This window comes from Lasioglossum baleicum, chromosome 7, assembly GCF_051020765.1.
Source record: "Lasioglossum baleicum chromosome 7, iyLasBale1, whole genome shotgun sequence".
In the NCBI taxonomy this organism is placed as follows: domain Eukaryota; kingdom Metazoa; phylum Arthropoda; class Insecta; order Hymenoptera; family Halictidae; genus Lasioglossum; species Lasioglossum baleicum.
This window is the reverse complement of record NC_134935.1, coordinates 7,797,953-8,875,885: the sequence shown is the minus strand read 5'-3', so window position 1 is coordinate 8,875,885 and position 1,077,933 is coordinate 7,797,953. Positions and strand designations below refer to the sequence as shown.

Sequence of the window (1,077,933 nt, the reverse complement as noted above, 5' to 3'; positions counted from 1 at the left end):
AATCTTTAAAATTTAACCATCGAATGTCATCTTCAAATCGGGCACGAACTTATGCAATCATCTAATATTTCTTCTTTTATTTTGCATAAAGATCCGGAGTCTATTTATGACGAAATCGAGAACATGCAAAATGACTTGCGATCGTTTACTTTTGAAAATAAGGTCGCTGGTTCCTTTTTCGTTGAGGTTGATCGTAAAATTTCCGTCCAGCTAGCAGTTCGAAACATCGCACCATGGCGCCGGTTAAAGCGTGAACCGTTCGGGACAAGCACCGGTAATCGAAGCTTTTCGTATTCATTCGTAGATCGGTGTGGCAAATTAGTAGCGTGATATTGGTTCACTTTAAATTTCCCGCAAGTCCCTTTCACGAGCGACAATGGGTTGGTTAATGGCGTCCTTTGAATTGTTCGGCTGATCTCTCTGAAGCGCGGCGTGGCGCGGCAGTAAATATTATCGGGTGGCGGGTGGCCACCGCGCCACCGGCCACGGATGTGTGTCGAGTGTCGGTGAATTGATGAGATTGCCGTGAAGTTTCTTCGTTCGTTTTGCCGTCCCTTCTTCTTCATTTCTTTACCCACTTCCCAGTTTTTTCCCGTGGAGGAACGCTTTCTTCGAGGAACGCCATCCACCCCCGCGCCTCTGACAAATCTTCGAACGGGGAAGGGAGAGATGCATGGGACCCCGTAACTGTAACCGATCGAACGAATTCTCCGTGACGACCGAGTCATTGTATCTGTTTACCAGCCAACCGATTTCCACGGGGTTTTCAACATTTGCCGCGAATGCCGCCCGCTTTACTGTAAAAATTAACGAATTTTTCGGGAGGTTAACTATTTCGGATCACTTGGAAACGTGGGAAAAATGTTGTTCTGCTAGAATTATTTTTGGGAACGTTGGGAAAGCAATCATAAAAACAGACAGCTTTCACCGAGAAGTCTCAACGGTGAAAACTGTACGAATTTCTGAGTTCAATTTTACACTGTATACGCGTGTACACGCAAGCAAGACAACGAGGGGCTAAATCGAGGGAAATTTTTGCTGAATCGAAGGTAAGACCCTTTATGAAGGCATCGCCAAGGGATTTCGGCCTCTTGGATTCCTACAGATCCTTTATTAAACGGTTCTGTGTACTTTGGAGAGGGTGAGTCTTAGGCACGCGACCATCGTAGTTGGTCAAGAGGGAGAAGTCTTCAATTTTGAGTCACTAACTCTCCATTCTTCAGTCAAAACGCACGATTTTTATCTAATTTGCTAAACTCAGTGAATCAATCGACGAGTGAATACATCGGTATCCGCGAGTCAATGAAACAATTAATGAATCGTCGAGTCAATGAATCCATCGACGAGTCAATAAATCAGTACCCGAGTCAATTAAACAATTAATCAAATAGTCGAGTGAATAACTCGACGAGTCAATGGACCAAATAATTGAATTTTGCATTAGATACGCGAAACGAGTTTCAGAGGACTGAGAGAACATATTGATCCGAAAAAATATTCCAAAAATCACTGACAAGGAGCGCGAAGCAAAGGAATATTGCTGCAAAATTATGGAAAAAGAAATCTAGAAAAATGTCATTCTCTCGAGTAGACTATGAATTCCATTTTGTTTTCGTCACAGGATAGAAACAACTAGTAAATTGTGCAAGTTTTTATCGACGCTGGGATCTTTTGCTGGAAAGAGAGGCGTCCGTGAAAAAGCGAGATAGCCTACGTAAAAGTTTAATGTCCTTTGTGCGAGCGTCACCCGTTACAACGCAACGTTCCTTTGCCCGGTAAAAGTCGAAATGAAGGAAGTTCTCCTCTGAATTCTATTTCCTTCGTCAAGCGGTTTGCACCTTGACTATCTCTTCGCTCTTCTTCTCCCGTCGACCCGCCCACACTGCTCTTCTCTTTTCATTTCTCCTCTCCGCTCTTCAGCCCTTGCCTGGGAAATATGACCACCTTCCAGCAACGAATTAAGTCGTTTTCACTCATAATTGCCGTCCAGCGTAACAACCTTGCGGCCCAACAGCCCGCAACAAGCATAATCGTGTAGAGTGTAAGTACACCTTGATCAAAAGTGACCTCGATTCATCCAATTCTATCCTGAGAAACCATTAACTTTTTAATCCTATCGAGCTGGGTACATTTGACGATTCTATGAGAGCCAATCTTTGCCAACAACAGAATCTACTTTTACATATTTTCCGATTTGTCAGATGATTGCACAAGCTTGTGCCCGATTTTCATGAATGTCGAAAACTGTGCTGCATGACAGGACTGTAAAACAATTATATAGTTCCTATTCTTGTCTAATTGCTGAAAAGAACGGTGACTATATAATTGATTAATAACGCTGTACTCTTTAAAATTGAACCACTGAATTTTATTATTGAACTGATGCAATCGTCTAACACTCCTTTGAGATCAACATTCGTTCGTTTATTTATTATACTTGATAGAATTCAAGCGATAATTAGTGTTGCAGTTGCTGGCGAATTTGTCCAAGTTGTTCTGTTTCGTTGTAGCCCGTCGCGCGTCGTTTCCGAGTTCCGAGACGGATGAATTAAACGAGAAGCGAATCGTGCGTGCGGGGAAGGATCGCGGTAGTAAATCGGCGAGGAAATCCCTGCACCCCGTTACCCTTTTTCCACCCCCGCGTACGCCCCCGCGTTTCCTCGAGACACTCAGCCCATTCAGGCAGCCGGGGCGGCGTTTTCCGCGAGACAATTGTCGGGCGCAACGCAATAATTGCATAATTCCCGCCACACTTGGCACTCGCCGGAGGTGGTCGGTGGGCACGAAGTGGTTCAGCCGCGAAAGGGTGGTAGCCACCGAATTGCAGGTTGTAAGTTGTGTGGCTACAAGAAGAGGCCACCTTTATTCGACCTAGGGCGAGGCACGACCACCCCCGGCAAGAGGATGAAACTCGCGGCTCACGCGTTAACGCTACGAATCGAACCATTTGTATTAGATGATTGCGTAAGTTCGTGCCCGATTTTAGAAAAAATTATATAGTTACCATTCTTTTCTAATTGTAGGAAAGAATTCTTTAAAATTATTCTTTAAAATTCATTAAAAGTATTCTTTAAAATTTAACCATTGAATTTTATTTTCAAATCGGTCACGAACTTATGCAATCATCAAGTACACAATTTCCATTGTTTGTGTACGGTACACACAGAGCTCGAAAATAATTTAATATTACCATACTATATGTATATGTTTTATAAAAATGAGACAACAGTGAATTTATTTGAATTTCTTGCAATTTTTATGACGATACGTACTTGAATGAAGAAATTGATTTAATAATATCTGATGGAATTATCCTTGCAACTTCAATGATTATATACTAAAAAAATATACAAAAAAATTTTTTTAAGAACCACGCTTATATTAAAATGTACTAAAAAGGAGAAAATAATTTTTTTAGACATTAGTGACTATAAATAAAAGTGTGGAGCGCTTACGACGATCACGTCAATATAGTTTAGCGCTTCACAATTCGGCAAGCTAATATAAGCGTTTTAATCGCGCTTCCTCAAGAAATCAACTTCTTACAATCATCGAACGAATACAGAACTTTTTATATCACTTCTACGTTTAACAATCGATGCAGACAATTTTTATTTTGCGTAAAGATCCGCGGTCTATTCATCGGCGTTGTATATATGCGCGTATTTTGTCCGAACACGAGGTAGACGTGCGCGGATCCACGTCGAACAATGCCTTTATGATTGAGCGCCGCAGAGTTAGGCTATTGTCGATGACTCCGGCTACTAAATAGAATGACTTACTGTTTGCGGTGTCTTGGGTTTAGGGGGCAGCCGAGACTTAATCGCAGAGCACAGACTCCGATTTAGCGGACGCAAATGAACTTTTGCGAATAGGGGCTGAGATAATGCGTGGTTATTAATAGGCCGAGGATGTTTACGCGTCGACAAATTTATTGCAATCTTTAAAGATATTTAAAGATGAATTCATCGGCATGATTTCTAATCGAAACGATTCTAGTTCCAGGTTTATTGCAATCTTTAAAGATGATTCTACTTGGCGAAATTTCATTTTCGAAGATGGAAGAAACGATTAGGCTGTAGATATTATATGTACATTAGGTTGTAACGTCTGGTTATGTTCGGTATCTTCGTTCATTAACGTAGTACAGTTTTCAACTAATTGGACGAATCGTTTTTCTTCTCGATAGAATTTATAATTTATAGTTACGATTTTAGTTCCAGGTTGTATCGCATCGGGAACAATGAATTATAGGACGATCCATGGACAGACGATGATTAGGTTTTCGGTTTCCATGTCGGGGGTACTAATTGTGTGCCGTGGGACGCCGTTATGACTAAATTAGTATCTGGGAAATCGTCTGCAGTATCGGGTAAATTATTCCCAAGGCTTTCGTCATCGTGGAGAGCAAGGAAACCGTATTGGAAGATCGTTGGACTGAATAGATCACGATTATTCCGCTCGATCGACGAGATGTTGAGTTACGCCGACACCAGACAATTATTCTCGATAGAACCCGCAAACTTCCGTGCCAGGCTAAATAAGCTGACGAGTTCGATGAATTCTTTCGTTCACAAGCCCGATTTTTCCTATGCGCAAGCAATCTCGATCGAAACCCAATACGCTTTATACAGTGTGTCCCACGAACTCTGTCCATTTGAATATCTTGGTTATTTCAAACGATACGAGAAAATGTTACTTACAGAAGTTGTAGGGTTTAAGAAACTACACATATGTAGTATGTTATATATGGTGTTCTTGCAAGTAGTGGCGTACGGAAGATCTAGAGGTCGCCTTTGTATTTTTAAATGTCCAATTTTTTGGACATTCGAACAGTGTCACTTTACAGTTAATTGCGGCATTCGTGATATCATTGTATAGAGCCTAGTCGAATCTACTTCTATAAATATTCTTCTGAACGATCAAATATGTTTGTACCATGTCAATGAAAATTTTATAATTTTCTTAAAATCGTTATTGCGAGAATACTGCATTTATTAGTTATGAATACGGTACACAGTCGGTGGACAATAAAATATATAAAAAAAACCTTTCACAAACCACGCTAATTTTTTTCCTGGTTCTCCATAAAATAGTTTTAAGCAATTACTTCAAAATTTCTTCTGTTATAAAATTAGTGTCGGAATAGATACAAAAATTTCATATAAATTTAAATAAAATCATGACATTAGTGACTATAAATAAAAGCGTGGAGTGCCCACGAAGATTACGTCAATATAGTTTAGCGCTCCACGGTTTCATTTTTATAGTCACTAATGTCATGACTATATTTAAATTTATATTCAATTTTTCTATCTATCTCGACACTAATTTTATGACAGAAGAAAATTTGAACTAATTGCTTAAAATTTTGGGGAAAAATTAATCATTTCACTGGATTCGGTATTTTATGGAGAACCAGGAAAAAAATTATTTTCTCCTTTTTAGTACATTTTAACATAAGCGTGGTTTTTAAAAAGTTTTTTTTATATATTTTATTTTCTACTTTTATTGTCATCGGAGGCAAGTGTGTATACAAAATTTCAGCAAGATTGGACTATGGGAAGAGGTTTAAAATTCGATTACAAGATTTGACACATACATACAACAACAAGGCAAGTTAATATAAGCGTGGTAAAAATAAGCGAGCACCCTTCAAAAGCTTTGGAACGAACGAAATATGTGACTAATCGAATAACGGACGATTACGTATCGAAGAAAATTTAATTCGAACATTGCCGAAGACTGAATCGGCCAGACACGGCAACCACGATCGTTTCCTCACGGTTTTGTGAACGGGAGAGTTATAGACACCGGCCGACCTCTCCTTCCGAGAGCTAATTAATTTTTATAACCCCAGCCAGGTCCGTCCCGTACATTCCTTGGCCCGATCCTACGCGAGGAATATTAATGGGCCCAGGCTCTCGTTTGCTTTGCGCAAAGGATTTCGGTCTTGGTCCTGGTCCCTTGCTCTATTTGCGAATAATCCTCCCTTCAACTCGCCACTGACCATTTCATCGTTCCTGGAGACCCGTAGCCGTGGACAAATTGAACAAAACCGAAGAATAGGCTCGAGTTGAATGGAGTCTACCACTAGAACAGCCTGGCTATGCACGTCAAAGGACACTGGACTTAAACGTTAAACGATTCGCAAACTGACCATGAAAATCGTGAAACAACCTGACCGGTTGCATTTTAATGAGACCCTGTATCAACCCCCGAAAGGACTCGCGGGAGGTCTCGCGAAATTAGCAGTTGCACAATTTACATACTGCTCCTCTCGATTAGAACATTTCTTTAAACCTTAGCACTTGAGTGGTGGCTCAGGGTCCCAACAAACATTGCTGCACTATTATTCAAAACATTGTTTACGTTATTAATAGACAGCGGATTATATGCATTCATGACAGAAATGTGTAATTTGAAACAGTAAAAATATTAGGAGAATTCAAAAATACAGTTAATATATTATTTTCAACCTATTAAAAATATTAAGAAAGAAAATAAATTAATGTGTGGAAATGGATAAAAAATTTTTATTTTGCACAAAGATCCGTTGTCTAGTTATTAAGTATGTCGGTAAGTATTGTATGAGCTACTATATCAATTTTATATCCATAAAATGAAAAAATCATATAGAATGGAGTTATTCTAGATCGGAAGAAATATTTAATTTTCGAGTTAACACTTTCAATGCGTTTTTGGCGATTTAAAACTCGCCCCAACGCGGTTTTTTTTTTTAATTTTATCTTTTTTGTGAATTCTAAATGTTACCTCTCTGGAAATCACTTATATGGAATAAATACATTTTTGTCCAAAAATTTTGAGTGCAAATCGCTAGGTCCGTTTGTCAGTTCCAGAACTGACCCGCATTGATCGTGTTAAAATAGTTCCGAGTGCAAAGGGTTAATTCTCCTGTCAACAGCCAAAACTTTCTAGGACGTTCTATCGAGCTGGGACGACAGTTCGTAGCGTTTTTAAAACGTAAAACAATTATTATTAGGAGACGAGTACGTTTAGGTGACATTATTTGCTCGAAGCGACTTATCGAAGTCATGGTAGTCACCGTAAGGGTATCCTTATCGCAATAAATCGATGACAATCGAATTAGAAAGGACCTAAAGCAGATCTGTCGGTAACAAACAACAAAAGAAATGAATTTTGACCACCATGCGACGTCGACAGCCCTCGTCCGAACCCTTCCACCTTTCATTTGCGAAGCGGATGCACCTTAAGCTGTTTACAGCCACTGTTTCACCGTTTATAACCGGCTCCTTTAACGCGCCGCCGCAGCTAATTGTCGTGTACCTGCGCTTTATGGTTGCTGCGCAGGCTGAGCTCTATTCCTAAAGAGCTTCGCGACAATAAAAGAATCTCTTCCTCAATGGCATCGAGCGTTAATCATCGCTGTTTTATAGCCGCTTCAGTTTTAGTGGTTAGACCACCCTATTTCTCGGTCAATTTTTATGGGAAACCACTCGATGGTTGCAGTGGTCACTTTAGACAGCTTTGTGCCGGTTCCTCTTCAGGTGCTGCCGGCTGCTCTTTCGCCAGGTCCGCGTTTGGTCGTCGCAAACATTCCGGAAACCTGATGCAGTGGCGGCTGCATCTGTCGTTGCAACTAGGGCTGTTACTTTTCCGAAGCTTCGAAGATTCGAAGGATTCGAAGGAACAGAGGTGCTATTATATCATATATTATTACTATTATGTATTGCGTTGGCAAGAAAGTAATTTCAGTACTTTCAGGTGAAATTTAAACCAATTTTTTTATTCAGGCAATGAACTTTCACTAATGATGCCGATAAGGACCAGGAGTTTTATGAGCGCGGAATTGTGATGAAAAGGACGTCGAATAAAAAAAATTGGGTATTATGACACCCTTAAAATATCGAAATTACTTTCTTGCCAACCCAATATATCGGAAGAAGTCTCAGATCATTGTTTACAAACATGACACGCGTTATACACTGAGTAAAATAAGTACACCCTTTAAAACAGAATAACTCCTTTATAATTACACCAAATGACTTGATGTTTTGTAAGCAATTAGAAGCATTGGTTTACTGAATGATGTGCAAGAAATATTTTCTAAAAATCACAATTTACAAGGTTGCATGTAAAAATAAAAAAGGCACTTTCTAAAACTTCTTTATTTGGGCCCTTAATAAAAATTTAAATTATATGTTTTGTAGATCTAATAGTAGTTACACAGCTGCTGAAAATTTCATCGAAATCGATTGACATACACACAAGCTACAAGCGGTTAAAAATGGTGAAAATCGTAGTTTAACTTTTGATCAGTTTCTGCTTACAATCCACAGAATCGTAAATCTTTCGATGCGTGTCGTTTTTTCCTGCGTCAACCGATTTCGATGAAATCTTCAGCACGTGTATAACTAACATAGATCTACAAAACATATTTTTTAAATTGCTTTATAAAAATGCTTTATTTATTTTTGCATGTAACCTGATCAATTGTAATTTTTGGGAAATCTTTTTTGCACATCATCTAGTAAACCAATGCTGCTAATTGCTTACAAATAATCAGATCGTTTGGTTCAATCCTAAAAAAGTTATTCTGCTTTAAAGGGTATACGGAGACTTATTTCACTGAGTGTACATACGTACGCATCGGATTTTCAAACTCGATTTTCTCGAAAACTAAGCCTTAAATGAAAAAAATTTATTCTACATTTTGTTCTTATCTTTTCATAGAGAATCACCTGGTGCCCGCTTGTACATGTTATTCCGCCGCAGCCTGTATGTACGACATGTTTGTTTGGCGATACGGAACCGAAAAAACCTAAACAAGAGCAACATCTGGTTGAATTTATAAAATCTAAAATGCACGGAGTTAATTTTTGGAAGTGTGGAAGAAATGCTACTTCATGGGTGCAGGTCCTACACTGTAGGACGACGGTGACCAGCTAGGAAGGACGAAGGACAGTCCAGAGTCCAGAGTGCAAAGCGATCTGGGTTACCCGTTGCAAAACGGATTTTACGAGTCGGTTCGGGTTAGGGAGTTCTTTATGGCACTCGGGAGCGTGCACGCGGAGGTGGCTCGTCCTCCACGGACCTTCGAGGGTCGAACAATCGAGTGGGCCGGGAACTACCTACTCGTTTACGGACTCTCACCTCCCCTACAGCACCCCTCTCTTTCTCCCTTCTACGAGTCATAACCACAAGGAGTACAATGGGTGGAAACCACCGGCGGCTTTTCACCGGCACTTCTTCGTCCCGCCAATTAATTTCCGTGGCGGTGATCCCGGTCGAGGAGGCCACTCGAGGGCTGCCGATGGACCAGCACAAGTCTCCAAGTAGAATACCATTCTACAAGCAATTCCTAAGGGTTGCATGCTGGGCCCGCTTCTATATCTTTTACACACTTCGGATTTACCTAAGCGTCGATCGTCAAAGCTCGTCGAGACTTTTGTTACGCCTGCCACGATTCACTGGAATTTTCTCGAGGAACATTTGAAAACGGAACCAGGTCGTTTAGGATGTCCCGACACATTGGAATCTTATCATTTTTATTAGCGATAACTCTTTAACACTCAACTACAATAAGTTATAAAGGCATCGGTAATAAAACCTGGCTTTACGGAGATCAAAGGTCCAGTTCTTTGTAATTCGTATTATTCGGGTGAAATTACGTATGATGATTAATTCGTGTTCAAGCCAATTCAGTGTTTTTTTTTAGGTGTACACAGAAGTCTTAGTCTTCTTTTCAATTTGCTTGTGCTACCAGTCCATGTTGAAGTTGTTTATTTAGACAAATTGTAGTTTCAACAACATTTCATTTCTTTTCAAGGACCTCTCTTAGTCTTTTTTTCAATTTTCTTATATTTGCACGCTACGCGCAAGGTATGTTGCCAGTCTATGTTGAAGTTGCTTATTTAGACAAATTATATTGCCAACAACATTTTATTTCTTTTCAACGAACTCTTATGTCAGTCTTCCTTTCAATTTTCTTATATCCGCACGCGACATGCAAGGTACGTTACCAGTCCATGTTAAAGTTGTCTATTTAGACAAATTGCATTGCCAACAACATTTCATTTCCTTCGAACGAACTCTAGAACCGCGTTAAAGTCTAAACGAGGTATTCCGCATCATTGACCGACCGTTCTTTCAGGTCCAAGGTGGAATATATCATCGGCGGCAGTGCACCGGAAGCCAAGGGGACCAAGCACAGTTAGGGGATGGCATCTATTCCAGCCGGGAAACGTCGAGGATTCTATGGAGTCTAGTCGGTGGAAAAATTGAAGAGCCTAGAATCTAGAGAGAGAAAGAGAAAACCGTGCTAATTCGCGCGACAATGCTTCTTCCCGTTGCACACCGGCGCGGTGCGACGAGAGGCTCGGCTCGGCGACGAAAGTTTATCGCGCGGCTCGCGAAAAACGACCTTTGGCTGGCCGCCAATCGCGGCACGATCTTCCGGGGGCTCATGGCCAATCACGGGGAACGCTCGCGTCGCGTCGCACGGACTTGCATAATTTATTATCGACGAACGTTTTCGCCGGCTCCGACGTCCGACACCGTCACCGTCACCAGAAATTCTAGCTCTGGCCGCGGCAACGAATGCTGACCTTGCATCACGCGATCATCGTCATTCGACTCCGAGTCCGGTTGTCGGCCGATGATCCCGACGCAGGCCCCCGGAAACTACATATGTATCGGGTTATTGCAAATGTCTTGACACGTTTCTAACGGATGGTGTTATGCCTGCAACAGTGGGATTGCTTCGAACAAATGGTATACAGGTTGTCTCAAAAATGTGTATTTACTTTAAACGAATAATTCCTCAGGTGAGTAACTTTTTCTTTTGCGAAAATCTCCGCGGTTTCGTTAAGGAGTTACTCGCGAAATACACAGAGCGAACCAATCAAAGCGCGGCTACAGCTGGTTTTCAGAATACGTATTATACAACTGATACAGATCTACGGAACGTATTTTTTAAGTTTCCAATATAGGTCCACATAAAGAAGTTATGAACAAAAACTGTTAGTATTTTCTCTGTAATTTGCCATGTAGCAGAGCTGTGCTAATTCAATTACATTGTAATTCAATTACACAATTGAATTGGAGGCCACCTAAATATATCTTTTATTTTTAATGGCACAAAACATATTCATGGCATAATTTAAATGGTATCGAAGGAGGAATATCATAGAAGAACAATTTTTATTTGTCCGGTTATGTTTTCACAGTTTTTTCAAGATCATCGTTACTTTTTATCGGGAAAAAGTACGTTTGAATATGCTTAAATCATTAACAAGATGGAATAAAAAAATATAAGTTTCCCCGATAAAAAATAACGATGATCTTGAAAAAACTGTGAAAAAATAACCGGACAAAGAAAGATTGTTCTTCTGTGATGAAATTCCTCCTTCGATACCATTTAAATTTTGCCATAAATATTTTTTTTGTGCCATTAAAAATAAAGGAGATATTTAGGTGGCCTCCTTCAGCTGAGACACCCTGTATAGTAACCCAACTACGGCGTAACTGAATTACATAATTCAAACCTTTCAATTAATTCAATTTCTAAGTGTATTTTAATCAGATCTGTAATTGAAATGTAATTAAAATACAGCTCTCCAAATTATAGCCCAGAACTTTGGAGAAGTGCGATATATTTTTAGGTTTTTCTTTCATATACTTTTTTGCTATCTATGCGGCGTAGTTTCTATTCCTCGTCGTCGTTCATAATACGTAACGCTATTTTATACGTCGTAATTTAATTACAAAGTACTTCATAATTGTACTCCAATTGCAATTACGAATTACATTGTAATTTAATTGAATGAAGATCTAAATTATAAATTACAACATGACTGTATTAGATCATGTAATTCAAAATTACTTTGTAATATTATAATTCCTGGAGTAATTCAATGGTAATTCTGCACAACTCCGTCACGTAGTAAACTCAATGTAGCATTTTTAAATTTCCACAATATAGGTCCTGTATAAAAAGGTTATGATCTTAGTGTTTTCTCTGTAATTCGGACGAGTTGCAATATTTTACAAACATTTTTCGCGTCATGTAGTAAACTAATTGTTCTAATTTCTCAAAAAATACCAAGTCGTATGGTCCAATATTAAAAAGTAACGGTCCTTTTAAAAAGTGTGCCAATATTATTTTGATTCGCCGTTGCTGGACATTGTGGATGTGGAGTTTCGAGAAATGTCGAGGCATTATTGTTCTTCTATCGATTCCGAACAGCTAAATCCCGATTCGGGACCACCGTGGTTCGTCGCCGGCGCGGCGCGGTGTTCACGGACCTCGAAGAATCACAGATCTCGTTGTCTGTGTCTCGTCGTGACGGTCGGTGATGGATGCACCGGCATTTACCAAAGTCGTGTCGCGGGAGAGTCGCCTAGACGATAGAAGGATCAGGGGTAAAAAAACCAGTGACTGCGGAGCAAGGACAAAGGAGCGTACTGCGACGGCCGACGACGACCACGACTACGTCGACGACGGTGACGGTAGCGGTAACGGCGACGACGACGACGACGACGAGAAAAGAGGGGTAGACACGCGAGATCCAAAGACGACTCGCGGATCGCCGGGAAAAGGGGTAGGAGGGTTCGTAGAAAGAGAAATGGGGGGTGAAAAAGGAAGAGAAAGACGCTCGCGGAATTCAGAACCGGGAAAAGGGATGAAAAAGTGTGAGGGAGGGTGCACTGGCAAAAGAGAAAGAGGGAAACGTTGCTGAAGAGCGAGGAGGGTGCACCAGCGAAAAAGAAAGAAAGAAAGATTCTAAAAGAAGGAAAGAAACGTTGCGAATGGGGAAAAGAGACAAGAGAGGGAAACGCTGCTAAAGAGCGAGGAGGGTGCATCAGCGAAAAAGAAAGAAAGATTCTAAAAGAAGGAAAGAAACGTTGCGGATGGGGAAAAGAGAGAAGAGAGGGGGCCCGAAGTAGGAGAAAGAAGAAGAAGGAACCATCCGGGATTAGATCTCAGGGTGAGTGGGTAGGATTGGATTTGGCAGAGGCGGCGGTAGTCGGTGGTAGGTAGAAGGTGTAGAAGGAGGATAGGGGAGGCAGAGACTTTGGTTGGTGTCCGAACGGTGGTGGGGTTCGGATGGGAAACGTAGAGCGAGGGAACACAGCGGCAGAGAAGGAGACCCAAGTGACAGAATAGAGGCGGCGGGTGTAGGTGAACTGGACAACCACCAGAACGATCTCCCTCTCTCTCTCTTTCGTATAGACTATCTCCTGTTTTCTCCCTCTTGCTCTCCATCTCTCTCCTCCTCGCTCTCACTCTCTCTCTCTCTCTCTCGCCGGTATTTAAGGGAGAGTCGCGAGCGTAGCGCGCCAGTTACTACGGCCGATTGCCTCCACGAGGTGTTCGCCGGTGGAGCAAAACGCGCACACGGAAAACCCGCGCGGGATCTCTGTTCCCGCCTTCCCCGTGCCACGTGGACCACACAGACAGCCAGTTTTCGCGATACTTCTCACCCTGAAAATCGCACAGACTATCGCAACGCTATCCTCCCGAGCCTCCTTTGCTTCTTGTTCGTTGCGTCTTGTTGGATCGTTTCGGAGGTGTCCAGAACCGAGTTTGACAGTCGAGAAACTTTGTTCTCGAGTTTGACAGTCGAAAGATCTCGCTTTCAAGTCTGATTTTCCGACGGATTTTTCCTTGGCCGTGTTCTCTCCGGGTTTGTTTGTTCGACTGCAAGTGCGGGGACAGTTCTCGTGGTCACTCGAATATGAACGAATGCGCGCTCCCTGAACTCGGGGCTGAACGACGAGGTTCACGGATGAGCTTGCACCAGATTTATGGAAGAGCTTGAACCGCCGGTGACTGGCTCGGGTTTTCGCTCGCGGATGAGATGCTGATCGACGTGTTGCCGAGGTACCGTATTCCCATCTTTCGCAGCCCTCGGATAATTCATTCTTTAAGCGGCGCTTTCGCCGACGGGTCTATCTTTATATTAGCTTGTCCCAAAAGGTTCTCTCGGAATTTGTACGTTTGATATTGTTAAATAACACGAGCATATGCAAACAACGTGGATATGTTTCTTAATATTTTATTATTTCCTATGCTTCCTCTTAATTAACGATGCAATTTGGGGTCTTGTAACACCATGTTGAATTCGCATTGTGCACATTAATAGTCAACTAAAGAAACATTTGGTACAACCTAACAGTTAGCATAGTTTCGGACAAAGTAGAATTGCGATAGGTTGTAGCTTTGTCATCATTAGACTGCGAATCTTTATGCAAAATAAGAAATGTTCGCATTGATTGTTGGGCACAAGAGCCAATCAGAAATTGTGTTCTTCTTTTAATGATTCTATTAAGCTGATACTAGCACATTGATGTCCTTAAATATTTTTAACACGTCCATTGTTTTAAATTGTACTCTCCCATTTCTGTCATAAATGCATCAAATCCGCAGTCTGGTCATCATCATCGAGTGGTAGTTCTCAATGCAGCGAGCAGTCCGACGCCGAACCGATAACCCTTTGCAATTTATACCAAAGAATCTTGTTAACCCTTTGCCCTACGATTTACCTTACGGTTTCAATGATTAGAACTTTTTTGTAGTTCGTAATTTCATAAAAAAGGAGAAAACTTGTGTCTATTGTATGCCTATGTTCTCCAATGCTGTAAAGCTGCGATGCAAAGCTGTACATTAACAAAACCAAAATAGAATTTTATTTATAGGTAAACTGCGGAGCTTTATGCAAAATAAAAATTGTTTGCATCGATTGCAAGGAATAGAAACTGAATTAAATATTATTCCTTCCCTTAACAATTTTAACGGAAAAGTCATATGGAGAAAATGGAGAAATTACTGACAAATATTTTTATGAGAATCTGTTCAGAATATTCATTAGACACGATATTGTAAGGCAAGGGGTTAAGCGTCGAGCAAACGTTAACGCAAAAATCGGAAAGAATTTATTTCTATTCCGCGAACGCGATTAGGATCGCACGCAGAAAAATACGATCGTCAAAGATCCGGCTTGAGAAACGATACAGATACGCGGCGGTCGTTATCTCCTCGTTCTCCTGAATTACGCGAGTGTGTCGGCGCATGAGGTGACTCCGACACCATAATTTTTTCGCGAAGAATTGCACGAGCTTACGATGCTGCGATTACCGCTCGAGGATTAGACGGAATGTTTTCACGGTATCGTAAATCCCGCACGAGCGCTCCCGCTGTTCCAAACAATCATCGATAATAAATCTTTAAATGTTTTCGGCGCTATGGTTCGATCTTAAAGATCGAAGAAAGAAAAGATCGAACCGTATAGTGCCGAAAACATTTAAAGATTTATTATCAACAAATACGATCGATAGGAAAAAAGCATATTAATCATCGATAATTTCGAGAAAAGCTACTTCTTTCCTTATGGAACGCGAAATTCATCAATTTTCCTTTCATTCGCTTCTTCTCGTTCCTTTCGCCTCATTTGAATACGCTATTGTATTAGGTTGTCCCAAAAGTTTCTTTCGGAACGTGTTCCTTTAATGTTGTTAAATAAATATAAACAAAATCAAATTTTATCCAAATCTTTATTTAATTATTTGGCTTTTATTTCAGAATGTCAAAACGCGATTTTTGCATTATTTCTTTCTATGAGTTCAAACTAGGCCGAAGTGCCGCTCAAGCGACTCGGAATATCAACGATGTATAGGGCAAAGGTAATAGTTTGAACTCGTAGAAAATAATAATGCGAAAATTGCGTTTTGACATCCTGAAATAAAATATAATTTCATAAAAATTTGAATAAAATTAAATATCAAAAGCATGATTAAATAGATTATAAAACAAGGTTTAAAATGATATATAACTCATTAAATGAAGGTAAATATTTATTGGTATAAAATTGCAATTAAAACAAAAGAACAAAAATCCTGCATTTCTTTCTTTACAACCTAACATTTAATTAACCTATCAAACGTATAAATATAGAAATTGCTTCGTCTCTAAACTACTTCCAATTCGCGCGGAAGAGAGTTACGTAGAAAGATGATTGATAAACCAAATTTCGACAGTTTATTTCGGTATCGATGTTGTATCGTATGTTGTTTGCTCGTCGTATCGCGAGTTCTGCCGATTGATAATGCGATTCCCGAGCTTTGATCTGCGGATATACACTCGGGGACAAAATTAAGTGGGCGCGCCTTATCGTTCTTATTAGTACAGATAAAAATGTGAGAAAAATCGTGACGTTCGCTTATCTTATCTATGCAATTTCGATCAATGACTTATGAAAATGTTGAGAAAAGGCAAGAATATCAAATTCGATAGAATTTTATGCAATCTTCATTTGTTTCGGATCTACAAAGGCTGTTCCCATTAAAAATACGATTTTATTTCATTCCACGTTCTTAAAATTTATCGACAAAAATTGTAATAGTAATTCTTTCAAGTCTTTCAAGTCGTCTGGCTTGAAATTTTTAAATGTTTTAAAATTACTTTTAAGTAATTGGTATTTAAAGGGTAGTCCAGTGAATTTTGTCCTCGACTGTATATCATATATGTGCTAATTACGTAAGAGCCGAGGGGATATACGGAGGCGCGGCTTCTTTTTATCATGTCGATGAAAAGAAGATGATTAAGCGGCCGATGGCGGACTGCCAAACAGTGGCATGGCAGTGGCCCCGGCGAAACGGCGAAAAGAAGACGTCCGCGGTTCTGGTATCGGCGTGCGGGACCCCTGTCGAACCCACGTCCCTTTAATTTCTTTAAATCGCTACAAAAATGCCGGGGAATTGATATCCGCGTTACAACCAGTCCGTCTAGCGATGCACACGATTCCGCATTGACGTATCGGATTCAAATTAGCACGGGTTTCCGATGAAATCCGCTAGACCGAATAGAAAATTCAATGTACATACATAGATACGTATTACACAGATCTCAACAATGCGGGAAGTCCACAAGAAATTGATCGAAAGTGGTAAAAATGGCAGTTGTAGACCGAAGAAAAATTTCAATTTTTATCACCTTTGATCGTTTATAATATATTACGTTATATTACGTAGATCGTTTATATTACAAAACACATCTTTGTAATTTTCATTATTGGCCCAGCCAAAAAAGTTGTAAAAATCAATTTTTGCTATTGTTTTTCACAATTCCTACCAAATGCAATTTTTCAACATATTTATTAGAGGTCATTTACTAAACTAATTCTTCTAGCCTTACAGAGAAATTCAAGTCGTTTGGTCCATTCATGAAAAAGTTATTCTCATTTGAAGTGTCTGTGATCAGTAGACTGCGGATCTTTATGCATTTATGGCTTAAGAAAATGTTCAAAAAAGGCTAGAATATAAAATTCTATAGAATTTTGTAGAATTTTTATTTGTTTTAGATCTCTACAAGGGCTGTTCCCATTAAAATATGAATTTATATTTCATTCCACTTTCTTAAAATTTGTCTATAAAAATTGGAATATGCATAAACATCCGCAGTCTAGTGATCAGTTATGCTCCTAACTGTATACACCTTCAATTTAAAAGATCTTCCTACAGTTTGAATTTCATTTACACAATTTTCCTGTAAATGCATAAAGATCCGCAGTCTACTAATGACTTTGCCGATTACTGATCTAGGCGATGATCCGACGAGATGATGAATATTGTCTGTCCAGGGAAGGAACGCGAATCGTTTGCACCCGGTGCCCAATGCTGCTGGGCCTGTTGGTGCTGTTGGTGTTGTCGGACGCCGGAGCTCTTGTTCGACGATCGGACTCTCTTCCCGTACAGTCGTACGGGAATTCCTCGGTGGAAACGTCCAGACACGGGACCAGCCGCGGTATTTCGGTCACCAGGATCCTCGAAGATGGCGAGCTCGAGCGTGTAATCCGTTGGCGCGGGATCTGCGCCAAGGAGACCGTCGTCAATTGGGGGTAAACAAACTTTTCCTCCTCTCCGAACCCCGAACCCTTCCGACATCCTTCATCCCTTTAACCGGACTTCGCTCTCCTCGGCTTTCCAACAACCGTGTCCTTTCAGCTACTGACTCGATCTTTTGCAAAACTTGCCCACATCTCCCCTGACTTCTCGATCTTCCGACCTACCTCTTATCTCTCCTTTCACGCATACAACGCTCTCGAGAAATTCTAATTCTCCATTCCCACATTTTCAAACGTATCGTCTATTCATTTTTCGAGCAAAAATCTTTAGTTAACGAGTCAAACACGCCGCGCAGTTTGTTTTTTTTTTTAATTTAACATTAACCGTACTGCGACCATCAAATGATCGCTTTCACATTGTTCATTTTTTAATTACTGAAATTATAAAAATGCTTCCATTAGAAATCATTCAATTTTCTTTATTTCAGAGCACGTATTGTTATAAAAATTGTGACAAATCTCAATAAGTTCAGTTTTGTCTTTTTTATAAAACAATATATATCCGATACATTTTGTACCCGGTACGGTTAATGTTAAGCATTTCAAATCTCAACTAAGACCTATTTAATATTTCCAAATTTAAGGGTACTCGAAACTTAATTTTGATGATTGATTTAAGTTGATGAATTAACTTAGATCGCTACGAATCGAAGAGGAAACACTGCCAAACAATATGATTGATATCCTGACTACCATGCTCGCACTCGCACTTCACTAATAGGGTAAAGTGTCCAAATATGAACCACTTTTTATTGATGTAATTTTTTGATTATTTTAGAATGCCCTTTTTCGTCCAAAAAATTACCAGTTGTAGATGCATTTTCTCCCTACAAGATTCTGGGGTCAAGTTTGTTCAAAAATTAATGCAGCTTGGGAAAAAATATTTTTTTTGTGGTGTGCCATTTGCAGGTTCCAGCGAAAGGGGTTCTTAATATGGTACACCTTGAGTCCCTAATATGACACCTAGTGCCATATTCGGCACCCACTCCAAGAATGTCAACAACAACTACACCCGTATTAGGGAACCCTTGGTAATGCCATATTGGGAACTCCACGTGGACTGATAATATTAGCTACTGACAAAGAGAAAATGAATGTCAGCCCAAACCAACAGTTGGCAAACATTAATATAAATAAACTGAAACTACAGATATGTTAAAACATTTCAAAATCACTTACCTTTCTTGAAAAAGATACTATCGGAAATCTAACTACAAAAATATTCAACACGTGGAGACACAACTGGCGGAGGATCGATACTAAAATCTATAGAATGGTCCAATTGCATTGCACACTGTTGAGTAAACATGGTAAACTATTGTTTGAGGATTTTCTCACTAGAGTGCGACTTCTCCTTTACAAGATAGGTCGTGCCATAATAGGCGACTATACCATATTTGGGCACTTTACCCTAATTCCTACACGAAATGAAGACACTTTGAGGCTACAATGATCGGCTCTGCACCGATTAATGGTTACAATTAATTCTAATGCGATTTAAATTTTCAATTTTCTCACGCCTCGTTGACTTTTCTCAGCCAACAAATCAATATGTATAACATTTAAAAAATTCAAACCGTGTTCGACGTATTGACATACACGGAACAAAACTGCTACTGAGGAATTTATCCGAGAAAACGCGCTACCGTTCGTTGACGTTAACAAGCCGTTGTCAGGGCTTCTTGATCAGGGATTTTGTGAGCGTCCGGTGTTTTTTCGGCAGCGCGCGGCGAGTACCAACAACGAGGCCCCTCGATCCTCTCCGTTAGAATAACATTTTCCCTGAGCAGAAGCAAATCTCCTTCGGCCGACCCTGCGGAGGAGTCGAGGAAGTCCAGCTTCCTATGAACGAAGCGTGAAAACAATGCCCGCCTTTCACCGTTGCCAATACAACGCGAGGAGGGTTGCGTTTAGCATCGGTTACACCTCTTTGAATAACGCCACGCCACACTGCACCACCGTCACCGAACACGGTGGAAAACTGGCGTCGCGACGCTACGATATACGAGGATACGTCGTCGCTCGTGTCCCGTCTTTGTCAGCCTTTGTCGGAAAGCTCATAGAATAGCAGCTCGCGCTAAATCGACTCGCTCACCTTGTTTCTTTCGAGGAAGCCGGGGAAAAAGGGACAAACAGCGACGACCATCGGTTTCCACGTTTCGCGCGTCGCACGATGTGTTCACAATGGACAAAAATCAAAAAATCAACTTTCACGTTGGCATTTAACCGTGCCGAGCCATTTTTGCTCGACGATTACCTTCTCTTGGTGGAAATATATTCTACAGTGTTAAACTTGTTATAAAATATATGTTTTTAGCGCATTAAATGAATATGTCAGCGTGTACCACCAGTGGTAGACTTTACACTTGGAGCTATTTTAACTCGAAAACAGTGACCATAACTGTTATAACCAAAAAAAAGAAAAGTCATAGAATAACAAGTATTTCATCGACTAAAATCGTATTGGTTACAGATAAGGATTACAAGTAACCGAAAATTTGTTCTCTTGTTGGTAAATGTTATCGTTGAGAGAAATTCATTTCGATCACTTATAACAGTTATCAATGAGAGAAGTTTATTTCTATCGCTTATAACAGTTATCGATGGGAGAAGTTTATTTCGGTCGCTCATAACAGTTGTCGATGAGAGAAATTTATTTCGTTCGTTCATAACAGTTATCGATAAGAGAAATTTATTTGGATCGCTCATAACAGTTATTGATGAAGGAAATTTGTAATAGTTATTATTAAATAGTACAACTTTCAAATGGTAGACAATCAATTATTTCGTAAATTTTTTATTCGTAAAATTAATTGCAACAATCCTAATTTAATGTGACAATTAAACAGATTTTGTGTTGTCCTTATGGTCTGTTGATTCGTCTTATTGTACGGAATCTTCTTCATGAATTTCACAGGCTTGGTCCACCCGAAGAAGAGTAACCGAATAACTCAATAATATATCAGTAATAGTAACTCAATAATTAAATAAGCAACCAAAATGAATTTTCTCATCAATAATTATTATGAACAAGTAAAAAGAAAATTATCGATAATTGTAATGAGCGATCGAAACAAATTTCTCTCATCGATAATTGTTATGAGTGATCGAAATGAAATGCTCTCATCGATAACTGCTATGAGCAATCGAAACAGTTTTACTTCGTCGATAACAGTTATCGAGGGGGATCCAATTTTTTGAACACTAATAACTGTTAATTGTAACAAACAAGTATAAAAATTGATATTTTTCAATCATTCTGTTCTTCGAATTTGTTTCTTTATATTTTGTGTACATTATCTTAAATTTCAGTAATAATCTACTTTTTATTAATTTTTTCTATCGTAGAAAATTTTAGAATAACTGTCATTTTTGGTCCCTGCTCAAAAATTAAATATTTCTTCCGACCTAGAATAATTCCATCGTCTATGACTTTTTTGATTTTATGGATATGAAATTGATATAATACCACATACAATACTTAAATATTTAGCAATTGATTAGATATCCACACATTTAATATTGTAAACAATATTTAGAATAATGGTACAGCAATTTTTGGTGGTGGCTCTAAGCCACCATTCGAATGCTAAAGGTTAACATGTACCATCGGTGGTATACGTGGCACGGAACGTGCTAAAACCATCATAGTAAATTTAGTTAGTTAGTTAGATAGTAACCTTCATAATTTTTTATTCAAATTTTCAATAATCAAAAATACATATTTTTTACATAGTTTCCACTAAATATTTCAATTCAACATTTTCCAGACGCGTCACTTGCATTTTTCGGGTGACAGAATTTTGTCCAGAAAACAGGCTTTCCAACGCACCGTGCGTCGCGACGCGACACGTCCTCCAACGAGAATTTCACGGGGGTGGGTGAGCCGAAGCGGTTTGGCGATTCGATTTTGCGGTCCGAGTCTCAGACCGCACCTGTGAATGCGATAAATTCTCTGATAAGCACTCTGTTCGGTCCTCTCAAAAGTTCGTGCACTGTTTTTGGCATCCCCGACGCGACGCGTTTGATAAACAGAGCGATAAACAAACTGCAAATCTATACGCAAAATACAACAATTTCTACCATTGTTGCGAAAAACTAAAATGGATTGGTTTTAATCGATTTCGATTCGATATAAGAAATGTGCGAGGGACGTTGTTAGTTCGACGGACCAGTTCGGTCAATGTAATCTTAGCGGCGATTATTCGACTATTCCGTGTGGTAAGGGATTCGTTTTGATCGGCGGCCATCGAGGGGCTTGTTTTTCGTGTCGGAGGGGTTGGTCCCTCGCGGAAACTCGGATCGAAAAACAATTTATCACGGCCCGGCCGTGGACAGCGACCGCTGAGCCAACCGTGGTCTTAAGCCGAAAAGCGGCAAGCTAAGTAAGCAAGGATTAGGCGACGTGCGAGAGACCCCGAGTCCCTGAGTTCCGAGTCCTGAGTCCTGGAGGACGCTGGCGCTGGCCCGGAGCGGCGACGCGAAGGTTCTAACTCATCTGCTGATGCTCTCACGAGGATACCAGAGAATTCCACGACCGCGAAACGTCGCCTTGCACTTAAACGGAGAGGGGAAAGCTCTTTTCCTGTAACAAGAAAAGCACGAGTTGTCCGTTCTCATGATTCCGGGCCATGGGGGCATGGGGGACGATCAATTTTTGATCGGGTAACGGGTGTAAAGGACAGGCAGGTACCGCGCGACACCACGAGCTCCTTTCCGTCGAGGAACAATTCGTCAAACCTTCCGATAGACTACCCTCTGTACTGTGTACCGCAACATCACCTCTCCTAGCCCTATCCTCTTAACTACACCTGAGAATCGAACGTTGGACAGGTTCCTGACCCTATTTCGATACATCTCTGCCACGATTGCACAGTTACTTCTGCGATTCCCTTTTCTGTAGCGGGTGTTCTACTACAGGTGGGAGAAAATTGAAAAGGTAGCTCTCTATAACAATGTATGATGAAAATGAAGAATAAAAATATTGCGATTTCAGTTTTGTCTTCTAGTTATTTACCATTAAAATCCGCCTGGAATGCGGCAATCCGACCAACAGAGACGTACGTTAGTCTTTGCGTGCATGAAACACCTCTGTCGGTCGGGTTGCCGCATTTTAGGCGGATTTTAATTGCTGATGACTAACAAGGGAAGGACCCCAAGTGTCTGTCTTCGATTTTGATAATTTTTTGTGAGACGATGGTATATGGATCCCTAATAATGTCTGCAAAATATTAGGTGTAGTTACTCAGTTGTTTTAAAGACATAATCAATTAAACTTTCAAGTTTTCGAAGTTCCATTAGCCGCGTAAGCAGGTTGCGTGAAAGTTCAATTGTTTATATCTTTCAAACTATTGAGTAACTACACCTAATATTTTGCAGACATCATTAGGGATCCATATACCATCGTCTCACAAAAGATTATCAAAACCGAAGTCGAACACTTGGGGTCCTACCCTTGTAAGAGACGAAACTGAAACCGCAATTTTTTTTCTTCATATTCATCTTATATTATATTATCATGGAGAACCACCCCTTAAATGTTCTCCCACCTGTAGTCGAACACACTGTATACGCTATAATTAGTAAACTAATAATATTAACAGTATTATATATAATATTAATTAGCAAACTACTAAATAATAATATAATTAGTAAAAAAAATTGTTTAAAATAAGTAGGAGCCGAGGAACTGTCCTTCGAAGTAAAAATGAAACACTTATAATAGTACGGAGTTGTCGGCAACAAAATTGAGAAATAAATCGGAGTGCGAAGGGTTAAAATTTCAAGTGTCCCTCATCATTCTTATTCTGATTCTCTCGGCGCCTGTCCGCGTTTTACGAGTCGCGCAGATTCAGTATCGCCTCGACTCGAAATGCCATACTCGAGAGCAGCCCTGTAACAGCTCCGACCGTAAAACTTGCGTTAACTTTCGTTTCGAGGGATGGGGGCGAGGGCGTTATCGGGATCGTGCGACAACAATGGAGGAGACAAAAAAAAATAGCGATTCGTAACTGGAAACGTGAAGGGAGGGGGAGTGGGAGGCGAGCACGGGGATCGGATCCAAAAAATCGGCGAGCGTGACGCGTGAGTAACGCGGGAGAAGTTCACGGTAGATTGGCTGTGCACGCGTTGCTGGATGCGAGCAGTGATTAACGTGCACCTATGATTGATGCACCCCGCCTTATTTTCGACGCGCGGATAACCATCTTCCTCGGCGTCATTAAATTTGTTCCGGCGTTGCTGACGCCGTCGATGCTCGATCCTGTTGGATCGTTGGTCGGGACCTCGAGGAGGATCGTGATGGTCGGTGACCGTCTTCTTCATTGATCGTTAAATTCACCTTTTCACAGATCCAAATTCATTACAAATGAAAAAATAAAAGTGTGAATAATACCTGCGACAAACAGGTCGCTGTAATTATACTGATCTACCAAAAATCGATGCAAGGTAGACTCTGTTTCTCATGATTAGATTGCGGGTCTCTATGCAAAATATTCTGCATTGATTGTGGGGGAAGCAGGAATAAAATAAAAATTCATTTCATCCCTTAATGACTTTGTTACGTTAAAAACAATATTTCACCCAACTAATTTACTTGTTAATTTAATACAATTGTGAAGAACGTAACGATCGGTCTTCTTCATTGACCGGCATACGATCGCGATCGATACAGATGCTGGACTCCAAAAACCTTTGCATAGATCAAATTCACCTTTTTGCAGATTCAATTCAATTTTCAGACCAAATTCATCTTTGTACAAATGAAAAAAGTGAATTTGATTTGGAAAAGTGTGATAATACCTGCGACAAACAGGTCGCTCTAACTGGTTCTACCAGAAATCTCAGTAGATTCAGTAGACTCTGTTTCTCACGATAGAGATACGGACGTAGCACTGAGGCAAGTCTGGCTGCAGGAGACCGGTAGAAAGTTGCAACTGATATACGAGGGAGGCACGCTGACCGACTGCGTCGACGAGGAGCTCGTCGACGGGGACGACAGCTCCTGCTCGTCGAGTACGCACTCCGGCAACGATTACGATCACGATCACGATGACGATCACAATGACGAGGCCTCGATCGAGGTGTTCGACGTCGACGAGAAGCACGAGGACGCCTCGAGAATCCCGCAGGACCTCTCCTGGCTCTCGTCGACGTCCGAGCTGCGACGTCGGTGCGCTCGCGTCAGGACCAGGCCGAAGAATCAGCTCGTTCGACAACATCGTCGCAGGTAAACACACCAACGCACCATCTAATCAAAAATCATATCAAATAACATTCGAATCTATACAAGTTTACACTCCTGAACAAAATGACAATACACGTGTACGAGTCTACCCCCTTAAGCAAACAATTGTCCTGTTTCCGTGACGAATATACTCGTCAAGATCCTTAATGGATGAATTTACAGGAAAATGCTTGAGGAATTATTCGAAGACTATCATGAAACAAATATACACACAAAAAAAACCTTTTAAAATATTAAAATGTACTAAAAACGAGAAAATAATTTTTTTCCTAGTTCAACATAAAATACCGAATCCAGTTAAGTGATTAATAATATTTTTCCCCAAAATTTTAAGCAATTAATTCAAATTTCTTCTGTTATAAAATTAGTGTCGGAATAGATAGAAAAATTTAATATAAATTTAAATAAAATCACATGACACATTAGTGACTATAAAAATAAAAGCGTAAGGGTGCAGTTATAATGGAGCGGTGAGCATCGATGATAGCGGCGCGGTGAAAACAAACCAACATTCGTGACAACATTTCGACACATACTAAAGAAAAAGTACATATGTATTTTCTTTGTTTTTCTTTTTTTTCACCGCACAGTTCACCTCGCTGCTCCACTATACCTTTACACTTAAGCGCCCACGAAGATTACGTCAGTATAGTTTAGCACTCCACGCTTTTATTTATAGTCACCAATGTCATGATTTTATTTAAATTTCATAACAGAAGAAATTTTGAACTAATTCCTTAAAATGTTGTGGAAAAATATTATTAATCATTTAACTGGATTGGGTATTTTATGGAGAACCAGTGAAAAAATTATTTTCTCCAGTGCATTTTAATATAAGCGTGGTTTTTCTATGTTTATTGTTATCGGAAGCAAGTGTGTATACAAAATTTCAGCAAGATTAGACTATGGGAAGAGGTTCAAAATTCGATTACAAGATTTGACGCATACAACGGCAAGTTAATATAAGCATGGTAAAAATGAGCGGGATATGTTTAGGATGGTCGAGTTAGGCGGAACACGTAAGAGTTTCTAGAGAGGCAGAAGCTGACCGCGATATTTTCGATGCAGGAAGTACGCGAAGCTGGAGAACGCGACGAGCAACAACAGCCGCAAGCAAAGAAGAGGCAGAAGTCGGTCCCGGAGGGACTTGTTGATGATCCCTGGGACGCAGTGGTGCGGCCGAGGCCATCGTGCCACAAAATACACGAATCTCGGTGGTTTTGGTACCGCAGACGCTTGTTGCCGTCGACACGACACCGCCTGTCCTTTCTTCATACCGGCTTTCGAAACGCGTTACGGCCTCTTCAACTGGGGCATTTCGAGCATGATGCACTGCGCCTGTGACGAACGGTACCGGGATCGATATTTTCCCTAAAATTACCATTCGACTCAAAATCGAGTACACAGCACAGGCTGTAAATGTTTGGTCTTGGTTGCCATGAGCGTATTCTATTGGATTGTGTAATAAATTTCCGCGTTTTTTGTATTTTATTTTTTTCCTGTGATTTTTGGTTTTATTTGGTGAAGTATATACAGGGTGTCTCAGCTGAAGGAGGCTACCTAAATATCTATATATATATATATATATATATATATATATATATATATATATATATACTTTACCTAATGAAACACAAAATTACGGGAAAAAATAAAATACAAAAAACGCGGAAATTTATTACACAACCCAATACGGCAACTTTTTTTACAGATCTACAGCGATCCGAAGATGTAGAATACGCCTATGGCAGTCAAGACCAAACATTTTGTTAAATTTACGAAACTGTTGGTTTGGGAAGAAAGTAATTATTTCGGTATTTCAAGGTGAAATGATGATGACCTGAAATCGCACTTGGATCAGTTTTTTACCGATTATTATAAGCTAGCAGTAAGATGGCAAAAGATCATCGAGCAAAATGGAAAATATAGAATATATTAAAATTCATTGAGTAAAAAAATTGGGTTTTCTATTTCACATTAATATACCGAAATTACTTTCTTGCCAGCCAACAATATTTTTCGTTTACGTTGAAAATATTGAAATGTCCGTTTGTTTCTTCAGTTTCCGCACGTGTTTGAAAATGGCCGGGACCTCGTCGGCGAACTTCATCGGCAAGATCTTCTTCGACGTGCTGCGCACCAAGTGTTTCATCCTGAAGCCCCAAAAAGTATGCGCGAAATGGTCCTGGATGGGCAAATGCCAGCGACACGAGTACCGGAAGCAGGCTCACGTTCGCGACAATGTTCCTTATTAATTCGAACAAATAGAATCGAGCCTAAAACGATAAGAAGATTAAAAAGAGCGAGTGTGAAAGAAATAGAGATAGAGATACATAGATAGATAGATAGATAGAAAGAGAGAGAGAGTGAGATTGCGAATATTCTTCTTCTAGAGATGTCAATACCAATTCTCAGGGATGCAATATTTTATTGAGTATTTAACCGTGGCAAAGGATCATTGGAAATGATCGGTTTCTTGTCGAGCAATCGTCGTCTGAGTTCACGAATGACAATACAATGGAGATGATAGTAGGAGACTCACGAAACTGTAAAATCGTCGATTAAACTTCGCATTATTCTAGACGCCATTTAATGGCCGGATTTTCATTTCCAATCGATCATAGAAAGTTTCTCGATGTAAATCGTAAGGAACAGTTAACTAACAAACCTGAAATACAGTGGCCCACAAAAGCATTTTTATAATTGTACCAAACGACCTGATGTTTTGTAAGCAATTATAAGCATTGGTATACTAAATTATGTGCAAAAAACTTTTCCAAAAATTATAATTTACAAGGTTACGTGCAAAAATGAAAAAGGCATTTTTTTAAACTTTTTTATTTGGGCCCTTAATGAAAATTTAAAATATACGTTCTGTAGATCTATGTTAGTTATACACATACTGAAAATTTCATCGAAATCGATTGACACAGATAAAAAAGACACGCATCGAAAGTAGAACGATTCTGTGGATTTTAAGCAGAAACTAATCGAAAGTCGTGATTTTCACCAGTTTTAACCGCTTGTAGCTCGTGTGTATCTCAATTGATTTCGATGGAATTTTCAGCATATGTATAACTTATAACATAGATCTACAAAAACATATATTTTAAATTTTCATTAGAGCCCAAATAAAAAAGTTTAAAAAAAATGCCTTTTTCATTTCTTTTTGCATGTAACCTTGTAAATTATAATTTTGGAAAATTTTTTTTAGCACATCATTTAGTACAATTATAAAAGCGTTATTCTGTTTTAAAGGGCGTACGAACACTTTTGTGGGCCGCTGCCCACATAATTGCATTGTATCAACATTCATCATTGTTTTCCATCGTAGAATTGAATTTCCTCCAGACGGAAAACGATCTGGTAATCGGAACGCGGCAGCAATGAAATCAGTTTGAAACGTTTCGAGATAGACAGGGTATCGTTTGTATATTAACTATTATACGCTAGCTGTGTAGTCGCTATCGTCCTAGAAGAGGCCAAATTAATTATTCTGTAGATAAAACAAACTATACATATCAAAGTAGCATAATTTTTCAAGCATGAGAAAACTAGAGGAGAATCGATGTTAAGGTTTAGCCTAATTTATGGTGCGGTAACGAGATTTTCTTTGATAAACGTTTCGTTGATTGCATTACGTATTCGGTATGTCTGTATTTATGTGTGAGTGTGAGTACGGTGCTGTGTATGTATGAAATCGTTCATGCTATTCTAATGTTACGCTAATAATTTTATTTAATGGCGCAAGTGGAGCGGAGTAGGAAACTATACAGCTGTCGCAAAAATCTTTTACTTCCTTGAAAGAAGTGATTTTCTCTTCTGCGAAAATCTTTTCCGCAGTTTCGTTAAGGAGTTTCTGTTGTATTGAGGAAATCTCATTCGAGATTTATTACAACATTAGGTACAAACTGAAAATAAGAGTATACCACTTTTTTCCCTTTGTGTTTTTCGTTATTAACGAAGCAGCGGAGAATATTTTCACAAAGAAAAAAGAGACTTCGAATCCTTGACGAATCACTTCTTTGAAGGAAGTGAAATATCCTTGGGACACATTGTAGAAAGAGGCAACAGGTATTTAATTATTAGACTGCGGATTTTTATGCAAAATAAACATTTTCTTCGTCGATCGTAAGAAACTTAATTGTAATTATACGGCAGATCTCTGTGCGTCCGTAGCTCGTAAAAATCTGAAGAAATCGATAAATATTTAGTACAGTTCTAGATTATTCGTAAAGTAACAATTTTCTTTCACTTCTATTTCGCAAAATTCCTGTAAAAGTGTAAACTTGTATAAACATCGACAATCTAGTTATAATAAAGTCTTGTGAGGAATCGTGAAGACTTTCTGTGTTGTTTCTCCTCTCGGTTCAATTTCTATTTGAATTCACCGCGTCGGTGGTCGCGCGGGTTATTGGACGGGTTGTTTTCGCGCATGCGCTACAATTTTAGCATCGGTCAAGTAAAAGCTCCGAAATTCGAATCTACGAGGAAGTTTCAAAATCTTTGACCTTCGAAGAAAAGTAACAGCCCTGTGCATCAGTGCCGCCTGATCGGAGAAGTCGAGGGGAATACATTTTACCCTCTCTCTGATAACCATACTAATATGTGACCAGTCTACGGCCTATATACAATTAGTGTGGGATATTGGAGTTTTGCCGCTGAATGAAATGGCGCTGTACGGATGTTTAGGAAGAGCAAATAATTCGTGCCGGAATTAACATTGCGTCTTATGGGAAAAGCAGCACGAATCATTTGCTGCTGTAATGGATATCCAATATATTTCATTTCGCATGAATAAATTATCTTTATTGTACACTACAGACACAGAGGATTCTCCAGTATACACTCACCAATCTGTTTAGCCTTTGAATAACAATTTCATTGAACCATACACGGTCACCTGTCAATAACGCGTGTTCCTCGTGGCTCCGATGCACATGGATTGACGTGGATGCACGTCAATGCACCGAATGCACGTGGATGTATTTACGAGGCCTGTGCACGTTGCGATAAACATTAAAGGATTGCTTATCTCGTTTTAATTGTTAAACATTCTACGTCACGGATGTTTGCTGTCAAATATTAAATGCTGCCAGGTAAAAGTGAATAGCAAATGTTGTTTCAAAAGTGTTTCGCGATCGAACATCGAGATGCTTGAAAATGAAGCGAGGTCGAAGCAGGGAAAGATCTCTTGCCCGCGGGAACAGTTGGATTTGGGAGTCACTTTAAAAGGAGGACAGAGTTTTAGGTGAACAGTTTCGAAATTTTTTTATTTATGTAACATAACCAAATTAGACTAGATTTTCCTTAGTCCCCTAGTTATGCCCTTTTTTTCTCTTCTTCCTCTCAACTTCTCAAGCAATGCTTTCACATTTCTATCTTACGTATCTACCTGTAAGTAAAATTGCATATTCTGCTTTTCAACGTTAAATAATCAAGTACGATACATTTTAGATGGGTTGCAGAGAACGACGGGTACAGAGGAGTGTTCAATGGATGTGTCTGGATGCTCAAGCAAGATGACACGCATTTGTTTTACGTTGTCCAAGGTCCGCTAGATGACTCCAAAAATTACAATGATATTTTACATCGATACTTTCGACTAGATGTGTCGTTGCCAGCCCTCTGCAAAGAATGGTGTGCGATAGACAAACATTTTCAAAAGTCGCTGGATAAAGTAAACGGCGTGAGAATATTGAATCAAGAAGTTGTCGAAAATGTCTTCTCCTTTATATGTAGTTCAAATAACAATATACAAAGGTATACGCAACTTGTTATCGCAAGCAATATACAAATGAAACTAATACGTAATCTTTCTAGGATATCGATGATGGTAGAAAAATTGTGCTCCTTGTTCGGCGAGAGAATCTGTTCAATCGAGGGTAAAGATTATTATAGTTTTCCATCCGTAGAGGCACTAGCGAATCGAGCTACCGAAGAACAATTGAGGAATGAGAAATTTGGATACCGTTCGAAATTTATAACGAGTACTGCAAAACGTTTAATGGAATTCGGTGGGAGAGACTGGCTCCTCGGTTTACACAAAGATAATAATGTATCTTATAGTAACGCTAAGAAAGAATTGATTGTTTTTCCCGGAGTTGGCCCAAAAGTTGCGGATTGTATATGTTTAATGTCTCTGGGTCATTTAGAAGCTGTCCCGGTAGATGTACACATACAAAAGATCGCGATGGCGACTTATTTCTCGAAGAAACAGGAAAAGATTAGCAACGACGAAGTGGGCAATCGTTTGCGCAAATTATGGGGCCCGTACGCCGGATGGGCGCAGGCTGTAATATTCTGCGTCGAGTTGAATGCGGACCGTAAAGTGCCTTCGAAACGTAACGTACAAGAACTTGATGTAGCATGTAAAACGCATCCAAAGAAAGCAAATCAAAGGAGAAAGAATTGCGCATAGAATTTTCGTACATACTACAATTATGAGCGATAACATATCACTAGATAGCAGATTTTATGCATCTATGACAAAAATGAGTAGGTGTAATTTAAAACTGTAAAGACATTAGAAGAATTTCAAAATACTGTTACATTATCTTCAACCTATTAACCATCTTAAATTTTTATTTTGCACAAATATCCGCTGTCTACATATCACGCTTTATCAGCATGATAAAGTATTACTTATCAATGTGATAAACTGTGTATTAAACACGACCAGAACATGCAAGTGTCGTTCTGTACAAAAGACTTCGGTAAACTTTATTGCAACAGTTACAACTTGAATAAGCCCGTTTTCAGTATTTCCATATATTACATGTGTATAGTCGAAACATATTAAACGTTGTATCATTTCCTTGATTAAAGCTTCCTCTTCTTTTTTCCACCGATACCTACCAGGGCAAAGTCGAAATCGTCGAAGATCATGTACTCCCTGAGAAACTTCAGATCATCATCCCCGTCGTCGTCGTCATTGTCTGAAAAAAATTACAGTATTCGTCACAATTATAATATATCGTTAAAAATATCGTTTTGTACAACATATCCAAAAATCATCGAAATCAGAGGGTACATAGCTGTTCTGCAAGTTCGAAAAACTCGTAAATCCGAAAAATAATAAGAGCTCTAGTACAAAGAATTTTATTTGCAGGTTTTACATTCCAAGTTCACCCTTTCGCAGATTGGTGAAAAAGGAGAATACGATCTATATGAAAGGATTAATTTGGAGTGTAAAACCTGTATCAATAGGCAAATGATTTTCTTACTTAACTTTGGTTTCAATATCCTTGTAAATATGCTCTGGGAGAGATAACGCAATCCAGGGACCGTTTCGAATAAAAGCTTCATTTGAGATGGTTTTAACAAAGATAAACATTCCATCTGTAACGATGCGGGTACAGAACTGCAATGAGATAGTCTCATCTTACTCTCCACAGCTGTAGAGCACACTATGGGGTACAACATTGTGTTCCTTAATCCAAAGAAAGCGATACCTAGAACATGCTATCGCAGTTATAGCGATTGTAGTAGTCAGTAATCATTGAATCTCGAAGCATGTACATACCAAGGGATTTTCTATTCAGGAAAAACTCTAAAGTACCCTTCCACATATTCAAGTATACCCCGACTAAGCTGCCCTGACCAAAGCTACATCCGTATTTCTTCTTTTCACCGTCGTACTGTATATACCCTTGATAAGAAAAGCCAAAAGACTCCTGATCTATCCCAAGAAACGAACAAAATAGTTCCCTTTTACTGTTCATATGCACTTTACTCGTACCAACACCGACCATCTGAAAATAAGAAGAAAAGAAATGCCTTCCGAGCAACGTTGAGAATGTTGAACGTCTGTTAAACACACTTACAAGATCTGTTCCATATGGAGGAGTGAGTATTTTAACTTCCCAATAATGATGTCTTCCTTTTTCCAACAATTTAGTTCCTCTGACTGCAGATGTACCTGTACTGTATTCATTGTGAAACAGAACAGTTAAATTTCCTTCCGATAAAACAACTGGAGGCGCTACGTGATCTTTGTCCCACTCCCACTCGAACTCTGCATGTAAACAATAATTATAATTTACAATAAAGCTTGTAACATTTGATCAATGCATGCTGCACGATCGTAGGATGCTAATTGAAAGAAGCAAGCTTAGCGTTACTTGGAATGTAATAGAATGTAAGAATGACATAGTTGCGGAGTGAATGTTGTGATCGTGATCGTTCAAAGTAAACAATGTCTTGATCGAAAACAACAAAGTAGAATGCCTTTTACCATTGTCTTCTCCGCAACGACAATTCCCAGAACCACAGTCACAAAATCTTGGGTGATCAACGGTTTGAGCTTCCAACCATTGAGGAAGTTCAGTATTCATGACAGCGGCACTTTTCACGATAAATTATCGTGTACTCTGATTTACAATGATGGTCATTTCGGTTATTCGTTTGTAACACGAACTTTATAAAATCTAGAAAATATAATTTATTTTTAAATATTAAAATAATTCAAATCCAGTATTCAAATTCTGATCCATGCCACAGCCACAGATGAACAATGACGTGGGTTCTGTTCCATGCTAAAGATGATGATGTTCTAAGGATCCACCAATAGCGAGCGCGCATAAATGAATTCCATGAAAAGAGGGCATTCGGTAACACACACCATACGAAAGAAAGAGACAGCTCGCTGTCTCAAGCATGACAAGTGCCGCTATTGGCCATCGCAAATATCTCGAAAACTAGGTCGTTAGACTAAAATCGTAATTCTACATTTTCGTGTTAGACCGACTCAATAGCAGCTCGTAGAATCACGAATCACTTGGTGAAACAATCTACCATGCGTAACGAAACCACCCTTATCGTATTCCATGCGAAGTTGTCCCGTATTGGCGAAACAGGGTTGGCGAACTACACATTTAGCGGGGTTTTCCTTCGATGGCGGCGTTGTTGCTCTGTGTGGACCCCTACGGAGCTGGCTACGGGGCAGTCAAATGTCTCGTAAAGGAGCTCCCTCCGTCTGCAAGTCAAAACAAATCCCTCGAATATTTCGTAATCGGCGTGGCTTGTGTTCGGCACGCGGTGGTTGGCCTCACGGCGAGGTCGGCGTCGCGGGTGTTTCGTCGATAGGTTACGGTGACTTCAGTCTTTTAGTTGCGCCGGACGAGGACAAAAGAGAGGAGGAGGAGACAGCGGCGGCGAATAAAAAAGGAAAACACAAAGAATCAAGAGAGGACGAAGACGACGAGGAGGAAGCGTCTTCGACGGCTGTTCGTTTCCGTGAAAAGGTTTGGATAATCGAGAGCAACCAGGTTGTCGGGGATCGTTCGATTGTCGCCGAACCGCCGTCGATCGGTAAAACCGCCGATGTCGAGACTGTAGCCGACATCGAGAAATGGTTGAAAACGCGCACGGAGTCCGTGTCGAGCATGGATCTCGACGCGATCAAGTCCGGGGTCGAGGAGGGCGTCGACCGGTACCTGGGCGAGGAACTGCAGCACGCTTTTCTGGGAAAGGACCCTGACGGCTTGTCCATCGACATCGACCTGTCTGACAAGAAGCTTAACCTCGCTTACGATCCGTTGCTGCAGGAACTCCAGAACGAGAAGCTGCTCGATGCCTGCGAGAAAGATGGTTTCATCCTACCGGAGTTCCAGCTGGACCATCTGGATCCGCTGGCGCTCTCTCCGGATGACATGATGGTGGCCGGAGAGATTCTCCCTTCGACCAGCACTCAGCCAACTCTTGTCCCCAATGGAGATGTCGGAGAGATTTGCTCCGAACCGGAGCAGAATTCTCTAATTAGGAAGAGTATCGTCTCAGACAACCAAGAGTCCCATAAGTCTACGGTCGTAATCGACGATACGAGTATCATAGAGACCGTAAACAAAGAGGACTGTGATAAGAGAAAAGAATCGGAGCTAACGGACAGTACGAATTTGTATATAGAGGATCTAGAGGTAGAGAACGCGGTACACGAACTTCAGAGCGAAAAGTTGGAGGATGAGAACGCTGTAATAGATCGATCAAAGAATAGAACTAAAGTCAAATTGGAGCCTAGGATCATTAAGAGACGCAGGAGGATATCGGGGACTGAGAAGAAGTTGGATAACGAAATTAAAATCTCGGGAGAGAATTTCATAGATACTGAGGATGGCGTAATGGCTGTCGTGGCTATCTCCACGGATAAGATTTCGAATATGACTCAGATTGTGATTAATACTGGAACGGAGGAGCAGATTTACCAGGGAAAGACATCGGAGTTGATCGAAGCTACCGGGAATTTTCCAAAATTACCAAAGCTAGATTCTTCGGCTTCCTGGAGCAGCAGTATGGAGCAGAACGATAATCCTAATAACCACGAGATGGTAATATCCAACGCGCTGGAGGAACTAGGTATTACTGATGATAATTTGCAGCCGGTGTCCGTCACTGAGCATGGGAAAGTGTGGGCTTGTCCACGGGACGATTGTTGTAGACAATTTAGCAAGCTTTACGCCTTGAAGGGCCATTTGTTAGCTCACTACGGAGTGAGACCGTTTAAGGTAGATATGATATTTTTTTGTTTGTTTCAAACACTGGATGAATTTACGTATCTTGCAGCCTTTTCTAATCAATTTTATAATTTTAGTGCGACTTCGAGGGCTGCGCTTGGGCCTTTTACTCTGAGTTCAAGCTGAAGCGGCACAAGGAGACGCACCTGAAGCGCAAGGACTACGTGTGCGAGGTGGAGGGTTGCAACCGTCGCTTTACAACGATTTACAACTTATGGAGTCACGCGAAGCTGCATAGTCGACCAAACAGGATAGTATGCCAGGTCCCGGACTGCCAGGAGAAGTTTCAAACGAAACGGGCCTTGGAGCTGCACATGAAGTCCCACGACCAGAGTCACGCGCCATACGTCTGCAAGCACGAAGGCTGTGGGAAGCGGTACTACAGTAGCAACGCGTTGACCTCGCACCAGAGATGCCATAGTTACAAGGAAGTGGACGTGAAATGCTCGTGGCCAGGCTGCGGGAAGGTGTTCGACAAGCCATGCAGGCTGAAGGCACACACGCGTTCCCACACTGGCTGCAAGCCTTATCTGTGCACGTTTCAGGGCTGCCAGTGGGCCTTCTCGTCGTCCAGCAAGCTGAAGAGGCACCAGAAGAAGCACACGAACGAGCGAAAATTCGTGTGCGACGTCCCCTCGTGCGGAAAAGCTTTCATGAGGTCCGAGCACCTCAAGGAGCACAGACTGACCCACAAGGAGGGCAGATACTTCCAGTGCTTCCTGTGCAACGCGAAGTTCTCTGCCAAGAGCAGCTTGTACGTTCACATCAAGAAGCATCAGGTCAAAGAGGAGACCGACGGCGGTCCACGGGACACCATGAACGGGCAAAAGCGCGGCAAGCTCAAGGACACGCAGTGCTCTAGAGTGAACCCGGTGATGAAGTCGAGGAGGAAATCCTCGACAGAACTGAACGCGGCTACAGCTAGTATAAACCTTTCCACCGGTGAGAACCTCGAGCCGGTCGACGATGGTTCAACGAACAACAACGAGAATCGGATCAAGGTCGAGCCAGTACCTCGGCAGGATCAGCCGAAGACTCTATACCACTGTCCGGTGGAGACCTGCACGAGGTCGTACACCACGAAAGCCACGCTGAGGGCGCACATGTTGAAAGTCCATGGGACCCCGGTCGAAGAATGTGATAAATCGTCGAACGCCGTGGCCGGGAGCCCGGTCTGCAACATGGACTACATTCTGTACACCGCGCCCTCGGTCTCGGAGCCCGCGGATCAAATGATCATGGTCGCACCCTGCGACGCAGTGATCCTCGGTGCATCTGGCGAAGCAGATCGCTCTCTACCGGAACCGGAACCACCGCCTCTCGCCACGACGACGAAGACTGTCGCCGAGCCATCCGTAAACGTTGCAAGCCAGTTGGCCCAACAAGTGAGAAAGGATCAGGGCTCGGCGAGGACTGACTTAACGTTTTCGGACGTGTGGAAGCTGAAGGCAAACGGCGCTGTCTTGGACTCCGTGGTCGGAGCGTCCGACGTCGTATTAGGCGCCAGTGATTTCGAGGAAGGCTTGTTGCTTACAGAGGAGTTGCCTTCTATGTATTATCAGGACGACGTGGTGGGCACGGAGTACCAGGTACTACTACTCGACTCGGTGCCGCCTGAAAGTACTATAAACCTCCGGGGACTCGAATAAAATGGACACGACACCCCTAGTGTCCCTCGTCTGGTTGCGGATCACGCGCCGGAAACCGATCATTGTTATTTTTTAACGTAGGATATAAGTTTTAATATGGTCTGTGATCGAAAGGCTCGTTTATTAGCCTTTTACTATTCATTTATACAGCAGTCCATAATTGCTTAAAATCGTTATTTTATTAATAAATCGTTGCTATTTTTCCAGAATGTTTGTCCACTGTTCCTCTACTGTATATAGTGCTCCTGAAACCTTGTGTATATATACAGTAAACGGTACCGTAAACGAGGAGAGAAAGAGAGAGAGAGAGAGAGAGAGAGAGAGAGAGAGAGAGAGAGAGAGAGAGAGAGAGAGAGAGAGAGAGAGAGAGAACGAAGTCTCGATACATTTTGTAAATAGTTTTACAATGCTTGTACATTCGGAACGCATTCATATAAATCTTAGTTTGATTCGAGTTATCCATTTTTGTATTCGTCACAATGGGATTTATTGTTATAGAAAAGGAGTTTTTTCTAAATGTTTTTATAACATTGATATAAAATGCGATGAGTAAAAAAAACATGATGGACTGAAATTAAATGTTTCCATACCTACAAACGCGTATAAGCTACCACAGCGTGCGTCGGAAAACATTCTCAATCTTAATACATTACTACTTGTTCGTTTATAACGGATCACTTCCACATTGATCGCTAATATTTACGCTAATGGGAACTATGAACCACAGTGCCTTATACCACGTTCTCTAGCTGTCTAGAATACACACCGTTCGCTCTCCGATTCGTATCCTCCGCGTTGTTTTATTTCGCGTGTCGCGTTGCCCGCAACGTTTGAATTTGAATGAGAACCGCTATCGCGCGTGCGCGCCGCCGCTGCCGCGAATCCATTCGCGCGCAGATTACCATTTAAATTGCGATTCCGACGATTATCATCGGAACGACGAAAGGTCATCGAATGAGCATGAAACCGGGAACCACGCTTCCCTCGACTAGGCCCTATTCAGAAGTGCTCCACCATAGAAAAGAACAAAACCGACTAAGACAATAAAATAAGCTACGATACTCCGATCTTCAGTCTTGAACGCGTTCCATGCCCCATTCTAAACTTTCCGCTCGGGTGCTCGGTGTTGCAAAGGTATACTAATATATCTAATTGATCTTCCATCGTACTATGCGATAGGGCCTACCTCCTACCACCATTATTGGTAGGTAAGTAACCGAAATTCGCCCCCGCTATTACCCCCATTATTGGTACATTGGTGGGATAATTCTCTGTGACGTGATATACATATTTCTAGGAGGGATTTTTTGAGGAACCTCCCCGCTATACAGGGTGAGTCACCTAATGTTGCCACCTCAAATATCTTTGTTGTTTTTAAAGCCTAAGTATGAAGTCTACAAATAAGAGGCTTCGAAAATTAGTGAGTGATTAACGAGTAGACTGCGAATTTTTAATGGTTAATGCAAAATAATAATGTTCTGTCTGTTATATGGACTAGGAGCTACTTAGAAAGTTTACACGTGCATGGGTAATTATAGTCACTGAATTCCTAATGAAGGGGACTATCATTGTAGGTGTTTAAAAAAGGGTGCTTCCATTTAAAAAAATGAAGGTGACCTTGATATACGTAAAACAAAAATATTTTTGGTGTCATGTGAGCCCCACTGAAACATTCAACTTTGTCCTTCAGACATTTGACGTATCTTTTGAAAACGACGAAGATATTTAAGGTGGCAACGTCAGGTGACTCACCCTGTACATATTAAATACTTTCATATATAAGACGCTTATGTATATATATAAAATATCGTGACACGCGCCGCAAGCAAAGCTAGCAAATTTGAAGAACGCAAGATTCGTAAGAACCACATGGCTCGAACACGGCGAGGTAACCGAAAATCGATCCAGCATGGAACGCGTTAATACTTCTTCTCGGGGACCGAGCTGCTGTAGAACATTAACCTACAGGTCGCTAAATCTCATACAACTTGATCCTGCTTCACACGGCCAGGTAACTGCGACGCGTCAAACTGTTTTCCGCCGATTTTCATGTACACTTGATACTTGGCTCTTTCCAGGCAGCAAAACACGCAGTGTATCACGCCGACGAACAACGCCTCGGCTATACAGAGCAGTATGGTCGGCAGCGGTTTCTTCCAGTCGAGTATCTTATAAATGAAATGGTTCCCGTACCTGTCCAAACCGCCGGCCAGATAATAAATTAACGTGAACACGATGTAGAGGAGCACTAACGTAAAACACCACCAAAAGTTCCTCAGTCTGAACGGGATGCTGGTCACGCAGAAGTCGATCAGCATTAGGACACTGTTGCAGGCGTGTTGCATCATGTTTAGTGGATCTGGATTGTGAATCCTGGTGTCGTAGATGCAGCACCAATAGGTAATCGTCACGCAGATAGCTGTATTGGTGGCTATCACGAACATGAACCAGAAAATCTTCTCGATGGATCCTAGGGTTATATTTTGGGGATCGAAGTCCAACTTTTTCTGTTCCTTCCATCTTCTTGTGGTTAGCAACAAACCGATGAACGCTTGAATCAGACCTAACATTATGCCCCAGTTGGTTAGGTAGATCGGCCATTTCTCGTACATCATCCAAGGCTTCCAGCTGCCGAACTCGAAGAACGCGCACACGATGATGGCCAGCCAGCTAGCGAAGATCAGCCCTCGGTAGATCAGGAACCAGGTGGCCACATGCCTCTGTATCACCGGTTCGGTGAAGCAGCGGCCATGCGGAGGATCCTGCTTCTTTTTGAACCATTTTTGGACCACGTCGTAGCACCAGAGTTTGTTCACCATCGCTCGACGATCTGCGAATAATTATTCGATCGTTAAAAAGGTTCAGTTATGAACAGATTCGAATAAGTATGTATATCTTATTATAATAGACTGCGGATCTTTATGCAAAATAAAAATTGTCTGTATCGATTGCAAGAAATACAAACAAAATTGAATGTTATTTCTTTCCTTAATGATTTTAATAGAGGAGATATACTGACATCTTCACAATTTTTAAAATTTTCCAACAATTTTGAATTTCATCTACTCAATTTTGCTATAAATGCATAAAGATCCGCCCACGCACAGTCTAGTTATTAATTTCCTTATTTAAACCGTAATAAAATTTTAGTTCCTGTTTTAGGGAATTACGACCTACAAAAAAGTTCTGATCACTGATACCGTAAGCAATCGCGGCGCACAGTGCGCTATTTCTACAGTGTCCCGGAAAAAGTGCAAGGAAAAGAAACCGGTGATTCCACAGGTCGTTTGAAGTTGTTGAAACGTCCAAAAGGAATCTGCCAATCAGGAGTGTGAGAGTACAATTCATACGCTTCCCCCTCCACTATCAGAGTTCTCTTTGAGACTCTTTGCAAGAGAGAGAAAGAGAGAGAGACAGAGAGACGCGCTAGAGTGAACGATACGTTGATAAAAACAATTTTATCAGTATCAATGGCTAAAGCTACACGTTTTATCGTAACTGTTGTTATTGTGATCAGGGCGCCAAGGACACGAAGGATTCGAAGAAAAGTAAACAGTATCTGCAAACATTGTTACGGCTATTCGGATAATGAGAATATGGAAAGTTCTTATGTCACTTATGTAAACACTACTCCTCCATCCGACGCCGTTAGCATTGAACGTAGAAAAGGATAGTGGGTAAGATAAACATCGACGGCGGCCGCGTATCGGTGAGACAACACAATCCAATAAAGAAATTTCCTTATATTCAATGATCAAGAAACTGTTACCAGGAAATTTGTGAAAATTTTCCGATTGGAATGACACCAAACACGATACACTTCAGAGCATATTCACGTGCTCTACAATTATTTTAATCCATTAGAAACGATGAGAATCAGGAGTTTATTACGTAAGCAGAAATCCTGCGAATTATGCCGTATGGAGACTCGTTTCAATCGGGAAAAATTGCAGAAATATGTTGATAAAGAAGGAGAAGTAAAAATAAAACGGTTTCGTAATTGGATTTCTTTTTTTTAAACTGTATGTTGATTTTCATAATTGCCGAGTATTTGAATGCTGATCTCTCTGTTTTTCTTTTTTAATTTACTGTCTTTGTCAGAATGTTATTAAACCGCGGGTTTACGCATTTATAACAGAAATGAGTAGACAAAATTAAAAACAGTAAAATCATTTGAAGAGTTGAGTAATTGTATTTTTTCAACTTACTAAAATCATCGAGAGGACAAATAAAATAACGCAACCGATGTTCATTTTGCTGTTCATTAAAAACATTAAAAACATTGAACGAATTTAAAAAATACTTTTATATTATTTTCAGCCTATTAAATATACTAAAAGAGAATATAAATTTCTATGGCACTCCGGTTTGTTGCAATTCAGGTAGAAAATGCTTATTTTCCATCAAGATTCGCTGTCTAGTTATTAGTTTTTAAAGTGTGCCATCTAATTTTCAACTGTATATGTATATCTGATTCTAAATCGTGTTAAGCTTCTCTGCAAACGAGATTGTGTGTTTTTGAAGAAGTACATCGCACAACAGCAGGGACAAACAGCTCACAAAAAACGGTGCACATTTTCCGCACAAGTATCGAGACATTACCGTGATTGACAATACTGGAACACACCGCACTGGAGATTATTTTGCGAAGAGTAGTTTCCCGATACTGAACTAAAAGCAGGAAGCTCGGAAAACGAATTACCGAGGCACGTCTCCGCGCCAGACATAATGCTACACCGTTCCCGTCAGATATTCGTACGAGCAACAATTATTCGGTTAATTACTGAAATTCGAATTCTGTAACGCCTTAATTCGGTACACATGCGTGGTCGGCGTACTTATTTCCGGCGGGAATGTCCCGGTTCGAAATCGTTCGAGAATCGAGAACGTCCGGATCGACAGACTATTTTTCATCGAATAAATTGTCTGTCGCGTGACCACCGGTATTATGTTGTTTCAAGTATTTAACAGTAATGAATAGGTATTTCGTGGCGGATACGATAACGAGCTAGTAGGCGAATCATTTCGAGAAATGGCTTAATCGTTCGACACTTACAGGACAAGCATTGTAACAGCAGATAGAAGACACGTTTCGGAATCGATAAACTCCTGAGGATTGACGTAGACACCATCTTCGGTGCGGGAAAGCCTCGATGAAGCCCGATAAGTGAAATATAATACTGTCAGCACGAAAGCAGAAACCTAACCTCTACACTGTCTGTAGTTACACTGCCGTGGACGCAGCCATATTGATTCCGTCGAAACGGTTTTGCTTGCAGCGCGAAATAAAGCGCTCGTTTGAATCCGCGTTTCAGGAAATTTGTTCGAACTAACCCGGAGAAGACCGTCGAGACTGTCCCGTTCTTCTCCCAGCCATTTCACCATGTTATTTTACATCCTGGCGGCTATCTTTACGCGAGGATCGCATGTTTTTTAATCTTCGTATTTTTTTCATTGACAGGCAATTTATAGTGCGTTCGATCGCTATCGTCGATATTGGCTGTTACGATAAGAAATAAATTATAATTATTACACTGCGCGGATCTTTATTCATTTATATATGGCTCATGAAAATGTTCAAAAAAGGCTAGAATATAGTATTCGATAGAATTTTGTACCATTTTAATTTCACTTGAGTTTACAATGGCTGCTCCCATTAAAAATAAGACTTTATTTCATTCCACTTACTTAAAATTTGTCTACAAAAATTGGAAAATGCATAAACATCCGCAGTCTAATAATTATATTTATACATCGTATGCAATATACAATATATTTGTTTTTTTTTTAAAATTTTATTTAACACTAACCGAGCCTTAAAAGTAACTGGTACATGTTTCTTTATAAAAATGACAAGATTTTAGTTAGACTTTGTGCGACCCCTATTGTAATACGTGCTCTACTAAAGATGTCTATACAAGCATTCCTTGTGAAATCATTTTTATTATTTCAATAATTGTAAAATAAAAAATCTGGAACCGGTCCTCTATAGTGGGGTCTATACAGCTGGACGTAATTTATTATACAAATCCGTTTATATGTATACTGTAATCGTTAGACTGCGGATTTTATGCATTTATGACAAAAGTGGGTAAAACAGTAAAAACATTAATACGATTTTAGGAGATCCATATGTCATTTTCAATTTATTACAATTGTTAAAAACAGGAATAAATTTTTATATGGTTCCTGGATTTTTTGTACGTGACGAAGAAAATTTTTATTTTGCATGAAGCTCCGCAGTCTTGTAATCGTATTCGGGAGAATGTACAGAATTGTTTCATACAGAAAATATTTCTATTGTGTGTAGGATCAATGTAGAAAAAGTTGTTGAAGTTGGAAATGTTCGAGAAAATTGGTGACTCGTGTAAAGATATTTCGTTCTCTTCAAACATGTTTTAAACGTGTGAAAATCATCACAACCTTGTAAAAAGAGTATCACCCTAATTGCAAGAGTCTAGAGACTCTTTCTAGAGGAAAAACATTCGTCCATCCGATATGGTTAAGCGGAAAAAAATTGCCGAAGTTAAAAATTCGACCAATTCCATAGATTTCTTCATTAAAATGAATTCTCGAAAAACTGAGCATGGTAGAGACAAATGGGAGTATAAAAATCTGTAAACATCGCCTACTAATTTTCTAAAGAAAAATTGGACGTCAGCGACGAAAACGTAGATTTCGGTAGCAAACAGGATAGTAAGAAGATGAAACGACCGCTGCGATCGACGAGATCTTTGGTGTAACGGCCGCGTTAGATCTTGGATCGCATTCCCCCGGCGGCGCGCGGCGCGGCACCGGCGCAGATGTAGGCAAGTTGGAGGCTAGTTTGAGCTAATTAACCCTGTTGGCCCGGGGCGGACAGGTTCGCACGGACAGCGACGCGAGCGCACGCACCGCGCTGCCATACGCGCGCAAAGGTCGCGACAGCATGGTCAATCGGCCAATACCAATTATCCGTTAATTTATTACAATCTGCTATCATTACCCATTTTGATCACGTGGCGCAGGTAGCGAACGCGTGAGAAATCTGTATTACATTCCTTCATTTCGTAATTATACTTTCCACGGAACAATCCGTTTTGCCAATCATGTTCACACGGGGCGCCACGCAAGGGTCACGCTGTTCGTCGTCTATTTTCGAAATCGCGTTTTCTTAGCGATTAATAAATGTTTTCAATACAATCTTTTCGGAGGCGGCGCGAAATTGAAAATTTTCGACACTAGAAATTACGAAAATCCTTAAATTCTTCTACATGCTTTCACGTATTAATGTATTCTTTTCCCACCTATACTGATTTCCAAGTCCACCATATTCCAATGAAATTGTGATCAGCAACATCTGTTATTTGGGAAATTTTCCATTTTGCGCCGCCTCCGAGAAGATTGTATTGTATTTACGTTCGTGTGTATTCACATAAATTAAATGGAAATTATTTTATACTTTTTAGTGCGTTTTTTCGAAGGCGGTTTAATTTCTTTTTTATAAAATTTTTTTATTTCACACTTTTTAGTGGTACGAGCAGAATTTATAGAACACCGTTGGATGGTTTTCCGGTCTTATTGGTTATTTGCAATAAAAACCGCGAAGAATGAAAAAATGCACAATTTTTTTCACGGGACCACCCCGGGGACATATTCTACAAAATGCAAAGGGTTTCGTTCCGATTGGTCCATCCATCTCGGCGTAATCGGTGAACATACATAGAAAAAAAAGTGAAAAAAGGCACATACAGATCGAATTGAGTAACATCCTTCTTTTTCGAAGTCGGTTAAAAATGGCTCTGGCTTCTGTTTGATCGTAAGCATTTGCAACGAATCGTAACTAAATCGTTACGGTTATTTATTAAATTAATTAAACGGTTCCTGAAGTATTTCCGGCGTCTATTTATAGACAGTGGATCTTTATGATCAGATAGATCAGACTTTTTACCTGAATTGCAACGAACCGGAGTGAAATAAAAATTCATTTTCTTTCTTCGTGTCTTTAATAGATTAAACAGTATTTTTAAATTCTTCTAATGTTGCTACTGTTTTAAATTACTCCTACTCAGTTTTGTCATAAATGCATCAAATCCGCTGTCTAGCTATTTTCAATCGATTAAAATTATTGAAAGTAGAAATCGTAGCTCCTGTATGTCGCAATAAATACTGACGATTTTCATTTTCATTTTCAAATCCCGATTAAAAGGTACCGAAACTTTCTTCGAGATACCGATAAGAATGATACCGAGACTTTCTTCTTTCAATAATTGAAAATTATAGCCGGTTTGTATTCAATTGATGCAGGAGGGGTTAACGTCAATTACAAATTATCTACAGTCGGTGTACAAAGTATTCGTACACCTTTTAAAAACGAATAAATTTTTCAAAATTGGTCTCAGTAGTTTGAGTTTTTTTTGAGACGTTAGAAGGATTAGTTTACTAGCTAATGTGTAAATAATTTTTTTGTAATTGTTATTGGTCGCAATTACGAAGGGAACAGTAACGACCACGATTTTTTACATTTTATATCTGTGCCCGTAATGAAAATTTAAAACATGTATTTTGTAAGTCTAAGTAAGTTATATATATGTACAACGTTTCATTGAAATTGGTTGACGGATAAAAAAGCTATGGGCATTGTAAGATTCATTTAAATCGCAGATTCTTACGATTTTTGCTATTTTCAATCAATTATATTTCGTAACATCCTTGATCGATTTCGATGAAACTTTGTACAAGTATATAACTTACTTATTGTTGGAACTACCAAAGGCGTCTTCTAAATTTTCATTAAAGGTACAGATAAAAAATTTAAAAATCGTGACCTTTATTATTTCCTTCGCAATTGCAGGAAGCGCAACAATTTTTAAAAAATTGTTTACACATTAGCTAGTAAACTAATCCTTCTAACGTCTGAAAAAAACTCAAGCTGTTGGGTCCAATTTTTAAAAACTAATTCGATTTTTTAATGTGTACGAATACTTCGTACACCGACTGTATCTTCGCTATCGTAGAAATACAATAATGAATATCGATCGATGGAAGGGGTGATAATTCGACTTTGATAGTTGCTAGTACTTACAAGATATTCGTGCAACGAGGTGTTCCGATTATGTTATCTCCAGTGAAACAAGTACTTGAATAAAAATTGAATAAAGACGCGTGCGAAGTCCGACTAATTTCCATTCACTGTCGACGAGCGTGGTCGACGAGCGTGGCCAACACGGTAACAAACGACACCTATGTATTTCGTCGTACGAGCCCCTTATCACGTTGCAGTTGGCTTATCGCTAATCTTACACTCTTCAGCGATTTCGCATTGCGTCTACCAGATAATATCAACGAGAACTAACAACACAAACAGTATCTAATTGTTAGTCAAGTTCGCACGTTCCTTTCAGATCGAAAGTAGACACATCGACTTGCATAATCGATTGCTAGGTTTCAGATTTGATGCATTTTGAAACTGGTACATTATTTCCAACCTGTTAAGAGCACAAATTTTTGTGCAACTCTCTTTTCTTGCAATCGATGCATAAAATTTTGAATTTTGCATAAAAAGACTGCAGAGTATTTATCAGAAAAACGAGAAACATAAACTGTGCGAACATTGGACGAATTAAAGATTGTTACTGTATTATTCTAGTCTTACGAAATCATCATAAGTAGAAATACATTCTCATTTAATTTTCCTTCCCACGACTGTCTTCGAAAGTTTTTATTTTGCATGAAGATCCGCAGTAAAATCAGTATGTAATTGCAGTCAATAATTCCTCCGACTATTGGCGATTAATTTCCTTTAATCGATGATCGACACTTAGTTCCGTTAAACGATTGAATCGATCGCCAATTTTTCAACGATTAATTTCAACAATCGAATGAATCGTTTATCGATTTTTTGAGATTAATTAATTTCAGCAATCTATTTCAGCATCGTTCGATACTCGACTAACCGTTGAGCGTTAAAGCTTGACGATAAGGTCTATTTATTCTGGGGATGATGAATGAAACATTATAGGTATTAGTCAGGAGCTTATCAACACCAGCTAGCTAAATGTAAATATGTACGGTATTACTTCTGGGCAAACTTGATAAATCGAAATGTACTCGGAAAACGAAAGCAGTTCTTAGAAAGAAAGGATAGCTAATCTCGAAAACGAAAAGGGTATGAAACGGTGGAACCGAACATGTCCTGTCGCTATATTTCTCAGGATGTTTCTAATAGAAAATTGATTTCGTAAAAATTCAATAAATAAATGCTCAAGTGTTCCGTGATCGCTTTTCAATAAACACATGAATAATGAAGTTCTGGAAAATGGTTTCATCGGTTCAATTTTGTTCCTTGCTGTATATTTCTGTTGGTTTTATAAAATAATTTAAAACAGTGAATTGTAGTAGAACTGTCTAGTGTGAAAGAGCGTTAGAATAATTCGATTATCCGCTGTATGTAACACATAATATTTGTCTATACGTACAGTGACCCAAATTAATATTCGGACACTCTAAAAAAGACGATAACTATTTTAATATTATACTACACGATTTGAACTTTTTTGGGAAACTAGAGCAATTAGTTTACTACTGGATGTGAAAAGAAATTTTTTCAAAAATTGCAATTGGTCGGAATTGTAGAGAAAATACTAAAAGTTGTTATTTTACAACTTTTTTATGCGGGCCTATATTGAAAATTTATAAAATACGTTTTGTAGATCTGTGTCGTTTATATGCATTGTAAAAGTTTCACCGAAATCGGATGATACGGGCAGAAACGACAGCCATTGAAAGATATGAAAATCCTTAAATTTATTGCAGTTTGAGGCCGAAAATTTTGAAAAATCTGCAATCTTTACCATCTTTAAACGTTTGTAAGTCATTGCAACAATGTTAAATTGATGCAGATCTACAAAACGTATTTTTTAAATTTTCGATATAGGGCCACACAAAAAAGTTGTAAAATACCACATTTAGTATTTTTTCTATAGTTCCGACCAATTGCAATTTTTGAAAAAATTTCTTTTAATTAGCTTCCAAAAAAGTTCAAATCGTATAGTACAATATTTAAAAAGTTACCGTCTTTTTTAGAGCGTTCGAATATTAATTCGGGTCACTGTATGTGTAGTGTATAATATAAGTCACCGCCTGAATGTATATAAGAACTAGGTAACTTGAAATTTGATCATTTTGAGTTATCTACTTCGCATTAGAGAAGAAATCAAGTAGAATTTGATGTAAAAACTAGGTAACCTATCGAAGTAATCTACGATATCTAGTGAGCAGTGTTCAAAGTAGATAAAAAAATAAATACAGATTTCTATTTATGTTATAAATGGGCAACTCGACTTTTAAGAAATTTTTTTTAATCCAAAATGTTGTTCTTTCATGTATTGTTCCACTTAAAATAAAGAAATATAAGCAGATATTGGCATTATGTTTAAAATAACGGTCTCCCTACCGTAATCTTAAAACATTAAAATACTGTTTCATCAATTTCTCTAAAATAAGAAATTGTAAGTTACCGAGTTCTTACATTCAGGCGGCGAAATATGAAACGAAGGTTTTCCAAACAAGAGAAAAAACAACGACCGATTAAACAATCGATTGGCTAAAGTTATTAGGATAATGGCTAACAGCGCGGTCGGGTAGCGAGTGTAGCGACTCGTTACGCGATCGATGAAGAGAAGGAGGGTCGTTTGTTGATCACTAACCAAATCCTTGATGGCAGAGGCACACGATGCGATGGGAACGGCAACGGCAACCCGCACGATAGCTCGCCTGACCCGTCACTGACCAGTTCCCTGGCCAAGTCTGGTCAAAACCCTACACACCATGACTGAAATCAATCGAATCCCCGTACGTTACCCTTTCCCTCCTCCTCTCGTCACCCTTTCACTGACTATCCATTTAGACAGCCCCCCAAGAACTGCCTTACCGCCTTGTACTTTTGTTAGCGATAGTCCACCTTCACGGATCACGCGTCGTACACATACTTACATACACAGTGACTCCCACAAGTATTTGGACACACTGTTCAAAAGACGATCTCTTTTTTAATATTGGACCATATGATTTGAACTTTTTTCAGAAGTAAGAACGATTAGCTTGCTACACAACGTGAAAAAATTTTGTATACTTCGCAACTTTTCTAGGTGTGCTTAATTCTATAAGGTCGGAAAGGAAGTACTTACGGTTTTACATTTGAATTTAATAGTTAAAAACCGCAAGAACATTCTTTCCAACCTAATATATATTGTATAATAATAATTTAATAAAACATTGTGGAAATTTTGTCAAAATCGGTTCACGTTGCAATGAGTTACAAACGTTTAAAGATGGTAAAAATTGCAGTTTCTCACCATTTTCGGCCTCTAACTGCAATAAGTCTAAGGATCTTACTAATCTAAGGATTTCGATGAGAATTTCACAGGGCATATGTATAATTGTCACAGATCTACAAAATGTTTTCTAAATTTTCCATATAGGTCCATACAAAAAAGTTGTAATATGCAACTTTCAGTATTTTCTCTGCAATTCCAACCAATTGCTATTTTTGAAAAAATATCTCTTCACATCATGAAGTAAACTAATTGCTCTAACTTCTGAAAAAAGTTCGAATCGTATAGTCCAATGTTAAAACAGTTTTCATTGTTTTTATAGCGTCCGAATATTAATGGGAGTCACTGTACATATGTATGTGTTTCGTTGACACGAACAGAGGCGATTAGAAGCTCTCCCCTGTCGTTCTACGTCCACGGCATCCTACAAAGCCCCTCGGAAGCCTGCTAGGTTGATTTTCGAGAGAAGAAAAGGGAGAGATTATTGCCAACACGCTTGGTCGATCTAGTTCGAGCGAGACAGAAAATAATTCTTTGAAATAGCCAATTCTTTCGAGCATTTTGTGATCTTTTTTGTAGATAGTATAGCTAAGGTGATCTCGTTCTGTATGAAATTTCAGTAGATTGTCTTCAAACAATCTTTTACTAAGTAAATTTATTTGGTCAAATCGAATAGAGAATAATCTGACTATAATAATTAAATGTTTTAAGCAATTTATTATTTTTCTTTTGTAGATTGTCAAGATAACGTTATTATGTATGAAATTGAATTAATTTATCTCGGAATCGAATTGAACCAAATCATCTGTGAATTACATTGAATCAATATTTCGATTTTAAATATTTTTCACACTTTAATAGATGCTAATTAGAAGGAGCAATTTTTGTCCGAGAATTTTTGTCGCGACAGAATACCAGCAACTTGGTAACTTAACAATGCTTGGTTCTATAGGAAAAAGTGTAGTCAGCAGCGAAGCAAGTCTTCCGGTCAGTTGAACACCGAAAAACAGCTGAACGAGGTACACTTTGCAGCGTAGGATTACCGATTCGACATACCACGCACCTTTTTCTCCCAAAGGAATTTGCTTTTTGCAACGCGCATAGGTATTCTACCGTGTCAAGCTTGCGGAAGGTTTTCTCAGTATTCGAATAAGTAACTGTTTCGGTAGGGACAAAAGCAGCGACGGGGTCAAGTGTATCGAGATGAAGAACTTTGAGTTATCGATGGGGACCTCCACCAATTCTATTCAAAGTTTTTTGTCCTCGAGATAATCGCACGAAGGAAGATACACAGTGTCTATGAAAGTTAAAACTTTTAGAATTAGACTTAGAACAACCGAGGTTCTTCAACGGTCGAAATAAATTCGGTAAGCCTCGAGATAATCGCACGAACGAAGATAAAGTCTCTATGAAGATTGAGACTTGTGGAATTGGAGTTAGAACGACGGAGGTCCTTCAACAGTCGAACTAGATTCGGTAATACAAAACAATTAGTCGAAAAATTAGTAAAAATTCCGAGAATCGATAGAAGCTCCAAGATTACAAGGATGAAGCCTCGAGATAATCGCACCAAGGAAGATAAAGTGTCTATGAAAATTAAAACTTGTAGAATTAGACCGAGAACGACCAAGGTTCTTCAACGGTAGAAATAGATTATAATAATACAATCCAGTATATACAAAATAATTAGTTGAAAAATTAGTAGAAACTCCGAGAATCGATAGAAGCTCCAAGAGTACAAGGATGAAGCCTTCTAATGCTCGCACTTTTAATTATCGCATCACTTTCTGGAAAAGGACCTTCCTTCGGCGGAGGTCTACCTACAGAGGACACCAGCCACTGAGAGAGAGAGAGAGAGAGAAATCATTTCCAAATACAGAGCCAGAAAGAGAAGACGTATGTCAAGAGCACGTGTACCGAATCCCGGCGCAGAATCACAAGTTGCGCCTCGTTCGCGTCGACCGGCATCACAACAAACAAACAGACATCAAATCATTGTACAATTTCTCGTATCAACAGAGTACTATCGACACTTTGTGCGGCGCGAGGAGGAAAAGAGGAGGAAAGAGAAGTGTATGAGGATTGTAACCCTGATGGGAACTAATAAACTTATTATACATATACATACATATCGACATATTATTTTGTATACGTCTAGTTACGATTTTGTGTACGTCTAGCCACGATTTCCTTATCGAATTTTTACGGATATTCTCGTAAATATCTAATCCGAAGCAATGAACACTATACAATGAACCACAGAATTTCACGTGTGCAAGGTCACGATTTCCTTATCGCATCACTGCAGAAAGTCCGGTATCGAACGAATACTACATATCAGCAATTTATGGACCATAGAATTTGATATAGGTTAGTCATGATTTTCTTATCGAATCATTGCAGAATTTCTCGTACCGAACCGTGTACTTAAGCAACGAGCACTATACGGGCCACAGGATTTCGCGTGTTCCGTCTCGAACGCTCGGTGTTGCGTCGCGAAAACTGTTTCATCGCTTCAGTGTCTCGCGATAATCACACGCTGAATCACCTTGCGCGAATAAAGCTAGTGGACTGTATGTATCTCTCGAGCGGTAAGAAAATCCTGCGTATAATTCTGTTGTCAGGAAGAACGCCGCATGTCAAATACACTGTACTTTCACTTTCAAGGTATCAAAGTTTAGAATTTTGATCACTTTTGATCACTGATTTGACTGATTTGAAATTGCATTGTTTTTTTCAGGCTTTCGAATTTATTTTCACGACTTTTTTTCTGGTAAATATGTTTATGCTATACTATGCGGCGTTTTTCCTGACCATCACAGAGTTACGTATGCGTATCGTGCGAGTACGAGGCGTTCTCTTTTTTAACACTAGGTTTACGGAGCTCTAAAATAACTAATTCACATTATTTTATAAACATAACAAACACGTGTCTATCCAAGTTGTTGGCCATTTCTCCAATAAACCTAGTGTTAAACAGTGGATTTCTGGCGAGGATCAGGCACGATCGAACGATTCACAACACTCGACGAACGAAAAACGGAGATAGACGCACGCGTTCGGAAAAAAAGTGTTTATAATATGAAACACGCACCGCATAGCGAGGTGTTAGCCGCGAACCGCAGGTGGTCCTTGATCCTGCTGTCGATGCAAGGTATCTTCTCCGGCATGACACGGTCCTCGATTTCTTCGGAGTCGGGAGGCATTTGAGGTCTGGCCTCCTGTTCGATGTGAGCCTGGCCTGTGACTGCCCGGCAACACCGGCTCTCCGCGTGCTCCGAATCAATATCAATCCCTATAGACACCAGCTGTTCCCCACCGAGGAGTTCTACACTGTTTCCGTGAGAACACCTTTTCGACACGTACCGTACGGTGATAATCTGCCGGTTTTTGTTTTACACCGTTTTATACTGACCGCCGCGCCCTGTTCGCGGTAGGGGAAGTCCCCCCAACGCCGCCTGACAGTAGATCAATTGAACGGATCAAACGGTTTTTGCCAGAACGTCATTATTTATGTGTTTATTGAAACTCGATCACGAAACACTCGAATAGTTACTTATTGAATTTTTACGAAATCAATTTTCTATTAGAAGCATCCTGTGAAGTATAGCGGCAGGACATGTTCGGTTCCACCGTTTCATACCCTTTTCGCTTTCGAGATTAGCTATCCTTCCTTTCTAAGAATTGCTTTAGATTTCCGAGTACATTTGGATTTATCAAGTTTACCCAAATGTACTAACGTACTTATACTGTATATATTTATCTACCTCGTGTTGATACATTTCAGGCTGCCGACTAATATGTACCTGTAATGTTTCATTCATAATTCCCAGAATAGATAAACCTTATGGTCAAGCTTTATCACTCAACGGTTAGTCGAGTATCGAACAATGCTGAAATAGATTGCTGATATTAATTGATCTCGAAAAATCGGCGATCGACTCAATTGTTTAACGGAACTAAGTGTAGATCATCGATTAAAGGAAATTAATCGCCAATAGTCGGAGAAATGATTAACTGTGATTACATATTGAGTTTACTGCTGATCTTCATGCAAAATAAAAACTTTCGAAGACAATCGTGGGAACGAAAATTACATGAAAATGTATTCCTGCTTATGATGATTTCATAAGGCTTCTTTTACATTTATTTACATACATAACAATTATTACTTCTATAAGATTCTTTTACATTTAAGAGGCAGTTTTTTACATTTTAATTCATTTATATTCCATTTACTAGTAGTTTATTCCTGATTCGATTTTACATCTATACAAAATGCTAACCAAGAAATGCGTTTAATATTTTATTGAAAAATCTTTGACTGCCCTGATAAACGTAAATTGTTTTGGCATACTTGTTACTAGACTTTTAGAAAAAATTGTTAAACGGAACCACGAACAGTCCTAAACAGTCGCAACCATCGCGAACGGGTACACTAAAGGTGTGAAGTTTAATTTTAATTCATTTATATTCCAATTACTAGTAGCTTATTCCTGATTCGATTTTACATCTATACAAAATGCTAACCAAGAAATGCGTTTAATATTTTATTGAAAAATCTTTGACTGCCCTGATAAACGTAAATTATTTTGGCATACTTGTTACTAGACTTTTAGAAAAAATTGTTAAACGGAACCACGAACAGTCCTAAACAGTCCCAAACATCGCGAACAGTGTACCAAAGGTGTGAAGTTTCACACGCAGGAAGTCGTTCATTGGATTTAAGTGTCGATTAAGACGACGAAGACGACGAATAGTATGCTCCATTATAAAATCGATCATCCGACCAGCTCGGTTAATTGTCTATTAGTCGATCGTATTGGTTGAAGTCCATTACCACATTGTCCTTCTTGCGTGAATGAATGTTTACCAATACTGTGTATTTTTTTATGAAATGAGGAGTTCGTGTCCTACATTTATCAGAGAAACCCTGAAAGAAAATCGATTGATAATAGTCGATTGACGCGTTTTTTTTTATCTGGCCGTGCGACCAATAGGAATACTCGCAATTCGAGGGAATATGCGTTATTTTTATCGCACGATAATTGCACGTACGCACGCCACGAATTACACCATGGTCCCCGACGTTCGACTACGTGGTCCGCCCTCGTGAAAACCGACGCGAACCATGATTGACTCATAGTGTGTCACGCGTTGCCTCGATCATTAGGAGCAATCCTCAGGAATAACTCTTTAAGTTCGCCGATTTCCTTTAACCCTACATATACTGTGCCGGAGTCTATTTACACCGGGAACATCCAAATTGTCATTTAAGTACTCAACTTGTGGCAATTAAACTAATTGATTCGCTGTTTCATTGAGGATATCGGATAGACTAATGCGTCTACACGAGATATCATGAAAAGTAAATTGTTAAAAATTGTTAGAATGAGTTGTGAACGTTCCTAAGTATTGCCAATTACATATATAGCGATAAAAATCGTCCGATGGTTAAACAGAAGAAACTATTCAACTTGTTGAATTTCCAAAAAAAGTTTTTAGTCGACCTGGTCCGAAAATCGATTTCTCTTCTTCGTCGTTCTATGATCTGTGAAATAAAAGAGGAAAGTGTTTATTCTCAAACCCTCTTCTTGCAATCCTAAATAGACTTTGATTAACGTTCGACTCCGCAATCGTCTGAATAAATTACAAAGTTTTAGCCAGGGACCAAAAATAACAGTTATTATAAAATTTTCTACGATGAAAATCATTAATAAAAAATTGATTATTATGAAATTTAAGATAATGTATACACAAAATATAAAGACCAATATTCGAAGAAGAAAATGATTGAAAATATCGATTTTTATACTTTCGGTTATAAATAACAGTTATTAGTGTCCAAAAAATTGGATCCTCCTCGATAACTGTTATCGATAAATAAAAACTGTTTTGATTGCTCAAAGCAGTTATTTATTGATGAGAGAAGTTCATTTCGATCACTCATAACAGTTATCAATGAGAGAAATTAATTTCTATCGCTCATAACAGTTATCGATAATCGAATTTCTTGTTCATGATAATTATTGGATGGAGCAAGCCTGTGAAATTCATTGAAAAGGTTTCGTACCACAAGACGAATCAACAACCATAACAACAACACAAAATCTGTTTGTTTGTCACATTAAATTTTGATTGTAGCAATTAATTTTACGAATAAAAAATGTACGAAATAATTGATTGTCTACCATTTGAAAGTTGTACTATTTAATAATAACTATTACAAATTTCCTTCATCAATAACTGTTATAAATGATCGAAATGAATTTCTTTCAAGGATAACATTTATCAACAAGAGAAAGAATTGTCGGTTACTTATAATCCTTATTTGTAACCAATACGATTTTAGTCGATGAAATACTTGTTATTTTATGACTTTTTTCTTTTTGGTTATAACAGTTATGGTCCCTGGTTTTAGCAAATCCGAACTCTTCAAAGATTCCTGCAAAAAAATTGCTAAACAACTTATCACCCTCTACAGAACCATCGATAAATAAACGATACACCGAGTGAGCACCAAAGAACCATGATTTACGTCAATTGACTATTGTGTTAGCAAGCATGCTCGATGAATAGCGAAATAAAATCCATAGTGAGTAATAGCGTAAAGTATTTACAACCCGTTGGCTTTTTGTACAACTACCTAAAATATGCAAACGGCATCAATCTCGTGCGACTATTAACGCGTCACGGATCATTCAGTTCAATCCTCTGTGAACAAATTACCTTTTTTTTACGAGGCATTTTCAGAAAGATCGTTTAAGGTTTGCACGGTTCAAAGCCGTTCTATGGAATAATCACTCGAGCAACAAAAAACTGCCATTCATTTTCGCGTCTTTCGGACTGCAGTTTCTTTTCGAGATCAAAGGAAGTTTTTCTGGAAGCGCATTATTCGAGAGACTGTCGAGCAATTTGCGGCGGTGATTTGCGAACTGGAAGAGCGGATTCGCATTCGGATTCGTTACGAGTTCCTCGAAGCCGATCAATCGGTTTGCCGATTTCGAAACGGGTCGTAAAAGATCCGAACCGATTGCCTAACGAAAAGTTCGATTGTCGAGCGCGAGGAATCGGCAAAATTTTCAAATGACTTTCCTAAAGGGTGAAGAGAACTCTTCACAATCTATCCAACGAAAACCAGTTTGCACTTGCAATGTATCGAAACCTGGAAAATTATGCAGCCGAACAGATTACAGAAATGTATTCTTATGAATTGTGGTTCTACCTCGGACCTTGGAACCTCCTCGTGATGTACGTAATGTACAAACTCTGCCCTTGCAACTTCCTCGTGGTGTACAACATTGCGTAACGCTAATGTCGGCGGAACACGAACTTTTAAAATTGATAACTCCATAATCACCAATGCAAAATACTTTTTTACGTAGTGTTTTTAGAACACCCGAATAACAGCTATAAGCAACTACGAAGAAATATGTTCGGTTCGAATTAGAAGTTTCGACGAGATCTTTACAGGACATCCCAATGTTGCACCAAGGTCAAATAATTGCGGTTGTAAGGTGGATGATGAGACTCTGAACCATGTTTTATGGCAATGTAATTTGTATAATGATGAAAGACTAAAATTAATTGAAAAGCTTCGTATAATCAATTTTCTCATTCAATCAATTCTCAGACAATCAATTTTCAAGGATTGCCTTTACATGTTGTCATTTTTTAAAAGCTGCGGTAGTATATTATATATATTATATATTACATAATAAGTGTCCCCATATAGTTTCTCATATAAAATATAAAGTATGAACGGCTGGAACGTGTATGTACACTGTGTCCAGTGTCCAGTATACATGTTCATGAATTAGTGTTTACGTATATGTATATTCTTATTCTGTAAAACAAACGACGTGCGGAAATTGCACGTTTCTGTCGCGTGAACGAAGCCATTAAAATCATTCGACTGTTAGCGTTCTTGTAAAAATATTATAAAAGATTACTTATTTAAAAATATTATAAAAGATTACTTATTTAAAAATATTACAAAAGATTACTTATTTAAAAAATTGTTCAAATAAAGAATAATAATAGATAATAGTTTAATAATACATAATAATACAAATTTTTGTAATTATTTGTTCAAAATGTTGATTTGTATAACATTATAAAAAATCATCGAAATCATCAGAACCATAGCCGAAACCGAAATCCACAACCGAAATATATATATATTGTATATTTCGTCTTATAAAACCGAGTACATAATTTAGGACCGCATTAGTGCGAATTACGAATCGTATGTTTAATCACGAGTATAAAAAGATCGCGTCCGAGTTTGGCTAATCTCTGTAATAATGTAATCCGAATGTCTCCGGCTATCCGTGACGATCAAGCATCCGACGCGATCAAGCTACCCGATGCGATCAAGCTACCCGATGCGATCAAGCTACTCGAACATTCAGATGTCTCGAGTACTCGCTCGAGCTCGCTCGACTTTCTCCGGCTCGACTCGACTGTCGGGTTCCCGTAAATTTCGGGAACCCGCGCACTCCTAGTTCTCACATACAGTGACTCCCACTAATATTCGGATACTCTTGAAAACACCATAACTTTTTTAATATTGGAATATACGGCTTGAAATTTTTGGAGAAGTTAGAATAATTGGTTCGCTAAACAACGTGAGAATTTTTAAATTTCAATATAGGAGGGGGGGGGGGGGTCCGCATAAAAAAGTTGTAAAATTCAACTTTTAGTATTTTCTCTTCAATTCCGACCAAATGCAATATTTGAGAAAATTTCTTTTCGCATCCTGTAGTAAACTAATTGCTCTAACTTCCCAAAACAGTTCAAATCGCATAGTCCAATATTAATGAAGTTATGGTGTTTTTAAGAGCGTCCGAATATTAATTTAAGTAACTGTAAGTATATGAACGGTTGGAACGTCTACACTGTGTCCAGTATACATACAGTGTATATGTATACATATATTTGCATATTCTTATTCTGTAAAAATTGTCTCATGTTTGTAATCCTTATATTGAATTCTGTATTATGTTAAAAAAAAAAAATTACATACAATTACACAATGTGTATGGTGTCCGAAAATGTCGTATATCATTGAAAAGGGTGATTCCTAAAGGCATTTGAAACAACTGTTTCCTGTGCGTGAACGTTCTCCGTGGCATCGTTAAGGAGTTCTTAACGAAAAATACAGACCGCCCAGGAACCGGAAGTCGCGTTTCGATTTCGAATCGCACGAGCCCTCTCGGGTAATCGCATGGTTTAGTGTTGTCAACGGCTTTTGAACGGCCGCGGTCGACGCTCGTCGAGGGAGTGTTGGATTACGAATCAAGAGCAGAACAGCAGAAATGCGAGAGGTGGCGAGATAAGATTTCGCGGACTGTTCGAAAACTCCGCCACGCGCGGGGCGGTTTCTTCTTCGTCTGCAACGTTGCGTAATGTCTAAAACACGCGTTCGCTTCTACTTCTCTACTCTACTGTACTATAGTAGTCTTCTCGACCGCTCTATTAACGAATCGGTGTGGCGTCCAGCGGTCGCGGAGCCCCGGAGATTGTATACACAGTTAGGAACATAACTGATCACTAGACTGCGGATTTTATGCATTTATAAGAAAAATGGGCACGTACATTTTCAAAAAGTGGACGTGTTAAAAATATTTAAGGACATAGATGTATTGGTTTCAGCTTAATAGAATAATTAAAAGAAGAATACAATTTTCATTTGACTCCTGTGTCCTGCAATCGATACAGACAATTTATTTTGCATAAAGATTCGCAGTCTACTGATCACACACACTTTAAATGAGAATAACTTTTTTATGAATGGACCAAACGACTTCAATTTCTCTGTAAGGCTAGAAGAATTAGTTTAGTAAATGACGTCTACTAAATATGTCGAAAAAATGCATTTCAGCGGGATTATGAAGAACAAAGATGTGTTTTCTAAACTCTTGTAAAATTGGTTAATTGTTTACGAATTATAAAGATCGAAAATGGTAAAAATGGCAGTTATAGTCCGAAAATCATGAAAGATTGCAATTTTCACCACTTTTGATCGTTTATAATTCGTAATAAACTGCGTAAATAACAACTTCTCTTCGAATCGCTTTCTGACAAGTCGAAACGAACGTGAAAGTATCCTCTGGATTTTTTAACATCGGATCCATCGACGAACGCAAAGGAATTGTTTATTTCGACCCGTTACACTCGATAATTAACACGAAAATTAAACATTTCTTCTGACCTAGAATATTTCCGCCCCCTATGAATTTTGATATTATATGAATATGAAATTGGTATAATACCTCATACAATACCTAAATGTTTAGTAACTGGTTAGTAGACACGGGATCTTCATGCAAAATAAAAATTTTCTATGTGAATTGAAACAATTTGGAGTGAAATAAAAATTTCTATTTTAATATGTTTAATTGGTTGAAAGTAATGCAACACTATTTTTAAATTCCTCATAATCAATAAATGCATAAAATCCGCTGTCTATTGATTAGATACCGATATATTTAATAATGTAAACAATATTTTCAATAATGGTGCAGCAATTTTCAATGGTGCCTCAGAGTCACCATTTACGTTCTAATGGTTAAAGAAGTCTACCTATGACTTTCTTCATTTCGGAGATAAAACGACCATGGTGCTCGATGTGTTCCGTGTTGCGTAAGAAGCGGAAAGAAGGTGGGAAGCCATGGGGGAAAAGTGGCGTTTTCCGACGAATGCGAGCACGGTGGTATGGCGTCGCGTTCGAGCAGAGGGCCGGAGATTTTATAAATACACAGGACCACGCGAAAGAAACGGCGGCGCGCCGTTCCTGTACCAAAAATAATCGGGACATCTCGCCGGCCCCGTGGAAAACCAGCCACGAAAACGCCAGTCTTCGAAGCTAAGGTGAAACGTGCTCTGTGCTGTGCCGGTTTCCCGACGAGGAAATATCATTATGAGAAGACGATGCAACGAATTCTGCCTCGGTGCTGGCAAATAGATTGCTATCGCCAAAAATGCGACCGAAAATCTATCGGTGCCTCATCTTCCTCGCTCTCTGCTTCCATTATGCCGGCTGCTTCGGCAGGGATAGGCGAATGTGAGTTCAATTTTACGTATACGGTGTTAATATTAACCTCTTGTCGTACAATAAACGGTCAGACTCGCGGATATTCATTCAATAATACTGGAGTTAGCCAGATTACAGTGTGAGATAACTAATAATTGCTAATAATAGCGCTTCTATGAATGAAAGACTGTACTACTCATGAAAGTATGGACACATGAAAATTAAGAGAAAAAATAAGAACAGAAATTGGTACGGAAGTTAAAGATGGTGTTGACATTTTTTTCTTTAACCTTCATCCGTCCCTCGTGTCAATTTAACACAGTTTTCCCGAAATAAGTGATACTGTTCTGTTATTTGTACGTTTTGTCCGAAAATCGGTGACTTTTATTCTTTTAATGCGAAACTAACTTATTAACTCATCGATTTGAATAAAAAGAACACCGAAAAGTAACTGTTTACCTTGTTATTTTATCGATTTCTTATCATTGTGTCAATTTGACACCGAGGGACATATGAGGGTTAACTATTCTGCACTGACACATTTACTTTTGCATAAAGGTATAATTATTACTAGAAGGATAATTACAATTATCAATAGAACGATAATAGATTATAATTATTAATAGAACGATTATTTTAATTTGTGTGAAATGCATCGAACGCGCTTGGCAGTGCTAAATCGAATAGCATCGTAAAATAAAAAAGTATTGTGAACGATACGACTCGAAAAAAGAAATTCTCTAACACGTCGACAACGTTATTAAGCTAGAACACAGTGATTTCGGTGTTAATTGTAGGACAAAGAATAATCGTGGTCCACGGACCCGCGACGCTTCTATGAGCCTAAATCACGGCTCCGCGATAAATCGCAACCGGTATGATAACAGAAGCTGTTGTTGTTTACTCGTCCAGCGGAAGACAGAGTTTGCTTTCTCCGAATTTAGTCTGTACTGGATCGTCGCCAATTTCTGGATACCGCGTGGCGATTCTTCGCGATTCTTCGGCGATGTGAATCCGTATCAGCGAGGTCGAAGATCCATTCAGCTCCGTGTATTCATCAGAAATAGCTAATAATGCGAATTTATCGTTAACAAATTCGAATTTCGAGGAAATTCGAGAAATGCAAAATTGAAAAAGATGAATGTAGTACTGCAGGATAAACGCGGTTCGTGCAATTCTTGTAGAATTGAGCGGTTATTCCCGGCATTCTCGAAGAGTCGATCGCGAATGTGACGGAGATCGTGACTGAAATTGTTGTCATTCAATTATTTGCAGCGTGATACGGTGGGCAGAGACCTTGGGCGCCGAATTGTGGGAACTGACGGAAAAGGTGGCGCGACCAGAAGAACTGTTCAGCGTGAGTTTCTTAACTATTATTCCTTCTACTCTTCTCTCCGAAGATTCTTAAATGATTCCTGCCGCTTCGAATGGCTCGGACCAATGAACGAGGCGGCAGCAATCATTTCGGTTGCATGGGTAGGTCGAGGAACGTACGATGATCGCGCCACATACTTACTGTCCTTCTCTCTTTTCCACCTTTCTCCTTCCCGTTAATTCTATCAGTATCGGCTGATCGCAGCAACTATTTTCGTTACGCCTTCGTGCACGCGATTACTGTCACTTAACGGGCGGGGCAGGGGGATTGACAATGGGAGAATGAACTGGAGAAAAGGGGAATTAACACCTAGACGGGGGATTGAGTCATCATCGGTGGCTTCTGCGGATTTGCAGAAAGGTTCGTGCAATGTAGCACACTTTCGAATTCATTTTTCGAAATTAACCCCTTGCCTTACGATTTATTTTACTGTTTCAGTGATTGGAACTTTCTTTGTAGTTCGTAATTAAATAAAAAAGGAGAAAATTTATATCTATTGTATGCCTACATGTTCTCCAATAACTATACATTAACGAAATCAGAATAGAATTTCATCTTGGTTTACAGGAAATTAATAGTATACATATTTATTAACCCTTTGCACTCCAGCCTAGTGACACATATGTATAGTAAACCAACAACTCGAGCACTATATTAGTTACAAGTGTATATTTTGTTTCATTGCAGCAAAAATACTATAAATAACTATAAATAAAACAAAACTTTAAATCAGAATAACTTTCTTCGCAATTTCGACTAAATGCATTTTTTCAAAATATTTTTTAGACGTTATTTACTAGACTAATTCTAGTCTTACAGAGAAATTGAAGTCGTTTGGTCCATTCATAAAAAAGTTATTCTGATTTAAAGTGTGTTGAATCAGTTATGCTCGTTAGTGTACATTCAGAGTTGGGCAAAAATTTTATTGTAATAAAAATTTCGAATAAAGTGCGTTTAACACCCGCTTGAAAAAAATCCACTCCATTCGAAATTATTTAGATAAAATTTTTGCCAAACTCTGGCTACATTATATAAAACACGTTCAAGTTTATAAATCTTCAACAAAATGAAGATTTCATGTTTTGTGTTCATATGTATTTCAAATGTCGCATTATCGGCGACAACGGCGTGCAAAGGATTAAACTCTGTTCAGGATCTTCATCACAAGTCTGACAAGATATTATAAGGAAAGGGGTTAATATAATAGATTTCATATTTTCTGCAAAACCCATAAAAATTCAAGTTTCAACAGACCTTGAATTTCTGTGTGCACCCTGGTAAAAAAAGAAGATTGATTGATACCTACGATGGACGTGGTCGATAAAGAACCGGGAAAAACTTTGTAAAGGAGGAAAAGTCTCGCGATAGAGGGTCACTCGTCGCCACATATCGACTCAAGATAAATCGCCTGGCCTAATGATCGTCCCAACGATAATAATAGCGTCATTGATAAGTTTTTACCGTCGAATAATTCATCGACGACAGGAGACGATTAGAGTGAAAATATATTTTTCTATATTGAAACGATTTATCTCTCGGGGGATCGTAAATTCGTCGGTGATCCACACTGGGAAACCGAGTTGGAGCTTTTAAGCGTAGCTTCGGTGCACAGATGCCGCCTGCGACATGTTTCAGCCATCCTAATCGCCGCCGTTACCACTAAAATCTCGATTTTGTTCGTCCCGTTCGTTTAAATCATTTAACTTTTATTCTACAAAATTGAGATCTCGATTTGTTTTCTTAATTTTATATTTTATAGCGAATTTAATAGAGACGATTATTACCAACCATGCAACTACGATGCATCGCTATGGCAATACCGCATGCCACGTGGGTGTCGTTATTAATAGATGCAGCCGCGATTTGTAATACAATAGGCTGCCACATATGTTCCAAATCGAGCACGCAAAACATGTCGATTTTCAAAATTTGTACACGATTCAGGATTTATCTGCATCAAGTGTTAGAATTAATTAATTAGAATTAATTACAGTGGCGTAAAGCAGAATTCTCGAAAACTTTTTGAAAAATCCCTGTGCCGGCGCGGCGTCGCGGGATGACAGTGCATCTAGTCCCGATTGCTCGAAAACTTTTTCCCCGCGGTTTATTGTTCGGGGGACAATGCGGGCGCGAAAGATGAGCGGCCATTGTGGCTTGGCAGGGGTGGGAAAGATGGAAGGGTTTCGCCGCAAGAAATTAATAATACGTTTCGCGGCGCGGCGCGGCAAAAGAAAAACCGCTGGAATCCGGGTCAGAGAACGGGGATGAAGGTGTATATTATACAGGATGTCCCATTTCAAGTTTCGCACGCAATTATTTTCCGAACTGTAGCTCGTTGGAACCAAATTATATTATTTCGGAATGACCTTGAATCACCTTGGAGTACCAAAGTGGTGTTGAATTCATCTATGTATATATAGGGACAGGTCACTTCAAGTTTTCAAGTTCGACAAATAATGCTTCAAGCTTAACCAATTCACCCCCTGCCGTAACTTTGACGAGCCAGACTCGTGATGAAGGTTTTGAACAAAGTCTAACAAATATAAATGTAACGCGTTTCATTTTAGATGAAATAAAATTTGATTCGTTTGTGATCAATATCTAAGCATTAAAATAAATGTAGCCGTACAAAAAATATACATTTTCTTCTGCCTTCTACGACATTTTTGTACATAAAGACGTTCTAATCACTGTAACCGTAAGAGAAAAGGTACGGCAAGGGGTTAACTGCGTTCAACGTGTATACACATCAATCCATCTGTTGCGGTGCCGTTGACGTGAATACTCGTCGTGTAAAACACAAAAGTTACCATTCACTATAAAAACTCGAAATTTCAATGAAATGTAATAAGAATATTATTTGGCGGTATATACTTTACACCAGCTACACCAGCTCTCGGATTTACTTACTCGCGACGGCCGAGTTTCGAAGGCTACGCCTCCTCGACCCGGCCGCGCGTCTCGCTCCCCTTGGCGGCCCTAGTTCTCTTAGGCACCACCACAGTGCATTATTGTAGAGGTGTTCAGACTTCTCTCGGAAAGGTGTGATATTTAGAGGTTAGTTCTCTGGTCGCCACCAGATGGAATACTAGTCATCCTCACAGTTTTCATGTACGTATGTGAATGAGATTGCGTGTAGCAGCGTGTCCATGTAGCCCGTGCTAAGGTATGTACGGCACATACCTTAGCACGGGCTACATGGACACGCTACTACACAGAATCTCATTCACACACGTACATGAAAACTGTGAGGATGCCCGATATGCCATCTAGCGACGAACTAACCTCTATCTATCACAAAACGTCAATCTTACAGAGGTGCTTAGTCGTAACACCTCTATAATACACCGTGGGCGCCACGAATAGCGAGTATGGAGTATGGAACGCCCTGAGGAGCTCCGAACTATGACCGCCACGGGGAGCGAGACGCGCGGCTGGGTCGAGGGGGCGTAGCCTTCGAAACTCGGCCGTCGCGAGTAAGTAAATCCGGAGCGCTAAGCTACACCATCAAAAGCAAATCCACTTCGAAGATGTGTCGTCTGCTCAAGAAATGGAATACGTAAGGAGACCTGCGAAATGCCACTTTGTGTTATACCTTGCTTTGAAAAATACCACACCGGTATCAATTGAATTTCTTAAAAAATCACCATTTTTCTTTAATTTTTCTCGTTTATGAATTTTATTATCTTTTGACAATTCTTAAGTTCTTAATAACAATAACCTCTTCAAGGATGAATTGTTAATTTTCTATCAAATAGAAGTGTAATCCTCCCTCGTTTTTTGTAAAATTTTTTATAATAGGATTGCTCTGCGTTCGACGTGTATACTTGTCATTGCTTGACTTTAAATTTCGCAGTTAAGAGGTTAAAAAAAGTAGAACATTTTTGGACCACCCTGTATACCGTTCAATGCAATCCCACTGTTACAGGAATTTACAGGACCTGTTAGAAACGTATAAAGACTTTTGCAATCACCCAATGTTTAGTCGCGACGAGTTACACTTTCGGAGACAATTGCGTGCGAAATTTCGAATGGAACACCCTGTATGCGAAGAGAGGATGAACGCGGGGAATACACCGGTGAATCGCGTAACTATACCAACAGTCTATAGAGAAAGAGAGATAGCGATAGTCCTCCGATGAATTGCAGAAATACAAGGCGATGAATACGCGAGTGGAGGATAAGTCCGGGGAGGAATTAGTGAGCATAATCAGCGAGAACGTCGGCAGGATGCTGCGACGGAAGATGGATGCGGTGACCTGCATCCGTGCGAAGGCTGAGGAGAGCGCCGAGAACTGGCTACCCGAAGAGAACGACGGGAATTTCACCTATGTTTCCGGGAAATACAGCCCCGTGGTCAAACAGAAGGCACCGAAGCTTCCGGAGAACATGGAGAAGAACTACGAAGTCTACAGGTGCTACAGAAATCTTTATATAATATGTATTTCTTTTATGATACACTGTTCTCTCCGTAACTGACGACAAGATCTCTACCGTAATTGTCGAAATGTCGGGCGTGTAGAAATTTTGGACATTGTTCGGTTCGGTTTCCACGAGACACTCGTTTGCGCGACGTCGAGTGGAATTAGGCTGAGAAGCTTCGGATGTCTTCGGCATCGATTCCTAGAACGATTGACCTGCGAACTAGGTCTAGCGTTCTCTTCTGCTCTGAATTCCCTTCTGTTTGAAGATGTTAAAGCCGAACGAGTAACGGCGTTAAGGGCTCTTCAGACATTTATACAAGTATCGTACACTTTCATCACATTGCCTAGCTCAAACGTGAATTCTCGAACACAAATTCATATTCGACAAAATTCGATCATTGAGATTGTATATTATTCTTTGTACTTTTATTGTATATTATATGTGTTAAAGAAACAGTTTTCTAATCGGTATTGTTTCCGAGCTACTTTGTGAGAGGTAGAAACACTTCAGAGGGTAGCTTCACCCCTTAAACTTGAATCATTGCTGCTCAAAAAGTACGTATCCAATATTTTTGGCTGTACTCCAAGCCTGCCAAGCTTCATAGCAATTGGAGACGCATAGTACCCTAAATAGGATTAGTTTTGGGTTCTTAAGAGGTCTCAAGATATTATTGCTGCATGGTTCTAGTTAGGTTTACGGTTTTCGCAGAGGATCCTAAGATATTACGGGGATAGACTCTGGTTTTCAGGATTGCAAGAGTGCGGATGCGCTCTCTCATTTCTCGATAACGATAAGGTCTTTCAGTAGTCAAGGCGCTAGATAAAAGATCAATTTAGGCCGTGATCGCCCTCGAATTTAATATTTGGAATATGAATACGATGTAATTTGAATATTTGGAAATTGGAGGGCTTACAGATTTAAATATTGAAAAATTTGAATATTTGAAAATTGGGGGCCTAGAGATTTAAATATTTGAATATTCAAAAATTGAAGGGTCTAGAGATTTAAATATTAAAAAATTTGAATATTGGGAAATTGGAGGGCCAAGAGATTTAAATATTAAAAATTTTGAATATTTGAAAACTGGAGGGCTAAGAGATTTAAGTATTGAGAATTTCTAATATTTGAAAATTGAAGGGCTTAGAGATTTAAATATTGAAAAATATGCGTCTTCTCATTCCTTGATAATGCAAAGGGTTTTTCAGAAGTCAAAGGCGCCAGATAAAAGATTCATCTAGGCGGCGATCGTCCTCAAAAGTCCTATTTTTACGTTTACATTATTATCTTTGCATTATTGAGAAATAACAAGCAGTTTTTTGCAAAAGACCCCAACTCATTTTTGTCATGAATGCATAAAATCCGCAGTTTAGTGATGAGAATCGAAGTTCGCTTCGTTCCTTCGAATCCTTCGAATAGTCGAAGCTTCGGAAAAGTAACAGCCCTAGTACCTACTCGAAATGATTTTTCTATATCAAAATTGACAGTTTCATTCGACTGTTGATTTTAACAGTGAATTCGATATCTGACAAATGACTCGTTGACAGGGAGATAGAGCTGACACCGGACTCGCATTTCTACAACATCCCAGTGAACACAAGCTTCTCCTCGGTGCACATACCGACGAATGTGTACGACCTGTCGCCACCGGTTGCCGAGGACATCAAGAAGACAGAGGATCTCGACGCTGTCTTCCGTCAGAACTACGAATCGGACCCGGCTCTCTCGTGGCAGTATTTCGGCACTGTCAACGGCATGCTACGACAGTATCCTGCCATGGAGTGGAAGATGGATATTACGGCGGAGAGCGCCGGCAGCGACGGGGATGGGGATGATGAAGAAGAAGAGGAAGCCGACATCTACGATTGCAGGGTGCGCAGCTGGTTCATTGAGGCAGCCACCTGCAGCAAGGACATGGTGATCCTGATGGACACGAGTGGCAGCATGACGGGCATGGGGAAAACCATCGGTAACTAGCTCCCATGATTCTTCATTTCATGAATTTTGACGTGCGACCGTATCGAATCACCGTGTACAGTAATTACTAGATTCTACAGGGTGTAAACAAATGTTTGATCTTGGCTGCCATAGGTGTATTCTACATCTTCGGATTGATGAAGGCCTGTAAGAAAAAGTTGTTGCAAATCGTGCTTGACATTGCATTGTATTCTACGTATCATGGGGATCAGAGTAGAATGCAATGAAATTCAAGGTCAAGGACAATTTTGCGGTAACTTTTTCTTACAGATCTCCATCGATCCGAAGATGTAGAATACATCTATGGCCGCCAAGGCTAAACATTTAAGAGATATGAGCAGGATATTTGTGAGGAATATTTACTCGCTCGATCCACAAACGCTCGTATTCCACGATCGCCTAATCGCGTCATTCTACATTGTCGAGGTTTAATATTGTGGATTAAACGAGTAAACATGATCCAAACAGTGCCGTGTTTCGGCTCATTTTAATCGGAAAAATGTGACGAATGTGTTGACAAGGAATAGAGTTGTGTCAAAGGCGTAGATACTGTTTGCATCGATTAAGAAGCTAACTTTTGGTAGTTGTAACGGTGAAGGATGGTGTTGTTGATTGTCTTGTGACAATCTTCGTGTACAAATCGATTCGCATGCGAAGTCGGTAACTTCTGTTGCTCTATTCGGTGTATCCCAGGCAGCTGTGTCAGAATCGCGACTGGAATACGCTTGCGGTCGCCGTCTGTTAGCCGTGTAATGCATACTTGGAGTGCACCGCAAACCTGAGGTTACGCGTGCATTGTTTAGGGGAGGATAGTATGCAGACGCGATTGCACCTTCGCACGGATATCGCGGATCCTATGGTCGTTACCGTAATATCCTCGGTAAAACCATTAAACACCAGAGAAATTCGATCTTGTAGTACATTAAATACATCTCCATCGTTATCGTCATTCTGTTCTATATACAACAGAGGCAGAAACAATCTCTCCTCTTTCAAGGTCCTCTTCTTACGAGGTTTCGAGGTCGGTCTTCTCGAGTGCATCTTTTTAAGTGGAAACCTATGGGTTTTCCGATACTCTCTCCGAGAGTATAAGTACGATAAAAATTTTTATCCAAATACGTAAGACATGAAATGTCGAATGATGGGAAATATTCTTTATTCGAAACGTACCTAATTTGTATATGTTGAAAGAAATTGCAATCCTAAAAAGAAGAGAGGTTGTCCAGAATGATGACCTTGACGAGATATTTAAAAAGGTGATCGAAATCGGTGAGGAGGGGTAACTTCTAAATAATTATGAAAATTGTTCTCGTTTCCAGCGAAGGCGACCATAAACGCGATCCTGGACACCCTGTCGAACAACGACTTCGTGACAGTGTTGAGCTACACGAACGGAACAACGGACGTGGTGGACTGTTTTAAGGACATACTGATCCAGGCCACGCCGGAGAACGTGGAGACTTTTAAGAACGCGATCACCACTGTGAAAACCGAGGGCCAGGCGAATTTGACCGAGGCCTTCGGCAAAGCGTTCGAGCTGCTCAGCAATTACAGGGAGACGCGTGGGTGCGGGGCAGACACGCCGTGCAATCAGCTAATCATGCTCGTCACCGATGGTGTTCCTGGAAATCTGACCGAGGTATTCCTTTTATCCCGCCGACCAGACCCTTTCGTGTCCCCGATTCAACGAAACGAAATGATCCCTGCAAAAAATATTTATCCACGACGCAGCAGAACCTTTTTCTTTTCATGAAGTATTTGAACTCTCGAATGAGATTCGTTTCTACAGCACTAAGTACAATGTATGTATACGAGATTTACCAAAAATGTTGTACTTTTTTTACCACGCTTATATTAACTTGCCGTGTTGTTGTTGTATGCGTCAAGTCTTGTAATCGAATTTTAAACCTCTTCCCATAGTCCAATCTTGCTGAAATTTGGTATACGCACTTGCTTCCGATGGCAATAAAAGTGAAAAATAAAATATATAAAAAAAACTTTTTAAAAAACACAACATATTAATCCGGGTTTGATTCAGAAAATTGCGAACCGGAGCGCGCGGCACAGCCAGTCGCGGCCGTCATTTTCGGTGAACCAGATGGAAGGTTGCTCGTAAAGCCGCACTAAAATTAAGTGGCTCTCCCGCGAATTTTCCCTAGCCGGAGGGAAAAGGTCGCGTTTCCACGTTTCCAGTTCTATCCTCGCGACGAGTAGCTCTTCACTTTTATGAGAGCCCACTCGCGTACAGCCGAGGATCGTGGTGGTCTCTGTCTTTCTGGTCGCTCTGTCCCTCTGCCTCTATCCCTCGGATACTCGCTCTTTCTTCCCTCTTTCCCGCCATCTCTATTCCTTCCACCGCGGGTCGCAGTGCTACCTGCTTTCGCTGATCTCTCTCGTCTTCTCCTCGTAGCTCCCCCTTTCTGCCTTACTTTCACTGTGCTATCTTATTTCTATTCATATCATTTCCCGCTTTCTCTCTTCTCCGTTGCTCCACGTCTCGCTCTTCTCGCTATTAATTTCTTTACTACTTTCTGTTTGGCATTGTCCTTCAATTCATTTTTCTTTTCTGAATTGCTTCTTTTCTGTCGTTTGCTCTGCTCTTCCCTGGCTCCTCCTTTCGGTATTCCTTCTTTCTCTGGTACGAACAGTGTCCTTATCTTTTCCCTCCAGGCCCAAACGCATCAAATACGATAACGCGCCACACGTGGCTCGATTAGACGGTGGTGAAACTGCCACGGAAACCGGGATTTTGGCTTTGGAAATGGGATAATGAGTAGAATAGGGATCGGATAACTAGGAGATTGCAGCCGAAACTCGTTTAACGCGTGAAACGCGTTTTAAAGTATGTTTGTTCCACAGCTATATGTATAGCCAATGGCTAGGCGGTTCTCCGTTTGTCATAAATAAACTGCGGAGCTTGATGCATTTATAGTACGTGTGAATTTATCAAATACAAACAAATCAGAAGGAAACTAACGAGTCACACTCGTGATGAAGATTTTAAACAAAGTTTAACAAATACGAATGTTGTGCCGTTCTTATTACCCTCATACGTTCCTCAGGGTGAAAATTCATCAAGTTACTATTCTTACACACTGTAAAATAATTCATCTATTTCTGTTTGTCTTGCGAGATGTACTTCTTTAAAGTGTGACGCTAGAAACGAAACATAATTTGTTGTTTTAAAGCGTAAAATAAAAATAGGTGAAATATTATTCTAGACTTTGATATGCAACTATTTTTGCGAAACGTATGAGGGTTAAATGAAATAAAATTTGATTCGTTTGTGATCAATATTTAAGTATTAAAATAAATGTGGCCATTCAAAAGATATAAACTTCTTTTCCCTTCTACGACATTTTTGGGGATAAAGACGTTTTAATCACTGTAACTGTAAATTTAAGAATGATACGGCAAGGGGTTAAAGTTTCTCAGAGAAATAGGAATTTGCACGAAGATCTAATCGCGAAACAACAGCTGAGATAATTTCTGAATCTTGTCTGTTCAGGTGTTTAAAACCTGGAACTGGCATGACAACAACACCCACATCCCAGTCAGAGTGTTCACCTATCTCCTGGGCAAAGAGGTGACGAAAGTCCGTGAAATTCAGTGGATGGCGTGTCTGAATCGCGGTTATTACACGCACGTTCATACGCAAGAGGAAGTCCGTGAACAGGTGTTGAAGTACATACCTGTCGTAGCGAGGCCTATGGTTCTTCAGGACACGGTTCATCCTGTCGTCTGGACTCATGCTTACGCCGACATCACGGTAAGCTCTCCTAATCATTCAACGTAATCGAATATACATCGCAAATTCTCATTCTTTTCGTGGATGGAATATTTCAACTACAGTCTAATTTTATTGGGTTCGCAAGAAAGCAATTTCGGTATTTTCAGGTGAAATAAAACCGAATTTCTTTATTCCAGCGATGAACCTTAATCAATAAAATATTTTCTTATTTATTCTTTTTGGCGAAAGATCATCGAACAAAAGGGAAAATCTCTTATTCATTAACCTTCGCAAGGTAATGTGGGGTCCCAAAGACCCCAACTTCGGATTTTTTAAAAGAATTTTCATACGAATAAAATTAGATCTGTTTGTTTACCTTTTATCCTGTGTTATACTTTATCTCAAAATTAAAAAGGAGGCCATTTATGAAATTTATTTGCCGGGGTCTAAAAGAACCCACCTTACTATTTATGTGTTATTAGACCTTACCTTGCGGGGGTTAAAGTTCGTTGAATAAAACAATTGGGCTCTATTTCACCTTCAAATACCGAAACTACTTTCTTGCCAACCCAATATAATACGAACAAAAATATTTCAACGTGTGACGTTGATTGCTAACGAAACTCTAGGTCATATTAATGTATACTAATGTCAAGATTTGTCAAGGACAACGAAGACCAAACCACACGAAGTTAATCTAGCATTTTCCAGTATCCACAAAACATGATCCGCTTGGCGAGCAGATTCGAATCGGGTTACATATCCGCGAGAAACGAACTGGCGAGAAACGATTCGCTTGAAACGTTGTAACACGATCAGCTGAAGGAGCTTGATAAAAAAAATCCCCAGCTTCGTTTCGAATAGAAGTAATTCTCGAGACAATTTCGTACGGTGACATTTTCTATTCCCGTTCTTATAATTTTAATATTACATATCGAGTGATTGGAGTAAAATAGTGATTTCAGACAAAAGCAAAAATACATCAAAGTTATTTTGACGTTGTTCCGGGCTAAAAATTCTGCGAAGGACTGGTTGGATAAACGTCTTCGTTTAATAAGACGGCGACTATACGGTTTCTTTGAGGAATGTTTCAAAGGTTGTTTTCAATGGGGTAGTTGACGAATATCTCTGGTTCTGTAAATGTTCTACTTGCAATTCCATTAGAACCCAGCACTCGCCACTTGGCTGTGGATAGTGATGCAGCACGAGGAGCAACAGTCCCGGCTTCAGAAACACCTGAAAGGGAAACGTCTGGGCGTGCGAATGAATGAGGACGAAATCTACATACAACAGGTTGAACACAAGCAAAACCAACCAACAGCCAAACCTTCTCTTGTAGTTGCTTCAAACCTGTTTTCTGTCCTCTTTTGTTACCCCTTTTCCCTTAGCAATTTAGATGGCTGCGGTGTTGCGTGTCCTATTGACGAACTTAGGCGAATCCTGCAAATAATAATCGTAGACACGTCCCTCTAGAATGAAATTCAACTTCCCCTAGAACCGTAGAATATATCCGTAGAATCCTAGTTAGAGTTATCGGTGCCAGTGGTTTCTATAGAGCATGCTAGAAAACCATTTTTGCCACTCGTAGATATACCAAAAGTTGTCGCTGGTACACGTACAGATTCAGAATTGCTAGCCAAACGCGGTAGGAAAGTTTTCGGTGGTTCTCTTAGACTTTGTAATATCCTCGCTGCATTATTAATGGCGAATATCATTGTCCTGTTTTAACGCGCGTGTGACTTAACACCGGTCCAACGGCATTCAGAATGTACTTTGGGAAACGCCATGTTTTGTACAGTGTTCGCCTCTTTTCTTTTTTTGTACCATTAACACGATTACAGTTCCCTTGTTGAGGGAGTGGACTCGTTCTTCCAGGGATGCCTTCTCGATTCTCAATAATGCAAAGATGGGGTTTTTCAGTAGTTAAAAGTGCTAGATAAAAGATCAATCTAGGCCGCGAACGCCCTCAAAAGTTCTATTGTTACGTTTACGAGCCGTAATTTGCATTAATCAGCTTCGAAATAATGCAAATTACGCCTCGTAAACGTAAAAATAAGACTTTCGAGGACGATTACCACCTAGATGAATCTTTTATCTAACGCCTTTGACTTCTGAAAAATCCTTTGCATTATCGAGAATTTTTCAATATTTAAATCCCTAAGCCCTCCAATTTTGAAATATTAGAAATTTTCAATATTTAAATCTCCAGGCCCCCAATTTTCAAATATTAGACATTTTCAATATTTAAATCTCTAGGCCCCCCAATTTTTAAATATTCAAATTTTTTAATATTTAAATCTCTAGGCCCTTCAATTTTCAAATATTCAAATTTTGCAATATTTAGATCTGTAAGCCCTCCAATTTCCAAATATTCAAATTAGGCCTTTAAATAGGACTTTTGAGGGCGATGTCGGCATCGATTGATGTTTTATCTAGCGCCTTTGACTACTGAAAAATCCTTTGCATTATCAAGAAATGAGAACGCGCATCCCGGACTCCTGCAATCCTGGAAACGAGTCTACCCCCTTAATCGAATAAATTGTTGTTTGGCTGTGTTACCGAGGTTTCGTTGAAATTGTGTAGCTCCACAAGGACGAGGATGTTCGGCAGGATGCTTCGATGCTAAACACGACACGCTGGCAGGAGTACAGGCTACTGACGTCTGTCAGCACGCCAGTGTTCAATCGGAAAGGCAATAATAGAAACAACAGGACCAGGATACCGAGTCTGTTAGGCGTGGCGGGCACCGATGTGCCGATCGACGATATACGAAAGCTCACGTTGCCGTACAAGCTCGGTGTAAATGGGTACGCCTTCATCGTGTCCAACAACGGATACGTGATACTGCATCCGGACCTCAGGCCTGTCTTCAAAGGCAAGCTCAAGCTCAACTACAACAGCATCGATTTAACCGAGGTCGAGATCCTCAACGATGGCCGTGAACCAAGGTAATTAAGAGAGAAATGCAATCAGCAGAACCGTGTCATTAGTAGACTGCGGATTTTATGCATTTATGAGAAAAATGGGTACATGTAATTTAAAGCAGTGGACATGTTAAACATATTTAAAGACATCAATGTATTAGTTCAAGCTGAATAGGACAATTAAAAGAAGAATACAATTTTTTGTGGCATCTGTGTCCTGCAATCGATGCAAACATTTCTTATTTTCCATAAAGATTCGCAGTCTAGTCACTAGACAGATTTTAAAAAATGGTGTAATTTAAAACGGTAATAACATTTATATTAGGGTTAAAAATACGGTGATATTGTTTTATATTATTTCTTATTTCGATTTCAAATTAAATTCGCCCAGATCTGGTAGGGTCCATAGAAATTTTCCCATTGTCCATCCGCCCTATAATTCGATAAGGATGCCGACGCGACGCGACGCCTTCATTCTCAAGGCATTCCCACAACGGCCGTTGGCAATCAAACTTTTCTCCCGCGATAAATTCCTGCAGCAGCGGAATAGAGCTGCGACCAAGGATATTGCTTCTCGCGTCGTCGTGGGAGAACGATTTCTTATTTTTTCATTAAAAACGAGCGCAGGAACCCGGGGCCGGAGGTTCTGGAGCTAAGGGCTGCGCTGGTGGACCACAAAAATGGCAGCATGAAAGGAGTCCCGGTGAAATTGCATTACGACGACAACCGTCGTGTCACCCTCGAAAGACGCGACTATTTTTACGCGCCACTGCCGGGCACGCCTTTCGGCCTCGCGGTTGCCATACCCAACTATGGCACCACGTGGATCAAGGTAATTTTCTAAATTGTTCGATCCATCATCGAGCTGTCTACTATTTTTGCAGTTTCTCCGAATAAACCCTTCAACAGAGTTTGAAACGATCCAGCGAGCCCCCATCCTGTTCAAATTTGCGTTTAGCAGGATAAGCATGGTCCAGCGGCCCCACTCAAAATTTTTATTGATATTGTGCGGAGAACAATGGCTTTAGGTTGAAAGATAACCCCCTAAAATTTTTGAGTAGTCAAAGGCGTTAGATACAAGATTAATCTAGGCGCCGATGGCCCTCAAAAATCCTATTTTTACGTTTACAAGACGTAATTTGGATTATTCGGTAGCATAAAGCTGTGCATGAGGCTATTTATTAAAAGTAAGACTTTTGAGAGCGATAGCGGCCTAGATTGATCTTTTATCTAGCGCTATCCACTACTGAAACCCCCACTCTTTGCATTATCGAGAAATGAGAAGGCGCATCCCGCACCCTTGCAATCCTGGAAACAAGTCTACCCTCTTAAGATTAATCCTGGTATCAATTTTCGCGACTTCCTCAAGGTTGGGGACGAAATCCGTAGGAACCAGAATATGGGCATCGACATCTCGCAGTTCTTCGTCGGCAGCAACTGGAAAGTTCACCCCGGCTGGGTCTACTGTCGCTATCACTATCTCGAAGGCCACGAGTTCGACAATCCCGAAGAAGAATTAATACACTTCCTAGATCTGATGAACCGTCCAGGTTGGCGATGGTCGGAACAATACGAGGCTTATTCGATAGAAGACGATGAATCAACGAATATCAACGACACTATTAATTGTGGCACCAGAACGCTCTCTCAGGGTGACTATTATTGCAACAAAGAGTTATTGCAGCTGCTAGTTTTCGACGCGAAGGCTACCAACAGTAGCTTCAACGAAAAGTTTGTACTCGAAGAGCCTCGAGCTAGAAATCTCACCAAGTACTATGGGATTTTCTTGAGATTCGTTGCTACACAGAGCGGTTTGACTAGGTGGCATTATTTGAACAAGAGTAAGATGCCTGGGGAAGACGATGGGATCGTTTTTGGAGATCTTCATCGCAGGGCTGTTAACGAGCCTTGGTACAAGGGCGCCATTTTCCAGAATATCGTGGACCCTAACAGCATCTCCGTGACCGGTATGTTGTCCTCAAAAATTTATTTTGTATCTTGCCTGATCGAGAAATGAATTGACAAGAAGATAACGATTGCAGTTCCATGGGAGGCAGGCGCGGATGCCATAGTGACAGTCTCCATAGGAATATTTCCAAAGGATGGTGGTAAAACTGCGCCAGCAGCGGTTGTTGGCTTTCAAATGCCCATGACGGATCTTTATAACAGATTCATCAATTTGACTTCGGGACCGGTTAACTCGACCATGAACTGCTCCCACCAGTGGATCGATTGCTATTTGCTCGATCAGAACGGTTACGTGGTGATCTCAGATGCGCACAACGACACCGGTCAATTTATGGGGACGCAGGAAGGCGCCGTCATGAACTCCATGGTGGGCCAGGGTCTCTACAATCCGATCGAGATTTACGACTATCAGGCCTGGTGCGAGGAAGTCGTAAGTGATATCGCTATCGAAATAACAGTTGTCCAAAGTTTCATTTTATCGGTGGGCTGCGGACCTTTATGCTATTACCTTTGAATTTTTGTAGATTTAAAATGTGAGAACCCGCCATTTCGTGAACCATTTGCACTCGGTTGCCTTCTCTGGAGAGAAGCACCACTAAAAATTGCTGTACCATTATTCAAAATATTGTATACACTATTAAATATATCGGTATCTAATCAATTACTAAAAATTTAGGTATTGTATGAGGTATCATACCAATTTCATATCCACAAAATTTCAAAAAAATCATAGGGAATGGAAATATTCTAGATCGGAAGAAAGTTTTCATTTTCCAGTTAAAATAGCTCCGAGTGCAAAGGGATAAAATGTTTAAAAAAGTGTCGTGTTATCGGTAGGCCGCGGACCTTTATGAAATTTCTCATTTTCACAGTTTACCTTTGAACACTTTTGAACATTTCAACGAAACGGCGGGTTCCAATATTTTAAATCTACAAGGAAAGCGCTGAATTATCCGAATTATGTTGAAACATTTATTCACAAGTTATCTAATATCCCAGAGTTTCTAGAAAAAAAAGGATAGCCCGCGGCGCGCCGAGAGCCGAGAGGAAGTTTCGCGCGCGTCGCGGCGTTTTCGCAAACAAAGTGCGAAACTCGGCCATAGACTGGCCAGCTTGTCCTCTCGGCCCCCCGGGGCGGGGCGGGGGTGTAAAAACATTTTCCCACAGGCTAACGAAACTGCTCTCCGTTCTCTGTTACTCGTGCAGCGGATCGAGGCTGCGGCAGGCACTCTGATGGACCCGCTGATGCACCTCTGGAAACTGTTGCTCTGGTTTCTGTTGCGTGTCGCATGGTTCGCGACCCAGTTCGGCAACTTGCCGATCGGGCTGGCCAAAGTACACGCCGACGAGGATGCACCGGACCCGCCGCCACCCCCGAAACCATACCTCTATCACTATCCTTGCGATCAGAAGAGGACGTTGTACATGATGAACTACACGGTCGCCGGCCAGGGCGTCTCCAATCACGACGACTACTGTTCTAGACCATTTTATGCACGCAGGGTAAGTTGTTTTATGAAAACTCTTCATCGTATAATAATATAATTCCGCGTGACATCTCTCTTATGAGGTGGTCCCAAACTTTTGGCCGGCAGTGTATATTCAAAATAGAATTGCGCTTGAAACGGTAATGACTAGACTGCGGATCTTTATGCGTTTATAGTAAAATTGGGTAGACAAAAATTTTAACAACTGAAGATGTCGATACATGATTTCTCCTCTATTAAAATCATTATGGAGGTAAATTCGTTACCAGAATTGCAAGGGTGCCAGATGCGCCTTCTCATTTCTCGATAATGCAAAGATGGGATTTTTCAGTAGTCAAAAGATAAAAGATCAATCTAGGCCGCGATCGCCCTCAAAAGTCCTATTTTCACGTTTACGAGGCGTAATTTGCATTATGCGGCACCGCAATTTGCATTATTCGGAAGCATACAGCTGTGCACGTAGCTATTTTCATAAAGCTGCGACAGCTACATGGTGCCGAATAATGCAAATAATGCCTCGTAAACGCGAAAATAGGACTTTTGAGGGCGATCGGGGCCTCAATTGATCTTTTATCTAGCTCTTTTGACTACTGAAAAGCCCCATCTTTACATTATCGAGAAATGGGCAGGCGCATATTTTTCAATATTTACATCTCTATGCTCTCCGATCTTGTAATATTCAAAATGTTCAATATTTAAATCTCTAAGCCGTCCAATTTCCCAATATTCAAATTTTTCAATATTTAAATCTCTAAGTCCTCCAATTTCCAAATGTTCAAGTTACGCCTCGTAAACGATATAGGACATAAATAAGACTTTTGAGGGCGACTGCGGCCTAGATTGATCTTTTATCTAGCCCTTGACTACTGAAAATCCCATCTTTGCATTATCGGGAAATGAGAACGCGCATCCCTAGCAATTCTAGAAACGAGTCTACCTCCTTAAACTACGTTTTGTAGAGAAAAATTAAGTGTCCGGATACTTTTGAGCGGTAGTGTATATACATATACTCAGAATAGGATAAACTAAATGAACTGCTTAATTGTTTTTACAGGTGCCGCACACAAACCTGCTCCTGGTGGTAGTAGACGCGATGTACGCCACCTGCTATAAAAGATTAGAAGTGACTCCGGTGATCATTTCGCCGTCGGAGTATATGAACAGCACTGAAAGCGCGCCCTGCCATAAAATGCCGTTAAATGATCTAAAAAGACGGCGCCTGGAAGGCTGTTTCACCGAGCATCCCCTAGAGTACGAGATCGACGATTGCGGAGGCGCTGCTGGACTGACCGTATCTTTGTTGTTGTTCTCCACTATTGTCGCCAGAATTTTATGTACATCTGTGTGAGATCACTCTCTGTCCAAAAAATCAGTGCGATTCTCACTTTCTTCCGTAATTAAGAGTGACTGGACTTTGTACATATGTCATTATAGAATACGAATTTTTCTGGCTTGTTTTGTAAACATTGGAACGAAGGAAAAACGAATATTGTTAACTAGAATATTAGGCCGAGTTATAAATCATTTCTACTTCGTAGAAAACCGCTAGGACAACATGTCTCAGCCATTGTTCGAAATCCACAGAGAAGTTGAACAAGAAATTTGGAGAGTGTCCAGGAAACATTTGGACAGAGCATTCTACCTCTTTCATTCCCTAGTGGCGATCTGTTATGTTACGAATTGGTATCCTAGATTGTTTTCGCCTAATCATCGACACCGGCGATCTACCACCTGTAAAGTTGCTGAACGAATAAACGAAGACTATTGTATTTAGAAACGTTATCAGATCATAGACGCATCAAGTAGTCATACATGTGTATTGTGCAAAATTGCAGTCTGTAAGCTACGTGTACGCTATAAAAACAATTTTATAATAAAAATGACCGTTTTGTTAATTCGCCTTGGTGGATGAAAGCACCACGCATCCTGCAATCCAGTTTGGTGGAGTCTTATAGCGAATCTCGAGAACTTCTGGACAGATTTTGTTTATGGATCCAAAGTTTTCCTACTTCCATACTATAAGACAAGTCCCATTCCGGTGACAAGCCTCCATTCTTTCACGGGGCATTGTTCTGATAACGTTGGCAGTTCCAACTACAAGTTTTCAGCCCTAGGGGATCCATAGACAGCGGCGTTACTTCGAAACGAAAAAATTAAATCACCCTGACGAAGTTTTAACCCTCCAGGCAAGGTAAGCTGGACAAATTCGTGTCTCTGTTAATTATGATTAATTACTTCACTTTTATCGTCGAACTTCCGAGCAATATTTGAGAAATTTAATAAAAGGCCCAATTTCTAAGAAATCATTGATTTTCCTCCGACTGTACACCTAAAAAAAAAAAGACTTTGATGTAACTATCATAATGATTGCATAAGTTCGTACCCGAGATTTGAAAATAAAATATTAAAATCTTTTTTTTCTTCTGAACTCACAATTTTTTTTTTAATTTGTTTTTTAATATTGCATTGTCATCCAGTTCTGAGCTATGTTTCAAGTTTCAAGTGTCTAGCTCATCGGGAAGTGGTTTAAAATTCGATTACAAGATTTGACAACAACGACAACTCGGCAAGCTAATATAAGCGTGGTAATGAAGACATTTGAAAGAATGAAAGTGCCAAAAGAATTTAATACCGGTGTATAATTTCTCGTTTATTCAAGAGAAAGTGGTTTCTGTTTTTCGCAATTGACGTAGAGAATTTTCACGTAAAGATTCACAATCTCCCGATGAGATCGGATGATAGTAACGGTCCAATCTGTCGTCGAGTTTAATATGTATCGCTAAGGACCGACCTAGCAGCGCGACGTTTTACGAGAGGAACTCTGTTCTTTATTGCGGGACAGGGACAAAGGCTGGGGGAGGAATTCGCATCGAAGGAAAGATGGATATAAAGCCTGACGAAACGTCCTTCCATCGATGCGAGATACGATTCCGTGGCGTCGCCAGGTCTGTTGATGGGACGAGTGGGCTCTCTTGCCCTAGAAAATATACCCTGCCACCCCTCTGCTCGATTTCGAGTCTTCTGCCCGTTTCATGTACCCATTGGTCTCGCGAGAAACCTATTTATTTTGTTATTTTATTTACACACAGAACAGTTACAAAAAGTTTGAAAAAGTTTCAACGAAACTTCATGTTCTTCCACGTTGAAGTTTCTACGAAATATTGTATCAACATGTTGATCCAACATTTACAAAAATTCCATTAATTACAAGATACTGGAGCTACATAGACATTTTGCTATTTCTTTTCTGTGAATCATTTTAGTAAATATAATTCTGTCATTCTGATCTTAATAGTGGACGAATTAATAAAACTTCTAGATTCTACACCCCGTCTACTTAGCTCTTTATGAAAGTAAGCTCGTTCTACTTACTATACGACCCTAATTTCGAAACTGGAAAGACAAGGGAACATGGCCAGAGAATTAATTCGTTCCTGACCCCCATGTAATTGGATCCCTTATTTCCTCGGCAAGAAATTCAGGAAGACCTTGCGTTCTTGAAGGAAAGAAAATCTTTAGTGGACGTTCGCTCGTAAGCAACGTACTATGTATAATAATATAAGTAGGAACTTTTTTCTGAAACGCCGTTAGCCGTCTTCTCTCCTTCTCGAATTGAAACTTTATCGATCCCGGGACAATTGAAACTGTTATCCAACCGTCTTACAGGCTGTCTCATAATCTGTGTAACCTAGTTCAGAGACCATTCAACACTTCGAAACTGCGTGTGCCGAAACACAGACGTGCTCTACTTATCTTGTTCCAGACTTTAAACCAAAATTTATGATAGAAGGTACTCGCGTATTAGATGTTCTGTGACCTTTCAAATTCTGAAAAGGACAGAAACTTGAAAGGAAATTGGAAGCAGAAATATCAATTGAAATATGATAAAAAAATATTTTTAATTTTCATTATAGTGAGATTATAAGATGAAAATACACAATCTATATATGAGCATTGCAGGAAATCATAAATTATTGGAGAATCTAAAGGAGAAGAGAAAGAATATTGTCCGACTGTTTGTTAGATAATGAAAATTTCAGGGTGCTGTTCAGTGGACGTGTTAGGTTAAGGGTTGCATGTTTGAATACCGCTGCCGTAGATTTCGCGAAAACATGTTCGCGGAGGAGCCAACGGACCAGATAAACGTTGGAACTCGAGGAAAACAGTGGCAGAGGAACGGGGCATGGTCTGACATTCGATGGAAAACATTACTATCAATTTCCAGAGGACGCCGAAGCCGAACGGTTAGGAGCGACGCGGCGTCGCGGCGTCTGGTCGCAGATGACGCGCGACAGTGTTCGGACTCTTATGGGACTCAGAAAATTACCAACTTCTATTTAATCCGTTTTCGACTCAATACTTTTTCAAACATCGCAAGAAAGGTAAAAAAGAAAGAATAAAGATCATCAAGAGTGGATGAACACTTTTTACACTGATTGTACATTGAACCAAATCGGTAGATCATAGTTCGCGACGTCCAAAGTCACCGACTTCGTTGACGAATATTTATTTACTAGGAGCTCGGAACAGATTTTATCGAAGAAAGTAAACAAGAGTCGATTCCAGAACCGTTTCGGTACCGACACGGAAAACGGTTGCGACAATCCTTCAACCGATCTGGCAATCAAAACAGAAACCGTAACCGAAACGAACGGCGCTTGGACGTCGCGTGACGTTGCCACGACTTACATATAGCAATTTGAAAGTAATGGAAAACGCAGTCCTTCGCTATTAACCCCTTGCCGTATTTTAATGAGCCACACTCGTCACGAAGATATTGAGCAAAGTCTAACAAATATAAATGTTACGCCTATCTTTTAACCAAAATAAAATTTGATGCGTTTGTAATTAATATTTAAAAATAGATATTTTCTTCTCCCTTCTGCGACATTTTTGGGGATGAAAACGTTTCAATCACTGTAACAGTAAAGAAAATGGTACGGCAAGGGGTTGATCGATGTATACGTACAATAACAAAAAGGTTGTAGAAGCGTTTTGAAAAATCTCGTCATAGGTATATCAGCTGGTAAATTAACGTGTAGCACTATCGATAGATTGTTTAATACGTTTGTTGTTTGCGGAAAGAATTAATGTCCACGATGCTCGGTCGAAAGGGGTATTTTGCCGCGTTTAGGCGGTTTCGTCAACGACGGAAAATTGAAGCGTATCGGTGCGCAAGTTCGGCTCCGCTCAGGTCCGCTCTGTTCCGTCGCGCGTCGCGTCGGCGCGGATCGATAAGCTCTGGAAAACGGTGTCCCCCGTGTTCGGGAACGGTGCGCGCACTGCATGGCGACGTCGACGTCGACGACGACAAAGACGACGACGAACACGGCCGGCCGAGAGCATCCTTAATGTCAGACGCGAGCCGCCTCTCGGCCTCAGTTTTGTTTACCGTGTCCTCGCGTAAACAGCGGAGAGCCGACGACCGAAGACACGCCAGTGATGAGGCTCCGTTGTCTGCCTGCTATCGTCATCCTGATCCTGATCGAGGCACCCGACCCTGGTGACGGTATCATCTCCTACAGCACGTAAGTTGTCGTCCGCACCAAATCGTTATCAATTAATCGGCGTTCATCGATTTATTCGATTGGTTCGTTTAATCGCCTCTACGCTGGGATCGTGTGTTTTCCACGCGAATTCGCTGGACTCCCTCGCTCGTTGTCCAAGTCGCACGCGCCACCCCTGGATCGCCAACAACGTGGGCGACGTGCTTCCCCTTGACACGCTGACTTGTTACCCATATTTCGAGCATTGCTTTTGTCGACGTTTCACAATTGCATGTATTTTTTTCATTTGCTTACGGTCTGTAAAGTACAAAGTGCGAGAGGTTGTGGAGAGTAATGCATCGTCGCAGTTTTTCGTTTGATGATCGTCCACGTCGAGAATCGTCGATTTTATTCGTCGAATTCGCTGGCTTCCCTCGCTCGCGAAGCGAATTGTGTCCCCTGGATACGTTGATTGTACTTTCATCTCTTTTTTTGATCAACGAATTGGTTATGGATGTTCGAAAATTAATTACTTTAATCATAGATTCTTTGTTGACCGTCTACGTCGCGATTCGTCGTCCACCTCTCGAAATTCGCTGGTTTCCCTCGCTCGTAGCACAACACGCTTTCGACACGCGTCCCTCCAGTTGTGAAAACGTGGGCAACGTGCTTTCGCTTTCTATTGACATTACCCTGTCGCCCACATTTGAACGGTGGCATCGCTTATGGAGGTTTGGAAATTCATTTCAACGATGGTAGATCGAGTTCATCAGGTGGAATTGTTATGGGGGATGATTATGGTCGGTACAGCGTGCTCCGACTTTGTTTTGCTTTGAAAGTACATACTCGTTATCTTTTTGTTCAAGTTGAATCCTCGTTCGCTTTCCTTTGGCTCCGGCGATTTTATATTTTGAAGTATTTAATTGGAGTATATTTGATCGAACATTATAAAACAACTCGCGTTTGTTAAACTTTAATTTAGTTCACAGAAATCAACGACTACCTTTTGTTGGTGATTATGGGAACGTTTGAGCACTTTCGCGAGTTGTATTTCAATGCCGCGCTGTATTTCAATTATTAAATCGTATAGAGACCGACGTTTGTTAAAATTTTATTTACCGCGAAGCAATTACCCTCTGTTGACGAGCACAAGAACGTTTTAATTCCAATTTACACAGTTTATTTTATACGAACTGGAACCAGAGAATAATGGATTCTACCAACTAAATTATTCCTATCTCACTGCTATGCAGAAGTCGTCAATTAATATCAAATCATTCACTCTCTTTCTAATTACATTCTACCGATAAGAAATGTCGAGGTCAGCCTAGCAGCATTCAAAGTATCAATCTGCAATACATAAAATTACAGTATCGATACCAGCCAAATTGCGCGCAATACATATAAAGCAAACTTGGGAAATAGTTCAGTGGAGCATGATGCAAGAATTGGCGCCTACTCGTCGCGGGGATGAATCGAAATTCAATAACGATGGCGTGTTGCCAACGAAAAATCCACGTTCGTTTCATCCATAGTTATAATAACTGATATAACTCTCTTAAAAGTTCCTAATAAATTAGGATCAATTATTCCCTCGGTGAAACAATATTAATTTAGCGATATAACCTTTTTGTTTCCAACCATTCTTTTTTGTGGAACCTTTATCTACGTATTCGTGACATTTCTCCGGTTAAGATGAGGCCAAACATAAGCTAGCTAATAAAATATAATAAGTATCAGAAACGATTAAAGAGAACAAAGTGTAGTTAACTTAATGAGCCCCCGTACGATCCCGAGCTTCGAGACTGAGAACAATTCTGACCAAAGTGGGATTAGCAATAGTATTTATCAGTGAAGGCATTCGGCGAATCGGTCAGCCAACAACGCGAAGGATTTCCTCAAAGTTTCGCGAGAGTGGCTACTCCCCGAAGATCGCCGGAATTCAATCTAGAGTTTTGATGGAAGTTGTCTGGTGTTCTCAGGGCGAAGACATGGGCGCACAAATTGGGTTTCGAGCTGTCGCAGTTGGGAAAGTACGTGACCAACGTGGAGAAGTTCCACGAGAGCTACAAACAGGCGGAGGTGAAGCCACGTGATGGTAACGCGCTGGTCCATGAGATCGCGAAGGACATCAGGGCCATGATGGAGTCCAAGATCTCTGCCATCAAGGTAACGCCTCTAGAGTTCCTCGGAAAAAGCAGCTCCTGAAGTGTACCGGCTACTTATTTAAAAATGTATAAGAACAAACTACTTAATCGCAACCTTGCTCCACCAGAGGATCATGGACGTCGCGGAGACGTCAGCGTTATCAGCCCCAGACGCGGATCCACCCGACAGCTTCCTCTATATCAACGCCAAGAATAACACCACAGACTTGAAGCACAGTTACCACTTCGGCGGCCAGGTGAATCTGAACATGTCAGCGGTCCATGTACCAACGAATGTCTACGACAGAGCTTCGGACGTGATCAGAGCGATCAAATGGTCCGAGGAGCTCGACAAAACCTTCGTCAACAACTACGATCAAGATCCCTCGCTGTCGTGGCAGTATTTTGGCAGCGCGACAGGTTTCATGAGACAATACCCAGCGACCAGCTGGTTCATGGAACCGGTGGACCTCTTCGACTGCAGAACCAGGAGTTGGTACATCGAAGCTGCCACCAGCCCCAAGGATGTCGTCATACTGATTGATACGTCCGGCAGCATGACTGGAATACGCAGGGAAATCGCCAGACACGTGGTCAATAATATTCTCGACACACTAGGGAACAATGATTTTGTGAACATCATCACGTTCTCCAATATTACCAAAGAGGTACAATAGTTTAGCAACGTTAGCAAAGTGAAACTCCTTTTATTAAAGAGTGTTTCTGTGTTTAATCCTTTTTAATACTCCTATTCGAAAGAAAAAGATAATTGTAATTATCTAATCAAAATCCCATTATAGGTGGTGCCCTGTTTCAACGACACCCTGGTCCAGGCGAATTTGGCGAACGTGAGGGAGTTGAAGAGGGCGATTTCGAACTTGGACACTGAGAAAATAGCGAATTTTTCGCTGGCCTTGTCCACCGCGTTCGAGCTACTCGAATCCTATCGATACGACAGGGAGGGGGCCAGGTGCAACCAAGCGATCATGCTGATAACGGACGGCGTGCCCTACAACTACAAGGATATCTTCGAGACCTACAATTGGAAGGACAATCAAGACGAGCCGTTCAAGGCCGACATGCCGGTCAGAATGTTCACTTATCTGATCGGTAGAGAGGTGGCGGATGTTAGGGAGGTGCAGTGGATGGCCTGCGCGAATCGGGGATACTTTGTGCATCTGTGCACTTTGGCTGAAGTCAGGGAACAGGTGCGATTCTCAGCGTATTATTATTCGCCGAAATTCATCATTAGACTGCGGATCATTATGCAAAATGAAAATTGTCTGCGTCGATTGCAAGAAATAGAAACTAAATTCAATATTATTTTTTCCCTTAACGATTTTAATAGAGGAGATACATATATTGACATCTTCAATTTGAAAAATGTTTCAACAATTTTGAATTTCATTCAGTCTATTAATCATATTTCTGTTAATTATTATTTTATAAAAGAACCCACATAATTTGGGATCTCCTTTTTAGCCAATTGAAAATTGACGAGCTCTCATCATTTCCAGGTGCTGAAGTACGTTCCAGTGATGGCTCGACCCCTGGTCCTAGGTCGCAACGATCATCCAACCATCTGGACGCCTGTCTACGCTGACATCACTGACCCTAAGATGACAGACTGGCTGTGGGAGCAACGCGAAAGCGAGGAACAAAAGGAACGATTCCTCAGGCTCCACAGGCGAAAGAAGCTGTTCAACGCTGAAGAAAGAGATCGCAGGTTCGTGAAGAAACAGAAGAAGATCCACGATCAGTCAAACGACTTGCAGGAGTACAGGCTGATGACCTCGGTCAGCATGCCGGTGTTCGATCGACGCGAAAACGCGGTAAGCTATGTTTGAAATAAATAAACGAACCGTAACACCTCACACAGGACCGTCGACTCTTCTGATCCTCGAAAAATCGGGTACGCTAGGCGATTCCCCAAATTCTTCCTAGTTTAGTATCGTCCCCGCCAGAATGGCGAGCGTTCGACTCGTCAACGATCGCTCGAAAAATCATCTCGCCAGCGAAACGAGAGAAATTGAGTGTCGGCCTGAGGTGTTGTATCTCGATAAAAACGTGACACGAGCTTTGTCATCGAGAATAGATTACCGTCCTCCCCATCATCGTGAACCGTTAACCCCGTTCTATTAATAATTATCGCAACAATGCGCACTCACGTGTGCGATCGCAACGCTGTTATCTGATCGACGACCACCTGTCACTGCGATACAACGGATTTATCATTAATCCTCCGTTAATCTTCCCGTGACCTTGGGTTACCTTGAAAAGCAATTCTAATGTCAAAGGAAATAAGAAATTTTAACCTAAACTAAAAATCGAGACGTTGAGAGACTTTGCACGACATTGAGAAGCTTCGCACAACCTTGAACGTCTTGGGGGGCAATTTCGACCAGACAGCAGCGTCCAATCGACAACTGTAATCGCAATTCAGAGCGAACGTCCTCGAATCGATACTTCCGCCGTTATCGCCATTCCACGTTACCCTCATTCGATTATCAAAAGTTAACACCCCGTTTCTTTTATCACTGTTTTTCCAAGCGTCTCGAGCCAACCCCTCCGTTAAAAGGGCGGGTTCGAGAACGCCGCGCCGCGCGGAATCAGACCGATTTTCCTTTGGTTTTAAGTTCCTCTTTGTCCACAGAACATCACAAGGCAGGTGCTGGTGAACGAGGCGTACTGGGTGACAGAGACTAGAGAGGTTGGCAGCAACACACAAACAAAACACAAGCAACGTTGTTTCAATGCATAGAGCCCCGTAACCCTTTCGCCTTTTATACTTCGCGCGCGGCCAACGCGACCGCGCCTCCGGGATCGATCATCGAAATGATCACGACAGTTTACCTTTAAATACTCGGAATATTATTTTCTTTTAATACCATCATGCATGGGAATGTCTGCGGAATGATTCTAAGAACGATCGTGTATCTTTTACGATTGAGGCAGAAAAAATTCGCAAAGATCGACTTCATTTAAAGTCGAACGATCGAACTGCGCAGGGGGGGGCGAGTATTTTTAAAGGTTCGTGGCGATTGTAAACATTGTTCGAAAAATGCGACAAAAAATCAGATAACGATTCGAAGTCCCAAAGGCGCAAGAAGATGGCCGCGCGGCGATCTTTTGTTTCATTTAGGTCCACGTTCGTCTCTCTGGTATCTTACTTTGGTCTAACACTAGTTCTGGACTTAGTTTAATCATTAGGTAGGTTTAGGTACTTTAGTCTACCCTGTGCCCTGTTCGAGACGAGTAGAAACACGGATAATCCTGCCCGCCTGTTGGATTGCGAACGGCGAATACCTCCTGTTGACATTATTATTATCATTCTTATTATCATTATCGTTATTATTGTTAACATCATTATTATTATTATCATTCTCTAGTAGTACTCTGGTTCTGGGGTAACTACGCACATTATGCGGAAATGTATTAGTACGAGAGAATTGAATAATTTTGGTTTTGGGTTAGAAACAAGCAAAACGAGTGCACGAGTCAGACGTTATATAATTGCTCTTTATATTGTGTATCGTTCTCTTTATTATTACCATGATTCTTTTCTCGATTATTATTCGATTTGTTGATTATCGTTTCCATTCGTTTCGTTTCTTATTGAGATACCGTAGTTGAGCTAGTTTTATTATACATATCCAGCCGTACGTCAGAGATGATTGTTTCTTTAGTAAATATCGTTACTTTTCATACTAGTACAGTGTGTCTTTAGAGGAATTATCATTGTGATAGCGTTTATTGGAGAAGGTAGATACGCTTATGGTTATGCGACTTGGGATGATGATGACTCGTAATTCATTTTTCGATACACCGAATTCCACGGGGCGCATGGAGAATGAGAGTTTGTCTGAAACGATACGGTGTTTCTTTGCGCAGACACGGATCGCCGATCTCCTCGGTGTCGCTGGCACGGATGTTCCCATAGAAGAGATACAGAAACTTATGATGCCGCATCGGGTGAGCACTGTTTTACATTATTTCTAATCAAATCCCAAAGGATTTAAATCTAGAATCTTTCACGAAGAAACATGCAGAATTGACGAACTGGTGTGATTTAAAAGAGATCCATAAGCGACAACGAATTCGTTCTTTAGTCCGTAATCCGATAATTAACGCAGTGTTAATACAATCAGTGAATATTGATGAGATTAATTAAATGTTTCTTTATTCTGTTCGAAACAGCTCGGCGTCAATGGATACGCGTTCATCGTGACCAATAACGGTTTCATCCTGATTCATCCTGACCTCCGTCCAGTGGTAACGATCCTGATCTAAAAGATTCTTAATAACTTCCACTTCTTCGTTTCAAATAAATACATTATACATAATAGAATTTTAGCTGTTCTTTTCATGTTCGACAACGTTTTTAATTAATCGACGATGCAATTACAGTTCCAGGGAATCCTGAAGCCAGCCTACAACAGCGTCGACATGGCGGAGGTTGAGTTGATGGATCAGGATAGAGGACCAAGGGAGTTCGACGAAGGAATTCTTATGGTAAATCTCTAGAATGACATAAATATAATTTTAGAAAAAAAAGGTAGCTATACAGTGTATCCGTAACACGATAACTTCTGATTACAGCTTCGAAATGACGTGGTCAATCAGGAGAACGGTAGCGTGACGCTTCACACGAAGTACCATTACGACGACATGGTAATTAATTCCATAATTAACGATGAACGGTATATTAGAGCGGAAAATGTTGCTCGACGCTGAGCTTCGGTTTATTAATCGTTTGCTTATCAAAAGTCACTAACAGAGATCACTCGTAAGAATTGAATCGTCGCCATTGCGAATTTGATTATTGCTATACAAATCTATTACGTAGTTCCTGCAAGAAAAGAAAATATTCTCGAGTCACGGTAAAGCGTAGATTATCGACAATGGCGGCTCAATCAAGTGGAGGCTCCAAACGGTAAAAATTTTGGTCTTTTACATAAAAAAGCAAATTTTTGTCTTTAACATAATAATAATTCACAATTGAAACTTGAAAATTGAAGAAGCTGTTTTAATTTTTCTTTTTTTTTTTATTGAATTTTTTGTAAGGAAAATGAATGCTGCGAAATTCAGGTCCCCGCGCAGCCGTTTAGTCCGCTTACAGTTAAAACTCTGCCACAACTAGACTACTAAGTAAATAAAAACTGTAACGATTGCAAAAGGCAAAAGATTTACAGCTGTATTTCTGAATATTTTTGCAGAAACGGGTCGGCAGAGTGAAGAGGAAGTACGATTACACTGGTATACCGAACACACCGTTCACGGTGGTGGTCAGTTTGCCGGAACATGATCACGCCGGAAGCAATCGCGTGCACGCAACCGAGGAGATACACCGTACGCACGTTAGTGGTGCGTACATTCGTAGAAACCAATTGCAATCATCGGATCACGACCAGTTTGTGGACGTAGCTTTAGCTATAGCTACCGTTTTGCCAGTTACTCTAGCCAGCTTTTCTTTCCTTTTTCAGGCAAGAACGTGTCGGATTATTTCACTGGTACTAACTGGCGGGTACATCCTGACTGGCTGTACTGCAAGTAAGTCTCTTGATGAAATCGTCTCACATGATCGGTAGACTGCGCATCGTTATGCTAAATTTTCTCCATGGCGTAGAACAATTTTTCTTTGGGAATAATAACTTTGCACCGGATATTTCTTCGTTAACCCTTCGACGGCTGTGCCTGAGTCTATTTTCACCGGGAATATTCAAATTGTCATTTAAGTACTCAATTTGCGGCAATTAACGCGTTCGCTACCAGCATTTGTTTCGTTGCTTACCTTCCTTGTTCGAAAGTTTTATTAAATGCAACGTACCCAATCTTGAATTATTAAAACAGTTTAGCAGAAGAAAGTCACAGATTCTCTGAAAATTATGCGCTCTACTATGACTTTAAACAACGAAATGCATAAAATTAATTTGACTGTTTTTAAGTGAACTTGAAAGAGAGAATGATAACAAAAAAATTTTTGTTTTTATGTAACTTTTTTAGAGATATGAAGGTCACCTTGATTTTTTAAAATGGAATGTCCTATTTTTTATTCTGAGTAAAAATTGTTGACCTTCATATGTCCTAAACCGAATAGTTAACGAGATATTATCCAAAGAAGAAAGAAAATTGTTTTGATATCTCGTTCACTAATATTATTATAGATTTAGAACATATGGAGGTCAATGCATTTTTACTCAGAATTGGTATAAAAAGAGGATATTCCATTTTAAAAAATGAAGGAGACCTTCATATCTCTAAAAAAAATTACATAAAAACAAAAATCTTTTTGGTATCGTATGAGCCCCATTTTACCATTCAACTTTGTCCTCAGACATTTGACGTATCTTTAAAAACAACAAAGATATTTGAGGTGGCAACGTTAGGTGACTCACACTGTATAGCTATAAAAATCTGCTTAGAAAGACTCACAGTCTACCGATCACAGATCGGTTTCCAGCAAGTATCGAAAGAGTTACGGGACTGCTCGATAAGAAAGCACGACGCGATGTTCGAGGAATTGCCCGAGGTAAAATAGATTGATAGTATTTGAAATTTCTTGATCCAGGTATCACTACGAGGACGAACGACCGTTCAATACGTCCGAGGCTCAGCTCCTGCACTTCCTGGAGCGTATCCGCCAGCCAGCCTGGAGGTGGAAAGACATGAAACAACCATCCCAGCCGCCGGAATACTCGGCCACGAGTTCCGGTAACGACACTCATCATAAATCGAAACGTATGCATCCTCACGGCACAATTATCTCTACCATGGCGCACTGTTCAGGAAATTTCGAGATTCATACATACGTCTCGTAATTAATGGCGCAAACTTTCGATCAGAATAACTTTTCTACATATAAATGGACGTTTACTAGATACGTAATGAAAATTTTGGGAAAATTCCGTTTAGTCCGAATAATGAACAAGCTACCAGAAGTTGCTGTTAGAACTTTTTATTAAATATGCAAAATTGCTATGACGATTCAAAGCGATAATGTTGTGTAACGATAATATACCGTGTTTGTTAAACAGCCACGGCTTACAAAGCGGACAAAGACTTGTACTACTGTGACAGGGATCTTCTTCTGAGCCTGGTGTTCGACGCAAAGGTAACCGAATGGTTTGCGAACCCCAGCACCACACGCGAAGAAAAAGGGTGAGCATCATAGTAACCTGTGTATTGCATGAGACACGTTCCGAACTAACTACACGAGAACTAACATAGCAACCGAATAGATAGACGTCCTTTGAAAGCCTAATTTTGCCTACAATTTCACATACCTTATGTCAGTCTAAGAAAGAATCAATGGTAGGAAACGAAACTTCGAAAACAGCTAAAGTCTAACAAGTTGGATAAATCTAAAGACTAAACCTAATGTCGATATCCAGGTACCAGACACCTTCTCCCAATTTGTTTTCAAATCTTTTCGAACGTTCTTGTTGTAATTACTATGAGTTTCTACTATCTGGGAGAATGAAAAATTGATTTATACCTGAACAACGTATACCTTAACGTCGTGAAAAATGTTGGGCATTCGCATAAGGTTAAATAGGCTTTTTGATTGAAGTACATATCGGTTAGATTGAGAATAGAAGAATAGTAGGCTTCTTCAAAGATAGATAGCAGAAGAAAACCAACAATAAAAGAAAAGCGTTTATTAAAGACAGCGAAACCGTTCCCCCCGTATGTGTGTGTATGTTTCCGTTCTTTGCACAATTCTTTCACTCTCTCTCTCTCTCTCTCTGGTTCCGTTCTCTTATTATTTCTTCTGTCAGGATAACGAAAATAAACGCGCCCGTTCTTTTTTACTAATACTGACCACTTTGACGCCATGCAGACCTTTAGCTAGGCTGATGAATCTGCTGCCCAGGTAACGTCCACCACAAAAAACCACCTTACGTTTTCTTTTAGAGGCTAAACGATATCTGTCCGTAACGATATCTGTGTTCGTTGTTATCGCTTCTTTTGCGTCCGCTTCCCTCTCTTTCTTTCTTTCTTTCTCTCTTCGACACCACAGTTCTGTTCGATGTTTTCAACATTTCTCAAGCGATTTTCATTTTGGTATTCACCAGCAATTTACGTGTTACTGTTTCGTTCCTTCTGCGGTTATCTAATCGCCGCCGGTTTGGATCGCGAGGATCTTTCAGGCCTGGAGAAAAATCAAGAAGAAGCAACTTGTGGATCTCGGAACCGGAAGATCGATGTTCAGCAGTTTGAAGTGTACATTGTAGATGAGAGACGCGCTTGGAGACTCGCTCGCAAAGCTGTTGTTACCTGAAAAAGTACTTTTATAAATTCATTTTCAAAGCATTCAAAATAAATTTGGACTAAGCGACACTTTAATTAATATAGTCAATTATTGCAATGCAAACGAGTCTCGAAGAAGCTCCGCCGTATCGCGCTAGCGTTTGTACAATATTAGAAAAGACCGGACGTCTGTTTCTTTGAAGGACTGATTCAGACCGGAAGCGTGACGTTCATCTTCTTGTAGGAAAGAGTTCCAACAACGTTTCGGCGTGACGCTCGCGTTCATGGCCACTCACAGTGGTCTGACAAGATGGCAGGACTTCCTGTCGGATGAAGAAGGCAATATCCCTGATGATCACTTCGGCAAGATGTATTCGAAAGCTATAGACGAAGTATGGTACAAAAGAGCCGTGGAGCAGAACTACGTCCAGCCTGAGAGCTTCGTCTTTTCTGTGCCAATCGACGAGGAGGGTGCTGATAACACCACCCTCGTCACAGCCAGTCGTGCCATTTTTATTGGTAAAACAAGTTAGCATTGTTTAATTCTTTAACAACTTACATCATCGCATTTTCAATATCACTCCTTGGTTTATTCATTCTATTCTCGTGAATGGGAATGTTCAAGGTGTAAACTACTTGATACTTCTTTAGAAAGCCAAGCTACGAAGGCGCCAGCAGCAGTGGTTGGCTTCCAATTCCAACACACTGCTCTACAAGGACTCTTCCAAAATATTACCGCCAGCTGCGAGGGTCTGGGGAATTGCGTTACGCATTGCGGTGCGGAGAATTGGGCTTGCTACCTTGTCGACAACAACGGCTACGTGATCGCAGCCGAGGACGAGGCCGATGCCGGAAAATTCTTCGGCGAACTTAGAGGACCGATTATGGCCAATCTTGTCAAGGAGGGTGTTTTCGAGAGGATCAGGATATTCGACTACCAAGCTGTATGCTTCAAGAGCACACAGACTTCTAACGTTGGCAGTATCTTGCTCACGGTAACGTCTTTTCGCGGACACCTCACTGTTATATTAGTTTTAATTTCGAAACTTCGAAACTTGTGCGAAAGTGCTTTTTATTGGCCATTGTCCTAATTGAATGGACGAAAACAGTCCTCAATGACGGGGGTAGAAAACATATTTATTGTCTTTTCGTGTTTCGTCGAAAATATTAAAAATTTGAATTTTCTACAATTTTTCTTACTAATTTGATACGAAAAAGTTGAGTGCTACATATTTATATGTGCTAGAGCTAGAGTTAACCCTTTGCACTCCTTTGTCGAGGGTTGAACGTGTTTTTATATGTATTTCGTTCTTCCTCTATTTATGTAAGTCGTACTTCTTATTTAAAAACAAATATAAGTTCGACAAATATAAATTACAACAAAGTTAGAGAGCTATATATTTAATATAATTATTGCATTGATTGTGAGAAGCAGGAATGACGTAAAAATTGATTTCATCACTTAACGAATTTGTTACATTAAAAGCAACATTACAACATTCTTGAATTATTTAAATCTTTTACTGTTTTATCGCCCAACCAGTTTCTTCGCAAATGCACAAAGATCCGCGGTCTAATAATTAGTAAACAAAATTGTTTAAAATAAGTAGGAGTCAAGAAACTGTCCGAAGTAAATATCGAATGAAACGCTTAAAATAGTAGGGAGTTGTTGGCAACAAAATTGAAAAGTAATGCGGAGTGCAAAGGGTCAAATGCAATGAAATCAAACAATGACTAACAGAAGTCTAACGGGAATAAACAACCCCGTCTAAATATGACAGGGTTATTATAGGTTATATCTTGGTTCAGGTTCGGGTGAGATCCTTTGGTAGGCAAATCTTTAAAGTTCTAATTCCAGTGAAAGTAGAAAAAAATATATTCGTACGTACCGAAGCCGGATGATGAAACACGCCGTTCTTTTCAGCCATGGAAGAATATGCAGAAAATAATCACCTGGTTCCTGGGTCAAGCAGCGTGGGCCTGGGCCAAAGCAGGAATGTGGGAATCCGAGTACGCTGAAGCGTTTGCTTATCCGAATGAAGACGAAGGCATGCAGAGGGACTATCAGGAAAACGAGGATAAGTCGCCGGTCGACGCGAAGGACGAGAAAATGTTCGATCAGAAGGTCCTGATCAATCGAACGCGACCGGAAGCATGCGATCAAGAGGTATAATTCCTAATCAATCTATGTACACTTATGAACTCGCTAATTTCATGTCTTTGCTAATACTACACAAACTTCGGAGCGGACACAAGCGAGGAATGACCTCTGGGAAACCGAAAGGTTCTTTTTATCCAACGTTCCCCTTAACAAAAAGAGAGTATTATTACCCACACGCTTGCTCTAGAACATTCTATTACTTATTTTACGAACAATTCATTACTCGCGAACAATATTTCTTCTTACACTACTGCTTTTTAGTATTTAAACACAAAGGATTCGAACACTGGCAACTGACAACGATCCCGCGTTTCACTCTAATCGATTTCTAATGCGCATGCGTCAGGAGGTTCTTTGTGAACATGGCGGCATAGGAGTGCGCATGCGTACACGAGTTTGCAAGCTTCGGGAACATTTATTTGAATGTATAGCGGTTGATTTGGATTGTTTAACCGTTTTCAGTTTTATGTAGAGTACAATTATTATCGGTTAACACTAACCGTACCGCGATCATATCAGATAATTATTGAAATTATAACTATTCAATAAATTTCTTTATTCGAGCACGTATTATTATAAAAATTGTGACAAATCTAAATCAATTCAGTCTTGTAATTTTTATAAAACAATATATACTCGATACATTTTGTACCCGGTACGGTTAGTGTTAAGAATAAATAAGTACACTTAAGATATTCGCTTTCGCAATGAAAGGCAACATTTAGGTGGTTGAAACGGAGGAAATCCATACAGGGTATCCTGAAAATGTTGCACCTCCTTAAAAGGAGTGATTCCTTTCCTGGGTTCATTCGAAGTAACTTCGTTTCTTTGCGAAAATGTTTTGAAGCAGCCATCAATCTTTGAATCCTCTGGCCAACAGGTGTACCTGTACCTGCGTAACGTGTCGTTCGAGTCGTTCGACGTCGAGATGGACATAAACGACAACTGCATGAGGTCGTACATCGTGCAACCGGTAGCGTTCAGTAACATGTTGCTGCTGGTCGTGAACACGGACTGCACGGACACGGTGTCGCCGCCGTTGAGCGTACTACCAGAGGAGGTGATGTACGAGAACAACTCGCTGGTGTGCCAGAAGGCGATCAGCACGTTGAGAAGGAAGAAGCCTCAGTCCTGCATCCGCACGCATCCAAGGGAGAGCGAGATCAAGGACCTGTGCGGGCTGGCTGTGAACGTGGCGCCGAATATCTACCTCCTTGCACTGTTATCGACCGTCTGTGTCCTCGTTAGACGGGTCGTCTTCAATCACGATTAATTTAACCCGACTCCGGAGACCTTCATCGTCGCGTGGGGTCCGAGAAAACCAACGATACCAGACGGGGAGGTGTCTCTCGACGGTTCTCCTTTTCGCAGACGGGTCCTACGTCCTTCATGGCCATCATAGAACGCGTTAGCGGCGCTCTCGAGCGACGAGATTACACTTGCCAATCGTCATTCAGCTTCTGAACGAGAGAAAGTACAATTCGGGCCGATTCGTTGCGAAGCAGTCGATGTTCTTTTCTTTTCTCTGGTTTTTCATAGTTACCGCAGTTTCGAGGTACTCTAGTATCCACGGTACTCGCTCCGAGAGTGATCGAACCCCGGGGCTGAAGACGAATCATCTTATTTACATTATCGCTCTAACTAATGTCTTCAGCCAATAGCCTATATAATATAATATAATAAATATAATTATATTGCCAATATAATAAAGATTGCTATTGGCTGAAGACGTTGTTTAGAGTGAACGCGTAAACACTTCGCCCAGCCATCATCTGGCGGACAAACGATACGTTGTTTATAGTTTGCTGAAGGTTCAACCCTTGTCGGACGTGTATGTCTCCTCCCATGTTACATTCTACTTTTTCATGTTGCGGACGATTGTTACTTGTTGCGCGACATAGCAAACTTTATCGGCCAAGTATCTGACGTCCGATAAGGGTTAAAAGGGTCTCTTGTTCCTTTTTTGTAGCGTGTACGGCCCCGTTTCGATCACAAATGGTGGATCACGTTGATGAAGATTTCGGGAAGGAATAACTACACAAGTAATAAACTTTTATCTTACTTAGTATTGTCTTGATAATTAGTATTGTCTCTAATAATGAGTACAAATAATTTGTTTACTCCCAGAGTAGGACGTTCGATCATTCTCGGGGCGAGTACTATACTGTATAAATAGCGACGCTGTACTAGCGGAGACAGGCTTCTGGTGCTGTCTGTTGTACTCTCCGAGGGTCGGTTCACGGTTCAGGCTATTTTGTGCATAGAATTCTCGGCAGACGATGACCGTCATCGTCGTCTTCACGGCGCGGCAACCAAGAACCTGAAGAGGACGTCCGCGACTCGGTGCCGAACACTAGTTCTAACGAAACAAACGACCTTACTGCCCGAAATGCAACGCGTTGTCTGCCACGCGCGTGGGTGTCTCTGCTCTGCCCCTCGTTGTCGTTACTTCAGCCCAAATCCGACAAAGACGGGCAAGATTTTTATCGAACCACGAATCGAACGGATTCAAGTGATTTGACCGCGCTAGCTGTGGCTGAACAAAAGTTTTGCCCTTCTCTGGTATACGTTAGAGTTCGACGTTGATACTAGCTCGCTGTGTTCTCGGGATATCGAGCGATATTCCCTCGTGACCAATGGCGGATTAAGTCCACTTTGTTCTGCTTTTAGAATAAAGACACCTGAGACGCGGCCATTAAAAGTGTAATGGACAGCTATGACGACTGCGAACATATTTCAAGTGTCTTTCGAAAATAGATCATACCTAGGGTACTCGATCGAAAATCTTACACCGACAGAATGAGGGAACAACGGGGGAAGACAGTTCCTCGTCAACTAAATGTGTTCTGCAAGATTTAGACCCCCACCCCATCGTAATCCTAGTTTAGTTATTCTTTCATTCAATTTTTAATGGGGAATCATACTCAGGTTCGTTGTTGATCGCGAGGTCGTAACTCAAGCTGGGGCTGTAAGTTCGAACATTCGGTTGATTTACAAATAATTCCAAGTCCAAGATGCTCCTTTTCTTTTCAGAACTCTCTGCAACACGTAATTCAATTAAATTCCCGTATGCAGCTTCACTAACCTATATGTAGAACAGTTGAGAAATACTATAATTGTGGCATTATCGGTATTGTCATCAGCACCGTCCCCAATTCTTTTCAGATTTTTCGGTCTGGTACGTCGTAGTTAAAAAAAATAAAATAATTCTTGATGAGAATTCTTGTGGCTCTGGTTGAAACGCGCACGATCATGGTCGCGTTATATCGCGTTGAGCGTAAGTTCGCAGCTTGCTTTGGGCTCGGCGTGGGATTAGGCGACTTCCGGTGGCCGTAACACATATCCCTCGCTTAAAGAGCCGAGCTGAGAACGAGGAAGTCAATTCGGGGCTCGTAGGTAGCACGTATCTACGTTTCGCGCGATGTAATCGCCGAACGGAGCCGTCTCGATGATGAAATCGCATTTGACTTGCCCGGTTATAATTCGCTTGCGCCAGCGTAATTTCCCAGAGCGACGAAATAAGTAGTTAGGGTCTGATTAGGGGTATGCTACTCCGGGGCAGGGGCGAGGGCAGGGCCGTGACGCGTGCCCGCGGACACCGACAATATATGGGACACATTTCACAACAGATTTTTGCGCTTTGTACATTAACCGAACGTAAGACGGTGTCGTCGTTTGATATTTATACAGATTACGGATATTAATTTTGTATATTACTGTATTATACAAAGACGTTACAAGAATGCGTGCCTTTGGACACGCGCGGTTCGAGAGCAAAACAATTACCAAAGAGAAGATAATCTTGTTGTATGTTTTTCAAAATAAAGAAAACAACTGAACTCTCTACTAACGCCGGCTCTCTGCTTCCTCGAGCGGGATCTGGCGCTCTGTTCGCGGCCAGGTACAAAACAAAACAAACAAAAGTGGCGAGTTTCGATGCCGAAAGACGAATGAATGTTACTTGTATTACACAGAGTTTATTACCGATTTGCTATGTACAATGGCTTGCCTATGTAAAATGAAGTCGTTTCTTATCAAAATCTCTCGCCGAACGTTTGAATGATAAATCAACCCTCTCCTTCGCAACGCCGCCGCGCCTGCTTCAACTCGTTCTCCGTCCTCTGCACTATCTCCAGCAAGATCTTTTGCTGCATATCCTGCTGGAGCTTGTCCTCCAGCTCATCCAACGCTTGACCGCCCTTCATGAATGTCTTCAACGAGTGCGTCGTGCCGTTTGCTATTCTATGATCCGTCACACGGTCTTGATTGTAATTGTACGTCCTGATCTTCTCGTTCCTGGACTTCATTCCTATTTGCTTCTTGCGCAACCTGCTGATGAACGAGGTTTGCTTCTCAGACTGCTGATCGTACAGTATACTCCTCAGTTTCATCAGCGCCCACTTTTTGTTCTGATGCTGCGACTTGCCGATCTGGCAATTCACGCTTATGCCGGTCGGCAAATGGGTTATCCTGATTGCCGAGTCCGTGGTGTTCACGTGCTGGCCACCCGCGCCGGACGCTCTTTTCGTTTCTATCTTCAAATCTTTCTCCTCCAGCTCAATTTCTATGTTTTTAGGCTCCGGCAATACAACCACCGTAGCCGTGCTCGTGTGCAATCGTCCAGATCTCTCTGTCGCCGGTATTCTTTGCACCCTGTGCACTCCACCCTCGTACTTCAATTTCCTAAACCCCTCTGGACTTGTTACCGCCATAACGGCTTTCCTTATACCACCCAACTCGTTTTCATCCAAGTCTATCATGTCATATTCCAATCCAAAGTAATCTAAATGTCCAGTGTACATATCCAATAGGTCCTTGGCAAACAGCATTGCCTCCTGTCCTCCCACACCTGGTAGAATCTCCACGATAACATTGTCGTAATTCTCTGTGCTCAGATTCTCTAAAATTACTTCCAATATTTTGCTGTCTATATCCCGAAGCTGCTGCTCGTAAATCACTTCCTCTTCTTTAGCCAGTTTCTTCATCTCTTCATTCTCGCGAGCTGGAAAACAATTTATTTATTATATTGATAAGAGCGCTTTAAACTTGTAGACAAAGTAATGGAACCATGCTGTTTCTTATAGTACTTACTAAAAGGAGAATCCAGTACTCTATAGAGTGCTCTATATTTTTTAGTACATACAGCGTATTCGAGAAACTCTCAACCTGATTATTTATATGGCAGCAACTGTTACAAAGTTTTTAGATTTCTCCAGGATACCAATCGAGAAACTTCTTGTACCGTGCGCATCTTTAAAGGCTGAGTTATAGTTAAAAACTGGAGCTCGCATCGTCTCCCGTCCTGTAATCTTCTTTGGCCAATGAAGAAGCAACGAAGTACAAAATAGTATACATTTTATCTACGCAACCTTTCTAGATTCCCTAAAACGAAAAATTTCTACAGAAACGGTTCCATTACTTTGCGACCCGATCTTTCGAGAACTCACCAAGTTCCTCCAAGCTCTTCAAACTCTCTATTATGCTGAGCTTTTCGTTTAACAAGGCTGGCACAGCTCGTATTTTCAAAATCTCGCCTATACCTTCGCTTTTCACGTTTCCATTCTGATGTGCGTTCACCAGATGATTCAAATACTCTTTAACAGTCGCATCTTCCGCGAGCGACTTCGTCGCCGTATAGAACGAGTTGCCACAAAGTGAAGGGATTCCAATTTTGAGGTTAGGTAACAGCGGAACCCGGGATTCGAGAGCCTTGATTTTGCCCACAGCATTGAACACGCATCTTCGTAAGAGAAACATATTCCGGGGCTGATCGTGCGATCGAAAATGCCTGTTACACGATCATAAAAATACTTTCAAGAGAAATTGCATCCCCTCGACGTGCATTGGTGTTTTCAACCATTTTCAACTATGTAAAACGAGCGACGCGCGTCGTCTGCTAGCAGTATGGAAAACTTCGAAAAAGCAGAAAACAGTTGAACTATTTGTGTCGTATTTACATATTTTTCCGAACACATGTGCTGAAAATTAAACAGCGTGGAACGAATAATTCGTCTATTTTTCTACGATGAAAAACGCATTCTCGTTTCAATCAAGAACAACAAAATATAAAACGATCGACTATTTGTAACTCCTTGACTTTCCTCTATTGGTAATAGCAGGTTGCACACCATTTCAATAGTTTTTACAATCTCGATTCAATTAAGTTTATCCTGCTGGGATGCTACTGAAGAAAAAACACGATACAAGAGCACAGCGATCTTTTGTAGAATTTCGATTTCGACAGCGATCCGAAGCTCGTCTCACGAGTTCTGATTATATATCTTACGACTATATGTTTTAGTTAAATCTTTGCGAAACATAAAGGCTGTAGAACAGCAACTGAACAGCAACGGTTTCGTTGTTATTTCATTTATATATGTACATATATTGTGTATTAAAGAGCACAAAGGTGCGTGAGAGACGCGCGTGCGGAAGTGAAACGAAAAGCGTGTTCCACCGATTGTATCGATTTTCTAACGAGTACACACGATTCGCTGCTAATATATACATATTTCTGTCTCGTCTTTGTAACATATTATAGATATGCAACATCGTTCTACAATGTATGACACAATTAAAGGTACGCGTGTACACGAGTCACCACAAACGGATAACTCGTGCATCGAATCAGTGTACCACAGATTTTCATAGTGTATTTACGTATTGTTCGTTGCGAAAGACACGTGTTCAGGATACGAAGGTAGGAATTTTTCTCGATCACAGAATTGATTTGCTGCTAGCTTGTTACATACGGTTGCTCTGCGTTTAGTAAAAACGATTGTTCCGTGTGCAAACGAGTTTGGTTCATTTCTGATAACGTAAAAAATCGTAGATTCATTACTCGATCCATCTGTTTGTACTAAAAACGTCTTCGGGAATTACGATAAGAAATATAAATAATATCGCGATACTTATCTCTCTTCGGTTTGAAATTCCTCGATCGTTACCGATCCACTATCTCGAGCATCGTTAGATTGCGGAGCTTTATGCAAATTATTCTTTTCATAGATTATTTTCGAGAATGCAATATTATAGAGGGCTAATTTATTTTAGCGAATAAAGATTCTTATTCATGGTGAACGTGAAGTTGAAACGTCACTCTATTTATTGAGAACGTATATCTAATATACATGTATTTAGATTCATTGTTAGGTATACTTATATTGTAATAAATTAATATTTATTATATTTCGGATCGTATTTTTTACAGATTTTTCGTACCATACTTTTCACTCTTTCCGACGATAATTCATTAGAATTATTGCTGTATATGTATTATGTATAGAAAGTTTCTTTTTTATTTACGATAACAGCAAACGTATAATGATTAGCATTTCATACATTTATAGCAAAAATATATACGTAAGTGAAATACAGAACAGTGAAGGTATTGAAAAAATTTAAGAATATTGAAGAAGAAATACATTTTGCACTAACTCCTGTTTCCTACAATTAATACAGAACATTTTTATTTTACGTAAATATCCGCAGTCTAGTAATGATGTTTGTCTTCATACAAGATGTACAAAACTAAGAAATCTTGTTCTTTATGTATCGTTCGAATAATTCCTTGTACAACCATATATTTATATATTTTCGAGCAGGGGTGGTGTTTAACCCCTCGCCAAATAATATTCTTTCGCAGCTACACTGCTTAGAACTTTTTTGTTCTGAATAAATTACTACATACATAGGAGACTGACTTGATATTATTTGGTAGGGGGTTAATACGTTACACGTAAAAAGTTGCAGCGAGAACAATCGCGAAAGATATGTTGCACGCGGTGAACAAAAGGTACGGTGAGCATGACTTTCTGAAAAGAAGGTTGACGATTTGAAAGGGTTAAAGCGTTTGCACATGGAACGATGGAGGGCAGCAGTCGTTTCATGAAATAACGCTGAAGGTAATTCAAAATGTTGCTCAATTCGAAGTAGGTAGCTCTGATATTTGGGACAAGTTTGCCAAGCACGAGAGAGGCGGGTAACGACAAGCAAAAAAAGAGAGAGAGAGGGAAAGCGGGAGAGAGAGAGAGAAGAGAGTGAGAGAGACAGTAAGACACGCACGGTAGACCAGTATAGAGCGGCACGGGCAGCTACGATCGACGATATTATTTTTCATTAAAACAAGCACCACGGGATTTTCGAAAAATACGTACGTTACGCGACAAGGTAGGTCGTAGAATAATTCGCGATACGTCGAACGCATTCGACAGCGACAGATAACACGTTTGTTTTATTGTTGATTAACCGAGAGAATCGGGATTCATTCGAATTGTATTTATGTGCAGGCTTTATAATATATTACATACATATAACGATATCATGGAACCTCGCGAGGGCTGCACGCAAGAGAAAGTGCAAGAAGGAGGTAAATCGAATTAATCATTCTTTCCTAGATTAATTTCGCACTCATGATTCGCGCTATTTTTATTATATAACAGCGACGTTTGTTTGCGGTAAAATCCACCGTTTCTATTATCCCGTAACCTTCCAAGTTTTTGAACACGGCTCGCTGACTATTCGTCGGGGATTCCATTGTGATAATGTTTAACGAGCTTTTAACTTACGTTTCCTATTAATGTTACCTTTACTTATGATTATTTATCAAACTTAAATGATCCGTTTTAGCTCGTCAACGTTATAATATTCACGAATCGATGCTGTTCACTTTTATAATCTCGTTTAATTAACATAACTTTAAAATCTATCACACAAGATATCTTTCTTTTTCTAATCTACTCCCACCTGTATTGTCACGTTTAAATTAAAATAATTTTAATAGAAAATATAAATTCGGAGAAATTATTTGTTTATACGAAATACATTATAATCGTAAATATTTATTTTTCGTTCTATATCAATTGTATATTTTAATTTATATTAAAAATGAAAATTCATGTTGTAGAATATGGATTCTTCTGGCAAGATTACCTTGATGCCACAGAAAGCGTTGAGGTGCCACAAATTATGTTCCCACACGTGGAACTTACGCTGCAGAGTGGCATCGAAATTGGCATGTCGCTTGAGGTACCACTTTCAAAAACCGCAGACGAGGAGAATTTGAAATTTTGGGTAGCTTCGATCGTGATGGCGTGCGGACCTCTGCTGCGCTTGAGATATTTTGGTGGGGATGACAGATCCTTGGAATTCTGGTTCAACCTCACCAAAGAAGCTGCCCACGAGCTTGGCTGGTGTGTGAAGAATAATAAAAAATTAGAACCTCCTGATATCGTAATTCAGAGGTCTCCGGACTGTGTGGAAAAATTGACAGAATTTTTAACAACAGCCCGGACTGTTCCACCTGAAATGTTATCAGGGGTAAGTTGCAAACTAATAATATCATTCTGTAACTTCAGATTTCTGAGGCTACTCTTCCACTGTTAACTCACCATTGTCTATAGGATGGTCTCAGCATGACAGAGAGAATTAAACAAGGCATGAAAGTTGAAGTCGGCGACACTCTGCATCCCTACAAATTATGGGTGGCCACGGTAAGCAGCAATGTATAAATTTTCGTTTACTATTATCATCTTTTCCTTACCTATTCATTGATTTCAGATCATAGAGAACATAGGAGGACGTTTACTATTAAGATACGACACACCTGGTTCGTCGCGCAAAGATTTCTGGATATTCTGCACATCGGAACACCTTCATCCATATGGATTCGCTTCCAAATCGGATTCGACTTGGTTTTTAGAGCCTCCCAGTTGTATAGTAGACATGCATACATACGAGCAATGGAAAGATTTGTTAGAAACCATACCAAAAGATGGTGATCTACAAGAGGAATTGTTTAACAACAGCATAGAGCATCGGAAGCATGGATTCAAAGTTGGCATGAAGTTGGAGGCTCTCAGTCCAAATGATCACATGAAAATATGTCCAGCTACCATCATTAAAGTACTCGATGATACTTACTTTCTTGTACATATTGATACTTATGAAGAGTCTTCGAAGGCGATAGACACAGAGACGTTTATGTATAATAGTACTCAAAAGAACACATGGTTGTGCACTGCTGAACATCCGTATATATTCCCAGTTGGTTGGGCTAAGAAACAGGACATTAAGTAAGCATGCTATACTTTAACCCTTTGTACTATAACTAAACGGAGTAAGTTTTATTTGAAGTACTTTTTACACCGAGGTACATTTCGGGAAATAATTGCGTGTGAAACTTCAAATGGGACACTCTGTATAGGAATACCCAAAGAAACAACTAGTACTAACTCTAAAATTTCATTCTAAATTATCAGAATCACATTGCCGCAAGGTTGGGTCCCAAAAGAAGAAGAGTTCGACTGGGACGCGTATTTAAACGAGACTCAAGGAACTATAGCAGAGGAAGGACTGTTTTCTGAGAGACAAAGTGCAGTCGATGCAGGTTTCGAAATTGGAATGCGATTGGAAGCAGTAGATCCGGGAAACGAGAACATCATATGCGCCGCGCACATTACAAAAATCGTGGACAATCTCTTGTGGCTGAAATTAGATAATTATGATAACACATGGCCGGAGCATATAGTCGACATGCACAGCCTGCAAATATTCCCTGTCGGATGGTGCGAGTCCAATCACTATCCACTGAAACCTCCGAAGGACTACGTAGAAGTATGTAAAAAGTTGCAAACGCCAGCAAAAGAAGAGAAGAAGAACAACGTTCTGGATATACCGATATCCGAGCCACGCTCTTCCTTATGGTGCCCGAAAATATATTTTAATTACCGTTGTTTCACGGGGCCTATGATCTCGAAAGGGAAATTGGCAACTTTACCAAAAGCCGTTGGACCTGGTCCCGTGATTTTGGTCATGAGGGAAGTTTTATCGATGATCGTGTCCGTCGGATACAGAAGCGCACGTATATTAAAAGTGCTGCAATGCGATTCGAAACCGGATCCCGGTTACCACTTAGAGGTTCTGAAGGCGAAGCATAAAAACAACACTTATCGCGCTAGCGTCGCTGTGGTCACGTCGGGAGACATGGTGACTGACTTTTGTAGGAATATTTGTAAAAAGTTGATGGTGTGCCCAAATCTCTTCGGGCCATTACATGTACCTGAAAATGAGTGTCCGGATAGGTGTCACAAAACGTCTAAAGCCAAGTTCAGTGAGTATCATATTTTATTAAACTGTTTCCTCTTTAGGAGTGAACGCTAAGTTTACGGGATGCATTCTAATATTTTGAATTCACCATTATAGAGATTGCAAAGATAAGAAATTATCTTGTATGCATAATAAATTGTTGAAAATTTGGATAGACACGCACACTCGTTATTTTTATGAAGTAACGTATTCGGTACACAAATAAATTCGGTACCCTTTTTAGTGATTTTATTTGTAAAGAAAGTAAAAAAATCATTTTGTAGTACTTTTTCTTATCTAGTTGGTAGATTATATGATATTCTTATATTATATTATATAGATTATATTATATTCTTGGAAAAAAGACGGTTTCCTGGTTCTGAAGTGATCGATGCATTTTGTGGCCTCTTCAATGGATTTGTAATGCTCGATCCTAGTGTAAACTAATGTGAATTATCGTTTTCTTTCAGCTGCATCGGTAGGAACCGGAAAAAGAGGAAAGCCAAAAGGTTATACCAGCATCATGGTGCAGAAACCAAGGCCATGGGGTGGTAGAAAGAAAAGGAGACGAGGCAGATGGGCGAACAGGGAAAAAGAAACGCACGATGATTTCGATCACGAGGACGAGATGCCATTCATGTCACTGGACTTGGCGAAACACGTGTCGAGCATCGAGGAGTCTTTCGAGGATACGGAAAGGCCGCAGCTCTCCGAGATAGATATAATGATTCAGAAGGGTTTGGAGAAGGTGGAGAAGTCGGACGACTTCAAAACCGAACCACCCTCGAGCAACGCCTCAGAAGACTCCGGAAGCTCGTTCAACGACAGAAAGACGAAAGACAGAGGAAGTCCCAACAACTTGAGCAATAAACAACATTCGTCGAAATGTAGCCAAAGCAGTACAGTCACTAGAGCGAGCAAAAGGGAACGGGATTGGGATACAAGCATCGAATCTGATTGCTCGGAGGCGGATGCAGAGTATGTTAGGATGCAGAAGAAACAGAGACGACCTAAAACGCGAAAGCTGGATTCCAATCCCCTGTTCTGGACCGTCGACGATGTGTTCCGATATCTGAGGAAAACGAACGATTGTAAAGATATCGCGTACAGAGTCAAGCAAGAGGTATTGTATGCAAGATGATCTAACACTAGATTTACTTTTAAAGAGAATAGTCAAGTTTGAGTAGTACTGAGTAGTATTGAGTAGGCTATACAGATTTATTGAATTTTGCAGGAAATCGACGGACTAGCGTTTCTATTGTTAAATCTGCCGTCTCTGACACAGCACATGAAGTTGCGGACGAGTCTAGCCATGAAACTTTGCCGCCACGTGGAGCAAGTCAAAGTCACATTCTTTCTACGCCATATAAACGAAGTAGAACCAGAACAGTATCAAGTAGTATAACTCAATTAACTAGGCAATTCAATTAATTTTAATTATTTATACAGTGTAACATATAATATGTCGCCGGGGACGCGGTGACCCCAGATGTGTTTAATTGTATAGTGTCGGACAGAGTGATTTTTAGTTTATGCGAATGCAAGACTGCGTTACTTTTTAGATAGGGGTTACAATGCGTTTAACCGTAGCACTGATCTACTTAAATTATCTTCGTCATTACAACTCTATTTCTATTTTTATCAAATGATGTAACATTGGAAGAATACTCGAAGCCACGGAAGACAACGTTCATTCTGACGCTGTATAAAATTGTACAAAATTGTCGATTATTATTTCGTTACGTAGCTAGCCGTATATCGGTATTCATCATAGTACAAAGTATTCGATCTTTTATTTTGTAAATTGTCAATAAAATATGATGTATTCATAGTCACAACGTCATCTGAATTTCGATAAGTGTGTGTCGACCCAAAATGTTCGCAGGTTAGTCGTTTTCACGCGGCTAAATCTAAACTCGCAACAATGTTCTCTCGCGTGCCATGTACCCAGTTTCTGGCTTTTTGAAACTTCGCCAGATTCTGTGCACTGCGTTTCGAACGTGAACGACGAATGCATTGAACGGGATCCGTGAAATTTCTCGTTCGTTATTTCTTAGAAGAAAAACAAATTGATATCCACTGGATGCCTATGTATTTTATTAGGTAAATGAACTTTTATTATGGTTTAAGAGAAATTAGTAACGCACAGAGTCAGTAGACTGTGTTATCGTGGAAGGGGATAAGAGTGACATTTTCCGCAATTCTTGAAATTTTATTATACACAGAAGAATGGAACGAAAGGGAGAACGTTCACTGTGAACGTGTACATATTTAGCATCGTGCGTGTCGCACGAGACGCATTCCGTTTTGTGCACGTCCCATCAATCGTCGCCAAAAGAAATGGCGCGACTAGGTGCTTCGTAAGCAACGCTCGTTACTCCACGTCTCCACGGTGTGTGGTCCGACAAACTATCGCCAAATATGCTTACGCGCGTAATTGTTGCCATAATTTCTGAGCCGATACCATTTTGGAAGGTCCCCGGTATCGAGAAAATCGGTTGATTTTACTGAATACGCAGTCATAGGCATCGCTTGACCTACATCTTTTTTTCAGGTTCTCGATCGAACGTTTAAATTTACGCAGACGTACTGCTTATCGCCAGACAGACTCGCCATTGGCTCCTTTCGATGGTATGCCGAAGCTATCTTGTTACAATATATGCGTTAAAGAGTTGCCGGCTGCGTATATTTCCACGAGAGACGATATTCTCGGCGAGAGAGTGCGGAACAGTGCGGAATGCACTGTTCAATTAACACTCGCATGCCGATGCTTTCTTGCATCTGCCGTTACGTCACGGGAACCGTTTTAAACCCGTTCGCTATTTTTACAGAGGTTATCGACAATTGGCGGGAACCTCCCGATAACTTCCGGTATTGTTCATTGAGACGAAGCAGAAATATTGGTAAATATTTGCAGTGTGCCATAACTAAATCCTTGAATTATTGAATTATACACGCCCCGTTTCACAATTATGAAAACAGTACAGCTGTTTTCACTGGGAATAAATTAATTAATTTATTGGTTGCTTTACAATCTGATTCTAAATATATGTATCGATGGGGAATAAAATAATTTTCAATTATGAATTAGTCGTGTTGAGAAGTCAATTTTGTTGTTGGCTGCTGAGAAGTTCCATTTTGAAACATCAGTTGTTATTTATATTTTATAACGTTCTGTCGGAGTCGAATTCTAGGTTTATTGATTTTTCGAAGTCACGCTAGAACTGGGATTTTCAACGGGAATTGTATTCGCACGTTCGATGAATAGATCTCACAGGTCGAATAAGGGCGCGTCAGTTACCCCCATGTAACACAACGTCATATTTAAAAACGTATCGTTTCCCCTGTTCGGAAAGTATACGCAGCTGCACTTTAGAAATCCTATACATAGGAGCATCGTTTACTCAGAGGGCGCGCCTTTTTCGAATCTGGCGCGACAGATATCTTCGATCTACCTCGACCGTTATTGGCCAACGGATACCTCACTCCTGTAAGAGTTCGTTCACACCGGATGTTCGATCGATGATCTTCGCCTACGGATTCTACACCTCTGAACCTTCACGCGAACCATGCTTACAATTCATTTCATTATTGTTCGTCGTATCGAAGCGATGCATTCATACATTTTATATTATTTTCTCGTCTTATTCAAACTATTACAAGATGTATTCCATTATCATAGAATTTCTGTTCCTTCCAGTTGACTTCGAACATTTTTATTTTGCATAAAGATCTGCTGTCTGTTAGCAACAAATGTGATACGAGACGAAAATATGCAGTCTAAATAGTTATTAGATTGTGCAAAGAGGGAACAAAAAGTTGTAAAAAATTTTGTTTTAATTTCATCCTTCCTGTATAATAACTAGACTGATCTTTATGCAAAATAAAAATTGTTTGCAATGATTGCGAGAAATAGCGACTAAGCAGAATATCCTTTCGTTCTCTAACATAATTTCAACCAATTACAAAGAATATAAATTTTTCTGTCATTTTAAGTTTAATTTATCCAATTTTGTCGCACATGCATAAAATCTAAAAATATAAAAATTCTTTTCCTTCGAGAAGACAATTAAAGAAGTTCTAAATATATTTGCACCTAGACACAAAATGGTACAACAAGAGATTAAACGTAACTTATTAATCACTAATCAAGTGGTTCGCGATTAGCATGTAAAACAGGCCGAAAGGTGGTTAATCGTTTCGTAAACATAAACAGCTTATCGTGATAACATCTATATAGAGGGGTCCAGGTTGTGAAAGCTGCCTAAAGTGTGGCGTTAAAGGCGCATCGGTGTGAATCAGTGTGTCAGCGAGTCGGCTAGGGTGGGGGATCGAGTCTGCAATACATGAAACGTGCACATCTATAGGCGGTACAGTATGGTACAGTACCGTACGGTGCGTTACTTGTGCGAGTCAGTGGTTTTTCAATGATGCCTTGGTAATGACGGGATTCTAACGTTCGATCGCTTCCGAAAACGTTGAGATAGGTGAGAGCTTTGATCGCGTGCGTCGATGTGTTCATAGTGTGTTCGATCGAGGTATCGTTTGTGGGGAACCCCGTTGAAACGAACGGAATAGCGTCAGCGATCAATGTTGGTTCGCGGGTGTGCCCGTTCGTATGCCCAGCCCAGTGTGTGTTCCCTTTTTTTCTTTTTCGGTTAACCGTATCGTGGAAATCCGCTTTTCCGACCAAACTACGGATTGTTACGTTCGACATCCGATTCAACGACTCGAGGAGGACCTACGGTGAAAAATCGGTGTTCGTTTCCCGGGCGCGATGTTGTGATCTCGAAGGACGGCTCTGGTGAGATCATCGTGACACCATCACCTGTTCCCGACGACGATCGTGCCGCGACCCGAGAGACCACCGAATCCGGTTTACATTGTGCTCTCTCGGCTCGTTCCCTTTTTTTTTGCTTTTTACCAGGCTCACACTTCCGACATTGCCACCCTGTGCGAAACCGTTTGATTCGGATTAGCCGGGCACGCTGACACATGTCCAATCTATACGTCGCTTTTTCTGCTGCTCGACAGAACAGAGCACGCCCATTTTTCACGTCTCCATTGGCAACACGCAGTCCTCGAATGTTTCCTAAGGATTCGAAAATTCTAACTCGACCGCGAATCGAAACGTTCGTTGATCAGATTACGGGAAAGTGAAATCGAAACGGAATATCGTCGGCCTCATATGAAAATTGCCCAAAAAAGTAAAGTTTACAGGAGGCGAATAAAACGATTTATGTAGAGCGAAACTATTTTGCTTCACACATAGATTTTTTCAAACTACATATGTTTGAATTACCCTCGAACCGCAGAAATTGAAGTACCTAACAAGGCGAAGCTGAAAACTCAATTTTTATAGAAAATGGACTTAGACAGTTTTCATATGAGGGCGACGATATATTTTTCTATTACTTCGAAGAGTTAGGATACTGTCGAATATCTCTGTATTCGGAAATGCGGTTTCTGTGAATTATATGTTGTTTCAAACGCTTCCGGAAGATCCTAAGTTTTCGTAGGAACTGGTTTTCGAATTAGAGGGTCGATTGTCACCCAAAGTATCAAAATTATCGATTACTTGATGCTTGTCAATTTTTCAAATTACACAGATGTTGTGCAAGAAGTAGCATCAAAAATATGTTGCACAAAATTGCTGAATAAGACTGTAAATGGTCTCGAGCATCGTCAATAGTACAATTATAAAAATGATCCACCGTAACGAGGGTTAAATAATACATATATTTGAATACGGTGCACAAGATTTTTCGAGCACTGTTTACCTTTATCTAATCGTTCTGACATTTCAGAGTTATCTTCATTGCAGTATTATTTCGGCGATCGATCGTTTTATTTTCATTCTACCAAATTTCACCATCGCGTGTGTTATTAAAAGATGTTTCGGTCAAATCGTTAGTTGAAAATATTCTGAAGAACAGCGTCGAAAAAAGTGAATGAATATGAATCGACTAAATGACGTGAATCGAATGAATGTCGAAAAACAAATAAAAACAGTGATAAATAAGTTGAAATAAAAATGTTGCTGAGCTAGAATCGCATGTACTAAAACGGACTACCACTGCGGCCTGTAATGATAGGCGCGAAGTGGTTCGAAACGGTCCGCTCGGTGTCATTCGAATTGAAAAAAGAAAATCAACTATGTATTATGAATGGAGCATAGTAGAGAGTGAAGCTGTGCCGATGATTTCATTCGATAAATTCGGTTTGAATGGTGCAGATTGAATGGATGAATTTCCGGTTTCTGTGTCTCGTAGTATTTTCGAACTGGCGAAACGAATTTGGAAATTTTATTCGCGTCGATACACGACCTCTCGGCTGTCTTCGTTCCGCGATCGATTCGAATCGATTAAACTTTTTAATTTGATTTATGCTTTTGATTAAAGAGCTCGATACCATTAAAAATCAAAGTTGAATCAATGGTTCGATAAAATTGATAGTCGATCATTGGTTATAAATAGACTGCGGATCTTTATGCAATTATCACTTTCGAGAATTTTCAAAAAATGCTAGGATATAAAATATGACAGAATTTAATACGATTTTAATTTATTTCAGATCTAAAGAGGCTACTTCCATGGAAAATAAGATTATTCCACTTTCTTAAAATTCGTCTACAAAAATTGAAAATTGCATAAACATCCGCAGTCTAGTTATAAATATTAATCGACGATTGATTCATTCGAAATCTGACAATTAAATATTTATTTTGATTAAAATTGACAATGAAATTTTTCAATTGTGATCGTCGTTTGTTAATCGATATTATATATGTTGTCCAACGTTGGACGCATTATTGTTAAATTGGGGATGTTTATTTTTTGTATTTTATAGATAAAGAAAATACTGGTCGATCATGAAGCTAATCGTGTGCATCATCTCGACGCTGGTACTGCAGGCATCGGCAATAAGTGAGTATAATTCTGTCAATTTGTTTTGTGTCGCAATGATAAATTTTGATGTAACACTTGCCGATGTCGATCTATTATGATAACAGTCTCTGATTTTTAATTATAGTTCGTATCCTGGACATTATAGGAGGTGAAGGAATTGTAGAGTTTATTCGAGAGAGATTTGCTTATCACAAATCTAGTTTTTCATAACGAACCGCATTGTTACTGTACATACAAAATGCTTTATAGGCATATTGAAGTATAGAGAATTATCGCTACGTGTTTCAGGAATTTCAGAGATATAGTTTTGTTGCTTTTACTTGCTTTAGTAGCACTGGTTTTGCTACGTGAATTTTTCTTTTTACATTATGACGCTATGTTACATTAAAAGCTTGTTTCCATTATTTTCATTCGATCGGATGTCACTTATCGTTGCATTCCTTTCCATACGTTGTGTCTCGATCGTTTAAATAGTTATCAATGATTTTCTTTTTTATTATTTTGTCGATTAATTTTCTGTTCATTTCATATATAATTGCTTAGCGTTTATTTAATCGAGAAGTTCAACTTATTGTTGTATAGCAAAAGCAGAACATACTTCCATGGTGTATCAATCATGCATGTTTGTCATTTCTCCCTTTCATTAGCTCAATCTCCACCACGGATATCCAAACAACCCCCGACAGATGAGCAGCTGTTTCAAGTGGCTCAAGCAAAGGTTAACGAGAACGACAAACCATTTCTAATAGAGTGTGAAGCAGAAGGAGAACCTGCTCCAAGGTGACGTACATGTTACTTAAAAGTGCTTTTCTCGTAACACTTTATCTACCGGAAGCTTTAGAGTTGTTGGTTTATAATTGAAGTTTCTGTTGTGGTCAGAGGATCTATTAAAAATAGACTTCCAAAAATGATGGAATAGTCGCTGGTAGATAATGTGTTAGTTGATTAAGACACTATGTATATTTCGTGTAAAGTACATTTCAGTATTGTAAAGTATTTAAAAAGGTCTAATCAAATTTTTATCTTCTTAGGAACACAGAATCTCTGAAGGAAGGAGTATATGTTTATTTCATTTGCACTTTTTATACATTGGTCTACAAGTATATTTGCATATTTGCGCAAAGATCCATAGTCTACTAATAATAATAAAATTGATTAAGATGCACTAGTAATCGTGCACGTGTTTACTGAAAGAATGCAATGATTCAGTAGGAAGTAGCAATTACACGATAGTGCAACAATAAGTTCATAATTTCCAAGAAGATTCCATTCATGCACAGTAGTTTCGTTGCACTCGTACTCAAGTGCAATATCTCTGTTCCGTAAAGAAGCCAGAGTAACTGGTCTTAATTACCAAGATGACCTCATAGCTTTAGGGGGGTATAAAGTTACAAGTACCGATAAAGATACCTTACTCGTGGTGTAAATTCTCCAAGCATGGGAGTGGTCGTTATTGCGATACCAGAAGTAAATAAACAACTAAATATAACACGATTTATTTTAGTTTCTCTTTTATTCGTATTTACAAGAGATAAAATGTACTTTTTCACCGGATTCGTTTGTTTTTAGCAATCATTGTACCAAACAATTATCTGAATATCAATTGTACAAGTCATACACATTTTGTTTCGAAATATTTAGACTTTCGCATTTGAATATGTTCAAAATATTTTTCCATTAAGAAACAAAAAGTTTGGTAAAACATGTGATGCTGTAACATGAAATTTATATTGTAGTACAATTCGTTTAAATATTAATTCGTAGACAGCGGGTCTTTATGCAAAATAAAAATGTTCTACCTGAATTGCGACAAACTGGAGTGAAATAAACATTTATTTTCTTTCTTAACCCTGTGCACTTGGAGATATTTGAATTCGAAAATTAAACATTTCTTTCAACGTAGAATATCTCCATTCCCTATGATTTTTTAAATTTTATGAATATGTGGTTGGTATAATACCTAAACGTTTAGTAATTGATTAGATACCGATATATTTAATAAGCTAAACAATATTTTGAATAATGGTACAGCAATCTTCAGTGACGCCTCAGAGTCACCATCCGAGTGCTAAGTACTTTGAAATTCTTCTAATGTTTTTACTGTTTTAAACGACACCTACTCATCATTGCCATAAATGTATAATATAACGCTGTCTATTAATTAGATACCGATGGATCAAAAATGGAAAGGATTTCGAGTGGCCAGCCTATGACGATCGCATTTCTCAGCAACCAGGCAGAGGAACATTGGTGATCTCAAGGCCCCGTGACGAAGATCTTGGCCAGTACCAGTGCTTCGCGGAGAACGAATGGGGTATAGCCACGTCGAACTCGGTTTTCGTCAGGAAAGCTGAGCTGAACTCCTTCAAAGATCAAAATCCGATAAGCTTGGACGCCAACGAGGGACAACCGTTCAAGCTGACGTGTCAGCCACCGGACGGTTGGCCAAAACCGAACGTCTACTGGCTGATCCAGGACACCGCTGGAGGTATCAAGTCCATCAACAACTCTCGAATGACCTTGGACCCGGAGGGTAACCTTTGGTTCAGCAACGTTTCCCGAAACGACGCCTCCGACGACTTTTACTACGCCTGCGCTGCAACTTCTCTGTTCAGGAGCGAATATAAATTAGGAAACAGAGTTCTATTACACGTTATCTCCTCGGGCGTGTCTGCCAGCCAGAACAAACACGAGCCTGAGAAACAGTACGTCAGCAGGAAAAATGAAGTTGCCTTACGCGGTAAGAAGATCGAATTATATTGCATATACGGCGGAACGCCGCTGCCACAGATCGTATGGAGCAAGAACGGCGAAGTTCTCAGGACGAACGATAGGATAACGCACGGGAATTATGGGAAATCGTTGATAATAAAGCATGTCAATTTCGAAGACGAGGGCTCGTACACTTGTGAAGCGTCTAACGGAGTGGGAGATGCTAAATCCTACTCGATAAACTTGCAAGTGATGGCTGTGCCGTACTTCACCGACGAACCGGAAATAATCAATGCGGCGGAGGACGAGACGGTCGAGTTCAAATGCGCCGCCGAAGGTGTACCTGTCCCGGAAATCAAATGGATACACAATGGAAAGCCGATTTCAGAGGCGCCACCGAATCCGCGCAGGAAAGTCTCGGTGAACTCCATCGTTATCGAGAAACTGACGAAGAAAGACACAGGAAACTACGGCTGCAACGCGACCAACTCGCTGGGCTACGTGTACAAAGATGTTTATGTAAATGTGTTGGCTCTGGAGCCTGAAATCACGGATGCGCCCCCGGATATTTCTACCGTTGATGGTAAGACGGTGAGGATTACTTGTCGAGTGTTCGGAGCACCTAAGCCTGCCGTTAAATGGATCCGCAACGATCAAGAGTTGACTGGTGGTCGGTACAAAACTCTGGAATCTGGGGACTTGGAGATCGAGAATGTAATTTTCTTGGATGCGGGCACTTACACTTGTCATGCTTCCAATAAGTTCGGTCAGGTTAAGGCCACTGGTACATTGATGGTCAAGGAGCACACCAGGATCACCGATGAACCAGAGGACTACGAGGTCACTGCGGGATCTACCGCTACCTTTAGGTAATTGTTGGATCGATGAATATACTTGTTATTAGCAGTCCGATCGAAAATGTTTCTATGAAATGTAGCATGATGTCAAGAGAGCTTTCATGTGATTATAGCAAACTTTTTGTCAACTCTTTTCTTTCATGATTTTTCAACGTCTCATAAAAAGATTTTCGTTCGGACTGCTAATAAAAGAGTAATCTCTACTGGTCACGATTCGTGGTTCACACTGTATATACAAATTTTGTGTTGCGGTAAAAAGTAGGAGGTTATTATAGAATCTTAATCTACGCAAACTGAATTGATCTTTCGTCGTACCATTTGATAGTCTCCCAAAAAAACCCTCTGTGGCAAGTTTCAAGTCGGTATCCCCGCTACAAGGGTAGTTATAGGGTAAGCACGGTTTAACGAATTATGCTCATTTCTTCTGTTCTTCTTAACAAAAAATTACGAAAAAATTCATGAACATTCTGACTAATATAGCATACGCGACTGTGAATTTTTTCAGAATTTTTGACTGTAAAATCGTTTGAAGCTTGCCACACAGGGTTTAGTTTGGAGCAGGAACTTATACCGGTACGTAAAATACAGGTATGATATCGGTTATCACTGATAATTTCTGTTTCCTATTTAGATGCAACGCGGTAACCGATCCGAGCCTCCCTTTGACAATCGACTGGTTGAGCAACGGCGAGCCCATAGACTTCGAGATGGAGCCGCGATTCATTCGCAGCACCGATTACTCGTTGATGATCACGAAGACAACCGAGCTGGATTCTGGTACTTACACGTGCATCGCTCGTACTGAGCTGGACGACGCTAAGGCACAAGCGACGCTGACTGTTCAGGATGTACCAAATGCGCCGAAATTACTCGACGTACGTTGTATGGCGAGCGAAGCTTCCGTCCATTGGACCCCCATGGGTGACAACAGGGCGCCAATTTTAAGATACACCATTCAGCACAATACTACCTTCACGCCAGACACGTGGGAAGTGGCCAGGGACAATGTACCGGCCACTGAACAAACATACGTCGTCCCCATGACGCCCTGGGCTAACTACACGTACCGTGTGCTGGCTTGGAACAAAATAGGTGAGATTCGAAGACCAAATTCTGCGGAAATGAACAATATTTATATTTTTAGTGACAGTGATATCGCTATTCCACGATTTGAATTTTTGGAAGTTTGGACAAATTTTCGCAAAGACATCTTAATCATAAATATGTTTTGGAGAAATCGTGTATAGATACGTTATGTGAAGAAGCAGAAATATCTTTACGTGTTAATATTATCATATCTCCTATATCTGTACGCTTTGTACTCATAAAGAAGGTTTTGTGTAATAGGTCCTGTTTCCATAAATGTGCTCAATTCGTGTTAACGGTTTCCACAGGACCATCACTGCCCTCGCCGCACAGCGACGTATGCACCACGCTGCCGGATGTCCCTTACAAGAACCCCGACAATGTCGAGGGCAAGGGAACCACTCCACAAAACTTAGTGATATTTTGGACGGTGATGCCGCAGATAGAGCACAACGCTCCCAAGTTCATGTACAGGGTGTACTACAAGCGAGACATACCTGGCGAGAAGTGGACCATAGAGGATATACACGATTGGAAGAAAAACAATCTGGTAGTAGAGAATCAACCCACTTACCAGAGATACAAGATCAAAGTTGTGGCCATCAACGAGAGGGGAGAGTGCAGAATCGCGCCCAGTGAAATATCCGGATTTTCTGGAGAAGATGGTTCGTGCACTTACACTCTGTTCGACGAGAGTTACATTCTGTAAACGATTTCGCTAAAATTGATTGTAACGTTACAGTGCCGCTGCAAGCGCCTAGCAACTTCACGCTGATTCATGTGAATTCGAGCACTAGCGCACAGTTCTCGTGGAATCCAGTTCCCGAGGACTCTGTGCGAGGTGAACTACAGGGATACAAGATTCAAACGTGGACAGAGAAAGACGGCGAGAAGGGGATGCGGGAGATTGATATAAGAGGTGGCAAGAGGACCCACGCTCTCGTGAACAAATTCGTCCCGTTCAGCAAGAACTACGTCCGGATACTGGCGTACAACGGACGGTAATTAGAATTGAAATAATCGTTTTTAACGAGATTTCTTTCTTTCCAATATTTATTTTTTCCCATTAACCCTTTGCACTCCTCTGTCGAGCGTGACTCGACATCATATCAGGTCATTAAGTATGAAACTTGACAATTAAACATAACACACATTTCAACTTTCAAAAATTTACTTTTTAGTTACAAACAAATATAAGTTCCACAAATATAAATTACAGCAAAGTTTGAGAGCTATGTTTAATATAATTAGTAAACAAAATTGTTTAAAATAAGCGGCAGTCAAGGAACTGTCCTTTGAAATAAATAAAGCCCTGAAAATAGTAGGAAGTTGTTTTGGCAATAAAATTGAAAAATAATTCGGAGTGCAAAGGGTTAATGCTTTAAACATTCGACGTTCCAACGTCTCTGTGTTTTAGGCTGCCGTATTGGCATCCAAAAGCGATGGTAAACAAATTATTTGTTTCAGGTACGCGGGGCCGCATTCCGAGACGCTGAGCTTCGACACACCGGAAGGAGTACCAGGGACGATTCTCAGCCTAGAGGCGTATCCCATGGGGTCCAGCGCACTGTTCCTGGTGTGGTCGAAGCCTATAGAGCCGAATGGTAAACTAACGGGATACAGAGTTTACTACGAGTCCATAACTGGTACTAGAATGGGACCATTGTTGGAAAGGAAGCCGCACGTAATGGATCCAGAAGCTAGCAGTGCGAAGTTAGGGGATCTGGCGCCTGATACGAAATACCGTATACATATTCGGGCGACGACGAAGATGGGCGAAGGGAACGAGTATGTTTTTTAATTTAAGTCCTTCCCATCGAATTCCGGGAATATCCAACGCGTTTGATTCAAAGTTACGTTTTAACACTAATCGTACCACGACCGGTCAAATGACCGGTTTCATATTTTTTATTTTTCAATTATTGAAATTATGAAGATGTGCTCCCATTAGAAATGATTGCATAAAATTTATTCAAGCACATATTGTTATCAAAATTGTGATAAATCTAAATAAGTTCAGTCTTGTAATTTTTACAAAACAATGTATATCAGTCACCCTTTGTACTCGGTACGGTTAGTGTTAAATATACATATATACGACTCGAATCATGGACCCTTAGTTTGCTAGACCAGTCGGTCAATTCCATAACCCTCCGACGGCAGTGTCCGGGTCTATTTCGACTTATCCTACACAAATATTTGCTAATTTGGAATTCGGAAATATGTTGAAGAAATTGATAGATAAAGTTGTCCGAAGGTTAACTAAAAGCAACCGCGTGCCTCCAGCGGCGAGCATATAATGGCATATATTTTTTTAAATTAATGAACCGTTCTTTGCTCGATCAGCTACTTCATCGAGCAAATGACACGGAAGTCGCAGCCTCCGGACACGCCTCGGTTCACGTGGGAGGCAATTCCGAAAGAGAACGGCTACTCGAACGTGAGGGTGATCTGGCAGCTGAATCTGAACGGAAATCCGGGCAGCCATTTCTTCGTAAAGTACAAGCTGAAGGGCGAGACGATATTCCTCGAGTCGGATCCGGAATATCTATTAAACACGATCGAAATCCGTGGCCTCCAAAGCGGCGAGGTATACGTAATGTCCATCGTCGCCGTGGACGGAGACTACATGACCGAGAGCGAACAACAGGAAGTCGAAACCAGCAGCGAAGGCCCCATCATTCAGCCGAAGGAGAACGTCGCGACCGCTGGCTGGTTCATTGGAATGATGCTAGCAATCGCGTTCCTTTTATTGGTACTTATAATCGTCTGCGTGATCAAGCGCAACAGAGGCGGCAAGTACGCGGTCCACGAAAGAGAATTAGCTGCTGGTCGAGGCGATTACCCTGAAGAGGGTGGTTTCCATGAATACTCACAGCCTTTAGATACAAAATCGGCGGGCGGACGAACGTCTTTGGCGTCGTCCTCTCACCAAGATGGAAAGCATCCGGAATCTGACACAGATTCCATGGCGGAGTACGGGGAGGGCGACACAGGTCAGTTTATAATCGAATAAAGGTCAATTTATATTAACGAAGTAATGAGGCAATTCAGGTAAGGGTATTTTTAGTACTGCACCGCTAGCGCACCAATTCCCACATGTGTACGCTACGTGCAGCCGGAAGTGTGATCAGAGATATTTCTGTTCAAAGGGTCTTCAGTCTTCAGTTTTCTTTCGTACACAGGGTGGGGCAACAATCTTTGTCCAGCTTGAATATTTCCGTTACTTGTAATAATAAGAAAAAAATTATACATACAAAAGTTGCATGGTATAGAGAGTAAACACTAAAAAGTATTTACATCACAATATTTCCCCCTCTATATAATTTTTTCATATTACATATTACAAGTAACGGATATATTCAAGTGGACAAAATAATCGCCCTACCCTGTATAGAACAATTATGTTCGTAGGAAATATATGCATAGGGTGGAGCATTTGAAACAGGTCACTCGAATAGCATCTCAAAAAAGCTCAAGTCGTTTGGTCCAATTTTAAAAACGATATTAGTCTTTAAAGGGAGTCCACTTATTTTTGTCCCCGACTGTATAAAACTGACCAGTTTTAAATAACCCACCCTGTACGTTGAACGGTATTATACATGTTCATAGTATTGATTGTAGTATTATTTTCAACTTATTGGTTTTTCTTTCTAGTCAGTATGTTATGTTATATTTTGTTTTTCATTTGGTGTTTTGCTTTGTTGCTTGACTTTATGTAGAAGGCATGAACGAAGACGGATCATTCATTGGCCAATATGGTCGACAACATCGTAAACAAGAGCCAAACTCACAAGCATTTGCCACATTAGTGTAAGGTAGGTCAACCGACGCTTCGAAGACGAATCGCGTTATTAATGGATTGCAGATTCTTGTAACAAAAGTAGATTGCAACAAAAATGGAAAGATGAAATGAAAAATTTTAAAGGATATATTTTGGTTTTTCAGTTTTGAAAAAAGAATTTTTCTGTTTTTGCATTTTCTTTAAGTATTAACCCTTCGCACTCGAAAATTAAACATTTCTCCCGACCTAGAATAATTCGATTCTATCATTTTTTCTCTTTTATCGATATTTAATTGATAAAATACCTCGTACAATGCTTAAATGTTTAGTAATTGATTAGAGATACCAACATATTTAATAATCTAAACAATATCTTGTTTAATGTTAATCCGAAATTGCAGGGGGTTGATGGAAATTATGTTCGTTTTCAGGACGTTTCACGGAGGATGGTTCTTTCATCGGACAATACGGGCCCAAGGGTAGACCAGAGGAAACGCCACCCATTCCAAGCGGCACTATGGCCACATACGTGTAACCTCTGCCATTATCTTTATCGAAGCCGCATAAAAGGAAAAAAACATTGTTTTCTTGTCATGAGAGCAAGGAGTCTCTTATCCTCGTCGGCCGCAGCAGCTCTGCTATGCACCTTGCGCTGGGCGCAATGTCCAACACTATACTGCCAATTAGACTTTTGGTTTTGGGTTTTATAGTTTACATAGAAGAATAGCTAAATGTTTCTAATAACGGAGCCGGTACGTAAGAGATCCCATAAGTCATGCACAACATTTGTACATTTTTGTGTCATCCGAAGACGTAAAAATTCCTCTTGAATGTTTCATACGTAACAATTTTAGGGTCACGTTGCTCTCTTTTTAAACAATTTCGAGGAACAACGTTCATCCGACGAGATTATTTCACCGCCAAGAAAAATAATTTGTTGGTCGGGCGGATGGGGCCGAAATTAGTTGCGCGCGAGTTCGTTGAAGATCTTTGACTAATTATAAAACCCAAAGACGATAGGTGTCTCATAGCGTTGCAAGCTATTTATGGACATAATATAGTAGAAAGTACTGTAGCATCGACCGTAAAAACGGGTCCGTTCTACTTGACTGGGCCTTCTTCGACAATGTTTACATCGACACTATTTTCCCAATGTTTTCATTTCGTTTCGAATATACATACTCGTGTGTACGACGATGAAAACATATAATTGGGACATATTGTTGACGCGAACATTGTCGAGGAAATCGCCGTCGGTAAAGTAGAACGGGCCCCGTAAAAACATTTTTCGACAAGGCCAGATTGGTACGGACACTAACCGCTTATCACAGGGTATACGAGTTACGTTTATGTATATTGTTCGAAGTATGTACTGCACAAAAGAGTGATGCACTTTTGAAGCTGCATATGAGGAAGAGAGAGAGAGAAAGATAGAAAAGATAATCAGTACCTATAATTCGTGTTATACAAAATTAGTTAGACTGGTGTTACTTGTATGCACTCTTGGAAGAAGAGAAAAGAACGAAAAAACAGAGAAAGGGACTGATGTCAAGGATAATTGTGTCGCAATCTGGCCTCGACTGATTCTAATTTTTAAACTAAAAAAAGAGAGAGAGATTGTTCTAAGTATCTTTAGATGCAATCGATTTTTACTCTGCCGACAGAGGGCCAAATATTAAACGAATCAGTGACTATCTTAAAACAAGTATTGTGCACTCGCACTTTCATTAACGATACACGAACGACAAAAACAAAAAGTATATGAAAGATATTATTATTAATGCTATCATATATTAAAAGAAACATTGTACATGCACTATAGTAGTTAAAGAAACAAAAAAAATATTTCACATGGCCTCTAATTGTTGCTTTTTGTATGTGAAACGTGCTTTAGCTGAGACAAATGAGAAGTCCTTTTATTTTTATGAATGTTTACTTTTCCTTTTTTTTCTTTTTGTAATTTTATTGTAATCCAATGAATATAGGGTATTTGATTATTTAATATATAAAATATTAAATATATATATATATAGAGACATATATTGATTATTAATTAATGCTTAGATTCTTAATGAAAGAGAAGAAGAAGAAAAAATAATGAATGCGATCACACAGGAGCAACTATTATTACGTTTTAGTATATAAAATGTTATGGGATCACGGATGATGATCAGAGTTGATTTCTACGAGAATAAATGTACGTTTTTTATTTACCACATTAAGTTTAGCATATACAATGCAATGTACAGGTTGTCTGCAAAAGTGTCGCGAGCAAATATGTCAGGTACAAAAATAAGAAAAGGTACAAAGTATAGACTTACAATACATGTGCGCGTAAAGTTCGTAAAAATCTATATGATACTTCCAACGAAAGAAATAAACACGCTTCTCAGCTTTCGCTTTCTGATTTGCTTTGTGGAACATTTTTCGTATTGGGCGTCGCTGTCGAAAAGACAACAAAAATAATGCATTTCCTTTGTGGCGACGAGCGTCGATGAGTCTCGATTGATATTTGTCAGGGTCTTTTTTGCCGATTATCCTGTACAAATATACAAAACTAAATGGCTTGGACGTCACGTAATTTTTACGAACTCTATACATATATGCATACGTATATAGAGGCGCCCGCGAGCCGTGGAGGATGTATTGTAAATTAATAAAGAGAAAAGAAGAAAACAATAATTTATTGTAAAGATACCGAAGTATATGATGGTGGAAGGAAAGAAGTAAGAAAGAAAGAAAAGTAAAAGCGCAGAGGCATATATATGTAATATATTAGAGCGTCATTTATTGTAACACATATGTATTTAAATTATATTTGCAAGGATAGGCATTGACGTCCAAGTCAGTTACAAAACGTACGCGATTACGTTCTCTCTATGTATTCTCTCCTAATCATACTATCTTTTGTATATTTTCGAAAATCGTCGAAAAACACTCATACACATATACACACAAAACATATACACACATACATTTAGCGTTCTCTGAATCTCCGGCCGGACGAAACACGTAGTATGCACTTATGTGAACTTCCAAACAAACGTTTCGTACGCGTAAGTGGCGTTTTGATACTTTTTAATATATTTTGATACTTTTTTTTCCTTTATCGTATTGTTTCATCGACTGTTATTATACACGACGAAACCGTTTTCTTCTTCTTTTATATTCTTCACGGTAGGGACGTAAGGAAGCGATTTTTTTCTCTCAAAATGAATCTCGTATGTTGGATCTGACATCTAGTTTTATCGACTTATTAACAAGTTTTATTTATATCGTTGCGCAACAGAGGCACCGTGCCACAGCGCAGAATTTACATTTAACAAAAAGGAAGAAAGAGAAACAAAGAAATACGACTGTACCACTGTTCGCTGAACAGTGCTCATTAAACGACGACAGGAGAGCACATGTTACGTACAATACATCCCGGAAGGAACAAACGGAGGCAAAAACAAATACCGTAGCGCAAACAAAAATAGAAATTTAATTTTAAACAAAAACATGTGTGCGCCTATCGTGCTAATCTTTTATTGTACATTGTCTTATTACTATTAAGATACCGATGCGTTTACCGGCAGGAAGATGCACGATTAGGAGACCCGAGAATCCCGGTGCATGTTTCTGACGGTGCCACCACACCGTTTCAATATTTTTTCTACGGCGTAGAAACTGACAGAGTTTAGCAACCTGGTTGAATAAAGTTCGTTTCATCTGTTCGCGGCGCGACGACGCGACGACGACGCGACGACGATGCGCCGCAATTATTATGTTACAACCGTTATGTATAAAAAACAAAGAAAATTTAATCGATCCGTCTTTTAGTTCTGACCGTTTATCAGCGATCACGATAACGCGCATTCCAACGCCTATGTAACATCCCCCATGTCAATAAAAAGATGATGAGTAAAATAAAGCGAAATCAACAAACGACAATATACGATTATCGAAGCTGTTTCTCGTTGTTAACGACTCTACTATGATCTTCAGTTTGTACGTACAGTGGTTGTACAAAGTATTCGTACATGTTTTAAAGAGGATAACTTTTTCAAAATTGGACGCAAGCTTGAGTTTTTTTATGGAGACGTTAGAAGTATTAGTTTACTAGGTAATGTGTAATCATTTTTTTTAATTGTTATTTGTCGCAATTACGAAGTAAAACGTAAAGGTGACGATTTTTTTAATTTTCATGTGTTATAAGTAAGTTATATACATATACAAAGTTTCATCGAAATCGATCAAGGTTGTTATATATATGTATATGAAATATATAATTGATTGACAATAGAAAAAATTGTAAGAATCTGCGATTTAAATGAATCGCAAAATCAAAATTCAATGATTTTTACGATTAAGATTATTTTTTTGCGTCAACCGATTTCAATGAAACTTTTGACATAATATATAACTTTCTTAGATTTACAAAATACATATGTTTTTAATTTTTATTACAGACACAGACAAAAAATTTTAAAATCGTCACCTTTACTTTTTTCTTCGCAATTGCAACCAATAACAATTTTAAAAAAAAATTATTTACACATTAGCTAATAGTAAACTAATCCTTCTAAAAAGAACTCGTGCTGTTTCGAATGGGATATCCGAGTATATACTTGGACTCGAATGGGATATCCGAGTACTTGGACTCGAATGGGATGTCCGAGTATGTACTTGGATTCGAATGGGATATCCGAGTGCTTCGCGAGATGACTCGTTCGAATTTTCGATCCGGATCGAAGCTCCGGGGAAAGATCGAGCGAAGAGGGCAAGTATGGGGACCCCCTGCGGTTCCCATGGGGCCGGGGCCCCCGTAGCATTGTCTTCGAGGACGGCAGCCCCCTCTGTCCACGGGAGCACGTTCGGACAGGCGAGCGAGACAATCGCGCGGACAGAAGTCGAACGAGATGTGACCGATAATGTAATTATGCGGGACAGGTTTTTTGTGCCGGTACTCTAACTTGATCTCTCGTGAGCCACCCCTCCTCCTCCTACCTGCTATACCTGTCTCGCTTTATTCTCCGTTCTCCTTCTCTCTTTCTGCAGCGAAGCGAACAGCGTGATACTTCGACAATATAGAAACTGAATTTCGATAATCATTCAAGTGCACAGACTTTTAGAACGATTTGCTGGTCGCGTATATGAAAGTCTGCTGTATGTTAACGAGCGTCGGTAAACGTATCTTTAATGTCGGGGAATTTTTATTAAATAATCGTGTATATGAAATAAATTCCAACACGAATAAATTGAAAAGGAAAACAAATGTACCCGCGTTTCATCGGTCGATCGCGGTCCGGCAATAAGACGCAACACACGACGATAAACAGCTACACAAGTATTAGGTCTAGGTCATCCCATAAGTTCGTGCCGACTTTTGTGTATACATTTCACGCGTCGATTTATAAACATACAGCTGTTCGGGAACAGTCTTGTGAAGGTTTTCGTAGGTATAAGATCCTGAAATAGTGAACACAGTGATTCCTAGTGAAAAATCATGAACGAAATGCGTATCCAGTTCCGACAACTCATGTTGTATGAATTTCGGAAAGGATGTTCAGCAACAATCGTCACGAACAACATATGTGCTGCTTACGAAGAAAGTGCGCTTTCATCTCGTACCTGTAGAAAGTGGTTTCAACGTTTCAAAGGTGGGAATTTTTGTTTAGAAGACGAGGAACGTTCCGGCCGTCCTCCTCAGACAGATGAAGATAAAATTCGAGACCTTGTACAGAAATCACGAAGTTTATCCGTTGAGAAGATGTCAGATGTTCTGAATATACCTAAAACAAACTTAAAGGTATGTACGTTTACAAAATTAACATATACAACCATTCGAAAAACGGCACGACCTTATGGGATGACCTAATACTTATCACTGCACGATTCTTACCGTGCAAGATACTCGCGTTCAATGATCGTGCGCGCGTGCACGGCTCGCATACCCGATCTTTTTCCATCGTGCGAGTCGACCTTACCTCCTCTTCTCCTTCGGGACACAGAGCAGAGAGGCAAACGCACGCACACAAGCCTATCAGCTCATGTTCGAACACAAGGAACAGTCTCGTGAAGAGCGTTCGGTTCAGGCCGGACTTGAACGGCAGGCGCTAACGTAGATGCATGTAGCTGACGGCGCGGCCCGATCCCGGCCCGGGTATACATATACATTTCTGCGTTGTCTGCTCTCCGCTTCCCCTGTTTTGCCCTTTTTCTTTTTCTTCACCGTACCGTTTCTCGCGACTCGACACGACCGGGGGTGAGAGAGAAATGCTGGTAACACGGTGGAGGTGGGGGTACGCGTCGAACGATGGGCCGGATCGAAGGGGACCGATGAAAGTGGGAAAACTGGAGAAGAGAAATGGCGGGAGAGCTTCTACACCCGGAATAGGTATAGGATATTTATAGGATTCAGTGTTCTCCAAGATAATGGAGTATTCACAAGATCATTCAAAATGGTCGATAGCGATGTAAAAGCGACATAATTATATGTTTATGACAGCTAACTTCAAGTTGTACACGTCACTACAGTCAACAAAAAATAATTCACAAGTTAACTTAGGCCACTATCGAAATAAACGGCTCATATATGTACAAGTACAGTAGGACCTCGATTAACCGGCTTGATCGAGAGACAAACAGCTCGGATAAATTAAGGCCCGATGGATAATCGAGATCCGAGGGAAATAATTAAAATGTACATTATAATAAATTTTCTATTTTTTAAAATTTATTTCCCTTCATAATATGATCATATTTAAACGCATATTTGTTTATAATCGGGATCCGGTTAATCGAGGTCCCACTGTGTATCTTAAATGAAACTATTGGATGACGTTATTGAGGGTGACTTATTAGTTCACAATGAAAATTGCTGTTGCTATTGAAGGTTCCATTAAAAGGTGTTTAGCCGTGTACCATAGATTTTTCAAAATTATGCAATAATCACCGGTCGGTAGTGTGTTAAAATGATGTACGTATAAATGAACCTGTAGATTGTACAAGTATTTCTGGATGAAACTCTTCATATGCAACAACCTAATAGATGTAACTTATAGAAGTATGAAGCGAATTGGAGCATAGGCTTTATTGTACAGTGTACAGTATACGCGGTTCTCCCGGCGAAAGGGTGACGCGGACGCGCAGAAAAATGGCGTTTCAGACGGATGGTGTTCCATTGTGAGTCTAGATTTGATCAGGGTTGCAAAAAGGGCCTTGTCGACGGGGCCCCGGCAAGAAACGGGGACGGATCCGGCGGCGCGGCGTTGAGAAACGAATTTTGTGGGTACAAAGTATCCGTTGCGATTAAGCGGCGGAACGAATCACCGCGCGGCGGCCCGATCCCATTCCTCGTGCACGATGATCACGGATCTTGGGGGACCGTGTTGATACGGGTTCAAACGGGCCGGCTCTGGATCGACATTTAAAAAGCGCCGGAGCACGGTACGTGATTTTGCGTAATGCCCGCCATAATACGGCTCTCGGCCGTCGATCGTAGCGAATCCAATTAGGTTTGCGACGGTCGGGCAAAAACATTCGATCGGGAATAAAACCGGCACCGGCCGCGCTCGTCCGGAGACGAGACCCTTCTTCTTCTTCTTCTCGAAGAGGAGGACTCGAGGAACAACTCTCCCGTTCGTTCGCGAGCCCTGTGAAGAGTGGATATTATTATTATCCACTCTTCGGATCAATTGTACCTTGCCTTGTCGGACCAGGGTGCCTTTTATCTGCCTGCTGTAATATATAGCGTCGCGTTTACCGAATATCCTCTAATTTCGCTCGGCTATCAGAGGACACCCGTCGGCGTCCTAACCAAGAAAAATTGATTATCCCACTGCCGACTTCGATACCCGTGAAATCGATTATCCCGAGACCCACCCGGTTCGACCGCTCCACACTTGCCGCCAGTAGACTGCGGATTTTATGCATTCATGATAAAAATCGGTACGCACTATTTAAAGCAGGGGTCGTATTAAAAAGATTCAAGGACATCAATGTATTAATTTCAGTTTAAACAACCACATAAAAATTTATAAAAACAACTGACTAACAAATTAAAGAAAAAATATATTCTAACATGTATTATTAGAAAGGGATTATTTGATAATATTTTTTAGTTCAAACCTCGTCTCAATATCACAAATGGTTCAACAGTTATACACAAATATCCATAAATTCTTCGATCCGGCTCACTGTGCGCCGCGCCGGCCTAGCGTGGCGTGCACACGCGGGTAAATCACGAACCGGCGAAACGATCTCACGTTCGGGGCTATTATTACGCCGTTTCGCCGATTGAAAAATACACGCGAGTTATGCCCGCTCGTAATCGACAGCCATAAATACCATTCCTCCTTCCCGGGCGGTTCGGATCGACCGACACCTACCGTGAAACACCGCTACACCACGCCTCGACGATTCGATGTTAACCCTTTGCACTAGGGAACTATTTCAACTCGAAAATTAAACATTTCTTCCGACCCAGAATATTTCCATTCCCTATAATTTTTGAAATTTTATGGGAATGAAATTGATATATGTATAACACCTCGTACAATACTTAAGTATTTATATGTATAGTAATTGAATAGATACCGACACATATTTACTAACCTAAACAATATTTAGAATAATGGTACAGCAATTTTTAATATGCTACTTTGAAAATCTTCAACTTTAAATGTTCATAGTAATTAAAATATTTATTGTATTTCATTAATTATTTCCATTTTCGAGGTCTGTAGACACTTGTAAAGCTATGCAAAGTTATTAGTTGTCAATTTCGAAAACTCAACATTTTTTTTGGTGAAATGTCCCTAAATTCTTCGATCCGGCCCACTGTGCGGCGCAGAGTTTCGTGCAGCTATAGCGTGGAAGAAGGACACAACGGGAAGAAGGATAGCAGGCACGCAGGGGCAACAGGAAAAATCGAAAGGCCGTAACAGATAACAATGGGCCATTTGTTAGATGGGGCCCGTCCCACGACACGCGGCCTACAATGGACACTATTATCAACTATTCATTGAGGGCTCTGTTAAACCTGTTACCCGACGGAACCAGAACAGCCCCCGCCGCCTCCCACTCCGCACCGTAGCCTTCGGCAAGCCGGCGCGATTCTGACCTTTCGAAATGAAGATATCCCCACGAACCTTTGAACATCCTGACTTTTCGCGCCCTAAAACCCCTGAAAGGACATCTCACGCTCTAATCGCCGTCGTCTCCCAACCCGTTGCCGTATCGTCTATACATATCTATTTTAGCAGTACATAAATTGATTGGGACTCCTTTCAAAATCTTTTTCATATAAACACGCAACATCCAAGACACTTGCAAATATTTTTTGTCTTTAATATAAATGTCTACGGATAAATTATTCTGAATAAAAAGCGTCCATTCTTCTTCTTCTTGTTGATCATTTTTTATGGTTTACTATAATCACTAGAGTCTACTAGACAGCGGATCTTTATGCAAAATAAAAATTTTCTACCTGAATTCCGACAAACTGGAGTAAAATGGAAATTTATTTTCTATCTCAATAAGTTGAAAATAACATAACAGTATTTTTAAATCCTTCCAATGTATCTATTGTTTTAAATTACACCCACTAATTTTTCTCATAAATGCATAAAATCCGCTGTCTAATAAATCACAATGTAAATATTCAGACGTTCATTCAAGAAAACCAATTTAATATTAATTTGTATTAAGTTATATACATATATGAAATATATAACTGCATATGTATAGGATATATTGTATATACAGCATGTATATAGCATATCGGAAACGCGAATACCGTTTATCGGGAAGTAACCCGAACGTTGAACAGCGTTAAATTAAGTACAGCTCTCTTATCCGTGAGTTAAGGAGATCTCTCGTGGAAGACAGTTCACCGTTGACGAGCTCGAGCCGCAGCTCGAGCGGCCCGTCTATCGCGCATCATGCATTATTCATTGCTTCAGGACCATTCGAGCCCTGTGTTCGGAAATAGTAATGCAGTCCACGACCGTCCCATTATATTCGCCTGTTCGTTACTTTCGCGTCGATTTCGGTACGCTGGGGATCGACGAAAAACTTCCTTGATCCAAGAACACTCGAGAATTCTGAAAAATGTCTACGGATTTAATATAAGCTATCTGAAGGCCCCCTTAAAAATTGTCTTTCCCCATTTCGTCACCTAAAAGCACTTCTTAAAATCGTCTTTCCTCATTTTATTATTTAAAGTTCTTTTAAAAATTTTCTCCGTTTATTCGATTGCCACTTCTAAAAATTCGCTTCCTTTATTTTGGCATCATAAATTCTTATTAACATTCCCTTCTCTTGTCATAATATTCTAAAAGCTGCTAAAAGCTTCCTTGATCCTAGAACAGTCGAGAAATCTGAAAAATGTCTACGAAATTAAAAGAAGCTATCTGAAGGCCCCCTTAAAAATTCTCTTTCCCAGCTTCATTACCTATAAGCACTTTTTAAAATCGTCTTTCCTCATTTTATCATTTACAAGCTCTTTTAAAAATTGTCTCCGTTTATTCGATTGCCACTTCTAAAAATTCTCTTCCTTTATTTTAGCATCATAAATTCTTATTAACATTTTCTTTCCTTGTCATATCTTCTAGAAGTTGCTAGAAGCATCCTTCTCAATAATAACATAGCGTCTTTGAAGAAGAAAAGTGTCTTAATAAAGTCCACTGCTACAACTCTTACTCAGTTGCGAACACAGAGATTGGCAGACACTGGGAAGTTTATTACGACTTGCAGAGCACCCTGTACATCCGATGGGACTCGTATACGTACTCCCGGTTGTCGACGGTTGTTTATAGAAAGTCCCACGTGATCATCGACGTGATCTCCTCTGGAAGATCCATCGGCGTCTCGCGAGAGAACTGTCTTCTCCGGCAGCTTCGACGCGGCGAAGGAGGCGCGAAAAATCTTTGCGGGCTGAACCGACCACAAGCGGCAGAGTGTAAAATCGTGCGTGTCCTATACACCGGGGGGCACCTAACAAGCCGGCCTTTGTAACGGATTACAAAACGACCACGGAAATTCGAGAGAGAGAGAGAAAGAGAGAGAGAGAGAGAACATTGTACGGGAAGAATACCCGCGCCAGGAACCGATCACGCGAACAACCATGTAACACCGTGTACTTCAAGTTTATTAACCCTCTCGAAGATTCGAGAGTCTTTCACCGGACCTAATCGTTTCTTCGTTTCGTCAGGTGATGGACGACCTGCCGAGGACAATCATCCCGAGCGAGCCGAATGCTTTTGTCCATTTCTAAATCCATTTAAACCTCTATCAATAATTCCCTTCCATATATTTTCATCTCTTGTTCGACCTAACACTACTAGCCAACAATAATTGAATCCTCAACTGGAATATCTACTTTATCGTCAATGGCTAATACTTTTTACAACTTTCAATATGGCACTGTAGTGGTATCGTACTTCGTAGTTTCAATGCTGATTTTTAATCCTCGAATATGATACATGATTCACACTAACCCCTACCGGGTACAAAATGTATCGGATATGTGTATTGTTTTATAAAAATGACAAGACTATATTTATCTAGATTTCCCATAATTTTTTTATAATAATGCGTGTTCGAGTAAAGAAACTTGCGATATGAAGTTTCATGTAACCAGTTACGTAGAAAATGGAGTGCGAGTAACCGAAGGTTAACAGGTGCTCTTAGACGACGAAAGATGAGAGGACAATTTTTAAAATAATTTGCATGTGAAGACATACTGGAAGATGATTAAATTAATTTTAGACAATATAAAGTAAATTACTCGACCAGTATTTACGGTCTAAAATAGAAAGAAAGATCGTAAGAATTGGTGTCGGGTTAAAAATGAAATGAGAAACGTTAGTTAAAAGAAAATATTCGCGTGGACTGACGCTAAAAGCAGTCGGATGTAGTTTGTAGGAGGATCGGCGACAGAATTGGCGTCGATTTGGTAGCAATTAGCGTGCGTACGGGCTCCCCGCTTGGATTCCTTCTGTTCCACGGGATACGGATGATTTTATTAAAGACAGACACGCTTCGGTCCCGATAAACATCTGGCGGATATATCTTCTGGTAAATCGGAGGCGGATCCGTCGACATATTTTACGGTCGGAGAGCCGGCCGATACCGATCTGCCGGTGGACTCGAATATAGTACACGCGGATATATGGAAATCAGAATTCGGATTAGCAAATAAGGTGAAAAGAAAGATCGGTGGAAGGAACCAGTTTTTAAACGTCTTTGGCCGGGGTCCTCCTCCTCGTTCCTTCTTCCATTCTCTTTCGTACTTCGTCTTCTAGTCCCCTCTTCTTCCTCCTCGGCCATTCTACTCTCTCTCTCTCCCTCCCTCCCCCAGTTGTCTGTCTTTGCATTCGGCAAAGAGAATTCACGGTTGCAGTTTGGACTTTGTTCTGGAACTTGACACACCACCGCCGAGTTGCCATTAAACTCGTCTGCTGTCCCCGAGTCGAGAGAACTCGGAAGAACCGCATAGAACCTTCCTCGACTTCAATGGGCGAGGTTCGCCAAGTCCGTATGACTCGACAATCTTCTCGGATCCCTCTTCTTCGTTCTTTCGATCATGGATCATCCCACCGAGCTGGCGTCGATTTTTCAAGCGTAACGTTGCGTTTAGAATCATCGACACCCGCAGTTGCGATTAATCATTCGCTCACCGACCCCGGTCTGCCTTCTCTCCGCTCTCGGTTCTTCTTCCTCGAGAACATTGCTACTCGCTCGATTCAATTGATAACTCTATAATTCATTTTGAAACTGCTCTATGCGTAGTCATCGCCGGATCGAGGACCTTAAAGGGCACCTGTCTAATTAGGGGTTAATTTGGTCACTGCTTACAATCGGTCTCGTAACAGGATCGACAAGGATCCCTTTTAAAATTGTCTTCCTTTATTTCATTATCGAAAAGCGTTCTTCAACACGATCCCGCATCTCATTGCCTAAAAGCGCTTGTCAACCTCCTCATTTTATGATCTAAAAGCTCTTCTAGTTCGTGCTGTTTTCCTCGGGTCTATGATAGTCTATATGACCCGAGATGAAGTTTACGTTATCATAAGTACTATGCTTTTAAATATTGTTTCATCATTACATATGTATATTATACAAATTATATACAGGGTGTTTCTGTAACGCGACGCACGATTTTTCACCCACTTGCAGCCATCTGACAGAAAAAAAGTTTACAACAAGAGTTTCAGGGTATGGAGTGCACAAGAGATATCAGTAAAAAAATTTCGAAAACAGTTTGTTTTCATGGCGAAATCGAGGTCACCTTGGCTACAACAAATAAGAGCACATATTTTCTCTTTTCCCATATTTAGAGGACATCGAGACGAATTCAAAACACACATTGATATTTTTACTAACATATTACTCGATTTACAGTAGTGGAAATGTGAAATATTTACCTTTAAAGAATCGAATACGACAAAAAACTAAATATTGCAACACCCTGTATACATGTACCCTATAAGGTTCATAAACAGTCACACTTTTATTCATCGGTTTACTGTGACCCAAACGGATACGAAAGTGCAGTGTAAGTGAGGAGGACAACAGGGTTAAAAATGATTTTCCCCGATTCGATCGAGTATCGTTGTGCACGAACCCTTATCCCGTCGTGTATCGGGACCCCTTAAAGAAGATAAAGATCTCGCTCGCGGTCTCACGGGCTTGGTAGGACTTGCCCACTACCGCGGCGGCTGCTGCTGGTTCGGCTGGCGGACCTTTTCTCATTGAGTCAGTCAGTCAGTCAGTCAGTTTGCCGCAGCGACGCGGTCCGTACGCACGTGTGTACGTGTTCTCTCGGTGTTCCGAGGAAGTCCGCCCCCGTCCCGTCGCCGTTATCCAGCCGTTTCGGCGTGATCTGTATTACCGACGGAGTCTGAGCGAGAAGAAACGAGTGAGTGCGAAGGAGAGAAAGAGAGAGACGACTATATTGGTCGTCGGTCAACCGGTCGGTCGGTGTCGGTCGGTCGGTTCCCGTCGTCCGGTCGTGTTCGATCGGGAGTGCGATCCCCACCGGCCCCTCGGCTCTCTCGACTCGGGGCCCGACACTACTCCTCTCCCTTGTTGGGTCGTCGTGTCAGCTCGTTAGATTGCGTGCGTGAGAACGTGCCCGTTCGTCTCGAGCTTCTTGCCGTGAAATCCCGAATTTCACGCGTCGAATCGCGGCGTGTTCCTCCTCTGGTCTCTCCTCTCTCTCTCTCCCCCTCTCTTTCTCTAAGTCTCTCTTCCCTTCCTCCGAATCCAGAGAGAAAAATAAAACAGAGAAGAGAGGGAGAGGGGGCAAAAGGGACAGAGAGAGAGAGAGAGAAAAAAGTAACACAGACAAACCGAGGCAGCGCCCGGGGCCCGTGGCCGCGGGAGAAAGACAGATAGACCTGTTCGCGTAGGCCACAAAAGGGGGGCTAGTCATAAACCGTGCAACACCTGGCGGCACGTCGTTAATTATGCAGTGGGCCGCAGCCGCCCTGGCCTCGGCGGTGATCGCTCTGCTCCTGGACACGGCGGCCGCGAGGCATCACCATCGCTCCGGCAATGGACACAAACCGTCCGGTGACATCTCTCTCTGGATCGACCAGCAACAGATTAAAATGTTCAGCGGTGAGTGTGCGGGATTCGTGATGCCGACCGGCACCGAGAACCTTCCCAGTGACTAAACGATATTCTATACTGTATTATACGATTTTCGGGATCGAGGACCGATCGAGAACCGACCGTCGAACGCGTCCCCTGCGTGCGCGTGTGTCGCCGTTCGCACTTCCCCTCTCCCCTCCCGGATTTTGCGATGTAAGCTCCGTGGTTGTCAGGAAGAACGCCACATGTCACGTAAATACTTACACTTTCGAGATAGTGGCGTTTCAAGTTTTCATCGGTAATGCTTTGATATATGTATAGGACATCGGGTAAATTGTATTAATTTTTTGAGCCTTTCGAATTTGTTTTTGTGACTTTTTTTCTGGTAAATACTATATCTATAAAGTTCTGAAATTTTTTTGAAACTACAGACTTGATGTTGACGTTTTCAGCAAGTGCCATGCAATGTATCATAATATACAGTGGATCTGCGTGTATTATGGGGTGATTTACCTCATTGACAGGTGGGAAACCTGTCTCACAGTGTTTCGTCGACGTCCTGCCGGATTAATTGTTTCTGAAACAACTCCTATTTCGATCGACAGCTTCTTCAAATTAAAAATTGCATCTCTATTATGTTGAACGATGAGAATTAAATCCCTCTGATGTTTATAATCTTTCCATGTCGATTTGAATTGCATGAAATTAAACGCGATGTAGCAATTGCCACGTTGATGAGAGAACGATCGAAACCGATATCCTTTCTGTCACGTTTAGGTCTCGAAATGGAAATATTCGCGATCACCGAGGGCAGGGTGTTATCGTACCTTCTGGATCCTGAATTCGAGAGCAAATTGCCGATCATCCCGAGCGAGGTAACGTATGTGAACTTCACATGGAAATCCGGCGTGAAAAAGTATTACTACAATTTCTATCGGCTGAAATCGTTCGACGAGTCGATCCTGAAAACGCCGTCGATCACGATCAAAACGCAAGGAAGAGTCCCGAAGAGACCGAAGGGTAAGTATCGCAACTTCTGTCGCTATTGCATAATATAATCGGAGAGGGCCGCGTTGTAAACATCTTCACGAATCTCACAATGTATAATCAAACATACAATTTTTTGAAAATTACACGATTCACAACTTGTATATCATGATAATTGGATTGTGAATTTCTATGCGAAATGAAGATCGTTTGCGTCAACTGCGAGAGACAAATTTATTTCTTCTCTCAGTAATTGTGATGAATTGAAAATAATATATCAGTGTTCTTACAAATTTATATTTTATTATTAAATGCCGAACAATTAAAGAATTTAAGCAAGCACGTTAATCGAAAGCGGTGCAGACCAAAAAAAAAAGAACAAGTCATACATGAAAATTTATTATCTGCACGATCGACACGGTTAGATTAATCAAAAATCAAGATTTCGATATGACGTGACAAATGGCTCGAGCTACTGTACGTATTGTCGAGCACCGCCATAAGTGGCAGTAAGTAGAGACTCGAAGATGTTTACGACGTTTATATGTGGCCCTCCGTTGCAAGTTCCCGACCGGGAAAGAACTGAAATAAATTGATAAATGTATTTCCGTCGCAGAATTCAGCGTGATGTTGCCATGTTCCGGTAATAACTCGGGCATAGCGCAATTGGGCATCGGTCTGATGATCGAGACACGCAAGGGGAAACCTTTAAACGGGACACCCCTTCGTCTGAACCTGAGGAAAGAATGCACCGTGCGCGGTGAGTGCGTCAATCGCGCCCACGATCACCATCTCTCCACTCACACATACAGTTCTGTATCTGCAATAATTCATCTCGCCTGATTTGCTGCATGCCACTATCGAAAACGATCGAAATTGTTCGCTCTCTGCTTCTCTCGCGACTTAAAACTATCCCGAAAACACCTGCTATACAATCAAAACCGTTACTCTAAGGAAACTGTGACGAGTAGCCTGCGAATTCTGTGCAAGACAAGTCTTAAGGGGTCTTTGTTATTGTCAAATTATAAGTAAACTGTGGATTATGTAAAAAACAAATTTTTCAACCGAATCGCCTCAAACTCGAGTGAAATAGAAATGTATATATTCTTTCTTGTTATTAGACTGCGGATCGTTGTGCAAAATAAAAATTGTGTGCATCGACTACAAGACACAGTGGCCATTCAGAAGCTTCTTTCTATCTCGAATGAATAATAATCTTGGAAAATTGAAAATGGTACATCGGCATTCTTAGATTCTTTTAACCTCGTAACTGTTTTAAATTACACCAACACATTTTTATTAATAAACGCATAAAATCCGTAGTCTATTTATAAGTCACCGAGTTTCTAAAATTCACGCGACAGTTCTCTGGAATAATGACGATATACTACGCTTCAAGAACGAAAATCGATTGTCTTCGAGTTCTGGTTTCCAACGACCAAGCGCTGCAACAGCGAGTCTTCCAAATTTCTTTCAAAGGTTAACTGCTTGAACGTTTGAAACGCTATAGCGACCAGACAGGTCCTTGATCGCGAACGCCCCCGCGTACCGTAATTGCCTAACTGGCTGTTTTCGACCGGATGAATGCACGGCTGTATTCTGTCCCCGTCTCCGAGATATCCCGAAATGTACACGTTAACGAAGGTATCTTAAGTGGCCGGGGCGTTCCTTAAACGGCCGGTCGGTGCATGCAATTTACGCTTATCTGCTTGGATTCGAGTGGGCGTTGCGGAAAATAATCGTTGAATGCCTCCTGTGTTTCCTCCTCGCGATAAAACCGTCCGGCCGGTTGCTGCTCGGTCGCCGATGAAGATGAAGATCAATGGAATATTGATTGGCCGCGTTCGCATGGTATCGGCCGGTAAAACGCATGAGGTTTTAATGTTTCGGTAGCGTGCATGGGATTGCGTCGTTACAAAACATTTATGGTTACACATATTTGTCTCGGACCATTTCCTGTTCCGGTGTACTCTCATACGCAAATAACAATTGTATTTATTACAGAACCGAATCCGGGACCCTGTCCAGACGGTTATCTGGGACCACCCCATTGCAAGAAGGCGCTGTGTTACCCTAATTGCATGAACGGCGGTAATTGTACGGCTCCTGGCATCTGCTCCTGTCCTCCGGGTTTCCAGGGACCGTATTGCGAAGGAGGTATAGAAAAATCAATTTACAGTACACAAGAGAAAATCTATTATATTCTACATACCGATGAAGAAACTACGAACTATGCTAACAGACTATATCACTTTAGATATCGATATGGCCGTCTTGCAGCCAAACTTGATCACGTTGGTTAGAGCCTCGTAGAACGGCGCCTGTTCAGCACCGTGGTCTATACCCGTGTCGTGATGTTCTTGCTCCTCGTCCCTGAACTTTTTGATGGTCTCTAGCAGTTCTTCGTCGACGGTTTCACCGGTTTCCATTAAAGCGCGCAACTGGTTGTTGTAATGGTCCGTGATCACTGTTTCGACAGCCACGGTGCAGGCCATGGCCGCTTTTTCCCCCATGAGCGCCGTTCCAGCACCCAAAGCGAACCCAGCTATGTTCCAAACCGGCGTCAGAACAGTCGGTCTCACGCGGTACTTTCTAATTAACTCTTCGAACTTCGCCCGATGCCGTTTTTCTTGGTCCCACATGTGTTGAATCGTTGGACCAACCGCGGTCTTACCTGTCTCGCGCACGCAGAATATGTTTAAATGTGTGTTTAGAACGGGTCGCTATCCTGATAGTCTTTAAAGCTAGTTTATACCTAGAACGGCCATCTGCCCGGCGTATATTCTATCCGCTCCTAATTCTCCAGCATGATCTACTCTTATAATCGAATCTAATAGTTTGTCTGACTTTGTCGTACACGACGCTGCAGACGTGCTGCTGCTGCTGTAGCGAACTCCAAGCTGCCTTAGGCGCAACATTCTTTCCTACAAACTTCAAAGAGAACTGTCGATGTAATTTATTTTTTTAAAAGTTCGTCGTTTCGTTACATGTACGCTGTGGACTTTCTGTGCAAACTTTGCATATCGAATAACGCGAAACGAATCCAAATGACATGCAAACTAGATTCAGAATTTATCTGAAATATTATTATACGATACGATAGAGTGCAATGTACGATAAATGAGCTTCTAATGCACCGTTTTCCTATGTTTACAACTAGATTTCTTTGAAAAATAATATTTTTTTCACAAGTATCTATAAAAATATAAATGCAAAAGAATTTGTGCACTGACCTATTATTTGCATAAACATCCGCAGTCTATCTATCATTGGTAGACAGCGGATCTTTAAGCAAAATAAAATGTTTATACATCGTTTGCAAGGGAATGGAGCTAAATGAAAAATTTATTTCTTATGTAAATAATTTTAATTGTTCTTGTAAACAATGCACCAAATATGCTGTCTAATCTTTATCTTGATCGGAATTTTATGAATTCCAGGTATCTGCACGGAGAAGTGTTTAAACGGTGGGAAATGTGTACAGAAAGACACCTGTGAATGTCCTAAAGGATATTTTGGGTTACGGTGCGAATTCTGTAAGTTGCAATTTGTAGATTCCAGGGAAGAACATGATTTTTAAAGAAATATCTGCTTTTTCTGTCCTCAGCTAAATGCGTAATACCCTGTTTGAATGGAGGAAAATGCAAAGGCAACAATGTCTGCAGATGTCCCGCAGGTTTCAAAGGGGATCATTGCGAAATTGGTAGAAGATCTCCGCAGCGTTCAGCTTGCACAAGAGCTTGTAGAAACGGGACATGTCAACCAGACAATACGTGTCTTTGCGAACATGGATGGTATGGAAAATTGTGTAATAAAAATAAGCCATGGGCTTGAGAGTAGACACATTTCTTTCATTGTGGTAATCGTGCCTGTAACCAATTGGATTAACGCGTTAACATGCATTACCTAACTGTGTTGTAAACCTTTGAACCTTCTACAGACTGCAATTTACATAAGACGCGTCTTCCAACCACGCATCTACTTTTTCCTGAAGTTGTATCTACTCAAAACAACTTGCATTTGGAATGTTCTGAAAAAGTATTATCTGAATCGAGGAAGTAAAAAGAATATTATTGAAAATCCAATTGGTCGATACCACTCAAGCTAACGTGTATAGTTAGTAATTTACCCCACCCCAGATGTGATATGTAAAGCTGCTTTACAACATTTTATACTATTAAATATTATTTTTAATAATATACTTTTATATTGTTAGATTTATTATAAAGATTGTAAAAAAAAGAAATAAAGCGTATTTTGTCCCTTACTAGTCTCGACGTGTTTTCGTATTATGAACAGAATTATAGAAAGATCAATGTTTGCAATCGGTAATTAATTTCATCGATCGATTGATCTAATCAATTTAAAAAAAAAAACGTTGATCGATCGATGGTCAACGGTGTAACAACAAACGCGTAACTAAACGAAGAAAATCAAGGTTCGCGAAGAATCGAAATTGAATGAGATTGGGAAATTAGTGGTCATACCGAGTAACCTGGTCAGCAGTGGAAACGTCAAAACAACATGCGGGTAGACGGCTGTGGTTCGCGGGCAGGTTTTCAGGCGACGATGGGCGATGGTTTGTTAGGTTAGGCTGAGACAGGGCAACATCGTTCCAGGCCCGCGGCGGAACAGTAGTCACGTGTTTCAGGGACCAATCGGATCGTCGTTCGAGCGGGCGCCATGACGCGTACCCCGGACGCGCCGACCAATCACGTTATTCCAGACTCGTATACATGTATATGGTGTTCGTGTTTCCGTGGACGGTGGTAGAATTTAGCAGATTCTCACGGGAAATCGTTGAGTGGCGAAAAGTTCTCCGCTTGTTATTAGCAGGTAAGCGTGGGTTAAGGGGCCGGACGATGCACGGGCGTCGCTGGTACGCGAAATAAGGGCAATTTCGCATCGTCTGCTTGGAGTGCACCGCGCAGGCTCGCTCAAAATGGCCGCCTCGCCTGCCGCGTTTGTTTGTGGTGGAGATGGAGGGCCGCGGTAGCCGATCGATACGGCGACTGGTCGCCCGCACGAGGAACTGCCGATGGTGTCTATGGCGGCTGTTGTGCGTGTTGCGGCGCGGCGCGACCTGCACGCGATTTACGCCCGGTGAGATCGAACGCGGTCGCGTGGCTAACGGGCTCTCGCACTCGGTGCAAGTGGTGTGCGGGTTCAGAGAGCGAGCGAGCAAGCGAACGGGTGCTTTGACACGGCACGGCCGGCCGAGACGATGACGACCGCGAGACGCGAGCGCGAACGTAGGGCGTGGTGAGAGAGCGTAGCCGACGGCGCGGCGGCCTCCCCGCAGACGCGAAACCCTGAGCCCTCCCTGATCGGGTGACCACTCAGAGGGACACACAAGGTGCGTACGCAACTCGCGATTTTCACTGGGCCTGCTCCATGGCTCAACCGCGGTACCACCGCGGTCATGAGCTTTGCGGCCCCGGAGGTGGTCTCTTTTGCGTGTGCCCTGCGCATTTTCATTGCCCCCCCAAACGTATCGCCGTCGCCGAACAAACGCGCATCCTCTCTCTCTTCCATCGAGTCACCGCGCTTCTTCTCATCAACCGGCCTTCTTTAAACTCATCGTCCCGCTCTCTGTGTTTTATCACTCTTCTCTTCTTCTCTCTCCTCTCCTATCCCACTTCCCTACTTTTTTTCCATCATGCTGTGCTACACGCCGATACGAAACCTTCCCCTAAAAGCGTTACATCGAGATCCTCGATCGTCTTCACGATCACGCCGACCAAGATATTCTTCCTCTCCCTCCCTCTTACCGCGTGCTTCTCACGCACGAGGACGCGTGTGCTCGCTTCCAGATCTTACGCGCGGGAAACGCTCCCGAATGGATTCCCATGTTGTCGATCTTTCAAAAAGTATATCTCCGATGCTTTCTTTCTTACTATGCCGTGATCGTTTTTTCTTTTTTCGCTAGTCATCCTGTGGAATATACTGTACCCCTCGATTCGGCTTCCGATATCATACGTTCTCTGTGATTATCGCCGTATTATTTTCAATTACTGTACTCGTTACCTTGAATTTTTAAACATTTTTCGTTTGAATTGGTAATTTCACACTTTGCATTCATCGCTGAAACATTCGGTTTCAGATAGGGTACACTCTATGATTTATTCTATGTTTACTATCTTTTTGTTTATAATCATTATACTATGTATACTCATTAGCTCGAGTTTTCAAACGTTATCAGTTTGAATTGGTAATTTTCGGCATATTTATTGCATTGAAAGCTGAGTAGCCCCAGCTGCTACCCACCTAATTTTGTAATGATAGGGGAACACTGTGATATGGTAAATGGGGCAGATGCTAAAGGTTCTAAGTGTGACTCAGTTATGTTATCTTATTAGTATGTATATCTAGATCACTAATGTTACTCAAATTCAAAGGGCTTTTAGACCATAGAGTGGCACATATGGTTCGGATTAAAACTTTTAGTACTTAGCCATGCGAGTATGTATAGAATACTCATCCAATTACAGAATAGAGACTTGCTATCTTCTTGTACACAAGTGGATTAAATTCTGTATACATATACTAGTAAATGCTCTAATGCAAAGGGTTTAAAACAAAATTTTACTAGCGGTATATAGGTTGATATATAGTTTGTTCAATAAGCGAATATATGTCCAATAAAATTTAAGATGGATATGTTACCTCGCTGTACAATAATGAGAAAAATCTGTGTATATGCGTTGCTTTGACAAAATCCACACTATGCAAAACAGTATGTAGTCCTCTGCGATTGCAGCTGCTTAGAATAATCCACGGCGAAAGGATTAATTGATGACTATTTTAGGTTTTGTTAGTTACTTATTTTCAGCTTACATTGTTGCGAAGAATCACTCGACAAGATCTTTTTGTTGTGTATTGTTTCCAACGAAAATTTTGGGTTTTCCATTTAGGTGAAGGTGATGTAGAGAAGAAACTGAAACAATCCAAGACCAACATCCGCATTGGGACACTGCAATATATCGGAGGATAACACGGGCGACGACGATAAGAAGATGGTATCTCTGCCAAACACAGAGTCTGGCACAATGGACAGAATTTCAGACGATGACGATGACGAGCCGAGTAGCGGATCCGAGACGTACGAGGAAGGCGACCTCCTCACGGCTGCCATGGACGATGACGTTACGGCCCAGCTAGCAGCTGCAGGTTGGCAAATCAAACACGCTAATGGTGATTTCCATTTTTTTGCTTTTCACCTTTTGAGTTATTTCTGTTCTAATTATTCTCATTTGCAAGTAAAAAGAAAAGAGTAACATGCAGGGTGCACCAATGATGTTAAATGAATTGATTCGTTCGAACTAAGAGGGGAAAGCTTACTGGAGAAGCCTGTAAATTCTATCACGATGTTGCTGGTACAATCATATATTCGATTAGCTGTGTGATTAATCAAATCTCATATTCGTTCATAGTCCATCCATACGAAGTAATAGGTACTTGTGTATCGTAGAATTCTTTGTAATTGATTAGCTGAAATTGTTAGAGGGAAAGTCTGTATATATAGAATTGGAGTTGTTGATTTTCTGCTTAACGGAAAAATACAGAAGCGGATACTGCCTGCCAATGATACATCCAATCTGGTAATTATCGATGATCTGGAAAAATTGAACAGGATTGAACTCTCTAATATTATTATCATTTTTTCTACCTTATATATTACTTTACATCTCTGCAGAAGTTTGTTATTTGTTTCTCTATTTATGTCATTGACAGCGCAGCATGAATTTATTATTTTTTTCTCACAATTTTCATTCGATTCTTTGATGTTGTAGTTGTAACGCAGAATAGATGCATACATACCATAAAGACGCTATCGCCGAATGCATTTTACATTGTTTGTGTGCTGTATTATTATTTGCTTATGTTATTATCTTATTCACATGGAAACACTGTTTTTATTTTGTCAATATTTGTATGCGATTATCGTTTGCATTGATTTGTTTAATATCGTTTTCTGTTGTGTGTACTTTAACATTTGTTGGAACTTCTTCGTCTCAGATTCGGTTCATCGCCCAAGTTTCTGTTTCATTATTTTATTTATTTATCGTTTTAGAAACGATACAATAGTTAGTAGATATTCATTTTCACCTAGTCCAACAGAGTAACCAAGAGTATATATATTTTCTCTATCATACTTCATGTAATTGTACATATACATTTGGGTACCGAGCACGTTTCATATCACTACCGCTTTCGCATCTCATATGTTTTTGTATGTACGTACTACAGATGTATACTGGTGTCAGCAGAATGTACGTAAACACATACTTTTAAACAAGCCTTTCGAACTTTAACGAAACTTTCTTCGGTTCATTCTGCTGACACAATTCGGTGTGGGACTGGAAAACCGAAAAACATATAATTAATAATTTGCACATTTAGGCCCTGTTGGCGTAGCCGCAGCCGCCGCCATTGTGTCTGCGAAAAAGAGGAAACGACCTCATAGTTTCGAAACGAATCCTAGCATCAGGAAGAGACAACAAAATAGACTTCTGAGAAAACTCAGAGTAAGTACATCATTAGGAATCTTCATCTAACCTGAAGAGCGACATCTTTCCATTGAAAAGTTGAATTTACAATAGAACCTTGATTATCCGGGTCTCTGATGTTCGAATTCTTTATCGTCTGAATACTTTCCACAAAGAATTAGTTTGCGTTAAACCAACCCGTACGCTACACACTTTACTGCACACTTCAATAAGGATTAAATTTAGCACTGAAATTATGTAATTGTTGTATTATCCGAACAATCATGTTCCACTAATTAGTACGGATAATCGAAGTTCTGTTGTAATTAATTGTTGATTTTAATTAAATCTGAAATGTTGTTGTTGCAGCAAACAATAGACGAATTCGCAACGCGAGTTGGACAGCAGGCAGTGGTGTTGGTAGCCACGCCTGGAAAGCCAAACAGTAGCTATAAAGTATTCGGAGCGAAACCGTTAGAAGATGTAGTCAAGAATTTAAGGAATGTTATTATGGAAGAGCTTGAAAGCGCACTGGCGCAACAAGCGCCACCTCCAGTACAGGACGATCCATCTTTATATGAATTACCACCCCTCATCATAGATGGTATACCAACCCCCGTGGAGAAGATGACTCAAGCTCAGCTCAGGGCATTCATCCCCTTGATGCTGAAGTACTCCACGGGTAGGGGTAAACCTGGCTGGGGAAGGGATAGTACACGGCCACCCTGGTGGCCCAAAGAGCTGCCATGGGCAAACGTTCGGATGGATGCGAGGTCAGAGGATGAGAAACAAAAGGTACGTGAGCCTTGTTTCTTTAAACCGCCTACAGACGATATACGATTATCTGCCTGTAATGCACGATTACACGATTCTTATAGAGGTTTTTGCGTTGATTCCGAATCTGCCCTTAATTTTTCCTCTAGATGCACAGAGTTTTTGAGAAATTTGATTTTGAAAAAAAGACATATTTTACAACTTTGAACAAATATTGTGATGTTATTATAAAAGATTCTGAATTGTTCTTTATAGCAAACGATTCTGTAGACTTTCCCGAATCCAGTGATATCCAATATCAATATATTATGAACGTTTAAACATGTTTAAACAATCGTTAAAGATGGAGAGACACCACTTTTGCACCAATTTTTGAGAATATTTTTCAGTTTATCTTAAAAAATAAGGGTCCAGCGTAAAATCGGATTATATCACACGGTAGAGCAAATTTTTATCTTGAGAAACCTCCCTTTGAAGTTTGGAATCGACGTTTTTTCGAATCAGAAAGCAAAATATCTTCATCCGACATGAGTTGCCGTCAGTGGCGCTCACCTCTAGCGCGATTGATCGACGGGATACGGAGCGAAATGTTTTTTGGCTGTTGTACAGTGTTATTGTACGATAAATCGTATCGTCTGTAAGCCGTCTTACAGTAAAGTCGCGATCTAGCTCCCATCGCCTGGTCCGAGCAGAGACAGAGATCGTATAGGGAAATTATTTTTTTATGACTGCGTCGATCGCGCCGACCGCGCCGGAAGTACAAAGGTTGTTTCATTTGTTTCAGATCTCATGGACGCACGCGTTAAGGCAAATTGTAATCAACTGTTACAAATTTCACGGAAGAGAAGATCTTCTGCCTGCGTTCAGCGAAGAAGACGACAAGTCGAACGTGTTGATTCAACAATCGACTCCTCACTCCTCGTCGCATCCGTCACACTCGTCTACCCAGGGCCAAGGTGGACAATCACAACAACAGACGGTGGGAGTTGTTCGCCTGAGCAGCACGGATTCATCTAAGGGAAACTCTTCGCCAGCACAAATCATTGCCGCGTCTCCTACAACTCTTGCCACTGCCACTCAGGTGGGAGTGGGTAGAGTACTTAAAAAGAACGAAGGAATTGAACGAAGCAACATGATCGATAGCTGTGCGATCCAACTAGTTTCGCATGCCTAATCTTCCCACTTCGATCTAAAGTTAAAATAGGTGTTTGGTAGCCAGCTATGTAGTCATGGTGTTTCTTCAAATCCCCAAGTAGAGAAATATTAGAAATCGTATTCTTTTGAACATAATTCGTATTTATGTTCATGTGTTTGGTTTCCCTTATTTGAGTTTGATCTGTATTTTATTTCCATTGTTATTACTAGACTGTGTTTTATGCATTTATGAAAAAAATGAACAGCCGCAATTTTGAAGGAAGCAATCCATTTTTATTTGACTCCAGAATCTTGTAATCGATGATGGAAAGTTTTATTTCGCATAAAAATCCGCAGTCTGGTTATTACATATCGTACGCGACCATGTATCATACGTTTTTTGTTCAGTTATGTCTCTTGAAATTTTTATACTTTCTTCGTTCGTGTTTAGTACCATTTTATTTTCTACGCGTCTAACGGGAGTCGTTTACGAACGTTCTTTTTAATTATGCTTTTCTTACTGTAGATGACGACCCAATATCCAGCAGTTTTGCAGACGATAACGAATCCCGATGGTACTGTGTCTATCATCCAAGTGGATCCCAACAACCCAATTATCACGTTACCAGATGGTACAACGGCACAAGTGCAAGGCGTTGCTACCGTAAGTTATTAGACTTAGGGAGTAGACATTTGCGGACGTTTTTATCATAAAGTTTTTGAGCGAATTTTTAGGAATTTTTCGCTGTAACTATAGAAGTAATAATAATCAAAATTATTATTATTAACAACTGCTTAACAAAACCGTGGAGAGTATTTTCATAAAAAAAAGTTACTTTAAATCAGGGATTCATACCGGTATAATACCGGTATACAAAATAACGGTATTATACCGGTATTACCCCAATAACCTTTATAGAAACCGAAATACCGGTATGACACCATACCGGTAAATGGAAATACCGGTATATTTCAAGAACTTATACCGGTATTTTCGCTTGTACGTTGTACCGAAATACCGGTATGATACTATTTGAAAGTACCGATATATTTTCTAATATTTGCCGGTAATTTTTTTAATTTTCTTATTTTATTTAACAACAACAGACGTCTTGCGACAACGAACAAGCGATACCGTGACGACGCACGGAGACCGCCGCGCTGCGGAGCGCGGAAGGCGGAAATAATTGAATACGCGGCAAGGCCAAAGGCACGTAGGATTTTTGTTTTAATAAAGCAATCTTTCATTTCGTCATTAGCCATCACGAACGACATACGTTTTTCGAGTAAACGAAAGGGACATTCGTTGCTAGGCCCGACCAAGCTCGAGGCACGCACACGATCATGTTCTGTCTCATCGACACGGACGTGTGGACTGTAGTAGACTTTTGTCTATATGTATAATTCTACACAATCAAATTTTGTAAGAACTTTAGCAGCTCATATCTCAATAACTATTTGTTTGCGACATGTGGCTCCTTTCAAACATTTTCTCTTCTCGATGAGTAGAAGGCGTTGATGTAAAAAAAACTTTATCAACAATTTTCTTTGTTATAAACAATTTTGCGGCAAGTTTCTCTTACAAATGTCCACCGATCCAGAGGTGTAGATTCACCCCTAGGACGGATGACCATTACTTTTTATTCACCATGTAGAGTATTCCAATTTTCAGCCATAATAAAGAAGTCGGGATGCAGTGTATAAATACGACTGGGAGTAACTGCATTTACGACTACTTACTGTAATTTCGTGACCACACTCATTAATTATGCATGTCGATTTATTTTGCGATGAATTATACTCGAAGTATTCAAAAACAGCATTTATCTTCCTTCGATCCATTTCATACACTGACACTGACTCTATAATTGTACTAAGATTAATGCTAGAAAAACTAAAAACGAACTAAAATAACGCACTAATGAACTATAATGAATAAGAAATATTCTAATATCAACTAAAAAGTAAGTATAAAGTATTAAATATATACAATAACGGATAACGTTCCGATATCGAAAAAGTGGTATATACGGAGGAAAAATGGAGGTGGTGAGGGGTCTGAGAAAACGTATGTCGTTCGTGATGGCTAATGACAAAATGAAAGATTGCTTTATTAAAACAAAAATCCTACGTGCCTTTGGCCTTGCCGCGTATTCAATTATTTCCGCCTTCCGCGCTCCGCAGCGCGGCGGTCTCCGTGCGTCGTCACGGTATCGCTTGTTCGTTGTCGCAAGACGTCTGTTGCTGTTAAATAAAATAAGAAAATTAAAAAAATTACCGGCAAATATGAGAAAATATATCGGTACTTTCAAATAGTATCATACCGGTATTTCGGTACAACGTACAACCGAAAATACCGGTATAAGTTCTTGAAATATACCGGTATTTCCATTTACCGGTATGGTGTCATACCGGTATTTCGGTTTCTATAAAGGTTATTGGGGTAATACCGGTATAATACCGTTATTTTGTATACCGGTATTATACCGGTATGAATCCCTGCTTTAAATAACCTTAGGAATCACTCCTCTCGGGGAAATAAAACATTTTTGGGACTCCCAGTATAGCAGCAATGTGTTACGCAAAATTGCCAAGTTTATTCTCAAAAAAATTCTGATTCTCTAAACTTTAAAGGTTAACCCTTTGCACTCGGAGTTACTTTAACTGGAAAATTAAAGATTTCTTCCGACCCGGAATATTTCCATTCTCAATGATTTTTTAAATTTGGTGGATATGAAATTGATATATTATCTCATACAATACTTAAACGTGTAGTAATTGATTAGTAGACTGCGGATCTTTATGCAATTATGACTTTTGAAAATTTTTAAAAAATGTTAGGATATGAAATACGACAGAACTTGGTACGATTTTCATTTATTTTACATCTATAAAGGCTACTACCACGCAAAATAAGATTTTACTTGATTCGAGTTTCTCTCTTAAAATTCGCCTACAAAAATTGAAAATTGCATAAACATCCGCAGTTTATTGATTAGATACTAAATAGTGATAGAGCAATCTTTAGTGGCGCCAATCTTAGTGGCTATGGGTTAAAAAATATGTATTCGGGAGAGTTTACAGAATGTGGAAGTAAGCAAGAAACAGTATATAGCGTTTACGACGAAGATGGAAAAAATTGACGACGTTGAAGCAGTGTACAGGCAAGAAATGACTTGATGTTTGTTTGGTGCAGATTCACACGAGTCAAGGGGAAGTTCAAGCTCTCGCCGAAGTGGCAGGTAGCGCGGAGGGTACTAGCGTCGCTGTCGACCTGAACAGTGTCACAGAAGCGACACTAGGCCAAGACGGTCAGATCATTCTCACCGGAGAAGACGGACACGGTAAAACAGTTTTCTATAGGCTCTGCACCGTCGCCGGCCAGGAGCTACTTGAGCAGTGAATTCGTTTTTACACTGGCCCAGGATCCTTTGTTGTTTTGCATGCTGTCTGCTACGCTCCGTTCAAGAAACTACCTACCGTTCTACTACCTTGTGCAACGAGAGTAGAATTGTCGAATTAGTTTAATCACTCTTTTTCTTTTTTTTGGTACTGTACATAACACGGCAATTTCACGCCTCGAGGAGCTATGCACAGCTTTGTCTTAATTTCATTATTCTTTAAGAATCCATGATATACACCGCGGGCGCGCGCACACAACGGTTTAACCATTGTCTTTTCAGAGGAGCATTCAAAATATACGAGAGAGAAAAAAAATATTCTCTTGTTTTTTTCTTCTTTTTTACGAAGCACGTTAAGCGGACCCTACACGGTCAATCGGAATGACAGTCACGTCGAAGATTGACATTCGGATTGATCGTGAAAGATTAATACTGACGGACTGATGAAATGGACTGACGGATTTCCAGATATTTGGAAATATTCCTTCGTGATTGAAGTAAGGATTGACAGTCTGACTGTTCAATCAGACTGTCATTCCTGATTGACCGTGTAGGGTCCGCTTTAGAAAACACGTCGCATAAAACAGAAAAAAAAACAGAACAGTCCCATGGACCAGTATATAGATTGCTCTCGATAGAGTGTATTGTCTTTTTTGTATGTGTTTCTGTACGTCAGACTATTCTCTCTTTCCTAGATGCTGCTTTTTTATACTCTTAAAATAGATAAAATGATTCAGTGTGTATGAACCGAAGAGATAAATTATATATATATATATATATATATATTGTTTTTTAAATGTTTCAGTTAATTTACTCGAGACCATGATATATATAAGCATCGGTACATTTGTTAGTAAACATTTGTACATCGGTGCGTTACATGTGTATAGTTTGTACTCCTCTGGAAGTATATATGTATACAATACATATACATAAAAAAAGAATGATCGTAAACGTCGTGACATTTTGGGATGTGTAAATTGTTAACGATAACAATCGAATTGCAGTTCACATGGATTCTTAAGATTTTTTTTAATTTAACGAGAAAATAAAGAGGAAGGTATATCACTTCACGAATCGCGACAAAAACCTGTCCCCGTTCTATGAAACACCACTTACCACTTATTACCGAAGATTTGGTGATTTACTTTAATTAAAAAAAAAGAAACAAAGAGAAATAAAACTGCTGTACATAGAGTATTTTTTGTTGATGTTTTATTATTTTATAGTTGTAGTCTGCAGCTTTTGTTTAAGCTACTCTCGTGATCGGCGTGTTTAATTTTATTTCGACTAAAAAGAAAAGAGAGAGAGACGAACACGATTCAATGTACGTATTTGTAAAACCGGGTTCACAGACATTCATCGATTCTCAAATCTCACAAAATGGCTTAAACATTTGTTGCTTTTTAATTAATGCCTTATTTTTCGCGAGCCTTAGACGCGGATTATGTTTTTGTTTCGCGCATTTAACGATGTTATCTGCTGAAAGGCTGCGCCCGGGGAAAACAATCGAGTATCTATTTTGTTTAAGTAGTAAGCTGACTGCTGATCTTTATACATTCCAAAATTGTTGAATAATAAATGCAAACAATTTTTAGTTTGCTTAAAGATCCGCAGTATAGTAATAAGTGTATCCTGTACACGTATCGAATACGTTCACGTTTTTCCTTGGCGCAGCCTGTTGGTACATAGAATATTTGTTTATTTTTCACGGTTTTTCATACTGAACGTCTTGAGCAAGGTGAATGCACCTAAGTTGTAGACCAATATCCTTTACGCTGCTGTATCGTAAACTGGTAGCATCGGTAGCCGACGGTAGCACGCAAGTCCGGACAAGACAACGGGATGTACCAGTACATTCTTTCAAGACAGATTTGTAATTGTCGACCACACGAAAACCAACTACACGCGACTTTGTGGTTCACGCGTTCACGCTGCGCTCTCGTCAAGTAATTCCCAGTTTGCTATACAGAACGAGCAGGGCATGAAAACTGTTATAATTTCGATTTCGGTTCTTAAAACAGTCGCGAAGAACCCTAATCTCGAATCATTCTTACGTATCACCGAAACTTCCATGGTGATTCAGTGCGAACAGAGCTTAAGGATTACATCTTTACTTGATTTGATGACATTTTTAGAATGTATGTAAATTTTCAATATATACAGATCCACGTAATAAAAAGTTGTGAGAAAAAACTTTTCATATTTTTTCTCTGCGATTCCAACCGATTGCAATTTTGGAAAAATTTCTTTTCCACGCTATGTGGTAAACTAACTGTTCAAACTTCTCGAAAAGGAATCCAAAACGTACAGTTCAACGTTAAAAAAAGTCTGTTTAAAAGTGTTCAAAAGAACTAATTGTTCGCAACGGGGAAACAAGAAGCGTAATCGAAACGTGTATTGGCTGGAAGAAATTTCGGTTGTCCGTAACAATGATTCGAGATAAAAGTTCTTCGTAATTGTTTGGATCGGAACCTTTGTACAGTAATGTCCGACTGTAAGTCGTTTTTGGGTTGTATTGTGACCTAGATATGAGCAGGACACTATTTGTGGCTTCAAAGATCGCGCCGAACGTAGAACAGAATAGCGAAGCTCAAGAGGCCTCGGTTGCCGAGAAGTGTAAATATAACTAATCCAATAACAAAACTTCTTTATTCTTCATTATTTTTTAATGGGACTTTGACCAACATATTATCTGTGGCATTTTATCGTGTCAGACTCGTGTTGAAAATTTTGAACACAGTCTAATAAATATGTATGTTATTGATCTCTTTTAAACCGAGATGAAATTCTAATTTGGTTTTGTTAATGTATAGTTATTGAAGAACATGTAATGGGCAGCGTAAGGGACATGCAGTCAAGCTTTCAGCAAGACTCACAGTCGGACATTACTAGACTGCGGATCTTTATGCGTTTATAGCAAAATTGAGTGAATGAAATTGAAAGTTGTTGAAACATTTTAGGAATTGAGGATGTCGATATATGATTTCTCCTGTATTAAAATCATTAAGGGAAGAAATAACATTCAATTTGGTTTCTATTTTTTGCAGTCGATGCAGACAATTTTTATTTTGCATAAAGATCCGCAGTCTAGACATTACTGTATAACAGTTTTGAACAGTTATTTTCGGAATCGTTGAAAGCCCTGAGAAAAACAAGCGCCTGGTGAACAGGGCAGAACACAGGACAGTTGTCTCTCTGTTTCAGGCTATCCTGTCTCGGTGTCGGGAGTAATTACGGTACCGGTATCTGCTAGTATGTATCAGACAATGGTCGCCAATATACAGAGTGACGGTACGATGCAGGTAGTCACGCCGATGGTCCAAGTACCGAAAGTCGAGCCGGGGAACGGAGAGACTAGCATCGAGGCCGTCACTATACAAGGTCATCCTATGACAATGATTAACGCAGCCGGCGAGCATCAAGTACTGCAAGTGATATCATTGAAGGATGCCAATGTCCTCACCAAAGCCATGCAGGCTGAAGTAGTGAAGGACGAGGACAGTCAGCAACAACAAACCGTCTCTAGTCCAGAATAAACGCGTTTTACATAGTTAATAAACGAACAAACAAAAAGAGAACAGAATAATACAACGGAAGCAAAGGAGAGCGAAAGAGAAAGAGTACGTTTTAGTGGTATTTAACAGAAAATATGAAAAACAATAAAGAGAGAGAGAAAGAGAAAAGAAAGAGTGAGAGTATTAGATATGTGTTATTAATATTAAGGAAAAAATGATTGTGTCTTTTTTGAATCATTGTGTAGTGTGTCCTGCTGTTGAGAACACAGTGAACGGATTAGCGGAGTCTGTCTGTCTGTTTGTCGGTCTGTCTGTCTGGGAACGAGGATGACTGAATTCTGTTCGACTCGTCGGACCTGGATGTAATCATATTTGTATTCAAGATTCATTGTAGACACTTAGAGTATTCACACTTGTAATTCGATTTCTCGAAGATAGTACTAATTTTTAGGGGCTGCTAATCAAGCTCTCCGATGAACCATCGCGAGACTCGAACGGTGTCCGCGCGGACCGGAAGTTTAAAAACTATACAATTCAGTCCAACGATCACGGACGCGGGAAACACGTTCGTCTAGTGTGTCGTGTCCAGAAGAGTGATCGATGTACCAAAGAAAATCTCGGATTTTATGTCAAATTATTTTGCCGGTGGAACCGATACTACAATATAAAAGTATTTCTTTTTTTTTTAACTGTATGCGCATTCGATTGTTATCGGAAAAGAATGATTTTACATATAAAACAAGATATCGATACCGTTGGTTCGTACACGAAGTTACAGAGGTGATTGATCAAGGTCACCTCAATTTTTTCATCAAGATGGATTGTAGTATGAATTGTGTACGAATTAGTGTGTTTGTAATACTTATTGAAACTGAATAATTTCAAAAGTGAAAGTTACTCGGTTTGTATAAATATCTAGAAGTTTTCCTCCATTTCAGAAAATTGAATTGACCTTGAAATCACCCCTGCAACTTTATAAACAAACTATCACAGTGTTCTCTCCAACGTGATTCGAGATATTTCTGCGCGTACAGTTGTAAAAAAAAAGACAATATAAATTAATTTCGTGAAATTGATTATCCGATGTGAATTCTTTTCTGAGCGAATCGGTGCTTGTGAACTTAATGTAATTCACTAGGAACAAGACGATGCTACTCTTATACTATTAATATTTTAAATTTAAAGAAAAAGGAGGTTTTTTTTAAACTGACGAGTAATCGAATTTCGCGGTTATCGGGATTCTGATCTGAATGTTTTTATATAGGTTGACAAATGAATTTGGCTGACAAGCTTAGTCTCGAAAGGAAAAAGCACCTTGCCTATTTTTCTGACGAATTCAGGTATAAAAGAAGAAGAAAAAAAATGTTTAGATCATTTCCCAGCGGTAGCGACGTGTATCAATACATATTACTGATAGTAGCGGTAAATGGAGATGAGAAAAAAAATGAAGAAATTTAAGCATTTCTGACGGGTACAAATAGGCTATAAGATTATCGTTTCTCTTTTTGGAAAATAAGAACGTACGGATTTGAAGTCTCAATGCACACCCATGAAAAAAACAACGTGATTAATTTTATGGCAGTTTTATTTAGACAATTACTTCTATATCTGTAAAGAACACTATATAATTCTCACGAAACAAAGACTGTAAGTCTTTCCATTCCGTTTTTTCTTTAACCGACGTTTTGCAAAAGAAAAGAAGAAAAAATAACTGATGTGAAAAACTCGAAGAATCATGTATTGTTCTTTATCTTGATTTGCAGATAAAGAAACGAGAATGTATTTATTTTTGTTATCGACGAAAGAAAAGAAACAAAAAAAAGGGAAGGATCGAGAACGTTTCCATGCATTTAAATGCCAACTCACTTTTATACTGTATCTAAAGTTAGGAAAAGCGTTATTTTTTCTGTGCAATCTTGTTTCAATGTTGCGGTTTCCGGTTTCGCCAGGAATGCGTGATTGACCGTGTCAGAATGTTGAATACATAATTTGATTTCGCTCGGCGATATATATATACGTATACACATACTTTATATATACGTATACAATTATCGTTCCTCTTATTGTTTATTTTACACATTTCTTTTTTTAGTACTTTTTACATACTAACTCGCGTGGACTGATGTATACGTGTACACGTACGAACTGGTATATTTATATTATTTTCTCTCGATCGATTCTCTAATACAATTCGTTTTTGTGATACTTACACTTAATTTATGTTTATCTCGGTACGCGTGTCTATATCCGTGAATGAAGTTCCTGAATAGGTGTGTAACAGTCTCTCTTCTACTCGTGGACACTGCGCCACGGGGAAAAGTCGTAACATTGAAACAACAAACTGCCCCGAACACCAAGTACGAACGATACCAAAAAATGAAAAAAGGTTTTTATAACATTATAGAAGAAAGTAGTCGAATTTACTAATTGTCGGTAGAACAGATATCACAAATGACTAGAAATCAATTGCTACATCGTATATTGTTTCTTTTTAATTCTTTCTCTCAATTTCTTTCTGTTCTATCCGAAATCGTGGCTATCACGTTGCAAAAAAGGAATATGTAATATATTAAAAAATACTCTCCCGATGTAAGAGGATCATGTTATATATATTATTTCTTTGGTTCTCGTTTGTAACGAAGCACACAGAACGTAAATTAAGTTGGATGTCGTTCGAAAGGAGAACAAGAAGTGTAATACCATTTTAGATAATTATAGATGTACGTGTACATGACTTTATCGCTGTGTATCTTACAAAATGTAATTTGTACATACGTCGTCGTTGTGTCACCTTTCCGCTTTGTTTACTTTTGATGTAAAAAGGACGAGAACTGGTAAAAATTGAAAAATATTAAGAGTTTAGAAGCAACTCAAAGAACCAATGGAAGTTGCTATTAAAATATAATACATACATATCATTTCGTTTTGTTAATTCGAAGAAAAAAAAGAACGCGAATCTTTTCCTCGCTCGACGATCGGTATGCTTTGAGTATGGAAAAGGCATGACACGAAATAACGATTATTGTTTTTATTAAAATCAGCTTTCGGTAACATGTATGTACAGATGTACCTTTTTTTCCTGGTTTCGACGGTTATCTTTTTTTCTCGTTTTCGAATGATCGTATGAAAGGCATCTTTCTATACATAAACACTAGATTTATATTTAAATATATTATCTAAATACAGGTTCAGCCGTACATTTCGTATACCGACTGAAGCGCTAACTCAGGTTTGTCGTAGCCGAGTTCTTCCGGTGTATTTACACCCAGTTCGTCCAGCGTAGGTCTGATCTCTTGTAAAATGTAGGGATAGATTTCGTTCAGTCTTGGTCCACACTTGTCCCTTATGACTTCCAAGAACCTAATAGCCAGCGCGTAGTCATTCACTTTCCTGCAGGCCTTTAGTGCTGCGCAGATGATTGTAGGCTCGGGTATGAGATCCATTCCTGGAAAAAAGCATTGGTAAGTGAGAAAGGAAGCAACTGTAATATACTAATATTAGTACTAGTACAGAAGTTTTATATTTCATGACTATGAAGGCCATCGAAAAGAAATTACACTTTTTTCACTGAAAATAGAAGACATTCTTTGCTCGTGAAAATTGTGAACAAGATTCGTTGCTTTAAGAATTCATACTATTCGACTTGAGAACATTTCGAGTACGAAAACGGAGCAGATAAATTTCCGAAATTCGTGAACATTTTCTAGAATCATTTAGTAGAACTCTGAGGTAATGTGAATTGAAATCTGATCGTTACTATCGAAGTCGGATACGATTTAGAGCAATGTACGTGTTCACTGCTAAACGTGACATCGAGTACTACGGTATTTTTTTCGAGAAAGAGGTAAACGAATATTCGATTACTGACCAGCTAATGCGTTCATAACTTGACGAATTTCCCAGCCATCAATATCTGGACGACTCAAGTATGTCGTGTATCTTTTATTGAAGTCCTCCTCGTTCTCCTCCGGACCATCATGCGAAGCACGGACATTCTGGACTCCGACAGCAGCGGTGCGTGGCACTATCGTGTTCCGCACGATCGACTGGACACGACCTCCCATAAAACGCAACATTTTGCGTTTGGTTTCACTGAAACAAATCAGAGAATTCGACAAGAGGTGAACGGCTGCAGTCGATTGCGTAAACCTGCTGATAGAAGACGAAAATTCGCCCAGAGCACAGACGATTCTTACTCTTATAGAGACGAAACTGGACGAAACTACGGTGCTCTTTAGAAGAAACAAATTCCAGTGCGCATGCGTCCACAAAATTGTACCTGTGAACCACTGTGAACGTATTTTCCAGTATTTTCGGAACTACGTTTTTTGCTACTGGAACGCTTTCATATCTATGTAAAGTAAATGTAAAATTCGTCTGAAGTGTGTGTGTGTGTGAATACAAATACTTTTTAACCATACAAATAACTTTTGAATAATATTCAGTTCATCAAATTATCTATATTTGTTAACACCGATTTTTAGAATATTACGTTTCAAATATCGCGCGCTTTCCAACGTTTCCAAATCAAAAAGATTCCGTGTTCAACAAGAGTTTCGCCTCTAGTATACTCTATGCTCTGTGCACAGACCGTTCGCACGTTATCGAGCCGAGCATTTATAAATATGAAATAAATTTGCACATTATATCACCTTTGTACCCTTGATAAGTAAAGCTGTCCTTACTAAAAAGTCGCGAAAAATCTGCAATTATATCTTTTCAAATAATTGCAAAAATCCTGTTGTATTTACGTACAGTAGAATTATTTTTTTCACCAACACTGAATTAAATGCTATAAAAAATAATTGGAAAAGAGACATCGATTTATATCGATAAATCTCGTTGATAAGATTGTTGTAACGCGGGAAAGATAATTTTACAGGCTGTACTTTTTCTTTAAAAGTTACAAGCGTTGCTTTATTCTTAAAATTATAACTCGTCAAAATCCTTGCCAATTAACCATGTACATAAGAAATATATTTAAACATCGAGAACGCTTGCTTCACATATCGATGTATCAATACATAAAATATAAATTTGTCAATTGTTTCTCTGTAACGAATCAACAACCGGACCCGTTTTTATCGTTGCGTGAGTATTAAATTCTATTTATTTAATCTCTTCAATGTTATTATTGAGTTAGAAATCTTTTATTTATTTGTGAGGGTTGGATAAGGCTGTTATCTATACTTAAACATGTTTCCCGAACAGCCCGCAACCGGGTGTGATTTAAATTTCTTTTTTCCAATGCACAAAAAGTATTTTGAGCTGTTTTAATTTCAACGATACAACAATCCGTTCTTTTATAAACAACAATTATTGTATCGAATATTTCAATCGACGCTACATAGAAAACTTGCTGCAGATCAATACGCGTGTTCGCGAGATATATACAACAACCCCTATTTCTCGACAAACGCGGACTTATGTATTCGGAACAGTACAAGGTTGATCTAACTTTAGAAATTTATTTTGCATCTAAATAGCGCCACCAGGAAGTAGTTAATTCTTAAACATCCAAAACTAATACTTTATGGTAACAACAGGAATAATTGGAATCCTATGATAGTTGATAAGAAAGTTGTTAAATATTCTTGAGAAGTTATTCATAAGTAGCATTTGCAGCATTGGCTCGATCAAAAAAAGGAATAATGAGTTCTGTTCGATTGTTGTCCGGATACGATATGCCCACCGTAGGCTTGGGCACATGGCAGGTGATTTACTATTAAATAATAACAAGAACTAGTTTAAAAGAGGCGATAAACTATATAGGAACTATGTACCACAGGCCAAACCCGAAGAAATTGAAAACGCTGTTACGACTGCTTTAGATGTTGGCTATAGACACATTGATACCGCATTTAATTACAACAATGAAGATGCAATTGGAACGGTATTAAAAAAGTGGTTCGCAAATGGTGGGAAACGAGAGAATCTCTTTATCACTACAAAGGTGATATCTATTAAATGGCAGAGACATTGATTGAGTATACGTTAAGGAAAATGATTAATTTTCATTTTCAGTTACCCCACTATGGTAATCGGCCATCGGAAGTAGAGAAATATATTCAGTTATCGTTGGAGAAACTTGGATTAGAATATCTGGACATGTACTTAATCCACATGCCTTTCGCTTTCAAAAAGGACAAGTCTACTTATGCACCGGCTACTCAGGAAGATGGAAGTTATGTCCTAGATCTCGACACGGATCCTGTTTTAGTGTGGAAGGTCTGGTATTGAAGAAAAATTACTGAACAGTATGTATATACAGGGTGAACCACGTTAGCAGTCCAACCGAAAATATTTTTATCAGATATAGCATGGTGTCAAGAGAGATTTTTTGTTATGTTATGAATAGACAGCAGATCTCTATGCAAAATAAAAACTTTCTACCTGATTTGCAGCAAATTGGAGTGAAGTAGATATTTATTTACCTTCTTGATATGTTTAATAGGTTGAAAATTATGTAACAGCATTTTTTAATTCTTATAATGTTTTAATCTTTGTTATAAATGCATAAAATCTGCTATCTAGTTATGATGCTTACTGAATTTATCTTGAAATCCTCTAACTGTTAGAATGTAACAGATAGGCGTAAAACATCGTAGGTGTATTTGAAAAAACGGAGTTGACTATATCTGATAAAAACATTTTCGATCGGACTGTTAATAACAGAGTAATTTCTACTGATCACCGTTCGTGGTTCACCCTGTATGTAAATATTTGCAAAGTAATTTCACGGACATATTCCATAAGCTTTTAACGCTCGTAGGAAATGGAAGAGCAAGTGATAAAAGGTCGTACAAGATCCATAGGTTTAAGTAACTTCAGCGAGAAACAAGTGTTAAGTATATGGGAAAATGCACAAATCAAGCCAAGCAACTTACAAGTAAGTATTTAAACGGAACGAACGCTGAGAGACAGATTACTGACACGTGATTCTGCGATTATTATCAGATAGAACTACATGCCTATTTGCAACAAACTTCGCTCAGAGAATTTTGCAAATCGCACAACATTATCGTAACAGCCTACAGTCCGCTCGCGTCGCCAGGAGCCAAAGTGCACTTCAAAACGAAATACAATGTTAGCGTCGAGAGCTATCCAGATATTTTGGGACATCCTGTGGTCGAAAAGCTGAGCGCAGAATACAAACGGATACCGGCACAAATATTACTGCGTTACTTGCTACAATTGGGTGTCGTTGTAATTCCAAAAAGCGCGTCCCCCGAAAGGATAAAAAAGAACATCGAACTATTCGATTTTGCATTGAATGAAGACGACATGAAACTGTTGGGTACTTTAGACAAGGGTGTACGAGGAAGAATCTTCAACTTCCTGTTCTTTAAAGGGTGAGCAGCTTGTTATAAAACCTATACAACAAAAACAACGTTTAAAATAACGTTTCGTATAATGATTCTTTCAGAGTCGAGAACCATCCGTTGTATCCTTTCAAAGATGAACTGACATCGTAACTGAAAAGAAATCGATATAAGTATGTAGTTTGTGTTTATATTTATGTATATTTATACAATTGGAAACTGACGAAATACAGTACAAAATAGAAAAACATTGCATGGAGGCACAATATATCATTATGTTAAAATAAGGACAACAGTAAGTGAAATAAAAAGAAAAAGAATATTGTTACATTTCAATGGAGTCTGTACAACATTTTACGTTGCATACGATGTTGGACTTCGCCGCGACGTATCATTGTGTGTATAACTTTATAGACAGCACGTTCCGGATATGCTTGTTTTACGAAATCTTTTACAATGTTCTGCTCAGACACTTGATTTCCAATAGGAAATCTACGTTTCAACTGTTTCTCGATGCGAGACAACATCTCGTGATCTTCGTCCGAGGTAAACCCTTCCGCTCCTGTTCAGACATTTATGTTTAGAAATTAGAATAATGAGGCTCGATATACGAGATCTGTCCGCTCACGGTACGCGCTATTAAGTGGGTATTCTGATTTTTCAAAAAATGGATTTCTAATGTAGTTATTTGAACAATGCAACTTGCGTCACAAGATATTCACAGTAAAATCTTTAAACGCGCTTTTTTTGAACCAGTTTCCACGATATCTCTAATTCAAATTTTAAGAGAATCTAATTTGTATCGTGCTGAATTTGACTTCGAAATGCCGTCATTTCGTAAATAATAAAAATTTTTTATTTTCTTTAATAATTAACAACTTCATTTTTCTGTTTCCGATCAGTAGAAAGACTGGAATCATAGCACAATCGTCGACATACTCTAAAAAAATATATAACTCAGGTAATTTTGATCAGTTTAACTTGAGAAAATTCAGTCGCGTACACCAAATGTCGATAAATATGTGTACAAAATCCCAATACCAAAGGTTTAGTAGTTTTCCTGAAAAAATTCCTAAAAATTTGCACCAAAACGGCCTAAAACATGAGAATACGCTCTTAAGCAATAAAATATGTAACCAGAACGAGAATAGAATGTGGGTGGACTGATAGCGCGCACCAAGTCTTAGGACAAGTATGTACATCCTAGTTGTTTAATTCTAGATTACCAGCTAGCGATCCGGACAGCGCGGCATCCATAGTTGAGACTTGAAACAGCCTGAGAGCTTCGTTGACGTGGACTTCAGTGGCAAAGGCCTGTAATTGCATTTTTGCTAACGATTCTGAGATTCTTATGACGGCTTCCAACTGACGCACTGTTATAGGAATAGATATTCTCTTCTCGGTATCCTTCTCGTGTTCCCGCGTGCTGGCTCGCATTACTACGTAACGATTTTTCAGTTTTTCACCCGCTTCTTTACTAAGTCTTGGACCACAGCGTCTGTGGAAGGCACGCACAAATCGATTCAGAATGGAGAACGTAATTGTTTCATGTTTGAAAGTACAAATAGGGTCTTACGTTCTGCAATAGTAGATATATTTTTTTAGTATGTGCAGCGGCAACTCCCCTTCCGCTGTCTGTTCCGTAACTTGGCCGGCATTGGTATGAAGACTCATCACGTGTTTTGCCATCGTTATATCCCTGTTCTGCTCGTGCTCATCTTTAACAATAAAAATCATATCGAAACGTGACAATATAGTTGGCATGAAATCTATATTCTCTTCCCCCTTTATGTCATCCCAACGACCAAATATGGAATTCGCTGCCGCCAGAACGGAACACCGTGTGTTCAATGTTGTAGTAATTCCTGCTTTCGCAATCGATATCGTTTGCTGTTCCATAGCTTCGTGTATTGCGACTCTGTCGTCTTCTTTCATTTTATCAAATTCATCTATACAAACAACACCGCCGTCCGCGAGAACCATAGCACCTCCTTCCATAACAAAGTTTCTCTGTAAGGTTTATAAAAACGATTTACTGTGGCGAAGACAAGTGTCACAATACAAATTTGAATTTGAATCGATTTTTCAGGAATACTAAACGTTAAACTGTATTTATTAAGCTTTCTTGTCTTTAACCAATGAACGAATCTCAAAGAATTGTTTGATATCTTAAGAATTGTTGATTTTACAGACGTGTAAAAAAACGTGTCATCCTTTTTTCATTAAATCATAAGTCTAGAACTATCAACCCGATGAAAATGTGTTTTTGGGAGCTTATAGAGAAAACCTAAGAGTATCTACTAAAAATGTTACCATTTGAAAAAAAATTTTTTCTCCATTTATTTCGCAATTGTTTTAAACAAGTGCCGTGTTTTCAATGCGGGCCACTTTTTAAAAAATTGGACTCTTTTTAAAAGGATGGACATTTGCATTAAAATTCATTAAAAAATTATTCTTATCCACTGATAATCATCGTAATAAATATAAATTGTTTGTAATCATTTTTAATTGTTAAAATCTGTTGTCCCAAAATAAAATTTAAAATCGTCCATTTGTTACTTATTTAGTAGTTTTAAGATAACTTTAATCACCGATGACTTTGGTTATAAATTTCTCTGTATATCTTGACATTTATTCTTCATATTATGAATATTTCATGAAATAATGAGTGTTTATCAGTATCTCTGAAAAATTGATTCAAATTCAAGCTTCTGCTATTAGATTAAAATAAATCGATGACTTCACATTTCCCTATTGATGTGCTTGCCATTGTACATCCGAGCATATAACTTAACGATGTAAATATATAATAATAGTTTACCGTAACCGGATCTCGCAAGACCGATGCTGTTAAACCAGCAGCCGAGCTTCCTTTTCCCGACGTGTAAACCGCAACCGGTGCTACCCTCTCGACAAATTTCAACAATTGCGATTTGGCTGTACCAGGATCACCTAACATTAAAATATTTATGTCTCCTCTTCTGCAGAGACCATCGGGCATTCTTTTCCTGGCTCCGCCAAATAATAAACAAGCTATGGCTTTCTTCATATCCAATGCACCAAAGATACTCGGAGCTATGCTCTTCGCAATCCTCTCGTATATATTAGTATCCGCTGCAATACGCCTGAACAAATCTTCTTCTTCGTTTGTAATACTTGGTTGGGTACCTGCGATCGTACACATTAGAATAGACAGTTTTCAGGGAAGTATTCTTGTTACTAACATACCACTGCCATTATTTTCTCCGTCTACAGAAATTCCAATAACTCGAATATATGGAGCCCGAACACCGACCAATGCTTTCTCTTTTGCTGCACCTCTACCACCAGTTCTCGCAACCTTTTTGATAGAATATATTCCCAAAATGAGAACTCTATTGCCCGGTACAACTCTGTCGCACAAATAACGGTCGCAATACACTTGCAAGTGTCGTGGCATTTCACCGTGCGGAATATGATCAGGCAGTTCTTGCAATTTCAGAACTTGAAAGTCAACGCAATGACATTTGTCCGGCATTATGAAGAACGGATCCAGTGGGCAGTTTGGTCGACCCGCTTGTTCTCTGTTGTAAATTGTTTATAGATGTTTTCAATATTTTTAGTATGTTATATTTATGAAGTTATTCAAATATATTGTTGGTGATTATTAGACAACGGATCTTTATGCAAAATAAAAATTATCTACCTGAATTGCAACAAGCTGGAGTGAAGTGGAAGTTTATTTTCTTTCTTAATATGTTTAATAAATTGAAAATAATGTAACAGTATCTTTAAGTTTCGCTAATGATTTTTTTTACTTTTTTAAATTACACCTACTCATTTTTGTCATAAATGCATAAAATCCACTGTCCAGTGATTATACTGTAGATTTTATGCGTTTACAACAAAAAATAGGAAGTATTAGGTTGGAACGAAAGTTCGTAGCGTTTTTAAATCAAAATTCAAAGATAAAAACAAGATATTTATTCATAGGTTTATTGAATAACATGATAAGTCACCTAAAAAATGGCAAAAAGTAATAGAAGATAATGGGAAATATGTATATTGAACAAATCTATGTATAAATACCCTAATTTTAACTTTGAGATTTTATTTAAAAACGCTACGAACCAATCTAATAATTAAAGAATTTAAGTTTGGCTTGTTATAATCGATATTGACAATTTTGATTTTGCATAAAAATCTGCAGTCTAGCCAAGATGCTTACGTTGTACATTTCCTGGGTAAAACGTATCCCTCTAAACCAGGTTTAATGTAAATGTTGGTCTGCATGCTTCTGCAAGAGCGACATTGTATGGCAATCTTTGTGGCTTTCGCTCTAATTCCAGATGCGGAAATAACAATACCTGGTATTTTAATCAGCTTAGACACTGCGTCGGGCTAATCAAATATGAATAAACAAATGTAACTATTGTATTCGCTATCATTCATCGAGGAAGAATTTTGTAAGTGTTCTTACTTTCATGCCCCTCAAGGAACTTGGATGCGCATCCGAAGACAATAACACTTGTATATCCTCGACCTTTTCTTCCCCTTCGGGTCTGGGAGCGGTAAGTTCATCGGCCAAATCTCTCGCAGCTTCCTCCAAAATTGGCAAATATTCTGTCGGATGTTTATAAACTTTCTCCGCCAAGGATTCATCGAAAGCTGCTAGATCTTCCAAATTAACTTCTACCCAATACTGGCCAAGATTATAATTCCGCTTCAAAGTATCTCTAAATAATGATTACGATAAAGAACATAGTATATAAATAACAATACAATAGTATATAATTTTACATACCTGTATTTGTAATTGAAGTTTCCCTCGTGAAACTGTCTAATAAATTCCATAAACTTCTTTTTAAAGAATTGAAGATTAGTCTGCGACTGAGCTTCGTTAGTGTCGCGTACCGAAAAATTATCGGAAAAGAATATTCCTGGGTCGTCGAATCCTTCCATTTCTCTCCGTTAATTTCTGTTAATTTTCAACTGTAAATGTAAACTATTCTCACTTGGGACATTGGCGGGAAATACTTGAAGAACTTTTAATATCTTGGGCATAGAATAAGAGTCACTAAGACTCAATGATGAGTAGGAATTGGTAGGAATCTTTATGTTGAGCATAGAATATACATCAATACATGAATATACAATAGAGTGTTGAGTGGAAATTTTGTATAATTTCTAATGATTTCTAATGGTTAGACTGCGGATCTTTATACATTTATTGACATTTATGAAGAAATTGCTTGGGTGAAATATAAAATGGGAAAAGATTTTAAAAATTCAAGAATGCTGTAATGTCGTTCTTAAAAAGTTCAAAATAAATTTTTATATTATTTTTGCTTTCCAGAATCAATGCAAAACATTTTTATTTTGCCTAAAGATTCGTAGTCTACTATATATATATAATGGTAATTTTATTATTATGTCACTTGAAATTAGTCGAAAGTTGTAAACCAATAGAACAGACGCATTTTGAGCCGCAATCGTGAAACTTTTCGATTCGATATATTTCGATATACTCTAGTAGACGACCGATTATATAATATTACTTCATGTTGGATGTCGAAATTGTTGGACTTGTCAGCAACAATTTTCAACCGTATCTCGTTTTATAGATAAAAAGAGGTAGGTACCGTTTCAAACTGTTTTTTTAATCGCCAATATAATTTATTTATGCTGGAGCAAGATTAACGTAGAGAAATTAATATTTTAGTATAATTCACGTATCTATTCAAATTCAATAAAATACGGATCCATTCATCATGAACGTAAATATGTAACTTAGAAAATCGATTCTAATTAATAAATATAATAGATATGTTTATACAAGACACAAATTCCTATTATTTTATTATGTATGTTTGTGTAATTCAATTCAGAAAATTGGTTTATGAAAGAAATATTGACTATTCACGTTGTAAATGTTTTTGTAATGAGAATATAAATTCTACGTATGCATATTTATTCATGCCTGTTGTTATTTAATCTACAGCGTGCTTGTTAACTGCGAAGTATAACAATTAAATGATTTTTAGCCATGGCTGATGCATCGAAAAGCGAGATCAACTCCCGGCGTATGAAATATCCATACACGCTTTCTGCGAAAATAGCTCAGTTTCCGGCCAAATATTATTTCAATAACCCGAACTCCTGGGTGTTCAAATACTGGGTGTTTGGTACACTTATATGCTTACCTATCTTCTATCAGATACAAAAACTTAGTAAGTATTTCACGTTAATAATAATTCAATAGTACATAATCTTTGCAAGGATAGTTCTTTATCATTTCTCCATTTTTATCGCAGGTTTCAGTCCAGAAAATGTAAAGAAATGGGACGAAGTCCACAGGAAGGAATTCTCAGGTGAAGCTCATCATTAAGCAATACCTCTACCGCTACTTTAGTATACATAATGTGTAACAGAAGTGTATGAAGGAAATACAGAAAGCCTTTGGAAATTAGGATTTCGAATTAGTAATGATTTTAAACATATACGTCATTCTACCTGTAACTTTCCACACATTGTGTTACAAAACAAATATTCAATATAAATCTCTATTTTAAAAATTTATTACCAAATGAATTGTATAAAACGTACATGATTACAAAAAGCTGTACCTATCACTGCTGTACAATATAGAGAATAATAATAATTTGTACCATAGGTCTTTTTGTGTAGGGCCAGCCTAAAATTTGTATTTTATTTTTCTAAAAACAAAAAAGAGGCTGATATAGAAAGAGAATTTAAAAAACGTAAGTACCATTTAACATGTTCAACAAATATTCTATATCTCCGATACAAGTGTGCAATATTGTGACATTGTTTATGTACTAATCTCCGATTAAAATCTTTCTTTAAAATAAATATAAATGTAAAACATAGGAATTTGGAACTCTGGACGAATATTTCTCACAGTAAAAATGTCGTCAGTCGTTTATCACGTTTTCGCACGAACGAGGCATGGATTTTTAAATATATTGGGTTGGAAAGAAAGTTCGTAGCGTTTTCAAATTAAGAATCGAAGATAAAATTAAGGTGTTTATTCAATAACGCGAGAAGTTACCTCGGAAATGGCAAAAAGTAATAGAACAGAACGGAAAATATGTTATTGAATGAATCTACGAATAAATATCTGAATTTTAGCTTTCAATGTTAATTTACAAACGCTACGAACTTTCGTTCCAGCCCAATGCTATATAAAAGGAAGGCAATGAATAACACGTTATATAAATGTGTGGACTTGCGTGTAAGTAAAGTGTCGAGAAATCTCTAATACATTTAGGGGGGATCCCGTGAATTATTTGCAAAGAGAACAGAATAAGATCGTATAAGATAATAATGGCTAAAGTAATAAATTAATTATTATAGTGTAAAAGGAGTTGTCCGATAACAAAAATTTATTCTTTCTTCGTCATAATACTAAATGAAAAAGACTTGTACTGGCTAGAGCAGACGACAGTTCATCGCTTGCACGTGTTTGCTTGCTTTTACTCGCTTCCAAAGAAAATGTGCTCTGCGTTAGTATTGGGTTGGTAAGAAAGTAATTTCGGTATTTTAAGGTGAAATAAAAAACTGAATTTCGTTATTCAAGCGATGAACTTTAATCTCAATCAAATATTTTATTATTTATTCTTTTTGGTAAAAGATCATCGAACAAAAGAGAAAATATCTCATTCATTAAAGTTCATTGCTTGAGTAAAAAAATTGGGCTCTATTTCACCTTAAAATACCGAAATTACTTTCTTGCCAACCCAATAAAACTTTTATGTGTACCCGAGAGCAACTGTTACCATGCGTAAAATTCTACGAATAATACTGTGCATGTGTTTTTCTTGGTTTTATTTTAGCAAGCCTAAGAAAATAATTCAGGGTATGATCGCTAAATAACGCTGAAAGAGAGAGAGTGAGAGAGAAACACTTTGAATGCGTATGTGAAGCCTGCAATTATACATATATAACTATAGTATTCTTCTAAACCTTAGCAAATGAAGAAGTCTTTTCGGTAATATATAATTTACAGAACATCTTCCGCATGAACACGAATTTGTACACACTGTCCTTGACAAAAGTGTAAAAATCCGCACGCAATCTCAAGGTACATCCAATTTACGTATCGGGAATAAAAAAAGTAGTACCCAATAAATATATTATTGGAATATATACTCCGTTTCTATCTTGTCTTTTGTAGTTCTTCTGTTTCTTCGTCCTCGCTACTATCGACACCGTTCTCTTCCAATCTTTGTTTCTTCGCCACCGACGGCCCCACCGAATCCTCGTCGTAATTCAGACCGAGCTCTTTGCACCGTTTTTCCAAGTATTTCAATAACCTCATACCTGCTCTGTATACGTAACTATTTTTAAAATAACATAGACACACTCTTAGATGTTACACTAGCTTGGGTGTTCGGAGGCCAAAGATTTTGATCGTACTTGCCATGATCACTGCTTACGTTTATACCGCAACGACGATTTCTGTTACGAGTTATGACTGCTACGATTCATTTTCCATATTATAGTGTAGCTTCTTTGTCATTCACAGCTTATTATTGTTAAACAACATATTTAAACAGAACGTGCATATCTAAAAAGAACTTCTCTTCGACTCACTTATCAGACCATTATTATCAATTATGGCAAAAATAACAAAGATGACAAAGAATTTAAAAGTATCGATGCATTTCTTACAACTTAGTAAAAAAATATTTAGAAAGGGAATAAATTTTTATTCGGAATTCCTACATTTTGCAATTCATGCGACCGATTTTTATTTTGCAGATAGAGCCGCAGTCTCTAATTGTTAGATAAAAAACAGCAGAAGCAGTATAAACGGAGCATCTCAATGTTATTAGCTTATCTCGCTATCTCTGGCATCCGAACTATCCACATTAAAATACAGTAGGGCCCGCTATAATGTGCAACATATTAAATTCATCCCAGTTTGAACATTTCTACATATACATACACAGTTGTATAAGATATGTTTCTTTCGGTATTATTTATTCTATATTGTCATGTTATACAAGGCCCTACTGCACTTACATTGTTCATACTTACTTGTATACTGCGCTGTGCTCTTCATTATAAGCTCGACAATTATTGAATATTAAATGACAATCGCTAAAGAATTGTTCCAACGTTTCGTACACCCCGTTGCTGAGTTTGGATTTGATTGTACCGAAATCCATGGGATTGGAAATGATATCATGATAGTCTGGAACTTCGTCTTTCGTAACAGGTGATAGGAAAGGCCACGAGTCCTTGTGGTGCACCACATCGGTAAGTAAATCTTGCAGTCTTGTCATACATCCTTTAATCGATCCCTTATCTTCGAACTGTTCTGTTACAGCTGCCCTCTTCGCAGCTCGTCTGGTCTGTCTTGGTTCTGTGTCTTCAGAATTGCTGCTATCTGTATAATAAATTGACTCTCGTTAGATTCTAATCGTCACGAATCAAGAGAAACATAATTAATGGCACAGGCAAAGCATTACCAAAGTACATGAAAAATAAATTACTCGATTACGCGACGAACGAACAAAAGTGGTCCCGCTTCAATCTTTATTCGTAATACTCATCTAGATAGTTGAAACATACAAACTCGAAGATTAAAACGGGACACTCTGTAAGATAAGTATACGAAAAGACAGCACCTTTCGTTATACTTTTTGCTGATGGATAACCTTGAATAAGAATTATTAAAGGTCTCAGGTTTCTATACATGGTGTACGGGAAACACCTAAATTGAGCACATTAAATGTTTTGCTTATTTCTGGCGATAGAAAGAAAATGCCAAAAGTGGTCAAAAGTGATCGGTTCAAGGAGGCAAATATTGTAATAGATAGACTGCGGGATCTTTATGCAAAATAAAAATTGTCTGCATCTATTGCAAGAAATAGAAATCAAATTCTTCCCTTAATGATTTTAATAGAGGAGAAATCATATATCGGCATTTTCAATTTTTTCAATTTTCCAACAATTTTGAATTTCATCTACTCAACTTTGCTATAAATGCATAAAGATCCGCAGTCTAGTAATAGACAACAAAAAGTTGTGTAAACTGTACATTTTCTAGAATTTCTGTTACACCTTAGAAAAATTACAACAGAAGTTACTTCACTGTTTGTATAGATTTGCCCAACTTCCAAGGTCACGCGGAGGTCGTTGGATTTGTCTTGACCTCAACTATCATACCGTGATGACGAAACTATACAATTCCATTAAAAGAAAAAAGAGAAACGTTCGGTGACCCTGATATTTCGAAAAATTGACCTTGAGAACATTCTTTTTGTCCATTACAATATTTGTCCCCTTGAGCCGAACACTTTCGTTCGCTTTTCACATTAAGTTCTATCAATGAAAATAAGGAAATCCATCTACGAAATACATCTACACCAGGGGTGTAGAATCGCGCTATAATGTCTGCGACATATAATTTTGTGACACCTTGTACAAGGAAGTTTCTACGAACTCGCTCACATCATGTAAGATGGGAAACATAAATCGAACGAGGGCTTTACCTTCAGAATAAAATGAGGACCTTCTGCAAACACATGCAACGAAAGTATTACCTATTCGCTGTTAACAGCTAAACTGTACTAATGAATAATGGATGAATATGTAAAGCGATGCACAGTCTATTTGATATTAGTGCACTTCTAGACAACAGAAAAATGTGAATTGAAATAAAGTAGAAGATAGAGTCTCGATACAGACCGTCCCAGTCTGTAGATTCTGTAGTGAGGAGGCTCTTGGCAAAACCATGGATGCGAGAGCGTGCGGCTGCTGCGCACAGTCTCTCCTTGTCCCTTTCCCTTTCGCGCCCCCTCACTAACAACACAATACAAACTAAGAAACTCATTCATTATGCATCTCTGGAAAAAAGTATTCGATCGAATAACTCGGCCGTCCGTCGCTATAACTAGACAGCGGATCTTTTTGCGAAATACAAATTTTCGAAACTGATAAAAATGTATGTAAACAATTTCCTTTAAACCGAAATAAAATTCTATTTTGGTTTTGTTAACATACAGCTAGTGGAGAACATATAGGTATACACAACTTATATCAATATTTTCTCCTTTTCTAGGAAATTACGATCTACAAAAAAGTTTTAATCATTGAAACCGTCGAACAAATCGTAGGGCAAGGGGTTAAGGCGGTAGACCGTTTCCAAAATTGCAGGGGTTTGCGATGCGCCTTCTCATTTCTCGATAATGCAAAGATGGGGTTTTTCAGTAGTCAAAAGCGCTAGATAAAAAATCAATCTAGGCCGCGATCGCCTTCGAAAGTCCTATATTTACGTTTACGAGGCGTAATTTGCAATTATTAGGCAGCATGAAGCTGTCACAGCTTTATGGAAATAGCTACATACGCACGCTTCCGAATAAAAAAATCTCTTAAACGAAAAAATAGGACTTTTGAGGGCAATAGTGGATGGGGAAAACCCCATCTTTGTATTATCGAGAAATAAGAATGCGCATTCTGCACCCTTGCAATCCCTGAAAAACGAGTCTACCCCCTTAACCCTTATGTAGTCAACCAAAATGTATAGATTATTTAAAACTAGAACGTTTCGTATTTAGCATATTTGCACAAATTCTGATTTTAATACTATACATGAACATATTAGCGAGCAAAGAATGGACATTCAGAGAAATTTTGTAATATTTTTAGAGGAACATTAACAAATTGTTGAAAGAAATATAGTAAATAGATTGACTACACAAGGGTTAATAACTGTAATAATTTTAATACACCTAAACAATTTATATCCACGATTTCGATCGAATATTTTCTGTCAGGGGTAGTACCAACATTTAACATTAATATAATACCATCAAATACTTGAACGCTCTCGGCACTTACTGCTAGTGTTCCCTACCGCCATTACGTATCTATGTTATAGTTTCTATGATTTACCAGGTTTTATGTTAGACCTCTTATCCTTTTTGTCCTTGCAATCCGAACAGGTCCATCTACCGCGAGGAGGTCGTGCTATGGGGGGTTCTATACATTCCATGTGATAACAGTTCGAACATAAATCACAATTGATCAGCTTCCCACCGCTTCTGCACGCACTGCATACATTTATTTGACTATTTCTGAAATAGAATAGTTCATAAACGACTGGCACGATAATCACTAAACTGCGGATCTTTATGCAAAATAAAAATGTCTGCGTCGACTCCAAGACACAGAGGCTAAATAAAAATTTCTTCCTTGTTTTAATTATTTTATTAAACTGAAACTCTAATACGTTGACGTTCTTAAATTTTTTAAATATGTCCACTGCTTTAAACTTTACGTATCAATTTTTGTTGTAAATGCATAAAATCCGCAGCCTAATAATCAAAAAAGCTTTTTAAAAAAATTCTTACATATTCCCATAATTCTCGTCTTCAAAGTCTTCGTCTTCGTGGAATTCTTCCTCACTCTCGAAAATTCGCTTGGCTCGATTATGACGGGTCTCTTTGGTCAATGTATCTTCCTCTTCCAATTCATCTTCGAATTTCTTTCGTTTCTTAAGCCTCGACTTTGATTTGGTCGGCGGTTTACACATTTTGCAATACCAATCACCATCTGGTACAGCCTGTAAATATACCGCACGTTAATCATGGCATTTTACGGAGGGATTCTTGTGTGAACGGGAAAAAAGAACTAATTTAATAAATATTCGCTTCTTTTCCCCGTATACACGGAAAAGACGTATCCCTTGAAAGAGCTGCACACTCGAAAGAAAGGAAATAATTACAACGAGTTTTGGTTTTAAACAGTACAAATGGTGGCCGTTGTTGCATCCATCGCAGAGTAACATTTTCTCGGCGTCTCGACGTCGTCTGCATATATAACATTGAGCATTTAAGACGCTCTTAGCCCACGAGATGCTGTTCTCTAAGGTATTTAGATGCAAGAACAACTGAGACCAGCTTGTGGACGCTAGGAGAGACTGTTCCCATCTTGCTCTGTGATCGTCGCCAGGATGTTTCTTATCCTTTTCGTTAACTAGAGGTTCACCTAAGTACTTTTGATCGATGGCATGATACAATTGTGAAATAGCATTAGCCAAATCTTTGATGATTACAATTTGCTTATTGTCAACAACTGGTTCTGTTTCATTCGTCAAACCTGAGACTTTCCTCGAACTCTTGTTCATTGTATCCATTGTATTCGCTTCAGAGTCTGACTCTCCTTTCACTTTATCCATTGCTACGTTGAAAGCGCTATCTCCGTCTACCTCGTTTGTATCGTACACTAATTTATCACATTGTTGGTCAGTCAGCCTATTACGAACCATACGCCTCCAGGCATCGCGACTATTCACTTTCAAACTTCCCAAACAGCCTGCCTTTATCTTGTCTTCGAGCTCTAAAATAAAGTCCCTCAGAGTAAACTCGAAAACTTCCTCGATAGGCACGTCGGGAGGATAATTTAAGTTAGCGTTCTCGTATTTATTCTTCTTGATGGTCTTGTTCGAAGGTTCCTTGATCGGCCCTGAAAACTATATCAAAAGTTCGTTCGTAGTTTTTAATCGTATTTCAAAGACACACACCGCACAACATAATTAACCGCTCAAAAGTATCCGAGAGAGAATACTTCCTTTTTCTCTACAAAACGTAGTTTAAGTTAGTAGGAAAAATATTTAGAAGAATGTAGTCACTATTTTAGATGCTTAAGCAACTTTCACGCGTTGCTATTACACATTTCGCAAGTGTCCGAATACTTTTGAGCGGTAATGTACATTTGAAGATATACTTACCACTTCCGGATTAAGCTTATGCCTCGGGCATTCTTCGATGATAGATATTAAACTCGTCATCTCTTGCACGATATTATTTCGGAGCTCGCCTTCCCTAATTCCTCGGCTATTTAAACTATCGATCAGAGCTTCTATGTCCCCCTGTGTTCCAAAGAAACTCCACTGCGGTTCCGGTCTCTGCCGGTGAACCGGACACTCGTTGTCTCCTGTGCAAGCCATCAAATTCTTCCTTACGTCGAAGAACTCCTGTTTCATTTCTTTCCTAGCTAGCACATCTTTTCTCGGTGATGATTTCAGTCCGTTTTTGTCGGTGAACTCCTGTTTTATTTCTTTCCTCGGAGATTTCAGACCGTTCTTGTCAGAGAACGTTACTTTCTTCGGGGACTTCTTCGCCTTTTTAAAACTGTTTTCCTTGTCGCTGAACTCATCCTCGAATTTGTTTCTTAGATACTCGTACGTAGATTCTCTGTCTTGCAGTCCGGGTTGATAAGGAGTACCTTCAGGTAGGCAAGTACCCACGCCAGTCCCATCGTTCTCCACGAATATTCCTGGATACGAAAAAGTGATTTATTCAATTGTTCAATCCCTATAATAAACGGAGAAACGCGCGATTACCTGGTATCGACAAAAGCCTCCAATATCTACGATAAGCTCTGTCGGAGCCCAAGTAAAGCATCATTTGATCGTCTTTAGACGCTTGTTGTAGTTCTTTCAATTTAGTCTCATACTCTTCCTTCTTCTTCTCCTCCTCGCAATTACCACGCGTTATCTTCTTCGGTACAGTTTTCGGCTCTTTATCCTTCTCTCGCTCCCGCATTTTTTCTTTCTCCTCTTTCTCCCTCTTCTGCTCCGCCAACACGAACGACCTCAGCTCTTTCTTCGCTAAATGAACCTTCTCGTGTCTCTCCTCGATCACGTCTCGCACCGAGGCAAAAGTGAGTAACTGATTGATCAGGCACGCGGCTATTTTCAATTTGTCGTCGAAATTAAACTCGTGAACGCTGCAGTTGCTTAACTGTCTCAAAATGTGTGCCTCCTTCGTTTTCATTAAGAATGCAGGGTCGTCCTCGTTTGTGTAACCGCCTGAAAAAAATGTAGATGATTACAAAACTGTTGTAACATCGGTTTCGATTCTTAAAACAATTACAGTAATATCCGACTGTAAGACGTGCTGAAAGCATAACTGTATGTCGCTACACTGCCCATTCCACTGGGGGGCATACCCCACGAGGGGCCAAGAAGTTTGAGCTGCCTCAGTTTATCGGTGTTAATTACTCTAATTCAATTACAAAAATTCTTTATTTTTCAGTATTTTTTGGTGGGATTTTGACCAACATATTCGTGGCATTTTTCTAATAAAAGTGATGCCAAATATGATATAATTCCGATGATATTTACTTGTGTAAGAAGAACAGCGTATGGGAAATTCTTTGAACTGTGCCAGCGCGCCGCGATTCTCCGCATCTCTTCCTTTCCCATACGCTGTCCTTCTTTGCGTCGAAAACTTTCATCACAGAAGTAAATATAATTGGAATTATATAATATTTGGTATGATTTTCATTCTAAAAATGCCACGAATATGTTGGTCAAAGTCCAATAAAAAAATAATGAAAAATAAAGAAGTTTAGTTATTGGATTAGTTATGTTTACACTTCTCGACGATTGAGGCCTTCTGAGTTTCGCTGTCCTTTTTTACGTTCGGCGCGGTCTTTGAAGCCACAAAAAAAACTTACAGTCGGACATTACTGTACGATGAACAGTTATTTTCGAAACCGTTTCAAGCCCCGTTAGAAGCTTCCGAATTTCATCGAAGACTACCTCTTTGAGAATATCTCCATTTCGAAGCAGCTTCACCTATTCGCTCGCCAGAACTTAACAAGTGCTGCCTCAAAATCTCGCTTAGAGTTGTGTGGTCCAACGTTAGCTCGGATAATTTGCACCCGTGATACGTTGCTAATCCTTTCGTCAGCGATGAAACTCCCTCGTTGGCAGTATTATCGTTCGCTACTGTATCCGATGCTCGAATCTCGTCTTCCTCGTCCGATTGAAATTTGAAGATACTCGACAATAGCAGCTGTAACAGATCACTCCAAGGCCCGGACGCTTCCTTCGCTAGCAACGCCTTCTCTAACAGATCCAAAGTGAAACCGCCCGAAAAATATGAATTGACTTCCAACTCTTCATTGAAAAATTCGAGAAACTCCAGGATCATACAACAGTCGCCGAACTTGTCGTTCGATACAATTGTTTTAACTGGTACAGGTTGCGGAATCGGAGCGAGATTCTCGCATTCGAGATCTTCTCTCGGTTTGTTCCACTGCTTCACGTACGCAGCCAGAGCAGCTAACTTCAGTTTTTGCTCCTTCCTCAGTTCTCTATTCTCCTCTTTCAGTTTCGCTTTCTCTTCGAGCGCTTTCGCTTTAAGCTCTTCTTTGAACTTCCCGTTCATTCTGTTGACAAACTATAGCATTAATATAATCCGTCAAAAGTTCAGACTTTGGCTGTAACCTTCAAAAACTCCCATGCTCCGAATTCGCTGAGATTTTGTTAATTAATTGTTACCGACACAGTTCTAGCCGCGATTTATAAAATATGTATGCTCTACACACACAAATTAATAAAATATTCCTAAAAACCTAATCCAAGCTTGTAACTTCGATCATTGTAATGTTCGTCAACAGAGGAATGTTTTCTATTCCATTTTTAGATGCCGCGAGTATTCAAAGCGCTATGATTATTTAAAAATAATAATAATATGTAAAACAAAATTTTCGAGATGTCGAAAAAAAAGTTATTTACACAAAAATTCAGCCAATTCGGTATGGGGTTTTTTGGAAGTTTAACCCAAACTTTTATTAGGATCGCATTACTTACCTTGGTTTCCGAGACTTTTTTATATCCACTCCCGCCTGATTTACCTTCTTCAAGGGGTCCGGCTTCTTCTCCGTTTTCGGTTTTGAAATATTTGCGGTAAGAAATTTTTCTATCGACTCCTGCTTGTGTTTTATGGGCTTTTTAACGCGCGATGTGTAATCAGGCGGAGGACCGGTAAATATTGTATCAAAACGTACTTTACTAATTCCATACTTCTGTAAAACGCTATCCTGAAATCACACGATACAGGCTTCATTAATATAATTCGCATAGTATTCATTCCTTTGCACTCGGAAGCTGTTTTAATACCAAAATCAAGACATTTCTTCCAACATTAATTCCCTTTACGCATATACAGTCTATTACTCATATTCGAAACATTGAAATTTTTCGTAATTTCCTAGATACAAGTGTAATAATGCTGTTGTAAATAATAAAATGGTGATTTTTAATGACGCTTTAGAGTCGTCGTTCGAGTGCAAAGGTTAATACATTTCAGCAACGAAACCTACTAACTTTAACAATCCAAATACCAGTCTCGTTCTGCTCGCATAACTGACGCAAAAATATTTTGTTACGTTCTCTGCTGTATTGTTGCTTTTTTCTTCTGACTTGTGCCGCTTCTACTATCATAAGTTGACTAACATCCGAATCACCACAGTCCAACTGCTCCACTTCGTAACGAAACAATTTTGCTGATGGATGGTAGTGTTGTTCTTGTGGACTTTCAACAGAATATACATATATAGAGATATACACACATATATATACATAATAGATATACATATACGATATGTCTATACCTATTTTCTTTCATATACGCTTTTATTTGTTGCTCGGAAGGTGCAATAACTTGAAGAACATGACATTCGCACCAAGAATCTTCTGTGAAACTCGCTTCCACCATTTCTCCGACAAAATAACGATCCTTCGCGAACAGAAACACATCTTCCGCCATCTCGTTGAAAGAAGATCTGTTTGTTTTACTGGCAAGGTATAATATAGGAATTCGTAACTGGAACATAATATACACGTTAGAATTCAAATAAACATTGTAATCAATTTCTCAGATGCAAAATATAATACCTCCATGGGGAACTCTTTCAGACTTCTCTTCGCGTTCTCCTCGCACTGCAGAGCTTCTTCATACGTCATGTTGCTTCTTCCAGTGATACAGCACGACCATATCAGCGAATTGCACAGGATAATTCTCTCGCAGAACTCACTATAGTTGCAAAAGAGACGAAAGAAATGAAGTAGCAGATACGGTAGAGGAGGTTCTCGCTCATTGTTCTCTTATATGATCAATTGGACATTTCGTTCATTGTATGAGCTAGTACTATAGGCCGATGAGATGCTGGCAGACTTTCTACAAACTAGAGAGTTGTAGATGTATCTCGTTCTACTGTGTTTCAACTCGTTCACATTCTTTGTTACGATCAAGTCGCTCTACCAATATCCATTGCGTAACAAAGAAAGTTAGCAAAACAAACCGCTGTAGAATGAGATACAGCTATCCCTCTGTAGCTTGTAGGAAGTCTGCCAATATCTGATCATTCTACAGTACCTACTGTAGTCACTGGTGATAAAAAGTAAGAAAGAAATATCGGGGAAAAAAACAAGAAACTGAAAAACCAAGGAAACATCATTGAAAACCGAAACAGGCTTGTCCGCAGTACACGTGCACCTCTAAACGATAGTTTCACTGTGAGCTATGGCAATGGCAACGTACGCGAACAATCGGTCGCATTGCACAGCAAAATTCGTAGCTGTACGCAAACGACAACGTTCGAGCTCGACGTGTTTATAACATGTATTTCCTCGAGACGAGACCACCGGAACAGTAAGCGATCGAAAGAAAACGAAACAGTCGTGTTTAACGTGTCGGATCGGCAAGATCGCGAAACACGTCTCGACGCTGTCCGGGCTGTCATGGTCTTACTTGTAGTCCTTGAAGATTTCGTTGGTAACCTGGCAGTGGAACACTTCGTCGTCATCTTTGAAGTCCGAGGAGACGTGAAGTCGTTGGAACGGCTGTTTGCGGAGCAACGGCATGTCAACGTGTTCGCGGTGCTTGGTCGAGCGTGTGCTTTTCTGTCCGGTTTTCTCAAGGCGCTCGTGGGAAATTAATTCTCACGTCGAAGACAGTACTACGCTTTTCCCGGGACACCGTAGGCACATGCGACGCACGCGAATAAACTATTTGATCAAGGAGATCGTCGATCTTGTACGTCTCGTAAAACTCTTCGTCACGATTCACTGACGAACACTCGAGTTTCCGCAGCTCGAACCGTTCACGCGTCGCAAACGTGAAGCCTCGGTAATATTTCGCGAAACATTTCGAGTGCAACACAAAAGCACAATTTTAACGGTGCTCGTGGAAGCGCACATTCACATCTGGCACTCTGAAGCCGGAAACCAATAAAAAAGTATCACTACCAACCTGATCGAACTGCGGTTCAAAACGCGGGAAACGAACGCGTCCTCTTTTACTCGATACTTTGTATCGGCTCGTTCGCGGTTACGTCTACTTTGAACGTTCACGGGTTTCCGTTGTTCAGTATCTCGAGGGAACGTTCGCGATACAACGCATTACCGCGAACGAATAACAGAAAAATTAACATGATATTTTTTCCCGCTGTTGGTAGCAGGTGTCCGGATCGTAGACAGTTCGCTGAATTTGGCGGGAACAAATGATCACGAACGGCTCTGTTTGACCTTATTTTTCGAGATTTGAATTTCGATATTGTATGATTACAGGGCAATTGCATAATGTATGTTCTGAATAAAACAAATATAAAATATCTGATAAGCGTTTCATTGTTACACACTAGAAAAAAAGAATCGTTTTAGACATGCTTTTGCGTATGTAATATACTTGCGAGAACGTATCAACGTTTCAATGTCATATGCACATAAACAATGGGAACGGTGCGCTAAGAAATCGATCTTTTATTCGAAATGTACTTTTATTAAAAAACATTACTCCAACCATTCCGTTATGTATTGGCATTTCGTAGGCGTGATGTCGCCTATGTCGCAACAATTTTTTCTTACCTATGCGAAAATATCGTTATTGTATTATTAAACGTCGTAATTGAAAGAAAAACAGCAGTCGTAGACTCTCGTTTTCAGGATTGCAATAGTACGGGATGCGCTCGATAATGCAAAGATGGGGTTTATCAGTAGTCAAAAGCGCTAGATCAAAAATCAATCTATAGGCTGCAATCGCCCTCAAAAGTCCTATTTTTACATTTACGAGACGTAAATAAATAATTTGCATTATTCGGTAGCATATAGCTGTCGCAGCTTTATGAAAATAGCTACATGCTCAGCTGTATGCTTCCGAATAATGCAAATTACGACTCGTAAACGTAAAAATAGGACTTTTGAGGACAATTGCGGCCTAGATTAATCTTTTATCTAGCGCTTTTGACTACTGAAAACCCCATCTTTGAATTATCGAGAAATGAGAAGGTGCAGCCTAGTAATCAACCACCCTTGTAATCCTAAAAACGAGTCTACCCCCTTAAATATTTCGGAATACTTACAGGGCAAACACCGCAAGTGGATTTAATTAATCCAGGTGCATGCAGTAAAGGTTCTACCGCTCTGTACAAATTGTTTCCGTCGTCCGAGAGAATGCGTTCTACTTTTCCGTCGTAGACCAACGTGTTTAATATCATCTCTAAATCTTCGACCGATAATTTTACCTACAATCGTCGATTGAATTAATAATGAACTATTCAGATTTTCTTATATCATTTTCATATTGCTACACGAAAGTAAAGAACCTTGCTTATGCCTAGATCAGAAATGAATTTCCACACGTCTTTGGACGAAGCGAAGGTAACATTCCTAGCTGCGATCGGACCGCCTCTGCATGAATTTATTTGCTCTTTTTTTTTCTCTAAATATCTATAACATTGTTGATTGAGAACATCCACAAATTCAGCTTCGAAATCTTGGTCTTGATACCAAGCACCGCCGGTCACGGATGTGTCCGGTTCCAAATTGTACAGCATATATACTTTCTTCTTGCTCGCGGCTACGGACTTAACAGCTTTAATGAATTTCTTAGTCTCTAAGCTTTTCAGGATCTTGTTCAACTGCGTTGGCATTAAATTAGACTTGAATCTTATGTCTCGTATCCAAATCCCTTTGTTCCCTGCTTCTTCTATTATAGTATATACAATCTTCTCTTCATTGTCAGCCCCTTTAGCTACTTTCGCTTTGGATGGATCTTTCAAACGATACAACAAAGAGCCACCTTGTTTAAATAAATCGAAATGACCCTGTGTCAAAAGTTTATTTATAATTTGTGCTCTCTGAGCAGGTTGCAGATCTGGCATCTCAGCTGTCAAATCTTTGTCGGATATGCCTTTGGGCCTGGTCTGAGCCAACTCGATGATTCTGAAAATTTTAATGATACTGATTCAATTTGTTCAGAAATATGAGTCTTTATCAGACGAATAAAATGATTATGTCATTCTTTCGAACGAACATTCAACATTCTCGCATTCGTAACAAACAATGGTGCACATAACCTATTTGTCATGTAAATAATTACGAAGGTAATATTTCATAAAAATCGTGAAAAAATTTACTTTTGTTCAAGCGCTTCCAACAAATTAGCATTTGCAACATTTCCGTCTTGTTCCTTCGAAGTGCTCGGTTCTGATTCCATTGAATTTTTCAGATCTAATCGATTCTGCTATTTAACCGATTAAATACTTTCCAAGGTTAATAGGTTACACCGTCGTACAGTTTCGTTATTTATAAATAAGAATAGCCAATAGAAATAAATACTGAACGATTTCTATATGCAACGAGATTTTCGATTAATATGGACGAATCTATAGACATCGCTACCAAGGACTGGAATAGAGTTATAAACACTGCTAAGAAGGTATTGTTTACATGCAATTAACAACGTTCTAATCGTATACATATACATAAATAGTTTTATTTTATTATTTTTCAAGGTCGGTTACAAAGAAGGAATAGAGAGCGGATCAGACTCCGTCTTCCAAGAAGGTTTTGATAAAGGGTACGAAGATGGTTTCAGAACTGCTTTCAATCTAGGAAAGCTCAAAAGTTTATTACACACCGTAGCACAAGATACAAAGCATCCTCAGGATATAAAGGAAATTCTTGACACAACTAGAAGGGGCGCGTGTCATATCTGCTCGATAGCATCTCAAAATCCAAACTACGAGACTGATAAACCGTTCTCGCAAGTGATCGATGAACAAAGAAAACATTCTAGAAAAATAATGCAAAGATTGTGCCAACATTTTCACTTGAACGTGAAAGATTTCGATATTAACGAAAGCAATTAATTCATTGATCGAAATATAGTGTATTTTATATGTTTTTATTAGTATCTGTAACACATGATGATTGGACTGTAAGCCAAGAATAGTGGTATTTTTATAAATACAATCCTTCGGGTGAACCCTCCTTTTTACGATATAAAACACTTTCCTTAGACTTTTTGAAATCGTCGCTGGTAACTTTCATACGGCGTTCGCGCAGTGCCATTAATCCAGCTTCGGTACATATAGCCTGTGAACGAGAAATTCATTTCGTAGTCGTACGAATACTTCTTGCCAGCAAATGTATTACTTAAAATGTGCCTCACCTTTATGTCTGCACCCGAAAGATCATCTTTCGCCATAATCAACTCTGCTAAATTAACATCAGGCGCTAAAGTCATTCTGTTGGTATGGATGCTGAAGATTCGTCGTTTTGTTTTCTCATCGGGCAGGGGGAATTCGATTTTTCTGTCGATACGACCTGGTCGGATCAATGCTGGATCTAAAGTTTCAATTCTATTCGTTGCCATTACGACCTTCACATCTCCTCTACTATCAAAGCCTAAAGTGAACGAAAAAAACAATTATACAAAGCTTGTAGAGTTTTATAAATCGTATCGAGAGTCAATTTATTATGTACCATCAAGCTGATTCAGAAGTTCAAGCATAGTTCTTTGAATTTCACGTTCCCCTCCACTGTTACTATCGTATCGTTTCGTGCCTACAGCGTCTATTTCGTCTATGAATACAATCGACGGAGCATGTTCCTCTGCGACTCTAAATAATTCTCTTACAAGCTTCGGCCCGTCACCCAAATACTTTTGTATCAGTTCGGAACCGACAACTCTCAAGAAAGTGGCCGAGGTTTGATTCGCTACTGCTTTAGCTAATAATGTCTTTCCAGTTCCTGGAGGTCCATAAAGTATCACTCCCTTTGGCGGTTTGATACCCATTTCTTCGTAATACTCTGGATGAGTCAGTGGCAATTCCACGGATTCCTTGATTTCTTGAATTTGGGTGTCCAGCCCTGAACATTGAACAGTATATTATAGTTGTATTCTTAGAGGGTTTACATTGCATATGAAAGTTCTCAGGAATTACATTTTTTAGTATTCCAAAAAAACTTAGTGCACATCTACAAATTCCTTTGTTGCAAGTTATCGCAAGACTTTGGTATAAAAAAGGAACTTGATGTTCAGTTCAGATCGATACTTACCACCAATATCGGCATAAGTTTCTTGCGGAGCTTTCTCAAGCTTCATTACAGTAACCATAGGATCTGTGTCGTCGCCTAAAACTCCAACGACTGCGTGAACTTTATGATTCAATAAGACGGAACAGCCAGGTTCCAACTGATCTTTGTCTACGAACGATAAGATAGACACGTAATGTTCCGAACCAACCGAAGTTGAAACTATCGCATGATTATCGTCGATTATTTCTTCTAATGTCCCAACAGACATCGGTGTCCCTCTCAGATCGTCGACCTTGGACCTTTCCTCTTCGTTCTTTTCTTCCTGAGGCTTCAGCCTTTCTTGATTCCTAATGAACTCTTCCTCCATCAATAAATAATCTTTTATGCGGTCTAGCTTCAATAGCTTCAGTTTGCAACGAGTATGAGGAGTGACTTGCGGCAATTTCAAAGCAGCATCGGGCCCCTTTATACGTCTCTTCTTTTTGCCCACTCTCGTTGGAATCGGAGGCTCGTACTTCTTCTTCTTGTCTTTGTCATCCTTCCTGTCACCCCCAGTGCCACCAGTACCAGATTGATTCTGTCCCTGTTTCAATTAACGCAATGTGAGAAACTAAATTCCAGTTCAAGCATTTGTCCTACAATATCGAGTCGGACTCGTGACGAAGATTTCAAACAAAATTCTATTTCTCCGTTATCGATATTTAACCATTAAAGAAAATGTCGGAAAATTTTCGTTTTCTTTCAGGAGATTATAAACGACAAATAAGTTCTAACCATTGTAGCTGCAATGAAAATGCTAGTACAATGGATTAAATATGCCGTTTGACACAAAAGAGCTGATGCTACACACGAAACTAACCTAAAATGTCAAACAAAAACGAAATTTATGTTTACAAGAGGTAAATTTGTTCAAATATTCAGTATCGTAATATTTTGTTCGGCCAATTAAATATCGTATTAATCGATTGGCCGATATTTAATTGAAAAAGTTTGTAAATATTACCATTTCACGATCACTGTTTGACCAAACGAAACGGCGAAGTCATTCCCAGTGTACGAGCAGAATCGATAGTCGATATACTTTTCTCTCTTCGAGGTATCGAATACATAATGCGATACACTCAAACGACTATCTTTTACCGAAATTTTGAAATCATGGTGAAAGTAATCGTGTCGTTCGATACCAATTAAAAATATATTTAATGAATAATAATTCGAAAACTGGTGAAGTAAGAAATTTTGAACGGTGTTTTACGATCGAGTAATTTGCGGCGGACTGATTTAGTATTGTTGTCTTCTTCTTTTTTTATTTAATAACAATAATTTACACGGTCGATTCCGACAATAGTTTACGATCAAATATTTATCTCGCTAGAAAATCTTCGATTAATATCATGCGTGCAGAAAATGTAAAAATGATTTTCTATTTAGTAGTTGCTTTTTCTTTTTGTTTTCAACAACGTTGACAAAATACAGATTCGTGACATTTTATTTCAATTATTTTGATACATTATTCCCTGCAATGAAGTATCCTCTAACTTTTTTACTAACATTTCTTTGTTCCGACTAACATTTCGCTGATCAAAGTCGTCCGAATAAAAATACATTTTGTTAAAAAACAACGAAATGATTATGTTTCGCCTCACGGCTGATGTTAATCCCATTCTTGACGAATGTAAGCACACGTATCTCGCGATCTCTGCATCACGTATTTGTAAAACTGTCGTAACAAAAACGTATTGTCCAGCAATATAAACAAGACCAATATACTTAAAGAAGAAAAGGCAAACTTTCGTAAGACGAAAAATTGAATTTCAAACACGTCCGGTCAAACGAAAATTTCTTAATATATTATGCTCTCATTTTGTTATTGCAGTTCAAAGGTATTTAATCTCGTATCTCGTTTCTTCTTTGTCTTGTAATTCTTAAACAGTGTATACTAAATTTGAGCCACAAGAATGTTAAAATACACATTTGGTTTTTCATACCAATGCGATTCATTTGCATACGCGCTGCTCTCGGAGCGGAGTAGCCTCAACGAAAGAACAATCTCATCGGTTTAATCGCGTCGCATAACACTTGAATACTGAACTATGAACTGACTGAGATGGTTACTTTGGTAATACGGTAAAAGTTATTTAAGTAAAAACGTTTCTGATGTTGGTTTCGTAGTCGTGTGATATTTTCCTTTATACTTTCGCTTATCACAATGGGTTGGTAAGTGTGTTTCAGGAGTACCTTCGGTTTGTAAGTAAAAGCCTAGATGAACAGAATATAATACAACGTGTTCAAAAATGTTTTAGAAGTGACGAGAGGCGTATTCGAGAAGCGATCCAATGAAAATGTTGTACGGTGCTTAAAGGCCAGCTAAGATAATTCTGGGATCTTCCACGGCGTCTTTGATCTTCCTCAAGAACAGTACAGCTTCGCGTCCATCGATCAATCGGTGGTCATACGTCAAAGCTACGTACATCATTGGACGAATTTTGATCTAGAAAGTAACCCGGTATTAACGACAACAGTTTTTCAAAGAAAAAGAACCGATTTGAAAAGTATGAAATTATTCATTACCTCGCCCTTCACTGCAACAGGTCTGTCGAAGACACCGTGCATTCCAAGAATCGCACTTTGTGGTGGATTAATGATAGGCATTCCCATGAGAGAACCGAAAACACCTCCATTACTTATTGTGAACGTTCCGCCATCCATGTCCTCCACCGATATTTTACCTTTCCTTGCCTTATCGCCAATGGCTGCCAGAGCGATTTCAATCTCGGCAAAGTTTTTGCTGTCTACGCTACGAAGCACCGGTACGACGAGACCTTTCGGCGTTGCGACCGCAACACTGATGTCGACGTAGTCTCTATAAACTATTTCAGTGCCGTCTATCACAGCGTTCACTACCGGTTGGTCTTTTAAAGCATAGGCACTTGCTGCAATAAATGGACTCATAAATCCAAGCTTCAAACCGTATTTTTTGGTGAAGGCTTCTTGATTCGTTTTACGGAATTCCATGAGTCGACTGTAAAGACAATATACATTGATTAGATAATAGGAACAACAGAGAACAAAATAAATCACAACGGTAGATGTGTGAGAACGCGAAAATGTCCGTCCGGTCGAGAATTTTATTCTCGGACACCCGGCATCGTCAGGTTCTCGGACACCTCTACTCGCAACAATTATAATACAACCTCATATCGATCTCATTAAACGTCGTTAACATAGCGTTTGTATTTTGAGCTTCTTTTAATCGTTCTGCAATACGCAGTCGCATTCTATTCATTTTAACACGCTGCTCTGTCCTTGTGCCAGTTATTTCCCGTGTGTAATCAGCAGGTGGTAATTGAACTTTGGCACCTTCCAGAGACTGAAGAAGATTGCGAATTTTTATAAAGTCAAGAATAAAATAATGGTTGATTTTTATACTCAATTATACGAGGCGTTCGGTTTACCTGTGCATGTTTAATCGCAGCGACCGGCATTGAGGCTGCAGGTGCTTGCGGTGGAGGAGGTTTGGCAGCTGGAGGCGGTGGTGGCGGTGGCGGTGGTGGTGGTGGAGCAGCTCCTATGGATGGAGGAGGAGGTGGAGGAGGAGGCGGAGGTGGAGCTGCAGCAGCAGTAGGCTTTGGAGCTTCTGCTGCTGGTGCAGCTCCACCGGAAGCACCAATGTCGATGGTACATAATTTCTGGCCAGGCTTTACAGTGTCACCATCTTTGGAAAATATTTCTTTAATTACACCCCCACCAGGTGACGGTACAGGAACTGAGGTCTACGAAAGAACGATCATATTACTTATAAGGCTGAACGTGTTCGTTTCTTACCGCTACATGTTTAATTAATAAAACCCCAACTAGAGGTTTTGAAACAAGACAAAACACCGTTTGAATTGTGGCATGGTAAACAAGTATTTGAGAACTTTTGGTAAAGAATTTTACCTTATCCGTTTCAATTTCACACAGAACATCGTCTTCTTTCACTTGGTCGCCAACTTTCTTTTCCCATCTGACATCTCCCTCGCTTACACTTTCCGCGAATGCTGGTACCACAACTTCCTTTATTTCCCCTGTCGCGATCAAACAGAATATTATAATGGCATGATGCTATTTATAGTTTAGTTTCTAAACGCTCCTAGAAACGCCGACTTACATAACGAAGCTGTCGAATGAACATGTCTCGCCCGGTCTGTCCAACATGGTAATTTCTTATATTTTGTACACCTGAATGGTCGACCATGAAATCAAAATAAAGTTATGTTTTCAAATGTTCTTTAAAGAACCTGGTACATCTACGACACGGTTTCCTACTTACAATTGAGAATTCTTGTTGACCACATGTTCGGTGTGGATAAATAGTATGCGCCCTACAAAAATGATTTGATACAATTAGTAGTTTATGTTCATGGTTATCTCCAACGTTGCTATGCCTCTCTATAAAGACAATGTTTAGATTTTCAACATATCTCACCACGTTCCTTATCGTACTATCTTCGATAACACAATTAGTCTTACCTTGACTACTAAACGACCTCACAATCTGAAAAAAAAGAACAAAACAATTTATGTTTTAACCGCAATCCAACCGGACTAATTTACGACTAGAATACAACATAAATCAAATATCCAAGATATCGCATAGTACGTTTGCGATGTGTTTCCAGTTTAATGGCTCGATGGTGCGGTGCGCGAGAAGAGAGAAACATGACTGAAAAGCGATCGACCGTTAATCAGTTGACGTTACTTGGTTATTTATACGATTCGACTTGTCCCCGCCGACTGCGAGCTATTAATCATTTTTTTCATTGACAGATTGTACGGATGGACCAAGACGAGGAAACGATAACTGTTCGAATGTAAATGTATTATGTAATCGATGCGACAGGTAAGGGTAGTATTGCAACAACTTTGTTGGCAAATTCTACCTGAGAAGGGCGTTCGGTGCTTCTTACCTAATGTACGTGTCACAGATGTTTTAAGATTAATAGGGAACGACATTTAACGATTAGAAGAAATCAACTCACCTTCGTTCGCGATATACTAATTCGTGTTATTGCACGAGGCACAAGCCGCGAACAGTTGGACAGCATCGCGGCCATCCTCAGGCGGAAAATTCTATTCAGGTGTTCGTTCACGACTTTCGTGACGGTGAGGAAGCAGCGTGAAGCAGCGCAGGGCTGTGCCAGTGCGCTCTGCGGTGGGGCTGCAATCTACACACTGCCGAACACAATTATTACCTTCCCCCACCTCTACTTGCCGAAAACATCGCGAAAATCCGTACAACTATCTACATATCTCGTGATTTTCTATGACGGGGATTACGGCGCGCGAATCACAGACCGTTCTCGCTGGTTCTCGCTAAAGTCAAACGGTCGGAAATAAATAATAAATAATAATAATACTATTTCAAATAATAAACACTATAGTCGTATATACGTGCACTTTTGAAAGTAAATAAATAAATTTCTTTTATAAAAACGTACACTTTTGTTGTTTATAAATTTTCAAGAGTTAAATTGCAAAAAAGGGCTCTGTATGAAGATGCGGAATAATACAGAGAATATTTCAACACAAAAATTATCAAAAAATATTGCTTCTTCGCTTCACGCCCAAGTAGCCACGTACGTCCCTAAAACGTACGGTTCACGTCCAAACGTCCTACGTCCATTCTGCGTACGTTTTAGGGACGTACGAGGCTACTGGTGGCTACTTGGGAAGTTGTAAGTTCATCGAAAAATCAAGCTGCTTCGTATATTCTTTCTCTTTTTTATTATTTCTGAAAATATTAATGTACAGGGTGAATAAGAAGTAACAATAAAGTCTCTGGTCGTAACAAAAAGTCCATGCAAAAATGTGTCCTTGCCATAACATAGTCTGACAGAGCCTACCACCGGACCCAGCCAGCAGAGCCCCTGACCTACAGGTTACAGGCAAACAAAACGCTTGGAGCTGCGTCGAGACCCAGACAGGCCGATTTAGCCGGGCCCCTGTGCGCGCGATGGCGCGAATTTCACCTGCAGGGGGATCGAGCCCAGGGCCTGCCGGCCGGGCCGGAATTCAGCCTGTTTTTGAGAGGGCAGCACGGTCACACTAATGTGGCCAATCAGTGCTTCGATTGAGCCTGATTGAGCCTGATCAAGCCTGATTGAGCCCAACTTTTCTCGCGCATGCACGACACAGGGCGGTCGCATCAATGTGGCAGTAATGTACTACTGTGCAAATGCGTAGCAGTCTCCCTTTTTACCGACAAAAGTATAATAAGTTAATAAATAAGACCTTTGAGGGCGATTGCTGCCTAGATTGATCTTTTATCTGGCGTTTTTGACTACTGAAAAAACCCGTGTTTGTATTAATTATCACGAAATGAGAACGCGAATCCCGCACCCTTGCAATCTTGCAAATCGGCCGAACACTGGCCCGGCCGGCAGGCCCTGGGCTCGAGCCCCCTACAGGTGAAATTCGCGCCATCGCGCGCACAGGGGCCCGGCTAAAATCGAGCCGATGTGCTATCTGGGTGACCTTGATTTTCAAGGTCACATTTCTTTTCGTTGCATGCGTTGCAAATGAACTGCAATGAACTGTTCTGTTGAAAAAACGATTTAAAGTTTCCTATACTATTTTATTCGATATGTTTACGGGATGTTCCAGTAAGTATATTTGCGGAAGAATGAAGACGTTGCGCAAACAAACTGGAAACGTTGAAAAGCGCGGCAGCATTTGAAACGTGATGTAGTAGAAATCGAATTTCGAAATTAATTCAAATGTTGTTTAAAAGATTTTTTTTATCGTAGTACATATTATATGTGACTGAATGCTCTTATACTGTCTTATACGTTCAATTTTACACGTTTGAACAGCAAAACAGAAACGGTGAAAGATTACTTGTAGACGCATGCGCACTGAAAATGAATTACCGAAAAGACCGGGAGTTTCGCCTCTGTAAGAATCCATTGTAATGTTTAGCGCATGTGTTGCTGTATGTATACATATACGTGTATATACATACACTCAGTGAAATTTGCTTTTGGGGGTTCAGAAAGTGTACAAATTCATTCGCCGCGAATTTAGTTGAGAAAAGCGAGAGCGAAATTTGTTTATCAAATAATTAATCTCTGCACATCCTATATAAGCAAACGAGATAAAACAAATTCGGTGTTTTCGTGTATTACGCGTATTTAAAATGTAAAGATAGAACAAGTATGAAATGCGATTTATTTTGAATTACATTTCTGACGTTTATGTTAAATTCAGAGAAACAGAAGCTAAAGTCGATGATATAATTTTCTATATCAGACACATTCAGATGTTATTTAAACTATACGACACAGATATAATCGTTTCAACGAATGCGAATATATAATAGAGACTAATTTATCAATCGAATCGATGTAAATGTCGATGAAAGATTGTTGCCGTCCGAACCGAATTGAAATGTAATCATAATGTAATATAGCATATGTAACAGCTGATAGCGATGATCTTGTCACTGTAAGGTTACTTCTGGGACTATTCTTTAAGCAGATTACCAACTCGCACCATGCGATCGTGAAAATACAGATTTCATTTAAAAATAGACTGCCGATCAATTATTTTCAATTATTTTACACCTGATTCTACGGTAAATCGATCGGTTTAGTTGGTAAGGGATTCTATATGAACACTTTCGATCAAGGAATTAGCTCAGAGAGAACGCTATGATCGAAAGTGTAACGAACGATCTCCACTAGGTTCATGAGTTCGTGACCAAGTTTAGGTTTTTAAACGTGTGAATAGCGAACATCTAATTGAATGGGAATCGAGTACGCTGCAGTGGTTGTGTATTGGAACGGATTTGTTATGAACGGAACACGCACGATACTGTTTGATCGTTAATTATCGTATGAAGATCGAGCCGTTCAGGAGACATTTTTTTCGTAGAACTTGATCGTTTGACAGCAAACTGTGCGTTGTTTATCGAGGTTGACGAGATCTATTGTGCAACATGGCGATTATATTTGAATGATAAGTGCACGTCGTTTTGTTATTATTTCACTCGTATCCGAAAGATCACATATATTCGTATAGGATAGAATGCGAATTCTATATACACACTGACCGTGATACATGTCATTGCGTGTGAAATTCCCAATAATCAAGTAATCTTGCCCGAAAAAAAGGTTAATTATATTATTCATATAAATTATAAATAGAGCATACATTACCACATTGATATTAATTCTCGCACGATAACAAAAAACATTATTTATACTCAACTGTAATTACTGGAATGGTTGTGGCCTTAGCTGTGAAAACTCTTTAGAATGTGCATTATCGCAGAGATCCAAATGTCTGGTAACAGGCTTTTTCTATGGGACAATCAGATCCTAACAGAATAAACTATGCGGCATGTAAACATTTGCACAAGCAAGTTAGTGCGTTTCAAGGGTCTTATGACTGTTAAAAGAACTGTAGGCTCAAATGTGCTATAATAATTAGAGTATCATAATCGACAGTGTGATGAGCGCCAATGGATTCAGAGGAAGAGGCTTTAGACCACGGGGTGCGCGTACAAAGGGTCCCTCTAACGGTTTTAGCGGACCCCGGTTTCCACATCCTACTTTTAATCGCGCACGGCCACCGCTGCACAGATTATCCGGATCTGAGAAATGGACGGACAGTCCAAATTTTCCACCGTGGCAACAGAACAAAAATTTTATCCCACGGCCACAGTTCCGGGGGAAACTACCGTTTCGGCCAAATGGTAGAGGTAGAGCGGTTAATGGCCGGGGAATAGTAAGGTTTTCCGGGCCTGGTAGACCACCAGGTCCTCAATTTTGCATGGGTTTTACGAGAAATTCTGCACCCAGAGTACCAGTGCCTCTAGAAGAACAAATAGTTGTAGAAGAAGATAAATCTGTGCAGCTGCCGCAGACTCCTCTGCTCGGATCCGAAGAAGAACGTCAGCAGAAGATCACGGAGACAGCTGACAAATTAAAACAGAAATTATCTTCCATAACGGAGGAGGATCTTACCAACTTCTGGGAAGATGATTTGTCCTTTTTACCAAATAGTAATTCCGAGGATGGAATTGCCTTGAAGAAAGGAATTCCTGAACTCAGACACGGACCACCTGAGCTTGATTTAACGTTTACCGACTTCAGAGATATAGGGAGAGTGGGCTGTAATAATTCAAAGTTTGATAACGCCGACGACGATATTATAATTGCCTTCGAAAGCGAGGATGCAAATAAAATTACAACTGAAAACAATGATATTACTATTATAAATGAAAATCAGGAGGATCCGCTGAACATCTTGGAATTGGTGCACAGCAACGATAGTTTGAATCGATCGTGCGTATTGTTAGAAGATGACGGATGCCAGGAACAGATGTTCCACGAGTTATCTACCGCCGATTGTAATTTGGAGAGTTTACATTTGCAATGTGATAATGTTTCGGAAGATTTACAGTCTTCTAATACAAGTACCGATGTGAATGTAACTTTAGATGAAAACGTGAGAAGGGTTGCATCGATACAACCTGTGAACGATCTGCCGAATGAAAATCCTTTAGTATTCAATGATATAGAAACAGTTCCTGAAACGATTTTAAATGATCAGGATGCATTGCCAGCAAACTGTTTGGAGAATCAGAGTACAATACAGGATGTGGTTACGGATATAGTTGCTACGCAAGACACGTGCGTAGATACAAATGGAGATGATCATTCAAAAACAAGTGCAAACCAGCAGGACAATGTACATACGAACGTATCTCAACAGGAAGTTTGTCAGACATCTGCGAACACACCCGATTCTACTCAAACCAATTTGGCAACTCCTCCACCATCTAACGAAGAAACTCCTGTAAATTCTATCTGTGATTCGAAATCTCCAACATGTTCGCCTTACGAGGAAGTACAGAAATTGTGTAATCCGCCTGCTTTTCAGCCAAGATTATTCAACGTACCACCGAGATTTGCGCCAAGAATTCCTCCTGGACCCAGATGCAGGTGGACGTTCCAACCGAATGGGAAAAATGTATTTTTCAGGGGACCACAAAGAATACCGTTTCATGGGAATCGAATGCCTCCGCCGAGACTCATTGCGCCGTATAAACCACCTGACATAGGTCCGGTTACGTATGGTCCGCGCGCACCACCGCCATTTACACACAATGTACCTGTTTCAAGCCATGAATCTCAGCACCATACGTTAGTGCCATTTCCTTCGAGTGATTTGCCTCCCGCATTCGATCCGAGCGAACCTCCGCCAAACATATGGTCGATATCAGTGACTGAATCATCTAATAGACAAGAGATAGCGCAGTCTAGGTCTCCCTTAAATTCGAGAAATCAAGTAACGAGTGTTCCTCCGACTAACATGGACATCATACATCCACCACCATCTTTTGATCCTAGGGGGCCACCACCAGAATTCAATCCTCAGCAACCGCCACCAAAGATTCACGAACGTGACAAGCTTCTGCAACCACCGCCGATCTTCGATCCACGGCTCTCTTCGCAGGAACGCTCCAAGCTGATCGCACCGCGGAACTCTGCAGGATCCCACATAATGGGTATGAATTGTGGCTTTTACTATTCAGATAAATTCATTCTTTTGAAATTCTTATTCTAAAATACTTATTTAAGGTAGACTCTCGTTTCCAGGATTGCAAGAGTGCGGGATGCGCCTTCTCATTTCTTGATAATGCAAAGATGGGACCTTTCAGTAGTCAAAAGCGCTAGATAAAAGATTAATTTAGGCCGCGATCGCCTTCAAAATGCCTATTTTTACGTTTACAAGGCGTAATTTGCATTATCCGGCAGCATGTAGCTGTCACAGCTTTATGAGAATAGTTGTATACATGGGCAGCTGTATGCTTCCGAATAATGCAAATTACGCCTTGTAAACGTAAAAATAGGAATTTTCAGGGCGATCGCGGCCTAGATTGATCTTTTATCTAGCGTTTTTAACTATTGAAGAACCCCATCTTTGCAATCCTGGAAACGAGTCTACCTCCTTAAATCCGGATTTCGAGTTGTAACGAGTAATCCGAATACTCGAATTACACAAAATTTCAGATTTTAATGTGTGAATACTGTTGCAGCACATTTCTCGCAACCGCCGCCCTTTATGTCGAATCTACCGATGAACTTTCAACCCGTTCTACCGCAAACGAATAACGGGCAAGCGATGGTGCAGGACTTTGTATTGCCTCTGCCACCGATAAACATCGCTGATGTTCCTCCACCTCCGTCGCAGCAGGCTTCGTTAGAGAAGAATTTCGTTAACCAGCCGGGCCTAAGTATGGACGATGGATTGGAGGACATGCAAGAAGCAATGGAGTTCGCGAAACAAATAATGAACATGTCCGAGAAAATGAAGGGCAATCAAGGCACGCCGTCAGTATTATCGGAAGCACAATGTACACAATCGGAAATTCCCGTACCGAAAGAGGATGTATCGTGTACTTCATCGGCTACTCGATCATTTGTAAATAGCGGTAAGAAATGGAAGAAGAAAAAGAGTAAAACGAAAAAGGATAAACAGGCAACAAGTTGCGAGACGAAACAGGCTGAAAAACCAGAGGGAACTGAAACGTTAGACGAGAAACAGTGTGTAGAAAACAAAAGTACCGAGGACGCGCCGTTGACGAGCGATCAGATACGACCGAAAGTGATATTTAATTTAAGCTCGAAAACGAAAGTGTTGCAGAAGCAGGAAGAGTGGCATAGACCTGCAAACATCTCTGACACGAGAGAAGTACCTCAGCCGGTTACGACACAAATATTCCAGAAGGAAAGGAGGCCGTCGAAAAGGTACACGTCGGAACAGAAGAGAAACAATCAAATCAAGACTCATCAGAAGGAACACAGCTCTAAGGTGAATTTGATACGGTGCGCGGATATTGCGAAGACTCCTATCCCTGAAAAATCAAACGACTCGTACAATAAGGATCACAACAGTGACTCGGAGAAACCTAATGCACAATCGTTGGCGGTAACGATACCGAATAATATTAGCGCACAGAAGAGTCAAAAATCAAAGAAGGAGAACAGAAAATCGGAAGCTCCCACTTCCGAGTCGTCGTGGAAGAACCGAGTAATCAGCCGGTTCTTGAAGATGAGCAAGAACGATATCTGTAATATGGTTAACAACTCGAGCCTCCGGAAGTTCGACATTGCGATGAAACACCTGGTGAAGGAGCGAAGATCCTCGCTGTCCCTGAAGATGAGAAACACCGAGGACGAGAAGATGAAAGAGTACGACAGAGAAGAGTTCATGAACCAGTTGAACGCGATGCTGGACCCGAGTGCTGTAGTAGGCATCACGGACTTGCCCACAGAGTTCATCCATCATTTAAGCGAAGTTCTACAATTGGACCCGATGCCGTCCGAGCTCGAGTTATCCGAGCAACAGAAGACGAACGTTGACGAAGTTAAAACCGCAAACAAGAACGATAATCCGAGGATATGTAGCTCTGAGTGTTTCGACGAGGAGGAGAGTATAGATGTTCAACCATTGGATTATCAAGAGCTGCACGTGGACTCATACTTGGAACAAGCGGAAGACAATGAACCTTTACACCGTTCCTTGAATACAGAACTGGCTGGGAACCTCTCGCGTGAAGACACCAGCTCGTCGAAGAAGTCGCTTCTGAACAAATCGAATCTCGAGGTAGAAACTTTGTACAAAAGGCAGCAGCCGTTGTTCAACGAGGCTGATCTGGACGACATCTTGTATGAAGTGACCGAGAGGACGAGAAGCTTGCCGAACGTGGCTTCGAGGATATACACGGAGGTGCAGAAAGTTCCTTTTCAGCCAGTGGCGGAGACCTTCGAGCGCAACACGTTCGCACAGATCTCGAACGCAACTGCGGCTGACCTCGACGACATATTCTCGGCAGGAATCGCGAGAGCGAAGTCGTTGAGCAAAAACTCGGAATTAGACATCTCGAGAGCGCGGAAATCGAGCTCCGAGGACCGAAATACGTTTAGAAGCGAGCGATACGAGAGATGGAGCCGAAAGGAGCGAGAGGATCCGGATTCGTTCAGGAATCTGACCAAGGAAGAATGGGAAGCTAAGTATGGGACGATGAACGTTTCTGCGGTATCGGATAACATGTGGAGGGATACGTTCAGCAGTGCGGAAAACTTGTCGAGGAGTAGCAAAAGCAACCGAAGGTATTGTTCATCGGACTCGCCTATGAGGAATTTGAGCATCAGTCCTTTGGCGCACGAGCTGTCTGCGTATAATCAGGAGAGGTACGAGGACCGTTATAGCGAGATAGAGGAACCCAGGACGTTGGAACGATCGGAGAGCAGCAACGATCACAGCACGAGCAGTTCGAGCGAAACCGACGAGGAGACCGTCTCTAACGTGACGAAACTGTTGAAGGTGATCAAGGAGAAGGAGAAGATCGCGAAGAAGAGGACGCTGAACGAGACCATCAGAGACGAAGTGACCGCCGAGATCGAGAAGAAGCGGAAGGAGAAGAGCAAGTACAAGGAGCGAAAGTTGCGGAAACGTGAAAAACGGAAAAATGGCAAACGAGAGAAGCGGAAGCGGGACAAGAAAAGGAAGAGAAAGCGGAATTCGCATTCGAACACGTCGAGGTCCAGCGAGTACTCCGAAGAATACAGGTTGTTGACGGAGGAGGAGATTAAGAAAGAGGTGATCGTTAAGGAAGAGCCGTTGAGCACGTTCGAGGACAGCATTTCTGAAGAATTAAATAACGAGTGTAACAATAGTCATGTTGAACCTGCTGCCGGTAATAAAACGGTGGGGGCGAGTTTGTGGGTCAAATCACAGTGTTCGCAGGCTGAGAAGCAACAAATTCCAACGATCGCCTGCGACAAGGTATCGTTACAGCCGAAAAAGATGCCAACGATCATATCTATGACCATGCAACCAAAGACTAAGGCGCAACTGAAGCAGATGCCGTCCCCCATTCAATCCGAACAAAACCAAATTGTAGAGAAACCAGCGGAAACAGAAAGAACTGTTAGTACTAGTAGCTATACTAGTAGTAATAGTGAGAAGGCGAATGAGAACATGGAGGAAGCTATAGCTAGCGAAGTAACCGAAGCTAACAACGAGCGTACGGAGATCCCTTCTTGTACAAACGATGCTGTACCTCAAACCAGTGCACCTTTGAACATTGTAGAACAGTCGTGCACAGAAGCTGTTAGCAACGTTAACACTGCTAACGTTCCTGGTAACTGTACGCATCCTCTTGCAGAAACGCATACGGCTAATCAGACCACCGAACAGAAAGCAACGAGTACCGGTTCAAACGAGACTAGAAGCGGATACAAGAAGATAGATATCAAGGTGTACAAGGAGCGTGCTCTACAGAGGCGTTTGCAAGAGGAAGCTAAACTGAAAGAGAAATGTGGAAGTCCTGTTCCTGCGTCTCAAGAGTCGCCGCAGTCTGCATTACCAATGAACAAGGTCGAAAGCGAAACTGACGAAGCAGAAAAGGAAGCGAAATCGATAGAGGTTGGAAACAATGTTCCTCTGAAGGATCCACGGTTAACCAAGGCAATGTCGAGTCAATCGGTAAGTTCTTCTTGCGTATCTCCTCAAAAAGAGGTTAGAGAGAAAGCTAATTTCGAGGAAGACCATCAGTATATAGATACTTTCCAAAAGAATAAAGAACTGTTCGCTTCCGCCCAATCGAAGAATGAATCTCCGAAGACTAGGGTAAAGATAAAGAGTATTACTCAATTGAATTCGAAATTGAATATTTTGAAAGATCCTCTTCAGGCAAAGAACTGCAAAAACGATGATAAACCATCCTCGCAAGAGAGAGCTAAGCGGGAATCGGATAATCTGAAAGAAAAAGTTGGATTTAAAGGAGAATCGGACGAGAAGAAATCGAAGAAATTGACCACGGCCGAGCGTAATAAGTTTAAAAACATCCGGTCGGAAGGAAGCAAAGAGTTGAAACTGAAGAAGGAGAAGAAATTGACGAAGAAGAAATCAGCGAAATCAAAGTCTTCGACGAGAGAGAAAAACTCGAAACATCCACAGAAAGCTGAAGAGCTACAAAAATCGATGACTGTAAACGCGAACAACGCTGTTCAAGCCGAAGCGGAGAAGATAAATAGTACCGACACTTCTGAATCGCTGCAAAGCAGAGAATCGACAACGTCCGTTGAAAATTTAACGCAGGAGAGCAGTAGTACATTCGCGATTAATAAAGAAGAAGTCAGCACTGATTTCACGATGGAAGAAGGCAACGACAATCTTCTGGATAATAATAAAGACGTGGTAGATATAGTTAATCCTACAGATGAAGAAGGTAAAGAGGTCGAAAATAGTCAGAGTTTGTTAATCTCGGAAATCGAACAAAATAGCGAGAAAACTTCGGAAGCAAATGCGATACAATGTGAATCGAATGAAGAATTGGAGAGAGAGGATGTTGTTGAAGCAGCAGCAGTGATAGCTGAAAATGTGTCATTAGCTGAGCATCGTCACGATCAACAATCACAATCGTTGGATGAAGATAAATGCTTAAATAATAAAGATGATTTAAAAAACGCTGAGAACAACAGTGAAAATTTGGAGACTGAAGCAAAGGATGGCAGTCGAGATGAGAGCGAACCGATTATTCAGGCAGTGAAAGATGTGTGGTCATTAAAGAGTTGCGTTCAAACTGTAGCAGATGAATTAAAATCTCCTGATAGCTCCGGTAGTCCCTTCAAAGGTTTTTTTCTGGAGTCTATTGAAGACGATATTCCACAAGAATCTGCATTGTGCGAAATACAAATAATGATTGGAGACGAGAAGGAAAATGTAACGCAGAACTGTACGGAGTGGATGGAAGCTGGTACGGAAAATCAACCAAATGGAAAAGACGATAGTTTCGAAACCGTCGAGGAAGCAAAGGATTCCAATGGAGTAATGTCAACCCGATCATCGATAGAAGAGCCGCCAGGTACTGTCAATGTTAACATCGTTAGCGAAACAGTCTCTGATCATTTGAATGTTGTAGATTCAGTAACAGACGATATGAAAAATTTGAGATCGGAAGACGAGGTTACGATAAAGGGACCTGAAACCGATGTTACAGACACGCAGCATACTAATTTTTCGCCTATTCATGATTTAGTTAGTCGCGATTCGTTCAACGAAGATGGGGAACCGTTTATCGTATTGGACGAGTACATAGACGACACAGAAGGTAGATCCCTTGAGAAACTGAATCATTTCGACATAGATCTGGAAGAGTGTATAGCCAGGGATACGGACAAGTTTGTCAGTGCGCCTAAGCAGTGCGAACAAGATCTGAACCTATCCCAGACCTTCAACTCGATAGACTTCAAAGAACTGTCGGTGAACCTTGACAAAAATAACGAGAAAATTGAAATCAATTTAAACGTAACCACGTCGGAGAGTAACGAGAAAGATAGCGTTGTTACAGATGTTTCTTCCGGTTTAAGCGTGTCATCAGAGAAATTGAAATTAGAAGTTCCAATAGATATAGAAGATCTAACATGCTCGCAAAAAGTTGCCACCGATGCTCACGATATTCCTCGGCAATCTCCGATTCAGGAACTAGCGTGCGTAAAAGCGGGAAAGACTGAACACAATTCTGAATCCTCTACGAGTTCCAAAGAGTCAGGAAAGTTAAGCGTTCCGGCGAGATCTGTCTCAGCGACGAAGGAGATCTCATCCGAAAGAGAACCGTCCGAATTCAATAAAAAGCAGACCGGAGGTAAGATAGTTTCAATTTCTTCCGATGCTCCGGAGATATTTGTTAATCGGGATGTACAATTAGAACAAGAGAAACAACAGCAGGAGGTACGCGAGACGTTTCAGACGAGGGACACGAGCAAAACGAATAAGGAAGAGGAAAATAAAGTGTTGCACAAAGTGAAAGACAAGCCTAAGATGAAGTCGAAGCAGCCGAAGAAACGCAACGTTTCGAAAAATCAGATCAAAAAAGCTGTGGCGGCTGATACGGTGAAGCCTGTGTATCCAAGCACGAAGGAAGCGATTATGGCCAGAATGATAGAGATCGACGTTGAGATTCACAAGTTGATGACCGAGAAAATGACTTTGTACCAAAAGCTTACGAGCGACGCACTGCCGACGGACAATGATTTCGAACAGAACGACACCGTGCACGAGCATAAGGACACCGAGACATCGTTGGTCAGACCGCGAACTCCATCCGCGCTGATGTCACAGTTAATTCAGAACATAGATCCTAAACCTGTAGCCAATCAATGTGCTAAAACGACTGTGGAGACTGTGCTATTGAAAGACAGCACAGCGAGTTCTGTTAGGCTTGGTAAGTCGAAGACATCGAGATGCGAGCAACATTCTGAGAAGAAGGCCAACACCGTTAGCACCTGTAGCTCGGAGAACGAAGAAGCTGTGCATCGCACTGGGGACATTAAATCTCCGCCTTCTAAGAGAAGAAGGAAACAAAAAGGGTCTGAGAGAGCGGTGAAATGGGACAACAAGCCTGAATGTATCAAAGATACACCGCACGTCGACGTCGAAGACAAGCAAACCAGCAACGCGATAAAACCGATATTGAAGAAGGTCGGTTCGAGCGAAGTCAAACCTCGAGAAAATTGCGACGACGCGTCTGCCGATAAGTTGTGTACACCCGACGTCGAGGAAAGCGAGAAAGCTGTCGAGCAGACAGAATCTCGAGATGCCACCGAAGAGTTTGACAAGACGAAATCGACGGAACAGGCTGATAACAAGCTGTCGGTAAACGATGCGGACGGTCTGAGTTCTATTCTAAAAATGCAAGAGAATAGGACACCGGAGAGATCGTCCATATACTCGGACGACAGCACCTGGGACTCGCTTGTTCAGGTAGCGAGCGATGACCAAAGAAAGCCTACCACTGGTCTCGCGCTTCTGGAGGAGACTTACAAGAAGGAGATGGCGAAGACGCGGAGGATAAAGGCTGAAACGCGGAAGAAAAAGAAAAAAGCTCCCTTGACCCCTGAAGAAGAGGAGCTACCGTTATCTACGTTGTACACTAACAAGCTACACGCGACGAAGATACTGAATTTCGTTGATGAGGAAGAGGAGAAAGGAAGCGACGACCAACAAGTTTGGAAAAACGTGGTCGAAGTAATAAACGCTGTAGCAGAGAACAGATTGGAAGATCTTTACACAGGAACACCGGTGGAACAGCTGGGTAAAAATAGTCACATTAATGTACCTGATGCGAATGATACGTTAACGAGCAAAGAACAAGTTAGCGGTCGAAAGCCAAGCCCGGAGCCGAAGCTGTTGGCAGAAGAGACGAAAGAGATAGTAGTCTCTGTTCCGCTAACTAGTATCGAAGACACTTGCACTCAACACTCTAGGACTTCTTCCGACGACAAGGTCGACGTATATAACAATGAACAGTTAATGCCGTCGCTAAATAAAATTCTACCAAATAGCGAGGAACAAGCTGACAGAAATTTCATCGACACAGAAACGCGAGAGATTGCGTTCGAGACACCGACGAGCATCGAGAGGGACATGGAGCTTGTACAGCAAACCGCGGAGAATTTAGTCATTAGCCAGGTCGCTTCGGTAGAGCCAGGTGCTAACGATGTAGACGATAATCAAGCTGTTTTAAATACTTCTGAAGCTAATGTAAATACCGAGAACACGGAGGAGACGAACGCGGAGAAAAATGGTAAAGAGGAGGCCGTTGACATTGATAGGACGATGTCTGTAAATCCCGAAGAAACGATAGCGATACCTGACGCATCCAATAGAAACGAAGACGACACAACTGAGGCTAACGATGGCATTTTTATGACTCGGACCGTTGCGTACTATCCGAATAAGGACTCCAGCTATGAAACAGAACACGCGAACGAGGAATCGTCCAAGGGCTCCTCGGCAAACCAGGAAACCCGATGCGAGAAGGAGTACGGGGTTGATGATCCCGAGGGATCGAGCGACCACTTTATAAGCTTGAAGGATCACAAAGCGTTGAAGAAAAGAAGAGAGTCCGAACGGTCGAACAAATCCTCCAGTGAGGAGAACAATAACCGCAATAGAACGCCCGTTCCTGTTTTCGTGGACACTGCGGAAGCGTGTAAGAGCGACGAAGCGTCAAGTAAGAAGCCTAAACGCAAGAGAGGAAGCAGCAGAACCCCTCTGAGGAGGAGTTCGCGATACACGGAAGAGGTGACGAAACGGATAAAGTTGGACACCGATGGGATACAATCCTCGGAGCAAGAATCTCTGGAGAAGAACATTCACATTCAATTCCCAAGCGTTTCGCCCACGTCGTCCTCGTACGACGACGACACTGAAAGCATATCGTCGAACGGCAAGAGGAGTCGTAGTCAGAAAACCAATGTGAACAGGAAACGCAGCACGCAGTCGGAACTTGAGATTCTATCGAGCTCTACCTCGCCCACGAATGAGGATTTCAAAGATATCAAACGATGCAAGCACACGATGCCAGAGATGATGAATTGCAAGGTGAGATTGGTGGATAGCAAACATACGATTCTGAAGCCAAACGTGGATCCCAATGTGCTGCGGAAGTATGGGATTTCGACGATCAATTCGCTCACACAATCTGCTCCCGAATACTTGGACCAACCCTGTTTGATTCCGGAGTTGATGTCCAAAGACTCGAGACAGGGTTCGAAGTTGATCAGAAAGGCGGATGACGCAACGAGATTTATTAATCATCTGGTCAGCTTGGACAAAGCGAATAGAGGACCGAAATCCATGAAAGCGAATCTCTTTGCGAACGACAAGGAAGTCACTGCGACGAGCTTAACCGATGATCCTAATGTTGAGGTCGCGTCGAAGGAGCAGGTCCTTGTAAATATTTCTCAGGAGAATCGTGACAAGCCGGACATCGAAATTGTAGAGGAGAAGACGATAGTTACCAAGAATCAGCATCAGAATGATTCCGGGTCAATGTTGACTGTGATAGAGACAAAGGACGATAAGGAGATACCAAGGACGCAATATACGGTCCACAAAGGTCCTATTTTAGATATTAAGGTAAAGGGCCGACGGTGTCGTAGCAGAAGAAAAAGACGTTAATGCAGTGCATGATTGTTCTTGATATATTAAAAAAAAATTTTTTGTTTTTTTTTCGTTCAAACGAATTTTTCAAGATATCGGTGATTTTAATCTTATTACCAGTAACGTTAGTAATATAATACGCATACGTATTTTGATGCGAAAAAGACATTGTGTACTAAACAAATTTTTTTGAAAACATTTTTTTTTAAATATTTTTTTACTGTCAGGATTATACTCCATGTGGTATCGTTTTACTTTTTTTTTTTATTTAATGCAAGTGTACAAATACATAGGAGTAGTATTAATAAAACCACCAAAGTTTCTAGTTTCGAAGCTTCTCACTTATTATTCTCCTTCACCTCGGCTTCAATTTATAAGTGTCTCCGGATTCCTCAGTACAGCTTTTTATTGTTTTTATTCTTTTGTTGTTGTTCCGTTCGTTGATACCGCACACACACAACTCGAATACACGAGAAACGATAATTTTGTACATCGGTGGGCTTGAAGTTTTCGACGTTTCGCTATAGATTAATTATAGATACTAAATGTCTTTTAGGTATTCGAGAATTCGTTTCTAGCTGCGAGCGAAGACGGCAGAATATATAGATACAGCCAAGCTTCGAATGGAATATTAAATATCTATAAAGGCCATAAAGCAGCTGTAACTTGTTTGTACGTGTATAATCCGAATAGTACGGACGTTAACAAAGAGTGGATGTTCTCCGGTTCGTTGGATGGAACTTTGAGATGTTACAATATAACGGTAAGTAACATGTATACGTGTTATTCAGTGGACTGCGGATGTTTGTGCAAGATCAACATTTTCTACAAAATAGAAAACAAGTAGAAAATACTTCTTTCTTTCGATAATCTTGAATAAGCTGAATGCACCTACATATTATATTTTTTTAATAAATCCATAAAATCCGCAGTCCAGTTATGAGATATGTCATCGCGTATTGCTATTATATATCACAAATGAAATTTTATTAGACTGGAGTTCAATTGAGAGATACTGCGGACATAGGTAGTCCGATACAATGCATGGACGAAGCATGGGGGATAATTTTCATAGGTACTAAATCCGGCCACGTATCTCGTTATCATATAAAGGTTTGTTGAAACATGTTCAAGCTGCTATGCGAATATCCTTACAGAAAATTGTAAACAGTAAAAGTTGCTTTTATAACATGCGTTTCGCAGATTCATTTATAGATTCGTTTATAAAAGTGTTATTCTGATTTAAAGCGTGTACCATCAATTACAGTGAAAGCATGTGATCGATACATTATAAAAGAAAATATTATTATTATTATTTCAGTCAGGTGTTATAAAAGGAAATAGCATACAATTCTCGGATAAGTCTGTATTAGCTTTAAAAGCAACCAACGAGGGTCCACGAAGAGTTCTTATTGTAGCATCTCGTAGTCAACCGATAACGATACGTGATGCACAGAACGGCCTATTTCTTCGCACTATTTGTGGTCAGAAAAGTCACACGGTGTACAGTTTGATGCGTGATCATAATCTAATTTATTGTGGCACCAGTACCACGTCCATACTTGTCTTTGATTTCACGGTTTGTAATGAAACATTATCGAATCATTTTTATACAACGTCACAGTGTAAACAGTATTCTTCATTGATGCTTCTGTGTTGTAGAACGGCGAACAGATTACGCAGTACGATGCTGGAGTTGGAATCGTATGTATGCGACTGTATAAACAATTATTATTTGCTGGATGTTACGATGGAAATATTTATATATTTGACACAAAGGTCAGTTCTGGTTTAGAATCGATTCAAGGTGGCTGTCTCGTGTAGAAAAGCATGTTTTTGTTAAGCATAATATTTTCAAGTTTCTATACCTAAAAAATTGCAATAGGAAATCGGTTTTTCGACTCGTTTACACGAGACTGTCCCCTTAGAGAGCTGATAGTAATGACTAGACTGCTGATTTTATTCACTTATAATAAAAATGATAAGCTGCAATTTAACACTAGGTTTACGGAGCTCTAGAAATATCTATTTCACATTATTTTATAAACATAACAAGTATATGTCTATCCAAATTTTTGGCCATTTTTCCAATAATATCACTAAACCTACCACTACCAGTCAAATGACCGGTTTTATTATATAAATTGCTTACATGTGGGAATTGATTCGATAAATTTCTTTATCCAAGCACATATTGTAATAAAAATTGCATAAAATCTAAATAAAATAGAGCCTTGTCATTTTTTTAAGCTAAAACATTTTAATCGCTCTTAGTGGTCGGTAGGTTTAGTGATATATACCCAAATAAATAAATTTGGTAAATAATTCCTCGGGGAAGTATCTTTACAATCTTAATAATCGCAAATTAAAAATATTAGAACCGGTCATTTTGACGGGTCCCGTAAACCTAGTGTTAAAAGAGAGCGTCGATATACTATTTTCAACTTATTAAAATGCTCGAAGAAAGGAGAAACTTTTGATCCGGCTCCTGTTCTTTACAATTGATGCGGACAATTTTTATTTCACATATAAATTTGCGGTCTAGCAATAACGATGAATTGACAATACGAATCGCTTGCAGGATCATCGACTCGTATGCAGCATACCTGGACCTGGAAACATGCTTTTAAGTATGGAAGTCATAGACAATAAGGTATTGAAATAACTATTGTGGCTATATTTTTTTTTGCTTTGTCGTTTGTCGAAGCCACGCTTTGTTTAATAGATCATGAATGTGTTCCAGATTATAGCTGGTAGCAAAGATAAACGTTTGCAATCATGGCAAATGTCACGTCAAGTACGAGCTTTACTATAAAGTTTAGAGTCCAAACATTGGAGAACCAGGCTTGAACTGATTATATCCTAGTCTAGTCGTACTCCTAAGAAAGATTAATGATTAACTTACGGAGTACATACTGCAATTGAACTTCTATCTAATGACTGTACAGAATTCAGAGAGGACATGACGTGTAATATATATAAATATATTAAATATTATATGTATATGCGTATATTATACGTAAAACAGGTATGTGTATAGATACGCATATATACATAGATTCTTATTTACGAAGAAAAAAATGCACATATACAGTATAAATACATTTGTACAGAGAATAGGTAAATTAAACTATTGGTATTGCGGAAAGATTATAATATTTACAGTACACTCAAGGATCGTGTTAGAGTCTTGTCTGTACAAAATAAAAAAAATGGTAGAGAGGTCTTTATTCCATTTTATCGACTCGCGCTACCGAGGGCAAACCTCCTGTGCCTTGTGCGCGTTGCAAAATATTTTTCAGTTGGAACTGTTTTTAATAAAAAGAAATGGAAAAAAAAGGAAACACACGAACAACGTAAGCGCAACTTCAGACAAAAGTGCACCCATCGTCGTAAGGATGAACAAACAACTCTTGAACCTTTGCACTTATTCTTTCCTCTGTACTTGCATACATGTCAGACTGTGAATTACTATATGTTGTTGTAATACTATATATACATATTCTAAGTTTAGTAAACAATGTGAGGGTATTTGTCAGTAGTAAGTTATTAATTGTTTATTTATAGCGCAAACTCGCAAGTGGCTCAATTCCCATGGTTTGCTTCGATGAGTGCAAAGGATTAAGAACGATCGATTGCCAACTAATATAGAAACATTTTCTTTTTATCGCGCGAATAATATGATTCTTGATTTCATCGAGAGAAGTTTTATTTTTCCAAGTAGGGATTGTAACGAGTTCATAAATCTCACGATTTCCTTTCTATTGTTTTCTTATTACAACCCATTGATTTCCTATTTATTGATTGTTCGTTTTTTTTACATCATATACATATGTTAGATTTATATTTGTTGCTTCGAAATATTTAAATAAATTATTTCTATTCCTGCAGAGTTCGCGAAATTAAGCGTTCCTTAAGTGGAGGACTTCTCAATTGTTGACATTCTTTATCTTCTTGATTTGTTAGTTTAAAGAAAAAGGAAGATGCGTTTCTACCGATGTTGTAAGGTGATTGCGATGAAATGTATATGTTCGGATAACAACGGTCTACATCTTTATTAAGTTGCGAGTAATTTTAAAAAAATATATATCAGATGTAGACAGATGAGAGAATTGTGAAAGAATGATTCGATATTTTCCTGGGTGGTTCACTTCTAACATATACCATTGCATCCAATACACATTGTACTTATAAAATTATACAATCATTTACGATTCGAACCAATGATCACACTACGTTGTAGTTTGTATAAGTTCATTGTGTATCTAGTATTTGTTACGTGTAACAATAAAACATTGTTCCCACATTTGTGACAAAGTTTAAAGCATTTATTCTTAGAAAAGGTATTTTCAATGTAAACTAGTGATAGCGATGTACATGATTTTTCAATTTTGTATATTAAATTGTACGAAAGTGTTACGAAAAGTTTTATAAAGAACCTACACCGTAAAATTGTTACGACCTTTGTTTTTATTTTTTTTTTATTAAAGAATTTACGAGAATCTTGTGATGTTTTCTTTTCGTTTTACTCAATGAAAATTTATAGATTTTTTTCATCGCGTCCGTTTCGAACGAAATAGAACGGACAAAATCGTGTGCATGTTCCTCCGAGAAACATATCTGTTAAATCAATAAGCCTTATATGCGTGCAGATTAAAGTATATATATATATATATGTAGTCGCGATGTATAACGAAAGTGTCGAACAAATGAGATGCGTTAAGAATCTTTAAGAATATAAAGTATTTTTGAACGTAATAAACATTGCATTATGTGTCTATGCATTGGCCCTGCCAAATCTGGCAAAACCTTTCTAATGAAACGTTTACAAGGCGACGAAATGGACGATGCAACGCAGACTGTTAACACTAATGGCATAAATCTTTTCACAATAAAAAACAGCACTGGTGAGTTTGATATAATCGTGAAAGAAATCGGTGGTGCTATGGCTCCGATATGGAAGTATTATTTCGACAAGGTAAATGTTAATAGGAAAAAAAGAAAATAATTTCATATCGATTACGTATTTCGCGCGTCCTGATAACGAAGTCTGTCAACTTTTAGATACGAAAAATCATTTATGTGGTGGACACTAGCAATCTGTGTCAAATAAGTGCGGCAGGAGTGCTATTTTACTCTCTGTTAGTTGAGCCCAGACTGCGAAATATAAAAATCGCATTGACTCTCAACAAAATGGATCTCTCTTATCGTCAGATGCGCAACGAAGCCTTGTTAATGCTTCAATTTTCACGCTTGCAGAAAGAAGTAACGCAGGAACTCACCATATTCGAAACCAGCGGCATGACTGGTCAAGGTGTAGAAGAATTAAGAAACTGGTTGTTCGATCCGGCCACGCTGAAGGCGGCAATTAACGCGAACAAGTAAAATTCCCACGAGAATGATATCAGTTTCCTTTGATATATTATAATGTATTCCTTACACTCAATCTTACAAACATACAAACGTTCTACGAATATATTTTCCTCTTTTTCTTTAAACTAATACCGTCCTTAAATAACTCTTTACCGATCTTGTCTGTCGAATCATTGAGTTTGTTTACAACAAAAAGAATTGTCATTCAACGACTTGGATGTACAAACCTCGAACACGCTCTCGTGGCGCTCCTCAAACGAGGGAAAGCAATTATGTTAACGCCTAAGAAGATTTCTTTTTCAATTTATTTCAAGTAAGTACTATTACGCGATTATTATTCAGTACCATAAAAAATACATTACATCCATATGGATCTGGAAATACTTGTAGAAGAACTAGATTGTAAATTTGTATAAAGAATGCACTCTTAATATATGTTTACAAACTTTTCCGAAACAACTTCCGTGTTCGCATATCGAAATTAACTGAAGCAAGTCGTCATTGCTATGCAATATGAATTAGAGTACAAGAGCGCAGGTGTACGCGAATTAAAAAATCGTTTTTCACTGGAAAAGAAACGAGGAAACGCACCTTTTTTCGCTTTCTTGTACTATCAGTGATAAATAGGTAATAGTATGTACTTTTTTTTCTTCTCATTTGTTTCTCAAATAATTACGAGCGTCCTTATCAACCTAGTTATCTATAAACTTCTCAAAATATAATAAACTATACAAATCGGAGAGATATAAATTGTTTTAATGTATTCTTGTCAGATCTTCTACTATTTTTACAAGGTCGTCTACCGACGCTTCTTTTTTCATACCGTTACCGTCGTCGATCTGTAAAAGTGAAAAAATCCAGTCAATCATACGGAACAATGTACATGTACATGTACATATACACTACTGTCCAAAAGTTTGGAATAACTTGCTGATTTTTGTAAAAATCGAATATATTAATAAATTTTGAAATGATCCATTGTTATAATATCAAATATTAACTAGTCGAATAATATTATATATTTTAACAGATTTCAACATTTTTTTATGTCCATAATGCTCTTGTATAGTTTATAAACCCAGTGTAAGACAATGTTCGGAATGTACTTTTTTAAAGGGACACTTTGGCAACTTCTACAAGAAGCATGGAAAAATATCAAATTAGAAACATTCGAAAAACTAATTGCCACAATGCCCTGAATATGTCAGGCTGTTATTAAAAATAAAAGCGGTTTTTTAATGAAAGAGCAATTTGAAGAAAAACACGCATTCCTCGATAAAAACAAAATAATACAAAATGTGAAACATACTGCTCGTAAGTTTTTTGACAAGTTAATCGTCCTTAATAAACCTTCTGTTTCTCTGAATTTACGCCGTGATTCCAAACTTTAGCCGGTAGTGTATATACATGTATTATAAATAAAAAAATGGACGTTATCTACCAAAAGCCCAATTGCAACTTCCGCCATTTTATCCGGACTCAAATCGAGAAAGCTTTCAATTAGATCTCCGTCTATGAAACCTTCGCATTGTTCGATCTTCAACTCGGTATTGAAACTTCTCCAAAAGTTGTGTTCTATTTTACCGACGCTCTTTATCACGCTGGTTAATCTGTCCTCGATATTTCGTAGGAATTCATAAAATGTGAACGGGATTTGCGTGACTAAACCAATCGCACCGCTAACAGTTCCGAACAGCACACAACCCTGCGTGGGTGTGCTTGATTCTCCCAAATTCTGCATCACCAATGATCCGTGTCGGAAAACATTGACCATATCGCCTAAATGGAATTGTCCAACCTCCTGCATTTGTTGTCTTTCGTCTTCCGAAGTCGCGGCGCTACGAAAAAATATCATTTACTTAGTGTAAAATACTAAGTCTACTGTACGCGTATTTGAATATTTACCTATCCTTTTGGCAAACGAACAGATTAAAACAATTCTCAGCTCCTAGGAAAGTGTCGTCGTCTAAAATTTCAATAGCTGTCATCCAGTTTGGATTATAATCCCTCGCTATCTCTTCGAAGCTGCCTTCCATAGTCTTATACTGCAGTAACGTAAAGGACCTCATTAGATCGCCGACCAAAACAAAGTCCCCTTTCGTTTTCAGATAGAGCGCAATGATATTATTGAAATGGCTGCATTCCAGCCTTAGCTCTTTCTCTGTTGTCCACTCGAATAGGCGAACGGTGCTGTTAATACTGGCTAGAAGCTTCCCGTTGAACTCGACCAAGGAGTAACAGGAACCTTTGATTTCTTTTTCAGCGACTTGTATAAGTTTTCCGTCGTTCCAATGATACAAAAGTATTCTACCCATTTTGGGCTCGGTTTCATCCGGATTGATCAGCGCAGTTCCGACTACATAGTAGGACGTTGGATCCTCGCCCAATTTAGTCGATATCAACGACAACGCGTATTCGGTGGGCATTAACATGTGACCATGTAAAATCTCGAAGGTATGCTGATCTATGATAAGCAAATTATGTACTTCCATTTCCTGTCCGATCTCACCAGACGTGTATCCCGTAGGTTTAATATGCGACGCGATTAAACTGCTGCTGGAAGTCGTTTCCGCGGACGTTGAAGCTGCTTGAGTGGATGCGGAGGGTCTTACGATGCATAGACCGATGTTGTCTTGCACATCGACTCTCATCGTGATCACACCGAACGTTTGGGAGCTTTCTTGATAAGCGATACGTCTTGGTGATTCGCCAAGCGGAACCGTTCGGATGTGTAATTTCTGTATCTCGTCGATCGTTCCTATTGTCACGGTACTGTCGGTCGCTAAAGCTAAACTGTCTGGATATGATTCTGCGTTTAAAGAACACATGTGATTTACTTCCTTTAAGTTAACATTACTAAATACAAGCTTATGATTCGACGAATAAATTACGGTCGGTCTGTCCGAACATGCAAATACATTGGTGGTGGAGAGCGATCGGAAAGTTCGGAGAACTGTCGGCTGTGTGCCCAGGGTGACTTTTTTCTTGTCAGAAAGTATACCGTTTTGTTTGTGTAAAGTAAAGTAATACATACTACCGTCTCCGAGCGCGCAAAGCAGATACGTGTTACCTTCGAAACAGGTCATTAGAATGGATCTCGGTATGATTTCACCTCCGAGTAATTCTTTATTGATCTCTTTTAGATCGGGCAAAGTTAATATGCGAACGGAAATGTCCGTCCATAATCCTACCGCGGCAATCTTCGCGTCGGTATTGCCGTCTAATGGGGATATATCTAAGCACGCCACCTCGTACTGCAATGTAGCAAACCCTTTCAGTACAATCTGTCCATCTGCAATTTCCATATAAAATAAGTCATTACCGGTCGCACAGAGCACTTGCGTTCCGTTGCAAGCGACTACGCTAATTGTTCTTTTGTTCTCTGGTTCCCATTCGGAAACGATGGTTTTCGTTTCGTGAGAAATCAATCGGGCAGACTTCGGTGTTATTTGAATGAACAGATCGTTCGTAACGTTCCCTGTATGGAACGTCTGCTCGTCGGCAACGAAGCCTGCGATATCCGTTTCTTCGACTTCTTCGCCGTTTAATGTCAAGATTCTAGTTTGCCCAACAAAAGATAAGACTAGAGTATTGTCAAAATTTCCACCGCCAACTTTCAGTGCCCACATACCCTTGATGCCTGGTAAATCTATGCTTGCGTGTTCTTCAATACCTATTCCATTTCTAATAATCCTAAGGGAACCCTCTTTAAATGCTCCCGAGCATGTAACCATCTGTCCTTGACCTTGTCTCTCGAGATCAACCACAGCCATGTCAACTATCGGTGCTAAATTAATGAACGTCTCCATCGGCACGCAGTAAGAACCGTTCTCATCCGCTTTTGTGATCAACTTGATCAACTGCGAATCACCGAGACGACTACCAACAAATATCACACCGTTGTCCAAATACGTGATGCATTCTGGTATACTAATCTCCCCTAGAAGCTCGACCTTCAAATCTTTCACTACTTGAGTTCCATCCGGTTTCTTTTCTTGCTCCAAGAATAACATAAACAAATGCCCAGCCATATCACCCAATAAATATCTCAGTCCTTGATTATCAACTTTAGCGTAACACGTAATTGTACTGTGTTTAATGATCGGCGGTACAACAGCCACATATGTGGTACCGTCGTGGTATAATATACTCTCTTGGCCTATTATAATCGCACCGCAAATCGGGGAAGGAACCGGAATAACCATCATAGCTTCGCGTTCCACATTGTCTTGCCGCCATGGTGTCTTCACAAATTCTTTATCTCTCAAGGAAATCTCGTGTGTTTTAACGTGTCTGCCGTTAATATCTTGATGGATTAAGATTAACGTTGGATTAGCGCATCCATGAAGAAAATTCACATCTTGTACTTGTTGCTCGTCCATACGTATAGATGATGCTTTCAATTCCGGATTATCTTTGTCGAGCGGAATGATTTTGAAAAGACCGTCGTATAATCGAAGACCGATCACACGTGCTTTAGGATCGATCACAGCTTTAATACCTGTTTCTGAAGCTTTACCGATACGGTCTGCCACGTTCCCGTGTGCCTTTGTTATAATTTCTATATCTTCGCCTTCGCCGACGCATTCCAAAATCATAGCGTTGTAGCGGGTGGTCAACAAAAACAATAGATCTTTTTTCTCATGCTGCGGAGATAATGTAATTAATTTACGTATTACTTTGTACAGCTTCGCTAGCAGTATTACGCGGCAAGATTCGATAACGACAACCAACTAGCAGAAGACTATATTTGAATAAACATGAAGGAAAGTTAAGAATTTCGAGGTATAGACGAGACTTAAGAGTGCTGATATAACCTTACCGGCGGTCTAAAAAATTTGACGACTGCGATCTTCCCATAAATCCCAACATCTTTCAACGGTCTCAAACCTTCCGGCGTGACCAGATAGATTTCTAATCGAACATTCTTTGCCAAGATCAGATTCAAATCCGTGGGCGACGTGAAATTACCTTGATTGGTAAAAATAAGATAATGGTTTATTATCGTATATTCGCTCGCACTTCAGCGAGAAACTGCCTCGTTACTCACCTGTCACACACGCGGTGACAGCCGTAGGCTTGTGTGCCGTCACAACATAATGATGAGACATTGCTTTCATACTATTTTATCCGACAACAACTTTTCTATATTTGTTAACAATTTACGGGGCAGATCAATACACACGACAAAACGTTGGCCTTGCGTGCTTTTCACTTTGACGCGCCACGAAGTTGGCAACGTTCTGCACGGAACTAACCTTAGTTCACGCAACGGCCACCATTATTTATAGCTGTAAGCGCTTGCGAAAATCATCACGGTGTTCAGCAACAGTTGGGAAAATCATTCAAGGAGGCGTCACAGTCGGATGAATGTACTAAAACCCGCGACATTGACTAAAATTTGAAGTTTGTTATAAGTAGACAGCGGATCTTTATGCAAAATAAAAATTTTATACCTGAATTGCAACAAACTAAAGTGAGGTAGAAATTTATTTTCTTTGTTAATACGTTTAATAGGTGGAAGATAATATAACAGTATTTTTAAATTCTTCTAATGTTTTCACTGTTTTAAATTACACCTTCTCATTTTTAATTAAATTTGAAATTTTCTCCCACCTGTTGCCGCACGTCCTCTACAAAACAAGGCGTATTCCAACGAAACAAGGTTGACGAACAAAACTTATTGTTAATGAAATAACTGCCGAAGGCAGACCAAAAGATCAATATGATAGCACGGTGCTCGGAGAAATCAGAATAGATGTTTAAACAATTGAAGTACGCGCGAATGTCGTGTTTGCTTCCGGCGCTGTTGTCGGCGGGAAAAATGGCTGGACCCGGCACATTTTTGAATTGTTCCTTAAGTATGGTTCCTGCTTAACGAGAAACTTATAAACAATTATTCTATATTGTGGAAAATATAGGGATCGGCAATTTTGACAATTTTAAAATTGTACTCGCTGAATATCTTTAATTGTGTCCTATACCCGTGAACGATTTGCAAAGAAACTGAGAAGCAGAAAATTGAATGTTACATGAAATTCACAATGTTTGAAGACGTTTTTATCACTTTTAAAGTATTATGTTTTCTTAGTACTTGGGGGATTTCACATGTAAACGTATTCTCGCATAGTGGAAATTTTTTCAATGCACTCCGTTCGATTTGTACGTTTCAGGAAAAAATAATCGTAATAGAAGAAAGAAAAACTTGGAATTTATTAAAAATTTAAACTGTGAAATACTTTAATACATTGTACATTCAGACCATCAACTAAGACCTAATCTTACATTATAAATCTATACAATTGTACAATAATATTTAATACCTTATAACATAAATTATATCATTTTCATAAATTGTAGCTGCACACGCACACAAGGTCGGCAATACATTTATGCAAATAATAACGAGCTGAATAAATTTATAGTGATACCAGGCATCACTCTTGTACGAATAAAGTATTTAACCAATAGTATATCGTATTGATATAATTTCATTGATATCAAATACAAAAATATTTAATGTTTTTATCAAGATAACTAAATAAATTATAACATAATACTAAATGTCAATTATATTGTAGCCTTAAACACGATTAAATTAATGAGGCGTGCAAATAAGCCCGATGGTCTTTTTATTCGATGCTCAATAATTTCGGGTTGAATTTGAATTTTCTCCCGCCCTCGGTGGTATTTTAAAGTGCCAAACTTCAGGGTAAAAAAACCCCCATACTCGTGGCAGCACCATCAACTAAACCAGAAACCGCGAAATCAGTTGCAAACACGATGGCGTGCAATAAACATCGCATTTGCATCTCTCATGAAGCGAATGAAGAAAATAAAAGACGCAAAATTGATAAAGCGGTGTGTTTGCTTTCGGAGAATGTTGATCATACAAAATTATAGTAAGCGATGAAAACTGGTATGACGAAACGACGAAAATCGTGGGCAAAGCCCTGGAAACCTTTCACGTCAACGGCCATATGATTTGGTGGGTTTCGTAGGGTTTTTAAAAGCTAAACATCGCTAAAACAAGGCACTGAAATTATTTACACACCTACTAAATATACATATGTTAAAAGTGCTAAGGGTTGAAAGACAATATCAGAGACAAGCTCGACGAGAGAAAGGATAGAAAAATGTTTCTGAGTAGAAATTTCATAACACTGCCGGAGATGTTAGAAGAGTATCTAACGACGAAGCTACCAACAAAATTTAAAAGAGCTGCAGCACAAATAAAAGTAGCAGGAAAACTGGAATGGAGAACGAAGAGTTCCTATAGGACAGTGTAAAGCAAAGATGTATACAAGCTATGCAAAAGAGAAAAATGATAAACGATCGAGAGTATGGTTAAAAGTCTATCCGATATTTGATGGATGCAGACTATGGAAACATATAAACACATTAACACAAACCAGGCTGGTTAACACAGAAGGCTGAAGAAGATCTAAAGATACCATATTATTTTCTGAAAAGAGTATTGAAGACTAGATATCTCTGTGCCTAGAATTACAGACTGATATGTAAACGCTTACAACCAAAGAAGGCTTTCTATATTATATTTTGTACTTTAGATCTCTGTGCCTTGAACTATAGACTGATATGCACTTACAACCTAAGAATACTTCTTTGAAATTACATTCAAATATTTTCATTCGAATCATTCAACTGTAGAAAATAGTGTAAGAAAGTTTCAATTTAGAATGGTATTAAGTATTAATCTATACACATGTACGATTGTAATCAATATTTTACGATTCGTTAGCTGATGGTCTGCAAAACACAAAAATTTATACATTTCTCTATACTCTTAAATGGCAGTTTTAAAAGAATGGGAATATATCTAAGAGAAAGTGTAATCCCACCGCTTTGTAATTAGTACAAAACGAAGTAATATTAAGCAACGTTATACAATATTATACTACAAATGTGCAACCATTGCAAATTTCATTAAGCAAGTAATAGAGCCTGCACAGACAGAAATTTTATCCTTCTATGTATTCTTGCATCTTCTTTTTACACAAAACAGTCTTAAAAGATATATATTGTATGTGTATATACATATATGTATGTATGGGAAGTAAAGAGCACAATCGATGTTAGCCTAAGATTGTGTAATCGATATCAGGAAGAGGGACAGCTTGTTGCTGAAATGCAACTGAATCGATTCGAACCAGTCTTGTTAGATTGGTAGGATTAAAAAAGAAATATTCAGGACAAGAATGACATATTTAACATGACTTGTACATTAATTTTTTGAAACATTGAATAGACTTTTAATATAAAAACAGCTCTTTATAATTTACAGGGAGGAATCGTAACTATATCATAAATATGATCATTTAATTATGTACCTCTCGTACAAGGTACCTGCCGAATTGTTTTTCTCTAATCTAAATCCCGGTTCCGCGTGTTCCGAGGAACAACTAGAACTCGAACTGGAAACAGTGCAATCACATCTGCTTTTATTTCCGTTACTTGTACTGTCACTGTCGCTTTCGCTATCGACACTCGAAACCGGACTACCGTGTCTTTGAGCTCTCAACGATTCGTTTTCTCGTTTTAGCTGTTCGTTTTGCTGTGTCAAATCGTCGATTCGTTGCTGACAGAGCTTCAATTTCTTTGTGGATTCCGAGTCTGTACTACTACTCTGTGTCTCTAAGTCTTTCTCTTCGGGTTGATGGAAATTTTTGCCACGTAATCGTTTTGTCAGTAAGTCTACTTTGGCCTCTAATTGCAGGTATTCCTGTATCAATTCTGTTTTACTTAACGTATTCAACCTTTCAGCGTGAAGATCTTCGTATGCTGTCGAGAACTCCTTTGTTAAAAATTCTTCCTCGTCTTCGGGAGACGAGTAGAAATAATCCTCGTCGGAGTCTATGCTAAAACTAGAGTCTCTAGTACGAGGTGGAGCTGACGGCTTCTGAAAGGTAGCAGAAGTGTCTGTCGAAGCAGCTTCCGAAAGCTTTTGATCGAGGTCTGGAAGATCACTATGATCATCCATAAGAAATTGAGTGGTATTATACGGCGCTGTTGGTTGTCTACCCGTTTTTTCTAATCGACCTCTGGTTCTATATCGTCTTTGTTGCTGATAGTACAATTGCTGTTTTGAATATGGCTTTAATTTTCTATACTTAGGTTTACCTCTACGAGTCTTTCTCTTTTTAGCTGCAATATCTTTTCCATCCTCATGCTGACATCCTTCTTGATCTCCACTACCACTCCCGCTCTCAAATTTTCCCGTATTGTTTATTATCGTTTTGGGGCACTGAAACACATTTTTAAAAAAACAAACATTATCACATAGATATGTCATTTTACAAATAGTTTCCGAAAAAGTCCGTTGAATCGTGCGCGCGAATTATCGGTTCGAAAAAGTACCCTTCATTGCCCCGATTCGAGATTATTTATTTCCTGTGTAATCGACTTCGAAGTAGGCTAATAAATAATTGCCGAAGATAAATTCGTAAAATCACGGGACGATTTAATATTTAAAGAATTCGCGTCGTTCTCGTGAAAATATTTTTCAAATGGAGTAGCATATATATCTTACAGTTCGCCCGTTGAAGTACGCGGTCTCGTTGATGTTTTCACCAGTAGAGTGCGAGCCTTGTTTCGAGGCTGGCAACGATGACGCCGCAGGCGTCGGCTCCGCTTTTACGCCCTTCACGTCATGTACCCCATCGACACCGCCGATCGACACTTTCTCCACGAGCGTCGTGTCATTTTGATCATCCATGTTCGTGATGTTGACTAAAATCCGTCGGTTTACAGTGGTACAAGTGCACATTACCGTTAAAAAACACTGTCTGAGCCACCGTTATTCATCCACTCCCGTTCCACGAACCGTACGCCTCTACCGCAAACAGCGACTGAATCGCCATGTTTGATTTGTCCGTGATTCTGTGCGATAGCGAAGCGCGACGTGCTAAAGTTTCAGAGAAGTGGGGGAAGATTCGTTGGAAGTGGTGGGGGAAAACGTACAACATGTCGCCCGACGCGACGTGCTCCTTCCCCTACCCCTACCATCGTTCCTCACTGTTCCTCACTCATCCTTCGACTCCCTCAGAGACCATGGCGACTCGTCTCTCTGCACGCTGCACCCTTACACCGTTAATTTAACGTTTATTGCGTAAAAAGAGAGAGAGAGAGAACGAAGGGAACGATAACCAATGTAACCATACACCGAGAACCACTCGGGAATCTCGGGATTTTCGTTCGGTTTGATACGCAACGTCTCGTCTTAATCGATACGATTCAACTGTAAAATAGTTGACGGACGGTGATCGATAATCAGTAGACTCTCTCTGCGGATCTTTATGCAAAATTAAAAATGTTTGCATTGATCGCAAGACACAGGAGCCAAATAGAAACTTTCTTCTTTTTTTAATTGTCTTGTTAAGCTGAAATCGATGCACCGATGTCTTGAAATCTTTTTAATTCGTCGACTGCTTTATATTGTACGTGCCGATTTTTGTCATAAATGCATCAAATCCGCTGTCTAATAATCAGATTTGTCGTATTAACGATTGCAGTACATATATATGTATATGTAAACGTGACAAGTCATAAACGTGACATATAGATTTTAAGTGTCGAGATGATGTAAATACATTATACATACGCCGTTCTCGAGACAATACTTGTTCGACTTTATTACATACTCGTGTTCTCGATCCACGAGTCTATTACGTTTACTCTGTCTTGTTCGTTTTTCAATTTATTTTCGTTCAGACAATTTATGTTCGATCGAATCCGGTAAACCTGACCTGTAAATCGTAAATAGAAAGTGGTTGTCTTTCCACGGAGCTACTGGTATTTAATTAGAAGTAACGTTTCTGCTGGTTTCGTGTGAACACACATACAACAGAGACCAGCGTCATTGCAGATTGTATTCCACCGTTGATACTTTCGTATATAGCACATTCGAGAAAAATATAAGTATACATGTACTCTTTTTTTCCGACGCTGTATACGTTCAACGTTGTTTAGAACTTTCTAATTAAGGACTGTCGACGATAATCTGATATTTATTGCAAACAACCGCGTACAAGATTTATAAGTTGTCATTTTGTATTAACGTTGAACGTCGACAAACCACGGCGAGCGTTGTTTATCTTCGTCGAGGTAAAAGCTGAGAATTTATTAAAGGAAACAGATGAACGTGAAAGTTCACGAACTACGGAAACGGGGTTTAGGTAAAAGTATATAACGTACCGCGAAGTCAAAGTGATGCAGCTAAATTGTTTGCTAATCCGAAACGCTGTGTTTGGTGCGACACATACATGACCATACGCGTCGACCTACTTTGCAACGCAGTTACACATATAATTATATTATGGCTTATTACATGCATTCAATTTCGCATTTGCAATAGGATAGGTACCAGGCGAGATTTCCTTTCACGTTTACCGAGGGAACAATATACATATATCTTTCTTGCTTGCTTGCCAGCTTGTTTACATTAGCATAATGTAAATAGAATAAGAGTATCGCGTTCGAGGATATACACTTTGTCGTCAGGGGAAGTTTAATGAAATTTTGGTGTATTGATTACGAAGAAATCCCAGCAGGTAGCTCGGTAGTCGTTGTATATTCCTCACATAAAAGTTCTCTGTCGGAAACAGCGTTCTACGGTCATGTACAGGTTTCTACACCGTTCTAGTGGACTCCGAGTATCTGTGAGAGTGCTCGACACAACATTGCTGCAGGTTACACGCTGATATTAGGAACGGTGGAGCAATGGATAGCAAAGTATCAAGCGTGAAAATGCACAGTGATAGAAAGAAAAAAACTGTACGTACACCGCTCGATCACAGTTACTTTAATACTAATAAAATAATAACTATACATAGGAAAATCCTACGACAAAAATTTTGCAATAAAAGGCCACAGATAGGCAACGTAAAAATTCGACGAGACATTCGCTCAAGTCGAGCAGGTTATAGTTATTACCACACTGCGGATTTTTATGCAAAATAAAAATTGTCTGCATCGATTGCAATAAACAGAAACTTAATTGAATATTATTTCTTCCCTTAATGACTTTAATAGAGGAGAAATCACATGTTGACATCTACAATTTTGAATTTCATGTACTCAAAATTTTTCTATAAACGCATAAAGATCTGCAGTCCATGTAATTACACTTCAGTCTCCGCTCGACGTGAAACAACAAACAGGATTTCTCATGTATTTCGGGAGGAAAATAACCGAATGCTTACGAAGGATTTCCTTGGCTCGCTCGATGCACGTATTATCGATCGTGTACGTGCACGGGCACACACATATATGCCCGCGTGCACACTTGCCGCCGTGCAATTCGGAATAATGAGCTTTTATGCTTTAAAAGTTGAAACGACGGGGAATGATTACGAACGATTTGCCGATGCCGCTGTTTAATAGAAATATCGATTATAACTGATACGTTTCTATTACGTAATTGAAAACACCGAGCTTGCGTACACAGGCCGATGAACGGTATCCTCCATTTCTTTTTTTTTTTGTATTTTCCCTTTTATGCAAATATTGATTCTAGTTGAATATCAATCAACCGTGAATACGATCCGATTCTGTGTATGCTTCGAAATAAATAGAATACCACAGTTCACGTTCTGGCAAAACATTATTCATTTTTCTGATCAATTCACTTGATAACAGGTGAAAATATTCGTACCGCAAGAACGTGGAATTTTTATTTCTTATTATCTTTTAATAGTTATTTAGTAAGAATTTTTTAGTAAGAATAATCTTTTTTTTTAATAAATATTTATTACGAATTATCACTTCAAAATTCAGTATGCATTTATACGTGTGTCGTGTCCTATATTTGTGCGTACAAACAAGTCATACACGACACCTACAGTCAGTGTGAAAAGTGTTTGTGTGGACACTTTTAAAAAGACGCTAACTCTTTTACAAGTGTACCAAACGACCTGACTTTTTGTGAGAAATTAGAAGCATTTGTTTACTAAATAACGTGCCAAAGAATTTTTAAACTTTTTTCTTATTTGGGCCTGTAATACATATTGAAACACATACTGAAAATTTCATCGAAATCGTGAGCTACAAGTGGTTAAAAGTGGTGAAAATCGTGTAGTTTCTGCTCAAAATCCACAAATTCATACATCTCGCGATGTGTGTTGTTCTTTTCTGTGTCAACCGATTTCGATGAAATTTTTAGCATGCGTATAACTAGCACAGATCTACAAAACTCATATTTAAAATTTTTTTATTTCTTCGTGTAATTCCTACGGATTGCAATTTTTTCAAAAATTTCTTCTACGTCACTTAGTAAACCAATGTTCCTAATTCCTCGCAAAAGATCAAATCGTTTGGTACAATTGTAAAAAGGTTATCGTCTTTTTAAGACTGTCGAAACACTTTTTACACTGACTGTATATGTTTCGCACACGTACGGGACCAGTTCAAACACGAAGAAGTTACATTCTAAGAAAAATGTCCTAGGAAGGTGGCACAGGAGTCTCCTACATAGAGAACGTATTTATAGTTGCGCTAGTCACGTACGAGTCTTGTTCCATCTTTGAATAGGTGTAACACACCATTGTGTTACAAACGGTCTATCGCATAATATCTATAATTTATTGCTGCTATCAGAATTAATGATTAGACCTCGGGCGTATATGGATCTGTAGCATGCGCGAGTCCGGATATGTTGGTAAACCGAAGATTTCAATGTAACACACAAGAAGAGTTTTTATGCATTAAGGTCAAAGTTGTAATGTTGACAATAACATCGAAGAATTAACGTAAAAACAATACCACAAATGTTGAATATATAAAAAGTGGAATTTTCACTTTCGTCAATCCTGTTTACGAGTGGTGTTTGTATAAGCTCGAATGTTTTCTTTACATTAAGAACGAGACCTTGAAAAAATCGTGGAAGACGATAATGAATGAAACAGATAAGAAAATGCGTGAGATATTATGTTGCATGGTGCAATTTACGTGGTAGCTACTTCTCCAGAGTGGATTGGTTATACATATACATAAATGCGCCTCCTCTTCCAAGCGCTATCTTCGTTTCGAACCTACTTTCCGTAGAGCTCTCTCGATGTAAATACATTCTAGTGGGAGCGCGGAGGCAGCCGTTTCATAGCTAATCATCAAAAGTCGCGTGTCACAGATCCGAAACCTAAACGAAATGCATACCGTTCTTGCTTTTCCATTGTACACAGAAAACCATCCCCTCTATGGTCCTACGCTTCGTAACGTAATTCCGGATTACGTAAATCGTAATTGCAAGAAGACCCGTGCACGACACGAATTTTTATCTGCGATTCGGTCGAATGCATACTGTACAATCAGAAATGTTAAAAACTCTTATTTCTCCGATTATCACGATTATCTGTTTTCTCATAAACGTACAAGCGCGCAATTATACGAAGTATTTTTCTGTCGGGGGTAGCAGAAAATCGCAATATCAATGCAGAGTTTATTCTAAAAGTATGTACTTTGAGTCTTTTCAAAATATGGGGATTTATAAACCTGGCTATATATTTTGTTTCTTATATAATGTACGCGCGCACGGTAGTCTAACTTGTAATAGGTCAACAACCAGTTAGTTGAAGAACGATAATGAATTATAGCTAAGCACGTTAATGTAAGCGTTACGACGCCGCGGTTTCTTGCGTGACACATTACATACCTACGGCACGAACACACGTTTCCGTATTTTTTGCAATTACAGGTTTTGATTGAATTCGCCTGCATAATCGTGCAAGTCGGTTCAGGAAGTTGAAACAATATCGAGGTAATGACGTGAAATAATGTTTTTTAGATTACGGCCGATGGCTTCATAATATGACTTTAGTTAACGAGCGATATGTGATATCCTATGACAAGGTTTGCTTAATCGCTGGTAACATATATACGTAACATGTGCCGTAACCTAAACAAGTATTTCGATTTGACTAACACCCGTCGTAGAAATGTTGTATACCTTGTCCGCAACATTCGTTGCTGCAACGTCCACCTATAGACAGATTCGGTTTAGATATTGCATCGGGGCAGGGACAAATGGTGGAACTTAGACCCAATAATTGGGATTTATGAGAAAATATGTATAGGACACGGAGGTCTGTGTAAAACCTATAAACGTACAGCTTGTGTAGATGAAATCGATATGATTACACAGTCGAAGGCATACGCATGCACATATACGAAACATATATGTAGCATTATCATATGTACATACACATACCAATCAGAGACAAATATATATATGTACTTTGGATATGAATATTCGGTAATTTTCGAATATCAATAGGAAACACGTGACGGTACGTATTGGACAGCAATATGTTAGAAGTGAAATGGAATTCTTTTTTAAATAAAAAGTGAAAATGCAGATGGTATCGCTACCTATAGGGGAAAAATGGAACTTTGTCGTCAGGTAACTGACCAGGTATTTACAATGTGGAAAGTAAAGGCATCATTTTGTATTGCGACAATTGTTTTATATTAAATTATAATATTACAAGTACAAAGCTACCAAAACGTTAAAAATGACCTATCATTTTAATATTACTATATTAGTACTTCAAATTCTGAATGCATATATAATATATATGTTATGCGAGTTAATCTTATTGTAGTTTTGTACTTAGCAAAAATATAGAGAGTCTAAAGTATATACTAATATTGTCTATTGTAAAATTTAAAGTAAAATGTAACAAACAGCTTTAGTACACATACATAATATGTAGGAAACGAAACGGGCGTAACACGGCGTTGCGCGTTTCCACATAAAAATAAATATCCATTCATACGTTCTTTAGAAATTTATACACTAATATAAAAACTATATGCATATAATATATATATATATATAACTACTCGAAAATATGTAGTTATGTACGTCTAAAAATATTAAAGGCTATCAATATAAAATATAACTAAGATATAAACTTACTTTCTTCTGAGACTTTTGTTACTCCACTACCAGCTCGAACTGGTCTATTTCGCTAAAAGCTTTATTAATATCCTCGGCCCATTTACTTATTTTATGATCTTGTCCATTCTTCGCTCTGTCTACCTTCTTGCGTTTCGTTTTAACTTCTACTTGCTCCTTTTCCACTTCTTCGACCTCTTCGTCGGAAAAGCTGAATTTTACATTTCGTTTCCGCTTGTAGGAATACCTTGGAGGCTGCAAAAAACATATAAATATTTATGTAAGATCAATGTTATCAATCACTTAAATTTAACACGAATTATCGAATCGTATACCTCTTTAAAATGAGATGGCTCCAGATCATAGAACAATGGAATTTCAGATGTATTCGTTCCTGGAGTTTCGTCATTTTCAGGTTGCACATCGAACGTGTCAGAAAAGTTTGCGATATCGACGAGAACATCCTGCTTTGGTTTGGCAGGTACTTCCTCTATTTTTGCAACCTCGTTTGTCGTATTCATTAAAGGTTGAATACTCATTTTTGGTTTCTTACTTAAAAATTGATTTTTTATTTGACCGATCGATATCCTTGCAAATGGTTTCTTATTTTCATAGTTTGTAACTTTTTGTTTAACAGGCGATATATCCTGCCTGGAATCATCGTCACAAAAGCCAAATGCATTTTTCAACTCTGAATTAGATATTTTGGGCTTCTTCGCCGATTTACTAATCGGCGTCGACGATATATCGTCAAAAATTCCATGAGGAGTTTGGACCATTGTACTTTCTGGCATATCCGGAATATTTAAAAAATTGTTCAAGCTTGTCTGCAGCAGTACACCTCTCCGCTTGCCAAGAACTCTGCCTTTTTGCATGCCAGATGGGCCAGGTTGAGGATCTAAATTTTCCTTTTGGACACACGCGTGCGCCTGCATGCTTTCAATGATCTTCTGCGGGCTTTGAATGTGGCTTGCTTCTATCTTAAAGTTCTTTTTAGGCGTATGGGCATTGCTGGCGTTATGTACACTATTTTCTGTGCTATGAAGTACAGAATAGTTATTAACACTAGAATTAATCCTATTGCTTAATTGAATGCTGGATTGCATATTCTCGACCTCCATCGATAGCCTCCCGCTTATTTCTTCCCCCATATTAGACTGTACAGAATGATCTATATTTGTAATTTCTGTGCCGAACTTTCTTGATATCGTAGAATTTTTCTTCCTCGAATGATTTGTGCTTATATATCCTGGACTCACGTTCTCGTTGTTTTCCAAAAAACTACTCTTTCTTTTCACAGCATTCTCGTAATTCTTAGATTCGTTTGTTATCGTTTTCAAAGACCGTTTGCTAGAAATTTCCTGCTTCATATTTTGTGGTGTACTTTGAAATAAGTTTCTCACTTGAGAGAATGTACGTATTGGCGGGCTTCTCCAGGGGCTGCTTAGTTCAGTATTTTCATATAGTTTAGTTATCGGTGATAACGATTTTTCAAATAATGAACTATTCAACGCATTTCTTTGCTGAATCAGAAACTTATTGTTGAAAATGTTTGTAGGTCTGAACGGCCTAAAATCATCCGATTTAGATATTTGTGAATTGTTTGTAGTGACCACTTTATTGTTAAAAACTTGCACTGATCGTATCGAAACTTTGGGCTTTTCAGTTATATTTTCAGCAAGCAATTTTGTGCTTGCAGTTTCTGCTAAAGATGATTGCACTAATGGTTCTTTACTTAGTTCTACATTATTCGGCTCATTCTTCTCTGCATTTGCTGGCAATTGATTTTCATTTATAGGTTTCATACAGTTACCAGTTTGCAGAAGCTCTTCATCGGTACTCTTCTTCTCGGTTTCCTTTGATGCAACATCAGTACAGTTAACATTGTTTTCGAATGTAACTGCGGGAGATTTAACAATAGTATTTTTAAACTCAACATTGTCTTCCTGCATTATAACTCTGGTAGACTTGACATTATTTTCTTTAGGTGCTACAAGTGGAACATTATTTGCTTCTGCTTCCTTGTTTACAACTTTCTTAACAGCTTGTTTCCTGGACGTAATCTTTTTCTGCTTCTTGTTTACCAGAGTCTTTTTAGCAGCAATTTTTCGTCTTCTCTTTTTCGTCAACCGTTCCTTCGAGTCATTAATGTCAAAATTGAAGTCGTAAACTTCGCTTCCGTTATGCGCAGAATGTTCAGGTAAAGAGCGTTTGTAGATTGGTACTTTTTCTTTCTTAGTACTCAGTCTTTTTACCAATACAATGCTTTTCCGACTTCTAGGCGATAGATGGTTTGTTAATAACATGCGATCCTTCTCAGGTGACTTCATCTTTCGACGCGGACGTAACAATCTCTTCGGTTGATCCATCTCCCATCGATGTCTGTCTTGGTTTTGGTCTGTCTCAAATGGTCTCAAACTGAATAGATATAGTTTTGTTTGCCCTGTTGATAATGATTGATAATATAATGCTCTCTTTCCCACTCTTTCCTGCCGTCCTGGCTGGTCCTGGCCTGGCTCTTCTGGCTCCTGGCGCCTGGCACTCCTGGCCCATAGACTTATAGAGATAGACTTGGATAGACTGCGTAACTCCGTGACTGCGACTGCGACTTCGCGGTGCTGCGCGGCCTGTACGAAGCGTTGAAGCGAGTTGAAGCCTGCCATGGCGGCTGGTCGTATATCTATCTCACTCGCACACCGATAGTTGGTGGGGGCGCAGCGAGCCAGATACAACACACACACACACACACACAACTCTTATTTCCTACGCACTCTCCACTTTTATTGGGCGAATCTCTCCCCACCAACTCGTCAATTAGAAAGAGAGCGCCTTACGACCACAACAGGCTCTCTCTCTCTCACTCTTTATACCCCGGCTGCCATGGCAGGCTATAACTGCTATAAGTTTATGTCACGTTTATGTCCTGGTCACACCAGCACCGGCACCTGGTGAGTTATTGTGCAAGATTTCTCGTGCTGGACCTTAGGCCTTAGACCATGTATACCCCAGATAGCACACAGGCTCGATTTTATTAGCCGGGCCCCTGTGCGCGCGATGGCGCGAATTTCACCTGCAGGGGGCTCGAGCCCAGGGCCTGCCGGCCGGGCCGGTGTTCGGCCGATTTGGAAGATTGCAAGGGTGCGGGATTCGCGTTCTCATTTCGTGATAATACAAACACGGGTTTTTTCAGTAGTCAAAAACGCCAGATAAAAGATCAATCTAGGCAGCAATCGCCCTCAAAGATCTTATCTATTAACTTATTATACTTTTGTCGGTAAAAAGGGAGACTGCTACGCATTTGCACAGTACTGCCACATTGATGCGACCCGCCCTGTGTCGTGCATGCGCGAGAAAAGTTGGGCTCAATCGAAGCACTGATTGGCCACATTAGTGTGACCGTGCTGCCCTCTCAAAAACAGGCTGAATTCCAGCCCGGCCGGCAGGCCCTGGGCTCGAGCTGGCTCGAGCCCCCTGCAGGTGATATTCGCGCTATTGTGCGCACAGGGGCCTGGCTGAATCGGCCTGTCTGGGTCTCGACGCAGCTCCAAGCGTTTTGTTTGCCCGTAACCTGTAGGTCAGGGGCTCTGCTGGCTGGGTCCGGTGGTAGGCTCTGTCAGACTGTGTTATCTGGATACCTTACACCATGAAACCTTGTTTCATAGATAAGAGCATGAATGACAAAAGCAAGGTGAACGGTGAAGTTCAATTCAGTCGTGGATTGTTACAGATTGTTAGTTCGTTTGTTCGTACGTGGTTCGTATTCCTTATATCTCGACGGTGGTACTGGTTCGTACTTAGCGATGTATATATAAGTATTGTTATTTGTTTGCATTGATAACGAAAGGATAGAATTTCAATGTCAACAATACTGGTCTATTGTCCGTGAAAACGTCAAATAACTCACGTCAGTAACGTGTAAGTTCCGTTTTATACTACTCGAAGATACGAGAGAGAATTGTCTATATAACGAGATTCTGGACGAGCGCGGAAAATACGAGAATTGAAGTGCGAATCTGGAATTGTGTCTACGATTACTATGAATAATATACAGGTTGTGTATATGTTTTATTTTTATTTCGAATAAACGTTAATCGAATTCGATTTCTCTAATAAGAGAATGGTGTTCGACAGTATCAGGACAATATGTTAGCAAATTAGTGACACTTGTGGATTTACAATTTTCTTGTTACACCAATTTTACAAATGATACATTGCCAGTTCTTTTCCAGGGCTCAAATGTTGGCGATACAGAGACAGAATTATTCAATGCAAGTATATTGGAACGATTGCCAGTTTCCCAGATTGAGGGTTTCTTAATTAGACCTTTGAAATCTGGTGATTACGACAGGGGTAAATAAATTTGAAAATATTAGGCGATTGCATAAGTTTGTGGCCGATTTGAAAATAAAATTCAATGATTAAATTTTAAAAAATACAGCTTTGTTAATGAATTATATATACAGTCACTATTCTTTTCTAATTGTAGAAATTTTTTTTTACACTCCACTGTGCAGTACAGTTTGCAACATCTATTAAAATCAGGCACAAACATATGCAATCGTCTAATATCTCAATATAAAAAATGTTCGATTGAAATTGTTCATTTTATTTCGTTGGATCAACAGGTTTCCTTCTACTGTTATCTCAATTAACTGAAGTTGGAATGATTAGCAAAGACCAGTTTCTAAGTAAGTACCTTGGAATTCAACTCTTAATGTTAAGTCAACTGTAATGTTGTTTTTATGTGCGCAGAACGTTTTCATACGATGAAAAGTACCGGTACCTATTACATAGTCGTGGTAGAAGATTTGAGCACTGGAAAAGTAGTAGCTAGCGCGACATTGGTTGTGGAACTAAAGTTTATTCACAACTGTGGTTTGGTACGTTTAATGTGGTTTTTTATTATTTTCTTTTGTATAACTATTTAAATGTTACAGAGGGGATCTCTGCAAGATGTAGTGGTGAATAACAAATATCGAGGTAAGCACCTAGGGAAGTTAATAGTAACAATAATAGTGCGCTTAGCACGTTACTTGCGATGTTACAAAATATCGTTGGAATGTAAAGATCAGCTGATACCGTTTTACGAGAGTCTAGATTTCAAATGTGAGCCTAATAATGCCAACAGTCTCAACTTGAGATTCTCTAATGAAACAGCTGCAGAACAATCTCACTTATGACGATAAGCGAAATCTTGGAAAATGTTATTGCGACTTAAAAGATTTGCATATACTAATGTAAAGAAAGAAACAAGCTTCTATTATTTTTATAAAATGTTGGAATTAGTTTCGAATCTTGTTTCGATCGCTTCCAACGAGTATTTATATTCTCTTGTATAAGAATGATGAATGAAACAGGTTGTAAAAATAATATGTGATTATATTTTATTGAAAGGATGTATAATATGTTTCAAGAACTTACAATAAATAATGTTGCAAAAACAATTCAGAATTGTTAATTGTTAATAAGAAAGAAACTAATCTCACTTTCATCGTATTTAAGTCCCTAATTAAAATCTTGCTCCATGTTACTTGAATTGCGGTTCAAGAATTATGGCATTTTTAGATTAGATCCTCTTCGCAGTGAGACTGGTTCTTAATTTCACTGCTCTCTTCGCTTCCATTTGCCTTTGTCTGGCTAGTTTTCGTTCTTCTCGTTTCCTTCTAGCTTCTTCTAATTTATTATTTCCGCTAAGCGCGTTTTCGGCGTTTCCTTGTCGTGAGAAAAGAATTATATTAAATCATCGCAAGCATACATCAAATTGTAATTTGCCGGTACTGTTATACCTGGTTGTTCTAGCGGTTGAAAATCGTCCAATGGTTGGAATTCCGAGTCTTCCCAAACTACCTCGGAAGATTCATTCTTGTCTTCTATAGCTTGCGCCGCTTCTTCCTCCTAAAAATAACAGTCGAGTTTTATTCCTTTACGAAAGTGGAAAGAATGCATATCTAAAGAGGACAAACCGGTTCCTCCTCTAGGTTCGTCCACTGATCGTTCGCTTTAGGTGAATGCGACGACGGTGAAGAATTGTGTGTGCCGAGCGTGGAGATTGTAGAAGGTTGTTGCTCCATGTCACCCCAGTTGTCGGCATCCGAACAGTCCCAGTCGCAGTCTGAATTAGTATTCGCAGCATTTTGTAGATCATGCTCGTGATCGTGGTCCAATGACGTTATACTTGTCGCGCTACTTGTTGTGGCAGTTGTGCTAGCACTGCTCTGGGAACTGCTGGCTTGCTCTATAAATTCATTCGTGCGTTACGATAATGTCTACAAATCGAGTACACCGCGCAAAGAAATTCTAAATGATAATAAATACCCAGAGACGCTGGTTTATTTAATAAGATTCTCGATGTATTATGAGGATTCGATGATTTTGGCGTGTCCGATTGACTGCGATAAAATTTCGCCGTGACTGCTGTTACAGCCCATCCTGCCCACGTGGCTGCCGCATTACTGAGACTAGGTGTTGCCGTATTTACGTCCGCCTCTAAAATACAATTATTTCGTATCGATTAGACATCAATGATTCTATTCGTACAGGGTATACAGTATTCCTTCAGGTGATGTGACTTTCGTCTATGGGGATGATGTTATGAATCGCGCTACAAAGAAACACGATCCGAGTTCGGATGCCGGTGAGGCAATACTAATGCAATGATGGAACTTTCTTAATTTTAGTTATTCGATCGCAAAGAAGAACAGCATGTGAAAAGAAAGAGACGCGCAGAGTCGTAGCAGTCGACATTGATCAGAAGTTCAGCGGTCAAAATTCGCTTCCGGGACTCAGCTAGTGAGCTGTTTAAATTTAAAAACCCGAATTCGCTTCCAAGCCTCGCATTATGTGAGCCGTTTGAAGAACCGATCACTGAACACGCCGTTGTTAGTTTCACTAATAATTTCTTCATTTTTAGTTCTACTTTGTTGTTTGTGAGATTTCCCTGGTTGAAAAAGACCAAACTCGACAGAGTTTCATTCATATTTACCGATATCACACTTTAAATCAGTAAATATGGTCCGAATTATGCCGTATTTAGACTCATTTTAATTAGAAAAACCTCACAAATACGTTGGTAAATGTTCTGTAAGAAAAGAATGAAAAATAGAGAACTTTCCTATTTGCATTGACATTGTAATCGATACGCAGCCTTTTCAACTGTGCCGGCTGCCTCGACGCTCAGTCCCTCTTTGTCGTATACGCGCTGTCCTTCTCTATGTTCGGCACACGTAAAAAAAAATAGTACCTCATCATTCGAAGGAATACCGTAGCCGGATAATAAAACCAAATTGATCTTTCTCATCTTTCGTATCGAACGGTTGTACGAGGAAGTATCAATTTGGTTTGGGATCATATTTCAAGATCATCATATAAAGTACCCATAGACTCCCGCAGCCCAGGATCCTCCGATACTCTTTCGAGCTTCGACAGAAATCCTCGAATGGTTCTAAACGCGTTATCTCTCACCCCCTTGTCCACGTCCGTGGTGAGTGGACACAAAGCTGGTAAAATACGATTCGCAACTTCTTGTAGCAAAAAGTATTGTTGAGTCGCTGCCAATGCTAGAATGCCCGCGGTTCTAGCCGGTGGAAACGAGTCTCTTGTACCTCTTATAAATGCGCCGATCAATACCTGTAATCCTACGTCGATCAGATTGGTTCGCGACACATCGATCAAACTTTAGTACCTTTTGTCTAATTTGAGGATGAAGATGTTGAGCAATTTTCCCTAAACACACTGTAGTATTGGTACGTATGCCGCCATGTTCATCTTTGGATTGAAGTTTAGCAAAATATCTTAACGTTTCCACGTTAAGATTGTTATAGTCTAGTTTCGGTGCTAAATGTACAACGGATTTGATCGTTTGTTCCCGAATCGCAGGGTTCATATCTAAAAAACCTCTGGCTACCTGTAATTGTTAATATCGGAATGAGTTTCTAGTGTCTTGTATTTTTTCGTAATAAAAGATACTAGCCTGTGGAAAGATGGCTTCGTTAACAGTTGCTGGTTGTAAATGGTCAACGAATCTCTCCAACTGCTGTAACAATCTCAGTCTCGTTGCCCTCTCGTTCGATGCGAACAGTTTTACTACGCATGGTACAACTCTTTTCTGATACTCTGCGTCAGGTAGCTGACAACCGAGTTGTAAGAGAGGTGGTAACACAGCGCTTCCGGCATCGCCAAACTCAAAGGCAGCCAGCAACTGCGGTAAAATTTTGTATCTACCAACGCCGTCCGGAAACGATTCTAACCGAGCAGCAAGCTGAGAAAAGAAACGACCCTTCTCTCCGCTCTCTTTCATTTGAATTTCTTCTAGAAATAGAAGCGCATCTACAAGGTTATTCTTAAAAAATCCTCCATTGCTGCGACAACGTGCTATCACATCGGCAGGATTCGGTCTTCCTTCTCCGTTGCTACTAGTCAATTCCCGATACACTATTTGCAATTGTTTCGGAATCTAAAATCGAAGTTTACGTTTATATCTGTATGGTCCAGGCTTCGATTAACGGTTTCCTTTTTAATTTCTTACTTTATCCGTGTTTTTAAGTTGTGTACTCGTATTCAGTGAACCATTATATGTCTCCCAGATCAGGCATCCGAGTCCCCACACGTCAACCGAGCTGTTTTTTTATTTATTCATCAGTTTCATAGCGTTAAGAATAAACCTAAATGTTTACATATAGAGAGGCTAGTATCGTAATGTAAATTTCGATAGGAAGACAACTATTTTTCATTATTTACCAAACAAGAGAATTTACATTGTCAATGTTTTTTATACGTTAAATACGTTGCAGCTACAAACAAAAATAATTTAGTTCTACTGAAACTTAGATTAATTTCCCGAGATAAATAATCTTTACCATTTAGTGGCTGGCTTAACGTTTTCTATAGCGTCGGGAGGGTAATACGCTTGGAACGTTGATGGCAAGGTACTATAAACAGCGTCTATCGTTGTCATATATTCAACACCTCCTAGTTTCCATTCTCCACTCTCCTCGTTTACAAAAACTGTCCATAAATTGACATTGTTATGTCTCAAATTACCGTCATTGTTTAAGAAGTTTAATGCCCTCTGTCAACAAAATTAATTCTGTACTTTGTGCCATCCAGATAACTACTCTATCCTTCCGAACACATACCGTAATTTGAAATATTCCCCAAGAAAAATACAACTCCCTTTTCGATTCTTCGTCGCTTTCCGGTTTTCTAGTTAAACGGTTATACAGAGGCTGTACTCGTTCGGTTGCTAAATATACCATTTTATCAGTCTGGAATAAAATAAAACTATTAACGCATCTATTAAACGTGGAATAGCATTCTTATATTCTATGATTGTACCTCAAGGCTGTCTAGATATGCGAGTATACTAGGATGTCGAAGAGTCTTCAATCTTTTCACTGCTGCACGTGCCAAGCTTAGGAGATGCTCGTTACCATTCTTAGACTCGAAGACGAACACGGAAACATCTTCGCCGCCTGTCGAACCCTGTGTGAAACATTTCGAATTAGAGAAAATACATTTTACACAACTGGCAGAATATGCGGTTAAGGAAATTTTTATTTAAGATCAATGTGAAAAAAATTGTTTTGTTAATGTGTTCCTCTAAAAATATTACAAAATTTCTCTGAATGTCCATTCTTTGCTCGCTAATATATTCATGTACAGTATATAAGAATTTGTGCAAATGTGCTAAATACAAAAGGTTTTAGATAATCTATACATTTTGGTTGGCTACATAAGGGTTAAACAATTGCTGTATTGAATGCAGCAAGTAAATTTATTTAATGAAGCCAGTGTTTCACTGGGTCGAAATGCTTGTAGGCGGTACAAGATCCGCAATATAATAGTTAGACTCGGGATTTTATGCATTTATAACAAAAATGAGTAGATGCAATTTAAAACGGTGAACAGATTAAAAAACTTTAATAGTATTAATATATTATTTTAAAAATATAAATTGATATATAGCTCCTGTGTCTTGCAACCGGTGCACAAATTTTTTTATTCTGCATAAAAATCCGGAGTCTAGTGATAGTAATTGAATATTTTACCGCGTCGTCAGGTTATAATACCTTTTTTTTCGCTCTGTACAGTGTCCAAATGTTTTTGTCATCCAAACCGGGAACTTGTTCGCCGATTTCATACGGAAAGTCTTTGGTAGGGTCTCGCGCAAAGAAGGACCACATTTTCGCGGTTTAACTACTTGTTGAAGTATAAATCAGGATCATCCTTCGACTAATAGCACATCGTGATGTCATTGACAGCTACGCATCAACCTATGTATCTGCAACTGCAACTATAACCAAGTTGATGTTTTGCGAACGATTCGTGCTTGCGTCGATTGTTGTACGTGTATTTACCGATGTTATGTAAATCACTGTGAATTTCAAAAAGTAAACTCGTTTCTTTTATTTCATTCGAGAACCTTGCTTGTTATCTGTCTGCCACGTTGTTGTTATTAAAAAACTCCCATTGTATCGAATCTGATCGAACCTCTACGTTAGACCTAACCAACAAATAATAGCGACTGATAGCGACTTGATAACGAGCAATAACGAGTAAGGTTAGGTAAAGTTAAGTTGAAACCATGGTTGAAACCAGTTGAAACCATGTTGAAACATGGTTGAAAGCTTAGACCATATATACCAAGGTATATATACTCTATCCAAGGAGAGAACAGTACCGTGTGAAGACCAGTTTTCGTTCGTCGCTGCGCATCTTCGCCCTAATTGGTTCAAGAAAGTGGGGAGTGAGAGATGATAGGCTCGCTGCGCCCCACCATCTTCCAAGCTGCGCGCAACGGTACTGTTCTTTCGTTGGATATACAATATATATGGTCTAAGATTGAGCCCAACCTTTTTGATACTATGGATGGCCGCTAGAGGCGCTGCGCGGAAAAACAGTAACGTATCTACTATTGGGTAGATGAAATGGGGTTCCTTGAGCACCCCGCAGAATTTTAAAAAATTTATATGATTTGATTCTGAAAAATGAATGTATAACAAGTGTATTTGTGTATATTTTGTAACTCGTAGGACACGTCCTGGAGTCTTTTTGTCCGGTAAGATTATTTCGATACATTCCCGCCAATATAACTGCCTCAGGGCTCTGGCCGCTCTGCTACCCAATAGTAGATACGTTACTGTTTTTCCGCGCAGCGCCTCTAGCGGCCATCCATCGTATCAAAAAGGTTGGGCTCAATCGAAGCACTGGTTCAAAGTACCAAAATAGTGATAGGCAGATATTTCGTAGAAAAATATGTATCCTTTTTGATAACGTTCTTTCTTTCGACACTCCGGCACTGATTGCCGCATTGGTAATGCTCGATTTGAAGTATGAATGAAGTTGGTCCGTCGTTAGTGACAACTTACGCGTTCAAAAACGGTAGAGAATACATTGTCAAGACGAAAGTGACAGCTTTCAAAGGATGCCAGAAAAATTTGGAGCTCACTGTCACCGATAAACACACCGGCGAAAATTGGCAGTCCTCTTACGATGCTGCATGTTTGTTAATCAAGTCTCTTGTGGTTTATATAAAACACTTTGTTGTTTTGAGGTTATGAATTTTCTTTAATTTTCAAGATATCGAAAATCTGACGCACAAAACCGGCAATTACAAGCATTTTGATGTGTTTATCGCTATGCTGCAGTCTGGATTGTTGAAAGTAAAAGTTACAAAATAATTGTTTACCCTTTAAAGGGCCGGAGTGGCCAGGTACACACTTGGAAATATCCTTTTGCACTCGGAGCTATTTTAAAACTGTAATAAATAGTCTGCGGATCTTTATGCAAAATAAAAAATGTTTGCATTGATTGTATGATACAGGAGCAAAATAAAAATATCTTTCTTCTTTTAATTATCTGATTAAGCTGAAACCTGTACATTTTTGTCGTAAATGCATAGAATCCGCAGTCTGGTAATAAATGTTTAGTAATTGATTAGATACCAATATATTTAATAATGTAAACAATATTTTGAATAATGGTGCAGTAACTTTTAGTGGCACCAGAGTCACTGTTCGAGTGCTAAGGGATATATGCACATAAATTGTTCATAAACAAAATTTAAGTGGTCGATTGAAAAGTGCCGGCCCTTAAAGGTTACGCAAAGCGAACAAAGCTCAAAAAGAACTGAATTGCAGACTAGCGAATCTATAACCTTGGATCTCCTCACATTCGAAGATCTAGAACTCTTACGTATGCGTAGACTCGAACGTAATTCCTGCTCAAGTTTCAGTAACGCGACAAACAATCGTCGGTATCTTATATTAACTTACACGGTGGAGTTCGACCGGTATGTATTGCTTTTGCAGATTTGATGAAATCTCTTTAAGTGCGTTATTTCACGAAACCTGTCATTTTTCAAGAATTCATTATCCGTTACCTTTGGAATACTGTGGTTTACCTGATCCCATAATACTGCAAGCTACTATTAAGAGATTACAAGTTGAAATTGAAAAATTACAGCACACAGGAGCAAACAAACATCTCCAGAAACGTATTGAACATCTTACGATTGCGAATCAAAAACTTGTTCAAGAGAATCAAAGACTTTTGAACGGAGGTAATTGAACGTACGTTAATTCTCTGCAAACGAATCATTCATATTTTTAATGTTCAGGAAAAGGTTTAAAGCGCATATTAGGGTCGATCAAGTCTTTAGAAAATAGCGTGGCGAAAGAACGTGCGTCTTTTCGAATACAAATTCAGAAACTCAAGGCTGAGAATGCAGCCCTGCTATTGAAAGTACAACAACTCACTGCATCTGTTGGTAGAAAACCTGGAGATGGTAGCCCTGCACTGAAACGTCATAGTCGATCTTCTTCTATACGATCAAATTATACAAATTCTAGACAAAGCAGGAGTCGTTCTTCTTCGATATCTAGTCATGTTAAAACATCTAGATCTAGTTTGTCATCAGGTATCGACGAACATGAAAATATTTTTATTTAAAGAAAGAATTTCGTGTTTGAAACGTTAATGTGTGTAGGCAGTTCAATGGAATCACTTAGAATTCGCAGTTCTCCTTCTCGTAATGCGAAAGCACGTAGTAGGACGAAGGATTCAAGTTAGTATTAACGACTCCAATTTCCTCTTCATAGAATAAAAAGAATTTCCTTGTAGAAACGGATTTTGAAAGCTTGGAGTCAAGAATTCACACGTTGCAAAAAATGTTGAAGGAAGGAATAAATTTGCATTGAAAGATTGCTGCGAACGTACACAGTACCAAGTATTAAAACACATTGTTGCTACTATCAACATTATTATTGTACTTTATAAATATATATATATATAAGAGATGAGACTTTAAGTAAAGTGGCAGAGCTATAAATAAAATATCATAAGTAGATGACTGTTTTAAATAACACAACTTTAGATCGTTTTGCCTATTGTTTTTCTAAAAAAATATATTCAGTTTCAAATATTGTCGACAATAACAAAAGAAGTCGCGTATGTAAAAATGTAAGTAGAAAATATTAAAGATTTTCTGAACCTGTCAAGACTGTGCCTTCAATTATATACAAAATCTTTTGCTATATGTACTATGGAAAATATTTTTTTATGTACACTACTGCAGCGATACGAATGTATTTGTTATTTGTTGCTTTTGTTATATTATCCTACACTATCACATTTCTTAACAAAGTTATAAAATTATAGTTACTTGAGTTTGTCTGCTCTTACATTGTTCTGATAATATACTATAGCTTTCTCGACTAACGATTGTTCACTGTTCTGCGTTATCATACTTGTGTTTGTATTTTGTATCCCATTCAACTGATTGGTCGAATTGCTGGTTTCTGGTATTACGGGTTTCGGTGGTAGTTTGTGTTTTGTATAGTTCGATAAAGATTTGATAGCTTCTTGTAGATACTGTATCTCGGCTTTTTGTTGAGACGTGATTGTATTCAATTTTTCAATATCATCTGTAAATTTTTGTATTTGTTCGAGACGTGCTTCCTCTCTTTTCGCTTCTTTGGTTGCTTGACGATTATACTCTAATACTAAACAACCACCAGCAACGCTGAAGATGATTACTTCGCCCATCAGATTCGCTCCTAATTCTATTGCCATAGCTTCGTTCAGCTTGGCAACCTTCGTGGGTTTACCAAGATTCATTACATACATTTTAGCTTTTACTTCGGCCCAGTGGTAAACTGTAATTGAGTAAAAATTAGACAATGTTTGGCAATACGATTACGAACCGCTTAATAACTATTTTTGACAATGACATCAACATAGATCGATTACATCACGATAAAAATGATATGCATTTTCTTAAAAAACATTGTTACTTACACTGTGCTGGAGGTATGATAAAATACGTTCTAAATACGGGATGATTTTTCGCTTGACTAACAAGAAATTTCGCTATTGGTTTACTAATTTGTCTAACAAACAACACTCCCAATTTGAGAGCCGGAAAAACACCCACTACCATTTTCACTGAATATCTTTACCACCTCTGTTTCAAAATCGCACGTGTCACATTCGAAATAATCTGAAATATGATTACGTGCACATAAACAGGTATTAAAGTAGTGTTTGTGTACTATTCAGTGATAAGTATACATTAATTGTTTTCGTTGCACGTTTCATTGAAATTTATCTATAAAATACAACGAATCCAATATTATTACAAGGGGTTGTGTACGCGGTGGATGCAGGTGGATGTCACCAGGGATAATCTCGATTTCATGCTGTATTCTCTATTTGAAATCCAATACCTCACCTCTGAAATTACTTCAGAGTGTAGTAGTCGGCCATCATGACACGATAGAGAGGTCATGTTGTCTATTTACGTGAACTACATTATTGTTATTCTACATGAAAAAAGAGATCAATGGCATAAACCTTTCCGCAGCTTTCTGTTTGCTTATCGCAACTTATATGAAACAAATCGAACGTTATACAGAATTTCTCATGATAAGATCGACCAACTGTATCAGTGTGTTCGAAATTGTATTGTATCATTGTATGTGCACATACTGGCACATACCTAAAAATATATAATACAATGTATAATGCATCGTTTTCGAGAAACGTGAATTTTCCACGTCACGAAATATACGCGCAATTAAATTAAGTATTGAAATCAATTGAAATACGCGACGCGTCTATTCATAAGTTCCCGTTTCTTCGAATTTTTGAAAAACGAAGCCGCGCACGAAGCCGTTTTCAGCTTATTTAGTAACTTTTCTAGTTGTATCTTTCATAGCAAAACATCCTGGATGTACAAACATTACATAAACGAGTACCGACAACCAACTGCAACCAACTTCACGCGTCTTGATAGCAGAGAGGATAGAGCACATTGATTTTTTTGAAAAATAATCGTAAATCATTATCTTGATCGTCTACATAATGATCAACAATTATGCATTTATAACATGGGGCTTCCTGATGCATTTAATTATTCTATGGGGTGTACTCGACGTGAATTTCCATTCGCCTATTGTACAAGACTTACCGAGCGTAGAGGTTTTGGAAAATCCGCCGGCCAAGAGATTAGTTTTATTTGTGGCGGATGGTTTAAGGTTCAGAACATTCATCGAGGCTCCGCCAAACTTCCTCAAGTGATTCATTTTCATAAATTGAACGTTTAAAAACCGTATATTAATTCGAATTTACATAATCATTTTAATTACAGATACGTGATGGTAAATAAAGGTGTTTGGGGTGTATCTCACACACGTATGCCCACGGAATCGAGGCCAGGTATTGTCGCAATTTGTGCTGGATTATACGAAGATCCGAGCGCTATATTTAAAGGTTGGAAAGAGAATCCTGTTGACTTCGACTCTGTTTTTAATCGGAGCCGTCTTTCATGGGCTTGGGGAAGTCCCGACGTCGTACCTATCTTTACAAAAGGTTGTTATTATTATTTGTTTTACGTCGCATCAACTGCTATGGTCATTAGTAGACTGTGAATCTTTATGCATTTGTATCTTTTAAAAATTTTCAAAAAATGCTCCAGTATGAAAATTGACAGAATGTAATATGATTTTTATTTACTTCCAATCTGCGAAGGCTACTACCCCTGAAAATAAGTTTATTTGATTCCACTTTCTTGAAAATTGGCTACAAATATTGCAAATTGCATAAACATCCGCAGTCTAGTCATTAGCGATGGGAGGTCTACTCTAATAGGTTGTAGTATCATATTATTGTATTCCAAGCTTCACGCATAGCAAAATCTCTATTTAGTTTATCGAAAGCAGGTGCGAAGGAAAACATACACGGTGAGAGCTATCCACCCGAGTGGGAGGATTTTGACATAATGAAGGGTCAAGTTTGGCGTTTAGATGCCTGGGTGTTCGATAAATACATGGACTGGCTTCGGGGAGAAGCTGACAAAGTGAAACATTCCAATCATATTATTCTCTTTCTACATCTTCTCGGTTGCGACACCATGGGTCACGCAGCGAAACCTCACTCTAGGTATCTAGACGTAGATTTTGGGTGCAGATTAGTATTGTATAAGTTCAATGGAAAAATGATATTTTGTAATTTCATTAGTTTGGAATTCAATTTGAACGCAGAGAGTACACCGACAACATGAACTACGTTGATCGTAGAATAGAAGAAGTTGTACAAATGACGGAGAGTGTTTTTAAGGATAACGCTACGGCATACATTTTCACAGCTGATCATGGAATGACTGATTGGGGATCACACGGAAGCGGTTCCACGGATGAAACGGAAACTCCGTTGGTAGCTTGGGGTGCTGGAATTGATCATTCTAATTCCACATGGGATGTAGAGCAAATAGATATCACGCCGTTGATATCTAGTTTGATCGGTGCACCTGTTCCCACTAACAGCGAAGTGTGTATAGCATTGAATCAATTGTGATATTACTGTTGTCGAAATATTTTTCTATGCTCGTATCGTGTACATGTTTCCAGGGTGTTTTGCCATGGAAATATCTAAACGCCTCAAATCTGGAATATACGAACGATGCTTTGTTAAGTAATTTAAAACAATTGACTCACCAAGTAAAAGCGAATCGTGAGATTATCTGCGAAGATAGCAAATTCATGGATCAGAGAATAACGCAACTGTACAACAAATTGTCTGCTTTAGAGGAGCGTCTTGAAATAGATAATTTAAGAAAAAGGTTTGATGAAACAATCGAAACCATTAAGCTAGCTAAAGAATCGTTATTATATTTCCGTCAATACCAAAGATCACGGTTATTAATATATTTGTCCACAATGTGGTTAGGGTGGATAGTGCTATTGTTTTTTAAAATAGCTGGAACTGAACGGTCTGTTATCAATCGTGTTATTTTATTAGTCGCAGATATTGCACTTGTGTGCATTCTAGTCATCTTATTTGTTCTGTATAAAGGTACAATATCCATTTACTACATATAAATAATTATTTGTAACGACCACGAATCTTCACAAGATTTAAATAGTTTCAGATTGCAGAAACTGGAGGCCACCATGTTACGCAACTATAGCTATAACATCCTTTTGGTTAGCTATTAGAAGCATAATTCGGTATTCGATAAATTTAAGAATTGAGAATGGTGCCCGTTTGTGGTGGGAGATTACAGGAATAGTATTATTATTAGCAACAATGCTCGTGGGATTAACGTACAGGTCCGTTTTAAGTATAGGAATGATATGCACTGCGGCTATACAGAAAATCTTGATGGAAGACGCTCCATATTTATTTTGGACCGCTCTATCTCTAGCAGCTTTTCCATTGTTACCTGTCGTAGAACCCCATCCCCGAGTTTACATTGTGTAAGTATTAACAAGTGTTACAATATTGTCTTTTTTTTAGCGAACTTAACGTACATTTCTCATTTTTCAGACTTTCCAGTATGTGCATTATGAGCATTCTGGTGATTTTCAAAGTCGAGTCGCGTTCGAGGAAAGCAACAGAAATTTTCCGATTAGTAATCACTGGTTTGATATACTTGGAATTCATAGATGGCAGGAGTTGGATATCGTGGCTGCTTTTATTCATAACGCCGTTACGTATTTGCACTTCTACCATGGAATTGAAAACGAGAATGCACGAAGTAATCATAGGCCTTTTCTGCCCGCTTGTTTTATTATCAGCATCTTACGAACCCCTGTTCTTCATACTGCTCGGAGTGCATTTGTCCAATTGGCCACAAAGTAATAAATATTCTAGCCAGTATCACCGAAGAACCGATTCATCTATAACGGTGGAAGAATTACTGAAAGCTGCGATCGTTGTATCCTTTTCTTGAACCGAAGAGAAACGATTTAATTATTGTCTTGCTATTGTACATCCTGAACTACTTGCTACAGATGTTATATACATTATTGAGCTTCTTTGGGACTGGTAACATGGCGAGTATCAGCTCGTTCAACCCATCCTGGACCCGTCATTTCGTCACACTGTTTTCGCCGTTCGTGATGTTCTCGTTAATACTTTTCAAGATCAGCGTACCTTTGATGTTGGTTGGATCCGCCAGTCACATAATGGGATCGTCAAACATTTTCTTAGCAGTGCTCCTGCTAGGAGATTGCCTTTCGTTACCGCTCGTATACTGTGTTACTCCTCAGGGAAGTTGGTTGGATATTGGTAGCGCTATCAGTAGATTCACAATCGCGATATCTCTCCCATGCCTTTTATTGTTGCTGTATTATTTATCGTATCCACTTATGACATTTTCCTTATATAAATTTACACCTTCCGTGCTCTCAGAGAAAAAGCATATTGTATAAAAAAATGAAAAATGTATACAGATGTTCCAACGTTTTGCTATTTTTTAATAAAAACTATTTGAACGACATCCGGTATCTTCCTGAGTTACTTAACTGTACAACATGTACAACTCGTAACCTATTCGTTGCATAACAAAAAGTTTCGGACAAAAGTTCCTATATAATTAATAAGACATGGAATGTGATCGTTAGTTTTTTTTATGTCTTGATATTTCATCGAGATATAAAGGTGAGTTTTTATATTATACGCGAAACTCTCTTTCGCCAACATGTTCGTGACGGTTTTCTGATTAAAATGATACCTAACACGATATTACACGTTATCAAACAAAAACTCAAGATCACCTTCGTATCTCGATAAAAAGGTGAAGTATAAAAAACTAATTATCACATTAGGTAGAAACATTTTTTCGTGCAACAAGTAGGTTACCAGTAAATTTAGGTGGTACAATTAAGTGACCAGTACATTACGTTCAGGTGTAAAGAAAATTTAACGTTAAATTAAGTTCCTTCTCTCCATCGAGTAAACGTTTACTCTCACTTTTATTCTCATAGTGCGCGTATTTGATAAATTTAAAATTTAAATTCTTTATACTTCTTAGAAGCTTTCGAGTCTTGGCCTTGTTGCCGTTTGCGTTTGCTCTGGAAACAAGATTATTTACATTAATATCATCGACTTCATGCAATTTCAGCATACAATTTCGTACACTTACTTTCTGTCGTTGCACATGATCCTGAAGCATGTCCGATAAGTCTTCTCTCCTCAAATGAGCCTGTCGCGACCTCATAGTCTCTTCATACCGAGAGGCCATCGCTTCTGAGTCTAGATCCAGTTCGCTCGGATCCAAAGCCAATTCAACAGCCCCATCTTTCTCTGTTCTTCCATCAGACGTAGTTCCACTGACTCCACGACGTGCAGCGATTACAGAAGGTGGTGCTTGACCTCCTGCTGCACCAGTCATATCGTATACATGCGTGCTACCCATCATGCTAGCTCCTAGACCCTCTGTTCGTCGTTCTTGCAGAACTGTGTACAAAGCAGGCGTGTCTCCTCCTTCCATTTCGCTCTCGATCTTCTTCTTCCTCAACTCTATCGTTTCCGGTGTCTCCAGACCCGCAGGGATCGACGTAATTCCACTAGGCGTGATCAAGCCTTCCGCACCAGGTGTAACCAATCCGCTAGCATCTCCATCCGCGTCTTTTCCTTCTCCTTCACCTTCTCCACCTTCCTCCGCGTCCTCGTCTTCGTCCTCGTCTCCGGAGGATTCTGATTCAGGCTCGCCCCACATGCCTCTGTCGATCTCCTCGTCCATGGCGTCCCCACCTGGTGCTCGGGAGATCCCGAACACGTCTCCGTACAAAGGCCGACCTGTTTCGTCTACTGGAGGTTTTCCCCAGCCTCCGGCGTGGTACCCGAACGCGCATCCTTCCGGTATTGGCGCATTCAAACCTGGTATTTTTAAGTTAGGATAACTCGGTGGGGGACCGTAACGTTGCATGGCGATCAACCACGGCGGTGGCACTTTATGGCAATTCGGCCCCACCGGCATACCAAGTGCGGTACGCAATTCGTCGGATAGCTCTCCAGGTTTCTTCTCCTTCAAGCGGGTTTCGAATTCTTTGCCCTCGTAGTATAAATCACCGTGAATAGTCATGCGAGGCTTCGTTTGCCACTTGAAGAACGCGTCGTGCAGCTTCTGGTAGTCGATGTCGATTTTACCAAGCTTCGGCCTCGCTCTCTCCCTCATTTTAGCTTTCAGCGTACGCGTGTCGTCTCGTTCTTGAAGACTCGCTCTCATCTCTGTGATACCTGTACGCTTTATGAAGTCTGGCAAGTCGAAAGGAGGCTTCTCGATACCACGTTTACCCTGAAGGTATTTTCGTTTAAAACACCAGTGTCTCGGCACAGGTACAGTGTTACGATGGGCTTTCAATTGTACAAGAAGTTTCGGGTCCCTAGCTGTAACGTCGTGCATCTCGACTACATCAGGACGTCCCACCAGTTGCTTCAGTTCCGCCACGCTCAAACGCGTTAGCCTCTTCAATTTTCTTTTGGAGAGTCGTGGTGCACCGTTCTCTCCTGTTCCCTGCTGCTGTTGCTGTTGATTCGCATCATCGTCGAAATCATCCAATGGTGGCACTTTACTTGGTATGGTTACTGTTGTTTGTAAATTCGTTACAGGAGGATACTGTCCTATCGGCTCGCCCTTGTCCGCTTCCGCAGATTTTGGTTCAGGCTCAGTTAGCTTAAACGCTTCGAAAATTCTAGCAAATTGACGGTACATTGGCTCCAAATCATTGATACTCGGAATCTCTTGGATGTACTCGATCTCTGGCATATTGTCTTTGGGCTTGGAGTTTTCTATATCGTCTTTCTTGTTTTCGGACTCTTTGTTCAAATTGTGCTTCTTCCTTTTTTTCTTCTTCTTCTTTTTAGTCTTGTTAGCCTTTGAGTCTGTTTTTTCTGTGGTCGATTCGGATTCAATTATTACATCATCTAACTGTGTCACCTCTTCCCCTACAGTTTCGTGATTAGATGACTTTTCCAATGAAACTATATCATTAGGATCTGCCCCTACCTCTTTAGCTCTCTCGGTTTTGAAAGCAAGAGCCTGTTCCAAAGCCGCAGGCAATTTCATCGAATCGCCATCCCCTTCTCTTCCTCCGTCGTCCACTGAATTTTGATTTTGTAACTCGTTGGGTGGACTGACTATCAATGTTAATAAACCAGGTACCATTCTAGGCGGCTTCCTCCCTGGAGGAACTCCGTGGTTACTCCGCATTTGTTGATTCTGCGTTTCAATATCGACAAACAAACATTACCGATTTGGACGTAACTTTACACAATTTATAGGAAACGTTATTTATTCACTGTGTTGACAATGTATTTCAGAGTTAAGTGTAAATAACGTTTTGTATCCTCAAACGAAAACAATACTAACCTCACTTCCTGGTATATTTTCCATCGTAGAATTTACTGTTTCGGACAATCAACTACAATGCTTGAATCTTGAATCGTCAAGTCAAGGGGGCGTAGCATAGCCTTCGAAAATGCCTCGGATCGAGCCTTAGACCATAGAATAGTCTAATAAGGGTGTAGACCAGTAGACCTGGCTCGAGCGAGAGTGTGGTGCATAGACACTGTATACGTACACCAGATTGCAAGGGTCCGGCGCCAGATGGTATCCGTCTCGCTAATGCACATTTGGGGCCCCTACGTAGTCACAATCGCTAGATAAAAGATCAATCTAGCGCGTGAGCTCGCCCAAGTGGCCTACTTTTGCGTTTTCAAGGCGTAATTTACATTATTCGAGGCTCTGTAGCTTCTGGGCGATAAGCACACGCACGCAAAAACTGCAGCGATACCAACGCCGCTTATGTCCCGGGTGGTCCCGGGGCCGAAACATAGTGGTTGAATTATTTCCATTTCAGCTTATGCCCCCTGGTTTCCATTCTCTTCAAGTAGCCGTAGCCGCAGACATTGGCGACATTGGCGTCACCGTCCGTCACCGACGATTCGTAAGCCTCAGCCTCAAGAAACTTGATGAGATTATCAAGCCTAACATTTCACCGAAATTCGTTGAAACATAAATGAAGAACGTACGTTGTGCGTACACAACGATACGTCGTTCTCTGTTCGTTCGGTTATATAACAGAGACAGACAACACGAAAATGATATCGATACGGCTTAACATTTGTAAATATTTATGACAACTGTCGAGCACCGGAAAAGTTCGAAGACGATTTGCTCTGAGCCGGAATGATTCGCGAGAAAACAGGCGCGAAAATGGCGATTCGTGTCTCGAAGAAGTACCATATCGAATGATCGAAATTCAAAGTGATCCAGTGTGTTTTGCGACGTTCGAACGGATATGAGGTACTGATAGGAGAGCAATGTAATTGAAGTTTTCCGACAGGCGTATGAATTTATTTCGTTTATATCTTTACCAAGGAAAGATTCGTTTTGGTGTCTGGTATCATTTCTTTCGGTGAGTCTAGTTCTATAACTAGTTAACGCAATATTTTCTAATCATACTTTAACAATTACATTACACTTTGCAGAAACAATGGAGCCTGAAAGCACTGTCATGCTGGAATCATGCGGAGAGGATTCAATCTTGATGCAAACCGTGAAGAACATGGTGACGGAGAATGTGCGCGCGGATTTAGAAAGCGAGGAAGAAGGGTTTTTCGTTGTGACCGACGTGGAAGACCCGCAACAGAATGTAATGGAAGTGAGCAATGAAGAGTCGGCTATAACCGAGAGTGAGGAACGAGTATCATGGTTGAATTTGTGCAGAGTCTGTGCCAATACCAATGATCATTTGATTCCGATATTCGAAGGAGAAGGTTTACAGCACGATCTGTGTAGTAAAATACACAAATATTTACCTATACATGTATGTTTCTCTGTAACCTTGCAACTGGATTAGACTGAATTATAATGTAAAGTGTCGTTCTTGATCCGTTAACGTTTTGTTATAGATATCTGAAACAGATGTGCTTCCGTTGCAGTTGTGTTATCACTGTGCTGCTACCTTGTTAGCATGGCACGAGCTTCTAGAAGGATGTTTAACGGCGGAAAGAAGGTTGTTAGAGATGCAGGAAACTCTGCAGGAGAAGCAGGTATATGCACGGAAGGAAATCTTGCTGTTTAAAATATTTCTGATGGAAATAATTCGTTTTCAACGTTTCCAATAATTTTACAGAGCTCAGAAGGCCTAGAAGTATCGGTAGACACTAGTATGTCTAATATAACAGAATCTTTGGTAGGTGGAACAATATTTCACACAATATTAATATTATTAGATCGTTGGGTGTGAAATGTTCGATTGTAGGATACAAATGTGTTTTTCGTTAATAACTCGGTAACAGAGCCGCAGTCCTCTTTCAAGAAAATACATTTTGGGACATCCTGTACGATGTTACAGATATTAATGAGGGGTCATACCCCCAATTTTGATTCGGTTATCTAATTTCACTTTTAAATAAAGTTTATTTCAATGTTAATCGATGCGATTGTCGTGCACTCTTTTTATGCGAGCGTAAAAATAACATATTGACAATAGCAGTGAGCATTGTGCGATATTTGGTCAAAATGTATCGACTAATTGATACGCTGTTCGTCGATGGTAAACATAAAGAAGACTACAAAATAGAGATGACTATATTGCGGATGTTTATGCAATTAAAAATTTTTAAAGACAAATTTTAAGAAAGTGTTACCAAATAAAATTCTATTTTAATTGGTAATAGCTAGACTACTAAATTCTGTTAAATTTAGTACTCCGGTATTTTTTTTAAAAGTTTTATAAGCCATAAATGCATAAAGATCCGCAGTCTAGATGTGGCAACATATATAAAATCAAGAGACTTGTAGTTCATTGATCGAACATGTCGATTATGTTTGTTCCACGTTACTGTTAAAAATCGGACGTTTCACACGCAACAACCTAACATTACGCGCGGAATCGTGCCGTTGTTTAAACGAAGAACACGATTCGCCTTAATAGCGTAACAATGCTTTTGATTGTAGCATCAAGAGCAGGAAACTGTAAAGGTCGAAGATTGTGGGGAAGTGGCTGATAATGAAATGAACAGGTAATAACTCTCTTTATTTAACGAAAAACACAGAAAACCAATAATAATATACATTGGAACTAAAAAATACGTGCAACCGAACGTGCAGAACATATGCCCTGCGTGAATCGATCGACACCGATAGATGTACAAAACTGTTACCGCGGCTAATCGTACACAATAGAGCACAGCTTTCGAGAGCCAAACACTTTACACGTTGATTGTCCATATTCGAGATATGGACGATTTTACCTATTCGAAATACGAAATATGGAACAAGACAAAGATAAAAACAAAATAAAAAATGCGGAACTCTGTATGATGGGTTTCAAACGAGAACAATCATCTGCATTGTTGTCTCGCCACACACAGCTGCAAAGTCTGGAGTCAAGTTCTGACTGTTTTGCAGGTCCAGTAGTATGCGGACACCATTTAAGGTGTTCTTAGACATGCAGAATGTATTTCGGAAGCCAAACAGAATAAAATACCAACTGCGAGAAAGAAAGCCTGCGGACAGCGGGGATTGCGATTCGGTGTGGATCAGCGTCGTGAATTCGCCGCTCGATCAGTCCGCGATCACAGAGCAACTGCAAAATAACGATGCCGACGCGAAGGAAGAGGCTGTGTCCCGGCTGTACGACGCAAACGGTTTAGAGAAACTCAATTCGGAAGACGAGAGCAAATCAATCGGCGCTCAGAATGAGAGGAACGCCGAGAGAAGGATTAGGGGGAATTGCAAGTTATGCGACGTTCGAAACACCGGAGAAGCTTGCGAGCACGCGAGACAAAGAAATACCGTCGATGTTCAGGAGTCGTATCAATGCGTCGAGTGCAGCAAATGCTTTAAACTGAAGGATTCCTATCTAAGGCACATGAGAATCCACAGGGACGAGAGACCGTTCACTTGCCACGTATGCGGAAAACAATTTCGCGACTCGGGCGGCCTGTCCAGGCACCTGAAAGACGTCCACGCGAAACTGAAAAACTTTACCTGCGATATCTGCGGGAAATCGTTCGCCTCGAAGGCCACCAGAGAGGATCATCGCAGAACGCACACAGGAGAAAGACCGTACATCTGCGACTCCTGTGGAAAGACCTTCAAATCGAAGGCTTCTCTTTACATTCACAGTAAACTGCACACGAACGAATTTCCACATCCGTGTTCTTATTGCAACAAAAAGTTCCGCCGCAGACAGGAGATGCTGGCCCACGTGACCACACACACCGGCGAGAAGAACTACGGTTGCGACGTCTGTTCGAAACGGTTCCGGGTGAAATCGGAACTCGTTAGGCACAAGCTGATCCACTCCGAAAACAAGCCGTTCGTTTGCGTGAAATGCGGCCTAACTTTCCGACAGAAACGATATCTGAACAATCACGTTAAAAGCAGACACGTTGAAACACTGCGAGCATGCTAGAAAACAACAAAATGCGTCTTAAAATATCCTACACAGATATAGACCACAATCGCGCCGAGCCGTTCGAAACAATCAAATCTGGTACATGTATTATTTTTCCAGGTTTGGTCTACCTCGGAAGAAATCCCTCGCAGCATACTGCTCGTGGCATATGACAGCGACGCGCTCGAATAATATTATTCAAAATAACAAATGTACAGCTCCGCAGAGACTCGTCGAGGCTGGACGCGCGACAAAACAAACTCGCGAAGAGGAGGAGAGTACAGACTCGTCCAGCGATTCCGATAGTTCGGACGAACCTAACGCGACACCCATGCTTCCTTCCAAAGTCGTAGAACACAACGGTCCTCACAGGTGCACCACATGCCAGAGAAGTTTCAAAAGAGAGTGTCACTTGGCCCGACACGCGGCCAAATGTTCGAACAGCGTAGACAGTATCGAAGATCGCGGAAGTATATCAAAGGACTCCGAGAACGAGGTCGAGGCCAAGATGAACGACGAAAGAGAAGATTGGACATCGTACAAGAAGTGCAAGAGGAAGCGTCACGAGACGCACCCGTGCATGTACTGCGATTATGTCTCCAAGAAGAAGAAGCTGCTGGAGGTGCACTTGGCGGAGTCTCATTCGGAATTCGTCGGCAAGAAAAACCGGAAACTGAGATGCGTTGACAGAGAGCTGGTGACACGTGCCAGAATGGAAATCGACGGTAAAGTGTACTACCATTGCGACCAATGCGGGAAAAATCTATACTCGCCGTACACGTTCTTTTGGCACGTGCGAATACACACTGGCGAACGGTCCTATACGTGCCACCTGTGCGGAAAACAGTTCCGAGTGAACCAGGGCCTGGCTAGACATCTCAAGGACACCCACGCTGGGATAAAAAACTTCCCCTGTGACATCTGCGGCCGGATGTTCTCCACGAAACGCAACGCGGAGGATCACAGACGTATACACACCGGCGAACGGCCGTACGTCTGCAACGTCTGCGGGAAATCGTTTAAACAAAAGGCCTCGCTGTTCGTGCATAATCGGACGCACACGGACGTGTTCCCGTTCAAGTGCAACTACTGCGGACAAAGCTTCCGCACGAGGCCACCGCTCGCGGTTCACATAACGAAACACACCGGCGAGAAACCGCACGCGTGCGACATTTGCGGCCGACGGTTCCGCATCAAGTACGAGCTCAAGCGACACCGGTTGATACACTTCGATGAGAAACCGTGGCAGTGCAACGAGTGCGACCTCTCGTTCCGACAGAAACGATACTTGGTTAATCATAAGAGGATTAATCACTGCTCGAGTTGATTCGCCGCTGACGTCGGGCAGAGTTGGGCAATATCCGCTGCGGTTCGAGCACTTTATCGCACCGAACAACGCCGAGTAGGCGTTCCGATAATTAGTAAACGAGTCTTGTACATTTTGACACGCCAAACACAGTTGAGAAACGGTGTAGCCAGATAAGATTGTAAAATGTGTCCCCATACTAAATTGATCTTCCGCCGCACCGTTCGATAGGGCTTCTAAAGAAAATCCTCTGTGGCGACTTTCAAGTCGGTATCCCTGCCACAAGGGTACTTATATTGTGAATATGTTTCTAGTGAGTTACGCTCTATTTTTTCAGTTCCGCTTAACAAAAATTACAAAAAAAGTTTTGATCCGGATTGATAATTTCGGTATAAAATTAGCAATTTTAAGTTTTCCAGAAATTCGGAAAAAATTCCGAGTATTTGAAACGTGTTTACCCGTGCTTTAAACATGCATACTGCATACCCTACGACTACCCTTGTGGAAGGGATACCGTAGAAAGGAAAGGGTAGGGTGGCAGACAAGTGTTAATCTGGCGACATTGTTTGCCACGAAGGGTTTGCTTTAGAGAATTCTATCGGATGGTATGAAAAAAGATTAATTATATAATCAGTGGAACTAGAAATTTGAATCGATGAATGCCCAGCTCTGCTGTCGAGTAACAGGGACAATCTATTTTCAGGTGTAAAGATCGACCGCGAGCGGTATCGAACGCCAGTTTGGGGGGTCGCACCCGTGAATCGAAAAAGACTCAATCGAGTCGAAAGAGACGCACGGTGGAGGAGAGAGAGGAACTGGCACGCTCGGAAATTAGGAAGAACGGGGTGACGTGTTACAGATGCGACGATTGTGGGAAAACGTTGTCCACGGCTTACAACTTGATGGCCCATCGATTCACTCATACCGGGGAGAAACCGTACGCGTGTCGGGTCTGCCGGAAGAGCTTCTGCACGACGTCCGGTTTGAACAGGCACTCTCGCGACGTCCATGGTGGAATTAAGCGATTTTCCTGCGACATATGTGGCCGTTGCTTGGCCTCGAAAGTCGCACGAGACGAGCACAGACGTACGCACACCGGGGAAAGACCGCACGTTTGCGAGACCTGCGGGAAATCGTTTAAACAGAAGGCATCTCTGCACGTTCACAAACTGTTCCATTCGAAACTGCCCCGGCACCGATGCCCCTTGTGCGACCGTTGCTTTCCGCGAAAGCAGGACTTAGATAAGCACGTTCACGGCCACGGTCGGGTCGATCAGAGGCCATACGGCTGCGAGGTCTGCGGCAAACGGTTCCTAAGCACAGGCTGCCTGAACCGCCATAAAAAGGTCCACGAGGGCCGCGAGAAGCCGTACGTTTGTCCCGTGTGCGACGCGAGATTCGGCCAGGAGCGTTACCTGAAGAGCCACGCGAAGAACTACCACCAGTCCCCATCGGTTTCGCTGGAATGATGTCGGACTATGTTTGTTTTACAGGTGGAAGAACCAGCCCGAAGACCGTACACGATTATCGTCCGTCGAAAACGAAATCAACGAAACGAACGTCGAGGAGGTAGAGTATGTTCAGTGCACGCAGTGCGACGTCGTCTTCGTCAGCATGAAATACTTCGTAGAGCACATGAACGCCGTGCACCAGACCGAGGTGCATTACTGCCAGTACTGCAAGCTGATGTACCACGGTCAGGACAAAGACTTCAACGAGCATATGCTGATACACGACAGCTACGAGGATTCGTCTAACATCGTTGTTGTAGACGAACCGTTGGACCCGCTGAAAAACGAGATCTTGCGCGACATTGAACCCGCGGAGGTCTGTTTCACTTGCAACCTGTGCGATAGGAGCTTCGCGAAGAAATCCGAGTTGAAGAAGCATATAAATAGACATTCCGACCCGAACTGGATCCAGAACCCGGACGAGACCGAGCTGGTGAACAGCGCGAAGATGGTAATCAACGATCGAGTCACATACAAGTGTCACACCTGCGGCAAAGCGATATTCACGAAACGGGGCTTTCTAAGACATATACGCGTGCATTCGGATAAACGACCGTGCAGATGCGACCAGTGCGGAAAGTCGTATCGCATCGAGCAAGACCTGGCTAGGCACGTCAGGGACGTTCACGAAGGTCTGAAGAAGTACGCCTGCGACATTTGCGGCCGCGCGTTCGCCAACAAAGGGGCCAAGGACGACCATCGAAGGATCCACACCGGCGAAAGACCCTATGCCTGCGAACACTGCCCGAAAATGTTCCGCACCCTGAACTCCATCTACATTCACAATCGCGTGCACACAGACTACAAGCCGCACAAATGCTCCTACTGCGGCAAACACTTCAGGAGCAAACAGAGGCTGACGCATCACGAGACAACGCACACGGGCATCAAAGCATTCGCCTGCGAAATCTGCGGGAAAACGTTCTCCGTTAAAGGGGAGGTCGTCAGACACCGCGCGATACACAACGAGGAGAAACCGTTCGACTGCAAGTGCGGCATGAAATTCGGACAGAAACGATACCTGAGGAACCATATAAAACAGCATCACAAAGAGGCGTCCTCTTGGCTGCTGGAGGAACTCTTAGGAAGTAACTGAAACACGGGTCGTTGAAAGAAAAGTTACAAAGTGGGTAATCATTTTATAAAACTGGAGAAGCGAATTGTTGCATCGTGCGATCCTCTTGACTGTATGCAGCTTTTATATGAAATGCTTCTTCATACAGACGATAATGTAATTTTAAACCGTCAAGCTGGGAGAACTTACTTTGAGAATTATACAATAAATTTTCTTTTTCTATAATATAGGGAGTCCTAAAACGCCCGTTTTATTAAATTGTTTGACAGATTACCTTGAACACCCTGTATACGAAACAAAGCGTACAATACAGTCGAATATGCGCATTCTAACTAATTAAATCGAAATAATTATACATCGAAAATTAATAAAATTGCGTTGTATCGGTGTGTTGCTTCGTACAACCTCAACAATCTTGTTCTACCAAAAAATGTGATATTTACTTTGAGTTTTTTAACGACAGTATGTGTAACAGATGTACATAGTTTGAATAAATATTGAGCAAATTTCGTACAAAATTATTGTAATTTAAATAACACCATCATTCACGATTACAAATAATCATGTTCGTCTCATTTGTCCATACCTCACTTAAACATACATTAAAAAACGGGTTGAATATAGTTATGAATATACTGCGGATCTTTATGAATTTATGGCATATAAAAATTTTCAAAACAAGCTGGAATATAAAATTCGACAGAATTTTCCAAGATTTTTATCTATTTCGGATCTACAAATACTATTAATATTAAAGATAGGATTTTATTTCATGCCGGTTCCTTAAAATTCGTCAATAAAAATAAAAAATTGCATCATAAGTACTTATTTAGTTTTGCAGAACAAATATATAAACATAACATCATTTGGTTCTTCATAATTCTTCCGAGAACCGGAACCATATCAAAAACAGTTATTTCCAGAACCGTTTCAACCCAATGTATATCTATTAGGTTGTCCCAAAAGTTTCTTTCGGAATTTGTTCTTTTAATGTTGCTAAATTTAACAAACTAAAAGCTATTTGTTAATACGAACAATGCGATAACTTTTGGGACAATCTAATATTTCTTACTCTAGTCAACTAATTACTAAATCTATTATGGAATTCAATTAACAATGAAAATGGTATGTTATGTGCGATACACATATAAAACTAATATTTGACTTTTAACTTCATACAGTGCAACACTAATTCCTTGAGCTTCTGTGTCAACATCTGTAAATTGATTGTATTATTATTTTGAAGTAATTATTTTTTTCAAATGTATAAAATGATCATCAATTACCCCTTCTGCAAGCTGCGATATGTATTTATATTCCTGGAATTTATTAATTTCACTAATGCGTAGTTTACTGATATCAATACTTTCCAATAGAGTATCAAAGTTCTCCAGAGACATTGCATTAAGATTTCTAACCAGTTGCGAAACACTCGTGTACTCTTTCAAGGGATTATGTTTCTGAAAATAAGAGGTAATATTAATTCACTCCGGCACTTAATATATTAGCGACTAAGAACAGATGATACTAACAAAAGAAACTTTCTCTTGTAGTTTGAATTCAGTTTCCTTCCCGAGAGATTTTAGCCTTTTGCGTTCAGCTAATTTGAACTCTTTTCTTTGTGTTTTAGAACCTCCTGATTTGCAACGTATTATATTCCTTGTAAATGTACTCTTCCAAGGATCGTATGTTTCTACATCTTCCTAAATACATATTAAACAATATTACTAATATTTATATATTCAAAACAATGAAATATATTAGAACATTTGCCAAACCTCTTTCCAGTTTTTCATGGTGGGCACGATTAGTTTATTAACTTCTTCTAGAGGCACTATGCCCAACAGTCTCTGTGGTTCTAAATCATGTAAAAAATTTTTTACATTTCCCACACTTGGGCATTCATCAATATGACTCTGAAATTTTGTTTTTTCTTAATATTCTTACACATTTATAATTAGAAAATTCCACTGTATTTTTGTCTAATGACCAAACTGCGGATTTTATAAAGAAATCTTTAAATATCGATGTATTACTTCAAGATTATTGAAGTCGTTAGAAAGAGAATGAAATTTCAGTTGTTCCCGTTTTTCGCAACCGATAAAGACAATTTTTATTTTCCATGAAAATCCTCAGTCTGCTAACAACTGACACATTCAGACAAAATAATATGAAATTTTCAAGAAAAAACTTGTCTGATGAAATCGCAATCGGTCCGATTAAATTAAATAGTTTAAAATACCTCGAAATGTTCCTTGTCAATAATATGAAACGCATTGAAGGGGCAGCATACTTTCGAATCATTCTTTGACCTATTGTTGTTCAACTTGCAACGTGTAAGGTGATACGGTAATTTGCTTCTGCGAACTTGATGCGTTTCATCATAAGGGCACAAAACCATTGTATCCATCGTTGTTATGCTTACACGATCTAAATTAATCTGTAAACGATACGATAAGATCACGATTAATTTGCAGAATATTTCCGTTCGTCGATTCAAACTGATTCAAATAGCAAAAATTTACCACGTAAATATGAACAATAGTTGCAAATAGTCGCGCGAGGAGAACCACGTGTTGCTCAGTGTTGCTGCTTAGGATCTAAATACATAGTGGGATCTACTGGTAGCGTAGGCAAGCGTCTATAAATCAAGGACACTCTTTCACGAGCGATTCTAAACTCTCCGGTAGGGGGATCCTTGAATTATCGGGGGAAAAAACAAGACACTAATGAAAATACTCCTTGAAAACAATAAATTTTCTATTTCCTTTTGCAGTCCATTCCTGTGATAAATTTTGGAAAATTAAAAAAGTAACATTACAATCGACTAATGTTTATATACAAGACAAACAAAAAATGTCTCTTCCATGTGTACATACATATAATGCGTATATCTTTTTCGCATCAGGGTGAAATGTGTTTTTATGGGCGCCGCGAGCACTGTAAACTGTAAACAGGCGTTCGGAGTTCGGAGGAGGAAATCGTCCATTTAGAAATTTATTTTTACTTGATCCGCTCAAATCCATGAGCTTTGTTCTGTTCCGAGTTCCGAGAGCTGTATCAGTAACTCATTTCATTGGTTCGCTACCGTTTGTTTTCACTATTCGCTCTAATAATAAAGAGTCCGCGAATAGCCTATATAAAATTTCTGTTTGCGTGCAATGGAAATATCATTGTTCCGAAATTTCCGCATTTGAAACGACGGAACATGTAGCTATGCCATGAAGAAACATATATATATGTATATATATATAGATATACGTAAATGTAAAATGACACGTGAGAATTCGTGAACACAGGGATTTTATTCAAACGCTTTTTTTCGTTTTTCTTCTCCGAAGAGAAACAGGAGTATATCGAGTCTGGATAAGTGGTTTTCGCGTATTTCGAGATCGAAACAGCACATCTGTAGCCGAGACAACCTTGCACGTGCACGTAATACATCGAAAACTATTTATAAGCGAAACATCGTCGCCGTATTATTGCCCGAAATAAGTTTGCTTGACGTTGACGCAGCGACGATGGTGTTACACGATTTAAAATATCATTTATGTGACAGTCATCTTTTATTCCCTCGTTATTGAATTACCTTCGAGATGCTAACGAGCTGACACGAATATTGCAACCACCTGCGCCAACGACTGCAATATTTCAGCTTATTAGACTTTTTCTTTCAGCTAGTCCAGAATTGATTATATACTAATTTAATTATATTTCATTTGTATCGTTCTCGAGATTATCGATGTAATGATTTCGTAATTTGTCTCCACGATTAGATCGTATACAGTATATGACCCGGGTTCGATTCCTTTGTACGATGGTCGATCGTGGAGACAATTTACGAAACCACTACTTCATGTATAGGTAAGTTCGTTTGATCGTTTATATAATTGTAGAAAAGGCAATTCATACTATAATTACAACAATTGTTCGGTAATTCGAGGCTTATGTATGATTATACAAAAAATTAATTTTTGAGACAATACTATAATGCAGTAACTATAAATTGTGGGATGGTAAGAAACGTACTACAAAAAAATGTTATTTTCATATTTTTCACAAGAATAAACTTTTTTTTAATAAATCAGTAGATTGCGGATGTTCATGCATTTATGGCTTCTGAAAATTTTCAAAAAATATGGTAGAATTGTAAAATTTTCACAGAATTTAGTACGATTTTTATTTATTTCAGAACTACAAAACTTACTATGTACATTGAAAATAAGATTTTATGTGATTCTACTTTCTCTTAAACATCCGCAGTCTATAAATCAGATATATGTTTGAAAACTTTACGAATGACCATTTTAGAAAAGAACTTAATTTATAATCTATAAAGGTCACATATGTCAGTGAAATAAAGAACTGTCTTCTCAAATGAGAAACGTATGGTCACTGTATTAACGATATCATTTCGTTTGACGCTGTAAATATAGTAAATATAGTATAAAATAATAATTGCTTCAAAATCAATATATTGAAGCAATTGAAGAAATTGGTTCGGTGAAATGTAAAACAGTAAAAGATTTTAAAAATTCAAGAACGTTGTAATGTTTCTTTTAATTAATGCAACAATGTCGTTAAGCGATGAAATCAATTTTTACGTTATTCCTACTTCCCACAATCAATGCAAAACATTTTTATTTTCCATAAAGATCCGCAGTACATTATAGTTTATAATTGAAAGTTAAAAATAATTTTTGGCGAACTTTTGAGATGTGGTTTGAAGAGCCCGCGAGGAAAACTATTTAGACGAAAAATCGGTAAATTTTTGATTTTGCTTCTCCATAAACATGCCCGGTATACTAAATAAGCATTGGCAGGATGGTGGAAGGGAAGGTCGATGGAAACGAGACGGACTAATATATCAGTGTGGTCGTGGTCCCACAGTCCCACGCAATTTTCGAGCAAGTAGCTGACCGAAGACAACTCGAGGAACAGTCATGGGAGTTTTCGTCCGAGAAGTCGGGTGTTTGTTGAAAGTATTCCGTCCTAGTGCACGACAATAAGGCTCCACGTGTTTCGCGACATCGTGCCAGAATCTTCGTGCTAATTAATCGATTAAACCCAGTGTACCAAAACCAGTTAGTAATTCCCAGACACTAATAAATAGACTGCGGATTTTGATGCATTTATGAAGAAATTAACTGCAGGAAATATAAAACAGTGAAAATATAAAAAATCTAAGAATATGTTGTTTTTAAGGTAAAAATACTATTATTATCCAAGCATATATTGTCATAAAAATTGCAGAAAATCTAAATAAATAGAACCTCGTCATTTTTGCAAACTAAAACATATATGTTAATCGCTTTCAGTGCTCGTAGGTTTATTTAGTGTTAACTGCATTCCACAATCGATGCAGAATATTTTTATTTTGCATAAAGATCCGCAATCTACTAATAAACTATTCGATCATCGTTGACGCCACGTTTTTTTCAAGGATCGTCGAGAATTGGTGAAATGATCAACTGAACTGAGTCGAGTCGATTCGAAGTTTTAGTGTCAGTCATGCAGCGGGTCCTCAGCTTTCAAATGGCTCGCGGACTGAATGAGTCGAGCGAGTTCGTGACGAAACGTATGTGCTTCTCGTTCCTCTTCTCCGTCGGGTTTCTGTGTCTTTTGTGCGGTTTTCTGCTTGGCCGTTTCTCCATGCAGAGGGCCCTCGAATTTCGCGCCGAAAAGAAACGCCTCGAATTAGCGGGAAACGGTTTGGACAGCAACGAGTATCTTCAGCGTTTCATGCTCGAACTGTTGGAAACGGCGCCTCTCGATGCTGATTTCGAAGTGTATGTTCGCCCCGAATTTTTCGAGGAGGCTGTCTCGAGCAAATGCGTTAAAATTCAAATTCTCTTTCACAATATTATGCTCCTATTCATTGAAATGACAAAGCTACGACTACAAGACGCCGGCTTTAACACTAACACTAAACCTAAATACATATATATTTGGTACATATAAATATGTACCAAGTGCCAACACCGGTCAAAATGATCAGTTCCAAGTTTTTTATTTTACAATTAGAAAAATAATAAAACTGATTTCATAAGAAACTATTGTATAGATATGTTTAGTAGTGCACGTATTACAATAGGAGCTACACAAAGTCTACATAAATAAAATCAATCTTGTCATTTTTATATATAAGGGAACATGTATCAGTTACTTTTAAGGCTCGGTAGGTTTAGTGTTAAAAAGAATTATAACGTAAAAAATTGATATAAATCCATCAATTTTTCAGCGTTTACACGAGACAAGCCCCTTAACCGAATCAGAGTTGGTACGATTAATAAAAAACACTGTACACCAAAGTTACTTAATCCTTGTATAGTCAACCAAAATGTATAGATTATTAAAAATCTTTCTGTATTTAACATGTTATCACAAATTCTCACATTATAAGACTATAAATTAATATTACATATTAGTAGACTTCATGCAAAATAAAAATTTTCCACTTGAATTGCAACAAGCTGGAGTGAAATGAAAATTTATTCTCTTTCGTAATGTTTAACAGATTGAAAATATAGCAGTATTTTCAAATTCTTCTAATGTTTTTACTGTGTTTCAAATTGCACCTACTCATTTTCATTATAAATGCATAAAATCTGCTGTCTATATATTAGCGAGTAAAGAATGGACATTCAGAGAAATTTTGTAAGTATTGTTTTGAAAGAAAGATAGTAAATGGGTACCAGGTTGACTACACAAAGGTTAAACATAGTCTGATTCTGATTCGTGCACCAAGAATTGCATTCAATTGCTTTCATTTCCAAAACAGGACCTGGAAATCATTTGGTTTGTGGCAGGCTAATGGGATCCTGTCCAATTTGTCGCTCGTTGACAGAGTCATTGAGCATCAATCGTACATCGTTGCTTCCGTTCGGGGGTCCAGAGAACCTGGTGATTAACACTCTACAGTTGGGCAATGCTGCCTCGTGGAACAGAGATTTCTCCTATTTCTCCTCTTCTCGAGTCAGTCCCCACAACGTCTACTTCGATTATTCCTTCAGCACGATCTCCACGATGCTGCACCAGCAGCCACATCTGTTCCACAAGCCAGCATTGTCAAGGCTTGCTCTACACTTTGGTAATTAGTCACCTGAAATATAATGTCTCATTTCGCGTTTGATGTTCAGACAGGTATGTGGTTCTGTCTGCTAGCGACCAAGGTGTAGGCATTGCTTTGAAACTGGCAAAAAGTTTTAACGATGTTCAGAGGCAACATGGCTGGAAACCACGCAGATCGATTATCTTTTGCCTATTCTTTGGGCCTGTGGACCCATGTCCCGAAACTATATTCAGTTTCACAAAGCACAGAGTTCTCGCTTACATTGTGATTCACCATCAAGGGCTGCAAGGTTTGGTAACGTTGTTGTCGTGAGATAAGAGCGGCTCAGTAATTACAATTGGTTGTAGGTAGAGGTCCCTTGATTGTGTCGGGAACAGACGTAGTGCAATCTGTTGTCTTAGAAGCCGGAGAATTCGTGAGGGATTCATACTCGTATAACAATCAATTCGTAACTGTGGATAGTATGCATTACAACTCCACGATTTCTCGCTTAGCTGTAGATGTACCTCATGCAGTATTATCATTTGTGGTATGTAATACAAACGAGTAGCAATGTTATTGCAGTAGATAATTTTTATATTATTCTGTGTAACGACAGAACAGCGATTTAACAGTCAACGACAGTGATCGAAACGAGTCACGTAAAGTAATGCTAGCACAAATTCTTAGCCGTGCTATATGGAGATTATCCGAGTGTTTAATTGTGAAATGGAATCCAAGTTACTTCAACGAAACTGTCTACAGGGCATTGGAGTCTATAAATAGTACTGAATTTGTAGAAGTCAAAGGTATTGTGGGATATTTAGAGAACATAGGTTTACCACAAATCTTCAATAAAATTGTATATTTTCTTTTAGAAAAAATACAGGAAACTTCAGTCACATTGTTAAATAATATTGATACTTTAAATGGAAGGATCGACACTGTTGATAGTACCAAGTACGTAACTCTTAAGAGTTTCATACAGCTACTGCAGCTTTTTAAAAATATTAATGCTGCAGAAGCACCAAGAATTTGTTCCCTCTTTTTATGTTCCAGTACCCTCGATACCAGAATATTAAATGATTTGATGATGGACTTTGAAAGAGCTCTTCTCTGCCCTGATGTAAAATCTCGATCCAAAACCAGTTGGGCAGAATTTCTTAGTCTAAATCACAATTCTTTTAACATAAGCTTAATATACCTTAAGGAGATGGTGAAGTGTTATGAAGCTGCGATTCAGTTATTACAAAATAGATAATTAAAATGCAATAGTAAACGGAATCTAGATGTAAAATGTTTCTTTTTAAGTGACTGTGGCGATTTTGGATTACCACGAAAATCTGTGGCACACAGATATATCACTTTCAACACCTTCCCTATATGCCTAGCCTAATTTTACATTTCAAGAGTTTTTATTTTCTATACGAGAAAGTATAACACTTGTATTAAGTCATGCTGTAAGCGATGTCGATTACTTATTATGAAATTTTACATCTGAATCATCAAAAAACATGACTTACGGGATGTCTTACTGTTAAGCCGTTCGTGATAAGTAACACCATTAGGAAAATTAACGTACGCTTCCTATACCATACCGTATTTCTCTCTCAAACTGTGAAGCATCGAGAGTTCCGTCGATCGGTTTACATTGTGGATTAAAAACTGAGTACGGGCTGAGTTCGCCTGGCTTTTTTGGCCTCGAGTGAGTGTTCATACAAATAAATATTAACGTGGTCACAATGAAATATATAGCTCCGAATTGAAGTTCAATTGCAATTATGTATAAGACAGCCCACAGGAGGAAGCAAAGTAGGTATACCGCTTTTCTCAGCAATGTGGTCTGAGACTGTCTCTGAATTTCTATCTCTGGGTCTACGTAGACAACGTTCTCTTCCGAAGAGCTGCTTTCCGTGTCCTGAGGATCCTGTAAGCTTTTGATTCTTAGTCTCGCCAATCATTTCGGTACATTCTATGATAAACATTGCTTCGATTTCAGCATCGCACACAACGCATGTTCCATAGATACACTGAAAACGTGTGGCCAGACTGCTATTACTACAGTAAGGGATAGAAAGATAGGTAATATCATTTTACCAGCCATTCAACAACAGCTTAGAAATGGACACTACGCATAATCTTTTCCGTATAGATATTTACGGCTACATGTACGGTATAATTGATTTACTAATTAAGTACATGTTCTTCCAGTATCATATGGTAACACATAAAAAGAAAACGTAGGTCCTGTCCTATCTTTTTGCCCCTAGGACTGTATGTAAATATTATTTAGTACAACTTGAAGAGGTGGTCCGGTACAAATGAACATAACCTTACCTGGATGTTCATCGGCGGCGGTGGCAGGAGCGGATCTTCAACGGTGGAGCTCTGGCTCCACGGTAAAACATTTTGTATAGCACTTTTAATAGACTCCGTCATCTCGGTCCTGCGTCTCTGACGTCTATATACATCGAGCCTTTCTCTTATACTATTCTCGGTCATAACAGACGCGGACGTTGACGTTGACGTTGACCAACGTTGACTGTAGTCTGTCACGTCTGTCACCCGCTGTCACCTAAATAGGTCCACTTAGGTTAATCTCAACATTCTCAACCCGACTAATTGACTCGCTCCTGGTCGCGCTGCTGTACTTATACTTATATGTAATATGTGTTTGCTTTCAGTCGCTTGTCGCACGTTCTCATTAATATGTACTTACTCTGAATTATCTGAATCCAACCCAAACATGCCATTTCAAAGAATCGAGGACATTATCAAGCAAATATATCTGTGGTTGCCAGGAAAAACGCCGCCTATCACAATTTCAAGAAATTTGAGTTTGTTGAACCTTAGTCTATCTGCTTATATCAGTCTATCTGAAAAAGCCCATCTTTGCATTATCCACAACCACAAGTAGAAACAGCGTATATAAAAAGTATTTGGATAATATCGACGATGTGCCTCGATATTATCGATGACATTTATCGATAACTTTGTCGATAGCCGGAAATTTGAAAAATTGTCAAATAGAGAGGCGCGTGCTGCAGCATTAACCAAACAGTCGTTTCGATTGACTAGACGTTAATTCGAATACTATAAATGAAGTATAGTAGTTATGAAATAACTGGAAAATGTCTGGAGGATTATCGCGCGAAGGATGAAGCCAAGAAAAATTCGCGTGATCAGTGACGATTTCACGATCAAACCCGCGTTGGACGGACAATGCGTTGAAATCAGTTTGGCAGCCGATTTCGGTGCTTCCTTCTTTATCTCCGGAATGCTGTCGATCGTGTTCAAAACGTTAACCGCACCGATAGAGAGAATTAAACTAATTCTACAGACTCAGGCGAGCAGCCGTCAAATCGGACTTTCGGAGAGGTCCGCTTATTCGGGGTTTTTGGACGCGATGATTCGAATACCTCGGGAACAAGGCTTGCTGTCTTTGTGGCGCGGTAACAATCTGAATCTATGTCGGTACTTTCCGGCTCAGGCGATTAATTTTTCTTTCTACGATTTGTACTACGAGGCTTACCGACGTGTACGTATCAGATTCTATTAACATTACCGAACATTTTCAGTATAACTTTTCATAGGAAGGTTAACCTTTTGGGGATGACGTCTGCAGACGTACATGTACAGGGTATAACGAAATGTTTGGTCTTGGCTTCAGATCGATGTAGATCTGCTAAAAAAAGTTGTCGCAAAATTGTCCTTGCTTCGAATACAATGCAATAAAAAAATTTGTTGATCTTTTGACCTTGAAATTCAAGATAAAACTTAATGTTGCGGTACCTTTCTTACATCATTTCCGCCAAACCGAGGGTGTCTGGTGGAATTGCAAAATTGTCCTTGACCGTGAATTTCAAGGTCAAATTTTTGTTTAATTGCATGGTGCTTAGAATACAATGCAATAAAAAATTTTGACCTTAAAAATCAAGGTCAAACATTCCATCTTTACACCCTGTACACCGTACTCACGCTAATTTCAAGATATGGCTATAAAAACTACCGAAAGGTCTAGCAAATGATGGTATATTTAATGTTTGTGACATAATGCAATTGGCAGCCGTACGTCCCTGAAGGATTAACGTCTAAAGATGTCCGCGATCGATTTATGATTTTATATTTCATATACGGAAATGAAAGGAAAGTTTATTAGTGAAACTACTTGAAAATAGACTTTGTTGTAAGAATAGAACAGTGTTTTATAGATATTTGAACCGAAGACGACTTCGGAGCGTAATCTGATAGCGTTTCTGTCGGGCGGAAGCGTTGGTGTCACTTCCTGCGTGATTCTATATCCACTGTCGTTCTGCATCACTCGAATATCGGTGGATGTTGGTGACGATATGAAGGTGAAGAGGGAGTTTGTTAGTTTCAAGGATTGCGTGCGGAAAATCTACAAAACCGACGGCTACAGGGGCTTTTATCAGGGAATGCTCTGCTCGGCTGGCGGGATGTTCTTGTACAGGTGGTCATAGTCAGCCATTTTGGAATCGCTGGTTCCGTTTCCGGTTGCAGAGAGAACTGGCGCCTGAACAAAGAGATACTAAGATCACCCAGATTTTAAGGAGAGAGACTCGACTAAACAAAATCACTAAAAATAACATTATTTTTAAGAAATTTTTGCTTATAAGAAATTCACGAGCATTACAATATTTGTTATAACTAGACAGCGGATTTTATGCATTTATGACAAAAACGAGTAGATATCGTTTAAAACAGTAAAAAGGATTAGAAGTATTTAAAAATGCGATTATATTATTTTCAACGTATTAAAAAGACAAAATAAATTTATGTTGCATTGCAGTTTGTTGCAATTCAGATAGAACATTTTTATTTTGTATAAAGATCCGCTATGCAGGTATAACATTTTCTTAAAAATCTTCTTTTACACAATGATCTCCATATTTCTACGAATGGAATACGTTTTTTAGAGTCAGGAATTGAGTCTCTCTCCTTAATTCGGATTCGGGAAGCGGAATAAGCTGTTCATGAAATTAACCCTGATGAAACTAGATCCATTTATTTCGGAGCATACACGGTCAGCAAGGATTGGTACTTGAGCCAAGGCAAAGATGATTTTCGAACTGTGCCGGTGCTGATGTCCTTGTTGTTTGCTCATGTATCAGGCTGCACAGCGACCGTTGTTTCCTATCCTTTCGACACGATATCCAGACAGAAAATGCTCAACAGTGGACGTGGACCGAATGGCTACGAGTCGTCGCGAAAAGTGGTTGGTGAAGAGATTGAGAACAATATTAACGCATTCCAGCTGGCTTGATCAGGAGGTCGAAAGCACACCGTTGAAGCCAGCTACAATGCTTGCGGTACATTGGAGCAGTGTCGCCAGATTTTATTTAATTTACAGAATTTATATAATTACCTCCTCTCTGATAACCAGATTAATACGTGAAACCAGTCTACGGTTTTAATGGGGGATGTTGGAGTATGCTCATGGTGGTGGAATGGGATAGTGGAAGGGGAGAAGGCGGAGTGTGAAAATCGACCGTGTTTGGTCGATTCTGGCGACACTGCATTGGAGAAATGATTCCTCTAGAGCAGGGAGTTCCAACTTATTCCCATCCGAGAACCGCAAGGTCCTCGCAGGAAACTGCTCTAGGGGACACGGCTCATCTGAAAGTGAGAACTGTCTGATACCTCTGTTCACGCATTTCGTTGACATTGTATGCTCATCAGATTGCTAGGATCCTATCAAACGACGGCGTGGTCGGCTTCTACAAGGGCGTTTTCGCGAACTTGTTGGCTACAGTCTGCGGATCCTTCCTTCTAGTCACGTACGATTTAATGATAGCACGGTACGAGAAGTTCATAGCACGAAGGTACACCGTACTCGAGTTCACGGTATTCTCTCTTCTGGCGATATCTCACCGTTACGATTTCTTTTTTAGGTCTTCTCGGAAGTTGGAGGAAACGGAGAAGTCAGACGTCCGGTGAACGATAATAGATGCGCTGATTCCAGGGACAATAACGTTCTGCGAAAGATAATCTCACCGGGAGATAGAGAGAAAGAGATTAATAAAGGGATTCTTAGGAATTACACGATCGGGAAAGTCTCGTTCTTGTTGGCTAGTTATAATTAGATCGTGGATTTTATGCATTTATGAGAAACACGAATAGGTGAAATAGAAAGCTGTGCGGTGTAAGAGTGTTGATTTATTATTATTTAAGAGAACAACTATACTTTCATTTTTTGTATTGCATAAGGATCCGTGGTCTGGCCATAGCGATGACAGCGAGGCGTGTATGCTTAAAGGATCATTCTAAAAACATTAAAGTTTTTTTCATTTTTTTAAAAGTCTACGTTTCGGATTTTTTATCCGCGCGTAAGTGAATCCACGATCGGATCGCCACGGAATAGAAAGTTAATCTGCGTCGTTTTTAAAACATTGTCCCGTCGACACACTTGTGAATTATTCGAGGAAATCTAATCTAACGCTTGACCCCGGTTGGCCTCTAACGATTCACCTTGAAACAAGAGAGAAACACCGAGATTTCTCAGTGCCACCGATTCGCTCATGTTTCGAGTTGAGACTTAATCGTCTTCTCGAGTGTATCAATCCGTTGCGTGGTACGTAAACAGTTTGATACTCATTGTAACACACAGCTGTCGATAGCTATCAATATTCTATAGCGTTTAATTATCGTTTAGTTGTGAGTGCGAGCTCTGGCGCTAGGCCTTCTTTTCAATACACCTATTTATATATAAAAATCGTCGATGTATAGTTCTCGTGTTAGCTTTTATTATTAATTTTACTGCGACTTCTGATTTCTATATTAACGCGTCCGCTTACAGCGTTCGTATTACTGACACTTTTCATAATCTCAATATACTATTGTGCAACGATGTGCATGTAATGGTTAACGCTGATAGTGAATATGTTAATAATTATAAGTAAGAGATTGAGGATCTTTATGCGAATGTAAATCTTTGTGAACAAATTTATAGAAAAAGGAGTTTGACAAAGTGTTTGTAATATTATTCGAATATTTTTGACTTCACGATATTCTAGCTGGCTTCGAGACGAATTCAACGACCTACATTTATCACAACTGTAAACCTTGAAATACCGTTGAAAGTAATTTTGGTCACGAAAAATGTTTTTTCATTCCACTGTTTCATGCAAAAATGGTAGGAAGCACCGAATCGTTCTAATGCCAGCCAGTATACGTCATTGGTTCAGCTGTTAGCTTGAGGCCCGGTGACTGTCATCGGTCCGCGTACACAACGCACGTGTGCGTCACAGTAGGAAGTAAACGTGCGCGTCGATCGTTGAGCAGACACGGTTGACCGAAAGAAATTGCATAATACATCTCGTTGCCAACAGATTGCTCGCTGCGATAAGATTCCGCGTCTAACACACGAGGAGTAGTAGTTTGTCACCGGCTACCTACAAGCATGGCGACCGATAAGCCTCCACGGACTGTCGTAGGCGAAAGTGACTTGAGGCATCTGAGGAATCACAGTTCCGATCATCTGGGCACAGAGAGCGTCCCCGATGGCCGAGTTTTGGTCATTTACACTGGGGGAACCATCGGCATGACCAGGAACGATGTCGGAGGTAAACACGTGTTCCACTTGGAGACTCTTACTTTTCTACCACTTTCCTTATTTGTGCTTCGCTCTTATACATTTCAGCTGGCCGTTGCAGATCCACAATTCTATTTATTTGGCATTTAAATTTATTGGTTTATTCACTGTCGAAGATTTCTTTCACTTTTTTGTTAAACTTGCTGTTCTCAGATTTACAGGGTAGATCGTTTTGATTTTTTTTATTAAGCCCACCTCATAATTTCGCAATTGTCCTGGGGACATGTTTCCCATTTCAGTGCTCGTACCCAAGGCGAATGCGATCGTGAAGAACCTCCGGAAGTACCCTCACATGCACGATGAGGAGTATGCGACTGCACGGTTCGGGTCTATGGGACCGCTGGTGCTTCCGTAAGTGTTGTCATCGTTTACGGCAATCGCTGCCATCAATTTCGGAAAAACCTGTTATTTTTCGCACTTTAAACATTGTCGCGACATTTTAACAAGAGAAAATTTTAATTTAGCTTGACTGCGACCGACAGCAGGCGGGTCGTATATAATGTGCTGGAGTACTCGCCGCTGTGCGATTCCAGCAACATGACGATGGACGATTGGATTCGCATTGCCAACGACATTAAGGTGAGGCCAGCGATGCCGGTAGAGTCGCCAGATCAGGGTAGTTGACTCGAATTCAGCAGAAAAAGCTACCCTCTACGAGACAAGTTATTGCTGGCGATATTGCTCGCTGAAATGCTTTCTGAAATGTTGATCATTAGACTGCGGATCTTTGTGCAAAATCAAAATGTTTTCCATCGATTGTGTGAAGCAGGAATAACATAAAAATTGATTTCATCCCTTAATAACTTCGTTACATTAAAAGCAACATTATATACAACGTTCTTGAATTATTCAAATCTTTTACTGTTTTATATTTCGCCCAACTAATTTCTTCATAAATGCATAAAGATCCGCAGTCTAGTGATCATTAATCTTTGATGATAGAGGCTCTATCGTATGGCACGTTGAATTGGACAGAGAAAATACAACACGTTGAATTCTTTGATTCCAGCAAGCGTACGAGCACTTCGACGGTTTCGTGGTTCTCCATGGAACAGACACCCTAAGTTACACGGCGTCGGCTCTGTCATTCATGCTGGAGAACCTCGGCAAGATAGTTATCATAACCGGGTCCCAGGTGCCGATTTTCGACACGAGAAGCGACGGCCTGGACAATTTCCTCTCCTCCCTAATCATAGCCGCGAATTACAATATACCGGAAGTATGCGTTTACTTCGGGACGAACCTGATGAGAGGGAACAGGACAAGCAAGATTTCAGCGACCGCGTTCAACGCGTTCGACTCGCCCAACTTTCCGCCCCTGGCTAAGGCCAATATCAAGATCGAAGGTCTGTGTCATGATAGGGTAATAGATGATCTGTTACATATGTATTACGTCACAAATTATTGTCAATTGTCGCCGTGCTGTTTTGTTTAACATTATGTACATGGACTGTACTCATAACAGCATGAACAAAATTGTTGTTTGCGTTACAGTGGACTATCGAGTGATATTCCGGTCGTGTTCGCTGACGAAGTTCCATGTTCATGCCAGCTTGAACAGGAACGTGGGTTTGCTGCGGATATTCCCGAGCATCACCACGCACCTGGTAAAGGCGTTTTTACAGCCGCCTATCGAGGGCGTTGTGTTGCAGACCTATGGGGCTGGGAACGTCCCATTGAATCGGGAGGACATGATCAACGAGTTCAACGAGGCGTCGAAACGCGGAATTATCATAGTCAACATTACGCAATGCGCGACTGGATGCGTTTCAGGGATGTACGAGCCTGGAAAGCAGCTGGAAGAAGCTGGTACGAACGTGGGATGTTTATCTTTCGTTATACTTTCGTTATAGAATGGTATGATGAAAGATCAATTTGCGATGTGGGCACATTTGAATCACCTTATCCGACTATACCCTTTCATTTTAATCAGCATGCTACACTTAAGGGGGTAGACTCGTTTTTAGGATTGCAAGGGTGGTTGATTACTAGGCTGCACCTTCTCATTTCTCGATAATTCAAAGATGGGGTTCTTCAGTGTAGTCGAAAGCGCTAGGTAGATAAAGATCAATCTAACGTTTTCGAGGCGTAATTTGCATTATTCGGAAGCATATAGCTGTCGCAGCTTTATGAAAATAGATACACGCGCAGCTGTATGCTGCCGAATAATGCAAATTACACCTCGTAAACGTAAAAATAGAATTTTTGAGAGCGATCGTGGCCTAGATTGATGTTTTATCTGGCATTTGTGACTACTGAAACCCAACTATCTTTGCATTACCGAGAAATGAAAAGGCGCATCTCGCACCCTTGCAATCCTGGAAAAACGGGTCTACCCTCTTAAGCTATGTCCGATTGTCAGCAAAAGATTCTGTAGGAACGTCTGAACCGCAGGTGTGATATCAGGCTTCGATATGACCCCGGAGGCAGCGTTGACTAAACTGGCCTATGTGTTGTCGAAGAAAGAGTGGGACACGGAAACCAAGCGGAAGATAATGCAGACTAACTTACGGGGTGAACTGACCAGCGGAAGACCGCCTTTTCTCCAGGATTTGGACCTCGTGGAGGCGGTTGCGAGGTCTTTGAGGATCTCGTCGACCACCGAGATCGTGGAGTTGGGCACGATCCTATTCCCAGCGATGTTGAACGCCGCCGTTATCGCCAGGGACGTCGTGAAACTCGAAATGTTGAGGGGATACGTAAGTCGACACGGTTCGCTCTCCACACAGCTACCAAGCATTAAAAGTATCGGTAAATGTCGCTGTTTAGAAATGGCAATTCAAAATCTATTCCATTGATCTCCATAAATGAATTTTTATCATTTCAATACAGTATTCCCCACCGAGACTGTGGGGATCCCTTGAAACCAGTGATCGAGTCAGCGAGCGATCGAGTATTTCGAGATTACCCTCTCGTTAAAAAAGAAAAGAAAAAGTTATGGAGAAAACACTGTATTTGCAAAATGTTCTAGGGCGCGGATATCTCACAGAGAAACACGGATGGCCGCACCGCGTTGCACATCGCCTGCTGCGAAGGAGATTTGAATGTCGTCCAGTGTCTCTTGAGGATGGGGGCTAGCGTGCATATCAAAGACCGATTTGACCGTACACCGCTCATCGATGCTGTGGAATACGATCATTACGACGTAATACTTTGCTACTTTCCTTGTTTTATTTTCAGTTGAGCTCTTACTTGAAACTGAATGTTTCATGTTGCAGATCATCAAAGTCCTGATGCAGTGCGGCGCTCACCTTCACGGCAGCGGCTACCTGATAGGCGAGAAGATGTGCGCTGCAGCCGCCGTAGGGAACCTGAAACGTCTCAAGTCCTATGATTACGCGAATGCCGATCTCAGTCAGATAGAGTTCTCGGGTCGAACGCCGCTGCACTGCGCGGCATTGCACAACAAAACGCAGGCGATCAAGTTCCTGTTGAAGCACGGGGTTTCCGCCGACTGCAAGGACAAGATAGGTCAAACCCCGTTGGATCTAGCGAAGGCGGCTGGTTCCACGGAAGCGGTGTCGTTGCTCTCGGAGCTAGAGCCGACCAAGAACTCAGTGAAAACGGCCAGATGAAAGTGAAACGGGGGTTTGTCCGCGGTAGAACATAATGTAACGCTACGGTCCTCCGATGGTCACGCGGGACAAAACATATTAAGGAGAGAAAATAAAACGTTTACTCATGCACCGCCTAACGAGCGACTGTCCTTGCATTGCGGCGCTGAACAGCCTAACAACCGTTCTCGCGTTTTAACGATCAGCCACGGATAGGGGAGCCAAGTAAACGCCGTCATTTGTCTCCGGAGGTGTCGTTCGAATTACGAACAAACGCGAAAAGTGAAAGTGTCGGAACGATTGTCGTGCTCAGACCACGTGACAACATTTTGCGCCTCACGCGTTCGAACGACGGTTCCGTGAACGGTTTGTAGTCAAAGAGAAATTCCAGCCATTGTAGAAAAATATATGTTGATTCGAAACTGTACAAAGCATTGTAGATAGTTTACAGCGCATTCGTCACACTATACCGAGCTCGCTCATCATCGTCGTCAGCAGCGCCGGCGTGATCAGGCAGTCCTTGTATATGCGCGCGCAATCATGGCCACCCCTTCGACCGATCTTCACCGCGTCCTCGAACATTGTTCCGTTCGTGACGTCTTTGAACCACTTGTGACTGTTCGAAATGGAACGTTATTAATAGACAGCGGATCTTTCTGTGGTTGTAAGGAAAAACGTCGCATGTCACAATTTCAAAAAACTTGTGTTTATGCATTAATTGAGCTTTAGAGTATAGGATTTACGTATTTACCAGGAAAAAAGTCATGAAAACAATCTCGAAAGGCTCAGAAAACAATGCAATTTAACCAATGTCCTATGTCGAAGAATTAGTAATCAAAACTTTACAGTGAAAGTATTCTTCCTTACAACCACAGCTTTATGTTAAATAAAAATTGTCCACCTAAATTGCAACAAACTGCAGTGAAATAGAAATTTACTTTCTTTCTTAAAAATGCATACAAATCCGCTGTCTAGTTATTAATATGTAATAATTGACACGAACGGCAACGTATTCTCACTGTACCTGGATAATCCGTCGATGATTTTATCGGTGCTGGTAGGACTATCCGAGTGCGCGGCCACCGAGACGATCGAGCATACGACGCGTTGCATACACGGCGCCACATAATTATTACCGAAAATTATGTCGTTGATCGTGTTCCCCATTTCCAACCACTGAGAATTGTCCTCCGACCCTGAATAAGTCATCGTAGTGAAACGAAAACGGCAAATAAATGTATATAACGACAATGTGGGGATGTTACTCGCTTACGATAGTTCATGTGCGGACGGTCCTTTGAGAACAGAGGCGGTACCACGGTGAGCAGAGTGATCAACACACCTATTATCCCTATGCCCTTTGTGTTCACGTTTAACAAGGAGGGGATTTGGCCGTGCTCGCCAATTTTTTGATCGATCGGAATCGAGATGAACGGAATGTCCAGGGACCAATCCAGCTGGAGAATTAATGAGATGAAGCGTAGGATATTTTGTTTGTTGTTCAACATTTCTTCACTGTGCACGGCCTGCTGTTTACAGGTGTACACCCATAATTGTAATTAGACTGCTAGCTTTTATGTGAAATCAAAGTTGATCGAAGCAATTACAAGGAACAGGGTACAGGTAAATAAGCTGCCTGCCTTAGAAATTTTAATAAATCACGAATCGAACAGTAACGCTCCAAACTTCTTCAGTTTCCGTAATTCTCTGTTTTGAGCCCATGGATTAACAATTATTAATTGAAGACTTTAGATTTCGCATAAAGATTCACAGTCTAACGATTGAATAAATATTGTACAGATGGTAACGTTGGTGTTAGGCCAATTTTGAGTAGCATAATGGAACTCACGCGAATTTTTTCGTTATCAGAATCGAAGGAAATCAGTCCTCCGTTCGGTCGGTGATGATGATATATCTTGTTTTGCGCTCTGGTCGCCTTTGTGGTAGCTTCAGCATTGTTCTCCGTAGCCGAGAGACTCGAGATCATGCAAACAGTCAGTATAGTAGATATCGTCGAGGTCTTCATGGTTCCCGATGGAGTTTTAATGCGAGATCCGTAGATTAAGAATGATTTGCACTTTTCTAAGGTTCGTCGATTTATTTCGGACGAGGATAGAGACACTTGTGGCGGGTTCTTGATCCTGTCAGCAGTTTTTGTACCAGGGACCGGCCTACCCTCGTCACTCAGGAAAGTGCCACCGAATTAACGAACCTAAAAGCGATTTCTGGACAAATTACTGGCGCATTGAGGGCTTCGTTACGCCGGCCACCGTCACGGCTGCAAATTTTCGTGGATCCGTGCGTGGAATTCCACGTTTCGTAACCGCATCGCCATTTTCACCGGGAAGAGAGCCGTTCTGTTCCCATTTCAGTACAAATTTCCGTACACTTCACCCTCGAGCAAGACGAGACAACTCGATCTTTGTACTCTATTACTTATCTCTCATAAGTATATTAGTACTACTTAAATTATACTACGAAATTAATTTAAGAGTATATTTAAGAGATTATCTTAAATTAATTTAAGAGTATCAATACATTTCGTACAACTTAATAGAACTACTGAAAAAAGGAACAAATTCTTATCCGGTTTCTATGTCTTGCAATTCGTGCAAACGATTTTTAATTTTGCGATTTTTAATTTAAAGGTGACAGTAAAGATGAATAAAACATCTCGAAAGTTCAAAATGCCTTTGAACATTGTATTCATTGCGAGCGATTTTGAACATACGTGTGCATTCGCTTGCGAAGTTTGTTAGTGCACGCATACGGGGTCCGACTTTCATGAATTTTCCGGGGCAACCTGCAGAACGAATTTCTCGTCTCGAAATCGGGCGAGGACAAAGTGTCGAGAAGCGTACTCCGTTTTCCGTGGAAAAAGACATGCAACCATTCCCTTTCCGACTCGTTCAATCACTTATAATTGGATTGCGGATTTGATGCATTTATGACGGAAACGAGTTGGGGCAATTTAAAACAGCAACAACATTTAGAAAATTTAAGGAAGACGAATTTTAGTATTAAAATAGTTCCGAGAGTGCAAAGGGCTAATATTAATTACCAAGTTGAACAACTAAATATGGTTTACAGCGCCCAATTCAGACGGTCGTGATCTAAGTGGAAACTTTATGCATTTATGACGGAAACGAGTTGGGGCAATGTACAACAACAAAAACATTAAAAAAATCTTAAGGGTTAATATTAATTACCGAGCTAAACAATTAAATATGATTTACAGCGACCAACTCAGACGGCCGTGATCATCCCCCACGTGGAAACAACAGCTATCAGAAGAAATAAATTGTATGTACATTAGATGCAAACTTTGTTCAAATCGAAAAGACCAGCAATAGCGAAGACAGTGACGCAAGCTGGATGTAAGGACATTCGGAGATAAGGATGAATGTTTAGCAAATGTTCAGCTTTCGGTTTCCTCTAGGAAGAGACCCGAGGGACCCGTTAATGGCCTCGTTGTCACTCTTGCGAAAGATAGATTAGTTCGAGCTGGAGATGTTGGGTACAACAATGCCGGGTGACAATGGAGGTCCTCCTGGAGAGACGTCCGAGTCACGCACCGTGATAGCGTCCCATGAAAATCTGACAACGAAAGCGAAACCGCCAGGGCCAATTATCCTCATGGCTGGTGGGCTCGTGACCACCTGGAGCATCAGGTGAACGGCTATATATTCCAGGAGTCGCCTTCGTGTCCTCCAGTTGGCCGGACAGACACGCGACCATCGGATTCCATCATCTTCTTGCGCTCCTTCAAGGTATACTCCGCCACACAAACCCCATCATCACAAAAATAACGAGCATGTGTCTATCTAGATTCTTAGCCATTGTTTCTTTATAATATACCCAAAGAAATTATCGAACAATTCCCCATAGCTGCATCTTTACAATCTCAATAATCGTGAATTAAAAATATTAGAACGCGTCATTGCCGATATCTTCCGTAAATCTATGTGGTACATTTAAAATAATACGAATACTTTTCTTCCAGATGACATTGAACACTCAAATCCTGATCATCCTGGTAATGTCTTCGACGGTGTTCGTCAACGGTAACCCGAAATACGACGATGGAGGGTAAGAAAAAATTTATACTTGCAGAAGATGCGAACAAGAAAAATCAAATAATTAAATAATGAAAGCAACTATCCGAAAAACAACAGGTTCGTACCGAGCTCCATGATCTTCTTGGAAAGGGATCCAAAAGCTCAGGATCAGATTGCTATGCCTTCGCAAGTAGATCCACGGAGTGAAACATCCACGAAACGCAGTGAATCGAACGCAAATGAGATCACGGATCGCAGTCAGGAACCCAGATTCGGTTTTACGAATGTTGGGACCACGGGGACCGTAAGCGACTTTGATAAATAATTTTGATTAACAAAAGTTGTTTGTTGGAACAAGATTTTCTGAAATGGCCGTAGGGTTACGGAGTGTCCTCGTATGCTCCTGCGAAGATAGACCTGGGTGGGCTGCTTTTGGGCGCCATAATAGGGGTGGGATCCATCCTAATCATCCCCAAACTGCTCTACGTGCTATCCGGCACCTACGGCCAGTATGCGAGAAGTAAGATACAATTGTTTATTTTTATATGATATGCGATATGCTCACCATAAGAAACATGAAAATCGAAAGTTCTTTTTACACAAGTGATAGAATGATATGTAGACAGCGCATCTTCATGCAGAATAAACATTTTTTAATAGGTTGGAAATAACATAACAGTACTGTTACATTCTTCTAATGGTTTTACTGTTTTAAATTACACCTGGTCGTTAAAATCCGCTGTCTGATGATATGATGTCGATTTAATTAAAATGGATATATTGAATGGGACCAGGTAAAAGTGTTCTGAATTGATGAATGACGCAATAAATTGATTGCAGGTGAGGAGAGCGGTGTTTCGCAGATAGTGACGAAGCTAGACGATATAATGGCGCGACACGGGATAGACACAACATCCTGCATGCAGCGAGCCGTGTGCACTTACTCGCAACAGGCTGCAACGTCCATGAGAGAGGCGAACAAGTTGAACGAAGAGGAGCAGGTATCATCGTTCGATCGCATGATCGAGACGATAACGACGAACCAGATTTTCCGGACTGCCATGGAAGGAACCGCGATCCAGGAAGCGGTGGAAGCTGGGAGATCCGGTCGCAATTGTCCACGAGTGTATCCCCATTGCGGGTTTTCCATGGAGACTATGTTATCTCTGCTATCAAACGTGATCACAGCGGCTACTAGCGCTCATACACAGCCCACGACAGCACCTAGCGGACCTGGACCGGTCTAACTAGCAAGTACACAGGATAAACAAGTAGAAAATCGAGAAACCACAGCGGAACTTGAAGGTTGCAAATTACTTTTTGACTACTGAAAACCCCCATCTTTGCATGATCGAGAAATGAGAAGACGCATCCCGCACCCTTGCAATCCTGGAAACGAGTCTACCCCCTTAAAGGGAGTAACTGTACTTGAAAAAAAGAAATTTAATTGATTTTATGATTGGAGCGTCCCCTCCGAGCGATTACCGTCTTTCTTCCTGTAATTGTTTCTTGTGAAAAGATCCACCGTGTACGATAAACGCCATAGGACGAAGCTAAGAATGTTGTTTATGGTTCCATTCGAACAAATGGTAGATAGGAATTGATCAGTTCCTAATGGGATCATCTAGTTTTAGGATCGTAGGTATATAGTTGCAGGCAACTCGACAATTCAAACGCTAGATTCACAATGTATATCTTCCTATGTTCTCTTTTATTTCGTTTGTTACACGCGCCTATTCCAGTGGAATTGTTGAGCTGTTACCACGCCGTGACAATTTTCTCTTAACGTGGACCATTTGCTGATCGAGGCACAGAAGAGATTTTATAAATAGACTGTGGACAGAAACGTATCAAATGCACACAGTTTAATAATGATTATAATTTTCTCGTCTGTGCGCTCGGTACAGACGACAACAGAGATATACATATTATATAGTAACTAGAGCCTTTCACCGAAAGTCTAGCGTTCCTCTTTCCGTCCGCGACGATGTCGCGTTGAACATTGTAGGCACATTCTAGATTAACGTCGCTACTACCCTGGACTTCGGGTACCGATCACAATTATTCGAACGACTCGAGAAATGGAATGTTATGTTTGACAAATAACAATAGTTCAATTGTACACGGTTATTACTAGACTCTGGATTTGATGCATTTTATAAGAAAAATGAGCAAGTGTAACTTAAAACAGTGAAAAAATATTAAAAGACTAAGAATATGAATCTATTATATTGACCACATTAAGATTATTAATAAAGAATATAAATTTATATGTAGCTCAAATTTTTCATTTTGCATAAACATCCGGAGTCTAGTTATTACTATGACAAATACACAATATATAAGATTAACAATACGTGAATGCTACTATATATAATTTAAATCGCACTGCAATGTAATTGTCTCATAGATAAACCCACCCTCTAGTTTGGTCATTGTCCCGACGAAATTAACTAAAACATTTTTATGAATATTCTTAAGATTTAGATTTTTAGAGTTTCCGTCGTTCTGATAATTGTCAGTGGTGCCCTAGACGGACACAACAATCTTTACGAACGTATAGAAATATATATATATATACATATTATGTATCCACGTGCGAGGTGTCCATTCCTAGAGAAATGAAACGAATACCGTAAGATTCCTAATGAACTGACGTTCGATCCGTAACTGAAATCTCAATAGTCCTCGACCAGCGAACGGGTATTCCGATCGTAAAGCTTCATGGTGTTACATGGAAAAATAGTGAATACTCTCTATACACGTGTATCCTAGAAGTTCTTTGGTCCTTAGCGAGATACTTCCAACAGATTGTTAAACGATATCAAATCAAGTGTAACGTTGATAAACTTAGAAAACGCAACAAGCACTTCTCAGCGAATCTTACATCCATATCACGTATCTTAACGATCAACGTATATCTGAATCGCCGTAACATGTACCGAACGGTTTCTATCTATACGCTTTTTGGCGGACGCTAAACCCTTCAATAATTGCTAGATAGAGTCATAGATAACACTGTCCAGCAAGTTTACGTCTGGACAAACAGCGGGCAATTTTTCACAAATATTTCTGTCAGCCTCGTCTCGTGAATAATCAAAATAGCTTCGCTAAAACGAAAGTTATTCGTGACTCGATCGAATAATCTTGTCGTTAAATTCAGATTGCTCTCAAAGTGTATTTATAATAGCCTCTGCCCCAGCTTTACGCAAACGTTATTCGAGTTTTATAAGAATAAGATCTCTGGTATCTACAACGTACATTCGATGTACAATTCGCTCCCCAGCACCAACAATTCTAAACACACTTGCACCCGTTTCTTAAGATTGGCAACGCTATTTCATGTATTGTCGCTTCGGCAGAAGCAGAACCACCCCTATCGCGACGCACACATGCCACAGGCTGTGAATAATATAGTAATTCCGTCGTGTCTGCAGAAATGCGTAACAGACCAGGCCGAGGGACACCAGCAGCAGCCCAGCCGGAAAATAAATACTTCTGCGAATCCGAGAAAACAATATTATCGATATGAATCAGCTGTGCACGCTCTGTTCACTCCCCAGATAGCATCTGGACATCCTACGGATGCCACAGGGACGTTCGCAACGGACGTAGGACTCGTGAACGTAAACTGGACATAAAACAGACATCCTACGTACGTACGGTGCTATCTGGGTCATGATTAGACTGCGGATCTTTGTATAAAATAAAAATTGTCCAAGCCCATTGTAGAAAAAAAACAAAAGTTAAACGAAAATGTATTTAATAACATATAACAACATGATTGAAGTCGTCCAACATCTTTACAATATTATATTGAACCAGGTAATTTTTATTATAACTTCACAAAATCCGCAGTTAGGGAGAGAATACTCTACAGACATTGAAGAAATAGCAACATACCTGTAAGGGCGAGAAGGGTATCGCACAGTTCCCCTTCTCTTGCACCTGGAGCCCCAGGACAGGCCAATGAGAGCCGAACCAGTGATAGCAGGCAAAAGAAATACCCAGAGAGCCGTGCGATCCATCTCAGCACTCATTGCTAGGATAACAGCTCCAGCAACCTGACAGAAAGCAGTGAGCTTTGGCCCGAACGAGGCTATAGCCACCAAGGTCACCCAGATCGATAATAGAGCGTTGAAGAAGTCGCAGAACTGGAGGACGCCGAGCCTCATGATGCACACGCTGTAAACATCCTCCCCAGCCTCGCATGCATGGTAAAACGTCGAGAAGAACATCACCGCCGCGTAGACAATCGCCTCCGTGAAGTATTCCCTGGTCACTGCCACGTAAATCGACGCTATGAACGTCAGGTTGCTGCAGGTCAACAACAACACGCGGATGATCACGTCGCTGTTGCTGAGGACGTAGGTGTCGTCGGCGCAGTCGAATCCCCGGTATGCACCTGCCAGAAATTTATAGTGCGCTCTGTTAAATTCCATTTATTGGCAATTGCAACTTTTTTGTTTCTCTTACATGAAAATTCTGATTACTTTTACACCATAAAAATCACGCTCGTACATCGAATGCCAACGAACACGCGTGTAAAATCGCAATGCAAAAGGTTCGATACTTTTTCTTTAAAAAATACGCGTTAAGGGTTTTTCAGTAGTCAAAAAGGCTAGATAAAAGATTAATCTAGGCTGCGATCGCTCTCCAAAATCCTATTTTTACGTTTACAAGGCGTAATTTGCATTATTCTGAAGCTTGCAGCTGCGCATGTAGCTATTTTCATAAAGTAAACGTAAAGATAGGACATCTCCAAGAAAAATAGAAAAGGTCCATCTTTGCATTATCGAGAAATGAGAAGGCGCATCCCGCACCCTTGCAATCCTAGAAACGAGTCTAGTTCCTTAAAGAAACGTTCAACGCCAACACACCTGAACAATGACACGCAGCAAACACGAAGCCGCCGCTCATGTAGTGCATGCACTTCCCGCGGGAGTTGCAACGACCCTCGATACAGGGTAAAGACGAGATACGGCTGACCACTCTGGCGTCGCAGGGGATCATGCAATCGCATTCTTCGCAGACGGTGCCGTTCAAACAGGTGGGCGCGCATTGGCAATTCTCTTCGACGCAGAAAGACTTTAAGCTGACGTGCCAGGTGCCTGGCTCAGGGTAGGGAATGTGTAAGCTGGCCGGCGTGGTAGAGTTTACATAAATGTCTGCTGCTGTGATGTTGTCGAGTCGTGCGCACGCTCCGCCGGCAGTGATATTTGAATAGTAACCTGGCAAAATAGAAACCGGCCAATCAGTACAAAATTAACATGCCAACAGTGTTGTCTGGAACACTGCTGTTAGACAGTGTCATCGCTTGACTGCGGATTCTATAGATTTTATGCAATTTGAAATCTTCCGATTATCTAGTTCTTACAATCCGTAAAATGAAACCTGACACGAAGGGGACCTGTTACAGACCTAAGGAAATGCAAGCCGCGACGACGACGTTCCTCTTGTCCTTCTCCTCGTCGTCGATCAGCTTTAGGCCCAAGGTCAAGGTGCCACCTACGTCGTAGATCCGGCCGATTCGGAAGCTGAGAACGGACATGGCGTCGGCGGAGATGTTGAAGGCCGACGGCTTGGTGCCGTTCGCCAGCAGATGCTCGTAGTCGAACAGGAAGAAGTCTGGCAGCGATTTCCTCATCAAGTCAACCGATTTCACCTGGCTGGAGTTTGTCGGAGTGGTATCGAGCAGTTGTAAAGACACGTTCGAAGCATCGCCAGAGAGTAGGCGAAGGGTCACGTAATGGAACACGTCCGAGTACGGCCTGAAGAGTAGAGTGCTGTTGGTGGTGTTAACGATCGTCGCTGCCAGATGATCGTCCGCGGTTATGTGAACGGCCACACGACATTCTTCGCCACAGGAAGACCTCAAGGAGAGGCTGGACTCGACGTAATTGTCGGGCACCAGCAGCTGCATCATCGCCGAATCGGCGCTCTCGTTCATGTGCACCTCGTACTCCAGCTTCGAATCCATCAGAGACACCAGGGACGCAGACTCGAGCAGCAATTCTGCGTTCAGCACAGTGTCGCAGGAGGCTCCCAGACCTGAGAAACAGGATGTGTCAGTATTCGGTCGTCCCTGTTGCTAGGGCATCCGCAAATCCGGAAAAACAGACAGTCGGTGTACACAAAGTATTCCTTTTAAAAACGAATCACTTTTTCAAAACTGGACCCGACAGCTTGAGCTTTTTGCAGACTCGGTAGGGGTCGACACGTTTTTGGACACATTATTGCAAGGGTGCGGAATGCGCGTCTCATTCTCTCGATAATGCAAAGATAGGGTTTTTCGGTAGTCAAAAGCTCTAGATAAAAGATCGTAATATGCGTGTGTAGCTATTTTCATAAAGCTGCGACAGCTGCATGCTGCCGCATAACGCAAATTACGCCTCGTAAACGTAAAAATACGACTTTTCAGAGCGATCGCAGCCTAGATTGATCTTTTACCTAACGCTTTTGACTACTGAAAAACCACATCGTTGCATTATCGAGAAATGAGAAGACAAATCTCGCACCCTTGCAATCCTGGAAACGAATCTGCCCCCTTAAGCTGGTGATTGCTACAACGAAAGGGATGATTTTCATGTTCCTAGCAGCAATCAATACCCTGTTGAGTGATCTTTCCGTTGTCCGGATCGCTCCACGATCGAAACGCTATGGCATACCAATCGCCCGGCGCTGGAGCGTCTATCTTAATCACATACTCGTCTTCGTTGCTCTCCATGTTCAAAGCATAATACCGGCGTCTTCCTTTCATCACTTTCGCTGCTATTTTTGAGCCATCGGGCCTCACGAAAGGCAAGCTACCCGACTTCAGGAACAGCGAGACGTTCCTTGGCGAGCATCTACCTATTCCGCCAGTTTTCACTTCTTCTACAGTGAACCTGTAAACAATTATCATCGGCTGTCAGAGCAGAACTACGCCCAACTCTTGTGTTTTTAAAATAACACAGTGATGGTCACTCATTTCACGAACTGAATCTGCACCTCAGTGTCAAATTGACACAATGGTAAAAGATCGATGTAATAACAAGGTGAACAGTTATTTTTCGATGTTTTTTCATTTAAATTGATGAGTTAACACCTACATCTTAGATTTTTCGGTTATGTGTTACTCATTAAAAAATTTACCTACAAATAACAGAACAGTACAACTTATTTCAGGAAAACTGTGTCGTATTGACACGAGGGACGGATAAGTGTTAAAACAAGTAGTACAATAATAATAATCCTGGTTTCTTCGAATGACCTCAGGAATCATCCGTTTCAGGGAAGCACAGATTTTGTGAGGACAGTACGTTTACCTGAACGCTGCAGCGACCGTGCAGTCTGGCACGTTGAAGTGGATGATCGAGATGTGGCGGTAAGCGTAATAATCGTCGAGAACGACGTTCGGACGATGAGCGACCCGCTCGAGCTTGCCGCATAGTCCTCGTTGTGTCGCAAGAATCCATGCCAATGAGAAGATTAGCACGATGTTTCGCATATTATAGTTCCTGCGATCCGCCACATAACAGGGTGCCTCCGCGGCCCGCTAGAGAAACTCTTCCGCTTTGCTATCCTGCAAAGCATAATCGCACATTATCAGCACAAATATAGATAAGAGTTTCTGGAAGGAATGTGGATCTGAAGGCTTGCCAGCAGATTTCGAATTGGAAAAAATACAAAAAAAGAATTGGTTTGAGTAACTTAAGATGTGTTTTAAACAGTGCTTCAATTCGATTTTATATTCGAGAAAAAAATGGTTTAATTTTATTGATGTTTTTAGGCCAGTTACCGCGACCGTGCTCCTTGGAAGGTCTCTTGCTAAGTTTCCGGTAGCTGACAATGAATATTTTAGCCAAATATGGGGATGGCAGCTACTCGAAGACGGGGGTTTTCAGTCTGCAGAATAGAAGCGATACGTGCTTATAAAGCTGTTATCAGAATTGTCGGTTCGCCGTAATACAACGCCTCTTCGCATGTAATTGGTCCCAAGATAAGGGGAACGGTGGAGACGACAACGACAATGAGGAAGTATTCCAATTTACGGTAATTCGCGGCCAGGAAATTAGGGAAGAGAAGCCCACACCTTCGTGCTACGTCTACACCGGTCCGGTATGAGACATGCAAGAAGATTAAAACGATCTGCATGTCGAAGTAGGTCAGATTCCACCGCCAATTTGCGCTTCCTGCACTTGGAAGAACGATAGCTTATCTGACCGCGACCTGCAAGATGCATCGTTCGTATTCTTGCATCCGACAGCGTTTTGGATTGTTACTGCTAATCTTAAATAGCCTATTATAAAACATATTTCTGAAGATTCATACTTTTAACAAATTTTTTCTTGTACATATATCAATTGGTAACTCTTTCAAACACAAAATTCGACAAAATTCAGACATTCAAGGTGGAACTATTTTAACACTAACTGTACCGCGTACAAAATGTATCGGATATATATTGTTTTATAAAAATTACAAGGCTAAATTTATTTAGATTACTCACAATTAAATTTTTGAAACAACACGTGCTCGAATAAAGAAATTTATTGAACAATTTCTAATTTCGAAAGCGCTCATTTGGCCGGTCGCGGTACGATTAGTGTTAACAGAAAAAGCAAACAGTAATCCGGGTACTTATCTAAGACTGATAAGTGAAAAATGTTCAATGATAAGAGTACGAATCTAACAATTAGTAATGTTCGATAATTCAAGTTCGTACTCGAACTACTCCAGCATTTCAGTTTCTTCAGTTCGAATTTAGAGTGGAAGATTTAAATTAGCAACCTCTCGACACACGGTCAAAATACTAAATAATGCGCAGAGGATCGATTTTCTATAAAAAGTCGGGAAAGCCAATGATATTTGAATAGTTAATTGAACGAACGATCGCAAAGCGACTTTCTATAAATGCTAACATATTCGAAGTGGTTGTTATATCGAGTACTGTATAATCAACGAGAATCTGTGTCAGCGCGAACAATACGAGAATTGTATTTTAATTAGCAACAATCGGCTTAACCCAACAGCTGAATCAATTCACAGACAATGTGGCATCGATTTAACACTAAACCTACCACGAGAGGTGAAATGACCCATTTTAGATTTTTTATTTGACAATTATTGAAATTGTAAAGGTGTTTTCATGGGAATTTATTGAATATATTTTTTTGGTAGTAAATATCTTTTGATAGTAAAAATCGTACAAAGTATAAATAAATTTGATCTTGTTATTTTTATAATACTACATATATACACATCAGTCATTTTTGATGGTCGGTAGGTCTGGAGGGAAATGCGGGAAATTTAAAATACTATAGATTTGAATACAAGAATGTTGGTTGCCTACGGTAGAGGCGCGCCACCGATTACCGACCAGCTTCGAATATCGGTCGGTAATTGAAGATTATCACGGTGATTTATGGTGCCCCCTGTTAACTCTGCCTCTATTGACACGCGGATGCACGTGGTTACGCTCGATTAACTTACGTCTGTGACTGTCACACGAACAAACCGCAGATTATGTTTCAGGAGGGTCGGCGCGATGACTTCTCGAAACCTGAGACGGGCCGAACTGTTCAAGATAATCTTGAATATTTCTCCAGCAACAAGTGTTCCGCGCTACTTTCCCAGCCGATCGAAGTTCCCGCGGAAATAAACTGGGCTGAATATTTGCCACAATGTTCATCGAATCTCGAATCCGATTTGAGAGAAGGTGCTTTAATTTGCACTGCTGCCATTTTATTTTACCAATTTCACCGTTTTGCAAATCAATTCAACCTCATGCAAATCAATTTTACCTTTTCGTAAATCATTTTCACCCTTTTGCAAATCAATTTAACCTCATGCAAATCAATTTCACCTTTTTGTAAATCATTTTCACCCTTTTGCAAATCATTTTCACCCTTTCGCACTCCAATTTCACAATTTTGTAATTTAGTAAATGACGTCTAATAAATATGTTGAAAAAATACATTCGGTTGGAATTGTGAAAAACAATAGTTGAAAATTGATTTTTAACTTTTGTAGCTGGGCCAATAACGAAAATTTAAAAGATGTGTTTTGTAAATTCGTATAAATTATATACGTTCTGAAAATTTAATTGAAATTGGTTAATTGGTTTACGAATTATCAACGATCAAAAGTGGTAAAAATGGCAGTTATATTTTTTACCACATTTGATAGTTTATAATTCTATATAATAATGACCATTTAGAAGAATACTTCATTTGTAAAAGGTAGAATTAGATTTGCAAAAGGGTGAATTTGGAGTGCAAGACCTGTATTATAAATTAACCCTTCGAACATTTTATTTATTTTCGAAAATCTGCACTTAGAAAACAGATTTATTCAGGTTCCGCAGAATTTTTATTTCAATGCGTCTTGCTATCTCGCACTGCTGTAACATCGAGTCAGACTCGTGACGAACACTTCGAACAGAAGTTACTCTAAATATGTACGTCATTAATTTCGTAACAATGAAAGAAATTCGAATCACTGCAACCGTAAAATAAATCGTAGTGCAAGGAAAATTTAAACAACGAAAATCTAAAAATGTCACGTACGTGTATAACTTCAATTATATAGCTAAAGGAAAAATTAGAACGAGCATGCTCGACAAAAGCAAAATATACGATAAAATTGTTACTACTTCTTCGTAACTCTTTCGCGCAGGATTATCGTTCTTCCGGTTCTCCCACAAACACGAAGACACCTTACAGATAACACTTATTCTCAGTGTCGCCAGACTGAGAAAATCGAGGGGAATCAAGTACCCCCTCTCTGATGACCAGTCCAGTCTACGGCACGGGCACCGTGGTCTACGGTCTTAGTGGGGGAAGTTGGAGTGTACGCTTGGTGCTGGAATAGGATACTGGAAGGGGAAAAGGAGGAGAATGTGTGAGAACCATTTGGCTCTCAACTGGCGACACTGCTCATTCGAGAACTCGTATGAAACAGTGTGCTATCTAAATCTGTTTGTCGCAGTAGCGGAACGGTTCGATCGTCGATAACCCCGTTATGTGACTCGGGGCAAACACTGCAGTGGAGAATCTAATTTATCCATTCACCAAAAAAAATACAGAAAAAATCGATTCCCCTACATTTATCCTATTTAAAGTAATTGATGCGTATCTGCAATCATCCCCTCCCTTATCTGGTCTGGTGAACCAGCTGTTATTCGGAAGAATGAATCTCTATGCTCGTGATTGCGTGTAACGATTTCGTAGCAACAATACGAAACGGTGGGCATACTTACTATTGACTCGAGCGAGCAATAGAACGTTAATTCCCTCGTTACTAACAATCCTGCGTGATACGGCATCGAGCATCTGGCCGTTTATCCGCAGCGTGAACGGCGTCGATTATGTTTCCCTTATGAGACTGCAAACTTCTTGTCTCCTGTTCTCTCTCCTCGGTTAGGGTACACTGGTTTTCAACTGATGCACGCGGAGACACGTATACACCGGGAACTTGTAGGCACACGTGGTCAATTTGACAGCTATTCCTGATCTCACGTGAGAAACGGAGAGAAAGAAAGAGAGAGAGAGCACACGTTCGTGGTTGCACAGCAGACTGAGGAATCCCCGGGAGGTATTTATCGATCGGTGGTTTCCACACCGAAGTGTTATTCGCGCGACGATTCGCCAAGCGAGTGAGCTCCGTCGAGTCAAGAGGATTGAATATATTCGCCCACCGTCGTATACGTGTGTCTATACGGTTAACGAGGAAGAAAGAGAGGCAGAAGAGCAGCGGAGACCCGCAGCTGTGATTCAAGGCTTCCTCTTCAACTGGACACTTTTGTTATATCGAATCCAACCCGAAGCGCCGCCGCTGTGCTGACGAGGCGCAGTCCAGCACGTGGGTCGATCAGCTGAGCGGACCACGCTCCCCGACAAGCCTTTTAAAGCGTACCGGTCTTGCGCGAGCCGCCAGTTACACTTTCGGCCTACTCACCGGTATGTTTCCATTACCAACGCACTCGCAATTATACTTGTTGGAAGCTGTTAGGGTACGCGCGCCTTACTTCGGCCTCTACACAGCAGTCGGGCTTCCTGACAATAAATTGATTATAAATAAGACAGAGGACTAATCCCCTTCCAGTGTCTCGTGTACTAGATTTTTGTAGTAGCAAGAAAAATGTTCATTTTTTCTGAATTCTTCGGGACTTTCGTTTCTTTTACACGTGTCTGCCCGATACGAAAAACCTGAGAAAAATACATACTAAGAATAATAAACTATAAACGTATTCATCATCTGATAACTTCAATATAAAATATGAAATTTGCACGAAAAAATTCACAGACGTGTATGCTATTAGGTAGAATGTTCGTGAATTTTTTCGTGCTTTTTTGCTCACAAGAACGGAAGAGTTAGAGCATAATTCATTAAATTAATTCGTTTAACCTGTTGCGATTTCGTAAGAAAGTCACACAGGAAAGAGGTAAGACTTAGAGTAATTGCAATTCGGAAAATATATTATATTTGTAAAAGTATAAAAAGTTTGTTCGTATTTACAATTCTTGTGTGTTCCCCAAATTCTGACATCTTCGACGCAGATCTTGTATTTTTTTGTTTGAACTTAAATTAAACTAAAATTAACTCTGCGTTTAACGTGTTAATTGTCTCGAAATCTGCTAAAATTCCCAAGTGTCCATCCACCTTAAATTATGCATTGAACTTTCGGGGTCTTGCGCGGATGGTCCGACCATGCCGTACGCCAATGGTGAGAACAAGTAGAAACTGAAACAACGATACAAGTATACTTAATCATTCTGTTATTCTATTAGTAATAACTAAACTGCGGATTTTTACGCAAAATAAAAATGATCCGCATTAATTTCCAAGTACAGAAGTTACAACAGTATCTTTAATTCTTTAAATGTTGTAAGTTCTAGTAACAAATTGTTTCTTTAGAACTGGCTTACCTATACGTGGTACTCGAAACAACAACAGCTAATGTTGTATGATAAACCACGCGTCCAATTCTGCTCGGAAGCAGAATGAGTAAAGTGTCGATTATGTAATTCAGAGTTGTTCCAGTCAGCATCGAGCTGTACAATAAAGCAGGGAAGTAGTGATGATAATATAAAACTCTACTCATGGCCCAGAATGGCGCGTAGTGCAATATCCAGCCGAGAAACAACCATTTTCCAGCATTTAGGATTTTATTTCGTTGATCGAGTATAGCGGGCTGGTCTGTGCAACCGCGTTGCTCTCGTACGCAAGCGTGAACGTACAGAACGATGAACAGTATCAAAAATGCTATATTGCTCCACCATATGACTGGGTTTCCGAGCAAATATATTCGCAGATTGTTTCCCGAGAAGAATTGTCCCTGGAAAGACCACAGTTAAAATAAGTAGACTGCGGATTTTATACATTTATAACAAAAGCGAATTGATGCGATTTAACAGTCTAGAAGTAAACTAAAGACTCACTCTATAATTAATGGGCCATTGCCATGGCCGTGACGATACCTCTCCCTCTTTTACTTTTAAATCTGAGTTTCCTTGCAGCATCACCGCGTGCGATTCGAAAAATCTGGTCAGAAATCCTGGCGCGTAAACTTGGAAACTAACGTTCGGCACTGTGCAAAGGGGAAGACGTTAAATAAACGTTATCGCTCATTCATACACGAGCACTTACGTTTTGCATAATTGTTATCTTCGATATTCCACAACGCGTTCTTGTCTCTCATGTTTGGATTGCAAGAGACCTCCTGTTGACTGTATGCCCTGTACATCGCACAGAAAAATGATAAAATCTTTTAAAACATCTCTTCTTAAAAATGTTCATCTTTTTACAAATTTGACTGACCATTTCGGCAATGTCTTCCCGCTGCACGTTAAAACACAGTGGTGTAGATAATGTACGAACTTCAATTTACTCGTTACCGTTTCTATCACATCGTCCTCTCTGCCGTTTGCTATTAATACTTTCCATACATCGTTGGCATCTCCGGTACCATTCTAGAAAACCACGTATAAATATAAATCTATGATAAAATACAGCGATGACCACTTAACTGTTGCATAGCGGACAGTTCTAAACAAAAGTTTCAACTCACTTCGCCGTATCCTGTAACTTGATAGTGTTTCTTCGACAACGGTGCGTACTCTTTGTGAGAATGTAAATTTCGGCGTGTGATCACGTGCTCTAATCGCACGAGATCGCCATGTTTGACAAGTATCGGTTCATCTGGAATATCATCGGTGTCCAGTCTTTTCACTAACCATAGATTGTTATCGTCTTTATGCGAATACGTAGTAATCTAAATAACATTGAAACGTTAATATCTTTTCGAAGTGTGTTGCCAATGTTATATACATATATTAGTATATTAGTACTTGTTGTTGTCTAGCTCCGACACCTTCTGGATAAAGGTGCCAATGAGAATGCAAGTATCCTCCTCCTGTACGGTGATTCTTCAAGGTGATGGTTGCTCCGTAAGCTAATTGCCTTGGCATTGTAGCATTGTACAAAGAATTTCCTTCTAACAAGGATTGAAATTCGGAGCTGTAGAATCCGTCTCCGCTTCCACTAGAACAATTCAGATTTTACTGTTTTTATAAATACATTTATTTAAGATTATCGTCTTACCTTTTATTTAGAACGGAAAGATGAATGTAGAAAAATAACATGTACAATAGTATGGGCAACATGATCAGACAGATACATCGCGCCAACAAAAGTTTGCCCACATAAAGCTGTAAACCATAAGCAATGTTGTAGACGTACACGTATTTAACTTAACATGTTCGCTACCACAGTTTACTCAAAGATAGTCAAATCGTAATACATGGTATATTATTTAGGGACTCCATTGCTTATTTTTTCATTAACAGCATAGGTAAGCAGCGAAACAAATGGTGGTAGCAAACGTGTTGAAACTAATGAGTAGATTGCGGATCTTTATGCAACATAAAAATATTCTAAGTTAATTACGAGAAACATAAATGAACAAACTCTTCCTAATTAATACTTTGAATGAAATTAATGACCCCACAATTATAAATGTATAAGATCTGCAGCCTAGTAATTAAATACAAAGGAGAACTTACGATAGGTTTTGCAAGATCTCCTAATTCTCTCCACAATTCGAAAGCTGTGTAAAGCCCAACTAAAAGAACAACGAACAAACCAACAAATTTCACGCTAATCGTGCAAGCGAGTGAAACTCCTGTGAAAGAGAGCCATCCCCACCATTTCCATGTGAACGGCTCGTTGTGTAGGGCTCCCATGCGAGCCATGCTCCATGTTGTGCACATCATGAAACATAATAGTATGGGATCCAACAATATGTATTGATTCAATGTCAGTAAGCCCACATCTGCAATACATTGATATTAATCGTCAAAAATCATTCATTATTTATTCATTAAAATGATTAAAAGTATGCATACCAAAGAGGATAAGTAATGCAGAAAATGCAGCTGCTTGAATAGATTTTGTCAAATCCCATACTGTTAGGTATGACAGAGGAACTATAGTTGCACCTAGAAATGTACAAAACTGAAACATACAATGCACCTAATTTAGATTTCCTGACCAATAATACAGCATAGTTGCGCTAATTTAATTACACCAACTATACATCAAACTACACTCTTCAATTAATTCAATTGTATTATAATTCAATTAGATTATAATTCTCCACAACTGTGACACTCGATCGCTGTGGTTCTAGTATGCGTACTTACGATTCTCATGCCAATGTATTTAACATTTTCATATTTATCCCCTGGCTTCTCGAAAGCGAACGTTCCATCGTAACCAGTCAAGTAACCAGATAAACCTATTAACATCTGGAAACTAACAATGTAGAATCTTAATGAATACACAATAATCATATTAACCCCTTGCCCTACAATATCAAGTTAGCCGTTAGCAAATATAGGTATAGGAATACAGTCATGCGTTGCTTAACAACGATTTGGTTAACAACTATCATTATTAGGCACCTTAAAAATCTTCCGGGTTGTCTGTTGTTAAGTGATACATGACTGTACAATCGATATATGTTTTCTTTTCCCTCTAAGAAATTATAAATTAAATCCGATCAATGTAGATGCAAAGAAAATTATAGTGCAAGGGGTTAACGTAATAATTACCTTTCCAAGGGGTGGGTGAACGTCGAAGAAGAACGTCCTGTTTATGTACCAACTCCCCATTTTACCAAAATGAGTTTCGTCCCAGCTAAAAATGAACATAAATAAATTACTTTGGAATTTACAAATCTGAAACGTTTGGACACTTACCAAACGTGCTGAGGTTCTGTTACTTTATAGAATCTCGTTCCTGCCGTGAGTATCACAATAAGTCCAAACAGCAGCCACCAATAACTATAAGGAATATATTTAAAAATACTTTGAATCTATACGTGTATAACAGTATGATTTATACGTACGTATCCGTCGCAGACTTTTTTTCACACGAAGACAGATCATGTGAAGACGAATTTTTTAATTTGTGCGCGCTTCCTAAATTACTGCTTGCGTTCTTCATCTTACACGACGACAGATCATGCGAAGATGAACTTTTTAATTTCTGCGCGTTTTGTGAATTACCACTTGCGTTCTTCATCTTACCACGAGTCTTCAACCGCTATAATTATTTACAAGTTACATACGCTTCATTAATAATGAAAAAAGAAACAGGAAAGTTAGTAAAACGATACAGGAATTTCGAGTTCATGACACACACAACGTCGCGCGCTTCTGATACCTGTTGAATTTCCCGTTCCCCAGTTCTTCATCATAAATCGAGAAAGTACCGCTATTGTGTCGCAGTAACGTATCCCCTAATAGGAGAGCCCGGTTTACGATTTTAAGAATTCGTCTTTTTTCCACTATCGCCGACGGAATTGAAACATTCGTTGAAAAAGTTTTTAAGATGTCTTTCAAAATTGATGAATTTCCTACATACACTTTTTTCGAGATTTTTAGCGTCATCAATAACGTGGTAGGTACGCAAGAATTTAAAAAATCGTTGGTTGTGTTTCAGCTAAAAATTAAAAGATACGAAATTCCCGCCATTTTTATTTTAAATGTTCAATAATATATTTTCAAAGTTTCAAAAAAAGACAGCTTCACAGTTTTTAAAAAGAAATTTCAAAAACCACTGTATTTCTGACGTACATCATTGCAATGCAATGAATCATATATATGTCTCTATATATTCTATACATTATGTACAGAGAGGATATATGTATATCTCGCCACACAGTTACACGTACGCATTCGATAGTCGATAGAGGTCACGCTCGATAATCATCACGTACAATCGATATGTTTATATAATCATTCAGAGAAGTTTCGATTGTTGCGATTGGATAGTTTGAACAAGTTTGAATCAGCAAGAAACACAAACACACCGCATGCCGCACGCGGTTATAATCGCGAATTGTCGCAACGGTGTATTGTTTATCGTCATTGTGGAAGATTGACCGATTCATGATAAACGTGGTTACATATTTAAATAGCTAATCTCTGAGTAGATATAAATTGATTTGTATGAAATATCACAAAGTTGTTCCATAAAATAGCAGAAAATGGATGTGCTGGATATATTCAGCGCAAAAGGAACATTCCAACGACAAGTGTTACCGGGACCATCCAGTCGAAAGCACTTACCAAAGGACATGTCTTTGCTGGATGCAGAATTAAACGCAACGATCAGGAGTCTGGAAAGTGGAAAAGACTATGTGACTGAATATGTAAAAAAAGAGGAGGAGGAGCTGTTAGAGGTATATTAATTATTCGAAAGTAATTTTTTCATCCCGTTTGATTTATCCTCGTTTCCAGTCGACCAAGAATTACAACACAAACGATGAAAACAACTTCGATCTTGTATCACATGGAACAGAGGCTGCACAGGATTTATGCAATAACGAGGACACATTGAAAATATATAGAACATATGATTTTGCGCACCAGCTTAAGAATAATTTATCGATCACTTCCAAGAAGGATAAAATTATTTCCATGATCGAAACGAATTCCGTACTGGTGATTCGAGGACCCACCGGTTGTGGTAAAACCACTCAAGTACCGCAGTTCATTCTCGACTCCTGTTATAAGAAAAAACTTCATTGCAATATCATAGGTAATTTCGTTTGGTTGTTCAAACTTTTAGTATCGATCTTTCGATAGTCACTTTCTTGCCTACCCTATATACATTACGTCATCCCAAAAGTTTTAGTACCAAGCACGTTTTATTTAGCCAAGCCATTTGTTTTTCTAAAACACAACCCTGAATTTTCATCGCATGTATTAAAGTAATTGTTTGTTCGCCTCGTAGTTACACAGCCGAGACGTATTGCCGCCATAAGCATAGCGAAGCGTGTCAGCGAAGAGCGAGATTGGCCTGTAGGCACTCTCGTCGGATATCAAGTTGGACTGATAAATCACACATGCAGCGAGACTCGTTTAACGTACTGCACAACAGCTGTGCTCTTAAATAAACTGATAAATTCCAAAACCTTGCTGGATTACACTCATATTATACTGGACGAAGTTCACGAAAGGGACCAAGACATGGACTTTCTTCTCCTTGTTATACGCAAACTGTTGCGTACCAATTCACGGATGGTTAAAGTGGTACTGATGTCCGCGACATTCCAAGTAGAGGCATTCGCTAAATACTTCTCCTCGCCTGTGGGAGATAAGCTGGTTCAAGCCCCTATCATAGATATATCGAAAAGAAGTTACTTCAACATCGGAATATACTATTTGTGCCAGATGACTCAGCTGGGTCCGGTAAATAAATTGTATTCGTATAATTTAGTATAGAACACATTGTACTTACGAACTGTAACAATTACGCTTTTTCTAGTATCCTGAAGTTTCCATGACAGAGCCAAAAGTGACGAAGAAGATGATGGAATTCTGCACGAATCTGATAAAAATTCTGGACGACGTGGACATAAAAGCTGACGACGCGTCCTACGATCAAGAAACGAAGCTCCACGAGAGACACGTGATCCTGGTGTTCCTACCGGGAATCAACGAGATCGAGGAAATGCACAGTTTGTTGTCAATGCCGAAACACGAGCAAGCTAAATGGGACATAGTGGTGTTGCACTCGTCGATAACGAACGAAGAGCAACAACGAATCTTCCACAAACCGCCTCTTGGATACCGTCGCGTCATTCTGTCTACAAACATAGCCGAGAGTAGTATCACAGTACCTGACGTAAAATACGTGATCGATTTTTGTTTAACGAAGCAGCTTGTAATCGACCCGAAGACAAACTTCCAGTGTTTGGAGCTGACATGGGCGAGCAAGGCGAACTGCGAGCAAAGAGCTGGTCGTACGGGTCGTGTGATGGACGGACGAGCATACAGACTGGTTCCGCAAGAGTTCTACGAATCCATTCTGCCGAAGGAATCGCCTCCAGAAATATTGCGGGCGCCTCTAGCGAACGTGGTGTTGAAATCAAAGTTGTTAGACATGGGTGAGCCGAAAGCTATCTTGGCGCTTTCTCTGGACCCTCCGGACCTCGGAAATGTAGAGAGAACGATTCTGTTGTTGAAAGAGGCTGGTGCACTGATCGACAAGCCGAACGAGTTCAAACACTTCGACGGAGAGCTGACGGATCTCGGTCGAGTGATGGCCCACCTTCCGGTGGACATACACGTCGCGAAACTTATAATGTTAGGACACGTTTACAGCATTTTAAAAGACACGATCGTGATCGCGGCTAGTTTAGCCGTGAAAGATATGTTCAACAGCCCGTTCCAGCAGAAGATGTTGGCTTACAATGTTCGGCTACAATGGGCGTCCAGTTCTTGCAGCGATTGCATAGCGTTCATGAACGTATACAACGTATGGATCCGCGAGAAAGCGAGTCGCCGAATAAGCGACGATGCCTCTGAGAAGAGATGGGCGACGAGGAATTTTGTACAGATTAGGGTACTGCGAGAGGTGAAAGCGTTGATCACAGAATTGACGAGGAGACTGGAGCGTCTCGGGATAAAAGAGAGCGAGGGTGTGAACAAAGTAATCTGGAAGGAAGACGAACGGCCGATCGTTTTGAAGTTCGTGATCGCTGGCGCGTTCTATCCGAATTATTTTGTCAAGCATGTACTGGATACGGAGATGAACGAGCACGCGGGAATCAAATTGTTGAACGGATTGGACCCTGCCACGACTGTGTACGTGCAAGGATGGCCTATGAGGCAACCTGGACTTCTTTACGCTAAGAGAATCCAAGAGATCTTCGCGCAACAAATGACGTCTCCCAGCGTCAAAGTGAGAGTCTCCTTTGACAATTCCTCGAGGATTTATGTACAATTTATGAAGGATGAGTTACGCGGAAGTAGTAATAAGAATAATGTTAATACCACGAAGAAAATTTCACAATCTGTTTATAAAGCCATTAGAATGAGGCAAATCCGTATACCGCTGGAAATACCGATTTTGAGGGAGGACGTTGCCATCGAAAGGGCGGAGACAGAGAATCTAAAAAGAAAGCAGTTCTTTACTCGCGGTAGCGATAATGAGAATCACATGAGACCGCGATTGCCAGGTTTACGGTCGTCCCGTATTCCCATAGTCGTATATCACGTACGTATTATTTGTAAATTGTTAGTTTAATAACTAGACTGCGGATCTTTGTGGAAAATAAAAGTTGTTTGGATTAATTGCAAAATATAAGAGCCAAGTAGAAATTGGTTTCTCTCTTTAGTGATTTTATTAAGTTGCAAGAAACGCGCTGATTGTCTTATAAACTGTTTTAATCTCTACACTGTTTGAAATTACACCCACCCATTTTGGCAAAAATAAAGATTTTTATGTATACAATCGGTAACTACCACGTGGCATTGTACGAATTAACTAACAAAGATTCTTGTTCGGATATGTGCATGGACAACTTCAATATTTGTCTCTCATGCGTGTAGTTTCTTCAAACTTTAATGAGAGCGTGAAATGGCTCGACTAACAACCTAAATTTTCAGGTTGAAAGTCCTGGTCGATTCTGGATACAAATCCGCGACTCCAGAGTGAAGAAGGAGATCGACAGGATACAATTCGCTATCGAGAGGAATATAAGACTTCTCAAATTATTCAGCACACCTCCAGAAACCGGTACAGTCGTGGTCGCTCCGTACGAAAATAACAATTGCAGATCGCATTTCCGGGCGATAGTGGAGGGTTACGTGACATCGCCGGAAGTCCTGGTGCAGGTGTCCTTCATCGATTACGGTTACTCGAGCGAGTGTCGCCTATGCGATTTAAGGCGCATAGACATGCCCGATATCGCCAATGTTCCTGCGTTAGCCATCGAATGCCACCTAGCAAGAATGCAATCGTCGTCAACGGATGACTTGGAGAATTGGTCGGAGGCGGCGTACGACTTTTTCTGGATGCTGGTGCATAAATCGGGCCAGCTGCACGGCGACATTTATTCGATCGTGAACGGCGTGATGGCGTTGGAAGTGGTGCTGAAGACCGACGAAGAAGAGATCAGTGTGAATCAGTCACTGATTGACAAGGGATTCGCAATTGAAAAAGAGGAGGGCTATTTTTCACGGTTTAATCACGACTTACGGATGAAACAGGAGGACATGTCCAACGAACAGTGTTTCCATTACGAACAGTTACAATACAATCAGGATTACATGCTGGACAATTATCCGGATCCTCCGAAAGACTCGGAGTGTCACGCAACGGCAAATCTGAAGGGACCATTCTCACCTCTTGAGATCAGATTGAAACATCTCACTATAGCCGGCAGGGACAAGGAGGTCAATATAGGCATGAATTCTGTGAACGCTGTTCTGCTCGACACCGATCCGGAAGATCCTTCTCAGAGGCTTCTCGTAGCTGGCTCTGTGTCGCAAAGCGCTTATAGCAGCAATCTAACGTTGTACAACACAACGTTGATGCCACGAATCTCTGGTCTGACAGCGTTGATCGTGCTCATCTTCGCACCGACGATGGAACTGCGCCGCGATATATACGGCACTCATTATATAGGCGCCCTGTGCGGACTTGGCTTTGATCCTCGAACCAAGAAAAGTCTGTTCCCAGAGCACGACATACAACTTCAATTCGACACTGAGATTACCGTAGATGACCTGCAATATGTAAGCAATTGCTTGACATTTTTACTTCACTTTAAACTACATTAGGGCCTCCTGCAACGTAGGAACGTCACGGGCCACCTTGGCTAAATCAGATGAAATGATTTTAATGAAACTTTGTACAAGTCTTCGTTGAATCTACAGTCACTCGCAATAATATTCGGTATTTTTAATAGTGGACCGTACGACCTGAATTTGTTTTTCTTGAGAAGTTAGAGCGCTTAGTTTATTGCGTGACACGAAAAAAACATTTAAAAAGAATTGAAATTGGCCGAAACTGCGGAGGAAATACTAATAGTTGTTTTTAAAAATTTTTTAATTCATTTTCTAGATCTATGTGAAATCTGCTTGAAAAATGACCTCAAGGAAAATTCGTACTTTCCACTTATTTCGTTCATTCGCCAGATAAACAGATTGCGGCATTGAATATTGCGTGACGCGAAAAGAAATTTTTAAAAAATACATTTTCTAGATCTGTGTGAAATCTCCTTGAAAAATGACCTTCAGAAAAATTCGTACTTTCTAATTATTGGGTTGGCAAGAAAGTAATTTCAGTATTTTAAGGTGAAATATAGAGCCCAATTTTTTTATTCAAGCAATGAATTCTAATGAATAACATATTCTCCCTTTTATTCAATGATCTTTTGCCAAAAAGTATGAATAAGAAAATATTTTATTGATTAAAAGTCATCGCTTGAATAAAGAAATTCGGTTTTATTTCACCTTAAAATACCGAAATTACTTTCTTGCCAACCCAATATTTTGTTGATTCATCAGATAAACAGATTGCGGCACTGGATGAACATTGGAATGCATATCAGCCACGAATTCACGAGCAGTGACAACATGGAGGAGACAATCATTTGTCAGAACAGAATAAAGGACGCGCTGTTCAAATTGATAGACAAAACACGAAAGCCCCAGTCTTTCGAAATGATCAATAATTTCGACACGTGGTGTTTATACGATGATTCGTTGTATCTACGGCCCAATAGAGAGTCGATGATCGTGAATAATATATATAAGTTACACAATGCATTGGAATTAGAAGAAACCAATCAGTTGCAGGAGCTCATAGAGCATGTGAAAAAGTTGAGGGCGTTGACAATCGAGTAAGTAACGAATTAGCAAAAATGTATTTTACAAGGAATAATCTCGAACCTGGAAATTCGAGAAATTATGAATTTCCGAGTTCAGGATCACTCCTTGATAGTTCAGGTATGAAATATATTAACATGTGTTCCACTTGAATGTGACAGAGATCCGAGGAAACCCGGAACCACTGACATTCTCTGCAAAGTGTGCCAAGAGGTACTGGCCGATGTTTACGACCTCCGCAGTCACTTGTTCACTAACAATCACAGAGAGAAAGAGAGACAACTGGGCATACAGCTTTAATCTTATAAAATGAAATAACGAAAACACATTGGATGACAAAGAAAGTGTTATTATTAATTATTTTGTTAGTTTAAGTTTTTGACGAGCACTGTAAAAAGTCAAGATTATGTTGAATTTATTTTCGCGTGAAATAGCTTCTGTTATAAGAATGAGACGCTTGTACTTTATTAGTATGACGTACGTAAAAGTAGAACGTAGTTGTAAATTTCGTTTCAAATGTTCAATATCTGTATTTGAATAATATTATAGTACGGAAAAAAGACATATATAAATAAAAACATTTTTACAATGATGATGCTGACAAATATACAGATGCGTTGGAATATCTTTTTGATGCAAGCAAACGCCTATACCCTAAACTTCTCTCTGAAGATATCTTGCGCCCGGCTGAGTGTATAGCAATCGGCCGGGAACGTTAGCGCCGGATGCGCTAACATAAGTTCCGGGTGGAGGGGGTGGATATGGAGCGGGTGGTGGTTGTGGAGCTCTCACTGGATATCCAGACGTAATTCCTCCTGTCTTCGCACCCTAAATCAAAAGAAAAGGTACTGTACACTGTTTCGATTGTGTAATATAATACTTGGAAGTGCAAGGAATACCTGCGGTGGTTGTTGAATTGGAATAGCTCCACCGTGAACGGTAACGTGGCTGCTTGGTCGCAAGTAGAATTTATCCTCCGCGTAGGCACCTTTGTGATCCAACGAATGTAAGCTTGTTACGTATGCTAACAAATGAAAACACGTTTCAATGTTTCGTTAACTTACGTGGCTCAATTCCAGGAACTTAATACCAGTCAAGTTTTCGTACCAGTATTATGCCAAGAGAAATGGATGAAACCCGAAATCGTTAAAATACCGGTTTCGGTGTAACCGATATTCTGCCGAAATCAAAAGTATCGGTATTTTCTCGGTTTTTCCAATCCGAAGGATGCCCCAAATAAAAAGGAACTGCGTACCACTTACCCCGGAACCGACAAGAAGCAGTCACCTAAATTAGTTAAGTATACACAATATAAATACGTTCCGTCGTAAAACCCTCCGTACGAAAGAACAAGCGCGAGTCCGAATTCAGGTAAACTATCCACCGACGACGTATCTCCATGGCCGTCATAAAGCGTTAAGCCGAAGATCTTCCAGATGTACCTCCTTTTTCTATCTCGTGTTATCTTGACCGTGGTAACGAAGCGGTTAAGTGATTTTTAAACATATTTATAATATATAAAATTTACTAAAATTTGTATCAACATTAATTATTAATAAGACGTGTGAGTCGCGGAATACCTCGTTTATGATCGTGAAGCAGTTAATGTATCCCATACATTGGAAAAACCGAAGTTATTACCGGTAAGTATATACAAATACACCGGTATTTTCATATACCGGTATTCCGATATTTCGTTTTCTATAACGGTTAGGTAAAAATAACCGAAAAATACCGGTATAAGACCCTGCTCAATTATAACAAAATACAGGACGAGATAACAACTTGCTGCTATTGGCGAAAATATCACGTTTCATGTGTTATTTGATATAAAGGGACTTCTGCTGAAAACCTTTTGTTATTTTGTATGTTACAGATGTTTCTATACCCGTTTGATGTGTCGATAGAGTTCCTCTGTTCCCAGAAAGGTACACAGACTTGGCAGGCTCAGGTTCTCGAGACGGTTGCGTGGTAGGCGCCGAATAACTGTAGACACTTTGACCAGTAGGAGTGGAATAAAAGCTGGAGGCGGAGTACTGATTGTTCTCTGGAAGACGAGAGAAAAGGGGACGGTTAACAGCGAGATAATGCAAACGATCCTATTGATGGTTGTTTAAAAAAAAATAAAAAAAAGAACATGGAAATTAAAGAAGGTGTATTCACTCACTGTTCCAGAGAACAGCTCGGGAATCGCCAGATCTCCTAGCAGCTTCCTCAGATTCTATAGAGGCACAAATATCTACGTTTAATACTGTCTCTCTTTACTCTTTGTAAATATATATATATATATATACATATCTTTTAGCACCAAGATAGAAACGATATACATGCGTATACTTACTAGTGGGTGGAGGATTGTAACTTGGAATTGATGGTGCTGGTTTGTATCCATAACCAGCATGATATGGTGATGCTGTTGGTGGCGGTGATGGACTGTGCGTTCTCTTTAACGGTCCCTATAGATGCAATAATATGAAAACTGTTACCAATGGAAATATAAAAATAATATGCACTTACACTTGGCAATAAAGTATGCGTCGGCGTGCCGACGGTAACTTTATAAAGAGGACTACTGCTTTGCGGTAAAGGAAGGAACACTTGCGGATGAACTACCCTAGGACTAGCTCCTGGATATCCTCCCACCGCTGTTAACACTTCAGGGCAGACACTGCGGAACAATGACATTCGATTACAAAGCATCAAAAAACAGTCTCGACTCTGTAACAAATAAATACAGACTTTGCTTCTTTGATCAACTGCCTCCTTCTATTGTCGTCTTCGTTCAGAACTTTCTTCAATTGTAGAAACAATTGATGCTTCTCGTCCTTCAACTGAGAAAGCTCGTTCTCCAGGGTGGATATCTGTTCCCTGGTCTCACCAAGAGTCATTACATCCTGCTTCTGCTGGCGTTCCCTTTCTTTCCTTAATCGTTCTTCCTCTGCATCTGCTTCTTGCTCTGCGTATTCGTAACACACATACACTAGTTGTGTATTTATCTATGCAGGCAATAAACTTTCTCTTTTTTTATTTCATAGGAATTATTCGACAAACTTATTTCTTTGGGTATATATTATAAAAAGAAAGGCTGAAAATTTGGATAGACACGTTCTCGTCGTTTTTATAAAGTGAAATAGTCGTTTTTGGTGCTCCGTGAACCTAGTGTTAATGAACACCCTGTATTTAGATACGAATGTAAGTTCGAAATGACAGAATATTATAGGAGGTTAGACGATCAAAATCGAACAGTGGTTTCTTATTTGTCACAAAGCTGGGAAACAATAGGATTTTGTAGATACAAATGACTTTTACAGGATTTAATGCGCGAGTTAGGTTACCTTGTTTCTTCCGCTGTCTTTCTCTAGTGATGTGTGTTTTTAGCGCTTGCCACATCTGTTCGCTTCGCTGAGGTGGGCCCACGATCACTGCCGGCATTTTTGATCGATTGTTCCTTCACTTCAACGCGATATAATTCTGTCACAATTTGATGACAAGTCGTTCCCTGCATTTCCAGATGTATTTTTTGTATACATCTTCGTGTTGACATATATATACTGATACACACACTAGTGCACACTAGCGAAGGAGAACTATCGATGGTACGGTCGATAAGTATCGATGATCGAGAATCTTCGATGGTGCTGCTATCGGAAATTATCGAATGTACTTGAAAAATCGTGAAAAGAAGCTTCTGAATTCTTCCGGTACATTCCTGCCAGTTAAATTAAAAAATTAATCTAATAATTTAATTTTTATATAAAATTGAGGGAAAAAGTTTAAAATAAGAAATAGTTTCCCACTACTTTCCCCACAAAGACGTATGGGACCATATGGGCAGTGATGGTAGGTAAGGCGCTTTTTTCGCGCATGCGCGACTATTCTAACCTCAGATGGCCTCAGTCATGTACGAAGATCGGGTACCTTGGCCACCTCGCTAATTTCGCATAATTTCATTATGTTATAGCTGGCGTCAAGACGAATCCAACGACCTACTTTTTTATGACCCTAAGCCCATAAATAACGCTGCAATATTTTATACCCGTTTTTCGGCCCATTGTGACAGCGGCGCGGCGCGGCGTAGGACGGTCCTGACGAAACTCGCGCATGCGCGAAAAAAGCGCCTTACCTACCATCACAACTGATATTATCAGTGACCATCACTGATTTAGATTTTAGATACTGGTCGCGCACAGTTGCGCACAGTCGCGCAAGCGCGTGAAACGTGAAGTGGAACCCGTACCCGTACAATATCCATACCACGGTGCATTATACAGGTGTGCCGACTTCCCTCAAAAAACTGAGGCAGATGAGTCGTAATTCTCTGGCCGTCGCCAGACGGCGCATGGTCCCAGGTACTGTACATGTGCGAATGAGATTGCGCTGCTGAATACACACAATCACACTCATTCGCACACGTACGGTACCTGGAACCATGCGCCGTCTGGCGGCGGCCAGAGAATTACGACTCATCTGCCTCCAAATTTCAGCATTACAGAGATGCTAAGTCGGCACACCTGTATAATGCACCGTGAGCCATACAATATCTTGATGCCTCGAACAACAAACGAACAATCTACAAACAGTGAAAAAACTGAATTGCATTTCTCAATCTTGAAGGTGTTATCGAGTGGTTTTTACGTCGTATAATTTGCCTGATTTCTGCCAAACAGTATTACGAGTAACTAAACAAAACTCGGTAAGTAACATCTTCCTTTTTTGTTAACTAATCGTATTGTTTGCGGCGGCGTAGGTTATGTTGACACTCGAGTGGGCTGTATATTTCCGTATTTACGAACGTGCATGCGTTATTTATTGATAGTTTGACGTTGATTTATTAATTTCTTATATCCAGACCTTATCAAATATTTTCTATTGTTTACTTTACTTGATTGTTATAACATATATGTACACTGTACACAACAATGGCCAACGAAAGTGTTCATACGCACAAGTACAAAGTCTATTTATGTTTTATTAGCTTTAATTAATAATTAAAGTTTTATTGAAAATCAATGAAATTGTGTGAAATTCTGTTGCGTCTACAAATTTAATTTTAATAGAATTTCCTTTTCCAGATTGCGACCATAATAGAAAAGAAACGTGAATTATTGTTGAACGTTTTCAAATAAAACCAAAATATGGCACACTACAAAGGAGCAGCCAGCGAAGCTGGCCGAGCGATGCAGTTGATGAAGAAGCGAGAAATCGCTCAACAGGAAATAGAGTTAAGGAAAAAGAAAATAGAAGATGACCTGAAAATTCACAATATAGAGAACAAATTTGCAACGCATTACAATGCTGTCGAACAGCAGCTAAAAACATCTACCATTGGTTTGGTCACATTGAACGAAATGAAAGCGAAACAGGAGAACATAGTGAAGGAACGCGAAAGGAAGCTTGCCCAGAAAGAGCGCGAGAAAGAACAGGAAAAAGAGAGAGCTCTGGCCGCGAAACAAGCTGAGAAAAATAAACAGAAAAAACAGATACAAGCTTTGTCGTTTAATTTGGAAGAGGACGAAGCGGAAGTGTCGGATGAAGAGCCAGAAGAGAAATTAGAAAAGATGAGAGACAGCGACGACGATAAACCAATGATAAAAAAGATAAAGAAAAATCCGGACGTGGACACAAGTTTTCTACCTGACAGAGAGAGAGAAGAGGAAGAAAACAGATTGAGGGAAGAATTGAGGCAAGAATGGGCGAGAAAACAGAATGCATTGAAAGAGGAGGAGATCGAGATCACTTTCAGTTATTGGGACGGTTCCGGGCATAGACGTAGTGTTATCATGAAGAAAGGTAAAGGTCTATGCGTTTATCAAATTTTACGAGAATATAAATTCGTCTACTAAATAATTAGATACTAATTGTTACTAGTTCGCACTGTTGGCAGGTAATTCCATCTACCAACTACTTCAAAGATGCCTGGAGGTTTTAAGACGTGAATTCAGTGAACTGAAAACGGTCATGGCTGACCAGTTAATGTATGTGAAAGAGGATCTCATTTTACCGCATCATTATACATTCTATGACTTCATTGTGACGAAGGTAAATGCATGAATGAGATCGTTTCTATAAAATAGTAACCGTGAGACAGTTTCTTGTTTTTAGTCCCCTTGTGCAAAGGATTAAACAATAATGTTATTCTAGGCACGAGGCAAGAGCGGACCACTTTTTACATTCGATGTTCATGACGACATTCGTGTCATGCACGACGCTTCTGTTGAAACGGAAGAGTCTCATGCGGGGAAAGTATTACTCAGGTGAATCGAATTGTTTAGGTTGAATAATTTTGGTCCAATCTTACGGATAGTGTCTGGATATTACTGCGACGGACTGTAAATGTGTCGTGCTAATATATTTCTATTTTACTGATTCATCGGTCGTTCGCAGATCATGGTACGAAAGGAACAAGCACATATTTCCTGCCAGCAGATGGGAGCCCTTCGATCCAACAAAAAGCTATGACAAGTATACGGTGTCCGACAAAAATAGGAAAAAGGATAAAATTTAATGTACATAGTATAGAAAATGATTGTACGTGAGATCGACGATGCGTATTGTGTTCAATAGGAGACCGTAAGTTGAATATATATAAATATATATATTGCCGCAGGTATATTAAACATTCGGGGCGTGTATTAATATATATTTAATTATAGTCATTTGAAATTTACAATGTCCTTAATCGATAAGGATAGTGAGTAGGCACTGCTTAAACTAGAAGCCAAAATGTCATTGCGTATTTTGTACATTGAAAATAATGCATAAAAATTCCATTAAGCTATTTCTTAGAAAAATATTTCATATATATATCATTTACATATATCGTTAATAATATTTTCAGAGATGTTTGTCTTTAACGGTGATCTCATTTGTTGTTTTAGCATTTCATTTTGATTTTGTTAAAAGACCTGACAATACTAGGAGAAACTCGATAACTGTTTCGAAGAAAATTACATTATGTATGAGATGAATTACAGAATTTTAGAAAAAGTACATCTGCCTCGTATGTCTGAACTTTGACGACATTTCAAATTGACGATGGATCAGTGATACCGGCCTCCTTGATCACTTCAGCCAGAAGATCTTTATCAACGCCTCTCAAGCTCTCCATTGTCGGCACACTGTCTATCGTGGAAACCATAGTACTTCTATCGGACATGTTATCGGGCGTCCGTGAAAACCGGCCACGATCATTGCGGAACTCCTTTTGATAGACCTGTTCATTTAAAAATGTCAAACAGCATTTACGTTAATGAGCTGTTCCACGAACGGTCTCGTTCACTCACAGAAAGTTTCTTCTCTGCTTCTAAGAGTATATTCTTCGCTTCATCATCCATAACGTACGGATTTCTATCAAAATCTAACGAGTCAGCCATTACTTTCTCAACGTCGCTCGACGTACTAGTTGTCTCCCATTGCTCGTTCAGCAATCCCAGATCGTTCGACTAACAAAACGCGATGGATCGTAACGCTATAAACTTCCGAAGCTTTCAAGGAAAGATGATTGGATACTTACTGAATCTTCGTTTCTAAATGCTTGCAGCTTAAGATCGTATGCCTCGAGCGATATGTTTGATACGTTATCAGTGTGTGACTCTGCTTTTGCAGCGGTTGTATAATTTTTGTCATATTTCAAATGCAATTCTTTAGTATTTGTTTCTTTTTCTTCTTTTTTTTAAAATTTTTTTAATTATGTAAATAAATAGAGTATTAGACATTTATATACATGCATGTACGTATGTATGCACACACACACATATATATATATGTATATATACATATATACATATATATGCATTCACAACGTATGCTATCTTATGTAACAGCCGATGGATAGTGTTCTCACAGTTTCGCAAACTGACACGGAAAAAATACATTAGTTCTTCGTTTTTCGTTCTTATTGTCATACCTGCACTAAGTGTTATATATGTCGGACACAATCGAAGAAACAGCCGGGTGTTCTCGGCCAGCTTCCCGTTCTCTGACGAACCGGCAGCTGACAAAATGTTTCTCAGCCTTCCCCGATTTTCCCGTTGGCAAATCGATGTTTCTTCTCTTGCTTTCTGCGGTATGATTTACACGGTACGCGTGTGCGTGTATGCGTGAGTGTGTGTTTCACAAAAAAGTTTGTTCTAATAACAACGTAAAGGATATTCACCTTGACTCGGCCATTCATTCTCCGTATAAGATTATCAAGAGTTTTCACCTCTAAGATCTCTTTCTCTATACACTCGCCGTCTGTCGCGTACGTCCATTTATCCGAACAATCGGTAGCGTTCTCGCTGTCGTTATCGAACGATTCCTCGGTGAGGCATTCCTCTAGGGATCCCGTGTCTAATTCAGCTAACTCCTTCAATGCGACCATCGTGTCGTTTATATCTGCACCTTTTTTCCGCACGTTATTCGCCGTTCTAATCATATACACTGCTGTGTAAAAGAAAGAAGCACCCGGTTATATTTAATAGAAAAGCGTAAAAAATCAAATAAGGACACAGTAAGTTTTGAAAAAGGATTTAATTGAACTGTTTAATTGAGTAGTTCTGAGAATATATATGTGTTATTGCGGATTATCTAATACTTTAAATGCAATAAATCGATCATTGTACAATACAATTTCCACATAAAGATATTGTGTGTGTCATTATATCTTATAATTATACTGGGTGCTTCTTTCTTTTGCACAGTAGTGTACATACTCAATAACACAGCGATACACAGGATGTCTCAAACACGTTTGTTCCACTTTGGACATCCTGCGTATGAAGAAACGTGTACACAACGGAAATCGATCGGATATGTGTACACCAGGGACTGGAAAGCTTCTGAAAATCCACCTAAACGTAGCCACCTAAATATCTCCTTTATTTGTGATGACTAGACAGCGGATTTTATGCATTTACAACAAAAATGACTATGGGTGTAATTTCAAACAGTCTAGTTAATACATTAAGAAAGAAAATCAATTTCTACTTCATTCCAATTTGTCAGCCATGTGCCGCTTACTTTTTAAGTTATCCTGAAGTGTTCAAAATGATGTCCTCCCACAGATATCCATTGTCTAAAACGATCGATGGCAGAGATTGTAATAATGATCTTTCGATGCAAGTCAGAGTTTACTTCAAGGTCGTGTTATTGATATCTCTGAATGCGTTTTCATGTGAACTAGAATATGAAAGGAGAACAAATATACGTTTACAAGAAAAAAAATATTGATCACCTTGAGAACTCCGGAAAAAATGACCTTGAGGAAACAAATAACATTTGCAAAGTGTTCACCTTTGATCAGACTGTTTTCAATCCCTGATGTACACGATTAAGTATAGCACTTTCCTCCATAGCGTCATGTCTCGGCGACCTCCTCTATATCCCTACTATATCATGGAACGACCAATCGCGAGGCAGCGGCGAGCACGAAGACAAAATAATTGTCGCCGCTCCCGAACGTCGTGCGCGACCTTACAGAGGAAACGCTGTGTAACACATTCGCACCGGATCACACGCGTATACGAGTTATTTAGATTTGCTCGCTCTTCCGTCCGTAAAATAAATGGTTCAATCTCTCTTTCGATATGTTTAGAATAGGTATTTTTAGCAGCTACACATATATGTATATATTAATTGTTTAACAATGTACAGTGGTTTTATTCTTTTTAACATAACGTGTGTAACTTTTCAGAAAACGACCCGGCGCGAATGCGTGATATTCCCGCGGAAAATGCTGTGATGTGCAGAAGCGAGATCGAATCAAACATTTAAAGGACTATTCTTCGACTAACAATTTACACAAGTACATAAGAGAAATATTTCTCGCACGACAAGGAAAAGCCGTGGTTCTCGAACGAGCGTGTACTCTCTTGTAAGAATGTACAGATTAGGTCGCACCTTAAGTTCGTGCTGCCGCTTCAATATGCCCGTCTGTCGATTTCAAAAAATTTTGGATTCTAAGGACCGACAGAACGATGGAAATTATCGTGTCACAGTATTCGAATGTGTATCTGTACATCATCAACTCACATAATCGTCTGTTAAAACGTTCTGGACATTTAGTTGCTAAATTTTCAGTGGACCCATGACACTTCGCACGACATTTTACTTCGCTGATTATCACTTTTCGTAGTATAAAATTGATTCCTAGGTAAAAAATTGGAAAGTGTCGACGTTAGAAGAATATACAGCGGGGGAGAATAAAAATATCCACGCACCGATCGCGGTTTACCAAAACTATTCGATTACGAACGCCGAGCTAAAGATTACGGTCAGACTATGCTTTAATAAAAAATTATATTCTCACAAAATAAACCGATAGAATCTTTAATTTAGCGTCGCGATAGAAACTGGTCGGTGTATGAATATTTTACCGGTCCACCAACGGAAACCCTAATTAGTTCTATGGTTACGTTACAACGATTACATTGAAATAAATAGGAAAGAAATGCGTGTAACGGTGGAGAGAGCGCGTTCGTATTGTATACACCGATATAATACATGCAAACGTTGGAGTAGAAACCGTCACGAATTTATGGCACGACCTAATGATAACGACGATGAATTATCTCAGCGTTAATCAGCATTCATCGGCCTCTTCTTAGGCATTATTACTAGAACTAGGTAATACGAATGTACCTCTTTTTGTTTTCCACGATATTTTCGTGTCGTCTATCTCGTCCCATTCGGTGGACGAATTTGTGGTTTGGGTGTTGGTTTGTGTTTTAGGTACTTTTGCTGTTTGTCCTTCTGTGTTGTTGCTCTTCGCGATACCGATGGAACAGGTTGTTTTCCCTTTGGTTTCGGCGGAGGTAACGTGCGACGACTGATGGCTGTTCGTTTTACGACGCATCGTCGATTGTGTTGTGCACTCTTCCTCGTCGCTGCTCCCCTCCGTGTACAGTTCCTCCCCCGATATCCATAGCTCTTCTTCCTCTTCCTACAAAAATATAGGCTGTACAATGTGCAACCATGTTATTATTAACACTAGATGATGATCGATTCAGCAAATTATGAAATAAATTTAGTTTTACGCGGAGTACAATATAAGCATCTTTTAAATTAATGAAATCTAATCTTGTGTTGCAATGGCAAGGGTGCATCCAGGAAAACTTACCACATTAATTTTTCAATGTAAAACAGTAGAAAATGCGCAATTTGAATTTTAAAATGCCAAACAAAAATTAGTGAAATCTAATCTTGTGTTGAGATAGAAATGACCAAACAGAGAGATTTTTGCATGTAGAGCAATTAAAAAAAGTAAATGCCCAATACAAATTGTCAGGTGAAGTTACACAGAAGGGCACTACCTCTAGGAATTCAGGTCCATTGAACAGTTTAGAGAAATAATGTTTTAAGCCACTTTCGAAGGAAGTAGAAGGCCTACCTACCTCTTTCATTATTCTGGCAAGTTGCGACTGTACCGCGGCCTTCATCAGCTGCTCCTGCGATGTTATGTTGGTTGTCATATTTCGCTGGCCAGCCTAGTCCTAAATAGAACAGAGAGAACACACGAATGAATAACTTATTCGTGGTGCACGTTGCAAGAGTGTTGCGTGAAGAACGATCAAGTGCATTCGACATTGCAGGACCGTCGGCGCGGTGCGGTGTGCAGAAAGTCGGCTCAAAGAGCTCACCGAGCCGTGTAATCGCAAGTCTATATGTATATATATTGCCTTTAGTGAACTTTCGACCGATCGTGGAGTCTTTGCAAAACTCTTCCGAAATAGACGGAACGATCAACAAGAGAAAATTGATTGTTGTGTTCACAGGATTTTCCGAACTTTCCATTTCCTTTCTCTCTCTCTCTCTCTTTCCCTTTCATGCAATTCGATCGATCCGAAACACTGTACCGAGAGAGTCCTTGAACTAGGAAAATCTAGAGCAAGGGCGACACGGGTCAGGGTTATGCGTCACGGTAACAATGCATGGTGTTCGGATTCAGGGTCACCAGAGGTTCACTATTATCCAAAACGTCCCACACAAAATTTTCCTTTAAAAATTCACGAATTTTCCACGGGTTCTCGTCGAACGCAGAAAAAAGAAATTTGGAAATTGAGTAATTTTCAGTCACTAAGGAAAATCATATTTATTTGCACAAAGCTCCGCTGTCTAGTCGCCGCTACTTGAAGGATATTTTAGTCGACGTGATGCATTCGTATAATAAATTTGTTTGGTGTCGATGTTAGGGGTTGTTATGTTACACCGTCGAATATCGTGTTCCACGCGAGACCAGACAAGCGTGAAAAATCTCGATGTCAACAGACATTGGTTGAGATTCTTACGGAGCATTCACTTTTTCACGATATTCGACGTATTTACGATGAAACTTGAAGAATGCACGATGAGAGAGAACACGGACTGATCTCTATGACTTCTTTACCTTGATCCTGCGGGCCGCAGACCGTCGGTGGAACACCTGGTTCGCGTGGTAGCTGCGATCGTTGACAGCCCGACAATTTCTTTGCCGATAAATGACAGGTGTTATCGGGCAATGTTTCTACAGATCTGATCGAACGGTTTTATCGATTCGAAAACGTTGTCTACGACATGTTTAAAGGCTGGCTGGCTGGTACGACGCGTGTATTCACGTGACGTCCCCGTTCCAGTTAATTGACAAATAGATCGAACGAAAACAAAGAGGTCCTGCCGTTTCTTTTTCTCGCGTTTCCTGTCGCACGGTTTTACCGAGCAGTTGAAAGCTCCACGAGATACTCCATACTGGCTTTGTAATCGCGATAGCAGCGGCGCCTATGGCCAGATGCAGCTCGATATATAAATAAATGTATTAGCTCGCTTGCGCGGTGGACCGTTTGTGTTTTCCCACTGTGATCTCGTTCCTCTTCATCTTTTTTTTAAATACATCTATATTCGCTTTGCAATTTCAATTCAAAAGAAGGGAGCGGTAACGGCGAAAATATCATTTTATATTTATATCAAGAATAATCCTTATCGCGCAAGCATGGTCCAGCCTCGGTAACTGGAAAGTAGAGATCCCTTTTTGATTTCACGTGTATATAAATGCACGTGGTACGTGAACCGTGTAGAGTGTAGAGACTCGTTTCTAGGATTGCGAGGGTGCTGGATGTGCCTATTCATTTCTGGATAATGCGAAGATGGGGATTTTCAGTAGTCAAAAGCACTAGATAAAAGATCAATCTAGATCTAATTTGCATTATTCGGCAGCATGAAGCATAAAGCTGTCGCAGCATAGATTGATCTTTTATCTAGCGCTTTTCACTACTGAAAAACCCCACTTTTGCATTATCGAGAAATGAGTAGTCTTAGAAACAGACTTGCAGTCTTAGAAACGAGACAACCCCCTGAAATTCATACTAAACGATTCACGTACCACGTGTACACGATCAAAACCGCGATCTCTACTTGAAAGTCACTGCGATCAGTTCAATTGCAAATCCGAGATTTTAGTTACCGAGGCTCGAGCGACGTTGCGTAATACTTATGTCACATAATACTGAATTACAATGTAGGTTCTATAGACGCAGGGTCCATGTATGTTATGTTTTCTGGAAAGTGGTCCATGATGATGAATCTCTTCTCACTAGACTCAGCTAGGGTGTCCACAAATCCAAACCAGTAGATCACTAGTCCTGGACCGAATCTGTTCCAATAGCTTAGAAATTGTTCTTTTATGTACTTGTGGTGGATCTCCATGTTACCGAATCTTGCCTTCGACTCTATCCAATTGATTATGAAACCATTCACAGCGATCGGTACCTCCAGCTTGAAATCTGGTGTTTTGTCGTATCCTCTCGATCTCAAGTATTCCTCATTGCGGAACGCCAGACTCCGCTCTACTAAATAGTTCTGCAGCTTCAACTCGTATTCCTGACCGACAGACCTAAAGGTTTGGTTCGCGAGGAATAAAGCGTTTTAAAAGATGGTCTATATAACCCTTTGCACTCGACTGGTAAATTTGTATTCAGCAAAATTACTGAACGTATTGTATTTAACCCATGTGTAGCTAACTGGATACCTGGGTATCCATTTACTGCATTTTTCTCAACAATTTGTTAATGTTCCACTAAAAAATATTACAAAATTTCTCTGAATACTCATTCTTTGTTTGCTAATATACTAATTTAAAGTCTCAAAATGATAATTTTTGCAAATATGTTAAATACAAAAGGTTTTAAATAATCTATTACATTTTGGTTGGCTACATAAGGGTTAATATTTTAATAAACTACTGAAAGTATTGTACGAGGTGTTACAAGAAAATCATATAAAGTGGAAATACTTCAGGCTGTAAGAAACATTCAGTTTTTCAATTAGAATAACTCGGAGTGCAAAGGGCTAACTATTAAAAAGGAAAAAGAATAGTTACACTCCAGTGGCATCTGCTATGGGTCCATACACGTTGTCGTACAAAACACACTGTGAAAGAAAGTTATTTGGTGAGTCGGAGATAGATGGTTTGATTTGTTGAATTTATAAAAAGTCTTATTATCGTTACCAAGTAAACTTCGTACGCGAGATCTTTATTCTGAATCAGCGTGGTGTCCTTGAATAATTTACCAACTTCGAATCTAGAAGCTGAAAATAGATTTTTTAAGATAGTAAAATAATTGAGTTTTCTAAAGAGATTTAAATTGAAGAAAAATTACCGCTAGGATCATGTTTTTCGCAGTGCTTTTCGAGAACGTTCTTAGCTAATAACGCAGGTGGTACGCTAAGATTTTTAGCCAGTCTTAATAATATGCCTACCGGTTCTCCTTTTTGCACAGCTTCCATGTAACTTGTTTAAACAGTATTATATAATAATATATATAATCCTTGATATAATAAAATACACAATGTAATTTGTGCTTACGTAGCGTAATAGTTCTTGTTATTGGCAAATAATTTGCTATGACTTATTTTCATTTTATGTTGTACATCTAAGGATAGTATTCCATATAGCGTGCTTGCTGGAATGCTAAATAAAAAGAGTATGTATTCAGGTACAGTAAACAATCGTATTGTTATTGAATAGAGATAAAATCTTACTCTTTGTATTTCTGTTTCAATACATCGCGGCAATCCTTTGGTAAACCTCGAAAATCTCGAATTGTATTCACAATATCGTTGTACACATCGAGCTTCATGTTTAATTATTATATTTGAAACTTCTAACAATAAATTCGTTGTATTAGTAAATCCTTTGTAATATTGACAATGATTTAATTGAAAGTCGACAATTGGCCAGCGGGTGACTAGATTTTTCTTGTCAATTACAATTATTTGTTTCTTGAATTCGCACGAAATTGAAACGGTTTCTTAAAAAATCATAACATCCTGCATGTTTGTTGCACGGTTGCATGCTGTTCAACAGACTCTGTTGTACCATCTAGTGACCGAAAAAGTGTTAGTAGTTTGCCGGTGTTCTCTGTAGATGACGCCATTTGGTTTTTCCTTCGCCATTTCATGCAGCGGCGAAACACTCAAACTGTTAGCCAAATGTTACCGACAGAGGTTCAAGTCGGTAACCGCGCCATCTAGCTGTAGATTTGGAACTAAATTTGGCTAACAGTTTCAGCGTTTTGCCGCTGCATGAAATGGCGCTGTATGGACGTATAGGAAGAGCAAATAATTCGTGCCGGAATTAACATCGAGTCTTATGTGAAAAGCGGCACGAATCATTTGCTGCTGTAATGAATATCCAATATTTTTCATTTTGCATGAATAAATTATCTTTATTGTACAGTGCAGACACAGAGGATTCTCCAGTATACACCCACCAATTTTTTTAGCCCTTGAATAACAATTTCATTGAATATTTAACCATCCACAGTCACCTATTACATAATAACGCGTGCAGTACTGCAGTGCCGTGTGCCGTAGTCAGTACTAGTCAGTAAATACTAGTACTACTAGTCAGTCCAGTCAGTCCAAAGAAGTCCGTCAGCCGTCAGCCGTCAGTCTGTCAGTGACTGCGCAATGCGCAAAGAACTGCAAGTGACTGCAAATCACTGACTATGAATGATCACCACTGTATGTGATAATGTGATCATCACGGTGGTGTGATCACATACGACATACGGACAGGAACAGCAAATGAAAAGTCAAATTCCGGATCATTACGTTTTATTCTGAATAATTCAATTCGAAGACAATTTTATAATGCGAAAATACGTATGCTTGTAGATACATACAATCGATGCATTTTAATATTATTCAAATATGTATTTAACTTCTAAGAAGGCTGCGCAATACTCGGTCCCATAACAACTGGCGAAACGGCAACCATATAAATACGAAACAAACGTACCAATTCTCATTTCGACCGTCACACACCCCCGCACAGTTGTCAAACGTCCGAGTAACGACCATAATGTACTCGGCTATAATAAAATAGATGTACACAGCAATGATTTTATTTATAATAAATGCAGTAAGCTGACTAGTAAATTTTACAAATCACAGGTAGGAAGGGAGTGTTGCTCGCGCAACACAGAGGTAATGTTATTAACAATTTCTTTCGTTTTCGCTCCCTTTTATGTACATCGGCTAATTTTTCACGGTCTTGAACAGATTTGTCTGTCACCTCTCGATTCGTCATTTTCTTGTTTCTTTTTTGTTCATATATCCTTGTTTTCTTTTTTTCGTTTTCTCTCCCTGCGATCTCCCAAAAATGTCCTTCTCTACTTTGCTTTCCTTTAAAATGAATTCGTGACTGACTGCCGGTCTGGAAACGGTCTGAAAAATACCGACACCACGAAAAAAGCTATTGTTTACAATACCAGCTGATGATCTGCAAAGTTTTACAAGCGGCTGCGCTCGGAACGATTTTAACTTACTGCATAAAAGAAAAACAATAAAGGCAACTCGATTGTTATGCGTCGATGCACACCAGTGTCCTAATCGCCAATACATTTCATCATTACGGCAAAAATAATAACCGAATTCTTCCATATTGACATTTACAAATAATATTGCCAATGAATCCTTTTGTTATACATGCAGGTTCTCACATCAAATATCTTTGTTTGAAATGTCTTGAAGATAAAATTAAATGGTAAAATGGGGCTCACACGATACCAAAAAAAATTTTTTTTTTTATGTAATTTTTTTTTAGAGATGTCAAGGCCACCTTCATTTTTTAAATGGAACCACCCTTTTTAAACACCTACAATGATAGCCCCTTTCATTGGGAATTCAGTGACTATAATTACTCGAGGTCGATTTCGAACATTTATGAAATACAGGTATTCTGCTTCCATATTTTAGTTTTATACGTTTTTTCTTTCCGTGACCTTGAATGACCTTGACTAATTATAGTCACTGAATCGCAATGAAAGGGAGTTTCATTATAGGTGTTTAAAAAAGGGTGGTTCCATTTTTAAAGAAATGAAGGTGACCTTGATACATCTAAAAAAATTACATTAAAACATAAATTTTCTTGGTATCGTGTGAGCCCCCCATTGTACCATTCAACCTTGTCCTGAAGACATTAAATGTATCTTGGAAAACAACAAAGATATTTGAGGTGACTCATCCTGTATATCGCTCGCAATTTTAAAGCTTGTTTATTAGAGCAAATTTTGGACACGAATTGTGGCACATGCGAAACTTTACAATGTTTACAATGTAAAAGAACAGTTTTGCCACAAGAAATTCTCCAAATGGTCAAACGAATTTTCTCTTATTCTTTTTTATTTTCAATATTGTAATCACCACTGTTCCGAATTGAACGGCTCGCATGACGAAAGGACACAATCACAGAAGGCTTCTCCCTCGCATAACAGGGTTGCAAATACTCAAGCACAACGATAATGCACATCGTAAAGACATAACTTCGTGTTCGCGGCACATTCAAAGCTACACTTAATTCTTGCACTATCCTCGGACCTGCTTAAACGTAACAAGTTGTTAGATTCGCAACTTGGACAGCTTTTAGTCGTCGTTCTCTTTTTTAGATCATGGTCCGCATCGTCGATTAGGCATTATTGACGTACACTTGCTTCGTTCGATTCGCATCTTCGCGTGCATTCTACAATATGTCCGCTCTAATTGCATGAAAAATCAATTTAATATTATCCCATTAATTATTGCAGACACGACAATTAAATCGTAGCAAAGGACAAACTTCTTCACAAAGACAATATCATTTTCATGTTACCAATCTGAAAGATACAGAAGCGAAATTTCATTTTCTGGGAGCTGAATATATTTTTAAAAATTGTTTCACAATAAATTTGATTGTTTAAGAGCTGAATATATTTTTGAAAATTGTTTCACGATAAATTGAACGATCTATGGAACATAATTGATCTTACAAAGTGTGCAGAAACCTGACACTAGTATCTTCTACATTCTACACACATTAACGATAAAAAATAAATTCGTCTTTGCTGAAAAGTTCGGCCCTTCTATATAACAATGTTCTTACATTTCTAATATGATTTAAACAATCGGTTTTTTACACAATTAGTGTGGATATACTGTTGAGAAGATCGGTTGCGTAATAATATCGCAAACAAAGACAGAAGAGAAATTTCAAACAAATAAGGAAGCAGTCTAAAGCAATTTCAAAGTGCCTGTTTTCACTAATAACTCGCATTAATTGTTATCTGGTGAAATGAATACAGTACAATCGACTCTCTTCGACAGAAATAATCGTCTTAAACGGTAACAACTATACTTGTGCATCCCTGCACGCCTCAGTCACTAAAAAACAGTGTCCTATTGGAAACGAAATCGGTCCGCGTTTTTATAAAAAGATACGTTTTAGGACAGACAACGGAAAGAAGATATGTTTTATAAAAGAATGGCAGTACGTATTTTTTACGCGTGATCATCTTAATTTAAGACGGTCAAGCCACTTAGACATCTATAATGGACGCAAATCTGTTGATGGAATCGATATGCTTTGTCGTTTTTCAAAGAAATCGTTTCGTTCAATCTGTATCCGTCGAAACAAGACGCTGATGCAAAAAGCTGATCATGACAATGTCCTATGAATTATGCGAATCCTCCTACCCATAGTAAACATAATAAAATCATATTTTAAACTACACTACTAATAACAGAATATATTACTGAACGTATACGTAGACAAACAAAATAATAATTAATGTTCAATGAAAGAGAGATATGATCGATAAGCTTGTAGTACCATACTCTTTAAGACTAATCGTTGTATAGTTCCCTCTGCATATGGATTCGAGCAGGAAATAGACGTTTTCTAGTGCTATACTGAACTGACTTCAACGTGTCGCGCTATCAATATAGCAACGTTAATTGCCGGGCTACGGTTGTTCCTGCATTGACAAGACATTGCTGCAAGAAATATTGTACAAGATCATAAAGCGATGTAAACTAGTCACTCTTTTGCTTCCTAAGAATTACGAAAGAGAGAAAGAAATGTTGACTCCAAAATTATAAATAGAGTAATTAATAAACAGCCGATCTTGATGCAAAATAAAAATTTTCTATCTGCATTATAACAAAGTTGAGCGAATTAGAAATTGATTTTCTTCTAAAATATGTTTAATCGGTTCAAAAGAATATAACAGTTTATATCCTTATAAACATTATATTCTTATAACAGGTTATAAAAGAATATGTCGTATCGAATGCGTCTGTATTCTATAAGTTGTAAAATGCTTAACTGTTTTATGAGAAACCAGGTTCTCAGAATAAAAATGATCTGGATTGTAAGAAATGTCTTGATTTTCAAATTAAAATTGCTTCGAGTCCGAAAGATTAAAATCTTCTAACGTTCAGACTATTTTAATTTACACCTACTCACACACTTTTGCCTTAAATGCATAAAATCCGCTGTCTATTGATTCACTATAAATGACTTGCTCGGGAAAGCCGTGGTAATGCACGAGCATCCGCAAGCCCATTAACAACAACAAACATTCACGGGTGAATGAATGCAAAGTATCTCTTTGTGCCTATCAAAGGATAACGTTAGAACCGTTCTCGCTCGTCCCCGGTGTGAGATCAACTCACCGTGCGACACAACGTGTAAATATATTGAACAATCTTGCGATAGAACTGATCGATTACTCGCGGCGACGCATGCACATCCGCGTTATCACAGCAAACCGGCTGAAGAATAATCTGTTGTTCGCCAATGGTTTCCAGATTCGACCTTGAGCAAACAGAAAGGGTTTACGACTGTTTCGACAATGGTTGTTTTACAAAGCCCGCAAAAAACGCGACATAAATGTACAATTGTTCTTTTCTTGGTTGTATTCTCCTGGAAGTAAAAGCTGCGCATCCTCGTTATTAAATACTGACGGCATTGTATGGATGGATACGATCTATGGTAATTTTAATGCTAACGGATTGGTACCTGCCAACCGTACCGACAAACGTTCCCCAATGCACGGTGCAATTCTGTAACGTGTTTTCTGTACCCATCGCGCGTGAATCGTTGCGCGAGCTGGTGTACCAGAGCAATTAGACTGCGAGTGTTTATGCAATTTGCAATTTTTGTACAGGAATTTTAAGAATCTCGGATATCAAGTGAAATCTTATTTTCTGTGGTAGCAGAATTTTTAAATCTGAGATCAATTAAAATCGCACTAAATTCTGTCATATTTTATATTCTAGCGTTTTCTTGAGAATTTTCAAACGCGATAATTGCATAAAGCTCCGCAGTCTATCGTCACACGCATTGAATCCGACAACAATTCTCCGACCTCGTCGCACTCGGTTATTGCACTTGAAAGGATTGATCTCGCAGAAATTCTTAACCTGATTTTTAACATCGCTACAATGTGCTCGCAATAATTCAAATTCGTTGAATGTTCGTGTGTAAATCGTTCATTAGCGTCTATATAATCTTACATGCCTAACTACGGTATTTGTTCGTGGACGAATTCAGTGTCTCAGACTGTTGTTAAATAATACATATATGTATACATATATAATTTGATAGAGTAACAAATAACTCGCGGTACACGATCGAATTTACACGGGCCTTTGCCTCTTAAGCTGACTAGACGAGGAAAGGCTTCCGACGAAACTTCGAAATCGATAAATATAAAAAAAACAGAGAAACGCTCTCGCGTCTCAAGCAAATAAAAAATATAGCTTAACTAGGAACATGAATGATAAACATTACCGAATACAGTAGACTGTAGACGATGCTACTAATCTGCCTCTGAAACTGCTGGTTCTTAATAAATAATGTAATTAAAACTATAATACACGACACCGATCAGTGCAAGCTAGAGCTCTGGAGTATTCGAACACGAATACTCAAATACCCCAATCAAGGATCAAAGTACTCAATTTTTGGTACGAGCCCTAGAATCCGTGTCTTGCACAGAGTAATCTAGAGATTTTGCTAAATAAAAAGACGAACAATAAAAATGAAAAACGACGGTGAAAATTCAAGACGCAAGCACAGAATTCTAAGAATGAAAGATCGATGACCAACTAGTTAGGTCGACGCGATACGTCGTCGTGAAACTCGAATAATCGATACGTGAACTGTTTTACCCTACGAATGTTTCAATTTCAATTGGCCACCCGTTCCGTACGATAAAACTCGAGAAATCATACTTCCATTTGCAGTCAGTCTCATAATTGGTGGTCTCATATCAAAAGTCCATTTTGTTTATGAAAATTGGGCTTGCAGCTTCGTCTTGTTAGGTACTTCAATTTCTACGGATTGAGGGTAATTTTTTTTGTTAACTGCTTTAACACTATGTTTATAATTTGAAAGAATCTCCGTGTAAAGCAAAATAGTTTCGCTTTACATCGTTTTTTTCGCCTTCTGTAAAATTTAGTTTCTTGGACTCAGGTAATTTTCATATGAGGCCGACGTTATGCGATCAATAGACTGCGGAAAATGTTCGAAAAATGCTAGAATATAAAATTCCACCGAATTTGATACGTTTTTGATTTATTTCGGGCCTATAAAGGCTACTATCACTGAAGATAAGATTATACTTGAAAAATTAAAAATTGCATAAACATCCACAGTCTGGTGATCAATTATGCAACCGACTGTGATTCCTCGAGGAATCATTGATACTGAAGACTAGCCTCCGAAGGTGAAACCGTTGTTCGTAAACCGCGCCGAAAAATGTTCGACGAGCGTATTTTTTCGTTGAAGTATCGTGTAATGAACTTCTGTTTAGCTTAATAAATATACAAGCGAATGTTAAAGCGCTGTCAAAGCGTACCGAAAATATTAGATTCTGTGACGATATTTCTTGTTAGATTTTTTCCGTTTTTCTCTCTTTCCTTTTCCCTGTTCTTCTCTGTGCAATATTCGAATGGGGGGAAACAGTTACGATTTACGCGTGGATGATTGTCCACTGGTACTGGGAGGTCCTAGGCAGCCGCACTTAAATATATACTATATGTGAATATAATATATATTTATCTTAACGAGCAAACGGTGGCGGCTATAAACGGGTATTCACGAGTCGCGCAGCTATGTGCGCGGCGCTTTCGTAGGCCTTGTTGTGGACTGGTTACATTTACATTGCTCGCTGTTCGCGGCGTTCGAGTACACGCGAGACGTGATGTGCGGCAGGGAGCCTAATAAATTAGGTCCTGGTAGGCTACCTGCGAATCCGCTTCGACCCAAAAAGCTGTGGGCGCACTTGTACAGTCTCGTTTGGAGGATCAGGATGTCGTCCAGGTCCTCTTCGCTGTTCACAAACAAATATTTTGATTAATGAAAAGAACTTCATTTTATTCGAAGCAGAATTTAACTGTGAACGTTGATTCGTACGGAAAGACATTCTGGCCAAAATTAATAGAAAGAACTTCATTTTATTCGTTTCAATTTAACGAAGAAGAGTTTAGCTGTGAAGAACCAACTGTTCTGGCCAACCTAATATAATCTTATATAATCTCGTTTAATGATCTTTCAATGCCTGAAAAATTCAGTGAAAATTCAATTTTACTTGGCTGCGGCGAGAAATTTCTGAAACAACCGGTTTGGAACGGTTCGAGGACGGTCCACGGTGTCCGCGTATAGATCTGTTTCCCGATTGTAAAGATGCAGAAAGTCTGATAGCTGTTTGGCGGTAATGGCAGCACGGTCCTTGTCGCTGAGTTTGCTGCTTGGTAACTGTAAGAGAAAAGTAATATGATTATTGTAAGAGAAGATGTAATATGATTTCCCATGCATTCTGAAAGACTTACCGTGAAGAAGAAGGGCGTCCTTAGATTAGTGGCAGACTGTTGGAGAAATTTCATCACTAGATCGCAACACGCTGGATCCGCATTTTGCTGAGATATCTTGCGCAATATGTGGCCTAGGTATAAACCGAAGGCTTTCCTAGCTTCTCCAGGACTGGAAAGAGTACAACTCTGTTGTGATATAAATTCTTATATTCTACTTTAATATATCTTCTTGTATTCGATCATCTACCTAAGTTTATTTCCATCGTGCATGGCCTGCAGCACTTGGCTCTTGTATTTGTGCTTGTCGATGTCCATGTTCTCTTTACTGTCGCCACGGTCTAGGCTCTGTTTGTGTCCTTTCACTAATGCTCTCTCGTACCTTTCGTATCTGCAATCAGTCATTGAGATTGTAGGATGATGGAGAGATCAGATGAGGCGTTGAGTAGTGTATCATCATCAAAATAAATAGAAATATATCTCTTTCTTTTTTTCTTTAATAATTCTTTGTCACAAATGTATCAAATCGAGAGTCTAATCGAACTGGCCAATATTTTTGCCAACGTACCTAGACAGTCTGTCCAGCGTAACTTCAGGAATGATGAAGCCAGTCGTGCGACTGGCAGCAGGGAATAGTTGCTCGTGCAGCATCAGATTATGGTTGGTGTTCACGTGCTGGGCTCTGCCCGGTCCTAGAGGGTCCGACACAACCGGTATCCCTGTCGTTGGATCTACAAATACAGTATTCCTCGTAAAACTCAATGAACCACAACACCATATATATACTTTTACACACCGAGATACTGCGAGTACATCTCCCACGACTTCGGGCTAGGAAATATGCGAACGAATCCTCCTCTTCTTTCGAACTGTGCTTTCGCCGAGGCCACTATACGCTGCTGTTCACTGGTCAATCCTGATTTGTTGATGTTACTTTTACTGACGTTCTTCTTCCTTTGCGACAGTGTTTCCGCCGAGTGGACCCTTCGACACTGTATTGAAAGAAATTGTTAAACTATTGGGTTGAACGGAAAGTTCACGCACCTAAACTTCATGTACTTGATAACCGATAGGATGATCGACTTACGCTGGCTGTTCTCTTGGTAGAGATGACTGTGGACCGGTTCATATGAGTGGTTTGAGGCCGCAACACTGGGTCCACTGCCGAGACACCGACTAGGGTAAGCAGATCTGCTATCAACGCGGATTTCAGTCTGACATCGAGCGGCGAGTCGCATCCTAGCGACGGAGTTAGATTCACTTCCAGCAGCCAGGGTTTCAAGGTGTCGTCGATCAAGATGTCGAAGCCGAACAGTTCTGAAAGTGGACATAGAACGTTGTTAAGATTCCTATAGCAGAGAGGATCAATTTATGTATCTGTTAATCGTTAAATTACCGAAACAAGTCTCCGGGTGTTTGACGAATTGCTTAATGCCGCTGACGATGCCTGAGGCAGTTGCAAGGATCGATTTAATTATAATGTCTTCGACGCGCTGCATCAGCAGTTCCGTGTCCTGTCCTATGGAGCGCAGGTGTCTCAGTAATGCTGATAGGGTCCACTTGTGACCTACGTCCTCGGCGTCTGGGTCTTCGCTCCTGCACGATTTCAAATAACCAATGAGAAAGCCAGACTTTCTAGTTACAATCCTCTGGCGTCAAAAGTCATATAACTCAATTGTTCGCTAATAAATAGAATCTCCAAGTTGTTGGAAAGATAACGCAAAAAAACTGTGAAATTTCAGGGAATTCTTACTTCACGTAGTCCACGTGGAACTTGTTGATGCTGTAATTGCACAGATGCATGCAGGGGTTCCAGACGTATTGGTTGCCTCCGTCGTATTTCACCGTGGCGAATCTAACCAGACCCTCCTCGTAGAGGTATATCAACAACGGGTCGTAATTCGTCACAGCGACGTAAAGACGTAGGTCGCATTTGTGCCCGTCGACGAGGAGCGGATTGTTTATGTATTGTGCGACGATCACCGACTCGTCCGTCAGGATCTTCTCGGGCTGCAAGCGGAACGTTTCATTTCGTGAATCGGCTATTTGGAAACAGGAAAATGGTCAACATTCAAAAGTGACTTGTTGTTGGTTTGCTCAGGCGAGTACTGTACGCTTTAACAATTTCATTTTATCGGTTCGTCTCTCTGATATTTTTCTTAATACGAAGCGATGGTAAGAGAACATATAAATTTTCTTTGAGAGAAACAGCTGATTCAATACCATCGTTTCTGACCGATCCAATTTTGAGAAAGCAAACGAAGATTATACAGAGACAGTAGCGCGTTATAACTAGTTGGGGCCTTGGGCAGAGTAGAATTTCGGAGCTCGGAGCAGAAAAACGTTGAATTTGGATCTTGGTTTGTGTTCGGGCCCCATTTTGCTTTGAGGCATTTGCCCAGGCCACGTACTCTAAACTAATACCTAGAAATGATTATGCTCACACTGTTAACGATATAAATGCCACGTCCGCGGGAACTGGCTTTGGGTTTGACAATCCAGGGCCCGCGATACCTGAAATGCGCTGTTAGCAGTTCTCTGGACTCGCTAGGCAGCAGAAACGTTTGGGGTATGAAGTCCAGGTTCCGCAGACCCTTGCTGCGCTGCATCGCTTCGATGTTTTTGTATAGCCTGTCTTTTCGCGTGATCTCGTACGACCTTGAACAAAGAACGTGTACAGTATAAATCGGGTGAACGGAGAAAATGATGGGTATAGAAGAACAAGGACAAAATTATGTATGCGGAACAAAGTGCAGTGAGCATTCCTCTCGGGCTGAATGCTTTTGTTTACCTGGGGAAATGATTGACTTTCTGGTGGGGCATCAGGTTCCGGAGAATGTCTGGTTTTGGGTGATTGCCCATCCAGAGGATGTTGAACTCTGACTCGTTCATAGGCACCTGCAACAAAAATGAAAAAAATTTTGAAATTCATTTACACGTAAGTGGGTCGGAAGCAAAAGTTGTATTGGGCGTAGAAAAATGTTTCTATCCATCCTGTACCGTCTGAATCATCAAACAATGAACAAAGCGCTGTCTGTTTATTAAAATGTCTTGATATACGCGGTATCTAACAACAAGTGAACCGCATGCACCGTAAACACTGCAGTAGCTTGGAATTCTTGCTAAAATGAATTCCGTTTCATTGTCCGACTATGTTAGAACTTTACAAAGACATCTTCATGAACTTACCAACTGAATAATAAATAAAGGAAGGCGAGTCCAAGGCGAGTAATTTTAACACCGGGTTTAGAGACCACCAAAACCGACTGTTTCGCGTTACTTTATAAAAATAACAGTTCGATTTTTTTAGTAATTTCCTTTTTACAATAGTATACACGAAGAAATAATATAATCGTAGATTAAAAATATTGGAACGACGCAACCGAATCGGTAAAATATGAAAACATGGAAAATTTAAGAGCACTATTAGAGAAAGTATATTTTCATTGAAATTCTTCTTTCTGGCAAGCGACGTGGAGAAATGTTTATTTTGCATAAAGATCCTCAGTCTAATGATCATTTTACCAGAAGATGGAAGCGTTTCCATCGCTTCGCGCTTCTTAGTATTCCAGGTGCATTGACGTTCACGTGTATCGCCTCCGTCGACCTTGCGGTCAGTTTTCGTCGGGACAATATCTGAATGTACACGAGCGGACTGTTAATCGTTCGGATGGACACGCTTTTGTGCGATAACAGGCGCGAACATTGTGACGCACGCAAGTCCTTAAGACTTCCTTTTCTTGTCGGCCTTTGACGCGCTGACTGCCGAATCAGCACCCATAAAAATCCCATAAAATTAAAGGCTGAGTTTTCTCCTCAAGCTTCAAGGTTCCGCTGTTTTCTTAACCGAGACGCTCCAGCGCCATTTTTCACCTTAAGAAAAGACATATTTATGGTGCTGCTCTATTTCTTTCGTAGCTATCATCATTTTATCGTCGTAAACATGTTTTTACTTTCTGTGTATCAGGGACCAAAAATAACAGTTATTCTAAAATTTTCTACTATAAAAAAATCATCAATAAAAAGTTGATTATTATTGGAATTTAAGATAATGTACACAAAATATAAAGAAAACAATTCGAAGACAAGTGAAAATTAAAAGAAAATGTGTTTATCAATTATTTCACAGCACATTATTTTAAACTAAATTAATTCAATGTAATTTTACGATATTGTGAAAAATGAACCGTTAGATAGTGCTTCTTGTTTCAACATTATATGAAATTCATTTAGTATTAATATCAGGGACCAAAAATAACAGTTATTATCAAATCTTCTACAATAAAAAAATCATTAATAAAAAGTTGATTGTTATTTAAATTTAAGATAATGTACACAAAATATACAGAAAACAATTCGATGAACGGAATGATTAAAAAATATCGATTTTCATACTTTTTGGTTACAAATGACAGTTATTAGTGTCCAAAAAATTGGATCCTCCTCGATAACTGTTATCGATGAAGAAAAACTGTTTCGATTGCTCAAAGCAGTCATCGATGAGATAAGTTCATTTCGATCGCTCATAACAGTTATCGATGATCGAATTTCTTTTCACTTGTTCATGATAATAATTATTGATGAGAAAATTCATTTTGGTTGCTTATTTATTGATTTGTCTATTATTTTTCGGATGGGGCAAGCCTGTGAAATTCATTGAGAAGGTTTCGTACAACAAGACGAATCAACAGATCATAAGAACAACACAAAATCTGTTTGTTTGTCACATTAAATTTTGCAATTAATTTTACGAATAGAAAATTCATGAAATAATTGTCTAGCATTTGAAAGTTGTACCATTTAATAATAACTATTACAATTTTCCTTCATCAATAACTGTTATGAGCGATCGAAATGAATTTCTCTCAACAATAACATTTACCAATAATATACGAATATAATCCTTATTTGTAAGCAATACGATTTTAGTCGATGAAATACTTGTTATTCTATAACTTTTTTTCTTTCTGGTTATAACAGTTATGGTCCCTGCTGCGTATAGTGGGTGTACAAAATATTTGTACACCTTTTAAAAACAAAAATATAGGTTTAAGCATCGGAACGACTCCGATAAATTCGAAAGAATAGCGAAGGATGGTACATCAAGTGCATTGAAGTCTCACATTGGCAAGATCCAACCGCGCTGTTAACTCGTTCCAAACATATCCGTATCTCCCAGCATTCGAGATAATCCGCTGTTGACGGCGCGGCGTGGCGCGTGCGCGTCGCATACTATGATGCAAAATGCTCGTAACATCTCCGCATCTAATTAGCAATTATCACGGTATACACGGGAATATATGTATGTACATACATATTATTCCCGAGTAACGCGGCAATTATCATGCTCGAGCATCGTCTAATTCGCTCGGCTTTAATTGCGATATCGGAGCCTCACGTCTGTTGATCCGCCTCGTCCTCCGATTGTCATAATTAGAACCGACCGGTTAATTAATCCGATCCACCGCTGCTCGCTCCAAATCTCGTTACCGCAAACACCGCCCGCGTGAAATCGTGCTCGCGTGCGTGCTAGACAGAGTAATTAAACGCTCGGATTAATTAACCCTCGCACGCTACCAAGCAGTTTTTCAAGGGAGGAATCCCTACAAGCGGCTTGCTATTCAACTTTACGAATTCTTCGCAAATAGACCAATGGGCTGCTCTTTACTTTACCGGATTCAAAATTTGTGCCTTTCTCCTATGAATTATGATGTATTTGGTATGTAATCCAGTAGATTTGTACCCGGGACGGGTGCAGATCTAACTTTGATCCTGTAGGATCAATGGTTCAGGAGTTATGCTCGCTTAAAGTTGAGCAATCTACAGTGTTTTTGACAGGTAAGGGAGCCGCCATATTGATTTGTAGTGACGGTCGCACGTCGCTTACTGAGTTGGTTGGGATTAGGTTGGGGGGGGGGGGTGGCAAGGTAACCGGCTCGCGGTCGTCACTACAAACCAATATGGCAGCGCCCTAACCTGTCAAAAATGCTCAACTTTAAGCGACCATAGATCCTCAACTATTGATCCTAGAGGTTCGAAACTTCGATCTGCAACCGCGCCGGGTACAAATCTACTGGATTACGTACCAAATACACCATAATTCGTAGCAGAAAGGTACTAATATTTTGAGTTCGGTAATGTAAAGTTTACCGGACCAATGTGCTAATCCTTTCGGAAATTTAAGGCTACCTTCTGGATGAAATTGTCAGCATGTCTGCTACTACCATAGACCTACAAAACCTAACATTTAAAATTTTCTTTAAGAGCCCATACAAAAAAGTTTTAAAAAATGCCTTTTTTATTTCTTTGGAAAATCTTTTCTGCATATGATTTCGTAAACCGATGTTTTTAATTGATTATAAAAAATCAGGTCGTTTGGTAGAATCATAAAAAAGTTATTCTATTTTAAAGGGCGTACGAATACATTTTACACTCACTATATATAATAACAAACGAGTATTTTATACACCCACCGTGCATAGAAAGTAAAAACATGTCTACGACGATAAAAATAATGAGAAAAGAAATAGAGCAGCATCATAAATATGTTTTTTTTTTTTTAATCTACACACAGTTTTACACACAAAATATAAATGTTCTGCATTGATTGTGGGGGGGGGGGGGGAAGCAGGGATAAATTAAAAACTGATTTCATCTCTTAACGACTTTATCGCATTAAAAACGACATTACGATATTCTTTAATTTTTCTAATCCTTTACTGTTTTATACAATTTTATCCAAACAATTTCTTCATGAATGCATAAAGATCCGCAGTCGAGTACTTTGAAATAAGTATTTGATGGACATACTATTTATACATACATCTTTGCAGTAAATAAAACTGAATTAAAAATACTCTGTTTGTAAGAGGTTGAATTTAGCGTGCAAAACTATTACGATGTTCTTGAACAAAAGGTATTTCTCGATCCGGAGTCGACGTACTCGCTGCCATCAACAGACACTCGGTAATCCAGCATTATTGCAGTGGATCGTAAAAGAGGCATCCTCGGGGACTACTGGGGACTACCGGCGTGACTCACGTGTAGTCGCGCATCTATCGTAGATTTATGGTCGTTATTATTGCGCTATTTACGAACCAGTGAGAAACGATCGCAGCGGACGTTCGACGCGCCGCGTCGCCTCGCGTCGTTACCATTTAACACGTTGACCTCCACGTGACGAATTCACTTTAGTCGCCACGTTTCCACGGTATTCAAATTGCTGTTTACTTCCTGGTTATTATCATCGATCTGGTTTCTTAAATGGAACCTCATTGTACGTGGAAACAGGCATTTTTACGCGTCATTTGGAAAATCGGCTGGAAAAACCTGCGACCCCTTCTTGTGGATTTTCTTTTAATTTTTTTGCACGGATTGGTGCGATTTATTTGGACCTTTCAACACTTGCACAAGAACACTGAATTTATATAAATTTCTTGCAATTTTTATAACAATATGTACTTGAATGAAGAAATTCATTTAATCATTTCTAATGGAAGCATCTTTCCTAAATTTCTTGCAATTTTTATAACAATATATGCTTGAATGAGAAAATTCATTTAATAATTTCTAACGGAAGCATCTTGATAATTTCGGTAATTACAAAATAAAAAATGTAAAACCGAAATTAATAAATTGTTTGTACGAGTTGCAAGAAACAACAACCACGCAGAAGCTTCTTTCTTTCTATAAGGACCTTAACAGGTCAGAAATAATACATTGACCTTCTTAAATTCTTTGAATCTTTGACCTATTTTAATTTGCACCATCTCATTTTTGTCATAAATGTATAAAATCGGTAATCGATCAATAGCCTATTAGTTCCGCTTTTGTTTTTCCGTAAAAATAAGGACAATTGTGAAATAGAGATGTAGATTTTATAAAGCTTGACGGATCGAAGAATGGTTTTCAATTACCGTCGTCTGTTCATCGTCGTCATTTTATCAAAAAGATTGATGACAGCGAAAGTTTCGCTGGCGTTTGCATAGCCGGACAGCGATCCAGACGCCTCGTGTATTTGCGATTGTCGACCTAAGGCCCGATAACAGTCGCGACATAGATCGTCCACGTGATCCACGGCGAACGTAGATCGTACGAATTGACTCCGATGAAGATCGACCTCGTCGTAATTCTATGCCGCTCGGTCTGATATACGGCCAAGACGATTCCAGAGATTTTAATCGAATTTTACTAAAAACCTAATAAAAAGGTATTCGCAACATTTTTTCGAAATTTGAACGTTATAGTCTTCGACTGTTAGGTTGTTGCATATGGAATGTCCGATTTTTAGCAACGACATTAAACGAACGCAATTTTATATACTCAAATTTCATGTTTCTTGATTGTATCACCGTAAAATACGTAATACAAAATCGTGGTACGTTTAGTAACAATAAACTTATAGACCATAATTAGGGATGGGATCAAGTACCTCGCAAACAACAAACTCGCAATTCGAACTCTCTATAAGTACTTCGAAAAACAGAAATAGTACTCCTAAGTATACTCGAACCTATGCTAGTTTCGAACCTTTTACAAGTACTTTGGTAAACGGAAATAATACTAGCAAGTATATGTATATTCGAATCTTGGTCGAACAGATTCGAAACTTTTCTGAATATCGTACCGGAAATTCTCTAATTTTTCTAATTACTATTTTTTTTTACCTTTAAAATCAATTATGTTGTCGTCTAATGCTTAATTCAATTCAACATGTATAACTATAATTTCATAATCTATCGGAAATATTATTCTTAAATAGTTACGAATTTAATAAAGAAAGTGCTTAGAACCTGCTATGCAGTTCTGATTTCCAAGATTCGAGTACTACTTATGAAAGATTCGATTCCGTTTAACATCGAAGTACTTATAATTATCTTTTCGAAACTTGTAAGTACTTATTCCGAGGTTCGATATCAGTTTGTATAAAATGAATACTTTCCAAATGTAATCATTGAAACATTATTGCTTTTAAGTAGTAATCGAGACTCGGATTCGTGAGTACATACATATTGAACTTGATCTCATCCCTAACTATAACAGCATTTACTGATCGAAACGTTTTAGATGAGTTGCATTCTAAAATCTGACATTTCAAATGCAACAACCTAATAGATACTCGAAAGGATTTTTGTAAATTTTCGCAAGATTGTTCATGCAACCTGATTCAATGCGACATTCAAAAAGTCGAACGGAATAAGATTGGGTAGAAAATTTTTGTTCAATTAATTCTGAGATGAAAGCCAGGTACAAAAGGAACTCGACTGATAAGAACGGAGTAACTGAAACAAAGGAAACGTTTCAATGGCGAATCCCCATGAGCTACGTGACCATGGTCATGTTTCTCCGGCCATGCTCATTGACTTTTCATTTACCGATGCTGGATTCGCAGCTCTCTGTCTATCCGCGCGATTTAATGAATTCGCTTTTGCGTCACGAGCGCGTGCGAGCCCGAGAAAACAGGATCATTAAACGATCGATCGCGTCGCATGCGAACTACGCGAGAGCGCCAGCGATCCACGCGATCGATCTTCCCTGAACTGTTGTCCCCTTCGGGATCATTCGGATCATTCAGAGGATACGACACCCGAATTACTTATACATAGATCGTCTTCGCTCGAGCGAGACACGCTCGTGCCGTTGACCTAACCGCGCCATTAACACTTCTCTCTGACAAGAATAAAGCGAGACTATCAACAGGGACGTACGAAAAATGGCGATGCTGCTGTGTTATATTTCCCGCTGTTGTTTACGACTATACAGCGGGTCTTTATGTGAAATAAAAATCTTCTAGCCGAATTGCAACAATCTGGCGTGAAATAGAAATTTATCTTCATTCTTAATATGTTCGATAGGTCGAAAATAATAAAATAGTATTTTTAAATTCTTCTTCGAAATAAAAATTTTCTGGCCGAATTGCTAAAATCTGGAGAGAAATAGAAATTTATCTTGTTTCTTAATATGTTCGATAGGTTGTTTTAATATTATTAAATTCGTCTGTATTCTATAAATTGTAAAATGCTCAACCGTTGTGTGTGATGTGCGCAATGTAAAAAAGATTACGTACAATAAAAATGATCTGGATTGAAAAATGTCTTGATTTTGGAATTAAAATTGCTTCTAGTCCAAAGGAATAAATTCTTCTAATATTTTTGCTATTCTAAATTACACCTACTCATTTTTGTCGTAAATGCATAAAATCCGCTGTCTATTTATGACTTCGAATCTCACCTATCCAATTTTAAAGATTGATATCCAATGTGTTAATTATTGTATTATACAATTTCATAGTACAAATTCACAAAATGATCCAGCCGTCCCCATACTTTCGAGCAACAGCGTAGATAAAGAGTGGAACACCATGAAGGACAGACCCCCAGGCTACGGCGAGCTCGAGCGATGCTAGAAATAATTATCATGAATTGTCCTGAGCAATAAAGTAACTGCGACATAGAAATTAACGAGCGGAAATTATCGCTGACAACTTTCATGTAGATTTTTTTCGTACATTAACTAAACTTTGTACATCGAACGAATGATCGATACCTTGGCTTACATGGTCACGGATTATGGATTCAGCCATAAATGTTTCTGTACACTTCCGTCCATAAGTATCCAGACATTTACAAATTTCATATAAATATCTTCGGCCTTTAGGTCCTTTTTCATAGGCTTATAATGTTGCCTTGATCATTTTACTCTTGTGAGTAATATAATCATACAATAATAATGAGTAGACTGCGGATTTTATGCATTTATTATAAAAATGGATAAGTCCAATTCAAAAAAGATTAGGGGCAAAGAGAATTTAGAAACACCAGTGTATTCATTTCAACTTACTAAAATTGTTAAAGAAGGAAAGAACTTTTTTCCCTGGCCTGTGCTTTTTAAAATTAATGCAGAAAATCTTTATTTTGCATAAACATCCGCAGTCTAGTAATGATACATGATTTTATTCATTCAGCAATTTTAATAGATTCATTCAATTTTTCTTTTGTTTCAAAATTTCTGTTTCGTCTATAAATTTCAAGATTTCGTGTGCTTCTGACGCGCATTCCTATTTTTAGATACAAATATAAGAGCGAAATAAAATGAAATAAAATATGAGAACCATTGTGATCATTTCAGAATCAACTTCTCCCTTCCATTTTTTATTGATAAAGACTTTTGACACTGACATCACACGGATGAGCTGATTAAGGGAAAAGGGGAAAAACGTGTAAGGTACTAAAAGAGTCAACGATGTAAAACGCACGATAAAACACGATCGTAATTTTACAACTGTGAGTTTGCCAGATAGAGATGATGGCGGACACCATGGCGAGGACACTGACAACCATAAGCTGGCCAGGTGGGATAAGGTTTGAGGGTCATACGCTCGGTAAGGTCCGTGACTGAAAAGCTAACCGGTCCTCGTAGCATAGACGGTAGCCATTGCCTTTGCGAGTGACTCGCAGAAAACGCAACAGAATCTGTACCATGGCCGGCCATCAGATTTCCCCTTCGATTTCCGCGTTGACCGACCACGGTTAGGTTGTTCGTTTCCTTCCGATCATGGATCGTCGATCGTCGATCCTCGACACCGATCGGGAACTACGTATAGTGACGGGGCCAGAGACCTTCGAATCGAGCTAGGTCCTTGAGTATCTGCCATTCTCGATGAACGGTGGCTTACCTGTTGTTACTCCTTTCAATCAACGATACTCTTTACATGTATGTGTCTGTAATTATGAAAGTGGTTTAAAGTCATAAATTGAAAAGAACGAGTTTATCAGCTATTTCACGGTACATTATTTTGAACTGAATTAAAATTCAATGTAATTTTTACGATATTGTGAAAAATGAACCGTTAGACCACTTTCATAATTGTTATGGACACATATTGAAATCTAAACTCAAATTCAACTTCCAATTGTTATATTTAAATCTAAAGTCAAATTCAACCCTCAGCGACCCAATTTAAATCGAAATTCTTCTTTCAATCATTATATTTAAATCTAAATTCAAATTCAATTCTCAGCGACCCAATTTAAATTGAGAAATACTGCTTTCAATCATTATATTTAAATCTAAATTCAAATTCAACCCTCAGCGACCCAATTTAAATCGAAATTCTACCTTCAGTCGTTATATTTATATCTAAATTCAAATTCAACTCTCAGCTACCCTATTTAAATCGAAATTCTACTTCCAATCATTATATTTAAATCTCAATTCAACTTCAACTTTCAATTATTATGTTTAAATCTCAATTCAACTTCGACATTCAATCATATTTAAATCTAATTTCAACTTCAACTTTCAATCATTATATGTGCTCATAATTATGAAAGTTATTATAATTATGGACACATATGTTCATTCTCTTGCATCTTACTTGACAGACACTGTTGTTTACTAGAGTGAAAATATTTTTCGGCAATTCTTCTAAATCGTCCGTCTATCGTTCTCTTCATTTTTACACTGTTTTCGTTTGCATTGTCTTGGATAAATTCAATAATGAAGGAAAACGACTAATAAAGATTTCGTCGAGTGCTACGCGATTCCAACGGCAGGTTTCTCTCATTACACAATTCTGATAATTACCGACCTATCGGTGCACCTGATATTCCGAGGAACGTGTTTCCTGCGTTTTCCTAGTCTCAATGGGACGCCCAAGGAGATCGCGTCACTGTTCCGTGTTCTGCTCACTTTTTGCGCAGAGATCTATGCATGTACATCACTAGAGTGCGATCTATCCCAGAATCCCCGGCTGACAAATTGCACAAACGCGTGGAAAATGCGTCCAACGTACAGAATCTAAATACGAGTGTTGCACATAAATTTATCGGAAAATTTTTCTACATTTCAGTTTGACTACGATATTCGAAAAATTACTGAATTCTTGCCGTACGATTTTCTTCCCATCTATAATGATCAAAACATTTCTGTCCTTACTGCTAAAATTTTCAAGATATTCCGAATATTCGAAGTTTTTAATTTAAAATTTTTGTAAATATGTATCTCTAGGCAATCTATTCAATACGTTTATTCCTTGCACATTCAGTTTTATGTATTAGGTTGTTACATATGAAGTGTCCGATTTTAGAATGCGACGAGAATGTCTTCTAAAACATTTCGATCAAGAAATGCTGTTACAGTCTATAGGTTTATTATATGAATAGACAGCGGATTTTATGCATTTATGACGAAAATGAGTAGGTGTAATCTAAAACAGTGAAAACATTAGAAAAATTTAATAATACTGTGTTATATTATTTTGAATCTATCAAACATATTAAGAAAGAAGATTTTCTATTTTACTCCAGATTATTGCAATTCAGCTGGTTTTGTGGTACAAAACTAATCCTAATTCTAGGTTCTAGATTTTTATTTCACAATTAATGAAATTATGAAGACGCTTTCATAAGAAACAATTTAATAAATATCTTTATTAGAGCACGTATTATAATAAGAAACGCGCAAGGTCTAAATGAATTAATTCTTGCCATTTTTATAAGGCAACCATATGCCTATTGCTATTATAGCTTGGTACGTTAAGTGTTAATATCCCATGTCCAGTTTTAATTTAGATGTGTAATTTTACTTTTAAATAAAGTTTATTCCAACGTCAACCAACGTGACTGTCGCGTATTCCTTTTATATGTCTGGAAAAATAATCATTGATGGTAAAAAGAAACTACAAAATCAAGATAACAATCTTGTAAATGATAAAAGATGAATTACCATAATATCTTATTTTTACCGTAATACAATCAAGAAATTCGAAATTTCCAGATAGAATACATCGAGTACAAAATTGTGATTGTTTAATGTCATTTCTAAACATCGGACATTTCATATGCAACAGCCTAATATAACAATTGCGCAGAATCTGCAGACAACAGATGAATTTTACTTTGAATGAAATGATCGTACGATTTTATTGATCGTTGCAGCGTATTTCCACAGAACCGAAAGATAGCGATCAGTTTGGGCGATAACGATCGATTCACAGCCGCGAAGTCGATGATTGGAGGTACTATCGGAATGATCAGAGGAAGATGTCGATGGCATGGATGAGGGAAACGTGATCCGCGAATCGTTTGCGCCTCTGCTCGTCGCTTTTACGTGAGACACATATTGCGTTACCGATCAAGGATAACGAGCTCCGACCGTCTCTTCCTATCTTTCTCCATCTGCCATGCGCGTCTGCGAACGTCCACCTGACTGGGAGGCGGTAATTAGGCTCGTTCGAACAGTCTTCTAGATTTTACCATGCGCGTGATATTTAATCAGATTTTTAATTAGAACCTGCGTGCACTCGTCATTCGACATTTTAACTCTGGGTAACAGTGATCTAGAAACAGTACGAAATGGTTAACATCGACCTACGAAAAGTATGATATTTCAGGAATGCAGGGGTGGACTTATACATATTTGCGAGTGCAATGATATTTATTCATGGAATACAAGATTGAATGTTCATTTCGGGTATTATTTTAAGCTCAATTAATTCAATGTAATTTTTACGATATTGTGAAAAATTGAACCGTTAGATAATGCTTGTTATTTCAACATTATGTGGAATTCATTTAGAGTTAATATCCTTTTTCTTTAAATATGTGGGTAACAGTGATCTAGAAACAGTACGAAATGGATAACATCGACCTACGAAAAGTATGACATTTCAGGAATGCAGGGGTGGATTTATACATATTTGCGAGTGCGATGATATTTATTCATAGAATACAAGATTGAATGTTCATTTCGGGTCATGGGGACCCGTGGAGCAGCAGGGATAACCCTCGACTGCTGAGGAGTCTCGTGGACTCCATGGAATTTCTGAAACCAATGACAAGTTCACTATACATATTTATCACAAACAATCATCGCGATACTTAATTAATAATGTACACAACAAATTTCGTATATAAGATAGAGGTCTCCGAAAAGATTCGGCAAGTTCTTCACAGTGTATGTAAGGAGAAGAAAGTGTATTCAAATCTTCAGCAGTCAAGGGTTGCAATATAAGAGGGGGTTCGTAAAAATTAAGAGAAATTCAAATGAAAAGAAAAATTGCCTTCGTCCTATCGAGGGTTCCCTGACATGAAATCCATACTTTTCTGATGGTACGCGTTCTAACCATTCCAGAGCACGATATTTTTCTGCATCGGAGTATTTGACTATTTTAAAAAATCAAACAACCTCCTGAAACCTCGATAAACACGTCGTCGCGTGAACTTGTTCGTTAAAATGATTAGAAACGGCTGGAATCTCGAGCTTTCTGACGAAACAACAAGCATCCGAAAGCGTGACCCTTGTCGAACGGAAATAGCACCGAAGGCATCCGTGCGAGCGCGCGCGCATGAAAGAGAGAGAGACAGAGACCTTGCTACCAGATCCCGAAATAGTCGAATAAGTTTCCCGGAGGCTTTCGAACCCTGGACCAGGAAATAGGCCAATGGCGATGCGGTGGTACTCCGAGTCCAGGCAATTTCGAAAGCCGCGGGGCAAGCTTCCCGTCGTGCTTTTGAACCTGATCTTCGAGAACGAGAGGTCTCGATAGACCTTGCGCGCCCGCGATGAATGACAGCTTGCGAGCCAATCACGGCCGAGCAACGAGCCCGAGGCTGTTCGAGCGTGTAAGAACGAGGCTCTCAAAGCGCAGGCCAATTTTAGATATTCCGTGATACATCGACGGTGCCGAAAACAGTGACATAACATCTCCAAACACCTACGAAGGCCCGTGCGAATTGTACGGGGTGTATAAACAGTAATGGTCATCCGTTCTAGGGGTGCAACTGCACCTGTGGATCGGTGGACGTTCGTAAGAGAAACTTGCCGCAAAATTGTTTATAACAAAGAAAGTTGTTAGAATTGTTTTTTTACATCAACACCTTCCACTCATCCAGAAAAGAAAAAGTTTGGAAGAAGCCACGTGTCGCAAATAAATAGTTATTGAGATATCAGCTGTTAAAGTTTTTGCAAAATTTGATTGTGTGTAAAGCCTGCTACTACAGTCCACACGACCGTGTCGATGAGACGGAACATAATCGTGTGCCTGTCTCAAGCCAAACGAAATTTGTAGTGTCATTCGTCGCTAAAGTATATCCCAGGACAGAGTAACCCCGTTTCGCGCAGCTTAGAAGATGGTGGGGACGCAGCGAGCCTATCATCTCTCACTCCACTACCCACTCCCCACTTTCTTGAACCAATTAGGGCGAAGATGCGTAAAGACGAACGAAAACTGGTCTTTCCGCGGGGTTACTCTCTCGTAAGATATACTTTAGGCCCATTCGAATCATTTTGAAGTTGCAACATGTGAAAGAATACCTTATATCCATTGTTACACAGAAGAATATTAATCCTACATTATAAAATACTAACGTCAAGTATAGGTACTTACAAATTTGTCAGAAATCTTCTGTTTTTCCGTCGAATCAAGTGGACACTACCATTTTCGCGAATACGTTTTATTAACGATGAAGCACAAAACACCACACTTCTACACAATCACTAGTCACTACACAACACACCGAAATTGTGACAACGAACGGGAAGAAATTACTCCGACCACACGGCCAAAATAGTACTGAGGTTGTCACCTCGGTTTTTCATGAATGGTTAAGGGTGGATTTAGGCGGGGAAACGTAGCGTTCGTTAATTGGACGGGGGTGTGTCGGAAGGACTTTAAGTTGAGAAGTGGGGATACTGTCAAAGAAATTCCTTTTGGCATTGTCTTCAGTCATCAATGACGTGATTTATGAGGGTAGACCGCTCGTCGCTTCGGTGGGCCCGTAGCACGTGTCCATCTGTCGGGGTCGAAGATTCGCAATTTTATAATGTCCTTTACAGGCATATCACCTAAACCGCTGGAGGAACGGTGAGGTGCGGTAACATTTCATAATACAGGAATAATAACTTATAACAATGGATGTAATAAGGTATTCTTTCATATTTTGCAACTTCAAATTTATGATCCGAGCAATCCGAACCCCGACAGAACGACAACACGTGCGACGGACCCATCGAAGCGACGAGCGGACTACCCTCATAAATCACGTCATTGATGACTGAAGACAATGCCAAAAGGAATTTCTTTGACAGTTCTCCACTTCTCAACCTGAAGTCCTTCCGACATACCCCCGTCCAATTAGCAAACGCAACATTTCCCCACCCTTAATCATTCATGAAAAACCGAGGCGACAACCTCAGTACTATTTTGACCGTGGTCGGAGTAATTTCTTCCCGTTCGTTGTCACGATTTTGGAAAGTGTGTTGTGTAGTGACAAGTGATTGTGTAGAAGTGTGGTGTTTTGTGCTTCATCGTTAATAAAACGTATTCGCGAAAATGGCAGTGTCCACTTGATTCGACGGACGAACAGAAGATTCTGACAAATTTGTAAGTACCTATACTTGACGTTAGTATTTTATAATGTAGGATTAATATCCTTCTGTGTAACAATGGATATAAGGTATTCTTTCACATTTTGAAACTTCAAATTTATGATTCGAATGGGCAGGGACATGATGACGTCGTACGGGCCTAGCGACGAATGTTTGTCTCGAGGCACGCACACGATTATGTTCTGTAGTATGTAGTAGGCTTTTGTCTATACGTATAATGCTACACAAATCAATTTTTGCAAGAACTTCAACAGCTTATATCTCGATAACTATTTGTTTGCGACACGTGGCTTCTTTCAAACTTTTTCTTTTCTGAATGAATGGAAGATATTGATGTAACATCAAACTTTAACAATAATTTTATTTCTTATAAATAATTTTGCGGCAAATTTCTTCTACAAATGTCCACCGATCCAGAGGTGTAAATTCACCCCTACGACGGATGACCATTACTTTCTATACACCCTGTATCTTTGCGAGTCGCAAAACACGCTTGGCGAAATTTCCATAATTCCATTGAAAATTTCACGTGTTTTTGTTACTGACACCGATCGGAATCTTTGTTGGGTTGGAACGATGTTATATTTGTGGTTGTGTCAGGAAGAACGCCGCATGTCACATAATTTCACTTTCGAAATATAGCCGTTTAAAGTTTGAATCACTGATGCTTCGATATGGGATATCAGTTAAATTGCATTATTTTTTTCAGCCGTCTTCATTATTTTCATGACTTTTTTTCTGGTAAATACTTAAATCCTGTACTATTGAGCTCAATTAATGTATAAACTCTAATTTTTTGAAATTGTGACATGCGGCGTTTTTCCTTGCAACCACAGATATTAGGTAAAGGGAAAATGAAAGCCAATTTTTCACCATTTAGAATAAGTTTTATGACATTTTGTTCTATGATCTGTTGCGATCTTTCAAAAAACTTGAAGATTCCATGCTCGTAGAATTTCTGTTTTTTTGATTGACAAACAATTGAGTTATTTGACTTTTTACGACTTTACTTGAAATGAAATGTGCGCCGCATAAAAATTGTTGAAAAAAGCGAAAACATGGTACACCCTCTCCTTAAACAGCACACAACTTTGTTAATGGTGATGGAAATGCGTACTTCGATTTTGCATTTTTGACGCGACGACAAAAGAATACTTGAACGGTTAGAAACCACTACATACACGGCACGAAATGACGTCCGAAATGTCAGCTGTCAAGATATACCACGAGTTTGCGATTTAAAATAAGGTTAAGCAATAACTAGATCGCGAAACTTTATGCAAAAAAAATCATTTGTATCGTCCGCAACGAACAAGGGCCAAGTAATAATGTCTTTCATTCTTCAATAATGTTCGTAAGCTGCAACTGATACATCAATGTTCATAAACTATTTAAATCTGTCCACTGTTTTAAATTGCAACTACCCATTTTTGTTATAAACGCATAAAATCCGCAGTCTAGTAATAACAAATCTAAGTAATACCATCGCTACACGAAAAACGAAATTACTTTTCGAACGACCTAATATTTAGACAGATGCAAAATGCTAAAACGTAGAAATGTTTTGTTGTGATAATCATCGTTCTCAATTTGAAAAATGTCAAAGAGTTGCTTCATACGAGTTCCTCGTCTATAATAAAATATTCATGAAAAATATTCCGTCTTGTACATTCACGTGGATTATAAACTTCTGTATGTTGCCAACGTTCAGTGTGCTACTTATGGACACGTAATTAACGCAATAAATCAAGATAAACTTAGCGGTGCCATATGGCTTCAGAGATAGCCGGTTCTAATCGTTGGGAACTCGCGAAAAATTGAAAGACCGTGCTCGCGATTCGCGATATTGCTACGAAGTACAAGATCCGAGTCTGTCTAATTGGACTTCTTTCAAGAGATTGAAAACAGCTTGAGGATTCTTCGAAGATTGTTCTTCGGTCTATGTAGAATGTAGACATTGTAGACGACTGATTCCGAACGGCTCGTTCACAATTGGTAATTATGCAGTGTATGGAGAGTTAGGTTCAATAACGGCGTTGTTTAAAACGCGACGCAGATCTTGCCCGTTGTTCATTATTATTAGACGATTCTTTACGGGTGTAAATATTGTTTCCTTTTGTTCTGCGATTTGTTTTGAAGTCGCGGGAGAGCCTGGAGCCTTGGAACAATTGTAGTTTTTCTTCTTTTAGTATTCGTCCTATTAAAAGAAACATATTTCTACTTGAACAGTATAGTATAAAAATATCGAAAGAATTGCTGGTAAGAAGTTCTTCTAATAACAAAAATTGTATAGTTGTAGTTATTCGTTTAGGATTCTAATCGCACAGATTTTTTCGAGACAAATCTCCAGAAATCAAAAAGATTGCTCCTGTGATCCTGACGCGCAGTTTTAAATGATTAAATTCTTCTGTGTTCTAGAAATTCAGATGTCGTGTGAGAAAACAGGTTCAATTTCATGTGAATAGTGCGAAGAAGATTATATAGAATAAAAAAATCTAGGTTTCAACCTAGATATCTTTCAAGATGTCTTGATTTCGGAATTAAAATTGCTTCGAGTCCGAAGGGTTAACATGTGGCTTCCTTGCTCTCAATTTTGAAGGAGCCAAGACAGTGGCTCAGAGGGCCATTTATGTTTACGATCCGGGCCAGTGGTCGGCAAACTCATTACTAAAAAGAGCCAAATATCGGCAGTACAACGACTTAGTTTCCTTTCGAGAGCCTTTCTTTACACAAGAACCCTTCTTTTAATAATTAAACTTGTATTTTCAATTCAACTAGACAATAGAGCCTCGAATAATGTCATTTTTTACGTAACTGTGCCTAAAGCGACGTTAAAGCTCCTATTTCCCAAAAGATCTAGAAACTCTGAAGATTTTGAAAACAACATTTAGGACCGCTTGAATGCCCCAAGTGGGCGTGGCTGCGTCGCTCCTGGATTCGACGGAGTCGGGGCTGTGCCCCAGAGAGCAATCTATCCTCTTGTCTGCAATTTCGCGGTGGAATACAAATTTCCCAAACATTCCCTGTGACTCATTGATTCAGAAGATCGAGCGACTGACTAATTTCACGACACCCTTTAGTTAGCCAGGGCCCGGGACTCGTAGACGCGTGGCGCCATGGCGATGCGAGGCTCTGGTGGCCAAACCTCGGAGCTTGTCCCGAAGAGCGGAGGTCGCGAGCCGACTCGAGCCGAGCGGGCCGAGCCGGGCTCGGGATTCTCGCGGATCAGCGTGCGAATTTCCACGGCGACGCCGACCGTAGTCTAGCACGAGCCGCCGCTCAGGAGACACCCGTAGGGGACTTGCTTGTTTCAAGGTAGGCAACGCGACACACAGACATCTCTCACACGCATACCTATTGCCCACCTGTCCACGCTTCTTCTTCTTTTTCTTTGGTAACCTGACCACTCAATCTTCCTGAAACCTCTTCCCCTCCGTTTTTTTCACAAAAAGAAAACACACGATTCACTCTCGTCCGACATCCTCTCACTTCAGCCACCTGATGCTTCCCTGCTAATTGATCTTTCTTGCATTTCTCCTGCACTAATTAGCCCGCGGCTCTTCCTGATAGATCGATCGGTACCTGTTGCTTCGCGCAGACTATATTCGCGGTCTAGCCTGATGCTAATCGCTAGATTGCGGATCTTTATGCGAAATAAAAATGTTTTGCATTGTGAGAAGCGGGAATAACATGAAATTTGATTTCATTCCTTAGCGACTTTGTTACGTTAAAAGCAACATTACAACATTCTTGAATTGTTAAAATCTTTTACTGTTTTATATTTCGCCCAACCAATTTCTTCATAAATGCATACAGATCCGCAGTCTACTAATCGCTGGATTGGCGAGTACCCGAAAATTTCGTGTGTTTTATAAGAAACTTATCAAATCCAGTCTGTTTTATAATTGATGTGGATTCGTGATTATTAAACTAGATCATATTTTATGTGGATTCGTGATTATTAAACTGTATTATATTTTATGTGGATTCGTGATTATTGAACTAGATTATATTTTATGTGGATTCGTGATTATTAAACTGGATTATATTTGATGTGGAGATTCGCGATTATTAAACTGGATTATATTTTATGTGGATTCGCGATTATTAAACTAAAGTGAAACTGTATTCGATGTTGCCGAACTGTGTTCACTTCTGTTTTAATCATTGTAGCCGTAAAATTAATTGTTACGGGTTAGTGTCTAATGATTTACGCGTACTGAAAATGAAGGTCCACAGTCTAAACCACTTGTTACAACCACTCATCCACCATTTCTACCACTTCGAATTCTTTTCTCGTCTCCTTCAGCAATTCTCGCGGATAGTTGTCCTGCGAGCTGCGAGATCAGCCTAGTCACGCGCGTCAACGCTTCTCGAGAGTGTCTCAACGATGCAAGTTGCGATGCAACTTGCATCCAAGACGTTGCTCTCTCTCTCTCTCTCTCTCTCTCTCTCTCTCTCTCCCTCGCTGCGTATCCGACATCTATGAGATACGACACACCGTTCGAGAGCGTTTATCGCCGAGAAAACTCATTTGACCACGACATGAAATAGAGGTTGATTAGATCCTGAAGGGTTAATCGCGCCGGCGATCATGATCCCCGTGGAAAAAACCGAGTCCCGTCGCGATAAACGATCAGGAAGTTTCCCAACGTCATACACGTGTAGAGAACGAAAGAACGACCGTTATGGCCAGTTATAGTAATTCAAAATGATAGTAGAACTTATTACTTAAACTTACCATTACTCTACATTACCATTAGTAGAGAATAAGAAATGCTTCAGAATTTAATCGTACTTTTATCTCATATCGCGTTATTTTAAACGAAATTAATTCAATGTCATTTTTACGACATTGTGAACAATGAACCGTTAGATAGTGCTTGTTATTTGAACATTATATGGATGATATATTTCCCTTTAAATATCTCGAAACAAGAAATATATCACTTTCATAATTGTGCGCACAATTGTAATTCGCGAATGAAGCTAATTTATCATTGATTATCATTTATCATCGATGAATATGAAATCGATCGAAGCCGTTCGTTTATTGTTCATAAAGATCCGCAGTTTATTTTTCGATCAGTTCAAACACTCTTGTTTGTTTTATTAGAGCACATTCCTCGGATATTGGCACACGAAGATTGTGTCCGTTTTTTTTTTTATATAGAATCTGCAGTTTTATTTGCACACGTCCGAACGACTAATATTGACGGAGAATATGATGAACTTTTTTTGCGCTTATCACCGCGAAATCTTAGCAGCATGATTCGCCTCGAATTACGTCTTCCTCGGTGTTTACACTCCGAAACACCCGGTTTCACTCGCAACCTGCCACCTTCCTCGTTTGCGAATTACGTTTGTTTTCCCGCTACTTCTGCTCTGATATTTCTCAGATCTTCTGTGATTATAGTTCGACTGTTCGTTTACGATCTTCTGTGGGCGAATTTGCGGAAATCGGAGATAAATAGATTTTGATCGCGTGCTATATTCGCGAATATGGTTTCTCGGAAATTCAGAATTGAAGGAGATTGCGCTTAACTCCATCGAAGCTTGTGTTTTAGAATTGTTTTGATATTTTTCTCTCGGTCATTTTCCGAAGAACAAAGATTTCCTAATGTTTCGAGCGTTCCGCGTTTCCTCCGACTACTTCGGAGCGACGTAAAAAATTTCTTGAGGTTTCTGGCAGACAATTAACAGTTCGTAGGCTTCTGCTATGATCGAAAGATCGCCTAATCGCTCGAAGCAACGTAGAAAACGCGTGGCGCGTCGCGTCGGGTGCGTTTAAATACCGTTACTAGAAAGTAGCGTCGATTCGCATCGCGAGCGGAATGAAACGTCGAAAAGGGAAAAAGAAAAAAAATAAAATAAAGGAAAAATGGTCCAGTGAAAGTGTCGCGACAGTGTATCGGATTCGGTTGTGCTCGCTTTTATGTAACCGGGGACGGGGACGTGTGAACGACAATGTCAATGATTTCGTGGACGGTGGACTATCATAGGATCTTCAAAGGCTCGCCTAATCGCCTTGAAACCTCCTTGAATCAATTCAATTCATTGTAATCCATTTGTATCAGCCGGTTATTTTAAAAATTGAATCTTTATGTTGATACGGAAACTGTAGGTGTGCGTATTAACAAAAATTCATCACTTTACCAATACATATTCACTACGAGGCATCTTCTGCACGAGGAATTTTTCCCCTCTACAAATTTTTGTATCCAGATTCCACAATCTTTTTATGCATTTTATAAAGCTCGATTTAATGAGATAAAATTATGCACTAAACTGATGAATTCTGTGTCAAAGAGCTTTCGATAGAAATGAGATAGAGCGATGATTTATTTTTAGATTAAAGTTGAAATATTCTTCTCGCAGAAATCGACTTTTTCCTAAATCCTGAGACAGCAGACAAATTTCGCGAACTCTACAATTTTTGCAAATGTATAGCATGTAAAGGAAAGAATCTAATCGTACGTAACATAATTAAACAAAACGTTCGTTCCATAATCTCTCTATTTTTCCCATATTCTATCTGATTTCTGTCGAAAGTTCTATGATTTTGACACAGAATTCATCACAGTCTGGCCGACCGTGCGGTGTTGCGAGAGTGACAGAAAGGTGGCATCGATGCAATTGCGAAAAGTTTACAGAGAACGGTGTCCAAGCCGCGCCGCGGCGGCACGGTCTCTCTCGCGACCTTTCGTTAATTAACGAACGCCTCGCACTCTAATGTAATTTCGCGAGATAGCCATCTGTGCACATGAACGGGATCAACGACGACGGCAACGTAACGCTGAACTCATGCTGCGCCGACTTGAACGACAACGAGGCAACACGCCGAATTCGTCAATTTTAATTCACAACTTTACAACGATCACGCCACACGAGAATATCTTCTCTCTAAATAATTCCTTTCGTCTGTCTTTTGTTCATGCGAAGAAGGGAAAACAATGTTCCACCAGACTTGAAAGAAACATTAACCATTTTGCGGAATGAATCTTCGTTGATTGGTTTCCTGTTAGTCACGGAGACTTTTTCGATGGTAGGCCACGAATGCTAATTTATTGCACGACGTGGTCGTCGCTGTTAATGTCGCGTGTTGCGTAAAACGAGTGGTAATTGACTGAATTGTTCCCTGTCCATAATTCATCGGATACTTTGTTTCTCGTTGCATCGACGACTAAATATGCAGCTATTTATGTACTATTTCTTTTACATATTCTTTTTTTTTGTCGTTCCCGCGTGGATTCGAAATGGCCGTTCGTCCTTCGACACGCGAATCAGTATAAATAGATCGACGATGATTCCAGCGATTTCCGTACTCGAGGCACGCGGTATCTAAATTGATCCTCAGCCGGAGAATCGGTAGCAATCACTGTGCAATTTTTCTCAATAATTCCCTGTCGCTATTGTTATCTATAGGACACGAGCACCGGCAAAGTATTTCCGCAAACGTCAGCGGCGATAGACAATTATATCGAAGTGTTTCTTAACCGTTACTATAAAGTCGCGAACCAAACTCTCGGGAAACCGATTTAAATCGAAATTCAAATTCAACTCTCGGCGACCCAATTCGAATCTGAATTCCACTTTCAATCGTTATATTTGAATCTAAATTCAAATTCAACTTTCAATCATTATACAGTGAGTGTAAAAAGTATTCGTACGCCCTTTAAAATAGAATAACTTTTTTATGATTGTACCAAACGACCTGATTTCTTATAATCAATTAGAAGCATTGAGAATGATTTTCCAAAAATTATAATTTACAAGGTGACATGCAAAAATAAAAAAGGCACGTTTTTTAACACGTTTTTATTTGGGCCCTTAAAGAAAATTTAAAATATATGTTTTGTAGATTGCAACCTTGTAAATTGTAATTTTTTGAAAATCTTTTTTGCACATCACTTCGTAAACCAATGCATCTAATTGATCATGAAAAATCAGGTCGTTTGGTACAATTATAAAAAAGTTATTCTATTTTAAAGGGTGTACGAACACTTTTTACACTGTATGTATAATTATGGGCACATTTATGCTGATTATTAGATCAGTGCCTTGGACTGCACCAACACAAACAGCAGTAAGAAATAAAACGCAAAATAAAATGTCTCGAACTTTCTTAACATCTCGACAAGAACTATAAACTTTTCAAGAATTATCTTTAATACAATCAAGACCAAGAATCACTTTATAAAAATGAGTCTACAGAAAGTTTTTCTTCGCCGATCAAATACTGTGTCAGGATAAAAATGACATGAAATTATTTGTAATTTTTGTTCACGCATATGATTCGATGTTTACAGCACCAATCATGTTTTCGTTTCCTAGTTTCCCCGAGTGAAATATCGCGACGCATAAACTCGCGAAGGAGAGACGAGCACGTGCACACAGAGCTCGCGTATACGAGCATTGCGAAAGAACGTAAGCGCCGAACCTTGGTCGCGACCGATATCGACGTCTCGAGTCAATCAATTTCTTTTCTGTTCCGCGCGGAACACTATAAATAATGTGTCCCGCTGATTTATGCTGTTACCCGAGCTCTGACAGTCGCGAGGAGACTCAATGAAAATCGTGTCAAGCGCCGTGCTTAGAGCCCTTACATTTCATTTCTGCCTTTGCAACTCGGATTTATTGCCATACTTGATCTAGACTGCGAGTCTCATACCGATTTACATTTTTCTCGGTCGCTTTTAGAAATATTAAATCAAACACGTTCTTCTTTTCTGTGAGAGAAACAGTCTGATTCTGTGCTGACTAAATCACGCGACATTAAACACCGCTAAATGTTGCTATATCAGTAATGTAAAATAATTGTCACGTTATTAAATTATTTTATTTTTAATATGTATAAAATGAACAAAATCATGTATTTATAGAATATTCTAGGTCAGAAAAAATGTTTAGTTTCCGTGTTAAAATAGTTATTTTCACAAATAGAATGTTATTTACAGTGGTAGTAGTTTTTGCAGGTCTGAAATGAATAAAAATCGTGCTAAATTCTGTTGAATTTAATACTCCAGCATTTCTTGAACATTTCCAGAAGCCACAAACGCATAAACATCCACGGTCTACTTACTCATTACAGTCCAATTGAAAGTAAAATTCGTGAATAATTATCTCACACGACGTTGTGTCACGCGTGTTGTAATCCACGTTCGCAGCCCATCAATTTAAGCGGAAGTTCTCGAATTCTCGTCGGATTAATTAAACAAAAAACAGCGGCTACCAGCGAGAGAGAAACTCGACTCTACTAATTGTCGCGAGCACCGACACCGAAAGCGTCGTCCAGCTGGCAAAGCGAAAACATTCGAGGCATAAATTTGCATTTTAAGTTAAATGTCAAGGTGTTGGTTTCGTTGTCTCATTGAAAAATCAACTATAATGCCAGCCGGCGAGTTTCACGCGCACCGGCAACTGGTTTTTAACCTGTTAACCGGGAAAGACGAGTTAACTCGTCCTTCCTTACGCGCAAAAGTACATCGCGATACTTTCGTTCGCGTGACCGCGGAGTTCCTCGCATAATTTCGTCGTTATATCAACGACACAGTTTATTGCATCGTGTTAACACAATATAAGCGAACCATTCATAAACTGCCTTTTAACGCTAAACCTACCACGAGGGGACAAATGACTCATTTCAGAATTTTTATTTGACAATTATTGAGATTGTAAAGGTGTTTTCATGAGAATTGATTGAATACATTTTTTGATTCCAGTATATGTTATAGCAAAAATCGCACAAAACATAAATAAAACTCTTGTTATTTTTAGAATACCACCATACACATTAGTCACTTTTGATGGTCGGTAGGTTTAGTGTTAAACCCCTGTTAGCGGTGGCTGGGTCTCCTCAGACCTGAATTTTTAACCCCTCGCCCTATGATTTATTTTACGGTTTCAGTGATTAAAATAAATTTAAAAGAGGAAAAAATTTATATCTATTGCATGCCTACATTATTCTCCAATAGGTGTATATCGACAAAACCATAATAAAATTTTAGTTTGGTTTAAAAGAGAGAAATTATTAACATAAATTATTAGAATCTGTTAAGAATCTTCATCACGAGTCAGACACGATATTGTAAGGCAAAGGATTAAAGGTCTTACTTGAATGTTTGATACGCATTTATTTAATTAAATTGATAATTAAGCGGCCACGAATTAAGTACTGTAAAATATTCTATATTGTTCTAAATATTTATTCGGATTTAACAATAGCGATCAACATTCTTTGCGTAGTGTGAAATCGAAAACAATTCGCCAGCTGACGCGTTTTCGTCTGTCCTTTTCGAATGAACGAATACCAAAATTCAGAAAACCATGTCATACGATTAGCAGAGTATTTTCGTTTAATAAGAGAATGGAAGAAATTGATAGTGAAAATTGTCGACCAAGAATGGTAATTTTACTGGACAATGCTGCTAACGGTCTGAGGAAAAGCGTCGACGCGCACGGTTCGCTTAGGTCTACTCGGCTGGTAGCAACAGTTTTCCACAGCTGATAATTACGTACGAAAATTGTTTCTATCGCTTCTCTCAATTAACACTGTCCCGATAACATGTCCACGACGTTCGTCGTAGATACTGGGGATGGAAACCTCTGTACATTTTGTGTTTTCCAAAGCACATAACCTCAACTTAGTTCTACTAACGTGGCTTTGACCAACTATTACGCATGCACAATTTCGAATATCGCTTGGTTCGTCACACTAAAAATTCTTTGCACGTTCTCGCATATATTATTCTTCATTAAGTGACACAATCCTGAACGAATCTGTTTTGCATTGATAATTAACAAATACAAATTATTGCAGTGAATGAACAAGAGAAGATGCCTGGCCACCGTCAGCCTAACTCCCTAGAGGGGCTTAGTTTGGGACGTGTGTGTCAACAACTCGACGGGACGTGCCGACGGCTGCAGGTGCTTTCGCAGGAATCGTCTGTGGCGCAAGTCCTGGCTTATGCGAAGCACACTATCAGGCCCTATTACATAAATGCTTTGCCAGCACGTTTGCGGTCCCAAGTCATCGAGGAGACTTCCAAGATGCTGTACGGACCTGCATCGGATGGATCAACTTTGTTCTCCGGGCCAGCTCCTCTGTATCTACTAGCCCTGCTTCTGGGACACGACATAAAGCAGTTGAAAGTGTATCTGTGTTGCTACTACGGATGCAGTCATCAGACGTCGTTACTGAAGCTGCTCGCTACCGAAGGAATCGGGCTGGAATCTTTGAAGTTGGCTCGCTCTGCTTTGCTCAGATTCGATTGCAAATTATTGAAATCAGCTCTGATGAATATGAAAAATCTAATAAGTCTGTCTCTTCGCAATATAGCCAGCGACGCTGTGCTCCAAGTAGTGGGAAAAGCCTGTCCGAAGCTGGTTGTTTTAGATGTTGCTTGTTCCAGACAAGTCACAGACGTAGGACTGAAGCAATTGCTGTTACAAGTAGAGCTCAGAGACAAAGTACCTCACACCACTACGCAAGAACCCACCAGTTGGTCCAGATTAAAAATACTGCTGTCCAAATTGAAGATGCGGAACTGTAAGTCGGAGAAGAAGGAGAAGCAAGGGGTACTACTCGAGTACTACGAAAGTAGAAACTCTCTCTGCGATACGCTCAGAGTACTTAATGTCGCGAACACTGCGGTGACCAGCGCAGGTGTATTGTTGGCCTTAGTGCATGTGCCAAGACTAGAATCCTTGGCAGAGTACTGTCATATGGGAAGAGTCGTGGAAATTATGAATAAAGGGCTCATCGGATTCAAAACTCCGTTCAGTTTGACCCAAGCGAGAAGCTGCAGAACCACACCGGTACGTTTGGAGCTTTTGGCACAGGCATGTCCAAAAGTCGAAAAACTACACATCTCGGAGCCCCACCATCCCCCTGAAGCGTTACGACTGTTTCCCTACGTTACATCTTTAAGCGTACGCAATATTCCATCCCAAGGAGAATGGTTGCAAGGATTCTACAACTACCTCCGTACAAACGGCCATAATCTACACGAGCTCAATCTCAGAATCACTCAAGACGAAAATCCTATTCAGGTGGACTTGAAAGAAATTTTCAACAGCTGTTGCAATCTCAGAATATTCACCAGCGACGGCTCCAACATAACGTGGTCGGAGGGATCCGATCCTCCTCCTCTCAAGTATTTGAAAAGAATCAAATTGGGACGCATAGTGAGTGCCGTAGCCATCACGAAAATCCTTTTATTGGCGCCCGAATTAACGGCGTTGCACGTTCACAGTTGTTTCGATCTCACGAACGAACATTTAGAGAAATTGTTGGGTGTATCCGCGAAACCGAAAATTCCCCGAAAGTCTGACAAATGTGAAAACAGCCTAGTGCAGAACTTAACGTGCTTTTACATATACGAAGCTAGCAAAGTGTCCGCGTCCACCGTGCTGAACATGTTTCAACATTGCAAGAGACTTAGAAAAATCGGAAATCTGGCGAACTGGGGGTTGGATTGCGAAGGTATTAGAATGTTAAGAACAACACTGATCCGGACCAATTTGGACGTGGATCTGTGTCCGGGGGAGCATTGGTTTTGGAGCAATTGCATCCAGTGATATTTACTGCACATTTTGTACCGATATGTAAGTTAGTCAGAAAATATCGAGTCCATGACAATAGGCTGCTATTTCATTTGAATCTACTACGCTCCGATAGACTGTAAATTTGTCAGTATTAAAAGTTATCTTAATAAATGTAAGGCGATCTGTATTCGGAAAAATGCGAGGAAAGTTCATTGCATTGGACGTAGAGACAAGCTAGCGACAGTAATTGGTCATTATATTATTCACATTTAATTGTAAGTACTGAATATGCGATAATAATGTACTGAATACAATGTGAGAAAGGAGGAGTATATTTTCATGCCATGTGGTAGTAACTAACTAGCTGAACAGTGGGGCTCTTGCAATTGGTTCTACGGAACTCGAATACTTGGATACATACTTAATTTAGATATGACTGCTAAGGTACTCAATGTGGTTACGCGTACACGGCTGTCAAAACAAAGTACTCGGATACACAGTAGGAGGTCTACGGTAATACTGTACTTTTGTACTGAAAATTGCTTATTCATCTAACCGAACGCCAGTAACTAGCAGACTTTGAACTTGTAAATTATTGCGACTATTTCATAATTGTATAGCTAAGTACTTAAAGGTTCAACTCGAGGAGGAACGTTCATTTGTATTATAACAAACGATTAACAGCAATGCGAATTTTATATATATATATATATATATATATATATATATATAAAAAATACACTGCTGTGCAAAAGAAGGAAGCACCCGGCCATATTTAATAGAAAAGCTTAAAAAATCAAATAAGAACACAGTAAGTTTTGAAAAAGAATTCCGGTGTTTAATTGAATAGTTTTGAGAATATGTGTTATTGCGGATTATCTAATACTTTAAATGCAATAAATCAATCATTGTACAATAGAATTTCTACATAAAGATATAGTTTGTAATTATATCTTACAATTATACTGGGTGCTTTTTTCTTTTGCACAGTAGTGTATATTCATATTGAATTTAAAGATCGTGCGACACGGACATGTATATCGTGACTTTGGATTGCAATAAAGAATCCTTTTTCGAAGAATCCGGTGGTTCGTTTAATTTACGATATAAATCAGGCGAGTGACTTACCTCGATTAAGCCGTGAGATTGCAGCAACAGATTGATGAGCTTCGTGTCCGTCTGGAAAATCTTGTACGTCATGTGCAACTGCTTTGCAGGTGGTTCTTCCGGAGGAGTGGCCAAGGCGGAGCATCTGTAAAACAATAAACGAATTACAATGTGTCGCGTAGATTAGAGGACAAAGAGAAACGATCCTATCTTTCGGCAGCTTACCTGAAGCGTAAAATGGATGTTTTGTTTCCGGTCGGTCCGTTCAACAGCCATTCGTTGTGAGGCGGAGTTTTATCCTTCGTTGTGCTGCAAAAATCACACGAACCATTACGCGCCACATTTTCACGGAAGAGCTCGCGGTAAATTTGAAACATCGCACGTCGAGGAAGGGAGACATCTACGAAACTTTCGTTCTGGATCGTAGCGCCATCGCGCGGTTATCCGCCATCGGTAAAGCGGAGATCAGTAGTATCTCTGAATTTGAAATAAAATTGAAAATATGCAAAATTGAATCTATCAGTTATTTAAACCTGCGTTGATGTGTATTATAATAACGAGGAGTCATTTTAACGGAGCAGAGAAAAATTGAACGATCTTGAACTCGTCCAATGTAAAAAGTACATATGGCGGGAATTTTAAAAGTGGTTACACAAAACAATGAAACAAAATTCAATCTATCAGTTATTTAATGCAGCTTTCTATTATATCAATTCAGATGTCTATTATAGTAACGAGGAGTCATTTTAATGGAGCAGAGAGAAATTGAGCGGTTTTTAACTCGTCCAATGCAAAACAGTGTATGTGGCGGGAATTTTAAAAAGTGATTATACAAAAAAATGAAACAAAATTGAATCTATCGGTTATTTAAAACAATGCAGCTTTCTGTTATACCAATTCAGATGTCTATAGTAATAACGAGGAGTCATTTTAATGGAACAGAGGGAAATTGAACGATCTTGAACTCATCCAATGTAAAACAGCGTATGTGACGGGAATTTTAAAAGTGGTTACACAAAAAATTAAACAAAATTGAATCTATCAGTTATTTTATTGTAGATTGCTGTGTGTAATGTGACCGAGGGGCCATTTTAATAGAGCAGAGAGAAATTGAACGACCTTTAACTCGTCCAATGGAAAAAGTATACGTGGCGTAACTATAAAAGTGGTTACACAAAATAATGAAGCAAAATTGAATCTATCAGTTATTTAAATCTGAATTGATGTGTATTATAATAACGAGGGGCCATTTTAATGGAGCAGAGAAAAATTTAACGATCTTGAACTTGTCCAATGTAAAAGCATGTATATGGCGGTAATTTTAAATGTGGTTACACAAAACAGTGAATTATTTTATTGTAGATTGATGTGTGAAATGACACCAAGGGGCCATTTTAGTGGAAGACAGGAAGACAGACGGATCTTTGGCTCGTTTAAAGAAAAAAACATGCAGTTTGCATCGCTTTCATAATGGCACGAAATTGAATTTCACTTTTCCGCGATTCTTATTACGATGATTCGGAAGAGCGATAAAGGAAAAGCGAGCAGGTGGAAGAGATAAAGTGAAACTCAGGAATTCGCCACGGTGAGTTGAGTCATAACTCGATTGCGGATTGAATGCAATTATCCTGAACCGAACAGCTGGTGAGTCATAATAAAATAAATAGCATGACTATCGTTAGAGCGGTCCGCGTTCTATTTTCAGCTTAATGGCACCGGAACAATGAATTTTTATTCAAATCCTACTGTGGCGAACTGGTCTAGAAAGTTTCGGTAATTGCATAAACTTCCGTGAAGTTGTTCTAACTGTTGCATCGCGCGAACACGTGGCTTTCGACGATTGTTTGCAACCGTGCGTTCGGTGGTAATTTCTCTCAATTAGTTCGGGCACTAGTCGGTGAATGTAATTGGACGGTTCATGTATTAATTGGATCATTTTTTAGATCGTTTTTAATGGTAGCATGCAAGACCGTAAACGCCGGAGAATAAACATCGTCCAAAATAGTCAGACCAACGTTGTAATCTAATTTTTGAAAAATGGTTTTTAGCCAACAGCAAATTTTTTGACGTCCCGTTGAGACCGGAGTTGTTGGTTGAAAAGAGAGAAATTTTCAGAAAAATCCGCGCTTTCATGAAAAATAAACAATACCGAGCGTGACCCAGATTTGCTGAGGAGACGGTGTCAGCGTATTTTACGAGTAAAAAATTAACCGAACCGTAAAGTTATATAATACGCGTATCAAAAAGTTAAGAGAGGAATTGGAAATGATTTAGCGGTTTACGATGCAGTTTAGAATTGACGATGTCGGTATAACAGATTGACGATATTTATCTAATCTGTTTACATAAGCCGTGCTTGCTAATTGAGGTCATAGTATGCTGTGTTTACCGACTTTACTAACTTTAAAGGAAATGTTTCGTACCAAGGATCAATACACACAGCGTTCACGAGCAACTTAACACTGCGCTAAAAACAACGTGAAAGAAAATTTGTGACATGAAGTTCCAACTTTTTATAAATATCCTTTAAAAAAAATATTCGATCAAGAATTTCCATGAAGACCTGAATGAAACATTTATTTTTATTTCGACTCGCGATAAAAATAAGAATTGTATTCTAATAATCTATAAACTAACTTACAGCCCTAACATCAACGTCTATTTTCATCCCTGGAAATGGAAATGAATGGCGGTCGCTGAAAAAATCCGTAATTTAGCAACCCCTTCGAGTAAACAATAATATAAGTTTCTAAGCGTAGTTTTCAACGAGTAATTGTTTAATCGTGTAAACAAGAAGACTTGGACTGCGTCTCCATTGAGAAATGACGCAAAGCCACCGGTAAATAGGTCATTCGGACTAACTGTAAAGTTTAGCATGAAGATCGTCTAATTAAGCGTGGACAGTGGGTCCCAGTGAAAGTTTTCGAACAGTTTGTTAATCGAAAGGCTCTCCGGAAACTTTCATTCAACATACCTCTCTGATGTTTCCGATTTGTGCGGCTTATGTACAAGAGGCTCCAGAGTCTCCTCGCTGCTGTTCGACAGTTGCGACATCCCGGAAAGACTGGAGGACGACATCAGGTCCTTCGGTCGCTTCCCTTCCAGTTTTCCGACGGTGTTGGTTTTCATCTGGGACAGCATAATTTATCTGAAACAGACAATTCTCATTCGTATCTCTCCGTTCAACAAAAACGGCCACGACTGTGTCTTACGACAAATCCGTAGTATCAATTCAATACACTTTGGGAATTTATTTCCGAAAATAAATGGGAAGTGTCCAATCGTACGCTCTTTGCAAGGTTCCACATAAATATCTTATTTTCACGCAGACAGAGAGCTCTCGAGTTCTAAAGGCGAGATATTTGCACGGTAACAACAAATTAGAGAAGAATACTATTGCGTGGAGAGAAGCTTCTCAGTTACCGACAAAGACGGATAACGTCAGCCTGGCTAGTGACACGCGAGAAGATAACAGGTTCAGCGTAACGAGCGAGCATTAGCGTCGCGGTTTTCTTCATTGTTCCGCTCGTGGAACGTGTCGTCGTCGGTTTCGACAGAAACGTCGATAATCTCGCGAGCGAAAATCGGCCGGGCAAACTTTTAGCACCGCGCCATCGCATCGGTGGTTGATGCACTGTCGTGTCTCTTTTATCGTTTGAAACGCGCGTTTTGCGAGGACGGTGCACAGCGCGCGTTTCTACAGATGCAGTTGACAAAAGTAAACGTTTTCTGTGTCTAATATCTTGTCTGTCGAACCAACAGCCTGAAAAATGATCTACGTGTTCGTAAGATAAGTATGCAACGTTATTTCGACGTGAGACTGTTCAGTACAGCCGTGACTTTTCTTCAGGCTCGTAATTATAGACAGCATCGATTCTTCGCGGCTGCACACGGTCGCGGCGTTTGATTTTACAATGTTGGAATGTTCAATGGAAAGTGCATATAACCGAGCTGTAGATCCACCTTGACTCCCACTGGTGGTCTTGCGAAGTTTATGTGGGTAATCGGATCAAGGTGTATGCTGCGAAGGGGAAATCGAACGCGAAATCAATTTCTAAACTTTTCGTCACGGACGATTCAAATTTGCGCCGCAGGAACTGCGAAACTTTCGGTAGATTTCGAGGTTCACTGGAAGGTCTGCGGATCTTTGAGGCGCTTCGAGGTTGCTCGGGATTGTTACGGTGGCTAGGTACTATCATTAGGGTGTTTCAAAGATTTTAAACGAGTATAGACGCCTTTTGAGTGGCAGATGGAAGTGTTCAGGAAACTCTAGAATCTAGAAGATCTTGGAGAACTCCAAAGATTCTCGAAAGATTTTTCGCGAAGCTAATTTACAATATCGTAAAATTTGTGAGATACAATAGCATCGAACTCTTTCGTATTTAATGTCTAAGGTTTGCAGATTTCCCGAAAAGTTATTCACGGAAGAAATGCCCAGTAGAACTGCATTTATATAATACGCATAAAAGCATAAGCGAATCGTAACAAGCTCTTTTCCCGATCCATCCCACAGTGTCTATAATTAAAACGATCGTTGCCAACGAAAAAACATCATAAGAACATTCGTCATTCTCGTATTCGCCTCTGAAATTAGCATCGTCGGTTCAGGATCGTCAGCCGACCACCGTATAGTATACTTCTCTCTTCTCCGGGGAGGCTATCTGAATGATTGAATGCATTACGCTCAAGAGCAGAAGACGCTGCACCGGTGCACACGCCGCGACGCCCACGTTGACCCGGTGCAAATATTAGAACGGCTCTTTTCGATCGATGCGATTGATCCTTCGTCAAATATAAAATACGGTCGCCATTTCATAAATGGTGCTCATAGATTATTCAACCTAGCTGGGCGGCATTCTATGCATCGCATTTCTCTCGGATACGCGTTCGCGTGATCGCTGCGAACGCATCTTTCTTTTCCGATCGTTCTGCAAAGTAACATTTTTCAAACTAAACAGCTACTTTAATAATCGAAAAATACATTTATACTCGTTTGGGACAGACTTGTGTTGAATTATTTTACGAATTATAATTACTAGACAGCGGATCGTCGTGCAAACTAAAATGTTTATACAAGATTTGCTCGTAAACGGAGCTAAATACAGATTTATTTCTTATATACCTAATTTGAATTGATCGGAAATAACGTCTCCATATTTCTACATTTTTCAAATGTAAATGTCTACTATTTTAAGATTCTTCTTTTAAGATTACTGTGTAATAATTACAAAGTAATTCAATTACAGTGTACTTAAATTAGCACAACTCTGGTTTGAGAAAATATATAGTTAATGTAATTTGCAATTGGAATAGCACGAGTGTAATGATTAGACTGCGGATTTTTATGCAAAATAAAAATGTTCTGCATTGATTGTGGGAAGCAGTGGTTAAATAAAAATTCGTTCTATCCCTTATATAATTGTCTTTTCACGTTGGAAACAACATAACAATATTCTTAGATTTTTCATCGTTTTATAGTTCACCCAGTTAATTTCTTCATAAATGCATAAAGATCCGCATTTAATAAAGATCGCCATTTGTACACATTTTGCATTGGCGGAACGCCTGGCAATGATAAGCACGCACGAGCACGAGCTCCTTGCCAAAAAAAGGAGAATTCATCGTGGTGATACGGGACCCCGTGCCATTAACGGGAATGGTAACCATGTGTAGTTACGAATGGCCGACACATGAGTCACTATCGTGATTTCCGTGATCGGAGTGGTTCCCATAAAAGAGGGAAGGTAGTGAATGCTGTGGGGGTCACCAGTGAACGATGCTATCGGATCGCTTCAATCAGCGATCGAAAGGTGAATCATGCGTCGAAGACAAATTTCGCAGTGCTGGATATGGTCAGCTGTAGCCGGAAAGAGACATTTTTATTTCGGAGTTAGTTCCAGGGTCGCTCGCGCGATTTAACTCTACATGTCGGGAGAGAAGAAAAGAGAAAAAAAGGTGGAATAGCGTGAGAGAAAAGAATTGTAAAGGGAACGGGATCCCTTCGTAACCCGTAAGGGAACAAATAAATAAATATACATACATACTACTCTACATTAGGGCTGTTACTTTCCTTTGAAGGTCGAAGATTTTGAAACTTCGAATTTCAGAACTTCGATTTCAGAAGATTTTATGCATTTATGACAAAAATGGGTACATATAATTTAAAGCAGTGGACATGCTAAAAATATTTAAGGACACCAATGTATCAGTTTCAGTTTAATAGGTAGATGTAGGCCGAAAATCATGAGAAAATTGCACTCTTTACCATTTGGTCCATTACCGTCTGGTCCATTCATAAAAAAGTTATTCTCGTTTAAAGTATGTGTGACCAGTTATGCTCTTCACTGTACATTTTTTGTTAAATTGCATAAAACCGCTTAAACTTTACGATCGCTTCGCGACTCACGATTTTCGTTCGATCCAAATCGGCTTTTGGTAAATCCCTTGAGAGGCCGCGCGACGGTCCTTTATCGTCTCTATCCTCGGTCACAGAGGGCGCGTGTATTCTTCAAAATATTTGCGGAAAGTGACGTTCGCGGTGTCACAGCCTACAAACACGAAATGTCAACAGCTTCGATAATATATCGTTCGATCCCGGACAAAAACAAAAGTCGCGGAACGGTGATTATACTCGTGTAACGTCAAAATTCCCAGTCTCGTCGTTTAAACGTGGTAACCCTAAAATCTTGCGAACGTCACAACAGACGAAAAGATAAAGGTAGCAAATAAATAGCGAGAAGGAAAGCGGAGAAAGAAACAAAGGTTTGGCTTGTTAACAGCCCCCGGTAAATCGGCCGACTATGTGAGAGAAGACCGCGCGCGTACCGACGCCGCCGGAAATGGAAACGCGACGAGGATGGACGAGCAATACGAGCATGCGATTACTCGAGTGCCCATTAGGAAGTATGCCAGAATCTGTAACAAGTGTGACAACCAGCCTTTGGATTTGTCGGCGTATCGGCCGTCCTCGTGGATCGCGAAACTCCCGGTCGAAATCATCCTCGAGATACTCTCCTATCTCAGCAACGATGATCTCCGCGCTGTCAGACGTGTGTCCGTCTTATTCAACAAAATCACCAGCGATCCGATCCTCTGGCGAACTTACGAGGTAACTTGACGGGACGCTTGCCATCCTTTGATTGCATATTTCATGGGGTAGACTCGTTTTATCCAGGATTGCGAGGGTGCGGATCATTCATGCGCCTTCTCATGTCTCCATAATGCAAAGATGGGGTTTTTCAGCAGTCAAAACCGCTAGATAAAAGACATTTTCATGTCTCGATAATGCAAAGATGGGCTTTTTTCAGTAGTCAAAAGCGCTAGAGAAAAGATCAATCTAGTCTCAAATTTCAAATTTAATTAATTTAGTCATTTGCATTATTCGGAAGCATAAAGCTGCGGCAGCTACATGATGCCGAACAATGCAAATTACGCTTATGGGGGTAGACTCGTTTTTATTCAATGAAATAACTACTTTAATGCAAAATGAATATTTGCTAGTGCGGTCGACACCTTTGTGTAAGCTTTGATTCATTAAATTTCATGCTTTCAGATTATAAATACTACATACAAGCGAGTAATTAAACGTTAAAGGGGTACACTCGGTTCTAGGATTGTCATTTCTCGATAATGCAAAGATGGGTTTTTTTCAGTAGTCAAAAGTGCTAGAGAAAAGATCAACCTAGGCCGCAGTTGCCCCCAAATTTCAAATTTAATTAATTTAGTCATTTGCATTATTCGAAAGCATACCGCTGCGCACGTAGCTATTTTCATAAAGCTGCGGCAGCTACATGCTGACGCATAATGCAAATTACGCCTCGTACCCGTAAAAATAGGAGTTTTGAGAGCGATCGCAGCCTAGATTGATCTTTTATCTAGCGCTTCTGACTACTGAAAAACCCCATTTTGCATTATCGAGAAATGGGAAGGCGCATTCCGCACCCTTGCAATCCTGGAAACGAGTCCAGACCCGCAGGGCCGTGCCGTGCCATAATAGTGTAAGGGGACACCGTGAGATGGCGGCATAAGCAACTAAACCGAAATACAATTTGAACCATTCAATAGTTAAACATCTTTACGCGATTTTTTTCTACAGGGTGAACCACGAATCGTGATCGGTAGAGATTACTCTGTTATTGGCACTCCGATCGAAAATGATTTTACTCGATCTAGCATGGTTTCAACGTTTCAAGAGAGCTTTCACGTGATTATAGTAAATTTTTTGTCAACTCTTTTTACTACGCATATATTAGCTTGCCGTGTCGTCGTTGTTGTCGTTGTTGTCGTTGTTGTAAGCGTCAAATCTTGTAATCGAATTTTGAACCACTTCCCGATGAGCTAGACTTGAGCTCAGGACTGGATGACAATGCAATATTAAAAAACAAATTTTTAAAAAACTATGCGTCTAGGATAAAAGAAATTTTAATATTAACTGTCATACCTCGCCGCGCGACGCTCGGTAGTACGTCATCGCGTTCAGCGATCCCCACTCCGCGCGCCAGCGCTCCCTACTCCACTACGCGTTCCCACTCCAACTCATCCCCACTCCACTGACCCACTTCGCACCAAAGGAGCTGAATGTAATGTTCCGTTCATTCAGTTCCATTTCGTAGAATTTCGAACTCCATAAAGAGACGACGTCTCTCGGAGTCGTCCCCTCATTCTATCTTGCGTTTCTATATATATCTTACTATTTCGTACCAGTATTACTATGTCTTGCGTTCCATTTAAAAAAGACTAGAAAGTAGAAAATAAAAAATATATAAAAAAAACTTTTTAAAACCACGCTTATATTAAGATGCACTAAAAAGGAGAAAATAATTTTATTCCTGGTTCTCGCAAAAATTTAATATTTTAAATGAAATCATGACATTAGTGACTATAAAAATAAAAGCGTGGAACGCCCACGAAAATTACGTCAATATAGTTTAGCGCTCCACGCTTTTATTTTTATTATTATTAAATTTTTTGGAGAACCAGGAATATAAAATTTTTCTCCTTTTTAGTGCACTTTAATACGAGCGTGGTTTTTAAAAAGTTTCTTTTTTCATGATTTTTCGCGGTCACCTTCAATTTTTTAGAAATACACCTACCATTTTTTACGTCTATTTGTTAGAGGATTTTTAAAAATATTGCTTTTAAACATTTTTCCCCAAAAAATGTGCTATAATCACGTGAAAAACATTTTCGATCGGACTGCTGATAACGGAATAATCTCTACGTTATTCCCGTATTGATGCATACGATGTCAATCGAAGGTTATTTTAAAGAAAAAACATTTAAGAGGTGACATCTCGAAGACTCGCATCGTACTGAGAAAGTCTACCTCGCGAATTTGATGGAATGATCAAAGGCCACATTAATCCCGCTAGGGCCTCGGCAATATCTCGATTCGAATGGAAATATGTATAATCGTTAGTTAAACGATTACGCAAATTAAACGATGTTCCATCGATCGGCGTGCCCGATGCAATTGACTCGTGAAAGCTAACGCTAACGTTGTTCCCCAGGTGACGTGCAGAAAACAGACCACGGGGCAAGTGCTGATGGAGCTGAAGCGGATGTCGTTTCTGAAGAAGTTCAGCGTAACCATGCGACCGGACTGCGACGATATCCTGCGGCAGCTCTCGATGACGAACAGGAGCCTGGAGGAGCTATACGTCACAAATTGCACAGGTATCCTTTCGTCATCGTCTTCGGCTTCTCTAATTAAATCTTCACTAACGGGGATTGGTATCGACAAAAGCTTTGAGAGAGAAAGAGAGAGAGGCCTTTGGCTCGGGTTCAAAAAACTCGACAGAATTCTTTTCAACCCCCATCCAGCCTCCATCTCTCTTTCCTCTCGGGCCTGGTCGGGCTCGCACTACCCGTTGTCGCTTAGAAACGGCAAAAATGATGAAAGAGAGAGAAAATAGAATAACAGAGCAGCAGGCGGCTAGCCGGCTAGGAGTTAGAGGGTGGGTTTTGGCTACGTGTCAAATGCGTGAAAGAACGTTGCTGTAGTTACCATCCCTTAATGGCGCATCGGACCTCGCCTTTCGCGCTTTTAGACTGTTCGACGGATGCGATACCGTCTGTAGAACCGGCACAGCGACTCGCAAAGTGCTGTGTCACTGGACCGAGGCACCACAAGTTGTATTTCAGGGGTGGACGAGGGCTGGGGAGCTTTTAGAGTCATTGGGAATGCGTTAATTGGGAAGTTCTGGGGGAATCAGGATTGGAGAAGACACTGTTTGGTGATTTGGAGTCTAGACTGACTTTATATTTGTGGTTGTTCCATATGAAATGTCCGATCTTAGAATGCGATTCTTATAAAACGTTTTAATCAAGAAGTGCTGTTACAGTCTGTAGGTACATTACATAAAACTTTGAGGTCCAAAGCTAATCCTTAATATCCTATGTTCAATTTTAATTTAGATTAGAATTTTACTTTTAAATCGAGTTTACTTCGACGTCAACTAACGTGACTGTCCTGCATTCCTTTTATACTAGTCGTTGATGGTGAAAAAGAGCTACAAAAATTAAGGTAACAGTCTTGTAAATGAAAAACGTGAATGACCATAATATCTTACTTTCACCGTAAGACAATCAAGAAACTTGAAATTTGTGGATAGAATACATTGGGTATATAAACTTGTGTTTGTTTAATGTCGTTGCTGAAAATCGGACGTTTCACATGCAACAACCTAATAGATCGTGGTTGGAAAATTGGGGAGGAAACTCCTCGAGAAAATCTATACTCGCGTGGTCGAAAGGTCTCGGATGATCGAACACACAGGAATTTTCTCTGCAGCTCAGGATCGTATATGGAGATGTATGCAGAGTGCAAGCCAGCGTTCGTTAGTCATTGGACAGGCATGCAAATGCGACGGATGGTTTTCCTGCGTTCACGGTGTTGCTCGCGAATTTGTCGGCGTTGTATCGATCAAAGGGGCGCCGGTCGTTTGACAAACTGTCCGGGACACACTTCTGTGTCTTGTCCAACGAGCGGATTTATTCGGGCATAGTGAAAACGCGGCCGAAGAATGCGAGAACGTCGCGTGACACCCTATCGGCCCGACCCGGCCCGCTCGGCACAGCCCTCGCTCCCCCGAAGAATGCAACTCGCGGACGAATGGAACACACTGAGCACACTGTTATCTCGATGTTAATTAGCCCCGAACGAAAACGCGGCGAATACGGTTGCCAGGTGAAACGGTGCATCGTGTTTCGTGAATCATAAGCGGGAACACCCTACGAGAATCAATACCCGTACGAATTTTCAACCCTCCACAAACCACAGCCAACTGGAAACCTGGTTCTCCCAGCCAAAATTGAATCTTTCGAGTTTCATTCCGAACATAAAAACAATAATAACTTTTTTAATGCATGTTCCCTTGTAAAAATGACAAGATTGATTTTATTTAGATTTTAGATTTTAGATTTTATTTATATCTATACAATCTTTTCTTATGAAATTATTTTTATTATATCAATAATCGTAAAATGAAAAATCTGGAACCAGTCATTTTGATCGGTGATCGGTTAGTGTTAATATTGGATTTTAAGATTTGACCTTTTTTGGGAAGGTGGAATGATTAGTTTACTACATGATGTGAAGAGATATTTTTTACAAAATTGCAATTGGTTAGAATTGTAGAGAGAATACTAAAAGTTGTGTTTTACAACTATTTTATGTGGGCCTATATTAATCTGTCAGTTATGTGCACTGTGAAAGTTTCATCGAAATCGGTTGATGCGGAGAAAAACGACAGACATTGAAAGATCTAAGCATTCTTAGATTGATTGCTGTTAGATTTACTGCAATTTTTACCGTCTTCGAACGTTTGTAGCTCGTTGCAATGCCGATCGATTTGCATTAAATTTTCGGAATATGTTTAATCGATACGATTAAAATTAAAATTAAAATACAACTTTTAGTATTTTCTCTACAGTTTCGTAAAATGTTGTTCGCAAAAATGCTGTTACTTTCCATCCAAGGTCGAAAATTTTGGAGCTTCGATTTCAGAAACCTCGAAATTCGAACCTCCGTAGTAAATTATTAGGGGATTAAAAGAAACGGAGTTTCGAAGCTTTGAACTTCGAAATTTCGCTGCTAAAAGTTATATTTGATACCATTACAGACACTCCTACATTTCGTAAAAAATACGCCACCACAGGTAAAAGATTGATAAAGTTACAAGTTCATACGAACTTTGAAACTTCGTGCATTTCGAAGACTTCGAAACTTTAGACACTTCGAAGTTCCCTTCGTTCCTTCGAAGAGTTGAAGCTTCGGAAAAGTAACAGCCCTAATAGCAAACCGATTGTGTTCCAACTTCTCAAAAAATTAACACTTTACCTACCGGAATCCTATTAATAGGATTTTCAATAATTGTGCTGTACCAAAAGAAAGCATAGAAATGTTCTTTTACATTGCAATCTTAAATGAAACTCTTATATGACATTATTGAGGGTGATTTGTTAGCTCATAATGAGAATTGCTGTTGCTATTGAAGGTTCCATTAAAAAGTGTTCAGCCATGTGCCATAGATTTTTCAAAATTATGCAACAATCACCGGTCGGTAATGTGTAGACTGCGGATTTTATGCATTTATTATAAAAATGGGTAAGTGCAATTTAAAAAATGATTAGGCGCGAAGAGAATTTAGAAACACCATATATTAATTTCAACTTAGGCTAAAGTGCCCAAATATGAACCACTTTTTGTTGATGTCATTTTTTGATTATTTTAGAATGCTCTTTTTCGACCAAAAAATTACCAGTTGTAGATGCATTTCCTCTCTACAAGATTCTGGGGTCAAGTTTGTTCAAAAATCAATACAGCTTGGGATAAATATTTTTTTGTAGTGTATCATTTGCAGGTTCCAGCGAAAGGGGTTCTTAATATGGTACACCTTGAGTCCCTAATATGACACCTAGTGCCATATTCGGCACCCACACATAGAATGTCAATAGATATACCCATATTAGGGAAGCCTTGGTAGTGCTATATTGGGAACTCCACGTGGACTGATAATACTAGCTACTGACAAAGAGAAAATGAATTTCAGCCCAAACCAACAGTTGGCAAACATTAATATAAATAAACTGAAACTACAGGTATGTTCAAAGATTTTAAAATCACTTACCTTCCTCGAAAAAGATACAATCGAAAATGTAACCTCAGAAATATTCAACACGTGGAGACACAACTGGCGGAGGATCGATACTAAAATCTATAGATTGGTGCGATTGCACTGCACACTGTTCAGTAAACATGGTAAAGTATTGTTTGAGGATTTTCTCACTGGAATGCGACTTCTCAATTAGATATAAGGTAGTGCCATAATAAGCGACTATACCATATTTGGGCACTTTACCCTACTAAAATTTATTAAAGAAGGAAAGAACTTTTTCCTTGGCCTGTGTTTCTTAAAATTTTTATTTTGCATCAACATCTGCAATCTAGTAATGTGTTGAGAGTGTTCGAATGTCAGTGACTCAATTTATCGTATAAATGATATACTGAATGAATGCGAATTTCCTGTCGTAGGCATGACGTCCAAGCTGTTCCTCCGGTCGAGCCACCTGATCAGCATACTGGAGAGGTGCCGTAAACTGCACACGATCAATATAAGCGGCAGCAGGTTTCGCGGTTTGAAGTTCTACCGATTGTTAGGAGCCATAGGACCACGAGTTAGATCCGTGTGCGTGTGCGCCACGAGGATGCAATTCTTCGCGTTCATCATGGACAACGAGCAGATCGACGTGGCAGATCGCGAGAAGATCTGTCGGATGTGCATGAGCGCGAAAAATTGTGCGCCTTTTTACTACTGCGTCACGAAGAAAGCGGACCGCGTGTGCACCGTTCTGATCAACTACCTGGACAAGCAAGTGATGCTGGTCAACGATGATCGATCCACTTCCAAGCTCACCATCGCCAAGGTGGTCACTAGGTGGACCTACTGACGATCGAGATTAAGAGATACTGTGGCAATCGTGGCGGGTCTTTTCGAAAATGATGCTGTCTCTCGATATTCACTTTCAGCGAGAAGTGACTGCGCCAAACGAAACGTTGTCTTCGGGTGCTAATTTCTAATCGGAACGAAATGTTACCTGTGGATGTTAACTTCCAGTGAAAAACACTGGGTCGGACGAAATGTCTTCACGACGCGAATATTCGCTGAGAAATTCTGAACATGACTGAATCTTTCCTTCGGAGGTTAATTTATTGCGAGAAATTTATTGATAACTAATAGTTCATTCTTTGATAATGTTCATAAACTGCAACTAATACATTGTTTTAAATTGAAGCTACCCATTTCTGTCATAAATGCGTCAAATCCGCAGTCTATTCATAAGCGATAGTTAAGAAAATTGTCTACAATGGTGTCATCGTAAAGCAAAAAAACGTGATTACCTCATTTAGAGTTGGAGACTAATTTAATCAGACTCTTCTGGAATTTTTGTTAGAAATATAATTAAGAGGGCGTGTGGAACAATAAATTTAAGTAAGCGTTCCTGGGAACTACTCGTCCCATGTATGGTGCAGTTCGATTCGTGCATATTCATAAGTTCAAGTATGACATTTTATTTTCTTATTTGACATGCTGCACTATATATGGTACGGCCTATCTTTCGTTGACGTTTAGATTGCGTTCCTTATAAGTTGTCAAAAGTATGATCGTTTTCATTCGTCCGAACATTGTCCAATCCCAAAAATGAATTTTTATGGTGATGTATACTAGTGTACCAAATTTGGTTAAAAGGTTAGAGTATGCGTGATGGTAGATGGTAGAAATAGCGATCGCTAAACTGCGGATGTTCATGCAAATGTTCGGTTTCATAGCTACTATCATAAAACCGAGCTAACAGTGAATTTCATGTCCCGTATCAATTGATCAATTGGACTCAAAATGCTGTAAAAACGAATGCAGTCTTAAGAAAATCTCGGCCACGCATTATTGTAAATTCTGAACCCGCTTCGGTTTACCCGATGTCGGTAAATATTAGCAATTCACGCTGAAAGTTAACGTTAACCCCTTCCCCTACAATATCGTGTCCGACTCGTGACGAAGATTCTGAACAGAGTCTAATGAATATGTATTCTACTAATTTCCTTTAATAGGAAATAAAATTCTACTTTGGTTTTGTTAATATACAGCTATGGAAACACACAATCGATATCTTCTCCTTTTTTAGGAAATTGAAACCGTGAAATAAATCATAGGTCAAGGGGTTAAAAGCAACATTGCCTTCGAGAAGACCCAGCACACGTTTCGTGAAAAGTACAAAAATTGCATTTGTATATTCCCCGCTATTATTCTAAGACTTCACTCGTCATTTTTACGACCGATCCACTATTCCGGAGGATCATTCGCATTTACGATTGTATATTTTGTAGATCTTGGAAGAACCATGTGTCGTTTCATTTCCCACGTTGATCCCCGAACGTGTACTTTCTGTTCTGTCGTAGAAATATATACATACACGTGTTTCTAAAACCGACTCAATTCCATCCGATCGTTCCCCCGATCTAGGCTAAAAGCAATCTCAGCGGTGATCTACGCGGCGATCGATCCGCGCGAAAACGCAGGGCCGACACGAGGGCGCTCTTTCGCATTATCGAAAAGGGTTAAGGGTCATTCTACGGGAAATCGATTTGAGTTTCTTCACCTTCCGAATCGGTCAACTTCGAAACGAATGAAACAGGAATGTCTTTAGGTTTGTATTTTATAAGAAAATTAAAAGTCGGCGAAGCGATGACTTATTTCCCCTTCAGTTTTCATATTCTACGTCACAGTGGTGGTTTACCAAAATCCCTGACCACCGCAGAATTCTGCATTTTCACATTTCACGTCAAACCGGAGCAGAAAAGTTGAACCCAAGATTCTAGTAAAAAAAACCAATGGTATTAGGTTGTTGCATACAAAATGTCCGATTTTAGAAATACTATTACAGTTGACAGGTTCATTGTACGTCACTTTGAGGTACAAAGCTCTTACGATTCTATCCAGGGACCGTAACTGTTATAACCAAAAAGAAAAAAGTCATAGAACAACAAGTATTTCATCGACTAAAATCGTATTGGTTACAAATAAGGATTATAAATAACCGAAAATTTTTTCTCTTGTTGGTAAATGTTATCGATGTGAGAGAAATGCATTTCGATCACTTATAACAGCTATCGATGAGAGAAGTTTATTTTCATCGCTCATAAGAGTTATCGATGAGAGAAATTTATTTCAATCGCTCATAACAGTTATGTATCTATGAGAAAAATTTATTTCTGTCGCTCATAACAGTTATTGATGAAGGAAATTTGTAATAGTTATTATTAAATAGTACAACTTCCAAATGGTAGACAATCAATTATTTCATAAATCTTTTATTCGTAAAATTAATTACTACAATCAAAATTTAATGTGACAAAGAAACAGATTTTGTGTTGCTCTTAATGGTCTGGTGATTCGTCTTGTTGTACGAAACCTTCTCAATGAATTTCACAGGCTCGCTCCATCCGAAAAAGAGAAGACAACTCAATAATTAAATAAGCAACCAAAATGAATTTTCACATCAATAATTATTATGAACAAGTGAAAAGAAATTCGATCATCGATAACTGTTATGATCGATCGAAATAAATTTCTCTCATAGATAACTGTTATGAACGATCGAAATGAACTTCTCTCATCGATAACTGCATTGAGCAATAGAAACAGTTTTCCTTCATCGATAACAGTTATCGACGAGGATCCAGTTTTTTGAACACTAATAATAACTGTTATTTGTAACAAAAAAGTATAAAAATTGATATTTTTTAATCATTCCGTTCTTCGAATTTTTTTCTTTATATTTTGTGTACATTATCTTAAATTTCAAGAATAATCAACTTTTTATGAATGATCTCTATCATGGAAAATTTCAGAATAACTGTTATTTTTGGTCCCTGATTCTATCAATTTTAATTTACACATACAAATTTCCTTTGATATAAAGATGTCGCATCATAATGCAAAATAAAATCACATATGATATTTGGTGAAAATGTTTTCTTGTTTGAAAATTTTGTATGGGAAAATGAAAACATGTATGGGAAAAATTAGTGGGTGCAATTTAAAACAATAAAAAGGTGACAATGATTTAAGAGTGCTAATCTCTGTATTCTCCTCAGCTTGTTCAAATTATTAAAGCAAAAGTAAACTATTTATGTGGCAATTAACAAGGCACTATTCGTTGATAGTAAAAATAACTACAAACTAGAAATAGATGACAATCTTGTAAATGAAGCATGTGGGTGACCAAAAAAATGCAATTTCTTGCATAATACAATCAAGAAACGTGTGATCCTTCGATCAATAAAAAATAGTTGCGGTTACACAATCGGACATTTCATATGCAACGACTTAATCATTTTTGTTTGCAACCGAAATTTTCGTGGAAGCAGCACGCGCTGTCCGAAGCACATCGGACCCGACTAGGTGTTCCGCTAATAATTACACGACCGGTTTAACTCGGACCAATTACGGTGCAAACGTGCCGTGGAAATTGGAGCGCGCCCGGAGAGAAGAGAGCCCTCCGAGCGTAAAAGCTCGGATTATGTTTCTTCACGCGACAGTGAAAGCTCGTCGCGATCGAGACACACCATCGTGTAGGGAAAGTGATTTTGATCGCTGCAGTTTTATATATTTCCAACAAACGCCTTCCACTTTCTCGCGCGAACAACCCAAAAATTGGTCGTCTTTCTGAATTTATTGCACGGAAACCAAATAACATAGAAACGAAAAACCTTTGGCAGAGCGTTCGTACATGATTCTATGTATAGTATCGACAAATTTTTATTCTGCACTTCATTCGATAGTTTTTATTCGAGACGCGAGAAACGCACGACTCTTCGTAACAGTGTTTGAACTCGACTGAACATTGAAACTATTAATTTTAATTATTTCAAATAGTGAGATGACCACCACGAGAAGACGCAAAGAAGCTTCGCAACTTAATTTCGCGTCGAGATCTTGATTATGTCAGCGTGCCCATCTTTCGCCGACGAACTTTCTTCGTGTGCATCAAGTTCAAGGAAGTTTCTGCGAAGCTCGCGTAGTTTTTCGGCCGGAAACGGTATCGGTTGGCCTGGTTGGCGAACGGGCGTGCATGTTTACGCCGCGGTTGAAGGAACGGCTATCGAGTTGGGCAGATTTGAAAATTGCACGTGAAATATCGGTCGCGGCGTATTATGGAAATCGTTGGTACATCGGGGCAGGTACATATGCTCGTCCGATAAACCGTGACTATTACGACAGGCGTGTATAGGGTATATCCACGCGTGTCCCTCTACGCGCCTGTGTGTACATGTGTGTGTGCACGAGTGTCGTGTATCGTGGCCAGCCTATGCAAATGATCATGGGAAACAGGAAACGACGGGGTCGACGAACCGGCGGGCATTTCACCGAAACTAGTTACCCGTTCGCGCAATGAAAATCGATCGGGGATTGTTGCCCGAGAGAATCGCGTGTCCCGGCCATCGGGCAAACTTTCGTTTTAATTGCCCGTCGAAAACCGAGTGTAACGGCTCCCATTAATCGACCTCCTTGCGCCGCTAACAATTCACTTAATTGAATAGACCGGTATCAGACTGCACGAGAACTTGCGCCACGTTTTTTACCCGCGCCGCGCCGACCGGAGACCTGATCCTAAACTCGTTTGCGGGACGGAAAATCGCGACAAAGAACCACCGCTGCTCGGAAAAATTCATAAAACTGTTTCGGTTCGTGGTAAACGTTTTTTACTTGCGCGGAAACCTCTATAAGTTGGAAAATTGGTGCCATTTCTACCCTTGCGTTCCGTAGCTGCAGTGAAAATGAAATTCGAAGAGTCACCAATGCTCAAAAAATGCATAAACCTGTTTCAGTTCCTGGTAAATATTTTTTACATGCGTGGAAACCTCGATAAGTTGGAAAATTGGTGGCATTTTTACCCTTGCGCTGCGCGGTTGCAGTGAAAATGAAACTCAAAGAATCACCGGGCAAAAAAAATGCATAAAAATGTTTCGGTTCGTGGAAAATATTTTTTACTTGCGTGGAAACCTCTCGATAAGTTGGAAAATTGGTGCCATTTTTACCCTTCGGCTGCGCGGTTGCAGCGAAAATTAAATTCGAAAAGTCGACGGTGCTCAAAAAATGCATAAAATTATCGCTACTAATTATTCTGGATTAGTAAGTTAGTTTCGGGACTTTTGACCGGCTAGATTTGCTATCAGCCCCACTATACGGCTACTCGCGAAAATAATCGTCGAGTATACTCGTCATCCCAGGTAAATGGGGAAATGGGTCGCGAATGGCCCTGATTCGGTCGGCGAAGTTCATCGACGGAAACCCTTTATACACCCGGTACACGTGATTCCCGAATACATTCGATTACGGGACGCCGAATTGGCTGGCGAGGAGACTGCGACGAGTCTTAGCCCGCAGTGTTTCCCTCGTACGGAGACCCCGAACAAGAGACGTATCGATCGGGAGCTGGTTTTCGATTTCCGGCGTGTGCACACCACCACGGACGACTGTGTTCCCTCACGCGTGTATCGATGCCATAAGCGCCAGTAAGTTGTCGCATAGCGTCATTTTCCAACGATTTACCCGGGCCCACCCTCAAACTGTCGAAAATTCTCTTCTGATTAGTCTGACTTGCATTAGAAACGATAATTAGACGGCGGGTCTTCACGCAAAGTACAAATTTTCTACCTGAATTGCAACGAGCTGGAAGTAAAATCGAAATTTATTTTCTTTCTTAATATGTTTAACCCTTTGGACTCGAAGAAATTTTTATTCCAAAATCAAGATATTTCTTTTATATAACCCAAATAATTTCTATTCTATGTAATCTTCTTTACACTGTGACAAATTGAACCTTTTCTTCTCATACAACAGTTAAGCTGGCTGCTCTTTACTTTACCGGACTCAAAATTTGTGCCTTTCTCCAATAGATTATGATGTGTTTGGTATGTAATCCAGTAGATTTGTCCCCGGGGCGGCTGCAGATCGAAGTTTCGATCCAGTAGGGTCAACGGTTCAGGAGTTATGTCTGCTTAAAGTTGAGCAATTTGCAGCGCTCTTACCTGTCAAGAACACTGCAAATTGCTCAACTTTAAGTAAGCATAACTCCTGAACCATTGATCCTGCAGGATCGAAACTTCGATCTGCAGCCGCCCTGGGGACAAATCTACTGGATTACATACCAAATACATCATAATTTATAGGAGAAAGGCACGAATTTTGAGTCTGGTGAAGTGAAGTTTACCCGTAAAGCTTTTTAGAATTTATATAATACATAATTTACATAATAATTTAATAATGTTAAAATTGTTTTGCATAATCGCATGGCAATTTTTGCTGGCGCCTCAGAGTCAACATTCTAATGAAAATAATATAACAGTATGTTTAAATTCTTCGAATGTTTTTACTCTTTTAGATCACACCTGCTCATTTTTATCACAAATGCATAAAATCCGCTGTCTAATTATACTACAAAAAGTTCCTGGGAAAAAATATTCCTAAAAATTGCAGTGCAAAGGATTGTTATATTATATGTACATAGAGAAAACGAGAAGTATATGTAATTCAAGCTGGACCAACAGGATCCCTATTTGGGGTTCTGAATGTTTTCAGGACGCTCGTTAACTTTCCAGCTTTCTATGGGCTCATATAGTTCGCATCGCGCTCCAATAAGTTAACGAAGATTTCGCGCGCGACGCCTTTCCGGGGGTGAAAATAAATAAGGGAGGCTGAAACGTAGGTCGAGCGTGGCGTAGCATGGCGTGGGATCGATCGAGGCGTGACCCAAAAATTTATTCCCCAAGAAGGTAGTCGGCTAACGCGTGTTTAAACAGCGACGAGTAGCGTAATTAGCGACCCGACCGTTGCACACTGGTTTAACATGCGATCCTAACTGGGCGAAACTATCCCTGTTTCTGCCTATTTATGGTTGCTTATCAGTCGATTCTCCTGGGAACTCTGTTAGCCCTCGTAACCCCCTCATGCTTTCCCATTTCATGTAATCTTGGTAAGAATAGTAGAAAATCAATTTGATCTTCTATAAGAAAAATCAATTGTATTCGGTCATTTCCCAGGATCTTTACAATTTCTATAATTGTAAGATACAGTCTACATGGTGTCCCAAAGATGTTGTACGTCCTTAACCCTTTGGACTCGAAGCAATTTTAATTCTAAAATCAAGACGTTTCTTCCAACCCAGATCATTTTATTATCAATTTATAGAATACAGACGAATTTAGTAATATTAAAACTGTTTTGAATAATGGTTCTAATGGTGGTTAGCTTTTGTTGACATGGATTCCAGAGTCGAAACAGCTTCGAGTGCAGAGGGTTGATCTTTTTTAACGGTTGGTCAGACAGGGCTATTTACAGAAATGTATTTGAAGGCGTTTTCGAGCGACTAATGAATCCGCATCGCGTAATTAAACGTCGTAGGTCAGGAAGGGGGTGGACGTTGAATAAGGGCGACGGGGAAAGTCCAGCTTTTCCTTCAGACTGGAAAACTTGCGTCATTTCGCTGCGCCACGCGAGGTAAACACTTTCAAGCCGGTCGCCGCGATGATGTTTTCTGGAGCGTGCAATATTCTTTGGAGATGCGTTCGCCTGGCTTGGTTGCTTGGTTGCTTGCTCGAGGAGCGTCTAACGAGAGAAGGTCGAGTTATCTGATGGCGTTTTCCTGGGACGAATCGGCGTAAGGTCCGTCGAGGAGCTTTTAACGAGAGAAAATTTTCGGGAAACGAGAATTTCTCGGGTCGAATGCGTTCTCGAGGGCGACTTTAACGAGACAGCAGATTGGCCTGGTGGCGAAACGATCAAAGATCATCGTCGAAGAGAAGGCTTCGAAATTCATTTCCAAGCTGCCAGTATGCAACCTGGATCAATCATTCGGAAGCATACGATCAAACGGACGCAATCACACCGAAAACACTCGAGCAAATGGATTGCCAGTAGCCTGATGCTCGAAGAGGCCACAGGTGCTCCTTGATAGCAATATCAATCAAGCTAGCAATCGCCTGGACGCGCTATTAAATCAACGTTACAGAGCATCAGCCTCTTCAAAACGAACCAGCCGACCGAGACTGCGATTTGCGATTCGTCCGATCAAACGGTCGATCATTTCCGGCCATGTGTATGGACACATACACTAGTACACTTCCTATTAACATATGATTAACATGGATCCAATAGACATCTCGTATTTGTTCATCTGTTCTATACTTCCTTGTATTTTCTAATTATTCTAATCTGATCCCATCGATTTTCTTATAAATAGAGTCCCAGCGAAAAAGCTCGACGCTTTCCTTCCATCGAAATTGGAGAACCGATTGAAAACTCGTTCCGGAAGGATGAAGACATTACGGAGTAGTCAGCCGTCCAAATCTACTAACTAGGTTCGTGCTCGCCGATGTAAATTCGACGTTTTACATTTCAATCGACGAATTACCAACCGATCCGCCGCCACGAGGATCCGTCTTCGAATTATGCAGATTCCCCGGCGATCGACGACGTTCCGGAGCAATTTCTCTTTTTTTCTGTTCACTCGCTGACAACTCGGGGATCCATCGATCACGAGTAAGATCGCGCGAGAAACGATTTGTATGCAAACGCGAGGAAGATTCTTCCCACGCGGAATAAAACGACACACATTGTCGGGAATTCGGTGGAAAGATCCTTCTAGCAAAGTCAAAATCAAACCTCTTGAGTCATTCTCTACCAGCAATACCACAAATACATCTCTGAATGAAACAACACTCAAACACTAAATTTCAGTCATAGACAGACCTTTATGCAATATAAAAATTTTCCACCTGAACTGCGACAAGCCGGAGTGACGCAATGCCTGCAAAAGTGACCGAAAATCAAAACAACTGATTCTTAAGAAGAACAAACCTCTTCAATCTTTCACTACCAGCAATACCAGAAATACATCTCTGAATGAAACAACACTCAAACACTAAATTTCAGTCATAAATAGACAGATCTTTATTCAATATAAAAATTTTCCACCTGGACTGCGACAAGCCGGAGTGACATAGAAATTGATTGTCTCTCTTAATACGTTCAATAGGTTGAAAGTAATATAACAGTATTTTGGAATTTGTCTAGTGTTTTCAATATTTTAAATTACACCTACTTATCAAATACGAAATCACCTTTATAACAATTTGCGAAACACAGTGACAATACATCTTCGTTATTAACGACTGCTTCAGAATCATCAAATACGAAATCACCATTACAACAATTTGCGAAACACAGTGACAATACATCTTAATTACACCTATTCATTCTTGTCATACATGCATAAAATCCGCTGTCTAGTTATAAAACACTTTCGAACCGGGATCGAACAGGCTATCGGGCACGTTTATCATCGGGAATCGCCGATAAGGATAATCTGAATGATCTCGATGACACGTTGTCTCTTACCTTGACTCGGTTCCAGCGTGTTCCTCCGTAACTCGGTTGGGTTCACGAAACTATCGATCAGAGGCGGTCCCGGAATCGGGCTTTCGCGAGCTATCTATGCAAATGCGGCGCGGCGGGTATCCTGACCGCGGTCGCGACGATCACGCCGATATAGTAATCGCCGGAGATATAGTCATCGAATCTCCTCCCACTCGTTCAGCCCGCCAACAGGTATTTCCGATAGCTCCTTCGTCGAATAACAAAGCACCTGAGGCGAACGGCGTGCAAACAACCTTTTGCTCGATAGAGAAAACCCACCTCTATCCTTTTATGCGTATGTGTCACGTGTGTATGTCGCCGGTGGCCCGGAAGTGGACAACGGTAACCGTTTCGTTGCATCATCGGATGTAGATTCGTCGAACGATGCTTCTCACGGTGGTCAATTAACTGTTGTGACCGAACGTGTTCAATCGGACACCGGTTCATTTCCGATTTCGGAGCCGCGAGACACTCCTGCTGATATACACGGTGTAGAAAAAATACTGCGTACGACTAATGTGCCTATTACTTTTCCCAATGGGATTAAAGGTTCGAAGATGTTCGTAAACGAATAACTGTACGGGGTGAACTACGAATCGCGATCAGTAGAGATTATTCTGTTATTAGCAGTCCGATCGATAATGTTTTTATGTTTGCTTGGAATGTTTCAACAGAGTTTTCACAAATTTTTTGTCAATTCTTTTTTTTCATGATTTTTATTATGATTTCTGTTAGAGGATTTCAAGACGAATCCGGTAAGCATCATAACTAGACACGGCGGATCTTTATGCAAAATATAAATGTTTTGCATTGATTGTGGGAAATAGGAATAACATAGAAATTGATTACATCCCTCAACGATTTTGTTACATTGAAAGCAACATTCTTGAATTTTTTAAATCTTTTACTGTTATTATATTTCACCCAACCAATCTCTTCATAAATGCATAAAGATCCACAGTCTAATCGTAAGCAGTCTTTTCCAAAAAATTTGCTATATGATCGCGTGAAAGCTCTCTTGGAGCCATGCTACGTCTGATAAAAACATTTTCGAGTAATCTCTACCGATCACGATTCGTTGGTTCACCCTGTATAAATACTGAAGAAAATGAAATGAATAAATCCAGCTGTAACCCTCTGTATACTGTGCCGGAGTCCATTTTGACCGGGAACATCCAAATTGTCATTTACAGTAAGGAGAGCATAACTGATTTCACACACTTTAAATCAGAACAACTTTTTTATGAATGGACCAAACGACTTCAATTTCTCTGTAAGGCTAGAAAAATGAGTTTAACAAATGATGTGTAAAAAATATGTTGAAAAAATGCATTTGGACGGAATTGTGAAAAGCAATAGTAAAAATTGATTTTTACAACTTTTTTAGCTGGACCAATAACGAACATTCAAAAGATGTGTCTGGTCAACTGGCATTAGTTATATACGCTCTGAAAATTTCATTGAAATTAGTTAATTGGTTTGCGAATTATAAACGATCAAAAGTGTTAAAAATTGCTATTTTTCAAGATTTTCGGCCTTTTCACCACTTTTGATCGTTTGTAATTCGTAAACCAATTAACTAATTTCAATGAAATTTTCAGAGCGTATATAATATATACCAGTTGACACACATTTTTTAAATTTTCGTTATTGGGCCAGCTAAAAAAGTTGTAAAAATCAATTTTTAGTATTGTTTTTCACAATTCCGATCAAATGCATTTTTTCAACTTATTTATTAGACGTCATTTACTAAACTAATTCTTCTAGCCTTACAGAGAAATTGAAGTCGTTTGGTTCATTCATATAAAAGTTATTCTGATTTAAAGTGTGTGGAATCAGTTATGCTCCTTACTGTATCTATAAAAATCGTCTGTTGTTCGAGGGTGAAAAGTGTTAAAACGTTCGACGGTAGAGTGGAAGCTCGAAGTAACAGAAAAGACCGCACTAAAATCGTAAATTGATTTCATAAGGCGGCAGCCTTGCGATCTCCCTCGGGAATAAGCTCGATAACGACGATAGAACTAGACCATAACGTTTAAGAGAAGCTGAACCGGCAATATGCAATTTTTACGAAGCCCGTCAATACTATTGTAGCATTGTCTGTCTAAGGGACAAGGTCGTCGAATATTACCGGTTTGCCAGTGCACGAATCGATTTAATTAAATAATATCAACCGTTTCGATTAAAGAGACACAGTCTATGTGTCTATATGTATTCGGGACGATAATTACCTTCGATCATCTGGCTTCCAATTAGGCGGCGCGCAAACGAGCTGACACACGCTGATTAAAACTGATCAACTTCGCCGCGCTGGCAGAGCTAAATCACAGTATTACTACTTAGGTTCGCGTTACGAACAGAATAGCAAGAGATCATCGAGGTGCTTAGTAACCCTCGGCTATCTCCGTTCCATTATTGAAATTCTGTTTACATCAGCTAGGTGGAACGCGTTACGCCACTCGCCGCCGCTCTTGCATGCCGTGATCAAGAGAAATCATGTTTTCCTGCCGCTCTCGCCATTAGCGTATTCAACGGACGCCTTCTATGTTTCAACAAATTTTTGTCTTCCGTTTCGTCGTCGATGGGCGCTCATATCCGCGTGTGCGCTGATTTTAAGATTTCTTTTCAGTGTTCGCCCCTTGTCCTGCAATATTGTGTCAAGCTCGTGACAAAGATTTTAAACAGAGTCTAATAAATATGTATGTTATTAATAGACTGCGGATTTTATGCACTTATCTCGAAAATGTACACGTCAAATACCAAACTGAGAAGGCATTAGAAGGATTTAGTTATATTGTTAAATTATTTCAGAATTGTTGAGGTCATTAAAACAGAAAATGTAATTTTATTGAACTTCAGTCTCTTACAATCAACTTGGACAAACTTTATTACCACGGTTATATTAGCTTGCCGAGTTGTCGATGTTATCGTTGTATGTGTTCTAAACCTCTTCCCGATAAGCTAGGGACTTGAAACTTTAAACATGGCTCAGAACGAGATGACAATGCAATATTAAAAAACAAATTTAATTATTCTCGCCACATTCGTCGACTCAACACAAAACCATTTCCGACAAAAAAGGTGTATGTTATTAATAAACTGCGGATCTTTATGCAAAATAAAAACTTTCTACCGGAATCGCAACAGGTTGGGCTGAAATGAATATTTAATTTCTTGTTGAATATGTTTAACAGGTTGGAAGTAATATACTGGGGTACATTTAAATTCTTCAAATTATTTTACTGTCAAAATTTGGAGCTACACATTTTTATCATAAATGCATAAAATCCGCAGTCTAATTATTAATTTCCTTTAAACCGAAATAAAATTCCTTTTCGGTTTCGTCAATCTGCAGCTATTTGTGAACATGGAGGTATACAATAGATATTAAAATTTTCTCCTATTTTAGGAAAATTAAATTACGATGTACAAGAAAGTTCTAATCACTGAAACCGTAAAATGAATCGTAGGAGAAGGGGTTAATTACGCATTTTCCCGAACGTTTTGATAAAAGCGCCCTAAAACCGATGATCTCTCGCTATTCGTCGCCCCTGAAGGTCCGCCAAGCATATCTGTGACCTTTCGTTGCTTTCGGCGAACATTGTTTCCCAACGGGAATAAAAAGCCGCGCGTAGGACGTGAATTATGGCCGCGGTGGCCGCGTGTTTTACGTGCACGCGCGCGGTTGACGATTCGATCCGCGCGCGCCATGCCACGGAGAAAGGTCAACGTGCTTAGGGACTTTTTCACGGTGAAAGAAAGGAGGAAAGAAAGCTCTCCGGTGGTCGCTTGAATTTTCTGGCGAAGGCGAACGAGGTCTCCGATAGCCCCAGGGTGGAGGTGCTTTTGTTATAGGAACCTTCAAGAGAAGACTGTGCGTCCGGAAGCTGGTAGCTCTCGAGGGATTCGGTCTCGAGGACTTCGAGATCGCTTAGACGCTGCAATAAGAGGGGAATTTATTAAAAAGTCCCCAGAATAGACTATTTTTGCCCTCTAGCACACGGTCGCTGCTGAAGTAACCCTTTCCGGTCCGAATTTCCCCCTTTTACCACGCTTATATTAACTTGCCGTGTTGTTGTATGCGTCAAACCTTGTAATCGAATTTTAAACCTCTCCCCATAGTCCAATCTTGCTTTGTATACACACTTGCATCCGCGATGACAATAAAAGTAGAAAATAAAATATATAAAAAAATCTTTTTAAAATCCACGCTTACATTAAAATGTACTGAAAAGGAGAAAATCATTTTCTCCTGATTCTCCATAAAATACCGAATCCAGTTAAATGATTAATAATATTTTTCCCCAAAATTTTAAGCAATTAGTTAAAAATTTCTTCTGTTATAAAATTAGTGTCCGAATAGATAGAAAAATTTAATATAAATTTAAATAAAATTGTGACATTAGTGACTATATGTATAACATGAAAGCGTGGAGCGCTAAACTATATTGACGTAATCTTCGTGTGCGCTCCACGCTTTTATTTAATAAGTCACTAATGTCATGATTTTATTTAATTTTATATTAAATTTTTCTAGCTATTCTGACACTAATTTTATAACAGAAGAAATTTTGAACTAATTGCTTAAAATTTTAGGGAAAAATATTATTAATCCTTTAACAAGGAAAAAAATTACTTTCTCCTTCTTAGTGCATTTTAATACTAAAAAGTTTTTTAATATATTTTTTATCTTCGAAGTTGCTTCAACATCGAATAATTCAATTACATTTCCGGATGTATTATAGCGCGCGTGTTGCTAGATTAGAGAAATAGAAATTTTGAATCAATCCTTCGAATTAACAGTTCTTATTTGTCGCAATATTAAATTTCTATTCGATAAATTACTAAACGTATTCAATATAAATAAACTGCTAAAAGTGTTGTATTACATCAGTTTTATATCGGTAAAATTAAGAAAATCATATAAAATAGAAATATTTCAGGTCGGAAGAAAAATTCGGTCTTGCGAATTAGAATAGCTCCGAGTGCAAAGGTTAAAGTGGCCAAACATCTAAACTATGCGAATATAGCAGACTGCAGCAGCTCCCTGTATAGCAAAGTTTACCTTTTCCCGAGAACGAGCACGTGATTTATGAACGGAAGTGCATGGATCCCGCATGGATCAGACCGTTGAAGAATTTAGCCTCGCGATAAAACAAGTTAAAGGATCGGCACGATTCTTCAGCTTAGTCATTGCATTTCCATAGATAAACAGGCAACGAGAGATTAGGGTACGAAATTCGCTCAGTGTCACGGATGAAAAGGATACAATCTACGTGCACAAGAGAGCACGATGCACCCGCGGTGATATGTACTTGTATGAAACAAGCTTTGCCAGATCCGATGCGGATAAAAACTGAGCGTAACTATATCGTATACCGCGCGTTACTGAAAATGGACCATTATCTCGCGAAATATAGTAGATACGAGGAAAGAGATTGAATGAAAGTTATGTGGTATGAAAATGCTCGTATTACTATAGACAGGCACTAGGCTGCGGATTTTATGCATTCATAACTACAAACCCGCTGTATTTCATAGAGTATGCGGTGAAATAGGATATATGAAATCGATATAAAATTGTTTTATCTGTGTCCGGTCTTTGAACCAGTCACGATCTTTGATGCACGATGAACGATCTGTGAAATAGTTTTGTGCAAGACACTAGGACAATGTATGCACATGATTATGAATCAACAAGCATTATCTAACAGTTCGTTTTTCGCAACAATCACGATTTTCTTGTTAGATCACTTTCATCATTACGGGCGTTTCGTTTATCTGATAACGGAAATATCGTGACGCACTGAAGTTACGAAAAACATTTGTTTACAAAAATTGTTCGGTATGAAGGCTACAATCATATAGTCTAATTTTTTTGAGGACTAGAATGGTGGGGAAATTACATTTTTCTATATTATTACAAATATCTTGTTAACTATTAGGTTTAGGACATATAAAGATCAACACTTTTATACTCAGAATTTGATATTCTATCGATCTATGGTATAAGAAATAGGACATTCCATTTAAAAAACTTAATTTGACTTTGAAATCCCCCCTCCCCACCATTCTAGTCCTCAAAAATATTAGACTATGATTGTACCCTTCATACCGAACAATTTTTGTAAACAAATTTTTTTTATAACTTCAGTGCGTCACAAGATATTTCCGTTATCAGATAAATGAAACGCCCTGTATAATGATTGAAAGTTGAATTTGAATTTAGATTTAAATATAATGATTGAAAGTTGAATTTCGATTCAAATTGGGTTGCTGAGAGTTGAATTTGAATTTAGATTTAAATATAATAATTTAAAGTAATATTTTGATTTAAATTGGGTTGCTGAGAGTTGAATCTGAATTTAGATTTAAATAAAATGATTGGAAGTTGAATTTAGATTCACTTACGAAACTTTACGAAACAATGCCGAACATTTGTGGTGAAACATCTAGCAAATTAAAAAGTTGAAAACTCCACTTTTATCTTGATATTAGATATTGTTCAATATTTACAACGTTGCTCATTTCGTACAATACGTCCTGCAGAATTCCCATTAGTTTCTTTGGATTTCGCAACAAACTTTAGCCATGTAGATCGCGATACGCGGATAAGGTCCGAATCATAATCAAATCGCGCGACGCAGATCGTTCCGTGACGCTTCAGTTCAATTAGAATCGATTAACCGCACGAACGGATTGCTGTCTTTCCGTGTGCGGGACGTCTTCGCCCGGAGCATTTGCTATGAATTGGCCTAAGGGGTTCAGCACCGAAAGCAGAAAGAGAAAGACAAACTAAAGAAGGTAGAGGGAAGAGAACGAGGATATACCGTTTGTCGTTTAAATCGCGCCACGTAACACGTTTTCGCGAGGGGTTTCTTCACGTGACCCGCGAAACATTTTGCGTTAGTCGGTAATTCGTTTTACGAGGCACGAGCGAACGGTGAATTCGGCCAACTGCATTTCACCTGTAACTGGCAACTCGAGGCCCAACAGTGTTCCTTTTTCTCTCCTGTTCTGTCCTGTTCTGTTCTGGTAACGCGACCGGCACCGGTTTCTCTTTTAACCGACGGCTACGGCCGCTCGTCACGATAGAAATCGCGCCCAGTATAATTGGAGGTAATGATACTCTGTGCGGTAGACAGTAAGCCCAACGGCTCCTGTAAATAAAGGTTTCAACCCGGTTGACAAAGAATACCGTCGGAAAAAACAAATTCTCCCCATTTTTGTTCCGCAAAACAGCCCAAAAACAATCCTACATCAATATCCACGTTGTCGCTGTAAAAACGAATGGTAAATTTTATCAGGGAAACATTTGTTTAATGTTTTCACAAAAGTTTCAATCTGCATTGCATGGAGATATTATTCGGGCAGAAACGAGACTACAGTTTCCCACCCATTACATCGTGTAAAAAATTGTGGGGAAAAAATGAACAACGAAGTATAAAATTAGAAACTTCAAGCTTCAAAATGAGCCTGGGCTCATTATTGTACTATGCTTTTCTACGGAGTTATTGAAAATTTAGTATACTCAAACAATCCGTTACTGAAATTCTTTGTTAATATTGTTTGCGAACGTTCGAAGTTCCGTTCGACGGGTACCTGCATAAAATGGCCCTAGTTTTATCTCCAAGTATGCACAACAGTAATCGCGTTTCCTGCGAAGCTCGAGAAAAATGCGATTATCGATGCAGTGCGGCGTAGGGTACAACTTCTTTGGAACAATAGCGATAAGGAACGCGCTATAGCTATGAACGCCACGTTAGAACGTTAGAACAGCAAAGTGACGTCCACACATAATCTTTTTCGAATAAAGAACATTTTCAATTCCTAATTTGTAAGTAGTACAGTTATTAACAGACTGTGGATTTTTATGTTATTTATACAGATTGTGAATTCTATTATATATTTTTATTTTTATACAGGGTATTTCACCTAACTTGACCACCTTAAATATCTTTGTTGTTTTTAAAGATACCTCAAATGTCTGAAGGACAAAGTTGAATGGTAAAATGGGGCTCATACGATACCAAAAAATGTTCGTTTTTATGTAATTTTTTTTAGAGATATGAAGGTCACCTTCATTTTTTTAAATGGAATGAAGTATTTTTTAATACATCAATCGATGCAGCTGGACATTCGTTATAAAAACGTACTAACCTATGTATGTCGAAAAGTTAATAGTTCAGGAGATATTGCAATTTAAATAACTCTAAAATACCATTACTGTCATACTAAGACGTTAATGTTTACTCTTACTAGTGTAACATCTTACAATTAGTACGACAGTAATGGTATTTTAGAGTTATTTAAATTGAAATATCTCCTGAACTACTAACTTTTCGACATACATAGGTTAGTACTTTTTCATAACGATTGATGTATTAAAAAATACCTCATTCCATCTAAAAAAATTAAGGTGACCTTTGTATCTCTAAAAAAATTACATAAAAACAAACATTTTTTGGTATCGTATGAGCCTCATTTTACCATTGAACTTTGTCCTTCAGACATTTGACGTATCTTTAAAAACAACAAAGATATTTAAGGTGGTCAAGTTAGGTGAAATACCCTGTATAATAGGTCGAACATTTTACCCATCGGTAAAGCAGATAAAATAAATAGTAATTATATTTTAATGAATTCTGTATTCGCCGTTATTTCAAATAAATATCGGGTAGCTCGAGTATAGCAAGCTCTATTAGGATAATAAATGCATCATTACTGGATTGCGGATTTCATGCATTGATGATAAAAATGAAGTGAGTGAAATACGAAGAAAATCTGAGCATATTAGAACAATTTCAACATACACCTACATCGTTTCTGTTTGGACTGAAAATTTCGTTGCACGTTCGATGAAGGACTCTGGTGCAACGCGGTGCAGCCCAGAGCCGCGCATGCAACGAGTTTACCCCGGCTGACTGCGTTATCGTCTAGGACATCGGTTTTAATTGGCCTCGTTGCGAAATTCAGGAAAGTATCTTCGGGTAAAGAAAGATAGCAAGCCAATACTGGCGCGTCGTTTTGTTTCATTTCACCCCATCGCGTCGGGTTCCCAATCAGGTCGCTGCTGACCACGACAGGCTTGAACCGATTTATCCGAGGGTGAATTAATTCATTGGTCTTTGTCAAACTTGCCAACAGAAAGTCCTGTGCGCCGAGTCCATCAACAAAGTTCCAACACGGAGTTGTAACTCGATTGAACTATTTCGGGCTTCTGGTTGCGCGAAATAATTTGCAACCTCCACAAAAGAAACATATTGAAGCGTTAATGCAAGAAGAAATTTCCTTCTTTCATTATTTTACAGAAATCCTATAGAAATAATATTTCTATAAATTATATCACAAACTAACGAAAGCTCTCTAACTTGCAAACGTCAATGGGGTTCCTATGGGATTCTTCCGGAGGTTGAGAACCTCCCATCAAATACAACCTAAAATTAGCTGAATCTTCAGAGATTAATTTCACCCCAATTTCATCCGTCACACGTGCGCCTACGCCTATGTGTTACTATTAGGTATATTAGATACGGTTATTACTCCCATTAAACGTTTTTGAGAAATCAGTGAACGATTAGTTCACTACACGATGTGAGAAGAAATGTTTGGTCGGAATTGTAGAGAAAATATTAAAAGCTGCATTTTTTATGTAGGCCAATATCGAAAATTTAAAAAATACGTTTTGTAGATCTGTGTCAATTATATGCATTTTGAAAGTTTCATCGAAATCGGTTCATGCGGTAAAAAAAGACAGACATTGAAAGATGTAGAAATCTTAAACCAATTCATCTCGAAGCAATTTTGACCATCTTTAAACTTTGTGGCTCGTTGCAACGTCGACCGATTTTTATGAAATTTCCAGGATATGTTTAATTGATACTTCCAATTTTTGTCAAAAATTTTGTTCACGTTGTATAGCACGAACCAGCAACAATTGTATAATGTCTATGAATGTATGCACTACACATCCCCAAAGTTCCACAATCCTCCGAATTCTCTTATCCCCGATCTTCCACCTTGAAGTAACACGTGAAAAATGCTGGAACGCGGGCGAATGACAGGCAGGAGCCCCGTCTCGGTGCTGCATCTCGTGTTTGTATACAAACACGTGTCTCGGCCCTAATTGTCGAGATTAGGTCGTGAGTACTGTGTTTTAAGAAACATTTCCGCCTCGAAAATGGTCGAGATGGTGTTTCGGTTTAACGAGGGAATCGGAGGATTGGTATAGCCGCTCGAGGAGCATTCGGCATGGCATGGCGAGCGGAAAATTCGTGACAGGATCGCGTCGTCGTTGTTTCTCTAACGTTTCGGAAAACTGTTAGAAGAAACCCATGTGCCAGGACAGGAATAGAACGCGTAAAAATAAGCGATGCTTTTCGGGGCCCGAGTACGTCGGATGCGGGGAAGCAGACATCGCTGCCAGACTTCGATCAAAATGAATTAAACAAAATCGCGAAAAGCAGGATGGTGCCCTTCGAAAATCCCAAGATGTCCAAAGTAAAAAATTTACCCGTGAAAATGCGGAAAACGGTTCCGCATCGAAAGAATAATTATCAGAAAGTAACATCACTGAGCGTGTGTATTAATTTTTAAGAAATTTTTATGCAAATTCGAGGGAGGAAGAGAAACGATCTAAACTATAAACGGTCCATCCAGCCAGCTGAGAGGAAAAAGGATGATGCTTGTCAACCTGGCAGACGACGTGCTGCCCGCGTGCTCGACGGCACACACACCAAGATACCGATGTATTTAATCATGTTTTTTGACAGTACTCACCAGCATGCGATAGCGCGAGCAGCTTTTGTCGGGCCGGCGGACGAGTGAAACATCACTATCAATGATTCGCTTTAATTTATAGCGGGATAAGGAGAAAACTTGCGACGAACCGCAGCCATACCGTATGGCAGCACGACGAAGACTGCCTCTATCAACCGAAAGACGAACTAACGTAAGTACATGTCCGAACAAAAGTGCTGACCTTGCCTGTGGAGACCGTAGCGTAGCCCCGCCTTTTATTGTCTGTATGTACTATGCTGGCCGGCTTGCGCGATGAAAGCCGCGCGCCGAGACAATTTATTGCCGATATGTACCCTAATACGATTTATTGCACTACCTGTCCACTGTTAACTCCTTCCAAACCGCCTACGGCCTACAATGTATGTAGTACGAATTTTTCTATACGGTGAACATGGCGGGGAATTTAAACAAATAGCCGATTAAAAATGATATACAATATATATTTCTTAATGTACACACCTGTCCGCTATTATGTAATTCGAAATGTCTACAAAATGTTACACAATGTACATATATTTCCGAAGATACGTTAAAAATAATAGTACAATCAGTCGGGAAAAAATTACTTCATCTTCTTTGCATACTTGTCCTCCAACTCGTGCAACTTCGTGTCCAGTTCTGCCATCGAATAGGTCTGAAATTGATTTGTTACACGTTGAAGCTTTGCAAATAAAATTGGAGTTTTAGCCAAGAGTGTACTCACCCTTTTACGGACTGGTTTGAAGGTTCCTTTAAGACTGTTAATGTCATCCGCCTTCTGCAAATGAAGAATATTGAAAAAATAAATATTTTAAAGAAAAATAGAATCTTATATACATATTATTCAAGCTCCTTCAAGAAATATAGCATATTTCAGCAATGTACGAGCTTTTTAAACAGTTTTCCAAATCCGAAGTATTACCCAGAAGTCTTTATATTCTGGGGAAGTGCTTTCCAGGTACAGTATCCGATCCTCGATATTTTTTAGTCTTTCGTACACGTCTTTCGGTACAGGTCGATTTATGCCAAGTATTCTTTCGGTAGTCGATATCCTATCGTTCAACACAGTGGAATAACTATTGCTCGTTTGACTCGTTCCTGAGACTGTAGCCTTACGTAAAATGGATTGGTCAACTGTCTGTGGTCCCCATGCATTCAGTACTCTGTGCACTAAAACAATGTAAGATAAAACGCAACTGTGCATACGCATTTAAATGTTAATATTTCCACCCACCTTTAACATGGCTTTTCGAGTCTTTTCTTCTAATAAGAATTGCGTCTACTCTCGCGCAAGAATCCTCGTGTTCCTCGTCTTGATCTCTGCACAAAACGTTCATGTCTTTGTAATTATTTTTTTAAAAAACACAGCACCCATTTGAATATATTTACATACTCGATACTCTCGATGCTTTCAGCAATAATGATGAACCAACCTGTGGTAGCAAAATTCTTGAACATTCACCATATTTACTTGCTGCCGCTTTCTCTCAATGAAAGACGCTATTCTATGGTTCAGTTCCTCGTTGGTCGCACGAATTTGTACAAGACTCGGATCTATTTCGACGTTAAACGCATTTTCCTCTTCTTCTTCTTCGTCTTCCTCTTCTTGTACATCGATGCTTTCTATCACGGTTTCTTCAGGCTCGTTTAACACTGCAATCGCATCTTCCGATACTTAAAAATGGTGAAAACGCAACACAAATAAGCATGTTAATACACAACGGGTAAATGGTAATACAGTTATGAAGGTTTCATCAACGGTTTATTAAACTTTCTATAAACTTAATATAAAATTTCTCTAGCAAAAATACCTAACTGTGTTAATACATTTATGTCAATGTAACACCAACTCAATCTCAAAATGTAAGTAACAAAGAAAAGTCTTATTTACAGTTGGACCAGGCACATTCTCGATTCTCCTTCCATTGAGTTTCATGCGTGTCGTACACTTCTTTCTTCCATATTGGCACAGAAGCTTTCAGCGTATTGATAGCATATTCTACGGCTCTTAACGATTCCTCTCTGTGGGGAGATGAAATTGCGATTACCACGCTCGCTTTAGATACCGGTACCTCTCCTAGACGATGATATATCACCACATGGTGAACGTTCCACTGGGAACGAATTTTTGTGCAAATACTTTTCATTTCTTTCAGTGCCATTGGTTCGTAGGCCTCGTACTCTAGTTTTAATACCTACAAAAATATAATTTACAATTACATTTAACATTTTTTAATATATTGGGTGTTTAGAAGGATGTGGGAGAAAATTTAAGGGGCATTTTTGCCACGCAAAAAACAGAGCTGACTCAAGTCTATTTTGCTTGATTTTGCAGTCTATGACCGGTCCATAGAGTCCTGCGCAGTATAAATGGAAACTCTAGGGACTAAATAACTTGAAAAGGAAGGTGACATCGTGTTCGGTTCGCTTCCTTAGACTTTCTCCCACTTGTTGCGACTCTTATCGTACGTTTTTATTCTCGAAATTATCTCTGGTAATGCCAATAAAATTAGATATGGCTCCGCAGTTTGGAGACACCGCTAAATTGATTATTTCTCCGATATTCAACTCCTCGTGTTGGAGCTTCACAATGTCGTCTGGGACCCCCATGTTAACCTACGACAATCGCCAAATATAAATATTGTATTTACGAACAATTATACGTACATAGTTTATACATTTTTCATCATGCTTGTACAAAGGATATAACAAACCTCCACTGAGCGGCGGAATGATAGCGATCTCGTCCTTTTCGGCGAGAGTTAAAGCAGCGTCCGCAGGTACAAACTCTTCGTTCACTGCCAGAATCAAAGTGTCACGTATACTTCCTAGGTTAAATTGTTGAATTACTTTATCCACTAAATCGTTGTACGTCAATCTCCGTGGTACGGTGATCCTACATTCTCTTTTACCCGTTATTTCCCTGGCCTTAGCAAAAAATAAGATCTTCACCTGCGTTTCAACGTCATCCATTACAGAGAGTATGGTCGCGGCAACTATGCGAATCGGCGATATACGTAGACATCTTTATCACGAACATTACTAGAATCACGATTACAAAGGGATCCGTTATATAATTATGTTATTAAGCGCAGATAAGTAGGTACTTTATCGAAAACACGAAATATGGTTATGTTCTCCACGGACTCGCATGGTCAAAGCAGCGTCTACTGACGTCTACGTGGTAGACTGGTAGACCAACGAGAACACTTGGCGATTATTTTATCGAGAAATGAAACATAACGCGTAAAAGTAATAACAATTAAATAATCCGTATGCGTAAAGTTCGTTGACGATTAAATTTGTTATTAGTATATTTGATACGCGAGGTAGATACATATATATATATGTGTATGCAATATGTAAATCATTCACGTTTACGCAGCTGGGGTATAAAATAATTAGACAGCTTATAATTGCTGGGGAAAAATACAGAAAATACTTTATTGAAATTATGTTATCTTTCGCAGGCGTGTACATACAGGATAATAAGATTGACGCGAGAAATAGGTTCCCGAAAAGCTGATAGGTGTTATATAGATCGACTTGGAGTACCTTGTGTGATATTAAGGTCAAACGCGAAATGGGGTCAACGTAGCAAGGAATCGTACTGTTCTGCTTGCATAATATTCAATGCACGAAAACTAATATATTTCTTGAATCGCATTGCGCAATTAGTATTCGAGTAAACATGCTCGAGCACGTTTTGCCCACAAAATCGTTATTCTCTAACGGTAAACATGCAGTTGTATACATGCACTGCGTACATGTATACACCGTATCGTCCCATGACACAATAATATCGTTGGTCTGTTAGCTGAAATGAAATTCGAATAGAAATTAGAGGCGAGAAACACACCGCTTGTTGTTGACCCACGATTTTCTCTGATCGTTGCACTAGGCGAGCAGTATGTCGATGTGTCAGTACTGCGACGGCCTTGGAGAAGCATTTAAATGTATGCATCGTGCGTGCAGCACAATATGCGCTCACGCTTAAGTATAGATGGACAGCCTGCTAACCCGGAGTCTAAAAGAGTGCAAGGGATCTAGCTCGTTCACTCGAGTTGGTGTGGGACAAGGACAATACACACGTTAAAGGAACTTATATTCCTTTAGCGGTTAGGTAACACACGCTCCTGAGATAGAAAGAGAGAGAAAGAACCTATGTATCACAATCGGAAATCACACGATAAACCGGTTGGGAACAGAGTTCTCTATACATATATATTTATGTATTTAGAGGCTACCTCATCCTAGCGCACTGGACACGTGTCGCAATAAGGGAACAAAATTCCAAGATCGTTACACAATCGCCACAGGCGGTCTCAAAAGCCGTTCCTCGACTTTGTGCTTTTGAGCGTATCGCGTGAAGCGATAAGGGAACAAAATTCCAAGATCGTTACTCGATTGCCTTAAAAGCCTCGGTGGATTTTGTACTTTTGAGCGCATCGCGTGACGCAAATATCCAAAGTCTCTCGGCGAAATTTGAGCTAACGTTCTCGAAGAAAAAATGTCGAGATCGTTGCTGGACTGCTGGGAGGTTCAAAAGTCGAAAGTTCTCGTGGTGGATTTCGAGTTTGCGCTCTCTCGAACAAAGAGGGGAAGATAGGAAGATCGTTAGGTGGCGATCCCGAAAAGTCGGAGTAAATAGAGAACGAGTGGCCAAAGAGGAGTAACGGTTCCGGGCAGGAATAAAGGAATGCCGAAGTTCGAGACGAGCGTGATCGTAGTCGAAGCACGGTGCACGTCATACGGGAGAGAAGTGCAATCGAGCGAGGTCGCGCGGTGATTATATACCGAGCAACGCCGCTAGCTCCCATCGCTCGAAAAATTCATGACAGCCCGTGTGTAGACGTGTTCCGTGCACCTACACCGATAGATCCGGGGAGACAACCGTGAGAGATTCCGTTGCACAGAAACGAGGAGGAGGCGACGACGGTGGTGAAGCGTCGGTTCGTGCGTTTGCGCCTCCAGTTCGAGCAAACACGAGGGCCTGAACGGGAAGCGATCTCTCGCGGGATGGACAAATTGGTTCGTGCAGGTGAGAGACGAAGACCATCCATGAAAACGGCGGGCAACGCGCACGCACGTGTGTCTCTCCGGGAGCTCGCGCGTCCGTTCTCTCTCTCTCTCTCTCTTTCTCTCCCCTTCGTTTGTGTAGTTATCGGGCGAACACGCCGTTTAATAGCACTCAGGAGCCACCTCGTGGCTCAAAGACAACCTTTCGATAGGGAAGAGCCCGCGCGAATTCGCCAATCGTCGCTCTGTTGTTGGCTTTCGACGAGAGGAGACGACGTTGCACACACACGGGAACCACGTTCGAGTATAACAGCATTGCGACACGCGACTGTTGACTGAACGCTTTTCTCTGTGTGCGTGTGTAACGTAGCTTAGGATTTTCTACGACTATTTGTAATGCGAAATACAACTTTTTTTCTTGTGTCTTTCTATCATTCATTCTCTCTCTGTGTGTGTGTGTGTTTTTGTCTCTCTTACACACTGCGCAATTACGTATCGCCCAGCGCTGCTGCAACTTCGGACTTTACACCGGTCGATAGCGGATCGGTCGCAATGTTTCCGAAGAAAAACCGTACAGCATGTTATATTTTTGGAAAGTATAGATTCTCTCGTGATTTCGTAATCCACGATTCTCACCTCCCCCTCTCTCCAGGGTTACATCTCTGTAACACTCGTGTACGGACGGTTGTAATCGATATTTGAAAACAATAGCCGCCTGGTTCGTCGTCTAGCACTAGCATATTGTTTCTGCCCGTTGCAAAATAAAAACATCCATTGTGCTGTAACGGAGGCATAACTTGATGGTGCGCGCCGATAACGCGGTAATTATTGCCAATCTTCTCCGTTTGAGCCGCCTCGGTTGTATATCCACGGCGATTTGTAACCTTGCCGAGAGAAAAATCGGAAAACACACGATGCCCCTCGGCATTTTTCAAACATCGCGTCGTCATCGATTTAGTTTTGGAGAGAATTGCATTTTGAAAAACGCGCGATTCATTGAAAATTATCTACGCGCGGCTACCTCGGATAAGACTTTTAAAAATACTTCATTCGTTGGTAATTCGACGCTCAAATATTCATAACGGTCGCGGTCAACGCGATTGTCACTTTCAAAGAAAAATTACTATGCTTGCCCCTCCGCCCTCTTCCCCCTCGCCACAACCGTTAGATAGATAACGAATTGTGGTAATCTCGTAATTTACGGTTAACCGATACATACATATTTCGAAGATATTACTAATGCTGCGCTTACGAACGGAACTTCGTCACGACAGCGGACAGTTACTCATCTATGCGAGGAGAGTAGCGAAGCAAGTCAACAACGCGGTACAAGTTGCCATAACGCGTAACCATGCGGGCCGATAAAAACCGATCGACAGAAATCGAGAGCCCGGAGATAAGCGTGTCCCCCAATTGTTCGAAAATTCGTGTGGTCGTCGTGGCCGCCTAGGAAAATCAAAAACGTTCTCTCTAAATATTTCTCCCTCTCTCTCTCGATCCGTTTACACACGAACCATGATGTCATACCGCAGTGCGCACCAAACGGCAACGAGATTAACGTCCTTGGTGGGGAAAATAGTTTTTACAGCATAGACGGTCTTGTAGAAATACCGTCGGGCCTCTTAAGCAAACTCGAAAACGCTTCCGAAAAACTTGCGACCGTGCGTGTCCACCGACGTAAATGCGTTGAATCGTTTATGCGCAGTACGCCACGGTAATTCGCGGGCGCAACCGTGTGCGGACAGTTAAGCGGGCGAAATCAATCGATAGACTATACAATTCATCGATCCAACATTTCCTTCCATTCCGACGTGCAACTGAAAATCCGATCGAGCGTGACACACACGATACATCGTGAATCGTCTAACACCGAAAACGAGAGGAGAGAAAGAGAGGGAGATAAAAAAAAAGACGCACGCATCTATCGGTTGGGCAAGCTTACGACATCGAAGCTGAATACTAATAAATTATGTAATACGGGAAACATTGGATTCTGTGAATCGCTTGGTGGACCGTGAGATCAGTCGATTGGTCTCGATCGATATCGAGAACGGTTTAAACGACGCGTCTGGTCGTCTAGGCGGTCGATCGCGGCAAGGAAACGTTTCGAACATGAAAAGAAAACTGGGGGGCAAAAAAAATCCGGATGGGAATCGATGCGTGCGCTCTCGAGTGCCAAGGTAAGACGCCCCTGGTGCAGGTCGAACGTTACGTCCCTGGTGCACGGAGCCCGCGAGGGCTGGTGGGAAAAGGAGAGGTGGACTCTGCCGATCGGGACCAATAGGGGAGCGAGCGAGACGGAGCGAAACGAAGTGGGACGGAGATAGACGAAGAACGCGAGGGCCGAGGCAGAGCGCGCACACCATCGAGTATCAACCAGCTGGTTGGCAAGGGAGCCGCGAGCAGTCGCCAGTGAGACGCGGCACCCCGCGAGAGACAGCGTCCGTCGTTTGTTCGTCCGTACGTACGTACGTACGTCCGTGGTCGGTCTCCCTTCCTTCCGCCTGAAAACCAGCAATCGTGGTCGTGCGTACGTTCGTTCGTTCGGTCCGTGAGTGGTGCGTCTCCTCCGCCTTGCCTCTTGTTTCTTCGGACGACACTCGCCCCCGGTCGCGGCCATCGTCTCTCTCTCTGTGGTGTCGACCGAGCATATACATATATACATACATACATACGTATCTCTCTCTCACTCTCTCACTACTTCTCCCTCTTTCTATTTCTCTCTCCCCCGTTTAACACTCGTTGGCTGTGTGTGTGTGCGCGAGAACGAACGAGCCAAGATGGCTGCCGACTCAGGAATGGAGACGTGTCCCTCCCCGGAGATTGCAGACTCCAGGAAGCGGCCGCTCGATTGCGACACAGAAAATGGCGCGACGAAGAGGTCACATTACGGATCAGGTATTTCGATCGCCTGTTGTCAAACGCTTTGCTCCGTTCTGTCCACAAGAAACAAACCTCTCCTCTGCGTGTGCTGCTGCCTTCCGTCAATCGTTCTATCCCCACCTTTCCCCTCTCTCCCCCTCTATATTATATATACACCCTATATATATATACATCCGAACCGATAAAATATACATGCACAATCATTTTTGTTCGTCCCCTTCGATCCTTTTACCATTACATACATTCGTCCTACTCTCTCTCTCTCTCTCTGATTCTCTGTTTCTGAATTTCCCGTAACATCGCGCTCTTTGCTCTCTCCCTCTCTCTCTCGCTCTTTCACTCTAGCGCGCGCCTTTGACAATCTTGTCTTGCTGGTGCTGCTGCTGTTGACACAGCGAGCGAACGAGCGATCGCTCGCCAGCCAGCCAGCTAGGCAGGCAGGCAAGGCAGCCGTTCCCTTTCGTTTCCCACTTCTCGAACGGCTGGCGAACGCGAACACGGTGCACCGCACAGCGGTTCGCGCATCCTCTTGTGCCACGTCTCCTTCTCTCTTTTTCCTCCTCTCGCATACATCTCCCCATTTTTTTCTTCCTTCCCTCGATATCTCTGTTCGCGAGAAAGAAGCCCGCATTATCTAGTGACCGCGAACTTTTTCTATAATCTTCGACTAAAGTAACGAGGTGCGTGTTGTCTTTTATTCTCTGTCTACCTATCTCTCTCTCTCCCTCATTTCCACGATTGACGTTCACGCTTCCACGGTTCCCGTCAACGTCATCGTTGTCATCGTCGCGTTCCCTCTCCCCTCCCCTCTGCTCCCCTCCCCACCCGTTCACGATCCCGTGTCATCGTCATCATCAACATTCGTCCTCTTTTCTTCTTCTTCCTCTTCTCTTCCTTCTCGTCGTTTTTCCCCGTGACAAAACCGTTCGCTGTCATCGTGGCCCGAACGTCGCCGTTCTGTCGTGGTTGATTCCTGCGTGGGCGGTCGTGCCTCTGTGGACATCGTTAATGGAGAATCGCTACCGTGGCGGTGGCTGTCGATCACGCTCAGTGACTCTGCAATTTTCCCGTACCCGCCGACCTCGCGGCGAGTACCTGCCCGGGAGGAACGGTTCCGCGGTCCCGTCCCGTATCGTGCGTAACCTGTTCGTTGTCGCACCGTCCTCGTCGTCGTCGTCGTCGTCATCGTCATCGTACAACATCGTCGCGGTGTTGTCGTGTCACGCGACAGTGCAGTGCCGTCATCGACGATCTCCTAGTAGACGCGAAACCATCGTCGTCGTCGACGCGAGACCATTCGCACGAGGAAACGCGGCACAAGTAGCCGCCACCCGTTTCGAGCAACGGTTACTAGGATGTGGCGTATCGGTGAGTTGTCAGGCAGCCGAGCACACCGTTCCGCTGGCGAGGTTGCGGGTCAAGGTCGCCGCGAAGCGAGCCGAGCGAGCGCACAGGGCTTCCATCTGTCAAACAGCTGTTCGCCCTCGACGCAGAGCAGCGAAACTTCGCGACCGCGCGCGCGTCACATTCTCGCGTTATCCTACGCTCACGGCAATTACGCGACAACTCGAACCGTGATCATGGCGCTTCCCCGTTGTCGTCGGCACGCGTGCCCCGTCACCAACCAACACACACACTATTTCTCTCTCTCTTTCTTTCTTCGAATGTACCGTTCGCGCGGACCATGTGGACCCAATGTACTATTCATGTTCTATGGCTGTTCTCTGTTGTCACTAGTCTCTCTCAGCAGAGATCCTTTCGGTTTCACCCTTCGCTGTCCAACAAGTTCCCATTATTTTACTTTAAAACTTGATAAGGAATGATGTAGTCTATTAACATGCTCCGTGCCATGTGTACCACTGCTGGTATAACAAGTTTAAGACTCTTCCTTTCTCAGCCTGCCCGATCTCCGTGCCTTCTAATGTACCGTTCGTGTACCATGTCATCCCGAAGTACTCTTCACTGTGCCTCCACTCAACAGGAATGTCTGCACACATTTTATGACTGTTCTCTGTTGTTACTTGTCTCTCTCTGCAGAGATCCTTTTGATTTCACCCTTCGCAGTCCAACAAGTTCCCTCTCTTTTACTTCAAAACTTGCTATGGAATTACGTAGTCTATTAACATGTTCCGTGACACGTGCACCACTGGTGGTATAACAAGTTTAAGACAGTAAAATATATTTCCACCAAAAGAAGCTGGCATTATAAAAATTGTAGGACAGAACGAATTACATAAGTTTATTTAATTGTCGAGCAAAAACAGCTCGGCACGGAACATGTTAACCTGTTTGGAGCAGATGAGAAATGTTGCAATTTTAATCACATATTATGTGATTGTAATATCATCAATGAATTTAGTGGAACAAAGCAAAAGTTAATGCCAAGTCTGGCTTGACATAGGACTGCGAAGGGTTGACACTTTGGTCACTGGAATTGGTATTCGGTGGCCATAACGAGCTCCCGGAGTGCAAAGAAAATCGTATTGTGACCCTTAGAGAATAATATATAAATCCTGCAGACGTCGTGTTAACTGTCTTTGTGATTAAGGTTCCTCAAGGTGTGAATGCGCTAGAAATTTGTGACTGATCTTGCAAAAATAACTCTTGCGAAAGTGTAGAGGCCTCTATGATAGCGGCAAGCAAGTTGAACTTGTTTGCAACAGTTGCACTCGGCGAGCGAGATAATATATATGTAATATTTGGAAACCAGTGTACTTGCTTCTGCATATTGCATCTCTCTCAAAAGGGGTCGCAAGAGACTGTAATTCTGAGGCCTCGTGGGTCTTTGTGCTCGTCGGTAGAAAACTGTGACAGAGATTGTAACTACCCACTGTACTCTCCGTGCCTCACAAGAAGTCCCAAAGGGGGTCCTTGCTCGCTGCCAATGGTTAGACTGTGACGTCACACACTTTAGCCAATAATTCGGCTAGAACCTAAAGTGCCAGACGAATGACCCAATTGGACAGCTTGCTGTCGCATTCCTTTCGAATTCCTACCAGGAGACTTCTTGTGAGGCACAAAGAGTAGTTGCTAGAGAGATCCAAGGGACATTAGAATATCTTTGTTTTCAATATACCTTAGAAGCCTTCATAATAGAGGTAGCGTTAACTTTGGAAAAGGGCTGCAAGCCAACAAGAAAATCTTAGGAACAAACATTTGCATAAACCCAATATACGTTGTGCTTGTTCCCCATTGACAACTTGAAGGTGTGCTCAGACGTTTCGTATGATATCGAAGCAGGTGATTTAACAATCTCTGTGTGGATTTGCTTACAGGAGGAGATGGGTCGTATCACCTCAAAGTACTGGTCCCCAGTGTGGCCGCAGGAGCTATTATTGGAAAGGGTGGAGACACAATCGCCCAGTTACAGAAAGATACAGAAGCCAGGGTCAAAATGTCCAAGTCTCATGACTTCTATCCAGGTATATTCAAGAGAATCTAAGACTGTGCTTATTGCTTTTTTCTTTTTGTATGGAACATAGATACAATGTAGATACTCTGGTTTTCAGGAACCACGGAAAGGGTATGTCTGATAACAGGCAGTTTGGAAGCTATAATGGCAGTTATGGACTTCATCATGGATAAAATTCGTGAAAAACCAGACCTCACATTGAAAACAACTGTTGACTTTGAATCTGGAAAAACCACAGCGGAGAGAGACAAGCAGGTACTGATAAAGCTTATCTCTGTTTTTGCATATGCACCTGATATAAACCGGATAACAATTGTCTCCTCTGTAACAGTAAAAAATAAGGATCACCTTATATAATATGAATATTAGTGATGTGCGGGTTACTTGATCATCAAACATCTCGTCTGACCGATTTCACGTTTCAGGTAAAAATTCTAGTGCCTAACAGCACCGCGGGCATGATAATAGGTAAAGCCGGGAACTACATCAAGCAAATCAAAGAGGAGTCCGGCTCATACGTTCAGATCAGTCAGAAGGCGAAGGACGTCTCTCTGCAAGAGAGGTGTATAACGGTGATCGGCGAGAAGGAGAACAATCGTAGCGCGTTAATGATGATATTAGCAAAAGTGGCTGGTGATCCACTGAGCGGTACATGCCCCAACGTTAGTTACGCTGACGTAAGTGGTCCCGTAGCTAATTACAATCCCACAGGCAGTCCCTATGCTCAAGCTCCGACAACCACTCCCACGTATACGTCTACAGCCGGCATCAACACAGGTAAGGTCTCAAACGGTTCACGATCGGAAGAAAAATCGCGTCTTTCAGCGGATAGGTTTATTATCACGTGGTCGCTAATGTTGGTTCACAGTGAGCCTTTTGAACGGTGCTGGCCTCAATTTGAACTTGGACTTGGAGGCTGCGATCACAGCGGGCACCGCACCAGTAAGAACGCAGCTGTTGGAACACATAAAGTTAAATTTACGGACTATGGGTTTTGTGGAACCCGCAGCCACGGAGATTCTGTCAGCCTTCGCGACACTGGCCAAGTACAACATCCTCGGGATGACGATCGGGATGCCATCCAGCATGAGTTACCTTGGGAACCCGATGGACAGCACCACAACGGCGAACGGTTCGAACAACAACGGCGGTGTGTTCGGGCCAATCGGAACGGTTCCAGCACTTGGATCAACGTCACCGACACCGCGCAACACGCTGGACAGATACGAGCCGTTCGATCCGTTCCGACAAAACAACACAGCGGCCAGCGCGATTCATCTGAACAACAATTCGTTCGGGCTGGGCACGAACCAGTTGTCACTTGTAAGTAAGAGTCCTACACAGGTAGACGCCAACAGCAAGGAAACCAAGAAAGTAGACATGGAAATTGCAGAGGTTATAGTCGGAGCTATTCTGGGACCCGGTGGTCGTGCCCTCATTGAGATTCAGCACCTAAGTGGCGCCAACATACAAATCTCTAAGAAGGGCATGTTCGCTCCTGGTACCAGGAACCGCATAGTGACTATCACGGGTTATCCGAACGCGATCGACACTGCTCAATATTTGATTGAGCAGAGGATCAGCGAAGAGGAGGCGAAACGTGCACGCCAGAATGCCCTCGCCAGTATGATCCATTGATTTCAAGTACACAACTTCTGTTCATCCCCATTATTGAGCTCCGTCATTCACCTATTCGCGTCGTCTTGAGACGATGACGACGACGACGATGCCGCGGTAGCTCTCTTTTTTCTCCCTTCTTTGAAACACTCGCCCGACAACAACAGAAAAAAAAATATTACCACTACCACCTACCACCCGTTCTCATCTAATCGCTACATCACTATAGCGCTTGCATTCGTCACATCACCGTTTCATGCATCCATCATGGCTCGTCAGAAAACATTTATCTATCTTTTAAGATTATTACGGTATATGAATATTATATGTTATATATATATATACATATATATGTATATATATGTATATATAATAACTACTACAATTGTTCTGTGATACACCACGTTACGGGGCTTTATCACGAATAACACAAACACGTACCACATCAGAGTCACATAATATATCTAGTTATATGGTATAGCATATTGAAGAAGAGATACGACGGCATGAGAGAAAAACAAAAATCTATTGTTACGTTAGAGATCATTATGGCGCGATCTCGGCCATAATATTATTGTTCTTGGATGATCGAGTCGGAGATGTGTTAGACATTGGGTGTAATTGTTTCGTTTTTTGTGGAGGAGAAAAGAAAAATCTATATTACTCGTACATATACTTACATATGTATATATTAGATGTACATATATATTTTTCTTTTCGACATGCATGAAAGCATAATCTAACTCGAGACACACTCTCTTAGTTTACAAAGGTCATACAGAACTCACAATTGAACGACTTGAAATATATCCGGAAGAATTAGCATCCCGTGTATGTCTACTTAAAACATTCGTTTTTATAAAGTGAAAACAGAAAAATAAGGATTCCGCGAACACGTTATTGTATTGAACTGTTCCTTGAACTATGAAATGATTAGACTGTTTAGGAGCGGCCTTTACTCTTGTTGGTTGGAACGTACATGTTTCGAACAACGCTTCTTAAAGTACCGGAGAGAGCAAACACCTTGGCAAAACCAAAGATCTTACATTTAACGAATGCAGAAGAAATAACTTGGCTGGAAAGATGAATATACATATAAAGGGAGATCTATTCTGCGTATATAAACATATATTTATATATTTACGATGCTGGCTGGTCCAGCGAGATATGAGTAACATAATACCTTATATTGCCAAGTTTTTATTCTCGATCCCAAAGTCTTTTGTTTTCTCAAAAGTAATCTTCTTCATCCCATCTATATCTTTAATAGCGTTTAGATTATTCACACGTACACGGAGAAATGTGTTAGCGTTCGAGTCTCGTTCACTTTTCTTATCGTACGCCTTAGGAAACGGAAACGTTTTCAATTCTGGTTTAGGATTGCTAGGAGGACAAGGAAAAAAAGAGTAAAAACCGTACACATTCGATTTCATCATTCGAAGGAGACGTTCTCTAGCGAGAATAGTGTTTTCCATTATTAACAGAACGTCACACTACACCAGACACACTTCGTACACGAAAAACCATAATTTCGTCTAATTATTTTTAGTTTCAAGGTACATCAGTTGAATACAATTCGAAGTTTCATACACACAGAGAGTTTTACACAGATTCGTCGACGGTTTTGCTGATCGCAAAACGCTGCGACATAGGACCTTGTTTTTTTCGTCATTCCCTTATGTTATAGTTGCACGGATACAAGTTTTTATCGTCACTGTTGAGAGAATATTTATATTTATATATTATACATACGTGTTTTGCAAATAGAGTTTATTAATCATCGAGTGTCTTTCTTCCCAAGTAACACATTCGTTTCTCGTTTTTCCAAAACGTTTTACCATAATCTTTTTTTTCTTTCTTTCTGTTTTTTTTTTATTTTAAAGTAATATATAGATATTTATCGATGCGAACACAGGAAAACTGAAAATTTTTATCGCAACATCGACAAAACGTTTCATTGTTTTCGGTGCGCAATGATTAAGTACCTTAAGTGAAGCTTGAAGATTGAGATTATTTTATTACACGCGTTTACTCTTGCATGAAGTGTCCGCCATGGATCAGCAGTCGTGTCATACATCCTTGGGTTCTGTATGATGCTGCTTTATACATACATACACACACATATATATATATAGTATATATATATGGGATTCTATTTAAGCCAACCGAATCGTTAAACGATCGCACCTTGACATTGAATCAAATCATTAGGTAGAGGATGAACTTTTTAGATAGCGAAGAGAAAAAAAAACAACTTTCTTGTTTCCGTTGATGATAATCGTCGATAATAAGTACAGCTTCTAACTCCATTTGCAAGGCGAGAGAGAGAGAGAGAGAGAAAGAGAGGAGGAGGAGGAGGAGAAGGATGATTTACCATCTATTCGAATAACAACAAAACAAAAAAAACAACATAACTAAATAACGATTTCGGATCATTATTTTCGTTCTTTGGGGGGTAGGTATATTAGGAAGGGGTGATATATAAGGGATAGGCGGTAATCAATAATGGGTTTAGTTAAAATAAATTGTAAAAGAACGTTAGCTGTAGCGTCAAATGAAATATATAAGTGTACAATGAGTACAATTCATATAAGCTGGGGGCGCTGGCTCACCGCTCTTTAAAATAATAACTTGTATATTTATAAATATCGCATAACATGAGTAATAATATATTACAGAGAGAAAGAGAGAGAGAGAGAGAGAGAGAGCGAGCGAGCGAGAAGAGTAAATATATATATATACATATATATATATGTTATGTATATATTACAGCTATAAAAAATATACAAATATATATGTATATAAAGAAGCATATATATATATACATATATATATATATATATCTGTGTATCTACACACACAAATGGTTTGAAGATTACAATATCGTGAAAAAAAGGAATTCGTACGTCTGAATTGCAAGCATATGTATACATGTATTATACATATATGTATGAGCCTGTATATGTATATATATATATATATATATATGTATACACATGGAATGGAATGATATTATAAACATTGTTGACAAAATATTTTTGCGTCCGCGAACGTGAAACATGGTTTTAAGTTTATCCATAAATTCTATGTGAACTATTATCGATGGAACTTCACTGTGTGTTTTGCCGAGAGGCAATCGGGAAGTCACAGATTTAACGATAAAGATGCAAACTATTGTTAGGTTGCTGTAGATAGATCTATTCGAGGAATTTTAATAGAACATGTTACGAGCGTCGCATATTATATATAAATATATAATATAATTAACTTAATTTATATAAATTGATTTATCTCGATATAGCCGTCGCGCTATTTAACACTCTAATGGCAGCATAATATTTCTCTTACCTTGATTGAAGGTACAATGATTTCTTCGTTAGTTAACTCGCATCATCACATTAAATCTATGATCCATTGGGTATCGTCGATCTTGTTATCTTATTGCCGCTTTCTTTCTATTTCTACCTTTTGCAAAAGAAAACTCGCACGGGCCCGACTAGAAATCGGTCACGTGTGCTGCACCGAATGATTTTTCCCAGACATGCGAAGACTTATCAAAAGATTTTATATCTTTGTTCATTCAGTGCGTCGTTTCATATAAGCTCTTTGTCGTTCGTCACGCTCATCGATACTTGGCGTACCGAAAATTTATACATTACGGAGTAGATCAAAACGAAAGGAGAACTTGCATTATATTCGCTTCAACTCTCGACAATTTTTATGTTTTCTGCTTTGTCGCTAGACAAAGAGAAACCAAACATTCGATCTTATTGCACCGCTTCAAAGGAGACGACTAGATTTTTATCTCGTATCACATATTTTCTTCCCTTAAATCTCTCCTCTTCTTCTTTTGCTTCTTTACAAGCAGCAAAACATTCTCGTTTCATTCGATGTAAAGAGTCCTAGGTTAGTAGATTAACATTTCTCGCGTCCCATCATTTAATACCCACGATATCTCTAATATTGTCAGCCTCATCGTAAGAATTATTTTCACTGCGAAACATTTGTTTTCTTTCTTCTTCTTCTTTATTTTCTTTTTGTTATAATTGTTATCTCATTTCCTTTATTATTGAAATCGAAGCCATTCTCTTCATTCGATTAGGGTATATTGTACGAATATATCAAATCGTAACGTGCACATTGATAAAGAAAACGAAAAAAAGAAACACGCTATATCTTGCAAAGTAAATCTCTATGCCAAACAACTTGTAGGTAGCACACGATAATTAGACTAGGTTACGGTTTTCTCAGTAAACACATTCCTTAGTAGAACAGATTACTTATATAAGACTAGCTGTGATGGAGTCGAGGGAGAGGGATACGTTCGTCAGCTGCCAGTACGTGAACAAAAAAAAAAATGCCACGATACATTGATATAGTGTGTAAAATTCGAGAATTTATTTGCGCAGGAGAAGTGACACGATGACGTACGATAATTCACCGGAGACGCAAGGAGACGCAGCAAGATTCGAGTAACGACGGATGCATTCGTTATGCAAAAATCACAAACGATATTGGGACACGCGTTACACCTGGAACGCGCCTACAGTCTCCTTGTGGTTTATGGCAAGAACTAAGAAGATACATGTACAAGCCATAGCGATCAGCTAACATAAGTATATTTCCTTTTAGCAGTTTATACAATGTCTGTACAATGTTTAGTATCTCGAAAGATCTTTAACAATACATATTATAAGTGTTCATTCGTTGCAAAAGTGAATGCTGATTAGAAGAATGTTTGTCGCTCGTACGCCGGATCAGAAAATTGAAAAAAACCAGCAAGATCCACCCTTTTGAGTCTCTTCATAGAGTCATTCGGGGTTTCGACAGAATTGCTCGTCGAACGATTATATCAGAGAGAAAAGAATCTAACAAGCGGAAGACGAGGAAGAGGAACAAGAAAAAGAGAGAGAGAAAGGATACACAAAATACCTCTATGCAAGTGGCAAAACAGTATTGGTTGGCCAGTCAATGTTACCTACGAGTTGTTTAACGAGAGGATATACCACACGCTGTTAGTCTAATTAAGCCAGGGCAGTCGCCAAGGAAACACAATGCTTAGAGAGAAGGATCTTGTTTCATACGACGCTTTTGTTTTTTTTTGTACAGTTTCGAGGATACGTTTTCTTTCATTCGCTCATTTTTCTCTTTAAGGAGTATAAGACGAAACGAAAAGGCTAAAGTGAAAGAGGGAGAAAAACGGTCACATGCGAGGCAGGAGAGATAGAGAAAGTGGTGTTCGCGGCCGCGGGTTAGGTGTACACGATTAAAAATAGGTGTAGATGTGTAGATAGTGTCTTAAATCTCTTATTAACGGTTAAACGAAAAAAAAGTCGTCATTACAGGTTCAACATTTTAATCCAATTAATCGAATCGACAGAGAGAGAGAGAGAGAGAGAGAGAAAGAAAGAAAGATATTCACTGCGAGGAGAGACATGAGTGAAGAAGGAGAATCAATTACACACTTCTCGCGCGTGGAGATGCAGATTGTTTTGCTATATGTATATGTATAATATACATGTATATTATATATCCTACACGCGCAGGGTGAGAACTGGAACCGCTTCGATTACTACGCGAGCAATAGCTTCGCTGAAAAATACTTTGGACAAGAGTTGGCGTAACTCTGAATGATTTAACGCTCGCAGAGCAAAAATTGTAACTATCCGACTCTTGTCGGAAGAATTTCTCTGTAGAATAAATTCTGTAGGTAGGGATGGAAGTAGTTCCGTCCTGTTGTACGTGTATTGTAAAGATCAGGGAAAGAGGGGGGAAGCAGAATATATAAGAAATAAGGAAGAGGGAAGAAGAAAGAACTGCAGGAATTGCATTGACTCGCCTCGATTCTAATATGACTATTGTTAAACAGTAACTGTAATTGAATTTTTGGCACGCGCGTCGCCACGTGGCGTGGCGGTCCGCGTGCCGCGTTACTTGGCTGTGTGTGCTAGGCTACATCGTATAATTCATGTTCCATCATCCATTCACTCCACTTCGCATAGACTCCATTTTACCTGTATAGCGCGCGAATTACACAAAAATTATATTTCGGGGTTTAGAGGGTAGACACGCGGTTGAAGAGAGAGAGAGAGGGGGGATAAAACCACACACGGGGAAACGAGTGACACGACAGAATTTATCATTAACGTAATTAAGTATTTGGGGGAGGGGGTGGTGAAGAGAGTTGAATAGAAAGAGAGAGATACTATTTCGTTGGGAAGAGAGCAATTATTGGGAAATAACGAGGAGGGGGGGGGGGAATAATTAATTGTTTTTGTTTTCGTACTACATTCACACGACACACAAACTCCACCCGATCACTTTAGTGCCATATTGATAATCCATCAGCCACACTTGTTGACGTTTTTGATGGTAGAAACGTGTTGTTAAAGATGTGTATATTCTGCGATACGATGCAGGTTGTTTTGTCGGATAACGTCGGAGTATATACGTTTTATTTTACATTACATATATATTAATGGAAATATATATGTCTGGAACCTGGAATCGAGTGTATGAAGTCTTACTTTTCTAATATTAGGGAGTAAAAAAATTAATATATACATGTATATACATATATATATACATTATTTTATTACTTAAAAGTGAAAATGTGTATCGAATATTGTTGGTTTATGAAATAAAGAATAAATTGGACTGGATATGATTTTTATATTATTAAGAAATATAAACGACTTCGAGTGAAATCAATTTTGTCGTGGGAAAGAGTGGAGAGATTCGATGTGAAAGTGACGCAAAATTTTCTTTTCTTTTCGAAAGTGGATTTAATACACTCTGAGGTCCAGATATGTATGCAGGGTGTCCCGCCTAACTTGACTTCACCCTAATTATCTCATTTGTTATTGACAATAGCAACAAATTTCGGAGGAAACGATTATTGAATTCGAAGGGGTCAAACAATACGTTATAAACGAACAAGTTGTAGTAAACAAACAATTTTTACGATGGTCACATTTCTCAAGATTTCAAGCTCATCGATAGTTCGTTTTTACCTTCGTTTGATCTTGAATACCAAAAACAAATAAAAATCGACATAATTAAGAAACAACTGGTAGACCAAAAAAATCGTTAACAAAAGGTGCTTCTATCGTAAGGAATGCTCATCACGATGTCCATTAATTCCTATAATGAATGTTCTGACCTGTTTATACTTTTTTAAAAATTAATATCTACACGTGCAGTTCTCACATTATTTATAATACTCGAGGTCACACGAAGGTCACTGAATTCGTGTAGTTCCGTTAAAGAAAATATCCATGACCTTGAAATCACAAAAACCATGACCTTGAGAGAAATATTTTACTTGCCACAATATTTGCCCCTCGGAGCATAATAATGTTTTCTCTCGAACATTTTCAATCGACGGAGTTGACAGGAAGTGAGAAATTGAAGATTTAGTTCGATTGGGACACCCGGTACACAGAATCGTTACGAAGTATTATGAGAACGTACACACCACCTGTATATTGCTTATTTAGGTTTTTTCTCGCCAGTGTACAAAGAATTGTTTTCACATCTGCAGAGGAATTTAAGGGAAACGAAAGGGAAAACGAGAGATATATATATATAATACATATATACGCGTAGATGATAATGACTATAACAACCACCCACAACTAAAAGAAAGCAAGAAAAAAAGGAAAAATCGCTCTAGGTTCTCTCGAGCTGAACTTCTTCTTTACGGAACGCACGATCGATGGGATTCTCTGTGAAACAAGGACGAAATCGATGATACAAGGGCGACTTCTTGATCACTATAGCGATAGAAGGATCTGTGCTTGCTCTTTTTCTCTTGAAGTCGAACCGCTGGTTTCGCAACCGTGTTGCTTGCTCCCTGCAACAGTGCGATTCGCCCACGATAATCGAATAGGATTCAAAAAGAAAAACGAATTTAATTCACCTATTAATTGTAGAACTAGATTGTCTCCAAATCAATCGTAACACGTTGAAAACGAACCAAATTGGATTTTTTCTCTCAATAATTTCAACAATTTCTTGCAACGTCTTCAGAGTTTCGCAGTTCCCCGACTCAATCTAATCGCGAATCCATCAAACCCACAATGCAATTATTTTGTAATTCAATTCACCATCAATTGTAACATTAGACTTGTCGATCTTTATGCATAATAGAAATTCTCTAAATCAATCGTAACACGTCGAAATCGAACGAAATTGGATTTTTTCTCTCAATAATTTCAACAATTTCTTGCAACGTCTTCAGAGTTTCGCAGTTCCCCGACTCAATCTAATCGCGAATCCATCAAACCCGCAATGCAATTATTTTGTAATCATTTCCCGAGAAAATTGCAAGAAGTTCAATCAAATTCCATGCAACTCTTGATTATCTTGTTCCCAGAAGAATTATTTCTGCAGGAAGTGGAATTCTAAAAATGAGAATTTGTATAAACATTCGCAGTCTAATATATTCCTTTCCTTTATCGTTGTACACGCGTTATTCATTAAACAGTACATCTTGTGAAAGAATTGTTACATTTTGATATGAAAGTTAAGAAACTAATTTGGACTATTTGATCTGGTATTCGTAAAAATCGTGATTTCTGGGTCACTGTTGCAGCAAACGAGCAATCCATCAGTCAGGAACGGGACAAAGGCGAAGAATGATAAAAGCAATGGCTGTGTTCAAGGCCTATAAACGATCAAACGTCTTCGACACGCTTTTCTTTCGAAGATTCTCGAGACGCGGACACCTGTTCAGTCGCTTCACGAATTCTCGAGCGATTCCTTTCGTTACTGCCACTCTTCGCAAATCGTTCGCTTCATAATCAAACTGTCTAGAAAAAATTCCTAGGAAAGAAAAGAAAAAGGGATTCACGAGGAAACAAAAAAATCGTTGACGTTCTATTCTTTAAGAAGCATTAATACGTTAAGAGAATAACCGAAATAGATAACGCCGCGGAGGAGAGAAATATTGTAACACAGACGGAAACGGAGTAACCATAGTGATCGATCGCGTCGAATCGACAATAGAACAGAATTTAATAACTATACGTAGAGAGAGAGAGAGAGACAAGGGAGACAGAAAGAGAGGGAAGAGTGGAATATGAGAGAAGGAGCAGAGCAGAAGGCTTTTGTTGCGGGGAAAAAAGCAAACAAATCGTCTTAATCACTGAACTTGCTCGCCGGATGTTTCCATTGATAACACGCGCGTGCATGCCGCAGTTTTGTGCGTTGCCATTTTGCATACTGTTCACAGACTCTGAAAATCAAATTTCTCCTGTTGATACTTCAGCTACCCGTTCGTCATTCCATTTAGAAGATGCTCAATAACTTCGTTGTTGAACGATAACACAAACAGAAATTGTTAGGTCACATTTTCTCAAACGACGCGTTGATTCGTGAATTAAATTGCTCTTTCTCGAAAAATGAAATCTCTTCGCTTTTAAAGGTCTAAACTTCGAATTCAACTTATTCATTTAAAAGGTGCTCAATAACTTCATTGTTGAACGACAACACAAACAGAAATCGTTATATCACATTTTCTCAAACAACTCGTTGATCCATGAATTAAATTGCTTCACTTGTAAAGGTCATTTACAAACTTCGAATTCAACTCGTCCATTTAAAAGATGCTCAATAACTTCATTGTTGAACGATAACTCGAACAACTCATTGGTTCGTGAATTAAATGTTACTTTTAAAGGTTATTTAGAAACTTCGAATTCAACTGTCTCGGATGACAGACTACAATAATCGTTTCTGTTAGCTGAAGCATCAACTATACAGGGTGTACCAACCAAATGAACCACTAAAAACATCCGAAAAGAGCGTTCGCAGCTCACTTCGCCTTAGAAAACTGGAAATCCGTGTCGGAGGAACCGTGATTTGCAAAGCCCCTGAGAGAATGAGCACAAAAACCAAGCGAACAGGGACGAAACACTTGGCTGTAAATATTTTTTGTATAACAGAGAAAGAGAGAGAGAGAGAGAGAACTATATAAGGCGAAAGACAAACAGAGAGACAGAAATTTATCTATCGTAGAGACGAAGCGTGAAACGAGAAGAAACTTTTATTTTTGTCTAAGAGAGAGAGACAGAGAGAGAGAGGATATATCCTGACTTTGCTCGATTCCAGCGCATAGTGTGTTCACCGAGGAAGTATTATCGCCGATTTAGGCGCGAACAGGTCCGCTGTAAGTTGCATAAGAAAATATTTGGGAAATATTTGCGCACGTGAAACCAGGAGAGCGAGAAACGTGTGGAACGCGTATACAAAATAGCAATGCATAGAGACGTCGAGAGAAAAATCGAGGAGATTTTGGAGTACGGATAAGAGAAACAAAGAGATAGAGAGAGAGAGAACACGTTCGATCGACTTGGGATAAATTAAGAGGGTTGTACAAAAAACTGTGCGTAACAACGTTATTTTATTGGAAGTGAGACTTCTAGAGTTTAGACTGTTAATAACACGCGGTATATTATTTTGGGTAAGCGTATATAATGTATAGATTGAGAAATCGCTATAAAGAAGTAACAAAACAAACAAACAAAAAAAGATGATAATGAAAACGGATAAACAAATAAAAGTAAAGTAAACAAGTTGAACGGAGAATAATTTAACGAGGATCGTTGTTGTTCAAGAGACGGATAGAAAAAGTAGCAGCGTAGAGCAGCTCGGGGATTCACTGGAGGGGGAAAGAGTGGAAAGAAAACTATTAAGTACCTTGTTGAGTATAAGTAGACTAATAAATCGCTAAGTCGCGAAACTTACGAGCGAGAGAGAGAGAGAGAGAGAGAGAGAGAGAGAGAGAGAGAGAGAAAGAGTTATTATCGTGCGGTCACACATTGGTGAGCGTACATTTTGTGCACATTCATGTTCATTCGACTCGGCTCGGCATCATCACACACGCGCACACATTGTTACACGAAACAACACACACAGAAACCCGGGGGATAAAAGAAAACACCACATTACACAGTTGTATAACGCGAAATGTTGCATGCCTATTACACGCAAATGAAAACAAAATCACAAAAAAAAAAAATAAAGAAAATGATACGATAAGGAAGAATTTAAAAAGATACGATTCGAAGGAGTTTCTCACCGCGAAACGCAGTGCCGCGCGTTGTGCTTTACCTTCGTTAATTAAGCCCCTCCCCCGGCCTCGATTAATTGATGCCCGGGGAGACGCGGATGAATAGCATTATCTTCCACGAATATTTCGAATTATCGAGAGCAGCTGGCTGCGAGAAGAATAAAAGTGAAACACAGTGTTTAGGGGACAGTGACAGGAAACTGAGAGAAAGAGATAGGTACCACGTATATTACGGGAGGGCTCGTTCGTCGCTGATGATGGGAATATACGATCAAGTATTGTACCTTACATTCCTTTGGCTATAAAGTAAAATAATGATAAGAAGAGGTGCACGAGAGACGACCGTGCGCGCGCGTACCGCGTTGTTCCCGTTTTTCGTTTCCTCGGCTATTTCTCCGTTTGAATTTCCCGCCGAGCGACGCTCCGCGGGGGTTGCGTCACGCGTGGCCTTGAAACGCTGACACGCTCTCGCTCCTCCAAGCTATAGCGCGCTATAGTTGCGCAACACGGCCGCGCCGCATAGTCTGCTGTCGTTGGAGCAAAATCTGGCACCGTTCGTTTCGGCACGACGAGATCAAATAGAACAGTATTTTCATCCCAACGCGTTCACGGTCCCATGACTCAGATATAGGTCGCGAGGATCTTTTATAAATACTCCATAAATTGGCGTAATCGATGGGGTGACACAGCCAGTTTCGTTGGCTTGCGCTGAAACTCGTCGACGGGACTTTGTTTTCTTTTCTCTGTACTCAAAATTTACCGTTTTTACTTCGCTTCTTCTTCTTACGAACACTCGGAAACCGTTTTCACAACAAATCAAAATTTTCCTCGATTCGTTTATCGGGTTGGAACGAAAGTTCGTAGAGTTTTTAAATTAAAATTCAATGATAAAATTGAGAGAGATTCATTCAATAACGCATTTTCCATTCTGTTATTGCTTGCCTGTGAATAAATATCTGAATTTCATCTTGGAATTTCAATTCGTAAACGCTACGAAGTTTCGTTCCGACCCAATAGTTGTGCGCGAACAACGAGCTCAGGGCCACACGATTTTGCTCCAATTATTAACCCTTTCGTTCCGACAGTCAACCTCCAAGCTACACAACTATTTTCTTATATTTTGAGTCTGCTAAATGAACCCCTTGCTTTACGATTTGTTTTACGGTTTTAGTGATCAGAACTGAGAAAAAAATTGATGTCTACTATATGCCTACGTGTTCTCCAATAGCTAGACGTCAATAAAACCAAAATAGAATTTCATCTCGGCTTAAAGGAAATTAATAACGTACATTAGACTCTGTTCTGAACGTTCATCGCGAGTCTGTCACGATATTGTAGGGCGGCGTTCGGATTTACTTTTACTCGCAACGGTTTCACGCGCATGCGCGACCAAATGCAGGAAACAAAAACCGAAATGCTTCAAAACATCGTTAAACCATGCCGAACAACTGTAATTGCTCTTCCCCCAAAAAAACCCTGCGCATCTGGGACCTTTCCATAAAAAAGAAATTTTGCGAAATTATGCGGGGTGACCAAGGTACCCCAACTTTGTACTTCACTGGCGCTAGAATCCTCGCGCATGCGCGTCAACCCGCCCAATATCCCAACACTGCTAGGGCCGCCACGGGGAGTGAGACGCGTGGCCGGATCGAGGGGGCGTAGCCTTCGAAGCTCGGCCGTTGCGAGTAAGTAAATCCGAGCGCTGTGTAGGGCAAGGGGTTAATATATAGACAGCGACAACGATGAGTAGGTATAATTAAAAATAGCGAAAACATTGAAAGAATTTAAATACACCTATTAAACATATTAAAAAAGAAAATATATTTACATTTTGTGTCAAATTGACATCCGCTGTCTATTAACCCTTGCCGTACCATTTTCTTTACAGTTACAGGAATTAAATCCTCTTTATGCACAAAAATAGAAGAGAAGAGAAAATGTATACTTTTCGTATGGCTACATTTATTTGAATGCTTACACATTGATTACGAACAAATCAAATTTTATTTCATCTAAAATGAAACGCGTGACATTCATATTTGTTAGACTTTGTTAAAGACCTTCATAACGAGTCTGGCTCGTGAAAATACGGCAAGGGGTTAATATATTACGACCAAAATTACAAAGAAACACGCTTTCTAACTGTTCGATTCGAGTATTTAACACGGCTGAACATCTTTACCGCAAGCATTGAACATTAGACGACTATAATTCGTTTATGGGATACAGTTGATGCTGCACTTCAAGAGTGGCTATAGTTGCAAAGCTACTTGCAAATCGTTCACCAACGATTAAGAACATCATTTTCTATAGTCACTAAATGATTACGGACACGTTCGATACACGGTGAACGCTGGACGTTGAACGACTAGAAGCTTTTGAGTACAGTGAACGCTGGACGTTGAATGACTATAACCACCTTGCGATACAGCGAACACTGAACACCAGGTGATCATAGTCAGCTCCGAGACACAGGGAACGCTGGACGTTTGTCGACTATGATTAACCTTCGGTGAACGCTGAGTTCAAGTGACTATAGTTGCTCGTTAGATGGAACGCTGAACAAATTATAGTCGATCGAAGGAACGAAAGGGTTCAAGGTTTAAATGTCGACTAAATCGAATTGTCCGACAAACGAGCGCGTGGTCAGGATCGCGGTGAAAATAACAAAATTCTCCGACGTCGCTCGACGGTGGAATTCCGTTGTTCCGCGTGATTATCCCATGGTTCACACGAGAGAGAACAAATGAAAAAAAAGAAGCCCGAGCCAATCGTAGACGCGCGTTTGCGGGACACGGTCGGATCGATCTGTTTTTCTGTTATTCGTTTCGTCAGGATATAAACAATTAAACCGGGGTATAAAGTCGAACGGTGCATAAAAAGAGCAGCGAGCAAAATTGTATTTTTTAATATATACATAGATTCTATATATATAGAGAGAAAAGAGAGATATAATATATTCCGAGGGGTCTCGCCTCCGAAAAGGGTATTGCGATTCAGCATTCGAGAACGGTTCAACAAGGAATTTTAGATTTAATTGAGACTCTATATATATAAATATATATATTTGATTAATCGTTAAGTTGAGTACAGCAAACGGGAGGGAGTAGCGCATTGTTCTTTCGAGAGATGAGAGAGAGAGATATATATGTATATATATACATATAAAACAAAAAAAATGATTATATATATGTATATATAGACAGACACACACGAACGAAAGATATACATTAACTATCATTAAATACCATACACACATTCTAGACGAGTAAGGATTCTCTCGACGGAGATAACGATTCACTGTCGTGCGGCTCTGTTAATTGTTCGGAGGATTCATCCCGCGCGCGATTTTAGCAATCATCCCGTAAGGAACACGAATCATGTCCCTTTATAATCGTCGTCCGTGTTTGCATGTCGCGATTATAGATTCGCCGGAAATGAGAGAAATTGCTCTGTGTCGCTCGAGAGAGAAAGAGAGAGAGAGAGAGTAAGGAATCCCAAGCGGCAGCGAACGCTTAGCAAAAAAAAATCGACAAGAGAAAACTATGATAATCTGGGGATCTTTATGCAAAATAAAAATTGTCTGCATCGATTGCAAGAAGTAAATTGATAGTTATTTCTTCCCTTGATGATTTCAACGGAATCATGTTATCGACATCTTGAATTTTGGAAATTATTCGACAATTTTGAACCTCGTCTACTCGATTTTGCTACAGATGCGTAAAGATCCGCAGTCCAATGATAACACAGTTACAGAGAACTATATCCTCTGTCCCTCTATTCTCACGATTTCCTTCGGCGAACTGCGTTGTTCTATTGTAAATCGAGGCGCGGAACGCTGCGTTATACTCTCGTTTTCTGTTCAACAGCGAACCCGCACCTCGCCCCCTAATTCCCCGGTTGCGTCACCGCGAGAACGATGATCATTAACCCTTTGCACTCGGAGCTATTCCAACTGGAAAATCAAACATTCGTTCGACATAGAATATTTCCATTCTCTATGATCTTTTTTGAATTTGATGGGTATGACATTGATATAACGACTCGTACAATACTTGAATGTTTAGTAATTGATTAGATAGAAATACATATATTTCATAGCTAGACTGCGGATCTTTATGGATTTATGGTTTACAAAAGTGTTCAAGAAACGCTAGAGTGTCAAATTCGACAGAGTTTGGCACGATCTTTATATATTTTCGACCACTTTCCTCAAATTTCTCTACAAACATTGAAAATTGCATAAACATCCGCAGTCTATCCATAACCTAATCGTATAGCAGTTTCTAGTGGCGACTCTGAGGCACCATCCGAGTGCTAAGGGTTAAATTCTTAACGCATTCGTCGGTCGTCCCAACCGATCGACTAAAGCCACGATTCCCTCGAATATCTGCGAGACAGTGAACAGGATTTGTTTAACTTTGCGAACTCCGGGCAGCGAATGCGTTAACAATGCTTCCCGACGCATGTGTACGCGTGTGTATAGTAGGTCATCCCATAAAATCACGGCGAACTTCGACCTGGTCGCTCATTCACACCTGCTGGCCTAACTCGGAGGACTGAGCAGCTTCTTGCTGTCCCAACTCGAAGAACCTTGTATTCTGTTCAGTAAGAGCGAAGCTTTCTCTTTGAATCGTGTGTGCCCGTAATTCGGAAAGTGGTCCAAGTCATATATATTTCTTGTCTCGAGACATTTCAAGGATTTTTCATTTCCAACATAACTGCTCATTTCTGTTCAATTTTGACTTAGATCGCTTTCCTGATTACAGGCACGCGTTTGTGACTGTCAGGAAGAACGCCGCATCTCACATACTTTCACTTTCGAGATTTATTATAAGTAGACTCCGGATTTGATGCGTTCAAAAATGAGCAAGTGCAATTTAAAACAGTGGAAATATTGGAAGACTTCGAGAGTGTTAATATATGATTCTCATCACATATAAATTATTAATGAAGAACATTTTATATTTAATACCTGTGTCTTGCAATTGATGCGCGAACTTTTTATTTTGCATAAACATCCGGAGTCTAATTATAAGTGGAATTGCGTTATACGTCAATCCTATACTGTGAAGCTCGTTTGCGGTGTTTTTCCTTGCAACCGCGGACATATTTACGAAACGTATGTTCGCAGAAAGTTGCTCAGTCCGGTACGACCGAGTTCGCTTAATTTCACAGCGACTAAGATCACTCGAAAAGAAGTTGCAAGGTATGAATGGGTGGATCAAGTCTGTCATCGAACTTGCAGGGACGAGCGTTCGCTCGTCGTGCCCGGTCAACAGGTTAAAAATCAGTCGAATCGAATAGTAAAACCGGCGACTACAAAACTAGTCGTGGGGAGAGGATTCTTCCATTTCGTTTCTTTTTCAACCGTTCTCTCGACTAAGCCACGCTTCTCGAACACTGTTTCTCGGAGAAGGCAAAACAAAAGAAAAAAAAAGAAGAAGATAAAACGTCGACGCTGAACTCTGCTCAAATAAACGTATTATCTAGTTGAATTCGCTGTTGTATAATCTGTGTCTTTAAAAAGAAAAAAAAAACGTCGTCGGGACTTCGTCGTTCTCGCGACGATAAATCTTTATAAATCACGTTCCACATTCGACCAGAAAAAAACAAAACAACAAAAAAAAGCAGTATTGAACATTCTCCCCCCCCCCCACTCATCAGCCATGTTGCATACCGCACATTTCTATTGATTCACCATCGCCATATATAATCGATATATATTAATACATATATATATATATGTATATTCGAAGCAAACGGTTACGCTTATTTACCGGGCTGCAAGCCAAAAAACATGAAACGTTACTGTGATCGTCACTAAAACAGGATTAAGGAGACACTCGTGTACAAAGACGTGAAAATCGTTCGGAAAAATTATGGGACGACCTAATACGCAGCGAAAGCGAGAGAGAGAGAGAGAGAGAGAGAGAGAGAGAGAGAGAGAGAGAGAAATGTGTTTGTTCGCAGAGACCCTCTTGCTTTCGATCGACGATACGATCTTCGCTCTTATCGTTAAGTTATAAATAATCTGTACCAGCGTTGTGAAAAATCGCGGCAGGTCTGTGCGAAACGATTGAACAGCTCGCTGTTGCATGGTTCATGATGAAAACGTGCTTGCGTGCAGAAGAACGAAGAGATCTAACCCCTTGCCTCGCATCTAACAAGTTGCCTGCGAAACTAGCAGCCTGAAAATGTTATTAACAAAATGTCGCCACCTTTCTAATCTCTTCAGAAAGTGCCAACTTTTAACACTAGGTTTACGGGACCCGTGAAAATGACGGGTTCTAACATTCTTAATTTGCCTAACCTACCAAAATGTTTTAGCTTTAGAAAAATTACAAGGCTCTATTTATTTCGATTCTGCGCGATTTCTATCACAATATGTGCTCGAGTAAAAAAATCTATTCGAATCAATTTTTATGTAACGAACTTCATAGTTTCAATAATTGTGAAATGAGAAATATGAAATATTTATCTATCCCACGAGAGAACGGACTTGTGTAACGACCAGTTTTCGTTCTTCCCTGAATTATTTACCAAATTTATTTCTTCGGGTATATATCATTGGAAAAATGGCCAAAAATTTGCATAGACACGCGTTCTTGTTGTGTTTATGAAATAATGTGAAACAGTTATCTCTGGAGCTCCGTAAACCTAGCGTTAATCGAATTTGATCACAAAAGAAGCTGTGGCTAGATTGTGGAATTTCTAAACAGCAAAACCATTTGACTACAGCTCGACGTACAAACACGTCTCCTATGTTTTCTCTGATAAATGAAGAAGATTGCAAGGCGGGGGTTTGATTTCGTGGACCACAGCGAGCCGCACCGAGTGATCGGCGAGAAAGAAAAGAAAAAGGAAGAGAGACGTTCCGCGATTCGAAATCGAGTCGGCACGGAGAACTGTGTGGAAAAGCGTGCGATCATTCCCGTTCCGTGTCGACGCGATGGACAATCACGAAACCACGAAGATCTGTACAAAATTGATCGTGTTCTGCTTTGATTGATTGGTCTACTTGATCGTGAAACAATTTTTAAAGACCCGCTCTCGCTTTTCTTTCTCTTCTCCCCGCATTTTTCTTCTTCTTTTCCTTTCGAGTTGGTTCGGGTTCGCTTTTGTCAAACCGTTTCGAGCCCTTTGCACTCGACGCCATTTCGATTTCAGAATCTACTTAGACACTTCATTCTCGCGTATATCTTCTAAGTTAGGACAAATAAAATTCAGCGCATTTACTCATACCACCAGTTTTTAAACCATTCATTAACCCTCAAATGGTATAAATGTTTCCTCATCTAACATCTTCCTAGAAACCCGCCGAGATGCTTCGGAGTGATTCAAACAATCCGCGAAAATGTTTCAAATTGTCATTTGAAGTCGGACTATTTTGATTTCACGGAAAAATCCACAGTCCAGTTACGAACGTTTTGAATAGGCAGCGGATTGTATGCGTTTATTTATTATATTATGCATTGAAAATGGTACTCATTAATTTTTTCGAACGTAGAGAACGTGTAAATCGAATCTGACCAAAATATCCTGTGTTTTCTAATGTTTTAAATTTAAATGGGGCAATTGTTTTCCAATTTGGCTGCTGGAATTGTCCATAATCATCCCACGATTTCTCAATCTCTTTTTTCCAACATTTATTCAAATATTATCAAACAATCAAATCAAGCTGGCAGCTTGTATTCTAATTTTGTTGAAGATATGATGTAAAAACATTCGACGAATTGACAAACACTGTTAAAATATTTCCAACCCATTAAACACATTAAGAAGGAAAATATATTTTCATTTCGCTTCAGTTTGTCGCAAACCAAATAGAAAATGTTCATTTCGCATAAAGATCCGCTGTTTACTTACGAATGGACTGCGGATGTGTAAGCAATTTTCAATTATTCTAGGAAATAAAAAAAGTAAAAGTAGTAGTCTTTGTAAATAGAATTTCACAGGATTTTCTAGTATTTTTTGCAAATTTTTGGAAGCCATAAATGCACAAAGATCCGCAGTCTAGTTATCAGAATCAAGTATAAGAAAACAAGTCGTTCGGTCTAAAAAAGACTTATCCAAAAAATGCTGTTACCGTATTATGATCGAATCGCTCGAAATCCTACAACTTTAATTTCAAATATTTTCGCATTTTGTTGAGAACGACGAAGACATTTCAGGTGGCCACGAAGAAGCTAAAGAAACCTCGTGTTCGCATAAATCAGTGCCACGGGGTGAACTGTTCGAGGGTTAAAACAAAATTCGCTGATATAAAACAATAATATGGTATAATTTTTAGCGACGCGTTTAGCAGCGACCATTCGAGTGCAAAAGGTTGAAACCGACTGCAAAAAGACCGATTTTTCGCAGAGACACGTTTCGGAATAGGGTCACACACACACGCACGCCCCTCCCCCCACCCCTGCCCTGACCGAGTGACCTCCTTGGGCACTATTAATACATATATGTATACATATATACCGCTATCGATGAGGCGTATGCATGTATATATACTGCGGGAGAATTAGTTTGTCGGAGGAGCATTTTTGTCAATTTGTTTTCTCGTTTTTTTTGTTCGTTCGTTCCCGAAGAATTTCGAGAATTCCGGGGACTCGTGTAAAAAGTAACGATTAGGAGTTTCGAAAAGAAGAAAGAAAGGGAAAACGAACACGATAAGAGCACAGAGAAAACACTAAGTTAAACTAAAGATTACGGTGGAGACGCGGTTTTACTTTTCACACTCTCTGAACCACGTTTAGTTGCATCCCGCATTCTCGAATTGTTAATTCTTATTCATCGTCAAAGATTATTCCATTTCAATGTTAAATAATTATAAACGACACGGAGAGGAGGATTAAGAAAAAACACACATACACATACACACACGTACACACTCTTATTATACGAGGGGAAAAAATATATGAAAAAAGTAAAACGATAAACGGAAAAAGTTTGACGGAGAGAAACAGTCGTTTAAATAAGGACAAACAGAATACTAAACAGAGATAAGCAGAGAAAAAGAAAAAAGAATACAAAACAGAACATAATATATTAACTATTTTCACTCATGAGAAAGCATCGTTACCTGTATGACAAGTGACCATAAGAGCATAATAAACAATCGCTCATTAAATGCATTCTGTTGTTCTTCATTTCATGACCTGGCCACACCACACGAAACTCCATCCATCTGGTCCATCGATCCATCCATTTGTCCATTTCAGTGTCGCTGTATATGATCATCGTACGCATATGTCTGTCTGTCTGTCTGTCTGTCTGACTGTCTGTCTGCCTCTCTTTCTCTATCTTGTACTGTCTTTTTCTCCTCTGTCCATCTTCTATTGTCTCTGGCAACAAGTATTATATTCGAGATCGAATCATTTGCCTGCTTTATTCGAGCATTCTTCCGAATCATTTGTTCAATATTTTTATTCAATTCAGCATCATAGTATCGATTCTGCTTTTATAATATTTGTAACAGATTGAAAATGATCATTGTGTTTTATGATTCTTCAAAAATATAAGAAAAGAATCTTCGACATTGAAAATCTGCTCTTGTGATGTTTATAAAGGATTGAAAAAATGATCATTGTGCTTTATGATTCTTCAAAAGTGTTGTAAAAATTGCATCATAGTATCGAATCTGCTCTTGTAATATTTCTAACGGATTGAAAATGATCATTGTATTTTAATTCTTCAAAAATGTATTAAAAATTGCATCATAGTATCGAATCTGCTCTTGTAATATTTCTAACAGATTGAAATTGATCATTGTATTTTTATGATTCTTCAAAAATGTGGTAAAAAATGAATCTTCGAAATAATAGAATTTTTGGTCTGTATTAGGTCATCGTAGTATCAAATCTGCTCTTGTAATATTTCTAACGGATTGAAAATATTCATTGTATTTTATGATTCTCCAAAAATGTGGTAAACAATGAATCTCCAACATAAACTTCATATTTCTAACGGATTGAAAATGATCATTGTATTTTACGATTCTTCAGCAACGTGGTAAAAAATGAATCTCCAACATGATAGAATTTTTGATGCTCGATATACATTGAAATCATTCTTTCAACGATATACGCTTTCCACAATTTTGGTCGAATATTTACTGTGCCAGGGGCGTATCTCTTTCAATCTTCTTTTTTCCACCTCTACCTATATCTCTGTCTCTCATTCGCTGTGATATATAATTTCTTATAGAATCTCATCGAGATTCCCACATATCCTCTCGATTCGCGAGAGCAACTTCCTCTCTTTCTCTATCTATCTATCTACCTCACTCTCCGTCTAGAAGCATCCGATGGATCTTATGCAATTGCAATTTCGTTCGGAAATTGTGACAGCCACATTTCCGAATTTCGTTCGAGAAAAAGAGTTTGACCGACAAAGCTGAGTGGACGTGCTTCAACCTGCCAACCGGGGTATAATAGACGTATACAAAACTCGTCTCCGAAGACAGTATTGTTTTAATCGTTATCCCACGTTTTCATTTTCTCAAAGATTCCCGGAATCGAATCTTACCATTCTGTGCATTTGCATTCTCGATTAACACGTTCGTTGCCATTATTTCTGTCAGTCTTCATTGGTACACGTTCTTTTTTTAATGCACGATTTTTGTAAAATATTTAGATAGAGAGAACCTCCTCGATTTAGGCGCGTTTCCTCCCCCGTAATGTCGCGATGCTCGTTGGTAAGAAGCGTGACGTTACGGAGGAAATACAGTAAAGTCGCGATCTAGGTCCCTGAGGATCTCCACGATCGTTGTCCCTTTGCCTACCCCTTTCACTGGGGGGCGTCCCCGCGAGGGGCCAAGAGCTCGAGCAGCGTAATCTGATACCTTTTATAAAAAATAGTTTCCCTGCACGATCTCTGTCCCTGCTCGGAACAGGCGATGGGTCCTAGATCGCGACTTTACTGCATATCTTTGCAAGCTCGTTGCTAAGAAACGCGACGTTACGGAGGAAATACTGCGAATTGCGATTTTAACCTTCTGTCGAGCGCGATGTGTAAAAAGAAAATGATAAAACACAAATTGAATGCGAAAGTACTAACAACAAGCTAACCATCGGCATTTCTCTTAGCTTATTGAATTTTTTTAATCTTCTAATTAGACTGCGGATCTTTATGCAAAATAAAAATTGTCTTCATCAATTGCACGACACAGAAGTCATAAAATTTTCTTTCTGTTTCCAACAATTTTAATAAATCGAGGATAACATATTCTTAGTAACTTGTCTTAATGTTTTTACGTTTTACTGTTTTAAATTACGTCCACCGATTTCTGTCAGAAATGCATAAAATCTGCAGTCTACTTACAACGATATCATGCTCTTTGCATTCTGAAAGCAGTATGTACAGGGAGTTTCAAAATCTGTTACAAAATTGATCGCAAAATTGACCTTAACATTCTGTTCAAACTCAAATTTCTCGGAACGGAGGAGACAAACGAAAAGAATTTTTTCTGCATTTTCTCACGTAGAAAATCATCACCTCCACGTTTACACGATCTTGGGACACCCTGTAGACGTTTGAAATAAAATAATTTGCGAAACTTTAGAGTCGTTCTCTAGGAGAACGATTCACATAAGGCACGTGGCTCCTTTGAGACTTGTGAAAGACTATTTTGTCCATTTTTGTAACGAATCTCCACCAATCTAGAGACACCCTGTACAAGATTTTTCATTGAAAAAAGACGATATGTTACGCTGTTTTCTATGACTGTTGCACTATTTATAATCGACTACAAGAACGTTTAAGACTCAAGGCGTTATAACATTAAGAAATGATGTGCAGTTGCGCTCGACGGAAGGTTAAACAACGTTTTGACAATTCTTTGAATTTTTTATACTCGAAGTCCGCGGAACGGCACAGGTATAAATTGTACTTGCACGCCCGGGTGGACAGGTGAGAGCGTCCCTGTCTGTGTACCTGTAAATATACGAAAAGCTGCGACGATTCTGTTTAGTTTGTAAGTCGTTTTATAAATAAATAAACCTGCGTACGTATAGAAAAAGAGAGAGAGAGAGAGAGAGAGAGAGAGAGAGAGAGAGAGAGAGAGAGAGAGAGAGAACGGATAAGAGCGACAAAAAGAAACGAGGATGCGTTTTGTATGCGATACGGACGAGGTGTATCCTGTTTCCCTCGTTTATCTCTATTGTCAACGAGCTGAACGTCGCGAGCGCAGTCTCTCGTAAACTGCAATATTTCCGAAAATACAAACATACAAAAGACAAAGCTGAGTAATGGAACGCGGTGGTCCGATTAGAATTCTAATAATTCAATATTGGAGGTGTGCAGATATTCGAACCTCGGATCGGATCGGAATCCAGAAAGTTTATAAAGTTTGAGCACCCGAAAAGTTCGAATGCAACATTGGATTGTAACTGTGTGATATTATTAGATTGCGGATCTTTATGCATTCATGGCTGATAAACATATTCAGAAAATGCTGAGGTGTTAAATTCGACGGAATTTAGTACGATTTTTATTTATTATAAATATAAATGCTATTACAAATGAAAATAGGATTTTAAACATCCGCAGTATAGTGATTAGTAGACAGCGGATTTGATGAATTTGTGACAAAAATGTGCAATTCAAACCAGTAAAATCGTTGTAAGAATTTACAAAAAATGCTGGAGTATTAAATTCAACAGGATTCAGTACGATTTTTATTTATTTTTAAAAGTAGAATTTTATTTGGTTACGCTTTCTTAAAATTTGTCTCTGAAAATAAAAAATTGCATAAACATCCGCAGACTGGTGATTAGTAGACAGCGGGTTTGGTGCATTTGTGACAAAAATGTGCGATTTAAATTAATTTAAACTGTTGGGAGAACATTTACAAGCAATTCCGGTGGAAAATGTTTATTTTGCATACAGATCCGCTGTCCAGCGATTAGAAGCTTTCGGGATCCCGATCCGAGTCCGAGACGTCCTGTACCCACACTCCCCCGTGAAATATGGCCGCCGTTGAATTGTACTCGCGTATCGAGTACTTCCGACGACGAGAATCCGTCTCGGACACGTTTGTAGCGGTCCTCGGCGACTTGCCCGTTGTTATTGTTGTTGTTGTTGTTGATCGTTGTTGCGTGTACCCCGCGTTTCAAAGTATAGTATATGTATAAAATAGCATATCATCCGAGATATCCGCGGTTCGTTTTCGCGTGCATTCCATCTGTGTACGAGTATTATTCTGCGGCACAGAGAACGAATGGAAAGAAAGAAAGAAAGAAAGAGAACAGTTTCGAAGATGAGGAAACAAGGTGCTTGTCTAACTAGTCAGTATAGGACGATCAGGGAATGTATTTTTTTACACGATGGATTTGTAATAAAGACAATTGAGAAACGAAACAAGGATCGAGTTCAAACGGACGGAACGAAAACTTTTGTTCATTCAATTGCTTCGTTCGCCTTTTTGTAAATGTACAGAGGATACGATGGTTTTTTTTTTTCTTTACACTATATCGATGGGAAACGTTGCCACCGGCTGAACACCTGTCTTACAGTTTGAATTTCGCGCGTTCGAACGCCTGGAAACGCCGCCGAGCGCGTACCGAACTTCTCTTGCCGGGTAAGTTGTTCATTCTATTTCAGTTTTACGCTTATTTTCATTATATTTTATATTTTATTCCTCTCTATGCTCGTCCACCCACGTTTCCGGTGCCGGCAGCGCGTGTTCATGCAGCCTTGAATGCTTGAAATCCTTCGCTACTTCCGGAAAAAGAAACGGTTCTCATCGAACTGACAATATGGCGGCTCTAGCTTATGTTACATATGTAGAGTTACGTATGTATCTCGGTAATTTATCATCTTCTCCATTTCCGCTTGACTACTGATTTTATCAATGTTCTCTCTGGTGAAATCGAATTTTCGAAATAACATTATTTTCTTATTTTAACATGTTTTTCTTCGGCTTTCTCAAATTCTTATTAGTCCTCGAGAATATCGAATAAGTATTGAAACCGCTACAGACAGGTATCAAAGAATTGTTTACGCTGGTTAATTAATACCTCTGAATGGTTCGCATTGACACAGATCTACGAAACGTATTTTAAAAATTTTTTTAAAAGTTGTAAAATGCAACATTTAGTTTTTTTCTACAATTCTGATCAATAGCAATACTCGAAAAAATGTCTTCACATCCTGCAGTAAAGTAATTGCTCTAGCTTCCCGAAAAAATCGTACAGTACAATATTTAAAAAGTTATCGTCTTTTTTAGATCATCCGAATATTAATATGCGAGTCACTGTACTTCAATTTCATCGAAATCCGAGAGGAAGTAACGTTTCGTCAAGTTTCCCAAAAAGCGCCTCGAAAGAACGCATTTCAAGTATTCATTGTGCCTCGCCGCTCGGTTGAAACCGGTTACGATTCTGTTGATAACAACCGGCACTGCCACTGTCGAGGCGATAAGCTGCGCATTTACATAAACACACGCCCGATAGCCGTTGGCACCGTGCTCATGCTCGTGTCCCGTCCGATGTAAAATGAAACGAATATACACATTCTAGTACCACCATCTAATACACTATGACACAGAATTTATTATTCCTCGTAAGCAGCGAACGTACATAATTCAAAATTTGTTTCACTTACAAAATATCTATGCGTATTCGAATACCGTAACTCCGGTGTCTCTGTGTGTGTGCTTCTTTTTTCTATTTCCGCCGATGTGTCTCGTCCGAAGTATCGTTTCCTTTTTTTACTGTTTAATTATAATACATATGCTCGGATAACCTCGCTCCTACGCCACGCATGATTTTACAAACGGTACGCGCGCCACTACCTAACTAAACTCTACTTAGGACCGTCGTCAAAACGAACTTTCTAACAAATGGTTGTCCACTGTCGACCATAAATCTGTCCCGGACCTATGCAGGAAATCAATGGTCGCCTCTATTCTTTTGTTCTCGATACGGTTGCCGCAATACCTAAATCATCGCTTTACCAACAGAATGGGACACCTAACCAGCAACACCTAAATGCTCACGCTAATCCCACCTCGAACAAACAGAAACCTCTAAAGCACTCCGCTTTCGTTTTGTCAGCAAAGGTTTAACGCGTTTACTACACACTGTGGAGCTTCGAATAAAAATCCTCCGCATCTATCACACCGAGTTAAACAAGTATTAATTTCGTCGCTTAACGATTTCGATAAATTGTTGAACTTAACGCAAGTCTACCCTGCAAATCTTCGTTCACTGAATTGCTCAATATAACACAAGTACGTTCAAGCCTGTTTCTGATTTTGAAACTGCGTTAAGTACATATTCCCAGTGGCGCACTCAGGGGGGAGCCAGGGGGCCAAGTCCCCCACCAAGACAAAAATGTTCAGCTTCCAAAATTAAAATTGCGGAATAGCCCTGGGTACCGATGATAGATATTTTGGCTTAAAAAAAAAGGTCGTCACGCAAAACCTAGGACTGGTTTCAACTCGGCCCCCCCCCCCCCCAAGATTACATCCTGGGTGCGCCACTGCATATTCCAATAACAATAAGATTTTCCATGAAACAGTTACTGGCAGTAACACGATCTAATTGTATCTTTTAGAATGAGCATTTAAAAGAATACTTTCCAAGCGTCTTCGTGATGCAAAACGTTCACTGAACCGTTAAGTACATTACCCATTAAGAATAATAAGAATTTTAACGAAAACATTCTAATCTAATATCTTTTCGAATGCGTATTCAAAAGATCGTTTCCGAGCTTGAAGCTCCCTAAAAATAAACCCTATTTAATAGGATTAATAAAAGTATAAAAAAATTAATCTAGAACAAAGTCAGTTAGGTGTTCTCACTTATGTGTCCCACCCTATACACTCAGGGATGACGATACAGCGAGATAGAAAGCTGGCAGGACCATAAACAGAGTCGTTATCAATCCAGTTTCATTTCTGGACAGTCCCCAGAACATTTTTGAAACTGTTCGAAATAAGCACTTTAAAAAAACTTCAAGAATTGACAAGCCCTCTTCGAAAAACGTTGATTTACCCACTGAATTCGACCTAAACCCCTTTATGGTCTCGTTCGGCTGCCTCGTTGTACAGCCACCCCCACTTTCTTGTGTACGAAATAAAGCTGTCGGTTCTCCATCGAAAAGAAAACGCACCACGTGCAGAGAAATGGAGAATTTGTCTTGGTCGCGACCGCGTCCTCTGCCCCCGCGAGCTTAAAGTCTCCTTAGTGTCGCTCCCTTGAACCGGTAAATCGTTCCCTGAGAATTATCCATTTCTCATCTGCTCGGTACTATTAAGATAGTAACAAATATATATATATATATGTATCACGTGACCTCGGAAGAAACCGGAGAGCGAGAAAAAAGAATTTTCCCTCCCTACGGTCGTGTGTCGTCGAACGGTCTCCTTTGGATCGCGTCGACCGGTTGTAACGCTTCACGTGAACGAACCTCCTTTGTGCGATTACGATCGAAGGGTGTCACTTGTTTGCATCCCTTTCTTGCGTCCCCTATTTAAACTCTATCGTACGGCTTTCCCCCTGTAGCGTCGCGCTCTATGAAGTACAATGATCGTCTCTGAATATGTTCCGGATAAGATTTAATGAGTCTCCATTGAAATCATAAATCGCATGGCTTTCGCTTGAAGATTCAAGTCCTTGTTTCTCCACGTTTTCCTCGTTAGCGTCGCGCTGTGTTCTACGAACGTTACTTCTTGTTACTCGGTAATTTCTACACAGCGGATATTATGCATTTACGACAAAAATGAGTAGGTGTAATTTCAAACAGTAAATAAATTAGAAGAATTTAAATATACTGTGTGTTATATTATTTTCAACCTATTAAACATATCAATTTTTATTTCGCTTCAGATTGTTGCAGTTCAGGTAGAACATTTTTATTTTGCATAAAGATCCGCTGTCTAGTAATCTCTCATGGTCAAAGAGAGTATTGGTGAACGCGTCATGACAATTTTTCAGTTGATAATCTCAGAACCGATTTATCGCTTTCGAGAGATAATCATTGTACATACTGTACAACTGTCTTTCCCCTTTAACGTCGCGCGAGACGCTTCGGAACATCGAAAGCTATTTGGTGTCGCCTCGTCACTGATCTGACAAACGTTTCACAGTGCGATGGTTTTAGCAGAGACGCGACGCTACGGAGGGAACGTTCGATGTATGACGTGCGAGATGCTGTTGTCGAAGTAGTAGTTTTACGGGCGGCCTTGGCCCGTGTTCTCTCTGCATGCAACACATTCGTTCGAACGTCTTGTATAAAAATTATATATACATTATTATCTAGTCGCCCACTTGTACGATGCACACACGTCTACGTATGAAATGTATAACTCTCTGTGATTTTTTTCCTCGTCGTTATAGTATATAGTATAAATTATAACAATTCCTAGCCGCCTAGTCGAAGAAGCATGCAAACAAATACCCCTCCGCCCACCTATCATCTATTTACTACGGTACGGTATTTCTTAAGTAATTTGTAAACGGAATGTCAAGGAGAACACGATTACAAAAAACGAGCTCTACACGAAGAAACTGCTCGATTAAGCTAGCACGGTGTTTGTTCACCTGTTAACCGGCGAACACTCTACCATTCCCATACTCTATTGTCTATTACCGTCCTACCATTTCTAGACTGTGGATTTTGTAAAATGGATATTGTAAAACTCCAAAATTATTTTACCGAAATCCGAGGCAGTTCTCGTTCACATTATTGTCGTGGTAATGAGAATGATTAAAACAGTCGGTGAGTTAGTTTACAAAAATATCGGTTCACAGAAGCATCCGCAGTCTAGCGATTGGTATCTACGCCGAGTTTTTACGAAGTTACAGTTGACGACAAAAATCTATGTAATTATAATGAAATAATTTTAAACTGCCGGTTAACAGGTTGACGGGATCGACGAGCCAAATGTTGAGATTCGCGGGAAGTAATGGCAATGAGGAACCCGGCGATAAGGAACAATGTCAATAAATCGGATCATTGACAATTGTTTGGTACCGTAATTCAGTCGTCTTTGTCGCGCATAAAACGTATTCATTCCGTGTATAAAACTACAAAATATATAGACGTTATACAATTACAGGCGATACGATCGAGAATGTATCTTTATATAAGATTATGTCTCGCAAATAATACAGCGGAAAGTACTCAAAGTGTGCTCAAGATTGAAAGACGAATATAATTCGAAAAACTTTTCGAGTACGAGCTTCAATCGTAGCTTCCCTCACCCCATTCATTTTTTAATCGTATAGTAGAATGCTTCTGAAGATTTATTGCATCGAAAATGTTAACCGGAGTTCGAATATTTCGATTGAAAACGAAAATGTTCGTGGAAAAAGTGGAATGGCAAAAACGATCAGCCGGTTAACAGATTACGACGCGAGTTTTGAGATCGTGTCGAGTATCAACGTCGAGCACACCTTCACTATCTTCTCAAGCTAAAAAATACTCGTGAAATCGAAAGTTATACTGTATCCTGTATCTAGTATCCCTAGTAACGCTTACTCGTGGACTCGACATGATTTCTCAGGAAGAAATGAAATGTACCGAACGGATATAGAAGCTTTAGAAAAAGGAATTTCATTTGTACTTTTCATTCCTCAGTATTCTTGTATGGAGTTTTGAGCAGATTGCGTTCCCTTATTTGCACGTTTCCTTCTTTCTTTCATTTTTTTTTGTTTGTTTCGCGATGTTCAAATCTGCTACGTTATACACTCGGCAATGAATGTCCAGTTATTATCTAATATTATTTAATAGCAACACTTCTCCTTAGTCTATGTAAGCTAAAAGTAATCGAAAAATTATATTATCGTAAGTATAAAAAGTAAACTTTTGATTTCAGACAACAGAACCTATTTAGAATAGGTCGATACACTTTACAAAAGTAATGCGTAAGTACTGTACGAAGACGAATTTCTCGGTAAATTTTGATTGTGCGTACGAACCAATGGAAAAACATAACAAAAAATTAAAAATAGGCCAACATTCCTATCATCTGAGTAAGTACCGGAAATGGCGGAGCGTCTCTTCATAATTGAAAGTTCATTGTAGAGTCGTGTAAAGTACTCTACTGCACGCTGTCCGCCATTTCGGTACCTAAATGTAGTTCGCAAGTGATAAAAGGTGAATACTCGTTCCATAAAATGAACACACACAGACAATCCAGTGAAACAATTACATTGATCGTCCGAATGGTGGAATGCGGTTGTTCAAAAGTTGCATCTGAATTTACCAAAAAATGTTGATACCAGTTAAGGATGTGCGAGAACCCGTCCTGTCCCGACATTTTCGGGTTCTCGCACATCTCCAATAAAACACCAGTCATCATCAACCTCCAACAAATGCTGTGCTATTACTTCCGATAAAAATAAAGTTGCACCACCTTTTGTCACTATGGAACTACCAAATTAGGACCACCGCCCTTCCTACTTCTAAAATAATTAGAAGAGGAAGAGAGTGGTCTGCCTTGCTTGCTACTTGGTCGCCTCTGGAGGACAGTCAGGCTGATTATTTGGGTGAGCAGCGGTGAAGGCTGGATGGTTCTCTAAGTGACGATCTACCCTCAAAATTGTCGGGAAGGGTCTCAGATCGACGAGAAACCTCCTCGCGTTAAATATTTGTGGTATCAAACAGCAATCCGCCAATGTGATTTCATCTCCCACGCAATACTTTCCTGCGCTCGACGACAGTAATTTTTCTACGGCTGAAGGAGAGGAAGAAAATTAGTAATTACAGAGCTACCATATAGTTACGACTAGACTGTGGACTTTAAAAATATTTAAGGACAACAAAGTATTCGTTTCACCTTAATAGGATAATTAAAAGAAGAATACAATTTTTATTTTGCATAAAGATCCGCAGTCTAGCTACCACTATACGTTTATATTCTTTACCCGTTAATCCTCTTGTAATCCAGTGTTGCGCCCATTCCTTTTTCCGTTCTTCCCCAACGTAGATCAGCACAACCAAATTCTGCAGTGGCTGGATTCCACTGGCTATCACTTCGCAAATCTCTCTGACTCTAGCTCTTTTCACTGGATCCGCTGGCATCAGAGGTCGGTGTGGCCTGGTCTCTTCCAGATATTGCAAGATATTCAACTGCAACCAAGACGAAAAGATGTTATAAACCAGGGAGGAACTTGTTCTCCTGCTGTACGGAAGTATAATTGAGGTATTATTAATATATCAAAGATATTTTCATTCGTTCTTCACATACATCAGTCCTTTTTTCAAATTTGCTTCAATTTCAAATTTACAAACATTCGTTTCAACAACCTTGCGCATGGTATTACCGGTATAACTTACAGACTCTATAAGGGTATGATTGTCGATGTGAAGTGCAGGCACCTGCTCCATCGGATTGATCTCGCGGAACTCATTGGAATGTTGTTCTCCTCCGCTCTTGATCAAGCTCACTGGCTTTATGTCATACGGAATCTCTTTCAAATTGAGCGCTATGTAAAAATACCACATTGAGTCACCATTAAGTGAATTTACATGATATAATTTACAATTTACCCATCGGGCACAGACTAAAGTAGCAGTTTTGCTATCCTTCGACAAGTTTACAAGATAATTGACCCTTAGCACTTGGGCAGTCACTCTGAGCATCTCAAATATTATTTATGCTACTAAATACATTGGTATCTAATCGATTGGTAAACATTTAAGTATCGCATGAGTTATTATATCCATTTCATACCCGTGAAATTTAAAAAATCACATAGAACGGAAATATTGTAGCTAGGAAGAAATGTTTCATTTTCAAGCTCCACAAATATAAATTACAACAAAGTTTGAGAGCTATATTTAAGACAATTAGTAAACAAAATTGTTAAAAAATAAGTAACATTCAAGGAGTTGTTCTTCAAAGTAAATTTCAAGTAAACAACTTAAAACAGTAGGGAGTTGTTGGCAAGAAAATTGAAGAATAATTCGGAATGCAAAGGGTTCAAACAGCTCCGAGTGCAAAGGGTTAAGAAACAAAAACACGTACATACTATTTATGTAAGTGAAAAAATTACGAACATAATTTTGCACTTACCGATTCGCACTCTCCAAGAACAGGAACTCCGCCAGTAGGAGTAAAGAACCGGCTATGAACGAGAAATAAGCAAGTAAATAATCCGGCAGAAATTATGTTTACCGGCTTCGGTGGTTCAAGAAAGCAGTGGCTGAGCGAAGCTGAATTCGATACCGGGAAGAGAAACGATTATCAAAAACGATAAACAGGTAGTTTATATGAATGTATAATAATCTAATAAATCGCGATAGAAATACGAGAATTCCGATCGAACGAGAATGGTTTTGGTAGTCGGTAGGGGACCAACAATAAAAAGCGATATCTCCCGGCTTCGGATGTGTCGGCATCGGACGTTTAACCGTATCAATTGATTTCATACCTTTCCCATCACGGACATCTCGTCAAGCCTTCACGGACGGACTCGCCTGCTCGATTCTGTCCTCGATCAATCGGCCACAACCAAGCTGTGCAACTCTTCGCGAGTCTCTTCGAAATTATTCGGAATCCGTTCAACGCGCGAAATCACTCCTCCCTCCCCTTTTATTCGATTGCCAGACGTCCAGTTCCGATGCCTCATTCTACTCGGAACCCGCGCAACCAATCACCGTTCACTTTCCGATAGAAGCCAGTGCTGTACGATACGAAGAATCTTGTCTGTTTATCCGCTCGACAATTTTTTCCTAATCCCTAGAGCTGGACGCTGGACACGAGAACGCCGCGTTTCCAACCCTTACGGCAAACTACGGATCTCTTTGAACAAAAAGTACAAATCATCTATGTAGTTTCTTCTTAATAATCATAATCATAATTATAATTTCTTCTTAATAATTATTAATTCTCATATCATTCTCATCTTATATATATTATATATTATTACTCATTTTTGCCAATTCTCTTACGCGCTGCGTTTCTGGACTATAGAACGTTTAGACTTTCGATGAAGTTACAAATTTTTGATATACTGCATGTTTTCTCTAGCCACATAATGCCACGGATATTTCGAAAAATATGATGTTTCAACCATATTATCTGAATTGCATGATTTCATATATATATATATATATATATATATATATATATATATATATATATATACATATTTAATTTGAGGTTACCAAATTCAATTGAAGGAGTTAATAAATTGCCTTATTCGCGAATTTTCCTTAATTTTGCAGAACAGCAAACGATAATAAAATAATAACAGGGTTGATAAAACGTGTTATTCTTATTTATCGTGCAGAAACGAGATATTTTATTTTTGTTTGACCACGCATAGCGTTCCGTATTTTTCCTCTTCGATGGCAATGGAGTTATGCGACGATTGGAAATTATAATTAATCTGTTACACAACGTGTTGTTTTGCTCCGATATTCATATATTAACTGGTGTGTAAAACTGGAAACGTGCTCTGGAAAGTGCTCTATTTGGGAAAGAATGTGGTGTACAATCAGTGTACAATGTATAATAAACATTTTTTAATTTTAGTGTATTTATAGTATAACTATTAATTTTAGTACAATAATATATATAATCTGAAATAATCATATAATAATGTATACATATAGGAATATGTATTTGCATCACCGACGAGATATATCTATATCTCGTCTGTGTTTGCATTCTGACTGATGTCGTGAAGCTAATTTTCAATGTCTGATCAAATAGTCAAATTCTACTAGAATTTGGCTAACAGTTTCATCGTTTTGCCGCTGCATAAGATGGCGCTGTACGGACGTTCAGCAAATAATTCGCGCCCGAATTAAAAGTTCACCAAAGTCTTTTGTACAGAACGACACTTGCATGTTTTGGTGCTGCTGTAATGAATATTCAATATTTTTCATTTTGCATGAATAAATTATCTTTATTGTACAGACACAGAGGTTTCTCCAGTATACACCCTCCAATTCTTTTAGCCCTTGCATAACAATTTAATTGAATATTTAATCATTCGCGGTCACCTTAGTCACCTAACGAATTAGCCAAATTCGAATATTTTACTGCAGATGGCATCGCTATGCACTTTTAGCAAAAGTTCATATTCGAATAATTATTTAGGGTGCGTTCCAGTGCGTTCCGTTTCACGCTTCAAGCGCATACACTGTATTTTGATAAAAAACATCTTTACACAATGAGACTGTGTATGTAGGTCCACTATAAGAAATGATAAGAACTTCCCCAGACAGCCAAAATCCTTGATTGTGTCCAGGCCACAAATGCGCGTGTGGGCTCGTAGTGTTCCCCTGGACACAATCTTGGCACATGATGTCGTTGCCACAATCCGGGATATCGTGCCCAGATTAACGATCGGGCCGTTGTAAGATGGCAGCACATAGCCGCACTAACTCTTCCTTTTTACTTATTTTGTACGCATTCGAGGCGGGAAAATTAAATGATAGATTTTGTTTATTGTAGTATTTGTAGTAGTTTTCCTAGACTGCGGATCTTTATGCAAAATAAAAATTGTCTGCATCGATTGCAAGAGATAGAAACTAAATTGAATGTGACTCAGGGGAACGACCCACGGCCCACGAATATACCATCACTGGTCCCAAGTCCCAAACAGTCCCAAACCTTCGCGGAAAAAACCGTTACGTTTATTACTCAGGTATAGATCGTGGGGGAGAAGTAAAAGAACGACTGGCGACGAGAGCCCTTGACGAAGGCTAAATAGGCAATAGGCATAGTGGCTCTGGAAGTCAATGCGAGCAGATCGAACTGCACAGCGTAGAACAGCTTAGTACCGAGTGGACTTTTCTTTTCGATATAGTTAGTTTAGGTTAGCTTAGTATCGTTAGATCTTAAATAAAGTATATTTAATTTTACGTTATCTTACCCTTGCAATCCTGGAAAAAGGAGATACTGGAACTGCAGTTACTCGAATTAATATTCGGACGTTCTAAAACAGACGAGAACTTTTTTAATATTGTACTAAACGATTTGAACTTTTTGGGGAGCTAGAGCAATTAGTTTACTACAGGATGTGAAAAGAAATTTTTTCAAAAATTGCAATTGATCGGAATTGTATGGAAAAATACTAAGAGTTGCATTTTACAACTTTTTTATGTGGGCCCATATTGAAAAATTGAAAAATACGCTTCGTAGATCTGTGTCGACTAAACATATTTTGAAAATTTCGTCAAAATCGGTTAACGTTGCAATGAGCTACGTTTAAAACGTTTAAAAATGGTAAAAATCGCAGATTTTCAGCCTATATCGAAGAATTCTTACATCTTTCAAGGCCTGTCGTGTTTTTCCCGCATCAACCGATTTCGATGAAACTTTCACAGTGCATATTATTTACGCAGGCCTAGAAAACGTACTTTTTAAATTTTCAATATAGGCCCGCACGAAAAAGTTGTAAAATGTAAGATTTCGTATTTTCTCTGCAATTCCGACCAAATGCAATTTTTGAAAAAATTTCTTTCCACATGATGTAGTAAACTAATTGCTCTAGCTCCCCAAAAAAGTTCGAATCGTATAGTACAATATTAAAAAAGTTATCATCTTTTTTAGATCGTCCGAATATTAATTCGTGTAACTGTACGTATTAGGGGATAATTAATGTATTACTAGTTTATTGATTTATGTGTAGGTTTACTCTTAATGTAACTGTAAAGATAATGGAACGGCGAGGGGGGAAGAAGTAACATAAGGAAGAGATAACAAAAAGGAAGAGAGTGCCCTGTATAACTCACGGCATTCGGCACATTAGTGCGACTGTGCTGTGCTAACAAATAAGATTGTCACGCCTTCCTTTTTAAATGAAATAAAATTTGATTCGTTTCTAATGAATATTTATGTGAGCATTATAAAATAAATGTAGCTTTTATATGACGAGAATTTTTTTTTGCATAAAAAAGTAACATTCAATTTAGTTTCTATCTCTTGCAATCGATGCAGACAATTTTTATTTTGCATAAAGATCCGCAGTCTAGGAAAACTACTACAAATACTACGATAAATAAAATCTATCATTTAATTTTCCCGCCTCGAATGCGTACAAAATAAGTAAAAAGGAAGAGTTAGTGCGGCTATGTGCTGCCATCTTACAACGGCCCGATCGTTAATCTGGGCACGATATCCCGGATTGTGGCAACGACATCATGTGCCAAGATTGTGTCCAGGGGAACACTACGAGCCCACTGGCCCACACGCGCATTTGTGGCTTCGACCCGCTTGGTTGTCTGGGTCGTTTTGGATCAAGCACGTTACGTAACCATAACCTCAAAGTGTGTGATAATGGTCGGTCTATTTAACGTCGCCATTGTTTAACATTTTCATTTAATATTTTCTCGCATACGAAACTGTATTTAATTGGCTGCACTTTATATATACGTGTGTCAGTGATCAATTGAGTTTGCCATTCAACGTGTTGAATCTGGTTGAATCTCATTCATTCTATTTAGTCACAGAGAAGAATTGAAACATATTCTATTCAAGTTTTTATTAATGATTTGAATTTGCATAAACAAAGTCGTTAACATGCTTTTGCAAAGATGCTGGAAATGGATGATGGCGAAAAGATTACCAAACACCCCGAAGACTAGAAAATACATCTCCCTGATTTACGGCGCTATTGTTTGGAACCTTTGTATCTTGACTTATATTTATAATTTTAAGAAGCATGGATTTGGATCCACGGAAGCGCAAAGTACGCAACTTTCATATTAACGTTGTTTCCCAAGTTTTAAATAAAATAATTAAATCGTTCGCTTCACAGAGGCTGCCTTATTGAACTACCATAAACACGACACTGTTCGTTCGATAACCATTGACGGACTGACCATGCGGGAGGACACAGTAATACCACCGAGCATAAAGGATCAACAGGAAGACGAGGCGGCGCAGTAAAATAGACTGGTAAAAGATAAGCTAGTTTATTGAATGATAATTTATAAAATAGATTAAAAAAAATAAAATCTCGCTAAGTTTATGCTAATCGTAGATATAATTGTAACGATATCCTGGTCAATCTCTTCCGCTTACGTTGCAGGAACTCTTGAATACTTAGAATGCTCCCTGTTAAGTTTCACGGAAGAGATTGTCGTAGTGCAATCGCTCCAGACGAGGAACTACAGATTTCAGGGTTCAAGTCTTTTAGTCTTTGTTCCATTTCGCACAATAAGGCTGACCTGAACGAATAACGATTAGAGAATACTATGCTTTGCCGATGAATTGTAAAGTAACAGTTTCGAACAAACCTGTACTCCTCGTAGCGCATAACAACTTCTTCCAGCTCTTGTTTATACAATCTCGTAAGCATGGCATTAAAACAGTCGAGCTCGGGTAAACGAAACAGTTCCCACCTTAGTTTACGGTCTAGAGCCACCGATGCTCTACTATATACATACAACCAGTGAGGAATCTCTTCGTTCAAGTACGGATTGGCTGGGACCAGGACACTGTGGGAATGAAACTGCGTATGGCGTGGCGGTGAGACCACGCGAACTGCTTGTATCTCATGAGGGTAACAGGGGTGCTCGTATTGCGCCTGCCGCGTGATATGACTGAAAATAACCGATATACCTCGTCCATAGTTCATTTGAACCTCCTACTTACGGTAGGGCCCTTACTATTGTTCCAATATCCATTCCATTTATATTCAAATTCTGTATTTTCAAACAGCGAATCGATTCGAATACACTGTGTTACCAGGGACATCTCCTTACGAGGAAACAACGGAGTATATTCACGTTTACAAAACAATACTGTTTTTCAATACTGCCAAAACTGTTTATCGAAAGTATTCCGAGTAGTAAGAGCTCTAATCGAGACACAAGTTTTTCACGGGTTCTTCCAACATTGTACTTACTTCACGTAATAAACACCGTACTCGGGCGACTCTATTCTTTCCCAACCAGTGGGCAAACCTTCTTTCTCGAGAGGGTGAGACCAATGTGTGGTTTTCGTGTTATGATCTATGTAATACTTTCTACCCCTGAGAGTAAAGTCGACGGACCATCCCGGTGGCAGAGGAAGTTCTTCCTGCTGATCGTTCCTAGAACTTGACCTCTCCGAGTGGCATCTACTATATCTTAAAAATACAGTAAAACAACTACATATATATTTTATCATTGTAAATCATCCGAGTACGCTATCATCGTTATACCCAGTATTCTGTCTGTACACAGAGTGATTGTATTCCTCGTAGCCAGAGTCAATGTCCAGCGACTTATAAGGCATCTGCGGTGTTTGAACTCTGTCTAAATGATACTCGGATCCTGCGTACTGGTTCACATATGTATGCGACATAGCAGGGGAGAGTCCAGAGTGATACATTGGAGTTGCTGTGCGAGACGGTAGCCCATCCCTTGTACTCGTATTAACGGACAGACTTGCGAATCTAGATGTTCACGACATTAGAAGTTTCTTTTTGATGCCGAAGAGTGATACTGCTCGTGGTACAAGCTAATATGTAAACTACCTCTGAGCCAGGTCCGGAACAGAACTGTTCGGCGTGTACTTTCCCTCATGACTGCCTAAACCTACCGCGCTCATGGTGGTTTTAGTGTTCCCAAACTTTTGTATCATAATGGGTTGTTGCGGGATGGACTATAGAAAAATTAATTGAATGTTTACTTCCCCGAGGAAAATCTCACGCGCACGATTATGTTTAGACTGCGGGTTGTTTTTATGCATTTATAGGAAAATTGAGTATAGGAACTTCTTCCATAAGACTTAGAAAATTTTCAAAATTGAAGAGTCAATATGTGATTTCTCCTCTGTTCAAATCATTAAAGGAATAAATAACATTCAATTTAACTTCTATTTCTTGCAATCGATGCAGACAATTTTTATTTTGCATAAAGATGCGCAGTCTAATTATGTTATTTACCATAGACGTGGGGATAGTTGGATGATTGTTACGATTCCTGGATCGTCTGTTGGGCTCTGTGGTCCATACGTTAATAACTAAAAGCACGAGACAGCTTATGGAAGTTGGAAATTGCGACACGGTCTGTTGACGATCATTCGAAGAAAGAAAACAACTTACTTGGCATCTCGGGCGGCGTTTCCTTCTTCACGTATTTCCCGACGACTCCTTCCTTGATCGTCCTAAGATCCTTATTCTTTCGCGACAACATTACGACAAGCAGGATCGAACGTCAAAATCGATGGATCTAAATATGTATTTACGATGTTCCTCGAAGGTAACCTATATGGCTGCGATTTTTAGCAACGTCGCATCGGTTTCTGTTGAACGCTCTTTGCAGCGAATCGTTAGCTTTTACATTATTATAATATAAAAATTATTTTTATAATATATTTTTATAATAATGACAACATTACGACAGGCAGGATCGAACGTCAAAATCGATGGATCTATTTATACGGCTGCGATTTTTAGCAACGTCGCATCGGTTTCTGTTGAACGTTCTTTGTATAAAAATTATTTTTATAATATGTTTTTATAATAATGACAACATCTCACGACAGGCGGATCGAACGTCAAATCAATGGTTCTAAATATTTATGATTGTTCCCCGAAAGTTTAACCTATACGGCTGCGATTTTTAGCAACGTCGCATTAGTATCTGTTGAACGTTCTTTGCAGAGAATCGTTTAACTTTTACATTTTTATAAAGTCTCTTTTGCGGACCATCCGGAACGACGTCAGCTTTTCTTCAAATTGAACACAGAAGGCACATATCTTTCTTCGCTTATTGCGAACACTCGCGAAACATGGGTACTGCCCATGAGTAATCGCGCGTTTGGTATGTCGAAGATTTAAAGCACAAAAACGTCGAAAATGATTTTCTAATTTATTCGAGTCTGTTAAATCGGTTCACCTCCAGACCGTGTACATCGTTACTCGTCAATTATGTACGAGTAAAACTGACTCGATGTATATATCGCTCGTAATTTATTATCTAGATTAATATCGATATGACGTGATTGATATAATGAAAAGATCGCGATAAGATAATAAACGAAAAGAACGATTCAATTTGTCGACAGATGAAGATCTTCATTGATCTATTTACATATTTAAGAATTATTTTTTGAAAAGCATAACCTTATCTGCGTAATTATTTATGTAGTCCAACTATTTATATGGGCGTGATTAAATACGAGTTTAGATAATATTATGGATGTGTACAAATCCAAAAGCTTTACACTTGTCATAATATTTTTGAATTGTTCAAACTCGTTTTTTAATACATTATAGTTGATGTTGTGACATACCTAAAGGCACAGTAATTATATCTCATGAAAGAATTATATACAGGAGTCTTGAAATTCTTGTAATGAATGATAAATAATTGTTGTTAATTTCTTTTAAAGCTGCTCTCTGTACAAATGTTGTACTGAAATCTCTTTTATTTTGTCTACATATTGTATATATTGCTTCGTCTATTTTTATTTGTAAATCATAACCTACCTCAAGGATTAGTATTACGCTATGAAATGAAATAGATCAGTGCGTATATATTCGTTTGTTTATAGAATTGATGCACAAGGTTCGTATTATTATTATATTAACGGTGCTGCATTTGTAACAATAATGCGCGTGAAATGGAAGGATAGTAAATTTTCGTAAAAATCCAAACGTGGAGAAAGTTTATGAATTCGAATGATTTATAGAGAGATCCATAGAAAAAGGTACCTCGAACGATCGTCTGAATCGATTTCCTTCTCGTAGAAATGTCGATCACCTGTGAGTAGTAATTGTTTTAATATATATTAAAATATATATAATTCCTCTTAATTTATTAAGGATTAATTTAAACTTAAAATTTACCTCGATTTAAATCTTAAATTAATTTTCTATAAAAATTAACTGATAAATTTATTATAAAAATTTATTTTATAAGTTAATTCTTAAGTTAAATAACTTAAGTTAAATTTAATTTCACTTTAGTTAAATTAACTAATAAATTTAACATTTACATTGCGAGAAATTTTAAGTTTAAATTAATATTTAAAAAACTAAGAGGAATTATACATACACACACACATATATATACATTAAAACAATTACAACAATATATATATATGTATATAAATAAAGAATGACTAATCTTACGTAATTACTGCACTTAAATTTATTATACGAATAGCTAGCCACTCTTACGCTTAATATGACAAGGATAAATTAATCAACTTTCATTTATGTTACTCTTTTTTACATTCTAAAATCAACTGTACAACTGTTTTGTTTTTCCTTTCTAACAGTGATTAATACGAGTATCTGAAGTATATATCTATTAAATCTATATATACAATGAAATCATATTCGTCACCATAATTCGTACTAATTGTAAATGTTGTGAGGTTTGCTTGGGTCGTAATTTGCATAAAGGGATACGGGTTGTTGGGAGGGCTGGGGGGTGAAAAGAAATCTAATTATAATAATCGCTAATGATTGCGTTTTTAACGATAAATACGTACGATAGACTATCACAGTGTAGCTCGCGTTTGTATTCGTAGAGTCTCTATTGTTCTAGTCTTTTGATTATAATTCCCATTTCTTTTTTTTTACTCCGCAAACTGTGTGGGAGTATATACTTCGTTTGCAAAAAACACGTGTCGTTCTTCCTCTTTTTTTATCCGATTCTTGTAGTCATGCTGTGGTACAAATGCGGTTGTCACAATGTATATAAAAAAATACTAATATATTATCAAGAATCCCTTATTATAGTACACTTGAAAAGCACTAAAAGCCTATGTTAGCCCAGAACGTAATAATTATCAAAAATGCTCTATATCATACCAGACGTATGAGAAAGGGAGGAGAAGGGATTTTTTGTCTTTGCGAAAACCTAAAGAAAAACAAAAAAAATTGAAAAAATAGGCCACGACAAACAGTTCTAGCTATCTACTGATGTTCGACTAAGCAAAGTGTTTTCGAAACAGACAGAGAGAAAGATAGACAGACAGACAGATAGAGAGAGAGAGAGAGAGAGAGAGAGAGAGACAGAGAGAGAGAGAGAGAGAAAAAAATAGAACAAAAAACCACAGTCACAAAAGAAAAGAAACAACCAGAGAGTAGAAATAAATTAGACGTTCGTTTAATAAAGTGTCTATTTATGCGTATAGAACTCTTATGAATTTTTATCTATGTTGTTCTTCTCGAGTCACATTACAGCATTTACAATAATTATATACTTCGATTTACCTTTGAACTAATTTTCATGAAGTGGAGATAAACAGTGTGTACATTTCAGTAAACAAAGTGTACTCTATGAATTAACGAGGTAAACATATATAATCCGACACAAGAGCAGAGAAAACAAAGGATGGAAAGAAAAAAAATAAAAATGTAACAAGGTTCTCGTCTCGGCTACTTCATGAAAATATGAGCAAGCACTCACTCATTTTGTTAACCACCTATTTTATTAAGAGCTACTATTGTTTATTATTTATTATGCAATGGTAAGAAACTTTAAAAACGATCCCACGTCTCTGCGGTGGCCTGTGGGAGCACAGCTCCGAATAAATCTTATGCATTGTATCTCTATTATTTATTATATTTATAAGCAATGGATATTTTGGTACAATTAAATTTTTTTTTCTTTATTGTATACTTGCCCCTTCTCGCTTCTTTTATTTTTTTGTATTATTTATAGCTTTTTTTATTTAAAAAACAACATATATTTTTACGTTTTTTTTTGTTTGTTTCTCTCGTTTCAATGAATCAAACCTTATCGTTCAATAATATTATTCTTTTCTTATCGTTTCATTTCTCTTCGTTCATTTTTTTTTTCGATATGCACTGTAGCATATCAGTCACGGCTCTCACCTTTTCCAATGAAAAAAACCTTTATTTTTCCATTTTGTTGCTGCGGGCATAATTGTTAGTACTTTTTTTTGTTGTTTTTGTTTTGTAGCACATCGGTCTGTACGTTACACGTGTTAAACCACAGTTTTCGGTGTAATTCGTGTGTTTCGTGTGTGTGTGAATGGTGTGACTTGTCGTATCATCAATATTACTATATTTTTATAATATATCGTATCATATATATATATATATATTGTTGATGTATATATATATATGTATATATATATATATATATATATTTATATTTACCTAATTTTATTATGTTTTTTTGTTATAGTTATCGTTATCATTAATATGAATATATGATACATTTCAAACAACGCCCCCGCTGGCTCCGGTCGGAGGCTAGAATCAGAAGTAAGGTGGGTTCTCAGTCGTGATTAGGACACTCTCATCTCAGCCGTTTTCTTAACCGAAGCGCGAATGTCACATGCAAAAAGAAAAATTAACATTTAATAACGATATACTTCATCTATACTCGAATTTACACCTTGATCATCTCCTCCTACCGAGCACAGCTGAACCTTACGGGTTAAGAAGGGACTAACATCCTAGTATTATGTGCTGACACTGAGTACATTATACAACTGAAATCATTGCTGTCAAAGAAAAAAGGAAAAAAAAAGAAAAAGAAACGTGGAAAATTAATGTACACAATAAAAACGTATTCTCGAACTCATCAATCATCATCATCATATCATCATCATCATCATTATCATCATCATCATCATCGGTATCTCGTATCATCGTTATCAACGAACAATTATATCGTGCATTCATTGCTTCTTTCGCAGAAGATTTTTTTTTCTTTCTTTCTTCTTCGCTCGCGCCCCTGTATATGTATATATGTGTGTGTATGTGTGTGTGTGTGTGTACGCGCGTGTGTGTGTGTTTCTTTTTTTTTCTCTGGGCGTTAACTAATTAAAAAGGAATTACATATCACGTCAAGAATGCCATTTTGTGGGACACTTTGCTTTGCTAACAACAGTAATTTTTTTTGCATGTAGTATATGGACAATCGACGTAAACTAAGGACTAATGAACGGGCAGCGTGGTAGTGTACTTCCACCTGCAATGAAAAATAATTATCGTACTTGTAACTTATTTATTATGCTCGTTGGAAAAACATTTACAATTCTTTTTTTATCGTCTCTCTCTTTTTTCCTGTTCTTTTATTTCTTTTTTTTAATTATTTTGTCTCTCTTGATACTTCTCGAGCGCCAGACACGTTTTTCTGTTTCTCTTTTATTTATTTATTTATTCATTATTACTACAGATACCGGGAGTCTCACAGGAAAATTAGTCGACGAGAGGCGGCTGTGTTACTCACCAGCTCAGGGGCGGGCTTGTGTCGCGGGTGCTGTGGTGGCAGGAACTGGAGTGTTGGAGGAACTGGAGGTCGCTGTAAGAGCATTACGTTGTACTACCTCCAATTCGTTCAGTTTCTTCCACATTTCGTCCCTCTCCTTTTCTCTCTTCCTTTCTCTGACATTAGAAAAACATTTCTATAGATAACGCGGCAACCGCTATCGCCTTGTCAATTACTCCACCGTGCGTACACTACTTACTTTTGCCTTTCAGACTTATAGCTGGCAGTAAGTTCATCGAAGAGCCTACTATTCATTTCCATAAATGTTTTAAGAACATTATAAACAAGGGCTACGATCGTAGGATTCCAGTGTTCCTTGCTAATTCTATACAATGCCGGGAACATGATTCCCATTATAACGTGATTGTTTTCCTCGATCAGAGACATTATGTACTCGTTATTCCAAAAGTATAATGCTCTTTCGGCAACCTGTAACAACAATTTTCATAGTTATTCGAGATTAATCGAACCACTTTGTAGAGTTGAAGTATGAATGGTGTATGTATGTATTTGTGTAAATTAACAGCCAACCCTATATATACACACTTCGAGTATAAAAAGTTCAAAAAATCGTCAAAACGTTATTTAACCTTCTGTCCAGCGCAACTGCTCATCATTTCTTAATGTTAAACCTCTTAAACGTTCTTGTAGTCGATTCTGAATAGTACAACAATCATAGAAAACAGTGTAACAAATCAGCGCAGCTTGTTATTTTCTGTATTCTTGTACATACTGCCTTCAGAATGCGAAGAGCACGATATTGTTATAAGATTAAAAAATTCAAGAAGTTAAGAGAAATAGAATGCCGATGGTTGGCTTATTGTTAGTACTGTCGCATCCAATTTGTATTTTATCATTTTCTTTTTACGCATTGCGCTCGACAGAAGGTTAAAATCGCAATTCACAGTATTTCCTCCGTAACGTCGCGTTTCTTACCAACGAGCTTGCTAACAATAAGATATACAGTAAAGTCGCGATCTAGCTCCCATCGCCTGTTCCGAGCAGGGACAGAGATCATGTAGGGAAACTATTTTTTTATGACTGCGCGATAGGTCGAGCTTCTTGGGCCCTCGCGAGAACGCCCCCCAGTGCAAGGGGTAAGCAAAGGGACAGCAGTCGTGGAGATCCTCAAGGACCTAGATCGCGACTTTACTGTATAGCCAAATTAATAAAAATAGAAAATAAGAAATAGCAGAAGAGTTGTAAAATTACGATCGCCAACAGATTGCAAAAAAACTTCTGGTTATCCGTGTGCCCAATTTTCTTAATAAATCCGTTTTTCCTTACAACATCGTACTTGCAATTATTAAAGAGACAAACCTGAAAGTGCGGTGAAGACACGCAACGTGCAATTTGCCTGAACAAAGGTTCTTGTATTTTAATAAATTGGCCAGGTTCTATGACGTCCAAGATTTCTTCGATTTCACCAAGGAACATAACCTCCTTCTGGCTACACGTTTTAGGCCAGAACTTGAGGAGGCCTCGTATAACTGGTTCCGTTAAAGTAGCGTCCTTTTCAAGAAACTGTACCACACAATAAGCTAATTGTGCATGATATAATGATAAGCACTTCACTTTATGTAGTGGCAGCAGCACCTGTGCAATAGTCAACGATTATTCAATCTTTAAGATGCAACCATGTTTGGCATATCAGCTTCCAACGCAAATAATTCTTACCTTAACCAAAAATTGCTTGTGCTCAACTTTCAAAGGAAGAGCAAATCCATTTATAATACTACCCAGAATTTCAAGAAGTTCCCCGACACCATTGAAATGCTCCGTTTCATACACAAACCTGGAATGGTAAATAAAAAACATGAACAAAGACTCGTTAGATAGATAAATCTATAGTTGCATGAATACATACACATACCTCAAAAAGATGTTGTTGATTTGTTTGCGTATGAAGGCTCTAAGGCCAAGGAACTTTCCATAGATACGGTGCAACACTGTTTTCAGCAGATCCCTTTCCCTAGGATCCTCAGAATCGAACAACTCCAATAACTGAAAGATAGACTGCGATTAGAATCGATATTACCAAGACATGATATCGTATAAAAATCTGATCGCTACCTGTAGAACAAATTTTTGCTCGATAGCTCTTTTGCCAACTGTAGGTTGGAAATCTGAAGATTCAAGAAAACGTAGAAAGAATTCGTAAACTAGCTGAAGGTGGGGCCAACTCGCCTCCAGTGTCGGGTCGTCCTCTTCCGGATCGAAATCCGGATTTTCACTAGGTGGTAATGTGCGAAACAGATTTGCAGAAATCTGTGGATCAGAGAAACATTGTTCTATAATAAAACTGTTCTTGACATACTGTTCTCGAGGTGAGAGATAGAAAGAGTAGTAGTAGTTCCAAAGTATGCTTACCATTGTAATGATTTCTGGGTAGGCAGGCTCGGTGAGGACTCCCCGGCCAGCTGTGATGTATTCGACCAGTTCGTTAAGTGTACTACGTTTAATTTCTTTACCTTTAAGATCTGCTGTCGCGTCCATGAAATCGAATGTTACGCAGCATTGTCGGAGCTTTAAGATAAACAATGGTTCTTGCTCTGACGGTGGGACATCTGTAAAATAAGAACAGTCTCTTATAAAATCAGTCTAGCGATCGGTTCGATGGTTCTTTGCTATGTATTACTAGTAGACTGCGGATCTTTATGCAAAATCAAAATTTTCTGCCTGAATTGCAGCAAACTGGAACGACATAGAAATTAATTTCCTTTCTTAATCTGTTTAATAGGTGAATTTCTCTCCTAATATGTTTAATATATGTTTATTTTCTTTCCTAATTAATTTTTGTCATAAATGCATAAAATCAACTGTCCAATTATAAGATAGTTGCAGACATTTCTATCGAAAGGAGATAAAAGCATTCACACCTTTGCGCACAGGTGAATGCATTTATATTTGAGCTACGTGGAACAATGTGTACGAGTTGACATTGGTCTAGTGTCGTTCACGATGCTGTTAAGCGTGCGACAGCTTTAAAATTGTTAATCTGCTGTGGGAACGTTATTCACCGATTAGTGCCGTGATTATATACCGTTCATGATATTAATCACCAGTTGTGCCACCTACGAAGCGCGTCAATCCCGGTATAGTATGATCACCAGCCTGCGGAGAGTTATTTTTGGGTTTGCCTATGGACTGCAGTAGAAAATCCTGAGGATCGACTGTGAACACTCGGGCCGCCAGATAGAAATCGGGACACCGGTACTGAGACCTTCTACTACACGCCATTATCAAACGGATCGACGTGACCGATAATGTAGCCGATGCACCGCGTTCCGCATATTAACCCTTTGCACTCGGAGCTATTTTAACTCGAAAATTAAACATTTCTTCCGACTTAGATTAATTCCAGTAATTGATTAATAGACTGCGAATTTGATGCATTTATGACAAAAATGGTTATATGTAATTTAAAGCATTGGACATGTTAAAAATATTTAAGGACATCAATGTATTAATTTCAGCTTAATAGGATAATTAAGAGAAGAATAGAATTTTTATTTGGCTCCTGTGTCCTGCAATCAATGCAAACATTTTTTATTTTGCATAAAATCTAAACTCTATTGATTAGATACCAACATATTTAATAGTGTAAACAATATTTAATAATGAACAATACTTTGGATAATGGTACAGCAATTTTTAGGGGTGACTCTGAGTCACCACTCGAGTGCTATGGGTTAATAATCACGTACTACGTAGCTCGTGAAACGTAAAAAATTACAAATATTTTTATAATTATATTTTTTAATTACAAATATTACGTGACAAGAATATGAACTTTTCGTTCAACCCAATATTTCCTGTATTAAACTTTCCTGTATAAAACTTCTGAGGAGTTCAAATTAAGCTCTGGAAATTTTGCTATTTTATTATTTTGTAACTTGCAAAATGTGAGAGATTATCTGTACCGTTTTGAACGAAATGAAAAGTTCCAACGTTTGTCGCCGATCACGATTTAATTTCAACGTGGAAAAATGATCGAAGTATTAATAAATCCTTCGATTTAATTGAAAATATTTCTGCTTCCTATATTAAGCCTAAACAATATTATAATCCAAGGATGGTGCATACTTGGATGCACGTATAAAGGTAGGAGACACCCACGTGCATTTCATGCCTCCTACATAATCGTGGTTGTATTTTCGGTTGCTCGAGAGTATGTAATAAGAATTTCATTCCTCGCGTTTCGAAATTTAGTTTTATTTTCGATCGAGTCTTAGTAAGTACTGCATGTCTCTGACGAATTCACGGACTCGTATGTTCATAATCCGCTGTTAAACATTTTCAAACTATATATACATCGAACGAGTTAAACAATTCGAACGATCGTTCAAATTGAATTCGATTTTCTGGAACATAAATCGCATCGTTTAAAAATCTATAAGACGATTCGTGAATATATTCGGCCTAATTTAAGCGTCACTGGATGATGACTCTTATCTTGGCACAATTTCACGCGAATACAAGAATAATATAGTTGTAGGTTGTTAAGCAATGGCGTAGATTGTGGAAAACTATTTTATTTCATTTTTACAAGTTGCTTTTTAAGCTAATTCTATTGAAGCAACAGTAAATAAATATGATTAATTGAAACAAATACGAGTAGATCGTTCCTTTCCGAATGCGTTAGTAGAATATATGTAATCTGAGAAATGTGTGTACAAATGCGAGCGTATGATCACGGAAATTTCATAATGTTTTGATGCTACGCCGCGCCGGTAACATATATCTAAATACGAACCCCTTTTGAGGTTATGTCGGGTGAGGTTATGAATCAAGCGGCACAAGCGCCATGCGGGTATACGCGTAATCGACCATTGGCAATGTCATAAGTGCAATAAGTTCCTTTTATTACTATACTTCTTATTAAAACCTCCTGGTTCCTTGAGCACATCGGGAGAAAAATACCAAATTTTTCATTCTGAATGTCGAATCATTATTAGAGAATCTACGCATTAATGCAACAATGCATAATGCATTAGTTTAATTGCTTCGGAACGTTTCATATTTGATCAAGAATCCGCAGACAATAATCGTTAACAACGATCAATAAATAATTTTTATTCTGAAAATTGATATTGCAGATCAACTGCAGTTTATTTTCGTTTAGTAAACAGATCGATAAACTGTGGCTGTTGTATAACTTTGCGCGCTAAAAAATAATGAATGAAAACCGAAATGGAAAGTTTGTCGCGTCAATGAAACGAAGAAGAATATTCTGAGCACTTTGAACCCTTCTGGGTTTATATCGCTTTACAGGAATAACTACAAGTGAATAGAGTTTTAAGTTTTAATTATTACTGTTATGTGATATGTTAATATGTTCATGTATTAACACTAAATGTGCAGATTACAATCTCTGTACAAAGAATGAATACAAAGCCAAGCTTCAACATATGGTAAGAAGAATATGTATTACATCCAAGTTCAACAATGGTATAATTTTAATTTTGTCGTAAACACATCGTCATTCCTGAATGATTAACTCCGTCGAGCGAAGTTCAAGACCGAAATTCTGTTTCTCGAACAGCACTCCAGTCGTCTATTTACCTCGGGGATTAGTATGCGTGTGAGCACGTTGGCAACCATTAACCGAAATGTACGGAATTCATAGAAATAACTTTGGCGCATCGAAACGCACTGCCATAGTTTTGACCTAATTTACGAGCCGACTGAAACCCACGGGTGAATGCAAATCGATAGTTAAATAAAACGGGAGAACCGAGTGTTACCGGTCGGTGAGAAAGAAGCCGACGATAAGAGAAACCATAGTGGCACGCGCGAGAGAAATGGCACAGTTCTTCGTCGAACGACGAGCTATCGTGAGAACGTGACAAAACCGTTTATCAGAGAGAGAGAGCGAAGTCGGCGACATCTCATCTCGCGTTTGCTTTATTGAGAAAATTTCTTTTCATTTTTTCATCTTCCCTTTTCACGAGAAAATAACCCGCGCGCCGCCGCGATATAAATTACGGGGGCCTCTATTAGCGTGTCTACTTCAGGGGTTGATCGTTTTCCCATTCGATGAAGTTTTCATTCACGCTGCGGAGGCCGTCGTGAAGAGGAGAAAGAGAGAGAGAGAGAGAGAGAGAGAGACGACAAGGACAGAAAAGACACGGAACAAGACTCCCTTTCTCGTTTTATTTCCTCTCGCTCTTTCCTTTCCCTTCCATTCGTTCCAACCTGCTCTCTCTCGCCTCTCTTTCATTTCTCGGTTTCTATCTCTTTTTGCTCGTGGCGTATTGATTTACCAGCCGGTGAACTTTAAACTCGCATCTCGGGGCTCATACCCTCATTCATCTTAAGCCTTTGATGAAAGTGCGATGAAAATGGGATTCGCTGCGACCGAGATTAGCTAAATTAATCTGTTAACCCGGACAGCCTAACTCGACCTGGTCCACTTCTACTTTTATATTTACTTTTTAGTTAATGTTGTTCGTTGCAACCCTTGTCTGCCGATTGCCGGGTCCGTAACTGACCCGTATAATCTCCGTGCCTCACAAAAAATAGCATGTACATACATGAACATAAAAGAAACTGTTTGCACTTTTATACGATTTAAATGAATATCATTGAAGAATTAATTTTTTTCTTTTTTAAATACTGAAAAATAACGGAAAAGAAAATTGAATATTTTTTATTTTTATCATTAAACGAAGTACTTTTTTACGTCATTATGCAGAAGTTTTTGTGCAAATTCTAATTGATGTATTTAAATAAAAAAAAGAACTAATTCAACATGAAGAATTAGGATGACAGTGAGCAAGTTCACTCTAGATTAAAAATACATAGACGGCGGATCTTCATGCAAGATCAAAATAATCCACCTTCAAATTCGTCTAACGTTTCGAATGCTTCAAATTACTCTTCCTCATTGTTCCCATAAATGCATAAAATCCGCTGTCTAGCGAGTTGTACATCAAGGATGATGAAGAAGCCGAACAGGTTGTTTTTCCGTTAGCTGTACTACCGGAACAAGAAAAATTCGTGTAGATAAGCACAGGGATCGATAAAAGTGTAAATTTCTTCTGTCGCTGTAGATTTTGATTCTTCGGGTTTCCGCCGGCTCGCTGATCCGTATCGAGTTAGGGGATACGACACGGATCGGACAGTTCTATCGCGTCGATAATCAGAATTCGATGATCGTATCTTTGCTGTGGCACAAATACGTTCCTCGGCGAGCTTTTGAATCGTAGATTGCGCTATCTGACAAGATAATTAACGTGGAAGGCCGTCATGCTGGAACCAATGTCGCTATTTGCTCGTTAAAGCGAACTTCCGCGATTTGCCACTCTCTGCTCCTCCTCCTTCCCCCACCCCTCTGTTACAATATAGAATCTTGATCCGCGCGAAACAGCGAAAACGAACAACCGGGGCACAGATAATAATTAATTTGCTCACGCTGCTACGCGTCTATTAACTAATTATTACCCCTCGCTCTTCTCCCCTTCTTCCCTACCACCCCCGAAGGAAACAGTCGAGCGTGTACAATAATAATGAACAGTTGGACCGACAGATAGCGACCGCAACGCTTGATTGGTCGATTCACGATACGACACGTATCGAGTCGCTCGACATAACCTCAAAGATAACGAACATTTTTGCGCTTTGGAGCTTTATGTAAATTCCGCAGATATTCGCGTGGAATGGATGTGCGAATGAAAGTCTATGATCGAATCAAGTTTTATTTGTTGTTTAAGAACTCGAGACGTCGCACGTTCTCGCGTGCATCGAGCTCTATTTACACGATAAACACAACTGTATCGACCGTGTGTATATGTTTGCGTAGAATAGCGATACTTCGCGCGACGATATTGAATGTTTTCTGTAATTGTTTCCGCAAGTTCGGAAGGTCTTGCAGGGGTTGACTAACAATTTGTCGATTTGATTTTAGTTCATTTACTTCCTATTTACGGTTTCAATATTTGTTCTCTTTGTACCGATATCGTCGGCCTCATATGAAAATTGCCTACGTCCAAAAACGTAAATTTTACAGGAGGTGTAAACAACGATTTAACGAGAAACTATCTTGCTTTACACGGAGATATTTTCAAACTAACAACTTATCGCTGAACTATTACCCTCAAACCGTAGAAATTGAAGTACCCTAACAAGGCGAAGCTGAAACTTAGGCGGTTTCCATATGAGGCCGTAGATATATGAAGTTGTTTCGATTAAATCAGATATAAAAATAAATAACGATACACGCGCGGTGTCCAGGAACGGTTGTGCACGTGAAGTCAAAGACAAGATCACCCATCTTGCATCCAAGATATACAAATTTATATTTCAGTGAATTACGTCATCAGGAGCAATTGACAATAGTACGTGCGCGATGTATGTAAGAAAATCGAAACTGTCCTCGCATGTTTGTAGGCCATCTCACGGATGAACTGACAAACACGAAGTACGAAGTGTGGAAATGTGTTAAGAACATCGATGATCGTCGTTCAAACTCGATTTTAAAATGTTTGTCAACATCATCGCGATTCTATTAGCTGGTGTAGGTTCATTAACTGTCGAAAATCAGTGGACGGCGTCAAGAATGGCCACGGCAGATTCAATTACAAAATGCGCCGTTCAGTGCAAAGAATTGCCTGAATTGCCTGTTCCAGTTTCCTTTCATTCGACAATCCTTCCACTTACGATCCTTATCGGACCCGCGGTAATTGAAAATAGTCCCGAGTGTCCAGGCTGGGACTATCAATAATAATGTTCGAACTGTTCGATGGCTATTTTATCGGCCTATTAGAGGGGGTAGATGTGTTTGTTATTAAAAATCAAAATGTTGCAAGTTTTTTCAACTGTTTTGCATCAAACATGGCCGCTGGATCTAGGTTAGGCACTCCTCGATTAGACCAAAATATTCAAATACTAAAAATCGAAATTCTACTTTCAATCATTATATTTAAATCTGAATTCAAATTCAACTTTCAATCCATTTCAATTCATTTGTTATATATAAATCTATATTAATCACATAATATTATATCTCAATAAATCATAATTATGGGCACAAATGATTTGTTACGAGCTTCTCGAACTGTTCCGAGTTTGATTGATTCCTATCCGACTGTATCCGATCGTACAGATTTTTTGTTGAAGCATTTCAACGTGTTTGAAATTGGACGTGTTGAACGATTAAATTTTTAGCGAACTAATTCAGAGTCAGAGTGGGGTTAGCGTGAACCTTCGACCGTTGGTAAAATGGGAAAAAAATGTGGCCACTTTGACACTGGAAAAACACGGAGAAAGAGATCAAGAGGAAGTGAAAAGTAAAGAGAGAAGGAGAGAGAACGCGAAGAGTAAGCGAAACGGGAACGGAACCTTGACGACTGTTAAGGTTGAAAGGATGCTCGCGGATGTAAATGCGGGGAATGACGAAAGTTACACACGACTCGTAGAGGTTAGGTTTGTTGCGTTACAACTGTGCGAGAGAGTGCGCGTGCACGCGTGAATGGCAACGCCGCGCAGTGTAACATGGTAGCGGGAATCATTAAAATGTTCTCTCGTCAGAGATCGCTTTAATCGTTCATCGGATACTTTGCGCGGCAATTATTCGGTCGCTTGAACCTGTTCACCGGATCATTTTATGATTATAGTTATTCCTGCAGCTGTAGTCGAAGATAATGAGCATTAAGCACGGATATAATCGTAATAAACGTTAACATTATGTCATTTATATTAATTCAGAAGCTGCGATGCACTGTATATATTGTTTTTAATCGCATCGAGCTCTTGCGAAACATTTAAATGAATATTCAGTACGGATGGAATACAGATCGACGTTAATATCATATCATTTATGTTAATTCAAAAGCTAGGATGCTTTTTACATATCCTTTTTAACCAGATTGAAATACTTTTAGTTCGGAAAAAACAATTCGGATAAAACATTTTTTCATATTCCTGCTGGTTTCGGTAATAATTGACTGTCTCAAGATAAATGGACCACCCTGTATTTTTGTAATCTGTTGCAGTCGAGCGATATACATAGCCGTAGACATTAAAAAATTGAAAGGTCACTTTGGGAGGTTTTGCGAGAAGTGCAAAGGCTGTTATATCCCATGTTAGAACGTTTTTGTTTTTTAAATAGGAGGTGATCAATTTTTCTCTGATCCTAGGTAACAAAGTGTTCACTGAACAAATTATACTAACACAAGATAAATCAAAATACTTCCTTCGCTTTGTTTTACAGTAAACATTGTCCTGTTTCGTTAATGTCTATTTGCATAGTTGCATAATAACGATCAATTTGCGGGATAAATGCAATAACGTAAACCAGACGAGCATGAATGGGAAATTGGACAAGAGCAGCCTCGGCCAGATAAACAAAAACATGAAAGGTCACTGGGAAGGTAACATCGTAGCAAACAGAAGGTGACACGTCTTCCCTGAACCGTATGAATAAAACAAGCGAAGTTATTAGTGTAATAGTTTGAAGTATCGTCGCGTTATCACGATAATTGCCGCGAAGTCATGCGTTGGATGCGATCTCTAACGAGGTTGCCATTTTCTGCATGTCTCTTCACCGATTGACCATATTATGTTTCATAATAACTTACATTCTCTGCTGGGATTAGGTACGTTATTAGAAAATGAAGTATTTTACAATGACGAACAAACACTATTTCATGAAAAACCTCCATAAAAGATAACAGTCACGAATAAAAATAATATTTACGTTCATTAGGCTCGGTACGAAGTCTTCTTGACTAATTGGAGTGGACGTTGAAGGGATAAAAAAAAAAGAAGAAAAGAAGCGGAAAAAAGCGAAGCGTTAGGTTTATTCATGGGCTGATTGTGAGACGCAACCTCGGCAATTTCGTGTATTTCCAACCGCGAGCACGGCCTCCGATTATTTCGCTTCATTTATTTTCGGCCCCGCTGAACGCGTCGTTCTACTGGCCGACATTCCCGTGGTAATTAAAAAAGAAGAAAATAAAAAGTACGAGTGGGAGGAGGAGGAGGAAGAAGGAAAAAGAAGAAGAAGAGGAAGAAGAAAAAGAAGACGGTGAAAAAACGACGAACTTTTGTAGACCGGCGACGTCGCGTCGAAAACAATCGAGAGAGCTCGACTTGCTAGAGCGTCGATGGTCGATTAAATTGGTTTCACTTTATCGATGCATCGTCGACGCATAATAATCATCCTCGGGGAATGGACCGTCCTATCCCGAAGTAACTTTGCTTTCTGCGAGCCTGCACCGCGCGGCCTCAATGAATTTATCGAATTATATCCTCCCTCTCTCTCTCTCTCGTCCTCTGACATTCTCTCTCTCTCTCTCTCTCTCTCTCTCTGTCTCTCTCTGTGTCGCTACACGAAGTAACAGACTCTCAGAAATACAGAGAGAGCTGCATTCCTCTCGCTGCAGCACGTTAACCAACAACGTTAAAATCGAGAGCTTCCATTAAACTGTGTCTCGCCACGTCCAATGACCTGTTAATGATCTATGGACACAGCGGATCTTTATGAATTTATGAAGAAATTGGTTTATAAATAAGTTTCAGAAAATCGTGACGTTGTTTTTAATGTAACACAGTCATTAACCCTTTGCACTGCGAATTATTTTTCTATCTTATTGCCAACAACACTCCCCGCTATTTGAAGTGTTTTATTTGAAATTTACTTGAAAGGACAGTTCCTTGACTGCCACTTATTTCAAACAATTTTTGTTTACTAATTATTAGACTGCGGATCTCCATGGATAAAAAATGTTTGCCACAATTTTTCTCATAAATCCATATTAAATGTAGCTCTCAAACGTTGTTGTAATTTATATCTGTTTTTAACTAAGAAATAAGAAATTAAATAAATAAAGGAAGAACCAAGTACATACATAGAAAAACCCGTTTCATTTGGATTTTTCTTTCTCCGATGTCGAGTCACACTCGACGAAGGAGTGCAAAGAGTTAAGGGATGAAATCAATTTTCATTTCAATGAGTGATGCAATACACAAACGTACCATATAATTGAAACATATCGAATAATTGAATAACAATTATTTTACGTTACTGATACAGCAATATTTAGCGGTGCTCGCCACTCGAGGGCTAAGGGTTGAAAACCATAACAAGGGAAGGACTCCAACTTCGATTTTGATCATCTTTTGTGAGACGATGGTATATGGATCCCTAATGATGTCTGCAAAATATTAGCTGCAGTTACTCAATAGTTTTAAAGATATAAACAATTGAACTTCGAAAACTTGAACTGCAAATCATAGTACATCAACAAGGTATGAAAGTTTAATTGTTCATATCTTTAAAACTATTTAGTAACTACACCTAATATTTTGCAGACATCATTACGGATCCATACACCATCGTCTCACAAAAAATTATCAAAATCGAAGTGAGACACTTGGGGTCCTTTCCTTGTAAGTTGCATGGTTGCGTCGAGGTTCTAAATAGGTTCCCGTCTGCCATATTTCGCAGACAAGACAACGCGTCTAGGCGACTGCAAGGAAATAGAAGAGAGAGAGAGAGAGAGAGAAAATGGATGATATCGTCTGGCAAAAGACGAGGGCACCGGCAACAGAAACGGGACACGGGGTAAGAAGGGTAATCGATTGTCACGATCGAGCGTCATTCTCGGATGACGACAGTCGCAGCACGGGAATTGACATCGTGCCCGGAATGAGTAGTTGCGACTCGTCCAAAACATAATTAGAATTTCGCCAGCGCCACGTTGGCTGCGGCATGCGTCGTCGTCGTCGCATGTCGGAAGCGTGATTTTATTTTATTATCTGTTAGCCGAGACCTACTGCCGAATTCGAAGGATACCGATCGGGTCAGACGTGAGACCAGTTCTACTTAACCCATTACGTATTTACCGTGATCCCCATTCGGGATCGTACGCATGGATTGCTATAAGGACTGCCATGAAAGGAACTAAATGCATTCCATGCGACGCAGACGTTTTACCTGAAATGAACCTTCTTGTATCGATGTCTAATGAATGAACATTGAAGAATGAATTGAAGGAAATGAAGAAATTAGTTCAATTTAACACTAAACCTACTAAACCTAGTGTGGTCAAATAACCGGTTTTAGATTTTTAATTTTATAATTATTGAAACGATGACGTTGCTTACATGGAAATTGATTCGACAAATTTATTTATCCAAGCACGTCTTGCAATAAAAATTGCACAAAATCTAAATAAATAGAGCCTTGTTATTTTCATCAGATGAAACATTTTAATCGCTTTCAGTGCTCGGTAGGTTTAGCTTTCCTGTAATTAATCAATATTGTAATTGGATATTTGAGGAATAGTATTATTCACGACAAAAATTGCTTTCATGACAAAAAATCTTCTACTATGAATTGACGAAGTCCTTTCTATTTAAGAGAGTATATCTTTCAAGTTTAGCAGAGTTTAGCTTTCTAACGAATTGGAATATTTTTAGCTCACCTTCCTTTCAATAATTCCACAAGAATCATTTCCCGCCGCTAACCACTTTGTAAGTTGTGAATGATTATTGGTTGGAGAAATTTGGTAATTCTTGAACCATGAGAGATAAATTTGCACTAAAATTAACCAATAAATATTGTTTAACAAATGCGAAAAATACTTCATTACCTACAGTTAGGGATGACCATTTTTCAAATAATTTTGGTGAAAATTTCATTGCGGTATCTCTAATGGTTAGGTTAGGTTATAACCAGACTGCAGATCTTTATGGAAAATAAAAATGTTTTGAGTTGATTGTGGGAAGCAGGAGTAACATAAAATTTATATTAAAAGCAACAATACAACATTCTTGAATTTTCTAAATCTTCTATTGTTTTATATTTCTTCCAATCAATTTCTTCATAACATAGTTATAACAAAATGTCACTGAATGTCTCGATCCGGAATTCACCCCTAATTTCTTTCTTTCCAATATTTATTTTTTCCTATTAATCCTTTAAACGTTTGACGTTCCAGCAATTGTACAGGGTGTCACAAAAATGTTGTACTTCGAACAAATGTTTGATTTCGAAGTTAGATTGGCATCGAGTGGACATAGTTAAGGGTTGGTCTCACCCTCTGAACCGCGGACGACAGCATCGTATTTTTGGCTGTTCTATAAGCGTGCGATGTACCTATATCATTCAAATCAGATCCGGACCGTTCGCAATCTTTCCTTATAGGTTATGCAACTTACGACCGTTCGAACGATAATCGTAACTGCGTCTGTCGTACGGCCGACATCATGTTTAATCGCGGCACGCAACAACCCTGTCGTAAAATCTGTCGAATAGCTCGTTGGATTTTACGTCGAATTGAAACGCGCGCGATGGTCGATCATTCAGGAAAAGATTTCCGCCTCTTCGAACGGGCGAGACAGCCTCCATATACAGGGTGGTCCACTGTATACATATATCAGCATATCATTATCTCTGCTGTTTTTGAAAATATGGGAAAACTTTAGTAACCGAAGTTGTTCAGTATAAAGAGCGCTAACAATATGGTAATAACAGTTCTGTTTTTCTAGGTGAAATAGTCAAGGGGAATTCAAGGTCACCTTCATACTTTCAAATAGAAATACAACATTTTTCGATGCAACACCCTCTACATATACAGTGCTGTGAATAATTATAAACTCACAGTTATATTCTGTATTTTTTCGTTATTATTTCTAAGAATCCATTAAGTAAGTTTTACTACATTTAGGATGAGTTAGTACGACCTTTTCTATGTTAATAGTTTCTTGTTATCTCTTCTTCGTGCAATGTACAGTAGCTGAATGTTTCAAAACAAGGAGAGATTTGAGCTATGAATATTTATAAACTAAGTCACTGTTCATACCTCATTCAGAACGTTTCTGAAGTTTCGTCAGATTTTCTTAGCGATAGTAATATCACAGCAAGTCTCTAAAAGTATATTTTTAAGGATCTCTGAAACAATTCTGTACCGTACACGATATACATAGGATAGCAACGAATAATCGATTTGAAGAGCTGTGGGAAAAGTCAACGACTAATTGTGATTATAATTAATAAAATCCCAAAGTGCAGTTAAACATTTCTTGAAACTTGCTATTGAAAATTGCGGGAATATCAAGCGATTGGGACGACCCACACGATTTTCGTCAACTGTAAAACGCGCAGTTTTAAGGGAGATATCGAAAACTGGAACTTCCTCGTCTAAAATTGTGAGGCGATTTAACTTGAACTGTGATTCCAGTCTTGTAAGAAAGTGGGTTGCGCATTTTGGAAGGTTTAAATATCAGAAATGTTTGTGCGAAAACCGTCATTACAAAAGCCTCATATTCACACTACACTAAATTCACTACACTAAAATTTACCGAAATATTCATGCAAAAAAAGAGCATGTGGAGACATGTGATCTGGAGCGATGAGGAAAGTTTAATCTCGACGGACCTGATGGGTTCAATTATTATTGGCAAGATTTGAGGAAGGAAGGAAAGATCATGTCGCGAAAAGCTCAGCGAGGTGGATCAGTCATGGTTTGGGCTGCCTTTAAAAACAATTTTAAAAGTGAAATAGCTTTTGTAAACTGTGTAATAAATGCTGCTAGTTGTCAACAGGTGTTACACGACTATTTGTTGCCTTTTATAACATTAACAGAAGACGATAAAACGATTTTCCAGCAAGATAATGCTCCCATTCACACAGCATCCTCTACAAAAAAGTGGTTTCAAGAGTTCATTGAGAACCTATGGGGTATCCTTGCGAGGAAAGTTTATGATCAGGAGAAGCCACCAATAGAAAGTATTGTCGATCTTAAATAAAGAATAAAATCTGCTTGGGCAGATATTCCAAATGACATCTTAAATATAAGCTAAATATAATTTAGTAGTGTTCGGCTCTTACATGTAATAAAATATAAAAAGGAAAATGTACTAAATACTAAATGAAAGATATTCAAATTAATAATGAGTCTATGCTTATTCACAGGTTAAGCCACAAGTTTATGAACAAATGCCATTTTTTCCAGATTTCTGAGGAACAGAACTAATATTTTTTGTTGTTCACTTTTGTTTTGTATTAGAATAGAAAAATGTATAAACCGTTTCGTCAATTTTTGTTTCAGTACTATGAAAAACATAAAAATATGGTCGAGTTTATAACTATTCACAGCACTGTATTGTTTTAGTATGACAGGCACTAGAAATTTAATCCTATTCCGAATATTTTCGCATTCACACTTCTGGATGAATGTCTTCCATCACATCGATCCAAAGACATTCGGCTGGAATCCAATTTGCGAAAGACAATCCTATCGCGGACCTGTTAATCGGACAAGCTGATTTTTCTATTCACACCTCGTGCAAATTTCTAGACCACCACAGAACTATTAATTAGGAAATTCACAGCGTTTAAAACCGTTCTTAACAATTGCTCGTAAAAATATTGGGTCTTTCGGAAAGTGATTTCGTTTTCTAAAGGGACAATGAAAGCCAATTTTTTACCATTTAGAATAAGTTTTATGATATTTTGTTATATGATCTCTCGCGATTTTTCCGACAACTTAAAGATCCCATATGCCGGAGGATTTCTGTTTTTCATTAGCAAAATATTGAGTTATATGACTTTTCTTGTTTGCACGGCATAAAAAATGTTGAAAAAAGCGAAAAAAATAGTAATCGATGTTACTTCCTCTCCTTAAACAGCGCACAAATTTTTCTTTTGTGCACTGCATTTTTATCCTTGCGATGATAAAAAAGCAAAAGGTGATGGAAATGCGTACTTTGATTTTGCATATTTGATGCGATGATAAAAACATACTTGTAAGATTAGAAAGCACTGCAAGGTAGGAAGTAATGTAATTTCTGCACGAAAAACGAAATGACTTTCCGAGCAAAAATTGATTGTGAAAATAGCTCCTGAAAATTGCTTGTAAAAATGGTTCCCAAAAAATACTCGTAAGAATCGCTCGCAAAAATCGTTGATACAAATTGCTTGTACAAACCGTTCTCAAAAATCGTACATAAAAATTGAGAGAAGGAACACGCAAAAAATTCGAACAGCTTTCCCGGACATTTTCCGCGGCAGGTAAATTCCATCCTGTCGAACTATGCCTGCATAAATTGCTGCGCAGACGTCCGAAGACCGCAGTTCCTGGTTTTTCAATCCCACCCGTGCGAGCTGGAGGTGTCTAGGGTAGCAGATAGGATCGAATACCTTCGTAGCGTCGCGGTAAAGAGCAAGAAACTTGAACGCAACGTGCACCGACGCCGAATAATCGTGAAACGCGACGTGTTCGCGCAGCAAGGCCGCGGGAACGTTATACTACGGCCGGTCACGATTACGTGAAAGTACCGGTGGTCGCGTTATGAATGGAATTATAAATACGTGGCATGCTAGATGATCATTCACGTGCCACACGGCCTCCTAACTCTATTTTCGGAATAGTTCGCGAGCCGGTTCCGGTTCCGGTTCCACTAGTCTTCCTTCGATAGGACTATTTCGACGCAGACTCTAACATTTCGCCTAGTCGATGAACCGCGGTTGCTTGATTAGGATCGTTCCTCGTATGCTTCTCCGCTTTAAGAGTGAAACCACCTTTTTCTGGGCTGGTTTTACCCTAGTGCAGCGGTTTCCAACCTGGGAGGTGCGGACCACTGTTTTAATTTGTAGTTTTCAGCTTTTATTAGCAAAGTTCTAAAACGTGTCTATATTATTATATCTACTAATAAATAAAATGGTTGGGAAGCGCAGACTATTGCCAGGGGAGGCGTCAGAATTTTTTAATAAAAAATTAATTCGTAGCTTTCAGTTTTTATTATCTGAAATGTGCCTATATTATTACATATATTAAAAAATCAAAGGTTAAGAGGCGTGACTATAGCTTAGGGAGGCGCCAAAATTTTTGAATAAAAATTAATTTGTAATTCTCAGTTTTTATTACCTAAAATACGTCCATATTATTATATCTATTAAAAAATAAAAGGTTGGGAGGCGCCAAAATATTTTTATAAAAAATTAATTTGTAGTTTACAGTTTTTATTATCTAAAACGTGTCTGTATCATTACATCTATTAAAAAATCAAAGGTTGGAAGATGCGACTATTGCCAGGGGAGGCGCCAAAATTTTTTCATAAAAAATTAATTTGTAGTTCTCAGTTTTTATTACCTACAATGTATCCATATCTATTAGTCCATTATATCTATTAGAAAAACGAAAGGCATAGTAGCATAAAGGTTGGAAACCGCTGCCTCAATGTTCTGCCTAAATTTATTAACCAAGACTGTAAACAAAAAGGTATATCGTCCTGTTGAAAAATAGCAATTGGTACAATATTTAATGAGAAATTGTTTGCTATTTCTCAGATGTTGAAGTCAGAGATTCACGGTTGACCTGCGAGTGCAGGGGGGTGTTTTTCACGGTGAATGAAACGGTTGACGCACCGGTACGTCATCCGTCACGAATGGGTTAACAGGTTAAGACCGTCGATAAACGAAGAAGAATGAAGGGGAAGAGATGAAGAAGTCGCAACGCAGAGCAGCGTCACGTAATCCGAGCCTTTTTCCTGGTTAAACTTCGCCGGCGTACCGACTCGCAAAGTTTAACAAGCGGGAACAACAAAAATGATCTCTCCCGGTTGGCTCGCCGCAACGTGGGCCGACAAAACAACCAGCAGAAACTTCGTCAACTGTTGGGGACACGAACTGTTTACCGGATATCTTCGCTTCAGTGTTTCGAAAACGTTCTCCACCGCCTCTGATATAATTGGTAATAATTATCCGTAGACTGTGGATCTTCATAGAAACTCCGTTTCTTATAGACTCCGGATATAAAAAAAAAAATTGGTAGACGTAATTTAACGCTATTTTGTACCGGATACAAAATGTGTCGGATATGTATTGTTTTATAAAAATTACAGGACTAAATTTATTTTTTTATAATAATACCTGCTCGAATAAAGAAATTTATTGAATAAAGTTGGAAGCATTTTTACGGTAAAGTGCCCAAATATGGTATAGTCGCCTATTATGACACTACCTTATATTTTGTAAAGGAGAAGTCTCACTCTAGTGAGAAAATCCTCGAACAATAGTTTACCATGTTTACTCAACAGTGCGCAATGCAATCGCTCCATATCTATAGATTTTAGTATCGATCCTCCACCAGTTGTGTCTCCACGTGTTGCAGTGATTAGTAGTTTATTAGTAGTAAGTGATTTTGAAATGTTTGAACATATCTGTAGTTTCAGTTCATTTATATTAATGTTTGGCAACTGTTGGTTTCGGCTGAAATACATTTTCTCTTTGTAAGTAGCTAGTATTATCAGTCCACGTGGAGTTCCCAATATGGCACTACCAAGAGTTCCCTAATATGGGTATAGCTATTTACATTCTTGGTGGGGGTGCCAAATATGGCACTAGGTGTCATATTAGAGATGAGAGACTCAAGGTGTACCATATTAAGAACCCCTTTCACTGGAACATGCAAATGACACACCACGAAAAAAAAATATTTTTCCCAAGCTGTATTAATTTTTGAACGAACTCGACCCCAGAATCTCATAGGGAGGAAATGCATCTACAACTCGTAATTTTTTGGACGAAAAAGAGCATTCTGAAATAATCAAAAACTGACATCAACAAATGTTGGTTCATATTTGGGCACTTTACCCTATAATTTCAATAAATGAAAAATAAACAATGTGAAAGCGATCATTTGATCAATCAAACGATTAGTGTTAAAAAACGGTCCAGAGCTGATAAGGATATCGAGATGAGGGTCGACGGGGACCCGGGCATCGCAGGCAACGGCCACAGATCAATAATCAAAGCCGAGTAGCGAATGCTGGTTCCTAATGCAGATTAAACTGCGTCAGACCGTGAGGGAGTACATCTAAGGACCATTTCATTCATTCCTAAGTGAAGTCGCCTCGAACTTTGCAACTTCTGACCCGTTCGATCTACGGTATAGTCACGTGGTCGAGCTACGGAAGCTACTTCAGCGACCGGTGAAAGTCAAGAAACCCTCTATTCAGCTCGGAAGACAAAGCCCGAGCGCGAGAAAGGGAGAAACATAGTTCAAGATGGAAGGAGAAACACACTGGAGAGCAGGTGACAGTGAAAAGCGTAGCCCCACCCCTTCCGTTGAAAGGCCTCTCCGAAATAACTGTTTAAAACTTTTATGCAAAGGTCCTGATGAAAAATGTACCGACGAACTTCTCGGAGGAATGATTCTCCTTTGAAGACAGACGGAGAAAACAGTTTAATACTCCGCGTATTGTAATAGGATAGTAATTAGACAGCGGATCTTTATGCGTTTATAAAGAAATTGGTTGGGCAAAGTATAAAACGGGAGAAGATTAACAACATTGGAGAATGTCGCAATGTTGCTTTCAATGTAACAAAGTTGTTAACCCTTGTATTTCTTTCAATAATTTGTTAATGTTTCTCTGAAAAATATTACAAAATTTCTGTGAATGTCCGTTCTTTACTCGCTAATATATTAATATATAGTCTTATAATGAGAATTTCTGAAAACATGTTAAATACACAAAGGTTTTAAATTTTGGTTGACTACACAAGGGTTAAGAGATTAAATAAATTTTTATGTAACTCTTGCTTCTTACAATCAATGCAAAATATTTTTGTTTTGCATAAAGATCCGCAGTCTAAAGATAATGGTGTAATTTAAATGGTGTAATACTTTTCTAAGCAATTTCTACCAGCTATTTCATTAATGTAGTATTGCTTTGAATTTCAGGGATTATATCAGCGATTATAACTTCTGACCGAATTCGAATTACTTCCCGATTCTGGTGCCATCTGGAAGAGCGTTCTTTTAGTTTTATGAGGAGTCATGATGAGCACTCTAAAAGTTTCGAGTCCTATGCAACAATTTCAAGCAATACGACGTGCGAGAAGCATCATTTGCGTCACTACTTAACTCTTTGCATTCCAGCTTAGGAAATCAGCTGTTGAAGCTACTGGAATGGTTTGTGCGGCACTGGGAGGGAACGCTGTATCTTACAGAACATGCAGAAAGTGGTACCAAAGATTTAAAGCCGGTTATTTTAATTTGGAAGACGACGATCGTTCAGGTGCACCGGGATAGTTCGATGACGGGGAGTTAGAGGAATTGCTCAACGAAAATCCGATCCAGACGCAAGAAGAATTGGCAGGAAGATGTTATGTACGTAAAATGTAATAAAATCTTGAATTTGGAAAAAAAGGGAGAGAAATAATTTGCACACCTAATGCTTTCACTTTCGAGATATTGCCGTTTAAAGTTTCCATCGCTGATGCTTTGACACAGGACATCGGTTAAATTGCACTATTTCTTCCAGCCTTCCGAATTTATTTTCATCACTTTTTTCAGGTAAATACATAAATCCTATGAAGCTCAATTAACGCATGAACTGAAATTTTTTGAAATTGTGACATGCCGCGTTTTTCCTGACATCCACAGAAATAAGTGCACGCGTTTGATGTCGTCGATGCGCCACCTTTCATCCCCGAAGGATCAAAACTCCGTGGAACCCCCAACCCATATACTCTCCCACTGAAAAGTGTGAATGCCTCGCATCGAATAAATCGGCGCGAAGTTGAATCACACCCACCAGATTCCGTCGAAACGGTGTACCCGCCGGCTTCCGGGTGTTTGTGCGAGCTTAAAGGACACTTTGGTAGTCAAAGGGTAGCGACGATCAGGATCAACAAGAAAGACAAACATACACGTAGACCAGCTAAAGATAGAGAGGACGACGGGCGAGAAAGGGAGAGAGAGAGGCGTGTGCAACGAAACAGGGAGCAATATCTCGGTTTCGTTTTAATATTCTCCTATAGGGGATGATAGCAAAGAGAGAGAGAGAGAGAGAGAATGAGACAGGGAGCGGGGGTGGTTAGCGGGGGTGTGGCGGCAGGAAGCGTGAAGCTCGCGGAGGATGATCGTAGGTTTCGGATCCGAAGGACTAGGGCCGAAGGGGTAAACGAGCAATTCGTGGTTTAGTTAGGGTGTTCGTCTGCGCCGGGGGTGGGAAACATGGAAACACGGAGGATGAGAGTTTCGAGGCTTTAGGGGGTTGTTGAGGAGAGAGAGAGAGAGAGAGAGAGAGAGAGAGACAGCGGAAGAGAAGGTAAAGGAGTAGCAGAGAGAGTTCCAGGCAAGCGGTCGCCGGCATTCCGGATCAATACTCCCACCCCTGGAGGTTCGTCGGGTGTCCCGGCTCTTTCTCTTTCTATCCTGCTCTCCTTTCGACCTCTACACCCCCACCCACCCTTCATCTCCTCTCCTCTCTCTCTCTCCTTCTCTTCTACTCTCCGTTTCTTTTCCCCGTGAACGCGTACACGTCGCGAGAGCCCGTCTTCTCTCGTCCCATCCGTCTTCCCTTTTCTCGCGTGCCATCTTTTCCGGGCTATCTTACCGTCCAATTTCGCGTTCGAGGCACTGCTGATCGATATACCCGGTGACCGGATACTAGAGGACTTGTTTGGATGGTGGTCGAAATTTGGGGATGCGGCTGAGGGTGGTTTTTAATAGTTTTAACGGCTTTTAATGTGAATAGTTAACTCTTAGCATAAGTGGCGCGTTACCCTGTGGGCAACTTGGGCAAATGCCCGGGGCCCCGAACACAAACCAAGATCCAAGAACGAAATTCTACGTTTTTGTCATAATGTTATTTAGTTGGGGTTAGGGGCCCCGAAATTCCACTTTGCCCAAGGTCCCAACTAGTTATAACGTTATAACGCGCTACTGCTTAGCACTCGAGTGATGACACAGAGTCAAACGTCTACCAGAGTAGGGCAATAATCAACTAATATTTAAAAATGACTAATAGTCTTCTTGAATATTAGTCATAGCAAAATAGTCATTAGTGAAAACTTTTTGATTAGTTAGTGATAACTAAATGGCAAATAATTAGTCACAGCTCTAAGTAATCGTTAGCTATTGCTTATTAGTGAATCAGTAGTTGATGATCAGTAGACTGCGGATTTTATGCATTTACGACGAAAATGAATACATATAATTTCCTGCTGTGGACATGTTAAAAACATTTAAGGATATCAATGTATTAGTTTCAGCTTAATAGGATAATTAAAAGAAGAATACAATTTTTATTTGGCTCCTGTGTCCTGCAATCGATGCAAACATTTTTTATTTTGCATAGAGAACCGCAGTCTAATGATCAGTCATCAGTCACTATTGTTATTATTAATTAGTTATCACCAACTAATCAAAAAGTTTTGACTAATGACTATTTTGCTATGACTAACATTCAAAAAGACTATTAGTCATTTTTAAGTATTAGTTGATTATTGCCCTACTCTGACGTCTACTATTGTAATCAATATTTTGAATAGTGGCACAATGGTTTTTAGTGGTAACTCTGTGAGGTGTTATATCATACAGAATGGAATAATTCTAGCTAGGAAGAAACGTTTCATTTTCGAGTTAAGATAGCTCTGAGCGCAAAGGGTTAAAATTGTCAAAAACTGAGAATGTCTAACAAGGAAACGACTTAACCCTTATGTAGTCAATGAAAATGTATAGAATATTTAAAACAATGTTTTTAACATGTTTGCAGAAATTCTCATTATAAGACTACAAATTAATAGATTAGCGAGGGACGAACGGACATTCAGAGAAATTTTGTAATATTCTTTAAAGGAACATTAACAAATTCTTGAAAGAAATACAGTAAATGGGTACCCGGTTAACTACACAAGGGTGAAAACGACTCATTAACACTAAAACTATCGAGCACTAAAAGCGATTAAAATGTTCTACCTCACAAAAATGACAAGGCTCTATTTACATTAGATTTTGTGCAATTTTTATTAAAATATCTGCTTGGATAAAAAAGTTTATCGAATGAATTTCCATGTAAGCAACTTCATAATGTCAATAATCCTAAGATGAAAAATATAAAACCGGTCATTTGACCGGCAGTGGTAGGTTTAGTGTTAAAAATCGTCGACGGAAAGCAACGCACAGTGCGCCATTGTGTCCAATGCAAAAAGAGAAGCCTAAAGGCCGGTGGTGTGGAACCAGTTCGCATAATTTTGAAGGTGTCTCCCTCGGGAATTCGATCCTCTCCGTGCCGACTGCAGCGTGTCGAGGGAATGCATGATCAGACGGAGTCCACGCGTGCCGTTACGTAATTCTCATTAGCAGAACGAGAGAGTCGAGCATCGACAGAGCAACGACGTCGTCTACGAAGAGGAAGACGTCGTTAAAAAATCCACTTGTACTTCAAGGCTACCTGTTTCTGTGCCGAACAGGTCTTGGTCTCATAATGTGTCCAATAATAGTCCTTAAACATTCTTAACCCTTAGCGCTCGAGTGGTGATTACTAAAAATTGCTGTACCAGTATTCAAAATATTGTCTACATTATTAAATATGTTGCTGTCTAATCCATTACTAAACATTTAAGTAATGTATGAGGCATTACATGAATTTCATATCCATAAAACGAAAAAAAAATCATGTGGAATGGAATTGTTCTAGCCAGGACGAAATGTTTCATTTTCGTGTGCAAGGGGTTAATAATTATGCAAAATAAAATTGTCCTTATCAGGTTCAAGTTACAGGAGCTACATGTACATTAATTATTTTATCAGTTTTCTGTTACAAGAAGAGCTAGATATATAAATCATATAAATAGAATGGAATTATTCTAGCCAGGAAGAAATGTTTCATTTTCGAGTGCAAAGGGTTAATAATGATGCAGAATAAAAATTTTCTGCGTTAGGTTCAAGTTACAGGAGCTACGTGGACATTAATTTTGATCAGTTTTCTGTTATAAGAAGTGCTACGAGGGATTAGAAAGGAAGGAGAGGTGCCATCGACGTTTTCAGTTGGCTTTGGTGCTTGTAGAATTAATCCTTTGATCGTTAGTTTCGCCGCCAGACGGGAAACAAGCGAGAACATTGGTTTTTCAATGACAAAAATGACAGTAAATTTTTCGATTACGACCGTAGCGCTGCGAGGCCGAGGAAGGTCGACGTTCCGATGATGTCACCGTACCGGTGCAAGTTCTTTCTCGTCTGTCCCCCTCCGTGTTCATCGCACACGCTGCATGCTGCACACCGTCGATCGATTCCGCGATTCAACCCTCTCCGCTCTCTCGGATCTGGGTTTACCGGCTTTATTGCCTCGGCACAGTTAACTCCGCTCTGGCGACCGAGCCGGCACGCTATAAACCTTCTCTCGCCGCGATACTATTTTTCCATTCCACCGTTTTCACCCGTTTCCATCTCGGATCCGTTTTGCTAATTACTTCACGAAAAGATTGTGCTCCCTGCGATCTCGAGGATATCTTCACGCTTCTCGTATAGTTTCTTTTAAATCAAAAATCTCACCACGGAATTTATCAATGGATTGCACAAAACAACAGCAGTTTCATTCATATCCAACGAACTTAAACGCAGCTTTCAAACATTGTAGAAAAAGTTGAAGAAAGTGGCGTGTCTAATGAGATGCTTTTACAAAAATCCGTTTCCATCGCAGTTAACCTTTGGCGATCTTGAACGACCTTGAACCGTAGGTCACTGTACACGTGTTAAAACAACTTTAAATTATCAGTGGACTGCGGATCTTTATGCGAAATAGAAATGTTTTGCGAAACGTTCTTGAATTTTTCAAATGTTTTACTGTGTTTTATATTTCACTGCGTAGACTGCGGATCTTGATGCATTTGTGCCTTCTGAAAATTTAAAAAGATGGATGGAGTATAAAATTCGACGGAATTTAGTACAATTTTTATTTTGTTGAGATCTGCAAGGGATACTACCGCTGGAAATAAGATTGTGTTTTATTCCATTTTCTTAAAGTTTGTCTACAAAAATTGATAATTGCATAAACATCCGCAGTCTAGTCATCAATATTGATGAGCTAAATGTAGTAAATGAAACGAAGCGTTTAATAAAAATTCGTGCGACATTTTTCAAGGATCAGAATTATTCCACTTTCTTAAAAATCGTCTACAAAAATTGATATTGCATAAACATCCGCAGTCTAGTCATCAATATTGATGAGCTAAATGTAGTAAATGAAACGAAGCGTTTAATAAAAATTCGTGCGACATTTTTCAAGGGTCAGAGTTATTCCACTTTCTTAAAAATCGTCTACAAAAATTGATAATTGCATAAACATCCGCAGGCTATTCCTCAGTATGTATTTTCGAGCTACATGTAGTAAATAAAATAAAGGTGTTGCGTTCAGTAAAAATTTGTCCGACATTTCTCAAGGGTCAGAGTTTCTTTAAGAATTGTTCTTGCAGTGGCAGAACGGGAAAATTGATTAACTGTCAGCAGCAGCAGCAGCAGCAGCAGCTATATGAAAAGATGACAGCATCGAATTGCAACGTCTAGAAATATTGTTTGAATATTGTTTATGCCATACAGAGGAAAAAAGGCGCGTGCATCGTTATCAATTAGGGAAATCGCGGAAAAGGAAACGGCATTTGGCGAACGTAGAAGACAGAGTTGGCTGCGTGTGGATGTGTATATGTATGTGTGCGAAACAAGTTAGCGTTTTCCCCTCTTCCGCGAGTAGCCTAGCACAGCCAGGGAGCACAGGGAATCCCTGACCTTCTTCAATTAGGTAAGCAACGACAAAGTTAACGGGCGAGAATTAACGATCCCTGGCCGCGACCACTGAGGAACGCGACGCGAGACCAGCCTGTGGATGACTCTATTAAGATCTTCGCCTATCAGCGTTCTACTCCTCCCTTCCACTCTTCTTCCCCCACCCCCTCTCTCTCGCTCTCCGGTAGAGATGGGATTAAGTTCAACATGCGCGTTACTTGTTCATTTTTGACGTAAATGCGTAATCTTGTATCATAATTATTGGAGAGTGGATTTGATGCGTTTACGACAAAAATGGGTAGGTGCAATTTAAGACAATAAAACCATTAGAAGAATTTAAGAATATTGTTATACATTCATCTCTGTCTCTGCCCATCTTTCTTTGGTAGGGATGGGATCAAGTTCAACATGCGGGTTACTTGTTCATTTTTGACGTAAATGCGAAATCTTGTATCATAATTATTAGAGAGTGGGGGATTTCATGCTTTTATGACAAAAATGGGTAGGTATAATTTAAAACAATAAAACGATTACAAGAATTTAAGAATATTGTTATATACTCATCTCTCTCTGTCCATCTTTCTCTGGTGGCGATGGGATCAAGTTCCACATGCTTGTAATTTGTTCTATTTTAAGTAACTGCGCAATCTTGTATCATAATTGCGTTTACGACAAAAATGGTTAGGTGTAATTTAAAACAATAAAACCATTAGAAGAATTTAGGAATATTGTTATATATTCATCTCTCTCTGTCCGTCTTTCTCTAGTAGTGATGGGATCAAGTTCCACATGCGTTTTACTTGTTCATTTTTTACGTAAATCTTCGAACATAATTATTGGACAGTGGTTTTTATGGGTAGATGTGAAACAATAAGACCATTAGAAGAATGTAAAAATATGATAGAAACGAGATCAATACGTATATTATTAATAGACTGCGCATTCTTACGCATTTATGAAGAAACGAACTGTGTGAAAAATATAAAACAGTGAAAGACAGAGAAATCTACGAATATTGTTATTATCAACGTAAAAATGCTATCAAAGGATGAAATACATTTTCATTCAACTACTGCCTCCTACAATCGATGCAGAATATTTTTCATTCGCATAAATATCCGCAATTTCAATAACCCAATTCCATTTTGTGGAATTCGATTCCCGATCAAAGTGTCATCGAGTGTGTTCGTTGTAATGCGATCGTTAGACTGCATATCTTTATGCAAACTAGAAATTTTGTATGTTGATTTGAAGAAACGGAAGTTAAATCATTATGCGTACCTTTTGTCTTTCATGGAATGGTCTGATATTTTCCAATTGATTTGTGCATTTTGATGAACCATGAACCGCGAGATGTTCGAAGCCATCGCTACTCTCTAGGAGACAATTAACCATCGTCCGCGGCCGCAAACACGCCGCGTAATTCTTCGTAACAATCGAACACGAAGAGCGCAGAGAGCGGACTCTGATCCGCTACCGATAATCGTTGGCACACGATGTTATCGCGAAACGAGGAACGTCGCCGTTCTCACCTCGATTCCCGTTAACGAGTCGCCCGATGATACAGAGTAACAGAGAAAGATAGAGAGTATAACAAAGAGAAAGAGAGAGAGAGAGAAAGGGATTGTCGACCGCTCTCGTCCCCGAGTTATACTGTATTAATTTCAATGAAACGTTGCTCCGTCGCTTAATTAATTCGCGGCGGATCGAATTTCGGATACAGTCGGCTGGATAGAAACGTATACACTGCCGTGTAAACGGAGCCGATGTGCACGCTTCATCCCGGGCAACATCGGTAAAAATCGTGTTGCTCCGGTGCATACTGTTTTCAGAACCTCGCTGCATAATTTGCCAAGCTAATCGGAACGCTCGTAAAAAAAGACGCGCGCGTGCGGTGTTATGCTTATGAGATGACGTTGTTTCTTTTTTGTTGACGAGCAGACGACCGCCGCTTCATCGTCGCGAAGCATGTTCACATCCTTGTCTGATTCTGTCTCAGTTCGTTAGAGTTTCTTCAAGATATTTTTGTAGAAGTATTTTATTAAATTGCTGTTCTTCCAACAAGGATTGAATTCTCTGAAAATTGTCTTCCTCTGAAGAAATCGATTTGACTCGAGATCAATCAGCTTGACCACACACGCGCGCCGGCATCGCCCGACCACGGCCAACGAAATCTCTATCTTCCTACGTTTACCTCTATTTTCCGCTATATTTTCCTTCCATTATTCCTCTATGTTCCGTTTACATTTCATTTATATCTCATCGGTGCATCTCATTCTTGCAACCGAGCAAACATTCGTATCACCGTCCATCTTTCTTAGGAAACAGCGGACGTTCGGAACAGGGTTGGAATGACGTGCCCAGGACCTTGGACTCGAAGCAATTTTAATTTCGAAATCAAGAGGTTTCTTTCAATATGGAATTCATTTGGTGTTAATATCCTTGTCCTTGGAATATCTCGAAACAAGAAATGTATCTACTTGAAAGTTAATCAATTTTATTTTAGTTTAATAGTATTTTAATACAATCGTCAATCAGTCAGTGTGTTATACCTACATTCAATTAAAGAGCAATTTGTACTCCATTTTTATCAGATAAGATTATTATAAAGTATGATACATATCTAGTTTTATTCAGAGTATGTACCTATAGTTTTAACCGACTCTTCTAAAAACAGGGGTCTTGTAAAGAAATTTGGCTCTCAAAAGAAATCTACATTTGAGTAGACAGCTGATGTTTATGCAAACTAGAATCTTTGGCTGCTCTTTACTTTACCTGACTCAAAATTTGTGCCTTTCTCCTACGAATTATGATGTATTTGGTATGTAATCCAGTAGATTTGTACTCGCCGCGGATGCAGATCGAAGTTTCGAACCTCTGGGATCAATAGTTGAGGAGTTATGGTCGCTTAAAGTTGAGCATATTTCCAGTTTCTTGACAGGTAAGGGCGCTGTCATATTGGTTTGTAGTGACGGTCGCACACCGCTTACTGACTGAGTTGGTTAGGATTAGGTCGAGGGGGGCGGCAAGGTAAGCGGCTCGCGGTCGTCACTACAAACCAATATGGCGGCGCCCTTACCAGTAAAGAATGCTCAACTTTAAGCGACCATAGCTCCTCAACTAATGATCCTAGAGGATCGAAACTTCGATCTGCATCCGCGACGGGTACAAATCTACTGGATTACATACCAAATACATCAAAATTCGTAGGAGAAAGGTACTAATCTTGAGTCCGGTAAAGTACAGTTTACCCAAATCTTTATGTACATCAATTGCAAAATCTACAGAAGCTAAGAAAAATTTATTTTGCTCATTAATATTTTTGATATGGTCAAAATAATATTTCGACACTGTTAAACACTTTTAATCTTTTTACTGTTTTGAATTACACCTACTCATTTTTGTCACAAATGCATAAAATCCGCAGTCTACTAAGGAGTTCGCCGACCAGTTTCATAATTATGGGCGCAAGTATACTGCCATAAGTTTTACGGCGTCGTTATTTGAGAGGTACAGTGAACCGTTTGCTGGTAGCTTTTTTGGAGAACCGTGACTGGATTTCCAGAATACCATGTTCGATTAAAATCTGTGGTGAACGTATGGATAAGAGGAGCTGCGGGGGGCAGCAGTGTCTTAACAATGACAAGCACGTCACGAAAGCAAAAGGGACTTCCTTTCTGTGGGGAGTCCAGTCCCCTTGTTCTGTTTGCGACGATCGTGTTGAGCGGAATGGAGAGGAGAGGAGAGAGGACGTTACACCTCTCCGCGATTATACAGCGCGTAACGCGAACACGATTATCGCGGTTGACCGTCCTTCGGGGAACAACACGGCCGCAGGGGTACGGAAACATACGGGGTGGGCTATCTCGAAACCGATTTCCTGCTTTCGAGAGTTCCGCGAAGTGTTTCACGTGTAGTCTCGAAGGTATATGGAGTACGAGTCGTTTAGAACCAGTACCGCAACGATATTCCATTTCAAGGTCGTACACTTCAATTGACAATTACTGATTTTTATCAAACTTTTGGCGAACGTTGTTTCAATGAATTATTATTATTATTATTATTATTATTATTATATGAACTATCTTCCAAGGTCATACACTTTCAAGTTACTATTGTCGATTTTGACGAAATTTTTTCTGGACAATATTTGTTGAATAATGCACGAGAGTCTACTTCACCCGGTAAAGTTAAAATACTTGATAAATACAGTGTAACGAGAACGCTGCTTTGTATGAACAGTCTATCAGCAAGTTACTCAAGACAAATAGGATTATCGATGCTGATTTTATCGACAAAACTCCGATGGTTTTCGAGACAACTGCACGAGGAAATGTCGTACCTTGTAATATTCTACGAGTTGTGCCTTACAATTTTTACAGAAGCAATAAATAATGAAATCAATTGATTGAAAATGTTGCTTCGGTTATCAAACCGGCATTTTTTTTGTATTCAGTGCCACAAGTAGGGAAAAAAGTATTCATTAATCCTCCGAGTGCTGTGCAGGAGTCATTTTTGACCGGGAACATCCAAATTGTCATTTAAGTACTCAATTCGTGGCAATTAACACTAGAACTACCGGATGAGTCAAAATGACTTGCTCCTGATTTCTCCTATCAGAAATATTAAAATTATAAATATGTTTTTCTGAGAAATTTTTTTAGTCGACTTCTCTATTAAGCACACATATTTAAACAAAACTGGTACAAAATCTAAACAAATGCAATTTTATCATTATTATAAAAGAACCTCTAAGCACTGTTACTTCGCTATTTTTTGGAGCTGTTGCATCTACCATGGCTTAAATTATTCCCTGAACTCTAAATTAAAGGAAAATTTAAAACAATCGATTTTTTCCAATCTTGGGGTGGCGTAACCCCGTATGTACGCAATTTGTGGCAATTGAACTAACTAAATAGCTGTTTCATTGAGGATATCGGAAAGACTAATGCCTCTACACGAGATATGATCAAAAGTAAATTTTTAAAAATTATTCATTAGAGCTGTGAACGGTCCTAAGCATTGCCAATAATATAGCTATAAAAATCGTCCGAGGGTAAAACTGAGAACCGAGAAACAAGTTCACGGAAACACACCTCCTAGCATAAATGTCTAACAAGGGAAGGACCCCAACTGTCCGACTTCGATTTTGATAATCTTTTGTGAGATGATGGTATATGGATCCCTAATTATGTATGCAAAATATTAGGTGTAATTACGAAATATTTTAAAGATATAAACAATTAAAGTTTCATATCTGTGAACCACCCAACCTGCTTACACGGCTAATGGAACTTCGAAAACTTAATTGTTTATATCTTTAAAACTATTGAGTAACTACACCTAATATTTTGCATACATAATTAGGGATCCATACACCATCATCTAACAAAAAATTATCAAAATCGAAGTCGGACACTTGGAGTCCTTCCCTTGTAAGAGTGCTTACAGCGATTACGTTTCGGTGCTCCGGGTCCTATCATAACCTCGCCTGGCAGTGGATCGCCGTTAATGGGATCGGTGGCGTGAGACCAGCCGGAAAATGATCAAGCATGTTTAGAATTTTCGCGGCTGGAGCAGAGGTAACCGAGCGAAAAGCTCGGCCACGGAATCCACGAATCTCGATCCGTCGGACGTTCTCTTTCGCTAGCGCGTTAATTTGTGGATCGCGGGATGAACGCCGGGGATCGTTGATCCAGCGAAGCTCTGGTCACATGCAAAGTATTTCTTAACCCTTTGCGAACGTTCCACCCGCCCCATTAACGACACCCAATTAATATTGATCATTCGCGATGTTCTTTTGCACTTGAAATGCATTTTATGCAATAAATTTAGAATTTTAAAAACATTAGAAGAATCCAAATGCTCTGTGCTGTAAACCTGACCGACAATTGATGCAATACTGCATCCCATTGAGCACCGTCTTCCGTTGCGGATGACGCACTTCTGCGCCACAGAATACTTTATCAGAATTCGGGGAAACATATTCAATTGTCTCACTCATAATCATCTCATAAAATTGTCTAATAAAAAAGAAAAACGAAGCGATCGCTGAGTAAAAGAAAACTGTTTTCTCCGCGTTACCAAACAAAAGTATGACAATAATGAATCGTGGATAATAGCTAATCCTAGATACCGCGTACTCATCGCTATCAGTTGTTATCAAGCAGAGAATGCGAGGGAGATTCATTTCCCGAGGAAGGTGCTCGTTCTCCTGTCTACAGTATACTGATTAATCTAGCTCGGTAGAAAAATTGAAGTAGTTTGGTCCATTCGTGAAAATGTTATTCTGATTGTGCCATCAATTGTGAGACCGACTGTACAGTGGTCGTGGAGAAAGGAAAGAGTAGATTGCTGTGTGCAAACCATGATCTTCGGGTCTAGGTCAGGACGACGGTATATGTAGTGTCTTCTGTATCGGGTTGCGGAAGTAGACAGTAAAATGACTGCAGGGCCGGGTTGCACTGATGGGCTCAGATAATCCATTTAACTATAAAATACCCCGGAGAAAACCTTCTTCCAATAGGAAGTCCTCCTTCCAACGACGGAGGCTGGAAGAACTGATTAAATATCCACGATGCAATTTCGGCGGACACGTACATATCTTTAGCGGAGCTCCTTAGGTTCTGCTTTTATATTGAATGCGTGGGTCGCTGTTTCGTAGCAGTCTACTTATCTTTCAGATCACTATTGAACTGCAAACGACAGCTGATTAATATTGAGAACCTTCATTCTTAGCACTCAGGGAAAAGTAGCAGTTTGGGTACCATTTTTTGGTGCATTAAACTAGGATTTATAACAACTGAATTGTGCCCATCATTATGAAAAACTGGTCTAAGTGATATATTCCTTGTTTCGACATATTTGAAGGAAAAGGGTATTAACTCTGAATGAATTCCACATAATGTTGAAACAACTAGCTGAAACACAAGCCACAATTTAGGTATAGTTTGGGTAAACTTCGAGATGCTATTCAATCCTAAACAATGATCAATTAACATTATTACCCCACAATCTTCTTACTGAATGCATAGATAAGGGGAAGGATATTAACTCTGAATGAATTCCATATAATGTTGAAACAACTAGCTAAAACACAAGCCACAATTTAGGTATAGTTTGGGTAAACTTCGAGATGCTATTCAATCCTAAACAACGATCAATCAACATTACTACCCTACAATCTTCTTACTAAAAGCATAGATAATAATCGTCGTATCTCTCTCGTTGCTATTCAACCATAAACAAGCAATGCTGTTGCACGAACTTGACTTGAGTGCACCAAACTTCATGATAGGTCCCAGAAGTTAGGACATAGATCATCATCTTCGAAGATCGTTCTTCGAGACTTCCAATTTGTTTTTCGAAAGGGGTACGCTAGGAGCGATCGTAAAGTGACCCAGACAGCTATTGTAACTATCAGTGCATCCGAAAGTTACTCTCCCAACAACCAAACCGCAGTATAAATAACCAACGCGTCTCATCGATCAATCTATCCCGAGCGGAGCACCTAAATAGCTTCCAAATCTTCCTCAAACTGAATCTCCAACTTCCAACGGAATCCCAGCGAATCGTTTCAACATTAACAGAACGCTTAAAAATTACTTCAACGGGTAGAGCTTTTTATAAAAGTGGTTTATGAAATGTGCGTGTAGCTCGGTTTACAGTCAGCGAGGTACTTAATATGCCTTGTGTTGAATGCTTGGCGACAGCCATAAATTATGAACTATTACAATTCGGCCATATATTATACATTTTTGAAAATTTTCAAAAAATGCCAGAATACATCCGTAGAATATAAGTGCGTAGTAGTTGACACTTTGTACAATATCCTATCAAAATGATAATTTTCAAGCAAAATTAGAATCCTACATAATACTAATTCATCAGTAATAACTGTGGCAAGAGTTTGATACCAAGAGCGTTAAGTTTTTACATACCAGACTGAAAATACATCAGTTTAAAGTCGAACTTTGCAAAAACTAGGGCGCGCTTACCCAACTCTACCTTACTCATTTTTGTTATAAATACATAAAATCCGGAGTCTAGTTACAATTAACATCATCGGTGCAGCACAATCAGATGCTACAGATATTATAGCTAATTACCACTGCATTGCCTATTACGTTTCAAGGGTGGCTCGTCCCGTTTCCGTTTCCAAATTTCGCAACAACGATCATTCAACGGTGTTCCTCTGTTCCTCGTTACACGATTATCATCGAGATCCTTGACCCCGTGTTGCTCGGCCAATACGCTTGGCCGGGATCCAATCTGCGATCGAGGGGAGAGGGTACAAGTCTAGATCTCCTCTTCTAGATCCGCGGATGGACCGTTTCAAACGCGTGGGGGGAGGAGACAAACGCTCGCGGCTACAATGGGGCGTGATTGCGGAAGAAACGAACCGGATTCGCGACACACCGCGGCCGATTTCATGTATCGAAGAATTTCCCGACGTTTTCTTTTTTTACTCGTAAGCAGACTGCGGATTTTATGCATCTATAACTAAAGGGTCTTCCATTAACTCTCGCCCGTCCCTCGTGCCAATTTCACAGTCTATGTATCTTTCAGATCACTATTGAACTGCAAATAATAGTTGATCAATGAACAGCGGATTTGACGCATTTATAACAAACAATGAGTAGATGTAATTTACAACATGAAAATATTAGACGAATTTTAAAATATTGTTATATTATTTTCAGCCCTTAGAACATATTTTAAAAAAGTCGTAGAAGAAAAGAGAAAATTTATATTTTTTAAATATTTATTTTAATGCTTAAATATTGATTGCATACAATGAAACGCGTAACATTCATATATATTTGTTAGATGTTGTTAAAAACCATTGTCACTGGCACGTCAAAATACGGCAAGGGGTTAAGAGATGCAATAAATTACAATGTCACTCCAGTTGGTTGAAAGTCAGGTAGAACATTTTTATTTTGCATAAAGTCTATTGATTAATATTGAGAACCTTCAGTTTCAGCATCGAGGGAAAAGTAGCAGTTTGGGTACCATTTTTTCGTACATTAAATTCATAACAACTACCAAACAATATTCGTACTAAAGCACAGATAATAATAGTTGTATTTCTCTCGTTGCTATTCAACCATTTCACACAATTTTCCCGAAATAAGCTATACCGTTCTGTTGATCGTATATAGGTAAATTTTCCCAAAACTTTGAGACCTTCATTTTTTTAACCCTCGTGTAGTCAACCGGGTACCCATTTACTGTATTTCTTTCAACAATTTGTTGGTGTTCCTCTAAAAAATATTACAAAATTTCTCCTAATGTCAATTTTCTTTTTATTCTTTACTCTTACTAATGTCCTTTCTTTAATTTTGAAAAATCTATGGTAAGTGGCTAAACACTTTTTAATGGAACCTTCAATAGCAACAGCAATTTTCATTGTGAACTAACAAAGTCACCCTCAATGACGTTATCTAATAGTTCCATTTAAGATTGCAATGTAAAAGAAAGTTTCTACGCTTTCTTTTGGTACAGCACAATTATTGAAAGTCCTATTTTTAATAGGCTTCCGGTAGATAAAGTGCATTCTAAAATCGGGCATTTTATATGCAACAACCTAATAGGATTCAGCTTTCTCGGCAGAATGCCGGTAAATTGTTTGATCGGGGACCAGGGTATGTCTGTTTAGTGTTGCGATCGCGACACCGTGCTCCAGTTTTTCGGCTCTGTGAGCCAGTTCGAGGAAAGCCGAGCTGCGCGACGTCGACGAGGAAAAGCGGGGGCGGATGTACCGGGTCGCAAGCTTTGACGCGTTAATTGCGATCGCTCGCTCGAGTGGAAGAAATTGGGCGGCGAGGAGGATCGATCGAACGACACGTTCTCTTTTTTGCACAACCAACGCCACCCCTCCCCTGAATCATGTCCGGAAATTCAGTGAGAAGTTGCGAAAATTTCGAGAATTCAGGCATTTAGCCATATAGGCTCTAATTACCGGAGATAAACGACTGATCAGCGGTCTCGTGTTTGATTTCGTGTAATTGGCCGGCTGTTTGCGCCAATTCTCATTTCAACAGACGTTCTTCTTGACAATCGAATCAGTCGAGTCAGTGGAATTTGATTTCACGTGTGATCCAATTGATCGTTTCGGTTTCGATCGATGAAACAAGTTGCTCGCAGGTGGATCGTCGAGTTTCTCGGGCTATTTAAAGCGTGTGATAATTTTTTCGAATTCGCCAGCAGTGAGTTTTGACAAGCTCCTTTCTGCTTGAAAATAAAATTCGCGCTGTTTTGTCTAAAAATATACGTTTGTGTAAAATTCTACGGTCTTATCTTTCTTTTCTGTTTCTCCGCTCCTGGATGAAAATACGAATTTGCGGAGATTCAGCTGGAATAATCGTCTCCGTTTTATTTCGTTAGATTCTGGTCGAAAAATGTGAATTTCTTCGTTTACATTGTCATTTAAAAATACAGTATTTTATCGATAAAAGTCCCCAACACGGGTCTGCCCAGGGTGTTCATATGCCAGGGATACTATTCTTTGAGTTTTGCCGAACGTAGAGAAGGACAGCCGAGCTCGAGAGGCCTCGGTCGCCGAAAATTGTAAACATAACTAATCCGATGACAAACTTCATTATTTTTCATTATTTTTTTATGGAACTTTCACCAACATATTCGTGGCATTTTTCTAATGCTAAATGATACCAAACACGATATAATTTCAACTGTATTTAGTGGTTGAATTGATGATGAAAGTTTCGGGCGCAAGGAGGGACAGCGTATGGGAAACAAAGAGACGCGGAGAGTCGCAGTCACCGGCACAGTTCAAAGAACTTCTCATACGCTGTTCCTCCTTGCGTTCGAAACTTTCATCGTCCATTACACAGGTAAATTTCATTGGAATTATATCATATTTCTCGCGCATGCGCGACGATTTTAGCCTCTGACGGCCTCAGTCAAGTACGAAGATCGGGTATCTTGGCCGCCCCTCTAATTTTTGGCCCCTGCCGTAGGGTAGCGCCAAAGCCACCACCAGTTCCCCTCAAACTTCGGACGTAGATACGTTCCTGACGAAACTCGCGCATGCGCGAAAAAAGCGCCTTACGTACCATCATATGGAATGGGATAGTGGAAGGGGAAAATGAGGAGAGGAAAGAGATATCCATTTGGATAACTTCTGGCGACACTGAGGACATTTACCGGCCAGACATTTGAGACATTTATGGATAAAATACTGTACATATACAATTCCACAGTCGCTGTTTAAGAGTGTCTCGAATTCTATCGATCCTTTTCTCGGTTCCGAATTTTCTGGATGATGTATGCATTAAAATTCGCTGTCGAATTATAATATAAATATAATTAATGCATGCCCGATGAAAATAACATTCGGTCCACGGTCTAATTACAATTTTGTTGCATTCTATCGTATTTTATTCTGTCTGGTCCGAATTTCATGGATGATATATGCATGAAAATTCGCTGTCAAATTAGAATTCGACTATAATTTATGTGGACCTGTTGAAAATCGCATCCTGCTCACAATTTATTTCGGATTGCATTACAGGCTGATAACGTTTATTTTCTTTGTTCTCAAAATTTTCATTCAGCATGAAACAATCATTTTCTCCAACAAAATTTTTCGATCATGTTCCCGTCCCTTTTTTCAGCTTTTTTGTCAAATAAACAATACTTTGAAGACATCAATAAAAGTGGTATACCCTTACTTTTAGTTTGTAGAGGTTACTTGCTCTGTATATGTACTTTGGTTCTGTTTGTACCCAACGCTGTAATAAATATCTTACGAGATTTTCTTTATAGAAAAAAAATATCAGGAATAAGGTTCGCGGTGTAGGTTTAGGCATGCACGTTTTGCGAAACACTTTCGCTTCAGCAACCAATTGCCAGAATCGGTAAAACAACAACTGCGGCGACGACGCCGTCGGCTAACGGAATATGCGAACTCGCAGCCGTGGTTCTGAATATACTAGAGAGTAAACCGTTGGTCGATCTATTGCGCCGACCTCCGTCTATTATCCGGCGCGTTAATACGGTTTCAGATGCAGAACAGTTTATTGTCTACTCGACGACGAAGCCCGTGCTTAATCCTCGGACAGAGGCGGAGGGGGATTAATTGCTTAAACCCGGCGATTCGAGTTGCCGCGAGATTTATTCCTCAACTTCGTGACCGATTGCGAGCGATCGATGCTGACGTGCCGGGACAAGCTGGATAAAGGAGTTCGAACACTGGATACGGGAGTCGATCAGGCTTATCCATTAGGCGCTTTTCGAATAGCCTCTCCTAGAATCTTCCAACCTGGCCTAACTTGTTTAGCTGCAGAAATTGGTGGACATTGCGGAGACAAAAATGATGCGACCTTGACATGACAGTTTGGATAAGAGTTTCAGAGATGTATAAACAAAAATGTTAGGTTGGAGGGAAAATTCTGTCATATATTAAAAATACATTTGAATGAATTTATAAAAATATATGTTTATCCTAGGGTTGTCAGATCTTCTATATTTGATATGAGTCTTCTATATTTGAACTTAATCTTTACGTACCTATAGGAATTTTCAAAAATCTTTGTTTGAATAAAAAAGTTTAAAATGTGCTGTGTACCTCTTTTACTTGAACTCCTATATTTTGAGCCTATCTCGTATATATATATAATTACAGTTTTCACTACTTCTTCTATATTTGGATAAAACATTTCTGGCAACCCTAGTTTATCCCTTTGCACAATTATTTTTCAATTTTGTTGCCAACAACTCCGTACAATTTTAAGTGTTTCATTTGAGATTTACTTCGAAGGACAGTACCTTGACTGCTACTCATTTTAAACAATTTTGTTTACTAATTATTATTATTTAGTCGATTGCAAGAAATAGACACCAAACAGAATGTTCTTTCTTCCCTTAGTAATTTTAATAGATGAGAAATCATTTTTAATTTTCCTACAATCTTGAATTTCATCTACTCAATTTTGCTATAAATGCGTGAAGATCCGCAGTCTACTAATTGTACTAAATATAGCTCTCAAGCTTGGTTGTAATTTATAGAAAAATATATGGAACTTATACTTGTTTTTAACTAAAAAACACGACTTAAATCAATAAAGGAAGAATTCATTTACATTTTCCTTTCTCCGACGACGAGTCACACGAGACAAATATTATTCAACGATATAATTTCCATTATATGTAACAACTTGTTGCCGTCTTTCAGATAATCTGTCAATTCCTGTTTCCCTTATTTCAAATGCTGCAAATATCTGCCTATTTCAAATACGACAGAACTTTTTCCCTTCAACCTAATAATTACACAGAGTTGGGCATTGTAATCAATTAAAATTTTGATCAAGATTGGTTGATTAATGTGTACGATTAAAAAAGGTAATCATTGGAAAATGGACGATTGATTCAATCGCCAATCGTTGATTAAATTTTTGCCCAACTCTGCCGGAGACACGGAACATGGCGAATCACCTGTTAATCACGGAAATGCGACAATCGACGTACCTACGTATGTAGAACTTACGCGTCTGTCGTCACGCGACGAAACAGCTCGCCAGATGTTTAATTGCCTTTTGCATAGCCGACGCGGACTATGCACCGGCTGCTTCGGAAACGTTTTGGCATTAGCGGCCTTAAACCTATTGTTCAGCAGAAATTCGAGCCTTTCACGGACCCCGGCATTGTACGGTTATCGCTGGACTCACGGGCCTTTGTGCGTTCAGACTTCACCTGACAACGAGTATGAACAAACTCGATGAAATACAAAAGTCAATCCGATTTACCCTGCTCGTGGATTATTCTGATCCTTCCAAACACGGCAAACAATATTTTCTCTGCCTCCCGATTATTCACAGCTACACTGACAATGTTTATGCAATTCTCAATTTCTGTAGACGAATCTCAAGGAAGTGGTACCAAATAAAATCCTATTTTCATTGGTCATAACCAGAGTAGGGCAATAATCAACTAATATTTAAAAATGACCAATAGTCTTTTCAAATGTTAGTCATAGCAAAATTAGTTAAAACTTTTTGATCAGTTAGTGATAACTAATTAATAATATTAATGTATGTTAATCGCACAATAGTGACTGATGACTAAAGATTGATGACTGATCATCAACTACTAATTCATTAATAAGCAATAGCTAACGATTACTTAGAGCTGTGATTAACTATTTGCCATTTAGTTATCACTAATTAATCAAAAAGTTTTGACTAATGGCTATTTTTCTATGGCTAACATTCAAAAAGACATTTTTAAATATTAGTTGAATATTACCCTACTCTGGTCATAACTAGACTGCGGACTTTATGCATTAATGAGAAAAGTGGGTATGTAGTATGTAGTTGCAATTTAAAACGGTGGACACATTTAAATAATTTAAGAACATCGATGTATTAGTTGTAGCTTATGAACATTATTGAAGAATGAAAGATATTATTACTTTGCCCTTGTTCGTTGCATAAAGTCTTTATTAACACTAAACCCATCACTGCCAGTCAAATGACCGGTTTTATATTTTTCATTTCACAGTTATTGAAATTATGAAGTTGCTTGCATGGAAGTTAATTTTCGATACATCGAATTTGGATTTTGTCTTGCAGATTAGAAAAGGACTTTTTTTCTGTGACACCTACTTGATAATTGATGAAATTTCAACAAAAATTGATGAAATCCCAGCAAAAACATCCTGTAAACAGGAGCCAAGTTCCTATGGCCGTAAAAAGTTGTGAGATCAAACAAAATACGGCCAAGTTCGTTAGCTTAGAAATACCTCTTGCAATACTTAAAAAACCGTTCGTAAAAATTAGTTTAAAAGAACGCTATTTAATTTTTAAAGAGTTACATGGAGGGCTAAATTATTCAAACTTGGCCGTTACTTTTTAAACCAATGACCATAAAAGATGTTACGTAGCGGTCTAGCAGTCTAGTAATAACATTTGTAGGTCCAAAGTAAGTAAAAATCGTACTGAATTCCGTCGAATTTCACAGCCTTTTTTGAACATTTTTATAAACTGTAGATGCATAATGCTCACCCCGAGCGATGTCGCCAGCCAATCATCCAAAGCCACCCGGCCTCAACCGGAAGTCCTCTTGAGCATCGAAGCCTGGCATCACCCAATAAGAAGTCACCGATTCGACAGCGAGTAGCGAAAGTTGAGCAACAATCCGGCGTATCAGCTTTCAGCGCGGTCTGAACGATAAACTGTTATCTGTCCGAAGTTTGTTCACAACGATCTACAAGAGGAGATCGAGCAACGATCTCCCTTGGACACGAGGACGTCGAGAAGAGAATCTGCTCGCAGTGGTCGTAGCTGCACTCGACCCGACCAACAACTAACTGTTGGCTATCGGGTTGACCTCGACAATGACTCACGGGTCACCGGTGCTGATCGTTTCTCTTTCACCTAGCCAGGACTACCCTGAGAGGCGAGGAGAGGATCGCGAAAGATCGATCGATCACAAAATAGAGAGAGAGAGAGAGAGAGAGAGGAGGAGGAGGAGGAGGGAGGGAGTTGATATTCGCCTTGTTCGGTTCTTTGCCAGAGAGGACTTCCGAGCCAGTGGCTCGCCACTAATTTTCACCGGTTTTTATCGCGGGGCGATCTACTACGCGCGTCCCACTACACTATTATCCTATACCATGCAGCCCCCGCCACTTGAAACGCTCTGGGTTGGCCAACTCGGGAAACGGACCAACCAAACACCAGCTGAGACTCGCGCCATCGAGAACTCTGAATCATCGCGATTGTGTTTGCTTTTCCAGCTATAAATGCTGCTACGCATCGCACGACTCGGTTTCCATTTGGTTTCCCGAACAGTTTGGTTCCTCGGAGACGTCAGCGTCGTTGACGATCTACTTTGCCATTTTAGCGTTAACAGCGAGGCTGCCAGCGATGGTCGGTCCGAAAATATAGGGATGCTTTCATCGGTTTCCCGAATCGCCAGCAACGTCGTTCATGATCTCCACTTCGCTGCTCTAGCTAGGATTGACAAAAATTCTGCTGGATATACAACGGAATGTTGCTTGAAGAAGAATATGAAGTACACTTTGTTCTTTGGTAACGCGTATAGGAAACAGTTGTTCGCAATTACGCCCCAAACAACGTATTTCGAGGTCAAGGAATTTCTTTGTTTTTCGTAAATGTCCGATTCGGAAATGTAAGATTAGGATTTACCGTCTACCGTTCATATTAACTTAATAACGATATACAGTCCGTTCAACAAGAGCGTGTTGTTCCTAATTTTGTCACTAAACGACGCATCCGTTTACTCCAATTGTTTGAACAGTTGGCTAGAATACCTTCAGGTTAAATCAGTAACGTGGGCTGTTATCCATACCTTTTTGTTAAACAGATGAGATAGTCCATGTTTTAAGCTATCCCGGAGCGCAATATAAGGGTGTCTCAGCTGAAGGAGGCCACCTAAATATCTCCTTTATTATTAATGACACAAAAAAATATTCATGGCATAATTTAAATGGTATCGAAAGAGGAATATCATAGAAGAACAATTTTTATTTGTCCGGTTATTCTTTCATAATTCTTTCGAGGTCATCGTTATTTTTTTATCGGGAAAACTTATTTTTTTTTCCATCTTATAGCGGCTGAAAAGAAACATTTAAATATGAGTTTAAGTCATTGACAAGATGGAATAAAAAAAATAAGTTTTCCTGATAAAAAAAATAACGATGACCTTGAAAAAACTGAAAAAATAACCGGACAAAAGAGATTGTTCTTCTATGATATTCCTCCTTCGATACCATTTAAATTATGCCATAAATATCTTTTATGCCATTAAAAATAAAGGAGGTATTTAGGTGGCCTCCTTCAGCTGAGACACCCTGTATACTTCGACTACTTCATAATAGCATGTATTTCGACTGTAGTTTGTGGGACTCGCATCAGTGAGTACGGTCTACGTTTTGAACCGTCCAATGGTTCAGAGTTCCTGTATCTTTGATCTAGCATGCATTTTATATATCACACAATAATACAAATTGTAAGTACCCTGTGTGTGTCTACATGCGATGTTATCCATACTTTTATGGTTATAATGAATTTACATTCAGTGATTTACATCCCCCGCGTTCAGATTCGGCTACTTATCTCTCACAAGGGAAGCACCCCCCAAGTGTCCGACTGCGATTTTGATAATCTTGTAGGATCTCAGGAAAAATGAGGGCACCGCCGCCGCGGGAATCGAACCCCGGCCTCATTGGTGGTAGCCGATCGACTAACGCGCTCACCCACGGAACCCTCCCACCATTCTTCCCAATCTCCTACAGTATACTTGACCTGGGGGTCCTGATCCCACAATCTTTTGTGAGACGATGGAATATGGATCCCTAATGATGCCTGCAAAATATTAGCTGTAGTTACTCAATAGTTTTAAAGATATAAACAATTAAACTTTCATACCTTTACCATTAGCCGTATAAGCAGGTTGCGCGAAAGTTCAATTGTTTATATCTTTTAAACTATTGAGTAACTACGCCCAATATTTTGCAGACATCATTAGGGATCCATATACCATCGTATCACAAAAAATTATCAAAATCGAAGTCGGACACTTGAGGTCCTTTCCTTGTCAGTTTTCTGTTTATTAGGACGGAATTGACGTATCACCTTATTCGGACCAATCGAAGATTTGCTAGGTTCGCATCACTTGCAGATTCGTATGCGTCGATCAGAAAGTAAACGGTGCCAGACTATAATCGACAATGATGGCGACTGGACAACATATTAAATAAATGCATTTAATTATAAACAATTCCTTACTTTTTAGAAAATACGACCAACGGGCTCTTGTGGAACAAAGTGTATACTTCATTATTATTTGTAAAGTGTTATACTAATGTATGCTATACAAACCAAACATGGTTCACGGCATTAATAAATAAATAAATGTCCGATTCAGCAGTCGGCGCAAGAGTGCCGCATTTCTCACGCGAAAATCTCGCGAAACCGAATCAAGTTCGCAGACTATGTGGACGTTAGACGACATTTGACGGGCGTCGAGCATATATGATTTGCGTCATCTTTGTCGATGAGCGCACCTTGTCCAAGGTTCCGCGGGTAATTATGTTAATGGCCAGCTCTGCGAGCGGTTTTCGATAGTAAACAAACGCGTTCGACGATTCTGCCATTGACATTGACACGCCAGCCATTGAGGGAGATGCTCCGCTAATAACAGACAAAGAGAAAGAGGGAGGGAGAGAGTGGGAGAGCATCCACGACGAGAGAGATGTGCATCGACAGAAAACGCTGGTGAATAGCACCGCGCGGCGAATGGCGTCGCGGCGCTCGGTGTTTCGCTAATTGGGCTCGATTTTCGCATTCCTCGTTCTCCCATTCTCTTCGACGGTAGCCGACAAAATCCACGGTTGCGAAAGAATCGGGGCGAGAATGCCGGTGGCCGCGTCTTGGCGCGATGAAATAATTCACGGCGTTCAAAGCGGCGCTTCTACAGGGGGATGTGGATCATGGAAATTCAAAGCGGTCCCTGGGAAACTTGAAAGACTCCATGTTCACGCTACCTCCGGAAGCTTATCGCCCTTCCCTCCGCCCCCCGGACACGATAACGCGACCTTCGCTCCCTTATCGCAACCACGTTCTTCAGGGTTTTTCTGTTTGTACTCGTAGTCGCTTGACGAAGTCTAGACACGTTCAAAAAATTTCCAAAAAGATCTTGGACGTTTTGTGCACGTTGGGACGAACGTGGAATCTACACTCCGGGACAAAAAGATAGCACATTTTAAAATTAACGTAATATTTATTTATTTAACATTCTCCTCCTTTTCCCCTTCCACTATCCCATTTCACCAAGCGCACACTCCAAAACGTCCCCCACTAACAATAAGACCGTAGACTGTAGACCACGGTGCCCGTGCCGTTAACTGGACTGGTCATCAGAGAGGGGATACTTAATTCCCCTCGACTTCCTCAGTCTGGCGACACTGATTTACTGTACAGCTTGTAAAATCTAGCTGTGCGGCAGAATGTCCCCCGCAAGGGGAAATTTTTGTATTTGTTTGCCCATTCCTATGTTTTTGTCAGCCGCACAGCTAGATTTGACAAGCTGTACCTCGTAATCTCTGTTTATTGATACGATTCTGAGATCATTCATTCATTTTTGACAGCGAACAATAAGTTCATTGTGCTGGTAACTTATTGACAATCCAACAATTTCAATGTATGATCCGTGTACTTGAATACACGGGCACTTGAATACATGTGTACCAGTATATTCAAGTTCACAGTTATATGTACACGTATTATCCGTATATTTTGATACACATGAACACGTGTATTTCAGTACACGTATATCGGTGTATTAAATAGTATGCGGACTTCTGCACGGGTTATATTAATTACACGTGTACACGTGTTTTTTTAATACACGTGAAATGGGTATCTCTAGTCTGAACACGTGGAGGTGCTGCTAAAATTCCGGGACATCGCGGAACCGCGAAAGCAAGCTATCGGAAGATCGATCATTCCGAGACGTCGAGCGGTTTTCGCGTCGTCGAGTCTCGACGTCCCCGCGCGTGCACGCGTTTCCCCCATGTTCCATTCTAATGGGAAAGAGCCGCGCAAACAATAGCCGCATCGCTGCATCTTTCACTGTTCGTCGCGCGTTATCTCCCTGCGTTTATGAACAAGGACAACCGGGTTGCTGCGGAGCCCTCTCCCCAGAGCACGCGGCCAAATCGGAAGTGGAAAAAAAATAACAAAACACCACCCGGGAGAACGCACTACACGTACAGTAGAGGCTCTGGTCCTTATTTTTCGGCTTCTGATTTTTTCGGGTAGAGTTTCTCGTGTAACGATGTCGGAACCAAGTGATTTTTAAGAGTTCGTTCTAGAATAGCTATTGCATACAACACTCCGGCTCAAGGGCAATCAAGCCACGCCCACTCGCGTCGTTGAACGCAACAACAATTTAATTCAATGCGAATCTAGCGTCACAGCTCGATCCAATAATCATTGATAACTTACGAAGTGGTCAGCCTTGTGCGATTATTTAAAGGAAGGTGTGCTAAAAATATTCCGATTTGTTAGAAAGCTATATTCTCTCGAATAGAAAGAACTTCGCGAATTTTTCTTACTGCATTGAGTGTTATTTTTTTTTAATAGAGTATTTACATTATTTAGTCCAACTATAATATTGATCAAATTGTACTAATTTCCTCATTTCCGAGGTCCATGGAAATTTCGGAAGTACATTGATTAGTAGACAGCGGATCTTTATGCTTTGATAAAGAAATTTTGCATGAGCGAATTATAAAACAGCAAACGATTAGAAAAATGTAAGAATACCGTGATGTCGTTTTCAATGTAACTCAATTTTCATTTTATTCCTGCTTCCTACCATAAATGCAGAACATTTTTATTTTGATTATTTTATACCGATACGAGAAAGTTCATTCTCTCATTCTCTGTTCGCTTGTTCTCGTCGTCGCCCGGAAAACTGCGCTATCATCCTTTCTGCACCGCCGATGATCTTGACAGTGACCGTGACGATCAATGGCGCCGTCAATTAGGCGAACCACAGAGGCTTACGCTCGGCTCCACCACCGGGCCCGGGAAAAATTGATCAACCGTTCTTCGGCAAACACGCTGAGCCAAACAAAAATGATCACGCACGCCGACAACCGTGCTTGCTTGTTGACTTTTGTCCACGGTCGAGCGCGGTACATAAACACGTGACACGAGAGAGGCGTCTCCCTTCCTATTCTCTTCCTCTCTCTCCTCTTAGCTCAACCCTCTCTCTCTTTTACGTTCGTGATCCAGATTTCAACCCCCTCCGTCGCCACTCGCGATAGTCGTTCGAAACGGTGCTCATTGTCTTCGTTATTTCGCTTCACCTCATTCATTCGCTAATTAATGTCTTTTTCCTATTCGCTCTCGTGCTCGTTGTGCACCGCGTTTACTTTATGCTTATTTCGCTGGCACTCGTTAGTTCGCTCTACAGACACCGAGAATCTTTCGATTTTCCTATGCAACTTCGAAGCGTGTAATTGCAAATTTTTTAGAGGAGATTCTACGAATTCTCAATCGAAATATTACAACAAAGAATTCAGAAATTCAGTACGACAAAGAAGACGTTCATCCAAATCTGACAGTGCAACAAGTGAAACAAGATCTTAATGTCATTCGCGCATTCCATGAATTAAAAAACCGTTTACGTGCTCACGTTAATATGCCACGATCCGAATACTAGGATTATGGTCACGTGTTCAGGCCGGAAACGTCCATTTAAAAGTATAACATTAATATTAATCGGACGATACAGTTTGCTCAACTAACAAGACACTGTTTTGCCTCGTGGCTTCCTCGCACCATTAATTGAGCCAAGCCGAGAAACAAGTCGGCGATAAATGCACGTGCACAACTCTGAAAACGGAAGTACGTTCACTGTGAACTGGCCTTTCGATTTTGAAACAGGAAAACCGTCTACTCGAATAATGAATGAAGAAATAAAACGATCGCTCTGAATCATTTTGAGGGAACAGGCTGATACTGTATCTACTCCGTAACTGTCGCAGAGGTGTCTACGGTAACTGTGCAAATTGTATCCCCACCGCTGCGCTGGGGATTAGTCAAGCGGTAAACACACTCGACGACCGAGCCAGCTAAGGGTCGAGTACCGGCGAGACTCGCACTAACGCAAGCGAAGCAAAAGATTGCGACTTTTCCAAGGTTTGATTTTTTTTAAAATGATACTAGTCTTTCTCTCGAAACCATTGAAAGGTTAATAAATCCGTGCGATGTGCAATTAAAATTTAATTTCATCAAAGTAGTGTAACCAAGTAGAAGCTGTATAAACTAGTTTTAAGTTAAGTTAAGTTGATACATAAACCATACTTGGTTTAAACCATTAAATAAATAATAACGATAATAAATCTCTGCGAAACATCGCTGTTCACACATCGATTAAAACAATTGAACGAAGTTCTTTCAACCAATAAGATCCTCCACCATTTCGAAGTCGCTTCGAAAAATAAAATGCTGGTCGAAGGTCTGCCTCGGCAGGGGAGTCATCGAGCGCGATATTCTTTCAAACGAATTATTAGCTGATTACAGGCGGGGATTGTTTATTCTGTTGAAAATAGCCGCAACCGGCGTGGCAGCCCTTGCGCAACATTGTGCGAATTACATAATGGCAATATTTCCGTTCGATTATTACGCAACGAAGACGACAGACAATAAATATCAGCAGGTAGCGGAACGGGCAGGTGAAAATATTTGCTCGCGATGCGTTACGATATCGGCACGGTTCCGCTAATGTATGCTCCGTGTGTCCCTGTAGTATTCTCGAAGCCCAGCTCTGCTCGCAGTTTGTTCCGCTTCTCGCGTAATAATGTTAATGCATCCGCGAATTGCATTTTCTTTCGCCTACGCGTGTCGCGGCCTTGAGGCGCACGACCGGAAGCCGGCCTTAGGCGAAAGTTACGGCAGAACCGTCGGGGATGATGCTCCGTCGAACTATCGAAATCCTATCCATATTAAAATTAAATCGAGATTAAAAAAACGATACACCGAGTGTACAAAAATAAGAAAATATGTCCTCAACACCTCCACTACGAAGAAACTTTTGTTTGAAACATTCGCCGAAGCACGTTTACGTCTTCGATAATAATTGGACTGCGGATTCTTATGCAAAATGAAATTTGTCGTCAACTGCAAGACACAGGAGCTACGTAGACGTTCATTTCTTCTCTTCAAAGTGCTAAACATATGAAAATAATCTATTAACACGTTCCTCGATGAGTATCTAAACCCGACATAAAGATTGAAGGAGTTAAGTATGTTATCGACAGCATTGTCCTCGTATCTGTGAATCGTGGGTTCCGAAGAGCATTTCCTCGGTGAAGAAAGGGACCTTTTAAGCTGAATCCACACGGGGCGGGAGGGGGCCGCGTGAGAACCCTACAGGAAACCGGAAGTGTACGAAATTAGTCTAATTTCGTGCGCGACAAGTGGAAAAACGCTCGCCGGTGGCGACTCCGTATCGCTCGAGGGCATACGCGTGCCGCATCACGACTCCGCTCGTGTTCGCTGCTTAAAATTAGGCGAATCAGCACCGCGAAGGGCCTGACATAATCGTTCTACACGTTCACTATAACGGTTGCGCCGTTTACCCTGCGTAACACGATCTTTTTAAGTGTTTGCATTGCTGGGTCTCGTTATTTTTCGCTAGTTCTTCGATGCGAGAGGGTTTTAGAGTGAAATGGCATGAAAGGAAGCGTTGTTGGCCAACAGAGCCCCGTCCGAAACGCAAGTTCCGTTTGAGCATCGCGTGGCCCGGCCCGAGACGTTTTCCCCGCGGTGATAAATCCGAGACTTTTTATCTGTCCGCGGAACGATTATCGCGATTAGGTGGTGTGACCACTGCGATATGACACGAACAGCGCACACGGACACACAATCATAATTGCGAACACAGAGGCAAGTTTCGCCGAAATCCTGGTCCTGAACATTGTCGATTATCATTATCATTTTTATTCGTTAACCTTCGATTACTTGCACTCCACTTTCTACATAACTGTTCACAAGGAACTGTTGATATGACTCCAACATAAATAAATTTCTATCGAATAAAATAACTACTTCAATGCAAAATAAATATTTTCTTGTGTAGACGGCTCCTTCGTCTATGCTTGAAACACTAAATTTAAAGTTTCCAGACTGTAAGTACCGTGTGCGAGTAATTAAAAGTTAGTAGAAAAACGGTGGATCTTGGCAAGCTTCTGAAGCTTCTTGGAAAAAATTCTCCAATCATGTCCATCCTCGGCAAAAGGGACGACACACTGATACAGTATCATGGTCCACAGTTAAAGCGTACCACGTTAACGTTCCGGATCGATAGCCGCCAGAAAGATTTTAATTGGTCAGCTGAACAATTACGAACGCCTCGACAGCGAAAACTATCAAGCCAAGCCAAGCCGCGGGAGCCTCAAATCTCTGATCGACGCACAGTCGCCTGGAAACCCGATCTTTTTCTGGACAAAATTGTTTTAGCGTTGTTTCAAGGTTTAACCGTCAGAGTAGACTCTAAAAATTGACTGTACCATTATTCAAAATATTGTTCAAATTATTATTAAATGTTGGTATCTCATCAATTACTAAACATTCAAGTGTTGTATGAGGTGTTATGTACATCAATTTCAGAATGGAATTATTCCTGCCACTAAAAATTGCTGTACCATTATTTAAAATATTCTTCAGATTATTAAATGTTGGTATCTCATCAATTACTAAACATTTATGTGTTGTACGAGGTGATACATCAATTTCAAACTGGAATTATTCTACCCACTAAAAATTGCTGTACCATTACATATTCAAAATATTGTTCAGATTATTAAATATGTTGGTATATAATCAATTACTAAACATGTAAGTTTTGTACGAGGTGATATATCAATTTCAGAAGGGAATCATTCTAGGTCGAAAGAAATGTTTAATTCTCGAGTTAAAATAGCTCCGAGTGCAAAGGGTTAAGGTCGTTGGATTCGTCTCGACACCAGCTAGAAATAATATTCAAGTCCCCAGAGTGAAACCTCTGCCTACAATTATTTAAAATATTAAAAATTTTGAAGCTTCTTCGTTGAAAACAAGTTCCCAGCTCACTACGCGACTTTCTCTCTCTCGAAACAACGAAACATCCTGTAAACTGTAAACGATCGTGAGTTTAGTTCTTAGCTTCCGTCTCGCAGCAACGATCAGAGGAAGCTCTGAAGGGGAAAGTCGGGTTTCCACTAGCCGAATCCGATTCAATTTAGACGAGTTTCGATCGAGGATGCAGCACAACTTCAGAACTTAGGCTGCTGGTTGTTGGAACGTAGGCAGATGCCGGTTGTACACCTACGTGTTTCTAAATAAGTCTTATTCGTAGGACGCACGGGAGCCGATCCTCTAAGACCGGTCAGCGAGGCGAATCGTTATCCGAATGAATCATTGCGATCTTTCGTGCAAATCGAACGGAGAACAGAGATTCCTTTACTGCGAATCGGAAACAGCAATTTACCAAAAATATTTTTGGTCGAGAGGGCCGTGTTTGTCAATTATGAGAATTAGCTGGCTGTTTGCGCCAATTCTCATTTCAACAGACGCTCTACCCGACAATCGAATCAGGCGAGTCAGCGGAATTTTATTTCACGTGTGATCCAATTGATCGTTTCGATCGATGATCAAAACAAACAAATCAGAGGATCGACAATGTGTTCCGATGTTGGCTGAATCAAAAGAACAGCGGTGCTACGACAGTTTTGGAATTGTTCATATATGTACATAATGTGTTGACTAACACAAAATATTCATTAAACTTTCACCACGGCCGGTAATGAGGCCTCACTGACGAAAATGAGACCAAACGTGATGTTATTCGAACTACTTTCAGCTCCAGTAATACATATATGTCTCATTCGCTGAACAGGCGGCGCTCGTGTTAGAATTTTAATTTAAAATTGTTCGAATAATGGTGCGTTTGACCTCATTCTCATCGGGGAGGCCTCACTTTACCCGGTGATCAAAGTTTTATAAACATAAGCGTGGGAAAAACAAGCCAATTTTTTTCAACAAATCATTTCTTCCTCCCATTAATATTTGGAAACTCCTGGAAAGACGATAACTTATTTAATATCGGACCATACGATTTTAACTTCCTTGAAAAATTAGAACAAGTGGTTTGCTACACGATGTGAAAAAAATTTTTGACAAAAATTCCAGAGAAAGTAAATCGAAACATCACTCGGTTAATCATTTAACATTTCTTTGAACTGTGGGAACGTTAAAAGAAAATTCGCGAATAAAGTGATCACGCGGGTCCAGCCGGCGCCATTTCGTCCCGAGGGAGCGAGCCGGATAGAAAGGAAGGATTTAAAATTCGAATCAGTTTGAAACGATTCGGAACGTCACTGTAAACGGTTCCGGGTAGCCGGTAGGAGTTCTAGGTATACGTCCGCAGCGGAATGTTCAGCGACTACTGCCCCGGCTGGATGCCATCTTTCTGAAAATCCTCTCAAGCACCGCAATCGCCTGTATCTATAGTCTCCCCCAAGTACCTAACCGGTCCGAAACACATTTCCCTGCCATGGTCTTGTGCCGCAGACTCTATGCAACGCATAAATCCCGCATGAGACCTCGGCTTACCTACGTGAGCGACCCTACGCTACCAGGTGGCATTACGACCCACCACGTAGCACACAACTTCTGCCACAACACGTATGATTTTCAATTCATAAAAAGGACAAACGAACGTACAACAATCGAAACCGTCCCAAAACTGTTCGGAACGGTTACGAAGTTCCAGGTATTATTTGTAGACAGCGGATTATATGCACTTATTACAAAAATTCGTAGGTGTAACTTAAAACAATGAAAATATAAGGATATAAAAATGCTGTTATGTGTTATTAGGTTGGCAACTAAATTCGCGACCTTTTGTTTCGTAATTCTATTATTGTACATATGTATCATTAACCACCATGGGTGACCATTCTTTTTGAACTGTACGTCATCGGAAAGCTCTGAATTTTTCGATTAATTTGATATAAAATACTCGTGCTTAAAAAATATATATAAACGACTTTTTTGAACATTTTTATTTTGCACAAAGATCCGCGGCCTAATTGTTTGTTTTAGTTACGTGTTTCCCACTTTGGCTTCCATGTCGGTTTTATAACCTCTTGTTTATTTTCTGCGTTTCAGTTTATTTTGGGCGCTCGTCAATGAAGCCAGACATCATAAATGATACTCTAAATATTAAATCTTTTCTAAATACATACATAGTTTATGGGCGTTCTATTTATTCACTGTTTGAATCTTCACTGACTCTTGATCATGAGATATTTCATGAAGATTTTTCGTTATATGATTTATCGGAACTATTGTATATACAAAGAAAATCACGTTTACACGAATCGTAGAAACGAACTGTTGAATTCCTTGACGTTACAGCGCGGGAAATTTGAATATCTTGAACGCCCCTCCTTCGGATAATCGGCAATTGTTCTTGGGAATGAATTCGACTTGTTTGTTCAATCTTGTGGACCGAAAATATTGGTTACTAATAATTCTGCACTCAACTATCATCTGTCGTCGACGCAATTGCTAAAGGAAAACACCGATTCAATCCCACTTTCTAGTAAAAAAAATGAAAATGTTCCTCATTCTGCGATCACTGTAATAAATAGATAGCGGATGCAAAATAAAAATGTTAGAAGTGGAAGTTTATTTACTTTCTTAATATGTTTAATAGATTGAAAATAATGTAACAGTATTTCTAAATTTTGCTAATGGTTTTACTTTTCTAGATTGCACCTCCTCATTTTTGTCATAAATGCATAAAATCCGCTGTCTAGTGATAAATCACGATTAGTGATACACAACCATGTTCTCCCGTGTTTACAAAAGCGTGTCCGACGAAGAAATCAACGAGTAAACAAATTAACGTAATATTTACCCGGCTGGCGAAACGCGTGGCATGTCGATAGGTGAAACGCGTGCACGACACTCTCGATGAAAACACGTGCGTATAGGTTATGTATGCAACGACGTACGAGAAAGAGACGTCCGAGAGACTGAACGTCTGAACGTAGAAGTGAGGAGACGGGAAATAAGTGTGAGGGGAGAAGGAGAGAGAGAAAGAGGGCGAGTGAGAGAGAGTTGGGGGAGAGACAGTAAGCGAACGAAGTACATAGAGGGAGAGAGAGAGAGAAAGAGAGAGAGAGAGAGAGACTAAGGACTACTGCTGTTTTATTGGCAGAGGTGAACGACACTGCCTACTGCAAGGTGGATGCCTGTATATTTCGCATAACCGCTGCTCGTTGGAACGCACCGCAAGTTTATGGGTCACTGTATACTGTTTTCAAGTATATCCTCTCGCGTGAAAATAGTGCGGCTTCCCTACGGGTTGCCTCCTAGCTGACGAAGCTAACCGAGGTTACGCTGTTGAATTAACCCACGCTCAGCCAATGCCGGGACACTTTTGATCATGTGTGTTTATACACAGACGACTGACTCGACGCAGTATTGCATACCGCCGAACTCCGAAACAATTTTCTCTCCCCTAATCCCTTCCCATACCGTTTTCTTCGTGGTTACCATGATTATAACACTCCCTTTCCTCCAAAATATTTTTTTTTAGACAAAAGCAATTGATATTACAGTGACACTCTTTAATACACAGCGGATCTTTATGCAAAATAAAATATTTCTACCTGAATTGCAACAAACTGGAGTGAAGCTTTTTTAAATTCTTCTAATGTTTTTACTGTTTTAAATTACACCTACTCGTTTTTGTCATAGATACATAAAATCCGTGTCTACTCATTAATATTCGGGCACTCCTAATAAAAAGACGATAACTATTTACTATTTAAATTGTATCGTCTATGTAAATTGTAATTTTTGGAAAATCGTTTTTGCACACCATTTAGTAAACCAATGCTTCTAATAGCTTACAAAACATCAGGTTCGTTTGGTGCAATTTCAAGTTGTCGGAATTGCAGAGGAAATACTAAAAGTGGCATTTTCCAACTTCTTTATGGGGGCTTATATGGAAAATCTAGAAAACACGTTTCGCAAATCTGCATCAATTAAACACATTCTGAAACTTTCAAAATTGCAGTGAGCTACAAACGTTCAAAGATGCTAAAAATCGCAGTAAATCTAGCTGCAATAAATCTAAGGATTCTTACATTTTTCAATATACGTCGTATTTTAAACTTTTATAATGCATATAATTGACACAGTCAATTAAAATACAACTTTTAGTATTTTCTCTACAATTCCGACCAATAGCAAATTTTGAAAAAATTTCTTTGAACATCCTGTAGTAAACTAATCGATCTACCTTAAAAAGATATCGTTTTCTTTTAGAGCGTCCGAATCATTTTTACGTGTCTGATTTCAGCTACAGCATTTGCAGACGACAGTGTAATTTTTCCGTTTCGAAATCGCGGTCCGGACAGCATGTGCAAGCCGAGTAGTTTTTGTAGATCAACAGTCTATGCCGTATGTACGTGACGTCCAACTGTAAAAGCTAATAAGCTTGTACAGGTTATGTAAGAGCGATCCGAAGGACGAGCAGCAGGGGAACGGCCTAATCAACAAGAGCAGAATCAGAATTCGCAGCTAATCTGATTTTCTAGCTAACTGGACGGTGGTCCCGTCATCGTGCAGGGTTTACAGAATTGACAAACAGAATCCCCGAGGCGAGCGATAAAAATACGTGACGTAAGGTGACTCGCACATGGCGCGACGGAAATTTGCAAGCGACGAAATGTAGATTTTCTGTCTTCGCGAATTATGCGATGTTGCCGTGCACCGAGCGACGACTATCTTTCTCGAATGCAAATTTTTACAGGGATGAAATACTTGTAGCGCGATTTCCTTTTGAAATTGTTCGAACGGACGAATATGAAAATCGTCGGGAACCGTTCGAAAATGTCTATCGAAGGGAAAATCGGTCGAGTAACACGAACTGACCTCTGCTTTACTGCTCCTCATCGATTTTCAGAACGTACGTCAATACGAACGTACACCGAACCATGTTCGCAAAGCGGAAAGTTACCGCTTAAAACGCCGAACGAATCGAGTTTTCTACGCGTATTTGTTTGCCATTACACCGTCCAAACAGAAATACGAAACAAACTTTCGGTTTCAGTATGGACGGGTGTACACCTTTGCCCCGAAAATTTTGAGGTTAGCTTCGGCTGATTCCGAGCATACGCCGTACCGAGCAATCTAATGTATCAGCTACAACAATATCAGATCGGTATTATCTACGCGTATCGCTCGATATTACGTAACGAAGATTACTATTAAAAACTTCAGGAACCCGACACACTCTTCAAACATGTCTTGAAGCATAATCCTACCGAACAAACTACAATCAGAAATTATACAGCTGATTCTACGGTTGCTAGAGTAAATGATCTTGTCATGATCTCGTTGCATGATTGCCTAATGATGCAATTACTCGAAATGGTTGCAACTGCATTGAGAAAAATCAGAGTGGAATGCATCTTAAGGAATGTACGTGTTGAAATCGATAACATCGGGTGGTGACACTGTCTACTGTCGAGATGTAATTCTGCTCTATCTATATATCGTAATTACTTAATATTAGAACAGCAGATGCATTGCCAATTGTCGTAGAGGTTCAAGGATATGTGCACTTTAGTAAAATGCTGTTTATCTTTAACCATAGCGATCTATACGATAAAACTAGAGTAACGCTATGGAAACAGAGGCTACATTCCCATGTAGTTCACGTAACGTGGATACAGCAATATTGATGCGACCTATACATTTGTGTACAAAAGTTTAAGGATCTACCAGACATTGAATAGACATGGTAGAGACATTAAGTACATTGCTGTATCCATGTTAATACAGGCAAAATGATAAGATGTTGACGGTGACTAACCTTTGAGCAGCGGTAACTGCTGTAGTTCAACATCTTGGGAGTTACGGTAACGGGATGACCCCTGGGACTTCTTGGACTTCTTCTTGTGACATTTCATGTTGAAGGGATCTATCATATCCACAAGGTTGACAGTCGCCATGTTGGCGTTGGCGTTGGCAGAGGCACCGTGAGAGCCGGATGGAGGTTGAACGCTGGATATACGTTCGAGCCTCTGCTGGCCTTTACCGGCGCTGGACGCGACTAAAGAGGATTGCATCCACTCCGAGGAAGCCGCATTCCGCGTAGAAGAGGATGAACTCACTATAGTCACAACGAGGGCAAATACGGTACTTCACAGGGATATTTTTTGGTTTTTCGTGAACCAAGGGGTTCGGTGTAGTATGTGGTATCCCTGGACACGGTAAACCTACTGTTCAGACGTTCCTGGGCCGGAGAGGGGTGAGACTTAATGGTCGTGCGTGCATAGCACGAGGAGGATTATTTATCCGTGTTTAACAACGGGGAACAACGTGTCGTGTTAGTCGTACTGTCGAGAGGGGGTTCGGTGACTTGCTCAATCGACGAGATCCATCGAGTGTCACGACGACTCCGAGAACGACAAAATATTCGTATGGTTAATCGGCCGGCACACGTCGTTGTGTATATCGGGCCAGTAAGAGCAAAGGGGCGCGATCGCTTGTTAGGCGTTGTCACACGCGAACGCACGCCCCGTCGTCGTACGTCGAATGCTCCCACCTACACCGTGTAGAGCTCGCAGAGAAGCGGTTGTACACCGTCACCGTGTCTCCTCTCCTTGCTGGTTCGTACGGTGGATTATACGCGTCACCTGAAACCGAGACCGGTGATGATACGTCGAAACCCGCCTCGGTCCCTCGGACTTTTTTGTTACGGGTATTATTCGATTCACGGGCGGCGTACAGTAGAAAACGGCTTGTGTGTAGAGCAGGCTTACCGTGTCGTGCCTGCTGCCTGCTTTACTGCTCGCTCGCTCGCTCGCTTGCTTGTCTGCCTTCTTGCCTGCCTGCCTGCGTGTCGGGTTCAGAGGAGCCGCGCGAGAGAAGAAGCACCGTTACGAAATACCTCGGTAGACCCGTCTAAGGAGGCGGTCCTCTCGCCGCGCAAAATCTATCTTCCCACAGGATTATCTTTTTCTTGTAGCGCACGCGGTAGCCGCACTTCGTACGCGCAGACCGAACGCACACACTCACTTAAACGCCGTGATGGGGGACGACACAGAGGCTCGAACAGCACTCGGCCGCCATCAGCTGCTCGGACCGACGAGCTTCTTTCATTTTTGCCGGAACCGACCGACAGACTGTTACGCGTCAACTCGCCGCCGTATCCCCGAGATCATCGTACGGTTTTTTATCGCGTGCGCACCCACGACCCACTACAATTTCAACATCCACCGCATCGAGGATTTCAATGGAAAAAGGAAAAAAACCAGGTCCCTTGCACCGTCGCCCTCTTCACTTATTGAAAACCCGTCAAGAGGTGCCTTGTGTGCCTGAAAATAGTAATGTGCGCTCGGCAATCCTCGGCCGGAGATTGCCGATCGAACACGAGCAAACACGAACCGTCCAGGGCGCGCCACTTTACGAATCTTTACTGCGGCCGCCATCTTGCACCGTCGCTTTTTTCACTAGAATCGTTGATCCGTCTCGATACTATCGAACTACTATCGATCTTTCACGATGTTCGTTTATATCGAGGCGCGTACGATAGAGCGAGTATACTAGAAATGCGATTATCGATATGGTTATCGAAATGTTGGATATTTAAATCTGCAAGTAATTGCAGCAATATATACCAAACACTTGCACTATAATTTATTCTAGAGAATTGCCCTTTGCTTTGCTAATGCGGTATTTTTTTGTTATTACACCGCGGACCTTCGTGCAGAATGAAAATTCATCTGTTGCAAAACACAGGGAGCACATGGGAATTTTTCTAACGATTTTAGTAGATCGAAAGTAATGTATCGATATATACTTCACAATAAGTCCAACAATGAAAGTTTCGAATAACTAACATAGATTCCGGATAGTCCAGTCTCGAAAACTGGATAAACCGAATTTTTAAAGTCGATGTCAAACGAACATATTTTCATATCCTGAAATCTTTCAACGCACTAACATAAAAATAAAGTAACATAAAAATTCCGTGAAACGTGATTGCATAAAAGCAAAAATATCGATCCACCACCAATAATGTACCTTCAATTCTAATTAGAATTTCGCGTAATAACACATTTCCTTCTCTTTCAATTTTCTTAGTATCACAACAAATAATAATTAACGCAACGCTAGATATTTCAGCGATCTACGATTTATCTATTTATTACTTGTGTATCCAATCGTAATATGACGTCGCACACTTCGTTACAATTGACAACTCGTTTATTAAAACAATCTGCGAAACTTTGAAAGTAACACGTTCCCGTGAACTGTAGTCTGTCCGAAAAAATATAGCCGAATTTATAATGTAAACGTTTGCGAGATCATGTCAAGCTTCTCTGTTTATTATTCTTCGAGTCTAACCTCAAACTATTTTTATTGACGTTTGAAATAATTATAAATACAAGCGTGATAGTCACGATACTTATAAACATTTCGCTGTTTATAAGTTTCCATGTGTTCAGTACCAAAAGCGAGTGTCTTGAATGCATGCCCTGGATTGTATTGCGGAAGAGAACTATTGCCCGATGGAAACTGGACAGATTGTGGTGCGTGCCCTAAAGGATTCAGGGTAAACGCATCTTCGATCTGTGTACCATGCAACGACGAGCCTATATTCTACGATTGGCTGTACCTAGGGTTTATGGCGTTACTGCCATTAGTGTTACATTGGTTCTGCATTGATAGTACATCTCTGCGGCACAATATACCCAAGGAAGTGATCATGTTGCACCTGTCTGCATTAATCGAGGTTGTCGCAGCTTCTATCATTACGGTGCAACTGTCCGAACCCATAGGTACTTTCAAGATCACATCGTGTAGAACGACCAAGCTTTCAGACTGGTACACGTTGTTCCACAATCCTAGTCCGAATTATGAAGATTCTCTACATTGTACACAAGAAGCTGTTTATCCCTTGTCAGTACGCAAAGAATCGTCGAATGATATTTTCTCTTTGTACAGATTTATGAATGATTTCATTTTCAGGTATACTATGGTCTTCATCTGTTACGCCTTAGGAATAGCTATCATGTTGTTGATAAGGCCATTTATCGCTATGAAATTTTTACCAGTCAACGGGAAATTTTCTATTTATGCCGCCCTATACTGCTATCCAGTTCTAGCATTGTTGCATGCGATTGGCGCTGGCCTAATATGTGAGTTAATTAATTTATTTTTAGCACTTAATCCAAGAAAATGTAATTTTCTGTACATTTGTGATTTTTTTGCAGATTACTCATTTCCATACATAACAATAACGTTGTCGATATTATCTAATGCAGCTCACTTCGCGTTTAAATTGAATCAGGTAAGGCCTTTGTTTACCGATAAAGGTCTGAATTATAAAATTTATTGTGTTCGTATTTTTCCAGAAAATGAGGTCGTTGTTGTTGAGCTCCATAACAAATATGAAGAACGTGATAGTTATCCTAGGCCATTGGCTATTACACGCGTACGGTATCGTCGCCGTTGCAACACAGTGTGGCATCAACGTACATCCGGCGATGCTCGCGTTAGTTCCTTTACCCGCGCTGTTTTATATTCTTACAGTTAGGCTTACGAGTCCGCAAAGATTTACACGAAATTAACGAAATACAAAAAAATACTTTCCTTAGAAAAATAATATTTTCTCTGCCCCCTACTATGATAACACGGTCCACTTCGTTTTCGTCTCGAATTCTTTACAAATTTGTAACGCTAAACTTAAGGAGGAACTCGGATTTCCAGCTTCGATACATCGATCGTTTGTACATACATATCATTAAATATTTTTCAATTAAACGAACTTATCCTTCGAAGACGAGATCAAATCATTGAAGATTTAATAGAGAGATCTTTAACAATGCCCCTAATTTTAGCGTCCTGAACTGGGCTTCCCTCGTAAGTTAGATTAATTTTGTATTGATTAATATAAGCTAATAAAAAATCGTATTTTTCTTAATGACTGATAATTGATCAGGTGTTTCTTCATCATGGGGGGGGGGGATACGTAAATTGTGACAACGTACGTTCTTGCTACATTCACATTTAATTACACACTTGCAATTGGCGAAACGAATACATAATTGAATTCTACAATTGCTGTTACACGAGAATAATAAGCAAACGATTATGCTTGATAAATACAGTGTGATTCATTGGGCGATAATGAACTTAATTCTTTGGCACGAACGTTAAAACAACGGTGCTCTTCCCGGATATAGGAACCTTGTTAGAAGACAACTTTGTTCTGAAATCAAAGAAAATCGTTTTATAAAACAAAACTTGAAAATTAATGAAGGCTGCAAAACAATTTACCTTATTGTATCACCGTCCTGCACATAATTAGGACTGTGTGCTACAACACTAACTTCGCTGGAAACCTGCGGCAACGTGGACACGTCCACAACAGTTGGTTCTTCTGCTGATTGGTATGCTACCAAGTAACCAGGGTTTCCGCTCTTCAACCTAAGTGTTTCATTACGATTGTAACATTTAATCAACATTTATTCAGAAACGAAGAAAGCTGATACGAGCAACTACATAAATTAATATACTGTTTAAATTAAATATTATTATTTAGTTATTTCTACAGAACATAAATTACATGCAATATGTTAGTAAATCAGGACTCACCAGCTCCTGTGGTGTATAGAAGATAGCGTGAAACAAGGTAAATTAATGGTTAGTCAATTACAAAATATATACTGTTAGTTCTAATTTCAATTATATTGATACACATATCCCCAGAATTACGCGAAATAAATGAAATTAATTATTCTGTAACTCTCTGCTTTTCTTTTTCAATTTACACGGTTTTTTATGATATTCTGAGAAATAGGCGTATTAATAAACCATGTAATAATGTGATTAGTAAATTGTACACTACGTTCGTGTAGGATGTGTGTTACTTGAGGTGCATGGTATTAAACGATAATTCAAACGATTCATAGCAATTGAAATTTAGATTGATACCGATTTCAATTCGTCACTGCTACCCTTCGAAAGCATTCAATGCTACCCACGGTGATTTAATTCGTGTTACGTGTTGTTATTACGTTACAAAGGAAATGTAGTGTACGAATGCCGAGTAGATGTAATTATATTACCTTGTGTACACGAACACAGTTCCGTTAACAGTTCGCAGCATCGTGTCACCGTTAAGGAATGTTGCGCTCTCGCGAGCTCTAGATAAAGTTGCAAATGCATCCTTCGCGGATAGGGTATCGTTTAACGTGAGGATTGGAGTGCCAGGTAAAAGTAAAGTCATCAGCGTTAAGCTGTCCGCTATGTCTGCAGGCATCCTCTGCCTCAAAGTGCTCTTTTTACCATTGAGCTGAAACGTGCACACAATATTACAGATCGAACGAAAATTTTCTTAAAATTTTGAAAAAATGGTTCGTCAATCTTCGATAATTAACTGCTGAAACTCACATCCCAAGCAGGCCACGAAGTGAAGTTCAGCCATTGCGAGATACCTTTTCGCAAAGTCGTGGAATTGATGCTACTGTTAGCTGTTATAAGGAACTGAGAGTTTTGCGGGATATCGATCAGTCTTTTCTTCTCGTTGTAAACTTGTAGGATATCGGTGCCGATGTCGTCTTGAAGGGCGAACAATCTGCAAGCGATAATAGTTTGTGAGTCACCAGAAAACGTGCAACAAGTGATCGTTATTAAAACACTCTCGCTGACCCCTTGTTTTCCGTTTCATTGTACACTCGTTTTTGCCACTTCGAAAGAATAGCAGCGTTTTCCGGACGATCTCTAGTATGTGCGTGTACTAAGGAGTCGTAGGTATCTGTTTCGGTGGGAATGGTGCTCCTAAATTCGTCGTGAAGTTCTGGTTGTACGGTCAAGTACTGAGTGTTGGCCAATCGGAAACCACTGATTCCCAACTTCAACCAGTGACTCAGCACGTCCTACAATTAAAAAATATACATTAATTTCTGTTACGTGAGGTATATATCAAATAAAGGAGAGAATGAACGTACAGCAAATTCAGTAACTACGGTTGGATTGTTGTAATTCAATTCGGGTTGGCTGCTGTTGAACTGATGCAGATAATACTGTCCTCTTTGCTCGTTCCATTCCCATGCGGATCCTCCGAATACGCTCAACTAAAATTCGAATATATTCTCAAGAGATTGCATACGATTTTTTATTACAAATTCTAACACAAAAATATAACTAACCCAGTTGTTAGGTGGATTACGTCTCCCATCCGACGTAGTCTTTGCATCCGCCCAAATATAGTAGGATGTGAATGGATCTTCCTTTGCAATGGAGCTCTTAAACCACGGATGTTCAGTAGACGTGTGTGTAGGATCTATTTCCAAAATGATATACTGATTCTTTTCTTTAGCAGCCTTGGTGAGAGCTTCCAGGTCGCTGGCAGTTCCCAAGTCTGGATTAATGTCCATCAGATCTTCCGATCCAGCTGTAATTTGAAGCACACCATGCGTTAATCTCCTTTAATTATGTACACATATGGACGGATGCAAGGGACATACTTGTTGCACTTCCTTTAACCACCGATGCAAGAGAAATCGCATCAATATTTTGTGCTTTCAAGGTATCCAACAGAGTTTCCACTCCTTTCAAGTTATGCGAGCTAGTTTCGGCTGGATCTAACTGAACGATAGGACTCTTCTCCCACCATTCTTTGGGCTTGGGTGCTGAACATTTTGGAGCCATTACCACAATGGCTATCGCGCCCACCAACATCGCAGCCCACAGTAACCAGAACGTAATGAACAAGAACCATCTCAGTCGCACCCAGAATGGATCGTTGGCGAATTTCATCAGCTCTTCTTTGCCCATTCCGGACAGGACTTGCTTGACCGTGTCGATGTCGATCTTGGTGTCTCCATTTTCAGAGACGAATTTCACCTGTGCGCAAAAGAAAAACGAGTTGTATACAAGTACATGACCATAAAGGGTTTCATCTGTTTCGTATTACGTTCGAATAATAAATTGCTAATATTTTCAACTGGAATATACATATACATCAACGCATCAAAGGTCTTCCCCGTTTCTCGAAGGATGACGCAACAGCAGGAAACTGTTGCCTGCAAGCAGCATACTTAAAATCCATATAACAAAAGAACTAAATAAATAGAAAGTAATTCGAAACGGTATCGATCGCGTGTTGTCGTGCGACCGGTTAATCAGTGGAACGGGAGCAAAGTACTCTCGAAACAAAAGAAATTCTGCGATGAAGCCGGCGGGAACAAACGAATTAAAAATAATTCCAAACCGAGTCTTGTGCACAGATTGTTCAACTTATTTTTCTATTTCCGTGCAATCATTTATTTCCGTCTGGTCTTGTCATGAAAATGATCCGTATTAAATAGTTTCGACTGCATTCGGATAACAATGGAGTACGTGTTTTATGGTTCAGAAAATTTCTGGGAATTAGGAAATGGAACCAGCAATAATTCTATCTTATTTTATGGGAAAATTGTTGCGGTTAGAGTCACGCTGTTAGAACGGGCGTGTCGCAGCGATGCTGGATAATTTTCTTTGAATATTATGTTTCAGGAAATATTAGTTCGACCGTGCGTCGGCCATGAATCGCGTGCTAGATTTTTTCTTACCACTTCGGCGGTGTCTTTGGTCGTGGACACCTTGTTCTCCTCCTTGAGCATCTTTTCATGGGCCCCATCGTTGATCTCGTTCTCGTTGTTCGGCTTTCCCATGGTGGTCTCTTTGCTCTCTTTCGGCGGCTCACACTTGTCCTCGTCCGGAAGCGCCTTGTACGTGGCAACAACTGCCGTTTCTTTCGCGACGCCGTTCGACTCGGCACTATCTAAGTCCAACCTCCCACTCTCCATTGCTATAGCTTTTCCAAGGACGTATTCAAAAGCGGTGCACGTTCCACGCAACACGGGGTGGCTAGAAGAAAATCTCCTTTCTCTTTCGTGATGAAGAAGATTTCTCACAGATTTCTTCCGGTGAAGTTCGAACACCCGAACCCCTTGTACCTTATACCACCGTTTCCCAGCGTTCCAGCAACAAGAATGACCAAGCCAACGCGTTTTAACCCTCCGAGATAGCTGGTTGGCTCCCTCGGCCCCCTTTTGTGTCCTGGACCTATGTGTTTACTTTTACCAATACATGCACACCGAACGAGATCGCTATCAGGGCCGACCCTTGTCCCTAAAAGTTTCCGCGGCTCCCAGGGCCCAGATAAAATCACATTTTTGTGATCTCAGTCAGTATTTGTACGGTTGAGAGCAGCTCATTTTTCAATATCAACGCTTTATCTGCTGGGAGCTTGTTAACATTAACCGTATCACGACCGGTCGAATGACCGCTTTTATATTATTTATTTTTTAATTATTGGAATTATATAAAGATGCTTCCATTAGAAATTATTGAATAAATTTCTTTATTCGAGCATGTAATATTATAAAAATTGTGAAGAATCTAAATACATTCAATCTTGTAATTTTTATAAAATAATACATATCTAATACATTTTGTACCCGGTACGTTCAATAACTGTGCAACACCAAGAGGGAGTTTATTAATCACTTTTTACAGAATAATTCCAAGAGAAGTTATTAGCTCACGTTACCGAGAGCGAGTTGTTGGTCGACGATAGAAAATTACTGTTGATGGATCTAGTAAAAGGTTCTTAGCCGTAAACTTTTAAAAATTAGACTTTTAAAATAGAGGTTTTAGAATAGAGGGAACGCTCGTATTTAAATAAAAAAATGTTAATTCATCAACAATATGAAGATAGTGTCGGGCAGGGTTCCGCAGTGCAATGGTCCAGAACTGACATTGCTCTGATTTCGGTTGAATCGATTCAAACGACGAATGGGTTGGATGCATTGAGCGGACACATCAGCGAAAAATATTTCTTCAACTATCGAGCGCTTCCACATTTACTTACTATCTACTTGTTTCTTTTTCATTTATTATGTAAAGATCTATATTAGAAAATCTTCTCTATGAAATAGAAACATGAGAAATGAAAATTCGATTTTAAAGAACAGATATCGTCTCTCGATCGTTGCACTTTATTTATTAATGATCAGTTCGTTGTTAGTTTAAGATGTGCGGAAATTACGAATGTTTCTTGTTTTATTTCGAATTTCTTTTTCTCCGAGACGAGTATATTAGTCATTCAACAACGAAGTGTCGTCATCAATTCATGACGAGTATATTCGTCATCAAAAATTTGTCACCCGTTCAAAATAAATGTACTTGTTATTAAACGAAAAATTGCAAACTTTTCTCGACGAATATACTCGACAGAAACAAATAATACTTAACATAACGTCCGAGACAACGCCTAATCTCGATGGAAGAAAAAGGGCGTGACTTCGTTGAAGTGTAACGGACAAAGTAAACTCGATATACGAACCTTAAATTGCTAGAGAAATACCGATCGTATCTGCCACGGTGATTAGAATTTCAAGTGTATTGAACCAAGCTTCACTATACTCAATAATCAATTTAGACACAGTGCCACGTTGAACTGTTTTTCATTTCACCAGACGCATTTTTCATACTAAGTAAGCAGTTTGACGAGGATGCACGTCCGATGTCAGAAACTGCAAGTTTGACAATGCAGATTTCGCGCGAATATTTGAAATCGATGCGCTGGTCAATGATCACTGGACAGCGGATTTTTATGCGAAATAAACATTTTCTACCTGAATCGCAACACAAACCGGAGTGCAATTAATATGTGTAATAGGTTTAAAATAATATGACAGTATTTTTAAATTCTTCTAATTTTTTACTGTTTAAAATGACAACTACCCATTTTTGTCATTGATGCATAAAATCCGCTGTCCAATGATCATCGATCTCCAAAATTAGTTTTTCTTGTTTTTTCATTTATTTCCTTATAAAATAAATTACAGTACATTCACTTCTGCAAACTACACTATTCGATCTTACATAATCACTATGTATATTTATATTAAGTGTACAAAAATAACGTTTTACATTGTCTTAATTTACTCGTATCTAGCTTCTTGTATTTGCGTTGCATATTAATGGGCGCAAGCATGAGATCGGTAGCTAATCTCGTGCTGTGCTGATAGCACGTAAACATACGTTATCGTACATGTACACTTTGGAAGTGTAGATTCGTATGATACGATTCGAGACGGTGTCAGGAACGCTTACTGTAAAATCGCGATTCAATTAAACATACATTTCGTGTTTGATACTCGAGTTTACGCGTGCTTCGCGCTCTCATTTGTCAATTCTACTTACTATGCTTGTCGCGTTCAACAGAAATATTCCTTCTGGCCTCGTGCACTTCAGGGGCAAGAGACAACAGTAAGATAGCACCGATGCGACGAGCACTATTATCAGCATGGCCCATAAAAACCAGAACACGAACAGTCGAACGTTCATCCACGCGGGATCGACAGCGAGGATTCGAAAATCGTCGTTCATCGATTCTGAAATCAGCAAACGGTTCACTGAAAGCTTTTACGCACAAAAACCATCGAATCAACAATCGAAATCAATGAATACAAACACAAGGTGGTTTGTTTACGAACATTAATGGCACAGTAAACTGAATTGCGAAGAGAAGGTTAAGCGTACAGGTTAGTACAAATTTTTATGACGGACTATAAATGCGAGATTGATCGAGTGATCCAGTGATCGATCATCTCTCTCTGATCGATTTTTTTCCGCTATCTATTGGCCCGTTCCACAACTATAAACAAATACTCAGGGCGCACGGACTGTGCGCAGATGGTCAGACAACGACCCGCGATTGGTCAGATTCAAATGCGAGAATTTGACAGTGTTTAGTATTCGAGAATTTGACAGTGTTTAGTATTCAAGAATTTGACTAGGGATGCCGGGAACTGCTGCTTTTGGATCACTCGTGGCTCGATCACGTTCGATCGTAATCACCGTAATTTTTCACAGTGAGTAGTGATTTTCGTGATTGCTTCTTATAAACTGTATGTTTTATATTAATCCCAAGTAGCCACAAGTAGCCACGTACGTCCCTAAAACGTACGCAGAATGGACATAGGACGTTTGGACGTGAACCGTACGTTTTAGGGACGTACGTGGCTACTTGGGATGATATCAGAACGAAATTGCAGGTTATGTCGTATAAAGTAAAGTAATAATTAGACTGCGGATTTTATGCTTTCATGGTAGACACGAATCGGTAAAATATGAAACAATAGAAGGATTAAAGGAATTTAATAGTGTCGTTATATTATCATCAACTTATTCAAATTATTGAAGGAAGAAATACATTTTTATTTGGTTCCAGTACCTTGCAATTAATGCACACAATTTTTATTTTGCATAAAGATCCGCAGTCTAGTAATAATAGAGGGATAATGAGGAATAATGGATAAAGTCATTCAAAATTAGGATGACAGCAAATTCGCTCTAGATTACAAAATCACAATCATTTTGCACGCCATTATTAGCGGTGACTAGACTGCGGATCTTTATGCAAATTAAGAAATGCTTGCATTGACTGCAAGACACAGGAGCCAAATAAAAAATGTATTCTTCTTTTATTTATGCTATTAAGCTGTGACTTATAGATTGATGTCCTTAAATATTTTCAACACGTCTACTGTTTTAAATTTTACGTGGCCATTTTTGTCATAAATGCATAAAATCTGCAGTCTAGTTATAATGAATGACTAAAAGAGTTTAAAAAAATAAAAAATGTTTGCATTAATTGCAGGACACAAGAGCTAAATAAAAATTGTACTCTTCTTTTAATTATTCTATCAAGCTGAAACGAATACGTTGATGTCCTTAAATATTTCTAACACGTCCACTGTTTTAGATTGTACGAACTGATTTTTGTCATAAATGCATAAAATCTGCAGTCCAGTTATAACGAATGACTTAGAGTTTTAAAAAATGGTTGCATTAATTGCAGGGACACAAGAGCCAAATAAAAATTGTATTCATCTTTTAATTATCCTATCAAGCTGGGACTAATACGTTGATGTTCTTAAATATTTCTAACACGTCCATTGTTTTAAATTGTACCGACTGATGTTTGTCATAAATGCATAAAATCCGCAGTCTAGTGATGACAGTGCACAAACCTGCGTCCCATTGTTGTTTTGGTCCGTTGATCCTGATGGCGTCTAGGCTGTGTTTTCCATAAAAAAGTCGAGTGGTCTCTTTAGGCTCCATGGCTTTCGCATACTCTTCAGACTGATTCGCTATCGAATGGCCGACTAGTGGATTTTCTCGAATCGTTCTTTCCGTCGCTTCGTTCCCGTTTGCTCCCTGATACGACGATTGGCGACTGTGTACTCGTTATGTTTACGAAAGCCGAGCCTTCGGGCCTGCGACCATCGGCGATCAGCCTCGCAGGATAGAACAATGAAGGCAAACGCGTACGCATCCGATAAATACACGCGCCGAATAGATACCGTTTTGACGGCGAAATTGTGTTCGCTACCCTTATTGTTGTTTTTACGACGCGACTGTCTTATCACGCCGGCAGATATACGTTAGACTCGATTCAGTTGGTATTTATACGTGCTCGTTCTGCAGATCGCCGTCGACTCAATTAGACCACTCTCCGGCTCGTAGTAGATTATTTTAACCCTCGTTTCAAACCGATAGCGCTCGGCGATCTTGACCTATGCTTCAACACTCTCGGCTGGTCTTTCCTGTTTTGTCACTGAACGCGTGTTGTCTCCGGCTGCTGTTGATTCAAACGGTTTTGAAAGTCATTCTGTTTACTACAATTTATGTCAGACTCTCAACAAATGCACCTATTCTTCTTTTGTCGAATATACTCTCGTCCGCACCTCGAAAACAATTAGCCCAGTCAACGAAAAGTTGTAGAGGGAATTGGTAGGAACACAATTTTTAACTTTGGGTCTTTGTTTGGACTAGTTAGAAGGTAAACATACTAAAACTCCTCACTCCTAGGAGGTGAGCGGGGCGCAGGGGGGCACGTAGAAGGTCCCCTTTTTCGGTTTTCCGCTTATATCTCGGAAACTTTGCGTCCTAGCGATAAGACCATTCTATACAAAATTAAAGCTGACAAAATGTGCTACAAGACTGATTGGATTCAGTTTTTCGCTATCCGCGCTCAAAGTTCACTAATTGTGCTGAAGAGTTAGCTAGTCAAATAAGGCAAAAAACATGAAGCAAAAATTTCTTTTTCACAATTATACATCCACAGTTATACTGAGAACTTAATAAAACAACATTCAACATTCGTAGACGCACCTCGAAATAAATAATCAGGCAGACCGGTGTACATTTTCAAAATTAAATGAAACACTTAAAGGATTAATAATTATACTGCGAATTTGACAAAAAAAAAAACATTCAACACGCACGTAAGCCAGAAACGGTAGAAATATATAGAAAAAACTATAAAATACTTACATATTGTCTCATTTTCAACGAATTAAGGTCATTGAGAGAAGAAATGCAGTTCTTGCAGTTAATACAGACAACTTCCTAGCTGCAATATGTTCGTTTAGAAAAAAACTGATAATACACTCTTATCTGCAAGGCTCGGGTATCTGTACTGACCGAAACACCGGCATCCGTTCTGTTATGTTGATATATTATATTCAACTGGCTTTTGAATGACATGTGCTAACAAGCGAGGCTATGACACTTAAAGCGACATGAGTCATTCCTCGCGTTCGGTTACCGTCTGTATATAGAATCTTGAGCAGTAAGACTATTTGTGTAGTCATTAATATAAATTGTAGAGGCAATAACGACTTTGAAAAGCAACACCTGAGGCCAATGTTTCTCTTTTTTTTTATCAAAATAGACTTATCAGCTACAGATCAAATAACAGGTGTTGCACACGTGGATAAACGTCATTTCCTCATTAATACGAGGAAGTACTTTGGCCATTATTAGTCTGATTCGTACACAAGGAGAATCTTGAGGTGTAGAAGTGGTTAATATACATATACAGGGTGGTACAACTCGTAAAAATAAGATGAAAAAAAGGAATAACATTTTTTTGTTTGACACTTCGTTTTCGAAAAGATCGAGATTGAAAATGCAGCGAATACGCGTGCTATTGCATAGGAATCGTCTGATGCGTCTGACCATGATCAACCAATTCTACTTTGTGCTTATACTACATAAAACTAAAGTACGTGAATCTGGCGGAACTTAAAGGTCGCTGCACACTAGACCGCACCACACCATCGCCGACCAGCGTTTTCAGTGGCGCTCACCGCTATAACGGTCTGGGTTGGGTCGTTCGACGGGTTACGGGCGCGTGATGAGCGCCAGTGAAAACGCTGGTGCGGTGCAGGTGTGGTGCGGTCTAGTGGGCAACGACCTCTAAACTCCATTTTCTCGAAAACGAAGCGTAAAACGAAAAAATGTAATACCTTTCTTTCGACTTATTTTTACACGTAGTATCACCCCCTGCTCGGTTGTACCACCCGTCCGGCCACACCTTGTATAACGTCAGGCCCACTATAAGCACACTTTCCGACAAAATCGGCCGTACTGGCACCAACACATGCCTCTCGAGGGGCACGAAACGCTCGTCTGTGTGGACCGTTGTCGGACGCCGGACGAAAACGGATTCACTGTACGCGCACCCTAATAGATGAACAGAGTTGGTTCTGAGGATGTATTTATTATTAACCCTTAGCACTCGAGTGGTGTGCGACTCAGAATCACCACTAAAAATTGCTGTACCATTATTTAAAATATTGTTTATACATTATTAAATATATTGGCATCTAATCAAATACTAAACATTTACACATACACAGTAGGGTGGACCTTGGCTATACCTGGTAAAATTTCTTTTGCGAGATTTTTTCACGCCTCCCCCATCCCTAAAATTGTGCCATTGGGTAAGAGTACATTTACATCTAACAATAAGAGTACATTGACATCTAAGTACATTTAGAGTTTGCATTAACACTGAACTAAATGAAACAATTATTGAAATTATCAAGTTGCTTATATGTACATAAATTGATTCGACAAATTTCTTTGTCCAAGCACATATTGTGATAAAAATTGCACAAAATCTAAATAAATAGAGCCTTGTCATTTTTGTAAGCTAAAACATTTTAATCGCTTTTAGTGCTTGGTAGGTTTAGTGTTAATATTGTGTACTAGAATGTAAGACGTGCTAGTCGTAAGAACAATTGAAAGATTTTCAATGAAGATCTTCCAAATTAATATCTATGATCAGAACGAGTATGAAAATATCTAACAATATTTTTATTCAAGGATACAAATATTTACGATTGTGTGAAAATTCGAAGATTATTATTAGTCAATTGTTGCAACAAGTAGAGTTATCAGATGTAATCGACGGTACTGTATCATGGTCATTCTCCATTACCACTCGCAGGGCAGTGAACAAGGAGAACGCGTTCGAAACATACTGAAAAATCGAAGAAACAATAGAAATTACTATGCGATGATACGGGAGAAGAATCGTTTCGATACGAGTGACGAAATCCTACCGAGCAATAGTAGTTCAAGGAAAGTGCTGCCATCACGAATCTCAAGCTAATCACTATCGGCTTTTGCGGTATCAACATTTGCAGCACAGTCTTTTGCACCCTTAAGTTTTGATCGTACCATTTCGCTTCGTATACGCCATGCACAGCGGTCTCGCTCTGATTTTGAACGATTAACAATCAATTATAATTCAGAAACACTACTAGCAGCAGAACACACTGCAAAACTATACCGTCACAACCACTTGCTTCAATTTTCTACAAGATCACACATTTTCGCAAATTTGCAAAGAAAAATTGGATATTAAAACTAAAAGCAGAGAAGATATTCTTTCCGACGACCAAACTATACTATCTGAAACGGTAGCATGGTTCTTTGTCCGCCAAAATCACTCACCAGTTCCATCAGAGCATCAACCGGCCACGCGCACATGTATACCTCGATGAGTGCTGACCCGGCCAGAAAAATGAATTGAACTTTTACCATAATTGGTTGCCGCTGTACAAACAAAAGCATTGTTCTCCCGGTATCACAGTGATCTGTAGATGGAACGGCTACACTCCTCTGAGAGTACTTACTCCGATGATGTTCAGCCCGCTAAGCACGAGGTTCCCACTGCTAATGATTAACGTGATTATGGTTATGTATTCGACACCGTGGACAACATCTTGCGCGAATCTGCAAGAAAATCATTTCGACCTTCCATCTCAATGTTGTCTTCTGTTTCGTTGATTTATAGCGCTTTAAAACATTGTTCTCGTCGATCATGAACCTTCAGTTACTCGCACTCCATTTCCTACGTTTACATGGAATTTTACACGACTCCAACATAAATAAAGTGTTATTCAATCAAATAACTACTTCATTGCAAAATAAATATTTCCTAGATTGTAAGTATTAGATGCGAGTAATTAAAAGTTAATAATGAACTTTTCTCGAGGTTGTTGTTTACAGGAAAATGGCTTAGTCTTTTGAAAAGTAGCACAACGATTAAAAGAAGTCTTGAATGGTAAATGGCCCCAGTTTGTCACGGTTGATACAGAACATTTGTATTTCGCATAAAGATCCAGCGTTCATCTTACTTTCTGATGACGTAGCACTGCTCAATACAGTTCCTCAAGTCGTCGATGCTGCTAGCAGCCCGTACATCAATCATCAAAATCTCGAACCTCCCCGCTGCGAACAGAATCAGTATCGCGGCCATCATGTTCGAGTTCAGAGTGCACATACACTGCACGCAAACGTAAGAGTGCTGCAGGTATATTGTGGACCTAACTATTTCATGATCGACTGGGAACGGGTATTCCGCCGCCATTGGGAATGGTTGTCCCGTGACGAAAGGCCCGATCATCACGAAGAACGCTGATAACGCGTTCCAACCGGTAGACACCCCGTAAAACGGCGAATACTTTCTCATGTAGCGTTGGTACACCTCCCTTTCGTACGGCTTCATGTTCCGGAAGTAATCCATCATCTCCTCGACTAGGTACTGGAACGGTTTATCGAAGTTCTTGGTGAACATCTTAAATTTATCTTGAATCTAAATTCAAATTCAACTCTCTCAGCAACCCAATATAAAGCTAAGTTCAAATTCAACTCTCAGAAACACAATTTAGATCTAAATTCAAATTCAACTTTCAATCATTAAAAAAGTAATGATATTTGGTCCCCTCAGGGTTTCAAATCCAATCGGCAGTTCTCCCCTTCTTCCACTCTCACTATCGCCTAATTTCAGCCTGCTTCAGCCTAATTTTCAGCCGGACCTACTGTTTATTGCGGTGGGTTCCGAACCACACACACCTTTTTTATTATATTATATTATTATTTTTATTATATTATATTTATTATACAGGGTGTCCCAAAATTCCTTCAACAGCCGGAAATGGGAGGTTCCTGAGATCATTTGAAGCAACATTTTCCTTTGCAAAAATGTTATCCGCGGCTTTGTTTAGGAGTTATTAAGGAAAAACACGGACCAATCAGAGCGCGACCTAGACGACAGTTGGCAACCGTCGGCCAATAGACAGTTGGCGCGCCGGGCAGACTGTGCCAACTCGCCATTTCCGGTTGTTGAAGGAATTTTGAGACACCCTGTATTATATCTGTGGTTGCAAGGAAAAACGCCGCATGTCACAATTTCAAAAAATTTGAGTTTATGCATTCATTGAGCTTCGTAGTATAGGATTGACGTATTTACCAGAAAAAAATCATGAAAACAAATTCGAAAGGCTCGAAAAAATAATACAGTGTTCCCGCGATTGATGTGACTTTCGGGTATGCGGATGATGTGTGACTTTTTTATCCCCTCTACTAGGGGGTTCCCCCTCGGGCGGTCGCGGTCGATCGCGCTACGAAGAAATTAAGGTATTAGGGTGTTTAAATTGGGATTTTATGATACTTGATGTATCATTCTCAGGTACGGAATAGCATTAGTACAATACAACAATTTCCCGCTTAGCACCGTTGTTTACCCAGGATCGTCGTTTACACTTGGAAGTTATCCAAGAAATCTATGTTCGGCACACATACGTAAAAAAACGTAGTACCATTTCTTTTCCTGAGACTCGATACCCCCGAGGTTCTCACAACAATCGCGGGAACATTGTAGAATTTAGTGGGCGCCCAGAACTCTTCTTTTTCCCGTAATTTTCAGGATTTTTTAACAAGCTCATAATAACTTTTCAGCATCTATTTATAATTTTTGATATTTGTGTAATTCAATCTTGTTCTTCCCTTAACCCGGCGTTGGTAAGGTGGGGTCTCAAAGACCCCCTGAAATAATATATTGTATTATAGAAATATAAATACCTTTTTCATAAATATAAGATTAGGTATTGCTTAAGCGGCTTGTAATTTATCAGAGTAAAAACGCAGATCCACGAAATTAAATTTTTATTATTCAAAAATACTTAACAACTGTCACGCGTTGTTACAATGTTACGATCAATCTAAAATCTCTGGGGTCTGTGAGACCTCACCTAACTAACGCCGGATTAACTTCAACATCGAATGTACTTCACATACACTTAGTTTTTTTAACGCTTTAGTATGTTGTTTTATTAAATAAGCACGGAAGAAACTAGTACCCAGTTTATCAATTCCGTTTTGCAACGAATGTTTGCTCTTCAGTAACTTCTACACAACTGACAAATGTAAAACTGCTATTTCTGCTATCATTTTGTCCCGCTTGTGCCCCCCCCCCCAATATTAACGTTTTCATTTCGAAAATTCTATTGAAGTATTGTGGATGATATTCAGTATATTGTACGTACAGCCATGTCAGAATATGTTGACATATTAAAATATTCATTTTCTACAGTTTAATGTACCAAATGAGGAAAAATAGACGATTTTTGTCCTGGAGTGTATTAAAATCTCAGCCACCCAATTGAAATTGAAATTCGACTTTCAATCATTATATTTAAATCACATTATTTGAAACAAAATTAATTCAATGTAATGTTTACGATACTGTCAAAAATGAACCATTTGTTAGTGCTCGTTATTTCCACTTTCCACATTATATATAATACATTTAGTGTTAATATTCTTTTCCTTTAAAAGAAATAAATCACTTGGACCACTTTCAAAATTATGGGTACATATCACCTGGATGAAGGGTAATCATCTTCCGAACGAACTGGACATCCATGTTAGAGAAGATGTCTGAAGAAGAAAGTTCCTCAAGACCAATGAACTAAAAATAATGAATGTTCAATGAAAAATGAATAGTTTATTGGAAATTGACCTGTAGCTGATCGTGTTGAAAGAAGCTGACTGCGGCCTGTCCCATGACATGGATGGAAGCGAGCGTCATGCAGGCTGCCTTGGAGAAGTGGGTGTAGTCGTTGCGTTTCAGATTTAAGTAGACAGAGTACAACAACGGTAGAAACACCGCGATCGTGCAGAGCAAGCTGAGGGCTTTTAGAATATTGTGTAGAACCCTCCAAAATTTGTTGGTGGTTGGCTCGAGGGGCCAGTACATGTTCAAACACACGGCAAGCCGTGTAAAGTTGACTGCCTTCTCCGGCGTTGCTTTATCGAACATAACGACAGCGTTCCTCTTGCCTCAGCTGAACGTGAAATTAATTGTTGCGCAGCTCCGGGAATCGCAGGAACATTGTACATTTTGCAAACGAGACCAGGAAGCAATGCGTTTTTCATAGGCCCCTTGGATAGCCGTGAAACGCTAATCGATATTTAGCCGGCGAAGAAAACGTAGACGCGATGAATTAATCAAGGGTAAACCAGCAAACCCCTAATAATATGTTACACCGCCGAGATCCACCGCTGAAGGGTGAATTTATAAGTTAGTTACGACCGTTACACCTATAATCACCGACAACTCTTTAATTTTCTTCTTCTCGTCGTCGACAACTGTGGTTTATGTCTCGCTATTAGACTCTTCGAGATTGCTCTGCACTTTCGAGCTTTCATACGGCTGTGGACGACGTTAGGGAACGTGTAAAAACAGAACGAGGTCCTCGTCTTCTATAGAATTTTTATTGTTGCACGTAATTACAGTTGGTGAAGTTGTAAGAAGAACAGAGGAAAATTGTCGGTGTGTTATATTTCTGACTTTTAACGTGTTGCAGTCGTGATATACAATTTCAGCAACACTCGTTTCGGGATTTCGACGGTGAAATTGCAAACGAAATGAACGAAGAGAGTAAAGAGAAATCTGTTTGACGAGTTGGCTTAACGCAATGAAATAATAATGAATTCTCCGGAAGCAATCGTCGCAGCAAATGTTTGATTCACAGCTACCGTGCAGGTGGTAATACTATGTTACCAGTTGGCAATACAGGAGGGTGAATTCATAATTTGTTACGACTGTTGCACTACAATTACGCCTACAGTGAGAATGAACCTTATAATTATAAACTATCGCTTTATTCTTCGCATCCATGTAGAATCGTGCAACTAAAAATTGGTTTGATAGCTGTGCGAATATTTTTATTCGAGATTGTACACGACCGAAGTGTTGAGGATTAATATTGGGACAGCATTATCGCCACGACAGTGCTGATTGTTAATTGTAACATTGCCATCGAGTTGCCAGCAGAATTGTGTCCTGGCGTCTTCGTGGTTGTCGGCGTTCCTGTTGCCACCTCTATCTCCTTAACTTTCAACACGTACGCTGCGTTCGCGCTGAGGATCAGTTTGTCTGTGGGGATTGCTCTCCTAAACAGCGAATCAGTCATGTTAATTAAAAGTTGCAATATATATGTATGTATAAGATATATCGACAATTTTTCGTAGGAAGATGCTTCGAGTCATAATAGCTGTCTACTCCACTCCTATGATTTTACATTTACAGTATACGAGCGGGGTGGACATCTATTATGAATTCGCGTGTCTACTTATCGAATTTATACTTGAAAATTTGTTTCGATGAAATTGATACCGACCTATTCGTGACACTTTTCTGATTTACCCTTTGCACTCGGAGCTATTCTAATTCGGAAACCGAATTTTTCTTCTGACCCGAAATATTTCTATTTTATATGATTTTCTTAATTTTATCAATATAAAACTGATATATTAGGTTGGAAAGAAAGTTCTTGCGGTTTTTATTGTAAAATCAAAATAACAAAAACCGTAAGAACTTTCTTTCCGATCTAATAATACCTCATACAATACTTTTAGTAGTTTATTAAAATAGTAAATACGTTTATATAGTAATTTATTGAATATAAATTTAACAATGCAACAAGTCACCACTCGAGTGCAAAGGGTTAATTACTAAATTTCATTTTATATTATTAAAAGTCGAGTTAGACTACTACCCGGTCCCAACCCTACATTAATTAAAAATTGCAGGCTGCTTCTACGAGATAATTCTATGATCGAAAGATCGACAATTTTTCGGAGGAAGATGTTCGAGTCATAATAGATGTCCACCCCACTCCTATATTTTACATTTACAGTATACGAGTGGGGTGGACATCTATTATGACTTCGCGTGTCGAGTTATTGAATTTATACTTGAAAATTTGTTTCAACGAACTGACACTTTTCTGGTTAACGTCATGAACATGTCAGTAAGCAAATCTGTTGCTTTTTCTCATGAACACATAAAATGCGCAACAAGCATCAAACAGAGAGTGCAACTAACGTGATTGGAACAGCATTGCTGGAAGCAACAACAATATCCATGGATGCTTCAATGTTTGGATACAACGTTCTCAAATTAACATTCTCCTCGCGCAGTCCTACGTTGACAACGACAATATACAAAGGCTGGCCCATCAGAAATCTATGAACAGAATTAAACATGAAAATTGGAATTGTCTCTTCAGGCATTGGTTTGAATCATACCATCATAGTTTACGCACCTTTTCAGGACAAACACGCGATCATTGTTCAAGGTAGCTAATTCGTAGCCCCCATGGGTGAACACTTTGTTTTTCCTAAGTGCAGAGAGCTGTTTGTAAATGTTTAAATTACTCTGTCGTTCTTGCAGTTGCGATTCCACGTTTATGGTTCTGTATTCTTGGTGAATTGGTAGGTAGGTGCTGGTGTTGTTCGAGAATCCTGCTGATGTGTGAATGCTCCACTGCATTGGTGTTCTAGCAGGATCTCTGGAGTATTTGTGATACGTTTCTTTGGTTTTTGATCTTCCCATCGGATCAATCGTTTCGGCCCATGATAGCTCTCTGTCTAACATTGCTATCTCATCCCCGTAATAGGTGAACGCTTGTCCGGGTAATAGTAAACTCAGCATGTGGAGACCGTCCACGCGATTTAGGCCAATTCTGGACGCTGCTCGCGAGTTGTCGTGATTGGAAAGCTAGAAGTGCACGATCAAATTGTTTAACAATATGTTGTTACTAGGGGTGCGCGAGAACCCGATGGTCGGAACGAGTCGGGTTTCTCGAAAATTTTGAGATATTGCGAAGGAATCAAGTTTCCCGAAGATTTCGAGAATATGACAATGACCAGGAATGTGCGAGAACTCGAAATATTGAGTCGGGAACACGAAATTTTTTTGGGATACGGACGGGTACCTGAAAATTTCGAGATTCTCGAATATTGGGTTTCCAGAAGATTTCGAGATTCTCGAATTTTGGGATTCCCGAAAATTTCAAGATTCTTGAATATTGGGTTTTCCGAAAATTTCGAGATTCTCGAATTTTGGGATTCCCGAAAATTTCAAGATTCTCGAATATTGGGTTTTCCGAAAATTTCGGGAATATTGTATACAACATTCTTTCAATGGAAATAATTTTGTATAATAATTAAATATTTATATTATATTAAATACATAAAGAATAAATTATTTCGAGAATCCTGACTCTTCCGAGAATCCCTACTTCTTCGTCAATCCCGATAAACTCGAGAATCTCGAATATATTTCATTCTCATATTTCTCCAATATTTCATTTTATAATTTAATATTAACAAAATATTACTACAGCATGGTCTTACCACCCAGTTCGTGCTCGCATCATCGGGAATGATGTCCAACCAATTTTGCAGAACATTTTTAATCTGTTCAGCTGTGCTGGAGTTCTGGATGGAAGATATGAAACGGAAATTGAATGGGGGAACACCATCGTTGGTACTGTTGCCATAAAGCGCTATCAGTTTGTCGTCGGAATCGTAGGATTCTAAGATCAGCAATCTATAAGTAAACAATTAAGTTAGTTTAGCATTAACACGTCGACTTTCTATATAAGAAGAACTGATAAATAAACGACATTGTTGTGTTTACTTTGGGGTTGATTTTTTCGTCAATATCCAATTATTGATGTAGGAGCGAAATTTGTATACAAGATCTGTGTTTTCAGGTAATCCGCTGGTGTAATCTCCGTTTCCAACGACAGGCTCGTCTCTTAGAGCCTCGTCTTCGAATAAGTATGATACAGCGCCAATCCGGAAGCCATCGACTCCTTTATCTAACCAGAAGCCGATGACATTCTGTGGAATTGAGGATATAACAATATTAGGTGGTAACGTAAGTACCTTATTATGTTACAACTCATACGAATTTATATTACAACTCTTATACCACTAATTCTTTCAACACATGTTCATTTCTCAAGTTGAGGTCAGGTTGACATTCGTGGAATTTATGGTAATACCACTGTCGTCTTCTCCTCTCCCATTTCCATGCTGATCCAGGTTCATTGCTATAGGTGCTCACCTAAATATAAAAGCAGAGAGCACAATATTACACCTTCTAGAATTATACTGATCAACGAAACTAGCTCGTTGATAGACGAATTGAATTAAATTCGCGGTGACCAAAAATAAAAACGCATTAAAAAATGCACTAAAAAGTATGAAATAATTTCCATTTAACTTATGTGAATACACACGATCTTAAATACAATACAATCTTTTCGGAGGCGACGGAAATTACGAGAATCCTTAAATTCTTCTACATGCTTTCACATATTAATGTATCTTCTCTTCCCACCTACTGATTTCCAAGTCCTCCATATTCCAATGAAATCATAATTACCAACATCTGTCATTTGGAAAATTTTCGGAAACGTTTTCGACATTGGAAATTACGAAATCCTTAAATTCTTCTACATACTTTCACATATTAATGTATCTTCTCTTGCCACCTACTGATTTCCAAGTCCTCCATATTCCAATGACATCATAATCAGCAACATCTGTCATTTGGAAAATTTTCAATTTCGCGCCGCCTCCGAAAAGATTATATTGTATTTAAGTTCGTGTGTATTCACATTAATTAAATGGAAATTATTTCATACTTTTTAGTGCACTTTTTCAGTGCCTTTTTTGTCGGTTCAATTTTTTTTATAAGATTTTTTTATTTCACGCTTTTCAGTGGAACGAGCAGAATTTGTAGAACACCGATGGTTTTTCGGTCTTATTGGTTATTTGCAATAAAAACCGCAAAGAATGAGAAAATGCAGAATTTGTTTTCAAGGGACCAATCGGGAGACATACTCTACAAGATGCAAAAGGTTTCGTTCCGATTGGTCCATCCATCTCGGCGTAATCGGTGAACATACATAGGAAAAAAGCGAAAAAAGGCACATACAGATCGAATTGAGTAACCTCCTCCTTTTTAGAAGTCGGTTAAAAATACCTTTCGTTTTCTAAATTCAATTGTTTGTCTCAGAAAACTCATATAGCGAATCGGTTTCAATATTCTTTACGGAAAACATTCACTTACCCAATTATTAGGAGGCACGCGACTGCCATTTTTATGGATAGAACCGTCTGCCCATATGTAGTAATCACTATATTCTCTGGTACGCCGCACAGATGATATGAACCATTCGTGTTGGTCACTGGAATGATTCGGTACTAGATCCAAAATCACTTTTATATCTGGAACCGCGATTGTTATGATAAGAAATTTTTGGAAGTATATTATTAAAATAATACTCGTACTTACCACGATCATGTGCTCCCTTGACGAGTAAATCGAAGTCGTCGAAATTACCGAATATTGGATGTATAGAATCATATTTAACAACGTCGAATCCAGAGTCGACCATAGGCGACAGATAAATAGGATTCAGCCAAATAGCATCGACGTTAAGATCCTGGATGTAATCAAGACGGTTGATGATGCCTGCACACGAGATCCATATTTTTCAAATTCAATTTACAGAGCAAGGAGACACGATAATTCTTTTTGCACATCATCACTATACTGCGGATTGTGGGAAGCAGGAATAAAATAAAAATTGACTTCATCCCTTAATGACTTTGTTACGTTAAAAACAACATTACAATAATCTTGAATTTTTCTAATCCATTATTATTTTATATCTCGCCCAACTAATTTCTTTATAAATGCATAAAGATCCGCAGTCTAATCATTAGTAAAAGCTCGAATTATTTATTTCAATAATTAATTCCATGATAGATCCCTAATCCGCAGCCATAGATCGAATTTCAAAAATTCAATGTACATATTCCCTCCGCTCGTAATTTTCCAATGGTAAATCATGCTCCGACGATAACAGACATTCTTGTTCCAGGAAAACCAGTTCACATCGAACGGTATCATGGCTGTGCTACATTACCTACCGACTGTGAATCTTTATTTCCAAATTTCCATTTTCATAGAGGATTATAGAAAAATCGGAATAAAATAAAACACCTTTTCCTACGCTTTACACTGTTGCATACGTCAGAAATGCACAAATTCAAATGCTTAACTTCAATTGGTACTACAACCAGCCAACGATAAATTAGATCTCGCGCAGTAACTACGTTTTTCTCGCAGCTCGGCTGATATTAAAGAAACGGGCAAAATTTAAATTTCCCCGCCGCGCCGCGACGCGCGCCGTTGCAATTGCATCGTTTGTTATGCAGGTAATTATAGGGGCAAGTAGCCTGATTTGGGTCAGCAAGTATCAGATAAATTTCTCTAATGTTGTTAATAATATCGATAGACAATCAATTTTGCTTCGTGTCTCTTGCAGCAAAGAATATGCTGCACGGTATTTGTCAGGAAATATTCACGCTTTTTAACTTGAAAGACAGATTTTGAGGCTTGATTAAAATTGGGAACAGATGAAATGAAAAGCAAATAAGTCATTAACAATTAGGTTGTAAAGAAAGAAATGCAGGATTTTTGTTCCTTTGTTTTAATTGCAATTTTATACCAATAAATATTAACCTTAATTTAATGAGTTATATGTCATTTTAAAGTTTGTTTTATGCTCTATTTAAATATGCTTCTGATATTTAATTTGATTCAAATTTTTATTGAATTATTTGGCTTTTATTTCAGGATGTCAAAACGCATTTTTTTTCTACGAGTTTAAAGTGAAGTATAAATGTAATGCGAAAATCGCGTTTAGACATCTTGAAATAAAAGCCAAATAATTTAGTAAAAATTTGAATAAAATTAAATATCACATCACAAATATCATAATCAAATAGAGCGTAAAACAAGCTTTAAAATTACATGAAACTCATTAAATTAAGATAAATATTTATTGGTATAAAATTGCAATTAAAACAGGAACAAAAATCCTGCATTTCTTTTTTTACAACCCAATATTTTTTAAGAAGGATTTTAACATTTACCACTGCCGTTCAATAAAACCGGTCGTAGATTTTTAATTTTACAATTATTGAAACGATGACGTTGCTTACGTGGAAATTGATTCGATGAATTTATTTATCCAAGCACGTATTGCAATAAAAATTGCACAAAATATAAATAAATAGAGCCTTGTTATTTTTATCAGATGAAACATTTCAATCGCTTTCAGTGCTCGGTAGATTTAGTGTTAAGAGAGAGAAGGTGGAATCAAATAAAATCTTATTTTCAGTGGTAGTAGCCTTTGCAGGTGTGAAATGAATAAAAACGGTATTAAATTCTGTCAAACTTTATACTCTGGCACTTTTTGAATATTTTCAGAAACCATAAATGCCTAAAGATTAACAAGTTAGCTTAATGGCACAGTAATTCGGACAAGTAGCAGTAAGTACGTACCTCTAAGATCTCCTTCACCGTCCCCATTGCTGTCCTGGAATCCTCTCGGCCATATCTGATAGACCAACGCGGTTTCCCACCATTCTTTGTCGATGAGATTTTCCGCGCAATGTACACTGGTGCAGAGGAACGCCAGAAAAATGAACAAACGTCCGCGAAACTTGGCCATGACTGGTGCCACACGCGTGCCGAAAAGAAAAGTTCGCGGCGACTCGCGTCTTCGTCCTGTTATATATTTCCGGCGGTGACCGATTTATCGAGGTTTATCTCCATTATCATGGTGACTCTTGCGTCCTTATCAAGCCTGTTCCTTGTACCCGATTCCCCAATGGAACCACGCCATTGTTTACGCTCGACGAGAGCAACAGCAAAGGCTCTCCCTTCCATCCTTTTCGTTGTACAATGCCGGATTATCAACTTCGTTTTAGTCGAAACTGTTTCAGCCAAATACTGTGTTTTAAATAATCCTTAAAATATTATTTTCACCCTTGGACAGGGGACCATTCTTACGGCTGTATAATTAATAACTAGACTGCGGATCTTCACGCAATTATGGATTTCGAAAATTTTCAAAGAACGCTACGATATAAAATACGACAGAATTTAATATGATTTTCATTGATTTCAGATCTAAACAGTAGCTGAAAATTCGTCTACAAAAATTGCAAATTGCATAGACATCCGCAGTCTATTAATAACTAGATTGTGGATCTGTATGCGTTTATGGCTTCTGAACATTTTCAAAAATGCTAGAATATAAAATTCCACCCTGTGGACAAGTTGAAATTGGTTCTTCGGAGAAACAAAATGGAACGTTCGCGTCTAAGAAACCTGTATAAATATTTTCCACGTAATAGCAACTAAAATGGACATTTCGCTGGCTACCTTTGGAGATAGCAACTGGCATTTGGCAAGCCGGTGAGATAACAGGATGATGAACGGTATTAGAGGGAATATCGCTGGGTAGTAGATGAACTAACCGGGTTAGGATAGACGAAAAGAAATGGTCAAATAGACTCAGCCTTGTTGGTGCGAGACTTACGTTGGAAGTGTGCAGTGTTCTTGGAACATTTCTGTTGATATGTACTTCGAGTCGGCCAGATTTATTTCAGGCTTTGCTTCCTTATCTGAAGAAGTTCTCGAACTTCCGCGGTCTTTTGTCTCGAGCACCTATCGACGTAATGGTCAAGAGGTATCGGATGTATCACATCGTGGAATGCGGGAGAGAGAGAGAGAGAGAGCCGCGGACTGCAACGATTCTTGCCAACGAACTGATATTTACCTCCCTTGGCATTGTGGATCTTGGCGCCTATCCGAAGTAGTTTGGACGTGGGCTCGGGATATCGGGCAGCATCTCTCGATATCAAACCTCATCAGACGGATACAAACACGTACAGAGCCGCTCAACTTTTCTATGAAACTGTTATTGTTCGATCGATCTGCTCCTCGTTCAGGTATCGTGCTTTTAATCGGCGATCTAATTGACCCGCCCGAACGTACAAGTTGCAATAGTTTGAAGGTAGATAGACATTCATTTCTTAACCGTTAGCACTCCAGTGGTGAATCAGAGTCGCCACTAAAAATTGCTGTGCCGTTATTGAAAATATTGTTGACATTACTAAATATGTTGGCATCTAATCAATTACTAAACATTCAAGTGTTGTATGAGGTACTATCACCGACGAGATATAGGAATAGACCTGACACCCAATGCATTTTGGTGTCCGTCGGTATTGGGTTCCTAGCACCCCATTTCCTATATCTCGTCTGTGCTAACACCCCGTTACCATTCAGTGTCAACACCTCTATACATAGAATTAGAGAGATGTATTATTATTATTTCTAGGGGCACAATATTTATAGCCGGGTTAATAGCAAATTATGGATATAATTTAAAGAAAGTTATTGCTATCACTGGCATTTTAAGGTGTCGGTAATAAGGTGTCAGGTCTATTCTTATATCTCGTCTGTGGTACTATATCAATTCCATATTTATAGAAACAAAAGAATCATATACATGGATTTATTCTAGCTAAGAAGAAATGTTTCATTTTCAGCTAGGTAGAAATGTTTTTCTCGCCACTAAAAATTGCTGTGCCATTATTCAAATGACTGTTTAGATGATTAAAAACATCGATATAAAATTAGTTACTAAACATTCAAGTATTGTACGAGGTACTATATCAATTCCATATTTATAGAAAGAAAGAGAATGGAATTATTCTAGGTCGGAAGAAACGTTTCATTTTCGAGTTGAAATCCGAGTGTGAAGAGTTAATAATTCTGCAAAGTAAAAATTGTCTGCAGTAGGTTCAAATTACAGGAGCTACGTGGACATTTATTTTATTAGTTTTCTGTTCTAAGAAGTGCTATGAGATTACAAAGGACGGAGAGGTCCCATCGACTTTCTTCACTCGGCTTTGGTGCTTCTAGAATTAATTCTTTGTTCGTTAGTCTCGCCGCCATTTCTTTTCGAGAGAGCCACTTGGTCTCGAGCGACAGACGGGAAATAAGCGAGAAGAATCGACCGACTTGCAGCGGGTCATCGTTATCTGCCGGCAGACTATGTAAATGGCACACGTCGTTATTTTTCCTCTGGTTGTTCGTTAAGAGACGAACGATAACTGCGACGTCCGAGCGATGTCCACCACGTGTGCGTCGAGTGCTACAGCTCTCGATGGACGTAGAGTGTAGAGGATCCTCCTGACCAAAGAGCTAGTCAACGTCTCGAATCGTGTGGTTCAATTACAGTAAAGTCACGATCTAGCTCCCATCGCCTGTTCCGAGCAGGGGCAGAGATCGCGTAGGGAAACTATTTTTTTATGACTGCGTCGACCGCACCGAAAGTACAAAGGATGCCGAACGTAGAAAAGGACAGCATGTAAACACGGACCGCGCGACAGCTCCTCAGGGAGCTGGATCGCTGACTTTACTGTATAGCTAAGTTTAAAAAATAGAAAATGAGGAATAACAGAAGGGATATAGTGATCGTGGACATCCTCAGGCAGCTGGATCGCGACTTTACTGTATAGCTAGATTTAGAAAAATAGGAAATCAGGAATAATAGAAGGGACAGTGATCGCGGAGATCCTCGGAGAGCTGGATTGCGACTTCTTCTGAACCGGTTTTTGTGAACCAAGGTATAAACTTTTGAAGAAACCACCGACGAACAAAAGAAGGAGAGCCGATCGGAGATCGGAGGAGACGAGTTAACTCGTCCAGGAGGTTATTGGCCGGGTTCGTTTTTCCACCGTCTAGCGTCTGGGGGCTAAACGCGGAATCCCGCGAGCTTCGTAATTAATTCCTCGAGCCTTCGGTTGATTAAAATTCCCCGGTACTCGTAAAAACAAGGCGGCACCATCCGATCGGCGAGGCGCGGTTCGGTTTCGTTTTTGTTTCGCATTTTGCGCTGAAACCCGACCCGAAAATAATTAATGGCCTCGGGGGTTAACCGTTTGCTCGCGGTCCAAGATGGTGTCCCGTCCTCGGAATACTTGAACGCGTTCGCGTAATTCATCGCGAAACCTCTTCCTAAGCGATACACGGGTCCCGCGAACGTTGTTCCGTTTTGTTTATTGCAAATTGGAGGGCGACACGGTGTCGCTCGTATCTCGCCGGGGATCATTGCATCGCGTCGGGACAGCCAGTATTTTCCGGCGAATGCTCGGCTTATCGTTTATTATAGTTTCGCGTTCGCGATCGATAGCGTAACGCGTTTACCTCGGCCGGACGTGATTTTTTTGTCGGAACAGCGACAAGGCAACGAGGCGCGAGCTCTACTCGCGCGTACGCGCTCGGTTAATGCCGATTTATTTGTTTATTTGTCTGCGGGAACGAGCATGCTCCACGCGACGATGATTCCGCGTTTCACGTCCGGGGAACACTCGCGGGATTCCTCCTCGTCGCTACCGAACCGCGAATGTTTATGCAAATTATACCATTTTCGATTCTACCACATTCTGATCCGTTCCTTTGATCTCCAAGTAATTTTGTAAAATATTCGGGTAAACTTTACTTTACCGGACTCAAAATTAGTACCTTTCTCCTACGAATTTATGATGTATTTGGTATGTAATCCAGTAGATTTGTACTCGGCACGGATGCAGATCGAAGTTTTGATCCTCTATGATCAACAGTTGAGGAGCTATGGTCGCTTAAAGTTGAGCATTTTTGACAGGTAAGGGCGTCGCCATATTGGTTTGTAGTGACGACCGCGAGCCGCTTATCTGTCAAAAATGTTCAACTTTAAGCGACCATAGCTCCTCAAGTATTGATCCTACAGGATCGAAACTTCGATCTGCATCCGCGCCATGTACAAACCTACTGGATTACATACCAAATACATCATAATTCGTAGGAAAAAGGTACCAATTTTGAGTCCGGTAAAGCAAAGTTTACCCCAGTCATTTCCTATGAAGGCGTTTTTATAATTTCAATAACTCTGACATAGAGAAAACCGGCCAATTTGACGGATAAACCGAAGATCGTATCAAGACTTTTGCAATGACGCCAATGACCTGATAGTTCAGCGACGATACTTGCAATTAGTTGATCGTTTGCCGGAGAATCGCGTCATTCAGCTGCGCAGTCTTCTTCTTTTAGGGTTGTTCATTAAAAAAAGCAAATTGGCCGACTTGTTTGGATTGGAGCGGTCCGATGGAGAAAACATTGTTCGAGGCCGCGAGAAATTGCACGGTTGCTGCGAGAGAGAGAGAGAACGAGAGAGAGTATGCTACCCGTTGATATTAACTTCGTTAGCCGCGGTGAACCATTAACGGACGCGTTGCCGTCGCGTCGGGGGCGTAATGAAAGTCAATTTAGTATTTGTACACCGGAACCAATGAAAACCAGTTCGTTTTCGCCGCGGCTTTTCGCAAACAATTGTCGCCGGTCTTCGACGATCGCGAGCAAACACCAATCCTCTCTCGCAATTAAATCGAAGGGGTGAGGGGTGAGGGGAAATGTTGTTGCAGTCCGTATTTCGATCTGATCGGTCGCGAGGAACAAAATCGGGAAAATGGAAGCAGAACCGGTTCTCGCGGAAATGTTTCTAAAAAAAATATATTAAAGTCGTTTGCCGAATCTCTAAAAAATCTTTTCAAAGTAGTTACTGTACACGCGTATCTTTTTGTTCGACCGAATAGGAAAAGCGTTTGCCGTGAAGTCTGTTGAAACAACGGTTTGATCACGTGACACCGGAGCGTATAGTAGCAATCCTTTAACATTAGAGTGACGAAGCTCTAGAAATAACTATTTTACATTATTTTATAAACACAACAAGAATGTGTCTATCCAAATTTTTGGCAATTTTTCCAATACATAGAGAGCCGAACATAGAAAAGGACAGAATGAAATACGGATCGCGTGGCCGAAGCATGTCGCCGTCGCCGGCACAGTTTAAAGAGCCGCGTGTTCTCACAATATATCGTAATACCGATTAAAAATGCTTTATTTTTCATTACATATTTTTTTATGGGACTTTCACTAACTTATTTCTGGCATTTTTCTGATTAAAATAGGACCAAACACGATATAATTTCAACTGTATTTAGTGGTTTAATCGACGATGAAAGTTACGGTCGCAAGGAAGGACAGCGTATGGGAAAGAAAGAGACGCAGACAGTTCAAAGATGTCCCATACGCTGTTTATCGTTGCGTTCGAAACTTTTATCGTCGATTAAACCACTAAATACAATTGAAATTACATCGTGTCTGGTGTCATTTTAATCAGAAAAATGCCAGAAATAAGTTAGCGAAAGTCTCATAAAAAAATAATGACAATTAAGAAGTTTGAACATTCGATTTATGATGTGAATGTAGTGGTGTTCACACCGATATACCCGAGCCGAGATCAATCATCGCCGCCCTGCGGCGCAACGGCAGTGGAATGGGTAGGCACTGGACAGCGTTCGCACAGGCGACCCCGGACAGCGATTGAGGATTTACTGTATTCACAAATTAAGAATATTAGAGTCCGTCGTGTTGACGGGTTCCGTAAACCTAGTGTTAGAAGCAGAACTGTTACTTGGTGCTACGAAAGGAACCGTCGTTCGAGCGAATATTTCGAAGCTCGTAGACGAACATTGAAGAAATAAACAATCAGTAACGGCAACGGCGATGGCTCTCCGGTTGGAATTCTATAAAAATCGGTAGATCGGCTTCGTGTAGCACTCCAGTATCATCCGATTGTTTTTATTTCTCGTTTCGGGACTCCGAAAGTGATCGGGATCTCCCGAAAGCCGGATCTCGCGGGATGATTTACCGCGGGACGAAAACAATGGAAGCCGAGAAGCTGCGGATGAATGTTCCGGGCCGGAAACGAGCTCGCCCGATCGGATTAAGCGTGAATAATTCTCCCGGCGTGGTGTCGGCTTATCGTTTTATTTATTTATAATACAACTTATCGCGAGTTATCGCACGGCGGAATCGACCGGGAGGCGACATACTTTTCCGCCGATTTCTCAGTAAAAACGGAATTGCTCGAACGCCGATCGAATGAACGATATCTGGGCCCTGTGCAACATAGGAAACTACTTAACGATAATAGACTGGCATTCTTAGTTACCTCTCTTGTTGTAATAATGTCTTTTGATACATGGGAGAGAGATGAGAACGATTTTTCGGAAGAATTCAGACCCATTACTCGTCGCGAAGATTGTATAACGTGATAAGGAAAATTAGTCTTGCAATAATTGGGACCGCGCACGAGTTTCGATATCGTTTGTGTTTTTTCTTTTCACCACGCTTGTACGTATTAACTTGCCGCGTTGTTGTTGTATGCGTAAAATCTTCCATAGTCCAATCTTGCCGAAATTTTGTTTACACACTTGCTTCCGATGACAATGAAAGTAGAAAATAAAATATATAAAGAAAACTTTTTAAAAACCACGCTTATAATAAAATGCACTGAAAAGGAGAAAATAATATTTTCCTTGGTTCTACATAAAATACCGAATTCAGTTAAATGATTTAAAAAAATTTCAGCAATTAGTTCAAAATTTCTTCTGCTATAAAATTAGTGTCGGAATAGATGAAAAATTTCATATATTTAAATAAAATCGTGTCATTAGTGACGGTAAAAATAAGTAGGCGGTCCACGCTTTTAAACGAACGCTTTAAAAACCACGCTTTAAATACGAAGATTACGTCAATATAGTTTAGCGCTCCACGCTTTTATTTTTATAGTTACTAATGCCATGATTTTATTTAAATTTATATTAAATTTTTCTATCTATTCCGACACTAATTTTATAACAAGAAATTTTGAACTAATTGCTTAAAATTTAGGGGAAAAATATTATTAATCATTTAACCGGATTTGGTATTTTATGGAGAATCAGGAAAGAAATTATTTTCTCCTTTTTAGTGCATTTTAATATACGTGTGGTTTTTAAGAAGTTTTCTTTATATATTTTTTATTTTACTTAACCTTCACAAGGTACTGTGGGCTCTCAGAGACCCCAGCTTCAGATTTTTTAAAAGAATTTTTATAGGAATAAAATTAAATCTGTTTATTTATATAAAATTGTTCTAAAAATTTTTCTCTACAAACACAGTTTATATTCGATTCCCACAGTTCAAGAAACCCCGAAATACCAATTTTGATTTTAAAACATCCTTAAAGTTGGGAGATGAAAGTTTTAAGGGTAGTAAAAGGATGTCGGTGGTGTTCTTCAAATAAATAATTAATTAATGTACTTAATTGCTGATCTCTGTGACTGTATATCAACTGAGATCTATCTCTGCTGCACTAAGTAAGATAAAGTACATACACAGCCTACATTAAATCAAGTTAAATTCGTAGCTTACAGTTTTTCAGAAATTAACACTGAATCTACCACGAGGGGTGAAATGACCCATTTTAGATGTATTATTTGATAATTATTGAAATTGTAAAGGTGTTTTCATGATAATTTATTGAATATATTTTTTTACCTCAGTATACATATATTATAGTAAAATTCGGACAAAATATAAATAAAAATCTTGTTGTTTTTATAATACTGTACACATCAGTCACTTTTGATGATCGGTAGGTTCAGTATTAAAAATGAGCAAACAAGCTGCAATATTAGGTCGGATATCGTTTCTGTTTTCAGTAAAAAGTCTCGAGGACAGAATTCAACTGCAAATTTTTCAATAACGTTATTTCAGATAATGCTAATCCAATGATAAAAAACCTTTTGTTTTTTATTATTTTATTATGACACATTTCGGATGACGTTTGCCTGATTAAAATTCGAACAATTTCACAATTGCAATATCGAAAGCAGTTCTCAAAAGTTGTTCCCAGAGATTCCCTGGGGAACTCAATTGTCTCAGACTGTCGAAGAGGTTTCTAAGTAACAATACAGATGTTTGTCTAGCCAAATGTCATAGGAGGAGGTCTCGAATCCGCAGTTCAGCTGTCCGAAGTTTGGCAAAGTTGTGTCGATTTAGGCGAACGTTTGATCCCGCTTCTATTCCGACACGTTCGCCATCATGCTGCATATTATATCGTGGCGGTGCAGCGATCCAGAGTTGCATTGTTCCACGAGTACAATGGGGCCATTTCGACGCCAATCAAACCGTTCTGAAAAACAATTAGCGTCCTCGCCGCGACATATCAGCCGGCTAATTCGCAAGTTGTCTTCGAGCGCCACCGACTAGAATCGCTGGAACGATTATTATTGTTCAAACATATCTATGGCTTCGAGGTAGGACAAAAGAAACCTTGAGACCAACGGGACAATCGTTTCGATCGATCCTTAGCTGCAGGCTCGATTCGTTAGTGGGTCTAACTTTGTGGGAGCTATGGTAACTGGTTCGTCTGTGATGAAAGATTTTTAAAATGGCTCACTCGACGATTCACTGGATTTCCATGGATTCGGTATGAACTGGATTAGATTGTACATGGTGACGTGGTGGTGCGTCATGCGACTGCGATGATTCGTAAATTTGTTCGGAGAAAGCTGACATACTTAATTCTACTTAATTGGATATTCAGTTGCTAATTTTATGGTGCCATTAAGACAAATGAACAGATAGAGAAACTTGAAAGCAAGCGGCAATAGAGATCAGCAAATAAGATAATCTTGGTAATGGCTTTGATTTGAAATGTCGCTACGGAAATACAAGAAAGAACTCTACCTAAATTATCATTTTTGTTAAGAATTCTAGCTTGTCGATTTTTATAGTTGGACCATGGGGATCTATTGGAAGATTGAGGTAGGGCTTTTGTCAGGAGACCTAAAACTCTAGCTAGCTCTCTAGCTAAATTGTTATTTATGTAAAGAATTGTATCTTGTAAATTTTTGTAGTTGGACCATGGAGATGTACTGGGACATTGGGTAGGGCTTTCGCCAAGAACTCTACCTAAATCACCATTCATGTTAAGAATTGTATCTTGTCAATTTTTATAGCTGGACCATGGAAATGTACTGGGAGATTGAGGTAGGGCTTTCACCAAGAACTGTACCTACATTATCATTTTTGTTAAGAATTTTTTATAGCTAAATCCTGTAAATGTTCTGGGAGATTGAGGTAGGGCTTTCATCAAGAACTCTACCTACATTATCATTGTCGTTAAGAATTCCATTTTCTAGCTGAATCCTGTAAATGTACTGGGAGATCGAGGTAGAGCTTTCGACAGGAGACCCAAAACTCCAGCTAGGGCTTCCATCGGGAAAGGGTAGGGCTTTCGCCAAAGGCATTATCCAGGACTCCGGGAACGAGGCAGTGGTTTGCAATAAAAAGCTCGCCGGTGTAATAACATTTAATTGTCTGTATATTTTGCACTTTCGACTCAATTACAACGAATTGATTCTTACGGTCGGTCGCTCGTTACGTTTCTCACTGGCACACGCGGCCTCCTGCGACCGAGCAACGTCCTCGGAGGAACCTCTAGAAACGATTGAGAAACGGTTCACGGAGCAATGGAACCTGTTAAAATATCTTTTACATTTTGATCGTGGACTCTCTGCTCCGATCATACACACGCATCAACGATGTGTATATATTTTCCTGAGTTCTCCGTTCCGTTGCGTCGGTGGCAAGCGGCCGCCAAATCATTGTTATCGAATCATCGCTCTCGCCAGGAGCTTCCCTCGGCTCTAGATTTTTAGGGGTTCTCAACGAGATCGTACATCAACAATTAACACGTGTCGCTTGTCCATTGGTCATCCGCTAGCTGTTCGAATTCTTTCGTCCCTTCTTTTCGTAGTCGAACAGGGAAGCTGTTCTTTCGTTTATTCTCTCTCTCTCTTTCGGATCGAAGCGGTTCGAAGTTAACGAACGACCAACGGACCGCGTAATAATGCCAATAATAATGAGCATAGGCATAAAACGGCTTAACGTCTTACAACGATTTTAGGGGGAACCCCAACGGGGTCCACCCACGCTCTCCTGTACAATAGGAATTATACATAGAAGACGGAAGATAAAGCTTTGTCGGTCCGCAGAAAGAAGAACGGTCCAGGAAGATCGATATACTCTCGCGTGATCGAGCTTGAACGAATCGGAAGACCCAAATGATCTTTGCACATGGCTAGGCATCTCGCGAACCAGATCTTACATCTTTCTCAAAAAACTGTCTCAAACACGATGCTAAAAATTTCGTTAACAAAACAATCAAATACATAGGCAATAGAGGTTACTCTGTTATTAACAGTTCAAATTTTTCGAAAACTCTTTTTTTTCATGAATTTTCAAGGTCACCTACAACTTTTTTTTGCAAATGCTATAATTTTTCCACGCCTATTTGTTAGAGGATTTCACGGCGAATTCGGTAAATATCATAACATAAAAAAAATTGCTTTTATATAATTTTTTTTACAAAAAATAAAAATCAAAACCATGCTATACCTGATAAAAACATTTTCGATCGGACAGGTGGTACAGGTGGTTCACTCTGTATGTTGATATTCCTAACTTCTGTTAATCAAAATATTAAATCAATTTATTCAATCAATTTAAAATAAAAAATCCGCAGTCACAGAAGGGAAGTTGGTAGGGAAAGCAAGAGTTTGAGGGGCCCTACCACGCCCACCCCTGTTGTAGATCGTATAGTCTGGTCGCATCATCACTGAGTCAAAGTGCATCGTCGAGTAGTGTTATCGGTATCGATAAGACCGGCAAGATAAGCCGATCAGTTGATAATTCTCGACCTTCCCGGGCCGGGCTGTCTCTGGGTTAGTTAAACAGTGTTTCCCGGTGATGCGAGCGATACAGGGAGTATCGTGCGAACGCTTTCACACCGGCGCAACGTAAAACGTAATCGCGTTTCGTTGTATGGCGCGAATGTCGCTGATAACGGAAGTTCGTGCGTGACGTGTATCGAAATGCGGGCCGGACCGAGAAACGGAAACGTTTTCGGGCGCACGAGGTACACGGAGAAGCGAACACCTTGCCTTACAATTGTCAATCTCGTCCCATTGTTTCACCATTATCTTCCATAGAACAGAAAACTTTGACCAGACACCGCTAGACTGACTTCTAAAATTGAAGCGACGAGAGCACAATATAAACAATGTGCAATAAAAGTGAATTATTAGAGACAGACTTCGTAGAGACATAAAATAGCTTAAGGAAACACAAAATATATTTAGAGACAGACTTGTTAGAATATTTTTATAACAACATTATTCTAGAACATGTTCTACAATGTTTATTTAAGTACACTACCGTTCATGAATTGCTGGACAAAATGGTAATCAAAGAATACAAGCTACCAGCTTGATTTGATCGTTTTATCTTGATTAGATATAGCAAAATTAAATGTTTACATATACTATTTGAATGAATGTTGGGTAAAAGAGATTGAGAAATTATGGGACCATTATGGACAGCTCTAGAAGCCAAATTGGAAAACAATTACCCCACTTAATTTTAAAAATTAGAAGATGTAAGAATAATAATGAAAATTTGGAAAATGTAAGATATTTTGGTCTGGTCTGATTTAAGTTTTCTACATTCAAAAAAATTAGTAAGTACCATTTTTATTTAATAATATGGGTATAGGTCCTTCAACCCTTAACTCCCGAATGGTGAGTCTGAGTGGAAAAAAGTGGAAAAAAGTCGATTTCTAAATTTTTGCGTATGTCATAAAATTTTTGTTGTTCGTTATAGTTAAAGGTCTGAAGGCTTTAATGTTGTTTTTTCTATTTGTACACCCGTGAAGTTTAAGTTTGCGTTCTTAAACAGTGTCTAAAGCAGCGTCCGTTCACTGGCGATTTTCAAGTGGTTTAAGGAAAATTGTGTAAATTCTTTTATTACAAAAGTTTTTCAGGTGGGTGTACAGAGCACTTTCGCACAGATTTCATTTTGTTATCATCTAAATTAGTATAGTTATTAATATTTGAACATTACCAATAATTCTGTAAGTTTTTTACGGTTACAAAACTTTATTGACGATTTTGGTATAGTTCTGTGTGAGTCTGAATGCTCTTTTTGGTCTGATTACATTCGGTAAAGATTTGTGATTATAAGCCAACAAAATTTGATTCCGACTATGTCCGAATTGAAATGTTGTAGCTAATTTAGTTTTAAGCGTTTCGCAGCGTTTCGAATGTAGAAGAAACTAATGTTTCTTAGGAAGTTTCCGAGGAAGAAATTTCTGATGTATTCTCGGATGAAAATTAATGGTAATAATTTTAAAATGTTCTTATAATATATACCGGGTGAGACATTTAAAGTGAAACAGACGTATATCTCGGAAATGAAGTATTTTGGAGAAAAATGTTTCAGACAACAGTTGTATGGTTTCAAGGGGAACATAAAATGGTGTCATTGATTTGACCTTGAATAGTCGTTTGAAAATCACATGAAGGTCATCTTCAATTTCTTAAATAGAATTCCCTATTTTTTATTGCATATTCTTGTAGCTTGTTTTGAGAGATTTCCAAAACACGATACTAAAATATTTTTTCCTTAAATATTTTTCAAGTTATAAGGCTTGAAAGCGACAGTTAAAATATTCCACTATCGCCACGCTTTTTCATGGGTTCTCGATAATTTGAGGAAAACATGTTTCGAACAAAAGTGGGAACAGTATTCAGACGTCTACAAATTTTAATATAAGAAAGTTGGAGAAAGATTTTTTTCTACAAAAAATTGAGGCGATTTGATTGTTTAAATGTTAAAATCTATTTTGGATTTCATAATGTCGTAGCTGATCTTAAGACGAATCCAACGATATATAATATTATAACCTTGAGCCGCTTTTTCCACTTTTTCTGGCCAAATAGGAGAAGAAATGTTTAATTTCTGATAACAGAAAATCCTCTGCATCCAAATTTGAATAAATGTTCGGTGACTTGTGGAAGGGAGTGTGTAAAGATCGTCCACAAATCATTCAATTTCCGATGACCAAACAAATCGAACAACCGTTCCATTACGATGAAGATGACTGACTATAACCATGAAAAGAGACGATAATCGACAGAATTGCAAGGCGAGGTGTGAACAAAGGCATCTCGAGGTTGGTTCGAGAGTTCGCGAAAGAAATTCGCCTAGTAATTGGGACAGTGTAAAGAACAATAAATACCGTGAAGTATTCAACGGACAGCGTTCCCGTATTTCTGCGGTGTAGTATTTTCGCCACTGGATCGTCTTCGTTCGACGTTCTGCGCGTGTGTGTATGTGTGTGTGTGTGTGTGTCTCCTCTAACGAAGTTACATTGAAACTCGTCGATTTACCTTGGCTAGGACTTACGTTCTATCGGAATTCCTTAGTGACTAATCGGGACCTGGTGTCCACCGTGGATCTTAGCAATCGATCGAACAGCGAGAATTATTCGAGGCCTGTGAACGACCTGCGAAGAAACGGTCAACGAAACGACGAATTTTTCGGCGCCGTCCGTTAGAAATCCCGCGAAACAATTTCCCACCGAAACAGTTTCGCTTGATTGGAAATATTCTTCGAAACCGGCGCAGCAATTTCAATCTCGAACTACTCCGGCTCGCTTTAGCTTGATTAAAAATCGTTCGCTCGAGATTCGTCGCTTCCGCGAGGTTTCTCACGGACGGGGCGTTGGTATATCATAAAATCAGCGATTTTCATCATCTATTTACAACAGGACTATTTATATCGTAATCTACAATCATCCTAATCACCGGACAGACGCTCCTGATGGCGAGGAAGAAGAAGGGAGTCGAACCGTGAAAAGATCTCTCGCGAAAAACTTGCGAATTCGGAAATTCTTGACGAGAGACGACTCCGCGGCTTCTCTCTTCGCGATAACGAATACCTATCGTTAACTTTAGGCAATAACGCAACAATACAATATATATATATATTTTTTTTTTACGTATATATACACGCGTGTATATTCTATCTACTGGCGAGCAGAACTTGTGGTATGTTTCGCTTCACGGTACAAAACTCAGATTCAATGTGCAACATCCGTTCTCGTCTCCTCTCGTTCGTTTTTCACCATTTCGCGTGACTGAGCGCCTTTCTCCGAAGGGCTAGTCCCTTCCCACACTTTTCCTATATATATATATGCTATATTTTATACTTTACAAAGTTCTCTATCTTACAGTGTAAACTTTTAGTCTCGCGGCGACGACGCCGACGTCCCTGAAAAACAAACGCGGCGACCGGACCCGGCTTCTTTACTTCGAGCTTCCCACTCACCTCTTCGTCCGATGAAACTTTCATAATCCAATTGGCCACTGCGCCGCCGCGAATCACGGAATGGACAAAGCAGCCAAGGATAATTGTTCCGGCCGGTCTCGGGGTAATTCAGTTCGGGACACTGCGGTGGCTACTTCTGAAAATCGGCAACTTCTTCCTTTGATTTCGGGAGACGTTGCTCTCCAGCACTCGGGATCGAGATCCCCGTTTCACGTGTACGTAAATACACGTGTAGCTAACGAATCCGGATCTCGATCCGTGTAATGATTAATACTGGAGATCGTGATTTTGAACGTGTTTTTACATACATGTACTTTAGTGCGTGGCATTTCACGTGCATTAATACATCCTCGTTAAAATTTGTATCATTTTTAGAACACTGGTATTCATTTACGTGTCGAGACTACGGTAAATGCTCGTTTTAATTTGTGTAATTTTTAGAACACTGATATTCATTTACGTATCGAGACTATGGTTTCATTTCTGTGGTTGTTGGTAGAACAATAAATTTCGACATCTGCGAATTGTAGAGACGGTAAGGAAATATTTATACATATCAGTTGCTTCGGAATGGTGTTCTCCAACAGCTAAGAATGTTGTTCTTATCGTCATAACATTGAAACATAGCAGATTGATGCTCGTTTTAATTTGTGTAATTTTTAGAACACTGATATTCATTCGTATCGAGACTACGGTTTCATAAATTTCGTGGTTGTTGGTAGAACAATAAATTTAACGATCTGAGAATTGTAGAATCGACAAGGAAACATCTAAACATATTAGCAATAGTAATTGCTCCGGAATGGTGTTTTCCAACAGCTAAGAATGTTGTTCTTATCATCAGAACATTAAAACATACAGATTCTTCTTTGACAAACCAGAGAGCCAGCTGATTACATGTTTTTAATGGGACTGGTTTCCAAATTAATTTTTCTATCAATTTATAACTGTATCCTAAAAATTGATACGCATTAAAATGTGGATAAGCTAATACACGTGTACTAAAAATGACACGTACTCAAGTGCATACATTAAATACACGTTAAAAACCGCGGTTTCTACTATCCACTAGAAACAAATCGTCACTCTCGAAAACCACTCTGTCCTCGCTATTATTGCTTATCTCCGCGAGAGAGCGACAATTTTTCTCCACGAGAGAGCAACATCGTCCCTCCGTCTCTCTTTCTGCGTATCCTGCCGATTTCCAGGCTCCGAGTGTCTCAGAGTCTCCCCGGGCAAAGGTTTCTTTCGATTGCGTATCAGAGAGTCGCCAGATTAATTCGATAATGGCGTAGAGAGAGAGGGTAAACCGCATTTCCCCTGAATCCGAGTAAACTCCCCTGATCTGGCGACTCCGATCGGAACGCGTTTCGCACCGGTCGCCGGGCGCGGGCGTTTCGCAGACGCCGTCGCCGTCGCATCGATTCGCGAGCGGGAGACTGCGCGCGAAATTTCGGAATGGTCCTACGTGTTTACTGCGACGCGTCTCCGCCCCGTTTTCTACGAGTGTATCGTGCAAATAGTCTCGGCCGGCTTGTTGCCGAGACAAAGGACTAGAACGATAGATCAAAGAGTTAGAGAGTAGTAGGTATTACGTTTCGCTGGTATTAGGTGCTAGAGATAGGGATACGTGATTCATTAGTTAACCGTGGGTGTACACAGTTCGAGAAAGAGAGAATAGAGACAAAGTGCGAATTCGCGTATGTATTTGTATTTTAGGTGTATATATGTATGTATATATATATGTATAGATAGGAAGGATCCTTTGGTAAAATCGAATAGAAACCTCGATACGTTCTCCGAGCTGATTAATATTTACAGAAGAACGTGGCCAGCCCCGTGCTCGATTTATTAGTCTTCGAGGGAAAACGATCGTCCGACATAACCGCCGAAACAGAAATCGCTCCTCTCCGTTTCTTTGTTCTCCTACCTTTTTTTTTTTTATTTTCGATTGTTTTCCTTTTTTCTGTTTCATCGCGAATGTTCTCGTTGGTCCGGATTCGAAGATTTTTCGCACTAACGTCTGTTCGTTCGTTATTTGGTCGTTTCGCGTATACAGTTCGACTAATTCGTGCTCGACCTTTTTGTAGTAGGTACGTTGAACTTATTCGCATGACAGGCTACTCGTTTTAAATGTTTGTCATTGTATTTTTTTTTTCGCTGGTCCAAGCTGTGCGTATAGGTAGATCGTTTGCAGAGCTTTGTTTAGCTTTTGTTCCCACTGAAATCAACTCGACCGAACTTTCTAAATGAAATCTCGAAGTTTTCTCTGTTGAGTCTGCCACTTCTGTCTTGTTTTTTTTGTCTGGTTTTGGTAAATCATCGTAATGATAACCAAACGGACCGTGACGTGGTAGTTCTGAGAATAGAATTCGTAAGGTGTAATTGGTTAGTCGGAATTGATAGTTTGATTGTCCTTAAAAAGGTAACTGAACTACGCTTAAAGGTAAGACTGAACGGGAGAACGAATAATTATTCGTTTGGTAAAGTGGCAAGTATACTGAATTTGGTCGGGAAAATACTCGACTTAAAGTCTTCTAATTTTCGAGACTGATATTCTGCGTCTACCTTGATATTGGTTCGGTTCGTCCTGCTCCGCAACAACGAAACCCTAAATTCGAAGTTGCACCTTTCCACCTTGCAACACTCGCCGTTAGACTGCGGTTTTCCGACAAAAATCTTTGATAATTAATAGGACTCCGGATTTTATGCACTTATAACAAAAATGAGCAAGTGGAATTTAACACAGTGAAAATATTAAAATAGACTTTACGAGTATTATATATTATTTTCACCACATTAACATTATTAATGAAGAACATAAAGTATTTAGCTCCTGCGTCTTGCAATTGATGCACAAACTTTTCATTTTTATGTAATTATGAGGAAACTAGTTGGGTGAAATACAAAACAGTAATAGATTACAAAAATTCAAGAATCTTGTTAATTTTTAACAAAGTCATTAAGGGATGAAATTAATTTTTATTTTGCTCCTGCTTCCCACGAACGGTGCAGAATATTTTTATTTTGCATGAATTGCAAGAAATCGAATTGCAAGAATCTTGTGATGTTGTTTTTAATGTAACAAAGTCATTAAGGGATGAAATTAATTTTTATTTTGCTCCTGCTTCCCGAAAACAAAGCAGCATATTTTTATTTTCGTGAATTGCAAGACATAGGAACCGGGTTGGAATTTGTTTCTCTCTTCAGTGGTTTTATTAAGCTGTAAGAATTGTATTGATACTGTTACATTCTCGTAATCTCCTCATTGTTTAAAAATACACTCACCCATTTTTGTCATAAATGCATAAAATCCGCAGTGTAGTGATAACGTTTAAGGAACCCAAAAATTCCACCACACTGCCTCGAGCTGATTCAAATAATTCAACAAAGAAATAAATGTCTATGCAGTGCAGACAACGTTTCTTTCGCATGAAGATCCGCAGTCTTCTCATCGCGAACCATCAGCCGAAAGGTGCAACAATTCGGTACCGATCTAGAATGGCCAATTCCTAAACTAAAACCCTAAACTGTTCTACGAGACGGCTCATAGAAAACATACAAAACGTATATAAATTACGGAATGCAATCGATCCACGTTCGCTAGTCGGACGCGCTCGCTAATTTGAAGTGTGAATTTGGCAATCGGTGTTCTCAGCAATGAAATAGTATACAGAATGATCCAAAAACGTAGTACATCCTTGAAAAGGATTCCTCACATAATTTCAAACAACTTTTCCCTTTACGAAAATCTTCTCCGTGGCTTCGTTAAGGAGTTATTCACGAAAAACGTCGGACCAATCACAGTACTGGTACAGCGGACGCTGCCGCTGATTGGTCCGGCGTTTTTCGCGAATAACTCCTTAACGAAGCCACGGAGAAGATTTTCGCAAAGGGAAAAGTTGTTTGAAATGTTCTGAGGAATCGCCAGTTTCAAGGAAGCACTTCTTGGACACCCTGTGTATACCGTGTCTCGTGTTTCGCTTGCTCGCGATCGACTCTACACTACTCGGATCAATTCGATGTCGATCGAATAGCGATTGATGAGGGGCTGGCCACGCGGAAACACGTCCTTAGGGCAAACAGAATCTCCATCGAAGGGCAACACGACGCTCTTCGCAGTTTCCGTTCTACCTGGCTACGTTTACATTTAGTCTATATGGTTCGATGGAACGCTCGCGCTCATGCGAATGTTGGCACTGCCGTTTCGCTGATTGACGGCGAGCCCAGGAGCTTTGAGTGCCAATATGTATGGAGCTTTTCAATTTACAAAATTCCAATGATTTTGTAGCTCGCAGAATTTAGGCAATCGACTGATTCTGGGCAAACGGCGATGCTTTCTGCATTTATGGATGCATTGGATATGCACCGTTCTAATAATCGTTCTTGTTTGGATTCTCTTATAAATAAGTCTTACTTGAAATTTTCCTTTCAAATATTCGAGGTTTAGCAAGCGTATAGACTATGTCTATTATATGAATGACCATGGAGCTCTTCAATTTACAAAATTCCAATGATTTTATAGCTCGCAGAATTTAGTAACTAACTGATTCATTGTATATGCAACGTTCTAATAATCGTTCCTGTTTGTATTCTCTATAAACAAATCTTATTTGAAATTTTCCTTTCAAACATTCGACGTTCAGCAAGTGTATAGACCTCTACGGCTGACTCTATAGCTTGTTCAGTGAATCGAATCGTATATCTCTGCTACTCTATTATATGAATGACCATCGCATCGGTGCTCTCATTCAGAGTTCTAAGTAATTGTGTATACAGTTTGCTCGATGAGACAAGCCCTCATTTAGCGGATTAATTAATCATGAAACTGTATCGTTTGCTCAATGAATCGAGTTCCTGCTTCGAATAATCATTCCTAGACTGCGGCTGATCATTACTAAACTGCGAAAAAGACCAAATTATAATTCTTTCAAATATCTGATTAGTTTTCAACACTGATATTACTCTCAACAGCGAAAACAGGCGAGGGATGAATCATAAAAAATCATTAAGGGATGAAATCAATGTTTATTTTACTCCTGCTGCCCGAAATTAATGCAGAACATTTTTATTTTACATAATAAGCTCCGCAGTCTAATCAATACTCTTTTACCTACATACAATAACGATTGTTCAGATCGTTCACCGAATTAATTCTTTCAAATATCTGATTAGTTTTCAACACTGATATTATTCTCAACAGCGAAAACAGGCGAGGGATGAATCTTAAAAAATCATTAAGGGATGAAATTGACTTAAAAACTTGAAGTATAAAAGCATTTGATAAACAAAGCTATTGGCATTACATCTGCAATTGAAGTAGATGCACATATTAGTGTGTATTCACGAGCTCATCTCGTCGAGCGAACTACATCTGATTAATTCGTCAGGGGATTGGCGCAGCCGCTTCTTGAATTTTTCAAATTTTAATAGAGCCCACGGCAGTAATTGTAGTTCAGGGTTTCCCGGCGATCCCAGAAGTACCTAGTCGATTAGCTTGCGCCATTAGGAGATAAGTAGGGCTCTCGCGCAACCAGAGGCGCACACCCTTATCCACTAATCACTTCAACCAAACTACTTTAAACATTAACTCTCGACCCTTGGCCTCAAGTAAATACTCGGAATTTTTCTCATGGGCGCGAGCTAAACGAATCTTTCGAACCCATCAGCGAAATCGTGCTCGTTAAAACCATTACAGTTATTTAACAAGATCGTGGTGCTGATCTGATAGCAGTGTAACGTTGGTTAGCGTCCATCATCGGATGGTATAGTCCTGAAGAGTGACAGTGTCTCGTCCAATGGAAAAAAGTCGGACAATCAAAGTGTAAATGTTCATAACAAAATGTAGTTTCTAAAACTACCCTCGATTTTAACTGAATAAATTTATTATTCAAATTGAGGCTGAATTACTGTCGAAATTCAGAAGGACATTACTGTTGAATTCCGTGCATTTTTTCAAACATGAGTCCCTCGTAAGGTTTTTTAATTTGAGTTTTACGCGGTGTGTTTAATATTACAAGACCTTCCAAAAAAATTTTGTTGAAATAATTGCAATTTGTCCTAATTATTTATGTTCAACATTTACCAACTTTGATTCGAGTTTTAAAAAAGGTACCAAAATGTTCTTCGTGAATTTGTTTACATTAATTGGTGGTATATTAAACTTGGCATATGAAATTCAAAATTGCTGGAAAATTTCCGAAACTGAAGATGTCAATAACATATTACATTGGATTGGAACGAAAGTTCGTAGCGTTTTCATAGATTTATTAAATAACACGGTAAGTCACCTAAAAAATGGCAAAAAATAATAGAGAAAAGTAGAAGCGAATAGAAAATATGTTATTTAACAAAAACTATGTCTAAATATCCTAATTTTATCTTTGAATTTTACTTTGGAAACGCTACGAACTTTCGTTCCAACCCAATATGATTTCTCCTCTATTATAATTAGACTGCGGATTTTATGCATTTATGACAATAATAGGCGGATGTAATTTAAACAGTAAAAACATTAAGACAAGTTAAGAATATATGTTATTTTTAATTTGTTAAAATTATATACAAAAATGTTTGTATAGTTTCTGTGTGTTGTAGTTAACGAAGAAAATGTTTATATTGCATAAAGATCCGCAGTGTAATTATAATCATTAAGCGAAGAAATAATATTCAATTTAGTTTCTATTTTCGATGATTTTGTACACACGGTGCGTCCCAGTGAATTTTCAAAAAGATCCATACGAACAGGAAGTTCTTCTAAGGGCATCGATGATTTCCACGACCCTCGAATGCTTCATCGAATCAGAATTCGATCCGTCACCGGCGACCGTCACACAGTAAAAACAAGCTCGAACGATTTTCTCGAATGGAACATCAAAGAATCTTTCTGCAACGAACGTGCAGAGCAAACAGGAGAGTGGAGCGTTCCATCGATTCGCGGCTGCAGTTCTTAATTCTAGCGAGTGAAAATATTTTCCCACGGGCTGTTAGGCGTGTGTGGAATCTCTATTCGAAACGGGGGAGCAGCGGTGGAGCGAAAGGGGTAGAAAGGAAAACAGAGAGACGTGAAAACGTGAAAGGAAAGCGTGAAAAGAGAGAAAGAGAACGAAACGGAACGAAAGGGAAAATCGAACTCGTTTGTTTCGATTCTCGCGCGAGGGGCGTTGGTCGAGCGAAAATTCGCTCGGTCTCTCGCGCACAGACATATACGCGTGTATAGATGCACATAGAGATGGGAATACACATCGAGAAGGCAAGGGACAGGGAGATGGGAAAAACCGACGAGGGACGCGACGCCAAGCGAAATAAAACGAGCGTTCGCCGAGATATTTTGCAAGATTCCTCGCGCATGTGCGGCGATTTTAACCTCAGTAAAGTAAAATTATCGATAAAATGGGGTACCTTGAATGCCCCGTAAAATATCGGTCCTTTCCCGCCAATATAACTGGCCCAGGGCTCCACTACCTCCTCATCATTATCAGTGGCGCGTTACCCTATGGGCAAGTTGCCCTATGCTCAAGTTGAGCAAATTCGGGGCCCCAAGCAAAAGGGGGCCCCGAACACAAACCAAGATCCAAATTGTACGTTTTTCTCATAAAGTTATTTAGTCGGGATTGGGGGCCCTGAAATTCTACTGTGCCCAAGGTCCCAACTAGTTATAACGTGCTACTGATCATTATATAGATACGTTACTGTTTTAGACGCGCATGCGCGAGAAATGTTGTGCAATACAGTAAATATTCGATGGACGCAAGGGCCTCGGGGAGGTTCGTTGCATAGTTTGTAGAGAGACACTATCTTTTGTGCTTCAAAGACCGAGCCGAACGTAGGAAAGGACAGCGCGGGTAAATAGAGACCGCGCAGAAAATAGCGTACCAATGAGACCGCTTCGCGCAATTAATGAAACTTGTTTGTTTTTACTGTTGGATTAGTAGTGGTTCACACCGATATACCCGACCCGGGATCCAATGTCGCCAGATCGAGGAAATCGAGGGGAGTACAGTTTACCCCCTCTCTGATTACCAGATTAATACGTGACCAGTTTTAGTGGGGTGTTGGAGTATGCTCATGGTGTTGGAATGGGTTAGTGGAAGGGGAAAAGGAGGAGAGGAAAAATCGACCAGTTTTGGTCGATTCTGGCGACATTGGACCGAGGCAGCTCGAGCTTCGTGGCTCCTGCGGCGTTGCCCCGCAGCGGAGGGGATATTTTTTTGCATCCAACGTGTAGCACCTTCTTGCGTCCATAGAATATTTATTGTATCTCTCCACTGCCTCGGACCGGTTCGGTTCTGATCGGTTCCGTTCGTCTCTCGACTCAATCGCATTCGGTGCAGTTCGAACTGGTTCGTCTCTTGGCTCGGTTCAGATCGGCTGGCATCGGCCACGCTTGTTTTTCTCGCGAAACTCGCGCCTCGGCGGAATTGAAAGGACGCGCACGGCCGGATCAACAGTAAGTGGAGTAAATGCACGAAGAAGAGAGATCGTCCGCTCCCAGAGATTCCCGGCGATTACGCCGCTGGACATACCGATCGTCGTGGATCGCGATTCGACAAATTTTCTTCTCTCTCTTTGGTTTATCTGGTTTTCCATTCCGCTAGTTTTGCGAAGCATGTTTGCCAGTTGATTGGGATTGATTGACGTCTGCGCAACGACGTGGATTGAGAACCGACGCGATTCAGGGGCTGCGACCTGCTAACCGGATGAGTTTTGACGAGCGAGTTGTTGCACGAGTGAAATCGGGATGTTACAATATTTTAGGAATTGATGGAGACGTGTAGACGATTCTTCTGGGGATTAGATCAATCCGTGAATTCAACTACACTTCAGAATACTCGGCTTCGTAATTTTTAGAGGAAATTTTAGTTATTCGGACATTCTGAGTCTCCATTTAGGAATCCTTGGAGTAATTCAGTAGGACCTCGATTAAATATGATTATATTATAAAGGGAAATAAATTTTTGAAGATAAAAAATTTGTTTTGGAATATAATGTATTATACATTTTAATTATCTCCTCGGGTCTCGATTATTTATCCATCGGGCTCTTAATTTATCCGGGCTGTTTGTCTCCCGATCAAGCCGGTTAACCGAGGTCCTACTGTACTTTTATTAGAAATGAGACCAATTCAGCCGAAAATCGAGAAATACACTGTGGTAATTTTTATAGGAACTCCACTCTTGGACGGCGGTGCTCGGGTCCATTTTGACCCATAGGTGAGAGCTCTAGAAGCCAAATTGGAAAACAATTGCCCCACTCAAATTTGAAAAATTAGAAAATATAAGAATAACAATTAAAATTTAGAAATATAGAATTTACATGTTCCCCACTTTCGAAAAAATTAGTAAGTACCATTTTTATTTTATATAATGCGGGTCCTTTAACCCTTAACACTCCAATGGCGACTCTGAGGCGCCACTAAAAATTGCTGCTGCATTATTCAAAATATTGTTTATATTATTGAATATATTGGTATCTAATCAATTACTACACATTTAGATATTATATGAGGTACTTATACCAATTTCATATCCATAAAATTTCAAAAATCATAGGGAATATTCTAAAACGAAACAAATGTTTAATTTTCGAGTTAAAATAGCTCGGAGTGCAAAGGGTTAATAAACTAATAGTTTTTCCATAAAGAGTGTGGTTTTTATATACCCGGAATCCAGCAGAAATCGAATGCAAATGAATTGGTTCAGCCGGTGAACAGGTCGATAATCAAGCGAAAAAACGATCAGCAGGATCGCGATCGAGGAACGATCACGTGCATCGATGTAGCGCGTTCGATGCACTGGAGGGCCGCGTTGCAGATTGCATTTCGATGAATGGAATCAGGTACTCGGTAGCAGAACGTATCATTCTTGGACTATGCTGTCCGAAGCGGTCCGTTTTGTTTTCTCTTTTTCATGAAAAGGAAGCTCTGAGCTTTGGATCGCGTCGGTTCTACGAGGTATTGCGTTGATTTCATCGATCTTCATCGATCTTCATCGATCTCTTGTCGATCAGGACGACGATCGTTCGGCTAGCGACGAACCACGGGAACTCGGCAACGTTTCGGATCCCATTTACGGTTTTTATCACTTCAACGCTTTGCTATTGAGTGTCGTCTATATACGTCCTACTATTAGTACATTATACATATATATATGTATTCGTGTGTGTGTGTATAAGATATATATATATGTATACAGTAAATCTCTTTTTGAACGATTCTCTTATTAAAATATCTATGTCGTGTGTGTGTACGTACACTATGCATACACTTCTTTTCGCTCCGATTTATAAATACATACGTATGGGTGTACTGTCCGTCGGAAAAGTTTGCACGTGCCACACGAACTCTGAATGCTTGACACAGAGAATATAAATTTTAATCGAAACACAGAACAAATTAATAACATTACGATCTTAATGTTAGTTCAAGTTGGATGGACTCTGGAGATTATACTTGTTAATAAGAATAAAATAAAATAGATTTGTTATCGTTAGACTGCGGACTTTTACGTGGTTTTTCAATAAAAATGGGCAAATAAATCAAATTATTGAACGAAGATACAAGTCTCTAAGATCCGCAGTTATAATTGTAGTATTCTTTTCGATGTATATAGGGTATAGCAGACAATAATACGTAAAGCAACTTGGTTGACTCAGATGTATATTTGGTTGCTGTTGTATGCGCTGTTGTTGCCGTAGATCGTTAAAAATTCAAGTGGTACGACTTGAGCAACCTTACCCTATGTTTCTCTTGTTAGTATATTTACATTTAATTTTGTAAACAAGTCGAAAACGAATTTCAAGTGAATTGAGCTCTTGCATAAGTGAATATTTACGAGTTGAAGTTCTTTCTGTTGCAAGTATCCAAAATTTGGTAGCTGTAACAGAACTTTTGCGACCGACTGTAGCTTTCAGTGATGTTCGGCTGGCGTCACAGCGACGTCGTCGTCTCCCCGATGATTCCACTGCTTTTCCCATCCATTCCCTCCTTTTACATTACCTTTTCCCTACTGTTATAGTCTGTTTTTCGAGGAGAGACCCCCCAGATACCATTTGTCGTCGTAATAACTGTCCACTTCGATTCTGTTGGCCATGTGTAGACTAGAACTTTCGAGTAATTGAAGTGGGGAGGGCATCTATTACGAACGTTGTACTGTGCAGAGATGGGAAGGTGGTTATCGAATAAACTGCTGCCATGATTGGTTACCGGAACATTGGCACGAGCAATTTCCTACGAACTGACCAGAACAATCAGCATATTCATTACGAATACAATCGTTACACCTATAATTTAAAATTTAAAATAATTAGATCGGCATATCCATTACTGATACAATTGTTACACCTATAATTTAAAATGTAAAATAATTAGATCGGCATATCCATTACTGATACAATCGTTACACCTATAATTTAAAATTAAAAATAATTAGATCAGCATATCCATTACTGATACAATCATTACATCTATAATTTAACACATTAAAAATAATAAAAAATTTATTCCATAATTTATGAAATCTAATAAATGAATTAAATTAATAGACATAAATCATGGCTCTAAATAATCACCAATACAGCGATTTAACGAACGAATAAACAAGAAACGTTATTATATCAATCAAGCCGTAGCATTAACCGATCGTAAACAGAAATAAATAATAATCCTACAGTTCACACACACACACAATCAAGCAATCAAATTCCCTATAATCCCACAACCAATCCTCTCGACTCTGCACAGTACACTATAATTCACAATAAACCTCCACTCGACTCCAATTACTAGACTGCGGATCTTCTTGCAAGGTAAAAATAGTTTGGATCAATTGCGAGAACCAGAAGACAGATCAACATTTCTTTTTCCTTCTAAGGATCTTCATAAATTAAAGATAATAACATAATACATCGACGTGTCCAGACTGTTTTAAATTGCACGAATGCATAAAATCCGCAGTCTACCAAAAATTCGCTAAACATTTATGCTGTTAATTGTGCCCATAATGAATTGTGTCAAAATTTTAAAAAATTACTTATTACATTATTTGAAACTAAATGAATTCGATGTAACTTTTACGATATTGTGTAAAATTATACGGAATTCATTTAGTGTTAATATTCTCTTCGTTGAAATATCTCGAAACGAGGAATGTAATTATGGACACGGTTATTTCGATTGAAATGAAATTCTATTTTATCGTAGACCATTTTAAAGAACACGTGGGCATATTAATCTTTGTTTCATACTGGTGGTCAAACTGATTTCTGCACCCGCTATTTCGAAAAACCGACCACGGAGGATGGTATCTACCGATCGCATCGTTTGCAGGCAGTTTGCACGGCGTGTGTCCCCGATATCTCGCTCCATTTCCCTTTGATTTCGGTCGCCGAATTTTTGCGCGCATCCACGCTAATTAAATGCACCTCCCACGCGTGCCGGATCAAAGGGGAACCGACTCCGTTTAATTAGCGCGACGCGCAGTGGGCTGTTACCATAAAATAGATCGGATTAATTCACAAAATAGTCATCTCTCGAAATAGGTGGAAACAACTTTCAACTGTCTTCAAAATGAACTCTTCACGGAAGACTTATTTCACTGTTACGGTTCTTATTGGAATTAATATTTTTTCCTCACGGTTCCAATTTATCTTTGACGAAATGAGTACGTTGCGAGATGATTCACCGGTTTTTCTTTTCTCCGACGGATTGATGGATCCACGTTAATTTCCCGGAGGATCGCTGCTATAGACTCGGGGGATTCTTTTATGCGGAAAATTCGCTTTCTTTTGTGAGCTGTGTATGCCGCGACGTTTGTCATCGATGCTCCGATCTGGAGCGATTGATGGATCTTCCGATGGATTGGTTTGCGTCTTTGAATCGAGATTTGTATACGCCATTGTGTCGGGAATAAATGGCCAGTTTGAGTTGTTATTTATTGTGGCCAAGGTTCGCTCTGCGAATTTTGCGTTTTGTAGTATCTGTTTCATTGTATTATACAGGGTGTCTCAGCTAAGGCCACCTAAATATCTCCTTTATTTTTAATGGCACAAAAATATATTTTTGGCATAATTTTGATGAAAGAATATCATAGAAGAACAATTTTTTTGTCCGGTTATTTTTTCATAGTTTTTTCAAGATCATAGTTATTTTTTATCCGGAAACCTTATTTTTTTTTATTCCATCTTGTTAACGACTTAAGCATATTCGAATGTATTTTTTCATCCGCTATAAGATGGAATAAAAAAATATAAGTTTTCCCGATAAATTCTTCGATACCGTCTAAATTACAGCAAAGTCGCGTGTACTGTCCGCGATCGGGTACGCGATCACTGTCCAGTGCAGAACACAGGCTGTTGGACAGTAAACGCGATTTTACTGTATGCCATAAATATTCTTTCTGTCATTAAAAATAAAGGAGATATTTAGCTGGCCTCCTTCAGCCGAGAAACCCTGTATGTCTATTTAATATACTGTTTCTGTTATTTTGTCGTGCGACATTCTGGAAAACATTTTCTTATATTTTCATTGGAATATCTTGATGCGGCGATTGAAACGTATCGAAGTCCGTGGCATAAATTGTATCGAAAAATGGGAAAATATCCGACAGCCTACGGGGAAATTGAAAACCGTCGGATCAAGTGTGCGGAAATTAAAAACTGCCGAATACAATGTACACGCGATTAAAACCTGTCCAATTAACCGTAGGCGAATGAGAAACTCCCGAATAAAAAGCATAGAAGATCGAAAAGTGTCCAATGAACTGTACGCGAATTAAAAAAGCTGTCGATTAAAGTACACGAGAGGCTGAAAGCTATTTCGGTAAACATACAAGCCCGAAACAATACAAAACAAGAAAACATTGCCGAGGAAAACATAAAAATTGAAAGCGAGAATTAAAAATTGTCCAAGAAAGAACGAGCACGAATTAAAACCGTCGACACGACTGCTCAAAAGTTAAATCCAAACGAGAGGAGGCAGCCCATCGAGGAAAACGTCGAAAAAAGAAAGATCCATGAAAGGAGATGAAGATCTCGGACTCCTTCGGGACAAGAATGAAACCTAACCGAGTACGAGATGAGAAAAAAGGAGCAAGAGGTTTTCGAGGCGAATGATTCGGGTCAGTTCGACGTTGGAGTCTCACAAAGGGGGTAGACGGGCGTCTGAACCGGAAATCCGGATGGCGGGTTCTGGTAGCCGACGTCCCGGGACATCCCACGACATTCGGACATCCGGAGGACTCCTGTCCAGTCGTTTCTCGCTTTGGGTATCACGCGAGTGACCCGCAGTTATTCCTTCTATCCTTCTTCTCCCCTTCTCCTTTCCTTCTTTTGCTCTCTTTTCATTTATTTTCTTTCCTTCCCGTTCGTTTCGCCTGCCTGCAAACGATTCTGGAGGTCGCGCGCGATTGATTCGTTCCCCGTGAAATACGGTACCCGTACACATGTATGTATGTACCTTCTCGTGTCTCCCTCGAGGATTTCCTCTCGACTTCAATTCCCTCTTCGCGGCATCCACCGACTTTCTACTAGCTCTCTCACTACGTACTGATTCTCTGTCTTTCGTTCTATGTATTTCTGTACGGCGAGATCGCTCTTTGAGATCGATGTACCTCGCGCGTGTCTTCGCTACGATTAGGACGATGAGGCGAAGCTGCGAGCAGCTGTAAATAACATCCTTCCGGAACGCTTTTCTCTGGCGATAAACTTTACTTTACCGGACTGAAAATTAGTACCTTTCTCCTATAAATTATGATGTATTTGGTATGTAATTCAGTAGATTTGTACCTGGCGCGGATGCAGTTCTAAGTTTCGATCCTCTAGGATCAATAGTTGAGGAGTTATGCTCGCTTAAAGTTGAGCATTTTTGACAGGTAAGGGCGTCGCCATATTGCGTCGCCGCCCTTCCGCTCTCGACCCCTCGATCTAATCCTAATCAACTCAGTAAGCGGCGTGCGACTGGCACTACAAACCAATATGGCGGCGCCCTTACCTGTCAAAAATGCTCAACTTTAAGCGACCATAACATACAATATAATAAATACAGTTAAACAAGTTTCTTTGATGAAAAGACAAAACGAATGAAGATGGCATAAAACAGAAAAATATGTAGACCAAAGGAAAGGAAACAATGGGCAAGAGAGAATAAAAGAAAAAAATCTGAGAGAAAATGGAAACAGAACGGGTGAGAGAAAAAGTGAAAGAATAAAAGTTGACGAGCACGAACGAACGAAACGGAATTCCTCGACTAGAATCGATTTTGTTTCGGTCGCCACGTGACGGACACAAAGGAATGCCACATCCTTTTTACACCGAAACTAGATCCAGGAAGCTTAGAACAGACCTAACATCGTTCGGGACACTTTCAGCTGAAAGTCATGTTACATCCTCTTCGCATCTGTCTCCTTTCATCCTTCCTTTCTTTGAATTTTGACGCTTTTCGTTCACGGATCTTCAGAAAGAATTTTCGATTGTTGTTCCTCATTCGTGAAATTAAATAAAAATTTTATGTTTCTCCCAATTCTGATGATTGTGTTCTGTTGTTATTAATCTTGCATATTTTCTCCTGCTGTCCTCAATCTTTAAAATGTTATCTTAACAATTTCATTGCATCATTATGGATCTGTAATACTAATTTTGATCTTGAATATTTGATTACGTTACTATTAATCCTGAAAATTTGATGTTGTTCTGAAATGTTGCTGTTCTCGAGTTTAAGATATTACACTGTTGTTAGAAATTCGCAAAATTATTATCAACTCTCTACACTTCATTGTGTAATCATCAAAATTAGAAAATTATTATCAACTCTCTACACTTCATTGTGCAGTCATCGATCTGTAATCTTCAGGTTTTTATGCTGTTGTTAGAAATTCACAAAATTATTATCAAGTCTCTACGCTTCATTGTGTAATCATAAAAATTAATCATCAAAATTAGTAACATTATTATCAACTCTCTACACTTCATTGTGTAATCATCAAAATTAGAAAATTATTATCAACTCTCTACACTTCATTGTGCAGTCATCGATCTATAATCTTCAGATTTTTATGCTGTTGTTAGAAATTCGCAAAATTATGATCAAGTCTCTATGCTTCATTGTGTAGTCATCGATCTGTAATCTTCAGGTTTTTATGCTGTTGTTAGAAATTCACAAAATTATTATCAAGTCTCTATGCTTCATTGTGTAATCATAAAAATGAATCATCAAAATTAGTAACATTATTATCAACTCTCTACACTTCATTGTGTAATCATCAAAATTAGCAAAATTATTATGAACTCTACGCTTCATTGTGCAGTCATCGATCTATAATCTTCAGATTTTTATGCTGTTGTTAGAAATTCGCAAAATTATGATCAAGTCTCTATGCTTCATTGTGTAGTCATCGATCTATAATCTTCAGATTTTTACACTGTTCTTGTCGATGTAGGAAACGAAGTCGAGAGCAAATCCATCAAAGTCGCGAAATCCTCCGTGCGTTCGCGAAGACATTTCACCCCTCCCAGTAACCCCCACCCCAGCAATCTGAGCAGTGTCATTGCGGTCTCCGCAAAGTCAACAACATCTTTGACCGCGCAGCAAAGCCTGGAATCCAGGATAATCTTCCCAAGATGCCTTGAACAGTGGTTGTGCTCTCACTGTGAGAACATTTCGCACAGGCAAAGAGAGAGAGTAAGAGCATGACTTCGAATATCGATTCGCGATGATTCTCGTTTAGTTCTCTCATTGTCACGTTTTGCTGTAGTCAGGCTAGATATAGTCTCGGCCGCTGAAGATATCCTCTATAGTTCTCCATAGTCTTCCAACAATCATTTCACAGAAAAAGAAAAAATGAGATTGCAACTTCTAATTAGTTTCTCTATATTTATGATTGAACTTGCCAAGATTCAACAGTGCATTCAATGTATAATATATTCAAATATTCAATATTTGGTACGTTCAACAAATTGCAAAAAATAATGTACATTTATTGGTTGATTAGCGTTTTTTCTTGCGAATGGAAATTCAGATCTAGAGCGGCCGGAGCACGTTGTTTTAAGGGTGAAAATTAGACTGCGGATGTTTATGCAATTTGCAGTTTTTATTCCTATTAACTCTAGAGGATTATATTAATTTCTAGAGGAATTTTAAGAGAAGGGGAAATCAAACAAAATATTATTCTGAGTGATAGTAGCCTTCGTAGAGCTGAAATAAATCAAAATCGTACTAAATTCTATCGAATTTCATACTCCAGGATTTTTTGAAAATTTTTGTAAATTATGAATGCATGAAGATTCGCAGTCCAATAACAACACAGGTTTTCTGACGAGTAATCGCTCGTGTCGCAATTCTTCCCGACGACTTTGTCGACATTGTATCCTGAACGCGTCGCATTCGATAAGCGACCCTCGATCAAAGGCAGTGAACACCAACGAGAGAACCTAGACGTTCGAGCGAAGGCCGCCATTTGTGTTATAGGTTTTTGCGAGCCGCGGTAATTAATCTCGTAATTAATCGTTATGCTCCTTCGGGCTACCTAACGATCTTTAACAAACAACAAACGCGCCCGAAATCGTCGCATAGCTGGCGATCGGGTCGACGACGATCGAGCCATTGTCTAGATCCATTTCGAGGATCTTTCACCGATCACAGTTGTGCGGAATCATTGTTTAATTACTCCAACGATTATAATTACATATTACGAATACGTTGTATCGTTTAATTGTTGAATCACTGAGTCATCGAGTCATTGAAATTGACACATACGAAGCTAATGAAACATTTATGTCCCTGTTAGAACAAAGTAAAATGTCTCAGTACGTCTTTTCTTAACAAAATATTGTGTTCTAAGATAAATTCGTTGCAGAATATAAATGAATTCTAATCTGTGAAGCTAATAAAACATTTACGTCCCTGATAGCTTGCACAATAACACTCTTAGAACAAAGTAAAATGAGTTTTTTTTCTATCTTGTACAGAATAGTTTTCGAACAATCTTTGCAAGCAATACAAAAATTGTCTAAAATTCGCGCGCCCGACAATGTCTCAGTATATTTTTTCTGAACAAAATATTGTGTTGTAAGACAAATTCGTTGCGGAATATAAATGAATTCCATTTCGAACAATTCGATTGTGGCTGCTTCGCGATCGAAACACAAGATTTTCTATTCCCCACAACTCTTCCATGAAAAAATCGAGAAATAAATACATCGTACGATTTTTCTTTGTGAAATAAGTTAGTAAAATATCCGGAGAGCACATCGGTGCGCTATTTCCCCGGTATAAAACGATGACACAAAGCCCCATAAAATTTAGTGGGCCAATACTTTGCACAGCTCCGCGACCCATTGTACAGGGAAACGAGGTTTCCTCGCAGTAGAGTAACTTGAAAGCGGTTCGAATCCTCGCGGGACTGATTTTTACGATCTCCGGTCTATCTATTCCGCGGATACCTTTTCTCCGCGAATTTCTCTGTGAAAAAATTCCCGCATTCATTGTACATTCCCCTGCTTTGGCTCGCGTCGTCGACCCGATATTCTCTCGGAGCTTGCGACTCGGACGTTTGCGATGCAAATCGATCTGATCCGATCCGCCGCGCCGGCTTCTTTAGCGATCTATCACGAACCTGACAATCCCATGTACCATTGTGAATTCCTCTGTGACTTGAACTTCCAAGATAATCCCTGTATTCATTTATTGATGCTGGAACTGTCGGGAAAGTCGATTTATTCTATTCGTTAAGAAAACAGTCTTTCGCGGGAATTTGTGACGGAACTTGCTGGAGTTTTGATAAATGATTTTTCGAATTTACGTGGAGGAGTGTTCTTGTTTGTTTCAGGCTAAATTCCCCATAGACAGATCATTACGATTTCAACTTTTAATGAATCACATTCTCGATTAATTGAATAAATTAAACACTTTGGCAGTTCCAGCAGTAAATAAATGTTGAATTCTCTCGGTTGAGATGGGATCCAGACGATGGATCTTCGGAAGAGGCTCGGCTGATCGGAGCTCGGTCGATCTCTATCGTTAATAATACACTTGAATAGAAAATTAGCGACACCGGTTCCTCTCGAAATAGGTGTCGCAAGTTCCGCTACTAAAATACCATAGAAACCTGTGTTCCTCGGAGGATTAAATAAATACGCTATTTACTGTATCCGTGTGACTGCTTCTGTGTAACATATTCACCATAGCACGTCTGTTTGCGAATGTGTTCGTATATTGCATCGAGGCTTGAAACTGATCTGACAATAATTTTTTATTCCGAATTACCCAGTTGAAAACCAGCAAAATTTCCAAATGGTATCTGCATCGAACATGGTTACTATTTTTGCTTCTCAACCGAAAATTTCTATTTCGCTGCAGCTGGTTGCAATCCAAGTAGAAAAGTCTTATTTTGCTCGATTATTTTGATCGATATTAAAACAGTTTTCTCAACCCCCAATATCTATGTATTCGTGTATGTATGTATCTATTTATGTATGTACTTCTGTACGTATTTATGTGTGTACCCATGCATGTAAGTATATATGTATATGTGTACTGATGTATGTATTCTATGTACGTGTGTATACATAATTCTATTCATTAATTCGACGGCCGTGAACGTACGAGGCACGGCTTCAGACTAGATCGCGCTTTAATATCGTCTTACCTATTGTAATCCTCTGGTGACTGGTATCCGTTAAATTATGTTAAGGCAAACTCACTGTACTCTTCGCACGCTTCTTTCTCATTCGTCATTCGTCGTCTCTCTCTCTCTCTGATTATTCATCATCTTCTTCTTCTTTTCATTCGTCGTCCCAACGCAGCAGCAGTGTTTTCGTCTTCTCAGAACGTTTATTTATTACTTTTTCTTTATTTTTTTTTTCTTCTTTTCACACGCACCAGTGGTTCTCGGTAGTTCTCACATTCGTTCAACCCGACGCATTCCGGAAGTGTTCCCATGTATACTCTTTCATTTATTTTTGTTAATTCACGCACTCGCACACTGTGACGTCACGCGGTCTCGTTCGTTGTTAAATCGTCCCGGATCGAGGGAATAGGGTGGAAGCTTAGCCGGTCGCAGGTGTTCACCGGCAAGGTGAGTTCGTTCGCCCAGCGAAATCGCACACCTTCGATTCCACTTCCCTTCTGTCCTGGAAACAGAACGATAAATCGATCAGAGAACTGCCCTTTTTCTATCGGATCCCCGAGTCCAGCTCGTTTCCCGCGTTTTTCAGCTTTTCTGCGCAGAGAATCGCTTCTCATTCCGGTCAGACAGAGTGCAACCCTTGGTAAAATACACCGGAACCTTTTTATCCGTAATTATTTCTTTGGGAAACTTTTATTTACGCGTTCGCGACATTTTTCTGATTAATATAAACCCAAACATGACGCAGTTCGATACATATCTGTGTGTTTGATACACAAGTTAGTAGAGCCTCCATTTTCCGAACCGTCGACTTTTCAATTTTTAGTAATTTTTTCACGTAACACGCCGATTTTAATGAAATGTTGGACTACATCATAATGTAGAACTTAAAGAAATAGACGAAAATTTCAAAAATCCAATTTGTGCGTCCTTGAATGACGAATCTTTTAGTCTAAACTGGTTAAAAAAATCATTTGTTTAAGAAGTATATTAAAAATTAATTTAAAAGTAACCTAACCCAAAATGAACCAAGTTAGTTAATTTTTTAGAGAAGTTATGCTTGAGTTTGCATTAAGCTCGGTACAGAAAATACAATGCTAGACTTTATCAAACGAAGTATTGTTAAAAGAATTGTAAATTGATTTTTAAAAAAATAATTTGTTTAAAAAGTATAATAAAAATTAATTTAAAACTAACCAAACTCAAAATGAACCAAGTTAGTTAATTTTTTAGAGAAGTTATGCTTGAGTTTGCATTAAGCTCGGCACAGAAAATACAATGCTAGACTGTATCAAACGAAGTATTGTTAAAAGAATTGTAAATTGATCTTTAAAAAAATAATTTGTTTAAAAAGTATATTAAAAATTAATTTAAAACTAACTTAACCCAAAATGAACCAAGTTAGTTAATTTTTTAGAGAAGTTATGCTTGAGTTTGCATTGAGCTCGGCACAGAAAATACAATGCTAGACTTTATCAAACGAAGTATTGTTAAAAGAATTGTAAATTGATTTTTAAAAAAATAATTTGTTTAAAAAGTATAATAAAAATTAATTTAAAACTAACCTAACTCAAAATGAACGAACTTAGTTAATTTTTTAGAGAAGTTATGCTTGAGTTTGCATTAAGCTCGGCACAGAAAATACAATGCTAGACTGTATCAAACGAAGTATTGTCAAAAGAGTAGAATCATAAGAAGATATCCCCCGACTTCCGTCTGTGAAGTATGTAGCATGTTCCAGAGAATTTCTGAGCGCACGGGGCCAAATCTAAATTTAAATTCTGTGCAGGAGACAACCACGAATAGCAGACTAAATTTTCGGTGCTCGTTAACGGCGTGCCACGTATAAAATCCGTAGGCCCGAATATGCCTGCTGTTACATTCTCGTAACTTAGCTGCGAAAATAGCAACGCGAATGTAGGGCTTCTCGTTCGCTTGTGTACGTAGCCCGTCTACAGGGTCTATTAACTCGGAAACTCCAAAGAGAGGCCATTATCCGAACCCGCGAGCCAGAAAACTTTGAATAAGAGCCACTTCTCTTGCGTAGAACCTTCTGAAAAGATTGCTTATTTGTTTTCAGGCACGGGAAAGAGCGAAGACTGTTCCTTTTGGTGTTGTTCGAGCGGTTGACAACTGAAGTTCTTTGGCCTGCGGCGACGAATGTCTACGAGACTACGAGTTTATGGTTGGAGGATCTCTTGAGAAGCTTTGTTTTCTCGAAGAAGTAGATACAAAAATTTAGCAATGGCCACTACGAATAGGTAACCCTTTGTCGTTATTTGTAACAGTTTTGAAATGATTAAATTCTCCTGTATTCTCGAAATTGCTAGAAATTCAAATGTCGCATGAGAATAAAAATAAGATTATATGGAATAAAAATCTTCTAGGTTGAACGATGCACTACCGGTCACACGTATGCGGACACACTTCCTTTTTTCTCTACAAAACGTAGTTTAAGTTAGTAGGAAAAATATTTAGAAGAATTTCGTCACTCGTAATTATTATTATTATGTATGTATATTATGGTATCATAGCACAATAGAATTTATTTTTATGTACAAATTATATATAATGTGAAAATGCAATAATATATAATAATTTCTATCCACAAATACGAAATCTAGTGGAACGGTCTCGGTGCTTGAAAGGATTTCAAGTTTCACTGTGTTTCATTTCTAAGGTGCAGAGCGAATTCAGAGAATTTTTCGATACAAATACTAATAACAAAATACTATAATAATAGAATAAAAAACTAATAGAAAGATTGCTGCGATTACTGCAAGCGATAATTTCTAATCGCGGTGGATACGTCGCCACGACGAATCTCGTATTTAATCTTACTCTAATATTGGTAAGTTTCCACGTAGGTAGTTTTTAACTTAAAACGTTAGATATTCCATAACAAAGTAATAAAGATCGATTTTAGTCAATATATTAGATGCTTAACACTAATCCCACCGAGCCTTAAAAGTAACTGGTAAATGTTTCCTTATAAAAATGACAAGATTGATTTTATCTAGACTTTGTGCGGCTCCTATTATAATACATCATCTACTACAGATATTTATACAATCAATTCTTATAAAGTCATTTTTATTATTTCAATAATTGTAAAATAATAAATCTGGAACCGGTCATTTTGACCGGTGGTGGTAGGTTTAGTCTTAAGTAAGTTAGATGCGTTGCTTTTACACATTTCGCAAGTGTCCGGATACTTTTGAGCGGTAGTGTACGTCTTGATTTCGGAATTAAAATTGCTTCGAGTCCGAAGGATTGACAGTGGTGATTGTTTGAGGATTAGACGTGTCATACTTGCCGAGAGAACGTTTCGTTGAGCACACGCCTTGGCGGACGCAAGAGTTTAAGTTAAGATACGCGCAGCAGTGGGTAGGCCGACGTTTTCGCGTGACTCTCGAGCTGTTTAGAAGCCCTCGATCACGCCGTAGGCCTCCAGGGTCGACATGACGAGGTAGAACACCCACAGGCAAAAAAGGCAGACGGATGTGACCACCTTCGGTACAAAAGGCCCGCCCAGTTCGCCGCCGATACTCTTCGTCCGCCTCAGGAGCAGAACCATGATCACCAGACACGCTTCCGTGCAGAACAACGTCACGGAGAACGCCAAGCTGCGACAAAACATCGTACAATTTTTACAGAAATATCAAAAATTCAATACAGATCAAAATCGAATAGTTTAACACGTTCGCTATCAGCATTTGTTTCGTTGCTTACCTTCCTTGTTCGAAAGTTTTATTAAATGCAACGTATCCAATTTTGTATTATCAAGACAGTTTAGCAGACGAAAGTCACGGATTCTCTGAAAGTTATGCATTCTACTATGAATTTAAACAACGAAAAGTGCATAAAATTAATTTCACTGTTTTTAAGTGAACTGTCAGATTATCGGATGTCGGATGTCGCTAGATAAAAGATTAATCTAGGCCGCAATCGCCCTCAAAAGTCCTATTTTTACGTTTACGAGGAGTAATTTGCATTATTCGGCAGCATGTGCCTTCTCATTTCACGATAATGCAAAGATGGGTTTTTTTTCTGTAATCAAAAGCGCTAGATAAGAGATCAATTTAGGCCGCAATCGCCCTCAAAAGTCTTATTTTTACGTTTATGAGGCGTAATTTGCATTATTCGGCAGCATGTGCCCTCTCATTTCGCAATAATGCAAAGAGATGGGGGTTTCCAGTAGTCAAAAGCGCTAGATAAGAGATCAATCTATGCCGCAGTTGCCCCCGAATTTCCTGTTTTTACGTTTATGAGGCGTAATTTGCATTATTCGGACGTATAAAGTAAAACTAAAGTAAACTATTTGCATAAAGCTAATAATGAATAATGCAAATTACGCCTCGCAAACGTAAACATAGGACTCTGGACTATTGAAAACCCCCATCTTTGCATTATCGAGAAATGAGAAGGCGCATCCGGCGCCCTTGTAATCCTATAAACGAGTCTACCCCCTTAAAGTCTAAAGAGATAGAATTGCGCGCCGATTTGCAGGTTGATTCCGCAAATTCTTGCGGACGATTTCCGGATGGCAGCGATATAAACGGATCAATGACAGATCCATGTCAGTCCGATCGAAATACAATACAATACAATACAACATATCCGGCGCAAACGATCGGGGACAGGGCTGCGCCATCTGCGTCATCGTTGCGCAACTACGATCGCTTGTCCGCATCTGTTGCAACCCTGCAATGATGTACGAGCTTTCCGACGGACATCAACGTCGGACAATACCGTGCCGGGGATCAATCACGTCAACAGCTGACGCGCCGCTCTCTTTTTTACAAATTAACAGCCTTCGGACTACTTTATTCCTAATCGCAATCCCATTCCGCTTGAAAATCGTCCGGCGACCATCGTTTTTGGATTAATCGCTTTTTCGGCAACTGCGCGTTCGAAAATTTCGGTCACTAACCATTCAAAATTGTGGCGCTGTCGATCAAAGTCGACACGGACGTTGGAAAAATTATATTTATTCAGCGATCAAGGGTTGGTCGGCGTGGATACGAGATCCCAGGATCGTTAGGAAACTCGTGAAATTCACGCGAAGCAGGGACCGGGCCAACGAAACCGCCAACGGAGTGAACGGAGAAAATTGAGCTCGACCCGTGGATCGTGGAAACGCGTTCTCTCTTGCATAGGAAATGCCTGATTACCGGGTTGAGCTACGATTCCCGTGGCTAGAACCGTGTGCAGTCTGCGCCGCGTAAATATTCATTACCGAATCGCGAATCTCCTTCCAGTTTTCGCGGGGAAACACCCGACCACGTTCGATACGCGTTGTCCGTACCAATTGGACCCGTTCATGATCCAAACCGAGTTACCGTTTCCCTCGATCAAGCGATTTTACCGATTTCTTGAATGGACATTCAGAGAAATTTTGTAATATTTTTAGAGGAACACAGTGCCGTAACGAGGGTGTGCCGAAAGTGGCGCCCTCCACCGGCGCAACTGGGTTTGGGGCGCAAACCAAAGAATAACGCTGTTTTATGTTTTTATTATATTATTCTAACATATACCCCTACACAGTGACTCCCATTAATATTCGGACACTTTATTCTATACGATTCAATCTTTTTCCGGAAGCTAGGGCACTTAGTTCACTACAGGATGTGAAAAGAAATTTTTTCGGAAATTGCAATTGGTCGGAATTGTAGAGAAAATACTAAAAGATCCATTTTACAACTTTTTTATGTGGGCCTATATTGAAAATTTAAAAAATACATTTTGTAGATCTGTTTCAATTAAACATATCCTGAAAATTTCGTCAAAATCGGTCGACGTTGCAATGAGCTACAAGCGTTTAAAGATGGTAAAAATTGCAGATTTTCACGATTTTCGGCCTATAACAACAGTAAATCTAAGAATTCTTACATCTTTCAATGACTGTCATTTTTCCCCGCATCAACCGATTTCGATGAAACTTTCACAATGCATATAACCCACACAGATCTACAAAACATATTTTTCAAAATTTCAATATAGGCCCGCATAAAAAAGTTGTAAAATGCAACATTTAGTATTTCCTGTACAATTCCGGTCAAATGCAATTTTTGAAAAAATTCCTTTTCACATCCTGTAGTAAATTAGTTGTTCTAGCTTTCCAAAAAAGTGCAAATCGCATAGTCCAATATATGAAAAGTTACGGTGTTTTTAAGAGTGTCCGAATATTAGTGGGAGTTACTGTATGTTTTGTATTTCTTTTATTTTGTCGTCATTGAATATGAATAAAAATTTGTTCGTATTTAGGTTGTAGATTATTTATTCATACAAATACCTTGACAAATACGTTATTGTATATACAGGCAACTCATTTTGAGACGAGGTTATAATAGTATTTAATATATTGCATTTAGTAAAATTTAACTTGTTACATTAAAATTGTTTATTTTTTTGTCATTATTGGGTTATGAGGAGGCGCAAGTTGGACACTTGCCACAGGCGCTTCATACCCTCGTTACGGCACTGGAGGAACACTAACAAATTGTTGCAAGAAATACAGCAAATGGGTATTCGGGTAGCCGGTTGACTACACAAGGGTTAAATAAATAAAGGAAGAACTAAACACATATAAGAACCGGTTTTATATACATTTTTCTCTCTCTGATGTCGAATCACACTCGACCAAGGAGTGCAATGGGTTGATATAAAAGAAATCGCGGTGGTGTACGCTGCATGGACAAAAGGTGTTTGTGGTACATAAAAAAAGAAACAGAATAGAATAGCATAAAGTAAAACATTATTGAAACACACTAGAGACAAACGCTTGAAGTATACAGGGTGTCTCAGATGAAGGAGGCCACCTAAATACCTCCTGTATTTTTAATGGTACAAAAAAAATATTTATGGCATAATTTTAATGGTATCGAGGAGAAATATCATAGAAGAACAATTTTTTTTGTCTGGTTCAAATGTAATCTTAATACTATCCGACAATTTTATCACATTATTTGATACTCAAGGTCACCTGAAGGTAATGACTTAAGCATATTCAAATGTATTTTTTCAGCCGCTACAAGATGGAATGAAAAAAATAAGATGACCTTGGAAAAAGTATGAAAAAATAACCAGACAAAAAAGATTGTTCTTCTATGATATTCCTCGTTCGATATCATTTAAATTGTGCCATAAATATTTTTGTGCCATTCAAAATAAAGGACATATTTAGGTGGCCTCCTTCAGCTGACACACCCTGTATAGCGCATCAACTTCGAAGAACGTGTCATGCTCTCAGGTAGGAACGAGGGTCAAATCTGAATCCTGAGCGAAGAGTAAAAGCTGTCGCCGATATTGGACAGGATATCGACACTATACTAGGTGCAGGGAAGTCTTGCTGCCAATACGGTCGTGGATAACAGTGAACCAGCCAGGAGACACTGTCATCGTCACTGGCCAGGTTTCAACGGGAGTATCGTCGGGCCAAATTTCTTCGGGGAGTTTGTTCGAGCGTGAACGAACACATCGAACGAGACATGACGGCCGGTTATCGAGGCCATGTTATCTCTCTCTCTCTCTCTCTCTTGATCCACCCGATATTGTTTCGTCCTTATCCGTCGCCTTATCCGATTCCGAGTCGCGTCGAGTCGAGGCATCACGCCACGGATAAGCATCTTGCCCCTTAAATCCGCTTTCCAATGTTCTCTTCATTCCACCCGGAGATCTCTCGACGGATCGTGAAACCGAGATTTGTCACCCTGTTCTTCTCTCCTAGTTGTTACTATTGGCTTATTGTTGCTTTTCGGTTCGCAGTTACACCACGCGAAATGCTTTTTGATCCTTGGGAAATGAAGCAACCGAGCTTTCTTTTAACACATCCCGTCCACTCTGTTCTATACTGCTTTGTTCGCAATCCCTCCATCTTTTGGTGGAATTATATTCTACATTCTACAGTGTTAAGCTTGTTGTAAAATACATGTTCTTAGTGGTGGTACCACTTAGAAATTTCTTTCTTTGTAGTTCGTAATTTCCTAAAAAAGGAGAAAATTTATATCTATTGTACGCCGACATGTTCTCTAATAACTATACATTAACGAAACCAAAATATATAATAATTTCATCTCGGTTTAAAAGAAATTAATAACGTATTGATAAATTATATATTCATAAATTATAATATATACATATTCATAAATTAACACATATTTATTCAAATTTGTTCACAATCTTCATCATGAGTCTGACACGATATTGTAGGGCATTGATGCGCTAAACACATATATTTCATAACTTTAACACTGCAGAACATATTTCCACCAAAACAATGAGACACGAACAAGGCGGTACAGAACTGTAGGAAAAATAAATATAGAGTCTAGATTTGTTTCTATAAATCAAATTATACAGGGTGGTCCACCTAAATGTAGCCACCTAAATATCTCTTTTCTTATAAGCAGCACTTCTTGATACTCCAAACGCTCACCAGAGTCCGACGCATTCACACAAATCAACACAGACTGCCAAAGACAAATGTATAAGAAACTAGCTGTACCCGCGACTTTGTCCACGTGCAATAACAAATCCAAAAGTTATAAGCAGAAACGTGCCCAAAAGAGGGCGAAAAAGTCGTCTTTGGTCACTATTGACGTCACAACTTTTGAACAAATGGATTTTTTCGAATGCGGATTTCTTCTAAACCTTCCCGAAGAAACACTGCGTCTAATGGCTCAAACCCCAATGTTCTACGTTCAGCCGTTCTCAGTTGATGCTGTCACAAACAGACAGACAGACACGATTTTATTATACAGGGTGTAATAAATATAAATCGAATATTTCGAAAAGTATGAAAGATATTAAAAAAGTGTAAAATACGTGTTCAAGGATTTCGAGGGGGAAAGAGGGAGGCAGTATCGGTTTTTTTTATTTGGGGGCGTTTTTAAGGTAATTTGAAGGTCAACTTTGTTTTTTCAAATGGAAACCTATATTTTTTTATTATGGGATCTTATTGTATGTAAAAAGATCAGCAATTTTCGTAGGATACTTTTTTATCCGCAGGTTTCCATTTGAAAAAACAAAAAGTTGACCTCCAAATGACCTTGAAAACGCCACCCAAATAAAAAACTGATATTGCCCCCCCCCCCTGTTTACCCCTCGAAATCCTAGGACACGTGTTTTACACTTGTTTAATATCTTTCATACTTTCCGAGGTATTCGGCTGGGAAGTTTTCAACTGAACACCCTGTATATTTTATTATACATATATAGAGATAGAGATGTTACACACTTTCCAACAAGAACAAAGCACAAAAGTTTGTTTAATTATCGAGCAAAAGCGACTCGGAACGTGTTAATAAGATGATCGTTAAATTTTTCACGAAATTTCGATCGATTGGTACTTTTATATCTGGACACTGTTTGTTCAACGTCCGTAGCAAACAATATGTCAAGAATTTATACCCCTGGGTATAATAATTGAAGCTCGCAATTTTCTCATTTACAGACTCTCGCTCCCCCAAGAATTCGAGGGCAAGCTGAGAATGTATTATGTGCTTTCCACGTGGAATTTTAATTTTAATCGGTATGTAGGGTCTAATAGACGAGCCTCCGGTCCTTTGAATCCCTTATCGATCGCGGTGAACAGCTTTAGAAGCGTGCAATATCGTTAGGATAAACCTGGGATACTGTGTCGAACACGCTCTTTTTCCGGGGACTTTCTCCAGGAAAATCTCCCGCGCATAGAAAGTGTAGAAAGAGTTAACGACAAGCGTCGATTTCCTCGCTCGGAGTTCGAGGAGATGGGTCCTCTGTGGAAGTTTTCTCGTTTTCGTATCAGGTCCACTGTGAAAATCGACTTTCGAGGATCGAGCCTACGTCGCCGGCAACTCTATCTCTTTACGTTCGAATGAAAGAAAGTGTCTTTGAAAGTTTAAATTACGTTGTGAGGGCATACAGGTCGGTTCAAAGGCGTGGCATCCGCAATGGGCGGGGCCAAGTTAAACTCCGCCCACAGGGGGTAGGAGAAACAAGCTAAACAAAAAATCAAAGATCTTTTTTTTAAGATTAAAGATCTTAAATCTTAATTTTGTTTTTTTACCTCGTTTTTCACGTTCAGGGTCAATTTTTCGGGGGTTCCTTATGTCATCCTCGACTAAATCGGGGGTGTAGAATCGCGTGGTGGGGTCTGCGACATATATTGGGTTGGCAACAAAGTAATTTCGGTATTTTAAGGTGAGATAAAACCGAATTTCTTTATTGAAACAAAGAACTTTAATCTATAAAATATTTTTTTATTTATTCTTTTTTGCAAACGATCATCGAACAAAAGGGAAAATATCTAATTCATTAAAGTTTATTGCTCTGTTTATTGCTATTTCACCTTAAAATACCGAAATTACTTTCTTGCCAACCCAATAATTTTGTGACACACCGTAGGATAAAGTGCCCAAATATGGTATAGTCCCCTATTATGGCACTACCTTATATCTTGTACAGGAGAAGTCGCACTCTAGTCAGAAAATCCTCAAACAATAATTTACCATGTTTACTCAACAGCGTGCAGTTCAATCGCACCATTCTATAGATTTTAGTATCGATCCTCCGCCAGTTGTGTCTCCACGTGTTGAATATTTTTGTGGTTAGATTTTCGCTTGTATCTTTTTCGAGGAAGGTAAGTGATTTTTGAAATGTTTGAACATATCTGTAGCTTCAGTTTATTTATATTAATGTTTGCCAACTGTTGGTTTGAGCTGAAATTTATCATCTCTTTGTCAGTAGCTAGTATTATCAACCCATATGGGTATAGCTATGGACATTCTTAGTGTGGGTGCCGAATATGGCACTAGGTGTCATATTAGGGACTCAAGGTGTACCATATTAAGAACCCCTTTCGCTGGAACCTGCAAATGACACACCACAAAAAAAATATTTTTTCCAAGCTGTATTAATTTTTAAACAAACTTGTCCCCAGAATCTTATAGGGAGGAAATGCATCCACAACTGGTAACTTTATGGTCGAAAAAGAGCATTCTAAAATAATCAAGAAATGACATCAACGAAAAATGGTTCATATTTGGACACTTTACCCTACTTTCGGCGCGGTCGATGCATTCATAAAAAGATAGTTTCCCTACACTATCTGTGTCCCTGCTCGGAACAGACAACGGGAGCTAGATCGCGACTTTCTCAAAAGAAGAGCTTGAAAAGGACAAGGAAGGGCCTAGAGAAAAATGTGTTATACTGGAAAGGGGCGGAGTCAGATGAGAAGCTGCTTTGGGAAATGTGATGTAAAGGATTGCTCGAAGGGTTTACTGTTGAATCGGTACTGACTTGCCGGGTTCCACTTCGAACTTTTCGCCGTGGCAGGCATGGTAAATGGCTGCGATGCTCCACGCGATGCCGATCCCCAGGAAGACGTTCACCGCGTTACTTCCGGTCACGTTCCCAACGCTCGCGTCGGCGTACTTGTCCTGGCAGGCGGCCACCTTGCTCGCGAACGTGTCTGCAATAAAATCACATGCTCAGATTTTCTTTGCCTACCACTCGGCGAGTGTTTGCTTTCGTTTTGTCAAACGGTCGCCAAGCTTTGTGCATCGATTCCTATCGCTGCCCTTTCGATCTCGTTACGACGTATATCCTGTCAATCTGAACAAGGAGTTAGACTGACATTAATTCGATCTCGTTACAATGTAGAGAGTGGGCGTACAAAGTATTCGTGCACCTTTTAAAAACGAAGAACTTTTTCAAAATTGGACCCAACAGCTCGAGTTTTCTTTTTGCGACGTTAGAAGGATTAGTTTACTAGCTAATTTGTAAATAATTTTTTTTAGAAATTGTTATTCGTTAACTCAAGCTGTTCGGTCCAATTTTGAAAAAGGTATTCGTTTCTAAAAGGTGTACGAATACTTTGCACACCCACTGTATACCTCAACTTTCTATCATCTGAAATCAACAAGGAGTTAGACTGACAGGATGTCATACTCGACGAAATTGATACAGCCAATCGCCTTCTCCAAGTTCACGGAACCACCGTAACAAACAATATGTTCATTAGGATTGTTCAGCATCCCCGCAGCACTCTGTTGAGTCCATACTCCCTTATCAGGCAGTAAATTACCGTCCATTAATTTCGCGGCTGAGCCCCCTCCAATTCGGCGTTTCTCCCGCGCGATGCCCTGCTGGCCCGCTCTCAATCATTCGTCCGGGAAGCGGTACAATCGAACGCAATTACGTTTCTAATACAACCACGCGAGAAGAAGCTCGCACATGGTCGCCGAAACATCGTTCGTCAATATTGAATGTCGCCTAACCCTGCTAACTCGGTGCCGCTGGTTGTATGTACAGTCGAGGTACACAGAGTTGGGCAAAAATTTTATGTAAGTAAAAATTTCGAACAGAGTGGGTTTTTTTCCAAGTGGGTGTTAAACCCATTCATTCGAAATTTTTATTTAAATACAATTTTTACTCATTTTTCTCATTTTTGTTATAAACGCATAAAATCCTACCTGTCTATCCGCAACTTAGTTGGATAAAAAAATATGCAAATGAAGCTAAAATGTTGCTTAACGCTCGACCTACTACCACCGGTCAAAATGACCGGTCCCAGACTTATTATTTTACAATGATTGAAATAATAAAAATGATTTTATAAGAATTGATTGCATAAATATCTCTAGTAGAGCACGTATTATAATAGGAAAATTATAACAATAATTTTTATGCATGAGTATTGTTCATTTTTCTTTCGACTCATTCATTTTATTGTTAAATTTCATATTTCCATTGATACATTCATTTTTCTTGTGATTCATTCATTTTATTGTTAAATTTAATTCTTCTTTTGATTCATATCTTTGTTTGAATCATATTTAAACGCACATTTATTTATGTTAATCGAGGTCCTACTGTAATACCTTAATACGCAAAAGAATGTTATATTTACTCGGTTTTATTAGGCGTAGAGCGGAATGAACAGGCGCCTATGAAGCAGTATAAGAAAACGTCGTTCCTTCAGGCTAATAAAACCTGGACCAGAGAGGGAGGGAGAGAGAGAGAAAGAGAGGAGGGGGAGAGGTAGGGATCCTAAACTGGACGATTTCCCGGCATCCTCGTTTATTGGCGTCCCGGGAGTAGGTTGAATGGCGGCTTTGATTGGGAACGGTCGAAAGTTCGTGGCCGTTGGCATAGTTGCCCCGAAGAAAATTGATCGTAGAGCGCGGTGCATCGGGTCGAATAACTTCTTCCGTGGGGTTGCAGAGGCAAGGTTGTCAAGGGGTGACGGACATTCTTGGCCAGACAATATTGGACCGGCCGGTTTCCGCATCGGCGGGCCACGAGCACGGTAGCCGCCATTGTTCGGCCGCAACACAAAGCCCCCAGAGTAATAAATTATCACCCGTGGTCGACAAGCATATTACCGCCTCCCTCGACTTACACGGCCGAAAATCCGGCTAGAATGCGGTACCGAACCCCGCGATTCCTTGATAAATTCGCGACACCGGAGCGTTAATCGGGTGACCGTAATTCGCGGACGCGTTCCGGACCGCTGCACAATGTGCACTGTGCACAAACCTAGGATATCTCGATACTCTTTTATACTAGCTGTGGACGGACGGGTGATACAACCGAGCGGGGGGTGATACTACATGTAAAATTAGTCGACAAAAAGGAATAACATTTTTTTGTTTGACGCTTCGTCTTCGAGCAAATCGAGTTTGAAAATGTAGGGAATACACGTGCTATTGCATAGGAATCGTCTGACGCGTCTGACCATGATCAACCAATTCTACTTTGTCTATTACATACTAAGCACGCGAACCTGGCTTTTCGATTTTCTCGAAAACGAAGCGTCAAATGAAAAAATTCTATTCCTTCTTTTCGACTTATTTTTACATGTAGCATCACCCTCTGCTCGGTTGTTCCACCAACATTCATTTATTTCATTGTTAAATTTCATTTTTCTTTTGATTCATTCATTTTATTGTTAAATTTCATTTTTCTTTTGATTCATTCATTTTATTGTTAAATTTCATTTCTCTTTTGATTCACTCATTTCATTGTTAAATTTCATTTCTCTTTAGATTCATTCATTTTATTGATAAATTTCATTTTTCTTTTGATTCATTCATTTTATTGTTAAATTTCATTTTTCTTTTGATTCATTGATTTCATTGTGAAATTTCATTTTTTCTTTTGATTCACTCATTTCATTGTTAAATTTCATTTCTCTTTAGATTCATTCATTTTATTGTTAAATTTCATTTTTATTTTGATTCATTCATTTTATTGTTAAATTTCATTTTTCTTTTGATTCATTGATTTCATTGTGAAATTTCATTTTTTCTTTTGATTCATTCATTTTATTGTTAAATTTCATTTTTCTTTTGATTCATTCATTTTATTGTTAAATTTCATTTTTCTTTTGATTCATTGATTTCATTGTGAAATTTCATTTTTTCTTTTGATTCATTGATTTCATTGTTTTTCATTTTTTCTTTTGATTCATTCATTTTATTGTGAAATTTCATTTTTTCTTTTGATTCATTGATTTCATTGTTTTTATTCTTTTGACTCATTCATCTTATTGTTAAATTTCATTTCTCTTTTGATTCATTCATTTCATTGTTAAATTTCATTTCTCTTTTGATTCATTCATTTCATTGTTAAATTTCATTTCTCTTTTGATTCATTCATTTTATTGTTAAATTCCATTTTTCCTGAATAATTACCGTTGCATATACATTACTCGACAATCAAATATGGGATAGGCATTATTGCGATGCATCAAGATTTGTATGAATCTGATGTATCACCATCACCATATCCCCCGTAAAATCGTCGAAAGCACGCGTCTTACGAGGTTATATCTTTGTACCTGCTCAGCAACTTACAATTTCTCAGTGGTCATGAAAAATTTATGAAAGTTGTACGGCTCGTTAGAATTGTAGATTCCGCGGAAGATCTCCGTTCTGTCATTTTGCGGCCCTATTTCACAGAGAATTCGCCCCCTCGGTAATTGAATCGTAAGAAGCGGCGAAAATTTTCGACGACCCCATTACCGGGACGCTTTTACGGCCGCGTCGATACTAAAAAGTGTTGAAGACTTCTCCGGTTGATCACGGGAGGAGAAGCGCGAGGGGCGAGGTAAGGGTCACGCGCTTCTGGGGGTTGAAAATTCCGGGGGCAATAGCGAGGGCGAGTCGTAAACGCTCTCTCTCTCTCTCTCTCTCTCTCTCTCTCTCTCTCTCTCTGTGTGTGTGTTTGGGTGAAATCGCGAGAGAGGGTGCGGTATCGACGGAAGACGAAATCCGCGGTGCAAATAAATAACGCGATGCGAGCTGCCTCGTCGGGGGGATCTTTTATTGGCGGAGTTCTCGTGAGTTTACTGCCGTAATTTTGGAAGCTCGCATTTACGGCCAGTCTCGGACGAAAGTAACGTAATTAACCGCGGCTGATTTACCACCGGCGATAGCGTGTATCGCGAGCCTGTTCGTGGAGCGTGTTCTTCTTCCGAAAAATAAATGTATAAATCTTCCTCATTAAAACAAAAGAAGAGACATGAGTAGACTGCGGATCTTTATGCAAAATAAAAAATGTTTGCCTCGATTGCAAGACACAGGAGTGAAATAAAAATTTCTTTCTTCTTTTAATTATCTGATTAAGCAGAAACCAATACGCTGTCTTTAAATCTTTTTAATATGTGCACTGCTTTAAATTGTGCTTACCCATTTTTGTCATAAATGCATCAAATCCGCAGTCTAGTCATGAGAATAGGATAAGTGATTTTCGAGATATAACAATTTAAAGTGCAGGTACTTTCGTGGTGACACAGAACGATCGTATTGTTCAACGGTCTGTATTTTATTAACTATCGACGGTTTTTATTAACTATCGCGTACATTATACATGTGTAATAGTATACATTTCGAACCACATCGGACTGATGGATCTGTGCGGAACAATGAATTTTCGTGGCATCCCCAGAGTTCCCAAATAATAGTTGCTTCATGAAGTTTCGAAGCTCTACACTCTACGCTTTCTAGACAAATTGAAAACCAGCGAAATCATGACATAAATCCTCCCTAATTTCGCGGACACTGTACCATAGTATATTTCGGACTACGTCAAACTGACATGGAACAATAAGTTTACCTAAAACGCGCATTCCCGAACGCAGACGTAATGAGAATTGTTTCGAGAAATTCAAAGCCTCCTGTACTTCATAAACAAATTGAAGACCATCAAAGTCATCACTAGACAGCGGATCTTTATGCATTGATAGCAAAGTTGAGAAAATGAAATTCAACATTGTTGAAAAATTTTAACAATTGAAAGTGTCAATATACAGGGTGAGTCACCTAACCTCGAATATCTTTGTTGTTTTTAAGGATTCGTCAAATGTCTGAAGGACAAAGTTGAATGGTTTAGTGGGGCTCACATGATACCAAAAATATCTTTGTTTTTATGTAATTTTTTTCAGAGATATCAAAGTCACCTTAATTTTTTTAAATGGCACTTGGTATCTTGGACTTAACAGTATTATAGCCCGTATCAAGACGAATTCAACGACCTAGTATACCATGACCTTCGGATGACCTTGAAGAACCATTGAAAAAAATGAAGGTGGCCTTTTCAGTTACTTGCGATAATCTGACAAAAAAATATTTTAAACGTAAGTCGATCAGCTCTCGATTGGCTATACATTGCAATAAAAAAAGTTCGAAAATTTTTATGTTTAAACAACAAAGATATTTGAGATGGCAACATTAGGTGACTCATCCTGTATAATTTCTCCTGGAAAACAATTTTTATTTTGCATGAAGATCCGCAGTCTAGTCACTTAAACATCTAGAGACCTAACTTCAAACTAAAACTCCTTAACGAGCCAACCTCGAAAACTGATTCGATCTGACCTGGCGCGACCCAATTCAATTTCTCAACAATTTCCACGCAGAAGCTTGCGGGATAGGTTTGGATCCGGCGAAGTGTCCGGGGGGTAAAAAACGGGGGAAGAAGCGGAAAGAGATATTCCGCAGGCCGTTTAATTCGGTTTTCCGGTTCATTTGAACTGAAACGATCCGACTATCCCGCCGCGCCGCACCAGTTTCCGGTGTAATCGCGCGGCGCGCCGGACTCCGATAACGGTTATTAAAAGCCGTCGGCGAAATAATATCGCGGTTCTGTGCCCGGCGGCTCGTTTCGACAACTTTTATCCGCCTGTCCGTAATTTATAGACGTCCTTGATCGCGCACACCATTAACCAAAACGGATCCGCACCATCCGAAACCGGGTTATCCAATCTTATGCGGCTATGGATCCGGGGGGACGGGACACGCCTACCTAATGATTCGCGAAGTGCGATCAATCGCGCTCTGGCCGACCGTCATCGTCTTTTTATACTGAGCCCACGGGGAGCTGTACAAGACTTTCGCATTTCCATTAGTATCGCGAAGCTGGGGAGCCGACATCTTTTCAAATCATGCGACGTCTTCTGCTTATTGCCGACTCATGAAGGAAAATTCGAGGAAAGAAAAATTGTTCGTTATAAAGCAGACATTGCTTAAGCGAATGCAGGAAGTTTCGTTAAAATATCTTTCGTCGTTCTCCCCCCAAAAAAATCCGAAAGACTTAGTATCGCGCAGCTGGGGATGCAACATCTTTGCGAATTATGTGACGTCTTCTGCTTATTGCCGTACTCATGAAGGAAAATTCGATGAAACAAAAATTGGTCGTTATAAAGCAGACATTGCTTAACCGAATGCAGGAAGTTTCGTTAAAATATCTTTCGTCGTTCTCCCATAAAAAAAAATCCAAAAGACTATCTTTACGCTCATCCGTACTGCAAAATCAGTCTTCAATTAAACACACTGTAGCTTGCACTCGAACTTCACAAGGCCTGATAAGAAAATGTTAAACTAAAGTTCAAACACTGAAGAATCGACCGCGAAAAAGCTAATTTCAAAATATTTGTCGTTCCTCCCACAAGAAATTCCCAAACGCACCCCTAAGAATGCGTACACGATAAAACCAACTGTTAAATAAAACACGCCAAAGATTTCACTTTACTCCCAGCGAAACGGTGCAGAAAAATTTCGCGACGTCTCTCAAAGCTGTCCCCGAAGTGTACTCACAGATACGGTCTCGACTGTCCGTGTAAGGAGCGTTACAAACGCGACGTATATCTCGACTTAAATCGCGAGAGTCGAGTCGCTCCACAATCGAGCGTATAAATCTGAAATTGCTTGTGCCGGGCTGTAACTCACGGAATCCGGTGGCGAGGAACCGAGACGTTTCGTCATAACAATCCGGCAAAAGTTTCCGGAAGTCGTCTTGGCCGCGATATATCGATAGGAGGCTGGTCGAAGTCGACGGACAATACGAGAAGATCGAGAGAGAGAGAGAGAGAGAGAGAGGGAGATCGCGAGCAGCCGACGCGACGGGAAAAGCCGATACTATCGTTGGAATCTTGGCTGGAACGTGGACCGCATAAATATTGATGAGATCGTGCCGTAGGAAGTTTCGGCGGCCTCTGCGATAAAACCATAGGAAAGCAATTCCTTAAATAATGCCGGCCGAGCCCGTGAATTATACAAATTCGCCCCGATATCGAATCATGAGAACGGAGGCAACGGCAAACGCGCGATTGATTCGAACGATCGGGACACCCCAATCTGCATGATACGACGGCTGATTGCCTTCTCCGGGTTTACCGTTTCGTTAATACTGCTTTCACTGCACGATCGACTTTGGGATGATCGAGTGGCTCGTTCGTTTGGTATGCTCATTTACACGGGGCGAGTCTCACCTAGCGTTTGTACAGGGTGTTTCAAAATTATACAGCGTGAGTCACCTAACGTTGCCACCTCAAATATCTTTGTTGTTCTTAAAGATACGTCAAATGTCTGAAGGACAAAGTTGAATGGTAAAATGCGGCTCATATACGATATCAAAAAATTTTTGTTTTTATGTAATTTTTTTAGAGATATGACGGTCACCTTCATTTTTTAAAATGGAATCTCCTATTTTTATTTACCACGTTTTTATTAGCTCGCTTTCTTGTTTGTTTGTCTGTTTGTCTGTTTGTTCGGTGGCAAATTTTGCAATTGATTTTAAACTAACTTCCTGATGAGCTAGAGGCTTGAAATTTTAAACATAGCTCAGAACTGGATGACAATGCATTATTCAAAAAAAAATTGTTTAAAAAGTCTATTTATACCATAGATCGATGGAATATCAAATTCTGAGTATAAAAGTGTTGACCTTCATATATCTTAAACCTAATAGTTAACGAGATAATATCCAAAGAGGAAAGAAAATTGTTTGAATAATATCTCTATTATCTAATAGTAAACTATTCGATTTTGGACATGTGGAGGTCAATACATTTTTACTCAGAATTCTACAGTCTATCGATTCATGATACACAAAGCAGGTGTTTCCAGTTAAAAAAATCAAGGTGACCTTCATATCTCCTCTATGCCTCCACCCAAGCAGAAAATGTTTGTCACAATATGCCCCCCTCTATACCAACTTCCACGATTTTCGGCCTCTATAACTGCAATAAATTTAAAGATTCTTACATCTTTCAATGCCTATCGTTTTTTCCCGCATCAACCGATTTCGATGAAACTTTCGCAATGCATACAATTCACACAAACCTGCAAAACGGATTTTTTAAATTTTCAATATAGGCGTACATAAAAAAGTTTTAAAATGCAACTTTTAGTATTTTTTCTAGAATTCCGATCAATTGCAATTTTTGAAAACATTTTTTTTCACATCCTTTAGTAAACTAATTGCTCTAGCTTCCCGAAAAAATTCAAATCGTATAGTGCAATATTAATAAAGTTATCGTCTCTTTTAAAGCGTCCGCATATAACCATGTCGATGAAAACATAGTGTCGGTCAAATCATGTCACGATGAAGACATTTCTCGATGAAAATATAGTATCGACGAAAGTTAGTGTCGGTCAAATAGCGTCGATGAAAACAGTGTCGGTGAAATGAGTTGTCGACGAACCCAGGGTAACCCCCGGAATTCATGTTCACAGGAAACTCGAAAAAGACCCAAAACTACTTCCAAACTTCCGTCCCAGTATTCCCAGTGGCGCGCTCCATCGATTATTCCCGCGATGTGTTACCTCTCTCACAGGTGGCAACTTTATTATCAATATCGCTAAAAACATGCGTCCGCACGAACCCGGCTCCAATCGAGCCACACACGTACACACCGACTATACCATACGTTCGCGCAGAGTGTGGTAGGGAAAAAGACAGACAGATAGGGAGGTGGGGCGTTTTCGGTTGACGAACGATGGTTTGATCAGCTGCGCAATCGGTAGAGAGCCGCCTAACGAATTTACGCTGGGCGGATTACACGTTCGTCGCACGTTCGGCGCATCATTATTCCGGCTGGGCTCGTCGCAGCTCGCCAGTCGACCGGGCTTTATGTCGCCTGGTGAACGCAGGGCAGCACCGACACAGGCCCACTGACCGTAAACTGTGAACCGGTGTACGAACGACGACGCTACGTGTCCGAGCTATGCCAAGGCGTTCCCGCAAATCGCGGTGCGCCGCAAACTTTAGTGCACTCGAAACTGCACTATAACACACTCCAGCACGCTGCCATTCCACGAAAATCCCCCCCTTTGCTGCTCAGCAAGAAGCTACGAAAAAATGCGAGAACGTTCTACCTAAAACGGCCCCTAGACGATGAATATTATCGTCAACTAGCTTTTGCCCGCGGCTTCGCTCGCATAGAAAACTGTTTAATGCCCGCGGAAATTGATATTGTTTCTCCATAAAACCTTTTAACCCCCCATTCACCCGTATAGAGTTTTAATTTTATGTCACGCCGCCATCTTAGACTTCAAACCCCCTTTTCACCCCCTTAGGGGATCAATTTTTTAAAATGCCGAAACAGGTGTTTGATTAATTATATCAAAGAGCATTAAGACCAAGTATGAAGTAAATCCGACCACGAACAAAATATTCCTCATACAAACGTTGCAACCCCTTTTCACCCCCTTGGGGGTTGAATTTCGAAATATCCTTTCTTATCCCTTGTATAGATCATAAAGGAAACCTCTGTGCAAAATTTCAGCTTTCTAGGTCCAAGGGTTTAGCCTGGGCGTTAGTCGGTGAGTGAGTGAGTCAGGATTGTCTTTTCATATACGTATATAGATATATGGCACAATATATTGCAAAATAAGACTGCTTTTTACTTTACCGGACTCAAAATTTGTGCCTTTCTCCTATAAATTATGATGTATTTGGTATGCAATCCAGTAGATTTGTACCTGGTTCGGTTGCAGATCGAAGTTTCGATCCTGTAGGATCAATGGTTCAGGAGTTATGCTTGCTTAAAGTTGAGCAATCTGCAGCGCCCTTACCAGTCAAAAACACTGCAAATTGCTCAACTTTAAGCAAGCATAACTCCTGAACCGTTGATTCTACATTCTACAGGATCGAAACTTCGATCTGCAACCGCCCCGGGTACAAATCTACTGGATTACATACCGAATACACCATAATTTATAGGAGAGAGGCACAAATTTTGAGTCCCGTAAAGTAAAGTTTACCCCACAATAATATTGCACAATAATATCGCTGGCTCACCCACACGAGACAATATTATTGCCTAATAAGTTAGTGCACGACTGATAACGCTGCAGTTAACATGTGGAATAAAAAGGAAGCAAGTTGTATGGCTATTGCATTAGTTATAGCTTTAAAAAAGAAGCGCACGTGGATGAAGGAATGGTTTAAAGAAGAAATGAGTACACTCACGAAATTTTGTTAAGTGATCTAAGAATAAGTGAACCAACTGATGTTCGAAACTTCCTGCGGCTATATGGTATATTATTTGATCAATTTTTCAGAATGATTATACCTGAAATTCAAAAAAGAAATACCATAATGCGAGATGCTATTCCTCCAGGTCGACACATTCTATAATAAAATGAATTTAAAATTAATCTTTTTCCTTCGTAGCCACACTTGAAAATTGAATGTTCACTTTGCGACTATGAAGATAGAACTGAGCCAACATTGCGCAATATTACCCACAGACGAAGCAATATTTACGAGATTGTACAATCAAAATCAAACTCTTTTTGATTGACTTTTTGAAATGTAAGACTGGTCATTTGACCGGCAATGGTAGGTTTCGTGTTAAAGGGACATTCGTCGCCGCTGGGGTCGTACAACGTCAGTGTCTCCCTGCCCATTCAGATCATTTTGAAGTTGCAAAATATGAAAGAATACCTTATTATATCCATTGTTAAAGGAATATTAATCCCGTATTATGAGATGTTACCGCACCTCGCCGTTCCTGCAGCGGTTTAGGGTATATACCTGTAAAGGACGTTATAAAATGGCGAATCTTCGACCCCGACAGATGGACACTGATGGTCATTGATGACCGTAAACAATGCCAAAACGGATTTCTTTGATAGTTTCCCCACTTCACAACCTAAGGTCCTTCCGACACACCCCTGTCCAATTAACAAACGCAACATTTCCCACCCTTAACCATTCATGAAAAATCGAGCTGACAACCGCAGTATTATTTTGACCGTGGTTGGAGTGACTTCTTCCCGTTCGCTGTCACGATTTCGGAAAGTGTGTTGTGTAGTGTCCAGTGATTGTGTAGAAGTGTGGTGTTTTGTGCCTCATCGTTAAAAAGACGTAATCGCAAAAATGGCAGTGTCCACTTGATCCGACGGAGGAACAGAAGATTCGGAAAAATTTGTAAGTACCTATGATTACCTTTTTTAATCGTACACATTAATCAATCAGTCTTGGTTAAAATTTTAATTAATTAATGCCCAACTCTGGCATGATGTGATATTTTGTGAAAATGCGTTGACTAATCAATAGACCGCGGATTTTATGCATTTACGGCAAAAATGAGCGGGTGCAATTTAAAACGGTAGAAAGGTTACAATGATTTAAGAGTGCTAATCTATGTATTTTTCTCGGCTTGTTAAAATTATTAAAGCAAGAATTAAACTATTTATATGGCTCCAGTCACTTGCAATTGGTGCAAGCAATTTTTATTTTGCATAAAGACCCGCAGTCTACTTACTAATTAACGCACCATTTGTTAGTAGTAAAAAAACAAAATAGAGATGACGATCTTGTAAATGAAGCAATGTCTACCATAATACAATTCAGAAACGTGTGATTCTTTGATCAATAAGAAATAGTTGCGGTTGTTCAACGTTACTGTTCAAAATCGGACATTTCATATGTAACGACCTAAGAATTATAATTATTAAAGAAGCGACGAGTCCTGGTCACGTGGTGATTTATAATGCCGAATTTGATGAATTGTGGGATTCTTGGTTCTGCAGTGCAGCACGTAACGGAATCCAGAAACCTTCCAAAAAAGTTATTGCCTCTTAACCCTCATCCGTCCCTCGTGTCAATTTAACACAGTTTTCCTGAAATAAGTTATACTGTTCCGTTATTTCCAGGTAAATTTTCCCGAAACTTCGTGTCTTTTATTTGTTTAATGCGAAACACGTAACCGAAAATCCTATGGTATAAATATTAACTCATCAATTTGAATAAAGAAACATCGAAAAATAACTGTTTACATACCTTGTTATTTCATCGATCTTTTATCACTGTGTCAATTTGACACCAAGGGACAGATTCAGTTCGTGAAATGAGGGACGAATGAGGGTTAAGAATGTTCGGACTTCCTCACCGACTAATTTTCTGAATAAATAACTCCTCGCGATTAGGGCTGTAACTTTCCTTCGAAGGTCGAAGATTTCGAAGCTTCGATTTCAGAAACTTCGAAGTTCGAAGCTTCGAAGCTTCGAAATCTTCGACCTTCGAAGGAAAGTTACAGTCCTACTGAATACGTGAGTTTTGTCAAGCGCCAAGCCTGTCTTGCCTTTCTTTTCATTTAGTCCGCGATATCCGATTTCACCGAATTTAATAAAACTCATTAAAATTTTGTTTGCAAAGTATTATTTTTTAAGTACATTCGTGATATGACCCCGAAATTTATTAATAGAATGCACTCTTTTAAATTTAATTTAATTACGAAAAATCAAAACGGAAAGTTCAGTGTCAGTCACCGGTGACTGAAAGTTAATATTTTTATTTATCAAAAATCGTGACATGGTATGGAACTCATAAGTTACAACTTCATACGTTTCGAAGACTTTGAAATTTCGAGCACTTGGAAGACTTCGAAGCTTCGGAACTTCAAAGCTTCGGAACTTCGAAGCTTCGAAGCTTCGAAACTTCGAAACTTCGGAAAAGTTACAGCCCTACTCGCGATTTTTATTAAAATTGTGAAACGTTACGCAGCCCAAAAAGCTCCGTCTCTTTTTTTTGGAGATATATACTGCACCGTGTCACGGCCAGTAGTCCGACCATTCCCAGCGAAAACACAGTCAGAGGACTCGTGTCCAGGTCCGCATCAGCGTCCCAGGATCTTTTTGCTCGTCGTGTTCAGTTGATAGGGATTTTTCAAGCGCGAGCCCGCCCCGATGATAAACGACCCCACATAATTCTGCTCTCGATGAATATTATGGAGTTGGCCCGTGGCGGCTAGGCAATCATATTTCGTTTTTATCGCACGTACTTAGGTACATCGTTGCTGACCGAAAGCGTGGCACTGAGGCCCGGTGATTCATGAAGGAGAACAGTACGATTTGATAAGCGAGTAATAAAACCTCCTTTGTGATTCATTTGTGGTCTTCCGCCCTGCATCCCGTTACAAAACAATTGTTAAAATGATTCTCGGTCCTTTCTGGATGGTATCGGATGTACAGACTAACACTAAACCCCTACCGAGCACTAAAAGCGACTAAAATGTCTTAGCTTTACAAAAATTACAAGGCTCTATTTATTTAGATTCCGTGCAATTTTTATTACATATCTGCCCGAGTAAAAGAATCTATGGAATCACAATTTTCATGTAACCAACTTCATAGTTTCAATAATTGTGAAATTAAAAATATGAAACCGGTCATTTGACCGACAGTAGTAGGTTTAGTGTTAATTCGTAGCCCTCTCCTCGTAAATTAATCGACTATTCTTTATTAACACATTACCGACCGGTCATTGTTGCATAATTTTGAAAAATCTATGCTTTTTAAGGGAACCTTCAATAGCAACAGCAATTTTCATTATGAACTAACATTCACTCTCAATAACGTCATCTAATAATTTCATTTAAGATTGCAATGTAAAAGAAAATTTCTATGCTTTCTTTTGGTACAGCACAATTATTGAAAATCTTAATATAAATAATATTAATAGAAATATTAATAGGCGCATTTGATGCTATATTAAAATAGTATACACATTAGAAGAATTTAAGAATACCGTTACATTATTTTCATCCCATTAAACATATTAAGAAATTGAAAATAAATTTCCATTTCGCTCTGTCATTGTTGGGCAAATTTTATTTTAAATAATAAATAATAAATAAACGTGTGATTCTAATTGCAAATTATAACTAAACTTTTTATATTCAAATAGAAGTATAATTTAAACAATTCCAAAAGTGATCTATTTACTATTTCTTGAAAATAAAAGATTATTTTATTACTTGGATTGAGGTGGAAATAAAATAAATAGTTTTTGGTCTGCTCTTCTTGTATTTTGTATATGTATACAATGAACACGTGCGCGTTTTTTATCTGCTATGGCAACCTTACCAGGCATACCGCCAGTGGTCGGGTCCGTCCGGAGGGCCTATCTCTGTCCATACAAAAATACAATTTTATCTATTATTTGTCAATACAAATAATAATTGAAATTGTGTTGGTAAATAACAATTAAATTTGTCATTTTAAATAATTCATTTAGACTTGCTCAAATAATAGATAATTATTTTTGCTTTTTATTTGAATATCCAAATAACAAATAACATTGTTATTTAAATTTTTATTGAAATAATTATGTATTTAAATGTTGCCCAACACTGACTTTGGTTTGTTGCAATTCTGGTAGAACATTGTTAGTTTGCATAAAGATCTACTGATAACTTTACCGGACCCTTTCTGTAATTTTTTTTTAATAAATCCGATAAAAACATTTAATTATTATTCAGCGGTAAAGAGAGAGATCGACTCGTACCACCGTTATAGTTGAACCACGAACGATCCGAGTTGCTCGCAATTTAAAAATTCCTCGAATTCCCAGTCGGCTAATCTCGCGTTGGAAAAATCGGTGATCTGCCGGTTAGAAAAATTTGCATTTCCCATGGCCATATGTTTCAGCAAAAAAATGCACGCACGCGTTTCAGTGCATAGAGGCGACGCAGCGCCGTTCGTTTCAACATGGAGCAGCCGGCTTTAATTGCGCTAGGGCACGACAGTGCGTTCTTTTTCTTTTTAAAAGCCGGACAGTTTAAATGAACACTCCGAAGCAATCAAGCGGCCGTAATTGATCACGATAGTGCACGGCCACGGTCCCGTGGCGCGCGTTCGACCGAAATGCAATAAGTAACGCGTTCCATTGCGGCATGGCAGGGGTCTCGCGCTTGTTGTTGTTCCTACGCGTTTCTTCCTTAATTAAAGCTGTATTAGTCGGCGATACGGCGAACGCGCCTCCTCTCCGAGCTGAATTTAATCGCGCGGCGGAACAATACGAGCTGGATTATCGGCCGGATTTGCATATTCCGTGACCTCGGGGACCGCTATCGGCCGCATCGTTTTCCTCGGTACACGGTCGTAAAAATTCATGGGAAATATGTGGCCGTGGTTTCCCCGCTTTTCCCGCGACGCCACACACTGGGCCCGATTGAAGAAGCACGCGACATGTTTGAATAACTCTTAAACTATTAAAAATATTGCAATGAAATTTCAACTGGAGATATTTAAAAAAAAAAATTCCTTCTCAATGATTTGTAACCAGAGTTGTGCTAATTCAATTACGCAATTGAATTACATTGTATTTCAATTATACAGTAATTCAATTACGTCGTAACTGAATTACGTAATTCAAACCTTTCAATTAATTCAATTAGTAAGTATTTTAATCAGATGTATAATTGAAATACAACATAATTGAAAAACAATATACATAATTGAAATACAACATAATTGAAAAACAATATAATTGAAATACAATATAATTAAAATACAGCTCTCCAAATTATAGCCAAGAACTATGAAGAAGTGCGATATATTTTTACCACGCTTATATTAGCTTGCCGAGTTGTCGTTGTCGTTGTCTTGTAATCGAATTTTAAACCACTTTCCGATGAGCTAGAGACTTGAAACTTTAAACATAGCTCATAACTGGATGACAATGCAATATTAAAAAACAAATTTTAAAAAAAACTGCGTTCTGGAGAAAAAAAATGGTAATATTATCCGTCACACCTCGCCGCGCGACGCTTGGTAGTATGTGATCGCGTTCAGCGATCCCCACTTCGCGCGGCAGCGCTCCCTACTCCACTACGCGTTCCCACTCTGACTCATCCCCACTCCACTGACCTATTTCGCACCGAAGGAGATCAGTCAGTGTGGTGTTCCGTTCATTCAGTTGTATTTTGGACGATTTCGTACTTCGTCAAGAGACATCGTATCTCGGAGTCATCCCCTCATTCTATCTCGCGTATTTCCATATCTTGCGTTTCTATATATGTATATCTTACTATTTCATACCAGTATTACTATATCTTGTGTTCCATTTAAAAAAGACGTAAAAAATAGAAAATTCTTCAATCAGGCCCAGTCTGCGCCGATCCATTTCTCTTCCGCGAGAAACGCTTTTCTTCGCTCATCGATTAAGCGTTCAAAGTTCCAGCGTTATAAATTGTTTCGCGTTTGGCTCACGAAATTGTTACAACTTTTAAGACGCTCATCATGTCGGTGAAGCTCCACAGAATCAATTGTTATCTTTTTACTCGAGTTGGCGGATGGAAACGGTACGAATTTGTTTAAAAATCTGGAACTGCTATAAAGATTCGCAGTGTGGTTATAACCCGAGCGAACGGTTTGCTGCATAAAAATTGAAACGAGGTCCGCGGTAAATTTAATTACAACATCCTTTTTAATCTATTCCGCTCCATCGCGCCTGCTATAAATGTATAAGATCCATGGACTATTCATTCGCTCTGACCTTTCATTGAAATTTCGCGGGATTCAGTTATTTTCGCTATCCTGCCCCTCTCTCTTTCTGCCTTTCGCAATCTGCATCGAAAACTTTCCTCTCACTTTTTCTCCTCTCCCTTATCTTCTTTCCGGCTTTCGTATATGCGCACATAATTATGAAAGTGGTTTAAATCATATATTTCTTGATTCGAGATATTTCAATGAAAAAGATGTTAACACTGAACGAATTCTCCATACAATGTTGAAATCACAACGGTTCATTTTTCACAATATCGTAAACGTTACATCGAATTAATTTAGTTTAAAATAATTGATAAACTCTTTTTTTTAAATATTTTGTCTTAACGCGCCCAGAGTTGGGCAAAAATTTTATTTAAATCAAAATTTCGAATAAAGTGGGGTTTTTCCAAGTGGGTTTTAATAATGTAAAATATAATGAAATATATAAAATTAAATATTAATATAAAATTTATATTAAATTATGAAATGCTTAAAATGTAAAAGTTTTGCCCAACTCTGCTTACACCACTTTCACCTTCATCATATTATTCATATATTATTTTTATTTTTTTATTTATATTATTTCTTATTATTTTCTGTCTACTGGATTTGTTAGAGATTTTTATAATCATTCGAGAACACACAGTACAGTCTACTGTATTCATAAGCAATTTTCATTTTGCTTTAGTTATGAAAATCATTAAAGCCGGGAAGACATCTTTATTCGAGGCTCCTGTGTGCTTCGTGTAATTAATGTAGAGAGTTCTTATTTTACGTGAAGATCCACATTATACTAATTAATAATGCACAGCAGTTACTTTCCGCTCGCAGTTTTCCCAACGGTGCGCCATGAGAAATGAATCGGTGCACACGTGGCTCAAGCTTAATCCGAGGGTACACGTGGGTGCATGATGCAGTGGGCTGCAGTAGGATGCAGTAGGATCTGCTGCACGCCTTCGGCCATTTCCGTCACCTGGCTCTCGCCCCTGTACAAAGCCAGTTCCCGGCACAATAGCCAATAAAGAGAACTTGCCCTAGGCTGTTTACTTCGATCCAGTTGCATTATGCTACCGATTAAACTTCGGTGCGAACGTATCGACACTTTTAGCGAGCACGATTAACCCACTGTGAATTCTCGTGCGTTTATGACACATGCGAAGTTCCCAAATGCTAGATTCAACATCCAGAACGACGGTCCTACGAAAAACAAGATCCCCATTTTCTCAAATTTCTCAAATTTTCTCAAATACTGAGATAATTAAAAGACTGCGAACATATTTTCAATCCATTCGGATTACTAAACACTCAACCGACCACTGCCGGTTAAATGACCGGTTACATATTTTTCATTTCACGATTATTGAAACTATGAAGTTGGTTACATGAAAATTGATTCCATAGATTTTTTTACTCGGGCACATATTGTAATAAAAATTGTACAGAATCTAAATATATAGATCCTTGTATTTTTTGTAAAGCTAACAAGGGAAGAACGCCAAGTGTCCGACTTCGATTTTGACAATCTTTTGTGACACGATGGTATATGGATCCCTAATGACGTCTGCAAAATATTAGGTGTAGTTACTCAATAGTTTTAACGATATAAACAATTGAACTTCGAAAACTTGAGCTGCAAACCATGTTATATCAACAAGGTATGAAAGTTTAATTGTTTATATCTTTAAAACTATTGAGTAGGTTTAGTGTTAAAGGAAGAAAGAATTTGGATTAAACGTTTCAGTCAAGTAGCTATCAGTAGACCGCGGATCTTTGTGCAAAATAGAAAATGTTTGCATTGGTTGCAAGACACAGCTGCGAAACAAAAATTTCCTCTTCTTTTAATTATCTTACTAAAACTAATACACTGATCTCCTTAAATCTTTTTAATACGTCCACTGCTTTAATTTGTACGTAGCCATTTTTCTCATAAATGCATAAAATCCGCAATCTAGCCATCAGTACCGGTGAGCTGAAAATAAATAAAAAGCAGAAACAACGTGTAATTCCCAAAGGAAAATATCCTGTACGAGGGAACGAACAGAGGAAACATGACAAGAGGATAACGTAATTAACAACAGAAAGTAAGGAACAAGAAAGAAAGAAGGAAAGAGTTCGACGCAAGCGAAAAGCTCGGCTATTAAATGAACGTAAGGCGATTCCGTTCAATACGAAAGTAGAATCTCGCTCGAAAGAAAAGGCTACGTACTGCCGACACAGATGACAAATTATAGAAGTCAGAGTGGAGTGGGCAACGTTAAGCCGAAGTTGCCTCTCTCCGCGGAGAGGGAGAGACAAACAAAACCCAAGTGCCATTTTCAAAGTTCGGGAAGAAGTTTCTTTCCGTAAATCTGAAAGTTGTTCGCGTCGCTCGCAATTTATTTCGCGGGCAAACAGTTCTTCCGACCGGAACTACGATTGTTTCTTCTTGCGATAGTCTCGAACTTCCGCCATTGTCCCGTATGCGCGAAACGATACGCTTCTCGGTACGTCGAATTCTTTTGGTATCGGTTCGGACGGCTACCAAAGCAGTTTAAAAACATTATTGTCTCGCAAACCAGTCGTTCGATGGATTTAGCGTTAACGAATCCGTTGCGAAGGCAACAGCGAAAGTCAAAGTACCTTACCGTTCCTCCAGCGGATTAGGCAAAATCCCTGGGAAGGATGTTTCAAAAAGCACATCCGGATCGGCGTACGAATATTTTGTACACCTCACTGTCTTTGTTGTTCTCGAAGATACGTTAACCCTTTGCAGTCGGAATTATTTTTCAATTTTATTGCCAACAACTCGCTACTAAAGGGTGCCTCAAAATGACCTGACATTTTAATTTATTAATAAAACGTATTATTTATTTGAAAAGTACGAACGTAATTAAAGTATCGTGTAATTCTCCATGACTAAACTTCAATACTTTCTGATGCCAGTTGTCAAAGATCAGTGCTCTATGTTCGCCACAAAAAAATGGCGCGCAATTGAAAATGTCGGGTCATTTTGAGACACCCTTTGTTTTAAGTTTTTTATTTGAAATTTACTTCAAAGGACAGTTCCCTGACTGCTACTTATTTTAAACAATTTTTTGTTTACTAATTCTATTAAATATAGCTCTCTCAAACTTTGTTGTAATTTATATTTGATTTTAACTAAAACACGTTTTATTTACGTTTTATTTATCGAGTCACACTCGACAAAGGGGTGCAAAGGGTTAAATGTCTCGAGGACAAGGTGAAATGGGGCTCAGGCGATACCAAAAAATGTTTTCTAGAGACGTCGAGGTCACTTTCATTGTTTAAAATGGAACCACCCTTTTTTATATTATTAATTATATTGTTGTATATGTATATTATTGGAAAAATGGCCAAAAATTTGAATAGACGCATGCTTGTTATGTTTACACAATAAGGCCAGAGATGGGCGAAAATTTTATATAAATAAAAATTTCGAATAAAGTAGGTTTAAAACACACTTGGAAGAAACCCCATTTTATTTGAAATTTTTATTTAAATAAAATTTTCGCCCAACTCTGTCTAGACTTCCGTAAACCTAGTGTTAAACACCTACAATGGCAGTCCCTTTCGTCGCGAATTCAGTGACAATAATATTAATCAAGGTCATTCAAGGTCGCGGACAAAGAATCAGAGATTGAACACTATCCAATTCCATAGAAAAACCCAACAGTATTGCTCCTCGAAGGTGCAACAACGCGATCCGAAGCTATAATGCATCGAGTATAGTTCAACGCGTGCACCGAGAGATTGTCTCAATAGCTCTCGAGGCAAGAATCGTTCAAGAGCCCGGAGCGAGAGGGTGAAACGCGCCCAGACGCACAATACCGAAATCGCTTTCCCCTCTAAGAACGGGGTAAACACGCAAGAATTTAGAAGCCTCGCGTAAAAAGATCCGCGGTTCGACGAAAGAAAGTTTCAAGGGGCATCAACAAACGGGGCGGTTCGACACGGGCGGCTAGTAAAATGGAGGCCGGTGAAAAGAGTGAGGCGGGACGTTTCAAAAGAGCTGGAAAATACGTCGAGCTATCGTACGATAACTTGATACTTGATTCGGTGAAAAGCTGGACGATGAAAGGCCGTCTTGACCGAGCTGGTTACAAATCCTCGGCTCTTTCAAGATGTCCGGGTAAACGCGTCCGGTGAATAGCTACCCTAGTGAAGCGGGCTGCTGCTGCTGCTGCTCGACCAGCTTAACGTAATAATGTTTAATTAAAAAATCCTCCCGGAATTATACCTGCGATTCAACTCGCTTCGTTTCGGCTACCCGAATAGAACCCTTGCTGCGGTTACTCGCGGGCACGAAATCCGAGTGCCTTTGCTGGAGGAGATGTGTAATATCAACCGTGTAGTTTCGAGGATAGCCGCGCAGAAAAATTTGCGGCGGTAACTTAATCGTATGCAAATTAGCCTGCGAAGTTTTAGAAGAATTGGTTGTTCGGTTTGTGAATGGAAAATTGTGAAAGTGGACTTGTGGGGGATGAAGTTAGATTCTTTTTACTGCATTGTTAAAGATAACGGTTTATGAAAATTCGTGGATATAGTTTAAACATGTACCAACGCACTTCTAAATTTTCAGAGCGGCGTTTCGCATACTTTCGGCAATAAAAATTCTCAAAATGTGCAGACATTTTCAGGAGAAGCTAACTCTGATTGTCGGGGTGAATATGTAGCTGTCCATCAGCGCAGACAACTAGCAACTTGTTAAAGATAACGATTTATAAAAATTCACGAATATAGTTTAAACTTGTACGAACGCACCTCTAAATTCCCAGAGCGACGTCTCGCATACTTTCGTCAAAAATAATTCTCAAAATGTACAGACATTTTCAGGAGAGTTAACTCTGATTGTCGGGGTAACTACGTAGCTGTCCATTAGCGCAGACTGTCAGCGCGTACATGTAACTGTATGTAATTTGTATTTCGCGCTATACTTGTTATGTTTTCTGGTCACCTGAGCTCGCTGTATTTAAATGTATATGTCGATCTATATCTTGTATGTTCTCTCTCTGTCTGTATTGTCCTCAGTCGAGGCAGTATAGTTCGCAACGTCAAAATAAACGGATCTGTCCTCGGGTAACCAGTACGTTTCTTTGTCTGTTCACCTCGTATAAAAGACAATCGTTAACCTCTATCTCCTTATCACAATCGGGCTTCAAGATTAAAATATTAAACCAATCGCTCTCAACACAGACAACTAGCAACTTGTTGGAGATACCGATTTATAAAAATTCTTGGATATAGTTTAAACACGTACACACATACCTCTAAAGTTTCAAAACAACGTCTTGCATACTTTCGTAAAAAAAAAAATGTTCAAAATGTACAGAAATTTCCAGGAGAGCTAACTCTGACGGTCGGGGTTCCTACATAGTTCTCCATTAGCGTAGACAACTAGCAACTTGTTAAAGATAACGATTTATAAAAATTCATGGATATAGTTTAAACACGTACACACACACCTCTAAAGTTTCGAAACAACGTCTTGCATACTTTCGTAAAAAAAAAATGTTCAAAATGTACAGAAATTTCCAGGAGAGCTAACTCTGACGGTCGGGGTTACTACATAGTTCTCCATTAGCGTAGACAACTAGCAACTTGTTAAAGATAACGATTCATAAAAATTCATGAATATAGTTTGAACATGTACACACGCACCTCTAAATTTCCAGAGCGACGTCTCGCATACTTTCGTCAATAAAAATTCTCAAAATGTACAAATATTTCCAGGAGACGGAGCTGACTCTGTTTGTCGGGGTAACTACATCTGTCCATCAGCGCAGACAACTAGCAACTTATTAAAGGTAACGATTTATAAAAATTCATGGATATAGTTTAAACATGTACACACGCACCTCTAAAGTTTCAAAACAACGTCTCGCATACTTTCGTCAATAAAAATTCTCAAAATGTACAAATATCTCCAGGAAACGGAGCTAACTCTGTTTGTCGGGGTAACTACATCTGTCCATCAGCGCAGACAACTAGCAACTTATTAAAAGTAACGATTTATAAAAATTCATGGATATAGTTTAAACATGTACACACGCACCTCTAAATTTCCAGAGCGACGTCTCGCATACTTTCGTCAATAAAAATTCTCAAAATGTACAAATATTTCCAGGAGACGGAGCTAACAAGTCTGACTGTCGGGGTAACTACATCTGTCCATCAGCGCAGACAACTAGCAACTTGTCGGTGGCGACTTTGACGACGGACCGTGCTCGTCTAAACACAGGTAATAGTGCAGTTTCATTTATGTATAAGTGTGCGATCCGCTATCCGGCGGATCGAGTTAATTCACTCGTTAATCCAGAGGCCGGGTACGGAATGGGGTAATTTCAGTGACAGGATAGAACGTGTTGCGGTCCAGAGTTTGTAATAATTATTATTGTCATGACGTCTTTAATCCCTCGGCGACGCGACGGGCTGCGCGTGTCGCCCGGGCTCGCGTTTGTTGACGCATGGTCGCGCTGGTACATCGCGAAAATTCTCGCTGGTTGGTCAAAAACATGGCAGATCGTTGAAGCATTGCTGGTGACTATGTGTTACGGATTTCCCGACGATTTTCCGGGGCACGGAACAATTAACCGTTTGATATCGAGTTTAAAATCGGCACCGAGACACGAATAGTTCCACTGGAAGTTCAAATAATAGCATATGGTAATGAAGTTGTCGACGCTGCGCTGTTGCAGCGACAGATGCAATTAGAAACGACGATGCCGGTGATGAGAAGCAAACAACGTTGCAGCGAGGCTTTGTCTGTCCACCGACGAGCTATTATTCGGGACAAGGACTAACGTTTATTGATAGTTAGCAATTTGTTAGGTATTTAACGGTGGGCTTGCGCGAACATTACTGTTTCGATTGACGAATTTTGAATTATAGGAATCTTTTTAAACGAGAGCCAGACTCGTGATGTAGGTTTTTAACAAAGTCTAATAAATATGAATGTTAAGCGTTTCATTTTAGATGAAATGAAATTTGATTCGTTTGTGATCAATATTTAAGCATTAAAATAAATGGAGCCGTACAAAAAATATACATTTTCTTTTCCCTTCTACGACATTTCTGTAACTGTAAATGAAAATGTACGGCAAGACGTTAACATTTAACACTAAACCTACCACGGTCAGATTGACCGGTTTTCTATACCATGGTTATTGAAATTATAATATAAAAACGCTTTCATAGGAAATGACTGAATTGTCTTCTTCATTTAAGCACGTATTATAATGAAAACCGTACAAAGTAAATCCAATCTTCTCATTTCTATACGGTGTTTCACTTTTATATATTTTGGGCTTGGTAGGATTAAACATTTCGAATTTTCATTTGCGGCCCCGTACAATGAACTTCCCTGTGGTTATTTTCTTCCGGTTAGTTTTTTTGATAAATTGCTGTAATTGTTAACTAGCTCGCCGTGCCTCCAGCAGATCGTATTAAAGTGATTTATGAAAACAGCTGAATAAATTTTCCGCGCAGTATGCAAATCACTCGCGACCACGCTAGGTGAATAGCGAGAGCGCAATAATTTTTCACGATTAACATACATTACACCTCCCTTGTTAATCCACACAACCAGATCCAGATCGCACAGCCTCCAGTTACGCGATAGTGCACCGTCTGACCTAGTTCGCAATAATTATTACCGTCATGACCTCATTAAGGAAGCGTCCCGTTTCAAAATTCCACTTTGGAAATTCTGATGTCTTGCTGAAACCTTGCACACTCGTTTAGGAACATTTCGGCTGTACGTGTGAATTTTTATACGTCACTGTTGTCAAAGTTCCGATGATTATTCAACGAGAAAGTTATAGATTTTGGGAGAATGGAGTTTTTGTACACGATGTAAGTGACATTTCAGTCCGAAATTTTGCCACACATATTGAAGCGTTACTTTAATTCGCGTCCCGGCAGTTTCGCTCAGCGAGAAGTCGTGATCGAGCGGAAGTGGGCCGTTGGGAAACCACGTGGACCACGTAAAATCCTCGACAGTGACGGGATCTGCTGCAAGATTTATCTCGTCCAGTGGTTGCTCGGTTCCCAACCCGTTCCTCGTGGACCCGGGATAAGAAACGGCTCGGAAAAAGGCCGAACTTCCGGTGGAGTGGTCCTCGGATGATAAATGCGCCTCCGGGAGACCGTCGCGTCGCGCCGACACCTTTTGTCGCCGTCATTAAGGAACTTTTCGGATCGACGACCACTGAGAAATTAAATCTTGCCGTCTTTTGTTCGAGACCGACGCTTCCGAAGAAATTGCGAACGTTTTAACGCTCGAGCCGCACCGAAAGAATTTCTACCACTCTCCTACAGTATTCCTGAACTAATACTACCCAGACAATCGTTTGCAAATCGTGCCGATTAGCCGACAAGAATCTAAATGGCCACAATAAATGTTGCCTACAAGTAACACGTCGAACATCTCCATCGAGGTTCAAACATTATCCTCGGCATCGAAATCAATCGGGATTCGAAGACTTAAAGTCTTCGCTATGCAACGACACCGTAAAAATTGATGGGCGATATTTTCCCACTATTTTATCGCACTTTGAATGGACAAATGTGTTGCTGACATTAAACGGACGGGGCACGGTTTTCACTCAGATTGCAATAAAACCGTGTGAAAAAATCGCACATCCATTTTTATGGGCTCGTCATGTGCGGGACACTTTGATATTCGAACCTGCGAGCATTAATGGCGTTCACGAATTTTTTAAACTTTGCACGAACGTTTTCGAAGTACATATCATCTTTAAAAATTTGGATTACTTCGTACAATGTTAAAGAAAGTACGCTATATGTCCAACAAATTCGTAGAAATTGATAAAAAAAACTAGCTTGTACGGACTTTGAGCGGCAAGACGCGACGTTGTTGGGCACGCACGCACTTAATTAGCGCTAATTGTTCCCGTTGCTTTCTCATTATTTGTTTGCCGGCTGCGTTGTTCATTGAGTGCGGTGAACTTATCGTTGAACGGTGTCGGGGAAATTTTATCGCGCGTAAAACACAGTGGTTCTGCCAGTCTCGCTCACCTGTAAATTACACGCGTCTCTGCGGCGTTTAGGAGCTGCGCTCGAGGACTTACCGGGAATGCTGGTGCCGAGTGCAACGAATGCCACTGCGGTCACGGAATCCTTGATTCCCAGAGTGCATCCGAAGTAGGATGCCACGTCCCCGATTACCGCCGTCACCACGCCGATACCGCATATGCTCACGACGAAGCACAGGTAACCGCCGGCGATGTCTGAAATCATACCAATTACGTTTCTCACAAGTTCCAAAAGATCACAGCTATGCGGCTTTTATTTCGTTTAATTAATCGTCATCGTCGACGTTCCTGCTGGAAATTACTGTGATAAATATTCGTCGATTCTGCGAGGCCTGTCCTGCAGAATTAGTGGTTTCAAAAGTTGTACAAATTTAATATTTCAAGGTACAGCGACGATAATTAACACTAAACCTACCGACCATCAAAAGTGACCAATGTGTATACTATTATAAAAATAACCAGATTAAATTTATTTATATTTATATTTAGATTTATCAAAACGTATATTCAGTAAATTCCCATAAAAACACTTTACAATTTCAATAATTGTTAAATAAAAAATCTAAAATGGGTCAGTTGACCCCTCGCGGTAGGTTTGGTGTTAATATTCGAACGCTCTTAGAAAGACGGTCACTTTTTTAATATTGTACTATACGGTTTGGACTTTTTTGAGAAGGTAAAGCAATTGGTTTACTACACGATGTGGAAAAATTCTTCTTTACAACTTTTTTACGTGGGCCTATATTGAAAATTTAAGAAATTCGTTTTGTAGATTTTTAGTATCGTAGATACGTTCTCGTAGCTTGCAATTTTTTTCAAAAATTTTGGTCTCGTTGCGTAGCAAACCAATTGTTCTAACTTCTCAAAGAATGATCGTCTTTTTAAGTATCCGAATATTAGTGGGAGTCACTGCAAGTGTTCAATCTTGAATTTAACATTGTTCTGATCGAAAAAACAACCAATCGATTTTTTCAAGCAATCCCTTCAAATTGACGCTTAAAAATTTTGCGATTCCATCGACATTTTAGAAAAATAGAACCAGAGCTGGGAAAAAATTGTATCTGGATAAAAATTTTGCCCAACTCTGAGTAGAACCGATGTAAGTTTCCGGGCCGAGTAATTTCGAAAATTGCTAGATCGGCACAGTACTGAACGGTGATTTCGCGGGTGAACAAAGACTAACGAGACCAGAATCGGTCGTTTATTAAAAATAAAAATAAAAATAGGATCGCAGGCAACTAGCTCGCATATAGCTCGCGTTTCATAATTCGCAGTATCAACATCGCGCGGGAACCGGTGCGCGCCGGGTAAAAGGAGACAGAGATTAATTGTGAGCGGCTTAATTACCTCTGAAGCGCGTAGTTAACCAAAACACAAGAGGCCCCCGGGAAAAAAAAGGTACGGCTCTGCCGCGCCCGGGGGAGCTTAATTAACGCTTTAACCTGCGCCGGTGTGTAGGCGCGTTACGCGAACAAACATCAACACGATACTGGAACAGCTTTGTTCCTCTGCCTCGTCACGGTGATATCGCTGATAAAGACCTGCCGTTCTACTCGAAACATCCAAACAACCTGCGAGGAAGAAGCTCTCTCAAGTTTCCTGGTTAAATCAGTATAATTTTATGCTACTATATTTTTACTCTTTTCTCCTAAAGGATTGCAATAATTAGGTTGTGATTTTTAGCCCAGAAATTTGTAGCATAAGTTTTCATTTTATTTTGTTCCATTGGGACTGGTTCTCTTTTTCAATTTATTTCTTTAAATTCAACACACACAACGTGTGTCAGATCGACGAGCTCTTAAATCAATTATTAACAGCATAGAACAACTTTGAAAATTGAATTTGTTTTCTATGCGAGCAGTAGACTTCCAATATTTCTGCAATTTTCAATTTCTACAGACAAATTTTAAGTTAAGTGGCATGAAATAAAATTCTATTTATAATGGGAACAGCTTTATGGATCCAAAACAAATAGAAATCTTACTAAATTCTATCGAACTTCGTATTCTAGCATTTTTTAGAAATTTCCATGAGCCGTAAATGATCGAAACAGAGTTGTTCTATGCTGTTAATAATTGATTTAGGAACTCGCCGACCTAAAAAATTCCACAAAATCAACATTGTGTGTGTCCCATAATTCTATATGGAGAGACAGATGCAAGAAATCAGACAGGAAATAAATTTGGATCAGTAATCAAAATGAATTAGATGGTTTTGAATGGGTTCATTAGGAGAACCCATGGACCCGTTCAAGCGTTCCTGGGACGGTTATCGGAGAACGGATCTCCTCGATTCTCCCGTTCACTGATCGCGTTGAATTATTCGTTGCCAGCATTCCTGGCGTAGTCGTGTAGCCTTGACAGTCAGCACAGATCGATATACACAGACGGATTCGAACAGAGCTCGCAAATGGAAGCGACGTGTTCCTCGCGCGCAATTTGCATTCCATAAACCTATTCTCGACTCCTTTCTCCCTGGGAATCAATCCGTCGAACATCGAATCGATTGTTTTCTCTCGAGAACGTGTCGGGCGTTCGAACTGGTCCATCCATTTCCCAATGTTTAGGCTATCAGGAAACAATAGGGGACGAATCTGTTGCTATCGTCGTCTCTAGACTGCGACTTTTATGCATTCGCGAGGAAAACGAACTGGTAGAATTTCAAACAGTGGAATAGATAAAAGAATATTTTTTTTTCGACTTATTCAGATTGTGTTAAAGAACGACAGAATCGTATATATATTTGATAAACAAAATGCTGTTTCTCAGAAGAAGAAGACAATTTATATGCCGATTGTATTCGTATATTTTTACTATGCAATTTTATTTCAAACAGTGGAATAAATAAAAGTATATTTTGTTCAGCTTATTGAGATTATTAAGGAACGACAGAACCGTAAAATTTATGCACCCATTGTATTCGTATATTTTTACTATACGATTTTATATCACTTCAAACTTTTATTTCAAACAGTGAAAAAGATAAGAGTATATTTTATTCAACTTATTAAAAATTGTCAAAGAGAACGACAGAATTGTATACGTATATTTGAAAAACAAAGAGCAGTTTCTCAGAAGAAAAAAGAGAATTTATTAGTTCAAGGGAAATCAAAGACACAGCGAACGTAAAGATTTGCAGTCCGTTTGGATAGAGTGTTACGATCGCTCGAGCATGTTACAGGAACTTGTTAGAGTAACTGGATGTTCGAGTAACTGCGAACTGTTACGTGTGCTTGAATATCGCGAAATTATCCGGTGTTTGACACGACGCGACGCGAGCCAGGGGGCTCAACATCATTCTCAGGCGTCGAGATAACGAGCAGTCCTTAATGCTGCTCGCGTTGACTTAGCCCGAACTCCGGGGAGCTTATGCTGATTAGCAAACAGCGCCTGAGTTTGTAGTGCGCTGATCAAAACCCGACGAATCGTGCCCCCGTATAATGCCTGGGCCGAGGATTCGTTAATGCGTCGCACGCATCGACATTTCTGCAACGAATTCGTTCATCTATGTATTAGGTTGGCAACTCTAAATTCGCAAACTTTTGTTTCGCAATTCTTTTATTGTATCATTAATACCTGATTCAGTGACCACTTAGTTGCCAATTTAACATACAGTGGCCGAAATTTCTATAAAGTCACTGTGTTTTGTGCCCGTGCGAAATCAATACGGGCCGGTTTATGTACTTCTTTAAGGATGTTCTGGAGGTATATAAAAACGCAACAAAATTTTTGAAAATTTGACAATGTATAATTCTTACTAAATTAATGCAATTACCAAAGTTTGGGTTCGATTCACTGCACCGTTTAAGAATTATAGCAACTTCAAGTTTGCACATTTTAACACGTCTTCTTATGGAGAATTCATGAAATTCCACTTCAAACCCTATTTATAAACCTTGAAAAAACGCAACTAGAAACTCCAGTTTTTTTGTATATGTAGTAAAAATTATGTAATTAATTATGTGCAATATTTATTAGGATTCACTAAACAGTTACAGAGTAAAAAAGTTATTAACTGCTGTAAAACGTCAAATTTATCGTGTTGTCTCACACTAGCGTGGAAACGCGACAAGCGTAGACCACTGAATATAGCTACAGAGGGTACAGTATTCGCAAAAGTTTAATGCAAAATATACTCATGAATGGCTTTCATTGCCATGTATTGATGGATTTCGTATTTCTTGTACTTTTGTCTCCCATTGTACCTCCAGAACATCCTCAAGGCCTGGTTTACGTTGTATTTTTGTCCAGAAGAATTTAAAAGTTGTTGCACACGTCTTGTTGTTACTGGGAGCTCCAATTCAGCTCGAAATTGTGCTGCATTTTTCCTTTCCTTAGCTGCAGACCTCATTAATATTGAATGTTGTCTCTTTGACTATTTTTTATTACTACCTTTTAGATGATTTTTCCCGTAATTTTCACGTAAATTGATATAATTATGAATCACAGTATATGACCGATTAGTTTTCTTAGCAACTGCGCGATTGGAGCAGCCCATATCTTTATAAGCATCGTTTGATGCTTTTTCTTCACTTGTTAGTACTTTTCCTCTCGGCATTCTCATACACGTGGATCAAATTACATAACAAACAGGATTTCTGTGAGTTCAGAGAAACACTAAGTGACTTTTTATAGAAACTTCGCACTTGTGTGTTCTGCACCACACAGAAAAAAATCAAAACAAACGTAAATAGTAAACATAGCGGTCCAGAGTACGCAGTCCCTCTATCCGAGTGTCTACAAGGCACAAGACCAGATATGATAAATCAACAAAAATGGTGATATTTTTAAAATATCTATGAAAAAGAAGATGACTTTATACTGTAGTATGTCGATTCTGCGGAGTTTCCCTTAGAAAATGAGAGCTTTGAAAAGATTCAGTGATTTTGGCTAGCCGAGGAAAAAACTAAAGGTTCCGTGCCGAGTCGTTTTTGCTCGACAATTAAGCAAACTTATGTGCTTTCTTCTATACTGCATTTTTTATAATGGTGGAGACATATTCTACAGTCTTAAACTTGTTATAAAACAGTTTTAGCGCATTAAATAAATATGTCAGCGTGTTTCAGCTTCAATTTAAGAAGAGTTTCACCGCTCGATATGAATTATATGAGGAACAGCGGTCGTATGAAAATGCAGCGAGTGGCTTAGGTTTTTATTTTGTTTTCACTCTAAAAGCGCTGTCAATCGTGGGGGCGAAAGGAGGACTACATCCATAATCTCTCCGAACGTTGGCTATTCATATAATTACGATCGAACTTCATGTACAAGTAAGTTCGTTTGATCGTTTAATTACATGTATCGAGAGTTGTGCGACTTTGTGACGAAAGTGGCCGAATGATTCCTGAATTTGTATACGCTGTCTGATCCTCCCGAAGATCCTTTAGATCCGGCCGGTCACGGACAGACAAGTTTCTTGCGGGATTTGGAAAGTTCGTTGTTCGTAACGATCGTAGTTCCCGGCGACCACGCGAGAAAACGCCCACGCCCGAACAGTTCGACGGAACAATTGCTGTTTCCTCGAGGAAGCGGGACTCGAGGTTTGGATAAATCATACTTCCGAGATTGTTGGAGGCGAGAGCTCGATGCAGGCTTTGCGACACCGACGTGGCTCTTCTTCTGGTTTCTCAGCGGTTTCTTCAGATTTGCCATGTCTGCACTCTTTCATTTTTCTTTGTCTCTGTTAGATTATTCCGCTTATTCATGATAGGGCTGTCTGAAGATACGCTACCGGCCAAAAGTTTGGAATCACAATTTGATATTTTTCCTCATGCTTCTTGTAGGAGTTGCCAAAGATGTCCCTGTAGAAAAGTGCGTTCCGAGCATTGTTTTGCACTGTGTGTATATACTGTACAAGAGCTTGATGGACATAAGAAAATGCTGAAATCCGTTTAGAAATAGATGATTGCATAAGTTCGTGCCCGATGTGCAAATAAACTTCAATGGTTAAATGTTGAAGATTTGGTGAAAGATTGGTGACATTAAAATTAAAGAATGGTTAAATTTTCTACAATTAGAAAAGAATGGCGTATAATTGATTAGTAAAATTGTATTCTTTAAAATTTAACCATTGAATTTTATTTTCAAATCGGGCACGAACTTACGCAATCATCTAATATTATTCAACCAGTTAATATTTGATATAATAACGTTGGATCATTTCAAAATTTCATAGATATATTCGATTTTTACAAAAATCTGCAAGTAATTCCAAACTTTTAGCCGGTAGTGTAAATCGTAGTTTCACTTTCTCCTGTTCACAAAACGTTCGAGTTGCATGAAGCTTCGCAAGTTCGACATAGTCGGAACATCTTCCAAAACAAATAGCACAGTTTCGACCGAAAACAGTAGACAATTTGGTCGAAGCGCAGGATCACGGGACCTCGTACACCTCTCTTTGCCAATCGAATGAAGGTCCAGAGAACGTGTTCTCCGTCAGAGCGTGAAACGTACATAATCCAGGTTCTCGTTTCGTTCCTCCACGTCGAGTGACTCTCGCAATCTGTAATTCCGTCGTTTCGTGGACTTTCGGATGCAAATAACCAGAAAGTGGGAAATCAGATTGTTGGCCGTCTCGCTGCGACACTCTCCGCCGCCTCTCGAGGCTCTCTATCGAGTAGAAAGAGAAAGGGTTGACTTCGACCCTCGTTAAAGCGTTAACTTCCGTCCGAGCGAGTTCCATTGAATTTTTCTTGATTCTGGCATGCGAAGCGGAAACTCGTCTCGTCGAGACTCAATATCCGCCCGCAAGAAACAGCATTGTGTATCGGGAACTAGCCTGGTCGGCCGTGCGTCTGACACCACGTGGACCTACACTACTGCCGCGATCACTATAACTGGAAGACACGTTCCCTTTGTTCCACTATTATCATATCTAGGTACTAGACGGTTTAAATGGCTCGAAATGAAATGTTCCAGATGAAATTGTTTGAAGTGTATTGCGAGTGTCAGTCTCGCCACCACCGAAACACAAAATTCGACGCGCCCTTCCAGTACAAACGTCACCAAGATCGTCCACATTTTCGATTTTCCCGAGTTTAATGCAGGGCGATGATAGGTAGACTGCGGATCTTTATGCAAAATAAAAATTGTCTTCGTCAATTACAAGATGCATGAAGCATATAAAAATCTCTGTACGTCATTAATAATTTTGATAACTTGATAACTACATATGGACCTTATTAAATCGTCTTAGTGTTTTTTCTGTTTTCATTTAGAACCACCCATTTCTGTCATAAATGTATAAAATCCGCAGTCTGATGACAGGCATTTTCAATTTTTAAAATTTTTTAACAATTTCAAATTTCATCTACTTAATTTTCGTATAAGTGCATAAAGATCCGCAGTCTAATGACAGGGCTTGATTGGGATACTGTTTTCTTGCCGAATTCTGTGGGAAATTAGGGGGTGTTTGTTTACGAAAAATAAAAATTGTTGGGATCTATTGCAAGAAATAGAAACCAAATTGAATGTTATTTCTTCTTTTAATGATTCCAGTAGAGGAGAAATCATATAGTGGCATTTTCAATTTTTCAAATTTTCCAACAATTTTTAATTTCATCTACCCAATTTTTCCATAAATGCATAAAGATCCGCAGTCTACTCACCAGTTTGCGGATTTCTAATTTGTTTCGTACAATTTTGATACGCTGCTGCGTCCATTTATTACTTGGACGACAAAAAATGACGAAGCTATCATGTGCGAAATTCCTTTTCTCCCTGAAAGTCAGAACTATCCGTGTTCAACGTCCGCCGCGGACTTATCGAATATTTAATGCCGTCGGACACGGCATCGATATTCTCCACTGAAATATGCAAAGAGGTAGGAACCGCTTAATAACCGTGGATCGAAGAGAAGCCGGATCGAGGGGATGGCAGTTCGAGTGAAGCTCGAGCCAGGAAAAGCTAGAAAGAGACGGGGCGATATCTTGGAGAAGCTTGCTCCGTGAACCGGAAACGACGACGCGCCCCGAGGCCCGAGGGAATCGCGAAACCGGTGTGCACCACGTGAAATGGCGCACGTGTGTCCGTCGCTGCTGGTGTAATTTGAATAATAAGAACAATGTCGCCTTTGATGTGCGGCGGCGGAACGTTTGCGACGACGACGGCGAGCAAGTACTTTAGAGAACGATCAAATAAGAATGCCAGCACGGGAGCGCGGAGGATGCGAGAGGCAGGGAAATGAAGAAGTTAAGTTAAGTTTAGTTTGTTTGTAGACACGACACGTTAACGAACGAACTAGAATAATGCGCTTTGAAGAGCATGTCGTGCACGAAACGGGGAGGCAAAATGATTAAACAAATTTGTTAAACTTTGTTGGGAAGGAAACGTGAAATATGGGCGTTGATATAAAGTAAAAATTCTGAAAAAATTCTGATAGATTCTAGACACTGAAATGCATAACAGAATTTTTTCAAAATTTTTGGTCGACAAGCCTAGTTGTACAAAATGAACAATGTGTAATCTGTACCTCGAAACGTTGCGGTGGTTAGGGGATGAAAAATGCCTTTGCAGGTGGCAAGATACGCGTTCCAGAATTTTTCTCGATTTTTTACCACGCTTATATTAGCCTGCCGAGTTGTCGTTGTATGCGTTGTATCGAATTTTAAATCACTTCCCGAGGATCTGGAGACTTGAAACTTTAAACATAGCTCAGAACTGGATGACAACGCAATATTAAAAAACAAATTTTAAAAAAACTGTGCGTCTAGGAGAAAAAAAATTTTAATATTAACCGTCGCACCTCGCCGCGCGACGCTCGGTAGTACGTCATCGCGTTCAGCGATCCCCACTCCACGCACCAGCGCTCCCTACTCCACTACGTGTTCCCACTCCGACTCATCCTCACTCGACTGACCAATTTCTCCGTTCATCCAGTTCCATTTTGGACAATTTCGGACTCCATCAAGAGACGTCGTCTCTCGGAGTCATCCCCTCATTCTTTCTCGCGTATTTCCATATATCTTGCTTTTCTATATATATATATATATCTTACTATTTCATATCAGAATTACTGCATCTTGCGTTCCATTTAAAAAAGACTAAAAGTATCAAATAAAAGAATATATAAAAAAAAACTTTTTAGAAACCACACACGCTTATATTAAAATGCACTAAAAAAAGAGAAAATAATTTTTTTAAGCATCAGTGACTATAAATAAAAGCGTGGAGCGCCCACGAAGATTACGTCAATATAGTTTGGCGCTCCACGCTTTTATTTATAGTCACTAATGTCTAAAAAAATGATTTTCTCCTTTTTAGTGCAATTTAATATAAGCGTGGTTTTTGAAAAGATTTTTTTTTATATATTTTTTTATTCGTCCACAGCTCCGGCTGTAAAAATGAAAACTCTGAAAATCTATTTAAAAATTTAGAGTTTCGGTGAACTGGAGGCCACGAGAAGTCTTCCAATTAGCTGACAAAGTTGCCGAACCTGAATGTAGAGTGTCCAAATCGTTTTTCCACTCGGAAACTCTCCAATTTGATACGCGGACGGGTGCGAACGTCGCAGAAAGCTCGAAAATAGCGGAGGACAGCGTGTACAGATTATTCTCGGGTACACAAACGGGGGTGAATTTCGTGTCGTCCGACCCCCGGGGGTGAATTTAATCAGGGTCGCGGGTTATCTGACTGGCCCCTACCCCTAGTTTTCCCCAGCAAGAGTTTATGATCCACCGGTTTATCATAAGCCGACCCCGGAATGGCTAATGAAGTCCGGCACGAGAGGCGAATAACGAGCAGTTAGCCGGCTCGCAATTTACTGCTTCAGAAACCGGAAATTCGCGAGCACGGAACGACGAGACTCGTTCGAGACGATCTTTCGTCTTTTTCCCAACGCGTTGTACCGCGTTTTCTGACAAAATAAAACAGCTGCCCGAGGACTGCACGTCACGGTGATTTTACTCGGGGAAGAAACAGATGCAGTCGGAAGATCCATCATCGTAAACAGTTTGAACGACGCTCGCGCGTCTCGTAACAACTTTCTTCAGTCTATTAATATTCCTTCGCGCTGCGTTTCATGCATATTCACCTTGCTAAACTCCTCGCCCGTTATTAGAGACCTTTCCGGCTTCCATTATGGCAGTTTCTGCTCTCGAAAGCCGATCTTTCCACGCGAATTTTCCGCCTGCCTCCGTCGGAATATGAATCGGCGTTATGAAAGGCTTCTCGCTATTTTAATTATCCATCTTTTACTTTCAGTAGTTCAAGAATTCGCGATTGCCGATTTAAAATTTCCTTAGGAAATACAAATGAAATTTTAATGATATTTCTCGCGATTTTCTTTCGTGTCCCTGTAAAAACTTTATTTTTCACATTATGAATTCTGGAAGGAGTGTAGCGATTTTCCACGTGATGCATAGTTTTCGTAATTGATATTTAGGTAGTCGAAGAGACGCGAATAAATGTTTCGGATTTTCTTCAGAGGAAACATTGCACAGCATCGTGAAATACGAGGGATGAGTAACGTGTCGGATCTGACAGGGTGTTATCGCGAATCTTTCCGAGCGCCGCGTCGGGAAAGATCGGATAGCGTTTTCCGTGTTGTAGAGCCACCGAAAAATGGGACAGACACACGATACCGTGACAAGTGGGATCCCTTTTCCCAGATTCCCGCGATAACAGCATGAACACGGAGTGATACATCGAGATAGACGCCTTTCACAGATTTCGAAATCTTCGAATTACTCGTACATATTTCCTTCTCCGGGAACTACAATATTTATTTAATATGACCATCGAGTGGCGAATTTTTATATCCACGCACATTTTGAAATAGTCGAATTACAGTAATGTCTCGACGTGTAAAATAATAACTCAGAATTTTATTATTTCAATCATTCGTTTGTGAAACGAGTTCGTGACATTTTTCGGATTAAGACGAGTCCGAACACTAATTATTAGAGACAAAAAATTTGTGCTATCAATACGCGACACGCTTTCTGTTATTTATTAGATAACCTGGATCGGATGAAATCGATCAAATAACGAATTTGGATAACATTCGCAGCTTCTGGGGTGCGAATGGGTTCGGAAGCAAAGAGTAGGGTGAATTGTCGATCGGACGAAAGTTTAGAGGTTCGTAGTGATTGATGACACCGATGATCTAGCGGGCCGCGCACGGTTGATCTCATTTACGGTGTTCTCAGGTCAGTTCGCGGCTATCGATCTTGAACTCCCTGTGAATATTGGTCGTGTCGAGTCGAGTTGATGGCCAGGCTGCTGCTGCGGCTTGATTTATCGCAGGCGAAACCCGTGTCCTGATCACCGCACGTGGGCCACCGAATTTGTCCTCCGAGGACTCGGCCTCGTCAATTACGCCTGTTTTACCGGGAGCAACAAAGTAGGATCGATGGCCGTGCTTGGAAAATCGTGCGAACTTTCTCGGTGTCAAAGTGGGACCGTGTTCGGTCACTTAACACTTTATTAACTTGTTAATAGGCTTTTCAATAATTGTGCGGTACCAAATGGAAGCTTAAAGATCCTGTTTTACACAGTAATCTCGAAGGAAATTATTGGACTTTGTTGTGGAGGGGTGAGTTGTTAGTTTATGATTAAAATTGTTGTTGCTGTTGAATGACATATAACTAATTAAATTAAGATAAATATTTATTGGTATAAAATCGCAATTAGAACAAAGGAACAAAAATTTCTTTCTTTACAACCTAATAATACCTATCTGCATCGGTTGCATAAAATAGAAACGAAATTGAATGTTATTCCTTCCCTTCATGATTTTAATACAGGAGAAATCTTATATGGACATCTTCAATTTTTAAAATTTTCCAACAATTTTGAATTTTATCTACTCAATTTTCCTGCAAATGCGTAAAGATCCAATAATTGATATTCAAGAAAATAGAAATAGAAACTGAATTGAATGTTATTTCTTCCCTTAATGATTTTAATAGAACAGAAATCTTATATTGACATCTTCAATTTTTTAAATTTCCCAACAATTTCGAATTTGATCTACTCAACTTTGCTATAAATGCACGAAGTTCCGCAGTCCACGAAAATAACTTGAAGTTCGAACTGTTCGAACAATAAAAACAATTTCAAAGAATCGAAAATACCATGTTCAAGCGCCACCCGTCCGAACGAGCAAGTTCCCCTAGAACAGTTCGAAGCAAGTGTCAAAGGTGAAGTTGAAAGCGTTGAAGGGACCGCGCCGTCGGCGCGCGTGCAATTCAGAAACGCGTGCAAGGCCCCGGATAATTCGCAAAGTTGATTTCACACTCGCTAAACAGCCGGCACGGTGTGCATACGTACCCGGCTAACCAACTATTGACCGAGGCCTGCTAAACAGCTCGTCACGTCTGCAAACTAGCCGTAGCGCGAATAGCCGCGTGTTAAAGCTTTCAGCTCTCCATCTCTCTCACTGAACATCAGCTTTAATCAAGCCCATTGTCGCGAATCACCGGCTAATTCGAAAAACAGGTATCGTCCTACGTTTGCTTCGTTAGCCGCCGCCGCCGCCGCGACCGGGAATGGCTAATTGCCCTGGCGCGTGGAAATAATTTAAGATCTCGATGGTTCTGGCTAGGCAACTTCCTGCCGAATCCTCGGATACAAACTACGGCTGGTAGAGAGACGGAGGTGAGACAGGCAGACAGAGAAAGGAAGAGACAGAGAGAGAGAGAGACACTTCATCTATTGTGTACCATGCAATTAGCCCGGCGTTTACGTCGCTGTTCAGGATTCTGTACAATCCGCGCGAACACCTCTGTGTATCGCTGGACACCGGGTTCCGCAGACCATCTCCGACATACCATTCCATCCGGGCACTATTGCTGTTGCGTCTGCTACCGCCACTAGAACTATTATCTCACAACTCCCTGTTATCCGAGGGATATCGCCTATCAGCTTAGACCACCGTCTCCCACGGCTGACAACCGGACTAACAGCTGCCGAGACTATTGTTGCTCCACGACTGGGTACTTGCTCTTTCGAAAATGTGTAAAAAGAGAATAACGCTGTAGAATGTGTTTTAATTGTTCGTAATTATTAGACTGCGGATTTGATGCGTTTATGAGAAAAATGGGCACGTGCAATTTAAAGCAGTGGACGTGCTAAAAATGTTTGAGGACGTCAATGCATTAGTTCCAGCTTGATAGGACAATTAACAGAAGTATACAATTTTGATTTGGCTCCTGTGTCCTACAATCGATGCGAAATAAAAATGTTTTGCATTGGTTGTGAGAAGCAGGGATAACATAGAAATTGATTTCATCCCTTAACGACTTTGTTACATTGAAAGCAACATTACAGCATTTTCCTGAATCTTTTAAGTCTTTTACTGGTTCATATTTCATCCAATCAATTTCTTCATAAATGCATAAAGATTCGCAGTCTAGTAATTATCAATAGACTGTGGATCTTTATGCGACATAAAAATGTTTCGCATTGATTGTGGGAAGCAGGAATAACGTAAAAATTGATTTCATCCCTTAACGACTTTGTTACATCAAAAGCAACATTAGTAGATTCATGAATTTTTTAAAGTCTTTTAGTGGTTTATATTTTATGCAATCAATTTCTTCATAAATAGATAAAGACCCGCAGTCTAATTATCAAATTACCGAGGAAACTGGATCAATGTCGAGTCCTGTACAACAAGTGCCAGAAATTGTTAAAATTCATCGGTGAATTTTAGATGAAGCGTTCTCAAATGAATGACTTATTGCTGCCGGAATGTTTGTGCGTGTGTTTCCGTTCAAAGCTACGCGCAGCCTCGTGTTCATCGACGACATTGTTGGAATTCCAGTCCAATTCCAAGATAAAAATCTTATGAAATCTGAATGAATTAGAATCCTGTCATTATCACAGAGAACATCAGTCGCGTTCAGAGCTCGGTAGTTGTAGTCAGTAGCGCGTCATAACTAGTTGGGGCCTTGGGCAAAGTAGCGGCCCCTAATCCCAACTAAATGACTTTATGAGAAAAACGGAGAATTTGGATCTTGGTTTGTGTTCGGGGCCCCCCTTTGCTTGGGGCCTCCTTTAGCTTGCGGCCTCTGACATTTGCCCAAGTTGCCCACAGCGTAACGCGCCACTGTTTGTAGTGTTTTTTTTTTACCACGTTTTTATTAGCTCGCTTTCTTCACTTATTTATTAAGGTCGCGTCAACAGCTAGGTTATTAGCGACCACGAAGGGCTGACACACTTTATAGCGCAGTGGATTACATATTACGAATAATATAAGTGTGAAAGGCGTAATTTTCCTATTTATCGGTTAACACATGTGAGGTACTGAGGTTAGATTTTGTTATAAAAGTCAGTTGCTTTGCTTTGCAATATGCAGCAAGGTCTACAATGACCGGTTTTAGGAGGAAATTGTAGCAGTAAATCTGAGCTCGCATCGAGCTCGATGACAAGGGCAAGGTAAAGGCTCGCCTAGGCGTTAATAGTCGGCTACCTTCGTCGGCCGGTTCACGCCCAGTTAGGCCACTTGCCGATCGTAATCGCTAAGCAAGCAGGATATCCAGCAGGCCTTATAAATCGTAGGCCGACGCTCGATTTACCTAAAGCTCTGTCGCGTGACGGCGACGAACCAGTCGGCTGTTGCGTTGGCTGTCTCGCGAATTACACGATATTATCCGTAGTAAACTTGCTCGAGCGTGACAAGGATAGCTCCAGGTGGATTTCGAAGGGATCTAGGATCCATGGAAATCCTCCTTCGCGCCCACTTTCCTCGACATGCCTCTGTTTTACTACGGTGTGAACAATCTTCGATTTAACGAGGTTGGAACACAGATGTTCCAACTTGAATTTGTTACAGTAAAGTCGCGATATTTGTTAACGACCGCGTACGCAATAGTTGTCAGGTGCCTATCCACTTCACTGCCGGCCAACGCCGCAGGGCGGCAATGATCAATCACTCGGCTCGGTTCTATATCTTTCATTACTTTTTTATGGGACTTTCATCAATTTATTTCTGGCATTTTTATGATTAAAATAACGCCAAACACGATATAATTTCAACTGTATTTAGTGGTTCAATCGACGATGACAGTTTGGGGCGCCAGGTTGCACAGCGTATGGGAAAGAAAGTGACAGGGACAGTCGCCGTCGCCGGCACTGTTCAAAGGCCCGCGTGTTCGCGTGTCCTTCCTCGCGCCCGAAACTTTCATCGTCGATTAAACCACTAAATACAGTTGAAATTACATCGTGTTTGGTGTTATTTTAACCAGAAAAATGCCAGAAGTAAGTTGGTGAAAGTTGTACATTCGATTAGTAGTGGTTCACACCGATACGCTTCGGCCACGCGATCCGTATTTCATGCTGTCCTTCACTACGTTCGGCTTTCGTTTGAACTCTCGTTCAAACGGCTAATAGTCGGAGCGGTCATAAAAAACTAATGTCGGTATGCGATAGTTGTCCGTGCAGAACACAGGTATTTCGTGCAGGAAGAGATGATATGTAAATTTCTAGCTACACGAAAACGTCGAAAAATAGAAGCTACTAGAAGTTGCTATTTTATTAGCGGTCCCGGTCCGTGCTTCATTATAACAGTGGAAAGTTCAGGCGACTTCGGCCGACTACTGTGTACACGCCAAGGGTACATATGTTCATGGTTCACGTTCGGAATAATGGTTCAGCAAGCGAATATACGGTTAGCAGGTGCCGTCTCGTTCCTCTCGTTCGACGAACGTGACCCGATTGCATCGTATAAATTATACCGGGTACACGTGACAGCCATCCTAACCGGTGTTATACGGTTTCGCTGATACCGTGTATCCGGACGACCCGATCGCGTCCTGCAGCGTCGCGTCGGACGTACCGTCGTCTCCGACCCGTCGATGTATATGCAAACAGATTTCTCTGGATTATACCATCAGCCACCGTGTCTCGCTCTTCAACACAATTCCATTCATTCTTTACCGCATCCGCGATATCAACTTTAACTATTCAACCACAAATTTTACACGTTTCTATCAAAAAAGGACATTGTTACAGTATTTTAGCCTTTGCACTGTGTTATCAGCATGCTTTCTTTTCTTTCCATGTTCTCTCAATTTTACACTCGCCGTACCGGGTGTAAAATGTGTCGGATATACTTTTTTCTTTTGTAAAAATTACACGACTGAAGTTATTTAGATGCTTCACAATTTTTATAATAATACGCGATTAAATAAAGAAATTTATTGAATAATTTCTGATGGAAGCACTTTTATAATTTCAATAATTGAAAAATGTGAAACCTAATATAATTAGACTGCGGATCTTTATGCATTTATAGGACAATTAAGCAGACGAAATTCGAAATTGTTGGAAAATTTAAAAAATTGAAGATGTCAATATATGAATTCTCCTCTATTAAAATCATTAAGGGAAGAAACAACATTCAATTTAGTTTCTATTTCCTGCAATCGATGCAGACAATTTTTATTTTGCATAAAGATATCAACACTAAGCCTACCAAGCACTAAAATCGATTAAAATGTTTTACCTCACAAAAATGATAAAAACTGTATTTACTTGGATTGTGTACAATTTTTAGGATAGTATGTGCTGGAATAAAGAAATTTATTAAAACACTTCCCATGAAAGTAGTTGTACAATTTGAATAATTGTAAAATAAAAAATATGGTAGGTTTGGCGTTAACGTTCCACATAAAATAATCAATAAATTCATGCTTCACACTTATTTCCTCAATTTTATGATAGTTAATGCTACTCCGGACGATTTTACTTCCTCGGTTAACAGTGTTACGTTTTACGAGACGCTTCTTCCCATCCAAAACAGTAATTTCTCCAAACAATTTATTATGTATATACAAGGTCGAAAAGCGTGTAATTCAGGTATTAAGAATGGCAAACACCATCCGCAATCCCAGAAGCCAACCTCAAAGCACAGATTCTAGACGGGAGACAAGACGCTGGATCTCGCTCAGAAATTCGCTTCTGAAATTCCTCGCGTTCGAGGGTCACCAGGCTTCGCACCGCAGTTACGTTTTCCGTAAGCGGATTTCGCGCCGGGTTTTCGTCACGGCTCGGCTGAATTATTGCGGCGATTTCGTTGCGGTCTCGTCCCCGCTGACGAAATGGTAAACACCAGCGAAGTGTCTGCAAACACGCGCGGCCGCGGTTCCACGGCAAACAGCCTCCTCGTGTTTAATGAGATCGATTTGCCAGGCTGCAGGCGCAAAACTGCACAGCCTTGGCTCGATCGTGTTCCTCGAAAAAAATTAGATTCTAATTACGTTCAAACTCGGACCTGGGCTTGAACATATTATATGGAACACTTCAGACGAATCAGACTTGAACTTTCCATCTGGAACATTTCAGACAATTCGATCTTGGATTTGTTATCTTAAACATTTTAGAGACAATTTAATGTTGAACATATTATAGTGAACACTTCAGACAATTTAGATTTGAACTTTTCAACTAGAACATTTCAGGCAATTCGATCTTGGACTTATTATCTTAAGCACTTGAGCCAATTTAATGTTGAACCCATTATATTGAACACTTCAGACAATTCAGACTTGAACTTTCAACCTGGAACATTTCAGGGAATTCAATCTTGGACTTATTATATTAACACTTGAGCCAATTTAATGTTGAATCCATTATATTGAACACTTCAGACAATTCAGACTTGAACTTTCCACCTGGAACATTTCAGGGAATTCAATCTTGGACTTATTATATTAACACTTGAGCCAATTTAATGTTGAATCCATTATATTGAACACTTCAGACAATTCAGACTTGAACTTTCAACGTGGAACATTTCAGGGAATTCAATCTTGGGCTTATTATATTAACACTTGAGCCAATTTAATGTTGAACCCATTATATTGAACGGTTGGCAGGCGAACATATTATATTGAACACTTCAGACAATTTAGACTTGAACTTTCCAACTAGAACATTTCAAACAATTCAATCTTGGACTTACTATCTTAAAGACTTGAGACAATTTAAAAAGTTGAACCCATTATATTGAACACTTCAGACTTGAACTTTCCAACTAGAACATTTCAAACAATTCAATCTTGGACTTACTATCTTAAACACTTGAGACAATTTAAAAAGTTGAACCCATTATATTGAACACTTCAGACTTGAACTTTCCAACTAGAACATTTCAAACAATTCAATCTTGGACTTACTATCTTAAACACTTGAGACAATTTATAAGTTGAACCCATTATATTGAACACTTCAGACAATTCATACTTGAACTTTCCATGTGGAAAATTTCAGGTAATTCAAACCCATTATGATGAACAATCCAATGAGCATGTCTTTTACAAGCAACGTTGTATTTCGAGCATACTTGAAGTGGAAGGTCTAAGACCGTAGAATTGATTGGTAAATCGAGGAGATTCGAAGAAAATGACTCGCCGCTATCTAAATCGAAAATCGCGAGCACCATGTCGCATAGCACCGATAAACAAGCGTATTTCACGGAGACCGTGTAACTTCCGCGAAAGTTTAATACGTTTTCTTGCGGTAGCGTTACATCAGCCACCGGTGCATTAACTTCGATCCCCCGATGAGATTGAATTTGCATGTTCCGCGAGGTTTCTCTTCTCTTCCTCTCTCTCCAAGCCCAATCTTCCTCTCTCGGTTTCCTTCTTTCTGCATGACCCCCCCAGCAATAAATCTTCCGTATGAAAATTACTCGAAAAAGAGTCGACAGAGAGCGCGTAATAAATCTCGGTGAAATTTCGGGGTAGACGCGTTCATCGCGGCAAAACCTCCGGGTATCTTTATGCGTTCCGTACAATATGAGACACGGAATTGGACTGGCGCGGCGCGGCGAAGAGATTCGGGGTACCTGGTTGCCTCCACTGTCTCTTCGGAGCATTTCGAGACCTCGTTGAAAGAGTGCCGGAGCTGTTTTATCTCGTTGATGGAATTCCTAATGCTGCGGGAATCTGTTTTCCTTCGATTTTTACGACGGCCGTGAAAGGTTTAATTCAGACACTCTGAATTAAACACAATTTAAGACACAATCTGAGCGCACTAAATTTATTTAAAATAACGATTGTTCTTCTGAAAGAATTGTTCTTCTCAAATCCGTGATACCTCCCATCGCCTGTTCCGAGCAGGGACAGAGATCGTGTAGGGAAATGATTTTTTTATGGCTGCGCCGTCCGCGCCGAAAGTACAAAGGATGCCGAACGTAGGAAAGGACAGCACGTAAACACGGACCGTGTGGCAGCTCGAGCTTCTTGGCCCTCGCGGGGATGCCTCGCAGTAGCAGGCGAAGGGACAGTGGTTGTAGAAATACCCAGGGAGTTAAATTTCGGTATTTTAACGTGCAATAGAGAGCACAATTCTTTTTTATCCAAGCAATGAACCTTAATGAACAAGATATTTTCCATTTAGTTCGATGATCTTTTGCCAAAAGGAATAAACGAGAAAATATTTTATTGATTAAAGATCATCGCTTGAATAAAAATAAATTGGTTTTTCAACCGAATAGATCGCGACTTTACTGTAATTTGGATCCCCGAGAAAATTTTAGAACGTCGCCAGACCCGGTTGAACATCGACAATTTTCGAAAGCAAGCTACCATCGGATATATTCCGAAACGAAACAGTTGTTGTTCTCTGTGGAGATCAGAAGAGAAAATTCTACTCGTAACAATTTCGAGCGGAGAGACGACGAGAACGTTTTAAGCCGGTGTAGGACGGGGTTTGGTGAATAATACATTGTCTGCCAGCCGAAGAATCCCCTAGGACCCCGAGACGTCGGTATGAGAAAAGCGGGGCAAAAGAAGGGAAAAGAGACGCCGACGAAAAAAGAAGCGAAGAGGAGACCTCGCGGGGGCGTAGAATGCCGCGCTTTATTTCGCCGGGCACAATCGGACAACGGCGCGAAAGCCTGCTGAACTGGCAAAAGCCCTCGAAAGCACTGTATCAAACTGCCGGAGCTTTACTTTGTTTATTCCTCCCCCGTTCTTTAGACCCGGGCCCCGGGCTCTTCTATAAATCAACGTCGCGACGGTGAATGCCGCCGCGCGTGATGCACCCTGCACTTCACCCTCGCTTGCAGTCTCGAATCGAAACGAAAATGCGGCCGGCCTTGTTCAGACGTTGGTCAAGATCGTATGTGTGCCACTCGTTTGCAGAAACGAGGTTTAAGTTGCTCTTTTTCAAGAATATCAGCACCGAAGGTAATTAACCCCTTGCCGTATCATTTTCTTTACAGCGATTAAAACGTCTTCGTCCCCAGAAATGTAGAAAATAAAAGAAAATTTATATTTTTTGTATGGCTACATTTATATTAATTCTCAAATATCGATTGCAGACGATTCAAATTTGATTTCATTTGAAAAGAAAGGGGTAGCATTCATATTTATTAGGTATTCGTATATGTGCCACTCGTTTGCAGAAGAGGTTAAAGTTGCTCTTTTTCAAGAATGTGACTATTGTATTTCTTCTTTGTTAGGATTCAAAAATGATTACTATTAGTCGCATTAGACTTCTGTTTTAACTCGTCCAACAGGTCTTTATGCAAAATAAAAATTATTTGAATCGATTGCAAGGAGCAGAAACTAAATTGAATGTTTACTTCTTCCCTCAATAATTATTTTAAAGATGATTGACATCTCTCTCTTCAGTTCTAAAAATTATCCAACAATTTCGAATTCCATCTACACAGTTTTTCTATAAATGCATAAAGATCCTCCGTCTAAGCATTGCAACGATGTGAAAGCAGTTAATGAATAGCAGACAGCTGATCGATCGACAAGCGCACGATTCGTTGAATAAACCGTGGTTGCAGGAGGTGGGTGGCCCGTAATCTTTCGGATATTTTTCTCAATTAAAAGTGTAATTCCCCGGGCAGGACTCGCGCAAAAATGAGCGCCGGCTCCTCGGGAAAATGGCGATCGATCGCGTACCACCCGGCGCGGCGCGGCGTGGCTCCAGTTGCTGGGATTGCGGCCCGCGCGGAAATTACCTGCGGAAATTTCATTTCGTCGGGTTAGGCTCTCTAATACCGGTCGAGAGCTATTGCTGTATACTGGATCGTAATAGGAAGATACGATGGACCTACTCTACGGATTATTACTACTTATCGTCCTCCGGAACGCTGCGAATTTCCTGATTCCGAATGGCTACTGCGGGATCCACCCAATCGTTCACGCTCTCGATCCTCGATCATGTGATCTTTGTTTTTCTAATCGCGTCCCATCAACACGTGGACCAACCTGTGTCCAGCGAAGATTTTTAGCTTTTTTTTCAGACCCGATTGTGCGGGTTTGTCTGAAACTAATACACCGTGATGTCCTTAAATCTTTTTAATATGACCACTGCTTTAAATTGTGCGTAGCCATTTTTATCATAAATGCATAAAATCCGCAGTCTAGAACTAGAAATGACTTGTCGCTGATTTGTTCTTTTAGAGATATTAAAGTTATAAATATGGTTTGCCGAGACATTTCCTTAGTGAACTTGTCTATTGAAGTACATATTTCAACAAAACTGGTACGAAATCTAAATAAATGCAAATTTGTCATTATTTCTGGTGGTTTCTAGTGTTAATAGGATTTTCAATAATTGTGCTGCACCAAAAGAAAGCATCGATATTTTCTCTCACATTACAATCTTAAATGAAACTATTAGATGACGTTATCGAGGGTGACTTGTTAGTTCACAATGAAAATTGCTACTGAAGGTTCCATTAAAAAGTGTTTAGCTATGTATCATAGATTTTTCATTGTTATGCTATCACCGGTTGATGATGTATGAATAAGACATCAAAGACTTTTAAGATTTCTTATTTATTTGAGTCGTTCTTTTTTGTTAGGATGTCGTTTGTCAGGATTTCTGATTTAATTAAGTATAATTGGACGAGAATGGAAAGTTTGATTGAAAAAATTTACAATTTGTTGGAAAATGAGTGTACACTTCAAAAATGTGAAAGTGAAGTAAATATATGATGTACACGAAGAGCGTAAAGCGCAGAGAAATTGAAACAACGGGATGAAGGGTGAAAGAGCGCATGAAAAGGGTAATGAACGCAAAAGCTATAACTGTGTAGGAAGCATAAAATATAAAAGTAATATGAACAACGCCGGTATAAAAATCTTTTTTATTTAACTCGTTCCTTGTGATTACACCATGGTTTCTGTGCAAAGTGAAGTTGTCCGAGGTAATTGGACGAGAATGTAGCTAATAAGTAGACAGCGGATTTTATGCATTTATGAAAAAAATGAGTATGTGTAACATAAAATATTAAAAACTATTGTAGAATTAAAAAATATTTTTATATTATTTCTAGCCTATTACATTAAGAGAGAAAATCAATTTCTATTTCACTCCAGTTTGTTGCAATTCAGGTAGTAAATTTTTATTTTGCATAAAGGTCCGCCGTCTACAAATAAGTATGCAGGCCGTGATCAAAAAAACTTCTTTTCGTTTAATTCGCAATTTTAGAATTTGTTGGAAAAGTGCAAACTTCAACAATGTGAAAGTGAAATTAATATATTATGTACAAGAAAATTTATATTTTTCGTATGTCTACGTTTATTTTAATGCTTAAATATTTATTACAAACGATTCAAATTTGATTTCATGTAAGGTCCACTGTCTACAAATAAGTATGCAGGCCGTGATCAGAAAAACTTCTTTTCGTTTAATTCACAATTTTAAAATTTGTTGGAAAAGTGTAAACATCAACAATGTGAAAGTGAAATAAATATATATTATGTATTCGAAGAGAGAGCGAAAAGCGAAGAGAAATTGAAACAACGGAATGAAGGGTAAAAGAGCGCATGAAAAGAGTAATGAACGCAAAAGCTACAAACTGTGTAGAAAGCACAAGATACAAAAGTAATATGAACAACACCGGTATAAAAAGGGGAAACGAACAACGCGCGGCTAGATTTAATAATGCAACCTCTCTGCCCCGTTTATTTTCGTTGACGGACCATGGGTAGTAGTTTTAAGCTTTGTGTCCGATGATCGGGCACGGTTTACAGCGTGCGTTTAAAATTCGCTTTGCGCGTTCCGGTCGGGAAAATGCGGGATCGGTTCCGCCGAGCAACGTTTGGATAATTGTGCATATTGATTTGTGCACGAGCTGTAAAAACGTGCACCGGAAAAGGTCCGCGTGTCGATGGAGCCGACGAGTGGAAACGAAAATTGGAATGTAAACGCGAATTCGAATTTTTTGATTATTTGCGGTTCAGTTCCGTTTTTGACAGGGAAACCAACAAATTCACCTCGTTAACTATTTACAGAGTGAACAGCGTGAAACGCGTTTTGTTTGCGTGTATATAATCGATGAATAAATGATTTAAATATAAAGGTAAACAACGTTCTTAGAGGTTCGCTTGAAATATTTTCGACGAATAATCTTCCGGCATCTTAAATTCATTGTTTCATCAACATAAAATCGTGCTACCAGTAAAACGAAACTGTGTGCTCTCGCATTTTCATCTGCAACACAAACCATCCCCTGCACCGTGCTGGACAAAAATGTGCCAGCCGTGCAATTCATTTCAATAATCACCGGCTCCGTTTTAATTTCACCGTCTCCTCCGATCATAATTACCAGTGTACACGTTCGCTAAAGATATTTGCATCGCGAATTATTCCCGGCAGCATCGCAGAAGCATTCCAGAGCCAAATGGGGATCTGTAATTTGCTTTTCGCCGATGGAAATTAGAATTTCATTGCTCGCAAAAAGCTGTGCGACGAGATTCGCGTATCTGCGCGAATTCTATGTTATTCATTGCGAACGGAACTGCCCCCTCCGAATTTTTGGGGTCGTTGGATCTGACCATTGTGTCCCTTATTTGTTAGGATTCTCTCTTTTAGCTTGTCCAATAACTTTCTTTTATTTATTACTAGACTGCGGATCTTTAAAATTATCTGCATCGATTGCAAGATACTAAATTGAATGTTATTTCTTCCTTTAATGATTTTAATAGAGGAAGAATCATACATTGACATGTTCAATTAAAAAAAATTTTCAACAATTTTGAATTTCGTCTGTTCAATTTTCCTATAAATTATGAATGCATAAAATCCGCGTCTAATGATAGGGTTTGATTGGTATACTGTTTTCTTGCCGATGTCGAGGGTTTTTGGGAAAATTGATTGTGAGGGGGTGAACTCTGTGGGAAATTGGGGGGTGTTCATTTGTGCAAAATAAAAATTGTCTGCATCGATTGCATAAATAGAAACCAAATTGAATGTTATTTTACATAATAGAGGAGAAATTATATATTGACATCTTCAGAATTTTTTAAATTTTCCAACAATTTTGAATTTCATTTAGTCAATTTTTCTATAAATGCATAAAGATCCGCGCTCCATTTATTACAAAATAACCAATCCAATTATTTAATCATTTATTTAATTCTTATTTGGACTAACTTCTGAAAATTGTAGTATGATATACATAGATCGTTGAGTTTTCTATTTTCGCACATCCATACGAATTTCTTGGAATGCAAATTCTGGATGGCATTCGCATAATTCGCGACGCACACACCGCCCCGCTCTTTATCTGGTTCTCAAGCAGGTCTCGTCCACCTTTCGCAGTCTATAATTCTCATTTCTGCAGGTTTTTCCACCGGAACTTCCACGCCGTTGACTGTCTTATCTCCACGGTGCTTTTCCGCGTGCTTTTCCCGCCGGTTCCGCGGGAAAATTGCTCGAATAAAGTTCCTTTTCAGCGGAACGGTGCCGCGAGGACGGTCCTCGACGCCTCGAGAGCCATTTATCGATCGAGATGTCGAGGATCTTTGCTCGGATAAGCGTTTTCGGCTCGGGAGAAACTCGTCGCGTGAAAATCTACGGGAAAACTGTCGGGGAAACAGCGCGGACGAGACTGGAAGCCGACGTGCTCGAAAAATATTGGGATTTTCGACGCGAGCGTTCCTTTATCAGTTTTGACAGTCTCGATTCGTTAAACAATAAATGCATTTCATACAAAAATGTTTTTACATATTCCGTGAAGTCCACTGAATTTTCTAAGCTCCACATTCGTACATTCTAGAATATTTTCGGGGAAGAACGAACTAAGAAAGACGAATAAAAAAGCCGAAGCTAATTAGCTGGACAAAACTCATCAAGTAATTCCTTAAGTCGGTAGACTTGTTTCCAGGATTGCAAGGATGTTGATGGAATTTTGAGACACCCTGTATAACAGTAGTTTTAAATTCCTCTAAGCTATTTACTGTTTTAAATTACAACTATTAATTTTTTCCATAGATGCATAAAGATCCGCAGTCTAGTAATCATAGACTGCGAATCTTTATGCAAAATTTAAAATGTCTGCATTGATTGCAAGACAGAGGAGCGAAATAAAAATTTCTTTCTTCTTTTAATTGTCTAATAAAGCTGAAACCAATACACATTGATGTCTTGAAATCTTTTTAATATGTTCACTGCTGTAAATTGTGTCAGCCATTTTTGTGATACATAACTGCGTAAAGATCCATAGTCTAGTAATCACAAAGAAGGTTTTGTCCATCTAACACCTCGAGTCGCAGTACTGTGCAACGGTTGAAAATGTTCGCCACCAGCTTTAAGAATCGAGCTCCATGACCAAGAGGTTAAGAGCGCACATAATTTTCCCAGGGGCACCTAATACACAGAGCATGGTCCAGACTCGAATGAATAGACCCAGCTTGGGACAGCGTTAATAGACCGGTCGATCTCTCCTGCGAAAAAAAAAATACGAGGCTCCGATTGAAACGATAAATCAGATGGGGGATGAAGACGTACACCGGCAAGGTCGCTCGATATCGGAGGCGAGGAGATCCGCCCCCGCACTCGCCCGACCGATGACTCGCCAGGGAAAAATGATACAGTAACTGTACCTCGTGATTAACGTGATAGATCACGTTGCGGCTATCAATCACTGCGTCCTATGTACACGGGAAAAGTAAGCGAGTGAAAGATACCCATGGAAAGAGTTGTTTTTTATAATTAATATCTGTCTGTTGATGTTCTTTTTCCACGTGTCAAACATTCAGCTGTATAGGGCAAACATTTAGCTGTTATTCGCTGTTTAATTCGTTCAGATAGCTTGTACGGAACTCGAGAAACAACAATTAATATTTCACGAGAAAAATAAACTGAGAGAGATACTTTTAGAAAGTGTTGTTTTTTGTAATTAATATCTGTCTGTTATTGTACTTTCTCTACGTGTCAAACATTCAGCTGTATAGGGCAAACATTTAGCTGTTATTCGCTGTTTAATTCGTTCAGATAGCTTGTACGGAACTCGAGAAACAACAATTAATATTTCACGAGAAAAATAAACTGAGAGAGATACTTTTAGAAAGTGTTGTTTTTTGTAATTAATATCTGTCTGTTATTGTACTTTCTCTACGTGTCAAACATTCAGCTGTATAGGGCAAACATTTAGCTGTTATTCGCTGTTTAATTCGTTCAGATAGCTTGTACGGAACTCGAGAAACAACAATTAATATTTCACGAGAAAAATAAACTGAGAGAGAGATACCTTTAGAAAGTGTGGTTTTTTATAATTAATATTTGTCTGTTATTGTGTTCTTTTTCTACATTTTACAAGCGACAGAAGGAAACGAAAACATTCACCAATATACAAAACAAACATTTAGCTATTATTCACTATTTAATTCGTTCAGATATCTTGTGCAGAACTCGAGAGACAACAATTAATATTTCACGAGAAAATGAACTGAGAGAGAGATACCTTTAGAAAGTGTTTTTTGTAATTAATATCTGTCTGTTAATGTTCTTTTTATACATTTCAGAAGCGACAGAAGAAAACGGAAACATTCAGTAATATATACATATATATAAATATATATATATATATATATATATATATATATATATATATATATATATATATATATATAGAGAGAGAGAGAGAGAGAGAGAGCAGACATTTATTAATAATTCACCTTTTAATTCGACCATTTTACAGATCCCAGCTGCTGCACCAAGCGTGCCTAATTTATTATACAATTTGGTAGAGAATTTCCGACAGTTTCGAGGTGTTTTACAAGTCTGAAGCCTGTAATTACCTGTTGAGAAATATTTGTGAATCAAGCGATGCCCGTGTCAGCAAAGACCGCTCCCAAAGGAAATAAACAGGAAATTTGATGCGCGTAGGTGCGTGGCCGGACGCGTAAGTTCGCGCGCAAATTATTACCTCGAGGGCGTGTCGGGAACACACTTCACTCTGCTCGAGCTTTCATCGAGTGGCTGTCGACCTCGGCGCGATCGATTCTCAATCGAAAACCCACCTACGAATCCGCATAATCCGGTGGATGGAGGAAAAACCACTTTATACCTCGAAACCACTAGATTTCGATGGAGGACTCCTTGCCCGGAGCCAGCTTTGCTCTATCGTTCCGATTTATCGCGATCTTCGATCCCCATCGATCTGCATATTATGATTTGGAATCGTTGCGCTCGTATTCGCGAACATTGAAACTTTTCATATCCATCAAACGAGATCTCTAGCACGAACCTTTTTAGTTTAGTGTACAAATTATCTTGATTTAATTTCTACCATAAAAAAAGCTTTTTAAAAACCACGTTTATGTTAAAATGCACTAAAAAGGAGAAAATAATTTTTTTAGACATTAGTCACTATAGATAAAAGCGTGGAGCGCTGAACTATATTGACGTAATCTTCGTTCGGCCAGTGGAGTGGGGTGAGTCGGAGTGGGAACACGTAGTGAAGTAGGGAGGGCTGGCGCGTGGAGTGGGGATCGCTGAACGCGATGACGTAGTACTGAGCGTCGCGCGACCAGGTGTGACGGTTAATATTAACATTTTTTTTTCTCCTGAAACGCTCGGTTTTTTTAAAAATTTGTTTTTTAATATTGCATTGTCATCCAGTTCTGAGCTACGTTTAAAGTTTCAAGTCTCTAGCTCATCCGGAAGTGGTTTAAAATTCGATTACAAGATTTGACGCAAACAACGACGACAACTCGGCAAGCTAATATTTATAAGCGTGGTAAAAATTGCTCAGTCAGTAAGAGAAATTTTGTTCCTGATTTTCGTTTTTATGAAAATCGTTTTTATAAAATTCGAGAAAACAGGGACTTTTATAACGATCCACTGGCTCTGATAATTGCGAGTACAAATGAAACTTATTTTGTAAAGAAATTCGATGCGAAATTCCTAAGGGTTCCTGTTAAAAAATGCCGAGTGTTTTTATTGCTCCGCGTAACCCAATATTTCGAGGATTAAATTCGATGAGGGCGGGCGTTCAATTAGGGGGAAAAGCTTGTTTGTAACTCGATTATGTATGAACCGGCGGTATTGAATTAATTTATGTATTTCTGTAACATCGGTTATTATTGGAAACGAAATGTTTTGTTTCTGGATTAAATTTACCCGGCTGGAGCTCACTGCTGGTAAATTGTTTTCGCTAATCATATGTCTGTTTCCCTCGCTAATTGGCGGCTCATTAGCGCACATTCCCTCGTTTTTCATTAATTCTGTCGTCTTTTTTTTCAAATGCGCAAAGTTATAATTCAGTTTATTTCATGGTTTCCGCTGTTTAACTGCATACGTACACAGTCTCCGCAACAAAGGCAAATAAAAATATTAATGATGTACATTTTTCACGAGGACTCTCGCGGAAATAGAGCAATAGACTCCTTGAGAATATTGGAAAAAGTTTCGTTCGAACCCACGGCAGTTTTAATCTCGAGAATTATTTAATTGATCCCCCGTACTGGTGACGCAAAAGTTGCAGGATTTATGGGTCGAGAATGGTCCTTCGAAGCTTATGCAATTTTTATTATATCTCGTGGGATTTTTATCTCAGTCTTTCGCGATAAGAGTAGAACCAAGCTGCAATTTCTTCGCTTCGAGATATGAAATAAACACGTAAACATAAATAACTTGGTAGAAACAAAGTTTATGCAAAATTCATGCAATGAATATCTTCTGTGTCGGGGATGTAGATTCATCGTCTGCTGCCATAACAATAATTCTTCCGCACTTTATGCGACATTGTTAATATTTTATCCGCGTGTGTACCGAAGGAAAGTTTTGAAAGATCAAACTTTCGAGCTCGATGATTTATCGCGCTCGAACTGTAAAGATTATAAATAGACTGCGGATCCTCATGAATTTATAGGAGAATTGAGTAGATGAAATTCGAAAATGTTGGAAAATTTCCAAAATTTATGTCACACACACTTTAAATCAGAATAACTATTTTATGAATGGACCAAACGACTTCAATTTGGAGCTTTATGCATGTATAGGAAAATTGAGTAGACGAAATTCGAAATTGTTGGAAAATTTTCGAAATTTAAGATGTCACACACACTTTACATTAGAATAACTTTTTTATGAATGGACCAAACGACTTCAATTTCTCAGTAAGGCCAGATGAATTAGTTTAGTAAACGACGTCTAATAAAAATGTTGAAAAAATGCATTTGGTCGGAATTGTGAAAAACAATAGCAAAAATTGATTTTCACAACTTTTTTTAGCTGTGCCAATAACGAAAATTTCAAAGATGTGTTTTGTAATCTCGTATGAATTATATACGTTCTGAAAATTTCATTGAAATTGGTTTTGAAATTGAACGATCAAAGGTGGTAAAAATAGCAATTTTTCTTCGGTCTACAACTACCAGTTTTACCCACTCTTGATCGTTTATAATTCGTAAACCCGTTAACCAATTTCAATGAAATTTTCAGCATGTGTATAACTAACATAGATCTACAAAACATATATTTTAAATTTTCATCAAGGAACATTTTAAGCAATGCCTTTTTCTATTTTTGCGTGTGACCTTGTAAATTATAATTTTTGGAAAATCTTTTTTTCACATCATTTCAGCTTCTAATTGATTATAAAAAATCAGGTCGTTTGGTACAATTATAAAGAAAAGTTATTAGTTTTTAAAAGGTGTACGAATACTTTGTACACCCATTGTACTTATTTCCCGTAGGAAAAAATCCTACAAACCTTCCGGAACACTACAATATAACGTGCTCAGACCTCCAGCGGTAACTTTTTAATCGACCAAACAATTTCTCGCAAACAGTCTTTACAGCGCACCCCGAGCATCAGCACAGTCAATTCGCCCCCGTGGCCACGATCATTAATTCTTTTACACCCGTTACAACGACCCCCATCAGATCACTATCTCCGAGCTGGAAGGTTCCGCCAGGATTCTTGGGGTAAGGTGTCCCCGAGCGTGGATTCAGCAAGCTTGTAAAGAGAAATTTCTCTGCTCTCTTTTTCTCTTCAGGGGTGGCCTTTACCGTCGGAATTGCCGAGGCCGGGACGTTAATTTTACGGCCGGCCGTTCGTCCCTCTACATCGGAAGATGTAAAACATCTCTTATGCTATCCCCGTGCAAGCCTCATCTATCTCGTCGTTATTCCACCCCCCATTTTACGCGAGTCGTCAACTGGATGGCGATTTAAAAAGCTTCGCGCGGAAACCATTTCTCCGTCGCGCCACGTACAAAAAAGAAGAGAATCGACTGGAAAATTGATTAGAATCCGCGATGAAAAATTGATCGACAAGTCCACGCTTGGTCCGTGGGAATGCCGTTGAATCTCGTTTCGTTTTCGCGTCGCATGCGAACCGGCCGCTTTCGCCAATTAATTACTCATCCCGCTCCGTCCGTGTCGCGTTCCTTTGTTGTCTCTTTTTTGTTCAGCTTACGCCAGGGAACACGAACGCTGTGAATAGTTTATCGCTGTCCCATCGGGATGCTCGTTAGATTGGTTTTATGATTATCGAGTGTCCTGCAAAAAGATAATATTTCGAAGACGTGTGCCGCACAGTGGGACAAACCGATGAATTCTGTGTTAAAATCGGGGACCGAAAATAACAGTTATTATACAATTTTTTGATAGATAATGTACACAAAATATATGTATAATATCAAGGAAAAAATTCGAAGAGCAAAGTGATTAAAAAATATCGATTTTTATACTTTTTGGTTACAAATAACAGTTATTAGTGTGCAAAAAATTGGATCCTCCTAACTAATTAGGATCCCCGATAACTGTTATCGATGAAGGAAAACTGTTTCGATTGCTCAAAGCAGTTATCGATAAGAGACGTTCATTTCGATCGCTCATAACAGTTATCGACGAGAGAAATTTATTTCAATCGCTCATAACAGTTATCGATGATCGAATTTCTTTTCACTTGTTCATAATAATTATTCAACAAGAGTTGTCAACTCTTTTTCGGATGGATTAAGCCCGTTGAAATTCATTGAGAAGGTTTCGTACAACAAGACGAATCAACAGACGATAGGAGCAACACAAAATCTGTTTGTTTGTCACACTAAATTTTGATTGTAGCAATTAATTTTACGAATCAAAAATTTATGAAATAATTGATTGTCTACCATTTGAAAGTTGTACTATTTAATAATAATTATTACAAATTTCCTTCATCAGTAACTGTTATGAGCGATTGAAATGAATTTCTCTCATTGAATAACTGTTATGAGTGATCGAAATGAATTTCTCTCAACGATAACATTTACCAACAAGAGACGAAATTTTCGGTTACTTATAATCCTTATTTGTGACCAATACGATTTTAGTCGATGAAATACTTGTTATTTTGTGACGTTTTTCGTTTTGGTTGTAACATTTATGATTCTTGGTTAAAATCAAAGAACATTTGATAGAAATGAGATGGAGCAATGATTTTTTTTTTAAATTAAATCTGAAATATTGCAGAAATGGGAAAAATAGAGAGATCGTGGTACGAACGCGTTTTTTAACCTTGAAAATCTGTGTTAAACTTGCAGAATTTCAAGAAAATTGTGGTTTATCTAATACCATGTGCGGATAAATTTTTTCTTGACTATACATCATTCCCTGTAGATTTCGTCGCGCTGATTTCAAATCTGACTGACTTCAAAATTTTTGGAAAAATCTAGAAAGGTAGAGGGAATGTCCAGCTATCGTTCACTTTTTCATTCGTTTGAATAACTTGTATAGTACTCGAGAAATGCAATTATGTTTCACAGTTACCGTGCCGAACGCGCCTACTGTAGAGTTTTGTTTGGACTTGCACAGTTTCGCGATAGTTTGCCGAGCTTTCGCGGAAGTTCACTGTGTCAAAGGAAAAACGAACGATCCGCCTGTAAGATGTTTACGAGCGTCCGATATCGAAAAGCCGGAAGAAAATGGCTGTTTACCGTTCCTGAGAGAAGCGAACGCAGCCAAGCGTTTCTGTCGACGCGAATCAGACCCCATTGCCCGGAAAATATAGAGACATTCGCGAAATGAATTCTGGCTGACTGAATCGGCACGCTTTGACGACTCGAGGACTTCTGTGGATTGGGGAAAATGCACTCTGCCGGTGTACATACACTGTACTGATTTTTCCCGATCGAATGACGACGCTTCAAGCTCGCAAACGTTGGGTCTACATTGACCCAGAATTTAGAGCCGTTCGGAGGACTCTCAAGTTACTCGTTTGGCTAAAAGAATGATCAATAGACTGCGGATCTTGATGCGGTTATGGCGAAATTGTGCAGATGAAGCACAAAATTGTTGGAAAATTTTAAAAATTGAACATTTAGTTTCCATTTCTTGCAATCGATGCAGACAATTTTTAATTTCCAGAAGGACTGCGGATCTTTTTGCATTTATGGCTTATGAAAATTTTCAAAAAAGGCTAGACTATAAGATTCGATAGAATTTGGTACAATTTTTATTTGTTTTGGATCTACAAATGCTGTAAAAATAACATTTCATTTCATTCTACTTTCTTAAAATTTGCCTATAAAAATTGGAAAATGCATGAACAGTCTACTAATGATCAATAAGCCTCTATTTGACTTATTTGTTTCACATGTTGATAAAATCCAAATTGCATCGTGTTTCGACTTATTTTAGTCGGGAAAGCGCCACGAATATAATAGTGTTATTATACATATAGATATAATATAACAGCGGAGCGTGCGCAGGAATACGATAAATTCAATACAGTATTCGCGATAGTTTTTTGCAAATATCTCGAAAACTAAAAGCGACCCCCCCCCCCTATATTGGAAAAGGAGAAAGTTGTTCAAAATGTCAATATCTATAACATATTTAAATTTTATCAAAATCGGAGTGGGCAGTACTTTTCTGTATAATTACCATAATCGTAACTGAGAACTACATGTTGTATGGCACCACACTGAAGCCATGTGAACGTTAAGACTGAACCACGCAAAATACAGAGGCACGATGTATATCAACGTTCAAAATGAATGATCGAAAAGGATCCATATCCGCATCGAAACGTTGAGAATGATTTAAAAATTTGCAAAATTGCTTGTCGGTTAAAATTTGATCGAATCCATGCGCCGGAAACATTAATGAAAAGTTAGTTACCGAAATGTTTGCAGGGGGTTGGATCCGCGACAGACACCCTGTAGATAGTCTGAGGGGGTGAGTTTCGCGCGCGATCTTTCATTGTCTCGCGTAAGAATCTGCAGAGCGAGGGGTAAGTACCGTAAGCAGACATTCCTCTCACGGAAAAGAGGTTCCCGCGGGTTTTACTGCGGACAGGTAGCGAGTTACCGGGACGTGCGGGGGGTTGGGGGTGGCCCCAAGAGCACCGACAAGCCTCGAGGAATTTTATCACGAGGAGGACTCTCCCGGGGAATGGATATCGAGGATACCCCTCACCTTTCCACTGGTGTTTGTCCTCGAAATTCGGCTCTCGAGCCGCGCCCCTACTTTCCGCCCCCGTGCACGCCTAATTCCGGTCTGTTTCGCCAACTCCAAATGTTTGAATAAAATTGTGTGGCACTTGAACCAACCCCTCTATCGTGCTTCAAACAGTAATCAATAGACAGCGGATTTTACGCATTTATGACAAAAATGAGTAGCTGTAATTTAAAAAATAAAAACCATTAGGAAAATTAACACTAAACCTACCACCATCAAATGTGACTAATGTGTATGGTATCATAAAAATAACATATAATATACAGGGTGTTTTTACCCTACGTAACACTTTTCACGATTTTTTTCCAAGTACTTGCGATAAGCTGACAAAACAATTTTTTAAACTTTTTAAAGTTGATCAGTTTTCGATTGGTTATACATTGCAATAAAAAAAAGTTCGAAGAAAATTTGTTTTATTGTCAAGGCCACCTTCAATTTTTTAAATGGCACTTCAAGGTCATCCGTAGGTCATGGTATACTAGGTCGTTGAATTCGTTTGACACGGGCTATAATACTGTTAAGTCAAAAATACAAAGTGTCATTTAAAAAATGAAGGTAACCGTGACAATACTAGAAAAAAATTTTGAACTTTTTTTTATTGCAATGTATAAACAATCGAAAACTGATCAGCTTCGTTTAAAATATTTTTTTGCTGGATTATTGCAAGTACTTGAAAAATCGTGTGAAAAGTGTTACGTAGGCCACCGTGTATATTGGAGCCAAAAATGTATTCAATCAATTCCCATGAAAACACCTTTACAATCTCAATAAATGTCAAATAAAAAATCTAAATTAGGTCATTTGGTCATCGGTTCATATTAAGAACGAAAATAAACTTCCACTTCACTCCAGTTCGTTAAAATTGAAGTAGAAAATTTCGATTTTGCCTAAACATCCGCTGTCTATTAATCAGTAAATCTGTCTCCTAAAGATACATTTCCAGCAGCTTCGATTATTTTGAAAACAGAAAAATGAAATTGTGAGTTGGAAGATGATACACCGTCAAAAAATAACACAACTTTTTAAATACCAATTAAAATCACCGATTCCCCAACAGATTTCGTCCGACACATCGTCAATCACAATCTCCCAGAATTCCTTCCCGAAAAATGCATCGCAGTAAATATGAAAAAAAAACATCCCCGAAGGCCATCTCTCAAAACGCGATTACAGCAAACTAAAAATGGCGGGTACGAACGACGGGTTTGAAAAAGATAAATCGTCGTGAACAAAACAAAACAAAACAAAACAAAAAAAAACACGGAGGATCGTTCTTTTTATCGCGTTCCCAAAAATTCGATTAGAGTCTCGGGGAGAGCGAGATATTTCCGTGGCTGCGAGTTTTCCCGAGGAATAAATGTCAGCCATCCAGCGAGCGTGAACAAACATAACTCACGCATGCCAGATCCAGGCATAGCATATGGAACCATCCCGCCATCTCTCTGCACGGTCTGTGTGTGTCCTGTCTCGAGTCGTGGAAAGAGTCTATTCGTTTCGGTAAGAGTGGCATCGCGTTGGATAGAGAGGAGAGGATAGAGAGGAGAGGATAGAGAGAAGGTTAGGTAAGGCTAGGTTTGGATTGCATCGACTTACCCGTCGGCGGGACAAAGGCGAACAACACCTTCCAGAATATCGTGACGGAGTGCATGAGATAGTCCATGGTGGATGGGGCTGCTGCCTCACCTGCACCCTCGCCCTCTTCCTCGTCGCCGCCGCTCACGGTCAACGCCTCCGTGAACTGCTCTCGCCAGGAACTGGTGCCTGAAATGCAAGAAAATATTTTCGTTAGTTTCGCATTTTCCCCGGGATTCGTCTGCAGCGGGGCTGTGATTTTTTCCGGAATTTTTAGAGCGTATGAAAATAGATATTCAGAATAGAACGTAGTATTGTGTACGCGACAGGTCAACCCTTGACACTCCGCATTCCGAATCTTCGTTTCATCTTGAGGATCTTCATTTTGCATCGAGCTAATCAAATTCGGAGCACGATCGAGCCGAAACGAACAAGCGTAATTAATTCAGCAAACTCGTCGAGAAGCTTTACATTGAGAGGATGAGTGGTCGCTCAATGTGCCACAACTTTCTAATCATGGGAACCGCAACGACTTGCCAACGATCGCAGAATTCGGTAGCTCGTCGACAACAAAAACCTGAACCCCTGGTCTGTGTCGATGAACTTCCAAGGTTTTTTGCCGATGCGAACCGTTCTCCACCGAGTCGCCGCCGTCTGCCGCGATGGTTTTTGCTGCGAGCAATAAATCAGCTCCACACCGCCTGGGAATGCAAATGCGTCGCCAACTTTGCTACTTTTCGGATATATTCGACCCGATTCCCCCTTCCAGCGGGGAGGAATATAGCACAGCGAATACTCGTACCATCGCTTGCGAACATGTTCAAAACTTTGAATTTTTCGATCAGATCGAATACAATAATGAATGGGATTTGAAGAACGCAAGCCAGTTATTCAGCAATTATTTTATTTTGTGTCTCAGCTGTGCTATTTAACGAACTGTTTCATTCTACATGATTCACTCCGCTCCTCCTGTTTTGCTTTTTATATATTTCGTGTACTCTTTCCATTTATTCCAGCGGGGAGGAATATAGCACAGCAAATACTCGTACTATAGTTTGCGAACATGTCCAAAAAACTTTGAACTTTTGTTACAATTTTTAATAGAATCTTTGATACGAAAAGATCGAATACAATAATTCAGCAAATGAAATAACAAATACTTGTATTATAGCTTGCGAACACATCCGAAAAACTTTGAACTTTTGTTACAATTTTTAATAAAATCTTTGATACGAAAAGATCGAATACAATAATTCAGCAAATGAAACAGCAAATACTCGTACTATAGTTTGCGAACATGTCCAAGATATTTTGATCTTTTATTATAATACAATTTTTAATAAAATCTTTGATATGAAAAGATCGAATACAATAATTTAGCAAATGAAACAGCAAATACTCGTACTATAGCTTGTGAACATGTCCAAAAAACTTTGAACTTTTATTATAGTACAATTTTTAATAGAATCTTTGATACCATTTTGGAATACAATAATGAATGAGATTTGAAGAACGCAAGCCAGTTATTCAGTGGTTATTTTATTTTGTGTTTCAGCTGAGCTGTTTAACGAACTGTTTCATTCTACACTGCACGACCTTGTTTTGCTTTTTATATTGTGCGCGCTCTTTTCATTTATACCCTATGAACAGTTTTGTTTTCCGCTGTAGCTTTTCATTCCGACCGATCTTGACAACGAACAAAGCTTCCCTCGATCCTCTGTCACATAGTATGGATCAGGGCTTATCCAGCTGGCAAGGGACGTGTCGAGATTGCCGGGAAAGTCACCGACAGCTTGAATGCTGGGAAATCGGAAAAGGGTTGGCTCACCGTTCAATTCCGTCGAATCTATCGAATCTCCAGACAGATGATGTTTATCCCGAAACACGAGCACGTCGAGGGCGAGTGTGTTTTACCAATCTCAAGCTTTTGCATATATATTTTCAACACAGTACAGAATTGACACTCCTATTTTCCTATGCCTCGGAATATTTCCCAACACTAATAATCTCTTGCCACTTGTTGTAAATCAATATATTGCATGGTGACATATTCGTGGCATTTTTCTGATTAAAACGAGTCCAAACACGACATCCTTCCGACCATATTCACCTGTGCAATTCACGAAACAGTAGAATCTCGATTATGCGAACCGACGCTATCAGAGTCCTCCATTATCTTCATCGAGAGTAAACATGATCCGAATTGTGTCGTGTTTGGGCTCATTTTAACCAGAAAAATGTCACGAATGCACTGGTAGAAGTTTCATTGAAAAATAATTATGAACAACAATTAGGCAACATTTATTTTAACATTCTGCTTAAGTACAACTGTCGAAACCACTATTTCTATGGATCCTACTACTCGGAGCATAATATGCGAGCTGGAAAACTCTTTTCAGATCCCTTAAAACGAACTGACGAAGCACAATAGACCAGGCTTTCAAGATTCGTAAAGTTGAATGGGAATCCGATTCGAAGAAACTCGGTCAGCGAATGTTATCGAACAGTATCGTCGACACAGCATCCTATCGGTGCGTCTACTTGTATAATGATCTTAGTACATGCAAATTTATTCAAGATCTCCGTAAACAAGGTTGAGAGAGCGATTGTAGTCCTAAAACCGGAGGTACCCCGAACTCTTTTCATCGGGCAAGAGCTACTCCGCTCAAGTGCTCATACTGCGCTTGTTGAGCGGCCGCTGATGCACCACTGGAACGTTTCGAGCATCCCCTAACCGCTTATTACCGAGAAGCTTCTCCTATGGAATCGGCTCGAAAGATAACTCTGCTCCGGGAACAAATTAACGGGGAAAGATGAAGACAAAGAGAGGAGAGTTTTAGAAGTTGAATAGTTTTACGAACGCGTGCAGTCGCGAAACTTTTACAACGTTGCTTCTTACTTTCGTGACTGAACTTTCCACGGTTGCACGATTGAACGGTAGTTGGGCATTAATCAATTAAAATTATAACCAACATTGAGTGATTAATGATAATCATTGGAAAATGGACGATTGATTCGATCGATTGATGAAGTTAATCGTCAATCGTTGATTAAAAGAAGAAATCATCGAAAAATCGGAGACTGATTTAATCAATCGTTCAAGTTAATCGCCACACGGTCTATCCATAAATTGTAATAAGGAGAGAGAGAGAGAGAGAGAGAGAGAGAGAGAGAGAGAGAGAGAGAGAGAGAGAGAGAGAGAGAGAGAGAGAGAGAGAGAGACAAAGAGCGGAGATGGAGAATTGACAGAAATACATCTCAACAAAAACTCGGATTACATTTTTTTCAGTATGCATACAATTTTGATTCCGTATTTAATTTCGAAAATGCAGAAGTTAATCATTAATAAATTATCCGATTGACGGTTACAATTGAAAAGAATGTAATTTTTAACCGCAATTTACTTTAAGGAGTTTAATTGTTAATTGGGATTAACGATTGAAGTAGAAATTTATTTGTCAATCGTTCATTAAACTTTCGCCCAACTCCGATCTGAGGTTTACAAGGTTTAATAAAGAAATACGCGGAATTTGCTAACCGTATATTCGCTTGCTGAACCATTATTCCGAATGCGAACGAATGGACTGAGACCGGTAATAAAATAGCAACTTCTAGTATCTTCTATTTTTCGACGGTTTCGTAGTTAGAATTTTACATATCATCTCTTCCTGCACGAAATAACAAATTCAAATTAGAACATCCGTATTCCAACCTCGTTAAATCGTGTGAAATCGACTTTACTGGAATAATAGACGTTTAAGGCAAAAATGAGCGGGCGTAATTTGAAACAGTAGAAAGGTTACAATGATTGAAGAGTGCTAATCTATTTTTCTCAGCTGGTTAAAATGATTACAGTAAGAATAAACTGTTTATATGGCTCCAGTCCAATAATCAGCGCACTATTCGTTGACAGTAAAAAGAACTAGAAGTAAAAGATGACAATCTTGTTAATGAATCTTGTAAGTGACGAAAAAATTCAATTTCTACCATAATACAATCAAGAAACGTGTGATTCTTTAATAAAAAAGAAATAGTTGCGGTTAATTACCGTAACTAATACATTACTACGTTAGTAGTAGTCTACTAGTACACCGATCGAATGGAGCACCCATCCGCCTCGAAAGTCAACGAAACGCTTCAACTCGAGCGAATGTCAACAGTCAAAAATTGTCCCCGTCCAATCAGAACTTCGTTAGCGGAGGATTAAATTAACGAGGCGCTGCAGGTACTTCGCGCGAGTTCGGATGTTGCGATAAAGTCGGATTAAAGAATGTTTCGAGCGAACAAACGAAAAAGCGGCACAGCTCGGCGGACATGGATAAACACGACTTCGTCTCCGACGTTAAACAGATTAAAACTCGGTCGAACTAATTTCCAAGAGAGAGAGAGAGAGAGAGAGAGTGAGAGAGAGAGAAGAAGAAGAAGGATAGCAAGGACGCGGCAAAATAATGCGATAAAGCAGCGTTGATAATTCCGTTTCCGGGGTCGTGCCTTCGGGGACGTCGATGCACCCCTGTTCGAACTTACGTCGACGTCCCTTTGAAGAGTTTCCTCCTCTCCGTTCTCCACGATCTACCACGAATACGATCAAAGTGTCTAGATGAAGGCGCGCAATAAATAAAAATCTCCCTTTTCCTTCTGGAAAGCTCGTAAGAAAGAAGTGTCATACGTTTTTTCGGGAGCCAGCTTGCCAATTAAAGGAATCCCTAAATCTTTCCCGGGGACAAGATCCTATCGGTCCGGCAAGAAATACCGAGCCACATGCGGGGTGATCTTGTAGGAGATCCTTTCCTCGTGCTTCTATGCTCGAACATCTCGCCTTCTTGCTCCGGAACTCGTCAGCAACGTCTAATCCCATCGTGGATATCCTTTCTTACCTAGCGACATCTTTTTCTCTTAATTCGCGAGGCAATTCCGTTGCTCGAGCGAGCACAATTGTCGTCTGCCCTGCACCATACTGTCCTAGAACCAGCCATTTTATTTTATCTTAGCGTTCTTCATTCTCCTTTTCACTTCGAAGTCGAACCGCACTGTCGCAACCATCTTCTCTCCCTTTTTTTCGACAGCTACTTTCTCGTTCGGGAGAATAACGTCGCGAACAGCAGATTTCCAGGGAGAACGGTTGATCGACCGTCGAATCTTCAGCGCCACTATCGCCGGAACAGTTTCCCCGGGAGGAACACAAGATTCCCTGGGATTTACATCCGAATCGCGAATTCTCTATCTCGGTATCGTTCACGTGCACGACACAGACACAACACGGTGAATCGCAATCGTTAACGCAGCCGAAGTTTGCTAGTGCGATTTCCACGTTGATCTCGACCCAGACAGCATCTCCTATCTGCTCTCTATCTTAAAACGGTGGCTTGTATCGAGCTTGTCGTTAATGCGATTGCAGCTCCCATCGGAGCAACGTAATTTGCCCTGTGACTCGCCTGAGAATCGTTATGCGAATTCAGTCCGAATTATAATATGGATACAATCAGTTTTGATGATGGAAAAACTTTATCGTCACTTTTTAAGCCTTCCGAGCCGATGGACGTACGACGTACGTCCTCACGATCTATCGTATGCGGACGAACGAGGTACGGTGTACGTCCTGATGAATTTTCGTCTTTTTATGACTCTATGATGCATATTCTGAATAAAAAAGGTATCATTATTATTAGACTGCGGATCTTTATGCAAAATAAAAATTGCCTGCATCGATTGCAAGAAAGAGAAACCAAATTGAGTGTTGTTTCTTCCCTTAATGATGTCAATAGAGGAGAAATCATATATTGAGACCTTGAATTTTTTTAATTTTCCAACAATTTTGAATTTCATCCACTCAATTTTTCTATAAATGCATAGAGATCCGCAGTCTAATTATTATTAACGGTATTATTTACGATAATATCTTACTTAATCGTTTCTTGATTTTTATTTATAAATCTTTATTTTATTTATGAATATAAATACTGAACTGTAGTTTCTATGAAATTGAATTGAACTGTACTTTTATTTTATTTTTTTTTATTTTATTTATGAGTATAAATACTGAACTGTAGTTTCTATGAAATTGAATTGAACTGTACTTTCCATGAAATTGAATCGAACTGTACTTTCCATGAAATTGAATCGAACTGTACTTTCCATGAAATTGAATCGAACTGTACTTTTCATGAAATTGAATCGAACTGTAGTTTCTATGAACTTTAATCGACCTGTAGTTTCTATGAAATTGAATCGACCTGTACTTTCTATGAAATTGAATCGACCTGTACTTTCTATGAAATTGAATCGACCTGTACTTTCTATGAAATTGAATCGAACTGTACTTTTCATGAAATTGAATCGAACTGTAGTTTCTATGAAATTGAATCGACCTGTAGTTTCTATGAAATTGAATCGACCTGTACTTTCTATGAAATTGAATCGACCTGTACTTTCTATGAAATTGAATCGACCTGTACTTTCTATGAAATTGAATCGAACTGTACTTTCCATGAGAATTAATCGACCTGTACTTTTCATGAAATTGAATCGAACTGTAGTTTCTATGAACGATAAAATCGGTGTTCTCCACCGATTGCCCAGAACAGCGTGAAAACGGAGCCCTATAAGGAGGCGGCAGGAAAGGAAGAATAAAAAAAAGCGAAGCAAATTCCCAAAGGGGACGAGAATATTCAACAGGATCGAAAGTTTGGCGAAACTCGGGTGAATCGGCAGCCGGTCCTCCGGTTTTGGCAAGAAGTCGCTCTATTACGTCGCCGGTGCTTTTGTTCGCCGGCCCGTTTTGCATTTCACGTTTCGCCCCGGCTTTTGTGCTGCGAAATCAGCTCCCCCCCGGTTTTCTCTCTTCCATCCACGCCTCCATTTTCCCCATGCGGCTTCCTCATGGTCCGTGGGACACGCCTTCTTCGCGCCGCTTCGATAAACTCCGTTTCCCGTGAATTTTCAGCTCGACGAGTCGAGATAGGCGGTTTTCCTCGATCCTCCTGGGCTCCGATACCAAGGATACGAGATGTATACGAAGGAAACTTTGCTCTCTCTTTCCCTCCAGAGACGAAATCGGATCGATATCCTCCGGAGGAGTGTTAACGATAACGCGACAACGGTTGGACAGCTTCGAGATCGATTTATCAAATGGATCCGCGACGTCTTCGTTAACGTCGACATCCCTTTTCTGAGAAATGTTCAAATCGGTTCAAATCAGTTAGGACCACTCCAAATTTTCAGCATTTTTCATGTTTTCAAAATTTAAAAGATGTGTTTGGTTATCTTGTATAAATTATACATATACTTTCCGTAAATTTCATTGAAATTGGTTAATTGGTTTACGAGTTATAAACGATCAAAAGTGGTAAAAATTGCAATTTTTCAAGATTGTCTGCAATCAAACACATCTTCTAAATTTTCGTTATTGGCCCAGCTAAAAAAAGTCGTAAAAATCAATTTTTACTATTGTTTCTCACAATTCCGACCAAATGCATTTTTCTAGCCTTACAGAGAAATTGAAGTCGTTTGTTCCATTCATAAAAAAGTTATTCCGATTTACAAGTGTGTGTGATCCGTTTTGCTCCTAACTGTATGCTTTATACCTTCGTTATTTTCCCAAGTATCTGTAATTTTTGTTTTCAACTCAGAGAATGTGGTGAATTGGTGAGTTGTAAACAAGTCTTTTGATTAAGCTCCAGACATTTTCTATGGCATTCAAGTCGGGAGAATTGCCTGGTCATGGGAGCACAGGGATGTTTTTCGATGAAAACATATACAGGGTGAGTCACCTAACGTGGCCACCTCAAATATCTATGTTGTTTTTTAAGCCTAAGTATGAAGCCTACACATAAGGGGTTTCGAAAATTAGTGAGTGATTAACGAGTATACTGCGAATTTTTAATGGTTAATGCAAAATAATAATGTTCTGTGTCTGTTATATGGACTAGGAGCTACTTAGAAAGTTTATACGTGCATGGGTAATTATAGTCACTGAATTCTCCTAATGAAAGGGACTATCATTGTAGCAGTTTAAAAAAGGGTGCTTCCATTTAAAAAAATTAAGGTGACCTTGATATCTCTAAAACAAATCACATGAAAACAAAAATATTTTTGGTATAATGTGAGCCTCGCTGAACCATTCAACTTTGTCCTTCAGACATTTGACGCGTATCTTTAAAAACAACAAAGATATTTGAGGTGGCAACGTTAGGTGACTCACCCTGTATGTATAAACACGTCTAGGACGTGTAAAACGGAAGGAGTTTACGATATAACCATATTATTATAAAAATAAGAAGTTTGTGCATCAATTGCAAGATATCAGGAGATAAATATAAATTTATATTTTTTCATATTAATAATTTCAATGTGATGGAAATAATATATTAATACTTTTTCACTGTTTCAAATTGCACTTGTTCATTTTTGTTATAAATGCATCAAATCCGGAGTCTGCAAGATATCAAGAGCTAAATATAAATTTATATTTTTCATTAATAATTTCAATGTGATGAAAATAATATATTAATACTTTTTCACTGTTTCAAATTGCACTTGTTCATTTTTGTTATAAATTTATCAAATCCGGAATCTGCAAGATATCAGGAGCTAAATATAAATTTATATTCTTCATTAATAATTTCAATGTGAAAATAATATATTAATACTTTTTCACTGTTTCAAATCGCACTTGTTCATTTTTGTTATAAATGCATCAAATCTGGAGTTTGCAAGATATCAGGAGCTAAATATAAATTTATATTCTTCATTAATAATTTCAATGTGATGGAAATAATATATTAATACTTTTTCACTGTTTCAAATTGCACTTGTTCATTTTTGTTATAAATGCATCAAATCTGGAGTCTGCAAGATATCAGGAGCTAAATATAAATTTATATTCTTCATTAATAATTTCAATGTGGAAATAATATATTAATACTTTTTCACTGTTTCAAATTGCACTTGTTCATTTTTGTTATAAATTTATCAAATCCGGAATCTGCAAGATATCAGGAGCTAAATATAAATTTATATTCTTCATTAATAATTTCAATGTGAAAATAATATATTAATACTTTTTCACTGTTTCAAATTGCACTTGTTCATTTTTGTTATAAATGCATCAAATCTGGAGTCTGCAAGATATCAGGAGCTAAATATAAATTTATATTCTTCATTAATAATTTCAATGTGGAAATAATATATTAATTCTTTTTCACTGTTTCAAATTGCACTTGTTCATTTTTGTTATAAATTTATCAAATCCGGAATCTGCAAGATATCAGGAGCTAAATATAAATTTATATTCTTCATTAATAATTTCAATGTGAAAATAATATATTAATACTTTTTCACTGTTTCAAATTGCACTTGTTCATTTTTGTTATAAATTTATCAAATCCGGAATCTGCAAGATATCAGGAGCTAAATATAAATTTATATTCTTCATTAATAATTTCAATGTGAAAATAATATATTAATACTTTTTCACTGTTTCAAATTGCACTTGTTCATTTTTGTTATAAATGCATCAAACCCGGAGTCTAATTACAACTACAAAAGTAAAATTTTTGTACGTGGTCCTAATTCGATGACCAGGGACTGTATTATACTAGAAAACTAATGCATAGAACAAGAAGTTGTCAAGTGACGGTCACGGGTGACCGTCGCGGCAAGGTGTGTTAATGGAGCACCAGTCCAATTTCGTGACCGGAATCGTGCTCGACATCGTGACCGAGTTCCAAGTCCACCGATGTAATAGCCACTCGTTACGGTTCTCTAAACGAGTTCGCGTTTCCTCGGCGCACATTGTAACAACGTAACATTGTAACGTTGTAACGCTGTAACGCAGTAGAGTTAATTTCTCCAGCCGCCGCGCCGGAAATATTAATAGAAATGCGGAGCGAAGCTTTTACGCTTCGGTTACGTTAATGTATTCCAACAAATTCTCTGGATGCGGCGCGGCATGTATTTACATAATCGCGTGTAACTTTTCCGTGCCGCTGTTACATGCCACGCGCGTGCATTGTTATGAATTTGTTATGCGAGGACGCGCCTGACGGGGACGCGAAATGCAATAGCTAGTTATAAGACGCGAAATATGATATCCGTAAGACATGTACGTGCTGGAGAAAATAATTGTATTTTCAAAATTTTTTGGATTTTTAACATGAAACATTTAGTATTCTCCAAAAATTTTTGTTTCACGTCATGCAGCGATAACGAGACAGCCGATCTGTATGCAAAATAAAAATTTTCTAGCTGAATCGCAACAATCTGGAGTAAAATAGAAATTTATCTTCTTTCTTAATATGTATATGTTTGATAGATTGATGACAATAAAAACTAGACAGCCGATCTGTATGCAAAATAAAAATTTTCTAGCTGAATCGCAACAATCTGGAGTAAAATAGAAATTTATCTTCTTTCTTAATATGTATATGTTTCATAGGTTGAAGATAATAAAAACTAGACAGCCGATCTGTATGCAAAATAAAAATTTTCTAGCTGAATTGCAACAAATCTTAATATGTCTGATCAGTTAAAAATAATATAACAATATTATTAAGTTCTTCCAACGTTTCGACTGTTTCAAACTACACCTACTCATTTTTCTCATAAATGCATAAAATCCGCTGTCCAGTGATAACAAACCAAGATTTCGGAATTTCGGGCAACAAAAGCGACCTACTGTACCTTCTCTCGGCAAAACGAACGAGATTCCCTTCGTTGTAATTTACAGAGAACGGCCCCCACCTTCAATCCACTAATGTGTAATTAGTTTACATTCTGCCGGGAGTTTGAATTGAAATTTAAACGAAGATTTGATTGCGAGGCTCCGAGTGGAACGAGGGTCGACGGTGGTCGGACCTCCGTCGACTTCTTTCGACGAAGAATCAGGCTGAAGAGAGACAAACTGCAAAGAGACTCTCTCTCTCTCTCTCGTTTGACAAGAGAGAAGAGGCAACACGATGCGTTCAAATAGAGATTATCCTCCTCAGCCGCAACAATTCGCGGAAGAGGAAACGCGGAAGACCGGTTGAAACAGACACGATCTCGCACAAAGCACGACTTTTTCCCTTTCTAATTGTTTTTCAGCGAGCGCGTTTCCGTTTGCTCGGTTCTCCGGCGGAAAAGCGCGACTAGGTCAGTGGTTTCCACGAGTGTCCCGCTTTAATCAGGCCCCATTCACGGCCGAATTTATGCTCGAGCGACCAAACGAGATCTTCGAGTCGCATCTGCATGCTCGGAAAACAAGAACCCAGCCAGTTCTTCCAGATATTTTGCCTCCGCGAACCTAAGTTCCACGGACTTGCCTGTACGGTGACGTATTCAATGAATGGACACTTAAGCTCAAACTGTTATTCGAAAATTCAGCCTCCTAAATTCTAAATTACAAATTCCAAATTCCAAATTCCAAATTCTAATATCTTTGATTTTTCGGTAATGAAACTTTTACCGTCGCAGTCGTTTCGTCTTTCTAATTAAAGTGACATCAAACACGATACACTTACGATCATAATTATTAGATTGTTGCATATGAAATGTTCGATTTCATTGTAAGTCGCTTTGAGGTGCAAAGCTTACGATCCTATTTTCGATTTTAATTTACATTTGTGTGTTGCGATGGTCGGTGGTTTAATGTTAATCAATAAGAAATAATTGCGGTTAATTGTGACGTTACTGTTCAAAATCGGGCATTTCATGTGCAAGTTAAGAATTCGCGCACCTCTACCGTAAATGTGAATTGCTTGTCACACAAGCAATTATGATCGTAACTGTATCGCGTTAGGTATCATTTTCATCAGAAAAACGAGACGAATCCGATGGTGGAATAATAAGAAAGATTCGTTTGAAGCTTGAAAGGTTTGGGTATTTTTTCGATCCAGTAACTAAGATAACAAGAATAAGAGGCAGTTGAACGGATGAGGAAAGATCGGAGCTGATGGGATGCCGGTCGATTTGCAGTACAGGAAAGTCGGTGACAGGCTTTAATTCGAGTCCACGCGTCCCGCAGACCTTGTGCTCGGCCTGGCACGAGCGTCGTTCTTCAATTACGAGCGGGTAATCGAATTTGCGACGTGCTGTCGCGTAACGAGCTCGTCTGGGATTCTTTCATCGACGAGACCGAGTTCCGGCAACGCAACATCATATCTCCTCTCTCTCTCCCTCTTTCTCACTCAATATTTTCAACGAGGAATCGCTCGATTCCTCCCTTTCCGTCTTTCTCCTTTCAATGGACGACCCTCACGCCTCTGCATCCAGTATGGAAGGATTTAGCCAAGGATCAAATTTGAATTTGAATTTATATTCAAATGAAGCAGCACGGTCGCGCGTTTAAACACCGTGCCGCATCCTGTCGCTTTTATCTCGCAGTCAGCCGGCGTTTTACGACCGGGTTACAGTCCTGTTTATACGCCCGTCGAGACGTTCACTTAATTTTCTCATTTTTTTTCTTTTGATAGCACGCGTTTCACGTATTCCAGTTGGTACAGGTGATTTTTGAAATTATTGTGACACGTGGAGACGATAGCATACACGTTTAAAGACCTTTCCATCAAAACGAATCATCAATGTACCATCGGATTTCGGCATGTTTTATGCGATGCAAGTTGCATTGCAAATAAAGTCGTAGAGAATCGTATAACTCAATTTTTGGGTAAACTTTACTTTACCGGACTCAAAATTTGTGCCTTTCTCCTATAAATTATGATGTATTTGGTATGTAATCCTGTAGATTTATATTTTTAATTTATTGTTTAATGTTATCTAGCTTTTTGATAATAAATGTTGCGTTCTACATTTATTTTCTTTTGCTACTATTATTATGGGACAAATTAAATTATTATGGGACAGAGGGAGTACCATTTAGAATAAGTTTTGTGACAATTTGTCGTACGATCTGTTGCGATTTCTCAGGCAACTTAAAGATCCCATGCTCGTAGAGTTTCTGTTTTTTATTAGCAAAAAATTATGCTGCTCTTTACTTTACCGGACTCAATATTTGTGCTTTTCTCCTATAAATTATGATGTATTTGGTATGTAATCCTGTAGATTTGTACCTGGGACGGCTGCAGATCGAAGTTTCGATCCTGTAGGATCAATGGTTCAGGAGTTATGCCTGCTTAAAGTTGAGCAATCTGCAGCGCCCTTACCTGTCAAAAACACTGCAAATTGCTCAACTTTAAGCAAGCATAACTCCTGAACCATTGATCCTGCAGGATCGAAACTTCGATCTGCAGCCGCCTCGGGTACAAATCCACTGGATTACATACCAAATACATCATAATTTATAGGAGAAAAGCACAAATATTGAGTCCGGTAAAGTAAAGAGCAGCATAATTTTTTGCTAATAAAAAACAGAAACTCTACGAGCATGGGATCTTTAAGTTGCCTGAGAAATCGCAACAGATCGTACGACAAATTGTCACGAAACTTATTCTAAATGGTACTCCCTCTGTCCCATAATAATTTAATTTGTCCCATAATAATAGTAGCAAAAGAAGATAAATGTAGAACGCAACATTTATTATCAAAAAGCTAGATAACATTAAACAATAAATTAAAAATATATTACTCCTAATTTTTATTTTGAGTGTTCAGATAGTTTCTGGATTTTTCAATAATTTCGTTAGTGAATTTTAAACTTGTAGGTAGGATCCCTTGGCTACGAAGCCTTGCTTTCCCTATATGCGTGAGCTTAAAATTATTGGAGGCATTGTTCTTCAATGCTTCCAGCACAAATTGTTTTTCTTTCATCTTATTTTCACAATGGATTGATATTCAACTGAAATGAAACAATTGATTTCGATCAGCTGATGAAATTCGAAAAATAGTTATAATTCGTAGTAATTAGGTTAACCTAAAAATTGAAAAAGATGTGTCAAAACAAATGACAGATATCATGAAACATTGATTTTGATTGAAGGCCACACAATTTTGCGCTACAACATAACTTACAGCTGCATTCGCCAATAATTCCCGTTTAAATATTCACTTGCTACTATTATTATGGGACAGAGGGAGTAAAAAATTGTCTTTCATTTTCCGAACGACCTAATAGTTTTATTAGAGTAGTTTTCTCCGCGATTTCAACGGTAATTTTGAATTTATTTGTTTCACACCGTACCTAGTGGAGTAATCCTAAGATCTAGAAGACGCTCAAAACATTTCGTCCAATTTGAAGTAATCGTTGATTTGAACGAGCGACTTTTAATATGAGAAAGTCGAGCCCATTCCGAGGCATATTATCAAAGACGAAGAGGGTGTTCCGGGAATTTTCTGGAGCAGGGAAGTTGCAAACGGAAGAAGGGCCCTCTGCGAGGCGAGTGCGTGAGAGGATTGCAAAGTGGCTGTTTAAGAAGTCGTCGAGAGAGAGAGAGAGAGAGGGAGAAACGATTCCTCGGGTAGATCTGCTGAGAAGTCTGATCAAAGTGGGGAAGAGAGGAGAGAAAGAGGAAGAGTGTACTCACCGAGCAGTATCGAGGCGTTCGCCCTTTGGACCAGCTTGTCCACGGTGTTCTTGAACTCTTTCGACTCTTTGATCCTGATCTGCCCCCGGGACACCTCGCCCAGCTTCGGTTTTCCCAGCAACGCCATCTTTTCTTCGGCGGTCCTCTCTTCCGGTTGCTTCATTTCCGCCGCGACTGCGATCCCTGCCTCGGCTGAAAACAAACGGGAAGACCTTACTAACAAATCGATGGATTTTTTGTTCTTCGGTGCTGGGACGGCGTATGGTCAAAAGTTAGTGTAACAGGAACATGAATATGTACAAACATTCAATCTATGGCAGAATGGTTAAAAAAGTGAAACGTCGGAATTTTATCTTGGGCATATCTACATTGTTGTTCGATTGAAAATTAAACTACAGTGGGTGTACAAAGTATTCGTACACCTTTTAAAAACCAATAACTTGTTTGTAATTGTACCAAACGACCTGATCTTTTATAATCAGTTAGAAGCATTGGTTTACAAAATGACATGCAAAAAAGATTTTTCAAAAAGTCATTTTTTAAACCTTCTTTAATTTAATGAAAATTTAAAATAATATGTTTTGTAGATCTATGATTATTTATACACATGTTGAGAATTTCGTCGAAATCGATTGCTCGAAAGATGTACGATTCTGTGGATTTTCAGCAGAAACTGATCGAAAGTCGTGTAAAACTACGATTTTCACCATTTTTAACCGCTCGTAACTCGCGTGTATGTTAATCGATTTCGATGAAATTTTCAGCATGTGTATAACTAACGTAGATCTACAAAACGTATATTTTAAATTTTCATTGAGGACCCAAATAAAAAAGTTTTAAAAAATGCCCCTTTTATTTTTGCATGTAACCTTGTAAATTATAACTTTTGGAGAATCTTTTTTGCATATCCTTTCGTAAACCAATGCTTCTAATTGATTATAAAAAATCAGGTCGTTGGGTACAATTATAAAAAAGTTATTAGTTTTTATCGAATTTTTGGGGTGCGAATGTTTTCGAAATTGTGCTCAAACACCGAAATTCTGATTCTACACGAAGAAAACGAATTAAACTGTGTAACAACATTCTTTTGCGCGCGGCTCCGTTTCTGAGATAATCGTGTTTAAAAGCTAGTTCGGCGCGTTACTGCATTAAGTAGAAATGGTCGCCCATAGTCAGCCGCAAGCGGCGCTCGACTAATTTTCAAACTTGATGATTTCGTAAACGAAGCGTCTTATCAAAAATATGTATTGTACATGTTCGACTCATCTTTTTCACGTAGAATCTTCTAATCTGCTGAAAATGAAGGAGTGACAACTGAGAAGTCAAAATGGGAAATTATTGGGTCAGCAAGAAAGTAATTTCGGTATTTTAAGGTGAAATAGAGCCCAATTTTTTTATTCAAGCAATGAACTCTAACGAATAAGATATTTTCCCTTCTGTTCGATGATCTTTTGCCAAAAAGAATAAATAAGAAAATATTTTATTGATTAACGCGTTCGCTACCAACATTTGTTTCGTTGCTTTCTTTCCTTGTACGAAAGTTTTATTAGATGCAACGTACCCAATTTTTAACTATTAAAACAGTTTAGCAGAAGAAAATCACAGATTTTCTGAAAATTATGCAGCCTACTATGGATTTAAACAACGAAGTGCTTAAAATGAATTTTACTGTTTTTAAGTGAGCTGTCAGATTATGGATGTCACATATTTGCGACGGTGGTAGCGAACAGATTAAAGTTCGTCGCTTGAATAAAGAAATTCGGTTTTATTTCACCTTAAAATACCGAAATTGCTATCTTGCCAACCCAATAAAAATTGAGAACAGAAGATTGAGACGATCGAGACCTTAAGATTCGGGATGAAGAAGCGATAACGAAGTGTGGATTGAGGCTTAAAAATGGAGGAGTAGAAAATACGGACCGAAGATTAAAAACTGATGAAAGATTAAAAATTCATTGCAAGGACATAGACGGTAAAAAGTTGAAAATTAAAGTGCAGATTGGAATTGAAAAATTGAGGAGTGCAAACGGCAAATTGGAGACTGGACAATTCAGACTGATAGACAAAAATTAAAAAGCATAAGATAAAATGTTAGATTGCCAACTAAATTCGTGACCTTTTTATTTTTTACTTTTTCTTTTACTGTATCATTATAACCAGATTCAGTGGCCATTCCTTTTGAACTGTGTATCATTGAAAAGCTCTGAATTCTGCGCTGAATTCTGAATTCTGAAATACTCGTGCTTAAAAAACATATACAGTGGGTGTACAAAGTATTCGTAGACCTTTTAAAAGCTAATAACTATTTTATAATTGTACCAAACGACCTGATTTTTTAGAATAAATTAGAAAAAACGACACGCATCGAAAGATGCGTACGATTCTGTGGATTTTAAGCAGGAACTGATCGAAAGTCGTGTAAAACTACGATTGCCACCATTTTAAACTGCTCGTAGCTCGTGTGTATGTTAATCGATTTCGATGAAATTTTCAGCATGTGTATAGCTAACATAGATCAACAAAACAAATATTTTACAAAATACAAAAGTTTTAAAAAATGCCCTTTTTATTTTTGGATATCATTTCCTAAGCCAATGCTTCTAATTGATTATAAAAAATCAGGTCGTTTGGTACAATTAGAAAAAGTTATTAGTTTTTAGAAGGTGTACGAATACTTTGTACACCCACTGTATAAATGACTTTGTTTGGGGAAATGTGGAGGTCGCGAAATTAGTTAGTTGCCAACCTAATAGCATAAATATTTTAAGGGTTGACAAACCAACGAAACTGAGCACCGCCTAAAGGTGATGGATCAATCAATGTCACGATCCGGGTAATACGACCAAGCATCGATCCCGTTTATGCATTATACCCGTGTAACGTGCCGCCGAACGTTTATGCTAATTCCGTGCGCCGACGTCTGACCATACACCGGCTATTACCACTGCAGCGGCATTTCCTTTGCAGAGAAGTGGCTTTGCACACATATATGCATAGCTGGGAGGTACACACACAATCGTAGCAGGCTAGGACTGCAGCAATTTTACCGATGAAACCGGAGAGCGGGTGTACACTGGTGCTTACCAGGGGGTTTTCCCTGCTACATTGTTTCAACTGCTACTTGCCAGGATTTACTACCCAATGCTACGTTCAATTTCCTAACGGCGCGGCGCTTTACCCGGCGAACTTTTACTCGGTGTTTCATTCCCTCTCATTCGTTTTCTAATTAATTTATGCTTCCCTCCGCTTGCCCCGTTTTTCACTGCTGCATTGTGCGAACGCTGCCCGATCCGTTCGACTTCGCAATTGTTCCTGTCAGTTTTATACCGGTTCATTCGAGTCTTTGTTTAAGCATCTGTTCGCGCTTTTGGCACAATCTTTTAGTGAAGTTGCACGATGCAACATTTAAGCTTTTGTGAAGAAAAAAAACAGCTGCGTTGCACATAAACGATTTAAAATAAGGTTAAAATCATATGAAATGTGATTACATGTTTACAAGCTTTAACCCCTGTGCGATAATTACTTCTTTAATTTGGTTCGACCATGTGGACGTCGAGTTGATACAACGGTGAAACATTAATGCGGTGGGGTGAGACAACATTAATAAATGAATGTGTAGACGTATAAGTTGTTCATATGCAGAGGAAAAGGATTAGAAGATTGAATATTCTTTCAGAGATTTAAAAGTCAATACAATAAAATGATATAAAGCTTCCGCGAGCTGGTACAATTTCACAGAGTCAAAAGGTTTTGTTTGACGCGTTGTGTCGCATGCAGCGATTTATCAGTTTGATTGATTTGGATCGGTTTTGTTCAAGGTGCGATCCAGTGGCGATGAAAACATTGCAAATGGAAATCGGAGGGACATTTTTATCCAATTTAGAAAACTTTTCAAGATCGACAGAAACTTCGGAGATGCATTCTTATTGAGCACAATAAGAAGGTTTGTGACTAATTCATTCAATTTAGCCATTTAGCACAAATTAGACGCCATTCAAATGGGAGATAAAGACCCAAAACAGCGGTCAGAAGACCGTGTTGAGCGACCATGGTTAGAGAACAGCGTCGTACATACAGTACATCAGGATAGAATAATCAAGTAGTTCACAGTCAGTGCAGTTCCGAAATACAGGGAAAGGATTGAGAAAACATCAGAAAACATACAGGCACTGTTGAATCCTTTCCAATTTGTCATTTGGCAACACGTGCAATATTTCAAAAGTCTTGAACAACTTTACTGAAACATTTTTGATAACGAGCTCCTCGTCAAGACAGTCTTCAACTGCGATACATCTAACTAGACTTCGCTCCGTGAAAAGTAATCGCGTTTTTCAAAGCCATATAATACAGCGTCAGTCAACGGTTTACGAGATTGCGACGCGTACCACTTGAATTTTATCTGTCCTTGATCATTTTACCTCCGATATCGTGTTGCTATCGATCTTATATAAAGAAATACTTCACACGAATCGAATCTGTACAGCAACAGTTGTCGATCCGGGAACGTGAACGTCTCTATCTGTAAGTGCAAGTGATTTTTTGTTTGAAAATACAAACGGTTTCATCCCATTACTTTTCTAAATAGTTTTCTGAACTCCTTGCTGTATATTTCTTTTCGCCGTTATAGTGGTTAGAACATTGCATGGAAGAGACAAGAATTATATTCACTTCAATGCTTAAATATTGATAAAGAAACGGATAATTATTAACTTAATTATTTCCTCGGATCTCTCGATTATTCATCGGGCCTTAATTTATACGGGCTGTTTGTCTCCTGATCAAGCCGGTTAATCGAGGTCCTACTGTACTTTTCACTTTTTATTATTTCAAATGGGACCTGCTTACCCAGCAAGCAGTTTGCTATCGATTCGCTACCAAAACTTGTCGACAAATTCCGATTTCGACCCATCCGTTACCGCTTTAGCTTCGGTATTTTAGTGCAAACTTTGCAGTCGCAAATCCATGCCAAACCTTGCCCTCGTGAAAAGCGGCATGTCCGTGTTTTTCCTCAATAACTCGTCAATAAAGTCGCGGAGAAGTCTTCAAATGACCTCAGGGATCACCAGTTTCAAGAAAGTACAATATTTTTGGGACAGCCTGTATATTATAGTCAGGAGTGTGCGAGAACCCGAAATGTCGGGTCGGGTCGGGTACCCGAAAATTTCGAGATTCTCGAATTTATTTGGATTCCCGAAAAAGTAGGGATTCTCGAAAGAGTCGGGATTCTCGAAATAATTTATTCTTTATATACTTATATAAATATATTATATGTGAATTTAATATAATATTTAATATTTATTATTTAATATTTATTATTATTTTTATTATACATTTATTATGTATTTAATATTTAATGTAATATTTAATTATTATACAAAATTCTTTTCATTGAAAGAATGTTGTCCACTACGAATTTTTTTCAAAAGTGTCATATGTCATTCTCGAAATTTCCGGGAATCTGGCCCAACCCGACTTGTCCCGGCCATCGGGTTCCCGATATTTCGGGTTATCGCACACCTCTAATTATAGATGATATAAAATTTTGTGGTCTGGTTGGGAATGACGATTAATAGAAAATTCTGTGTTTCAGAAGTTCGAAATGACGTGGGCGTGCGGACTTGTCTTGGTGCTGTTGTTTCCACAGTTTCCATCAATCCGAGAGATCGATTTTAGCGGAACAATCGACATTGATATTGAGAATGGGTTGTTGCCGAGGGATCCGGGCAAACAGTGCGGCAAAGAGGACGCCGTCAACTTGCCGAATTTAGATTTATTGACGATTCCGACACACGTGATCAAGAGCGATAAAATTCGACACGTTGATTTGTCATTCAACAGAATATCGAAGATACCTACCAGTTTCTTTCTTGACGTTCCGAACATAGAGTGTCTGAACCTGACGAGGAACGCGTATTCACCGAAAATCGTCTTCCAAGGTAGCAATTCAAGCAGCTTGAAGACATTGGTTCTGGATCGCATGGGATATAATAGCTACGATGGGTGTACGATGACAGGATACTTTCCGAACCTGGAAAGTCTCCACCTGAGCGATATCGGAGGATGTACCATAGACGCGTCTATCGAGGCTAAACTCCCTCGGCTTGCTACGCTATATCTGATGAACTACGGCACTAACGTAGGGTCCAGTTTATGGCGATTACCAACTTCTTTGCGACACTTGCATTTAGAAAAAACCAGGTTCAATAATTTTCCCTTGAATGCAGTCACTAACCTCCATTCTTTGTACCTCGACAGGTATAATTACAACAGCAACTTCTATATTCCCTCTGAAATCGTCAACCTACAAGTTGTGTCGTGCAGGAATTGTTCTTTGCGCTCGACTGAAATAGAAACATTCTTCAATAGTCCCCGAAACGCTTTAAGGCTATTGGATTTGTCGCACAACTCTCTCAATTATCTGCCTGACAACATGTTCCAGCAAACGAGTAACCTGGAGAGCTTGCTTTTGAGTAACAACATGATTCCGACAATGCCGAACGTGCAAGCTCTGTCGCGGCTACGCGGTTTAGTGTTGAACCACAACCGTATCAATGTGGTCGCGGACAGAAACTCGGATTCCTTGAAAATGTTGAGTCTTCGCGGCAATGCTATCTCCCAAATCAATGCCACCACGTTCCAGGGATACCCTGTGCTCGAGATACTAGACCTGTCGGAAAATAAATTGTCCACCTTGCCAATTGGCTGGGCAAATAGTTTGGAAAAGCTCCTGATCTTGAACCTCAAGTCGAACTCGTTCGCGAGATTCACGGACACATCTTTGACGACGGTCAACAGCGATCTAATGCACCTGCTCATGAGTGTACACCCGATCGAGAGGTTCGACGAACAAGACTTCATACTTCTCCCGGACAATTGCACGATCCACTTCATGTTACGCGGTTAAAATTTCGCACAGGATGAAACATATCAGGGTCCACCAGGTTACTAGACATGGTACCTTTATATACTAATAATTTAATTCGAAGCTTTGTAAATTTAATTGATGATTTTTTGCGACCAAAGGAACCAGAGGGTCTCTTCAGCAATATTGCTGTGTCAATTTCTCGCACGTTCAGTTACAGATTAATCAATCATAAACAACTTCCCGAAGACGTGTTCTAAGGCGATCTAAAATTTCAGTTCTACAGGGTCCCGATAAATACTTGATTTCGAAGCCTTTTCAATTTCATTAGTAATTGTTTGCGACTAAAGGAATCACAGTGTAAATGTATTCGGTAACATTACTGTAGCTGGAGTCCATCAACATGGCACCGATATGATTGCGGCGATAACTTTCCGAATCTAATCACCACGGAGTTGCAGCTCCGCTACTTGGAATTTTGCTGCGAAGAATTTTATCTGTCGAATAACAAATCTTTCTGTTAGGCTTACTTACGAGATTATTATTGTAATTATATCAAGCTCACAAACAACAAAGTCAACCACTGCAATCTCAACGTGCGAATTCTTTACCTAGCAAATTTCATGAAGTTGTAACTGAAGCGTTGCGAACAGTAATACATAAATCTTATATTGCAAAACAGTAAATGGGTTTATCCGCTTTTTCCTGAATACCGAGAGGAACATGAAAATGTACATGGTGAACGAATAACTATGAATATTTCCTTGTATCCTGCGAGCTGTTTTCTCACCACACGTCTTCGATTCGCTACGAAAGCTCCTTCCCAATAATCGACAAATTCCTCTACAGCTGACAGATCGAATATCCCGTGTCTACATTTTCTTCTCACTAATTCGTCTCACCGTCCAACAAATTTCAGCCTTTCCTTTGCGCTTCGACGCGACGCGGTCTTTCCAAACTTTGATGCGCCCCGGCCAATTCTTCAAATCTAAGAATTTGTTCTGCTCCAACTGCGACAGCTATTCGATTAGCTATTTGGGCTTTGGAATTTTCAATTGCTCGCACTTTCTACATAACTGGTTACATGGAACTATACATCACTTCAGGATAAATCAATTTTCATTCCAAGAAATAACTACTTTAATGCAAAATAGATATTTGCTAGTGCGGGCGACGACACCTTTGTTTAAGCTTGAAACATTAAATTTCACGTTTTCAGATCGTAAATACTACATGCGAGTAATTGAAAGTTAAAGGGGTAGACTCGGTTCTAGGATTCTCATTCCTCGATTACGCAAAGATGGTTCAGAGCTCAAAAGTCCTATTTTTACGTTTACGAAGCATAATTTGCATTGTTCGACAGCGTGTAGCTGTCGCATCTTTATGAAAATAGCTACATTCGCAGCTTTATGTTTCCGAATGATGCAAATCACGCCTCGTAAACGTAAAAATAGGAGTTTTGAGGGTGATTGCAGCCTATACTATGCAGATGTACAATAAGTTGTTCATAAACAGAGGACAATGTGTCAAATTAACAGGGCGAACGATGAGGGTTGAATTAGAGGATTGAGTATTCTGTCAGAGATTTAAAAGTCAATACAATAAAGTCTGTACAATAAAATGATATAAAGCTTCCGCGAGCTGGAACTATTTCACAGAGTTAAAAATCGATTTTTTAGCCGGCATCGATCGACAGTCAGGCTTTATTCAGAGACCGTGCGGAGTTTCGTGCGTCCTCCGTTTATCCATTTGACGGCGATTCACCGCGAGAACAGTTTTCTGTATCGCGTGTCGAGCAATATCGACGGCTGCGGGCCCTCTCGAAGCTGAAACATTTACGAGCGCCGTAAATATTCCGAGGCGATGTCGTTCCCGAATCGAGAAAAAACGTTTTTTGCGAAATCGACGTGCGCCCGTGGGTTCGTTTTCCTTTCTCGCCGTGCGTTCCATTCTCTTTTGTCTCTTAATTCGATCTGATATCCGGAGAACCAGAGACTTGCCAGGATGCAGTCAATTATCATCCGTGACATCGATGGCTGCGAATATCCTGGCGATTTTTCATCTGATTTTATTTAGTCTAACTTATTGTTAGACGCGCTGTGTCACGTGTAGCAATTTGTCAGTTTGTTTGATCTGTATCGGTTTTATTCAAGGTGCGATCCAGTGGCGATAAAAACATTGCAAATGGAATTCGTAGGATTCGTTGTACAGAAGAAACTTTTCAAAATTGAAAGAAACTTCGGAACCGAAGATGGTAATTGAAAATTGGAAGTGGAGAATCGATAATCGAAAATTGAAGCGCGGAGATCGAGAATTAAAATGGGAAAATCGAGGATCGAGAATGGAAGGGTGAAGTTTTAAAGATAGAACTGGAAAATCGAAGATTGAATATTAAAGACTGAAGATTGAAAATTCAAGATTGAAAAGTGACAACTAGAAGACTGAAAAGGTGTATACTATCGACTCGGTGATCGTATAAGTTTCAGTGAGATGCACAACAGTGTCAACCGCATAAAAAACTGCACACGATAAAGTTGCGAACACCGAGCGAGCAGTTTCAATGGGCCGGGAATCAAGGGCGAGTTCGGAAAAAGAGCGTGCGGAGCGATAATACGCTCCAGGTCTTCGTGTAGATATGTATGATGGATTAGGTTGGATTAAAATAGACTATCCCGTTCGCGACAAACCGTGGAAGCTTTAAATCGAGCATCAACTCCGCGACGCGGTTCTCGTTTCGTTGAACGAGTCGGAATATTTCATGCGTTCTCTAATATTGACGCATCGGAGGTCGTGTCCTTCGAACGATAAATATAATCGTCCCTTCAAGAAGGATCAAGAGCCATCCTCCCGTTTAATCCAAGGTCGAACGCTTTTAGATCCTACACGGAACGATCTGGCCAATATAAATACCGAAGTCACATTCTCCATTTACAGTGGCGTGCAAAAGTTCCCGGCCAGATGATTTTTCCGATTTTTCTTCCATAAGAAAAGGTGTTAAGATATTTTTATCAGTGTCATTAATAAATGGGCATGTCACGTGAAACGGTACTACAAAAAGAATCAATGCTATTTATTTTTCTTACGTATTTATTCGAAGAATAAGTAAATTAACGTGTTCGAAAGTTCCCGGCCAGATGATTTTTCCGATTTTTCTTCCATAAGAAAAGCGTTAAGATATTTTTATCAGTGTCATTAATAAATGGGCATGTCACGTGAAACGGTACTACAAAAGGAATCAATGCTATTTATTTTTCTTACGTATTTATTCGAAGAATAAGTAAATTAACGTGTTCGAAAGTTCCCGGCCAGATGATTTTTCCGATTTTTCTTCCATAAGAAAAGGTATTAAGATATTTTTATCAGTGTCATTAATAAATGGGCATGTCACGTAAAACGGTACTACAAAAAGAATCAATGCTATTTATTTTTCTTACGTATTTATTCGAAGAATAAGTAAATTAACGTGTTCGAAAGTTCCCGGCCAGATGATTTTTCCGATTTTTCTTCCATAAGAAAAGCGTGAAGATATTTTTATCAGTATCATTTATTAGGGCATGTCTTACGTATTTATTCGGGGAATAAATACCAGTATACAAAAGAATTATGTTTGTTTTTGATTGTGTAAGATAATTAATATTTCGTAGCGATGCCGTTCGCAGCAATAACAGCAGCACAGCGACGAGGCATCGATTCAATTAACCGAGTAATGTAGTCGTGTGGCGTTTCATTCCATTCTTCCACTAAATTTTGAAAAAATTCTGTCTTATTAGAACTGCTATGATTTTTTATTCGGTGTTTCATCTCTCCCCACAGCTGCCCGATTCGATTTACGTCCGCAGATTGAGAAGGCCAGTCTAAAACCTGTACTTCATTTGTAGACAACCACGTTTTTACTATTTTCGTTGCATGTTCGGGGTCGTTATCATGCTGAGAGAACCAATTTTCTGGCATTTTTCTTTCAGCGTATGGTAGCTGAATAATCAAGCTGGATAATCAAAATTTCTTGACGCTTTTCTTTTGGAAGAAAAATCGCAAAAACCATCTGGCCGGGAACTTTTGCACGCCACTGTATAGATATACGACATTACTCGCATTATTTATTTATCAGGACAAGGAGTTCCGATCAAAATACGGCTAACAGCAACATTTCACAATTTTTCCTCAATCGTTTACAAACCTCTAAGCAACATAAACAAAACAACGTGGAATAAATGATTCCCTGCTTCGAACAAACAAACCTGCATCGCCATCAAACAAATCGAATCATGTGAAATGTACACTGCTGTCGAGGGTCCCAAAGGACCCAGCCACGGTCCAACAAGGGTTAACCATTGTAAAAGCATCGAGGTTCCAGGGAATTGAATTTCTCCTACGGAAAGAACGCTGTGACTGGCAGGAAATCGATGGACCTGTTCTGGAACGTCAGCGGGATGGCAGCGCGAGTCGTTAACTACCGTGTCGCGTTAGATGACGAGACAACAGGGAAAGAGCAGCGAAGGGTCCCGTCGAAATCGCTGGATCCGATGATCGATGGAAATAACAATGCGGAGGATATGTTCCTAGATAGATAGAGGGAGAGAGAGAGAAGAAGAAGAGACTAGAACTCGGAAACTTGTGAGTCACTGCTCGAGGAATCGTATCAGCAGAAACATAACACCGGTCCACGCGAATTATCCCCGGGGAGACTCGCATACTTCCTATCGATTTTCCCATAAACCGCTTACAACGGGAACGAAGCGTCCTCTTCTCTGTTTCTCATCCTCTCCTCCCAACCGCGAAGAATTATCGCTTGCCAGCCACGGACGCCATTTTTCTGATTCTACGCTCGCGAGAATCGCTCTCTTTTGTATCTTAGCAGACGATTTTTATCATTTTCGGCGATGGTTTGCCTGAGGAATTCAATTTTTTAAACAGTCGCATCTTCCAGTTCGAGGATTTTTGCACTGTTCTCACGGTAATTAGGCATTTACAGGAAAATTGAGTAGATGAAATTCAAAATTGTTGGAAAGTGTAAAAAATTGTAGGTATCAATATATGATTTCTCCTCTATTAAAATCATTAAGGGAAGAAATAACATTCAATTCAGTTTCTATTTCTATTTTCTTGAATATCAATTATTGAATCTTTATGCATTCACAGGAAAATTGAGTAGATGATATTCAAAATTGTTGGAAAATTCTTAAAATTCATGACGTCAATATATGATTTCACCTGTATGGAAATCATTAAGGGAAGAAGTAACATTCAATTCAGTCCCTATTTCTATTTTCTTGAATATCATATTGGATTTCACCTCTATTAAAATCCATTAAAGGAAGAAATAACATTCAATTCAGTTTCTATTTCTATTTTCTTGAATATCAATTATTGGACCTTTATGGATTTACAGGAAAATGCAGCAGATGATATTCAAAATTGTTGGAAAATTTTAAAAATTGAAGGTGTCAGTTTATGATTTCTCTAGTATTAAAATCATTAAGGGAAGAAATAACATTCAATTTAGTTTCTATTTCTTGCAATCGATGCAGACAATTTTTATTCTGCATAGAGATCCGCAGTCTAGTAATTAGTCGAACGTGAATTATAAATTAGGTCTAACCTAGATCCACAATATGTTCGGTAGAACAATTTCTACATGTGTGAGTGTGAGATTTACTAGACTAACGATAAATAATACTTATGCTCGTTCACTTCGCGTCCGTGCAAACATGATTTTACACCGATCCCGCAGCAACCTGCGCTATCTCTAATTCCGACCGTTCATCTCGTTCTCCATCCAAGAACATTAATTCCATCTTCATTAGATCGGTCCAATTTGCCCAGCATTTGTTCAAACATCTTTATACACTAATTTCATTAAATACGATCAAACTCGGTTGTTCCAGCCTCTCTAACTCTCTCTCTTTCTCTCTGTCTCTCTCCTAGCCATTCATTTTCGTTGGTTTTCTTCCTACTCAGCCTTCTGCCGTCCCAGAATCGCGGCTAGATAATGAAGAACATATTTACTGCGAAAGCAGAAGAGCTCCGGGATCTCTCGCGAAAACTCGAGAGCCTTCAGTCTGTTGAAGCTCGAGGAGACGCGATTCAACTAACTGGGATCTTGAATCTATCGTCGGAAGACACTCGGAGGTAAGAACTATCTTTGGAGTAATTCACTAATTATTTAGAAACAGTTAATCGCTGTTGCAAATAGTTTCTAACCCTCGGCAAAATTCATAAGTATAAATAATTATCAATTAAGTACTTGGGTAGATCTAGTCGATCTACTTATTTTAAAAAATTCACAAAGAACTTCTCAATGGCAATTTATAATTATTAGACTACGGATGTTTATGCAATTTGTCTTTTTTGTAGACGAATTTTAAGAAAAACTCGAATATCAAATGAAATCTTATTTTCCGTGGCAGTAGCACTTTTAGATCTGAAATAAATGAAATCGTACTAAATCCTATCGCAATTTTTGTCCTAGCAGTTTTTGAAAATTTTATCAACTAATAATCATCAATTAAAGAAAGTCCCACCAATCGTTATAACCGGTCAAGGAGACCTAGAATAGCAGAATTCGCATGAAACGAAATTTGAACCAAGAGCTTCTTGTTTACTCACTTTACAAAATTCACAAAGAACTCCTCAGAGGCAATTCATATGTATTTATCAATTAAAGAATGCCCCACCAGTCGTTATAACCAGGGACCATAACTGTTATAACCAAAAAGAAAACAAGTCATAGAATAACAAGGATTTCATCGACTAAAATCGTATTGGTTACAGACAAGGATTATAAATATCCTAAAATTCTTTCTCTTGTTGGTAAATGTTATCGTTGAGAGAAATTTATTTCGGTCACGTATAACAGTTATCAATGAGACAAATTTATTTCGATCGCTCATAACAGTTATTGACGAAGGAAATTTGTAACAGTTATTATTAAATGGTACAACTTTCATCGATAACTGCTTTGAGCGATCGAAAACAGTTTTTCTTCATCGATAACAGTTATCGAGGAGGATCCAATTTTTTGGGACACTAATAACTGTTACTTTTAATAATTTTGTTCTTCGAATTTTTTTCTTTATATTTTGTGTACATTATCTTATATTTCAATAATATAATCAACTTTTTATTAATGATTTGTATCGTAGAAAATTTTAGAATATCTGTTATTTTTGGTCCCTGGTCACGAACCGAAATTTGCACCAAGAGCTTCTTGTTTACTCATTTTACAAAATTCACAAAGAACTTCTCAGTGGCAATTCGCTTTAAAGAAAGGCTGTTGAAGCGAGGAGAGCTAAGGGCGAGGCAGTAAAAGGGGGGCGTAAAAACGATAATTTCCTAAATTTTTCAGGGACGCGGAAGGTAAGCTCGAGGCTCGATGGTGCAGAAGAGTTCCAAGGCCTCTTCGGAAAGCATCCTCGGGGCACGTTACCCCGGCTCTCGAGCAGTAGCTGCAGCCACGTGAAAGATGCATCGTCTTCAGGTGAGATATCGGTCTGTTTGCACCGACTTTCGACTCTGCTCGTGTTACCCGTTGCCGTCTAGCCCGCGGAAAGCTTCTTATCCCCGTGGCAAGCACGTATCGTCCACGGAAAAACCTCTTCCCCCCAGAAAATCCGATATATCACAGATCCCCGGGTCCCGGCTTCGTCTCGCCTTCACATTCGCTCCGATTCAATTGCTTTTCATACCGCGTCCCCGAGTGTTTTCCCTGTTTCCCCGTAAAAATGGCCGCTACCCTCGATATTGCTTCTCCAGATTCTGTCTCGCTTCTCGAAACTACAACGAAACTTTTCTACTTTGAACTAAACTCGAAAGAGCGAGAGAGATCGTCCACTTACTCATAAATCCCCGTTTCATTTCCTTGATCGATCACAGGTTGCTAGAACTTGTTTCTTGCTCTTGGGGATTTATTGCAAGTCAACCGCCTCCTCGCGGTTTAACAATATTTTCGTGCGATTGCCAATGAAAAATTGATTAAACAATTCCCATGGGTTCGAAGATCCAGTTCCCGGACTTTGCATTTATGGCAGACATCCTTCGATCAATTTTCACAAAACTACATAACCTCAAACATCCCCAATCTTTCATGTCAAAGAGTGACCAATCTTCTCACTCTGATCATCCTTCTATCGATAATGGCACTCCATTGTTTTTTTTTTAAATTTCATTAAACAATTTTCATTGGTTCGAAAATTAAGACTTCAGTCTTTGTATTTTTGGCAATTTTTCTCAATTTATGGCAGACATCCTTCGATCAATTTTCACAAAACTAAATAACCTCAAACATCCCCAATCTTTCATGTCTAACAAGTGAAGGTCCCCAAGTGTCCGACTTCGCTTTTGATAATTTTTTGTGAGGCGATGGTATATGGATTCCTAATTATGTATGCGAAATATTAGGTGTAGTTACTCAATAGTTTTAAAGATGTAAACAATTAAAGTTTCATGCTTGTAAATCACGCAACCTGCTTACACGGCTAATGGAACTTGGAAAACTACTATGAGTATGAAACTTTAATTGTTTATATCTTTAAAACTATTCAGTAAGTACACCTAATATTTTGCATATATAATTAGGAATCCATATACCATCATCTCACAAAAAATTATCAAAATCGAAGTTGGGGTCCTTCCTTTGTAAGAGTCACCAATCTTCTCACTCTGATCATCCTTCTATCGATAATGGCACCCAGTGTTTTTTCTTAATTTGATTAAACAATTTTCATGGGTTCGAAGATTCAGACCTCAGTCTTTGTATTCATAGCAATTTTTCCAATTGGGAAATTTATCTCCGATAGGGACTACATAATCTCAAACATCCCCAATCTTTCATGTCAAAGAGTCGCCAATCTTCGCACTCTGATCATCCTTCTATCGATAATGGCACCCCAGTGTTTTTTCTTAATTTGATTAAACAATTTTCATGGGTTCGAAGATTCAGACCTCAGTCTTTGTATTCATAGCAATTTTTCCAATTGGGAAATTTATCTCCGATAGGGACTACATAATCTCAAACATCCCCAATCTTTCATGTCAAAGAGTCGCCAATCTTCGCACTCTGATCATCCTTCTATCGATAATGGCACCCCAGTGTTTTTTCTTAATTTGATTAAACAATTTTCATGGGTTCGAAGATTCAGACCTCAGTCTTTGTATTCATAGCAATTTTTCCAATTGGGAAATTTATCTCCGATAGGGACTACATAATCTCAAACATCCCCAATCTTTCATGTCAAAGAGTCGCCAATCTTCTCACTCTGATCATCCTTCTATCGATAATGGCACCCCAGTGTTTTTTCTTAATTTGATTAAACAATTTTCATGGGTTCGAAGATTCAGACCTCAGTCTTTGTATTCATAGCAATTTTTCCAATTGGGAAATTTATCTCCGATAGGGACTACATAATCTCAAACATCTCCAATCTTTCATGTCAAAGAGTCGCCAATCTTCTCACTCTGATCATCCTTCTATCAATAATGGCACCCCAGTGTTTTTTCTTAATTTGATTAAACAATTTTCATGGGTTCGAAGATTCACCTAATCGCAACGAGCCTGCAAACTTTGATCTACCCTCGCATTTTATCCATGAATGGGATACACATCGACGGCGAAAAGTTTGAATTTGTTGCAGGTTCGTTGGAGTATTTTGTTGCTGGCGGCGCCGGGATGTTTAATTAACGCTTTGACGTGTAACGCGTCGAGGAGGGTGGTAGGGTCGATTCTTATTGAGCTTGGTTCGAATATCGGTGATGCTCGAAAGAGGGTGGTTTATTAAGGGCTTCTGACAGATTGGACGCGCGTTAGGCGACGCGTGCACGTCCTCGGAGGAGAGAGGTCCCGCGAGCACGACGCTTGGCATTTCATCGGCTTTGTGCTGAGGCCCGATGCTCTTTTCATGGACGACCATTCCTGGCCTTCCCGACAAACCTGACAACCTCTATCTCTCTATCGATCAACGCCAGGACCCGTGGCATTTCCGTCCCTCGTGCGCAATAATGCGAATCCTAAACGAATCTGTCCAAAAGAGCAGCCTAGTTTCGTTCGGATCGCGACACAACAGTGTTAGGCAATCGTGGGTCTATAGACTTCAGTCTTTATATTTATGGCAATTTTTCCAATTGGAAAATTTATGTCCGAAAAGGACAGTTCAGACTTCCTCCGATCAATTTTCGCAAAACTACATGATCTCAAACATCCCCAATCTTTTATATCAAAAAGCCACCATCTTCTCACTCTGATCATCGTTCTGTCCATAATTGCACCATAGTGGACCCTCGAGAAACTTCCAATTGGAAAATTTGTCTCCGAAGAAAACACTTCAGACATCCTCTGATTAATTTTCACAAAACTGCATAACCTCAAACGTCCCCAATCTTTCACGGTTCTGTCGATAATTGCACCGCGGTGGACCCTCAAAAAACTTCCAATTGGAAAACTTATCTCCGAAAAAAACACGTCAGACATCCTCCGATTATTGTTCAGAAAACTACATGTAGAAATATGTTTTGAGAAACAAAATTGATCTATTTTGCCACACAAGGAACGATCGATTCAATTTCAGAGTTTACTTCAGTTTGTTTATAAAACCGTTGGTTGTTTGTTCGTCGTATAGTTCAATTTTCTAGCCCGAGTGATCTTTTGTGCTTTTCTCCTTATTAAATAAATTCTGTTGAGTCGATTTACACAAAGTGTGCGGTTTATTTAATTACGCAATCTAATACTACGTAATTTAAAACATCCCCAATCGTTCATATGAAAGAGTCTCACCATCTTCTCACTCTGATGACCGTTCTGACGATAATTACACCCCGGTGGACCGTCAAAAAATAAACTTGGACACTCGACTGAGAATTACACAATTCCCATCGCGCAACAAGCTCGCTAAAACAACCCAACAACGGTTAATTAACATCGCAAACGTCAAGCGCCACGACCGAAACGACCAGGGTCTCCATTCCGGGACTCATAAACCCACGAAAATCGCGCTGTGTAATTAGCGTGAAGCAACGCAATCAGTTCCAATGAATCGTCGGCGTTTTTCATTTCCCCCCCCCCCCCCGCCTCCAATGGTTCAGTTTCAAGTCCCGTCTCCATCCCCGGTTCGTTCCATTTACAGGGAATCATCGACGCGATGCGGTTTTCGCGTTCGAAAACGAGCGATCCCCACGCGGCCGACTGTAATTACAGTTAATTATAGTTCCGTGAAATCGGCCCTTTTTCCGATAGCACCGACGCGACCGGATTCCTGGAGAGACGGATACCGACCGGTTTTATTGCGAACGATCGATACCGCCCCTGGACAAAACCGGATACCAAGTGCATCCACGGTGAAATTAAATTGCGAGCGACGGACAAATGATTGCGAGCCGATACAGACAAGATCGCACGATTCGTTTCCACATCTAGACACGCTGCATGCTATTAGAATTGCTCGAGTGTTCGGTCGCAAGGGACCGTCCACCAGAGTGGTATCGCTTACTTCTCTCCTTCTGTCTCTATCTCTCTCCACCCGAAGACTGCTCGAGTCAGCCGTGGAGGATGACGAATCATCAAGGGTGTGTTGAGCGGGACATGCAGCGTTCGGCAATACCCAATCAACACATTGCCTTGGGGTCAAATCGATCACTTTGCACCATCGTCGATTTTGTTCTAAATAAAATATGTTATAGTCTATGTAAAATTAGGGGGGGTTTAAGTCATCATTTTGTCGGTTTTGAATTTTTTTAGAAATGGCAGGCTCTCGAAAATTTCCATTTTTCCCACTTTGGCGAAAACGGGCCTCACTTATGAATTTTTATCTCAGGAACTGTTTGTTTCTTAATAAATTTGTTTGTATTTCGTTAATAAATTTTTATCACTATGATTATAAAGGTGACTACCTCATTAAGTAACATTTGTTTCTTTATCAAAGATATATTAGATTGAAGTACTAAATAGCCTGTACAGGGTGTAAAGAAATTTTCTCAGGAACTCTTTCTTAATGAATTTGTTATTTAGTTAATAAATTTGTATCACTATGATTAAAGGTGACTACCTCATTAAGTAACATTTGTTTCTTTATCAAAGATATATTAGATTGAAGTACTAAATAGCCTGCACAGGGTGTAAAGAAATTTTCTCAGGAACTCTTTCTTAATAAATTTGTTTGTATTTCGTTAATAAATTTTTATCCCTATGATTAAAGGTGACTACCTCATCAAGTAACATTTGTTTCTTTATCAAAGATATATTAGATTGAAGAACTAAATAGCCTGTACAGGGTGTAAAGAAATTTTCTCAGGAACTCTTTCTTCATAAATTTGTTTGTATTTCGTTAATAAATTTTTATCACTATGATTAAAGGTGACTACCTCATCAAGTAACATTTGTTTCTTTATTAAAGATATATTAGAAGAACTAAATAGCCTGTACAGGGTGTAAAGAAATTTTCTCAGGAACTCTTTCTTAATAAATTTGTTTGTATTTCATTAATAAATTTTCCTCACTATGATTAAAGGTGACTAACTCATTAAGTAACATTTGTTTCTTTATCAAAGATATATTAAATTGAAGAACTAAATAGCCTGTACAAGGTGTAAAGAAATTTTCTCAGGAACTCTTTCTTAATAAATTTGTTTGTATTTCGTTAATAAATTTTCCTCACTATGATTAAAGGTAACTAACTCATTAAGTAACATTTGTTTCTTTATCAAAGATATATTAAATTGAAGAACTAAATAGCCTGTACAGGGTGTAAAGAAATGTTTGTTTGTTGAAAACATCTGATCGATGAAGATCTTCAAAAAAAAAGTTGCCGCAAAATAGTCTATTTGGACGAAACTCGACGTTGATTGTTAAGGTAAAAATTTTTATTGCACAGTATACTAAGCACCATGAAATTAAAACAAAATTTTCACGGTGAAATTCATGGTCACGGACAATTTTGCAATTCCACCAGACGCCCTTAATCTTGAATTTCAAAGTCAGAAGGTGAACAAATTTTTTTACTGCATTGGCTTCTAAGCATCGCGCAATAAAACAAATTGACCTTAAAATCTAAGATCAAAGACAATCTTGCGGCAACATTGTTTTACAGATCAACATCGACCTGAAGACGTAGAATACGCCTATGGCAGTCAAGACCAAGAACTTCGTTACACCCTGTACATATCTTGTGTTTCGTGTTAAAGCCTGAGAGGATGAGCCGTGAATTTTTCCAGGGAACTACGCGAAAATTCTAGTTTGGCCGAACCTGGTCGAAAACCGTCTGCCACAGTAGGCGGTAATAAAAGTTTTCCCGGTATAAATCGCGAAGAGGATGGCCGGGTGCGGCTTCAAAGCCGCGATCTCTTGCCTGAAGGCTGCCGAGGCTTGCCTAAATAGAAAGATCAGTCTGAATTTCGCGTTAAATCTCGTAAGCCACTTAGGCGCGGGGCTGTTCAAAGGCCGGCTAACACGGTAACCCTTTAAACGGCTCAAAGGGCCACGCGAGGAAACCGTGCGTATTCACAAAAGGCTTTGCCGAAGAGAGCTCAGCCTCCCAGCGAATTTTCCCTGAGGTGCTTTCGCTGCTTCAAAGGCGATAAATCTCCGTCTCGATCGCTAATCGATTTCCTTCGACTTCGGACCTCTCTGTTATAGCAATCTATCTATCGTCCGATCCATCTCTAGCCTCGAGGACCGTCGATTTAATACTCGTCGCTGATTTCGTTGATCTGTATCACTGAGATCGAGTTTAACTGCGAGTCTTGCAATTTCTATCAATTTTCTTTTCATTCGAATGATTCATTATCGTTGATTAATATGTTCTCTGTCGACGAAGCTATTGGCATAGCGATCGTAAGAAGGTGTAACAATCGTCCGATCATTTATTATACGAACTTAATATGCCGGTTGTTCTATAATGACCCGGCTTCAGAATCGTGAATGCAATTAACAGAATAACTTTCCCCTGCGCCGTCACTCTGAACACCATTACTCACCAGGCAAAAGCTTCCGAGGGCTGAGGGTCCAAATTGGTACCCTGGGCACGCTGAGTCATTAAGTATTAGGGTTAGGGTCAAAGTTATCCTCCCTGTGGCACGTTATTAGATTATACTAGGTGTCCGTAACACGCGGGACCCACTTCAGGGATCGCTTCGGAACTTGGTATTAATCAAACATTTTCATATAGACGATCTGAGAGTTCGGCGACTTCCAGCGGTCATTACCGAACGGTATAATCGATACCTAGTTAGTATGCATTAGAAAAGCAATTCAAGCTTTCATGATTCAAGGCACCTGGTGAGAAAAATACGCTACACACAAATTCTACAGAAACGTGTCCATAAACAATTTTTGTTTTACCATTTGATCGGAAAGATTTTTGCAAATTTTAACCAAGATTGATTGATCAATGTGTACGATTAAAAAAGGTAATCATTGAAAAATGGACGATTCATTCAATCGATTGATGAAGTTAATCGTGAATCGTTGATTAAAAAAAGAGATCATCGAAAAATCGGAGACCGATTTAATCGATTGTTGCAGTTAATCGCCACACATCTCGAGACAGAGAGCGGTGATGGAGAATCGACAGAAATATATCTCAACAAAAACTCAGTTTACATATTTTTCAGTATGCATACAGTTTTGTTTTCGTGTTTCATTTCGAAATTTCAGCAGTTAATCATTAATCAATTATCCGAACGACTAAAGTATGAGTTTAATTGTAAATTGCGATCAACGATTGAAGTAGAGATTTATTCGTCAATCGTTGATTAAATTTAAAAATTGGCCTCGGGACTTCAAGGGAAATTGCGGTTCTCGCGAATCGAACGGAACATCTGCACAAAACGTTCGCCACAATGGATCGTGTTGGACTGTGATTCGCGGTTCCACGAGTGGAGGATGTAGAGAGGGAGGGGTGAGAGAGAGAGAAGCATTCGAATAGCGAGAAGCACGCTATACAATCGTCGTTACATGCACAAAGCAGTCGTGACGCGTATAATCGCGTTAGAAATGCTAACAGCCTAACATCAACCCTCAACGCGACCCAGAAACGCTTCTATTTGTTACCCTCTTGTATCCGAGCGCTGCCTCGTCCCTTCTCTCAGGTAACAACGACCATGATACTCCCTACCTTCGGTTGCTAATCGAACGTGCGGCTCGAGGGACTCCTAGGCGCGCTAATACCACGAGAAAAAGACCGTTTTTGGTTCCAAGGTTTCATCGAGTAGGCTCGTTTTCATCGTAACCGAGGTTACGACCGCTATTTTTCCTGATATCGACGATTTTGTCGGTGTGCTCGTTATAAACCGACCCTAAGCGTACACTGTTTGGACAAGATACGCAACGCTCTGAGAAATGTCACGGTAGATTTCTGTACCATTATTCAAAATATTGTTTAGATTATTATAAATATGGTATCTAATCAATCACTAAACTTTTAATTATTGTATGAGGTATTATATCAAATTTATATTCATACAAGGGTCATTCCATGCCGAATCGATCACTTTTTGCAGGCACCATCGCCGATTTTGTTCTAACTGAAATATGTTGTAGTCCATGCGAAATTAGGTGGGGGGGGGGGGGTTTAAGTCATCATTTTGCCGGTTTCGAATGTTTTTAGAAATGGCAGGCCTTCAAAGTTTTCAATTTTTGCCCATTTCGGCGAAAACGGGCCTCACTTACGAATTTTTATCTCAAGAACGGTTGGTCCGATTGAGCTAAATTTTTTGTTTTGTTTTATTCGGAAAGGATTGGGCTATTACAAAATAATTTTTTCAACCTCGACAATCAACTTTATAATGTCGAAAAATTTAAACAAATTCTTCTTTTGCGTTTTTTTCGATGATGGGGCGGAGTGATGTAAATTTTGAAAAAAATATGGTTATATTCCTTGAAGTTTCCCCTTCAAAATGAGTCCTCGAACAAGATGGTATCTTTACAATTGGCGTCACAATGAGCTGGTAAAGGACGCCGTGTACCTCCGCTTCTGGTAGAGGCGAGTCGAGCGCATGGCTATTATGGTCCGTTGTCTATATCGCTGGTCTCAAGAAAATGCCAGCAGACTGTATACGACTAAATAACCCTATTTATACCTCGAGAATAATATTAGTAACCACTCTTGGTTACAATAACAAACATGCTGATTGTTTACAAGCTCGCTTTGCAACGACATTACCAATTAGAAGCACTAGAAGCTTCTATAGCTTAACCCCATTATCGAATAAAGAACTGCTAATGAACAAAAATTATATAGAATAGAATTATTCTAGGTCGGTAAAAATGTTTAATTTTCGAGTTAAAACCAAAACCTACGAACAATGTTTATTAAAGAAATTCTGTTCGTCTCTAACACGAATGAGGAACGTTAAATAAATTGCATTTTCTTCTGGAATCAATCAGGAACATAAAGCACATTCTATTTTCTCAGAAATAGATTTGCATTTGACGAATTCAATTTTTATCGGGAATAGTTTTGAACAAATTTCAATCTGTAGGAGACACGATGTCGAGCAAACCGTAGCACGGTCCCTCTGAAACTCGTGTCAGAGTTTAAGCAGGAAGCACAGATAGGCGGCATTCGCGGTTCCCCGCGGTTCGCAATTAACCGTTTTCTCCGTACAGTTCGAATTTCCGCAACCAACGTGCAACGAGCAGCGAGCAACGAGCGACTGGCAACAAGCAAAGTATAAGGGCGCGTGCTCCCGTAAACGCATTAGCTGCGTCGCGTCGCGAAACCTATCTGCTACCGCAGGTAATTAGTTGCAACAACGCGACGGTGGGAAACGGGAGCCCTCCTCGTTGCTTCCACCCTCGTTCCTTTCAATTAAACCGGAAACCCGAAACACGATCAACTTTTTACTATTATTGTTACCGCCGCGCCGCCGTCCCCTTTTCATTCACCTTTCCGCTCTTTGTTCCGCGTAATTTGCCCGCCTGCGAACTGATGCGAACATTTTCCTTCGTTTCTGTCAAAATCCAGCAGCGTATTAAACGGCACCTACACGATCAATATTATCGTCAATATATGGCGCGCAATATACACGGTGGCAAGAAATAACGGAGTTAATCATTTCTTATTATAATTCTGTCAAATTGACGAATTTTGAAAAACCAAATAATAACAACCATAACATGGACCTTTAGTATTCATACATTTAAGAAGCTTCGAAATGGCCACCCTTTGCGCCGATACAGAGGCTCAAACGTGTCTTGAAATTTTCGGCAATGGGCCCGCAGCTCTTCTGGCGTCATTCGGTTCCACTCCTGGTACAGAGATTTTTTCAATGACTCCAAATTTTTATGGGGCCGAGCACAGGCCCTGGCCTCCAAAATCGACCACACGCTGTAGTCCATCGGGTTGAGATTCGGTGAGTACGGCGGCCATTCCACAGACGTGATGAAACCTGGAAAATGGGCTTTGCACTAGGGATGTCGATTTTTAATCGATTATTTAAAAAATCGATTATTTTCATGAAATAAATCGATTTTTCGAATCGATTCTTCAATATCCGATTTTTACAAATAATCGATTCTAAAATTGTAAAAATAATCGATTTTTATGGCAAATTGTATGACTGTACGTGGAGACCGTGGAGTGTTTACTGTGGAGACTGTATAAAGAGATCTAATTAGCATCAAAAGTAACTATATAAATTTTCCTAAAACGCGACAATTCTACTCCGCATAATGATTCCAACGGAACTCGTTCGTTGGCTAATTCCCTACTCGTACTCGGCCGACCACGCGACCATTGGCTGACGCGCAACAACATGCGCGAAACAAGTACGTAATAAATCTTTCAACTTCTTCGATTTTCATATACTCAATTTTGCTATAAGTGCATAAAGATCCGCAGTCTAATAATCATTATTACTTTATTTCTTTAATAAAAGAGTCCAACAAAATTTTGATCTTCGTTTTTTTATCATTTCTAGACATTTCTAAAATAAAATCGATTATTTTGGAAACGATTTTTTAGTGGATCGATTCTTGAAGCTTCGATTATAATCGATTCAGAAAAATCGATCTTTTTGAAAATAATCGGCATCCCTACTTTGCACCACTCCTGAGTCGTTTTCGCCCTGTGGGCCGGCGCGGAATCCTGCTGTAACGTCCATTCCGGATCGCCGCGGTGCTGTTGGGCCCACAGAAGTACGACGGCTTCGAGAATGTCCCGTCGATACACTTCTTGGTTGAGTTTGACCCCTTGATCCACGAAAACCGTAGCAAATCCCATTTTTCAGGTTTCATCGCATCTGCGGAATGACCGCCGTACTCACCGTATCTCAACTCTATGAACTCCAGCGTTTGGTCGATTTTGGAGGCCAGGGCCTGTGCTCAGCCCCATAAAAGTTTCGAGTCGCTGAAAAAATCTCTGCGTCGGGTGTGGGACCGAATGACGCCAGAAGTGCTGCGGCCGATAGCCGAAAATTTCAAAACACGTTTGAGCCTCTGAATCGGCTCAAAGGGTGGCCACTTCGAAACTTCTTAAATATATAAATACTAAAGGTCTATGTTATATGGTTGTTATCATTTGGTTTTTCAAAATTCGTCGATTTGACAGAATTATAATAAGAAATGTTTAACTCCGTTATTTCTTGTCAACCTGTATTGCACATTAAGGCTGCTCTTTACTTTACCGGACTCAAAAGTGCCTTTCTCCTATAAATTATGATGTATTTGGCATGTAATCCAGTAGATTTGTTCAGGAGATATGCTCGCTTAAAGTTGAGCAATCTGCGGCGCCCTTGCCTGTCAAAAACACTGCACATTGTTCAACTTTAAGCAAGCATAACTCCTGAACCATTGATGCTACAGGATCGAAACTAGTGCAATATATTGACGATAATATTGCTCGTCTAGGTGCCGCTTCAGAACGATTAAGGAATGAAAACAATGTCTGCGCAGCTCCTATGGCTTGCAGTGAAAGCAGACAATTTTTATTTAGCACGAAGCTCTCCGCAGTTTAATTGCAATTGTTTTTGTTAGAAACACAAAAGCGTCAAGACGTTAGCAAAGCTTAGTTAGTCGTAAACCAGAAGATGAAAAATTCATACCAGAGTCGTCGGGAGTCTTCGTCGATCCTAGAACCAGAAAATCAGTTTGAGAAAGGTGTGAATGATTTCGCGACTCGTTGTGAGAATGATAAAACAGTCTGGTTTCTGTTAAGCTCCGGGAATAAAAGTAGCTAAGGTGAAACGACTTCGCAGGTGGATTTGTGGGACGATAAACGGCTCTACTCGCAGAAGCTCGATCGACGGGCGATAAAGAAAATGGGAACGATCGTCGTCGGGCCGTCGTCGCGTCGTAACGACGAGCAACGCCTCGGACAAGTCCTGTCCGCAGGATTGTCAGCGAGGAATTATTCCCGACGACGGGCCACGATAAATCCTAGCCGTCGAACCAACCCCCTCGTATACGGTGATAAAAGGAGCCTCTAACGTTTTGTAGCTCCGTAATAATCCGTCGTGGAAGGAAAAAAAAATTAAAAATCCTTATGGATTCTGTGGACGCTCAGCACGTTGCCCGAGACTTTACGAGCTTCCAATATTCAGCCCGAAAGAATAAAAAGCGGAATTATTGATATTAACGAGGTCTCGGGCGTCGTTAAGTATTTTATACGATGATGATGCTCGGTGAAACGGATAGGAAAATGCTCGCGGAATATTTAACACGTTTTTAATTTCCTTGAAGGCTTTATGGAGTTTCAATATTCGTTCAGCAGAGCCGAGAATGAAATAATCAATGTTACAGACGTCTCGGACGTCGTCGGAACGTTTACACGGCGACAGGAATTTACGAGAAGAATAGAAAATTGACTGTCAATGTTTGAGAGCTTTCAGATACTGTCAGGCTACCGTACAGAATAATAATTAGACTGCGGATCTTTATGCATTTTTATGGCTCCTGAAAATTTTCGAAAAATGCTGGAATATAAATTTCGACGAAGTTCAGCACGATCTTTATTTACTTCAGATCTACAAAGGCCAGTACCACTGAAAACAAGATTTTATTTAATATATTCCACTTTTTTTAAATTCGTCTACAAAAATTGCATAAACGCAGTGTAATAATTAGACTGCAGATTTTATGCATTTATGACAATAATGGGTAAGCACAATTTAAAACGGTAGACATATTAAAAAGATTTAAAGACATCAGTGTATTGGCTTCAACTGAGTCAGATAATTAAAAGAAGAAACTATTATTTCGCTCCTCTGTCTTGCCATCAATGCAAACATTTTTTTATTTTGCATAAAGATCCGCAGTCTAATAATAAATAATATTCAGCAGAAGAGATAGGAGATGCTCTGCAGATATTGAAGACATTATTTAAAGGCTTGAGCTTCCTGCATTCACTCATAAAAATGATCAAAAACTACATGTCGCAACCTGGCAAGAACAGTAACACAACTAAAAAAAATAACGATTTCGAAGTTGGAACAGTGATCGATGCATTTAGTTGGCCTCTACGTGCTAGAAAAACGTCGTATCTCTAACTCCTAATTGAACTGCTGTAGAACAGTTATGTCAGATTTCTTTCTGAGCCTGTTCATATTTGTAGTGGCATCCATAACATCATTTTATCCAGCCAAATTGAATTGACTTCCAAAAATATTTTTCTGAAAGTTTAAAAATGTCAGTACAATAAATCCTCTACAGTCGCAAAAGCCTCGGGGATATTCGTTCGTGTTTTTCGTAGACGGACACTATTCTTAAGCTTCAAAGACCGAGGCGAACGTACGACTCTCCGCGTCTTTTTCTTTCCCGTACGCTGTCCTTCCTCGCGCCCGAAACGTTCATCGTCGATTTAACCACTAAATACAGTTGAAATTATATCGTGTGTTCGGTCTTATTTCGATCAGAAAAATGCCACAAATATATTGACGAAAGTTTCATAAAAAAATAAGTAGTAATAAAAAAGATTAAATATTGGTGTTACATTGTGAGGACCGATATACCCGAGCCGAGATCAGATTACTACAGTAGAGGGGATATTTTCTTTGCGTTTATAGAGGATTTACTATTTCGATGGAAATTTTATAATTTTCTTCAAATCGTTATTGTGAGAATACTGGATTTTTAGTGATGTCGCTATTTTTGCGGGGGTGCGATGTGTACGAGGAACAGCTCGCAGCCAAAGCAGAAAATTGATAACCCGATGCACCTGTATAGTTTCACTTGCAGGGGGGATTCGCAAGTTTGATGCTCTAGAATCGAGTGCCATTTCTCGAACATCGATACGGCAAGGCCTCGACACCTCTGAGGGGCCGTTTCCTGGACTCGTTCGTCTTCATTTTTCCGGGCGTCTGGTCGTCGAATATTTATCGATGCCGTTCGGAAGACGTATCGGGGTTGTCCGCGTGAGATACTTTCGACTCGTGGCTATCCGGGTTAACGGGGTAGACTCGTTTTTCCAGGATTGCTGGGGCTCGGTATGCGCCTTCTCATTTCTCGATAATGTAATGTAAAGTAACATACAGGGTGATATCCAGCCAGCTCGATCACCTCGAATCATTTTTAAATTATACGTTTCAGAAAAAAGTTATTTCCACAGAATGGTTCACATGGTATCAAGGAATATGCATTACACGAATGATGTTATTCGAGTGATCGAGTTCGGTGCTTGATCCTGTATTTTACGGGGATCGTTGCAGATACTATACATAGTGATACTATACAGGTAGAAGGTTCTGAACACAATCGCTGTAGTATAGGACACCGAACAATTAAGGACGCGGGCACAATTGCGAGGCAGTGCGGTGGTCGTTGAAACTTTCGGACCGCGGAGAATCCTTTCGGAAACTGTTTTCGAAGTTTCTCCGAGGGATTTCGACGGGATAACCGGTTGGCTGGGGCTTCTGATAGTTGTCTAGCCGGTGGACCACAAATATTGAACCATCCGAACTGCGTAGTTACTGTGCAAGCGGAGGTAGATCGAGAATTCTGATCAAATTCAGTGCTGCATTTTAAACTGATTACTTATTGATTGCTTCAAACCAACCAGCTCATTGAAATTAAATTTTAATTGAGCATATTTCAATGAAATCCGGACGGTTACGAAATTTTTATGTATATCCGCGAATCAGCGGAAAGAAGAGTTCGGAAATGATGTATTAAAATCGTTAAGAGAAAAAGTTAGCCTCCGAGGATCACTTTCCGGTAATGAAGGCGGAACATTTTTATTAACCTGTTTACAGAGTTGGTTTCACGAGTCTCTTTCGCAGTCGGAATATTAATTTGAAAGTTTCTGTCCTTCTCATAAGTTGCAGCGATGTTTCGGAGACGTAAATTCAACAGGAGAATCTCCTTTGGCAAGTAAAGTCGACTTGGCAAAGTTCTTCGGCAAGTGAAATGTCTTTTCCAAAGCCCTTCGCCAAGTAAATTTTCCGTACCAAGGTTCCCCAAGGTTCTTTAGCAAGTAAAATCCTTGCGGAGATACTTGTTTCGTAAGTTCCTGAAATATATAAGCCAAGTGCTTCTATATTTTTTGGAAGTTCCGCTTTCGTTCCCCAAGCTGTTTGCACGAAGTGGGAAGATCTCCGTAAAACTGAACGCCTCGCAATTCTGTAATTAATGAACAACATCAGCGTTTTTCCGTGTGCCTTTTCAGGACACCCGGTATGGAAGCGTGGATGTAGAGGCAGAGGCACAGTGCCAAGGCGACACTATACTCGAGCGCTCAAACAGAAAGGGATTCCGAGAGAGATTGAAACAGTCCTCCGACTCTCGCCCAAGTTATTTCATGGAATTATCGTATTCCGGAGACAATAACGCGATTCTTCCGACGTTCGTGGCACGCCGTGTTAACTTCGGATCACAGCTGCACTTGCCTCCTATTGTTTAATCGACTGTCTGCTCCATTGTCCTCGCTACATGCGCCGGATAAACGAATCGTCAAAGACTTTCCCTCTCCGGGAGTTCACGGTTCTTCGCCATCGATGCCTCTTCACTTTTCGCGCGCATCTTCTGTATCGCCGGGATTATCTTCGAGATGTATAAGAAAGGGAATGAAGTAGGGTAAACTGCCCAAATATGAACCACTTTTTGTTGATGTCATTTTTTGATTATTTTAGAATGCTCTTTCTCGTCCAAAGAATTACCAATTGTAGATGCACTTCCTCCCTATAAGATTCTGGGGTCAAGTTTGTTCAGAAATTAATACAGCTTGGGAAAAATATCTTTTTGTGGTGTGTCATTTGCAGGTTCCAGCGGAAGGGGTTCTTAATATGGTATGGAATATGACACCTAGTGCCATATTCGGCACTCACACCAAGAATGTCAATATATAGCTATACCCATATTAGGGAACCCTTGGTAGTGCCATATTGGGAACTCCACGAAGACTGATAATACTAGCTACTGACAAAGAGAAAATAAATTTCAGCCCAAACCAACAGCTGGCAAACATTAATATAAATAAACTGAAACTACAGATATGTTCAAACATTTCAAAATCACTTGCCTTCCTCGAAAAAGATACAATCGAAAATCTAACCACAAAAATATTCAACACGTAGAGACACAACTGGCGGAGGATCGATACTAAAATCTATGGAATGGTGCAATTGCACTGCACACTGTTGGATTTTCTCACTAGATTATTTTCTCACTTTTCTCCTTTACAAGATATAAGGTAGTGCCATAATAGGCGACTATACCATATTTGGGCACTTTACCCTAATTTATCTCCTCAATTATTTGATCAACGGCAAAGTTTCTTAGAAAAGTAATTGGAATCGTTAAAGTGATACAGCTCCGAAGAAAGGCCGTGCGCAACGTGATTTCACGAAGAGAGGAAACGGTTTCGCGGGGTTTCTGGGAGCACATTTACAGTGCTGCGCTTTATTGAAACGGTTCGAAAGCCACGGCAGACATTAAATAGACATTTGTTGGCGGAGAGACCGGCGCCCGGCCAATAACAGGAAGTCATGTGGAAGAAAACTCGCCGCAACATCCAGGATTCGATCATCGGAGAGAGGGCGATCGGTTCTTTTGTGCCGGCTCAAAGGGGAATTCAATAAAATGCTAATAAAAACAATTCCATCGGGAACACGCTCTCTACTCCCACACCACTTTCTCTCTATTACCTTATCCTGCGATTTATGTATGTGCTGACTTTGCCTGGAGATCTCTGGCGACTATAAACTATTTACAATGAAAGTCAATTTCCCTTGGTTCCGTTTTGGTTCAAATATTATGAATGTCAATTATTAATTTACCGTAACATCTACATGCTATATGCATATTGTCATATAAGTGGCTTTGGTGGACCGGCATAATTCATAATTGCCACCAAATATTGATTTGAAAACTCATCGATCTCTGTGTTCTGATTGGCTATCGTTCGATATGCGTCGTTCCTTTGTTCTGACGTTTGGTTCTTCCTTAACGGCCACATGGTTTCAGTTTAACGTCTACCGGCATGGAGTTAATTAGTTTTCTCAAAAGTGTTCCATCAGTAAATTTATATAATTCATTTACACTTAGCAAGTATGTGAAAGTATTATTGGTATAAACCGGTTTTGTTGAACAATTACTATAGCTTACAGTATTTTACAGACGCAAAACTTCTCTTGAAAATGGTCCACATTTGGATCGAAACGTCGAGAACAATTTAAATTGCTTAGTGAGTAACATTTGATCGGACATAAAGTCTACGATCTGTCTACGATCGACATAAAGGAAAATTCGTAGACCATTTTATTCGAAGTGTAAAGATCCGCTGTCTGGTTATGGTTACGCGAAATCATCGACCAGCTTTCCCTTTTGATCCATCCGCGGAACGAGAGCCTGGAAAACGCACACAAAAAAAAACCCCGGATGCGAATAGTTATTCATCCCCGGTGCAAACCATGGCGCGAATGATACAACCTCGATTCCGGATTATCCGTTTCGCCTTTGACCACGATGGAACTCCGCTACCTTTCAGAATCCTCTTTTGCCAACGATTTCGCACAGCTGTGGTCTTGCAAATGAACTTTCATATCTCTCGCCACGCGGCCATTCGCATTTTCTACGGTTCTTTCGAACGAATATTCGATCGATCCTCTACTAGACCTATCATACTAAGTTCTTCATCTTCCACATTTTCTTGACTGTGTCGAGAAATCGATGAAATTGATATGTTTGAAAGCATCGGTGTTCCAAAGCGAAACAGATGTTTTATTGCATGAAAAACATCTAGATGGCGGACCTCGATCTATCCTAAGTCTGCCACTGAGTTGGGCATTAATCGATTTAAATGTTAATCAAGATTGATCGATTAATGTTTACGATTAAAAAAGGAATCATCGAAAAATCGGAGACTGATTCAATCAATTGATGAAGTTAATCGTCAATCGTTGATTTAAAAAAGAAATCATCGAGAAATGGGAGACTGATTCAATCGATTGATGAAGTTAATCGTCAATCGTTGATTAAAAAAGGAAATCATCGAAAAAAAACATTCAACAACGAATTCAACGACCTGCTATACGATGACTTTCAGATGACGCTGAAAGAAAATATCGCCATGAAAAAGAATACCGATCATCAATCGATTGATGAAGTTAATCGTCAATCGTTGATTAAAAAAGGAAATCATCGAAAAAAAACATTCAACAACGAATTCAACGACCTGCTATACAGTGACTTTCAGCTGACCCTGAAAGAAAATATCGCCATGAAAAAGAATACCGCCAGAAAATAATTTGAAATGAACGTAAACATTGTTTCACAACTTGACTCACAGAAAACCAAATTTATACGGAGCCAAATTGAAAACACAAATGTTAAACATGTACATGTAATTAATTAATAATTAAATTAAATTTTCGAACTGCATCCCATCTTGTGTAACGCAAAGTTCTGCTCTTTGTAACAAAGTCTTATGTGTAGCTTCCATTAGAGATCTTCTTTTTACATTTTCTTTTTTTTCCCGTCGAATTATTTCAAATATGGCGCCCGATATTTTCTTTCGAGATCATCTGAAAGTCATCGTGTAGCAGGTCGTTGAATTCGTCTCCACGTCGCCTACAATATTATGAAGTTAAAAATACCGAGTTCCATTTAAAGATATGACAACGACCTTGATTTTCTGTTGAAAATCGATGTTTTTTTAATTCAAAAAATTGCAATGTAAGAAACACTTCTCCGTCCGACCATTCAAAGAGGCTGAAAAATCGTCGGGACTAATTGTGCCGCACCCTGTGTAATTCATAGTTACACTGAACTTTGTAATTGAATTACCATTTGTAATTTAATCGAACGGAGCGACTGAATTTCGAACAACGAAATAATCGAATACAATGTGATTGCGTTGTAATTCAACAAAACTCTGTCCGGAATACAGCTGCGCGAATGCAGGGTAAAACTCGCAAAATTCCGTCGTCGGTGGTCGTCGCCTGAAATATTGAGAGCCAGCACGCCGCACGATCGTTGGGAACGTTTATACCAGCTTATTCCAGTCTCCATGTTTCACCCGGACGACTCTTATCGTTCGGGAGATTTAATAAATAATATCGCGGTCGAAAGTAGCCCGGCCCGATGCAGTTGAAACACTCGATGGACATTTTACAAGGTGACCCGGGCGCAGTTTCTCCCGGCGGCCTCTTCCCGTTGCGTGCACGTGTGCTAGTGTAAAGTACGTGTGAGAGAAAGAGCCCAGGCACGAAATCATTCCCGGATCCAATTTACCCAATTTCTGCCCGCCGGAAAATGCAGTCCCCGCACGAGCAATTACGCGCCGAGCAATATTTATACAGGCCGCCTCTGTCCCCGCCCATTTTCAATTCTCGCCTTTCATTTCACCGGCAGCCGATCGGATTAAACGGGGGATGCTAACGCGATTCCGTGGCCGAGTTACCCCCCTCTCGGTGCAGCACATAATATAGCAGAGACGCTCCGAAAAATGACTGTGCGAGAGAACTGACTCTTGAATTTATGCGATTTTTAAAAGCTCGGTCGAAGAGTGAAATTGATCGGGATTGAAAAATTGCAATTTTCATCTGCCCCCCCTGAAAAGCAATCTGCACTTACAAACTTTTTATCTCGGTAACCAGTTGTAATGAACTTTTGAGTAAAGCCCACGGAGATGGTAAGTGATACACCAACAAAATTGCGGGAAAAGAATAAAATAGAAAAATCGCGGGAATTTATTACACACACACACCAATAATTTTCTAGCATTTAGAAAAAAAATCGAATGTCCAAAGCTGAATCACGATAAACGTTGAATCACGCACCGCCATTTTGTTAATATCATGTTAGCATTCGTACGAAAAATCCTGCACGTTCTACACACTACCAGCAATGATCCCAGAAGAGGAAAAGTTCCCATTCCGTTCGGTTTCCCCGCAATTAATTCAAGAAGAAACTTCGATTGCCGAGCGCAGCGGTTCGACCGACAATACCATTTCGTCCCGAAGCATCCTCGGAAACAAAGTTATTCGAATGAGAATACTTCTTGAAGAGTGGCACGCGACCTTGGCAAGAAAACCCAGGGAAAGCCCTGTTACACCCTCGGATCCCAGAATAATCGTCTAGAAACCGATCGATCTCTCTCTCTGTCTCTCTCGGTTCCTCGGGAGTTCCTCTCGCAAGGACAAGCGAGAGGATGATCGATCGGATGCGGGTCACGGAGCCAGGATCCCGACCGACAACCTTCGGACCACCTCATTGGTCGAAGAAGAACCTGTCCCCACCCGATTTGCCCCGTTTTCTGTGTTTCTCTCCTGTGAAATGCAACGGTGCGCCGGGAAAGCCTCGGGGAAAATACGGCGCACGTGCTGCACACGTTCGAACCTTAATTCCTCGAGACCCGCGGAAATCGTTCCGAGGGAAAAGAAAGTGCAGAGGTACGCGTGCACCGAGACCAATCTCACTGAACAACGAAATTTTTCCCACAGCTTCGCTAAATCTGTGTTAAAAACCTTTATAGAATACGTTCGCTTTTAGTAAGTGTACCATACTTTTAATAATTTCTTTATGTAACATTTATCAACGTGTTCGTGGTGTTTTTCCGATTAAAACGAGTCCAAACACGACACTGATCGGCGCATATTTGCTCGTTTAATTCACGATTTTGTAAAACCCTAATGATCCACTGATTTCAGTTCGCATAATCGAGGTTACACTAAATCGTGGATTAAACGAGCACGCTTGCTTCGAACTGTGTCGTGTTTGGGCTCGTTTTAATCAGAAAATTGCCGCGGATATGTTGGTAAGAGTTTCATAGAAAAATTATTAGGAAGAATTACTATTTTTAACTTCCCGATTTTATAGGGAAGTTATTGTAATGACCCCGAAAATCGAAAATCGATTTTTTAGCAGATCTTCACGTTTCATGGTCATTGCAGTCATTCTAGACTATTTTAAGCAAAATGTTCGTATGTGTGTGTGTGTGTGTGTGTGTGTGTGCGTATGTCTGTTTCTATGGTATCAAATTTTTCGTTAACGTTTTCTGAAAAAGTAACAACGCGATCAGAATGATGAATGATGCAATCGATGTGCCCCGTCGTAACTTAGAGCTGATTAGATTTTGGTCCATATTGGTCAAGTAGTTTTTTAGATTTTTAGTTTTTTTCGAACGGAGTTGATTCTACAATGCAATTTATACGAGAGAATGGAAAGTTTCCACCGAAGAAACAAACGTAATTACACAAAAAAATTTTTTTTTCATTTTTCTTAAATTAAAAAAAATTTTTTTAATTTAAAAAAAAATTTTTTTTTTGTACCTTACGCTAATGTTTCCGCTTACAATAATCGAAAATTATCCCAATGCAAGAGTGAGTTAATCATCTCTACTCCCGAGAATACATTTTCAAAGAATATCGATGAAAGTACAAAAAAAATTTATATTACAATCTTTAAAAAAACAATCAGTTCAAAACGAATTATTAACTGAGATTAAATTGAAAATTAATATAAACAATATGATAATTATTAATAACATTAATGTTGAAAACGGATTGGTTAATGGAGCACACATGCGGAATATTAAAATTTATTACTTTTCAAGAAAATACTAAAATTCCGTCTATATTGTGGTTAGATTTTCAATTGGCCAGAGTAGGAGTGAAAGTAAGAACTCGTTATCGTGATTATATGAAAAATGCAAATATTCATCAAAATTTGCCACCAATAATAAAAATATCGAATCAAGTAAATATGTCGAGTGAGGAAAAATATCAAATCACACGTAGTCAATTTCCAGTGGTTCCTGCTGAAGCGATTACGATTCATAAAAGTCAGGGACAAACATACGAGAAAAGTATGTTTGAATTTTAAAACATCAGAAAAACGAACTTTACACATGTTGTATGTAGCACTGAGCAGAGTTTCAAAATTGAGCGGTTTATATATTTTGGGACAATTTAAATTAACAGTATCGAAGAAAACCAAGGTCAATACTGCTAACCCGGATAATGAGGAGTCGTATCGTTTGCGAAAAACTATAATAATTAAGACAATTTATTTTGCAACATCAGTACGCTATAACAAGGAACCAAGCGAGCAACGAGTCTACGATGTTCGTTTAAGGCGACGCCATATAGCAAACATCTTGATAAGTAGAAAACTATTGAATTTCCCTGAAAACGTATAATCTTCTTAAAACGTACTAAAAATAATGATAATAATATACTGCAACTAACGAATCGGGAAGTTCTTTGTGTGGCTCGTGGAGAGTCACACACCAAATCAAAAAAACATTAATAGCTATAGGTACTACTAGCCATGCGTACCACTAACCCTTTCGCAAGAGCAGTCCTATCCGCGAGCTCGCGAAGCGAGCGAGCAAAAACAACCCTACTCGCGAGCGAGCGAAGCGAGCGAGCAACAATAACCCTCTAGTTATCGAATTAATGGTTGTGTTAATTGTTTGCTAGCTACTTTGCCGACATTTCAGCGATATTTTACGAAGGAGTACCGTCTATATCGACTGTGAAAATCAACAGAGTGAATGGTAAGATATTCGAAGATGAACTCGAACGGTTCAGAAGAATGGGGATAGGTAAAACGGATCGACGAGAGACAAAGGCTCCGTTTAATCGTCCAAGAGGCTGCACTTCGGCTCGTCCCGGGCTTTATACGGTTAAAAATAGGAGTTCCAGTTCGCCAGTTCCAGATACGGGATACCAGATGCGTCTTATGGTCCTTTGAGAACTATTTTACGGTCCTGGTGTTTTCGGTGGGGATCTGATGGGAAGTTCTGCGGGTTTCGATGCGGCCAGATGACTCTTATCTCTAATTAAGAACGGTAGAGTCGTGCGCTATCGTGGGAAACCTTGCGAGACTACTACGGTCCGTTAAGACCATAACGCCGATCTCACACTGGTCCGTAGAATGTATTAGTTCGCTGCATACGAAATGTCCGATTTCTAGCAGTGACATTACACAAACGCAAATTTGTAAAAATAAGATATTATGGTCATCCACGTGTTTCATTTACAAAATTCTAATCTTGATTTTCTAGTTGTTTGTAGTCCCATAAAAAAATAATGAAAAATAAAGAAGTTTTTATACATTCGATTAGTAGTATTAGTAGAGGTTCACACCGATATGCTTCGGACACGCGATACTTACTTCATGCTGCCCTTCTCTACGTTCGGTTTTCTTTTGAACTCTCGGCGCGGTAGACGCAGTCATAAAAAAATAATGTCGGTATGCGATCACTCTCCGTGCAGAACACGGCTGTTGGACAGTAAACGCGACTTTACTGTAGTACTAAATTGTACCAAATGCTGTCGAATTTTATGTTCCACCTTTTTTTGGAAATTTTTAAAAGCCATAAAATGTATCAAATCCGCTGTCCAGTGATGACACAACAAATGTTCTTGATGCACTGTAAATGGTAATAAGTAGACTGCGAATCTCATGCAAAATAAAAAATGTATGCATTGATTGCAAGGCACAGGAGCCAAATAGAAATTTCTTTCTTCTTTTAAATTGCCTTATTAAGCTGAAACGAGTACACTGATGTTCTTAAATCTTCGTAATTCGTCCGCTCCTTTAAATTGTACGTGCCGATTTTTGTCACAAATGCATAAAAGCATCCTACTGGTGACATAAAACCCCCCTAATTTCGCATGCACAACCCCACGGCACGCTCCAAACGACGTGAAGCTCGTCGATATCACGAGAACCGAGCTTTTTAAAATTCGCGTCCTTGGTACGCAGCTTCCGCGAAGTATCGACGTTTTGATCGTTCTCGCGTGGGCTGGGGACCTTCGAAAAACTGGAGCGAGGGTTGAGGGTGCAGGGGCGAAGGGGTGGGTTGTTCTGCAGGAAGGACGAGTGTCTCTCGTTGCTCGCTATAATTACCGAGAGTTAGGAACGGAGTGAGAAAGAGCCTAAGCGCGCCGCGGAGTGCAACGCGTCGGCGGTGACGACGGGGGAATTAGTTTCGTTTCGAGGGCGAGCTTTGTGGCCCCGCCGCGTCCCTCGGATTCTTTCGAGAGAATGGATCGTCTGTTCAAATGTTCCCCTGCACCCCTGCCCACCCCTTGGCGACCCACATTTTAGCGATGCACGCTTTTATGGAGACGCACTCGCGATCCCGGTCGACAAGGTCGCGAACGAAAGCCCTGCGTTTAATGGAGAAATTCTCGGGAACTGCCTCTTATCTGGATTACGAGCGACTCTCTTTCTATCTCCTTCTCTTGAATTCTAACAGTCTGATGCTTCTTCACTCCCCTAACCTTGCTAGATAGCCTCCAAGATAATCCGCATCTCGCAATCTACTTGACGGTCGGCGATCGGGGTTTACGAGCGCCTTGACGCGGACTTTACTTCAGACACAATCGAGATCCTGAAGATCGCTGTCCATCCTGCCGCTCGTGCTCTGTTGGGTTTATTGTGCTCTACGATGGGCGAGGTCTGTGGCCCGAATATTTTAACGCGCTCCGTGCCACGTGTACCACGTGGTACATACACGTTAAACTATACATTCAACTGCTGGTACACGTTGACATATTCATCTTTTTTTTTATTTCAGGTATTTTGCAATATAAGACGACGAGAAGAGGATCGTGCGACACGGATACAATTATTTACTATACAAATCGACAACATTGAACAACGTTGAAGCGTTGTTAATGCACAATAAAAAATATATTGAACATGGTAGTTTGTTTATTAAATCCTACTACGTTTTAAGTTTGTTAGTTTTAATTTTAAGCATGTCTTCTTCATTTTTAATGTATTGTACTTATAGAAGTATGCAATAAACTTTTGTACAACCACTATTTTGGAGTAGCAAAGTTATTTTCCTTTACACACCCTTATTACCCTTACCTTGAACACTTTTGTTCCAGTCACTTTTGACTGATTTTCGACAATTTTCGACTGTCTGACTTGTCGTTGAGTTGAACTACTGAAATTCGAATACCTCCTTCGACATCATGTTGTCCTAATACTTTCTCGAATTTCGAGATTTTCAAAAATTTTCACCAGTTTTCGACCGTCTGACTTGTCGTTGAGTTATACTACTGAATTTCCGAAAATTTTCCAGCGTCTGACTTATCGTTGACTTGTTCTACTGTCTCAATTTTCGACATTCTCGACAATTTTTGACCGTCTGACTTGTCGTTGAGTTGTACTACTGAATTTCCGAAAATTTTCCAGCGTCCGACTTATCGTTGACTTGTTCTACTGTCTCAATTTTCGACATTCTCGACAATTTTTGACCGTCTGACTTGTCGTTGAGTTATACTACTGAATTTCCGAAAATTTTCCAGCGTCCGACTTATCGTTGACTTGTTCTACTGTCTCAATTTTCGACATTCTCGACAATTTTTGACCGTCTGACTTGTCGTTGAGTTGTACTACTGAATTTTTTAAAATTTTCGACCGTCCGACTTGTCGTTGAGTTATACTACTGAATTTCCGAAAATTTTCCAGCGTCCGACTTATCGTTGACTTGTTCTACTGTCTCAATTTTCGACATTCTCGACAATTTTTGACCGTCTGACTTGTCGTTGAGTTGTACTACTGAATTTTTTAAAATTTTCGTCCGTCCGACTTGTCGTTGAGTTATACTACTGAATTTCCGAAAATTTTCCAGCGTCTGACTTATCGTTGACTTGTTCTACTGTCTCAATTTTCGACTTTTTTGACCATTTTCGAGCGTCTGACTTGTCGTTGAATTGTACTACTGAATTTTCGAAAATTTTCGACCGTCTGACTTGTCGTTGAGTTATACTACTGAATTTTCGAAAAATTTTCGACCGTCTGACTTGTCGTTGAGTTATACTACTGAATTTTCGAAAAATTTTCGCCCGTCTGACTAGTCGTTGAGTTATACTACTGAATCTTCGAAAATTCAGTAGTACAACTCAACGACAAGTCAGACGGCCGAAAATTGGCGAAAGTTTTCGAAAATTGAGAAAGTAGTACAAGTCAACGATAAGTCAGACGCACGAAAAATTTTCGAAATTCAGTAGTACAACTCAACGACAAGTCAGACGGCCGAAAATTGGCGAAAGTTTTCGAAAATTGAGAAAGTAGTACAAGTCAACGATAAGTCAGACGCACGAAAAATTTTCGAAAATTCAGTAGTACAACTCAACGACAAGTCAGACGGCCGAAAATTTTTAAAAATCTCGAAATTTGACTTTTGTATTAGGAGAACACAATATCGAAGGAGGTGTTTTCAGAATTTTCACTATTTTCATTTCTGAAATTTCGCCAACTTAATAGTAGGGTAGGGGTTGAAATAAATAGTCCATGGTGTTGGTATATAGATAGATATTTATTCTATATTAAAAGTGTACAAAAAAGCTCTCTTACATAATAAATCGCAGTAAAGAATTGTTAGTTACACACTGTTCGACAGAGTTTGCGTTAATGAATTAGTTAGGGATGATTTTTTAAACTGTTGTTCATTTCTTGATCTTCGTGCAAATGATTCTTGCCGTAAATGCCATAAGGCTTAAGAGCTCTTCAAATCCTTAAATGTCTGCAGGTCCTTAAAGGTCCATTTCGCTTTACAATTTGTTGTTACAATACCACAAAAAAGAAGAAAGAGCAACCTTTTTACAAGTGGAGCCTTATAATATAATACAATATAAATAACACAATATTATGATACAATATTTAATATAATACAATATAATAAATACATTATAGGTTGCGCGATAAATATGTCCACTCTTAGGGGTAGTTGGTAGCCCTTCGTACATGGAGATTTCCCGAGTTTGTGCCTCTGTCCGGACACATTTATTTAATGCGCGAAACACATATTTCAGAACATATTCAACACTGTAGAATATATTTACTCCAAAAGGATGAGTCATTATAAAAAATGCAATACAGAACAAAGCATACAAGTTGTGTTTAATTTTCCAGCAAAAACTACTCGCCACGGAACGTGTTGAATACCATTTTAATCAAGGAACCATTTTAATCGTAGATGTTGCACTCAGAAACGGGACAGTTAGAGAATAGGTGTTGTTAATTTTGTAAAAGCGACTCGATATTGCAACGTTCGAATAACAAACACTTCGCCATAGCCTGAACAGAAGGCTTAACAGCAGAAGCAGGTGGAGAAGTATTCCGCCGATTGAGAGATAAACGGGGAAACGCGGTGAAACTCGGAAAATCCTGAATCTCCCTTGGCCCAGCAAAGAAGGGAAGGAGGAGTAGGGGAAAATGGGAAAAAAAGGAACAGGCCAACCAATCACAGCGTCCGATCTGGCCAGGTAATTACCGGGAGCTTCCGGGACGGAAGGATGATTTTCTGCAGAAAACTTTCCCCGAGTTTCGATAAGCACGGTTTAATTAAAGAACCGGGGAAAGTTCGCCCCAAGGCGGCCAGCAGTTTTTTTTCACGGGACACGATCAACGCCAGCCGCGTCGAAATTCCTCGTTTTTTCCCACCGAGGTACAATTTTCCGGCAACGCGACACGCTGTCCCTCCAAAAAAAAAAAAGAAAAAAATAAACATCGAACGCGAGCGATATTTTTCGTACGACCCCAAACAAATTTTTGGGGCAGACTGATTCGAGCTCGGAGCTCGTTAGCGACCCCCTATTGCGAATAACGTTTTCAAAATTCGTTTACCTCTGCGCTGGGTAGACTGGACACAGTGTTTTAGTATGAAACAGTTTTTATACCGTCGATTCGAGCCTGTCCGCGGCGATATATCGCGACTAACGATTTCAATTTGTTTATCTTGATACCCGTTGAAGTCGCGCGTTTATATTCCGATATTCCACTCAAGAAGAAACAACAGATTGTAGGTTATTGAAATTATCGTCTTGATACAATAGTAGGAAACAATAGATTTTGTCAGAATTTTTTTCCATTTCAAAAAAGAACAGCAGCGAACTTGAAAAGTCAAAAATACGCGTCCGTCGCAAAAAATAATCCATAAAGTGAACCACGGTGCTTCAATGCACGAATTTTTCTGTTTTCTCTTGTGCGGCGCAATGCTTGTAACACAACCGAACATTGGGAAATTCTACGCGAAAAGCTGAACCGAAAATGTGGAATAACATTTTTTCATACGACGCTTGGTTTTCGAAAAAACAAGCCTGAAAATTTGGAACACACACGAGCGCGTTTTTATCTGTCGCGCGGAACAATAAAGCGATTGTAAACTGTTCATAATGCTTTCATTGCTACGTGCAAGATATGTTGGGCAGAGTTGGGCATCAATCGATTAAAATTTTAATCAAGATTGATTGATTAATGTGTACGTTTGAAAAAATCATTGAAAAATCGGCGATTGAATCATAACACTAATGTCATGATTTTATTTAAATTTATATTAAATTTTTCTATCTATTCCGACACTAAGTTTATCAGCGAAGAAATTTTGAACTAATTGCTTAAAATTTTGGGGAAAAATATTATTGATCATTTAACTAGATTCGGTATTTTATGGAGAACCAGCAAAAAGATTATTTTCTCCTTTTTAGTGCATTTTAAAATAAGCGTGGTTTCTAAAAAGTATTTTTTTGTACATTTTATTTAGTATTCATACAGTTTTGATTCCGTATTTCATTCCGAAGTTTCAGCAGTTAATCATTAATCAATTATCCGATTGACGATTACAATTGAAAAGAATGTAATCGTTGATCGCAATTAACGACTAAAGTAGAAATTTAACCGTTATTCCCAATTAACGATTAATAAGTATTTAATCGTTAACCGCAATTTTTTGACGATTTATAAGAATTTAATCGGTAACCGCAATTAACGATTTACAAGAATTTAATCGTTAACCGCAATTAACGATTTACAAGAATTTAATCGTTAACCGCAATTAACGATTTACAAGAATTTAATCGTTAACCGCAATTAACGATTTACAAGAATTCAATCGTTATCCGCAATTAAAAACTAAACTAGGAGATTAATTGTTAATTGCGATTAACGATTGAAGTAGAAATTTATTCGTCAATCGTTAATTAAATTTCTGCCCAACTCTGATATCGGGTTGGCAAGAAAGTAATTTCGGTATTTTAAGGTGAAATAGGGCCCAATTTTTTTTATCCAAGCAAAGAACTTTAATGAATAAGATATTTTCTTATATTTGTATAAGATAAATAAGAAAATATTTCATTGATTAAAGTTCATCGTGTGAATAAAGAAATTCGGTTTTGTTTCAGCTTAGAATACCGAAATTACTTTTCTTGCCAACCGAATAGAAATGAACTCGTGCTTTCGTAATATTCAAATTCGATTTTGTGCCTCGTATGAAAAATGTCGTTCTCTATTTTTTGTTCAGTTTTACACGCAGAAACAGCTAGTTATTGTTGGCAATGTAAATACCGAGTGGTTGTAGGTCTAGTGGAGGTTTAATCTATCGGTCGCCGAGTGGATGATTTCACTTTCGCGCGTCTCCAGCGGCGTTCCATTAACGCCGACCTACAACTTCCGTTCCACGTGGGACGTTAATGACGCGATCGATCGCGTCATTCTGTCCCGGTATTATTAACATTGCGAGAGATCGACGCTGCCCTCGACACAAACTCAGTCGTCCCTTCAACTGAGAAAACTGGTTTATTAATAATTCCGAAGCGATTCGTAAAGCGAGACAGTTTCAGTCGCGTTCCGTGTGTCTCTCGGTCTTAATTAACAACCCACGCCCACGCGAAACAAGAATGCTGAATGAAAGCTCTTTACGCTCTCGACATTGAGAATATACTTGGCGGAATCGAACCAGAAATAATTCAACGCTCGATTTCCACGAGTTTCAGCTCCCTCTATTGATTCCTCCACTTCTAAACTACTTGTTGGCTGAGTGAATGATCTTTTAGCCGTCTGCTCTTTCAAGTTTCGCTTATAATTTGATGGATTTTCATAATAAACCTATTTATTAAGTTGTGTTGTTCCATTGCGTTGGGATATACGATAACTTTTTAAATATTGGACTGTACGATTAGAACTTTTTTGGGAAGCTACAGCAATTATTCAGCTCCCTATTGATTCCGTCACTTCTAAACTACTTGGTGGCTGAGTGGATGATCTTTTAGCCGTCTGCTCTTTCGAGTTTCGCTTATAATTTGATGGATTTTCATAATGAACATGTCATTAACAATTAGTTGTGTTGTGTCATTGCATTGGGACATACAGGGACTCCCATTAATATTGGACAATACGATTTGAACTTTTTTGGGGAAACTATAGCAATTAGTTTACTACAGGATTACTAAGTATCCTTAGATTTATTGCAGTTAGATTTACCGCAATTTTGACCATCTTTAAACGTTTGTAGCTCATTGCAACGTCGACCGATTTTGATGAAGTTTTCAGAATATGTTTAATTAACACAGATCCACAAATCGTATTTCTTAAATTTTCCATATAAGTCCATATAAAAAAATTGGAAAATACAACTTTCAGTATTTTCTCTGCAATCCCGACAACTTGAAATTTTTCTCAAAAATTTTTTTCACATTGTGTAGCACGAACCAATTGTTCTAACATCTTAAACAGATTCAAATCGTATGGTCCAATATTAAGAAAGTTATCGCTTTTTTAAGAGTGTCCGATTATTAGCGGGATAAAAATATTTGATACTCAAGAAAATAGAAATTGAAACTGAATTGAATGTTATTTCTTCCTGTAATGATTTCAATAAAGGAGAAATCATATATGGACAACTTGAAGTTTAAAAATTTTCCAACAATTTTGAATTTCATTTTCTCAATTTTCCTGTAAATGCATAAAGATTCAATAATTGCTATTCAAGAAAATAGAAATAGAAAATGGAATTGAATATTATTTCTTCCTCTAATGATTTCAATAGAGGAGGAATCATATAGTGACATCTTGAATTTTTTTAATTTTCCAGCAATTTTGAATTTCATTTTCTCAATCTTCCTGTAAATGCGTAAAGATCCAATAATTGATATTCAAGAAAATGGAAATAGAAACTGAATTGAAAGTTATTTCTTCCTTCAATAATTTCAATAAAGGAGAAATCATATATTGACATCTTGAATTTTAAAAATTTTCCAACAATTTTGAATTTCATTTTCTCAATTTTCCTGTAAGTGCATAAAGATTCAATAATTGCTATTCAAGAAAATAGAAATAGAAAATGGAATTGAATATTATTTCTTCCTCTAATGATTTCAATAGAGGAGGAATCATATAATGACATCTTGAATTTTTTAAATTTTCCAGCAATTTTGAATTTCATTTTCTCAATTTTCCTGTAAATGCATAAAGATCCAATAATTGATATTCAAGAAAATGGAAATAGAAACTGAATTGAAAGTTATTTCTTCCTGTAATGATTTCAATAAAGGAGAAATCATATATTGACATCTTGAATTTTTTAATTTTTCCAACAATTTTGAATTTCATCTACTCAATTTTCCTATAAATGCATAACGGTCCGCAGTCTATTCATCATTCTTCAATAATATACATATTTATCAGTCCAATAAGTATCGGTCTAAAAAAGAGAAGACCTGTGTATCTAGAATCTATTATTTTGATCAGCAGCACGAGTTCCGGCGAAAATGAAAACCCTCGCTCTCCAGATAAGCTCGAACCACAGCATCCGCAGGCTATTAATCATTATTTACAAAACACTCCGTTATCGATCATCCGCCTGCTGCAATTTCGGCGAGATAAACTCATTCACAAGCTCAGCAAACTCGACTGAAAAATCCGTCGGATAAATCAGCTTCCGCTTGCAACTTTATCACAGTGGAATGTGCACGTTATCGGTCAGACGTCTCGTTCATTGATTCCAGTTGCTCTCGTCGGAGTCATCACACTCGAGATAAAGAGGAAAAATAATGGAAGTACGGTCGCGTGTCTGGCACGCGCGTTCGCCCACGATTATTATATTTACAAGCTGTTTACAAGATAACGATAGCGCCGCTTGTTCAAGCTCTCCAGAGATAAGTAGAAATCGAAGAAGCGCCGTTAATTACGCTGCTTATCGGAGGCGATTAATTATCGAGATCGACCCTCAATTAAACCGGGGCAGGAGATATCGCCGGGAACTTATTTCCGGAGTTCGATGGCACTGCCAATGCCACGAGATTATCTACGGGTTCTTGATCTCTGATAGCATTATCTTTCACGATTTTATACGCTCACAGAGTGCGCTACCGTTCCGAATAAACTAACGGAATGAGGAAAGAAACCAGCATAGTCTACCAACATATTTAATTTAATTAACAAACTGCATATTTTGTGAATTTTCACAAAAATGCATAGATGCAGACTCAAGAACACTGTTACATTATTTTCGATATCTCTCATAATTCATTCAGAAACTAAAACAGAAAGAAAATAAAATTTTCATACATCAATTGCAATTTATAAAAGTTAACTAAACATTTACTTTGAACCTTAACAATTTTGATATGGTGAAAATATTAGGTTGGCAACTAAGTTCGCGACCTCCAGATTTTCTCAAACTAAGTAATTTGTATATATTTTTTAAGCACGAGTATTTTATGCCAAATTAATCGAAAAGTCGAAGAAAAATCGAAGAGCTTTCCATTGATATACAGTTCGAAAGGAATGGTCACTGAATGAGGTTATAATGGTACAATAAAAAAATTATATACAAAAAAAATGATAGTACATATATCGACACTGTTCAACTCTTTTAATCTTCTTATTGTTTAGAATTGCACCTACTCGTTTTTGTCAACTAGACAACGGATGATTATGCAAAATCAAAATTTTGTAGCTGAATGTAAACGAATGGCAGTGACCTAAAAATTTATTTTCTCTCTTAATATGTTCAACAGGTTGACAATAATATAAAAGCATTTTTAAATTCGTTTAATATCTCGAATGTTATAAATAGACAGCGGATCTTTATGCAAAATAAAATTTGTCTACCTAATTTACAACAAACCGGAGTCAAATAGAAATTTATTCTCTTTCGTAATATGTTTAACAGATTGAAAATAATATAACAGTATTTTAAAAAATTCTTCTAATATTTTTACTATTTAAAAATTACACCTACTCATTGTCATAATTTTGACAGATCCGCTGTCTAGTTATAAATTACACCCACTCGTTTTTGTCATAAATGCATAAAATCCGCAGTCTGTAATGTAAACAAATTGGAGTGGCGTAAAAATTTATTTTCTCTCTTAATATGTTCAACAGGTTGACAATAATATAAAAGCATTTTTAAACTCGTTTTGCATGTTATAAATAGACAGCGGATCTTTATGCGAAATAAAAATTTTCTACCTGATTTGCAACAAACTGGAGTGAAATAGAAATTAATTTCCTTCTTAATACGTTTAACAGATTGAAAATAATATATAACACAGTATATTTTAAAATTCTTCGAATACTTTTACTGTTTTAAATTACACCTACTCATTCTTGTCATAAATGCATCAAATCCGCTGTCTAGTTATAACTTACACCTACTCGTTTTTTCATAAATGCATAAAATCTGCTGTCTACTTATAACCAAACCAGTACAACCAAAAATTCGACTATCGATTTCCTGCTGGACCACAGACCTAACACAACCATGTCCAACATGAACCGGACTTATGGGCTCAGTATAGCACGGTCCAGTCCTAGGACAGGTTCTTAGAGGATCCAGGGACTGAACGTGACTGTATAGAACCCGTCGCGATCCGAATCATTGAACATTGATCCCTCGGAGATCAGGCAGGTCCTTAAGACTAGCTCTTAAGCTCGCTACTAAATTCCTCCCTTTTTGCTACCTCTTCTTCAGAACCCAGGATCTCTCTCTCTCACACACACCCTCCTCTCACTCTCCTTTGTCTGTTTAATCCCTCGATCCACTATACAGGGGTCTAAGCCTCGCGAGGGGAGAGCGTTTTTACGAGCCTTTGACAGATTGCGCCGCTTGACAAATTGATTGCCCACTATCTGAAAGCTGATGGCTAATTGCCAACCAGATAACAGTGCGCGGCAATGTTGCACTCTGTTTGTTGCTGTGAGTAAACGCTACCGGTAGGTCTTTCCGATGATTCAGTCGTTTGTAAAAACATGGCGCATACGTGTCCAGAGAAATTGAACAATCCGTAAATTGAAGAATTCGGAATCAGTAATTTTGACACGGTTCCAATGCTGATGACTTCGATGTTTTTGAGTCTCTTTGTTGCAAATTCTTTTGTATTCGTACATCTTGGTTGCAGCGTGACACGCAATTACTGCAGAAATTTGTCTTTATCAGAGAAAGTAGAACAGGAACAGCTAGTGTGTTGTTCAATCTTTCCTAGACATTCAATAACAGGGTAAACGCTACCGGTAGATCTTGTCCGATGATTCAGTCGTTTGTAAAAACATGGCGCATCCATCTCCAGAGAAATGTTATTGAACAATCCGTAAATTGAAGAATTCGGAATCAGTAATTTTGACGCGGTTCCAATGCTGATGACTTCGATGTTTTTGGGTCTCTGTGTTGCAAATTCTTTTGTATTCTTACATCTTGGTTGCAGCGTGACACGCAATTACTGCAGAAATTTGTCTTTATCAGAGAAAGTAGAACAGGAACAGCTAGTGTGTTGTTCAATCTTTCCTAGACATTCAATAACAGGGTAAACGCTACCGGTAGATCTTGTCCGATGATTCAGTCGTTTGTAAAAACATGGCGCATCCATCTCCAGAGAAATGTTATTGAACAATCCGTAAATTGAAGAATTCGGAATCAGTAATTTTGACGCAGTTCCAATGCTGATGACTTCGATGTTTTTGGGTCTCTGTGTCCTGTGTTGCAAATTCTTTTGTATTCTTACATCTTGGTTGCAGCGTGACACGCAATTTCTGCAAAAATTTGTCTTTATCAGAGAAAGTAGAACAGGAACAGCTAGTGTGTTGTTCAATCTTTCCTGGTCTTTCAATAACAGGGTAAACGCTACCGGTAGATCTTGTCAGACGATTCAGTCGTTTGTAAAAACATGGCGCATACGTGTCTAGAGAAATTTTATTGAACAATCCGTAAATTGAAGAATTCGGAATCAGTAATTTTGACGCGGTTCCAATGCTGATGACTTCGATGTTTTTGGGTCTCTTTGTTGCAAATTCTTTTGTATTCTTACATCTTGGTTGCAGCGTGACACGCAATTTCTGCAAAAATTTATCTTTATCAGAGAAAGTAGAACAGGAACAGCTACTTTTGGCACGCTTCAGCCTCGCTACTATGCTGTTCAATTTTTCCTAAAGTCTTTCTATAACAGCTACTTGCATTTTTGTTTCAAATCAGCGTCACGAATTCGATGAAGTTTCAGGGAGAAATCATTTTCATTCAATTTCTGTTTCTTTGTAGGTCTGATACTCTTATTTCTGTGGTTGTCAGGAAGAACGCCGATGTCTCGTACTTTCACTTTCGCGATATTGCCGTTTAAAGTTTTGATCACTAATGCTTTTTTGAGCCTTTCGAATTTACTTTCATGACTCTTCTTCTGGTTGTTAGAGTTTAGTGATTTCTATATTAAGAGGCGTTCAATATACAGAATGAGTCGCGAGGAGCGGACCAAACTCCAGGAGTGTTCTTATCCGATTTCCATTTGTTTTCAGTTTATAGCGTGATCACTAGACTGCGGATCTGTATGCATTTATAGCAGAATTGAGTAGATGAAATTGAAAGTTGTAGGAAAATTTTAAAAATTCAAGATGTCAATATATGATTTCTCATCTATTAAAATTATTGAGAGAAGAAATAACATTCGGTGTGGTTTCTATTCCCTGCAATCGATACAGACAATTTTTATTTTGCATAAAGATCCGCAGTCTAGTGATTACAATTAAACAAAATCTCATACATTCAACATTTCGGTTATCATAGTCTTATTTTAATAAATGTTCGAAAATACCGCCATTGGCCTCTAAACATTTTCGGCTTCGTCTACGAACGGCGGCCGAAATGTTAATGTATGAAATTTTGTTTAATTATAATCACGCTATAAAATGAAAACAAATGAAAATCAGATAAGAACGTATGAGTTTTTTTGTATTATTTTCGAGTGTACAATCCACTCGTGGAGTTTGGTCCGTTCCTCCCGACTATACATATAAGCAGAAGTGCGCCTTTACTAGTATTAGAATTAGACTTTAGATTTTTTTACTGAAATACGTCTTGACTACACGAGGTTCACAAAGAGAAGAACGAAGCCACGCACAGCGGCGACACGCGCACCTCGGTAAGGCACGCACACATATAAAGTCGAGCGCCATCGTACTGGGGACGCACGGTACAAACAACTTATACAATTGAATACAGAGATGTCGCGATTAGTACAACGTGGTTACTCGTGTTCCAGCACTGATAAATACGTAAATCCTATACTTCTCTCTCTTACTTGGTTTTCTTCCATAACGAGCGATTCCGCATTGACGCGTGACGGCGTAAATCCTATACTATAAAGTTCAATCAATGCATGAACTCGAATTTTTTGAGGTTGTGACATGCGGCGTTTGGTCTGACAACCACAGATTTGTAGTCTAACGATCGTATTTGCGGTAGTAATTGGCGAGTTTGTCGCCTGAGGCTGGTTTCCATGTACGATCGGCTGGTTTGCGACCTTTCCCTCGCGAAGTCCCTGGAAAACTTGGACGCTGCGTCAGGCTTCCAGCGCGACGCGTGATCCGCGAAACTCGATTTGTTTTCACTGGCGTGGGCGGTGGTTCTTCCGTCGTGGTAATCGCGTTTACCAATGGCCGTTCAGTCGCTGCCATCCATCGTCTAGCAACCCGTGCTTTTGCGAACTTTCGGACACTGTCGTGCCCGCGGTTACTGAACTCTGCATTCTTCCCACGAGCTTCTTTATACTGGGTGCCCCGCAACGTCATCTCATTTATAATCCTAATCAAATCTATTGGATTGGCAAGAAAGTAATTTCGGTATTTTAACTTTAATCAATAAAATATTTTCTTATTTATTCTTTTTGGCAGAAGATCATCAGAAGGGAAATATCTTATTCATTAAAGTTCATTGGTTGAATAAAAAAATTGGGCTCTCTATTTCACCTTAAAATACAAGAAAATGCTTTCTTGCCAACCCAATACATTCTAAACATTTTTTTAATGAATCAACTTCTACCGATATATTCCTCGCGATGTTCTAATTAAGATGAGTCCAAACACGACGCAATTACGATCACATTTACTTCTTTAATCCACGACGAAAGTAGAACCTCGGTTAACCGAACTTATCAGTGGCCATTGTCCACATCGAAAATATACCTCGAAAAATTTAGCATAAAATAGAATACTAGTTTCTGACGACACACCCGGTATACATAGTTCCCGAGCATTGCGGTCGAACTGGAAACTTCAACCGGTTACCAACACATAGAACGCCCGCGTTCTCGCAACTTTGACAAGATGCATCTCTTTCCTCGTTGCCATAAGAAGCGACCAACTTCGGCGAAAATTTCGGTTGCTTCGGGGAAACTTTATTCGCGCCGTTGCACGTGCGCATCGTGCAACTGTAGACGATTTTTTAATGCTTGTGCACCGCTAGAGTTTGTTCCTATCGAAAAGAAATCATGGTCTTTAGATTGCCAAAATTTATGCAGTGTACAAAAATCTTTTGTACAAAATGAACATATGACTAAAGGAAAAATTGTAAAAACGTGCAAAATCAAGTGACAATAAAATTAATTAACAAATTGACAATCACTAGACTGTGGATCTTTATGCAAAATAAAAATATTCTGCATTTATTGTGGAAGGCAGGAATAAAATACAAATTGACTTCATCCCTTAATGACTTTGTTTCGTTAAAAACAACAATATTCATATCATTCATTCATTTATCAAAAGCAATATTTCACAATAATCTTGGATTTTTCTAATCTGTTACTGTTTTATAATTCACCCAAATAATTTCTTCAGAAATGCATAAGGATCCTCAAGTGACAAAATGATTAACAAATTGTCAATCGCTAGACTGGGGATCTTTATGCAAAATAAAAATATTCTGCATTGATTGTGGAAAGCAGGAATAAATTAAAAATTGACTTCATGCCTTAACGACTTTGTTACGTTAAAAACAACAATATTCATATCATTCATTCATTTATCAAAAGCAATATTTCACAATAATCGTGAATTTTTCTAATCTATTACTGTTTTATATTTCAACCAACTAATTTCACCATAAATGCGTAAAGATCCGCTTTCTATTAATCACTTTCAGTTTCTTCGAATTCTTCCACAGAAACATAAATTCATTCAAACAGATTCACAGACATCCACAGACGCTATTGATCGATCGAACGAATCGAGCATAATAAAACGACGTCGTAATCAGTGCATCGATAAAAGATACTCGATATAATTGCATAATCCGTATTTCGCGCACAAGTTTGTTTACTGTAGATATAATAATTCGCAGCAGAAGATTCGTCTGTCACCGTGGATTCCATCGTGACGATTGAATCAGCATGATCCGATGGATCACAGCAGTTGGAGCAGTCGGGGTCGCGTGGGAAGATAAGAGGCAGTGCGAAGTTCTCGCGTTACGGGGAACGATAAAGCGAGTTCCGCGCGGCGGGAATCGGCAATCGCGATGATAACAGCGCCGGTAATTGACCGCCTCTGGCTACGACGGCTACGGTTAATTAACCATCGCGTGGGGCGAGCGTCGCGACCTCTGAACGCGCGCTTTCCGATAAACGCTTTCGATGCGGAGCGACTGCATCGAACGGTATTGCGCTTTTTCTCGCCGGTGCATCGCTATGTCGAGGTTTCCGCTCAAACTTAATTATACCAGGGCTTAATGTATGCGAAATTATGGGGGGTTTATGTCATCGCTTCGACGCTTTTTCAGTTGTTTGAAAGATACAAGCCTTTGAATTCTTTTCACTTTTGTTTCACTATTTAACCCTTGTCGTATCTTTTTAGATGAAATAAAATTTGATTCGTTTGTAATCAATGTTTAAGCAATAAAATAAATGTAGCCATAAAAAAATATTTTTCTTTTCTCTGCAGTGCTTCAGAATTTTTATCTCGGCAACCATTTGTCTCATCGACTTGAACATTGTTTCATTTTGTTGAGAAAGGTTCAATCTACTATAGCGAATTTTTTCCATTCGCTAACTGGTCCAACAATATTGAAGATTTTCAAAATTCCTCCCCATTCTCTGAAAAACTGACAATCAGTCAGTTTTGCGTGTTAGTTGTGCTCCTAAATTTTTATCTCGGCAACCATTTGTCTCATCGACTTGAACATTGTTTCATTTTGTTGAGAAAGGTTCAATCTACTATAGCGAATTTTTTCCATTCGCTAACTGGTCCAACAATATTGAAGATTTTCAAAATTCCTCCCCATTCTCTGAAAGACTGACAATCAGTCAGTTTTGCGTGTTAGTTGTGCTCCTGAATTTTTATCTCGGCAACCATTTGTCTCATCGACTTGAACATTGTTTCATTTTGTTCAGAAAGGTTCAATCTACTATAGCGAATTTTTTCCATTCGCTAACTGGTCCAACAATATTGAAGATTTTCAAAATTCCTCCCCATTCTCTGAAAGACTGACAATCAGTCAGTTTTGCGTGTTAGTTGTGCTCCTGAATTTTTATCTCGGCAACCATTTGTCTCATCGACTTGAACATTGTTTCATTTTGTTCAGAAAGGTTCAATCTACTATAGCGAATTTTTTCCATTCGCTAACTGGTCCAACAATATTGAAGATTTTCAAAATTCCTCCCCATTCTCTGAAAGACTGACAATCAGTCAGTTTTGCGTGTTAGTTGTGCTCCTGAATTTTTATCTCGGCAACCATTTGTCTCATCGACTTGAACATTGTTTCATTTTGTTCAGAAAGGTTCAATCTACTATAGCGAATTTTTTCCATTCGCTAACTAGTCCAACAATATTGAAGATTTTCAAAATTCCTCCCCATTCTCTAAACAACTGACTGATTCCTCGAATGATTCATCTGGAGTTGCCCTAATCACAAAGGTCGCCGAGCCGCATCCGCATTCCAGCGGCAAATGATCAGCAGCGTCAGACAGGAATACATTACATGACGATATCGAGTCTCTGAACTCTTCTCGGAACGTAAACGACCGCAAGATGAAAAAGAATCGCGGATAACGCGGGCACAGCCTCCGCGCCGCGATAAAAGATAACAGAGCACAAGGTCAGCTAGAAGAAACCGCTCTTCTCGTTCACGAACAGCCGAGTGAACGATGAGTTCACTTGCCGAGGCTGCGAGTTTCACGAGGAGAGTTTCCGAGCCGAGTTTCACTATTTAATGAGCCCTCGCGTAGGTTGTGTGCCACTTCTCGAGCACGCGAGTACCTCCTCCGCTGCCTAATGCTACGATCATTGTCAGTGTTGCCGTGTTTCCCTGTCTAAGACAATTCCGGATCACGTGGCTGCGATTATGTTTGCGATAGTTCGGGCAGATCGCTCCGGGAATTCCCAGTAATTCGGTTTATTTGCGAAATCAGCTCTTCTCCCCTCTGAAAATCTTTTCCTTTCAGTCCCTGTTTGTAGGATCTACAGTGAGAGTAAAAAGTATTCGTACGCCCTTTAAAATAGAATAACTTTCTTATAATTGTACCAAACGACCTGATTTTTTATAATACAACAATACAACCATAAAAAAGTTATTCTGTTTTAAAGGGCGTTCGAATACTTTTTACACTCACTGTATATTCTCGTTTATTGTACTGTATTATTTACGAAATTCCTTTTTTGAATATTTTTGGATTTTCTTGGAATATCACATACCCTATGAAAAAACATAATCTTCTCTCGCTTAAACCGTTCGCTAAAAAGCAGATTTTATTCGCAGCTGACAAAACCGCAGAATTTCCAATAAAAATGTAAATCGATTTAAAAATAATTCTCGTGAAATTTCAGGAGACAATTATATCCACGAAAATAAAAATTCGTGTAAATATTCGCGGTGTCTCTGTCTGAAAGATATTTAAACTGGTCCCGAAGAACAATTGATTTTTAAGGAAAACTATATATACATACATCAAATATATTATTATATATACAAATGTACAGCATACTACGATACGGATTTGACAAATAAGTGTACACTGGCAAGCAGCTTACTCGCTGTAATCGATCAATCGAAATTGAGACTTACGTCCAGCCGCATCGGGTCCGGTTGCGCGAAGTCGCATGAAGCAGTTGCGTAAATAAAATCAGTCGTCGCAACAGTGATGAAACAGCACGCATAAAGATAAAGAAGCCAAAACTTAATGTTCGTGTTATTAGTATAAAAATGTAAATACAATTAAAGTGGATATGAAAAAATTGTTTTAAAGCATCCTTGGCCCGGTTGCTCGGCAAAAACAATTTGCCGAGTGCTTTTGTCGCAGCCAGGGAATTATCCTGGACGATTGGCCTAATTTCCCGACGATCTTTCCTGCATAAACGAGCCGGTAAACGATTCGTCCATGTCGCATCGTCGATCGCCATTCATCCATCGGATCGTCGCGCTCATTAAGCTGGGGATTCCGCGCAATTAGGCAACGCGAGAGAGGCTCGCCGACGATCGCTAATTTCTGGATCGATCGGCGAGCGATTTATGCGAGAGCGCGATGCGTCGAGAGGTCGTCGAGGATAGAATTTTCTGGAGTGCTAGTCGCATTCTGTTCGCGAGAGGACGAGAAACGATTGAACATTATTCGAAAGAGAGCCAATGGAACGTGGACTTTACGCAAAATCAAAATTTTCTACCTAAATTCCAACAAACTCGAGTGAAATAGAAATTAATTTTTTCTCTTAATACGTTTAATAAGTTGAACATAATATAACAATATTCTCTTAAGTTCTTCGAGTATATTTTCAACGTTTTAAAAATTACATCTACTCATTTTCTGTACTAATAAAACATTTATCGATGTAATTTAAAATTTTCCCTGAATTTTAAATCTAAAATTAATTTTAATATTATTCCCCTCGGTGATATTTTTATATAAAATTATTTTTTATAATTGCCTTCAAGAAAGCTTCCTCATTTTTTCATTATTTAAATTTATTATCAAATTTTTAATTTTAAAGAATACAACATTACAGTCACCATTCTTTTCTAATTGTAGAAAATTTAACCATTTTCTAATTTTAATTTAACCAATCTTTAAAATTTAACCATTGAATAAGACCGTTTGTGGTCAGAGGCGTTGCTCGCCGGACAAGTCTCAATTTATGGAATCAAAAAACAAAATTAATTGGATATTATTAAATGCATCTTTCTAACGTGGTCTAATCTGAACAAGTGGAAAAGACCGTTTGTGGTCAGACACGTTGTTCTCCGTACAAGTCTCAATTTATGGAATCCAAATTAGTTGAACATTATTATTAAATGCATCTTTCTCTAACGTGAACTGATGAGAGCAAGTCGAAAAGACCTTTCGTGGTCAGAAACCGTTTGTGGCTCTCCAGACAAGTCTCAATTTATGGAATCAAAAAACAAAATTAATTGGATATTATTAAATGCATCTTTCTAACGTGGACTGATCAGAGCAAGTGGAAAAGACCGTTTGTGGTCAGACACGTTGTTCTCCGGACAACTCAATTTTTTTATGGAATCAAAAAAAAAAATTAGTTTGACATTATTATTAAATGTATCTTTCTCTAACGTGAACTGATGAGAGCAAGTCGAAAAGACCTTTCGTGGTCAGAAACCGTTTGTGGCTCTCCAGACAAGTCTCAATTTATGCAATCAAATTAATTGGACATTATTATATTTTGCAGCTTACGATTTTTCACAATTTTTCTAGAGTTTTGAATACTACAAATTACAAATTGTTCGATTGTAGTTTATACCACCGGCAGCAGAAGATAATTTACCAGCAATCAAACTTGATCAGAGCTAATGAAAATTGAGTAGTTTCGCTAAGGGCACAAGAATTGGCCAAATTGCAGATCTTCGAAATTGCCAGCTGCTTTCCGGTCCCGTTTGAACGCGAAATCGGCTGCAGGCAACCGACGTTTGTTCCACTCAAACGGCTGCAAAGGTCCGCGAGCTTTCGTATTTTTCTTTTTTCACATTTTTCTCCCTTTTTCGTATCGGCGATGGCCGAGCACTGACGCTTAATATTCACCGTTTCAAACGGCCAAAACGATTAATACTCCATCATCCAGCAATTCCGGTGATCAAAGGAGGCAAGCCCATTTCGAGAAGCAACGCGTTTTAGCTCTGTGTCTCTCTCTGTCTCTCTTGGTTCCTCTTGTCAACTAGTTTATTATCTCGTCTTCGGTGGCTTGCCATTGTTCCTACGCAACGGCAAAGCTTCGCGAATATTAGCTTTTTCAAGGCACCGAGAACGATACAATATTCATCTTCACTTTCAGTTAATCTCGCGATAAACGGACATGCATTATCCAATGTGCTTTTTACCTGACTGCATTATTTCGAATATTTTTGATACTGCGAAAAATATGTGTGTTAATGCTGCTAACATATTCATTCTAATTCGAGGCCCTTAGTTTTCTATTAAAATTTAGATGTTTTAGAATAAGTCGTAGATTTCTTGTTTCGAGATATTTAAAGAAAAAGGATATTAACCAGGGACCATAACTGTTATAACCAAAAAGAAAGAAAGTCATAGAATAACAAGTATTTCATCGACTAAAATCGTATTGGTTACAAATAAGGATTATAAGTAACCGACAATATTTTCTCTTGTTGGTAAATGTTGAGAGAAATTCATTTCGATCACTTATAACAGTTATCAATGAAAGAAATTCATTTCGATCGCTCATAACAGTTATTGACGAAAGAAATTTGTAACAGTTATTATTAAATAGTACAACTTTCAATGGTAGACAATCAATTATTTCATAAATTTTTTATTTGTAAAATTAATTGCTAATATCAAAATTTAATGTGACAAACAAACAGATTTTGTGTTGTTCTTATGGTCTGTTGATTCGTCTTGTTGTACGAAACCTTCTCAATGAATTTCACAGGCTTGCTCCATCAGAAAAAAAGAGTAGACAACCAATAATTATTATTTCTCACCAATCATTATTATGAACACGTGAAAAGAAATTTCTCTCACTGATAACTGTTATGAGCGATCGAAATCAACTTCTCTCATCGATAACTGCTTTGAGTATTCAAAATAGTTTTTCTTCATCGATAACAGTTATCGAGGAGGATCCAATTTTTCGGACACTAATAACTGTTATTTGCAACCAAAAAGTACAAAAATCGATATTTTTTAATCATTTTGTTCTTCGAATTTTTTTCGTTATATTATCTTAAATTTCAATAATAAACAACCTTTTATTAATGATTTTTATCGTAGAAGATTTTATAATAACTGTTGTTTTTGGTCCCTGATATTAACACTAAATGAGTGCCATATAATGTTGAAACAAGAAGCACTATCTAACGGTTCATTTTTCACAATATCGTAAAATTACATTGAATTGATTTAGTTTAAAATGATGTGAAGTGAAATATGTAATTGATAAACACATTTTTTTTTTATTTGCACTCAGACCACTTTCATAATTATGAGCACATGTGTAAAATATTTAATTTGAAAAATTCAATTGGATCGGAATTTGGAAACTCGATAATGAAATGTTTCATTCAGAAGGCTGAAAGAATCAAAAATGGTGGTTTTACTATTCATTATTATTTTTGAGGTAGAAAATAATTATGTTTGATTGTTTCAGATCGTAGTGATCGAAGGATTACCTCCAGAAAAGTGAAAATCATCGTAAGCTAGAAAATTCTATCCCCTCTCTCTTCTTTCCACGACCATTTTTAGAGTGTTACCATCGGATTTCCATAACCATACTTTGCTTTGGCTTCTTCACCCTTAGCACGGAGAGACTGTAACCACCAGGAAGATCTGCCTAAAGATTCTGCACATCCTCCTCTGTATTTACAGCTTGCAATTTACCCTAATTTTCTCTCTCCGTGCTAGGAAATGGACGAAAACGACCAAGGACGAAATCGCATCGGCTTCTTTCTTATCTGGCATTACACTGTGAGCCGAGGTAATGAAAAATCTTCTAATTCAATTATTACATCGTATTTTGTCAACATTTGACAGTCTGAATATTCATTGGTGTACCACTGTACGTCTAAAAGAAGTATTTCTGATTTGTTCTCGTGAGATTTCCATTTTCAGTTCACAGAGTAAGATTTGATATGACGTAACGAGAAATTAGGATACCGAGTACTCACCACCTTGCAGCTGAGGCTCGCCTAACTCCACGTAGAACAGTGCGTCTTTCTCGTACGAGTCCTCTTCGATGATCGATAAATTGATCACCTTTCTGCAACAGAAAAATCACAAAATCACGCTCTGAACCGATTTGAAGATCAAAAATGATAGTCGAGTCCGTGAAACAATTAACCCTTTGCGCTCGGAGCTATTTTATCTCGAAAATTAAACACTTCTTTCGACCTAGAAGAATTTTTTCATATAATAGCTCATACAATTCTTAAATGTTTAGTAATTGAATAGTAGACTGCGGATTTTATGCATTTATGACAATAATGTGGAGGTGTAATTGAAGATAGCAAAAATATTAGGAAAATTTAGACATATTATTATATTATTTTCAACCTACTAAACATGACAGGGAAGAAAATTTCTATTTCACACACCAGTTTGTTGCAATTCAGGTAATAAATTTTTATTTTGCATAAAGATCCGCAGTCTATTGATTATATTTTAATAATGCTGCAGTAATTATTAATGGTGACTCTCCGAGTCGCCACTCAAGTGCTGAGGGTTAAAATCTCGAAGAAAATTCATTAGTTAGAAATTGATATAGTTGATACAATAGAAATTCATATAATAACTAGGGGTGTGCGAGATCCCGTCGGGATGGGTATTTCTCGCGGGATCGGGACGGAAGCCAGAAATTTTCTCGAGAACTTTCTTGGGAATTTTCGGGATTCCCGGATATTTTCGAGATTCCGTCCCGATCCCGCGAGAAATACCCGTCCCGACGGGATTTCGCACACCCTTAATAATAACACATGCCATATTGAAATGTTTAGTAATTGATTAGATGCCAACATATTTAATAATGTAAACAATATTTTTAATAATGTGATTCAGAGAGTCACCACTGGAGTGCTAAGGGTTAAATCTCGAAGAAAATTCATTAGTTATAAATTGATATAGTTGATATAATAGAAATAGATATACAGTTAGGAGCAAAACTGATCACACACACTTTGAATCAGAATATCTTTTATATGAATGGAACAAACGACTTCAATTTCTCTGTAAGGCTAGAAGAATTGGTTTAGTACCTATATGACGCCTAAAAAATATGTTGAAAAAATGCATTTGGTCGGAATTGTGAAAAACAATAGTAAAAATTGATTTTTACGACATTTTTAGCTGGTCCAATAACGAAAATTTAAAACATGTGTCTGGTCAAATTTCATTGGAATTGGTTAATTGGTTTACGAGTTATAAACGATCAAAAGTAGAAAGGCTGAAAATCTTGAAAAATTGCCATTTTTACCACTTTTGATCGTTTATAACTCGTAAATCAATTAACCAATTTCAATGAAATTTTCGGAGCGAATATTTTTTATACAAGTTGACGAAACACATCTTTTAAATTTTCGTCATTGGCACAGCTAAAAAAGTCGTAAAAATCAAGTATTTACTATTGTTTCCCACAATTCCGACCAAGTGCATTTTTCCAACATATTTTTTAGACGTCATTCACTAAAGTAATTCTTCTAGCCTTACAGACAAATTGAATTTCCATTCATGATAAAGTTATTCTGATTTAAAGTGTGTGTGATCAGTTTTGCTCCTAATTGTAATAGCTCATACAATGCTGAAAAGTTTAGTAATTGATTAGATACCAACATATTTAATAACGTAAACAATATTTCGAATATTGGTAACGAGGTATTACCTTATTCGGTTATCGGGACGGATATTGATAGCAATGGATAACGGCATCGGGCCGGCATAACTAGGAGCACGGTGTCGAGCGTGTCGCATAGCAAGTCGCCGACTCGAGAAACTCATCGAGAAAATTGAGAGGAAAGTTTCGCGGATGAACACCGTGGTGGCTGACTCCGTGAACTTTCCTATCCCAAGACACGTTAATCCCGTCTCCCGGCGCGGCGTAATATTCCGTGGAACTTCTTGGCAAAAGTGTCTCTCTTTACAACTTCACCGGGGACAGGGGCCCCGGTGTACTTTGGCAACATCCCAGGCCCGCGAACCAAGATCGTCCGGCGACGATGTGGTAATTAGTAATCATTATTACCGCGACTTTATTACACGCTGCACGCTCGAAATACGGGATCAAGTGCGACATTGTGGTCGTGGATAAATTCATTTAGAGATCCTGTGGAATAAATCAAACATTCGTAGGGAATATTGAAGTAATAGATTTGTTACGGATAGAGAACAGATTCCGTTCGACTTTCTCACAGGAATCTCTTCAAGATCGTCTCCAGCAGGAAGCGTGCTAGAGAAACTTTTTTGGGAAGCTACATTTTGCTTCAAATAATCTCAGGTACCTCCCATTTCCGGATGCTGAAGGAATTTTGAGACACCCTGTATACATTCCTGTTGAAAAATCTCAAAATTGCTACAGATTTCTACTCTCCCCTGTATAATTATATGATATAATGTAAACCAACTTGTAATTAGTCGGTTTGCATTCGAGGTATGCAAATACGGATTGAAGCTGCGAAGTGCAATGTTATCGGAGGTCTCGGAAAATTTTTGGAACCAACAACTTGGCCAGGAAGCGTCTCATGTTCGCAAAACGGATCGTTAACCCTGCCAAGAGTTGTTCCCGTGAAAACAGGATGGTTTCCATCCTGGGAAACAGCTCGGGAAACGAGAAACACCGTGCAAAGGACGGCGCAACTACCAAGAACCCCAATTTACATCGAGGAAACCGGTGTTCACAACTTTTCCGGCGACGAAACTGCGCCCCTCGTGTGTTTACAGTTCGTGAGCCGTGCGGCCTGCCGAAAGAACGAATTTCTCTCTCTCTCTCTCTCTCTCTCTGTCTCTCCCTTCATCCCTTAATTACCCGCGCCCCTTTCCAACGAGTTTGTAACGTTGCGTGTGTTACTGTTGTCCTGACAGTTGTTTCGGAATGAAGGTTGCTATTGTGGTTAAGGGGAAGATGATGATACAGAGGAAATTGGGTGGAAATCGTTTGCGGATTGCGAATTTGATTATTGGGGCGGAAGTGACGGTTTTGTCTAAGCAAGAAATCTCAGATTAAATTTCCTTTGTTCACTACTGCGTGTATTTTCCGTTCCATTCGTTGTATATTCTCTGCATTTTATAACCTGTGCATTTCACGCCCCCCGTGCATTCTATTATATATTCTAGGCATTCTATATTCTATGCATTCATCTTTGTTTTTGCATTCAACGTAGTCTATGCATTCTACAGTGGCCGAAATTTCTATAAAGTCACTGTGTCTTGTGCCCGTGCGAAATCAATACGGGCCGGTTTATGTACTTCTTTAAGGCCTGGTTTACGTTGTATTTTTGTCCAGAAGAATTTAAAAGTTGTTGCACACGTCTTGTTGTTACTGGGAGCTCCAATTCAGCTCGAAATTGTGCTGCATTTTTCCTTTCCTTAGCTGCAGACCTCATTAATATTGAATGTTGTCTCTTTGACTATTTTTTATTACTACCTTTAAGATGATTTTTTCCGTAATTTTCACGTAAATTGATATAATTATTAATCACAGTATATGACCGATTAGTTTTCTTAGCAATTGCGCGATTAGAGCAGCCCATATCTTTATAAGCATCGATTAATGCTTTTTCTTCACTTGTTAGTACTTTTCCTCTCGGCATTCTCATACACGTGAATCAAATTATGACAAACAGGATTTCTGTGAGTTCTAAAACTAATACTTTTAGAATATTCGCAGTTTTCCGTAGTTCTCTGCTCAGAATACAGAGAAACACTAAGTGACTTTATAGAAACTTCGCACTTCGACTTTAAAGAAAAAACGTATTTTTCAACTTTATTCAAATATTGTGATGTTATTATAAAAGATATCGAATTGTTCTTTGCAGCAAAAGATTCTGTAGACTCTCCCGAATACAGTGATAGATTTGCAAACTGACAATGAGATAAAAGAAGCGCGTGCATCCACATCCAGTGCGACATTGACAGAAACTACTATGAATATGATAAACAGAAATCAGAAATGCATTCTCGCTAATGTGGTCTTATCGATACAACATACTAGTAAATACAGTATTACGAAATGATAAATATATTTCTCAGATATTATATATTTTACAGATAAAAAATTAAAAAAATCGTGACCTTTACTATTTCCTTCGCAACCGCGATCAATAACAATTTTTAAGAAAGTTATTTACACATTAGCTAGTAAACTGATCCTTCTAACGTCTGAAAAGAAACTCAAGCTGTTGGGTCCAATTTTGAAAAAGTAATTCGTTTTTTTAATGTGTACGAATACTTTGTACACCGACTGTAAACGCTCGAAGATTCGCAGTGTAATAATAATACAATAATAAGAACAAGCTTAACTGAAATAATAATTTTTCTCATTTCTGTCACATTCGAAGAACGTTGGAAATCGTTCGAGAGAAAACAAAATACAGTTGGAATATATATTCTTTTATTTCCGCGAGAGAGCCGCGCCCCACGGCTGTCACTCGGCAACCTGACAACTAGCGGAATAAAATTCCGAATGATAACTTTTATTACCGTGGACATTTTCGAGGCAGCCCGGACGCCGAAGCTGACGCAACATTTCCAGGCAGGTTTCGAGCGGACGTCGTTACGCGCGGAAAATGTTCAGCGCCGCGCCGTTTTCCGAGGCTTGTCTGCCGCACGCAAAAACTCGCATAAATCTACCCGTAGCCGGCGTTCACCAGCGACAGGGTAGAATTGCGTCGCGACTACAATTTCCGCTGGAAAGTGGAAAAACCGTTTCCACCATTGTGCGTTGCAAACAATCGAATCGGCGTAACCAGAGAGACGTCGAACAAAAGATGTAGAGAGCGACACAAATCGACCAGACGATACCAATTAAATGTGCAAACAATTTGATTTATTATCATCTTCTCGAGATTACTTTCGGCAACGTATTCGTGACGCTCTTCCGATTAGAATGAGCCCAAACACGATATGATTTCGATCGTGTTTAGTTGTTTAATCCACGATACAGTGGAGCCTCTGTTATCCGAACACTCCTGTCCCACGGATTCATTATCTGATTAGCAATTACCTACCTGCAGTGATAATTAGAGACTGCGGATTTTATGCCCTTATGACATATTTAAGGACATCAATGTGTTAGTTTCAGCTTAATAGAATAATTCAAAGAAGAATACCATTTTTATTTAGCTCCTGTATGTTGCAATCGATGCAAACATTTATTTTGGATAAAGATCCACAGTCTAGTGATAATACACCGATTGCTTTCGAATGAATTATTTCGAGGTTCTACCAAATGGTGGATTAACCCTTATTTCAATCATTGTCGACTTTTACGTTCCCGGATGATCAGAGAATTCATTTACATTTTCCGCATAAAAAACTATGCATTGAAACTATAAATTGCAACGTCATTGAATATTGCAGAAAATTTTGGTCATTGACATAAGGATTAACACTATCCGTACCGCGACCGGTCAAATGACCGCTTTCACATTGTTTATTTTTTAATTATTGAGATTATACAAAGATGCTTCGAGCACGTATTATTATATAAAAATTGTGAAAAATCCAAATAAGTTCAACAATATATATCCGATCCATTTTGTAGCCGGCACGGTTAGTGTTAAGTGTTGAACAAGCATACTCCGAATGAAGGCACATGTGTGGACTCGTTTCAATCAGAAAAATGTCACGAATGTGCTAATAACAATTTCGTAATAAAATAGTTAAAAATATGAGTCGTTTATCATTGTCATGCTATAAACAGATGAATAAATACATTAATGAATATAGGGATAAAGAGAGAGAGAGAGAAAGGGAGAGGGTTGGAAGGGGGAGAGTGTGCTCAATGGGGCAACAATTCGTGAGAAATCTCGGAATTTGTATTCAACCGGCGGCGAGCATATTTCTACGGCTCGTAACGACTGGTAACGGCGTGGCGTTTCCCGTGATGTATCGCAGCGTGTGCGTGGCTCACGGGTCCGACCCACATAGCGCCTCGAATATTATTAAAACATCGCGGGCTCGGAGAATAAACGGGCCACGCCACCAAGTCGAGAAATATTGTCGTCGTTACTCGCAAATGTAGCAGAAATTCGAGATACGGAAAGCACCGTGTCCGATTCCTCCTGCACGTTTCCTTTCTCGAACTCCCCGGGCGTATTGATTAGTCGTTTACCTGGCGGACACGTGCTCAGAGTCCTCGCAAGGGAACGCACCACACCCAAACATACACATTCTTAAACGTGAATGAATGTTTCAAACTCGAGGAATGTTTCAATGTCCAAGTCAGGAACGCTTCAATATCCAAATGTGAAATCTTTTAATGTTGAATGTTGGAATATAGAATGTTCAAGTTCGAATCTGGAGACACAGATTCGACGTGAATACATGAACTACATCCGAACATACACATTCTCAGACGTGAATGAATGTTTCAAACACGAGGAATGGTTCAATGTCCAAGTCAGGAACGCTTCAATATTCAAATGTGAAATGTGAAATGTTTTAATGTTAAATGTTGGAATGTAGAATGTTCAAATTCGAATCTGGAATCGTATATTTGACGTAAGAATATTTTAATGAAATGTGTGTGCTAGAATCGTCAAAGTTTTGAAAGAAATGAGGTGAACAAACGTGGGTGTGTTGAGTAGAATGTTGAAACGTGGAATGTAGAATGTTCAAGTTTGAATCTGGAGACGCATATTTGACGTAAAAATATTTTAATGACACATGTGTACAAGAGTCACCAAAGTTTTGGAAGAAATGCGATTTAATTGGAATTGTGGAATGTGGAATGTGGAATGTGGAATGCGAAATATGGAATGTTACCACATGGGTATATTGAATAGAAATATTGAAATATTCAAGCATGGAATATTGGAATGTGGAATATGAAATGTGTGGAAGGTGGAATATGAAATATGGAATGTGGAATACGAAATGTGGAATGTGAAATGTTATAACACACACGAAGTAGAAATATTGAAATGTCGAAACGTGAAGTGTCGAAATATTGACAAAGCTCTACCGTCAGAATCTTTGAATCTATGAACATGTCAATTATGCTATACCCAATTGTAAACCATATATTCGCTACTTTCCTCGCTGTTGATGCGACCAGGTTAAACTAAACCGTAAACAAATAAACAAATAAATAACTACCATCAGAATTCCTCGTACCACATTCTACTTCCCTGGCATTCCCATTCTCATCGGTAAACCTAGTGAGCCGTAGAAGATCCGCAAAACAAAGGTCAAATCGAGGAAGCCCCTGATGCATGCCGCATAGTTGGTCGTGGTCGGTCTCTCGTCGGGGTGTTTATAAGTAGCGACGGTTCGCGACGAGGTCGTTCAGAACGCGCGTCGACGTTGTCGGAGCCAGATGGCTTGCCAAATTGATTCGGCAGCTCGTCCTCCGGTTCGATTTGAAATTCAAATTCGAGCGTCTAATTTACCGAAAGGCTGCCGCGACGGTCGTTCAACCTGCTCGACCCGTCACTCGATTACCGTCTCGCACGGGTACACGCACCCTTGCTTTTCAGAAAAATCACCTAACTCCTATCTTCCTTTTCCATGCCCTCTCTGTTCAACTCGTGTTCAACTCATCCACATCTTTCCTCGGGGCGAGCACCACTGAATTTCGAAGCTCGTTTTCATATATATTGCTCGGGCTGTATATTACCGCAATCTCTCGCCTCCTTGAAATCCGTTCCTCCGGCTTCTGCACTGGTAAGCAACGTTCGCATAACGTTCTCGCTGTAAACCGCTGTTTAACCATCACTGAAATATTAGCTGCGGGAACAGCTTCTTTTCTGGCAACTTCGTGTAAACGGTGCAGCTATTCGAAGGGAAATTTACTTCCGCTTTTTTACACCCTTCTGGAACGCGACGCGACGTTCGTCCATTGCAATGATTTTAAAAAGCTGTGTTAACACGATGCCTACCGACCATAAAAAATGACCGATGTGTATAGTATCATAAAAATAACCAGATTAAATTTATTTATATTTTGTGCGATCTTTACTATAATATGTACTGGAGTCAACAAATATATTCAATAAATTCCCATGGAAACACCTTTACAATTCCAATAATTGCCAAATAAAAAATCTAAAATGGGTCATTTTACCCCTCGTGGTAGATTTAATGTTAAACATATGCAATATTGTTTTTCATATGGGTTTCCGGTTTCCGAGATTAATCGAGCTAGATAGTAGGAAAAGCCACGGACACAAAAATTCTGACAATATGTCCAATTTTATTTATTTATTAGGTTGGCAACTAAGTTCGCTACCTCCAAATTTTCTCAAACAAGTGCGACGTAAAATAACAAAAAAAACAGTCATTTATATATGTATTTTTTAAGCACGAGTATTTTGCATCAAATTAATCGCAAAATTCGATTTATAATGAATGAGGTCATAATCATACAATCAAAGAATTACGAAACAAAAGGACGCGAATTTAGTTGCCAACCTAATACTTCCGCTGTTTTACACCCTTCTGAAATGCGACGCGATGTTCGTGCATTGCAATGATTTCAAAAAGCTGTGTCAGACATACGCAGTATTATTTCTTCATACGGGTCTCCGGTTTCCGAGATTAATCGAGCTAGAAAGTAGGAAAAGCCACGGACAGAAAAATTCTGACAATATGTCCAATAAATATTCGACCAGCATTTCAAAGGAATGGCCGTCTGCTTCCCTGAATTATTTCCGCCGCAGTACTATCTTTGGCCCGTCTATTACCGTTCAATGTTTTACAATGTTGCACGATGTTATGCCCACCATTATACACCTGTTGTACGTCCGTCTTGCATCTTTAAGGCGCTCACTGTCGAAGGTTATGCATAATGACAGCGACAGTTTGCCGACGTAAATGTGCTGCCGCTTTACACTTATTAACTCGACGATGCTGGAACTTCAACGTATAGCTGCAGTTTCGAGCCTAGGATGGCATTTCAGTAATATTCACGGTCGCTCGAGTCATCGATATGCCGCACAGTGGGCTAAACCGATGAAATCTGTGTCAAAATCAAAGAACTTTCGATAGAGCGATGAAATTTTTTTAAAATAAAAGCTTTAACTTTGCAGAATATGGGATAATTATGGAGATTGTGGTACGGACGTTTTTTAACGTTGAGAAAATTCGATAAACTTGCACAATTTCGAGAAAATTGTGGTTTTTCCAATACCACACGCGGAAAAAGTTTTTTTTGAACATACTGTACTTCATTTCCCGTAGATTTTTTCACGCTGATTTCAAATCTGGTCTCAAAAGTTTTCTACGAGACCTCAGGATATTGCAAAATTGATTTCTTGAAATTCTACATACTTAACGAATTTTCTCAAGGTTAAAAAACGTTCGTACCATAATCTCCCTATTTTTCCCATATTCTGCAAAGCTGCTTTAATTTAAATTAAACTTTAATTTAATTTAGTAACTTTAGTAACTTTAATTTAAAAAAAAATTTCATCGCTCTACCTCATTTCTATCGAAAGTTCTTTGATTTTGTATCGTCTGGTCCAAATTTTCCACTGTGCGCCGACGCGACGAACAATGGGCCAAACCGACAAAATCTGTGTCAAAATCAAAGAACTTTCGATAGAAATGAGATAGAGCGATGAAATTTTTTTTAAATTAAAGCTGAAACTTTGCAGAATATGGGAACAATAGGGAGATTATGGTACGAACGTTTTTTAACCTTGAGAGAATTCGTTAAACATGTAGAATTTGAAGAAATCGATTTTGCAATATCCTGAGGTCGTAGAAAAATTTTGAGACCAGATTTGAAATCGGCGTGAAAAAATCTAGGAGAAATGATGTGTCGCATGTTAAAAAAAAAATTTTCCGCGCGAGATATTGGAAAACCCAAAATTTTCTTGAAATTGTGCAAGTTTAACGAATTCTTTCAAGGGTAAAATACGTTCGCACCACAATCTCCATAATTATCCCATATTCTGCAAAGTTTCAGCTTTTATTTTAAAAAAATTTCATCGCTCTATCTCATTTCTATCGAAAGTTCTTTGATTTTGACACAGATTTCGTCGGTTTAGCCCACTGTGTGCCGTTGACGCGTTAATCATCACTAGACTGCGGATCTTTATGCATTGGTAGTAAAATTGAGGAGATAAAATTCAAAATTGTTGAGAAACTTAAAAATGGAAAATGTCAATATATGATTTCGCCTCTATTAAAATCGTTAAGGGGCGAAATAGCGTTCAATTTAGTTTCTGTTTCTTGCAATCGATGCAGACAATTTTTATTTTGCATAAAGATCCGCGGTCTAATCATCACCGATGCACTAATAAAACTTTTGGAGCAGGTTAAAATTTGTCTAATTATTTCCTAATTTTCACATTTCATCTAGGGACAGGATTTATTCGATTTCTTCGAGCGTCTACCGACACGATGATCCTGAAATAGCTGTGACCTTAGACTTGAAGCCACGTCGCGACGATTATCAGCTCAATGTATACAGAGAGAGAGAGAGAGGGAGAGAGCTCTTCATACGACGAACTAAAGTATACATCGATCGATATCGAGTTCAGAGGCTAGCTGTCGGTTTTCAAAAATCGAGCATTAAGCAAAATTCATCTCGAGCAGGTGCTTACAACAGAAAAGTCTCCATGGAAATCTGCAGTCTAGGTTTAACACTAACCGTACCGAGCACAACATGCGACTGCCACACATTGTTTTACAAAAATGACTACACTGAATCTATTTATAATAAATTTCTTTTTAATTCTTTTAACAACACGTGCTTGAATGAAGAAAAATTTATTTAATAAATTCTAATGGAATTATCCTTGCAACAGCAACGATTACAATTTGACCGGTCGTAGTACGGTTAGTGTTAAGAGTTCAAAGTATATAATTCGTTTGTTAATCTCTCTATGACGTCAAAGTTTCAAGTATCCTAGTTAGTTAGTCTCTCTATAACATTATGATTAGACTGCGGATGTTTACGCGATTTGCAATTTTTGTAGACGAATTTTAAGAAAGTTGAATCATGTGAAATCTTATTTTCAATGGTAGTAGTCTTGGTACTTCTGAAACAAATAAAAATCGCTCTAAATTCTGTGGAATTTTATATTTCAACAATTTCTGAAAATTTTTGGAAGCCGTAAATGCATGAAGATCCGCAATCTAATTATGATCTATTTCCTACGAAAGCATCTGTACAATTTCAACAATCGTAAAATGAAAAGTCTAGTTTAGTGTTGAACGATCTCACGCTGCACTTTCTCAGCATATCCTAGTTCAGACCAAGCCCATGGAGAAGCACGGTTGAACAAACAGACCGAGAGCCATAACGTAGCGTTCAGGTGAGCTTCCGGTCTACCTTCGTGAAGATTATCGGCAGCCGGCTCATAGAAAGCGAGCTCGAACTTCGTAATTTCGTTGATCGGCTCCCGTTCGGACGGCGTGGGAAAGCTCTTCCGGCTAATCCGTCGGGATAAATATTGGTGTAATATTGTTAGCGGGAAATTGAGGCCGTAAATTGCGCGGAATTGCGTTCGCTTGTTGGGGAAACTAGGGAGAAGAGACTTCGCCGTTGCGGCGAATGCGTTCGCTCCTTTGACGAAACAGTTTCCGTCAGGCTTCTTTGGAACTTCCACCAAAGGGAGAGGAGTTTAGGGTCTCTCTTCGTAGATGTACATACGTATATAGATTGTCTTTGGCTCTCTCGAAGTTAGAATGGACCGTCTGTGGACTGTGGACTGGTTCATGCGATCTAGATTAGGGACTATCCGCTGCCGTGATGAGTCTCGGGAGTTGTTAGCGATGTGGAATTTGGGTTTGATTGTTTTCCGAAAGTTCTTAGTATGGTAAAAGTATTACAGTGACTCCCAACTAATATTCGGACACTCTTTAGAAGACGAGGACTTTTTTCAGAAGTTAGAACTATTGATTTGCCACGCAACGTGACAAAAATTTTTGAAGAAAATTGCAAGGTGTTGGAATTGCAGAGAAAATACTGAAAGATGTGTTTTGCAACTTTTTTTATGTGGGCTTACGTGAAAAATTTAGAAAACATATTCAGGCCCACATAAAGAAGTTGTAAAATTCTGCTTTTAGTATTCTCTCTACAATTCCAATAGACTGCAATTTTTGGGAAAAATTTCTTTTCACATCGCGTAGTAAACCAATTGCTCTAACTTCTAAAAAAAGTCCAAATCATATAGACCAATATTCAAAAAGTTATCGGTTTTTTTTAGAGCGTCCGAATATTAACACTGAACCTGCCGAACCTTAAAAGTAACTGGTACATGTTGCTTTATAAAAATGATAAGATTGATTTTATTTAGATTTTGTGCAGCTCCATTGTAACGTGTGCTCCACTAAAGTTATCTATACAATCATTTCTTGTGAAATTATTTTTATTATATCAATAATTGTGAAATAAAAAATCTGCAATCGGTCATTTTGACCGGTGATGGTAGGTTTAGTGTTAATGGGAGTCTGTGTATAACTCTCCACCCTTATGGAAGTAGACTCGTTTCAAGGATTGCAAGGTTGCGGAATGCGTCTTCTCACTTCTCAATAATGCGAAGATGGGGTTTTCCAGTGGCCAAAAGATCAATCCAGGCCAACAGACGCCACTCCAATGCCTCCAAATTCAACAAACGAGTCACCACAAAAAAATCCGAAATTCTTTTCAACTTCTCCGGGCATTTCAAGCGTCCCAGACATGTGTAAAATTCAGTGACCACCAGTGGTCGGGTTCGGTATCGTTTGGGAGTCCGTCGAAACACACTCGAACCAGAAATTGGTGACAGCGGTCAGAAGGCCGCGGTTTCCGGCGAGAAAATGCGACTGGTGGTTTTCGAATCGATTCCCACAGATATCGTTGAAAAGGCCCATGGTAGACAGTCGGTAGGGTTTGAAATTCAATCATCTTTTGATTACAGACATCGAATAGGCGAGGATTATTCGAACTATCCCCTCGTCCACCTCTCTCCGTTCGAATAACGTTCGAGCGATTTCGATGCTCGAAACCTTAGTCGGGAATAACGTTCGACAGAACGAGAGACGAACGGCATCGTAAACAGAGAGCTAACTGGGTTAATGCGCATCTGCATTAAGCCCGCGGCCGGACGGCCGACGCATTGAATAACATTTGAATGCATTATGATCGGATAACGATGACGCTGCTCCCCGCCCGCGCCCGGGGAACAGTGCGAATTAGACGACGACGGGCCAGGGACCGAATTGGCTCGGACAAAGTGTCATTGTTTGCTCCGTTGTTGTATTGCTATGCCGTCGTGCTTAGGCCAGTCCTCGGATCTATCGCTGCTGCTGCTGCGATGAACGTATCTACATGTGTTTCGGTAGTCTGATCTTCGATGGCAGTTGACGTTTCGAATGGCTCGGAGCGGGACTCCAATTTGGTTGCGTTTCTGTTGTATTAACTTCCAATTACTCGCATATCCAGAACTTTAACACCAAACCTACTACTGCCGATCAAATGACCGCTTTTATATTTTTCGTCTTACAATTAAGATGGAGTGGGGTATTTTCAGTCTGATATACAAAAACTTAACGCTGTTGGTAACACACTCTTGCCACAGTTATTTCTGATGAATTAGTATTATGTAGGATTCTAATTTTGCTTGAAAATTATCATTGTGATAGGGTATTGTACAAAGTGTCAACTAGGACGTACTTGCCCCAAAAATGTACGTCTCTGAGAGTTAAACATGTTCTCGAACCTTGTTTCAAGTGCTACGGGGCAAGAAACGAATGATTAACAAGCTTGTTATAAAATGCTTCTTATTGTATTAAATTATATTGTTTAGTTTTATAGTTACCCATAAAGAGTACCCACTTACCCCACCGTGATAGTACCCCGTGTAATAATATTTACGGGGCAAGTTTTTCTCAATAAATTTTTAAAAATACAATAGAAACGGTTTATTTAATGTAAACCTACATCAATTTGTGATGTACTTACCTAAAATAACAGCACAGAATATATTAATAACTTGTAAACTATTGCACGCTCAGGGTAACCTCAAAGTTGTACGTGTACCGCGCACGTGACTGTTTGGCATTGGTTGATTTAAGCGAGGAAAACACCTTTATTCTTGGGCGACATCTATGTTGAATAGTTCATACTAACTTATACTACATTAATAAATACAAGTTAGAGAAATTTCGTTTGTATTATAACAAAAATAACCAATTAACGCACTTGCCCCGTTGACACACTTACCCCACTCCACCTTATTGAAATTACGAAGCTGCTTACATGGAAATTGATTCGAGAAATTTCTTTATCCAAGCACATATTGTAATTAAAGTTGCACAAAATCTAAATGAATAGAGCCTTGTCATTTTTGTAAGCTAAAACATTTTAATCGCTTTTGGTACTCGATAGGTTCAGTGTTAAAAATGTTTCAAGCATTAGCACAGGTGTGGACCGCACTAGCAAATATTTATTTCGCATTAAAGTAGTTGTTGCATTGAATAAAAGTTTATTTATGCTGAAGTGATGTGAAGTTCCATGTATGTACCCAGTTACGTAGAAACTGGAGTGCGAGTAATGGAAAATCCCAGAGCCCAAAGCAGTCCCCCCAGCAGAAGAACATCTGCCTAAACATTTTAGGGGATTAAGGTCGAAGAGAGGACCGAACAGAGAGACAGATAGAGGCTCCAGGTCCCAAGAGTCGTGTCGAAAGCTTCGTTCCCAATTGACACGACAGGCTCGTCATTTTTTGATCATGCTTAAACGATTCACTAATACAGGAACGGTGTCGGTGACAGGCCAAGGCCGATGTCAGGGTGCAGCCTTGACCAGACTCGAGGTGGGAAGAGAATCGAGGCAGGAAAATTAAATCCTTGCAGAATCCGATCGAGCTTAGACGCGAATTGCAATCCGCCCCGCTCGTAAACCAACGGCGTAACTGCCTCTACTTATTTCCACGAGTGGAACGAACAATCTCTATCCACCTAGCATCTCTGTCTTCCTACTCTGGGAACATCTTGACGAATGGCGAATCACGGGATTCCCGCTGGCAGATATTTCTTTGCCGCGATTCATCCTCCGCGGAGTTTCATCAAGGCCCGTTTCGATTAGTTCCGCTGCGATTGCTGCTTCGAAATCCGTGCAATCCTTGGATCATCCGAGAATCGCAAGTTTTAAATGATCGTTGCGCTCGCAAGTATGGATGTGATCAAGTACCTCGCAAACAGGTTCGAACTTTGATTGATTGAATTCGTGCTCTTTATAAGTACTTCGAAAAACAGAAATAGTACTCCTAAGTATACTCGAACCTATGCCAGTTTCGAACCTTTTACAAGTACTTTGGTAAACGGAAATAATACTTGCAAGTATATTCAAATCTTGGTCGAACAGATTCGAAACTTTCATGAATATCGTATCGGAAATTCTCTGGATAAACCTAGCTCATCGTATGCTGTGTTAGAAGTGCATAATTATCTAAAATCACAATATTTAGAACGCAAAGATGACCCGTTATTATTTTGGCGTGAAAATTCAATGAAGTACCCCATTTTATAAAAAATTACACGTGATTTGCATAATCTTTGGATAATGGTCACTTCTGTAACTTCAGAAAGAGTGTTTTCAAAAACAGGAAATATCATGGATAAAAAAGAAATAGGATAAAACCGAATATTATTCTTAAATAGTTACTAATTTAATAAAGAAAGTGCTTAAAATCTATTATGCTGTTCCGATTTCCAAGATTCGAGTACTACATGTGAAAGATTCGATTCCTTTCAACATCGAAGTACTTATGAGTATCTTTTCGAAACTGGTGAGTACCCATTCCGAGGTTCGATATCAGTTTGTATAAAATGAATACTTTTCAAATATAATCATTGAAACATTATTGTTTTTAAGTAGTAATCGGAACCCATGAAATGAAACTTGGTTGTTGAAATTGACTCGGATTCGTGAGTACATATTGAACTTGATCCCTTCCCTACTTGCAAGCGGATCAAGAAAATCGAAGTTTTCGCGTCAGTTGATGTAAGAAACGTAGAAGAATCGTCAACGCTCTGAAAGGAATGCGATTTTTGTGGAATTATGGAATGTGGAAATGTGGAACGCGGCAATATGAGATACAGGAATGTGGAAATTGTATAAATATGGAAATGCAGAATGTTCGTCTTAGTCTCGCTGCTGTGTCGAAACTGTCTGGAAAAATTCCACGCTCTCGCAGGAGAAGATAGTCGAACGTTCTCGTCACGGGTCGCACGCAATTAGCATACGCATTCGCATTTTACGCGTCTCGCCCTAAAGGCCCGCACTCCTCGAAGCTGACGCAATCTCGGAAATGGAGAAGCGTGCGCTCGTGTCGCGGACACCCACCGTCGGGAATTTACGGTGGCACGAAAGTGACTCTCGACCGTGAAAACCTCGGGCACGCTCTTGTTAAGTTAAGAGGCCTCGACTAACAAACGAAAAAAAAAAAAACAGAAAAAATAGGCAGTTCTGCGTTGAACGCATCGCATCGGAGCGAGCCGCGAATAAACGTCAACCGGTGCTGTGCCGGAGATTTTGTCCTTGGCGATTGCACTGTTAAAAATATAGAAAAAAAGAGGACGGAATTAGGTCTGGGTTTTAGAAAATCGGAGAAATAAAGTGCGCGAGTTGCGACCACTTTTTCGAGTGCCGTTTCGCGAGCTTTTTCCACGGATTTGGAGGTCCCGCAATTTTTGCTGAAATGGAAATCGTTGTTGCTGCATGTTCGAAAGACATTCAGACGAGTAATTTTGACTTTCCGGTAATTCTAACGTTAACCCCTTCCCAGTAGAACTTTTTTTGTGGATCATAATTTCCTGAAAAAGGAGAAAATTTATATCTATTGTATGCCTTTACGTTCTTCAGCTGTTCATTAACAAAAGCAAAATAGAATTTTATTTTGGTTTAAAGGAAATTATTAACACTTTACCTACCAAAAGCCTATTAACCCCTTACCTTACAATATCTGACTCGTGATGAAGATTCTGAACAGATTCTGATAAAAATGTATGTTAATAATTTCCTTTAAACATAAGTGTTGGAGAACATATAGGAATACAATTTATATCAATTTTCTCCTTATTTAGGAAATTACGATCTACAAAAGAGTTCTAATCACTGAAAACGGAAAATAAATCGTAGGGTAGAGGTTAATAGGATTTTCAATAATTGTGGTGTACCAAAAGAAAGCATAGAAATTTTCTTTTACATTACAATCTTAAACGAAGCTATTAGATGTCGTTATTGAGGGTGACTTGTTAGTTCACAATGAAAATTGCTGTTGCTATTGAAGGTTCCACGAAAAAGTGTTTAGCCATGTACCATACATTTTTCAAAATTATGCAATAATGCGTTAAGATACATTTTTATCAAAATCTGTTCAGAATCTTCATCACGAGTCATTCACGATGTTGCAAGGCAAGAGGTTAATAAATCGAAGAAAGCGACAAAAAAGACGCAGACTTATTTTACAAGCTAACAGTCGAATCCAGGAACACGCGAGAAACTCATTTATTCGACACAAAGTGAATTCCCAGCAGATCGCAGACCCGATGCATAGAACAAGATCGTATTACTCGTCTTTGATTTCTTCTTTCTCGTAGAATCCGAGATTGGCCTCGCCATTTCTCCAGCTGGTGGAACATTCAAGCGTAGAATAAGATCTCGAGAACCGGTGTCCGATGCATTTGCGTATTCCGATTGAGCGCGCGGTAGAAGCATCCACTGCCTCTATCCGAGAATACAGTTTCAGCAATAAATTATTGACGAAACGTCGAGGAGCTAGAGATATCTCTGCGAACGTCGGTGAAGCTCTAAGTTGTTATAAAAGGAATAATTACGAGTAAACGCGCGGCTCATTAAACCGGCTCTGACTTGGTAAACGCCTCTGAAGTGGCTCGCGGACGATTAAACGCTCCCCTTTAGACGAACGTGTATCTTAATCGGGGCTTCGATAATGCTGCAGTAGGAGAGATAACGCGAGATAACACGACGCAGCTGTGCTCGACGTAATTCAAGGTGCAACCGAGTTCGTTCGAGGTGCAACCGTCGAATTCTAGTCGCGAAGATGCACGCAATCAGGATAACGCTGACGAATACACTTCCCTGTTAAGTATACTAACACTTCGAGTATTGTCCCAAGATTTTCCTTCGCACTGTGCACGTTTAACCCTTACTGTATTTCTTTGAACCATTTTGTTAACGTTCCTCTAAAAATGTTACAAAATTTCTCTGAATGTCCATTCTTTACTGGTGAATATATTAATTTATAGTCTTATAATGAGAATTTGTGCAAACACATGTTAAATACAGAAAGGTTTTTAATAATCTATACATTTTGATTGACTACATAAGTTGTTGTCCAACTTGGACGAAGACTATTAAAGTTAATATTATTATTATTATTATTATCACAAACGTGAAGTTCGAATAAGAAAACGTGGAATGTAGATCGTTGAAGCATGGAACTGCAGGAACGTAGAAATGTAAAAATGTGGAATGTAGAATATGCGACTAGAATTTGTGAAGAACACGTGCACGAGAAAGCCCCTACCAACTTGAATGGAGACTATTAAATCCTACAAATCTGTAAAAATCCCAGGACTATGCTGCTCGTATATCTTCTTAAACCACGCTCCTTCTTCTTCTTCTTCTTCCTCTGCACCTTACCAGTATCCAATTTCAAGGTACACGCTTAGTGGATCGTCTTTCGCGTAACCAGCAAGCTCGATCCCGTGGTCTTGTTCAGTGGTGACACAATAGACCTCGAGTAGAACACGGTTCAGAAAGGAGACCGAGGTAATCACGGTCGCGTGCACCTTTGCGGCGAATCGAAGGATCACTGTCGAACCACGAACCTAGATTCGAATTATGACGACCGTGGTCCGCGTGTATTATTACTCGTGGCTTCGGGTCACCGAGAGTTTTGTCAGCCATTTCGCACCGACGATCACACTGACGATACTCTCAGTAATCATACTAAACGTCTGTTGTTTCGCGACGTTCTTCTATATACTTCTGGCCTGGATACGTTGAAAGTTGAAAGGCATACAATTTGTTATTACCAGACTGCGGATTTTATGCATTTATGGCAAAAATTGGGTACGTAGAATTTAAAACAGTGGAGGTATTAGAAAGATTTAAGGCCACCAGTGTATTGGTTTCACCTTAATCAGATAATTAAAAGAAGAATGAATTTGTTATTTGACTCCTGCGTCTTGCAATCAATGCAAACGTTTTTTATTTTGCATAAAGATCCGCAATCTAGTTATTACATAATACTGTCCAACTATAACACTGTCCAACAAATTTCAACTTTTTTTTGACGTTTCGATTCTTACTATGCGGTCCTTGTAGAGTTTTCTGCGCTGATTCCGAATCAGCAGAAACATCCATGTTTAAACAATCATAATGGAAACATTAACATTAATATTATAATTAAATATAATATATTATATTAATATTTTTTAAATTTATTATATTATATTAATATTTAAATTTATTATAATATATTAATATTAAATTTATATTAATATTAACATTAAATTTATATTAATATTAACATTGAATTTATATTAATATTAATATTAATATCCAAATATATAGAGAAATATTAATATTAAAATAGAAGACATTAATATTGGATATCACTGGATTCGGGAAAGTCTACAGAATCTTTGGCTCTAAAGAAAAATTCAATATCTTTTATAATAACATCACAATATTTGTTTAAAGTTGAAAAGTATGTCTTTTTACCACGTTTTTATTAGCTCGCTTTCTTGTTTATCTGTTTGTCTGTTCGATGGAAAATTTTGCAATTGATTTTATTTTCAATCTCAAATTTCTCAAAACCTGTGCGTCTAGGAGAAAAATCAAAGGCAGATTCGGAATCAGCGCGAAAAACTCAATAAGAATCGCATAGTGAGAATCGGAACGTTTCTTGGCTGTTTGACGGTGTAATTAGACTGCGGATTTTTGTGCATTTCTCATAGAAATTCTCAAAAAATGGCAGAATATTAAATTCGATAGGATTCAGTACGATTTTTATTTGTTTCAGATGTGCAAAGGCTGTTCCCATTAAAAAAAAGAATTTTATTTCATTCCACTTTCTAAATATTTGTCTATAAAAATTGGAAATTGCATAAACATCCGCAATCTAATCCTAATTATTTGCCATTTCCAATTACCGTAGCTCGTTTGCTAATGAACGTACAACATCCGTAGTCTAATGATCAGGATAATCGAGAGCACCGGGTATCGGAAAATCGTCCAAGGATCGTAGATTCGATTTCTCGGGGGAGGAAGTTTGGTGCGGTCTAAATAGATCAGGAAGTTAGGGTCGGACACATCCATTTGGGGGCTCTGAAAACACTTCCTCTGCTAGCCTCAGAGCACACCGCGATAGGAAATTTACCTTGGCGGCTGTCGTTGTTGTATTTACACCGCGGTCGCTAATTAATAAAGCGACCCCGACCGAAAGAGTCTGTTATGTCACTGGCCCGCGGAGGCAGGATCGAATTTATGCAAATTTCGTACGATGTTTATAGTAACGTGCACTTCACTAATGAAATGTATCATTAGGTCGTTCGGAATGTAATTTCGTTTCTCCATTTGTTATTACTAGACTGAGGATTTTATGCATTTATGATAAAAATGGGCAAGACTAATTTATGACAATAAACACAAAATTTATAGAATTTAAATATACTACACTATATCATTTTTAACCTGTTCAACATATTCAGCAAGAAATTAAATATTTATTTCATCCCAGTCTGTTGCAATTTTAACGACCTAATAAAACAGTGTAGATATGTCAGTATCGTTATAGAAAATTATTCCGAACGCTCACAGCGTAATAACACATCAATAAAACACAGCCTCAATGGCAGCTAAAATAACAATTTCACAAAAACTTGCAAGACCAGCTTGTAAATGACAATAAACAAAATTTGTGGAATTTAAACATACTACTATATCATTTTTAACCTGTTAATCATATTCAGCAAGAAATTAAATATTTAATCCTCCCAGCTTGTCGCAATTCTAACGACCTAATAAAACAGTGTAGATATATCAGTATCGTTATAGAAAATTATTCCGTACGCTCCCAGCGTAATATGTAACTAAATAGCGGATATTTATGTACAATAAAAAGTTTCTACCTAAATTGCAACAAACTGGAGTGAAGCAGAAATTTATGTTCCATCTTAATACGTTTAATATGTTGAAAATAATATAATATTATAGTATTTTAAAATTCTTCTAATGTTTTTACTATTTTAAATTGCACTTACTCATTTTTGTCATAAATGCATAAAACTCGCTGTCTAGTAATAACAGATGAATAAAACACAGCCTCAATGGAAACTAGAAGAACAATTTTACAAAAACATGCAAGATCGGCTTGTAAAAACGATTGTTTCCATCCTTGAAGCACGGTGCACGTTTTCGGAAATATGTTTGTCGTTGTTGGAGCGTTTCCCAAGGTGAACGAATTGCAAGGTGGATTTCCGGATCCGGGAACGCCCATGGCGAGCTTCCACGGTATAACGGTGTCTCGTGATTCATGAAGATTAATGCGCTCGCATTGTCTACCCGGTTTTAATCAGCGCGCGGCGACACGCGTACTAGGATCTTGTGCGTCTCCCGTCGCTGGAATAAATTCCTCCTAGAATTACGCCAGCCGCGATCCATCAGGATCCTCTTCTGTGCGTGGACCATCGATCACCCCATGAATTTTGATCCGCGAGTCTTCTCGCGATTGCTGTGCCAATGAAAACACAACTGTCCAGATAAAGAGGAATATTTTGCGATTCGCAGAGATGCCGATCAAATCGAAACGAATTAAATCTGTTCAAAATTGATTGTATTGGGTTGGCGAGAAAGTAATTTCGGTATTTTAAGGCGAAATAAAACCCAATTTTTCTATTCAAGCAATGAACTTTAATCAGAACTTTTTAATCAGTAATATCTAATATTTTCCATTTTGTTCGAAGATATTTCCCATCTTTCTGGTATGAAACTTAAAAATTTTCCCAAAATTGGATTTTATTACACCTTAAAATACCGAAATTACTTTCTTGCCAACCCAATACATTGTCGCACTTCGCATTTGCTAATGGTGTGTTCAAATCTACCACTGTGCGTTATGCATTCAGGTTGTTCAGGGGGTAAGGCTCGTTTATCCGAGCTGGACTCGACTTATTCGGTTTAATTAAGCCACGAAATCTTGCCCATGCGCGCAAGTCAACTTCGCAGCCTCGTAAATATTCCTGGAGGACGGGAACGCCACGCCCCGGATGACCGAAATACCTCGAAACAAATCCCTGTTCCTCGGGACACATTCCTGCACCACCTCGGACCATAATCCTGTCTCATTCTTCGAGCGTGGATTTGATTCATCAACTTTCTAACGCCGGACGTGTGACTTGTACATATCTGTCAAATATGTACAGGGTGTTACATATAATAACATTAGCAACCCCCTGCAAACTTGACTTTAAACATGAAGAACAAGCTTTTAATTTTGTTCTACTGATCATGAGCACCAACTTCTTTGCAACATCCTTACGGTCATATTATATAGAATTATACAAAATTGTATAAGAGCGAATTCATAATAAATAGACTGCGGACCTTTATGCATTTATGAAGAAATTGGTTGGACGAAATATAAAACAATAGAAGATTTTTAAAAACTCAAGAATGTTGTAATGTTGCTTTTAATGTAACAAAGTCGTTAAGGGATGAAATCAATTTTTATGTTATTCCTGCTTCTCCCACAATCAACGCAAAACATGTTTATTTTGCATAAAAATCCGCAGTCTAATAAATAAACGAATAAAATACTAACAGAACAAGTATATAATAGGTCGATTCATAAAAAAGTTATTCTGATTAATGTGTGTGTGATCAGTAGACTGCGGATGTCTATGCAATTTTCAATTTTTGTAGACGAATTTTAAGAGAAAGTAGAATAAAATACAATCTTATTTCCAGTGATATAGTAGCCTTGCAGATCTTAAAAAAATAAAAATTATACTAAACTCTGTCGAATTTTATGTTACACCCTTTTTTGAAAATTTCCATAAGCCATACATGCATAAAGATCCGCAGTCTAGTGATCAGTAAGTTGCGGATGTTGATGCATTTTCCAATTTTTGTAGACAAATTTGAAGAAAGTGGAATGAAATAAAATCCTATTTTTAATGGGAACAGCGTTTGTAGATCTAAAACACATAAAAATTGTACAAAATCCTATCAAATTTTATAGTCTAGCTTATTCTGAAAATTTCCATAAACCACAAATGATCCGCAGTCTAGTGATCAGTTATGCTCCTAACCGTGAACCGATTACGAATCGAGGAAAACAGAAAGTTGGCCGCAAGTTTGGGCTCGAGAGAAGGAAGACGAAGTTAGTCCCGACAGTGTCAGGATGAAATTCCCCGGGCGTAAAACATCTTGCTCCTAAAGACAGCTCTGTCTGGCGGCGTGTTCCGTTTAATAAAAGCAGCGAGATGGTCCCCGACAGCGGGAAACCGCGTCATCTCCACGACAGGATTCCGCAGCTTGGCGTGACCAGCATGTTCCAAGACGTACGGTAAAGTCTCTATCTCCGTTCATCCCCTATACTAGCAGCGTTCCATCCCCCCCCCCCGTCTCTATTCTCGCAGCTGCGAAACGGGCGGCGGCATGGCAGCGCGTTCTGCTCGGGTGCAGCTTGTCCATCACGATGCAGAGGCTTTCGAGTCTCCGGAAGTGCACACGATCCTGCATAATACAGGATCGTGACGCGGACCCTAGTTTCCCGCTCGAATGCGCCGCGCGTATTTCACGCGGTTATGCCCGAAACCCACCCTTTTTCGCGAGGTTCTCCAGCGAGAAACTTGCGGAGGAACCTGCGGTCTTCGCTGCCGCCGCACTGTGGGACAAACCCATGAATTCTCTGTGTCAAAATCGAAGAATCTTTGATAGAAATCAGATAGAGTGATGTTTCTTACCACGCTTATAGTAACTTGCTGTGTTGCTGTTGTTGTTGTATGCGTCAGATCTTGTAATCGAATTTTAAACCTCTTCCCATAGCCCAGTCTTGCTGAAATTTTGTATACACACTTGCTTCCGATAACAATAAAAGTAGAAAATAAAATGTATAAAAGAAACTTCTTAAAAACCACGCTTATATTAAAATGCACTGAAAGGGATCAGTTCAAAATTTCTTTCGTTATAAATTTAGTGTCGCAATAAATAGAAAAATTTAATATAAATTTAAATAAAATCATAACATTAGTGTCATGACACGCTTTTATTTATAGTCCCTAATGTCATGATTTTATTTAAATTTATATTAAATTTTTTTCTATCTATTCCGACACTAATTTTATAACAGACGAAATGTTGAACTAATTGCTTAAAATTTTGGGGGAAAAATATTATCAATCATTTAACTGGATTCGGTATTTTATGGAGAACCAGGAAAAAAATTATTTCCTCCTTTTCAGTGCATTTTAATATAAGCGTGGTTTTTAGAAAGTTTTCTTATATATTTTTCTCCTTTAAATTAAAGCTGAAATATATTGCAGAATATGGGAAATATAGAGAGAGAATGGTACGAAGGTTTTTTAACCTTGAAAATCTGTGTTGAACTTGCAGAATTTCAAGAGAATTGTGGTTTATCCAATACCATGTCCGAATAGATTTTTTTCTTGGCATGCTACAGATATCTATTTTCCATTTTTCATTTATACAGAGGAAGTAAGGTAAGTATTTAATCTTTTTAACTTACTTCTCATCAACTAAAGGTATCAGCAGAAGTTAAAAACTCGTTGATGACTTCCTTACTTCCTGTGTAAATGAAAATATAATTATGAAAAATAGAGATCTGATTTAAATGGCATTACAGCCACACACAGTCTACAAGGAGTGCCAGTGACAATGGCAGCGATACGTCAAGTAATCACGAGATTTGAAGCTTCATACTTCGTAAGTATACAACTCTAAACGTTCAGATACTTCATTATGTTTATTTTTATTGTGTTTTATATATGAGAATACAATATACCTTCAAATTAGTGCGTCATCAAATCATTTCAACGAAAAAATGATTTCATTAGCTTTTATTTTAATAAAACCAATGAAATTTATTTTAATAAAAATCGATTTTTTGCAAAAACCTGAGGTCAAGAAAAAAATCTACTCGGACATGGTATTGGATAAACCACAATTTTCTTGAAATTCTGCAAGTTTCACGCAGATTTTCAAGGTTAAAAAACGTTTGTACATAGCGCCTGGACTGCGGATTTGATGTGTTTGTGTCACAAATTGGAGATTTGAAACAGTGAAAACACTGCATTAAAATTATTAGCTAAACAAACTTTTCGTTTCCCATAAAGATCCGGTGTCCAGCAAGGTATAATAAAGTAGTCACTTTTACTGGGACTCCCTGTATATCATTTACGAGGCGAGCCATCCAATGGCCGACAAAATTTGTCACGGCGAATCGACGATCCTCCAGACAAATTCCAGCCGGCCAACGGAGTTCAGCCGTTTAACAATACCATGATCCCGTCCAATACTAGGCGAGGGGTGCGGCCCGAAGAGGTTAATTAATCGGAGAATATTCCGGGACATTGAGATCTCGTGGCAAGTTTCCTGGTTCCCGGGACTCTCCTCGGATATTAACGAGATCTCTCTCTCTCTCTCTCCGTTCTGTCTCTCCTTCACTCTCCTTTTATATATCTGTCTTACTCTGTTCGTATAGTTCGGTGACACGGATCAGCCGCTCGCAACGACGATAGACCGCGAATCGAATTGCTCCAGTTTCCAAAGGATCCACTTCCTGATTTTCAAATTTTCGCAGGATCTCGACCGACAAGACAAATCCCTCGTTGGAATTATTCAGTAAATTTGCATCTGCCGCGACCAACCCAGACTAACGAGATTCTACGGCGGCCAGGATATTTTTATTTGAAATATTTGCAGCAGTGTATTTTCATGTACGAGGTGTGTTAAAAAAAATAACGGGAATTTTCATTTTTCGGAAAAAATGTTTAAAATAGTCTCCCCATTAGGTACATACCTGCTTTCGAGCATGCATTTTCATCGAACTTTTCCTATTTCGTTCTCCTCTATGTGATTTCGCTGTCCGGTCAGTATTTTTATTTGTTTCGTTTCGAATGTTCCAAAGAATGGTACTTCAATTTCTAGTGGTGTTAAATGTTTGTACCCTCTGAACCTTCGACAAGGAAAAAGAACAACTCAGAGAGGTGAACAAGTTGTTATAAAACCGTACCAAAATATGGCCCATCGCTAGGCTGCGAATCTTTATGCATTTACACTCAGTAAAATTTCATCGATTTCGATGAAATTCTCAGCAGGTGTGTAACTGCTATAGATCTACAAAAAAAATTTTTTAAATTTTTATTAAGGGCCCAAATAAAAATAGTTTTAAAAAGTGCCTTTTTCATTTTGCTTCTTTTAATGCTTCTAATTGCTTACAAAACGTCATTTGGTATAATTATAAAAAAGTTATTCTGTTTTAAAGGGTGTACGGAGACTCATTTTACCGAGTGTACAGAAAATTTTTCAGATTGAAGATGTCAATATATGATTTCTTCTGCAATTTTTATTTTGCATAAAGATCCACGCACTACCCATCACGTTTCAAGGTGTCGTTGCAAAGCGGAGACATTATTCTTTCAATTGATGGTGTCGCGAGCAAAATATTTCAAGTCCCATAGAGACGTTCGCACGTGAAATCCCGCGAGTTCGGATTTTTTGCAGGTTCGATCCCTCTTGTAGATCGCCCCCTAAAAAGAGGAGATTACGAGGAACGCGACGATTCCCGAACTTGCCGAAGATTAATCGATGAACAGACCCACGCCCACGCTTCTCCCCATCCTGCAGCCCCGTTTTCACCACCGGCAGACACCCTCGCACATCCACAGACACCCATACACCCAACAGATACCACCCTGCGACCCGCCATTTGATTGCGCATCCGAAATTTACGAGCGGGACTTTCGCCCGGGTCATAATTTTCCTCGGTTTTGGGAATGAATTCGAACATTCGTGGACGGGATCTTCCGCGTGACACCGGGGCCACGAATAAATCCTCGATCACAGCCCTCGTAAATCCTCGATCCGCTGGCAGATTCGTTCTGCGAAACCTGGAGAGGTCGACGCCCATTTCTACGCATTTCTGCTCTCGGACGCTTCTTCCTCTTCTTCTTCGAAGATTCAACGGTTAGGCGAACCCACTGGCTCAATTCTCCAGGATCAAGTTGCAGTAGAAGAAACTCACGGAGCAGAAGCCCAAAGAAGCCGAGCGTACTGTCCAGTGTTGCTAGATCAAGAGAATTGACTGGAATCGAAGGGACAGAGCTACCCCCTCCAGTACCGGATTAGTCACGTGACATAGTAGAAAGGGAACGGCAGAGTGGGAGCACTAAATTAGACATGAAAGTGAAACTTGGAACCTAAAATAAATAGGTAATTTGAAAGAGTATAATTAATTGGAGAAATTAGAAAATACGTTATTTTCAACCTATTGCAAATATTAAGAAAGAATATAAATTTCTATTCCACTGCAGTTCGTAGGAATTCGGATGGAAAATTTTGATTTTGCATAAAGATCCGTCGTCTAATAATAATGAGATCAAAATCATCTGAAAAATTCTTTCGCATTTTCTCGAACAGCATTCGAAAAGAAAAATGATCGAAGCTGGAATTTTCCGAGGGCCGCTATCACCTCGCGGCGCATTTATTCATTCGAACGGAAACATTTATCGAAACATTTATTCGCGTTTGTCGCAGCGAAACATAATCGAAGAGAAGAATATCCCGATAAAATCGCCGCGCGATTTAATATATTATGACGAGAATAACGCGACTTTCGTTGAACGACGTTTATGGTCCTCGAGAGCGCGGAACACAATGGTTTGGTCGCAGGCCGATTTTAATTGTCGATCTTGAAAACCCGGGATATTTCTGCATCGGTGGATTTTCCGAGAGCGAGTGCGAAATCGCGAAAAGCCGGCGGGAAATTCGCGCGGAAACAATTCTCGTCCCCGTTGGGGAAATAATTGGTTATCCGTCGGCAAACAATTCTACTTATAAATGCGTTTCGGAATAATTGCTTCGCTAATGGACGCCGGCAGAACGGAGGAAGGGTTATGGTACTTAGCGAGGAATGGTTGCGACTTTAGAGGCAATTTTAGGGTAATTTACTCTGTATCGAAGCTTGACAATTTTCATCTTATTTCTTTTTTCTTTGGAAATGGATTTTATCTAGCTATAATTTCGAACGCACATCAAATTTCTGTGTGAATAAAATCTGCGATTATTGCGGATTTGGTGCGTCGCAGTTGGCGAATCTCGTGGCTGACCTCATTGTGGAGAGAATCACGTGGCACGGGCATACATACTAATCGGTAAACAATTCGAATGCAGAGTACTCGTGGGCATCGTGAAAACCTCGGGGAATCTGTTAGTGGACGGTCGACGTGGCTGCCGATCGCTTGTACGGATTGATAAATCCATACTGCCAGAGAACGGCTCTCTTTGGCAACGGGGACAGATTTACTATTGCTAGATGTCGATGCTTCATGTTAATCACTTCCACTGATCAGTATGCTATCGGTCCTGCAGCGGTGGTTTCAATTACGGCAGACCAAAGCGATATTAACGCCAGATCGAAATCACGGAGTTCTAATATTTCGAATTTATACAAACATCGAGATTGCAAAGATGCATCCATAAGGATATTATAAAAAAACATGCACATATTCTTGTTATTTTTGTAAAGTAACGTAATAGACAGCGAATGTATATGCGACGTTCAATTTTTGTGGACGAATTTCAAGAAAGTGGAATAAAATAAAATCTTGTTTTCCTTTTTAGATCTGAAATCAATGGAAATCGCACTAAATTATGTCGTATTTGATATCCCAGCATTTTTTGAAAATTTTTGAAAGCCATAATTAGACAGCGAATCTTTATGCAAAATAAAAAATGTTCGCAGTGATTGCAGGAGACGCAGGAGCTAAATAAAAATTTTATTCGTCTTTTCGTCATCCTGTTAAGCTGAAACTAATATACAGGGTGGTCCACCCAACTTGCACACCTATGTAACTTCCAAAGTATGCGTTGCACGAAAAAGTTTTGTATACAAAAGTTGCATGGTCTAAAGGGGTACATTATTTAGTGTATTTATTTTTTTTACAGGTGGAAGCGTTTCGGAGATTTGAAGGTTGATTTTGTTTTTTTTTAATGGAATACTATATTTTTTATACCAAAATATGGAAGAATGTCGAATTCTGAGCAAGAAAGTATTGACCTTCATTAGCCCTAATACTAACAATTAACGAGTAAAAAATTTTCCGGAAATAAATTGAAATTACTCGTTAATTGTTAGATTTAGGGCTAGTGAAGGTCAATATTTTTTTACTCAGAATTCGACATTCTTCCATATTTTGGTATAAAAAATATAGTATTCCATTAAAAAAAATAAAGTCGACCTTCAAATCTCCGAAACGCTTCCACCTGTAAAAAAAATAAATACACTAAATAATGTACCCCTTTAGACCATGCAACTTTTGTATACAAAACTTTTTCGTGCAACGCATACTTTGGAAGTTACATAGGTGTGTGCAAGTTGCGTGGACCACCCTGTATATTAATGTCCTTAAATATTTTTCACGAGTCCACTGCTTTGAATTGTACGTGGTCATTTTTGTCAAAGACGCATAAAATCCGCAGTCTAGTCATAATTGTACAATAATCACTTTCAGGCAAACATTTGGCTCCGGCTTCGATCAGAATCGGCGAGTCAGATTTTTCTTTTGCAGAAAGCTCGGCAGAGGAGGTCTCGCGATCAGTATGCAACGGATTTGCCGAGGACCCAGGGTCGTTTCCGACAGAATTTCAAAGCTGTAGGCTCGCGTGTCGCACACAGGGTAGGTTTTGCTCCCCTCTAACACGTTCCCTATTTAGCATACCGGTTGTTCTTCACCCATAAACTCTTCGAAGCTCACCGGAGCTCGACCATAAGCTTCTTGAAAACAACCGGCACGTCACTGATCGATCGACCTCGACTTTAATACCGGACTTTAGCGCCGGAGGTGTCGTCTGCCACGCTCATTTGCAGATCAAATGAATAGTATGCCTCTGCTGGCTGAGCTGACCGACGAAAGTCAAGATTTTTATGTAGCTCCGCCGAAAAGTCTCAACACAGTACTTGTCTGATTGCAAACGCAGATATTTTACGTTTAAACATTGATTTTATGAGATTGTTAACACATTACTTACCGGGGTGATTATCGCATACTTGTTGAAAGTCTATGGTCCATGGATGAGGATTTTTTAAAGGAATCCTTAAATATCAATAGCAACTTTAATCATAATAATTTCCGCCGGGATTATTGTGTTACAGAAGATTTTTACCACGCTTATATTAGCTTGCCGTATTGTGTTGTAATCGAATTTTAAACCACTTCCCGATGAGCTAGAGACTTGAAACTTTAAACATAGCTCAGAACTGGATGACAATGCAATATTAAAAAACAAATTTTTTAAAAAAACTGTGCGTCAAGCAGAAAAATAATTTTATATTAACCGTCACACCTCGCCGCGCGACACTCATTGTCAGTAGTACGCCATCGCGTTCAGCGATCCCCACTCCGCGCGCCAGCGCTCCCTACTCCAGTACGCGTTCCCACTCCGACTCATCCCCACTCCACTGGCCCACTTCGCAGCGAAGGAGCTCAGTGTGGTGTTCCGTTCATTCAGTTCCATTTCGGACAATTTCGGACTCCATCAAGAGACATCATCTGTCGGAGTCATCCCGTCATTCTATCTCGCGTATTTTCATATCTTGCGTTTCTATATATCTTACTGTTTCATACCAGTATTACTATATCTTACGTTCTATTTTTTAAAAAGTAGTAAATAGAAAAACATATAAAAAAACTTTTTAAAAACCGCGTTTATGTTAAAATGCACTAAAAAGGAGAAAATAATTTTTTAGACATTAGTGACTATAAATAAAAGCGTGGAGCTCTAAACTATATTGACGTAATCTTCGTGGGCGCTAAAATTTTCTCCTTTTCAGTACATTTTAATATAAGCGTGGTTTTTGAAAAGTTTTTTTATATATATTTTTTTAAGCTTCCATTTGGTACAGCACAATTATTGAAAAGCCTATGAATAGTCTACCGGTAGATAAAGTGTTAAGATTGCTGGATTGGCAATCATAGTGTTGAAATAGCATTTCATGTAACACAAAGAGCGATGAAAGATTTCCTCAATTTGATTGTACACAAGTTTGTGAAGATTTTTCTAGATGATACACCGTCGATCTTCTTCGACTAATGCAACCGATAAAATCAGCTTACCTTAACGTGATTGGTTTGACCCGAAGGAGGGGAATAGTTTCTGTCATCCAGAAATTCGAATGAATGAGAGAGATACAGTATCCTCCTCGCAGCAAATCCGATTTCAAGACCCTCTCGATCTCGTAAATCGTTCATCGCGCGATTAACAATCGCCATTTATGGTTCTCGCGAATATTGAGAATCGCAGGCACGAGTTACACGAAGCAAATTGCCTCCGTACAGATTGAACGCCCTCCATTAATTAACGAGGAATCGAGTTAGCAGCGTTGGAGATCGTTTACGCCCTTGCCCTTTGCTCTCGGGATTTAGTAGGATCCTCCCGCCTAGCTATAGATCTTTATACATTCATAGTATTAACGAATGCCTGAAATACAGGAGAACATTCGTTCGTTAACAAACATTTACGATACTTTCCTTTCGATTCGGTTAGACGAGTAATTTATTCCTGGAACGGATTAGACACGGAGATGTTCGTATTACAGGGGCTAATTAAAGTCCGGGTAACAGGATATCGTATTAATTAATTAAACCTATCAATTAATCGCGGTTGGGGGACGGGACGACAATTACTTTTCGGGGGCGGTTATCCGCCGCGGACGTTTCCAAGTGCATCACCGACAACACGAGTTCGTTAGCGTCATTCGACGCGGCGAGACTGATTAATTAGGCGAGCGGTGGGGGGAGGAGGCTCGGGAGCTTATTTAAACGGGAAATTAATTATCGTCGCGGCTGCTGGGCGATAGAGGAGAGCCAGTCTGCGGATAAATAATAGATCCACGTGCTAGCGTGTGCATTGTTTGACTAATCACCGCTCGGATCGCGACATTGTGCTCCGTTCGCAACGAGGCGCCCTCTTCAGTTCGATTATCTTTATTGGAACGATGAAAATTTTTCAGGAATTTCCATGGAGCGTGACAGTGTCGTGGGAAGGAGGGGGAGCATGATTAACCCCTTGCCGTACCATTTTCTTTACCATTTTCTTTTGCATGGCTACATTTATTTTAACCAGTTAGCTGTGATTGAAGAGTATACTCGTTGTGGAGAAATGGCAGTATTTTGTGTATTTGTTTGTAAACAGAATTGGCAGTTAAATGCGAAAAGTTTAATTATCATTGTCTATTTAAATTGCAATTTTAGCGAAAACTAAAATATATTGGTAAATTTCAATATGTTTAGAATATTTGGAGGTCAAGACGAGATAAAATGAACAAATAAAAAGTACAAATAATTTAAGATGAATTCATGCTTCCCTGTATGCACTGACGTCATCGTTTGATCTTCGCGACACATATACAGGTGCGCGCTCTGAAAAGAGGTCGCCACTGTTAACTGGTTAATGCTCAAGTATTAATTCGAAACGAATCAAATTTTATTTCATCCAAAAAGAAACGCGTAACATTCATACTTGTTAGACTTTGTTAAGATCTCCGTGACCAGTCTGACTAGTTAAAATACGGCAAGGGGTTAATCCGAAACGGATAAGCAACAACGTAAACCGAAAAGAGTTACATAAATTATTCGAATACTTGCTGATCCAGACGAAATGTTAACAACATTGGTACAATGCAATTTGCGAGTAATCGTCTTGCGAAGCGGTACAAGGTCTCTCAGGTTACCGTCCCCGCGGAAGCGAGAACGGCAGCCGGAAGCAATACGTTACAGAGTGTTTCACCCGATTTTGACATCTTGATTTTCTCGCTATTGTTAACTCGTAACAAAAATTGTTTCAGTGGAGGCTTGAACGGTACCGAGTGGAGCATAGTGATTCCATTAGTTTTTTCGTGAGTGGACACGTAAAGGTCATATAAAGGTCAACTTTGTTTTTTTAAATGGAATGAGGTATTTTTTGATATTGGGTTGGCAAATAAGTTCGTTCGGTCTTTTTGATTTATTCCACTCTAAAAAGCCGAACGAGCTTATTTGCCAACCCAATACATCAATCGATGCAGCTGGACATTCGTTATGAAAAGGTACTAACCTATGTATGTCGAAAAGTTAGTTGTTCAGGAGATATTTCAATTTAAATAATTCTAAAACACCATTATGTAGGAGTACGGATTTCTTTGGAAGCAAAGTGGCGACACTGACAAAAGTGCACAAGGGTTGACATGACGAGAGGCTGACCGTGAAACAGACTTCTCTTACGGGTACAGGATCGAGGTTGGGGTAGTTGGAGAGTAAACCATCGAGGTCCAACAACTCTTCAGTAGCCGAGAGTTGACTTCGCGACGGGGGTTCACGTTGCATGTAAATTACGCGAATTAGCGCGTCGAAAGGTGAAGTGTCGAGTTGCTCGACTACACAAAAGGAAGAAGAGAGAGAGAGAGAGAGAGAGAGAGAGAGAGCCGCGTGACGAAGCGGTAAGAAAGACAGCTCTCTCTTCCTGCGTGGAAAAGTTCTAGTTCGGACGAGACTCTTCAAGCCGGCTTCGAACTTTCGACCTCCGAACACTTTGAGCCATTCGACAGAGAAGTTTCCGCGCCATCGACGTTCCCGAGGAACTTCCCGACGGCCGACTAATGAGCGCCACCGCGCGGACGTCGTTAAAACGCTTCGAAGCAGCTTTAAAGCCGCTTTCGAGCCGCTTCTGAACGTTTTAGAAGCATGCTGCGAGTGTATCGCGACATTTCCATGTTAACGATCTTGTGAAGATCGTTGGGAACGTTTAGTGGAACTACTAGATCGTCTCGGTACTCGCTCACTTAGGGAACTTCGTCTCAAAGCCGCTTCAAAGTGCTCCGAGGTAACGTTGCAAGGAAATTTACTTTTGAAGATCATGGAGGATTATGTGGCGAGGAGAATGCAGAATCGTTTAGATACTTGTTCGTTTGTGAACTTCGTCTCAAAGCTGCTTTAAAGCTGCTTTAAAGCCGCTTCAAAGCCGCTCCAGAGCAGCTTTAGAGCCGATTCAGGCAGATCCTTTACCCACAATTTTTCCAGATCGCTAGGAAGACCTGTTTGTAAGAGAACTATGATATTTTGTGGATAGTTTTCTGAGGAATTTTGCTCTAAAGCCGCTTCAGAGCAGCTTTGGAGCCGATTCAGGCAGATCCTTTACCCACAATTTTTCCAGATCGTTAAGCAGATCTGTTTGTAAGAGAACTATGATATTTTGTGGATACTTTTCTGAGGAATTTTGCTTCAAAGCCGCTCCAGAGCAGCTTTAGAGCCGATTCAGGCAGCTCCTATACCCAAAATTTTTCCAGATCGCTAGGAAGATCTGTTTGTAAGAGACTATGATATTTTTTGCCGCTTTAAAGCTATTTCAGAGCGCTCCAAGGTGACCTTGCAAGAAAATTTCCTTTTGAAAGATCACGCAGATGTGAACTAACTCTTATGAACTATGATTTGAAGTAACAATTTTACTAGATTGTTTCGTACAACGCAATTTCGCTAGAAAACGTGTTTGCCCGGATTCTGCAGCAGTCTCTTCAATCTCGGGGACAAACGAGTATGTTTGGCTGTTTTTAAGTTTACAGAGAGGGAGAGCCGGCGAGATACAAGGGTGTTTAGCACTCGAGAAGTAAACGGGGTTGCTCGGCGTGGCAAGGGGGTGCAAAGGGAGAGGCGAACTGCAGAGCGCAGAGGTGTAACAATGCATTCTACAGGCTTCCCACCCCCTATTGGCCCATTTACGAGCTCGTGCATTCTTTTTTTTTTTGTTCGCTCGAGACGACTCTCGATAGCCTGTGTGTTCTAGGCGTGTTACAGCTGTTACACACCTGCCCTGCCAGCGCGAATTGCGTTCCAAGATTTATGCCGGATAAATGTAATTCATCACACGAATCGATGCGGAGAACAATGAAGCACAAGCATACCTAACTGGTGCCTTTTTTTAAATCAATAACACACGAACCAATTTGCACAAATCTGTGTACCGTGCACTGTACAAACCTGGCATTACCGTTCTATCATTTGTCAAGAGTTTGCCGACCGTTTTTCTTCTATCGACAATGTTGAAAGAGATTTCTGGTGTCTTTTAGAAGCCACAATTTATACTGTGCTTATATCCAGTGCATTTTAAAGGTCACAATTTACATGGTATTAACACAGACAATGTTTATTTTGCATAAAAATCCGGAGTCTACTAATCATATTGCTCGCCCTAATAGAATAGAATAAATAAATAATACAGTATATAAATAAATTTATACTGCACTCATATCTAGTGCATTTTAAAGATCACAATTTACACGGTATTAACACAGCAATGTTTATTTTGCATAAAAATCGAGAGTCTACTAATCATATTGCTCGCCCTAATAGAATAGAATAAATAAATAATACAATATATAAATAAATTTATACTGTACTCATATCTAGTGCATTTTAAAGATCACAATTTACACGGTATTGACACAGCAATGTTTATTTTGCATAAAAATCCGGAGTCTACTAATCATATTGCTCGCCCTAAGAGAATAGAATAAATAAATAATACAGTATATGTATAAATAAATTTATACTGTACTCATATCTAGTGCATTTTAAAGATCACAATTTACATGGTATTAACACAGACGATGTTTATTTTGCATAAAAATCCGGAGTCTATTAATCATATTGCTCGCCCTAATAGAATACAATAAATCGGTTTTAAGATTTGGAAGGAATGGAAATTCCTGGAAATAATTGGATTTGCAGAGACCGTAGACTCGTACTTCGCCCAGGTCTATAAACGTCGAAGTATTTACTTCGGGCGAGTAGCCATCAGTCTACAGACTCGTGTACTTCGCGGCAGCACTTCGTGGCTATACTTCGCCGACTTCACTGGCTACGCTTGGCTGGGGGAAGCAGAAGAAGCTTTCGAGCCGGAACGCTGATCGAAAGCAACGAGGGAAGCTTGGGCTAATGGGGTCGTAAAGGGTAAGATCGCACGTGCAGACTCGCGAACGCGAACACCATTATCGTTGCCTACTGCCCTCGATTCCGTCCTGTTTTCCCTTGCTACGTTACAACCAACTCTTTCGGAACACCGGCTCGCGAAACGTAATTTCCGCGCGACTCGCTCCTAATCGCGCGATTATCGCCTAGCTAATTGTTTGCGCGGACTGTTTCTCGATCCTTTAACTCGTTAAATTTGTACTTTTCTCAACTCATACACCAGCGACACGAAGTACAATTTATTTTTTATTTGTGTATGTAATTGCTCTGTTCAACGGCGGTTTCGCATGCAATTTTATTGTATCAAACCAGAGTAGGGAAAAATTAAATAAAAATTTTGAATAAAGTGGTTTTTTTCCAAGTGGGTTGTAAAACCACTTTATTCGAAATTTTTATTTAAAATTTTTACCCAACTCTGTATCAAACTCACCCTTTTGCAAGGCAATTTATGCATTTGTGACAAAAATAGGTAGATGCGATTTTAAGCAGTGGGCAGATTTAACAAATTTTAAAGCTTCAATCTGTTTGTTGCTGCTGACGAACGTTGTTGAAGCATGAACGAAATTTGTAAAAATATTTTACTTGTGAAAGGTTGAAATCGATTTGCAAAAGGGTGAATTTGGAGTGCGAAACCTGTACCATCGCAACCCTTATGTAGTCAACGAAAATGTATAGATTATTTAAAATCTTTTGTACTTAACATATTTGCACAAATTCTCATTTTAAGATTCGAAATTAATATATTAGCGAGCAAAGAATGGACATTCAAAGAAATTTTGTAATATTTTTAGAGGAACCTTAACAAGTTGACTACACGAGGGTTAAATGGTAGAAAGTTTCAAAGAATTGAGAGGAGTATCGATATTGTTACTTTCAAATATCCGAATGCGTTTCTATTCGGTTGGCAAGAAAGTAATTTCGGTACTTTAAGGTGAAATGATGATGACCTGCAATCGCACAAAAAGACGATTGATTTTTTATAATCAATTAGAAGCATTGGTTTACGAAATGATCTGCAAACAAATTTTCCAAAAATTATAATTTACAAGATTACATGCAAATATAAAAAAGCATTTTCGAAAACTTTTTTATTTGGGCCCTCAATGTGGGAATTCAAAATATATGTTTTATAGATCTATGTTAGTTATACACATGCTGAAAATTTCATCGAAATCGATTAACATACACACGAGCTACAATCGGTTAAAAATGGTAAAAATCGTAGTTTTGCACCACTTTTGATCAGTTTCTGCTTAAAAAATCCACAGAATCGTACATCTTTCGATGCGTGTCATATTTTCCTGCGTCCACCGATTTCGATGAAATTTTAAGCATGTGTGTAACTAACATAAATCTACAAAACATATCTTTTAAATTTTCATTGAGGGCTCGAATAAAAAAGTTTTAAAAAATCCCTTTTTTATTTTTGCATGTAAACTCGTAAATTATAATTTTTGGAAAATCTTTTTTGCATATCATTTCGTAAATCAATGCTTGTAATTGATTATAAAAAATCAGGTCGTTTGACACAATTATAAAAAAGTTATTCTATTTTAAATGGTGTACGAATACTTTGTACACCCACTATAAACTGCTATAAAGTTCTAGCTGTCCCTCGTCAACATTAACCTCTTCACAAATAACATGTAAGATATGATATATTCGATTGTAAAATATGTGGTCACTAATGACCTCGGCGTTAATGCGACCACATTAAAATAAACCATAATTAAATAATAATACTATTAAATGTACGCATTGCGAAAGAAACTTTTGGGACAACCTGATACATTAAAGTATATATTGCTCGAATAAAAAAATTGGGTTCTATATCAGGTTAAAATACCGAAATTACTTTCTTGCCAACCCCATGTAATGTGTCTCTAAAATAAACCTGCGAACCTGCGCAGGATTGTTTTCCATAGAGAACAGGTTCATTGTTCAGCGATCCAGCGGCGTGGATGTTGTTTTAGCGGAGCGGTGCGGCGAGGCTTTCACTTTTCCCGTTCAGTCCGACCTTCGATCGATCTCGGTAGAAATCAGACCTCGTGATTCACGGTGTAGAAACGGTGAATCGATCTCGGTTGTAACGCGAGAAAAAAAGACCGTCCGCGAATAGATTCAAGGGTGGTGGTGGCGGTGGTGCGCCAATGGAGAAGAAAAATGACGAAGGGAGAGGAGGGAGAGAAAGGAAGCAAAATAATACGCGATCACGGTCTTAGGTTGGAAAACACGAGGCGCGAGCAAATTAGCTAGAAAATCACGCGACGAGAGAGTGCGCCAGGAATCGAAAGCTGCACCCTCGCTTTTCCACCCCTTTCCCTATTCGCCGAGCCATTATTGATAAAACAATTAATGTACCCCGTCCTGTGAATCGAGATTTTTCACTCGTCGACCGGCCCGGTAACGAAATTGCGATCCACTCGGTAATAAATAAATGGAGAAACGCACGACAGAGGCAGCGCGAGCAATAAAAAACGGAACAAAAAAGCCAACCCAGGACAAAAAATATATTGTTGATAAACGACGAGCGCCTGGCCGTTACTGGAATTTTTTAATTAAATTTAATGCGAGGCCGTTTCGCCTTTGCGAGGTTGTTTATCGAATGGTCGCGATCGCGCGGAACAACGCGAAATCACGTTTCAAAGAACCCGCAGAGTTACCTTTTCGATCGTTTTTTGCACGGATCTAGTTGCCGTTGTTTACAACCGCGGGCTTTCTTGCAACGAAGCTTCGGAATTTTTCAGGATTGTTTGCTTGTAACGACAACGCGGAATTTTTATTTCTACACCCGCAAAAGTTTGCACGAAGAAAAAAAATTTTACGGCGGTGAACAATTCGTTGTGAAACGGCACCAAAAAATGGTACATCAACCTTCATGATGTCGTTGGAAAGGGGAGACTTGGCTCTTTCAATTCGTGGTGGTTTTATCGGTGAAAAAAATGTTGGAAGCTGTGCAGAAGCGTTTGTGACGTCAAAACAATTTAAAGGGTTGATAAATCTGCTATGAAACGAACCAAAAAATGTTACGCCGATTTTTATGAGAACGATGTAACGGAAACTCATCAATTCTGCATTCCGTGGTGGTTGGATTGGTGAAAAAAATTTGTCAAGCTTCCCATAGGCGTTTGAGCCCGCAGAGTCGACGATGGAAAAAACGAATTTAGGAGAGCGAAAAATGTGTTTGAAAAAAAGGTATCGAAAAGTGGTTCATCAATGTTTGTGGGACTGTTATAAAAAGGAGACTTCATTTCTCGCAACCATTGCAAGGTTTATCTTAAAAAAAAATTCCGGACACCGATGACACAAAATTAAACCTTGAATAAACCACCTGTTTCAAATAAAACACATGACATTGAAGAAAAGCGTAGAGTACAGAGCATTAATAAAATGTATAAAAAAAAACTTTTTAAAAACCACGCTTATATTAAAATGCACGAAAAAGGTGAAAATAATTTTTTTCCTGGTTCTCCATAAAATACCGAGAATCCAGTTAAACGTTTAATAATATTTTTCCCCAAGATTTTGAGCAATTAGTTCAAAATTTCTTGTGCTATAAAATTAGTGTCAGAATAGATAGAAAAAATTAATATAAATTTAAATAAAATCATGACAATGGTGACTATAAAAATAAAATCATGGTGCGCTAAACTGTATTGACGTAATCTTCGTGGGCGGTCTACACTTTTATTTTTATAGTCACTAATGTCACGATTTCATTTAAATTTATATTGAATTTTTCTATCTATTCCGACACTAATTTTCTAACAGAAGAAATTTTGAACTAATTGCTTAAAATTTTGGGGAAAAGTATTATTAATCATTTAACTGGATTCGGTATTTTATGGAGAACCAGGGAAAAAATTATTTCCTCCTTTTCAGTGCATTTTAATATAAGCGTGGTTATTAAAAATTTTTTTATATATTTTATTTTCTACTTTTATTGTCATCGGGAGCAAGTGTGTATACAAAATTTCAGCAAGATTGGACTATGGGAAGAGGTTTAAAATTCGAGTACAAGATTTGACGCATACAACAACACGGCAAATTAGTTAATATAAGCGTGGTAAAAGGTACAATTCTAATCTCCAATAAGGCCACAAAAATGTGCGTGCGAATATTGAAGGAGGACGAACGCGCTGACAGAGTCCCAGAAAAAAGTCGAAGGGAGTAAACGATTTAATAAATTGCAATAGCAACTGCACCGTGGATCGTACGTGAGTGTAACAAAAATGAGCGAATACAAAACAGAACAATAAATATTACTTTTCAGTTACATAAATGATGAAAAGAAGTAGCAAGCGTATTCTGTTGCGTCTGATCCGCAATTTCTAAGTAGAAAAGGCGCTCGTTGGTCGGACACTCGACTGCCAAACACGATTCGCGCGGGTGTTCATCAAATTCCCGGCAATATTCCGGTCGCGTGATGATCCACGATTTCCCCGGCTGGATTTCGAGGCTCCGGGGATCCCTGGATCGCGTGATCAGCCGCGATTTCTCGTGATTCCACGACGAGCGACGCGTTCCATTACGCGCGAGCATCGAGCACCGTTTCACGGTCTAATTACTCAGCTCGAGGATTGATAAGCATCGATCGCGACGCGATAACGAACGATTGCCCTTCCATGCTCGTTGAAACGGGCCACATTTAAATTCCATTAACCCCACGACGCCGGACGCGACTCGGACAACTGCGACGATCTACAAAAATGCGCGACTGCGTCGTCATTCTCGCCTTCGTTCACGAATTTTTCTCGGACACCTCTTCAAAGACTTCTCCATTAGGTTCGACATTAACACTTTACACTCCTTTGTCGAGTGGGAAGAAAAATTCGGTGAAAAAATCGGTGAAAGAAAAATATTTTTTAGTTAAAAACAAGTACAAGTACCACAAATGTAAATTACAATAAAGTTTGAGAGCTATATTTATAATATAACTAGTCAACAATATTGTTTAAAACAAGTCTGCATTCAAGCAACTGTCCTTTGAAGTAAATTGAAAGCTGCTCTGTCAAAAACACTGCAAATTGCTCAACTTTAAGCAACCATAACTCCTGAACCATTGATCTTACAGGATCGAAACTCCGATCTGCAGCCGCCCCGCGTGCAAATCTACTGGATTACATACCAAACACATCATAATTTACAGGAGAAAGGCACACATTTTGAATCCGGTTTACCAAAATTGAAAAATAATTCAAAGTGCAAAGTGTTGAATCATTTTCTCTTTCATTCTCACAGCTAACTATTGTTGGATTGACAATTTCAATTTTGATTAGCAGATTTAATGTTGCATCATCTTCGACTAATTGGAATAATTGAGAAGAGAAATGAATTTCTTCGTATCTGCCGTATCCTGTGATTAATCCCCGCGTTTATGCGATTGCCGGCGCGTTCGCAACACGTCTGCGACTAATTAATCACTCGACTTTAGTTCGCGGGGCGAAATAAATATTAGAACGCCCGGTGAACGCGGAAAGGAGTTCTGCCGGTTATTGAAAGTGTTGAATTAATAATGCTAATTGCAGTTTCCGCTGCTCGTACAATTCACGCGCGTGCAAACTGTCGAGTGATTAAAATGTTCGACGCGATGACAGCCTTTGTTCTCTATCGCGTTTGTTGTATCGGGTCGGAAATATGTTGAGATTTTATTTAGATTATCCGATGTTCGCTTTGTTCGCGAAGTTGGAACGTTTTTAGTGAACGATGCACATTATATAACTGATTAGAAAACGCTGCGTGCACTCGTTTACGTAACGAGAAATTGCGATAGGAAATCGATTATCGGATGTATAGTTAGCCGAGACTAGACCATGCGTCGTTTCTGTATCAACGTTGTGACACGCGGATTAGCAATTTTGTGGGAGACAACGTATTCTGCTGCAACGCTGCCTGAAATGTGTTCAGATTTCTTGTAATCAGAGCATTTTTATTTTTCTTAAATGATCTGATAATTCTACAAGTCAGGTGAATCACAATTCTGCCTATGACAGTGTGAAACTTCCATAAGAGTCCACTTGTTTCACTAATATCAAATAAAACTACAATATTTCTTTTGCTAACTGCTTCAATTAGTGTCTAAATCTAAACACAGTTTGAAAAAATCTCCGCGTGAAGCAAAAAAGTTTCGCTTTAAATCGTTCTTTTCGCCTCCTGTAAAATTAACTTTTTTGGGCTTAGGGCAAAAAATTTTTTTTTTTAATTTAATCAACGATTGACGAATTTTCTACTTCAATCGTTAATCGCAATTAACAATTAAACTCCTTCTTTAGTCGTTAATTGCGGTTGAATTACATTCTTTTCAATGGGATTCTCGTCAATCGCCGAGATAATTGCTGAGATTTCGAAATGAAATACGAAATCAAAACTGTATGCATTTACAGCGATCTAAGCTAATTCATCAACTGCGTAAAATTTAAACTAAAGGTAAACAGTTACCCTTTAAGCTTAGAAATATTAGTTGCCCGACCCAATATTAAAAAGCTTGTTTTCTCATTTTTAATTTCTTAAAAAACTGCAAACTACGAATTTAATTTGATTGAATGTAAACTTTGTATGTATGAATATATACATATACTGCAATTTACTTCAGTGCAGCAGAAATAGATCTCAGTTGAGATCTAAAATGCTTAAAATATAAAAAAAACTGTATGCATACTGAAAAAAATGTGAACTGAGTTTTTGTTGAGATATATTTCGGTGAATTCTCCATCTCCGCTCTCTGTCTCTCTTTCCCTCCTCACTACAATTTATTGATGGACCGTGTGGCGATTAACTTCAACAATTGATTAAAACAGTCCCCGATGTTTCGATGATTTCTTTTTTTAATCAACGATTGACGATTAACTTCATCAATCGATTAAATCAATCGTTTCAATGACTACCTTTTTTAATCGTACACATTAATCAATCAATCTTGGGTAACATGTTAATTGATTAACGCCCAACTCTGATGTTACACGATGTCACGTGACTGATCCAGTACTGGCAGAGAGGAGTTAATAACTGTGTTCTCCTCAATTCGAGTGAATTCCCCTGATCTGACAACTCTGCTCCGGGAGCATAATGTCGCAGCCGTTGTAGAAATGATGCAGTTTGCATGAAACATGGTCGTTCAAGGGAACAGCTCTGCTCGAAAATAAAACGCTCGGTGCCGGAGGGTTCTGTTTGTCGGCTAATAGGTTTTCCGCGTCCTGACGCGTGTCGAATGCGGGACACAATTTGCTCTGGGTGCTTGTTCGTCGAACAGAGAACGGATCCGTTGGCAACTCATACTACCCACCTATCTTCGATAAGCATCGCTTATCGTGGCTCCGCCCTGTTTCTGCCCGTTCCGAATCACCTAATTGCACACCTCTCAAATCGAGATTGCTGTATCGCGTTCTGAAAACACAGAAACACGGGGACTCGAACTACGCGACTGGGTCGCCAACAATGGAAATATTTAACAATCGATTTCTTTCATGCGAACAACCATCATTCCACACGTTTACTCTATTATATTCTGGTATATTCTAGTATCTTCTGGTATATTAGAGTACAATGATACCTCGGTATACGTCTGCTTTGGAGTACGTCCAATTCGGAATACTTCCTGGTTGGACGTGACAAATTTTGCTGGGTATACGACTTCTGTTCGGTATACGACATAAATTTTTTGTGTGAATTTTGCGTCATTTTTAAATAATTATCTCAGAGGAAAAATTAAATTAATATCAATTATATTTGGAGTTGATGTAATTATTAACTGACTGATCATACAAGTAAGGATCAGTAATGGAATTACTGATGAGATCGGCGTATGATCGCGAAGCCCGCGAAGACGCAACACGGAGAGATGAAAGAAAATGATCAGTCGATCGAGTGTATCGGTATCAACGGCTTGATACAGATGGCGAGTATGTCTGGTGCGATGACAGATGCTGTGATATAAATATAAAGACGGGGATTGGAAAATCTATAATAAAATTTCAATTTTTATTTATGTGTTTGAACAGTGTTTAAATTACTTTACAACCCCATTAATGTAGATATAATATCAGTAGGAGTTTTTTTGACATGAGAACGGATTAACTCCTTGCCCTGCAATATCGTGTCAGACTCGTGTTGAAGATTTTGAACACACTCTAATAAATATGTATGTTATTAATATCCTTTAAACCGAGATGAAATTCTATTTTGGTTTTGTTAATGTATAGTTATTGAAGGACATTTAGGCATGGTTTTTAGGAAATCACGAACTACGAAGAAAGTTCTAATCATTGAAACCGTAAAGTAAATCGTAGGGCAAGGGATTAAGGTCGTATACCGAGATACCACTGTATATTCTGGTATATTCGAGGATCTTCTTATATCTTCTTGTATATTAGAGTATTTTCTGGTATATTCTAGTACATTCTGGTATAATCTAGTATCTTCTTATATCTTCTTATATCTTGTTGTATATTCTGGTATATTCTAGTATATTCTGGCATATTCTGGTATGTTCTGGTATATTCTGGTATATTCTAGTATATTCTAGTATATTCTAGTATATTCTAGTATATTCTTGTATATTCTTATATATTCTGGTATATTTTGGTATATTCTAGTATATTCTGGTATATTCTGGTATATTCTGGTACATCCTGGTATATTCTGGTATATTCTGGTATATTCTTATATCTTCTTGTACATTAGAGTATATTCTGGTATATTTAACTGCGTTCTAATATATTCTGTATATATTCTTGTCTATTCTACTATTATGTACTATTCTACTTAAGTTAAACAGTCAATTTTATCGACTGAAATTCGACAACGACTGTTTCGACGACAGTCGAACAATATTTAACAAGTTCTTAACAAGCCAGCACCAGCGATATCGCTTCCAACTTCTTGGACCACGTTATGTCATTGTATTAGTCACGTGTACGCTAGCTATTTGGGTAACCTGCGCTTGGAGTTTCGCCAAAATTTGAATACTTGCTTGTTTACTATCCCTTTCTCATCGCTGCCGAGTATTCTGTAGACCTCCGTCGCCACGTTGCATTTATCACGAGATAGTGTTACTGCTATTTGCAAACGTTACAATGTAACCCCCATTGGAATAAATTAAGTGTTGCGACACGAGCGTTGGAAATCGTCCTAGAATATCCTACGGTTTCATACTTGAATCGGGATAGAATATTGTTATCACTACGCTGAATATTGGCATGGATTCATTCAAAACAACAATTACAGCCTACAAACTTTATACAAAGTGCGAAAACATTAAACGATGATAAATATTGCCCAGCTTTCAGTGAAGAAATTGGTCTAATTTTGTGAAATCTCCCAGAGCGATTTCCTGCCCATTTCTTTCTCTGCTGTTACGACTTCAAGGTTTGCTTTAAAGAAATGGGATTTAGACGATTCGAATTTGTAAAACCGAACACGGACGAATTGCGATTGTGGATTTCTGAAACTGCAGGGGAGGATTTTTCACGCAACGAAGACCGTGGCCGGTCGGGATTTATCGGCGACCTTAATTGGTTTCTTAGCTGCTAACGCCGCTTCCTAAAGAGCTTCGGATTAGGTAATTCGGCTTCGATGCCTGGTCATAGAGCATAGTTTCCCCGTTGAAATTTATTGTGCCGTTCCTCGACGAAGTCTAGAGCTCGATTTCCTTATCAATGGATTGCAAAGTTCCCCATGATCCCCATGCTTAACAATGATTTTTATAACGGAAAACACTATGAAAATGAACCGAAACCTCTTTCCAATGATCTTGTACATATTATACAAAGGGTGTCCCAAAATATTATACTTCCTTAACACTAACCGTACCGAGTACAAAAGGTGACTAATATATATTGTTTTGTAAAAATCACAAGACTGAAGTTATCTAGATTTCTCATAAATTTTGATAAGAATATGTGCCTGAGTAAATATAAATGTATGTAATAATTTCTAATGGAAACACATCTTTATAATTCCAATAATTGAAAAATAAAAAATATGAAACCGGCCATTTTTAGGTTAGTGTTAAAAAGTATGATTCCTTTAGTGTTTACAGATCGATCACTGCCACATATCAAGACTTTTACAATGACGCAATGTTTCGTAATTTTCTGGTGTCGCACTTACTCTGTCTGGTTGTCCTCGAAGGTGAGCGAACCCTCGGTGTGCAAATACTGTTTGCCAGGCTTCGCAGTTCCTTCTACGGTGCGATATGGGACAACCACGCGTCCCCTGGCGCCGCTGTATCTCACCACCCGCAGAGAAAACTGTCCCACGCTCTCCACCAGCTCCACGTCCCTCTCGGGAAAGCCGAACACGCCGCTGTGATCATCATCGAGGATCATCACCGTCGCCAGACTAGGCGAGACCAGCATGGCCGGCTGCGTAGCGTTGCTCAGCCTGCAAACATAATGTTCCTTCGATTAGCTTCTTCGAAGACTAGACAAGAGTTGAAAGAGAACAAATTGATTGTACAATCAGACACAGCACTGCAAACATAACTTTTCGTTCCTTCGATTAGCTTCTTCGAAGACTAGACAAGAGTTGGAAGAGAAACAAATTGATTGAACATTCAGACACAGAAATCTAGACAAGAATTGAAAGAGAAACGAATTGATTGAACAATCAGACACAATCCTTCAAACATAATTTTTTGCTTCTTCGATTAGCTTCTTCAAAGACTAGACAAGAGTTGACAGAAAAACAGATTGATTGAACATTCAGACACAGCCAGATAGGATATAAAATTGTGGAACATAGATTTACGCGATCGATCGTTTAAACAATTCAGAAGGGTCAGTCTTGATGAAACCCAGGAAATCCAGGGAGCGTATTTCACTGGGACAGTGTGAAAGAGTGAGAACGAAAAAGAGAAAGAGAAGAAGACAGAGAGAGCGAGAGAGAGAGAGAGAGGTAGAGAATGCAAACTGACAATCTAGAAAGCGATTGCACAGGATTACGGATGAAAAACCGTGCAGCGCGTTTCGCTGGCTGATGCGCGAATAAAGTAAGCTCTGTCGCGAATGTTGTTCGTCGCCGGTGCGGCGGGGGTGTGGGGCGCCTTTAAAATTGCACGAGGAAAAATAAGAAGGCGAGAGCGCCCGGAGACTCGACAGGAAATTCCCGGTGCCTCGATTAGCATGCTTTTTAATTAGATCGGCGGACAGGCTGAGCGAGAAACTGGGACGTTGTCTCCGTTCGACGACTTCGGACAACTCGTGGAAGCTGTTAGACCAGCGAGGAACTTTCTAACGCGTTGTCATCTTGCTACCGGAAGGGTCGACGTCGTTACGGAAAATGACGCTGTTCGATCAATTGCTATGTTACGGTATAATCGAACGTTTATCGGCGACAATATGGATCTTTATGCGAAACAAAAATAGCGTAAGTTAATTGCAAGAACAGGAACATTTTCTACCGAGCACAAAATGCGACAGTAGTGTACATTCTTTTATAAAATTTACAAGAACGATTTTTCTTTTAATTCCCGCAATTTTTACAACACATGCTTGAACGAAGAAATTTATTGAATAATTTGTAATGGAATCATCCTTGCAACTTAAGTGACATTCTCAATTTCTTTCGGCAAAAATTTCGAAAGAAGACCTACGAAATGACGCTCTAGATCAGAAATGCCCGTTAATCTTCGTTCGGAGATGGAGATCGGCCCGTGATCTTGAACAAGGATCGACTAGACACGATGGTCGATCAATCGACAGCAATAATCGTCCGCGACGTGTACGTCGGCGTCGACGGAGCCGCGAATAAGTGGAGTGTCCCTTTGTGCGACGAGTTTATTCGGTAATGAAATTGCGCCGCGCGCCATCCGGCCAGAGTTAATTGAGAGACGCCGCTCTCTCACTCTCTGTCTCTCTTTCTCTATTCCCGACGATTATCAATTTATTATCGTAGCGAGCCGGTTAAACGGCGAACGCCCTCAGGAGCCTCGGATCGAATCGAATCCGCTTCCTGTTTGCGTCGCGGAACTGGGTCGATCTGGGTTAGGTCCTCTTCCGTCAATGGATGTCAGTAATACCGACGATTACAATTAGACAGAGGATTCGTGTAAGGAGAACGAAATTCTGCGAGAGAGTTCTCATCTTATTGAATTTTAAAGTCGTCGAAAGGTAAGTGTGTATGAAAATGTGCTTTCTAGTAGGCACCGTTCCAGTAGGTTAAGGAGGATGTCTAATTTTACGAGAGTTCTCATTTTATTGTTAACCCCTTGACCTGTAATGTCGTTTCAGACTCGTGATGAAGATTCTGAACAGAATCTAATAAATACGTATGTTATTAATTTCCTTCAAGCCGAGATGAAATTCTATTTCGATTTCGTTATGTACAGCGTTCCCGCTATTGATGCGATTTTCGGGTATGCGGATAATGTGACTTTTTTATTCCCACTACTAGGCGGTTCCCCCTTGAGCGGTCGATCGCGCTACAAAGAAATTGAGGTGTGTATTAGGGTGTTTAAATTGGGGTTTTATGATACACTTGATGTATCATTCTGAGGTATGGAATAGCATTAGTACAATACAACAATTTCCCGCTTAGCACTGTTGTTTACCCTGTACTAAGTTGGGGGGATATTCTTGGTCGCATCTATCGTATAGAAATTGTTGCGCCTATAGAGACGATTTACTGTAGTAGCCTTTATAGATCTCAAATAAATAAATCTGTAGCTGCCAGGAAGAACGCCGCATGTCACATACTTTCACTTTCGCGATATTGCCGTTTAAAGGCGTAAGTGTGTATGAAACTGTGTTTTCCACTAGACACTAAATAGACAGAGGATTCGTGTAAGGAGAACGAAATTCTGTGAGAGAGTTCTCATCTTATTGAATTTTAAACTCGTCGAAAGGTAAGTGTGTATGAAAATGTGCTTTCTGGTAGGCACAGTTCCAGTAGTCTAAGGAGGATGTCAAATTGTACGAGAGTTCTCATTTTATTGTTAATTAACATCGTTCAAGGACACGAATAAATACAATGTTTTCTATTCGCTGTTTCAGCAAGCTATAAAAATGGAAAAAGAATGGAATACTCTTGAATCCTGTGTCTCGTCAATTTTTAAAGTTGTTGAAAGATGTACTTGTGTGAAAATCGAACAGGGATAATGACAATGTAAAAATCTCTGGTAAATCATACCGAACGAAATATTTCTATTTAACAGTGCACTCTCTCGTTACGCCTCAGTTCGTCATTACCGGAGGTCGTTAATTTTAATATTATCGTAAACGCAGCATAATGCATTATGTAATACAGTTCAAGTATGCATTAGTCTTCGTTATGGATCTGCTCGTACGGAGCATATATCCTCATTACTCTATAATCATTATGAACAATGTATAGTAAAGCTGAAAGTTGATAAATCTGTAGCCTTCGCAAAGTTCACAGCGTTTTCAAATGAGAAAATTCAAAGATCAAATTAAGATTCATAGGTTTATTCATATATGATAACTAGACTGCGGATCTTTATGCATTTATAGCAAAATTGAGTTTATTCAATAAATTCAATAGCAAAATTCAAAATTGTTGGAAGATTTTAAAAATTGAAGACGTCAATATATAATTTCTCCTCTATTAAAATCATTAAGGGAAGAAATAACATTGAATTTGGTTTTTATTTCTTGCAATCAAAGCAGACAATTTTTATTTTGCATAAAGATCCGCAGTCTACTTATAACCCAGGATTAATATTCTTGTGTATAAAAATGGATATAAGATATTCCTCCATATTTTGTTACTTCATAATCCGAATGGACAGGGGGACGATCACTTGGTACGGGCCTAGCGACGAATGTCCCTTTAACCCTTTGCCCTACGATTTATTTTACGATTTCAGTGGTTACAACTTTTTTTGTAGTTCGTAGTTTCCTGAAAAAGGAGAAAATTTATATGTATTGTATGCCTACATGTTCTCCAATACATTACCAAAACCAAAATAGAATTTCATCTCGGTTTAAAGGAAATTGATAACTGTACACATTCATTAGAATCTGTGCAAAATCTTCATCACGAGTTTGACACGATATTGTAGGGCAAGGGGTTGAACTTCGTTCGTCTCGAGGCACGCACACGATTATGTTCTATCAGATTCTATCTCATCGACAGGGTCGTGTGGATCGTAGTATAGTAGGCTTTTGTCTATACGTATAATTCTACACAATCAAATTTTGCAAGAACTTTAACAGCTTATATCTCAATAACTATTTGTTTGCGACATGTGGCTCCTTTCAAGCTCTTTCTCTTCTTGATCAGTAGAAGGCGTTGATGTAAAAACAGACTTTAACAACAATTTTCTTTGTTATAAATAGACTCCGGATCACCAACAATGTGTTGCATTGCAATTGCTTTTTTGTTTTTGTTAAAATAATCTTTTGACTTCACACGCCACAATTCCGGATAATCACGATATGCCGCTATAAGCAGGGTTATGAAATCCCGATCCCGAACGGGACCCTGATCACTAGAAGGGGAGCTCGATGGGTCAGCCATGTTCTCATTTTGCGATCTCATAAGCAATTGATATTGAAGGAAATATTGACAATAAACCTCCTAGACGTTCAAACGATTCTTCAATATTGACAGTTAATATAATTTTCTATCAATATCCTTCAATATTTCCATCAATATGGTCCTCCGTCAATATTGAAGCGAATATTGACAATATTATTGATCGTCTAGGGGCCATTTTTCAAATGTCCACCGATCCAGAGGTGTAGATTCACCCCCACGACGGATGACCATTACTTTTTATACGCCCTGTACAATGGTTATAAAGTTTCTCCTTTCCAAGGGAATTAAGAATTACAAAAAAATTTTTAATCACTGAAATCGTAAATCAGATCGTAAGGCAAGGGGTTAAATGTAAAAACGTTTTGCAGATTTTTATCGTAACTGCAACGGTGAGTGGTATCGATAGTGACGTCCTCGCGATTCGTCGTTCCCGCGAAACACGTCGGACCTTGAAACAGGGCTGAGTCTCGTCTATGAATTGGAACGCACGGGAAAAACGGAAAAAGTGACGGAGGCCGATGAGAAAGGGGTGTTGCGGTGAGAAAGGAACGCAAAATGTTTCATTGTTTCGCGAAACGGATTGGACCCCGACGAAAAACGTTCCCACAACGAGTGAGAAAAAGAGAGAGAGAGCAGAACTCGGTCGAGGTCGGCGAACAATATCTGCTTGCCACCGAGATAAATAAAAAATGAAAAGGATCGTTCGGAAGCGTTTTAACGATCATCAGAGCCGCTGACGAGGAGCGCTTCGCTGCGACAATGGCGGCCAATTTTCTATCACGTCGGATTCCACTCTCGTCCCGAACAAGATACCGCTCCACACGAATTTGTAAAACATTAACGAGCAATCCGCGAGAACGTAGCGCGTCTGGCGAAATTTTGTTTTCCACTTGTCTCGAGCATTTGCAATCTTTATGCATTTATGACGAGAACTATTAGGCGTAATTTCAAACGGTGAAAACATTACATGAGTTTAAAAATACTGTTACATATTACTTTGAACCTGTTAAATATATTAAGACAGAAAATCAATTTCTATTTCGTTCCAGCATATTGCAATTTAGGTAGAACATTTTTATTTTGCATAAAGATCCGCTGTCTGGTAATTATTATATCTCCCCACTCTATTGTCCCAATGTCACGTGACCGATCCGGTGGTACTGACAGAGAGAGAGAGAGAGAGAGGGTAACTTTTCCTCTTCAAAAAAGTGTAGACCTTTGTGCATTCATAACACGATCAAATCTTGAAAATACGAAAGGTTCGGTTTTCCAAGAATTTCATCTTCGCTGAAGCAAAATAATTTCCCCGATACCAGAGTTGGGCAAAAATTTTATTTAAATAAAAATTTCGACTAAAATTAGTTTTTTCCAAGTGGCTTCTAGACTTTTTATTTGAATAAAATTTTTGCCCAACTCTGCCCGATACTAATTTCGCGGCGAAGAGCAATAGTCATTTTTTCGGACCGCTTCCGACGATGGAAGGAGATGTTGGTCGAGTTGAAATTGGTTCGACAGTATTAATTTAGGATCTAGAAAAACGAGAATGATTTTTCGGAATATTTCAATAACGAATCTGACAGTTTTGGCAAGTGAACGATCGCGCGAGGTAGCACAGGAAATCGGCGTGTACCGGCGACGCGCGACGGTCAGCGTCCCCGAGGACGGTCATCGAATCGAATTTGGCACTCGGTCATCCCCAGTCGGTTCTGGGTCACGGGGAACCCACCCCCGCTCGGGGAATATCGTGGTCGAGCGATTGCAGCGACGGGTGTGCAACGATGACACCGCAGAATCCAGTTTGGGGGCTGTTCTGGTTTCAGCATTTCCAGAAAATCGATTTTTCTTCTGTTCCAGGTTTCTAGATACCGATATTTTTAACGGCCGATATTTAAAGCGGCGCAGTTTCGCGGAGACAAATCGTGCAACAACGAACTTTGCTTCATTTTAAATTGTATATTTTTGAAAAATTTACTCGCTCTAGGATACTGATGAAGGAAAATGATGATCTTCAATTTTCAGAGACTGTGGAGTTTCGAAATTTTTTTTGAATGTGACGATTGGCACCTCCCCCGTTAACCCCTTGCCATATCATTTACATTACAATTACAGTGATTAAAACGCCTCTATCCCAAAAATGTCGCAGAAGAGAAAAGAAAATTTATATTCTCTGTATGGTTACATATTTATTTTAATGCTGAAATATTGATTACGAGCGAATCAAATTTGATTTCATTTAAAAAGAAACGCGTAACATTCATACTTGTTAGATTTTTAAAATCTTCATGACGAGTGTGACTCGTTAAAATACGGCAAGGGGTTAATTTCCAATCTATTTGAAATTTCATCCACCGGATTTCGTCATGAATGCATAGAATCCTCAGCCTGGCATTCATTAACCAGGCAAGTCACCTTGTTCGACCTCTAAGCGGTCTAATTCGGCACTGCCTCGCCTCGAAAATCCCCTAACAAGACCGCTCCTCACCTGACGTAGAAATGCTCGTCCTCCTCGAAGAGCTCGTCATCGATAACCGACAGCTTGATGGTCTTCTTGGTCTCGCCGGGATCGAAGGTCAGCGTGCCCTTGGCACTGATATAATCGGAGCCAGCCTCGGCGGAGCCATCCTCGGTGCAATAATCAACCGAACATGCTTTGGTCAGGTCTCCGCCAGCCCTGGTGACACCGACCTCGAATGTCCCGACGTTCTCCATCACGGTGTAATGTCCTGGCTCAAAGAAGATCCTCATGGCGTTGACATTCTCGATGTCGATGCTCTCGGCTTCCTGCCGTTGTAGCTCGGCCTTGACCTCGCTCAGATCACTCTGCGCCCTCTCGCTGATCTTCTTGCTGAGATTCCCGGCGCCGACCATCTTCCTGGTAGCCTGGACCCTGTAGAAGGCCCTGCTCTTGGGTCCTTTACCCAAAACTTCCTCGTGAGCCATCACCTCTAGCTGCTCGAGCGGCTGAGTAGGGAACTTCTTGCGCAGATCTCTCAGGGTCTTGATGTAGTCCCTGCGAGTCTGCTCGAACTCCTTGGCCTCGGGCGTGTCGCCGTCCATCATGTTGTGGAAACCGTCCTGCTGGGGCTTGATCTCGAGCTCCACCCCGCCGTCGGAGTCCCCGGCCTCGGCTTGCACGATCACGCCCCTCTTGTTCATTCGGTACCCCTTATGCAGGTATTTGTAGATCAACAATCTCCTATCGGCCACGTACGCGGTGAGAACGGTAGCCGGGAAAAAGGTGAAGGTCAACACTCCTTCCCAGACCTCGAGGACACCGGGACTCACCACCGCCAGTATCAGATACAGCCAAACATAAGCGAAGATGCTCCATGTGGCGGTGACGAAGAAGACTCTCAGATGCTTGATCTTCCTGGTCTCGCCGTTCGGTATCACGAACACGCACAGCGCGATGATCACAAACAGATTATACGCGGCTGATCCGACGATCGTACCAGGGCCCAGCTCTCCGGCTTGGAAATTCTTCGCCCAGATCTCGATGATCGACAGCAGGATCTCGGGCGCGCTGCTGCCGAGCGCCATCAGCGTCAGGTTCGCCACCGTCTCGTTCCACACCCGCACCACCACGATCTGCGGCTCCTTGCCTTGCCGGCGTACCACCAGCTCCTTCTCTTTAGACGTGATCACCTCGATCGCCGCCATAAACCGGTCGCTGATGATCGACACCCCGATGAACAGATATAACAGCAGCAGGAAGTACACCACCCCGCGGATGATCAAGTCCGAGAGGTTCAGGTTCTCCACGGGATTCCACAAAGGCACCACCAGGCCCGGCTCGCACCGGACGGAATAATTGCCGGACATCTTCGAGGTGTCTGCACCCGGAACCAACGAAACAGAGAGATATCCCTCTCTCTTATCCTCGACACCACGGAAAACAAAAAACGATTTTCACCCCTTCTGGTAAACGCTAGAGAGAAAGAGAGCACCGCACACTTGCCCACTGCTAATTCGTTCCCGTTGTCGCGCACCTAGAAGTTTTGTCGAGCACCTCGAAGAGTCTCGCCGGACGGACCGGGTCGGAGAACACCATGGGAGAGAAGAAACACGGAAGAGGAGAGAACGCGGACACCGGGCGAGTCGCCGCGCGTATCTTTATCACCCTACGTCGAGGCCAACGAACATCCGGCCGATCGGCTATCGGGGGCTGTCGCCGACACCAACGCGGCAGCAGCGAGCACCCATCACGAACAGGATCCTTGCTCGCACACGGGGCGACAGAACCGTACCGGGCCGTGTTCGAACGAACACTGAAAGAGGAGAAGAGAGAAACCGTGCGAGCTAGAGGAGCGAGCGAGGCGGCCGGGTGGAGGGGAGGTAACCAGCGCCGAGAGTCTCCCGAGCCGGCTAGACGCGCCCCTCCCCCTCCTCTCTCGCGCAAACCCTCACCCCACCCCTCGCGATACCACCGACGATAGACGCTGTCTCGCTCGAGCCCCCGGTGTCGCACCCCGCGGCCCCGGGACGCGTCTTTATCGGTCTAGCGACCATCCCTCCAGCGCGTTCTCCCTTTTTCTACGGCTCTATACGCCTCTCTCTCGCTCTCTCTCTCTCTGTTATTGGATCTTTGTTTTCAACCCCTTCCGACAACCGAGGTCCGACACCGTCCTCCTCGCACTTTGGCTACCACCCTCTACCAGCGCCACCGTTCAAGGAAGCGCATGCGTTTCGTCAAACCTATTCGTCCACCCTCTTCCCACCCCGCCAACGACACCACCACCAACGCCACAGCTATACTCTTCTTCTCACTGTCCGACTGTCTGTTTGTCTTCTTGGGATACGGGCTGACTTCTAGTACACCGTCGACCCTGAGCATCGCCACCCGCACCCATGGTTGATGACGATGATGATACTGTGGACAGCTTGATGATTATGCGGACGAGATGCGGGACTCTTCGAAGGTTTGGATTACCTTCCGTGTTGGAGAGGTCATTGATAGAGAACCTTCTGCATCATTCTGCGTTCTGCAACATTTTTGAAAATTTTCGTGAATGCTATAATATAAAATTCCCACAGAATTTTCGACACAATTTCAACAAACATTAAGTTTATGCATTAAGCAAGCTCTGTTCAACAATTGATTAAATCAGTCTCTCCGATTTTTCGATGACTTCTCCTTTTAATCAACGATTGACGATTAACTTCATCAATCGATTGAATCAATCGTCCATTTTTTAATGATTACCTTTTTTAATCGTACACGTTAATCGTTCAATCTTGGTTAAAATTTCAATTGATTAATGCCCAACTCTGATGTCAAAGCGTTAGTGATCAAAACTTCAAACGGCAATATCTCGAAAGTGAAAGTATGCGACATGCGGCGTTCTTCCTGGCAACCACAGATTTATTTATTTGAGATCTATAAAGGCTAACTACCACTAAAAGTAAGATTACATTTGTTTCCGCTTTCTTAAAATTTGCATAGAGAAATTAAAATTTCCATAAACATCCGTAGTTTACTGATAATAAATTATAAATTATAATATTTCTGGCATCTTTTTTATTAACCTTCCGTCGGGCGTAATATCTGGTCCGCCGAGTTCGGGCGCAATGTGCTTGACGGGCCCACATTCAAAAAACATGATAAACACCTAATTAAGTTCATTTATACAATTGCTATTAGGGAAATAGTGCACTTGGTGAGGTCTATACTCGTAGGGCCGCCCTTTTGGGCCATCCCCAAGGGTGTGGGTGACTGTTTTCGAGGTACCAAAGAGGTACCTAAATGATCGCGCTGTGCCCCTCAGATCAGTTGCGCCCAACGGAAGGTTAAAGATGCTTAATCTCCTCTTTCTGCAATATTCAACATGTACATTTTCGTCACTTTTTTCCGTACCTTAATTCCGCGTAAAAAAAAACTCGACTGTACAGGGTGTAAAGAAATTATACATATGTCGCGGCCATCATAGGATGATTTTATACCCTCGATTTGATTGAAATTGAACTAAGGTCTCCAAATTGACCTTGACCTTGAATTTTAAGGTCAAAAGGTCAACAATTTTCTTTTAATTGCATCGTATTTTACTCATCGCAGTTGAGTTGCGACCCATGGTTCCTTTTGCACTTTTGACCTTCACGACGAGTAAAATATGATGCAATTAAAAAAATAGTTGACCTTTTGAACTTAAAATTCAAAATCAAGGTAATTTTGCGGCAACTTCCTTAGTTCAATTTCAACCAAATCGAGAGTGTAGAATGATCTTACGGTAGACACTGCATATAATTTCTGTACACCCTGTACTTTCTTTATGAAAGCGAACTAAATATCGATGAAGAAACCGAATGTATTTGCACGCCTAATAACAACGTTATTCGCAGAACAGCGTGCGTTAGGCTATCCAGAGTTCAGGTTCTCATTCGACCGAGCGAAAACAACATGGCTGCCGGTTCCTCAGGGTCCTTTGTCAGCCGTGGCGAGACACATTACGCGGAGAGCACTCTAGGCGGAAGCCGGGGTCAGCAAAAACGAAAGGAATGTTGTGCACTTAGGAGCTATTCGCTCGATGGGATATCAACGGGAGCGTCCCTTTCATCCACCCCTGAGAGCGATCCCCTGTTTTTCCGCTGGCTCCGCTGCAATCCGTTTCCGCGGACCAAACGAAAACTATATTTTTTTGTTTGTCCTGACATGACGCCTCGCCACCACGCAAAAACCTTGAAACTGGATCGAGCAACTCGCCGGACGTTCCCCCGCGACTGCAGAAAGGAGTTGGAAAGTTTACCGGTTTTCGGGGATCGCAGTTTCTTCCGGCTGGCACTTGCCACGTTTCACGATGGCGAACCCCGAGGAGCCATAAACGGAGGACAGTTAGGGCCTGCGGGCACAGCATCATCGCCTTTCAAAATCATCCCGGAACTGTCCGGAAACAGCCTAATTCGAGACGCGATTTCAACTTCGGCGAGTTTAGCTGTGAAACGCGCGGAACGTCAACCGTGCCGGTAATTGTGAAAGTGGTCTAATTGTAAGTCATACATACAGACACCTGAATTAATATTCGGACTTAGGCTGTTTTTTTTAGAAGTTAGAACAAATAATTCACACTACGTGAAGTGATAGAGAGATTTGGAACGATTGCAATTGGTCGGAATCGCAGGGAAGATAAAAGTTGTTCTTTACAACTCTTTTGACGTGGCTCTATGTTGAAAATGTAAAAATACTGTAATGTAAAAATATTGTATTACTAGATTGGGGGTCTTCATGCATTTATGGCTTTATGGCGTCTGAAAATTTCAAAAATAGCTGGAATGTAAAATTCGATAAAATCTGACACGATTTTTATTTATTCCAGATCTACAAACGCTATAAACTATGAAGAACTATGAAGCCACTGAAACTTTGTCTATAAAAATTTGTTAAAAATACTGTATTAGGGTAAGGTTGTTTAGGAATCTAAGTTAAATTTAAAAAGTAAACATAACCTAACTGAATAAAATTCATACGATTTCGTTTCGACCAAACGATTATGTAAATTCTACTGAATTTATATTTAATAAGGAACATAATTTTATCAATAATTTACTTGCAAGACTAACTACCAAACATATGCAGAAAATTATAAGAAAATTGAAATAAACTTACTTGATGACAGGATTTGTAATGAGGCTGGTTTATGACAGACAATAATACGTAAAGCAACTTGGTTGACTCGGATGTATATTTGGTTGCCGTTGTATGTGCTGTTGTCGCCATAGTTCGTTCAAAATTTAATACGACTTGAGCAACCTTACTAAATCTTACCCTACTAGACCGCGATTTATGGCGTCTGAAAATTCTCAAAAAAAGCGGGAATGTAAAATTCGAAAGAATTTGACACGATTTTTATTTATTCCAGATCTACAAACACCATCATTGAAACTTTCTCTACAAAAATTAAAATAATGTTATCTTGAAAGGGCGATTCTCTCGAGGTCCTTTGAACTTCAAAGTTTGCGAAAATATTCTCCGTGGCTTTGTTGAGGAGTTATTAACGATAAACACGGACCAATCAGAACGCGGCTATAGCGGGCAGATTCCAGCTCGATGACAGGCCCCGCTGAGTGTGGCGTTTTCATTGGTCGGGATCTGTTTCATAATCGCGTTGCCATCTAGATGCGAAGGAAAGAGTTACGTTGATGCGTGCACAGATGTGAAATGAATCGGGGAACCCCGACAGAGGATGCTCCCCAGATTCTAGAAACAGGGACTTCCCCGCCTAGAGATATTTCAAATGCAAAATTCAAATGTTTCTACGCAGACATTATAAGAATGTATTTTTATTCAGGAAGATTGTGTTTCTATAAGAAAATTAGAATACCTTAATTTTATCCAAAATAAATTGGATGAAAGTATTTCTGTAAAAAGTTATAAGAATTGTATTTTTGTGGAATTATTATTCATGATTCACTTTTATGATTTTATCGTCAGTTTACAATTCGTTAGTTCCAGCGTCGAACAAATTACTCGAAAGCTGAACGAACAGATTCTACAAGATTGTTTTCATTTTTTGTATAAAAAATATTCAGTTATATACAAAGCTGAGGACGATCGATACGATAAATGTGAGGAACGTGACAGAAAATTTCAATTCTAATCAATTTCCAGCACGGAATGAGGACTGCTGCTTCAGAATCGATCAGGGTATAATGAGGCTAGATCAGCTAATATATCACGGTCGTGGTTGCTGATTCAAGGTGAACGGGGCTGGTAACAATTCTCAAGGGGAATATTACCGCCTTGGTCAGCCATGAAACGCGATACGCGTGTCTAGCAGAAGATTTTGTATAGCATGCAATGTTGCATATTCAAATTATGCAAGCGGACTTCGACGAAGATTTAATCAGAGCTAGTTTTTAGAAGAATGTGCAGGTCGCGCGTTTTATTTATACGTCGCCTCCCACTTTCGAAGAGAAATAGCAGTGCAGACTTCTGAAACATTCCGTGCCAAAATAATCTATTAATTACTGAAATTGTTTCAACGATCAAGGTCTGAAGGGATTAGCAAAAATAATTCACAATGTGTCTCGTGAGAAGCAATATTTATTTTAGCAGAGTTCTGTATACAAAAAATCGCCGGTATAAAAGCTGTTCTGTTAGTATAGCGTGCTTTAAACAAAATAATGTAATAGTATTTTAAGTAACGTTCTCTCAATCAGTATAAACGAAGTGTCCTCGTCGATTCTACCAACTGCTGTCCGGTTGTTGCGTCGTATTTTCCTGGAACATTAAGAGAAAAAGCATTTTGAAAACTATTATCATCCTGAATAATGAATAATTCAAGACAATTCTTATAGAACTTTTTTCGCTTCTAATATACATTTTTGTAAAACATCATCCTAGAAACGAGTCTACCCCCTAAATATGGGTGGGAAAGAAAGTTCGTAGCGTTTTCAAATTAAGAATCCAAGATGAAATCAAGTGATATTTATTCATATGTTTGTTCAATAACACGAGAAGTTATCTCGAAAATGGCAAGAAGTAATAGAACAGAACGGAAAATATGTTATTGAATAAATCCATGAATAAATATCTGAATTTAGCTTCCAATTTTAAGTTACAAAAAGTTACGAACTTCCGTTCCAACCCAACACTTGGAAAAATCCTCGTTCGCAAAGGGCTAGCTTCGTCCGAGGAATGACAGAGAAATCTACCCGTTGCTAGTACATAGTCGTTGTTGGTCGTATCCGACTCATCTACCTTCTCACAGTACTGGTCAGCCTTGCCCTCGACCGGCTGGTCCTTCAACATAATCTGAAGGTATGGCAGGATGCGCCAGTCGATCCATTTCGTATGGATGGAGAGCAGTGGGTTGTCCTGCAGATGCAATTCCCGCAGATTGCTCCACTCCTTGGCGAGGTTCTGCAGGGTGTTGATCTGGCTTCTCCTGATGAACAGCTGCTGCAGGGACGTGGAGTTGATCAGATAACTGGGCACGGTGGTCAACAGGTTGCCGGACAAATCGAGCATGCGCAGTTTGATGAATTTTCTGAAAGCGGCGCCGTCTACTTCGAAAATAAGATTGTCGTTCAGGAAGAGAGATTGCAGCTGAGTAAGAGTCCCGCAAATGTCTTCGTCGGTCAGGGAGAAGATTGAATTTCCGCTGAGATCGAGTCGCTGGAGATTACGTAGTTCGCAGAGTTTCGGGACCGAGGTCAGATTGTTCTTGGCAAGGTATAGCTCCTTTATCTGCTGGGACCACCAGCCCCAGAGAGTTTCGGGCAGCTTGCTGATCTTGTTTCTGGACAGGTCGAGGACGGTCAGGTCCGTCAGCCACTGGAACGCGTCCGCCTGGACGGTGACAATCGCGTTGCGCGACGCGTTCAGCTTCCTCAAGCTGCCCAGTTTGCGAAGAGACAGCGAGGATTCCTCACAGCTCTCGCTGCACAACTCCTTGATCCTGTTTCCGGCTACCGTCAGCTCGAGCAGGCTGATCGCCAGCGAGAATCTGATCTCGGATATCTCGTTCTCGCTCAGGTCCAGGTACTTCAGAGTCTTCGGCACGTCCTTCAGAAAGTCGCTCGACTCAATCTTGTTCCCGGACAAACTCAGCCGGCCCAGATTCGGTGCGAACTCAGTCAAAGACACGCTGAAAACCGCGATAAACGACCGTCTCAACGACAACTCCCACAGGTTCGGCAGAGAGTTGAGGAACGTCTTTAACTCAGAGTTCTCGGGGTCCTGATACTTGTTGTCGTCCACGATCAACCGGCTCAGCCTTTTGTGCTCCCCAAAGTACAACAACCGGTCGGTCCTGATGTTGTTCAACGACAGGTTCAACGTGTCTAGATTGGGAGTCTTGTTGAACGCACCAGAGGACACTTCCGTGATCTCGTTGTCGTCCAGGTGCAGCTCCCTCACCAGCCAACTGTTCACCACATTGTCACCGACGACACGGATACCTACCCGCGACAAACGCAGCACCACGTCGGCGGAACAGATTTCAGGTTTTGGCGTATTGGTCCAGGTATATGGTTTAGGAGTTTTAATCACAGTGGGCGGCGTGGATGACGGATGTCGAAACTTTCCAGGGGTACTATGATCCCAGTCGATAAAACTCGGCTTTTCCGGATCTCCCATTGCCGGCTGCAGCGTCAACAGCAACACAGCTAACAGCTCCCAACGACGATCCGTCGCCATCTGTAATAGCAGAGTTGTGTTACTTGAAATACATTATGATTGTATTACGTAATTGAATTACATTGTATCTGACTTTCACATAGTAATTGAACTAACACTCTAGTCGCATTACATTATTCTAACGAACTATCGGTCGAGTCGGAAAGTAAATCGACGATTGGTGATATACAAAATGAATATGATAATTGTGTAAGTGAATAAACAGATACGCCAGTGAAACATATATTATCGTTTTTGAAGATTAAAGATCGTTGGCACTCGAATGGTGACTCCGAGGCGTCACTAAAAGTTGCTGTAGCATTATTCAAAATATTGTTTACATTATCAAATATGTCGATGATGTAACCAATTACTAAACATTTAGGTATCGTGTGAGGTGTTATACCAATTTTTTATCCATAAAATTGAAGAAATCATAGGGAAATGGAAATATTCTAGCTAGGAGGAAATTACTCGTCCAGTAAGCAATGTTGCTATGCATTTGCCACCAAAGAGAATAACCGGACTTCTCGAGTTATTTTGAGAAATGGTAGCAATGTGTCACAGTAAAGTAAATGAACTATTACTCGTTAACTGGAGCTATCGGAATGTCGCACGTTCCTTAATCAGAAATACATATCTACTTTAAATTAATTAATCGAAAGAGAAAATAGTTCGCTTTTCAGATACGTTTGCAGTCAACTTAATATGACAGAGATAATTTGATCGCACTTGTTTTTTTTAAATTGAATTAAAATTCAACTATGGAAAGAATAACTTACGGTTGAAGACAGTTGATTTTTCACGATGCAAACCCTCGCCTCGATCCGGAACCTTCGAACGACTCGGCACGTTGTGTCCTGCGAACTGTTTGATGAGGCCTCTTATAAAGTAGCGATAATACCGAAGAAATTTAACCCCGACTCGTCCCAGGGCCGTGAGACCCGCCAGCGATGCCTGTACCGTTTTCTCACCCCACATCCTCGAAAGCTCCTTCCACCAACGAGTCCCAATAATCGACAAATTCCTCACAGCTGGCAGATCGAACACCCCGTGTCTATTCTTCACACTAATCCATCGTCTCCAACAAATTTGAGCCTTTCCTTTGCGCTTTGACGACGCGATCTTTCGAAACTTTGATGCTCCCCGATCAAATCTTCAAATCTAAGAATTAATTCTGCTCCAACTGCAAGAGCTATTCGAACGATTCTTATCTAGGACGATTCTGTACACTCTCCCACGTACAACGATATATTTTTTTGATAGCATAACATCGTTTGAAGGGACACGCTTTTAACGCACCAATTCTGTCGAACATTTTTCCATGTACTATATGAAAATAAAGGACCCTGTTTTGATTATATTGGTTAATCTATCACGGGGGCCCAGGGCCATTCGATTGATTCGGCCCTTGCCGGCTATAGTTGCTGAGAAAGAGTATCGTTCCAGAAAGACTATCTCTCCGAGCTCAAGTTTGCAGAGGTATCGCGATCACCGCGATCTTATCTAGTCCGAAATGTTTCATTGCAATAAACGACCGGCCCACTGTCTTCAAGACAATGCTGAAAAGTCCAATTATCGCAGTATAAAATGTAAAAGATTCTTCCTCGTAAAACATTGGTAATATAATGTAGTTTGTAATGACACCCAGGATACATTTTGACTAAATATGATTTGTCATATATCAAAAATTAATTTTTTATAAAAAAAAATTAAACAGACTTCGAAAAAATGCACTAAAAAGTATGAAATAATTTCCATTTAATTTATGTGAATACACACGAACTTAAATACAATACAATCTTTTCGGAGGCGGCACAAAAATTAAAAATTTTCCAAATGACAGATGTTGCTGATTATGATTTCATTGGAATATGATGGACTTGGAAATCAATAGGTGGGAAGAGAAGATACATTAATATGTGTGAAAGCATGTAGAAGAATTTAAGGATTTTAGTAATTTCCAGTGTCGAAAATTTTCAATTTTGCACCGCCTGCGAAAAGATTGTATTGTATTTACATAAGTTCGTGTGTACTCACATCAATTAAATGGAAATTATTTCATACTTTCTAGTGCGTTTTTTAGTGCGTTTTTTCGAAGTCGGTTTAATTTTTTTATAAAATTTTTTATTTCACACTTTTTAGTGGAACGAGCAGAGTTTGTAGAACACCGTAGGATGGTTTTTCGGTCTTACTGGTTATTTGCAATAAAAACCGCAAAGAATAAAAAAATGCAAAATTTGTTTTCAAGGGACCAATTGGGAGACATACCCTACAAAATGCAGAAGGTTTCGTCCTGATTGGTCCATCCATCTCGAAGTAATCGGTGAAATAATTCATTTTTCGCAAATAAAATCGTAAGGAATAAGAAATGCAAAATTTTTTCAGCGTAAACAGTCTCGGCATAAACAGTAAACATACATAGAGAAAAAAAAGCGAAAAAAGGCACATACAGATCGAATTGAGTAACCTACTCCTTTTTCGAAGTCGGTTAAAAACGCCTAAAATTGCAATCAACTCATTGGTGCAGCTAACGTAGTTAAAGTAAAACGGTTATTAGAATATTGTCCGATACCACGTAATTTTCGAAGTACATAGCTATTTTCATAAAGCTGCGTCAGCTACATGCTGTCGAATAATGTAAATTATGCCTCGTAAACGTAAGAAAAGGACTTTTGAGCTTTACACCATCTTTGCATTATCGGGGAATGAGAATCCTAGAACTGAGTCTACCCCTTTAACTTTAAATTACTCGCGTGTAGTATTTACGATCTGAAAACATGAAATTTAATGTTTCAAGCTTCAACAAAGGTGCCGCCCGCACTAGCAGTTATTTCATTGAATAAAAATTGATTTATCCTGAAGTGATGTAAAGTTCCATGTACCCAGTTATGTAGAAAGTGCGAGCAATTGAAAATTCCAAAGCCCAAATAGCTATTCGAATAGTTGTCGCAGTTGGAGCAGAACGAATTCTTAGATTTAAAGATTTGACCGGGGTGCATCCAGTTTGGAAAGACCGCGTCGCGTCGAAGCGCAAAGGAAAGGCTGAAATTTGTTGGACGGTGAGACGAATTAGTGTGAAGAAAATGTAGACATGGGATATTCGATCTGCCAGCTGTAGAGTAATTTGTCGATTACTGGGAAGAAGCTTTCGTAGCGAATTGAAGACGCGTGGTGAAAAAACAGATCGCAGGGGATACAAGGAAATATTCATAGTTATTCATTCACCCTGTATATTTTCTATGTTCCTCTCGGTACTCAGGAAAAAACGAATATACGCATTTACAGTATTGCAATACAAGATGTATTTATTACTGTTCGCAACGCTTCAGTTACAACTTCATGAAATTTGCTAGGTACAGAATTCGCACGTTGAGATTGCAGTGGTTGACTTTGTTGCTTGTGAGCTTGATATAGTTACAATAATAATCTCGTAAGTAAACCTAACAGAAAGATATGTTATTCGACAGATAAAATTCTTCGCAGCAAAATTCCAAGTAGCGGAGCTGCAACTCCGTGGAGATTAGATTCGAAAAGTTATCGCCGCAACCATATCGGTGCCATGTTGATGAACTCCAGCTATAGTAATGTTACCGAATACATTTACACTGTGATTCCTTTAGTCGCAAACAATTACTAATGAAATTGAAAAGGCTTCGATATCAAGCATTTATCGGGACCCTGTAGAACTGAAATTTTAGATCGCCTTAGAACACGTCTTCGGAAAGTTGTTTATGATTGATTAATCTGTAACTGAACATGCGAGAAATTGACATAGCAATGTTGCTGATGATACACTCTGGTTCCTTTGGTCGCAAAAGATCATCAATTAAATTTACAAAGCCTTGAAATAAATTATATATAGGTGCCAAAGTGGATCGTGCAATTGTCCGGGAGAAGTTTGAAGTCTTGTTCATCGAACCTCTCGATCTGGTATACAGTCATGAACAGGTGCCTTAGATCGCTGTTGGCCGTCGTCAGAGATGTGTCAGAGAACCTCGCGAACGAGTTCGACTTGAGGTTCAAGGTCAGGAGGTGCTCCAAACTATGTGCCCAGCCAATTGGCAAGGAGGCCAATTTATTCTCCGACAGGTCTAGTATCTCGAGCACAGGGTATCCCTGAAACGTGGTGGCATTGATGTGGGAAATGCCATTGCCCCGAAGACACAATATTTTCAAGGAATCCGACTTTCTCTCCGCGACCTCATTGATACGGTTGTGGTTCAACACTAAACCGCGTAACCGCGACAGAACTTGCACGTCCGGCATTATCGAGAACATGTTGTTACTCAAAAGCAAGCTCTCCAAGTTACTCGTGTACTGGAACATGTTGTCAGGCAGATAATAGAGAGAGTTTTGCGACAAATCCAATGCCCTTAAAGCGTTTCGAGGACTATCGAAGAATGTTTCTATTTCAGTCGTGCGCAAAGAACAATTCCTGCACGACACAACTTCTAGGTTGACGATCTCAGAGGGAATATGGAAGTCATTGTTGTAATTATACCTGTCGAGGTACAAAGACTGGAGGTTACTGACTGCATTCAAGGGAAATTCATTGAACCTGGTTCCCTCTAAATGCAAGTGCCGTAAAGTAGTTGGTAATCGCCATAATCTGGATCCCAAGCTAGAGCCGTAGCCCATCAGATATAGCGTAGCAAGACCTGGGAGTTTGGCCTCGATAGACGCGTCTATGGAACATCTTTCGATATCGCTCAGGTGAAGAGTTTCCAGGTTCGGAAAGTGTCCTGTCATCGTACACCTGTCGTAATTATCGTACCCATTAGAACTGATGCGATCCAGAACCAATGTCTTCAAGCTGTATGAACTGCTATCATGGAAGACGTCCTTCGCTGGATACGCGTTCGCCGTCAAGTTCAGGCACTCTATGTTCGGAACGTCAAGAAAGAAACTGTTAGGTATATCCGATATTTTGTTGAATGACAAATCAACGTGTCGAATTTTATCGCTCCTGATCACGTGTGTCGGAATCATCGATAAATCTAAATTCTGCAAGTTGACGGCGTCTTCTTCGCCGCACTGTTTGCCCGGAGCCCTCGGCAACAACTCATTCTCAACATCAATGTCGGTGGTCCCGCTAAAATCGATCTCTCGGATTGATGGAAACTGTGGAAACAACAGCACCAAGACGAGCCCGCACGCCCACGTCATTTCGAACATCTGAAACAGAGAATTTTCAACTATAATTAGGGGCGTGCAATAACCCGAAATATGTATCGGAAACCCGATGGTCGGGACGAGTCGGGTTGGGTCAGATTCCTGATAATTTCGAGAATGACATGACACTCTTGAAAAAAATTCGTAGTGGACAACATTCTTGCAATGAAAAGAATTTTGTATAATAATTAAATAGTATATTAGATTAAATATACATATAATATATTTACACACAAATATATAAAGAATCAATTATTTCGAGAATCCCTACTTTTTCGGGAATCCAGATAAATTCGAGAATCTCGAAATTTTCGGGTACCCGTCCCGATCCCGAAAAAATTCCGTTTTCCCGACCCGATCCGATATTTAGGGTTCTCGCACACAACCCTGACTATAATATACATATACAGGCGATCCCAAAAATGTTGTACTTCCTTGAAACGGGTGATTCCAGAGGTCATTTGGAGACTTCTCCGCGACTTTATTTGCGAGTTATTGATGAAAAACACGGACCTGCCCCTTTTTCACGAGGGCAAGGTTTGGCATGGATTTGCGACTGCAAAGTTTGCACTAAAATACCGAAGCTAACGCGGTAACAGATGGGTCGAAATCGGAATTTGTCGACAAGTTTTGGTAGCAAATCGATAGCAAATTGCTTGCTTGGTAAGCAGGTCCCATTTGAAATAATAAAAAGTGAAAAGTACAGTAGGACCTCGATTAACCGGCTTTGATCGGGAGACAAACAGCCCGGATGAATTAAGGCCCGATGGATAATCGAGACCCGAGGAAATAATTAAGTTAATAATTATCCGTTTCTTTATCAATATTGAAGCATTGAAGTGAATATAATTCTTGTTTCTTCCATGCAATGTTCTAACCACTATAACGGCGAAAAGAAATATACAGCAAGAAGTTTAGAAAACTATTTAGAAAAGTCAGTAATGGGATGAAACCTTTTGTATTTTTAAACAAAAAATCACTTGCACTTACAGATAGAGACGTATACGTTTCCGGATCGACAACTGTTGCTGCATAGATTCGATTCGCATAAAGCAATTCTTTATATAAGACCGATAGCAACACGATATCAGAGCTAACTCGATCGACACTAAAATTATCAAGGACAGATAATTCAAATGGTACGAGTCGCAGTCTCGTAAACAGTTGACTAACGCTCTATATGGTTTTGAAAAACGCGATTGCTTCTCACGAAGTCTACAATTCTTTCGTGCTCCGCACCAGTGGCGCACCCAGGATGCAATCTTGGGGGGGGGCAGTTGAACCCAGCCCTCGGTTTTGCGTGATTACCTTTTTTTTACCCAACATATCTGTCGAGAGCTATTCCGCGATTTTATTTTTGGAAACTAAACATTTTTTCTTGGGGTGGACTTGGCCCCCTGCCCCCCCCCCCCCGTAGGTGCGCCACTGCTCCGCACAGTACTACAAGTGAGTTTCTCTATAATGTGAACGCAACTGAGTCAACCTCTGCAACAGTTTTCTACGAAGGCACATTTATACCTCAATAAACAATGGAATGTTAATTGCATTAATCGATTCAGTCCTTGATTCAATCCCATTATTTCGTCTCTGACAGTGAGCATTAATCAATTTGTCCTAGTGAACATTTTAATTAATGTTTCGCATTCGACACGCAAATCTTGTTAACTTATTATTGTCCGTGAAAATTTATAAATTCGAATTTATTATAAGTCTGCATTGTTCACAACAAACCAATCGGTTAATAGTAAAATGTAAGTAGTTCTAATTAGCTCGTACGCTCCACCATCTTGTCTTCGTTCAACTTCTGCGAGGTTTCTTCCGTCGCTGTCGTTTTAGCGACTGGCACTGACCGACGACGCTGGTAACGCACTTCCTGCGGTTGATCGTTGTATCGATCCTTTATGTCTTCCCAGAATCTCTGCAAAAAAGAACAGACGTTCAAATAAATTTATCCAATGTTCTCTTATAATCTTTCACCGGAATTCTTTCCCCTCAATTCGAGTCAATTCCCCTGTTCGGGCGACAAGCTGGCAATAAGCTTGCCAGCAAAATAATTGGAGACATAAATGAACGACATACTCCTTTGTTGATCCATTCGAAGATGCTCTCAGTCGCCGAATCGAAAGCCCTCTCGAAGAACATCGAGGAAATGACAACACCGAGGACAAAAGTGGACGTCCGCTTGAAAACGTATCGATAAAGAAACTTCGAAGCCATCGCCGTCGAACTTAATTAAACTATTTCAGCTACCGTTAAACTATTACACTTATCGACGCGAAGTTATCCGTGAAAGTTCGATTCCGGAATCGAATAAACGCGAATAATAAACGGCGCAATGTTTCCTCCTTTTAGTTAGTTTTCTCCACTGCTCCCAAACGTCTCGCAAGGTAATCAAGGCTGTTCGCAATACACCATTGTATTACGATGTAACATTATTTCAATAATTTTAATAACTTGTAAAAAATTTGTATTTACATTGATTGAAATAAAAATTACACTTACACGTGTACGGAAAATTCTAAGGACATTCGATGGCGGTGTCGCAGGTACGAGGCACTCACTCACTCTATTGGATGAAAATTGTCTGTTTCGCAAAACGTACGAAAACTGCAAATCGGTCAACTTGTTTCCTTTATAGTTTCCAAATAGGTGTGCAGTAGCTAACGCGTCAAGTGTTATCTAATAAGCTGCAACACTATCGAAGAGAACAGCAAAAACACCGCACTCTTGGCTAGCATCGCAGCTCCGTTGTACTCTAAGTAACAAGTGGACCGTTTCAGCAAATGGTAGTTAGGAAGTTAAGCCCGAAACGTTAGTCTTTCCCGGCGACGATGCCGAGGTTCCGCATTTCGGAAACCGGTTCTTGCAACACTTTACGCGACAATCTGATCTGCCCGCTGACCGGATCTCGTCCAAAATATTTCACTTGTATCTCATGGCCGACTTGGAAACCGAGCACGCTGGGATGATGGACCCTGCGCCGGTCTAGCTGCGAGTTCGGCAGCAACGTCGGATTCATGGTGGGATACAATGTGATCATCAGCCCGATGTCCCGAACTTCGGTGATCTTCGCCGTGTAAATGTCGCCGAACGTCAGTTCCGGCTCGCTCTCCTTCGTCAGGATTTGATCGATCATCTCTTTGGCTTCAGTCATCGCGTTTTTGTTAGGCGCGAATAAGGAGTACATGTTCTCGCCTTGTGAGTTTATCTGCGAAAGCGAATATCGGTGATCATCGAGCTCGTTCGAATCAGTTCGAGCAAGGCCGGGGTCGCACGAGCGTTGAAATGACGGACGTTGCAACATGCGTTAAAGTGTTTCGCGTGGGATCGATCACACGAGCAACATTTTCTTATGTATGTATGTATGTATGTATGTATGTATGTATGTATGTATGTATGTATGTATGTATGTATGTATTAGAGATCGCGATTTTGAACGTGTACTAAAATACACGTGTACACGTGGTACGTGAATCGTGTAGTACGAATTTAAGAATCCGTGATATGCGAATACGGATTCATTCGGCACGTTCAAGTTTAATGCGTTATTGTTTTTCGATCGAATTCTTTTCGACTGGTACCCGTGTATTTTAATTTCACAAATATTCGTGTATTTTAATATATGGCGATATAACGTCGAACAATTTACCGCGACTTTATTATTGTCTCACTTCTAACGTCAACAGTCGAAAAGAATTCGATCGAAAAACAATAACACATCAGTTGTCGGACTCGAACGTGTGCCGAACGGATCCTTAAAGCCTTACTACACGACTTGTGGTTCACGTACCACATGTATTTATATACACGTGAAATAGGGATCTCTAGTATGTATGTATCGTCTGTCGCGTCGGCGCTCGTGCGGCCCCGGCCTAACGAGAGATTCGATTGCCGTACATTTACACCAGTTTCGGCAAAGATTTTCTTCATGTTATAGCCTCCAACTCCAAGGAACTTCGCGCGTTGATGCACGGGCACCTCGATGGTTTCGTACAGCGGCTGATTATCCGCCTTGCACTCCCGCGGGGACATTATCACAGCGTTCATGATTTGAAGTATCTTCTGTTTCGCCATGGTTGCCTTCTGTATACTCTCCATTACCACTTTTGTAGGCAGACCCGGCACTTTCACGTCCAATTGCACAGAGGTGAATCCTTTCTTCGAGCCAGCTGCCTTGAAATCCATATCCCCTAAATAGTCTTCTATACCCTGTAACCGAAGCAATGAGACGTTAATCTCGTTCCGCCTTCTTCCTGCTGGAATTTCAATGGAAACGTAGTTACTAATATGTCCGTTAGTATATGGTACTGGTCTGTCTGCTTCGAGTTACTGTCGTCAAAGTTCGAAACCAATCCAATAGCTACGCCAGCGACTTGAGCCGATATCGGCACGCCTGCATCCATTAACGCCATACTGCCACCGCACACAGATGCCATCGACGAGGAACCTGCATGTACAGCATCAGAAAACACCGAGCAAAATATTTGTCCGTCGTTGCACGCGCCAGCAACTTACCGTTTGACTCTAGCACTTCGCTTGTCAGCCTTATAGAGAAAGGATAATTTTTTGGTATCACTGCTCTCAAACCTTTCTCCGCTAACGCCCCGTGACCTATCTCTCTACGGTTGGTTCCAGTAACCTTTCCGATCTCGTTAGTCGCGTACGGTGGAAAGTCGTAATGGAGGAAGAAATTCTTGTCTTTGATTCCGCTGAAAGTTCATGCAGAAAAAGCATTTTAATCTCCTTTAATCTATCTCCTATTTTACTATAAACGCATAAAATCCACAATCTAGTTATAAAAAAACTGTTACGCAGATTACCTGATCAGCGATGTAATACTGTCCATCCTGAGGGCGTTCTCTATGGAATCGAGAGTGACAGTGCACATAACTTGGGTCTGTCCTCTTTGGAAAAATGCAGAACCATGAAGCGGTTTGAACAAACCTACTTGACACTTTATATCTCTCAGATCACCGAACTCACGACCATCGCATCTGAAATTTATCGAGTTACTTACATGCGCGATTGATCACACTGTCCGACACCAATTCATCTTGATGTTGGACAATGTTATTACTAGACTGCAGATCTTTATGCAAAATAAAATTTTTATACATCAATTGCAAGCTATAGGAGCTAAGTAAAAATTTATTTTCCTCATTAATGATTTTTATATGTTAAAGATAGTATATCGGCATTGTTAAACTCTTTCAATCTTTTTCCTGTTTTGAATTACACCTACTCATTTTTGTCATAAACGCATAAAATCTGCAGGCTAGTTATTATGTACCATTTCACATTACCTTTTATGTGTTTCGAATATCAACGACCTAAAGGTCTTTTTAACAAGTGTATCGAAAGCTGTTTTTACAGCTTCTGGATTATCTTCCTTGAAACGTTCTAACAGTCTCATTCTTAGATCGTTAATGGCATTGTCACGTGAAATCTTATCGTGAGTATAACACGTGAAAACCTTACGTATTTCTCGTTCCGAAAATTCCCTCACAGGCCCCGACATGTCTTTAATGTTTTGTTCGGGGATTTGAGTCTTTGGTTTACCTATACGATCTCTCAATTGCGTTATAGACGACACGATCAACTGACATTCTTTGACGGCCATTCGTATTGCTTTCCTGAGGTCTGGCTCCGAGACATCATTAGCCGAACCTTCGATCATGATAACACAACTTTTCGACGTACATGTTACAATGAGGTCTAAATCGCTGTGTTGAAGATCGCGTCTCGAAGGATTGATTACAATCTGATTATCGATCATGCCAATTCTGACGGCTCCTACAGGTCCGTTCCATGGAATGTCTGAGACGCTTAAAGCTGCTGAGACCGCATTGATGGACAACACTTCAGGATCATTAACTCCATCGACAGCCAACAAATTGCATACTACTTGGGTTTCGTAACAATACTTTTTGTGGAACAACGGCCGTACAGACCTGTCTATCAACCTGCTCGCAAGAATCTCGTGTTCTGTGTGTCCTAACTCTCTGCGAAAATAATTCGACGGTATACGTCCAATCGCAGCGGCTTTCTGCCGATAATCCACCGTCAATGGAATTATGTGACCATGCACTGGCTCGTTCTTTCGAACCGCAGTGGTCATAACCGAGGTTTCGCCGCATTTTGCAATCACGTTTCCGCTAGTGAATCGAGCGTACTTGCCGGTTAACAAACTAATCGTTTTCCTACAAGAATACAGAACGATTATAATTGAAAAACAAATACGTGGGATAAAGTTCTTCTCGAACGTTCACTGTACAGTGTACACTAACCGGATTTAGGTTAAACGAACACGTGACATTCTTACCCGTCCGATAATTTGATCTCCTCGATCTGTTCCGTGGATTCTGTTGGATTCGCATTACTATGGATATTTCCATTCTTGCTGTGATTCCTCGATCGTAGAAAAAGTAAACTTCTCTTATTAAACAATCCACTGCGCCTCAATAATACCATCTTCACGTGAAACAGAAATTTGATTTTAACATGCCATGATGACCATCGAACAGGAAGGAAAAGTCCTGTCGCTGACAGGCTGACAACGGTGATTTCGACTTCGTGACCATTCGTGACGTGACTGCTGGTGACTGCCCACGTGACTGCCGTGGACTGCCGTGACTGTTCGTGACTGTTCGTGACTTCGAACTGCTTCAAACACTTCGACAGCATTCGACAGCTACGGATTATAGTTATATATATGTTATATCTCGTCGGTGGTTATATATTGTATATTGCCCACATTCGTCATCTGGTATATATAGATGAAGTAATCTTGGATCTACACGGTCAATCAGGAATGACAGTCTGATTGAACAGTCAGACTGTCAATCCTGTCAATCCTTACTTCAATCACGAAGGAATATTTCCGAATATCTGGAAATCCGTCAGTCCATTTCATCAGTCCGTCAGTATTAATCTTTCACGATCAATCCGAATGTCAATCTTCGACGTGACTGTCATTCCGATTGACCGTGTAGGGTCTGCTATACTGTCTTATACCGACGGCCCACTTTGGTGGGGTCACGTAACTCCATTACCATTTTCATTTCGCCTATTTGCATGCAAATGAAGCGATCCACCGCGCGAAACAATCAGAAACAATGATTCAGAACAGAAATAGACTTATTTATTTATTTGTGACACGAAGATTCTGGCATAAACTCGTCTAAATCGTGTGAAATGAAAATGGTAATAGGGTTACCCGCAAAGGTGGGCCGCAAAAATACATTGGATGATAGATCTATCCCTATACCTAGTCGGTGCTTATACCTATGCCGGTTCTATAAACATAAGTATATATGGTTTTTATTTATAATAGAGGTACTGAGAGGTACTAACAGAAGTAATATGTGCCGACATATACAATAAGTATATACTTATTATACATACTTTATATAGTATTAGTCGCCTCGAAGCAAGCCTTCAAGTGTCTATCACATATACGTAAACAGGAATGCGATACTACTTGTCAGTGTCATAATTAATGCTCATGAAGTTTTCTCGTATGAATCAAAGAAATATTATATTTCCTTAAATTCCTATTACTTCACGATCCATGAAGTCTTTTAATAAACAATACTGACATGTAACATTTAAAAGTGATACACAAGCTAGGTTAAGATTGCATTCATTCGTTATGTATTTAAATAGTTTGTATGTATATATGTGTACTGGTTTAAATCTAAGCTTCTGAATTTTTACAATTGCTTTTAACTGTTGTTGACAGTTTTGTTTGGTATAAAACAACAACTAGATTTATATCGATAAATGTACAATAATGAGGACTCGAAAAACATTTGCGATACTTGGTGCAGGCCTAATATTGGCCTGTTGCGTGATGATCTATTTAATGATGGATCTAGCACTTTTTCCACCCGGACAAGGACCTAAACTTTCTGTGAATGATGTAAGCTTATAATAAATATAATACGTATGTATAATATAACGTACAATTAAATTCTAAAAATATAATCTCATTGTTTTATATTTTCAGAATCAGTGGTTACATTTCGAAAATAGATTAGCCAAGTTAGAGAAAGACTTCAACAAGCATCACGAGGTGATGAACGCTTTGCGAGAAGTAGCTGAAGCGAAGAATTTTGTCCCTATAGCACATTCCGTAAATCGGTATAATCAATCCTTATCTTCGAATTCCTCGCGTTTAGAAAAAGTACTTACATGTAACTTTAATATACAGAAAGTACCGAACGTAGATATACAAATGTTAGAAATGTATAGAGAACTCGAATTTGATAATATCGATGGCGGAGTATGGAAGCAAGGATGGGAGATTAGCTACGACGATAAACAATGGCATCCGAACAGAAAGTTGAAAGTCTTTGTGGTTCCGCATTCTCATAATGACCCCGGATGGCTCAGCACTTTCGAGAAATATTATACGCTGCAAACTCGAAATATCTTGAACAATATGGTGCCGAAGTTAGTGGAAGACAGAAGGCGTAAATTCATTTGGGCAGAAATATCGTTTTTCCAGCTTTGGTGGGAGGATCAATCGAAACAAACTCGTAATTTGGTTCGACGTTTGCTTCACGATGGTCAATTGGAAATTGTATCGGGTGGGTGGGTCATGCCGGATGAATCTGTATCTCATTGGATGGCTCAGCTGGTGCAGCTTACCGAAGGTCATCAATGGTTAAAACATAATTTAGATTACACGCCGAATTCAGGCTGGACTATCGATCCGTTCGGTCTTTCTCCGACAATGCCGTACCTCTTGAAGAATGCCGGACTAGAGAATGTATTGATACAAAGAGTACACTACTCGGTTAAAAAGAAGTTAGCCAGAGGAAAGAATTTAGAATTCCGTTGGAGACAATTGTGGGACAATAATGGGTCAACAGAAATGTTCACTCATGTCATGCCGTTTTATAGTTACGACGTGCCGCATACTTGTGGCCCAGACCCGAAAGTATGCTGTCAATTTGACTTCTTTCGACTTCAAAGTTTCGGTCTGACCTGTCCATGGAAAATAGCTCCACGCGCTATAACCAAAGCAAATGTTGCGGAAAGAGCTGCTCTGTTACTAGACCAATATAGAAAGAAAGCTCAACTTTTTAAGACTGACGTGGTGTTAGCACCATTAGGAGATGATTTTAGATACACTCATTTTACCGAATGGGACGCTCAATATACGAACTATCAGAAGCTTTTCGATTATATGAATAAGAACGAGCAGCTGAACGTTCAAATTCAATTTGGAACGTTAAGCGATTATTTTGACGCGGTCAAGGAGAAGCACAATCTCAGTGAATTTCCTACTTTGTCTGGAGACTTTTTTACATACTCCGACAGAGATGATCATTATTGGAGTGGATACTACACTTCAAGGTATATATAAAAATATCCTTAAATATTATTATATGACTGTATGTATATGTATAAATATTTTAGACCTTTCCATAAACGATTAGACCGTGTTCTATTGAGTTTATTACGAGCATCGGAGGTATTGAATACTATAGCTTGGACTAAAGGCAACGATAAATTAGTGGAAGGAACTCTTGCCCAACGTCTGAGCAAAGCAAGAATGTGGCATTCTTTGTTTCAACATCATGATGGTATCACTGGAACTGCTAGGGACGAAGTAGTCATAGATTACGCCAAGAAGATGATAACGGCTTTAAACAATTCTGCTCATGTGCTTCAACAATCTGTAATACATTTGTTAAAAACTCCTCCAGAATCTACAATAGACGTAGACGCTGTGCACATGACGCTCGACGAGTCTAGGTACGAAGAATACTTTCATGCGCGTTACTATTAATGTATAAAATATTTACTTCTTTCTTTTCTTTTGTCAGATTACGTCATACCAGTGCCGGAGACAAACAAGTACTTTTATTAGGGGACGAAAGTCCTTTGAAGAAAGTTATCTTGTACAATTCTCTTCCGAGACAAAGGACCAAAGTGCAAACCTTGATTGTCTCGACTCCGTACGTCAAAGTCACAGATCGTATGGGTCAACCAGTCCAATGTCAAATTTCACCGATCTGGATCGGTCCTGCCGCTTTAACTACGGCTAGATACGAGTTATCGTTCTTAGTAACGGTGCCTGGATTTGGTATTACGACCTATATAATTCATGCTCTACCTAAAACGTCGTTTCCATCGTAAGATACTTTTTTCCTTAAATGTCTTCTTATCCGATTTATATATTTATTTATTCGTACTGGTCTTTTTCGTTGCGTACAGAGAGGTGCATGTCGCTAACGTGACTATCTACAATACGGATATCAATCTTCGTAAAATACCAGGTTTCGATCAGATTCAAGTAGTACCGAGTGCCCAAGAATTCTCAATTACTCAGAGGCCCGGTTTCTCGGCATCGTTCGGTATATCTGGTCTTCTGAAAGCTTTAAAAGTTGGCAATACTACGTTTCCTGCTCACATGGAATTTGTCAAGTACGGAACCAGGGGTTCCGGTAAAGATAAAAGCGGAGCTTATTTATTCTTACCTGACAAACCAGAACCAGATTTGGTATTTATGGATAATAAGGGTATCATACACTTAATAACTGGACCCATCGTCTCTAAAGTATTTGTAGAGTTAGCCCATGTACGTCATACATGTATATTGTATAATTCTCCTGGTAGCGATGGGCTTGGACTACATATACTCAACGAGGTTGATATATCGGAGACTCAAAATTATGAGCTTGCTATGAGATTGAAGACAGACATAGCTTCGGGAGATCAATTCTTCACTGATTTAAACGGGCTCAATGTAAGCATTTATGGCAAACCTGTATTGTATTTCATTAAACACAAGAATTACTAACAATCGTAAATCGTGTTTGTTTAGATGATCAAGCGGCAAAGGTTTCCGAAACTTCCTACTCAAGGAAATTACTATCCAATGGCGTCGAGTGCGTACATAGAGGATAAAAAAGCTAGACTAACGGTAGCAACAGCGCAACCATTAGGTGTAAGCTCAATGGAATCGGGACAAATTGAAGTATGTACTTCCTATTCATTTATTTTGCATAAAGATCCGCAGTCTAGACATAAGTGAAAATAGAGTGGTTTATAAATGGCTAATATATTGGAATATAGATTATGCAAGACAGAAGACTACTTCAAGACGATAACAGAGGATTAGGTCAGGGTGTGACCGACAACCTTTTAACAAATCACTGGTTCATGTTTGTCCTCGAGAAAAAGAAATCTCCGTGTCCGTCTCCATCACCATCGACCAATCATCCAGCAGGAGCATTATCGCTGTATGGTCATTTAGCTTCAGAAGAACTGCTACATCCAATAATTGCGATGCATCCTCAGAATATTGTAGGATTTGATTTAAACGCGTCCTTTTCGCCACTTCGCTATGATCTTCCGGTAGATTTAAGTGTCGTGAGTTTTCGAGTGTTTCCAATACCTGACGGAGCCGGTAAAGGTATCGGAATGGTTTTACATCAAGTAGCTCTAGACATGTGTTGGAACGATAACTCTTATCAACGATACTTCAACGTCTCCGAATCTGGAGAAGTCGATTTAACGAAGTTCTTGAATTACATAGACGATTGGGTTATTAGTCAAGCACCTCTTACATTCCATAACGTAGGGCCATCTTTGAAATCACCGATCGTTAATTTATGTCCACACCAAATATTACCAATTTTGTTCCATAAGACACAATCGTAAATTTAAAGAGAAGTTAAGTCCTTTATTTTTGTATAGTTCGATACAAAACTAATTTTTCTTCTTCGTCACTGATCCACTGTCAACGGCCTTACTTACGATAACATAGTGCAACAGATCGGATACAGGTGGACTGGTTTTATCCAGCTTATACCTACGACATAAACACAACTACTTAAGCATAGGCTGAATAGCTTGCGATATGCTTTGTACAGTAAACTAGCATAATTCCAAAATTTTTACTGCCTAACAGTGATCTATAATATTTATCGAATTATGTACATGTAAGTAGTTCCAAATTCTAGCGTTCCTTCGGTGACACTGTGCTATTTTAATGAATGTTTTCATAATTATTTGGCTTTGCTTTTTGTTTTTAAAAAACAAGCATTTAAATTACTAAAGAAAAATTCTTTCTCGAAGAACTAAAAGTGTCTTTACGAAAAGATTTTCCTTTACTATAACAAGCGAACATTGTTCCTCGTAAAAAGCATTTACATAAGATTTCGGCACAGTGGCATTAAGCGTAGAATTTTAGTTACAAGGTAAAAATACACTTTCATACTAGTCGTACCGATATCTAAAGACAAAAAAAAACGTGGTAAAAATGTAATTTTTTTACATTTGCAGTGTATATAAATTGTATTACAAAACATTAAAAAATCTTGTCATAAAATTGGAGCAAATCAACTATATTCTTACCATACCTACAAAATGTTTATAGTTGAAAAGAAATATGATTACCCAAGAGAATAGAAGAACTGCATAGCTGAAAGATTATGCTTGAACACAGTTAAAACTACTTTTTGCATTTTATTCTTCAATGCCATAGATTCAAGGATGGACATCATGAATTGACCAAGTCCCTTTCTTCTTACTGCTACTTCCAATTGTATTTCGTAACTGCGTATAACAAACAAATTTCGTTTAATTTTCTTGTAGCTTTACATAAAAGTATGTGTCGAGGTCTACTTACCAATAGAGTACTTCTTCCCTATGATCTATATCAAATCGAAAATGAGAGAACCCAAGAAATTTGTTATTCGAAGAAGCTACTAAATACCAAGCTGCTGGCTCCGTTAATTCCTGTTTCTTTGCAATTGGATCCCAACCCCAGTCGCATTGCTCGTACATAGTTTTCATATTACGCTCCATAACATCGAATATCCAAGATACGCATTCAGGAGTTGCATCTTGGGCTCTCATACAGGAAATATCAATGATCTGACTGTCTCTAGTTTCGTACTTGTGAAAAGAAGTTAGAGATTCTAAAGGATTTATCGCAGCATTCGCTTTGTCAACTAATTGTTTTGCGGTAGCTTCTTTCTCTGCCAGAAGCTGACGTCTTGTTTTTCTTTTCTTTAGAAAAATACATACATGTTAAAGATATCAATCGTTATAACATCGGAGATGAACATTTACAATACCTTCATTGTATTTATATTTCCCGCTTATTTTCAAAGAACCGTATTTCTAGGTTATACTCTTCTCTCGAACGATCTTTCCGATCTATGAAAAGTGAAACCGTTCGAATTAATTTTGTATCTAAAGCTCATATCTCTTTCGATCGCAATGATTCATTCTTAAACTCTTGTTCGTATACCTGTAATAATGAAAATCATTTTATAAATTACCGTAAACAAACACTTACTTCTCGATTATAAAAAAGGAGATCATGTCTCCGACCAATAATTATGAACGAAATTTTAATGTATATATACGTACGGAAGAAGCGAACATAAATAAATAGATTTAAAAAAACATATTCTATTACTGTGGAAACTTATTGTACGATTCAACAGTGCGATGAGCCTTTTGCGTATGCGTTTCGCATTGAACCGTCTTATTAAAAGTATGTATACGTATGACACGCAATGCAACAGTGTTGTTTCTGTGTACATATTCTAACTTATATACTTTTGGAGCATTAATATGTGTATATAACTATAGTGTAATAAATTTATGCTAAAAATTTCAGGAACGATCCAGTTTATTCGATAAAATACTTGTCACGTAAAAAGTTAGTGTATTGTTAGAAGTGTCGCAAGAATCCGGACGATGACTAAATAATATAACAATTGGTTGGCTGCAGATGCATTTTCCGCTTTATCGTTAGTGTTCCTGAAAAAATGCTTTTTCTTTCGATTTATTACACGATCAGAATTGACCATACATTTTTTATCCGTTAGTTTCCAATGTGTTCGTTTATTTTCTTTTCGCTGATATAGGTTAAGTAACTTACTCTCGTATGTATTTAAATATGTATTTATTACGTATTTTTTCTATTTTTTTTTGTATTAATCGTCAACATCAATATGTAACATATGTTGGGTAAGGATGAGTTATTTAGCGATCGGTAAATAACGATAACTTCGATAAAAGAATTTTTCGAATTATAAAATGTATTGTACAAATTCATCTTATTTATTGTTGTAACATTTTTATAGATACACGCATATGTCGTTATAAGAAGTGGCATTCGTAACAACAGCTATTTTTATTTCATTTCAGATATTGTAATTAAAGATTGAGGAATGGCTGAAAATGCTTCTTCGTCGAACGTAGAGGAAAAGACTATCTCCTCGGCTATGACACAGTGTTACGAGAATTATATCATAGTCGACGTTGGTGCCAACCTCACGAATAAAAAGTATAGCAGAGATTTAGATAGTGTTATTCAAAGAGCAAAAGATGCTGGTGTACAGAAAATCATGGTAACCGGTGCGAGTATTCGATCTAGTAAAGAAGCATTGCGATTAACTAGAATATATCCTGGTACTCTGTATTCTACTGCTGGTGTGCATCCTCACGACGCTAAATCATGGGAAAATCCAGACACTTTGCAAGAACTCGAAAGTATAGCTAGCAATCCGGAATGCGTAGCGATAGGAGAATGCGGTTTAGATTATAGTCGTGACTTTTCCGATCCTGAAACTCAACGCGCTGTGTTTCATAAACAAGTAGAACTTGCCAGTCAATTAAATAAACCGCTGATAATACACGAAAGAGGAGCTCAAACGGATGTTTTAGAAGTCTTGAACCAACATAAGAATTGTTTACCGCCGATTTTAATTCATTCCTTTATCGGAACCGCAGAAGAAGCTCAAGTCTATTTAGATCGTGGCTTTTATTTAGGAATTACTGGGTATTTGTGTAAAGATAAATCGGATAGCGGAATAAGACAATTACTGGAAAGGGGACGCGCACCTTTAGAAAGAATATTAGTAGAAACAGATGCTCCATTCATGTACCCTAATACTAGAGCTAGCAAGCTACCCGCACACGTTAAAGACGCTCTCACAGAACGGTCTATGACATTTCTTCATCGTTATTGTACTTTTCAACGTAACGAACCATGTGCCTTACCAGCAATAGTGGAAATGGTAGCAGCATTTATGCAAATTACTCCAGAGGAAGTTGCTTTAGCCACTGCTTTCAATGCTTTGAAATTGTTCGGCTTGAATCAGTAACATTGAAAATTCATTTTTATCCGAAGATGGTGCTATTTGGTGCTATTTAATGTTTTAATTATTCAATTAAGAATATACTGTCTCTTTTCATGATTAAAACCATCATTTGTGTGTCTGTATGTACAAGCATACCTCTTTACAATAACAGTAACACGCATTAATATTGGTATAAAATAGCAATTGCAGCAGGTAGTTCGTATAAAATTTTTATCTTATTTATATGTTAATAGATTTTGCCTTTTATATATATGTTATTCATATGTTCATGTAACAATACTCGATTACTTATTCAAATTATTACCACGCATACGAAACACTTCGATTATGGTAAAATAGATATTTTTTAAGAATACGTATGAGCTATACATAAAAAACCGAAATCATACAACTTTATTGTTGATGTTATATTTTCGTATAAATAAATTGTTACAACGATGTACGATTTGTAACAGATTTATTTTACTCTTCCAATCCCACTGTTCCAATAGTTTAGAAAAATGTGCATCGACACAAACATTAATTTCATATATAATAAATAAAAATGTTTCTATTATTTTTATTTTTATTTCACATTTTACATTTTGATTGGCTCATCGTTACACGATCGTGTAATATTAAACGGTTTAAGTGATTCCTGCAGGTACAATTTTCTGTTTCCCTTACTTATCGTGAACCACTTATGTAAATTTATAGAGACAACGCTACACCCTGTTAACGCCCTTAACGAGGCGACAGTTGTTTGCCATGTACTGTGCTCTCTCAGCGTATACCTACAACTTAACGATACTGGCACAGCTAGAATTAATATTCTGTAAAAAGATAAATATTATTTGTAAGACGTACAATACTTTTACAAAAATTTTGTCGACATGTTTATACCTGCAACATTCTACTGGAACTACTATATCTTCGACATAGGCACTATTATTATAATCATCAGCAACCAAGGGAGTGCCATCCGGTTGTAATATAATAACGTGATCTGAAATAATAAAATTAGTTACGTTTTTGAAACTTCTTTTGTTTATCCATAAAAATTTCTTATTTTCTTACCAACAGTGTGTCCAAGTTTTGTTTTCATATTATGTCTTATGTACTTATTACCTCCTACTACTTCTTTTAAATATCTTTTCAAGGGAAAAATGTTATCCGTTTCCGTGTGTTTTATAATATCATCAATTGCATCCTGACCTAATGTACTTCCTTGATACTCTGGATGCAGAGTTTTAACATACTGATGCATTTGTAAAATATAAAACATTATCTTCCTGTCTAGAATATTATGGTATCTGCTGTTGTATAAGGAAAAAACATGGTCAAGCAGTTCCTCATTATAAAAGTTCAATGAAAGTAAATGGAAAGTGATCGCTGCTGTATAACTAAATGTAGAATTTGTGTTCATGGTATATTTCAATATCAGCGGCGCTATTGTATCCCAGTATTTTGTTTTATAAGAAGATATGTTCATGCCTTCCACGAAATTAACCATCTCGTTGGGTAGGCAATTAGTTAGCGTCTTTGGATCTTCGATGCATTTTTCTGTTATATAGTCTATAAGAAATCTGTTTCCGCATCGCATCGTATTCAGTACCGTCAAAATTTCTATGTCTTTACGAAACGTTCCATTTTTCTTCATAACGGCTTCACATAATACATTTATCAGCTGTTCAAAATAAAAATCCTTCGCTGTACTAAAAAGACAAAACTAACAATCAATTAATGAACTCATAAAAGTCATGTATAATTAAATTATAGAATACTTACTTCATTTCTAAAATTTTACTAATTCGATGAAGTAAAAATTGTATTGTACTATACTCTAACGACTTCCAATCATCTATTATTACATTGTTCACTTTAGTTAAAAGATCTTTGCGAGATTTATCCAGTTCTGGCGTGCAACTTAACGCATAAAAGATTGATACAGCGTCATATACATTTATGTTTTCATTACTTCTACACAATACATTCATAATGTATGTAATTGAACTTTCATCGTTTATATTATGCGCAAACTTAAGCGCACGCACCACAGTACTAAGATCTGTCATATCAAGTTCAATTTGTATTCGATTGTTAAAGACTACCTTCAAAGCTATCAACAGAGCCTTTGTCAGTTCTGTTTTGTTTTGAGTTTGTAACATATTATACAATAGTATTATTTGCAAAGTTGTTAAATGATTTATAGAACATTTTAGTAACTGAAGTAATGTTACAATTAACACAGTGTCGTTCGGAGTATTTAAAGAAAATAGGAATCGCAGTACTTTTATAATATCGTGTGTACTTAAACTTTTCGCATTTCTTTGTATCATTGTACATATTTGTAAAAATTGTTTAGAATCCTTTATATCATCGTAATTTATTTTCTCGTTTGCAAATAGACGAAATTCATTCATATATTGAAACAGTTCGGTATTTTGTGCATTTTCATCATTTTTTTGTATAGATCTTGTAACACTTTCAGTGTATCCTGTTAAAACATCCTTTTGATCTTCGAATTTTTTGTATGCTGAAATATTTCGAAAGCGCATGTATTATAAAGAATCGGTGAAATTAAACATTAATTCATTTTTACCTTGTACAAAATTTTCAGAACTTTGTACTGTACAAAATTTAGCTACATAATTTGATAATTTTGTCCAATTGTGTAACTTTAATGAATTATTTATTGATCGTATTACAATTTTATCTATCATATTGTTTTTTCAGATTTTATAAAATAAAATACATTAATACAGATTTTATGACTGTGTAGGTTAGAAAAATGTTTATAAATCTTCGATATGTATATATTTATTTAGTGTCCGATATTGCTGGATATTGCTCACCATCACTATCGATAATTATCGATAGTTGACACCATCGATAGTTTCCGATAATTGCGGACTATCAAGAATCGATAGTTGTCAATAATTATTAGAATAAAAGTATTATTAGGAGTAAAATATATAAATATATATATTAGATTATCGATACTGTAAAATTGTGTATTCGAGAAAAAAAGATAGAACGTAAAAAACCGCGATTTCTACTTTCCGTTCAAGTTATTAACAATTAAAATCGGCCAATAGCAACGCATAAAACAATTCTGTGTCTTTGTCTTTCGTACAGTACACCTTCCTTTCAATCTGGTTTTACTGCGTCAATTATTCATAATTGAAAAATGCAGTTAAACTTGCACTTTTTTCATTCTTGATTTTCATCATACGTTATTCTGAACAATCAAAAAAAGACGATCATTGAGAAAAGTCAATCATGCGTAATGTAATAATCGAATGAAACAAAAGTGGCGCGAAATGCGGCTTTATGCGAATAAAGACCATACTCTTGCATTGGTTAACCTAAGAATATATTTAATTCCTAATTATTTGAAAAAAAATTGGCCAATTCTTTAAGACCGTAACTGTAACTACTAATCAATTATCATCTTAAAGAAATTGGCCGCGAATAAAATAAAGATACGTATAAAGTAAATATTCACTTTGCGAATGCTGAATGAAAATTCATTGTGGGCGTTCAATGTTGTTATCTATTATGATGTTGACGTATGGTTAAAAGAATGCGTGCATTATTTACTTCTTTATGCTATGACAATTAATTTTTCGAAACATGTCAGAATTCGCGGAGGTGTTCGAAATAAATAAATGTGTCTTATCGAAATTGTGGTACACTTCTCTTGTCCTTTATCAGGAAACTAACAGCGATAAATATCTTTGCTGTCAAAGTGATACCGTAGACTTCGTTAAATCGGAATCGTTAACCGAGAATTCAATGTGAGTATAATAAGCAGTAAGTTAATCAACTAGTCAATTAATACTAAGCAAAATATTTCATTGTTGTTTATTACATTTTTTCAGTTCTGCTCGAAATAAAAGTCAACAATGGATCATTCAAATATTATTGCAAAAACTTATTGGCAATGTCACGTCAGACATAAGAAACGTAAAGAATTATCACGATTATATGCAAATGCTGCAGGCTTTGCAGTTATGTCAAAATATGACAGTATGCATACAACAGGTATTTGAATAACCAATTCATTCATTATAGTTTTGCTCTCAAGTATTAAGGGGTAGTCTCGTTTCTCGATAACGCAAAGCGGTGGTTTGTCAGTAGTCAAAAGTGCTAGGTAAAAGATCGATCTAGGCCGTAGTCATCCTCAAAAGTAATATTTTTACGTGTAGGATAAAATATAAAGCTGCAACAGCTACATGCTGCCAAATAATGCAAATTATGTCTCGTAAACATAAATATAGGACTTTTGAGGACGACTGCAGCCTAGATTGATCTTTTATTCAATTCCCCTTGCAATCCTGGAAATGAGTCTATCCCTCAATATAATTGTTATTACACCATTAATACATTTTCTTTTACGTTTTGTAGAAATTATTGACAATATACGAAAGTGATTTAAAACAAGCAGACTCGGAAGTACTTAAAATACTGTACGAAGAATGCTTTACATTTTTTAAACAGAATATTTACAATAATCCAACCATTGTATGTTGGATCATTAACAAATTATTATCATTATATTTTGATGTATCGTCCACTATTTTTCATAATTTGCAAGACTTTTATGTGTCGCTTGTGAATGAATTATTAGGAAGTGAGTTAACAAAACAACAATCAATTGATAATCTTCTCGGATGCGCATTATGTATTCTATCAAGAATGAACATAAGCGAATCTAACAGAATCGAATGGTTCAAATTATGTTTTCCTACACTGTTGAAAGCATGTAATATCCAAGATATCGAACTTGCGTTATATTCGAGAATAGAAAGGAAACCTTTTAACGCATGGCGTACATTTTTCAATGAAACGTGTGCACATTCTAGAATTATTAAGAATTTGGATGATGCGTTAAAAATTCAAGAAGTATTGTTCGATTATACTTCTACCGTTGTACCAGCTGTAAATAAAAATAATCTTGTGGAAAGAGTAATTAATACGAAACTCCATTGGGCAACGGACATTCTGGTAGGTAATAAATAGACTCTGGATTTTTATGGAAAATAAAAAATTTGTGTATCAATTGCAAGGTACAGGAGCTATATTTATATTTTTCATTAATATTTTTAATGTAGTGAAAATAATATATTAATACTCTTAAAGTTTTTTAATCTGTTCACTGTTTTAAATTGCATCTACTCATTATTGTTATAAATGCATAAAATTCGAAGTCTAGTAATAAAGAAATGAATATTGTACTACTTTTGCATCTAACATTATATTTTTTTTCAGGATATTTGTTATATTTTAATGACCAATAGAAAGTACGATAACGTCTCGTCGATATTAAGCTCGAAAATATTTCAGAATTTCTGGCCTGTTCTGTTATTCAAAGCTTTAAACAATTGTGAAAACGAAGAGATTATTTCAAACGGAAGTCGAGAACACGAGATAATTAAATATTTAAGATTGAAATGTGATCCTGATAGATTTTACGATTCGATTTTACAAGAATGCAATGTTGCACTGAAAAAATGTAATACAGTTGTGGAATACATTATGAATCAGAGGAACGATGTTTGCGGCATAAATAATGATAATCAGAATATAGAGCCAGTTAAACAAAGAATTTCTGTACAGCAGATATTTAAGCTTTTATTGCATTTTAATAGTTTGTCAGTATTGAAGATGACAACAAATATTCACGAGCAACAATATAATGCAATAGAAAACTTGTTGAAAGATCTTTCCGAACCTGAAGATACTTTGTATGCATACTGTAGCATGCTCAGTGCTCTGAAAGCACTTTTATTATGCGATACTTACGATATAAACCAGAGTGTTATTACGAGTCACTTTACGGACATGAAATATTACGTACAAATTGTATATCCGCTTAATCTACGAATAGATGTAATAAAGAATATATTTTCTTTACTGTTCTTGAGACACGAGCACTTCGACTATTCGCAAAAGAATTATGATAACAGTAATACAAGTACCTCGAACGGACAAACAAATTTTGGGAATAAACAATCGGAAGAAAGTTCCACAGGGTTTCTTTGTAATAAATATGCTATAAGAGATATGCTATTTCATTTGAAAGAGATTCTGTCGGCCATGGAAATTGAATTGACAAAAATGAAAAATGAAAACAGATGCGCAGAAACAGATCAAGTTCAAAAAGATATCTCGTCTATCGACGCAGCAATCATGGATGCTAAATGGAGATTAGAACTTTATACAAATTCACAGTTTGTCGAAAGCATTGATATATATAAAGATGCGAACAGACATGTTCACGTTAAACACAAAGTTCTAATGGATGGAAAACTGATTTTGAATCGTTTCAAAGAGATTGTATTTTCTTATCAAAAAGGCAGTACATCCGATGATAGAAGAATTCGATCCGATAGTAGCTCCGAATCAGAACCCATACACAATAGTACTAGAAGGAAAAAACGAAAGAACACGCTACAAGCGATAGATGAAACAACAAACAAGGATACAGCGCACAAACCATCGTTTGTAAATTTTATGTTGGCAACTAAAGAAAGTCTAGTTGTTCAGTGTTTGTGGGAGAGCGATTATATCAAAGCGAACGATATTATAGAGGTAAATCATTTACGTAGACGATATTTATATATTTCTTATCTCAGACTCAAACCGTTCAAATGCGTCTTCTTCGAATTCAGTAGGTTCGTAGGTAATAAATTCTTGTGTTTTCTCCTTTTTCTTCACTTCTTTAGCTAAAGTACCAGGAGGATTAACTGCATAATATTGTTTTGCTAATAAAATCCTTTTGTTCGGAAAGCAAAACTTGCAACGAAAACAGCAACAACACCAACCTGTAGATTAATATATTACTTATATAAATTTTCATTATTACGTTGAAAGTGATCCTGTAAATTACCTTTTTGACACCAACAAGGAATCGCAAGACATACATATATTAGGAACCAAACCTTGATAATTAACCATACTTTCTGTACAGATTTTTTTATTTTAGGTGGTTCATGCTCATAGTTATATATCAAACAGTCGACAGCTTTTATACCATACTTCTTTGATGTTTCTGTACAATTTTTGAAATCAAGCAAGTTTTTTATTGTCTCTTCAGGTGATTTTTCCGAGTGTTCTTCATCGGTATTATTTAATAGTAAACTAACAGTTGTATATTTCCCCATTCGTTCGTCGTATTCTCTTTTAAAGTCTTCATAGTCATATACGTATTCTTCTTCGATTGGTTCTTTTTCTTTAGTTTGCTGCGTAATAGCTTTTATTTCAACAGGTGAATATTTTTCAGGGCTATCTGCAGTTTCTACATCGTCATCAGCGTTAGGAATACTTTTTGTTGTTACCAATAAAGATAGGTCGATAGGTTTCATCTGAAAGAAGTCATCTTTCTCCACAGGAGTAGTTTGATCATCCTTACGCTTCGCTCTAACTAATTTCTCAAGCGAATTTATTATCTTTGATAATCTGAAAGTAGATATACATTAGAAGGACACTTTAATCGCTTTGGAATTTTCATTGATTAATTTTTAAACACTTTATCCAAGTCTTCTTTGAAACCAGCGACAAACGCTTCATTCTTGCTTTCAATAGCAGAATCTTCCCGTACGATCGGTTCAAATTGATTAAGCACGTTAGTGACCTGTGCTTTATTTACACTGTTACGTTTATTATAGTTCTCCACTAAAGAATGCAGCGGTTTGTATCTACTTTCGTCTTCCATGTAAAGTTTCAGGATCGCAAGATCTACAGGTTGAATCATTTCGTTCTCATTTTGTTCGTTGTAATCTTTAGTATCAGATGCAATCTCGAATACGTTTGTGTCCTGGAAAATAGTCTGACTGGTTAATTATAATGTATCTACATGAGTTAATGTATATAAGAAATCGATGATAATTAAGGAAATAGCATTATTTATCAATACTCAGCTTTATATAATGATAATAAATTAACATGAATAAATAAAAGTAATAATGCAATTAAAATTTCTCGAAATAACATGTTTTCTCTTTATATCGTAGGCATCCGACATGAAGAATACTCAGCTATCCGGTGAACTGCAATTTTCGAAAGCGTTGTGTATGTTTAGAGAAAACGTATGTAAACAAGCAAACTCGTTACAGGATAAAGATTCGTTTAAAGAGAACTTACAATCTTCTACGTTGGAGGTATATTCCATAAATTAGCTTATATTACTATAATAAGAGATGTACTTAGAAATTCTATTTTTACAGAACTTAAGACAGGTAGCGCAAGAAGGAATACTCTCTTCCAGGCAAACTAGTCAACTCGAAACTTTCCTAGCATCTCAAGAAATGAATTTACGATTGTTGAGCATGGATATCCTTAGCAGCAACGAAATCTTTGCAATATGCGCGTTAGATATGGCTTTAACTATGAGTCAGACTTATTCTGTTTCAAGCAATCTTTGCGATGTTGCGATGAAATATTTGAGATTGTGTAAAACATTTGACAATACAGAATACGAGTATTTCTTTCCGAAAATTTATCAATTGCTACATGAAAAAAAAGAAGAGCTCTCTGTAGAGAATATACTCTGTGACGCGAAAATCTTATTGAGTATGAAAGAGTCCAAAGCAAGAGAGGACATCTGGACCGATATTGCAATGAAACATCAAAAGCTCAAAGAATCACAGACAAACAAACATACAATTAATAAAATTCTGAAAGATAGCAACTACTTGCCGGGTTTAAAAATTCTGAGCGAGGCGGCTGTGATCCCTAATGATACTGAAAAATATATACAAATTATTTATTCTCATATAAAACTGTTGCACACAATTATTCCAACCGATCATCAAATACTCACAGTTTCTGAGTTGTTAAAGACTCCGTTGCATTATTACTTCGGTTATCAAATTTTCGATTGTCGAATAGAACCAGATAAACTCGAAAGGATTGCATATAGTTTGCGAGTTAATTTAGTATACAGCATTCTTACGAACGCTTGCCCCATAGTTTTGCACGAGCAAAGTATTAAAAAACCTATGAAAAATAAAGGAAATGGATGTATCATCTTGAACAAAGAATTAAGTCAATCGGTAGGTAGGAATTAAAATAATATTCGATGATATTTAATAAACAAACTCTTTCGTTATTTCAGGATTTAAATCGTAATATACAAGGTCCGAACGAATGTGTTTCAGAGATACTAACAGAGCTCTTGGAAATCTTACAAAGTATGAATGTGGATCAGTTTTCCTTGAGCGATGACGTTTGTGAAACGATTTCGAAGCATCCAGACATTCGAAATGTGTTAAGTAAAACGTCTCGCCTTGCGAGACTAGATTTAAGTGAACTATCTATGGGAGATGAAACGTTGACCTTTCTTTTGAATACATGGAATCTTATGTTTCTTCATGCAAGTTTAATCATCTGGGCGGATCATCCTGCATTCAATAATTTACAACAGGCGGTCTCATCGATGTCGATTGGTTATTTAATCGGTGATCTGGGTTTAGTAACACTTGCCGCGCTTAGATCGAAATTACTCAACAATATTATGTTGAGTAATAAATTTTTCATGGAACTCGAAGAACTTAATGAACCAATATGGCAAGATCTAGACATTACCCACGATCCAAAAGTGATTTTTATAATGGCCAGCGAATTTTATGGGACACCTCGTATCCGAGTAAGTTCTCCTTTTATTGTTTATTTCTATTCTATTACATAATATTATATTATATTATATTGCTAGGTTTGCGATCCAAAATCGATAAATGAAAGCTTGAAAGAGGCTTTCCAGGAATATCTTTATTATTACTCGTCGAGATTCGAGGAATCAGAGGAGAACACCGAAAAGAAAATAATCTTGTTACCTGATATTGTACAGCAATATCAAAATTTACAGGACATAGATGATAGCGAAGATGTGTTATCGATCGATGATTATTTTAAGCATTCTGGAAAGAACGTAATAATTCAATACATACCGCCTTCGAATTCGTACAACGTGATATTGAAGTATAAAAGTTTATCCTATACGCATAATGAGAAGGAACCTAATTTGGATAAGAGCATGCAGAAATCTGATAATATACGACCAAGTTTGCTGCAATATTTAGAAAGTTATTGTTGGGTTGTATCTTATCTTCTGCAAAGAATATATAATGAGAATCCAACGATTTTAGAAAACAGTTGTGACAATTTAAAACGCACAGCTTGTCTCGAGAACTTGCTAAGCTCGTCTTGGGTGAAAGATATGAAATCTCTTTTCGAAAATAATGAAACTCTAGCGGCTATTCTTGAAATAATACCGAGACAAAAATTATGGTCGCATTTCGAAGAGACATTAAAAGAAAATGAATGGCACGATTGTTTGAAGGTTTTGAACGCTTTACCAGACAATCTGATCGCAAGTACGGAACTACAATACTTTAAAGATAAAATTCTCAGTTACATCGTTTCCAAAGAAGATACCAAAATATTGCAATACGTATATCAAATTAAAGATATTTATATTTTAAGCCAAACAGTATTATACAATGTGAAGAAATGGAACGTGAACGTTTCTGTAAACGCTTTACTCCATTCGGTGCATCACGTAGATACTTACAAGTTGCCTGCACCCTGTAAATTGCAATTAAAAGAAATCCTACATCGAGTGCTCATATTTCACAGAATGCTTCCGTATTGTACGGTCCATTTAGACAGCATTTTTTACAATGTTGCTTATTGTACAGACGAGATCGATCAATTTCATGTTATCCGATCGTTAATAAGCGCGGATAAATTCGAATTATGTTTAGAATGGCTAGAAAGTCAAGCATTCTCTTTGGAAATAGATTTTTCCGTAGAGCAAGACTTTTTGATAGGCCTCCTAAGAAGTGAATCTCAACCTTTCAAGCAAACATCGAAGGTAAAATAAAATCAAAGCGTTGCGAGTTATGTTATCTAATTTGATTAATGCTGTTCTTATTTTTCAGTTTCTTCGATCGTTACCCTTAAATCAGTCGGTTAAACTATGCGGAACGGTATTGAAAAAACTGAACTCGATCGATTCGATGCAATTCATTTGTAATTATTTGTTAGAGCATTGCAAAGCAACCAAGACCGTCGAATACAGGAAAACCCTGATAGGAATTGAAATTTTACACATGCTAGAGATCGAAGAGAGACCGTTACATATTCATCTTATAAAAGAGCCATTGTTGATGTTAGAACAGTTGTTAATGAATTGTAAATTCGAAAGTGTTCAGAAGATACTGAATAAGATTACGGACCGATTGGCGCAAGTGGACATTTCGAGAGACGATTTCGATAAGATTATAAGATTTTACGCTCAGAAATCGTTAGATTGTCGCGTGTCTTTGCAATGCGATACTGTTGACAGCAAATCGAAACGTGTACAGTATTTGGAAACAGAAAGCAACGAATTTGTTATGCCTATTGTAGTTCCTACTAAAGAGGAATGGGTGCCTAACGATAAGGTATACAATGAAAGTCGCCTTGCGTACTTATAATACATAACGATCAATCTTTTAATTCTTAATTTTTGTTAACAGGCTAGAAAATGCAGTTGTTGCAAAACTGTTATATTTTCCATGTTCAACAGACGACATCATTGTCGCAGATGCGGACGTGTTATATGCGCTCAATGTTCTCAACATCGCATGCAGGTATCCGGTTATCCACCTTCCGTACTGGTGCGAGTATGCGATGATTGCAAACGACTGACAGTACTACAAACGCGAGCATTACAAGGGACACCATCCAGTGCCAGTAGCGAAACGTTCGACTGCTGGAAATTGACGAGAGACGAGAAGCATAACGAATCTATCAGAGAAGAATTTTCATTCGAGTACGCGCCAAACATTTCCTTGTGTCTGGCCATACTTAACTTACATTCCGATCATGAAACGTACACCAGGTAATTGTTGTATTTATATATTATTGTTATCATTATCAGTTCCTTACATAACACGACATTTTTTACATGGCTTTCTAATAACGCTTACAAGGAAACGTAACTTCGATCGAAAGTAATTCTTATAAAAAGGATAATTTTTTGTCCCCTGTATAATATCCTCGATAACTTCTAAAACATGTATCACGACTAGACTGCGGATCTTTATGCATTTATAGCAAAATTAAGCAGATGAAATACAAAATTGTTGAAAAATTTTAAAAACTGAAGATGTCAATATATGATTTCTCCTCTATCAAAATCATTAAGGGAAGAAACAACATTGAATTTAGTTTCTATGTCTTGCAATCGATGCAGACAATTTTTATTTTGCATAAAGATCTGCAGTCCAATCATGACTGTTGGGGACAGAAAAATATACACAATATACAGTTTTCAAGAATTATATTCCACCAAAGTTGCGTAGACATTGAAAGTGATTGTAATACTACAATTATCATTACAGCTTCCTACTAGACCGTTGTGACGAGATGAAACGTCTTTTACAACCTGTTACCGGAGGAAATGTAAATCCAGAAGTAGATCATATAGTGATCATCAGAATGATACGTTCTCTGTTGGTTGCGGCGAAAGTGAAATGTGCCAAACTTGGTTTCAATGCTGGATTGGTACACTGCGATCGTTTTCTGTCGCAAATAGACTTGATCGCCAGTTTAGTTAATTTCGACTGTTTGCATTACATACCTTCGGATAATTTGGATGGGAAAGCCTTGAAAAAACTAAGGGATCTACTGATCGAGAAAGAACAATGGATCCTCGCACTGGATGTTAGTACTAAAGCAGGATTGGATACTCAAGGCGTGTGGGTAACTTGGGGTAAAACATGTTTGAAAGTAGGATACTTTGACGAAGCTAGAGAGAAGTTTTCCCATTGTCTCGATAAAATCCAACACGAAGAATTTGACGATTGGGTGTTCCTATCGTATCCGAAAGATTCAATGACTGAAATCAGAAGAGACCAGAGGTCGATAAGTGAAAATAAAATTAACGAGGGCATAGAGATTACAATGGACGAGTTAAGCGTAAGAAAAACGGAGATCTCGAAAAACCGTCCGTTAAAAGATCCACCGTTACTCACAGAGATTCAACAAATATTAGAGAATTTGAGTACATACAAACAATACGTACAATATCCGCATCAGTGCAAGTCTAACGCTGCGCAAGAGATATCGATCGTCTTCGGATATCTTAAAGTGGCAAATCAGGGGCAAACAACTCTTAAAAATGTATTTCTATCCATGCAACAAATTTACTATTACGAGACTCTTTATTATCTGTTAATGTACGGAAGTTTGAATTCGATTATCGAATTTTTCTTGAAACACGATCAATTCGACGAGTGCTTAACGTTTACCTTAGAAAACGATCTAGAGCCCGACTTATTTTTCAATGGAATTTATCTATACTGTTTGAAGAATGGGAACACCGAGAAACTCCACGAAGCGATGAAAAATAAAGATTCCATCCTGCTGATTTGGAAAAAATATTTGATACACGTCTGTTACAGTTTAGAAAGGCGACAATACCTACATATTCTATACCAATTGCAGCTGTTCATGAAAGATTTTATACGAGCTGCGATGACATGCATTCGGTTTTATCGCAACGACATAAGCAATTATTCAGATTTATGCGCTAAAGGACATTATTTGCTCGACGCCCGAGAACACTTGGAGTCCGAGTTGCAAATCGAAAATCTAAACAGAAAAAGGAAGAAGAGTACGAGCTCCATGCACAGCAATCACGGAATTCTAACAATGGAAATGGAACCTCCCGAAATAGATAAACATATAAACACCATCTCCAGACAAATGGAAATCGCAAAGTTCTTGGCAACTTGCGAGAAAGAGGGAAGAACACCCGTTCAGTTTTTGAATTTGTTTCCGGGCAAGGATTCTGACAATGACAAAGCTACCGAAGTACCAACTTTATTCGGCAATCAGCAGCAGAAAATAGATTTGGCCGTTCTAGCCATTCTCTGCGGGTGCAACATCGAAGAAGGATTTGGGATCGCATTCAGAATAATTCAAGGTGTACCAACAATTACAATTACACACTATATAAATACCTTTTGATATACTATAGTATATTCATTCATATTAGTGATATCGATATATATATCCGTAATATGATAAATACATGTCTATATATTATTTCAGATTACAATCTACCACAACAGAAAGTGTATTCTTTAGCTGGTCATATTTTGACACTGAAATGCGATATTCCTGGAATAGAGCAATTGATTAAATGTTGTCATTCCTCTGGAATATCAAATTCATACATCATTGCAGACTATGTTCTAACGCATTGTGTACAATTATTATTGAATCGGTCGCACGGTGGGGCAGAAGCAGCTGTTAAAAATGATGTACACAGTCTGATCAAACTGATAACCGATATAGAACTTAAAGTAAGATTACTTAGTTACGACATTTTAATCCTGTAAGATTTATCACCGTGGCTTTCTTAGTTATTCGGTAAATTTCATGATTTATAGATCAATGCGTATATCGAGTGTAAGCACTTGAAGACTGCGTACTTGTTAGCTGTTAATCATTCAAGAGCACAGGATATAAGAAAGATTTTGAAAGAATCCGATAGACTTGGACAAACAGCGATTAAAGCAATATGCATAAAATGGCTTCAGCAAGAATCGAAATCATGATGCTAAACTATTTTATAAAAGTAAGTAATATATTTTATGTTCCTCTATTTTTAAAAGATATATGTATAATTGTGTTCGAAGTAATTCCAAGTATCGAATAAGAAAAGTCTCAATGCATTCCGTAAATATTTGTATAATGTAATGTACAAAGCGAACTCATCTTTTCATAGCTTTACACTTTTTAAAAATGGTAATTTATATATATATATAAGCAAAACTTCAAGAGTTTATACAACTAGACAATTGTGTGTGTGTGTAAAGTAATTGTAGCATAGAAAGTGCGATAACTGCAGTGTTTATAAACAATTTATTTAAGTATATGTATAATAATAAATAACATTGGAATAATTAATAAAATATGTCTATTTTCATAAGCAGAATAAATACATCTTTCTAACGATCTGTAATTATAGTGCTTACAAAAATATGCTTGAGGATGTCCGTTTTCCTTGCTCCCATTTGTGCAAGTGTTTGACTACTAAGAAAGTAGTATTATAAAACAATGCTGGAATGTATGTGTTCGTATTAGAGATTCTACATTATAAAAATGATGTATGAACAATTTCTATTACCCTTTACGATAAGTCGCACGAAAGTTCAAAGTAGCTGCAATGATATTTAATAAAAATAAGAAAATGTAAAATATATTTTACAACACGACAAGAGTACCAATTATTCCGCAATGTTTATTTATGATTTTTTATCTTCACTCACTAGAGACGACAGTTTCTCTTCGTATTTCTCTGCAAACACAGGGTCTGTATTTTTAATCGATGAAATTAAAGAATCCTTTTCTTGTTGGGACCAGTTAGTGCTCCATTCCCGGAACAGTTTTATCCGACATTGAAATATGCTTGGAGGTCTATCCGATCCTTCGGCACATCCTAGAGTTTCCATTCTAGGAACTAATCCGTTCACAAGACCAGCAGGCCCGCATTGTTCCAGGAGTATGCTCATAAAGTCACTTCTCTGCATTTCCGACCACTCTTGGAACCATTCTATTACATAGCGTAATTGAGCTTCGTTCGATAGCAGAGCAGACATACTTTATCTTTAAAAAAAAAAAGAAAAACAATAGTAGTTAACTAATTAGCTATATTTGACAGTTATTACAAAATTTATAAGATCAAAGACTAGCTGATAAAAAAAATAAATATAAAGGTATTATTGAAAAGTTGTAAACATAAAAGAATTTTTCGATAATTAGTAAATATGATATGAACATTTTTCATTTTCATTATCGTTATACATCGTCAGAAATATGGGATATAAGAAATTCATGTTTACCGGTCACGTTTGTCTTTTACCGGTGATGTAACTTTCGTTCCCTTATGATCGATTTATCGCTTTTCAGCATCACAAAACTTTCAGGGCAAGATACTTGTCAACACGGTTGCAACGACAAATCCATCTGATCGTACGAAAACGAGCAACGTATTATTTTCGAGTGCCATACGAAAAAGTCTACAATAACAAATGTAACAAGTAATTACGGTACACTGTTAATCGATCAATTTGCATTTCTTAGGGTTAACTTCGATCTCCTCTTCAAAATCCGACTCGCTCTCCGATGTTAGCCGATCTAAAATTGATAAAAATTTATTAGTTTTTCTCGACCTATGGAGGAAATAATTTCAATGAATATTGTTAATTTCCAGATTTATTTACTTGCAGCACTGACGTCTTGCTTTTCGATTAAGCTAGTCAAGAAATTATTAATTTTAATTTGACTTTGCTTCATACACGAAATTAAGCCGCTTAAATTATTTTCGTTTAACGTGACACTGCTATTATCTTCGTAAATACACCCATTATTTTCACTAATTTTTACATTCACTATCGTATCGGTCATTGCGATATCTATACTTTCTATTTATAATTTTGTATTTGTTCGTAAAAATATTTGCATTGATAAGCATGCTATGTACTTTTTCAGCTATTTGTAAAGAGCATGTGAACTGTTTTTTTCAATAATAATAAGTTTTGAATAATTAAAGTTAAATCCGGCATATCGTTAAAGTTTCCTTAATAGAAAGATAATGTATTTCATGGATTTTTATCAGTTTAGTCAAATTTTGTAATTATATATATATATATATTATTTATACATACATATATAGATAAATGTGTGGAAAAATTCTTCGATACATGCGAATGCGCCATAAAATTTTGCCACATAATATTCTATATATATATATATATATGTATATATATATAATTGCGTATATAAATAGTATATAGGCCAATAGCGACAATGCGTGAGATGGTAGGGGATCACTATTGGCCGAAGAATTGTCTTAGAATTAGAACTTATTATTATATAAATGTTTTGAACATTGAATATACAATCCTATTTACATACGCATGCGCACTAAAAATTGGTCCCTGATACACGCCGAAGTTTCGCATGTATATATTGTATACATCTGGTCGAGTCTTTTATGTTGTAAAGAAGGCATATGTCAGGGTTAGCAAAATGGTTCTGCTGGAAAATGATGCGGTAATTTTTCGAATCCGAAACGCTATTTTCCATACATTCTATATTAATTATAATTTTAGTTTCTAGTCGAGTTAACACGACTGTTCGACAAATCTCGTCTGTCTGGTTCAGTAGTGCTCACTATTAAACGGTGTAAGTATGTGCATATTAATACTATTCCAAACAGCTTTAATATTGGATATTTTCATAATTTAGTTAATGGACACAATAAACCGATACCCAGGGAAGGTAGACCACCTTTGCCAACGCCAAGCGAATTTCTTTGTTTAGTAAGAGCTACGTTAAGATCCAAAAAAATAACTACCGTTGTACGTGTCGTTATTCTCAATGAATTGTTATATCATTTAGAACATACGAAGCTTTATGTGCTTTATTTTTCAGATTCATTCCAAGGATGTAAATAAGTTTCAACAAGCGTATTGGAATTTATTAAAATCGAATGTCAATGGTCTGAGGAAGTTGAAGAAAGTGAAATCAGCAAAGCCTAAAGTCCACTGACATTGCCACACAGACTGTTATAATATATAAATAAATATACACTGAACCCTCCTGTAACACGGATAATTTGTTCCGTGCTGAGCAAAACTTAGAAATAATACAAATCCGAGGAACGAGTTCTATATGTTACATATAGAAACCGGTGTTATAAGATACGAAGTCGTATAAAACCTAAGGTATCGTTCTATAACACAACTTTACATATATTTAAAGGAAAAACTAAATTTGTTCCGAGTATTTTTATTAATTTTAAGAGTTTATATACATTTAAAATAAACAAAAATACAACATTTTAGTAAAATGAAAAAATATAAACTGTAGCAATACAAACGTTTTCTGTTAGTATAACTCATTCTCTTTTAGCAGGTGAAAACTTCTCATCACATTTTATACCTTCGTTATTAAGTTCAACTGACTTCTGACTTTGTAATTGAGCCAAAAGTTTGTGGTAAGGATCTAAGCAGCTTTGCAGTTCTCTTTTAAATTTTCCGCTACGGATTATCGAAGGATCTTTCTCGATGAAGTAGTGTTCTAATGTTTTGGCCAAATCTATTCCCCTTTGGACATCGTTTAAACTTAAATTCGGAACCGATTCGTTATTCGTGTTTTCAAAGTTATCGTCTATTGACGCATTCGAGATGGGCTTGTCTATAAATTCCTGCTCTCCTTGGAATTTGACGTTGCGTAAGGAAAATCGTTTTTTCAACTTATCGAACCAGCCTTTACTTGCAGTGAACGATTGGCTTGGTTGTTCTGCGGAAGAGTGGCCAATCTTCTTCAAACGTTTGTAGATTCTAAGAGCTTGTTGCCTAACAACATTTCCACTCAAGGGGATCTTTTTATCTATACAATCTTCGAACCAAATCATAAGAACATGTTCCATTCTAATCATGTCGATATCTCGTACGCGGGCCACACGTTTCGCATCTAACGAGCATCCATCCACAACACTTTTCCTTATTTTATTCTCATTTTTCTTTATTGTCCGGATTGTAGCTTCGTTTAAGCTCAATGATTTCCCAATAGACGAGGGTCTTTCGCCATCGTTTAATCGATTTAAAATTTGGATTTTATCTTCGAGCGAAATAAACTTCCTTCTTAACTGTTTTCTCTTATTTTCATCAGGCATTGTGAAAATCTAGGGGCGGCTAAAAATGATTTCCACATAAACATTGGAATTTGAGTAATCAAGAATACATGCGCTACTAAAAAAAAAGAAAACAAAGTCTTTTTATTTAACAAATTACACTCAACCCTTTTATTACGGTACTATGAGAACACTTGAAAATACGTCTGCATTTATGAACGAGAAACCGCCTACTGAATGAGTTATGTCTGGGAATTCCCTGTTTCAAGTAAGATCTCTATTATTCTCTCTCGTTTAGTCCAACCTCTGTTATATGTGGTTATATGCAGTGCAAGTGAGTGCAAGGATAACTTCCCAGCACTTCCCAGACAGCACAGTCTGACAGAGCCTACCACCGGACCCAGCCAGCAGAGCCCCTGACCTACAGGTTACAGGCAAACACAACGCTTGGGCCGATTCAGCCGGGCACCTGTGTACAAAATGGCGCGAATATCACCTGCAAGGGGCTCGAGCCCAGGGCCTGCCGGCCGGGCTGGGATTCAGCCTGTTTTTGAGAGGGCAGCACGCTATCACACTAATGTGGCCAATCAGTGCTTCGATTGAGCCCAACTTTTCTCGCGCATGCGCGACACAGGGCGGGTCGCATCAATGTGGCAGTACTGTGCAAATGCGTAGCAGTCTCCCTTTTTACCGACAAAAGTATAATAAGTTAATAAATAAGACCTTTGAGGGCGATTGCTGCCTAGATTGACCTTTATCTGGCGTTTTTGACTACTGAAAAAACCCGTGTTTGTATTATCACGAAATGAGAACGCGAATCCCGCACCCTTGCAATCTTGCAAATCGGCCGAACACCGGCCCGGCCGGCAGGCCCTGGGCTCGAGCCCCCTGCAGGTGAAATTCGCGCCATTTTGTGCACAGGGGCCCGGCTAAAATCGAGCCGGTGTGCTGTCTCTGGGTTCTCATCTCATACCAATTTGTATATAGACAGTGAGCTATAGTTTAGGCCTTAGCATTAGACCATATATATATACATATGTGAACGTGTTACAAAACTTTTGGAACACCTTGTAGAAAATATATAAACGCGTCAATTTACCAATCATTGATTGACGAACAATGAGAAATTTCCTGTTTGTCCTGCAACTTTTAATTTTCCAAAAGTTTCGCAAATCTCTGAAAAATTAATTTTTCGCCCACTCCAATTGTGAAACAATTTATATATATACATAGCAATACATGGTAACTTTACCAACGGTAGTCCGCTGACCGTTATATATATATATATTTAGAGGCATTGTGGGAGTAACAAAATTCTTGTAGCAAATTTATATTGAAAATATAAGTTCATCGAGAAAGCGATGTTTAATCATGCGGCATATTTTTAATCGAATTAATCAGCTTGCTGCATGAAATGCATTGGACAAAAAGGCAGGCGTGCCCCTTGACGTAGGCCATTTTGTAACTTTTGGAACACCTTGTAGAAAATATATAAACGCGACGATTTACCAATCATCGATTGACGAGTAATGAGAGATTTACTGTTGATCTTGCAACTTTTAATTTCCCAAAAGTTTCGCAAATCTCTGAAAAATTAATTTTTCGCCCACTTAGTATCCAATTGCAAAACAATTTATATATTTGAATAACTCTAACAACAGTAGTCCGCTGACCGTTATATATTCTAAATTCTAAAGTAACTACATTCTTGCAGTTAATAAAAACAACAGCAAATTTATTTTGAAAATACAAGTTCATCGAGAAAGCGATGTTCAATTACGCGACATATTTTTAATAGAATTAATCGGCTTGCTGCATGAAACGCATTGGACAAAAAAGCAGAAGGCGTGCCCCTTGACGTAGGCCATTTTGTTGTGCGTTCAGGCTTACAGGGATTATCCCTCCAGGGGCAATTGGAAGTGATCGAGACAAGTTTCAAATACTGGTGTAAAAGTGACACTGGATTGTCGAAAGCAGTGATCGTAGTTTTGCTCTTCTCGTAAAGTGAATAATGTTTTCTTAAAGAAATAATTGTTCACCTGGGAACATAGTTGTCATACATGCATTGTAATTGATGTACATGCCTCGTGATTTCGAACTGTGATTATACGAGTAACGTTTGTCTCTCGAAAAGTCGGACAATCCCTTGTTGTCCTTAATTTGTAAAGAACGAGAACGATGGAAGAAGTAATGGGTATTTAAACTTCTTTTCAAATTGAAAAATCTTCTATCTCGCGAATAACATGTACAATAGCGTGCTACAGATTGTATAATTTTTGTTATAGAAATTGTGAAAGTTGAAGATATGTTACCAATTAAAGACACATCTTCGATAGAGAATTTGTTTGGTAAAGCTTTTGTACTGCATATTATTTATCTGCTCGTAATAATAGTCTCGATATTCATTTTTGTTTATTACAGTTGCAGAAAATATAGAAGAGGGTATTTTAATATCAAATGAGGCAGAATCTAATATGAAAGGTATACACGAACGGACACACATTGTTTCTTAGCGACACGTAGAAGGAATGCTTTTATGTTATTCGCTTCTTTTATTTTATTTATCACAGTATTTTTTTTTATTATACTTTTACAGTTATTACTGACGGCGATCAAATTATACAAATTATAACGGATTATGAATGTGTAACATGCCGCAGAGTCTTTAGGTCTCAGGATGTAAGCTTTATGTATTTCATTTGATAGAATATATATATGTGAATTCGTTATTTCTATCTGTTACAATGCTACGTAAGCGTGCGCGTTCTATACAACATTTCTAAAAAAGTTTCCAATCAATTTTGTAGATGCTGACAGAACATTTAGACACGTGCAGGGAAGAGGATGATTCTATGACCCTTATAGAACTCAGAAATGTAGATCAGTACGATTCGGAAGAAGATAAGGATGATGACAATTCAGAATATGTTGATGATATCAATAACGAGGGTATATTATACGATATAAACTTCTTCCTTAAGTGCATCGGCGTTCTTGTTTATTATATAAATTCTTCTTTATAGATTCAAATTTAAATAGCCATAAAAATAATAACCACAGACCGGTAATTGTGCCTGTACCTGAAACCCAATGCCATTGTTGCGCGGAAGACTTGAGTACTGCTCACAATGGCGGTGAACACAAGTGTTCCGAATGTGACCTTTCGTTCAGGAAAAAATCATCTTTGGCCAGACACACCGTAGTTATTCACTGGCATTACGATAGTTGCATCTGTAAGGAGTGTGGACAGTCATTTAAAAATAAGAAAGCGTTGAGTAAACATCGTTACACTACTCATGGAGATGATAAGATTTTTAGGTAAGTCTATAGATCTGTATTAGAAATTCTAACGAGGGTAACAATTAATTCTATGGAATTATTCTAGATGCGAACGTTGCGACACTTATTTCTCACGAAGCTACCATTTGAATCGGCATTTGATGCAGTCTGGTTGTCACGGTAACATTCTAAACACGTTTAATTGTCAAGTGAGCTTTTTTATTTGTGTTCCAAAGTATAAAAGAGGTATTCGATTCGTGCGATATTAATTACGTCTACTTCAATAGGTTTGTCAGAAAGGTTTTACACGTAAAGATAATTTACGCGAACATTTACGCACACACGTGGGAGAACTTCAAAGGCCGAAGAAGTCATGTAAATATTGCCCTAAGGAATTTCATACTACTCAACAATTAGTAATTCATGAACGTGTGCATACAGGAGAACGACCAGTCCAATGCGATTTATGTCCGAAGACGTTTTTGTCGACGCTTGCATTAAGAAAACATAGACGCGTGCATACAGGAGAAAAACCATTCGAATGCCATTACGTAAGTATTATCTCCGCGAATGGAAGACTAACATTTACAAGAGATAATTTATTTCTTCTATAAGGGATCGACATTAGTTTTTAAATCTGTAAGTAATAATTCTCTTGCGTAATTTTCTTGCAAGCAAACCTTACGGACAGAGAAGACTGCGTAAGTTTGAGCAGTTTCACAATATTGAATACTTTTAACTTTACTACTAAATACTACCAGTACTACTACTATTGGATTGGAACGAAAGTTCGTAGCGTTTGTAAATTAAAATTGAAAACTAAAATTCAGATACTTATTAACAGATTTATTCAATAACATATTTTCCATTCTGTTCTATTACATTTTTGGGGTAACTTCTGAATAAATACCTTAATTTTATCTTCGATTCTTAATTTGAAAACGCTATGAACTTTCTTTCCAACCCGATACCGGAAACTATAATTCTAATATTTACAATATACTATAGAATGTTTATTTAATCACTTTAGTGTCAAAAGAAGTTTGCCGCTCGCGAGACCTTGAATCGTCACGAGAGAACCCACACCGGCGAGAAGCCTCATGTTTGTCAGTATTGCAACAAGTCGTTCATTCAAGCTGCTCAGTTGAGGGCACATATATTCCATCATACCGGTGAAAATGGTTTTTATTGCAACGTATGTGGGAAAGCGTTCAATCGGAAGGCTCGATTGAATGTCCACAAAAAGTTTGTTCATGAAGGGGCAACACCGTTCACGTGCGAAGTTTGCGAGAAAAGATTTATAAGAAGGGAAGATCTTGTTAAACACTCGTTGCTTCATACAGGCATTAAACGTAAGCTGCAAATATCTTAAACCTTGATATTACCATCTTAAAACAACATGGAAAATAATTTGATTATTTCTTTAACACAGCATTCAAATGTGACAAATGTGACAAAGCATTTTCCACTAAATCCTCTTTACACGCTCACTCAAATACTCACAGAAGAGAACCACCTCAGTCTTGCCTCGAATGCAATAGGGTTTTCATTCGACAAGATTGTTTAATGAGGCATATCAAATCGAAGCATCGTGAACTGTTGGAGGATGTGATGAATGAAGTGGAGAAGAAACATTTACAAACACAATTATACAATATTGCTACGCTTGCTGCTGAAAAGACGAAAAATGGAGAATCCAAAGAACTTTCTACTGATGAACTATTAACAGCTATATCGGATCTGTTAAAGATATTGATCGACGATGAAACTCTGCAGGTATACATTGCGACAAATAATTTTGGATCGTAATAAAATATAGGATATAATAATATTTAATGCATCTTGTGATGTTTCAGCTGTTCGGTTGGCCTGAAGCTCCCATACAAGATATTCTAGAGGCTGTGATTAGGAGGTGCGGACATTCGCCAGTAACATCGGATACAAATTTCTACTTCACCGAGCGACTGAGGGAAAACATAAAACTTTTATTCAGCGTTGTTATAGAGGATGATTCAGTAAGATCACTTTTAACAACGAAAACGGTAGATGATGTTATTCTACACGTTTTACAACTGTCGAAACAATACATGACAGATTCGTAATTTCATTGAAAGAAATAGAAAACGTTTTTCTATTATTATGAAAAAAAATTCAGTTCTTCAACAAAGAGATTCCATCGAGTGTGAAAGAGAAAATGATACCAATAGAATTTGAATATACACTACTGTGCAAAAGAAAGAAGCATCCAGTATAATTATAAGATATAATGACAAATAATATCTTTATGTAGAAATTGTATTGTACAATGATTGATTCATTGCATTTATAGTATTAGATAAACCGCAATAAAACACATATTCTCAGAACTATTCAATTAAACAGCGAAATCCTTTTTCAAAACTTACTGTGTTCTTCTTTGATTTTTTACGGTTTTCTATTAAATATGGCCGGGTGTTTCTTTCTTTTGCACAATAGTGTACATAAATAGTATATTTTACTCCATATTGCTGTTACGTTGTACTATATAATGTTATGATTATTGAAAGATTGCAAATATTTTGGATATTTGCTTGATGTATTTTTTATAAGAGCAAAGGTATTTTTTACCATTTTTGAAGTCTTGAAGTACGGCTCACATCATAGTTAATTTGCTAAGGCATTTGATATCAGAGTAATCTATTTTCACAGCTATTTAAATGGTATGTAAGTGATATTTGAATTTCTGTTTGTATATTCAATTATGTCAGTTTTCATTGTCAATAAATGTGCTTGAAATATTATAAATCATGGGGTACCTCTATGACCAAGGTAATAGGGAAAATTTCCAACAGTGTCGATAATATACTGAACTAGTTGCGTATAACTAGACTGCGGATTTTATGCATTTATGATGAAATGGGCAGGTCTAATTTTTGACAGTAAAAAAATTTGAGGACTTTAAATGTACTACTAAATTATTTTCAACCTGTTGAACATATTCAGCAAGAGATTGAATATTTTTTTCACACCAGCTTGTTGCGATTTAGGTAAAAAGTTTTTATTTCGCATAAAGATCCGTAGTCTACGTATAACAGTTTGAAAATATTTACATTTACAGGAAAAAGAGACCTTACAGAACAATGTAACGTATAAAATCATAAAATACTGTAACAGTAAAAAGAAGTATAATTTTCATTAAGTATATATACATATAATGATTTCGCCGAACAGTTCGTGTTCAGAGAGATAATGCAACGATACACTACGCTTCCTCCTCGGGTTGCTCTTTTTGTTTTTTCCATCTTAAAATTCTTGCTTCTGGATATTTTTCCACGTGAAAGCTGCAAATATCTCCATACTCGGCTCTCAATCTAATTCGTACATTATCATGGTCTCTTTTTCGTTCCATCTTACGCAGATATATCTGGTAAGAGGGTAGTTTTGTGTAAAACGGCGGAGGAGCTGCCTTTTTCAGGACCATTCTTCCATCCATGATGTATTCCTTGAAATCTAAGATTTCGTTCTTTTTGATATCTGATTCTGTTCTTGGTGTTTCCGGCGATGCAATTACTTTGGGAAAGTAATCATGCTCTTTCTTTAATTCGACTAGATGCAATTGTTTCTCGTCTGCTAATTGTTGATACGTTTTCTGAAAGTATTTTTATTTACTATGTGTTCATTTGCTAATCAACGGTGGTAATAATACGAGATCATTTTTACACAAATGTATACCTGTCTTAACAAACCGATGAAAAAAGCTTTTATTATGTATTGAACATTTAAAGATCCTTCGATTTTAGCGTGTATATCTTTTATACCGACTGCCTCGCAGATCGCCCTAATCACTCTGTGAGCCTTGAGTCCGTAGCCCTCAGGCTTTTGCGAAACGAATATTTTCGTCTTGTGAAATTGTGTATAGAAATCGTGAAGTACTGAAACATAAAAATAATTTTTAATCTTTTAAAAATAATATCAGTTATCATATGGAAATATTACTTACCGGTATGATTATTATATCTTTCGAAGTAGCATAATCTTTGTCCAGCTCTGTTCTTAGCTCGTTTAATGACTGTTTTAGCATCGTTCCCTGTTACCGACGAGAAACCAACGAGCCCATTTCCATTTCCAGTTACAACCGTAGCCCGGCATTGCTTCATACGGCCAAAATGACTAGTCATAGTGGTTGCATTCTTGAACGCTAATATACAACTTTGAAAACCTTCAAAAGGTTCTGAAACAATAAGGATATAACGCTATCAGCAAATACATACAACTGATATTTACATAGAAATAGGTACATAGTTATCATGCAACTATAAACCTTCGTCAACAGGATCCGGAGGTCCGATCTTTCTGCCTGCTATGCTGGCGCTAGTCCAACCACGTTCCAAAGGGTGAAGCTTATATCGTCTTTTACTGCTATATTGATTTTGCATTTCAATTAATTTTTTCTCTCTTTCTGGATCGTCGGGGAGTCGTTCCCGTGTAACCTTTAATGCACCTTTAACAACTGGAGCATTCAGACCCGGAAATACCATTCCAATCTTCCCAACTCCAATTTTCTGCCCTCTGTTTAGGTTTTTAATCCTTGGTAAACCTTTTCCTCTTCCACGTCGTTTTCCTGCGTTACTAACACTGGTAACAGACTTCCATAACAACGATGCTGGTTCTAAATGAAACAAATATTATTATATTAAGAAGAATTCGATCTTAGTTTTATCAACAAAGTTTAAAGTAGTAATAAGTATACGTTACTTTTGTTGAAGAAGTTGGTGTTTTCCCTGGCAATTTGCACCAACGGGATATTTGTTTTTAGCAGACCAAGAGCTGAAACTGTAAACAATTTAATACAAGAATACAATAATGAATAAACCTTTGGAACGTTTTAAGGTAATCAACAAGTAATAAGATCAATTTATACAGATGTTATCGTTTTACCATTGGTTTTAAGGTTATTAATCTTTATGGAATTCGAGATTAATCCGCAAATACGAATCATACGGCTCGCCATTTTCGAGGTATGTTTATTCGAATCAACAAAGTTCAATTATAGTGATCATCCCTCCGTATCCCTTGATAATACAAAGTAGATTTAGATTATGAGAGTACTACAGCTTGAAATGATTCTTGTTTCGTGCAAAGAATAATCGTAAGATATTTATGTCTACTGTGCGCAGTCTGCGCATTGCGCATACGCACGTCTCTGAGACAGTGCTGTGCACATGTGCGACGATTTCTGAAATTTGAATCGATCGATGGTAATATAGTTCTCAGCATCTTCTTATATCAGAGTAATCTATTTCCACAGCTATGCAAGTGATGTATTAATTTCTGTTTGTATTCAGTTATATTTCACAGTTTTTATTGTCAATAAATGTGCTTGAAATATTACAATTTCCAACAGTGTCGATAATACATAACAATTCGAAAATATTTACATCTACAAGAAAAAGGGACCTAAAGGACAATGTAAAAAATTTGACTGATTTTCGGAAGTTTATCCGAAAACACAAACAAGGTATCCTCAAAAATTGAATCGATCGATGATAATATAGTTCTCACTGTTCTCAGCATCTTCTTCGACGAGTTGGTGTAGAAGAGTGTCCTACAGAGGGTCTCCTCGCTGGGGGCCGCCATCTTCTTCTTCGGTTCTGCGTTTTACATTCCAGAGATTGCTTCGAGGGCAAGATGTCGTCCGCGAGTGGTGACGAGAGCGAGATTGCTTTAATCGAACCTGGTAAGGCGATGATCATATTCTAAAAAGACCTTGTTCGATGTTCCGCGGCTGTGGTTCACATTCGTGTTAATGGCGCGGCCGTACGAACACCGTAAAAATGGTGACGACGCACCCGGCGAAGTTCGCCGAAGGCTTGCGACCCGCCATTAAAATGAATGGCGTCCCGTACACGCGTGTTAACGTGTAAATATTCCGAGCCCGCCGCGGCTTAGAACTGATTTTCTCCTTTTTCTTTCTATGTTCTTTCGTCCGACGTCCAGTGCGACGCACGAGGTCCGGCCGTACACGTAAAGCCGCCGTCGTGGCAAAGAAGTCACCCGTTAAGAAACTTCTTGCTAGAGCAACACGTTCGCCCAAAAAAGTCCAGGAAATCGTGGAGGTCGAAGTACGTATGTCCGACGACAATCCCATCAATACAGCGATCGCTCGATACAAGCGAAAAATTCACCAACGAAATGTCATACGTCATCTATAAACATTGCTCCTTGATCTCTCGCCGCTAGTGTCGAACTTCGAAAAACATAGCCAGTACATATATACACCGACGTGTCGGTGGGGCAATACTAATTCGATGACAAACCTAATTTCTTTTCGATTATTTGGTCCCATGAAACTTTTACTCGTATACTCCTAACATTTAGCCGATTAACGAACAGGATGTAATTTACATCACATTGTTCAACTTTCTTCATTCATCAGACTGATGGTGAAGCACTACTGATTCAATGGCAAAACTAATCTGTTTCTGATTATTTATTCTTGTGAAACTTTTACTCATCAAAGTAACATCGAACAAGATGTAATTTACATCACGTTGTTCAATGTTTTTAATTCATCTGTGGGTAACAAGTTGCTACTAGTAGTGCAACTTTTTTTCAATTTATTAAAATCATTCAAGGAAAAAAAGATACTTTAACACTAAAACCTACCGACCATCAAAAGTGACTGATGTGTATAGTATTATAAAAATAACAAGATTAAATTTATTTATATTTTGTGCGATTTTTACTATAATATATACTGGAATCAAAAAATATATTCAATACATTACCATGAAAATACCTTTACAATTTCAATAATTGTCAAATAAAAAATCTAAAATGGATCATTTGACTCCTCGTGGCAGATTTAATGTTAACCTGTGTTCTGCTCCTTGCAATTATTTGGAACAATGTTTTTCTCGCTTATAGATCCGCGACGTGTTATTACACGAGTCTTGTTTCTTTCAAACGTCTTTAAATGCTATGTTTCTATGTTTCTAGGAGGAGGGACCTGTTTACCATAGCGAAGTGATTATGGAAAGCATTCCAGAAAATGGAGTGCAAAGATTCAGCGACATAATCCAGCAGCATCATGAAGACGAATCGTCTATGCTACATTTGGAGCTGGAGGATTCGACTGACACAGCTGTTCACGAAATCAATATGAATCAGAGCGTACAGATCGAGGAGGATCAAGAAAATGTACCTGATTCGGAAACGTCAGAGTCGCAAATTGTAAGTGGCAAAACAAATCGTTTACATACATGAAATGATAACAATTCTTTAAATAAATAATTCAATGGATTTCTTGTTACAACTGTGAAGAGTAAAAAAATCAGCCAAAATAGTCGATATTAATATATAAATTTGTTTACCAGGACCAGGCTACCGTGGTGTCGGAACACATGATCATAGAGGAGGGTAGTATGGACAAAGTGGACATGTTACACGACCAAGAACAAATTGACATGGAGGGACAAGATACAAGTAATGACGACACAAATCAACGTGTGTTAATAGACTTCCAAGAGGTGATAACTGACGACGGGGAGCATATAACGCAAGTGACCGAGATTCTAGAGTCGGAGGAAATCGAATCCGAACATGTTTTAACCGAAGATCCCGGTATCGAAGTGATGGAAGTGGACGATTCTCAGCAAGAAGTACCGGAAGTGATGGAGAACGTTACCGAAACATTGCCGGAGCAAATAGAGACAACGGAGATATCAGAGATCGCTGAGGTGATGGAGACCACCAGCGCAGAGTGCTCGCCTCAGAGTACTATGAAGAAGACGGAACCGGACACGGAAGCTGTGTCCGAGGATGAATTGCCAACTGAAGCTGCGGCAAAGGTATATTGTAATAATTTATCACTGATGAATATGCGCAACACCTTTGAGTCTCCGAATTAGTTGTCGCTTTGCACACTTGGGATGCTCAGGATTCGTAGACTTGTTTCCAGGATTGCAAGGGTGTGGGATGCGCCTTCTCAATTCTCGATAATGCAAAGATAGGGGGTTTTCAGAAGTCAAAAGCACCAGATAAAAGATCAATCTAGGCCCGCGATCGTCTTCAAAAGTCCTATTTTTATGTTTACGAGACGTAATTTGCATTATTCGGCAGCATGTAGCTATCGCAGCTTTATGAAAATAGCTACGTGCAGCTGTATGCTTCTGAATAATGCAAACTACGCTTTTGCGGGCGATTGCGGCCTAGATTGATCTTTTATCTAGCGCTTTCGACCGCTGAAAAACCCTATCCTTGCATTATCGTAGTATTTACTCCATCTTGCAATCTTAGGAACGAGTTAACCCTGAACTGTGACCCGCGTAACTTCGACAACCGGTTACTATAACTAGAGTCCGAATGTTTATGCAAAATAAAAAGTTTGTGCATCAATTGCAAGACGCAGGAGCTAAATATAAATTTACATTCTTCATTAATATTTTTAATGTGGTGAAAATATATATAATATATTCATACTCTTAAAGTCTTTTAATATTTTCACTGTTTTAATTTGCACTTGCTCATTTTTGTTATAAATGCATAAAATCCGGAGTCTACTAATAACGAAAATGTCTTTGAGCAGTTTCTAATTTGCGATGTTGGGTTTACAGGAGCCGGAGACAGAAGCAGTGTCCGACGAAGAATTGCCAGCTGCAGCTCCCGCAGATTTGGGAGAAACGGAGTCGGTCTCGGAGGACGAGTTGCCTCCGGATGGCGAGAAAAAGAAGAAGAGCGGGATAAAGGCGATGAGCAAGACTCCAGAAAAGAAAAACAAAGTTGAAGGTGGAAGTAAGTACTACAGAAACTTGCGTACGATATACAGAGATATCTTCTGTGTGCTAATAGTGCTTTTGTTTGTTAGGTAAACGTAAATTGAACGCGGAAGGAGAGTATGATCCTAGTTCACCAACATCCGAAAATAACGACGAGACGCCGGCCAAGAAGGTGGCGCTTTCGACGGAGGCGGATGCAGCAGACTGTAAGCAAGAAACTAAGCCAGCATCACCAAAGAAAAAAACTTTACCCGAGCTAGAAAAGTATTGGAAAGCTGTGAACGAAGATCCGTCCGATTTTACCGGGTGGACGTATCTTTTGCAGTACGTTGATCAAGAAGTAAGCGAACACGAATTATCCCGGTTATATTAAGTTTACAAACATGTCCTGAATGGTTTCAAAGTAAAATATTTTTTGTTCTTTTAACCCTTGTGTAGCCAACCAGGTACCCTTTTACTGCGTTTCTTTCAACAATTTGTTAACGTTACTCTAAAAATTTTACAAAATTTCTCTGAATGTCCATTCTTTGCTCGCTAATATATTCACTTATAGTAACGGTTTCACTTTCTTCGATGGTCAAAGATTTTGAAGCTTCGAAGCTGCGATTTCAGAAACTTCGAAGGTTATGAAAACCGAAGTTTCGAAGCTTTGAACTCCGAAATTTCGCTGTTATGTTATATTTGATACAATTACAGTGATTGTAAAAAGTGATTCGACGCTCCTACATTTTGAAAGAATACGCTACCACAGCTAAAAGGTTGAAGTCGGACATTTTAAACAAATACAATATTTTATGACACGTAATGTTTATATCAGTACAACTGCATACGAAGAGTCGAAGCTTCGGAAAAGTAACAGCCCTAATTTATAGTCTCAAAATGAGAATTTATGCAAACATGTTAAATACGAAAGGTTTGAAATAATCTATACATTTTGGTTGGCTACATAAGGGTTAATCAATTGAAAAGATGGTGCTTGCAGCAAATTGTAAGGGTGTGTGTGTTGCTGTTTTAGAATGATGCAGAAGCAGCCCGCGAAGCTTATACGAAATTTTTGGAGCGTTATCCATATTGCTACGGTTACTGGAGAAAGTTCGCCGATTACGAGAAGAAGAAGGGCAACCCCGAAAATGTCCAAAGGGTGAGTCGACTCGTTTACCACAGTTATTAGGCTACCTTTCATTATGATATATATCATTTAATTAACGCAATCTAATGAAAATAGCTCGAGTTAGGAAGACGCGTGGGCAGTGTGCACGCACGTAAATATGGTTTTCCCTTCCAACAGCCTAGCACGTCTTGCGGCACCTATACGACTCTCTCCGTTTACCAATTAGCTAGATACTTAATTATTCTGCGATATCTACAAATATTATTGCGAACATTAATGTCGTCATAATACCGTTTATACCGATATTCTACATACAAATACGTAAGTCAAGCGAAAAAGGCTAGTCGTTTCAATTTATAGTGATACTATACACTTTACCGTGCAAGAAACAAAACAAAACAAATGATATGTGTGTGTGTAATATTTACTGTAAGCATTTGTACACATAGCTTACTACATAAAGTATTGTAACTTAAGCATAAGATGCGGTATACCTTACTTAATGTAAGTAAGATTGGGTTGGGTGTTAAATCAAAGTCAGAAACAAAGACTTAGGACGTGAACGTGCCAGAGAGGGAGCAAGAAAAAGTGGCGGAAGACACAGAGGCACCCAGATCGGAACACTCCTTGACTTTAAGGTGAATGCACAATGCTCTGCAATCTCTGTGTTAATTAAATACTTTTATTTACAGTACGCGTACGATATGTGAGTATACGTTGCTAAAAAAAACAAAACAAAAACCGTAATGCTTAACGAAAGCTATAAAAAAAGAAAGAAATAGGTATAAGTCTACCCGCCACCAGCCCAATCAGTTGTAAACTGTTCTAAATGTGTTTGCAAATCGTTACCACAGGTATTCGACCAAGGTTTGAAAGCTATTTCGCTCAGTGTCGACCTTTGGCTGCATTACATCAACCACTGCAAAACCGTCTACGAAAAGGACGAAGAAAAGCTACGCGAACAATACGAAAGAGCCATTCAAGCGTGTGGTCTTGAGTTTAGGTACGTGTTCTATCCGTCGTTTTATTACTTATTATTAGACTGCAGATTTTATGCATTTATGACAAAAAAAAGCAGTGGACGAATTACGAAGATTTAAGGACATCAGTGTACTCATTTCAGCTTAACAAAAAAGACGATTTTAATCGTCTCGAAGAAAGAAATGTCTATTTGGCTCCTGTGTCTTGCAATCAATGCGAACATTTTTTATTTTGCATAAACATCCGCAGTCTACTTATTACCATTCATATTGCATTAAAAACATTTGTCGTGTCATCGCTAGACAGCAGATTTTATGCATTTATGGCTTTTGAGAATGTTCGAAAACTGCTAAAATATAAAACTCGACAGAATCTAGTACGATTTGTATTTATTTCAGATCTACAAAGGCTACGACCACTGAAAATGCGATTTTATTTGATTTCCTGTACATATAGATGTCACATGTACTCCTTTATTTATTTGTGATGACCAGACTGCGGATGTTTATGCAATTTTCATAAAGAATTATAAGGAACTGACATAAAATAAAATCGCATTTCCAGTGGTAGTAGCCTTTGTAGATGTGAAATAAATACAAATCGTACTAGATTCTGTCGAATTTGATATTTCAGTATTTTGAAATACGTGCATATGTATTGTACTGTATGCATAAAATACAGTGAAAAAGGAATAAGTCAGTTATTCCTTTTTATTTTATCTTCAGATCCGATCGTCTCTGGGAAAGTTACATAAAGTGGGAGCTCGAAGGCAAACGTCTCAGCAGAGTGACTGCCTTGTACGACAGATTGCTATGCACACCCACGCTCGGTTATATCTCTCATTTCGACGCGTTCCAAGAGTTCGTCTCCTCGAACCTACCGAATCGCATTTTGAGCGTCGACGATTTCCTCGCGCTCCGCGCCGAGGTCAAGGCACTGTTGAAGTCCGATGACAACAGTACCACTTCCGCAACAGACGATGCACCACCCGGCGAGGAACCTCCGCCGCACGAGCTTCCGCCAACGGACGAGGAGACTCGTGCTATCAGAGAGAAAATTATCAGCAGTAGACGCAAAATGCACAAAGCCAATATCAATGCTGTCGCTGCTAGATGGTCGTTCGAGGAGGGAGTGAGTATAACCCTTACATACTGTTACTACCTCGGGGGTATGGAGACTCAGGAAACATAGAGGTACAGTAAAGTCTCAATCTAAGCCGATTCTCAGATCTGTGCTGTGACATAGATCGGGACCGGATACTATTCTTTTCTACGTCCGGCGCGGTCGAAGCAGCCACAAAAATATAGTATCCTTTCACGATCTCTGTCACAATACAGAACCGAGGATCGGCTTAGATCGCGGGATTACTGTACACAGGGTGTTCCCTCTAACGCGGCGCATGATTTTTCACCCACTTGCAGTCATCTGACTAGTGAAAATGTGAAATATTTAGCTTATCGTCGTATTTGCCTTTCAGACAGTGTGAACATTATTTGATATTAATCTCGTTGAGTTCGTCGAATTCGTCTCGATGTCCTCTAAATATGGTAAAAAAAGTATATTATGTTCCTATTTGTAAAATTCAAGGTGATCTCGATTTCGCCATAAAAACAAACTGTTTTCGAAATGTTTGTTACCGACATCTATTGTGCACTCCATACCCTGCAACTCCTTTTGTAAACTTTTTTTGACAGATGGCTGCAAGTGGGTGAAAAATCGTGCGTCGCGTTAGAGGGAACACTGTATACATTAAGAAAATTCAATAGTAAAAAATAAGAGGCTTCCTTGGCGTAGCAATTTTAACCGTCGATGTTTCTCGATAGATCAAAAGGCCATATTTCCACGTGAAACCTCTGGAACGGTGTCAGTTGAAAAATTGGAAAGAGTATCTGGACTTCGAGATCGAACAGAAGGATCAGAACCGAATAATCATCCTGTTCGAGAGGTGCTTAATAGCGTGCGCTCTGTACGACGAGTTCTGGATGCGGGTAAGCTCTTTTTTCTATATTTTCCTCTCTAGATTTATTCGAAATAACTAGACAGCGGATCTTTATGCAGAATAGAAATTTTGTACCTGAATTGCAACAAAGTGGAGTGAAACAGGAGTTTATTTTCTTTCTTGTGATACGTTTAATAGGTTGAAAAGAATATAATAATATTTTTAAATTTATGTGTTTTAACCCTTATGTAATCAAGCAAAATGTATAGATAATTTAAAACCTATCTGTATTTAACATGTTTTCACAAATTCTCATTATAAGACTATAAATTAATATATTAGCGAGTAAAGAATGGACATTCAACGAAATTTTGTAATATTTTTTAGAGGAACATTAACAAATTGTTGAAAGAAATACACATTTTTGTCACAAATGCCTAAAATCCGCTCTCTAGAAATAACTTTTGCGGAACACTGTTGTAACCGCAACATGTATCTGTTTGCAGTTCGTCCGTTACTTGGAATCGTTGAAGGGCGACAACGTGGAGAAAATACGGGACGTGTACTCGAGAGCCTGTATGGTCCATCATCCGAAGAAGCCTAATCTGCATTTGCAGTGGGCTACGTTCGAAGAGGGTCAGGGTAATTTCGAGAAAGCCGCGAACATATTGGAGAACATCGACAACGCGTTGCCGAATATGTTGCAAGTGGCGTACCGGCGAATAAACTTGGAACGCAGGAGGGCGGATCTGGACAAGGCTTGTACATTGTATGAAAATTACATTAGCAACAGTAAGAACAGAACGATCGCGAACAACATCGCGGTGAAGTACGCACGGTTTCTGTGTAAAGTGAAAAACGACGTGGACAAGGCGATTAAAGTATTACTGAAGGCCACGGAGAAAGACAAGGACAATCCGAGGCTCTACTTGCAACTGATCGATCTGGGGATGCAGAGGACACCCGTCGACACGCAGGAGATCGTTGGTTACATGGACATGTTCATAGAACGCGAGCACGCCGATCTTGAACAACGGGTACTATTCGCGCAACGGAAAGTAGAGTTCCTCGAGGACTTCAGCCCGGACATACGGCAGGTGCTGAAGGCGCACGAGCAATTCCAGAAATGCATTAAACAGGCGAAGGAGCGGAAGAAGACGAAAAGCGACGACACGAAAGCGTAAGCATTCCCTGTCTTTCTAGAACATGAAATCTAAAAGCATCGTCGCAACCGTTTCTTCTTAGAGACGTTCAGATGTAATCAGTATTTTTCTAGGTCGTCTAGAGGACATTCGAAGGTCGAATTTGTTTTTTGCAAATTGAAAATCAGTCGTACAGCTTGCATTAGTTGGAAACACGTTGCAGTGTTTTCTCGATTAACCCTTTGCACTTTGTTGCATCATTAAATTTCTATTCAATTAATTACTAAACGTATCTGATATTTTAATAAACTACTCGTTTCACCTAATTAATATCATTAGAGAAAAAATTACATTTCTATTTGGCTCCTATGTTGTACAATTTATGAAGACAATTCTCATTTTGCATAAAGATCCGTAGTCTACTAATAACAAAGTATATCAGGACAGAAGAAAAATTCAGTTCTCGAATTAGAATAGCTCTGAGTGCAAAGGGTTAGTGATTTCATCTTGTATATCGGAGACAGCATAACCGACATGGCAATGATCATTTCATAGGGATACTTCTCCACCAAAGAAAGTTAAAACTGGTGATCAGTCGAGCATACCACCCCCGCCGTCTGTCAGCTCGCAGTCGTCGTATCAGTACAGCAGCGGGCCAAGTGGACCGTACCAGTCCCAGCAACAGTTCCAGAGCAGTCAGTACGGCGGTCAAGGCGGCTACCAGCAAGGCTATCAACAGTATCCGCCGCCGTCGGACCCGAATTATGCCAATTACAATTGGCAATATGGACAAGGTGGACCTCAAGCGTACGGACCATATAATCAGTGGGGATCGTACAATTATTACTAGTGTAATACAATACGATGTTTTATCTGTACCAGCTTTTCATTATGTTACCGTGTCTACTTGTACATTTTATCATCCTTGTGCTTCTGTCGTCCGAAAGACGAACGGGAAGGTGGGGGTAAAACGAAATTCTTTAAAGTTCCGATGACACATCAGAGAATGACCTGACACGAATCATATAAAAACGTTACACGCTCTCGTACCGAAGCCTCCATTTTTCGATACAACCAAAACAAATTCTTTTGCATGAATTTCGCTGTCGTGAAGAAACGAAAAAAAAGAACGTATTTCTAAGTAAATATATCCAGTTAAATATATATATAGAAATACCAAAATGGACTTACGACTATTGACGATAATAACGTTCTATATCATTACGACTTGTGACACGATAACATGTAGTAAAAACAAGAGAAAGAGTAAGAAAGGAAACAGAAAAAGAATACCATAAGAAATAATAACGATGAATGAAGTAGACTACGTTCGATGCTATCGGAGCTCATGCGTGCGCTGTTATAAGAGACAAGGGAAACAAATATTTTGTATCTGCATCGGATTCGCACGGTACAAACGGATCCCCTCCGATGCTTTGGTGTTTTATTCCGTGACGTTGTGTGTTACTTTTTTCTCTCGACAAGGATATGTAGTAATTTTCACGAATTGTTGACTCCCCTTCCCCCTTGATTTGTAACGAGCATTCTTTGCGCGCGTATCTAATTTATGATTACGGTTAGATTCTAATGTGCGTTAAACGTACCGCTTTGAACAACTCTTTAAAAGTATATATATATAAATAAATATATATGCATATATAAATATAAATGGGAGAGTAGATGCTCGAATACCCTAGGAAACTCCACGTAAGCGCACTTTACAGCATATTCACGGAATAAATATTGTTCAAACGTTTGTCGATACAATTTTTATAAACGAGCAAATCGAGAGAACACGATCGAGGTTCGCTAGAACGTAAATTCTGTGTTACAGCCGCATTCTACGTATACGTTGTAAGCGTGCGCACTTTGTAACCGGGATTTTAAATTTAGGTCCGAAAATAAAGAACCGCGCGAAGTATATAGGTCACATACATTGAATACAATTGTTTCCGTATGTGAATTTTTATAATTTGCAATAAACGAAACTTTCAAATAACGCATCGATCAATTCTGGTGGTAAATACAGCGAATTGTTTGAAATCAGTCGGAAGTGAAAACGAAAGAGGCGAAGGTAATATATTTGTGATTATCGAAAGAATATAATTTTAAATTTGCGAACGATGTTTTACTTCGTATTATCCGCTAATAAAATGATTAACGACTGTTTTTAGCACCACGTTCGGATTGTCCGACTCTTGTAATTAGACTGCAGATTTTGTTGCACTGCAAACGTCGAAGAAATTAAAAGACACTTATTCCATTACTTTCTATGTGTCACGAAATTGATTTCTTTATTTCTCGCTTTCCGCTTCACGCTAGATTTGCGAGACGCGTTCTAATATTTTTCATTTACAATCGTTGAGATTGTAAAGTAATACATACATTGCTAAAAAATGACTAAAAGTTTGGATGGACACGTTTTCGATATCTTTATAAAGTAATGTAAAATAGTTGGCTAAACTCTCGAAAACCCCCACGTTCCAAATTGACTAAAATTTTGTAAATAGATTTTCTTTTTGTTTGACAAAAACGATGACTGCGAGAAAGATTTTCGGCGTTTCGAAAACAAAATTGTTTAACATTTCGGTGTCGTTTCCTACCTTACCGAGATAGCTTAGTGTAATGGGCAAATCTTAAAAATGGAATATAAATCATTCCCCAGGTGACAGGAATTACAATGAGCCCAGTTACAAGCTTAGATTAGATTTTTAGGAATATTTTATTCATTTGTAGAATATACATGATCGTCTGTCAGCATTTACCCTTAGTCCATGATTCATCGTCCTTCCGGAGACCCACAATTCTATACGCCGAAGAATTCAAAATACAGTAAAGTCTTGATCTAAGAAAACGGGAGCTTTAGGATCTAATAAAATTGTTTAATTATAAAGTGTAAACATGAACAACTACTAATCCAATTATAAAACTTCTTTACTTTTAATTATCTTTTTTATGGAATTTTGCCAACTTATTTGTGGCATTTTTCTTATTAAAATGCCACTGAACATGATATAATTTGAACTGTATTTAGTAGTTTAATTGACTACTACACGAATTACGTTCGAGGTCACACGAAAATAGAACTATACGATCTAAGAAACAGTACGGAACTGAGGGTTTTTCGTAGATCAAAACTTTACTGTACATATAATGCCAACCGTTTCTTACGAATCGTAAGCATAATGGAAAAGAAGCTTGTGTGCCTGCATATTTTGAATTAATTATTTAAGATTTTGTGTCGAGAATGTAATAATTGTTAATTGATTAGTTTGGAAGTGATGATTATGTAAACATAGCGTCTAAAGGTACGTGTGAATATAAAGAAAACTATTAAATAGTTAAATATTTATATTAGTTTTTATTTCTTTACAAGGGAACCTCGGTGACCTCGGTCAAAAGAACTGAAAATTGCTCCATTTATAACTTTTGAACCACTGATCTTCTAGGATCGAAACTTGGCCTTTCGGCATTTTCTCACCCAAATGTACTGCATGACGTAAGAAGAAGGCAAACATTTTTGGTTACACAAGGAAAAGAGCGGCCTTCCTTCTGGCTCCTTTTCTTCAAAAGATGTGAATCGAAGAAGAAGTCTTCAATCGACGGTGTATCAAAGGCGAATCAGGCAGAATAAACGACACAGAGAGTATTGTAACAAGTATCTTCTTTTGTTTTATTACGAAAGCATTGCTAAGGTTCTATGTAATTGCAACAATGGAAGTTCTGCAAGCCTTCCGTTTTCTTATTTATTACAATATCATGTCGCGGTAACGGAACCTGTAATATCGTTTCCTCTCGCACTCTAAACAACGATCATGTTTATACCATATGCGTGTATGGGGTTAGTAAAAAAAAATAATTTCATTTAAAATAAGTCAAGTTTTGTTAGAGAGACCATCCGCGATTTTTTTATCGATGTATTTTAATTTTGTTATCATGCTACTATCGCGGACGAAGGCGTTTTATTTAATCCGCAGGTACCGTCGCCCCTGTACACTCTATAGTATCCTTGTTCACCCCATCGGGGTCCCCAACTGTTCTTTATGATCCAATACGGCTTAACTTTCTTGAAGATGGGATACACTGAAAAAAGAGAAACAAACAAACGAGGTAAAGCTATCGGAATGTCCAGCCGCGGTAATTGTAATAAGTAGATTGCGGATCTTTATGCAAAATAAAAATGTTTTGCATAGATTGTGGAAAGCAGGAATAACATAAAAATTGATTTCATCCCTTGACGAATATTCTTGAATTTTTAAAATCTTTTACTGGTTTATATTTCACCCAACCAATTTCTTCATAAATGCATAAAGATCCGTAGTCTATTAATAAGAAACAAACATGCCCATTCATTTGGAATGAAAGATGGTGAAATGCTTACCGCTAGTGCCGTATCCGACAATCAGAACGCCGTGGTCCAAGTCTTTCGGGTTGCAAAGGAATTTCAACGGATGCGAAACGCCGCCCATGTAGAATTGCATGGCGTTGGCGTTGATGGCGATGGAGATTGGCCCGTTCTTCACCAGCCACTGTGCCATCTTCGTCTCGTTCGACGAGATGTGTAAAGCATCGACAACGTTTACAACTGCTTTGCCTTTGTTGAACTCGCATTTCTCGTTTCTAGCGTCGTAAGGATAATCCGACTCCAATTCGAGGCCGCCTAATTTTTCTATGGTCGTGTAGGCATTGTCCATCTCTCCTCCTCCGCAACCAAGATCAAGGCTATCGCAATCCACCAACTCCTGTTCCGACAGCGACAACAATTTTCCGTGTCTGATCGCGTACTGGCTTTCCACGTTACCGGTCACGGAAAACGCCCAACAAGATCCACATTGGCCTTGATCTTTCACGGGCGTGACCACGTGATGATCACGCCAATCGAATTTCGGGGGCAGCTCGATGTCTGGGATTTCAGCTTCGGGGAATGGTATAGCGTTCTCCTGCCTCAAATGCGGCCGATAACCCAAGTACTTGGATCTAAACTCCTCCGGCGACAAGTCCGCGAACATTGTGACGCCATACTTGGCTGTCCCCTGCTCAGCCTTCCGCATTTCCTGGATCACCTCCAGGTTCTTCTTGAAAATCTCGTAACGAGACTGTTTCTCGTCGGCCGAGCTGTACTTTTTCTCATACTCCTTGATAAACTTCTCGAACATGTATTGCTCCTTAATATCTGTGGCAGCTTCCTCAGCGATCTTCAGCATCTTGTTGTTGTAATCAGCACCTCGCAACGATCGTTTGCGTCGATTAGCCAGGTCGCAGTTGATTGTGATTTCAGGGGATCCGTTGTCTATCCACGGCTGGGACCATATCGTGAACAGACATACCTTGATGTCACTGCCCTCCTTCAATTTACATTCACCTTTCACGCCTCTGGGACAGGTGCTGGTTCCCAGCTTCACTTTGATCTTGTACAGCAATCCCGACACTACTTGCTGCGTGGCATCTACGATCTCCACTATCATAGGCTCGTGAGTGCCCTCGGAATTTTCCGAAAACTTCTTCAATCCTTTTTTCGCCAGATTTTTGATCTCAGGGTCGTTCACCGGCTTCTTAACTGGTGCACCGGGCATGTCAGATTCCCTTTTTGTTCTTGGGTTCTCTTGCTGATTGCGCGCATTACAACTGATTTCAATGTTCGGATACCCAAAGTCTATCCATGGTTGAGACCATATAGAAAACAAGCATTCCTGGATCTCGCTTCCTTCTTGCAACTTGCAATTCTCTTTGGCACCCTTTGCGCAAGTGCTTTGACCAATTTTGGCTTTTATTTTATACAGCGTTCCAGATACTGTTTGCTTCGAAGCTTCCACGATTTCTGTTATGATGGGTTCATACTCGCCTTCGTAGCTTAAGGAAAATTTCTTTAAACCTTTGTTTGTAGCCTCCTGGATCTGTGGATCGTTGATGTCTGCAGCCTGTGCTTCACCCCGCAGTGGAAGTTCTCTCTTGAATCTTTCGTCGGAAGTTAATAGTTCATCTCCATGAATGGATCGCTTCTTCTGGTGTTGTAAATTACAATTGACGGTAATCTCCGCAGATCCTTTGTCCACCCATGGTTGGGACCACACAGAGAACAAGCACTCCTGGATTTCGCTTCCTTCTTGCAACTGGCAACTGTCTTTGACTCCTTTGGCACAAGTACTCGGACCTACTTTGGCCTTTATCTTGTACAGTGTGCCAGACACTGTTTGCTTCGAAGCTTCCACGATTTCTGTTATGATTGGCTCGGTTGTGCCTTGGTAGCTTTCGGACAATTTCTTTAAGCCTTTGTTCGCAGCCTCCAGTATTTCCGGATCATTAACATCTGCGTTGTGTGGTGCACCCGGGATACCGGATTTTCGTTTAAATCTTTCATTAGAAACGAATAGCTCATCTCCATGTAGAGATCGTTTTTGCTGGCTATGTGAATGGCAATTGATTTTAATTTCCGAAGACCCATTGTCTATCCATGGTTGAGACCATATAGAGAACAAGCATTCCTGGATCTCGCTTCCTTCTTGCAACTTGCAATTTGCTTTGGCTCCCTTTGCACAAGTGCTCGTACCTACTCTGGCCTTTATTTTATACAATGTGCCGGATACTATTTGCTTTGAAGCTTCCACAACTTCTGTAATAATCAGCTCGTTTGTTCCTCGATGGCCCTCCGACAATTGCTTTAAACCTTCGTTCGCAGCTTCCTGTATCTCTGGATCATTAACGTCCATTGTCTTCGGTGCCCCCAGCATCCTCCTATTCCTCTGTAAATTTTCATTCGTTGTAGGATCTGCAGATACTTTCTTCGGTATGATACTTTCCTCTACAACCTCTTCCCTGTTCGTTTCAGGGTTAGATTTAGCTTCCCTCACCGGTAAATCAAAGTCCTTCACGAATTCCGTGAACTCTTTCAGCTTGTCTTCGAATCCTTGAGGTTTCGTGTCATCGTCGCTTCTGTTCAGAGATACCTTGACCATTGGATGCTCTGTCACTTCTGGTCGCTGTTGCTCTTCGACTTTGGCAGTCACAGCGTTAGTGTAATTGTCAAGAATGTTTTTCAAGTTCTCCAAGGCTTGAGCCTTCGCTGGATCGACTTCTTGTTTTTTAGGTGCAGGCGTCACTAGAGATTCAACACCTAACGTTGAATAAGGATCGATCTTACTTTCTATATAGTTGCTCACAGTACAATTGTTTTTGGTTATTCTACGGCTGAGCTGCTGCCAAGGTTGTTCCTCGAATGTGATCTGACACGTCTTAATAGGGAGACTCTCTTGCACCGAGCACTCCATATTCTGTTCGATCGCATTCTTCAGACAATCGGATTCACCGATACGCAACAAAATACGATACTGTATCACGTTGGAGGATGGCGGTACAGCACGAGTTACTTTAATAATTTCAACTGCTTTGTGCTTATAATCATTTTGTACATACTCGTCCATCGACTTCGCAGCTTGCTCTCCGAAAGCTGCCAAACCAGGCAAGTTAGGATTGAGCTCGTACGGGCATCCTGGACAATAATTCGGGCTGGAAGCTCTCATAGCGATAAATGGTTTCTCGTTATGTTCTCCGGTCTTCTGAATTTCATGATCCAGCTCGACGCTTTGGTTGGTGATAATCTGTTTCTCCAAATTCTCTATGATCTCGTGCTCCTGATTCTCTTGAGCGTGAGATGGCTCATCCTGTGGCAATTGAGGATACAGGTACATACATTGGATAGACTCGCGCAACACATTTATGTCTCCTCGCTGGTGTTGCTTCACTTCTACGGTGCACGCTTCTCGCGGACATGGCTCCAATGATTCCTTGCACACAGGAGTCAAATCGAACGTGAGTCTGTATATTACGTACGGTGATTCATCCTGAAAATTAAAGATGTATATAGACAGCCATTAAGCACACGTATATATACATGTATACGCATGATTGTCTCATCTAATATCATTGTCTTGATTTACGTCATTCCTAAGAACAAAAGAACAAGACTTACAAGAAAGATTTAATAATCAATTTAATCGTCCTCGTCATGGAGAATGAATTATTGCATAAATTGTGACAGTGATATTAGAACAGATATCCCGTGTAAATATATGCGCACGAGAAATCGTGCATCGTTTTCGAAATCGTATGAAAACTCGCGGTACTATTGGTAAATTAGAATTTATTCGACTACAGAAATCGTCGGACGTACCAATTTTTGCGCACTAATCAGGTTACCGCCCTTATACGTGTGATGCGTCGGAGAATCCTCGTTCAACGAATTCAAGGCACTTTGAATTAAGGGCTCCGGTACGTTCTGCACTGGCCTGTTACCAGATCCGCACGACACAACGATCGAATTCAGAAGAAACAAAAACAGAAGGCGCGCTGCGCACATCAAAACGACTGCCATCTTCTCCTGCATGCACATGCATACACGTTGCCGTCTTGACTTCCACTGACTTCCACTGACGCAGCAGCTGACTCGTTCCCGATCCTTTATACTTCGGTTCTATCGGCGAATCGAAAATACTAATCAATATTCGCAACGGTTTTATTTAATCGGCAAACAGATCCGGCCAGATTACAAGATTCCCAAACAGTCCTTAATTCCCGCGGAATAAATTAATCGTTCAAAGTAAACGAAAGATTCAGGAAATAAAAAAAATTTTATAAAAAAAAATTAAACCGACTTCGAAAAAACGCACTAAAAAAATTCACTAAAATGTATGAAATAATTTCCATTTAATTTATGTAAAAAGATTGTATTGTATTTAAGTTCGTGTGCGTATTCACATAAATTAAATGGAAATTATTTCATACTTTTTAGTGCATTTTTTTAACCCGTTTTTTCGAAGTCGGTTTAATTTTTTTTTATAAAATTTTTTTATTTCACACTTTTTAGTGGAACGAGCAGAATTTGTAGAACACCGTAGGATGGTTTTTCGGTCATATTGGTTATTTGCAATAAAAATTGCAAAGGATGAAAAAATGCAAAATTTGTTTTCAAGGGACCAATCGGGATACATACCCTACAAAATGCAGAAGGTTTCGTCCTGATTGGTCCATCTATCTCGGAGTAATCGGAGAACATACATGAAATAATTCATATTTTGCAAATAAAATCGTAAGGAATAAAAAAATGCAAAATTTCTTTTTCACGGGACCACCCCGGGGACATACTCTACAATCTACAAGATGCAAAAAGGTTTCGTTCCGATTGGTCCATCCATCTCGGTGTAATCGGTGAACATACATAGAAAAAAAGCGAAAAAAAGGCACATACAGATCGAATTTAGTAACCTCCTCCTTTTTCGAAGTCGGTTAAAAAGGGGATAATCGCGTTAACACGTGCTAAAAAAATCATGTTCGTGTTTTCCGTATGCTTACGCGAGAGTACGGCAACGCTTACGTACGCTAAAGCGACTCTTTTATTTTAAATTAATGCCGATAAGATAAATTCTGTAGCATAGTTTAATTAAACACTAATGCGCGCTGAAAGATAAGTACATGCATACATAGTCTGTCGAAAAAGTCTCCGTACGAGCGTTAAGACGGAATAACGTTTTTTAATAATCTGTTGAAACGACTGTTGAGCTTTTTCGAGATATTAGAGATATTAGTAGACAGCGGATTTTATGTATTCATGGAAAAAATGAGTAGGTTTAATTTAAAACAGTAAAAACTTTAGAAAAATTTTAAAATACTGTCATGTTATTTTCAGCCCGTTAAACATATAATAGAAAGACAGTATTTGTATACTGCGCGTATAATGGAAATTACGTCTTTTTGTTCGCTACTGTACATGTACGTATATGTATATATAATGGTCGTAGTCGTCTCAATCAAAAATATTTCGCATCGCAACAATCGGCGGGTATCATCAGTAAGCTATTTCGTTGGGTATGAAATCATCAGAATCATGATACCCCTATTTCCCTAACTATAAAATGAAAGAGCATTATGAACAAAGAAGCTGCAAAAATGATAAGAAATGCAACATCATTTTCTAAGAGAACGGTTGATTTGCGACCCATGGTTTCTTTCACAAAGTTGGTCCTTATGACTAGTAGAGCACGATTAAACAAAATAAAAATTATGTTTTTTACCTGGATTTTCAAGGTCAAGGTCAATTTTGCGGGGAATTTTTTATGTCAATTTCCACTAAATCGTAGGTGTAGAGATGGGCAAAAAATTTGTATTTAATTACAAATTTCGGGCAAGGAATAAATTATTTGAAGGTTCGAATACAAAAGTATCTTATATTCGACAAGTATTTAAGTACTTTTGTATTCGCCGAGAATGTATTCGATAAATAATGTAATTACAAATTGTATTCGAAACTTCGAATACAATTTGTAACTGTTATTTGTAACTATTTTTCGGAGCTTCGATTACTTCCACGAATACTTTCGGCCAGCTCGAGGCTCCAATGAACATACAAATCACTGCAAGAATATATCCTCGCTCAAGATCATTTACTGGAACTCAAGAAGTATTATCCAGCATAGAGAAGAACTCCAACAAATTCTACAAAGTGTGGACATTTTTATTTGCGTAGAATCTTGGCTTAAACCGGACATATGATTAGCTTTCAAAGGCTTTAATATTATCCGTAGAGACAGAATTAATAAGAAGGGTGGTGGTGTCGCTATTTTCATTAAAAGGGATATCAATTACTACGTCTTACCAGACATTCGGACTTATAATGGCCGGATTGAGTCGTGTGTGATTAAATTAACTAACACTACACCTGCAATAAATATAGTAGCAATTTATAGACCGCAAGGTCCCTCCTTGAGTCAGAATAATTGGGATGCAATTTTGAATAAAATCTCGAATCTTTCCCCATGTCTCTTGGTGAGTTATTTTAACGCCCATAACAGGGCATGGAATTGCTTAAATAACGATACGAACGGTGAAAGACTTTTCAATAGTATACTAAATCATGATATCTTTTTACATAACTCCGACTTAAAACCACTAACAATTGAATTGCTAAACTTGTTTATCGTTCATAATTTTTGCATGGAAGCGATACGAGCCAGTTCATGGCGTTCTTCCGATTAAGATAAGACGAAACTCGATCGAATTTGGACTGTGTCTACACTCCCAGAGAAAAAGATAGCACACGCGTGCTATCTTTAGTTTCTCGTGTTAAGATTATGCTAGCGTGGAAACTCTGTGTAATGTGTAAAACATACCTTCTGCGAATATGTAAACAGAACATAGATTGACTTTAGTTCAATGAGTTCTCTTAATTGGAAGGGAAACACATAATCCGACACAAACAAAATGATAACACACTGAAACTATGTTTACATATTCTTCAGTGTTTCGTGAGCTTCCACGGAGTTACAGTATTCAATTTGTGTTTAGAGCTTTGTCGTATTGCTATTCCCATAATGGGTCGTGGCAAAAAGCTTAGTGAAAGCGAAATTGGCACAATTTTAGCTCTGAGAAAACAAAAGTTGTCTATTACTCAAATTGTAAAAGAAGTTAGTCGCAGTCGAAATGTTATACGTATATAATTTGCTGAAAGATACAAGTGCGTATGGAAAGAAGAAAAGTACAGGAAGGCCAGCAGCATTATCTGAACGCGATACACGAGCAATAATACGTGCTGCTTCCAATTCTTGTGCTACTGCAAGGAAGATCGCTAAGAAAGCTGGAGTCGAAACACATATTCAAAATGTTCGTCGTATACTTCAGACTAGTAATATTATAAATCGGTCTAGAATAACAGCAAAACCATCATTAAACGCAAGACATAAGGAGGCACGTTTGTTATTTGCAAAAGAACATGTACGTTGGAAAAAGATTCGGAGAAGAGGTTCAACCTTGATGGACCAGACGGAGCACACATTATCATCGTGATATTCGTCGTAAGCAACCACTAACAAACATTCGACATCAAATGCATGGAGGTGGAGTAATAGTCTGGGCTGGTATCGGATATAAAGGAAAGAAGGAAGAAGGAAAGTATTCAAATGCAATTTTTGCCACTGCTGCTAGGGCGACGAAGCAACGAGGGCCTCGGGAGCCGTGGCCAATTGGTGCAATAAACACGGTCGGGCACGGTCTGGTGGTATTTTCTCGAGACCAGCGGTACAGACAACGGACCATAAAGCCGGTGAGCTCGACTCGCCTCTACCGGAAACGAGGGGTAGATTATCTATTTATTACATAGCAACAAAAGCTCAATAGTAAAAGAACCTATCCTAAATACCTGGCTGACACTAGGCGATCATTTTGCCCGGTTCAGGTTGTCCGGCCGTGTTTATTGCACCACTTGGCCACGGCCCCCGACGCCCTCGTCGCGTGCTTCGACGCCCTAGCCAGCAGAGATGGGCAGAAATTGTATTCAAATACAAACGAATAAAGTGGGTTTGTAGTTTGTGGAAACTGGAAACTCTGTGTAGTGTGTAAAACATACTTTCTGCGAATATGTAAGCAGAACATATAGACTTAATGACATTAGACATTAGACATAATGACTTTAGTCCAATGAGTGGAAGGGAAACACATTCCAACACAAACAAAATGATAGCACATTTGAAAAATAAAGATAAAAGTATACATATTTCTTATAACAATATATACACCAAACTATATTTTTCTAATAATGTGTGGGACCTCCTTTGTTTTCTATGATTTCTACCATCCTTTTAGGTAAAGAATTATATAGTTCTTTAATTTTTGTCTAAATTAAATTTTCCCATTCAGTTGTAATGCAAGTTTTTAATTAATTTATATTTGAAAATTGTCGGCCTTCAGCATTCACTGCTTGCGAAAGCATCCCAGCAATTTTCAATGATATTATATATAAAGTCGGATGAGCACGCCGGCCATAGAAGAGCGGAGATATTTTCATTTAAAAAATATTCCTTAACAATTGTAGCAGTATGTACTGCAGCATTATCTTGTTGGAATGTACATATATGGTGTTTCACACGAGAAATTAAACTATCTTTTTCTTTCGGAGTGTAGACACTATTCGAAGCTTCGAATACAATTTGTAACTATATTATTCATCGAATACATTCTCGGCGAATACAAAAGTATTTAAATACTTGTCGAATATAAGATACTTTTGTATTCGAACCTTCGAATAAAGAATAATAGTTATGTATCTTTTATTCGAATCGGTATTTAAATAATTTTCAGCATGGATAAGGGTGATCCTGAGGGACAAGTTACTGCTGTGTGTTTTAAGTAAAAATAAAAAAAAAATTACAGAGGAAAAAATCATGTCATAATACGTCCTAACTTCCTATGACCTTATTTTTAATGCGGATGCACCGATGCAGCCGCCAGGTGCAATTGCACTTTATTCCTTAATGCAACTCAATTTTTTTCTTCGACCAATCGATTCCTTTTATTATCCTACGTATAAAAGCACTAAGACAAGGTCATATTTGACATTTTTTGTCAGAGTAACCACGGCATAGTTCTTATAATGCATATCGAGAGTAAGGATACTTACTTCTTCCCAGTCAACCAGGCCTGTCGTAGAAGAAATCGAGCTCAGCCTGCGGAGGTCACCTAACGGGCATTATACTGGCCGAACGTCGCTCGAAGCTGCTCAAAGCACACGATGGCTCAATTCTGGCCATGGCAGCTAAGCTAGCGTGGGCTCGTATTCTGCCCTCGGCACCAGCCCGGCACAAGCTGTCCTTGGCACTTTGGCACAATCCTGGCCGCTCGGTCCATTGGTCCCTAGTTTTAGGTCTTACGTTTTGCATCGATTGTAAGAGATAGAAACTAAATTGAATGTTACTTCTTCCCGTACCATTTTCTTTACAGTTACAATTTTCCTAAAACTAGTGACCGTCCCAGTCAACCAGGTTTGCCTTGAGCCAAGCCGGCTTAGGGCAGAGAACAGGCAGAACATTGTCCAAGCTACGCTTGAGCAGCTCAAGGCTGGCTTGGCTCAATTTTGGACGTCCTGCGCGCACATTTGTAGCGTTTTCTGCCATCGGCTGGATCCCGGAACGATCGCACTGATGTGGCGGATGCCGTTTTCCTCGTTTTCTCTCCTTGCATATGCACAAAATAGAATTCTGCATTCAAAAATCGGTATTTCGAATTGTTAGTAAAAAGGACGAGTGCTTATATTTAGCACGATAAAAATTTACTTCGCCGACATCTGCCACATTAGTGCGACCTACCCTTACCGATGGTGCTGCCCTGGAAAACGGCCACAGACTTGATAAGTCTGTGAAACGGCATCCGCCCATAGACTTATAGAGATAGACTGCGCGGCCTGGCGGCCTGTACGAAGCGCTAGCGCTAAAGCCTATAATGGCGGCCAGGTGGATCTCTATCTCACTCGCACACCGATAATTCCATGAATTGGTGGGGGCGCAGCGAGCCAGTCAACTCGTCAATTAGAAAGAGAGCGGGATGCACCTGACTATTGTTCTCTCTCTCTCTCACTCTTTATATCCCGCGCCGCCATTGTGGGCTTTAGCCAGCTTTAGCGCTTCGTACAGGCCGCGCAGTCTATTTCTATAAGTCTATGATTCAGGGTCCAGTGGCCGGCATTCTGCCTTCGTTCTGCCCATGTCCAAATACCTGGTCCATCGGACGGCAGAAAACGCTACAAATGCGCGCGCAGGCGGACGTCCAAAATTTGATTTTTTGTTTATAGGGGTGCTGCCCTCTTTTTTTGCTTACTGGGTTGTAGTAAAGTAGTAGTTGCAACAATATCTTTACTAAAAGCACAAACGATCGACGACAATGCGACGACGATAAAAGTCAATAATATATAATATGTACATTTTTCGATAATTATTATCTGATTACATACATTTAAAAGCCGCGTAATGGAAAATATTTGAATTTACATTCGATCAAATCGACATATGTGCAGCTGTACATACATTTAAGTCGCCCGATAAGATGTATTCCCTGTGTTAGTTGTGTAATATCCAGCTCGCGATAAAGTGCAATTTCGAAGATACATTTATTAATTTCCAGATTTCTAGATCGTTTGAAAACTTTCCGGTATCCAACGCGAGGTGTTTGGCCAGCGTTTGAATTTTCCCGCCGTTTCCGAGGAGCGATGCGACCGTTCCTTGGTTTCCGGTTGTCAGAAGACCAGCAGCTGTTCCACCGTGTTGATCATCTGCGATAGCTGCGGTGTCCACGAGAAATACACACGCTTTGACAGCGATAGTGCACTACCGCTATATGGAACGCCACTGACTTTCATTGGTAAGCAAACGCATTGTTTAGTTTCGACTTTTGTTCTCAATGAAAATCTACGCTTTAACAGCAAACGTGCGCGAAGTACCACATTGCGGTAAAATTGTTGTATCGATTTTCTGCTTCGTTCTAGCTATCGTTTAACCCGAAGCATGTACTACGTGTTCTTTAAAATTCACCGGATCCGCTATCGTGCACGTATTCTCATCTTCCCATTCTAGTTTTCCCCAATGAAACGGTCGGCGAGTTTATACTAACGTTTTAGACAGTGTCTTCTGTCAAAACTCGGTTATGCAGGCATGTTCCTGACAGGATACTTCCTCATTCTTCTCTCATGTGTCACAGTCGTTGCTTCTTTGTCTCTCACAGACAATAATCGACTTTTCTTATCGACTGTTACCAAGATTGTTAGGTGTAATGAAAAAAGAACAGACAGCTCCACTATACGATTCAATTGTAATTTTACCAATTGTGTTTTAAAGGTACAATACAGTATAAGATTATTGTTTGATAACTAGACAGCGGATTTTTCTGCAGAATCAAAATTTTGAATGGAAGTTTATTTTCTTTCTTAATATATTTAATGGATTGAAGAGAATGTAATAGTATTTTTAAATGCATGTGTAATCCACTGTCTATCGATAACACAGTCTCACAGGAGAACTTTGTTCATCGAGGACAGAATCTTTTATGAGAGCAATGCAGCGTAACATTCTCTATACTGCTTCGTAAGTTGTTTCTCATTCTGCAACAAGGTAGGCATAGATAGGAAGTAGAAACACTATGTACAATCTGTCTCAAAGTGTTTCGTACAAGCAACAATATTGGCCACTTGCTCGTGGCATTTTTTTGGGGTAAAAATGTAGTGCACGTAGGAAAAAGTGTGCTGTTTATGGAAAGACCATTGGATGTACTATTGGATTTTTACCACAAATTTAATTTCAGATAAAGTCAGAAAATGTTATATATATATAACTCAAATTTTTGCTAATAAAGAACAGAAATTCTACGAGCATGGGATCTTTAAGTTGTCTGAAAAATCGCAAAAGATCACAGAACAAAGTGTTGTAGAACGTATTCTAAATAGTAAAGAATTGGCTCCGAATTTTTCTTGAGAAAATGAAATGACGAAATGAATTAGCGTTCATAGAACATTCCTCGCCGAGCGTTGTACACGTTTCGTGACAAGCTCGCGTTCCTTTCACCAATGAATTGCTCGTCGCGATAAGGAATATCCGTTCCGCCGTTTGATTCATTCCCATTTGAAAATCAGCATGGCGAACCGCGTCGATTAGCGAAACTCGATTGTCGATCGATAGAGGGTGCGAGGAAGTTTGTAAAGTCTGTGTTGTAAGAAACGGCGAAATCTTTGTTATCTGCCCCATTTAAAGATTACCCCCGAACGTGACAAGAACGATGGCGCTCCCGGTCGCTTTTCATTGGTCCATTCCATCCCAGGGCCGTCGCTACGCGGAGTAAATTCGGTAGAAGATTCACGAATCGTGTCCATCACGATTCCATGATTAAAATATCGGAAGTATTAGGTCGTTTGAAAAGTCATTTCGCTTTCTCAAGGGAAAATGAAAGCGAATTTTCGACCATTTAGAATAAGTTTTACGACATTCTGTTTCATGATCTTTTGCGATTTTTCAAGCAACTTAAAGATCCCATGCTCGTAGAATTTCTATCTTTTATTAGCAAAAAATTGAGTTGTATGACTTTACGACTTCATTCAAAGGTCACGATTTTAAATTTTTTTATCCTAGCCTAGAATGAAAATTTAATTGAAAGTCTATATGTAAAACGCAGAATAGAAGTGATTATTTAGTATCTTCCCATATCTCTCGAGGACCCCGTTCTTCAGCCGTTCCTGAAAGGGTCACGTGGTTTTGTTGTGTTTCGTTCGAATCTTCATGCGAACAGGCAATGGCAATAACAGCAAATGGTTGGCTATTAATTCTTGACAATTGAGAGAAAATATTGTTTATGTTATAACGGAAGCATAAGGGATTGTGCGAACTTATTGAACAGGTGAGACGATCGATATTTTAATGTATTTCCGCATCTCATGAGTCATGCGTGCGTCACTGTAGTCACGCAGACCATCTTCCGATCGGTACACGCGAGAGGAAAAACATAATCTGACGTCATAAGCGATGTCATTTGCAATTTGTTCTTCGATAGGAAAAATTTGACATACACGTCAATTGCCACATAACAGCTGTCTACTCCACTCGTGTGCTATAAGCGATCACGTTTTTTCACAATCACGGTGATTTTTCACAGTGATTCTTGATTTTCGTGATCGCTTCTGATTGGCGGAGAGCATAATTGTTAGATCTACAATGTGTCAAAATTGGAAAAAGAGAATCTTTGAAATTGTAAACGTATTCAACTGCTCGCGTAGAATAATGTTGCATACTATCGATGATTATCGACAACTATCGATGGCAGACGGTTCGGTTACCGGAGTATATCTCCGTCAGAATTCAGTGTAAAAATAGCAATCGACAACAGGGTACATCGTTGCATGAATTCCTCCCCCACCCCTGTCTGAGGCACTTCGAAGTTCGATATATCGAGTGTACGCCGCGTTCCCGCGCCTTTACATTGCAGTCTGGTATTGCCGCGTTTGTATTGGCGCTTTCCATTGTCGCGACGACGACGATCTACCCCCACCAGTAGGGCGGCCACCGCGTCGCGCCGAGACTCTCTGCGACTGCTCGTTGGTGTCAGTCGGCTGACTAGCTATCCTCGACTCGTAGGTAAAACATCGGCTCCGTCGAGTGCACACAGTTTCTCTACCGGGTCTCTTCACTCGCACGTCAGTGGTCACAGTGACAGTTCCTCGTTTACATTAGTCGTTCACACGAAGAACAACCGTAAACGAATAAAACCGTGACCAGCCGGAGACACCCATCGAAAACGCAACTGCATCGTCGACTCACGGTTAGTAACGTTCAGTGTCATAGTCTTCGATAAACCTTCCACAGTTTCCAGCCAATTTCTTTGAACTACACTGTCTCGTAAGATTTCGGTAATTCGCTCGAATTTTCGCAGTGCTATATTCTTCTTCGATATATCGTGTTCGATGGAGATTAAATCGATACAGAACGAGAGAAAAGCATCGTGTCTTCTCTTGGCAACTGCTGCTGACACCCTGTTTACTCGGATCAATTGGCAAACGTCTTAGCTCGCATAGTAGGGACTCCCAATTTTTGAATGTACAGAATTTTCGAATGTACAGAACAGGGACGTGCCATTTTCTACGTTGTGGACTGTGAATTTGTTTTTCAAACGTGGTCTCGCGCGTGTCTCTCTCTCTCTCTCTCTCTCTCTCTCTCTCTCTCTCTCTCTCTCGCAGGTCGCACCGGAGATTAAACGCTCGATATTGTCGTTGATTTCATAGTGTTTATCGAGAAGGTAGATCTCTGTGTCGTGAGTACGTTTGTTGACAGGTACCGTGGTGATTAAGCTTAACCTAGATTCGAGGCGTTACGCTCGCCGCAAATCAGCCTTCTTACACTTGACACGTTTATGGTTTTCGAGGGTTGCTCGCGCCCTCGCAACCTACTAAACCAATTAAGAATCCGTTAAATAATATGTTGTTGAAGGAATAGCGACGAACGAGAGAGCCTCGTTGGCGAAAATAGGCTCCAAATGTTAAACAGGTCCGCGATTGTCGGACATTTTTAGACGTCGCACGTCGTGGGGCATTTGCCCCGAAAACCTGGCCAAAACTGTTTTACCATTGTTATAAGTGGACATTTTGAAACAGTAAAAATATTAGACGAATTTGAAGATACTGTTATATATTATATTCAACCTAGTAAATATGTATATTAAGAAAGGGAATAAACTTCGATTTCATTCCAATTTGTTGAAATTCACATTAAAAAAAAAACGTATCTTAAAGATCCACTGTCTAATTAGACAGACTTGGAGAGTTGCGACAAAAATTCTGATGAACAAAATTCAGATTCGTGGACGACTGAACTAACTTTTGCAAAAATATTTTAGTTTGTTAATCGATGCAGTTCAATATATTTCGATGTTTCATTACGCGTTTCATGATAATACAACGTATTTCTTATAAATTAAAGTAATCAGTAGAGAAAATGTTTTTATCGGATAAAGCATGGTTTCAAGAGAGCTTTCGCGAGAGCTTTCGCGAGATTGTAGCAAATATTTTGTCACGTCTTCTTCTCTCATATTTTTCAAGGGCACCTTCAATTTCTTGCATATATTCGTTGAGTATCATAACATAAAAAAAAAGAACGGAAGATTGTTTCTTTAATTTTTTTCGTACAAAAAAAATTGGTTATAATCACGCGAAAGAAAACATTTTCGATCGGACTGTTAACAACAGAGTAATCTGTAGATTGTATAGAAAACCAGTATCCTAGGAGTCGTCGTACAATTATGTTTACTCCGTTTTTGTACGCTACACTTGTGAGAAAATCACGTGGCTGTAGATTAGTATTTGCATACATGTTCAGAAACATGAGAAGAAAGTTTTATTCATTTCGGAGAAAATAAATAAAATAATGGAGTTTTGGCCAGATTTTCGAGATAAATGTCCCACTGTGCGTTGGAGGCGGATGAGTGGAGGGGGAAGGTGTCATCCGACAATGCGAAAGGGAAATTAGCGAAAGGGCGAACGGGGTTTCGCGACGGTTTCGATTTCCGCGGCGAACTTCCAACCGGGAGATGACGTCGCCGAAACGTTTTTGCCTCCGAGAGCAGAACAGGAGACTTTATTTATTGATTTCTTAAATGTCGGACGTGTATGCGCGCTGTCTACTTATCCGCCGCGTGCACGTGAGGCCACGGTAGGAGAAAAACGAGTACAGCGATGGTGTACTGTCACTCGATAAGGCAGGCGAACATTTTTAATTTAATGTGCCCACAAATTGTATTTGAATTTAGATTTAAATATTATGATTGAAAGCTGTTGATACACTGTTGTTTTGTTCGGAGCTGGTTCTCGACATGCGGAACCGGAAGTGCAAGGTTCCTCTAGCTTATCGAATCGCTCTTTCAAATGTGTAGGTCGTGTTTGTCGCAACATTATTCATAGACTATTATTTATATATTTTTGCAGCATGTATACAATGGAAAATATGAATAGTAAAGCAACTGTAATTTTGGCAATTTCGAAACAGTATTAGAAAATATAATTATTTTTCTTTGAGAAACTAAGTCTCAAAACCCATTTAAGTTTCCCGCGCACAGTGTATAATTTGGATCGCATCGCGAATGAATATCGCAGAAAGGAAAATAGAATGAAAGTGGCCGATGGAAATACGATACTGGGCGTTAATGGATTGGCACAATGTCACGCAACAAACAGCATTTACGCTGAGACTATCAGCTGGTACAAGATGACCCACTTTACGATTTTTATGGCATAATTACTGGAATCGCGAAGCTGCCCTTGTCAGGGATCGATTAAATATTCATTTCCGTGCACGTAACTGATCGAAGCCAAGTTGATTTTTCCGCGGATACGATCTTGTCATTTTCATAAAAAATTCAAAATGGACTACCCTCTGTTCTGGAAGCGGGTAGCGTATATTTCATATTTCATGGGGGTTGAAATATTTACGGACATATACTGTACGGGAACATTTCTCCCGCGTGTGTGAGCACGGTAGCTTGCAGAATTATTCGTGCACAACTTCATCTACATTTTTAGTCTCGTAATTAAGTAAATGTTACATATTAACACGGAAATGTCGTATGTGTGAGACCATAATTATGAAAGTGGTCCAACTGATATATTTCTTGTTGAAAAGGATATCAGCACTGAATGAATTCCATCTAATCTTGAAATAATATCGTAAAGATTTAATCAATTTAGTTTAGATAAACTCATTTTTCTATAAATTTTCACTTGGACCACTTTTGCAATTATGGGCACATACATACAATGAGAAAGCTCAATCAAATTAACGAGGTAGTAAATAAATTCTAAAATAAAATATTCTTCGTAGCCATACAAAAAAAATCTTTTCTAATTAAAAGAACGAGTAATATTAATGAAACTCACCGTAATAAACAGTAGGTCCCGCTGAAATTAGGCGTTAGTGAGAGTGGAAGAGGGGGAGAAACGCTGAGGGGACCAAATATCATTTATTTATTTGATGTTAATAAAATCATTGTGATAGTTGTGTACGGGCAGTTATGTGGCTCGCAGTAAACGCGCGGGGCCGGCCGTTGTTTCGATCGGTGGAATTTCAGGTCATCGACAGTGACAGGTGACCTGGACAGGTTTTTCCAGTGTCAGTAACAGCTGATAGTCATTGATAACGGAGCAGTGGCGCGCGCGCGCGTCCTGCGCAGCAGCGAATGTGCGAAAGTGTTGGCAATGTTTACGGTTTGTTTTTTTTTTTGTTCTTTGAATTCAATTACCGCATTGCATCGACGGCGAAGCTGGCCAGCGGCCTGCGTGATGCACGAGGTAGTGCACGCATGACTTCACCGGATAAGAAAACGCTGTATCATATCGATTCTCCTACAAACCTGTTCTATATTTATTTGCGGTTCCCTTTTGTTGTTCCATTCTAATCCACCTGTACGCTCTAGGGAACTCTTGTTATCCTCGCGAACTACCTAATGATCGGACTGCGGATCTTTATGCAGATTCGCCGCATTTGCCAAGATTCTATTTCTCCGGTGACTACTACGGTGACCGGGTCGATCTTGACCTGCTCTTCCAGGAGACAAAAACTGGCCGTAACGATTCATGACTTGGAATTGAATTGATCACAACATAAAAAATAGAATTGTGACTATGAGATCAACATTTTCTACCCGAATTGCAACAAACCAGAGCGAAATAGAAATGGATTTTCTTTCTCAATACACTTTCAATAGGTTGCAAAATAATGTAACTGTATTTTTAAATTATTTAATGTTTCACTGTTTCAAATTACGTCTACACCTTTTTAATTCAAACGAATTCATGGAAGTTTCATTTCAGTTACAGATACAAAATTATACGGAACGGTAGTGATATTAAAATTGATTTGTTTTTATACGGAAAGATTAAAAAGTTGTTCTTCGTTAGCAGACGTAAGCGATTGCATAATATTTGTCCTGCGAGCAGAGTTTCAGACACGTCCTCACCGTCGTGAATTTCCATTCGAAATATTATCCGTGACTCTTTTTGTCAATAACGAGGCTGGTTGCATCGCGTTGCATTACGGCACGATGCTGTTATCTCGCCGGTACAGGCAAGTTTGTCCACGTGGCTCAGACGCAGTCTTATCTACCTTTCCCGAAACAACATGTTATCTAACGTCTTCTCGGTAATTTACGATTAGGGTTGTGTAATGAAGGATGTATCGATCTTCGAGTCGACCTGTAGTCGATAGAAAGCCCGTTTCATCAGAAATGCGACGGAACATTTTAATTCAACAAAATGTAAGAACATGTCACCGACCACCGCCGGTTTTATGGCTGGATAAGGAATAGTATACATGTGCCCATAATTATGGATTTATGACAAAAATGAGGAGGTGTAAATGAACACTAAATCTAGCGAGCACTAAAAGCGATAAGAATGTTTTAACTTATGAAAATGACGAGGCTCTATTTATTTAAATTTTATAATGTTAAATTAAATAATGTTAACAATTGTAAAATGGAAAATATAATACCGGTCATTTGGACCGGCAGTGGTAGGTTTGGTGTTAAAACAGTAATAACATTAGAAGAAATTAGAAATCCTATTATTTCTTTTATCTACATATATCTATCTTTTTCTTTTATCAATGTTTATACCTTTTTTTTATAGATGTGGTTGAAAAAATGCGTTACGCACACCCCAGAAGGGGGTAGTGAGAGACTCGAGTAACAAAAAAATTTGAATTTATACATTAATTGAGCTTTATAGTATAGGAATTACGCATTTACCAGAAAAAAAGTCATGGAAACAAATTCGAAAGGCTCAAAACAATAATGCAATTTAACCAATGTCTTATGTCAAAGCATTAGAAAGTATGTATGTGACATGGGGCGTTCTTCCTGACAACCACAGATTGATACCTATATTTCTTCTATATGTATTATTTTTATCTTATTTGTACCTTCTATTATTTCCAACCGATTAATCACATTGAGAAAGAAAATAAATTTCTATTTCGCTCCAGTTTTGGTCGCAATTCAGGTAGAAAATTTTTATTTCGCATAAAGATCCGCTGTCCAATTATGAAGCAGAATTATAGGCACATGTATATAGTTAATCTTTTTAGAACACGGCGCTCTTAAAAAAGAAAGAAGAGCAGCGGTAGAAACGCGAGTCGGTCGATGATCACGGATCATTGTGACGGTGAAAAGCGTGTTTTGAAAGAACTCGCGAGGGCGTGTCGTCGACAGGAGGCCCGGGGTCGCGGTCGTTTCGAAATAATGCTCGAGCCATGCGGTGGTTATTGATTTCCCACACCGCCTATTTCCCTCGAACGCGCTCTTACATTTTCGTTTATCGAGCACTGATATCTGTTTGTTCGGGTACTGCCAGTGAAAGGAAGAGGAAGGGAGAAAGAGAGAGAGAGAGAAAGGCGGCCTCTCTCCGTGTGCACGTTGCGTCCTCCAGATGCATCCGACCGGTCGCCCGTGATCTTGGCGAGGTGCACCGTGACCAGGAGGAACGGTAGACACGGTACCTTTCACCCTGGAAACGCGCCAACTTTGTCTCGAGGGCAAGGACAGGGCTCAGCCAATTGATCACGCCAGAACTCGCGCCTTCCGAGGCGTGTTTCGCCGCGAAACCGTTCGATTCCGCTCGTCTATTTTCACTTGCAACACTAATTATTGCGGTCCCGAGACCAGCTGACGATTCGTCAAAATTGAGCTTCAATTAAACATGAAACCGAAAGTCGAATCCCTATCGGCATTGATTCTTCCGAATTTTCATCTTCAAAATAGAAGTTGAACGCTCGAATATGAATTCTTAAAAATTCACGTGGAACTTTCAAATCTCAATTACCGAGAATGTTAATCGATCGAAGGTGGCAGAGTTCTACATATAGAATTGTCCTACATAAGAATAATTCGTGTAACTGGCGCGATTAAAGCGGAACAAACGATTAAAGTTGTTTTCCAACAGAGTATGTTCAACTTCTTTTAAGATCTCTACTAATATCTGCCGTGTTCATTTCATAAATTCATGCGGACACCGAAGTGACTCTGCAAAAAATTGTTCGTTTCCATCGGAACTGGTCCCATCTCTTTTGCAGAGATCGAGATTCAGCTTTTCTGAGACAGCTTCTAACCTTCCCAGGGAAAAAACCCTTCGGGAAGCTTTGCTGATCGAAGGGGCCAGACTAGGATCCACTTTCCCAGTCACTCGGTCCACATCAATCTCGAGAAAACCGTCGGTAGAGTGAGAAGGGTTGATTGCTGCGCGAAGGGTGAAGTATATTGGCTAGGAACCACGCAAAAGGTTAGACGCTCTATCCCCCATCGAGACGTCTCTACTTCTCCCTCGTAGAATCATGCTTCGTCGCGTAATAGTTTGTCACGGGAACTAGGTCTAACTTTGGTCGAAATTACACGGCCTCGAACCAGTCGCTAACCAACGGGAACCTACACTACTCATTCATCTTCGAAGCGTAAAAACTGGTTTGCCCGATCGAGCCTCGAATCGACGTCGTGCTCGTCTTCCGGTCAGTTGCGTCGCTTTGGTTTCTACATAGATTACGTGGACCACTCTACAGAAATATCATAATAACGGAAAATTACGTATACTGTTTACATACTATACACTAAATTTAGTTTAGTGTATACACTGAAAGAGATTCGTCATTCAAAAACTCACAAATAGGATCTTGAAATTTTCGTCTAGGCCTAAAAGTTTCGGGGATATTCGATAAAATGGATTTCTTCACCGTCTGAACATGATTGCCGACGGCTATAGAAGAAATACGCGTCAAATATTTTTTTGAGTTCTATGTCATACAAAAATTCCCAGAAAATCGGCGTGTTACGATTGAGGGGTAACCTCCCCCTTGCTCTAGTCCGTTTCTCTTTAGATAACTCTTGCCTTTTACACATTCTATTACAATTTTCTTCTCTACTTCTGGGCTCTCTACTAAAAAAAAGAGCAACGAGGCCACGCCTACCCGGAGAGCGATCTTTCCCAAAAAGAGCAAAAACAGAGGCGCTTCCACATGTAAACGAGACATCCACGTTCAAGGGCAGAAATTTCTCCGTGGGGCGCAGAGTCACGGCCTCGTCGACTCTTTGTCAGCTTCCGAGCTCGGTAGACCTCGAACCTTCTTTCCCTAACATCATTTCCTGAAGGAGGAATCGAATAATTCTTTCTGGTCGGAGTCTGATATCCGAGGAGGATCTTTCGTACTGGCGAATCAGCGGTTTCCAGTCTCGCGTTTCACCGTGGGACACAAAAGCCACGAACAAAACAGCTCGCAGGTGGCCGGAGCCTTCGAATGCCTCGGAGCGATCTCGTTAACGCATCAAGACCGCGCGGAGGCTTCTTAATTGGCACTTGTAAATTTAATCAGGAACACGTGGAATCGGGGGGTGAAGCGGACGCGTTCGCGTCTCGTGGGAAGAAGGGTAGGGGATAGACAGGAAGGAACACCGCGAGTCTCGCCGTGTAACAATAACCAGTGGTAATTAGAAGCCGAACGGCAGCAGCCTTTGAACCCGTTCCCAAACTATTCTCATCGACGATTAGCTGCGGCTGATCTCGACGTTCGACGGCGGGCCAGAAAAATTCACAGACTCTCGTCACGCGATCACACTTCTCCGGATTCAGAGTTAATTAAACTGATATCAGTCGCCGCTCGACCTTTCAAGAACTCGACCCTACAGCTGAAACCCTACGCCGCACAGTGGGTTCGAAACCGTGAAAACGCGAACTAAATTCGTAGCTTTGTTACTTATACGTTATTTCTTATGAACAGGACGTATGTATTTAGTAATTGTTTGAATCGAGGGTGTTCGGTGGTCAATTAAATTGTGGAATCAAATCTGGAGCACATGCTTAGAACAGGCAGATCGGTATCAAGGTCACGAGAAAATGTGGTGGGAAAAATGGCATCGTATGTGCTCACCTAGATTCTGTGTAACTTTTGTATATGGAACATTTGCTCGTATACAGGACAATTAAAAAGTTGTTCGAGGTAAGAAAGTTAGGGGACTTGAGCTGCATACTGAGTGTCTCGTTCAACTCCGCAGACAGCTGGTGATTTAGCAATTTGAATGAGTTCGAAAGTATCGTGTAGGCGGTTTTGTATGTTAGAGGAAAAAGTTTGCCCCGATTGCCGCAATTTTCAGTTTAATAATTATTATTCAATTGCGTCTGAATCAAAGAAGATAGAGGGTTGAAAATGAAGGAGCAGTCTAAATGTGCACTGTTATCCAATTAATCCGAATCATTTGAATTGAGGTGGTAAGATCAGCAAAATTCGGAGGTTGAAAATGAGGAATCAGCGCGGCGCGCACCCCTAACTCGCCGCATATACATAGCTTGACAAACCCCATTAACAGTCTGTGGCGGCCGCACCAGTGAAAGCGTGCACGATTAATCGTTTAATCGTACCTTGAATAGTCACGCGAAAGAGCCGCGACGGGATGGGCTGACGCGTACACATGGTGATTCGTTTATAATTAACCCTTTGCACTCGGAGCTATTTTAATTCGAAAATTAAACATTTCTTCTGACCTAAAATAATCCCGTGCTTTATGATTTTTTTCATTTTATGGATATGAAACTGATATAATACTAGTAATTGATTAGATAACGTATGTAATACTGTAGACAATATTGTGGTAACTTTGAGTCACCACCCGAGTACTAAGGGTTAACCATCTACATACCTCTTTCACTTCTGACGATATAGAAACATAGTCTTTTGAATACTGTAAAAAACATTTTTATAATTCGGTAAAAATCATATTTTTTTAAAGAATTTTCAAGGCTACAAATTTTACACAACATGGTTTCTCTGGATGTCCTGTCGAATGGTAAACATTAGCCTTTTAGTTTGGACCAAGGGAATTTTTCTCGAGCGTCACAGATTAGGGGATTGCGGCCAGAAAAAATCGAAAGTCGAAAAGTGAGGGCCACCCTGCTGCACGTGTGCCATCCTGTGTATACGTAGTTGGAGGTCCCAGCTGATCGGTTCTCGTGGTGGTCGTCGGAGTTTGAGTAGAAGTGGGTGGCGCAGTCGAGGCTCTCGCTACCTAGAGCAAGCAAGCGAGAACAATTTCTCTCTCTCTCCCTCGCACTCTCTGAAAAGAAAAAGAGAGAAAGAAGATGGTAACCAGCATGGTCGAGAGGGTGGGTGGGTAATCGTGACGAGGACGATGTGGTGGTGTTGGTCGTGCGTCTGCGCGCGATTCGGTCGGTGGGTCGGTCGGTCGGTCGGTCGGTCGTCGTGGTATTGATTTTCATAGTAGTCACACACGTATACCGTCGCGGCAAATCGCGCAGAGCGCGTGTACGTGCATGCATTGACGACCGAGGACCTAACCCAAACCGGGTAGTGGCTTCCCCAAAATCCCTGCGTGAGATCTCGCAATCATCGATCTCGACAAGCCTCGAATCTTCTGCGTGTCACCATCCCCTAAAAGCCCAGGACTTGGACCACCCTCTTTTGCTACCTAGTTCACCCTAATCACAGCATACTCCTCTTGGGAAGTACGCTCTTTTGCACTCTTGTTTTTCACCTGGCTATCAGCCTTTTGCACTCGAAGACTATGTTAATGCCAAAACAAAGGCATTATTCGAGTGCTGAGAGTTAATTCCTCTCCAAGGGTCTAGTCCACCCTAATCAAAGAACACTCCTTTGAGAAAGTACGTTTTTCTGCTTCTCATCTGTGTCTGCCGGGTATTAATTCTCCTCGGTCCAGCAGACAGGATCCTCCTTTTTCTTTATCTATCTTCCGTCTGTGCGAGTTTTTTCTTGGATCCTTAAAGATCCTTCGATCTCGTTAAGTTAACCCCGGGACTCCGAGTCGCTTCTTTCGGGGGTGTTATTAGCAGTAATGGTTCCTCGGAAGAACCTTTTCCAGGATGAAGATGGCTAATCCTTCTTTGAACCGTTGGTTTTCTGTTACAGAAGCTTCGAGTGCCCGGGAGCGAACCAGCTGCCTTGGGTAGACACAGAGCGAACCAGGAGAGAAGAAGTTTCCGGCGGAAGGATACTCGGTGGCCGACAAGATGCCTGCACCGACCACACCAGCAGGACCCGCGGAGGGCGGGCCGCCTCGCACCGAATTGCAGGAATTGCAGCTGAAGGCCGATCAAACTACAGATGAGGTGCGTGTACATCGTTGGCAAGGATGCTGATGTCTGAGGGACGTGTCGTTGGCAGCGAGAAAGATGGCGCAGAGACGACTGTCTTTAATATCTTGATGTCCTTAACACCTTGGGGATGGCGTTGATAGTTGGAATCGAGTTTCGAGATAATTGATGATCTTTATTTTTTATATTCTTCTGTTTACGATCAATGAAATTGGTTCATGCGGTGCCTGCTGTCCCCAGAGTGTTGATATGTGAGATCACTCACAGTCTGTGCCATCTTCTGATGCTTCCAGCGATACCTACTGTGCTGAAGATGAAAAGATGGCTCTTATAGGGATAAGAGTGTTGCATTATCAATAAGTTACCAGCACAATGAACTTATCTATCATAATTATGGGCACATATAATGATTGAAAGTACAATTTCGATTTAAATTGGGTTGCTGAGAGCTGAATTTGAATTTAGATTTCAATATAATGAGATTGAAAGTTGAATTTGAAGTTAGATTTAAATATGATGATTGAAAGTAGAATTTGAATATAAATTTGAATTGTATAATGATTGAAAGTAGAATTTGAATTTACATTTAAATACAATGATTGAAAGTTGAATTTGAATTTACATTTAAATATAACGATTGGAAGTTGAATTTGTATTTACATTTAAATATAATGGTCGAAAGTTGAATTTGTATTTACATTTAAATATAATGGTCGAAAGTTGAATTTGAATTTAGATTTATAATAAAGAGTTAGTCATTTTGGGTCGAAATCGGCCCATCTGCGGAAAATAAAAAATTTCCAGCCATCTTTACATGTCCCCACAGTACTTCAGAACCACCGTTAAAACAAACATACACGGAACTGATCCGACAACCGTTCCCGTTCTTGTTTCAGTCCCTGGAGAGTACGAGGCGTATGCTGGCGCTATGCGAGGAGGTGAGTTCGTCTCATCCCTATGAATAATATTCTCTCTCTCTCTGTCTCTCTCTCTTCTATTTACGCATTAACCTTCATCCTCGATCATCCTCGGTACTAATCCTCGATCCTCGTTTACTGCAGCGATAATGTATATCTCTGTCTCCCCTGAGATTTATTCTCTCGCCGCAAAAGGAGTAAAAAAAAAAAGAAAAAGGAAAAAAAAGAGAAAAGCAACCCCCGACAAAAAAAAAAAGAAACAAAAGAGAAGAGAAAACTGTGAACGTGAACATGTTCTGTGTCTCTGGTCAATCTTGCCGGTCGTTTGTCGCGCGCTTTAACAAAAGTCCCGGCAGGATGGGCGTGATGGTGTTTTTGTCTCTGTCCCCCCAAACCCCCATACGGTGATAAAACTCCCCCGTCGACGAGACTTAGTATGATTAAATAACGATCACGGTCGAAAGCATATAAAAAAAATGAAAAGAATGGTAAACGCGCTGGAGAGAGGTGGGCAAAATACTATTTCGGCTATGCAGTAAGGCTCGAAAGAAAGTAGTTGACGCTATTTCTACCGATGTTGTCCACGGACACCTTTCACAATTTTCATAAAATTTTCTTAATTAATTTTCTTAACTCTGATAAAGAGTGAGGTACAAGTGAGTAATGAAAAGTCAGTTGAAATAGGTGTGCACAGGTGAAAACCGCGGTAGAAATAGTGTTAACCCTTAGCACTCGAGTGGTGGCTGAGGCGCCACTAAAAATTGCTGTATCACTATTCAAAATATTGTTTACACGATCAAATATGTTGGTATCCGATCAATTACTAAATACTTCAGTATCGTAGAGAATGGAAATATTCTGGGTCGGCAGAAACGTTTAATTTTCCAGTTGAAATAGCTCCGAGTGCAAAGGGTTAAAATAGCAGAAACCGAGAAACAATAGAGTATTAGTGTAACAGTAGGGCGAGATAAACGGCGTGGCTGCGACGACGGCGGCTCCGGAAACGGTTGTTGTCTCTCGAGCGACGGAAATCGAACGAACAAATGAGAATAAACGAGTCGAAGCGGTGAAAATGATCATATCGAGAGAAGAACATCGTCTCTGCTTTCGATGCACGGAAAATAGTAAAGAACCGGCCAGATTTGCTATAACAGCGGCGTGTTCGAGACAATCTTGAAATAGTATTTGACCCAGCTCCGGCGCCGGAAGCAAAAAGAAAAGCCCCTTTTTTCAGTTTTCTCGATGTATATGTATTTCTTGTAGACATTTGTGCGTGTGCGTGCGTGTTTGTGGCTGCGTGAGACGGTTCTGTGTGCTACGCAATAATACCGGGAACACACGGGAACTATCGTTGGCTTTTACTTGCCGAGAAAGACGAGACGATCGATTTTTCGTTGATTTGCCTGTTCCAAGGATTTAGGGCTAATTATCGCACGGGTGCAGTTGCGTTCAGTTTTTAAATGGAGAATATAGTGGACATATTTGCTCGGAGTTCTATTGTAAGACGACGCATCGACGCGGTCCGAGACGGTTCTCGCGGACGCGAACGCGATGGAAATGATCGTTATTGCGAGACAATGGTCTCGCGGACATCTTCAAGGTCTGTTCTGGTTCCTGCCATTGTTCCCCCTATGGGAAAGCGCTTTGTTTTGCGAAATATTGATCTCCACACTTCGTGGACATTCGAGCTGCTGTAACTTTGTTAAAACCAATGGGAGAATTTTACTTTTAAAGTGTTAAAATTACGAGAGTGGAACATACCCGTAAGATGAACACGAGCCATCGTTACGTTGAAACGATTTTCCGAATGATCTCGGAAAAGAATCAGGAAAATTTACAGCGGAAATTACTGTGCGCGTTCGCGACCGCATCCTCTCGCGTCTTCTGGTCTCTACGTTTCTTCAGCTCCGCATTTCTACTTCCCACATGCATAAACTATACTCGTCTATGTCTATGCTCGTTGTCTTCGGTACTTTATTCTACATATTGTCTCGATATATTTATATGTATGTACGTCTTTATAAGTGTTCCGCGGGATTTTTTATTAACTGTATATGTATATTACATTCTAAACATGTGCTCTCACTCTTTTCTCTTATTCAATCTTGTTACTTGTCGACGGAGCGAGCGCAACCGACAACGTCGCTAACGAAGGATAAAAGAAATTACTTGGTCCCTGTTTTGCGCATAAAAATCCCCAGTCTGATGATTCCGGTTAACCAGAGAAATAATTCGAACGGATCGAGTGAGCGACTGCTAGGAAAGGTTCTCCCGCGAAAACACAATATTTGTTCGAGCTAACAAGAGATTGTTGAAGAATCGAATGAACCACCGCAGAGACCAAGAGAATCGTAACAATTATGCTCGACCAGCAGAAAACTCTAATTCAAACATCCAGAAAGTTCCGGTGCTGGCACCACGGCCAAGGTGGTAATCGAGTCAGAAGTTTTGATTGGTCTTGAATATGCGATGAATCGTTGCACAGTCGGGTCGCAGACAGGGACTCGCGAGTATAATGCGCTCGTTAGGGTAGCCGGTCGGTTGCGCGCTGCTCCGTTCCAATTTCTTTCGCTACTTACGTCTATGGCTGCACTAACTTCGCACATGAGCCCGCATTTCGAGCACCGGGGAGACGTTCTAGGATAGTTGTTTTTCTAGAGAGAGAGTGTGTGAGCGCGCGCTCGCGTGTGCGTCGGGGCCACGTGTCCGGGCGCCGAGCACGAGCGCCGGCCACGCAAGATTTCACGGCCGACGTCGATGTCAGGGTCAGTGTCGATGTTGTTGGTCAGAAAGAGAACCGCAAGAACAAGGGCCGAAAAACGAGCGAAACCAAAGAACGCACGAGAGAGAGAGCCTGTGTTGGACACTGTTGTGGCGGCGGTTCGGATATGTTGTCTGTTTGACGAAAAAAGAAAAAAAAATAAGCAAACAAACGAACAAACAGAGAAACCGAAAATAATATACTGCCAATGGTGTGTGGAGGATACTTTTTTTTCAGCAACGGTGAATCGCACCAAGGTCTTCGGAATTGGAACTGTGGTGGCGGACAATGGAGAGATCAGTGCGAGAGAAATGCTCTAGACGCGCGACAATGATCTCGAAGGAATGACACGGAGAGGATCGATGACGATGTCTCGCGCGGTAACCATTCCCGCGCGATCGCCGCAAAACCGTGCAGAGAGACTATCAGATTTTTTTCGGAAAAAACGGGTCGTTAACGAGCCAGACCGTGTGTTTCGGCCTCTGCATCTCGTTAGCCGGTTCCTCCACACCCTTACCCAACCCCCGATTATTCCATTTTCTCGCGCGAACTTTCCCGGAGTTGGGCAAACTCTTCGTTGAACTAACGACCGGCGAAAGATTTCGCCTCGGGAACGCGCGCCGAGATCATTTTCTTCCTGGAAGAAAGTTATCTCTCTCTTTCTCTCTCCCCCCCTCTCTCTCTCTCTCGTAGCCCCGAATCATTTGATACGCTGCTGCCCAACTCTCTTCCGTTTCCTTTCACGTCGAACTCCCTAGCGATCGATGCTTCGAGAAATTCAACGATCCCGGTGTTTGTACAGTCGCCGCCCCTTTGGTTGCACAACTTGTTTCCACCCCGCCCCTTTCTTTGTTTCCATCGTTTTCGCCGCAGGACGCGAAACATGTCCAGGCTAGGTGTGTTTAATTCTGGTTGGTCCCGGAATTTGAAGCCGATGGTCGTCGGATAGGCGTGGGGAACTCCGAGGCGGGGCCTGAACCTCCCCCACTCTCGCACTGGACGGCAGAGTGGGCGGAGCGATGGAGGAGGGGCTCCACCTTGTCCTGCGACCAGTATGTGATAACTTTAAACAGTCTATTATCTTCTACTTTGCTTTCATTAGTATTCCCATCTCATGAGAGACAAATTTTAGAACAGTTTGAGTTGGATAAAATAAGGAAAATGAAACCACGCCCACTCTCGATACTCTACAAACAATTCTGAGATCGTTACCTGATTAAGATCAAATGTTATGGTCCATTCATGGCCCCAAGGGGCATGAGTTGAACACGCCTAGCTCCGACAAACGTCGGAACGATTCGTGCGAGCATGGTTCGCCGAGTAGAATGATCGTTAGAGGCTGACCGAGACAGGTAAACGACGAGGCAACGATGTGTGTCTCGCGGGAGGAGAACGGTCCTCCCGGTCGGGATCCAATCGCGGTCCAATGGAAAGAGACTCGCGTGTCCACTCGGCATCGATGATGGCCGCCGAAAAAAGAACCTCTGTCGCTGCTGCCAGTGTGTGTTTGAATTATTAATATATACTATTGTCCGTGTTTGCTGGCTGAACCGGGCACACCCCCGATATATATTCTGTTGTTGTCCGTGTCGCTGATTGCGTATGTCCGTGTTTTTCCACGTGTGCGGTGTGTGGCCACGTGTGTGTCCGCTTGCTTGACTCGATGAATTACGCTCGGCCGCCTGCTTGCCGGCGAGCTTCTCCCACAATGGAATGTCCGGGATGAGAATACTGTGCGCATGGTGTCCACAAACTGGTGGTGGAACGTTCAAATGGATGGGCAGAAAGAGCCACGCCCACCTCGGGCACTTATTTTTTACTTTCACTATTGTTCACTTAAAGCAACGTTCTGGAGCAGTAATTGTCAACTGAGGTACTGCCTTAGCTTCATTGAGTACCGCAAAACCACGCCCCTATATTCGAAGAGAGCACGACAGACTGAGCTCTCCTTTAACTGACATTTTGAGCACTTTTCTAGCCTTTTCTGTAGAAGAGTATTGAAGCCACGCCCCCTCGTGCAATAAAGAATAGAGCTACGAATAAATTTCTTTTTGGCAAAGATCGGCCGCTTTTCATGTTCTACCACCAGTTCGGAATCATCCTGTGCCTCGTAAAGAAATCAATTAACTTATTATGGAAGCCGGATTCTGTGGGAGGGGCTCGGTTCGCCTACTCGCTCGCAGAGTTCGCGAAGCAAAGCTTGACCATCAGTCTGACTTGCAATTAGTGTTTGTGGTGGGCTTGTTTGACTCGTCCTCGCTGAAATATTTTTTCTCTCTCCGACTTTGCACAGTATAATCTTTTCCTGTTTGCCAGACTCACATTTTGCCGCAATCTAAAAAACTCGAAACCCAAAGAATAGTCTCTGCTTACTGAAACTAAGCTAAAAATCAGTCGTGGGTATAGCCTGCCCAGCGGGTGCTGTCTGTTTCCGCCCACATCGATATCCCGCGAGAACGCGTTAGTAGTAGAAACTCTTCTATCGCTTTTCTCTGATTACCATGTCGGATTTAGAATAAAAAAGCCAACCATGCTTTCCACCAGCCTCCGTCCCCGTGAGGAGCAGGTAAACCATGCCCACTGAAAGCACTCTACATCGTGGCAAACGAGGTAGACATTTTTCCTTGCTTTCTCCATGTCTGATTTAACGTTTGAAACATTTATGGGTAGAATTTGCCCCTATGAGCAGGCTTAGCTCTGCCCACGCAAGAAACTACGAAACCCCGCCCACGTAGATCGCGCCCCACGGATCAAACAGCGGCCCACGTTCAAAGCGAACGTTCTATACGACGTATGGGAACGTGATCGACGAGCAAGAAAAACAAGCCGATCGATCGGTGGCGTAGACTGGTCGTAGATTTGCTCCGCAAACTTTGCCGCCTATCTGCCTTGGCTACCTGGCTGCCTGTGTGTGTTTGCCTGAACACTATTCTCGCCCCTCCCCTCTCCAACTGCATCGTGCTCTCTCGCTTGTTCGTAATCATCCTCGACTCGCAAATCATTTTCTCCGTCTGTCTATCCGTCTGTCTGTCTGTCTGTTTGTCTGTCTGTCTGTCTGTCTGTCTGTCTGTCCGTCCGTCTATCTATCTGTCCACCTATCTGCACAAAACATTCACCCACCACTCACAGAAAAAAAAAAGAAAAGAAGAAAACACAAGCTCACAAGGGATTCACGATCTCGATGTGAACAGTCTCTCTCCTCCAGATCTCTCTCGGATCTACGAAAATGATCTACGGAATGATCGGGGCCGCTTGCACGCACAGGGACGAGCTCTGCATCGCTCCTCACCGACTCTCACCAATGCATCGTGACACCCCTCGCGTATCATGCCTCCTTGTCTTTCTCTATCTATTTCACTGTCTATCTATCTATCTATCCCTGTCTCTATTTCTATCCTGTCTTTCACTGTCATTCGTCAATCAATTTTTTTTCGGGATTGTTACAATCCTTGAAAGCGTCTCATGCACATTCGCAGCGGACAAGGACCGACGCGCAAGCTCCTCTTCGAAACGAACTCGAGAAAAGCGTGATTTTATAGAATTGTTAGCGCAAAGATGTTCGTTTTAGTTCACTCGAGGGTTAACTGTTGCTGGACGGATTTTCATGCACATATTTCGAATTTAAATTCGCTTGAACAACTATGGGATAATGAAGCAATGAGAATTGTTTAACATTTTATGTATTTTGTTAGACATTTTATCTAATTTATTACTAGACATTTAGGTGTTGTATGAGGTATTATACCAATTTCATCCCCGTAAACTCTCAAAAATTATAGCGAATGAAAATATTCTAGCTAGGAAGAAATGTTTAATATTCCATTTAAAATAACTTCTAGTGCAAAGGGTTAATACTGTTTGGAACAATTGAACGAGTAGAATGCAACGTACCCTCTAGAAAGAAAGGGAATGCATGCCACGTCGGAATTCTTTTAAATAGATTTATACGAATTTGTATGTGCATAAAAATCCGCAATCTATTTATACATTTTCGAATGCCACAAACGGTATACGATATTATATCTCTGCTTCTCTGCCATTCCTCCACGACCTCTGACCTTTCTTTTAGCATTTCCTGAACCGTTGAATTTACTGTTTCCACTTCTCCACTAAATATTTTATTTACGCTATTCCCATTGCGTATATTTCGCATGATCTTTCCTCCCTCTCTCGTGATAACAAAACTCCTCTCGTCTCTGGAATTCTGTATTTTATTCTTACCCTCAGACTTGAACTTCCTGTTGTTCCTCTCTCAAATATGGCGTATTTGTACCGTATACAGGGTGAGTTATTAAAAAATGAAACACGTTTAGTTTTCATGACATTTTTCGACAGTACAGCTCCAATGAACACATTTTGCCTCTTCGAACGACGAACTTGACTGTGTAAACGGACACATTCTATTGTAAAAACACATTCTATTTTTTCCTGACTTGACAAAATACTTCCGAAGACTAGTAAACTGTAATTTTCTCCGCTACACCTCTCAGAGCGGCGTAATTAAAAAAAAGCCTCGATGCACCCACGCCAAACCATAAACTTTAAATCGATCACGTCAGGCAATTCACCCTGTATACTCCACCGTTGGTACTCGAGCCCCTCGCGAGTGGCAATCGCGGTAGCAGAAACTGGAGCAACCTCGCAATCGAATCGAAAGTTGCGTTTGAATCGTCGTCGTCGGATTACATTTTCGTCGGGCGTGTCGGTATCGAAGCCTAGTGAGAAAAGGAGCCATAAGGACGTTCCGGGGTTCTCTACAATTTCGCTCGTCTCTATCTATCTAGAGCGAGAGAGAGCTCGCCTCTAATTAACATCCGGCCAGATGTACACGATGCTCGACTCTTATTCAGCGGCTGATTTTGTTTTCCCGCGAGTTCTTTCCTTCTGGAAATTCGTTTGAATCGAATTGAACGGAGTCGTGGAACGAGAACAGAGAAAGAGAGTGAATCCTCTCTGAGATTCTCTCTTCTTCTGGATCCTCCGGAGATCTCTCGAGCCGGAAGCTGCGCGTGTCGGTGAAAAAGAAGCCGAGCATCGTTTGTCGACGATTAGGCTCTCTCCCCTCGCCCCCGTGTTTACCCAGTCGGAAAAAGCTCTCGGCTCCTTTTCTCTCGGTCTCTCGTTCGGTCATTCGCCACTCTCTTCATGCTCTCTCCCCACCCCCCTCTCTTTACTCTATCTCTTTTTATCTTTCTCTCTGTCTGTCTTTTTCTCTGTCTCTCCGGCTCTTCCTTGAAACCCCAGTTCGGTGTGCGTGTGCTCTACTTTGCGTTCATTTAGGTATTCGTCCGTTTGAGTCCCGAGAAACGGCTCGGAAAGCTCGGGAACACGTCGGGAGAAGCTCTCACGGTCCGCGCCTTCCATCCCGTTAACGCCACTTCCGGTTTCTCGCGACTCAACCCGGACCGGGATCCGTTTCCTTTTCTGTTCTCGTTTCTCGTTGTCGGGTCGCGCCGCGCGGGAAATCGATCGGTTACCCTACTTCCGTCTTCGAGATTTCCTCCATAATTTAGTATAATATAGTCGACGGAATTTTCGAGAGAGAGTTTATGTCATCGCTTTCGCGAGTTTCGATTTGTTCGTCAAATATAGACGCGAGAAGAATTTTTATCTCGGGAACGGTTTGTCCGATCGAGTTGAATCTCTTTTTAACGTGAGCCCAAACGATTTGATTCGTTGCAAGAATTTTGGAAATTTTGTCTCGGCGATCGATAACGAAGATATTTGAAATAGTTTGCCGACATGATTATGTGCGGCTTAAAATTGTATTTACAAGAAGAGGCGTTTATATTTCGTGAACAAATTCGAAAGGGGCGAAACGATGACTTAAAGTCCCCACTGAAACAGCCTGTACTACGTCACAGTAAATTTTGAAGAAAATTCACGACGCGCAAGGCACAGAACCAGGCGATTTCCCGCGGCGACCCCGTTTACTTTCCCTGTTTTCCGTTCGTCCACCGGAACTGTGTGTAACCGTTCAGTACTCAGCGAGACTTCCGAACACAATGAACCGCGGCGGACCTTCCCTGCCGATCTTCTCGGATCTACAAACACCCAGACATCAACGAAGCAGCGTGTATTCTGTCTGTCCGCCTCTCTATTTTACTTTCTGTCTCATTTTCTTCTTCTTCTCTCTTCTTCCGCGCCCGGAGGCCGGTCTCTTGCGCCGTTTCGCGACGATGTCCCCGTGAATTTTCCGCGAAGGAAAACGCGAGGAGAGCGTCGCGAGTGGTGTCGAGTGGGAGGCCCCGAGGCGTTTTCTCTCCACCCAAAAAAAAAAAATTGTAACAGAAAGTCGAGAAAAGAGCGATCGGAGAAAAAAGAGCGCTTTCGGCTCTCGCCACCGCTCTGGCGGAAAAAAACAGAAAACAACATCAACAGTAACAACAAAAATCGATACGGAAGAGTACGTTTTACAGACAGTGTAGGATACAACAACAACCGCAATCGACGAACCTGTAAACAGAGTCCAGAGATTGTCGATTGTCTGTCCTCTGCGAGCGTTTTCAAGCTTCTCACGATGTCGAACAAATCAGTCAGAAGGGAAGATCAATTCTACTACTATTTACTAATACTATTACTATTACCTACTACTAGTACTACTACTACTACTGCTACTACTACTACTACTACTACTACCACTACTACTGCTACTACTACTGCTACTACTACTGCTACTACTACTACCACCTACTACTGCTATTACTACTACTACTACTACTACTACTACTACTACTACTACTACTACTACTACTACTACTACTACTACTATTACTCCTACTACTACTACTACTAATCCTACTACTGATAGTAATAAAAACGACAACGGCGACGACAGTCACAGAGCAACAGGAACAACTACAACTCCTACAACTACTACTACTACTACTACTGCTATCTACTACAACAACAACAACAACTACTACTACTACTCTACTACTACTACTACTACTACTACTACTACTACTACTACTACTACTACTATTACTACTACTACTACTCTACTACTCTACTACTACTTCTACAACAACAACATCGCCAACATCAAGAACCATAACAGCAACAACAAGCGACAGGCCTAGATTGCGGCCAGACACCGAGATCTATGTCAAATTAAATCAGATACAACAGATAGATTTGCTACAACGTGTCTCTAGAAAACAAAAAAAAAACAAAAATCGTGAGTCCGTGGCAAAAAAAAAACAAAACTATAATAAACGTTTTCCCGTTGCTTGTCCGGCTGTTTCTGCCCAGCCGTCTCTGCACCATCACACAGGGGCCGGATATTGTGCGTCGACTATTATAACAACCAATAAATCAAGTCGAAAACAAATCAAACAGACAGCAGATAAATAATAACTGTGTATAGAAATATTCGAGAGAGCGTCTCATCCAGACCCGCCATCGAGAACAACATCAACAACAACCAATAGAGAATATATGTATATATATAGAAAACCACAGAATATAATACGACCAAAAAATGATAATCAACCTATCACTCTCGCAACTATATACCACGCGTTTACAAAGCCCCCACCCCCTACCCCCATAAACAGAAAGACGATTACAGGTCACGATATATCTCTCTATATATCCAGCACCGTGTTGTTTTTAGCGAAACAAATTTTATATATATATATATATCTATGGCGAAAAAAAGGGAAAATACTTCGAGTAACAAAAAAAAAGAAAGAAAAGAAACTATAGCTTCTTAGCCCACTTCTCTCCACCAACTTCTCTCCGCACACCCTCCGCCTCTGCCTAACCGTAATACTATATACTACTAATATACTTACTAATATTACTGATACTATATACTTACTACTAAAAAAAAGAAAAGAAAAAAAACAACTCTCTAACACTGGTGGTGGTTGTCTGTGTTGTGCTGCCTCTGTCTGTCGTAGAGCAAGGAGGCTGGCATCCGTACTCTGGTCGCGCTCGATGACCAGGGAGGTGAGTGAATCGCTTTTTAGCCATATAAGTCAACGAACAAAAAAAAGGGGAACCCCACTCCGCCTCTTTTCACGCACCCCCTAGTCCCTGCCTGCCTGCCTTTGCCCCGCCCTCTGCCCCACCCAACGCCCCACGTACCCCATCACACAAAAAAACACGTACAGTGGACTGTGTCGTGCCACGCCCCTCGGAGCACCGATGTCCGAGCAAACACCCATCACTCAGGCATGGGCAGGGAGCTCCGCGGGGGCCACTAGGCCCCGCCCTCATTTGAAGATGCGGAGACATGTCCATTCGGAACACTTTGTTCAGTGAGATCGAGCTAGTCCTCTGTCGATTGTCTTATGTCTCTGTCTGTGACTCTCTAGGAGCTGGAACAGGCATGGGTGATACTCACTGGGTCATTGGTTTTGCCACGCCCACTTTAGACGTAGCAGAGCCACGTCTATTCAAGATAGTCTGTACAAGAAGATTGAGGTAGTATTGTGTTTTTATTCATGGCTCGCTGGTTTCAAGCCTACAGCTGACATAAATCTAGATTATCTTAATGGAGCGTTGCTTTGGCCCCGCCCATGTAGCGAGAGGCAAAGCCACGCCCACTCAGGACAATCTATATAAAGAATTGAGGTGAACATAGTTCATATACATTACTAGCAACTAAGCCACGCCCAATCTAGACATTCTATACAACAAAATAGACCAGCTTATCTTGTATACTCAATATTCTACTTCTGTGTCCAACAATCATGCCTGTTCTACAGTCACACGCCCAGATTGCCCTCTGGAGCACAATCTAAACTTCCTCTACACCAAGAGCGACTAAGCCACGCCCACTCAAAACTCTTTCCAACGAGACCCAGAGAAGATTTTCTATCTTCAGCCTTCTATCTCGATCTCATCTCTCGTGTTCCAAGATGTGGCCCCACGGGGCAAATCCGGCATGCTCCCGGAGCAAAAAGCGCTCATTGCCCACGTCTACCCTAAATCCTCATCCATACGCGGTTTCACGGTCCAAGGTCGTAGCGATGTGATGTCGTGCTTATTACTTTTCCTACGGATTTCGAAGGATTTCGCGTGTACGCGACTCGACAGTCCGACGTGCTCCGGAACATGCTCCGACCCCGTGCACTTCCGGAAATCGATAGACCGCTTAGCTACGCTCGCTAATCTCGAGAACGCTCTACCGCGACCTCGTGACCTTTCTCTCTCTCTCTCGTGTTTTTTTTTCTTCTCATCGCGGAACCGGGGGAAACAATCGTTTTATTCGCGTTTATCCGCCGGCTCGTTGACGGAATCGGCTCTCCAACGGGCAGATCCGATGCGAAGTAATCGCGTGACGATCGATTCCGTCGAGATATACACGGTGGACCAGTAAAAAACACTCATCTGACATTTACCGGAGTTCTCTAACGATTGGAGACTCCGAATTTTGCGGTGCAATCCATGAAGGTCGAATTCGACGATTTGCATGTTTGATTTCCGTTCGATTTTTCCTGATCGAATAAATAAATGTTCAACTCGAAATGTTACGGCCCACAAACAGTTGAATCTAGAGACTTCTACATGTAAATACAGAGGTCAAACTTGCGTACTTTTTTCAAAATCGTTTTAATAAATTCAGGAAACTTTAACACACAACATTGTGGAATTCTTTTGGTGTCCTCACAGTTCAGTCTAGTAATGAGTAATATCAGATGGAAGTTCTTGTTGACTCAACTTGTACGTGTGTACACTGGTATTCAGAGGTTTGGAATCACTTGTTCAATGGGATGGAAATGTAAATTCTTTGGTTAATAACAGCTGAATCAATATTTAATGTTTTCCCTTTAACGTGTTTCCTAATTTACAGAGTAAATAATATTTTTTTATAATGAAGCATTAATTCTTTGCCAGATAAGAAATTCAGTCCACAATTTATCGTCGAGACTACGTTTGCCCTGCTGATTAAACACTGATAACCTAGAATTAGTATTCATTTACTATTCAGAGGGGAGTTGCTGTGATCCACATTTGTTGGACTCTGTTTTAATGTCAAACACGAAATACAAAGCACTGTACATATAATCTTCTGTTTCACAAAGTTTTATGAATGTTGTTTGTGATTGTTGACAGTGATTCCAAACTGTTTTTCTTGACAGGAAATTTTATCATTTCGGAGACCAATCTCTCCACTAATATTTTTCATTTAATAGTTCCGAAAGAAATTTTATAATCTTTACCATTTCCTTAATCACACGACTTTGGTTTCGTGTTTTCGCTACAATTTTAACAATTTCCTCACAGCTGCACAAAATCCGCAGTCTACCAATTCCCGCCTAAACCGTAAATTCGCATAACGAGCCTCGCAGTCATTATATTTGGTACCCGATAATCGAAATTTTTTTGCTGTTTCACTGCTAGAATCACGCTGATTCGTTCTCGGTTGGATGAAGATGAAAAATCGACGTTGTTAATAGCGCTGCATCTTCTGCGGTATGCACCACGAAGCATATGAACGTTGATCGAAGCTGCGATCTCGATTTTTGATCGAACGGCGCGGCGATCTCTCTTTTTACACTTTTTCCGTTCCGGAGGCTCGGGCTCTCGACGTGCTCGCCGAGTTCGATTTTCTTTACTTTCTCTCTCTAACTCTCTCTCTTTCTTGTTCTTTTTCTTTTTCTCCAAAACTTCGCCGACCAATAATGAGACCACCACGACACTGGATCGAAAAACACGCAACTCCCTGCTCGATGAACTCGTTGCGACCGAGAAGCATAGTCCCCCGCGTAGAACTATAGTCAACCACAGTAACTACAGTCCCCACGGAGCGTATATAGTCACAGGGAACAGCCCGATTATGTGTATTGTGTAGCGGTGATGCTCGAAACGTGACGTTGCGAGCTCGTGGTTGACGAAGAAAAGCGACAGCCAACTACCACTGTACAGTCTCCTACCATACAAATACTATTACTACTATTTACTAATACTACTACTACTACTATTACTACTACTACTATTAATACTACTACTACTACTACTCTACTACTATTATTTACTACCTCTACTATACTAACTACTTATTACTACTATACCTCTACTATTACTATACTACTTATACCATCGCTAACGACTCTGCTAGTCCTCGCCACCTACACTGCTAACCCTGCTGCGATCGTGGCTGGATGCAATTTTTCGACTAAAAAATTATTTTTTCCTCGAGATCTCAGTTTTTCGAACCTTCGTGCATCTATCAGGTTATTAGGTGAATCCCGGTGAACGATTTTTGCTAGACAGTGACGACAAAATCGTATTTCAAGTACCTGAAGCTTCAATTTACAACAATTCTCGATTTCAATAATTACGAACAAATTCTCATCTCACAGGCTCGATCTGAAATTTCTCTAATTCCAATGTTCCCTCTCGGACACGAAAATCTGTCGGAAAGGTGTGCGAGGGTTAAACAATTGTGTCAACAGCAAAATATCAATCGAATTCGTTCACCCCATCGCACCAGCCCCGGTCACCGACACTACCCAATTAACTTCCTAACACGACAAAGACATCGACTAACTAACTACCAAACATCCAGCTACCGTGCTGCGCTCGCTGCTAACTGCTGCTGCTGCTGCCAGTACACGAATACTCAGAGATCCGAAATGAAACAACAGCAAAAAAAAAAAGAATCCAATAGGAAACACGCTGTGATCGAGTCATGTTACAGAGTGTGGATCGGTATTATTACCTCGCGGATTCGAATACGACTCGTTCAGAACTGTTTTGTTTCTTCGTCCTTTTGTGCGCCCTGAAACTCCGTCCCTGTCCGCCCCCTCGGTATCTGTCTGTCTTTCTCTGTCTCTTTTATCTCTGTCTATCTATTTTAAAAAAAAATCCTCATTCGCTTCTCTGTTCCTGTCTCTCGTTCGATCACACTTCACGCCCACGTTTATCTACTTTCGATCCGCCCCACCCTCTGTACCTCGATGCACAAGGTATTCCAGTACTCCAAACGAAAATCGAGCCCGTTAGGCGATTCTACGTGAAAAACTGCACGGAAAACGAAGAATAACTTTTTCTCCCACCGCGCACCGTTCACGAGTAAATCGAGTCTGGAAGTGAACCGAATTTTTGAACTCGATTTGCTCGAAAACGGTGCTTCAGAGGAGAAAAGTTGATTGTTGCTTTTCGATGGAGTCTTGCGCGCAGAATCAGCTGTGGAACCGTTTTTGTCGCGAGTCGCGGCCTATCTTGTGCGTTACAACGTCGCTGTCAATGTCAACACACCAGCAATCAAGTACACGGAGCGTAGACGTGTTACTCTCGTGTGTAATCTCGATGTATGCATCTCTCGATTAGACGCATACGCGATTGTATTTTGTCCGTATCTGTTATTTACTATTACTTTCTCTCTGTCTCTTTTCTCTGTCTATCTATCTATCTGTCTATCTTTCTCTCTCATATTCTCTGTTCGACTTCTCACCGGAACGCAACGCGTTCTTCCATGGATTGCGTACTTACCAGTTTCCGTTTTGTTCGTTTTTCCGTTTCCTTTTCGTTCTTAGTTTCCCTCCTCTCTTCTCTTCGTAGTCGAACACAAGGCTTTCTTAGCTGTGTCGCTTTCAGTCAACGTGTAATACTCTACGTTCGTGTATTACGATATACATTATACTATACTGGGTGTCTCGGATCAACGGAACCACACCGAAATGTCTGCGTTATTTTCTGTTGTATCGAAAATTCTTTCAGGACAACGATATACCGTCTCTAGGAGATCTCAACGAGGAGATCGTCACAAGATTTCAAGGTTAACGATACCTTTTTAAACGACACGGTATAGGTTCTCCTCGATATTCTTGTGGAGCGCGAAAAGACGAATCCAACGAGTACCATGACCATACTGTTCCGATCATTCGATCTCGAGATATTCATGTCTGAATATTTCTGAATGATGGATATCTGAAGATCGAGTGATCCAGACGGTGTGTTTATTACAGTCGTCGGATTCGTCTTTTCATGTTCTACGATAACATCTACGAAGAAACATAACAATAACATTTAAAAAATATCTATGACCTTGAAACCGTTGTTAAGAAATGACCTTGAGGAAAATGTTTTTTACACGTACCCCTTCGGATAGTACAGATTTGTTCGGAACCGTTTTTTTTATACAGCATTGAATAAGGTAGGTGAGCAGGTGGTTTCCCGTTTAGCTGAGACGCTCTGTATACATAGATGATGTTTGTATATGTGTATGTATATATTATATATATATATATATTATATACGACAGCTCCTGTCTATTTTGTTTCGTACAAAGTATCTATTGACCGTAACAGTTTTTAGCTGTAGCGATTTTTATTTCACTGAACACCCTCTGTGACGTGTGTACAGGGTGTTCCGAAAGTACAGGACACTCTGAAATATATGTACTCCCGATGCAAATGAAAATCGAACAGTACACCAGCATTCGATAATTCTCTTGATAAGTGTTGTGGCACTTTTTGATGTGTGTTTGTGTTGGAAGTGGGTGTGTGTGTGTTGGAGGGTTCTGTACTTTTGGGACAGCCTGTATATGTGTACCTAGCCACGCTGTTGCTCGAGAATTTTTGTCCGCTTTTTGTTTTTGTCATTCCTCGGTTATTTGGGCCAACAAATTGGAAAAGAATATTTTGTTTTCTTTTGTTTATTTACATACTATTTCATTCATGATTCATGTCTCTTTCTAATGACCAGACATTAAATGATTATTATAAATTTTTGATATTAGAATTTCGATTATGTGACTGTCATTTTTTAAAAATATTTTTCATATTGCAAATTGAATAGACTCGAGCGATAGCGTGTTTGTGTATCTGTACATATATATGTATGTATATACATACAGGGTGTCTCGTAAATTACCGCTCAACCGAAGGGGAGATGATTAGAACGAATCGAGAAAGTGAGACATAATTTTGTTTAGAAAATACAGGTAGGAGAGATTTTGTTTTTTAAAAAAATTCTCTTAGAAACAACCATCGAATTATTCTCCTCATTTTTTATTCACACTGAAACGTCGTGAAGTATTATTTTTTGTAACTATTCAATAATAAAAATAAAGTGTTAAATTCCGAGGGTTCTAGTACATTCCAAACAGTACAAAAATTTCGTTAGAAACATCTTAAACAAAAATTGTTAAATACATCATTGCTGAAGCTATATTCATAACGTCTAACAATTTTTTAGTTCATTTGTTCGAAGAAAATAAGTGTACAGAAATATTAGTCTGCATTTTCTCGATTCGTTAATGCATGTAAACTCACCCCCTCCGTCTGCACCGTTAATAGCGAGACACACCCCCGTGTACACACGTATTCTCCACTAGAAAAAAAAACAGAGAAACCCTCTAATTTCCACCCTGTCCGCATCGAACGTACTTTTGTCGACCGTCGTCTTACCAAGTAGGTATTTTGATTGCCCTCCGCTTGAACAATATATATATTATATATATATGTGCGAGTTTATTAATACCGTTGTGTACATAGAATCGCGGTACCCGCGTGTATGTACATGTAAATAAATCAACTACATATATACATACGAATTATGCGATAGTAGTGCGATTAGTTGATTCGTTTCGATACCAGTCGAACGAAGTAGCGCGCGAGCGAACCACTCTGCTTTTCTTTTATCCGGGATCCACCAAACGAAGAATTAGCAAAATATATTCGTCCGTTTTTCAACCCCCGAAACGACCCCAAAACATCCCCCGAAAGGCAAAATACCGTAGTGACGTCCGTCGATGTTAATGAAAACTTCAGGGGAAGCTGTTGCTACGAAAATATTTGACACAGATTGTCTTTATCGACGCCTGTTTACAGCGGAAGGGTGAAAACTACCCCCTCGGTGGTGAGAGATGTATTTGCTCGAATATCTTGGGAACCATAGCACATAGAAAAATAATACACAGACTAAAATTGTGCAGTTTTTCATAAGGAATTTGACTGCGTAAGTAGATTTCTCAAAATCTCATTTGTTTAAAAGTTAGGAATTAATGAACAATACTTTTTTGCTCGTATTCTAAAATGAAACTGTTTCGAGTGCGTGTACGGATTGATAACATCGTTTTGGCGAGTGAAATAATTTTGTAGGATCCGCTTTCGGAAAGATTTGTTGAGATCGACGCATGTCACCCGAGTATGGTCTCCGTTAAGTGGAAATTAAGGTATTCTGGCCCCTTCCCTGTGGAATTTTCTCTCGATGCTGCGCGAGACACCGTGTCGCACGGTGTGTGTGTGCACTGTCGTTTCTGCGATATCGGATTCTCAACCCCCTATATAAAAACAGGGTGCAGCTCTTGTGGCGCAAGCAGACGTTCACGCCAGTGTGTGTCGCCGTGCGTTGGAGAATCGAACGTGCGATGGACTGTGACGTGGCTGAAACACGGCTACGACTCGCTTCAGTTTCATTCGTTCTAGTGATCGCGATCTATGGGGTGTCCTGGTTTCAACCCCTTCCGGTGGCTGCCTGAAAAAATGCGAAAAACACCGGAGAAAAAGTACCTATACAAAATATGCGCGATTTGACCTTGCAGTGACCTTGAACGAAGGCCGCCGAGCCTGTTGGAACCACCTATGACTTGACTCGGACGTTCAATCTCACTTTGAACATTAAAATTCGACGCTCCCTTTCCATAATCAACTTAGAATTCATTTTTCTCGAGATTCTCAAGGTCGCCGCAAGGTCAAACAAACATTTAACTTTTAATTACTCGCATATAGTAATTAAAATCTCGAAACTTGAAATTTAGTGTTTCGAGCATAAACATAAAGGTGTCGACCACACCAGCAATTTTCCATTAAAGTAGCCATTTCATCGAATAAAGTTATGTTAGAAAGTGGAGTGCGAGCGATCGAAGGTTAATAAGAAATCTAACTGGATACCTTAACAGCTTTAATTGAAAATGTATCTCCGTGTTTTCCATATTTACGGAGAAGCTTGTTCGATAAAATTGAGACAGGACACCCTGTACATAGACAGGATGAAGCGCGTGAATGTGATCAGCTAGAAATCCTCGCGGTTTTCGGGACCACAAAAGAACAATTACCGTAGACATTAAACCCGTCATTCTCCGACAAAAGAAGATAACAAAGCGAGATAAATCTGTCGAATTCTCTGGACGAAAATTTCCATTCACGTGCTTCAGCCTGTGTATCTCATTCTCACTCTCACTCTATCTCTCTCTCTCTCGCTCTCTCTTTCTCTCTCATCGTCGTACGTTTTCTCGACGCGCCATTCCTCCTTTTATCTGTTTCACACACCGTAATCATACATACTATTCTCTGTTTTGTTCCGATTTACCATCACCGTCCGAGATGTTCGTCCAAAACCGATTACGTCGAGAAAGTGAAATACAGAAAATCCGAAAAATTCCACAAGTATCAGTGAAAAAACATTTCAATACAATACGGAGTTAATCGTGGACGAGCATCTCGGACAAACGATTGTGTTTTCTTTGGTAGATGAATATTATGAACATTTTTGTTTGATTAGAAGCCCCGGCACGTTTTGTCACACGACTCGGATCGCCCCTGCAATCGATTCAAGTGGAACGGGACATAATTTATCAATCCCTCCCCGCTCCCAGCACCCTTTATTGTTTCGTTCAGTAGAATTTTCGCCAGAAGTCCCGTAATTTTAAGAGATACATAAACGAGAAAACAATGTGGACAGATTGAGATTTTTCCGTGCGAAAAAATGATCCGTGGATCTGTGGCAAGGCGTGCACGCGGTCTCTGCTTGTTTGTCTCTGACTTAATTTCGCAGTTGTTCACGCGCATCACTGTACGATCTTTCGTTTCCGTTAACGTGTGGGCCCTTCGACCCTGTCGTAGAGCGAGGATGTTGCAGCGAACACTCTGACGATGTTAGACCATCAAGGCGGTAAGCAGTTCCCTCAGCAATAAGAAAAAAAAAACAACAAATAAGAACGTGTTCGAAAATGAACAGACAAAATTCTAAGAGAGAAGGATTCCAAAAAAAAACTATAACATAAAAGTGAAATGAAACGAGACTGTCGTTCTCGAGCCACAACGAAAACCCTCGAGACGACGCGAAAACGGAGAACGAACTGAACCGCGTAGTTTAGAGAGAAAGCCGAGAGTTAAGTGACGAGAAGACACGGGAGAAACATTGCGAGAGGACTCAGTACGGACTGATGGGTTTACTAGAATTTTCCTTTTGTTTCCTTAGCTTTTCGACAATTCAATTTCGTCCTATACATTCACAAGAGTTAATCGAAGACAAAATCGACAAGCTAAAATGTTTTGTTTTGTTTCTTGACGCTAGAAGAACCGAGAGAATAGAATAAATAAACTTTGAACCGTTCTGGACTCCACGAAAAGGTACAAATTATTGTTCAAGCTCACAATTTGTCACAAATCGGTTCGTAAGAATACATGGTCGCTCAATAAGCGCGCGTGTTGGGGCTGTGGGGCGTGGCTCTTTTCTAAGCCACTCCTCCGATTGCTTTCCCACGTTTTCACAAATTCAAATTCTTGTCAAAAATTACCTGCAGGATTATCCTGACGGTTTTCCCAGCGTTCAGTATTTCAATTTTGGTTTTACAGTTTAATATAAAGTATTATGACTCAGTGATTCTTTTCCCGGGAGTTTAGTTTCTTTTTGGGGATACTATCGTGATGACTCGACTTCGACGAGGACGTGATCAGCAAACACAACGACGACTACAAATATATATATATATATGTGTGTGTACTTCCGGTTCTCAGGAGAACTCGTATCGCCCGATTTATCTCTGGTTCTTGATCTCTTTTTCTGTCCTATAGCTAAAACAACCTTCTAATTCTGTATCTTACAGCGCCAAGGTACTCTGAGTGCCTACACTGGAACAAAAAAAAAAACTAATACTACTAATTAATAGAAATACGAAGCGTGTATCTTCTCTTCCTATTTAATCTGCTTCTGCCTCTCGTCTGCTCCTATTTTTAACATCAGTACTTCTCGCATCATCGCCACCGCGCTCCTCTAACTCACCACTAATTCGATTCGGCTCATATTCTCGATTAATGTCCATCATCGTTCTTCCTCCCACTCCATTCATCGACCGCGCGTACCATCCCCCCACCCCTCTTCGATTACTATCGACCACTCGATCATTAGCCGTAGAAGACACGCCCATCAGGGGTGGGCGTGGCTCTCGACGATTAATGTTAGTTGGCGCGTGGAACCGCGTTCCGCCATCTAGAAATGCTATTATTTTTTGTAAATCTGTCTCTAATCTGTAACTGATCTTGGCAATTTCACAGATCGACGTGCTATCAATTGATCCCACCCTCTCTAATCCTGCCCCCGTTAATCCTCTATCTGAATCGATCTTCTTATCCCCAAATGTTGGATTTACCAACTTTCTCGTCTTCGTGTCGCTTCTTTGTCGATTGCTTAACTATTGTGTACCATCTGAACCAGGCATGGAGGAGCGAAGCCACGCCCAGTTCTGAGATAATCATTTATAAAAAGCATTGTTCGCCAAGAACACTGACGGAAATGAATAGTCCGCGGATAATTTCGCAGTTGAATTATTAAAAGCTATCAAGAACATTAAAAATTTACTTCAAACAGATTCGGGCATAGACTCGCAAGTTCCAGAAGATTTCCCAGAACGTTTTTCTTTCAGCTGGTAAATCCAACTTTCCCTACAGTATGCTCCGTGTGTCCGCGTCTGAACTAGTCGCTTGCAAGTACAAAGATATCCTGGTCCTCCAGCAGAACCTAACCTGACCCCCCGCATAGAATTAATGAATCAGGATGAGATCGTCGTCGCTACGCGCCCTCTCGCTCCTCCGACGCGCGGTTAATCATTCTCCTCGTGTGAAAAAAAGAACAAGCAAGTAGATCACAAATAAATTCGGACCAAAATGCAACGAAACTAATCTAATCGGAAGTACGAACTTTGTTGGACTCGCGAACAATATTTTTATATTACGATCGATCAATTTCTAGCAACGCAATCCTTGGCACCTTGCTTGCGCTATTCTTTCCTCCTTCACTTGCTGTCCATCCCTCTTTCTGTCTCTCTCTAGAGCAGGCTTAGGTACTCCTAGCTCCTCCTTGAAATATAGAACAATTAAACCACGCCTACTCGAGATAGCTCGCGTTTGTTCAGGTTAGATCACTCCTACGTTAGACAATCCACGCTTACGCGGATAGTTCACGCCTAGTGGGGCCGGGCCACGATTGCTTAGAGTAGAATACGCCCACTCAAATTTGACCACACCTACTCGAAGTTGGTCCTACTTAGTTGGGGGGTAAGTCCTGCTTATTCGTGGTGCATCACGCTCACTTTGCAGATAGGTAATACCTACTCAAGGGGATCACGCTGATTTTGAGAGTAAGTCGCGCTTACTCAAGGTGAATCACGCCCACTTAGGGCGCGCCACGCCTTTTCGGCGCAAGCTACGCCCACTTATGGCAGACCACGCCTGCTCTAGAGCGACGTTCCGAATTTTCTCAGTGGGATTAACGCGCTCAGCTCTCGTACACTCCTCTACAAATCTACAAATGAATCTAGAAATTCCCCTTCTAGTTTCCGGAGTACGCAAAATATTCTCCTTACTCTGCAATTACAATTTATCAAATCGAATGACTTTTTTCACGCAATTTGGTGGAATTTTCGGGGAGCATGCGAGGGTTGAAGAAACGGAAAGAGAGGGCAAACCATAGCGCAAAATGGCGGCCACGATGGTTGCGGGGCACCCGTATTGAAAAATGTTGAAAGCGAAAATAGAGGCGACGATAAAACCTATAGAAAACGAGAATGCTAAGCAAAGCGAAGGGAGGGGGCGTTTCGACGGCGCGTCCTGTTGGTCACGTGTGTTAACACAGCCGCTGATTGGTCGGTTGCCTGTTTAGAGCCACGAGGTCGGGATGAAAACCCTCGTGATGCTGGACGAGCAAGGCGGTAAGCCATCATAAATCTAGACATACAAACATACTTAAACTTTTTTCTCTGTACACATATACGCATGTGTAGACACGTGTACCAATTGAATCGAACGAGAAACGATTTCTCGTGAATGGGAATCGTTATTCTCGTTTCATTTATCCATATATACGTATGTACACGTGCGTGTGTGTGTACATATATATATATATATATCCGGTCTCGACCGACACAAAGAGCAACGATCGACGAAATTCTGTGTATTCTCATGTATTCTATATACCATCCACCCAAACCATAAACGATACTTGCACGTCGGCGACGATACCAACGTCTCGCGCGACCACAAGTATCGTTTATGCGTGTGCACACGACACTAATTGCGTGTACTCTCGTCCAGACACTATCTGCAAGACCCCGCTTCCATAACCGGACTCTTTTGATTTTCGACCACCACTAACTAACTAACCAACCAACCAACCAACTATTCGAGGGAAACTCGCACTTAGAGACTCTCTAGTCGTCTCCGGGAACATCTTGCTCACCACCCACGCCGTTCAGATCATCGTTTCTACTTTCTGTCTCGCCTCTCTGACCCCCTGACCACACCGTTTAACCCTCCCATCATCGAATACTCTCTTTCTCGCTCTGCTCACTCTTTCTTCGCCTGTCCTCTATATTTCTATCTTTCTCTCTCTTTCTGGATTTTTAATTCTCTTCGTTGTTCTCTACTTTTCTCTGACCTCTAACTTCTGGAAGCTCTATCTCTTTTTCTATTTCATTCTTTTTCTGTCTCTTCTTCTTCTTCTTCTTCTATTTTCTTTCTTCTTTCTTCTGTTGTCTCTTTCCTTTTTAGTTCTCCTTGTTTTTCTCTTTTCTTCTGCATCCTGTGGTCTCTCTCTCTCTCTCCTCCTCTTTCTTGACTCCGTTTCTTCTCTATCCGTCCGTGTTTGACGTGATCTCACGAAGGCGAACGAACAAAAACAGAGAGAACAACTATTACTGTGTTATATGAGAACAATGCTAATATGATATTCCGTAGGGAAAACAGAACGTAATGTAATACTTGTTGTACAGAGAAACAAAACTACTATATCTATAGACAAGTATTTAGTAATACAGAGAACAGGTGCAAAAGGGGAATACAGGTGGAGTAGGAAAAGGTATACAAATCAAATGAAAACCGTAGGAAATACAGAAAGAGAAAATATACAGATAAACGATAAACAAAACGAATGGGTAAATACGTGTCGGGTACGCACGACACTCGCACCACGTTTTATACGCCTCTCTCCGTCACTTCCGGCACGGTGTAAGTCTTTAATATAATACCACCTATATATATGTATTTATATATATATATATACTGTATATATATATATATATATATATATATACATATATTGCATACTGTATTTATTATACCCGTTGTCGAGAACAAAATATATATATATTAACCGGCACACCAGATATATAGATCTCGCATCGGACGCGCGCTATACTCTTATACTCGTCAAAGCATACTTGGTTCGATTCTCGTAATACCCAGCTGATACCCTTAGATAAATTACCCACCGTATACACCCCAGTACATACAGAGCTACTCACCCGATTACTTAGGATTAACGATCCCTTAGCAGGGAGACTATTTTTTTTTCTCTTTTTTGGCTTAGCTGTTGCACTCCCGTTGCACTCGTTCTTGTTTATTTCGTTTGCCGGACGCCATCCAGACGCATCGCTTTCGCTCGGTTTATCGGGGAATTTCGTACGAACGCCCATTGTATTTCTTCCCACGTTGAATTTCGATTCTGCTCGATTTAATTAATCGTTTCATAAATGAACGCTTTGCCTCATTCTTCGCTTCGAGCGAGTAAATATCAAAGTGATAAGAATGTTGCTCGAAAAATGTTCATCGTCAATGGATTCCAATCATCTCTTTTGCATTCCGCGTATATTTTAATTATCATACAATTCTCAGCCACGAAATGAATTAACGCTGTGCAATGTTTCTATAAAAATTCGAAAACCGATTGCGATGCTTTCGGGCGGCTCCTGGCGCACTTTAGTATCTCTGGTCGTCGCTCAACGATCGCAGAACAGAAAACAGATGAGAAACATCATCGAAATGACTGGTTAAACGGTTAAAGGAAAAGAAGATGTCTGCGATTTCGTATGAGCGACGACGCAGCCAATTTTTAATGATTGAACCGTCGAAAGGGAACCGAGCAGTTTATGATTTCCCATTTATTAGTTTTCTATTGGTTTAAGTACGATTATTTAGTTCGGAGTACGACACGCGTGCGTAGTAGAAGAGCAGTTGAATTTTTTCGTTTTACAATTTTGTTTTGTATTCGTTCGCCGCTGCCCGTTCCCTTTCGAGCTGCGATGTAACGCAGTGAAATCCGTGCACGGGGAGCGATTCTAACGATGTGTTCTCGTACGATGAAACAGAACAACTGGACAGAATCGAGGAGGGCATGGACCAGATCAACGCCGACATGCGCGAGGCCGAGAAAAATCTCACCGGAATGGAAAAGTGCTGCGGTCTCTGCGTTCTTCCATGCAACAAGTAGGGCTGTCCCGGATCGCTTTTTTAAACTTCATGTTACACTCCCGCTACTACTACCACTACCACGCATTTCGTATACTCTCTCTTTCTCTCACACACACTCTTTTATTCGTGGCCCTCGGACGTTTCTTTCACAGCTCGTTAACTCCGACTTGGCTCTCGCTTTGAGACGCCAAGGAACTTTGCTCTTTTTCGGTGGACGTTTCTATTCCGATGCGCCCGTGATGCTAGATCGCGATTTTGAACGTGTACTATTGGGTTGGCGAGAAAGTAATTTCGGTACTTTAAGGTGAAGTAAAACCCCAATTTTTCTATTCTAGCGATGAACTTTAATCATTCTTTGTTTTTAATATCTTTATTATTCTAATATATTATATTAATTTATTAATAATAATTATATATTTACTTAATTAATATAATCACATATTAAAATATTATATAATATATTATTATTTTAATGATTATCTTTAATAATCTATAAAACATTTTCTTATTTATTCGTTTTGGCAAAAGATCGTCGAACACAAATAGGAAATATCTTATTTATTAAAGTTCATTAAAGTAAGCAAGTTAAAATACCGAAATTACTTTCTTGCCAATCGAATAAAATGCACGTGTACAGGGTGTTTCGAAATTATACGTCGTGACCACTACAGCGTGATTCTGCACCTCTGAATTCTGGAATAAATTTTCAAAAGAAATCTTCAATTTTATTATAGAAATATATTTTTGAATTTAGAAATTACGAGTTTCGTCGTAGAACGCTCTTCCTCGAGATGTAATAGAAATATGAACGCACTCTTCGAAGTTCCACCGACGAAATGAGCCTTGATTCAACGAGGATCCTCAGAAATAACTGTTAATAATGAGCTGTTGAATGTCGAGTGCGCCCCACTTGTCCAGACTTCTTTCAATTAATTAATTCGGTGAATTATTTAACCTTGCTGTCTTCTACCGAGTGACACGAAAAGAGAAACACATATACTACAGCGAAATAATTGTTACACGATCTTGTTAAAAGAGACAATGAAAATATAAATTGTTTGAAAAAGAAGACAGCAAGGATGAGAAACACTCTACCATCGAGTCACCGAAAGTGTTGGCACTCTTTAGAAATTTCTTATAAAAACAAAACCAAACGATGTAGACTAATGTAGAGAGTAATAAATGGCCAAAGATGACCCACTTTCGGACAACTTGATGCTCGGAGTTCGACGCGCGTCACCAAGTATAGTTAGTTATCGGTGTGCTAATCAATTGTGTGTCCGGCGTTGCAGAAGCGCCAGTTTCAAGGAGGATGAAGGCACATGGAAGGGGAACGACGACGGCAAGGTGGTCAACAACCAGCCCCAGCGGGTGATGGATGATCGAAACGGATTAGGTCCTCAGGGTGGTTACATCGGCAAGATCACGAACGACGCTCGTGAAGGAGAGATGGAGGAGAATATGGGTCAGGTGAACACGATGATCGGTAATCTGAGAAACATGGCGATCGATATGGGCAGCGAGCTGGAGAATCAGAACCGGCAGATCGACAGGATCAATCGCAAGGTGAGGAAAGGACGCGCGAGTCCAAGAGGCGCGGTCTCAGCCCGGAGCTGTCGCGGACGTTCGGAGCTTGCTCTGTCTCTTCTCCTCTATCATTTCCAATTTCAAACTAAAACACCCTTGGTGTGTGCATCCGCACATCTTCAAGTTCTACTACGTTACATTTTTATTGTCGCAACATTTAAAGTTCAAAGATCAGTCACCGGTGAACATGTTGTAACTTCGTATAAAAAAATGATGAAATGATGTTCCTTCGCTCATTCTACAGCGAGAAGCGTCTTCTTTCACTCTGTTAAACAGCGATTTTTAAACAAATATTCTCGTAACAAGAAACTTTCAAGAAGTCAATCGAGAATTTGCATTTTATCTCGAAAATAGTGCATCTTCAAAACTCTATGGAGACTTCAAAAAATTTTTCTCGCGGCTCATACTACAACGGATTCGAAGAACAAAGTCTCCTCTGTGTAACCAACGCAGAAATTTCGACGAGCGATTTTTCGTTCCCGTTTTGGAGCACTTTGAAGGTACCTATGTACCTGCCTACACTCTCGCGAATTATCGACGCACCGTTGTTCTAAGGGAAAGGAATTAACGAGGGAATAATGCAGAGAGCAAGCTCCGAAACAGCAGGATTGCCGTGAAAAGATGAATCCGATCCGATCACGTACGATTTAGCTCCGTTCTATATTTTTTTTCTGTTCCACGGAGCATGCGTGGACTTTTTCTCTCTCACGATGCACGCGCTCAGAGCGATGCACAACACACACACGTTTCGTCGTCGCTTTCGCTTTCTATCCTCCCCTTCCATCCGATGCAATTTAACCCTTTCGGATCCGCTGTTCCATATACGGCGCGGCTACTTTTAACTAATTATTAAAGCACACGCCGCGAATGTTCCGACACGCACCAGCCTGATTATGCTGTATATGGGACGCTCGCGTGAAAATTAATTTCTCCATTCCGCAGGCTATACCCTGAATCCTATTCAAAATTCTTCATACGATTTCCACGAGGGTTTCAGGTCTGATCAAGGAACACTGTCAGATTTTTAACAAAACCTTGCTGCGTTGCGTAGCCTCTGCGACAAAGCTGCAATGTAATTACTAGACTGCGGACCTTTATGCATTTGTGGGTTCTAAAGATGTTCAAAAAATGCTAGAATATAAAATTCCACAGAATTCCATACGATTTTTACTCATTTCGGATCTACAAAGGCTACTACTACTGAAAATAAGATTTCATTTGTTCCCGCTTTCTCTTGAAATTTGCCTGCGAAAATGAAAAATTGCATAAACATCCGCAGTCTAGTAATTATCAATAAAACCTTTCTGCAGCCCAATTGTCAAAACGGTTGTCATACAAACCGGCAAAGTGTTGTTAAAATTTCGGGACGAGTTCCCTCGATTCCAGCGCGATCGAGATATCCTCTAGGACATTCGATCCCAATCCTGTCCGATTTTAATCGAGTCGTGAATCCAGCGCGAATCTCCTCGTCTTATCCTTTTGACCAAAGGGACGAACTAGAAGCTGGATGGATCGCGTGGATAGATCTCTGAATCGAAACACTGTGGGCCGGCTCGCCGTGCGCAAGAGATAAGAAGCGCGATATCAGCCAGCTTTTCCTTCGCTCGCGTAGGATGTGTTTGATCGCGAGAGAGATCTCTGGCCGCCGACGATGGGCAACGTCACGATTTTTCCGCATTTTCCCTCCATTTTGTAGAGCACCTTTTACCCCGTTTCCACGATCTTTTGATCCTACGTTCCGTTAGGAGAACTGCTCGCGCGGATCTCGTTTTGCTACCTTCGGTTCAGCCTTGTTTGCACCAATTCGAAGTTAATTCCATTCTATGTATTCTAATTTTCTTTCCTTTCAATACTTGATTTATTATTTAATAATCTAAACAATATTTTGAACAATGGTACAGCAATTTTATGTGGTGACTCTGAGTTCCACAGTCTAGTTTTTTCCGTTTTCATTCGATATTCCGTAAAATCATCCTAACAAACGAGATCTGCGTCGAACTGTGGTTCCAGAGGGCTCTTAAAGAGACCGGAAGTGGCTCTCTATCGATAAGAGCTGATTCGTTGGTTCTCTGTACCGTCTCGAATTCTCTGTACACATATTCTTTTGTATTGGCACGGAACTTCTATTTCCGGGAGCGAAACGATCGTCGAGAAACTCGAATGTAAGAGGCAGACTGCGGACCTTTGTGCAAAATAAAAATGTTCTCCGTCAATTACAAGACGCAGGGATCACATAAAAATTCAATAACTTGGAAATTACATATGAACCTTATTAAATCGTCTTTTCTGTTTTCATTCACATCCACCCATTTTCGTCATAAACGCGTAAAATCCGCAGTCTAGTAAGAGGTACAAGAATTTTTCTGCAGAGATCTTGGATCCTCTCTGATGATCCTGTATAAATGATCGATGATCGTCTCGTTTCTTGTTTTTGGCATGCGCACGCACGTGCACCGCACGACTATAGCCGCCCCTTTTACTCCCTTCTCGTCATCGCACAATCGTCATTATTCTTTTTGCCACTGTTATATCACGGGCTGTCTTCTCTGTGTTCGGCCTGTGTACACCGCAAAGAATATGATCAAAAAGAAAAAAAGGAAACCGGGAAAAAGAGAATGTAAAGAGGAGGCAATGCATAAACGTACAGAAATGGGAAAAATGGCAAATTGCACCGTTTTGTCGCGGTCACGCTTTGTTCGCCCTACTTTTTTTTTTACTATCTTTTCTCTACTGTTACGTCTTTTATATACTTCTATATATATATATATATCTCTATAAATATACATATAATATTTCGTACGTATGTCTGTATTTGTATACGCTATCGTTCTAAAGCATCCGGACACTTACATGTTTGCCAATGGCGGACAACGCAGATATTATCCTCTTTATCAAACTATTTTTGTAAACTGTCTGGGAATCGTTTTCAACGAATCTATGTATTTCTAGAACGCCTCCGGTACAAATTCTTTAAATCCTGTTTTATAACGTTTGTTTTCACTTTAGGTCCTTCTTTGAATAGTTTTTGTTAATGAGTCGTGGTTTCTTGTTTGTGCGAACTACAAGTGCTAGAGGAAAATGTTTATTGACACTTTCGGATCAATAGTCGAGAATTCTTTAAGAAGTTGTTCAAAGGTTATTTTGTTCGTAATTCAATAGTTCTTAGAACTAATATAATTTAACAGATAACTTCAGTTTCTAAAGAAGGACGATGGGGGTGGTTTTAGAAAAACGAATTTCTTGAAAACAGTTCTTAGGCAGTTTCACGAGCGCAAACAGTATACGATGTTAAGTATTTTTCTTTTTTGGTCTCTCTCTTCATAGAATAATATGAAAATAATTCTAAACTCTGCTATGACTCGACAAAAATTGAACTGCTGTGAACAACGACTTATTTCAATGACAACAATTTTTTTTGACAATCTAAATCGTAGGTTCTTCTTTACAATAATGTAAAATTTGAGATACAACTGCGGAAAAAATGGATAAAAATGTTGTTTAAATAAATTCAGAAGGAATCGTTAGAAACAGCGTCTGTGATACCAACTTGATTGAAAAATGTTCGATTCGAATTTGTCGGGAGTCCGGATGGTTGCGACCGCGGTAGCGTATAAGCTGTATATCTCTCTCTGTTTAAACTTGTTGCCATTTTTACGTTCGACTTTTGAAGATTCTCAGTTTTCTGTGCCACCTGTGTTGACCAAATCCGAACTGTATGGTAATCCACAGGGCGAGTCGAACGAAACGAGGATAGCCGTGGCGAATCAGCGTGCGCACGCCCTGCTCAAGTAAAATGCGTCTCTCTGCCCACGTACCCGTCTCCTCCGAGCCCCAAATAGTCAAATTATATATATTATACTCCAGCTCCAAATATAGTAATATATATATATACACACGTATACATATATATATATTATATATATTAATATATATATATATCAATACGCCGACACACCCACCACCACCACCACCACTACCACCGCCATCACTACCACTACCACCACCAAGAAAATTGATAAAAAAGAAAGAGAAACGAGAAAAAGAAATAACCCCCTTCTTCTGCCTTCTCGTCGTCGGTCGGACACTACGCCACAACCCGTCAACCCAACTCGTTGTATGTCTCCAAAACTCGATCCACAACCTTGTCTATGCTACAACGAACTATGATCATCGTCGGGTCGATCCCCGTCGCAAGCCTAAACACCTACACACGTATCGCTAGCGGTGGGACCGTCGACAGCTTCGCGCGGTATCGAGATTCCTTGCGTAAATTTCTTTCGACGCTCAACGAAGTTCTTTCACGAACTTCAACATTTCCAAGGGAGTTGATCGACTATAACTTGATCATGTTGACGGTCCCAACGCTGTTACACCTCGTGTCGTGTACTTAGCAAACCTCCTACACGCCGTTCAGTTTTGTACTCCCTGTAATCGCATCATCTTCTTTGCCGTTGGTGTCGTTCACCTGATTCTACGATATCTCCACGATTATTACTACTATTACTGTGATTATTATTATGTCTACGTACACGTCCAACCGTCGCGTCGGCACAGCTTTCAGATCGTCTAACATCGCTCCCAATATAATAGTAATTCTGTTACCTCCGTGTGGTCTCTCTTGCCAGCCCTATTTATCAGAGATTGGCAATCTCGACGTTAAAATTTCGATTATATTGTTAAGCGTTGATAATTGTAAGAACTTTTGGGACCGGGGTGCGAGAATAGCAATAACAGATTGAAAATAGCCGATCTGAAAGCTTTGATCGACGGTCTGTATTTCCACACGTACCAATGATGTCGCATTTAACCTTTTGGAATCTCATTTGTCGGATGAAACCCCGCAGGGTCGTCGTCGTCGCTGTCGTTGTCGTCGTTCGCCATTGTTGCGTACAACGTCTCGGTCTTCTTACGTATTCTCCTCGCTGGCCGTCAAAATGATTCTCATAATGTCCCACAATTATTTGCAAGTGAGCCGAAAAGGCCCACATATACCTTCACAATGACAGTGGCGGATCAAGTCAAGTGGGGGCCACAAGCGGTAAAAATTTTGGGGCCCTGAAACTCAAGTTATAAATAGAAGTTGTTCTAGTAGCCTATAACGTAAGTGGTACTAACAATAAGCATAATTCACAATTGAAAATTGAAGTTGTTTTAATTTTTTGTAAATGATTTGAATTTTGACGCTTGAAACCGCCACTGCACAATGACCCACAATTGACCTACAAAAGCAGCTCGTCATAGCCCACAAACAACCCACAAAATGGCCCGCAAATCCCGCAGAAATGGCCCACAAAGTGCGGAAATGGCCAATAAAATAAGTGATTAATTTTGTTTCGCTTATTTTGTGACCTATCTCAGATCATTACTTTTTGTGGGCTGTTTCACGAAATCTCGCGAGGCCGAACGAAGAGACCGCGACGCGAGTCGAGCGAGCGAACGACGACGAAGCGTTTTGTTTTCGGTCTAGAGACACGCAGTGAGACTGACCGCAAGATGACATGACCGACGAATAACAATGATCCCGACGATACATACGGCTGAACATGAGTCTGGGTTACGATCTTTCGTTTGTTTGTTTTTTTGGCACGCAGGGCGAATCGAACGAGACGAGGATAAAGGTGGCCAACGAGCGAGCGCATCAGCTACTCAAGTAAGGCCACTCTCGACCACCCGCACCCTGTCGGCCACCAACAGCACCAATTATACCATCACCACAATCACCACCATCACTACTATCACATCGAACAACAACAGAAACAACAGCTACAATAACTACAACAACAACAACAACTACTACAACAACAAGAACAGTGTCAGGGTCAACAATAAAACCAGCTCCATCGACCATCACTGACACGCTCGGTTACTCTCGATCACTCGTCCCCGACGTTCATTTACTCCTGTCGTTTATCGTCGCTAGACTGCGGGTCTTTCTGCCTTTTTACTTGGTAAACATCGGAGCAGTAACACAACAGATCCTACAAATTTACAAGCTGTATAGTATTCTCTCTAACCGATTAACAGTGAACCAGAATTTTCGTCTCGAGAAATCTCAGAGAGTCTGTTTGAATTGTAGCAGAGAAGATATTGTTAACATTCAAAAAAACGATGAAAATAAACGAATGGGGATTGTGTAGAAATTTGTACAAGTTGCATCTCCGAAGCTATAAATCTCTACAATGATCTGCGAGGTAGCTATACCGTTAGAATGCAGATTTTTACTACATACAATTTACCGTGTGACGCTGCTATTAATCTGCTGAAACGATTAACAGTAAATATTCACTAGCTTCCAGAAGTTCCATAAATTCGCATAAAGATTCGCAGTTCGATTACTTTAAACGGCGAATATATAACGCAATAATACGAGCAACAATAAATTACGAAGTTACAATTAGCTAGAATATTCTCTAATCCAGTGTTAACGTACAATAAGAAGAATTCTCGAATCATTCTTCCGCATAAAGATCCGCAGTGCTAACAGTAGATCGTTCGAGAAAAGACGTTCGATTGTTATCATTTTGATCGATCAAAGCCCGACGGTTCCCGGCGAATCAAATTCTCGCCAGGATCGCGTCATAGTATTTCTTGCACTTTAATTTCGCGGAGAGCGGGCCAGTATTTCGGTTCCTCGACATTTCGTTCGGCACTGATTCGCGACCGTAACTTCGGGTCGCGGTTACGTTGTTCACCGACAAGCCGAAGCCGGTTCGCCGTCTTCGGCAGGGGTCCCCTCTCCTTTGAATATACCGTCTTTAACCCTTAAGAGGGCAAGTTTCACTTCGTAGAATTGCCTAGTTGTTAACCGAGAGAGAATCTCTCACGCGAAAACAAGAAGAAGCTGGTCCGAATCGTCTGTTTGCGAAAAAAAAGAAAATATCGCGAGACGATCTCGTCGGTCGCGAAAAAAGTCAATTTTTAGCGAGCGAGCGGACACGCGTGTTTTTGCTTTGCGAGCCGAACGAGAGCAAACAAAGAGAGAAAGAAAGAGAGAGAGTGAGAAAAAGCTCTATTGTAATAAACTGTTTCGCCTATAACGTGCACGTTTATCCAAGTTCTTCCTCTCGCGATTAGCCTTATCAACGATTCGACTCGAGAAACGTTTTTAATCTTGAACAAATAAACGACGAAAACAACCAAAAAAAAAAAGAAGAAAGAAAAGAAAAAATAACAAGAAGAAGATTATATTATATATTATACATTACAAAGAGAATAACGAGAGAGAGAGACGACGACGACGATTAAAGTGACATATAGAGGAATAGAATCTCCTTAGAAGTAATGTACAAAAAAAGAAAACGAACAACGTTCTTTCGAATATGATCAGCGGGCACCTGTTTAAGGGTTAAAGATTACCTACAGCCACCGGCGAGCACCTCACACCGTGACACACGTTAGTAGACTGCGGATTTTATGCGTTTATGGCAGAAATAAAAAGAAAGCTGGCATTCCCAACGACGCGTCACGCCGCTGCGTGAAAAAATAAAATAAATTTAGATCGTGGCGACGTCGCGCGTTCAGGAAATCTCAGCTTACAGACGTCGACGTGTTATTTTCAATTTATACAGATCATTAAAGAAAATAAAAAGCTTCTTACGATTGATAGAAACGATTCTTATTTTGCATAAAGGATCTGCAGTCTACACATTCTACATACATGCATAATACAGATACACATATACACGAGCTCACGAAGGAGAATAGAAACAACACTGGTTGTACGGGAGCACAACACACGCTGTACTTTCGCATTGTCACATGTATACACACGTATATAACAATAACGGTGTGGCAGAGACACACGTCTGTCATCCGAGGCACGAATAGAGAATGTACACACAAGAGGATAACACACAGGGGGCTATCGAGGCGCATATAGGGGCGCGTTTTGCGAATCGCGCCATAAATACACCGATCATACACCGACCACACACCCACATATAAACACCGCAGGATCATAAACACCAGAGGATGCGACTTCTGGTCCAAACTTTGCAATACGCTACGGAGCGAATCGATGGGAACGGCTGAAAGGTCAGCATTGTTGGAACAGAGTCGGTAAAGGTGACTCTGGTCACCTCCCACAATTCTGTGCTGGTTGTGAATTCTCGTTCGGCACGAGGAGAATTTAATTCTGTACTGGAAAGGGCAGTTTCAAATTAAATTCTTCATTATATATCTGCGGTTGTCTGAGTTTATGCATTGATTGAACTTTCTAGTATAAGATTTACGTATTTCCCAGAAAGAAAGTGCTGATAATACATTCGAAAGGCTGGAAAAAATAATGCAATTTAAGGGATGTCCTATCTCAAAACATTAGTGATCAAACCTTTAAACGATTATGTCTCGAAAGTGACAGCCACAGATATAACTTAGATTTACAAAATACTTATAAAATTTCGAAATCGTCACCTTTACTTTTCCCTTCGCAATTGCGACCAGTAACTATTGAAAAAAAATGATTTACACATTAGGCAGAAAACTAGTTCTTCTAACGTCTGAAGAAACTCTAGCTGTTCGGTCGAATTTTGAAAAAGCTCTTCGTTTTCGAAAGGTGTACGAATACGTTGTACACCAGCTGTATATAATTGTGAGCGACGAGTCTGTAAACGATTGCAAAGTTTCGGCCAGTGGTGTATACGTACACGCATACACAGAGAAACAAACACAGTCGCAGAGACAGAGAGAAAGGGAATAATAGCGTAGACCGCACAGCGTGTGGGAGTGCACGCGTTGGGAACGATACATACGCACAGCGAGCCCCCAAAAAAGTATGTAGGCGATACGTACCGTGTAATTTGTTATCACGATTAGCGTTACGACCAAGATATCTCCGTGTACAGTAGTAGATCGATACGTAGGTAGACGGACGCGCGCGCGGCAATCTCGAAGCAGCGTAGGTCGTAGCGAGCGAGAGAGCATTGTCTAGCAGCAACAAAGAGGACGCACACTCCGACAAAGCAATCCTGATCTAACAACATAGTTCAACAAAAGACAAAAACTACCGAGGGATGCGACTATTCGGATTTCCGATCGAAATCATTAAGAAACGTCCTCTTTGTCGCTCGTTGGATCGAGGGAGCCAAAGGAGACCTCTGCGCCATTGTCTGGCGTCGACAAAGAGGACTGAACAACACGGTCAACACGGATTAAATGGCGACATCAAACACTGCTGTAATTCAATTCTTCGAGAGGCTGCTGTCATTAGCGGACTTTATGCGTTCATAAAAATCAATCAAACAGAAAAATTGATTTTCGACTTTGTCGTTAAACAATCTTGGACAATGCCATGTGAAGCAGTACGGTGTTCTCTTTGTCAAATGAGAAGTGGTCTAAGTGGAAACTTAAAAAAGAAATGAGTTGTTACGTCATTCTAAACTAAGTTAATCCAATGTAATTTTTACGATATCGTGATAAATGAACCGTTAGATAGTGCTTGTTGTTTCAACATTATATTTTTCCTTGAAATATCACGAAACAAGAAATGTATCGCTTAGACCACTTCCATAATTATGGGCGCATATTGGCAGTAAACGAAACAAACCAAAGAAATTAGATACTGATAGGACTAGCAATCTCGATAAAAATTCTCATCTGAAAGAGTCCTCTTTGTCGCCTGCTGGACATATGACAGGGGCGCAAGGAGACCTCAGTGCTATCTTCCGCCGGTGCCTAAGGCTTCCAAGGTCGTTAGACCCTTGGACCATACAACCTGATAGACACGGCTCAGATAATTTTCCTTGAAGCAAAGATAAAGTAATTCGTGATACGACAGGTTTCCAAAGATGTATAAGTTATGCTTATCGACCCACGGACCATAAGGAGAGTGCCTGCGCTTGGCTTATGGAATGGACAGGATATCTTAGTAATGATCTAGCGACGTTGCCCGTTCCAGTTATCTTTGCTTCACTGGACGCCGTTGTCTATAAGTAGACTGCGGATCTTTATGCGTTTGCATCAAAATTGAGAAGATGAAATTCAAAATTGTTGAAAGATTTCTCCCCTATTAAAATCAATTTAGTTCCTGTTTCTTGCAATCGGTGCAGACAATTTTTATTCTGCATAAAGATCCGCAGTCTATCGATAAGTCTATATGGTCTAAGGCTAGACCTTACTCCAAAAAGAAATTACAAAATGGAGAATCGTTAGCTAAGTCCGGTGGAAGGGGCAGTGCCGAAAGAAAGGAGGGTAGAAGACGGCGAAGGAGGTGAGAACGAAGGGTAGAAAACTAGCTGGAAGAGGAGGAGACGAACCGGAGCAACGAAGAACGAGCGAGCGAGCTGTGTCGCTAGCACGTCGCTGCGAAATAAGAAGAAGAAGAAGAAGACGAAGAAGACGTTTAACTTGTATAGGTAGCGGAAAACATTTTGTTGGTCGTTTTTGTCTCTCGACTCACCGTAGAGCGTAGATCGATTCCGTTAATCTGGCGCCGAGCGCGCCGAGGTCACAGTAAGGTTTAAACTCCAAACAGAACAAAGGAAACAAAACGAGAGGAGAAAGAGATAGATAGAGGGGAAGCTAAGAGAGAGAGAGAGAGAGAGGGGGAGAAGAGAATGTTTTGAGGGTGACAAAATCCGCAGAGGGAGATTGTACATTATTGTATTTACACGAAAGCGAAGTACCTCCACTTTGTACTGTACGAACGAGCGAAAGAGGACCGGGGCGCCGAGGGACTCGCGCTTCCGTTTCCGCGGAGCCTCGTCCTCGATTTTCCCCGTCGCCCGCGCACCCCCACCCCATCTAGAACAGCCTACACGTCCCCCCGAAACACCCCCCGCCTCCAAAAGCCCCGATCGATTCTCGCCGGCCAACTTTTTTGCCCGGCTCCGTTTTCGCGACCTACTAACTGCCTTTGTAGTCCGGTTAGAGGTCTGGTAGACCGAGCCACTACCTTTTCACATTGTCTGGCTCTCTTCTGCGTCCGCCGGTTCACTAACGAATGTTACCCGGTCGATGGTATAATGCCTTTCTACTCTGTTGTTGTTGTAGTTGGTCGTTACGCGTGCGATAGAAAATCTTCCGGAAAAGAAAGTTGTATTAAAGATCAATCAGCTCGAAAAAACTAACTCGACTTGTGGTTCTAATATAAAGATCTGATAAATTAAAGTGATGAACATATTAACATATTACATAATAGCTTAATGCACAACTTAATCTGGTATAAGTTTAATGAAATCAAAATGATGGCGAGGTAGGATATTGGCATTATACCGATCGGCAATTAGAGAACATCTATTAATTAATCGGACAATGTGGAAACGTTCTAAGGGGGATCGAGGACACCCGCGGACCGGAGAACAGTATTTCGCGTCTTCACACTTACCTCTGTAGCTTTAAGGGAGACGACCTTGATACACCACCCCTGATAACGTCAAAATTAGTACGTAGTATATTTGGGAGAATGAGAGAGAGAGAGTGAGAGTCGATTTTCACGCGCAGATTTGTTTGTATGTGGACATACTGAGAACAGATGCACTGTTTCAGCAGTGGATTTCGTATAACTAGCGATAAGCGTCTCGATTTCGATGCGTACCGGGGTGTTTCGCTTGAACACGAGGTTGTTGTTTCATTCGAGTAGTTTCTTTCGTGATATCAATGTTTCACCCATTCGCATCATTCGAACGAATGAAAAATAATAGAACTGTAAGCTTCACTGCCGGTCCAATCACCGGTTTTATATTTTTCATTTTATAATTATTGAAATAACGAGGTTTGCATACGTGGAAATTGATTCGATAAATTTATTCATCCAAGCACGTATTGTAACAAAAATTCCACGAGATCTAAAAAGAACCCTTGTCATTTTTATGAGCTGAAACAATTTTAATCGCTTCTAGTCGAAAAGTAGTAAACAGACAGCGGATTTTGTGCGACAAAAACATTCAAAAAATGTAAAAATACGGAGACGTTATTCTCAATCAAGTAAAATCATTAATATATTTCCATGCAAATGATGTATAAACATTATATTTTGCATAAAAAGATCCGCTGTCTAGTAATGTCCATAAAAATACTACGCGGCCAATGATGCGAATGGGATATAATACATCGAATTGAGAATAAAGAAAATAAAGTAACGGGAAAGAAAGTACAATAGCAACTGAGAAAGTGAATAGCTTATAAAAAGAAAAAGACAAAAAGGGAAATGCTCTTTCCCATCGAGATAACTTGTACAGTTGTGTTCCAAGTTTCGTTGAGCCTTGAAACGTCACGTTAGGAATAAAGAGGGTAGAGTAATCGCAAAAGTGGTATTTTCACTTAAATTGACTACACGTCGGTGTAAACTAATGGTGTACCGCAAACCAACATAGTTTGTCTTTATCCCTCGGAAGCGTGGGCGGTCTCGCGGCAAGTTCTACTTAATAGTCAACGCATTCATAGTGTTCATACATTGTCGAGTCGAGTCTTTGAGAGGGAGGCTTTGGCGCAAGCGGTTGGAATGCGAAATCAAATGTTCCGAGTCTGCCGAAACAAATAAATCTCAATGAGAAACTAATGTAACAGTACTGTGTAAAATTCTCTGGATATTTTCACGCCTTGTACTACGCTCAGTCTTGCCTCGAACGAGCAGAATCCACGGTTGGATTTCAATTACAGTATTATCATTTGCTCAAGCTTCGTAGAACGTTAGCAATGGAAAAGAAAGAAGTTTCTCGAATTTTCATTTTCGACACCGAGCATTAATCTTAGGAATTTGTTGAGCAATTTGTTGTTATATTGTGAACAAAATCGCCAAAAATATGTTTAAAGAGGGCTGAAATTTTACTCGGAGGGGTTTTTCTTGGTCAGCTTTCGAATGGTCAATAGCCATTGAAAAACCTGTAAGGGCAGTTTTGACCATCTTATTCGGATAAATGAATTTAAACGTTTTATTTCATCTGAATTTTACGGAATTTCTTTTGAGAACGTTATATCTCTGCGCAGAATATTCTGAAACGAATAATAACTTGAATTTGGAAGCTTACTCTATTGGAAGAAAAATTTGATCGATATCTCAATCTCGAAAAACTGACTTTCGAGCAAAATGTTTAGGGAACATGATGTAAAAATTTGAAAGAACTCTGTGACGCATTTCGAACCCGTCGCAAGAAGCCTGTCCCGTCGAGGATCTCTGTCTCGACGTCCATTAGACTTTGATCTGTGATTGTCATTCGCGTGAGCTCGTCACCCCAGAGAAACACCCGGTACACGTGTCCCCGGATGGAACAGCGATCCTCTAGATTAGGGTTGCGTGTCTCCGGACAGCGTTCCTAGGCGACCCGTTTCGATTTCGCTTGTTCGATTTGCTTTTTCCTCGACGTGTACGATAGCTGGGTGGCTTATGAAAAATCGTGGATCGCTTTGCAGCCCTTGGACGCTTCGCCGGACGAACGTGCTAAGAGAGAAGAGCGAACGAGCGAATGGGAGAGCGTGAAAGAGAGCGAGCGAGAGAGAGAATAGTGCGTGCGACTCGAGATCGTTAGGCCTACCGTAATCGTTTACTTTCGAGGAAAGAAGGGAATACACAGAGACGATTATAAATAGTTATAAATAAATATATATATATATGTATACATATGGAATACGGTACATGTATATGACATACATGCAGACAAAACATACATGCATACATGAACGAGCGCGCGGTGAGCCCTTTTCTTAAGTAGCTCTATTAATAGGAAAAAAAGAGAGCGAGAGAGAGAGAGAGAGAAAGAGAGTGAGAGAAAGGACACGGGTGCTAGAGAAAGGCTACTTTACTCGCGAGCGGATAATATCGTTATATTATTATTATTATTATTATTATTATTATTATTATAAATATTGAATATATATTATATATTATATGATACGGGATCGAGCAATATTGTATTGTTACTTCGTCGTTACTATTTATCACCGCCTATTCGAGGATTATACATTATATATATATATATTATACATAACACACACATATATATAATGTACTTATTTTACAAAAAAAAGGTGTCCCTCGTAACGAGTAACTCATATCGAACCTATTCCGGGTCTATATGTATTGGTATCTTTAAATACATATTCACGAAAACTGTATAGACACGCAGAGATGCGAGTAGATAGATGCAATAGAGAAAGAGGGACGTAGATAGAGGACGTACCTAGATGAGGTGGAGCGAGACAGGTCCAGAGCGAATGAGAGATCAGAGTGAACGACCGGGGTCCCGATTGACCCGTCTGTTCCCCGGGGATCGCTCGCGAGACCTCGCCCACGACAAAACCCTTTGCACTTTCGCGGATCAACGATATCTTTCTGTAACTGTCGAAGCGACTGTTTTTCCGTAAAACTTGAAAGTCGCATATCGTCGGCCTTATATCAAAACTGCCTGAGTTCATTTTTTATGGAAATTTGGTTTTCAGCTTCGCTTTGTTAGGTACTTCAACTTTTTTCGTTAACTGTTTTAATTCGTGTCTAAATATAAAGAAGTTTGAAAAAATATCCGTGTAAAGCAAAATAGTTTCGCTTTAAATCGTTTTTCTTTTCGCCTCTTGTAAAATTTACTTTTTTCGACTTAGGCAATTTTCATGCGAGGTCGACGATATTCGTGAGAACTCTGTCAGAACAGAATTGTAGTTTAGTAAGTGCACGTCAATGGGATAAAATGTTAAAATTTACAAGTCCGAATTGGGGCTGTTACTTTTCCGAAGCTTTGGCTCTACGACGAGTCGAAGGATTCGCAGGGAACTTTGAAGTGTTCGAAATTTCTAAGTATTAAAGCTTCGAAGCCATCGAAGTGTCCGAAGTTTCGAAGCCTTGAAATCGTATGAAGTTGTAAATCAATCTTTTAGCTGTAATGGCGTATTTTTTTCGGAATGTCGGAGTGTCTGTAACTGCAATGTAACTTAGCAGCGAAATTTCGAAGTACAAAGCTTCGAAACCCTGTTTCTTTTAATCCTCTAATAATTTACTGTAGAGGTTCGAATTTCGAAGCTTCGAAAATTCGATTCTCATCACCTTCGAAGGAAAGTAACAGCCCTAGTCCGAATAGCTTCGAGTGCAAAGGATTAATCCGGAAATTAATTATATTGCAAAGGGTTAAGTCATAAAGAAGGTGGCAGGTGTGAAGGGGCATGGTCAATTCGATGATCGATGCGACTTCCTCTTAAGAGTCCCTGTGGATCTCGGTCTCCGAGCGATCCAGAGCGTGCACCGGCGTCCCTAGATCGCGATAAGCGGCCATACAGCGTGAAATCGCTGCGATTGGGACCACCGTGCAGAACTGCAGGGTGCGCATGGCGGTGGGCGTGTCCTCCGTAGCCGGGGACACGCCCCCGCCACGCCCAGCGGTCGCGCGAGCCGCGATTATGGGCGGGGATTGTGTAAAGCGACGCGCCCGCAAAGCGTCGAACGACACCGGGCACCGAGAGTACGAGAGAAAGAGAGAATGATGAATTTAGTGTGTGTATATGGTGGCGGAGTTTGTTAAACAGAAACAGAACAAATGGTGAAACAAAAAAAAAAGACAAAGAAAACGAAACAAAGTTGTGTAAAGTATTTGGTAAACTGTGAACTTTGCTGGAAGAAACGAATATCAGCTTTTCTCTTTTTAGTACCGATGTATTGTCGCTAGATGTATTACAGAGACTAAGAAGTATTCTTCGGCAGTACCATTATAACAAATGCCTGTGTATTTTACTTCTCGGCAAAATAAACCATCAAGTATTGTAAATACTAGACTAGACATTGTTTTGCTTCGACGGAGCGTCGTCGGTGTGTTTGAAAATTTTCTTCGCAGTCTGGTCACCACCGACGCGGAATGGATCGATTCCAAGGTATGTAATTCTCTCTAGAACGTGTCCTATTCGCTAAGTAGTTATTTATAGGCGGAGCAACCTCTGAGATGGGCGGGGCAATGACCGATTCTCGAGAGGAGACGGGGTTTCGTTGAACGGGACGATGACAAACGCTGCATTGTCTTTTGCTACAGTTCGCGGTCCGAGGATTCTGGGGGAAGGGTGGGGGTGTGGGTGGAATGTGTGTTTGAATCACGGGTTGCTTCCGATTCTCCAAATTCGCCAATAGACGATAAGAGGGCGGGACGTTCTTACATCCGAGGCGTGCCAGAAGGTTGCTCCGCCTGGTTTGGACGCTGGCGACGTCCCTATCCCTGTGTGCCCGCCTCCTGGAGCCCCTCCTAGCCTGTACGGCCTCTCTCCTAGCGAGAGTGTGCTGCAGAGAGCCTCTAAATCTATCGTAGACATCCCCGGGGCTGAATTTCACCCTCTTCGAGCGATCGGAGCCGGAAGTCCGGTCGCTGCTGGAAAAATCAGCACCCCCGCTCTCTCTGTGTTGCGTGGCCCGGTCGTTCCGCCTCTCGCCCCACCCCTCGATCCTCCCGAACCTCTCTATTACCTTGGCCCGCCTCCCAGAGTTCTGACCGTTGGTTATCTGCTGTTCGAACGAGTCGACGACCGCTGTCTCGTTGCTGGCGTCCTTCCGCTCCGTTTCGAAAGTCAGAGCGAACGGCGGCGGGGGCGGAGGGGGTGGAAAATCCTCCGTGATCGATGTACCGTCCGCCGAAAGCCCCGGCCAGTCGTAATCCCGCCCCACGACCACCTCGGACCTCGTTGCGTGCTCCGAAATACGTTTACGGTCAGCCTCCCTCGGCTTCTCTTCTCGTCCCCCTCCCTTCCCCCGTTTACCCCGTCCCACAGCTAGCTCCTCCTCCGAGGCTTCGTCCTCCGACAAATGAACGTCCTTTATATGAACTCGAAGCTTGTTACCGATCGATATCGAGGACTTGATAAGAGGCAGGCTCTTCGACTTCACCGAGGAGATCCTCGAACGGATCTCGTCCAGCATTTTTCCGCCGCTACTTTTAGATTTACGAGCCGCTCTCGGAGCTATTTCCTCTTCCTCGGAGGAATACGAGGAGGAGGTAGGAGAGGGTGGTGGTTCATCGCTACGACTAGCACGTTTTCTGGGTTGCGAGCTTCTGCTGCTTCGCTTCACCAACGGCGCTTCAGAGGACGTTGTCTCCGGACTAAAGAGGATCCAGACGCGGTATCGAGGCTTCCTCGGGCCTATGTATAGATCGTTCGAGTGGGCGGTTTGCAGGAGGCGGGACAGGAACGATAGGGTCACCTGAAACGTTTAATTGGATGAATAGGAAGTAATCGCTGAAGTAATTGTGCGTGTGTAAGAGGTTCATTCTAGAAAAGAATTCAAGACTTCAATCAACAAAGAATTGAAGAGTTCGGTCCTATTGTACAGTCCTCCCTCGCATAGTGTTACTATCTCGGGGGTATGGAGGCTCACAGAGCGTAAAGGAACTACGTTCAATGCGTAAACGACAAAGAAGGAACGATAATCTAACCCAGATAGTGAGGAGGGACCCAATCACAATTTTATGGTTCCGGATTTTAAAAAAAATTGATTTTGCTACCAAAAATTCTGAAATAATTCACTGTCGCGTGTGCCACTAGGTAGAATGTTCATGAATTTTTTCGTAATGTTTTGATGAACAGAACTGAAGAAATAGAGCATAATTCGTTCACCAATCCGTCGGTAAAGGTTTCGTAATGAAATAACTTAAAGCAATAAAGTTTCATCGTTGCATTAGTATTGCCTCATCGATATCCGACCTAGGATCGAGTTACATTGTGGGGGAGGGGGGGGGGGGTAAAAAAGTAACACTATCCGTAGAGACGAAAGTGACACTACGCGAGGGAAGACTGTATTCTGAGAAAACTTCTTAAAGATTCTACCTGGTAGATAGTTAAGACAGCCAGGTACCCAGAAAGAAATATCCTGACAGTCGCAGCTCTGTCAATGATCTTCGGTCGACAGCCTAGGGTTGCGATCGTGAGGTGCTTAGGGTTGTAATCGTACGCGGCGCTGGGGTTTAGGATGTCGTGGTGGACACAGGGTTTCGGGATGTCGTTCGAACAACAGGAAAAGGGTACGTCCGCGGTGTTCAGTGGTTCTTCGTCTTGATCATCGGGTGACGATCTTCAACGAACAATTCGGAGAACCAAGTTGGATCAAACATTAACCCTTGGCCTTATTATGTCGAATAGGACAGCAGAAACTTTGAGATCAACCCTTGCGAGAAAGTTCCCGACAACCCTGTTGCATTCACCCCTTTTATGTTTTTATTCCTTTAACCCTCGGTGTCAAATTGACACAATGGTAAAAGATTCATCGGTTATGTGTTTCGCATGAACAAAAATCAAAGCCACGAAGTTACAGGCAGCTACAAATAACAGGATGAGGGTTAAGACAGAGACAAACGATAACTGGTTCGATTACAGTGATTCCCGCTAATATTCGGACGCTGTTAAAAAGACGATCACTTGTTTAATATCGGACCATACGATTTGAACCTTTTTTGAAAAGTTAGAACAATCGGTTTGCTACGCAACGTGAAAGAAACTTTTGAAAAAAGGTGCAAGTTGCCAGAATTACAGAGAAAATACTAAAAGTTATGTATTGCAACTTTTACTATCTTTTCTACACTTCGGACCAACAGGAGTTTTCGAAAAAAGATACAAGATAGAAGGTAGTGCCATAGTAGGGGACTGTACTATATTTGGGCACTTTACCCTACTCATTAAAGTTCATTGCTTGAATAAAAAAATTGGGTTCTTTGTATTTCACCTTAAAATACCGAAATTACTTTCTTGCCAACCCAATAATTGCTCTAACTTCTGAAAAAAGTTGAAATCGTATAGTCCAATATTAAAAATGTTATCATTTTTTTCTAGAGCGTCCGAATATTAATGGGAGTCACTGTATACCCACTGCTCTTCCAGTCGAGGCCCGTTTTCGTGGTGTTCAGGGCCCTCGATCGCCAGCTTCAGCCAAGGTACACGGAACCAGTCCTCGTAGCCGCTATCCCCGCAACATTCGAACTCTGTTTGCACAGCATCGACGCGTTCTTTCACCGTCACGTCGCTGCCATACTTCTGAATAGCCTGCATCAGACCATCGCGACTTTTCTGTTGGAAACCGCTCAACAGAGCTAGATAGGTAGCATTGAGCACTGCTACCAAGAACCCTGATAATAGACAGGCGATCACGTGGAAGAAGAGGAGTCGGTTCGCCACTCTTTGCAGGTCGTCGATCTTTTGCTCTTCTTCAAGATCTGCCTTGGAAGACTCCATTCGCAAAGAGAGACAGGATTTCAAACCCAGGATGTAGGCAGGGGAGCACAGCACAGCGGAGGAGATGATCACCGACATCCAAACGTAGCCGTCACCTGCTCGGCGTGATCTGCTTTAATAGCTATAGGTTTTGCGCTCGAAATTCACGCTTTTACAAATCAATCTCAACCTTATGCAATCAATTTCACCGTTTTGTAAACCAGTTTCACCCATTCAGAATATTTACAATTAATTATTGATTTATTTCGATTAAATTATATATTTATTCAGCCACATATAAGACTGGATACGCTTTAGTAAATGCATGTGCACTTTCATGTTAAAAATTGGTTAATCAGAAAATGGCTACATCTAATGGGTACGTCTTCTCGCCATGAATAAAATTTTAAATTTCTTAAGAATTCATTTACATTTTTGATTTGCTCTGTTTTTACGAACACTTGCATCGAAATACTTTATTTGTGAAAGGTTGAAATTGATTTGCAAAGGGTGACATTGATTTTCAAAAGGTTGTAATTGAATTGCAAAAGGGAGGACCAAATTAATTTGCAAAAGGTGGACAATTATTTGCAAAAGGGTGAAATTGATTTGCAGAAAGTTGAAAGTGAATTGCAAAAGGAAGGACGAAATTGATTTGCAAAAGGTTGAAATTGATTTGCAGAAAGTTGAAAGTAAATTGTAAAAGGGAGGACGAAATTGACTTGCAAAAGGGTGAATTTAACAGGACGTTAACGGGTAATCGACTGTGATAAGTGTGGACTGCGCGGACCCTTATGCAAAATAAAAATTCTAAGACATATAAGCAAAAACCAAAAATGTCATCCTTTTTCTAAAAATATCTAGAGGTAGATCGCACAAGAAGAATCTAAAAATACCATTGTATTATTTTTAACCTATTAAACATATTAGGAAAGAAAATAAATTGCTATTTCTATTCATTTTATTGCTCCGAAATTGCCAACTTCCGCTTGAATAGGTAATTTCCGATGATTTACGACAAATGTCCGCTCATCCATCATCCTTATAAGGATGATCATAAGCATCATCGTTATAAGCAAGGCTATGATTGCGGTTAAGGGTTGTTAGGAGGCTAACCTGGCGAGACAAGGTTCAAGTAATCTCCAAAACCTCTTCCGAACCTTACAGCCCAGACAATGGCAAGAATAACAGCGATTAGGCCAGCCAGGTTCATCGAGGACACGGTCGCGTAAAGTGCTTTTACAGAGCCCCAGTTGTAAACGGCATTTACCGGGCCCATGTATTGTGCGGTTTATGGTGGATAATCGTCATCGTAAACAGGTTGCGTGGTTCCTCTGCATTGAAATCTGTTGTCCACGCGTCGAGGACTGTCTGAAGTTGTCCCTAAATATTTATTTCTTTGTTGCTACCCTTCCACGACTTGTACAGCTTGTATACAATTTCAGGGTAGCTCACAGAAAATTTACTGCCTGAAATTGTAGAGGGTGTAAGAAATTTGTATGCAATTTTTCGCACTCTATATGTACACATTTAAAATTGTATTGTACACAGTAATAAATAAAGAATATTTTTACGAATTATTTGGAAACCTGAAAATTATTTGGAAACCTTGAAAACACCATTTTTCGACCGTCTGACTTGTCGTTGAGTTGCACTACTGAATTTCGTGCCATATCCTTCAATATCATGTTATATTAGATTAGATGATCCATCAGTCCACTGTGTGTGCTATACTGCTATCACAGACAAGGATCGGTGCTGGTATATCTCGCTTATGCAGTGGCAGCCGATGGATAAACCCGCTTCTACCACTTGCCGCAAATTCTGGAGACGCTGTATTGATAATTAGTAGTCTGCGGATCTTTGTGCAAAATAAAAATTGTTTGAATAATATCAACAGATATCTGTAATGGCCACTTGATTAATTTTTCTCTATTGTTCTCGATCTCAAAGTCTCTCTGTGCCCACTTGTCTATGTCGCGGAACAGCACAGGCGCTGGCCGTCGGTGTCCAGGCTAAAGATGATGTAGGATCTGATCCAGGCTGAAGATGATGTAGGGTCTTGTCCACGCTAAAGATGATGTAGGAGCTGATCCAGGCTAACCACTAGAGTAGGGGGCAGCACTATAATGGGCACGGCCAAAACCCGGACGTGAGCGCTCGCATATGCTCTCTGATTGAACAATCGTACTTTATCGAACGATGTACACATTGTCAATTGAAAACCAGCGTTTGATAGTAGAAATTCTATTTATTTGTTTCTCATAATTCACTTTCCCCGCGGTACCGTCACTCGGTACCGGACAGTGTGTTACAAGGTAAGATTAATAGCAATGGTCTCGTGGTGTTACATGAGTAAAAATACAGACGATAGTAAAATTAATAAAATTAGTATGCTCTTACAGTGACTGTATATCGATAAGTGATATTAAAAATATATATGTATACGCGTGTGTATGTATATACCAATACATACACACATATACGTATTTCTAACAACTGATAATCTAGATTGGCCTTGTTAAAAACTATAAAAACAGTAACAACAATGACGACGGGGCACGCGACAGATCCAATCGTGTCGCGGCTGGTTTCGTCCGTGGCCACCATCATAGGAAAATCGGTGACCACGTGTTTCCGTTGCGATTACGCATCATACTCGATAACTATTTCCTCTGACCCGTGTTATCATTCGACAGCGGATCTTTATGCAAAATAAAAATGTTCTATCTGGATTGCAACAAACTAGAGTGCAATAGAAATTGATTTTCTTTCTTAAGGGGGTAGACTCGTTTTTCTCATTTCTCAATAGTGAAAAAGATGGAGTTTTTCAGTAGTCCAAAGTCCTATTTTTACGTTTACGAGGCATAATTTACATTATTCAGAAGCATAAAGCTGCGACAACTACATGCTGCCGAATAATGCAAATTACGCCTCGTAAATGTAAAAATTAAACTTGTGACTACTGCTTTTGACTACTGAAAAACCTCATCTTTGCACTATCGAGAAATGAGAAGGCGCATCCCGCACCCTTGCAATCCTGGAAACGAGAGTCTACCCTCTTAATCTGTTGAATTCTATTCTTTTCACTGCTTCAAATTGCACCTACTCATTTTTCTCATAAATGCATCAAATCCGCTGTCTAGTTATCATACACGGACCAGACAGTCGCTCGGAAAACACGTGGGTGACCCTAAATGCGATTGCTGCCGATGCGAGAACAGCGTCAGGTTGTTAAACATGAAATGTCCGATTTTTTTTTGTGAATATTGTAACGCAGGACCGTAAACAATTCTCGCGAGTCGCTGAACATGTATCATCTCGAAACAAAATCTGCTCTTCAGCTTGAGGTCATTTTTTTTGCATTTTATAAAATATTCTGCAACGTCTATTTTGTAAAGCATTCATCTGAAAAGTCATTCGTTTCTGCATGCTCCGATGCGATTAATAAAATATCTAGTTTCGCAGCGTCAATCTTAAAATGTTTTTCTTTGTACATTGTTACATATTTACAACATTAAAATGTACCATTGTACATATGCCATGCTAATTCTCATAATTGTACAAACTACGAAGAGCAAATTCGTCTCTGAATTTCTAATTAAAAATTGGACATTGCGTGTACAACAACCTAATGCTAGCAGACTGCAGATCTTTATGCAAACCTGAATTCCTGTAAATTTACAATCTCGAGAAATTTGTTCTCGAATTTCTCGTTCTCGCGGTTCTGTATAAATGTCGGAGAAAAATGCGTGAAAATATTGTTACTAATGGAGACAGTTAAACAAAATTCTCTTCCTTGTCCGTCGATAATAAAAGAAAAACGAATCTTACAAAAATGTCAGCGAATGTCTAAAGATCCACAGTTCGACATCGAGCATGCTCGAAATTGTCTAAATGAAATCTAAGGAGGACCGTTTCCCATCGGCGGCCACCTAACAACTACAGCTTCCTAAAAAATGCATTGGCACTTTCATCGCGCGATCAATGGATCAACGAATCGCCCTGTTCTCAAACCGAAACGGCGTGTGCGGGATTATCAATGAGACAATGGTCTCTGGACCATACTTGGATCTTCTAGACATTTATCTACAAAATAAGATCCGTCATCTTAACACTGGAACTATCGAACCAATCAACCACATTTATTTACTTTAATTAAAACATTAAATTCACTTAAATTTCTCTGCCATTTTGGGAACCCTTGCGTCTACAGTATCGCTGTAGATTTGAACGAAAGTTGAATGAACAAATACAAGCTCGCCAATGTTCTTAATAATTCTAAATAAAATAAACTATCTTACTATTTAGTACTTGAAATAATATTTTACCCAGCCCTAATTTCATTACGCGAATAAACTCATCGAACGCAAACATTCATGATTCTATGATATATGTAAACGATCTAGCAACTTATTTTAGACCGATTAATAATTTAAGAATTATCTGAAAGTCAACTAATTCGAATTCTAATTAATTCATTACTGAAGAAAGCAACCGCCATTCTCGGTAAGACAATCACGAATTGCTAGTCTCGATTGGTCGATAGTTTCAGCGTCAAACACCCGAGGTATACGATCAATCATGATTAGACCGTGGATTTTCTAACGCGACTAAATTAACACGTTACCTGCCGGTGGCGTTAAACAATTGTCTAATAACTGGACTGCGGATTTTTGTGCGAAATAAAAATTGTCTGAAACGAATTGCAAGAAATAGAAACTGAATTCAACGCTATTTCTTCCCTTAATGATTTTAATTCGTATATCGACATCATCATTGTTCAACAACTTTGAATTTCATCTTCTCAATTTTTCTGTAAATGGAGAAATTTTAACTCGAAAAAACTACACATTTCTTCCGATCTAGAATATTTTCATTCCCTATGATTCTAGAAATTTATGAATATGAAATTGGTGTAATACCTCGTGCTTTACCTAAATGTTTAGGAATTCATTAGATACCGACATATTTAATAATGTAAAAAATACTTTAAATAATGGTACAGCAATTTTTAACAACTTCCAGAGGTCTACAACTAAGGATTTCGACCTATTTCGACCATAATTTATACTATCCAACAGACTTCCGGTAGGTAAAGTGTTCATTTCAATGAAAAAGGGACGTCTCGGTAATATTTCATTTTTATAAAATTCAAGAAGATCCACGGCCTAATCGCGAAGTGTGGACATCGCATTTTTTTGTTCGGCGGTTCTCGTCGAATTTTCAAGGTCTTTTAAACTAGCTCTCGGTCCAGGAGGGTCCCGAACAGGTCTGGTTGCACTTGTAGCAGCCCGCTACTCGTCATACTCGGATCGTAATCGAAATTTTCATAGTTGATCATCGTCGAAGACGGTGAGACCAATGATCCTTCGCTGATGAACGTTCCGGAAAGTCGTTTGCTCGATTTCGGATGGTGCCACTGAGGCACCATTTGGTTCTCCAGCTTGATGGGCAATGGCGTCGTCATGTTTTTTGGAAGCGTTGTCGGCACGTTGCGAGACTCCATCAAGTTCTCCTGCAATGTACAATCAAAATTACTATGCTGATCACACTGTTTAACAAGTTACGCTTAACCATCGCATTTTATTGAAAAAGTAACATTATTTACACAATTCTAAAAGCTACGAGCGAGATTTTTGTCGAGTACCAGTCCTCATGAATGCTTCTTGATATGTACATAAATATTTCTTAGCGGAAATGATTCCGCAGTCATAAGAGTAATGAAACAATATACACAAAGCGTCGTTAATTCTAACGCTAATAAACTTTGACAAGTTTGTACAATTCCACTGTAAGGTTTACATAAATATTTCTTAGCGGAAATGATTCCGCAGTCATCGAAACAATATTCAAAGCGTCGAACATCAATGTACTAAAAACCAGTCACTCCCAGAGCTCGTTAATTCCGACGCCAATTAAATAATGGAACCACCGGAACGTGCTGCGTTTCGTCCGAATAGCAGGAAACAAGGATACTCTCAAAAATCGGAAAGCAATAATTTAATCGCGTACCGCTGCAGTCGTCATCTTGCCCGACACTCAAAAAAACAAGGCCAAGGTTCGTCGAGGCTTGTGTTACATAATTCTAACAGCGAACTACAATCAACAAAACTTATCTTCTCTAAACGCTAAACATCTAACTGGTAACAGTCGATGGAAAGACCATAAGCCTCGACAAGCCTATCTCGTAATACCAGTATTACTTTACTCGCAATAAACAATTGGAAAACCGTCTGGCGCGTAATCGTTCGATAATAACCGATCGAGCTGGCAATGTAATAAGAAAGCAGGTACATTGAAAAAGAAAAAACACAAAAAAGGATAAAGATGCTAAAGCTCTTTTACAACCCGCCGTAAATATATATATATAATACCAACGATCGTCGACGCTGAAAAACTATAGATCCTGGATCCTCTAACAACAACAACAATTTCAAGAAAACAAAAACGCGATACAGACGGAACGGTAGGGATGAGAGAGGAGGAAACGAAACGCAGCAGTACAGGTGGTTCGATGTTCAATGTTCAATGTATTTCTTCCTTTTCGTCTTGACAATCTTCAATCAACAATTCCATATACTTTGCAAAGTAGAGAATACATAACGTGGCTCTAAACGTGACGCCGACGGTACTCGACGAAAACATCTCGTGTATTCAAGAACACACGCCTCGGTCGCTGGATCATGCTCGTTCTCTCGAGTCTCTTCGAAGACTATGAAACAATAATCGTCCCAGGACCCAGCGACCGGGGCTCTCGATAAAAACAGTTCGAACCGTTTTCTTCCTCGAGCTTCCTGCGCAAGCACTTCCGGAGCGGACCTAACCTAAAAACGCGAGCACGGCGATCATAGGCGTCCCGGTTCAGGGTACAAAATCCAGCGGAGAACGTTCAACGTTCGTTACAATTCATATCGCGACGCCTTGTTCCTTCCGAACGAATTTACAGCATGTCCGATGTAAGTGTACACGCGAGATCGCTGCCCCGAGTATCGCAAATACAACGTGTTTGCAGAGGAATGCGGTAGCAACGACCTTGGAGAGGTCCTTCGAAGCTCATACGCTTCGTTACATATTCTTGTACACGAGGTTGAATTGTTTTGACTACGTCGAGGTCCTCGAAATTGAATAAAGAGCGGTAGCTGTCCGTGAACGATCGCCAAACACGAATTTCCCTTTCGAGATTTGAGCGAGACTTTCGCAGGACTCTTCGTGGTTCTATCTAGCTCTGCTATACTACAACATTCTCCTGCAGCGCAACATTTCAGCTACTCGGAAGAGCCGATCGCGCGTGTACGTTTAAACCGGAACTCTGTGGACACCGGCCGTAGACAAAGAGAGACGTAGAGAGTGTGTCGGAGATAAAACGAGAGAAAGAGGAAGAGAGAGAGAGAGAGAGTGAGAGAGAGAGAGTGAGAGAAACAGAGACAATCCACTGGTCCGCTCCTCTGGCTCACGTGCTCGCAATGCTCTTCGAGGGCTTCGGTTTCGCGAAGCACACGTATCCCGCACTCACGTCGCAGCCGGACACCAGTAGGTTCATCAGCACGCTGTTGCACCCTGTCGAAGTCCTCTCCGCGTTCCTTTGAACCCCATCCCCGCCTCCCCCGCCCTCGCAACCGCCGCCCCCGCTGTCTCCCTCGCCCTCTTCGATCCCAAAGTCCCTGGTGTCGTTTCTCCTAGGGTTGCCGTTGAAACAGTCGCCCTGGTAACCGCCTGTGCTCCTCTGCACCGTCTGCTGGGACACCAGCCGGCGCAGCAGCTGGCTGCCGCCCATACCCACAGGCTTCCTAGGCATGGACGGCTGCTGCTTTCCCAGCAGATGCTCCTCCAGTCCAAGGGGACTGCTACGACGACCTTGATCGTCGCACTTGATCCTCTTGCTCTCGGTCCCCGTTTCCAGCGAGGCGGTGTGGATCCGTTTGTTAGGTCTGTCCAGCTTCGTGGACCAGTGGCTTATATCTAGGCCAGTATCTGTGGAGATGGAGGTTGTTAGAAGCGGTTTCGCGAATGGTGGAGACACGAGTACTCTCCGTGCCTCGCAAGAAGTTTCTGGAGAAGCCAATGGTTAGGCCGTCGCGTCGTCATACACTTTAGCCCAGGACTCAGAATTATTTACTCGCGACGGCCGATTTTCGAAGGCTACGCTTCCCGTGGCGATCCTAGTTCTCGAGCCAGTTCAGGCCCGTACCATAGGCGCTATTTGTGGCGCCTAGGAGAACTACGGCCGGGTCGAGGTTGCGTAGCTTTTGAAAGTCGACCGTCGCGAGTAAATAATTCCGAGCCCTGCTTTAGCCAATAATTAAGTAAAAAGTGCCAATGAAATGATCGAATCGGACGCATTCCTTTCGAATTCATGTCAGGAGACTTCTTGCGAGGCACGGAGAGTATGGAGTACTCACTTTTCCTGGGGATTTGACCGAGCACCTGTACCGGGTTTACTAGACCGCCACCGTGGTCGTTGTATTTTCTGGACACCACCTGGTCCGTTTTTAGAAGCTGCGCTAGACTCGAGTCCGACATCCTTTGGTCCTTTTCGTCTAGCATCCTGGAAATGTCAGTGGTGATTAGGGTTGCTCGCGAGGGAGTACGTCGGTGCTGCGACACGTCGACGTGTAGTTTCCAATAGTCAGTTTTTCAGTAGTCTTTAGAATGAAAATGACACGCGTGTCGCCTAACACAGGATCAAGCAATGTACCATTTTGGACAGCTCTTGTCTGTGGCCTGTGGCGGACTCCACATCACCATGTCGTCGCTGATCAGTAGATCTAACGCCTCATCTTGGTCTGACATTGGTATATAGGGAGCTCTCAATGCTAATTCATCGTCCGCTATGCTATCGCTGAGGCCTAACATCAACATCTCGTCTTCGGATAGACCTTCAGCACCGCTACCACCTGTTGGACTGCCCAGGGAGTCTATGCTTCTTTCTGGACTCTGTAAAATGACAAACATTATTATAGACGCCGCATTTAGGTAGCACTTAAGGTGGCAGAGTTAGGTGATCTTTAGCTGTACAGTTAACACATCAATGAAATACATCACTTACACCACTTTCATCATTATGGGCACATATTTAAGCCTAAATTCAAATTCAACTCTCAGCAATTTAAATGAAAATTCTACTTAGACCACTGACATAATTATGGTTACATATACAGGTGAAAAAAGGAGATTGAAAGGACTGAAGGAATGAAGAGAACTCTGCCACCACCGCCACAATAATTCCTCAAGTAACAGCAAAATCATACTCGTCGGAATTTGACGAGGGAGGGCGACACGGAGTTGGGGTCGATGCTGCACGGACTGCTGGGTGAATCCCCATACATGAAGGGATCACTGTCAGCCAGGGACTCTCCCAGTCCCTTATTCCTGGTGTCACCGAGGTCGGTGTCCTTGAGGGGATCGCCAAAGTCCGTGGAGCGTAGTTCCGTGGCTAGACCAGCGCTCGGGCTGAGTAGGGGACAATAGTTGTCGGTGCCGAGGATAAACTCGTCGAGCATGTCGGATAAGAAAGGCGTGTCTCCTAGAGGGACGCAGACGTCGCCAGGTGTGGGCGCCAGATGCGTCAGGTCCTCTGGCTCGTCCTTCAACACTGCAACAGAAGAAGAAGAAACGCACACGCGTCGCGGTCAGCAGATTCGATCGAGAGCGTTGTACACTGTTGTCTTCGCTTCCGGAACCGATAGATTATGTCAGCGCCGTTCTCATCGCCGAGATTTACCGAGAGACTATTCTTCCTCTATCGTCTCCGACCCCTCTTCCTCTAGAATCGCTCGAAGACGTTATCGCGATCGAGTCACGTGTCGTGGGTTCTTCCGCTCGACGCGCTATACATACTACGGTTCGCGCGAATCTTCGAGGAATAGGAGAACCCTCGGTGATCGGTTTCGGAGAAGATTAGGCGTTAGTGGAGAGTATCGTTGGCGCGTGTGAAATTAGTCGACAGCGGATTTGATAGATTTATCACGGAAATGAGTACGTGTCATTTCAAACAGTAATATTGGGAGAATTTTAAAATCTTATTACATTATTTTGAACCTGCTAAACACATTAAGAAAGAATATGAATTTCTATTTCACTCGAGTTTGGTGAAATTCAGGTAGAATACTTTTATTTTGCATAAATATCCGCTGTCTAGAAGTTACACTAACGAGCATAACTGATTCAACACACTTTACATCAGAATAACTTTTTTATGAATGGATTAAACGACTTCAATTTCTCTGTAAGGCTAGAAGAATTAGTTTAGTAAATGACATCTAAAAAATATTTTGAAAAAATGCACTTGGTCGGGAAGAAAATAGTAAAAATTGATTTTTGTTACCTTTTTAGCTGAGCCAATAACGAAAATTTAAAACACGTGTGTTTGGTCAACTCGTATAAATTATATACGCTCTGAAAATTTCATTGAAATTGGCTAATTGGGATACGAGCTATAAACGATCAAAAGTGGTAAAAATTGCAATTTTTCAAGATTTTCTGCCTTTTTACCACTTTTGATCGTTTATAGCTCGTAAACCAATTAACCAATTTCAATGAAATTTTCAGAGCGTATATAATTTATACGAGTTGGCCAAACACGTGTTTCAAATTTTCGTTATTGGCCCAGCTAAAAAAAGTAGCAAAAATCAACTTTTACTATTTTTTTTTCGCAATTCCGACCAAATGCATTTTTTCAAAATATTTTTTAGACGCCATTTACTAAACTAATTCTTCTAGCCTTACAGAGAAATCGAAGTCGTTTGGTCCATTCATAAAAAAGTTATTCTGCTTTAAAGTGTGTTGAATCAGTTATGCTCCTTACTGTAGATACTCTTGCATGGCTTCGAATTTGTCTGCGAAATGTAGACCCTCGAAATTTTTCAAACTATACGTTTGATTATTCGAATTAATAATCGAAGCTCACTGATCACTAGACAGCAGATTGATGCGTTTACGACAAAAATGAGTATTTAGGCGTAATTTCAAACGGTAAAGACATTAACTCCACATTACTCCAGTTTGGTGAAATTCAGGTAGAACATTTTTATTTTGCATAGAGATCCGCTGTCTAATGATCACAGTCGATTGAAAAGAAGACACTGACATAATCGAACGGTTCCCAGAGCAATCGAGGATAGAAGAACAACGTATGTTCGAAAGGACACCCACTGGTAAGGCCTGGTTGATCCTCGCTGAACGTCAAGAAGCCCTTGTTCATGTCCTCGGTACGAGGCGCGAATATACTCGCTGTTGCAGTTTGAGGCGGTGGTCTGCAAGTAATCGGATCTTGTTGTGGTTGTTGCTGTTGCTGGGGCTGTTGTTGTTGCGTAGAAATCGGCACGAACAACTGTCTGGTGACGGTTTGAGGTCTGTCAGTTCGAACAACGAGCTTAGGATTGAACTCCAATGCTGGCTTGCCCTGAAACAACGAACAATAGTAAGTCAATCTGCTAGGATAAACGAATTTGCAAAATAGTTTTCTATAGAACGAATCATTCTCGAAACGATTACTTAAACCCCCCACAATTATGCCCGGACTACACTCCATTCGATCTTCATCAGGATTCAACTAGCCTAACCAGGAAAACCCCATAAGAAGAAACTAGCTCCATCAGTCTACCAGAAACCGGGAGCTAAAGAGAGTAAACAACTATACAACTGGATGTAATGATGATAAAAAGATGAATACAAAATTTTTTTCTCTAGTTTTTGAATCTATCTTCGCACCGATAAAATAACAAATTTTCATAGCTAGTAGTTTTCCAGGGAAAAAATGTTCAAATCAATTGTCCTGCTTTGCACGAGTCTTAAAGGGTTGAAAAGGGGTGAAATTGATAGCTGAGGAAGAGTGAAGGAAGTGACAAAAGAGAGTAACAACTATGCAACTTGATGTAACAATCATAAAAAGATTAATACAAAATTTGTTTCTCTAGGTTTTGAATCAATCCTCGCACTGATAAAATAACAAATTTGTATAGCTAGTAGTTTTCCAGGGAAAAAATGTTTGAATCAATTTTCCTGATTTTCACGAGCATTCCGTCTAAAAGAAGAAGAAGAGTGAAGGAAATAACTAAAGAGAGTAACAACTATGCAACTTGATGTAACAATCATAAAAAGATTAATACAAAATTTGTTTCTCTAGTTTTTGAATCAATCCTCGCACTGATTTTATAGCTAGTAGTTTTCCAGGGAAAAATGTTCAAAAAAGAAGAAGAAGAAGAAGAAGAAGAGTGAAGGAAGTAACTAAAGAGAGTAACAACTATGCAACTTGATGTAACAATCATAAGAAGATGAATACAAAATTTGTTTCTCCAGTTTTTGAATCAATCTTTGCGGCCGGCAAAACAACGAATTGTTATACTTAACAGTTTTCCAAAGGGTTGAAAAGTTGAAGAAGAGTGAAGGATACCTGGAAGATGAAGGGGGTGGTTCGCCGACTGGGCCGCAGCTTCCGTTTCGGCAGGTCGTTCGCCTTGAGCGACTCCTCGAGCGACTCTTTGAGCGTTTGCACGCCGACGAACGATTTCTCTGTGTCGCGGACCGGTCTCGGGAAGGTGTTATCCTTCCGCGAGCCGTCCTGAAGATCTCCCGGTTCCTTTTTCTCCTTCGGAGCGGCTGCTCTGAACGTGGAGGTCGTCACTGTCAAAGGTTTCGTTGGATCTAGAACGGCAGCGATCGGTTTCTGCGTACGAGCCTCGGTCGCCTTATACTCGGTGCGAACTGGTTCGATCGCTGGTTCCTCGACGTCTGTTTCGTTGCTGTTGCTGCCAGTCACCTGGACCTGAAGACAAAGCTTCGTGGTAGCAGCGGGTTGTTGCTCATCCACCTTCTCGTTCACGTTGGCCTCGTTGACGACGTTCGAGACCAGCTTCTCCGACTTCACGAGGCTCTGCTCGGTGTCACGGGCTGCCAACTGACGCGCGCTGTACACCTCATCCTCGCGCTCCACCCCGCTGCAAACAGAAATCCTACCTGGTGCAACGGAACCTGTCACCGCGACTCAACCACACACACACTTCTCTCCAGATTTGTATAATTTTATTCTTTTTCCAGCTTTTTAATCGAGAAATATCGGGAAATAGATTCCGAGAAGTGTCTCGAGTCGAAGCTGTCTTGTTCGCCTGCGAGGAACTTGCGTTACGCTGCAATTTTAAATGAATTTTTCATACCTAATACCCTTTTACTTTCGTTATCGTTTTACTTTTGCTATCAGAGCTTTCCCAACGCCTATCACCTCTCCTTGGTGTTCATGAGATTCGAAATAGCAGACATTTACAGCCTAACGAACAGTGCTCAATTCGTTGTAGTACGTAGAGGATAATACTTTCACTGAAACAGTGAATAAACGAAAAATGTGAATTTCCATAACGATATGCTCGTGTAGTCGCAATTTCAGATAGCCACGCATTAATTTTACGGTTTTCATGCGGAATACGAAATTGTTGTTGCCGTACACGCGCGACGATATTTTCTCTTTATTCAAGAACCTTTCGAAACGAATCTAATCATCTATCGCCAGTCCAGCCTGAAAACATCGTGGTCGAAACGACCTCGGGAATCATCCCTTTCGAGGAAGTACAACAGTTTTGTTTGACAACAATATTTGACAACAATGTTTGGCAACAGTGTTGACTACAGTGTTTGGAAACAGTGTTTGACAACAGTGTTTGGCGATGCTGAACAGCGATCAATGATGTTTGACGAGGTTCAACAGAGATGGACGACGTTCAACAGAGTTCGACGACAGTGTTTCACGAGGTTCAATAGTGTCAAACGATGTCCAACAGAGTTCAGCAGCGTCTGAACAGAGAAATAGAGTTCAACGACACTGTTTGGCGATGTTGAACAGCGTTCGATGATGTCTGACGAGGGTCAATAGTGTTTGGCGATGCTGAACAGCGTTCGATGATGTCTGACGAGGCTCAACAGTGTTTGGCGATGCTGAACACGGATCAATGATGTTTGACGAGGTTCAACAGAAATGAACGACGTTCAAGAGGGTTCAACAACAGTGTTTGGCGATGCCGAACAGCGATCAATGATGTTTGACGAGGTTCAACAGAGATGGACGACGTTCAAGAGGGTTCAACAACAGTGTTTGGCGATGGTGAACAGCGTTCGATGATGTCTGACGAGGTTCAACACTGTGTGGCGATGCTGAACAGCGTTCGATGATGTCTGACGATGCTCAACAGTGTTTGGCGATGCTGAACAACGATCAATGATGTTCGACGAGTTTCAACAGAGATGGACGACGTTCATCAGAGTTTCACGAAATTCAACAACGTCTGACGATGTTCAAGAGTATTTGTCGATGCTGAACAACATTCAACGATGTTCGACGAGGTTCAACAGAGACGGACGATGTTCAGAGGAGTTCAGCAGCGTTCGAACAGAGAAACAGAGGTTCACGGAACCACGAGAAGGGTCAGGAGAGTGCGACAAGAGCGTTGGAGATTGCTGGCAAGGCTCGAACAAAAATCGAGCGTGATCTACCGTGACATGCGGCCTAGATAGAGACCGTAAGAAGCAAGAACAACGTTTGCGGTGCCCGCCCCCGCGCCCCTCCCTTGTGCACTATGCCCACTGGGGTCCTGACCCTCGTACGACACGGCGAAGCACATGGCCGCACGATTGTTAGCTCGCGAGCCGTTCTTACATAACGATTACGCTGGTTCGTAAACGTGTAGCGCGGGGACCGAGGGGTCCAGGGACTGGTTCAACACAGATACCGAGGTCTGTCAACTCTTGGTATCATACAAAGTCGAACCGCTGTGAGGTCCAATCTGTGCACATTGTTGAGTCGCCTATATGCGATCGATCGATCGATCGATGCGTACCTCGTGAATCGCAGTTCTCAATTGATCACGAAGTGGAATTAACAGATCGACCATCATTCTTGTTATCGTGGAATTGTAGATGTTTGTTCAAATTCGTCGCCTACTTCTGGAATCGATTCAGGAAGGTCGACGTTTTGTTTTCCAGTGTGTTGGTCGCAATTACAATAATTATTAATTTATTTGCTGTATTTCTCTCAATGATTTGTTAATGTTCCTCTAAAAAATATTACAAAATTTACTCCATTCTGTAATATATTAATATCTACAGTTCTTATCGACCAGGAAAGCAAAGAGAAAGAGCGCCTCGGATTACACTTTTACAGAAAATTCGATTGCGCGATCGGTCGCTTTCTCATCGTTAGATTCCCGCCGGGTTATCAGGAAGGTTAAGGCTGCGTGTTGGCCGTTCGTCGACCAATGTAGCATCGGAAGACTGCTTCTAATCGCGGCGCTCGCTCGACCATGCATGCCACCGGGTCAAGGATTTTCATCTATGAAAACATAGTGTAAGAAGCATCGCTATCTAGAGTCCCTGAACAACGATCAGCGATTAACAATAAGCGACAACAATGGTGATTCGAGAGCGTGGGGCTCCGCGGAGGGTTTCTACGCCCCTGGACGTGTTCCCCCCGGAACACTAACTGCCTTTAACCAGTCGCAACGGCTTCGTAATTGTTGCAAATTGACCAGCGGGACCCCAAATGCTCGCGTGGTAATCGCGGGAGAGGATCTCCGCGGCCCGCGAGTGCACGCACGCTCTATCTTCACGCGAATAAATTTTATTCGGCTGATAACGCACTGATAACAACGCCCCTCCTACGCCCACTCCTTCGAAACGGTACACGAAGCTCTAGGAAACTTTTCAGCATCCCGAGCTTAACTTGTTTGTTGGTACGCATGATGGAAACGTTTTCACGCGATGTTTTGTATCGTGGTCTACGGGGCACCGTGAGCTCGCGACAGAGTTCTGCTAATTTAATTACATTGTAATTGAATCACGTAATTTAATTACATTGTATTTTATGGACACAGTATTTGAATTATTGGATTGGCAGGAAGGTAACTTCGGTATTTTAAGCTGAAATAAAACCGAATTTCTTTAATCAATAAAATATTTTCTTATTTATTCTTTTTGGCGAAAGATCATCGAACGAAAGGTAAAATATCCTATTCTCATTGCTCGAATTAAAAAATTGGGCTCAATTTCGCCCGTGACATTAAACCTACCGAGTTCTAAAAGCGATTGAAATAAATATTTCAGCTGATAAAAATGATAAGGTTCTATTTATTTAGATTTACTACTTGGACGAAAAAATTTATCGAATCAATTTCCGTGTATGCAACTGCATAATTTCAATAATTATAAAATGAAAAATATGAAACCGGTCATTTGATCGATGGTGGTAGGTTTATTGTTAAAATACCGGAACTATTGTACTTTTTTGCCAAAACGATACATTGTAATCGCGTGACACGATTCGAACACGTTTCACTCAATTTATTTGCTGATTACGCAAATCATGAGTGTAATCGAAATACAACGTAATTGGAATAAAATGTAATTGAAATACAATATAATGTAAATTACTCAATATGCACATTAATAAGTAAATTATAATACATTACTGGCTTAATGTGAAAAATATCTGTCATTTTTGAAAACGCAGCAATCTTAGTGGCAAGATGTTCGAACGAAGATTGTTCATTAAAATTAATTTAACAAGCCACATGAAGAATGTTCTTTTTTATAAGCCTTTCCAATTAAATAGTGTTATTCTTTTCTGTAGTAACTTTATCCTACGTCTTGCTACAATTTATATTTCTTTTCTGGAACGAACGTAACAAACAGGTTTATCTTTGATCACACACTATGAATTTATGAATAATGTCATGCTCGTCACCGATACGAATCGTTTTCTTTTCCCACACGTCTGATTCTTGTTTTATAATATGATTCACTGTGGATCTTCGTGCAAAATACAAAATGTTCGCATTGATTGCAGGACACAGGATCCAAATATTAATTGTATCTTCTTTTGATTGTCCTGTTAAGCTGAAACTGATACATTGATGCCCATACATATTTTTAACGTGTCCACTGCTTTGAATTGTACTTGCCCATTTTTGTCATAAATGCATCAAATCCGCAGGCTAATAATTACACTGTACTTTTGAATTGTACATTGTAATTGAATCGAATAAGAGGCTTGAATTACAAATTACGAAATAATTGAATGCAATGTAATTGAATTACTTCATTCAACACAACTGTGGCTCTCGCGAGGTCTTCGGAGGAAGCCCTGCCAGGGACGCACCGCTGAAAGAAAGCGCCCTGGGTTTTCGTTCAAGCCGAATGTCTTCTATGGATTCTATCGAAGATACTTTTGCACATCTCCACGCGTTTGCTCGATGCTATTCAGCCTAACGGAGCCGTCGAGGATCCAGAGAATTCGTAGATCTTCCACAGATCTGCATCGTGTATTTCTGATATAACCAGGCTGTTTCGCAAACGGTGCAGCTTGCAGCGCGTTTCAACGTGTGTTCCTACAAGCGAACGTTAAAGTCGCGCGATGGGGAAAAAGTTCGCGGACACACTTGCATAACGCTCGGCGATAAAGAAACGGTTGGATCGCGGCTTTTATTTTTAGTACGAAACGGCCAACCAAAGGCCGTTCGAGGGTTTCGGGCTTGGCCGGCGAGATGAATCGCCGAGCCGGTGAAATGAGTAAATAAATTCGGGCGCCGCTCATGTTCCGCCGCAACCCGAGTGCGCCGGTTGCATAAGAACCTGGGGAAACCGCTTTGATCCATCGAGAAGGGAATCGAGATACTAACCAGTGAAAATAATCAATTCTACCTATGCACAGACAAAAGAAACATTCGGAAAAATGTACCGTTAGTCGTTGATTAAAATTCGAAGATAAAACAGCAGATATTTATTCATAGGTTTGTTCAACAACATGATACGTAATAAGGTACCTCGAGAAATGGCATGTTACATGGCGGATTGGTGGTGTCACAACTTTTATTGTCGCATTAATTTTAAACGAGGCTACAAACTCGAGTCGTTGCGAACAGACTTCAGGATTTCATGGATTCTTAAAATATAAATTGAAAATACCGTGTTGCAGATTGCAAATATTGTGTTGTAAATTGTATATACTGAATCATAAATTGTGGCGGTTGCATCAGTGAATACTGTATTAGAAATTGTACAGATTGTACTACTCGTTTTTACTGTGTTATGAATTGTACTACTGTTTTCATTCTTTCCGAAACTTTTTGTTCAAAAATTGTTCAAATATTTCAGCCGACCAGTCGAAGATAAGTAATTGTAGAAATATTTAAATTTTCAAGCAAGCGGAATTAAGGGGGTAGACTCGTTTTTCCACGATTGCAAGGGCACGGATGGCCAAAGATGTCCTCAAAAGTTCCATTTTTACGTTTACAAGGCGTAATTTGCATTATTCGGCAGCGTAATTTGCATTATTCGGAAGCATACGGTTGCGCATGTAGCTATTTTCATAAAGCTGCGATAACAACACTCCCGTTCGTAAGTTTCAGGACAGTGATCGATCATATTTGTATATTGAACTCTGTAAAAGTGCAATAATCGTTGAAGGATGCGAACAAATTTTTCCTTGATTAAAGGTTTACATGTCAAGGAAAGGATGCTGCACTCATATATCAAAAACCTCACCAAGAAGTAAAGCAATATTTATATTTTCTTTTCATCGAAGAATCCGCCACGTTTCTTTATTTCAGTTTCCACTATTCTTGGCATCCGCGTGATCAATATTTTCGTACTTTCTGTTGTTATATTCTTCCATTTTCGTTCCAAAATATTCCACAAATGTGTTTTCGAAGTAGGGCAAAAGTTTAGTAGCTGTTTATCCATAATGTCGATCCCATAATTTTTCTATGGGGTTCAGATCCGGTGATTGGGGTCGCCAATTCGTAATTTTTAATGATTTATTACTAGACTGCGGATCTTTATGCATTTGTAGCAAAATGGAGTATATGAAAATCGTTGTTTAAAAATTTTAAGAATTCAAGATATCAATATATAATTTCTCCTCATTAAGATCTATTTTCCATTTCTTGCAATCGGTGTAGAAAATTTTTATATATATATATATATATATATTTTGCATAAAGATTAGAAAATTATTACATAGAAGCTGATCCTAATAGCTTTTACATATTCCTGACGTGTGTTTTGAATCGTTATCATTGCAATCCTGAAAACGAGTCTACCCCCACGATTTCTGTCCACCTCGGTCAATCATTCGGATGAGAGCGAGGGTGCAAGAACCAAGTCAGGGTACTCTGCGTCACATTGAACTTCTGTACGGTGACAACCACGAAGGAAACTTCGGGCGTCCGGTGCGGAAAGGTGTCGGCTGCCAACGATAAGCGATACTTTGAATTCTCGGATGGAGGAAACGCTTGGCGTGACGAGCGATCGAGCGCTGCCCCCCAAGTGGACAAAGACAAACAGAGCCAGACAAGATTAGACAGAGAGAAGAAAGAGAGAAGAGGTTAAAAAGAGAAGACGTTGGTAGTAGAAGACGGAGAGGAGAATAAAGGCAGAATAGCAAAAAGAAAAATAAAGACGGAAAGGCTAAAAGAAAAGGAGAGTCAGAGAGAAAGTAAGAGAGACAGACAGATTGGGCAGAGTTAGGTGCGAGTTAAATATGCGGCCGGTATTGTTAAAAATAGAGTGACGGCCGACCGCCGGGTTGCTTGTGCAATCGAGCACGTGGGACTGACTAGCAGCCCCTCTGCCACCAACCTCTGCCATCAGCAGTGTCAGTCTCCCCCCATACTAACATAAACCCCCCTACTCCCTCTGTCAACCATCGTCCACCCAGGTGGAATATTTTCCGCGCGGCTTTTTCCGCCTACATTGTCGGTCTTCTAGGTCTCTTCAGCAGCTGGCTCTCTAGGTCTCTTCGAAAGAGAGAGAGAGAGAGAGAGAGAGAGAGAGAGAGAATCTACCAACGATTTTGGCACGAGCGCGCTCGCAAGACACGCGTTCTCTTTCGCGGCCTTTGCCTCGTTCGCGGCTCCGAAGCCCTGAGAAAAGGGAGCTCGGCTCATCCTCGCGTTTGCTTGTTGCGTGGACACGTTGGCATCGACACTCAACGCTCAGAAACTACTGCCAGATGATCGAGCAGCTTCCGATCAATGATGTCGATCACGAGGGTTTCGGTCTTGATGAATTCAGAGAAGATGCCAGGTGGTTCTCTGATCGAGAGTAGAGTTCAGATAGCTCTGGTAAGTCAGAACTTGGTCTAGAAAGGTGGAGGTAGGTTCAAGGAGTGCTACTATATTCTAGGCCCTGAAGATGGTACTTAATCTGGAATCACTTGGAACAATGATTGCCGGAGATCCTAAAGATTGGAAGTTGGTATAGAAAGGTAGAACATAGTCTGACAGGCTGAAGGAGTACTATATCTAGGTCCCGAAGATTGGAGGTTGGTCTAGGAAGGTAGAACATAATCTAATCGGTTGAAGGAGTACTGTATCTAGGTCCTGAATATGATACTTTCTACTGGAATCACTTGGAACCATGATTGCCGGAGATCCTAAAGATTAAAGGTTGGTCTAGGAAGGTAGAACGTAGTCTGACAGATTGAAGGAGTGCTGTATCTAGGTCCTGAAGATTAAAGGTTGGTGTAGAAAGACAGAACGTAATCTGACAGGTTGAAGGAGTAGTGTATCTAGGTCCTGAAGGTGATACTTTCTACTGGAATCACTTGGAACCATGATTGTCGGCGATCCTGAAGATTGAAGGTTAGTCTAGGAAGGTAGAACGTAGTCTGACAGGTTGAAGGAGTACTGTATCTAGGTCCTGAAGATTAAAGGTTGGTCTAGGAAGACAGAACGTAATCTGACAGGTTGAAGGAGTACTGTATCTAGGTCCTGAAGGTAGTGCTTTCTACAGGGATAAACTGGCACCATGATTTTCGGTGATCCTGAAGATTAGGATTGGTCTAGACAGAGAGAAGATGGTTTGACTGGTTCAGTGACTATGGCACTATACAAATATTTATAAATATATTCATAAACATATCAAGCCTAATATAAATAACTGTTTATTAGGCCTGCTATAAATAACTGATTGAAAACAGCTGACAGAAGCTGTGGAACTAGAAGCCTTTGGACCTCAAACTAACTTTCGAATTACTCAATGTTCAAATCTCGGTCCCGAAATTCTGGGCCCATCGTCATCGAAATTTCATCTGCGCGTATACCGTTTGAAACATTGTCTAAAATCATTCTGCGAGGAAAGATACAATAGACACAACAAATGATCGCCGACCTAGTGCAAGCTTCTCTCGCCAGTATCCACATTAAACATAGCTATTTTTACGAATTACACCTGTGTCACCAACCCAAGCAATACCGAATCTCATCCATTCAATGGTCGCCTCGATGCAACAAAGACATTATTATTACACTCTCCGTCCCCCCACCCCAGCCCACCGACAACTCTGCCAGGTAACACCTAGCGAAAATACCATTCGCTCGCCTAAACTTCATCGGGAAGGCCTTGGCCGAGGTTGGACAACCGGTTCGCAGGTAATTGCTTCCTTGGAACGTCTTTCTTGATCCCGGAAGTCTTTCTATACAAGATGAGAACTATATCCTGTCGCTGTTGATCTCCGTAACACATCCTTCGTGTTTCATACAATCTTTTTCGAGGTTCTCTTGCATCTTTTCGTCATTGATCCATGTACCTTCGTGTCCTGTTTAACTCTCGTGTAGTCAACCAAAATGTATAGATTATTCAAAACCTTTCATTTCATCAAACCTTTCTTTAATATAAATTAATCTATTAACGAGTAAACAATGAACATTCAGAGAAATTGTTGAAAGAAATACAGTAAATGGGTTGACTACAAAGGGGTTAAAACGGTATTAGTTCAGAAATTATTAACCCTTAGCGCTCAAATGGTGATTCCGAGACACCACTAAAAATTGCTGTACCATTTATTCGCAATATTGTTTACATTACTAAATACGTCGGTACACTGAGAAAAAAAAGGTAGTTACTTCAATAACACGCGTGTTATTGTAATCTTTTTACTTCGATGAATATCAATGTATTCTTTTCAATAGTATGAAATTTAGAAGCAAATCGTGATGTATTTGAATTGTCTATCACATGAAATGATTGAAAATATTATTCGATTCAATACCGTACATTATTATTCGTAATATTTCTCTTTCTCCTTCAATCAGATATGTTGTTAAAACAATTTGAGAAATGTATTGACTTATACTCGAATTGGTTTGAGGCCATATCTTATTTTTTTGAAAACATTGATGTCAAGCTATTCGCTTATATGATTGGCGGAAATGAGTTTTGCTATTGAAATTCAATAGTATTAAATATTAAAATAAGTTCATATGATATTGGCACTATTCAATAGTACATCTTATTGAATCAACATATATTTTTTTTGTTCCGACAGGATTTTTTTCTCAGTGTATCTAATCAATTACTAATACAATTACATTTACGTATTGTATGATACCAATTTCTAGGTCGGAAGAAATGTTTCATTTTCCAGTTGAAATAGCTCCGAGTGCAAAGGGTTAATTATCTGTCAACTCCCATAAGAGTTGGGAGACAATGCGGCGGATCGATCAGCTTGGTCAGTCACGCGACTCTCGACGCCATCGCTAAAGATTGACGACTCTGACGACTGTAGCATCTAGAGTCTAGAGCAGACGGGTCCCTTCGACAGAGAGAAAGAGGCCTAGCTTCGCCAACAGAAGAGCACTCTCGTTACATAACGAAACGCGAGGCAAAACAGCGACGAACGTCGAGGGCTACCCTCTCGTCGGGAATTATCGATCGCGCGATCCAGCGCAGCCCGAGCGTCATCCGTCGGATGTTCGTCGGGGGAAAAAAATTCATTGGCGAAACGAGCATGATCGCTAGCTGGTGCGCAACCGCTATACCTCTCCGTTACGGAGGTTTCTGCGTCGTCGCGAGGGAATCAGCTGGAAATCGGTTGTTGTTCCACGCGCGATCGGTTTTAGAACGCATCTCGCGGGGCATTGCGGTTTCGAAGGAAATCGAGAAGTTTATCGTTGTCACGTGTTCTTGATGCTCGGTGGATCGTTCGGAGAAGAGTGACAGTCAAGGAGAGATCTGCGGCTTGATAGTAAACAGTTTGCTCGGGGGATTAGGTGTGATTAGGTTCGGTTACGCTTCCGTTGGGCAACGAGGAAGTGAAATATCGAATAATACAGTGAATTCGAGATCACCTTATCCAGATTGCACCGTATAACGAAGAAGTTAGGATAGAGGATCATTGAACAGTAGATCGTTCAGCCCAGTCACGTGCATTTGTAGACAAATATTAGAGACTAGTAGAAGTCAGGAAAGAGGATCATTGGATAATAGATCGCGCAGCCTACTCTCCAACGTCTGACAAAAGAGAATAAAGAAATTGAGAGAAGAATAAATGGAAATAGAAGAAGTCAGGATAGAGGATCATTGAACAGCAGATCGTTCAGCTCAGTCACGTGCGTTTATAAACAGATATTAGTGACTAGTAGAAGTCAGGAAAGAGAATCATTGGATAATAGATCGCGCAGCCTACTCTCCAACACCTGACAAAAGAGTATAAAGCAATTGCGAGAAAAATAAATGGAAATAGAAGAAGTTAGGACAAAGGATCATTGAACAGTAGATCGTTCAGCTCAGTCACGTGCGTTTATAAACAGATATTAGTGACTAGTAGAAGTCAGGAAAGAGAATCATTGGATAATAGATCACGCAGTCCACTCTTCGATATAAAAGAGGATAGAGGATCGTTGAACAGTAGCTCGCCCAGCCCAGCTACTGACGCTAAGAGAATGCGAAGAGGAATAAAAATGAAGACCAAAGGATGATCATCGGATACCGGATCGTCCAAGAGGTTGGAGGAGGATGTTTCGAGGAAGATTCGCGCGATTTTCGGCGTACCTTCCGGTCAAGAGAGTTTCTCCACGCGGGACGATCGGCACTGGCACTGGCACCGCGAACGTTGCACGAGCACTGCCAACGCTGCTGCTGTAGAGTGATCTTCTGTTGCATTCGGTGCATTCGCTGGTGCAACACGCGCAGCAACGGTAACGGGCACTGGGCGCGTGGTGCCGAGCGCCGCGGACGACTCTCGCTTGATCCTCATTCAGCCATTCGATTCGCAAACCACGATTTCACGCGATCTGCTCCTCGGATAGGTCGGTCTAGGTCCACCCGTCACCGAAGACAGCCGACGCCAGGCGATTCGCGACATTTGCGAGCCGACTCTGTTGCAACCAGCTATCTCTCTCCCTCTCACTCTCTGTCTCCTCCTCCTTCTTCTTCTTCTTGTCTGTGTCGTTTGCGTATCTCGTTCACGAAATCGAGTCACGCCGATAAGATCCGTCATCGAGTCACACGCGCTACGCATGCCGATCCGAAGATCTGGATCGCGATTCGTGTAGATTACAGACGGAAAGATTCATAATTAGAAAACCGGATCGAAACCAATGACTCCTGGAGCTCGGCTACAGTTAGAGCTAGCTGTTATTATGTTTCTCTGCTTTTTTTTTATTTAGCTTTTGAATATAAATCGAGCACATTCGTTTCAATTTTAACTTCAAACGGTTCGAATTCGCTCGAACCTCGACCAAGTTGAACCGGGACGAACTTCGAACAAATTCAAACCAATTCAGAGGTTGAATAATTTGAAACCTCGGAACTATTCGAACTAATCAATGAACACCTCTCGATCCTACGATCTAAGACGAACGTGAACCGCGCTCCAAAGTTCTTGCTCGCGGGATAAGCGTTCGCGTCACGTGTTCCGCGACCATTGACGCTCATAAAATTTCAGCTTAATGAAATTCTCCATTCGCGCGTGACGACGTCGCGAGGCAACGCATCGCATAATCACGGAACTGCGCGATAATCATCCGCGACGCGCGGCCTACATCGAACCAAAGATCCTTCCTCGATCGGTTATCCCGAATGCCAGAGTTTCCGAATAAATTATAACTTTGCTACAAAAATCTTTCTGCAAAATTAAACGTGTCTACATCGATCGCTAAAATGTGAGCCAGATGAAAATGTCTCTCTTCCTACAATCTTTCTCAAATCCATAATCCGTAAAGATCCACAGTCTACTAACGAGTGTAAGTCGCTCTAAAAATGCTCGAATGAATTTTTGTTCTATTCTAGTTGTAACAAGAGTATATACGTTTTATACCGAGAAGTTGAATGACTCCAGACCACGCTCCCTTTCGTTTCCGCTTTCGATCGTACACTGGCCCGCTATAAATCCTCTACGATCACTGTATTCTGCTCTGCGATCCTCGGGGAGCAACTGCGGAGACAGCAGTTTCGCTTTCGGTCGCTGTCGATCCTGAATGGATAGCTCCGGATCCTTTTATCCTCGAGAAACAAATCTGCAGGCTAGGATTCGTGGCTTCCGCGCTCAATTTCACGGTGAACCTGATCTAACGACCCCAAAGAGCAACTCTGAAGGCTAGGATTCTCCTTTCAATCGAGCACAGAGCAACTATCGATCTTGGAAGATTGTAGCTTTAGGCTGCTGTGTCCTCAAAGAATTCCTTCGGAGACTAGAACCTTCCTTCCAATCGCGCACTTTGCAAATTAATCATCGACTATGCTTCTGGCTCAGGCTAATATTCAAAGAAGAAGTTCTGGAATCTGGTACTGCACTTGATTTTAGCACAGCTTAGAACAACTTGCCACTGCTATCAAATTGAGACCATAATTTTGGACTGCTCCGATATCAAAGATTAGGTCCTGAGGCAAGATTTATGTTCTGTCACGCACACAGATTTCTTGCCGATTTTCAAGGAAGCCTCTGGGCTGTTCTTACGTCTTCACGGAACAGGTTTGAAGAGATAAATTTCATTCTGGATCGCGCACAAACTTGCCACTGGATCTTCGAAGACGATCCTCGGTCAGACTTGTTTTGGAGCACAGGATCGATCCAGATCGCGTCGAAGGATCAACACGTCAACGGCGAATAGTCGATATCGCGTTTCCTCGAACTGTTACCAGCACTTTTGCCCGTTCGAATCGGAAAAAAAAAACGAGGGCAATCAATGATTCACCGGGTTTTCTGCACTCGAAGACTCGGTGGCTCTCTTGCGTTCGTCTGTTGTTTGCACGCTGTGTAGAGACGAGCGAGCGGTTTCCGTGGAACGATAACGAGAACGGCGATCGAGCGTCGTCGTCGCCGCGACGATACTACATATGTACTAGTTGCCTCGTCGCCGCGTGGACGGATTATCTGCGAGTCGGAGATAGTAAACTGCCCGTTACGAAACCGAGCCTAACTAGAAGCGGGAGAAGGAGAGAACGTGCACGCATCGGACGATACCGCTGACCGAAAGAGTTCGGTTCGCTATTGTTTCCTGATCGTGCGAGGATCGAGAGCGTCGGGGTTGGTGGAAATGATCAGGAACGGGAGTGACGCTAGCGTAGAATGGTCCAGGAAAGAAGGTGCTTCGGCAGAGCAAGTGAAATCAGCGGGGCTTTATGTCATCGCTTCCTTAGTTTCGCATTTGTTTGAAAGCTCTTCTACTATTTTTTAAAATCATTTCGGGGCTCCAAAACTTTTCTATACGCTCTAGAATCTCTTCGGAAGCTCTGAAATATTTCCGGGAACTCTAAAAATTACTTCGAAAGCTCTACAATTATTTCAGGGCTCGAAAACATTTCTCTTCGAAACCTCCACAATTTCTTAAAATCTTTTCGAGGCTCCTAAACTTTTCTATACGCTCTAGAATCTCTTCGGAAGCTCTGAAATATTTCCGGGGGCTCTAAAAATTACTTCGAAAGCTCTACAATTATTTCAGGGCTCGAAAACATTTCTCTTCGAAACCTCCACAATTTCTTAAAATCTTTTCGAGGCTCCTAAACTTTTCTATACGCTCTAGAATCTCTTCGGAAGCTCTGAAATATTTCCGGCGGCTCTAAAAATTACTTCGAAAGCCCTACAACTTCTTCAGGACTCGAAAACATTTCTCTTCGAGAGAGAGAAAGCTCCACAATTTCTTAAAATCTTTTCGAGGCTCTAAAACTTTTCTATAGGCTCAAGAATCTCTTCAGAAGCTCTGAAATATTTCCGGCGGCTCTAAAAATTACTTCGAAAGCCCTACAACTTCTTCAGGACTCGAAAACGTTTCTCTTCGAAAACTCCACAATTTTTGTAATCGCTCTAAGCTTTTTTTCGAACAGACCCCCACAACTAACATTTTTCACAGATCCCAAAACGCATGTTACACCATAAAATCCAGTAGGACCCCGGCAAGCAGTTACGAAATGACCAGCTCGTGCGTGCGGCACATGCCCACGAATGTATTCGCGTCAATCGCAGCCCTCTGGCTAGATTGACGCTGTCTCGAGCAGCGGTGCCGCTTCATTCTCTGCCTATTCCAAGACCCATTGTGCCTCGGTGCTCGTAACTACGGCTGTTATTTTTCCGAAGTTTGGACGAATTCGAAGGAACGAAGGGAACTCCGAAGTGTACGAAGTTCCGAAGTATTGAAGCTTCGAAGCCTTTAAAGTGTCCGATGTTTCGAAGTCTTCGAAGTGCACGAAATTCCAAAGTCTTCAAATCGTATAAAATTGTAACTCACGAGTTTCACGTTATGTCATGATTTTTGGAAACCAGAAACATAAATAAAAAATTTCACAGAATTTTCACAGAACATAAATACAATCAGTTATATAAAAATTATATTTATTGTATATACAAATAAATTGTAAACAAGATTTCATGAAAACGAAGGAACACAAGATAAAACGAAATAATGTATTCTTTAATCATCTAATAATTTACTACGGAGGTTCAAAATTCGAAGCTCCAAAATCTTCGATCTTCGAAGGAAAGCAACAACCCTACTCGTAACACGTGGCCGTCCAGTTTCTCGATGAACGTCGAAAGAAATGCTTGGCCGCGGCGGATTCCCCGGAGATTCGGGGCTCTAATCTCGAACGTAGGGGATCAAGATAGCCCGCGGTCCCATTTTTACGACGGTCGGGAACGATATCGTGGAAAAACGTTTCCCCGGTTTTTCCTTACGGTTACGCACGGATCGGAATCGTACCCGTAATCGAAACAACCCGATCTCCTCTCCGCTTTCCAACCTCCGTATCTAACGCCGCGTTTATTACCGGGACGCTTATCCTCTCGTAAAACGGATTACACGATCGCCGAGCAAACAGATATCCGCGCGATTTTTTAAACAGACGCGGAGGCGTCTCGCGTTTCATCCTGTGAAACCGCGATTGACCTCGAACACGATGAATTGAGAGGATTGGGCCTTGTTAGGTTGCGAAGGTTGGGTCCAGAAAGACCCCACTCCGGAGGATCGAAAAAGAAATAACCCCAGGCTGATTCTTACACATTTACTTTATTTTGATGACTTGACGAAGGAGTGAATATTTGTGGATCGAGTAGTATAGCGTTTTAAATGCAAATTCACTCGCCATAATTTAATGCGCGACCACTGAGTAAGCATTTTAATATTTCATATCTTGGACACTTGCATACTGTTTGAATCTATTGAAAATCATTTGGACTGTTTCATCCGTATGAAACGTTCTTCCCCGTGGAAGAATAATTTTTTTAAATAGTACGTACATATACAAATAAATATTGTATACAGCAAATACAAGGTGATTTCTCGAGAAAAATTATCGGTAGAAATTCTCGGGAAAAATGATAATTCGTAAGAACTTTAGGTAAATATACTAGAGTGAAAAATGTTTAGATGCATGGTAGGATTAATGAGATATTAGGTCGTAAACGAGGCACTTGTGATTTATCTGAAAGTGTAGACTTTATTACCACTCCGTTTTCTTCCGGTTTCCCATTTATTAAGAAAAAATGGCAGACTCTTTAATTGTCTCAAAGCCCACCCAATGTTTCGAAAGGCTCTAGAGAGAGAGAGGCTCTATAACATTTTCTAAATCCTTTAATACATTTCCAAAGACATAAGCCCATAATTATGAAAGTAGTCCAAGTGATATATTTCTTGTTTTGAGATATAGAAAAGGATATTAACACTAAATGAATTCCATATAATATTGTAATAACAAGCACACTATTGAATTAATTTAGTTCTAAGTAATGTGTGATGTGAAATAACTGACAAAATCATTTATTTTTTAATTTTAGCTTAGAGACCACTTTCATAATTATGGGCACATATGTATAGATCCTTCCTTAAACCTCTCGAATGTTTTCCCAAGCTCCCAAAAACACACCTTTTTTGTCTAGGACCTTGGCCCTTCCCTCTCTGTCCTTTTTGCATTACATACAGAGGTGGGCATTATTTGGCCAAACAACTATTTCAAATACTATTTAATATTTTAGATTTTATTTTGCTTAAAGAAACTAGTATTTTAAATAAGATATACAATTTCGAAAATGAAATATTTCTGTTTTAACCATCTGAACCTCAAAATAAAATATTTCTATTTCAACAATTTGATACAAAAAATCAAATATTTCTACTTTAACAATCTGAAACACAAAATAAAATATTTTACTTTTTGCAGTGTTAACATACTCTGAAAAACCGCATAACATATGCGGTTTATGTCTATCTTATCGTTAAGAAACGATTTACACTCATAAATATACTGAATCCGAAACCATTATTTTTAGCCATAATATATTTTAGATTAAAATTAAAGATAAAGACAAAATACTATTTTCAAAAATTACTCTCCCAAATAAATGATTTTATTTTCAAAAAAATATTTTATTTTCGAAGTTGTACACAAAATGTGTACAAAATAAATAGGATTATATATATATATTTTTTTTTATTTACTATTTAAAATACTATTTTCCCAAGCTCTGATTACATACTCCTAAATCCCAAAAGCACACCTGTTCACCACCAATCTCGCTGGAAACATCCATCGAATAACCACTAAATAAACAACGCTCGTTACAACCTCTCGGGTGGCAACTCTCGCCACGATTCAATCACTATTAAAAAAAAAAGAAGAAGTGGCGATTCGGCGAAAAACTAAATAAATAAAGCCGGTCCGAAGAGGAAGAAGCCGATCTTATGTGTGGAACCAGGTAATAAAACCAGGCTGTTCCTGCGGGTCTAAAAATGTATCCGACGACCAGAGAGATTTTAACGACTTCTTGTGCACGCCGCGGGCCATTAGCCCGTTTCGCGATCTGGCCTGCGGCGTCTCTCGCGTTGCGGAAAAAGAAAGAAGCGAACGAGGAAAAAGAACAAAGAACAAAAAGAGAGAAAGAGAAAAAGGAAAACACTTTATAGCATCTCCTACCGGTGGCTCGTATATCGTCGACATCTCCTACCGGAATTTAAAAATATACTCGGCTCATTCTCTCGGCTTTCGCAGATTCGATCGAGGTCGACGACCCGGGGGCCCCCCGATCGATCGCGATCCACGAATCCCGGCGATGATCGACGACCGATCGAGGGAACACGATCTGGTCACGCGACACCGAGGTCGCCCGGCCGATTACGCGAACACATGATCGTTCGCCGTTTCGTTTCCTTTGGTTGCGAGCTCGCCTTGGTAACGACCGCGATTTCCTGAATAATTTCACGGCCGAACTCGAGCCGAGATAACCGAATCGAACGATCTCCTTACAACCGAGATAGCTCATCTTTTTTTTCGTGATTAGTACGGGGATATCGCTCGAGTGGGCCACGCCGGTTCTGACCCTGACTCGCTGCTGCGAAATCATTAAATGTGCTAATGAGATTACGCAACGCGTATGCATTTTACCGAAGACTGCCGGGTTTGGGATTTTTTTACGGGTCGGCCAGTGGCCAGAAAAATTGCAGAAAATTCTTCGAGATACAGGTGACTGGTACGTGTACGATGTTTTTGTTCAAGAGAATCTGTGGAGAACACAAGTCTGTGGAGATGCACAAGAGATATGTGTCTGGAATCTTTAGCGTCTAGGATTGTAGACTAAAAAGTTTTCTGTTGTGTACTCGAGAGCACTGTTATGTGACCGATTTTGTTCGGAATTTACGCGTGCCAAGAACGTGGAAAAAAATATGTAGATCGAAAAAATCTCTTCTTCTCAGCTCGTGAAAATATTTGTTAAAACGCTTCGCGTCTTTACTTCGTCTCTTCTCCAGGATTCTGATCGAAAAAATTCCATGATGTATATATCTAGGTGGGTGTTACTTGCCTGATTTTTTTCCAAACTTTCGCATACGTCCAACGCGCGAAATTTCAAGAAAGACGGTCATAGATTATATCACAGATATTTCGCAGACGGTCTTTTCGAATCTATAAAAGGAACATCGTCACGGTTTGAGCCATGCTTGAATCATCCACGTCAGACTTATCGAAGATCGCGAGTTCGTTGCCACGTTCAAAGGCGTCGACTCTCTCTCTCTCTCACTGTTTTACTCTCTCTCTCTCTTTCTCTCCTGAGGATTTATCGTAGATCGTAAAAGCTCGCGCACACGGCGATCGATGCCCGTAAAATTAGACGAAGAATCGTCGACAGTGGACGCGGATCGTCCGAGTTAAAAATATTGAGCGTCGATACTGATTGCGCAACCGCGTTGGGAAACGGACGATAACGTTCGATCGAGATGATGGACCTTCGAAGCACGTGTGTGCGTCGAGATGCGCCACCGACAATAGATTTTCGTTCGAGGATCCTGCAAGATCAACAATCGTTCGCTGCACCCATTAATTCCTAGCCCCGATGCATCATAAAAATGGTCTGCATCAATTCCATGAAATACAAGTTACTTTTAATAACTTTGATGAATTCCAAAAATGAATGTGTAAGATCAACAACTCCGTTTCGGATAAAATTTTCTTTTGCGTTAAATAAAAAGGGTTCATCGACGTTTTTAGCTGGAGGATCACGAAGAAATTGCAAACGATTTCGCAAAGTACACGGTCGAAAAGGTCCTGTTATAGCAAACGCGTCGTGACGCGGTGATTAATCGACGACACGATAACAGCAACACAACACAGAGAGCGACCTAAATCGACCGAAGGAATGCAGGTTCACCAAGCGATTCGATTGGATTCGATTGGATTCGATTCGATCCGCGTGCGGTCAGAGCGCACGATGTGTCAACGACTAGCTGCCGCCGCCTGTTGCGTCAATCAGACCCGCACCGACTCGCATAACTTTCTTCGCGCATAAACTTCTCTCACTTTTATTCGCCGGGTTTTTATCGATATGTACTGACATGTCGAATTTCGTTCTGTTTAAAGAGAAATATCCGAACCTCTCGGACGCGGAAATAGTGACAGCTTCGAAAGATACAGGCGTGAAAAAGGCTTCGCACCTGATTGCTAATTAGACACGGAGTGGGAAACTAGTGTGAGTCACTGCAAACCTCCGTGAGCATTCGAACGGTTGTGACACCTCCAAAAAGTCTGGAATGTACCGTCACTCTGATAAGATTGTCTAGAAAAATCGGCTGAAATCAAACTGCAATTAGTTCTTCGTAATATAAATGTTATAACTAGACTGCGGATTTTGATGCACTTATGACAAAAATGTGTACGTACAATTTAAAACAGCGGACCTGTGTTAAAAATATTTGAGAATAATTATTTTATTCCTGCTGCTCGCAATCGATGCAGAACAGTTTTATATCGCACAAAGATTTTCCGCACGTATGACAGAAATCAGCTGATCGATTCAGCCCGAAGAATCCCGCAGGCCCACCTAACCAAACCAAAGCGATCCGTCGAACGAACCAACGATCGAGGAGTCGGGTATGACACAACATGTAGCGTCACAATTTTAGAACCGCTACTAAAACAAAGTCACCGAGAACTTCTCTGCGAACCAGCTCTGCCAAGTGTCTAAAAGCTGACGGACAACGGGGATCATAATCCCCGAATGAAAGTACACGCCTCTCGAGCGAAGGAAACACGGATCGAACTCGGTCATCGACGGAGAGCAGCAACGTCGCGAACGATAAACGCCATTGTGCACACGCCTATTATTAACTGTTTCGGTGCACGTTGGCCTTGCATCGCGCTCGTTCCCGATAGACCTGTTGGCCGTACTCCACGAGAGATCGAGAGATCTTCCGGCTTCCACGATCTCTATCGATCGACACAATTCTCCCAATTCTCACTTTCCATCGACATCCTATCCCTCCCATTTCATTTGCAATCCATTCGGTAAATTTCTTGCATGACTTTCGTTGTTTTCGTCTCGACTAACCGTTTGGAACTTGCGAACGTTGGATCCGGGGGTACCCGCGATCGAGATCTCGATCTAGATCGGCGCGGAATGGCCGCGCATGGCATCCAGATCGAGGATGCTTCGCGGACGATCGCGTGGTTACGACTGGTTCGGAACTGGTTGTTCGGAAACTGACGACGAGACACCAACGAGAGGATGACGATGATGATGCGCACGGTGCATCCGCGGACCCGAGGATGATCACTGAGAGCCGAGCCAAGCCCGTGGCGAAACTTGAATCGGTCGCTTGTCACCGCGCGATCCTCCTCCTCCTACTCCTCCTCTCTCTTCTCTTCGGCGTTCGGAGCTTCGTCCTTCTCTAGTCTACGTGCTATAGTGTCGGCCCGACTCGGCCCGGCCCGAGTCCGAGTACGAGCGTGCTGCACGCTGGCGGCTGCTCTTATGCCTGGTCCACACTGATCAGTACACCACTTACTTAGACCACGTTCAGACACGTCGAAAACCGCTTTAGCAAAGAACAGGATGGAATTGAGTCCAGGAAAAATGGCAGTTAGGAGAAATGCAAAAAGCGGGGCCCTGACTGTCCTCGAGAACATTAGAGAGCGAGAAAAGGGCTCTCACAAGAAAAGGACCCCAAGTGTCCGACTTCGATTTTGATAATTTTTTGTGAGATGATAGTATATGGATCCCTAATTATGTATGCAATATATTAGGTGTAGTTACTGAATAGTTTGCAAGATATAATCAATTAAAGTTTCATACTTGTGAATCACCCAACCTGCTTACAATATCAACAAGGTATGAAACTTTAATTGTTTATATCTTTCAAACTATTGAGTAAATATACCTAACATTTCGCATACATAATTAGGGATCCATATACCATCATCTCACAAAAAATTATCAAAATCGAAGTCGGACACTTGGGGTCCTACCCTTTAGTCCTACATGTGTGGTTTTTTAGTGGGTATTGAGGACACTGACCACCTGTGTCCCCTGAGACCCACACTACCCCTTCTGGGTGGGAAAAATAAAAGGATTGTCTAAAGCTGGAAGATTACCACTACATAATATTTTCAAAGACATATTCGGCCCCATATTCCTTTTGTAAGGTAGTAATAAATCAATAAATATAAAAATATTCTATTATTACATATTCTTTAAAGACCAGTCATCTTGACTGGTTTTGGTAACACCAGCTTCGTTTTCACCTCGGTAGTTCTAGTGTCAACTGGGAAATTAAACATTTGTTTGACCTAGTATATTTCCACTCTCTATGTTTTTTGAAATTTCATGGGTATGAAATTGATGTAATCACTCATACAATACTTAAAAGTTTAGCAATTGATTAGATACCAATATGTTTAATAATGTAAACAATGTTTTGAATAATGGAACAGCAATTTTTAGTGGCGCCTCAAAATCACCACTCGAGTGCTAATGGTTAACTATCTAAGGGTCTACTATGGTCTGGAAACCCGCTTTTTGTGGACAAAAGTCTATTTTTCAAGATTGAGATGTTGAACAAACTTTTCTTGCAACAGAGTAAGAACCTTCAAAGCTTCCGAATCCAAATTATTATTCATTTAAGATTATTCTATGCTCGAATATAACTAGACAGCGGACCCTTATGCAAAATATAAATTTTATACATCAATTCCAACCTACAGGAGCTACTTCATTAACAATTTTGATGTTAAACTCTTTTAATCTTTCAATTGTTTAGAACTACACCTACTCATTTTTGTTATAAATGCATAAAATCCGCAGTCTACTTGTAACTAAATAGACTAGGTTATGCAGAATCAAAATTTTCTACCTGAATTGCGACAAACTGGAGAGAAATAGACATTTATTTTCTTAGTTAATATGATTAATAGGTTGAATGAAGTACATTGAAGTTGAAAACAATGTAAACAGTACTTGAAATTCTTCTAATGTTTTTACTGTTTTAAATGACACAAATCCGCTGTCTAGACATAACGTTCTAAAGACAAAATCGTAAAATTCAGATGAAATAAAACGTTCGAAATAGTCATCGTAGACTTTAGCACGGTGTTGGCAGGATCGCGAAATGCTGGACAAAATTTCTGTCTGTTAATTAAACATCGAGGCATGTCGGAGCAAATGTTCTCTAGCCAGCTAGTCAGCTGATTAAGAGCAGCGGTCAGTGTGAACCAGGCGTAAGCTGGTTCCACCGCATCTGTGCGATCCCTCTCCTCATCGTCATCCTCTCCTCCTTCTTCTCCACGTCATGTTGCTGTGCGTGTGAGGTGGCACGCGCGTAATCAGTCAGCGCCGTGTTCGCTCGCGTTCAACCGAGTTAAAATGTGTGTCACGCGGGCTCCGTTCATCTAAGGATCTTGTAGGCGATCATCCGCTTCCGTGATACAGATTCGTGGATAAAGACTCCTCCTCGACACGGTCACTAACAAATTCTACTCCCGACAAATCCAATTCGAGTCACAGCAAATCAGTTCGCGGTACCGTGAAAATAAAAAAGACGAAAATTGTTACAGTGTTCCAACTCGTTCAACCCTTCTGTATAGCTCGGATCCTGACAATACCCGTTCATTCAAATGTATTACGGATGTCACGTGGCAGTGAACGTGTTGAAAGGATATTCAGCGGATCCTTGTCTGCGCCACGTGCTTCTCGTATTTGCTCATCAAGTGCTCACGCCTAGTTAGCGATCTGAGGAACGTGATTTTTAAGAACTTTTTCTGAAACGATATTGTAGAAAAATTATTTTTACCGCGCGATCGAAGGGTTATTTGCAACAGTTGATTTTTTACAGAATGGAAGTTCTTTACCGCAGAGATACTTTATTTTTCATTGCTGAAACGTTTCGTATTTCCACCATCAAAGTCACAACTCTGATTAAAAACAAAATCCCTCGCCTACTATAGTACAACAAGTGGGAGCACGCTGAGAAAATTGATACATAGTGATGGGCGTGTGCAGTGTCCGAGCATGATCCGATTTGATCCGATTCGATCCGAATTGAAACGAGTCGCATCGCTGACGCTCCCGTGTCCCGCGTCTCGCGCTTGATTATTTTGAGAATCGGCACGCGGTCGTCGCGTTTAGTGACGTTCGAGAAATACTTTGATCGAACCTGGCTCGCACGGGATCGCGAGTCTGCTCGCCCACCATCTGTCCATCATCGTGTAAACGACGGACGTTCACATAAACCATCGGAAGTTATTGCTGAAGCTCCACCCAAAAGCACTACGACTCTGTCTTCTTTGAGTTCCGATTGAGATACGTTCGAATTATTCCTCAAAGTACAACTTGGTCAGAAATACGGTCGCTTAATTTTCTTTGATATTCGATCGCGAGAAAGATCTGTCTACTCGAAGCCTCAATTAAGGAAATTTTTAATCTGTTGAGAGTAGAATGCGATCCCATTGCTGTCGCCATGGACAACAGGAAGTGTCACGGTCCCCGATCCCCGGCGCTGCGGGAAACTTGAACGATGGAAGAGATCCACGAGATCCTGCGGCGACGTTATTCAGGTAGCGATACTGTATACTGTATCGTAATGGATCGTGTTTCAGCAAGCAACTTGCGTGTCCATATTAGGAAGATCCCTTCCGGTACGAGAAGTACCGGCTCCAACTTGAATTAGTAAATAGGAGCTCGGTATCTGGACGACAAGGGTTGTCCATCTGTCTGGACGACAGCATCTGGACTCGAGTTCAGGGTCAAAGTCAAAATGGATCTCTCTGTGCTCTGAGTAACAGCACGACTCACCTCTAACTTAGGGACGAACGAAACACTATCAAACAGTAATCCAAAGGCCTCTAAACAAATTGCAACCGTACTCTCCTCTACAGATCCCCGTAGCCACAACTCACCCCCGCGCTCAAGGGCAAGACCAACAACCCCGAAAAACACAACTCCTAATTCCTCGAACCGTTATCTTCCTCTACCTCCGATTCCCGAATGAACTTATCAGCAGGGATCTCGAGTTCAGGGTCAAAGTCAAAATGGATCCTCTCTGTACTCTGATTAACAGCACAACTCATCCCTAACTCGGAGATGAACGAAACACTATCGAACACAGATCCAGAGGGCTCTAAACAAATCGCACCTCAAGGGCAAGACCAACAACTCCGAAAAACACAACTCTTAATTCCTCGAAGCGTTATCTTCCTCTGCCTCCGATTCCTGAATGAACTTATCAGCAGGGATATCGAGTTCAGGGTCAAAGTCAAAATGGATCCTCTCTATACTCTTCTTAACAGCACGACTCACCCCTAACTCGGACATGAACGAAAACTATCAAACACCGATCCAGAGGCCTCTAAACGAATGGTAACCATACTCTCCTCTACAGGCCCCCGTAGCCAGAACTCACCCCCGCTCAAGAGCAAGACGAACAATCCCGAAAAACAACTCTCAATTCCTCGAAGCGATATCTTCCTCTGGGTCCGATTCCTGAATAAACTTATCCGCATAGACGATACATACGCGTCGGTATTGATCGCAGACAGCGCGATCGGCAGCAGCAATCCAGGGGCGGCTCGATCCGCGATCCAGCACGAGCTGACCCACGATCATCCCCCGGTCGGACGCGGTTACTCACTGGCCACATTCCGCGGAGGAACGCGCGCGACTCGCTCCGAATGAATTGCGTTTCTAGGATTTTGCTCGCGGGACAGACAGTGAGACACTGCCCAACAGAGCGAGAAAGAAAGAGAAAGAGGGGGAGAGGAAAGGGGTGGGAGAGAGAATCGCACGACCGAGTTTGCGCGCCAGCCGACTTTCTCCCTTTCGGCGCTCTCACTTTCGTTCGGGGTCACACACAGAGGAAGTATCGACGACCGCGATCAACGTAACCGCGAGAGAAAGACAGAGAGAGAGATCGCGAGAGAGCAGCAGAGAGGATGAGAGAGAGAGAGAAGAGACACGCGCGCAAGCGTGGAAAGCGAGAAACTTTTCACTCTTGAACAGCCGAGCGAGATAACCCCGTTTTTCGGGGTTGAAGCCGCTCGAGCTGCTCCAAGCAGATTCAAAGCCGCTTCGAAGCTGCTCCGAAGCTTCCTACTGGCCTATAACGCAGAACTGAGGCCATCAACGTAGGAGGAGCTTGCAACATTGATCTATGCCCTGTGCCTCGGCGATCTCCATCGCGAATTGTTAGTTTCGGGGTGGACCATGCTCTTTTCGGGACTGGTTTGCTTCGTTCGAGGAGCTGGGTTTTTGTACGGCAATGATTGGGAATTTTGAGATTGACTTATTTTGCTGTAGAATATTTTAAATGGCTCGTTCTGTTGTACAGTATGATCTGAGAATAATCGAACGGGTTGAAACAACAGCTACCAATCTCGCGTCGATATTATTCGTACCGCATTCGCACGCCATCATCCGCATCATTAGGCATATATGCGCGCAATTTTCTCGGTCAATGTCACTAGAGCGCGTGTGTGCGCCGTTAGATGACATTCACTTGCGTCGTGAATAGCACAATATCTGCTAAAGATCATATTACTCATTCTTCCGTATTCAATCGCGAACTGCTATTGTCAGTAACAATACACTTCATTTTCTTGGAACAGGACGCAGCCGAATGTACAGTTACTATGCAAATCGATAGTGTACCAACAACTCTATCGCTAGAAAATGGTTTTTCTTGTTACACTGTTTTATAATGTGTGCCAATAATTATGAAAGTGGTCTGAATAATACAGGGTGTCTCAGCTGAAGGAGGCCACCTAAATATCTCCTTTATTTTTTATGAAACAAAAAAAATATTCATGGCATAATTCAAATGGTATCGAAGGAGGAATATTATAGAAGAACAATTTTTATTTGTCCAGTTATTTTTTCAGTTTTTTCAAGGTCATCGTTATTTTTTATCGGAAAAACTTATTTTTTTTATTCCATCTTGTTAATGACTTATAAGCATATCCAAATATACATATTTGTTCAGGCGCTATAAGATGGAATAAAAAAAAGTTTTCTTGATAAAAGAATAACGATGAGCTTGCAAAAACTATGAAAAAATAACCGGACAAAAGAAATTGTTCTTCCCTTTAAATTATGTTATAAATATCTTTTATGCCATTAAGAATAAAGGAGATATTTAGGTGGCCTCCTTCAGCTGAGACATCCTGTATATTTCTCGTATCGAGATACATATGTAAAGGAAAATATAACTCGGTTCATTTCTCACAATATCGTAAAAGTCACATTGAATTCATTTAGTTTAAAATAATGTAATAACTCATTTTTTTAAATCTTCACTTAGACCACTTTCATAATTACGCACAAACAATAATCTAAGGGTACATTCAACCCCATAAAAATTTGTCAATGTCCAATGAGAGTCCAATTTTCCAATGAGAAGTTGTTTTCAGTTTCCCACCTGCTAAATCACGCAGCAATCATCTAAGAAAAATCTCGGTAAAGAATGGACTACGATTCGACTTCACCGAATTATAGCAGTTTAAAAATCGAGAATGTACTGTTCAGATACTTTTCAGTGAATTTCTGGAATATTCCCAGAGCCGCCACAAGGTAGAACATACTTTACAAGATCCCACGCGAAATCTAGGGTCCTGGTTCCGCCCGGAACAGCCCGGTTTCGCAAAACGTGGGTGGTTTCAACCCCAGGGAAACTCATGGAACCATCCCTTCCATCCCTTCCGTCCCTTCGTCGGGATATTGATCTCGCTCGGCGGCCCATCGCCGCTAATTGTCAACGGGGGCTGATCGACCGGGTTCTCCCGTGAATAGGCATGCAGTCACGAGAAATGCATCTCCCCCATTTCATAATTACGAGATCTCATCGTCGACGGTGCCATCTCTTGCTCTCGTTATGCAACTCGAGCCGCGTTTAAAAAAAGTTCGGCGCGTTATGCAACCGAACGGCAGCCTTGAGGACCCTGCGCAAACGCTGCATTATTCATAACGATAGAAAGAGAAAGATAGATAGACAAACGGAGAGGGTGAATTTTGCTCCTTCGAGCAGATTTTGTCATTTTTTTGTTCCACCCAAAGCTTTTCTGTTGAATCGAGGAACGTAACTGGCCTTTCGCACAGAGGACGGAAACGATCGAAAATGATCTCTCCCGAGGGAACGACAAAATACGCGCGATTCGTGCAGGAGGAAGCGTAGGGATGAAACGTGTAAGGGGATGAAGCTGAGACAAAGAGAGAGGCATTATTTGGCGAAAAAAAAATATTTCAAATGCTATTTAGTATTTTAGATTTTATATTGCTTAAAGAAAATAGTATTTTAAATAAGATATACAATTTCGAAAATAAAATATTTCTATTTTAACAATCTGAACCTCAAAATAAAATATTTCTATTTCGACAATGTGATCGAGAAAATAAAATATTTCTACTTTAATAATCTGAAACACGAAATAAAATATTTTACTTTCTGCATTGTTATAATACTCCGAGAATCCGCATAAGCATACAGTCTATCTTATCGTTAAGAACCATTATTTTCAACAGTAATATTTAAAATTGAAATTGAAAATAAAGACAAAATACAAATATGTTCAATATTCTTCAAATAAAATACTATTTTCAAAAAAATTACTGCCTCAAATAAATTATTTTATTTTCAAAAATTACTGAGATATATATATATATATATATATATATATATATATATATATATATATATATATGTACACTCTCTGTACACGTTTGCACTCGGAGCTATTTTAACTAGAAAATTAAACACATTTTTGAACGTTTGTTAAATTTTATGGATATTCTGGAATATCTTGCTGTCTTTTGAATGTTCTTTACACGTCAATTATTGTTTCCGGATATTTCTGTGATTCCAGTGATTAAAGCGTCTTTATCCACAAAAATGTCGTAGAAGAGAAAAGAAAATTAAATTTTTTGTATCGCTACATTGATTTTAATGTTTAAATATTGATTACAAGCGAATCAAATTTTATTTCATTTAAAAAGGAACGCGTAACATTTGTATTTGCTAGACTTTGCTTAAAACAAAATATTTTCGTTTACTTATAATTATTATTTGTAACCAATACGATTCTAGTCGATGAAATGCTTGTTATTCCATGACTTTCTTTCTTTTTGGTTATAACAGGTCCCTGGTTTAACATCTTCATGACGAGTGTGACTCGTTAAAATACGGCAAGGGGTTAATCTCGCGACAAAGAGGATCCCAACAGGCTGAAGCATGGTGGATCAAACGGTGGTTAAAGATCTTTCACTTTCTCCGGAGAATATCGCACAATATCATTGAGGAAAGGGGAGAACGGTTGAAAACTTTCTGTCGACATTGTATGAAGATCGACTGAACGGACGAGATGTTATTCTCGAGGGTGATAGAGGGTGGCGAAGAAGAGTGTCACGGACCTCTTTATGTGGGCCACGAGTTCTCCTTGGTCGACTGGCGTCTGGCAAAGGGTCGGTGGTTCCGGCGCGTGTTCTGCACCAAAGAAACGTTCTAGGGGGATGAAATTACCAGGGGGGTTGAAAGCGGAAGACGAGAAATGGCGCGGCGACCGGTTTATTTGTTTCCCGATAGAGGAACCCAGCTGGGGGTCGGCACTCTTCTTTTTCTACTTCCTCTTTTCATTACACAGCTCTCCGCCATCTTGCCCCTCAAGATGTAGCTCAACACGCCCTTTGACAAATCTACGGTTTTTTACTGGAAAAAGTATTTCACGTCTACCGCCTAAGCTTTTTCTCGAGCAACTCTCAGTCACCGTTCTTACAAATCGTGTGTATCCTCTTTTTATTCGAGGAAATCGCTTCAACGTGCGTCACGAGACGCTGATTACTCGAGGATGTTTATCGATACTGATATGCAGATCTCATCTACTCGAAGGATGGCTACGCCGAATGCGGTAAATCTACAAGAATTTTACATGATAATTTTTATGTAATTTGATATTAGAGAAGAGATACATTTTAACTTTGAATTTAGTGTTTCAAGCATAAACAAAGGTGCCGACCACTCTAGCAAATATTTACTTTGCATTAAAGCAGTTAATTGATTGATTAAACATTTGTTCACGTTGGAGCGATGTAAAGTTCCATTTAATCAGTTCTGTAATCTGTGTAATAATTGAATTTAATTCGACTGTAGAGGTACACCAAATTTCCGAAACTTGTTTCTGCTATCATCGTATCAGATTCGCAATCGATTCAATGATAAGCGTTGACGAAAGCTCTCCCGTCGCGAAAATACGCGTGAATCGGCCGCACGCGCTGCCTTGTGCACAGTGATCGCGCAAATGCTGATTAATCGATCGATTTTGATCGTCATGATCGGTACTGATATCACGGTTTCCTATGTAAAATTTTTGTTTTCTTCTTGTCACTCCTAGATAAAGAAATAATGAAATAAAGCTGAAGGACAAGATTCCAGGGCATGTTTTAGTGGATTCCAGTGGCGAAGGGGGTTGATCCGCAACCCCTCGGCCAATCTCAACGACAAATCCGCCTCGTAAACCGTCGGCCGACGGTTCGTCAGAAGTATCTTCCGCAAACAGACAATAAAGGGGAATAGACAAACACGAGATCGTGAAACCGGGCTTTCTTCTACGCATACACACAGAACGAGGAACAATACAGCAAGCACTTACCTTGCGTGATCGTCTCGGCGGAAGGATCCTACACGGTTCAACCCTATCAACAAATTCCGAAAAACACAATATCGATACTTTTTCCTGTTTCTTTTCTCCTTTGTACCATCTCTGAATCACTGAATCGCGAACACGTAGATTTATAGTTCCAAGAGAAAAGTTTGTAAAAAAGAAAAAAGTTACATCATGGCACACGCGATGTCTGGCACGGGGCATTGACTTTCCAACGATTCGCACGTGGTCGGCTGTGAGTTTATACAGGGTGTACCGGAATTCTCGCACGCGATCTCGTCACGAGCGAACCGAATAACGTAAGCGTCGAACTATGCATCTTGAAACGCGAATGTACCACGTTCGCGCGAAACATTGCACGTCGCGAATCCTATTCCACGAATATAATGCTCTTACGTAATCGTTCGCCTTGGAGTTCTCGCAAAAATCGATCTCCGGCGCTCGATTTTACTGTATAGCGACGCGAGAACCTTGATCCGAGATAAGATTCCGGATATTTTTCAGATTAACGTTCACTATGGTTTTCGAGAGGGTCTATAGGGAAAGTAGATGGTGATCCTTGGCGCCTGTAGCAACTCAATTGCGATTGGCATGCGAAAGAAGGAAGAAAGCGAGTTGGAAGACACTTGTGACAGAGATCATGCAGAACGATGCACACTGTGGTCTAGGAAATCGTATTTTTCTTGTGAAATTCACGTGGTGAAAAATTTGATTAACTCTATTTCGCACGGCAAATTGACTTTTCAATGTTACAGATTATTAAAAAGAGGATTGTTTCATCAACTTTGATGAAAAATAGAAATTGTCTTGGATCACTTTTGTTTGAGAAAGAACGACACTTTGGAGCCACATTTTTGATTTTACACCACAGAAGACAACTTTCCAGGCCACAGCGTAATCGACAAAAGAAACCGTGCAAGTCCTACCTTAGGATGTAGTTGACACAGACGACGGAGAGCGGTTTCTGTTGTTTCGAACAATGAATGAGCGTGGCCTGCGTGACTACCCACGCGTATCCTCCTCGTTTGCCCAGGAATCTGTAGGCCACGGTCTCGCACTGACCCTTGCTGAATACTGTAACAATCAGAAAAAGAAAACAAGGCGATCAGTCAGAGGTCCTGCGTGTTCTCGCTGCGCTTTGCGACTGGTCGTATGTACTTATACACCGTAAACCGTGATTTGCGCAGATTCACGCGCGCTACTCGGCTGACGAAATTCACTGGAGACCGCTATCAATCGTTCCTGCAACTGTTGCACTAGGTTTCACTGTTTTCTAACAGCTTTAATCATCGGGTAGAGCATCCTCTCGCAACATTTTTACTTTGCACGAAGATGAACAGCATAGCGATCATTTCTAACGAAAAGAATTTAAAAACAGCATGGACTTGTTAAATATAAGATGGTTATATCGTTCCAGATTCACAGTTTTCGAACACCTTTAATCATCAGCTGGAGCATCTGATGATTTTTCACGATTTTTGATGATCTTTCACAACATTTTTGTTTTGGACGAAGATCTACAAGAGTTTAAAGACAGCAAGGACTTGTCAAGTATAAAATTGTTCGAGATGGTTATATCGTTCCAGATTCAGGTTTCTAACACCTTTAATCATCAGCTGGAGCATCTGATGATTTTTCACGATTTTTGATGATCTTTCACAACATTTTTGTTTTGGACGAAGATCTACAAGAGTTTAAAGACAGCAAGGACTTGTCAAGTATAAAATTGTTCGAGATGGTTATATCGTTCCAGATTCAGGTTTCTAACACCTTTAATCATCAGGTGAAGCATGTGATGATTTTTCATGATTTTCTGATGATCTTTCACAATATTTTTGTTTCGCACGATGATCTACAAGAGTTTAAAGACAGCAAGGACTTGTCAAGTATAAAATTGTTCGAGATGCTAATATCGTTCCAGATTCACAGTTTACGAACACGTTTAATCATCAGGTGAAGCATCTGATGATTTTCTGATGGTCTGTCACAACATTTTTGTTTCGCACGAAGATGTACAAGAGTTTAAAGACAGCAAGGACTTGTCAAGTATAAAATTGTTCGAGATGATTATATCGTTCCAGATTCAGTTTTCTAACACCTTTAATCATCAGGTGGAGCATCTGATGATTTTTCATGATTTTCTGATGATCTTCCACAACTTTTTGTATTGGACGAAGATCTACAAGAGTTTAAAGACAGCAAGGACTTGTCAAGTATAAAATTGTTCGAGATGGTTATATCGTTCCAGATTCAGTTTTCTAACACCTTTAATCATCAGGCGGAGCATCTGATGATTTTTCACGATTTTCTGATGATCTTTCACAACATTTTTGTTTCGCACGAAGATCTACAAGAGTTTAAAGACAGTAAGGACTTGTCAAGTATAAAATGATTCGAGATGATTATATCGTTCCAGATTCAGTTTTCTAACACCTTTAATCATCAGGTGGAGCATCTGATGATTTTTCATGATTTTCTGATGATCTTCCTCAACTTTTTGTATTGGACGAAGATCTACAAAAGTTTAAAGACAGCAAGGACTTGTCAAGTATAAAATGGTTCGAGATGATTATATCGTTTCCAGATTCAGATTATTTTAATAACAAAGACCAAATGCTTGGAAGACAATACGGACTTAATGAGAAACGAGAAAGGTGACAGAAGTGGAAGAAGAACTCAGTTAACAAGACAGAGATTCCAAGAAATTTGAAGAGAAGCTTTCATCGATCCGGGGACTAAGTATGCTCGACATCCGCGAAGGTCCCCCTCAATCCCCTGATATCCTGCATCAGCGTGTTCCGGATGGGTCTCCGCGTCTAATCCCATCTTCCACGGCCGTTTTACGGAAAGGGACGATATCCTTGGTTCCCTTTCTCCGCCCTTTCGTGAGATAATGGCGCAGTCTTCTCGCAGGAAGAGGCTCGTGGAAGGTGTAGGAGTCTCGATAAGAGGATCTGCGAACGCTATGGAACGCCAAACGAAAGGTTTCGCACAGAGAATACCGATACTTCGCCCCGGAAAACTGTCGTTCGTAAATAGGACGGTTGATAAATTATCGGCTATAAGTCGCTGGATTTGTTGGAAGTTGGTCGCCCTTCTGCGAGCATGATCGATAGGCTGCGGATTATTTTCTGCATTCGTGGCGAAACTGGTTACGGAATATGTAACACCGTGCAGACTTGGAATAAAAATGTAAAGTACTTTAGGGTTAAAGAAGATGCAGGGTCTGTACCAGACAGCCATATACTTTTTTATAATTTTAGTGAGTTGAGAAGAGGTACGACAGTGTTTACAATTCATTAAACTTTTTAAAAAAAGTTTATCTAAATACGAATACTTCCATCTATCCAGCAACTTTGGTCCAGGAGCCAGCGAGGCATGCGAAACGACTCAATAAAGAGCGTGATAAAACAACAAACGGGGCAATAAAATAACAATAGAGAATTCAATTCGGTGGCAAGGACAAGAGCAATAAAAAAAAAGATTCATTGCTCATCTCGTCGCAGCAGGTCAACGCACGGTTACTCGAGCTACCAATTAAATCACAGGCTCGTAAAAGACCTCTCGCTCGCTCGCTCTCTCCTCGAATCCTGATAAGAGATTACCGTCCTTGAAATTCTTACCATCCTTCCCGCGAACGGTGTCGTTCACCCGACAAGCCCACGCTCGCACCGACCAGTCGTTCCACCCAACGCCCACGATCAACTATACTTTTTCTTTTTCGTCGCTCGCTCTACTTTTTCTTTTCTACCCCGGCGACCACGTGGATCGATCCTTGCGATTTTCTTCTTCCGCGTTTCGTGCGGATCATTTTCGGTTTTGTCAGTTTTGTAACTCGGTTAGTCAATTTTGCACTCGGAGCTATATTTTAACTAAAAAAAACTCTCTCTTCTGCCCTAGAATATTTTCATTCTATATGATTTTTTCATTGTACGTATACGAACTGGTATAACACCACAGTGCAGAATGAGGATTGTAAAGGCATAGAAAAATTTAGTGTCAGAGTTGTTTTCAGTATTTTTCTCGTTCCCAATGGTTATACGAATGAATCGAACAGCACAGGAGCAACGAATAGCGAGAGTGGGCCGCGCGAATGACCGCGTTTATTCAAATCAGAGTCAATTGGCTCTTATACTCACGTGATTTGAAAGATTTGTCCAGGGCCAGATTGTCGAGAGCGTGATAGAACTCGAACACCGACTGTCCCATCAATTCCTCGCTGTTCCAGCCCAGATACTCTGCCAACCTGCCAAAAATTACACCGAAAGATTACTATCAAAATAAAACAAACCATTGGACTAAAATATAAACAGACTATCATTTCTTTCTAGTTTTACTTTAAAAATGAGCATATATTCGGTTGGCAAATAAGTTCGTTCGGTTTTTGTGATTTATTCCAATGTAAAAAACCGAACAAACTTATTTGCCATCCCAATATAACTGTATATCTCGACAAGAAAAATTATAATTAATCCCTTGCCGTACCATTTTCTTTACAGTTACAATGATTAAACTGTCTTTATCCCCAAAAATGTCGTAGAAGGGAAAAGAAAATTTATATTTCTTGTATGGCTACATTTATTTTAATGCTTAAATATTGATTACGAACGGGAATCAAAATTTCATCTCGAAAGAAACACATAACATTCATATTTGTTAGACTTTGTTAAAATCTTCATGACGAGTCTGACTCGTTAAAATACGGCAAGGGGTTAAAGACGAAGGTCTGTGATTGGATAAAATTCATCCAAAGAAATACAATATTGAAGTTACTCACTTCTCATCGGCATAGGTGAACTTCATGCTGAGGCTGTGCTTCGACAAGAAGGTGTGTCGCCCCAAGGGTATTTCTATGTTGCTTGGGTGTGGTATGGGGCATCCGACGAGAACCAAAGAGGCGCCGGTGTCCCTGACAACGTCGTCTTCTTCGTCGTTTCGGTCCTTGTCGTCGGAATCCACGGCGCGCGGCGCCGGCTCGCGGATGTACGTCAACCTGCCGGTGCAGTGGATCACCTGGCACACAACGGAACATTGCAAGGTTGCATAATCGACTCGCCGCTCAACCGTGCACACCTTTTTGCTCGATCGGTTCCCGCTTGCGATCGACAACAGGCTCCCTTGAACCGTCAAACTCCGAGCTTAACCATTTGCGGACCAAGGTTAGAGTAAACAAAACATATTAACACTAGGTTTACGGGAGCTACAGTGATCGTACAAAGTATTCGTACACCTCTTAACACTAGGTTTAGGGGACCCGTCAAAACGACGGGTTCTAATATTCTTAATTTGCGATTATTAAGATCGTAAAGATGCTTCCCTGAGGAATTATTTAGCCAATTTATTTCTTGGATTATATACACAATGTACATACACAAATATAGACACAATCTTGTTATGTTTATAAAATAATATGAAATAGTTATTCCTAGACCTCCGTAAACCTAGTGTTAAAAACAAATAACTTTTCGTTTTTCGAGACTAGCTAATGTGTAAATAATTCTTTTTTAAACTGTTATTGGTCGCGATTGCGAAGGAAAAAGTAAAATGATTTTGAAATTTTTTATCTCTTCATTACAGGCACAGATAAGAGATTAACAAATGGTGACCTTTAGTTTTTCCTTCGTAATTTCGACCAACAACGATTTTACAAAAAAATTATTTACACATTAGCTAGTAAACTAATCCTTCTAACGTCTCAAAAAAAAAATCTCGAGCTGTTGGGTCCATTTTGAAAAATTTATTCGTTTTTGGAAGGTGTACGAATACTTTGTACACCCACTGTATATATTATTTTAAAAATTGCTAAAATTTTGGGTAGTCGCTTTTAGTGCTCCGTAAGCCAAGTGTATTAATATATAAGTAGACTTATACTGTAATGTTATATTTAAATGACATCTATATCGGCATTCCCTAATGTTTATACGTATGTTACTGAACCAATTGGTGCTTATACTCCGATTTCAACTCATCCGCCTCCGGTATGGTCTAGTGGCTAGGATACCTGGCTCTCACCCAGGAGGCTCGGGTTCGATTCCCGGTACCGGAAGATTCTTTTTTGTTTTTTTTATTTTTAACTAACAACGTATATAATTTTCATTTCTTCGGAGGCGAATTTTTAAAAAAGTAAAAACATAATTTTCAATTGTTGTTAAAATGTTATCATTACTTTCATACGACGAGTCTTATATGTACTGTGATTCCCATTCATATTTGGACAATCTTAAAAAGAATTTTTTTTCATATTGGACCATTTTTAAGAGTGTCCGAATATTAGTGGGAGTCACTGTAGATTAAAGAACCAACAATTATTTCGACAGCCAGTATGAACTTACCAATTGATCACACACACATTGCTGTGCCGAGAAAGATTACATATTTTCACAGAGTTCTAATTCAATTTTCATTTTCAACGGCTGTATTATTCGCCAAGATGTTTTCCATCCTGCAAAATTTCATCTAAGTGGGAGTTTAACGGTTCAAGATGATTTCTCGTGGGAAAGTGAACAGGCGAACCTTGTAGGAAGCGCTCTTCAGATTAACCTTCCTGCCCTTGCTGGTCAGGGTGCACTTCAGCCGCAGAAAGAAGCTACAACATCGTTTCTCGTTATTTTCACTCGGCTTTGAAGAGAGGCACTCGCGTAGCTCGTCATGATCGCAAGGATGACTGTACTCGTACACGCTCTGGCCCATCATGTCCATCTGCAACCAACAATTTTTTCGCTTTTCTGTTACGTAGTTGCCACCAACACGTAACTATGTATTAGGTTGTCACGTACGAAATATGCGATGTTAGAATGAAAATGTTATAAATAGATTTGATGCATTTATGACAAAAATGAGTAGGTGTAATTTAAAACAGTAACAACATTAGAAGAATTTAAAAATATTGTTATATTATTTTCAACCTATCAAATATATAAACAAAAAAAAATGAATTTCCATATCCCTTCAGGTAGTTGCAATTCCGGTAGAAAATTTTTATTTTGCTTAAACATCCGCATTATAGTTATAAAGCATTTTGAACGAGAAATATTGTTAGAATCTTCAAGTTATCGTGTGTCGTCGTGGTTGGTAGTATTCAATGCGGATGATGGAATACTACCGTACTATTGGGGCTACCAATAAAATCGATTTCGCGTTGGAACGCACCTGAGTGACGCCAAGATAGTCGCACACGTTCTCCGAAAGGTAGATCATGTTCCCGTCGTTGGACAGCACCAGCATGAAGCCGTTCAGAGCCTCGGAGAACAGCTTGTCCATCTGGGTCGATGTCTCGGACTTGACCAGTGGCGCTGGCACTGGAAAATGTTCAGTGAAGAAAACTTTTCAGTTTCTCGTCCAGCAAAAGTTTCCACACCTCGGTCTGATTCTTAAAGGGGTGGACCCGTTTCTAGGATTGCATTTCTCAATAATGCATGCGATGGGGTTTTCCAGAAGTCAAAAGCGCTAGATAAAAGATCAATCTAGGCCGCAATCGCCCTCAAATTTCCTATTTTTACGTTCACGAGGCGTAATTTGCATTACTCGGCAGCATGTAGCTGTCGCAGCTTTATAAAAATAGCTATATGCGCAGCTTTATGCCTCCGAATAATGGAAATTACGCCTTGTAAATGTAAAAATACAAAATTTGGGGGCGACTATGGCCTAAATTGATCTTTTATTTAGCGCTTTTCACTACTGAAAACCCCCAAGAGTGCGCATCCCGCACCCTTGCAATCCTAGAAACGACACTACCCTCTTAACGTAGCCGCGGAGACGATTGTCGCAAAGGAATCACCTCTTTCAAGGAAGCACAACATTTCTGGGCATCCCGTATACTTCATTCTAGAATTTATTGAAACCGTAAAGATCTCTATATGGAAAAATGTTGAACTGCGTTATTCGAGCATGTTTCGTGATAAAAGTCGAGCAAAGTCTAAATTCAATCTCGTCGTTTTTATTCTAAGAAGGCACGTGCCAGTTACTTCCAGTGACTTCGGCAGGTTTTCGTGTCATCTGGAATTAGAAACCTCGAGATAAAAACTTACTGGACTCGACCACGGAGCGGACTTTAAGGTAGGCGATTGCGAGCCTCATCACGCTGGCCTTGTCCAGGTGAGCGGCCTGGTCAGTTGGAACCGGAAGTGCTGTCGCCAATTCCGTGAATATGTCTGTCTCTTTGCTGCGACGAAATCTTGCCGCATCCCGAGACTTTTCTTTTCTCTTTTCGTTACTCCTGAAATACACGAAACAATCACACGCTTCATTAACAACAGAACAAAACTTTTCATAAAATTGTTTGGCAAAATGTGATTATTAGACAGCGGATCTTTATGCAGAAGAACAATTTTCTGCCTAGATTGCAACAAACTGGAACGACGTAGAAATTTATTTTCTTCGTTAATATGTTTAATAGGCTGAAAATTTTTGCGATAAATGCATAAAATCCACTGTCTAGTGATTATCTCTCATTCTTGATCTAAACGCTTCTCTACGGTGTTTCCCCATGGCATAATTAATAAATGGAACATTACTCGCGTTCAACAAACTGCAGTCCAGCATACACAGTTTTATCTCCTCTTTTTCCAATGCTACCATTACGTAACAAGTCACCGAGCGATCAAGAGCGACATTGACAATGATCACGAGCTCTCTGCACGCGAAAACCACGAAACCATCGTGGAAAACTATTCTCCAGAAAAGTCGTGTCGTCGCGGGACAAGCTAATTTCATATTTTCCGGTGATCTGGAGTTTTCAGGGTCGTTTCGGAAAAAGGGAATCTCCACGCTGTGCATCGTCAGATATTTTCGTGAGCCGCATTGGATAATCGATATGGATCCACGGTATCGGCTCATAGGCGAGATTCTCATCGGACTTGTCTCGTCACGTCCCGACTATCGCACGACCGCTCGTTATCTGCTCTACAAACCGACCTTCGAACGACGGTATTTTTTCGAGTTTTCTCGAGAAAGGCGAGGCGAGGTTTACCTCGTTGCTACCGAAGCAAATAGTCCATGCTAAATAGTCCAACGTTCCAACTGTAAAGTTTCTAAATCATTTCTGCCGTAAAACATTGGCGATACAGTGCAATTTGTAGTACTATGCACAATCTTTACGAGTTGTATGGATTCGTTGTTCGTGTTTATTCGCAAATAATTCGATCATTGCAAAAAGAAAATAGTTCCAACAGCAGTAATCAAAATTGGCAAGCAGGTTTTTATGTTTGAATTTTTAAAAAATGAAGATTGCTTCAAGTGTTTTCAGCACATCGTTCACATTTATCGATGCACCTTCGTGTCCTCTTTAAAAAAAAGTAGTAAAGGTCTGGGTCGAAAAAACGGATTAGTTTTATCAATTTCCTGCCGACTCCCTTGAGAATTCGAACAGATCGATCGAAATCTCGACGTGCTCTAGGCGTATTTACGTTTCGAATCGCTGTCGAACCATTGCGTTTGTTTAGTCGGTGGACTACGTTTCTTTCGTCGGTGATAAGAGCATCGTGAATTTTACGCGTTTACAGCGTTCAAACTCAACGTAGCAACGTTTCCGATGATTTACGGAGATTTTGATTGTTGTTGTAACATGATAACACCGTTAATAGAGCACAATCTCATTTACAAAGCTTTCGTTTTGCATACCGAAGTCCCAGTAATGACTGTAATTCGAGATATGATCTGGATATAATCTGGCTAAATCTGGTCTTCTCCGTGTTTATAAACTCCGTCGTATTTCAAGACCGTCAGGCGGAAATAAATTATCATTACGACACATGTCATCAAGAACCAGATGTTTTACAAAATTGAATGTTAATCGTGGTCCATTTTATTTCTCGAAATATTCGGTTGGAACGAAATTCGTAGCGTTTGTAAATTAAAATTGGAAGCTAAAATTCAGATATTTATTCATAGATTTATTCAATCACATATTTTCCATTCTGTTCTATTACTTTTTGCCATTTTCGACGTAACTTCTCGTCTTATTGAATAAACGTATGAATAAATACTTCGATTCTTAATTTGAAAACACTAAGAACTTTCTCTCCAACCCAAATAGAAATGTCCAAATCACTTTTGATCTACTAATAAAAACGTGGTAAAATAATTACAAGAAACTGTTTTTTACAGAAAATTTTGTTTTTCCATGAAGCAGATTATCGTTCAGCGATGCAGGGATCCACGACCGATCCAAAGAGAAAGTAGGGTCAAGCGAATCTGGCGTCGCGAGTAATTGAGAGTAAGAATGCGTCGCACTTAAATCGCGATCGATATCAAACGGTCTCCGGACCTTTGGGTGGAACGCGAGTTCGCGCTTTGTCGGTCCGTGCACGCGGTTAATGAATTCTTTCGCTAATTGGCGTAATCGGAGGTAATTCGTGGCTCGTGTCTCAATCGATGCCTCCTCGAGCCTCGAGCTATTAATGGATCCCGAAAGCGGTGTTAAAATCGGTCACATAACACAACTCCACACTAAAAGATGCGTTCAATTTTTCCTACTAATTTTCCAATATTTTATTTCATACACTAATTGGAACTATCGATCAAAAATATTGTATACTTTTAACGTTGATTTGTAACTTTGCAAGTGGTATAAACGGATATAGAAATGATTAATAATAGTCTGTTGCTCGAGAGCATTGCAGACGAGAATGTGCTGACATTCTCAAATATATATATATCGAAGATAATTTTTCCATTCCACGCCATCGATGATTAAGAGTTATAAGCGATATCGAAAAGAATTTCGATCGAATAAACACACTGTTAATTATTTTCTAGACGCTCGATATCTCTCGTTCTTTAAATTAGACTTAAATCGCATCAAGTGCAAGGTTAATTGCTACACAGATCTTTGAATATCGTGTTTTAACATCTTCGAATCGTCAGCAATCCGAGTACAGTACCCCACCGGATAAAGTGGCCCAAGTGGGCGTGGTTTCGCATCTCCAGCTCCCTCATAGTACGAAAGACCCCTCCTCCCGTAGCACCCTGAAGACCCCGACACTTACAGATAATCCTCAAGCAGCTGTTCGTCCTCATTGCACCGAAACTGCCAAAACCCATTCCGGAAATCTTCATAAACACAGGGAGGCAGCGAATCCCTGGCGTACGGAGAATAGGTAGTCGCGAACAGAGGACACCTATCGCTCGCTGGACACTGTAGCCATTGTTCCTCGGAACAAAACTCAAAACTTTGAGGACACCCGTTGCAAAACCCTCCATCGATCCAATTAGCCTCGAACTCGTTGCCCCTACAATCTTGAATCGTTGCATCGAATCCGAGTCCCTTATCGGGCAAACAACTCGGGTACTGTGGGTTCTTCGCTCTAACTCTTCTATAATTGTTAGAACCAGCATTGAACCTCTGTGGCACGCAATTACTATTATTATTCTGTTGTTTATCCGGTTCGAAGCAGAGAGCCAGATCCTCGACGTCAACGGGGCAGCTCTTGAGGGCACTGGGGCCAGTGCTGCAACCTTTAAACTGGCTACAAAAAGATGGCAATTCCTCTATACAGACCATGGGTTCGGCACAAGGCAGAAACATGTCGTAAAGAGCCATCTCAGGGACCAATTGAGGATCCTGATTTGAGAAACCTGAGGGTTTTCTGATGGTCATTACGTCGTCGACCATTTGCGCAGATGGTTGTCCAGCAAACCTACAAGGTGGCAATGCTGTTCGATCCTCGAAGAGGTAGCTGGGTCGTCTGAGGGCCGACCAATCAGAGCAACGACCCTGCTCGCTGTCTATCGGCTGCACACGTGGCACCGTCATCCTCTGCTCCGGGCCCTTCTCCGCCGCTTTCTCCGAACTATACCGGAGCGGCGCCTCTTCCCGTTAACCGACAAATAAAACTGTCCTGGATTCACTCTCCCACTTCTAGACCCTGCTGCCCACAGTCTCCTCTGTTTCTTCCTCTTTGCCTCCGAGTCTCTTTTTTATTTACCGAAGAACGCAGCTTCTTGTCTTAAACGCTGTCCTCTTTTTCTCGACTGATCTCCCCAGCTGGAGACTAACTCAACTTGCAATCTCCTAAATGTAGATTCCCTCCTACGATAATGAAGACTTGTGTCCTGATTTGAGCTGTAGTCTACGCTCTAACTTGGAAGCTTAGAAGCCTAGAAGTACTCCAGTTTTATCCCTAGCTCTTTGAAGATTTAGCTTCAGCACTGCAAAGATTCTAACAGCGAGAATTCCCCCCGATCTTTGAGATCAGATAGAGGATCGGAGATGGTTTGAGACAGTTGGGTCCCAAGTGTGAACTGTGCCCGGTGAGATCCAGCCCAGTTTTTCCGCATGATGGTGTCGCCAAGAGAACGTGGCGGCAGATCTCGCGAATCGATTGAGAGGATCTCAAAGCCGAGTCGCGGCTACCGTTCGAACGCTACTGAGGAGAAAAACCGCTGCCCAACCGTCTCTCGCGCCTAGAGAGCGATTGCTATCTGCCACGATAACGATATGACGTTCGGGCGATATAGAATGTGGTTGGGCTTCTCACCTTAATCGATTGGTAAGCCTTGGTAAGTCTTGGGCTCATGGGTGATCGAGAGTTAAACGGTGGGATCTATCGGTGATCTATCGGTTATCTGTTGGTGATCTATGGAGAAGCTGGGGAGAAGTGGGTGACGAGTAGAATTCATTTGGAATTGATTTGTGTTGCTTTGGAGTTGATTTGTGGTTGATTTGAGGTTGATTTGAGGTTGAAGTGAGGTTGATTTGAGGTTGATTTGAGGTCGATTTGTGGAACCGCAGTCCTTACACAATCTATTAGTACCAAATCGAAAGGCACTTCCGTTCGCAGATTTAGTTTCGAAAACTAGTCCAAGGCTCCTCGAAATTGGAGTCGAGGCACCTTGGTCGTCAGTCACCGTGATACGAAATGTCAAAAAAAGACGGATTTCACGCCCTCGAAAAATTTCGCAATTCCCTGGTGGATCCAGTCCGCAGAATCTCCGATGCGAGAATATCGGAACGATGGCTGCTGACACGTGCCCATCGATCGTTCGTCAAAGGCACCGGCCTTGATCGGCTAAACTATCTCGGTTACTCATACGTCTTTATTGCGCAAATAGTCAGCCCGGCAGCCAGAGAGCGATACCGTCGGCGAACACGGGATCGCACGGGAAAACGTTGCACGCGGAAGGGAAAGAGACACAACAATGTCGGCGCGGCGTGTGAAGCGCTATTTTACTCCGATACACTGCCAATAATCAGGCTAAGGTTAAGCGGCTTGCATACGGTCGATTGTTCGCCGCTTTGCAAACTATAGGCAGATTCTGCGATTCACATTCGAGCACATTTTCGCGTGTTTATGCGATTCCGCTTTGTTTCCAAACACGGAGTGCGAACGTGTGCAACATTGCCGAATAATCCGAAGACTTGCTTTTTCCAAACAAAATGAAAAATCCTTTAATTTCGCAATTTCTTTTCGATGAAAATATAATTTGTGTGGATAGTATGACGTAGCACAACATTTGGAAATTAATTGTTCGCTTTGTAATGCATCACGAATGTGTTGATGCATTTTTGGCGAAAAAGAAAATGCACGTTTGTCGATATTCCGAAGAGGACCGACCACTATCAGTGCCGTCAGATCGGGGAAATCGAGGGGAATACATTTTACCCCCTCTCTGACGACCATACTACATAATACGTGACCAGTCCACGGTCTTACAATTAGTGTGTGATTTTGGAGTATGCTCATGGCGCTGGAATGGGATAGTCGAATGGGAAAAGGAGGAGAGGAGAAATCGATCAGTTTTGGTCGATTCTGCCGGCACTGCCGACTATACGTGAGGTGAACGAAGTTGTCCACGAAATGAACGAAGTAACGGTGCTCATGCATGTTTAAGATGCGCCGCCTGGTGCATCCTTGATGCCATTTTCGTGGCGATACAAGAGACCGGCGCATACGGGCAAGGACAGAGAATATTCGAAACCCAATGTGGACAACCAACACGCAATACCGTGCAGAATCGAGATGATAGTTGATCGAAAATAATGCGGGTGTCATCATGATAGTCACGAACGTGATCGATAACCAATGGGATTTCGTACATTGCGCAAGGAAACGCAAATCGACCTTAATCCACATTCTCCTTCGCAACTTTCTACGCCTCTTGCAATTTACGTAATCAGAAATCTAAAACTTTGGCAATTATAAATATAGAAGCTTCGAATAACCGATTCAACCTTTGGACAATTGAAAAATATGGAGCTTGCAAAAAATGCAGAACAAGTTCATATTGCATTTGCAATCGTAATTTTGTGGGAATACAATTTATTTATGTCTTTCAATATACAGGGTGTCTCAGCTGAAGGAGGCCACCTAAACATCTCCTTTATTTTGAATGTCACAAAAAAATATATTTATGGCATACTTTAAATGGTATCGACGGAGGAATATCATAGAAGAACAATTTTTTTTGTCCGGTTACTTTTTCGTAGTTTTTTCAAGGTGATCGTTATTTTTTATCGGGAAAACTTATTTGTTTTTATTCCATCTCGTTAATGACTTAAGCATATTCAAATGTATTTTTTCAGTCGCTATAAGATGGAGTACAAAAAAAATTAGTTTTCCCGATAAAAAATAACGATGACCTTGAAAAAACTGGAAAAATAACCAGGCAAAAGAAATTGTTCTTCTATGATACTCTTCCTTTGATACCATTTAAATTACGCCGTAAATATTTGTTGTGCCATTAAAAATAAAGGAGATATTTAGGTGGCCTCCTTCAGCTGAGACACCCTGTATATTTAAAGATATAAATAAATTCTATTAAAATTATACATGAATCCTAACAGATTTAATATTGACAATCTAGTGCAAAATCTTGAACACTTTTTGAAGCAACTGTACGTTCAATAGGACCGTATGTCAAATTTAATAAATTGCTGCGACTCTCGGGAAACAAATGGTCGCACTAACGATCAGATAAGCGGAAGAATGGGGTGGGGCCCTCTGATAATCAGTATAATACACAATAGGCAGGCGCACGGCTCGTTATCGGATCTTCCCACCCGAAAAAAGCTGACGTTTCGTCAGACGGCCATAAGATGACGGTAACGACAACGATGATCGCAGAGAAGAGCGGATCGTTAGTTTCTAATCGGTCGTTAAGCGATCGAGATCCAGCGGCGCTCCGCGTATACCTATCTTATCCACAGATGTTTCGCGTGGCTCTTAATTGTCTTGATTCCAAGAATCCTGTCTTACAAATGACTAAGCGGAACTGTACTATAAAAAACCCCTCTAACGTTCACATATTCGTGTGGACGCTACAACATCCACGTAGGACCGTCTGACATCACAATAAACGATTGTAATTAGACTGTCTACAACGGTTTTAGTGGATTTTCTTATCGGACATATCGTTGGTAGCTTGGGAAATTCTTCTCTAATCGATTATTTAATATGATCATAGTAACTGTAATCATTAATCAGTGTATCATTAATCAGTAATCTCGTTAATCGGATTAACCATTCTGATCGTGTAGTTTTAATTTTACGCGGGTGGTCAGTCGTATGCTACATCGAGGAGAATCCATTTTTGTGTTTAAGTTAATACAACAATTTTCTATTTCCTTACATTAGCAAAATGACGAAAACATTGTGAAGATTGTTTCTCTGTTTTTTTAGTTTCCGAGTTAATTGAAAAACGGGACAGTCTTTCCATTCAACACAACATATTGAGATTGGAAGTTCTGAGTTACCAGAAGGAAACCGCTTGCATCGGAAACGGATATGTATTCGACGAATACAGTTCGTCCGTATATCGCATGGTCTTTATCGCGCAAGTGAAAATGTCCGCCTTAAGCCAGACCAGCTGCAATCCCATTCATTTTCGTAATTTCCTATTTACCCCCGAACAAAATATAAAAGTAAAACTAGACTCCCAATAATATACATCTAATAAGCTCCCTAATGACCTGTGAAAAGTAGTATACAAGCATAGAGAAAACAAACAAGACAAGTAGAACAAATATAATAATTAGACTGCGGATTTTATGCATTTATCACAAAAATGGGTGGATGTAATTTAAAACAGTCAAACCGTTAAATCGATTTAAGAAGGTCCACATGTTATCTTCAATTGATTAAGATTGTTAAAGATATGAAGACACTTTTGTATGATTGCCGAGTCTTGTAATTGACGAAGAAATTTTTTATTTTGCATGGAGATCCGCAGTCTAATAGTAGCACAAAAGAAACTAGGCGAATCAGCAGAAGAAGAGATGGATACGCACTGATAGCAAACAAACAAACAAACAAACAAACAAATACTGTAGTGCGTCAGTTAATTTTGATGGTAGGATTCGGATGAGAGAGTTTCCACGGTGCGTTGGCCTACGTCGTTCACTGCGATAGGACAATCAGGAGAAGCTATTAGGGCCACAGTTCCGAAACGCCGTAAACAAGTTGATAATGGCCGGTACGGGTGTAGTTTGGAAAAGAAAGTTTCCAGAAGGCCGTTGCGTCGTTATTCAGTCGGCGTGCAGCACATTCTATGTGTATGAAACGTATCTGTGAACGTATTTGTGAACGTACAGTCAGTCTGATAATTGATGGCGCACACTCCAAATGACAATAACTTTATTTTATAAATGGACCGAACAATATATATTTTTTCAACGGAATTTTTCCGAAATTTTCATTACATATCATCTTGTAAAGTAATCGAGCTTGGCAGCAAAACTGACGTGGTACATTTGTCAAAAAGTTATTCTAACTGTGTGTGTGTCATCAATTACGGGACTGGTTGTATTTGCGAACGTGTGTTGTGAACATGTTTGCTACCGAGAGAGGTAAACATCCGAGGTATCGCCCGGAGCAGAGAGAGTTCTCTCTCGTCCTCTCTCCGCGAGTACTATAATACTTAGAACGCTGTATGTACCTTGAAGACCACCGCCACGCGATGATTACAGATTACCGTAACAGTCAGTCAACAGGATGATATTTCATTGCAGACACGTCTCGCGATAGAAATATTCCGCCAGATTCTTCGCGAGAGTGACTAACATTCAGACATGTAGAAATAACTGTTGCGTTTTCTTCGCGGACTGTTGTTAATCGTGTAACCGTGTTACACTACACTATATGGCGCCGCGTTCTTGATGGCGACCGGTGTTTTTCAGAGAGAGAAAGAGGATTCACTCCGAAATGGAGCAAGCCAAAAATAAAGCTTAAAGGAACGTGTTTTTAACGGTCTTTTATCTCGTGGGTGTACCAAATTTAACACTGGCGTTGCCAGAAAGGCAGACAAAAAATGTGTAAATAGTCTCTGAGAATTTTTACACATTCTTTGATCGTCGAATTTTTGAATGTTTGAATTTTAACATTTTTGACAAAATGTTATCGATTTCATTTAGGTTTCGAGGGCCACCAATTTTCTTTTGTATTCAGAACACATCATTTCACGATAAATCAGGAATAAATCAAAGCACGGTACCGCAGTAATCAATACAATTACCCTAATAACATTAGAATCAATCATACTAACCTAGCCGCGATCAAAACCATGGTTGCAACTCTTCGCTCCACAGGAATCCTACCAAACAATACACCCTCTCGTTCAATACTATTCGTGATCGTCCCTCAATCACAATTCCATCCCCACAGCAAGTCCTCGATAGGATTCACTTGAAAAGTCCACAACAAACAAAAGAAACAAGGAAAATACTGTAAGAAAGATAGCCTCAAAAATACGCGGCAAACTTCGACGCACAGTAACATGTCGTCGACGCTTTATCACGGAGTAGTTTCTCTGATTATGCGTCGTCAGCTGGAAATTAACATACGTTGAGCGCGTGACAGCAGCGCTCCCGATTTATCTGAATTTCAATGGTGCCGAGAAAAGGACACGGACTATTTTTACACTAGACAAAGAAACGTTTATCGTACACGCATAACTTTCCAAGCCGGGAGAGACTACACACATGCAACAGGGGAAAAATTCCGATCGAAATCGATTGCTTTCGGTGTCTCTAACAGCTTTTTAGGTTATTGCGTCGTTCGATGTTTCTTTCCCTCCATTCGAACCACTGCGAACATCGACAACGCCGTTCTATATGTGTTCACATGCATTTACATTTGCTATGAACACCCAGAAAACACGCCAAAACAATGACAACAAGGTTAGGAGTGCGCAATTGCTTCCGCATTGTACGAAGTATTATGGCGCGCAAATCAAAACAAACGAAGTTTGTCGTAGTAAGTACATCGTTTATCAATAATTACTATGTATTTACACGACAATTCACTCCACGTGGTGAATTTTGGAAACTCGTTCGGAAAATCCTAACCGCAATGATAATAAAGATTTTAGTACATGGTTTCTCTTCTTAAACTTCTAGGCATACTTCTGGACTGTTAAATTGCACCTACTCGTATTCGTGATGAATTCATAAAATCCTCAATCCGATTACAAGGAAAACCGCGTAGAATTCAAATAAATATATTCTAGTTATTTACAAAATTAAAACAAAGAAATTGCTGTTAGTGTCGCGCGAGTCTAGCGATAAACAATTCAAATAAACCGCCACGGAGGCGCGCTCGCTCTCTGGCCATAGACCGGAACGATTCCAAAGGAGCTCGCGTCGGTATCGCGAGGACATCTGTGTCGATGTTAATGACGGGGCCCGAGCATCCAATGTGTAAATAATTGGTGTGTGCGTGCGGCTTGAAATGGCGGTGGGTTTAAAAGGAAGAAAAGAGAAATCGGTCCCCCGCCCAACGGTCCTACCCCTTCGCTCGGCCACCGGTTTTACGAAACACTAACGTGGCTGCTCAAATCCATCACAACCAATGAATAATCTCGAAAACTTTTCCTACATCTCCCTCCCTCTCTCTCTCTCTCTGTCTCTCTTCCAACGCTAACTCAAAACTCGTAGACCAAACACGCAACTAGAAAAGAATCATAAACGAACAAATCGAAACGTAGTCTGAGCAAAAAAATCAAGGAGAAAGAAAAGTAAAATTGGAGGAAACGCGATTGCGTCAAATACGCACTCTCTCTCTCTCTCTCTTCTACGAACGGTGTGACATGCGCGCGCTCGCTCTCACGCGTGACATACTGAATTCATTCGAGATCTAAGACACTTGTCCACGACACTAGCGTGATAGGTCGCGGATCTAGCAAGCTGTAACGAGCGATCGTCGGTGTGTGTACGAAGCCTAACGTCCCATACGGTCTTCACTGACCGAACCACTCACCTTCTTTTCTCCTTGTGTTTCTTCTCCTTTCTCGGCGGCTCCATGATACGCAGAGCTCGATCCTGGAGAGGACACTGTTCCTGTTTTCAGACTGCACTACACCCCGGGACACTCTCGGTCACTGCCAAGGAACGTATCCAGCGTGCACGGGAATCGTTCCGACCACTCTCTCTCTCTCTCTCTCTCTTTCTCACTCGCTCTCTTAATTGTACGTCTCTTTCTCTCTAGCTCGTTTCTGTTCTGTGCTTTTTAGCTCGAACTCGTTATCAAGGAATCGTCGCACACACTGTTTTCTTCACACGCGACACACACTGTACACGTAGCTGAGCTGCTGGTCTCGCGATGCTAACGTCTCGGGACGAAATTGCATCTTTGTTCCACTATCCGTGTGAAACGCACGACGAACGCCAAACTCATGGTGCGATGGCGATGACGATGACGACGGGTGAGAGGTTAGCGTGGTGGTAGTGAGCCGAGAGGCTACAATGGTATGGTAGTGGTGGTAAACGACCCGCTCGGAAAATAGTGGGGGGAGTCGTAGAGCTTGTATACACGGAATCCCGGCTCTGGCTGAAGGGTGAGAAGTAGGGGGACGGTTTCTCGATGTTGACGTCACGACGACATTTTCCTTGTAGTTACCGCCATCGAACGGCAGTGACGTCAACCAGCTCGACAAACGCGACGAAGTAGAAGCGGGTCGCGCGATTACCAAGTGTCAAAAACCGGACAACAATCAGCACGATGAACCTGTTATCTCTCTCGCTGATCCCCTTGGGGTCGAATTTCAACGTGATCGACCTCACGACGCATTTCTACCAACGACAGAGGTATCCGATAACACTGTTTAACGATCACCAACCTCCTCTGCGTTTCGTTACCGGTAGAATATTGTCGAGGAATTTTGTGCGCGGAGCTTGAATTTGGTAATTGTTTGACGTCGCTTTTAGATTCGGCTTTGTTTTCCTTTTTCTACTGCATAGTCGTCGAAACGCAAAACTACCGTTACACGGTGTAATTAATCATTAGACGGCGGATTTTTATGCAAAATATAATATTTCTGTCAGAGTTGCGACGAACTGGAGCGAAGTAGAAATATTTAATAGGCTGAAAATAATGTGACAGTGTTTTTGAATTCTTCTAATGTTTTTACTGTTTTAACCCTTGCGTAATCAACGGGGTACCCATTTACTGTATTTCTTTCAATAATTTGTTAACGTTCCTCTAAAAATATTACAAAATTTCTCTGAATATATTAATTTATAGTCTTATAATGAGAATATGTGCAAACATGTTAAATACAGAAAAGTTGACTACATTTCTGACTATAATATATTAGTTTGACGTACATAGTCGCACGTGTCAAAACCCGATGTTCCAGGAACGGACAAAAACTTATCTTTGGGCATGATGCGTCAGAAGCCGCTTAAACGGGGGTTGATCGGTAAGTCTGTGAACTGTGAACGGTTCGCTCGTTATCTTTAATCATACAATGGGAGATACCCGCGAAGGCGACGAACTATATAATTCAAATGTATTCGTTGCACGCTCGACGCAATCGCGTTTTGCTTTTCAAACGAGACGCAAATGGCGAAAGACAGAACTCCGTCTGTCGTAAATAAGGCGAGCTTAGTTCCGCGAAAGGTAGGAAACGGTAGATATCAGAACGATATTTACGAATACTTTATTTCCTTGAAACATAGTTTTCCACACAATCTATTAATTGCGAGAACTACAAATAGCCTATGTACCATTAAGTCCCGATAGAAATTTGCTCTAGGTTTGCCATTCAACGCGATCGCATCACCAACGGTCGATTTCATAGCATGATAGCGGTCGTTCAATTAACATTAGTCCGTCCTATATCTACTTTTGTACTAGCAGGCTCCGGCCTCTCTTCCCTTTTCGATTCTAGCTGCTCCTGACCACCAGAGTGTTTACTGATACTCTTTGTATTTTCGCTTGCGTCCTCTTCTTCCGCATCCTCGAAGTCCAAGTTCGCTTCTTTGCTACCGTATAGCGCTGGGTATTGCTGCATGCATACTTGCATAGTTTTGAACGCTTCGTAGCAGTCCGAGCCTTTTGGATCTGCGTCCGAGTAGTGGAAACACGAGAAGGCTTCCCTGAACTCCAATCCACATGGTCCCGTTGCCATGCCACCGAGACAAGGGCAATTCCAATTGATTTCTCCATTAGGCAAGATGAGACCAGGACTTGGTTCTGGTTCTGGCAGGTCTATATTACTGGGTGTCGCATGATCCTCCTTGGATGCGAATATAATAGTGTCTTTACCTTCCTTATGAGTTACTGGCATAGTTGATTGATCGATAAAACCATACAAAAAGTTAACAATGGCTCCTCAGAACGAAAGGCACTAAAGATTACAGGATCTCTGTAAATCAATGCTGGTAGTTTCTGCTGTCCGCAGTGAACGATAGTAAATTCGCAGAAGCGCGATGAACCCTATAGACGCATCGCTCCTCTTCGTACTTTTCTGCTAGAGTCAAGGCTGCCCTCAAGCGTACGTAACAGTCATCTGTGCAGCGTAAAACAAACCTACGACCCTCCGGTTCGTACTTCAGAATATCGATGGCACTCTTGGTTCCTTCTTCTCCGAACAACTGCTTCACAGATTGCAGGATGTTCTTCTTCAAGAATACTTTTGATATTTCGCGGTTAGGACAATGTGGTAGCTCTCTGGGAACAATAAAGAAAAAATGACGTAAGTGTAACGTGTATTACAACATCATGACACGCAAACGTCTGGCAATACTTCTCGACAATTTCACCGGCTATTTTCTCGAGCGACACTAAAATTAGATTCGCAACCGTTTACGTAAACTACCGAAAAAACAAAGGAGAGAGCAACTGGAAAACTGTTTCGTAATGTTACGAAACCTACACCGATCAATGGTGAACGATAGTAATGTCGGTAATGATTGATAACGAGTCGATTTTTATTTCGTGTCTCTTCGGATCGTATGATTTCTCGCGATTCCTCGGAAACGTTCGCTCAGGATTTAACCTTATATCGACTGTCCACGGGTTTTAGGTTAGGTCGTGCTTGCGCGGACAAATATCTTAAAAGAGATTGAATGTACTAACAGGGAAACGTCTAAGTAATACATAGTACACAGAACACTGATTCACGACTCACATTCAACATTCGCGGTTTTAATACAGCACTTTTAGTCGACGCTACGTGCGAAAACACTTTTGCGGCGTTTCGTTCATGCCTTCATGATAGAAAAAGCAGACAACGCCATGCGCGAGGCACAGGTGGCGTCAGTGGCGTCTCGACCTTCGTATAACGACGAGACTAATTTATTTATTTTATCTTTAACAGATCTTTAGTTAATTCGTTACACTTGCGTTTGTAGGTGAAATCTAACTGTACAGGAAATTTCTGGTTCTCATGTACGCTTTGATTGAAATTTCCAAAAAATGTCAGAACATAAAATTCGATAGACTTTTTTAAGGCTTTACAAAGGCTGTCCCCGTTAAAAAAAGGATTTTACTTCATTCCACTTTCTAAAAATTTGTCTATAGAAATTGGAAATCGCATAAACATCCGCAGCCTAATGAGTACAATAGCAAATCAGCCGAAGCTACTTGTTCTCCTAGAACGAACGATTCAAATTTCCCGCCACATTGTCCGGACATTTAAACGGCATCGTACCGTCTATGGTTTATTCGAAATTATATAAATTAGTATAGATAACACTAGAGTGATAATACTCGATGTGATACGAGATACAGAACTGTATTTCAAGGTTAGCGTTGCCTAAATTTTTTGGGGAAAATGTTTCCAATGGAAATTCATCTTAAAGCGACGACCAATGATATCGTTGGATTTCTAGGGAGTTTTTTGAGGTTCCATCTGGTCGGGAATGTAGTCGATCGATGAACCAGCCTTTATCCTGCCTAAATCCTGCGAGACTAGGGTGGACAACGGGCTTATCGACGTAATCCCTAAAGTTATTGTATGTCGCAACATAATCGAGTCGCGGTTATTCTTCCAGGACCTTCAGCGATCGTTCAAATATTCCATTGCCTGCAGGACCATTCCCACGGTCTTATCTCCACAATTTCTTCCCAGGAGAACATATCCACGTGGTTTCCGAAATTAGCATCGTTTTTCACGTATTAGCACCCTGCCTTGCAACCTGGCTGCGAACAAAGCAGCCAGGCAAGATTCAACATTGTACAAAAGTCAACAATTGCTAGGAGGGGTTCAACATTGTTCGGAGCCGGCGCGAAAGCGCAACTTGCTCGCGCAAGGTCAATGCCAATGTCAACAACGAAGGTTAAAAGCTGTCGCAAACGGAAAACTCGGAACTTTCGCCCCGGGAGTCCTTGGACAATTCCAGAGTCTCGCGGAGACGAGAATTTTCGTTGTCCCTGAACGTTTCGTTTCCGAACGTAACGATTCGCGTTCTAGTTGGCGACGAAGGAGAAAAAAAAGATGAAATATGGTCGGTGCATTGTGCGCTCGGCATCTAGGCTTTTCCCGATATCGATTGAAACGCGAGAGCGAGGACGGAAACCGATTCATTTTAACTGTCCCCCGTGTGTCTCGGTTTTTGGCAGTCGAAAACATCTGGTCCCTGTAGCCTTTGTAGTTTTCTGCGACTGATCCGGACACGTCGGAGATAGGTTCGCGAAAGAATTGATACGTGGCCTACCTGAAGAAGAAGGCGTCGCTCGGATCGACGAGCATGAGACCCTTGAGAGCCTTATCCTTTTCACTGCACCATGTGGGCCCTGTGTACAAGGCCCAACCAGTGGCGTAGCCACCCGGGAATGTGCAAGGGCGCGGCCACCTCCAACCTACCCCGATAAAATTTATCTCGCTGCTCTAAACATTGTCTTTCATGCTGGAAAATGGTGGTCGGGGATATTGTACAATAGTTCTCTTTTTTATTAAGGCATTCGAGGCTTTGTTTTAAAAAATACACAGATACAGATAGTAGATATACAAACTATTTAGGAGAAAGGTTTAAAGATTGTCTTCCATGCTGGAAAATGATGGTAGGAGAAATCGTAGGACACTCCTGTTGTTATCAGATTGCAATTCTCTTTTTTATTAAGGCATTCAAGGCTTTGTTTAAAGATATACAGATACTAGATATAGAAACCGTTTACAACGGGATATTGGTTGTTTGTTATTTATAGTATGAATTCGTTGATGTACAGAGATGTACGTTGTATACACTTTTAAATAGAAGAAACTATATTGTTGAAATAAGAAAGACCGATGAATTTTTATCATTGTAATACGATCCCAAATATTATATATCATAAAACATTTCATGCCGAATGTGTCTACCTAGATTAGCGATCCGTCCCACTGTGGAGCGTACAGAATAGATTGTAAAGGTAATTTATGAACGCCTCGGAATATCTCTATTGATCAACAAGAACGATAAACCGGTAGGATAAACATTACGGACCTCGAGGAATATTCGGCTTACTTAGATATACTGGTGACAATGTTCGGCGCGCGGCGATACCTAAGCCCCGAATACAATTTAGCGTAGATAACAATGCTCTATTCAGAGGTCCGTCGAAGCAATGACAGATCCTCAAGGCTATCGATCGGAGCGGGCATTTCTGGGAAAGGGACTGCCTCGAGGAACACGATCGCCAGTTAAAATAAGTGAGATATCATTCGGACGAATTCGAAATTAGTTATTCCGTTGAAATTCCACGGACGAAGGTTGGTGATATCGAGCAATACTGTCGTCGAGTAAAGTCAAAGTCGTTATCGGTGAAATCTGTGTTCGTAAGGAAGAACGCCGCATGTCACAATTTCAAAAAACTCGAGTTTGTTCACCAGAGATAAAGGCGTGGAAACAAATTCGAAATGCTCCAAAAAGTAATGCAATTTAACCGATGTCCGATGTCAAAACTTTAAACGGCAATATCTTGAAAGTGAAAGTATGTGACATGCGGCGTTCTTCCTGACAATCACAGAAATATTGTATGTTTCCACTGTGTCGGTGATTTTCATGGGACCCCTTCAAGGGAATCGGGGTCCGCGGTTGCACGTTTTCGGGGGCGTAGCCGGGGAGCGGCTCGTCGATACGCGAAACTAGAGAAACGGCCGTCTTGAAACGATTGATACGAAGGCGACGCGGCGCACAGTGGGCGAAATCCGGATGAAATAGACAAAAAATTCGATAACTCAGTGAATTCTGCAGTAAATTTTTAGAAAATTGGTATCTCTAGGTTGTTTTGGACGTATATTTCAAATTTTTAATCAAAATGGTCGATTCAATATGGCGGACCGAAAAATCAAAACTGAATGGATTGTTTTGAAAATTGATATATATATATATATGAGTTATTGGGGATGCTGATTTTGAATTTCTAGTGGACAAAATGTAAAGTTCGACTTGTTTTTCATAAACTTTAGGGTATTGTTAAAGACGTAAAATAATTGATTTCGGTCATTTAAACAAAAGTTAAAAATCTATTTTTGTCCGGATTTCGCCCACTGTGCGGCGGTAGGAAGAGAGATAGAGGTCCGTAAATATATGTACATATACACTGCCGCTCATGGAAGTATGGACACTTCGTTAGCAAGTTAAGACTTGTATACATAAAATATCTTTATGATAAATAGTAAGTAATATACATAAATTTTTTTTTGTACGCGTTCGAAAAAAGTGCCCCAATTCTAAAACACAGGTCTGGACACTCTTACAAGAGGTCCCATGAAAATCACTGACAATAACGTTGCCGACATCGTCTTAACCAAGAACGACTTTGACAATGACTTTAGTCGACGACAGTATTATCCAATATTAACATTGTTCGACAACAACGTTAACCGACTGCATCTAACTTCTTACAGAAGTAAAAGTGTCGGTGCAGAATAGTTACAGAAAAACATGTCAGCACCATCTTTAGAAACGATGTCGTAATTTCTGTACCAATTTCTGTTCTTATTTTTTCTCCTAATTTGCAAGTGCCCATACTTCCATGAGCAGTAGTGTACGCACACGTACAATGCGAACGCGGAATACATGTCGGGAGAATACGACGCACACTTGCGCGTGTTTCAAGCGCATCGCGTCATCGATCGCGCTCCTTAAATGAAAGAAGTCTGCGGTTCGATTGCATCTCGCCGGGTGCGGAGCTCCTCCAGAGAGGATAGGATAGAGGATAGAGGATAGAAGATGAAGGATAGCTGTAGACGAGAAGAGAGAAGCGAGCAGCGGACGCACCCGAACCATGTCCCCGGAGCTGCAAATTTTCGCACGTCCCTGCGATTTCCTTTTAGCGTGCCGCGATACTGACCAACAAAGTGAACAGAGTGAACAGAATCCATAACACAGCAGACCTCCGCTAACTCGTCAGCATTTCCCCAACGAAAAACATGTGTCTGTCTTTTTCCCCCTGCTATGTATCCGTCAATTTTCACTGGACTCCGCTTAGATCTGTTGGAACTTCCACCCGGTGGCCACACGGTTCCTGGAAGATCTCTCAGCGGCGTGGGACTGAGGACACCCCGCCCTTCTACGCCAATGCGCCAGCGAACTTTGACGGAATTTCGCGATTTTCGACGGGTTTCTGCGAATATTTATATTGCACAGCTGCTCTCTCAGATTTTTAACAGGATCAGTAGAATTATTGCAATTTTCCTACTCGAGAAAATGTTCTTCTGTTGTAGTACTTGAAAGTAAAAATTTCTTGTCTGTTCAGCTTTTGAGTTACTAAATTATTACACATTTTTATCGGCCCACTGCTGCTCGTGATCAATGAAGACAATTTCTTAAGTAGATGCTTAAGTAGAGTAGTGCTTCAGTGAGTTTTTAAAATGTATAAAAGTAAAAATTTCTGTTCTGTTCAGCTTCGAAGTTACTAAAATTGTTGTACATTTTTATCAGAAGACAATTTCGATGTTGCCTAATGATCTGCATCATGATATCGGGTTCGCAGACGATTTACCGATGGAAAATATTCCGTTGTTATCGCGTTTTTCGGGATCGGGAGTACAGAACGTGGTCGCCGCTCACGAGGCAACAATAATTCCATATATCGAGGTTCGGTTTAGAAGCGTGTCATCGAATACAATGGAAGACTAATGACGTCACGGCAACTATAGCACGGAAAGCGGCGTGTTCGCCGGAATATCATGAATAACAAAGAATCGTAGAGTCATCGTATTTGTGCCGGGCCGTGTTTAATCGCATCCCGTCTCGTGTCCCGCCCGTCTCGTCCCGTCCCGTTTCGTTTCGTATCGTCTGGTCTAGCCCGTGTGTTTCGTCGACACTTCCAGAAAAAACGTTTCCACAAAACGAACAGCCTTACGTGAACACATTCTCCTCGGCTTATTTGTTCCGAACACGTTTTTTTAACGTTTGCGAAATGAAAACAAAGCTACCCGTGTCGAAGCGTTCGATATTTCAAGCTGCGCATGCCAGCTGGACAAAACTTAATATTTAATTTACAGAAATAGAAGCGTTAGAGCGATGTTTAAAAATTTCTGTGCGATTGTCCATGCAAAAATCTTGCGACGAAACAGTCGTTATTTTCCAATAATGCATGCTAGCTGGACGGAACTCAATATTTAAATTGCAAAAATCCAAGCATTAACGATCTTTCTTTATAAGTAAAAGGTCAGAAATCATTTTCTATGCAGAGATAAATTTCAATGCAATTTTCCACGCGCAAATCTTGCGACGAAGCATTCGTTACTTCTTCCTTATAAATAGACTGCGGATATTTATTCAAAAGGAAAATTGCCCGCGGCTGTTGCGAGACACTTTTAAATGGTTTTCTTCCTTCAATCGGTATAGTGTGGGCTCAGTATATCCCTCGCTCTTCAATCCCCTTAACTGTTATGCAAAATATAAATTCTCTACAGCTGCAAATAATACGTCGATATTCTTTTAATCTTCCTGTTTTTCAAAATCGCGCCCACTTTTCTCGTAAATGGTGTAAAATCCGCGGTTCAGTTGCGAACACGTGAAACCCGTGGTTTGGTAATTATTTAGACTGAGGATTTTTATGCAAGATAATGTTACTTTTTCCCTTAGAGGAGGAATCATATATTGACGTGTTCAATTTTTTAAATATTTCAACAATCTCAATTTTGCTATAAATACCACTCTGTACAATTCTGCCATCCTGTACAATTATAAAGACCACCTTGTACAATTACTCTAGGTCGGAAGAAAAGTATCATTATCGAGATAAAATAGAGCTGCGAGTGCGAAGGGTTAAATAAGTGAAATCCGTGTGTCAATTGCGAACCGAAGGCTCACTACGCGTTCGGTATAGCCTTATCGGGAACAGTGACGGCGAAGGGAACGCTGGCAGGAAAAAAGAATGGAAAACAATGACTGGCGTTGTAGCCGGAGGAATGTTAAATAGAATGGAAAACGCGCCGCGACAAAAATAACGGGCGACAATAGCTGAAATTGCACCGGGAAGCCGTGGTTCCTGTATTTCATTGTGCCGGGTCGCGCACCTTCCGCACATGCAACTTTATTCAATTCGGACCGGGAGGTTACGGCTCGAAGGTTAAAAGATCTCTCCCCCAAGCTTACAACAGCACAGCCGGTTTAAAATACCCGCGCCCTCGCCCGGTGCATCCGTTGCATTCTGCACCCCCTGCACCTCGCTCCCACCGCCAAATAATATTCGGCGGAACCACGGAATTTCTTCTTGTTTAACCCTTTGCACTCTCGGAGCTACTTTCACTCGAACGTTAAACATTTCTTCCGACCTAGAATAATTCTAGCTGTACCTAGCCACGCGTTGCTGTGGCTCAGTATCATATTTCTGCTTCTAACTTCTGTAAAACTGTTGGACTCATTTTGTAGACTTTCGCACGCTAAGTAAGCCTGTTTGCCCAAAACTTATTTCCGACAAACGGTTCAAAAGTTACGGCCGCGAAAATACCTTGAAGCAAAACTATCAACATTTTCGAGTTTGTATCGTCTTTTGCATGACCCCTTAGATCGCATCGGAGAAAAAAGTGTCAAATATGAAAGTTGTAGAAAATTAAATTTCCAATCGCCGAGGTGATCTCAGATTCTTCCTAAAACTTACCGTTGAAAAGCTACAGCTGTTTAAAAAGTCGGTAAACCAAAAAGTTTAAGAAAAACGTACACTTTTGGTGTTATAACTCCTAAACTATGCAACCTACAGAATCGGATCAGTGACCATTTGAAAGAACTCGGCGAGCTGAATCCAATGAGTACCTCAAATTGAATATCGGTGCTACCAGTCAAAAGTTATAAGCAGAAACGTGCACAAAAGAGGGCGAGAAAGTCGTCTCTGGTCACTAATGACGTCACAACTTTTGAACGAATGGACTTTTTCGAGTGCGGATTTTCCTAAAACCTTCCCGAAGAAACGATGCGGCTAATGACTCAAACCCCAGCTTTCTACGTTCAGCCGTTTCGGAGATCTTAGATTATGAACAAACGAACATTTACATTTTTATTTATATAGAAGAAGATTAGATACAAATAAACAATATTTTCAATGACGCTACAGTAATTTTTAGTCACCGCTCGAGTGCTAAGATTTAACAAAATTGTTCCTCTAAATGACTATAATTTGTGTACAGGGTGGTCCAGTACCTCATTAGCACATTGTTATTTCTGTTTTTGAACTTACGAAGTTTAGAGAGGATCGAAGTGCGGAACGTCGTGATTTATTAAACGCTCGCGTTACGCAATCCGTTGGAATAAGGAAAACGGAAGAGGCGATAATATTCGACGGAGGAACGGGTTTCCCCATCGTTTAATCCATCAGGCACCAAATTTTTCAATAAAAATTGTTCCTCTGAATGGCTAGAATTTATGTACAGGTCGAAGTTTAGAGAGGGTCGAAGTGCAGAACGCCGCAGTTTATTTAACGCTCGCGTTACGCAATCCGTTGGAATAAGGAAGACAGAAGAGGCAACGACGATGCAACGAAAAATAAGAGGACACTCTTTCTCGGTGTGATCATTAAACCACCGGGTGTGCACACCAGGCCTTTGGACTGAGTTCGCCTTGACGATATGTACGCGTCATATCGCCATTAGTGAAATCTGTCGATTCAGTTCCCTGAAAATCAGCTGCCCCCTTCACTCTTCATGCTGCGGTTCACGATACTGACAAGAGGCACAGACCTGTCTTTCTTGCGGACCCTTTTGCCTGTTCCTGCTGCCACATGTGAACGCTCTTTGATAGCGAACGCCCTGCGTTATCCTCTTTTCGACACGCTCCTGCACCCTCCTTTTATATTGGATTTATTCTATCGGATTTATTCTATTCCATTGTGCTCTATTTATGATCGATGTTTTATAAATATTTCTCAAATCCAATCCACTCGAGTGTAACACGGTGAAAAGGGAATTTGCTCAAAATTTAAACAGTTTTTTTTAGAAGAAATTTCGTAAAAAATTTACAAAGTGCTTACCTTTGATTGCTGAAGCCAGTTAACACTTCTATCTACCGACAGCTTGTCAACAGGCTTTTCAATGATTGTGCTGTACCAATTGGAAGCTTAAAAATTTTCTTTTATAATTAGATCTACAGCGGATTTTTATGCAAAATAAAAATGTTTCGCATTGATTGAGGGAAGCAGGAATAACATAAAAATTGATTTGAACCCTTAACGACTTTGTTACGTTAAAAGCAACATCACAACATTCTTGAATTCTTTAAATCCTTTATTGTTTCATATTCCACCCAACCAAATTCTTCATAAATGCATAAACATCCGCAGTCTATTTATGATTGAAGTTTCTGTAGAGCTGTAGGATCTATTAAAAAATCCACAGCCGAATGATCGAATAATCGCCGGTAGATAATGTGTTAAGAATCTGTAACGTCGGATAAGGGTGGGAGGGTAGTAATGGCCGGTATGCGAAGTTGTTTTAACATGAAATATAAATATATTTGGGTGGTATTGTACAGTCAGTGATTCGTTCGTATATACAGAATTATGTACATGCCGAACACTATATCCTCGAACACTCTGCTTGTAAACTCACGCGCGCACAAGGTCGAGCGAGTCCCACACATGTTTCTCTCGGTTTTTCGGAAATAATCATGCATTCATCGGCGTCCACGCATCCATCCGCAACTGTTCTTTGTGACACTTCGCGCGTGTGTCGTCCTCCCTCTCTTTCTCCCTTATTATCCATGTGTATATTAGTATAGTGTTTCCTCCCGTTTCATCATTTCCCTATCGCTGGTTCGAGCGATATTTGGCGCTCGCTTACAATTTCCAGTGTTTCTGCGACTAATTAGGACGTCTGCCGCCGGACAATTCGAATCTACGGGTTCGTCGGCTCCATTTGCGAGCATAATCTCTCTCTCTCTCTCACTCACTCACGCACACACACACTCGCACTCGCTCTCTTTCTCGTCGCATACTCTCCCGCGAAACAGTCAGCCTAAGCGGATTTTGATCGTTACACGTCGGTACCTGTATGTCTGCGTGTGTTTAATCATACGTTTTTTTACTTTTATGCTTTTTAATTTTTTCGTTTATTCGTCGCTTTTTGCTTGTTTAACTTATATACTTCTTTTTTTTTTAGCGTTTTGTCGTGCGCGCTCTGTCGCTCGCATCGATTTTTATTCTCGCCGTTTTATTACACTCTTCTATTACAGAACTACGTTACTTGTTTTTCGCCGTTTTTTCTCGCTCGTCGTTATCCGTGCACTTCTCTCTCTCTCTCTTTTTTCACCGTTTTCATTCCCCACTTATTATTCCGCGTTTTACAAACCACAACGAGGTATCGTTTACTTTAGACTTCATGACTACTAGTTTAGAGAATAAGCGTAGAAATGTATCACACTAGAGACTTGTACATTATCTTAAATGCGTAGGTATGTTTTCGTGTTCTTTATTTTCGTTTTCTCTCTCTCTCTCGCTTTCATTCGTTCTCGTTTTAACTTCTTTCCCTGCCGCTCTTTTCTCCCGTTAGTCTCGCGGCACGAGTGCGTCTCCAGGCTTCGACAATACAGAATAGCGTAGATTACTCTCCGGCTTTAAACGGCTTCAAGCTGCTTCAGACCGCTCCAAACCGAAGATATCTCAAATCGCTCCGAGCCGAGACGATTTCTAGCTGCTCGAAGCACGCATAAGCTATTCGAAGCAGCTTCAAACGGCTTTAAGCATGTTCAAGCGACTTCAAGCTGCTTCGAACCGCTCTAAACCGAAGATATCTCAAATCGCTCCGAGCCGAGACGATTTCTAGCTGCTTGAAGCACGCACAAGCTATTCGAAGCAGCTTCAAACGGCTTTAAGCATGTTCAAGTGGCTTCAAGCTGCTTCAAACCGCTCTAAACCGAAGATATCTCAAATCGCTCCGAGCCAAAACGACTTCTAGCTGCTCGACGCAGCTTCGAACGGCTTGAAGCTGCTGCAAACCGTTTCCAAGCGATGCTGTTCCAACCTAAAGCTGCTCCAAACGGTTCCAAGCAGCTTTGAACTTCGCCAGGCGATCTCGGACTGTTGTCAGCGGCTTTGAGCTGCTTGGGTCGGTGTGAAGCAGCTTTAAGCCACTTCCCTATCTTCGAAACTATCGCCGAATGAACTGTAACGAGCGAACCGAGCAGACTAATCGGCCCGCCAGAACATATGTCAGACGATGTTATTGGTCGATCGTAAGCGCACAATTTTCTCTCCATTTCCCTCTCTTTCGTCTCTTTTTCGTTTCGAAGCTCGTATCAAGGAACAGATGAAAAATACAAGAATATCTGCGACGGTAACAGAATTTGCTGCTTGTGGACCTCGTTGAAATTCGTGCGAAATTCGAACTTGTCGAAATTGTTACGTAAATATTCATTTAGCTCCTGTTTCTGATCGCACAAAGATCCGCAGTCTAGTCGTAAATAATTCCCACTTAGCAACTCGGTCTCGATCTGCCCGACAAATCGTAACGAATATCGTTCCGATTGTAATTATTATTTTATCGATAAGTAAATTATTTATGACTCGACTTGACAAGTCCCCGACTCGATGGAACAGCGAGCGAAACAGAACAATGAAACCAATGAACGGTAACTGTCGCTTTCCATGCACCGGGTGGACAAAGTTGAAAAAGAATTTTCATCCGTTTGCATAAATTACGTAACTGCTGTTTTCCGATAATTTGCTCACGTGTCGCGACACAAACGCAATTATCAAAACACAGAAAATTTATCATCCGCAATAAGTTATCGTCGGTGGACAGCGGATTTTTATGCGAAATAAAAATTTTCTACTCGAATAATTAATTTTCTTTCTTAATATTCTTAACATTCATTTCTTCGTATTTCCCTAATATTTTACTGTTTTAAATTTATACGTACTCATTCTTCTCGTAAACTCATAAAATCCGTTGTCCACTCATCAGCTTAACAATAAAACACTTTTCCAGTTGAAAAGTCCACAGGCATTATCCTCCACCGCCGCAAAGTATTGACTTATCAAAAATTCTAGAACAGGAGGCGTGGCCGAAACACTCTGGCCCCGGGAACACGCGAGATTGGCCCCGAGGGGCGAATCCATCAAAACCAAAATTCCTCATCGATCTCAAAGTTATCTCTCGCAAAGTATCTTACTAGAGTCACACAATTGGCTCCCGACGGAGCTGGGACAATCTTATTGACGCCCCTGGGGGCAATCCCCGTATCCACCGATCTCAAAATACCATCGCAGAGAAGAGAGAACAGAATCGCTCGTTATTGCTCTCGTATGTCTCTCGGATCATTATCTCGATCGTTAGGCGTTCTTGCGGGGCCCCTGGAGCTGGCCCCGGGGTCAATCAAAAGAACGAAGAAAGTCAGAAACATTAGGAAAGTGCATTGTCACGTGGAAAATTGATCAGACTAACGAAAAGAAGAGTGACAAGGGGTCACGCAGAATCTTTCAGTCTTTTAATCGATCGCGAGCGCGGTGCTTCTTTTTCCTCTGTGTTTCCGACTGGTTTTGTGTGTCGCTCCCGTCCCTCGATCTATTACATTGTCCCAAAAGTTTCTTTCGGAATGTGGTAATGTTTATGATAATGTTTTAGTACTTCCTAAAATGAATTTGCATTATCTGCATGAATCGAAAGGAACACATACCGAAAGAAACTTTTGGAGCAACCTAATGTAAAGGAGATGCATGGATGAAGCGGGGCCGTCGATCCCAGATCTAGATGGCCCCGGTACCAACCAAAAGAAACAAACGAACGAATCGAAGAAAGCATAGACATATAGAGATAGACTGCGCCGTCTTATGGGCGAGTTGAAGCCCACAATGGCGGCGCGCGGTACAAAGAGTGAGAGAGAGAGCATTAGCCGGGGTCCATAGCGCTCTCTTTCTAATTGATGTGTCGACACATCAATTAGAAAGAGAGCGCTATGGACCCCGGCTAATGCTCTCTCTCTCTCGCATGCCGCCATTGTGGGCTTCAGCGCTTCGTTCAGGCCGCGCAGTCTATCTCTATATGTCTATGGAAGAAAGTCAGGAACATTTGGAAAGTGTATTGTCACGTGAAAAATTGATCAAACTCAGGAAAAGAAGAATGACGAGGGGTCACGCAGAATTTTTCAGTCTTTTAATCGATCGCGTTCGCGGTGCTTCTTTTTCCTCTGTGTTTCCGACTGGTTTTGTGTGTCGTTCCCGTTTCTCGATCTATAAAGGAGACGCATCGAGGAAGCGGGGCCGTCGATCCCAGAGCTAGAAAGAGCCAGATAAAAAGAGAGAGAAAGAGAGAGAGGCAGCTCGCGGAGAAGGTAGGAGAACGAGACGATACCGGAGGGCCTTGTAAAAATAGGAGACGAGGAGGGAAGGGAAATAAGCACGTAGAAATGTCTCGTGGAGGCTGTCAAACGGTAGAGGCACCAGGAGGTTGGTTATCGATTGGCACAGGCCTCGGCTCGCGCTTCAGCCAGGGGCGTATTCGGCTGTCCCGTTTCGTCGCTCCGACTTTTGCCGGCTGGTAAATTTTTGCCAGCTTTGTGTGTCGCGAGGAAAGAGGATCGATCGCCGACAGACATACAGACAGACCTTAAAAGAGAGACAGAGAGAGAGAGATATATAGCAGCAGTCATGCTAGAGAGAGAAAGTTAGTTGAAGCAGGAGATGGCGGGCCTTTTGGGCGTGGTCCATCGGTTAAAATCGCTGGGACTATCACGTAGACAGTAACCCATGATATCCTGACGTTCGTGACACATGGACGTCGCTCCTCTCTTTATAGTCGGTGCTTTCCGGAATCGAGCTTTTCCCTCTCTTTGGCAGTTGATAGTCCCAAGTTCTACCTATCTCTCTCCCTCTCTCTCTGTCTACCTTCCTCGTTCGCTTACTGTCGTTCGTTGCTATCTCCCCACGAGAATAATTATTAGACGATAGCGGAACTTTATGCAAAATAAGAATGTTCTACCTGAACTGCAACATACTGGAATGAAATAGATTTATTTCGTGTCTAAATATGTCTAATGGGTTGAAAAGAATGTAACAGTATTTCTGAATTCATCTAATGTTTTTGGGTTTTGAATTACACCCACTCATTTGTTGTTAGAAATGCATCAAATCCGCTGTCTAGTAATCATTAGACGAAAGCGGATCTTTATGCAATCTAAAAATGTTCTACTTGAATTGCAACATACTGGAATGAAATAGATTTATTTTCTGTCTAAATATGTCTAATGGGTTGAAAAGAATGTAACAGTATTTCTGAATTCATCTAACGTTTTTGGGTTTTGAATTACACCTACTCATTTGTTGTTAGAAATGCATCAAATCCGCTGTGTAGTAATTATTAGACGCTAGCGGATCTTTATGCAATCTAAAAATGTTCTACTTGAATTGCAACATACTGGAATGAAATAGATTCATTTTCTGTCTAAACATGTCTGATACGTTGAAAAGAGTGTAACAGTATTTCTGAATTCATCTAATGCTTTTAGCGTTTTGAATTACAAACGCATCAAATACGTCGTCTGAATTAGTGGAGAAGAGTCTTCACAACACGAGATAATATTTAAATCGTATATTTAATCAAGAACTATCGAAAGATCGAAACCCCCAGCGCGAAACGACCGTGCCTGGCGCGATCTAGATTCGTAACAACTGTGCACACACACACACAGCCATACGCACATCCACGTGCGACGTCGAAGAGCTGATTTATGCCCCGAGGAGCCGCGATCGACGTTTAGCAGCCAAACTCGACCGGGGAAAAAGAAAACCGAGAATAGAGGAAACGAAATGGAGGAGCCACTCACTCGGCACGGGTGGTCGGAAATTAGAGAGCAACTGTATCGAGAGGAAGATCCTCCGCAGACCTTCGCAGACTATGGTTGTCGGGATCGAAGGAAAGCTTCTTTGGCAGCGATTATCCTAGGCCGACGGTTCTCGGTATAGTTAGCTCTTGCTGTCTCGAATTCTAGATTTCGAGTTGGCAGACAATAGGCACATTGTGCGGCTTCCTGGAGAATTTTACGAGGCTATAGATTCGAAACTGCTACTTTCTAATACACAGGCAAAGGAGATCTTTGAACAAAATCAGTATTTTCGAAGGCGAGAGGCTCAAATTATGAATTTCAAGTATTATATGTTCAAGATTGCGCGTCTTCGTGGTTGATTATGTTAGAATACAAAAACAATCAGGAGGTTCCACAAGTTCCAACATGAAGAATTTTAAAAGGAAAATTAGATTCGCTCGGAAGAATATGATTAAATTCTTAAATTATATTTAAATACGCAAGTATTATCTCGGGATAATAATTATTTAACAGCCTGAAGATACAATTTAAAGACTTGGGCCAATCGTTCAGTTTTCAAGAATAACGACAGACGTTTCCCTTTCAATATAAATAGATGTTTGAGGAAATCGAAATTTTCTGAGGCGATTTTAAGTATTACATATATGTTCAAGATTGCGCGTCTTCGAGGTTGGAATTTCCATAAGTTCCACATGAAGAATTCCGAAAAGAAGATTAGAGTCGCTCTTCGGTCAAGATGGTTATTTAACGGCTTGAAGCTACTGAAGACTTCCGGAAGGACGAAGAGACTTGGGCCAATCGTTCAGTTTTCAAGAATAACGACAGACGTTTCTCTTTCAATATAAATAGATGTTTGAGGAAATCGAAATTTTCTGAGGCGATTTTAAGTATTACATATATGTTCAAGATTGCGCGTCTTCGAGGTTGGAATTTCCATAAGTTCCACATGAAGAATTCCGAAAAGAAGATTAGAGTCGCTCTTCGGTCAAGATGGTTATTTAACGGCTTGAAGCTACTGAAGACTTCCGGAAGGACGAAGAGACTTGGGCCAATCGTTCAGTTTTCAAGAATAACGACAGACGTTTCCCTTTCAATATAAATAGATGTTTGAGGAAATCGAAATTTTCTGAGGCGATTTTAAGTATTACATATATGTTCAAGATTGCGCGTCTTCGAGGTTGGAATTTCCATAAGTTCCACATGAAGAATTCCGAAAAGAAGATTAGAGTCGCTCTTCGGTCAAGATGGTTATTTAACGGCTTGAAGCTACTGAAGACTTCCGGAAGGACGAAGAGACTTGGGCCAATCGTTCAGTTTTCAAGAATAACGACAGACGTTTCTCTTTCAATATAAATAGATGTTTGAGGAAATCGAAATTTTCTGAGGCGATTTTAAGTATTACATATATGTTCAAGATTGCGCGTCTTCGAGGTTGGAATTTCCATAAGTTCCACATGAAGAATTCCGAAAAGAAGATTAGAGTCGCTCTTCGGTCAAGATGGTTATTTAACGGCTTGAAGCTACTGAAGACTTCCGGAAGGACGAAGAGACTTGGGCCAATCGTTCAGTTTACAAGAATAACGACAGACGTTTCCCCTGCGATATACATACAGTGACATAAGCCATCGGAAGAGTTTCGAGTGGAAAATTAGGGTCGCTCGGAATCCATTAATAGTTTCAATTGAGAAATACACTGTGTCAGGGTAAAATCGAACAAGCCGAAGAGCTGAAATTTGAAGATTCACGGAACGGCGAAGAAGCTGAAATTTTGCCGGTGTTTTATCGAGGTCTCCGGTGACGGCAAAGTTGAAAATCCCTCGGCTAATTTGTCTTTCCACGAGGAGGGGCATCGTGTTCTCCTCTTTCGCCAGGTTCTCTGAAGGAATCCATCCGGGGTTCGAACACAGTTTGCTCTATCTCTTTCTCTCTCGGTCGCGGTTTCTCGTGAAGAGCCACCTCGGAACCTAATTCCTTTTTCCACGATCCCTTCTCGAACGTCGAGCGTGGTCGAGCGAAGCCTTAAGTGCTTCGTCATCGAAGCCCGTCGCGACCGTCCCAGCCCGATCTTGCGGCACGGAATTTCAGAAAATAGCCTTCGACGTTTCCGCGCCGCACTTTCAAACATAACACGATGTGTGCACGGTGCTCGAAATCGTCGATCCAACAATTTCTTACGTTCCAGTTTCTGTCGAAGCAACGACCTTCCGTAAAATCCTGGCGAAATAAGCCGAAGCAAACGTCTTTCATCACATAAATAATATACAGTGACTCTCACTAATATTCGGACTCCTAAAAAGACGATAACTTTTTTAATCTTGCACCATACATTTTCAGAAGGTAGAACAACTGGTATGCTACGCAACCAGAAAGAAACCTTAGAAGAAAAATTGCAAGTTGTCGGAATGCAGAGAAAATACTGAAAGATGTATTTTGCAACTTTTCTCTGTGGGCTATTAAACGTATTCTGAAAATTTCATTTATCATCGGTTGAAATGCATTATTTTTCTGAGCCTTTCGAACTTGTTTTCATGTCTGACTTTCTTTCTGGAAGATAACCAAACCCTATATGTACTATAAAGCTCAATTAATTCATAATCTCAAATTTTTTGAAATTCTGTCAAAAATCGTCAACGTTGCTATCCATCCTAATACACAAACTTCAGTCCTTCCTATACTCGGAATGCCTAACAGTTCAACACTGCCTGAAGAAACTACTTTCTCTAAAATCACTGCAGAACTCGACAAACCAGCCACCCCCGCTCTTAAATCATTCAAAAAGACGCCGCACCGACTTTCGTCCTTCTCGTGTTCAAAGTTGCAAATATTTGAACACTTCTTGCAGCAACTACCTTCTATAAAATCAGCCCAAGACTCAAACTAGCCGCTTCTCCCCTAAATCATCGAAAAGGGTATAAAACCTCCATTGTTACCCACAATTTCCCCATTTCCCTGGACGATCCCGTACAATGATTATCCCAACGAAGGTAACACGAGGTAAAAGATAAGGTTAAGTCCGAAATGGAGAGGGAAAGAGGCAAGCCTCCGGTAAGGATATCGAAAAGAATACAGTCTAGAAACGGGGTCCTGTAAAGAGGGGGTCAAAGAATTAAGGGGGGCCCTATCTGGGGAACTAGCCGGGTGTGCTTTGAGACGTGTGCAAAGAATAGTGCGAAACGCCGTGACCATATTTGCCGAATCTCTCTCTCTCTCTCTCTCTCTCTCTCTCTCTCTCTCTCTCAAACATTTTCCTCTCTCTTCATGAAACACAATTCGGCGCGTCAGAGGAACCGGGTCATTGTTGGGTGCTTGTTCTTGGGCTTAGCTTTTCAATCGGGCAGAAGAGAGGGTCCCCAGCCCTTCTGAGGGAGCTGGGACGCGAGGAGGGGGTCATTGGGGAACCATAAGCGTGAGAAAGAGCGAATAAGATGGAGTAGGATGCAGTAGGAGGGCGAAAAATTTTCTGTGAAAATCAAAGAACTTCCGATAGAAATGAGATAGAGCGCCCATTTGTTTTCGTTCAATGAAACCTGAAATATTGCAGAACATGAGAAAAATAGAGAGATTTTGGAGGAAAATCGAAAAACTAGTTTTTCGATCATTTTCAGAAAATTCAGAAGAAAATCTGACACATTTCCGATACGAAACCTCAAAAAATTCAGTTTATGTGTTAACTGAGCTGCAGAGAATAGGATTCACGTATTTACCAGAGAAGGAGTCATGAAAACAAATTCGAAAGGCTCAGAAAATGATGCAATTTAACCGATGTATGTTCAGAATCAGTGATCAATACTTTAAATGGCAACACCTACCTCCAAAATGAAAGCATGCGACAAAGACGAATCAAAATAAAACCGAAAAAATGCAGATTTCACGTAGAAATTGAAAGAGCACGCCTACAGATTTCATTTGGCAATGATACATTATCGCAAATGTTATACTGGAAGTATTGTAAAATCCTAAGTCTGTTGCGCAAGAGAGAAAGAGAGGGAAAGGGAGAAAAATCGAAGAGAGAGAGAGAGGAGAAGGAGGAGAAGAGGCGGGAAGGTTGTGGGCCGTGGTCAAGAACATTGTAATTCGGGGCCGGTGGAAGATCGACGGATCAAAAATGGCTGCGGGTCGCTTTATGCTCGGCCGGTGGTTTGCGGCAACTACCTGCCGCACAGGGCTGGCAAACATACTTTTCGTTCTCCTGTTCGCTCGAGAATCAAAGGGAAAGAGAAAGAGGGAGAGATTTGGCTTTAAACCGCTCTCGTACCTGGCGTACCCGCCCTCTCTCGCTCGGTTTCTACCTAGCCCCGTCGTTTGCCCCAGTGTGCCCTGGACCTGGCTCCGAGCTCTCTCGGAGGGGTCCCGGAGTTTCAGAGAAAAAGCCTTCGGTGTGTATATCTTTACGAGCGTGGCCATAAAAGCCGTAGGAGTTCGGCCCGTTTCTCGATTAACTCTCTTCCTCTTTCTCGCTCTCCTCGCGAGCTCGCGCTTCCCATCTCTGTTGCTCTCGGTTATATGGATCGTGTTCGAGCGGCTACGCGATACTTATTGTCCTGTACAGTCCTCGTGCCCGTATAATACACGAACCAAGCCCTGCCACCGTCGTTCACGATCGCCGAAAAGCTCCAACAGAGACCCGGACCCAAACCGAACCGACCCGTACGGGGTCCGTCCGACAATGTTAGGCTAAAAAGGCTCGCTCGAGGATCCTTCTGCTGAGAATCTCGTGGGTTCGATGACGTGGTGATGGAGGACGATGGGAAATCGGATTTCTAAGGCTTGTCTAGCGCGAGGACGTCGAGGGGTTCGTTTCGAGCTGTTGTTACGCTACGAATATTTTCAGTTCTGCGAGCCGTGTCTTGCGAAGCTGTTGTTCCTCTTTCAGAAATTTCGAAGTCCCGGAGGTCTGTTTATGCCCGTCTTCCGGTGATAGCGAAGTGAAAAATAGTACCGGATTCTTGCTGATCTTTTCGAAGCTGCTTCGACTAGATGACTTCGGATGACTTCAAACCATTCTAAGAGGATAGACTCTCGTTTCCAGCGTGATTTCCACTATCCGGAAGCATGAAGCTGCGCATGTAGCTAGTTTCATAAAGCGAATAATGCAATTTACTAAAACCTCAAATAACTAGAGCCTCTTAAAAATAGGACTTTCGAGGGTGATCGCGGCCTAGATTGATCTTTTATCTAGCGCTTTTGACTACTGAAAAACCTCATCTTTGCATTATCCAGAAATGAAAAGGCGCATCCCGCACCCTTGCAATCCTAGAAACGAGTCTATCCCCTGAAAACACACCGCGAAACATTGTTTTGCTCCTCCGAGAGAGGAGAGAACGTTCCTCTGGCTTTCCAGCCGATATATCGCGATGAACGAGGAGTTAACGTAACCGGGCTCGGATCGATACACGATATACGCATCCTACTCTCTAACACCAGCGGCGATACTCTCTCTCTCTCTCTCTCTCTTTCTCTTTCACACACGCACACGATCTCATCTCCAGGCGAATCATAATCTTTCGCTGGATATAGCTCTCGTTTTAGGAATTCGCTGCAACAAGCAACGTTCTACACACTTTTTCTACGCTCCCTGTACCTCGTTAAACGCTCGTTTCGATCGATCATTATCTACGCACGGTTCCTCTTTCCCTTTTATCTTTCGTTCTATCCTTCCTCCCGCTTTCTCTCTCATACACACTCACATTTTCGATTTCTCTCTCTCTCTCTCTCACACACACATCGTCTCTCTCTCTCCGCTCATGTCGTTAATTACAATAATAGTAATAATATATATATGTAATGTATATATATATATTATTCAGCCGTTTGATGCAAACATGGCCGCGAGTCATTTATTTTCGTTCGGTGAAATCGTTTCAGGATTTTCCGAAAACATTTCCAGGTTGTTTCTCGTAGAACTGGATTATTGCGTTCACCCTTCGCGAGCATTCTCCTCGGAGAAGCGGATTACGTGCGACAGCGTCGAATAATTGGGAAAACTGAACTGTTCTGATCTTCTTTGCGCATAATTCGATTATACGTTCGCGACTTCGGGAATTAGATACATAATACCGATGTCGTCGGTGCGTCGACGCGCAGACCTCGCAGGGCTGATGTGTTCGATAATGGAAAAAAACGTTGGAACTTCAGAAATTCGATACATCATTTCGATCTGATCGATAACGTCGACGTGCGCCCACAGAGCGGTGAACACCGGATCTCGGGCGTTCGATTAAACAAAATAAATTGTTATATAATTTGACTTGCATAAGGGAAACACACGTAACATCCTTTGTTACCCAATGAATCGACTGTTTCGACTTGCAGACCGTTTTTGCATAGAACGGCTCGTATAATTATACAGGAGATTAGGCTTTGTGTGTCAGTCAAAGTAGCGAGGGCGCTAGCTCGTTAATATATTAAATAATTTGAGGCAGTTTACGTCATTTTGTTTAAGGCCGAGTTAACAGTATAGTGAACTATAAAGGTGTCTGACTGTTCGTGTATGTGTGTGTGTGTGTAAGTTTCTGTGTGTGCGCGTGTCTGTATCTGCTGCGTGTAGTATTGTGTGTATGCTATAGTGTACACGCGTACATCTTTCGGAGATTGATACAGTTGGGTGGCCGGTCGGACGATTATGGTCGCGGATTCCGCTGCTTTTGCAACCTATTGTTTTGTTTGTCAAGAGTACCCGTTCATTTCCAGACAATAATACACGTGTTTCGAGGGATCCTAATTTTCTCTAAATTACAGTCGAATTCTGTTCGTTGATAGACTGCGCATTTCCATGGAATTTTGCAAATTTTGTAGCCGGATTTTAAGAAAGTCGTAACATTTTCAGTGGTAAAAGCATTTGTAGATTTGAGATAAATCAAAATCGTACTAAATTCTGTCGGATTTTATATTCCACCCTACCTTGAACAACACGTTAGGTTGTCCCAAAAGTTTCTTTCGCAACGCGTTTAATACTGTTACATCACACATAAGTATATGCAAACAACGTGATCATCTGTTTATTAACTTTTCATTACTGGATAGTAAAACGGACTGAGTTAGGTCTGGGTTAACCTAACCTGATGCTTGTGTGATGTAACAATATTAAATGTGCGCATTGCAAAAAAAAAAAAAGTTTTGGGACAACCGAATCTTACCGACGGAATTTCGACAACGGAACAATTTTCGAAATTTTCGACTTATCTGGTTTTTCCTCGGTTTCGAGAGAATTATACCGACGCAGAAGTTAACGTAATCGTACAATGTTCCTCTGGGAAACTGTGAACAACGAAAATGTTCTACGCATCGTAGAAACTAATAGAAAACATCTGATGTAAAAATTAACGATTTTATTAGGGAACAGGGAGAGCTGGAGGGAACAGAGACGCATTTTTCACCTATCGGACGTAAGAAAATTATTATCAACATCGCACCCTTATCTCTTCGCCGCTCTCTTTCCTCTTGCATATTTTTTGGAGTCGTTACAATGCGCAAAATCATTTCTGCTATTTTTCAAAGCTACAGTTAATGCTTGAAGATTTTGCACGATGAATATTTGCAAATATTTCTCGAGTATAGTGCACAGACATGATTCCTGAAGGGTCAGTGGTAGAACGGAGCGAATTTTCTGTTCGATTCCCGTCGATTGGCTTCCTTTTTTCGACAAGATCGAGGTGGAACCCCCTCCGGATCGCGAAATGGAAATTCGCGAGGTACCGTAGACGCGTTCTCGAGGCTAGAACTCGATCCCCAACGATCGAGGGACCAATGGCAGACAATACTTGTCTCCCTTCGCTTAGGTTCGGCCGACCGTGCGACGTGAAGCAAGCTTTTATGCACGCACAAAAGTACATCGGAGGGCGAGGCTTGTTCGAGCACTATTTCTCTCTCTCCTCCTCTCTCTCTCCCTCTCTCTCGTTTCCGTTCCACGTCTCCGAGAATTTCGAACTCCACGGAAACGAGCTGCTAATTCGCGAAATCGTATCGCCTCGCTGTTGACCGTTACAACAAAATAATTGTGGCCGAAACATTTATCGGTTTGCCTTCACGTCTCAATAGTTTGATCAGTATTAACACTAGAACTACCGAGCACTAATCGCAATTGATATACTTTGCCTTATTGTTAGTATTAGTATCGTTTAAATATGTACTTCATATATTAGAGGAGTTCACTAAAACAATTTCTCAGAAAATCATATTTATAATTTTAATATTTCTAAAAGAACAACTCAGGAGCAAGTCATTTTGACCCCCTTGGTAGATCTAGTGTTAATAGACTATGGATTTTGTGGATTTAAAATGGAAATGGTGCAGTTTAAAAATCAAGATAATCGAAAGTCAAGATAATTGTGTTCAAATTTATCGGTTCTAGTTTGAAACTATTTCCAATTTGAATTACACTGAATTTCCTGACCACTTTCAATTTTATTATGACCGTTCAATTTGAAGGAAAAATATGCATTTTTGTGGATGAAAATCGAGATAATCGAAGAACAAAGATATATGCTATTCTCGACGTGTCCACACATTTATCGATTCTAGTTTGAAACTATATTCAATTGGCATTAAACTGAATTTCAGTTTAAAGTGAATTTCACTTTCAATTGAAAAAATTTGAGTTTGCAGTGTAAACATCAAGCAAAACAAAAGCGAACGACCTGAGACGGGCCATGCGACACAGTGGTGGTAAGTGTTTGGTGTTGAACATGTTGTCTCGATTTCCCGTGACTTTTACGAACATCGGCGTGACTTTTACGCGAATTTCGAATGTATCTGCGACGTGGACAAAGTATTAACTCTGTAAACTCGAAGCAATTTTAATTCCGGAATCAAGACATATCTTTCAACCTAAACGACTTTTCTTCACATGGAAATTGAACCTGTTTCCTCATACGACATTTGAAGATGTTTCTTCACATGGAAATTGCACCTGTTATCTCATACGACATTTGAAGATGTTTCTTCACATGGAAATTGCACCTGTTATCTCATACGACGTTTGAAGATTTTCCTTCTATTTAATCTTTTACGACGTTTGAATTTAAATAGAGAATAGAGAAGAATTTAATCATTTCAAAGCTGTTTCGCATAACGATATAACAATTTCGACTGGCAGCCTCAGAGTCACCGTGCGACTGCAACAAATGAATATAACAAAATGTGTTCGCTAATTTTACGAGGGTGTAACAGTGTATTTGTCAGGCTTGACGAGGACGTAAAACGGTATCAGTGTGTCGAACGGCGATTAGGTAATTACGGAACACTCGTGGGAAGGCGTTTAACGTAATTAACTGTATCGCAACTGTACCGACTGCTAACAGTTTCGAGAAACGAAGGGAGAAGAAAAACGAAGAAAAAAGGAGAAGAAAAAAGGAGAAGAACGAGCGAAGAAAGGAAAGTCTTGTGGAAGGGAATGGAACATAAGCAGACACGTACACAGGACCCTTTCGGTCTCTTGCCGGCTACCAAAGGCGATCAAACAACAGCGGACTGTACTCTCTCTCCCTCTCTCTCTCTCTCTCTCTCTCTCTCTCTCTCTCTCTCTCTCTCTCTCTCTCTCTCTCTCTCTCTCTCTCTCTCTCTCTCTCTATCTTGGTGTGGTTCTGTGCCGTTCTCGGACGAACGGATGGGAAGAAAAAGAAAAAGAGAAAATAGAAGGAGGGAGGAACCGCACGCGGCAAAGAGAAAATAATGATGAACCGCGACCCGACCAGAGCGGACACGCACGCACCGAGAGCGTTCGTCGAATGCAAACGTTCATCACCACCCTCTCCCGCCCCCACCGGAAACCGGACGTCTCTGACAACCATACTGCGCCCGCTTAGGGCCATTTAAACAATCGGTCAATCTCTGTTCCCGTCAAACGTTCCGCCAAAAATTCTAGAAAATCTTTCGCGTTCATCAAATCGCCGCTTCTTCGTTCGGCGAACAACTAAACGTTCCGCCGAAAGAATCGCATGATTTTAACAGCTGTTAGCTGTGTGTGTGTGTGCGACAAGTTTAACACATACATGTGCCGTCCATGAAGTATAAACGGTTTCGATATTTAACAATACAATTAAATATTAACCTTTGGTTAGTCGCATGGGGTCCTAACTAATGGAAATCAATAATTAATTAGAATGGAAATAAATGTTTTATTTGATTTGAAATGTGTGTTACTATTAGACTGCGGATGCCGATGCAATTTTCAATGTTTAGAGACAGATTTGGAGAATGTGTTGTGAAATGAAATTCTATTTTCATTGGTAATAGCATTTGTAGATCGAAAATAAATCGAAATCGTACTAAATTCTGTCGAGTTCGATACTCCAGCATTTGTGGAACATTTTTAGAAGCCATTAATTGTTATATCGGGGTCCTACAAGACCCCATGCGATCAATTTTGCACAAATCGAGGTGCGAGTAACTAAAGGTTAAGCAATAATTTCTATCGACTTCCTGAAACATCGATTTGATCCAGAGAAGGAAGAACCACCCTTAGAAAGTACCGTCTACCCGAAGCTCCGAGGCGCAGCCTAGATCTCGATCTAGAGGATCGCTGACCGCGTATTTCCTCGGCGAGGATCTCCGATCCGCTGGAGGCAATGGGAATATCTGTTGTCGAAGCGGTTCGAGAGCGGAACGCCGCGGATAAATAATCGCGAGCCTCGGAGATGGAATTTCTGTCGGGCGAGGTTCTAAACCAGGCTTCTGCCGTGGAGCTTGGTTTCGTGTTCGTGAGAACCGCGAAGAGAGCAAAGATGGAGGAGAAAAAAAGAGGTAAAACGAGTGAGAGAAAGGGATGAGAGTACAGAGAGAGAGAGAAAAGGAATACAGCGAAGAAAGAGAAAAGGGAAACGATGCTGAACACACCACCCGGGAGAGTGTGGGCAGCCGCGAGGAACGCTGCCATTGCCAACGACGCTGTCTTCTTATCTCCCCCTCTAGGAGACGCTCAACGTTCCGTTACGTAACCTTCCCTAGGTCTTTACGAGACGGTAACGATGATAAACGCGAGCTCGATCAAGAAGGGAGAAGCGGTATCGCGGGGTGAGGTGGGACCAGAAACGGGGCGAGCCCTGTGGAATCTGAATAACAGAGACGCAGGGGCTGGGCGAATGCCCCTAACGACGGGGTGGCACCGTAGAATTCTCCGCTCTAGCTTTTTAGGGTATACTTTGCTCGAATATAGCGCTTGCAGGGTGCAGCTCTCGCCATTTTGGCCGCTCCTTTTCTAGGTTAGGGTACAGATATAGTGGAGCGGTGAAAATCGAGGCAAAATCAATGTAATTAAGGGGGTATTCCAGGATTGCAAGGGTGCGGGATGCACCCTTCTCATTTCTTGATAAGAATAGATGGGCTTTTTTAGCAGCGAAAAGCGCTAGATAAAAGATCAATATACACCGCCGTCTTCCACAAAAGTCCTACCTTTACGTTTGCGAGGTGTAATATTCGTAAAGCTGGGATTTCTAGTTTAGAAAATATAGGATATTTTTGATTTACATGTTCTCCACATTCGAAAAAAATTAGCAAGTACCATTTTGATTTCATAAAACAGTACCTTGAACACTGACCGTACCACGACCGCTCAATAACCGGTGTTACATTTTTTACTTTATAATCATTGAAGTTGCAAGGATAACTCCGTTAGAAATTATTGAATGAGCTTCTTCATTCAAGCACGTATTGTTATAAAAATTGCAAGAAATTTAGATAAATTCAGTGTTGTTATTTTTAAGAAGTCGCATCGTCTGCACCAAAATTTGAATAAATGACTTATGGACGGAAAAAATTGAAACAAAAGTGACCTCGCCGCTCCACTATATTCTCGTACTTACCCCTGCCTCTGCATGGATTTTTCGAATATCGCTTTCATCTCGAGGCTAGGAACGTAGGTTCAGCTTTTTAGGGGACGGTTCATTTGAACGTGTACTTTTCAAGGTACACGATCGTGTCTCCGGACTAGAATGTTTGTAGAGGTCAGCAATACTACGTTAATGCAGGGACGCTGCATCAATATTTCATGCACGAGGGTGAGTTGAAGGCGGAGGGCCCGGTCCCTGGGTCCGAGAGTGCTGGTGGTGAAGCCGCGGGGAGTGGGAGTAGCCATAGCTGGGTAAACCCCGATCTTGATAGTAGCACAACTCTAAACGTCCGCCCCTCAGACCCTGCGGTGATCGTGGGGGTAAAGGAGGCCGCCAGCCGTGTGGTGGCCGAGTTGCAGCTTTCTTTTTAAACGAAATCAAATGTTCCTCTCGTAATCGAGGACTGCGGGTGCAATTTTCAATTTTTGTAGACGAATTTGAAGAAAGCGGGACATTGTCATTGGTACTAGCTAGACTAAGGATCTTTATGCAAAATAAAGAATGTTTGCATTGATTGCAGGACACGGGAGCCAAATAGAAATTGTGTTCTTCTTTTAATTATCCTATTAAGCTGGAACTAATACATCGACGTGCTTAAATATTTTTAACATGTCCACTGCATAAATGCATCAAATCCGCTGTCTAGTAATAGCATTTGTAGATTCCGAATAGATCAAAATCGTACCAAATCCTGTCGAATTTAATAGTTCAGCATTTTTAGAACATTTTTACAAGCCATCAAGATCCGCAGTCCACTAATCAATTACTACGCGTTTAACCCTTTGCACTCCGAATTATTTTTCAATTTTATTGCCAACAATTCCCGACTATCTTAAGTGTTTTATTTGAAATTTACTTCAATGGACAGTTCCTTCACTGCTACTTATTTAAAAAAAATTTGTTTAGTAAGTAGTTATTAAATATAGCTCTCAAACTTTGTTGTAATTTATATTTGTGGAACTTGTGTTTGTTTTGATGAGGTATCGTATCAATTTCCAAATTTAAAAAATCATGGAGAATGGAATTATTCTAGATCGAAAGAAATGTTTCATTTCCGAGTTAAAACAGCTCCGAGTGCAAAGGGTTCAGCATCGAAGCCATAAAGATCCACTAATCAATTAGTACATTTAAAAAAATTATAAATTTAAAAAATCATGCAGTTATTCTACATCGAAAGTATGAAATGTTTGATTTTCGAGTTAAAACAGGTCCGATTAAGAATTTAAGTAATTGTGGCCCCACAACAAATATAAATTCTCCCTTCTCCGTGCAGAAGTGAATTCTCGCTCGCGCTCGAGACGTTCCTCGCTCCCCCGCGCTGTTCTCAACAACAGAGAAACAGAACGCTATCATGGAAATATCCTATAGAGATTTTTGATCGCCGTCAAAGTCGTTTCGTCCCACTGTGCATCGCGGCGGCGGCGGCGGTGGTGCGGTCGTGCGGTCACGTTGATCGATCGTTACCGTGTAACGAAATACGGTCCCCGTCCGTTTCTCCTTGAGCGCGCTCTTTGAAAAGGGCGCAGCACAAAAAGGAAAGAAGAAATCCTGGCCGCCAGCGCAGGCTCCTCTTCTCCCGGAGAGATCCTCCGCGCGAGAAAGAGAAGAGAACGCAAGAGAGAAAAAACAACAAGAAAGAGAGAGAGAGAGACAACCAGTAAGGGTACGGCGTTCCCCGTTAGAGCAGGACAAAACGTGATCTCTCGCTGCCATTTCCTGTATACGAAACGAAAACCAGGAAGAAAGAGGAAAGAAAGAAAGAGTCTCTTTCGCGCGAGGAACCCCTCCCATTCTTTGTTCAAGCACGCTCTGTGTCCTCGGACCAACCTCCCTCCTCTTCTTCTTCTTCTCGATGCAACGTGTTCCCCAATAGCGAGGGCTGGGAATTTTTGGCACTTGACGATCCCGCGATGATTGTCGATCGGATTTCTCTATACCCAGAGGGTAGGGGACGACACCGTTCAAGTCGAGAACCCCGTCGTTCCCTGTCGTCGGAATGATATCGATGTATGCGCGCCGGCTAATGGAAATCTCGCAAGGCAGGGGAACTCGCGGCGGTACTAATACTATATCGGTAATATGTTTCGTTAACGACCCCAGTCCATCGATCCGGCGACCTAAAAATACTATTGTCGAACCCGACCCGACCCGGCCGGAAAGAAAAGAGAAAAGACCAGTGGACAGGGCGAGTCTTATTATTATACGAACGTATGTTGTGTACTCTCCGAGTCTAGCAAGAAGTCTTCCGACATGAATTCGGAAGGAATGCCGCAGCATTGGCACTTTCGGTTCTAGCCGAATTATTGGCTAAGGACTTCTTGCGAGGCACGGAGAGTATGTATGTCTATAGCGTGATCGCTTAAGTTTGCGTCGGCCAGGCTCTCAAGAGGACAACCGCGTCCGGTCCGAGGAACGCAAGTTGACGGGGAGGCTCGTTTCCAAGATTTAAATTGCTATATCCTTATTCGAAAGAATCCACCAATTTGAAAGAAAATAATTGCCAGTCCCGCAGGGGTACGCGATGCGCCTTCTTGTTTCTCGATAATGCCTGCGATGGGGATTTTCAGCAGTGAAAAGCGCTAGATAAAAGAACAATCTAAACCGCAGCGCCCTCAACAGTCCTATTCTTACGTTTACGAGGCGCAATTTGCAGTATTAGGCAGCTGTTCGAGTCGGGTATTTGCCTAGGGTTCGCGTCGGGACCCGAAAATTTATGATACCCGGAAATTTTGGGTACTCGAAGTCGAAATCGGGTTGGGTCGGATCGGGAACCCAAAAATTTTTATTGTTCGGAGAACCGTCATAGATTCTTGTTTTAATTATCCTTCGGAGAGCGTCATAGATTTTCCCGAGTTATCAAAAGCCGACCCGAGGCTTGGGTACACGAAAATTGCCACCCCTAGAAAATAGCTACATGCGCAGCTGTATGCTTCTGAATAATGCAAATTTCGCCTCGTAAACGTAAAAATAGGAAATTTGGGGGCGACTGCGGCCTAGATTGATCTTTTGTCTAGCGTTTTTGACTGCTGAAAAGACCCATCTTCGCATTATCAAGAAGAAGGCACAGCCCGCACCCTTGCAATTCTGGAAACCAGTCTATCCCCTTATGTTTGCGTCGGCCAGGCTCTCGAGAGGACAACCGCGTCCGGTCCGGGAAACGCAAGTTAAGTTAATGCGGGCCCTAAGCAAATGGATTTGTCTACCTGGGGCTAGAATATCGCAGGTGGATAGGGATCGGTCGATGCGTACAACGACGACCACCGTTTCTCTCCATAGTCTCTCGTTCCCTCCATCTGTCCCTGGATACGAGATGCGTATCTGCGCTAGTGTACCCCTCTCTCTATGTATTCCTGTGTGTCTGTGTATGTACGGGTCTCGCATGCGTGCACACACGAGGGTTCGTGTGTTTATCCTGCGGCTTTCTGTCCGTCCGTCCGGCCACCCGCACACTGCCAACAACAACCGACGGACCACTCGCACACACGCGGAACTCGACGCGCATACAATACCGGCCAAAAGTTTCGAATACGCTCATCCATCTTCTACAGCTCAGTTGGTTCAACGCGTTACGCTCTTTTATTCGGGATCTACTTATACTGGGTTCACACCCGATCCTCTATTTTTCATGTGAACTCCCAAGCTTGAATCCGAACCCTGCCGCGACAGTCGAGACTGTAAAAAGCAATTGCATATCTCCTTCAAGTTGCTCTTCCGATTTTCGAGTTACGCGCTCGATGTCGCTCGCGCGGGCCACGAGGATTCAACTTGGAGCAATGCGATTATTAATTAGTTTATTTGTTGAAAATGTCAGGCGATTAGGCGCCTTCATTTGAAATACGACGAAAGTCCCGAAGGATTATAGTATATAAAAAACACGACGAATACGAGGAAATACGACGATAGAAAATGTAAAAAATGTCAGGCCGATGAGGCACCTTTATTTGAAATACGAGGGAAGTCCCGAAGCATCATCTTATATATAAAAAAACGAAGATAGAAAATATAGAACAAGTAAATATAGAAGAAAAGCCGAATCTCCGCAAATTGCTTATTTCTTGAAAATATCAGGCCGATTAGGTATCTTCATTTAATGTACGACGAAAGTCCCAAGCCATCGTCTTGTATTTTATATCGGAAAGAAAGTATATCTCCGTAAATTGTTTTTTTTTTTGTGAAAATTTCAAGCCGATTAGGTAACTTCGTTTCAAATACGACGAAAGTCCCGAAGCATAATCTTATATTGAAAAAAAAATGTCTTTTGTGACGAAAAATCCGCAAATTGCTTATCTCTTGAAAATGTCAGGCCGATTAGGCACCTTCATTTGATTGAAATACGACGGAAGGCCCGAGCCATCGTCATGTATTAAAAAGAATATATCGCCGCAAATTGTTTACTTCGTGAAAACGTCAGGATGATTAGGTACCTTCATTTGAAATACGACGGAAGTCCCGAGAAGTTTCATCTTATATCTAAAAAATACCGTATCTCCACAAATTATTAATTTCTCAAAAATGCCAAGCCGATTAGGCACGTCCATTTAAAATACGGCGGAAGTTCCGAAGTATTACCTTATATTAAAAAAAAAAACTGTATCTCCGCAAATTATTAATTGCTTAAAACCGTCAGACCGATTGGGTACCTTCATTTGAAACACGACGAAAGTCCACGAGCCAAGGTCTTACAAAAAAAAAAGAATATATCTCCGCAATTGTTTACTTCTTGAAAATGTCAGGCCGATTAGGTACCTTCATTTGAGACACGACGAAAGGCCCGAGCCATCGTCCTATAAAAAAAACCAAAACCAGAATCCACAAGAAACTTGTGCGGTATGTAACCTCTTCATTTCCCGCAGATGAAATAAAAATTCTACTCCTCGGTGTTCGATCTTTCTCCCACATAGAAACGAACCCAACAGTTTTTAATCAACCAAGAAGAAACCTGCGAGGGGATCGAAACTCGTCTCGTTGCGCCAGAAGTTCGCATCCCTTAATAAAATCGTTCTCACCGTAGCACAATGGCAGGGTTAACGAATCGAAGCGATGGAGTTTGTCGATTCCCGAACTTTCGGCCGGTAGTGTACTGTTGGCGTACATACGGTACGTACACGTAGGTAGATGGGGGGGGGGTAGGTAGGGGTGGTTAGGTAGGTATTTAGGTATGTACGCAGAGATAGATGTATCCCGTCGCGGTGTGTACTAGACCAACCCGTATGCTCTTTAACGAGTGGAAGAGATAAGTCGCACAATGGCTACGAGCGAGAGAGAGAGAGAGAGAGAGAGAGAGAGAGAGAGAGAGAGAGCAAGAGCAAAGTACAGATAGAGAGGAAAGAGAAAGAGAGAGAGCAGCCGGATTACGTGAATAAATGAAGGCTGGTGGCAACGGGGTCGGTCTGGATCGTGCTGGTGGTCACCTAACTCTGCGGCAGGAGAGCATGATAGCCTGGCGTCTCGTAGAATCCGGCGGCTTGTAGGGCGTGCAGCGAGCTGGCATGATGCCTGTGTATCGTGCTCGCGTAAACGCTGGATACGCCGCCGGAGGAGACGCCGCTGGAAGCACCGATGGACGTGGAGGATGAGGACGACGACGAGGAAACCGAGGACGACGACGAGGAGACCTGATGTCCGAGATGGGAGGCCGCCCGCGACAGCAACGTCGCCGACGGCCGCCTGTACGGATGATGGGCGACAACGGCGGACGCGGTCGCGACACGCAAATGGTTCGACGCGCTCGAGCAACTGCTGCTCGCGGACTGGTATGTCTGTTGGTAGCTCTGCCGTAGTATACCGGAGAGCGACGTGGCGGCCGTCGGTGTGACGGACGCGGAGGAGGAACTTCGGTCGCTTTGGTGATTAGGTTGATGATGTAGTTGATGCTGGCTGGTACGATGCGGCAGCGGTGGCGGCGGCGGCGGAGGAGGCGGTTGCTGCTGATGTTGCGGCAACTGCTGCTGCTGCTGATGCTGATGATTGTGTGCGCGCATCGCGCGGAAGTAGTGTTGATAAATACCTGATATGACTGCTTTCTCGTCGGCCGAGATCATTTCGGTGCCGGAAGTGGTCGGCGTGCTTCCTTGCTGTTGTTGCGATTGCTGCTGGCCGTGATGAGGATGCTGGCCGGCGGCGGCTAGGGTGCGATGATGATGATGATGCGGCGGCTGCTGTGGTTGAGGATGATGTCGCCTCTGCTGCTGTTGTTGTTGTTGGGAAAGTGTAGCAGCAGCGTTGAGAGCCGCACGATAAGACGCTGCCATCGCAGCCGACATCTGACCGGTCGTGGAGACGAGGCTGGCGGCGTCCGTTGTAGTCGCGACGACCGCCGCGGTGGTGGATAACACGGCAGCCGTTGCGGAATTCGACGAGGACACGGCGGTGGAGGTGGTTACCGATGCGGTTGCAACTTCCGTCGCAGCCGCTGCCGCTGCAGCTGCAGCTGCCGCCGCCGCCGACGAGGTGGAGGATACTGTCGCGGTGGTGACAACGACACCGGCTGCAGCAGCCACGCTTCTTCTGCTGCTCCTCCTCGAGGAAGATATGGGCGCGTTCGCCGGCGGCGGCAGGTTGTTCACGAACGGACTTCTCCTCTCGCGCTCGGCGCGCCGGTAGTAGCAGGGGTGTATCATGAGAAGGGGTTCGCCGCCTCCGGGTGGCGGTTTCGCCTGGCTTGGCAGCTCGTACTCGACACTGCAATCCACGTGGAGCGGCTGCGAGTAGTCTTTGTAGTCTTTGTAGGTGGTCACAGAGACGGCTGCCACCGTTGCGGCTGTCGCGTTCCCTGTCGTACCCGTCACCGAGCTGACGCTAGCTGTCTCCAGGATCGTCGACGCTGCCGGCAACACCGTCTGCTGTTGTTGTTGTTTGTTTTGCTGCTTTTGTGGCAGCGTCGACGACGCCGACGACGGCGGTGGTGGTGGATGCTGTTGGCCGCTCTGTTGACCAGCCGTCCCCCCATGATGGTGATGGTGATGGTGGTGATGATGGTGGTGGTGATGGTGATGACCGTGTCCGTGTATAGCGGCACCTACCACCACCTCCTTCTCGTAGCAGGCGGCGGCCATGTTGGAAACCTCCTACTATCCAGGCTTCCGCCGGCGAACCGTCCCTTCTTGCGCTCCCGCTGACCAACGATCCACCTCGGACGCTAGGCCCTCATCTCGTGGGATCCTCGCGATTATTCTCCCCGATGACGACCACCAGTTCCCCGTCTCGCCCAGCGTTGGTCTCGGGGATCCACCGGCAATCTCGATCTACGAATCCTTCTCTTCACCCTCTTCTTCACCCCTGCGTGTCTTCTTCTTGTTCTTGTTCGTTACGAGAAGTGGTTGTCTCGCGAACAAGATTATCGGCATTCGACGGCGATCAGAGAACGTCGCGACGAAATATGCCACTGGGCGGCGGTGTCTCGCGTCTACCAACGGCTTTTCTCAGACTCGAACGATCCGGACAGGAACACGGGAACGTCGCTAGAGACAGAGAGTGAGAGAGAGGAGAGAGGGTCGTCGAATCCAAGGGTTGGACCAAATCAGTTTTATATCCAACTCCGAGGAACCACCCGAACAACGATACTCTATACGGATAGATCTCGGTGGAGAAAAGGGGTTGAATATCACACGGATACACTAAGGCGTTGTGGATCTAGGGACCAGACCTCCGGTTCTCTTTCCTTTGAGATTCTTATATATTCCTCTTTCCACCTCTCGATCTCTTTCTGATTATTAATTCCGCTCTCCGGTGTTGTCTCGTACCGAAACCCTGCCCCCGGACGCGCGATCTCACATTTCACTTTGTCACGATGATCCCTCCGCACGAATCTTTCCGACGGCAATAGCCGTGCATCGCGTTCGCCTCGAACTTTCCAGGATATTATCTGGTGGCGAAAAGAAGCCCTTCGATCAACTTGCTCGCTGGTTTGCTCACGGGGAAACGTACCACCGTGGGAACACACGGAGAGAGACCGACCACGACGACGACTCGTCGGCGTGCGTTACACGTCGGCCAATGGTCGGGCCTCTCCAGAACCTGGGCGTAAACGTCGCGCCGCTGGGTTAGGCTCCCCGTTTCTCGCAGCCCCGTGTGTCGTCTGGTGCGCGTGTGTCCGTGCCACCGGACACCCTGTGTCGCTACGCCGATGTAACGCCTCGCGTTTCCACCGTCGGCATACGGCTTTTAATTTTCTTTTCTCTATGTACTCCGTTCAGAGTAGCTATACTCTCTTGTTTGCTTTTCGTTTTTCGTTTTTCTTTTTTCCCTGTGCACGAAGTTCAGAGACTTTTACTCCGACTTGCTTTTGAGCAAGTATCTTCTTTCGCTTTTTCTCTGTGTACGACGTTCAGAGGGACTTTTACTCCAACTTGCTTTGGAGCAAGTATCCTCTTTCTCTGTCCGAAAGGTTACACACCGCGCGCGCGAGAGACCCACGCACACACAGCCGCACAAAAAGGATATTCGACCGAGGTAGGACACGCTCAGGCTCTCTCGAAGGGGTACGCCATTGCTGCGCGTGTGTGTCAAACTCCGTCCGGCGCACAACGTATCGGTTACGCGTACATATATGTTTCTATATATGTATACACACACAGATACACACGGGAGGGAAAGAGAGAGAGCCTGCGCTTATAAGCCACACTATGATACAGACCACCGTATATCTACACGTATTCTGGGTAGGGCACGCACACTCGATTCGGTTTCGAGAACGTAACTCGATCGTCCCGTGTACACTGTCGAGCTCCGACTGAGGCCCGTATTCTGCTCGAACCCTCGTGTCGGCCTCGGACATTTTGCAACGCCCTCTTTCTCGCATGTAAAACTATCACGAGGGCTCTCCGAAAGCGCTGCGATGCCTGGTGGTCGATCGTGCGGACGATGTTTAGGTGCTGTTTTCATGAGACACCCTATGGGGAACGCAGATCGTAGGGAAACTTCGTCGAGTTCCCGGGGAAAATGGTTTTCGAGAATTTCTACAGGTCCGAGATTGGATATCCTGTAAAGGGAACTTTTATGGCAAAGAGTATTTAGCAAGTATTTAGGTACAACTAGACGCGACATTCCCGGCGGCACCTTTGATGTCGGTAGTTCGACTGTCCCTTTAAATAGACACGCGGGAAATTTAAATCGACTAGATCCCATATTCTAACTTTGCGTATTTTTGCGGTTCACTTTTGTGGGGTCACGTAACTCCATTACCATTTTTATTTTGCCTATTTACATGTAAATGAAGCGATCCAACGCGAAAAGCAACGATCCAGAACAGAAATAGACTTATTTATTTGTTTGTGACACAAAGATTCTGGTATAAACTCGTCTAAATCGCGTGAAATGAAAATGGTAATAGGTCTATCCTATCTGTCTAATAATTAAAAATCTATTTGTCTTTTAATTTGTAATGTAGTATTTATTGATAATGATTTCCAAAGTATTGTCGACTAATTTTCCCTATCTTCCTTACGTGTTCGACAAGGACGAAGCTAGTGTGCAACAAGGACAGCCCGAGAGAAGTTCGCGCCACCTACTTTTCAACAGAACTTAGAATCTCCTGGTAAGTATTAGGCGAACATGATGTGCAAGGAAGTATCCAATATCCAATTGCTGTCGCGGATGTCGATAATGTACATTCCTATTTTATTTACCGGCAACACGTGGTACAAATATAGTTGGTTCCGCCATCTAGCGCAAGGTGATGGAAACTGCTCGACTACAAACTTACAAGTTTCGTCGCGGATGACGCCACAAATATTTTTCCCCTTATCGTAATCACATAACATGCTGGCTGATGTAAGGTATCTAAATAATGCAACAAGTTTCATCACAGATATACATAGTACCAGAGAGGAAAGTGCTCACGCACGGGATTTGGCCGTGCCACTTTTGTCTCCACATCATGTTTAGCCTGGAACAGATCCTACATCATCTTTAGCATGGAACAGAACCTACACCATCTTTAGCAGGAAACAGAACCCACTTTACTGTAATTAAATCTGTGGCATGGATCAGAACTAGCTTCAACCACCGACCAGATACTATTAAATGATATTAACTAGTAAATAATAGTATGTGTTCGGTGGTTGAAGCTAGTTCTGATCCATGCCACAGATTTAATAACAGTAAAATGGGTTCTGTTTCCTGCTAAAGATGATGTAGGTTCTGTTCCATGCTAAGCCGCTCGCTTCGTGCGACTACTCGACTCGGCTCGCATTTTGCGAGTACTCGAACAGCCCTAAATGAGCACTCTCATTTCCTCTCTGGTATTTGATATTCATTACAGCAGCAAATGATTCGTGCCGCTTTCCCCATAAGACGTAATGCAAATTCCGGTACGAATTATTTGCTCTTCCTAAACGTCCGTACGTACAGCGCCATTTCATGCAGCGGCAAAACGCTCAAACTGTTAGCCAAATGTTACCGACCGAGAAGTTTCGGCTAACAGGCGAAATGGCATGAAATGGCGCTGTACGGGCGTTTAGGAACAGCAAATAATTCGTGCCGGAATTTGCATTGTGTCTTATGGGGAAAGCGGCACGAATCATTTGCTGCTGTAATGAATATCCAATATTTTTCATTTTGCATAAATAAATTATCTTTATTGTACAATACAGACACACAGAGGTTTCTCCAGTATACACCCTCCAATTCTTTTAGCCCTTGTATAACAATTTCATTGAATATTTAACCATCCACGGTCACCTGTAAATAACGTGTCACGCTATGGTGATTCACCAGTTCACCGTAGGCGGAATGAGGCGGAACCGGTGCTGCAACGATAAAAAAAAAAGAAGCCTGCATCCTGATTCGATAATACAGTATACTATACACCGATGACGTCAGTTAGCGTACGGCACGCTGGTCGCTGGTGCTAGTAGTAGGAGACGAGGTACATGAAAAGAGCGACGTGGCAGCCAATAACGGTACGACACATGTAACATTGCTCGTCTCCGCCAGTCGCGGTCGAGCATTGCCCCAACAACATTTCTAGGATGTTCCGCGCGGTGTGAAATGGTGCAGGCCGTCAGTTCGATTGCATCAGCTAAGAACGCGACCGAAACCGCGAAATTTCCCTCGACGGGGAGCATCGGAGCATGTGTCGGATCAGTAGCCTTCCGACTGTTCACGAGAACGAGCACAGGAGATATTCACACGCGAAGATCAAGTTCTAAGAACAAGTGAGCAAAATTACGTCGCGTCATCGAATGGCAGATTATGAGCGTACTGAAAAGTGTCATCATTACGTTGCCTAAAGGCCTGCCAAAAGCGGCCGGAATCATTCCTGGTAACGAACTACACAGATCTGTTGCTAAACTAAATTTTACCTCGCTCCTGTCTGATAAATTGAATATGGACCCGAAGAGATACGTGAAACACGACGGCATGCAGGACGACGCGACAATGTTCAAGGCCGATACCTGCGTTCGTGGAAAGAAACGACGATTGGATCATTTGACGTGGGAGGAGAAGCTACAAAGGAAGTACGTCGACTTCAGCCGTTTTTTCATGTATTTCGACGTTGACCTTTTGTACTCGGAGCTTAAATATTTGTTCGTAGCTAGAATGTTTCAATTTTCTATGATTTTTAAAATTTTATGGATATGAAATTGGTGTAATAGCTCAATTTGGGAATTGATTAGATACAACATTTAACCATTTGCACTCGGAGCTAGTTTAACTGGAAAATTAAACATTTCTTAGACAGAATGTTTCCATTTTCTACGATTTTTTAAATTTGGTGGATATGAAATTGATGTAATAGCTCAATTTGGGAATTGATTAGATACCGATATATTTAATAATGCAAACAATATTTTGTACAATGGTACAACAATGTTTAGTGACGCTGCGCTGTAGGGTTTTGTTTGAAAACAGCAACGTCACGCCAGTCGCGCGACATGAGTTTCGAATACTCTGTTTATTTATTTATTTTTCTTCTACAAACACTTCGTTTGTTGTTGATGTTTTCACACCATTCGCTCGGAAGTTCCGCGTTCTTCATATTTCTCTCTACTTTGATTTTCAACGTCTGTGATATAACAATTGAGAACTTTCACACTTTTAGAAATGCCCATTTAAAAGTTCCCGCTTTTTTTTTAATTACTTTAAACCCTTCTGGGTTTATTTCCCTTTTCAAGAATAACTGCAAGTGGATACAGTAACAATGTTTCTTTTTTAGCGTCTGTGAGATTATATAATCGGTTACTTCGAAACGTTCGAAAGAAACTCTCGAAAGCGCTCATTTTATTTTAATTATGAGAATATGGTGGATCTAACATTTTTGAACACGATCATTTTACTTATACGACCATGTCCATTCTTTTAGATGTCCATAAAATTAGTTGATCATTTTCAGATGTTTAAAAATGCTGATTTTATTTTTGGAGTGTGTATGACCATTTTTAAAAATTAGTTTAAAACGGCTTGAAAAATCCAGCAGCTATTTCGGCTAACAATAAATTGTGTTATCGTCGGATACAATACCTTATATATAACTAGACTCCGGATGTTTATGCAAAATAAAAAGTTTGTGCATCAATTGCAAGACGCAGGAGCTAAATATAAATTTATATTCTTGAGTAATAATTTTAATGTGATGAAAATAATATATTAACACTCTTAAAGTCTTTTAATATTTTACCGTTTTAAATTGCACTTGCTCATTTTTGTTATGAATGCATAAAACCCGGAGTCCACTTATAATTTTCTTCTAAGGACAATAAGATCCGAGATTAGAATGTTCGATCTCTTTTCAGGAAATTGAAGAATAGAGTGGCGGCTCAAACCTCCCGCGACCGTAAAAAGGCGAAACTGGACGAGCTCGAGGAGACCGTGAAAACGTTGAGGGAACGTAATGAACTGCTAACGCAAGAATGCACCATGTTGAGGTCGCAAAACGATCTCTTGGTCACCGAAACAAAACGTTTGAGGAAGGAGAAGGACACGAAGAACACGGGAGAACTGCTCTGTTCGTTGTGTCAAGGCCGTGTTGGCTGTGCTGTGTCCTCGCTGGGATCTACAGTGTCCCCCAATTACCCTCTGCAGCAGGGTGGAGCAACACAGCTGGCACCGTCTCTGACACTAACACCCGGAGCAGCAATCCTCCTGAAGATATTGACCATTTACCTCCTCTTGAAGAACTGTTTGGTGACCTCCAAGGGGATGACTACATCGAGCGACTTGAGGAACTTGCAGAAAGTCTTCTGCGAGAGGTTACCGCCGAAGTGGAAACGAATCCTTGTAGAACAAATGAACAAGTGAGTATTACGATGATCTTAATGTACAAAATTCTGAAACGATATTGCAATCCATACGTGTGATAGTAATGAATGAACCGTTTGAAGGATATCTACTAGATCCACTAGATCGTATCTACAGGATGATTCTGGGAACTGGGACGAGTTACCACTCTTCTTCAAGTAAAAACAGAAAAAAAATGATATAGTTCTAACTTCCTATGACCTTATTTGTCATGTGGATGCACCAATTCACAACTCAGCTGCAATTGCACTTTATTCTTTAATGCAACCCAATTTTTTTCTTAAACCAATCGATCCCTTTCATTATCCTATGTATAAAAGTACTGACCCAAGGTCACATTTTGTTTCAGAGTAAACACGGCATTAGTTCCTACAATCCATATCGAGCGTTTCGATACTTCTTGTAGTAAAGAACGTTTCTGACACAAATATCTCGCGAAGTATTGACATTTTGATGACCTTGAGTTAGTACTTTTATAAGTAGGATAATAAAAGGGATCAATTGGTGCTTTGGTGCATCCGCATTAAAAATAAGGTCATAGGAAGTTAGGACGTGTTATGCATATGATTTTCTCTTCTATCGTTTTTCTTTGTATTTATACTTAAAAAAAGAGCAGTAACTTGTCCCAGTTTACAGATCGAAACAGTTAATGGTTTTACCACCTCAGAGGCCTAAAAATACTTTAGTCTTCGAAGGTGTTTTGTTTGGTCGGAAGAAAACACATAGGCAAGAGACCAAAAATAGCAGTGCTTTAGAAAATTTTCCGAAAAAGATCATTAATACTTTAATAATGTAGCACCTCTTCTACAACTGTTAATTTTCCATTATAACGATCCCGGTCTCTGGCGATTAACGGTCTCGTTTCCAGGATTGCGAGGGTACGGGATGCGCCTTCTCATTTCTAGATAATGCAACGATGGAGCTTTTTAAATAGTCAAACGCGTAAGATGAAAGATCAATCTAAGCTGTAATCGTCCTCAAAAGTAATTTGCATTATTCGGCAGTAATACAAATTACGCTGCCGAATAATCGTAAACGTAAAATAGGAATTTTGAGGGCGATCGCGGCCTAGACTGATCTTTTATCTAGCGCCATTGACTGCTGAAAAACCCCACCATTGCATTATCGAGAAATGAGAAAGCGCATCTCTCACTGTTGTTGTCCTAGAAACGAGTCTACCCCCTTCAGCTCGCCGAGATTCGTTCGAAGCCTGAAAACGTTTCATTCGTTCCTAAATAAATATTGTTCACTGGCGTCTCAGTCTTCCCTTCATTGACGGCGTCTCGGTTGCGTCTTGTGTAGGTGTCAGTCAAGGAAGATACCGTTGAGAAATGTGATCATCCAGAAGGAGTGGTGGGGCCGACACCAGAAAATGTGGAAGCCGGTCGAACCTGTGGAGGCATGAGCGACAGTTACCAGCCGTGGCATCCTGTTGCCAGCAGCACAGTCAACAGCACACCTTGTACCCGTTCGAACGCGACCACACCTGTGCCGATCAAATCGGAGGTCGAGGTCAAGCAAGAACAAGTCGAAACGCACGACTTGGACACAGTTTACGGTACTTACGACGAGACTACGAATTCTATAACAATCATCTATCCTGGCGAAGAGAACAGCGTTGGTATTCAAGAATGTGTCCAAGAAGTGAGCACAGACGGCGCCGCCTGCTCAGCCGAAGACTCCGCGTATTACACACCGAATTCTTACTATTCGAACAATCAGTTTTCACCGACCTACACGTGCACGGATACTATGTCGCCGTCTAGTATACATTCCGAAGACATGGACTCGAGTTTCACACAAACGAAACTGGACTCCGGCGCGTCCGATTGCGGATACGAGTCCCACGATTCTCCAGCGCCCGATAACAGAAACGAGAAGAACAACATGGCCCTAGCCGATCTCTGGCACGAAAGCTTCTCAGAACTGTTCCCTACGTTGGCCTGACACTTTCGGCGCATCAATAAGACGGCGAACGCTGGACCGTCTTTCCTCAGTCTGTGATACACGCGATCAATCTGAGATTATATGATTGGACTGCGGATCTTTATGCGTTTATAGGAAAATTGAGGCGATGAAACTCGAAATTGTTGAAAAATTTTTAGAATTCAAGATGTCATTATAGTTTTTCTCTATTAAAATCATTAAGTATTAGCCATTTAGTTTCTATTTCTTGTAATCGATGCAGACAATTTTGATTTTGCATAAAGATCCGCAGTATGCGGATGACAAACATGCGAGGGGTCTGCGAGAACCCGAAAATATCGGCATCTCGCACACCCGATAAAGAATAATCGTTTTTTAATTGACAATTTGTATTTCGAGACTTGTATACGTATTATATGTGTATATCTCTCCCTCAGTTTTGTTTTTTCTACGAACTCGGTAGAAAATCGTAATCAGCACGACAATTTTTGTAACACGATACAGAACACAATTCTCTAAAATACGTAGCCAGTCCGGTCCGTACAATCTCGACCGTACATGCGATTACATATTTATTTTGTACGGTGTATACGTGTTCGTACGATTTCTCTTCGATATTTGCATCGCTATAATTATTACGATGATATTAAGTTTCTTCTGTGAAAGAGATGAACACCCAGTTTTATACGGAGTCGCCGTAGAAATTTTTGAAAAAACACGTTTAACTTTTACGGTCGATTGTTAATGTATATATGATATATATATTTATTAGATGTTTACTAGCGAGGTAACAAGTGGTGTACTGCTGTGCAACAGTATGTCGAATAAACGGATCTAAAGCCGGAACACTTGCGTTTCATTTTTACTCTTATCAGTCGAATATTCTTTACTTTTGATTATCTCGAACCACATATTAGGGCTATCGTTATGCTATGCAGCGTCGATGATAATCTCGGTGTAAGTAACACGGAAAACCTAACTCGGAGATATTGACTGTTACAGTGCGTCGAAATAGCGATCGCCAGACAGCGGATCTCTACGCGAAATCGAAATTTTCCAGCTGAAAATTGAAGAAATTGATTTTCTCTCTTAATATGCTCGATGGGTTGAAAGTTATATAACAGTATTTAGAAATTCGTCTATTGCTTTTAATGTTTTTAATTAAATCTACTCATTTTTGCCATAAACGCATCAAATCCGTTGTCTAGCGACGACATACGGGCTGTCCCGGTGTATTGCAATGAACAATTCCAAAAGTTACCGTAAAATTTTATTTTCTTTTTGCAGCTAAAACATCGAAGAAGGCGGTTTTCATTTTGTTCGACCACGACACATCTCTTCGAAAAATCTAAATAAAAAATTGATAGACAACATTTACAGCAATACATATAAATGATGTCGCTGAGAATTGTTCCACAAATACTGGGACATCCTGTACGCTATATAAAAGTGCATTCAACAAAAGAGCTGCAGTTATCGACCATCCTGATTCCTAATGCAGCTAGTTCGTTCCGATGCATTATTTAACTAGGGTTACCGTACATTAGGAAACACGAACAGTTTATGAAAAAGTTCGTTTCAATGACGGCAAACTTTCTATCACTGGAAAGCGATGCTGTTTCCCAATGCAAATCAGTCGACTGATTGTTTTTCCAATTTGAAACTGGCACATTAAAAAATCCTGAACACGATTATATATCGATTAGAATACGATCGGAGAAATTCCCAGTGGTAACCCCTACGTTCAACGGATACGTTATTAGTAAAAACAAGCTACTAATTAGCACCCTTTATTAATCCTTAGACAATACGGTCAATGTAAAGTACCTGATATAAAATGCTCCTAAAAATATTAGCAACGAGCCCTTATCAAGGACAATGGAAGTATAACGATGACTTGTGAGATACCTTTAATACCTTATCGTTCGCGACAAAGAGCGAATGAACGATACGTTTTGTATGTTTAACTTGCATAAGGTTGCACCATGTCGAACACGTCGCTGGTCGCGAAGAAAATCTCTCAACGGACTGTTTCGTGTCTCGCGACGACAAGCGTATTAATTCGTAAAAGTACATTGTAATTGTTCCTTAAAAACGACTAAAGCGATTGCATTCTCTCACTCTCTCTCACTCTCTTTCTTCCTCTCTCTCTTTCTATGCGCGTGAACACGTGTAACGCGTACGAAAAGTACGTAACATTTGTAAATATAGTACCGAGCGAAACAGTCCACTGGTTTGTCTCTCGTTTTATCCGTTATATGTTACAATTATCAATACTTTTTCTTTTCTTCTAATCGAGTCCTTAGCCGAACAACTTGTCGAAACACCCGTGGCAGTACGGCTTGTCGTTTTGTTCTTTGAAGGTGCCTTTGTTCAATTGTTTCAGGCAGAACGCGCAGACGAAGTGCTGCGGATGGAACTTCCGGAACATCGCTGTTATGCAACGACCTGAAACATTAACGTGTGTTAGCGTTGCGATGCTGCGACCATGATCTGTCGGGTCCCATGAAAATCACCGACAACATTTCACCGATTCCAGATTTGGCCGGCAATAACTTTGCCCGACAACGACTTTGTCGACGACAGTATTATCCGATAGTAATATCGTTTGTAAAGATGGTGCTGACATTTGATTCTTTAACTATTCTGCACTCTCTGACACTTTTACTTTTGTAAAAAAATATAATTATAACTAGACTGCGGATGTTTATGCATTTTCCAAAAATTGGATTGCATAAAAATAAAATCTTATTTTTAATGGGAACAGAGAAATTCTAGCGACTTTTATATTCTAGCCTTTCTTGAACATTTTCATAAGCCTAAAAATGCATAAAAATCCGCAGTCTAATTATTACACTATAAGAAGTTAGATGCAGTCGGTTAACGTTGTTGTCAAACAATGTTAATGTCGGGCAAAATTATTGTCGGTGAAACCTGTGTCGGTAATTTTCATGGGGCTCGTAGATAACTTACTAAGATTTACAAAATACATGTTTAAAATTTTCGTTACAGGCACAGATAAAAACTTTAAAAATCGCGACCTTTACTTTTTCTTTCGCAATTATTTACACATTCGTTGGTAAACGAAGCTGTTGGGTCGAATTTTGAAAAAGTGATTCGTTCTTAACACTAACCGTACCGAGCATAAAATGCGACTGCTGTACATTATTTTATAAAAATGACAACACTGGATTTACTTAAATCTCTTGCAATTTTTATAATAACATGAGCTTGAATGAAGAAATTCATAAGCATCTTTATAATTTCGATAATCAAAAAATAAAAAATTTAAAGCCGGTCGTGGTACGGTTAGTGTCGAAAAGGTGTACAAATAGAATTTGTACGCCCACTGTATAAGCTAATGGAGTCCACAAAAAAATGGTTAATTTAAGAGACCTGTAATAGGCTTGTGGCATCCCGCGCATAGGGACCCTCTCTTGGCGTGATAGTGTGTCTCGCAGTATGGTAGGCCTTCATGGTCGAAGAACGAGCCTCCTTGGAACTTTTGTCTGCAGTCCTACGGACCAAACAAAAATTCGTGCGTGAGCCTCGACCAGCGTCCAAGAATATCGTCGTCATTGAACGTGACAGTGACGCGGGAACAACATAAACAATCAAACATAAACAATGATCAATGAATGAATGCTAGTGATCAATGTCCCATAAATGTGAACGCTCCACGGTCGATACGCACACAGCGAACGCTGCATATAAATGAAATTATCCCTCTCGTAAAAGCGACCTTCACGCAACGCGCTCGCTACGATAGCAACTCCGAGAGTTCTTCATCACCGACAACCATAAAACAGCATGAAAGGGGCTGGCGTTCCGCCGCAGCTCGACCGAGAAGATACGCGTAGCGGACACGCTGCAGCCGTGCATCTATTTCGTGTTGTGTGTGTTTTTGTTTTTTTTTGTTTTTTTTTGTTGTTGTTCTTTATTTTTTATTCGTCATACAATACTAGAAACTGCTATCGTAGCTCTCGCGATTCGTTAACATCGATCTTCTAAGACTAGAAAAAAATATGCGATCTGAACATCGTTAACAATTCATCCGATCAAATATCCCGGCGGAAATACTATAAGATCCTCGACAATGCCCTAACGCGTTAATGATGGTGTGTGTGTGTTCGTGTACTGTACAGATTGATCCGTGTCTGCGTGTCTGTGTTTGTGTGTGTAGTGTTGGCATATGCGATCAATGAGAATTTCGAAGCGGAATGGACGACGACGACGCCTCGTCGCTGCGCGTTCCTCTCCGCGATGGATTCGCCTAAACACCTGTTGGAAAAATTCAGGGGGGCGGGGACATATGCCGGGCTCCGCATTCGTGGAGCGACATAGCAACATAGAGAGGGTCTCGGGGGGTGATAATAGGGCATTTCACATAAGATACGGAGGAACATAAGACACCGGGGTTCCGCTTATGCTTCCTCCTCCTCTTCCTCGTCGTCGTCGACGCCCACGCACTTCGGGCAAACGGGTTTGCCCTCCATCGCGTAAAACGACTTTCCGGACACCGGTTTCTTGCAATCCTGCAACGTTCACAGGACATGTGAGTCTACGCTGCCCACCCGTGTCATTACCGTTGCGGCTTTCCAGCCTGTCTGAAAGACTGCTCCAACTATCAAGCTACCAAATCCTTGCACCTCATTAGACCTTTAATGCGAAATATGAATGAACCGTCTAGCCGCTGTCTACACGTGGTTGTTCGGGTCCCATGAAAATCGCCGACGCAGGTTTGAACGACTTCAGATTTGACCGACAACGAATTTAGATAGTGCTGACATTTTTTTCTTCAAGTATTCTGCACTGACACTTCTACTTTCGTATTAGGTCGAGTCATAAATAACTTCCGATACGAACAATAGATTCTACCTAGTCGCATCGGAAGTTATTTATGACTCGACCTAATATAAACACATGCACCCCGGCAAGAACTTAAAAAATAACGATTTTGAAGTTTGAACAGTAATAGATACGTTTAGGCAGTTACGTCAGGCTTTCTTTTTGAGCTTGTTTATATCTGTAGTGGCAGGAACAGTGTCAGTTTAGAGTTGACGGAGGCATCCGAAATATCATTTTACGGAGCCTAGTCGAATTTACTTCCAAAAATATTTTTCTGAACGATTAAAGATGTCGGTACTATGTCGATGGAAATTTTATAATTATCTTAAATATGGTAGTTATGTTACTATTCTTGCCGGGGTGCGATATAATTACTACACTATAAGAAGTTAGATGCAGTCGTCGACTAAATTCTTTGTCGGTTAAATCTGGGGTCGGTGAAATATTGTCAGTGATTTTCATGGAACCCGATTACTCATTGTTGGAGCAATCTTTCCACCGGAACATCCTCAACGGTAAGGACCAACATAGCTTGCTAGAGACCCTGAGATTCCCGTACGCGCTCCAGCGTGATCGAAGGCTGTAACCAAAGCAAACAGTTTCAGTGTAATAGTCTTCTCAAATGGAGAACCTACCCTGCAAACGAAACAGTCAGGATGCCACTGGCTGTTCAACGCGGAGATGTAGTTCTCCATGATGGCGCGGTTGCAGCCGCCACACTTTGGCGCGAACATGTCGAAGTAGTCCTCCCTGCAGTACGGCTTCCCGTCCCGCTCGTGGAACCCTTCCTCCCCGAACTGTTTGCCGCATTGAGCGCAGAAGAAGTGTTCCGTGTGCCAGGTCTTCTCCAGGGCGGTCACGCATTTCTGAAAATAGTTCCGTGTAACCGTCTGGCTCGGGAAGACAGGCTTGACAGCCGGGACGCGTTTAACGCTTTCGGAGGACCAGGCTATTTCAGTTAACCCTGGCTCTTCGGGGATATTCGAGCCGTTTGTATTCTCGTTTCTTTAACGACGTTGTGGGATGTTTTCCGAGTTAGCGAGGACCTTGTTCCATTCAAGATGAAGAATGTTAGAATGATGTACAGGGTGTATTGAACATGTAGTGCTTCCTCGAGAGAGGTGATTCCTGAGGTCATTTTTCCTTTGCGAAAATGACAACTTTAAATGTGCAACTTGCGCGGGCTGTTTGGAAACAGTTGGAGAAACGTTTCAAGACAAAAGTAGAGAATTCGAATATCTCGACTTTCGCTGACCGTGAAAACGCAATTGAACAAGTTAAGGGGTACTCTCCTTTCCAGGGTTGCAAGGGTGGGGGAAGCATCATTTCTCGATAATGCAAAGATGGGGTTTTTCAGTAGTCAAAAACGCTAGATAAAAAATCAATCTAGGCCGCAATCGCCCTCAAATTCCTATTTTTAGGCAGCATACAGCCGTGACAGCTTTATGAAAATAGCTACATGCTGTCGAATAATGCAAATTACGTCCCGTAAACGTAAAAGAAGGCGCATCCCGCACCCTCGCAATCCTGGAAAGACGAACAGCCCCTTAACAACGAGAATGGATGAAAATTGTGGAAACAACTCCATGGTAAACGCGAGCCTGGCTTCCAACAAGTTCTTACATCCAGAATGGGTCCGTTGCAGTAAGCGCAACGGGGCGAGAACAGATTATGATAATCGGACTCGCAGTAGGGCTGTCCCTCCCTCTCGAAGAAGTTCCTCGTGCCCAGTTCCTGGTTGCAATGAGTACAAGTGAAATGCTCCGGATGCCACGTTTTCCCCAGAGCAGTGATCACCTAGAGACAGATCGAATACGTTAACTTTCTGCACGAGATACTTTTTTAGCATTCCGAGGTTTGCTATTTACTTGTCCCACGATAGGCTTCTCGCAGGCGCTGCAGCATCCTTTCTGAGTAGTGTTGACACCTTGACGACTCATGTCTGCTTGGAGGTTACCTAGCATAGAATCCAACTGGTTCTGTTTGTGTTGAGCCGCCGGTTGCTGGGGATAAGGCTCTCCGTGTTGCTGTTGATAGTGATGGGTGGTATGAGTCTCGGTGATGTGGATCCTGGTCTGCGGGGCCTCGGGTGGCAGCGGGCTTTGCGAGCTCTTGGTGGCTTTGTTCGGCTTTGCGTACGGGGAGTCGGTCACTGTCTGGTGCTGGTGGGATCCGCTGTTGATCTGTGAACGTACAACAAAAAATAAGAACGCTCTTATGATTACATGATTACAATGATTCGCAAACATTGCAGTTAGCTTTGCTAGGAGGTTGAAGATGCTGATGATGTGTCTTGCGCTACGCTGCTAACTTAGAGGAGCTAGCTCACGTTCCAGTTTCTAATAGTTTCCTTTCTGATTGGCGAGCAATGAACTGGGACATGATCTAGCTTCAATATATTAGCGGAGCACTACAAAATCCACGTTAATGGTGATGAGTGTCTCGCGGAGCTCTGCTGATACAATGAAGCTGACTCGTGCTTCCAGTCTTCGAATGTCTCCTTTCTGATCGGCGAGCAATGAACTGGAGCATGATCTAGCTTCGATATATTAGTGGAGCACTACGAAATCCTCACTCGTGGAGCTCTGCTGATATAAAGAAGCTAGCTCATGGTTCCAGTCTTCGAATGTCTCCTTTCTGATTGGCGAGCAGTGAACCGGAACATGGTGTAGCTCCACTAAGAGAGCTCGATGGAACAGACACCAGTAGCAACGTGTCTGCTAACTTCTGCTGAAGGTGGTTTGCGGAACGATGGGAAAATTATTCGAAATGGAAAGACTTGATGTATGGTGTCCGATGTTGAATGTGTTGGATCTCTGATTAGTACGGGGGTCGAGGGAAAATGTCAAGGTACCGATAAACGAAGATTCTCAAAGGGTAGCCGCGAGTCCACCGATGTCGATTGGCACAGGCGAGCTTGCAGACTGGCTTTCAAGCTTTGAGAGATTTCGTGGATCAGTATTGACCCCCACCTCCCATATTTTCCCTCCCTCTGCTCTTCTATGTTAAAGGGGCCACGGAAAATCGGCGGAGAGGAAAAGGAGACAAGCTGAAGGAGAGGAGGAGGAGCAGACTATGACGGCCGGACCCGCGACTGGTGGTAGATCGTGGAATGGAAGCTATTTTGGTAACCTAGGGAGCCAAGAATGGGCAGGAGTAGTTTTCACGCGGCTGTTTTCTCATTCTGTAGTGACTTTTAATAGTAAGCAAACACTACAAAAGCTTATTGCACCCGCGTCCAATTAACCGGCATCACGAATCGCGGAATTCAGATCGCGCATTCGAACATACAGATTATGTCTCTGCGACTTGCGCGAACAACGGTTATGCTGTTCGGCAATCGGAAGCGAGTCACGAAAATCACGGAAAAGTAGCAATTCACGCCATCCCCATCCCTCTCGAGTTGGCGAAATCTAGGCAGAGACGCATTCGTTTCTGGGACCGTCATTCATATTCGGGGAAATCGGACTGAATGTCGGTGCTGTGTGCAATGTACTTTTAAACAAATCTTGTATTATGCATTTTTTAGAAAATTTGTTTATGGAGTAGTTAGTCAGAATGAGAACCGTATGTAAGGAAAAATTATTCAAACGTGTTTCATCGTTCGTAATGTTGTAACAAATATACCGCAACGTTTGGAAGAGTCTACAGAATCGTTCATACACCTTTTAAAGTTAAAAATCGAATCAGCTGCTTTTTATCGAAGCACAGGACTACTGTTCGAACTGTACAATGAATTACGCCTGGAAATAAGTGTTTAGAAGTTAGAACCATTCTTCCAAGTCGACTGTACCTTGAAGTCGGACAAGGAAGCCATAAGATCATCGAGCTCCTTGGTAGCGTTGCTAGCAGTGTGACCATTTGTGTAGCCTCTCTGCACTTCGGACCGATTCAAAGAGCCGTGTCTCGAATTGTAGCCGTCGTAGACTGGTTGGATCTCGGTGGACGTTTCCTGAATGGTAACTTTCACTCTTCCGTCGGAAGGGTAATCCCTGATAGGAATACTGCGATTCATTTCGATTCGTAAATATTCGGATAAATAATTTTGGGATGCGGGGAAGCATTGCATTAGGTTGGAACGAAAGTTCGTAGCGTCTTTCTATCAAAATTCAAAGATCAAATTAAGATATTTATTCATAGGTTTATTGAATAACATGATAAGTCACCTAAAAAATGGCAAAAGGTAATAGAGAGAACGGAAAATATCCCTGTATAAATATTCTAATTTTATCTTTGAGTTTCAATTTAAAAACGCTACTTTCGTTCCAACCCAATACTTACCCATTAGGAACAGCAGTGCTCAGCTCCTCGAGCAAAGAGTCCACCGTTGGCCTTGAAGCGGACATGCTGCTCGGAGATCGAAGCATCGGACTAGAGTCTCCATTCATTCCGGAGGACACGCGGTTCTCTGCGATTATAAATGCATTCTATGTTTTCTTGCACTCGTATTCATAATAAGAGATCGCAGCAACATCGACACGAGCGTAGCTATTGGATCAGTGTTGCTACACCAGTCGCGAAAATAGGATACTGACCTCTTTCCTGATAATGCGCGTTGTAATGAGCATTGCTGAGGTCTTGGAGCAGAGTGTCCAGTTCCGAAAGGTTATTGTTCAAAGAGGGCGTTTTCCCTCCGGCGCTACTTTTCCCAATTGTCTCCTCGATGGCTTCTCGGTTCTGGTAAGTCGGCTGCAACAAAATTCATTATGCGACATCCGTCACGACGCTCTTGTAGCTCTTTGCGAAATAAACATTGTCTGCCTCAACTGCGAGAAAACAGTAGCTGCATGGAAGTTCCATTACTTCTTCAACGATATCGGTAAAAAGAGAACAATACTGATGACATTCCTAAATTCTGTTGATTTGTATATTGTTTTAATCGCAACAATTCGATGTTTTTCATAAATGCAGAAAATAGAAAATATATATTTGAAATTACTTAATCGTCACATCAATTTTTGTCCAGGTCTCATTGGTCTACCTATTTTCTATAGGAAAACGACGATAATTTTTTTAATATTTCATCATACGATTTGAACTTTTTTCAGAAATTAGGACAATTTGTTTGCTACCTATACAACGTGAAAGTAATTTAAAAAAAATTGCAAGTTGTCAAAACTTACAAAAATTACAACTTTTTTATGTGAACCTGTATTGAAAATTTAAAAGATACGTTTTGTCGATCTGTGTCAATTCCATGCATTGTGAAAGTTTCACAGAAATTGGTTGATGCGGGAGAAAACGACAGACATTGAAAGATGTAAGAAAATCGTGAAAAACTGCAATTTCTACCATCTTCAAACGTTTGTAGTTCATTGTAACGTCAACCGATATCGATGAAACTTTCACAGTGCAACATAATTGACGCAGATCAACAAAAGGTACTTCTTAAATTTTCAATATTCATAAATTGACTGCGGATGTTTATGCATTTATGACAAATAAAAATTTAAAAAAAAATGCTGGAGTATTAAATTCAACAGAATTGTGAACGATTTTTATTTATTTTGGATCTGCGAGTGCTATTACCAATGAAAATAGAATTTCATTTGGTACCATCTTTTTAAAATTTTTCTATAAAAATTAAAAATTGCATAAACTTCCGCAGTCTATTCATAAACAACATTATATTCTTACAATCATATTCACATGCATAAACAACTGCAGCCCAGAGTTGTAGGTCAGAAGAACGCGGAAAGATTTCTCGAGGATTGTTGGTTCGATTAGAACACAGCCAGGAACCAATTTTGGTGGTTCGTAATCGAATCGTGGGTCAGACGGAAAGAAAACTCTCCTGTCGTCGTTGGCTCGATGGAAAAGAAAAGGCTTGAAGCGGTTGCCAAGTTCCCGTAGAAGCATATTATTTCAAAGCATGATGTCACTCTGGATGCCGTGCACGCCGTTTTGTAAATACATTATCAATTGGGTGGACGAGCCGCGGCGGAGGACAGGGCGTCATGCACTTTTAATAGAAGCCCCGCGGCGGCCGACGGATTTTCACGTTTGTTGCAAAACCGGCAGAGTATGTATCCGCGGTCCAACCCGGTTGTGGAAGCCGAGGAAGGACATTGGATCGACTTCGGACCGTCCAAGGTCGAAACAAGGTCATCTACAAAGAGGAAGATAAGGAACAAGCCTAGAGAATCTTGCTTCAAGAGCTTAGAGCAGGGGTGGCCAACCTTTTGCATACCATTCATCAATTCTTTTCGCATACGAGTTCAGTAAACGAATTCTTACGTTCATTTTTGGGGTTGGAAATAGGAATAGGGATATTATGCGTATCGTTTTTTCCTGCGTCAATTTCGATTTCGATGAAATTTTCAGTATGTATGTGTATAACTAACGATTTTCATTAAAGATATTATATTATAAAGATTTTCATTAAGGGCCCAAATAAAAAAATTCTAAAAAATTCCTTTTTTATTTTTGCATGTAACCTTGTAAATCATAATTTTTGGAAAATTCTTTTGCACATCATTTAGTAAACCAATGCTTCTAGTTGCTTACAAAACATCAGGGCGCGCGCGCGCGCGCGTTTGGTACAATTATAAAAAACTTATTCTGTTTTAAAGGGCGTACGAACATTTGTGGGCCACTGTATGAAGAAATTAGTTGGATGAAATATAAAGCATTCAAAAAAATTCAAGAATATTGTAATGTTGTTTTGAACGTAACAAAGTCATTAAAGGATGAAATCAATTTTATATATTTTATAAATGATCTCTTGGACGACAGAACGATCGCTGTCGTGAACCCCGCAATTCACATTCTACAATTGTAAACTGTGGAAAATTTCCGACGAACTGGTGAGTAAGAAAGTTGTATGAATTGAACTGAAAGCACTGAGAGCATTAACTGAGGTGTTAAAAATATGAAGATGCGCTATTTCTTATCGTCCACAGGTTGGCCACCCCTTGCTGAGTTAGAGTTTCGAAAGCTTCGAGTCGCGGAGAATCGAGATTTGTATTTTTTCGTGATCGGAACACAGAATGATACATCCCGATGGAAACTAGGTTGCTCGATGAGTTGTCGGTCCGAAAATATCCATAGAACTGTATAGGTCCACCCGGAGAAAACATGTCGCGGTAGCAACGCGAGTCCTGCGGACACGCCTGGCTTGAATCTCGCGGACCAGTTCTTCCTCGAATACATATCGAGCCTCGAAACAGAACCGACCGTTCGACTCTTCAAGGCTGGTCCGAATCAAAAAATAAACATCCATTACATCCGTGGAACCCATAAATCCACGCTCCGGTTCGCTGAAGACGCCGCACACTGGGCCGGAATCGTCAAAACACGGCCAAAATTCGAATTTTCAACTTCGTCGGAAACTAATGAAATTTATGCAAATAGCTTCTCATATGTGTGCATAATTACGAAATTGCTCTAAGGCCTAGATTTCTTGTTTCGAGATATTTAAAGGAGAAGGATATGAACACTAAACGAATATGATGTCGAAATAACAAGCATTATCTTCATTTCAGGTTCATTTTCACAATATCGTAAAAATTACATTGAATTCATTTAGTTTAAAACAATGTGATGTGAAGTAACTAATAAACTTGAATGATTGAAAACTTTTAATGATTGAAAGTTGAATTTGAATTTAGATATAACCCTTTACACTCGAGTGGCGACTCTGAGGCGCCATTAAAAATTGCTGTACCATTACTGTAAATATTGTTTACATTATTAGATATGTACACGAACGAGAACACTTTAAATCAGAATAACTTTTTTATGAATAGACCAAACGACTTCAATTTCTCTGTAAGGCTAGAAGAATTAGTTTAGTAAATGACGTCTAAAAAATATGTTGAAAAAATGCATTTGGTCGTTATTGTGAAAAACAATAGTAAAAATTGAATCTTACTACTTTTTTAGCTGGACCAATAACGAAAATTTAAAAGAAGGTTTGGCCAACTCGTATAAATTATACATATACGTTCTGCGAATTTCATTGAAATTGGTTAATTGGTTTACAAGTTATAAACGATCAAAAGTGGTAAAAATTGCAATTTTTCATGATTTTCTGCCTTTTTACCAAGTTTGATCGTTTATAACTTGTAAACCAATTAACCAATTTCAATGAAATTTTCAGACCGTATATAATTTATACGAGTTCATAAAACACATGTTTGAAATATTCGTTATTGGTCCAGCTAAAAAAGTAGTAAGATTCAATTTTTACTATTTTTTTCGCAATTCCGACCAAATGCATTTATTCAACATTAATATTTTTTACACGTCATTTACTAAACTAATTCTTCTAGCCTTACAGACAAATTGAAGTCGTCTGGTCCATTCATAAAAAAGTTATTCTAATTTAAAGTGTGTTGAATCAGTTATGCTCGTTAGTGTAGATATATAATCAATTACTGAACATTTATATATAATATATGTAAGTATTTCATAAAGTATACATAATATCAATTCATATCCACCAAATTTAAAGTCTCATGAAAAATGGAAATATTTTGGGTCGGAAGAAATGTTTAATTTTCGAGTTAAAATAGCTCCAAGTGCAAAGGGTTAAATATAATGATTGAAAGTTGAATTTGAATTTAGATTTAAATATGTGTCCACAATTATGAAAATGGTCTAAGGATATTAACACTAAATGAGAGAGAGAGAGAATTGTTGCTCACACAAAAGTTACAACAATAAATGGTCAACGCGTCCAAGTTGGTAGCGTACCAAATCGATATCAAGGGGGTCGAAGCAAGAAAATCGACTCTCACCGAGGCAGTGGCATCGTTTCCGTTGGAAGAAAGCCGCAAGAAGCTCCTAAAGCCTCGCACTATGCTTTTTCCCGGTTCTATAGTGGCAGCTGTTGGCGCGTGTACCGCCGATGAATCGATGCATTGTGCACAGTTTATGCAACGTCTACGAAATCGCGCGGTATCACCGCACGCAACCGTTTTACAACGTGCTAAATTCGAATCGAAGGGAAAGCAGACGGTCCCGACCTTCGATGACGCTCGTCCGATTTTTTTTCTCTTCCTCTGCTTATTCCTCTTCTTCTTCGAGGTGTCGGGTCGATCGTGATCTCGCGGAACCTTGGCGAGAGATCCAAGATCGAGCGTCACGTTTTATGATTTACCGCCAAGAATATTCGTCAAACCGTGAAAACCATTATCCCTGCGACAACCATAAATCTACGCGGCGTCGACGCTCCTCGTTATTGCCGCGATTTTACCGCGCCGGAAGTCTCCAATTTCCACCAACTCGTGGAGGAATCCTCCTCCTCCTCCTCCTGTTGGCTCTAACGCAATTTTTGCACGTCGATTTTTTTACTAGTTTTTTCGTACACGTCCGAGGATTTTTGGCAGAACCGAACCCGCTGACCGCGTGGGCGCAATAAAAGCTATTTATAACGACAAGCTCCAGCCGGCATCGAAAAGACATTTTCGCCGTAGGGTAACTAGACCCGACACTGTTTAACTAGATCGGGAACGAATAAGCTTCGCCCTTAGCACTCGAGTGTCTAATCAATTACTAAACATTTAAGTATTGCATGAGGTACTACATCAATTTCATATCTATAAAAAGAAAAAAGTAGTATAGAATGGAATTATTCCAGGTCGGAAGAAATGTTTAATTTTCCAGTTAAAATAGCTAGCTCCAAGCGCGCAAATGGATAAATGTTGTATCTAATCAATTACTAAACATTTAAGTATTGCATGAAGTGTTACATCAATTCCATATCTACAAATTAAAAAAATCATATAGAACGGAATTATTCCGGGTCGGAAGAAAGGTTTAATTTTCCAGTTAAAATAGCTCCGAGTGCAAAGGCTTAACCCTCTGGAGGTAACCAAGGTGGTTTATGTTCGTAGCGAAATGCCACTCTTAAATTTCTTCCATCTCGATATTTATTTGTCCCCATTAATTCTTTAACTTTCCAATGGTTATATACAAACATATTAAAATAGCGACTTGAATACGTATTTCGGTATAGATTCTTTTGATCGATCTCGTTGTTTATTTTGGCTGAACGTATTGTTACAATAACAGTCCAGACGCGGAACGTATTGTATGAATCGAGACAACTGTTTATAACGTTTCGCACACAATCGAAAATCGCGTCCAGCCGAAGAAAGCGTGGCGTAGAACATCGGGAAGTAAAAATATGCGGGTAAATGTTTCCTAGGTGAAGCGGATAGCGGCTCTTGGCTCGGTCTGCAATCGCATTATCGATCTGAGAGGCCCCGTGGAACACCTGTTACGTTCCCCGTCGAGGTATCGACTCTCTTGTCCGCGCGTGCATCTATTATTCAGATTTTCGACGTGCTCGGCTCGGCCAGAAAATTTCCCAGCTCGCGTGGAAGAGCTCTGCGGGCGTCCGAGCCAACTGCACAGTTGCGTATTGCCAAAACCGATACTTACTATAAAATACAACTTCATCCGAAAGTTAATTGCTTCGATCCGCCTTGCCCAATGCCACGGCTCCATCGGCGTAGCCTCTCGAATTGCGCAAGTATCATCGCGGTGCAGTAATGCTTCGATATATGTCAAACAATTCGGGACCGAAATGGCGCTTGCATCGTGTACAGACGGTTCTCTTCGATCTCGCGTTGGTGGATCGTAAATTAACAATCTTTTTACGAACTGGTTAGGTGGAAATTTATACCGCTCCAACATAAATCAATTTTTATTCAACGCGACTGAACTACTACTTTAAAGCAAAATTTATTTCTTTGCCTATGCTTGAAATACTAAATTTAAAGTTTTTAGATTGTGAATACTGTATGCGAGTAAAGAAAGAATGCGATTTCCTGATGTAGCATACCAACGCGTTTCTCGTCGATGATCGATGACCAATAAGGCAGGCCTCGTCGGATCACGAAGCGTTAATTAAACCTAATTCGGTTAGATCGATCCAACGGCCCGGCTGGGGTCATTGCATCGATCATCGTCGCGCTACGCCTGCTCGTTTTTCTTCGTGAATCATTCAACCGGGTGGTTTAACCCCCGACGAGGCTGGTCGATGATGTTTATATCGAGGTCACGTTTCGATACTCCCACACGATACTGTTAAAACGATCGTTTGCATTACTACAATTCCCATTAGAGAGTGGGGTGTCTAGAATGGTCTTCCTCGTTTCAAAATGTTTTTAATTTATATTTGATGGCCGAAGAACGAATGGTATTTTCCTTGCTGTGAATTTATTCAAGAGCAGTGCCGTAACGAGGGTATGAAGCGCCTGTGGCGAGTGTCTAACTTGCGCCTCCCGTAACCCAATAATGACAAAAAGATTAAAAATTTTAATGTGACAAGTTAAATTTTACTAAATGCAATATATTAAATACTATTAACCTCATCAAAATGAGTTGCCTGTATATACAATAATGTATTTGTCAAGGTATTTGTATGAATAAATAATCTATAACCTAAACAGGAACAAATTTTTATTCATATTCAATGACGACAAAATGAAAGAAATACAAAACTTTTAAACAGTTCAGCATATTTTATAAAGTAATTTTTCTCGTTTTTTCATTTGCAAACACATCTATTATATCGTCATAATTTAATGTTTTGGCAACATCTTTTTCAATTGATACTATAGATATGTTTGTTAATCTCTCTTGTCCAATAGAAGAACGAAGGTACGATTTTACAATTTTCAATTTGCTAAACGAACATTTGCAGGAAGCTGTTGTTACATGCATTGTTATGAAAATCCTTAATTCTATGTATAGAGAGTTCGTAATTTTTTTGCAAGTTTTGAAAAGCGTCCAAGCGACCCTCAACCGGGTCGGTATTCTTTGTTTTGCGCCTCTTTCGCCACGCCCTCGTTACGGCACTGTTCAAGAGTACTGTGCAGCTATTTTCGTATAAAATTTCATTATATTAATGTAAACGAGTGGCTGTTTCTAGTTTCTTTTTTTTCTGCGACCATTTCATTTCGCTATGCAGCTATCTGATCGAATGAATGCATTTGGTGATTGCAATAAGCGAGAGCACAATATGCAGTATGCGCTCGAAATTTTTCCGTTCGCGGAAAATTCGCGTTTTGTTCTGCTCGCTCTGTTCCTAGTTTTGGGAACAACTAAAAAGATATTATTAACGCGGCCGAGTCCTTCCGAGACGAGCCAAATTCTCACGTGCTTATGCTAGACTGTTTATCGTTGCGAAAATATTTTTGGTGATCGGTCAATTCCGTTCGGGACCATTGAACAATCCACGGTAATGGGCCGTGATAACACTGTCACGCAATTAAAACATACTGCTGCACAGTTGGCGGTCCTTGGACACGTTCCGACGAAATATTCATTTTCATAAATGCAGTAAAAACATCAGAATCGGTATCTCAGAATTCTCTCAGAGTTTCTTTACAGCTGAAAAGACGAAACATTTCAGCCCGGAAGTAAAAGACCCGATCGCGTTTATAGAAAAACCATATTGCCAATGGAACGAGTAATTTGTTCATTATCAAAAATAATATTCAAGAATATGACAATCAGCACGAGGTATACCCCGTTCTTAATGATACAAGGGTTAAAATTTCAAATTGTTACAGGTTTTGCACTCCAAACTCACCCTTTCGCAAATAAAGTATTTTTAAGTAAGTTTTTGTAAAAAAAAACAACTCAAATGTAAATTAATCGTTAAGGAATACATCAAATACTTATTTAGAAGCGATTACCAATTCATTAACTTTGAATAAGATTGAATTCGACTTGCAAAAGGGTGAATTTCGAGTGCAAAACCTAATTGGTGAGTTCGCGATCGAAAGTTCCGTGACTCGCGCGCGTAACCCGAGCCCAGTTGTAAAAATTGGGAGTCGCGCGCACCCGATTTTTATGCGCCCGAATTTTTCGTAGCCCGGCTGCGGAGGTTCGGTCAATTTTAGAGGCAATATCGAGGCTAATTTTAACTATCGCTTGCGTCATCGGCTCGCATTTTGGAATGTATCTATTTTGCACGGGCACGATTCCGTTCAACCATCGATTTCATTTCTTCTGAAATCGAACGCTTCGTTATCCCGAGAATATTTTAGTTAAATCAACAATGACGTGGACTGATAATCGGAAACATGGTTTTATTATCGTAGGAAGATCGCGACGATTTTAATTGACAGATGCCTGCATTCTATATTTTGTCTCATCGGTATTAGACAATATATTTATTCAATATTGAATCGTGGCTGTTCATAAGAACAAGCGAATTAAATTATAGATTTGAATACAGTTTGGTCTGAACACGGCTACAAGTGTCACCCTCGCCATCTATCTCAGAACGTCCGCGACATCTCCGGACATCCGTCGATAAAACGACACTTCGAATTTCCTTTTCGTTCGACCGTCGGTTATACGAACCATCGTGATCATGTCGCACATGCTAAAAATATTAACGCTAACACTAAAATATTAAATGAAACAAATCGTTCCATTCTTCAGATTTTGGCAGGGCCCGAAGAATCGGGACAGTGACGAACGTTTTTACTTGTACGGGCTCTTGTTGAACAAACGGTCGTAGATATCTGAGAAATTTATGACGAATCACCTGTCAGTTTTAATCCACTGACCAACCAAGACAAATTGCCTCTTTAAATCATTTTATTTCATTCTGGAATGACTGAAATTTGTAAAATGTTTTCACAAATTCTATCTCTGAACTTTAAACTTTATCCCCTTAAATAAATTTCTGGCTTCACAATTTTTGTCATAAATAAATCAAATCCGCAGTCTATACTTCGTCCAACGGGTTCGGACAGTAAAAATAAATAAATGCCGGTTGCAACAAAATTGTGTTTCGTTTGTGTACACCGACTCGTCCCGTTCGATCCGAGTACAGTCTATTGTATTATATGTAACACTATATACTATACATATGTACTATAATAAATACATTTATGGTGCATAATAGGAAATGCAGATTGTTGTCAGTCCGTTGACTAGTCTGCGTCAGCGATTACGCGGTTTATTGACTCGTAAATATGATCTACATACCGACTGCGCCGGAAGTGGGGAGGTGCGATTGTCATAGGATCTATATGCGCCGGTCCTGGCACCGTTCAATGATCCATAACCTGGTGTTGCGTTGCTCCCGACATGATTCCCTTCCGACGACACTGTGTTCTGCAGGTCTGCCAGCAGCGCGTCTGAAATCAGAAATATCAACAATCATTTTTACAATTTAACGATTTGCACTCGGAGCTCTAGCTATCTTAACTCGAACATTAAACATTTCTTCCGACCTAGGATAATTCCATTCTACATGATTTTTTTCTTTTTGTAAATATGAAATTGATATATCTCATACCATACTTAAATTTTTAGTAATTGATTAGATACCAAAATTTAATCATTTGCACTCGGAGCCAGCTATTTTAACTCGAAAATTAAACATTTCTTCAGTCCTAGAATAATTCCATTATATATGATTATCTTTCTTTTGCTAATTTTTTAAATACCTCATGCGATACTTAAATATTTGGCAATTGATTAGTTATCAACATATTTAATAATGTAAACAATATTTTGAATAATGGTACAGCAATTTTTAGTAGCGATTCTGGCTCACCACTCGAATAACGATGTTACAAATACATAATATGTAAAATTCTTAAACTAGCGAAGAAGTGGCCAGGGCCCGCGGATACCAAGCTACACCCTTGCCTCGATCTTTCTCCGTTCTTGTTTTTCATTCGAGTGCTCTGAAGTTTCGCTAATTTCTCTATAGAATTACAATTTAGTTTCTAATTGCACAGGGGTTGCGATAATCACACACTACAATTAGCATTCTCCGTGATTGAATAGTGGGAAAACCAAAAGCTACTGGTTTGCGCAACCGTGTTACGTTTCCCTCGACTCTGTGATTCAACTGAATTTACCAATCTCCGAGTCGCTATTATGCTAGAGCTATAAACATTCGAATTATTTGAACCTCGAGCGAACATTTGAATCTTCACTGGTCTGTACTATATTTGTGAATGACGTCGCCGCTTCCATTACGGAATCGACAATCGAACGGCGTCATAGGTGCATCAGAGGTATGCAGAGATCCTCGAAAATTTATTCGATCTCCGCGGTAGATGATGTATAATTATCGACGATCATCGTGATCGAAAACTATCGATATCTCTGCATCGAAAAGGCAACAATCACGCGAGTATGACAAAGCTTCAAGGTAAACACGAAAGGTGGCCCTGGCTACTCGACACAACCAAATGGTACAGGATGGTTTACCGAGGCTGAACAGATTCGTCTCGTTTTTCTCAGTGTTGTAGGCTTCGTAGAGGTTTTCCACTTGGGCCGTTTGTGATTCGCATGCTTCCTCCATCGTCAGAGAACAAACCACGACACACCCACGACGGACTTCCGGTCAAACTTCGAGCCGAAACTGCGGCCGAGACTAAGACACTCGTGCGGCGAGTTGCTACGGGGAACTGGGAATGTTTTCCTGGTGTGCAGCGTATACGGGGAATTAAATTCGTCACCTCAAGTAGATACGGGCCGCAGGACGCTGAATCGACGATAAAAAAACTTTCACACCTACTCGTCGAGCTTGCGATAACCGTCCCCCCCTCTCTCACTCACTCTCTTTCTCACTCTCTTACTTATATTTATCTCTTTTTACGGCGTTCAAAAAAGTTTGCCATCGACGAAGAACAACGCTGTAGACGCCTCGGCGTACGCGGAAAGTTCGTTTCACCGGTGAAAGACGAGCCTTTAGACTTTTCCGAGAGCACCAATGGAAACCATCGGAGTGTCACGTGCCACATGGAATGTGGAAAGGATTAGCGCGCGCGCGAACGTGCGTGCCACGATCGGCGAAACGGTACTGATTGTCAATAAAGCTGCTCGGTAAGGCGACCGGCTTGGAGACCGCAGCCTGGAGGAGGCGAATTCAACCTGGAGAAGGAGAAAGAACGTGGAGGGAGTGTGGTTGGAACGAGGGAACGCTGCACACTGTTCCGGATAGTTCATGCTAGCTGGACGGAGCCCAAAACCTTTGCGGTTCGACGTGTTCCTTTGATTCTGTCCGAAAACTTTCTACAATATCATTCAATTCTATTCCCCGTTATCGAAGAATTTCAGCTTGGCTTTGGTCACAGTAACGGGCCTAAACACATCAATAAATTCAATATCAGATGACTGCATAACTTCGGGCCCGATTTTCATGGATATCGCAAACTGTACTGCACGGTGCAGTGTAAAAAGAAAAAATTATATAGTCACCATTCTTTTCTACGATTAGGAGTAACTTTTCATATGTTACTAGAATATGAATTTGAATTTTATTTTCAAATCGGGGACGACCTTATGCAATCATCTAATAGTTTTTTCACTATCAAAAATATATTTTAGTGCACTATTAATGGCGGCGCTACATAACGTCCTGCGTTCACATTTTGTGGTGACATACGAAAAGTATGAGGCTGCAGCAAAGTTCTGAGACGAAAGAGGAACAGCCATTTTTCCGGATGCGATTTGCAGCCAGGAAACAGAAAAATTCAGGCCGTCTTGTTAACTGGCACCTCTTGGAGGACAACGTAACCTAGTCGGCTTGCTCATGAGAAGAAGTAGCATGTTAGAACCTGTGTGCTCGCAGTAGTCCCGAATCGAGCAAGCGCGCATGGTTGTTCGCGGAATCGGAAGCGTTCTCTGAATCGTTCTAGATCGTCTGGCATTCTTCTACGAAAGTTACGGAAGCTTGAGGTCATCGTAACTGTCCCCAAGCCCGAGATCGATTACGAAATATTGAAATACGAATCGTTGATTTCAACACTGAAACGCACTCGCATTCGAAGGTACACTTCATTCAGTGTTTGTTTAACCTATTGACCGAAATAACTTGCCGTTTCCCTTGCACTCGACGAAATTGTAATTGCATGGATCGCGGGATAAATCGTTTTGAAACTCGAGCGTATTCGTGGTCGAGACGTGACCCGGTTAAAAATTCAAAACGGTGGCCCACTGTTGCAACTTCTCTTTCATAAGCCGTTTTTCGGTCGGTAAAGTAGGTCGCGCGGCTTATGTCACGAACGTAAACAGGTGTCCGTTGTTATTGTAGTGATTTCATACATTATTCTCTCAACTTCATACGACTCGAACATAAATAAATTTTTATGCGTAGTCGACAGCTCTGTTTATGCTTGAAACACTACATTTATAATTTCGAGATTGTGAATACTATATGCGAGTAATTAAAAGTTAATAAAGAAAGCAATTCATCATTTATAACCCAGTCGAAACAGATAATTTTTTGTTATACGTTTCATTTTAGTGTACAAAGACTGTACACTATGAACAGTCCACTTGAATGAGACACAATATTGGCAACCAGCCTGCCGGAGCTTCCCCGAATCTATTTTATACTTATGAATCATACAGTGTGTGTCGATTCGGACACGAATATTGCGTAGTAAATACGCGTAACGCAGGATCATTGTAAATCTCTGTGGCGTTAAGCGTCTGGCCATGCTGCAACACGATCGATAAATCATACGGAAGAATCCCGATTCGTACTCAATCTTCTTGTAAACGACGAATACGAGACCGCGGTTGACGTAATACGATTCATAAGATCGTTGGTGGCATTCATACGATCGTTTTGTTACATGATACCCGATTTGAGAAGCAAACGTTCTCAAACCAATCGCAGATTCATATTTAACGCGCAAAAATCTACAGGGTTCATCTACCGATTGTTCGCATACAGGGACGCTCTAAAAAATAATGATAACTTTTTGAATATTGAACTATACGATTTTGACGTTTCTGAGAAGTTATAGCAATTGGTTTACCACGTGATGTGAAGAGATATATTTTTTGTAGAGGAGATACTAAAAGCTGCGTTTTACGTCCAGTATTTAAAAAGTTATTGTCTTTTTAAGTGTCCGAATATTAGTGAGAGTCACTAACCCTTTGGACTCGAAGCAATTTTAATTCCAAAATCAAGACATTTATTAAACCTGGATCATTTTTATTTTATGGAATCTTTTTTACATTGGGCACAAAAAATTTATACTGCTTTCTTCATAGAATGCAGACGAATTTAACAATATGAAAACTGTTTTGAATAATGTTAATGAGAAATTCTGGTCATTTTTACTGCCGCCTCAGAGTCACTATTCGAGTGCAAAGGGTATTCTCGTATCACTGATGAGCGTGGACCCTTAGAGGGCGGCTACTTACTGATATATTGTTCCCAACGTGCATGCTTCTGGATAGTCGCCAAGCGAGCCGGTCGGATCGGTGAAGCGGATCTCATAAATTCGGTCATCTTACATTAAAGTCTTTCTGAGCGAGCGAAACAAAAACTTTTTGACTATTCGAGTCTTGAAATCACCGAGCACTGGTTTCCGTAGACCCTACGACCATAGTCTATAAACACGGGGGAGGGGCTAACCATTTGACCGAAGAAAAACCGTTAAAAATAAATGCTGCTCTGTTTGCCAATTATGTTTACTACGGACATTATACGGATCACCCGGGAACACGTGTTGCCACAACGCGAACGGACGCAAAAATAAACGTTTCTTTAGGCGATCGTGTTAAAAATAATTACTACGCGAATGTGGTCGGACAAATATTCTCTATTAACAAAAAATGAAAGCTGTATCACTAATAATAAGTGGACTGCGGATCTTTATGCGAAGTAAAAAATGTTTACGTTCATTGCAAGCGACAGGAGTGGAATAACAATATTCTTCTTTTAATTATCTTATCAAGCTGAAACGTACACTGATGTCCTTAAATCTTTTTGCACGTACCCATGTTTATGGTAAATGTATAAAATCCGCAGTCTAATAATAAGTAATTGCTAGCAATGATATGTCATGCTTATGAAAATATAAATGTTTCCTTACACGATCGTTTAAAAGCAATTACTAACAAGTATTTTTTGCTAGCAGGAAATAAAAGCTGTATTACTGCGATAATAAGTAATCGTTAGCAGCGATGTTTGTCTCTGTTATGAAACGAACAATACATTTGCGGAGACATTTAATATGTTAATGAAGAATGAACATGTAATATGTTAGGGCGACGAATATAGTTTATTAATCACGTGACGATCTAGAGATTACAGGGTAGCTCACGCACGAGGATCAAGAGTAACGAGATTATCGATAGAAGCCGCGGATGTGCTGCGGGATCAGATTGAACTGGCAGCACGTGTTGTTTTCTCAAGCTGCAGCTATAGTGTCCGTGTTACGTGAATTCATCTTCTCCTCTCCCCTTTATCCTTGCGTGAAACCTCCCCCTCTTCAACCTTGTCGCTATCCGTGTCCGTTGCACATCTTCGTTTACGCACGATAGTTATAAGCGAACGTTTTCACCTAGATATCCACCGCGACGACAAACTTCCCAAAAATAACCACAACTAGACTTGCCTCGACTCCGTCTGCGAGAAGGACAACACTACGAGCCTCCGCAAAACAGAAACACCAAACTCTGCGAACACTGGGACAGCCGTACGCGGAAACAAGAGCTAGAGTCCAAGAACCAAGCTCCACAGAAAATTTAAGACATATACATATATTATAATCTTTCTATTATATAAAATAGTTCTGTCACGCAAAAACTTCGAGTTTCGAAGCCGCGAGGCGCGTCGGGGGTTGGTGAGCAAAGCGAACAGGGGGCGGACCTCTCTGATACTTATATTATGATATAATATACAATACGATATAATAATTGCTAAGGTGAATCGGAAGAATTTCTTCCTTTACCAAGATGTTGGTTAAAGCTTCGTTTTTTAATTATTAATGAAGTTAAGGAAGTTAAGTAAAGGTAAAAATGGTTTTGAACGAATTATATACATATAAACGAGCTGTCTGTAAATATAGCTTTAATTGAATTCAAATCAGAGAAATGTTAAAAAATTGTAAAACAAACATTTTCACGAGTACACCGTGTGCACTATGGAATCAGTTGACAGGCTAATTGATAGCGTTTAGTCAGCCCACAGCGAGAAATAGTATTAAACTATTGCTCTACACATAGTATCGCCGAATATGACGCCGAGACATATAAGTCTAGCTTAACCTATTCGAGCAATTACTTTAGAAACGCGTAGGCAGCTGGATCATGCGTAGGTCCTGCCCAACATGGGCGCGCGTAGATCGATCATGGTGCGATCCAGGAAGAAGGAATGCCTACGCATGTTTACCTTGGATCACTGAATGATCTTCGATGTAATGCTACACTATAAACTATAAACAACCGTGACTTCCGCGCATAAAAAAGTCTGCTATGATGAATTATCGTGTACGAAACATCGGAAATCATTTCAGGAATGTTTCTTTTAAATATGTACATTGCAAACCACGTAACGCCCCCGTACGTCTAAAAGTATTTTACGATTCAACGCTTGCGGTTGCACGCGAGTAGGAAAGAATGACGAAACACCAAACTTGGTAAACGCGTGGTACATTGTAGTTTTCCCGTTACAACTCACCAGTCATGTTCATTCCGTGGAATTAGTTGAAACTGTTGGATCACCCGGAATAGAAGAACCACACGATTTTCGCGAAATTCAAGTACACTCGTTCAAGTAGAAACGAAACGCTTCGGACAGACACGTTCAAACTTCGAACCTTTCACCCGACGGATTAACGTGAAATAAGAAAAACTGATTTACTTAACTACACATGTGATTTCACAGCAAATCACACGATTTCCGCAAAATCCGGCGTGCGATGATCTCCTTACAATCTTTGGCTGTACTTGTTCAAGTAGAAACGAAACGCATTGGACAGACGCTTGGAAACTTCGAACCTTTCCGTGAAATAAGAAAAATTGACTGATAAACTAGAGAAATAATATTTTCGCTAGCATTTTACGACAACTATCTGCCCATCTTTGTTACCGTTTACGCGTGACGCAGCGTTGTCGGTAAAGTAGAGACACAGTGCGGATAAAGCAGATTTTCGTAATGAAACTAGTACAATGATTATCGGAAAGATGACGCGCAACCCAGACCCGATGCACTATATATTTCCGATTCGATTTCATTCGATGGGTACAGAGATCGACCACATTCTTCGAAGCACACATTTCCATAAAAAGATCGCCGGTAAATAATGACTTGAACAATTATTTCAGAAAGTTTAGTGTCAAGGCGACCCACGTTGTAGGTGAAAGGTGCGGTAGAAGAAAAAATCATTGCGAACTGATGCACCGTGAGTCATCCCCTTCGGACGGAATTAAATGGGTGACTTAAAAATAATTCACAGACGTTTATAATGGTTTCGGAGACGGCTAACTAAGCGACGCGGAAGCGTTCGCGCATCAAAGCCACCAATTTACGTATTAACCTTTGAAAATACGCCAGAAATACAATTTTGACAGCGGTTCAAGTGCACTGTAGATTTCGCGATGCGTGTTACATGGTTCACATTAGCAAATTAAATAACTATTTATTCGTGGCTCGAATCAAAGGTTATCGCGTCAATGGACTTTGTTATATTTCTAGTGAATGGATAACAAAATACTAGACTGCGGATTTTACGCAACTGGAGTAAACATTGCAATTCGATAAGCTGAATTAAATGAGCTTATCTTATTTTAGACTTCATTCTATCCGTAATAAATGAAATAACTGAAAGCGTACAAATGTGTTCTGAATTGAAAATGCTGGGTTGTTTAATTCGTCTGCTTTGAAATGTTTTGACGTGAGCCATGAACCGACAAAAAAGAGGAGTTGCGTGACAGGCAATTGAGCCTAATTTAAAAGACCACAATGACACGTTATCGCGCGACTTCGCGACTGCGAAATCCATTGGGAAAACGTGCTGTATTCGTACCATAAAAAAAGCCCACACCGACGATCATTTCTATTTCATATTTCCGACCGGCATTCTTATTCGGTATGCAAAGAGGTCGCACGCACAGTGGGAGGAAAAACTATTCGGGCACCGTACCGTATGCATTTCAATTGTCGACGGTGATTTTCTAGACTGCGCGATTTTTATGCGAAATAAAAATTTTCTACCTACTGGAACAAAATGGAAATTTATTTTCTTTCCTAGTATGTTTAATAGGTTGGAAATGATATAACAGTATTTCTAAATTATACCTACTCATTTTTGTCGCAAACGCATAAAATCCACTGTCCACTTATTTCACGTTTATGGTAAACATTATTTGTAGAACATTGTTCCGTCGGTGCTCATTTTATTTCAATTTCTAAACACTTGTCAATGCTGTACTTAAATTCTGTCGATGTACATGTACTTATCAAAGTACATACTATTAACTCATTTAATTATGTATCGTGCAGAAAATGTGACTTTTGGGCATATCCTGTTTTATAAAAATTACATACATTGATCTAGAAGTGCATTTTGAACGTGAATTCGAATTTAGAGAAGAAGAACGCGCAAAAATAATCTCGGCAAAGTCAGCGAAAGTAAAAGTGAATGATCGACAACTCACATCCAGGCGGTAGTCCCTTTTTCACGGTGATTTTGTAGGGCTGATAGATAGCGCCCGGGTCTACCTTTCCATACATGCTCCTATCCATTGCCATGCTTTCCTATTTCCTTTATTGTTGCACCACTTATCAATTATCTCACCGATATCCATCAACGTTTACCACACACACATACACAAGCGTGAACAGAAATGCGCTGGACCCAACGTACGTATTATACTATTATGCGGCAGTTTACCGCGGCAATGTTTCTCTCTTTGCAGTCTATCACGAGCGAGTCAGCTGTATAGACGATCGATAGGTGGCGGGGATGATGCACACACGAACAGAACGGCCACTTGTTGAATGACGTCTGCAAATTTTACACGTTAGCACGCGAGCACCTCGATTCCGTCGATTTCCATCACTGAAAAAATCGTAGCAACTCGTCGATAATTCCTCTGATACGATCTATGTCATTTCTGTCACCTTTAGAAGGAGGATTTAGGAGAAGCAGCCTATGTATCATCCTAACATCCCGATCCTCAACTCGCTAGAACCCACGAGCAGTCATTATAATTAATTGGGAATTTCGAATGAAACTTAGAATTGAATTTCGATCTAAATTGGATTGCTGAGAGTTTTGAATTTAGATTTAAATTGGGTCGCTGAGAGTTGAATTTGAATTTAGATTTAAATATGTGACCATAATTATATGAAAGTGGTCTAATTGTAAGTCATATACTTATTTCTCGTTTGTATACATCTATAATTTTCACCCTCGAAAAAGAAACCCCTTGGAGAAGAATTGAAAAGAAAACATGTTTGCTTTCATCGGATTAGTCTCACCGATACGATGTTTGTTTTGGCTCACTATCCTTCTCTACGTTCGCTATCCTTTTCTAGAGAGATAATTTCTGATGACATTTCTGTCCTGAAGTTTTCACACGTATCGAGACGTTACTGTATCGATCAAAACACCTTTTCTGAGGTGATTTCGGACAGATTTGTTTTCAGCAGACCGGTAGTTCTAGCTTGTTGATACGACGGAACAACGTGTACTATCGACTGTTCCGTGATGGACCGCGCTTGACCAAGGGAAAACGAGAAGTTCAAACGTGCAAGTGTATTTCAGGCGCTCGCCCGCAATCGCGGACCCCGTCGATCCTCTTCCCCGACGACGCCAAAAACACGAGGACAACGCCTCTGTGAATACACTAAAAATACGTGAATCGTTGGCACATGACAACTCGAGAGAACACTCGTCCACGGTATCGTACGCGGACTCTGAAAGTAGTGTCTTCCGGTTCTGAGTGTCATCCCCGCGGTTCATTAGTTCTTAACCGTTTGCACTCGAATGGTGACCCTGACGCAACAGTCAAAATTACCATACCATTATTCGAAACACTTTTAATATTATTAAATTCGTCCGTATTTTATAAATTGTCAAACGCCCAACTGTTGTACGAGAAAACCGGTTCAATTCGATGTGCAATGTGCACAATGTAAAAAAGATCACATAGAATAAAAATGATCTGGGTTAAAAGAAATGTTTTGATTTTCGAATTAAGTCGAACTCAAGCCGATCATTTAAAACAGAATCTACCAGATACGAATGCTATTCGTCTCTTCTAAATCGAAATAGGTAAAATTTTATTCTTCTGTCATCAATAGACTGCGGATGTTTAAGCAATTTTCAATTTTTGTAGACGAATTTTAAGAAAGTGGAATAAAACACAATCTTATTTCCAGTGATTATAATAGCCTTTGCAGATCTCAACAAAATAAAAATTGTACTAAATTCATTCGAATTTTATGTTCCACCCTTTTTTTAAAATTTCCACAATCTAGTTATCAATATTCAGACAATATTTAAGCATTAACTTTTAATTACTCGCGTATAGTGTTTGCAACTTCAAAATTTGAAATTTACTGTTTTCAAGCGTAAACAAAGGTGTCGACTACAGTAGCAAATATTTATTTCGCATTAAGGTAGCTCCATATTTGATTGAATAAAAATTTATTTATGTTGGAATGATATACAGCTTTTTCCATGTAACCAGTTATGCAGAAAGTGAAGTGCGAGTAACCGAAGGTTAAAACGATAAATAAACCGCCGATGATCATGGAAGTAGTGTAAGTGAAAATTCCAAACGAATTTATAATACATATTTGTTTATTGAATCAGTCGCAAAAGTCTAAATATCTCCAAGAAAAAAGACAAATTAATATTGGAGACTTTACTTCGCATTTAAGTTTTTCGATCTCCATAGAATATTAATTAAACGTTCTACGAGTATAATATGTCCGATCGCATTTTTATGACGAGAATAAGTAATTAATTTGCAACTCAGGAATGAGTACGTAATCGACAGAGTTGGACTGCAAGCGTCACCAAGGGAATTAAGATAATAAATATTTAGCTAAGCAATTTCTTGTTGTTATTTACACGATTTTCATTTTACAATTCGCTTGCGATGCTGATATATCCGATGAACATAAAACAAGCGAACGCAATTGTAATATTGTTAATGCTTATTTACGCCTTTGCAACAAATTCACTCTTGAATAAAGTCTGTCTGCTTGACTTCGTACGATTGTAAATATCCTGCAGATAAACAAACATCTGTCGGATAAATTATCAATATTTCCATGTTATGCGTGCAAGTGTTCCGATAGAACGGATACACAATACGATTATTATTTTGTATTTTTCAAAGCGGACTTATGAGACAATGCATTCGAATGAAATCGAAAGAAAATTTAACGATAAAAATTACGATATCTATATGTTCCAACGACTCTGACAGACCGAGAGATTCGCGTTTGAGGTTAACTTACGATTAACAACGATTCATCTGAAAATTACTCACCTAAATCATCCATGCTTAATGTACGTCGATCTTGAACACACCGTTTCACAAATCACACGCGAATTTTGACGATTTCGACACGGTATCGCGACAAAAACACCGTGAAAACTGTATGCCCAACCAACTTGTCCGGGTTGGGCAAACCAAACATCAAATATGGAGAACCCGGTCCTCGGAACAGAATTTCCAGTTATCGCGTCTAACCTTTACATAAGTCGGCCGATTAGTCGATCCTTAATTCCCCTCCACTCTCGACGCAATTACAACAACAACGGGAATACATAAATAATACTTTTATTCGTCTTATCAGATGTACAATGGTAAAAATAATTTATGAAAGAAAAGAATTCCAACGAATTTCAATTTTCTTCTACCAAAATGGAAACTCGTTGAGCGAATCCTTCACGAGCCTTTTCTTCTTCGCTACATGGTCGCCGCTGGACGCCGTCTTCTCCACTCTGCGAACAACATTAAACAGTTAACACTAGCCTAATACATTATAATTCATATGTACATAAGTTGCAGTGTTACTTGTTTTCCTCTTCCTTCATTTTAACATATTTCCCTACGCCCGATTGATATACTTTTAACTCATTCTTCTCCTTCTTATCGGAGGATCTACTCTTCGCAGCTTCCTGAGCCAATCGTTCGGCTTCAGCTGCTCGTTCAGCGGTCAATCGTTCGTCCGCTTCTTGAAACGGATCGACGAAAACCTGCGCTTTCTGAATTACTATGTCCTCTATCGGTCTATCTTTGTTATCTACATCGACCTTCTCGATAGCGTTTAAAGTCTCCAGTCCGCCGACTATTCTACCAAACACGGTGTGCTTGCGGTCTAAATGCCTGCACGATCGAAACGTGATGAAACTGCAATTGAAATACATGCGATTAGATACGGTATTTATATATGTATAAATGTTTGTATTGCAGAATTTATACAATTGCGATCCGTTTGTGTTTGGACCAGAATTTGCCATCGATAAAATTCCTCTGCCCTGATGGACTAAGTTCGGTTTGAATTCATCCTCGAATTTTTTACCCCAAACAGAGGTTCCTCCGTTGCCAGTATTCGTAGGATCACCGCCTTGTATCTGAACAAATTAATATTAATTTCTTTATCTGTCGGAATTTCGGAATGATAAGATCGATCTACGTACCATAAAATTTCGTATAGATCTATGAAATTTCGTTCCATCGTAGTAACCATCTTGGCAATGTTTTATAATGTTCTCGCAAGTTTTTGGAACAAGATCGCAATGAAGTTCTAAGTTTAAAGCGCCGAAATTTGTGAGTAGCCTCACGTATCCTGTAACAGTGGGACTGTATAGTTAAACCAAACAATGTAGAAAATGTATGCAGTTTTCACCTTTCTTCTTAATTCGTTCGTATCGCACCAAATCTTCTGCTATGATCGCTGCTTGATGTGTTGTTTCCGTTGGCATTACCGTCGATGTGAAACCAGCAGCTACAGCTCCGGTAGAATAATGTGCCTACGGGTATACATAATTGTATTTATGCACAAACGGAGACAGTACGAAAGAAAACTATTAGAATACGAACTGCATTGAACTTGTCCGCTTTCGGTTTGGAAATTTCTTGCTTGCTTTCAGGCTGTTTGAACTCTTTATCCAGCTCGGCCAATATTTCTTTCGTTTCCATGGATACTGTCTTCAATTTTGCATTTGGGTTGTTTCGGTCTTTCACAGTTTCTGGAAGAATTATTAAAATCAAATAAATTCGAGCAAACACAAAACGTGAGACATTCGTCTTCATACCTTCGTCCTCTACTTTTATATTATTTTTAATATGATGGAACGTGGACAAATTAAATTTTGTCGCATCATTTGGGTCCTGGATTGTAATGATATCTTTTCTCATGAAAGCCTCGTCAGTTAGTAAATCTTTCCAATTGCGTGTCTTTATATTTAATTGCTCTACCGCCTAAGAACGGGATACCAATATTCATTTAAACGTTCACAGTTAAACGTTTTGCATCGATACTAACCTCGTATGAAAATACATTCCCAGTTGTTTTAACGGCAACGATATGAGAATGCTTAGTAAACAATTTGAAGAGTACTGGACAATGATATTGTCCTTCTACGTTCTTGGCAAAGTTTAACTTTATCAATGTCTTCGGATCTAATGGTTTCCCTGTCACAGGATTGTGTTTGAATCTTTTTATATATTGCAATATCGCTTCCAATTCGAACACATTCCCTTGTGGATCGCAGTACGGATGTTTGAACGGTTGTAAGCATAAACAACAATGATCGTAAGGCAAACGACGGAACGTTGTGTCCTCGGTTTCTTCCGAAGTTCCTGCCCTTTTCCCACCGTATAACGTGGACCATTCAGTGTACGTTAGATACCTATAAAAATCAGAATTATTAATAAAATAATTTATAAAACGGATTATAGATCGAAATAATATAACCTCTTTGTATCTTACATTTTATCCTTTTGATGTTGACGTTTCCCCATTTTGACGCCTTTTCTTTAATCTCTTCTCAGCGAAATAATTATTCACACCACAGTTGCTTCTTTAGAATGAGACACGTTATCTTCGAATAATAATATTTATTATTTACGCCACCATATATCGTCGATAAAGATTTCAATACCTATCAATACCTATATAACCTCTAATTACTCTACAGAGAATCCAAGAGAATCTGTGTACATTTTCTACCGCATGAACTTAGGTACGACAGCGCAATAATTCCTGCAGTATCGCCGATAGAAATAGGCGCGAAGTTTGAAAGGTCGAATACGCGCCTACTCGAAAAACTGTATCATTTACAATTTACGTTAATAAAATGGAAGCGTTGACGAAATATACGGATGAATACAGACGCAACTAAATGCGTTTTGTTCTTTTTTGTTTATTACAATAGTTACATTACTATTTTCGTTCAAAAGATGAAGAAGAAAATAATTTTAAAGTTTGGCCAACCTAACGAAGTCAATTTACTATCCCGTTTCAGAAACTAGGAGAAATCTGGAGAAATCCAGAGCAATTCAGAGAAATTTTCAGAAATTTTGTCCTGTGTTATGAGGAGATACTGAGAGGATTTTATAGAAGTTAACAGAAATGTCGAAAGCATTGTCCAAGGGTCGGAATTTGAAGAAAGTTCTACCAAAAGTAGAGCATAAGACGCCACTGCGAGTGACGATTCCTGCAGGAATGGCAACAAGCAAACCACCTCTTGGATCACAGCTTGGACAGGTTAAAAGAGTTGTTGTTTCTAAGCAAACTATACGTAATGATATTTCCCAATTAACAGAATAACATTTCTGTTTCCAGAGGAACATAAATGTACAAAATTTTTGTAAGGAGTTCAATTCGAGAACAGAAGACATTAAACGTGGTGTTCCTCTGCCATGTCGAATCAAAGTAAAACCAGACGGTACCTTCGACTTAGTAATACACAGTCCACCGGCCACGTTCTTGTTGAAACAGGCGGCTGGAATAACGAGGGGACAAATGGGGAAAGGTAAATGCAACAAGACTCGATCTTTAAACATCTTTTATGATTATACTTGTGTTTCAGGTGACATAGCTGGTAAAATTACATTCAAACACTTATACGAAATCGCTTGCATCAAGTCGCAAGACCCACCCTTAGCATTAACAAGTTTAGAGGGTCTTTGTAAGATGCTAATCGGCGTGGCACGCACCTGTGGAATTCAAATCGTACATTCTTTAGACCCTGAGGAACACGCAGAATTTATGAAACAACGAGAAGAGGGGGTTCAAAAGTTACTGGAAGAAATGAAGTTGTCTAGGGAAGCTAAACTACTCAGAACAGCAGTTTAATATGTTGTATCCATGAAAATGTATCGATCTAATATAGATTTGCAAGTTGTACATATACTATCTCCGTGTTGTTATTTTTTTAAACAATGATAAAATGTTTCAATAAACGATGAGTAAACCTTGAGAAACACTCGAAAATCATTGATGAATAATACAGCGAAGGGTCGATCTAAGCAAACGAGAACTGTACGATCTAAGCGCTTACCCCCACCACTGCGGGGCTACCTCAGTTGCCGCGAGCAGTGAAAAGTGTAAATTGTGTAACCACTATTAATCCAGTTACAAAACTTCTTTATTTTCAATTTTCGTCTTGTACAACCTTTCTAAAAATTAAACTTAAAAATTAAAATGAGTCATTTAAAAATATTCTCTAACATTGTTCACGGGAGTGGATTTCTTCCTTCGGCGTTGTACCGCCTAAAAAAAAGAATGTTTCGTTATTCTTAGAGTAGTACGATGTAAAAATGAGAATTGTCTTACCTAAGATTGTTACTTTTAGTCCGTCTAAGTGAAAACGTGTCGAATGTGGAATGCGATTTCTATAACGCTCGAAACATGTGAAAACAGCTTCTATTTCCTCTCTTTCTTCTCGATTCAGTTCGATCCCATTTCCTTCTTCTTCTGCTGCTTCGTCTATGGCTTCATCTCTTTGTTCATTCCAGAGTTGGGCATTATCTAAATACGAAATTATTTGTAAACACGGACTGCGCGGTCGAAAACTTGCTGCACACTGTATGATACTGTATGAAAAGATAATGATAGATAAAGTAGTTTTGTAATTGCATTAGTAGTGGTTCACGCGGCATGTTTACGCTTTACACATTTACACTACCCGGCGACCGAGGCAACTCGAGTGGAGGGGGTAGGCGACAGTAGGCGAACGGACTAACAATAAGATCGACCACCTCCGTCGGACTTACTTAGATCAAGACTTTAATTCAAGTCACCGGACATTTATTCAAATTTGACCACATCTGACTAAAATATCCTATATTTTCGAAATTTTAATTATTATTTTTATATATTTTTTAATTTTTTAAATTTAAGTGGGGGTAATTGTTTTCCAATTTGGTTTCTAGAGCTGCCCATAATCATCCCAAATTCTTTTTTCCGAACATTTATTTAAATAGTATACATATATATATTTAATTTTGCATTCATATATTGTCGTATAATAGATACATCCAATTAAAATACAATTACCATTTCCTTGAAGATAAGTGTCCCGTGACTTATGGACGGGAGTGTATACATATATATATATACATATATATACATATATATATATATATATGTATTCTTCAGAAAATGATCTATTCTTAAAATTTTTCGATAAAATATTGCCCATCAATGGTTCCTACCTTCATCGATGTTTACATCCCTTTCTTCCTTTATTACCACACCCCTCCCTTCGTCCTTGTCTCCGTTACTATCCTCTTCTTTCCGTTCCTTGCGAACCAGCCGAATCCTGTGACGTCTTTTAAAATTCGCTAGCCAGCCTCTGCTGATTTTGAAATTTGAACACGCTCCAAACTGTTCTTTCAGTTCAGCTGCTTTTTGTAAAAGCAACGCATCCGATAGAACTTCTCCTATCGTTCTCCTTTCTATAACCCACACGAGCAACCGTTGCTCCAATTCGTCGTACGTCGGTTTCTTTAAATTTTTCCGACGTCTCTCCAATTTCCCTTTGTTCGCGAAATCCGTGATTGTTATAGCGTTTTGTTGGATTCGCCAAACTGTCACGTGATTGACTTTATGCTTTTTAGCGACATCTGCGATACTTTCCGTTTCCAAGTCTTTCAAAATATCCACACGTTGTTGCATAGTTAACACAACTCTTTTGCCACTTGCCATTTCTGTCCATTAAGCTAAGCACTAATACAAAAATTCAAAAAACTAATATTACTACTATTTAAAAAAAAGAGTCACTATATATGTAACAATTGATAGAAAACTGAAAAACAAACAGGACTAGAAAATTGAACAGCTAAAAAATTAGCACAAAAATGTCAGAAATCTCGTTGAAGGTTACGAGAAGATGTCTGAGACGAAAGACGTCCGAATAGTTCAACAACTGGGACAAGTGGACAAGAGTGTCGAATAGACTGTTGTACTAGTTGTACAAGCGTTGCCCTTGTCTACGATCGACTCAGTCGACCAGCTCGTGAAAGAATAGTGGAACTGTACGATCTATGCAATGGCACGGTCCCGAGTGGTCCCGAGGTTGCCTTAGATCAAATCTCTACTGTAATAATATGATAAAAATATGGAAATCAATATCCGAAAACCAGTGTGCAGTGTCATCTGGTATACAATACTAGAATTAAGCTTAAAATCAGAGACCTCTTTCCTCTCGTTTTCTTACTAAACACGAGTTGAGTAGATCTTTTATTCGAGCGAGACCACCCTGTATATGTTTCGTGATCTCGCGATGTATAAATTCGTAAGGAACGATGTATCGATAGATTGTTGTCGAACTCGCGGTCGTTCGACGGTTATTAACCAGCTTCACGGCGATTTGCTGACGTTCTACCCAAAGATGGCGGTGATGAGTACGCCATGTTTTTTTGTGATGTTCGCGCATTAGACAAATTTTTTGAGAATCGTAATCCGTATGAGCAAAATGGCTGATGATGACCCGTGGTTATTAAAGGAAGACGGTTATTTAAACGTGGACACCGAGTGCAAGAATATAATCTATCATGCTAATCTAAATGTGTTATTAATCACCACTGGCAGTGCGCAAGTATACGTAGTCGATGTCAACTCAGGAGAAATATTGCAAAAGAGTTCGTTGTCGGGTAAGCATCACGGTTTATCGTTGTCTCGTGGACATAAATCGTTCGTTTAACAACAAATTGTTTCGCCACGAATCCTATCAAGGATTTCCTTGCGTCGGACCCAATTACGCCTCATGGTCAAGGTCGTGTAGGCGTATAAAACGTCAGGCGTGACTAAAGTTTCCTCTTTTTTTTCTATTCAAGTGTTTTCATAACGAAACAATCGATTGGCTTTTTCGCCAACAGTCGTCCACTGATGTCACCGTTTTCTGTTTCCTCGAAATCCACCGAATCCCTGCGACCGTTTCAATGTTTTCAATGTTTCTCTCTGCGAGGAAGTTAACGCAGAGACTCTGTTCTCCTCTAAGGGAAGATCGAATGAGCAAATACTAAGAATAACTTTTATTTCCACAGGAAAGTCACATGGCAAACTCCAAGGTACATATTTATCGAATGGCGTAGATAAGATATTATATACGGACGGAAGAGGAATAGGAGTGCGTAGCGAATACAATGGTATACTCCTTTTGGACACTCTTTTACAAACAACCGTTTCACGAAGCGAAGACGTTGTAAAGCTAGAGTTACTGTTCTCCGAAGCGAATTTGTTATATCAGTGTCTGCAATGCGTAGAGTTACCAGGCGCGGATCACGTACAAGAAGTGATCCAAGAGTTAACGAGTAAAACTTTCACTGTGGAAGCCAGTCAAAGGAAGGGTATCAAAGCCCGAAAAGTAAGCGAAACAAAGAGAGAGAGGAAAGAAGATAAATCAATTTTCTAAATCGATCTGTATCTAATTCAAATTTTTGTCGATTTTGAAACAGTGGAATACAGTATGTCTGGAACTACCGCATGGTTCCCTGAAGCTCGTGTGTTTGGGATTAGTGGCGGAATTGAAGAGATTAAACAAACATATTCCCGCGTTGCCGATTGCTTCTGGTATCAATGAACGATTAAATGGCCTACTACCAGGTCTGGCGTTAGATGGAAGTCCCGCTGATAGAGCATTAATGTTTAGCGAGGAAGTTCGCAGGGAAACTTTCTCGAAATGGCCGCATATAAATAACGAGTAAAACGTTTTCTCAAACTTTAGCCTAATTCTCTGTCCATTCCGATATTTTCGCACATCTCTAATATCAATACATTGCTGTACGTGTAACTCATCTATAGTGTTCCTTTCAGATGGGCTCTGCCCGACGAAATGGCTCAGTATGGTCTCTACCATCATCCGAACGGGGCAGCTGATGACAGGGTGATGTGCTTCACGTGCAACGTTTGTTTAGTTTGTTGGGAACCGAAGGACGAGCCATGGTCGGAACACGAACGTCACTCTCCCATGTGCCCCTTCATCAAAGGGGAGTACACGCAAAACGTTCCTTTGTCTGTTACCCTCGCCACCGCTCCTGCGCGAGAGACTGGCGACGTGATAGACGTGATTAGCACTACGAATGTCGGTGGTCTCGTGGGCACAGCTTCCAGTAACGGTTTTATAAGCATATGGAGTGTAAAGAAACAATTGAAGGTAAAATATGCTCGGTGTGAAACGCTGATCGTAAATTGTTGAACCCTCTGAAGGTCGTGGTTGGTCCGATTGTTGCGTGGGCGACCGCGTAGCTTAGGCGTAACTTCTGCAGTGAAGACGGATTTTTATGCATTTATGAAGAAATTAGCTGGGTGAAATATAAGAATCTAGCAATGGTGTTAAGTTGTTTTCAATGTATAGACGCCATTAAGGGATGAAATGAATTTTTCTGTAACTCCTGTTCTTCCCATAAAATCATGTAGAACATTTTTTATTTTGCATAAAGATCCGCAGTCTGTCTAGAACGTTTCTGTTCAAAAATATTTAGAATATTTTATACGTGTCTGTTGGATGAACCGCGGCCTTCCCAGCTGAGTAATCTGGCAAAGTTGTTACGCAAACGTTGCGATCACTGTTGCAGAAGGAGGTGTCGTTCTACGTGGCCCCGATCGAACAGGAAATAAACAATAAAGAGTCGATACAGTTCGGTTCGACGAGAACTCTGTCCTCGTATCTTCGAACGTTGAACACGGAAACGGATCCTCTGTCCGAGTACAAATACGCGGCGACGCATAAAGTACAGATCACAGCGTTGTCTCTGGTGGGACCTCCGAATTCGGGGAACAGCGATGATGTAGCAAAGACCTCCGGCTCAACGGTGTTGCCCGCGGAGCCATCGGACTCTAAAATTAGGCCGTGTGTAATATGTGGTGTTACGGTGACGGTCAGTAACCCGTCGCAATTAAGGACTTTAGAAAATGTGTGGGCCGCGTCGACGCATCTAGCGCCCTCGTCGTCTCTCGTCCGCGCGATGAACAGTGTAAATAGTGCTGCCAGTGACACTCTAGACATAATGAAGGTGGCCGGCGATAGGTATACACCGTCGAAACTACACTATCTGGTACTGTACGATTTCCACCATAAAACAACGACCGCGCAGCCGGTTAAGGAGGACAACGGCAAGGATACGAAAGCGAAGAAGACAATGTCGGGAACAGGAACCAGCGCTAGCTCGAACGGCGAACGTCAAGAGAATGTTTATCAAGATTTCGTACTCGGCAAATTTTTGTACGAAGTTCCGGTGATAGAGGACGTAGACTCGGATCTTGTAGTCGGCTCGCATTTCGACGGTATCTTTTCGACGCCTGCTCTGACCGCGTCCTCCTCCAATGGTATTTACTCGAATCCTATTGGAATCACGGTACCTCTTACGTCGAGCTCGTTCGACGCGAACTTCAATCCTATCAGCGGCCCGGAGCATTTCGCGTCGACTTCCGATCTAGCGGCGGTGAATAAAAAGGGCCTGGACATTTTGAAGATGGCGAAGACCGAGCCGGTCGTTATAAAGACCTTGCCGATCGAGGCACCCGACAACGTGAAGATCACGTATGTCGGACCGTCCGCCGATGGGAGACACGTTTACGTAGCGATGTGCCCCACGACGGACGGCGCGGACTCTTCGGCCACGAATAACAATCAGATGGACATCGACGAGGACAACGAGTTTTTCCCGCAGAAAGGATACGTGTATTGGGACCACGACACGCAATCTAGCAGATTGATCAACGGCGAAGTACACGAGGATGCCGGTAACGCGAACGTCGTACTGCTGGTGTACGCCCTGGATTTCTCTGGACAAGTCGTCAAGATTTGCTCCGAGCCAGTGGCCAGGCGAGAGCTGTCTGCTGACGAAGCACCTTTGGAACACGTCTTTCTCCCTCTCCAAAGGAAAACCAAATTCCCATTGTTCGGGAAAAATACCAGCAAAGGACCGAACACCATACCAAGTGTTGATCCTGTCGGACAGGTGGCTTTAATTTGCAAGGATGGCGTGATCAGAATGTTGAACTTGTCATCGTTGAAGACTGTCACCGAGGCGAGGGTCGAGGGAAAGAAATTCGTCTCCGCTGCTTATTGCAACAGTAAGCTTGAATCGTGGTTGAAACTTCGAGTGGGACCAGTCTGTGCGTTAAGAAAGAGCAGTAACTTGTCCCAGTTCCCAGAATCACCCTGTATAAATTGGATAACGATGCATTTAGAATACTGTATCGAAACAGTTAATATTCGAAGGTGTGAATACATGGGCCACTCAGATAGTCCCGTGACAATTAAATCAGAGACCAAAAATAGCATTGCTTTAGAAATTTTTCCAGAAAAGATCATTAATACTTTAATACAGTGATGAGCAACCCGCTGGCCCGTGGGCCGCATTTAGCCCGCTAGGAAACTGCCTGCGGCCCGCCGGAATCCGGCACAGCGCGACGCAACAAAGTATTTAATATTACACAATACGCCGCGGGTTGCTCATTACTGCTTTAATACGTTCAGAACAATGTAGCACCTCTTCTACAACTGTTAATTTTCGGATACAAGTTTTAACGTTATCGCGAGTCTTCGGTCCCTAAATGTTGCTTCTTCCAGGTTTGGAGAGGCTGTGCGCGTGCACGAGCGACGGCGAGCTGCATTTCTACGTTACTACCGACGAGGAAGACACTCTAGAGGATAGAGAGGATATTGAGGATATTGCTATGATGACGACAGAGGAGATCTGCAACAAGAGCACGACTCCCAGCACGTCGACGTCGACCAGTGTCCAGTAAGGATAAAATCAGCAACTAGACAAAACGGTGTGCAGGATAATTTCAGTGCGAGATAACATATTCTTTCAGGGACCAGTTGATTGCGCACAATCCAAGCTTCTCGTATTCGGATCTACGCACTCTGTACGAATTGACAAGGTTTGACCACGAGGCTCCCGCTTATGGTGCCACTGTTCCACCTTGTTGGCACGAAATGATGCAGGGCAAGAAGCAACGGCGACACCCGCAACAACAACATACGAGAATCTGGCGATTGCACGATGAATGGTATGTGTTAACGGAAAAATAGGACTTTTAAGGACGACTGTGGCCTAGATCCATCTTTTATCTGGCGATTTTGACTATTTAAAAACTCCATCTTTGCATTACGGATAAATGTGAAGGCATATCCCACACCCTTGCAATCCTAAAAACGAGTCTACCCCCTTAAGTCCCTGGTTAGAATAAGACTCGCGTTCGTCCTCCGGAGGGTTAATCATGTTTGCTTGAACTTGCAGGCCCACATGGGACGAGTACGTGTTCGAGTTGACGCTTCCTCGGAGCGCGGCAGGAAACGTCGGTCACGTGGACGTGAAGTTTAGCGTGTGCTCGGACTTTCAGGAGCTACCGATCATTCAAATAACGCTGCTGAAGCAGAACGTAAGGCGGATCGGTAGTCACAAGCCACCTCCGTTGACTCCGGTGGACGAGAGAATAGACTTTAACATAGGCAACGAGCAGAAAGCGGAGAATCCTGTGGTAACGGAAGAGTATCAGAGACAGCACAATACAGAGATCTTATGCGGTCCCATCGAGTTGCATCGTTACATAGATCTGACGTGTAATTACGGTTGCGTCACGCTAACCAGCCCGAAACTGTTTCGCACCAAAGCCAGAACCCTTCTCGTTCATATCAAGACTTTGGTGGATCCATCGAAAGACAGCGTAAGAGTTGAACATACATATTCGAATCGAATCTGCTGCGGAACGAATGAAAAATTGATTAAAAATGTATTTCAGGCAACGATGAAGCCGAAAACGAACGCGTCGACCAGCAAACCTTCCACTTCGAAAAAATTGAGGAGATTCGACATGCTGTGGCACGCTTTCCATTCCAAAGACACCTTAGAACGGTTCGGGGAGGATTCGAACGGCAAAAACTTGGATTGCGATATGGGTAAATGCTGTTCGATTATTTATTTGTACTTAAAAATGTTTGTAATTAATTTTGTGTAACGATTTCAAGGGGGCGAGTGGATTCAGGAGATAGCAATCACCGTTCGAACGATGCAACAGACGAATATACCAAACGAGAAAGCCGAGCGCTGCGCTATGCTCGAGTCGAAGGCGTGTTTCGAGAATCTGCTGAGAGTAGCCTGTTTGGAAACAGCTGACAAGTACGGAGCATCATGTTCAACGAATAAGAATGATATTCTCAAACTGTACAGAAACAGGGAATGTTTAATTGGCTGTTTTTTGCAGGTCACCTGTTACGCAGGCTCTCGCGTTAGACCTTCTCATATGGATAACGACGATCAGGCTAACGAGGCTGCGCAGCAGCCACCAGAATGCGAAGATAATATCGTTCCAGTTGAAAACGATCCGTTCTGTCCAAGCGTGGTTACCTAGTTTACTGAAAACTTGCCTTTTGCATGCTGGTCGGAGCGTTGCGCGCAAGTGTATCAAATTAGTTATGCTTTGCAGCAGGTACGTCAAGTACCACCGGTATTAATCCTTTGCGGACGAAGATTTTTTAAAATATTAGAAATATATCGCCCAGAGAAGTAGATCATGTATTAAATTATTTATCTGCAACTTTAGGAGTTGAATCATAGAAAAATAGACGACATTCGTCCCCAAAGGGTTAATATCACACAGTAATATACGAGGGTAATTTTAATATCGAGAAATATTGCTTTCAGGGATTTTTATAATTTAGAGCATTCGCCGTTCAATTTTTTCGACGAGGCTTTGGTCTCCGCGTTGGTGAAACTGTTGCCGTCGATCGTAGAGGTTCAATGGGCCGGCTCGTTAAGATGGCTTCAATTGTTAATTACTAGAATCTTACCGTTGGATAGAGATCACAGTATCGCTCAACAGTGTGTCATTCTGATACAGCAAATCGCTGCCGAAATAGCAAATCGAGCGAACCCTTATCATTTATTACTTGCAACAAGGTATATATTCAATGTCTTCGAGAGCCAATGAATTTGTTCTACGTTTCTCTTTGATTTTCTACAGGTTTGGTTTGTACAGTACACCTTTCGAAACGGAGCTTTTCGATTTGAATCCGCCAATGCCTCCGAAATACAGTCCGTTGCCATCTGCGTACATGTCGACGGTAGCGAACGACGAGACAGTGACATTAGCTGCTTTATCCAGCTCCATGTTTTCTCAGGATGCTATTGATTTGAGGGACCTACTCACGCTGCCTACACATCCAACTAACGAACTGGTGATGCTTAGTAAATTAAAGCGATTAAGTGTAAATCATAGTATGAAGGGGCTGTTAGAGGTAACGTATCGATGCTTAATTCTTAAGGGAAGATCTCTATCCCGCAAATTTTCGGTACATGTAGAGGATATTAACATAGTAAATGAGTAGACAGTGGATATTTAAGCATTTTTCAATTTTTGTAGACAAATTTTAGGAAAGTGGAATCAGATCAAATCCAATTTTTAATGAGAACAGGCTTCGTAGATCTAAAACAAATAAAAATTGTAATTGAACATTTTCAGAAGCCATAAATACATAAAGATCCACAGTCTATGAGTATAAAAAGTGTTTCACGTAATTTTCTGAATTTTCGGGTTCGAGATCTTTCCGCTTTTTATCGAATTAATGAGGAATCTTTCACGCGGAAAAATTTTCAGGTGGAACCACTGCATTTTTGTTGTCACTCCGTGTCGAACGGCACCAAAATGGAGAAAATCGATCCGTGCACGAATATGAATAGTATGGGAGCTCCTCTGTACGACAGCACGGTCACAAACAATAACGGCGCGCCTGATATCAAAACAATTAACATGAACTACGTAAGTGTCTTCGGACGAGGCGAGCCAAGAGCCCCAAGCGAGATCTTTTCTTTTCTTTGTTAGTGCATCAAGATTCTCTTCCATTCTTTCTGTTTCTCCTTTTGCTCTATCTTCTGTTAGATTGTTGAATCGGCGGAACGATCTGTATCTCGGAAGCATGATCAGTCTGAGCGCGTTGATCGGATCGTTTGTCTGATAATCGAGACACCATAAATAGTTGGAATAGAAACAGGGATAGGGGTTGTGTACAGTTTTCTGTTTCTCGTGAAAACTCCCGACCAACGAAAGAGAGAATCGTTGTGGTTCGCCCCGTGGTCGTGTTATTGTTGTATTAGATGTTTTTTCGATTAGAAGAAACATAATTCAGAACCGAAATGATTGTCCATTGTAGAATTTGGATGCTGGATCGCTAGGACCAGATGTTCAGGCTAAGTCGACACCTAAGTTAAGCGATCTGCTTAGTCTCTGTACAGGAAGAGCGTTAAAGAAGCCAGCTTCGCAACTGATGTTCACGCCTGATCTTCAGTCAGACTGTGCCGAGGCTAACGATATGTCGGTGAACAATCAGACGTGGCATGACACGCAAACCGACATGCCTAATTCGCATATATTAAATTCTGCTTTAACCAAAGAAAAGTCGCCCGTACAAAATCTCGGTACTACCCTAAACAAAGTCGAAGACAGCAATTCGAAAAAGGTAGACTATCATAGACGAGAAGTTGTACCTTCTTATTTCTTCCTCTCCGTTTCTCACTTCGACAGGTCTCTTGTTGTTATTACGGTATTTCTTTTTTCTTTTTGTACAGCTTTATTAATACGCTCTTTACCGTTCTGTTTATTATACCATTTGATTTTCCGTTCATGTTGTCGGTTGCACATGCATACGCCGCGCAGAGTTGGGCAAACGAATTAATTAACGACATCATGACAAAATTCTTCTAATATCTCCACAAACGCATAAAATCCGCAGTCCATTGACAACCACGAAAATTCTCCTCGTTCCGAAATAATTTCTTTTTTAATCATTTTTCTGGCAGAGTCGGTGATTGATGCCCAACTCTAGCACACACATAGACACGCAGCTAGACACACGGAAGTGCAGTTTGCATGACAGGCTTTGAAACAATTCCGCATTACGCATTCGGTGTTAAAATATTGTACCGTTCAGCGCAGCGTGTCGTACTGAGTTTCCATTTGCAAAACGTGGACCCAGAAGTTGCCCAAAAAATTCTCGATGGATCATTCGTGCAGCTACGGTTTTTATTTTATTCGAGATTATCGCAGAAAAATTGCAACGTGTTGAGAAACAATGTTTGGCCTCACCTGGCGTTGCAATCTTTACGAATGGCTGCATAACTTGCCTGAGTTTGTCGGTGAGAGATCATACTTTTCTTTTTCACGCATCAGCTTCCTTGATATTCTTGAACGAACCGAGCGTTCGGTTCAGAGTTGGGCAGTAATCGATTGAAATTTTTGTACGATTGCAAATTGGTCTTCGATCACGATTTATAATCAAATACATATTTACATGAAACATTGCCCAGCCCTGCCTCAGTTTAGTGCTTTCGTTATCGCACTCACAATGTGTTCTACGGAACATCGAATCTACTTTTAATTTCAATATCTCTGGAACGCTCTCCGTTCTGAAATCCCACATTATTCCTTTCCACGCTGTCCGTATCCATGACAAAGTAGAAACAAAGTAGACTGTATCTACTGCGTTCGAAAGATTATCGCCAACTAGAACTCTTGTACATATACGTTGCAGCGGGAGGACATTGCATTTCCATGGGGTAGATTACTGTGTTGGCCACCTCAGCAAGCATTGGTGGTCGACAGATTGCATTCTGGGGCACGCCGCTTCGTTATCCTCGACTTTGGATCACCGGTACTGCTCACCGACTTGATAATTCCTTCCTGTAGCGACTTGGCAACGTTAACGATAGACATATGGACTAACAACGAGGACATTGACAGCACCAGGCTAATTGTCACTACGGACATAGCGAGTAACCCGTTGGTCGTGTGCGATCTCCAACCGCCACCAGTGTGTAGATATCTTAAGGTAATAACATCGACAAACGTTACCCGATCTAAAAACACGCTGGGATTGCGAATCGTAAGTCATGTCCGGGTTTTTAGATCACAACTATAGGCCGCTACGGCATGACACCGACCATATGCAAAATACCATTGGGACTGTTCTACGGGCACATGGTGGTCCTACCAGGAGAAGACTACGCGGAATTGCACAATGCTTCTGCGACTTCTGACAGCTTCGACGCCTCTGTGCAGGCTACCATCGACACGCAGTGTAACATTTTGTCTGCCCTTGCGGAGGATGTCCAATGCAGGTCAGATTATATTATTGTTCGCAATCTTTAGTATGCAGTATATATCAGCGGTTTCCAATCTTTATGTTACCTTTTCTATTTTTAATAGATATAATTAGACTGCGGATTTTTATACATTTATGGTATCTGAACATTTTCAAAAAATGTATTTCAGACAAAACGCTACTACCACTGGAAATAAGATTTTACTTGATTCCACTTTCTCTCTTGTAATACTATAGACATGTTTTAAAAACTGTTAATTTTTATTTATTTATAGATATTACGGTATGAAAATTAATTTTCTAGTAAAAGCGCTACCCAGGTTGGAAACTGCTGGCGTAGAATGTTGCGTAACAACGTTGTCTGCCCTTTCAGGTTCAGTTTAGCTACCGAACGATTAAAGAGCCTACTAAATCCACTGTTGTGTTCAGAGACCACGAATTTTATGCATATGCAGCACTACCTTTGCTACAATAAGATGCCCAATGTAAATAAGGAACAGCCGTCTACGAAGATATTGGCAACCTACCAGGTAAACAATGTTGGAAGCGTCGGGCGAACGAACCCTGAAGCGGAACTAAAAACAGTTGTCGAACGTTGCAGGAATGTATAATGTTTCAACATCAATTGAACGTCGTGCACAGCGTGTGGAGACGTTTGGAGTCCTGGAGAGGCTCACAATGTGCGCCATCGACCCTTCTATCGAACGCGCCCACCGACAAACTGCGAGTTCTAGGGGAGACACTGCTCGACATTCTTTTATATTCTGTGTACGAACTCGGCCCCGTGCCAAGTGTACGTTTCATTAACAATCGTTTAGCACCGGAGTCAGTTTTCTTTTGTCCAGTACTGAGAGAGGCGTATTGTCGCGTGTCTTTTCTAGATCCCGATGTCCATTTGTGACGTCTTTACGCCTACAGTGTGCGAACAGTTTTTCCACTCGATTTGCGTGGTCACGCCAGCCCCGCGCTTGCAGTTGTACGCTGTCGCACTTTTAGCACGCATGGCTGGTCATCAACCTTGGTGGGGTAACTGCCTATCTAATACGCTGATCAACCTGTACTCGTCCTCATCCACGCACATATTCCCACAGGATAGGTACAGCCATCACTTTCGATATATCTCTGTTCGAGAGTGTTTTCACATTGTCCAGTTGACGAACGATAAATCGTATTTTTCATTTTGGTCACAAAAAAAAAGAGAAAAGAACGGGTTTCCTGCCCACTGTGCAACGTGGAGGTGCTCTTACCCGCTGTTCAGCTCCTTGCACTATGATTAGACTGCGGATCTGTATGCATTTATGGCTCCTGAGAATTTTCAAAAAATGGTAAAACAAAATTCGACAGAGTTTAGTACGATTTTTATTCGTTTCAGATCTACAAAGGCTACCACCACTGAAAACAAGATCTCATTTGATTTCGCTTTCTTAAAATTCGTCTACAAAACTTGCAAATTGTATAAACATCCATAGTTTAAACTATGATTTACTTTATGATCACGAGTCCGATTCGATGTTATAGCGCAAGGGGTTGAATCAGTATGCGAATGATAGTTCGGATGGTATATTGAGAAAGTTATTCGTTTTGTTATGTTGTTCAGGGTGTTCATTCTGTTAACATACCTTGGACGGAAATCGCTGATCGCTGGAGTGAATAGATCCTCGGTGATAGACGCGATGGTTCGCACTCTAGGGAAATTGCTAGCACCGTTGTCGGCTCCTCAGAACGCTAATCGTTTGGATATAACACTGATCGGCTGGGTGTTGCTCTTTCTATCGGTATGCTTGGATACAGTGGCCATTCCCTCTCCTTCTTTGGAAGGAAACGGCGAGAAGAGCAAAGAGCAAGGTATTTTTAACGTTTCCCATTTATTCTTCTTCTTCTTTGTCATATTGTATTCTTCTCGGATATTTTATGAAATGACGTGTCGAAGGTTTTTCGTCACGTTGGGAGTTCATACAGGGAGAGTCGGTGATGGAGAAGAAGTATGGCAGCGCCAATCGCTCCGTTATTCCTTGCACCTATCGCAAGAAGCTGCAGAAGTGCATAATGCAACAGAATCAACACCTCCAAGATCTGGAACAAGCTAGGAAAGCGTTTCATCCATCGTCACAGGTACGAGAAAATGCTCGACCATCACCGAGAGAGTTACAGGAAGAGCATCGCTATACACTCTACACTGTCTTCATAGTTTCGTTGTAGTTAAACGGTAGATGACATTTGTTACAGGGTTGGGACACTCTTTCCTCGCTATGCAGTAAAATAGTGACGATCAAGACTCACGAGCGTTACTTCAAGAAGCTTACTGCCAAACAGTTCAAAGATCTATTGATGTTGCGAAAGAACGACGGGCAGCATTCTTCGCGAAGTTCCCGGGCACAATCGCAGTCGCAGTCGCAGTCGCAGCCAACCCCTAGGTGTGCACCACAACATTCTGGCATTTTGCTACTGTCTTTAACGGGGTGGTCTCGTTTCCAGTAGTGAAAAGTTTTTCAGTAGTCAAAAGCGCTAGATAAAAGATCAATCTAGGCCGCAGTCGCCCTCAAAAATCCTATTTTCGCGTTTACGAGGCGTAATTGCCATTATTCGGCAGCATGTAGCTGTCACAGCTTTATGAAAATAGCTACATGCGCAGCTTTCTGCTTCCGAATGATGCAAATTACGCTGTCGAATAATTGTGAACGTAAAAACAGGACTTTTGAGGGCGACTGCGGCCTAAATTGATTTTTTATCTAGTGCTTTTGACTACTGAAAACCCCCATTGCATTATCGAGAAATATTTTTGCCAATCCGTTATTGGTTCACCTAATCCATGTTTCATTGGACTCAGTTCTAGTAGTAAACCCGATCTAATGGAGGTGGACGAGGAGTGCATATCGAACCTGTCCCATCAGCACGTTCTACCAGTAGCTCGAGGACTGATCGCGCTGATTTTGTGCAACTCCGCTAACGTGGACATGTTCTTGTTAGCCTGTAAGGTCAGTATTATCATTCGTTTACCGTATCCCTTGTGTCGTTCGTGTGTTTGTTGTCCCGTAGAAGCGCTATAAATTGTTCGTGCTTCTCCGAATTGAATTTGAGTTGAATTTATGCGTTATAGGTAGTCGCTAGGCTAGTGATATCCACACGTCCTGCAATTAGCTTGTGCGAGCTCATGAGCGAGGAACAGCTCTTAAAGTTAGTCAGACTGGCAACGAGTACATCCGACGCTGCCTGGACTTCGCACGCGGTCTCGTGTCTCTTGCAGGACCTATTCGAAGGTACACAAATACACGTTTCTTCGTAAATATTCGGACTGCAGGACGAACTGTATTAGAATCGAAGTTTTCACAGACTTCCGCAATCGAGTGTTTTAGCTGTAGAATTAAAGCGAGATCGTATAAGGGGCAGTCTTCTGTAATTTATAGACTGCCGACCTGTACGCAGAATATTTATCATTAGACTGCGGATCTTTATGCAAAATAAAAATTGTCTGCATCGATTGCAAGAAATAGAAACCAAATAGAATGCTATTTCCTCTCTTAACAGGGTAGCCTCTTGTTTTCACGATTGCAAGGGTTCGGGATGCGCCTTCTTATTTCTCCATAATGCAAAGATGGGGTTTGTCAGTAGTCAAAAGTGCTATATAACAGATCAATCTAGGCTGCAACCACCTTGAAAAGTCCTATATCTACGTTTATGCTGTTGAATAATTCAAATTACGAATCGTAAACGTAAAAATAGGAGTTTTGAGGGCAATTGCGGCCTAGATTGATCTTTTATCTAGCTTTTTTGACTACTGAAAAACCACATCTTTCCGTTATCGTGAAATGAGAAGGCGCATCCCGCACTCTTACAATCCTAGAAACGAGTCTACCCCCTTAATGATTTGAATAGATGGGAAATTATATATTGACATCTTAAATTTTCAAAATTTTCCTACAATTTTGAATTTCATCTACTCAATTTTCCTATAAATGCATAAATATCTGCAGTCTATTTATCACTACATATACCGAAGATTACATGATTATATGCGTATTTATCGAGCATTTTATTTTTGAAAAGCATGCTCTACATACAAGACGAGTTCTTCGGAGAAAAGTTTCAAGCCTCTCGCGACTGAGAAGTGTCAGCCGATCGATGAAGAATCGATCGGCGCAGCTGGGACAAGCGGTACGTCGGTTACCCTGAGCAACGACGAGGAAGTGATCTCGATCTCGATCGAAGAAGACACTCAGGACAGTATAGTGACGTCCCCGACAGCTGCTGCCTCGACGTCGAAATCTAAATGCCTCTCCTCGTTGTTGGAGTCCGACGACAGCGAAGTTGAGGATTTCTTGGAGAACGTCGTGGAGCTTGATAAACATAGGTTGAAGAAAGAGTTCATGAAAGAGTTCAAGACCCAGACCAGCTGCAGGTAATTTTCATAACGGTACACCCGAGAACGGGGAAGAAAGTTTCGACATGGTTAAAATTATATAGTAAAAATTCCAGCATTTCTTCGGCGATGGACGCGAGGTTAGAGTATGGATTAGACATGGGAATAGAAGTGTCGTTGAGATTGTTGTCCACTTTGGGAATGTACAATCTGCCTCACAGTATAAACGCGCCGATATACGTGAGTTCATGTTTCCCTTGCTGTTGACGAATCACTGGTAGACAATGTATTAATTAATTCTCTTGAAACAGGTTCCGGCAGAACCGAACCGGTGTCCATCTCAACCACCATCCAAAGATACCACGGCGTCCAGCGCGTTAATGCTGACCAGATGTTTCGACAAACTCTTTTCGGACCTGTATCTGCAGGTAAATAATCACTAGACAGCGGATTTTATACATTTATTATTTTCAACCTATTAAACATATTAAGAAAGAAAATATATTTCTATTTCACTGCAGTTTCTTGCGATTTAGGTAGAAAATTTATATTTTACATAAAGATCCGCTGTCTAATAATCACGATTCACCGAACGAGAATGATATTCAGATCATTTCTAACACTAAACAATCCTTTCTACGATAGAACGGAGGGACGGACTTGGAGCTGATCTTGCAGTTATGGTTGACGTTGAACTGTGACGCTGCCTCCTCGAAGCCACATCTTAACACTCTCAGTTCCGCTGCCATCTCCAGTTTAATATCTGCGCTAACATGGTAAATGTCCGTCGAAATGATTGAGGAATCGTTTTAGAGGGAAATATGTCAAGCAAATTATTTCTCAGGCATCCAGGAGTGTCTCTGAGAGCTTGGTGTCTCGCTCTCGAGTGTTTGGGCCTCGCGAGTAAGAAGCCTGAAGAAGTAGAGCCCGAGGAACCAGGAAACAGCAGGCAACCGCTGTACAATTTCTTCGAGGCTATGACTGGTTGCATTATAAAAGATCGTAACCTGGGGCCAATGCTTCTGCGTCTGCTCTCCGGCAGTGGGTTGAACATTAACGCCATGGACAAACAATACATCATGGTATACTGTCAATCTTCCCACTAACAGTAGACTCCCTCGAGAGTTTACTTACTATGTTATCCAGAATTTGTAACATTGCGATTGTTTCAGGCCGGACCTATCGTATGCCAAGCGCTCCAAGAATTTCTGAGCAGGCTAAGGATAAGATCCGATTCCTGTTTAGGTTTAGGCAGTACATTTAAAGAGTTACTGCTATGGGTGGTGTATCAGCTTCTACAACCCGGCGGAGCTCTTTCCGCGAGGAGAGGACCTCTAGACGCACAGTACAAATTTATCACGTTTTTAACGAATTTAAACTTTCTCAGGATGCACTTAGACACCGCGATGAATGTGATCGAGTGCGTCGGTGTGTTGGTTTTCACTTATGTCAGGGGTTCCGGAGGTAATTTCTCGAATTCTGCATCCGATGTTTTTATAAGAGAATATCATTTTAGAGACTATCGGTTAAAAAATATTATGTTTTCTTGCAGTCGGTGTACAATGCGGCAGTATAGCGGACTTAACGAAACCGTCCGGTGAATTCTGCGGTTTGTTCGCTTGCGTATTGGGCGGAGATGTTCGACAGGATCGTTTAGCTTCGTGGGACAATTTGGTTGTTGCTCTGATCAAATTAGTGTGGCGTCTGGTTCAAACTCCTCAGGGTGGTGTACGTATCATTGCACTTCAGAGGAAGATTCAGGACCTGGGAACTGTTTATTAACCTAATACAATATCTCGGTTCTTCTTGAAACAGTTCTGTATTTTCCATTTATCAGAACTTCACACGAGAAAAGTTTCCACCTTCGAACGTATTTTGTTCGCAGGCGGTAGCCGACGCTGCGAAGGGCGGTTTAGGGACATCGAGTGATATCAATGATTCCCCGATCACGATGAACGCCTCGCAGACCGATGAGAGTAAAGTCGTGGAACAACAATCTTCTTCTCGCTCGCAACAATCTCCGCCGAATAAGAGCACCCAATCGCGTGGCTTCGTCGCCGATGCAGGTGAGGAGAAAAGGATCGACGATCCTTGATCAGCAAAATCCTAAATTACCCGACACGGTTTCAGTTTTACAACACGAGCCTACGATGATGCGGCTACTGGGAGCCCTTGGCCACAGTACTGGCTCGTCCTTGGCCATGCTTTTAGCAAAGAGCACCGGAACAGGAACAACGACTGAGCTGGACGATATGGCTTCGATTCCGGAAGCCACGTTCCAACTTTTAACCATGCTCACCAAGATAGCCAGCAATCGTAGTCTGGTCTTGAATCCGCTCTATCAGTATCTCTCTTCCTGTAAGCATATTTTGTTGGAGGAGTTACGTTAAGGGGTGGTCTCGTTTCAAGGATTGCGAGAGTGCGGGATGCAAAGAGATGGGGCTTTTCACTAGTGAAAAGCGCTAGATAAAAGATCAATCTGGGCCGCCATCGCCCTCAAAAGTCCCATTTTTACGTTTACGTCTGAGAAAAAACTCAGGCTGTTGGGTCCAAGTTTGATATAGTTATTCGTTTTTAAAATGTGCGCAAATACTTTGTACACTCATTGTATATGCTGCCGAATAATGCAAATTACGCCTCGTAAACGTGAAAATAGTAATCCTGGAAACGAGTCTAAAGGTATCGATTTTAGCTAACGGGAGCTGCCGAAACGACCATTTTCTGTTCTGACAAAAAAATAACGTTGCAGCGCTAGGACAAAGGGAGCTGGACCGCCAGTTGGGTGTGATGCAGTTGTCTGAGCCTCTTCTCTGGTACATCCTGTGGGTCTTGGACAATGAAGTGTCCCTAGCGATGTTCACGGCAATGGGTGGCGTGAAAGTGCTCTGCGAGAATTTAGTGAAATCAGCAAGCGGTAGTAACATCAGCTCAGCATCGCCTGGCGTGATCGCGTTAGTCATGGAACACCTCTCGAATGCACCAACCGCCCCGTTGGTACCAGCGGCTTCAACCAGTAGCAAGAAGTCCGCAAACACCATAGAAACTCATCGCAGCGGCTTGCTTAATTTTGCTCCTCTCGGAACAATATCCTGGTTGAGCCCCACCGCGCAACCAGCTGATATTCTCATTCAAAACAACACACCTCAGAAACGGGCGAGGACCGCCGCGTGGTTGTATCATTGCTACCCTTACGAAGCGTGGGTGGATCTCACGATTACTCTACCCTGCGCTATACTGCTGAGGAAAGTCGAGTTGCAGCCGCATATCGCGTCTCTAGCCAGTAAGACGAGTCGCGACAGTAGTTGAAATTAGGGCTGTTGCTTTTTCGAGCTTCGAAGCCTTCGAATTGTATGAAGTCGTAATCTACGAGTTTCATGTCACGTCACGTTTTTAGACAGATAAACATATAAACAAAAAAATTTGACAGGATTTTCACAGAATACCGGTTGATTCACGAGGAACAGGCCACCTAAATAGCTCCGTTAGGCTTAGAGATAAAAGAAAATAAAAGATAAAAGAAAAACAAGATTGTCGACAAACTTACGTTTTTAGAAGAAACATTGCCCATATTTTTAGAAGATATTCGCTTAGATATTAGGATACTCTAGATACAAACAGTTATGAACAATATATTTATCGTACAAATCAAGTTTCAAAATCTTCGACTTCGAAGGAAAGTAACAGCCCTAGCTGAAATCCACTAGGTGGTGTTTTTGCGTAAAATACTTTTGCATAACAAATTCTCTGTTTTCCAGCATGTCCGTCAGCTGTGGCCATCGAGGTCTCTCGCGAAAGCGACAGCCCCTTAACACCGGTTTGTCCGCCGATGCCAACGGCAGGGTTGACGTTCATCAATATCACGCTCTCTCAACCGGAAGTGGTCACTTGTGTGCTAGTGCGACTGTACAAACCGCGCGACTCGTCGAACATCAGTCTCAGTCAGATCAGGTTGCTGGGTACAACAGCCTTCGGCGAAATCAAAACGAATCATGACACGGTCGACGAGGAGCAGCTGACGAAGATTAGGTATCTTCTGTTTCTCCGCGTTCATTGTACGCGACGGTATGCGACATTGTATACGACGGTAACGTGTAAAACCGTTGTTTTTCCGATATGTACAGCTCACGTTGGTTGCGATTGCTGCATCAATGTCTGTTCGTGAGTGCGTTGAACCCTAATCTTGCCACCAAGGTGCTGAACTCTGCTGCTTCGGTCGAGGGATTGATTGAGGCTTGCTGCAATCTTCTTTTGCTCTCAGCGCCGTCTCTTTTCACACCGAATTTGGAGACGGTTCTATTTAAACTGGGCTTGCACTCTAGGGAGCTTGGATTGCGATTGATTGGACTCTTGTTGAACAATCGATCCACTCCCTTCTTCCAAGGTGAGAACGGTCTCGAATCTATATTTCGAAAACTTCACTTTCTACATAACTGGTTACATGGAACTTTCTACCGCTTCGACATAAATAAATTTTCATTCGATAAGATATAACTAGCTTAATGCAAAATAAATATTTGCTAGTGTAGTCGACACCTTTGCTTGAAACACTAAATTTAAAGTTCTGAAATTAATTAACAGTTACATTCGTTTTCCCGTCCACTCGAGTATCTAATTTCGAATACTTTCGCAGGTGTTGTAGCTACTCAGGAGACATCGACGGTACAGTTGGTCGTCGAGCTGCTCCAGCAGCTCTGCTTCATTCAAGACTCTTCTACGGAAGCCCGTATGATCGCTGTGCTGTCATGGCTTCAAGCTTCAGCACTGAACGGAGCCTCCAGACCAAGCGGGAGTCCCAATTGCATCAACCCACCCGCTGTATATATTCACTGTGTGTCTTCCATCATATGGAAAGCCCACCATCAACAGAATCTCAATTACGATCTGCCAGCACTGTTAACGGACGAGCTCTTCAAGTAAGCAATCTCCAATTGTGGTTCTTCTTTAAAAAAGGGTTTCGTTCAATTTTCTCTTGTCTCCACAGCGCGCTCTATAAATGGACCCTAACTTTGGACACGGGGTCAGCTCTGAAACAGGCGATCGACTCTGTTCTCTGTGCCTTTTGCTACGTGAGACCGATGCTATTCCCTCTGCTCCTCCAAAGGGTACGGATTCTAGTAGCCAAATCATCAACGGATTACTCTGCATCCGTGTCGGACGATAGAAGAGAAATGGACGGGCAGATCGACGATAAAAGTTACGAGTTCTCCGCAAGTGAGGAATGGTCTTGCCACTACCAGCTGTCAAGCTGTAAGCAGTTGAACTTGACAGAGGGCCAGCTGTTGACTGTCGCCGCGGCAGCACGGTCCTATCCTGGTATTCTACAGCTGATCGATTCCGGGCTTCCTTCTCTGTTGATCGCATCGATCATTGGTAAGACACCGAAACAATATTAAAGCCTTTTCTAAAGCGACACCTAAACATCAAAGCCTTTCTCCTTCCGTAGAGTTTTGTCACCTGGAGGAGTCGAAGCAACAGCAGCAGCAGCAGCAGCAGCAAAGAAAGAGATCGTCGGAGGAAGAATATTGTCAAGGCAACTCCGCTGCCGCGAGCTTTGGTGATGGCGATAAAGCCGACACGTCGGGGCAAACACAGAATTCTGGTAGGCAGAGATTTGCTCAAGATAAACTTTCTCCCAGAGTTTGCATGGTCTCTGGTAGATGGATCACCCTGTATAATTTGTGTAGCTGTTGTTAATATTGTGACGATGATTGCTTAGATGGATTGTGTCTGACGGAGCCAGACAGCATAGCGATGGTGTTAGAGTTCTTGACGCTGGTATGCTCGGAGGGCAGAATGCGTGACTGGCTTGGGAAAGAGGGCCATGGGTTCTGGTTGCCTCTTCTCTCGCTCCTCAGCAACCGAGTCGTTGAGAGTCCATCCGTGTCTTCGTCGAGGTAGAATATTACAATAATATCAGCCACTTCTACCGAAATGTAATATTATGGCATTGCACAACGGCGCGAATTGCAAACTCATTCGTTAACTTTATACGGCTCCAACGTAAATCAATGCGACAAAATAACTATTTTAATGCGAAATAAATATTTGTTAGCGTAGCCGATCACTTTGTTTACGCATGAAACAGTAAATTTCATGTTTTGAGATTGGAAGTAATTAAAAGTTAACACATTTCGATACTGTAACGATTTCGGTACCAAAATCATACCTCTTTCACGTACCTGGATAATACTCTGCGCATATCTTGCAGGTGTTCGAAAACGAGCGTTTCGTACGCTACGCTGGAGAGCGCGATCATCAAGTTCTTATCCAGGTGTTGCTGGTGCCACCTCGAGAATCAAAAGCTGCTCGCTAAGTTGTTGACCGATGTCATCTCGCAACAGCAAACAACTTCCAGTAAGCTTGTTGCATCTTCTGTTTTTTCTTAGTTATGTTAGTATGTAAGTTAAGTTATGTTATCTTTTTTCTATAGATGCGTGGTACTTTCACGGGATTTCGGGCTTCACGAGACGGTTGATTCTGCAACTGTTGCTCGAAGGCGAGAAAGTGTTGGTGTCCGTGACATCGGAAGCACCCGTGAAGGTTTCGAACAGGGCGGCGAATTATAGTATGCCATCTATGCCTCCGCACCCTGCTCATCCTCTAGGCCATTACCACCAATTATTGTATATGTCTACGCAGTCGACTGTTGCGGACATACTACAGCAAGTGTCTGGTATGTTTATCTATATAACTTGCTGTATATAATTATACGTATGCTGGTATGCTGTATATAACTGTAATCTCCAACAATCCGATTAAAGGTACTTGGTTCCTACTGTTGCTGCCAAATACGTACAAAGGCAACGAGCCTGCGCCTACCAACAATCGGTCGAAAGAGGTCTGGGAGTCAGGCATGGCTATTATAGTGAATAAACTTAGCGTAGCCGCAGGGAATACAGCGAAAGACAAAAGGGCTAAAGAAGCATCGAATAGGTCACAGGCGCATGGACCTGTTTTCCGAAAGTTTAGATTTCCTACGATTTCTGGTATGTTGTCTTTACCGTTCACGATAATCATGACTGTCCTAATACCTGTTCATAATACCGACCTAATCGATCTTTCGCAGAGGCGTCAACTAGTACGACGACTAAAACAACGAGCAATAATACCGTGCAACCAAATCCTAGCAGTTCCACTAATCAGCAGTATTTGATACACCCGACTAGTCCAAACATCCCGTTGCCACCAAGATTGACTATTGCTCAGTTGTTAGCTATTGCCGAGGACAACGGGATATCGTTGTCGAAGCCTTGTTTGCACCTCATATTGCGTCAGCGTAACAAAGACTCGAAAGGTAACGCGCGCTGAACGGTCAAATTGCGCTGTCCAACATAAGTTAGGACTCTGTTGGACAGTATATCGATAGACAGCGGATTTTATGCATTTATGACAAAAATGATGGGTAGCAGAAACATTAGAAGAATTCTAAACCACTGTTATATTACTTTTTTAGTATTCAAAAAAAGAATAGTTTTATTGAAATGTTTACAAGCTTCTCTCCTCTAATTTGTGACTGTCTATTGTTTATTTGGCAGAGGCTCATCGACATTGCCTTGTATGGTCAAGAAACGAATAAATGACCTAAAGCTCGGACGGTCGAATGTTCCTACAATTCGCGTTCCTACACTTCCAACCTGTTAAACAAATTACGAAAGAAAATAAATATTGATTTCACTCGCAGTTCGTTACGATTTAGCTAGAAAAATATTGATTTCGCATAAAGATCCGCTGTCTGATCACCAGCGCCGAGGATAGAGCACATAAACGGCTGATCTTATTTTTCAGAGGACCTAACGAAGCAAAACGAAATCGATTTATTAAACTACAGGAGTATAGAAAGTTCGTTGGGAGTGTTCAGCGCTGGTGGTGGATTGGCGATACTGGCGAGGCACCTGCCTCTGGTGTATCCGGACTCTAGGCGACCGCCACCTGTCGCCGAAAAGACTCCCTCGTCGGAGCAGACGTACACGGATTGGGTGAAAATAGAGGACAGCGACAATGGGTACGACATCCTGGAGGAGGGTGGTGGCAGCGCGTCGTCCCCGCAAGCCTCGTCTCTAGCTCCCTATGTCCCTCCGCATTCTTTGGCAGCGTTTGGCCTGTTCCTGCGGCTTCCGGGATACGCAGAGGTGCTTTTAAGACACCGGAAGCGGGCGCAGTGTTTGCTGAGGCTCGCGTTAGGTGTCTCGGACGACGGTGAAGGCGGGGACGTGTTGACATCTCCGTGGGCGGCTTCGTTGCCGACGTTACCGTTCCAAGTATTAAGACAAGTGCTCGATGCCACGCCTTTGAACACCGACGACGGTGTCTTGCTGCGAAAGACGACCATCGAGGTCGGCGCCATGCTCCTTTTGCTGAACTGCTTGGCGATCTTCACACACCAGACCACCCAGAATGAAAACGCCGAGCAGAATGGCGGTGGAATACAAGGCGAGGCGGGTTGTAGCGAGGACAACTCGCACCTTTATTGGGCGAAGGGCACCGGGTTCGGCACCGGATCCACTCAGCAATCTTGGAACATCGAGCAAGCTCTGCTACGTCAGAGATCCGAGGAGGAACACGTCACAGTATTATTGCAGGTCCTCGCTAGTTACATTGGACCCGGTGGACAGAAACAGAGGGAACTACCCGCACCATTCCCCGACCTCTTAGCCATGTCCTGTTTGCTACCAGCTTTGTCCTCGTACCTGAGGAACGACTCTGTCTTGGACATGGCTAGGCATATTCCCCTGTACCGCGCCGTCTTGCAATTGCTCAGAGCTATGGCTCGATCGAACCAGTTAGCTCCCCTTCTCCTGCCTAAAGGTGGCAAGTCCAGCGAACCATCCATCGTGTCACTGCTGTCCAGCATGAAAGTGTGCGTGGATATCTACGTACACAAGATCAACCGCACAAGAGGAAACAAATCTAAGACATTGTTCAAGTACCCGGACGATGCCGAGCAGGACGAAGGATTGGCTACTCTGATCCCTGACATTCAGGAGAGCGCTACCATAGTACAAAACGCTACGGCTAGGCTAGCGGCCATGGACGAGGATATGCCTGGACCTAGCCCTGCGGGACCTGAACTGCCGCTCAGGTCGATAGAGCAACGGTATTTAGAGGTTATGAAGAATCTGCAGTTTGGTAAGATTTCGTGAAAACGCTGCGAACTTTCGTTCGAACCCAATGTTATTTAATAAATGAAATTTTTCTAATCAGAGGATTATGTGGAATTGCAGATACGTACGAAATGATCACTGACAATCCAGAGTCTGGGGGATACAAGTTCGCAGTCTCGTACCACTTCGAGTTCAATATGAGGACAGCTGGCGAGAGAAGTCATCCCGCCAGGGTTAAGAGACTGGCACAGGAAGCTGTCACTCTATCGACAGCGCTACCTTTGTCTTACAGCAGCAGCGTGTTCGTCAGGTGTGATACGGACAGGTTGGATGTGATGAAGGTACCTAGAGTGTTGGAATCTAAATGAAAACAGTACAGTAAGTCCTCGATCTACGCGGTTCATTCGTTCCAGCGCTTTCCGCTGTCTAATTTGCGTTATTCGGCAGCATGTACCTATCATAAAGCTGCGACAGCTACATGCTGTCGAATATTGGAATTATTCTGATTCGTTTCTAAGAATCCGGGTAAAACGAATCCGCATAAGGCGAGCAATCACTGTATTTCCAGCGTATTCTCGAAATTGTGTAAATTTTGAATATGTTTTTGTTTTAGGTGTTGATAACAGGCCCAGCGGAGACACCATACGCGAACGGATGTTTCGAATTCGACGTGTACTTCCCTCCGGACTACCCTAACAGTCCGATGTTAATAAACCTAGAGACCACTGGTCGCCACACGGTACGGTTCAATCCTAATTTGTACAACGATGGAAAGATCTGTTTGAGTATACTGAACACGTGGCACGGACGGCCGGAAGAAAAATGGAATGCACACACTAGTAGTTTCCTTCAGGTGACTAAAACGTTCTTCGAAAAACGTTGTTCATGTTGTTTGTTGTTATTGTTTAAACTTGTTTTTCGCTTGTCCAATGAAAAATCTAATTATTGTTTATCGTGGGAACAGGTCTTAGTTTCAATACAGTCGTTGATCCTGGTGTCGGAGCCATATTTTAATGAACCAGGCTACGAACGGTCACGTGGCACGACGAGCGGAGCCCAATCTAGTCAAGAGTATAACGCGAACATTTGTCAGGCTACTGCGAAGTGGGCGATGCTCGATCAGATTCGCAATCCGTGTCCTTGTTTCAAAGAGGTACCAATCTCCACCCTTCTAACAAATTCTAGAACGTGTAAAAGTGTCACGATGATTACCGCGCGTTTATCGTTAATACACTCAACAACTTGACGCATTTGTTGTCGATGATGAAACAGATCAGGATTTCTTAACACTTATCGATAGTCACGTAACCCTGAAGTGGTATACTATTAGATTAAGAACTATACCACATTAGGATCTATATCATTACAGGATCAATAATCCTTAAAAAATATTGAAGACACGCGATTGAGGATTCAGAAATAAATTGTTTCGTAGCGGTTACAATTTCAGTAGCTTCTCTTGAGATGTTGAGGTGTTAACAAGTCCAAAGTCTGTTTCGTCTTCAATGATTCAAGATCGTGGTGCAAAAATCGTCGAAATTTAACACATTTTATGATTACAAAGTTGTAATTATGAATTATACAATTTAACATTCTCTTTCATCACGAATGTATAAAAATGTCGAGAATTTCAACAAGTAGGTAAATTTCACTGCAAAACGCCCGCCGAGGTTAGCGCCAAGGTCTTGAATTTTCTGGAGATTGTTAAGATAGAAAGTCTCAACATTCCTTGACATAAAGCTGCTCTTGAACGTCTGTTGAATAGTGTAATTCAAGGAACGCGAACGTTTCAGATTATACATACCCACTTTTGGATAAAGAGACACGAAATCGTCGCACAATTAGAGAGTTGGATAAGGGACATGGAGATGCATGGGACGGACCGGAACTTTGGTCGCACCCTTTCTTTCAACGCCTTAGCTTTAAGGGTAAGTAAAATACTTGGGATAGTATTTCGTAAAACTTAATACATATATACATACATACACATAAAAGAAATGGTCTGCACTGGAAGGTTGAAAGTTCTTCAGGATCAAGTGGTAAAATTAAATTAGTGTTATTCAACTTCCTCTATAACGGTAAAAAAGACACATTAAATTGAAATCCCTACAGGATTAAGTGCTAAAAATAAGTGAGTGACATACCGCCAGAAATGAGCCAGTCGTTGATTTTTCAACGGGAATATTATGCTAGTATTTTAATCATATAAAAAACCCTATAAAAAGGAAATATTTCAAGCCGGAAGAAAAATCGATTTTCGAATTAGAATCACTCCGAGTGTTTTCGTTTGAAATTACACCATCCCATTTTTCCCGTACGATCTGCAATCAAAACGTTCATAGAACATAGTTAACTGTCTTGCGAACATTTCAGAGGCACTATAGACTTTTGCGAGAGGAGTTGAACAAGCTGCCGACCCCCGAGGGCTTGGAGGACTTAGTGGAGCCTCTGGCGTCCCCGGGATCCCCCATAGAGCTTTCCGGGACACCGGATACCCTGACGACGACGCCGACGTCGACGGCTGCCCCGACGACCGTGCTGTCCACCTCGACCAGTAACTCTATCGTCTCGATGAGCAACGCAAGTGCCAGCAACCACGTTCACCACGACATCGACACGGACGTTGAGATGGAGAAGATGGTTTCGAAAGTGTGTGAATAGCTACAGGATGTTAATAGACATTGTTGGACATTTTGAAAAGTCTATATTGTTTGTGTTATGACGGACAAAAAAATAACGGACTGACCGGTCGAGGCGGGAGAAATGAAAACAAAATAATGAAGGGGGAACACGAATCCTAAACGACAGACATGCTCGCCGAGTCCTTGGACGACTTCGATTAGGTTCGAAACGGCTGATCGAACACGAGAAAAGAGGGTTTTCTCGCCAAACACTTCCGGTTAAGCGAACACCGACAACATCCGACGAAGCCAGGAGGATCAACGCGGAGCTAGGGGGTAGAGACAGTATGTCTGCATGAGTGCTTGCGCGTGTATGCGTGTGTAGATGCGTGATGTGAGAGAGAGAGGGAGAGGGAGAGAGAGAGAGAAAGCGAGAGAGAGAGACAGAGAGAGAGAAAGGGAGATTGGGTTGGTTAGAGGGAAGTGCGCCTAGCCGACGATTATAAACAGAAGTTTAAGTATGAATGTGACAAACTCGTACGTGGTAGGTACTATCTGTGGCTACTGCTATGCTATATGTACGCTGCATTCTACTTCGTATTACTATAAGTACCAAACTGTTATTCAATATTTATTATACGTGTTCCTCGTTTACGTAGCCGGTACCCTCTACTCGTAATGCGACTGATTTTTAAACACGACGAGAATACATAGAATGCGTGGCACGCGAGACGATTGCGAGGCTACCAAACAGATACCAGATGAAACCTAGCCGCGCGCTAGAGATGGATTCGTTTCACGTCGACAAAGGACACCGGCTCGCAGAGTAACGCGTGTACGATTCTGTTTTCTGTTAATGTTTCCGGTTCGGCTCGGTTGTTAACCGTCTCGTCACGGGATTCCTCGTTTCTCCTCGAATCCGTTGCGAACCGAAAACCGCGCCCGCGTTTGTATTTTGTAAAACTGTTCTCGCAGCAGCAATTCTCGTTCGGTGAACGCCCGTCGACGCGTGGCTGGCGCTCAAACAGATGCGCGAGCGCGGTGCGAGAGTGTGTGATTTTCATGGTTTTTCCCCCTTACCTGTGTAGTTTTTTAAACGAGAACGCGCGTCCGGCTTTTGGGAAACAGATTGGATTTTTATGTTTGTTTATCTTTTCTTTTATCACGATGAACTCGTAGAATGTACACCGCTTCGGAGAGAGGGAACAAACATGGAATCAGAAAGCGCATTTTTCCGTCATTACCCCCACCCGTTTGCATTTGAAGCGTGTGTCGACAACAGCGTCGTACCCAACTCAATTTTCTTTTGTTCACCTCGTCGCCGGGTATGACTATGGTTGTTCTCCTCCAGTGAATTTACCCGGCCGACGAACTATTTCGAGAAGCGCCGCCAAACGTCAACGATCGTTTTCCTTTTGTCTTCTTTCTTCTCCTGTAAATAATCGTCACACACACGAGTAATTGTACCGCATTACAAGTAAATGTTTGTAATTCCGAAGTAACTGGATACAAAAAGAAAAAAGGAAAAAACTGCTCCGATGTAACGTATACTATTGCATGGATTCCTAAGCAATGAGCGAAAAAAAAATAAAACAAGCGAAACGCAGGTAACAAACGATGTACGTGGCAGGAGAACGTGTCAATAGTTATTTATAATAAACGAATATTACCACGCCAGCTCGGTGAACTTTGTTGTTTCTCTTTTCTTCGTCGGGGCTACTGTTCCTCGGAGTTCGGCGTAAAACGGATTTGAACTTTTAATTATTCGCGTATAGTATTTACAATCTTTTGAAAGTGGTTCGAGCGTAAAGAAAGGTAAATATCTATTTTGTATTAAAGTAGTTATTTCATTGAGTAAACATTTATTTACGTTGGAGTGATGGAAAGTTCCATGTAGAAAGAGTTATGTAGAAACTGTAAAATGTAGAAGTTAACAATCTTGACGATCAAGCGAATCAAATCCTAGGTCAAGGATTGGAGGTCAAAAATTGAAGATTGAAAATTTCAAGATCGAAAGCTGGAGATTCAAGGATAAAGTTGAAGGAGTCAATGAACTTTTTCATTTCGAAACACCCACCGCACCCTGAATTTCTATAAAAATAAAAACGATTACAACACGTAAGAGTAGACAATGGCTGCCAACAGGTAACGGCACGCTAAAGTTTAACGGTCTAAAGTTTAGCGGCCCGTTCGTTCCGATAATCCTCGGCGGCGTTATTAATATTATTTTTCTAATTCTCGTTGCATCTCCGTTTCCATCGTCGTCTCTCTCTGCTCTATTTCCCTCTTAGCGGAGGAGAAAGGGTAAGCGGAAGATTTATTCGGCCATTTCCCGCAAGATGTATGCCGGCAATTTCGCAAACCTCACCAGGCGCGAACGCACCGTGATTTATGCTGGAATTTCTCGGCTCGAAATTAGAAAAATCGCGAGTCGTTCGGTGAATTCGCGTGCCAATTTGTCACGAGTCCTGCGCGGTGTGCCGGGTCCAGGCCTGATTCGACTCGATGCGACGCGACGCGACGCGAATCTCCTGCTACCCAGCTAGCCTAGGCCGTCCGCCGAAGCGGAAAATCATTTTCTACCGTAGCTTGCCACTCCCCCATATGTTACCCGCCTCGCGGAATATTAAATTTTCTGAAATTCCCCGTGACGCGAAAACGCCACAGGCGAATGCTCGAAATTGATCCAGAGCCGCTACACGCTACACGGCATCTACAAAACGCTTTACTTTCGAATACTTCCTCCCGGATTTTCGATAAAATTCACTATCCTCGGTGCTCCGCATACCTTTCATGGTGTTCGCAGATTCTACGTGTTTTCCCATTTGGTACGTCCACTTTTTCAACCGTAGATATTCCAGTTACTTTGCCCAGTAACATTTGATTTTTGTAAGACTGGAACTACTGATTGGCTGAAAACGCATTCTTTTGTCTACAACATACGTAAAAAGCTTGACCAGTAATTTCCATTGTTACGAATGTGCACACATCGCGCAGGGGTTGTATTTGCGATTTACAGGCAAGATAAAATACCATTTCAAATGCAGAATAGCAAAAAAACTATTGGGGCTGTGATGTAAGTCCTTTCGAAAATTTATGCTAATAATTATTTAACTAAAATTTATTTGTGGATTCACACATTTTACTTGAACCGACCTACATTGGTCTATTTGGCCTGAAAAAGTGGGAAAAAGTCGATTTCTAAATTTTTGCGTATATCATAAAATTTTTGTTGTCAGTCGTAGTTAAAGGTCTGAAGAATAAGGCTTCAATGCTATTTTTCTATTTGTACACCCGTAAAGTAGGAATAGTAATATAATAGCAGTGGAGAAAAATGTTCCAGACAAAAGTTGTGGTGTCAATAATTTGACCTTGGATAGTCGTTTGAAAATCACGTGAAGGTCATCTTCATATTCTTAAATAGAACTCCCCATTTTTTTTTTGCATATTCTTGTAGCTTGTTTCGAGAGCTTTCCAAAACACCAGAATAAAATATTTTTTTCTTAAATATTTTTCAAGCTATAATAGCGCAAATATTCCACTATCGCCACGTTTTTCATGGGTTCTCGATAATCCGAGGAAAAAATGTTTCGAACAGAAGAGGAACAGTATTCAGACGTCTACAAATTTCAATATATGAAAGTTGGAAAAACATTTTTACAAAAAATTGAGGTGCATTTGATTTTTTTAAATGCTAAAATGTATTTTCGATTTCATAACGTTGTGGCCTATAAATAACGCTAAAAT

General features: G+C 40.0%; 87 protein-coding genes, 3 long non-coding RNA genes and 1 other non-coding gene across 215 annotated transcripts; 43 read left to right on the top strand and 48 right to left on the bottom strand.

Moving 5' to 3' along the window:
- The first annotated feature begins 12,573 nt into the window (after positions 1-12,573).
- On the top strand, positions 12,574-29,489 carry LOC143210428 (uncharacterized). Its single transcript, XM_076427303.1, has 5 exons — positions 12,574-13,867; positions 17,622-17,879; positions 24,763-25,113; positions 26,200-26,481; positions 27,194-29,489. The coding sequence occupies exons 1-5, from the start codon at positions 13,845-13,847 to the stop codon at positions 27,384-27,386; spliced, it is 1,107 nt and encodes a 368-aa protein (XP_076283418.1). The 5' UTR covers positions 12,574-13,844; the 3' UTR covers positions 27,387-29,489.
- A 131-nt stretch (positions 29,490-29,620) lies between these two features.
- On the top strand, positions 29,621-31,669 carry Ogg1 (8-oxoguanine DNA glycosylase). Of its 2 annotated transcripts, XM_076427314.1 has the most exons (4): positions 29,621-30,382; positions 30,589-30,894; positions 30,955-31,016; positions 31,287-31,669. In XM_076427314.1, exons 1-4 carry the CDS (start codon positions 30,285-30,287, stop codon positions 31,550-31,552), a joined length of 732 nt encoding a protein of 243 aa, XP_076283429.1. In that variant the 5' UTR covers positions 29,621-30,284; the 3' UTR covers positions 31,553-31,669. The 2 variants fall into 2 exon arrangements, with proteins under 2 accessions (XP_076283429.1, XP_076283428.1); XM_076427313.1 differs by having other exon boundaries at positions 29,632-30,382; positions 30,955-31,669.
- Positions 31,670-31,828: 159 nt separating this feature from the next.
- Positions 31,829-33,509, bottom strand: LOC143210438 (SPRY domain-containing SOCS box protein 3). Of its 4 annotated transcripts, none has more exons than XM_076427322.1 (5): positions 33,368-33,509; positions 32,958-33,148; positions 32,657-32,885; positions 32,358-32,585; positions 31,829-32,069 (listed from the first exon to the last, which is right to left on the bottom strand). In XM_076427322.1, exons 1-5 carry the CDS (start codon positions 33,465-33,467, stop codon positions 31,954-31,956), a joined length of 864 nt encoding a protein of 287 aa, XP_076283437.1. In that variant the 5' UTR covers positions 33,468-33,509; the 3' UTR covers positions 31,829-31,953. The 4 variants fall into 4 exon arrangements, with proteins under 4 accessions (XP_076283437.1, XP_076283439.1, XP_076283436.1 ...); XM_076427324.1 differs by having other exon boundaries at positions 31,829-32,071; positions 32,364-32,585; XM_076427321.1 differs by having other exon boundaries at positions 31,829-32,585.
- A 304-nt stretch (positions 33,510-33,813) lies between these two features.
- On the top strand, positions 33,814-37,652 carry LOC143210399 (uncharacterized). The gene is made up of 2 exons (XM_076427233.1): positions 33,814-35,633; positions 35,720-37,652. The coding sequence occupies exons 1-2, from the start codon at positions 33,960-33,962 to the stop codon at positions 37,289-37,291; spliced, it is 3,246 nt and encodes a 1,081-aa protein (XP_076283348.1). The 5' UTR covers positions 33,814-33,959; the 3' UTR covers positions 37,292-37,652.
- A 1,513-nt stretch (positions 37,653-39,165) lies between these two features.
- Positions 39,166-52,986, bottom strand: LOC143210433 (protein rolling stone). Of its 2 annotated transcripts, none has more exons than XM_076427315.1 (2): positions 52,700-52,986; positions 39,166-40,121 (listed from the first exon to the last, which is right to left on the bottom strand). In XM_076427315.1, the coding sequence occupies exons 1-2, from the start codon at positions 52,809-52,811 to the stop codon at positions 39,271-39,273; spliced, it is 963 nt and encodes a 320-aa protein (XP_076283430.1). In that variant the 5' UTR covers positions 52,812-52,986; the 3' UTR covers positions 39,166-39,270. The 2 variants fall into 2 exon arrangements, with proteins under 2 accessions (XP_076283430.1, XP_076283431.1); XM_076427316.1 differs by lacking the exon at positions 52,700-52,986 and adding an exon at positions 42,348-44,579.
- A 7,156-nt stretch (positions 52,987-60,142) lies between these two features.
- Ca-ma2d (Ca[2+] channel Muscle-specific alpha2/delta subunit) lies at positions 60,143-80,406 on the top strand. 2 transcript variants are annotated; one of them, XM_076427230.1, is made up of 13 exons: positions 60,146-60,673; positions 61,919-62,000; positions 66,168-66,433; positions 67,988-68,409; positions 69,737-70,056; positions 71,926-72,186; positions 73,312-73,440; positions 74,731-75,095; positions 75,699-75,903; positions 76,441-77,038; positions 77,114-77,469; positions 78,246-78,542; positions 79,581-80,406. In XM_076427230.1, the coding sequence occupies exons 1-13, from the start codon at positions 60,591-60,593 to the stop codon at positions 79,872-79,874; spliced, it is 3,678 nt and encodes a 1,225-aa protein (XP_076283345.1). In that variant the 5' UTR covers positions 60,146-60,590; the 3' UTR covers positions 79,875-80,406. The 2 variants fall into 2 exon arrangements, with proteins under 2 accessions (XP_076283346.1, XP_076283345.1); XM_076427231.1 differs by lacking the exon at positions 73,312-73,440 and having other exon boundaries at positions 60,143-60,673.
- Positions 80,407-83,764: 3,358 nt separating this feature from the next.
- On the top strand, positions 83,765-99,632 carry Stj (voltage-dependent calcium channel subunit straightjacket). 10 transcript variants are annotated; one of them, XM_076427223.1, is made up of 19 exons: positions 83,765-84,054; positions 85,995-86,181; positions 86,288-86,827; positions 86,960-87,367; positions 87,677-87,991; positions 88,813-88,869; positions 90,051-90,131; positions 90,357-90,431; positions 90,567-90,671; positions 90,759-90,830; positions 91,376-91,523; positions 91,643-91,709; positions 92,722-92,870; positions 93,194-93,317; positions 94,000-94,032; positions 94,654-94,937; positions 95,061-95,404; positions 96,334-96,576; positions 97,451-99,632. In XM_076427223.1, the coding sequence occupies exons 1-19, from the start codon at positions 83,969-83,971 to the stop codon at positions 97,841-97,843; spliced, it is 3,711 nt and encodes a 1,236-aa protein (XP_076283338.1). In that variant the 5' UTR covers positions 83,765-83,968; the 3' UTR covers positions 97,844-99,632. The 10 variants fall into 10 exon arrangements, with proteins under 10 accessions (XP_076283338.1, XP_076283336.1, XP_076283342.1 ...); XM_076427221.1 differs by having other exon boundaries at positions 92,722-92,897; positions 94,654-94,928; XM_076427222.1 differs by having other exon boundaries at positions 83,766-84,054; positions 92,728-92,897; positions 94,654-94,928.
- Positions 99,633-100,527: 895 nt separating this feature from the next.
- On the bottom strand, positions 100,528-102,510 carry Mrf1 (mitochondrial translation release factor 1). The gene is made up of 2 exons (XM_076427293.1): positions 102,018-102,510; positions 100,528-101,572 (listed from the first exon to the last, which is right to left on the bottom strand). The coding sequence occupies exons 1-2, from the start codon at positions 102,325-102,327 to the stop codon at positions 100,638-100,640; spliced, it is 1,245 nt and encodes a 414-aa protein (XP_076283408.1). The 5' UTR covers positions 102,328-102,510; the 3' UTR covers positions 100,528-100,637.
- LOC143210400 (scm-like with four MBT domains protein 2) lies at positions 102,442-112,459 on the top strand. Of its 3 annotated transcripts, XM_076427235.1 has the most exons (9): positions 102,442-103,270; positions 104,503-104,739; positions 104,859-104,938; positions 105,476-105,888; positions 105,972-106,061; positions 106,129-106,643; positions 106,830-107,680; positions 108,126-108,778; positions 108,890-112,459. In XM_076427235.1, the coding sequence occupies exons 3-9, from the start codon at positions 104,893-104,895 to the stop codon at positions 109,058-109,060; spliced, it is 2,739 nt and encodes a 912-aa protein (XP_076283350.1). In that variant the 5' UTR covers positions 102,442-103,270; positions 104,503-104,739; positions 104,859-104,892; the 3' UTR covers positions 109,061-112,459. The 3 variants fall into 3 exon arrangements, with proteins under 3 accessions (XP_076283350.1, XP_076283351.1, XP_076283352.1); XM_076427236.1 differs by lacking the exon at positions 104,859-104,938; XM_076427237.1 differs by lacking the exons at positions 102,442-103,270; positions 104,503-104,739; positions 104,859-104,938 and having other exon boundaries at positions 105,620-105,761; positions 105,927-106,061.
- On the top strand, positions 112,003-126,935 carry Nrg (Neuroglian). 6 transcript variants are annotated; one of them, XM_076427216.1, is made up of 12 exons: positions 112,075-112,459; positions 114,505-114,581; positions 114,688-114,711; positions 115,211-115,343; positions 116,729-118,144; positions 118,764-119,224; positions 119,527-119,883; positions 119,961-120,219; positions 120,686-121,006; positions 121,565-122,214; positions 122,944-123,036; positions 123,434-126,935. In XM_076427216.1, the coding sequence occupies exons 2-11, from the start codon at positions 114,527-114,529 to the stop codon at positions 123,033-123,035; spliced, it is 3,768 nt and encodes a 1,255-aa protein (XP_076283331.1). In that variant the 5' UTR covers positions 112,075-112,459; positions 114,505-114,526; the 3' UTR covers position 123,036; positions 123,434-126,935. The 6 variants fall into 6 exon arrangements, with proteins under 6 accessions (XP_076283328.1, XP_076283333.1, XP_076283331.1 ...); XM_076427215.1 differs by having other exon boundaries at positions 122,941-123,036; XM_076427213.1 differs by lacking the exon at positions 122,944-123,036 and having other exon boundaries at positions 112,003-112,142.
- Positions 126,936-127,370: 435 nt separating this feature from the next.
- On the top strand, positions 127,371-142,844 carry Shf (WNT inhibitory factor 1). Of its 5 annotated transcripts, none has more exons than XM_076427309.1 (6): positions 127,371-128,793; positions 138,363-138,605; positions 139,189-139,383; positions 140,577-140,729; positions 142,013-142,108; positions 142,180-142,844. In XM_076427309.1, the coding sequence occupies exons 2-6, from the start codon at positions 138,371-138,373 to the stop codon at positions 142,404-142,406; spliced, it is 906 nt and encodes a 301-aa protein (XP_076283424.1). In that variant the 5' UTR covers positions 127,371-128,793; positions 138,363-138,370; the 3' UTR covers positions 142,407-142,844. The 5 variants fall into 5 exon arrangements, with proteins under 5 accessions (XP_076283424.1, XP_076283420.1, XP_076283421.1 ...); XM_076427305.1 differs by lacking the exon at positions 127,371-128,793 and adding an exon at positions 136,746-137,612; XM_076427306.1 differs by lacking the exon at positions 127,371-128,793 and adding an exon at positions 136,747-137,612 and having other exon boundaries at positions 139,189-139,332.
- On the bottom strand, positions 140,745-143,201 carry Coq7 (ubiquinone biosynthesis protein COQ7, mitochondrial). Its single transcript, XM_076427335.1, has 3 exons — positions 143,060-143,201; positions 141,328-141,503; positions 140,745-141,246 (listed from the first exon to the last, which is right to left on the bottom strand). Exons 2-3 carry the CDS (start codon positions 141,488-141,490, stop codon positions 140,816-140,818), a joined length of 594 nt encoding a protein of 197 aa, XP_076283450.1. The 5' UTR covers positions 141,491-141,503; positions 143,060-143,201; the 3' UTR covers positions 140,745-140,815.
- Positions 143,202-143,265: 64 nt separating this feature from the next.
- Ewg (DNA-binding protein Ewg) lies at positions 143,266-158,806 on the top strand. Of its 6 annotated transcripts, none has more exons than XM_076427265.1 (8): positions 143,266-143,408; positions 145,487-145,766; positions 146,976-147,100; positions 147,431-147,856; positions 148,620-148,916; positions 149,496-149,633; positions 152,166-152,313; positions 155,578-158,806. In XM_076427265.1, exons 2-8 carry the CDS (start codon positions 145,589-145,591, stop codon positions 155,907-155,909), a joined length of 1,644 nt encoding a protein of 547 aa, XP_076283380.1. In that variant the 5' UTR covers positions 143,266-143,408; positions 145,487-145,588; the 3' UTR covers positions 155,910-158,806. The 6 variants fall into 6 exon arrangements, with proteins under 6 accessions (XP_076283380.1, XP_076283382.1, XP_076283383.1 ...); XM_076427267.1 differs by lacking the exon at positions 143,266-143,408 and adding an exon at positions 143,789-143,928 and having other exon boundaries at positions 145,487-145,742; XM_076427268.1 differs by lacking the exon at positions 143,266-143,408 and adding an exon at positions 143,789-143,928 and having other exon boundaries at positions 148,620-148,814.
- A 95-nt stretch (positions 158,807-158,901) lies between these two features.
- Positions 158,902-160,096, bottom strand: Cox5a (Cytochrome c oxidase subunit 5A). The gene is made up of 2 exons (XM_076427339.1): positions 159,757-160,096; positions 158,902-159,333 (listed from the first exon to the last, which is right to left on the bottom strand). The coding sequence occupies exons 1-2, from the start codon at positions 159,962-159,964 to the stop codon at positions 159,077-159,079; spliced, it is 465 nt and encodes a 154-aa protein (XP_076283454.1). The 5' UTR covers positions 159,965-160,096; the 3' UTR covers positions 158,902-159,076.
- Positions 160,097-160,483: 387 nt separating this feature from the next.
- LOC143210426 (aldo-keto reductase family 1 member A1) lies at positions 160,484-163,460 on the top strand. Of its 3 annotated transcripts, none has more exons than XM_076427295.1 (7): positions 160,484-160,979; positions 161,514-161,602; positions 161,677-161,841; positions 161,913-162,116; positions 162,661-162,777; positions 162,846-163,240; positions 163,315-163,460. In XM_076427295.1, the coding sequence occupies exons 1-7, from the start codon at positions 160,850-160,852 to the stop codon at positions 163,361-163,363; spliced, it is 1,149 nt and encodes a 382-aa protein (XP_076283410.1). In that variant the 5' UTR covers positions 160,484-160,849; the 3' UTR covers positions 163,364-163,460. The 3 variants fall into 3 exon arrangements, with proteins under 3 accessions (XP_076283410.1, XP_076283412.1, XP_076283411.1); XM_076427297.1 differs by lacking the exon at positions 160,484-160,979 and adding an exon at positions 161,100-161,424; XM_076427296.1 differs by lacking the exon at positions 160,484-160,979 and having other exon boundaries at positions 161,101-161,602.
- Positions 161,294-168,907, bottom strand: LOC143210406 (DNA replication licensing factor Mcm5). The gene is made up of 8 exons (XM_076427250.1): positions 167,994-168,907; positions 167,670-167,925; positions 167,418-167,590; positions 166,439-166,773; positions 166,032-166,378; positions 164,787-165,220; positions 164,437-164,708; positions 161,294-163,772 (listed from the first exon to the last, which is right to left on the bottom strand). The coding sequence occupies exons 1-8, from the start codon at positions 168,149-168,151 to the stop codon at positions 163,543-163,545; spliced, it is 2,205 nt and encodes a 734-aa protein (XP_076283365.1). The 5' UTR covers positions 168,152-168,907; the 3' UTR covers positions 161,294-163,542.
- Roh (reduction of Rh1) lies at positions 168,665-169,659 on the top strand. The gene is made up of 3 exons (XM_076427349.1): positions 168,665-168,823; positions 169,234-169,419; positions 169,504-169,659. Exons 2-3 carry the CDS (start codon positions 169,236-169,238, stop codon positions 169,575-169,577), a joined length of 258 nt encoding a protein of 85 aa, XP_076283464.1. The 5' UTR covers positions 168,665-168,823; positions 169,234-169,235; the 3' UTR covers positions 169,578-169,659.
- Positions 169,660-169,751: 92 nt separating this feature from the next.
- Positions 169,752-182,259, bottom strand: Acf (ATP-dependent chromatin assembly factor large subunit). 3 transcript variants are annotated; one of them, XM_076427203.1, is made up of 14 exons: positions 181,768-182,259; positions 180,912-181,050; positions 180,629-180,840; positions 180,342-180,549; positions 179,826-180,055; positions 178,770-179,401; positions 177,567-178,034; positions 176,952-177,499; positions 175,947-176,693; positions 175,573-175,784; positions 175,115-175,296; positions 173,909-174,022; positions 172,253-172,604; positions 169,752-171,549 (listed from the first exon to the last, which is right to left on the bottom strand). In XM_076427203.1, the coding sequence occupies exons 1-14, from the start codon at positions 181,878-181,880 to the stop codon at positions 171,369-171,371; spliced, it is 4,338 nt and encodes a 1,445-aa protein (XP_076283318.1). In that variant the 5' UTR covers positions 181,881-182,259; the 3' UTR covers positions 169,752-171,368. The 3 variants fall into 3 exon arrangements, with proteins under 3 accessions (XP_076283318.1, XP_076283320.1, XP_076283321.1); XM_076427205.1 differs by having other exon boundaries at positions 169,752-171,537; XM_076427206.1 differs by lacking the exon at positions 173,909-174,022 and having other exon boundaries at positions 181,768-182,258.
- Positions 182,260-182,600: 341 nt separating this feature from the next.
- On the bottom strand, positions 182,601-184,574 carry Polr3f (RNA polymerase III subunit F). The gene is made up of 4 exons (XM_076427317.1): positions 184,433-184,574; positions 183,620-184,238; positions 183,377-183,538; positions 182,601-182,882 (listed from the first exon to the last, which is right to left on the bottom strand). Exons 1-4 carry the CDS (start codon positions 184,510-184,512, stop codon positions 182,808-182,810), a joined length of 936 nt encoding a protein of 311 aa, XP_076283432.1. The 5' UTR covers positions 184,513-184,574; the 3' UTR covers positions 182,601-182,807.
- A 19-nt stretch (positions 184,575-184,593) lies between these two features.
- Positions 184,594-185,288, top strand: LOC143210449 (uncharacterized). The gene is made up of 2 exons (XM_076427340.1): positions 184,594-184,734; positions 184,811-185,288. Exons 1-2 carry the CDS (start codon positions 184,672-184,674, stop codon positions 185,165-185,167), a joined length of 420 nt encoding a protein of 139 aa, XP_076283455.1. The 5' UTR covers positions 184,594-184,671; the 3' UTR covers positions 185,168-185,288.
- On the bottom strand, positions 185,187-187,478 carry Rpt2 (26S proteasome regulatory subunit Rpt2). The gene is made up of 5 exons (XM_076427285.1): positions 187,342-187,478; positions 186,360-186,921; positions 185,784-186,170; positions 185,470-185,705; positions 185,187-185,393 (listed from the first exon to the last, which is right to left on the bottom strand). The coding sequence occupies exons 1-5, from the start codon at positions 187,342-187,344 to the stop codon at positions 185,259-185,261; spliced, it is 1,323 nt and encodes a 440-aa protein (XP_076283400.1). The 5' UTR covers positions 187,345-187,478; the 3' UTR covers positions 185,187-185,258.
- Positions 187,479-187,618: 140 nt separating this feature from the next.
- On the bottom strand, positions 187,619-191,574 carry LOC143210420 (dihydrolipoyllysine-residue succinyltransferase component of 2-oxoglutarate dehydrogenase complex, mitochondrial). Its single transcript, XM_076427284.1, has 9 exons — positions 191,360-191,574; positions 190,851-190,875; positions 190,651-190,702; positions 190,489-190,559; positions 190,278-190,405; positions 189,794-190,111; positions 189,533-189,708; positions 188,910-189,360; positions 187,619-188,829 (listed from the first exon to the last, which is right to left on the bottom strand). The coding sequence occupies exons 1-9, from the start codon at positions 191,432-191,434 to the stop codon at positions 188,695-188,697; spliced, it is 1,431 nt and encodes a 476-aa protein (XP_076283399.1). The 5' UTR covers positions 191,435-191,574; the 3' UTR covers positions 187,619-188,694.
- Positions 191,575-193,383: 1,809 nt separating this feature from the next.
- Positions 193,384-210,714, top strand: LOC143210391 (uncharacterized). Of its 3 annotated transcripts, XM_076427202.1 has the most exons (9): positions 193,384-196,893; positions 197,425-202,260; positions 202,318-206,318; positions 206,899-207,105; positions 207,336-207,455; positions 207,664-207,921; positions 208,005-208,121; positions 208,924-208,995; positions 209,068-210,714. In XM_076427202.1, exons 1-9 carry the CDS (start codon positions 194,832-194,834, stop codon positions 209,155-209,157), a joined length of 11,763 nt encoding a protein of 3,920 aa, XP_076283317.1. In that variant the 5' UTR covers positions 193,384-194,831; the 3' UTR covers positions 209,158-210,714. The 3 variants fall into 3 exon arrangements, with proteins under 3 accessions (XP_076283317.1, XP_076283316.1, XP_076283315.1); XM_076427201.1 differs by having other exon boundaries at positions 197,425-206,318; positions 209,086-210,714; XM_076427200.1 differs by having other exon boundaries at positions 197,425-206,318.
- Positions 210,715-211,113: 399 nt separating this feature from the next.
- On the top strand, positions 211,114-212,377 carry LOC143210447 (ADP-ribosylation factor-like protein 16). Its single transcript, XM_076427338.1, has 2 exons — positions 211,114-211,320; positions 211,407-212,377. The coding sequence occupies exons 1-2, from the start codon at positions 211,114-211,116 to the stop codon at positions 211,725-211,727; spliced, it is 528 nt and encodes a 175-aa protein (XP_076283453.1). The 3' UTR covers positions 211,728-212,377.
- A 79-nt stretch (positions 212,378-212,456) lies between these two features.
- Pic (DNA damage-binding protein pic) lies at positions 212,457-217,109 on the bottom strand. Its single transcript, XM_076427232.1, has 5 exons — positions 216,766-217,109; positions 216,538-216,686; positions 213,621-216,361; positions 213,157-213,553; positions 212,457-212,554 (listed from the first exon to the last, which is right to left on the bottom strand). The coding sequence occupies exons 1-5, from the start codon at positions 216,833-216,835 to the stop codon at positions 212,471-212,473; spliced, it is 3,441 nt and encodes a 1,146-aa protein (XP_076283347.1). The 5' UTR covers positions 216,836-217,109; the 3' UTR covers positions 212,457-212,470.
- A 2,582-nt stretch (positions 217,110-219,691) lies between these two features.
- On the bottom strand, positions 219,692-221,627 carry LOC143210425 (uncharacterized). The gene is made up of 2 exons (XM_076427294.1): positions 221,266-221,627; positions 219,692-220,980 (listed from the first exon to the last, which is right to left on the bottom strand). Exons 1-2 carry the CDS (start codon positions 221,500-221,502, stop codon positions 220,051-220,053), a joined length of 1,167 nt encoding a protein of 388 aa, XP_076283409.1. The 5' UTR covers positions 221,503-221,627; the 3' UTR covers positions 219,692-220,050.
- Positions 221,628-227,169: 5,542 nt separating this feature from the next.
- On the bottom strand, positions 227,170-230,571 carry LOC143210402 (uncharacterized). Its single transcript, XM_076427242.1, has 2 exons — positions 227,961-230,571; positions 227,170-227,880 (listed from the first exon to the last, which is right to left on the bottom strand). Exons 1-2 carry the CDS (start codon positions 230,286-230,288, stop codon positions 227,665-227,667), a joined length of 2,544 nt encoding a protein of 847 aa, XP_076283357.1. The 5' UTR covers positions 230,289-230,571; the 3' UTR covers positions 227,170-227,664.
- A 475-nt stretch (positions 230,572-231,046) lies between these two features.
- On the top strand, positions 231,047-233,069 carry Gnpnat (glucosamine 6-phosphate N-acetyltransferase). Of its 2 annotated transcripts, none has more exons than XM_076427337.1 (6): positions 231,047-231,378; positions 231,475-231,676; positions 231,855-231,975; positions 232,251-232,313; positions 232,378-232,505; positions 232,563-233,069. In XM_076427337.1, the coding sequence occupies exons 2-6, from the start codon at positions 231,662-231,664 to the stop codon at positions 232,803-232,805; spliced, it is 570 nt and encodes a 189-aa protein (XP_076283452.1). In that variant the 5' UTR covers positions 231,047-231,378; positions 231,475-231,661; the 3' UTR covers positions 232,806-233,069. The 2 variants fall into 2 exon arrangements, with proteins under 2 accessions (XP_076283452.1, XP_076283451.1); XM_076427336.1 differs by having other exon boundaries at positions 231,470-231,676.
- Yata (N-terminal kinase-like protein yata) lies at positions 232,984-238,255 on the bottom strand. Its single transcript, XM_076427350.1, has 13 exons — positions 237,981-238,255; positions 237,693-237,916; positions 236,959-237,105; positions 236,760-236,888; positions 236,481-236,692; positions 236,150-236,240; positions 235,595-236,077; positions 235,307-235,528; positions 234,999-235,251; positions 233,941-234,111; positions 233,589-233,860; positions 233,412-233,520; positions 232,984-233,337 (listed from the first exon to the last, which is right to left on the bottom strand). The coding sequence occupies exons 2-13, from the start codon at positions 237,804-237,806 to the stop codon at positions 233,192-233,194; spliced, it is 2,349 nt and encodes a 782-aa protein (XP_076283465.1). The 5' UTR covers positions 237,807-237,916; positions 237,981-238,255; the 3' UTR covers positions 232,984-233,191.
- A 539-nt stretch (positions 238,256-238,794) lies between these two features.
- LOC143210793 (GPI ethanolamine phosphate transferase 1-like) lies at positions 238,795-250,325 on the top strand. The gene is made up of 15 exons (XM_076427984.1): positions 238,795-239,124; positions 239,203-239,285; positions 239,763-239,914; positions 239,988-240,184; positions 240,242-240,541; positions 240,611-240,688; positions 240,745-240,814; positions 242,970-243,197; positions 243,272-243,492; positions 243,843-244,062; positions 244,164-244,449; positions 244,530-244,974; positions 245,045-245,378; positions 245,449-245,839; positions 245,916-250,325. Exons 1-15 carry the CDS (start codon positions 238,956-238,958, stop codon positions 246,333-246,335), a joined length of 3,594 nt encoding a protein of 1,197 aa, XP_076284099.1. The 5' UTR covers positions 238,795-238,955; the 3' UTR covers positions 246,336-250,325.
- On the bottom strand, positions 239,154-242,884 carry LOC143210444 (optic atrophy 3 protein homolog). 5 transcript variants are annotated; one of them, XM_076427334.1, is made up of 4 exons: positions 242,354-242,884; positions 242,194-242,230; positions 241,921-242,122; positions 239,154-241,778 (listed from the first exon to the last, which is right to left on the bottom strand). In XM_076427334.1, the coding sequence occupies exons 3-4, from the start codon at positions 242,060-242,062 to the stop codon at positions 241,282-241,284; spliced, it is 639 nt and encodes a 212-aa protein (XP_076283449.1). In that variant the 5' UTR covers positions 242,063-242,122; positions 242,194-242,230; positions 242,354-242,884; the 3' UTR covers positions 239,154-241,281. The 5 variants fall into 5 exon arrangements, with proteins under 5 accessions (XP_076283449.1, XP_076283445.1, XP_076283448.1 ...); XM_076427330.1 differs by having other exon boundaries at positions 242,194-242,884; XM_076427333.1 differs by lacking the exon at positions 242,194-242,230 and having other exon boundaries at positions 242,262-242,884.
- Positions 246,644-249,419, bottom strand: Sf3b2 (splicing factor 3B subunit 2). Its single transcript, XM_076427252.1, has 3 exons — positions 249,278-249,419; positions 247,049-249,127; positions 246,644-246,977 (listed from the first exon to the last, which is right to left on the bottom strand). Exons 1-3 carry the CDS (start codon positions 249,299-249,301, stop codon positions 246,909-246,911), a joined length of 2,172 nt encoding a protein of 723 aa, XP_076283367.1. The 5' UTR covers positions 249,302-249,419; the 3' UTR covers positions 246,644-246,908.
- Positions 250,184-258,668, top strand: LOC143210412 (uncharacterized). 3 transcript variants are annotated; one of them, XM_076427259.1, is made up of 6 exons: positions 250,184-250,325; positions 250,399-250,736; positions 250,822-250,962; positions 251,046-251,105; positions 251,873-251,937; positions 256,116-258,668. In XM_076427259.1, exons 2-6 carry the CDS (start codon positions 250,404-250,406, stop codon positions 257,227-257,229), a joined length of 1,713 nt encoding a protein of 570 aa, XP_076283374.1. In that variant the 5' UTR covers positions 250,184-250,325; positions 250,399-250,403; the 3' UTR covers positions 257,230-258,668. The 3 variants fall into 3 exon arrangements, with proteins under 3 accessions (XP_076283374.1, XP_076283373.1, XP_076283375.1); XM_076427258.1 differs by lacking the exon at positions 256,116-258,668 and adding an exon at positions 253,437-255,329; XM_076427260.1 differs by lacking the exon at positions 256,116-258,668 and adding an exon at positions 252,326-253,579.
- LOC143210481 (zinc finger protein weckle-like) lies at positions 254,927-256,241 on the top strand. Its single transcript, XM_076427373.1, has 2 exons — positions 254,927-254,935; positions 255,309-256,241. Exons 1-2 carry the CDS (start codon positions 254,927-254,929, stop codon positions 256,089-256,091), a joined length of 792 nt encoding a protein of 263 aa, XP_076283488.1. The 3' UTR covers positions 256,092-256,241.
- LOC143210437 (uncharacterized) lies at positions 257,626-266,761 on the bottom strand. The gene is made up of 6 exons (XM_076427320.1): positions 266,597-266,761; positions 259,451-259,648; positions 258,987-259,124; positions 258,741-258,911; positions 258,495-258,668; positions 257,626-258,424 (listed from the first exon to the last, which is right to left on the bottom strand). Exons 1-6 carry the CDS (start codon positions 266,759-266,761, stop codon positions 258,362-258,364), a joined length of 909 nt encoding a protein of 302 aa, XP_076283435.1. The 3' UTR covers positions 257,626-258,361.
- LOC143210419 (aminopeptidase NAALADL1) lies at positions 261,437-265,543 on the top strand. 5 transcript variants are annotated; one of them, XM_076427283.1, is made up of 8 exons: positions 261,577-262,292; positions 262,652-262,997; positions 263,990-264,111; positions 264,348-264,569; positions 264,628-264,809; positions 264,879-265,068; positions 265,138-265,219; positions 265,319-265,543. In XM_076427283.1, exons 2-8 carry the CDS (start codon positions 262,720-262,722, stop codon positions 265,518-265,520), a joined length of 1,278 nt encoding a protein of 425 aa, XP_076283398.1. In that variant the 5' UTR covers positions 261,577-262,292; positions 262,652-262,719; the 3' UTR covers positions 265,521-265,543. The 5 variants fall into 5 exon arrangements, with proteins under 5 accessions (XP_076283395.1, XP_076283393.1, XP_076283396.1 ...); XM_076427281.1 differs by having other exon boundaries at positions 261,538-262,292; positions 265,138-265,543; XM_076427282.1 differs by having other exon boundaries at positions 261,539-262,292; positions 264,879-265,219.
- Positions 266,762-267,149: 388 nt separating the features above from the next.
- Positions 267,150-269,543, top strand: LOC143210451 (ADP/ATP translocase 1). The gene is made up of 2 exons (XM_076427341.1): positions 267,150-268,730; positions 269,279-269,543. Exons 1-2 carry the CDS (start codon positions 268,609-268,611, stop codon positions 269,541-269,543), a joined length of 387 nt encoding a protein of 128 aa, XP_076283456.1. The 5' UTR covers positions 267,150-268,608.
- A 2,136-nt stretch (positions 269,544-271,679) lies between these two features.
- LOC143210409 (L-asparaginase 1) lies at positions 271,680-275,446 on the top strand. Its single transcript, XM_076427255.1, has 8 exons — positions 271,680-271,842; positions 272,111-272,222; positions 272,336-272,450; positions 272,881-273,217; positions 273,366-273,680; positions 274,266-274,570; positions 274,843-275,016; positions 275,090-275,446. Exons 1-8 carry the CDS (start codon positions 271,680-271,682, stop codon positions 275,444-275,446), a joined length of 1,878 nt encoding a protein of 625 aa, XP_076283370.1.
- A 438-nt stretch (positions 275,447-275,884) lies between these two features.
- Positions 275,885-277,451, bottom strand: LOC143210441 (uncharacterized). Its single transcript, XM_076427327.1, has 4 exons — positions 277,275-277,451; positions 276,699-276,882; positions 276,450-276,621; positions 275,885-276,041 (listed from the first exon to the last, which is right to left on the bottom strand). Exons 1-4 carry the CDS (start codon positions 277,449-277,451, stop codon positions 275,885-275,887), a joined length of 690 nt encoding a protein of 229 aa, XP_076283442.1.
- A 1,610-nt stretch (positions 277,452-279,061) lies between these two features.
- On the top strand, positions 279,062-288,688 carry LOC143210440 (uncharacterized). Its single transcript, XM_076427326.1, has 5 exons — positions 279,062-279,195; positions 279,429-279,514; positions 279,601-279,787; positions 279,862-280,003; positions 280,324-288,688. Exons 2-5 carry the CDS (start codon positions 279,429-279,431, stop codon positions 280,728-280,730), a joined length of 822 nt encoding a protein of 273 aa, XP_076283441.1. The 5' UTR covers positions 279,062-279,195; the 3' UTR covers positions 280,731-288,688.
- On the bottom strand, positions 281,165-290,866 carry LOC143210408 (transmembrane protein 8B). Of its 2 annotated transcripts, none has more exons than XM_076427253.1 (7): positions 290,726-290,866; positions 286,791-287,047; positions 286,093-286,370; positions 284,905-285,534; positions 284,364-284,714; positions 283,387-283,888; positions 281,165-282,981 (listed from the first exon to the last, which is right to left on the bottom strand). In XM_076427253.1, the coding sequence occupies exons 2-7, from the start codon at positions 286,970-286,972 to the stop codon at positions 282,819-282,821; spliced, it is 2,106 nt and encodes a 701-aa protein (XP_076283368.1). In that variant the 5' UTR covers positions 286,973-287,047; positions 290,726-290,866; the 3' UTR covers positions 281,165-282,818. The 2 variants fall into 2 exon arrangements, with proteins under 2 accessions (XP_076283368.1, XP_076283369.1); XM_076427254.1 differs by lacking the exon at positions 290,726-290,866 and adding an exon at positions 287,264-289,592.
- Positions 290,867-291,125: 259 nt separating this feature from the next.
- Positions 291,126-303,261, top strand: Spn-e (tudor domain containing 9 protein spindle E). 5 transcript variants are annotated; one of them, XM_076427210.1, is made up of 8 exons: positions 291,126-291,425; positions 297,017-297,214; positions 297,273-297,573; positions 297,769-298,226; positions 298,303-300,036; positions 300,429-301,559; positions 302,334-302,668; positions 302,816-303,261. In XM_076427210.1, exons 2-8 carry the CDS (start codon positions 297,020-297,022, stop codon positions 302,952-302,954), a joined length of 4,293 nt encoding a protein of 1,430 aa, XP_076283325.1. In that variant the 5' UTR covers positions 291,126-291,425; positions 297,017-297,019; the 3' UTR covers positions 302,955-303,261. The 5 variants fall into 5 exon arrangements, with proteins under 5 accessions (XP_076283325.1, XP_076283324.1, XP_076283323.1 ...); XM_076427209.1 differs by having other exon boundaries at positions 297,014-297,214; XM_076427208.1 differs by lacking the exon at positions 291,126-291,425 and adding an exon at positions 296,180-296,930.
- Twisted (Protein O-mannosyl-transferase 2) lies at positions 291,530-296,336 on the bottom strand. 4 transcript variants are annotated; one of them, XR_013009245.1, is made up of 15 exons: positions 295,877-296,237; positions 295,728-295,811; positions 295,581-295,665; positions 295,170-295,274; positions 294,873-294,981; positions 294,531-294,799; positions 294,070-294,176; positions 293,817-294,009; positions 293,537-293,740; positions 293,287-293,438; positions 293,116-293,204; positions 292,908-293,056; positions 292,395-292,804; positions 291,985-292,209; positions 291,530-291,674 (listed from the first exon to the last, which is right to left on the bottom strand). XR_013009245.1 is itself a non-coding variant. In XM_076427248.1 (15 exons), the coding sequence occupies exons 2-15, from the start codon at positions 296,050-296,052 to the stop codon at positions 292,104-292,106; spliced, it is 2,238 nt and encodes a 745-aa protein (XP_076283363.1). In that variant the 5' UTR covers positions 296,053-296,073; positions 296,194-296,336; the 3' UTR covers positions 291,924-292,103. The 4 variants fall into 4 exon arrangements, 3 of the variants coding, with proteins under 3 accessions (XP_076283363.1, XP_076283362.1, XP_076283364.1); XM_076427248.1 differs by lacking the exon at positions 291,530-291,674 and having other exon boundaries at positions 291,924-292,209; positions 295,877-296,073; positions 296,194-296,336; XM_076427247.1 differs by lacking the exon at positions 291,530-291,674 and having other exon boundaries at positions 291,924-292,209; positions 295,877-296,236.
- LOC143210429 (uncharacterized) lies at positions 303,160-306,708 on the bottom strand. Its single transcript, XM_076427304.1, has 8 exons — positions 305,990-306,708; positions 305,394-305,610; positions 305,172-305,322; positions 304,996-305,110; positions 304,822-304,875; positions 304,543-304,701; positions 303,554-303,678; positions 303,160-303,482 (listed from the first exon to the last, which is right to left on the bottom strand). The coding sequence occupies exons 1-8, from the start codon at positions 306,084-306,086 to the stop codon at positions 303,309-303,311; spliced, it is 1,092 nt and encodes a 363-aa protein (XP_076283419.1). The 5' UTR covers positions 306,087-306,708; the 3' UTR covers positions 303,160-303,308.
- A 202-nt stretch (positions 306,709-306,910) lies between these two features.
- LOC143210431 (protein FAM50 homolog) lies at positions 306,911-313,293 on the top strand. Of its 4 annotated transcripts, none has more exons than XM_076427312.1 (6): positions 306,911-306,925; positions 307,139-307,347; positions 307,727-308,444; positions 308,539-308,693; positions 308,796-308,908; positions 309,039-312,172. In XM_076427312.1, exons 3-6 carry the CDS (start codon positions 307,790-307,792, stop codon positions 309,157-309,159), a joined length of 1,044 nt encoding a protein of 347 aa, XP_076283427.1. In that variant the 5' UTR covers positions 306,911-306,925; positions 307,139-307,347; positions 307,727-307,789; the 3' UTR covers positions 309,160-312,172. The 4 variants fall into 4 exon arrangements, 2 of the variants coding, with proteins under 2 accessions (XP_076283427.1, XP_076283426.1); XR_013009247.1 differs by lacking the exon at positions 306,911-306,925 and having other exon boundaries at positions 307,106-307,347; positions 309,039-309,224; positions 309,533-312,172; XR_013009246.1 differs by lacking the exon at positions 306,911-306,925 and adding an exon at positions 312,328-313,293 and having other exon boundaries at positions 307,107-307,347; positions 309,039-309,224.
- Positions 309,283-316,116, bottom strand: LOC143210422 (uncharacterized). Of its 2 annotated transcripts, none has more exons than XM_076427287.1 (8): positions 315,019-316,116; positions 314,027-314,125; positions 313,275-313,590; positions 310,810-311,078; positions 310,561-310,714; positions 310,168-310,319; positions 309,938-310,096; positions 309,283-309,867 (listed from the first exon to the last, which is right to left on the bottom strand). In XM_076427287.1, the coding sequence occupies exons 3-8, from the start codon at positions 313,486-313,488 to the stop codon at positions 309,679-309,681; spliced, it is 1,137 nt and encodes a 378-aa protein (XP_076283402.1). In that variant the 5' UTR covers positions 313,489-313,590; positions 314,027-314,125; positions 315,019-316,116; the 3' UTR covers positions 309,283-309,678. The 2 variants fall into 2 exon arrangements, with proteins under 2 accessions (XP_076283402.1, XP_076283401.1); XM_076427286.1 differs by having other exon boundaries at positions 313,275-313,575.
- LOC143210792 (CDAN1-interacting nuclease 1) lies at positions 316,116-317,390 on the bottom strand. The gene is made up of 3 exons (XM_076427983.1): positions 317,264-317,390; positions 317,129-317,192; positions 316,116-316,497 (listed from the first exon to the last, which is right to left on the bottom strand). Exons 1-3 carry the CDS (start codon positions 317,388-317,390, stop codon positions 316,116-316,118), a joined length of 573 nt encoding a protein of 190 aa, XP_076284098.1.
- A 1,735-nt stretch (positions 317,391-319,125) lies between these two features.
- Positions 319,126-391,233, bottom strand: Ttll5 (Tubulin tyrosine ligase-like 5). 4 transcript variants are annotated; one of them, XM_076427243.1, is made up of 15 exons: positions 391,037-391,233; positions 359,755-359,928; positions 357,006-357,089; positions 356,802-356,925; positions 328,531-328,637; positions 328,184-328,397; positions 327,493-327,749; positions 327,136-327,335; positions 326,827-327,056; positions 326,536-326,731; positions 326,308-326,470; positions 325,990-326,130; positions 325,761-325,911; positions 325,520-325,686; positions 319,126-325,261 (listed from the first exon to the last, which is right to left on the bottom strand). In XM_076427243.1, exons 2-15 carry the CDS (start codon positions 359,919-359,921, stop codon positions 325,042-325,044), a joined length of 2,421 nt encoding a protein of 806 aa, XP_076283358.1. In that variant the 5' UTR covers positions 359,922-359,928; positions 391,037-391,233; the 3' UTR covers positions 319,126-325,041. The 4 variants fall into 4 exon arrangements, with proteins under 4 accessions (XP_076283358.1, XP_076283361.1, XP_076283360.1 ...); XM_076427246.1 differs by lacking the exons at positions 356,802-356,925; positions 357,006-357,089; positions 359,755-359,928; positions 391,037-391,233 and adding an exon at positions 346,482-347,486; XM_076427245.1 differs by lacking the exons at positions 356,802-356,925; positions 357,006-357,089; positions 359,755-359,928; positions 391,037-391,233 and adding an exon at positions 346,493-347,486.
- LOC143210414 (uncharacterized) lies at positions 346,282-356,391 on the top strand. Of its 2 annotated transcripts, none has more exons than XM_076427261.1 (2): positions 346,282-346,442; positions 353,947-356,391. In XM_076427261.1, the coding sequence occupies exon 2, from the start codon at positions 353,964-353,966 to the stop codon at positions 355,704-355,706; it is 1,743 nt and encodes a 580-aa protein (XP_076283376.1). In that variant the 5' UTR covers positions 346,282-346,442; positions 353,947-353,963; the 3' UTR covers positions 355,707-356,391. The 2 variants fall into 2 exon arrangements, with proteins under 2 accessions (XP_076283376.1, XP_076283377.1); XM_076427262.1 differs by lacking the exon at positions 346,282-346,442 and adding an exon at positions 353,502-353,641.
- LOC143210439 (uncharacterized) lies at positions 359,731-372,437 on the top strand. The gene is made up of 3 exons (XM_076427325.1): positions 359,731-363,888; positions 366,290-366,455; positions 370,315-372,437. The coding sequence occupies exons 1-3, from the start codon at positions 363,637-363,639 to the stop codon at positions 370,728-370,730; spliced, it is 834 nt and encodes a 277-aa protein (XP_076283440.1). The 5' UTR covers positions 359,731-363,636; the 3' UTR covers positions 370,731-372,437.
- A 258-nt stretch (positions 391,234-391,491) lies between the features above and the next one.
- Mocs2b (Molybdenum cofactor synthesis 2B) lies at positions 391,492-394,224 on the bottom strand. Of its 4 annotated transcripts, none has more exons than XM_076427301.1 (9): positions 393,989-394,224; positions 393,751-393,834; positions 393,506-393,652; positions 392,928-393,231; positions 392,470-392,710; positions 392,271-392,356; positions 391,959-392,206; positions 391,761-391,814; positions 391,493-391,691 (listed from the first exon to the last, which is right to left on the bottom strand). In XM_076427301.1, the coding sequence occupies exons 3-9, from the start codon at positions 393,644-393,646 to the stop codon at positions 391,620-391,622; spliced, it is 1,146 nt and encodes a 381-aa protein (XP_076283416.1). In that variant the 5' UTR covers positions 393,647-393,652; positions 393,751-393,834; positions 393,989-394,224; the 3' UTR covers positions 391,493-391,619. The 4 variants fall into 4 exon arrangements, with proteins under 4 accessions (XP_076283417.1, XP_076283416.1, XP_076283415.1 ...); XM_076427300.1 differs by having other exon boundaries at positions 393,751-393,864; positions 393,989-394,223; XM_076427302.1 differs by lacking the exon at positions 393,989-394,224 and having other exon boundaries at positions 391,492-391,691; positions 392,470-392,689; positions 393,751-393,890.
- Positions 394,225-395,703: 1,479 nt separating this feature from the next.
- Pasilla (RNA-binding protein Nova-1-like protein passilla) lies at positions 395,704-424,172 on the top strand. Of its 3 annotated transcripts, none has more exons than XM_076427276.1 (5): positions 395,704-396,077; positions 402,214-402,360; positions 402,448-402,605; positions 402,776-403,127; positions 403,219-424,172. In XM_076427276.1, exons 1-5 carry the CDS (start codon positions 396,056-396,058, stop codon positions 403,986-403,988), a joined length of 1,449 nt encoding a protein of 482 aa, XP_076283391.1. In that variant the 5' UTR covers positions 395,704-396,055; the 3' UTR covers positions 403,989-424,172. The 3 variants fall into 3 exon arrangements, with proteins under 3 accessions (XP_076283391.1, XP_076283390.1, XP_076283392.1); XM_076427275.1 differs by lacking the exon at positions 395,704-396,077 and adding an exon at positions 396,097-398,953; XM_076427277.1 differs by lacking the exon at positions 395,704-396,077 and adding an exon at positions 398,994-400,306.
- A 5,395-nt stretch (positions 424,173-429,567) lies between these two features.
- Positions 429,568-436,689, bottom strand: LOC143210443 (putative maleylacetoacetate isomerase 2). The gene is made up of 5 exons (XM_076427328.1): positions 436,422-436,689; positions 436,064-436,115; positions 435,325-435,473; positions 434,913-435,117; positions 429,568-434,722 (listed from the first exon to the last, which is right to left on the bottom strand). The coding sequence occupies exons 1-5, from the start codon at positions 436,437-436,439 to the stop codon at positions 434,493-434,495; spliced, it is 654 nt and encodes a 217-aa protein (XP_076283443.1). The 5' UTR covers positions 436,440-436,689; the 3' UTR covers positions 429,568-434,492.
- A 3,401-nt stretch (positions 436,690-440,090) lies between these two features.
- Positions 440,091-445,973, top strand: LOC143210452 (uncharacterized). 2 transcript variants are annotated; one of them, XR_013009249.1, is made up of 4 exons: positions 440,091-440,284; positions 440,539-440,693; positions 440,763-440,902; positions 441,036-445,973. It is a non-coding gene; the product is annotated as an uncharacterized LOC143210452 (long non-coding RNA). The 2 variants fall into 2 exon arrangements; XR_013009248.1 differs by lacking the exon at positions 440,091-440,284 and having other exon boundaries at positions 440,525-440,693.
- Positions 440,904-443,176, bottom strand: LOC143210423 (protein salvador homolog 1). Of its 4 annotated transcripts, none has more exons than XM_076427291.1 (7): positions 443,037-443,176; positions 442,878-442,954; positions 442,467-442,594; positions 442,152-442,385; positions 441,855-442,097; positions 441,244-441,549; positions 440,904-441,174 (listed from the first exon to the last, which is right to left on the bottom strand). In XM_076427291.1, the coding sequence occupies exons 1-7, from the start codon at positions 443,125-443,127 to the stop codon at positions 441,072-441,074; spliced, it is 1,182 nt and encodes a 393-aa protein (XP_076283406.1). In that variant the 5' UTR covers positions 443,128-443,176; the 3' UTR covers positions 440,904-441,071. The 4 variants fall into 4 exon arrangements, with proteins under 4 accessions (XP_076283406.1, XP_076283407.1, XP_076283404.1 ...); XM_076427292.1 differs by having other exon boundaries at positions 441,855-442,076; XM_076427289.1 differs by having other exon boundaries at positions 440,904-441,549.
- Positions 445,974-446,787: 814 nt separating the features above from the next.
- Wdb (serine/threonine-protein phosphatase regulatory subunit widerborst) lies at positions 446,788-506,636 on the bottom strand. Of its 4 annotated transcripts, none has more exons than XM_076427271.1 (11): positions 506,098-506,636; positions 505,556-505,971; positions 505,146-505,445; positions 450,565-450,761; positions 450,268-450,462; positions 450,062-450,198; positions 449,872-449,989; positions 449,515-449,790; positions 448,394-448,623; positions 448,156-448,310; positions 446,788-447,894 (listed from the first exon to the last, which is right to left on the bottom strand). In XM_076427271.1, coding segments are annotated over exons 2-10 (1,605 nt in total). In that variant the 5' UTR covers positions 505,557-505,971; positions 506,098-506,636; the 3' UTR covers positions 446,788-447,894; positions 448,156-448,159. The 4 variants fall into 4 exon arrangements, with proteins under 4 accessions (XP_076283386.1, XP_076283388.1, XP_076283387.1 ...); XM_076427273.1 differs by having other exon boundaries at positions 450,068-450,198; positions 506,098-506,635; XM_076427272.1 differs by having other exon boundaries at positions 505,556-506,636.
- Positions 506,637-506,668: 32 nt separating this feature from the next.
- On the top strand, positions 506,669-509,274 carry LOC143210436 (JNK1/MAPK8-associated membrane protein). Its single transcript, XM_076427318.1, has 4 exons — positions 506,669-508,240; positions 508,310-508,479; positions 508,555-508,631; positions 508,696-509,274. The coding sequence occupies exons 1-4, from the start codon at positions 507,777-507,779 to the stop codon at positions 508,909-508,911; spliced, it is 927 nt and encodes a 308-aa protein (XP_076283433.1). The 5' UTR covers positions 506,669-507,776; the 3' UTR covers positions 508,912-509,274.
- A 58-nt stretch (positions 509,275-509,332) lies between these two features.
- Cd98hc (CD98 heavy chain) lies at positions 509,333-513,382 on the bottom strand. Its single transcript, XM_076427256.1, has 9 exons — positions 512,899-513,382; positions 511,813-512,191; positions 511,495-511,739; positions 511,294-511,419; positions 510,995-511,221; positions 510,737-510,920; positions 510,412-510,638; positions 509,621-509,770; positions 509,333-509,552 (listed from the first exon to the last, which is right to left on the bottom strand). Exons 1-9 carry the CDS (start codon positions 513,133-513,135, stop codon positions 509,477-509,479), a joined length of 1,851 nt encoding a protein of 616 aa, XP_076283371.1. The 5' UTR covers positions 513,136-513,382; the 3' UTR covers positions 509,333-509,476.
- Positions 513,383-515,133: 1,751 nt separating this feature from the next.
- LOC143210453 (uncharacterized) lies at positions 515,134-518,838 on the bottom strand. 6 transcript variants are annotated; one of them, XM_076427346.1, is made up of 5 exons: positions 518,678-518,835; positions 518,194-518,290; positions 517,372-518,088; positions 515,540-515,730; positions 515,134-515,448 (listed from the first exon to the last, which is right to left on the bottom strand). In XM_076427346.1, the coding sequence occupies exons 3-5, from the start codon at positions 517,460-517,462 to the stop codon at positions 515,446-515,448; spliced, it is 285 nt and encodes a 94-aa protein (XP_076283461.1). In that variant the 5' UTR covers positions 517,463-518,088; positions 518,194-518,290; positions 518,678-518,835; the 3' UTR covers positions 515,134-515,445. The 6 variants fall into 6 exon arrangements, with proteins under 6 accessions (XP_076283461.1, XP_076283463.1, XP_076283459.1 ...); XM_076427348.1 differs by lacking the exon at positions 518,194-518,290 and having other exon boundaries at positions 517,372-517,982; positions 518,678-518,838; XM_076427344.1 differs by having other exon boundaries at positions 517,372-518,307; positions 518,678-518,836.
- On the top strand, positions 515,442-569,026 carry LOC143210456 (uncharacterized). 5 transcript variants are annotated; one of them, XR_013009253.1, is made up of 5 exons: positions 515,442-516,210; positions 528,174-528,386; positions 528,547-528,713; positions 568,509-568,689; positions 568,816-569,026. It is a non-coding gene; the product is annotated as an uncharacterized LOC143210456 (long non-coding RNA). The 5 variants fall into 5 exon arrangements; XR_013009251.1 differs by lacking the exons at positions 568,509-568,689; positions 568,816-569,026 and adding an exon at positions 530,731-534,489 and having other exon boundaries at positions 515,442-515,880; positions 516,012-516,210; XR_013009254.1 differs by lacking the exons at positions 568,509-568,689; positions 568,816-569,026 and adding an exon at positions 530,731-534,489 and having other exon boundaries at positions 515,442-515,880.
- LOC143210479 (uncharacterized) lies at positions 520,391-522,728 on the bottom strand. The gene is made up of 5 exons (XM_076427372.1): positions 521,836-522,728; positions 521,328-521,431; positions 521,150-521,292; positions 520,756-520,911; positions 520,391-520,673 (listed from the first exon to the last, which is right to left on the bottom strand). Exons 1-5 carry the CDS (start codon positions 522,273-522,275, stop codon positions 520,563-520,565), a joined length of 954 nt encoding a protein of 317 aa, XP_076283487.1. The 5' UTR covers positions 522,276-522,728; the 3' UTR covers positions 520,391-520,562.
- Positions 524,822-534,489, bottom strand: LOC143210411 (maltase A3). The gene is made up of 9 exons (XM_076427257.1): positions 532,200-534,489; positions 530,139-530,318; positions 529,914-530,071; positions 528,768-528,902; positions 528,471-528,676; positions 528,185-528,380; positions 527,092-527,546; positions 526,872-527,012; positions 524,822-525,937 (listed from the first exon to the last, which is right to left on the bottom strand). Exons 1-9 carry the CDS (start codon positions 532,366-532,368, stop codon positions 525,745-525,747), a joined length of 1,833 nt encoding a protein of 610 aa, XP_076283372.1. The 5' UTR covers positions 532,369-534,489; the 3' UTR covers positions 524,822-525,744.
- Positions 541,936-767,633, bottom strand: Calx (sodium/calcium exchanger 3). Of its 4 annotated transcripts, none has more exons than XM_076427238.1 (10): positions 765,834-767,633; positions 758,963-759,235; positions 712,609-712,700; positions 679,088-679,114; positions 653,200-653,391; positions 638,765-638,932; positions 603,564-603,722; positions 577,709-577,880; positions 569,745-570,054; positions 541,936-566,933 (listed from the first exon to the last, which is right to left on the bottom strand). In XM_076427238.1, the coding sequence occupies exons 1-9, from the start codon at positions 767,171-767,173 to the stop codon at positions 569,850-569,852; spliced, it is 2,628 nt and encodes an 875-aa protein (XP_076283353.1). In that variant the 5' UTR covers positions 767,174-767,633; the 3' UTR covers positions 541,936-566,933; positions 569,745-569,849. The 4 variants fall into 4 exon arrangements, with proteins under 4 accessions (XP_076283353.1, XP_076283354.1, XP_076283355.1 ...); XM_076427239.1 differs by having other exon boundaries at positions 541,936-566,928; XM_076427240.1 differs by lacking the exon at positions 679,088-679,114.
- LOC143210478 (lumican-like) lies at positions 658,799-660,742 on the top strand. Its single transcript, XM_076427371.1, has one exon. The coding sequence runs from the start codon at positions 658,799-658,801 to the stop codon at positions 660,101-660,103; it is 1,305 nt and encodes a 434-aa protein (XP_076283486.1). The 3' UTR covers positions 660,104-660,742.
- Positions 767,634-772,083: 4,450 nt separating the features above from the next.
- LOC143210791 (uncharacterized) lies at positions 772,084-781,167 on the bottom strand. Its single transcript, XM_076427982.1, has 4 exons — positions 778,331-781,167; positions 775,366-775,495; positions 773,043-774,504; positions 772,084-772,562 (listed from the first exon to the last, which is right to left on the bottom strand). Exons 1-4 carry the CDS (start codon positions 779,637-779,639, stop codon positions 772,527-772,529), a joined length of 2,937 nt encoding a protein of 978 aa, XP_076284097.1. The 5' UTR covers positions 779,640-781,167; the 3' UTR covers positions 772,084-772,526.
- A 154-nt stretch (positions 781,168-781,321) lies between these two features.
- On the bottom strand, positions 781,322-786,327 carry Pnpase (polyribonucleotide nucleotidyltransferase 1). 2 transcript variants are annotated; one of them, XR_013009308.1, is made up of 8 exons: positions 785,959-786,327; positions 784,940-785,836; positions 784,457-784,630; positions 784,152-784,345; positions 783,920-784,083; positions 783,534-783,845; positions 782,139-782,844; positions 781,322-781,554 (listed from the first exon to the last, which is right to left on the bottom strand). XR_013009308.1 is itself a non-coding variant. In XM_076427689.1 (7 exons), exons 1-7 carry the CDS (start codon positions 786,318-786,320, stop codon positions 782,449-782,451), a joined length of 2,499 nt encoding a protein of 832 aa, XP_076283804.1. In that variant the 5' UTR covers positions 786,321-786,327; the 3' UTR covers positions 782,064-782,448. The 2 variants fall into 2 exon arrangements, 1 of the variants encoding a protein (XP_076283804.1); XM_076427689.1 differs by lacking the exon at positions 781,322-781,554 and having other exon boundaries at positions 782,064-782,844.
- Positions 786,328-786,874: 547 nt separating this feature from the next.
- Alpha-man-iia (alpha-mannosidase 2) lies at positions 786,875-793,417 on the top strand. 4 transcript variants are annotated; one of them, XM_076427683.1, is made up of 9 exons: positions 786,875-787,019; positions 787,378-787,557; positions 787,645-788,999; positions 789,063-789,401; positions 789,473-789,781; positions 789,864-790,395; positions 790,474-790,626; positions 790,725-793,158; positions 793,285-793,417. In XM_076427683.1, exons 2-8 carry the CDS (start codon positions 787,429-787,431, stop codon positions 791,310-791,312), a joined length of 3,405 nt encoding a protein of 1,134 aa, XP_076283798.1. In that variant the 5' UTR covers positions 786,875-787,019; positions 787,378-787,428; the 3' UTR covers positions 791,313-793,158; positions 793,285-793,417. The 4 variants fall into 4 exon arrangements, with proteins under 4 accessions (XP_076283798.1, XP_076283799.1, XP_076283797.1 ...); XM_076427684.1 differs by having other exon boundaries at positions 786,908-787,265; XM_076427682.1 differs by having other exon boundaries at positions 786,908-787,304.
- Naa40 (N-alpha-acetyltransferase 40) lies at positions 791,314-793,045 on the bottom strand. The gene is made up of 5 exons (XM_076427723.1): positions 792,958-793,045; positions 792,734-792,815; positions 792,283-792,665; positions 792,051-792,209; positions 791,314-791,463 (listed from the first exon to the last, which is right to left on the bottom strand). The coding sequence occupies exons 2-5, from the start codon at positions 792,737-792,739 to the stop codon at positions 791,361-791,363; spliced, it is 651 nt and encodes a 216-aa protein (XP_076283838.1). The 5' UTR covers positions 792,740-792,815; positions 792,958-793,045; the 3' UTR covers positions 791,314-791,360.
- Positions 793,285-795,215, top strand: LOC143210657 (3'-5' ssDNA/RNA exonuclease TatD). 3 transcript variants are annotated; one of them, XM_076427717.1, is made up of 2 exons: positions 793,285-793,417; positions 793,818-795,215. In XM_076427717.1, exon 2 carries the CDS (start codon positions 793,841-793,843, stop codon positions 794,774-794,776), a length of 936 nt encoding a protein of 311 aa, XP_076283832.1. In that variant the 5' UTR covers positions 793,285-793,417; positions 793,818-793,840; the 3' UTR covers positions 794,777-795,215. The 3 variants fall into 3 exon arrangements, with proteins under 3 accessions (XP_076283832.1, XP_076283833.1, XP_076283834.1); XM_076427718.1 differs by having other exon boundaries at positions 793,350-793,490; XM_076427719.1 differs by lacking the exon at positions 793,285-793,417 and adding an exon at positions 793,510-793,637.
- A 103-nt stretch (positions 795,216-795,318) lies between these two features.
- LOC143210649 (uncharacterized) lies at positions 795,319-798,396 on the bottom strand. 4 transcript variants are annotated; one of them, XM_076427697.1, is made up of 5 exons: positions 798,261-798,396; positions 796,541-797,288; positions 795,830-796,467; positions 795,656-795,758; positions 795,319-795,585 (listed from the first exon to the last, which is right to left on the bottom strand). In XM_076427697.1, the coding sequence occupies exons 2-5, from the start codon at positions 797,173-797,175 to the stop codon at positions 795,351-795,353; spliced, it is 1,611 nt and encodes a 536-aa protein (XP_076283812.1). In that variant the 5' UTR covers positions 797,176-797,288; positions 798,261-798,396; the 3' UTR covers positions 795,319-795,350. The 4 variants fall into 4 exon arrangements, with proteins under 4 accessions (XP_076283812.1, XP_076283811.1, XP_076283810.1 ...); XM_076427696.1 differs by lacking the exon at positions 798,261-798,396 and adding an exon at positions 797,608-797,720; XM_076427695.1 differs by lacking the exon at positions 798,261-798,396 and adding an exon at positions 797,355-797,601.
- Positions 798,389-809,751, top strand: Sptz (zinc finger FYVE-type containing 26 spastizin). The gene is made up of 13 exons (XM_076427678.1): positions 798,389-798,552; positions 798,637-798,799; positions 799,163-799,762; positions 800,027-801,349; positions 802,771-802,917; positions 802,984-803,811; positions 803,874-804,404; positions 804,471-805,631; positions 805,699-806,202; positions 806,278-806,642; positions 807,145-808,730; positions 808,859-809,112; positions 809,200-809,751. Exons 1-13 carry the CDS (start codon positions 798,389-798,391, stop codon positions 809,365-809,367), a joined length of 7,794 nt encoding a protein of 2,597 aa, XP_076283793.1. The 3' UTR covers positions 809,368-809,751.
- On the bottom strand, positions 801,344-810,411 carry LOC143210658 (uncharacterized). Of its 2 annotated transcripts, XM_076427720.1 has the most exons (5): positions 803,580-803,721; positions 803,456-803,500; positions 802,287-802,574; positions 801,648-802,216; positions 801,344-801,582 (listed from the first exon to the last, which is right to left on the bottom strand). In XM_076427720.1, the coding sequence occupies exons 3-5, from the start codon at positions 802,325-802,327 to the stop codon at positions 801,374-801,376; spliced, it is 819 nt and encodes a 272-aa protein (XP_076283835.1). In that variant the 5' UTR covers positions 802,328-802,574; positions 803,456-803,500; positions 803,580-803,721; the 3' UTR covers positions 801,344-801,373. The 2 variants fall into 2 exon arrangements, with proteins under 2 accessions (XP_076283835.1, XP_076283836.1); XM_076427721.1 differs by lacking the exons at positions 801,344-801,582; positions 803,456-803,500; positions 803,580-803,721 and adding an exon at positions 810,082-810,411 and having other exon boundaries at positions 802,053-802,216.
- Positions 810,412-811,779: 1,368 nt separating this feature from the next.
- Srp14 (signal recognition particle 14) lies at positions 811,780-812,700 on the top strand. The gene is made up of 4 exons (XM_076427732.1): positions 811,780-811,867; positions 811,927-811,999; positions 812,063-812,175; positions 812,249-812,700. The coding sequence occupies exons 1-4, from the start codon at positions 811,844-811,846 to the stop codon at positions 812,363-812,365; spliced, it is 327 nt and encodes a 108-aa protein (XP_076283847.1). The 5' UTR covers positions 811,780-811,843; the 3' UTR covers positions 812,366-812,700.
- Positions 812,701-814,948: 2,248 nt separating this feature from the next.
- Positions 814,949-819,515, top strand: LOC143210648 (uncharacterized). Of its 4 annotated transcripts, none has more exons than XM_076427690.1 (11): positions 814,949-815,646; positions 815,717-815,800; positions 815,874-815,933; positions 816,049-816,131; positions 816,260-816,401; positions 816,476-816,770; positions 816,838-816,940; positions 817,019-817,282; positions 817,762-818,083; positions 818,164-818,507; positions 818,588-819,515. In XM_076427690.1, the coding sequence occupies exons 1-11, from the start codon at positions 815,631-815,633 to the stop codon at positions 818,831-818,833; spliced, it is 1,959 nt and encodes a 652-aa protein (XP_076283805.1). In that variant the 5' UTR covers positions 814,949-815,630; the 3' UTR covers positions 818,834-819,515. The 4 variants fall into 4 exon arrangements, with proteins under 4 accessions (XP_076283805.1, XP_076283807.1, XP_076283806.1 ...); XM_076427692.1 differs by having other exon boundaries at positions 814,950-815,639; positions 815,738-815,800; XM_076427691.1 differs by having other exon boundaries at positions 814,950-815,646; positions 815,738-815,800.
- Positions 819,516-819,878: 363 nt separating this feature from the next.
- Mrps5 (mitochondrial ribosomal protein S5) lies at positions 819,879-821,889 on the bottom strand. 2 transcript variants are annotated; one of them, XM_076427716.1, is made up of 6 exons: positions 821,649-821,889; positions 821,466-821,537; positions 821,032-821,379; positions 820,711-820,941; positions 820,443-820,642; positions 819,879-820,359 (listed from the first exon to the last, which is right to left on the bottom strand). In XM_076427716.1, the coding sequence occupies exons 1-6, from the start codon at positions 821,719-821,721 to the stop codon at positions 819,973-819,975; spliced, it is 1,311 nt and encodes a 436-aa protein (XP_076283831.1). In that variant the 5' UTR covers positions 821,722-821,889; the 3' UTR covers positions 819,879-819,972. The 2 variants fall into 2 exon arrangements, with proteins under 2 accessions (XP_076283831.1, XP_076283830.1); XM_076427715.1 differs by having other exon boundaries at positions 821,466-821,543; positions 821,649-821,888.
- A 116-nt stretch (positions 821,890-822,005) lies between these two features.
- Prp39 (pre-mRNA processing factor 39) lies at positions 822,006-834,008 on the top strand. Its single transcript, XM_076427688.1, has 13 exons — positions 822,006-822,026; positions 822,282-822,447; positions 822,708-822,832; positions 823,710-823,943; positions 824,087-824,560; positions 825,326-825,503; positions 825,577-825,827; positions 826,503-826,628; positions 827,453-827,601; positions 828,305-828,710; positions 829,403-829,567; positions 830,025-830,698; positions 831,216-834,008. Exons 1-13 carry the CDS (start codon positions 822,021-822,023, stop codon positions 831,508-831,510), a joined length of 3,249 nt encoding a protein of 1,082 aa, XP_076283803.1. The 5' UTR covers positions 822,006-822,020; the 3' UTR covers positions 831,511-834,008.
- Positions 834,009-834,307: 299 nt separating this feature from the next.
- Positions 834,308-839,100, bottom strand: LOC143210642 (uncharacterized). Its single transcript, XM_076427679.1, has 3 exons — positions 838,828-839,100; positions 835,042-838,498; positions 834,308-834,743 (listed from the first exon to the last, which is right to left on the bottom strand). The coding sequence occupies exons 1-3, from the start codon at positions 839,044-839,046 to the stop codon at positions 834,595-834,597; spliced, it is 3,825 nt and encodes a 1,274-aa protein (XP_076283794.1). The 5' UTR covers positions 839,047-839,100; the 3' UTR covers positions 834,308-834,594.
- A 6,575-nt stretch (positions 839,101-845,675) lies between these two features.
- On the top strand, positions 845,676-902,484 carry Snap25 (Synaptosomal-associated protein 25kDa). Of its 6 annotated transcripts, none has more exons than XM_076427725.1 (7): positions 845,676-845,834; positions 858,920-859,119; positions 860,001-860,042; positions 870,690-870,738; positions 885,107-885,224; positions 886,502-886,775; positions 892,388-902,484. In XM_076427725.1, the coding sequence occupies exons 2-7, from the start codon at positions 859,021-859,023 to the stop codon at positions 892,448-892,450; spliced, it is 645 nt and encodes a 214-aa protein (XP_076283840.1). In that variant the 5' UTR covers positions 845,676-845,834; positions 858,920-859,020; the 3' UTR covers positions 892,451-902,484. The 6 variants fall into 6 exon arrangements, with proteins under 6 accessions (XP_076283840.1, XP_076283844.1, XP_076283841.1 ...); XM_076427729.1 differs by lacking the exons at positions 845,676-845,834; positions 870,690-870,738; positions 892,388-902,484 and adding exons at positions 848,198-848,774; positions 882,625-882,673; positions 890,526-891,748; XM_076427726.1 differs by lacking the exons at positions 845,676-845,834; positions 892,388-902,484 and adding exons at positions 848,448-848,774; positions 890,526-891,748.
- Positions 902,485-904,442: 1,958 nt separating this feature from the next.
- LOC143210790 (photoreceptor outer segment membrane glycoprotein 2) lies at positions 904,443-910,359 on the bottom strand. Its single transcript, XM_076427981.1, has 4 exons — positions 907,011-910,359; positions 905,530-906,010; positions 905,000-905,005; positions 904,443-904,761 (listed from the first exon to the last, which is right to left on the bottom strand). The coding sequence occupies exons 1-4, from the start codon at positions 907,171-907,173 to the stop codon at positions 904,470-904,472; spliced, it is 942 nt and encodes a 313-aa protein (XP_076284096.1). The 5' UTR covers positions 907,174-910,359; the 3' UTR covers positions 904,443-904,469.
- A 143-nt stretch (positions 910,360-910,502) lies between these two features.
- LOC143210644 (protein similar-like) lies at positions 910,503-967,882 on the bottom strand. Of its 2 annotated transcripts, XM_076427687.1 has the most exons (15): positions 967,742-967,880; positions 966,030-966,168; positions 956,579-956,766; positions 955,701-955,849; positions 955,065-955,250; positions 953,329-953,564; positions 952,691-952,797; positions 949,478-949,625; positions 918,289-918,832; positions 917,049-917,298; positions 915,146-915,489; positions 914,593-914,831; positions 914,297-914,442; positions 913,411-913,868; positions 910,503-911,412 (listed from the first exon to the last, which is right to left on the bottom strand). In XM_076427687.1, exons 2-15 carry the CDS (start codon positions 966,047-966,049, stop codon positions 911,131-911,133), a joined length of 3,297 nt encoding a protein of 1,098 aa, XP_076283802.1. In that variant the 5' UTR covers positions 966,050-966,168; positions 967,742-967,880; the 3' UTR covers positions 910,503-911,130. The 2 variants fall into 2 exon arrangements, with proteins under 2 accessions (XP_076283802.1, XP_076283801.1); XM_076427686.1 differs by lacking the exon at positions 966,030-966,168 and having other exon boundaries at positions 967,742-967,882.
- Positions 954,526-954,597, top strand: Trnae-cuc (transfer RNA glutamic acid (anticodon CUC)). Its single transcript has one exon. It is a non-coding gene; the product is annotated as a tRNA-Glu (tRNA).
- LOC143210659 (uncharacterized) lies at positions 959,524-963,046 on the bottom strand. The gene has a single exon (XM_076427722.1). The coding sequence runs from the start codon at positions 960,301-960,303 to the stop codon at positions 959,533-959,535; it is 771 nt and encodes a 256-aa protein (XP_076283837.1). The 5' UTR covers positions 960,304-963,046; the 3' UTR covers positions 959,524-959,532.
- Positions 967,883-968,151: 269 nt separating the features above from the next.
- Positions 968,152-1,007,630, top strand: LOC143210666 (uncharacterized). Of its 2 annotated transcripts, XR_013009310.1 has the most exons (4): positions 968,152-968,568; positions 1,006,234-1,006,311; positions 1,006,427-1,006,552; positions 1,007,369-1,007,502. It is a non-coding gene; the product is annotated as an uncharacterized LOC143210666 (long non-coding RNA). The 2 variants fall into 2 exon arrangements; XR_013009311.1 differs by lacking the exon at positions 1,006,427-1,006,552 and having other exon boundaries at positions 1,007,493-1,007,630.
- On the bottom strand, positions 969,405-970,052 carry LOC143210663 (mitochondrial intermembrane space import and assembly protein 40). The gene has a single exon (XM_076427731.1). The coding sequence runs from the start codon at positions 970,050-970,052 to the stop codon at positions 969,579-969,581; it is 474 nt and encodes a 157-aa protein (XP_076283846.1). The 3' UTR covers positions 969,405-969,578.
- On the bottom strand, positions 970,138-983,048 carry LOC143210665 (ribonuclease P protein subunit p14-like). Of its 2 annotated transcripts, none has more exons than XM_076427733.1 (2): positions 970,844-970,983; positions 970,138-970,435 (listed from the first exon to the last, which is right to left on the bottom strand). In XM_076427733.1, the coding sequence occupies exons 1-2, from the start codon at positions 970,864-970,866 to the stop codon at positions 970,138-970,140; spliced, it is 321 nt and encodes a 106-aa protein (XP_076283848.1). In that variant the 5' UTR covers positions 970,867-970,983. The 2 variants fall into 2 exon arrangements, 1 of the variants encoding a protein (XP_076283848.1); XR_013009309.1 differs by having other exon boundaries at positions 970,296-970,435; positions 970,896-983,048.
- LOC143210651 (uncharacterized) lies at positions 988,062-1,005,613 on the bottom strand. Its single transcript, XM_076427709.1, has one exon. The coding sequence runs from the start codon at positions 1,003,829-1,003,831 to the stop codon at positions 1,002,188-1,002,190; it is 1,644 nt and encodes a 547-aa protein (XP_076283824.1). The 5' UTR covers positions 1,003,832-1,005,613; the 3' UTR covers positions 988,062-1,002,187.
- Positions 1,007,631-1,007,694: 64 nt separating the features above from the next.
- Positions 1,007,695-1,012,062, top strand: Xbp1 (X box binding protein 1). Its single transcript, XM_076427734.1, is given in 4 exon segments — positions 1,007,695-1,008,235; positions 1,009,511-1,009,706; positions 1,009,709-1,010,011; positions 1,011,318-1,012,062. Coding segments are annotated over 4 exon segments (1,410 nt in total). The 5' UTR covers positions 1,007,695-1,007,969; the 3' UTR covers positions 1,011,963-1,012,062.
- Positions 1,012,063-1,012,918: 856 nt separating this feature from the next.
- Positions 1,012,919-1,042,193, bottom strand: Pax (paxillin). 10 transcript variants are annotated; one of them, XM_076427705.1, is made up of 10 exons: positions 1,042,032-1,042,193; positions 1,030,749-1,030,900; positions 1,021,325-1,021,478; positions 1,021,071-1,021,197; positions 1,020,583-1,020,793; positions 1,018,658-1,018,972; positions 1,018,413-1,018,586; positions 1,017,425-1,017,655; positions 1,015,338-1,015,458; positions 1,012,919-1,014,389 (listed from the first exon to the last, which is right to left on the bottom strand). In XM_076427705.1, exons 1-10 carry the CDS (start codon positions 1,042,042-1,042,044, stop codon positions 1,014,244-1,014,246), a joined length of 1,644 nt encoding a protein of 547 aa, XP_076283820.1. In that variant the 5' UTR covers positions 1,042,045-1,042,193; the 3' UTR covers positions 1,012,919-1,014,243. The 10 variants fall into 10 exon arrangements, with proteins under 10 accessions (XP_076283820.1, XP_076283815.1, XP_076283818.1 ...); XM_076427700.1 differs by lacking the exon at positions 1,042,032-1,042,193 and adding an exon at positions 1,039,182-1,040,365; XM_076427703.1 differs by lacking the exon at positions 1,042,032-1,042,193 and adding an exon at positions 1,039,182-1,040,362 and having other exon boundaries at positions 1,020,583-1,020,781.
- Positions 1,042,194-1,042,300: 107 nt separating this feature from the next.
- Positions 1,042,301-1,044,714, bottom strand: LOC143210652 (RING-type E3 ubiquitin-protein ligase PPIL2). Its single transcript, XM_076427710.1, has 9 exons — positions 1,044,484-1,044,714; positions 1,044,037-1,044,403; positions 1,043,807-1,043,972; positions 1,043,592-1,043,740; positions 1,043,398-1,043,521; positions 1,043,189-1,043,337; positions 1,042,971-1,043,122; positions 1,042,563-1,042,898; positions 1,042,301-1,042,489 (listed from the first exon to the last, which is right to left on the bottom strand). Exons 1-9 carry the CDS (start codon positions 1,044,513-1,044,515, stop codon positions 1,042,402-1,042,404), a joined length of 1,563 nt encoding a protein of 520 aa, XP_076283825.1. The 5' UTR covers positions 1,044,516-1,044,714; the 3' UTR covers positions 1,042,301-1,042,401.
- A 300-nt stretch (positions 1,044,715-1,045,014) lies between these two features.
- On the top strand, positions 1,045,015-1,045,908 carry Mrpl11 (mitochondrial ribosomal protein L11). Its single transcript, XM_076427730.1, has 3 exons — positions 1,045,015-1,045,260; positions 1,045,339-1,045,528; positions 1,045,586-1,045,908. The coding sequence occupies exons 1-3, from the start codon at positions 1,045,126-1,045,128 to the stop codon at positions 1,045,849-1,045,851; spliced, it is 591 nt and encodes a 196-aa protein (XP_076283845.1). The 5' UTR covers positions 1,045,015-1,045,125; the 3' UTR covers positions 1,045,852-1,045,908.
- A 2,342-nt stretch (positions 1,045,909-1,048,250) lies between these two features.
- Bruce (BIR repeat containing ubiquitin-conjugating enzyme) lies at positions 1,048,251-1,075,863 on the top strand. Of its 6 annotated transcripts, none has more exons than XM_076427673.1 (51): positions 1,048,251-1,048,652; positions 1,049,046-1,049,365; positions 1,049,457-1,049,701; positions 1,049,815-1,050,154; positions 1,050,576-1,052,076; positions 1,052,576-1,052,750; positions 1,052,824-1,053,021; positions 1,053,252-1,053,678; positions 1,053,754-1,053,910; positions 1,053,980-1,054,130; positions 1,054,216-1,054,440; positions 1,054,656-1,054,910; positions 1,054,975-1,055,248; positions 1,055,608-1,055,769; positions 1,056,161-1,056,466; positions 1,057,538-1,057,834; positions 1,057,912-1,058,123; positions 1,058,481-1,058,637; positions 1,058,709-1,058,900; positions 1,058,989-1,059,203; positions 1,059,705-1,059,952; positions 1,060,038-1,060,219; positions 1,060,334-1,060,521; positions 1,060,935-1,061,082; positions 1,061,205-1,061,364; positions 1,062,152-1,062,503; positions 1,062,569-1,062,704; positions 1,062,776-1,062,892; positions 1,063,110-1,063,240; positions 1,063,309-1,063,546; positions 1,063,637-1,063,928; positions 1,064,017-1,064,192; positions 1,064,350-1,064,530; positions 1,064,595-1,064,822; positions 1,065,214-1,065,744; positions 1,066,220-1,066,490; positions 1,066,586-1,066,845; positions 1,067,095-1,067,377; positions 1,067,446-1,067,834; positions 1,067,908-1,068,063; positions 1,068,181-1,068,358; positions 1,068,673-1,068,818; positions 1,068,895-1,069,137; positions 1,069,226-1,069,450; positions 1,069,531-1,069,758; positions 1,070,250-1,071,590; positions 1,071,686-1,071,906; positions 1,072,179-1,072,418; positions 1,072,530-1,072,718; positions 1,073,359-1,073,493; positions 1,073,939-1,075,863. In XM_076427673.1, exons 1-51 carry the CDS (start codon positions 1,048,466-1,048,468, stop codon positions 1,074,224-1,074,226), a joined length of 14,097 nt encoding a protein of 4,698 aa, XP_076283788.1. In that variant the 5' UTR covers positions 1,048,251-1,048,465; the 3' UTR covers positions 1,074,227-1,075,863. The 6 variants fall into 6 exon arrangements, with proteins under 6 accessions (XP_076283788.1, XP_076283789.1, XP_076283787.1 ...); XM_076427674.1 differs by having other exon boundaries at positions 1,049,803-1,050,154; positions 1,062,581-1,062,704; XM_076427672.1 differs by having other exon boundaries at positions 1,049,803-1,050,154.
- The last annotated feature ends 2,070 nt before the right edge of the window (positions 1,075,864-1,077,933 follow it).

What these genes read in the sequence shown, in the direction of transcription:
- LOC143210428 (XM_076427303.1), top strand. Translation starts at nt 13,845, where the DNA reads ATGCTGATCGACGTGTTGCCGAG. An exon ending in CTGATCGACGTGTTGCCGAG is followed by an intron (nt 13,868 to 17,621) that starts GTACCGTATTCC and finishes TTGTCTGTCCAG; the next exon opens with GGAAGGAACGCGAATCGTTT. An exon ending in CACTGCGCCTGTGACGAACG is followed by an intron (nt 26,482 to 27,193) that starts GTACCGGGATCG and finishes TTGTTTCTTCAG; the next exon opens with TTTCCGCACGTGTTTGAAAA.
- Ogg1 (XM_076427313.1), top strand. Translation starts at nt 30,285, where the DNA reads ATGCTTGAAAATGAAGCGAGGTCGAAGCAGGGAAAGATCTCTTGCCCG. An exon ending in AAAGGAGGACAGAGTTTTAG is followed by an intron (nt 30,383 to 30,588) that starts GTGAACAGTTTC and finishes GATACATTTTAG; the next exon opens with ATGGGTTGCAGAGAACGACG. An exon ending in TCAAATAACAATATACAAAG is followed by an intron (nt 30,895 to 30,954) that starts GTATACGCAACT and finishes TAATCTTTCTAG; the next exon opens with GATATCGATGATGGTAGAAA.
- LOC143210438 (XM_076427321.1), bottom strand. Translation starts at nt 33,467, where the DNA reads ATGAATACTGAACTTCCTCAATGGTTGGAAGCTCAAACCGTTGATCAC. An exon ending in CTCCATATGGAACAGATCTT is followed by an intron (nt 32,886 to 32,957) that starts GTAAGTGTGTTT and finishes TCTTATTTTCAG; the next exon opens with ATGGTCGGTGTTGGTACGAG. An exon ending in CCTGAATAGAAAATCCCTTG is followed by an intron (nt 32,586 to 32,656) that starts GTATGTACATGC and finishes AGCATGTTCTAG; the next exon opens with GTATCGCTTTCTTTGGATTA.
- LOC143210399 (XM_076427233.1), top strand. Translation starts at nt 33,960, where the DNA reads ATGCGAAGTTGTCCCGTATTGGCGAAACAGGGTTGGCGAACTACACAT. An exon ending in ACGGAGTGAGACCGTTTAAG is followed by an intron (nt 35,634 to 35,719) that starts GTAGATATGATA and finishes TTATAATTTTAG; the next exon opens with TGCGACTTCGAGGGCTGCGC.
- LOC143210433 (XM_076427315.1), bottom strand. Translation starts at nt 52,811, where the DNA reads ATGCCTCCCGACTCCGAAGAAATCGAGGACCGTGTCATGCCGGAGAAG. An exon ending in GGCTAACACCTCGCTATGCG is followed by an intron (nt 40,122 to 52,699) that starts GTGCGTGTTTCA and finishes AATTATTCGCAG; the next exon opens with ATCGTCGAGCGATGGTGAAC.
- Ca-ma2d (XM_076427230.1), top strand. Translation starts at nt 60,591, where the DNA reads ATGCGACCGAAAATCTATCGGTGCCTCATCTTCCTCGCTCTCTGCTTC. An exon ending in AAGAACTACGAAGTCTACAG is followed by an intron (nt 66,434 to 67,987) that starts GTGCTACAGAAA and finishes ACTCGTTGACAG; the next exon opens with GGAGATAGAGCTGACACCGG. An exon ending in GGGCATGGGGAAAACCATCG is followed by an intron (nt 68,410 to 69,736) that starts GTAACTAGCTCC and finishes TCTCGTTTCCAG; the next exon opens with CGAAGGCGACCATAAACGCG.
- Stj (XM_076427219.1), top strand. Translation starts at nt 83,969, where the DNA reads ATGAGGCTCCGTTGTCTGCCTGCTATCGTCATCCTGATCCTGATCGAG. An exon ending in GGGTGACAGAGACTAGAGAG is followed by an intron (nt 88,870 to 90,050) that starts GTTGGCAGCAAC and finishes TTCTTTGCGCAG; the next exon opens with ACACGGATCGCCGATCTCCT. An exon ending in TCGACGAAGGAATTCTTATG is followed by an intron (nt 90,672 to 90,758) that starts GTAAATCTCTAG and finishes TTCTGATTACAG; the next exon opens with CTTCGAAATGACGTGGTCAA.
- Mrf1 (XM_076427293.1), bottom strand. Translation starts at nt 102,327, where the DNA reads ATGTTTCTCTTACGAAGATGCGTGTTCAATGCTGTGGGCAAAATCAAG. An exon ending in GAAGAGCTTGGAGGAACTTG is followed by an intron (nt 101,573 to 102,017) that starts GTGAGTTCTCGA and finishes ATTGTTTTCCAG; the next exon opens with CTCGCGAGAATGAAGAGATG.
- LOC143210400 (XM_076427235.1), top strand. Translation starts at nt 104,893, where the DNA reads ATGGAACCTCGCGAGGGCTGCACGCAAGAGAAAGTGCAAGAAGGAG. An exon ending in ACAAATTATGGGTGGCCACG is followed by an intron (nt 106,062 to 106,128) that starts GTAAGCAGCAAT and finishes CATTGATTTCAG; the next exon opens with ATCATAGAGAACATAGGAGG. An exon ending in GCTAAGAAACAGGACATTAA is followed by an intron (nt 106,644 to 106,829) that starts GTAAGCATGCTA and finishes CTAAATTATCAG; the next exon opens with AATCACATTGCCGCAAGGTT.
- Nrg (XM_076427213.1), top strand. Translation starts at nt 114,527, where the DNA reads ATGAAGCTAATCGTGTGCATCATCTCGACGCTGGTACTGCAGGCATCG. An exon ending in ACTGCAGGCATCGGCAATAA is followed by an intron (nt 114,582 to 114,687) that starts GTGAGTATAATT and finishes TTTTAATTATAG; the next exon opens with TTCGTATCCTGGACATTATA. An exon ending in GAAGGAGAACCTGCTCCAAG is followed by an intron (nt 115,344 to 116,728) that starts GTGACGTACATG and finishes TCTATTAATTAG; the next exon opens with ATACCGATGGATCAAAAATG.
- Shf (XM_076427305.1), top strand. Translation starts at nt 137,459, where the DNA reads ATGCAGTGGGCCGCAGCCGCCCTGGCCTCGGCGGTGATCGCTCTGCTC. An exon ending in ACAGATTAAAATGTTCAGCG is followed by an intron (nt 137,613 to 138,362) that starts GTGAGTGTGCGG and finishes TGTCACGTTTAG; the next exon opens with GTCTCGAAATGGAAATATTC. An exon ending in TGGGTTACGGTGCGAATTCT is followed by an intron (nt 142,109 to 142,179) that starts GTAAGTTGCAAT and finishes TTCTGTCCTCAG; the next exon opens with CTAAATGCGTAATACCCTGT.
- Coq7 (XM_076427335.1), bottom strand. Translation starts at nt 141,490, where the DNA reads ATGTTGCGCCTAAGGCAGCTTGGAGTTCGCTACAGCAGCAGCAGCACG. An exon ending in CGGGCAGATGGCCGTTCTAG is followed by an intron (nt 141,247 to 141,327) that starts GTATAAACTAGC and finishes TGCGCGAGACAG; the next exon opens with GTAAGACCGCGGTTGGTCCA.
- Ewg (XM_076427265.1), top strand. Translation starts at nt 145,589, where the DNA reads ATGGTATCTCTGCCAAACACAGAGTCTGGCACAATGGACAGAATTTCA. An exon ending in CAGAGGATGAGAAACAAAAG is followed by an intron (nt 147,857 to 148,619) that starts GTACGTGAGCCT and finishes CATTTGTTTCAG; the next exon opens with ATCTCATGGACGCACGCGTT. An exon ending in CACCGGAGAAGACGGACACG is followed by an intron (nt 152,314 to 155,577) that starts GTAAAACAGTTT and finishes TCTCTGTTTCAG; the next exon opens with GCTATCCTGTCTCGGTGTCG.
- Cox5a (XM_076427339.1), bottom strand. Translation starts at nt 159,964, where the DNA reads ATGTTGCGTTTTATGGGAGGTCGTGTCCAGTCGATCGTGCGGAACACG. An exon ending in AGTTATGAACGCATTAGCTG is followed by an intron (nt 159,334 to 159,756) that starts GTCAGTAATCGA and finishes GCTTTTTTCCAG; the next exon opens with GAATGGATCTCATACCCGAG.
- LOC143210426 (XM_076427295.1), top strand. Translation starts at nt 160,850, where the DNA reads ATGTACATAAGAAATATATTTAAACATCGAGAACGCTTGCTTCACATA. An exon ending in TAGGCTTGGGCACATGGCAG is followed by an intron (nt 161,603 to 161,676) that starts GTGATTTACTAT and finishes TATGTACCACAG; the next exon opens with GCCAAACCCGAAGAAATTGA. An exon ending in AACTTCCTGTTCTTTAAAGG is followed by an intron (nt 163,241 to 163,314) that starts GTGAGCAGCTTG and finishes TGATTCTTTCAG; the next exon opens with AGTCGAGAACCATCCGTTGT.
- LOC143210406 (XM_076427250.1), bottom strand. Translation starts at nt 168,151, where the DNA reads ATGGAAGGATTCGACGACCCAGGAATATTCTTTTCCGATAATTTTTCG. An exon ending in GTTCCTTGAGGGGCATGAAA is followed by an intron (nt 167,591 to 167,669) that starts GTAAGAACACTT and finishes ATATTTGATTAG; the next exon opens with CCCGACGCAGTGTCTAAGCT. An exon ending in TCTTGCGAGATCCGGTTACG is followed by an intron (nt 165,221 to 166,031) that starts GTAAACTATTAT and finishes TAAACCTTACAG; the next exon opens with AGAAACTTTGTTATGGAAGG.
- Roh (XM_076427349.1), top strand. Translation starts at nt 169,236, where the DNA reads ATGGCTGATGCATCGAAAAGCGAGATCAACTCCCGGCGTATGAAATAT. An exon ending in CTATCAGATACAAAAACTTA is followed by an intron (nt 169,420 to 169,503) that starts GTAAGTATTTCA and finishes TTTTTATCGCAG; the next exon opens with GTTTCAGTCCAGAAAATGTA.
- Acf (XM_076427203.1), bottom strand. Translation starts at nt 181,880, where the DNA reads ATGCCGTTGCTCCGCAAACAGCCGTTCCAACGACTTCACGTCTCCTCG. An exon ending in GAAATCTTCAAGGACTACAA is followed by an intron (nt 181,051 to 181,767) that starts GTAAGACCATGA and finishes TTGCAACTATAG; the next exon opens with TGAGTTCTGCGAGAGAATTA. An exon ending in GCGTATATGAAAGAAAATAG is followed by an intron (nt 180,550 to 180,628) that starts GTATAGACATAT and finishes TTCTGTTGAAAG; the next exon opens with TCCACAAGAACAACACTACC.
- Polr3f (XM_076427317.1), bottom strand. Translation starts at nt 184,512, where the DNA reads ATGGAATCAGAACCGAGCACTTCGAAGGAACAAGACGGAAATGTTGCA. An exon ending in TTGGAAGCGCTTGAACAAAA is followed by an intron (nt 184,239 to 184,432) that starts GTAAATTTTTTC and finishes TAAAATTTTCAG; the next exon opens with AATCATCGAGTTGGCTCAGA. An exon ending in CCACTTGCGGTGTTTGCCCT is followed by an intron (nt 182,883 to 183,376) that starts GTAAGTATTCCG and finishes ATTTTCGCATAG; the next exon opens with GTAAGAAAAAATTGTTGCGA.
- LOC143210449 (XM_076427340.1), top strand. Translation starts at nt 184,672, where the DNA reads ATGGACGAATCTATAGACATCGCTACCAAGGACTGGAATAGAGTTATA. An exon ending in TTATAAACACTGCTAAGAAG is followed by an intron (nt 184,735 to 184,810) that starts GTATTGTTTACA and finishes TTATTTTTCAAG; the next exon opens with GTCGGTTACAAAGAAGGAAT.
- Rpt2 (XM_076427285.1), bottom strand. An exon ending in AACTTATGCCGATATTGGTG is followed by an intron (nt 186,171 to 186,359) that starts GTAAGTATCGAT and finishes TTCAATGTTCAG; the next exon opens with GGCTGGACACCCAAATTCAA. An exon ending in ACTTCTGAATCAGCTTGATG is followed by an intron (nt 185,706 to 185,783) that starts GTACATAATAAA and finishes CGTTCACTTTAG; the next exon opens with GCTTTGATAGTAGAGGAGAT.
- LOC143210420 (XM_076427284.1), bottom strand. Translation starts at nt 191,434, where the DNA reads ATGGCCGCGATGCTGTCCAACTGTTCGCGGCTTGTGCCTCGTGCAATA. An exon ending in CTGCGATTAAACATGCACAG is followed by an intron (nt 189,709 to 189,793) that starts GTAAACCGAACG and finishes AATCTTCTTCAG; the next exon opens with TCTCTGGAAGGTGCCAAAGT. An exon ending in CTGTTGCAGTGAAGGGCGAG is followed by an intron (nt 188,830 to 188,909) that starts GTAATGAATAAT and finishes GTTACTTTCTAG; the next exon opens with ATCAAAATTCGTCCAATGAT.
- LOC143210391 (XM_076427200.1), top strand. Translation starts at nt 194,832, where the DNA reads ATGAGCGCCAATGGATTCAGAGGAAGAGGCTTTAGACCACGGGGTGCG. An exon ending in TGCAGGATCCCACATAATGG is followed by an intron (nt 196,894 to 197,424) that starts GTATGAATTGTG and finishes ATACTGTTGCAG; the next exon opens with CACATTTCTCGCAACCGCCG. An exon ending in TACTTGTCTTTGATTTCACG is followed by an intron (nt 207,922 to 208,004) that starts GTTTGTAATGAA and finishes TCTGTGTTGTAG; the next exon opens with AACGGCGAACAGATTACGCA.
- LOC143210447 (XM_076427338.1), top strand. Translation starts at nt 211,114, where the DNA reads ATGTGTCTATGCATTGGCCCTGCCAAATCTGGCAAAACCTTTCTAATG. An exon ending in GGAAGTATTATTTCGACAAG is followed by an intron (nt 211,321 to 211,406) that starts GTAAATGTTAAT and finishes GTCAACTTTTAG; the next exon opens with ATACGAAAAATCATTTATGT.
- Pic (XM_076427232.1), bottom strand. Translation starts at nt 216,835, where the DNA reads ATGAAAGCAATGTCTCATCATTATGTTGTGACGGCACACAAGCCTACG. An exon ending in TGTCACCGCGTGTGTGACAG is followed by an intron (nt 216,687 to 216,765) that starts GTGAGTAACGAG and finishes TTACCAATCAAG; the next exon opens with GTAATTTCACGTCGCCCACG. An exon ending in TCAAATTTTTTAGACCGCCG is followed by an intron (nt 216,362 to 216,537) that starts GTAAGGTTATAT and finishes TTATCTCCGCAG; the next exon opens with CATGAGAAAAAAGATCTATT.
- LOC143210425 (XM_076427294.1), bottom strand. Translation starts at nt 221,502, where the DNA reads ATGTGCACTTGTACCACTGTAAACCGACGGATTTTAGTCAACATCACG. An exon ending in CGTACTTCAACGGGCGAACT is followed by an intron (nt 220,981 to 221,265) that starts GTAAGATATATA and finishes AATGTGTTTCAG; the next exon opens with TGCCCCAAAACGATAATAAA.
- LOC143210402 (XM_076427242.1), bottom strand. Translation starts at nt 230,288, where the DNA reads ATGGCAGGCTTCAACTCGCTTCAACGCTTCGTACAGGCCGCGCAGCAC. An exon ending in AGCCATCTCATTTTAAAGAG is followed by an intron (nt 227,881 to 227,960) that starts GTATACGATTCG and finishes TGTTTTTTGCAG; the next exon opens with CCTCCAAGGTATTCCTACAA.
- Gnpnat (XM_076427337.1), top strand. An exon ending in TAGCAAAGACCAGTTTCTAA is followed by an intron (nt 232,314 to 232,377) that starts GTAAGTACCTTG and finishes TTATGTGCGCAG; the next exon opens with AACGTTTTCATACGATGAAA. An exon ending in TTATTCACAACTGTGGTTTG is followed by an intron (nt 232,506 to 232,562) that starts GTACGTTTAATG and finishes TAAATGTTACAG; the next exon opens with AGGGGATCTCTGCAAGATGT.
- Yata (XM_076427350.1), bottom strand. Translation starts at nt 237,806, where the DNA reads ATGTGGTCCTTCTTTGCGCGAGACCCTACCAAAGACTTTCCGTATGAA. An exon ending in TGTACAGAGCGAAAAAAAAG is followed by an intron (nt 237,106 to 237,692) that starts GTATTATAACCT and finishes TGTTTCACACAG; the next exon opens with GGTTCGACAGGCGGCGAAGA. An exon ending in AAATAAACCAGCGTCTCTGG is followed by an intron (nt 233,861 to 233,940) that starts GTATTTATTATC and finishes ATGAATTTATAG; the next exon opens with AGCAAGCCAGCAGTTCCCAG.
- LOC143210793 (XM_076427984.1), top strand. Translation starts at nt 238,956, where the DNA reads ATGAATGAAGTTGGTCCGTCGTTAGTGACAACTTACGCGTTCAAAAAC. An exon ending in GTCCTCTTACGATGCTGCAT is followed by an intron (nt 239,125 to 239,202) that starts GTTTGTTAATCA and finishes TTAATTTTCAAG; the next exon opens with ATATCGAAAATCTGACGCAC. An exon ending in TAGTAGGACGAAGGATTCAA is followed by an intron (nt 240,689 to 240,744) that starts GTTAGTATTAAC and finishes ATTTCCTTGTAG; the next exon opens with AAACGGATTTTGAAAGCTTG.
- LOC143210444 (XM_076427330.1), bottom strand. Translation starts at nt 242,062, where the DNA reads ATGGTAGTGGGTGTTTTTCCGGCTCTCAAATTGGGAGTGTTGTTTGTT. An exon ending in TATCATACCTCCAGCACAGT is followed by an intron (nt 241,779 to 241,920) that starts GTAAGTAACAAT and finishes ACTCAATTACAG; the next exon opens with TTTACCACTGGGCCGAAGTA.
- Sf3b2 (XM_076427252.1), bottom strand. Translation starts at nt 249,301, where the DNA reads ATGGAAAATATACCAGGAAGTGAG. An exon ending in AAAATATACCAGGAAGTGAG is followed by an intron (nt 249,128 to 249,277) that starts GTTAGTATTGTT and finishes ATTGAAACGCAG; the next exon opens with AATCAACAAATGCGGAGTAA. An exon ending in ATCATGTGCAACGACAGAAA is followed by an intron (nt 246,978 to 247,048) that starts GTAAGTGTACGA and finishes TCTTGTTTCCAG; the next exon opens with AGCAAACGCAAACGGCAACA.
- LOC143210412 (XM_076427258.1), top strand. Translation starts at nt 250,404, where the DNA reads ATGGAGCCTGAAAGCACTGTCATGCTGGAATCATGCGGAGAGGATTCA. An exon ending in AAACTCTGCAGGAGAAGCAG is followed by an intron (nt 250,963 to 251,045) that starts GTATATGCACGG and finishes ATAATTTTACAG; the next exon opens with AGCTCAGAAGGCCTAGAAGT. An exon ending in GCTGATAATGAAATGAACAG is followed by an intron (nt 251,938 to 253,436) that starts GTAATAACTCTC and finishes TTATTTTTCCAG; the next exon opens with GTTTGGTCTACCTCGGAAGA.
- LOC143210419 (XM_076427280.1), top strand. Translation starts at nt 262,720, where the DNA reads ATGCAGCGGGTCCTCAGCTTTCAAATGGCTCGCGGACTGAATGAGTCG. An exon ending in CTCGATGCTGATTTCGAAGT is followed by an intron (nt 262,998 to 263,989) that starts GTATGTTCGCCC and finishes TTTCCAAAACAG; the next exon opens with GACCTGGAAATCATTTGGTT. An exon ending in TCGGGGGTCCAGAGAACCTG is followed by an intron (nt 264,112 to 264,347) that starts GTGATTAACACT and finishes TTTGATGTTCAG; the next exon opens with ACAGGTATGTGGTTCTGTCT.
- LOC143210437 (XM_076427320.1), bottom strand. Translation starts at nt 266,761, where the DNA reads ATGACCGAGAATAGTATAAGAGAAAGGCTCGATGTATATAGACGTCAG. An exon ending in TTGACAAGGAACATTTCGAG is followed by an intron (nt 259,125 to 259,450) that starts GTATTTTAAACT and finishes ACAAAATTTCAG; the next exon opens with AGTCATATTGATGAATGCCC. An exon ending in CCATGAAAAACTGGAAAGAG is followed by an intron (nt 258,912 to 258,986) that starts GTTTGGCAAATG and finishes ATATGTATTTAG; the next exon opens with GAAGATGTAGAAACATACGA.
- LOC143210451 (XM_076427341.1), top strand. Translation starts at nt 268,609, where the DNA reads ATGAAGGTGAAGAGGGAGTTTGTTAGTTTCAAGGATTGCGTGCGGAAA. An exon ending in GGCGGGATGTTCTTGTACAG is followed by an intron (nt 268,731 to 269,278) that starts GTGGTCATAGTC and finishes TGATGAAACTAG; the next exon opens with ATCCATTTATTTCGGAGCAT.
- LOC143210409 (XM_076427255.1), top strand. Translation starts at nt 271,680, where the DNA reads ATGGCGACCGATAAGCCTCCACGGACTGTCGTAGGCGAAAGTGACTTG. An exon ending in AAAGCAGCTGGAAGAAGCTG is followed by an intron (nt 273,681 to 274,265) that starts GTACGAACGTGG and finishes TCTGAACCGCAG; the next exon opens with GTGTGATATCAGGCTTCGAT. An exon ending in TCGAAATGTTGAGGGGATAC is followed by an intron (nt 274,571 to 274,842) that starts GTAAGTCGACAC and finishes AAAATGTTCTAG; the next exon opens with GGCGCGGATATCTCACAGAG.
- LOC143210441 (XM_076427327.1), bottom strand. Translation starts at nt 277,451, where the DNA reads ATGAAGACCTCGACGATATCTACTATACTGACTGTTTGCATGATCTCG. An exon ending in CTGATAACGAAAAAATTCGC is followed by an intron (nt 276,883 to 277,274) that starts GTGAGTTCCATT and finishes TTAATTCTCCAG; the next exon opens with CTGGATTGGTCCCTGGACAT. An exon ending in CCGTCCGCACATGAACTATC is followed by an intron (nt 276,622 to 276,698) that starts GTAAGCGAGTAA and finishes TGACTTATTCAG; the next exon opens with GGTCGGAGGACAATTCTCAG.
- LOC143210440 (XM_076427326.1), top strand. Translation starts at nt 279,429, where the DNA reads ATGACATTGAACACTCAAATCCTGATCATCCTGGTAATGTCTTCGACG. An exon ending in CCGAAATACGACGATGGAGG is followed by an intron (nt 279,515 to 279,600) that starts GTAAGAAAAAAT and finishes GAAAAACAACAG; the next exon opens with GTTCGTACCGAGCTCCATGA. An exon ending in ATGTTGGGACCACGGGGACC is followed by an intron (nt 279,788 to 279,861) that starts GTAAGCGACTTT and finishes AAATGGCCGTAG; the next exon opens with GGTTACGGAGTGTCCTCGTA.
- LOC143210408 (XM_076427253.1), bottom strand. Translation starts at nt 286,972, where the DNA reads ATGCGAAACATCGTGCTAATCTTCTCATTGGCATGGATTCTTGCGACA. An exon ending in CGGAAAGATCACTCAACAGG is followed by an intron (nt 285,535 to 286,092) that starts GTATTGATTGCT and finishes CCTGTTTCTCAG; the next exon opens with GTCTGGGAGCCTCCTGCGAC. An exon ending in TACCCTTCTCGCCCTTACAG is followed by an intron (nt 282,982 to 283,386) that starts GTATGTTGCTAT and finishes TCGGATTCGCAG; the next exon opens with AAGTATTTATTTTCCGGCTG.
- Twisted (XM_076427248.1), bottom strand. Translation starts at nt 296,052, where the DNA reads ATGAAGAACGCAAGTGGTAATTCACAAAACGCGCAGAAATTAAAAAGT. An exon ending in TCGGAGCTAGACAACAACAA is followed by an intron (nt 293,741 to 293,816) that starts GTACTAATATAC and finishes AATGTTATTTAG; the next exon opens with ATTACTACGTATTCGCATAA. An exon ending in AAGTTACAGGATACGGCGAA is followed by an intron (nt 293,439 to 293,536) that starts GTGAGTTGAAAC and finishes GTGGTTTTCTAG; the next exon opens with AATGGTACCGGAGATGCCAA.
- Spn-e (XM_076427207.1), top strand. An exon ending in AGATGACTCAGCTGGGTCCG is followed by an intron (nt 298,227 to 298,302) that starts GTAAATAAATTG and finishes CGCTTTTTCTAG; the next exon opens with TATCCTGAAGTTTCCATGAC. An exon ending in TTCCCATAGTCGTATATCAC is followed by an intron (nt 300,037 to 300,428) that starts GTACGTATTATT and finishes CTAAATTTTCAG; the next exon opens with GTTGAAAGTCCTGGTCGATT.
- LOC143210429 (XM_076427304.1), bottom strand. Translation starts at nt 306,086, where the DNA reads ATGCCGGCAGTGATCGTGGGCCCACCTCAGCGAAGCGAACAGATGTGG. An exon ending in AAGACAGCGGAAGAAACAAG is followed by an intron (nt 305,611 to 305,989) that starts GTAACCTAACTC and finishes ACGAATACGCAG; the next exon opens with AGCAAGAAGCAGATGCAGAG. An exon ending in CAGTTGATCAAAGAAGCAAA is followed by an intron (nt 305,323 to 305,393) that starts GTCTGTATTTAT and finishes ATTGTTCCGCAG; the next exon opens with TGTCTGCCCTGAAGTGTTAA.
- LOC143210431 (XM_076427312.1), top strand. Translation starts at nt 307,790, where the DNA reads ATGGCACACTACAAAGGAGCAGCCAGCGAAGCTGGCCGAGCGATGCAG. An exon ending in TAGTGTTATCATGAAGAAAG is followed by an intron (nt 308,445 to 308,538) that starts GTAAAGGTCTAT and finishes CACTGTTGGCAG; the next exon opens with GTAATTCCATCTACCAACTA. An exon ending in GCGGGGAAAGTATTACTCAG is followed by an intron (nt 308,909 to 309,038) that starts GTGAATCGAATT and finishes GGTCGTTCGCAG; the next exon opens with ATCATGGTACGAAAGGAACA.
- LOC143210422 (XM_076427286.1), bottom strand. Translation starts at nt 314,104, where the DNA reads ATGACAACCAACATAACATCGCAGGAGCAGCTGATGAAGGCCGCGGTA. An exon ending in GAATGAATGGCCGAGTCAAG is followed by an intron (nt 310,715 to 310,809) that starts GTGAATATCCTT and finishes ATCATACCGCAG; the next exon opens with AAAGCAAGAGAAGAAACATC. An exon ending in AAGCAGAGAAGAAACTTTCT is followed by an intron (nt 309,868 to 309,937) that starts GTGAGTGAACGA and finishes TTAAATGAACAG; the next exon opens with GTCTATCAAAAGGAGTTCCG.
- LOC143210792 (XM_076427983.1), bottom strand. Translation starts at nt 317,390, where the DNA reads ATGGAAGCTGTGCAAAAAGGAGAACCGGTAGGCATATTATTAAGACTG. An exon ending in CGAAAAACATGATCCTAGCG is followed by an intron (nt 317,193 to 317,263) that starts GTAATTTTTCTT and finishes ATCTATTTTCAG; the next exon opens with CTTCTAGATTCGAAGTTGGT. An exon ending in ATTCAGAATAAAGATCTCGC is followed by an intron (nt 316,498 to 317,128) that starts GTACGAAGTTTA and finishes CCAAACCTTTAG; the next exon opens with GTCTGTCGGTCAGGAATACG.
- LOC143210414 (XM_076427261.1), top strand. Translation starts at nt 353,964, where the DNA reads ATGCCTGGCCACCGTCAGCCTAACTCCCTAGAGGGGCTTAGTTTGGGA.
- Ttll5 (XM_076427243.1), bottom strand. Translation starts at nt 359,921, where the DNA reads ATGCTGTCCCAGATGAAAACCAACACCGTCGGAAAACTGGAAGGGAAG. An exon ending in TTCCACGTGGACTACGTGAA is followed by an intron (nt 327,336 to 327,492) that starts GTAAGAATTCCC and finishes GAAATCGTGCAG; the next exon opens with GAGCGAAGACCCAGACGCCG. An exon ending in ACGCTGGACAGACTGTCTAG is followed by an intron (nt 326,131 to 326,307) that starts GTACGTTGGCAA and finishes GACTGATTGCAG; the next exon opens with ATACGAAAGGTACGAGAGAG.
- LOC143210439 (XM_076427325.1), top strand. Translation starts at nt 363,637, where the DNA reads ATGGACGAGCAATACGAGCATGCGATTACTCGAGTGCCCATTAGGAAG. An exon ending in TCCTCTGGCGAACTTACGAG is followed by an intron (nt 363,889 to 366,289) that starts GTAACTTGACGG and finishes GTTGTTCCCCAG; the next exon opens with GTGACGTGCAGAAAACAGAC. An exon ending in ATACGTCACAAATTGCACAG is followed by an intron (nt 366,456 to 370,314) that starts GTATCCTTTCGT and finishes TTCCTGTCGTAG; the next exon opens with GCATGACGTCCAAGCTGTTC.
- Mocs2b (XM_076427301.1), bottom strand. Translation starts at nt 393,646, where the DNA reads ATGGGGGTCCCAGACGACATTGTGAAGCTCCAACACGAGGAGTTGAAT. An exon ending in ATAATTTCGAGAATAAAAAC is followed by an intron (nt 393,232 to 393,505) that starts GTACGATAAGAG and finishes ATATTTTTGTAG; the next exon opens with GTATTAAAACTAGAGTACGA. An exon ending in CAGAATATAAAGACTTCTGG is followed by an intron (nt 391,815 to 391,958) that starts GTAATACTTCGG and finishes CTTCATTTGCAG; the next exon opens with AAGGCGGATGACATTAACAG.
- Pasilla (XM_076427275.1), top strand. Translation starts at nt 398,836, where the DNA reads ATGGCTGCCGACTCAGGAATGGAGACGTGTCCCTCCCCGGAGATTGCA. An exon ending in GTCTCATGACTTCTATCCAG is followed by an intron (nt 402,361 to 402,447) that starts GTATATTCAAGA and finishes TCTGGTTTTCAG; the next exon opens with GAACCACGGAAAGGGTATGT. An exon ending in CAGCGGAGAGAGACAAGCAG is followed by an intron (nt 402,606 to 402,775) that starts GTACTGATAAAG and finishes TTCACGTTTCAG; the next exon opens with GTAAAAATTCTAGTGCCTAA.
- LOC143210443 (XM_076427328.1), bottom strand. An exon ending in TTCTTGGAGAGTGCGAATCG is followed by an intron (nt 435,474 to 436,063) that starts GTAAGTGCAAAA and finishes ATTTTTACATAG; the next exon opens with CGCTCAATTTGAAAGAGATT. An exon ending in ATCATACCCTTATAGAGTCT is followed by an intron (nt 435,118 to 435,324) that starts GTAAGTTATACC and finishes TCTTGGTTGCAG; the next exon opens with TTGAATATCTTGCAATATCT.
- LOC143210423 (XM_076427289.1), bottom strand. Translation starts at nt 443,127, where the DNA reads ATGTTGTCGCGAAAGAATAAGGATCTTAGGACGATCAAGGAAGGAGTC. An exon ending in CAACTATCCCCACGTCTATG is followed by an intron (nt 442,595 to 442,877) that starts GTAAATAACATA and finishes ATTTTTCTATAG; the next exon opens with TCCATCCCGCAACAACCCAT. An exon ending in TACGGTGTTTATTACGTGAA is followed by an intron (nt 441,550 to 441,854) that starts GTAAGTACAATG and finishes GGTTATTTTCAG; the next exon opens with TCATATCACGCGGCAGGCGC.
- Wdb (XM_076427272.1), bottom strand. An exon ending in AACATCTTTTTGAGGTATGT is followed by an intron (nt 449,990 to 450,061) that starts GTATGTATTCAT and finishes TTACCATTCCAG; the next exon opens with GTTTGTGTATGAAACGGAGC. An exon ending in TGTCTTCACCGCACTTTCAG is followed by an intron (nt 448,624 to 449,514) that starts GTTTGTCTCTTT and finishes TTGTTGTTACAG; the next exon opens with GTTGCCGAAAGAGCATTATA.
- LOC143210436 (XM_076427318.1), top strand. Translation starts at nt 507,777, where the DNA reads ATGTGTTCAGTACCAAAAGCGAGTGTCTTGAATGCATGCCCTGGATTG. An exon ending in GATTGGCGCTGGCCTAATAT is followed by an intron (nt 508,480 to 508,554) that starts GTGAGTTAATTA and finishes ATTTTTTTGCAG; the next exon opens with ATTACTCATTTCCATACATA. An exon ending in TCGCGTTTAAATTGAATCAG is followed by an intron (nt 508,632 to 508,695) that starts GTAAGGCCTTTG and finishes GTATTTTTCCAG; the next exon opens with AAAATGAGGTCGTTGTTGTT.
- Cd98hc (XM_076427256.1), bottom strand. Translation starts at nt 513,135, where the DNA reads ATGGAGAGTGGGAGGTTGGACTTAGATAGTGCCGAGTCGAACGGCGTC. An exon ending in CCAAAGACACCGCCGAAGTG is followed by an intron (nt 512,192 to 512,898) that starts GTAAGAAAAAAT and finishes TTTTGCGCACAG; the next exon opens with GTGAAATTCGTCTCTGAAAA. An exon ending in GGTTAAAGGAAGTGCAACAA is followed by an intron (nt 511,740 to 511,812) that starts GTATGTCCCTTG and finishes TTCAAATTACAG; the next exon opens with CTGGATCGGAAGATCTGATG.
- LOC143210453 (XM_076427348.1), bottom strand. Translation starts at nt 517,462, where the DNA reads ATGGAGCCTAAAGAGACCACTCGACTTTTTTATGGAAAACACAGCCTA. An exon ending in AAAACAACAATGGGACGCAG is followed by an intron (nt 515,731 to 517,371) that starts GTTTGTGCACTG and finishes TGCTGATTTCAG; the next exon opens with AATCGATGAACGACGATTTT.
- LOC143210479 (XM_076427372.1), bottom strand. Translation starts at nt 522,275, where the DNA reads ATGTTCACCAAGAACTTCGATAAACCGTTCCAGTACCTAGTCGAGGAG. An exon ending in TTGATGCTCTGATGGAACTG is followed by an intron (nt 520,912 to 521,149) that starts GTGAGTGATTTT and finishes GTTCAAAATCAG; the next exon opens with AGCGAGACCGCTGTGCATGG. An exon ending in CCTTGAACTACTATTGCTCG is followed by an intron (nt 520,674 to 520,755) that starts GTAGGATTTCGT and finishes TCGATTTTTCAG; the next exon opens with TATGTTTCGAACGCGTTCTC.
- LOC143210411 (XM_076427257.1), bottom strand. Translation starts at nt 532,368, where the DNA reads ATGGCCAAGTTTCGCGGACGTTTGTTCATTTTTCTGGCGTTCCTCTGC. An exon ending in CGGTGAAGGAGATCTTAGAG is followed by an intron (nt 530,319 to 532,199) that starts GTACGTACTTAC and finishes TCTCGTGTGCAG; the next exon opens with GCATCATCAACCGTCTTGAT. An exon ending in GCGTGCCTCCTAATAATTGG is followed by an intron (nt 528,903 to 529,913) that starts GTAAGTGAATGT and finishes TTTTATATTTAG; the next exon opens with GTGAGCACCTATAGCAATGA.
- LOC143210478 (XM_076427371.1), top strand. Translation starts at nt 658,799, where the DNA reads ATGACGTGGGCGTGCGGACTTGTCTTGGTGCTGTTGTTTCCACAGTTT.
- Calx (XM_076427238.1), bottom strand. Translation starts at nt 767,173, where the DNA reads ATGTCCGGCAATTATTCCGTCCGGTGCGAGCCGGGCCTGGTGGTGCCT. An exon ending in GACGAGCATTTCTACGTCAG is followed by an intron (nt 759,236 to 765,833) that starts GTGAGGAGCGGT and finishes TTATGTTTGCAG; the next exon opens with GCTGAGCAACGCTACGCAGC. An exon ending in CGAGCCTCAGCTGCAAGGTG is followed by an intron (nt 679,115 to 712,608) that starts GTGAGTACTCGG and finishes TTCTGGTTCTAG; the next exon opens with GATCGACGAAGACTCCCGAC.
- LOC143210791 (XM_076427982.1), bottom strand. Translation starts at nt 779,639, where the DNA reads ATGTTCGAAATGACGTGGGCGTGCGGGCTCGTCTTGGTGCTGTTGTTT. An exon ending in CAATTGCACGATCCACTTTG is followed by an intron (nt 775,496 to 778,330) that starts GCACCTATATAT and finishes TCGATCTGCCAG; the next exon opens with CTGTGAGGAATTTGTCGATT. An exon ending in GTCGGGGTTAAATTTCTTCG is followed by an intron (nt 774,505 to 775,365) that starts GTATTATCGCTA and finishes ATGTATTTCAAG; the next exon opens with TAACACAACTCTGCTATTAC.
- Pnpase (XM_076427689.1), bottom strand. Translation starts at nt 786,320, where the DNA reads ATGCTGTCGAAGTGTTTGAAGCAGTTCGAAGTCACGAACAGTCACGAA. An exon ending in GAGATCAAATTATCGGACGG is followed by an intron (nt 785,837 to 785,958) that starts GTAAGAATGTCA and finishes GTATTCTTGTAG; the next exon opens with GAAAACGATTAGTTTGTTAA. An exon ending in CGAAGTGCTAGAGTCAAACG is followed by an intron (nt 784,084 to 784,151) that starts GTAAGTTGCTGG and finishes CTGTACATGCAG; the next exon opens with GTTCCTCGTCGATGGCATCT.
- Alpha-man-iia (XM_076427683.1), top strand. Translation starts at nt 787,429, where the DNA reads ATGAGGACTCGAAAAACATTTGCGATACTTGGTGCAGGCCTAATATTG. An exon ending in CTAAACTTTCTGTGAATGAT is followed by an intron (nt 787,558 to 787,644) that starts GTAAGCTTATAA and finishes TTATATTTTCAG; the next exon opens with AATCAGTGGTTACATTTCGA. An exon ending in CCTAAAACGTCGTTTCCATC is followed by an intron (nt 789,782 to 789,863) that starts GTAAGATACTTT and finishes CGTTGCGTACAG; the next exon opens with AGAGGTGCATGTCGCTAACG.
- Naa40 (XM_076427723.1), bottom strand. An exon ending in AGGGAAGAAGTACTCTATTG is followed by an intron (nt 792,210 to 792,282) that starts GTAAGTAGACCT and finishes TGTTATACGCAG; the next exon opens with TTACGAAATACAATTGGAAG. An exon ending in CAGTTCTTCTATTCTCTTGG is followed by an intron (nt 791,464 to 792,050) that starts GTAATCATATTT and finishes TTTATGTCGTAG; the next exon opens with GTATAAGCTGGATAAAACCA.
- LOC143210657 (XM_076427717.1), top strand. Translation starts at nt 793,841, where the DNA reads ATGGCTGAAAATGCTTCTTCGTCGAACGTAGAGGAAAAGACTATCTCC.
- LOC143210649 (XM_076427695.1), bottom strand. Translation starts at nt 797,475, where the DNA reads ATGATAGATAAAATTGTAATACGATCAATAAATAATTCATTAAAGTTA. An exon ending in AAAACTTGGACACACTGTTG is followed by an intron (nt 795,759 to 795,829) that starts GTAAGAAAATAA and finishes TTATTATTTCAG; the next exon opens with ATCACGTTATTATATTACAA. An exon ending in GTTCCAGTAGAATGTTGCAG is followed by an intron (nt 795,586 to 795,655) that starts GTATAAACATGT and finishes ATCTTTTTACAG; the next exon opens with AATATTAATTCTAGCTGTGC.
- Sptz (XM_076427678.1), top strand. Translation starts at nt 798,389, where the DNA reads ATGTCAGAATTCGCGGAGGTGTTCGAAATAAATAAATGTGTCTTATCG. An exon ending in ATGGGACACCTCGTATCCGA is followed by an intron (nt 804,405 to 804,470) that starts GTAAGTTCTCCT and finishes TTATATTGCTAG; the next exon opens with GTTTGCGATCCAAAATCGAT. An exon ending in GATCATGAAACGTACACCAG is followed by an intron (nt 806,643 to 807,144) that starts GTAATTGTTGTA and finishes TTATCATTACAG; the next exon opens with CTTCCTACTAGACCGTTGTG.
- LOC143210658 (XM_076427720.1), bottom strand. Translation starts at nt 802,327, where the DNA reads ATGAAGCGTTTGTCGCTGGTTTCAAAGAAGACTTGGATAAA. An exon ending in TCAAAGAAGACTTGGATAAA is followed by an intron (nt 802,217 to 802,286) that starts GTGTTTAAAAAT and finishes ATCTACTTTCAG; the next exon opens with ATTATCAAAGATAATAAATT. An exon ending in TCCTTGTTGGTGTCAAAAAG is followed by an intron (nt 801,583 to 801,647) that starts GTAATTTACAGG and finishes ATTAATCTACAG; the next exon opens with GTTGGTGTTGTTGCTGTTTT.
- Srp14 (XM_076427732.1), top strand. Translation starts at nt 811,844, where the DNA reads ATGGTTCTGCTGGAAAATGATGCG. An exon ending in AGTGCTCACTATTAAACGGT is followed by an intron (nt 812,000 to 812,062) that starts GTAAGTATGTGC and finishes TTCATAATTTAG; the next exon opens with TTAATGGACACAATAAACCG. An exon ending in CCAAAAAAATAACTACCGTT is followed by an intron (nt 812,176 to 812,248) that starts GTACGTGTCGTT and finishes TTTATTTTTCAG; the next exon opens with ATTCATTCCAAGGATGTAAA.
- LOC143210648 (XM_076427690.1), top strand. An exon ending in TAAACACGTTTAATTGTCAA is followed by an intron (nt 816,941 to 817,018) that starts GTGAGCTTTTTT and finishes CTACTTCAATAG; the next exon opens with GTTTGTCAGAAAGGTTTTAC. An exon ending in AACCATTCGAATGCCATTAC is followed by an intron (nt 817,283 to 817,761) that starts GTAAGTATTATC and finishes TAATCACTTTAG; the next exon opens with TGTCAAAAGAAGTTTGCCGC.
- Mrps5 (XM_076427715.1), bottom strand. Translation starts at nt 821,721, where the DNA reads ATGGCGAGCCGTATGATTCGTATTTGCGGATTAATCTCGAATTCCATA. An exon ending in TCCGGATCCTGTTGACGAAG is followed by an intron (nt 820,942 to 821,031) that starts GTTTATAGTTGC and finishes TTATTGTTTCAG; the next exon opens with AACCTTTTGAAGGTTTTCAA. An exon ending in TCATCGGTTTGTTAAGACAG is followed by an intron (nt 820,360 to 820,442) that starts GTATACATTTGT and finishes AAATACTTTCAG; the next exon opens with AAAACGTATCAACAATTAGC.
- Prp39 (XM_076427688.1), top strand. An exon ending in AGGAAATCGTGGAGGTCGAA is followed by an intron (nt 822,833 to 823,709) that starts GTACGTATGTCC and finishes CTATGTTTCTAG; the next exon opens with GAGGAGGGACCTGTTTACCA. An exon ending in AAACGTCAGAGTCGCAAATT is followed by an intron (nt 823,944 to 824,086) that starts GTAAGTGGCAAA and finishes TTTGTTTACCAG; the next exon opens with GACCAGGCTACCGTGGTGTC.
- LOC143210642 (XM_076427679.1), bottom strand. Translation starts at nt 839,046, where the DNA reads ATGTGCATGCAGGAGAAGATGGCAGTCGTTTTGATGTGCGCAGCGCGC. An exon ending in TGATTAGTGCGCAAAAATTG is followed by an intron (nt 838,499 to 838,827) that starts GTACGTCCGACG and finishes TTTAATTTTCAG; the next exon opens with GATGAATCACCGTACGTAAT. An exon ending in TGTCGGATACGGCACTAGCG is followed by an intron (nt 834,744 to 835,041) that starts GTAAGCATTTCA and finishes CTCTTTTTTCAG; the next exon opens with TGTATCCCATCTTCAAGAAA.
- Snap25 (XM_076427725.1), top strand. Translation starts at nt 859,021, where the DNA reads ATGCCTGCACCGACCACACCAGCAGGACCCGCGGAGGGCGGGCCGCCT. An exon ending in CGCGCTCGATGACCAGGGAG is followed by an intron (nt 870,739 to 885,106) that starts GTGAGTGAATCG and finishes ACGATGAAACAG; the next exon opens with AACAACTGGACAGAATCGAG. An exon ending in TCGACAGGATCAATCGCAAG is followed by an intron (nt 886,776 to 892,387) that starts GTGAGGAAAGGA and finishes TTTGGCACGCAG; the next exon opens with GGCGAATCGAACGAGACGAG.
- LOC143210790 (XM_076427981.1), bottom strand. Translation starts at nt 907,173, where the DNA reads ATGGGCCCGGTAAATGCCGTTTACAACTGGGGCTCTGTAAAAGCACTT. An exon ending in CTTGAACCTTGTCTCGCCAG is followed by an intron (nt 906,011 to 907,010) that starts GTTAGCCTCCTA and finishes CACGCCGAGCAG; the next exon opens with GTGACGGCTACGTTTGGATG.
- LOC143210659 (XM_076427722.1), bottom strand. Translation starts at nt 960,303, where the DNA reads ATGACGGTGCCACGTGTGCAGCCGATAGACAGCGAGCAGGGTCGTTGC.
- LOC143210644 (XM_076427686.1), bottom strand. Translation starts at nt 967,785, where the DNA reads ATGGAGCCGCCGAGAAAGGAGAAGAAACACAAGGAGAAAAGAAG. An exon ending in ACTATCTTGGCGTCACTCAG is followed by an intron (nt 955,251 to 955,700) that starts GTGCGTTCCAAC and finishes TGTTGGTTGCAG; the next exon opens with ATGGACATGATGGGCCAGAG. An exon ending in GACAAGAGCTGTCCAAAATG is followed by an intron (nt 914,443 to 914,592) that starts GTACATTGCTTG and finishes TGACATTTCCAG; the next exon opens with GATGCTAGACGAAAAGGACC.
- LOC143210663 (XM_076427731.1), bottom strand. Translation starts at nt 970,052, where the DNA reads ATGCCAGTAACTCATAAGGAAGGTAAAGACACTATTATATTCGCATCC.
- LOC143210665 (XM_076427733.1), bottom strand. Translation starts at nt 970,866, where the DNA reads ATGTATTACTTAGACGTTTCCCT. An exon ending in TATTACTTAGACGTTTCCCT is followed by an intron (nt 970,436 to 970,843) that starts GTTAGTACATTC and finishes TATTGTTCCCAG; the next exon opens with AGAGCTACCACATTGTCCTA.
- LOC143210651 (XM_076427709.1), bottom strand. Translation starts at nt 1,003,831, where the DNA reads ATGGCCGCCGCCTGCTACGAGAAGGAGGTGGTGGTAGGTGCCGCTATA.
- Pax (XM_076427700.1), bottom strand. Translation starts at nt 1,039,275, where the DNA reads ATGGCAATGGATAGGAGCATGTATGGAAAGGTAGACCCGGGCGCTATC. An exon ending in AAAGGGACTACCGCCTGGAT is followed by an intron (nt 1,030,901 to 1,039,181) that starts GTGAGTTGTCGA and finishes TTCTGATTTCAG; the next exon opens with ACGCGCTGCTGGCAGACCTG. An exon ending in AGCACTGCTGTTCCTAATGG is followed by an intron (nt 1,020,794 to 1,021,070) that starts GTAAGTATTGGG and finishes AATGAATCGCAG; the next exon opens with TATTCCTATCAGGGATTACC.
- LOC143210652 (XM_076427710.1), bottom strand. Translation starts at nt 1,044,515, where the DNA reads ATGGGGAAACGTCAACATCAAAAGGATAAAAT. An exon ending in GGAATGTATTTTCATACGAG is followed by an intron (nt 1,043,973 to 1,044,036) that starts GTTAGTATCGAT and finishes TCCCGTTCTTAG; the next exon opens with GCGGTAGAGCAATTAAATAT. An exon ending in TATAAAAGTAGAGGACGAAG is followed by an intron (nt 1,043,741 to 1,043,806) that starts GTATGAAGACGA and finishes TAATTCTTCCAG; the next exon opens with AAACTGTGAAAGACCGAAAC.
- Mrpl11 (XM_076427730.1), top strand. Translation starts at nt 1,045,126, where the DNA reads ATGTCGAAAGCATTGTCCAAGGGTCGGAATTTGAAGAAAGTTCTACCA. An exon ending in TTGGATCACAGCTTGGACAG is followed by an intron (nt 1,045,261 to 1,045,338) that starts GTTAAAAGAGTT and finishes TTCTGTTTCCAG; the next exon opens with AGGAACATAAATGTACAAAA. An exon ending in GAGGGGACAAATGGGGAAAG is followed by an intron (nt 1,045,529 to 1,045,585) that starts GTAAATGCAACA and finishes CTTGTGTTTCAG; the next exon opens with GTGACATAGCTGGTAAAATT.
- Bruce (XM_076427672.1), top strand. Translation starts at nt 1,048,466, where the DNA reads ATGAGCAAAATGGCTGATGATGACCCGTGGTTATTAAAGGAAGACGGT. An exon ending in CTCCGCTGCTTATTGCAACA is followed by an intron (nt 1,052,077 to 1,052,575) that starts GTAAGCTTGAAT and finishes TGCTTCTTCCAG; the next exon opens with GTTTGGAGAGGCTGTGCGCG. An exon ending in GCAACAGCAAACAACTTCCA is followed by an intron (nt 1,068,819 to 1,068,894) that starts GTAAGCTTGTTG and finishes TTTTTTCTATAG; the next exon opens with ATGCGTGGTACTTTCACGGG.